The sequence below is a fragment of the Ranitomeya imitator genome, chromosome 2 (genome assembly GCF_032444005.1).
Source record: "Ranitomeya imitator isolate aRanImi1 chromosome 2, aRanImi1.pri, whole genome shotgun sequence".
Lineage (NCBI taxonomy): Eukaryota > Metazoa > Chordata > Amphibia > Anura > Dendrobatidae > Ranitomeya > Ranitomeya imitator.
This window is the reverse complement of record NC_091283.1, coordinates 282,811,646-283,965,078: the sequence shown is the minus strand read 5'-3', so window position 1 is coordinate 283,965,078 and position 1,153,433 is coordinate 282,811,646. Positions and strand designations below refer to the sequence as shown.

Sequence of the window (1,153,433 nt, the reverse complement as noted above, 5' to 3'; positions counted from 1 at the left end):
GCCCCGACCACCAAATCGGACCCTGAGGGGCCCCGACCACCAAATCGGACCCTGAGGGGCCCCGACCACCAAATCGGACCCTGAGGGGCCCCGACCACCAAATCGGACCCTGAGGGGCCCCGACCACCAAATCGGACCCTGAGGGGCCCCGACCACCAAATCGGACCCTGAGGGGCCCCGACCACCAAATCGGACCCTGAGGGGCCCCGACCACCAAATCGGACCCTGAGGGGCCCCGACCACCAAATCGGACCCTGAGGGGCCCCGACCTCCAAATCGGACCCTGAGGGGCCCCGACCTCCAAATCGGACCCTGAGGGGCCCCGACCACCAAATCGGACCCTGAGGGGCCCCGACCACCAAATCGGACCCTGAGGGGCCCCGACCACCAAATCGGACCCTGAGGGGCCCCGATCACCAAATCGGACCCTGAGGGGCCCCGACCACCAAATCGGACCCTGAGGGGCCCCGACCACCAAATCGGACCCTGAGGGGCCCCGACCACCAAATCGGACCCTGAGGGGCCCCGACCACCAAATCGGACCCTGAGGGGCCCCGACCACCAAATCGGACCCTGAGGGGCCCCGACCACCAAATCGGACCCTGAGGGGCCCCGACCACCAAATCGGACCCTGAGGGGCCCCGACCACCAAATCGGACCCTGAGGGGCCCCGACCACCAAATCGGACCCTGAGGGGCCCCGTCCACCAAATCGGACCCTGAGGGGCCCCGACCCCCAAATCGGACCCTGAGGGGCCCCGACCACCAAATCGGACCCTGAGGGGCCCCGACCCCCAAATCGGACCCTGAGGGGCCCCGACCACCAAATCGGACCCTGAGGGGCCCCGACCACCAAATCGGACCCTGAGGGGCCCCGACCACCAAATCGGACCCTGAGGGGCCCCGACCACCAAATCGGACCCTGAGGGGCCCCGACCACCAAATCGGACCCTGAGGGGCCCCGACCACCAAATCGGACCCTGAGGGGCCCCGACCACCAAATCGGACCCTGAGGGGCCCCGTCCACCAAATCGGACCCTGAGGGGCCCCGACCACCAAATCGGACCCTGAGGGGCCCCGACCACCAAATCGGACCCTGAGGGGCCCCGACCCCCAAATCGGACCCTGAGGGTCCCCGACCCCCAAATCGGACCCTGAGGGTCCCCGACCCCCAAATCGGACCCTGAGGGGCCCCGACCCCCAAATCGGACCCTGAGGGGCCCCGACCACCAAATCGGACCCTGAGGGGCCCCGCCCACCAAATCGGACCCAGAGTGGCCCCGCCCACCAAATCGGACCCAGAGTGGCCCCGCCCACCAAATCGGACCCAGAGTGGCCCCGCCCACCAAATCGGACCCAGAGTGGCCCCGCCCACCAAATCGGACCCAGAGTGGCCCCGCCCACCAAATCGGACCCAGAGTGGCCCCGCCCACCAAATCGGACCCAGAGTGGCCCCGCCCACCAAATCGGACCCAGAGTGGCCCCGCCCACCAAATCGGACCCAGAGTGGCCCCGCCCACCAAATCGGACCCAGAGTGGCCCCGCCCACCAAATCGGACCCAGAGTGGCCCCGCCCACCAAATCGGACCCAGAGTGGCCCCGCCCACCAAATCGGACCCAGAGTGGCCCCGCCCACCAAATCGGACCCAGAGTGGCCCCGCCCACCAAACCGGACCCTGAGGGGCTCCACCCACAAAACCAGCGCCTGAGGGACACCCAAGTGTGAGTCTTGCAGGGGCAGCCCGGGCACCATTCCAAAGCACTATCTGTAGTTCCTTCAGGAAATACCCATCTAGTTATTATTATTATTCAGTCCGCGATTAATGCGGCCCGAACCGCTGCACGCACAGACTCCAGTGAGGTGTCATTTCGAAGCCAGCGTCCCCAAGAGGTGTGCTAAGTATTTTTCGTGTCGATCGGATTTGTAGCTTTGGCGCAATTTGCGTTTTTCCCCTGATTGGAATGCAATTTCTCAATGGGTAAATTTTCCCATAAGGTAAAATGGCTGTTTTCTGAGGCAATTTCAAACTAACTGCCAACTGCCACCTGGCTGATTAGCTCAGTGCTGTGTGCAGTCACACCCAGTTACTATGGCAACGCCTACGAACTCTACATGACCCCACCAGGACACAGTTTTGCCAGATAATATCAGCTCTTAAAGTGACCAACCCACCAAATTGTTAAATTGTTACCTGAGGTGTCCAGCCCACCAAATCGGAGGCCGAGGGGCCCCGACCACCAAATCGGAGGCCGAGGGGCCCCGACCACCAAATCGGACCCTGAGGGGCCCCGACCACCAAATCGGACCCTGAGGGGCCCCGACCACCAAATCGGACCCTGAGGGGCCCCGACCACCAAATCGGACCCTGAGGGGCCCCGACCACCAAATCGGACCCTGAGGGGCCCCGACCACCAAATCGGACCCTGAGGGGCCCCGACCACCAAATCGGACCCTGAGGGGCCCCGACCACCAAATCGGACCCTGGGGGGCCCCGACCACCAAATCGGACCCTGGGGGGCCCCGACCACCAAATCGGACCCTGAGGGGCCCCGACCACCAAATCGGACCCTGAGGGGCCCCGACCACCAAATCGGACCCTGAGGGGCCCCGACCACCAAATCGGACCCTGAGGGGCCCCGACCACCAAATCGGACCCTGAGGGGCCCCGACCACCAAATCGGACCCTGAGGGGCCCCGACCTCCAAAACGGACCCTGAGGGGCCCCGACCACCAAATCGGACCCTGAGGGGCCCCGACCACCAAATCGGACCCTGAGGGGCCCCGACCACCAAATCGGACCCTGAGGGGCCCCGACCACCAAATCGGACCCTGAGGGGCCCCGACCACCAAATCGGACCCTGAGGGGCCCCGACCACCAAATCGGACCCTGAGGGGCCCCGACCACCAAATCGGACCCTGAGGGGCCCCGACCACCAAATCGGACCCTGAGGGGCCCCGACCACCAAATCGGACCCTGAGGGGCCCCGACCTCCAAATCGGACCCTGAGGGGCCCCGACCTCCAAATCGGACCCTGAGGGGCCCCGACCACCAAATCGGACCCTGAGGGGCCCCGACCACCAAATCGGACCCTGAGGGGCCCCGACCACCAAATCGGACCCTGAGGGGCCCCGACCACCAAATCGGACCCTGAGGGGCCCCGACCACCAAATCGGACCCTGAGGGGCCCCGACCACCAAATCGGACCCTGAGGGGCCCCGACCACCAAATCGGACCCTGAGGGGCCCCGACCACCAAATCGGACCCTGAGGGGCCCCGACCACCAAATCGGACCCTGAGGGGCCCCGACCACCAAATCGGACCCTGAGGGGCCCCGACCACCAAATCGGACCCTGAGGGGCCCCGACCACCAAATCGGACCCTGAGGGGCCCCGACCACCAAATCGGACCCTGAGGGGCCCCGTCCACCAAATCGGACCCTGAGGGGCCCCGACCACCAAATCGGACCCTGAGGGGCCCCGACCACCAAATCGGACCCTGAGGGGCCCCGACCACCAAATCGGACCCTGAGGGGCCCCGACCCCCAAATCGGACCCTGAGGGGCCCCGACCCCCAAATCGGACCCTGAGGGGCCCCGACCCCCAAATCGGACCCTGAGGGTCCCCGACCCCCAAATCGGACCCTGAGGGGCCCCGACCACCAAATCGGACCCAGAGGGGCCCCGCCCACCAAATCGGACCCAGAGTGGCCCCGCCCACCAAATCGGACCCAGAGTGGCCCCGCCCACCAAATCGGACCCAGAGTGGCCCCGCCCACCAAATCGGACCCAGAGTGGCCCCGCCCACCAAATCGGACCCAGAGTGGCCCCGCCCACCAAATCGGACCCAGAGTGGCCCCGCCCACCAAATCGGACCCAGAGTGGTCCCGCCCACCAAATCGGACCCAGAGTGGCCCCGCCCACCAAATCGGACCCAGAGTGGCCCCGCCCACCAAATCGGACCCAGAGTGGCCCCGCCCACCAAATCGGACCCAGAGTGGCCCCGCCCACCAAATCGGACCCAGAGTGGCCCCGCCCACCAAATCGGACCCAGAGTGGCCCCGCCCACCAAATCGGACCCAGAGTGGCCCCGCCCACAAAACCGGACCCTGAGGGGCTCCACCCACAAAACCAGCGCCTGAGGGACACCCAAGTGTGAGTCTTGCAGGGGCAGCCCGGGCACCATTCCAAAGCACTATCTGTAGTTCCTTCAGGAAATACCCATCTAGTTCTTCTTCTTATTCTTATTATTATTAGGCTTTTTTCCGCAATTAATGCGGCCCGAACCGCTGCACGCACAGACTCCAGTGAGGTGTCATTTCGAAGCCAGCGTCCATGAGAGGTGTGCTAAGTATTTTTCGTGTCGATCAAATTTGTAGTTTTGGCGCAATGTGCGTTTAAAAATTGATTCCCCCTCATTGGAAAGCATTGCCGCTATGCATTTCAATAGAGAAATTTTGACATAAGGTATAATGGCTGATATCTGAGGCAATTTAAAAAATAACTGCCAACTGCCACCTGGCTGATCAGCTCATTGATATGCGAAGTCAGATCCAGTTACTATGACAACGCCTACGAACTCTACATGACCCCACCAGGACACAGTTTTGCCAGATAATATCAGCTCTTAAAGTGACCCGCACACCAAATTGGCACCTGAGGTGCGCAGCCCACCAAATCGGACTCGAGTGGCCCCGCCCACCAAATCGGACCCCGAGTGGCCCCGCCCACTAAATCGGACCCAGAGTGACCCCGCCCACCAAATGGGACCCAGAGTGACCCCGCCCACCAAATGGGACCCAGAGTGACCCCGCCCACCAAATGTGACCCAGAGTGACCCCGCCCACCAAATGTGACCCAGAGTGACCCCGCCCACCAAATGTGACCCAGAGTGACCCCGCCCACCAAATGTGACCCAGAGTGACCCCGCCCACCAAATGTGACCCAGAGTGACCCCGCCCACCAAATGTGACCCAGAGTGACCCCGCCCACCAAATGTGACCCAGAGTGACCCCGCCCACCAAATGTGACCCAGAGTGACCCCGCCCACCAAATCGGACCCTGAGGGGCCCCGCCCACCAAATCGGACCCTGAGGGGCCCCGACAACCAAATCGGACCCTGAGGGGCCCCACTTACCAAATCCGCGCCTGAAGGGCACCCAAGTGTGAAAGTCTTGCAGGGACAGCACGGGCACCATTCCAAAGCACTATCTGTAGTTCCTTCAGGAAATACCCATCTAGTATTAATATTGTAATCCGAACGTGGTTAACTTCTTATTATTTTTAGGCTTTTTTCCGCAATTAATGCGGCCCGAACCGCTGCACGCACAGACTCCATTGAGGTGTCGTTTTGAAGCAAGCGTCCACGAGAGGTGTGCTAAGTATTTTTCATGTTGATCCGATTTGTAGGTTTTTTTTAAAATCGCCTTTTAAAAAAAAAAATTCCCATAGGAAATAATGGCGACCTTTCCATTACCCCCAACTTGACCTTCCAAAGATGGCAGCTATGCAAATGTACAGTGTCCATTTTATGACATGATCATTTATCAAAGTCAAACATCAGAATAAAGTGACTATGACACCCTCCCGTCCCGTGGGTGAAAAGTAAGTGCACCCCCGGTCCCCTGTGTGAAAAGTAAGTGCGCCCCCGGCCCCCAAATCGTACCCCGAGTGACCCCGCCCACCAAATCGGACCCCAAGTGACCCCGCCCACAAAATCGGACCCAGAGTGACCCCGCCCACCAAATCGGACCCAGAGTGGCCCCGCCCACCAAATCGGACCCAGAGTGGCCCCGCCCACCAAATCGGACCCAGAGTGGCCCCGCCCACCAAATCTGACCCAGAGGTGCCCCGCCCACCAAATCTGACCCAGAGGTGACACGGCCATTAAATCTGACCCAGAGGTGCCCCGCCCACCAAATCTGACCCAGAGGTGCCCCGCCCATCAAATCTGACCCAGAGGTGCCCCGCCCACCAAATCTGACCCAGAGGTGCCCCGCCCACCAAATCTGACCCAGAGGGGCCCCGCCCACCAAATCGGACCCCCAGGGGCCCCGCCCACCAAATCTGACCCAGAGGTGCCCCGCCCACCAAATCTGACCCAGAGGTGCCCCGCCCACCAAATCTGACCCAGAGGTGCCCCGCCCACAAAATCTGACCCAGAGGTGCCCCGCCCATTAAAGCTGACCCAGAGGTGCCCCGCCCACCAAATCTGACCCAGAAGTGCCCCGCCCCCCAAATCTGACCCAGAGGTGCCCCGCCCACCAAATCTGACCCAGATGTGCCCCGCCCACCAAATCTGACCCAGAGGTGCCCCGCCCACCAAATCTGACCCAAAGGGGCCCCGCCCACCAAATCGGACCCCCAGGGGCCCCGCCCACCAAATCTGACCCAGAGGTGCCCCGCCCACCAAATCTGACCCAGAGGTGCCCCGCCCACCAAATCTGACCCAGAGGTGCCCCGCCAACCAAATCTGACCCAGAGGTGCCCCGCCCACCAAATCTGACCCAGAGGTGCCCCGCCCATTAAATCTGACCCAGAGGTGCCCCGCCCACCAAATCTGACCCAGAGGTGCCCCGCCCACCAAATCTGACCCAGGCGTGCCCCGCCCATCAAATCTGACCCAGAGGTGCCCCACCCATCAAATCTGACTCAGAGGTGCCCCGCTCACCAAATCTGACCCAGAGGTGCCCCGCCAACCAAATCTGACCCAGAGGGGCCCCGCCCACCAAATCTGACCCAGAGGTGCCCCGCCAACCAAATCTGACCCAGAGGTGCCCTGCCCACCAAATCTGACCCAGAAGGTGCCCCGCCCATCAAATCTGACCCAGAGGCGCCCCGCCCATCAAATCTGACCCAGAGGTGCCCAGCCCACCAAATCTGACCCAGAGGTGCCCCACCCAGTAAATCTGACCCACAGGTGCCCCGCCCACCAAATCTGACCCAGAGGTGCACCGCCCACCAAATCTGACCCAGAGGTGCCCTGCCCACCAAATCTGACCCAGAGGTGCCCCGCCCACCAAATCGGACCCCCAGGGGCCCTGCCGACCAAATCGGACCCAGAGGTGCCCCGCCCACCAAATCTGACCCAGAGGGGCCCCGCCCACCAAATCGGACCCCCAGGGGCCCCGCCCACCAAATCTGACCCAGAGGTGCCCCGCCCACCAAATCTGACCCAGAGGTGCCCCGCCAACCAAATCTGACCCAGAGGTGCCCCGCCCACCAAATCGGACCCCCAGGTGCCCCGCCCAGTAAATCTGACCCACAGGTGCCCCGCCCACCAAATCTGACCCAGAGGTGCCCCGCCAACCAAATCTGACCCAGAGGTGCCCTGCCCACCAAATCTGACCCAGAGGTGCCCCGCCCACCAAATCGGACCCCCAGGGGCCCTGCCCACCAAATCTGACCCAGAGGTGCCCCGCCAACCAAATCTGACCCAGAGGTGCCCTGCCCACCAAATCTGACCCAGAGGTGCCCCGCCCATCAAATCTGACCCAGAGGTGCCCAGCCCACCAAATCTGACCCAGAGGTGCCCCGCCCAGTAAATCTGACCCACAGGTGCCCCGCCCACCAAATCTGACCCAGAGGTGCCCCGCCCACCAAATCTGACCCAGAGGTGTTCTGCCCACCAAATCTGACCCAGAGGTGCCCCGCCCACCAAATCGGACCCCCAGGGGCCCCGCCCACCAAATCGGACCCCCAGGGGCCCCGCCCACTAAATCCTCAACCCTGAGGGGCTACAACTACCAAACCAGCGCCTGAGGGGCACCCAAGTGTGAAAGTCTTCCAGGGGCAGCCCGGGCACCATTCCAAAGCACTATCTGTAGTTCCTTCAGGAAATACCCTTCTAGTTATAGTGCTTTTGTAAAAAGCACTATATTGTTATTCCCCCGTAGACAACTTATTATTATTATTATTATTATTATTCAGTCCGCGATTAATGCGGCCCGAACCGCTGCACGCACAGACTCCAGTGAGGTGTCATTTCGAAGCCAGCGTCCCCAAGAGGTGTGCTAAGTATTTTTCGTGTCGATCGGATTTGTAGCTTTGGCGCAATTTGCGTTTTTCCCCTGATTGGAATGCAATTTCTCAATGGGTAAATTTTCCCATAAGGTAAAATGGCTGTTTTCTGAGGCAATTTCAAACTAACTGCCAACTGCCACCTGGCTGATTAGCTCAGTGCTGTGTGCAGTCACACCCAGTTACTATGGCAACGCCTACGAACTCTACATGACCCCACCAGGACACAAGTTTTGCCAGATAATATCAGCTCTTAAAGTGACCAACCCACCAAATTGTTAAATTGTTACCTGAGGTGTCCAGCCCACCAAATCGGAGGCCGAGGGGCCCCGACCACCAAATCGGAGGCCGAGGGGCCCCGACCACCAAATCGGACCCTGAGGGGCCCCGACCACCAAATCGGACCCTGAGGGGCCCCGACCACCAAATCGGACCCTGAGGGGCCCCGACCACCAAATCGGACCCTGAGGGGCCCCGACCACCAAATCGGACCCTGAGGGGCCCCGACCACCAAATCGGACCCTGAGGGGCCCCGACCACCAAATCGGACCCAGAGTGACCCCGCCCACCAAATGTGACCCAGAGTGACCCCGCCCACCAAATGTGACCCAGAGTGACCCCGCCCACCAAATCGGACCCTGAGGGGCCCCGCCCACCAAATCGGACCCTGAGGGGCCCCGACAACCAAATCGGACCCTGAGGGGCCCCACTTACCAAATCCGCGCCTGAAGGGCACCCAAGTGTGAAAGTCTTGCAGGGACAGCACGGGCACCATTCCAAAGCACTATCTGTAGTTCCTTCAGGAAATACCCATCTAGTATTAATATTGTAATCCGAACGTGGTTAACTTCTTATTATTTTTAGGCTTTTTTCCGCAATTAATGCGGCCCGAACCGCTGCACGCACAGACTCCATTGAGGTGTCGTTTTGAAGCAAGCGTCCACGAGAGGTGTGCTAAGTATTTTTCATGTTGATCCGATTTGTAGGTTTTTTTTAAAATCGCCTTTTAAAAAAAAAAATTCCCATAGGAAATAATGGCGACCTTTCCATTACCCCCAACTTGACCTTCCAAAGATGGCAGCTATGCAAATGTACAGTGTCCATTTTATGACATGATCATTTATCAAAGTCAAACATCAGAATAAAGTGACTATGACACCCTCCCGTCCCGTGGGTGAAAAGTAAGTGCACCCCCGGTCCCCTGTGTGAAAAGTAAGTGCGCCCCCGGCCCCCAAATCGTACCCCGAGTGACCCCGCCCACCAAATCGGACCCCAAGTGACCCCGCCCACAAAATCGGACCCAGAGTGACCCCGCCCACCAAATCGGACCCAGAGTGGCCCCGCCCACCAAATCGGACCCAGAGTGGCCCCGCCCACCAAATCGGACCCAGAGTGGCCCCGCCCACCAAATCTGACCCAGAGGTGCCCCGCCCACCAAATCTGACCCAGAGGTGACACGGCCATTAAATCTGACCCAGAGGTGCCCCGCCCACCAAATCTGACCCAGAGGTGCCCCGCCCATCAAATCTGACCCAGAGGTGCCCCGCCCACCAAATCTGACCCAGAGGTGCCCCGCCCACCAAATCTGACCCAGAGGGGCCCCGCCCACCAAATCGGACCCCCAGGGGCCCCGCCCACCAAATCTGACCCAGAGGTGCCCCGCCCACCAAATCTGACCCAGAGGTGCCCCGCCCACCAAATCTGACCCAGAGGTGCCCCGCCCACAAAATCTGACCCAGAGGTGCCCCGCCCATTAAAGCTGACCCAGAGGTGCCCCGCCCACCAAATCTGACCCAGAAGTGCCCCGCCCCCCAAATCTGACCCAGAGGTGCCCCGCCCACCAAATCTGACCCAGATGTGCCCCGCCCACCAAATCTGACCCAGAGGTGCCCCGCCCACCAAATCTGACCCAAAGGGGCCCCGCCCACCAAATCGGACCCCCAGGGGCCCCGCCCACCAAATCTGACCCAGAGGTGCCCCGCCCACCAAATCTGACCCAGAGGTGCCCCGCCCACCAAATCTGACCCAGAGGTGCCCCGCCAACCAAATCTGACCCAGAGGTGCCCCGCCCACCAAATCTGACCCAGAGGTGCCCCGCCCATTAAATCTGACCCAGAGGTGCCCCGCCCACCAAATCTGACCCAGAGGTGCCCCGCCCACCAAATCTGACCCAGGCGTGCCCCGCCCATCAAATCTGACCCAGAGGTGCCCCACCCATCAAATCTGACTCAGAGGTGCCCCGCTCACCAAATCTGACCCAGAGGTGCCCCGCCAACCAAATCTGACCCAGAGGGGCCCCGCCCACCAAATCTGACCCAGAGGTGCCCCGCCAACCAAATCTGACCCAGAGGTGCCCTGCCCACCAAATCTGACCCAGAAGGTGCCCCGCCCATCAAATCTGACCCAGAGGCGCCCCGCCCATCAAATCTGACCCAGAGGTGCCCAGCCCACCAAATCTGACCCAGAGGTGCCCCACCCAGTAAATCTGACCCACAGGTGCCCCGCCCACCAAATCTGACCCAGAGGTGCACCGCCCACCAAATCTGACCCAGAGGTGCCCTGCCCACCAAATCTGACCCAGAGGTGCCCCGCCCACCAAATCGGACCCCCAGGGGCCCTGCCGACCAAATCGGACCCAGAGGTGCCCCGCCCACCAAATCTGACCCAGAGGGGCCCCGCCCACCAAATCGGACCCCCAGGGGCCCCGCCCACCAAATCTGACCCAGAGGTGCCCCGCCCACCAAATCTGACCCAGAGGTGCCCCGCCAACCAAATCTGACCCAGAGGTGCCCCGCCCACCAAATCGGACCCCCAGGTGCCCCGCCCAGTAAATCTGACCCACAGGTGCCCCGCCCACCAAATCTGACCCAGAGGTGCCCCGCCAACCAAATCTGACCCAGAGGTGCCCTGCCCACCAAATCTGACCCAGAGGTGCCCCGCCCACCAAATCGGACCCCCAGGGGCCCTGCCCACCAAATCTGACCCAGAGGTGCCCCGCCAACCAAATCTGACCCAGAGGTGCCCTGCCCACCAAATCTGACCCAGAGGTGCCCCGCCCATCAAATCTGACCCAGAGGTGCCCAGCCCACCAAATCTGACCCAGAGGTGCCCCGCCCAGTAAATCTGACCCACAGGTGCCCCGCCCACCAAATCTGACCCAGAGGTGCCCCGCCCACCAAATCTGACCCAGAGGTGTTCTGCCCACCAAATCTGACCCAGAGGTGCCCCGCCCACCAAATCGGACCCCCAGGGGCCCCGCCCACCAAATCGGACCCCCAGGGGCCCCGCCCACTAAATCCTCAACCCTGAGGGGCTACAACTACCAAACCAGCGCCTGAGGGGCACCCAAGTGTGAAAGTCTTCCAGGGGCAGCCCGGGCACCATTCCAAAGCACTATCTGTAGTTCCTTCAGGAAATACCCTTCTAGTTATAGTGCTTTTGTAAAAAGCACTATATTGTTATTCCCCCGTAGACAACTTATTATTATTATTATTATTATTATTCAGTCCGCGATTAATGCGGCCCGAACCGCTGCACGCACAGACTCCAGTGAGGTGTCATTTCGAAGCCAGCGTCCCCAAGAGGTGTGCTAAGTATTTTTCGTGTCGATCGGATTTGTAGCTTTGGCGCAATTTGCGTTTTTCCCCTGATTGGAATGCAATTTCTCAATGGGTAAATTTTCCCATAAGGTAAAATGGCTGTTTTCTGAGGCAATTTCAAACTAACTGCCAACTGCCACCTGGCTGATTAGCTCAGTGCTGTGTGCAGTCACACCCAGTTACTATGGCAACGCCTACGAACTCTACATGACCCCACCAGGACACAAGTTTTGCCAGATAATATCAGCTCTTAAAGTGACCAACCCACCAAATTGTTAAATTGTTACCTGAGGTGTCCAGCCCACCAAATCGGAGGCCGAGGGGCCCCGACCACCAAATCGGAGGCCGAGGGGCCCCGACCACCAAATCGGACCCTGAGGGGCCCCGACCACCAAATCGGACCCTGAGGGGCCCCGACCACCAAATCGGACCCTGAGGGGCCCCGACCACCAAATCGGACCCTGAGGGGCCCCGACCACCAAATCGGACCCTGAGGGGCCCCGACCACCAAATCGGACCCTGAGGGGCCCCGACCACCAAATCGGACCCTGAGGGGCCCCGACCACCAAATCGGACCCTGAGGGGCCCCGACCACCAAATCGGACCCTGAGGGGCCCCGACCACCAAATCGGACCCTGAGGGGCCCCGACCACCAAATCGGACCCTGATGGGCCCCGACCACCAAATCGGACCCTGAGGGGCCCCGACCACCAAATCGGACCCTGAGGGGCCCCGACCACCAAATCGGACCCTGAGGGGCCCCGACCACCAAATCGGACCCTGAGGGGCCCCGACCACCAAATCGGACCCTGAGGGGCCCCGACCACCAAATCGGACCCTGAGGGGCCCCGACCTCCAAAACGGACCCTGAGGGGCCCCGACCACCAAATCGGACCCTGAGGGGCCCCGACCACCAAATCGGACCCTGAGGGGCCCCGACCACCAAATCGGACCCTGAGGGGCCCCGACCACCAAATCGGACCCTGAGGGGCCCCGACCACCAAATCGGACCCTGAGGGGCCCCGACCTCCAAATCGGACCCTGAGGGGCCCCGACCACCAAATCGGACCCTGAGGGGCCCCGACCTCCAAATCGGACCCTGAGGGGCCCCGACCACCAAATCGGACCCTGAGGGGCCCCGACCTCCAAATCGGACCCTGAGGGGCCCCGACCACCAAATCGGACCCTGAGGGGCCCCGACCTCCAAATCGGACCCTGAGGGGCCCCGACCTCCAAATCGGACCCTGAGGGGCCCCGACCACCAAATCGGACCCTGAGGGGCCCCGACCACCAAATCGGACCCTGAGGGGCCCCGACCACCAAATCGGACCCTGAGGGGCCCCGATCACCAAATCGGACCCTGAGGGGCCCCGACCACCAAATCGGACCCTGAGGGGCCCCGACCACCAAATCGGACCCTGAGGGGCCCCGACCACCAAATCGGACCCTGAGGGGCCCCGACCACCAAATCGGACCCTGAGGGGCCCCGTCCACCAAATCGGACCCTGAGGGGCCCCGACCACCAAATCGGACCCTGAGGGGCCCCGACCACCAAATCGGACCCTGAGGGGCCCCGACCCCCAAATCGGACCCTGAGGGGCCCCGTCCACCAAATCGGACCCTGAGGGGCCCCGACCACCAAATCGGACCCTGAGGGGCCCCGACCACCAAATCGGACCCTGAGGGGCCCCGACCCCCAAATCGGACCCTGAGGGGCCCCGACCCCCAAATCGGACCCTGAGGGGCCCCGACCCCCAAATCGGACCCTGAGGGGCCCCGACCCCCAAATCGGACCCTGAGGGGCCCCGACCACCAAATCGGACCCTGAGGGGCCCCGCCCACCAAATCGGACCCAGAGTGGCCCCGCCCACCAAATCGGACCCAGAGTGGCCCCGCCCACCAAATCGGACCCAGAGTGGCCCCGCCCACCAAATCGGACCCAGAGTGGCCCCGCCCACCAAATCGGACCCAGAGTGGCCCCGCCCACCAAATCGGACCCAGAGTGGCCCCGCCCACCAAATCGGACCCAGAGTGGCCCCGCCCACCAAATCGGACCCAGAGTGGCCCCGCCCACCAAATCGGACCCAGAGTGGCCCCGCCCACCAAATCGGACCCAGAGTGGCCCCGCCCACCAAATCGGACCCAGAGTGGCCCCGCCCACCAAATCGGACCCAGAGTGGCCCCGCCCACCAAATCGGACCCAGAGTGGCCCCGCCCACAAAACCGGACCCTGAGGGGCTCCACCCACAAAACCAGCGCCTGAGGGACACCCAAGTGTGAGTCTTGCAGGGGCAGCCCGGGCACCATTCCAAAGCACTATCTGTAGTTCCTTCAGGAAATACCCATCTAGTATTAATATTGTAATCCGAACGTGGTTAACTTCTTATTATTTTTAGGCTTTTTTCCGCAATTAATGCGGCCCGAACCGCTGCACGCACAGACTCCATTGAGGTGTCGTTTTGAAGCAAGCGTCCACGAGAGGTGTGCTAAGTATTTTTCATGTTGATCCGATTTGTAGGTTTTTTTTAAAATCGCCTTTTAAAAAAAAAAATTCCCATAGGAAATAATGGCGAACTTTCCATTACCCCCAACTTGACCTTCCAAAGATGGCAGCTATGCAAATGTACAGTGTCCATTTTATGACATGATCATTTATCAAAGTCAAACATCAGAATAAAGTGACTATGACACCCTCCCGTCCCGTGGGTGAAAAGTAAGTGCACCCCCGGTCCCCTGTGTGAAAAGTAAGTGCGCCCCCGGCCCCCAAATCGTACCCCGAGTGACCCCGCCCACCAAATCGGACCCCAAGTGACCCCGCCCACAAAATCGGACCCAGAGTGACCCCGCCCACCAAATCGGACCCAGAGTGGCCCCGCCCACCAAATCGGACCCAGAGTGGCCCCGCCCACCAAATCGGACCCAGAGTGGCCCCGCCCACCAAATCTGACCCAGAGGTGCCCCGCCCACCAAATCTGACCCAGAGGTGACACGGCCATTAAATCTGACCCAGAGGTGCCCCGCCCACCAAATCTGACCCAGAGGTGCCCCGCCCATCAAATCTGACCCAGAGGTGCCCCGCCCACCAAATCTGACCCAGAGGTGCCCCGCCCACCAAATCTGACCCAGAGGGGCCCCGCCCACCAAATCGGACCCCCAGGGGCCCCGCCCACCAAATCTGACCCAGAGGTGCCCCGCCCACCAAATCTGACCCAGAGGTGCCCCGCCCACCAAATCTGACCCAGAGGTGCCCCGCCCACAAAATCTGACCCAGAGGTGCCCCGCCCATTAAAGCTGACCCAGAGGTGCCCCGCCCACCAAATCTGACCCAGAAGTGCCCCGCCCCCCAAATCTGACCCAGAGGTGCCCCGCCCACCAAATCTGACCCAGATGTGCCCCGCCCACCAAATCTGACCCAGAGGTGCCCCGCCCACCAAATCTGACCCAAAGGGGCCCCGCCCACCAAATCGGACCCCCAGGGGCCCCGCCCACCAAATCTGACCCAGAGGTGCCCCGCCCACCAAATCTGACCCAGAGGTGCCCCGCCAACCAAATCTGACCCAGAGGTGCCCCGCCCACCAAATCTGACCCAGAGGTGCCCCGCCCATTAAATCTGACCCAGAGGTGCCCCGCCCACCAAATCTGACCCAGAGGTGCCCCGCCCACCAAATCTGACCCAGGCGTGCCCCGCCCATCAAATCTGACCCAGAGGTGCCCCACCCATCAAATCTGACTCAGAGGTGCCCCGCTCACCAAATCTGACCCAGAGGTGCCCCGCCAACCAAATCTGACCCAGAGGGGCCCCGCCCACCAAATCTGACCCAGAGGTGCCCCGCCAACCAAATCTGACCCAGAGGTGCCCTGCCCACCAAATCTGACCCAGAAGGTGCCCCGCCCATCAAATCTGACCCAGAGGCGCCCCGCCCATCAAATCTGACCCAGAGGTGCCCAGCCCACCAAATCTGACCCAGAGGTGCCCCACCCAGTAAATCTGACCCACAGGTGCCCCGCCCACCAAATCTGACCCAGAGGTGCACCGCCCACCAAATCTGACCCAGAGGTGCCCTGCCCACCAAATCTGACCCAGAGGTGCCCCGCCCACCAAATCGGACCCCCAGGGGCCCTGCCGACCAAATCGGACCCAGAGGTGCCCCGCCCACCAAATCTGACCCAGAGGGGCCCCGCCCACCAAATCGGACCCCCAGGGGCCCCGCCCACCAAATCTGACCCAGAGGTGCCCCGCCCACCAAATCTGACCCAGAGGTGCCCCGCCAACCAAATCTGACCCAGAGGTGCCCCGCCCACCAAATCGGACCCCCAGGTGCCCCGCCCAGTAAATCTGACCCACAGGTGCCCCGCCCACCAAATCTGACCCAGAGGTGCCCCGCCAACCAAATCTGACCCAGAGGTGCCCTGCCCACCAAATCTGACCCAGAGGTGCCCCGCCCACCAAATCGGACCCCCAGGGGCCCTGCCCACCAAATCTGACCCAGAGGTGCCCCGCCAACCAAATCTGACCCAGAGGTGCCCTGCCCACCAAATCTGACCCAGAGGTGCCCCGCCCATCAAATCTGACCCAGAGGTGCCCAGCCCACCAAATCTGACCCAGAGGTGCCCCGCCCAGTAAATCTGACCCACAGGTGCCCCGCCCACCAAATCTGACCCAGAGGTGCCCCGCCCACCAAATCTGACCCAGAGGTGTTCTGCCCACCAAATCTGACCCAGAGGTGCCCCGCCCACCAAATCGGACCCCCAGGGGCCCCGCCCACCAAATCGGACCCCCAGGGGCCCCGCCCACTAAATCCTCAACCCTGAGGGGCTACAACTACCAAACCAGCGCCTGAGGGGCACCCAAGTGTGAAAGTCTTCCAGGGGCAGCCCGGGCACCATTCCAAAGCACTATCTGTAGTTCCTTCAGGAAATACCCTTCTAGTTATAGTGCTTTTGTAAAAAGCACTATATTGTTATTCCCCCGTAGACAACTTATTATTATTATTATTATTATTATTCAGTCCGCGATTAATGCGGCCCGAACCGCTGCACGCACAGACTCCAGTGAGGTGTCATTTCGAAGCCAGCGTCCCCAAGAGGTGTGCTAAGTATTTTTCGTGTCGATCGGATTTGTAGCTTTGGCGCAATTTGCGTTTTTCCCCTGATTGGAATGCAATTTCTCAATGGGTAAATTTTCCCATAAGGTAAAATGGCTGTTTTCTGAGGCAATTTCAAACTAACTGCCAACTGCCACCTGGCTGATTAGCTCAGTGCTGTGTGCAGTCACACCCAGTTACTATGGCAACGCCTACGAACTCTACATGACCCCACCAGGACACAAGTTTTGCCAGATAATATCAGCTCTTAAAGTGACCAACCCACCAAATTGTTAAATTGTTACCTGAGGTGTCCAGCCCACCAAATCGGAGGCCGAGGGGCCCCGACCACCAAATCGGAGGCCGAGGGGCCCCGACCACCAAATCGGACCCTGAGGGGCCCCGACCACCAAATCGGACCCTGAGGGGCCCCGACCACCAAATCGGACCCTGAGGGGCCCCGACCACCAAATCGGACCCTGAGGGGCCCCGACCACCAAATCGGACCCTGAGGGGCCCCGACCACCAAATCGGACCCTGAGGGGCCCCGACCACCAAATCGGACCCTGAGGGGCCCCGACCACCAAATCGGACCCTGAGGGGCCCCGACCACCAAATCGGACCCTGAGGGGCCCCGACCACCAAATCGGACCCTGAGGGGCCCCGACCACCAAATCGGACCCTGATGGGCCCCGACCACCAAATCGGACCCTGAGGGGCCCCGACCACCAAATCGGACCCTGAGGGGCCCCGACCACCAAATCGGACCCTGAGGGGCCCCGACCACCAAATCGGACCCTGAGGGGCCCCGACCACCAAATCGGACCCTGAGGGGCCCCGACCACCAAATCGGACCCTGAGGGGCCCCGACCTCCAAAACGGACCCTGAGGGGCCCCGACCACCAAATCGGACCCTGAGGGGCCCCGACCACCAAATCGGACCCTGAGGGGCCCCGACCACCAAATCGGACCCTGAGGGGCCCCGACCACCAAATCGGACCCTGAGGGGCCCCGACCACCAAATCGGACCCTGAGGGGCCCCGACCTCCAAATCGGACCCTGAGGGGCCCCGACCACCAAATCGGACCCTGAGGGGCCCCGACCTCCAAATCGGACCCTGAGGGGCCCCGACCACCAAATCGGACCCTGAGGGGCCCCGACCTCCAAATCGGACCCTGAGGGGCCCCGACCACCAAATCGGACCCTGAGGGGCCCCGACCTCCAAATCGGACCCTGAGGGGCCCCGACCTCCAAATCGGACCCTGAGGGGCCCCGACCACCAAATCGGACCCTGAGGGGCCCCGACCACCAAATCGGACCCTGAGGGGCCCCGACCACCAAATCGGACCCTGAGGGGCCCCGATCACCAAATCGGACCCTGAGGGGCCCCGACCACCAAATCGGACCCTGAGGGGCCCCGACCACCAAATCGGACCCTGAGGGGCCCCGACCACCAAATCGGACCCTGAGGGGCCCCGACCACCAAATCGGACCCTGAGGGGCCCCGTCCACCAAATCGGACCCTGAGGGGCCCCGACCACCAAATCGGACCCTGAGGGGCCCCGACCACCAAATCGGACCCTGAGGGGCCCCGACCCCCAAATCGGACCCTGAGGGGCCCCGTCCACCAAATCGGACCCTGAGGGGCCCCGACCACCAAATCGGACCCTGAGGGGCCCCGACCACCAAATCGGACCCTGAGGGGCCCCGACCCCCAAATCGGACCCTGAGGGGCCCCGACCCCCAAATCGGACCCTGAGGGGCCCCGACCCCCAAATCGGACCCTGAGGGGCCCCGACCCCCAAATCGGACCCTGAGGGGCCCCGACCACCAAATCGGACCCTGAGGGGCCCCGCCCACCAAATCGGACCCAGAGTGGCCCCGCCCACCAAATCGGACCCAGAGTGGCCCCGCCCACCAAATCGGACCCAGAGTGGCCCCGCCCACCAAATCGGACCCAGAGTGGCCCCGCCCACCAAATCGGACCCAGAGTGGCCCCGCCCACCAAATCGGACCCAGAGTGGCCCCGCCCACCAAATCGGACCCAGAGTGGCCCCGCCCACCAAATCGGACCCAGAGTGGCCCCGCCCACCAAATCGGACCCAGAGTGGCCCCGCCCACCAAATCGGACCCAGAGTGGCCCCGCCCACCAAATCGGACCCAGAGTGGCCCCGCCCACCAAATCGGACCCAGAGTGGCCCCGCCCACCAAATCGGACCCAGAGTGGCCCCGCCCACAAAACCGGACCCTGAGGGGCTCCACCCACAAAACCAGCGCCTGAGGGACACCCAAGTGTGAGTCTTGCAGGGGCAGCCCGGGCACCATTCCAAAGCACTATCTGTAGTTCCTTCAGGAAATACCCATCTAGTATTAATATTGTAATCCGAACGTGGTTAACTTCTTATTATTTTTAGGCTTTTTTCCGCAATTAATGCGGCCCGAACCGCTGCACGCACAGACTCCATTGAGGTGTCGTTTTGAAGCAAGCGTCCACGAGAGGTGTGCTAAGTATTTTTCATGTTGATCCGATTTGTAGGTTTTTTTTAAAATCGCCTTTTAAAAAAAAAAATTCCCATAGGAAATAATGGCGAACTTTCCATTACCCCCAACTTGACCTTCCAAAGATGGCAGCTATGCAAATGTACAGTGTCCATTTTATGACATGATCATTTATCAAAGTCAAACATCAGAATAAAGTGACTATGACACCCTCCCGTCCCGTGGGTGAAAAGTAAGTGCACCCCCGGTCCCCTGTGTGAAAAGTAAGTGCGCCCCCGGCCCCCAAATCGTACCCCGAGTGACCCCGCCCACCAAATCGGACCCCAAGTGACCCCGCCCACAAAATCGGACCCAGAGTGACCCCGCCCACCAAATCGGACCCAGAGTGGCCCCGCCCACCAAATCGGACCTAGAGTGGCCCCGCCCACCAAATCGGACCCAGAGTGGCCCCGCCCACCAAATCTGACCCAGAGGTGCCCCGCCCACCAAATCTGACCCAGAGGTGACACGGCCATTAAATCTGACCCAGAGGTGCCCCGCCCACCAAATCTGACCCAGAGGTGCCCCGCCCATCAAATCTGACCCAGAGGTGCCCCGCCCACCAAATCTGACCCAGAGGTGCCCCGCCCACCAAATCTGACCCAGAGGGGCCCCGCCCACCAAATCGGACCCCCAGGGGCCCCGCCCACCAAATCTGACCCAGAGGTGCCCCGCCCACCAAATCTGACCCAGAGGTGCCCCGCCCACCAAATCTGACCCAGAGGTGCCCCGCCCACAAAATCTGACCCAGAGGTGCCCCGCCCATTAAAGCTGACCCAGAGGTGCCCCGCCCACCAAATCTGACCCAGAAGTGCCCCGCCCCCCAAATCTGACCCAGAGGTGCCCCGCCCACCAAATCTGACCCAGATGTGCCCCGCCCACCAAATCTGACCCAGAGGTGCCCCGCCCACCAAATCTGACCCAAAGGGGCCCCGCCCACCAAATCGGACCCCCAGGGGCCCCGCCCACCAAATCTGACCCAGAGGTGCCCCGCCCACCAAATCTGACCCAGAGGTGCCCCGCCAACCAAATCTGACCCAGAGGTGCCCCGCCCACCAAATCTGACCCAGAGGTGCCCCGCCCATTAAATCTGACCCAGAGGTGCCCCGCCCACCAAATCTGACCCAGAGGTGCCCCGCCCACCAAATCTGACCCAGGCGTGCCCCGCCCATCAAATCTGACCCAGAGGTGCCCCACCCATCAAATCTGACTCAGAGGTGCCCCACTCACCAAATCTGACCCAGAGGTGCCCCGCCAACCAAATCTGACCCAGAGGGGCCCCGCCCACCAAATCTGACCCAGAGGTGCCCCGCCAACCAAATCTGACCCAGAGGTGCCCTGCCCACCAAATCTGACCCAGAAGGTGCCCCGCCCATCAAATCTGACCCAGAGGCGCCCCGCCCATCAAATCTGACCCAGAGGTGCCCAGCCCACCAAATCTGACCCAGAGGTGCCCCACCCAGTAAATCTGACCCACAGGTGCCCCGCCCACCAAATCTGACCCAGAGGTGCACCGCCCACCAAATCTGACCCAGAGGTGCCCTGCCCACCAAATCTGACCCAGAGGTGCCCCGCCCACCAAATCGGACCCCCAGGGGCCCTGCCGACCAAATCGGACCCAGAGGTGCCCCGCCCACCAAATCTGACCCAGAGGGGCCCCGCCCACCAAATCGGACCCCCAGGGGCCCCGCCCACCAAATCTGACCCAGAGGTGCCCCGCCCACCAAATCTGACCCAGAGGTGCCCCGCCAACCAAATCTGACCCAGAGGTGCCCCGCCCACCAAATCGGACCCCCAGGTGCCCCGCCCAGTAAATCTGACCCACAGGTGCCCCGCCCACCAAATCTGACCCAGAGGTGCCCCGCCAACCAAATCTGACCCAGAGGTGCCCTGCCCACCAAATCTGACCCAGAGGTGCCCCGCCCACCAAATCGGACCCCCAGGGGCCCTGCCCACCAAATCTGACCCAGAGGTGCCCCGCCAACCAAATCTGACCCAGAGGTGCCCTGCCCACCAAATCTGACCCAGAGGTGCCCCGCCCATCAAATCTGACCCAGAGGTGCCCAGCCCACCAAATCTGACCCAGAGGTGCCCCGCCCAGTAAATCTGACCCACAGGTGCCCCGCCCACCAAATCTGACCCAGAGGTGCCCCGCCCACCAAATCTGACCCAGAGGTGTTCTGCCCACCAAATCTGACCCAGAGGTGCCCCGCCCACCAAATCGGACCCCCAGGGGCCCCGCCCACCAAATCGGACCCCCAGGGGCCCCGCCCACTAAATCCTCAACCCTGAGGGGCTACAACTACCAAACCAGCGCCTGAGGGGCACCCAAGTGTGAAAGTCTTCCAGGGGCAGCCCGGGCACCATTCCAAAGCACTATCTGTAGTTCCTTCAGGAAATACCCTTCTAGTTCTTCTTATTATTATTCAGTCCGCAATTAATGCGGCCCGAACCGCTGCACGCACAGACTCCAGTGAGATGTCATTTCGAAGCCAGCGTTCCTGGCAGGTGTGCTAAGTATTTTTCGTGTCGATCGGATTTGTAGTTTTGGCGCAATTGGCGTTTGAAAATTTCGTCTCAATGCATTTCAATGGGAAATTGTTCCAACAATAAGGGATAATGGCTGATTTCTGAGGCAATTTCAAAATAACTGCCAACTGCCACCTGGCTGATTAGCTCATTGCGATGTGCAGTCAGACCCAGTTACTATGCCAACGCCTACGAACTCTACATGACCCCACCAGGACACAGTTTTGCCAGATAATATCAGCTCTTAAAGTGACCCGCGCACCAAATTGGCACCTGAGGTGCGCAGCCCACCAAATCGGACCCGAGTGGCCCCGCCCACCAAATCGGACCCCGAGTGGCCCCGCCCGCCAAATCGGACCCAGAGTGACCCCGCCCACCAAATCGGACCCAGAGTGACCCCGCCCACCAAATGTGACCCAGAGTGACCCCGCCCACCAAATGTGACCCAGAGTGACCCCGCCCACCAAATGTGACCCAGAGTGACCCCGCCCACCAAATGTGACCCAGAGTGACCCCGCCCACCAAATGTGACCCAGAGTGACCCCGCCCACCAAATGTGACCCAGAGTGACCCCGCCCACCAAATGTGACCCAGTGACCCCGCCCACCAAATGTGACCCAGAGTGACCCCGCCCACCAAATGTGACCCAGAGTGACCCCGCCCACCAAATGTGACCCAGAGTGACCCCGCCCACCAAATGTGACCCAGAGTGACCCCGCCCACCAAATGTGACCCAGAGTGACCCCGCCCACCAAATGTGACCCAGAGTGACCCCGCCCACCAAATGTGACCCAGAGTGACCCCGCCCACAAAATGTGACCCAGAGTGACCCCGCCCACCAAATGTGACCCAGAGTGACCCCGCCCACCAAATGTGACCCAGAGTGACCCCGCCCACCAAATGTGACCCAGAGGGACCCCGCCCACCAAATGTGACCCAGAGTGACCCCGCCCACCAAATGTGACCCAGAGTGACCCCGCCCACCAAATGTGACCCAGAGTGACCCCGCCCACCAAATGTGACCCAGAGTGACCCCGCCCACCAAATGTGACCCCGCCCACCAAATGTGACCCCGCCCACCAAATGTGACCCAGAGTGACCCCGCCCACCAAATGTGACCCAGAGTGACCCCGCCCACCAAATGTGACCCAGAGTGATCTCGCCCACCAAATGTGACCCAGAGTGACCCCGCCCACCAAATGTGACCCAGAGTGACCCCGCCCACCAAATGTGACCCAGAGTGACCCCGCCCACCAAATGTGACCCAGAGTGACCCCGCCCACCAAATGTGACCCAGAGTGACCCCGCCCACCAAATGTGACCCCGCCCACCAAATGTGACCCAGAGTGACCCAGCCCACCAAATGTGACCCAGAGTGAACCCGCCCACCAAATGTGACCCAGAGTGACCCCGCCCACCAAATGTGACCCAGAGTGACCCCGCCCACCAAATCGGACCTAGAGTGGCCCCGCCCACCAAATGTGACCCAGAGTGACCCCGCCCACCAAATGTGACCCAGAGTGACCCCGCCCACCAAATGTGACCCAGAGTGACCCCGCCCACCAAATGTGACCCAGAGTGACCCCGCCCACCAAATGTGACCCAGAGTGACCCCGCCCACCAAATGTGACCCAAAGTGACCCCGCCCACCAAATGTGACCCCGCCCACCAAATGTGACCCAGAGTGACCCCGCCCACCAAATGTGACCCAGAGTGACCCCGCCCACCAAATGTGACCCAGAGTGACCCCGCCCACCAAATGTGACCCAGAGTGACCCCGCCCACCAAATGTGACCCAGAGTGACCCCGCCCACCAAATGTGACCCAGAGTGACCCCGCCCACCAAATGTGACCCAGAGTGACCCCGCCCACAAAATGTGACCCAGAGTGACCCCGCCCACCAAATGTGACCCAGAGTGACCCCGCCCACCAAATGTGACCCAGAGTGACCCCGCCCACCAAATGTGACCCAGAGGGACCCCGCCCACCAAATGTGACCCAGAGTGACCCCGCCCACCAAATGTGACCCAGAGTGACCCCGCCCACCAAATGTGACCCAGAGTGACCCCGCCCACCAAATGTGACCCAGAGTGACCCCGCCCACCAAATGTGACCCAGAGTGACCCCGCCCACCAAATGTGACCCAGAGTGACCCCGCCCACCAAAGGTGACCCAGAGTGACCCCGCCCACCAAATGTGACCCAAAATGACCCCGCCCACCAAATGTGACCCAGAGTGACCCCGCCCACCAAATGTGACCCAGAGTGACCCCGCCCACCAAATGTGACCCCGCCCACCAAATGTGACCCCGCCCACCAAATGTGACCCCGAGTGGCCCCGCCCACTAAATCGGACCGCGAGTGGCCCCGCCCACCAAATCAGACCCAGAGGTGCCCCGCCCACCAAATGTGACCCAGAGTGACCCCGCCCACCAAATCGGACCCAGAGTGACCCCGCCCACCAAATCGGACCCAGAGTGACCCCGCCCACCAAATCGGACCCAGAGTGACCCCGCCCACCAAATGTGACCCAGAGTGACCCCGCCCACCAAATGTGACCCAGAGTGACCCCGCCCACCAAATGTGACCCAGAGTGACCCCGCCCACCAAATGTGACCCAGAGTGACCCCGCCCACCAAATCGGACCCAGAGTGACTCCGCCCACCAAATGTGACTCAGAGTGACCCCGCCCACCAAATGTGACCCAGAGTGACCCCGCCCACCAAATGTGACCCAGAGTGACCCCGCCCACCAAATGTGACCCAGAGTGACCCTGCTCACCAAATGTGACCCAGAGTGACCCCGCCCACCAAATGTGACCCAGAGTGACCCCGCCCACCAAATGTGACCCAGAGTGACCCCGCCCACCAAATGTGACCCAGAGTGACCCCGCCCACCAAAGGTGACCCAGACTGACCCCGCCCACCAAATGTGACCCAAAATGACCCCGCCCACCAAATGTGACCCCGCCCACCAAATGTGACCCCGCCCACCAAATGTGACCCCGAGTGGCCCCGCCAACTAAATCGGACCCAGAGTGGTCCCGTCTACCAAATCGGACACAGAGTGGCCCCGCCCACCAAATCATCCCCTGAGGGGCCCCGCCCACCAAACCAGCGCCTGAAGGGCACCCAAGTGTGAAAGTCTTGCAGGGGCAGCCCGGGCACCATTACAAAGCACTATCTGTAGTTCCTTCAGGAAATACCCATCTAGTTCTTATTATTATTATTCAGTCCGCAATTAATGCGGCCCGAACCGCTGCACGCACAGACTCCAGTGAGATGTCATTTCGAAGCCAGCGTTCCTGGCAGGTGTGCTAAGTATTTTTCGTGTCGATCGGATTTGTAGTTTTGGCGCAATTGGCGTTTGAAAATTTCGTCTCAATGCATTTCAATGGGAAATTGTTCCAACAATAAGGGATAATGGCTGATTTCTGAGGCAATTTCAAAATAACTGCCAACTGCCACCTGGCTGATTAGCTCATTGCGATGTGCAGTCAGACCCAGTTACTATGCCAACGCCTACGAACTCTACATGACCCCACCAGGACACAGTTTTGCCAGATAATATCAGCTCTTAAAGTGACCCGCGCACCAAATTGGCACCTGAGGTGCGCAGCCCACCAAATCGGACCCGAGTGGCCCCGCCCACCAAATCGGACCCCGAGTGGCCCCGCCCGCCAAATCGGACCCAGAGTGACCCCGCCCACCAAATCGGACCCAGAGTGACCCCGCCCACCAAATGTGACCCAGAGTGACCCCGCCCACCAAATGTGACCCAGAGTGACCCCGCCCACCAAATGTGACCCAGAGTGACCCCGCCCACCAAATGTGACCCAGAGTGACCCCGCCCACCAAATGTGACCCAGAGTGACCCCGCCCACCAAATGTGACCCAGAGTGACCCCGCCCACCAAATGTGACCCAGAGTGACCCCGCCCACCAAATGTGACCCAGAGTGACCCCGCCCACCAAATGTGACCCAGAGTGACCCCGCCCACCAAATGTGACCCAGAGTGACCCCGCCCACCAAATGTGACCCAGAGTGACCCCGCCCACCAAATGTGACCCAGAGTGACCCCGCCCACCAAATGTGACCCAAAGTGACCCCGCCCACCAAATGTGACCCCGCCCACCAAATGTGACCCAGAGTGACCCCGCCCACCAAATGTGACCCAGAGTGACCCCGCCCACCAAATGTGACCCAGAGTGACCCCGCCCACCAAATGTGACCCAGAGTGACCCCGCCCACCAAATGTGACCCAGAGTGACCCCGCCCACCAAATGTGACCCAGAGTGACCCCGCCCACCAAATGTGACCCAGAGTGACCCCGCCCACAAAATGTGACCCAGAGTGACCCCGCCCACCAAATGTGACCCAGAGTGACCCCGCCCACCAAATGTGACCCAGAGTGACCCCGCCCACCAAATGTGACCCAGAGGGACCCCGCCCACCAAATGTGACCCAGAGTGACCCCGCCCACCAAATGTGACCCAGAGTGACCCCGCCCACCAAATGTGACCCAGAGTGACCCCGCCCACCAAATGTGACCCAGAGTGACCCCGCCCACCAAATGTGACCCCGCCCACCAAATGTGACCCCGCCCACCAAATGTGACCCAGAGTGACCCCGCCCACCAAATGTGACCCAGAGTGACCCCGCCCACCAAATGTGACCCAGAGTGATCTCGCCCACCAAATGTGACCCAGAGTGACCCCGCCCACCAAATGTGACCCAGAGTGACCCCGCCCACCAAATGTGACCCAGAGTGACCCCGCCCACCAAATGTGACCCAGAGTGACCCCGCCCACCAAATGTGACCCAGAGTGACCCCGCCCACCAAATGTGACCCCGCCCACCAAATGTGACCCAGAGTGACCCAGCCCACCAAATGTGACCCAGAGTGAACCCGCCCACCAAATGTGACCCAGAGTGACCCCGCCCACCAAATGTGACCCAGAGTGACCCCGCCCACCAAATCGGACCTAGAGTGGCCCCGCCCACCAAATGTGACCCAGAGTGACCCCGCCCACCAAATGTGACCCAGAGTGACCCCGCCCACCAAATGTGACCCAGAGTGACCCCGCCCACCAAATGTGACCCAGAGTGACCCCGCCCACCAAATGTGACCCAGAGTGACCCCGCCCACCAAATGTGACCCAAAGTGACCCCGCCCACCAAATGTGACCCCGCCCACCAAATGTGACCCAGAGTGACCCCGCCCACCAAATGTGACCCAGAGTGACCCCGCCCACCAAATGTGACCCAGAGTGACCCCGCCCACCAAATGTGACCCAGAGTGACCCCGCCCACCAAATGTGACCCAGAGTGACCCCGCCCACCAAATGTGACCCAGAGTGACCCCGCCCACCAAATGTGACCCAGAGTGACCCCGCCCACAAAATGTGACCCAGAGTGACCCCGCCCACCAAATGTGACCCAGAGTGACCCCGCCCACCAAATGTGACCCAGAGTGACCCCGCCCACCAAATGTGACCCAGAGGGACCCCGCCCACCAAATGTGACCCAGAGTGACCCCGCCCACCAAATGTGACCCAGAGTGACCCCGCCCACCAAATGTGACCCAGAGTGACCCCGCCCACCAAATGTGACCCAGAGTGACCCCGCCCACCAAATGTGACCCAGAGTGACCCCGCCCACCAAATGTGACCCAGAGTGACCCCGCCCACCAAAGGTGACCCAGAGTGACCCCGCCCACCAAATGTGACCCAAAATGACCCCGCCCACCAAATGTGACCCAGAGTGACCCCGCCCACCAAATGTGACCCAGAGTGACCCCGCCCACCAAATGTGACCCCGCCCACCAAATGTGACCCCGCCCACCAAATGTGACCCCGAGTGGCCCCGCCCACTAAATCGGACCGCGAGTGGCCCCGCCCACCAAATCAGACCCAGAGGTGCCCCGCCCACCAAATGTGACCCAGAGTGACCCCGCCCACCAAATCGGACCCAGAGTGACCCCGCCCACCAAATCGGACCCAGAGTGACCCCGCCCACCAAATCGGACCCAGAGTGACCCCGCCCACCAAATGTGACCCAGAGTGACCCCGCCCACCAAATGTGACCCAGAGTGACCCCGCCCACCAAATGTGACCCAGAGTGACCCCGCCCACCAAATGTGACCCAGAGTGACCCCGCCCACCAAATCGGACCCAGAGTGACTCCGCCCACCAAATGTGACTCAGAGTGACCCCGCCCACCAAATGTGACCCAGAGTGACCCCGCCCACCAAATGTGACCCAGAGTGACCCCGCCCACCAAATGTGACCCAGAGTGACCCTGCTCACCAAATGTGACCCAGAGTGACCCCGCCCACCAAATGTGACCCAGAGTGACCCCGCCCACCAAATGTGACCCAGAGTGACCCCGCCCACCAAATGTGACCCAGAGTGACCCCGCCCACCAAAGGTGACCCAGACTGACCCCGCCCACCAAATGTGACCCAAAATGACCCCGCCCACCAAATGTGACCCCGCCCACCAAATGTGACCCCGCCCACCAAATGTGACCCCGAGTGGCCCCGCCAACTAAATCGGACCCAGAGTGGTCCCGTCTACCAAATCGGACACAGAGTGGCCCCGCCCACCAAATCATCCCCTGAGGGGCCCCGCCCACCAAACCAGCGCCTGAAGGGCACCCAAGTGTGAAAGTCTTGCAGGGGCAGCCCGGGCACCATTACAAAGCACTATCTGTAGTTCCTTCAGGAAATACCCATCTAGTTATAGTGCTTTTGTAAAAAGCACTATATTGTTATTCCCCCGTAGACAACTTATTCTTCTTATTATTATTCAGTCCGCAATTAATGCGGCCCGAACCGCTGCACGCACAGACTCCAGTGAGGTGTCATTTCGAAGCCAGCGTTCCTGGGAGGTGTGCTAAGTATTTTTCGTGTCGATCGGATTTGTAGTTTTGGCGCAATTTGCGTTTGAAAATGTTGTCTCAATGCATTTCAATAGGGAAATCTTGCCATAAGCTTATAATGGCAGTTATTTGGAAATTGCCTCAGAAATCAGCCCAACTGCCACCTGGCTGATTAGCTCATTGATATGCGAAGTCAGACCCAGTTACTATGCCAACGCCTACGAACTCTACATGACCCCACCAGGACACAGTTTTGCCAGATAATATCAGCTCTTAAAGTGACCCGCACACCAAATCCGACCCAGAGTGACCCCGGCCACCAAATCGGACCCAGAGTGACCCCGCCCTCCAAATGTGACCCAGAGAGACCCCGCCCATCAAATGTGACCCAGAGTGACCCCGCCCACCAAATGTGACCCAGAGTGACCCCACCCACCAAATGTGACCCAGAGTGACCCCACCCACCAAATGTGACCCAGAGTGACCCCGCCCACCAAATGTGACCCAGAGTGACCCCGCCCACCAAATGTGACCCAGAGTGACCCCGCCCACCAAATGTGACCCAGAGTGACCCCGCCCACCAAATCGGACCCAGAGTGACCCCGCCCACCAAATGTGACCCAGAGTGACCCCACCCACCAAATGTGACCCAGAGTGACCCCGCCCACCAAATCGGACACAGAGTGACCACGCCCACCAAATGTGACCCAGAGTGACCCCGCCCACCAAATCGGACCCAGAGTGACCCCGCCCACCAAATGTGACTCAGTGACCACGCCCACCAAATGTGACTCAGTGACCCCGCCCACCAAATGTGACCCAGAGTGACCCCGCCCACCAAATGTGACCCAGAGTGACCCCGCCCACCAAATGTGACCCAGAGTGACCCCGCCCACCAAATGTGACCCAGAGTGACCCCGCCCATCAAATCGGACCCAGAGTGACCCCGCCCACCAAATGTGACCCAGAGTGACCCCGCCCACCAAATGTGACCCAGAGTGACCCCGCCCACCAAATGTGACCCAGAGTGACCCCGCCCACCAAATGTGACCCAGAGTGACCCCGCCCACCAAATGTGACCCAGAGTGACCCCGCCCACCAAATGTGACCCAGAGTGACCCCGCCCACCAAATGTGACCCAGAGTGACCCCGCCCACCAAATGTGACCCAGAGTGACCCCGCCCACCAAATGTGACCCCGCCCACCAAATGTGACCCAGAGTGACCCCGCCCACCAAATGTGACCCAGAGTGACCCCGCCCACCAAATGTGACCCAGAGTGACCCCGCCCACCAAATGTGACCCAGAGTGACCCCGCCCATCAAATCGGATCCAGAGTGACCCCGCCCACCAAATCGGACCCAGAGTGACCCCGCCCACCAAATGTGACCCAGAGTGACCCCGCCCACCAAATGTGACCCAGAGTGACCCCGCCCACCAAATGTGACCCAGAGTGACCCCGCCCACCAAATGTGACTCAAAGTGACCCCGCCCACCAAATGTGACCCAGAGTGACCCCGCCCACCAAATGTGACCCAGAGTGACCCCGCCCACCAAATGTGACCCAGAGTGACCCCGCCCACCAAATGTGACCCAGAGTGACCCCGCCCACCAAATGTGACCCAGAGTGACCCCGCCCACCAAATGTGACCCAGAGTGACCCCGCCCACCAAATGTGACCCAGAGTGACCCCGCCAACCAAATGTGACCCAGAGTGACCCCGCCCACCAAATGTGACCCAGAGTGACCCCGCCCACCAAATGTGACCCAGAGTGACCCCGCCCAACAAATGTGACCCAGAGGTGCCCCGCCCACCAAATCTGACCCAGAGGTGCCCCGCCCACCAAATCTGACCCAGAGGTGCCCCGCCCACCAAATCTGACCCAGAGGTGCCCCACCCACCAAATCTGACCGAGGTGCCCTGCCCACCAAATCTGACCCAGAGGTGCTCTGCCCACCAAATCTGACCCAGAGTGGCCCCGCCCACCAAATCTGACCCAGAGTGGCCCCGCCCACCAAATCGGACCCAGAGTGGTCCCGTCTACCAAATCGGACACAGAGTGGCCCCGCCCACCAAATCATCCCCTGAGGGGCCCCGCCCACCAAACCAGCGCCTGAGGGGCACCCAAGTGTGAAAGTCTTGCAGGGGCAGCCCGGGCACCATTACAAAGCACTATCTGTAGTTCCTTCAGGAAATACCCATCTAGTTATAGTGCTTTGGGACAAAGCACTATATTGTTATTCCACCGTAGTCAACTTATTCTTCTTATTATTATTCAGTCCGCAATTAATGCGGCCCGAACCGCTGCACGCACAGACTCCAGTGAGGTGTCATTTCGAAGCCAGCGTTCCTGGCAGGTGTGCTAAGTATTTTTCGTGTCGATCGGATTTGTAGTTTTGGCGCAATTGGCGTTTGAAAATTTCGTCTCAATGCATTTCAATGGGAAATTGTTCCAACAATAAGGGATAATGGCTGATTTCTGAGGCAATTTCAAAATAACTGCCAACTGCCACCTGGCTGATGAGCTCATTGCTATGTGCAGTCAGACCCAGTTACTATGCCAACGCCTACGAACTCTACATGACCCCACCAGCACACAGTTTTGCCAGATAATATCAGCTCTTAAAGTGACCCCGCCCACCAAATTATTACCTGAGGTGTCCAGCCCACCAAATCTGACCCAGTGTGACCCCGTCCACCAAATCAGACCCAGAGGGTAAGTGCACCCCCGCCCTGTATGTGCAAAAGTAAGTGCACCCCCGCCCCGTGTGTGCAAAAGTATGTGCACCCCCGGTCCCGTGGGTGAAAAGTAAGTGCATCGTTGGTCCTGTGGGTGAAAAGTAAGTGCACCCCCGGTCCCGTGGGTGAAAAGTAAGTGCACCCCCGCTGCCATATGTAAAAAGTAAGTGCACCCCCGATCCCGTGTGTGAAAAGTAAATGCACCCTCGGTCCCGTGGGTGAAAAGTAAGTGCACCCTCGGTCCCGTGGGTGAAAAGTAAGTGCACCCCCGGTTCTGGGTGTGAAAAGTAAGTGCACCCCAGGTGTGCAAAATTAAGTGCACCCTCGGTCCCGTGGGTGAAAAGTAAGTGCACCCCCGGTCCCGGGTGGGAAAAGTAAGTGCACCCCCGGTCCTGGGTGTGAAAAGTAAGTGCACCCCCAGTCCCGTGGGTGAAAAGTAAGCGCACCCCAGGTCCCGTGGGTGAAAAGTAAGTGCACCCCGGTCCCGTGGGTGAAAAGTAAGTGCACTCCCGCTGCTATATGTGAAAAGTAAGTGCACCCCCGATCCCGTGTGTGAAAAGTAAGTGCACCCCCGTTCCCGTGTGTGAAAAGTAAGTGCACCCCCTATCCCGTGAGTGAAAACTAAGTGCACCCCCGGTCCCTTGGGTGAAAAGTAAGTGCACCCCCTATCCCGTGTGTGAAAAGTAAGTGCAGTCTCAGTCCCGTGTGTGAAAAGTAAGCGCACCCCAGGTCCCATGGGTGAAAAGTAAGTGCACCCCCGGTCCCATGTGTGAAAAATAAGTGCACCCCAGGTCCCGTGGGTAAAAAGTAAGTGCACCCCCGGTTCTGGGTGTGAAAAGTAAGTGCACCCCCGATCCCGTGGCTGAAAAGTAAGTGCACCCCCGGTCCCGTGGGTGAAAAGTAAGTGCACCCTCGGTCCTGTGGGTGAAAAGTAAGTGCACCCCCGGTCCCGTGGGTGAAAAGTAAGTGCACCCACGGTCCTGTGGGTGGAAAGTAAGTGCACCCCCGCTGCCATATGTGAAAAGTAAGTGCACCCCCGATTCCGTGTGTGAAAAGTAAATGCACCCTCGGTCCCGTGGGTGAAAAGTAAGTGCACCCTCGGTCCAGTGGGTGAAAAGTAAGTGCACCCCCGGTCCCGTGTGTGAAAAGTAAGTGCACCCCCGGTCCCTTGGGTGAAAAGTAAGTGCACCCCCTATCCCGTGAGTGAAAAGTAAGTGCACCCCCGCTGCCATATGTGAAAAGTAAGTGCACCCCCGATCCCGTGTGTGAAAAGTAAATGCACCCTCGGTCCCGTGGGTGAAAAGTAAGTGCACCCCCGCTGCCATATGTGAAAAGTAAGTGCACCCCCGATCCCGTGTGTGAAAAGTAAGTGCACCCCCGCTGCCATATGTGAAAAGTAAGTGCACCCCCGGTCCCATGTGTGAAAAGTAAGTGCACCCCCGGTCCCTTGGGTGAAAAGTAAGTGCACCCCCTATCCCGTGAGTGAAAAGTAAGTGCACCCCCGGTCCCGGGTGTGAAAAGTAAGTGCACCCTCGGTCCATTGGGTGAAAAGTAAGTGCACCCCCTGTCCCGTGAGTGAAAAGTAAGTGCACCTCTGCTGCCATATGTGAAAAGTAAGTGCACCCCCGATCCCGTGTGTGAAAAGTAAGTGCACCCCCGGTCCCGGGTGGGAAAAGTAAGTGCACCCCCGTTCCCGTGTGTGAAAAGTAAGTGCACCCCCGGTCCCGGGTGTGAAAAGTAAGTGCACCCCCGATCCCGGGTGTGAAAAGTAAGTGCACCCCCGGTCCCGAGTGTGAAAAGTAAGCGCACCCCAGGTCACGTGGGTGAAAGGTAAGTGCTCCCCCGCCCGCCAAATCGGACCCTGAGGGGCCCCGCCCACCAAATCGGACCCTGAGGGGCCCCGCCCACCAAATCGGACCCTGAGGGGCCCCGCCCACCAAATCGGACCCTGAGGGGCCCCGCCAACCAAATCGGCCCCTGAGGGGTCCCGCCCACCAAATCGGCCCCTGAGGGGCCCCGCCCACCAAATCGGCCCCTGAGGTGCCCCGCCCACCAAATCGGACCCTGAGGGGCCCCGCCCACCATATCGGACCCTGAGGGGCCCCGCCCACCAAATCGGACCCTGAGGGGCCCCGTCCACCAAAACGGACCCTGAGGGGCCCCGCCCACCAAATCGGCCCCTGAGGGGCCCCACCCACCAAATCGGCCCCTGAGGGGCCCCGCCCACCAAGTCAGACCCTGAGGGGCCCCGCCCACCAAATCGGACCCTGAGGGGCCCCGTCCACCAAATCGGACCCTGAGGGACCCCACCCACCAAATCGGCCCCTAAGTGGCCCCGCCCACCAAATCGGCCCCTTAGGGGCCCCGCCCTCCAAATCGGCCCCTGAGGGGCCCCGCCAACCAAATCGGCCCCTGAGGGGCCCCGCGCACCAAATCAGCGCCTGAGGGGCACCGCCCACCAAATCGACCCCTGAGGGGCCCCGCCCACCAAATTGTCCCCTAAGGGGCCCCGCCCACCAAATCGGCTCCTGAGGGGCCCCGCCCACCAAATCGGCCCCTGAGGGGCCCCGCCCACCAAATCGGCCCCTGAGGGGCCCCGCCCACCAAATCGGACCCTGAGGGGCCCCGCCCACCAAATGTGACCCAGAGTGACCCCGCCCACCAAATGTGACCCAGAGTGACCCCGCCCACCAAATGTGACCCAGAGTGACCCCGCCCACCAAATGTGACCGAGTGACCCCACCCACCAAATGTGACCCAGAGTGACCCCGCCCACCAAATGTGACCCAGAGTGACCCCGCCCACCAAATGTGACCCAGAGTGACCCCGCCCACCAAATGTGACCCAGAGTGACCCCGCCCACCAAATGTGACCCAGAGTGACCCCGCCCACCAAATGTGACCCAGAGTGACCCCGCCCACCAAATGTGACTGAGTGACCCCGCCCACCAAATGTGACCCAGAGTGACCCCGCCCACCAAATGTGACCCAGAGTGACCCCGCCCACCAAATGTGACCCAGAGTGACCCCGTCCACCAAATGTGACCCAGAGTGACCCCGCCCACCAAATGTGACCCAGAGTGACCCCGCCCACCAAATGTGACCCAGAGTGACCCCGCCCACCAAATGTGACCCAGAGTGACCCCGCCCACCAAATGTGACCCAGAGTGACCCCGCCCACCAAATGGGACCCAGAGTGACCCCGCCCACCAAATGGGACCCAGAGTGACCCCGCCCACCAAATGGGACCCAGAGTGACCCCGCCCACCAAATGGGACCCAGAGTGACCCCGCCCACCAAATGGGACCCAGAGTGACCCCGCCCACCAAATGGGACCCAGAGTGACCCCGCCCACCAAATGGGACCCAGAGTGACCCCGCCCACCAAATGGGACCCAGAGTGACCCCGCCCACCAAATGGGACCCAGAGTGACCCCGCTCACCAAATCGGACCCAGAGTGACCCCGCTCACCAAATCGGACCCAGAGTGACCCCGCCCACCAGATCGGACCCTGAGGGACCCCGCCCACCAGATCGGACCCTGAGGGAACCCCGCCCACCAAATCGGACCCAGAGTGACCCCGCCCACCAAATCGAACCCAGAGTGACCCCGCCCACCAAATCGACCCAGAGTGACCCCGCCCACCAAATCGGACCCAGAGTGGCCCCGCCCACCAAATCGGACCCAGAGTGGCCCCGCCCACCAAATCAGCACCTGAGGGACACCCAAGTGTGAAAGTCTTGCAGGGGCAGCCCGGGCACCATTCCAAAGCACTATCTGTAGTTCCTTCAGGAAATACCCATCTAGTTATAGTGCTTTTGTAAAAAGCACTATATTGTTATTCCCCCGTAGACAACTTATTATTATTATTATAGTGCTTTTGTAAAAAGCACTATATTGTTATTCCCCCGTAGACAACTTATTATTATTATTATTATTATTATTCAGTCCGCGATTAATGCGGCCCAAACCGCTGCACGCACAGACTCCAGTGAGGTGTCATTTCGAAGCCAGCGTCCCCAAGAGGTGTGCTAAGTATTTTTCGTGTCGATCGGATTTGTAGCTTTGGCGCAATTTGCGTTTTTCCCCTGATTGGAATGCAATTTCTCAATGGGTAAATTTTCCCATAAGGTAAAATGGCTGTTTTCTGAGGCAATTTCAAACTAACTGCCAACTGCCACCTGGCTGATTAGCTCAGTGCTGTGTGCAGTCACACCCAGTTACTATGGCAACGCCTACGAACTCTACATGACCCCACCAGGACACAGTTTTGCCAGATAATATCAGCTCTTAAAGTGACCAACCCACCAAATTGTTAAATTGTTACCTGAGGTGTCCAGCCCACCAAATAGGAGGCAGAGGGGCCCCGACCACCAAATCGGAGGCCGAGGGGCCCCGACCACCAAATCGGACCCTGAGGGGCCCCGACCACGAAATCGGACCCTGAGGGGCCCCGACCACCAAATCGGACCCTGAGGGGCCCCGACCACCAAATCGGACCCTGAGGGGCCCCGACCACCAAATCGGACCCTGAGGGGCCCCGACCACCAAATCGGACCCTGAGGGGCCACGACCACCAAATCGGACCCTGAGGGGCCCCGACCACCAAATGTGACCCAGAGTGACCCCGCCCACCAAATGTGACCCAGAGTGACCCCGCCCACCAAATCGGACCCAGAGTGACCCCGCCCACCAAATCGGACCCAGAGTGACCCCGCCCGCCAAATCGGACCCAGAGTGACCCCGCCCGCCAAATCGGACCCAGAGTGACCCCGCCCGCCAAATCGGACCCAGAGTGACCCCGCCCGCCAAATCGGACCCAGAGTGACCCCGCCCGCCAAATCCGACCCAGAGTGACCCCGCCCGCCAAATCGGACCCAGAGTGACCCCGCCCACCAAATGGGACCCAGAGTGACCCCGCCCACCAAATGGGACCCAGAGTGACCCCGCCCACCAAATGGGACCCAGAGTGACCCCGCCCACCAAATGGGACCCAGAGTGACCCCGCCCACCAAATGGGACCCAGAGTGACCCCGCCCACCAAATGTGACCCAGAGTGACCCCGCCCACCAAATCGGACCCAGAGTGACCCCGCCCACCAAATCGGACCCAGAGTGACCCCGCCCACCAAATCGGACCCAGAGTGACCCCGCCCACCAAATCGGACCCAGAGTGACCCCGCCCACCAAATCGGACCCAGAGTGACCCCGCCCACCAAATCCGACCCAGAGTGACCCCGCCCACCAAATGGGACCCAGAGTGACCCCGCCCACCAAATGGGACCCAGAGTGACCCCGCCCACCAAATGGGACCCAGAGTGACCCCGCCCACCAAATGGGACCCAGAGTGACCCCGCCCACCAAATGTGACCCAGAGTGACCCCGCCCACCAAATGTGACCCAGAGTGACCCCGCCCACCAAATGTGACCCAGAGTGACCCCGCCCACCAAATGTGACCCAGAGTGACCCCGCCCACCAAATGTGACCCAGAGTGACCCCGCCCACCAAATGTGACCCAGAGTGACCCCGCCCACCAAATGTGACCCAGAGTGACCCCGCCCACCAAATGTGACCCAGAGTGACCCCGCCCACCAAATGTGACCCAGAGTGACCCCGCCCACCAAATGTGACCCAGAGTGACCCCGCCCACCAAATGTGACCCCGCCCACCAAATGTGACCCCGCCCACCAAATGTGACCCCGCCCACCAAATGTGACCCAGAGTGACCCCGCCCACCAAATGTGACCCAGAGTGACCCCGCCCACCAAATGTGACCCAGAGTGACCCCGCCCACCAAATGTGACCCAGAGTGACCCCGCCCACCAAATGTGACCCAGAGTGACCCCGCCCACCAAATGTGACCCAGAGTGACCCCGCCCACCAAATATGACCCCGCCCACCAAATGTGACCCAGAGTGATCCCGCCCACCAAATGTGACCCAGAGTGACCCCGCCCACCAAATGTGACCCAGAGTGACCCCGCCCACCAAATGTGACCCAGAGTGACCCCGCCAACCAAATGTGACCCAGAGTGACCCCGCCCACCAAATGTGACCCAGAGTGACTCCGCCCACCAAATGTGACCCAGAGTGACCCCGCCCACCAAATGTGACCCAGAGTGACCCCGCCCACCAAATGTGACCCAGAGTGTCCCCGCCCACCAAAGGTGACCCAGAGTGACCCCGCCCACCAAATGTGACCCAAAGTGACCCCGCCCACCAAATGTGACCCAGAGTGACCCCGCCCACCAAATGTGACCCAGAGTGACCCCGCCCACCAAATGTGACCTCGCCCACCAAATGTGACCCCGAGTGGCCCCGCCCACCAAATCGGACCGCGAGTGGCCCCGCCCACCAAATCGGACCCAGAGGTGCCCCGCCCACCAAATCGGACCCAGAGTGACCCCGCCCACCAAATCGGACCCAGAGTGACCCCGCCCACCAAATCGGACCCAGAGTGACCCCGCCCACCAAATGTGACCCAGAGTGACCCCGCCCACCAAATGTGACTCAGAGTGACCCCGCCCACCAAATGTGACCCAGAGTGACCCCGCCCACCAAATGTGACCCAGAGTGACCCCGCCCACCAAATGTGACCCAGAGTGACCCCGCCCACCAAATGTGACCCAGAGTGACCCCGCCCACCAAATGTGACCCAGAGTGACCCCGCCCACCAAATGTGACCCAGAGTGACCCCGCCCACCAAATGTGACCCAGAGTGACCCCGCCCACCAAATGTGACCCAGAGTGACCCCGCCCACCAAATGTGACCCAGAGTGACCCCGCCCACCAAATGTGACCCAGAGTGACCCCGCCCACCAAATGTGACCCAGAGTGACCCCGCCCACCAAATGTGACCCAGAGGTGCCCCGCCCACCAAATGTGACCCAGAGGTGCCCCGCCCACCAAATGTGACCCAGAGTGACCCCGCCCACCAAATGTGACCCAGAGTGACCCCGCCCACCAAATGTGACCCAGAGTGACCCCGCCCACCAAATGTGACCCAAAGTGACTCCGCCCACCAAATGTGACCCAGAGTGACCCCGCCCACCAAATGTGACCCAGAGTGACCCCGCCCACCAAATGTGACCCAGAGTGACCCCGCCCACCAAATGTGACCCAGAGTGACCCCGCCCACCAAATGTGACCCAGAGTGACCCCGCCCACCAAATGTGACCCAGAGTGACCCCGCCCACCAAATGTGACCCAGAGTGACCCCGCCCACCAAATGTGACCCAGAGTGACCCCGCCCACCAATTGTGACCCAGAGGTGCCCCGCCCACCAAATCTGACCCAGAGGTGCCCCGCCCACCAAATCTGACCGAGGTGCCCCGCCCACCAAATCTGACCCAGAGTGGCCCCGCCCACCAAATCTGACCCAGAGTGGCCCCGCCCACCAAATCGGACCCAGAGTGGTCCCGTCTACCAAATCGGACACAGAGTGGCCCCGCCCACCAAATCATCCCCTGAGGGGCCCCGCCCACCAAACCAGCGCCTGAAGGGCACCCAAGTGTGAAAGTCTTGCAGGGGCAGCCCGGGCACCTTTACAAAGCACTATCTGTAGTTCCTTCAGGAAATACCCATCTAGTATTATTATTGTAATCCGATCGTGGTAAAATTATTCAGTTTTTTTCCGCAATTAATGCGGCCCGAACCGCTGCACACACAGACTCCAGTGAGGCGTCATTTCGAAACCAGCGTTCCTGAGAGGTGTGCTAAGTATTTTTCGTGTCAATTGGATTTGTAGTTTTGGCGCAATTGGCATTTGAAAATTTTGTCTCAATGCATTTCAATGGGGAAATTGTTCCAATAAGGTATAATGGCTGATTTCTGAGGCAATTTCAAAATAACTGCCAACTGCCACCTGGCTGATTAGCTTATTGATATGCGCAGTCAGGCCCAGTTACTATGCCAACGCCTACGAACTCTACATGACCCCACCAGGACACAGTTTTGCCAGATAATATCAGCTCTTAAAGTGACCCGCACACCAAATCTGACCCTGAGGTGCCCCACCCACCAAATCGAACCCTGAGGGGCCCCGCCCACCAAATCGGACCCTGAGGTGCCCCGCCCACCAAATCGGACCCTGAGGGTCCCCACCCACCAAATCAAACCCTGAGGGGCCCCGCCCACCAAATCGGACCCTGAGGGTCCCCACCCACCAAATCAAACCCTGAGGGGCCCCGCCCACCAAATCGGACCCTGAGGGGCCCCGCCCACCAAATCGGACCCTGAGGGGCCCCGCCCACCAAATCGGACCCTGAGGGGCCCCGCCCACCAAATCGGACCCTGAGGGGCCCCGCCCACCAAATTGGACCCTGAGGGGCCCCGCCCACCAAATCGGACCGAGGTGCTCCGCCCACCAAATCAGACCCTGAGGTGCCCCGCCCACCAAATCGGACCCTGAGGGGCCCCGCCCACCAAATCAACCCCTGAGGGGCCCCCCCACCAAATCGGACCCTGAGGTGCCCCGCCCACCAAATCAGACCCTGAGGTGCCCCGCCCACCAAACCAGCGCCTGAGGGGCACCCAAGTGTGAAAGTCTTGCAGGGGCAGCCCGGGCACCATTACAAAGCACTATCTGTAGTTCCTTCAGGAAATACCCATCTAGTTATAGTGCTTTGGGACAAAGCACTATATTGTTATTCCACCGTAGTCAACTTATTCTTCTTCTTCTTATTATTCAGTCCGCAATTAATGCGGCCCGAACCGCTGCACGCACAGACTCCAGTGAGGTGTCATTTCGAAGCCAGCGTTCCTGGCAGGTGTGCTAAGTATTTTTCGTGTCGATCGGATTTGTAGTTTTGGCGCAATTGGCGTTTGAAAATTTCGTCTCAATGCATTTCAATGGGAAATTGTTCCAACAATAAGGGATAATGGCTGATTTCTGAGGCAATTTCAAAATAACTGCCAACTGCCACCTGGCTGATTAGCTCATTGATATGTGCAGTCAGACCCAGTTACTATGCCAACGCCTACGAACTCTACATGACCCCACCAGGACACAGTTTTGCCAGATAATATCAGCTCTTAAAGTGACCCGCGCACCAAATTGGCACCTGAGGTGCGCAGCCCACCAAATCGGACCCGAGTGGCCCCGCCCACCAAATCGGACCCCGAGTGGCCCCGCCCGCCAAATCGGACCCAGAGTGACCCCGCCCACCAAATCGGACCCAGAGTGACCCCGCCCACCAAATGTGACCCAGAGTGACCCCGCCCACCAAATGTGACCCAGAGTGACCCCGCCCACCAAATGTGACCCAGAGTGACCCCGCCCACCAAATGTGACCCAGAGTGACCCCGCCCACCAAATGTGACCCAGAGTGACCCCGCCCACCAAATGTGACCCAGAGTGACCCCGCCCACCAAATGTGACCCAGAGTGACCCCGCCCACCAAATGTGACCCAGAGTGACCCCGCCCACCAAATGTGACCCAGAGTGACCCCGCCCACCAAATGTGACCCAGAGTGACCCCGCCCACCAAATGTGACCCAGAGTGACCCCGCCCACCAAATGTGACCCAGAGTGACCCCGCCCACCAAATGTGACCCAGAGTGACCCCGCCCACCAAATGTGACCCCGCCCACCACATGTGACCCCGCCCACCAAATCGGACCCAGAGTGACCCCGCCCACCAAATGTGACCCAGAGTGACCCCGCCCACCAAATGTGACCCAGAGTGACCTCGCCCACCAAATGTGACCCAGAGTGACCCCGCCCACCAAATGTGACCCAGAGTGACCCCGCCCACCAAATGTGACCCAGAGTGACCCCGCCCACCAAATGTGACCCAGAGTGACCCCGCCCACCAAATGTGACCCAGAGTGACCCCGCCCACCAAATGTGACCCAGAGTGACCCCGCCCACCAAATGTGACCCAGAGTGACCCCGCCCACCAAATGTGACCCAGAGTGACCCCGCCCACCAAATGTGACCCAGAGTGACCCCGCCCACCAAATGTGACCCAGAGTGACCCCGCCCACCAAATGTGACCCAGAGTGACCCCGCCCATCAAATCGGATCCAGAGTGACCCCGCCCACCAAATCGGACCCAGAGTGACCCCGCCCACCAAATCGGACCCAGAGTGACCCCGCCCACCAAATGTGACCCAGAGTGACCCCGCCCACCAAATGTGACCCAGAGTGACCCCGCCCACCAAATGTGACTCAAAGTGACCCCGCCCACCAAATGTGACCCAGAGTGACCCCGCCCACCAAATGTGACCCAGAGTGACCCCGCCCACCAAATGTGACCCAGAGTGACCCCGCCCACCAAATGTGACCCAGAGTGACCCCGCCCACCAAATGTGACCCAGAGTGACCCCGCCCACCAAATGTGACCCAGAGTGACCCCGCCCACCAAATGTGACCCAGAGTGACCCCGCCAACCAAATGTGACCCAGAGTGACCCCGCCCACCAAATGTGACCCAGAGTGACCCCGCCCACCAAATGTGACCCAGAGTGACCCCGCCCAACAAATGTGACCCAGAGGTGCCCCGCCCACCAAATCTGACCCAGAGGTGCCCCGCCCACCAAATCTGACCCAGAGGTGCCCCGCCCACCAAATCTGACCCAGAGGTGCCCCACCCACCAAATCTGACCGAGGTGCCCTGCCCACCAAATCTGACCCAGAGGTGCTCTGCCCACCAAATCTGACCCAGAGTGGCCCCGCCCACCAAATCTGACCCAGAGTGGCCCCGCCCACCAAATCGGACCCAGAGTGGTCCCGTCTACCAAATCGGACACAGAGTGGCCCCGCCCACCAAATCATCCCCTGAGGGGCCCCGCCCACCAAACCAGCGCCTGAGGGGCACCCAAGTGTGAAAGTCTTGCAGGGGCAGCCCGGGCACCATTACAAAGCACTATCTGTAGTTCCTTCAGGAAATACCCATCTAGTTATAGTGCTTTGGGACAAAGCACTATATTGTTATTCCACCGTAGTCAACTTATTCTTCTTCTTATTATTATTCAGTCCGCAATTAATGCGGCCCGAACCGCTGCACGCACAGACTCCAGTGAGGTGTCATTTCGAAGCCAGCGTTCCTGGCAGGTGTGCTAAGTATTTTTCGTGTCGATCGGATTTGTAGTTTTGGCGCAATTGGCGTTTGAAAATTTCGTCTCAATGCATTTCAATGGGAAATTGTTCCAACAATAAGGGATAATGGCTGATTTCTGAGGCAATTTCAAAATAACTGCCAACTGCCACCTGGCTGATTAGCTCATTGCGATGTGCAGTCAGACCCAGTTACTATGCCAACGCCTACGAACTCTACATGACCCCACCAGGACACAGTTTTGCCAGATAATATCAGCTCTTAAAGTGACCCGCGCACCAAATTGGCACCTGAGGTGCGCAGCCCACCAAATCGGACCCGAGTGGCCCCGCCCACCAAATCGGACCCCGAGTGGCCCCGCCCGCCAAATCTGACCCAGAGTGACCCCGCCCGCCAAATGTGACCCAGAGTGACCCCGCCCACCAAATGTGACCCAGAGTGACCCCGCCCACCAAATGTGACCCAGAGTGACCCCGCCCACCAAATGTGACCCAGAGTGACCCCGCCCACCAAATGTGACCCAGAGTGACCCCGCCCACCAAATGTGACCCAGAGTGACCCCGCCCACCAAATGTGACCCAGAGTGACCCCGCCCACCAAATGTGACCCAGAGTGACCCCGCCCACCAAATGTGACCCAGAGTGACCCCGCCCACCAAATGTGACCCAGAGTGACCCCGCCCACCAAATGTGACCCAGAGTGACCCCGCCCACCAAATGTGACCCCGCCCACCAAATGTGACCCCGCCCACCAAATGTGACCCAGAGTGACCCCGCCCACCAAATGTGACCCAGAGTGACCCCACCCACCAAATGTGACCCAGAGTGACCCCGCCCACCAAATGTGACCCAGAGTGATCTCGCCCACCAAATGTGACCCAGAGTGACCCCACCCACCAAATGTGACCCAGAGTGATCTCGCCCACCAAATGTGACCCCGCCCACCAAATGTGACCCCGCCCACCAAATGTGACCCAGAGTGACCCCGCCCACCAAATGTGACCCAGAGTGACCCCGCCCACCAAATGTGACCCAGAGTGATCTCGCCCACCAAATGTGACCCAGAGTGACCCCGCCCACCAAATGTGACCCAGAGTGACCCCGCCCACCAAATGTGACCCAGAGTGACCCCGCCCACCAAATGTGACCCAGAGTGACCCCGCCCACCAAATGTGACCCAGAGTGACCCCGCCCACCAAATGTGACCCAGAGTGACCCCGCCCACCAAATGTGACCCAGAGTGACCCCGCCCACCAAATGTGACCCAGAGTGACCCCGCCCACCAAATGTGACCCAGAGTGACCCCGCCCACCAAATGTGACCCAGAGTGACCCCGCCCACCAAATGTGACCCCGCCCACCAAATGTGACCCAGAGTGACCCCGCCCACCAAATGTGACCCAGAGTGAACCCGCCCACCAAATGTGACCCAGAGTGACCCCGCCCACCAAATGTGACCCAGAGTGACCCCGCCCACCAAATGTGACCCAGAGTGACCCCGCCCACCAAATGTGACCCAGAGTGACCCCGCCCACCAAATGTGACCCAGAGTGACCCCGCCCACCAAATGTGACCCAGAGTAACCCCGCCCACAAAATGTGACCCAGAGTGACCCCGCCCACCAAATGTGACCCAGAGTGACCCCGCCCACCAAATGTGACCCAGAGTGACCCCGCCCACCAAATGTGACCCAGAGTGACCCCGCCCACCAAATGTGACCCAGAGTGACCCCGCTCACCAAATGTGACCCAGAGTGACCCCGCCCACCAAATGTGACCCAGAGTGACCCCGCCCACCAAATGTGACCCAGAGTGACCCCGCCCACCAAATGTGACCCAAAATGACCCCGCCCACCAAATGTGACCCAGAGTGACCCCGCCCACCAAATGTGACCCAGAGTGACCCCGCCCACCAAATGTGACCCCGCCCACCAAATGTGACCCCGCCCACCAAATGTGACCCCGAGTGGCCCCGCCCACTAAATCGGACCGCGAGTGGCCCCGCCCACCAAATCAGACCCAGAGGTGCCCCGCCCACCAAATCGAACCCAGAGTGACCCCGCCCACCAAATAGGACCCAGAGTGACCCCGCCCACCAAATGTGACCCAGAGTGACCCCGCCCACCAAATGTGACTCAGAGTGACCCCGCCCACCAAATGTGACCCAGAGTGACCCCGCCCACCAAATGTGACCCAGAGTGACGCCGCCCACCAAATGTGACCCAGAGTGACCCCGCCCACCAAATGTGACCCAGAGTGACCCCGCCCACCAAATGTGACCCAGAGTGACCCCGCCCACCAAATCGGACCCAGAGTGACCCCGCCCACCAAATGTGACTCAGAGTGACCCCGCCCACCAAATGTGACCCAGAGTGACCCCGCCCACCAAATGTGACCCAGAGTGACCCCGCCCACAAAATGTGACCCAGAGTGACCCCGCCCACCAAATGTGACCCAGAGTGACCCCGCCCACCAAATGTGACCCAGAGTGACCCCGCCCACCAAAGGTGACCCAGAGTGACCCCGCCCACCAAATGTGACCCAAAATGACCCCGCCCACCAAATGTGACCCAGAGTGACCCCGCCCACCAAATGTGACCCAGAGTGACCCCGCCCACCAAATGTGACCCCGCCCACCAAATGTGACCCCGAGTGGCCCCACCCACCAAATCGGACCGCGAGTGGCCCCGCCCACCAAATCGGACCCAGAGGTGCCCCGCCCACCAAATCGGACCCAGAGTGACCCCGCCCACCAAATGTGACCCCGAGTGGCCCCACCCACCAAATGTGACCCCGAGTGGCCCCGCCCACCAAATCGGACCGCGAGTGGCCCCGCCCACCAAATCGGACCCAGAGTGACCCCGCCCACCAAATGTGACCCAGAGTGACCCCGCCCACCAAATGTGACCCCGCCCACCAAATGTGACCCCGCCCACCAAATCGGACCCAGAGTGACCCCGCCCACCAAATGTGACCCAGAGTGACCCCGCCCACCAAATGTGACCCAGAGTGATCTCGCCCACCAAATGTGACCCAGAGTGACCCCGCCCACCAAATGTGACCCAGAGTGACCCCGCCCACCAAATGTGACCCAGAGTGACCCCGCCCACCAAATGTGACCCAGAGTGACCCCGCCCACCAAATGTGACCCAGAGTGACCCCGCCCACCAAATGTGACCCAGAGTGACCCCGCCCACCAAATGTGACCCAGAGTGACCCCGCCCACCAAATGTGACCCAGAGTTACCCCGCCCACCAAATGTGACCCAGAGTGACCCCGCCCACCAAATGTGACCCCGCCCACCAAATGTGACCCAGAGTGACCCCGCCCACCAAATGTGACCCAGAGTGACCCCGCCCACCAAATGTGACCCAGAGTGACCCCGCCCACCAAATCGGACCTAGAGTGACCCCGCCCACCAAATGTGACCCAGAGTGACCCCGCCCACCAAATGTGACCCAGAGTGACCCCGCCCACCAAATGTGACCCAGAGTGACCCCGCCCACCAAATGTGACCCAAAGTGACCCCGCCCACCAAATGTGACCCCGCCCACCAAATGTGACCCAGAGTGACCCCGCCCACCAAATGTGACCCAGAGTGACCCCGCCCACCAAATGTGACCCAGAGTGACCCCGCCCACCAAATGTGACCCAGAGTGACCCCGCCCACCAAATGTGACCCAGAGTGACCCCGCCCACCAAATGTGACCCAGAGTGACCCCGCCCACCAAATGTGACCCAGAGTGACCCCGCCCACAAAATGTGACCCAGAGTGACCCCGCCCACCAAATGTGACCCAGAGTGACCCCGCCCACCAAATGTGACCCAGAGTGACCCCGCCCACCAAAGGTGACCCAGAGTGACCCCGCCCACCAAATGTGACCCAAAATGACCCCGCCCACCAAATGTGACCCAGAGTGACCCCGCCCACCAAATGTGACCCAGAGTGACCCCGCCCACCAAATGTGACCCCGCCCACCAAATGTGACCCCGAGTGGCCCCACCCACCAAATCGGACCGCGAGTGGCCCCGCCCACCAAATCGGACCCAGAGGTGCCCCGCCCACCAAATCGGACCCAGAGTGACCCCGCCCACCAAATGTGACCCCGAGTGGCCCCGCCCACCAAATGTGACCCCGAGTGGCCCCGCCCACCAAATCGGACCGCGAGTGGCCCCGCCCACCAAATCGGACCCAGAGGTGCCCCGCCCACCAAATCGGACCCAGAGTGACCCCGCCCACCAAATCGGACCCAGAGTGACCCCGCCCACCAAATCGGACCCAGAGTGACCCCGCCCACCAAATCGGACCCAGAGTGACCCCGCCCACCAAATCGGACCCAGAGTGACCCCGCCCACCAAATGTGACCCAGAGTGACCCCGCCCACCAAATGTGACTCAGAGTGACCCCGCCCACCAAATGTGACCCAGAGTGACCCCGCCCACCAAATGTGACCCAGAGTGACCCCGCCCACCAAATGTGACCCAGAGTGACCCCGCCCACCAAATGTGACCCAGAGTGACCCCGCCCACCAAATGTGACTCAGAGTGACCCCGCCCACCAAATGTGACCCCGCCCACCAAATGTGACCCAGAGTGACCCCGCCCACCAAATGTGACCCAGAGTGACCCCGCCCACCAAATGTGACCCAGAGTGACCCCGCCCACCAAATGTGACCCAGAGTGACCCCGCCCACCAAATGTGACCCAGAGTGACCCCGCCCACCAAATGTGACCCAGAGTGACCCCGCCCACCAAATGTGACCCAGAGTGACCCCGCCCACCAAATGTGACCCAGAGTGACCCCGCCCACCAAATGTGACCCAGAGTGACCCCGCCCACCAAATGTGACCCAGAGTGACCCCGCCCACCAAATGTGACCCCGCCCACCAAATGTGACCCAGAGTGACCCCGCCCACCAAATGTGACCCAGAGTGACCCCGCCCACCAAATGTGACCCAGAGTGACCCCGCCCACCAAATGTGACCCAGAGTGACCCCGCCCACCAAATGTGACCCAGAGTGACCCCGCCCACCAAATGTGACCCAGAGTGACCCCGCCCACCAAATGTGACCCAGAGTGACCCCGCCCACAAAATGTGACCCAGAGTGACCCCGCCCACCAAATGTGACCCAGAGTGACCCCGCCCACCAAATGTGACCCAGAGTGACCCCGCCCACCAAAGGTGACCCAGAGTGACCCCGCCCACCAAATGTGACCCAAAATGACCCCGCCCACCAAATGTGACCCAGAGTGACCCCGCCCACCAAATGTGACCCAGAGTGACCCCGCCCACCAAATGTGACCCCGCCCACCAAATGTGACCCCGAGTGGCCCCACCCACCAAATCGGACCGCGAGTGGCCCCGCCCACCAAATCGGACCCAGAGGTGCCCCGCCCACCAAATCGGACCCAGAGTGACCCCGCCCACCAAATGTGACCCCGAGTGGCCCCACCCACCAAATGTGACCCCGAGTGGCCCCGCCCACCAAATCGGACCGCGAGTGGCCCCGCCCACCAAATCGGACCCAGAGTGACCCCGCCCACCAAATGTGACCCAGAGTGACCCCGCCCACCAAATGTGACCCCGCCCACCAAATGTGACCCCGCCCACCAAATCGGACCCAGAGTGACCCCGCCCACCAAATGTGACCCAGAGTGACCCCGCCCACCAAATGTGACCCAGAGTGATCTCGCCCACCAAATGTGACCCAGAGTGACCCCGCCCACCAAATGTGACCCAGAGTGACCCCGCCCACCAAATGTGACCCAGAGTGACCCCGCCCACCAAATGTGACCCAGAGTGACCCCGCCCACCAAATGTGACCCAGAGTGACCCCGCCCACCAAATGTGACCCAGAGTGACCCCGCCCACCAAATGTGACCCAGAGTGACCCCGCCCACCAAATGTGACCCAGAGTTACCCCGCCCACCAAATGTGACCCAGAGTGACCCCGCCCACCAAATGTGACCCCGCCCACCAAATGTGACCCAGAGTGACCCCGCCCACCAAATGTGACCCAGAGTGACCCCGCCCACCAAATGTGACCCAGAGTGACCCCGCCCACCAAATCGGACCTAGAGTGACCCCGCCCACCAAATGTGACCCAGAGTGACCCCGCCCACCAAATGTGACCCAGAGTGACCCCGCCCACCAAATGTGACCCAGAGTGACCCCGCCCACCAAATGTGACCCAAAGTGACCCCGCCCACCAAATGTGACCCCGCCCACCAAATGTGACCCAGAGTGACCCCGCCCACCAAATGTGACCCAGAGTGACCCCGCCCACCAAATGTGACCCAGAGTGACCCCGCCCACCAAATGTGACCCAGAGTGACCCCGCCCACCAAATGTGACCCAGAGTGACCCCGCCCACCAAATGTGACCCAGAGTGACCCCGCCCACCAAATGTGACCCAGAGTGACCCCGCCCACAAAATGTGACCCAGAGTGACCCCGCCCACCAAATGTGACCCAGAGTGACCCCGCCCACCAAATGTGACCCAGAGTGACCCCGCCCACCAAAGGTGACCCAGAGTGACCCCGCCCACCAAATGTGACCCAAAATGACCCCGCCCACCAAATGTGACCCAGAGTGACCCCGCCCACCAAATGTGACCCAGAGTGACCCCGCCCACCAAATGTGACCCCGCCCACCAAATGTGACCCGAGTGGCCCCACCCACCAAATCGGACCGCGAGTGGCCCCGCCCACCAAATCGGACCCAGAGGTGCCCCGCCCACCAAATCGGACCCAGAGTGACCCCGCCCACCAAATGTGACCCCGAGTGGCCCCGCCCACCAAATGTGACCCCGAGTGGCCCCGCCCACCAAATCGGACCGCGAGTGGCCCCGCCCACCAAATCGGACCCAGAGGTGCCCCGCCCACCAAATCGGACCCAGAGTGACCCCGCCCACCAAATCGGACCCAGAGTGACCCCGCCCACCAAATCGGACCCAGAGTGACCCCGCCCACCAAATCGGACCCAGAGTGACCCCGCCCACCAAATCGGACCCAGAGTGACCCCGCCCACCAAATGTGACCCAGAGTGACCCCGCCCACCAAATGTGACTCAGAGTGACCCCGCCCACCAAATGTGACCCAGAGTGACCCCGCCCACCAAATGTGACCCAGAGTGACCCCGCCCACCAAATGTGACCCAGAGTGACCCCGCCCACCAAATGTGACCCAGAGTGACCCCGCCCACCAAATGTGACTCAGAGTGACCCCGCCCACCAAATGTGACCCAGAGTGACCCCGCCCACCAAATGTGACCCAGAGTGACCCCGCCCACCAAATGTGACCCAGAGTGACCCCGCCCACCAAATGTGACCCAGAGGTGCCTCGCCCACCAAATCTGACCCAGAGGTGCCCCGCCCACCAAATCTGACCCAGAGGTGCCCCACCCACCAAATCTGACCGAGGTGCCCTGCCCACCAAATCTGACCCAGAGGTGCTCTGCCCACCAAATCTGACCCAGAGTGGCCCTGCCCACCAAATCTGACCCAGAGTGGCCCCGCCCACCAAATCGGACCCAGAGTGGTCCCGTCTACCAAATCGGACACAGAGTGGCCCCGCCCACCAAATCATCCCCTGAGGGGCCCCGCCCACCAAACCAGCGCCTGAAGGGCACCCAAGTGTGAAAGTCTTGCAGGGGCAGCCCGGGCACCATTACAAAGCACTATCTGTAGTTCCTTCAGGAAATACCCATCTAGTTATAGTGCTTTTGTAAAAAGCACTATATTGTTATTCCCCCGTAGACAACTTATTATTATTATTATTATTATTATTCAGTCCGCGATTAATGCGGCCCGAACCGCTGCACGCACAGACTCCAGTGAGGTGTCATTTCGAAGCCAGCGTTCCCACGAGGTGTGCTAAGTATTTTTCGTGTCGATCGGATTTGTAGTTTTGGCGCAATTTGCGTTTTTCCCCTGATTGGAATGCAATTTCTCAATGGGTAAATTTTCCAATAAGGGATAATGGCTGATTTCTGAGGCAATTTAAAAATAACTGCCAACTGCCACCTGGCTGATCAGCTCATTGATATGCGAAGTCAGACCCAGTTACTATGCCAACGCCGACGAACTCTACATGACCCCACCAGGACACAGTTTTGCCAGATAATATCAGCTCTTAAAGTGACCCGCGCACCAAATTGGCACCTGAGGTGCGCAGCCCACCAAATCTGACCCAGAGGTGCCCCGCCCCCGAATCGGACCCCGAGTGACCCTGCCCCCAAATCGGACCCCGAGTGACCGGTCCCCCAAATCGGACCCCGAGTGACCCCGCCCCCCCCAAATCGGACCCCGAGTGACCCCACCCACCAAATCGGACCAGAGGTGCCCCGCCCACCAAATCTGACCCAGAGGTGCCCCGCCCACCAAATCTGACCCTGAGGTGCCCCGCCCACCAAATCTGACCCTGAGGTGCCCCGCCCACCTAATCTGACCCAGAGGTGCCCCGCCCACCAAATCTGACCCAGAGGTGCCCCGCCCACCAAATCTGACCCAGAGGTGCCCCGCCCACCAAATCTGACCCAGAGGTGCCCCGCCCACCAAATCTGACCCAGAGGTGCCCCGCCCACCAAATCTGACCCAGAGGGGCCCCGCCCACCAAATCGGACCCAGAGGGGCCCCGCCCACCAAATCGGACCCAGAGGGGCCCCGCCCACCAAATCGGACCTAGAGGGGCCCCGCCCACCAAATCGGACCCAGAGGGGCCCCGCCCACCAAATCGGACCCAGAGGGGCCCCGCCCACCAAATCGGACATAGAGGGTCCCCGCCCACCAAATAGGACCCAGAGCGGCCCCGCCCACCAAATCGGCACCTGAGGGGCCCCGGCCACCAAATCGGCACCTGAGGGGCCCCGGCCACCAAATCAGTCCCTGAGGTGCCCCGCCCAACAAATCGGACCCAGAGTGACCCCGCCCACCAAATCGGACTCAGAGTGACCCCGCCCACCAAATCGGACCCAGAGTGACCCCACCCACCAAATCGGACCCTGAGTGACCCCACCCACCAAATCGGCCCCTAAGGGGCTCCGCCCACCAAATCGGCCCCTGATGTTCCCTGCCCACCAAATCAGACCCAGATTGGCCCCGCCCACCAAATCAAACCCAGAGTGGCCCCGCCCACCAAATTGGCATCTGAGGTTCCCCGCCCACCAAATTGGCACCTGAGGTTCCCCGACCACCAAATCGATCCTGAGGTGCATCCAAGTGTAAAACTCTTGCAGGGGCAGCCCGGGCACCATTCCAAAGCACTATCTGTAGTTCCTTCAGGAAATACCCATCTAGTTATAGTGCTTTGGGACAAAGCACTATATTGTTATTCCACCGTAGTCAACTTATTCTTCTTCTTATTATTATTCAGTCCGCAATTAATGCGGCCCGAACCGCTGCACGCACAGACTCCAGTGAGGTGTCATTTCGAAGCCAGCGTTCCTGGCAGGTGTGCTAAGTATTTTTCGTGTCGATCGGATTTGTAGTTTTGGCGCAATTGGCGTTTGAAAATTTCGTCTCAATGCATTTCAATGGGAAATTGTTCCAACAATAAGGGATAATGGCTGATTTCTGAGGCAATTTCAAAATAACTGCCAACTGCCACCTGGCTGATTAGCTCATTGATATGTGCAGTCAGACCCAGTTACTATGCCAACGCCTACGAACTCTACATGACCCCACCAGGACACAGTTTTGCCAGATAATATCAGCTCTTAAAGTGACCCGCGCACCAAATTGGCACCTGAGGTGCGCAGCCCACCAAATCGGACCCGAGTGGCCCCGCCCACCAAATCGGACCCCGAGTGGCCCCGCCCGCCAAATCGGACCCAGAGTGACCCCGCCCACCAAATCGGACCCAGAGTGACCCCGCCCACCAAATGTGACCCAGAGTGACCCCGCCCACCAAATGTGACCCAGAGTGACCCCGCCCACCAAATGTGACCCAGAGTGACCCCGCCCACCAAATGTGACCCAGAGTGACCCCGCCCACCAAATGTGACCCAGAGTGACCCCGCCCACCAAATGTGACCCAGAGTGACCCCGCCCACCAAATGTGACCCAGAGTAACCCCGCCCACCAAATGTGACCCAGAGTGACCCCGCCCACCAAATGTGACCCAGAGTGACCCCGCCCACCAAATGTGACCCAGAGTGACCCCGCCCACCAAATGTGACCCAGAGTGACCCCGCCCACCAAATGTGACCCAGAGTGACCCCGCCCACCAAATGTGACCCAGAGTGACCCCGCCCACCAAATGTGACCCAGAGTGACCCCGCCCACCAAATGTGACCCCGCCCACCAAATGTGACCCCGCCCACCAAATCGGACCCAGAGTGACCCCGCCCACCAAATGTGACCCAGAGTGACCCCGCCCACCAAATGTGACCCAGAGTGATCTCGCCCACCAAATGTGACCCAGAGTGACCTCGCCCACCAAATGTGACCCCGCCCACCAAATGTGACCCAGAGTGACCCCGCCCACAAAATGTGACCCAGAGTGACCCCGCCCACCAAATGTGACCCAGAGTGACCCCGCCCACAAAATGTGACCCCGCCCACCAAATGTGACCCCGCCCACCAAATCGGACCCAGAGTGACCCCGCCCACCAAATGTGACCCAGAGTGACCCCGCCCACCAAATGTGACCCAGAGTGATCTCGCCCACCAAATGTGACCCAGAGTGACCTCGCCCACCAAATGTGACCCAGAGTGACCCCGCCCACCAAATGTGACCCAGAGTGACCCCGCCCACCAAATGTGACCCAGAGTGACCCCGCCCACCAAATGTGACCCAGAGTGACCCCGCCCACCAAATGTGACCCAGAGTGACCCCGCCCACCAAATGTGACCCAGAGTGAACCCGCCCACCAAATGTGACCCAGAGTGACCCCGCCCACCAAATGTGACCCAGAGTGACCCCGCCCACCAAATCGGACCTAGAGTGGCCCCGCCCACCAAATGTGACCCAGAGTGACCCCGCCCACCAAATGTGACCCAGAGTGACCCCGCCCACCAAATGTGACCCAAAGTGACCCCGCCCACCAAATGTGACCCCGCCCACCAAATGTGACCCAGAGTGACCCCGCCCACCAAATGTGACCCAGAGTGACCCCGCCCACCAAATGTGACCCAGAGTGACCCCGCCCACCAAATGTGACCCAGAGTGACCCCGCCCACCAAATGTGACCCAGAGTGACCCCGCCCACCAAATGTGACCCAGAGTGACCCCGCCCACCAAATGTGACCTAGAGTGACCCCGCCCACCAAATGTGACCCCGCCCACCAAATGTGACCCAGAGTGACCCCGCCCACCAAATGTGACCCCGCCCACCAAATGTGACCCAGAGTGACCCCGCCCACCAAATGTGACCCAAAGTGAACCCGCCCACCAAATGTGACCCAGAGTGACCCCGCCCACCAAATGTGACCCAGAGTGACCCAGCCCACCAAATCGGACCTAGAGTGGCCCCGCCCACCAAATGTGACCCAGAGTGACCCCGCCCACCAAATGTGACCCAGAGTGACCCCGCCCACCAAATGTGACCCAAAGTGACCCCGCCCACCAAATGTGACCCCGCCCACCAAATGTGACCCAGAGTGACCCCGCCCACCAAATGTGACCCAGAGTGACCCCGCCCACCAAATGTGACCCAGAGTGACCCCGCCCACCAAATGTGACCCAGAGTGACCCCGCCCACCAAATGTGACCCAGAGTGACCCCGCCCACCAAATGTGACCCAGAGTGACCCCGCCCACCAAATGTGACCCAGAGTGACCCCGCCCACCAAATGTGACCCAGAGTGACCCCGCCCACAAAATGTGACCCAGAGTGACCCCGCCCACCAAATGTGACCCAGAGTGACCCCGCCCACCAAATGTGACCCAGAGTGACCCCGCCCACCAAATGTGACCCAGAGTGACCCCGCCCACCAAATGTGACCCAGAGTGACCCCGCTCACCAAATGTGACCCAGAGTGACCCCGCCCACCAAATGTGACCCAGAGTGACCCCGCCCACCAAATGTGACCCAGAGTGACCCCGCCCACCAAAGGTGACCCAGAGTGACCCCGCCCACCAAATCGGACCCAGAGTGACCCCGCCCACCAAATGTGACCCAGAGTGACCCCGCCCACCAAATGTGACTCAGAGTGACCCCGCCCACCAAATGTGACCCAGAGTGACCCCGCCCACCAAATGTGACCCAGAGTGACCCCGCCCACCAAATGTGACTCAGAGTGACCCCGCCCACCAAATGTGACCCAGAGTGACCCCGCCCACCAAATGTGACCCAGTGACCCCGCCCACCAAATGTGACCCAGAGTGACCCCGCCCACCAAAGGTGACCCAGAGTGACCCCGCCCACCAAATGTGACCCAAAATAACCCCGCCCACCAAATGTGACCCCGCCCACCAAATGTGACCCCGCCCACCAAATGTGACCCCGAGTGGCCCCGCCCACTAAATCGGACCGCGAGTGGCCCCGCCCACCAAATCGGACCCAGAGGTGCCCCGCCCACCAAATCGGACCCAGAGTGACCCCGCCCACCAAATCGGACCCAGTGTGACCCCGCCCACCAAATCGGACCCAGAGTGACCCCGCCCACCAAATGTGACCCAGAGTGACCCCGCCCACCAAATGTGACTCAGAGTGACCCCGCCCACCAAATGTGACCCAGAGTGACCCCGCCCACCAAATGTGACCCAGAGTGACCCCGCCCACCAAAAGTGACCCAGAGTGACCCCGCCCACCAAATGTGACCCAGAGTGACCCCGCCCACCAAATGTGACCCAGAGTGACCCCGCCCACCAAATGTGACCCAGAGTGACCCCGCCCACCAAATGTGACCCAGAGTGACCCCGCCCACCAAATGTGACCCAGAGTGACCCCGCCCACCAAATGTGACCCAGAGTGACCCCGCCCACCAAATGTGACCCAGAGTGACCCCGCCCACCAAATCTGACCCAGAGTGGCCCCGCCCACCAAATCGGACCCAGAGTGGTCCCGTCTACCAAATCGGACACAGAGTGGCCCCGCCCACCAAATCATCCCCTGAGGGGCCCCGCCCACCAAATGTGACCCAGAGTGACCCCGCCCACCAAATCGGACCCAGAGTGACCCCGCCCACCAAATCGGACCCAGAGTGACCCCGCCCACCAAATCAGACCCAGAGTGACCCCGCCCACCAAATCGACCCAGAGTGACCCCGCCCACCAAATCGGACCCAGAGTGACCCCGCCCACCAAATCGGACCCAGAGTGACCCCGCCCACCAAATGTGACCCAGAGTGTCCCCGCCCACCAAATGTGACCCAGTGTGACCCCGCCCACCAAATGTGACCCAGAGTGACCCCGCCCACCAAATGTGACCCAGAGTGACCCCGCCCACCAAATGTGACCCAGAGTAACCCAGCCCACCAAATCGGATCCAGAGTGACCCCGCCCACCAAATCGGACCCAGAGTGACCCCGCCCACCAAATCAGACCCAGAGTGACCCCGCCCACCAAATCGACCCAGAGTGGCCCCGCCCACCAAATCGGACCCAGAGTGGCCCCGCCCACCAAATCAGCACCTGAGGGGCACCCAAGTGTGAAAGTCTTGCAGGGGCAGCCCGGGCACCATTCCAAAGCACTATCTGTAGTTCCTTCAGGAAATACCCATCTAGTATTATTATTGTAATCCGATCGTGGTAAAATTATTCAGTTTTTTTCCGCAATTAATGCGGCCCGAACCGCTGCACACACAGACTCCAGTGAGGCGTCATTTCGAAGCCAGCGTTCCTGAGAGGTGTGCTAAGTATTTTTCGTGTCAATTGGATTTGTAGTTTTGGCGCAATTGGCATTTGAAAATTTTGTCTCAATGCATTTCAATGGGGAAATTGTTCCAATAAGGTATAATGGCTGATTTCTGAGGCAATTTCAAAATAACTGCCAACTGCCACCTGGCTGATTAGCTTATTGATATGCGCAGTCAGGCCCAGTTACTATGCCAACGCCTACGAACTCTACATGACCCCACCAGGACACAGTTTTGCCAGATAATATCAGCTCTTAAAGTGACCCGCACACCAAATCTGACCCTGAGGTGCCCCACCCACCAAATCGAACCCTGAGGGGCCCCGCCCACCAAATCGGACCCTGAGGTGCCCCGCCCACCAAATCGGACCCTGAGGGTCCCCACCCACCAAATCAAACCCTGAGGGGCCCCGCCCACCAAATCGGACCCTGAGGGTCCCCACCCACCAAATCAAACCCTGAGGGGCCCCGCCCACCAAATCGGACCCTGAGGGGCCCCGCCCACCAAATCGGACCCTGAGGGGCCCCGCCCACCAAATCGGACCCTGAGGGGCCCCGCCCACCAAATCGGACCCTGAGGGGCCCCGCCCACCAAATTGGACCCTGAGGGGCCCCGCCCACCAAATCGGACCGAGGTGCTCCGCCCACCAAATCAGACCCTGAGGTGCCCCGCCCACCAAATCGGACCCTGAGGGGCCCCGCCCACCAAATCAACCCCTGAGGGGCCCCCCCACCAAATCGGACCCTGAGGTGCCCCGCCCACCAAATCAGACCCTGAGGTGCCCCGCCCACCAAACCAGCGCCTGAGGGGCACCCAAGTGTGAAAGTCTTGCAGGGGCAGCCCGGGCACCATTACAAAGCACTATCTGTAGTTCCTTCAGGAAATACCCATCTAGTTATAGTGCTTTGGGACAAAGCACTATATTGTTATTCCACCGTAGTCAACTTATTCTTCTTCTTCTTATTATTCAGTCCGCAATTAATGCGGCCCGAACCGCTGCACGCACAGACTCCAGTGAGGTGTCATTTCGAAGCCAGCGTTCCTGGCAGGTGTGCTAAGTATTTTTCGTGTCGATCGGATTTGTAGTTTTGGCGCAATTGGCGTTTGAAAATTTCGTCTCAATGCATTTCAATGGGAAATTGTTCCAACAATAAGGGATAATGGCTGATTTCTGAGGCAATTTCAAAATAACTGCCAACTGCCACCTGGCTGATTAGCTCATTGATATGTGCAGTCAGACCCAGTTACTATGCCAACGCCTACGAACTCTACATGACCCCACCAGGACACAGTTTTGCCAGATAATATCAGCTCTTAAAGTGACCCGCGCACCAAATTGGCACCTGAGGTGCGCAGCCCACCAAATCGGACCCGAGTGGCCCCGCCCACCAAATCGGACCCCGAGTGGCCCCGCCCGCCAAATCGGACCCAGAGTGACCCCGCCCACCAAATCGGACCCAGAGTGACCCCGCCCACCAAATGTGACCCAGAGTGACCCCGCCCACCAAATGTGACCCAGAGTGACCCCGCCCACCAAATGTGACCCAGAGTGACCCCGCCCACCAAATGTGACCCAGAGTGACCCCGCCCACCAAATGTGACCCAGAGTGACCCCGCCCACCAAATGTGACCCAGAGTGACCCCGCCCACCAAATGTGACCCAGAGTGACCCCGCCCACCAAATGTGACCCAGAGTGACCCCGCCCACCAAATGTGACCCAGAGTGACCCCGCCCACCAAATGTGACCCAGAGTGACCCCGCCCACCAAATGTGACCCAGAGTGACCCCGCCCACCAAATGTGACCCAGAGTGACCCCGCCCACCAAATGTGACCCCGCCCACCACATGTGACCCCGCCCACCAAATCGGACCCAGAGTGACCCCGCCCACCAAATGTGACCCAGAGTGACCCCGCCCACCAAATGTGACCCAGAGTGATCTCGCCCACCAAATGTGACCCAGAGTGACCCCGCCCACCAAATGTGACCCAGAGTGACCCCGCCCACCAAATGTGACCCAGAGTGACCCCGCCCACCAAATGTGACCCAGAGTGACCCCGCCCACCAAATGTGACCCAGAGTGACCCCGCCCACCAAATGTGACCCAGAGTGACCCCGCCCACCAAATGTGACCCAGAGTGACCCCGTCCACCAAATGTGACCCAGAGTGACCCCGCCCACCAAATGTGACCCCGCCCACCAAATGTGACCCAGAGTGACCCCGCCCACCAAATGTGACCCAGAGTGACCCCGCCCACCAAATGTGACCCAGAGTGACCCCGCCCACCAAATCGGACCTAGAGTGGCCCCGCCCACCAAATGTGACCCAGTGACCCCGCCCACCAAATGTGACCCAGAGTGACCCCGCCCACCAAATGTGACCCAGAGTGACCCCGCCCACCAAATGTGACCCAGAGTGACCCCGCCCACCAAATGTGACCCAGAGTGACCCCGCCCACCAAATGTGACCCAGAGTGACCCCGCCCACCAAATGTGACCCAAAGTGACCCCGCCCACCAAATGTGACCCCGCCCACCAAATGTGACCCAGAGTGACCCCGCCCACCAAATGTGACCTAGAGTGACCCCGCCCACCAAATGTGACCCAGAGTGACCCCGCCCACAAAATGTGACCCAGAGTGACCCCGCCCACCAAATGTGACCCAGAGTGACCCCGCCCACCAAATGTGACCCAGAGTGACCCCGCCCACCAAATGTGACCCAGAGTGACCCCGCCCACCAAATGTGACCCAGAGTGACCCCGCTCACCAAATGTGACCCAGAGTGACCCCGCCCACCAAATGTGACCCAGAGTGACCCCGCCCACCAAATGTGACCCAGAGTGACCCCGCCCACCAAAGGTGACCCAGAGTGACCCCGCCCACCAAAGGTGACCCAGAGTGACCCCGCCCACCAAATGTGACCCAGAGTGACCCCGCCCACCAAATGTGACCCAGAGTGACCCCGCCCACCAAATGTGACCCAGAGTGACCCCGCCCACCAAATGTGACCCCGCCCACCAAATGTGACCCCGCCCGCCAAATGTGACCCCGAGTGGCCCCGCCCACTAAATCGGACCGCGAGTGGCCCCGCCCACCAAATCAGACCCAGAGGTGCCCCGCCCACCAAATCGGACCCAGAGTGACCCCGCCCACCAAATCGGACCCAGAGTGACCCCGCCCACCAAATCGGACCCAGAGTGACCACGCCCACCAAATGTGACCCAGAGTGACCCCGCCCACCAAATGTGACTCAGAGTGACCCCGCCCACCAAATGTGACCCAGAGTGACCCCGCCGACCAAATGTGACCCAGAGTGACCCCGCCCACCAAATCGGACCCAGAGTGACCCCGCCCACCAAATGTGACCCAGAGTGACCCCGCCCACCAAATGTGACCCAGAGTGACCCCGCCCACCAAATGTGACCCAGAGTGACCCCGCCCACCAAATGTGACCCCGCCCACCAAATGTGACCCAGAGTGACCCCGCCCACCAAATGTGACCCAGAGTGACCCCGCCCACAAAATGTGACCCCGCCCACCAAATGTGACCCCGCCCACGAAATCGGACCCAGAGTGACCCCGCCCACCAAATGTGACCCAGAGTGACCCCGCCCACCAAATGTGACCCAGAGTGATCTCGCCCACCAAATGTGACCCAGAGTGACCCCGCCCACCAAATGTGACCCAGAGTGACCCCACCCACCAAATGTGACCCAGAGTGACCCCGCCCACCAAATGTGACCCAGAGTGACCCCGCCCACCAAATGTGACCCAGAGTGACCCCGCCCACCAAATGTGACCCAGAGTGACCCCGCCCACCAAATGTGACCCAGAGTGACCCCGCCCACCAAATGTGACCCCGCCCACCAAATGTGACCCAGAGTGACCCCGCCCACCAAATGTGACCCAGAGTGACCCCGCCCACCAAATGTGACCCAGAGTGACCCCGCCCACCAAATGTGACCCAGAGTGACCCCACCCACCAAATGTGACCCAGAGTGACCCCGCCCACCAAATGTGACCCAGAGTGACCCCGCCCACCAAATGTGACCTAGAGTGACCCCGCCCACCAAATGTGACCCCGCCCACCAAATGTGACCCAGAGTGACCCCGCCCACCAAATGTGACCCCGCCCACCAAATGTGACCCAGAGTGACCCCGCCCACCAAATGTGACCCAGAGTGACCCCGCCCACCAAATCGGACCTAGAGTGGCCCCGCCCACCAAATGTGACCCAGAGTGACCCCGCCCACCAAATGTGACCCAGAGTGACCCCGCCCACCAAATGTGACCCAAAGTGACCCCGCCCACCAAATGTGACCCCGCCCACCAAATGTGACCCAGAGTGACCCCGCCCACCAAATGTGACCCAGAGTGACCCCGCCCACCAAATGTGACCCAGAGTGACCCCGCCCACCAAATGTGACCCAGAGTGACCCCGCCCACCAAATGTGACCCAGAGTGACCCCGCCCACCAAATGTGACCCAGAGTGACCCCGCCCACCAAATGTGACCTAGAGTGACCCCGCCCACCAAATGTGACCCAGAGTGACCCCGCCCACAAAATGTGACCCAGAGTGACCCCGCCCACCAAATGTGACCCAGAGTGACCCCGCCCACCAAATGTGACCCAGAGTGACCCCGCCCACCAAATGTGACCCAGAGTGACCCCGCTCACCAAATGTGACCCAGAGTGACCCCGCCCACCAAATGTGACCCAGAGTGACCCCGCCCACCAAATGTGACCCAGAGTGACCCCGCCCACCAAATCGGACCCAGAGTGACCCCGCCCACCAAATGTGACCCAGAGTGACCCCGCCCACCAAATGTGACTCAGAGTGACCCCGCCCACCAAATGTGACCCAGAGTGACCCCGCCCACCAAATGTGACCCAGAGTGACCCCGCCCACCAAATGTGACTCAGAGTGACCCCGCCCACCAAATGTGACCCAGAGTGACCCCGCCGACCAAATGTGACCCAGAGTGACCCCGCCCACCAAATCGGACCCAGAGTGACCCCGCCCACCAAATGTGACCCAGAGTGACCCCGCCCACCAAATGTGACCCAGAGTGACCCCGCCCACCAAATGTGACCCAGAGTGACCCCGCCCACCAAATGTGACCCCGCCCACCAAATGTGACCCAGAGTGACCCCGCCCACAAAATGTGACCCAGAGTGACCCCGCCCACCAAATGTGACCCAGAGTGACCCCGCCCACAAAATGTGACCCCGCCCACCAAATGTGACCCCGCCCACCAAATCGGACCCAGAGTGACCCCGCCCACCAAATGTGACCCAGAGTGACCCCGCCCACCAAATGTGACCCAGAGTGATCTCGCCCACCAAATGTGACCCAGAGTGACCCCGCCCACCAAATGTGACCCAGAGTGACCCCGCCCACCAAATGTGACCCAGAGTGACCCCGCCCACCAAATGTGACTCAGAGTGACCCCGCCCACCAAATGTGACCCAGAGTGACCCCGCCCACCAAATGTGACCCAGAGTGACCCCGCCCACCAAATGTGACTCAGAGTGACCCCGCCCACCAAATGTGACCCAGAGTGACCCCGCCGACCAAATGTGACCCAGAGTGACCCCGCCCACCAAATCGGACCCAGAGTGACCCCGCCCACCAAATGTGACCCAGAGTGACCCCGCCCACCAAATGTGACCCAGAGTGACCCCGCCCACCAAATGTGACCCAGAGTGACCCCGCCCACCAAATGTGACCCCGCCCACCAAATGTGACCCAGAGTGACCCCGCCCACAAAATGTGACCCAGAGTGACCCCGCCCACCAAATGTGACCCAGAGTGACCCCGCCCACAAAATGTGACCCCGCCCACCAAATGTGACCCCGCCCACCAAATCGGACCCAGAGTGACCCCGCCCACCAAATGTGACCCAGAGTGACCCCGCCCACCAAATGTGACCCAGAGTGATCTCGCCCACCAAATGTGACCCAGAGTGACCCCGCCCACCAAATGTGACCCAGAGTGACCCCACCCACCAAATGTGACCCAGAGTGACCCCGCCCACCAAATGTGACCCAGAGTGACCCCGCCCACCAAATGTGACCCAGAGTGACCCCGCCCACCAAATGTGACCCAGAGTGACCCCGCCCACCAAATGTGACCCAGAGTGACCCCGCCCACCAAATGTGACCCCGCCCACCAAATGTGACCCAGAGTGACCCCGCCCACAAAATGTGACCCAGAGTGACCCCGCCCACCAAATGTGACCCAGAGTGACCCCGCCCACAAAATGTGACCCCGCCCACCAAATGTGACCCCGCCCACCAAATCGGACCCAGAGTGACCCCGCCCACCAAATGTGACCCAGAGTGACCCCGCCCACCAAATGTGACCCAGAGTGATCTCGCCCACCAAATGTGACCCAGAGTGACCCCGCCCACCAAATGTGACCCAGAGTGACCCCACCCACCAAATGTGACCCAGAGTGACCCCGCCCACCAAATGTGACCCAGAGTGACCCCGCTCACCAAATGTGACCCAGAGTGACCCCGCCCACCAAATGTGACCCAGAGTGACCCCGCCCACCAAATGTGACCCAGAGTGACCCCGCCCACCAAATCGGACCCAGAGTGACCCCGCCCACCAAATGTGACCCAGAGTGACCCCGCCCACCAAATGTGACTCAGAGTGACCCCGCCCACCAAATGTGACCCAGAGTGACCCCGCCCACCAAATGTGACCCAGAGTGACCCCGCCCACCAAATGTGACTCAGAGTGACCCCGCCCACCAAATGTGACCCAGAGTGACCCCGCCGACCAAATGTGACCCAGAGTGACCCCGCCCACCAAATCGGACCCAGAGTGACCCCGCCCACCAAATGTGACCCAGAGTGACCCCGCCCACCAAATGTGACCCAGAGTGACCCCGCCCACCAAATGTGACCCAGAGTGACCCCGCCCACCAAATGTGACCCCGCCCACCAAATGTGACCCAGAGTGACCCCGCCCACAAAATGTGACCCAGAGTGACCCCGCCCACCAAATGTGACCCAGAGTGACCCCGCCCACAAAATGTGACCCCGCCCACCAAATGTGACCCCGCCCACCAAATGTGACCCAGAGTGACCCCGCCCACCAAATGTGACCCAGAGTGACCCCGCCCACCAAATGTGACCCAGAGTGACCCCGCCCACCAAATGTGACCCAGAGTGACCCCACCCACCAAATGTGACCCAGAGTGACCCCGCCCACCAAATGTGACCCAGAGTGACCCCGCCCACCAAATGTGACCTAGAGTGACCCCGCCCACCAAATGTGACCCCGCCCACCAAATGTGACCCAGAGTGACCCCGCCCACCAAATGTGACCCCGCCCACCAAATGTGACCCAGAGTGACCCCGCCCACCAAATGTGACCCAGAGTGAACCCGCCCACCAAATGTGACCCAGAGTGACCCCGCCCACCAAATGTGACCCAGAGTGACCCCGCCCACCAAATCGGACCTAGAGTGGCCCCGCCCACCAAATGTGACCCAGAGTGACCCCGCCCACCAAATGTGACCCAGAGTGACCCCGCCCACCAAATGTGACCCAAAGTGACCCCGCCCACCAAATGTGACCCCGCCCACCAAATGTGACCCAGAGTGACCCCGCCCACCAAATGTGACCCAGAGTGACCCCGCCCACCAAATGTGACCCAGAGTGACCCCGCCCACCAAATGTGACCCAGAGTGACCCCGCCCACCAAATGTGACCCAGAGTGACCCCGCCCACCAAATGTGACCCAGAGTGACCCCGCCCACCAAATGTGACCCAGAGTGACCCCGCCCACCAAATGTGACCCAGAGTGACCCCGCCCACCAAATGGGACCCAGAGTGACCCCGCCCACCAAATGGGACCCAGAGTGACCCCGCCCACCAAATGGGACCCAGAGTGACCCCGCCCACCAAATGGGACCCAGAGTGACCCCGCCCACCAAATGGGACCCAGAGTGACCCCGCCCACCAAATGGGACCCAGAGTGACCCCGCCCACCAAATGGGACCCAGAGTGACCCCGCCCACCAAATGGGACCCAGAGTGACCCCGCCCACCAAATGGGACCCAGAGTGACCCCGCTCACCAAATCGGACCCAGAGTGACCCCGCTCACCAAATCGGACCCAGAGTGACCCCGCCCACCAGATCGGACCCTGAGGGACCCCGCCCACCAGATCGGACCCTGAGGGAACCCCGCCCACCAAATCGGACCCAGAGTGACCCCGCCCACCAAATCGAACCCAGAGTGACCCCGCCCACCAAATCGACCCAGAGTGACCCCGCCCACCAAATCGGACCCAGAGTGGCCCCGCCCACCAAATCGGACCCAGAGTGGCCCCGCCCACCAAATCAGCACCTGAGGGACACCCAAGTGTGAAAGTCTTGCAGGGGCAGCCCGGGCACCATTCCAAAGCACTATCTGTAGTTCCTTCAGGAAATACCCATCTAGTTATAGTGCTTTTGTAAAAAGCACTATATTGTTATTCCCCCGTAGACAACTTATTATTATTATTATTATTATTATTCAGTCCGCGATTAATGCGGCCCGAACCGCTGCACGCACAGACTCCAGTGAGGTGTCATTTCGAAGCCAGCGTCCCCAAGAGGTGTGCTAAGTATTTTTCGTGTCGATCGGATTTGTAGCTTTGGCGCAATTTGCGTTTTTCCCCTGATTGGAATGCAATTTCTCAATGGGTAAATTTTCCCATAAGGTAAAATGGCTGTTTTCTGAGGCAATTTCAAACTAACTGCCAACTGCCACCTGGCTGATTAGCTCAGTGCTGTGTGCAGTCACACCCAGTTACTATGGCAACGCCTACGAACTCTACATGACCCCACCAGGACACAGTTTTGCCAGATAATATCAGCTCTTAAAGTGACCAACCCACCAAATTGTTAAATTGTTACCTGAGGTGTCCAGCCCACCAAATCGGAGGCCGAGGGGCCCCGACCACCAAATCGGAGGCCGAGGGGCCCCGACCACCAAATCGGACCCTGAGGGGCCCCGACCACCAAATCGGACCCTGAGGGGCCCCGACCACCAAATCGGACCCTGAGGGGCCCCGACCACCAAATCGGACCCTGAGGGGCCCCGACCACCAAATCGGACCCTGAGGGGCCCCGACCACCAAATCGGACCCTGAGGGGCCCCGACCACCAAATCGGACCCTGAGGGGCCCCGACCACCAAATCGGACCCTGAGGGGCCCCGACCACCAAATCGGACCCTGATGGGCCCCGACCACCAAATCGGACCCTGAGGGGCCCCGACCACCAAATCGGACCCTGAGGGGCCCCGACCACCAAATCGGACCCTGATGGGCCCCGACCACCAAATCGGACCCTGAGGGGCCCCGACCACCAAATCGGACCCTGAGGGGCCCCGACCACCAAATCGGACCCTGAGGGGCCCCGACCACCAAATCGGACCCTGAGGGGCCCCGACCACCAAATCGGACCCTGAGGGGCCCCGACCACCAAATCGGACCCTGAGGGGCCCCGACCACCAAATCGGACCCTGAGGGGCCCCGACCTCCAAAACGGACCCTGAGGGGCCCCGACCACCAAATCGGACCCTGAGGGGCCCCGACCACCAAATCGGACCCTGAGGGGCCCCGACCACCAAATCGGACCCTGAGGGGCCCCGACCACCAAATCGGACCCTGAGGGGCCCCGACCACCAAATCGGACCCTGAGGGGCCCCGACCACCAAATCGGACCCTGAGGGGCCCCGACCACCAAATCGGACCCTGAGGGGCCCCGACCACCAAATCGGACCCTGAGGGGCCCCGACCACCAAATCGGACCCTGAGGGGCCCCGACCACCAAATCGGACCCTGAGGGGCCCCGACCACCAAATCGGACCCTGAGGGGCCCCGACCTCCAAATCGGACCCTGAGGGGCCCCGACCACCAAATCGGACCCTGAGGGGCCCCGACCACCAAATCGGACCCTGAGGGGCCCCGACCACCAAATCGGACCCTGAGGGGCCCCGACCACCAAATCGGACCCTGAGGGGCCCCGACCACCAAATCGGACCCTGAGGGGCCCCGACCACCAAATCGGACCCTGAGGGGCCCCGACCACCAAATCGGACCCTGAGGGGCCCCGACCACCAAATCGGACCCTGAGGGGCCCCGACCACCAAATCGGACCCTGAGGGGCCCCGACCACCAAATCGGACCCTGAGGGGCCCCGACCACCAAATCGGACCCTGAGGGGCCCCGACCACCAAATCGGACCCTGAGGGGCCCCGACCACCAAATCGGACCCTGAGGGGCCCCGACCACCAAATCGGACCCTGAGGGGCCCCGACCACCAAATCGGACCCTGAGGGGCCCCGACCACCAAATCGGACCCTGAGGGGCCCCGACCACCAAATCGGACCCTGAGGGGCCCCGACCACCAAATCGGACCCTGAGGGGCCCCGACCACCAAATCGGACCCTGAGGGGCCCCGACCACCAAATCGGACCCTGAGGGGCCCCGACCACCAAATCGGACCCTGAGGGGCCCCGACCACCAAATCGGACCCTGAGGGGCCCCGACCACCAAATCGGACCCTGAGGGGCCCCGACCACCAAATCGGACCCTGAGGGGCCCCGACCACCAAATCGGACCCTGAGGGGCCCCGACCACCAAATCGGACCCTGAGGGGCCCCGACCACCAAATCGGACCCTGAGGGGCCCCGACCACCAAATCGGACCCTGAGGGGCCCCGACCACCAAATCGGACCCTGAGGGGCCCCGACCACCAAATCGGACCCTGAGGGGCCCCGACCACCAAATCGGACCCTGAGGGGCCCCGTCCACCAAATCGGACCCTGAGGGGCCCCGACCACCAAATCGGACCCTGAGGGGCCCCGACCACCAAATCGGACCCTGAGGGGCCCCGACCACCAAATCGGACCCTGAGGGGCCCCGACCCCCAAATCGGACCCTGAGGGTCCCCGACCCCCAAATCGGACCCTGAGGGGCCCCGACCACCAAATCGGACCCAGAGGGGCCCCGCCCACCAAATCGGACCCAGAGGGGCCCCGCCCACCAAATCGGACCCAGAGGGGCCCCGCCCACCAAATCGGACCCAGAGTGGCCCCGCCCACCAAATCGGACCCAGAGTGGCCCCGCCCACCAAATCGGACCCAGAGTGGCCCCGCCCACCAAATCGGACCCAGAGTGGCCCCGCCCACCAAATCGGACCCAGAGTGGCCCCGCCCACCAAATCGGACCCAGAGTGGCCCCGCCCACCAAATCGGACCCAGAGTGGCCCCGCCCACCAAATCGGACCCAGAGTGGCCCCGCCCACCAAATCGGACCCAGAGTGGCCCCGCCCACCAAATCGGACCCAGAGTGGCCCCGCCCACCAAATCGGACCCAGAGTGGCCCCGCCCACCAAATCGGACCCAGAGTGGCCCCGCCCACCAAATCGGACCCAGAGTGGCCCCGCCCACAAAACCGGACCCTGAGGGGCTCCACCCACAAAACCAGCGCCTGAGGGACACCCAAGTGTGAGTCTTGCAGGGGCAGCCCGGGCACCATTCCAAAGCACTATCTGTAGTTCCTTCAGGAAATACCCATCTAGTATTATTATTGTAATCCGATCGTGGTAAAATTATTCAGTTTTTTTCCGCAATTAATGCGGCCCGAACCGCTGCACACACAGACTCCAGTGAGGCGTCATTTCGAAACCAGCGTTCCTGAGAGGTGTGCTAAGTATTTTTCGTGTCAATTGGATTTGTAGTTTTGGCGCAATTGGCATTTGAAAATTTTGTCTCAATGCATTTCAATGGGGAAATTGTTCCAATAAGGTATAATGGCTGATTTCTGAGGCAATTTCAAAATAACTGCCAACTGCCACCTGGCTGATTAGCTTATTGATATGCGCAGTCAGGCCCAGTTACTATGCCAACGCCTACGAACTCTACATGACCCCACCAGGACACAGTTTTGCCAGATAATATCAGCTCTTAAAGTGACCCGCACACCAAATCTGACCCTGAGGTGCCCCACCCACCAAATCGAACCCTGAGGGGCCCCGCCCACCAAATCGGACCCTGAGGTGCCCCGCCCACCAAATCGGACCCTGAGGGTCCCCACCCACCAAATCAAACCCTGAGGGGCCCCGCCCACCAAATCGGACCCTGAGGGTCCCCACCCACCAAATCAAACCCTGAGGGGCCCCGCCCACCAAATCGGACCCTGAGGGGCCCCGCCCACCAAATCGGACCCTGAGGGGCCCCGCCCACCAAATCGGACCCTGAGGGGCCCCGCCCACCAAATCGGACCCTGAGGGGCCCCGCCCACCAAATTGGACCCTGAGGGGCCCCGCCCACCAAATCGGACCGAGGTGCTCCGCCCACCAAATCAGACCCTGAGGTGCCCCGCCCACCAAATCGGACCCTGAGGGGCCCCGCCCACCAAATCAACCCCTGAGGGGCCCCCCCACCAAATCGGACCCTGAGGTGCCCCGCCCACCAAATCAGACCCTGAGGTGCCCCGCCCACCAAACCAGCGCCTGAGGGGCACCCAAGTGTGAAAGTCTTGCAGGGGCAGCCCGGGCACCATTACAAAGCACTATCTGTAGTTCCTTCAGGAAATACCCATCTAGTTATAGTGCTTTGGGACAAAGCACTATATTGTTATTCCACCGTAGTCAACTTATTCTTCTTCTTCTTATTATTCAGTCCGCAATTAATGCGGCCCGAACCGCTGCACGCACAGACTCCAGTGAGGTGTCATTTCGAAGCCAGCGTTCCTGGCAGGTGTGCTAAGTATTTTTCGTGTCGATCGGATTTGTAGTTTTGGCACAATTGGCGTTTGAAAATTTCGTCTCAATGCATTTCAATGGGAAATTGTTCCAACAATAAGGGATAATGGCTGATTTCTGAGGCAATTTCAAAATAACTGCCAACTGCCACCTGGCTGATTAGCTCATTGATATGTGCAGTCAGACCCAGTTACTATGCCAACGCCTACGAACTCTACATGACCCCACCAGGACACAGTTTTGCCAGATAATATCAGCTCTTAAAGTGACCCGCGCACCAAATTGGCACCTGAGGTGCGCAGCCCACCAAATCGGACCCGAGTGGCCCCGCCCACCAAATCGGACCCCGAGTGGCCCCGCCCGCCAAATCGGACCCAGAGTGACCCCGCCCACCAAATCGGACCCAGAGTGACCCCGCCCACCAAATGTGACCCAGAGTGACCCCGCCCACCAAATGTGACCCAGAGTGACCCCGCCCACCAAATGTGACCCAGAGTGACCCCGCCCACCAAATGTGACCCAGAGTGACCCCGCCCACCAAATGTGACCCAGAGTGACCCCGCCCACCAAATGTGACCCAGAGTGACCCCGCCCACCAAATGTGACCCAGAGTGACCCCGCCCACCAAATGTGACCCAGAGTGACCCCGCCCACCAAATGTGACCCAGAGTGACCCCGCCCACCAAATGTGACCCAGAGTGACCCCGCCCACCAAATGTGACCCAGAGTGACCCCGCCCACCAAATGTGACCCAGAGTGACCCCGCCCACCAAATGTGACCCAGAGTGACCCCGCCCACCAAATGTGACCCCGCCCACCACATGTGACCCCGCCCACCAATTCGGACCCAGAGTGACCCCGCCCACCAAATGTGACCCAGAGTGACCCCGCCCACCAAATGTGACCCAGAGTGACCTCGCCCACCAAATGTGACCCAGAGTGACCCCGCCCACCAAATGTGACCCAGAGTGACCCCGCCCACCAAATGTGACCCAGAGTGACCCCGCCCACCAAATGTGACCCAGAGTGACCCCGCCCACCAAATGTGACCCAGAGTGACCCCGCCCACCAAATGTGACCCAGAGTGACCCCGCCCACCAAATGTGACCCAGAGTGACCCCGCCCACCAAATGTGACCCAGAGTGACCCCGCCCACCAAATGTGACCCAGAGTGACCCCGCCCACCAAATGTGACCCAGAGTGACCCCGCCCACCAAATGTGACCCAGAGTGACCCCGCCCATCAAATCGGATCCAGAGTGACCCCGCCCACCAAATCGGACCCAGAGTGACCCCGCCCACCAAATCGGACCCAGAGTGACCCCGCCCACCAAATGTGACCCAGAGTGACCCCGCCCACCAAATGTGACCCAGAGTGACCCCGCCCACCAAATGTGACTCAAAGTGACCCCGCCCACCAAATGTGACCCAGAGTGACCCCGCCCACCAAATGTGACCCAGAGTGACCCCGCCCACCAAATGTGACCCAGAGTGACCCCGCCCACCAAATGTGACCCAGAGTGACCCCGCCCACCAAATGTGACCCAGAGTGACCCCGCCCACCAAATGTGACCCAGAGTGACCCCGCCCACCAAATGTGACCCAGAGTGACCCCGCCAACCAAATGTGACCCAGAGTGACCCCGCCCACCAAATGTGACCCAGAGTGACCCCGCCCACCAAATGTGACCCAGAGTGACCCCGCCCAACAAATGTGACCCAGAGGTGCCCCGCCCACCAAATCTGACCCAGAGGTGCCCCGCCCACCAAATCTGACCCAGAGGTGCCCCGCCCACCAAATCTGACCCAGAGGTGCCCCACCCACCAAATCTGACCGAGGTGCCCTGCCCACCAAATCTGACCCAGAGGTGCTCTGCCCACCAAATCTGACCCAGAGTGGCCCCGCCCACCAAATCTGACCCAGAGTGGCCCCGCCCACCAAATCGGACCCAGAGTGGTCCCGTCTACCAAATCGGACACAGAGTGGCCCCGCCCACCAAATCATCCCCTGAGGGGCCCCGCCCACCAAACCAGCGCCTGAGGGGCACCCAAGTGTGAAAGTCTTGCAGGGGCAGCCCGGGCACCATTACAAAGCACTATCTGTAGTTCCTTCAGGAAATACCCATCTAGTTATAGTGCTTTTGTAAAAAGCACTATATTGTTATTCCCCCGTAGACAACTTATTATTATTATTATTATTATTATTCAGTCCGCGATTAATGCGGCCCGAACCGCTGCACGCACAGACTCCAGTGAGGTGTCATTTCGAAGCCAGCGTTCCCACGAGGTGTGCTAAGTATTTTTCGTGTCGATCGGATTTGTAGTTTTGGCGCAATTTGCGTTTTTCCCCTGATTGGAATGCAATTTCTCAATGGGTAAATTTTCCAATAAGGGATAATGGCTGATTTCTGAGGCAATTTAAAAATAACTGCCAACTGCCACCTGGCTGATCAGCTCATTGATATGCGAAGTCAGACCCAGTTACTATGCCAACGCCTACGAACTCAACATGACCCCACCAGGACACAGTTTTGCCAGATAATATCAGCTCTTAAAGTGACCCGCGCACCAAATTGGCACCTGAGGTGCGCAGCCCACCAAATCGGACCCGAGTGGCCCCGCCCACCAAATCGGACCCCGAGTGGCCCCGCCCGCCAAATCGGACCCAGAGTGACCCCGCCCGCCAAATGTGACCCCGAGTGACCCCGCCCGCCAAATGTGACCCCGAGTGACCCCGCCCACCAAATGTGACCCCGAGTGACCCCGCCCACCAAATGTGACCCCGAGTGACCCCGCCCACCAAATGTGACCCAGAGTGACCCCGCCCACCAAATGTGACCCAGAGTGACCCCGCCCACCAAATGTGACCCAGAGTGACCCCGCCCACCAAATGGGACCCAGAGTGACCCCGCCCACCAAATGGGACCCAGAGTGACCCCGCCCACCAAATGTGACCCAGAGTGACCCCGCCCACCAAATGTGACCCAGAGTGACCCCGCCCACCAAATGTGACCCAGAGTGACCGCGCCCACCAAATGTGACCCAGAGTGACCGCGCCCACCAAATGTGACCCAGAGTGACCCCGCCCACCAAATGTGACCCAGAGTGACCCCGCCCACCAAATGGGACCCAGAGTGACCCCGCCCACCAAATGGGACCCAGAGTGACCCCGCCCACCAAATGGGACCCAGAGTGACCCCGCCCACCAAATGGGACCCAGAGTGACCCCGCCCACCAAATGGGACCCAGAGTGACCCCGCCCACCAAATGGGACCCAGAGTGACCCCGCCCACCAAATGGGACCCAGAGTGACCCCGCCCACCAAATGGGACCCAGAGTGACCCCGCCCACCAAATGGGACCCAGAGTGACCCCGCCCACCAAATGGGACCCAGAGTGACCCCGCCCACCAAATGGGACCCAGAGTGACCCCGCCCACCAAATGGGACCCAGAGTGACCCCGCCCACCAAATGGGACCCAGAGTGACCCCGCCCACCAAATGGGACCCAGAGTGACCCCGCCCACCAAATGGGACCCAGAGTGACCCCGCCCACCAAATGGGACCCAGAGTGACCCCGCCCACCAAATGGGACCCAGAGTGACCCCGCCCACCAAATGGGACCCAGAGTGACCCCGCCCACCAAATGGGACCCAGAGTGACCCCGCCCACCAAATGGGACCCAGAGTGACCCCGCCCACCAAATGGGACCCAGAGTGACCCCGCCCACCAAATGTGACCCAGAGTGACCCCGCCCACCAAATGTGACCCAGAGTGACCCCGCCCACCAAATGTGACCCAGAGTGACCCCGCCCACCAAATGTGACCCAGAGTGACCCCACTCACCAAATGTGACCCAGAGTGACCCCGCCCACCAAATCGGACCCAGAGTGACCCCACCCACCAAATCGGACCCTGAGGGGCCCCGCCCACCAAATGGGACCCAGAGTGACCCCGCCCACCAGATCGACCCAGAGTGACCCCGCCCACCAGATCGGACCCTGAGGGACCCCGCCCACCAAATCGGACCCTGAGGGACCCCGCCCACCAAATCTGACCCAGAGGTGCCCCGCCCACCAAATCTGACCCAGAGGTGCTCCGCCCATAAAATCTGACCCAGAGGTTCCCCGCCCACTAAATCGGACCCAGAGTGACCCCGCCCACCAAATGTGACCCAGAGTGACCCCGCCCACCAAATGTGACCCAGAGTGACCCCGCCCACCAAATGTGACCCAGAGTGACCCCACCCACCAAATGTGACCCAGAGTGACCCCACCCACCAAATGTGACCCAGAGTGGCCCCGGCCACCAAATGTGACCCAGAGTGACCCCGCCCACCAAATGTGACCCAGAGTGACCCCGCCCACCAAATCGGACCCAGAGTGACCCCGCCCACCAAATCGGACCCAGAGTGACCCCGCCCACCAAATCGACCCAGAGTGACCCCGCCCACCAAATCGGACCCAGAGTGGCCCCGTCCACCAAATCGGACCCCGAGGGGCCCCGCCCACTAAATCAGACCCCGAGGGGCCCCGCCCACCAAATCGGACCCCGAGGGGCCCCGCCCACCAAATCGGCTACTGAGGTACCCCGCCCACCAAATCAGACCCAGAGTGGCCCCGCCCACCAAACCAGCGCCTGAGGGGCACCCAAGTGTGAAAGTCTTGCAGGGGCAGCCTGGGCAGCATTCCAAAGCACTATCTGTAGTTCCTTCAGGAAATACCCATCTAGTATTATTATTGTAATCCGATCGTGGTAAAATTATTCAGTTTTTTTCCGCAATTAATGCGGCCCGAACCGCTGCACACACAGACTCCAGTGAGGCGTCATTTCGAAGCCAGCGTTCCTGAGAGGTGTGCTAAGTATTTTTCGTGTCAATTGGATTTGTAGTTTTGGCGCAATTGGCATTTGAAAATTTTGTCTCAATGCATTTCAATGGGGAAATTGTTCCAATAAGGTATAATGGCTGATTTCTGAGGCAATTTCAAAATAACTGCCAACTGCCACCTGGCTGATTAGCTTATTGATATGCGCAGTCAGGCCCAGTTACTATGCCAACGCCTACGAACTCTACATGACCCCACCAGGACACAGTTTTGCCAGATAATATCAGCTCTTAAAGTGACCCGCACACCAAATCTGACCCTGAGGTGCCCCACCCACCAAATCGAACCCTGAGGGGCCCCGCCCACCAAATCGGACCCTGAGGTGCCCCGCCCACCAAATCGGACCCTGAGGGTCCCCACCCACCAAATCAAACCCTGAGGGGCCCCGCCCACCAAATCGGACCCTGAGGGTCCCCACCCACCAAATCAAACCCTGAGGGGCCCCGCCCACCAAATCGGACCCTGAGGGGCCCCGCCCACCAAATCGGACCCTGAGGGGCCCCGCCCACCAAATCGGACCCTGAGGGGCCCCGCCCACCAAATCGGACCCTGAGGGGCCCCGCCCACCAAATTGGACCCTGAGGGGCCCCGCCCACCAAATCGGACCGAGGTGCTCCGCCCACCAAATCAGACCCTGAGGTGCCCCGCCCACCAAATCGGACCCTGAGGGGCCCCGCCCACCAAATCAACCCCTGAGGGGCCCCCCCACCAAATCGGACCCTGAGGTGCCCCGCCCACCAAATCAGACCCTGAGGTGCCCCGCCCACCAAACCAGCGCCTGAGGGGCACCCAAGTGTGAAAGTCTTGCAGGGGCAGCCCGGGCACCATTACAAAGCACTATCTGTAGTTCCTTCAGGAAATACCCATCTAGTTATAGTGCTTTGGGACAAAGCACTATATTGTTATTCCACCGTAGTCAACTTATTCTTCTTCTTCTTATTATTCAGTCCGCAATTAATGCGGCCCGAACCGCTGCACGCACAGACTCCAGTGAGGTGTCATTTCGAAGCCAGCGTTCCTGGCAGGTGTGCTAAGTATTTTTCGTGTCGATCGGATTTGTAGTTTTGGCGCAATTGGCGTTTGAAAATTTCGTCTCAATGCATTTCAATGGGAAATTGTTCCAACAATAAGGGATAATGGCTGATTTCTGAGGCAATTTCAAAATAACTGCCAACTGCCACCTGGCTGATTAGCTCATTGATATGTGCAGTCAGACCCAGTTACTATGCCAACGCCTACGAACTCTACATGACCCCACCAGGTCACAGTTTTGCCAGATAATATCAGCTCTTAAAGTGACCCGCGCACCAAATTGGCACCTGAGGTGCGCAGCCCACCAAATCGGACCCGAGTGGCCCCGCCCACCAAATCGGACCCCGAGTGGCCCCGCCCGCCAAATCGGACCCAGAGTGACCCCGCCCACCAAATGTGACCCAGAGTGACCCCGCCCACCAAATGTGACCCAGAGTGACCCCGCCCACCAAATGTGACCCAGAGTGACCCCGCCCACCAAATGTGACCCAGAGTGACCCCGCCCACCAAATGTGACCCAGAGTGACCCCGCCCACCAAATGTGACCCAGAGTGACCCCGCCCACCAAATGTGACCCAGAGTGACCCCGCCCACCAAATGTGACCCAGAGTGACCCCGCCCACCAAATGTGACCCAGAGTGACCCCGCCCACCAAATGTGACCCAGAGTGACCCCGCCCACCAAATGTGACCCAGAGTGACCCCGCCCACCAAATGTGACCCAGAGTGACCCCGCCCACCAAATGTGACCCAGAGTGACCCCGCCCACCAAATGTGACCCCGCCCACCACATGTGACCCCGCCCACCAAATCGGACCCAGAGTGACCCCGCCCACCAAATGTGACCCAGAGTGACCCCGCCCACCAAATGTGACCCAGAGTGATCTCGCCCACCAAATGTGACCCAGAGTGACCCCGCCCACCAAATGTGACCCAGAGTGACCCCGCCCACCAAATGTGACCCAGAGTGACCCCGCCCACCAAATGTGACCCAGAGTGACCCCGCCCACCAAATGTGACCCAGAGTGACCCCGCCCACCAAATGTGACCCAGAGTGACCCCGCCCACCAAATGTGACCCAGAGTGACCCCGCCCACCAAATGTGACCCAGAGTGACCCCGCCCACCAAATGTGACCCCACCCACCAAATGTGACCCAGAGTGACCCCGCCCACCAAATGTGACCCAGAGTGACCCCGCCCACCAAATGTGACCCAGAGTGACCCCGCCCACCAAATCGGACCTAGAGTGGCCCCGCCCACCAAATGTGACCCAGTGACCCCGCCCACCAAATGTGACCCAGAGTGACCCCGCCCACCAAATGTGACCCAGAGTGACCCCGCCCACCAAATGTGACCCAGAGTGACCCCGCCCACCAAATGTGACCCAGAGTGACCCCGCCCACCAAATGTGACCCAGAGTGACCCCGCCCACCAAATGTGACCCAAAGTGACCCCGCCCACCAAATGTGACCCCGCCCACCAAATGTGACCCAGAGTGACCCCGCCCACCAAATGTGACCTAGAGTGACCCCGCCCACCAAATGTGACCCAGAGTGACCCCGCCCACAAAATGTGACCCAGAGTGACCCCGCCCACCAAATGTGACCCAGAGTGACCCCGCCCACCAAATGTGACCCAGAGTGACCCCGCCCACCAAATGTGACCCAGAGTGACCCCGCCCACCAAATGTGACCCAGAGTGACCCCGCTCACCAAATGTGACCCAGAGTGACCCCGCCCACCAAATGTGACCCAGAGTGACCCCGCCCACCAAATGTGACCCAGAGTGACCCCGCCCACCAAAGGTGACCCAGAGTGACCCCGCCCACCAAAGGTGACCCAGAGTGACCCGCCCACCAAATGTGACCCAAAATGACCCCGCCCACCAAATGTGACCCAGAGTGACCCCGCCCACCAAATGTGACCCAGAGTGACCCCGCCCACCAAATGTGACCCCGCCCACCAAATGTGACCCCGCCCGCCAAATGTGACCCCGAGTGGCCCCGCCCACTAAATCGGACTGCGAGTGGCCCCGCCCACCAAATCAGACCCAGAGGTGCCCCGCCCACCAAATCGGACCCAGAGTGACCCCGCCCACCAAATCGGACCCAGAGTGACCCCGCCCACCAAATCGGACCCAGAGTGACCACGCCCACCAAATGTGACCCAGAGTGACCCCGCCCACCAAATGTGACTCAGAGTGACCCCGCCCACCAAATGTGACCCAGAGTGACCCCGCCGACCAAATGTGACCCAGAGTGACCCCGCCCACCAAATCGGACCCAGAGTGACCCCGCCCACCAAATGTGACCCAGAGTGACACCGCCCACCAAATGTGACCCAGAGTGACCCCGCCCACCAAATGTGACCCAGAGTGACCCCGCCCACCAAATGTGACCCCGCCCACCAAATGTGACCCAGAGTGACCCCGCCCACCAAATGTGACCCAGAGTGACCCCGCCCACAAAATGTGACCCCGCCCACCAAATGTGACCCCGCCCACCAAATCGGACCCAGAGTGACCCCGCCCACCAAATGTGACCCAGAGTGACCCCGCCCACCAAATGTGACCCAGAGTGATCTCGCCCACCAAATGTGACCCAGAGTGACCCCGCCCACCAAATGTGACCCAGAGTGACCCCACCCACCAAATGTGACCCAGAGTGACCCCGCCCACCAAATGTGACCCAGAGTGACCCCGCCCACCAAATGTGACCCAGAGTGACCCCGCCCACCAAATGTGACCCAGAGTGACCCCGCCCACCAAATGTGACCCAGAGTGACCCCGCCCACCAAATGTGACCCCGCCCACCAAATGTGACCCAGAGTGACCCCGCCCACCAAATGTGACCCAGAGTGACCCCGCCCACCAAATGTGACCCAGAGTGACCCCGCCCACCAAATGTGACCCAGAGTGACCCCACCCACCAAATGTGACCCAGAGTGACCCCGCCCACCAAATGTGACCCAGAGTGACCCCGCCCACCAAATGTGACCTAGAGTGACCCCGCCCACCAAATGTGACCCCGCCCACCAAATGTGACCCAGAGTGACCCCGCCCACCAAATGTGACCCCGCCCACCAAATGTGACCCAGAGTGACCCCGCCCACCAAATGTGACCCAGAGTGAACCCGCCCACCAAATGTGACCCAGAGTGACCCCGCCCACCAAATGTGACCCAGAGTGACCCCGCCCACCAAATCGGACCTAGAGTGGCCCCGCCCACCAAATGTGACCCAGAGTGACCCCGCCCACCAAATGTGACCCAGAGTGACCCCGCCCACCAAATGTGACCCAAAGTGACCCCGCCCACCAAATGTGACCCCGCCCACCAAATGTGACCCAGAGTGACCCCGCCCACCAAATGTGACCCAGAGTGACCCCGCCCACCAAATGTGACCCAGAGTGACCCCGCCCACCAAATGTGACCCAGAGTGACCCCGCCCACCAAATGTGACCCAGAGTGACCCCGCCCACCAAATGTGACCCAGAGTGACCCCGCCCACCAAATGTGACCTAGAGTGACCCCGCCCACCAAATGTGACCCAGAGTGACCCCGCCCACAAAATGTGACCCAGAGTGACCCCGCCCACCAAATGTGACCCAGAGTGACCCCGCCCACCAAATGTGACCCAGAGTGACCCCGCCCACCAAATGTGACCCAGAGTGACCCCGCTCACCAAATGTGACCCAGAGTGACCCCGCCCACCAAATGTGACCCAGAGTGACCCCGCCCACCAAATGTGACCCAGAGTGACCCCGCCCACCAAATCGGACCCAGAGTGACCCCGCCCACCAAATGTGACCCAGAGTGACCCCGCCCACCAAATGTGACTCAGAGTGACCCCGCCCACCAAATGTGACCCAGAGTGACCCCGCCCACCAAATGTGACCCAGAGTGACCCCGCCCACCAAATGTGACTCAGAGTGACCCCGCCCACCAAATGTGACCCAGAGTGACCCCGCCGACCAAATGTGACCCAGAGTGACCCCGCCCACCAAATCGGACCCAGAGTGACCCCGCCCACCAAATGTGACCCAGAGTGACCCCGCCCACCAAATGTGACCCAGAGTGACCCCGCCCACCAAATGTGACCCAGAGTGACCCCGCCCACCAAATGTGACCCCGCCCACCAAATGTGACCCAGAGTGACCCCGCCCACAAAATGTGACCCAGAGTGACCCCGCCCACCAAATGTGACCCAGAGTGACCCCGCCCACAAAATGTGACCCCGCCCACCAAATGTGACCCCGCCCACCAAATCGGACCCAGAGTGACCCCGCCCACCAAATGTGACCCAGAGTGACCCCGCCCACCAAATGTGACCCAGAGTGATCTCGCCCACCAAATGTGACCCAGAGTGACCCCGCCCACCAAATGTGACCCAGAGTGACCCCGCCCACCAAATGTGACCCAGAGTGACCCCGCCCACCAAATGTGACTCAGAGTGACCCCGCCCACCAAATGTGACCCAGAGTGACCCCGCCCACCAAATGTGACCCAGAGTGACCCCGCCCACCAAATGTGACTCAGAGTGACCCCGCCCACCAAATGTGACCCAGAGTGACCCCGCCGACCAAATGTGACCCAGAGTGACCCCGCCCACCAAATCGGACCCAGAGTGACCCCGCCCACCAAATGTGACCCAGAGTGACCCCGCCCACCAAATGTGACCCAGAGTGACCCCGCCCACCAAATGTGACCCAGAGTGACCCCGCCCACCAAATGTGACCCCGCCCACCAAATGTGACCCAGAGTGACCCCGCCCACAAAATGTGACCCAGAGTGACCCCGCCCACCAAATGTGACCCAGAGTGACCCCGCCCACAAAATGTGACCCCGCCCACCAAATGTGACCCCGCCCACCAAATCGGACCCAGAGTGACCCCGCCCACCAAATGTGACCCAGAGTGACCCCGCCCACCAAATGTGACCCAGAGTGATCTCGCCCACCAAATGTGACCCAGAGTGACCCCGCCCACCAAATGTGACCCAGAGTGACCCCACCCACCAAATGTGACCCAGAGTGACCCCGCCCACCAAATGTGACCCAGAGTGACCCCGCCCACCAAATGTGACCCAGAGTGACCCCGCCCACCAAATGTGACCCAGAGTGACCCCGCCCACCAAATGTGACCCAGAGTGACCCCGCCCACCAAATGTGACCCCGCCCACCAAATGTGACCCAGAGTGACCCCGCCCACAAAATGTGACCCAGAGTGACCCCGCCCACCAAATGTGACCCAGAGTGACCCCGCCCACAAAATGTGACCCCGCCCACCAAATGTGACCCCGCCCACCAAATCGGACCCAGAGTGACCCCGCCCACCAAATGTGACCCAGAGTGACCCCGCCCACCAAATGTGACCCAGAGTGATCTCGCCCACCAAATGTGACCCAGAGTGACCCCGCCCACCAAATGTGACCCAGAGTGACCCCACCCACCAAATGTGACCCAGAGTGACCCCGCCCACCAAATGTGACCCAGAGTGACCCCGCTCACCAAATGTGACCCAGAGTGACCCCGCCCACCAAATGTGACCCAGAGTGACCCCGCCCACCAAATGTGACCCAGAGTGACCCCGCCCACCAAATCGGACCCAGAGTGACCCCGCCCACCAAATGTGACCCAGAGTGACCCCGCCCACCAAATGTGACTCAGAGTGACCCCGCCCACCAAATGTGACCCAGAGTGACCCCGCCCACCAAATGTGACCCAGAGTGACCCCGCCCACCAAATGTGACTCAGAGTGACCCCGCCCACCAAATGTGACCCAGAGTGACCCCGCCGACCAAATGTGACCCAGAGTGACCCCGCCCACCAAATCGGACCCAGAGTGACCCCGCCCACCAAATGTGACCCAGAGTGACCCCGCCCACCAAATGTGACCCAGAGTGACCCCGCCCACCAAATGTGACCCAGAGTGACCCCGCCCACCAAATGTGACCCCGCCCACCAAATGTGACCCAGAGTGACCCCGCCCACAAAATGTGACCCAGAGTGACCCCGCCCACCAAATGTGACCCAGAGTGACCCCGCCCACAAAATGTGACCCCGCCCACCAAATGTGACCCCGCCCACCAAATGTGACCCAGAGTGACCCCGCCCACCAAATGTGACCCAGAGTGACCCCGCCCACCAAATGTGACCCAGAGTGACCCCGCCCACCAAATGTGACCCAGAGTGACCCCACCCACCAAATGTGACCCAGAGTGACCCCGCCCACCAAATGTGACCCAGAGTGACCCCGCCCACCAAATGTGACCTAGAGTGACCCCGCCCACCAAATGTGACCCCGCCCACCAAATGTGACCCAGAGTGACCCCGCCCACCAAATGTGACCCCGCCCACCAAATGTGACCCAGAGTGACCCCGCCCACCAAATGTGACCCAGAGTGAACCCGCCCACCAAATGTGACCCAGAGTGACCCCGCCCACCAAATGTGACCCAGAGTGACCCCGCCCACCAAATCGGACCTAGAGTGGCCCCGCCCACCAAATGTGACCCAGAGTGACCCCGCCCACCAAATGTGACCCAGAGTGACCCCGCCCACCAAATGTGACCCAAAGTGACCCCGCCCACCAAATGTGACCCCGCCCACCAAATGTGACCCAGAGTGACCCCGCCCACCAAATGTGACCCAGAGTGACCCCGCCCACCAAATGTGACCCAGAGTGACCCCGCCCACCAAATGTGACCCAGAGTGACCCCGCCCACCAAATGTGACCCAGAGTGACCCCGCCCACCAAATGTGACCCAGAGTGACCCCGCCCACCAAATGTGACCTAGAGTGACCCCGCCCACCAAATGTGACCCAGAGTGACCCCGCCCACAAAATGTGACCCAGAGTGACCCCGCCCACCAAATGTGACCCAGAGTGACCCCACCCACCAAATGTGACCCAGAGTGACCCCGCCCACCAAATGTGACCCAGAGTGACCCCGCCCACCAAATGTGACCCAGAGTGACCCCGCTCACCAAATGTGACCCAGAGTGACCCCGCCCACCAAATGTGACCCAGAGTGACCCCGCCCACCAAATGTGACCCAGAGTGACCCCGCCCACCAAATCGGACCCAGAGTGACCCCGCCCACCAAATGTGACCCAGAGTGACCCCGCCCACCAAATGTGACTCAGAGTGACCCCGCCCACCAAATGTGACCCAGAGTGACCCCGCCCACCAAATGTGACCCAGAGTGACCCCGCCCACCAAATGTGACCCAGAGTGACCCCGCCCACCAAATGTGACCCAGAGTGACCCCGCCCACCAAATGTGACCCAGAGTGACCCCGCCCACCAAATGTGACCCAGAGTGACCCCGCCCACCAAATGTGACCCAGAGTGACCCCGCCCACCAAATCGGACCCAGAGTGACTCCGCCCACCAAATGTGACTCAGTGACCCCGCCCACCAAATGTGACCCAGAGTGACCCCGCCCACCAAATGTGACCCAGAGTGACCCCGCCCACCAAATGTGACCCAGAGTGACCCCGCCCACCAAATGTGACCCAGAGTGACCCCGCTCACCAAATGTGACCCAGAGTGACCCCGCCCACCAAATGTGACCCAGAGTGACCCCGCCCACCAAATGTGACCCAGTGACCCCGCCCACCAAATGTGACCCAGAGTGACCCCGCCCACCAAAGGTGACCCAGAGTGACCCCGCCCACCAAATGTGACCCAAAATAACCCCGCCCACCAAATGTGACCCCGCCCACCAAATGTGACCCCGCCCACCAAATGTGACCCCCGAGTGGCCCCGCCCACTAAATCGGACCGCGAGTGGCCCCGCCCACCAAATCGGACCCAGAGGTGCCCCGCCCACCAAATCGGACCCCGAGTGACCCCGCCCACCAAATCGGACCCAGTGACCCCGCCCACCAAATCGGACCCAGAGTGACCCCGCCCACCAAATGTGACCCAGAGTGACCCCGCCCACCAAATGTGACTCAGAGTGACCCCGCCCACCAAATGTGACCCAGAGTGACCCCGCCCACCAAATGTGACCCAGAGTGACCCCGCCCACCAAAAGTGACCCAGTGACCCCGCCCACCAAATGTGACCCAGAGTGACCCCGCCCACCAAATGTGACCCAGAGTGACCCCGCCCACCAAATGTGACCCAGAGTGACCCCGCCCACCAAATGTGACCCAGAGTGACCCCGCCCACCAAATGTGACCCAGAGTGACCCCGCCCACCAAATGTGACCCAGAGTGACCCCGCCCACCAAATGTGACCCAGAGTGACCCCGCCCACCAAATCTGACCCAGAGTGGCCCCGCCCACCAAATCGGACCCAGAGTGGTCCCGTCTACCAAATCGGACACAGAGTGGCCCCGCCCACCAAATCATCCCCTGAGGGGCCCCGCCCACCAAATGTGACCCAGAGTGACCCCGCCCACCAAATCGGACCCAGAGTGACCCCGCCCACCAAATCGGACCCAGAGTGACCCCGCCCACCAAATCAGACCCAGAGTGACCCCGCCCACCAAATCGACCCAGAGTGACCCCGCCCACCAAATCGGACCCAGAGTGACCCCGCCCACCAAATCGGACCCAGAGTGACCCCGCCCACCAAATGTGACCCAGAGTGTCCCCGCCCACCAAATGTGACCCAGAGTGACCCCGCCCACCAAATGTGACCCAGAGTGACCCCGCCCACCAAATGTGACCCAGAGTGACCCCGCCCACCAAATGTGACCCAGAGTAACCCAGCCCACCAAATCGGATCCAGAGTGACCCCGCCCACCAAATCGGACCCAGAGTGACCCCACCCACCAAATCAGACCCAGAGTGACCCCGCCCACCAAATCGACCCAGAGTGGCCCCGCCCACCAAATCGGACCCAGAGTGGCCCCGCCCACCATATCAGCACCTGAGGGGCACCCAAGTGTGAAAGTCTTGCAGGGGCAGCCCGGGCACCATTCCAAAGCACTATCTGTAGTTCCTTCAGGAAATACCCATCTAGTATTATTATTGTAATCCGAACGTGGTTAACGTCTTATTATTAGGCTTTTTTCCGTAATTAATGCGGCCCGAACCGCTGCACGCACAGACTCCAGTGAGGTGTCATTTCGTAGCCAGCATCCACGAGAGGTGTGCTAAGTATTTTTCGTGTCGATCGGATTTGTTTTTTTGGCGCATTTCGCGTTTTTCCCTCATTGGAATGCATTTTCTCAATAGGGAAATTATCCCCATAGGGAAATAATGGATGATTTCTGAGGCAATTTCAAAATAACTGCCAACTGCCACCTGGCTGATTAGCTCATTGATATGCGCAGTCAGAGCCAGTTACTATGCCAACGCCTACGAACTCTACATGACCCCACCAGGACACAGTTTGCCAGATAATATCAGCTCTTAAAGTGACTCGCACACCAAATCGGACCCTGAGGGGCCCCACTTACCAAATCGGACCCTGAGGGGCCCCGACCACCAAATCGGACCCTGAGGGGCCCCGACCACCAAGTCGGACCCTGAGGGGCCCCGACCACCAAATCGGACCCTGAGGGGCCCCGACCACCAAATCGGACCCTGAGGGGCCCCGACCTCCAAATCGGACCCTGAGGGGCCCCGACCTCCAAATCGGACCCTTAGGGGCCCCGACCGCCAAATCGGACCCTGAGGGGCCCCGACCACCAAATCGGACCCTGATCGGCCCCGACCACCAAATCGGACCCTGATCGGCCCCGACCACCAAATCGGACCCTGAGGGGCCCCGACCACCAAATGTGACCCAGAGTGACCCCGCCCACCAAATGTGACCCAGAGTGACCCCGCCCACCAAATGTGACCCAGAGTGACCCCGCCCACCAAATGTGACCCAGAGTGACCCCGCCCACCAAATGTGACCCAGAGTGACCCCGCCCACCAAATGTGACCCAGAGTGACCCCGCCCACCAAATGTGACCCAGAGTGACCCCGCCCACCAAATGTGACCCAGAGTGACCCCGCCCACCAAATGTGACCCAGAGTGACCCCGCCCACCAAATGTGACCCAGAGTGACCCTGCCCACCAAATGTGACCCAGAGTGACTCAGCCCACCAAATCAGACCCAGAGTGACCCCGTCTACCAAATCAGACCCAGAGTGACCCCGCCCACCAAATCGGACCCAGAGTGACCCCGCCCACCAAATCGGACCCTGAGGGGCCCCGCTCACCAAATCGACCCAGAGTGACCCCGCCCACCAGATCGGACCCTGAGGGGCCCCGCCCACCAAATCGGATCCAGAGTGACCCCGCCCACCAAATCGGACCCAGAGTGACCCCGCCCACCAAATCGGACCCAGAGTGACCCCGCCCACCAAATCGACCCAGAGTGACCCCGCCCACCAAATCGGACCCAGAGTGGCCCCGCCCACCAAATCAGCACCTGAGGGGCACCCAAGTGTGAAAGTCTTGCAGGGGCAGCTCGGGCACCATTCCAAAGCACTATCTGTAGTTCCTTCAGGAAATACCCATCTAGTTCTTAGTTGTTTTCCTTCATGTAGAATGAACCTACAAGGCAAGAAAGGGTTTATTTTAATTCCGATATTTTGGTCCCATTGACTTGCATTGGGATAGGGTATCGGTATCGGCGATATCCGATATTTTTTGAATATCGTCCGATCCTATCCGATACCGATACTTTCCAATATCGGAAGGTATCGCTCAACACCATTTGTGACATTGATTTTCCCTAGCAGTTGGTAAGGAATCAGAAGACAAGACCTGTTTCAAAGGATCAGATAACAGATCTTTGCTGTGAAGGGATGATAGTATATCTGGAGTAATGGCATTCACTTCAATTGTATCCTGTGGGATCTCAAGATCATCTGATTTAAAAATTGAAGATGTCAGCTGTCCTAATCGTCTCGTACAGTAATCTGCCAAGAATAAAACCAATTATTATTTTTGAATAAAATATCCTTGAATTTCATATTTTTGAACATTTATACTTACAAACGATAAAAATGGCAAGTTATATAAAAATATTGAATTATTCACCAAGACAATAATAGTTCACAGTCTAATAGAAAACCTCATAGGATGAAGTAGGCGAAAATAATACCAATAAACACTTCTACTGATCCAGCAAAAAATAAACCCCAACTCATGTCCGTCATCTGTCTGTGGAAAAACAGAGGGTGTCCACATTATTTATGGTCCAGAGGGCTATAGTGTATCTAGTATACTGTATCCAGTGTATGCGTTTAAGGGGATACATTATAGCCCTCTGGACCCTGGGTATTTATATGTGATATTTTTCTTGGCCTGGATTTATCCTCATATCCTTGCATGATATTGTCTATAATTGCTGATAATTACCTGTTTTACCTTTTGCTATAATGTGTACTTTTGTCTCTGGACTCTCCTATGAATCACTTATTTCTTGTTATTTTATCTACCTATTATACATTTAATTTAACTTTTTTTTCTGGGAGTTACCAGAGACAAACCCCAGAACCGTCCAGATACTTTGTTTGTGTCCTTCTTTGCACTTTAGTTATTTGCACCTTGCACTTTATGACAATCTGATTTTCTACATTACTACCTCATGCATTTCCTTGCATATGAATTTGAGCCTATTCTGCAAGGGGTTGCACTCTATGCATAACTTTGGACACAACCTATTTATTTGCCCAGTGTTTGTTTTTTTCTTTTTCTGTATGATCTGTCTACATCTTCCAGATTGGATAAAGGTACCTTCACACTGATCAAGTTTCCAACGATCACGACCAGCGATACGACCTGGCCGTGATCGTTGGAAAGTCCTTGTGTGGTTGCTGGAGAGCTGTCACACAGACAGCTCTCCAGCGACCAACGATGCCAAAGTCCCCGGGTAACCAGGGTAAACATCGGGTTACTAAGCGTAGGGCCGCGCTTAGTAACCCGATGCTTACCCTGGTTACCATTGTAAATGTTAAAAAAACACTACATACTTACATTCCGTTGTCTGTCACCGCTGTGCTTTGCGGCCGGCGCTCACAGTCAGTGCGGGAAGCTGACGGCGAGGGACGTGACAGACACCGGAAGGTGAGTATGTAGTGTTTTGGTTTTTTTACATTTACAATGGTAACCAGGGTAAATATCGGGTTACTAAGCGCGGCCCTGCGCTTAGTAACCTGATAGTTACCCTGGTTACCAGTGAACACATCGCTGGATCGGCGTCACACACGCCGATCCAGCGATGACAGCGGGAGATCCAGCGACAAAATAAAGTTCTGGCCTTCTAGCTCTGACCAGCGATGTCACAGCAGGATCCAACTCGCTGCTGCGTGTCAAACACAACGATATCGCTATCCAGGACGCTGCAACGTCACGGATCGCTATCGTTATCGTTCAAAAGTTGCTGAGTGTGACCGTACCTTAAGGTTGGATTATTTAATTATTTTCTTGTTGGGAGTAGAGCAATCCCTTCCAAGAGCAATCAGTTTAATCAATCATGTAGAAAAGCCGCAGAGACACCATCACGTGTTTCTCAACGCAAGAAATAAATAGCCAGGTGTTTCACCGGGAAGGAACAACCACGGGAAGGGCAGCATCCAAAAAGGAAAACCACCTATGCCAAAACATGGTATCCATCCACAGACAGCTGTTTCGAGGTATCTGCCCCTCATCAGTGTGGAGTAGGAAACTAGCTATTAGGAGCAGTGCCTAGTAAAAGGACTATAAACATAAGGATGAATGACCTTGGGGAGATCAAAACATCTCCATTTTGATCTCCCCGAGGTCATTCATCCTTATGTTTATAGTTTAATCAATCAGTCAGGTCTTAAAATAAATTGGGACAAATCCTCAGTTATATCGCTTACTGAAAATATACCTGGACCCTCGGAATATTGTTTACAAGTACTCAAATTTAAATATCTTGGTATAAATATTAATAAAAGCCAAATTATAGATTTGAAAGATAACATATACCCTCTCACTGAGATAATTAAAAAAAAATGTGAGAAATGGTCCCAACTCCCTATTTCTGTAGTTTTATTCGCGCCTGACAGAGACCTACAGTAAGTGCCAGGGCAAACAGACAGTACCTTATTTATTTTTATATAATCTAGCTGGCCAGCTGCATTATTTAAAAAGTTGGTTGAGGGACGATAAGCCGTCTAATGTGGAGGCTGATATTTTGCAACTTTTAAATAGGATTTCAATATGGCAATATTGGAGGGATCCTATGAACCACCACAGGGATTTTTATTTGTGCAGGAACTTGCGATACAGATCTAGAAAGAAAGTAAAAGGTGGATGAGACTCAGTTATGGGACAACCCCAAGTTTCCACATCTTAAGATATTACTAGATTTTATGTCCTGGAAGCAATAAGGAATACCAACATTGGACAAGGTATTTGAAAATGAAGTACTGTTATCATTTGATCAAATACATACAAAATATGGGATAGGGATTTTTATACATATCTGCAAATGAGATATGCTATTACGTACCAGTTCCCACATCCCAGAATGCGGATATTGAGACACCCACTAATAGGTGTATTTACTACCCAGGGCCCTATGGGTGTAATTTCCACACTATATACTTTTGTGCTTAACTAAAAAGTTGCATCCACTCAACTTCCTGTGGAAGACAAATTGTGACAATTGATAACCTCATTAACTAAATAATAAATTAATTCAATTATATATTTTACATCAATCTTACCTTACCCCATCCAAACTATATGGGTTTGTTGGATTATCCTCTGATGGTTGTCATAGATGTGGGGAATAGGGGGAGGATTTTTGGCATCTTATCTGGAACTGTGCAGTGGTAAGATATTGGAGTGAAGTGGTTTCTACATTATCAAGAATCATTGGGGCACCGATTGATTGTGTGCCGAAACGGTGTGTGTTGGGAATTTTGGATGAGGAAATTTGGCCACATTATGATAGAATTCTTATTAGACTCTTTTCCTTGCCAGGAAAGTGATAGCATTGAGATCGGTAGGGGGGAACAGCACCTTCCGTTAATCAATGGAATAAATTTGTAGATATAATACCGTATTAGAATATAGAGTATAGGAATAGAAAATGTCCCCAAAAACTCCATAGAATCTGGGAGAAGTGGTGTGATTCACCTCTGACGCACCCATCTCCCAATGTTTTAGCTTCCTCAATTTCATGTTATGTACCCTCATAGGTTTCAACTTTTTAACAGCACGAGATAAGATTACTGATGCAAAAGAACCAATGAGTGTATCGCCATTTCTAGCCTCTAAATCATTAAGTCCTTAAGTTTGACAAATTGCTTATTGTCCTAATAAATGGATGAGTGCAGTGTCCTAATTGTGTAAAATATATAGTTATACATTAATATATTGTAATATTTTACAGCGAAAGATACCATTCACAATATGATGTAATATTTGTAATTGTGTCCTGTATTGATATCTGTTAGCATATATAACATAATCTGATGCATATCCTGTTAATACTGTATATGCTGTTTATTCTGAGGTTTTTTTTAATAAAAAAAAAAAAAGAGTTTAAATAAAAATAGCTGAATGCTGCTTTCCTTCTGAACCCTGCCATGTGCGCAGACGGTAGTGAAAAACTATACAGGGTGTTGTCACATTCAAGAGAAGTTGAAAAATAATTTGTAAGGTCCATTTGTTTCCCATTATTCTTTGTGAAGAATTCAATCGTTATCACCACATAAAGTGATACATGTCAGATTTGAAAAATGAGGCCTGAATAGGAACACAAAACTTCAGGAAGTGGTTAAATCTGACGATTTTGGACACTAACTACAGTAGTCAAAAACTGTGACTAAAGACAATACCACATCTACTGAAATGATCAAACTCAACAGACTTCATCAGTAATAAATGAATAACTAGTGGAGAAACCTCTCTGGGGTAATTAGAGTATTTATTTATTAACACTCTCCGATTTATTCACCGAACATAGCCAAACGCCATTGGAGTCAATGGGAGGCAAAAACAAAAGCATACACAACAAGTTCAAACGGGCCCAAAAGCTGCCAAAACACATCAAATTGTGGGCAGACACCAGAAAAGTGGCCTCAATTCACCCACAGTACAAATTTTAGAATGGAACAGCAGAACTAAGCCAGGCATGAGATATCAGGGTCTGGGCCGGCATTTACAGCTTTGAATTGAACTTCAAATTAAGATGAGATGGGTGAGGCATCGGCCTAGGCCTGCTGTGCTGGGAGCTCTGAAACCACATGCAACAGCTCAACCTGCCTTTATGCTCAGCCATAATCAGATGGTACAAATATCAGTTTCATAGACTGCTATTGTCAGAAAATTGTAAGGATAGTAACATGGGTAGTTGAAAAAGAAAGTGGAGGCCTGCCATTCTCTGAGGCTGTTAGAAAAAGTAACCGTTCCTTATACGGTGAGAATAGGAAAGAAAAGCAAAATTGAATTGTGTGGATAAATCAAGTCTTATTTAATGTCCATTCAAAAAATGATTACAAAAATTAAGAAAAAGTAAGTTTTTAAATTCATAGCACACAAATCAAGTATTAGATTATAAGAGAAAAATTAAGCATAGGTCTTACGTATGTCTTTGAGGCATGATGTGGTCCATGTGGAGTGTTCTCAAGAAATGAGAAAGTCTGCCCCCTACTGGTACTGGGTCTGCCCTTATATACTCTTTTGACCCATAGACTTCCATTGGTTACTATCTTTTCCTACCTCTTAACCACATAAGGTGATCTACCTGGTACCATATTCATAGCTCATACCATATTAGCAAAACCTAGTAATTTGCAAACATACATTGGCTCTTTACATTACCGCTCTTTACATTACCTCATGGTACATCCTAAATATATTTTGTTTTAATTACGGGTAACCTAAGCAATCCACATATAGATACAGTTTGACAACTCCTCTTAGGCTTTGACATACCAACAACAGATGCAGAAGCCAAGGTCTCCAGGATAGCTGATACACACACTTTTTGCGCAGAGATTCTGGCTCAATAATTGATCTCTGTATATACGTTGTTTTTATTATTTTACATTTCCCCCCTGATTATGATTTGAGAAATATCATAATCAATCCTAAACTCTTTCTCTCACCATTCGTATCACATTCATTCTTTATTCTGAAAACCTTGTATCAACATCTGTTTTGAATGTCATCTAAATTTTGGAGTCTAAAATAAAATTAAATCAAAGATTATATTTTTCTTTTTAACATTTCTCTTAGAATATCGTCTTCCTTTTTCATTTCTGTCTTTATCTTTTTGTAAATATTCTTAATTTTACACATAATAACTATTTGATATATGATACACAGCAAAACTATAATAAATATAATAACAATCGGATTAGATAATACATTTCCTGCTGCCATTTTTGGTGAAGACTGTGACCAACTATTTACTGATTTTCCTAAATTTCTCCACCAAGATGATCCTGACATACTCGTCCACTCATGTTCAATATCATTTAAATTCCCTTGCTCATGTCTGAATACAATTTCAGCTTCTTTTAGCTGTTTTTGTTAACAAATTTAACAAACCCTTGTCTTTCTTTATCTCATTTGTCCACATATTCCAAGGAAAATTATTTATTTGGGACAAATTGAACTATATTGGAAGGATTTTCAGATTTCTTGAACCTATTGACGTAATATTAATACTTCCTTCCTTCTTTGTGAGGGTTTTCACATTTCCCTCAATACAATATAAACCTATTGTCAGATTTTCAGTATGTACACAAGATGAAAAGAATGCAGAAACAGCTTCTTTTTCTGACATAACTTGGAAACAAATCTTATTAGCGCTTACTGGTGTCACCAAGTCATGGATCGTGTGTCCATTCTCAACTCTGGCATGACATGAGGTATGATTATGGAAACATGAATGGTAAATGACTTTATCCTGTCCAGGCAAACACATTACCTTAGAAACAAAATTTAAGCATGAAGAAATGTCTAATTGTTCAGTGTTTGTACCGTCAAATGCAAAATCTGTGTACTGTAATTGATAATATAGCAATTGTGTACGACTAACAGGAATTCCCAGTACAGTTATAGGAACCAGGGTTTCTTGGCTGCCTGATACTGGAATCAGTGATGTTCCTACACAAATGTTCTGTTCACATCCTAACCACTTATTTACCCACAAATCTGTATGGTTTAATGCAAAATTATATTCTGTAGGCAAATTCCTCATTAGTCCTAAAGGTGTTATTCCACTTTGTAATGCTTGTGCAATAATTTTCAGATTGGTGGAATATTCAATCTGAATTTCTAGACATGTTTTGGCCACTTGGGATTCCTGTTCACTTTCTATCAAAGCTAAAGTAGCATCTTGTAGATGTGACAAGGAAGACCCCAATACAACAGCAGTGTTCAGAACAATCTTCTCAAGGACTTGATTCAAACTTTTCTGAATCTTTATTCCTTTACCTCCAATAAATCCCACATTTTCCAAATCTGATTTAAGTGTATGTATGTCCATAGTGTTAATTAGACTTCCTACTGTTCCTAATCCCCCCAAAATACCTTCTAACACTCCCCTCTTAAGGCCCCTTCACATTAAGCGACGCTGCAGCGATACCGACAACGATCCGGATCGCTGCAGCGTCGCTGTTTGGTCGCTGGAGAGCTGTCACACAGACAGCTCTCCAGCGACCAACTATCCCGAGGTCCCCGGTAACCAGGGTAAACATCGGGTAACTAAGCGCAGGGCCGCGCTTAGTAACCCGATGTTTACACTGGTTACCATGCTAAAAGTAAAAAAAAACAAACTCTAGACACTTACCTACCGCTGTCTGTCCTCCAGCGCTGCGCTCTGCTTCTCTGCTCTCCTCCTGTACTGGCTGTGAGCCGGAAAGCAGAGCGGTGACGTCACCGCTCTGCTTTCCGGCTCACAGCCAGTACAGGAGGAGTGCAGAGCACAGCGCTGGAGGACAGACGGCTGTAGGTAAGTATCTAGTGTTTGTTTTTTTTTACTTTTAGCATGGTTACCAGTGAAGACATCGCTGGATCGGTGTCACACACGCCGATCCAGCGATGTCAGCCGGAGTCCAGCGACGAAATAAAGTTCTGGACTTTATTCAGCGACCAACGATCTCCCAGCAGGGGCCTGATCGTTGGTCGCTGTCACGCATAACGATTTCATTAACGATATCGTTGCTACGTCACAAATAGCAACGATATCGTTAACAATATCGTTATGTGTGAAGGTACCTTTACTTCTAACTTGTGCTGGGGTTCTTTTCCCAAACCATTGTTCTATTCCCATTTCCATGTTAATGAGATGTGATTGACACTGGGGATATCTAGAAGAGATTTTCCAATTAGACATGTTAAAAGTCCATATCATAGTCACAAACACTCCTTCTCGTAATAGAGGTTTAGATTGGAATTGGTTAATTTGGAAAGGAGTAGATGGTTGAAATCTTGTCTGTGTGCATACATTATCTACTGCTGACCATATATTCACATTTACATCTTTACATTGTTTGTAATTATTTTTCGTTAAAACGCAACATTGGTAAAGTCCAGAATCCTTAGGAGATGGATTATCTACAGAAAAAATAAAATTCTTATTCAACCATCTCACATTACCGGATTGACCTCTGTGTATAACATTTGTTGGACCATTTGAAAAATTTCCCAAAAATAATCTATCTTTGGTCCATGTTAACAGAGATTCCGAAGGTAACTCTAACCTTGTGTTGCATTTTAACCCCTTCCCGACCCATGACGCCACGTAGGCGTCATGAAAGTCGGTGCCAATCCGACCCATGACGCCTATGTGGCGTCATGGAAAGATCGCGTCCCTGCAGATCGGGTGAAAGGGTTAACTCCCATTTCACCCGATCTGCAGGGACAGGGGGAGTGGTAGTTTAGCCCAGGGGGGGTGGCTTCACCCCCTCGTGGCTACGATCGCTCTGATTGGCTGTTGAAAGTGAAACTGCCAATCAGAGCGATTTGTAATATTTCACCTATTATAACTGGTGAAATATTACAATCCAGCCATGGCCGATGCTGAAATATCATCGGCCATGGCTGGAAATACTAATGTGCCCCCACCCCACCCCTCCGATCGCCCCCCCAGCCCCCCGATCTGGCTGGTACACTGCTCCGGCTCCCCTCCATCCAGTGCTCCGCTCCCCCCGTGCTCTTGTCCGCTCCCCCCGTGCTCCAATCACCCCCCCGTGCTCCAATCACCCCCCCCTGCACTCCGATCCACCCCCCCGGTGCTCCGTTCCACCCGCCCGTGCTCCATTCCAGCCCCCCCGTGCTCCGTTCCACGCCCCCTGTGCTCCGTTCCACGCCTGCCGCGCTCCGATTCCCCCCCCGTGCTCCGATCCCCCCCCCGTGGTCCCCCCCACCCCATCATACTTACCGATCCAGCCGGGGTCCCGTCCGTCTTCTCCCTGGGCGCCGCCATCTTCCAAAATGGCGGGCGCATGCGCAGTGCGCCCGCCGAATCTGCCGGCCGGCAGATTCGTTCCAAAGTGCATTTTGATCACTGAGATATAATCTATCTCAGTGATCAAAATAAAAAAAATAATAAATGACCCCCCCCCCTTTGTCACCCCCATATGTAGGGACAATAAAAAAATAAAGAATTTTTTTTTTCCACTAATGTTAGAATAGGGTTAGGGTTAGGGGTAGGGTTAGGGGTAGGGGTAGGGTTAGGGTTAGGGGTAGGGTTAGGGGTAGGGGTAGGGTTTCGGTATGTGCACACGTATTCTGGTCCTCTGCGGATTTTTCCGCTGCGGATTTGATAAATCTGCAGTGCTAAACCGCTGCGGATTTATGGCAGATTTACCGCGTTTTTTTCTGCGCATTTCACTGCGGTCTTACAACTGCGATTTTCTATTGGAGCAGTTGTAAAACCGCTGCGGAATCCGCACAAAGAAGTGACATGCTGCGGAATGTAAACCGCTGCGTTTCCGTGCAGTTTTTCCGCAGCATGTGTACAGCGATTTTTGTTTCCCGTAGGTTTACATTGAACTGTAAACTCATGGGAAACTGCTGCAGATCCGCAGCGTTTTCCGCAGCGTGTGCACATACCTTTAGAATTAGGCTATGTGCACACTGTGCGGATTTGGCTGCGGATTGGCCGCTGCGGATTCGCAGCAGTGTTCCATCAGGTTTACAGTACCATGTAAACATATGAAAAACCAAATCCGCTGTGCCCATGGTGCAGAAAATACCGCGCGGAAACGCTGCGTTGTATTTTCTGCAGCATGGCAATTCTTTGTGCGGATTCCGCAGCGTTTTACACCTGTTCCTCAATAGGAATCCGCAGGTGAAATCCGCACAAAAAACACTGGAAATCCGCGGAAAATCCGCAGGTAAAACGTAGTGCCTTTTACCCGCGGATTTTTCAAAAATGGTGCGGAAATATCTCACACGAATCCGCAACGTGGGCACATAGCCTTAGGGTTAGGGTTGGAATTAGGGTTGTGGTTAGGGTTGTGATTAGGGTTATGGCTACAGTTGGGATTAGGGTTAGGGGTGTGGGGGGGTTAGTGTTGGAGTTAGAATTGAGGGGTTTCCACTGTTTAGGCACATCAGGGGTCTCCAAACGCAACATGGCGCCACCATTGATTCCAGCCAATCTCGTATTCAAAAAGTCAAATGGTGCTCCCTCACTTCCGAGCCCTGACGTGTGCCCAAACAGTGGTTTACCCCCACTCATGGGGTATCAGCGTACTCAGGAGAAACTGGACAACAGCTTTTGGGGTCCAATTTCTCCTGTAACCCTTGGGAAAATAAAAAATTCTGGGCTAAAAAATTATTTTTGAGGAAAGAAAACGTATTTATTATTTTCACGGCTCTGCATTATAAACTTCTATGAAGCACTTGGGGGTTCAAAGTGCTCACCACACATCTAGATAAGTTCCTTTCGGGGTCTAGTTTCCAAAATGGGGTCACTTGTGGGGGGTTTCTACTGTTAAGCCACATCAGGGGCTCTGCAAACGCAGCGTGACGCCCACAGAGCATTCCATCAAAGTCTGCATTTCAAAACGTCACTACTTCACTTCCGAGCCTCGGCATGTGCCCAAACAGTGGTTTACCCCCACATATGGGGTATCAGCGTACTCAGGAGAAACTGGACAACAACTTTTGGGGTCCAATTTCTCCTGTAACCCTTGGGAAAATAAAAAATTCTGGGCTAAAAAATTATTTTTGAGGAAAGAAAACGTATTTATTATTTTCACGGCTCTGCATTATAAACTTCTATGAAGCACTTGGGGGTTCAAAGTGCTCACCACACATCTAGATAAGTTCCTTTCGGGGTCTAGTTTCCAAAATGGGGTCACTTGTGGGGGGTTTCCACTGTTAAGCCACATCAGGGGCTCTGCAAACGCAACGTGACGCCCACAGAGCATTCCATCAAAGTCTGCATTTCAAAACGTCACTACTTCACTTCCGAGCCTCGGCATGTGCCCAAACAGTGGTTTACCCCCACATATGGGGTATCAGCGTACTCAGGAGAAACTGGACAACAACTTTTGGGGTCCAATTTCTCCTGTTACCCTTGGGAAAATAAAAAATTGCAGAAAATATTTTTATTTTTTTTATTTTCATGGCTCTGCGTTATAAACTTCTGTGAAGCACTTGGGGGTTCAAAGTCCTCACCACACATCTAGATTAGTTCCTTTGGGGGTCTAGTTTCCAAAATGGGGTCATTTCTGGGGGATCTCCAATGTTTAGGCACACAGGGGCTCTCCAAACGCGACATGGTGTCCGCTAACAATTGGAGCTAATTTTCCATTCAAAAAGTCAAATGGCGCGCCTTCCCTTCCGAGCCCTGCCGAGTGCCCAAACAGTGGTTTACCCCCACATATGAGGTATCGACGTACTCGGGAGAAATTGCCCAACAAATTTTATGATCCAGTTTATCCTACTGCCCATGTGAAAATGAAAAAATTGAGGCGAAAAGAATTTTTTTTTGTGAAAAAAAAGTACTTTTTCATTTTTACAGATAAATTTGTGAAGCACCTGAGGGTTTAAAGTGCTCACTAGGCATCTAAATAAGTTCCTTGGGGGGTCTAGTTTCCAAAATGGGGTCACTTGTGGTGGAGCGCCAATGTTTAGGCACACAGGAGCTATCCAAACGCGACATGGTGTCCGCTAACGATGGAAATAATTTTTCATTCAAAAAGTCAAATGGCGCTCCTTCCCTTCCGAGCCTTACCATGTGCCCAAACAGTGGTTTACCCCCACATGTGAGGTATTGGTGTACTCTGGAGAAATTGCCCAACACATTTTAGGATCCATTTTATCCTGTTGCCCATGTAAAAATGAAAAAATTTAGGCTAAAAGAATTTTTTTGTGAAAAAAAAGTACTTTTTCATTTTTACGGATCAATTTGTGAAGCACCTGGGGGTTCAAAGTGCTCACTATGCATCTAGATAAGTTCCTTGGGGTGTCTAGTTTCCAAAATGGGGTCACTTGTGGGGGAGCTCCAATTTTTAGGCACACGGGGGCTCTCCAAACGTGACATGGTGTCCGCTAAAGAGTGGAGCCAATTTTTAATTCAAAAAGTCAAATGGCGCTCCTTCCCTTCCAAGCCCTGCCGTGCGCCCAAACAGTGGTTTACCCCCACATATGAGGTATCAGCGTACTCAGGAAAAATTGTACAACAACTTTCGTGGTTCAGTTTCTCCTTTTACCATTGGGAAAATAAAAAAATTGTTGCTAAAAGATAATTTTTGTGACTAAAAAGTTAAATGTTCATTTTTTCCTTCCATGTTGCTTCTGCTGCTGTGAAGCACCTGAAGGGTTAATAAACTTCTTGAATGTGGTTTTGAGTAGCTTGAGGGGTGCAGTTTTTACAATGGTGTCACTTTTGGGTATTTTCAGCCATATAGACCCCTCAAACTGACTTCAAATGTGAGGTGGTCCCTAAAAAAAATGGTTTTGTAAATTTCGTTGTAAAAATGACAAATCGCTGGTCAAATTTTAACCCTTATAACTTCCTAACAAAAAAAAATTTTGTTTCCAAAATTGTGCTGATGTAAAGTAAACATGTGGGAAATGTTATTTATTAACTATTTTGTGTCACATATCTCTGGTTTAACAGAATAAAAATTCAAAATGTGAAAATTGCGAAATTTTCAAAATTTTCGCCAAATTTCCGTTTTTATCACAAATAAACGCAGAATTTATTGACCTAAATTTACCACTAACATGAAGCCCAATATGTCACGAAAAAACAATCTCAGAACCGCTAGGATCCGTTGAAGCGTTCCTGAGTTATTACCTCATAAAGGGACACTGGTCAGAATTGCAAAAAACGGCAAGGTCTTTAAGGTCAAAATAGGCTGGGTCATGAAGGGGTTAATGACAAAGGAGACATATTTTCTTGACTGTGTACTGTTTGTGGTGTAACCCTTACTTCTGGAACCATAGTATTTGTTACTGTAAAAATTACAGATACCTGTACTTGTACTCTTGTATTGGTTCTCTAGTTATCTGGAAGTTCCATGTTTTTACCCAATCTTCATCTCCCTCTGTAATAGAAAGTAATGAAGGATCTAAAATTTTCCCAAAAAGTTGTGTCTTTAACCAAATATCTGTTTTGGATGTTCCAAACTTCCCTTTTGCGATCATATCATTTGTAATATCACCTGACCACACAGCTTTTTCTTCACCCTTTATCTCTATATTCCAGAATAACACATCTGTAGGGTTACATTCCCATGTGCCTGTCTTATTATTGTGTATATAATCTCCTTGTAACTGTATAAACCCAGTCTTAGGTCCTGTGGTAGCATGTAATGTTATGTTAGTGTCATGTATGAAGTGTAGCTCAATACAGCATTTTGCACCATAACCCATGCAAATGTTTCCAGTAATATCTACTGAATTGTCCGGTATGTCTTCGTCTATTAAGTTTTGTAGACTCGATCCTCTTGGTTTCCTCGAATGTAGAGTTCTTTTGAAAGGTTCATTCACTTCACTAGTGTTGGTTCCACGATGCAAGATATCTTCTGCAAGAAGACACGGAATACAAAACAGGCAAAATATAGCATCCCCTCTGCACATGATGTATCAACGTTATATATGTGAGGGGTAACTAATGCCTGTATACGGAATGTCACAGGACACACCTAAACTAGCCGAAGCAACCAACCACAAAAGAAAAAGGTGCACAAAATGTCCAAAATATCTCCGAAACGCGCGTTGGGGTGGGCTTGGAGCAGACACTGTCCCCACATCAGCAGCTGGTAAGAGATTTATAATTTTTGTATTTATGGTTTCTATATTGATATAAGTTCTTGCTGCCATTTGTTGGTATAGGCTCCGGTGCGTTATATGTGGTACGCTCTGATATTTCTCATATGGAGCCAGTAACTATTAAGGAGTTCCATTATTATTTTCTATACGTTAGTTGTACTTACTAGGCAGTAGTTGGTCTTATTGTTGTAACTTTTCCAGTATGCTGGTTTGTGGGGGTTCTGTGGTCATGCTCCATGCGTTTTTGTACATGACATCTGCTGTTTTTAACCCACTGTTTCTGTATTCCTTCTTTTGATATGCATATATTTAATAAAGATTTTGTATATTTTGGACATTTTGTGCACCTTTTTCTTTTGTGGTTGGTTGCTTAAGATATCTTCTGCGTAGATCACCGTTGAAATAATACATAGCAGCAGAAATGTGATTCCCATCAGATAGTAGCTTTTCTTGGGAAATGTCGTCTTCTCCTGAAGGATTGGTGTTGATTCCCTTCCATCAAGGTCATGGTGTTTCGTATTCCAGCTCTTATTGGAACCCATTTCTTCCTAAAAGAAATGCAGTATCATTATTTTGCAATATAGAATTTGCATTGATCAACATGTACCCACACTTTTTGTTGTCTGCGGGTATTTTTGACCGCATTAGATGCTCGTTGGACAAGAATCATAACTTGTCCCATGGTTTCAATAATCTCAAAGGGACCTTCCCAGTTACTTTCCCAAGGTCCATTCTTCCTGAAAGTTTTGATCATCACCTAAGCCCCTTTTTTGAATTAGGACTCATATGGTGGCTCCATTCTCTGCATTCTTGATGCAGCATGTGGAAGAATTGTTTTCAAATTTTCCTGCAACAATTGCAACCATTTGGACCTTGCAACAGCATCTTTTTGAGGTGTGGACAAAAATGGTTCATGTGGAAAAATCAATGGCATTTTTCTTCCTGTCATTATTTCAAAAGGAGTAAACTGAGTTGTGGAAGAAGTTGTTCCTCTCACACTCAACAATACAAAAGGTACGGCATCAACCCAAGTATTGCCTTTGTCCAATAGCATCTTGGCAATTCTGGATTTTATTGTTCTATTCATCCTTTCCACAATACCACCAGACTGTGGATGGTAGGGTACATGGAACTGTTGTTGTACCCCTAGAATAGTACAAACGGCTTGCATGATTTTTCCTGTAAAGTGACTTCCTCTATCGGAGGAGATCATTCTTGGGATCCCCCAAGTACAAAAGACATGATTAACTAATGCTCGAGCTGTAGACAAAGCATCATCTTTTCTGACAGGTAAAATTTCAACCCATTTAGAAAAAAACATCTACTACCACCAATGCATACCTGAAACCATTTTTACCTGATGGTAGCGGACCAATGTAGTCAATTTGTAGTGTAGACCATGGACCATCTGCAGGTGCGGTTCGGAGTAGTGGCGGTTTCTGTCCTTTTGGTCTTGGATTAATTTGGGCACAAATGAGACATGATTGGAGAACACCTTGTACTGTCTCTTCCATCTTTTCCCAGTAAAATTTCTCTCTGAGAATGTCTAACAATTTCTGCTGGCCCAAATGACCCAAACTTTCATGATTATATTTTGTGAACTCGGCCTGTAGATGTTTTGGTACAACAGGACGCAACTCCCCGTTTAAGTCATGACACAAAACCCCGTTTTCACAAACAAAGGGAGGTTTTGGATCAACCCGGGAAGCAACAAGAGATTTGTCTTTTTCTTGTTCTTCCGCAAAAGAAGGGATATGCGTGTCTGTTCTTTGAACTGCTCAAACCTCGAGGTTCGGATTGAAACACTTCTTCTCCTGTCAGGGCTGCCACTTTGGCTAACCTATCTGCGGTGGCATTTCCAACAGATAATTCGTCATCAGATTTTTTATGGGCAGGAACTTTAACAATAGCAAAACCATTAGGGGTTTTTGATGCTATCTCAAAGATTGTTTTCAGTGTGTCACTATGTACAAGAGTCTTATTAGAAGAATCTACATAGCCTCTTTTCTCACAAACTGGCAGATAATCTGTCAGTGATCTAACAACATAGGAGCTATCACTGTAGATTACAATGGGACACCGATCGTCAGCTTCGTTCAGCTGTAACACCATTTTTACTGCTTCTAGCTCTGCCCTTTGAGCTGAAAAATGACTTGGTAATTTGTGTTTTACAACCTGTTCTCTTTTGGGATAAAAAATGGCATATCCTGAATAGTAATGTCCATCTGTATAGAATCTGGAACCATCCACAAAAATTGGTTCATCTGTTGCCTCTGCCTTTCTCCTGAAAAGCGATGGACTAGGATCCTGAAAAGACTGTAAACAATCATGAGTTTGTCCTTCACATTGCATCAATTGAGGAAGAACATATTTGGCCTTATAATCTACCTCAATTTGTTTGGGAGACAATGACAATAACCAATGAGCAAATCTCTGATGTGACACACCTGGGATATTATTCTCAAAGAGAAATTTTAGTGTAGAATGAGGAGTTTGCAAAGTGATTTTGTTGAACCCAACAATGTGTTCAGTTGCTTTGACTGCAAAGTACACACCTACCAGGTGTCTTGCACATGTCTCAAAACCTCTTTCAACAGGTGAGAGAAGTTTAGAAAAGTAGCCCAAAATTCTCCACTCTTCTCCCTGCAACTGTAGCAGCACAGCAGACACAGAAGTCTCTGATGTGTGCACTTGCAAAGCAAATGGAGCCGAAGGATCTACTGTGGACAAAGCAGGTGCAGTTTGTAAATTCATTTTCAATTGTTCAAATGAGGTTTGTTGTTCATCACCCCAGGGACCAAAGTAATCACTATTTTCACCTTTTAGAAGATCGTACAAAGGCTTGGCCTTGTCTGCAAAATTTTCAATGAAGTCCCTTGAAAAGTTTATAAGACCCAAAAAATGTCTCAATGCCTTGTGTGATGTTGGAACTGGTAGAGAAGCAATTGCCTCTATTCTTTCCTGCAGTGGCTGTCTTTTTCCTGGACTCAACAACACTCCTAAAAATCTGACCTCAGTCTGCATCAATTTGACCTTTTTAGTGTTCAATTTCAATCCTGCATCATGCAGCAGCTCAAACAATTCTTTCAGAAGTGAAACATGTGACTCTTTGTCCTCAGTAGACAATAGGATATCATGCACATACTGCAAAATACAATCAGGCCTTGAAAATTTAGATAATACCTTTGCCAATGCCTGATGGAACACACTGGGTGACAAATGCGCCCCTTGAGGTAGCCTGCAGAACAAATATTGCTCATCCAAGAAAGTAAATGCAAACTTATACTGACAACTCTTTTCAATAGGTATGCTGAAAAAACCATTACTGATGTCTAGTACCGAGAAATATTTGGCCTTTGCATTCAGCCTTGACATTATGTCATGAGTATCTGCAACAATGGGTGCTACATTGGGAGTATGTTTGTTAAACATCCGCAAATCCAATATCATTCGATAAGAACCATCAGATTTCAAGACACACCACAAAGGATTGTTACTGACAGAATTAGCCTTTCGGATGACACCTTGTTTTAACAATTCCTGTATGATCTTTGACAGACTCAATTGATTCTGGAGGCAATTTATACTGACGCTGAGGGGGTGGATCTTTTCCCTCGACATTCACAATGACATTTTTCATCAAACCCACTTCATTCCTGAACTGAGCCCAAAGAGAAGGAAAAAGCTGTACAATTTCTGTCAATACCTCATCACCACCAGTTTCAGGCCACAGGTGATCTGCTGACACAACATCATTTAAGCAAATACTTCCAACATGGCTATAATCACTAGGATCAATGACGTCAGGTTTACAACCATTAGAATCTTTCCAGATCACTTGATTCCCTAGATCAACAACCCATCCAAATTTCTGCATAAAATCTGTGCCAAGTATATTTTCAGAATCACGACAATACCAAATGTCAATTGTTGTTTTAAAAGAACTAGGTATTTCCAATGTTACATTCGTAACTAAGGTCGCTTTAGTTCCACCTTTCCCACTAAAACCAACAATTGTACAAACTGGTGAATCTGGTTGTAACTTCAAATCAAGATTTGTTACGCTTAATTGGGCTCCTGTATCAATCAAAAATACAACAGTCTGTCCTGCTAGATTTACCTTGATAAAAGGTCTCCCACAATCATCTAATGTCACTCGAGCCACAAATTCCAATGGATGAGGTGTAGGAATTGTCTGTGATTGTCAGAAAGATGGAGGAGATGGGAGAAGTCCAATGTCCTTTTTAAAAGCACTTGGAGTTCTATTTCTGGCCTCAGTCTCCTTCACGGTCATCTCTCTGATCTGTCTGATTAATGGTGCATACTGTGACTGCGTTTCTCTGTTGTCAGAGTGAGTGGGTGCATTCGATTGTAATGGAGGTGCAGAAGGCCTAGTGGATAGTTTTGGCATGAGTCCGTTTTCCCTTCCAAGTTATTCTGTCCCTTGTGTACCTGTTTCTGATTCTGCTCTCAGGAATTTCCTGCATTGCCACTTTAAGTGTCCAGGTATACCACAGAAATAACAATGGATATTGTTCCTTTGTGTAGTATTTTTACCTCTATGATCTACATAATCTCTGCTCTGGAAGGTTACTGTAGGTCTAGGTTTCAACTGGCTATCTTCTTTCTCATGAACTACCGCTATTTTTGCCTTCACCTGATTTTGTTTCATGGATCTCCTTACTCTGTCAATAAAAACTGTTGCTTCTTGCAATGATGGCTGAGTACTAGCCATCTGCTCTGAGGCAGGATCCAAATATTTGAACTTTTTTACAAAAAATCTGATCATGGATGTTGGCTCCTGATTAGGCCCAATTTCCATCACCATTCTATAGGCCTGCTCAAATTTTACCAAAAATGCAAATGGATCCTCGTTAATATTAGTACGTAATGATTCCAAAACTTCCGCAGTCGGAGAAGCCTCTCCAGTGAAGAATAAATTTAATTGCCTAAGTCTGTCTTCTCTTGTACTATGTTTCTGCTCATGCTCCTGATTCAATCTGGGTGTGGTCTGTAACCTTTTTCCCATATGTGAGGGTAACCATACTTTGAATATCTTATTTTGTTGTTCATCATTAAGATTGTATTTGTCTGTATTTGATTCAAAAATGTCTGCATTATAAAAGGCATCCATCTTGTCATTGAAGTTTGGAATGTCTTTTACAATTTTCATTAACTGATCGTGTATTTTCAGATTAATGCGTGCTGCTCTGTCATGGAATTTTTTCCGTTGTAATTCTTCTGCCTGAATATCTACCGACTCATCTAAATCTTGTGTATCAGGGACAAATGATACAACGGCATTGTCTTCATGTTGGCCTGATCGAGTAAGAACAGAAGCCTTTTTTATATCTTGTCTCAATTTGGACAATAATTCTGTTCGAACATCAATCTGATCTTCCAATTGTTCAATATGTTCTGACAATATTAAACAATTTGGACAATCAAAGTAATCCTTGTCAGATTCGTGTGTGTCACCTTGTGTGTCAGTATGACCAGTGTCTTGTGTGACAGTACATATCTCATGTGTCTGTGTGTCAGTTTTCTCAAAAACTAAATTGTTGTATACTCGGACCATATGCATGACATTTTGAAGCTTCCTTTGTAACTTTTTTACTGAAAAAAACTTTTTATCAATTTTAAGATTCTCTGTTTCACATTGACTATACAAACTAGACCATAATTGTGAATCTAGACAAAGCAAATCAAATCAGAAGAACCTGTACCTAATAATCTCACCATACTGAACCCCAAGTGGGAGAGTAACTGAGGGAGATATTAATACTAAATTAAGATGGACACTCCTCAATATAGCAATAAACGGAAACACAATGGAGTTAGAGTCCATAAATATATTTTTTATTGATTATAAAAAATGGCATCCATAGCCAAAAAGACATACAAAAAAATCATAATTAAGTATACAAAACATATAAATGAAGAAAAAAAGGGGGGTAAATGGTAGCAAGAGATGGAAAAACGACACCGCATGGGTCCTCCTGATACCAGATTTTATATTTATAAAAGTGCATAGTGCAACATCACATCAACAATAACTGGGAAGAGGAATCAAAAGACATGAGGCTCCTATGTAATTGTGCAACTGGCTCATAACCAAGTATAACACGCCCTGCGCACAGGCTATATGTCACACATCCTTAATGGATCTACTAGAGCCAGAACCTAAATCAGGAAAAGTTACTATAAATAAGCCCTATTGATCCTTACCCAGGTAACGGTGATCGGGGGGAACCCACACGGTGGCCCCAACGCGCGTTTCGCGTCAGCTTCGTCAGGGGGCAGTGTTGCTATAGGTGAAGGATGTGCCTTATAAATGTGCCTAGTTCTGATGAAATATGATCCACCTGATGCGGCGCATGTCCCCGCACGTCCGACCGGGAATTGCATCCCGGGCGGCCTCCAAGATGGCGCCGCGGCCAGTTCCGTCGCGCTGACGTCACTGAGCCGCACGCGTCATCAGTAGGCGCCGCCCACAATGCCCCAGATACCAGACGCCAGCCGACATGCGCACAGTGGAGCGGTGCATGGCTGCGTAGGAGGTACTACAACTGGATGTAGGAGGGGCACACCACCCAAACAGAGAGATAAACGGCACCTAATTCCATATGTGAGGGCCAGAACAGATAAGGAGAAATTAGCCCTACAAAGATTCAAACTCCTCCGATATGTGCCCATGAGTAAAAGTGATGCATGTTAATGCTTATAATACATACGTGTACATATTCAATCTAACCATGCCCAAAAACAGGGAATATCATAAATCAATAAAACGACATAGTGCAAATATGCCAATAATAAATTGTCAGTGACATATGTCAAGGTGCAAGAAGTGAATATAAATCGCTCCATACATATTAAGCACAATATCAAACCAAAATTAATTAAGACAATTATAAAAACTCATTGTAAACTCATTTATATTGGTTTGACATCTAGAGAGTTGCGTGTTCGTGTACGTGAACACGTGCGTGATATTAAGGCAGCAAAAGAAGTGGAGGTTTTGGAGGATTTGAAACCAATCCCGAAACACTTTCGGAAATACCATAACTGTAATCCAAGGGATCTTAAAGTATGGGGAATTGAGAAGATTCATACAGGCATAAGAGGAGGTGATGCCAAGCAAAAACTGGCACAAAGAGAATGCCGCTGGATTGCTGTTTTGCACACACTTGCTCCAGCGGGCCTTAACGAACAATTGAGTTTTAGTTCATTCTTATAGGAACTGTCTCCGGTATTTTAATATGTTTATATTTATTTGGTGTTGTCTTTTGGTTTTTATGTTTATTTTTCCTTGTTTCATTACTAATTTCTTTTATTCACTTTTTTAAATATTTTAGTTGATTTATACTTACCATACAGTCTGATGTGCCACTAAACGGAGCTCGGTTTTCCTTAATGAAGTCCATATGAGATTCTTGGATTCTTTCTCCTCTGATGCCCGTGAAATCCCTGCACCTATGAAAGAAATGAACAATTTATAATATATATTTATTTTTCTTTGTCATAGATTTTTGCACTTTTATTGTTATTTACTTATTCGTATCTATTTTTATAATTGTCTTCATTAATTTTGGTTTGATATTGTGCTTAATATGTATGGAGCGATTTATATTCACTTCTTGCACCTTGACATATGTCACTGACAATTTATTATTGGCATATTTGCACTATGTCGTTTTATTGATTTATGATATTCCCTGTTTTTGGGCATGGTTAGATTGAATATGTACACGTATGTATTATAAGCATTAACATGCATCACTTTTACTCATGGGCACATATCGGAGGAGTTTGAATCTTTGTAGGGCTAATTTCTCCTTATCTGTTCTGGCCCTCACATATGGAATTAGGTGCCGTTTATCTCTCTGTTTGGGTGGTGTGCCCCTCCTACATCCAGTTGTAGTACCTCCTACGCAGCCATGCACCGCTCCACTGTGCGCATGTCGGCTGGCGTCTGGTATCTGGGGCATTGTGGGCGGCGCCTACTGATGACGCGTGCGGCTCAGTGACGTCAGCGCGACGGAACTGGCCGCGGCGCCATCTTGGAGGCCGCCCGGGATGCAATTCCCGGTCGGACGTGCGGGGACATGCGCCGCATTAGGTAGATCATATTTCATCAGAACTAGGCACATTTATAAGGCACATCCTTCACCTATAGCAACACTGCCCCCTGACGAAGCTGACGCGAAACGCGCGTTGGGGCAACCGTGTGGGTTCCCCCCGATCACCGGTACCTGGGTAAGGATCAATAGGGCTTATTTATAGTAACTTTTCCTGATTTAGGTTCTGGCTCTAGTAGATCCATTAAGGATGTGTGACATATAGCCTGTGCGCAGGGCGTGTTATACTTGGTTATGAGCCAGTTGCACAATTACATAGGAGCCTCATGTCTTTTGATTCCTCTTCCCAGTTATTGTTGATGTGATGTTGCACTATGCACTTTTATAAATATAAAATCTGGTATCAGGAGGACCCATGCGGTGTCGTTTTTCCATCTCTTGCTACCATTTACCCCCCTTTTTTTCTTGATTTATATGTTTTGTATACTTAATTATGATTTTTTTGTATGTCTTTTTGGCTATGGATGCCATTTTTTATAATCAATAAAAAATATATTTATGGACTCTAACTCCATTGTGTTTCCGTTTATTGCATAATTGTGAATCTGTATGGCTATGAACAAACTTAAACTGTATATTACTTTTCTTAGAATATTCATGAATAAACTCCATTTTCTCACCTAAGGAATATCTTTTTTCCTCCTGGAATGATCCGACCGTCAATGGATGGTCCTCTGTGTCTTTTCACTGATCTTCCGACTGGATGAGATGTGCAGCTTTCTGGAGACACGAATGCTCTCTCCTCTGTAGGCCCCTTCTGATTCTTGTGACGTGGTATAGTGGAATTTCTGCGCCTTGAACAACAGGTGTTTAGCAAAACTCCCTTCCCCCCCCCTTGTACAAGGGGTTGAATTCCACATAAAAGCACAAAAAAAATTAGATCTGGCTAGCTCGCCAAAATGTTAGAAAAAGTAACCGTTCCTTATACGGTGAGAACAGGAAAGAAAAGCAAAATTGAATTGTGTGGATAAATCAAGTCTTATTTAATGTCCATTCAAAAAATGATTACAAAAATGAAGAAAAAGTAAGTTTTTAAATTCATAGCACACAAATCAAGTATTAGATTATAAGAGAAAAATTAAGCATAGGTCTTACGTATGTCTTTGAGGCATGATGTGGCCCATGTGGAGTGTTCTCAAGGAATGAGAAAGTCTGCCCCCTACTGGTACTGGGTCTGCCCTTATATACTCTTTTGACCCATAGACTTCCATTGGTTACTATCTTTTCCTACTCTTAACCACATAAGGTGATCTACCTGGTACCATATTCATAGCTCATATCATATTAGCAAAACCTAGTAATTTGCAAACATACATTGGCTCTTTACATTACCGCTCTTTACATTACCTCATGGTACATCCTAAATATATTTTGTTTTAGTTACGAGTAACCTAAGCAATCCACATATAGATACAGTTTGACAACTCCTCTTAGGCTTTGACATACCAACAACAGATGCAGAAGCCAAGGTCTCCAGGATAGCTGATACACACACTTTTTGCGCAGAGATTCTGGCTCAATAATTGATCTCTGTATATACGTTGTTTATATTATTTAATTATTTTACAGAGGCCTACTGCTACAGGCAACACATATGAAGGAGACCCAACCAGGAGTCTACAAATTTCCAAAAATTAAAAGCAAACATTACTAAAGTGGCATCAATTTCACCAGAGTAAAACTAGTATAATGGGGACAGACACCTCTTCCACTACAGCCAACCCAACAGATGGAGACTGTAACGAGCAAGGATGTGGAACCACTGTGCTAGAGCCCTCGGAAAGTCTGGAGGGGCGTAACTAGGTGGCCTACTAAATCCAACCTTGGATAAGCAGCTGCACCAGGCAAACACCCGTGGCCCAAGAAGGGACAAGGAACTGGTACCAGGCACTACTTCAGGGCTGACCTACAGAGGGTGGTAGCTGACACCTTAGAGTGGGTAGGTTGGTACAGCCTGAAGGAGGGATGAAGAATGCAGGCAGGCACTGTAGGGACACCAGAACCACTGGTGCCGATGGGACCAGCTGAGGAACAGAAAAGCACCGGCAGGTGCAGAATTGACCAGGTGTTACACAGATGGGCACTGGCAGGTGAGGGCTGTACCAGATGTTAGACAGATGGGCACTTGTAGGTGCGAAATGGACTCAGTGTTAGACAGATGGGCACTGGCAGGTGCAGGCTGGATCGGTTGTTACACAGATGGGCACTGGCAGGTGCAGACTGGACCAGGTGTTACACAGATGGGCTCTGGCAGGTACAGAATGGACTGGGTGTTAGACAGATTTGCACTGGCTGATGCAACCTGGACTGGAAGTTACACAGATGAGCACTGGCAGGAGCAAGGCTGGACTAGGTGCTACACACGTGCACTAGCAGGTCACACAAATATTCACTTACAGGTACTGTCAGGTGCGAGCTGGAATGAATGTTACACAGATGGGCACTGGCAAGTGCAAACTGGACCGGCAGAGGAACAGGAGAGCACTGGCAGGTCCAGACTAGACCGTGTGTTACAAAGATGGGCACTGGCAGGTGTGGGCTAGACCAAGTGTTAGAGGAGCACTGGTAGGTGCAAGCTGGACCAGCAGATGGACAGAAGAGACCAGACCGGTCTGAGCAGATGGGTACAGGATAGACAAGCAGACGGGCGGACCTGGGGGGCTGACATCCAGCAAGCATGTAACTAACATCATTGCTCAGGCACCTCCATATTGGAGGAGCCTTAAATAGGTGTCACCCAACTATTGGCTGGGGACACCTTAGGGCAACGCATACTGTTACTTTAAGAGGAAGGGAGCATGCACACGCCCTAAGCATAGTGGCCAGGCCTACAATTGATTTTTGGAAGGCACTGGCACATAGGGGGTGAGATGAGGAGTTGGTGTTTTAGTGGAAGACACTGAATTTCCTGTCTGTTAGGTATGAGGAAATCCAAGAAAGAGCCAAGTCTGTAATGCCAAGACATCAGAAAGTCTGTAGTAAAAGGGAATGGTCAACTGTGTCAAAGGCAGATACCAGGTCCAGGAGAAGGAAAAACTAGTGTTGTTTAGATTTTGGGGTCAGTAGGTTGTGGGTGACTATAGTCAGGGCAGTTTCATTGGAATGGGGTGGTTGAAAGCCATATTGTAAGTGGTCAAAAATGGAGCAAAAAGATGTAGGAGAATTAACAATGGACGTGTTGTTCCAGTAGTTTGTTGGCAAGGGGAGAAGTGAGATGGGATGACAGTGGTCAAGTTCACAGGTGGTAAGACATGATTGGAGAGTAAAGAGGAAAGTTGATCTTCAATGATGGTGAAGTTGGTTTTGGAGGAGAAGAGTTGAGTGGCTACTCCACTCTCTTTCTTTGGCAGCCACACAGCAGTACGCTTTGTAGAGGAGGGCCAGAAAGAACATGTGTTCCAGTAGATTGCAATAGCTGCATCAAGTGGCCTCTCCTCCTCTTCCTCCAACCTTAACATCACACACAGTACAGGCCTCCGAGGTGGCCCACCAATTACCCTTGTTTTCCCCCATGTTACAACTCTCTAACCTTCCAACTGACTGTAGGGAACCACAGATGTCTGAATCTGCAGATCGATCACACATTCTATGCCTTGGGCATTGGAAGAGTACTCCAAAGATTCATAAGAGGAGGAAATCATCTGCACCAACGCCCATATTTTTTTTTTCAGCTTGATCCTCTATTAAGTAGGGTCCAAGCAGAATTTAAACCGTCGTCAACAGACGTTAACCCCAGTGGATGGGGGTCATCCTGTTGTATTGCTGTAGGAGCCAAGTTCCTTATCTTGATTACCTTGTTCTCTGGCAGGAGGCAGAGCTGTCGCTCAGAGTCCAGTATTAACCCTAGGAAGGATTGCACTTTTTCTGGAACTAATCTTCACTTGGGGGTATTTATTATCAATCCTAACTCTATTAGAGTTGACGTCACTTCTCTTATTTGGTGAGTACAGTGGGTCTCCGACCTCCCTACCGCAAGGAAGTCATCCAGGTATGAAACAATTACTATGTCCCGGGATCGAAGGTATGACATTACTTTGGCCATTACTTTGGTGAAGACCCTTGGAGCTGTAGACAGGCTGAACAGAAGGGCTGTATACTTGTAATGTTTGACCTGACCTTGGACATAAAGCGCTACCCTCAGGTACTTCTGATACTCCCAATGGATTGGGATATAGTAATAGGCATCTTTTAAGTCTATCACTGCCATGAAGCAGTGTTGGTACAAGATTTTTGTGGTCGTGTTGATTGGTTGGTTTGTACTGTATTTACAAAACTTTAATAAGATTTTTTTAAAAGAGGGGGGAGTAAAATTCCCTTTTTTCCTCCTGAATCGGGACTTCCTGTTGAACTTGCTTCTCAAAAAGTCCCAAGACCTCAGTCTCCAGAGCCGATTGTTCCTGCTGGGACTTCCTTCAGTGTGTCATTATAAAGTTTTGCCTGGGTGGATGGATGAATTTTATTTTTAAAACCGTCTTTGATTATGTTTAATACCCACAAACTGGGGGAGAGCCTTCCCCCTACCTCCGATCTGCTGTCGTTGGGGAGATTTTTTTGATGATGTAGAGGACCCTTTGAACATGTAGCCTAACCCTCTTTTTTCTTTAAAGTCCCAATTTCTCCTATTTCCTGGGGGATGACCTCTATTAAATCTTCTCCTCCCAAAGGAAGGCTTTTTCGACTCTACAGGAAAACGGAGAAAGCCTTTATTTCTATACCCTGCTTGATCCAAAATTTCTTCCAATTTTTTACCAAAAAGGAATTGACCATCACATGGGATGGAGCAAAGTCTATGTTTGCACGGTAAATCCCCCGGACACCCTTTGAGCCACTGGGCTCGTCTTGCCGCATTGGACAAGCTCGCTGCTCTGGCTGTTAATCTTGAGGAATCCGCTGAGGAATCTCCTAAGAAAGCTGCTGCTCCATGCACTAAGGTCATATTTGCTAGGATATTGTCTCTTGGCACTTTATCTCTCAGCTGATCCTCTATCTGCTGTAGTCAGATCATGAGAGCACGGGCCGTACATATTCCAGCTATTCCTGGTTTTAATCCTCCTACAGTCGCTTCCCAGACGTGTCTTAAAAAGCAGTCTGCCTTTTTATCTAGCGAGTCTTTTAGAACGCCCGAGTCCTCTAATGGTAAGGATGATTTTTTTAAGGATCTAGCCATGGCACCATCGATTTTAGGGATTTTTTCCCAAGCTTCGGAGTCATTCTCCTCAAACGGATACCTCCTTTTTGATGAAAAAGGTAAAGTACTCATTCTCTCAGGGCTTTTCCATTCTTTATCAATCAATGCCTTTATTTTCACATTGCAGGGAATGTGTGTTTCCTTTTTTCCTCCAACCCACCGAAAATGACATCCTCTAATGACCTAGGTGTTTTCTCTTCCTTAAAGGGACTCTGTCACCTGAATTTGGAGGGAACAATTTTCAGCCATAGAGGTGGGGTTTTCGGGTGTTTGATTCACCCTTTCCTAACCCGCTGGCTGCATGCTGGCTGCAATATTGGATTGAAGTTCATTCTCTGTCCTCCGTAGTACATGCCTGCACAAGGCAATCTTGTAAAAACGCAGCCGAAATCCTCACAAAAAAGCAGGAAATCCGCTGTAAATACGCATGTAAAACGCAGCACGTTTTACCTGTGGATTTTGCAAAAACAGTGCAGAAAAATCCGCATACGAATCCGCAATGTGCACATAGCCTCATAGTCTTACATTGAACACTTGTGACATAGCGTCTAACTTCTGGCCAGTCAGAAACTGCGCTCACAAGTGTGAGCCGCGGCACTGCAGCAGTGCCACAAAATAGTGAATACGCCGGAGGATGAGTAAATGACTGGGAACGGGGACCTGCGCTTAAAACACCACTCCAGCTGTGGAAAAAACACCTGCTAGAGTGGTGCTTTAATAATTTAATAATAAGCAATTTAATACTATAAAGTTGATAAAGGTTTGGAATGAATGTCTGCAGTCACTTTATGTGACTGCAGACTGCCGAATCATGACAGGGAGGTGCGGACCCATCATACTGTGTATAAGGGAGCTGTGGCCCCATCATACTGTGTATAAGGGAGCTGTGGCCCCATCATACTGTGTATAAGGGAGCTGCGGGCCCATCATACTGTGTATAAGGGAGCTGCGGGCCCATCATACTGTGTATAAGGGAGCTGCGGGCCCATCATACTGTGTATAAGGGAGCTGCGGGCCCATCATACTGTGTATAAGGGAGCTGCGGGCCCATCATACTGTGTATAAGGGAGCTGCGGGCCCATCATACTGTGTATAAGGGAGCTGCGGGCTCATCATACTGTGTACAGGAGAACTGTGAGGGACATCATACTGTTTGACGGAAGCTGCGGACCCATCATACTGTTTATAAGGGAGCTGTGGACCAACCATACTGTGTATAGGGAACTGTGAAGGCATATTGTGCATATGGGAGCTGTTGGCCCATTACACTGTATATAGGGGAGCTCTGGGGGGCATTATACTTTCTATAGTGGAGCTCTGTCAGCATTATACTGTGTAAAGGAGAGCAGTGAGAACATCATACGGTGTATCCGGGAGATATTGAATCATCATACTGTGTATGGGGAGCTGTGGGGGCCTTATACAGTGTATATGGAAGCTTTGAGCTCACCATACTGTGTATAGGGGAGCTGTGGGGGCCTTATACTGTGAATAGGGAAGGTTTGAGCTCACCATACTGTGTATAATGGAGCAGTACATGAGGGAACTTGGGGGACATTATTAAATGTAAAGTGGGCACTTCAGCATTATTGTATTGTTATAAGGGCACTCAGAGTATTGCGACCATCAAAGTTGCATATTGTCACAATATGGCGGTAAAAATCAATGTTCGTTTTTGTATATAGATTTATCTTCAATAACAGAGCGGTCATATTCTGAGGTTCCCCTATATTCACAATTAGAGTGCACAACCGTAACTGTAATTCTCTCGTGCCCCCCATCTATTCTCCTGTGCCCCAGTTAGTAGGCGCTTGTCACTGTCACTAGAATATAGCAGTGATGCCAGCAAGGTAAATCCCAAGTCATAAATCCCTTCCTTAATATGACATTGGTACCAGTCCCCCCTGGCTGCCTGCTGTGTGCCCTCTTTGGTATACACCAGGTAAGCACAGGAGCCACAGGCAGCAGGAGACTGTGTGACCATGAAGGTAAATAGAAGAGGACGTGTTATGTTTGTATTGTATCCTGCCTGGCATTAAAGGGGTTATCTGAGATGGGGGAAAATATACAGTATATACATACTAGTTTATTTAAAATAAATCCTATACAGAGAGATATTGCCCTCCTGTCACCCCCGGGATTCAGCCATAGACCTCTCTGGTGGTCGACAGCAGCTCTGGAAGTGATGACTGCACCATCTGGATGTCACAGAACAGATAAAACCTCTGATTAACTGCAGCGGTCAGGTGACTGTGAGGCGATGTGCACACGTATTTTTGAGGGCTGCGGATTTTTCCGCAGAGGATTTCAGAAATCCGCAGGTAAAAGGCACTGCACTTTACCATGGATTTACTGTGTTTTTTTTTTTTTTGCGTATTTTGTGCGGATTCCACCTGCGTTTTTTTTTTACACCTGCAGATTCCCATTATGGAGCAGATGTAAACCGCTGCAGAAACCACACAAAGAATTGACACGCTGCGGAATGTAAACCGCAGCATTTCCGCACGATTTTTCCGCAGCATGTGCACAGCAGATTCTGTTTTCCATAGGTTTACATTGTACTGTAAACGCATAGAAAGCTGCTGTGGACCCACAGCGGCGGATCCGCAACGTGTGCACATAGCCTTAGACGTTTCTCTGAAGGGGGGCCTGTGCCAGTCACCTGACAGTTGTGGGCTTTAATTTTCTCTTATATTGCCAAATTTTCAAAAGAGTAAGGGATGTTCTTAAAAAATAAAACTTTTACATTACTTAGTGATTCTCATTCGTGTCGGTGTTCCCCTCTGGTACCAAAAGTGATGTCGACCTGTGCATTATTTACATGACCGCTGCAGCCAATCACTGACCTCACAGTCATTTGCTGTACATAATAGTACGGCCACTGCAGCCTCTGATTAGTGGGGGGTCAAATGGTGAAGGCCCCTGCAATCATTATTATTTATCATACATCTGGATGCAGATCTACAGTACATAGCAATTAAAGGGGTGTTCAGGGCTGTAGACATATTTCTGCACTCTATGTGACTTCAAACTACTGAATGCATGTCAAGAGTAAATGTAATGTAAACTGAATGTAAGTAAAGAGTAAACCAGATTTCGTTATACTGATTTTACTATGGGGGGGGGGGGGCGCCGTTTTGCAGTTCGCCTCAGGCAGCATAGAGCCTAGGTTCACCCCTGCATGGAGCACAATAGAAGCAGTGCACAACACACTTCTATTAACCCTCAACTGGTGAGGTGGGGTTTGCCACACCCCAGGGAATTTGTATTCTGCTGCCATTCATTGAAAAATGCTGGTATGAGGATGCGGGTCTCACTAGCTTCCATCCATTTCCTTGTCAACAGGATGTCGTCAAGGCCTCTCTCTTCTGGCCACGCATAACAGAGCTAGCTGTCGCTAAGTGCTGTCTTGGCCTTGCTGAAACCCACATCACCACTCATGTAATTCTTTTTTACACATTTTCAAATTTTGAAAACGTCTTTATTTTTATCAAAGTGTAAAAAACTACTACTTAGAGGGCACCATCTATGGTAATCTATGCACTCAACCTGCCGCATGTCAGATACAAATTTAGCAAACACAGAGAAAGAAACATGCATATACGCAGGGATCAACAAATATAACAAATTTTATTAATTACAAGTCCTTAGACCACACACTATATATTTAAAAACATTTAAAAACCAAACATAGAAAAAAATTACCCAAGAAGATAAATAATCCACATGGAAAATGATCCCCCTCAAAAGTCAAATGCTGTCCTAAACAAATATCTCCACTAGTATGGTGATCTCAAATATTGGTCACAAAGTGCAATCGTTCAAATAGCTATACAAAGTTTTAAGTCTGCCATAGCATTAACCCTATGGCGATAGAAGGATCAGCATAATAGCCAACAACAGGACAGACGTACCAGAGCACACATTACCCGAATAAGTTCCCAATGGACATGCTCATAGTCGATCAGATCACTGAGGAGGGAAAAGTAGGTAGGGAATCAGCCCCCATGTGGCCCACCCAACGCATATCGTCACATAAGTGACTTCATCAGGGGTAATGATAGTGTGATGGCTACTAGTTCCTGACTTATATAGTACTTACTGATTGTGCAATGAAGTGCAGCTGCAGGGAGTCTCCCACGAGGGAGCAAGCATCAACACTGAGCCCTAGTTCTCCAGCGTCCCGGAAGTATCCACTGCGCATGGTCAGTGGTCACCTAGGTGATACAGCGACGCTGTTGTATAAGCGCACACATCCAAGTGGCGGCTGGTATGGGGAAATCCCTCTGACCATGCTCGCCACTCATGCAGCCCAATTTACCGGCGCCACTGGAGGCTTAATTGCGCAATCCATTGCCGCCGCTGCCATTCCCACCCCAGGGTGTGATCGCTCATACCCGGAAATGTCAGGACGCGCCGCAGTGTACAAGGAATCGTTTCCTTGGTAACACCTCAAGCATCGCCTCTATGCGCAGGCGCCGCCTGTATCTTAAGTGCAGATCTTAATGCGCCGTAATAATCTAATACCCCGAGACAAGGACGGACTCCGGGATGGTGTACCGCTGTGAAGGGCCCAATCATGCAGGCACACCATCACCGCTCCTTCCAAGCCCCAGAGATCGCAGTTACATCTCTTCAGTCACTTCTGTAGGACTGCTGCAGCACCAATGATAAGTGCCTAGGTCCATCACTGCCACAAGATCACCAGTGTGACGGCACATCAATCCCACAATACATATCTCAGACACTGTTCCAGGATGGAAAAACTCAGTATATATTACTGCTATACAAACCCCATATGATACAGGCAATAGAACGCTTTTTCTACACCACAACCTAAAATTCCCGTTTTTAGGTACACTAAAGGGGACCCCTAATGTCAATCATCACTACATATATATTACAGACACTAGGAAAAGAGGGGGCTCCTGTAACTATTAATCAACCTTTATATAAAAGGCGCCGTACCATGGTGCTTGTATGGGCTCTTTTGTTCCATGCCCACCAAAAAGTGTGGATAGAAACACCCATAATAGGTCCCACAGGGTTCCTATAGAGGGGCAAAATGACATCACCTAGTCGAGCAAGGGCTAAACACTTGTGGCTGCCAAAGAAAGAGTGAAGTAGCCACTCAAGTAACAAAAGCTGGAAAATTGCTGCGCAATTGCTCACTGCATCAAAACAAACCCACTTCTCATCTCTCATATTATACCTGTTTCACAACCCTAAACAGCTATTCAGTACTTTCAATTCTCTCCTCCATCCACCAGGTTACCCTCCCTCACCCCTCATCTCAGCTGAAACTTTACCTCATTCTTCAAGCAGAAGATTGACAACGTAAGTCAAACCTTTTGCTTAAAGGGAACCTGTCACCTGAATTTGGTGGGACAGGTTTGCGGTCATATGGGCGGGGTTTTCGGGTGTTTGATTCACCCTTTCCTTACCCGCTGGCCGCATGCTGGCCGCAATATTGGGTTGAAGTTCATGCTGTGTCCTCCGAAGTACACACCTGCGCAAGGCGCAATCTTGCCTTGCGCAGGTGTGTACTTCGGAGGATAAAGCATGAACTTCAACCCAATATTGCATCCAGCATGCGGCCAGCGGGTAAGGAAAGGGTGAATCAAACACCCGAAAACCCCGCCCATATGACCGCAAACCTGTCCCGCCAAATTCAGGTGACAGGTTCCCTTTAAAGTTCCCACAGCCCCTCCTCAAAGTACTCAACTCTTCTCCTCCAAAACCAACTTCACCATCATTGAAGATGAACTTTCCTCTTTACTCTCCAATCATGTCTTACCACCTGTGAACTTGACCACTGTCATCCCATCTCACTTCTCCCCTTGCCAACAAACTACTGGAACAACACGTCCATTGTGAATTCTCCTCCTACATCTTTTTGCTCCATTTTTGACCATTTACAATATGGCTTCCAACCACCCCATTCCAATGAAACTGCCCTGACTATAGTCACCCACAACCTACTGACCCCAAAATCTAAACAACGCTAGTTTTTCCTTCTCCTGGACCTGGTATCTGCCTTTGACACAGTTGACCATCCTTTTACTACAGACTTTCTGATGTCATGGCATTACAGACTTAGCTCTTTCTTGGATTTCCTCATACCTAACAGACAGGAAATTCAGTGTCTTCCACTAAAACACCACCTCCTCATCTCACCCCCTATGTGCCAGTGCCTTCCAAGATTCAATTGTAGGCCTGGCCACTATGCTTAGGGCGTGCGCATGCTCCCTTCCTCTTAAAGTAACAGTATGCATTGCCCTAAGGTGTCCCCAGCCAATAGCTGGGTGACACCTTCTATTTAAGGCTCCTCCAATATGGAGGTGCCTGAGCAATGTTGTTAGTTTGTCTTGCATGCTTGCTGGATGTCAGCCCCCCAGGTCCGCCCGTCTGCTTGTCTATCCTGTACCCATCTGCTCAGACCGGTCTGGTCTCTTCTGTCCATCAGCTGGTCCAGCTTGCACCTGCCAGTGCTCCTCTAACACTTGGTCTAGCCCACACCTGCCAGTGCCCATCTTTGTAACACACGGTCCAGTCTGGACCTGCCAGTGCTCTCCTGTTCCTCTGCCGGTCCAGCTTGCACTTGCCAGTGCCCATCTGTGTAACATCCATTCCAGCTCGCACCTGACAGTACCTGTAAGTGAATATTTGTGTGACCTGCTAGTGCACGTGTGTAGCACCTAGTCCAGCCTGCTCCTGCCAGTGCTCATCTGTGTAACTTCCAGTCCAGGTCGCATCAGCCAGTGCAAATCTGTCTAACACCCATTCCAGCCTGTACCTGCCAGAGCCCATCTGTGTAACACCTGGTCCAGTCTGCACCTGTCAGTGCCCATCTGTGTAACAACCGATCCAGCCTGCACCTGCCAGTGCCCATCTGTCTAACACCAAGTCCATTTCGCACCTACAAGTGCCCATCTGTCTAACATCTGGTACAGCCCTCACCTGCCAGTGCCCATCTGTGTAACACCTGGTCAATTCTGCACCTGCCGGTGCTTTTCTGTTCCTCAGCTGGTCCCATCGGCACCAGTGGTTCCGGTGTCCCTACAGTGCCTGCCTGCATTCTTCATCCCTCCTTCAGGCTGTACCAACCTACCCACTCTAAGGTGTCAGCTACCACCCTCTGTAGGTCAGCCCTGAAGTAGTGCCTGGTACCAGTTCCTTGTCCCTACTTGGGCCACGGGTGTTTGCCTGCTGCTGCTGCTTATCCAAGGTTGGATTTAGTAGGCCACCTAGTTACACCCCTCCAGACTTTCCGAGGGCTCTAGCACAGTTTTTCCACAACCTTGCTTGTTACAGTCTCCATCTGTTGGGTTGGCTGTAGTGGAAGAGGTGTCTGTCCCCATTATACTAGTTTTACTCTGGTGAAATTGATGCCACTTTAGTAATGTTTGCTTTTAATTTTTGGAAATTTGTAGACTCCTGGTTGGGTCTCCTTCATATGTGTTGCCTGTAACAGTAGGCCTCAGAGACTGGCAGGCCTCCACTTTCTTTGTCAACTACCCATGTTACTATCCTTACAATTTTCTGACAATAGCAGTCTATGAAACTGATATTTGTACCATCTGATTATGGCTGAGCATAAAGGCAGGTTGAGCTGTTGCATGTGGTTTCAGAGCTCCCAGCACAGCAGGCCTACGCCGATGCCTCACCCATCTCATCTTAATTTGAAGTTCAATTCAAAGCTGTAAATGCCGGCCCAGACCCTAGTATCTCATGCCTGGCTTAGTTCTGCTGTTCCATTCTAAAATTTGTACTGTGGGTGAATTGAGGCCACTTTTCTGGTGTCTGCCCACAATTTGATGTGTTTTGGCAGCTTTTGGGCCCGTTTGAACTTGTTGTGTATGCTTTTGTTTTTGCCTCCCATTGACTCCAATGGCGTTTGGCTATGTTCGGGGAATAAATCGAAGAGTGTTAATAAATAAATACTCTAATTACCCCAGAGAGGTTTCTCCACTAGTTATTCATTTATTACTGATGAAGTCTGTTGAGTTTGATCATTTCAGTAGATGTGGTATTGTCTTTAGTCACAGTTTTTGACTACTGTAGTTAGTGTCCAAAATCGTCAGATTTAACCACTTCCTGAAGTTTTGTGTTCCTATTCAGGCCTCATTTTTCAAATCTGACATGTATCACTTTATGTGGTGATAACTATTGAATTCTTCACAAAGAATAATAGGAAACAAATGGACCTTACAAATTATTTTCCAACTTCTCTTGAATGTGACAACACCCTGTATACAGTTTTTCACTACTGTCTGCGCACATGCCAGGGTTCAGAAGGAAAGCAGCATTCAGCTATTTTTATTTAAACTCTTTTTTTTTTTTTAAATTAAAAAAAACCTCAGAATAAACAGCATATACAGTATTAACAGGATATGCTTCATATTATGTTATCTATGCTAACAGATATCAATACAGGACACAGTTACAAATATTACATCATATTTTGAATGGTATCTTTCGCTGTAAAATATTACAATACATTAATGTATAACTATATATTTTACACAATTAGGACACTGCACTCATCCATTTATTAGGACAATAAGCAATTTGTCAAACTTAAAGACTTAATGATTTAAAGGCTAGAAATGGCGATACTCTCATTGGTTCTTTTGCATCAGTAATCTTATCTCGTGCTGTTGAAAAGTTGAAACCTATCAGGGTACATAACATGAAATTGAGGAAGCTAAAACATTGGGAGATGGGTGCATCAGAGGTGAATCACACCACTTCTCCCAGATTCGATGGAGTTTTTGGGGACATTTTCTATTCCTATACTCTATATTCTAATACGGTATTATATCTACAAATTTATTCCATTGATTAACGGAAGGTGCTGTTCCCCCCCACCGATCTCAATGCTATCACTTTCCTGGCAAGGAAAAGAGTCTAATAAGAATTCTATCATAATGTGGGCAAATTTCCTCATCCAAAATTCCCAACACACACTGTTTCGGCACACAATCAATCGGTGCCCCAATGATTCTTCATAATGTAGAAATCACTTCACTCCAATATCTCATCACTGCACAGTTCCAGATAAGATGCCAAAAATCCGCCCCCTATTCCCCACATCTATGACAACCATCAGAGGATAATCCAACAAACCCATATAGTTTGGATGGGGTAAGGTAAGATTGATGTAAAATATATAATTGAATTAATTTATTATTTAGTTAATGAGGTTATCAATTGTCACAATTTGTCTTCCACAGGAAGTTGAGTGGATGCAACTTTTTAATTAAGCACAAAAGTATATAGTGTGGAAATTACACCCGTAGGGCCCTGGGTAGTAAATACACCTATTAGTGGGTATCTCAATATCCGCATTCTGGGATGTGGGAACTGGTACGTAATAGCATATCTCATTCACAGATACGTATGTATAAAAATCCCTATCCCATATTTTGTATGTATTTGACCAAATGATAACAGTACTTCATTTTCAAATACATTGTCCAATGTTGTTATTCCTTATTGCTTTCAGGACATAAAATCTAGTAATATCTTAAGATGTGGAAACTCGGGGTTGTCCCATAACTGAGTCTCATCCACCTTTTACTTTCTTTCTGACATTGACATTAGGGGTCCCCTTTAGTGTACCTAAAAACGGGAATTTTAGGTTGTGGTGTAGAAAAAGCGTTCTATTGCCTGTATCATATGGGGTTTGTATAGCAGTAATATATACTGAGTTTTTCCATCCTGGAACAGTGTCTGAGATATGTATTGTGGGATTGATGTGCCGTCACACTGGTGATCTTGTGGCAGTGATGGACCTAGGCACTTATCATTGGTGCTGCAGCAGTCCTACAGAAGTGACTGAACAGACGTAACTGCGATCTCTGGGGCTTGGAGGGAGCGGTGATGGTGTGCCTGCGTGATTGGGCCCTTCACAGCGGTACACCATCCCGGAGTCCGTCCTTGTCTCGGGGTATAAGATTATTGCGGCGCATTAAGATCTGCACTTAAGATACAGGCGGCGCCTGCGCATAGAGGCGATGCTTGAGGGGTTACCTAGGAAACGATTCCTTGTACACTGCGGCGCGTCCTGACATTTCCGGGCATGCGCGACCACACCCTGGGGTGGGATATGCAGTGGCGGCGATGGATTGCGCAATTAAGCCTCCAGTGGCGCTGGTAAATTGGGCTGCATGTGCGTACGGCTAGCGGCGAGCATGGTCAGAGGGATTTCCCCATACCAGCCGCCACTTGGATGTGTGCGCTTATACAACAGCGTTGCTGTATCACCTAGGTGACCACTGACCATGCGCAGTGGATACTTCCGGGACGCTGGAGAACTAGGGCTCAGTGTTGATGCTTGCTCCCTTGTGGGAGACTCCCTGCAGCTGCACTTCATTGCACAATCAGTAAGTACTATATAAGTCAGGAACTAGTAGCCATCACACTATCATTACCCCTGATGAAGTCACTTATGTGACGATATGCGTTGGGTGGGCCACATGGGGGCTGATTCCCTACCTACTTTTCCCTCCTCAGTGATCTGATCGACTATGAGCATGTCCATTGGGAACTTATTCTGGTAATGTGTTCTCTTGTACGTCTGTCCTGTTGTTGGCTATTATGCTGATCCTTCTATCGCCATAGGGTTAATGCTATGGCAGACTTAAAACTTTGTATAGCTATTTGAACGATTGCACTTTGTGACCAATATTTGAGATCACCATACTAGTGGAGATATTTGTTTAGGACAGCATTTGACTTTTGAGGGGGATCTCTTGGGGATCATTTTCCATGTGGATTATTTATCTTCTTGGGTAATTTTTTCTATGTTTGGTTTTTAAATGTTTTTAAATATATAGTGTGTGGTCTAAGGCCTTGTAATTAATAAAATTTGTTATATTTGTTGATCCCTGCGTATATGCATGTTTCTTTCTCTGTGTTTGCTAAATTTGTATCTGACATGCAGCAGGTTGAGTGCATAGATTACCATAGATGGTGCCCTCTATTTAGCAGTTTTTTTACACATTTGATAAAAAAAAGACGTTTTCAAAATTTGAAAATGTGTAAAAAAGAATTACATGAGTGGTGATGTGGGGTTCAGCAAGGCCAAAACAGCACTTAGCGACAGCTAGCTCTGTTATGCGTGGCCAGAAGAGAGAGGCCTTGACGACATCCTGTTGACAAGGAAATGGATGGAAGCTAGTGAGACTCGTATCCTCATACCAGCATTTTTCAATGAATGGCAGCAGAATACAAATTCCCTGGGGTGTGGCAAACCCCACCTCACCAGTTGAGGGTTAATAGAAGTGTGTTGTGCACTGCTTCTATTGTGCTCCATGCACAAGTAGACCTTTCTAAATCTTATATTTTCAGTTGCTAAACATGATACAACATGCGATATTCCTTGTTATTTAGTGGCGGTGAAATTGTTCTGTGATTTGACTTGTTGCACAGTAACAAAAAAAAAACATTTTTGGCAGTTGCTAACGTCATTCAGCATGCCATATCTCATCTTATCATTTAGTGGTGGTGAAATTCATCTTTCTGCACAGCTGTTGCAGAGTAAAAAAATATTTTATTGTTGTTGTTTAACGTGATACAGCCCGCCATATCCCACCTTGTCATTTAATGGTGGGGAAATTCAGCTGTGTGCAGGGATAATGCAGAGGTAAAAAAAACCATTTTTTTCTGTTATCAAATGTGATGCAGGACACTATATCCTACTTTCATTCAGTGGTGGTGAAATTGTTCTATGATTTGACCTGTTGCACAGTAAAAAAAAGAATTGCAGTCCCTAACATGATTCAGCACGTCATGTCCCACCTTGTCATTTAGTGGTGGTGAAATTCAAAAATCATGCAGAGTAAAAAAATATATTTTTATTTTCTGTGACAAACATGATACAGCAGGCTAGATCTGAGTTTGAAATTGTTTTGGGCACATATTCTATTGTATACAGGCCTCATCCACAGTAAAAAAAAATACTTTCTTCTGTTAGTAATGTCATACAGCAGGCCAGATGTCAGTTTGAAATTTGTGGGTGTTGTGGGTGCTGATATTGTTCTTCATACTGGGGTACACATAATTAAAATCGAAATTGGTTTTCTCACTATCGTGCTACTTAAAGCAGGCTACATTTCCTCGTTTTATTCTTTGGTGCACATATTGCTCTCCATACAGGTATACACATGATAAAACATAAATTTGTTCTGTTACTACCATGCTCCAAAGTTTGGCCACATCTGAATTTGTAATTCTTTGTGCTCAGATTCTTCTGTATCCAAAGCTCGTCCACAGTAAAAATATTTTTTTTTCTGTTACTACCGTGCTACATAAAGCAGGCCACATTTTATCTTTTAATTATTTTGGGCCCCTATTGTGCTCCAGCCAGAAGTCCACATTTCACAATATAAATTCTTTGTGCTAATAGCATGGTCTTTAACACTCGGAGCTTTTCTCGGTTTTGCGTTTTCGTTTTTCGCTCCCCATCTTCCCAGAGCCATAACTTTTTTTTTAATTTTCTGGAAATATGGCCATGTAGGGCTTGAGTATTGCTAGACAAGTTATACTTTTGAACAACACCATTGGTTTTGCCATGTCGTGTACTAGAAAACGGGGAAAAAAGTGTAGTGAAATTGCAAAGAAAGTGCAATCCCACACATGTTTTTTGTTTTGCTTTTTACTAGGTTCACTAAATGCTAACACTGACCTGCCATTGATTCTCCAGGTCATTCCGAGTTCATAGACACCAAACGTGTCTAGGTTCTTTTCTATCTAAGTGGTAAAAAAAATTCCAAACTTTGCTAAAAAAAAAAAAATTGTGCCATTTTCCGATACTCATAGTGTCTCCATTTTTTGTAATCTCGGGTTGAGTGAGGGCTTATTTTTTGCTCAGCGAACTGACGTTTTTATTGATACCATTTTGGTGCAGATACGATCTTTTGATCACCTGTTATTGCAGTTTAATGCAATGCTGCGCCGACCAAAATAACGTAAGTTTGGTGTTTTTACTTTTTTTTCTCTCTATGCCATTTAGCGATCAGGTTATTCCTTTTTTTTAATTGATCGGGGGGTTTCTGAACCCGACGATACCAAATATGTGTATGTTTGATTTTTTTTTTTTTTTATAATTTTATTTTGAAAAGGGGGTGATTTGAATCCTCCTCGGACAGTGATAAAGGGGGCCTTGTGCAGGCATGTACTACGGAGGACAGAGAATGAACTTCAATCCAATATTGCAGCCAGCATGCAGCCAGCTGGTAAGGAAAGGGTGAATCAAACACCCAAAACCCCGCCTCTATGGCTGAAAATTGTTCCCTCCAAATTCAGGTGACAGAGTCCCTTTAAGGAAGAGAAAACACCTAGGTCATTAGAGGATGTCATTTTCGGTGGGTTGGAGGAAAAAAGGAAACACACATTCCCTGCAATGTGAAAATAAAGGCATTGATTGATAAAGAATGGAAAAGCCCTGAGAGAAATGGTACTTTACCTTTTTCATCAAAAAGGAGGTATCCGTTTGAGGAGAATGTCTCCGAAGCTTGGGAAAAAATCCCTAAAATCGATGGTGCCATGGCTAGATCCTTAAAAAAATCATCCTTACCATTAGAGGACTCGGGCGTACTAAAAGACTCGCTAGATAAAAAGGCAGACTGCTTTTTAAGACACGTCTGGGAAGCGACTGTAGGAGGATTAAAACCAGCAATAGCTGGAACATGTACGGCCCGTGCTCTCATGATCTGACTACAGCAGATAGAGGATCAGCTGAGAGATAAAGTGCCAAGAGACAATATCTTAGCAAATATGACCTTAGTGCATGGAGCAGCAGCTTTCTTAGCAGATTGCTCAGCGGATTCCTCAAGATTAACAGCCAGAGCAGCGGGCTTGTCCAATGCAGCAAGATGAGCCCAGTGGCTCAAAGGGTGTCCGGGGGATTTACCGTGCAAACATAGTGTTAGGAGTCGAGTTTCCTCTGCTGCACAGGGGGATTCTCGATCCGTGTCTGCTGCGGTCTCCCATTCAGCATCGGCCGCAGTGGGGTCTCCTCAGCGGAGACGTCGCTCCCAGCGTCTCGCTGAGGCTGATTCGGTGCATAGGGTCACTACTGCCTTTTCTGGCTTTCCTATGGTACCCTGCACTGATCTGCGGCGAGCAGGCCTCTCTGGGACTAAGTCCTTATTTACACACACTGAGCATGCCCAGGGCAAGGTCTCCCATTGGAGGTCGAGGGTCACATGTTCGGTCACATGTTCAGGTACTGCAGCGCATCCCATTGGTCCTCCAGGAAGGTCCTGAAAGGGCAAAACTTTGGTAGCAGCTTCCTGTGCTGTAACTATATAAACTGCGCATGACCGCACGGCCATGCGCTAGTATCGTCTTTTGTCATATGCTTTGCGCCAATGTGGTCATGCGTTTGTATGTGTTCAGGGACCCGGCTGAAATAAGCCCCTAGAATGCTGCCACCTCCGGCGAGGAGATTGTGTATAAGTGTGTTCAGGGACCCGGCTGAAATAAGCCCCTAGAATGCTGGCTCCTCCGGCGAGGAGATTGTGTATGCATGCATGACCACTCACTGCTCACATCTGGGTAGTTGGCCTGTGCCTCTGTGAAAGTCTAACAGGGCACAGAGCCTGCCTCTCGCGGTTACTCTGTGAAGCTAACAGAGTTGGTATATACCGCCATATAGAGCCGCCATTATTTAGCAGCAGGTACTTTCCTGCACGGTGGATCCCGGGTTGCGAACGCACCAATTCCGTTTAATAAACAATATATTTGGTGCGTTCCGCCAACCCTAACACATAGACTGTGCTCCATCCCGTGTGATGGTCAATTCCTTTTTGGTAAAAAATTGGAAGAAATTTTGGATCAAGCAGGGGATAGAAATAAAGGCTTTCTCCATTTTCCTGTAGAGTCGAAAAAGCCTTCATTTGGGAGGAGAAGATTTAATAGAGGTCATCCCCCAGGAAATAGGAGAAATTGGGACTTTAAAGAAAAAAGAGGGTTAGGCTACATGTTAAAAGGGTCCTCTACATCATCAAAAAAATCTCCCCAATGACAGCAGATCGGAGGTAGGGGGAAGGCTCTCCCCCAGTTTGTGGGTATTAAACATAATCAAAGACGGTTTTAAAAATAAAATTCATCCATCCACCCAGGCAAAACTTTATAATGACACCCTGAAGGAAGTCCCAGCAGGAACAATCGGCTCTGGAGACTGAGGTCTTGGGACTTTTTGAGAAGCAAGTTCAACAGGAAGTCCCGATTCAGGAGGAAAAAAGGGGATTTTACTCCCCCCTCTTTTTTATACAAAAACCGGATGGTTCCTGGAGAACCATAGTCAACCTAAAGAAGCTCAATCAGTCGGTAGAGAATTGCTCCTTCAAGATGAAGTCTATCAACACGACCACAAAAATCTTGTACCAACACTGCTTCATGGCAGTGATAGACTTAAAAGATGCCTATTACTATATCCCAATCCATTGGGAGTATCAGAAGTACCTGAGGGTAGCGCTTTATGTCCAAGGTCAGGTCAAACATTACAAGTATACAGCCCTTCTGTTCAGCCTGTCTACAGCCCCAAGGGTCTTCACCAAAGTAATGGCCAAAGTAATGTCATACCTTCGATCCCGAGACATAGTAATTGTTTCATACCTGGACGACTTCCTTGCGGTGGTGAGGTCGGAGACCCACTGTACCCACCAAATAAGAGAAGTGACATCAACTCTAATAGAGTCCGGATTGATGATAAATACCCCCAAATGAAGATTAGTTCCAGAAAAAGTGCAATCCTTCCTAGGGTTAATACTGGACTCTGAGCGACAGCTCTGCCTCCTGCCAGAGAACAAGGTAATCAAGATAAGAAACTTGGCAACAGGATGACCCCCATCCACTGGGGTTAACGTCTGTTGACGATGGTTTAAATTCTGCTTGGACCCTACTTAATAGAGGATCAAACTGAAAAAAAATGTGGGCGTTGGTGCAGATGATTTCCTCCTCTTATGAATCTTTGGAGTACTCTTCCAATGCCCATGGCATAGAATGTGTGATCGATCTGCAGATTCAGACATCTGTGGTTCCCTACAGTCAGTTGGAAGGTTAGAGAGTTGTGACATGGGGGAAAACAAGGGTAATTGGTGGGCCACCTCGGAGGCCTGTACTGTGTGTGATGTTAAGGTTGGAGGAAGAGGAGGAGAGGCCACTTGATGCAGCTATTGCAATCTACTGGAACACATGTTCTTTCTGGTCCTCCTCTACAAAGCGTACTGCTGTGTGGCTGCCAAAGAAAGAGAGTGAAATAGCCACTCAAGTAACAAAAGCTGGAAAATTGCTGCGCAATTGCTCACTGCATCAAAACAAACCCACTTCTCATCTCTCATATTATACCTGTCTCACAACCCTAAACAGCTATTCAGTACTTTCAATTCTCTCCTCCATCCACCAGGTTACCCTCCCTCTCCCCTCATCTCAGCTGAAACTTTACCTCATTCTTCAAGCAGAAGATTGACAACGTAAGTCAAACCTTTTGCTTAAAGGGAACCTGTCACCTGAATTTGGCGGGACAGGTTTGCGGTCATATGGGCGGGGTTTTTGGGTGTTTGATTCACCCTTTCCTTACCCGCTGGCCGCATGCTGGCCGCAATATTGGGTTGAAGTTCATGCTGTGTCCTCCGAAGTACACACCTGCGCAAGGTGCAATCTTGCCTTGCACAGGTGTGTACTTCGGAGGACAAAGCATGAACTTCAACCCAATATTGCATCCAGCATGTGGCCAGCGGGTAAAGAAAGGGTGAATCAAACACCCCAAAACCCCGCCCATATGACCGCAAACCTGTCCCGCCAAATTCAGGTGACAGGTTCCCTTTAAAGTTCCCACAGCCCCTCCTCAAAGTACTCAACTCTTCTCCTCCAAAACCAACTTCTCCATCATTGAAGATCAACTTTCCTCTTTACTCTCCAATCATGTCTTAACACCTGTGAACTTGACCACTGTCATCCCATCTCACTTCTCCCCTTGCCAACAAACTACTGGAACAACACGTCCATTGTGAATTCTCCTCCTACATCTTTTTGCTCCATTTTTGACCATTTACAATATGGCTTCCAACCACCCCTGCCAATGAAACTGCCCTGACTATAGTCACCCACAAAATACTGACCCCAAAATCTAAACAACGCTAGTTTTGCCTTCTCCTGGACCTGGTATCTGCCTTTGACACAGTTGACCATCCTTTTACTACAGACTTTCTGATGTCATGGCATTACAGACTTAGCTCTTTCTTGGATTTCCTCATACCTAACAGACAGGAAATTCAGTGTCTTCCACTAAAACACCAACTCCTCATCTCACCCCCTATGTGCCAGTGCCTTCCAAGATTCAATTGTAGGCCTGGCCACTATGCTTAGGGCGTGCGCATGCTCCCTTCCTCTTAAAGTAACAGTATGCATTGCCCTAAGGTGTCCCCAGCCAATAGCTGGGTGACACCTTCTATTTAAGGCTCCTCCAATATGGAGGTGCCTGAGCAATGTTGTTAGTTTGTCTTGCATGCTTGCTGGATGTCAGCCCCCCAGGTCTGCCCGTCTGCTTGTCTATCCTGTACCCATCTGCTCAGACAGAAGTATTTTCTTGACCAACTAGAAATCAACACTTAAATGTGAAAGATAACATACAGATAATATTCTATTATTCTTGGTTTGCTGAAAATAGTTGTCTGGTTAGTTAAGATACAATGCAGTATGTCTTCACAATGCCAAAAGTAAAAAAAAGTTTTTAAAAATATTAATAAAAAAAATCTAAAAGTTTAAATTACCCCCCTTTCGCCCCATTTAAAATAAAACAATTACAAAAAAAATCAAACATACACATATTTGATATCTCCGCGTTCAGAATCGCCCGATAAATATATAAAAAAATTAACCTGATCTCTAAACGGCGTAATGAGAATATAGTCAAAACACCAGAATTATGTTTTTTTTGGTCACCACAACATTGCAATAAAATATAATAACAGGCAATCAAAAGATCATATCTGCACCAAAATGGTATTCATTAAAAATGTCAGCTCGGCATGCAAAAAATAAGCCCTAACCCAACCCGAGATCATGAAAAATGGAGACGCAACTGGTATAGGAAAATGCCACAATTTTTTTTTTTTACTAAACTTTGGAATTTTTTTTCAGCACTTCAATAAAAAAGAACCTATACATGTTTGGTGTCTATGAACTCATAATGACCTGGAAAATCCTAATTGCCAGTCACTTTTAGCATTTAGTGAACATGGTAAAAAAAAAAAACAACAACTGTGATTGCACCCGATTAGAAGATTCACTGACAAGAGGATAAAACTAAACTTTATTAATTCCAAATGTAAAACTATACCCATAATTCACCCCTGAAGGTTAGTCAGAAAGTGACTAATAGAAAAACATATACCCCACATCTCAGTATATAGGGTGAGGTGATGTATACACACTCGCTCTCCAAGCCTCTCATTTCTATGGGATTCATCATCCTCACCAAGGACGACTTATCAGGAAACTATTTAATATTGACCTATATTCAAGTGAGACTAGACAAAGAAAACCCAAAAATCATGTATCATGTTATGCGAAACAGTCAGAAAACTAGACACATATTGGTAGATCCCAGATCTCAAACTATAAACTTCGTAAGTTTATAAGTCACTCCAGTGTCAGGAATAGATAGTATGTGAAAATACAGTATATACCGCTCAGGGAACACTTAACTTCCAGAGATAATTTCCATATTCATACTAAATAATTGCACAGATCTCCCACACATTATGGTTGCACATATCCCTAGTCTTTATAATGATATTTCACTCATTCCTTGAAATGACTGCAGCATGGCCATTAGTTAGAAGCTGCTAATGATCTTTGAAGCAGGTAAACTTTCCCTGAGTGGTATATATTGGGCCGTCTGAAAAATAAGTTTAGTCTAGGGCAATTTGTCTGCACTACTAATTGACAGCTGTTACAATACCAAACTAGGGCAGTCCCTATAGGAGGAAAAACACAATAATCATACTGTATTTTCATATACTTTCTATTCCTCACTGACAGCCACTGAAGTGGCTTATAAACTTACTAAGTAGATAGTTTGAGATCTCCTGATGAGTCGCCTTTGGTGAGGATGACAAAACCCATAGAAATTAGATGCTTGGACAATTAGTGTGTATACGTCACCTCACCCTATATACTGGAACGTGGGGTATATGTTTTTTCTATTAGTCACCTTCTGACTAACCTTCAGGGGGTGAATTATGGGTATAGTTTTACATTTGGAATTAATAAATTTTGTTTTATCCTTTTGTCAGCAAACATGAATGACTCGACAACCTCTTTTTTTTTTTTTTATTAAATAGATTTTTATTGAAAGCGAATATGAACAATACAATTTATGCATTTTCCAGTATATTACAAAATTTTAACATTTTCCAAACCCCCAACAATCCCAACAAAACCCAAACCTCCCCCTCCCCTGACAGCTCATACCCAGTTATACTTTGTTACCAGTATTGATGGCTCTTTGAGCCATTTGAATCACTTATGTCCGCTTGTTCTTTAGCACTCTCTTCCTTTCAGAGGCCCTCATCCTCCCATTTCCCATACCTACTATCCCAGCTCGAGCCACGGAGACCACATTTTATCAAACGTTTCTATTTTCCCACGTCTTTTGTATACCCCCTTTTCCAAATTGAGACCATGTTTAACATATTTCAGGAATTCACCCCTTGTAGGCGGCTCATCCTTGATCCAGTTCCTTGCTATTACCTTCCTTGCCATATATAATAGCCTAGCTATTGCTATCTTCCAGGTGTTATCCACTCTAATTTCCTCTACATGTCCCAGTATACACACTATCGGATCTCTCGGCACTCTGCATTTATACGCCCCTTCCACACGGCTCATTACCACCAACCAGAAAGCAACCAGTCTTGGACATGTCCACATCATGTGGTATATTCCTGCATTCTCAGTCTTACATCTCGGGCATTCAGAGTCCGCACGCAACCCCGCTCTGTGCAACACTTCCGGTGATTTATAGACTCTGTGCAAGATGTACAGCTGCGATAGTCTATACGGCTCGCTCAGTGACACTCGTGGAACCCACTCCAACACCGACTCCCAGGTTTCATCCTCCATTGGGCCTAAATCTCTTTCCCATTTCGCTCTCGCTTTTAGAGGGAAGTCTAGTAAATATGCATGTAGAAGGTCCTTATAAAGGGTGGTAATGACTCCCCTTGTGGACCCTTCCCCACATACGTATTCCAGAACTATGTCCTCCTGGATCTCAATACCACCGCCCTTGTTTTGCGCTTTAAAGGCATGTTTCATCTGAGCATATTGATACTCCCCAGTCGGTCTCAATCCAAACTCCCCCTGCAGCTGCGAAAAGGACTTTAATCCTTGTTGTTGAATTATCTGAGCCACCAAGTGGATTCCTTTGGCCTGCCACTCCGCCAGCACTCCAAGAGCCGCAAACTCAACCAAATTATTATTAAGCCATATCGGTGTAAATTTAGTCAGCCCCATAACCCCCCGAATATGTCGCAGTCTGGTCCATAATTTATGTATCAAAAACATAGTTGGGTATAATTTCCCCAATACTCCCAAGGAGCCATTCTCCAGACACTGCGCCACCGGTCTTCGGTTTGTCACCCTCTCCATCAAGTGTTGTACCGCACTGGTAGACGCTCCCCGCGCCCAGCCCTTCAAATGCTGGCTCTGGGCTGCAAGAAAATATAACTCAGGATTGGGTAAAGCCAATCCTCCATCTTCCTTGGGTCGCTGAAGCGTCTCCAGGCGAATACGTGGGTACCGCCTCCCCCATATCAGGCTTCTAAAAAGAGTATTAATCTGCCGGAATTTCCCACGTGGAATCCAAACTGGCGCATTATGTAGGACGTAAAGTAATTTGGGCATCAGAACCATTTTAATGAGATTAACCCTACCCACCACCGATAGGTGTAATTTATTCCACGCATCCACTTTTGCTTTAAGGGCGCCCATGAGAGGAGTCAAATTCCTATACAAAAACTCTGTAACTGGCATCGAGATCCATATTCCCAGGTATTTGAAAAGGGATGCCACCTTAAGCCGCCCCTCTCCCAATGGCTCACTTCTGCTCTCCTCCACCCCATCCACCTCGAAGAGGACCGATTTATCCCAATTTATCCTCAATCCCGACAAGGCTCCAAATTTCCCAATGATCTCGATAGCCCCATTCAAGGCTTCATCCGGGTCCGCCAGGAACAGTAAGATGTCATCTGCATATAACGCGATCTTCTCCTCAACACTCCCATATCTGAACCCAGGAACCTCATCCGATTGTCGGATCTTAGCGGCCAGTGGCTCCACAGCTAAGGCAAACAGAAGGGGCGACAGTGGGCAACCCTGCCTCGTACCTCTGGCCAGCTTTATAGGCTGAGAAAGTTCCCCATTCACTCTAATTCTAGCTGTTGGTAGTGAATATAACAGTTGAGTCCATGCCACAAATTGCGGACCAATACCCATACACTTCAACACCCGCCAGAGATATCCCCACTCCACACTGTCAAACGCCTTATGGGCATCCAAGGATGCAATAACCCTTCGGCCACAGTTGTCAGACTTCAGCTGTAGGTTCATATGCAGCCTCCGCAGATTAACCGCTGTAGACCTGTCAGGCATAAAACCAGACTGATCCGGATGTACAAGGCTAGCAATGACGCTGGACAAACGGGTAGCTAACACCTTGGCCAAGAGTTTGACATCGATGGTTAACAGAGAGATTGGTCGATATGACTCAGGCTTCCCCAGATCCTTATCCTCCTTCGGAATAACCACTATAATAGCCTCCCTCATAGATGCTGGGAGATACCCTTGGCATCCAGCCTCCTCCAGTACTAACTTTAATCTGGGAATCAGCACTTCCTCCAAACTTTTATAGATTTCGGCTGGTAACCCATCAACCCCAGGTGCCTTCCCATTAGCCATAGACTTCAGCGCCCGACTCAGTTCCTCCTCGGTGATAGGGGCATCGAGGCTCACCCCATCCTCCTCACTCAATTTCGGAAGACCCAGACTCTCAAGGAAAGTCTCCGTATCTCCGGCTGACTCATTGACCCTGGAGGAATATAAGTCCGCGTAAAAGTCCGCAAAGACCTTTATAATTTCAGGTGTTTCAGATACCCTGCTCCCCCCATCTGAAACCAACGAATGTACATACGAGGCACCACGCTGAGCCGCGGCTACCACCGATAGCATGTGTCCCACTGTTTCTCCCTCCTGAAAATAAGCCACCCTCTGAAACTCCCGCTTCCTTTCAGCTTTTCCCAGCAGAATCTTTTCCATACAATTTTGCGCTGTTCTCAACCTTTTCTCTGCCTCGGAAGTCCCCAGCACTACCATCTCGTCCTCTGCGGCTTTCAGCTCCTCCATCGCCACTCTCTCCGCCTCCCTTGTCCTCCTCTTACACCTACTAATGTCTCTAAATAGTAACCCTCTCAGGTACGCTTTCATTGCATCCCAAACAGTTAGAGCATCTGTACTCCCATCATTTAAAGCAAAGAATTCCGTCACCTCCTTCCCTATACCGTCCAAATCAATACTCTGTAACCAGTTAGGATGGATCTTCCATTCTCTCCCACTTGCGGTCCGTGTCCCCAACAACCTAACCTCCACCTCAATTGGACTGTGATCCGAAAGGGCCCTCGGCAGATAACGCACCTCTCCCACCATTGTGTCCAACAGGCGGTTACCCAGCGCCATATCAATTCTGGATAGCGTAGCATGAGCCGGCGAGTAGCACGAGTACCCTCTCTCCCCAACATGTCTAACTCTCCATAGATCAATCATGCCTATTTCACGCACATAGGTACCAAATGTTGTAGTGTGCCCCTCCGACCTGTTCTGGGTGTTCTTATTTTTATCCCAAAAGTCATCACAGATATTATTCAAATCCCCAATAATTAAGAGTGGTAGTGGTTCCCATCGTTGCACCCTCTCCAACACCTCCCTGATCTTCTTACTTGAATATGGAGGTGGAATATACATTGCCGCCACACACAATCTCACTCCATACAATATACATTGTATCACCACATACTGACCCTCAGCATCCACGCATACTTTCACCTCTTCATACTGCACTCCCACCGGCACCAACACTGACACCCCTCTTGAGTACGTCGAAAAGGTAGAATGATACCCTTTCTGTATCCAACGTCTATTCAGTACGTCCACTTTCTCCTGTATCAAGTGCGTCTCTAGCAAGCATATCATAGAAGCCCGCTGATCCTTCGCATACTGCAAGCTCGCAGCTCTCCTAGACTTATCCGCCAGGCCTCTCACATTCCAGCTCAATATCTTAAAGCGGTCCCCTATTATGTGACTCATCATCTTTAGTTATGTCGTTACTCTCGGTTCTGAGCTGTCTAACTTCCTTCCCCACCCTTTCCCCTCCCCCACACCCCCCCCCCATTACTGTACACTCTGCCTCTTATCAAGAGTGGGGCACCATCACCCATTGCGAACACTCTTGTTAACGTAACCTTCTCCTTCCGCCTCCCGCTACCGTTTATAACAGAATTCGGCGCAATTCTTAGAAGAACAATATAATTCAACCTGTATTAAATTACAACTGCAAGAAACTAAATAAACTTTTAGTACGCTGCACACCCTTCCTCCCTCGTACTTCTCCGCCGCATCAGCACACCCAGTACATTCCCTAAATAATATCCAACTCCACCCTCCAACCTTCACATTTCAATTACCAATGTACTGTCATTCCATCTCTTTTTCCCCTTTTTGAAAGAATTAAAATACCTCCCGACTAACCCACCCCACATTTTCAATCTCCTTTCTCTTTAAGCTTTTTAGCGTTAAGATCTATCCACTGGGTAGCGTCCTCCGGCGTCTGGAAAAAATGAATCTTATCCAGCGCTACCACTCTCAGTCGTGCCGGAAACATCATGGAGTATTGCACTCCCAGTTCTCTCAGCCGTCTCTTGATACCCGTGAACATCATCCGTTGTTTCTGTACCAGGGCGGAATAGTCAGGGTAGATAGCAATTCTTTGACCTCCAATTGTCAGATCCGTCATGTCTCTAGCCTTCCTCAGGATAATGTCTCTGTCTCTGTAGTTTAGGATTTTGGCAAGCATGGTACGGGGATTTGCTCCAGGGACAGGTGGTTTCGGTGGGACCCTGTGGGCTCTTTCTACCGCAAATACTTTTGTCAGTGCTGCATCACCAAAGGTCTCAAGGAGCCAGCTTTCAATATACTCCGTGGGATTCCTCCCCTCAATTTTTTCAGGGACACCCACTATACGAATGTTATTTCTTCTGGACCTGTTCTCCAGATCCTCATTTTTTGCAGCCAGCTCCGATATTGCCTGAGTAAACTTCCTCTCCGCTTTCTGCAGCTGCACTATATGGTCTTCTGCCGTGCTCACTCTTTCCTCCACAGCCCCCACACGTTTGTCAATCTTCTGCAGGGCTGCATTTATCTGGGCTGTATCCCCCTTGACCTCCTGTAGCTGCTGGGTGAGGGATTGTTTGCATGATGATACCAGTGCAAAAACATCTCTAAGAGTGGGCTCTGCTCCTGACTCCTTATCTTCAGATCCCCCTACTACCACTGCCATGTCACCATCCCTGCTCCCCTGTTGTACCTCCTGCTCCTCTGCTGGGCTTTCCTCCTCTCCTTCTGTGTCTGTGTCTGCTCCGGCATCCTCCTCTGCTTTTCCTGTGTTCCCTGCGGCCTCCACTCTAGCAAACTGCTGGAGCTTTGCCGCCGCCGCCATTCTCTTCTGGCATGCCGCGTTGTCCTTCTCCGCCTTCTCTCTGGCGTCGGCGCCATCTTGGCTGATCCCAGCCTCGCCGGCTCCTGCATCTCTTTGCCTCCTCCTGGTCATATTTGTTGACCTCGAGGCCGCCGCTATTCACCGCCGCACTCCCGGGACTTTCCTGCAGCCGGTAAGCGCCTTGAATCGCCGCTCAGCTGCGGCTTATAAGGATAAATTGAGCGTTAGCAGCGGGAGCGCTCTGTCACACGTCCGCTCACATGGACGTTCAGGCCACGCCCCCGACTCGACAACCTCTTTAAGAAGATCCAATTTTGGTTAAAACGATTTCAACATTCTGAACAAAAATGAGGCTTTTTGATTTCCAAGTAAAATATTTCCCACATTAAGAAAATGAAGAAGGCTTCTCCCCTGTGTGAGTTTTCTGGTGTATTACAAGATGAGCTTTCTGGTTAAAACATTTCCCACATTCAGAACAGGAAAAAGGCTTCTCCCCTGTGTGAGTTCTCTGGTGGTTATCAAGAGTTAATTTGTGATTAAAACATTTCCCACATTCTGAACATGAAAAAGGCTTCTCCCCTGTGTGAGTTCTCTGGTGGTTATCAAGAGTTAATTTGTGATTAAAACATTTCCCACATTCTGAACATGAAAAAGGCTTCTCCCCTGTGTGAGTTCTCTGGTGGCAATCAAGAACTGATTTCCGGTTAAAACATTTCTCACATTCTGAACAGGAAAAAGGCTTCTCCCCTGTGTGAGTTCTCCAATGCGTAACAAGATGCGATTTCAGGTTAAAACATTTACCACATTCTGAACAGGAAAAAGGCTTCTCCCCTGTGTGAGTTATCTGGTGGTTATCAAGACTTAATTTATGCTTAAAACATATCCCACATTCTGAACAGGAATAAGGCTTCTCTCCTGTGTGAGTTCTCTGATGGCGATCAAGACTTATTTTCCATTTAAAACATTTCCCACATTCTGAACATGAAAAAGGCTTCTCCCCTGTGTGGGTTATCCAGTGGCTATCAAGAATCGATTTCTGGTTAAAACATTTCCCACATTCTGAACAGGAAAAAGGCTTCTCCCCTGTGTGAGTTCTTTGGTGGTTATCAAGAGTGAATTTGTGATTAAAACATATCCCACATTCTGAACAGGAATAAGGCTTCTCTCCTGTGTGAGTTCTCTGATGGCGATCAAGACTTATTTTCCATTTAAAACATTTCCCACATTCTGAACATGAAAAAGGCTTCTCCCCTGTGTGGGTTCTCCAGTGGCTATCCAGAATGGATTTCTGGTTAAAACATTTCCCACATTCTGAACAGGAAAAAGGCTTCTCCCTTGTGTGAGTTCTCCGGTGTCTATCCAGAATGGATTTCTGGTTAAAACATTTCCCACATTCTGAACAGGAAAAAGGCTTCTCTCCTGTGTGAGTTCTTAGGTGGTTAACAAAATGTGATACCTGTGTAAAATGTTTCCCACATTCTGAACATGAAAATGACTTCTTTTCTTTAGGAGTAGTTTGTTTTTTAATGCCTCTTTTGTGATTTTGATTTTCCTTAGTAGTCGGTAATGAATCAGAAGATGGCACCTGTTCCATAGCATCAGATGACAGATCTTTGCTGTGAAGGGATGATGGTATATCCAGAGTAATAGCATTCACTTCAGTTGTATCTTGTAGGATCTCAAGATCATCAGATTTAAAAATTGAAGATATCAGCTGTCCTTCTGATCTCCTGGTACAGTCATCTGCTAAGATAAAAAAACAAATTTTTTTTTTTTAATAAAATATCCTTGAGTTTTAAATTTGTAAACATTTCTACTTAGCTTGCCATTTTTATGGACAGTTCATGTAAAAAAATGTAATTAATTTACCAAGACAATGACAGTTCACAGTCTAATAGAAAACCTTATAGGATGAACCAGTAGTGCGTGTTGTTCAACTGTTTGTTCATTCTGCCTCCCAAAAATTGAATAAAGAGAAACCAATCAATGTTAATTAGGAGAAAATAATACCAATTCTCATCTCACAAAAATGTCCCCACTCAGGTCCATCATCTGCCAATGGAAAAACAAAGGCTCTCACACTATTAGTGGCTCAAAAGCAACAAGGTTTCTATAAACCAATCCAGCAAAATCCGCTCTCAATTCTGAGTCTTGCAGGGTGCTCAAAGAACATTTAGGATACTTGTATTTAGCAATATTATAGTGAGAAGAACCTACTAAATTTATGGTGTGTCTCCTGGAGCACAATCTGGGCACTAAGTGTTGGGTAATAAAATGGAAAATGTGTAATTATCACTCACCAACATCCACTGTGTGTTAATTTCCGGAAAGTGTCTGTGGAGTCAAAATATTCACTCCTCATGTAGATTATAACCCTCAGTGAATTAATTTATAAAATGGAATCACTTTATCGGGATTTTGACTATTCTGGTTTTCTCTCAGTTATATTAGGGCTTCTGCATATGGGGTGTCCAATCTCATCTGGGATCTGTTCCTGCTGTCCAGCTGGAGTAATCTGCTCCCTACTTCAGCCAATTGGAAACTACCACACCCTACTAAAGCTCAAAGCACATTGCCAGAATCTGCCAAATACAGCTTTCTTCTCCTCTGGTTCAATCCTCTGTGCTCAGCTTACATGCGGCTTGTGTATTTGTTTCATGTTGCAACCGTGGCCTGTTTACTGACTACTCTTGTGTCTTCTCATTCTGTATTCTGTCCTTCTGGTTCTGATCCAGCTGCCTGACTATTCTTCTTGCCATCAAACACCACAGAATAGCAGATAACGCCATGGTCCAAGCCTAGGGGTCCCAGTGTAAGTCCAGATCCATGTAAGGGTACTAAAGGGGTATGAGCAAGGCAATCCTTGCGATACGGAAAGCAGAGAAGATAGTACCAAGCATGTTCATGGTGGATATCTAGATATCTTTTGAGCTGCCAGGTGACCCAATACATTGTGTCTGCAAACTATTCCAGCTAGATCTGCATTCAAATAGCTAAGGCTGGTTTCATATTTGCATTGGGCAGAGCTGCGGAGGGCTGCGTAGTTCCTGTTAAGCCCCACCCACTGCCACACCTCTTCTATTCAGCTCCGCCTACGTCAACATACGTCCTGTGCACCTATCTTTAACATTGGGAACGCAGGCCATGTGAATGAATGCAGATGCCTCCCCATGCGTCGTTGTCATGCTGCGCCGAACTGCATCGAACGCAACATGTTGCATTTTGTTGTGGTCGGCACAACATCAAAATGACACATGCGGAGGCATCCGCTTACATTCGCATGGCCTGCGTACCCAATGTTAAAGATAGGTACGCAAAACGCATGCCGAAGTAAGCAGAGCTGAATAGAAGAGGTGCGGCAGTGGGCGGGTCTTAACAGAGGAACTACGCAGCCCTCCGCTGCTCTGCCCAATGCAAATGTGAAACCAGCCTGAATGGCGTTCCTTCCCTTCTTTATACTGCTATTTGCCCAGACAGTAGCCTACAATCGTATCTAGGGTATTGTGCGAAGTTGGAAAATAATTTGTAAGATCCATTTGTTTTCTATTATCCTTTGTGAATAATTCCAAAGTTATCACCACATAAAGTGTCACACGTCAGATTTTAAAAATGGGGCCTGATTAAAAACACAAAACTGGCTGCGGCAAGAGGTTAAATCAGAGTATTTTGGACACTACTGTAATCGAATACTGTGACTATAGACAATTACACATCTACTGAAGTGATCAAACTCAACAGTCTTCATCAGTAATAAATGAGTAACTAGTGGTGATAGTGGTGAAAAGTCTCTGGTGTAAATAGAGTATGGGGCTCGGTGACTTTACAATCTAAACTATCGTAAGGTCCAATATTTTCTGTCAGATGAGTTTCAAGAAGAAATATTACACATTTAAAGAGAACTGTGGATAATAGTGCAGAGCTGAGATGTCTTAAAGGGAACCTGTCAGCAGGATTGTACACAGTAACCTACAGAATGTGACAGGTTGGCGCCGTTATACTGATTACTAATTGGTTGATGAAATCTATCTTGTGGTTATCGTTTAAACTGTATTTATAGTTTTCAAATATTGAGATTCTCATGCTTCGGGTCTAGCTGTGGGCGGCCTGTGGGTAGGGCTTTATGTGGTGCTCTAATTACATATGGATCTGTATTAGCTTATGACAGGTTCACTTTAAATTTTGATCTTAGACATTTGGAAGGAGATTAAGAGCTAATTTTAAGACTATCAGGGACTTACAGACTCACATAAGTGATGCAGGACAATCCCACCACAATCAAACTAGCATACAGAATGAACAGGTAAAAAAAGACATGTTTTTATTCTATGTTACATCCCCAACAACAATGTATGTACGAGGGGAGAACTCCAACAGTAAACCAGAGATGCACTCATTTACTGTATGGTGGACCATTGGAGCTACTATGAGTCCTGACCAGAAGATTAGAGAAAATAATATTGCTCCACATTTCAGGAGAGATTGTGCAGTAATCTGAATTACTTATGATCGAAAACAATGTAATTTATGATGTGGAGTGATTCCAAAAAACCAGGGCTTGAGCCATGCCAACACATCTCCTGCAGGCGTGAATAAATGCATATTACATCCGTCAGCCGCGCACAGCTTAGAGATATATCATGGCACAGGTGTAATGGTTTTCCTGTAGTTGATCACAATCGTCCTTGAAATTAGTTTTAATACAAATTGAAAAGTCAGGATAAAAAGAAACTCTGCTGTGATTGTACAGAAATTCACACTTGGCCCTCACTGCACATTTAATGTTGTCGATCATAAAAGCAAAGTTTGGTCAGAAAGACTGGACCTGGTCTTGTAGTGAGTGACCATATGAGCACATTCAGCAGCACAGAAGGGGGAGAAGGTAGACTCATCCAATAAGATATCAGGATTCTAGGAAGCCAACTGCTTAATTACCCTCCACTTTCTCTTACAGGCCCATAATACTTTTCTTCAAGTGATTTTCTAACTTATCAGCACATTCTACATGCTCTGTCATTTGGCTTTGTAGTTTACAGATCTGGGCAGGTAATGGTCAGCATCTTCTAATCTCAGGGGGTAGGTGAATCCACCAGGTGGTAAGTTCTATATATAAAAGGGCTTTCAATGCCCAAAGTCATCTGAACAGTTTTGGATGGAGGAGAATGTTGTGGTCTAGAGGCAAAATGGTGATCATGGTAATATGGCCGGACTACACCACCCATAAAGCAGCCACAGCTAGTGATGAGCGAATTACTCGAGATTTCCCTAGCATGCTCGGGTGACCTCCGAGTATATTTTAGTGCTCGAAGATTTAGTTTTCATTGACGCAGCTGAATTATTTACATCTGTTAGCCAGCATAAGTACATGTGGGGGTTGCCACATGTAATCAAGCTGGCTAAGAGATGTAAATCATTCAGCCGAGGGGAGGAAAACTAAATCTCCGAGCACTAAAAAATACTCGGAGGTCACCCGAGCATGCTAGGGAAATCACGAGTAACGAGTATATTCGCTCATCACTAGCCACAGCCGGTGACTGAGAAGAATCTGTGACTTCTCTGCATTTAGTGGTCACTACTCACCTGGGTAGTCATATGTGGGAATCTCCTCTTTACACCGCTCATCACCTCTCACATATGTCTCTGTAGTATTAATATAGGTCAGGTCTTCACCCTGAAACAAATATTGTAAAAGTCACAGACAGATGGAGAAGTCACAGCTATGATCAGCTCTAATCCTGCCATCTCCACTGCTCTCATTGTCCCAGTATAAGACATAATACTGGTGAATAAAACAAGACTGAGCACAAGACCTTCACTCCCGTCTACACATCATAGGGGAGATCTCATGACACCTTCTCTCCATCTACCTGATAATCATGAGCATTGGGATCTCCTTGTTTATAGTCCTGTGGAAAAGGAAGGGGACATCTCTCTGGTGTTGCCCTCTTACTGGATGGATCTGGGGGAAACAGAAACAGGGACTGAATTCACGCTTTACATACAGATAATTATAGGCAGTGTGTATTTAGTCCTGTCTATTACCTGGCGATGTGAGGGGCTGGGGAACCTCCATCATGACGTCCTTGTACAGATCTTTGTGACCTTGTAAATATTCCCACTCCTCCATGGAATAATAGACAGCGACATCCTGACACCTTATAGGAACCTGAAACATACAATGATACCATCATCCCCCCGATCCCTTCATATTGTTACTGTATAATGTCCCAGCATTCCCAGCAGTGTCACCTCTCCAGTCAACAGCTCAGTCATCTTGTAGGTGAGTTCTAGGATATTCTGATCATTGATGTCCTCATGTATCAGGTGAGGTAGAGGCCCTGTGATTGGGCTCAGAGGTCTTCTGCATCCTTCAGACACAGGATCCTGACAGGTCTTCTTCACTACTGTGTAATCCTGGTTATGGAGAAACACATTAATAAATCTCACTACAAACATTTCCAGAGTCCTCACCTCTCCTGTTCTGTCCATTTGTTATTTCTATAGATAAGAATGATGTAATGTGACATCATCAGAATCTCTCACCTCTCCAGTAAGCCGGAAGAGGATCTCTAGGGTGAGGTGTAATATCCTCTCTGCCATCTTGTCTCTGTCTATATCCATCCTTGATGGGTAAATCAGGAAAATTCTCTTATATAGAAGATCTTCACTGAGAGGATTCGATATTGTAGAGACCTGAATGAGAAGAAGATGAGCTGATGTAACATCATAAAAATCCTGTGTAATAATACAATTACTGGAGATAATAAGGGAAACATATGAGATTTATTATTTCACAGTATTTAGTTTCCTTCTTTACATCTACTAATAAAACCTATATATTTAGGCCACAGACAACAAGCAGTTTCTTCCTCGGAGTCGGCAGCTGAATAAGTTCCACATAGTCTCATCTTACATAACGCTAATTCTCGTATCATTTACCGACACTGGAATCGGCATTAGCAATACTGCAGGAGATATTCATTACACGTGACTTGAGAAATAACTATTTCATGATGAGGCTTTTATAAAAGCTTTTTTGTTTCCACAAACACAATGGACAGATATTATGTGATCTCAAAGTCTCCATGTACAGTGTTTTATGGGGTTTATTTCTGGTCTTAGGATTTCCTATATTACAAGAAAAACACCAGAGAAAAAAAGAAGATATTAAAGGGAAGATACCGCGTTTGTAGATCATTAATAAATCAATGTAATGTAGCATAACATGCTGTTATAACCAAGTTTTTATTGCATTTGAAACATATTTTGTGTGTTATAGTTTAAAGAAGGCACTTGAGGACATCTTGCTTTTACAGTAGCAGCACGACACTTTCAGTGTCCTAATACGTCACCCCATGGTCATAGGAGAGAACAGACTGACGCGGACCCTATCTATTGTAATAAAATTGTCACTGCTGTGAACTGGGCACGCCTCTGTGGGCTTCACAATTCACAGTAGTGGGAGTGTTCTGCTGTAGTGATGAGCGAGTATACTCGTTGCTCGGGTTTTCCCAAACACTCAGAGTATTTATTAGTGTTTAGAGATTTAGTTTTCATCACCTCAGCTGCATGATTTACGACTGCTAGCCAGGCTGAATACATGTGAGGAAAGCCTGTTTGTTAGGGAATTCTCACATGTATTCAGCCTTGCAATAATACAATTTATTTACTATTTTAAGCTTAATTTCACAAAAAAAAACAAAGTACAAGAAAACTGGTGGCACCTTCCCTTTAAAATGTTTCTAAAGAAAATTGGTTCCAACAATTTTTGTAAAAAGAAAAAAACATGGAAAAAGCAGAAGATACATTTTATTTTTCACACAATACACAATTGTTTAAAAAAAATTAACTCCTTTGGGCCCCAGAACATAGATGTACAAAGCAGGGACAGCACAGGTGCGGCTGCAACAAAGACCCTGGCAGTTTAACCACTTGCAGCTGCCAAAAGCAAGCATGGCATTTAAAAACGTGTGACAGAGTTTGCCTGAATGCCCTCCTCCCCCAAGTACTTGATAGTATGAGGCGGCCTAGTTACTACGATACTTACAGGCCTAGTAATGGTGTCTGGGCCTGCAATGTACGAAGTTCTACTAGGCTGGGCCAAAGGCAGTCTCCAATAAGTTACCTTTTAGCGCCCTCGTACACATTAGACTAAAGTTACCTGAAAGCACTGATTTCGAGGGGTTTGGTTGACTATATAATGTATTTGATGATGTCAGGACAGAGAAGGATCTGGCATCCTGAATTTCAGAGTGTAGTGAAATATGTATGGATGTATGACCAGGAGTAAATTAACATCTGTCCTGAGACTGCAGCCTTCACAAAGGTCAAAACATACAGTTAGGTCCATATATATTTGGACAGAGACAACATTTTTCTAATTTTGGTTATAGACATTACCACAATGAATTTTAAACAAAACAATTCAGATGCAGTTGAAGTTCAGACGTTCAGCTTTCATTTGAGGGTATCCACATTAAAATTGGATGAAGGGTTTAGGAGTATCAGCTCCTTAACACGTGCCATCCTGTTTTTAAAGGGACCAAAAGTAATTGGACAATTGACTCCAAGGCTATTTCATGGACACGTGTGGGCAATCCCTTCGTTATTTCATTCTCAATTAAGCAGATAAAAGGTTTGGAGTTGATTTGAGGTGTGGTGCTTGCATTTGGAAGGTTTTGCTGTGAAGTAAACATGAGGTCAAAGGAGCTCTCCATACAGGTGAAACAAGCCATCTGTTGTGAATTCTGTGGCAGAGCTCCCTCCTGTGGTCACAAGTGGTACTTCGGCTGATTCTCTCTGGGAGCTTCCGTTTGTGGAGGAAAGTGGTACTGCGGCTTCTGAGTTTCCTCCCTCAGGTGATCTGGTGAGGTCGTTAGGTGCTTCTCTACTTAACTCCACCTAATGCTTTGATCCATGCTTCCTGTCAATGTTCCAGTGTTGGACTTGTTTTTCCCTGGATCATTCCTGTGGCCTGCTGCTCTGCATAGCTAAGTTCTTCTTTGCTATTTGTTTGCTATTTTTTCTGTCCAGCTTGTCTAATTGTTTTGCTGGAAGCTCTGGGACGCAAAGGGTGTACCTCCGTGCCGTTAGTTCGGTACGGAGGGTCTTTTTGCCCCTTTTGCGTGGTTTTCTTTAGGGTTTTGTGTAGACCGCAAAGTTTTCTTTCCTATCCTCGCTCTGTTAAGAAAGTCGGGCCTCACTTTGCTGAATCTATTTCATCCCTACGTTTGTCTTTTCATCTTAACTCACAGTCATTATATGTGGGGGGCTGCCTTTTCCTTTGGGGTATTTCTCTGAGGCAAGGTAGGCTTATTTTCTATCTTCAGGCTAGTTAGTTTCTCAGGCTGTGCCGAGTTGCATAGGCAGAGTTAGGCGCAATCCACGGCTGCCTCTAGTGTTGTTTGGAGAGGATTAGGGATTGCGGTCTGCAGAGTTCCCACGTCTCAGAGCTCGTTCTATTATTTTGGGTATTTGTCAGATCACTGTATGTGCTCTGACTGCTATGTCCATTGTGATACTGAATTGCCTACCACAACAGTACAGGAAGCCCAAAGTGCTAATGATTCTCAATAGAGGGGAAAAAAGAAGTTCTGAGACCATTTTTTTTTCTTTGCACTGTGTTTTGCTTTTTATTTCCCCTAGACATTTGGGTGGTTCAGGACACAGGTGTAGCAATGGACATTAAAGGTCTGTCTTCATGTGTGGATCAGCTCACGGCAAGAGTTCAAAATATTCAAGATTTTGTGGTTCAGAATTCTTTGTTAGAACCGAGAATTCCTATTCCAGATTTGTTTTTTGGAGATAGAACTAAATTTCTGAGCTTCAAAAATAATTGTAAACTATTTCTGGCTTTGAAACCTCGCTCCTCTGGTGACCCAGTTCAACAGGTTAGGATCGTCATTTCTTTTTTGCGTGGTGACCCTCAGGACTGGGCATTTTCTCTTGCGTCAGGAGATCCTGCATTAAGTAATATCGATGCGTTTTTCCTGGCGCTTGGATTGCTGTACGATGAGCCTAATTCAGTGGATCAGGCAGAAAAAAATTTGCTGGCTCTTTGTCAGGCTCAGGATGAGATAGAGGTATATTGTCAGAAATTTAGAAAGTGGTCCGTTCTCACTCAATGGAATGAATCTGCGCTGGCAGCTATATTCAGAAAGGGTCTCTCTGAAGCCCTTAAGCATGTCATGGTGGGATTTCCTATGCCTGCTGGTTTGAATGAGTCTATGTCTTTGGCCATTCAGATCGGTCGACGCTTGCGTGAGCGTAAATCTGTGCACCATTTGGCGGTATTACCTGAGATTAAACCTAAGTCTATGCAGTGCGATAGGACTATGACCAGAGTTGAACGGCAAGAACACAGACGTCTGAATGGGCTGTGTTTCTACTGTGGTGATTCCACTCATGCTATCTCTGATTGTCCTAAGCGCAATAAGCGGTTCGCTAGGTCTGCCACCATTGGTACAGTACAGTCAAAATTTCTTCTGTCCGTTACCTTGATCTGCTCTTTGTCATCGTATTCTGTCATGGCGTTTGTGGATTCAGGCGCTGCCCTGAATTTGATGGACTTGGAATATGCTAAGCGTTGTGGGTTTTTCTTGGAGCCCTTGCAGTGTCCTATTCCATTGAGAGGAATTGATGCTACGCCTTTGGCCAAGAATAAGCCTCAATACTGGACCCAGCTGACCATGTGCATGGCTCTCGCACATCAGGAGGTTATTCGCTTTCTGGTGTTGCATAATCTGCATGATGTGGTCGTGTTGGGGTTGCCATGGCTACAAGCCCATAATCCAGTATTGGATTGGAAATCCATGTCGGTGTCCAGCTGGGGTTGTCAGGGGGTACATGGTGATGTTCCATTTCTGTCAATTTCGTCATCCACCCCTTCTGAGGTTCCAGAGTTCTTGTCTGATTACCGGGATGTATTTGATGAGCCCAAGTCCGATGCCCTACCTCCGCATAGGGATTGTGATTGTGCTATCAATTTGATTCCTGGTAGTAAATTCCCAAAAGGTCGACTGTTTAATTTATCCGTGCCTGAGCACACCGCTATGCGCAGTTATGTGAAGGAATCCCTGGAGAAGGGGCATATTCGCCCGTCATCGTCGCCATTAGGAGCAGGGTTCTTTTTTGTAGCCAAGAAGGATGGTTCGCTGAGACCTTGTATAGATTACCGCCTTCTTAATAAGATCACTGTTAAATTTCAGTACCCCTTGCCATTGTTATCTGATTTGTTTGCTCGGATTAAGGGGGCTAGTTGGTTCACCAAGATAGATCTTCGTGGTGCGTATAATCTGGTGCGAATCAGGCAAGGAGATGAATGGAAAACTGCATTTAATACGCCCGAGGGTCATTTTGAGTATCTAGTGATGCCATTCGGACTTGCCAATGCTCCATCAGTGTTTCAGTCCTTTATGCATGACATCTTCCAAGAGTACCTGGATAAATTCATGATTGTGTACTTGGATGACATTTTGATCTTCTCGGATGATTGGGAGTCTCATGTGAAGCAGGTCAGAACGGTTTTTCAGGTCCTGCGTGCTAATTCTTTGTTTGTGAAGGGATCAAAGTGTCTCTTTGGTGTGCAGAAGGTCTCATTTTTGGGGTTCATCTTTTCCCCTTCTACTATCGAGATGGATCCTGTTAAGGTCCAAGCCATCCATGATTGGACTCAGCCGACACCTCTGAAAAGTCTGCAAAAGTTCCTGGGCTTTGCTAATTTTTATCGTCGCTTCATCTGCAATTTTTCTAGTATTGCCAAACCATTGACCGATTTGACCAAGAAGGGTGCTGATTTGGTCAATTGGTCTTCTGCTGCTGTGGAAGCTTTTCAAGAGTTGAAGCGTCGTTTTTCTTCTGCCCCTGTGTTGTGTCAACCAGATGTTTCTCTTCCATTCCAGGTCGAGGTTGATGCTTCTGAGATTGGAGCAGGGGCTGTTTTGTCGCAGAGAGGTTCTGATTGCTCAGTGATGAAACCATGCGCTTTTTTTTCCAGGAAGTTTTCGCCTGCTGAGTGAAATTATGATGTGGGCAACCGAGAGTTGCTGGCCATGAAGTGGGCATTCGAGGAGTGGCGTCATTGGCTTGAAGGAGCTAAGCATCGCGTGGTGGTATTGACTGATCATAAGAACTTGACTTATCTCGAGTCTGCTAAGCGTTTGAATCCTAGACAGGCTCGTTGGTCGCTGTTTTTGCCCGTTTTAACTTTGTGATTTCGTACCTTCCGGGCTCTAAAAATGTGAAGGCGGATGCTCTGTCTAGGAGTTTTGTGCCCGACTCTCCGGGTTTATCTGAGCCGGCGGGTATCCTCAAGGAAGGAGTAATTGTGTCTGCCATCTCCCCTGATTTGCGGCGGGTGCTGCAAAAATTTCAGGCTAATAAACCTGATCGTTGTCCAGTGGAGAAACTGTTTGTCCCTGATAGGTGGACGAATAAAGTTATCTCTGAGGTTCATTGTTCGGTGTTGGCTGGTCATCCTGGAATCTTTGGTACCAGAGAGTTACTGGCTAGATCCTTTTGGTGGCTGTTGTGAATTCTGTGGCTGAATTCACTCCTGTGGTCACAAGTGGTACTGCGGCTGCTGAGCTTCCTCCCTCAGGTGTTCTGGTGAGCTCGTTGGCTTCTTTGTTATTTAACTCCGCCTGATTCTGTCTTCCTTGCTCCTTGTCAATGTTCCAGTGTTGGATCTGAGCTCCTGGATTTTTCCTGTGGCCTGCAGCTCTGCTTAGATAAGTGCTTCTTTGCTTTTGTTGCTACTTTTTCTGTCCAGCTTGTCTATTCGTTTTGCTGGAAGCTCTGAGACGCAAAGGGTGTACCGCCGTGCCGTTAGTTCGGCACGGTGGGTCTTTTTGCCCCCTTTGCGTGGTTTTTTGCTTTAGGGTTTTTTGTAGACTGCAAAGTTCTCTTTGCTATCCTCGCTCTATCTAGAATATCGGGCCTCACTTTGCTGAATCTATTTCATCCCTACGTTTGTCTTTTCATCTTGCTAACAGTCATTATATGTGGGGGGCTGCCTTTTCCTTTGGGGTATTTCTCTGAGGCAAGTCAGGCTTGTGTTTCTATCTTCAGGCTAGTCAGCTCCTCAGGCTGTGCCGAGTTGCATAGGTAGTGTCAGGCGCAATCCACAGCCACCTTTAGTTGTGTTTAGGATAGGTTCAGGTTTGCAGTCTACAGAGATTCCACGTCTCAGAGCTCGTTCTATTGTTTTTTGGTTATTGTCTGATCACTGTATGTGCTCTGATTTCTGGCACACTGTGTCACTGGATTGCTATCATAACAGTACAAGGAGCCTACCTAATGATTCTCAATAGAGGGAAAAAAGAAGTTCTGACATCATTTTTTTTTTTTTTCTCTCTCAGCTCTGTGTTCAATTTTTTTTTTTCCCCTAGACATTTGGGTGTTTCAGGACACAGGTGTGGACATGGATATTCAGGGTCTGTGCTCTTCAATGGATAATCTCGTTACAAATGTACAAAGGATTCAAGATACTATTGATCAGAAATCTATGTTAGAACCAAGAATTCCTATTCCTGATTTGTTTTTTGGTGATAGAACTAAGTTTCTTAATTTCAAAAATAATTGTAAGCTATTTCTGGCCTTGAAACCTCATTCTTCTGGTAATCCTATTCAACAGGTTTTGATTATTATTTCTTTTTTGCGCGGCGACCCTCAGGACTGGGCATTTTCTCTTGCGCCAGGAGACCCTGCATTGAGTAATGTAAATGCGTTTTTCCTGGCGCTCGGATTACTTTACGATGAGCCTAATTCAGTGGATCAGGCTGAGAAGAATTTGCTGGCTTTGTGCCAGGGTCAGGATGATATAGAAGTATATTGTCAGAAATTTAGGAAGTGGTCAGTACTCACTCTGTGGAATGAATCTGCGCTGGCAGCTTTGTTCAGAAAGGGTCTCTCTGAGGCTCTTAAGGATGTCATGGTGGGTTTTCCTATGCCTGCTGGTTTGAATGAGTCTATGTCTTTGGCCATTCAGATCGGTCGACGCTTGCGCGAGCGTAAATCTGTGCGACATTTGGCGGTATTATCTAAGAATAAACCTGAGCCTATGCAGTGCGATAGGACTATGACCAGAGTTGAACGGCAAGAACACAGACGCCTGCATGGTCTGTGTTTCTACTGTGGTGATTCCACTCATGCTATTTCTGATTGTCCTAAGCGCACTAAGCGGTTCGATAGCTCTGCCGTCATTGGTACTGTACAATCCAAATTCCTTCTGTCCATTACCTTGAAATGCTCTTTGTCATCGTATTCTGTCATGGCGTTTGTGGATTCAGGCGCGCCCTGAATCTGATGGATTTGGATTATGCTAAACGTTGTGGATTTTTCTTGGTGCCTTTGCGGTGTCCTATTCCGTTGAGAGGAATTGACGCTACACCTTTGGCCAAGAATAAACCTCAGTATTGGACCCAGCTGACCATGTGCATGGCTCCTGCACATCAGGAAGTTATTCGCTTTCTGGTGCTACATAATCTGCATGATGTGGTCGTGTTGGGGTTGCCATGGCTGCAAACCCATAATCCTGTATTGGATTGGAACTCTATGTCGGTATCCAGCTGGGGTTGTCAGGGGGTACATGGTGATGTTCCATTTTTGTCTATTTCGTCATCCACTCCTTCTGAAGTCCCAGAGTTCTTGTCTGATTATCAGGATGTATTTGAAGAGCCCAAGTCCGATGCCCTACCTCCGCATAGGGATTGTGATTGTGCTATCAATTTGATTCCAGGTAGTAAATTCCCTAAAGGTCGATTATTTAATTTATCCGTGCCTGAACACGCCGCTATGCGCAGTTATGTGAAGGAATCCCTGGAGAAGGGACATATTCGCCCATCGTCATCACCACTGGGAGCAGGGTTCTTTTTTGTAGCCAAGAAGGATGGTTCGCTGAGACCGTGTATTGATTACCGCCTTCTTAATAAGATCACAGTTAAATTTCAGTATCCCTTGCCATTGTTATCTGACTTGTTTGCTCGGATTAAGGGGGCTAGTTGGTTCACTAAGATAGATCTTCGTGGTGCGTATAATCTGGTGAGAATCAGGCAAGGAGATGAATGGAAAACTGCATTTAATACGCCCGAGGGTCATTTTGAGTATCTAGTGATGCCGTTCGGACTTGCCAATGCTCCATCTGTGTTTCAGTCTTTTATGCATGACATCTTCCGTGAGTATCTGGATAAATTCCTGATTGTTTACTTGGATGACATTTTGATCTTCTCAGATGATTGGGACTCTCATGTGAAGCAGGTCAGAATGGTTTTCCAGGTCCTGCGTGCTAATTCTTTGTTTGTGAAGGGATCAAAGTGTCTCTTCGGTGTGCAGAAAGTTTCATTTTTGGGGTTCATCTTTTCCCCTTCTACTATCGAGATGGATCCGGTTAAGGTCCAAGCCATCCAGGATTGGACTCAGCCGACATCTCTGAAAAGTCTGCAAAAATTCCTGGGCTTTGCTAATTTTTATCGTCGCTTCATCTGTAATTTTTCTAGCATTGCCAAACCATTGACCGATTTGACCAAGAAGGGTGCTGATTTGGTTAATTGGTCTTCTGCTGCTGTGGAAGCTTTTCAGGAGTTGAAGCGTCGTTTTTGTTCTGCCCCTGTGTTGTGTCAACCAGATGTTTCTCTTCCGTTCCAGGTCGAGGTTGATGCTTCTGAGATTGGAGCAGGGGCGGTTTTGTCACAGAGAGGTTCTGGTTGCTCAGTGTTGAAACCATGTGCTTTCTTTTCCAGGAAGTTTTCGGCTGCTGAGCGTAATTATGATGTGGGCAACCGAGAGTTGCTGGCCATGAAGTGGGCATTCGAGGAATGGCGTCATTGGCTTGAAAGAGCTAAGCTTCGCGTGGTGGTATTGACTGATCATAAGAACCTTACTTATCTCGAGTCTGCCAAGCGCTTGAATCCTAGACAGGCCCGTTGGTCGTTATTTTTTGCCCGCTTCAATTTTGTGATTTCGTACCTTCCGGGCTCTAAAAATGTGAAGGCGGATGCTCTGTCTAGGAGTTTTGTGCCCGACTCTCCGGGTTCATCTGAGCCGGCGAGTATCCTCAGGGAAGGAGTCATTGTGTCTGCCATCTCCCCTGATTTGCGGCGAGTGTTGCAAAAATTTCAGGCGAATAAACCTGATCGTTGTCCGGCGGAGAAACTGTTCGTCCCTGATAGGTGGACTAGTAAAGTTATCTCTGAACTTCATTGTTCGGTGTTGGCTGGTCATCCTGGAATCTTTGGTACCAGAGACTTAGTGGCTAGATCCTTCTGGTGGCCATCTCTGTCACGGGATGTACGTACTTTTGTGCAGTCCTGTGGGATTTGTGCTAGGGCTAAGCCCTGCTGTTCTCGTGCCAGTGGGTTGCTTTTGCCCTTGCCGGTCCCAAAGAGGCCTTGGACACATATTTCGATGGATTTCATTTCTGACCTTCCCGTTTCTCAAAAGATGTCAGTCATTTGGGTGGTCTGTGATCGCTTTTCTAAAATGGTCCATCTGGTGCCCTTGGTTAAATTGCCTTCCTCCTCTGATTTGGTGCCTTTGTTCTTCCAGCATGTGGTTCGTTTGCATGGCATTCCTGAGAATATTGTTTCTGACAGAGGTTCCCAGTTTGTTTCAAGGTTTTGGCGAGCCTTTTGTGGTAGGATGGGCATTGACCTATCTTTTTCCTCGGCTTTCCATCCTCAGACTAATGGCCAGACCGAACGAACCAATCAGACCTTGGAAACATATCTGAGATGTTTTGTTTCTGCAGACCAGGATGATTGAGTGTCCTTTTTGCCGTTGGCTGAGTTTGCCCTTAATAATCGGGCCAGCTTGGCTACCTTGCTCTCTCCATTTTTCTGCAATTCTGGGTTCCATCCACGTTTCTCTTCAGGACACGTTGAGTCTTCGGACTGTCCTGGTGTGGATTCTGTGGTGGACAGGTTGCAGCAGATCTGGACTCAGGTAGTGGACAATTTGACCTTGTCCCAGGAGAAGGCTCAACTTTTCGCTAATCGCAGACGCCGTGTGGGTCCCCGACTTCGTGTTGGGGATCTGGTTTGGTTATCTTCTCGTCATATTCCTATGAAGGTTTCCTCTCCTAAATTTAAACCTCGTTTTATTGGTCCGTATAGGATTTCTGAGATTCTCAATCCTGTGTCTTTTCGTTTGACCCTCCCAGACTCCTTTTCCATACATAATGTATTCCATAGGTCGTTGTTGCGGAGATACGTGGCACCTATGGTTCCTTCTGTTGAGCCTCCTGCCCCGGTTTTGGTGGAGGGGGAATTGGAGTATATTGTGGAGAAAATTTTGGATTCTCGTGTTTCTAGACGGAAACTCCAGTGTCTGGTTAAATGGAAGGGTTATGCTCAGGAAGATAATTCCTGGGTTTTTGCCTCTGATGTCCATGCCCCAGATCTTGTTCGTGCCTTTCATGTGGCTCATCCTGGTCGGCCTGGGGGCTCTGGTGAGGGTTCGGTGACCCCTCCTCAAGGGGGGGGTACTGTTGTGAATTCTGTGGCTGAATTCACTCCTGTGGTCACAAGTGGTACTGTGGCTTCTGAGCTTCCTCCCTCAGGTGTTCTGGTGAGCTCGTTGGCTTCTTTGTTATTTAACTCCGCCTGATTCTGTCTTCCTTGCTCCTTGTCAATGTTCCAGTGTTGGATCTGAGCTCCTGGATTTTTCCTGTGGCCTGCAGCTCTGCTTAGATAAGTGCTTCTTTGCTTTTGTTGCTACTTTTTCTGTCCAGCTTGTCTATTCGTTTTGCTGGAAGCTCTGAGACGCAAAGGGTGTACCGCCGTGCCGTTAGTTCGGCACGGTGGGTCTTTTTGCCCCCTTTGCGTGGTTTTTTGCTTTAGGGTTTTTTGTAGACTGCAAAGTTCTCTTTGCTATCCTTGCTCTATCTAGAATATCGGGCCTCACTTTGCTGAATCTATTTCATCCCTACGTTTGTCTTTTCATCTTGCTAACAGTCATTATATGTGGGGGGCTGCCTTTTCCTTTGGGGTATTTCTCTGAGGCAAGTCAGGCTTGTGTTTCTATCTTCAGGCTAGTCAGCTCCTCAGGCTGTGCCGAATTGCATAGGTAGTGTCAGGCGCAATCCACAGCCACCTTTAGTTGTGTTTAGGATAGGTTCAGGTTTGCAGTCTACAGAGATTCCACGTCTCAGAGCTCGTTCTATTGTTTTTTGGTTATTGTCTGATCACTGTATGTGCTCTGATTTCTGGCACACTGTGTCACTGGATTGCTATCATAACAGGTGGCCATCTCTGTCGCGGGATGTGCGTACTTTTGTGCAGTCCTGTGGGATTTGTGCTCGGGCTAAGCCCTGCTGTTCTCGTGCCAGTGGGTTGCTTTTGCCCTTGCCGGTCCCGAAGAGGCCTTGGACACATATCTCTATGGATTTTATTTCAGATCTTCCCGTTTCTCAAAAGATGTCAGTCATTTGGGTGGTCTGTGATCGCTTTTCTAAGATGGTCCATCTGGTACCCTTGTCTAAATTGCCTTCCTCCTCTGATTTGGTGCCATTGTTCTTCCAGCATGTGGTTCGTTTGCATGGCATTCCAGAGAATATCGTTTCTGACAGAGGTTCCCAGTTTGTTTCGAGGTTTTGGCGAGCCTTTTGTGGTAGGATGGGCATTGACTTGTCTTTTTCCTCGGCTTTCCATCCTCAGACTAATGGCCAGACCGAACGAACCAATCAGACCTTGGAAACCTATCTGAGATGCTTTGTTTCTGCCGATCAGGATGACTGGGTGTCCTTTTTGCCTTTGGCTGAGTTCGCCCTTAATAATCGGGCCAGCTCGGCTACCTTGGTTTCGCCATTTTTCTGCAATTCTGGGTTCCATCCTCGTTTCTCTTCAGGACAGGTTGAGTCTTCGGACTGTCCTGGTGTGGATACTGTGGTGGACAGGTTGCAGCAGATTTGGACTCATGTAGTGGACAATTTGACCTTGTCCCAGGAGAAGGCTCAACGTTTCGCTAATCGCAGACGCCGTGTGGGTCCCCGACTTCGTGTTGGGGATCTGGTTTGGTTATCTTCTCGTCATATTCCTATGAAGGTTTCCTCTCCTAAGTTTAAACCTCGTTTCATTGGTCCGTATAGGATTTCTGAGGTTCTTAATCCTGTGTCTTTTCGTCTGACCCTCCCAGATTCTTTTTCCATACATAACGTATTCCATAGGTCATTGTTGCGGAGATACGTGGCACCTATGGTTCCATCTGTTGACCCTCCTGCCCCGGTTTTGGTGGAGGGGGAATTGGAGTATATTGTGGAGAAGATTTTGGATTCTCGTGTTTCAAGACGGAAACTCCAGTATCTGGTTAAATGGAAGGGTTATGCTCAGGAAGATAATTCCTGGGTTTTTGCCTCTGATGTCCATGCTCCCGATCTTGTTTGTGCCTTTCATGTGGCTCATCCTGGTCGGCCTGGGGGCTCTGGTGAGGGTTCGGTGACCCCTCCTCAAGGGGGGGGGTACTGTTGTGAATTCTGTGGCAGAGCTCCCTCCTGTGGTCACAAGTGGTACTTCGGCTGATTCTCTCTGGGAGCTTCCGTTTGTGGAGGAAAGTGGTACTGCGGCTTCTGAGTTTCCTCCCTCAGGTGATCTGGTGAGGTCGTTAGGTGCTTCTCTACTTAACTCCACCTAATGCTTTGATCCATGCTTCCTGTCAATGTTCCAGTGTTGGACTTGTTTTTCCCTGGATCATTCCTGTGGCCTGCTGCTCTGCATAGCTAAGTTCTTCTTTGCTATTTGTTTGCTATTTTTTCTGTCCAGCTTGTCTAATTGTTTTGCTGGAAGCTCTGGGACGCAAAGGGTGTACCTCCGTGCCGTTAGTTCGGTACGGAGGGTCTTTTTGCCCCCTTTGCGTGGTTTTCTTTAGGGTTTTGTGTAGACCGCAAAGTTTTCTTTCCTATCCTCGCTCTGTTAAGAAAGTCGGGCCTCACTTTGCTGAATCTATTTCATCCCTACGTTTGTCTTTTCATCTTAACTCACAGTCATTATATGTGGGGGGCTGCCTTTTCCTTTGGGGTATTTCTCTGAGGCAAGTCAGGCTTGTATTTCTATCTTCAGGCTAGTTAGTTTCTCAGGCTGTGCCGAGTTGCATAGGCAGAGTTAGGCGCAATCCACGGCTGCCTCTAGTGTTGTTTGGAGAGGATTAGGGATTGCGGTCTGCAGAGTTCCCATGTCTCAGAGCTCGTTCTATTATTTTGGGTATTTGTCAGATCACTGTATGTGCTCTGACCACTATGTCCATTGTGATACTGAATTGCCTATCACAACAGCCATCCTTAAGCTGCGAAAACAGAAAAAACCCATCCGAGAATTTGCTACAATATTAGGAATGGCAAAATCTACAGTTTGATACATACTGAGAAAGAAAGAAAGCACTGGGGAACTCATCAATGCAAAAAGACCTGGGCGCCCACGGAAGGCAACAGTGGTGGATGATCACAGAATAATCTCCATGGTGAAGAGAAACCCCTTCACAACAGCCAACCAAGTGAACAACACTCTCCAGGGGGTTGGCGTATCAATATCCAAATCTACCATAAAGAGAAGACTGCATGAAAGTAAATACAGAGGGTTCACTGAACGGTGCAAGCCACTCATAAGCATCAAGAATAAAAAGGCTAGACTGGACTTTGCTAAAAAACATCTTAAAAAGCCAGCACAGTTCTGGAAGAACATTCTTTGGACAGATGAAACCAAGATCAACCTCTACCAGAATGATGGAAAGAGAAAAGTATGGTGAAGGCGTGGTACAGCTCATGATCCAAAGCATACCACATCATCTGTAAAACACGGTGGAGGCAGTGTGATGGCTTGGGCATGCATGGCTGCCGGTGGCACTGGGTCACTAGTGTTTATTGATGGCGTGACACAGGACAGAAGCAGCCGAATGAATTCTGAGGTATTCAGAGACATACTGTGTGCTCAGATCCAGCCAAATGCAGCCAAACTGATTGGTCGTCGTTTCATACTACAGATGGACAATGACCCAAAACATAAAGCCAAAGCAACCCAGGGGTTTATTAAAGCAAAGAAGTGCAATATTCTTGATTGGCCAAGTCAGTCACCTGATCTCCACCCAATTGAGCATGCATTTCACTTGTTAAAGACTAAACTTCAGACAGAAAGGCCCACAAACAAACAGCAACTGAAAACCACCGCAGTGAAGGCCTGGCAGAGCGTCAAAAATGAGGAAACACAGCATCTGGTGATGTCCTTGTGTTCAAGATTTCAGGCAGTCATTGCCAACAAAGTTTTCAACCAAGTACTAGAAATGAACACTTTATTTAAAATTATTGAATCTGTCCAATTACTTTTGGTCCCTTTAAAAACAGGGTGGCACATGTTAAGGAGCTGAAACTCCTAAACCCTTCATTCAATTTTAATGTGGATACCCTCAAATGAAAGCTGAAAGTCTGAACTTCAACTGCATCTGAATTGTTTTGTTTAAAATTCATTGTGGTGATGTCTATAACCAAAATTAGAAAAATGTTGTCTCTGTCCAAATATATATGGACCTAACTGTATGTTATCCTGAGAAAGGCAGTTTCCTGGCTCCAGTAACCCCAGGGGGTTTGCTGTGAACACACACAGAATTTGAAACACTTCACACCTTCTGACTCCTTTGAACAGACATGCCAATTGCAGCATGACACTGTATATTTACTCTGAGAAAGAAAGATTACACGAAGAGTGTTTGTTAAATATTAATTATTTATTGAATTATTCTTACTCTCAATTCTGTACTGAGCACATTGCTTCTTGACATTACAAAAAGCTATTTCTGTATATATAGCTCAGAGTATAAGTTAACACCATACAGATGGAACACGTGGTCTGTGGGACATAAATAACGTCTCTTAGGAGGGTGTGGGTTTGTCACGTGGGGGCTGTCACTTCCTGCCTTCACCATCATTCTCCATGGACATCAGACAAGTCACACAAGGAAGGATCAGCTGGTAGCCATGATTCTACTCTATGAAAGGAAGATGACTTCTACTCCATCTCAGAAACAATGAGTAACAAGCACTGATAGGAACAAATGTACAATCTGTTTGTAACTATTTCATCTACTTTTATGTTTTGCTGCAATGTGGTTTTTCTGTGGACAATTCAATAAACCACTACATTTTTTATGAAAATATCATGACATTTTTTCTTTAAGAGTAACGCACCTGGTGAATAGTCTTGATTAAATAAATGTTCAAAATAAGCATATTTAACAGTATCAAAAGAAAAATAATGTACTCATTGGTAAAATAGCCAGGATCCAGTCACAAACCAAGGATTAGAATATTAACTTGAGAGGCTGGTCTAGAAATCTGACCTCCAGGTTGACGCTATAAATTAGGCCTTTACTCATAGAAAGCTGTTCACAGTGAGGGACAGCCAAGCTGGTGTGATCCGTTCCATATCACCCCCCCCCCCCACACACACACACACACACACACTCAGGGGCAGAATACCAGACTGCAAAGTTCAATATTTCTGTAAGTTTTCTCCCTTTTCTACTATATAATTGTCTAAGGGTCACTTCCGTCTTTCTGTCCTTCTGTTTGTCTGTCACGGTTATTCATTCGCTGATTGGTCTCGCCAGCTGCCTGTCATGGCTGCCACGCCCAATCAGCGGCGGGCACAGTCCGGAAGAAAATGGCCGCTCCTTACTCCCCGCAGTCAGTGCCTGTCACCCGCATACTACCCTCCGGTCACCGCTAACTCAGGGTTAATGCCGGCGGTAACGGACCGCGTTATGCCGCGGGTAACGCACTCCGTTACCGCCGCTATTAACCCTGTGTGTCCCCAACCTTTTACTATTGATGCTGCCTATGCGGCATCAATAGTAAAAAAAGTAATGTTAAAAATAGTAAAAAAACCTGCTATACTCACCCTCTGTTGTCCGCTCGCGCCTGTCGCCATCTTCCTTTCCCAGCGATGCATTGCGAAATTACCCAGAAGACCTAGCGGTCTCGCGAGACCGCTAAGTCATCTGGGTAATTTCGTAATGCATCCTGGGAACGCAAGATGGCGGCAGCCTCGCGCCCATTGGCACAGCGCCGTTGGATCCCAGGAGGTGGAGAGACAGGACGCTGAGGAGCAGCGACGAAAATGGTGAGTATGTTAGACTACAAGGGGCCCTCGGACCATTAGGTGAGTATGTTTATTTTTTAACCTGTGACATACGTGGCTGGGTAATATACTACGTAGCTGGGCAATATACTACGTCACTGGGCAATATACTACTTGGCTCTGTGCTGTATACTACGTTGCTGTGCAATATACTACGTGGCTCTGTGCTGTATACTACGTTGCTGTGCAATATACTACGTGGCTCTGTGCTGTATACTACGTAACTGGGCAATATACTACGTCACTGAACAATAAACTACGTGGCTGGACAATATACTACGTGGATGGGCAATATACTATGTGGCTGGACAATATACTACGTTGCTGGGCAATATACTACGTGGCTGGGCTATATACTTCGTGGCTGGGCAATATACTACGTCACTGGCCAATATACTACGTGGCTGGGCTATATACTACGTGGCTCTGTGCTGTATACTACGTCGCTGTGCAATATACTACGTGGCTCAGTGCTGTATACTACGTAACTGGGCAATATACTATGTCAATGGACAATATACTACGTGGCTGGACAATATACTACGTGGCTAGGCAATATACTACGTGGCTGGGCAATATACTACATCACTGGGCAATATACTAAGTGGACATGCATATTCTAGAATAACCGATGTGTTAGAAGCGGCCCACCATCTAGTATTTTATAACTGCTTACATATTTGTATGTCACTTTTTATTTCCATATTTTGATATCTTTCATTGTATGCACTGTACCTTTTCTATTAAAGCTTAAAACCTTAATAAGCCTTGAATGCTCTAAAGAATCCATAGCCTTAGAGTGTGTGACCCTGCTGATTGGAGACAGTAGCAGTAAGATTTCCAGGACTCATTGCCCGTATATTCAGTGAGTGGTGGCAGCGTGAATGAGCGGGGTGTGTGAACTGTGTCCGGGTGTGAATTATGCTCCCATTGCAGCATAGGACAGAGGTTGAATGCTGGACTGAGGGAGAGGAGATAGATTAACAATTGCAGGCACAACCCCAAGTCATGTGCTGAGAAACGGGTACATGACACAGATGCTAATCCATCTGATCTTCCTGTAGGTAATCCCCTCTAGAGGAGTCTGGAGGCGACTCTCTCATACAGACCACAGGAAAGCTGGAATATTTCTGTGTATGGGGGAGTCAGGAGAGAAAGCCATCTGCCAAATGACCATTCAGCCAACACTTATCTCTTATAACAGGGTCTGTAACACAGGACTGGCGTATAGCAAATGTGGTGCCAATATTCAAAAAAGGGACAAAAACTGAACTCGGTAATTGTAGGCCAGTAAGCTTAACCTCTACTGTGGGTAAAATACTGGAGGGCATTCTAAGGGATGCTATACTGGAGTATCTGAAGAGGAACAACCTCATGACCCAGTATCAGCACGGGTTTACTATGGACCGTTCATGTCAGACTAATCTGATCAGCTTCTTTGAAGAGGTAAGTTCCAGAGTGGACCAAGGGAACCCAGTGGACGTAGTGTATATGGACTTTTCAAACGCTTTTGATGCGGTGCCACACAAAATGTTGATACATAAAATGAGAATAATGGGGATAGGGGAAAATATGTGTAAGTGGGTTAAGAGCTGGCTCAGGGATAGGAAACAAAGGGTGGTTAATAATGGAGCACACTCGGACTGGGTCGCGGTTAGCAGTGGGGTACCACAGGGGTCAGTATTGGACCTTCTTCTTTTTAACATATTTATTAATGACCTTGTAGGGGGCACTCAGAGTAGAATTTCATTATTTGCAGATGACAATAAACTCTGCAGGGTAATCAATACAGAGGAGGACAATTTTATATTACAGGATGATTTATGTAAACTAGAAGCTTGGGCTGATAAATGGCAAATGAGCTTTAATGGGGATAAATGTAAGGTCATGCACTTGGGTAGAAGTAATAAAATGTATAACTATGCGCTTAATTCTAAAACTCTGGGCAAAACCGTCAATGAAAAAACCTGGGTGTATGGGTGGGTGACAAACTCATGTTCAGTGGCCAGTGTCAGGAGGCTTCTACAAAGGCAAATAAAATAATGGGATGCATTAAAAGTGGCATAGATGCACATGAGGAGAACATAATTTTACCTCTATACAAGTCACTAGTTCGACCACACTTAGAATACTGTGCACAGTTCTGGTCTCCGGTGTATAAGAAAGACATAGCTGAACTAGAGCGGGTGCAGAGAAGAGCGACCAAGGTTATTAGAGGACTGGGGGGTCTGCAATACCAAGATAGGTTATTACACTTGGGGCTATTTACTTTGGAAAAATGAAGACTAAGGGGTGATCTTATTTTAATGTATAACTATATGAGGGGACAGTACAAAGACCTTTCTGATGATCTTTTTAATCATAGACCTAAGACAGGGACAAGGGGGCATCCTCTACGTCTGGAGGAAAGAAGGTTTAGGCATAATAACAGACGCGGGTTCTTTACTGTTAGAGCAGTGAGACTATGGAACTCTCTGCCGTATGATGTTGTAATGAGTGATTCATTACTTAAATTTAAAAGGGGACTGGATACCTTTCTTGAAAAGTATAATGTTACAGGGTATATATACTAAATTCCTTGATAGGGCGTTGATCCAGGGAACTAGTCTGATTGCCGTATGTGGAGTCGGGAAGGAATTTTTTTCCCCAAAGTGGAGCTTACTATTTGCCACATGGGTTTTTTTTGCCTTCCTCTGGATCAACATGTTAGGGCATGTTAGGTTAGGCTATGGGTTGAACTAGATGGACTTAAAGTCTTCCTTCAACCTTAATAACTATGTGTATTAGTATTACACTGACAAGCAGTGATGATACATGGCATTACAGTAGAACAGTACATCACCAGAGCCATCAGATGCTTGTATGTTGTATGATCACAGTAATCAGAGGTGTTTAAAAAAGGTTTAAAGTGAAAAAAGTAGTTTTAGCAACCAGAAAAAACATAGTTACATACCGATATCGGTATTTCTCAGAGCCCATGACGGCACCACGGAGAGAGGGGATCCGTTCCACAGGGAAAGGAAACCTACAGATAAATAGGCGGTACCTCTCTCCCGCATCAGTTGGTTTACAGAACATTAACGGAACTTCAGACTAGCAACATGAATGGCTATACAAAATATTTAACATTAATATAAGCTTAAAGGGAACCTGTCACCCCGTTTTTTCAGATTGAGATAAAAATACTGTTAAATAGGGCCTGCGCTGTGCGTTACAATAGTGTATGTAGTGTACCCTGATTCCCCACCTATGCTGCGAAATACATTACCAAAGTCGCCGTTTTCGCCTGTCAATCAGGCAGGTCAGGTCAGGTGGGCGTGGTGACATCGCTCTTTTCTTCCCCAGCTTTCCGTTGGTGGCGTAGTGGTGTGCGCATGTCCAAGTTCCGAATTCCCTGCGCGCACGTGAAGAAACAGCGCGCGATCTGCGCTATTATCCCTGTCATCGGTGGGGGCGGCCATCTTCCTGGGGCCACGCGTGCGCAGATGGAGTGCTCTGCTGCACGGGGCTTCAGGAAAATGGCCGCGGGATGCCGCGCGTGCGCAGAAGAGATCGCGGCGGCCATTTTCCCAAAGCCGAGTTTGCGGCCATTTTCCTGAAGCCCCGTGCAGCAGAGCACTCCATCTGCGCACGCGTGGACATGCGCACACCACTACGCCACCAACGGAAAGCTGGGGAAGAAAAGAGCGATGTCACCACGCCCACCTGACCTGACCTGCCTGATTGACAGGCGAAAACGGCGACTTTGGTAATGTATTTCGCAGCATAGGTGGGGAATCAGGGTACACTACATACACTAGTGTAACGCACAGCGCAGGCCCTATTTAACAGTATTTTTATCTCAATCTGAAAAAACGGGGTGACAGGTTCCCTTTAACCCTGCTGTTCTGTTGGTCAAAAATGACCGACCTTGAACTTCAATATTCTTTAAAATATTCAAGATGCGGCTCTGAAACCCGTGGCCGACCGACCCATCCTCATTTAAGTCAATCAACCACAAGTTTCAGAACCGCATCTTGAACACCCCAAAAAATACCAAAGTTCAAAATAGGTCTCCCCAGACCGAACAGAACAGCAGGGTTAATAGAGGCACCACGTGGTTATTTTCCAAACTAATTTCAGTGTGTACACCCACACGTGAAGTGAGGGAAAGTATGCGTGTCGTCATGGGCTCAGAGAAATACTGTTATCGGTAAGTAACTATGTTTTTCTCTTTCCCAGTAAAGGCACCACGGAGAGAAATTCATAGATTGTGCATTAGGGGGAAACCACTGCCTCCAGAACACTTCTCCCAAAGGTAAGATCTGAAGAAGAGGCCAGGTCTAGCCGATAATGGTTAAAGAACGTAGAGGGAGAAGACTAAGTAGCGGCTCTACAAATCTGTTCTATCGAGGCGCTGGCTCTCTCTGCCCAGTAAGTCGCCACTGCTCTGGTTGAATGGGCTCTTATCTCCTCCGGAATGGCTGCCCCACATGAGGAATATGATAGGGTGATATTATCTCTTATCCACCTGGCCAGCGTGGCTGTCAATGCTTTTTGTCCTTTCCATGGACCCTGGAAGCATACAAAGAGACATCCTTCCTACACTCCCTCGTAGCTACCAGATACTGAATTAGGCATCTCTTTACATCTAACGTATGTAGGACTTCCTCCCCCTTATTTTTGGGATTGCCACAGAAGGAAGGCAGGGATATTTCTTGCGATCTGTGAAACCGTTATGCCAGTTTTGGAAGATAGGAGGTGTCATTTTTAAGGACAACTCTATCCTCCAGTATCTGTGAGAAAGGTGAGTATGCTGACAAAGCCTGGATATCGCTAACTCTCTGTGCTAACGTTAAAGCTACAAGTAGGGAGGTTTTAAGAGATATAATTTTCAGCGAGGCTTCAGACAGGGGTTCAAAGGGAGCCTTAGATAGCGCAGTAAGGACTAAATTTAGGTCCCAGGGTGGAGCAGAATGAAGGGAAATAGGTCTGGATCTACTTGAAGCCTAAATAAACCTCGCTACCCAACGGTTCCCGTACAGGTCATGGTTGTATAGGGCCCCCAGAGCTGCAACCTGAACTTTCAAGGTGCTTGTGGAAAGACCCTGCTCCAAACCCTTCTGTAGGAATTCTAAGATTTTGTTTATTGGAACTTCACCACCTAGATTGGTCCCTGAGACCGAAATAATTTTTTTTCACATCCTCCCATATGTCATGACTCTCGGGTATACTGCTGCGGGGAAAGCTGTGTGCCGCAGCAAGGGAGCTGAGGGCAAAGCGGCAGGGAACTTAACGGGTAGCAAACAGGACCTGAACCACATGACAGGGCAAGAGGTGGTCGAGGGCGGCACTAGACGCCAGGGTGCAGAGGAGACGATATACACTGGAGAGTAGTTAAACGTGCCAAGATCAAAACCAGGACATAGAGAGGTAACCAAGGGGTGAGACGGAGGGTTAGTCAGAAAGGGAGCCAAAGGTCAGAAAGCCAGCAGAACAAACAAGCAGAGTAAAGCACAGAGAGCAAATAAAGCAAATGAAAACCGAGTACACACTCAAGGGGTCAGGCACACAGACTAAACGAAAGTATAGCTGACAGGGAATCCCAGTCTGGAGTGTGTATAAATACCCCTCCCAGATCCAAAGTGAGGCCAGCAATATTAACCCTGAGAGAGCAGGACATGAACCATGTCCTATACCATGACACCATACGCCTTGGTAGTTATAGGTTTCCTACTTTATTGTAGAGTGGCGACTAAATTTGGAGAACCTCTTATTGCTCAGATGTGACCTTTCAAGTTCCATGCGGTCATATGCAAGTTTTCTACCTGCGGATGAGCCACCGGCCCTTGGGACAGCAGATCCGGGATGTCTGGGAGAACCAAAGGGTGTGAGATGGACATCGTCCTCAGCCACGAAAACCATGTCCTCCTCTGCCACAAAGGGTCTATTACGATCACACTCGTGTTGTCCTCTCTAATTTTCCTCAGCACTGAGGGAATCAGGGCTATTGGTGGGAAGGCGTAAGCTAGATGGTAATTCCAGGGTATTGTAAAGGCGTCTAGAGCAACTGGGCTCCCTCAGGGATCGATTGAGAAGAAAGCCTCTACTTTCCAGTTCTGGCTGTTTGCAAACAGGTCTATTTCTGGCCAACCCCAATGTTCTGCGATCTGATTGAATACTGTCTGGTTCAGCTACTACTACCCCTGTCTCAGTTGTGTTCGACTTAGGAAGTCTGCCGCCTGATTTTCTGTACCCTTTATGTGAAGTGCTGACAAAGAGCCTAAATTGGCCTCTTCTAGATAAAAGATGGCCTTTGTCATGTCCATCAGAGACGGAGATCTGGTGCCCCCCTGGTGGTTCAGATATGCTACTAACACTTGGTTGTCCGAGAACACTCTTACATGGTGGGACTGAAGGGGGCTTACAAAATGAACGAGGGCAAGTTTTACCGCTAACAGCTCTTTCATGTTTGATGAAGCTAATTTTTGTTTCTCTGACCAAGGTCCCTGGGCTATCTGATCTCTCAGGTGGGCTCCCCACCCCCAGGGGCTTGCATCCATGGTTAGGATTTGGGATATTGGCCACATTCAGGGAACGCCTCTTGCTAAATTGTTTGTATTAGTCCATCATTCTAGAGAACGGGACATTCTTGACGAGATGTTTAACCGCCCTTCTAAATTTACACCTACAGGTGTTCCTGCTTCTAATATTTCGCATTGTAGTTCTCGGATATGGCTTTGAGCCCACTGGACCATCCGAATACAATCTGTCATTGATCCTAGCAGTGAAATTGCCCTCCATAAGGTGGTGACAGGGAAGTCTCTCATACATGACGTCAGCTGTATCATGTTCTGAATTTTTCCCTGTGGGAGATGACGTTCTTGCTTGTTTGAGTCTTGAATTATTCCCAAGTATTCTTGCACCTGACTCGGTATGATTCGGGATTTGGTTACGTTTAATAGTTAGCCTAGACTCGTCAGTGTTCTCATCCCTTTGTCTAGCTGTTCTTTGCAGTGATGAGGGGAATTGCCTATTACCAGGATGTCATCCAGATATGGAACTTTCAGAGCATTTTGTTCTCGTATGTGGGCCATAACTTCCGCCATTATTTTGGTAAATACCCTCAGGGCAATGGCCAAGCCGAATGGGAGAGCTCTGAACTGGTAATGCTTTAATTCCCCCTGAATTGTGACTGCCACCCTGAGAAACTTGCAATGGTCCTTGTGGATGGGTACATGGTAGTACGCATCCTTCAAGTCTTACATAGTCATAAATCAAGCTGGAAAAGCATTCTTACAGATGATTTTATTGTTCCCATTTTGAAGGGTTGAGTTTCCAGAAATTTGTTCAACTTTTTTAAGTTTACTATTGCCCTGAATGTCCCATCCAGATTCTTCCTCAAGAAAAGAGGGGAATAAAACCCTTTGCCTCTTTCTTGGGTGGGGACCTCTTGAAGCACATTCTTCTCTACTACACCTAGAATTTCTTTTTGCAGGGCTAACTGTTCATCCTTTGCTGACCTTTGTGGATTTATTATGAAGGAAGGGGGTGGGGGAGAATGAAACTTTAGCTAGTTTTATTATATCCAAAAAGGGGAGGAGCCTCCCAAAGTTAAAGGGGTGTTACAGATAAACTGTTGCTAGGGACAATAAAAATAATAATCTTTATATAGCGCTAACATATTCCGCAGCGCTTTACAGTTTGCACACATTATCATCACTCTCCCCGATGGGGCTCACAATCTAAAATCCCTATCAGTATGTCTTTGAAATGTGGGAGGAAACCGGAGTACCCGGAGGAAACCCACGCAAACAAGGGGAGAACATACAAACTCCTTGCAGATGTTGTCCTTGATGGGATTTGAAACCAGGACCCCAGCGCTGCAAGGCTGCAGTGCTAACCACTGAGCCACCATGCTGCCTATGCATGTCCAATCTGCCATAAGAGATACCCTCCTGGCCAGAGGCTACGTGAGTGTGTTCTGAAGTTAAACGCAGAGGTAGACCATGGTAAGGTCTGCCGAAGATCAATTTGTAAGGTCCGAAAAGATCGAGGTCACCTGCATCCATGGGGACACTAAGGTTTATTCAGTGGCCCGGGTGCACCTCAAGATGGTCATGGGCTATACAAATCTTGAGGCCGCCAAAGTCCCAAACTTAACCTGTCCGGTGATAGTAGGCCGGGACTGTAAGTTATTCTCAGTCTTATGAGAGGAGGGCGTTCCTCTACAGCTGGAGGATGGAAGTCTCTATGCTGTTGCGGGGGCATACATTAAGACAGTAATACCTCCCAAAATTGACGGGTCAGACATCGGGTTGACCAGTGGGAAGGATGCGTCTGCCCAACTTACTGACAAGATATCACCTGACGTGTACCCCAAGATGACTGTTAGAGATGTGGTAAATACAACCTGTGGAGCCGACACCCGGTTAGAAAGCAACAGGAGGGTTCACCATACTGTGGGGTATAACACAGACTCCCGGGGTGACTGTGACGTATCACTGCCAGTAGCAACCGTTCGGGTTGAGTACAATGTTGTGCAGACAGAAGCTCGGACACAAGGGAATGACAGTGCTTTGCAAGATGAAGACGGGGAAGCTCGAGGAGTAGGAATCAACACCGTTAGAAAGAAATGGGGACCGCTTGTTTCAGGTTGATCGATTGGGTGGTGGTGACTCTCATTCAGACGGTGACGACAGTCGAAAAGAGTGCAGTAAGACTGAATCAGGTCTAAATGGCAAGTCTCCCTCCCATCGCCGGAGGTGTAAAGGCCAAAAATGGGCTGACCAAACGGCACCCTCGGAGAAGATAAAGAGGAGGCGGGGACAGGTGCCCACAGGGTTAGTGTCCTTGAGAAAGCAGTTACATTACCACCGATAAAACCTAGCACTGAGGTAGTCGAGGATGTGAGAAACATAAAACTGACCCAAGGTGAGAGTAGGGTTCCAATAGCTAAAATAGCAGGTGGGGAACAGCTCCCAGACAAAATAGAAGCGCTTCCGGAGAAGCTGTGCAATTCGACCACTGTCACAAGATAACTAGAGGGACAAATCGACAAGCTGACAAAGGAAATGTGCATGTGGAAACAGCGGGCTGACAGTTTCCACCAGATAGAAGCACATCTCCAAAGCTTGGACAAAGAGCAGGAAGAGGTCTGTCAACAGCTGGCGAAGGAAAGTTTGAAGGTGGCAGCTTTACAGGCCGAAGTAAAGACAATAAGAGAGCATGTCGAACAAGAAAAGGCCCTGACACAGACGGCTGAGCACTGAGTGGATGAGCTGATGGAGGAAGTCTCGGAGTTCAGAGGTCACCTATCGACATGGCAAAGTGTAAATGAGGCTTTAAGGGAAGATGTAGAAGTACTCAGAGAAGCCTTAAGAGGTCTTCTGCAAGAAGGGAAGTTTGTGGTCGAAGACTTACTGCGGCCGTATCCGAGAGATAACAAGGCCCGGAATAGCCGGTGGTGGAATCGCGATCCATCCGCCGATATTAATCCGTTAAATGCCGCTGTCAAATGCTGACAGTGGCATTTAACAAGCGCTTCCGGTAATGGCACTGGAAATCCACCCACATCAGATGGTCGCAGGTCACTGGTGTGTTGGCATGACAACTGGAGGTCTCCGGGAGACCTCTATGGTTGTCATTGTCAGCTTGGTGTGAGCGCCACTCAGTGGTCGGTGCTCATAGCAATTGAGTAATTCTGTGATCTGATCATCGCCTCTATGTAGCAGAGTCGATCAGGTTGCGGCAGCTTCTAGTCTCCCATGGAGACTAATGAAGCATGCCAAAAGTAAAAAAAAAAGTTTTTAAAAACATTAAAAAAATATATAAAAGTTCAAATCACCCCCCTTTCACCCCATTCAAAATAAAACTCTAAAAAAAAATCAAACATACAAATATTTGGTATCGCTGGGTTTAGAATTGCCCGATCAATAAAAAAAGAAAATAAGTAACCTGATCGCTAAACAGTGTAGCTGGAAAAAAAAGTCAAGACGTCAGAATTACGTTTTTTTCTGTCACTGCGACATTGCATTAAAATGCAATAACGGGTCGGTCAATAGATCATATTTGCACCAAAATCGTATCAATAAAAACTTCAGCTCGGCACTCAAAAAATAAGCCCTCACCCAACCCGAGATGTAAAAAAAATAAAGGCACTACGGGAATTGCAAAATGGCGCAACTTTTTTTGCAATAAAAACACGGGAAAACCGCAAAAAAACGCATACATTAAGCATCCTATTATTAGAATGCAATCCGCATTTTTTGTGCACGTTGCGTTTTTCTTCTGCAGCGGAATCGCATTTCGGAAAAAAAAACAGCATGTTCATTCCTTGTGCGGAATCGCGGGGATTCCACACACATAGGAATGCATTGATCCGCTTACTTTCTGCATGGGGCTATGCCCACCATGCGAGAAGTAAGCGGGTCATGTGCGGTTGGTACTCAGAAGAGACTCTCCTCCAAGTCATTGCCGCAAAGCATCCTTGGGAACGGGAGCATCGCGAGGAGCGAGACTGCCGGGGACGCCGGAAGGTGAGAATATCACGATTTTTAACTTTTTTTATTATTTTTTACATTAGATATTTTTACTATTGATGCTGCATAGGCAGTATCAATAGTAAAAAGTTGGTCACACTTGTCAAACACTATGTTTGACAAGTGTGACCAACCTGTCAATCAGTTTTCCAAGCAATGCTACAGATAGCTTGGAAAACGCTAGCATTCTGCAAGCTAATTACGCTTGTAAAATGCTAGTGTTTAGCAGGAAAACGCATGCCAATTCCACATGCGTTTTTCCCGTGGCAGGGAGTTCTGGAATTGCCGCAGAAATTTCCGCGGCAATTCCGGATGTGTGCACACAGCCTTAAACAGGTTTTCCAAGATTTATTTTTGTTTGGCCATAGGAATATAAAAAACAAACCAATAATGACAATCCACAAGTGCAATGCAGCCTCTCTGACAACAGGACAGGATAAGTGTATATATACAGAATAAGGCCCTGTTCACACGTTCAGAATTTTACTTCAGCATTTGTAAACCACAACCAGGAGTGGGTGATAAATACAGAAGCGGTGACGTGTTTCTATTAGACTTTTCCTCGCATTGTTCCTCTACTGGTTTTGGCTATAAATACTGAGGTAAAAAACTCACCAAATACTGAAAGTGTGAATGTGGCCTTAATACAAATACTGGGAATTACACCCAATATACAGGACAGGACAAGTGGCACTGTGCAGAGGGTGGGTGGTGGCTCCACACTATTTACTACATGTGTGTATTGTACCAGTGCGAGGACTATGTTGTAGTACGTCCTGTGGAGCTGTGATATAGTTATTTAGTGGACACTGTGTATATATACAGCTCTGGAAAAATGAAGAGACCACCACATCAAAACCCTGTCATGGGCAGCCCACTCTCCAGACCTGAACCCCATTGAAAACCTCTGGATTGTAATCAAGAGGATGATGGATAGTCACAAGCCATCAAACAAAGAAGAACTGCTTACATTTTTGCTCCAGGAACAGTGTGAAAGACTGGTGGAAAGCATGGGAAGACACATGAAAGCTGTGATTAAAAATCATGGTTATTCCACAAAATATTGATTTCTGAACTCTTTCTGAGTTAAAACATTATTATTGTTGTTTCTAAATGATTATGAGCTTGCTTTCTTTGCATTAGTTGAGGTCTGAAAGCACTGTTTTGTTTTTTAAATTGACCATTATTCTTTGTCAGAAAAAAATACTAAAATTATTGCTTGGACATTCAGAGACATGTTGTCAGAAGTTTATAGAAGAAAAGAACAATTTATATTTAACTCAAAAATATACCTATAAAGAGAAAACTCAGAAAAACTGAACATTTTGCAGCGGTCTCAATTTTTGCCAGAGCTGTAATTTGTAGTGGGGAGTCCACATCATATACAGAGCTCCACACTATATACTGTGTTATAAAGCATGGTATGGAGTGGGGCGTATATTATATAGTAGAGATGTGCCTGTGTATATAATCTGTAGTGGGGGGTCCACACCATATACAGAGCTCCACACTATATACTGTGTTATAAAGCATGGTATTGAGTGGGGCGTATATTATATAGTAGAGATGTGCCTGTGTATATAATCTGTAGTGGGGAGTCCACATCATATACAGAGCTCCACACTATATACTGTGTTATAAAGCATGGTATGGAGTGGGGCGTATATTATATAGTAGAGATGTGCCTGTGTATATAATCTGTAGTGGGGAGTCCACATCATATACAGAGCTCCACACTATATACTGTGTTATAAAGCATGGTATGGAGCGGGGCGTATATTATATAGTGTAGAGATGTGCCTGTGTATATAATATAGAGTCTACGCCAAGAAATATACACACAGCACCATATTATATACACATATCTACACTATAAATATACACAGCACCTTACTATATGCTACAGTTGTGCTCAAATGTTTATATACCCCGGTAGAATTTCTGCTTTCTTGGCCTTTTTTCAGAGAATATGAATGATAACACCAAATCCTAACTCACGGTTAGTGGTTGGGTGAAGCCATTTATTGTCAGAGTATTGTGTTTTTTTTTCTTTTTAAATCATAATGACAACCCCAAACATCCAAATGACCCTGATCAGAAGTTCACATACCCCATTTATTAATACTGTGTATTATAACATCAATGACAGCTTGAAGTCTATTGTGTTAGTTGTGGATGAGGTTCTTTATTTTCTCAGATGGTAAAGCTGCCCACTTTTCTTGGCAAAAAGCCTCCAGGTCCTGTAAATTCCTGGGCTATCTAGCATGAACTGCACACTTGAGATCTCCCCAGAGTGGCTCAATGATATTGAGGTCAGGAGACTGAGATGGCCACTCCAGAACCTTCACTTTCTTCTGCTGTAGCCGATGTGATTTGGGTCATTGTCATGTTGGAACGTCCAAGTACGTCCCATGCGCAGCTTCCAGGCTGATGATTACAAATTTGCCTCCAGTATTTGCCGATAACATGCTACATTCATCTTTCCTTCAACTTTGACCAAGTTTCCCGTGCCCTTGTATCTCACACATCCCCAAAACATTAGCAATCCACCTCCATGCTTTACAGTAGGAATGGTGTTCCTTTTATCATGGGGCTTGTTGAACTCTCTCCAAATGTAATGTTTATGGTTGTGCCCAAAAAGTTAAATTCCGGTCTCATCACTCACAAATTACCTTGTTCCAGAAGTTTTGAGGCTTGTTTCTTTGCTGTTTTGCATATTGTAGGCAATATACTTTGTGGCATTTGCACAGTAATGGCTTTCTTCTGGCGACTCGACTATGCTGCCCATTTTTCTTCAAGTGCATCTTCAAGTGCATATTGTGCATCTTGAAACAGCCATGCCGCTAGTTTTCAGAGAGTCCTGTGTTGTGAATTCTGTGGACAAGCTCCCTCCTCTGGTCGTGAGTGGTACTTCGGCTGGTTCTGTCTATGAGCTTCCTTTGGTGGATGAGAGTGGTACTGCGGCTTTTGAGTTTCCTTCCTCAGGTGTTGAGGTTAAGTCGTTAGGTGCTGCTCTATTTAACTCCACCTGGTGCTTTGATCCTGGCCTCCAGTCAATGTTCTAGTATTGGTCTTGCTTCCTCCTGGATCGTTCCTGTGGCCTGTCTATCCTGCATAAGCTAAGTTCTGCTTGTGTTACTTTTGTCTGCTATATTTTCTGTCCAGCTTGCTATATTGTTTTTTCTTGCTTGCTGGAAGCTCTGAGACGCAGAGGGAGCACCTCCGTACCGTTAGTCGGTGCGGAGGGTGTTTTTGCCCCTCTGCGTGGTTGTTTGTAGGTTTTTGTGTTGACCGCAAAGCAATCTTTCCTATCCTCGGTCTATTCAGTAAGTCGGGCCTCACTTTGCTAAATCTATTTCATCTCTGTGTTTGTATTTTCATCTTTGCTCACAGTCATTATATGTGGGGGGCTGCCTTTTCCTTTGGGGAATTTCTCTGAGGCAAGGTAGGCTTATTTTTCTATCTTCAGGGCTGGTTAGTTTCTCAGGCTGTGCCGAGTTGCATAGGGAGCGTTAGGCGCAATCCACGGCTACCTCTAGTGTGGTGTGATAGGATTAGGGATTGCGGTCAGCAGAGTTCCCACGTCTCAGAACTCGTCCTATGTTTTTGGTAATTGTCAGGTCACTTTGTGTGCTCTGAACTTCAAGGTCCATTGTGGTTCTGAATTGCCTGTTTATAACAGTACTGGAGGCCCAAAGTACTAATGCTTCTCAATAGAGGGAAAAGAGAAGTTCTGAGACCATTTTTTTTTTCTTTGCACTGTGTTCTGTCTTTCTTTTCCCCTTTACATCAGGGCGGTTCAGAACACAGGTGTGGACATGGACATTCAAGGTCTGTCCTCTTTGATGGATAATCTCACTATAAGTGTACAGAACATTCAAGATTTAGTGGTTCAGAATCCTATGTTAGAACCTAAAATTCCTATTCCTGAGTTATTTTCTGGAGATAGAGCTAAGTTTTTGAATTTTAAAAATAATTGTAAACTATTTCTGACTTTGAAACCCCGCTCCTCTGGTGACCCAGTTCAACAAGTTAAGATCATTATTTCTTTATTACGTGGCGACCCTCAAGACTGGGCATTTTCCCTTGCGCCAGGAGATCCTGCATTATGTAATATTGATGCGTTTTTTCTGGCGCTCGGATTGCTGTACGACGAACCTAATTCAGTGGATCAGGCAGAGAAAAATTTGCTGGCTCTGTGTCAGGGTCAGGATGAGATAGAGATTTATTGTCAGAAGTTTAGAAAGTGGTCCGTGCTCACTCAATGGAATGAATGTGCGCTGGCAGCTATTTTCAGAAAGGGTCTCTCTGAAGCCCTTAAGGATGTCATAGTGGGATTTCCTATGCCTGCTGGTCTGAATGAGTCTATGTCTTTGGCCATTCAGATCGGTCGACGCTTGCGTGAGCGTAAATCTGTGCACCATTTGGCGGTATTATCTGAGCATAAACCTGAGCCTATGCAGTGCGATAGGACTTTGACCAGAGCTGAAAGGCAAGAACACAGACGTCAGAATGGGCTGTGTTTCTACTGTGGTGATTCCACTCATGCCATCTCCGATTGTCCTAAGCGCACTAAGCGGTTCGCTAGGTCTTCCACCATTGGTACGGTACAGTCGAAATTTCCTTTGTCCGTTACTTTGATCTGCTCTTTGTCTTCCTATTCTGTCATGGCATTTCTGGATTCAGGCGCTGCCCTGAATTTGATGGACTTGGAGTATGCTAGGCGCTGTGGGTTTGTCTTGGAGCTCTTGCAGTGTCCTATTCCATTGAGAGGAATTGATGCTACGCCTTTGGCCAGGAATAAGCCTCAGTATTGGACCCAGCTGACCATGTGCATGGCTCCTGCACACCAGGAGGATATTCGCTTTCTGGTGTTGCATAATCTGCATGATGTGGTCGTGTTGGGGTTGCCATGGCTACAAGTCCATAACCCAGTATTAGATGGGAAATCAATGTCTGTGTCCAGCTGGGGTTGTCAGGGGGTACATGGTGATGTTCCATTTCTGTCTATCTCATCATCCACCCCTTCTGAGGTCCCAGAGTTCTTGTCTGATTACCGGGATGTATTCGATGAGCCCAAGTCCAATTCCCTACCTCCGCATAAAGATTGTGATTGTGCTATCGATTTGATTCCTGGTAGTAAGTTTCCTAAGGGTTGACTGTTTAATTTATCTGTACCTGAACACGCCGCTATGCGGAGTTACGTGAAGGAGTCTTTGGAGAAGGGTCATATTCGCCCGTCATTGTCGCCATTGGGAGCGGGGTTCTTTTTTGTGGCCAAGAAGGATGGTTCGCTGAGACCTTGTACTGATTACCGCCTTCTAAATAAAATTACGGTCAAATTTCAGTACCCCTTGCCGCTGCTGTCTGATTTGTTTGCTCGGATTAAGGGGGCTAGTTGGTTCACCAAGATAGATCTTCGTGGTGCGTATAATCTTGTGCGTATTAAACGGGGCGATGAATGGAAAACAGCATTTAATACGCCCGAAGGCCATTTTGAGTACCTGGTTATGCCATTCGGGCTTTCTAATGCCCCATCAGTGTTTCAGTCTTTTATGCATGACATCTTCCGAGAGTACCTGGATAAATTCCTGATTGTATACTTGGATGATATTTTGGTCTTCTCGGATGATTGGGAGTCTCATGTGAAGCAGGTCAGAATGGTGTTCCAGGTCCTGCGTGCTAATTCTTTGTTTGTGAAGGGGTCAAAGTGTCTCTTTGGTGTTCAGAAGGTTTCATTTTTGGGGTTCATTTTTTCTCCTTCTACTGTCGAGATGGACCCTGTTAAAGTTCAGGCCATTTATGATTGGACTCAGCCAACATCTCTGAACAGCCTGCAGAAGTTCCTGGGCTTTGCTAATTTTTATCGTCGCTTCATCAATAATTTTTCTAGTATTGCTAAACCGTTGACTGATTTAACCAAGAAGGGTGCTGATGTGGTCAATTGGTCTTCTGCTGCTGTGGAAGCTTTTCAGGAGTTGAAGCGTCGTTTTTCTTCTGCCCCTGTGTTGTGCCAACCAGATGTTTCGCTTCCGTTCCAGGTCGAGGTTGATGCTTCTGAAATTGGAGCAGGGGCAGTTTTGTCGCAGAGAAGTTCTGATTGCTCAGTGATGAAACCATGCGCCTTCTTTTCCAGGAAATTTTCGCCTGCTGAGCGAAATTATGATGTTGGCAATCGAGAGTTGCTAGCCATGAAGTGGGCATTCGAGGAGTGGCGTCATTGGCTTGAAGGAGCTAAGCATCGTGTGGTGGTCTTGACTGATCACAAAAAACTTGACTTATCTCGAGTCTGCCAAACGGTTGAATCCTAGACAGGCTCGTTGGTCGCTGTTTTTCTCCCGTTTTGACTTTGTGGTTTCATACCTTCCGGGCTCTAAAAATGTGAAGGCGGATGCCCTGTCTATGAGTTTTGTGTCCGATTCTCCGGGTTTGCCTGAGCCGGCGGGTATTCTCAAAGAGGGAGTAATTTTGTCTGCCATCTCCCCTGATTTGCGGCGGGTGCTGCAAAAATTTCAGGCTAATAGACCTGACCGTTGCCCAGCGGAGAAACTGTTTGTCCCTGATAGGTGGACGAATAAAGTTATCTCTGAGGTTCATTGTTCGGTGTTGGCTGGTCATCCTGGAATCTTTGGTACCAGAGATTTGGTGGCTAGATCCTTTTGGTGGCCGTCTCTGTCGCGGGATGTGTGTTTTGTGCAGTCCTGTGGGATTTGTGCTCTGGCTAAGCCCTGCTGTTCTCGTGCCAGTGGGTTGCTTTTGCCCTTGCCGGTCCCGAAGAGGCCTTGGACACATATCTCTATGGATTTTATTTCGGATCTCCCCGTCTCTGAAAGAATGTCGGTCATTTGGGTGGTTTGTGATCGCTTCTCTAAGATGGTCCATTTGGTGCCCTTGTCTAAATTGCCTTCCTCCTCTGATTTGGTGCCATTGTTTTTCCAGCATGTGGTTCGTTTACATGGCATTCCAGAGAACATCGTTTCTGACAGAGGTTCCCAGTTTGTTTCGAGGTTTTGGCGAGCCTTTTGTGCTAGGATGGGCATTGATTTGTCTTTTTCCTCGGCTTTCCATCCTCAGACAAATGGCCAGACTGAACGAACCAATCAGACCTTGGAAACATATCTGAGATGTTTTGTTTCTGCTGATCAGGATGATTGGGTGTCCTTTTTGCCTTTGGCTGAGTTCGCCCTTAATAATCGGGCCAGCTCGGCTACTTTGGTTTCGCCGTTTTTCTGCAATTCTGGGTTCCACCCTCGTTTCTCTTCAGGGCAGGTTGAGTCTTCGGACTGTCCTGGTGTGGATACTGTGGTGGATAGGTTGCAGCAGATTTGGACTCATGTAGTGGACAATTTGACTTTGTCCCAGAAGGCTCAACGTTTCGCTAACCGCAGGCGCTGTGTGGGTCCCCGACTTCGTGTTGGGGATTTGGTTTGGTTGTCATCTCGTTATATTCCTATGAAGGTTTCCTCCCCTAAATTTAAGCCTCGTTTCATTAGTCCATATAGGATTTCTGAGGTTCTTAATCCTGTGTCTTTTCGTTTGACTCTTCCAGCTTCTTTTTCCATCCATAACGTGTTCCATAGGTCATTGTTGCGGAGATACGTGGCACCTGTGGTTCCATCTATTGATCCTCCTGCTCCGGTTTTGGTTGAAGGGGAATTGGAGTATATAGTGGAGAAGATTTTGGATTCCCGTGTTTCGAGACGGAAACTCCAGTATCTGGTTAAGTGGAAAGGTTATGGTCAGGAAGATAATTCCTGGGTCTTTGCCTCTGATGTCCATGCTGCCGATCTGATTCGTGCCTTTCATGTGGCTCATCCTGGTCGGCCTGGGGGCTCTGGTGAGGGTTCGGTGACCCCTCCTCAAGGGGGGGTACTGTTGTGAATTCTGTGGACAAGCTCCCTCCTGTGGTCGTGAGTGGTACTTCGGCTGGTTCTGTCTATGAGCTTCCTTTGGTGGATGAGAGTGGTACTGCGGCTTTTGAGTTTCCTTCCTCAGGTGTTGAGGTTAAGTCGTTAGGTGCTGCTCTATTTAACTCCACCTGGTGCTTTGATCCTGGCCTCCAGTCAATGTTCTAGTATTGGTCTTGCTTCCTCCTGGATCGTTCCTGTGGCCTGTCTATCCTGCATAAGCTAAGTTCTGCTTGTGTTACTTTTGTCTGCTATATTTTCTGTCCAGCTTGCAATATTGGTTTTTTTTGCTTGCTGGAAGCTCTGAGACGCAGAGGGAGCACCTCCGTACCGTTAGTCGGTGCGGAGGGTCTTTTTGCCCCTCTGCGTGGTTGTTTGTAGGTTTTTGTGTTGACCGCAAAGCAATCTTTCCTATCCTCGGTCTATTCAGTAAGTCGGGCCTCACTTTGCTAAATCTATTTCATCTCTGTGTTTGTATTTTCATCTTTGCTCACAGTCATTATATGTGGGGGGCTGTCTTTTCCTTTGGGGAATTTCTCTGAGGCAAGGTAGGCTTATTTTTCTATCTTCAGGGCTAGTTAGTTTCTCAGGCTGTGCCGAGTTGCATAGGGAGCGTTAGGCGCAATACACAGCTACCTCTAGTGTGGTGTGATAGGATTAGGGATTGCGGTCAGCAGAGTTCCCACATCTCAGAGCTCGTCCTATGTTTTTGGTAATTGTCAGGTCACTTTGTGTGCTCTGAACTTCAAGATCCATTGTGGTTCTGAATTACCTGTTCATAACAGTCCTGTATTTCAGCTGAAGTTATTTGTGGGCATTTCTTTGCACCCTGAATAATTTTCCTGGTAGTTGTGGATTACATTTTTGTTGGTCTACCTGACCATGGTTTTGTTTTTACAGAGTCCCTGATTTTCCATTTGATAATCACAGTTTGCACGCTGCTGACTGGCATTATCAATTGCTTGGATATCTTTTTGTATCTCTTTCCTGTTTTATACAGTTCAACTACCGTTTCCCGTAGATCCATTAACAATTCTTTTGCTTTCCTCATGACTCACAATCCAGAAACATTAGTGGCTGAAAAATGCAAAAGTCTGTCTGGATCCCACAAACCCACTCAGTTTTTATGCACATACATTGATTACAAGCAAACAGGTCACAGGTGAGGATGTTACTTTTAGTAGCCATTCAAATCCATTTGTGTCAACCTCTGTGCATGTTATCAGGCTAAAATTACCAGGGTATGTAAACTTTTGAACAGGGTCATTTGAATGTTTTGGGGTGTTAGTATGATTTAAAAAGAGAAAACACAGTAGTTTGACAAATGGCTAGATGCCTGTACAGCTGTATAATGAGGCTCAGGCTTTATAGTGAAAGGATTGGAGCGAGGGTCTGTTCCCAGGAGCTACAGTCTGAAAAATGGCTAAAAAGCCTCCACTAGACACCTGTACAGCTGTATAATGAGGCCCAGGCTTTATAGTGGAGGGACTGGAGCGAGGGCCTGTTCCCAGGAGCTACAGACAGAGAAATGGCTAAAAAGCCTTCACTAGGCCCCTGTACAGCTGTATAACGAGGCCCAGTCTTTATAGTGAAGGGACTGGAGCGAGGGCCTGTTCCCGGGAGCTACAGTCTGAGAAATGGCTAAAAATCCTCCACTAGGCGCCTGTACAGCTGTATAATGAGGCCCAGGCTTTATAGTGAAGGGACTGGAGCGAGGGCCTGTTCCCAGGAGCTACAGTCTGAGAAATGGCTAAAAAGCCTCCACTAGACCGACTGGAGCGAGGGCCTGTTCCCAGGAGCTACAGTCTGAGAAATGGCTAAAAAGCCTCCACTAGACCCCTGTACAGCTCTATAATGAGGCCCAGGTTTATAGTGAAGGGGCTGGAGCGAGGGCCTGTTCCCAGGAGCTACAGTCTGAGAAATGGCTAAAAAGCCTCCACTAGACCCCTGTACAGCTGTATAATGAGGCCCAGGCTTTATAGTGAAGGGACCGGAGCGAGGGCCTGTTCCCGGGAGCTACAGTCTGAGAAATGGCTAAAAAGCCTCCACTAGACCCCTGTACAGCTGTATAATGAGGCCCAAGCTTTATAGTGAAGGGAATAGAGTGAGGGCCTGTTCCTGGGAACTACAGTCTGAGAAATGGCTAAAAAGCCTCCACTAGGCTCCTGTACAGCTGTATAATGAGGCCCAGGCTTTATAGTGAAGGGACCGGAGCAAGGGACTGTTCCCGGGAGCTACAGTCTGAGAAATGGCTAAAAAGCCTCCACTAGGCTCCTGTACAGCTGTATAATGAGGCCCAGGCTTTATAGTGAAGGGACTGGAGCGAAGGCCTGTTCCCAGGAGCTACAGTCTGAGAAATGGCTAAAAAGCCTCCACTAGACCCCTGTACAGCTGTATAATGAGGCCTGGGCTTTATAGTAAAGGGACTGGAGTGAGGGCCTGTTCCCAGGAGCTACAGTCTGAGAAATGGCTAAAAAGCCTCCACTAGGCTCCTGTACAGCTGTATAATGAGGCCCAGGCTTTATAGTGAAGGGACTGGAGCGAGGGCCGGTTCCCAGGAGCTACAGTCTGAGAAATGGCTAAAAGGCCTCCACTAGGCCCCTGTACAGCTGTATAATGAGGCCCAGGCTTTATAGTGAAGGGACCGGAGCGAGGGTCTGTTCCCGGGAGCTACAGTCTGAGAAATGGCTAAAAAGCCTCCACTAGGCTCCTGTACAGCTGTATAATGAGGCCCAGGCTTTATAGTGAAGGGACTGGAGTGAGGGCCTGTTCCCAGGAGCTACAGTCTGAGAAATGGCTAAAAAGCCTCCACTAGACCCCTGTACAGCTGTATAATGAGGCCCAGGTTTATAGTGAAGGGACTGGAGCGAGGGCATGCTCTCAGGAGCTACAGTCTGAGAAATGGGTAAAAAGCCTCCACTAGGCCCCTATACAGCTGTATAATGAGGCCCAGGCTTTATAGAGAAGGGACTGGAGTGAGGGCCTGTTCCCAGGAGCTACAGTCTGAGAAATGGCTAAAAAGCCTTCACTAGACGCCTGTACAGCTGTATAATGAGGCCCAGGCTTTATAGTGAAGGGACTGGAGCGAGGGCCTGTTCCCAGGAGCTACAGTCTGAGAAACGGCTAAAAAGCCTCCACTAGACCCCTGTACAGCTGTATAATGAGGCTCAGGCTTTATAGTGAAGGGAATAGAGTGAGGGCCTGTTCCCGGGAACTACAGTCTGAGAAATGGCTAAAAAGCCTCCACTAGGCTCCTGTACAGCTGTATAATGAGGCCCAGGCTTTATAGTGAAGGGACTGGAGCGAAGGCCTGTTCCCAGGAGCTACAGTCTGAGAAATGGCTAAAAAGCCTCCACTAGACCCCTGTACAGCTGTATAATGAGGCCTGGGCTTTATAGTAAAGGGACTGGAGTGAGGGCCTGTTCCCAGGAGCTACAGTCTGAGAAATGGCTAAAAAGCCTCCACTAGGCTCCTGTACAGCTGTATAATGAGGCCCAGGCTTTATAGTGAAGGGACTGGAGCGAGGGCCGGTTCCCAGGAGCTACAGTCTGAGAAATGGCTAAAAGGCCTCCACTAGGCCCCTGTACAGCTGTATAATGAGGCCCAGGCTTTATAGTGAAGGGACCGGAGCGAGGGTCTGTTCCCGGGAGCTACAGTCTGAGAAATGGCTAAAAAGCCTCCACTAGGCTCCTGTACAGCTGTATAATGAGGCCCAGGCTTTATAGTGAAGGGACTGGAGTGAGGGCCTGTTCCCAGGAGCTACAGTCTGAGAAATGGCTAAAAAGCCTCCACTAGACCCCTGTACAGCTGTATAATGAGGCCCAGGTTTATAGTGAAGGGACTGGAGCGAGGGCATGCTCTCAGGAGCTACAGTCTGAGAAATGGGTAAAAAGCCTCCACTAGGCCCCTATACAGCTGTATAATGAGGCCCAGGCTTTATAGAGAAGGGACTGGAGTGAGGGCCTGTTCCCAGGAGCTACAGTCTGAGAAATGGCTAAAAAGCCTTCACTAGACGCCTGTACAGCTGTATAATGAGGCCCAGGCTTTATAGTGAAGGGACTGGAGCGAGGGCCTGTTCCCAGGAGCTACAGTCTGAGAAATGGCTAAAAAGCCTCCACTAGACCCCTGTACAGCTGTATAATGAGGCTCAGGCTTTATAGTGAAGGGAATAGAGTGAGGGCCTGTTCCCGGGAACTACAGTCTGAGAAATGGCTAAAAAGCCTCCACTAGACCCCTGTACAGCTGTATAATGAGGCCTGGGCTTTATAGTAAAGGGACTGGAGTGAGGGCCTGTTCCCAGGAGCTACAGTCTGAGAAATGGCTAAAAAGCCTCCACTAGGCTCCTGTACAGCTGTATAATGAGGCGAAGGCTTTATAGTGAAGGGACTGGAGCGAGGGCCGGTTCCCAGGAGCTACAGTCTGAGAAATGGCTAAAAAGCCTCCACTAGGCCCCTGTACAGCTGTATAATGAGGCCCAGGCTTTATAGTGAAGGGACTGGAGCGAGGGCCTGTTCCCAGGAGCTACAGTCTGAGAAATGGCTAAAAAGCCTCCACTAGGCCCCTGTACAGCTGTATAATGAGGCCCAGGCTTTATAGTGAAGGGACTGGAGCGAGGGCCTGTTCCCAGGAGCTACAGTCTGAGAAATGGCTAAAAAGCCTCCACTAGGCCCCTGTACAGCTGTATAATGAGGCCCAGGCTTTATAGTGAAGGGACTGGAGCGAGGGCCTGTTCCCAGGAGCTACAGTCTGAGAAATGGGTAAAAAGCCTCCTCTAGGCCCCTGTACAGCTGTATAATGAGGCCCGGGCTTTATAGTGAAGGGACTGGAGCGAGGGCCTGTTCCCAGGAGCTTCAGTCTAAGAAATGGCTAAAAAGCCTCCACTAGGCACCTGTACAGCTGTATAATGAGGCCCAGGCTTTATAGTGAAGGGACTGGAGCGAGGGCCTGTTCCCAGGAGCTACAGTCTGAGAAATGGCTAAAAACCTCCACTAGGCCCCTGTACAGCTGTATAATGAGGCCCAGGCTTTATAGTGAAGGGACTGGAGTGAGGGCCTGTTCCCAGGAGCTACAGTCTGAGAAATGGCTAAAAAGCCTCCACTAGGCTCCTGTACAGCTGTATAATGAGGCCCAGGCTTTATAGTGAAGGGACTGGAGCGAGGGCCTGTTCCCAGGAGCTACAGTCTGAGAAATGGCTAAAAAGCCTCCACTAGGCTCCTGTACAGCTGTATAATGAGGCCCAGGCTTTATAGTGAAGGGACTGGAGTGAGGGCCTGTTCCCAGGAGCTACAGTCTGAGAAATGGCTAAAAAGCCTCCACTAGACCCCTGTACAGCTGTATAATGAGGCCCAGGCTTTATAGTGAAGGGACTGGAGTGAAGGCCTGTTCCCAGGAGCTACAGTCTGAGAAATGGCTAAAAAGCCTCCACTAGACGCCTGTACAGCTGCATAATGAGGCCCTGGCTTTATAGTGAAGGGACTGGAGTGAGGGCCTGTTCCCAGGATCTACAGTCTGATAAATGGCTAAAAAGCCTCCACTAGACCCCTGTACAGCTGTATAATGAGGCCCGGGCTTTATAGTGAAGGGACTGGAGCGAGGGCCTGTTCCCAGGAGCTACAGTCTGAGAAATGGCTAAAAAGCCTCCACTAGGCTCCTGTACAGCTGTATAATGAGGCCCAGGCTTTATAGTGAAGGGACCGGAGCGAGGGCCTGTTCCCGGGAGCTACAGTCTGAGAAATGGCTAAAAAGCCTCCACTAGGCTCCTGTACAGCTGTATAATGAGGCCCAGGCTTTATAGTGAAGGGACTGGAGCGAGGGCCTGTTCCCAGGAGCTACAGTCTGAGAAATGGCTAAAAAGCCTCCACTAGACCCCTGTACAGCTGTATAATGAGGCCCAGGCTTTATAGTGAAGGGAATAGAGTGAGGGCCTGTTCCTGGGAACTACAGTCTGAGAAATGGCTAAAAAGCCTCCACTAGGCTCCTGTACAGCTGTATAATGAGGCCCAGGCTTTATAGTGAAGGGACCGGAGCGAGGGACTGTTCCCGGGAGCTACAGTCTGAGAAATGGCTAAAAAGCCTCCACTGTTGTGAATTCTGTGGCTGAATTCACTCCTGTGGTCACAAGTGGTACTGCAGCTTCTGGGCTTCCTTCCTCAGGTGTTCTGGTGAGCTCATTAGCTGCTTCATTACTTAACTCCACCTGATGCTGCTATCCTTGCTCCTAGTCAATGTTCCAGTGTTGGATCTGAGCTTCTCCTGATTGTTCCTGTGACCTGCTGCTCTGTATAGCTAAGTGCTTTTTTGCTGTTTTGTTGTTTTTTTTCTGTCCAGCTTGTCTTTTGTTTTGCTGGAAGCTCTGAGACGCAAAGGGTGTACCGCCGTGCCGTTAGTCCGGCACGGTGGGTCTTTTTGCCCCCTTTGCGTGGTTTTTGCTTTAGGGTTTTTTGTAGACTGCAAAGTTCGCTTTACTGTCCTCGCTCTGTCTAAGATTATCGGGCCCCACTTTGCTGAATCTATTTCATCCCTACGTTTTGTCTTTTCATCTTACTCACAGTCATTATATGTGGGGGGCTGCCTTTTCCTTTGGGGTATTTCTCTGGGGGCAAGTCAGGCCTATTTTTCTGTCTTCAGGCTAGCTAGTTTCTTAGGTTGTGCCGAGTTGCCTAGGTAGTTGTTAGGCGCAATCCACAACCACTTTTAGTTGTGTTTAGGATAGGATCAGGTGTGTGGTCTACAGAGTTTCCACGTCTCAGAGCTCGTTTCTTTGTTTTTGGGTATTTGTCAGATCACTGTGTGCGCTCGGATCGCTAGGCACACTGTGTCTCTGGATTGCCTTCATAACACCTTTCATTAGCAGACATAACAGTACTAGGAGCCAACTAATGATTCTCAATAGAGGGAAAGAAAAAGTTCTGACATCATTTTTTTTTTTTTTCCTCTGCTCTGTGTTCACTTTTTTTTTTCCCCCTAGACATTTGGGTGTTTCTGGACACAGGTGTGGACATGGATATTCAGGGTCTGTGCTCTTCAATGGATAATCTCGTTATAAATGTACAAAAGATTCAAGATACTATTGATCAGAAATATATGCTAGAACCAAGAATTCCTATTCCTGATTTGTTTTTTGGAGATAGAACGAAGTTTCTAAGTTTCAAAAATAATTGTAAGCTATTTCTGGCCTTGAAACCTCATTCTTCTGGTAATCCTAGTCAACAGGTTTTGATTATTATTTCTTTTTTGCGCGGCGACCCTCAAGACTGGGCATTTTCTCTTGCGCCAGGAGACCCTGCATTGAGTAGTGTCGATGCGTTTTTCCTGGCACTCGGATTACTGTACGATGAGCCTAATTCGGTGGATCAGGCTGAGAAAAATTTGCTGGCTTTGTGCCAGGGTCAGGATGATATAGAAGTATATTGTCAGAAATTTAGGAAATGGTCAGTACTCACTCAGTGGAATGAATCTGTGCTGGCAGCTTTGCTCAGAAAGGGTCTCTCTGAGGCTCTTAAGGATGTCATGGTGGGATTTCCTATGCCTGCTGGTTTGAATGAGTCTTTGGCCATTCAGATCGGTCGACGCTTGCGCGAGCGTAAATCTGTGCACCATTTGGCGGTATTGCCTGAGGTTAAACCTGAGCCTATGCAGTGCGATAGGACTATGACCAGAGTTGAACGGCAGGAATACAGACGTCTGAATGGGCTATGTTTCTACTGTGGTGATTCCACTCATGCTATTTCTAATTGTCCTAAGCGCACTAAGCGGTCCGCTAGGTCTGCCGTCATTGGTACTGTACAGTCCAAATTCCTTCTGTCCATTACCTTGATATGCTCTTTGTCGTCGTTTTCTGTCATGGCGTTTGTGGATTCAGGCGCTGCCCTGAATCTGATGGATTTGGATTATGCTAAATGTTGTGGGTTTTTCTTGGAGCCCTTGCAGTGTCCTATTCCATTGAGAGGAATTGATGCTACACCTTTGGCCAAGAATAAACCTCAGTACTGGGCCCAGCTGACCATGTGCATGGCTCCTGCACATCAGGAAGTTATTCGCTTTCTGGTGTTGCATAATCTGCATGATGTGGTCGTGTTGGGGTTGCCATGGCTACAAACCCATAATCCAGTATTGGATTGGAATTCCATGTCGGTATCCAGCTGGGGTTGTCAGGGGGTACATGGTGATGTTCCATTTTTGTCGATTTCGTCATCCACCCCTTCTGAGGTCCCAGAGTTCTTGTCTGATTATCAGGATGTATTTGAAGAGCCCAAGTCCGATGCCCTACCTCCGCATAGGGACTGTGATTGTGCTATCAATTTGATTCCTGGTAGTAAATTCCCTAAAGGTCGATTATTTAATTTATCCGTGCCCGAACACGCCGCTATGCGCAGTTATGTGAAGGAATCCCTAGAGAAGGGACATATTCGCCCATCGTCATCACCACTGGGAGCAGGGTTCTTCTTTGTAGCCAAGAAGGATGGTTCGCTGAGACCGTGTATTGATTACCGCCTTCTTAATAAGATCACTGTTAAATTTCAGTATCCCTTGCCATTGTTATCTGACTTGTTTGCTCGGATTAAGGGGGCTAGTTGGTTCACTAAGATAGATCTTCGTGGTGCGTATAATCTGGTGAGAATCAGGCAAGGAGATGAATGGAAAACTGCATTCAATACGCCCGAGGGTCATTTTGAGTATCTAGTGATGCCGTTCGGACTTGCCAATGCTCCATCAGTGTTTCAATCCTTTATGCATGACATCTTCCGTGAGTACCTGGATAAATTCCTGATTGTTTACTTGGATGACATTTTGATCTTCTCAGATGATTGGGAGTCTCATGTGAAGCAGGTCAGAATGGTTTTTCAGGTCCTGCGTGCTAACTCTTTGTTTGTGAAGGGATCAAAGTGTCTCTTCGGTGTGCAGAAAGTTTCATTTTTGGGGTTCATCTTTACCCCTTCTACTATCGAGATGGATCCAGTTAAGGTCCAAGCCATCCAGGATTGGATTCAGCCGACATCTCTGAAAAGTCTGCAAAAGTTCCTGGGCTTTGCTAATTTTTATCGTCGCTTCATCTGTAATTTTTCTAGCATTGCCAAACCATTGACCGATTTGACCAAGAAGGGTGCTGATTTGGTTAATTGGTCTTCTGCTGCTGTGGAAGCTTTTCAGGAGTTGAAGCGTCGTTTTTGTTCTGCCCCAGTGTTGTGTCAGCCAGATGTTTCTCTTCCGTTCCAGGTCGAGGTTGATGCTTCTGAGATTGGAGCAGGGGCGGTTTTGTCACAGAGAGGTTCTGATTGCTCAGTGATGAAACCATGTGCTTTCTTTTCCAGGAAGTTTTCGGCCGCTGAGCGTAATTATGATGTGGGCAGCCGAGAGTTGCTGGCCATGAAGTGGGCATTCGAGGAGTGGCGTCATTGGCTTGAAGGAGCTAAGCATCGCGTGGTGGTATTGACTGATCATAAGAACTTGACTTATCTCGAGTCTGCCAAGCGCTTGAATCCTAGACAGGCCCGTTGGTCGTTATTTTTTGCCCGCTTCGACTTTGTGATTTCGTACCTTCCGGGCTCTAAAAATGTGAAGGCGGATGCTCTGTCTAGGAGTTTTGTGCCCGACTCTCCGGGTTTATCTGAGCCAGCGGGTATCCTCAAGGAAGGAGTCATTGTGTCTGCCATCTCCCCTGATTTGCGGCGGGTGCTGCAAAAATTTCAGGCGAATAAACCTGATCGTTGTCCAGCGGAGAAACTGTTTGTCCCTGATAGGTGGACTAATAAACTTATCTCTGAACTTCATTGTTCGGTGTTGGCTGGTCATCCTGGAATCTTTGGCACCAGAGAGTTAGTGGCTAGATCCTTCTGGTGGCCATCTCTGTCACGGGATGTACGTACTTTTGTGCAGTCCTGTGGGATTTGTGCTAGGGCTAAGCTCTCCTGTTCTCGTGCCAGTGGGTTGCTTTTGCCCTTGCCGGTCCCAAAGAGGCCTTGGACACATATTTTGATGGATTTCATTTCTGACCTTCCCGTTTCTCAAAAGATGTCAGTTATTTGGGTGGTCTGTGATCGCTTTTCTAAAATGGTCCATCTGGTGCCCTTGGCTAAATTGCCTTCCTCCTCTGATTTGGTACCTTTGTTCTTTCAGCATGTGGTTCGGTTGCATGGCATTCCTGAGAATATTGTTTCTGACAGAGGTTCCCAGTTTGTTTCAAGGTTCTGGCGAGCCTTTTGTGGTAGGATGGGCATTGACCTATCCTTTTCCTCGGCTTTCCATCCTCAGACTAATGGCCAGACCGAACGAACCAATCAGACCTTGGAAACATATCTGAGATGTTTTGTTTCTGCTGACCAGGATGATTGGGTGTCCTTTTTGCCGTTGGCTGAGTTCGCCCTTAATAAATCGGGCCAGCTCGGTTACCTTGGTTTCTCCATTTTTTTTGCAATTCTGGGTTCCATCCTCGTTTCTCTTCAGGACAGGTTGAGTCTTCGGACTGTCCTGGTGTGGATTCTGTGGTGGACAGGTTGCAGCAGATCTGGACTCAGGTAGTGGACAATTTGACCTTGTCCCAGGAGAAGGCTCAACTTTTTGCTAATCGCAGACGCCGTGTGGGTCCCCGACTTCGTGTTGGGGATCTGGTTTGGTTATCTTCTCGTCATATTCCTATGAAGGTTTCCTCTCCTAAATTTAAACCTCGTTTTATTGGTCCGTATAGGATTTCTGAGATTCTCAATCCTGTGTCTTTTCGTCTGACCCTCCCAGACTCCTTTTCCATACATAATGTATTCCATAGGTCGTTGTTGCGGAGATACGTGGCACCTATGGTTCCATCTGTTGAGCCTCCTGCCCCGGTTTTGGTGGAGGGGGAATTGGAGTATATTGTGGAGAAGATTTTGGATTCTCGTGTTTCTAGACGGAAACTCCAGTATCTGGTTAAATGGAAGGGTTATGCTCAGGAAGATAATTCCTGGGTTTTTGCCTCTGATGTTCATGCTCCCGATCTTGTTCGTGCCTTTCATGCGGCTCATCCTGGTAGGCCTGGGGGATCTGGTGAGGGTTCGGTGACCCCTCCTCAAGGGGGGGGTACTGTTGTGAATTCTGTGGCTGAATTCACTCCTGTGGTCACAAGTGGTACTGCAGCTTCTGGGCTTCCTTCCTCAGGTGTTCTGGTGAGCTCATTAGCTGCTTCGTTACTTAACTCCACCTGATGCTGCTATCCTTGCTCCTAGTCAATGTTCCAGTGTTGGATCTGAGCTTCTCCTGATTGTTCCTGTGAACTGCTGCTCTGTATAGCCAAGTGCTTTTTTGTTGTTTTTTTTCTGTCCAGCTTGTCTTTTGTTTTGCTGGAAGCTCTGAGACGCAAAGGGTGTACCGCCGTGCCGTTAGTCCGGCACGGTGGGTCTTTTTGCCCCCTTTGCGTGGTTTTTGCTTTAGGGTTTTTTGTAGACTGCAAAGTTCGCTTTACTGTCCTCGCTCTGTCTAAGATTATCGGGCCCCACTTTGCTGAATCTATTTCATCCCTACGTTTTGTCTTTTCATCTTACTCACAGTCATTATATGTGGGGGGCTGCCTTTTCCTTTGGGGTATTTCTCTGGGGGCAAGTCAGGCCTATTTTTCTGTCTTCAGGCTAGCTAGTTTCTTAGGTTGTGCCGAGTTGCCTAGGTAGTTGTTAGGCGCAATCCACAACCACTTTTAGTTGTGTTTAGGATAGGATCAGGTGTGTGGTCTACAGAGTTTCCACGTTTCAGAGCTCGTTTCTTTGTTTTTGGGTATTTGTCAGATCACTGTGTGCGCTCGGATCGCTAGGCACACTGTGTCTCTGGATTGCCTTCATAACACCTTTCATTAGCAGACATAAAACTCCACTAGGCTCCTGTACAGCTGTATAATGAGGCCCAGGCTTTATAGTGAAGGGTGAAGGGACTGGAGCGAAGGCCTGTTCCCAGGAGCTACAGTCTGAGAAATGGCTAAAAAGCCTCCACTAGACCCCTGTACAGCTGTATAATGAGGCCTGGGCTTTATAGTAAAGGGACTGGAGTGAGGGCCTGTTCCCAGGAGCTACAGTCTGAGAAATGGCTAAAAAGCCTCCACTAGGCTCCTGTACAGCTGTATAATGAGGCCCAGGCTTTATAGTGAAGGGACTGGAGCGAGGGCCGGTTCCCAGGAGCTACAGTCTGAGAAATGGCTAAAAAGCCTCCACTAGGCCCCTGTACAGCTGTATAATGAGGCCCAGGCTTTATAGTGAAGGGACCGGAGCGAGGGTCTGTTCCCGGGAGCTACAGTCTGAGAAATGGCTAAAAAGCCTCCACTAGGCTCCTGTACAGCTGTATAATGAGGCCCAGGCTTTATAGTGAAGGGACTGGAGTGAGGGCCTGTTCCCAGGAGCTACAGTCTGAGAAATGGCTAAAAAGCCTCCACTAGACCCCTGTACAGCTGTATAATGAGGCCCAGGTTTATAGTGAAGGGACTGGAGCGAGGGCATGCTCTCAGGAGCTACAGTCTGAGAAATGGGTAAAAAGCCTCCACTAGGCCCCTATACAGCTGTATAATGAGGCCCAGGCTTTATAGAGAAGGGACTGGAGTGAGGGCCTGTTCCCAGGAGCTACAGTCTGAGAAATGGCTAAAAAGCCTCCACTAGACCCCTGTACAGCTGTATAATGAGGCTCAGGCTTTATAGTGAAGGGAATAGAGTGAGGGCCTGTTCCCGGGAACTACAGTCTGAGAAATGGCTAAAAAGCCTCCACTAGGCTCCTGTACAGCTGTATAATGAGGCCCAGGCTTTATAGTGAAGGGACCGGAGCGAGGGCCTGTTCCCGGGAGCTACAGTCTGAGAAATGGCTAAAAAGCCTCCACTAGGCTCCTGTATAGCTATATAATGAGGCCCAGGCATTATAGTGAAGGGACTGGAGCGAGGGCCTGTTCCCAGGAGCTACAGTCTGAGAAATGGCTAAAACGCCTCCACTAGACCCCTGTACAGCTGTATAATGAGGCCCAGGCTTTATAGTGCAGGGAATAGAGTGAGGGCCTGTTCCCGGGAACTACAGTCTGAGAAATGGCTAAAAAGCCTCCACTAGGCTCCTGTACAGCTGTATAATGAGGCCCAGGCTTTATAGTGAAGGGACCGGAGCGAGGGACTGTTCCCGGGAGCTACAGTCTGAGAAATGGCTAAAAAGCCTCCACTAGGCTCCTGTACAGCTGTATAATGAGGCCCAGGCTTTATAGTGAAGGGACTGGAGCGAGGGCCTGTTCCCAGGAGCTACAGTCTGAGAAATGGCTAAAAAGCCTCCACTAGACCCCTGTACAGCTGTATAATGAGGCCTGGGCTTTATAGTAAAGGGACTGGAGTGAGGGCCTGTTCCCAGGAGCTACAGTCTGAGAAATGGCTAAAAAGCCTCCACTAGGCTCCTGTACAGCTGTATAATGAGGCCCAGGCTTTATAGTGAAGGGACTGGAGCGAGGGCCGGTTCCCAGGAGCTACAGTCTGAGAAATGGCTAAAAAGCCTCCACTAGGCCCCTGTACAGCTGTATAATGAGGCCCAGGCTTTATAGTGAAGGGACCGGACCGAGGGTCTGTTCCCGGGAGCTACAGTCTGAGAAATGGCTAAAAAGCCTCCACTAGGCTCCTGTACAGCTGTATAATGAGGCCCAGGCTTTATAGTGAAGGGACTGGAGTGAGGGCCTGTTCCCAGGAGCTACAGTCTGAGAAATGGCTAAAAAGCCTCCACTAGACCCCTGTACAGCTGTATAATGAGGCCCAGGTTTATAGTGAAGGGACTGGAGCGAGGGCATGCTCTCAGGAGCTACAGTCTGAGAAATGGGTAAAAAGCCTCCACTAGGCCCCTATACAGCTGTATAATGAGGCCAAGGCTTTATAGAGAAGGGACTGGAGTGAGGGCCTGTTCCCAGGAGCTACAGTCTGAGAAATGGCTAAAAAGCCTTCACTAGGCTCCTGTACAGCTGTATAATGAGGCCCAGGCTTTATAGTGAAGGGACTGGAGTGAGGGCCTGTTCCCAGGAGCTACAGTCTGAGAAATGGCTAAAAAGCCTCCACTAGACCCCTGTACAGCTGTATAATGAGGCCCAGGCTTTATAGTGAAGGGACTGGAGTGAGGGCCTGTTCCCAGGAGCTACAGTCTGAGAAATGGCTAAAAAGCCTCCACTAGACGCCTGTACAGCTGCATAATGAGGCCCTGGCTTTATAGTGAAGGGACTGGAGTGAGGGCCTGTTCCCAGGATCTACAGTCTGATAAATGGCTAAAAAGCCTCCACTAGGCCCCTGTACAGCTGTATAATGAGGCCCGGGCTTTATAGTGAAGGGACTGGAGCGAGGGCCTGTTCCCAGGAGCTACAGTCTGAGAAATGGCTAAAAAGCCTCCACTAGGCTCCTGTACAGCTGTATAATGAGGCCCAGGCTTTATAGTGAAGGGACCGGAGCGAGGGCCTGTTCCCGGGAGCTACAGTCTGAGAAATGGCTAAAAAGCCTCCACTAGGCTCCTGTACAGCTGTATAATGAGGCCCAGGCTTTATAGTGAAGGAACTGGAGCGAGGGCCTGTTCCCAGGAGCTACAGTCTGAGAAATGGCTAAAAAGCCTCCACTAGACCCCTGTACAGCTGTATAATGAGGCCCAGGCTTTATAGTGAAGGGAATAGAGTGAGGGCCTGTTCCTGGGAACTACAGTCTGAGAAATGGCTAAAAAGCCTCCACTAGGCTCCTGTACAGCTGTATAATGAGGCCCAGGCTTTATAGTGAAGGGACCGGACCGAGGGACTGTTTCCGGGAGCTACAGTCTGAGAAATGGCTAAAAAGCCTCCACTAGGCTCCTGTACAGCTGTATAATGAGGCCCAGGCTTTATAGTGAAGGGACTGGAGCGAGGGCCTGTTCCCAGGAGCTACAGTCTGAGAAATCGCTACAAAGCCTCCACTAGGCTCCTGTACAGCTGTATAATGAGGCCCAGGCTTTATAGTGAAGGGACTGGAGCGAGGGCCGGTTCCCAGGAGCTACAGTCTGAGAAATGGCTAAAAAGCCTCCACTAGGCCCCTGTACAGCTGTATAATGAGGCCCAGGCTTTATAGTGAAGGGACCGGAGCGAGGGTCTGTTCCCGGGAGCTACAGTCTGAGAAATGGCTAAAAAGCCTCCACTAGGCTCCTGTACAGCTGTATAATGAGGCCCAGGCTTTATAGTGAAGGGACTGGAGTGAGGGCCTGTTCCCAGGAGCTACAGTCTGAGAAATGGCTAAAAAGCCTCCACTAGACCCCTGTACAGCTGTATAATGAGGCCCAGGTTTATAGTGAAGGGACTGGAGCGAGGGCATGCTCTCAGGAGCTACAGTCTGAGAAATGGGTAAAAAGCCTCCACTAGGCCCCTATACAGCTGTATAATGAGGCCCAGGCTTTATAGAGAAGGGACTGGAGTGAGGGCCTGTTCCCAGGAGCTACAGTCTGAGAAATGGCTAAAAAGCCTTCACTAGACGCCTGTACAGCTGTATAATGAGGCCCAGGCTTTATAGTGAAGGGACTGGAGCGAGGGCCTGTTCCCAGGAGCTACAGTCTGAGAAATGGCTAAAAAGCCTCCACTAGACCCCTGTACAGCTGTATAATGAGGCTCAGGCTTTATAGTGAAGGGAATAGAGTGAGGGCCTGTTCCCGGGAACTACAGTCTGAGAAATGGCTAAAAAGCCTCCACTAGGCTCCTGTACAGCTGTATAATGAGGCCCAGGCTTTATAGTGAAGGGACCGGAGCGAGGGCCTGTTCCCGGGAGCTACAGTCTGAGAAATGGCTAAAAAGCCTCCACTAGGCTCCTGTATAGCTATATAATGAGGCCCAGGCTTTATAGTGAAGGGACTGGAGCGAGGGCCTGTTCCCAGGAGCTACAGTCTGAGAAATGGCTAAAACGCTTCCACTAGACCCCTGTACAGCTGTATAATGAGGCCCAGGCTTTATAGTGCAGGGAATAGAGTGAGGGCCTGTTCCCGGGAAGTACAGTCTGAGAAATGGCTAAAAAGCCTCCACTAGGCTCCTGTACAGCTGTATAATGAGGCCCAGGCTTTATAGTGAAGGGACCGGAGCGAGGGACTGTTCCCGGGAGCTACAGTCTGAGAAATGGCTAAAAAGCCTCCACTAGGCTCCTGTACAGCTGTATAATGAGGCCCAGGCTTTATAGTGAAGGGACTGGAGCGAGGGCCTGTTCCCAGGAGCTACAGTCTGAGAAATGGCTAAAAAGCCTCCACTAGACCCCTGTACAGCTGTATAATGAGGCCTGGGCTTTATAGTAAAGGGACTGGAGTGAGGGCCTGTTCCCAGGAGCTACAGTCTGAGAAATGGCTAAAAAGCCTCCACTAGGCTCCTGTACAGCTGTATAATGAGGCCCAGGCTTTATAGTGAAGGGACTGGAGCGAGGGCCGGTTCCCAGGAGCTACAGTCTGAGAAATGGCTAAAAAGCCTCCACTAGGCCCCTGTACAGCTGTATAATGAGGCCCAGGCTTTATAGTGAAGGGACTGGAGCGAGGGCCTGTTCCCAGGAGCTACAGTCTGAGAAATGGCTAAAAAGCCTCCACTAGGCCCCTGTACAGCTGTATAATGAGGCCCAGGCTTTATAGTGAAGGGACTGGAGTGAGGGCCTGTTCCCAGGAGCTACAGTCTGAGAAATGGCTAAAAAGCCTCCACTAGGCTCCTGTACAGCTGTATAATGAGGCCCAGGCTTTATAGTGAAGGGACTGGAGCGAGGGTCTGTTCCCGGGAGCTACAGTCTGAGAAATGGCTAAAAAGCCTCCACTAGGCTCCTGTACAGCTGTATAATGAGGCCCAGGCTTTATAGTGAAGGGACTGGAGTGAGGGCCTGTTCCCAGGATCTACAGTCTGATAAATGGCTAAAAAGCCTCCACTAGGCCCCTGTACAGCTGTATAATGAGGCCCAGGCTTTATAATGAAGGGACTGGAGCGAGGGCCTGTTCCCAGGAACTACAGTCTGAGAAATGGCTAAAAAGCCTCCACTAGGCCCCTGTACAGCTGTATAATGAGGCCCAGGCTTTATAATGAAGGGACTGGAGCGAGGGCCTGTTCCCAGGAACTACAGTCTGAGAAATGGCTAAAAAGCCTCCACTAGGCTCCTGTACAGCTGTATAATGAGGCCCAGGCTTTATAGTGAAGGGACTGGAGTGAGGGCCTGTTCCCAGGAGCTACAGTCTGAGAAATGGCTAAAAAGCCTCCACTAGACCCCTGTACAGCTGTATAATGAGGCCCAGGCTTTATAGTGAAGGGACTGGAGTGAGGGCCTGTTCCCAGGAGCTACAGTCTGAGAAATGGCTAAAAAGCCTCCACTAGGCTCCTGTACAGCTGTATAATGAGGCCCAGGCTTTATAGTGAAGGGATTGGAGGTAGAAAAGTGGGAAAAGTAGCACAATGTCCAAGAGCCGGACTGCCCATCACTGACCTGCAGAGCTGCCACCACATGTATGGCTGCTATGTGCCCAGACTCGGGACCTGTGATGAGGTCACAGGAGGGGAGGAGTCAGGGGTCACATGATCAGGGGCCTCAGTGTATGCAGGACTCTGCTGTGCTGGTTGTCATGGTGCTGGATGAGGGAAGTTTCTGTGTGGGGTCAGGAGGGATTTACAGTGTGGATGTAGCAGAGCCGCGTGTGTACGAGGTGTACGGAGCAGAGCTGTGTGTGTACGAGGTGTACTGAGCGGAGCCGGTGTGTGTAAGAGGTGTACGGAGCAGAGCCGGTATGTGTAAGAGGTGTACGGAGCAGAGCTGTGTGTGTATGAGGTGTACGGAGCGGAGCCGGTGTGTGTAAGAGGTGTACGGAGCAGAGCTGTGTGTAAGAGGTGTACGGAGCAGAGCTGTGTGTAAGAGGTGTACGGAGCAGAGCAGTGTGTGTACGAGGTGTACGGAGCGGAGCCACGTGTGTACGAGGTGTACGGAGCAGAGCCGGTGTGTATGAGGTGTACGGAGCGGAGCCGTGTGTGTATGAGGTGTACAGAGCCTAGCTGGTGTGTATGAGGTGTACGGAGCGGAGCCAGTGTGTACGGGGTGTATGTAGCGGAGCCGTGTGGTTACGAGTTGTGTGTAGCAGAGCCGTGTGTGTACAGAGCGGAGCTGTGTGTGTAAGGTGTATGCAGCAGAGCCGTGTGTGTATGAGGTGTATGGAGCGGAGCCAGTGTGTACGAGGTGTATGGAGCGGAGCCGGTGTGTACGAGGTGTATGGAGCGGAGCCGTGTGTATGAGGCGTACGGAGCAGAGCCATATGTTTATTATGTGTACGGAGCGGAGCTGTGTTCCATGTTTTGGTTCATTTAATAAGTAGATTTTATATAAAACAATGATTGGATCCATATGAATATTCCATGTTTTGTTCTCCAATATTTCCTCTCTATTAGGCCGGCATCACACTAGGCGTAAGTAAATACGGTCCATTTTTTACTGCCGTAATACGCAGTAATTGTCCCAAAACACTGTTCCGTATTCAATGCGAGGATGTGATTTTTACGCACAAATTTATCCGTGTGGCTTCTGTACGGCGATTTTTCTCTCGCAGGCTTGCAAAATGGACATAGCATGGATCATTATGGGAAAATATTCTGAAAAGTTCCCACGCTCGAGTTCATATGAGTTCATCCAGCAGAGGGCGCATCACCGCGACTCGAGGTAACTACAGTACTTTCCCCTGCATTCCATTCATTCACCAAGTTTTACAGTCAGGAGCTCAGTTGCATTAGCAGAGCTCCTGGGTGTAAAATGATTTATCCCCTTCAGATGATTTACAGTTTAGGACAGGACTGTAACGACGGAAGGTATGGAATATTGTTGTTTGTTTTTTTTTACCTTTGTTTCAGGTGACAAGGGTCTTCAGGTGGATGAAGAGTATAATAAAATATTAAAACACCATGTGTCTTTATTTCATTAAAATACTTTTAATAATGTGTGCGTGTTTTATTAACCATTTCGTACTATTGGATTAATAATGGATAGGTGTTATAATTGACACCTCTCCATTATTAACCTGGCTTAATGTCACCTTACAATAGCAAGGTGACATTAACCCTTCATTACCCCATATCCCACCGCTACACGGGAGTGGGAAGAGAGTGGCCAAGTGCCAGAATAGGCGCATCTTCCAGATGTGCCTTTTCTGGGGTGGCTGGGGGCAGATGTTTTTAGCCAGGGGGGCCAATAACCATGGTCCCTCTCCAGGCTATTAATATCTGCCCTCAGTTACTGGCTTTCCCACTCTGGCGGAGAAAATTGTGCGGGAGCCCATGCTAATTTTTTCCATGATTTAACCCTTTAATTTAATAGCTAGAGACCCCAAATTTGACACAATGACACTTCTTACATTACTAAAGAGGAATATGTAATAAAAGAAGGCATATGAGATTGGTTACTGTATGTAAACCATGTCTCATATCCTGTCGGGTTTGTGAAGGAGATAGCAAAAGCCGTCAATTGAATTACCGGCTTTTCTGCTATCTAGCGCTGAATTAAATATATATATATATATATATATATATATATATATATATGTGTGTGTGTCTCACTGACATATATATACATATATATATTTACCTATTCTATGTGTACACATTTATTCTACCTATTCTATTCTATTCTATTCTGTCAGTGCGATTTTACTGTACACCGCGCTGAATTGCCGGCTTTTCTATAGAACACCGCTGCATATTTCTCGCAAGTCACACGCATGGTCCATGTGTAATCTGCATTTTTCTCGCCCCCATAGACTTTCAATGGCGTATTTTTTGCGCAATACGCTGACAAACGCAGCATGCTGCGATTTTCCACGCCCGTAACATACTGTATATTACGGATGCGTAATATACGGCAGATAGGAGCTGCCCCATAGAGAATCATTGGGCCGTGTGCAATGCGTATTTTCTTGATGTATTTTGGAAGGGTACAGAGGAAGAATTAGTGGATTTTCATCAATATTTGAATAGAATAGATGAGACCATTAAGTTCACATTGATCTCTTCTAGGACAAGTATACAATTTTTGGATGTATCTGTCAGATTAAATAATGGAGAATTAACAACTACTTTATTTGTTAAAGAAACTGACAGAAACAATCTTCTTGCCTATGATAGTCAGCACCCTCGAAATATGGTGAGGTCAATACCACTAAGCCAATTGCTAAGGGTGCGTAGGATTGTGAAAGAGGATGGGGAAATTGACAGTGTTATGGATACTTTAGCAAAAAAAGTAGTCTCAAAAAAAGATCGGAAGAAACTGTTGGGAAAAGATAGTCAACATAGAAAAAAATCATTGACTAGAATACCATGTGTAACGACATATACGGAGGAAAGTGGAAACATAGCGGGGATAATTAGAAAACACTGGGGTATGTTAGGTAATTGTTTACCAGGAATAAAAGAATTTAAAGAGCCCCCATTGTTTTCTTTCCGTAGGAGTAGAAACATTAAGGACTATGTAGTAAAATCAGACATTGGCCCCTTGAAAACCAGAAGTCAGACCACCCTAACTGGGGGGAGCCAGAGGGGCTGTTTTCCATGTTTGTCGTGTGTAAATTGCAAGTACATGTTAAAGGGATCTACATTCAAACATCCAGGCACGAGTAAAGAATATGCTATCAAACAATTCCTTACATGTAACTCAGATCATGTGATCTATTTGTTAGAGTGCCCGTGTAAACTATGGTACATAGGGGAAACAACCTGTGAGCTGAAAGTACGCATCAATAACCATAGACACTCAATTAGGAAGAAGCGGCTAGACCTCCCGGTCTCGAAACACTTCACAGAACTGGGACATACCGAGAAAGATCTCAAATTTAGAATTATAGATAAGGTTCCCATACAAAGGAGAGGGGGGGATAGAATAAGCCTCTTGAAAAAACAAGAATTAAAATGGATCTATGTACTTGACACTTTAAAGCCGAAGGGGCTCAATGTGGAGTTTAAGATTCACCCTAATATGTATTAGCCTTATAAAGATACCCCTAGCAATTGGATGTATGGGGACCCCTGGTGTTGGAGTACGATGTACTAATGAAATGATTTTGTTATGTAACTCCAATTTTAATATGGTTTTATATCATTTTAGTGATATCTTCACATCCAGCAGCTTACAAGCAGTCCTTGGCCCGCCAACTAATGGACAAAACCACATGGAGGATGAAAAAACAGATTATCTATTTTAATTTTAATAATTATTTTTAAATTTAATAATTAAATTAAATTAAAATTAAATTAAAATTTTTAAAATTTAAATTAAATTAAATTATCTATTTGTTTTCTTTATATAATTTTATTGCTTAATTTTGTTTACTGTCTAATTTAGAAAAACAATTTTGCTTACTATTTATAAGTATCCTGTCATGGCTGTCAGCTGGTAGCACTGTCTCAGTGATATAAATAAAGCATGCATAATATAAGTCTGTGGTGCACGGAAGTTTATTATGGGAATAGGATGGTTGGCAAGAAAAATCACTTATGTGGACCCCCCTAGGATGACAATATGGCCTTGAAGGGCTGTGTGTCAAATGGGAGGGACATTGACAGATGGAGCTAGCCTGAAGAAGGCGTTGTCCATTATGTCAGAGTGTAAATGAATGCCGTATAACCAGAGATTATTCACCATTAATATAGTTAAAGATATATAATCTATAAATGATACTACTTAAACATAGATGTACCGCAGTATAGATATTGAATCTTAGTAGTTTCTGGGAGCAAGGGGCGTGAAGACGCTCTTGTGCCACATTCAAGATGGCGCCCCGGCACTGACAAGTGGCTAGTGCGCATGCGCTAAGAGGAATTGACCAGAGAGGGACTTTGATGAGCTGGCAACGTATGACAGAGAGAAATGACGTCAGGACATGTGCAGTAGAGCGCAGAGAACGCCGATAATGGCAGATACAGTGTCCTCCATGTGGTCCGACCTGTGTGCGGCGGGGTAAGGAATGTAAATAAATACAACACGCGTTAGGAGAGAGATGTTTATTATTATAAAGTAATACGTGGAAAGTAATTAAAATAACAGTGGAGATGCTGGAATTTATTAGCACTTTAGCACAATGCACTTTGTAAGATATGGATTGCACAAATGAGAATTTTTACACAATTGTTGTTCAGTGTATGTAAACATATATTTATACCTAATGAGCAATGTAATATGTAAATGTATGTAGATTATGCCTATAAAAACACCCTTGTTAATGACACTCACTGCTTGAAAAAGGCTCAGTGTGAGCCGAAACGTCGCACAGAGATGTGGGTTCAATAAAGTCACATTCACCTTCAAGAGGAGTTGGAGTGCTGCCTTCATTTGCTTATTTTTGTATACATGTGGGCAGATGAGTGGACCATCTTGCCCAGGAGGCCAGGCACCCACCGGTGAGCATTGTGCTGTTCCAATTTTTATGATTTCTATATATAGATATATATATATATATATGTGTGTGTGTGTGTCTCACTGACATATATATACATATATATATATTTACCTATTCTATGTGTACACATTTATTCTACCTATTCTATTCTATTCTGTTCTGTCAGTGCGATTTTACTGTACACCACGCTGAATTGCCGGCTTTTCTATAGAACACCGCTGCATATTTCTCGCAAGTCACACGCATGGTCCGTGTGTAATCTGCATTTTTCTCGCCCCCATAGACTTTCAATGGCGTATTTTTTGCGCAATACGCTGACAAACGCAGCATGCTGCGATTTTCCACGCCCGTAACATACTGTATATTACGGATGCGTAATATACGGCAGATAGGAGCTGCCCCATAGAGAATCATTGGGCCGTGTGCAATGCGTATTTTCTTGATGTATTTTCTGCACTCATAGGTCCGTAAAACTCGCTAGTGTGACGCCGGCCTTATTCCCATCTTTGTATTATCGTCTTGTGTCTTTTTCCTTCTCCCTAATATTATACTCTGCTCTGCACAGGGCGTCCTGCTAAAGATTATGGACTACAAAGCCCAGGAACGGTCTTGACTCGTTCACATAAATCCGGTTTTCAGTAACAAAGCACCAACAACTGGCGGCTCTGGGGCTCAGAGTATGAAGAATTTTAACATTTTGATAAAGCAATCCACTCTTTAAAGGGAACCTGTCACCCCCCTCAGGCGTTTGTAACTAAAAGAGCCACCTTTAGCAGCACTAATGCTGCATTCTGACAAGGTGGCTCTTTACAGTAAGGGTATGTGTCCACGTTCAGGATTGCATCAGGATTTGGTCAGGATTTTTCATCAGTATTTGTAAGCCAAAACCAGGAGTGGAACAATTAGAGGAAAAGTATAATAGAAACATATGCTCCACTTTTGCATTTATCACCCACTCCTGGTTTTGGCTTACAAATACTGATGAAAAATCCTGACCAAATCCTGATGCAATCCTGAACGTGGACACATACCCTAAACGAACCAAAACCTGGGGGAACAAAGCTTTCCTGGAAATGATCTTCCCAAACAATGAATCCTGAGAGGATTGTGGATACGTGAGAGATCTTCTCTTATTGAGGACCAGGAGTTCATCAATAACTGGGAAATATTTCCAATAACAGCTCGAAGAAAATCATGGAGCTTCTCATTGAGTTTAATAGCAAAACCCTATTAAATATTCAACATAAACTGGATGAAGCATTTAAAGTGACAGGTAAAAGTTTGGGCACCCCTGGTCAAAATTACTGTTATTGTGAACAGTTAAGCAAGTTGAAGATTAAATGATGTCTAAAAGGCCTAACATTAAAGATATCACATTTCCTTTGTGTTTTAGGCAAAAATCTATATATTGCCATTTTTTAATATTTTATAAATTACAAAAAGGAAAATGGGCTGATGCTAAACTTTGGGCACCATTGGATATTTGTGTGATAACTTTGACCCAGGTTTCACACCTTAGTTAGCCTGTTAGGGTTATGGCTTGTTAACTATCATTCTTAGGAAAGGCCAGGTGATGCCAATTTCTCAGCTTTAAGAAAACCTAGCCTCCTCTAACCTTGTGCCAAAAAACAGCAACCATCGGTTCTTCTAAGCAGCCCCCTAGTGCTCTGAAAATGGTGGAGGCCCACAAAGCTGGGAAAGTCTATAAGAAGATTGCAAAGAGTTTCATTCAAGTTGCCCTTTCCTCAGTTCAAAATATACCGTATATACTCGAGTATAAGCCGACCCGAGTATAAGCCGACCCCCTAATTTTGCCACAAAAAACTGGGAAAACTTATTGACTCGAGTATAAGCCTAGGGTGGAAATGCAGCATTTACTGGTGAATTTCAAAAATAAAAATAGATCATTATTTCCCCATAGCTGTGCCATATAGTGCTCTGCACCGTTCATATTGCCCCATATCTGTGCCCCATATATGCTCTGCACCGTTCATTTTTGCCCAATATCTGTGCCCCATACAGTGCTCTGCACCGTTCATATTGCCCCATAGATGCTGCACAGATGCCCCATACAGTGCTCTGCACCGTTCAAATTGCCCCATAGATGCTGCACAGATGCCCCATACAGTGCTCTGCACCGTTCATATTGCCCCATAGATGCTGCACAGATGCCCCATATATTGCTCTGCACCATTCAAATTGCCCCATAGATGCTGCACAGATGCCACATACAGTGCTCTGCACCGTTCATATTGCCCCATAGATGCTGCACAGATGCCCCATATATTGCTCTGCACCGTTCATTGTGCCCCATAGATGCTCCACATAAATCTGTGCCGCTGCTGCTGCAATAAAAAAAAAACAAAACACATACTCACCTTTCTTGATTGCAGCTCCCGGCGTCCGGTCCCGGCGCCTCCATCTTCCCGGCGTCTCTGCTCTGACTGATCAGGCAGAGGGCGCCGCGCACACTATATGCGTCATCGCGCCCTCTGCCTGAACAGTCAGAGCGCAGACGCCGGGAAGATGGAGGCGCCGGGAAGATGGAGCGACGCCCAGCGGCTGGAACGTGGACAGGTAAATATGCCATACTTACCTAGTCCTAGCGATCCTGGCGCTCCCCGCCTTCCTCCCCGTCTTCTGTGCTGCAGCCTCTTCCTGTCAGCGGTCACCGGCACCGCTGATTAGAGAAATGAATAGGCGGCTCCACCCCTATGGGAGGTGGAGCCGCCTATTCATTTCTGTAATGAGCGGTCCCACGTGACCGCTGAAGAGGGGAAGAAGCTGCAGCACAGAAGCCCGTGGGACGGCAGGGACAGCGCGAGGATCGCTGGGACTAGGTAAGTATACCTCAGCGCCCTCTCCCCCTCACCCGCCGACCCCACCGCTACCGTGACTCGAGTATAAGCCGAGAGGGGCACTTTAGGCTGAAAATCTCGGCTTATACTCGAGTATATACGGTAATTAAGAAATGGCAGTTAACAGGAACAATGGAGGTCAAGATAAGATCTAGAAGACCAAGCACAATTTAAGTGAGAGCTGCTCATGGGATTGCAAGAGAAGCGAATCAGAACCCCCTCTTGAAAAGACCTTCAGAAAGATTTAGCAGAATCTCGAGATGTTCTACATTGTTCTACTGTTCAGAGATACGTGCACAAATATGACCATCATTGAAGAGTCATCAAAATAAAACCTCTCCTGCACCCTCACCATAAAATTAGGCATCAAAAGTATGTAAAAGAACATCTAAGGCTATGTGCACATGTTGCGGATTTAGCTGCGGATCCGCAGCGGATTGGCCGCTGTGAATTCGCAGCTGTTTCACATGCATTGTACAGTACCATTTTAACCTATGGAAAACCAAATCCGCAGCGCACATGCTGCGGAAAATACCGCGTGGAAACGCTGCGTTGTATTTTCCACAGCATGTCAATTCTTTGTGCGGATTTGGCAGCGTTTTACACCTGTTCCATAATAGGAATCCGCTGGTGTAAAACCGCAAGTGAAATCTGCACAAAAAAAAAAACGCAGGAAATCCGTGGTAAATCTGCAGGTAAAATGCAGTGCGTTTTACCTGTGGATTTTTCGAAACCAGTGCAGAGAAATCCGCCCACGAATCTGCAACGTGGGCACATAGCCCTAACAAACCTGATGCATTTTGATAGCAAGTCCTGTGGACTGATGAGGTTAAAATAGAACTCTTTGGCCACAATAATCAAAGGTATGTGTGGAGAAAAAGGGCTAAGAAATTCAGGAAAAGAACATCTTGCCAACCATTAAGCAATAGGGTGGATCAATCAAGCTGCAGCCAATGGCACGGGGAATATAACATGAGTAGAAGGAAGAATTGATTTAATGAAATTTCAACAAATTCATGATGCAAACATAATAACATCTGTGAAAAAAAAGCTGAAGTTGAAAAGAGGAAGAGGATTTCTTCTACAACTGGATAATGATCCAAAACACACGTCAAAATCCACGATAGACAACCTCAAAAGGCCCAAGCTGAAGGTTTTACAATGGCTCTCACAGTCCCCTAATCTGAACATCATTGAAATCTGCAGATAGACCTCAAATAGCAGAAGATGCAAGATGACCCAGGAATTTTACAGAATTGGAATAATTTTCCAAGTAAGAATGGATGAAAATTAGTGATGAGCAAGTATACTCGTTGCTCAGGTTTTCCCGAGTATGATCGGATGTTCTCCAAATTTTTGTTAGTGCTCGGAGATTTAAATTTCGTCGCCTCAGCTGCATGATTTAGGGCTGCTAGACAGGCTGAATACATGTGAGGATTGCCTGTTTGTTAGTGAATTCCCACATGTATTCAGGCTGTCCAGCAGCTGTAAATCATGCAGCTGAGGCTACGAAAACTAAATCTCCGAGCACTAACAAATACTCGGAGACAACACGAGCGTGCTCTGGAAAACCCAAGCAACGAGTATACTCGCTCATCACTAATGAAAATCCCTCAAACAAGAATTGGAAGACTCTTGTCTGGCTACAAAATGCATACTCATACTGAGTGAATAAACCAAATGAGAACAACTATATAAAATATAGAATTTTATTAATATTAAAATATGAATGACATAAAAAGAGGCAAACCAAATGACAAAATATGCAAAACCACAGCACAATAATGTATAGGCTATCGTTATGGGGTTTTGTCGAAATATGAGGTTGTAATTGTGTGTTTGAACCCACTACAATTATTGTGCTGTGGTTTTGCATATTGTCATTTGGTTTCCCTATTTTTATGTCATTCATATTTTAATATTATTAATACAATTCTATATTTTATATAGTTTTTCTCATTTGGTTATTCCCTCAGTTTGAGTAGGTTATATTATTGTGTGTGGGTGAATATCCTATATACTTCATTACTATTATGAGCTAGTCTCAGCGAGGTGTTGAACTATTTGCTACAAAAAGTGTTTACAAGCTGTGATACTTGGAAAAGGCGGAGCTAGTAGGTACTAACCATGCAGGGTGCCCAAATTTTTGCACAGGCCAATTTTCCTTTTTATAATTTTTAAAATGTAAAAGTTGAAAAAAAAAATATTTTTCTGCCTAAACTGTATGAAAATACATGTAGTCGATCGGCATCAATGTCTTCTGCTACGCCCTTGAGCGAAATTTCATAAACATCTTGGTAACAATTTTTAAAAGGAATAATTAATTCAATCAAAAATATGATACTTGTCAATTCCATAATAGAGGCCATCAAAATTGGTCACCTGACAATAAGCGTAACAAGGTCATTAATTTGAGCCCTCGTGTATTGTTTGAAACTGATTATGACATCCTTAATAAGGTCTTAATTTTTGTCCTGAGAGTAAACTTGATTTATTTACAGGTATCAGATCTGCAGTTCTTGCATGACCTCTGACCTTATGATCATAATACAGAGGAAGGACGGAAGATTCCATCTAGTATTGCCCCTAGATCATCTACCTGTCCTAATGTGGATATATTTGTTCACTTCGTCAGCGCAGACTTTGAGAAAATTCTTCATACAATTACAAAAGACAATTTAAGCAGAGATGAAGGTAACAGTTTACATAACCTAACAAAAGAGACAATGTTGTTTTTAAACCCATGATCAAAGGCGGCAACATAGTGACATTGCCAAAAACTCTGTATGAGTCTGCCATCTAAAAAATAAGGATTGTTATAAAAAGCTAACATATAATCCCCCGCTATCATATTCAGCACAATTTTGTCATATGATAAAAGTAGCCAATGATAATGGAATCATTACAAAAAATTGGCATTGGCCCTACAATATGACAAACCAACAATATCCAGTCTACATTTTACCAAAAATCTATAAAAATGAGAAAACTCCACCTGGAAGACCAATCATTTCTGGTAGCGGTAATTATTTGGAGACCACAAAATTAATTGATGCCAAACTACGGCCTCTAGTTCAATGTTTACCATCTTTTATTCGTGATACTGGTGACTTACTCCAAAAAATTCCAAAACTTTACATTAATGCCAATACACTCCTAGTGTCCTGTGACGTGGAGTCAATATACTCTAATATTAGACATATTGTTGGCATCAGAGCTACCATATTCTTTTTACAATCATCCAACATGAGTTCAGAAATGATTGAATTTACATCTCAATTGTTGGGATTTACCTGCAGCTCCAGGGCTCGGATATGTGAGACGTCTACACACCCTCGTATGTCAATTTGTTTTTTGGGCTGTGGGAGAGTCCCTACTCCTGTCAGATCAGTGCGCGTGGATGGACTGTGTCCTGTTTTTGGCACAGTACATCGACAACATCCTCCTGATGTGGCAGGGTTCATTCGAGGAGTTACACAGCTTTATGTCATTTCTTAACAACAATTGCATCTGACATATCAATATCACTCACAAATGATTGATTATTTTTTGGACATTAAAATTAAAGGGAACCTGTCACCCCCAAAATCAAAGGTGAGCTAAGCCCAACAGCATCAGGGGCTTATCTACAGCATTCTGTAATGCTGTAGATAAACCCCCGATAAGAAAAAGAGGTTAGATTATACTCACCCAGGAGAGGTCCCGGTACGATGGGCGTCATGGTCCGGGGCCTCTCATCTTCATAGGATGACGTCCTCTTCTTGTATTCACGCTGTGGCTCCGGCACAGGCGTAATTTGTCTGCCTTGTTAAGGGCAGTCATCGTAAGAAGATGGGAGGCCCAGGACTGGACCGCGACGCCTATCGGACCTGACCGAAGCGGGACCGCTGTCGTGAATTCTGCTCTTGGGCTCCCTCCGGTGGTTGTAGAGGGTAATGCAGTTGTGTCTGGACTTCAGGATTGGACAGGTGTATCTGCTAATTGCAAGGCTGACTGGGGTATATAGCTTTGCAGGACTCGTTAGTCCCTGCCAGTTGTCCATTGTTCCTGAAGGATTCACATTCCTCCTGGTCTCTGCTGCTTGCTGTTCATTTCATCCAAGCTAAGTTCTGGCCTTTGATTTTTGCAGTCCACATGCTGTGGGCTTATTGTTCAGTGCTTCTTCATGTTCTATTTTGTCCAGCTTGGTCTGTTTTTAGGGTTAATTAGTTCTCCGACTGTGTCGAGATGTCTAGTGTGTATTAGGTACATTCCACGGCTACTGCTAGTTGTGTGTTAAGTTCAGGTCTGCGGTCAGTACAGGTACCACCTTCTCCAGAGAACGTCTCATGTTGCTCCTAGACCACCAGTTCATAACAGTACAACTGGCCAACAATGAGTTAATTGCATCTCAGAAGAAGGGAGGAAAGATTTTGAGCCATTTTTTTTTTCCTTAGCCTGTTTGGTCTGTTCCTCCCTCTTAATCTCTGGGTGGCTGCGGAACCTAGTAATAACATGAGTGTTCAGGAGTTAGTTTCTCGTGTGGATCAGCTTGCTGCTAGGGTACAAGGTATTTCAGATTATATTGTTCAGTCTCCTGCCTTAGAACCTAGGATTCCCACTCCTGATTTATTCTTTGGTGACAGATCCAAAATTTTGAGTTTCTAAAATAACTGTAAACTGTTTTTTGCATTGAGACCCCGGTCTTCTGGTGATCCCATTCAACAGGTTAAAATCATCATATCCCTGCTACGTGGTGACCCACAGGATTGGGCATTTTCCCTGGATACCGGCAATCCTGCTTTGCTTAATGTTGATTCTTTCTTTCAAGCATTGGGGTTATTGTATGATGAGCCTAATTCTGTAGATCAAGCTGAGAAAATCTTGCTGGACCTGTGTCAAGGTCAAGAAGTGGCAGAATCGTATTGCCAGAAATTTAGAAAATGGTCTGTACTGACTAAATGGAACGAGCATGCCTTGGCGGCAATTTTCAGAAAGGGTCTTTCTGAATCCGTTAAAGATGTTATGGTGGGGTTCCCCACGCCTGCTGGTCTGAGTGATTCTATGCCTCTGGCCATTCAGATTGATCGGTGCTTGCGCGAGCGCAGAGTTGTGCACACTGTGGCTTTGTCCTCTGAGCGGAGCCCTGAGCCTATGCAGTGTGATAGGATTTTGTCTAAAGCTGAACGTCAAATATTCAGGCGTCAGGATAGGTTGTGTTTTTACTGCGGCGATTCAGCTCATATTATTTCTGATTGCCCTAAGCGTACAAAGAGAATCGCTAGTTCTGTTACCATCAGTACTGTACAACCTAAATTCCTGTTATCTGTGACCATAATCTGCTCATTATCATCATTTTCTGTTATGGTATTTGTAGATTCAGGCGCTGCTCTGAACTTAATGGACTTAGAATTTGCCAGACGTTGTGGTTTCCCCTTGCAGCCTTTGCAGAACCCTATTCCTTTAAGGGGCATTGATGCTACACCGTTGGCTAAAAATAAACCTCAGTTTTGGACACAGCTAACCATGCGTATGGCGCCAGCCCATCAGGAAGATTGTCGTTTTCTGGTGTTGCATAATTTGCATGATGATATTGTGCTGGGTTTTCCATGGTTACAGCTACATAATCCGGTGTTAGATTGGAAATCTATGTCTGTGACTAGTTGGGGTTGTCAGGGGGTTCATAATGATGTTCCTTTGATGTCAATTTCCTCTTCCCCCTCTTCTTAAATTCCTGAGTTTTTGTCAGATTTCCAGGATGTATTTGATGAGCCCAAATCCAGTTCCCTTCCACCACATAGGGACTGTGATTGTGCTATTGACTTGATTCCAGGTTGTAAGTTCCCTAAGGGCCGACTTTTCAACCTGTCTGTGCCAGAACATGCCGCCATGCGGAGCTATATTAAGGAGTCTTTGGAGAAGGGGCATATTCGGCCATCTTCTTCACCGTTGGGAGCAGGTTTTTTTTTTGTTGCCAAGAAGGATTGCTCCTTGAGACCCTGTATTGATTATCGCCTCTTGAATAAGATCACGGTCAAATTTCAATACCCGTTGCCTTTGCTAACTGATTTGTTTGCTAGGATTAAGGGGGCTAGCTGGTTTACTAAGATTGACCTTCGAGGGGCATATAATCTTATTCGTATTAAGCAGGGTGAAGAATGGAAAACTGCATTTAATACACCCGAAGGCCATTTTGAATACCTTGTGATGCCATTCGGACTCTCTAATGCTCCATCTGTGTTCCAATCCTTCATGCATGATATCTTTCGGAGTTATCTTGATAAATTCATGGTTGTATATTTGGATGATATTTTGATTTTTTCCGATGATTGGGAGTCTCATGTGAAGCAGGTCAGGATGGTATTTCAGATCCTCCGTAATAATGCTTTATTTGTGAAGGGGTCAAAGTGCCTCTTTGGAGTGCAGAGGGTTTCTTTTTTGGGCTTCATTTTTTCTCCCGCATCTATAGAAATGGATCCGGTTAAGGTTCAGGCCATTCATGATTGGATTCAACCCACATCTGTGAAGAGCCTTCAGAAATTCTTGGGCTTTGCTCATTTTTATCGTCGTTTCATTGCCAACTTCTCCAGTGTGGTTAAACCTCTGACCGATTTGACGAAGAAAGGCGCTGATGTGACGAATTGATCCTCTGCAGCTGTTTCTGCCTTTCAGGAGCTTACGCGTCGATTTACTTCTGCCCCTGTGTTGTGTCAGCCGGATGTTTCTCTTCCATTTCAGGTTGAGGTTGACGCGTCTGAAATTGGGGCAGGGGCCGTTTTGTCTCAGAGGAATTCTGATGGTTCCTTGATGAAACCGTGTGCCTTCTTTTCTCGGAAGTTTTCGCCTGCGGAACGCAATTATGATGTCGGCAATCGGGAGTTGTTGGCTATGAAGTGGGCATTTGAGGAGTGGCGACATTGGCTTGAGGGGGCCAAGCACCGTATTGTGGTCCTGACTGATCATAAGAATCTGATTTACCTCGAGTCTGCCAAACGGCTGAATCCTAGACAGGCTCGATGGTCCCTGTTTTTCTCCCGTTTTGATTTTGTGGTTTCGTACATTCCTGGTACTAAGAATGTTAAGGCGGATGCCCTCTCTAGGAGTTTTTTTCCGGATTCCCCTGGGGTTCTTGAACCAGTCGGCATTCTGAAGGAAGGGGTGATTCTTTCTGCCATCTCCCCTGATTTACCACGGGTTCTTCAGGAGTTTCAGGCTGATAAACCTGACCGCTGTCCAGTGGGGAAACTGTTTGTTCCGGATAGATGGAATAGTAAAGTGATTTCTGAGGTTCATTGTTCTGTGTTGGCTGGCCATCCTGGGATTTTTGGTACCAGAGATTTGGTTGGTAGGTCCTTTTGGTGGCCTTCTTTGTCGCGGGATGTGCGTTCTTTTGTGCAGTCCTGTGGGATTTGTGCGCGGGCTAAGCCTTGCTGTTCCCGCGCTAGTGGGTTGCTTTTGCCTTTGCCGGTTCCTGAGAGACCTTGGACGCATATTTCTATGGATTTTATTTCAGATCTTCCGGTTTCCCAGAGGATGTCGGTTATCTGGGTGGTTTGTGACCGGTTTTCTAAGATGGTTCATTTGGTACCTTTGCCTAAATTGCCTTCCTCCTCTCATTTGTTTCCGTTGTTTTTTCAGCATGTGGTTCGTTTGCATGGCATTCCGGAGAATATTGTGTCCGATAGAGGTTCCCAGTTTGTTTCTAGGTTTTGGCAGGCCTTTTGTGCTAAACTGGGCATCGATTTGTCTTTTTCTTCCGCCTTTCATCCCCAGACAAATGGCCAAACCGAACGAACTAATCAGACTTTGGAAACTTATTTGAGATGCTTTGTGTCTGCTGATCAGAATGATTGGGTGGCCTTCTTGCCATTGGCAGAGTTTGCCCTTAATAACCGGGCTAGTTCTGCTACCTTGGTTTCACCCTTCTTTTGTAATTCTGGCTTTCACCCTCGTTTTTCTTCGGGACAGGTTGAGCCTTCTGATTTTCCTGGGGTGGACTCTGTGGTTGACAGGTTGCAGAGGATTTGGGCTCATGTTGTTGACAATTTGGTGTTGTCTCAGGAGGAGGCTCAGCGTTTTGCCAACCGTCGCCGGCGTGTTGGTTCCCGGCTTGGGGTTGGGGATTTGGTCTGGTTGTCTTCTCGTCATGTTCCTATGAAGGTTTCTTCCCCTAAGTTTAAGCCTTGTTTTATTGGTCCTTATAGGATTTCTGAGATTATCAATCCAGTGTCTTTTCGTTTGGCCCTTCCAGCCTCTTTTTCCATCCATAATGTTTTTCATAGATCTTTGTTGCGGAAATATGTGGTGCCCGTTGTTCCCTCTGCTGATCCTCCGGCCCCGGTGTTGATTGATGGGGAGTTGGAGTATGTGTTTGAGAAGATTTTGGATTCTCGTTTTTTAAGGTGGAAGCTTCAGTATCTGGTCAAATGGAAGGGTTATGGCCAGGAGGATAATTCCTGGGTTGTTGCCTTCGATGTTCATGCTGACGATTTGGTTCGTGCCTTTCATTTGGCTCGTCCTGATCGGCCTGGGGGTTCTGGTGAGGGTTCGGTGACCCCTCCTCAAGGGGAGGGTACTGTCGTGAATTCTGCTCTTGGGCTCCCTCTGGTGGTTGTAGAGGGTAATGAAGTTGTGTCTGGACTTCAGGATTGGATAGGTGTATCTGCTAATTGCATGGCTGACTGGGGTATATAGCTTTGCAGGACTCGTTAGTCCCTGCCAGTTGTCCATTGTTCCTGAAGGATTCACATTCCTCCTGGTCTCTGCTGCTTGCTGTTCATTTCATCCAAGCTAAGTTCTGGCCTTTGATTTTTGCAGTCCACATGCTGTGGGCTTATTGTTCAGTGCTTCTTCATGTTCTATTTTGTCCAGCTTGGTCTGTATAAGGATTTGTTATCCAAGCTGGTATCTCTGGAGATGCAGATATACCCTCCATGCCTTTAGTTAGTTGTGGAGATTTTTTGTATTTTCTGTGGTGTATATTTTTTAGTATTTAATACTGACCGCATAGCACTCTGTCCTATCTTTCCTATCAAGCTAGAATGGCCTCCTTTGCTAAAATCTGAATTTTCATTCTGCGTATGTTATTTCCCTCTTCTCTCACAGTCAATATTTGTGGGGGGCTGTCTATTCTTTGGGAATTTTCTCTGAGGCGAGATAGGTTTTCCTTTTCTGTCTTTAAGGGTTAATTAGTTCTCCGGCTGTGTCGAGATGTCTAGGGAGTGTTAGGTACATTCCACGGCTACTGCTAGTTGTGGCGTTAAGTTCAGGTCTGCGATCAGTACAGGTACCACCTTCTCCAGAGAACGTCTCATGTTGCTCCTAGACCACCAGTTCATAACAGAGGGCCACTGATAGGTTATTAATGGAAGCGGGTACAGACCCAAAGATCAGACAGTTCTGCTCAGATTTACTGGGTTTGGTCCTCAAGGAGAACTATTTCATGTTTCAGGACACATTTTATATCCAACGGCAGGGGATTGCCATAGGTTCCAATGTAGCGCCCTCTTATGCAGTAGCCTACACGGTGGCCTTCAAAGAAGATCATGTCTTTAACCACCCGTCATTTCAACAGCACTCCATAATTTGGTGGAGATTCATAGATGATATTTTCTGTATCTAGAGCGGGCCGGTGGGGACACTCCTCCTTTTTGATACTCAACAATGTTTGGCCCGAATTGAAATTTACACTCCAGTACAGTAAAGAAATCAGTTTTCTTGACACCATGATACACAAAAGTACAGAAGGTGAACTCTCCATTGACCTCTATTCCAAACTCACTGACATAAATAGCTATTACATTACAACAGCTTCCATCCCCCGACAATAAAACAAGCCCCTCTGGCCTAGCTTACATAGGGTAAACTACGCAGGCAGTGAAAGACAGGAAATCTCAACACAAGTCTAATATAAGATGCAATAGGGATCACCTCTCCCTCCCACATCATTTTCAAAGAATGGGTCACAACATAGCACAATTAAGGTTCCAGGTTTTGGAGCAGATCGACCCTGGCAGAAGGGGTAAAAACAGGACAAAGATACTGAAGAAAAGAGAAGCTTATTGGATTTTTACCTTACAAACTTTGGAACCCAAAGGACTAAACAAAGACTATGATACCTCGAGCTTTCTGTAAATGGATTAATTGGACTGTTCATTGAATATTCATATTTAAAACAATTATTTATGGTATATTTACTAGGATTTGTTGTAATTAACATTTCTCTCTTCTTTTTCCAATAGAATCGCTAGCCCCTCTTTCTTGTCTCTCTCTCTGGGCACCCCCATGCTTTCCATGGTAGAGTATATTCGCTTATTTAACCCCTCTGTGACCTTAGACGTACTATCCCATCGAGGTGCCCTGGGCTTATCTGACCCTGGACGGGATAGTACGTCATAGCCGATCGGCCGCGCTCACGGGGGGAGCGCGGCCGATCGCGGCCGGGTGTCAGCTGCTTATCGCAGCTGACATCCGGCACTATGTGCCAGGAGCGGTCACGGACCGCCCCCGGCACATTAACCCCTGGCACACCGCGATCAAAGATGATCGCGATGTGCCGGCGGTGCAGGGAAGCACCGTGCAGGGAGGGGGCTCCCTGCGGGCTTCCCTGAGACCCGCGGAGCAACGCGATGTGATCGCGTTGCTGCGAGGGTCTCACCTCCCTCCCTGCTCCCTCCAGCCCCGGATCCAAGATGGCCGCGGATCCGGGTCCTGCAGGGAGGGAGGTGGCTTCACAGAGCCTGCTCAGAGCAGGCACTGTGAAGCCTGCAGCGCTGCATGTCAGATCAGTGATCTGACAGAGTGCTGTGCAAACTGTCAGATCACTGATCTGTGATGTCCCCCCCTGGGACAAAGTAAAAAAGTAAAAAAAAAATTTTCCAAATGTGTAAAAAAAATAAAAAAAAATATTCCAAAATAATGAAAAAAAAAAAAAAATATTATTCCCATAAATACATTTCTTCATCTAAATAAAAAAAAAACCAATAAAAGTACACATATTTAGTATCGCCGCGTCCGTAACGACCCGACCTATAAAACTGTCCCACTAGTTAACCCCTTCAGTAAACACCGTAAGAAAAAAAAAAAAAAAAAAACGAGGCAAAAAACAACGCTTTATTATCATACTGCCGAACAAAAAGTGGAATAACACGCGATCAAAAGGACAGATATAAATAACCATGGTACCGCTGAAAGCGTCATATTGTCCCGCAAAAAAAGAGCCGCCATACAGCATCATCAGCAAAAAAATAAAAAAGTTATAGTCCTGAGAATAAAGCGATGCCAAAATAATTATTTTTTCTGTAAAATAGTTTTTATCGTATAAAAGCGCCAAACCATAAAAAAATGATATAAATGAGGTATCGCTGTAATCGTACTGACCCGAAGAATAAAACTGATTTATCAATTTTACCAAACGCGGAACGGTATAAACGCCTCCCCCAATAGAAATTCATGAATAGCTGGCTTTTGGTCATTCTTCCTCACAAAAATCGGAATAAAAAGCGATCAAAAAATGTCACGTGCCCAAAAATGTTTTCAATAAAAACGTCAACTCGTCCCGCAAAAAACAAGACCTCACATGACTCTGTGGACCAAAATATGGAAAAATTATAGCTCTCAAAATGTGGTATTGCAAAAAATATTTTTTTGCAATAAAAAGGGTCTTTCAGTGTGTGACGGCTGCCAATCATAAAAATCCGCTAAAAAACTCGCTATAAAAGTAAATCAAACCCCCCTTCATCACCCCCTTAGTTAGGGAAAAATAAAAAAAAATGTATTTATTTCCATTTTCCCATTAGGGCTAGGGTTAGGGCTAGGGTTAGGGCTAGGGCTAGGGTTAGGGCTAGGGTTAGGGCTAGGGTTAGGGCTAGGGCTAGGGTTAGGGTTAGGGCTAGGGTTAGGGTTAGGGCTAGGGTTAGGGCTAGGGTTAGGGCTAGGGTTAGGGCTAGGGTTAGGGCTAGGGTTAGGGTTAGGGTTGGGGCTACAGTTAGGGTTGGGGCTAAAGTTAGGGTTAGGGTTTAGATTACATTTACAGTTGGGAATAGGGTTGGGATTAGGGTTAGGGGTGTGTCAGGGTTAGAGGTGTGGTTAGGGTTACCGTTGGAATTAGGGTTAGGGGTGTGTTTAGATTAGGGTTTCAGTTATAATTGGGGGGTTTCCACTGTTTCGGCACATCAGGGGCTCTCCAAACACGACATGGCGTCCGATCTCAATTCCAGCCAATTCTGCGTTGAAAAAGTAAAACAGTGCTCCTTCCCTTCCGAGCTCTCCTGTGTGCCCAAACAGGGGTTTACCCCAACATATGGGGTATCAGCGTACTCAGGACAAATTGGACAACAACTTTTGTGGACCAATTTCTCCTGTTACCCTTGGGAAAATACAAAACTGGGGGCTAAAAAATAATTTTTGTGGGAAAACAAAAAGATTTTTTATTTTCACGGCTCTGCGTTATAAACTGTAGTGAAACACTTGGGGGTTCAAAGTTCTCACAACACATCTAGATAAGTTCATTGAGGGGTCTAGTTTCCAATATGGGGTCACTTGTGGGGGGTTTCTACTGTTTAGGTACATTAGGGGCTCTGCAAACGCAATGTGACGCCTGCAGACCAATCCATCTAAGTCTGCATTCCAAATGATGCTCCTTCCCTTCCGAGCCCTCCCATGCGCCCAAACGGTGGTTCCCCCCCACATATCAGGTATCAGCGTACTCAGGACAAATTGGACAACAACATTTAGGGTCCAATTTCTCCTGCTAACCTTGGAAAAATACAAAACTGGGGGCTAAAATATAATTTTTGTGGAAAAAAAAATATTTTTTATTTGCATGGCTCTGCGTTATAAACTGTAGTGAAATACTTGGGGGTTCAAAGCTCTCACAACACATCAAGATGAGTTCCTTAGGGGGTCTACATTCCAAAATGGTGTCACTTGTGGGGGGTTTCTACTGTTTAGGTACATTAGGGGCTCTGCAAACGCAATGTGACGCCTGCAGACCATTCCATCTAAGTCTGCATTCCAAATGGCGCTCCTTCCCTTCCGAACCCTCCCATGCGCCCAAACGGTGGTTCCCCCCCACATATGGGGTATCAGCGTACTCAGGACAAATTGGACAACAACTTTTGGGGTCCAATGTCTCCTGTTACCCTAGGGAAAATACAAAACTGGGGGCTAAAAAATAATTTTTGTGGGAAAAAAATTTTGTTTTATTTTTATGGCTCTGCATTATAAACTTCTGTGAAGCCCTTGGTGGGTCAAAGTGCTCACCACACATCCAGATAAGTTCCTTAGGGGGTCTACTTTCCAAAATGGTGTCACTTGTGGGGGGTTTCAATGTTTAGGCACATCAGTGGCTCTCCAAACGCAACATGGCGTCCCATCTCAATTCCTGTCAATTTTGCATTGAAAAGTCAAATAGCGCTCCTTCCCTTCCGAGCTCTCCCATGCGCCCAAACAGTGGTTTACTGCCACATATGGGGTATCAGCGTACTCAGGACAAATTGGACAACAACTTTTTGGGTCCAATTTCTCCTGTTACCCTTGGTAAAATAAAACAAATTGGAGCTGAAGTAAATTTTTTGTGTAAAAAAGTTAAATGTTCATTTTTATTTAAACATTCCAAAAATTCCTATTAAACACCTGAAGGGTTAATAAACTTCTTGAATGTGGTTTTGAGCACCTTGAGGGGTGCAGTTTTTAGAATGGTGTCACACTTGGGCATTTTCTATCATATAGACCCCTCAAAATGACTTCAAATGAGACGTGGTCCCTAAAAAAAAATGGTGTTGTAAAAATGAGAAATTGCTGGTCAACTTTTAACCCTTATAACTCCCTAACAAAAAAAAAAATTGGTTCCAAAATTATGCTGATGTAAAGGAGACATGTGGGAAATGTTACTTATTAAGTATTTTGTGTGACATATCTCTGTGATTTAATTGCATAAAAATTCAAAGTTTGAAAATTGCGAAATTTTCAAAATTTTCGCCAAATTTCCGTTTTTTTCACAAATAAACGCAGGTACTATCAAAGAAATTTTACCACTATCATGAAGTACAATATGTCACGAGAAAACAATGTCAGAATCACCAGGATCCGTTGAAGCGTTTCGGAGTTATAACCTCATAAAGGGACAGTGGTCAGAATTGTAAAAATTGGCCTGGTCATTGACGTGCAAACCACCCTTGGGGGTAAAGGGGTTAAGTTTCCATTGCTTATAAGTTTAAAGTCAGACTCCTGCTAATATGTTTTTTCTTTAATAACCTGATGCAAACACGCTTATCCTTCTACCACCAATAGTGGCATAATACCAGCCCTGCAGTTCGTTAAGGCCTCTTTCACACTTCCATTTTTACAATCTGCACAGGATCTGTCAAAATGTTGAAATGACTGATCCTGTGCAGATTGTAAAAAACGGGTGCACTTGGCCCGTTTTTCTGACAGACCCATCCAGGCTATGTGCACCTGTTATGTATGCGTCTTCGCAGTGGCTTTCCACTGCGAAAACGCATACACAACACAACCCAGCTTAAAAATAATAAAAAAATAAAAAATCACAGTATTCTCACCTTCCCGCGTCCCGTGCAGCGTTACCAATGCTCGCGATGCTCCTGGCAGCTAGGGTTCCCAGTAATGCCTTGCGTGCAAAGACCTCTGATGACGTCGCGGTCTCGCGAGACCGCGACGTCATCGGGTCATTTCGCAATGCATTACTGGGAACGCTAGTTGCCGGGAGCATCGCGAGCATCGGTAACGCTGCGACGGACGCCGGAAGGTGAGAATATTGCAATTTTTTATTTTTAACATATAGCCAGCATCAATAGTAAAAAGAAAGAGAGAGCGAGCGAGAGAGAATTACCCTGACTGGAAATTCTTCCACGCATGCTCATTTTCAAAAGATGGAACCCGTCACTGGATTCCTGCTTTTGACAGTCAGCGTCCATAGGCTTCCATTATAGCCAACGACGGGCAGCGCAGGATCTGTCACTGAGCGATTTTCCGACGTGCAGAAAAAAACGTTCCTCTGTGCGTTGTCTCCGCCCGACGGACACCAATTTTCCGATGGATCCAGAGCACGATGGATGAAACGGATGGCCATCCATCACAATCCATCGCTATTCAACGAGGGAGCTCAAAGACGGAAGTGTGAAAGAGGCCGAACATCCTTCATCCAGTGCGGTAGCGCACTTAACCCGGGTCTAATTACATCTTTGTCCACAATTATATCGTAAGATTACACTAGAAACATATGGCTTTAAGCACAGTAGGACTTCCCACAAGCACTGTGGATTTATTCAGTCCTCTCCACTGATACTATACATCTATTAAACTTAAGGGTATGATGCCAGACTCTGTAATGTCCACACATATCGTTCTCACATCAGTGCGCAAGTGCGCACAGTCTCCGCCCACACACGTGACCGCGTTGACACACGGCTAGTGTTGAGCGATACCGTCCGATACTTGAAAGTATCGGTATCGGATAGTATCGGCCGATACCCGAAAAATATCGGATTTCGCCGATACCGATATCCGATACCAATACAAGTCAATGGGACATCAAGTATCGGAAGGTATTCTCATGGTTCCCAGGGTCTGAAGGAGAGGAAACTCTCCTTCAGGCCCTGGGATCCATAGGGATGTGTAAAATAAAGAATTAAAATAAAAAATATTGATATATTTACCTCTCCGGCGGCCCCTGAACTCAGCGCGGGTAACCGGCAGGCTTCGTTGTTCAAAATCAGCGCTTTTAGGACCTGAGAATCACGTCCCGGCTTCTGATTGGTCGCGGGCCGCCCATGTGACCGCCACGCGACCAATCACAAGCCGCGACGTCACCGCAAGCTATTAACGCGCTCATTTTTAAAAATGAGCGCGTTAATGACTTTCAAAGACGTAGCGGCTTGTGATTGGTCGCGGCCACGCGACCAATCACAAGCCGCGACGTCACCGCAAGCTATTAACGCGCTCATTTTTAAAAATGAGCACGGTAATGACTTTCAAAGACGTAGCGGCTTGTGATTGGTCGCGGCCACGCGACCAATCACAAGCCGCGACGTCACCGCAAGCTATTAACGCGCTCATTTTTAAAAATGAGCGCGGTAATGACTTTCAAAGACGTAGCGGCTTGTGATTGGTCGCGGCCACGCGACCAATCACAAGCCGCGACGTCACCGCAAGCTATTAACGCGCTCATTTTTAAAAATGAGCGCGGTAATGACTTTCAAAGACGTAGCGGCTTGTGATTGGTCGCGGCCACGCGACCAATCACAAGCCGCGACGTCACCGCAAGCTATTAACGCGCTCATTTTTAAAAATGAGCGCGGTAATGACTTTCAAAGACGTAGCGGCTTGTGATTGGTTGCGGCCACGCGACCAATCACAAGCCGCGACGTCACCGCAAGCTATTAACGCGCTCATTTTTAAAAATGAGCGCGGTAATGACTTTCAAAGACGTAGCGGCTTGTGATTGGTCGCGGCCACGCGACCAATCACAAGCCGCGACGTCACCGCAAGCTATTAACGCGCTCATTTTTAAAAATGAGCGCGTTAATGACTTTCAAAGACGTAGCGGCTTGTGATTGGTCGCGTGGCCGCGACCAATCACAAGCCGCTACGTCTTTGAAAGCCATTAACGCGCTCATTTTTAAAAATGAGCGCGTTAATAGCTTGCGGTGACGTCGCGGCTAGTGATTGGTCGCGTGGCGGTCACATGGGCGGCCCGCGACCAATCAGAAGCCGGGACGTGATTCTCAGGTCCTAAAAGCGCTGATTTTGAACAACGAAGCCTGCCGGTTACCCGCGCTGAGTCCAGGGGCCGCCGGAGAGGTAAATATATCAATATTTTTTATTTTAATTCTTTATTTTGCACATCTCTATGTATCCGATACCGATACCCGATACCACAAAAGTATCGGATCTCGGTATCGGAATTCCAATACCGCAAGTATCGGCCGATACCCGATACTTGCGGTATCGGAATGCTCAACACTACACACGGCGCCACGTGATACAGGTCACCCGGCATTTAACTGGGAAGTAAATGCCGGATAGACAGCACATACCCTTGGCGACAGAGCTTGCACACAGCAGAAGCGCTGACTCTCCTGACCGGCTTACAGGTATTACACCACCTCACACTACAGGAGCATTTCTATTACCATCTAATGGACATTACACTTAACCTTGGTTCCCATTGTTCCTGGCGTCCACCAGCAGTATCCCATGGACATATAGCTCTGATTATAGTAGACCCTTAGCACCAGGTGAAAAGCTTTCTACCATGACACATGGTGTACTTTTCTCTTGGCTCCACAAATTAACATAGCATATTCCACACAATACTGTGATTTTGACTATATTCATATTTGACCTGATGTCATTGCCATCTCATACTTAAGGATCATGCAGCGATGCAACATAAGCATGTGTACTCTAACATTCTCATTTTTTCAACCATAGCAAATACATGGAGCTTATAACTACATCTGATTTCCCTTTTTAGGCACCTTAAATCTCCCTTTGAGACACTTATACTCGAGGAGAAAATATTCCACACCACTGAACCAGGTGCTATTCAAACTTCTCTTACCTATACCTTGAAGCACTCATATCCTTTTTTCAAGTATAATACTGCACACCATTTGAGTTTTTTCTCTCTTAGATCAAATGCTATATAATATACCGCAGTGCTTATATAATGTTGACAACCTAACATAGTTATTAAGGTTGAAGGAAGACTTTAAGTCCATCTAGTTCAACCCATAACCTAACCTAACATGCCCTAACATGTTGATCCAGAGGAAGGCAAAAAAAACCATGTGGCAAAGAGTAAGCTCCACATTGGGGAAAAAAATTCCTTCCCGACTCCACATACGGCAATCAAACTAGTTCCCTGGATCAACACCCTAACAAGGAATCTAGTATATAAAACCTGTAACATTATACTTTTTAAGAAAGGTATCCAGTCCCCTCTTAAATTTAAGTAATGAATCACTCATTACAACATCATACGGCAGAGCGTTCCATAGTCTCACTGCTCTTACAGTAAAGAATCCGCGCCTGTTATTATGCTTAAACCTTCTTTCCTCCAGATGTAGAGGATGCCCCCTTGTCCCTGTCTCAGGTCTATGATTAAAAAGATCATCAGAAAGGTCTTTGTACTGTCCCCTCATATAGTTATACATTAAAATAAGATCACCCCTTAGCCTTCACTTTTTCCTAACTAAGTAGTTCCAAGTGTAATAACCTATCTTGGTATTGCAGACCCCCCAGTCCTCTAATAATCTTGGTCGCTCTTCTCTGCACCTGCTCTAGTTCAGCTATGTCTTTCTTATACACCGGAGACCAGAACTGTGCACAGTATTCTAAGTGTGGTCGAACTAGTGACTTGTATAGAGGTAAAATTATGTTCTCATGAGCATCAATGCCTCTTTCAATGCATCCCATTATTTTATTTGCCTTTGTAGCAGCTGCCTGACACTGGCCACTAAATGTGAGTTTGTCATCCACCCATACTCCCAGGTCTTTTTAATTGACGATTTTGCTCAGAGTTTTAGAATTAAGCACATAGTTATACATCTTATTACTTCTACCCAAGTGCATGACCTTACATTTATCCACATTAAAGCTCATTTGCCATTTATCAGCCCAAGCTTTTAGTTTACATAAATCATCCTGTAATGTAAAATTGTCCTCCTCTGTACTGATTACCCTGCAGAGTTTAGTGTCATCTGCAAATATTGAAATTCTACTCTGTATGCCCCCTAAAGGTCATTAATAAATATGTTAAAAAGAAGAAGGCCCAATACTGACCCCTGTGGTACCCCACTGCTAATCGCATCCCAGTCCGAGTGTGCTCTATTAATAACCACCCTTTGTTTCCTATCCTTGAGCCAGCTCTCAACCCACTTACACATATTTTGCCCTATCCCCATTATTCTCATTTTATGTATCAACCATTTGTGTGGCACCGTATCAAAAGCTTTTGAAAAGTCCATATACACTACGTCCACTGGGTTCCCTGGGTCCAGTCCGGAACTTACCTCTTCATAGAAATTGATGAGATTAGTCTGACATGAACAGTCCCTTGTAAACCCGTGGTGATACTGGGTCATGAGGTTATTCCTCTTCAGCATTTTACCCACAGTAGAGGTTAAGCTTACTGGCCTATAATTTCCGAGTTCAGTTTTTGTCCCCTTTTTGAATATTGGCACCATATTTGCTATATGCCAGTCCTGTGGTACAGACCCTGTTATTATGGAGTCTTTAAAGATTAAAAATAATGGTCTATCAATGACTGTACTTAATTCCTGCAGTACTCGGGGGTGTATCCCATCCGGGCCCGGAGCTTTGTCAATTTTAGTGATTTTTAGATGCCGCCGTACTTCCTGCTGGGTTAAGCAGGTAACATTTAATGGGGAATTTTTGTTATCACTGATCATATTGTCTGCCATGGAATTTGTTTTGTGTAAATACTGATGAAAAAAGTCATTTAGCATATTGGCTTTTTCCTCATCCTCATCCACCATTTCACCCAGACTATTTTTAAGGGGCCAACATTATAATTTTTTAGTTTCTTACTATTTACGTAGTTAAAGAATATTTTGGGATTATTTTTACTCTCTCTGGCAATGAGTCTCTCTGTCTCAATCTTTGCTGCCTTGATTTGCTTTTTACAGAATTTATTTAATTTTCTGTATTTATTTAATGCCTCCTCACTACCTACTTCCTTTAATTCTCTAAATGCTTTCTTTTTGTCACTTATTGTGCCCCTTACAGCTCTATTTAGCCATATTGGTTTCCTCCTATTTCTAGTATGTTTATTCCCATACGGTATATACTGTGCACAAGTCCTATCCAGGATGCTAATAAACGTCTCCCATTTTCTTTGTGTATTTTTATGTCTCAGGATATCGTCGCAGGTAATTGCACAAAGATCATCTCTCATCCGTTGGAAATTTGCCCTCCTGAAGTTTAATGTCCTTGTAATCCCTCTACTACACATCTTATTAAAGGATACATGAAAAGTTATTATTTTGTGATCTCTATTCCCCAAGTTACCCCCAACCCTTATATTTGATATGTGGTCTGGCCTGTTGGTTACTATTAGGTCTAGCAGTGCCCCCCTTCACGCAGGATGGGTTTTAAGGATCATTTTACATATAGACACACCCCTCCCCCTCGCTTATCGGTTCGGTCATTTCTGAACAGACTATAGCCCTGAAAGTTAACAGCCCAGTCATGGCTTTCATCCAGCCATGTCTCAGATATCCCCACCGTGTCATAATTATGCTCCAACAACATTAATTCTAATTTGTCCATTTTGTTGGCGAGGATTCTGGCTTTAGTATGCAAGCACTTTATGTATCTCTCTGTACCTCTATTCTTTCTTAAATTATTAACTGTTCTAACCCCACCCCCATGCCACCGCCACCCCCAACTTCCTTATTTGTGCCCAGGTCTCTATCTGCACTATCTTAACCTCTTATAAAATGAATACCCTCCCCCAATCCCTAGGTTAAACACTCCTCCAAACTTCTAGCCATTTTCTCCCCCAGCACAGCTGCACCTTCCCCATTGTGGTGCAGCCTGTCCCTAGCGTAGAACCTGTAACCAACTGAGAAGTCGGCCCAGTTCTCCAGGAATCCAAACCCCTCCTTCCTACACCAATTCTTGAGCCACTTATTAACCCCCCTAATCTCCCGTTGCCTCTCTGGCTTGGCACGTGGTACAGACAGTATTTCGGAAAATACTACCTTGGAGGTCCTTGCTTTCAGCTTGCAGCCTAATTCCCTGAAATCATCTTTAAGGACCTTCCACCTACCTCTAACTTTGTCATTTTGGGCCAATGTGCACCATGACCGCTGGGTCCTCACCAGCCCCTCCCAGTAATCTGTCAACCCGATCAGCGATGTGTCAGACTCGAACACCAGGTAGGCAGCACACCATTTGACGATCCCTGTTTTTGTGACAGATTGCCCTATCTGTTTCCCTAATAATTGAATCCCCCACTACCAGCACCTGTCTGGCCTGCCCTGCTCTATTTCCCTCCTTACTGTAGCAGTCACTCCTCCAGCTTTCAGAGGACATGCCTGGCTGCAGCAGTCCTACCCCTGTACTGGCACCCCCCTCATCTGCCAACTTAGCAAACTTATTGGGGTGTGCCAGATCAGGACTAGCCTCCCTGGCACTCTTCCCTCTACCCTGCTTTCTAACTCTCACCCAGCTTGCTGCCTCACTGTCCTGCAGCTCCATCCACCCCCCTCATCTATCCCATTGAGCATCTGCTCAGTGAGCAGAAGATTCCTTTCCATATTGTCTATGGATCTCAGTGTTGCCAGCTGCACATTTAGATCCAGTATCTGGGCTTCCAAATGCACAACGTGCTCAAATCTCGCACAGCAGTATGCACCCACGACCGGCTGCTCAAGGATTGCATACATGTGGCAAGATGTACACCAGGAGACGTGGAGGGGGCCAAAGGAGAGAAACAACCCAGCAGCAGGACCACTTCCTCAGCCTTTGTGCAAGGAGGAACAGGAGGAGCACTGCCAGAGCCCTGCAAAATGACCTCCACCAGGCCACAAATGTGCATGCATCTGTACAAACGGTTAGAAACTGACTCCATGAGCATGCTCTGAGTGCCAGATGTCCACAGATGGGGGTTTGCACAAGTGGCAAATTTGTCACTGGCGCCCTGTGCTCTTCACAGATGAAAGCAGGTTCACACTGAGCACGTGACAGAGTCTGAAGACGTCGTGGAGAGCGATCTGCTGCCTGTAACATCCTTCAGCATGACTGGTTTGGCAGTAGGTCAGTAATGATGTGGGGTGGCATTTCTTTGGAGGGCCGCACAGCCCTCCATGTGCTCACCAGAGGTAGCCTGACTGCCATTAGGTACCGAGATGAGATCCTCAGACCCCATGTGAAACCATATGCTGGTGCAGTTGGCCCTGTGTTGCTCCTAATGCAGGTCAATGCCAGACCTCATGTGGCTGGAGTGTCAGCAGTTCTTGCAAGATGAAGGCATTGAAGCTATGGATTGGCCCGCCCGTTCCCCAGACTTGAATCCGATTGAACACATCTGGGACATCATGTCTCGTACCATCCACCAACGTCACGTTGCACCACAGACTGTCCAGGAGTTGGCGGATGCTTTAGTCCAGGTCTGGGAGGAGATCCCTGAGGAGACTATGCTCATCAGGAGCATGCCCAGGCGTTGTAGGGAGATCATACAAGCACGCAGAGGCCACACGCACTACTGAGAATCATTTCCTAGTCTTGAGGCATTTCCACTGAAGTTGGATTAGCCTCTAACTTCATTTTCCGCTTTGATTTTCGGCATCATTCCATCTCCAGATCTCCGTGGGATATTAATTGTGATTTACGTTGATCATTTGTAGGTTTTATTGTTCTCAACACATTCCACTATGTAATGAATAAAGATTTACAACTGGAATATTTCATTCATTAGGATGTAAGTGTTCCCTTTATTTTTTCTGAGCAGTGTATATATATATATATATATATATATATATATATATATATATACACACTGTACAGACCAAAAATTTGGACACACCTTTTCATTTAAAGATTTTCCTGTATTTTCATGACTATGAAAATTGTACATTCACACTGAAGGCATCAAAACTATGAATTAACACGTGGAATTATATACTTAACAAAAAAGTGTGAAACAACTGAAATTATGTCTTATATTCTTGGTTCTTCAAAGTAGCCACCTTTTGCTTTGATGACTGCTTTGCACACTCTTGGCATTCTCTTGATGAGCTTCAAGAGGTAGTCACCGGGAATGGTTTTCACTTCACAGGTGTGCCCTGTCAGGTTTAATAAGTGGGATTTCTTGCCTTATAAATGGTGTTGGGACCATCAGTTGTGTTGTGCAGACGTTTGGTGGATACACAGCTGATAGTCCTACTGAATAGACTGTCGTATTTGTATTATGGCAAAAAAAAGCAGATAAGTAAAGAAAAACAAGTGGCCATCATTACTTTAAGAAATGAAGTCAGTCAGTCCGAAAAATTGGGAAAACTTTAAAGTGTCCCCAAGTGCAGTTGCAAAAACCATCAAGCGCTGCAAAGAAACTGGCTCACATGAGGACCGCCCCAGGAAAGGAAGACCAAGAGTCACCTCTGTTTCTGAGGATAAGTTTATCCGAGTCACCTTCCTCAGAAATCGCAGGATAACAGCAGCTCAGATTAGAGACCAGGTCAATGCCACACAGAGTTCTAGCAGCAGACACATCTCTACAACAACTGTTAAGAAGTGGCTTTGTGAAGAGGCTTTGTGCATCAGGCCTTCATAGTAAAATAGCTGCTAGGAAACCACTGCTAAGGACAGGCAACAAGCAGAAGAGATTCGTTTGGGCTAAAGAACAAAAGGAATGGACATTAGACCAGTGAAAATCTGTGCTTTGGTCTGATGAGTCCAAATTTGAGATCTTTGGTTCCAACCACCGTGTCTTTGTGCGACGCCAAAAAGGTGAACAGATGGACTCTACATGCCTGGTTCCCACAGAGAAGCATGGAGGAGGTGTGATTGTTTGGGGGTGCTTTGCTGGTGACACTATTGGGGATTTATTCAAAATTGAAGGCATACTGAACCAGCATTGCTGCCACAGCATCTTGCAGTGGTATTCTATTCCATCCGGTTTGCGTTTAGTTGGACCATCATTTATTTTTCAACAGGACAATGACCCCAAACAAACCTCCAGGCTATGTAAGGGCTATTTGACCAAGAAGGAGAGTGATGGGGTGCTACGCCAGATGACCTGGCCTCCACGGTCAACAGACCTGAACCCAATCGAGATGGTTTGGGGTGAGCTGGACTGCAGAGTGAAGGCAAAAGGGACAACAAGTGCTCAGCATCTCTGGGAACTCCTTCAAGATTGTTGCAAGACCATTCCCTGTGACTACCTCTTGAAGCTCATCAAGAGAATGCAAACCAGTCATCCAAGCAAAAGGTGGCTACTTTGAAGAACTTAGAATATAAGACATAATTTCAGTTGTTTCACACTTCTTTGCTAAGTATATAATTCCACATGTGTTCATTCATAGTTTTGATGCCTTCAGTGTGAATGTACAATTTTCATAGTCATGAAAATACAGACAAATCTGTAAATGAGGTGTGTCCAAACTTTTGGTCTGTACTATATATATATATATATATATATATATATATATATATATATATGTATCTTACACTCAATAAATCAATAAATACGGGGCACTTAATCTCATTTCAACCTTGATAGTGACACTCTTAGGATACATTTTACTCTATGATGGCACTTTTGCACATAGCCACTAGATGGAGCAACAACATTTGACATTTGCCTGAATTTTTATATCTACACATGGTTTACACAAATTATATTTTCTCGTCTTAACTATATACTATTTAACATTATAAGCTGTGTATTTTTGTAATTTTTTGTATGTATGCATGATTGTGTACATACATGATTGTACCTTCAGGGAACTGAAGGTAACTGGATACAGTTACTGTAAACAATGTTTGTTTGTTTTCACTCTCACCCCTATAATCCTTTCACTTGCTACTAACACCACTAGTCCCTACACCTAGTAATGAACTGGTTATCTCTTCTTCAGTCCTCCCCATCCATCTCCCCTCCTCATATGAACTCCAAATACAGACAGCCCCCTCTTGCTCTCTCCTGCTTCCACCTGCTAACACTTTCTCTGCTCCTCCTCACTGCCGGTGATATTGCTTCAAACCCTGGTCCTCGTCACCACATTCCCACAGCCATTTCTACCTCCCATCTATGCTCTATCACAACTTTCCGTAACCTCTGTAACCTTATACCCATTCGCCCAGCCCCTGCTTCCCGAGTCCCACTAACAGGAGCACTATGGAATGCTCGCTCTGTCTGCAACAAACTTTCCTACATCCATGATCTTTTCATTACTCATAAACTTGCTTTCCTCGCCATCACCGAAACCTGGCTCACGCCCTCTGACACAGCCTCTCCTGCTGCACTCTCGTATGGTGGATTCCACCTTTCCCACACACCCGCCCCAGCAGCAAGCATGGTGGAGGAGTTGGTTTTCTCCTGTCAGATAACTGCTCCTTCACCCCAATCCCACTGCCACCGTTACCCGCCCTTCCTTTGAGGTGCATTCTGTGCGCATCTATTCCCCCTCCAACCTCCATTTGGCTGTCATTTACCGCCCCCCAGGGCCAGCCGCCACCTTCCTTGACCACTAGACCACCTGGCTACTTCATTTCCTTTCCACGAACATCCCCACTATCATGGACGACTTCAACATCCCCACTAACACTTCCCTCTCAGCTGCCACTAAACTTCTATCTCTCACTTCCTTCTTCGGCCTCGCTCAATTGTCTTCGGCAACCACTCACAAAGATGGCCACACATTGGACCTCATCTTCACCCACCTCTGCTCCCTATCTAACCTCTCTAACTCACCTCTCCCTCTTTCTGACCACAACCTACTCACATTCTCTTCCCTCTCCACTCCTTGTCCACAATCCCCACCTGACAAACTTGCACACCCTCGCAGAAATCTTACACACCTCAATATACACTCTCTGTCTGAATCCCGTCTCCCTCTTACAGGCATAAGTTCCCTACACAATGCGGGTGCTGCAGCCACTCTATATAACACTACAATAGCTGTAGCTCTAGAATCGTTCGCCCATCTCACACATACCAAAGCTTGCAAAATCAACAGACAGCCATGGCACACCAGCCTGACCAAAGAACTGAGACTGGCTACCAGGGTTGCTGAGCGGAGATGGAAAAGATCCCACTCCAATGAGCACTTCATTGCATTCAAACAGTCCCTCACTACTTTCAAGGCCACACCCACTGCAGCAAAACAAACCTACTTCTCCTCTCATATCCTCCCTGTCTCACAACCTTATACAGTTATTCAACACTTTCAATTCTCTCCTACGTCCCCCAGCATCCCCTCCCTCTCCACTCATCTCGGCAGAAGACTTTGCCTCATTTTTCAATCAGAAGATTGATAACATCCGAGACAGTTTTGGTTGACAACCCCCATTGCCCTTCCTCCTAACTGCCCAGCCCTCTTCCTCCAAAACCAACTTCTCCACCATTACAGAAGATCAATTCTTCACTCTACTCTCAAGATCACATCTCACCACCGGTGCACTTGACCCGATCGCATCCCACACCTCACCAGTCTTCATTCCAACCCTAACCCATAACTTCAACCTAACAACTGGTGTTTTCCCCTCAAGCCTTAAACATGCCTTAATCACATCTATCCTCAAAAAGCCCTCTCGACTCATCCTCTGCATCTAGCTATCGCCCCATATCAATTCTCCCCATGCCTCAAAATTACTGGAACACGTCCATCTTGAACTGTCCTCCCACCTCTCTTCCTGCTCCCTCTTCGACCGCTTTCAATCTGGATTCTGGCCACATCACTCCACTGAAACTGCCCTAACTAAAGTCACCAATGACCTATTAACTGCCAAAGCCAAGTGGCACTACTCAGTCCTCCTCCTCCTAGACCTGTCCTGTGCCGTTGACACAGTCGACCATTCCCTACTATTACAGACCCTCTCATCTCTTGGCATCACTCACTTGGCCCTATCTTGGATTTCGTCGTACCTAAAAGACTGGACATTCAGCGTCTCCCACTCACACACCACCTCCTCACCTCGTCTCTTATCTGTCAGAGTCCTGCAAGATTCAGTCCTAGGGATTCTGCTCTTCTCCATCTATACCAGGGGTGGGAAATCTTTTTTCTGCCAAGGGCCATTTGGATATTTATACCATCCTTCGGGGGCCGTACAAACTCCGCCCACAAAGTACATCCTGACTGGCACTGGTGTCAGGACATAATCTTTCATTGCATGCCCTTCAGTGTTCAGTAGTGAACACTGCATGTGTGTGCTAACAGAGCAAGAAGAAATGAATGAGCTTGTGGAAATCAAAATACAGCTTTTTGCCCAAGAATGAGGTCCCTGAGAATCTGCTCAGGGGCCTGATAAAAGGTCATTGAGGGCTGTAAATGGCCCTGAGGCCTGAGGTTCCCCACCACTGATCTATACCTTTGGCCTTGGACAGCTCATAGAATCCTATTGTTTTCAGTATCATCTCTATGCCGACGACACACAGATCTACACCTCTGGACCAGATATCACCACCCTACTAAGGAGAAACCTACAATGTCTGTCTGCTATTTCATCCTTCTCCGCTAGATTTCTTAAACTTAATATGGAAAAAACAGAATTCATCATCTTTCCCCCATCTCCCCCAACAGACCTATCCATTAAAGTAAATGGCTGCCCACTCTCCCCAGTCCCACAAGCTCGCTGTAATTTTTGACACTGATCTCTCCTTCAAATCACATATCCAAGCCCTTTCCACTTCCTGCTGACTCCAACTCAAAAATATTTCCCAGATCTGTACATTCCTCAACCAAGAATCTGCAAAAACCCTAGTCCATGCCCTCATCATCTCTCGCCTTGTCTACAGCAACCTCCTGCTCTGTGGCTTCCCCTCTAACACTCTCGCACCCCTCCAATCTATTCTAAACTCTGCTGCCCAACTAATCCACCTGTCCCCCCGCTATTCCCCAGCCTCTCCCCTCTGTCAATCCCTGTACTGGCTCCCCATTACTCAATGACTCCAGTTCAAAATCCTAACCATGACATACAAAGCCATCCACAACCTGTCTCCTTCATACATCTGTGACCTAGTCTCCTGGTACTTAAGTGCATGCAACCTCCAATCCTCACAAGATCTCCTTCTCTATTCTCCTCTTCCAACAATTGCATACAAGATTTCTCCCGTGCATTCCCCATACTCTGGAACTCTCTACTCTCTACTCTCTACGAGACGCTTGCCTACCGTAGAAACCATCAAAAGAACCTGAAGACCTACCTCTTCCGACAAGCCTACAACCTGCAGTAACCACGATAGACCAAACCGCTGCACGACCAGCTCTATCCTCGCCAACTGTATTCTCACCCATCCCTTGTAGATTGTGAGCCCTCGCGGGCAGGGTCCTCTCTCCTTATGTATCAGTCGTGACTTGTATTGATTAAGATTATTGTAGTTGTCTTTTATTATGTATACCCCTCCTCACATGTAAAGCGCTATGGAATCGGGTCACCGATGGGTTGGCATGACAACCAGAGGTCTCCAGCAGACCTCTATGGTTGTCACTGCCAGATTGCTATGAGCACCACCCGGTGGTAGGCACTCATAGCAAGCGAGAAATTCTGCTACATACAGGCGATCTGATCATTGCCTGTATGTAGCAGAGCCGATTGGGTTATGGCAGATTCTAGTCTCCCATGGAGACTATTGTAGCATGCCTGTGAAGACACGGGGGATCGGCGGGTGCCCCAGTCCAATAGCCAAAACCGCATAAACCAGGGATCATTCCGCTGAACTCCCACTCTCCTTTTAACATGGGCAAAAGGCTACACAGAAAACACAGGGTAAGGATAAAACAGTGTTGCAATGCTTTATTGAACCACAAAACAGGCAGATAACACGTAGAACAGTCCCAGCAAAATAGCCAAGATGGTGCCCATTACAAAGTCTCTCCCTTTCGCTAACTCGCGGGATAATAGCAGTGGTTACTTCAGCTCTTCCAGGGTCGGTACCTCACCTGTGGTATGCACAGAGAGGTAACGACAGGTGTAGGAAGATGACAGTTCATGGAGTCCATACAAGGTAAAAGGCCAGTTTATCTGAGGATCACAACCTGGTTTCTCTAAACGTATCCATGGTTCAGCGATGGTCAATGGAGCAGATCTGTATTCTTACATTTGAGCCTGAAAACCACGAGGTTGCTTCCTGTAGAATGACAGATCCGTGTTCCTTGTGATGGAGCCATCATGTAAAATGGCTGCTGTCCTGTCTCTGGTCCTTCGGATGTATGGATGTCTTGGCAGAATCTCTGGTTGTTTCTCTCTGTCAGTCTCTTTATACAGAGGTATGTAACCTATTTTTAGACTTCACAAGTGTCACTCATTCAGTATTTACATAAAGGGTAAGAATGGAGATGAGATCAAGTAGCATTACTTGATTATTTAAATATTTGCATAGCTTTTCCCTCTCTGCTTTTGAAGTCAGCAAACTGGCATGATAACACAACGCATAATTAGCATATTAGCAAACATCACTAGTGATCAAGGATAAGCGAGCAATAAAAGTCAATATTAGCAGCTTACACAAACAAAAGTATTTTCTTGACCAACTAGAAATCAACACTTAAATATGAAAGATAACATACAGATAAAATTCTATTATTCTTGGTTTGCTGAAAATAGTTGTCTGGTTAGTTAAGATACAATGCAGTATGTCTTCACAATGCCAAAAGTAAAAAAAAGTTTTTAAAAATATTAATAAAAAAATATCTAAAAGTTCAAATTACCCCCCTTTCGCCCCATTCAAAATAAAACAATTACAAAAAAATCAAACATACACATATTTGGTATCTCCGCGTTCAGAATCGCCCGATCAATATATAAGAAAATTAACCTGATCTCTAAACGGCGTAATGAGAAAAAAGTCAAAACACCAGAATTATGTTTTTTTTGGTCACCACAACATTGCAATAAAATATAATAACAGGCAATCAAAAGATCATATCTGCACCAAAATGGTATTCATTAAAAATGTCAGCTCGGCATGCAAAAAATAAGCCCTAACCCAACCCGAGATCATGAAAAATGGAGACGCAACTGGTATAGGAAAATGCCACAATTTTTTTTTTTTTTTACTAAACTCTGGAATTTTTTTTCAGCACTTCAATAAAAAAGAACCTATACATGTTTGGTGTCTATGAACTCATAATGACCTGGAAACAGAGGCGTAGCTAGAGCTTTTGCCGCCCGGGGCTGATCCCGAGTTTGGCGCCCCCCCCCCCCCCCAGCTCAATACACACAAAGGTTACCAAAAATGGTTTTCCTGTTTTGTAGAACTTAAACTGGGCCTAATGGTGTCACCCCCACATGCCACACCTGTGACTTAATACCACCACACCATGACCAGGCCACATAGTGACCGAATAATACTACATACAAGGGACAAATACCACCGCACCATTTCCAGACCACATATTACCACCACATAGTGACTGAATACTACAATACTGATCAGTAATAAAAAAAAAACCACAATACTATCACCATAAGTGCCAGTATTCACAGGAGATCTGTACTTAGTATGCAGTGTCTGTGTAGAGGTAATACAGAGATCACTGGTGACATTATACACAGGACCTCTATATAGTATACAGTGTATAGTGTCAGTGTATAGGTAACACTGACTCACCAGTGACGTCTCTAGGTGAAGTCCTTCATCTTTCATCCAGCACAGACCGCCATCATTCCTTCCAGCCAGGACTCGTTTCTGCAGGAAATAACACAGTTATCTCGAGCTCCGCTTGCAGAACACATTACTTAATTTTTCACAACTTCTACATTACACCACATGAAGAAAAAAAGGTGATATAGTGTCACTCTGCACAGTAACAGGACCGCCCCCCCATTTAAAACAGTATACTCAAAAAATAAAATAAATACATCACTGCAGTAACAATATCCCTTAATTATCCCCTATGGTAATAATATTCCCCACCCTGGCCCCGTTTATCTCATTCCTGGCTCCAGCCATATGTTGTCGTATCCTGCCCTCATGAGTATCCATTCTACCCCATATGATCTCCCCATCCTGCCCCACCAGCCTCCATCGTATCCGTCCTGCCCCATGATCCAATCCTGCCCCGTGTCTCCAATCATGCCCCGTATCTACATTCTGCCCATGCCTCAAGTCCTGCCCCCAGTGTGTCCAGCATATTACCCCCATGTTGTCCAGCAATCTGCCCCAGTGTGTCCAGCATATTACCCCCATGTTGTCCAGCAATCTGCCCCAGTGTGTCCAGCATATTACCCCCAGTGTGTCCAGCAATCTGCCCCAGTATGTCCAGCATATTACCCCCAGTGTGTCCAGCAATCTGCCCTCAGTGTGTCCAGCAATCTGCCCCAGTGTCCAGCCTTTCCCCAGTGTGTCCAGCAGTCTGCCCCAGTGTGTCCAGCATATTACCCCCAGTGTCCAGCATTGCCCCAGTGTGTCCAGTATATTACCCCCAGTGTGTCCAGCAATCTGCCCCAGTGTCCAGCATTGCCCCAGTGTGTCCAGAAGTCTGCCCCAGGGTCTCCAGCATTGCCTCAATGTGTCCAGAAATCTGCCCCAGGGTCTCCAGTATTGCCCCAGTGTGTCCAGCAATCTGCCCCAGGGTCTCCAGTATTGCCCCAGTGTGTCCAGCAATCTGCCCCATGGTCTCCTGTATTGCCCCAGTGTGTCCAGCATTCTGCCCCATGGTCTCCAGTATTGCCCCGGTGTGTCCAGCAATCTGCCCCATGGTCTCCAGTATTGCCCCAGTATGTCCAGAAGTCTGCCCCAGGGTCTCCAGCATTGCCTCAATATGTCCTGAAATCTGCCCCATGGTCTCCAGTATTCAGTGTGTCCAGCATTCTGCCCCATAGTCTCCTGTACTGCCCCAGTGTGTCCAGCATTCTGCCCCATGGTCTCCAGTATTGCCCCAGTGTGTCCAGCAATCTGCCCCATGGTCTCCTGTATTGCCCCAGTGTGTCCAGCAATCTGCCCCATGGTCTCCAGTATTGCCCCAGTATGTCCAGCATTCTGCCCCATGGTCTCCAGTATTGCCCCAGTGTGTCCAGCATTCTGCCCCATGGTCTCCAGTATTGCCCCAGTGTGTCCAGCATTCTGCCCCATGGTCTCCAGTATTGCCCCAGTGTGTCCAGCATTCTGCCCCATGGTCTCCAGTATTGCCCCAGTGTGTCCAGCAATCTGCCCCATAGTCTCCTGTATTGCCCCAGTGTGTCCAGCAATCTGCCCCATGGTCTCCTGTATTGCCCCAGTGTGTCCAGCAATCTGCCCCATGGTCTCCTGTATTGCCCCAGTGTGTCCAGCAATCTGCCCCATAGTCTCCTGTATTGCCCCAGTGTGTCCAGCAATCTGCCCCATGGTCTCCTGTATTGCCCCAGTGTGTCCAACATTCTGCCCCATGGTCTCCAGTACTGCCCCAGTGTGTCCAGCAATCTGCCCCATGGTCTCATGTATTGCCCCAGTGTGTCCAGCAATCTGCCCCATGGTCTCATGTATTGCCCCAGTGTGTCCAGCAATCTGCCCCATGGTCTCCAGCATTGCCCCAGCCCGTCAGACATAAAGAAAAAAAAAAAAAGTAAAATCCTCACCTCTCCCGTTCCCAGCGCAGGTCCGGTGCAGTCAGCGTCTCTCCGGCTCTGCGACGCTCAGGACAGAGAGGCAGAGCGGCGCGCACAGTAGTGACGTCATCGCGCCCTCTGCTCTGAGACGTCGCAGAGTCAGAGGACGCTGAAGCCGCAGGAACCAGGAGAGGTGAGTATTAGAGCGGGGGGCGGGACCCGGGGGTGGGGGGAGCTGGCCCTGGTCGTGGCGGCGGACGGCGCCGCCCGAAGATTTAAAGGGGCGTCTTTTTTTTTTTTTTTTTTAATCTTCTTCTCCTGCAGCGCCGGCCGCCCCCAGCATTGTGCCGCCCGGGGCGGACCGCACCCCCCTTCCTACGCCACTGCCTGGAAAATCCTAATTGCCAGTCACTTTTAGCATTTAGTGAACATGGTAAAAAAAAAAACAACAACTGTGATTGCACCCGATTAGAAGATTCACTGACAAGAGGATAAAACTAAACTTTATTAATTCCAAATGTAAAACTATACCCATAATTCACCCCTGAAGGTTAGTCAGAAAGTGACTAATAGAAAAACATATACCCCACATCTCAGTATATAGGGTGAGGTGATGTATACACACTCGCTCTCCAAGCCTCTCATTTCTATGGGTTTCATCATCCTCATCAAGGACGACTTATCAGGAAACTATTTAATATTGACCTATATTCAAGTGAGACTAGACAAAGAAAACCCAAAAATCATGTATCATGTTATGCGAAACAGTCAGAAAACTAGACACATATTGGTAGATCCCAGATCTCAAACTATATACTTCGTAAGTTTATAAGTCACTCCAGTGTCAGGAATAGATAGTATGTGAAAATACAGTATATACCGCTCAGGGAACTCTTAACTTCGAGAGATAATTTCCATATTCATACTAAATAATTGCACAGATCTCCCACACATTATGGTTGCACATATCCCTAGTCTTTATAATGATATTTCCCTCATTCCTTGAAATGACTGCAGCATGGCCATTAGTTAGAAGCTGCTAATGATCTTTGAAGCAGGTAAACTTTCCCTGAGTGGTATATATTGGGCCGTCTGAAAAATAAGTTTAGTCTAGGGCAATTTGTCTGCACTACTAATTGACAGCTGTTACAATACCAAACTAGGGCAGTCCATATAGGAGGAAAAACACAATAATCATACTGTATTTTCATATACTTTCTATTCCTCACTGACAGCCACTGAAGTGGCTTATAAACTTACTAAGTAGATAGTTTGAGATCTCCTGATGAGTCGCCTTTGGTGAGGATGACAAAACCCATAGAAATTAGATGCTTGGACAATTAGTGTGTATACGTCACCTCACCCTATATACTGGAACATGGGGTATATGTTTTTTCTATTAGTCACTGTCGTAGCTGTTTTTCGTTCTGACCCAAATGTCAGCTGACAGATCACCAGTGAGGGCCAAATTGTGGAGTTACGCCCGTCATTTTACAAGCGCGCTTGGAGACAAAAAGACACCTCACACATATGCTGTGAGCAAGTCACTTTTATCTGAAGTAAAAGAGCAAGAAGCAATATTTTATACCATTTACAACAAATGTAACTCATGTAGCCCCCATCATCACCCAGGGTCATACTGACCTTTATTCTCTCACGTACCCGGAGCATGTTGTGACTGACTATTGGGAACATACATGATAAGAAGTACAGTCTCCTTGAAGAGGAGACCGTCAGACTACTGAGTCAACAGATTCTAGTAATTCTAACACTTAAAGGCAAAAGGCACTTAAAGGCAAGGTAGTTAAAGGCAAACTATTAACCCTTCTATATCAATTTCCCCCTTTTGTAAATGATATAACCTCTGTCACGGGGTCAGATGATATACTACAGAAGGTTCAGCCTTAGGGTTTTTTTTTCTACACATACATTATTCCATAGCTTAGGTAATACATATATTAGCGCTTTTATGGCTACATAAAACAATAAGCAAAGCAACAAAATTTGCATACAAGTCTGTAAAACACCGAAAATAATCCATCCCGCTAGGCCGCTAAGCCAATTGGCTGGAAAAAAAAGGAGTCTCTATATTGTATTAGTCTCATTAAGAGCCTTAAGGAACCACGAAAATCTGAGTCCAAGTCTCACTGTGCATGCAGTGTGGTGTTAATACCTTCCTTGGGTCCTGGGGTAAGGCTAAGTACAGCATAGTCCTTGCAGATACTGGGCTGTGTGCACAGATCCAACAGTCCAGCAGTTTTTGTCCTTCCGCGTCTTTTATAAGAAAAGCAAGATGTTGGATAAGATTGTTTATCCAGTGTCTCTGTAAGGTGCAAACATCCTACCACTGCCAGCAAGGTGATTAGGACAACAGTCATTCTGCTGGTGAAAAGATCTTTTTGCTGTGACTGGCATGGATCCAGGTGGGCTTTCCCTCAAGTTTCTCTGAGGTGAATGTTGTCAGCTGGACTTTAAAACGGGCCGTCAAACCGTGGATCTAGGCTCCTTCTCATGTGTCTGTGTATGACCACCCAATCACCTGCATTCAGCAGATGTACGTCTGTGTATGACCACCAATCACCTGGATTCAGCTGATGTACGTCTGTGCTGGCATTAGTATCTGGAATGGATGAAAACACATGTTTATGCACCACATTAAGTCTTTTCTGTAAGGCCTGGACATGGGCTGTCATAGCACCGTGTTGCTTTTGTAGCACCTGTGGGAAGTGTCCCATTTAGTCTCATCACTTTCCCACTACTTTGTGGTCTATATGGTGCACGATATGCTTGCTGTACTCCCAGGACCTGCATGACTTCCCTCATTATTTCTCCCGTGAAGTGTGTGTCCCTATCGCTGTCTATGGTTTCTAGGACACCATACCTGCAGATCAGTTTTTTTTTCATGAGTTTGTCTGCAGTCGCTTTTGTATTTGCACATTTTACCAGATAGGCTTCCAGCCAACCAGAGAAGAGATCTACACATACTAGGATATTTTTCACACACTCCTACCTTGGGTAGCTGTATGTAGCCAGTCTGCAGTCTCTGAAGCGGGTAGAGAGGCCTGGGTGTCGCTTTCTTAGGGATTTTTACTGTTTTACCTGGGTTGTGCTGTGCACAGATGAGGCATGACCGTACGAGCTTTGCGGCTGCGTAACTGAAACCAGGAGCGATCCAGAAGGCATCTTGTGTTGCTTGCGCCATGATTGGGAGCAGGGATCTTGGTATATACGATTTATCCTGATTCTCCCATACTCCTTCTGAGTTCAGCTCAGCTCCCATTCTCCCAGTGTTCTTTCTCTGTTTGGGCAGCTGGAGGGATTTCAGGACATCTAGGCTCAGTGTGGCTGGAATACGCTGACTCCCCGCCACCGTCCACTGCTCCCTAGGCCACCTTGCTGCTACTTTAGCAGCCTCGTCCGTCCTTCTGTTGCCCTTTTCCTCCACAGAGTCACCGTCCGTGTGTGCTTTTTACCTTGACGATGCCAACCTGGACTGATAACGTCAATGCCTCCACTAATTGTTTCACCAGCTCTGCATTTTTAATGGGCTTACCGGCTGATGTAAGAAAAGTTCTGCTTCTTCAGATAGGGCAATAATCATGGGATATTCCCCATGCACAATTCGAATCTGTGTAACTGTTAGCGACTTTATCTGCAGCAGCTCTACACGCTTCAGTGAGTGCCTTCAACTCTGCCTCCTGCACCGACATGTGAGGAGCGAGTGGTTCAGCTCGGATTACCTCATGTGAGGATACTACTGCATATCCAATGTAGAGTCGCCCATTCTGGTGGTATCTGAAGCCATCTACAAAAATAAAAAAACTCAAAATATGCATTAGGAACAGGTTTTTTTTTTCTTCCCACGAACATATGTAAAACCCACTGTCTCCTGACTCATCAGTTCCTATGCAGTCATGTTCGTGCGTCATGTCAACGTCATGTCATGTTCTCTTTCCCACCTGCCAATGCTGTCACCAATTCCCCCTTTTCTGAATCCGCAGGCAGATGAGTGGCTGGATTCAGAACATTATGTCTTTTGAGGGTGACATATTCAGGAATTAGTATTAGAGCACATTCAAGTCTGATCTGTCTATCCATAGACAGGTGTTTTGGTTGAACTTGTACGAGTATGGCATTAATGTCACGTGGGGAACAAATTGTCACATGCCTTTCAGTAATACAGCAGCTCTTACAGCACGTACACATGTAGAAGACCCTCTAATCACGGGGTCTAATTGTGCTAAGTAGTAAGCTATCGGTCTCTGTTTCTTTCCATGTTGCTGTTTCAGTACTGCGTTAGCATGTCCACCCTGCTTTGTGCAAAATAAGAAAAATGGCTGATCATAGTTTGGAATGTCTGACACAATGAGCAGCTTGAGAGAGTGGAAAGAGTCAATTGCTTCTTGAGTGAGATTGTAGGGTTCTGATGGCAAACAGTCAGAGTGGGTGCATCATTTGTGAAGCAGACCTTATCCAAGGCCTACAGTAGGTCACCAAACCTAGAAAAGTGCGTAGATGCTCGTGTGACCTGGGTAAAGGGAGATTTGTATTGCCTGTTTTCTGTCTTCAGTCAGGTGTCTTGTACTTTCAGCAATACAATATCCTAAAAATGTCACCTTTTGTTTGCAATCACGTGAGACTCTGCAACCCTTTTCTGCCAAAAAAAAAAAAAAACACAGCAAGGAAACTGTCTAGTCCGGGCAGCAGAGCAAGAGGTCATCCACGTACTGTAATAGTACAATCTGTGGATGAGGTGGTTGCCACTGCTCAAGAATCCTTGCCATCGCTGTTGAATAGATGGTTGGGGAGTTCTTTCCCCCTTTGTGGGAGGACCGTCCAACAGTATTGTTTACCTTCGTGAGTGAAAGACAAAAGATACTGACAGTCAAAGTGCAGTGGTACAGAGAAGAATGCATTTGCCAAATCAATAACTGTGAAACATTTTGACGTCGCGGGGATCTGTGACCGTACGGTGTGTGTATTAGGGACAGTTGAGGTCACACTCACTGTAACATCATTAATAGCTCGTTAGTCATGAACTATTCTGTAAGTGTCAGGGGAACCCTTGGGTCCTTTTTTTTTCTTAATGGGATACAAAGGGGTGTTGCAGGGGGAATATCTCTGCACTAGAACCCCTGCCTTAACATACTCTTTAATATCCCTGCTCAGGGCCATGGATTTGACTAGACTTAAGGGGTATTGCCTTAACCAAAGAGGAGTGATTACTTCTCTTGATTTATCATGACAGGGGGAATGGGCAGCCGACCCATATCAGATTTTCCCCTTGCCCAAACGGTGTCTGGTACCTGACTCTTTTCCCTGTCCTCAGACATTCTGGTGTCAGGTGTTACTTTCACTACTCTTGCCATATACACCATTTCTGCAATATTACACAAGTGTTTATATAAGTCACACATTAATGTCCAAATATTTATACCCGTATTTGATTGGGTAGAGTACCCCTTAAAAAAACTAAATTTGATTCACAAAATGTTACCAAAAGAAAATTATATATATATAATTACGAAAGATACTGAGTCATAAAACGGGGGAGCACAATGCCATAGGCCACAGCAATGTACAATTCTAAGAAAGTAACAGCCCTATATAAATCCATAACTAACAGTTCCGAATACAAAAAGAAGGGATTTGAAAAATGCCAAATATCAATGCCAGTTGCTTGCGATAAGGTATAAGAACTGGAAAAGACAAATAAACAGTGACTATGGTTTGAGCCAATATAATGAATGGCTAAAAAACTATATATCATATGAAGACAACCTAGAAATACACAGTAACTATACCATCTTGTGTAAGGAAACTACTAAAACTGGCAAATGAATGGAATTAAGTGTAACTACAATAGGGCATGATTTACCTGTGGTATAATGTGCACGTGGAAGACCCTGGCGTCCCTCTGCCCCAAGTGTTTATATGAAAGTGGACTTGTGACTGTAATACCCTCAGGAGAGCACTGTATAGTGGCCTAGACAGCCCTCAACTCTGCTCCCAGCAAATTCATAGGGGTATTGTCACTAACAATAAGTTTGTAAGCACCTCTTGGCTGTCTCGTGACTCTAGTCTTTTCTTGTTTAGTCATAGGGGCTTCAGTCGCTTGTCCCCCTACCCTCACGTATTCCACAGTCTCGTCAGTAATCATGTCTGGCAGTATCAAGTCTTTGTGTACTAGTCCCAGCTGCCCCAGTGTCGGTCAAGAATTCTGTCTATTTCCCTCCCAGCATTGGTATGGTGGTCCTCAAGGCAGGACCAAGTCCGGAGGGGACAATAACAGGGCACACATTTGTCACTGGGTTGTCAGTTTCCTAGTCTGAATTGGTCTGAGTGTCCATTTTCTCCACAATTCCAGCACTTCACTATTTCTAAGTCCTTAGGTCCCTTACTACGTCTCTACTGTTTTCCTAGTTTTCCAGCATACATGACACGTCGTCTTATTTTCCTAGTTTCTTCAACTCCTGAGCAACCTTCAGGAGGTCTTTGGATCTACATTTCTCCATTTAGGTCTGGCTGTCTGTACTGCGTCTCGTAAGCCTTTTGTCATACCGTCAATGAATGTATTTACCAATATTTTAACATCGAGTGGGTTTACTGGACTGTACCCCATGTCTGCCCATGTCAGCTGTAACCGTCCAGAGTACATCTCTACTCTCTCTCCTTTAGTCACCTCTATAAAAGTCTTAATTTGCATCCTAGTACGTCACCTGCTTTGGTGCTCACCAACTCTCTAGGTCTGCTCAGGTGCACTTATACGTCCATCATATTGTCTTTGTCTGTAAAATGGGAAAGGTTTGTTCACAGGGTCAGCCAATCATTTTAGCATAGCTAGCTAGTCAGAGGGCTTCCAGGGATAATACTCCTGTATCTGTCTTACACTACCTGATGTGGTTGGTTCTCTGGTGGTGGGGGTGACATGACATGCTGGTCCCAAAAGGTAATGTCCCCACTAACCACAATCCTGTGTCAGCTTCTTATGTCACTACAATACATGATCTTGTCTGGAGATGATTCAGTGTAATTCACTTAGGTTGGGTTACATCACAGATCATACAAGTATTTCTCCAGTCTGGGTTTGTCTGACCGCAATGTTTACAAGTCCATCTGTCTTGTCTCGGTCTCTGGTTATACAAAGGTATGACCGTAGCAGTAGTGTGTCGGTCATAGTCGGACTTTTAAGCATCAAAACATTCATAATACATCTTACTTCCGTCCTGCTGCACTCTCTCTCAGATGCCATTTATTCACATGCTATTTTCCTCATTTGTCTGTGCCTTTTTGAACATCCAAACATCCATCCACTCACTGGCATTTTTGCCTGTTTCAATATTGGTCTCACATCTTTCACTGCTTCCTTTTTCCAATCTGTATAGCGGTTCTGGATCCCATTGGGGTCCCTAACTGCACACAGAATAAGTTGCCCATGGCTTCAACTTATCCGCTCAACAACACCGAGCAGGTTCCCTACCTACCACTCGGTGGCACCGAGCAGGTGCACTACCTACCACTCGGTGGACTTAAAGGATTTTACCAAGCAGGTTCACTACCTACCACTCGGTAAATCAGCTGGCTAGCACAGCTCCATGGACGGCAAGGTTACACCACCTAATGCCGTAGACTGACTGTAGCAGGTTACTCCGTACACTACATCAGCCGTGCAGTTGGCTACCTCCTCTGTTGATCCTCAATTCGCTATATCACTCAACTTGAAGCAGGTGAATCTTTTACCAATCTTTTCAATCACTTACAAATTTTCCTCTATACTAGGCACAATTCTTTCACTTTCAAATTCCAACTTGAACTTACGATATTTCTTTCTACTTCAATACATACAGTCAGTACTATTGCTTTAAACACAAAATCTCTCAGCGCGTACTGACCCGAGGATAAAATATGCACAGCTCTATATTCTACAGTGCGGCTGTATGGCCCCCCCCCCCTTTCTCTGGCCCACAGCACAAAAGGGAGAAATGTCAAGCAAGTCGCGCAGGGGCTCAGCTTACCCCTCCCATCAGCTATTTCGCGCTGATAAGCTTGTTGTCTTACACACACACAAACAGAATGCAGCAGTTTTCAGACTTAATCTCTACAAAACATTCATTCTCTCGGAATTAAAAATAGTTTCTCTATACAGGCAGATCACTGCATAACTTGAATAAGCTGATTCTGAGCGCGTCCGGCCAAAACACATATAGAAACCTATCCAATGTCAAACCACACATAACACGGGTTTCACTGAATCTCAGATGTAAATTAAATGTACATTAAAAATATCCACAACTCATTCATCCTGGACAATTAACAACAGTTAGATAAGTAATGATACTTATGTGATCACTCATACATACATGCTCATTCAGGGATTGTTGTTTCTTTTCCTTCACTTTTCAGTTGATTTTTACAAGAAGAAAATCCCTTATCTCAATCACTCCACCTAATTCAGCTCAAACTGCGCTGAATAATGTCTTCTGTCACATACAGAGGACCACACCTAACGGAACCCCTCATCAATCAGGGATTTATGTTTATTCCTTATACTTATTTACTCACCTGTCATCTCATTCAGAGTTCTCATAGACATACATACATACAAGGCTCACGCAGCCTGCCTATTTTGCACTTTGGAATTAACACAACTCTATATAACTCTATAACTCTATATAACAAAAACTGCAGCAGTGTCCACTGACACTCTGAAAGCACTTTAAGGCCAAACAACAAAAACCACGGCCTTAATACAAAATACAGCTTCATATAATGTACTGCCAATCCAAAATAACACTGCACAGAGTCTATCCCAGCTCTGTATTACTCACTACACAAATACATAACCAATTAGGATACTGACAAATAATACAGATAACAATTATCATCTTTTAACTCTATTATTCAACTCTCATACGGACATAAATAGACAAACCACAAAACTCACTGGTGATGTGGATTCTTTGAACCATGTTCGCAGCCTTTTACCTAGAGGTATGGAGAGATCCAGATGAGAGATTGCAAGTGCAAAACAGGTTTGTAAGAATAATATTTCTCACCTTGCTGCAGCTGGTGTTTTGCATGTCCAATCTCCCAGAAGCTCCCCCATACGGATTCCGAACAGGCTGGATGCACGGCCCCGGTCGGGCGCCAAAACTGTCGTAGCTGTTTTTCGTTCTGACCCAAATGTCAGCTGACAGATCACCAGTGAGGGCCAAATTGTGGAGTTACGCCCGTCATTTTACAAGCGCGCTTGGAGACAAAAAGACACCTCACACATATGCTGTGAGCAAGTCACTTTTATCTGAAGTAAAAGAGCAAGAAGCAATATTTTATACCATTTACAACAAATGTAACTCATGTAGCCCCCATCATCACCCAGGGTCATACTGACCTTTATTCTCTCACGTACCCGGAGCATGTTGTGACTGACTATTGGGAACATACATGATAAGAAGTACAGTCTCCTTGAAGAGGAGACCGTCAGACTACTGAGTCAACAGATTCTAGTAATTCTAACACTTAAAGGCAAAAGGCACTTAAAGGCAAGGTAGTTAAAGGCAAACTATTAACCCTTCTATATCATCACCTTCTGACTAACCTTCAGGGGGTGAATTATGGGTATAGTTTTACATTTGGAATTAATAAATTTTGTTTTATCCTTTTGTCAGCAAACATGAATGACTCGACAAACTCTTTAAGAAGATCCAATTTTGGTTAAAACGATTTCAACATTCTGAACAAAAATGAGGCTTCTCCCCTATGTGACATCTTTGATGTTTATTAACAGTTGATTTCCAAGTAAAATATTTCCCACATTAAGAAAATGAAGAAGGCTTCTCCCCTGTGTGAGTTTTCTGGTGTATTACAAGATGAGCTTTCTGGTTAAAACATTTCCCACATTCAGAACAGGAAAAAGGCTTCTCCCCTGTGTGAGTTCTCTGGTGGCAATCAAGAACTGATTTCCGGTTAAAACATTTCCCACATTCTGAACAGGAAAAAGGCTTCTCCCCTGTGTGAGTTCTCTGGTGGCAATCAAGAACTGATTTCTGGTTAAAACATTTCTCACATTCTGAACAGGAAAAAGGCTTCTCCTTTGTGTGAGTTCTCCAATGCCTAACAAGATGCGATTTCAGGTTAAAACATTTACCACATTCTGAACAAGAAAAAGGCTTCTCCCCTGTGTGAGTTATCTGGTGGTTATCAAGACTTAATTTATGCTTAAAACATATCCCACATTCTGAACAGGAAAAAGGCTTCTCTCCTGTGTGAGTTCTCTGATGGCGATCAAAACTTATTTTCCATTTAAAACATTTCCCACATTCTGAACATGAAAAAGGCTTCTCCCCTGTGTGGGTTCTCCAGTGGCTATCAAGAATCGATTTCCGGTTAAAACATTTCCCACATTCTGAACAGGAAAAAGGCTTCTCCCCTGTGTGAGTTCTCTGGTGGTTATCAAGAGTTATTTTGTGCTTAAAACATTTCCCACATTCTGAACATGAAAAAGGCTTTTCCCCTGTGTGTGTTCTCTGGTGGCTATCAAGAATCGATTTCCGGTTAAAACATTTCCCACATTCTGAACAGGAAAAAGGCTTCTCCCTTGTGTGAGTTCTCCGATGTCTATCCAGAATGGATTTCTGGTTAAAACATTTCCCACATTTTGAACAGGAAAAAGGCTTCTCTCCTGTGTGAGTTCTTAGGTGGTTAACAAAATGTGATTCCTGTGTAAAATGTTTCCCACATTCTGAACATGACTTTTTTTCTTTAGGAGTAGTTTGTTTTTTAATGCCTCTTTTGTGACTTTGATTTTCCTTAGTAGTCGGTAATGAATCAGAAGATGGCACCTGTTCCATAGCATCAGATGACAGATCTTTGCTGTGAAGGGATGATGGTATATCCGGAGTAATAGCATTCACTTCAGTTGTATCTTGTAGGATCTCAAGATCATCAGATTTAAAAATTGAAGATATCAGCTGTCCTTCTGATCTCCTGGTACAGTCATCTGCTAAGATAAAAAAACAATTATTTTTTTTAATAAAATATCCTTGAGTTTTAAATTTGCAAACATTTCTACTTAGCTTGCCATTTTTATGGACAGTTCATGTAAAAAAATGTAATTAATTTACCAAGACAATGACAGTTCACAGTCTAATAGAAAACCTTATAGGATGAACCAGTAGTGCGTGTTGTTCAACTGTTTGTTCATTCTGCCTCCCAAAAATTGAATAAAGAGAAACCAATCAATGTTAATTAGGAGAAAATAATACCAATTCTCATCTCACAAAAATGTCCCCACTCAGGTCCATCATCTGTCAATGGAAAAACAAAGGCTCTCACACTATTAGTGGCTCAAAAGCAACAAGGTTTCTATAAACCAATCCAGCAAAATCCGCTCTCAATTCTGAGTCTTGCAGGGTGCTCAAAGAACATTTAGGATACTTGTATTTAGCAATATTATAGTGAGAAGAACCTACTAAATTTATGATGTGTCTCCTGGAGCACAATCTGGGCACTAAGTGTTGGGTAATAAAATGGAAAATGTGTAATTATCACTCACCAACATCCACTGTGTGTTAATTTCCGGAAAGTGTCTGTGGAGTCAAAATATTCACTCCTCATGTAGATTATAACCCTCAGTGAATTAATTTATAAAATGGAATCACTTTATTGGGATTTTGACTATTCTGGTTTTCTCTCAGTTATATTAGGGCTTCTGCATATGGGGTGTCCAATCTCATCTGGGATCTGTTCCTGCTGTCCAGCTGGATTAATCTGCTCCCTACTTCAGCCAATTGGAAACTACCACACCCTACTAAAGCTCAAAGCACATGGCCAGAATCTGCCAGATACAGCTTTCTTCTCCTCTGGTTCAATCCTCTGTGCTCAGCTCACATGTGGCTTGTGTATTTGTTTCATGTTGCAACCGTGGCCCATTTACTGACTACTCTTGTGTCTTCTCATTCTGTATTCTGTCCTTCTGGTTCTGATCCAGCTGCCTGACTATTCTTCTTGCCATCAAACACCACAGAATAGCAGATAATGCCATGGTCCAAGCCTAGGGGTCCCAGTGTAAGTCCAGATCCATGTAAGGGTGCTAAAGGGGTATGAGCAAGACAATCCTTGCGATATGGAAAGCAGAGAAGATAGTACCAAGCATGTTCATGGTGGATATCTAGATATCTTTTGAGCTGCCAGGTGACCCAATACATTGTGTCTGCAAACTATTCCAGCTAGATCTGCATTCAAATAGCTAAGGCTGGTTTCATATTTTCATTGGGCAGAGCTGCGGAGGGCTGCGTAGTTCCTGTTAAGCCCCACCCACTGCCGCACCTCTTCTATTCAGCTCCGCCTACGTCAACATACGTCCTGTGCACCTATCTTTAACATTGGGTACGCAGGCCATGTGAATGAATGCAGATGCCTCCCCATGCGTCGTTGTCATGCTGCGCCGAACTGCATCGAACGCAACATGTTGCATTTTGTTGTGGTCGGCACAACATCAAAATGACACATGCGGAGGCTTCCGCTTACATTCGCATGGCCTGCGTACCCAATGTTAAAGATAGGTACGCAGGACGCATGCCGAAGTAGGCAGAGCTGAATAGAAGAAGTGCGGTAGTGGGCGGGTCTTAACAGAGGAACTACGCAGCCCTCAGCTGCTCTGCCCAATGCAAATGTGAAACCAGCCTAAATAGCACTCCTTCCCTTCTTTATACTGCTATTTGCCCAGACAGTAGCCTACAATCGTATGTAGGGTATTGTGCGAAGTTGGAAAATAATTTGTAAGATCCATTTGTTTTCTATTATCCTTTGTGAATAATTCCAAAGTTATCACCACATAAAGTGTCACACGTCAGATTTTAAAAATGGGGCCTGATTAAAAACACAAAACTGGCTGCGGCAAGAGGTTAAATCAGAGTATTTTGGACACTACTGTAGTCGAATACTGTGACTATAGACAATTACACATCTACTGAAGTGATCAAACTCAACAGTCTTCATCAGTAATAAATGAGTAACTAGTGGTGATAGTGGTGAAAAGTCTCTGGTGTAAATAGAGTATGGGGCTCGGTGACTTTACAATCTAAACTATCGTAAGGTCCAATATTTTCTGTCAGATGAGTTTCAAGAAGAAATATTACACATTTAAAGAGAACTGTGGATAATAGTGCAGAGCTGAGATGTCTTAAAGGGAACCTGTCAGCAGGATTGTACACAGTAACCTACAGAATGTGACAGGTTGGCGCCGTTATACTGATTACTAATTGGTTGATGAAATCTATCTTGTGGTTATTGTTTAATCTGTATTTATAGTTTTCAAATATTGAGATTCTCGTGCTTCGGGGTGGAGCTGTGGGCGGCCTGTGGGTAAGGCTTTATGTGGTGCTCTGATTACATATGGATCTGTATTAGCTTATAACAGGTTCACTTTAAATTTTGATCTTAGACATTTGGAAGGAGATTAAGAGCTAATTTTAAGACTATCAGGGACTTACAGACTCACATAAGTGATGCAGGACAATCCCACCACAATCAAACTAGCATACAGAATGAACAGGTAAAAAAAGACATGTTTTTATTCTATGTTACATCCCCAACAACAATGTATGTACGAGGGGAGAACTCCAACAGTAAACCAGAGATGCACTCATTTACTGTATGGCGGACCATTGGAGCTACTATGAGTCCTGACCAGAAGATTAGAGAAAATAATATTGCTCCACATTTCAGGAGAGATTGTGCAGTAATCTGAATTACTTATGATCGAAAACAATGTAATTTATGATGTGGAGTGATTCCAAGAAACCAGGGCTTGAGCCATGCCAACACATCTCCTGCAGGCGTGAATAAATGCATATTACATCCGTCAGCCGCGCACAGCTTAGAGATATATCATGGCACAGATGTAATGGTTTTCCTGTAGTTGATCACAATCCTCCTTGAAATTAGTTTTAATACAAATTGAAAAGTCAGGATAAAAAGAAACTCTGCTGTGATTGTACAGAAATTCAAACTTGGCCCTTACTGCACATTTAATGTTGTCGATCATAAAAGCAAAGTTTGGTCAGAAAGACTGGACCTGGTCTTGTAGTGAGTGACCATATGAGCACATTCAGCAGCACAGAAACTTATCAGCACATTCTACATGCTCTGTCATTTGGCTTTGTAGTTTACAGATCTGGGCAGGTAATGGTCAGCATCTTCTAATCTCAGGGGGTAGGTGAATTCTCCAGGTGGTAAGTTCTATATCTAAAAGGGCTTTCAATGCCCAAAGTCATTTGAACAGTTTTGGATGGAGGAGAATGTTGTGGTCTAGAGGCAAAATGGTGATCATGGTAATATGGCCGGACTACATCACCCATAAAGCAGCCACAGCTAGTGATGAGCGAATATACGCGTTACTCGAGATTTCCCTAGCATGCTCGGGTGACCTCCGAGTATTTGTTAGTGCTCGAAGATTTAGTTTTCATTGCCGCAGCTGAATTATTTACATCTGTTAGCCAGCATAAGTACATGTGGGGGTTGCCACATGTAATCAAGCTGGCTAAGAGATGTAAATCATTCAGCCGAGGGGAGGAAATACCGGATTACGTACCGGTAATGCTCTTTTATAGAGCCCACGACAGCACCCACTAGAGAGAGGGGATCCGCCCCTAGGAACAGGAAACCTACAGAGAGATAAAAGGGGCGGCCCCCCCTCGCTCCTCAGTTGTTTTACAGAGAATAGGAGGAACCGCCGCCAGGTTTTAGTTAACAGGTTCAGGTATATCCATATATATATATACATATTTACAACCTTATGCTACTTTCTTCTAATATTTACACCTCACCAAAGAAGCACCACGTGCGACTATATACAGAAAAGGGAGGGATGTGAAAGGGTGCTGTCGTGGGCTCTATAAAAGAGCATTACCGGTACGTAATCCGGTATTTTCTATTCGCCACGACAGCACCCACTAGAGAGAATTTCAGAGACTATAGACTGGGTGGGTTTACTGAGTCAAGGACCGATACCCCAAAAGTCAGATCAGAAGCAGAGGATAGATCTAATCTATAATGTTTATAGAAGGTATTAGGTGAAGACCAAGTTGCAGCCTTACATATAAGGTCTATTGGCACATTCGCCCTTTCTGCCCAGGAAGTCGACAAGGCTCTTGTAGAGTGTGCTCCTATATGCATTGGAGGATCTCTATCTCCAGCTTTATACGCCAGGATTATGGCCTCTCTGATCCAGCGAGATAATGTGTTCTTTGTCACTCTGGTACCTTTGGTTTTACCCTGGAAAGACACAAAGAGAGCCCTACTCTTCCTCCAGTCCCTGGTTCTCTCTAAATAGGCTAGCACAATTCTTTTTACATCTAGAGTATGAAGTTTTACTTCTTCTGGAGTTGAGTGGTTCTCATAAAAGGTAGGTAACAAGATCTCCTGGGTTCTATGAAAAGTAGTGGCTACTTTAGGAAGATAACAAGGGTCTGTTTTCAAAATTATCCTATCTGATGTTACAGATAAAAAGGGAGGATCTATAGATAATGCCTGGAGATCACTCACTCTTCTAGCAGAAACTAATGCCACTAACAATACCGTTTTCAAAGAAATATTTTTTAGTGAGGCTGTATGGAGAGGCTCAAACGGTGGCTGTGTCAATGCTTCCAGGACTATGGATAAATCCCACTGAGGCACCTGCGGTATGCTAATTGGTCTTGAACGCTCACAGGCAGATATGAATCGGGATATCCACCTATTACCCGCAACATCATAATTAAAAAGAGCTCCTAAAGCTGAAACCTGGACCTTCAGAGTGCTTACGGAGAGTCCTAATTCCAAACCTCTTTGTAGAAATTCCAACACTGGAAATATAGGAACCTCAGATGAAAGTTGTGCAGTATGGAATTGAAGAAATTTTCTCCAAATTCTAACATAAATTCTAGTAGTTGAAGGTTTTCTACTCTTCATAAGAGTGTTAATTAACCCACTAGAAAACCCCCTTATACTTAGTAACTGCCTCTCAAACTCCAGGCAGTCAGGTTCATGCCCTTTGCCTGAGGATGAAGGAATGGTCCCTGAGAGAGCAAGTCCTTGGACTGAGGCAGAATCCACGGGTCTGACACTGACATCGCCCTCAGCCATGAGAACCATGGCCTTTTGGGCCAGAATGGGGCTATTAACAGAACTCTTGCGCCTTCCTCCCTTATTTTTCTTATTACTATAGGTAATAGATTCCATGGGGGGAAAGCATAGGCCAGGTCGAATGTCCATGGTACCTGGAGGGCATCGAGTATGTCCGGCTTGTCCTCCCTGCATAGAGAGGCAAACCTCCTGACCTGACGGTTGGCTCTTGTGGAAAACAAGTCTATTTGAGGAACACCCCATCGAGCTGTTATTAATCTGAAAATCTTCCTGTTCAGCATCCATTCTCCCTGATGAAGAGTGTGACGGCTGAGGAAATCGGCATGAAGATTGTCTATGCCCCTGATGTGCACTGCTGACAAGGATAGCAGATGACCTTCGGCCAACTCCATGATGTCTGAAGCCACTTCTCTGAGTTTGTCCGACCTTGTACCTCCTTGATGGTTCAGATACGCCACCGCAGTGGTGTTGTCGGAGAATACTCTTGTGTGTGAGCCGCTGAGCTGAGGAAGAAAGTGAAGTAGGGAGTAGTATATAGCCCTCAACTCTTTGACATTTGAGGAATTATTAAGTTCTGAACTGGACCAAAGACCCTGGACCCATTGATCCTGAAAATGTGCCCCCCAGCCTTCAGGACTAGCGTCTGTGGTCACTATACTAGAAGGGGTGATTACCCATAGAACCCCTCTCGAAAGATTTTTCCGATTCAACCACCACATAAGGGAGTGTACTACTTCTGACGTTAGGAAAACTGTTCTATCCAGACATCCTCTATTTTTAATATCCTCATCCAATACAAATTTTTGTAGATGTCTAGTATGGAACTGCGCCCACTGGACCGCAGGAATGCACGATGTTAAAGAACCTAGTAGTGACATGACATTCCTTAATGACATACTACGCTTTCTGATCGCTAAGGACACTTTATCGAATATGGAAGTTTTCTTATCCTCAGGAAGCTTGCAAATCTGGTCAACTGAATCTAGAAGGAGCCCAAGGAATTTCTGACACGTTACTGGCTGGAGTCTAGATTTTTCCCAATTAACCAGCCAGCCCAGGTTTTGTAAGGATGACACTACCTCCTGTAACCTCTGCTCACACTGTAGGGAGTTCTTACCTACAATCAATAGGTCATCCAAATACGGAATGACCAAGGTATCTTTTACCCGTAAAAAGGACATTACTTCCAGTAGCAATTTGGTAAAAACCCTTGGGGCCATAGATAAACCGAAGGGCATTGCCCGGTATTGTAGATGACGAATTTGCCCTTCTATACAAACTGCTACCCGAAGAAATTGCTGATGTAAATGGTGTATAGGAATATGGTAATAAGCATCTTTAAGATCCAATACTACCATGTAACAGTTTGGAAATAGATTTTTTATGGCCGAACGTATGGATTCCATTTTAAATGTTTTGGGTCTTATAAAGGAGTTCAGTTTTCTCAAGTTAATTATAGTTCTGAAAGAGCCATCAGGCTTACTAATCAGAAATAAGGGAGAGTAAAATCCCCTCCCTATCTGGGAAGATGGAACCTCTACCAGCACTTGTTTGAGTAAGAGGGATTTAACTTCGGTTTCAAGTGCCTCTTGTTGAGGCCTGGATCTTAAGGTGGTAAGGAGGAAGGAGTCCGGAGGTCTTCTAATAAAGTCTAATGTGAGGCCTGAAGATATTAAATCAATGGCCCATGGATTAACCGTTATGTCTTTCCACTGCTTACTAAATTGTTTTAGTCTTCCTCCCACCGGTGAAATATAATCAGCGGAATTTATCTGCTGGCTTGAAGGGGCGCTTATTGAACAAATTTCCTCTTTGTTTGAAATCCTTGTTATTCCATCGGTCCCTGAAGCCTCCTTTCCTTCCGAATGGTGGCTTCTTGAACGCCCTTCTGTAAGAAGGAATAAAGGGATTAGGGAACCCCTTCTTCCTTTCACCTGCCTTAGTGAGAATTTCGTCTAAGACCGTTCCAAAGAGGTACTCACCCTGGCAGGGTATAGTACACAATTTAGCCCTGGACTGGGCATCCCCTTTCCAATTCTTTAACCATAAAGCGCGCCGTGCCGTATTAGTAAGGCTGGCTGTTCTGGCTGCTAGGCGGAGAGAGTCTATAGAGGCATCAGAAATGAAGGCTGCCGCCCCCTTAATCAAAGGAATAGAGGCACGTAGTTTCTCTCTAGATACACCACTCTTAATATTTTGGTCCAACTGTTCCAGCCAGACCAGCATAGATCTACTAGTGGATGTGGCTGAGATCGCCGGTTTAAATGCCGTGACACAAGCTTCCCATGACCTCTTAAGCAGAGCGTCTGATTTTCTATCCATGGGGTCCGGCAAGGAGCCCGCATCCTCTACGGGTAAGGAGGATCGGCGAGAAGTTGATGCTACAGCCGCATCCACTTTAGGAATTTTAGACCAAACTGCCAAGTCCTCATCATCAAAGGGGTACCGCCTCTTACATGATACCGGTACAAAGCCCTTCTGTCCTTTAGCCCATTCTTTTTTAACAAGGTCTTTAATGGCCTGATTCACAGGGAATACTTGGCCCTTTCGCTGCGATAAACCTGCGAACATGATGTCCTGTGGTGTCTGGGGATCTTTAGACTCTGACACCCCCATTGTTCCTCTTACAGCTTTAACCAAATTATTTACATTGTCTGTAGGAAAACAGACATAATCTTCCTCCTCCGAGGAATCCAATCTCTGAGAGATGTCTGAGTCCACCTCTCCACTTTCTGCTGATGTGTCGGCTATAGGTGAAAGAGTCCTTCTACTTCTCCTTTCCATATTAACCGCCGGACTACCCCTCAAGGACTGAAGCTCTTCCCGGATCATGAGACGTATGTCATTCATCCTGACCGAACTCTCCTGCTGTAAAGTGTTATCAATGCAATGTTGACATAGCTCCTTAATATATGAGTCAGGTAGGGGCTCATTACATATCTTACACTGCTTATGTTTAGATTTTGAAGTCCGCTTAGCCTATAAAAAAGACACAAGCAGAGGAGACTACTGTAAGAGATATGAAGCTATATATACACTTATCCGGAAAATAAAATATATACCGGCTGCAGAGTTGTCTGGTCGGCCTGGGGTTTGGAACGGGACGATTTTTTCCCTGATTTATCCGTGGAATCACTCATTTTTGAGTGTCCGCTGATTTTCTTATTAGCATCACCACTAGGCAGGATTACAACCTCCAGTGGGCGCTCAATATCTTCCTGAGACGACATGGTGCGCACAGTGCCATGTGTCTTCAGCCTTATATAGAGCCGTTCTTACAAGGGATACACGCCCCCATGTTTCCTCCCCCCTTTTTTTTTTTTTTTTTTTACCTGACCAACTTTATTGGTCCTCTCCACCGCTGTTGAGCGCCAAGGCGTCCACGCCAGCATGCTCAGCTGACCCCGCATACCCGGAAGTTGCTCTTTACATCCGGGTACGCCGACCATACAGCGCCTGCATGCGCTCGCGCGTCTTCCTTCTCTGCAGAGGAAGAGAAGCTCCTGCTACCGCGGCCGTTCATGCCCCACTGTGGCCGGAGGGTAAGCGCTTTCCATAGCGACACTTACTTGGTGTGCTGACGGGGATTCTTTAGGCGGTGGAGCAAAAACCAACGGTCTCCCAACAGGGAGACTGTTGTGATCCCGGCATGCTGATGTATCCAGATGAGGGGGGAACCAACAGGAACCCCCGTCTCTGATGCTCGCTCTGGGGCCCCTGTCGCTCAGCAGAGACGTACAGGCTGTGTTCCAGGCGAGCTTTTCCTCTTCTTAGCTGCAGAGATTCTCTCTGAGGGTTCCCTCCTTGGGAACAGGAAACCAACTGAGGAGCGAGGGGGGGCCGCCCCTTTTATCTCTCTGTAGGTTTCCTGTTCCTAGGGGCGGATCCCCTCTCTCTAGTGGGTGCTGTCGTGGCGAATAGAAAAACTAAATCTCCGAGCACTAAAAAATACTCGGAGGTCACCCGAGCATGCTAGGGAAATCTCGAGTAACGCGTATATTCGCTCATCACTAGCCACAGCCGGTGACTGAGAAGAATCTGTGACTTCCCTGCATTTAGTGGTTACTACTCACCAGGGTAGTCATATGTGGGAATCTCCTCTTTACACCGCTCATCACCTCTCACATATGTCTCTGTAGTATTAATATGGGTCAGATCTTCACCCTGAAACAAATATTGTAAAAGTCACAGACAGATGGAGAAGTCACATCTATGATCAGCTCTAATCCTGCCATCTCCACTGCACTCATTGTCCAAGTATAAGACATAATACTGGTGAATAAAACAAGACTGAGCACAAGACCTTCACTCCCGTCTACACATCATAGGGGAGATCTCAGGACACCTTCTCTCCATCTACCTGATAATCATGAGCACTGGGATCTCCTTGTTTATAGTCCTGTGGAAGAGGAAGGGGACATCTCTCTGGTGTTGCCCTCTTACTGGATGGATCTGGGGGAAACAGAAACAGGGACTGAATTCACTCTTTACATACAGATAATTATAGGCAGTGTGTATTTAGTCCTGTCTATTACCTGGCGATGTGAGGGGCTGGGGAACCTCCATCATGACGTCCTTGTACAGATCTTTGTGACTTTGTAAATATTCCCACTCCTCCATGGAATAATAGACAGCGACATCCTGACACCTTATAGGAACCTGAAACATACAATGATACCATCATCCCCCCGATCCCTTCATATTGTTACTGTATAATGTCCCTGCATTCCCAGCAGTGTCACCTCTCCAGTCAACAGCTCAGTCATCTTGTAGGTGAGTTCTAGGATCTTCTGATCATTGATGTCCTCATGTATCAGGTGAGGTAGAGGCCCTGTGATTGGGCTCAGAGGTCTTCTGCATCCTTTAGACACAGGGTCCTGACAGGTCTTCTTCACTACTGTGTAATCCTGGTTATGGAGAAACACATTAATCTCACTACAAACATTTCCAGAGTCCTCACCTCTCCTGTTCTGTCCATTTGTTATTTCTATAGATAAGAATGATGTAATGTGACATCATCAGAATCTCTCACCTCTCCAGTAAGCTGGAAGAGGATCTCTAGGGTGAGGTGTAATATCCTCTCCGCCATCTTGTCTCTGTCCATATCCATCCCTGATGGGTAAATCAGGAAAATTCTCTTATATAGAAGATCTTCACTGAGAGGATTCAATATTGTAGAGACCTGAATGAGAAGAAGATGAGCTGATGTAACATCATAAAAATCCTGTGTAATAATACAATTACTGGAGATAATAAGGGAAACATATGAGATTTATTATTTCACAGTATTTAGTTTCCTTCTTTACATCTACTAATAAAACCTATATATTTAGGCCACAGACAACAAGCAGTTTCTTCCTCGGAGTCGGCAGCTGAATACGTTCCACATAGTCTCATCTTACATAACGCTAATTCTCGTATCATTTACCGACACTGGAATCGGCATTAGCAATACTGCAGGATATATTCATTACACGTGACTTGAGAAATAACTATTTCATGATGAGGCTTTTATAAAAGCTTTTTTGTTTCCACAAACACAATGGACAGATATTATGTGATTTCAAAGTCTCCATGTACAGTGTTTTATGGGGTTTATTTCTGGTCTTAGGATTTCCTATATTACAAGAAAAACACCAGAAAAAAAAAAGATATTAAAGGGAAGATACCGCGTTTGTAGATAATTAATAAATCAATGTAATGTAGCATAACATGCTGTTATAACCAAGTTATTATTGCATTTGAAACATATTTTGTGTGTTATAGTTTAAAGAAGGCACTTGAGGATGACATCTTGCTTTCACAGTAGCAGCACGACACTTTCAGTGTCATATTACGTCACCCCATGGTCATAGGAGAGAACAGACTGACGCGGACCCTATCTATTGTAATAAAATTGTCACTGCTGTGAACTAGGCACGCCTCTGTGGGCTTCACAATTCACAGTAGTGGGAGTGTTCTGCTGTAGTGATGAGCGAGTATACTCGTTGCTCGGGTTTTCCCAAACACTCAGAGTATTTATTAGTGTTCGGAGATTTAGTTTTCATTGCCTCAGCTGCATGATTTACGACTGCTAGCCAGGCTGAATACATGTGAGGAAAGCCTGTTTGTTAGGGAATTCTTACATGTATTCAGCCTTGCAATAATACAATTTATTTACTATTTTAAGCTTAATTTCACAAAAAAAAAACAAAGTACAAGAAAACTGGTGGCACCTTCCCTTTAAAATGTTTCTAAAGAAAATTGGTTCCAACAATTTTTGTAAAAAGAAAAAAACATGGAAAAAGCAGAAGACACATTTTATTTTTCACACAATACACAATTGTTTTAAAAAAAAAAATTAACTCCTTTGGGCCCCAGAACATAGATGTACACAGCTGGGACGGCACAGGTGCGGCTGCAACAAAGACCCTGGCAGTTTAACCACTTGCAGCTGCCAAAAGCAAGCATGGCATTTAAAAACGTGTGACAGAGTTTGCCTGGAAGCCCTCCTCCCCCAAGTACTTGATAGTATGAGGTGGCCTAGTTACTACGATACTTACATGCCTAGTAATGGTGTCTGGGCCTGCAATGTACGAAGTTCTACTAGGCTGGGCCAGAGGCAGTCTCCAATAAGTTACCTTTTAGCGCCCTCATACACATTAGACTAAAGTTACCTGAAAGCACTGATTTTGAGGGGTTTGGTTGACTATATAATGTATTTGATGATGTCAGGGCAGAGAAGGATCTGGCATCCTGAATTTCAGAGTGTAGTGAAATATGTATGGATGTATGACAAGGAGTAAATTAACATCTGTCCTGAGACTGCAGCCTTCACAAAGGTCACAACATATGTTATCCTGAGAAAGGCAGTTTCCTGGCTCCAGTAACCCCAGGGGGTTTGCTGTGAACACACACAGAATTTGAAACACTTCACACCTTCTGACTCCTTTGAACAGACATGCCAATTGCAGCATGACACTGTATATTTACTCTGAGAAAGAAAGATTACACGAAGAGTGTTTGTTAAATATTAATTATTTATTGAATTATTCTTATTCTCAATTCTGTACTGAGCACATTGCTTCTTGACATTACAAAAAGCTATTTCTGTATATATAGCTCAGAGTATAAGTTAACACCATATAGATGGAACACGTGGTCTGTGGGACATATAAATAACGTCTCTTAGGAGGGTGTGGGTTTGTCACGTAGGGGCTGTCACCTCCTGCCTTCACCATCATTCTCCATGGACATCAGACAAGTCACACAAGGAAGGATCAGCTGGTAGCCATGATTCTACTCTATGAAAGGAAGATGACTTCTACTCCATCTCAGAAACAATGAGTAACAAGCGCTGATAGGAACAAATGTACAATCTGTTTGTAACTATTTCATCTACTTTTATGTTTTGCTGCAATGTGGTTTTTCTGTGGACAATTCAATAAACCACTAAATTTTTTATGAAAATATCATGACATTTTTTCTTTAAGAGTAACGCACCTGGTGAATAGTCTTGATTAAATAAATGTTCAAAATAAGCATATTTAACAGTATTCAAAGAAAAATAATGTACTCATTGGTAAAATAGCCAGGATCCAGTCACAAACCAAGGATTAGAATATTAACTTGAGAGGCTGGTCTAGAAATCTGACCTCCAGGTTGACGCTATAAATTAGGCCTTTACTCATAGAAAGCTGTTCACAGTGAGGGACAGCCAAGCTGGTGTGATCCGTTCCATATCACCCCCCCACACACACACACACACTCAGGGGCAGAATACCAGACTGCAAAGTTCAATATTTCTGTAAGTTTTCTCCCTTTTCTACTATATAATTGTCTAAGGGTCACTTCCGTCTTTCTGTCCTTCTGTTTGTCTGTCACGGTTATTCATCTCGCCAGCTACCTGTCATGGCTGCCACGCCCAATCAGCGACGGGCACAGTCCGGAAGAAAATGGCCGCTCCTTACTCCCCGCAGTCAGTGCCTGTCACCCGCATACTCCCCTCCGGTCATCGCTAACTCAGGGTTAATGCCGGGGGTAACGGACCGCGTTATGCCGCGGGTAACGCACTCCGTTACCGCCGCTATTAACCCTGTGTGTCCCCAACCTTTTACTATTGATGCTGCCTATGCGGCATCAATAGTAAAAAAAGTAATGTTAAAAATAGTAAAAAAAAACTGCTATACTCACCCTCTGTTGTCCGCTCGCGCCTGTCGCCATCTTCCTTTCCCAGCGATGCATTGCAAAATTACCCAGAAGACCTAGCGGTCTCGCGAGACCGCTAAGTCATCTGGGTAATTTCGTAATGCATCCTGGGAACGCAAGATGGCGGCAGCCTCGCGCCCATTGGCACAGCGCCGTTGGATCCCAGGAGGCGGAGAGACGGGACGCTGAGGAGCAGCGACGAGAATGGTGAGTATGTTAAACTACAAGGGGCCCTCGGACCGTTAGGTGAGTATGTTTATTTTTTATTTTTTAACCTGTGACATACGTGGCTGGGTAATATACTACGTAGCTGGGCAATATACTACGTCACTGGGCAATATACTAGGTGGCTCTGTGCTGTATACTACGTAACTGGGCAATATACTATGTCAATGGACAATATACTACGTGGATGGGCAATATTCTATGTGGCTGGACAATATACTACGTTGCTGGGCAATATACTACGTGGCTGGGCTATATACCACGTGGCTGGGCAATATACTACGTCACTGGCCAATATACTACAGTGGCTGGGCTATATACTACGTGGCTCTGTACTGTATACTACGTCACTGTGCAATATACTACGTGGCTCAGTGCTGTATACTACGTAACTGGGCAATATACTATGTCAATGGACAATATACTACGTGGCTGGACAATATACTACGTGGCTGGGCAATATACTACGTGGCTGGGCAATATACTACATCACTGGGCAATATACTACGTCACTGGGCAATATACTACGTCACTGGGCAATATAGTACGTCGCTGGGCAATATACTACGTGACTGGGCAATATACGTGACTGGGCAATATACTACGTGGCTGGGCAATATACTACGTGGCTGGGCAATATACTACGTGGGCTGGGCAATATACTAAGTGGACATGCATATTCTAGAATAACCGATGTGTTAGAATCGGGCCACCATCTAGTATTTTATAACTGTTTACATATTTGTATGTCACTTTTTATTTCCATATTTTGATATCTTTCATTGTATGCACTGTACCTTTTCTATTAAAGCTTAAATCCTTAATAAGCCTTGAATGCTCTAAAGAATCCATAGCCTTAGAGTGTGTGACTCTGCTGATTGGAGACAGTAGCAGTAAGATTTCCAGGACTCATTGCCCGTATGTTCAGTGAGTGGTGGCAGCGTGAATGAGCGGGGTGTGTGAACTGTGTCCGGGTGTGAATTATGCTCCCATTGCAGCATAGGACAGAGGTTGAATGCTGGACTGAGGGAGAGGAGATAGATTAACAATTGCAGGCACAACCCCAAGTCATGTGCTGAGAAACGGGTACATGACACAGATGCTAATCCATCTGATCTTCCTGTAGGTAATCCCCTCTAGAGGAGTCTGGAGGCGACTCTCTCATACAGACCACAGGAAAGCTGGAATATTTCTGTAGATGGGGGAATCAGGAGAGAAAGCCATCTGCCAAATGACCATTCAGCCAACACTTATCTCTTATAACAGGGTCTGTACCACAGGACTGGCGTATAGCAAATGTGGTGCCAATATTCAAAAAAGGGACAAAAACTGAACTCGGTTATTGTAGGCCAGTAAGCTTAACCTCTACTGTGGGTAAAATACTGGAGGGCATTCTAAGGGATGCTATACTGGAGTATCTGAAGAGGAACAACCTCATGACCCAGTATCAGCACGGGTTTACTAGGGACCGTTCATGTCAGACTAATCTGATCAGCTTCTATGAAGAGGTAAGTTCCGGACTGGACCAAGGGAACCCAGTGGACGTAGTGTATATGGACTTTTCAAACACTTTTGATGCGGTGCCACACAAAATGTTGATACATAAAATAAGAATAATGGGGATAGGGGAAAATATGTGTAAGTGGGTTAAGAGCTGGCTCAGGGATAGGAAACAAAGGGTGGTTAATAATGGAGCACACTCGGACTGGGTCGCGGTTAGCAGTGGGGTACCACAGGGGTCAGTATTGGACCCTCTTCTTTTTAACATATTTATTAATGACCTTGTAGGGGGCATTCAGAGTAGAATTTCATTATTTGCAGATGACAATAAACTGCAGGGTAATCAATACAGAGGAGGACAATTTTATATTACAGGATGATTTATGTAAACTAGAAGCTTGGGTTGATAAATGGCAAATGAGCTTTAATGGGGATAAATGTAAGGTAATGCACTTGGGTAGAAGTAATAAAATGTATAACTATGCGCTTAATTCTAAAACTCTGGGCAAAACCGTCAATGAAAAAACCTGGGTGTATGGATGGGTGACAAACTCATGTTCAGTGGCCAGTGTCAGGAGGCTTCTACAAAGGCAAATAAAATAATGGGATGCATTAAAAGAGGCATAGATGCACATGAGGAGAACATAATTTTACCTCTATACAAGTCACTAGTTCGACCACACTTAGAATACTGTGCACAGTTCTGGTCTCCGGTGTATAAGAAAGACATAACTGAACTAGAGCGGGTGCAGAGAAGAGCGACCAAGGTTATTAGAGGACTGGGGGGTCTGCAATACCAAGATAGGTTATTACACTTGGGGCTATTTAGTTTGGAAAAATGAAGACTAAGGGGTGATCTTATTTTAATGTATAAATATATGAGGGGACAGTACAAAGACCTTTCTGATGATCTTTTTAATCATAGACCTAAGACAGGGACAAGGGGGCATCCTCTACGTCTGGAGGAAAGAAGGTTTAGGCATAATAACAGACGCGGGTTCTTTACTGTTAGAGCAGTGAGACTATGGAACTCTCTGCCGTATGATGTTGTAATGAGTGATTCATTACTTAAATTTAAGAGGGGACTGGATACCTTTCTGGAAAAGTATAATGTTACAGGGTATATATACTAAATTCCTTGATAGGGCGTTGATCCAGGGAACTAGTCTGATTGCCGTATGTGGAGTCGGGAAGGAATTTTTTTCCCCAAAGTGGAGCTTACTATTTGCCACATGGTTTTTTTTTTGCCTTCCTCTGGATCAACATGTTAGGGCATGTTAGGTTAGGCTATGGGTTGAACTAGATGGACTTAAAGTCTTCCTTCAACCTTAATAACTATGTGTATTAGTATTACACTGACAAGCAGTGATGATACATGGCATTACAGTAGAACAGTACATCACCAGAGCCATCAGATGCTTGTATGTTGTATGATCACAGTAATCAGAGGTGTTTAAAAAAGGTTTAAAGTGAAAAAAGTAGTTTTAGCAACCAGAAAAAACATAGTTACTTACCGATATCGGTATTTCTCAGAGCCCATGACGGCACCACGGAGAGAGGGGATCCATCCCACAGGGACAGGAAACCTACAGATAAATAGGCGGTACCTCTCTCCCGCATCAGTTGGTTTACGGAACATTAACGGAACTTCAGACTGGCAACATGAATGGCTATACAAAATATTTAACATTAATATAAGCTTAATAGAGGCACCACGTGGTTATTTTCCAAACTAATTTCAGTGTGTACACCCACACGTGAAGTGAGGGAAAGTATGCGTGTCGTCATGGGCTCAGAGAAATACTGTTATCGGTAAGTAACTATGTTTTTCTCTTTCCCAATAACAGCACCACGGAGAGAAATTCATAGATTGTGCATTGGGGGAAACCACTGCCTCCAGAACACTTCTCCCAAAGGTAAGATCTGAAGAAGAGGCCAGGTCTAGCCGATAATGGTTAAAGAACGTAGAGGGAGAAGACTAAGTAGCGGCTCTACAAATCTGTTCTATCATGGCGCTGGCTTTCTCTGCCCAGTAAGTCGCCACTGCTCTGGTTGAATGGGCTCTTATCTCCTCCGGAATGGCTGCCCCACATGAGGAATATGATAGGGTGATATTATCTCTTATCCACCTGGCCAGCGTGGCTGTCAATGCTTTTTGTCCTTTCCATGGACCCTGGAAGCATACAAAAAGACATCCTTCCTACACTCCCTCGTAGCTACCAGATACTGAATTAGGCATCTCTTTACATCTAACGTATGTAGGACTTCCTCCCCCTTATTTTTGGGATTGCCACAGAAGGAAGGCAGGGATATTTCTTGCGATCTGTGAAACCGCGATGTCAGTTTTGGAAGATAGGAGGTGTCATTTTTAAGGACAACTCTATCCTCCAGTATCTGTGAGAAAGGTGAGTATGCTGACAAAGCCTGGATATCGCTGGTCCCAGGGTGGAGCAGAATGAAGGGAAATAGGTCTGGATCTACTTGAAGCCTAAATAAACCTCGCTACCCAACGGTTCCCGGACAGGTCATGGTTGTATAGGGCTCCCAGAGCTGCAACCTGAACTTTCAAGGTGCTTGTGGAAAGACCCTGCTCCAAACCCTTCTGTAGGAATTCTAAGATTTTGTTTATTGGAACTTCACCACCTAGATTGGTCCCTGAGACTGAAATAATTTTTTTTCACATCCTCCCATATGTCGCGACTCTCGGGTATACTGCTTCGGGGAAAGCTGTGTGCCGCAGCAAGGGAGCTGAGGGCAAAGCGGCAGGGAACTTAATGGGTAGCAAACAGGACCTGAACCACATGACAAGGCAAGAGGTGGTCGAGGGCGGCACTAGACGCCAGGGTGCAGAGGAGACGATATACACTGGAGAGTAATTAAACGTGCCAAGATCAAAACCAGGACATAGAGAGGTAACCAAGGGGTGAGACGGAGGGTTAGTCAGAAAGGGAGCCAAAGGTCAGAAAGCCAGCAGAACAAACAAGCAGAGTAAAGCACAGAGAGCAAATAAAGCAAATGAAAACCGAGTACACACTCAAGGGGTCAGGCACACAGACTAAACGAAAGTATAGCTGACAGGGAATCCCAGTCTGGAGTGTGTATAAATACCCCTCCCAGATCCAAAGTGAGGCCAGCAATATTAACCCTGAGAGAGCAGGACATGAACCATGTCCTATACCATGACACCATACGCCTTGGTAGTTATAGGTTTCCTACTTTATTGTAGAGTGGCGACTAAATTTGGAGAACCTCTTATTGCTCAGATGTGACCTTTCAAGTTCCATGCGGTCATATGCAAGTTTTCTACCTGCGGATGAGCCACCGGCCCTTGGGACAGCAGATCCGGGATGTCTGGGAGAACCAAAGGGTGTGAGATGGACATCGTCCTCAGCCACGAAAACCATGTCCTCCTCTGCCAGAAAGGGTCTATTACGATCACACTCGTGTTGTCCTCTCTAATTTTCCTCAGCACTAAGGGAATCAAGGCTATTGGTGGGAAGGCGTAAGCTAGATGGTAATTCCAGGGTATCGTAAAGGCGTCTAGAGCAACTGGGCTCCCTCAGGGATCGATTGAGAAGAAAGCCTCTACTTTCCAGTTCTGGCTGTTTGCAAACAGGTCTATTTCTGGCCAACCCCAATGTTCTGCGATCTGATTGAATACTGTCTGGTTCAGCTACTACTACCCCTGTCTCAGTTGTGTTTGACTTAGGAAGTCTGCCGCCTGATTTTCTGTACCCTTTATGTGAAGTGCTGACAAAGAGCCTAAATTGGCCTCTTCTAGATGAAAGATGGCCTTTGTCATGTCCATCAGAGACGGAGATCTGGTGCCCCCCTGGTGGTTCAGATATGCTACTAACACTTGGTTGTCCGAGAACACTCTTACATGGTGGGACTGAAGGGGGCTTACAAAATGAACGAGGGCAAGTTTTACCGCTAACAGCTCTTTCATGTTTGATGAAGCTAATTTTTGTTTCTCTGACCAAGGTCCCTGGGCTATCTGATCTCTCAGGTGGGCTTCCCACCCCCAGGGGCTTGCATCCATGGTTAGGATTTGGGACATTGGCCACATTCAGGGAACGACTCTTGCTAAATTGTTTGTATTAGTCCATCATTCTAGAGAACGGGACATTCTTGACGAGATGTTTAACCGCCCTTCTAAATTTCCACCTACAGGTGTTCCTGCTTCTAATATTTCGCATTGTAGTTCTCGGATATGGCTTTGAGCCCACTGGACCATCCGAATACAATCTGTCATTGATCCTAGCAGTGACATTGCCCTCCATAAGGTGGTGACAGGGAAGTCTCTCATACATGACGTCAGCTGTATCATGTTCTGAATTTTTCCCTGTGGGAGATGACGTTCTTGCTTGTTTGAGTCTTGAATTATTCCCAAGTATTCTTGCACCTGACTCGCTATGATTCGGGATTTGGGTACGTTTAATAGTCAGCCTAGACTCGTCAGTGTTCTCATCACTTTGTCTAGCTGTTCTTTGCAGTGATGAGGGGAATTGCCTATTACCAGGATGTCATCCAGATATGGAACTATCAGAGCATTTTGTTCTCGTATGTGGGCCATAACTTCCGCCATTATTTTGGTAAATACCCTCAGGGCAATGGCCACGTTGAATGGGAGAGCTCTGAACTGGTAATGCTTTAATTCCCCCTGAATTGTGACTGCCACCCTGAGAAACTTGCAATGGTCCTTGTGGATGGGTACATGGTAGTACGCATCCTTCAAGTCTTACATAGTCATAAATCAAGCTGGAAAAGCATTCTTACAGATGATTTTATTGTTCCCATTTTGAAGGGTTGAGTTTCCAGAAATTTGTTCAACTTTTTTAAGTTTACTATTGCCCTAAATGTCCCATCCAGATTCTTCCTCAAGAAAAGAGGGGAATAAAACCCTTTGCCTCTTTCTTGGGTGGGGACCTCTTGAAGCACATTCTTCTCTACTACACCTAGAATTTCTTTTTGCAGGGCTAACTGTTCATCCTTTGCTGACCTTTGTGGATTTATTATGAAGGAAGGGGGTGGGGGAGAATGAAACTTTAGCTAGTTTTATTATATCCAAAAAGGGGAAGAGCCTCCCAAAGTTAAAGGGGTGTTACAGATAAACTGTTGCTAGGGAAAATAAAAATAATAATCTTTATATAGCGCTAACATATTCCGCAGCGCTTTACAGTTTGCACACATTATCATCACTCTCCCCGATGGGGCTCACAATCTAAAATCCCTATCAGTATGTCTTTGAAATGTGGGAGGAAACCGGAGTACCCGGAGGAAACCCACGCAAACAAGGGGAGAACATACAAACTCCTTGCAGATGTTGTCCTTGATGGGATTTGAAATCAGGACCCCAGTGCTGCAAGGCTGCAGTGCTAACCACTGAGCCACCATGCTGCCTATGCATGTCCAATCTGCCATAAGAGCTACCCTCCTGGCCAGAGGCTACGTGAGTGTGTTCTGAAGTTAAACGCAGAGGTAGACCCTGGTAAGGTCTGCCGAAGATCAATTTGTAAGGTCCGAAAAGATCGAGGTCACCTGCATCCATGGGGACACTAAGGTTTATTCAGTGGCCCGGGTGCACCTCAAGATGGTCATGGGCTATACAAATCTTGAGGCCGCCAAAGTCCCAAACTTAACCTGTCCGGTGATAGTAGGCCAGGACTGTAAGTTATTCTCAGTCTTATGAGAGGAGGGCGTTCCTCTACAGCAGGAGGATGGAAGTCTCTATGCGGTTGCGGGGGCATACATTAAGACAGTAATACCTCCCAAAATTGACGGGTCAGACATCGGGTTGACCAGTGGGAAGGATGCGTCTGCCCAACTTACTGACATGACATCACCTGACGTGTACCCCAAGATGACTGCTAGTGATGTGGTAAATACAACCTGTGGAGCCGACACCAGGTTAGAAAGCAATAGGAGGGTTCACCATACTGTGGGGTATAACACAGACTCCCGGGGTGACTGTGACGTATCACTGCCAGTAGCAACCGTTCGGGTTGAGTACAATGTTGTGCAGACAGAAGCTCGGACACAAGGGAATGACAGTGCTTTGCTAGATGAAGATGGGGAAGCTCGAGGAGTAGGGTTCAACACCGTTAGAAAGAAATGGGGACCGCTTGTTTCAGGTTGATCGATTGGGTGGTGGTGACTCCCATTCAGACGGTGACGACAGTGGAAAAGAGTGCAGTAAGACTGAATCAGGTCTAAATGGCAAGTCTCCCTCCCATCGCCGGAGGTGTAAAGGCCAAAAATGGGCTGATCAAACGGCACCCTCGGAGAAGATAAAGAGGAGGCGGGGACAGGTGCCCACAGGGTTAGTGTCCTTGAGAAAGCAGTTACATTACCACCGATAAAACCTAGCACTGAGGTAGTCGAGGATGTGAGAAACTTAAAACTGACCCAAGGTGAGGGTAGGGTTCCAATAGCTAAAATAGCAGGTGGGGAACAGCTCCCAGACAAAATAGAAGCGCTTCCGGAGAAGCTGTGCAATTCGACCACTGTCACAAGATAACTAGAGGGACAAATCGACAAGCTGACAAAGGAAATGTGCATGTGGAAACAGCGGGCTGACAGTTTCCACCAGAGAGAAGCACATCTCCAAAGCTTGGACAAAGAGCAGGAAGAGGTCTGTCAACAGCTGGCGAAGGAAAGTTTGAAGGTGGCAGCTTTACAGGCCGAAGTAAAGACAATAAGAGAGCATGTCGAACAAGAAAAGGCCCTGAGACAGACGGCTGAGCACTGAGTGGATGAGCTGATGGAGGAAGTCTCGGAGTTCAGAGGTCACCTATCGACATGGCAAAGTGTAAATGAGGCTTTAAGGGAAGATGTAGACGTACTCAGAGAAGCCTTAAGAGGTCTTCTGCAAGAAGGGAAGTTCGTTGTCGAAGACTTACAGCGGCCGTATCTGAGAGATAACAAGGCCCGGAATAGCCGGTGGTGGAATCGCGATCCATCCGCCGATATTAATCCGTTAAATGCCGCTGTCAAATGCTGACAGTGGCATTTAATCGCACCGGAAATCCACCCACATCAGATGGTCGCAGGTCACCGGTGTGTTGGCATGACAACTGGAGGTCTCCGGGAGACCTCTATGGTTGTCATTGTCGGCTTGGTGTGAGCGCCACTCAGTGGTCGGTGCTCATAGCAATTGAGTAATTCTGTGATCTGATCATCTCCTCTATGTAGCAGAGCCGATCAGGTTGCGGCAGCTTCTATTATCCCATGGAGACTAATGAAGCATGCCAAAAGTAAAAAAAAAAGTTTTTAAAAATATAAAAAAAAATATAAAAGTTCAAATCACCCCCCTTTCACCCCATTCAAAATAAAACTCTAAAAAAAATCAAACATACAAATATTTGGTATCGCTGCGTTTAGAATTGCCCGATCAATAAAAAAAGAAAATAAGTAACCTGATCACTAAACAGTGTAGCGAGAAAAAAAGTCAAGACGTCAGAATTAAGTTTTTTTTGTCACTGCGACTTTGCATTAAAATGCATTAACGGGTCGATCAATAGATCATATTTGCACCAAAATCGTATCAATAAAAACTTCAGCTCGGCACGCAAAAAATAAGCCCTCACCCAACCCGAGATGTAAAAAAAATAAAGGCACTACGGGAATTGCAAAATGGCGCAACTTTTTTTGCAATAAAAACACGGGAAAACCGCAAAAAAACGCATACATTAAGCATCCTATTATTAGAATGCAATCCGCATTTTTTGTGCACGTTGCGTTTTTCTTCTGCAGCGGAATCGCATTTTGGAAAAAAACACAGCATGTTCATTCCTTGTGAGGAATCGCGGGGATTCCACACACATAGGAATGCAATGATCCGCTTACTTTCTGCATGGGGCTATGCCCACCATGCGGGAAGTAAGCGGGTCATGTGCGGTTGGTACTCAGAAGAGACTCTCCTCCAAGGCATTGCCGCAAAGCATCCTTGGAAACGGGAGCATCGCGAGGAGCGAGACTGCCGGGGACGCCGGAAGGTGAGAATATCACGATTTTTAACTTTTTTTATTATTTTTTTACATTAGATATTTTTACTATTGATGCTGCATAGGCAGTATCAATAGTAAAAAGTTGGTCACACTTGTCAAACACTATGTTTGACAAGTGTGACCAACCTGTCAATCAGTTTTCCAAGCAATGCTACAGATAGCTTGGTGACGTGTTTCTATTAGACTTTTTCCTCGCATTGTTCCTCTACTGGTTTTGGCTATAAATACTGAGGTAAAAAACTCACCAAATACTGAAAGTGTGAATGTGGCCTTAATACAAATACTGCGAATTACACCCAATATACTGGACAGGACAAGCGGCACTGTGCAGAGGGTGGGTGGTGGCTCCACTCTATTTACTACATGTGTGTATTGTACCAGTACGAGGACTATGTTGTAGTACGTCCTGTGGAGCTGTGATATAGTTATTTAGTGGGCACTGTGTATATATACAGCTCTGGAAAAATGAAGAGACCACCACATCAAAACCCTGTCATGGACAGCCCACTCTCCAGACCTGAACCCCATTGAAAACCTCTGGATTGTAATCAAGAGGATGATGGATAGTCACAAGCCATCAAACAAAGAAGAACTGCTTACATTTTTGCTCCAGGAACAGTGTGAAAGACTGGTGGAAAGCATGGGAAGACACATGAAAGCTGTGATTAAAAATCATGGTTATTCCACAAAATATTGATTTCTGAACTCTTTCTGAGTTAAAACATTATTGTTGTTTCTAAATGATTATGAGCTTGCTTTCTTTGCATTAGTTGAGGTCTGAAAGCACTGTTTAGTTTTTTAAATTGACCATTATTCTGTCAGAAAAAAATACTAAAATTATTGCAGAGACATGTTGTCAGAAGTTTATAGAAGAAAAGAACAATTTATATTTAACTCAAAAATATACCTATAAAGAGAAAACTCAGAAAAACTGAACATTTTGCAGCGGTCTCAATTTTTGCCAGAGCTGTAATTTGTAGTGGGGAGTCCACATCACATACAGAGCTCCACACTATATACTGTGTTATAAAGCATGGTATGGAGCGGGGCGTATATTATATAGTGTAGAGATGTGCCTGTGTATATAATCTGTAGTGGGGAGTCCACACCATATACAGAGCTCCACACTATATACTGTGTTATAAAGCATGGTATGGAGCGGGGCGTATATTATATAGTAGAGATGTGCCTGTGTATATAATCTGTAGTGGGGAGTCCACACCATATACAGAGCTCCACACTATATACTGTGTTATAAAGCATGGTATGGAGCGGGGCGTATATTATATAGTATAGAGATGTGCCTGTGTATATAATCTGTAGTGGGGAGTCCACATCATATACAGAGCTCCACACTATATACTGTGTTATAAAGCATGGTATGGAGTGGGGCATATATTATATAGTGTAGAGATGTGCCTGTGTATATAATTAGTAGGGGGGAGTCCACATCATATACAGAGCTCCACACTATATACTATGTTATAAAGCATGGTATGGAGTGGGGCGTATATTATATAGTAGAGATGTGCCTGTGTATATAATATAGAGTCCATGCCATGAAATATACACACAGCACCATATTATATACACATATCTACACTATAAATATACACAGCACCTTACTATATGCTACAGTTGTGCTCAAATGTTTATATACCCCGGTAGAATTTCTGCTTTCTTGGCCTTTTTTCAGAGAATATGAATGATAACACCAAATCCTTTTCTCCACTCACGGTTAGTGGTTGGGTGAAGCCATTTATTGTCAGAGTATTGTGTTTTTTTTCTTTTTAAATCATGACAACCCCAAACATCCAAATGACCCTGACCAGAAGTTCACATACCCCAATTATTAATACTGTGTATTATAACATCAATGACAGCTTGAAGTCTTTTGTGGTAGTTGTGGATGAGGTTATTTCCTCATATGGTAAAGCTGCCCACTTTTCTTGGCAAAAAGCCTCCAGGTCCTGTAAATTACTGGGCTATCTAGCATGAACTGCACACTTGAGATCTCCCCAGAGTGGCTCAATGATATTGAGGTCAGGAGACTGAGATGGCCACTCCAGAACCTTCACTTTCTTCTGCTGTAGCCGATGACAGGTCGACTCGGCCTTGTGATTTGGGTCATTGTCATGTTGGAACGTCCAAGTACGTCCCATGCGCAGCTTCCAGGCTGATGATTACAAATTTGCCTCCAGTATTTGCCGATAACATGAAACATTCATCTTTCGTTCAACTTTGACCAAGTTTCCCGTGCCCCTGCATCTCACACATCCCCAAAACATTAGCAATCCACCTCCATGCTTTACAGTAGGAATGGTGTTCCTTTTATCATGGGGCTTGTTGAACTCTCTCCAAATGTAATGTTTATGGTTGTGCCCAAAAAGTTAAATTCCGGTCTCATCACTCACAAATTACCTTGTTCCAAAAGTTTTGAGGCTTGTTTCTTTGCTGTTTTGCATATTGTAGGCAAGATACTTTGTGGCATTTGCACAGTAATGGCTTTCTTCTGGCGACTCGACTATGCTGCCCATTTTTCTTCAAGTGCATCTTCAAGTGCATATTGTGCATCTTGAAACAGCCATGCCGCTAGTTTTCAGAGAGTCCTGTATTTCAGCTGAAGTTATTTGTGGGCATTTCATTGCACCCTGAATAATTTTCCTGGTAGTTGTGGATGACATTTTTGTTGGTCTACCTGACCATGGTTTTGTTTTTACAGAGTCCCTGATTTTCCATTTGTTAATAACAGTTTGCACACTGCTGACTGGCATTATCAATTGCTTGGATATCTTTTTGTATCCCTTTCCTGTTTTATACAGTTCAACTACCTTTTCCCGTAGATCCATTAACAATTCTTTTGCTTTCCTCATGACTCACAATCCAGAAACATTAGTGGTTGAAAAATGCAAAAGTCTGTCTGGATCCCACAAACCCACTTCAGTTTTTATGCACACCCACTGATTACAAGCAAACAGGTCACAGGTGAGGATGTTACTTTTAGTAGCCATTCAAACCCATTTGTGTCAACCTCTGTGCATGTTATCAGGCTAAAATCACCAGGGTATGTAAACTTTTGAACAGGGTCATTTGAATGTTTTGGGGTGTCAGTATGATTTAAAAAGAGAAAACACAGTAGTTTGACAAATGGCTAGATGCCTGTACAGCTGTATAATGAGGCTCAGGCTTTATAGTGAAGGGATTGGAGCGTGGGCCTGTTCCCAGGAGCTACAGTCTGAAAAATGGCTAAAAAGCCTCCACTAGGCTCCTGTGCAGCTGTATAATGAGGCCCAGGCTTTATAGTGAAGGGACTGGAGCGAGGGCCTGTTCCCAGGAGCTACAGTCTGAAAAATGGCTAAAAAGCCTCCACTAGGCTGCTGTACAGCTGTATAATGAGGCCCGGGCTTTATAGTGAAGGGACTGGAGCGAGGGCCTGTTCCCAGGAGCTACAGTCTGAGAAATGGCTAAAAAGCCTCCACTAGACACCTGTACAGCTGTATAATGAGGCCTAGGCTTTATAGTGAAGGGACTGGAGCGAGGGCCTGTTCCCAGGAGCTACAGTCTGAGAAATGGCTAAAAAGCCTCCACTAGACGCCTGTACAGCTGAATAATGAGGCCCGGGCTTTATAGTGAAGGGACTGGAGCGAGGGCCTGTTCCCAGGAGCTACAGTCTGAGAAATGGCTAAAAAGCCTCCACTAGACGCCTGTACAGCTGAATAATGAGGCCCGGGCTTTATAGTGAAGGGACTGGAGCGAGGGCCTGTTCCCAGGAGCTACAGTGTAAGAAATGGCTAAAAAGCCTCCACTAGGCTCCTGTACAGCTGTATAATGAGGCCCAGGTTTATAGTGAAGGGACTGGAGCGAGGGCCTGTTCCCAGGAGCTACAGTCTGAGAAATGGCTAAAAAGCCTCCACTAGGCTCCTGTACAGCTGTATAATGAGGCCCGGGCTTTATAGTGAAGGGACTGGAGCGAGGGCCTGTTCCCAGGATCTACAGTCTGAGAAATGGCTAAAAAGCCTCCACTAGACACCTGTACAGCTGTATAATGAGGCCTAGGCTTTATAGTGAAGGGACTGGAGTGAGGGCCTGTTCCCAGGAGCTACAGTGTAAGAAATGGCTAAAAAGCCTCCACTAGACGCCTGTACAGCTGTATAATGAGGCCCCGGCTTTATAGTGAAGGGACTGGAGGGAGAAAAGTGGGAAAAGTAGCACAATGTCCAAGAGCCGGACTGCCCATAACTGACCTGCAGAGCTGCCACCACATGTATGGCTGCTATGTGCCCAGACTCAGGACCTGTGATGAGGTCACAGTAGGGGAGGAGTCAGGGTCACATGATCAGGGCCTCAGTGTATGCAGGACTCTGCTGTGCTGGTTGTCATGGTGCTGGATGAGGGAAGTTTCTGTGTGGGGTCAGGAGGGGTTTACAGTGTGGATGTAGCAGAGCCGTGTGTGTACGAGGTGTACGGAGCGGAGCCGTGTGTGTGTACGAGGTGTACGGAGCGGAGCCGGTGTGTATGAGGTGTATGGAGCGGAGCTGTGTGTAAGAGGTGTACGGAGCAGAGCAGTGTGTGTACGAGGTGTATGGAGCAGAGCCGTGTGTGTACGAGGTGTACGGAGCGGAGCCGGTGTGTATGAGGTGTATGGAGCGGAGCCGTGTGTGTACGAGGTGTACGGAGCCTAGCTGGTGTGTATGAGGTGTACGGAGTGGAGCCAATGTGTACAGGGTGTATGTAGCGGAGCCGTGTGGTTACGAGTTGTGTGTAGCAGAGCCGTGTGTGTACAGAGCAGAGCTGTGTGTGTAAGAGGTGTATGGAGCAGAGCCGTGTGTGTATGAGGTGTATGGAGCGGAGCCAGTGTGTACGAGGTGTATAGAGCGGAGCCGTGTGTATGAGGTGTACGGAGCAGAGCTATATGTTTATTATGTGTACGGAGCCAAGCTGTGTTCCATGTTTTGGTTCATTTAATAAGTAGATTTTATATAAAACAATGAATGGATCCATATGAATATTCCATGTTTTGTTCTCCAATATTTCCTCTCTATTAGGCCGGCATCACACTAGGCGTAAGTAAATACGGTCAATTTTTTACTGCCGTAATACGCAGTAATTGTCCCAAAACACTGTTCCGTATTCAATGCGAGGATGTGATTTTTACGCACAAATTTATCCGTGTGGCTTCTGTACGGCGATTTTTTTTCTCGCAGGCTTGCAAAATGGACATATCATGGATCATTATGGGAAAATATTCTGAAAAGTTCCCAGGCTCGAGTTCATATGAGTTCATCCAGCAGAGGGCGCATCACCGCGACTCGAGGTAACTACAGTACATTCCCCTGCATTCCATTCATTCACCAAGTTTTACAGTCAGGAGCTCAGCTGCATTAGCAGAGCTCCTGGGTGTAAAATGATTTAACCCCTTCAGATGATTTACAGTTTAGGACAGGACTGTAACGACGGAAGGTATGGAATATTGTTGTTTGTTTTTTTTTACCTTTGTTTCAGGTGACAAGGGTCTTCAGGTGGATTAAGAGTATAATAAAATATTAAAACACCCTGTGTCTTTATTTCATTAAAATACTTTTAATAATGTGTGTGTGTTTTATTAACCATTTCGTACTATTGGATTAATAATGGATAGGTGTCATAATTGACGCCTCTCCATTATTAACCTGGCTTAATGTCACCTTACAATAGCAAGGAGACATTAACCCTTTATTACCCCATATCCCACCGCTACAGGGGAGTGGGAAGAGAGTGGCCAAGTGCCAGAATAGGCGCATCTTCCAGATGTGCCTTTTCTGGGGTGGCTGGGGGCAGATGTTTTTAGCCAGGGGAGGGGCCAATAACCATGGTCCCTCTCTAGGCTATTAATATCTGCCCTCAGTTACTGGCTTTCCCACTCTGGCGGAGAAAATTGTGCGGGAACCCACGCTAATTTTTTCCAGGATTTAACACTTTAATAGCTAGAGACCCCAAATTTGACACAAAGACACTTCTTACATTACTAAAGAGGAATATGTAATAAAAGAAGGCATATGAGATGGTTTACTGTATGTAAACCATGTCTCATATCCTGTCGGGTTTGTGGAGGAGATAGCAAAAGCCGGCAATTGAATTACCGGCTTTTCTGCTATCTAGTGCTGAATTAAATATATATATATATTGTAAGGATTTCACTCACTCAGCTGCGACGGCTGACACTCAGGAGACGTGTTCCTTTAAAGTTCACTGGGTTTATTGCTTCATAAACCATGTGGCAAATAACAGAAAGCAAAATGGGCCTTTGGTTCAGGCAAAGAAAAGCAAGTGTCCAGTTCATCCGGCTCAGTCCTGAAGCCGTAACACACTCAGGAGGGTTTCACCTCCACACATATCTCCTGTGTAAAGGATTAGCCAGTCTTATAAAGAGCTAACCCCACCCAGTAACCCATCACATGATTAGCCATGTGGTCTGACATTACCACAGGTCCTGAAACACATATACAAGATTATGTGCAAGAAAGGAATACTCCGGGCTACATTACAGCAATCAGGCACTTATGTGGCACATACCTCCCATCGACCACAAACCCTTTAGCCATGCTACATACCTCCCCCCTCTGCCTAAAGCCGTGGGGCTTGGCACTTTCCCCCACTAAACAAGGGATTCTCGATAGGGCATCCGCATTACCGTGCAGCTTTCCGGCCCTATGTTCCACATGGAAACTGAAGTCCTGCAGGGCTAAGAACCAACGGGTGACTCTAGCATTTCTTCCTTTTGTTTCTCTCATCCACCTAAGCGGGGCATGGTCAGATACCAGTCTAAATTTACGTCCCAGCAGATAGTACCGCAATGTGTCCACTGCCCATTTTATGGCCAAGCACTCCTTCTCAACGACTGAGTAGTTCTTTTTAGATGAGGACAGCTTCCTACTCAGATAGAGAACAGGATGCTCCTCCCCATGTAGTTCTTGGGAAATGACTGCTCCCACCCCAACATCTGAGGCATCTGTCTGAAGAATAAACTCTTTCTTGAAGTTTGGGGCCATCAGAACGGGTTGCTTACACAAAGCGTTTTTCATTTCTTGGAAGGCTGACTCTGTTTCTTCGGACCACTTAACCATTACTGATTTTGTCCCTTTTAGCAGGTCAGTCAGAGGCGCAGCCATCGTGGCGAAGTTTGGGATGAACCTCCTGTAATATCCCACGATTCCCAGGAAGGCTTTAACTTGTTTCTTGGAAACTGGTTTTGGCCATGTTTGGATTGCCTCCACTTTATTGATTTGGGGTTTTATTTCTCCATGACCCACTATGTATCCAAGGTACTTAGCTTCTTCTTTACCCAAGGCGCACTTCTTCGGGTTTATAGTAAATCCGGCCTCTCTTATAGCATCCAACACCGCTTGGACTTTCTCCAGATGACTCTCCCAGTCCGGGCTAAAGATGACGATATCATCTAGGTACGCAGCAGCGTAGGCCTTATGGGGTGCAAGGACTCTATCCATAGCCCTCTGGAAGGTCGCCGGAGCTCCCTGTAGGCCAAACGGCATCCGGGCATATTGGAAGCATCCATCAGGTGTCGAAAAGGCCGTCTTCTCCTTGGCTTCCTGTGCCATGGGGATCTGCCAATACCCCTTTGTCAAATCCAAGGTGGATATATATCTGGCGTGCCCAAGCCTTTCGATGAGCTCATCAATACGGGGCATGGGATAAGCGTCGAACTTGGAGACTTCATTCAACTTCCGATAGTCGTTGCAAAACCTCCACTCTCCATCAGGTTTTGGGACCAGGACAATTGGGCTCGACCAACCGCTCTTGGATTCCTCAATGACCCCAAGCCTCAACATACGCTCCACTTCCTTGGAGATAACTTCTCGACGAGCCTCAGGAATACGATAAGGTTTCACATTCACCCGCACATGTGGCTCTGTTAGGACCTCGTGCTCTATGACCTTCGTGTATCCTGGCAATTCTGAAAACAGGTCCCTGTTTTTCTGGAGTAACTCCCGACACTGCTGTTTCTGGGTCTTTGATAGCGTCTCTGCTATAGTAACCGCACCAACCTCACCTTCTGGGTTGCTTAACAATGATGGAGTTGCTGTCGGCTCTCTATCTTGCCATGGCTTGATGAGGTTGACATGGTAAACTTGGAATGGTTTCCGTCTTCCTGGTTGGTGAATTTTATAATTTACCTCACCAAGTTTCTCGACAACCTCATATGGCCCTTGCCATTTGGCCAAGAACTTGCTTTCCACCGTTGGAACTAACACAAGAACTCGGTCTCCCGGATTGAACTGCCTCACTCTTGCAGACCGGTTGTAGACCCTGGCTTGAGCTTCTTGTGCTTGGAGAAGGTGTTCTTTCACGATAGGCATTACCTTTGCAATCCTCTGCTGCATCAGGGCCACATGCTCAATGACGCTTCTGTGGGGTGTGACTTCGGCCTCCCAGGTTTCCTTGGCTATATCGAGGAGTCCTCGTGGATGTCGGCCATATAGAAGCTCAAACGGTGAGAACCCTGTGGAGGCCTGTGGAACTTCACGAATGGAAAACATCAGATAGGGTAAGAGACAATCCCAGTCTCTACCGTCTTTCTCTATAGCTTTTCTCAGCATGCTCTTTAGGGTCTTGTTAAACCTCTCAACAAGGCCATCTGACTGGGGATGGTACACCGAGGTCCTCAACTGGGAGATCTTCAGAGCTTTGCATAACTCCCTCATCACCTTGCTCATGAAAGGTGTACCCTGGTCAGTCAGGATCTCCTTTGGCAGACCTGTCCGGGAAAAGACATGGACCAACTCGCGGGCTATGCTTTTTGAGGAAGAATTTCTCAAGGGAATTGCCTCAGGATAGCGTGTGGCATAGTCCAGGATGACTAATATATACTGATGGCCCCGAGCTGATTTAACTAAGGGACCGACCAAGTCCATGGCAATTCTCTCGAACGGTACCTCAATAATGGGCAGTGGCACAAGGGGGTTCCGGAAAGGAGGAGTAGGAGCAGTTAGCTGACATGTAGGGCAGGACCTGCAATAGTTCACTATTTCCCGGTGACACCCAGGCCAATAGAACCTCTGCACAACCCGTTCCTGCGTTTTTTCCACCCCCAGGTGTCCACCCAAGATGTGTGAATGGGCCATGTCCAACACTTTCCGTCTATACGGACCCGGCACTATCAACTGCTCTACCAACTCCTCCCGTATTTTCGTGACACGGTACAACAACTCCCCCCTCAACAGAAAATGGGGAAATCTTGTGTCTGCCCCCGGCTCCTGTACCACCCCGTCAATAACTGTGACATTATTAAAGGCTTCCCTCAGAGTGGGGTCCCTATGTTGGGCAGTCCCAAAATTGTCACCGGTAACTTCTAACTCCAGAATGTCAGATGTAGGGGATACTTCCTCCTCATCCCCAACCAGAACACAAAAAGGAAAACTGTCTGCCTCTGGGTGTGGCGATACCCTTCCAGGGTTCACTGGTTCCCTGCCAGGGAGCTCAGAACCATTTCCCCACAAATCCCAAAACAAACAGAAATCCCGGCCAATAATTATAGGGTGCAACAAGTCCTGAACCACGCCGACTATGTGGGACTCAGTGCCACATGCCGTTTCAATGTCCACCCTGGCCATAGGGTAGTCCTTTGCATCACCATGTATGCACCACACTCCGACCTTCTTTCCTGGGAGCAGGTGGAGAGGAAAAGTGGCCCTCACCAGGGTCACTAGGCTCCCCGAGTCTAACAGTGCCGTTACTGCTCGACCGTTCACCTTTACGGGACACGCTTGAGGTCCCTCGTTGGATGGAGAGTTCACACTACAGGCTGGATACGCATAGTATGAACAACGGCGTCCCATGCTGCAGTCCATCTGCTCAGTGGTTTGGGAACAACGGGCAGCTATATGTCCTGGCTTGTGGCACCTCCAACAAATAATATCACCCGTGGGGACCTTGGGCACCACCTCCCCCGCCCTTTGTGACCTTGGACGCACCACCCCTTTTTGGGACTCAGCTGCCTTCTGGGACCCCCAGTACGGCATGGGCGGCCTCCTGAAGGAGCCTTCCAACCCTTGGTATCTCTCAACCAGTCCGATCAGCTCGTCGGCATTCTGGGGATCACCCTGGGCAACCCAAGACTGTATAGGCCTCGGGAGGGAATGGACAAACCGATCCATCATCACCCGTTCTACCATCTGTGCAGGCGCAGAGGATTCTGGCTGCAGCCATTTCTGGACCAGGTGCAACAGATCAAACATTTGGGAACGAGGTGGTTTGTCCCGGTGATAGCCCCAGGAGTGAACTCGCTGTGCCCTGACAGTCAGTGTCACCCCCAAACGTGCGAGAATCTCGGCTTTCAATTTGTGATACTCTTTGGCATCCTGCAAGGTCAAATCATAGTACGCCTTCTGGGGTTCTCCCGTCAGGTATGGAGCAAGTACCTCTGCCCACTGCTCTGGCGGAAGTTTTTCCCTCTCAGCGACCCTCTCAAACACCGTCAGGAAGGCCTCAACATCATCCCCGGGAGTCATTTTCTGCAATGCGCGTCTTACCGTCTTCCGGACGTGGGTGTCATCAGCCAAACCTGGGGTTGGGGCGCTCGCCTTGCCCTGGATGGCGGTTGCCAGAAGCTGCATCTGCTGCTGATGCTCCTGCTGGCTCTGCTGCATCTGCTGCCGTTGCTCCTGCTGACTCTGCCGTTGCTCCTGCTGACTCTGCCGTTGCTCCTGCTGGCTCTGTTGTATCTGCTGCATCAACAGCCTGTTGGTCTCTTGCTGCCTTTGCTCCTGCTGGCTCTGCCTTTTCTCCTGCTGTGACTGCATCTGGACCAAGTGTTTCAGCAGGTCCTCCATTTTCTCCGGCAATGCTTGCTGGCTTGCAACAGCCTTGACCCAGGACATTCAAAAATAAACTCACGTCTCCGCTGGGAACGCTGCTCGCACGTCTCCACCAATTGTAAGGATTTCACTCACTCAGCTGCGACGGCTGACACTCAGGAGACGTGTTCCTTTAAAGTTCACTGGGTTTATTGCTTCATAAACCATGTGGCAAATAACAGAAAGCAAAATGGGCCTTTGGTTCAGGCAAAGAAAAGCAAGTGTCCAGTTCATCCGGCTCAGTCCTGAAGCCGTAACACACTCAGGAGGGTTTCACCTCCACACATATCTCCTGTGTAAAGGATTAGCCAGTCTTATAAAGAGCTAACCCCACCCAGTAACCCATCACATGATTAGCCATGTGGTCTGACATTACCACAGGTCCTGAAACACATATACAAGATTATGTGCAAGAAAGGAATACTACGGGCTACATTACAGCAATCAGGCACTTATGTGGCACATACCTCCCATCGACCACAAACCCTTTAGCCATGCTACAATATATATATATATATATATATATATATATATATATATATGTGTGTGTGTCTCACTGACATATATATATATATTTACCTATTCCGTGTGTACACATTTATTCTACCTATTCTATTCTATCAGTGCGATTTTACTGTACACCGCGCTGAATTGCCGGCTTTTCTATAGAACACCGCTGCATATTTCTCGCAAGTCACACGCATGGTCCGTGTGTAATCCGTATTTTTCTCGCCCCCATAGACTTTCAATGGCGTATTTTTTGCGCAATACGCTGACAAACGCAGCATGCTGCGATTTTCCACGCCCGTAACATACTGTATATTACGGATGCGTAATATATGGCAGATAGGAGCTGCCTCATAGAGAATCATTGGGCCGTGTGCAATGCGTATTTTCTGGACGTATTTTCTGCACTCATACATCTTACAAACTCGCTAGTGTGACGCCGGCCTTATTCCCATCTATGTATTATCGCCTTGTGTCTTTTTCCTTCTCCCTAATATTATACTCTGCTCTGCACAGGGCGTCCTGCTAAAGATTATGGACTACAAAGCCCAGGAACGGTCTTGACTCGTTCACATAAATCCGGTTTTCAGTAACGAAGCACCAACAACTGGTGGCTCTGGGGCTCAGAGTATGAAGAATTTTAACATTTTGATAAAGCAATCCACTCTTTAAAGGGAACCTGTCACCCCCCTCAGGCGTTTGTAACTAAAAGAGCCACCTTGAGCAGTACTAATGCTGCATTCTGACAAGGTGGCTCTTTACAGTAAACGAACCAAAACCTGGGGGAACAAAGCTTTCCTGGAAATGATCTTCCCAAACAATGAATCCTGAGAGGATTGTGGATACGTGAGAGATCTTCTCTTATTGAGGACCAGGAGTTCATCAATAACTGGAAAATATTTCCAATAACAGCTCGAAGAAATTCATGGAGCTTCTCATTGAGTTTAATAGCAAAACCTTATTAAATATTCAAAATAAACTGGATGAAGCATTTAAAGTGACAGGTAAAAGTTTGGGCACCCCTGGTCAAAATTACTGTTATTGTGAACAGTTAAGCAAGTTGAAGATTAAATGATGTCTAAAAGGCCTAACATTAAAGATATCACATTTCCTTTGTGTTTTAGGCAAAAATCTATATATTGCCATTTTTTAATATTTTATAAATTACAAAAAGGAAAATGGGCTGATGCTAAACTTTGGGCACCATTGGATATTTGTGTGATAACTTTGACCCAGGTTTCACACCTTAGTTAGCCTGTTAGGGTTATGGCTTGTTAACTATCATTCTTAGGAAAGGCCAGGTGATGCCAATTTCTCAGCTTTATGAAAACCTAGCCTCCTCTAACCTTGTGCCAAAAAACAGCAGCCATCGGTTCTTCTAAGCAGCCCCCTAGTGCTCTGAAAATGGTGGAGGCCCACAAAGCTGGGAAAGTCTATAAGAAGATAGCAAAGAGTTTCATTCAAGTTGCCCTTTCCTCAGTTCAAAATATAATTAAGAAATGGCAGTTAACAGGAACAATGGAGGTCAAGATAAGATCTAGAAGACCAAGCACAATTTAAGTGAGAGCTGCTGATGGGATTGCAAGAGAAGCGAATCAGAACCCCCTCTTGAAAATACCTTCAGAAAGATTTAGCAGAATCTCGAGATGTTCTACATTGTTCTACTGTTCAGAGATACGTGCACAAATATGACCATCATTGAAGAGTCATCAAAATAAAACCTCTCCTGCACCCTCACCATAAAATTAGGCATCAAAAGTATGTAAAAGAACATCTAAGGCTATGTGCACATGTTGCGGATTTAGCTGCGGATCCGCAGCGGATTGGCCGCTGTGAATTCGCAGCTGTTTTACATGCATTGTACAGTACCATTTTAACCTATGGAAAACCAAATCCGCAGCGCACATGCTGCGGAAAATACCACGTGGAAACGCTGCGTATTTTCCACAGCATGTCAATTCTTTGTGCGAATTTGGCAGCGTTTTACACCTGTTCTATAATAGGAATCCACAGGTGTAAAACCGCAGGTGAAATCTGCACAAAAAAATGCAGGAAATCCGTGGTAAATCCGCAGGTAAAATGCAGTGCATTTTACCTGTGGATTTTTCTAAAACAGTGCAGAGAAATCCGCCCACGAATCTGCAACGTGGGCACATAGCCCTAACAAACCTGATGCATTTTGATAGCAAGTCCTGTGGACTGATGAGGTTAAAATAGAACTCTTTGGCCACAATAATCAAAGGTATGTGTGGAGAAAAAGGGCTAAGAAATTCAGGAAAAGAACATCTTCATCAATCAAGCTGCAGCCAATGGCACAGGGAACATTTCATGAGTAGAAGGAAGAATTAATTTAATGAAATTTCAACAAATTCATGATGCAAACATAATAACATCTGTGAAAAAAAGCTGAAGTTGAAAAGAGGAAGAGGATTGCTTCTACAACTGGATAATGATCCAAAACACACGTCAAAATCCACGATAGACAACCTCAAAAGGCCCAAGCTGAAGGTTTTACAATGGCCCTCACAGTCCCCTAATCTGAACATCATTGAAATCTGCAGATAGACCTCAAAATAGCAGAAGATGCAAGATGACCCAGGAATTTCACAGAATTGGAATAATTTTCCAAGTAAGAATGGATGAAAATTAGTGATGAGCAAGTATATTCGTTGCTCGGGTTTTCCCGAGTATGATCGGATGTTCTCCGAATTTTTGTTAGTGCTTGGAGATTTAAATTTCGTCGCCTCAGCTGCATGATTTAGGGCTGCTAGACAGGCTGAATACATGTGAGGATTGCCTGTTTGTTAGTGAATTCCCACATGTATTCAGGCTGTCCAGCAGCTGTAAATCATGCAGCTGAGGCTACGAAAACTAAATCTCCGAGCACTAACAAATACCCGGAGACAACACGAGCGTGCTCTGGAAAACCCGAGCAACGAGTATACTCGCTCATCACTAATGAAAATCCCTCAAACAAGAATTGGAAGACTCTTGTCTGGCTACAAAAAGCATACTCAAACTGAGTGAATAAACCAAATGAGAACAACTATATAAAATATAGAATTTTATTAATATTAAAATATGAATGACATAAAAAGAGGGAAACCAAATGACAAAATATGCAAAACCACAGCACAATAATGTATAGGCTATCGTTATGGGGTTTTGTTGAAATATGAGGTTGTAATTGTGTGTTTGAACCCACTACAATTATTGTGCTGTGGTTTTGCATATTGTCATTTGGTTTCCCTATTTTTATGTCATTCATATTTTAATATTATTAATACAATTCTATATTTTATATACCGTATATACTCGAGTATAAGCCGACCCGAGTATAAGCCGACCCCCCTAATTTTGCCACAAAAAACTGGGAAAACTTATTGACTCGAGTATAAGCCTAGGGTGGAAATGCAGCATTTACCGGTGAATTTCAAAAATAAAAATAGATCATTATTTCCCCATAGCTGTGCCATATAGTGCTCTGCACCGTTCATATTTCCCCATAGGTGTGAACCATATAGTGCTCTGCACCGTTCATTGTGCCCCCTAGCTGTGCCATATACGGTGCTCTGCACCGTTCATTGTGCCCCATAGATGTGCCATATACGGTGCTCTGCACCGTTCACTGTGCCCCATAGCTGTGCCATATACGGTGCTCTGCACCGTTCACTGTGCCCCATAGCTGTGCTGTGCCATATACGGTGCTCTGCACCGTTCACTGTACCCCATAGCTGTGCTGTGCCATATACGGTGCTCTGCACCGTTCACTGTGCCCCATAGCTGTGCTGTGCCATATACGGTGCTCTGCACCGTTCACTGTGCCCCATAGCTGTGCTGTGCCATATACGGTGCTCTGCACCGTTCACTGTACCCCATAGCTGTGCTGTGCCATATACGGTGCCCTGCACCGTTCACTGTGCCCCATAGATGTTCCACATAAATTTGTGCTGCCGCTGCCGCAATAAAGAAAAAAAAACACATACTCACCTCCCTTGATTGCAGCTCCCGGCGTCTCGTTCCGGCGCCTCCATCTTCCCGGCGTCTCTGCTCTGACTGATCAGGCAGAGGGCGCCGCGCACACTGTATGCGTCATCGCGCCCCCTGCCTGAACAGTCAGAGAGCAGAGACGCCGGGAAGATGGAGGCGCCGGCCGGGAAGATGGATCGGCGCCCGGCGGCTGGAACGAGGACAGGTGAATATGCTATACTCACCTAGTCCTGGCGATCCTCGCGCTGTCCCCTCCTGTCTTCGGTGCCGCAGCTTCTTTCTCTATCAGCGGTCACCGGCACCGCTGATTAGAGAAATGAATAAGCGGCTCCGCCCCTATGGGAGGTGGAGCCGCTTATTCATTTCTGTAATGAGCGGTCCCACGTGACCGCTGAAGAGAGGAAGAAACTGCAGCGCCGAAGCCCGTGGGACGGCAGGGACAGCGCGAGGATCGCTGGGACTAGGTAAGTATGCCTCAGCGCCCTCACCCCCTCACCCGCCGACCCCACCGCTACCGTGACTCGAGTATAAGCCGAGGGGGGCACTTTCAGCCCAAAAATTTGGGCTGAAAATCTCGGCTTATACTCGAGTATATACGGTAGTTTTTCTCATTTGGTTATTCACTCAGTTTGAGTAGGTTATATTATTGTGTGTGGGTGAATATCCTATATACTTCATTACTATTATGAGCTAGTCTCAGTGAGGTGTTGAACTATTTGCTAGAAAAAGTGTTTACAAGCTGTGATACTTGGAAAAGGCGGAGCTAGTAGGTACTAACCATGCAGGGTGCCCAAATTTTTGCACAGGCCAATTTTCCTTTTTATAATTTTTAAAATGTAAAAGTTGAAAAAAAAAATATTTTTCTGCCTAAACTGTATGAAAATACATGTAGTCGATCAGCATCATTGTCTTCTGCTACGCCCTTGAGCGAAATTTCATAAACATCTTGGTAACAATTTTTAAGAGGAATAATTAATTCAATCAAAAATATGATACTTTTCAATTCCATAATAGAGGCCATCAAAATTGGTCACCTGACAATAAGCGTAACAAGGTCATTAATTTGAGCCCTCGTGTATTGTTTGAAACTGATTATGACATCCTTAATAAGGTCTTAATTTTTGTCCTGAGAGTAAACTTGATTTATTTACAGGTATCAGATCTGCAGTTCTTGCATGACCTCTGACCTTATGATCATAATACAGAGGAAGGACGGAAGATTCCATCTAGTATTGCCCCTAGATCATCTACCTGTCCTAATGTGGATTTATTTGTTCACTTCGTCAGCGCAGATTTTGAGAAAGTTCTTCATACAATTAATAAAGACAATTTAAGCAAAGATAAGGGTAACAGTCTACATAACCTAACAAAAGAGACAATGTTGTTTTTAAACCCATGATCAAAGGCGGCAACATAGTGACATTGCCAAAAAACTCTGTATGAATCTGCCATCTAAAAAATAAGGATTGTTATAAAAAGCTAACATATAATCCCCCGCTATCATATTCAGCACAATTTTGTCATATGATAAAAGTAGCCAATGATAATGGAATCATTACAAAAAATTGGCATTGGCCCTACAATATGACAAACCAACAATATCCAGTCTACATTTTACCAAAAATCTATAAAAATGAGAAAACTCCACCTGGAAGACCAATCATTTCTGGTAGCGGTAATCATTTGGAGACCACAAAATTAATTGATGCCAAACTACGGCCTCTAGTTCAATGTTTACCATCTTTTATTCGTGATACTGGTGACTTACTCCAAAAAATTCCAAAACTTTACATTAATGCCAATACACTCCTAGTGTCCTGTGACGTGGAGTCAATATATTACACCAATAAATATCCTCAAATATAGGAGGATCCCTTCAGACTTCAATATAAACAACAAAAAAAGAGAGAACAAAGAAGGACTGCCAATCCAATGTATAAAGATATATAAACAGCAAATTTTATTAATACATATAATACATACAAAAAAGTACAGAAATATGGATACTCGGCAGATGGGACAGTACACAGACCAATATGTGCACGGAACACCGATGCCACAATGTATATATAGAGAAGGACGTCAGCAGTATATATCAATCATAATAGTTGCTCCCTGTAGAGCATAGGAGGTATATCTAAATGATGGAAAAATATCTAAAAAAACACCTACCTATAGCTCAAATACATATACATAACCTGCTGACCACCAACTAATATAGTGCCACAGGTATAGCTAATAACAAATATGGCTATTGTGAAATACAAAGCAAACAAGCTGCCATAGTGCAAGAGAATTGCCTCAAAGCGTATAACTACACAAGACTATACCTGTAGACATGTTTCCACCTGTGGACATGGCGGCAAAAGTGCCCGTGCACAAAGAGCCTCGACGCGCGTTTCGCTGTATACTACAGCTTCGTCGGGAGGTAAAGTAGCCACAAAATGGACCCCCATATATAGCACCTGTCTAATGTGGTAATTGGCATCACGTACGGTGGCGCATAACCCCCATGATGCAACGCCACGGAGAGCGCGTCGCTCCATGCGCCCGGTATCCGGTGACGCAGCCAGGTCACATGACCCGCCCGTCTCCTAGACAACGAGCAACATAAACAGAGCGCCGTCCCACCATGGCGCTACAGCGCATGCGCAGGTATGCGCACGCAATGCTACCAGAAACGCTGAAACAACACTGAATCACCACTAACACTACGCTGTGGCTGAATAGTATATCAGCAAATATCTTGTCTCCGGCTACACTGCGTCTATATTAACCACCATTGGCCTAACATATGGCTCAACTTAGTATTGTTAAATAAGATACACATAATTAATCTACACGTAGCGAGCATGAAGCAATACCAGTACTGTCAGTACAAATTACCATCACTAAAATAGTAATTAATTATCATGTCCTGACACAAATGATCGCTATAACAAGATTTTACAATAAGTGTAATGTATATTAAACAACATAATATAGCACGCATTCACCTGCCATGTATTGCATAGTTGTCTGATAAACAGGCACAAACCTATGGATGCATATAGAGCAGTATATTGAATGCCCCATATGCTAGATAGTATATTACAACATTATAATAAGTCGTGCCTCATATATAACTAAATGCATAGGTGGATACATACATATATACAGTAATGTTATATAAAGTGCTGTGTGCTAAATATTATTACCTCCAGAGGATACCACAATCTCAAACAGTACTATAGAAGGCACATAAATATACCAAATTTATCTAAATTCAAAATATCTAGGATATAAATAAGCATATATTAATGCCATAACCATAATGGTACAAATGCACATAAACGTAATAATAATCTCTACATAATCCTCATATGATAGTGATTAAGGTGCTTATGAAGACATAGTGGATATCCAGGATCCTCCAACAGTATCACGAGATAAAAACATCACTGCAGGTAAGTGAGATTGGGATCTTCAAAGCCATTAGACGCTGGTGAAAATGCCCATGAGAATACAGGTTGATAACCGGAGCCACCCAAATGGTACCAGTACGTACAGCCATACCACAGATAACTATCGCTCTAAAAATAGACGGAGCTCCTGTAAAGGTTAGAAAAGGTCACATATGAGGGTACATAGAATACATACAAGAAAAAAAATTTTATATGACATAAAAACACAACAGATAAAAACTAAATAAAGATAAAATTAGCGCTACTATAAGAAGGGTTTGAAGCTAACATATTCATTTAACCCCCTAGGGGCAATCGTGTCCAGAACAACCATCCATTTACTTTCCTTTTTTAATAGTTCTTTTTTGTAATCACCACCTCTAATACCAAGCTGTACCCGATCAATTGCCTTGACTCTCAATGCATTCGGATTACTGTGGTGACATTGTCTAAAGTGTTTGGGAATGGTCTTTAATAGATCCATCTCCTCAATTGATGCCCCATTTCTGATGTCTCTGACGTGTTCTAGGATACGTACTCGCAGCTGGCGGGTGGTCATGCCGATATAAATCAGCCCACATTGACAGTATGCAAAATAGATTACATTATCAGTTTTACAATTGATGTTGTGTGTAATAGTAAAACTACGACTGTTGTCGCTATTATTAAACACAAATGCTCTGTCCATGAACTTGCAGGCTGAACAATCACCACATTGAAATGATCCCCATTTGGGACCCGCCCGATTGGAAAAATGTTGGACTTGTGGTGCGACATAATGACTTTTTGTTAGAATATCCTTTAGATTTTTGGATCTGCGCCATGTAACAGAAGGGTGTTTGGGAATACAACTGGCTAAGTCATCATCGGCCCTCAATACAGCCCAATGTTTACCCAGCACTTGCATGATCTCCCGCCATTGCGAGTTGAATCCTGTTATAAGCCTCACGGCTTGTGTATCCTGAGCTGTCTGTCTCTTAGAGCAGGACAGTAGCTGTTCTCTCGATGAAAACTTAGCTCTACGATAACCTGCTCTAATGACTTTGCGGTTATACCCTCTGTTTTTTAAATTAGCTGTTAGAATTTGTGCTTGTTTTTCAAACCCACTTTCATCAGAGCATATACGTTTCATACGCAGGAATTGACTAATGGGTATAGATTTAAAAACTTGTGGGTGGTGGGAGGAAGTCACGTGTAGGAGGGTATTGGTTGCAGTTACCTTTCGATAGACATCAGTGGAGAGATATCCATCCAAGCCTTTATGTATACTGATGTCCAAAAAATCCACCCTTTCTCTGCTGTATTGCCACGTCAAATTAATGTTATAGGCATTGGCATTAAGTCTATTGAGAAAAGAGTTTAATGAGATTTCTGAACCTTGCCAAATTAATAAAATGTCATCGATATATCTCGACCACGAGACCACGGCGTCAATGCCCTCAATGTTATGGACCACTTCTCTCTCCCACAGCCCCAGGAAAAGGTTAGCGTATGAGGGCGCACAAGTCGCCCCCATCGCAGTTCCCTGGAGCTGTAGGAAATAGCGGTCCTTGAATACAAAAAAATTATGAGTGAGGGAAAAATACAATAAATCAAGAATAAACTCAATTAAATCAGAACCTAAATTAGTCATATTAAGAAAAAACCTTGACGCCGCGATCCCGTGGTCGTGACATATCGAAGTATACAAGGCCTCCACGTCACATACAACAAGGAACATGTCATGCTCCAGTTGCACTTGGGAAAGTCTCTTCAGGACATCGGTGGTGTCCTTGACAAATGAAGGCAACGTTTCCACACACTGCTGTAAATAGAAGTCAATAAATCTACTGATATTCTCTGTCAAACTATCTATACCCGCCACTATCGGTCGACCCGGTGGATTATTTAAATTTTTGTGGACTTTCGGGGTCAGATAGAGTGTAGGGATTTTAGGAAAAGTAGTTTGAAGTCCCTTCATCATTTTAACTGATATAACACCTGAGTCTACACCCTGTTGTAATAACGCATCAAGCTCCGACTTGAAGATATTCAACGGATTGTTAGCTAACTTTCTATAACAGTGTGTCATATTGAGCTGTCGGAATGCCTCCCGCTCGTACATATCTGCAGGCCATAATACAACATTTCCCCCCTTATCAGCTGGCTTGATGACAATATCTTTCATATTTTTAAGCTCTTTGATGGCTTGATTTTGTGCCCTGGTAAGGTTAAACTTGGATATCTTTTCTGAAAATAGAGACATATCCCTTTTAACCAGTTTCAGAAAGATGTCAACATTAGTACATAACCCTGTAGGGGGGAAATGTTGCGAACGGCCATGCAGATACGTAGGACAACGGGAGTCATCCGAGGCAACTTGTTCATCAAGCAAGGCTTCTAGGTCAGCCAGGGCCTGTTGTTCTATATTCGTTGGAAACTCATTCCTAGATCTATTTAGGAAATATTTCTTAAAAGATAGCTTCCGTGCAAACAGTTCTAAATCCTTCACAATAGTGAAGTAGTCAAATTTTGCTGTGGGGGCAAAAGTTAGTCCTTTTTCAAGTACATATACTTGTGCCGAGGAAAGTGTGACATTTGATAAGTTTATTACCTTTAAACTCTGCGTGTTTTCCGTTTCTTTATAAAATTCCGTGTGCGCATTGGAGGGAATGGCGTGACAGGTTTGTGGGGTTGATGTCCAGCACTGTTTTCCTCTCCTCCCCCACTCCGTTGTCCTAAAAAATGTTCGCCACATGACTCTTCCGATTGGATAGAGGAAACTGAAGATGATCGGGAGAAAGGCTTCTGGTTTGCTTTAAGATATTGCCACTTATAAATCTTTTTCTGCGAATAGTCTTGTAAGTCGCGTTGGAGTTTGCGGATTTTAAGACTTTGTACCTCCTTTTCCCACTTAGTGATGTCAATATCTAGCTCTCTGTCCAAAGTATTGCATTCATCACTAGACAAAAGACTTTGAATTTTAATTTTTAGTGCATCAATCTCACCCTCAACTACCTCCAATGCTCTTTTATCTGACCCAATAAGAAGCTCCAATAGCGTACGTGAACACTTAGATAGTGTCTCCTCCCACTTACTGATGAAAGTAGTATCGTTATTTTCAATGGTTGGATATATCTGGACTCTAAGCCCCCTGGGGATAATATCTTTTTGGAGATAGTTTTCCAAAGATACTTTATTCCACCACAATTTTGTACGTTTTTTTAAAAGGTTTTTTATGTTAAGCTTCAAATCCTTCACATCATTAGTCTCTGTACCAATCCCAGGTTTGTCACCAAACAAACTGCCTAATTGCGAAATCCAATTTTTATCACGTTTCCTGAAATCCATATATTCACTTCTAGAGGTATCTGTAAACACAGACAAAGCATAAAGTTATTACACCAATAAATATCCTCAAATATAGGAGGATCCCTTCAGACTTCAATATAAACAACAAAAAGAGAGAGAACAAAGAAGGACTGCCAATCCAATGTATAAAGATATATAAACAGCAAATTTTATTAATACATATAATACATACAAAAAAGTACAGAAATATGGATACTCGGCAGATGGGACAGTACACAGACCAATATGTGCACGGAACACCGATGCCACAGAGTCAATATACTCTAATATTAAACATATTGTTGGCATCAGAGCTACCATATTCTTTTTACAATCATCCAACATGAGTTCAGAAATTATTGAATTTACATCTCAATTGTTGGGATTTACCTGCAGCTCCAGGGCTTGGATATGTGAGACATCTACACACCCTCGTATGTCAATTTGTTTTTTGGGCTGTGGGAGAGTCCCTACTCCTGTCAGATCAGTGCGCGTGGATGGACTGTATCCTGTTTTTGGCACAGTACATCGGCAACATCCTCCTGAACAGCTTAGAGATGCCCTTAATCTGGTAGACTGGGACAATATCCTCAGAAATGAGAATACAGATAATAAATGGGAAATGTTTAAGAACATCCTAAATAGGCAGTGTAAGCGGTTTATACCTTGTGGGAATAAAAGGACTAGAAATAGGAAAAACCCAATGTGGCTAAACAAAGAAGTAAGACAGGCAATTAACAGTAAAAAGAAAGCATTTGCACTACTAAAGCAGGATGGCACCATTGAAGCTCTAAAAAACTATAGGGAGAAAAATACTTTATCTAAAAAACTAATTAAAGCTGCCAAAAAGGAAACAGAGAAGCACATTGCTAAGGAGAGTAAAACTAATCCCAAACTGTTCTTCAACTATATCAATAGTAAAAGAATAAAAACTGAAAATGTAGGCCCCTTAAAAAATAGTGAGGAAAGAATGGTTGTAGATGACGAGGAAAAAGCTAACATATTAAACACCTTCTTCTCCACGGTATTCACGGTGGAAAATGAAATGCTAGGTGAAATCCCAAGAAACAATGAAAACCCTATATTAAGGGTCACCAATCTAACCCAAGAAGAGGTGCGAAACCGGCTAAATAAGATTAAAATAGATAAATCTCCGGGTCCGGATGGCATACACCCACGAGTACTAAGAGAACTAAGTAATGTAATAGATAAACCATTATTTCTTATTTTTAGTGACTCTATAGCGACAGGGTCTGTTCCGCAGGACTGGCGCATAGCAAATGTGGTGCCAATATTCAAAAAGGGCTCTAAAAGTGAACCTGGAAATTATAGGCCAGTAAGTCTAACCTCTATTGTTGGTAAAATATTTGAAGGGTTTCTGAGGGATGTTATTCTGGATTATCTCAATGAGAATAACTGTTTAACTCCATATCAGCATGGGTTTATGAGAAATCGCTCCTGTCAAACCAATCTAATCAGTTTTTATGAAGAGGTAAGCTATAGGCTGGACCACGGTGAGTCATTGGACGTGGTATATCTCGATTTTTCCAAAGCGTTTGATACCGTGCCGCACAAGAGGTTGGTACACAAAATGAGAATGCTTGGTCTGGGGGAACATGTGTGTAAATGGGTTAGTAACTGGCTTAGTGATAGAAAGCAGAGGGTGGTTATAAATGGTATAGTCTCTAACTGGGTCGCTGTGACCAGTGGGGTACCGCAGGGGTCAGTATTGGGACCTGTTCTCTTCAACATATTCATTAATGATCTGGTAAAAGGTTTACACAGTAAAATATCGATATTTGCAGATGATACAAAACTATGTAAAGCAGTTAATACAAGAGAAGATAGTATTCTGCTACAGATGGATCTGGATAAGTTGGAAACTTGGGCTGAAAGGTGGCAGATGAGGTTTAACAATGATAAATGTAAGGTTATACACATGGGAAGAGGGAATCAATATCACCATTACACACTGAACGGGAAACCACTGGGTAAATCTGACAGGGAGAAGGACTTGGGGATCCTAGTTAATGATAAACTTACCTGGAGCAGCCAGTGCCAGGCAGCAGCTGCCAAGGCAAACAGGATCATGGGGTGCATTAAAAGAGGTCTGGATACACATGATGAGAGCATTATACTGCCTCTGTACAAATCCCTAGTTAGACCGCACATGGAGTACTGTGTCCAGTTTTGGGCACCGGTGCTCAGGAAGGATATAATGGAACTAGAGAGAGTACAAAGGAGGGCAACAAAATTAATAAAGGGGATGGGAGAACTACAATACCCAGATAGATTAGCGAAATTAGGATTATTTAGTCTAGAAAAAAGACGACTGAGGGGCGATCTAATAACCATGTATAAGTATATAAGGGGACAATACAAATATCTCGCTGAGGATCTGTTTATACCAAGGAAGGTGACGGGCACAAGGGGGCATTCTTTGCGTCTGGAGGAGAGAAGGTTTTTCCACCAACATAGAAGAGGATTCTTTACTGTTAGGGCAGTGAGAATCTGGAATTGCTTGCCTGAGGAGGTGGTGATGGCGAACTCAGTCGAGGGGTTCAAGAGAGGCCTGGATGTCTTCCTGGAGCAGAACAATATTGTATCATACAATTATTAGGTTCTGTAGAAGGACGTAGATCTGGGGATTTATTATGATGGAATATAGGCTGAACTGGATGGACAAATGTCTTTTTTCGGCCTTACTAACTATGTTACTAACTATGTTACTATGTTACTATGATGTGGCAGGGTTCATTCGAGGAGTTACACAGCTTTATTTCATTTCTTAACAACAATTGCATCTGACATATCAATATCACTCACAAATGATTGATTATTTTTTGGACATTAAAATTAAAGGGAACCTGTCACCCCCAAAATCAAAGGTGAGCTAAGCCCAACAGCATCAGGGGCTTATCTACAGCATTCTGTAATGCTGTAGATAAACCCCCGATGAGAAAAAGAGGTTAGATTATACTCACCCAGGAGAGGTCCCGGTACGATGGGCGTCATGGTCCGGGGCCTCTCATCTTCATAGGATGACTGTTATGGCTGGCAATCAGGCAACACAGCGTGCAGTAATCAGCGCACATACAGAGATCTGGCAATAACCAAAAACAATAGGACGAGCTCTGAGACGTGGAATCTCTGTAGACTGCAGTACCTGATCTATCCTCACACAACTATAAGCAGCAGTGGATTGCGCCTATCAACTACCTATGCAACTCGGCACTGCCTGAGGAGCTGACTAGCCTGAAGATAGAAATACAAGCCTGACTTACCTCAGAGAAATACCCCAAAGGAATAGGCAGCCCCCCACATATAATGACTGTTAGCAAGATGAAAAGACAAACGTAGGAATGAAATAGATTCAGCAAAGTGAGGCCCGATATTCTAGACAGAGCGAGGATAGCAAAGAGAACTATGCAGTCTACAAAAAACCCTAAAACGAAAACCACGCAAAGGGGCAAAAAGACCCACCGTGCCGAACTAACAGCACGGCGGTGCACCCCTTTGCTTCTCAGAGCTTCCAGCAAAAGTTAATAGCAAGCTGGACAGAAAAAACAGAAAACAAACTAGAAGCACTTATCTAGCAGAGCAGCAGGCCCAAGGAAAGATGCAGTAGCTCAGATCCAACACTGGAACATTGACAAGGAGCAAGGAAGACAGACTCAGGTGGAGCTAAATAGCAAGGCAGCCAACGAGCTCACCAAAACACCTGAGGGAGGAAGCCCAGAGACTGCAATACCACTTGTGACCACAGAAGTGAACTCGGCCACAGAATTCACAACAGATGACATCCTCTTCTTGTATTCACGCTGTGGCTCCGGCACAGGCGTAATTTGTCTGCCTTGTTAAGGGCAGTCATCGTAAGAAGATGGGAGGCCCACGACTGGACCGCGACGCCTATCGAACCTGACCGAAGCGGGACCGCTGTCGTGAATTCTGCTCTTGGGCTCCCTCCGGTGGTTGTAGAGGGTAATGCAGTTGTATCTGGACTTCAGGATTGGATAGGTGTATCTGCTAATTGCAAGGCTGACTGGGGTATATAGCTTTGCAGGACTCGTTAGTCCCTGCCAGTTGTCCATTGTTCCTGAAGAATTCACATTCCTCCTGGTCTCTGCTGCTTGCTGTTCATTTCATCCAAGCTAAGCTCTGGCCTTTGATTTTTGCAGTCCACATGCTGTGGGCTTATTGTTCAGTGCTTCTTCATGTTCTATTTTGTCCAGCTTGGTCTGTATAAGGATTTGTTATCCAAGCTGGTATCTCTGGAGATGCAGATATACCCTCCATGCCTTTAGTTAGTTGTGGAGATTTTTTGTATTTTCTGTGGTGGATATTTTTTAGTATTTAATACTGACCGCATAGCACTCTGTCCTATCTTTCCTATCAAGCTAGAATGGCCTTCTTTGCTAAAATCTGAATTTTCATTCTGCGTATGTTATTTCCCTCTTCTCTCACAGTCAATATTTGTGGGGGGCTATCTATTCTTTGGGAATTTTCTCTGAGGCAAGATAGGTTTTCCTTTTCTGTCTTTAGGGTTAATTAGTTCTCCGGCTGTGTCGAGATGTCTAGGGAGTGTTAGGTACATTCCACGGCTACTGCTAGTTGTGGAGTTAAGTTCAGGTCTGCGGTCAGTACAGTTACCACCTTCTCCAGAGAACGTCTCATGTTGCTCCTAGACCACGAGTTCATAACAGACCGCCCCTGGGTGAGTATAATCTAACCTATTTTTCTCATCTTTCAGGATACATCGGGGGCTTATCTACAGCAGAATGCTGCAAATAAGCCCCTGATGTCGGTGGGCTTAGCTCACCTTCGATTTTTGGGGTGACAGGTTCCCATTAAGAGAGACACTATAAATATGTTGCAATAATAGAAAAAACTTGGCGCTCAGTAGTGAGGAAAATTATTTTGCTTCTTTTTACTATTGATGCATCCAGACAAAATTAACGAATAAACGTTTTTGGTCTGGCAAAGGACCTTCATCAGACAATTCTTTAGTGTGAACTGGATGTAGAAGCAATCTAAGAAGGTATAAGGAGTGTCCACAGATTATATAGATTATATAACAGCCTGCTGCAATAGGTATAATCTGCTGCAATAGGTATGATCTGAGATATGGAACACCAATCACACAGGGAGGATAACGCATTGGGGTATGAGGCAACATCAGTTGCAGAGGCAAAGCGCTGTGTCCGGATCAGGAGGGATGCTACTGCTGCATGGCACGTTGTCACGCTTCCTCCTCACTGATCCAGACACGGCTTTGCCTCTGCAACTGATGTTGCCACATACCCCGGCGCTCTATCCTCCTTGTGTGATTGGTGTTCCATATCTCAGATCATACCTATTGCAGCAGATTATACCTATTGCAGCAGGCTGTTGTCACAGAGTTACCGTGACAGAGCAATACCAGAAGACCACGGTGTCTGACGGCTTCTGCTTCATCGCTGAGAAGAAGCACTTCTCCTGTGTATTAAAAGTGTTTTGTTTTCTTTCAGCAGGACAGGGGTTAATAGGCCATGTGGAAATTCCTGCTGTCAGCTGTGCTCGGTTAGCCACTCCTCTCTCCTATAAAAGCTAGGCTTTCTGGTCAGATCCTTGTCTGAGATAGCACTTGCTATGCGAAATGACCTGATGATGTTGCAGTCTCGCGAGACCGCTACATCATCAGAGGTCATTGCACGCAAGGCATTACTGGGAACCCTAGCTGCCGGGAGCATCGCAAGCATTGGTAACGCTGCGCGGGATGCAGGAAGGTAACAATACTGTGATTTTTTATTTTTTTTATTATTTTTAACCTGGGTTGTGTTGTGTATGCGTTTTCGCAGCAGAAAACCACTGCGAAGACGCATACATAACAGGTGCACATAGCCTGGATGGGTCTGTCAGAAAAACGGGCCCTAGTGCACCCATTTTTTACAATCTGCACAGGATCAGTAAGGTAAGGTAAAAATCCAATAAGCTTCTCTTTTCTTCAGTATCTTTGTCCTGTTTTTACCCCTTCTGCCGGGGTCAATCTGCTCCAAAACCCGGAACCTTAATTGCGCTATGTTGTGACCCATTCTTTGAAAATGATGTGGGAGGGGGAGGTGATCCCTATTGCATCTTATATTAGACTTGTGTTGAGATTTCCTGTCTTTCACTGCCTGCGTAGTTTACCCTATGTAAACTAGGCCACAGGGGCACTTGATCATGTAGACATGTGTGGATTCACACGTATAGTAGCCTTTGATAGAGATTCATTGTCCCGTTTGAGAGTGGAATATCTGGCTGCATCTTTGAATATTATTGCACTGCAGGCAATTGAGACAGGGAAACGTCCCGTTTTTTGTCCATAGGAACACTTGTCTTGGTATTCTGGTGCTCAAGACAACATCCGCCCTTACCAACCTATGCCTGAGGTTGGTGGGGCAACAGAAACAAGGTAAAAAAGGTTGCTGGAACTCAGCGGTGTTAGGATAACTCCTACTAAGGATGTTCCAGTGCCTGTGGATTGTGGCCTGAACCCGCTTGGAGTAGGGGTGATAGGTGTTGACAAATGGTATGCGTACATCCGAGGTTCTATTTTTAGGAGGGGACTCTCTGGCTGTGGTCAGTAGTTGGGTGGGATAACCCCCTACTGGTGAATTTCTTCTCCATCTCATCTAATCTTTCATTTTTTATGTCTTCTTTGGTCACTATTCTTTTGACTTTTTGAAATTGTGATTTTGGGATAGCTCGTTTTATTGTCGGGGGATGGAAGCTGTTGTAATGTAATAGCTATTGTGTTTCTGGTTCTATAATTGTTCTCTTGTTTCTACAAGACTGGGGAGTTCACCACTCCCTCACCCACTCCTCTGTGGGTCATTTGCACTAAAGCTGTTCCTTCTAGCAGGTCCACATGGATATTCCCTCTCTGAACCCTGCTTATACAGGTACTATTCAGATGATCAGGTTTTTAAATACATCAGATAGGGATTATATACATTAGATAGGACTGCTTTATTATGGGTATACCTTGACGATTGGTGGAGCAGCTTAATATACATTTTTTTGCAAAAAACATATTAACTAAATACCCTGTATTTTTCCATCTTTTGACTAGCACTTGCTTATTTACTGTGACTTTTTTACAACAGAGTATTTTTGACCTCACTGTGCTCTTTTGTGTATTCCACCTATGCCTGAGGTTGGTGGGGCGACAGAAACAAGGTAAAAAAGGTTGCTGGAACTCAGGGGTGTTAGGATAACTCCTACTAAGGATGTTCCAGTGCCTGTGGATTGTGGCCTGAACCCGCTTGGAGTAGGGGTGATAGGTGTTGACAAATGGTATGCGTGCACCCGAGGTTCTATTTTTAGGAGGGGACTGTCTGGCTGTGGTCAATAGTTTGGTGGGATAACCTCTACTGGTGAACTTTTTCTCCATCTCATCTAATCTTTCATTTTTTATGTCTTCTTTGGTCACTATTCTTTTGACTTTTTTTAAATTGTGATTTTGGGATAGCTCGTTTTATTGTCGGGGGATGGAAGCTGTTTAAATGTAATAGCTATTTATGTCAGTGAGTTTGGATTAGAGGTCAATGGAGAGTTCACCTTCTGTACTTTTGTGTATCATGGTGTCAAGAAAACTGATTTCTGTACTGTACTGGAGTGTAAATTTCAATTCAGGCCAAACATTGTTGATATGAATATCAAAAAGGAGGAGTGTCCCCACCGGCCCGCTCCAGATACAGAAAATATCATCTATGAATCTCCACCAAATTATGGAGTGCTGTTGAAATGACGGGTGGTTAAAGACATGATCTTCTTTGAAGGCCACCATGTAGGCTACTGCAAAAGAGGGCGCTACATTGGAACCCATGGCAATCCACTGCCGTTGGATATAAAATGTGTCCTGAAGCATGAAATAGTTCTCCTTGAGGACCAAACCCAATAAATCTGAGCAGAACTGTCTGATCTTTGGCTCTGTACCCGCTTCCGCTAATAACCTGTAATCAGTGGTCCTCATCCCTTTCACATGTGTGATGGCAGCGTATAAACTACTCATGTCCCAAGTGGTGAGTATGGCAGAGGAGGGAAGTGGACCCAGTGTCTTTATGAATCTAATGAATTAGTTGATATCAAGTAAAAATGACTTGGAAAGTTTAGTCAATGGTGTCAGTATTTTCTCCAGTGTTATGGCTAGAAGAGAGAGGATAGAGTCAGTAGATGACACTATGGGACATCCTGGAGGATTCTGTAACATCTTGTCTATTTTGTATTGTGTAAGTTTCTTGTCAATAGTAGCCTGTTGTGTGTGAAAGTCCAAGACTGTCAGTATTTTATCGGCTATTGTGTTTGTGGGGTTATGCGCGATGGCCTCGTATACAGCAGTGTCACTTAATTGCCTATGGAGCTCAGTCTGTTTTGTCCATAATGATGATTACCCCACCCTTGTCAGCCAGTTTTATGATCAGGGACTTATCAGATGACAATTTGTCCAATGCCGTTTTTTCCATAGGTGTCAAATTGGTCTGGTAGTGAAACTTCCCCTGGTTAACCTCCCAATTAAATACGTTTACATCCCTCTCCACTAGGGAGATGAAGGTTTCCACCGGAGGGTTGTCCTTAGGTGGCATATATGTACTGGGTGTCTGCAATCCCAGTTCCTTAAATTGTAGTAGAGCGGGATTATCCCTAGGGTTCATCTGTACAGTGATTTTTGAATAGTGTGCTTTCAATCTCAGATTACGAAAGAATCTCTGTAGGTCTAGATTAAGTTCGAAGAAATTAAATCTATAAGCTGGGCAAAAGGATAGGTCTTTTTGTAGAAGTGATAGTTGTGTGTCTAAATTTTTGGAGGAAATATTTATGACTAGTGGAGTTGCCTACTTGAGATCTGGTCATCATGTGGCCCCTGGTGTCCCCAGCGGCATTGGCCCCCCTGCCTCCTCTTCCTCTTGAACGGCCTCGTGGTTCCCTAAAAACGGGTTTGTAGTTGAGGTGTTCATTAAGCCGGACCTGCTGTTTGTTGAGCCAGAAGAGCTCTGGGAGGTTCATCGCCTGAAAAAACGCTGAGTCTTTCGCCATTGATAGACACGATTTTGTGTAGGTAGTCCTCCGAGTCGCTTAAGAATTTGGACCTCTTTTTCTTCTCCAGTTCATGCCGATGGCCTCATACAGGTTCTTGATTTTTGGCCTTTAGTTCTTGGAATTCCTCTTGTGACATAGTGCTTGACAACTGGTCTTCTATAGCTGATATTTGGGTGTTCACTGTATCGAGGATTTTCTGCCGGAAGGAGAGGGTCAGTGTCATCAGATCGAAAGAACATTTGTTCAAGATTTGTTCGAACTTTGTGCAATATTATTTGTCATCTTTGAAGAACGTTGGTTGGAGAGGAACACATAGACCTCTTGGAATGCGTTGGACCTGTAGATACTACCTATTGTGATGGTGTGAAGTTCGAGGTTAATCACTGTTTTTGTCTCCCTTTCTAGGTCTCTGTTTTTAAAGGGAACCTGTCACCCAGAAAATCGCGGGTGAGGTAAGCCCACCGGCATCAGGGGCTTATCTGCAGCATTCTGTAATGCTGTAGATAAGCCCCCGATGTTACCTGAAAAAGGAGAAAAAGACGTTATATTATACTCACCCAGGGGCGGTCCCGCTGCTGGTCAGGTCGGATGGGCGTCTCTGGTCCGCTGCGGCGCCTCCCATCTTCATTACAAGACGTCCTCTTCTGATCTTCAGCCACGGCTCCAGCGCAGGCGTACTTTGCTCTGCCCTCTTGAGGGCAGAGGATAGTACTGCAGTGCGCAGGCGCCGGAAAGGTCAGAGGCCCGGCGCCTGCGCACTGCAGTACTTTGTCTGCCCTCAACAGGGCAGAGCAAAGTACGCCTGCGCCGGAGCCGTGGCTGAAGATCAGAAGAGGACGTCTTGTAATGAAGATGGGAGGCGCCGCAGCGGACCAGAGACGCCCAACTGACCTGACCAGCAGCGGGACCGCCCCTGGGTGAGTATAATATAACGTCTTTTTCTCCTTTTTCAGGTAACATCGGGGGCTTATCTACAGCATTACAGAATGCTGCAGATAAGCCCCTGATGCCGGTGGGCTTACATCACCCGCGATTTTCGGGGTGACAGGTTCCCTTTAAGTTCCTGTGTGGGGATCTCAAGAAAATCACTTGATGCAGTTACCTTTGAGATGATTTCAACAGCTTCATTTGCGTTGCAGAAGAAAGTTTCACTTGACATATTTAACAGGTGCTCGTATGAAGGAAATGAGTAACATGTGAAAAAACACGGCACTCAGGAACGTTACTTGTAGGTGCTCAAGCAGGGTGTCCAGCCCTTGTATCAAATGTTCAAAATAACTTGCCATTCAGTTTTTTGAAAAGAAACGTTGTGTTCATTTATTATGCATCCAGACAATAAGCTGAATGTTTTCGGTCCAACAAGGACCTTCATCAGAACAATCTTTGTCCCAGTGAGAAAATTTACATATGGGTGAAAAGAAAACATAGAAAATACATTTGAATTATCTACCAGTAATGCACAGTAATTATATGTAATAGAGTAGTCTCATCAAATAATATATGTCAAAAAATAATAACTATAACATTATGGTTGCTGCTGCGATAACCATGTTCAAATGAAGAAAGCATCAGGTTGTCAACATTATATAAGCACTGCGGTATACTATATAGCATTTGATCTAAGAGAAAAAAACTAAAAAAGGTGTGCAGTATTGTACTTGAAAAAAGGATATGAGTGCTTCAAGGTAGAGGAAAGAGAAGTTCCAATAGCACCAGGTTCAGTGGTGTGGAATATTTTCTCCTCGAGTATAAGGAGGCAGATTTAAGGTGCCTAAAAAGGGAAATGAGATGTAGTTATAAGCTCCTTGTATTTGCTATGATTGAAAAAATGAGAATGTTAGAGTACACATGCTTATGTTGCATCGCTGCATGATCCTTAAGTATGAGATGGCAATGATATCAGGTCAATATGAATATAGTCAAAATCACAGTATTGTGTGGAACATGCTATGTTAATTTGTGGAGCCAAGAGAAAAGTACACCATGTGTCATGGTAGAAAGCTTTTCACCTGGTGCTCAGGGTCTGCTAAAATCAGGGCTATATGTCCATGGGATACTGCTGGTGGACGCCAGGGACAATGGGAACCAAGGTTAAGTGTAATGTCCATTAGATGTTAATAGAAATCCTCCTGTAGTGTGAGGCGGTGTAATACCTGTAAGCCGGTCAGGAGAGTCAGCGCTTCTGCTGTGTGCGAGCTCTGTCGCCAGGGGTATGTGCTGTCGATCCGGCGTTTACTTCCTGGTTAAATGCCGGGTGACCTGTGTCACGTGCGCCGTGCGTCATCACAGTCACATGTGTAGGCAGGACTGTGCGCTTGGGCACTGATGTGAGAACGATATGTGTGGACATTACAGAGTCTGGCATCATGCCCTTAAGTTTAATAGATGTATAGTATCAGTGGAGAGGACTGAATAAATCCACAGTGCTTGTGGGAAGTCCTACTGCGCTTAAAGCCATATGTTTCTAGTGTAATCTTACGATATAATTGTGGACAAAGATGTAATTAGACCCAGGTTAAGTGCGCTACCGCACTGGATGAAGGATGTTAACCAACTGCAGGGCTGGTATTATGCCACTAATGGTGATAAAAGGATAAGCGTGTTGGCACCAGGTTATTACAGAAAAGATAGATAGACAGAATCACTAGCCCCTCCTTCTTCTCTCTCTCTCTCTCTCTCTGGGCACCCCCATGCTTTCCATGGTAGAGTATATTCGCTTCTTTAAAGGGACTCTGTCACCCCCAAAATCGAGGGCGTCGCGGTTCAGTCCGGGGCCTCCCATCTTCCTATGACGTCCTCTTCTTGTCTTCATGCTGCGGCTCCGGTAGATTGCTTATATGTTAAAGGGAACCTGTCACCCAAAAAATCAAAGATGAGCTGCAGCCACCAGCATCAGGGGCTTATCTACAGCATTCTGTAACGCTGTAGATAAGCCCCCGATGTATCCTGAAAGAGGAGAAAAAGAGGTTAGCTTATACTCACTCAGGGGCTGTCCCGGTGCAGTCTGCGTCCCATGGGCTTCACGGTCCGGTGCCTCCTATCTTCTTGTCTGCCCTGTTGAGGGCAGAGCAAAGTACTGCAGTGCGCAGGTGCCGGGCCTCTCTGACCCTTTCCAGCACCTGCGCACTGCAGTACTTTGCTCTGCCCTCAACAGGGCAGACAAAGTACGCCTGCGCCGTAGCTGCAGCGTGAAGACAAGAAGAGGACGTCATCGTAAGAAGATAGGAGGCCCCAGACCCCAACACCCATCGGACCCGGACCGCCCCTGGGTGAGTATAATATAACCTCCTTTTCTCATCTTTCAGGATACATCAGGGGCTTATCTAAAACATTACAGAATGCTGGAGATAAGCCCCTGATGCCGGTGGCCGCAGCTCATCTTAGATTTTTGGGGTGACAGGTTCCCTTTAAAAGTCATACTCCTGCTAATATGTTTTTTCTTTAATAACCTGGTGCCACAGTGCTTATATAATGTTGACAACCTGATGCTTTCTTCCTTAGAACATGGTTATTGCAGCACCAACCATAATGTTATTGTTATTATTTTTTTACATATTATTTGATGAGACTACTCTATTACATATAATTACTGTGCATTATTGACAGATAATTTAAATTTAGTTTCTGTTTTCTTTTCACCCATATGTAAATTTCCTCACTTGGACAAAGATTGTTCTGATGAAGGTGCTTGTTGGACCGAAAACGTTCAACTTATTGTCTGGATGCATAATAAATTAACACAACATTTCTTTTCAAAAAACTGAATGGCACGTTATTTTGAACATTTGATACAAGGGCTGGGCACCCTACTTGAGCACCTACAAGTAACCTTCCTGAGTGCCGTATTTTTTTTCACATACAGGTCCTTCTCAAAAAATTAGCATATAGTGTTAAATTTCATTATTTACCATAATGTAATGATTACAATTAAACTTTCATATATTATAGATTCATTATCCACCAACTGAAATTTGTCAGGTCTTTTATTGTTTTAATACTGATGATTTTGGCATACAACTCCTGATAACCCAAAAAACCTGTCTCAATAAATTAGCATATTTCACCCATCCAATCAAATAAAAGTGTTTTTTAATAACAAACAAAAAAACCAACAAATAATAATGTTCAGTTATGCACTCAATACTTGGTCGGGAATCCTTTGGCAGAAATGACTGCTTCAATGCGGCGTGGCATGGAGGCAATCAGCCTGTGACACTGCTGAGATGTTATGGAGGCCCAGGATGCTTCAATAGCGGCCTTAAGCTCATCCAGAGTGTTGGGTCTTGCATCTCTCAACTTTCTCTTCACAATATCCCACAGATTCTCTATGGGGTTCAGGTCAGGAGAGTTGGCAGGCCAATTGAGCACAATAATACCATGGTCAGTAAACCATTTACCCGTGGTTTTGGCACTGTGAGCAGGTGCCAGGTCGTGCTGAAAAATGAAATCTTCATCTCCATAAAGCATTTCAGCCGATGGAAGCATGAAGTGCTCCAAAATCTCCTGATAGCTAGCTGCATTGACCCTGCCCTTGATGAAACACAGTGGACCAACACCAGCAGCTGACATGGCACCCCACCATCACTGACTGTGGGTACTTGACACTGGACTGCAGGCATTTTGGCATTTCCTTCTCCCCAGTCTTCCTCCAGACTCTGGCACCTTGATTTCCGAATGACATGCAAAATTTGCTTTCATCAGAAAAAAGTACTTGGGACCACTTAGCAACAGTCCAGTGCTGCTTCTCTGTAGCCCAGGTCAGGCGCCTCTGCCGCTGTTTATGGTTCAAAAGTGGCTTTACCTGTGGAATGCGGCACCTGTAGCCCATTTCCTGCACACGCCTGTGCACGGTGGCTCTGGATGTTTCCACACCAGACTCAGTCCACTGCTTCCTCAGGTTCCCCAAGGTCTGGAATCGGTCCTTCTCCACAATCTTCCTCAGGGTCCGGTCTCCTCTTCTCGTTGTACAGCGTTTTCTGCCACATTGTTTCCTTCCAACAGACTTACCATTGAGGTGCCTTGATACAGCACTCTGGGAACAGCCTATTTGTTGAGAAATTTCTTTCTGGGTCTTACCCTCTTGCTTGAGGGTGTCAATGATGGCCTTCTTGACATCTGTCAGGTCGCTAGTCTTAGGGTACCGTCACACAGTGCAATTTTGATCGCTACGACGGCACGATTCGTGACGTTCGAGCGATATAGTTACGAGATCGCAGTGTCTGACACGCTCCTGCGATCAGGGACCCCGCTGAGAATCGTACGTCGTAGCAGATCGTTTGAAACTTTCTTTCGTCGTCTAGTGTCCCGCTGTGGCGGCATGATTGCATGGTGTAACATACATCGTATACGATGTGCGCATAGTAACCAACGGCTTCTACATCGCACATACGTCATGAAATTATCGCTCCAGCGTCGTAGATTGCAAAGTGTGACAGCAGTCTACGACGCTGGAGCGATATTGTTACGACGCTGGAGCGTCACGGATCGTACCGTCGTAGCGATGAAAATTGCACTGTGTGACGGTACCCTTACCCATGATGGGGGTTTTGAGTAATGAACCAGGCAGGGAGTTTATAAAAGCCTCAGGTATCTTTTGCATGTGTTTAGAGTTAATTAGTTGATTCAGAAGATTAGGGTAATAGGTCGTTTAGAGAACCTTTTCTTGATATGCTAATTTATTGAGACAGGTTTTTTGGGTTATCAGGAGTTGTATGCCAAAATCATCAGTATTAAAACAATAAAAGACCTGACAAATTTCAGTTGGTGGATAATGAATCTATAATATATGAAAGTTTAATTGTAATCATTACATTATGGTAAATAATGAAATTTAACACTATATGCTAATTTTTTGAGAAGGACCTGTATTACACACAGGAGCTCTGTACAGAGTGTATAGGTAATAGTGATTTTCAGTGACATTATACACAGGAGCTCTGCATATAGCATCAGTGTACAGGTGATACTGTGATCACCAGTGATATAATACGCAGGAGCTCTGTCTAGTGTCAGTGTACAGGTAATACAGGCATCACCAGTGACATTATACACAATATGTCTATATTGTGTATAGGTAGTACAGTGATCACCAGTGACATTATAAACAGGAGATCTGTATATAGTGTCAGTGTACAGGTAATACAGGGATCACCAAAAACATTATACACAGGAGCTCTGTATATAGTATACAGTGTACAGGTAATACAGTGATCAACAGTGACATTATACATAGGAGCTCTGTATATAGTGTCAGTGTACAGGTAATCAGTGATCATCGGTGACATTATACACAGGAACCCTGTACATAGTATACAGTGTACAGGTAATACAGTAATCAAGAGTGACATTATACACAGGCGCTCTGAATCTGGATTTACCTTTTTCATATATCGATGGATTTTAATGCTGCACTACGGGATTTTCCTTGCTCAGCACTCCACTATGGTTGAGATTACATAGTCCCCTTTCTTAATGCCTTCTCTCAGTGCCGGGTGTCAGTAGTCAGAATCAGCTGATACCCGGTGGCAATCGTGCACAGAGCCCCTGTGGCTAGGAGATCCCCATGATGTATCCATAAGTCAAAGTTCGGTAAGTACCAGATGACCATGACGTATCGATGTGTCCAATGTCAGGAAAAGGTTAAAGATGCATTTCTTACATTCGCATACAGAAGTTCTTCCACCAAACTGCGGAGCAGTGAGCAACAAGCACGGTGAGAGATTTCACCAAGATATTTCAGCTATAGAGAAAAGATATCAAGGAAAATGGAATCCATCAATACTTGCAGATTACTGTTGGTCAAATTGTAAGAGATGCAGGAGTAGGAGTACAAGAGACAAGCAAAAAAGAGTTGTCACTGAATGAGGACCAAATTTTGTAATGAAATTTCTATAACTTTAGAATTCACAATTGTCATGGGTTTAGTGCGACAGAAAGGAGCCAGAAGACTGCAGCATCTGACTTCTCCTACTCATGAACTATTTAGAAGCACTTCAACTTCATATAAAATGGTGCAAGTGTATTTTAGAAGTGCAGGGGTTAATATGCTCAGTTGAGAGCTCTTGAATAGAGATGGGCGAATCCGAACAGTAAAGTTTAGCGTCTGTACCAAACACCTACTATTCGGGCACGGACACCGAACACGGACTTCACCAGGAAGTTTGTTACTGTTTGGGTTTGGCTGCCCGAACACCGGGTGTTTGTTGTGCTGTCATATACATGACAGCTCGGCAAACACCGTTTCTGATCGGCGGTGAAATCATTCCTGATATTCAGAGAGCCGCGGTTCCCACGCAGTCAAGACAGCATGAGTGCTCAGCTGTGATCAGAGATATAAAGTTTACCTCTGGTAACCGTGTCAGCTGATAGGACTACTGCTCCCATCATCCGATGCCTACTGCTGCTAATAACAGCGAGATCAGGAGCTACTGATGGTTGTTTTCATCAGCTAGTTCCTGCGCTGTAAATAAATAATTAAAAAACAAAAAAATTGGGCGTGGGTTCTCCTGTATTATTGATAACTAGCCAGGCAAAACTCACAGCTGGGGGCTACCACCCTCAGCTGTCAGCAAGGCTGGTTATCAAGAACAGAGGAGTCCCCACGCCATATTTTTTTAATTTAAATAAATATTTTTAAGAAACAGCGTGGGGTCCCCCCTATTTTTGACAACCAGCCAGTAGCGTAGCTACCAGGGGGGCAGAGGGTGCGGTCGCCCCGGGCCCACCGCTCATAGGGGCCCACCCGGAGCTATGCTACACTTAATTATATCAGCGTGCACAGCCCGCGGTAGAGAAGAGGGAGACATGATCTCCTGCACTACTGCGGGCAGTGGCTGAAGAGAGAGGAGTAATGAGCATATTTCCCAAAGCCCCCCCCCTTGCTCATACACGCTGAGTACCAGCACTGTACCTGACAGCTGCCTGCCTTCACTGAAGACTGAAGACAGGCCCACATTGCAGGCTGAGCACTGGGCATGCAATGTCTGCTGAGTGCAGAGCAGACAGGAAGAAGAAGCATCTTTTTCCAGTGAGAGAGGAGCAGGACACAGTGGTGTAAGTACAGCTCCCACATCTGCTCTACTGCTCTCCTGATAACACCCAGCAGGATTCCTGTGCTGTATCTGCAGTTTCTAAGGCACTGAAGATTTATGGCAGCTGGTCAGTAATGTGCACTCATAGACGTGACCCTGGCTGCAAGACCCCACAGATGAGGATATACAATATGTCTCTTTCCTATATATACCATATATGGGAAAGAGTCAAATATCCTCATGTGTGGGGTCCTGCAGCCAGGGTCACGTCTATGAGTGCACATTACTGACCAGTCTTGTCAGTATATATATACATAATTGTCTAAGGGTCACTTCCGTCCGTCTGTCTGTCCTTCTGTCACGGTTATTCATTCGCTGATTGGTCTCGGCAGCTGCCTGTCATGGCTGCCGCATCCAATCAGTGACGGGCACAGTCCGATTAGTCCCTCCCCTACTCCCCTGCACTCACTGCCCAGCGCCCGCTCCGTAATCCCCTCCACTCACCGCTCACACAGGGTTAATGGTAGCGGTAATGGCCCGCGGTGTAACGCACTCCGTTACTGCTGCTATTAACCCTGTGTGTCCCCAACTATTTACTATTGATGCTGCCTGTGCAGCATCAATAGTAAAAATATGTCATGTTAAAAATAATAATAAAAAAAAAAAACCTGCTATACTCACCCTCCGCCGCCTTTCCTGCTCCTCGCCACGCTCCCGGGACCGCTCCATTGCAAGCGGCAGCTTCCGGTCCCAGGGCTGGTGTGCGACAAGGACCTGCCGTGACATCACTGTCACGTGACCGTGACGTCATCATAGGTCCTGCTCACACCAGCCCTGGGACCGGAAGCTGCCGCTTGCAATGGAGCGGTCTAGGGAGCGTCCAGAGGAGCGAGAAAGGCGGTGGATGGTCAGTATAGCAGGACTTCAACGGGCCTTCGGAAGGTGAGTATATGTTTATTTGTTTTTTAAGTCTCTATACTACGTGGCTCTGTGCTGTATACTACGTGGCTCTGTGCTGTATACTCCGTCGCTGTGCAATATACTACGTGACTGGGCAATATACTACGTGACTGGGCAATATACTACGTGGCTGGGCAATATACTACGTGGCTGGACAATATACTACGTGGCTGGGCAATATACTACGTGGCTGGGCAATATACTACGTGGCTGGACAATATACTACGTGGCTGGGCAATATACTACGTGGCTGGGCAATATACTACATGGCTGGGCAATATACTACGTGGCTGGACAATATACTACGTGGCTGGGCAATATACTACGTGGCTGGGCAATATACTACGTGGCTGGGCAATATACTACGTGGCTGGGCAATATACTACGTGGACATGCATATTCTAGAATACCCGATGCGTTAGAATCGGGCCACCATCTAGTATATATATATATATATATATATAAAGACACTGGTCTGATAAGACCCCAACCCTTATATATGTTCTATCCTGTAGCCTGGGTCAGGATCCTATCAGACCAGTGTCTGCATGATTTCATATCAGTAAATCTAAGGTGGTAAACATGAAAAATAAAAAAACACGAAATATGAAAAATAAAAGGTAAAACCTTTTATTAAAAAGTTGAGGATGAATATATATTTACTATATCGAGACCCGATGCTATCGCATTGGGAGGGTGGTAATGTCACGATGAGGGCAGGCTTTGTAGCGTTGAGAATCTTTCCCCCCCCCATGTGCTCACCCACCTATCCACTCGCTCTTTCCCCCGTCTGTGCTCTCTTCTTTGACCTGTCTACCCCATGTGTTATGTGCTGCTCTTGTACACAGATGGCAGCGGTCAGTGAGTCATTCGGCTGATCCCGGCAGTGGCATGTTTGCAACGGTGTTCCGCTGGTGGTACCGTGCAAGAGGATGAGTATAAAGTGTGTGTGTGTGTACTGCCTACGGCGTATACAGTGTGTGTGGTGCGTACGGCGTATACAGTGTGTGTGTGTGGTGTGACAGTGTTCCGCTGGTGGTACCGCGCAAGAGGATGAGTATAAAGTGTGTGTGTGTGTACTGCCTACGGCGTATACAGTGTGTGTGGTGTGTACGGCGTATACAGTGTGTGTGGTGGACGGTGTTCCGCTGGTAGTACCGCGCAAGAGGCTGGTACCATAAGAAGTTTACAAATTGAGACACCCATCACTTGAGTGTCCCAATATGGAGGTCGGTGAACTTCCGCCTCTTAGAATTCTGGGATCCGGACACATCTGTACGGAACAGGATGTGAAGACATTACAAGGTAAGTATATATTAAGATGATAAATAGCCAGACAGAAGAAAATAGAAACAGCAAGTAGGTGCATATAGAAAATCACATATGGGTGCGGGTCCATTTACATATACTCAGCCTACACCACAAGACCCCCAAGGGGGAGAAGAGGAAAAAGGAACAGAAGAGCCAGGGGGTGTACTTTTTTATTTAGATGGGTAATATTCTACCTCCCCCTCTTTTTTCTGATTCCCTCATTTCCGATTCCCTCTTTGGGGTCTTGTCCAGACAAGAGTATTCCTTTAGGGTTACCTGGACACATTCAGGGAGCTATACCCATATGATGGCCTCTATACACACCCACTGGCAGTTTCTTCTATTTATGTCTTTGTCATATATTTCACGGCTGTGCAAGTATCAGCTCCAAAGAGGGACAGACAGTGACCAGAATCCAAGGAGTGGGAGCTACAGCGGGTTCCATTATACAGCGTGGACACTAATGCAGGGGTCATTATACAGTGTGGAAGCTAATGGAGGGGTCATTATAAAGTGTGGCAGATAATGTGGGGGCCGTTACACAGCGTGGGAGCTAACGCAGGGGTCACTATACAGTTTGAAGGTTGCTGTCGGGCCATCATACAGTGTAGGGGCCTATATACAGTGTGGGGACTACTGTGGGGGCCTGTAAAGAGTTTGGTTCTACTGTGAGAGCACAAAGGAGACATTGTACTATGTAAGGGCACAGTGGTGGCATTACTATGTGATGCAGTATGAGGAGCATTGCATTTGTACCACACAGCAGGAGCAGTAATATGGACACATATGGCAGCCGGGGCTCAGTATTGGGGTATCAGGAGCAGTAATATGGACACATACGGCAGCAGCGGCTCAGTATTGGGGTATCAGGAGCAGTAATATGGACACATACGGCAGCAGCGGCTCAGTATTGGGGTATCAGGGGCAGTAATAGAGACACATATGGCTGTAGCGGCTCAGTATTGGGGTATCAGGAGCAGTAATATGGACACATACGGCAGCAGCGGCTCAGTATTGGGGTATCAGGTGCAGTAATAGGGACACATACGGCAGCAGCGGCTCAGTATTGGGGTATCAGGGGCAGTAATATGGACACATATGGCAGCAGCGGCTCAGTATTGGGGTATCAGGAGCAGTAATATGGACACATACGGCAGCAGCGGCTCAGTATTGGGGTATCAGGTGCAGTAATAGGGACACATACGGCAGCAGCGGCTCAGTATTGGGGTATCAGGAGCAGTAATATGGACACATACGGCAGCAGCGGCTCAGTATTGGGGTATCAGGGGCAGTAATAGGGACACATACGGCAGCAGCGGCTCAGTATTGGGGTATCAGGGGCAGTAATAGGGACACATACGGCAGCAGCGGCTCAGTATTGGGGTATCAGGGGCAGTAATAGAGACACATATGGCAGCAGCGGCTCAGTATTGGGGTATCAGGGGCAGTAATATGGACACATATGGCAGCAGCGGCTCAGTATTGGGGTATCAGGGGCAGTAATAGGGACACATACGGCAGCAGCGGCTCAGTATTGGGGTATCAGGGGCAGTAATAGGGACACATACGGCAGCAGCGGCTCAGTATTGGGGTATCAGGTGCAGTAATAGGGACACATACGGCAGCAGCGGCTCAGTATTGGGGTATCAGGTGCAGTAATATGGACACATATGGCAGCAGCGGCTCAGTATTGGGGTATCAGCAGGATGAGGGGTTTGTGCAGGTTGGGAATAGATGGTGATGGCTGGAATGTGAGAAGTGAAACGTGTCTTTGTTGTAATTTCTGCAGATGAGTCCTGGGTGGAGAAGTCGCCATGTCGGTCTGGACCAGATGGAAAAGACGGGAAAAGTGAACGATTCCATCAGAAAGAACGTCAGTGGTAAGTCACCACCTGTAACTGTGCTGTAATCACTTGTATGCTTTGTAGGACTGGTATCTACCCCTATATGGTCACAATATGGCGGTAATATCAGTATTGGTCATGTGGAGATGTTTTTTTTTTTTTTAGTTGCAGCAGGTTCATCTGCTGACTTTCTCCTACGTCCACTATTAGGGTGCATCACCATAGTTGTAATCAGAGGTTAGGGGCCCACTCAGATGTCTCGCCCCCCCTAGGCTGAACCCCTAGCTACGCCTCTGCAACCAGCCTTGCTAAAGCTGACAGCATGGGGCTGGTATTCTCAGGCTGGTAAGGGGCCATGGATATTGGGCCCCGCTAGCCTAAAAATAGCAGCCTGCAGCCACCCAGAAAAGGCGCATCTATTAGATGCGCCAGTTCTGGCGCTTTGCCTGTCTCTCCCCACTTGCCCTGTAGCAGCGTCAAGTGGGGTTAACCCCTTAACATCCAGAGGTATTTTTGGTTTTGCATTTTCATTTTTTACTCCCCTTCCTCCCAGAGCCATAACTTTTTAAATTTTTTTCTAAAAATGGGCTGAGAATACCAGCTTCCAGCTTTAACAAGGCTGGTTGTCAAAAATGGGGGGACCCCACGCCATTTTTTTTTAAATTATTTATTTAAATAATTAAAAATATGGCTTGGAGATCCCTCTATTCTTGATAACCAGCCTTGCTGAAGCTGACAGCTGAGGGTTGCCCCCAGCTGTTAGTTTTGCCTGGCTGGTTATCAAGAATACTGGGGAACCCACGCCGTTTTTTTTTTAATTATTTCTTTACAGTGCAGGAGCCAGCTGATGAAAACAATGACCACAGCAGCGGCTGATGGGAGTTATTAGTGGCAGCACGCATAGGCCAATGGGAGCAGTAGTACCATCAGCTGACACCAGTGACCGGAGGTAATCTTCATACCTCCAATCAAAGTTAAGCGCTCATGCTGTCTTTTGACAGCGCGAGAACTGCGGCTTTCTGACCGGTGGGGATGATTTCACCGCCGATCAGAAGCAGTGTTTGCCGCACTGTCATGCACATGACAGCATGGCAAACACTGGATGTTCAGGCCTCCCATTCAAGTGAATGGGGTCCGGGTGTGCTGATACCCAAACCTGGAGTTTTTGTAAGTGTTCGGCTGGACCCGAACATCCAGGTGCCCACCCATCTCTACTCTTTAAAGCTTTCCTGCATTAAGGCTCTCAGCTTCTCAGTTAACCACTCCTATCTACTATATAATCTGGGCCCTCACAAGTACCCATTGTCAAAGCTAGCTTATGCTACATAGCTAGGAGATGGTGCTTTGTTGTTGAGAAGTCATTTGGTGGATTTACTTGAGACTGTTACATGGTTTTGGTTGTGTGCTAATCCTCTCCTTCTCTGACTTTGGTTTTATCCCATCCTCCACTCCCCGGTGTTTACCTCTGTTGTTTGTGTATTTTTGTATGATTGCTATTTTCCTTTATACCTATTTGTATTACCTTGTTAGTCGGGTTGGTGTATTACGGTACACTACTACTCCCCTCTTCCTTGTGTGGGCAGAGGGTATAAACAGAGGGCATATTCAGGAGCTAAGCCAAGGTATGTGGTGTCGGCGTCACCATCTGACGAAAGCTGGGAAACAGGGCGAGCTAGGGCACCACTAGCGTTAGGTAAAGCGAAAGAACCCCTGTTCCGGGAATACCCAACAACAGAGTCGTTACAGCAATATTGTTTAGACAGGTTTTAGTTATTTGATATGGTTGCTATGTTTCATCTGAATATATATTACAAAATTGGCATAACAAAATGTGAAGGTTTGAGGTTGTGTGTTGTAATAATCAACCAGGTAGGTTAACGATGCAGCTAGCTTTATTTCTGCCATCCACGGTTATACAGCAAATCTAGGTAGATAGCCAAAATACAATGTCCTCAGTCCACAAATTCCCAACCCAGGATCGGTAGTTCCACTGCCCCTGTACCAGGTGATAGCCACTGTCTCCCAACTTTGGTTGGCCCACAGCTTTTAGTATCTCCCGCGGGTATAGTGTGCAGTCACAGCCTATGTTCCTCTAGCTGACTGAAATCACACCCCATCAGCCAACAACCGATCTCCAAACTCCATAGGCCATTCATCCATGTGCTTCAGGACTTCAGTGATAGATTCCTGCCCATTGACGTCACTCCACCAATTCCTTGACAATACATGTGTCTTCCTTTACTCTCTCTGTGATCAGCCCCCTGAATTGGCAGATGTGTTCGCACCCTTCCCCATAAACATTGGTAAACATTGGTTTTATCTCAAACAATGAAGAATATTCCAGAAACCCATTGTCATGCCGCTGCTGCCACCGCCTCTCCCCACTGCAGCTCGCCGGGTGCTGCTGCCGCCGCCTCTCCCCACTGCAGCTCGCCGGGTGCGCGTGCGCACATCTGATTCCTCTGTTGGCGCTCTTTCCTGTCCTCTCTGTCATCCTGGAGGACTGTAACCCGGAAGTAGCTCCCACGCTGCTATGTAAACTGCTTCCTGCTGCTCCTCTGTGCCTGATGTTAATTTGTGTTTACAAGTGCTTCTGGTCGCCTGTGGTCTCTGTGCCTTCCGAGCTCTCTGATCTTGGGTCTCCTCCTCTCTCTGCAGTGCCTGCCTGTTTCCTGTGTTCCTGCCGTGTTCCTTCAGTTCCTTTTCCTCTGCGGTACCTGCCCGGCTCCTATATCCTTTCCTTGCTCCCGTCAGCCTCAGTGTCTCCATATTGTCCTGCCAGCCTCCGTATCTCCGTAGCTTTCCCATCTTCTCCCTCCTTTCAGTAGTTCCTTTCTGTTCCCTCTGTCCCTTTTTGCCTATATTGTACCCGTCTATCTCAGTCGATCCTCCAGCTTCCGTGGCGATAGTCCCTCACGGGCCTGCCCCTAACTCTCCCTGTATAGGGGGCGGTCCACCTGGTCAGCTCGTCCGAGAGGGGTTCGTCGTCACGGTCCAGTGGGTCCACTCTCCCTTTTCCCTGTTTGAATTGACACGCTCTAATAGGACTGCACTCGGGTGACATCCGAGTGCAGCCAGATTCTTACAGCATCACACCCATCACATGGGATTGCATGCAAGTCCCCCAGTGGTGATTGCTCTCCTGGGTCTACTATACCTAGCCACACAATGGGCCTAGTGGCTGGGAGAACAATGGCTTGAGACCCCTCAGATACTGATGAGATTTAAAGAATGATTGATTTACAGTTACCTGTCGAAATATCCTTTCTGGCCTTATGTTTACATAAGATCCAACTACGTCTTCCTCTGCTTACTGTCACTGAATGGAAAGATTGATTTCTGAGGCTGAACTTGCAAGCAAGCAAATGTCTAATAAAACACAACAATAAGATTGACGTAACTGGTACACCATGCTGGAAAAAGTCTGCATCACTTAGAGCAGTGGATTCCGCTCTACATGAATTGGTCCAATAGTCTATAGTAAGTGGCCAACTCCTCACACAAAATATTCTGCATCTTTATATTTGCAAAAGTAATAATGTTTTATGCATTAATTATTTGTAGCAGTAGAAGAAAAACTCTATCCTAGAAACACGAGAAAACTAAAAAATGTTATTGTCAGATTTGAATTCAGGAGATCAAAATCATTTAGAAATGGCTAATTTAATAACTGAACCTGACAACTTTTTGAAAATATGTAACACAGTGTTACATGATCTGAAAGGGCCTTGAACTTAGCGGGTGGAAAGTTCTTTAGCTGCTCACTCAGGATGTGCAGCCTCTGTGCAGGTCCCAGTACCTTCCTCTCCTGCTCTGCACAAATCAATCACATAAGTGTGGGGCTGGAAAAGAGAGCAGTTCTCTCAGTGATCAGGAAGGGCACTGTGTTATTGTTCTCTTCCGTCACAGGAACCTGCCTCCAGTCTATAAGATGCACTCGCTTATTAGCAAGATTTTTTTTCTTGCTTAGTGTGTATTTCCAAGTAAAACATTTCCACCATTAAGAATCTAAAAAAGCTTGTCACCTGTGCGATTGCTCTGGTGACTAAGAAGAGATTATTTCTTCACAAAACATTTCCCATTAAAATGGCTTCACCTATGTGTGAGTTATCTGATGTGTAACAAGAGTTGATTTCTTTGTAAAACATTCTCCATATTCTGAACATGAAACCGTTTTCTCACTTGCGTGAATTCTTTGGTGCTTTAAAAAAATTTGATTTTAGTGCAATACATATTCCACATTCTGAACATGAAAAAGGCTTTGCACCGGTGTGAATTCTCTGATAACCAACAAGACTTGATTTCTGGTTAAAAGATTTTCCACATTCTGAACATAAAAAAGGCTTCTCCCCAGTGTGAATTCTCTGGTGAGTTACAAGATCTGATTTTCTGTTAAAACATTTCCCGCATTCTGAACATGAAAAAGGCTTCTCCCCCGTGTGGGTTCTCTGGTGTAGCACAACATTAGATTTCCAGGTAAAACTTTTTCCACATTCTGAACATAAAAAAGGCTTCTCTCCAGTGTGAATTCTCTGGTGATTAACAAGATCTGATTTTCTGTTAAAACATTTCCCACATTCTGAGCATGAAAAAGGCTTCTCACCTGTGTGATTTCTCTGGTGACTATCCAAACGTGATTTCTGGTTAAAATATTTTCCACAATCTGAACATGAAAAAGGCTGCTTTCCTGTGTGAATTCTCTGGTGAGTAACGAGATCTGATTTTCTGTTAAAACATTTCCCACATTCTAAACATGAAAAAGGCTTCTCCCCTGTGTGGGTTCTCTGGTGTAGCACAACATCAGATTTCCAGTTAAAACATTTCCCACATTCGGAGCATGAAAAAGGCTTCTCCCCAGTGTGAATTCTCTGGTGACTAACCAAAGTTGATTTCCGGTTAAACCATTTTCCACATTTTGAACATGAAAAAGGCTTCTCACCTGTGTGAGTTCTCTGGTGACTAACCAAATTTGATTTCTTGTTAAAACATTTCCCACACTTGGAACAAGAAAATATATTCTCTACTGTGTGAATTTTTTTATGTTTGATACAATTTGCTTTCCTTAGAAAAGACATTTCGAAGGGAAAACTATTTCCATATTCTGTTTTTACTTTAGGAGCCATTCATTTTTTACTACTTATTTTGTGACATTGATTTTCCCTAGTAGTTGGTAAGGAATCAGAAGACAGGACCTGTTTCAAAGGATCAGATAACAGATCTTTGCTGTGAAGGGATGATAGTATATCTGGAGTAATGGCATTCACTTCAATTGTATCCTGTGGGATCTCAAGATCATCTGATTTAAAAATTGAAGATGTCAGCTGTCCTTCTAATCGTCTCGTACAGTAATCTGCCAAGAATAAAACCAATTATTATTTTTTAATAAAATATCCTTGAATTTCATATTTTTGAACATTTATACTTACTAACCATAAAAATGGCAAGTTATATAAAAATTTTGAATTATTCACCAAGACAATAATAGTTCACAGTCTAATAGAAAACCTCATAGGATGAACGAGTAGAGCGTGGTGCTCAACTGTTTGTTCACTCTGCCTCCCAAATATGGAATAAAAAGTCACCTAACAATGTTAAGTAGGCGAAAATAATACCAATAAACACTTCTACTGATCCAGCAAAAAATAAACCCCAACTCATGTCCGTCATCTGTCTGTGGAAAAACAGAGGGTGTCCACATTATTTATGGTCCAGAGGGCTATAGTGTATCTAGTATCTAGTGTATGCGTTTAAGGGGATACATTATAGCCCTCTGGACCCTGGGTATTTATATGTGATATTTTTCTTGGCCTGGATTTATCTCATATCCTTGCAAGATATTGTCTATAATTGCTGATAATTACCTATTTTACCTTGTGCTATAATGTGTACTTTTGTCTCTGGACTCTCCTATGAATCACTTATTTCTTGTCTTTTATCTACCTATTATACATTTAATTTAACTTTTTTTTTCTGGGAGTTACCAGAGACAAACCCCAGAACCGTCCAGATACTTTGTGTCCTTCTTTGCACTTTAGTTATTTGCACCTTGCACTTTATTTATGACAATCTGATTTTCTACATTACTACCTCATGCATTTCCTTGCATATGAATTTGAGCCTATTCTGCAAGGGGTTGCACGCTATGCATAACTTTGGACACAACCTATTTATTTGCCCAGTGTTTTTTTCTTTTTCTGTATGATCTGTCTACATCTTCCAGATTGGATATGGTTGGATTATTTAATTATTTTCTTGTTGGGAGTAGAGCAATCCCTGCAAAGAGCAATCAGTTTAATCAATCATGTAGAAAAGCCGCGGAGACACCATCACGTGTTTCTCAACGCAAGCAATAAATAGCCAGGTCTTTCACCGGGAAGGAACAACCACGGGAAGGGCAGCATCCAAAAAGGAAAACCACCTATGCCAAAACATGGTATCCATCCACAGACAGCTGTTTCGGGGTATTTGCCCCTCATCAGTGTGCAGTAGGAAACTGGCTATTAGGAGCAGTGCCTAGTGAAAGGACTATAAACATAAGGATGAATGACCTTGGAGAGATCAAAACATCCAACACCGCGGAGACACCATCACGTGTTTCTCAACGCAGTGATCTAGAACACTGCTCCCATCCCTTATGGGAAATATGCAAATGCATGTAGAAAAGCAGCGGAGACACCATCACATGTTTCTCAACGCAAGCAATAAATAGCCAGGTCTTTCTCCGGGAAGGAACAACCACGGGAAGGGCAGCATCCAAAAAGGAAAACCACCTATGCCAAAACATGGCATCCATCCACAGACAGCTGTTTCGGGGTATTTGCCCCTCATCAGTGTGGAGTAGGAAACTGGCTATTAGGAGCAGTGCCTAGTGAAAGGACTATAGACATAAGGATGAATGACCTCGGGGAGATCAAAACATCTCCATTTTGATCTCCCCGAGGTCAATCATCCTAATGTTTATAGTTTAATCAATCAGTCAGGTCTTAAAATAAATTGGGACAAATCCTCAGTTATGCCGCTTACTTAAAATATACCTGGACCCTTGGAATATGGTTTACAAGTACTCAAATTTAAATATCTTGGTATAAATATTAATAAAAGACCAATTATAGAATTGAAAGATAACATATACCCTCTCACTGAGATAATTAACAAAAAATGTGAGAAATGGTCCCAAATCCCTATTTCTGTAGTTTTATTCGCGCCTGACAGAGACCTACAGTAAGTGCCAGGGCGGACAGGCAGTACCTGATTTATTTTTATATTATCTAGCTGGCCAGCTGCATTATTTAAAAAGTTGGTTGAGGGACGATAAGCTGTCTAATGTGGAGGTTGATATTTTGCAACTTTTAAATAGGATTTCAATAAGGCAATATTGGAGGGATCCTATGAACCACCACAGGGATTTTTATTTGTGCAGGAACTTGCGATACAGATCTAGAAAGAAAGTAAAAGGTGGATGAGACTCAGTTATGGGACAACCCCGAGTTTCCACATCTTAAGATATTACAAGATTTTATGTCCTGAAAGCAATAAGGAATAACAACATTGGACAAGGTATTTGAAAATGAAGCACTGTTATCATTTGGTCAAATACATACAAAATATGGGATAGGGATTTTTATACATATCTGCGAATGAGATATGCTATTACGTACCAGTTCCCACATCCCAGAATGCGGATATTGAGATACCCACTAATAGGTGTATTTACTACCCAGGGCCCTATGGGTGTAATTTCCACACTATATACTTTTGTGCTTAATTAAAAAGTTGCATCCACTCAACTTCCTGTGGAAGACAAATTGTGACAATTGATAACCTCATTAACTAAATAATAAATTAATTCAATTATATATTTTACATCAATCTTACCTTACCCCATCCAAATTATATAAGTTTGTTGGATTATCCTCTGATGGTTGTCATAGATGTGGGGAATAGGTGGCGGATTTTTGGCATCTTATTTGGAACTGTGCAGTGATGAGATATTGGAGTGAAATGGTTTCTACATTATCAAGAATCATTGGGGCACCGATTGATTGTGTGCCGAAACGGTGTGTGTTGGGAATTTTGGATGAGGAAATTTGGCCACATTATGATAGAATTCTTATTAGACTCTTTTCCTTGCCAGGAAAGTGATAGCATTGAGATCGGTGGGGGTAGGACAGCACCTTCCATTAATCAATGGAATAAATTTGTAGATATAATACAGTATTAAAATATAGAGTATAGGAATAGAAAATGTCCCCAAAAACTCCATCGAATCTGGGAGAAGTGGTGTGATTCACCTCTGACGCACCCATCTCCCAATGTTTTAGCTTCCTCAATTTCACGTTATGTACCCTCATAGGTTTCAACTTTTCAACAGCACGAGATAAGATTACTGATGCAAAAGAACCAATGAGGGTATCGCCATTTCTAGCCTTTAAATCATTAAGTCCTTAAGTTTGACAAATTGCTTATTGTCCTAATAAATGGATGAGTGCAGTGTCCTAACTGTGTAAAATATATAGTTATACATTATTATATTGTAATATTTTACAGCGAAAGATACCATTCAAAATATGATGTAATATTTGTAATTGTGTCCTGTATTGATATCTGTTAGCATAGATAACATAATCTGATGCATATCCTGTTAATACTGTATATGTTGTTTATTCTGAGGTTTTTTTTAATAAAAAAAAAAAAAAAAGAGTTTAAATAAAAATAGCTGAATGCTGCTTTCCTTCTGAACCCTGCCATGTGCGCAGACAGTAGTGAAAAACTGTATACAGGGTGTTGTCACATTCAAGAGAAGTTGGAAAATAATTTGTAAGGTCCATTTGTTTCCTATTATTCTTTGTGAAGAATTCATTAGTTATCACCACATAAGGTGATACATGTCAGATTTGAAAAATGAGGCCTGAATAGGAACACAAAACTTCAGGAAGTGGTTAAATCTGACGATTTTGGACACTAACTACAGTAGTCAAAAACTGTGACTAAAGACAATACCACATCTACTGAAATGATCAAACTCAACAGACTTCATCAGTAATAAATGAATAACTAGTGGAGAAACCTCTCTGGGGTAATTAGAGTATTTATTTATTAACACTCTTCGATTTATTCACCGAACATAGCCAAACGCCATTGGAGTCAATGGGAGGCAAAAACAAAAGCATACACAACAAGTTCAAACGGGCCCAAAAGCTGCCAAAACACATCAAATTGTGGGCAGACACCAGAAAAGTGGCCTCAATTCACCCACAGTACAAATTTTAGAATGGAACAGCAGAACTAAGCCAGGCATGAGATATCAGGGTCTGGGCCGGCATTTACAGCTTTGAATTGAACTTCAAATTAAGATGAGATGGGTGAGGCATCGGGGTAGGCCTGCTGTGCTGGGAGCTCTGAAACCACATGCAACAGCTCAACCTGTCTTTATGCTCAGCCATAATCAGATGGTACAAATATCAGTTTCATAGACTGCTATTGTCAGAAAATTGTAAGGATAGTAACATGGGTAGTTGACAAAGAAAGTGGAGGCCTGCCAGTCTCTGAGGCCTACTGCTACAGGCAACACATATGAAGGAGACCCAACCAGGAGTCTACAAATTTCCAAAAATTAAAAGCAAACATTACTAAAGTGGCATCAATTTCACCAGAGTAAAACTAGTATAATGGGGACAGACACTTCTTCCACTACAGCCAACCCAACAGATGAAGACTGTAACAAGCAAGGTTGTGGAAAAACTGTGCTAGAGTCCTCGGAAAGTCTGGAGGGGCGTAACTAGGTGGCCTACTAAATCCAACCTTGGATAAGCAGCAGCAGCAGGCAAACACCCGTGGCCCAAGAAGGGACAAGGAACTGGTACCAGGCACTACTTCAGGGCTGACCTACAGAGGGTGGTAGCTGACACCTTAGAGTTGGTAGGTTGGTACAGCCTGAAGGAGGGATGAAAAATGCAGGCAGGCACTGTAGGGACACCAGAACCACTGGTGCCGATGGGACCAGCTGAGGAATAGAAAAGCACCGGCAGGTGCAGAATTGACCAGGTGTTACACACATGGGCACTGGCAGGTGAGGGCTGTACCAGATGTTAGACAGATGGGCACTTGTAGGTGCGAAATGGACTTGGTGTTAGACAGATGGGCACTGGCAGGTGCAGGCTGGATCGGTTGTTACACAGATGGGCACTGGCAGGTGCAGACTGGACCAGGTGTTACACAGATGGGCTCTGGCAGGTACAGGCTGGACTGGGTGTTAGACAGATTTGCACTGGCTGATGTAACCTGGACTGGAAGTTACACAGATGAGCACTGGCAGGAGCAGGCTGGACTAGGTGCTACACACGTGCACTAGCAGGTCACACAAATATTCACTTACAGGTACTGTCAGGTGCGAGCTGGAATGGATGTTACACAGATGGGCACTGGCAAGTGCAAGCTGGACCGGCAGAGGAACAGGAGAGCACTGGCAGGTCCAGACTAGACCGTGTGTTACAAAGATGGGCACTGGCGGGTGTGGGCTAGACCAAGTGTTAGAGGAGCACTGGCAGGTGCAAGCTGGACCAGCTGATGGACAGAAGAGACCAGACCGGTCTGAGCAGATGGGTACAGGATAGACAAGCAGACGGGCGGACCTTGGGGGCTGACATCCAGCAAGCATGCAAGACAAACTAACAACATTGCTCAGGCACCTCCATATTGGAGGAGCCTTAAATAGAAGGTGTCACCCAGCTATTGGCTGGGGACACCTTAGGGCAACGCATACTGTTACTTTAAGAGGAAGGGAGCATGCGCACGCCCTAAGCATAGTGGCCAGGCCTACAATTGAATCTTGGAAGGCACTGGCACATATGGGGTGAGATGAGGAGTTGGTGTTTTAGTGGAAGACACTTAATTTCCTGTCTGTTAGGTATGAGGAAATCCAAGAAAGAGCTAAGTCTGTAATGCCATGACATCAGAAAGTCTGTAGTAAAAGGATGGTCAACTGTGTCAAAGGCAGATACCAGGTCCAGGAGAAGGAAAAACTAGCGTTGTTTAGATTTTGGGGTCAGTAGGTTGTGGGTGACTATAGTCAGGGCAGTTTCATTGGAATGGGGTGGTTGGAAGCCATATTGTAAATGGTCAAAAATGGAGCAAAAAGATGTAGGAGGAGAATTCACAATGGATGTGTTGTTCCAGTAGTTTGTTGGCAAGGGGAGAAGTGAGATGGGATGACAGTGGTCAAGTTCACAGGTGGTAAGACATGATTGGAGAGTAAAGAGGAAAGTTGATCTTCAATGATGGTGACTGTTGTGAGTTCTGTTTTTGGGCTCCCTCTGGTGGTTACTGATGGTACTGGGTGACTTGTCTTTCCTGGGTCTCTGGGTTCCACCTGTTCCATCAGGATATGGGAGTTTCCTATTTAACCTGGCTTTGCTGGCATTTCCTCGCCGGTTATCAATGTATCCAGTGTGTCTTGTTACCTCTGCTCCCTGCTCCTAGAACCTTCTGGTCAAGCTAAGTTTGGATTTTCCTGTTTTGGTGTTTTGCTTTATTTGGTTTTTAGTCCAGCCTGCAGATATTTGATTCTTTGCTGCTGGTTGCTCTAGTGGGCTGAAATTGCTCCTCATGTACCATGAGTTGGCACATGAGTTCAAGTAATTTCAGGATGGTTTTTTGAAGGGTTTTTCGCTGACCGCGCAGATCACTTTTGTATCCTCTGCTATCTAGCTTTAGCGGGTCTCATTTTGCTGAAACTGTTTTCATACTGCGTATGTGCTTTCCTCTCATTTCACCATCATTATATGTGGGGGGCTGCTATTTCTGTGGGGTGTTTCTCTGGAGGCAAGAGAGGTCTGTGTTTCTTCTAATAGGGGAAGTTAGATCTTCGGCTGGAGCGAGACGTCTAGGATCATCGTAGGCACATTCCCCGGCTACTTTTATTTGTGTGTTAGGTTCAGGGTCGCGGTCAGCTCAGGTTCCATCGCCCTAGAGCTTGTTTGTATCTGTGCTTGTCCTTTAGTGATCCCCTGCCATTGGGATCATGACATTATAACCGGCCCACAAAGTGTTAATTGTATTGGCTGAAGTAGGAGGATAAGTAGTCTGAGGAAGTTTTTTTTTTTTTTTTCTCTTTCCCTCAGAGTTTGCTGCCTAGCCTTATTGCAGCGTGGCTACTTCCTCCTCCTCTTAATCTTTGAATGGCTCTGATCCCAGCTATTTATCATGGACGTCCAGAGTTTGGCTTCCAGCCTGAATAATCTTGCCGCTAAGGTTCAAAATATACAGGATTTTGTTGTACATGCTCCTATGTCTGAACCTAGAATTCCTGTCCCAAAGTTTTTTTCTGGAGATAGATCTCGTTTTCTGAATTTTAGGAACAATTGCAAGTTGTTTCTTTCTTTGAAATCTCGCTCCTCTGGAGACCCTGCTCAGCAAGTCAAGATTATTATATCTTTCCTGCGGGGTGACCCTCAGGATTGGGCATTTGCATTGGCACCAGGGGACCCTGCGTTGCTTAATGCGGATGCGTTTTTTCTGGCATTGGGTTTGCTCTATGAGGAACCTAACCAAGAGATTCAGGCTGAAAAAGCTTTGTTGGCCCTCTCTCAGGGGCAAGATGAAGCAGAAATTTATTGTCAAAAATTTCGGAAGTGGTCGGTGCTTACTCAGTGGAATGAGTGCGCCCTGGCTGCAAAGTTCAGAGATGGCCTTTCTGAGGCCATTAAAGATGTTATGGTGGGGTTCCCTGCGCCTACTGGTCTGAATGAGTCTATGACTATGGCTATTCAGATTGATCGGCGTTTACGGGAGCGCAAACCTGTGCATCATTTGGCGGTGTCGTCTGAACCGTCACCTGAGATAATGCAATGTGATAGAATTCAGTCCAGAAGTGAACGGCAAAATTATAGGCGGAAAAAAAGGTTGTGCTTTTATTGTGGTGATTCAGCTCATGTTATATCAGCATGCTCTAAACGCACAAAAAAGGTTGATAAGTCTGTTGCCATTAGTACTTTACAGTCTAAGTTCATTCTGTCTGTGACTTTGATTTGTTCATTATCATCCATTTCCGTCGATGCCTATGTGGATTCAGGCGCTGCCCTGAGTCTTATGGATTGGTCATTTGCCAATCGCTGTGGGTTTAGTCTGGAGCCTCTGGAAGTCCCTATTCCTTTGAAGGGAATTGACTCTACACCTTTGGCTATGAATAAACCTCAGTACTGGACACAAGTGACCATGCGTATGACTCCTGTTCATCAGGAGGTGATTCGCTTCCTGGTACTGTATAATTTGCATGATGTCCTAGTGCTTGGTCTGCCATGGTTACAAACTCATAATCCAGTCCTTGACTGGAAATCAATGTCTGTGTTAAGCTGGGGTTGTCAGGGGGTTCATGATGATGCACCTCCGATTTCTATCGCTTCATCTACTCCTTCTGAGATTCCTGTGTTTTTGTCTGACTATCGGGATGTTTTTGAGGAGCCTAAGCTCAGTTCGCTTCCTCCTCATAGGGATTGCGATTGTGCTATAAATTTAATTCCAGGCAGTAAATTTCCTAAAGGTCGTTTGTTCAATCTGTCAGTGCCAGAGCATACTGCTATGCGGGATTATGTTAAGGAGTCCTTGGAAAAGGGACATATCCGTCCATCTTTGTCCCCTTTGGGAGCAGGTTTTTTTTTCGTGGCCAAAAAAGATGGTTCCTTGAGGCCTTGTATAGATTATCGTCTTTTGAATAAGATTACCGTAAAATATCAGTATCCTTTGCCATTGTTGACTGATTTGTTTGCTCGCATTAAGGGGGCTAAATGGTTCACTAAGATTGATCTTCGGGGTGCGTATAATCTTATACGAATAAAGCAAGGTGATGAGTGGAAAACCGCATTTAATACGCCTGAGGGCCATTTTGAGTATTTGGTAATGCCTTTCGGACTTTCTAATGCTCCTTCAGTCTTCCAGTCCTTTATGCACGATATTTTCCGTGAATATCTGGATAAATTTATGATTGTGTATTTGGATGATATTTTGGTTTTTTCTGATGACTGGGAGTCTCATGTTCAGCAGGTCAGGAAGGTGTTTCAGGTCCTGCGGGCCAATTCCTTGTTTGTAAAAGGCTCAAAGTGTCTCTTTGGAGTCCAGAAGATTTCTTTCTTGGGGTATATTTTTTCCCCTTCTACTATTGAGATGGAGCCCGTCAAGGTTCAGGCTATTTGTGACTGGACGCAGCCTACATCTCTTAAGAGTCTACAGAAGTTCTTGGGCTTTGCTAATTTCTATCGTCGTTTTATAACTAATCAGACCTTGGAAACTTATTTAAGGTGTTTTGTTTCTGCTGATCAGGATGACTGGGTTACCTTTTTGCCGCTGGCCGAGTTTGCCCTTAATAATCGGGCTAGTTCTGCTACCTTGGTTTCTCCTTTCTTTTGTAATTCGGGGTTTCATCCTCGTTTTTCCTCTGGTCAGGTGGAACCTTCTGATTGTCCTGGAGTGGACATGGTGGTGGATAGGTTGCACCGGATTTGGAGTCATGTGGTGGACAATTTGAAGTTGTCCCAGGAGAAGGCTCAGCAGTTTGCTAATCGCCGTCGCCGCGTGGGTCCTCGACTTCTTGTTGGTGACTTGGTGTGGTTGTCTTCTCGTTTTGTTCCTATGAAGGTCTCTTCTCCTAAGTTCAAGCCTCGGTTCATTGGTCCCTATAGGATCTTGGAAATTCTTAACCCTGTGTCGTTTCGTTTGGATCTCCCGGCATCGTTTGCTATTCATAATGTGTTCCATCGGTCGTTGTTGCGGAAGTATGAGGTACCTGTTGTTCCTTCGCTTGAGCCTCCTGCTCCAGTGCTGGTGGAGGGAGAATTGGAGTATGTTGTGGAGAAGATCTTGGATTCTCGTGTTTCCAGACGGAAACTCCAGTATTTGGTCAAGTGGAAGGGTTATGGTCAGGAGGATAATTCTTGGGTGGTTGCCTCGGATGTTCATGCTGATGATTTGGTTCGCGCTTTTCATAGGGCTCATCCTGGTCGCCCTGGTGGTTCTCGTGAGGGTTCGGTGACCCCTCCTCAAGGGGGGGGTACTGTTGTGAGTTCTGTTTTTGGGCTCCCTCTGGTGGTTACTGATGGTACTGGGTGACTTGTCTTTCCTGGGTTTCTGGGTTCCACCTGTTCCATCAGCATATGGGAGTTTCCTATTTAACCTGGCCTTGCTGGCATTTCCTCGCCGGTTATCAATGTATCCAGTGTGTCTTGTTACCTCTGCTCCCTGCTCCTAGAACCTTCTGGTCAAGCTAAGTTTGGATTTTCCTGTTTTGGTGTTTTGCTTTATTTGGTTTTTAGTCCAGCCTGCAGATATGTGATTCTTGCTGCTGGTTGCTCTAGTGGGCTGAAATTGCTCCTCATGTACCATGAGTTGGCACATGAGTTCAAGTAATTTCAGGATGGTTTTTTGAAGGGTTTTTCGCTGACCGCGCAGTTCACTTTTGTATCCTCTGCTATCTAGCTTTAGCGGGCCTCATTTTGCTGAAACTGTTTTCATACTGCGTATGTGCTTTCCTCTCATTTCACCGTCATTATATGTGGGGGGCTGCTATTTCTGTGGGGGATTTCTCTGGAGGCAAGAGAGGTCTGTGTTTCTACTAATAGGGGAAGTTAGATCTTCGGCTGGAGCGAGACGTCTAGGATCATCGTAGGCACGTTCCCCGGCTACTTTTATTTGTGTGTTAGGTTCAGGGTCGCGGTCAGCTCAGGTTCCATCGCCCTAGAGCTTGTTTGTATCTGTGCTTGTCCTTTGGTGATCCCCTGCCATTGGGATCATGACAATTCTCCCTGAAAAAAAATAAAATAAACAGTGGGTGATTAATATTGGCCTTTGTGCTTGTGTGCCAGTCCTGTGTGCCATCTCTCTCAAATACTGGGCCACAGAAAGCCTAGTATCTGTTTTTTTTTGTTTATTTTGGTTTTTAAATTCTCCCTGAAAAAAAAATAAAATAAACAGTGGGAGATTAATATTGGCCTTTGTGCTTGTGTGCCAGTCCTGTGTGCCATCTCTCTCAAATACTGGGCCACAGAAAGCCTAGTGTCTGTTTTGTTTTTTTTTGTTTATTTTGGTTTTTAAATTCTCCCTGAAAAAAATAAAAAATAAACAGTGGGAGATTAACCCCTTAGCGACCGCCGATACGCCTTTCAGCGGCGGCCGCTAAGGGTACTTAAACCACAGTGCCGTTAATTAACGGCGCTGTGGAAAAAGTGAATAGCGCCCCCCAGAGTCGGATTTTCTCCGGGGTGTCGGCTGCCGGGGGTAGCCGAGACCCCAGAGAACATGATTCGGGGGTTTTTTTACCCACCCCGCATTTGCGATCGCCGGTAATTAACCGTTTACAGGCGATCGCAAAAAAAAAACAAAACGCGATCTCTTTTTAATTTCTCTGTCCTCCGATGTGATCGCACATCGGAGGACAGAGAAAAGGGGTCCCAGGTGGCCCCACAATACTCACCTGGCTCCCCCGTTGCTCCTCGTGTCTCCCGGTGGGCGCCGCCATCTTTAAAATGGCGGGCGCATGCGCAGTGCGCCCGCCGGCCGGCGCCGGGAAAATCTTTGGGGTCTCGGCTGCCGGGGGTAGCCGAGACCCCAAAGAACATGATCGGGGTCGGTTTTACCGACCCCTGTTTTGCGATCGCCAGTAATTAAATGTTTACCGGCGATCGCAAAAAAAAAAAAAGTTAAGTGTAATTCTCTGTCCTCTGATGTGATCGCACATCAGAGGACAGAGAAATAGGGGGATTCGGGGACCCTATTATACTCACCTGTGTCCCTGGATCCTCCTGCTGCTCCTCCTGACCGCCGGGGAAAAGAAAATGGCGGGCGCATGCGCAGTGCGTCCACCATCTGTCTCCATCTGCTGGCCGGCAGGAGAACAGCAGTTGGGGCTAAAATTAGGGGTAGGGTTAGGGGTAGGGTTAGGGTTAGGGGTAGGGTTAGGGGTAGGGTTAGGGGTAGGGTTAGGGGTAGGGGTAGGGTTAGGGCTAGGGTTAGGGGTAGTGTTAGGGCTAGGGGTAGGGCTAGGGTTAGGGGTAGGGTTAGGGCTAGGGGTAGGGTTAGGGGTAGGAGTAGGGTTAGGGGTAGGGTTAGGGCTAGGGTTATGGCTAGGGTTAGGGCTAGGGTTAGGGGTAGGGTTAGGGCTAGGGTTAGGGCTAGGGTTAGGGCTAGGTTTAGGGCTAGGGTTAGTACTAGGGCTAAATTTAGGGTTAGATTTGGGATTAGGGTTAGGGTTTGGATTAGGGTTGGTATTAGGGTTAGGGTTGGCATTAGGGTTACGCTTGGGATTAGGGTTAGGTTTGGGATTAGGGTTAAGGTTAGGGTTGTGATTAGGGGTGTATTGGGATTAGGGTTAGGTTTGAGGTTAGGGTTGAGATTAGGATTAGGGGTGTGTTGGATTTAGGGTTTTGATTAGGGTTATGGTTAGGATTGACATTAGGGTTGTTTTGGGGTAAGGGTTGTGATTATGGTTAGGGTTAGTGATTAGGATTATGGATCAGGTTGGGATTAGGGTTAGGGGTGTGTTGGAGTTGGGTTGGAGCTAGAATTGGGGGGTTTCCACTGTTTAGATACATCAGGGGGTCTCCAAACACGACAGCCAATTTTGCGCTCAAAAAGTCAAATGGTGCTCCCTCCCTTCTGAGCTCTGCCGTGCGCCTAAACAGTGGGTTACCCCCACATATGGGGCATCAGCGTACTCGGGATAAATTGGACAACAACTTCTGGGGTCCAATTTCTCTTGTTACCCTTGTGAAAATAAAAACTTGGGGGCTACAAAGTCTTTTTTGTGGAAATTTTTTTTATTTTTATTTTTATTTATTTTTTTATGACTCTGCATTATAAACTTCTGTGAAGCACTTGGGCATTCAAAGTTCTCACCACACATCTATATAAGTTCCTTGGGGGGTCTAGTTTCCAAAACGGGGTCACTTGTGGGGGGTTACTACTGTTTAGGTACATCAGGGGCTCTGCAAACGCAACATAACGCCCACAGACCATTCTATCTAAGTCTGCATTCCAAAACGGCGCTCCTTCCCTTCCGAGCTCTGCCGTGCGCCCAAACAGTGGTTTACCCCCACATATGGGGCATCAGCATACTCAGGACAAATTGGACAACTTTTGGGGTCCAATTTCTCTTGTTACCCGTGTGAAAATAAAAACTTGGGGGCTAAAAAATCTTTTTTTGTGGAAAAAAAAATTCTTTTTATTTTCACGACTCGGCATTCTAAACTTCTGTGAAGCACTTGGGCATTCAAAGTTCTCACCACACATCTAGATAAGTTCCATGGGGGGTCTAGTTTCCAAAATGGGGTCACTTGTGGGGGATTTCTACTGTTTAGGCACATCAGGGGCTCTCCAAACGCGACATGGCGTCCGATCTCAATTCCAGCCAATTCTACATTGAAAAAGTAAAACCTCACTCTTTCTCTTCCAAGCTCTGCGGTGCGCCCAAACAGTGGTTTACCCCCACATATTGGGTATCGACGTACTCAGGAGAAATTGCACAACAACTTTTGTGGTCTAATTTCTCCTGTTACCCTTGTGAAAATAAAAATTTGTGGGCAAAAAGATCATTTTTGTAGAAAAAATGCGATTTTTTTTCACAGCTCTACGTTATAAACTTCTGTGAAGCACATGGGGGTTCAAAGTGCTCACCACACATCTAGATAAGTTCCTTAAGGGGTCTAGTTTCCAAAATGGTGTCACTTGTGGGGGGTTTCCACTGTTTAGGCACATCAGGGGCTCTCCAAACGCGACATGGCGTCCAATCTCAATTCCAGCCAATTTTACATTGAAAAAGTAAAACGGCGCTCCTTCCCTTCCAAGCTCTGCGGTGCGCCCAAACAGTGGTTTACCCTCACATATGGGGTATCGACGTATTCAGGAGAAATCGCACAACAACGTTTGTGGTCTAATTTCTCCTGTTACACTTGAGAAAATAAGAATTTGTGGGTGAAAAGATCATTTTTGTGTAAACAAAAGCGATTTTTTATTTTCACGGCTCTATGTTATAAACTTCTGTGAAGCACTTGGGGGTTCAAAGTGCTCACCACACATCTAGATAAGTTCCTTAAGGGGTCTAGTTTCCAAAATGGTGTCACTTGTGGGGAGTTTCCACTGTTTAGGCACATCAGGGGCTCTCCAAACGCGACATGGCGTCCAATCTCAATTCCAGCCAATTCTGCATTGAAAAAGTCAAACGGCGCTCATTCACTTCTAAGTTCTGCGGTGCGTCCAAAAAGTGGTTTACCCCCACATATGGGGTATTGGCGTATTTAGGAGAAATTGCATAACAAAATTTATGGTTACATTTCTGTTTTTACACATGTGAAAATAAAAAAAATGGTTCTGAATTAAGATGTTTGCAAAAAAAAGTTAAATGTTCATTTTTTCCTTCCACATTGTTTCAGTTCCTGTGAAGCACGTAAAGGGTTAATAAACTTCTTGAATGTGGTTTTGAGAACCTTGAGGGGTGCAGTTTTTAGAATGGTGTCACACTTTGTTATTTTCTATCATATAGACCCCTCAAAATGACTTCAAATGTGATGTGGTCCCTAAAAAAAATGGTGTTGTAAAAATGAGAAATTGCTGGTCAACTTTTAACCCTTATAACTCCCTAAGAAAAAAAAAATTTGTTTCCAAAATTGTGCTGATGTAAAGTAGACATGTGGGAAATGTTATTTATTAACTATTTTTCGGGACATATCTCTCTGATTTAAGGGCATAAAAATACAAAGTTTGAAAATTGCAAAATTTTAAAAATTTTCGCCATATTTCCGTTTTTTTCATAAATAATCGCAAGTAATATCGAAGAAATGTTACCACTAACATGAAGTACAATATGTCACGAAAAAACAGTCTCAGAATCAGCGGGATCCGTTGAAGTTTCCAGAGTTATAACCTCATAAAGTGACAGTGGTCAGAATTGCAAAAGTTGGCTCGGTCATTAAGTACCAAATTGGCTCTGTCACTAAGGGGTTAATATTGGCCTTTGTGCTTGTGTGCCAGTCCTGTGTGCCATCTCTCTCAAATAGTGGGCCACAGAAAGCCTAGTATCTGTTTTTTTTTGTTTATTTTGGTTTTTAAATTCTCCCTGAAACAAAAAAAAAACAGTGGGAGATTAATATTGGCCTTTGTGCTTGTGTGCCAGTCCTGTGTGCCATCTCTCTCAAATAGTGGGCCACAGAAAACCTAGTGTCTGTTTTTGGTTTTTCAATTCTCCCTGAAAAAAAAAAAACAGTGGGAGATTAATATTGGCCTTTGTGCTTGTGTGCAGGTCCTGTATGCCATCTCTCTCAAATAGTGGGCCACAGGAAGCCTAATGTCTGTTTTTTGTTGTTGTTTATTTTGATTTTTAAATTCTCCCTGAAAAAAACAAAAATAAACAGTGGGAGATTAATATTGGCCTTTGTGCTTGTGTGCCAGTCCTGTGTGCCATCTCTCTCAAATAGTGGGCCACAGAAAGCCTAGTGTCTGTTTTATTTTTGTTTATTTTGGTTTTTAAATTCTCCCTGAAAAAAAAAACAGTGGGAGATTAATATTGGCCTTTGTGCTTGTGTGCCAGTCCTGTGTGCCATCTCTCTCAAATAGTGGGCCACAGAAAGCCTAGTGTCTGTTGTTTTTTTTCTTGTTTATTTTGGTTTTTAAATTCTCCCTGAAAAAAATAAAAATAAACAGTGGGAGATTAATATTGGCCTTTGTTCTTGTGTGCCAGTCCTGTGTGCCATCTCTCTCAAATAGTGGGCCACAGAAAGCCTAGTGTCTGTTTTTTTTTTGTTTATTTTGGTTTTTAAATTCTCCCTGAAAAAATAAAAATAAACAGTGGGAGATTAATATTGGCCTTTGTGCTTGTGTGCCAGTCCTGTGTGCCATCTCTCTCAAATAGTGGGCCACAGAAAGCCTAGTGTCTGTTTTTGGTTTTTAAATTCTCCCTGAAAAAAAAAAATAAACAGTGGGAGATTAATATTGGCCTTTGTGCTTGTGTGCCAGTCCTGTGTGCCATCTCTCTCAAATAGTGGGCCACAGAAAGCCTAGTGTCTGTTTTTGGTTTATAAATTCTCCCTGAAAAAAAAAAACAGTGGGAGATTAATATTGGCATTTGTGCTTGAGTGACAGTCCTGCGTGTGTGGCATCTCTCTCATTTGGTGCCACAGAAAACCGAGTGTGTAACATTGTGCCTGATTTTCCTTGCAGTCTCACCCACCTATAAAGGGATATCTGAATCCTACAGAAGTTTGAGTTCACCTTGTAAGTTGTTTTACAGTAACAAATACCGTTACTTTGGTTACGTTTTTAAAACAATGAGGAAGTCTGGTTAAAGAGGTCGTGGCCGTGGGCGTTCATTGCCAGCTGGTAATGATGGTAGTGGTGGTGGAGCATCAGGTGGTCGTGGGAAAAACAATATAGCAGCTAAGTCTCGAGCTGTGGAGCCAGGTTCGTCGTCTGGCTACACAAGGCCTCAAACCCTCCCTTTTCTGGGAGTAGGAAAACCGCTTTTAAAGCCGGAGCAGCAAGAGCAAGTTTTGGCTTACCTTGCTGACTCAGCCTCTAGCTCTTTTGCCTCCTCTTATGAAACTGGTAAATGTAAAAGCAGCGCGTCGTTAGTGGATGATCACGGTCAGGGACAAGTCGCTTCCTTGTCCTCTTCAGCAAAAACAACAGAGAAGGATGCAACAGGCAACACAACGGGTTACTCCATGGAGCTCTTTACACATACCGTCCCTGGCTTAGAAAGTGAAACAGTTAACAGGCCATGCCCATTACAAGTTGAATCGGACATGGAGTGCACTGATGCACAGCCACAGCCAGATTACTATGCTGTTCCTTTGACTCAGACCACAACATTGCCCTCGCAGTGTACTGATCCAGAATCAGACCCTGATGAGACTATGGTGCCCCGTCACGAACGCTATACCACCGACTTACACGGTGAAACAGACGAAGTTGCACACGAGATAGAAGAGGAGGTTATAGATGACCCAGTTTTTGACCCTGATTGGCAGCCATTGGGGAACAGGGTGCAGGCGGCAGTAGTTCTGAAGCGGAGGAGGAGGGGCCGCAGCAGGCAGCAACATCGCAACAGGTTCCATCTGCCGGGCCCGTATCTGGCCCAAAACGCGTGGCAAAGCCAAAAGCTGTTGGAGGACAGCGTGGCCATCTGGTTAAAGCTCAGTCTGCAATGCCTGAAAAGGTATCCGATGCTAGAAAGAGTGCAGTCTGGCATTTTTTTAAACAACATCCAATTGATCAGCGCAAAGTCATCTGTCAAAAATGTTCAACTACCTTAAGCAGAGGTCAGAATCTGAAAAGTCTAAATACAAGTTGCATGCATAGACATTTAACCACAATGCATTTGCAAGCCTGGACTAACTACCAAACGTCCCTTAAGGTTGTAGCACCCTCGGCCAATGAAGCTAGTCAGCAACGCAACATCCCTTCCGTCACTGTAAGGCCACCATTTTCCGCACCACCTGCAGTATCTATGCAGGTTTCGTTGCCAGGCCAAAGCAGTCAGGGTCAGGGAATCACTAGTTTCGTAGTAGGAAACACTGCATCTAGGGCACCGGTGGCAACAATACCGTCTCCAACCGTCTCTCAGTCTGCCATGTCCACCGGCACCCCCGCTAGTTCCACGATCTCCAGCTCTCCAGTCCAGCTCACCCTACATGAGACTCTTGTTAGAAAAAGGAAGTACTTAGCCTCGCATCCGCATACACAGGGATTGAACGCCTACATAGCTAGACTAATCTCGTTAGAGATGATGCCCTACCGGTTAGTTGAAAGCGAAGCTTTCAAAGCCCTGATGGACTACGCTGTACCACGCTACGAGCTACCCAGTCGACACTTCTTTTCGAGAAAAACCATCCCAGCCCTCCACCAGCATGTTAAAGAGCGCATCGTCCATGCACTCAGGCAGTCTGTGAGTACAAAGGTGCACCTGACAACAGATGCATGGACCAGTAGGCATGGCCAGGGACGTTACGTGTCCATCACGGCACACTGGGTGAATGTGGTGGATGCAGGGTCCACAGGGGACAGCAATTTTGGGACAGTTCTTCCTAGCCCACGGTCTAGGAAACAGTTGGCTGTAGCCGTTCGCACCCCCTCCTCCTCCTCCTCGTCCTCCTGCAGAAGCGAGAGCTTGTCCACAGACCACAGTCGCACAACCACTCCATCCGCAGCTGCCACTGTTGCACTCCAGGTGTCCCATTATGGGGCAGCTACTGCCAAGCGTCAGCAGGCTGTATTGGCTATGAAGTGTTTGGGCGACAACAGACACACCGCGGAAGTTCTGGCCAAGTTCTTGCAGAAAGAAACGCAGTCGTGGCTGGGCACTGTAGATCTTGAGGCAGGCAAGGTAGTGAGTGATAACGGAAGGAATTTCATGGCTGCCATCTCCCTTTCCCAACTGAAACACATTTCTTGCCTGGCTCACACTTTATACCTGGTGGTGCAGTGCTTCCTGAAAAGTTATCCGGGGTTATCCGACCTGCTCCTCAAAGTGCGCGGACTTTGCTCGCATATCCGCCGTTCGCCTGTACACTCCAGCCGTATGCAGACCTATCAGCGGTCTTTGAACCTTCCCCAGCATCGCCTAATCATCGACGTTGCAACAAGGTGGAACTCAACACTGCACATGCTTCAGAGACTGTGCGAACAGAGGCGTGCTGTTATGTATTTGTGAGAGGATACACATACACGGGCAGGCAGTAGGATGGAAGACATGGAGTTGTCAGGTGTGCAGTGGTCGAAGATACAAGACATATGTCAAGTCCTTCAGTGTTTTGAGGAATGCACACGGCTGGTTAGTGCAGACAACGCCATAATAAGCATGAGCATCCCCCTAATGCGTCTGCTGATGCAAAGTTTGACGCACATAAAGGAGCAGGCATCTGCAGCAGAGGAAGAGGAAAGCCTTGATGACAGTCAGCCATTGTCTGGTCAGGGCAGTGTACAGGACGAGGTAGCCGGTGAACAGGAGGAGGACGAGGAGGATGATGGGGATGATCATTTTTGTAATGAGGAAGCTTCTCCGGGGCCAATAGCAACTGGTGGTGTTGCAAGGCCGGGGTCAGGTTTTTTTAGGGAGACAAGTGACTTAGATGTGCCTGAAACTGCCCCTCAACCCAGCACAACCGCAGATTTGACAACTGGAACTTTGGCCCACATGGCGGATTATGCCTTACGTATCCTCAAAAGGAACACACGTATTTGTAAAATGATGGCCGATGACGATTACTGGTTGGCCTGCCTCCTTGATCCTTGCTATAAAGGCAAATTGCAAAATATTATGCCACATGAAAACCTGGAACAAATATTAGCAACCAAACAATCAACTCTTGTTGACCGTTTGATTCAGGCATTCCCAGCACACAGCACCGGTGATCGTTATCACACGAGCTGCAGGGGGCAGCAGGCCAGAGGTGTTAGAGGTGCACAAATCAGAAGTGGCGTTGGACAGAGGGGTTTTCTGACCAGGTTGTGGAGTGATTTTGCTATGACCGCAGATAGGACAGGTACTGCAGCATCAATTCAAAGTGACAGGAGACAACATTTGTCCAGTATGGTTACTAACTATTTTTCATCCCTTATCGACGTTCTCCCTCAACCGTCATTCCCATTTGATTACTGGGCATCCAAATTAGACACCTTGCCAGAATTGGCAGAATATGCATTGCAGGAGCTTGCTTGCCCAGCAGCTAGTGTCCTATCAGAAAGAGTATTCAGTGCTGCAGGTTCAATATTAACCGAAAAAAAGGACTCGTCTGGCTACCCAAAATGTTGATGATCTAACCTTCATTAAAATGAACCACAACTGGATTTCGAATTCTTTTGCCCCACCTTGCCCGGCTGACACCTAGCTTTCCTATGAAAAGGTCTTGCTTGTAGACTGCTCTGACTGACTTTTCCAATCTCGTAATTTGCAGCAGCTGTTTGTCCAGCATACGACATGTTTACACCTCCCTAAATGGCCAAACTCCCCCCACGGGGCCGTGGTCTCGCCACTTGGCGGAAGCACCCGTGAGAGTGCCGTTTGTCTGAAGAGGTGGGTGTGCACGCTTTTGGTCGACGGCACTGCCACTGGGTCCCTCATAGTACAATAAAGTGTCTCTGGCGGTGGTGGTGCGCACCCACCGTCAGACACACCGTTGTAACATGAGGGGCCCTGGGCCTGTACCGCCGGCCACAAGAGAGTTCCCCCCCCAGCTCAAACAGTGCTCTACCGCTTGCAAAATTATCTCTCACAGTTCCACCAATGTTTAGTCTATGCGCTGACATCCTTCAATGCCGGGCACTGACAATACCAATGTGTTGACATGTATGATGGTGTCACGATATGGTATGAAATATCATAAGTAGTTCTCTAGGCAGAATGTAGAGAGAGGAGGGTCTGAATAAGCCAGCCTTTCTGTGATGTCACAGCCTTGAAAGTATAACTGGCTGCACACATCCCCAGCTGTCTCTCTGCTAGATTTCTTCCTGACTTCTTGTCCTCTCCTGAAGCCAGCAGCATCCCATGGACTGGGATATATGGAAACTGCCCTAGCCTGGTTGCCTGTCATGCTTTGAACATGTAAGTGTTGCATTTTCTCATTTATTCCCTTTATGTTATAATTACCCTTGTACATATTGGCAATTGTCTCCTTTGTAACTTCTTTATAAAATATTTTTCATAAAGCACTGCCTAATTAATTTCAATGGAATATACTATTATATATTAGTTCGTTCATCCATGCTCTAAACTTACCCTGTCTTCTGAAGTGAAATACGCTACTGTTACTGTTGTGTTGGGTTAGCTTCGGACCCGTTTAATCGAAGCTGGTGGCAGCAAGAAGTGTGCAGACTTTTGGGTTATGTTGTAGCGGCTGCGACGTTAATAATTATTGTTCCTGCCTGAGTGGGAGTAGTTATCGCGTCGCTGCAGCGTGCCCAATAGCCAGTACATAGCAGGCAGCCTTTCTGGCGACTAATTACCCAGGGTGCAGTACCTAATCTGACCTGAGAGTAAGGGGGCGCCAGAGAGCTGCAAGTGTTAAGTGGAACTGTAAGCGGGATATACATAAATCCCTGCAGTTCGTGGTATATAGAAAAGCAGTGGGATACTGTTATGGCTGGCAATCAGGCAACACAGCGTGCAGTAATGAGCGCACATACAGAGATCTGGCAATAACCCAAAACAATAGGACGAGCTCTGAGACGTGGAATCTCTGTAGACTGCAGTACCTGATCTATCCTCACACAACTGGAAGCAGCAGTGGATTGCGCCTATCACTACCTATGCAACTCGGCACTGCCTGAGGAGCTGACTAGCCTGAAGATAGAAATACAAGCCTGACTTACCTCAGAGAAATACCCCAAAGGAATAGGCAGCCCCCACATATAATGACTGTTAGCAAGATGAAAAGACAAACGTAGGAATGAAATAGATTCAGCAAAGTGAGGCCCGATATTCTAGACAGAGCGAGGATAGCAAAGAGAACTATGCAGTCTACAAAAAACCCTAAAACGAAAACCACGCAAAGGGGCAAAAAGACCCACCGTGCCGAACTAACAGCACGGCGGTGCACCCCTTTGCTTCTCAGAGCTTCCAGCAAAAGATAATAACAAGCTGGACAGAAAAAACAGAAAACAAACTAGAAGCACTTATCTAGCAGAGCAGCAGGCCCAAGGAAAGATGCAGTAGCTCAGATCCAACACTGGAACATTGACAAGGAGCAAGGAAGACAGACTCAGGTGGAGCTAAATAGCAAGGCAGCCAACGAGCTCACCAAAACACCTGAGGGAGGAAGCCCAGAGACTGCAATACCACTTGTGACCACAGAAGTGAACTCAGCCACAGAATTCACAACAGTACCCCCCCCTTGAGGAGGGGTCACCGAACCCTCACCAGAACCCCCAGGCCGACCAGGATGAGCCACATGAAAGGCACGAACAAGATCTGGGGCATGGACATCAGAGGCAAAAACCCAGGAATTATCTTCCTGAGCATAACCCTTCCATTTGACCAGATACTGGAGTTTCCGTCTAGAGACACGAGAATCCAAAATCTTCTCCACAATATACTCCAATTCCCCCTCCACCAAAACAGGGGCAGGAGGCTCCACAGATGGAACCATAGGTGCCACGTATCTCCTCAACAACGACCTATGGAATACATTATGTATGGAAAAGGAGTCTGGGAGGGTCAGACGAAAAGACACCGGATTGAGAATCTCAGAAATCCTATACGGACCAATAAAACGAGGTTTAAATTTAGGAGAGGAAACCTTCATAGGTATATGACGAGAAGATAACCAAACCAGATCCCCAACACGAAGTCGGGGTCCCACACGGCGTCTGCGATTAGCGAAAAGCTGAGCCTTCTCCTGGGACAAGGTCAAATTGTCCACTACCTGAGTCCAGATCTGCTGCAACCTGTCCACCACATAATCCACACCAGGACAGTCCGAAGACTCAACCTGTCCTGAAGAGAAACGAGGATGGAACCCAGAATTGCAGAAAAATGGAGAGACCAAGGTAGCCGAGCTGGCCCGATTATTAAGGGCGAACTCAGCCAACGGCAAAAATGACACCCAATCATCCTGGTCAGCGGAAACAAAACATCTCAGATATGTTTCCAAGGTCTGATTGGTTCGTTCGGTCTGGCCATTAGTCTGAGGATGGAAGGCCGAGGAAAAAGATAGGTCAATGCCCATCCTACCACAAAAGGCTCGCCAGAACCTCGAGACAAACTGGGAACCTCTGTCAGAAACAATATTCTCAGGAATGCCATGTAAACGAACCACATGCTGGAAGAACAAAGGCACCAAATCAGAGGAGGAAGGCAATTTAACCAAGGGCACCAGATGGACCATTTTAGAAAAGCGATCACAGACCACCCAAATGACAGACATCTTTTGAGAAACGGGAAGGTCAGAAATGAAATCCATCGAAATATGTGTCCAAGGCCTCTTCGGGACCGGCAAGGGCAAAAGCAACCCACTGGCACGTGAACAGCAGGGCTTAGCCCTAGCACAAATTCCACAGGACTGCACAAAAGCACGCACATCCCGTGACAGAGATGGCCACCAGAAGGATCTAGCAACCAACTCCCTGGTACCAAAGATTCCTGGATGACCGGCCAGCACCGAACAATGAAGTTCAGAGATAACTTTACTAGTCCACCTATCAGGGACGAACAGTTTCTCGGCCGGACAACGATCAGGTTTATTAGCCTGAAATTTCTGCAACACTCTCCGCAAATCAGGGGAGATGGCAGACACAATGACTCCTTCCTTGAGGATACTCGCCGGCTCAGATAACCCCGGAGAGTCGGGCACAAAACTCCTAGACAGAGCATCCGCCTTCACATTTTTAGAGCCCGGAAGGTATGAAATCACAAAATCAAAACGAGCAAAAAATAACGACCAACGGGCCTGTCTAGGATTCAAGCGCTTGGCAGACTCAAGATAAGTAAGGTTCTTATGATCAGTCAAAACCACCACGCGATGCTTAGCACCCTCAAGCCAATGACGCCACTCCTCGAATGCCCACTTCATGGCCAGCAACTCTCGGTTGCCCACATCATAATTACGCTCAGCAGCAGAAAATTTCCTGGAAAAGAAAGCACATGGTTTGAACACTGAGCAACCAGAACCTCTCTGTGACAAAACCGCCCCTGCACCAATCTCAGAAGCATCAACCTCGACCTGGAACGGAAGAGAAACATCAGGTTGACACAACACAGGGGCACAGCAAAAACGACGCTTCAACTCCTGAAAAGCTTCCACGGCAGCAGAAGACCAATTAACCAAATCAGCACCCTTCTTGGTCAAATCGGTCAATGGTCTGGCAATGCTAGAAAAATTACAGATGAAGCGACGATAAAAATTAGCAAAGCCCAGGAATTTCTGCAAACTTTTTAGAGATGTCGGCTGAGTCCAATCCTGGATGGCCTGAACCTTAACCGGATCCATCTCGATAGTAGAAGGGGAAAAGATGAACCCCAAAAATGAAACTTTCTGCACACCGAAGAGACACTTTGATCCCTTCACGAACAAGGAATTAGCACGCAGTACCTGGAAAACCATTCTGACTTGCTTCACATGAGACTCCCAATCATCTGAGAAGATCAAAATGTCATCCAAGTAAACAATCAAGAATTTATCCAGATACTCACGGAAAATGTCATGCATAAAAGACTGAAAAACAGATGGAGCATTGGCAAGTCCGAACGGCATCACCAGATACTCAAAATGACCCTCGGGCGTATTAAATGCCGTTTTCCATTCATCTCCCTGCCTGATTCTCACCAGATTATACGCACCACGAAGATCAATCTTAGTAAACCAACTAGCCCCCTTAATCCGAGCAAACAAGTCAGAAATCAATGGCAAGGGATACTGAAACTTAACAGTGATCTTATTAAGAAGGCGGTAATCAATACACGGTCTTAGCGAACCATCCTTCTTGGCTACAAAAAAGAACCCTGCTCCCAATGGTGACGACGATGGGCGAATATGTCCCTTCTCCAGGGACTCCTTCACATAACTGCGCATAGCGGTGTGTTCAGGTACGGACAAATTAAATAAACGACCCTTAGGGAATTTACTACCAGGAATCAAATCGATAGCACAATCACAATTCCTATGCGGAGGAAGGGCATCAGACTTGGACTCTTCAAATACATCCTGAAAGTCCGACAAGAACTCTGGGATGTCAGAAGGAATGGATGACGAAATAGACAAAAATGGAACATCACCATGTACTCCCTGACAACCCCAGCTGGTTACCGACATAGAGTTCCAATCCAATACTGGATTATGGGTTTGTAGCCATGGCAACCCCAACACGACCACATCATGCAAATTATGCAGTACCAAAAAGCGAATAACTTCCTGATGTGCAGGAGCCATGCACATGGTCAGCTGGGCCCAGTACTGAGGCTTATTCTTGGCCAGAGGTGTAGCATCAATTCCTCTCAACGGAATAGGACACCGCAAAGGCTCCAAGAAAAATCCACAACGTTTAGCATAATCCAAATCCATCAGATTCAGGGCAGCGCCTGAATCCACAAACGCCATGACAGAATATGATGACAAAGAGCACATTAAGGTAATGGACAAAAGGAATTTGGACTGTACAGTACCAATAACGGCAGAGCTATCGAACCGCCTAGTGCGTTTAGGACAATTAGAAATAGCATGAGTAGAATCACCACAATAGAAACACAGTCTGTTCAGACGTCTGTGTTCGTGCCGTTCTACTTTAGTCATAGTCCTGTCGCACTGCATAGGCTCAGGCTTACTCTCAGACAATACCGCCAGATGGTGCACAGATTTACGCTCGCGCAAGCGACGACCGATCTGAATGGCCAAGGACATAGACTCATTCAAACCAGCAGGCATAGGAAATCCCACCATTACATCCTTAAGAGCTTCAGAGAGACCCTTTCTGAACAAAGCCGCTAGTGCAGATTCATTCCACAGAGTGAGTACTGACCATTTTCTAAATTTCTGACAATATACTTCTACATCATCCTGACCCTGGCATAAAGCCAGCAGATTTTTCTCAGCTTGATCCACTGAATTAGGCTCATCGTAAAGCAATCCCAGCGCCTGGAAAAATGCATCAACATTACTCAATGCAGAATCTCCTGGTGCAAGAGAAAACGCCCAGTCCTGTGGGTCGCCGCGCAAAAAAGAAATAATAATCAAAACCTGTTGAATAGGATTACCAGAAGAATGAGGTTTCAAGGCCAAAAATAGCTTACAATTATTTCTGAAGCTCAGGAACTTAGTTCTGTCACCAAAAAACAAATCAGGAATCGGAATTCTTGGTTCTAGCATCGATTTCTGATCAATAGTATCTTGAATCTTTTGTACATTTACAACGAGATTATCCATTGAGGAGCACAGAGCCTGAATATCCATGTCCACAGCTGTGTCCTGAAGCACTCTAATGTCTAGGGGAAAAAAAAGACTGAAGACAGAGCTAAGAAAAAAAAATGATGTCAGGATTTCTTTTTTCCCTCTATTGAAAATCATTGAATGGCTCCTTGTACTGTTATGGCTGGCAATCAGGCAACACAGCGTGCAGTAATGAGCGCACATACAGAGATCTGGCAATAACCCAAAACAATAGGACGAGCTCTGAGACGTGGAATCTCTGTAGACTGCAGTACCTGATCTATCCTCACACAACTGGAAGCAGCAGTGGATTGCGCCTATCACTACCTATGCAACTCGGCACTGCCTGAGGAGCTGACTAGCCTGAAGATAGAAATACAAGCCTGACTTACCTCAGAGAAATACCCCAAAGGAATAGGCAGCCCCCACATATAATGACTGTTAGCAAGATGAAAAGACAAACGTAGGAATGAAATAGATTCAGCAAAGTGAGGCCCGATATTCTAGACAGAGCGAGGATAGCAAAGAGAACTATGCAGTCTACAAAAAACCCTAAAACGAAAACCACGCAAAGGGGCAAAAAGACCCACCGTGCCGAACTAACAGCACGGCGGTGCACCCCTTTGCTTCTCAGAGCTTCCAGCAAAAGATAATAACAAGCTGGACAGAAAAAACAGAAAACAAACTAGAAGCACTTATCTAGCAGAGCAGCAGGCCCAAGGAAAGATGCAGTAGCTCAGATCCAACACTGGAACATTGACAAGGAGCAAGGAAGACAGACTCAGGTGGAGCTAAATAGCAAGGCAGCCAACGAGCTCACCAAAACACCTGAGGGAGGAAGCCCAGAGACTGCAATACCACTTGTGACCACAGAAGTGAACTCAGCCACAGAATTCACAACAGGATACCTAGAATGAGCCCCTGCTGTAAACTAAGAGGTCAATAGCCTTGTGTGTGGTTTTTTTCATCACATCGTGGAGTGGAGGGATAACTAAGATAAGCCCCCTGCACATGTGATAGCCGTCTGTTGGCCTAAAGTCACCTCAATCCGTGACGTAGGGGTGACGGTCACGGTGTGAATCCTGACCCATTGGTGACAGCGGTCAGGGGGAATCGTGACAATTGGTGGCAGCGGTGGGATATCTTAGAGCATTAGTGATTTGGTTTGAGTAATCATTCCTCTCACTAAAAACTTGCAGAAAGTTCTTGCGAGGACTCTGCACAAATAAGTTTGGAGAACGAACTCAGTGCTTTTTAGTTGTGAGACAATTGCGTACTGGTAATTATCACCTCCCTTTCTCTTCGTTTTTCTATCCTATCTTTTATTTGGCAACCATGGTTGTGCTGGGAGAAACCTTCTATGAGCAGCAGACCAGAGACACCCTTGTCGCCTTATGCAAGTCACAGCACATTGACTTTGCAAGCAAAAACAAAGCCCAACTGGTCGCAGATCTGGTGCAATGGGAAGCCGCTCGAGACCAATCTCAGAGCTCAGAGGCCGCAGAAGCCAGCACCAGCGAACATGGTGCTGCAGCAGAGGTCCAACCACTGAATGCTGGCCCTGTTAGCAATCCGGGCGAATTGGACCCCCACCTGCAGGCGGCCTTGAAAGAATTCCCCACTGACGACCATGAGGGACGTCGGCAGCTGATTCAGCAATACCGGCAAGAGGCCCGAGCTGAGCGAGAGGCCCAGGCCCAGCAAGCGGAGCGGGAGTACCAGCTGCAGATGGCCCGACTGCAAATGCAGGGGTCGTCCCAGTCCAGCCGTGAGCCCAGCAGCGCTCAGATGCCTAAACCCCGGCCCGATCACTTCCCTGTTATGGAGAAGGACGGAGACTTGGACACTTTTCTGCGGGCCTTTGAGAAAGCCTGCAGACAGTACCGGCTGCCTACAGATGAATGGGCCCGATACCTGACACCAGGGCTGAGAGGTAAAGCTCTGGAGGCGTTTGCTGCCCTCCCTCAAGAACAAGATGGTGACTATGAGGCCATCAAAAAGGCTCTGATAGCCAAGTACCAGCTTACACCTGAGGTGTACCGTAGAAAGTTCCGGACCCTCCAACGTGGCCCACACGACAGTTACAGTGATGTGGTGCATGGACTGGGGACCCACTTTGACCAGTGGACCCAAGGACTGTCAGTGACCACCTTTGCGCAGCTGCGAGACCTGATGATCAAAGACCAGTTCTTTCATCTTTGCCCAGCTGAGGTGCGACAGTTCGTGATGGACAGAGAACCCAAAGACGTGACGAAAGCAGCGCAGATTGCCGATGCCTATGAGGCCAACCGTAGATCGGAAGTGCGGAAGCCAGTCACCACCAGCTGGAGAGGGGGTAAGCCTGCAACCAACGCCAGTACCCCTGCCAGCCAACACACCCGAGGTCCGGGCCCTGTGGCCAACAGCACCAGACCTACCACCGAACCTCGCGCGTGTTACACCTGCAAGCGGCCTGGGCATATCAGTACCTTCTGTCCAGACAGGCCGAAGAACCCCCCAGCCAAGGCCCCAGGGCCTAATGCAGCAGTTCTTTTGGTGGGTGGTGTGGTTGGGAGGGTGTGTGACAACGTACAGCCCGTCACTGTGGGGGGCCATGTTGCTACAGGCCTCAAGGACACCGGGGCTGAACGAACCCTCATCCGACCCGAACTGGCGGCCCCTGAAGAAATCATTCCGGGGAAAACCCTAACTGTCACTGGGATTGGGGGCATCAGCTGTCCCTTACCGATGGCCCGGGGTTTTATTGATTGGGGTGCTGGGAGCGGGGTGAAGGAAGTGGGGCTGTCGGATAATTTGCCCACTGATGTTTTGTTGGGAACTGATTTGGGGAGGATGTTTGCATACTACGTCCCTGACACCCCTCCCCAATCTACTAATAAGGGTAACGTTAACCCTGATGATGATGATGATGATGATGGGAAATCGCATGTGTTACCTGACCATGCTTTATCTTGTAATGATGCATCTAATAACCATTTTTTCCCTAGGATTGATGGTGAAAATGTTGTACCTGTGCCAGCGGAACCTGATAATGATTTTTCTGTGAAGGTTAATGTGTCCATAGGTACAGGCGTGCCCAGCCACGTCGCTCTGCGGAGTGAGACGGCTGAGGAACCCCTAACAGGGGCAAGTGTCGGTGCTACAGGAAATGGGGAGATGCATGGGAACCGTGAGGAAGGTGATGCCATGAAAGTGACCAGTGCCACCGAGGAAGGTAACTGGCCCATAAGTAGCACTGCCCCTGGAGTGTTGGGGGTGGATGGGGAGGTAGAGCCCATAGCAGCGCCGGCTGATGGGCCTGTAGAAATCCCCGGGGAGACAGCCTACATAGCTGCTGTCACCCGCAGTCAGAGTGCCCGGAACGCAGATAACTGTCAGCCTTCCGGACCCTCCTCAGTCATCACGGTGACTGAACCAGAGGTGGACCCAGAGCAGGTCCAAGAGGGTTCCCGTGGGGAAGGGACCCTGACGTCGCTTCTGGCTTCCCCTAGCCAGGAGTTTCAGGCCGCTCTGCACACAGATGCGAGCCTAGAGAGTTTGAGACAACTTGCCGGGACGCCCTTCTCCGAGACTGATAAGGAGAAGGTGTTCTGGGAACGAGGAAGGTTATACCGGGAGACAGTACCCGGAGAATCACAAAAGGAGTGGTTGAGGGAAAGACAGTTGGTCGTCCCCCAGCAATTCCGGGGTGAGTTGTTGCGGATTGCCCATGAGATCCCGCTAGCTGGACACTTGGGGATCAGCAAAACTAAGGCCCGGCTGTCTCAACACTTCTATTGGCCTAAGATGGGGACAGATGTGTCAAACTACTGCCGCTCCTGTATCACCTGTCAAAGAGTGGGGAAAGCGGGGCCTGCCCTTAAGGCTCCCCTGATCCCTTTGCCAGTGATAGAGGAGCCTTTCCAGAGGATCGCGGTGGACATTGTGGGCCCACTGGCCGTCCCCAGCAGCTCTGGAAAGCAATACATCCTTACTGTGGTAGACTACGCTACTCGGTACCCAGAGGCAGTAGCTCTGTCGTCAACTAGGGCAGATAAGGTGGCGGATGCCCTGTTGGCCATCTTTTCCCGTGTAGGATTTCCCAGGGAAATGCTTACTGATCAAGGGACCCAATTTATGTCTCGCCTAATGGAGGCTCTCTGTAAGAGAATGCAGGTGAAGCACCTGGTATCGAGTGCGTATCACCCACAGACCAATGGCTTGTGTGAACGCTTCAATGGTACCCTCAAACAGATGCTACGCATGCTGGTTGAGACTCAAGGGCACGACTGGGAGCGGTACCTCCCACACCTGCTGTTCGCTTACCGAGAGGTTCCGCAGGCCTCGACGGGGTTCTCACCCTTCGAGCTCCTGTACGGCAGGCGAGTCCGGGGACCCCTTGGGTTGGTAAGAGAATCCTGGGAAGAGGAGCCGAACCCTTCTGAAGTGTCCATAGTGGAGTATGTCATGCGCTTCCGTGACAAGATGCAGACCTTGACGCAGTTGGTGCATGACAACATGACGCAGGCTCAGGCTGATCAGAAGCACTGGTACGACCAGAACGCCCGGGAGCGGACCTACCACGTGGGTCAAAAGGTGTGGGTGCTGGTCCCTGTACCAACGGATAAGCTTCAGGCCGCCTGGGAGGGCCCGTAAGTCGTCCACCAACAGCTCAACCCGGTCACTTACGTGGTCACGCTTGACCACGCTCGGGGTAGGCGAAAGGCCTTTCACGTCAACATGATGAAGGCTCATCACGAACGTGAACCTTTCGTCCTCCCGGTCTGCAGCTTACCCGAAGACGGGGAGGAAGACACCCTCCTGGACTTGCTGGCCCAAGCCAAGGCCAATGGGTCCATCGAGGATGTGGAGGTAAGCGCCTTGTTAACTGAACCCCAGCGGGTGCAGTTGCAAACCACACTGGAACCTTTCCGGGTCGTGTTCTCCAACCGACCTGGGAGGACTGAGTTAGCAGTCCACGAGGTGGATACCGGGAATCACGCCCCACTACGGCGAACACCCTATCGAATCTCTGACCAGGTGCAGCAGACTATGCGCCAAGAGATCGATGAGATGTTACAGCTGGGGGTGATTCGGCGGTCAAAGAGCGCGTGGGCATCACCTGTAGTTCTCGTGCCAAAGAAGGACCGGACCACCCGGTTCTGCGTGGACTACAGGGGGCTCAACGCCATCACAGCCTCGGATGCGCACCCAATGCCGCGCATGGAGGAGCTGCTTGAGAAGTTAGCTGGCGCAGATTACCTAACAATAATGGATCTGAGTCGAGGATACTGGCAGATTCCCCTGAGCCCCGAGGCGCAGGAAAAGTCCGTCTTTATCACACCCTTTGGACTGTACGAGTCCACGGTCATGCCCTTCGGCATGAAGAATGCCCCTGCCACTTTCCAGCGGATGGTCAACCTCCTGCTTCAGGGACTGGAGACGTACGCCGTGGCGTACTTGGATGACATTGCCATCTTCAGTCCCTCCTGGAAGGAACACCTGCAGCATCTCGAGGAGGTGCTCAGGCGAATTCACCAAGCAGGACTGACTATCAAGCCGGGAAAGTGTCAGATGGGCATGAGGGAGGTTCACTACCTGGGGCACCGGGTAGGCGGGAACACCCTGAAGCCAGAGCCTGACAAAGTGGGAGTGATCGTGAACTGGCCCACTCCCGTGACCAAGAAACAGGTGATGTCCTTCTTGGGCACTGCAGGGTACTATAGGCGCTTCGTAAAGCACTATAGTAGCCTGGCAAAACCTTTGACGGACCTCACCAGGAAGAAGCTACCTCACATTGTCAACTGGACAGATGGCTGTGAGGGGGCCTTCCAGGCGTTGAAAACCGCACTGTGCAACGCCCCTGTGTTGAAAGCAGTCGACAGCAGTCGACCGTTCTTGGTGCAGACCGACGCCAGCGAGTTTGGCCTCGGTGCTGTGCTCAGCCAGGTTGACTCGGAGGACCAAGAGCACCCCGTGTTATACCTGAGCCAGAAACTTTTGCCGAGGGAAGTGGCCTACTCCACAATTGAGAAGGAGTGCCTGGCCATAGTCTGGGCCCTGCAGCGCTTGCAGCCCTACTTGTATGGTCACACTTTCACTGTGGTGACCGACCACAACCCTCTTCGCTGGCTAAACGCCATGTGTGGAACCAACGGCAGGTTGCTACGCTGGAGCCTTGCCCTTCAGCAGTTTGACTTCACCATTGAACATAAAATGGGCAAAGAGCATGGGAATGCAGATGGACTCTCCCGCCAGGGTGAACCTACTGAGGTGCCCATGGAGGCATACCGTGGGGTACTGCCTCCCTAGCGCACACCAAAAGGGGGAGGTGTCACGATATGGTATGAAATATCATAAGTAGTTCTCTAGGCAGAATGAAGAGAGAGGAGGGTCTGAATAAGCCAGCCTTTCTGTGATGTCACAGCCTTGAAAGTATAACTGGCTGCACACATCCCCAGCTGTCTCTCTGCTAGATTTCTTCCCGACTTCTTGTCCTCTCCTGAAGCCAGCAGCATCCCATGGACTGGGATATATGGAAACTGCCCTAGCCTGGTTGCCTGTCATGCTTTGAACATGTAAGTGTTGCTTTTTCTCATTTATTCCCTATATGTTATAATTACCCTTGTACATATTGGCAATTGTCTCCTTTGTAACTTCTTTATAAAATATTTTTCATAAAGCACTGCCTAATTAATTTCAATGGAATATACTATTATATATTAGTTCGTTCATCCATGCTCTAAACTTACCCTGTCTTCTGAAGTGAAATACGCTACTGTTACTGTTGTGTTGGGTTAGCTTCGGACCCGTTTAATCGAAGCTGGTGGCAGCGAGAAGTGTGCAGACTTTTGGGTTATGTTGTAGCGGCTGCGACGTTAATAATTATTGTTCCTGCCTGAGTGGGAGTAGTTATCGCGTCGCTGCAGCGTGCCCAATAGCCAGTACATAGCAGGCAGCCTTTCTGGCGACTAATTACCCAGGGTGCAGTACCTAATCTGACCTGAGAGTAAGGGGGCGCCAGAGAGCTGCAAGTGTTAAGTGGAACTGTAAGCGGGATATACATAAATCCCTGCAGTTCGTGGTATATAGAAAAGCAGTGGGATACCTAGAATAAGCCCCTGCTGTAAACTAAGAGGTCAATAGCCTTGTGTGTGGTTTTTTTCATCACATCGTGGAGTGGAGGGATAACTAAGATAAGCCCCCTGCACATGTGATAGCCGTCTGTTGGCCTAAAGTCACCTCAATCCGTGACGTAGGGGTGACGGTCACGGTGTGAATCCTGACCCATTGGTGACAGCGGTCAGGGGGAATCGTGACAGATGGTACTTAAAATAGTCAGGGGCAGTGTCCTATATTTACACCAGTAAATACTTAGCACCAAATTTCTAGGTCTGAAACTCAGCAGAGGAGCCCACCCCTGTACCTAATTATTCCACCCTTTTGTGTTTTGGTTTTGTTGTATTGCGAGACATTAACATCTATTTATTTTTTGTGAGTACTAACTGTCAGACACTCATTACAATCGGCCTCCGCTGACAACACCAATGCTGCCTGTGTACCCCTGCAAGAGAATTCCAAGTGCCTACAGCCTAATTTTGTTATGTTAGGCCTACTAAGCCTGTCTGCGGTCCCTCCTTCCACTAGTCCTCCACTGACCAGACCACTGCTGCCCGTGTACCCCTGGAACCTATTTTAAAGTGCCTACAGCCCAATTTTGTTATGTTAGGCCTACTAAGCCTGTCTGCGGTCCCTCCTTCCACTAGTCCTCCACTGACCAGACCACTGCTGCCCGTGTACCCCTGGAACCTATTTTAAAGTGCCTACAGCCCACTTTTGTTATGTTAGGCCTACTAAGCCTGTCTGCGGTCCCTCTTACCACTAGTCCTCCACTGACCAGACCACTGCTGCCCGTGTACCCCTGGAACCTATTTGAAAGTGCCTACAGCCTAATTTTGTTATGTTAGGCCTACTAAGCCTGTCTGCGGTCCCTCTTACCACTAGTCCTCCACTGACCAGACCACTGCTGCCCGTGTACCCCTGGAACCTATTTTAAAGTGCCTACAGCCTACTTTTGTTATGTTAGGCCTACTAAGCCTGTCTGCGGTCCCTCTTACCACTAGTCCTCCACTGACCAGACCACTGCTGCCCGTGTACCCCTGGAACCTATTTTAAAGTGCCTACAGCCTACTTTTGTTATGTTAGGCCTACTAAGCCTGTCTGCGGTCCCTCTTACCACTAGTCCTCTACTGACCAGACCACTGCTGCCCGTGTACCCCTGGAACCTATTTTAAAGTGCCTACAGCCTAATTTTGTTATGTTAGGCCTACTAAGCCTGTCTGCGGTCCCTCCTTCCACTAGTCCTCCACTGACCAGACCACTGCTGCCCGTGTACCCCTGGAAACTATTTGAAAGTGCCTACAGCCCACTTTTGTTATGTTAGGCCTACTAAGCCTGTCTGCGGTCCCTTTTACCACTAGTCCTCCAATGACCAGACCACTGCTGCCCGTGCACCCCTGGAACCTATTTTAAAATGCCTACTGTTAGGAGTCGAGTTTCCTCTGCTGCACAGGAGGAATCTCGATCCGTGTCTGCTGCGGTCTCCCATTCTGCATCGGCCGCAGTGGGGTCTGCTCAGCGGAGGCGTCGCTCCCAGCGTCTTGCTGGGACTGATTCTGTGCAGAGGGTTACTACTGCCTTTTCTGGCTCTCCTGTTGTACCCTGCACTGATCTGCGGCGAGCAGGCTTCTCTGGGACTAAGTCCTTATTTTCACACACTGAGCATGCCCAGGGCAAGATCTCCCATTGGAGATCGAGGGTCACATGCTCAGGCACTGCAGCACATTCCATTGGTCCTCCAGGAAGGTCCTGAAAGGGCAAAACTTCGGTAGCAGCTTCCTGTGCTGCAACTATATAAACTGCGCATGACCGCACGGCCATGCGCTAGTATTGTCTTGTAAATATGTGTGTGTGTTGTGAGTGAAAGTCGCTCTTTAAATAACCCTCCCTATTGGATGACTGTTCGCGGAAGGTGTATGTTTGCTATCTAGCACCCGACTTATCCAACAGCACGTAACACACATTACAGCTACCAGTTGCTGTGCCCGCCAGTACGGCGCCGTGCGCTTGCTCTGCGCTTTCCTGACCCAAGCCTGGGTGGTTAGTGGCGTCCGTTAGTGCGGCACCGCAAGCACTCTTGTGCCTTTATATTATTATTTATGTTCCTCTGACACCCCAGTTGCGGTGTCGAGCGCATGGGGTCTTCTGAACTCAAATCCTCAGTCTCGGGTTTGAGATTAGTGACTCCTTGCTTGCGCTTTATGTGCGGTACCGCGGTCCTGTGACACAACAGTGTCGCTTCCTTCACACAGGGTGAAGTTAACCCATGTGTGTATTCTTATAGTACCGCCATATAGTCCATCTTTACTAGCAGCAGGGTTTTTACCTGCACGGTGGACCTCGGACTGCAAATGCACCTAGTTCCATTTCATCTTGTACTTGGTGCGTTCCGCCAGTCCTTAACACCTACAGCCCACTTTTGTTATGTTAGGCCTACTAAGCCTGTCTGCGGTCCCTCCTTCCACTAGTCCTCCACTGACCAGACCACTGCTGCCCGTGTACCCCTGGAACCTATTTTAAAGTGCCGACAGCCTAATTTTGTTATGTTAGGCCTACTAAGCCTGTCTGCGGTCCCTCCTTCCACTAGTCCTCCACTGACCAGACCACTGCTGCCCGTGTACCCCTGGAACCTATTTTAAAGTGCCTACAGCCTACTTTTGTTATGTTAGGCCTACTAAGCCTGTCTGCGGTCCCTCCTTCCACTAGTCCTCCACTGACCAGACCACTGCTGCCCGTGTACCCCTGGAACCTATTTTAAAGTGCCTACAGCCTAATTTTGTTATGTTAGGCCTACTAAGCCTGTCTACGGTCCCTCCTTCCACTAATCCTCCACTGACCAGACCACTGCTGCCCGTGTACCCCTGGAACCTATTTTAAAGTGCCTACAGCCCACTTTTGTTATGTAAGGCCTACTAAGCCTGTCTGTGGTCCCTCCTTCCACTAGTCTTCCACTGACCAGACCACTGCTGCCCGTGTACCCCTGGAACCTATTTTAAAGTGCCTACAGCCTAATTTTGTTATGTTAGGCCTACTAAGCCTGTCTGCGGTCCCTCCTTCCACTAATCCTCCACTGACCAGACCACTGCTGCCCGTGTACCCCTGGAACCTATTTTAAAGTGCCTACAGCCCAATTTTGTTATGTTAGGCCTACTAAGCCTGTCTGCGGTCCCTCCTTCCACTAGTCCTCCACTGACCAGACCACTGCTGCCCGTGTACCCCTGGAACCTATTTTAAAGTGCCTACAGCCCACTTTTGTTATGTTAGGCCTACTAAGCCTGTCTGCGGTCCCTCTTACCACTAGTCCTCCACTGACCAGACCACTGCTGCCCGTGTACCCCTGGAACCTATTTGAAAGTGCCTACAGCCTAATTTTGTTATGTTAGGCCTACTAAGCCTGTCTGCGGTCCCTCCTTCCACTAGTCCTCCACTGACCAGACCACTGCTGCCCGTGTACCCCTGGAACCTATTTTAAAGTGCCTACAGCCCACTTTTTTTATGTTAGGCCTACTAAGCCTGTCTGCGGTCCCTCTTACCACTAGTCCTCCACTGACCAGACCACTGCTGCCCGTGTACCCCTGGAACCTATTTTAAAGTGCCTACAGCCCACTTTTGTTATGTTAGGCCGACTAAGCCTGTCTGCGGTCCCTCCTTCCACTAGTTCTTCAACTGACCAGACCACTGCTGCCCGTGTACCCCTGTAACCTTTTTTAAACTGCATTGAGCCAAATTTTGTGTTTAAGGCCTACTACCTGTGTCTGTCTGCGCCACTCAAGAGCTGTCCTCTTTTTAAAAAAGCTGAGCGTCAATAGTCTGGTTTTCAGCCTATAGGATTTTGAAAACTGCATTGGGGCTACTACTACTACTTAGGTAGGGCCTACTAACGGTGTCTGCCGCTCCAAGGTGTTCCCCAGGTTTCCTCTCCATAGCTTCGAGCTTCTAGCTCTCATTTAGTAGTTGTTGAAAACAACACTGCATTAGGCCTACAAGTTGGGTCTGGGTTGTAGAGACGGTGTCTTCCGCTCCAAGGTGTTCCCCAGGTTTCCTCTCCATAGCTTCGAGCTTCTAGCTCTCGTTTAGTAGTTGTTGAAAACAACACTGCATTAGGCCTACAAGTTGGGTCTGGGTTGTAGAGACGGTGTCTTCCGCTCCAAGGTGTTCCCCAGGTTTCCTCTCCATAGCTTCGAGCTTCTAGCTCTCGTTTAGTAGTTGTTGAAAACAACACTGCATTAGGCCTACAAGTTGGGTCTGGGTTGTGGAGACGGTGTCTGCCGCTCCAAGGTGTTCTCCAGGTTGTCTCTCCATTGCTTCGATCTTCATGCTCGTCTTAAGTAGTTGTTGAAACAACACTACATTAGGCCTCCAAGTTGGGTCTGGGTTGTAGAGACGGTGTCTTCCGCTCCAAGGTGTTCCCCAGGTTTCCTCTCCATAGCTTCGAGCTTCTAGCTCTCGTTTAGTAGTTGTTGAAAACAACACTGCATTAGGCCTCCAAGTTGGGTCTGGGTTGTAGAGACGGTGTCTTCCGCTCCAAGGTGTTCCCCAGGATTCCTCTCCATAGCTTCAAGCTTCTAGCTCTCGTTTAGTAGTTGTTGAAAACAACACTGCCTTTGGCCTACAAGTTGGGTCTGGGTTGTAGAGACGGTGTCTTCCGCTCCAAGGTGTTCCCCAGGTTTCCTCTCCATAGCTTCGAGCTTCTAGCTCTCGTTTAGTAGTTGTTGAAAACAACACTGCATTAGGCCTGCAAGTTGGGTCTGGGTTGTAGAGACGGTGTCTTCTGCTCCAAGGTGTTCCCCAGGTTTCCTCTCCATAGCTTCAATCTTCATGCTCGTCTTAAGTAGTTGTTGAAACAACACTACATTAGGCCTACAAGTTGGGTCTGGGTTGTAGAGACGGTGTCTTCCGCTCCAAGATGTTCTCCAGGTTTCCTCTCCATAGCTTCGAGCTTCTAGCTCTCGTTTAGTAGTTGTTGAAAACAACACTGCATTAGGCCTACAATTTGGGTCTGGGTTGTAGAGACGGTGTCTTCCGCTCCAAGGTGTTCCCCAGGTTTCCTCTCCATTGCTTCAATCTTCATGCTCGTCTTAAGTAGTTGTTGAAAACAACACTGCATTAGGCCTACAAGTTGGGTCTGGGTTGTAGAGACGGTGTCTTCCGCTCCAAGGTGTTCCCCAGATTTCCTCTCCATAGCTTCGAGCTTCTAGCTCTCGTTTAGTAGTTGTTGAAAACAACACTGCATTAGGCCTACAAGTTGGGTCTGGGTTGTAGAGACGGTGTCTTCCGCTCCAAGGTGTTCGCCAGGTTTCCTCTCCATTGCTTCAATCTTCATGCTCGTCTTAAGTAGTTGCTGAAACAACACTACATTTGGCCTACAAGTTGGGTCTGGGTCGTAGAGACGGTCTCTGCCGCTCCAAGGTGTTCTCCAGGTTGCCACATAATCGAAGCTGCATAGAGCCTATTTTGTTATTTTATGCCTACTAAGTCCTTCTGCGGTCCCTCCTTCCAATTGTCCTCCACTGAGCACACCAATGCAGACCGTGTACCCATGTAACCTTTTTTAAACCTGCGTCGAGCCAACTTTATGGAATTCCTTTATGATTTTTATGATTTAAGTTGTGCTGCTGTGATACCATAATTTCCCACGGGATCAATAAAGTGTATCGTATCGTATCGTATCGTATCGTATCGTAAGGCCTACTTGTAGTGTCTGGCTGCGCCACTCAATACAGCTGTCCTCTTTAAAAAAAATTACCTACAATTATCTGGTTTTCAGCCTATCGGAATTTTAAAACTGCAGTGGGCCTACTAGTTAGGTTGGGGCCTTCTATCGGTGTCTGCCGCTCCTTGCTGTTCTCCTCCAGTGAACAAAGCTGTGCCGCCTGTTTACTACTGTTGCCAATTTTGAACTGCATTTAGACTACTTACTGATTTGGGCCTACTCTCTGTGTCAGCCTCTCATTCCAGTTGTCCTCGACTGAACAAAGCAATGCCCCCTGGTTAGTCCTGTTACCAATTTTGAACTGCATTTAGACCACTTTATTCTTTGGGCCCATATCTGTTTCCCCCTCATCCTGCCCATTGCCCAGCCAGTGATAGATGAGTCTGCTGGTACATTGACCCATAACGCAACATTCCCCGTGCACGCTACACTGCAAGATTGTGACCCTGCTGAAAGTCAGGTTCCCCTTCTCACATACCATACCACCTTACACGGGGACAAAGAGGAAGGTGCAGATGAAGGTGCAGGTTCCTTCATCAGGTGGGGGGAGGAATACTCGTTGGCGATGTCACTGGCACAGGGCCCCTCATAGTACGCAATAGTGTTGCTGCCGGTGGGAGGCGCCCCCGCAGTGCAAACACACCGCTGTACTTTGAGGGGCCCTGTGCCAGTGCAAATGCCAACGAGTGGGCCCCCCCTGCTTGCTCTGGATCACAGCACTTACAAAGTTGAAATACTTACCTCTCCCTGCTCCACTGCCGTGACGTGGTCCAGATTTCCTGGGCCCACTAATTACTTGAACCAGCCCTACCCCCCACAACTTTATCCAAATGACCCCCAATTTCCAATGCCTTACTATTATTATAAGGTAAATTAAGATTGACAAGCTTCAGTAACAAGAATGGATGTTTTTGCCATTAAAATGGGCACTCTAGGTGTTTTCCTGGCCCCCACTCACTGCCGACTATGCTGCCCCATTGATTTGCATTGGGTTTCGTGTTTCGGTCGATCCCGATTTTACGCCATAATCGGCCGATTCCACTCGACTCGACTTTTGAGATAGTCGGGTTTCGCAAAACCCGACTCGACTCTAAAAAAGTCAAGGTCGCTCAACCCTAGTATCAACAACTACTTAATGAGAGCTCCAAGATAGAAGCTAGGGATAGGCAACATGGAGAACACCTTGGAGCGGAAGACACAGTTTGTAGACCCCAACGAAACTTGTGGCCCCAATGCAGTTTTAAAATTTCGACAGGCTGAAAACCAGACAATTGCAGCTCTTGTTTTTTTTTTAGAGGACAGCTGCATTGAGTGGCGCAGACAGACACTGCTAGTAGGCCTTACACCACAAAGTTGGCTGGCTGCAGGTTTAAAAAAGGTTACATGGGTACACGGGCAGCATTGTTGTGGTCACCGTAGGACAATTGGAAGGAGGGACCGCAGACAGACTTAGCAGGCCTAAAATAAAAAAATTAGGCTCAATGCAGTTAGAATTATGTTGCAGGGGTACACAGGCAGCATTGGTGTGGTCTCCAGAGGACAATTGGTAGGAGGGACCGCAGACAGACTTAGTAGGCCTAAAATAAAAAAATTAGGCTCAATGCAGTTAGAATTATGTTGCAGGGGTACACAGGCAGCATTGCTGTGGTCACCGGAGGACAATTGGTAGGAGGGACCGCAGACAGACTTAGTAGGCCTAAAATAAAAAAATTAGGCTCAATGCAGTTAGAATTATGTTGCAGGGGTACACAGGCAGCATTGGTGTGGTCACCGGAGGACAATTGGTAGGAGGGATCGCAGACAGACTTAGTAGGCCTAAAATAAAAAAAATTAGGCTCAATGCAGTTAGAATTATGTTGCAGGGGTACACAGCCAGCATTGGTGTGGTCTCCGGAGGACAATTGGTAGGAGGGACCGCAGACAGACTTAGTAGGCCTAAAATAAAAAAATTAGGCTCAATGCAGTTAGAATTTTGTTGCAGGGGTACACAGGCAGCATTGGTGTGGTCTCCGGAGGACAATTGTAGGAGGGACCGCAGACACACTTAGTAGGCCTAAAATAAAAATATTAGGCTCAATGCAGTTAGAATTATGTTGCAGGGGTACACAGGCAGCATTGCTGTGGTCACCGGAGGACAATTGGCAGGAGGGACCGCAGACAGACTTAGTAGGCCTAAAATAAAAAAAAATTTGGCTCAATGCAGTTAAAATTATGTTGCAGGGGTACACAGGCAGCATTGCTGTGGTCACCGGAGGACAATTGGCAGGAAGGACCGCAGACAGACTTAGTAGGCCTAAAATAAAAAAAATTAGGCTCAATGCAGTTAGAATTATGTTGCAGGGGTACACAGGCAGCATTGCTGTGGTCACCGGAGGACAACTGGTAGGAGGGACCGCAGACAGACTTAGTAGGCCTAAAATAAAAAAATTAGGCTCAATGCAGTTAGAATTATGTTGCAGGGGTACACAGGCAGCATTGGTGTGGTCTCCGGAGGACAATTGGTAGGAGGGACCGCAGACAGACTTAGTAGGCCTAAAATAAAAAAATTAGGCTCAATGCAGTTAGAATTATGTTGCAGGGGTACACAGGCAGCATTGCTGTGGTCACCGGAGGACAATTGGCAGGAGGGACCGCAGACAGACTTAGTAGGCCTAAAATAAAAAAAATTAGGCTCAATGCAGTTAAAATTATGTTGCAGGGGTACACAGGCAGCATTGCTGTGGTCACCAGAGGACAATTGGTAGGAAGGACCGCAGACAGACTTAGTAGGCCTAAAATAAAAAAAATTAGGCTCAATGCAGTTAGAATTATGTTGCAGGGGTACACAGGCAGCATTGCTGTGGTCACCGGAGGACAATTGGTAAGAGAGACCGCAGACAGACTTAGTAGGCCTAAAACAACAAAATATGCTCAATGCAGCTTTGATTATGTGGTAGGGGTACACAGGCAGCATTGGTGTGGTCAGCGGAGGACAATTGGAAGGAGTGTCTGACACAGTTAGTACTCCCAAAAAATAAATAGATGTTAATGTCTCGCAAAACAGCAAAACAACAAAAAAAGGGTGGCATACTTAGGTACAGGGGTGGGCTCCTCTGCTGACTTTCAGACATAGTAATTTAGCGCAAAGTATTTACTGGTGTAAATGTAGGACAGGGCCCCTGAATATTTTAACTAGCATCATACATGTTAACAAATTGGTATTGTCAGTGCCAGGCATTGAAGGATTTCAGCGCATAGACTAAACAGTGGTGGAGCTGTGAGAGATAATTTTGCAAGTGGTAGAGCACTGTTTGAGCTGGGGGGGGGCACTTTCTCGTGGCAGTACCTGTCCTGTCTGCGGTCATTGCGAAATCACTCCACAACCTGGTCAGAAAACCCCACTGTCCAACGCCACTTCTAATTTGTGCACTTCTAACACCTCTGCCCTGTTGCCCCCTGCAGCTCGTGTGAGAACCATCACCGGCGCTGTGTGCTGGGAATGCCTGAATCAAACGATCTACAAGAGTTGCTTGTTTGGTTGCCAATATTTGTTCAAGGTTCTCATGTGGCATGATATTTTGCAATTTGCCTTTATAGCGAGGATCAAGGAGGCAGGCCAACCAGTAATCGTCATCAGTCATCATTTTAATAATGCGTCCCTTTTGAGGATACGCAAGGCATAATCCGCCATGTGGGCCAATGTTCCAGTTGTTAAATCTGTGCTTGTGCTGGGTTGAGGAGCACTTTCTGGCAAATCAACGTCACTTGTCCCCCTCAAAAACCCTGAACCCGGCCTTGCAACGCCACCAGTTTCTATTGCCCCCTGAGAAGCTTCCTCATCCAAAAAATACTCATCCCCATCATCATCCTTGTCCTCCTCCTCTTCGCCCACCACCTAGTCCTGTAGACTTCCCTGACCAGACAATGGCTGACTGTCATCAAGGCTTCCCTCGTCCTCGGCTGCAGACGCCTGCTCCTTTATGTGCGTCAAACTGTGCATCAGCAGACGCATTAGGGGGATGCTCATGCTTATTATGGCGTTGTCTGCACTAACCAGCCTTGTGCATTCCTCAAAACACTGAAGGACTTGACAGAGGTCTTGTAGCTTCGAGCACTGCACACCTGACAACTCCATGTCTGCCATCCAACTGCCTGCCCGTGTATGTGTATCCTCCCACAAATACATAACAGCACGCCTCTGTTCGCACAGTCTCTGAAGCATGTGCAGTGTGGAGTTCCACCTTGTTGCAACCTCGATGATTAGGCGATGCTGGGGAAGGTTCAAAGACCGCTGATGGTTCTGCATACGGCTGGAGTGTACAGGCGAACGGCGGATGTGCAAGCAAAGTCTGCGCACTTTGAGGAGCAGGTTGGGTAACCCCGGATAACTTTTCAGGAAGCACTGCACCACCAGATTTAAGGTGTGAGCCAGGCAAGGAGTGTGTTTCAGTTGTGAAAGGGCTATGGCAGCCATAAAATTCCTTCCGTTATCACTCACTACCTTGTCTGCCTCAAGATGTACAGTGCCCAGCCATGACTGAGTTTCTTGCTGCAAGAACTCGGACAGAACTTCCGTGGTGTGTCTGTTGTCGCCCAAACACTTCATTGCCAATACAGCCTGCTGACGCTTGCCACTAGCTGTTCCATAATGGGACACCTCGTGTGCAACAGTGGCAGCTGCGGATGGAGTGGTCGTGCGACTGCGGTCTGTGGATGAGCTCTCACTTCTGATGGAGGAGGAGGGGAGGGGGGTGAACGCCTACAGCCAACTGTTTCCTAGACTGTGGGCTAGGCTGAACTGTCCCAATATTGCTGTCCCCTGTGGACCCTGCATCCACCACATTAACCCAGTGTGCCGTGATGGACACGTAACGCCCCTGGCCATGCCTACTGGTCCATGCATCTGTTGTCAGGTGCACCTTTGTACTCACAGATTGCCTGAGTGCATGGACAATGCGGTCTTTTACATGCTGGTGGAGGGCTGCGATGGCTTTTCTCAAAAAGAAGTGTCGACTGGGTAGCTCGTAGCGTGGTACAGCGTAGTCCATCAGGGCTTTGAAAGCTTCGCTGACGAGATTAGTCTAGCAATGTGGGCATACAAACCCTGTGTATGCGGAAGCGAGGATGAGTACTTCCTTTTCCTAACGAGAGTCTCATGTAGGGTGAGCTGGACTGGAGAGCTGCATATGGTGAAACTAGCGGGGGTGCCGGTGGACATGGCAGACTGAGAGAGGGTTGGTGATGGTATTCTTGCTGGTGCCCTACATACAGTGTTTCCTACCACGAACCTGGTGATTCCGTGACTGCTTTGGCCTTGCGACAAAACCTCCTTATTTACTGCAGGTGGTGTGGTAAACGGTGGGCTTACAATGAGGGAAGGGATGTAGCGTTGCTGACTAGCTTCAGTGTGAGAGGGTGCTACAACATTAAGGGATGCTTGGTAGTTAGTCCAGGCTTGCAAGTGCATGGTGGTTAAATGTCTATGCATGCAACTTGTATTTAGATTTTTTACATTCTGACCTCTGCTGAAGGTCCTTGAGCATTTTTTACAGATGACTTTGCGCTGATCATTTGCATCTTGTTTAAAAAAAATGCCAGACTGCACTCTTCCTACTATCGAATACCTTTTCAGGCATTGCAGACTGAGCTTCTTTAACCGGATGGCCACGCTGTCCTACAACTGGTTTTGGTTTTGCCACACGTTTTTCGCCAGGTACGGGCCTGCCAGATGGAACCTGTTGCGATGTTGATGCCTGCTGCGGCTCCTCCTCCGCTTCAGAGCTACTGCCGCCTGCACCCTGTTCCCCCAATGGCTGCCAATCGGGGCCAACAACTGGGTCATCTATGACCTCCTCTTCTATGTCCTGTGCACCTTCCTCTGTGTCACTGTGTAAGCCGTTGCTAGAGCGTTTGTGACGGGGCTCCATAGTCTCATCAGGGTCAGATTCTGGATCAGTACACTGCGAGGGCAATGTTCTGATCTGAGTCAAAGGAACAGCATAGTAATCTGGCTGTGGCTGTGCATCTGTGCACTCCATGTCCGATTCATCTTGTAATGGGCATGGCCTGTTAACAATTTCCCTTTCTAACCCAGGAACAGTATGTGTAAAGCGCTCCATGGAGTAACCCGTTGTGTCGCCTGACGCATCCTTCTCTGTTGGTCTGGGTGAAGAAGACAAGGAAGTGACTTGTCCCTGACCGGGAACATCCACTGACGACGTGCTGCTTTTACATTTTGCACTTTCCGAAGAGGAGGCGAAAGAGCTAGAGGCAGAGTCAGCAAGGAAAGCCAAAACTTGTTCCTGCTGCTCCGGCTTTAAAAGCGGTTTTCCTACTCCCAGAAAAGGGAGCGTTCGAGGCCTTGTGTAGCCAGACGATGATGCTGGCTCAACAACTCGAGACTTAGGTGCTATATTGCTTTTCCCACGACCACCTGATGCTCCACCACCACTACCATCATTACCAGCTGGCAATGACCGCCCACAGCCACGACCTCTTCCACCAGACTTCATCATTGTTTGAAAAATGTAACCAAACAAACGGTATTTGGTACTGTAAAAGCAGTTACAAGGTGTACTCAAACTTGTGGTGTATTTAAATCTCCCTTTATAGGTGGGTGAGACTGCAGGGAAAATCAGGCCCACTGTATAACAGTACACAGCTTAAGTGGCAGACAGATATGCCACTAACAGGACTGACGCAGATGCACACACTGCCTATAAAAATCTACCCCTTTTTATATTTTCTGGGAGAATAGTGAATAAATCTGGCCCACTGTAATACAGTATATTTTCTGTGGCAGAAAATGACAGACAGATGCCACAGACAGGACTGGCACAGATGCAGATGTGCCAATATTAATCTCCCCCTTCTTTTTTTTTATGGGAGACTAGTTAATAAATCTGGCCAACTGTTGAACAGTATATTTTCTGTGGCAGAAAATGACAGACAGATGCCACATATAGGACTGGCACAGATGCAGATGTGCCAATATTAATCTCCCCCTTCTTTTATTTTTTATGGGAGACTAGTTAATAAATCTGTCCCACTGTTGAACAGTATATTTTCTGTGGCATAAAAAGACAGACAGATGCCACAGACAGGACTGACACAGATGCAGATGTGCCAAAATTAATCTCCCCCTTGTTTTATTTTTTATGGGAGACTAGTTAATAAATCTGGCCCACTGTTGAACGGTATATTTTCTGTGGCAGTAAAAGACAGACAGATGCCACAGACAGGACTGGCACAGATGCAGATGTGCTAAAATTAATCTCCCCCTTGTTTTTTTTTCTGGGATACTAGTGAATAAATCTGGCCCACTGTTGAACAGTATTTTTCTGTGGCAGAAAAAGACAGACAGATGCCACAGACAGGACTGGCACAGATGCAGATTTGCCAATATTAATCTTCCCCCTTTTTTTTCTGGGAGACTAGTGAATTAATCTGGCCCACTGTTGAGCAGTATATTTTCTGTGGCAGAAAAAGACAGACAGATGCCACAGACAGGACTGGCACAGATGCAAATGTGCCAATATTAATCTCCCCCTTCTTTTATTTTTTTATGGGAGACTAGTTAATAAATCTGGCCCACTGTTGAACAGTATATGTGCTGTGGCAGAAAAAGACAGACAGATGCCACAGACAGGACTGGCACAGATGCAGATGTGCCAAAATTAATCTCCCCCTTGTTTTTTTTTTCTGAGAGACTAGTGAATAAATCTGGCCCACTGTTGAACAGTATATTTTCTGTGGCAGAAAAAGACAGACAGATGCCACAGACAGGACTGGCACAGATGCAGATGTGCCAATATTAATCTTCCCCTTTTTTTCTGGGAGACTAGTGAATTAATCTGGCCCACTGTTGAACAGTATATTTTCTGTGGCAGCAAAAGGCAGACAGATGCCACAGACAGGACTGGCACAGATACAGATGTGCCAATATTAATCTCCCCCTTCTTTTATTTTTTATGGGAGACTAGTTAATAAATGTGGCCCACTGTTGAACAGTATATTTTCTGTGGCAGAAAAAGGCAGACAGATGCCACAGACAGGACTGGCACAGATACAGATGTGCCAATATTAATCTCCCCCTTCTTTTATTTTTTATGGGAGACTAGTTAATAAATGTGGCCCACTGTTGAACAGTATATTTTCTGTGGCAGAAAAAGACAAACAGATGCCACAGACAGGACTGGCACAGATGCAGATTTGCCAATATTAATCTTCCCCCCTTTTTTTTTCTGGGAGACTAGTGAATTAATCTGGCCCACTGTTGAACAGTATATTTTCTGTGGCAGAAAAAGACAGACAGATGCCACAGACAGGACTGGCACAGATGTAGATTTGCCAATCTTAATCTCCCACTTTTTTATTTTTTCTGGGAGAATAGTGAAGAAATCAGGCCCACTGTAATACAGTATATTTTCTGTGGCAGAAAATGACAGACAGATGCCACAGATAGAACTGGCACAGATGCAGATGTGCCAATATTAATCTCCCCCTTCTTTTATTTTTTATGGGAGACTAGTTAATAAATCTGTCCCACTGTTGAACAGTATATTTTCTGTGGCATAAAAAGACAGACAGATGCCACAGACAGGACTGACACAGATGCAGATGTGCCAAAATTAATCTCCCCCTTGTTTTATTTTTTATGGGAGACTAGTTAATAAATCTGGCCCACTGTTGAACGGTATATTTTCTGTGGCAGTAAAAGACAGACAGATGCCACAGACAGGACTGGCACAGATGCAGATGTGCTAAAATTAATCTCCCCCTTGTTTTTTTTTCTGGGATACTAGTGAATAAATCTGGCCCACTGTTGAACAGTATTTTTCTGTGGCAGAAAAAGACAGACAGATGCCACAGACAGGACTGGCACAGATGCAGATTTGCCAATATTAATCTTCCCCCTTTTTTTCTGGGAGACTAGTGAATTAATCTGGCCCACTGTTGAGCAGTATATTTTCTGTGGCAGAAAAAGACAGACAGATGCCACAGACAGGACTGGCACAGATGCAAATGTGCCAATATTAATCTCCCCCTTCTTTTATTTTTTATGGGAGACTAGTTAATAAATCTGGCCCACTGTTGAACAGTATATGTGCTGTGGCAGAAAAAGACAGACAGATGCCACAGACAGGACTGGCACACATGCAGATGTGCCAAAATTAATCTCCCCCTTGTTTTTTTTTTCTGAGAGACTAGTGAATAAATCTGGCCCACTGTTGAACAGTATATTTTCTGTGGCAGAAAAAGACAGACAGATGCCACAGACAGGACTGGCACAGATGCAGATGTGCCAATATTAATCTTCCCCTTTTTTTCTGGGAGACTAGTGAATTAATCTGGCCCACTGTTGAACAGTATATTTTCTGTGGCAGCAAAAGGCAGACAGATGCCACAGACAGGACTGGCACAGATACAGATGTGCCAATATTAATCTCCCCCTTCTTTTATTTTTTATGGGAGACTAGTTAATAAATGTGGCCCACTGTTGAACAGTATATTTTCTGTGGCAGAAAAAGGCAGACAGATGCCACAGACAGGACTGGCACAGATACAGATGTGCCAATATTAATCTCCCCCTTCTTTTATTTTTTATGGGAGACTAGTTAATAAATGTGGCCCACTGTTGAACAGTATATTTTCTGTGGCAGAAAAAGACAAACAGATGCCACAGACAGGACTGGCACAGATGCAGATTTGCCAATATTAATCTTCCCCCCTTTTTTTTTCTGGGAGACTAGTGAATTAATCTGGCCCACTGTTGAACAGTATATTTTCTGTGGCAGAAAAAGACAGACAGATGCCACAGACAGGACTGGCACAGATGTAGATTTGCCAATCTTAATCTCCCACTTTTTTATTTTTTCTGGGAGAATAGTGAAGAAATCAGGCCCACTGTAATACAGTATATTTTCTGTGGCAGAAAATGACAGACAGATGCCACAGATAGAACTGGCACAGATGCAGATGTGCCAATATTAATCTCCCCCTTCTTTTATTTTTTATGGGAGACTAGTTAATAAATCTGTCCCACTGTTGAACAGTATATTTTCTGTGGCATAAAAAGACAGACAGATGCCACAGACAGGACTGACACAGATGCAGATGTGCCAAAATTAATCTCCCCCTTGTTTTATTTTTTATGGGAGACTAGTTAATAAATCTGGCCCACTGTTGAACGGTATATTTTCTGTGGCAGTAAAAGACAGACAGATGCCACAGACAGGACTGGCACAGATGCAGATGTGCTAAAATTAATCTCCCCCTTGTTTTTTTTTCTGGGATACTAGTGAATAAATCTGGCCCACTGTTGAACAGTATTTTTCTGTGGCAGAAAAAGACAGACAGATGCCACAGACAGGACTGGCACAGATGCAGATTTGCCAATATTAATCTTCCCCCTTTTTTTTTCTGGGAGACTAGTGAATTAATCTGGCCCACTGTTGAGCAGTATATTTTCTGTGGCAGAAAAATACAGACAGATGCCACAGACAGGACTGGCACAGATGCAGATGTGTCAATATTAATCTCCCCCTTCTTTTATTTTTTTATGGGAGACTAGTTAATAAATCTGGCCCACTGTTGAACAGTATATGTGCTGTGGCAGAAAAAGACAGACAGATGCCACAGACAGGACTGGCACAGATGCAGATGTGCCAAAATTAATCTCCCCCTTGTTTTTATTTTCTGAGAGACTAGTGAATAAATCTGGCCCACTGTTGAACAGTATATTTTCTGTGGCAGAAAAAGACAGACAGATGCCACAGACAGGACTGGCACAGATGCAGATGTGCCAATATTAATCTCCCCCTTCTTTTATTTTTTATGGGAGACTAGTTAATAAATCTAGCCCACTGTTGAACAGTATATTTTCTGTGGCAGCAAAAGGCAAACAGATGCCATAGACAGGACTGGCACAGATGCAGATTTGCCAATATTAATCTTCCCCTTTTTTTTTCTGGGAGACTAGTGAATTAATCTGGCCCACTGTTGAACAGTATATTTTCTGTGGCAGCAAAAGGCAGACAGATGCCACAGACAGGACTGGCACAGATGCAGATGTGCCAATATTAATCTCCCCCTTCTTTTATTTTTATGGGAGACTAGTTAATAAATGTGGCCCACTGTTGAACAGTATATTTTCTGTGGCAGAAAAAGACAAACAGATGCCACAGACAGGACTGGCACAGATGCAGATTTGGCAATATTAATTTTCCCCTCTTTTTTTTTATATGGGAGACCAGTAAATAAATCTGGCCCACTGTATTACAGTATAGTTTCTGTGGCAGAAAATGACAGGACTGGCACAGATGCACTGATTGGCAATATAAATCTCCTTTTTAGGTGTGGGACAGTGCAGACAAATACAGGCCCACTGTTTTACACTGCACAGTTTCAGGGGCAGAAAGTGGCCTTAAAATATATATATATATATATATATATATATATATATATATATTGTGGGAATATAGCTCATCAGGGATCTCTGCTTTGGCCCAAGCAGGTGGCTATGGAGTCACAACGAACAATAGCAGGCTAGCGAGTTCCACACAGGTATGTGTCAGGTGTATTTATTGTACACATTTGCCGTACAATGTTACACGTGCCAAACATGAAATAAAATGTCTAAGGCCGTCTGGCCACTAACTAACAACAAGATACTAACTGCAAAATAAACCTATACAACAAGAAAGAAGTTTGTGCAACCTTACTGTGTCAGCTCCCAGACCAGCAGATGAGAGACTGAGATCCCAGCAGTTCCTTGATTATATCAGCTGAAGCAAAAGCTGGATCGTATGTGTGGAAGGGAAGCACCAGAGCTTTCAGGCTGATCACTAAAGAAACCAGGACCGGATTACAGAGAAATAAACAGCTTCACAATCAATACCGTGATACATATGAAATGAAACGGGGAGAAACATATCTGTTTTCTAGTACTTCTCCCCTTGGCACCTCACATACCCCCTTCCTTTGTTCGAGCCTGTAGGGTCGGACACGATGAGTCACTAAGCAGTGTGTTCTGGATAACGCATCTGCATTCCCGTGTGCTGCGCCTGCCCTGTGCTCAACGGAAAAGTTAAAAGGTTGTAATGCCAAGAACCAGCGTGTCACCCTCGCATTGCCCTCTTTTGCGCGGGACATCCATGTTAGGGGTGAATGGTCCGTTACTAGCCTAAATTGGCGACCTAGTAAATAATAGCGTAAGGTGAATAGGGCCCATTTCACAGCCAGGGCTTCGCGCTCAACCACGCTATAATTCTTTTCTGCCCTGGTAAGCTTCCTACTCAGATAGCTTACTGGGTGTTCCTCGCCATTCACTTCCTGTGACAACACTGCACCGAGGCCGACACCAGAGGCATCCGTTTGGACAATAAACTCCCGTTTAAAGTCAGGGGCAACCAACACTGGTTGGTCACAGAGAACCGTTTTCAAATACTGAAAGGCCTTCTCTGCTTCTGCGTTCCACTTTATTGTGATAGATTTTGAGCCCTTGGTAAGCTCTGTGAGAGGGGCCGCGATGGTGGCAACATTTTTAATGAAGCGCCTATAATAGCCAACGATCCCTAAAAAGGCTCCGACCTGTTTTTTGTTGACCGGTCGTGGCCAATTCTGAATAGCGTCCACTTTATTGGTCTGTGGCTTTACGACTCCTCGCCCTATGCTATATCCCAGATAGCGAGCCTCTTCCAATCCCAAGGTACATTTCTTAGGATTGGCAGTTAACCCAGCAGTTTTTATCGAGTCTAAGACGGCTTGTACTTTTGACAAATGTGTGTCCCAGTCATCACTAAAGACAATGATATCGTCCAAGTATGCGGACGCATACCGGACGTGGGGTTTAAGGACAATATCTATTAGACGTTGGAAGGTGGCTGCAGCACCATGCAACCCAAATGGCATATCACGGTTCTGGAACAGTCCCTGGGGCGTTACAAAGGCCGTTTTCTCTTTGGCTGAATCCGTGAGGGGAATCTGCCAATAACCTTTTGTTAAGTCGATAGTAGATATGTACCTGGCCGAACCCAGTCTCTCTATAAGTTCATCAACTCTCGGCATCGGGTAGGCATCGAATTTTGATACCTCATTTAATTTCCGAAAATCATTACAAAACCTAATAGTCCCATCGGGTTTGGGCACTAGCACGATTGGGCTAGCCCAATCACTCCGGGACTCTTCAATGACTCCAAGTTCTAACATTTTCTCGACTTCCTGGGCAATGGCTTGTCTCCGAGCCTCCGGAATTCGATATGGTTTTAGTCGTACACGGACCTGTGGATCAGTAACAATGTCGTGTTTAATTAAGTGAGTACGACCAGGAAGCTCTGAAAAAACCTCTGCGTTTTTCTGTATAAATTCCTTAGTCTCTCGTTTCTGACTTTCGGATAGTGTCTCTGCAATACCCACCTCTGGCAATGCTACCTGGGGGTCATTTACCACAGATGGGGGTGCCCTACGAGGTCCATCATTAAGGGTGGCTTTTGTCATTAGACTCTCCCTATCCCGCCAGGCCTTAAGCAAGTTTATGTGGTAGATTTGTTCGGTTTTCCTCTTGTCTGGTTGATATATCTTATAATTCACTTCACCTATTCTCTCCAACACCTCGTATGGGCCCTGCCACTTCGCAAGAAATTTATTTTCTACAGTGGGTACCAATACTAACACCCTGTCTCCGGGTTGAAAGACTCGTGTTTTAGCCGCTCGGTTATATACCGTGCTTTGGGCCTGTTGCGCACGTTCTAAACATTCTTTAACTATTGGCATGACCGCCTCAATTCTATCTTGCATAAGCATTACGTGTTCAATTACACTGCGATAAGGAGTCACCTCTTGTTCCCAAGTCTCTTTAGCAATATCTAACAGGCCTCTAGGACATCGCCCATAAACTAACTCAAAAGGCGAAAAGCCTGTGGAGGATTGGGGTACTTCCCGTATAGCGAACAGGAGATATGGTAGGAGAGCATCCCAATCCCTCCCGTCCTTATCTACCACCCTTTTCAACATTCCCTTCAGGGTTTTATTAAATCGCTCCACCAATCCGTCAATCTGAGGGTGATATACTGTAGTACGCAAGTGGGAGATTTTTAGTAGCTTACACAAGTCCTTAAGTATTCGAGACATAAAGGGGGTTCCCTGATCTGTTAGTATTTCTTTCGGAATGCCGGTGCGAGAAAACATATTAACAAGCTCCTTTGAAATTGCTTTCGCATTGGCATTCCGCAGAGGCACTGCTTCAGGGTAACGAGTGGCATAATCTAGTACTACCAAAATGTACTGATGTCCCCTGGCAGATTTAACTAATGGACCCACTATATCCATTGCTATCCTCTCGAAGGGCACCTCTATTATTGGTAAGGGCACAAGGGGGCTTCTAAAATTTGACATAGGTGTGGTCAATTGACACGTAGGACAGGACTGACAATACCGGGTCACGTCCCCCCCTAGACCCGGCCAAAAGAAACGCTGCAGAATACGGTGTTTTGTTTTTTTCTCCAGCCAGGTGTCCCCCCAAGGGATGTTTATGTGCCAGTTCCAAAACTACCTGGCGAAAGGACTTGGGCACCACTAGTTGCTCTACCGCCACCCTCCGCACTTTGTCTATATGATACAGCATACCCTGTTGCACAGCTAGGTGTGGGAACTCATTTTGAGCCCCTGGGTACAATGGTCTTCCCTCAGAGACCTTTACATTTTCCCATGCCCTTGCCAGAGTAGGGTCCTGGTGTTGAGCGGTCCCGAACTTTCCACGGGCCACCTCAAGACCTGGCATTTCTATAGCCTCCTCTAGTTCACTTGCGTCGCCTGCATATACAGCCAGAGGTGAGTCTACAGATTCTGGAGTTACCTCTGAGATGGACTCCCCCCCCTCTTGCTGCAATAGCTCAGGGGTTAGCCCCACGGCACCCTCCTCAACTAGAGTGCTCATGCCATTTTTAAGGTTCCACAAGTCCCAAAATAAGGGAAAGTCTCTCCCCAATATTACATCATGTCCCATAGACTTTAGGACTGCCGCTTGATGTCTTTTGGTTCCTACTGGCGTGGCAAGGGTGACCCAGGCAGTGGGGTAGTTTTTTATATCGCCATGGATGCAACTAATGCCCAGGGTTGAGTTCGTTAGGGCTCTAGGGTCCACCAAACTGGCATGTACCAGAGTTACTTGACTGCCGGAATCCAAGACGGCATTCACACTATGGCCGTCGACCTCGAGGCAACACACGTGTCGTTCATTTCCTGTGAGGACCTCTGCAACACAGACTGACTGTACATATAACGAAAGACGTCTCATAGCGTTACAGTCCATTGGCTCTGTAGTCATTGGGCAGTTAGCTGCTACATGGCCAAGCCCGCGACATCGCCAACATTGTATAGGTCCTTGCTTCCTCGCCGGAGACGCCTGATAGGGTCTGCTGAATTGCTGTGAGACTGTACCGCCTCCATAGTTCTTTGTGGGTCTGCTACCCTTTATTGCAACGTTCTCTTCTTTTGAAGATGAAGTAGGTCTCGCAGTATTTTCTGGCGATTTCTTGGGAGCCCAGCGAGGTGATAACGTCCCTTGGAGTAGGCTTTCGGAAGCATTGTAGCGTTCGACCATATTCACCAACTGGTCGGCTGTATATGGGTCACCTTGTCCAACCCACCTCTGTAACTTAGGGGGCAAGGACCGCAGGTACTTGTCTAGAACAACACGTTCCACCATCTCTGCAGATGTCAAAATCTCTGGTTGCAGCCATTTTTTTACTAGATGGATAAGATCATGCATTTGTGAGCGGGCTGGCTGATCTTCCACAAAAGTCCATAAATGTACCCTCTGTGCTCGTACATATGTGTTTACTCCCAGCCTTGCCAGGATTTCGCTTTTTAATTTGGTATAGTCCATAGCATCCACTCCACTTAAATCGTAATAGGCCTTTTGTGGATCTCCACTCAGAAATGGCGCAACCACTTCAGCCCACATGTCCACCGGTAAATGCTCACGTTCTGCAATACGTTCAAATACGGTGAGATACGCTTCTACATCATCGTCAGCAGTCATTTTAAGCAGGGTTTTTTGTACGGCTTTCCGTGCACCAGCAACACTTTGTGCATGATCCCTCTCATCTCGGGGCTGCCGAATCAAAGCCTGCTTTATTGCATTCAACTGCTCTTGCTGAATCTGGTTTTGCTGGTCCAGGGCTTGCTGGAAGTAAGTATTGGTCTGCTGTTGTTGCACATTTGCCTGCAATAACTGTTTCACTAGTTCCTCCATATTACTGGACTCTTGGCTCTTCAAAAGCACCGGAGCTTTCAGCCAGGACATACACAGAGCACTTTATCTGCAGTCACAGTCCAACAGCCACTATGCCCGCATTCTCAAAACCATTTGTGGGAATATAGCTCATCAGGGATCTCTGCTTTGGCCCAAGCAGGTGGCTATGGAGTCACAACGAACAATAGCAGGCTAGCGAGTTCCACACAGGTATGTGTCAGGTGTATTTATTGTACACATTTGCCGTACAATGTTACACGTGCCAAACATGAAATAAAATGTCTAAGGCCGTCTGGCCACTAACTAACAACAAGATACTAACTGCAAAATAAACCTATACAACAAGAAAGAAGTTTGTGCAACCTTACTGTGTCAGCTCCCAGACCAGCAGATGAGAGACTGAGATCCCAGCAGTTCCTTGATTATATCAACTGAAGCAAAAGCTGGATTGTATGTGTGGAAGGGAAGCACCAGAGCTTTCAGGCTGATCACTAAAGAAACCAGGACCGGATTACAGAGAAATAAACAGCTTCACAATCAATACCGTGATACATATGAAATGAAACGGGGAGAAACATATCTGTTTTCTAGTACTTCTCCCCTTGGCACCTCACAATATATATATATATATATATATATGGACTGTACTACAATTTCAATCTCCCTACAATGAGCTCAGGACAAGTATGGCAGCAATAAAAAGGACTGCTGCACACAAAAGTGTGGACAAACAAACAAGATAGCTGTGCAGAAAGGAAGGAGCAACAGGATTTGTGCTTTGAAAAAAGCTGTTGGTTTGCACAGCGGCGTACAAACAGCAATGCAGCTATCAGGGAGCCTTCTAGGGCAGCCCAATAAGCTACAGAGCTGATGAAGAAAAATCTAGCCTCCACTGTCCCTGCTAAGAAAAGGTAGTGTTGGACAGTGGAAATCGCTACAGCACAAGCGGTTTGGGGGAGAATGTACCCTGCGTAACGCTATCCCTGCTTCTGACGAAGAGGCAGCAACCTCTCCCTATGCTCAGATCGGCAGCAGTAAGATGGCGGTCAGCGTGCACGCCCCTTTAAAACCCCTGTGATGCCGCAGAAAGCAAGCCAATCACTGCCATGCCCTTCTCTAAGATGGTGTGGACCAGGACCTATGTCATCACGCTGCCCACACTCTGCGTCCACCTTCATTGGCTGAAAAATGGCGCTGAACGCGTCATATGAAACGTGACTTTGGCGCGCAGGTCGCCGACCGCGTGGCCGACCCAACACAGGGATCGGGTCGGGTTTCATGAAACCTGACTTTGCCAAAAGTCGGCGACTTATGAAAATTACCGATCCGTTTCGCTCAACCCTACTCTCCACTGATACTGAAACTTACACAATACAAAATACACAAGAGGTTACACAATCCTCCAGGATGTCCCATAGTCTCATCTACTGACTCTATCCTCTCTCCTCTAGCCATAACACTGGAGAAAATACTGACACCATTGACTAAACTTTCCAAGTCATTTTTACTTGATATCAACTAATTCATTAGATTCATAAAGACACTGGGTCCACTTACCTCCTCTGCCATACTCACCACTTGGGACATGAGTAGTTTATACACTGCCATCACAAATGTGAAAGGGATGAGGGCCACTGATAGGTTATTAATGGAAGCAGGTACAGACCCAAAGATCAGACAGTTCTGCTCAGATTTACTGGGTTTGGTCCTCAAGGAGAACTATTTCATGTTTCAGGACACATTTTATATCCAACGGCAGGGGATTGCCATAGGTTCCAATGTAGCGCCCTCTTATGCAGTAGCCTACACGGTGGCCTTTAAAGAAGATCATGTCTTTAACCACCCATCATTTCAACAGCACTCCATAATTTGGTGGAGATTCATAGATGATATTTTCTGTATCTGGAGCGGGCCGGTGGGGACACTCCTCCTTTTTGATACTCATCAACAATGTTTGGCCCGAATTGAAATTTACACTCCAGTACAGTAAAGAAATCAGTTTTCTTGACACCATGATACACAAAAGTACAGAAGGTGAACTCTCCATTGACCTCTATTCCAAACTCACTGACATAAATAGCTATTACATTACAACAGCTTCCATCCCCCGACAATAAAAAAAAGCCCCTCTGGCCTAGCTTACATAGGGTAAACTACGCAGGCAGTGAAAGACATGAAATCTCAACACAAGTCTAATATAAGATGCAATAGGGACAGGGCCGGCGTCAGCACCCGGCACACCGGGCAAATGCCGGGGCCCTAGAGAGAGAGGGGGGCCCACTCACCTGTCGTAGATACAGCTGGGAGAGCAGAGCAGGAGATAACATGCTCTCTCCGCCCACAAAGTCACTGCTGGCTGCGTTCTCTTAACCCCTATGTGCCAGCTCTGACACAAACATCTTCTCACTCAGTCAGTGCAGCCAGGCAGGCACATATAGGGGTTAAGAGAAGGCAGCCAGTGTGACATTGTGGGCGGAGAGAGCACGTTCTCTGCTCTCCCCCCTGGGTGGCTGCAGACAGTGCTGAAGTTTATCAGGCAGATTCCGGAGGAGCTCTGTCCTACCAGTGACTGAGTGAGTGCTATGGTATCCAGCAGTGGTTGCAGTTGTGGCTCAGTCTGCTGCTGTCTGTCTCCGCTGCCTAAAAATGTGGGTGATGTCTGGAGGAGCAGCTGGTGGGGTGCAGCCTGTAGCCGCCCAGCTCACCCAGAATACATGCATGCTGCACCAAACCTGCACAAGTGGGGTAGGAAGAAGCTTAACCCCTTCCCATCTGTATGAAGGTTATTGCTGAACCTTAAAGATAACAATCCGACCCGCATAAATGGGGTTAACCAGATGCCAGGAGGAAGGGGAGCTGCTGCCATGTGGGCTGTACGTTGGGGCCCCGTGGCCCCAGGCTGGTGACTGGAGGGACTCTGCCCAGTGCTGGCATGTGGGTGATTTCTGCTCCGGAGTCTCAGCTTCTCTCCTCCACATCACACTGTGCAGGCACAGCAACATTGGTTGTCTCTGTCCAGGTCCCAGCAGCTGCCACTGCTCCCACCACGGACATGGCATCACTTAACCCTTCCCCTGCAGCCACCGGCAACAAATCCACATTATTCCTTGATTAAATCAGGTTCCAGCCCAATAGAGGAGCAGACATTTCCTGCTGCCATTAGGGTCCGGGACACTAATTGGGTCATTAGGGTTTGTGGAAAGGATTCAGCATCAGGTCCCTCATTAATGCCCGAGCCGCCTGTTACTTTGTAGCACAGATCTGTTGGGGCCGCAAAACCAAACAACGTTGTTTATGTAGAAAAGTCTTTGTTTCATAGAAAAACTCAAAACAGAAAAGCACCTCTCCTGTATATATACACTGCACAGCACCTTTCCTCCTGTATATATACACTGCAGAATCTACAATAGCTGTCACTCATGTAAGAAGTGAAATCTGGCATTGTACTATACATCTCTCTGCCATATCTGTGCATCATAAATCGGGGTATGTGTTAAAGGGGGGGCCCACTGAGACTCTTTCGCCCGGGGCCCTCGAAAACCTGGAGCCGGCCCTGAATAGGGATCACCTCTCCCTCCCACATAATTTTCAAAGAATGGGTCACAACATAGCACAATTAAGGTTCCAGGTTTTGGAGCAGATCGACCCTGGCAGAAGGGGTAAAAACAGGACAAAGATACTGAAGAAAAGAGAAGCTTATTGGATTTTTACCTTACAAACTTTGGAACCCAAAGGACTAAACAAAGACTATGATACCTCGAGCTTTCTGTAAATGGATTAATTGGACTGTTCATTGAATATTCATATTTAAAACAATTATTTATGGTATATTTACTAGGATTTGTTGTAATTAACATTTCTCTCTTCTTTTTCCAATAGAATCGCTAGCCCCTCCTTCTTGTCTCTCTCTCTGGGCACCCCCATGCTTTCCATGGTAGAGTATATGCGCTTATTTAAGTTTCCATTGCTTATAAGTTTAAAGTCAGACTCCTGCTAATATGTTTTTTCTTTAATAACCTGATGCAAACACGCTTATCCTTCTACCACCAATAGTGGCATAATACCAGCCCTGCAGTTCGTTAAGGCCTCTTTCACACTTCCATTTTTACAATCTGCACAGGATCCGTCAAAATGTTGAAATGACTGATCCTGTGCAGATTGTAAAAAACGGGTGCACTGGGCCCGTTTTTCTGACAGACCCATCCAGGCTATGTGCACCTGTTATGTATGCGTCTTCGCAGTGGCTTTCCACTGCGAAAACGCATACACAACACAACCCAGGTTAAAAATAATAAAAAAAATTAAAAATCACAGAATTCTCACCTTCCCGCGTCCCGTGCAGCGTTACCAATGCTCGCGATGCTCCCGGCAGCTAGGGTTCCCAGTAATGCCTTGCGCGCAATGACCTCTGATGACGTCGCGGTCTCTCTCGCGAGACCGCGACGTCATCGGGTCATTTCGCAATGCATTACTGGGAACGCTAGTTGCCGGAAGCATCGCGAGCATCGGTAACGCTGCGCGGGATGCCGGAAGGTGAGAATATTGCAATTTTTTATTTTTAACATTATATCTTGTTACTATTGATGCTGCATAGGCAGCATCAATAGTAAAAAGAAAGAGAGAGCGAGCGAGAGAGAATTACCCTGACTGGAAATTCTTCCACGCATGCTCAGTTTCAAAAGATGGAACCCGTCACTGGATTCCTGCTTTTGACAGTCAGCGTCCATAAGCTTCCATTATAGCCAACGACGGGCAGCGCAGGATCTGTCACTGAGCGATTTTCCGACGTGCAGAAAAAAACGTTCCTCTGTGCGTTGTCTCCGCCCGACGGACAGCAATTTTCCGATGGATCCAGAGCACGATGGATGAAACGGATGGCCATCCATCACAATCCATCGCTATTACAAGTCTATGGGAAATAACAGGATCCAGCAGAAAAATTTTGCTGGATCCTGTTTTTTTAAAAAATCGACGGATTTCGACGGGGGAGCTCAAAGACGGAAGTGTGAAAGAGGCCGAACATCCTTCATCCAGTGTGGTAGCGCACTTAACCCGGGTCTAATTACATCTTTGTCCACAATTATATCGTAAGATTACACTAGAAACATATGGCTTTAAGCACAGTAGGACTTCCCACAAGCACTGTGGATTTATTCAGTCCTCTCCACTGATACTATACATCTATTAAACTTAAGGGTATGATGCCAGACTCTGTAATGTCCACACATATCGTTCTCACATCAGTGCGCAAGTGCGCACAGTCTCCGCCCACACACGTGACCGCGATGACGCACGGCGCCACGTGATACAGGTCACCCGGCATTTAACCGGGAAGTAAACGCCGGATAGACAGCACATACCCCTGGCGACAGAGCTCGCACACAGCAAAAGCGCTGACTCTCCTGACCGGCTTACAGGTATTACACCGCCTCACACTACAGGAGCATTTCTATTACCATCTAATGGACATTACACTTAACCTTGGTTCCCATTGTCCCTGGCGTCCACCAGCAGTATCCCATGGACATATAGCTCTGATTATAGTAGACCCTTAGCACCAGGTGAAAAGCTTTCTACCATGACACATGGTGTACTTTTCTCTTGGCTCCACAAATTAACATAGCATATTCCGCACAATACTGTGATTTTGACTATATTCATATTTGACCTGATGTCATTGCCATCTCATACTTAAGGATCATGCAGCGATGCAACATAAGCATGTGTACTCTAACATTCTCATTTTTTTCAACCATAGCAAATACATGGAGCTTATAACTACATCTGATTTCCCTTTTTAGGCACCTTAAATCTCCCTTTGAGACACTTACAGTCGAGGAGAAAATATTCCACACCACTGAACCAGGTGCTATTCAAACTTCTCTTACCTCTACCTTGAAGCACTCATATCCTTTTTTAAGTATAGTACTGCACACCATTTGAATTTTTTCTCTCTTAGATCAAATGCTATATAGTATACCGCAGTGCTTATATAATGTTGACAACCTAACATAGTTATTAAGGTTGAAGGAAGACTTTAAATCCATCTAGTTCAACCCATAGCCTAACCTAACATGCCCTAACATGTTGATCCAGAGGAAGGCAAAAAAAAACATGTGGCAAAGAGTAATCTCCACATTGGGGAAAAAAATTCCTTCCCGACTCCACATACGGCAATCAAACTAGTTCCCTGGATCAACACCCTAACAAGGAATCTGGTATATAAAACCTGTAACATTATACTTTTTAAAAAAGGCATCCAGTCCCCTCTTAAATTTAAGTAATGAATCACTCATTACAACATCATACGGCAGAGAGTTCCATAGTCTCACTGCTCTTACAGTAAAGAATCCGCGCCTGTTATTATGCTTAAACCTTCTTTCCTCCAGATGTAGAGGATGCCCCCTTGTCCCTGTCTCAGGTCTATGATTAAAAAGATCATCAGAAAGGTCTTTGTACTGTCCCCTCATATAGTTATACATTAAAATAAGATCACCCCTTAGCCTTCACTTTTTCCTAACTAAGTAGCCCCAAGTGTAATAACCTATCTTGGTATTGCAGACCCCCCCAGTCCTCTAATAACCTTGGTCGCTCTTCTCTGCACCCGCTCCAGTTCAGCTATGTCTTTCTTATACACCGGAGACTTGAACTGTGCACAGTATTCTAAGTGTGGTCGAACTAGTGACTTGTATAGAGGTAAAATTATGTTCTCATGAGCATCTATGCCTCTTTTAATGCATCCCATTATTTTATTTGCCTTTGTAGCAGCTGCCTGACACTGGCCACTAAATGTGAGTTTGTCATCCACCCATACTCCCAGGTCTTTTTCATTGATGATTTTGCTCAGAGTTTTAGAATTAAGCACATAGTTATACATCTTATTACTTCTATCCAAGTGCATGACCTTACATTTATCCCCATTAAAGCTCATTTGCCATTTATCAGCCCAAGCTTCTAGTTTACATAAATCATCCTGTAATGTAAAATTGTCCTCCTCTGTATTGATTACCCTGCAGAGTTTAGTGTCATCTGCAAATATTGAAATTCTACTCTGTATGCCCCCTAAAGGTCATTAATATATATGTTAAAAAGAAGAGGGCCCTGTTATGAACTGGTGATTCAGAACCATAATGGACCTAGTGGTTAAGAGCACACAAAGTGACCTGACAGTTATCAATAACATAGGACGAGCTCTAAGATGTGGGAACTCTGCTGACCGCAATCCCTAATCCTATTATACCACACTAGAGGTAGCCGTGGAGCGCTCCTGACCAGTCCTAGGCGCCTCGGGCACAGCCTTAGAAACTAGCTAGCCCTGAAGATAGAAACATAAGCCTACCTTGCCTCAGAGAAATTCCCCAAAGGAAAAGGCAGCCCCCCACATATAATTACTGTGAGTTGAGATGAAAATACAAACACAGAGATGAAATAGATTTTAGCAAAGTGAGGCCCGACTTACTGAACAGACCGAAGATAGGAAAGATAGCTTTGCGGTCAACACAAAACCCTACAAACAACCACGCAGAGGGCGCAAAAAGACCCTCCGTACCGACTAACGGTACGGAGGTGCTCCCTCTGCGTCCCAGAGCTTCCAGCAAGCGAGAAAAACCAATATAGCAAGCTGGACAGAAAATATTGCAAACAAAAGTAACACAAGCAAAACTTAGCTTATGCAGGATAGACAGGCCACAGGAACGATCCAGGAGAAAGCAAGACCAATACTGGAACATTGACTGGAGGCCAGGAACAAAGAACTAGGTGGAGTTAAATAGAGCAGCACCTAACGACTTAACCTCGTCACCTGAGGAAGGAAACTCAGAAGCCGCAGCCCCACTCACATCCACCAAAGGAAGCTCATAGACAGAACCAGCCGAAGTACCACTCATGACCACAGGAGGGAGCTTGACCACAGAATTCACAACATGGCCCAATACTGACCCCTGTGGTACCCCACTGCTAATCGCGACCCAGTCCGAGTGTGCTCTATTAATAACCACCCTTTGTTTCCTATCCTTGAGCCAGCTCTTAACCCACTTACACATATTTTGCCCTATCCCCATTATCCTCATTTTATGTATCAACCATTTGTGTGGCACCGTATCAAAAGCTTTTGAAAAGTCCATATACACTACGTCCACTGGGTTCCCTGGGTCCAGTCCGGAACTTACCTCTTCATAGAAATTGATGGGATTAGTCTAACATGAACAGTCCCTTGTAAACCCGTGGTGATACTGGGTCATGAGGTTATTCCTCTTCATCATTTTACCCACAGTAGAGGTTAAGCTTACTGGCCTATAATTTCCGAGTTCAGTTTTTGTCCCCTTTTTGAATATTGGCACCATATTTGCTATATGTCAGTCCTGTGGTACAGACCCTGTTATTATGGAGTCTTTAAAGATTAAAAATAATGGTCTATCAATGACTGTACTTAATTCCTGCAGTACTCGGGGGTGTATCCCATCCGGGCCCGGAGCTTTGTCAATTTTAGTGATTTTTAGATGCCGCCGTACTTCCTGCTGGGTTAAGCAGGTAACATTTAATGGGGAATTTTTGTTATCACTGATCATATTGTCTGCCATGGAATTTTTTTGTGTAAATACTGATGAAAAAAGTCATTTAGCATATTGGCTTTTTCCTCATCCTCATCCACCATTTCACCCAGACTATTTTTAAGGGGCCAACATTATAATTTTTTAGTTTCTTACTATTTACGTAGTTAAAGAATATTTTGGGATTATTTTTACTCTCTCTGTCAATGAGTCTCTGTCTCAATCTTTGCTGCCTTGATTTGCTTTTTACAGAATTTATTTAATTTTCTGTATTTATTTAATGCCTCCTCACTACCTACTTCCTTTAATTCTCTAAATGCTTTCTTTTTGTCACTTATTGCGCCCCTTACAGCTCTATTTAGCCATATTGGTTTCCTCCTATTTCTAGTATGTTTATTCCCATACGGTATATACTGTACACAAGTCCTATCCAGGATGTTAATAAACGTCTCCCATTTTCTTTGTGTATTGTTATGTCTCAGGATATCGTCGCAGGTAATTGCACAAAGATCATCTCTCATCCGTTGGAAATTTGCCCTCCTGAAGTTTAGTGTCCTCGTAATCCCTCTACTACACATCTTATTAAAGGATACATGAAAAGTTATTATTTTGTGATCTCTATTCCCCAAGTTACCCCCAACCCTTATATTTGATATGTGGTCTGGCCTGTTGGTTACTATTAGGTCTAGTAGTGCCCCCCTTCACGCAGGATGGGTTTTAAGGATCATTTTACATATAGACACACCCTTCCCCCTCGCTTATCGGTTCAGTCATTTCTGAACAGACTATAGCCCTGAAAGTTAACAGCCCAGACATGGCTCTCATCCAGCCATGTCTCAGATATCCCCACCGTGTCATAATTATGCTCCAACAACATTAATTCTAATTTGTCCATTTTGTTGGCGAGGATTCTGGCTTTAGTATGCAAGCACTTTATGTATCTCTCTGTACCTCTATTCTTTCTTAAATTATTAACTGTTCTAACCCCACCCCCATGCCACCGCCACCCCCAACTTCCTTATTTGTGCCCAGGTCTCTATCTGCACTATCTGAACCTCTTATAAAATGAATACCCTCCCCCAATCCCTAGGTTAAACACTCCTCAAACCTTCTAGCCATTTTCTCCCCCAGCACAGCTGCATCTTCCCCATTGTGGTGCAGCCTGTCCCTAGCGTAGAACCTGTAACCAACTGAGAAGTCGGCCCAGTTCTCCAGGAATCCAAACCCCTCCTTCCTACACCAATTCTTGAGCCACTTATTAACCTCCCTAATCTCCCGTTGCCTCTCTGGCTTGGCACGTGGTACAGACAGTATTTTGGAAAATACTACCTTGGAGGTCCTTGCTTTCAGCTTGCAGCCTAATTCCCTGAAATCATCTTTAAGGACCTTCCACCTACCTCTAACTTTGTCATTTTGGGCCAATGTGCACCATGACCGCTGGGTCCTCACCAGCCCCTCCCAGTAATCTGTCAACCCGATCTGCGATGTGTCAGACTCGAACACCAGGTAGGCAGCACACCATTTGACGATCCCTGTTTTTGTGACAGATTGCCCTATCTGTTCCCCTAATAATTGAATCCTCCACTACCAGCACCTGTCTGGCCTGCCCTGCTCTCCTATTTCCCTCCTTACTGTAGCAGTCACTCCTCCAGCTTTCAGAGGACATGCCTGGCTGCAGCAGTCCTACCCCTGTACTGGCACCCCCCTCATCTGCCAACTTAGCAAACTTATTGGGGTGTGCCAGATCAGGACTAGCCTCCCTGGCACTCTTCCCTCTACCCTGCTTTCTAACTCTCACCCAGCTTGCTGCCTCACTGTCCTGCAGCTCCATCCACCCCCCTCATCTATCCCATTGAGCATCTGCTCAGTGAGCAGAAGATTCCTTTCCATATTGTCTATGGATCTCAGTGTTGCCAGCTGCACATTTAGATGCAGTATCTGGGCTTCCAAATGCACAACGTGCTCACATCTCGCACAGCAGTATGCACCCACGACCGGCTGCTCAAGGATTGCATACATGTGGCAAGATGTACACCAGGAGACGTGGAGGGGGCCATAGGAGAGAAACAACCCAGCAGCAGGACCACTACCTCAGCCTTTGTGCAAGGAGGAACAGGAGGAGCACTGCCAGAGCCCTGCAAAATGACCTCCACCAGGCCACAAATGTGCATGCGTCTGTACAAACGGTTAGAAACCGACTCCATGAGGATGCTCTGAGTGCCAGATGTCCACAGATGGTGGTTTGCACAAGTGGCAAATTTGTCACTGGCGCCCTGTGCTCTTCACAGATGAAAGCAGGTTCACACTGAGCACGTGACAGAGTCTGAAGACGTCGTGGAGAGCGATCTGCTGCCTGTAACATCCTTCAGCATGACTGGTTTGGCAGTAGGTCAGTAATGATGTGGGGTGGCATTTCTTTGGAGGGCCGCACAGCCCTCCATGTGCTCACCAGAGGTAGCCTGACTGCCATTAGGTACCGAGATGAGATCCTCAGACCCCATGTGAAACCATATGCTGGTGCGGTTGGCCCTGTGTTCCTCCTAATGCAGGTCAATGCCAGACCTCATGTGGCTGGAGTGTTAGCAGTTCTTGCAAGATGAAGGCATTGAAGCTATGGATTGGCCCGCCCGTTCCCCAGACTTGAATCCGATTGAACACATCTGGGACATCATGTCTCGTACAATCCACCAACGTCACGTTGCACCACAGACTGTCCAGGAGTTGGCAGATGCTTTAGTCCAGGTCTGGGAGGAGATCCCTGAGGAGACTATGCTCATCAGGAGCATGCCCAGGCGTTGTAGGGAGATCATACAAGCACGCAGAGGCCACACACACTACTGAGAATCATTTCCTTGTCTTGAGGCATTTGCACTGAAGTTGGATTAGCCTGTAACTTCATTTTCCGCTTTGATTTTCGGCATTATTCCATCTCCAGATCTCTGTGGGATATTAATTGTGATTTACGTTGATTATTTGTAGGTTTTATCGTTCTAAACACATTCCACTATGTAATGAATAAAGATTTACAACTGGAATATTTCATTCATTAGGATGTAAGTGTTCCCTTATTTTTTCTGAGCAGTGTATATATATATATATATATATATTATATATATACACTGTACAGACCAAAAATTTGGACACACCTTTTCATTTAAAGATTTTCCTGTATTTTCATGACTATGAAAATTGTACATTCACACTGAAGGCATCAAAACTATGAATTAACACGTGGAATTATATACTTAACAAAAAAGTGTGAAACAACTGAAATTATGTCTTATATTCTTGGTTCTTCAAAGTAGCCACCGTTTGCTTTGATGACTGCTTTGCACACTCTTGACATTCTCTTGATGAGCTTCAAGAGGTAGTCACCGGGAATGGTTTTCACTTCACAGGTGTGCCCTGTCAGGTTTAATAAGTGGGATTTCTTGCCTTATAAATGGTGTTGGGACCATCAGTTGTGTTGTGCAAACGTTTGGTGGATACACAGCTGATAGTCCTACTGAATAGGCTGTCGTATTTGTATTATGGCAAAAAAAAGCAGATAAGTAAAGAAAAACAAGTGGCCATCATTACTTTAAGAAATGAAGGTCAGTCAGTCCGAAAAATTGGGAAAACTTTAAAGTGTCCCCAAGTGCAGTTGCAAAAACCATCAAGCGCTGCAAAGAAACTGGCTCACATGAGGACCGCCCCAGGAAAGGAAGACCAAGAGTCACCTCTGTTTCTGAGGATAAGTTTATCTGAGTCACCTTCCTCAGAAATCGCAGGATAACAGCAGCTCAGATTAGAGACCAGGTCAATGCCACACAGAGTTCTAGCAGCAGACACATCTCTACAACAACTGTTAAGAAGTGGCTTTGTGAAGAGGCATTTTGCATCAGGCCTTCATAGTAAAATAGCTGCTAGGAAACCACTGCTAAGGACAGGCAACAAGCAGAAGAGATTTGTTTGGGCTAAAGAACAAAAGGAATGGACATTAGACCAGTGAAAATCTGTGCTTTGGTCTGATGAGTCCAAATTTGAGATCTTTGGTTCCAACCACCGTGTCTTTGTGCGACGCAGAAAAGGTGAACGGATGGACTCTACATGCCTGGTTCCCACAGAGAAGCATGGAAGAGGTGTGATTGTTTGGGGGTGCTTTGCTGGTGACACTATTGGGGATTTATTCAAAATTGAAGGCATACTGAACCAGCATGGCCACCACAGCATCTTGCAGCGGCATTCCATTCCATCCGGTTTGCGTTTAGTTGGACCATAATTTATTTTTCAACAGGACAATGACCCCAAACAAACCTCCAGGCTATGTAAGGGCTATTTGACCAAGAAGGAGAGTGATGGGGTGCTACGCCAGATGACCTGGCCTCCACAGTCAACAGACCTGAACCCAATCGAGATGGTTTGGGGTGAGCTGGACTGCAGAGTGAAGGCAAAAGGGCCAACAAGTGCTCAGCATCTCTGGGAACTCCTTCAAGATTGTTGCAAGACCATTCCCTGTGACTACCTCTTGAAGCTCATCAAGAGAATGCAAACCAGTCATCCAAGCAAAAGGTGGCTACTTTGAAGAACTTAGAATATAAGACATAATTTCAGTTGTTTCACACTTCTTTGCTAAGTATATAATTCCACATGTGTTCATTCATAGTTTTGATGCCTTCAGTGTGAATGTACAATTTTCATAGTCATGAAAATACAGACAAATCTGTAAATGAGGTGTGTCCAAACTTTTGGTCTGTACTGTATATATATATATATATATATATATATATATATATATATGTATCTTACACTCAATAAATCAATAAATACGGGGCACTTAATCTCATTTCAACCTTGATAGTGACACTCTTAGGATACATTTTACTCTATGATGGCACTTTTGCACATAGCCACTAGATGGAGCAACAACATTTGACATTTGCCTGAATTTTTAGATCTACACATGGTTTACACAAATTATATTTTCTCGTCTTAGCTATATACTATTTAACATTATAAGCTGTGTATTTTTGTAATTATTTGTATGTATGCATGATTGTGTACATACATGATTGTACCTTCAGGGAACTGAAGGTAACTGGATACAGTTACTGTAAACAATGTTTGTTTGTTTTCACTCTCACCCCTATAATCCTTTCACTTGCTACTAAAGGTACTGTCACACTAGACGATATCGCTAGCGATCCGTGACGTTGCAGCGTCCTGGCTAGCGATATCGTCCAGTGTGACAGGCAGCAGCGATCAGGCCCCTGCTGTGCTGTCGCTGGTCGGGGAAGAAAGTCCAGAACTTTATTTCGTCGCTGGACTCCCCGTAGACATCGCTGAATCGGCGTGTGTGACACCGATTCAGCGATGTCTTCGCTGGTAACCAGGGTAAACATCGGGTAACTAAGCGCAGGGCCGCGCTTAGTAACCCGATGTTTACCCTGGTTACCATCCTAAAAGTAAAAAAACAAACACTACATACTTACCTACAGCCGTCTGTCCTCCAGCGCTGTGCTCTGCACTCCTCCTGCTCTGGCTGTGAGCGTCGGTCAGCCGGAATGCAGAGCGGTGACGTCACCGCTCTGCTTTCTGGCTGCCCGGCGCTCACAGCCAGACCAGAGAAGCAGAGCGCCGAGGACAGACGGCTGTAGGTAAGTATGTAGCGTTTGTTTTTTTACTTTTTAGGATGGTAACCAGGGTAAATATCGGGTTACTAAGCGCGGCCCTGCGCTTAGTTACCCGATGTTTACCCTGGTTACCGGGGACCTCGGGATCGTTGGTCGCTGGAGAGCTGTCTGTGTGACAGCTCTCCAGCGACCAAACAGCGACGCTGCAGCGATCCGGATCGTTGTCGGTATCGCTGCAGCGTCGCTATGTGTGACGGTACCTTTACACCACTAGTCCCTACACCTAGTAATAAACTGGTTATCTCTTTTTCAATCCTTCCCATCCATCTCCCCTCCTCATCTGAACTCCAAATACAGACAACCCCCTCTTGCTCTCTCCTGCTTCCACCTGCTAACACTTTCTCTGCTCCTCCTCACTGCCGGTGATATTGCTTCAAACCCTGGTCCTCGTCACCACATTCCCACAGCCATTTCTACCTCCCATCTATGCTCTATCACAATTTTCCGTAACCTCTGTAACCTTATACCCATTCGCCCAGCCCCTGCTTCCCGAGTCCCACTAACAGGAGCACCATGGAATGCTCGCTCTGTCTGCAACAAACTTTCCTACATCCATGATCTTTTCATTACTCATAAACTTGCTTTCCTCGCCATCACCGAAACCTGGCTCACGCCCTCTGACACAGCCTCTCCTGCTGCACTCTCGTATGGTGGATTCCACCTTTCCCACACACCCGCCCCAGCAGCAAGCATGGTGGAGGAGTTGGTTTTCTCCTGTCAGATAACTGCTCCTTCACCCCAATCCCACTGCCACCATTACCCGCCCTTCCTTTGAGGTGCATTCTGTGCGCATCTATTCCCCCTCCAACCTCCATTTGGCTGTCATTTACCGCCCCCCAGGGCCAGCCGCCACCTTCCTTGACCACTAGACCACCTGGCTACTTCATTTCCTTTCCACGAACATCCCCACTATCATGGGCGACTTCAACATCCCCACTAACACTTCCCTCTCAGCTGCCACTAAACTTCTATCTCTCACTTCCTTCTTCGGCCTCGCTCAATTGTCTTTGGCAACCACTCACAAAGATGGCCACACATTGGACCTCATCTTCACCCGCCTCTGCTCCCTATCTAACCTCTCTAACTCACCTCTCCCTCTTTCTGACCACAACCTACTCACATTCTCTTCCCTCTCCACTCCTTGTCCACAATCCCCACCTGACAAACTTGCACACCCTCGCAGAAATCTTACACACCTCAATATACACTCTCTGTCTGAATCCCGTCTCCCTCTTACAGGCATAAGTTCCCTACACAATGCGGGTGCCGCAGCCACTCTATATAACACTACAATAGCTGTAGCTCTAGAATCATTCGCCCATCTCACACATACCAAAGCTTGCAAAATCAACAGACAGCCATGGCACACCAGCCTGACCAAAGAACTGAGACTGGCTACCAGGGTTGCTGAGCGGAGATGGAAAAGATCCCACTCCAATGAGCACTTCACTGCATTCAAACAGTCCCTCACTACTTTCAAGGCCACACCCACTGCAGCAAAACAAACCTACTTCTCCTCTCATATCCTCCCTGTCTCACAACCTTACACAGTTATTCAACACTTTCAATTCTCTCCTACGTCCCCCAGCATCCCCTCCCTCTCCACTCATCTCGGCAGAAGACTTTGCCTCATTTTTCAATCAGAAAATTGATAACATCCGAGACAGTTTTGGTTGACAACCCCCATTGCCCTTCCTCCTAACTGCCCAGCCCTCTTCCTCCAAAACCAACTTCTCCACCATTACAGAAGATCAATTCTTCACTCTACTCTCAAGATCACATCTCACCACCGGTGCACTTGACCCGATCGCATCCCACTTCATCCCAAACCTCACCAGTCTTCATTCCAACCCTAACCCATAACTTCAACTTATCACTGAAAACTGGTGTTTTCCCCTCAAGCCTTAAACATGCCTCAATCACATCTATCCTCAAAAAGCCCTCTCGACTCATCCTCTGCATCGAGCTATTGCCCCATATCAATTCTCCCCATGCCTCAAAATTACTGGAACACGTCCATCTTGAACTGTCCTCCCACCTCTCTTCCTGCTCCCTCTTCGACCGCTTTCAATCTGGATTCCGGCCACATCACTCCACTGAAACTGCCCTAACTAAAGTCACCAATGACCTATTAACTGCCAAAGCCAAGCGGCACTACTCTGTCCTCCTCCTCCTAGACCTGTCCTCTGCCTTTGACACAGTCGACCATTCCCTACTATTACAGACCCTCTCATCTCTTGGCATCACTCACTTGGCCCTATCTTGGATTTCGTGGTACCTAACAGACTGGACATTCAGCGTCTCCCACTCACACACCACCTCCTCACCTCGTCTCTTATCTGTCAGAGTCCTGCAAGATTCAGTCCTAGGGATTCTGCTCTTCTCCATCTATACCAGGGGTGGGAAATCTTTTTTCTGCCAAGGGCCATTTGGATATTTATACCATCCTTCGGGGGCCGTACAAACTCTGCCCACAAAGTACATCCTGACTGGCACTGGTGTCAGGACATAATCTTTCATTGCATGCCCTTCAGTGTTCAGTAGTGAACACTGCATGTGTGTGCTAACAGAGCAAGAAGAAATGAATGAGCTTGTGGAAATCAAAATACAGCTTTTTGCCCAAGAATGAGGTCCCTGAGAATCTGCTCAGGGGCCTGATAAAAGGTCATTGAGGGCTGTAAATGGCCCTGAGGCCTGAGGTTCCCCACCACTGATCTATACCTTTGGCCTTGGACAGCTCATAGAATCCTATTGTTTTCAGTATCATCTCTATGCCGACGACACACAGATCTACACCTCTGGACCAGATATCACCACCCTACTAAGGAGAATCCTACAATGTCTGTCTGCTATTTCATCCTTCTCCGCTAGATTTCTTAAACTTAATATGGAAAAAACAGAATTCATCATCTTTCCCCCATCTCCCCCAACAGACCTATCCATTAAAGTAAATGGCTGCCCACTCTCCCCAGTCCCACAAGCTCGCTGTAATTTTTGACACAGATCTCTCCTTGAAATCACATATCCAAGCCCTTTCCACTTCCTGCTGAAAACTCAAAAATATTTCCCAGATCTGTACATTCCTCAACCAAGAATCTGCAAAAACCCTAGTCCATGCCCTCATTATCTCTCGCCTTGTCTACAGCAACCTCCTGTTCTGTTGTCTCCCCTCTAACACTCTCGCACCCCTCCAATCTATTCTAAACTCTGCTGCCCAACTAATCCACCTGTCCCCCCGCTTTTCCCCAGCCTCTCCCCTCTGTCAATCCCTGTACTGGCTCCCCATTACTCAATGACTCCAGTTCAAAATCCTAACCATGACATACAAAGCCATCCACAACCTGTCTCCTTCATACATCTGTGACCTAGTCTCCTGGTACTTAAGTGCATGCAACCTCCAATCCTCACAAGATCTCCTTCTCTATTCTCCTCTTCCAACAATTGCATACAAGATTTCTCCCGTGCATTCCCCATACTCTGGAACTCTCTACTCTCTACTCTCTACGAGACGCTTGCCTACCGTAGAAACCATCAAAAGAACCTGAAGACCTACCTCTTCCGACAAGCCTACAACCTGCAGTAACCACGATAGACCAAACCGCTGCACGACCAGCTCTATCCTCGCCAACTGTATTCTCACCCATCCCTTGTAGATTGTGAGCCCTCGCGGGCAGGGTCCTCTCTCCTTATGTATCAGTCGTGACTTGTATTGATTAAGATTATTGTAGTTATCTTTTATTATGCATACCCCTCCTCGCTATGGAATCGGGTCACCGATGGGTTGGCATGACAACCAGAGGTCTCCAGCAGACCTCTATGGTTGTCACTGCCAGATTGCTATGAGCACCACCCGGTGGTAGGCACTCATAGCAAGCGAGAAATTCTGCTACATACAGGCGATCTGATCATTGCCTGTATGTAGCAGAGCCGATTGGGTTATGGCAGATTCTAGTCTCCCATGGAGACTATTGTAGCATGCTTGTGAAGACACGGGGGATCGGCGGGTGCCCCAGTCCAATAGCCAAAACCGCATAAACCAGGGATCATTCCGCTGAACTCCCACTCTCCTTTTAACATGGGCAAAACGCTACACAGAAAACACAGGGTAAGGATAAAACAGTGTTGCAATGCTTTATTGAACCACAAAACAGGCAGATAACACGTAGAATAGTCCCAGCAAAATAGCCAAGATGGTGCCCATTACAAAGTCTCTCCCTTTCGCTAACTCGCAGGATAATAGCAGTGGTTACTTCAGCTCTTCCAGGGTCGGTACCTCACCTGTGGTATGCACAGAGAGGTAACGACAGGTGTAGGAAGATGACAGTTCATGGAGTCCATACAAGGTAAAAGGCCAGTTTATCTGAGGATCACAACCTGGTTTCTCTAAACGTATCCATGGTTCAGCGATGGTCAATGGAGCAGATCTGTATTCTTACATTTGAGCCTGAAAACCACGAGGTTGTTTCCTGTAGAACAGAGGTCCCCAGCTCCAGTCCTCAAGGCCCACCAACAGGTCATGTTTTCAGGATTTCCTTTGCATTGCACAGGTGATGCAATTATTACCTGGGCAAGACTAAGGAAATCCTGAAAACATGACATGTTGGTGGGCCTTGAGGACTGGAGTTGGGGACCTCTGCTGTAGAATGACAGATCCGTGTTCCTTGTGATGGAGCCATCATGTAAAATGGCTGCTGTCCTGTCTCTGGTCCTTCGGATGTATGGATGTCTTGGCAGAATCTCTGGTTGTTTCTCTCTGTCAGTCTCTTTATACAGAGGTATGTAACCTATTTTTAGACTTCACAAGTGTCACTCATTCAGTATTTACATAAAGGGTAAGAATGGAGATGAGATGGGGGGCGTGTCCTAGCTGGCCATGTGAGTGGAAGCAGGGAAGAGTGCTCCTGCTGCCAGAAGGACAAAAATCCTGCTTTAACCCCGATTTTCGGGTAAACTCACCTAAATCCGGCTGGCTGAAGGTCCGGAGAGTGCAGCGGTGCGGAGCGGCGGGTCCGGAGTCGGCAGCGATGACCAGGAGGCGGCAGAAAGATGCTGGCACCAGCGATGCAGGAGCCGGCCAAGATGGTGCCGATGCTAGGGAGGACGCCGAGAAGGAGAACGCCGCATGTCAGCGGCGCATGGAGGTGGCCGCAAAGCTGCAGCAGTATGCCAGAGTGGAGGCTGCTGAGGAGGCAGAACCAGGATCTGGAGCTGACCAGGAGGAGGAGTGTTGTGAGTTCTGTTTTTGGGCTCCCTCTGGTGGTTACTGATGGTACTGGGTGATTTGTGTTCTGCTGTCTCTGGTGTCCACCTGTTCTATTAGGATTTGGGAGTTTCCTATTTAACCGGGTTTTCTTGTCATTTCCCCGCCGGCTATCAAGGTTATCAGAGTGTTTTGTTACCTCAGCTTCTGGCTTCAGTAATCTTCAGGACAAGCTAAGTTTTTGATTTTCTTGTTCCACGTTTTGCTTTATTTTTGTCTTGTCCAGCTTGCATATAATTGTTTCTTTGCTGCTGGTTGCTCTAGTGGGCTGTAATTGCTCCTCATGTTCCATGAGTTGGAACATGAGTTCAAGTAATTGCAGGATGGTTTTTTGAAGGGTTTTTTGCTGACCGCGCAGTTTACTTTTGTATCCTCTGCTATCTAGTTTTAGCGGGCCTCATTTTGCTGAATCTGTTTTCATACTGTGTATGTGCCTTCCTCTCATTTCACCGTCATTATATGTGGGGGGCTGCTATTTCTGTGGGGTATTTCTCTGGAGGCAAGAGAGGTCTGTGTTTCTTCTAATAGGGGAAGTTAGATCTTCGGCTGGTGCGAGACGTCTAGGATCAACGTAGGCACGTTCCCCGGCTATTGTTATTTGTGTGTTCAGGTTTAGGGTCGCGGTCAGCTCAGGTTCCATCACCCTAGAGCTCGTTGGTGCTTGTCCTTTTGTGATTCCCTGCCATTGGAATCATGACAGTATAGCCGGCCAAAATGTTTGGGCTGAAGTACGAGGAAAAGTAGTCTGAGGAAGTTTTTTTTTTTTTTTCCTCTCCTCTGAGGTTGCTGCCTAGCCTTAATTGTGCCTGGCTGATTTTTTTTTTTTTTCCTCCTCTTAGTCCTTGAATGGCTCTGACCTTAGCTGTTTATCATGGACGTCCAGAGTTTAGCTTCCAGCTTGAATAATCTTGCTGCTAAGGTTCAAAATATACAAGATTTTGTTGTACATGCTCCTATGTCTGAACCTAGAATTCCTATTCCAGAGTTCTTTGCTGGAGATAGATCTAGTTTTCTGAATTTTAGGAACAATTGCAAGCTGTTCCTTTCTTTGAAATCTCGCTCTTCTGGAGACCCTGCTCAGCAGGTTAAGATTATTATATCTTTCCTGCGGGGTGACCCTCAAAATTGGGCATTTGCATTGGCACCAGGGGATCCTGCGTTGCTTAATGTGGATGCGTTATTTCTGGCATTGGGTTTGCTCTATGAGGAACCTAACCAGGAGATTCAGGCTGAAAAAGCTTTATTAGCTCTCTCTCAGGGGCAAGATGAAGCAGAAATATATTGTCAAAAATTTCGGAAATGGTCGGTGCTTACTCAGTGGAATGAGTGCGCCCTGGCTGCAAAGTTCAGAGATGGCCTTTCTGAGGCCATTAAAGATGTTATGGTGGGGTTCCCTGCGCCTACGGGTCTGAATGAGTCTATGACTATGGCTATTCAGATTGATCGGCGTTTACGGGAGCGCAAACCTGTGCACCATTTGGCGGTGTCTTCTGAACAGGCACTTGAGACAATGCAATGTGATAGAGTTCAGTCTAGAAGTGAACGGCAAAACTATAGGCGGAAAAATGGGTTGTGCTTTTATTGTGGTGATTCAGCTCATGTTATATCAGCATGCTCTAAACGCACAAAAAAGGTTGATAAGTCTGTTGCCATTAGTACGTTACAGTCTAAGTTCATTCTGTCTGTGACTCTGATTTGCTCATTATCATCCATTTCCGTCGATGCCTATGTAGATTCAGGCGCTGCCCTGAGTCTTATGGATTGGTCATTTGCCAAGCGATGTGGGTTTAGTCTTGAGCCTCTGGAAGTCCCTATTCCTTTGAAGGGAATTGACTCTACACCTTTAGCTATGAATAAACCTCAGTACTGGACACAAGTGACCATGCGTATGACTCCCGTTCATCAGGAGGTGATTCGCTTCCTGGTATTGTATAATTTACATGATGTTCTAGTACTTGGTCTGCCATGGTTACAAACTCATAATCCAGTCCTTGACTGGAAAACAATGTCTGTGTTAAGCTGGGGATGTCAGGGGGTTCATGATGATGCACCTCCGATTTCTATCGCTTCATCTACTCCTTCTGAGGTTCCTGTATTTTTGTCTGATTATCGGGATGTTTTTGAAGAGCCTAAGCTCAGTTCGCTTCCTCCTCACAGGGATTGCGATTGTGCTATAGATTTAATTCCTGGTAGTAAATTTCCTAAAGGTCGTTTGTTCAATCTGTCAGTGCCAGAGCATACTGCTATGCGGGATTATGTTAAGGAGTCCTTGGAAAAGGGACATATCCGTCCATCTTCGTCCCCTTTGGGAGCAGGTTTTTTTTTCGTGGCCAAAAAAGATGGGTCCTTGAGGCCTTGTATAGATTATCGTCTTTTGAATAAGATTACCGTAAAATATCAGTATCCTTTGCCTTTGTTGACTGATTTGTTTGCTCGCATTAAGGGGGCTAAATGGTTCACTAAGATTGATCTTCGGGGTGCGTATAATCTTATACGAATAAAGCAAGGTGATGAGTGGAAAACCGCATTTAATACGCCTGAGGGCCATTTTAAGTATTTGGTAATGCCTTTCGGACTTTCTAATGCTCCTTCAGTCTTCCAGTCCTTTATGCACGATATTTTCCGTGAATATCTGGATAAATTTATGATTGTGTATTTGGATGATATTTTGGTTTTTTCTGATGACTGGGAGTCTCATGTTCAGCAGGTCAGGAAGGTCCTTGTTTGTAAAGGGCTCAAAGTGTCTCTTTGGAGTCCAGAAGATTTCTTTCTTGGGGTATATTTTTTCCCCTTCTACTATTGAGATGGATCCCGTCAAGGTTCGGGCTATTTGTGACTGGACGCAGCCTGCATCTCTTAAGAGTCTGCAGAAGTTCTTGGGCTTTGCTAATTTCTATCGTCGTTTTATAACTAATTTTTCTAGTGTTGTTAAGCCTTTGACGGATTTGACTAAGAAGGGTGCTGATGTTGCTGATTGGTCTCCTGCGGCTGTGGAGGCCTTTCAGGAACTTAAACGCCGGTTTTCTTCTGCTCCTGTGTTGTGTCAGCCTGATGTTTCGCTTCCTTTCCAAGTTGAGGTTGATGCTTCCGAGATTGGAGCGGGGGCGGTTTTGTCACAGAGAAGCTCCGATTGCTCGGTGATGAAGCCATGTGCGTTCTTTTCTAGAAAATTTTCGCCCGCTGAGCGGAATTATGATGTGGGTAATTGGGAACTTTTGGCCATGAAGTGGGCATTTGAGGAGTGGCGTCATTGGCTGGAGGGTGCTAGACATCGTGTGGTGGTCTTGACTGATCACAAAAATCTGATTTACCTTGAGTCTGCCAGGCGTCTGAATCCTAGACAGGCTCGTTGGTCACTGTTTTTCTCTCGTTTCAATTTTGTGGTTTCATACCTGCCAGGTTCAAAGAATGTGAAGGCGGATGCTCTTTCTAGGAGTTTTGTGCCTGCCTCCCCTGGAAATTCTGAGCCCACTGGTATCCTTAGGGATGGGGTGATTTTGTCGGCCGTCTTCCCAGACTTGCGACGTGCTTTGCAGGAGTTTCAGGTGGGTAAACCTGATCGTTGTCCGCCTGAGAGACTGTTTGTTCCGGATAGTTGGACCAGTAGAGTCATCTCCGAGGTCCATTCTTCTGCGTTGGCAGGTCATCCTGGAATATTTGGTACTAGAGACTTGGTGGCCAGGTCTTTTTGGTGGCCTTCCTTGTCGAGGGATGTGCGTTCTTTTGTGCAGTCTTGTGAGGTTTGTGCTCGGGCTAAGCCTTGCTGTTCTCGAGCCAGTGGATTGTTGTCACCTTTGCCTATCCCGAAGAGGCCTTGGACGCACATTTCCATGGACTTTATTTCGGATCTCCCTGTCTCTCAAAAAATGTCTGTCATCTGGGTTGTGTGTGACCGCTTTTCTAAAATGGTTCATCTTGTACCCTTGCCTAAGTTGCCTTCCTCCTCTGAGTTGGTCCCTCTGTTTTTCCAGAACGTGGTTCGTTTGCATGGGATTCCGGAGAACATCGTTTCTGACAGGGGATCCCAGTTTGTGTCTAGATTCTGGCGGACGTTCTGTGCTAAGATGGGCATTGATTTGTCCTTTTCGTCTGCATTCCATCCTCAGACGAATGGCCAGACGGAGCAAACTAATCAGACCTTGGAAAATTATTTGAGGTGTTTTGTTTCTGCTGATCAGGATGACTGGGTTACCTTGTTGCCGCTGGCCGAGTTTGCCCTTAATAATCGGGCTAGTTCTGCTACCTTGGTTTCTCCTTTCTTTTGTAATTCGGGGTTTCATCCTCATTTTTCCTCTGGTCAGGTGGAGCCTTCTGATTGTCCTGGAGTGGACATGGTGGTGGATGGGTTGCATCGGATTTGGAGTCATGTGGTGGACAATTTGAAGTTGTCCCAGGAGAAGGCTCAGCAGTTTGCTAATCGCCGTCGCCGCGTGGGTCCTCGACTTCGTGTTGGGGACTTGGTGTGGTTGTCTTCTCGTTTTGTTCCTATGAAGGTCTCTTCTCCTAAGTTCAAGCCTCGGTTCATCGGTCCTTATAGGATCTTGGAAATTCTTAACCCTGTGTCGTTTCGTTTGGATCTCCCGGCATCGTTTGCTATTCATAATGTGTTCCATCGGTCGTTGTTGCGGAGGTATGAGGTACCTGTTGTTCCTTCGCTTGAGCCTCCTGCTCCGGTGCTGGTGGAGGGAGAATTGGAGTGTGTTGTAGAGAAGATCTTGGATTCTCGTGTTTCCAGACGGAAACTCCAATATTTGGTCAAGTGGAAGGGTTATGGTCAGGAGGATAATTCTTGGGTGGTTGCCTCTGATGTTCATGCTGATGATTTGGTCCGCGCTTTTCATAGGGCTCATCCTGGTCGCCCTGGTGGTTCTCGTGAGGGTTCGGTGACCCCTCCTCAAGGGGGGGGTACTGTTGTGAGTTGTTTTTGGGCTCCCTCTGGTGGTTACTGATGGTACTGGGTGATTTGTGTTCTGCTGTCTCTGGTGTCCACCTGTTCTATTAGGATTTGGGAGTTTCCTATTTAACCGGGCTTTCTTGTCATTTCCCCGCCGGCTATCAAGGTTATCAGAGTGTTTTGTTACCTCAGCTTCTGGCTTCAGTAATCTTCAGGACAAGCTAAGTTTTTGATTTTCTTGTTCCACGTTTTGCTTTATTTTTGTCTTGTCCAGCTTGCATATAATTGTTTCTTTGCTGCTGGTTGCTCTAGTGGGCTGTAATTGCTCCTCATGTTCCATGAGTTGGAACATGAGTTCAAGTAATTGCAGGATGGTTTTTTGAAGGGTTTTTTGCTGACCGCGCAGTTTACTTTTGTATCCTCTGCTATCTAGTTTTAGCGGGCCTCATTTTGCTGAATCTGTTTTCATACTGTGTATGTGCCTTCCTCTCATTTCACCGTCATTATATGTGGGGGGCTGCTATTTCTGTGGGGTATTTCTCTGGAGGCAAGAGAGGTCTGTGTTTCTTCTAATAGGGGAAGTTAGATCTTCGGCTGGTGCGAGACGTCTAGGATCAACGTAGGCACGTTCCCCGGCTATTGTTATTTGTGTGTTCAGGTTTAGGGTCGCGGTCAGCCCAGGTTCCATCACCCTAGAGCTCGTTGGTGCTTGTCCTTTTGTGATTCCCTGCCATTGGAATCATGACAGAGGAGGAAGCAAGCAAGGCTGAGCAGCATGAGTTACAGAGGGGGAAGGAGAGAGGCAGCATGGCTGGGGCTAGAGGGGGACCTGAAGCCATATCACAGGGAGAAGAGTCGACTCTTAGAGATGTTATCACACTGATCTCTTCATGTCAGCAATCCCTGAACTCCTTGGCCCAGCAGATGCAGGAAGTTAAAGGGGACACGGCACAGATTAATGCGGTTCTGCAGAAAATGGACAAACGTATAGGAGTGGTGGAGGAGAGGGTGAGCACGGCAGAAGATCACATAGTTAAGCTACAAAAAGCTGAAAAGAAGTTCGCCCAAACAATAGCCGAGCTCGCTGCTAAAAATGAGGATCTGGAAAATAGATCCAGAAGAAATAATATACGTATAGTGGGGCTGCCTGAAAAGACTGAGGGGAGAAATCCCACTGAGTTTGTGGAGAACTGGCTGTTGGAGAAGATTGGGAACACAGTGTTGACAAAAGTCTTTGCTGTTGAACGTGCTCATAGGGTCCCGCCGCAGCCCCCTGCCCCAGGAGCGAATCCCTGTACCATGCTTGCTAAAATACTCAATTACAGGGACAGAGACATTATCCTTAGAAAGGCTAGAGAGATGGAGGATCTGACGGCTGGAGGTAAAAAAAAAAATCGCCATTTATCCGGATTATTCCGCTGCGGTTCAGAAACAGCGGATGAAGTTTACTGGAGTCAAGCGGCGACTGAGGGAGCTGGGAGTGCAGTACTCGGTGATGTTTCCCGCCAAGCTGAGACTGATGGCTTTGAATAAGACCCACTTTTTCTTGACACCGGAGGACGCTACCCAGTGGCTTGATACTCATGAGAAAAAACTTAAGGGAATGGGCGACTGACATTTCGGCGAGATCCAGTTGGGATTTGTTTTCTCTGTCGATGGAGGAGAGTTCTGCGCTCGTTAGCAATGGTTAAAGAGTTGAGCAACTGTTGGGGGTTTTGCTGGGTCATATTGAAGGAATGGCCGGAGGGGACAGTACCAACTACTAAGTATGGGGGATGAGGGTTATGCTGGGTACTGTGAACTGGTTTGGTACTTTTTCTATATGTTAATATAAGTTGAAATGTTAAGATACAATAAAGTGAAAGTTGGGGGGGAAATTGTGATTGCTATGGCAGCGGGACGCGAATGGAGAGGGTTAAGTAAGGGAGAGTGTTCGCAGTGGGCAGTGGAGCCCCACTCTTGATCAGAGGAAGAATGCGTTATATTGGGGGGGTTAGGGGGGCAAGTTGGGAGGGGGCAGGGGGGGTGGGAGGGTTGGGGCAGCTCATACTTGGGAAATTGGATACTTTAAGAAATGATGAGCCACATGATGGGAGATTGTATTAAAATATTGAGTTGGAATGTGAGAGGTCTGGCGGATAAAACACGGCGGGCGGCAAGTCTGCAGTATGTCCGAGAACAGAAGGTCTCAATGATATGTCTGCTGGAGACACATTTAGTGCGGGAGAGGGTAAACGTATTGAATAGGCGCTGGATACAGAGGGCGTATCATTCTACTTTCTCGACGTACTCTAGGGGTGTGCCTGTGTTAATACCTGCGGGGGTGCAGTATGAGGAGGTAATGGTAAAAGAGGATGTGGATGGTCAGTATGTGGTGGTGAAATGTAAAATAAATGGAGTGTTGATGTGTATAGCGGCAATGTATATTCCGCCCCCATACTCAAGTAAGAAGATAAGAGAGGTGCTGGAGAGGGTAGAGCGTTGGGGACCGTTACCATCTCTAATTATTGGCGACCTTAATAATATCTGTGATGACTTTTGGGACAAAAACAAAAATCCCCAGAATAGAACAGGGGGACATATCACTACGTTTGGGACCTATGTCCGGGAAGTAGGTATGATTGATTTATGGAGAGTTAGACATATTGGGGAAAGGACGTACTCATGCTACTCGCCAGCTCATGGTACTTTGTCTGGGATTGACTTGGCGCTGGGTAACTGTTTACTGGACACGATGGTAGGGGAGGTGAGATATTTGCCTAGGGCTCTTTCAGACCATAGTCCAGTTGAGGTGGAATTTCGGCCGGTGGGGACACGGATCGGAAGCAGGAAGGAGTGGAAGATTCACCCTAATTGGCTACACAGTATGGACTTGGAAAAGATAAAGAAGGAGTTGGTGGAATTTTTTGAGATCAACGAGGGAAGTGTAGATGTTCTTACTGTGTGGGAAGCCATGAAGGCGTACTTGAGGGGACTGCTGTTCAGGGATATTAGCAGGTGTAAGAGGAAATCGAGAGAGACAGAGAGGTTGGCGGTTAAAGGGCTGAGGATAGCCGAGGATGAGATGGTAATAGCGGGTACTCCGGAAGCTGGGAGGAGGCTAAAGGCAGCTCAGAGTCAGTTGGAGGAGGTATTGCTCGGTAAGGCTGAAAGGAAGAGGGAATTCATGAATCTGGCTTTTTACCAGGAGGGCGAATCTGTGGGTCATTTGCTATCGATGGTGGCTTCTGCCCAGAGAAACACTTCCTTTGTTCATTCTTTGGTATCGGGGAGCGGTGTGGCTGTCTCTGAGACTTCAGAGATTTTGGACATTTTTGCGGATTTTTATGCGGACCTATATTCCTCTCAGGTAGATGGGTCGGTGGAGGACACGGTGGCGTTCCTTGAGGAATTGGAGCTCCCAAGGCTGAGTGACATAGATAGAGAAGATTTGGAAGCTCCCATTACGGAGGAGGAATTGGGTCGGGCACTGCAGTCTATGGCTAATGGGAAGGCACCTGGCGTAGATGGATTTCCTGCTGAAATTTATAAAAATTTTGGGGAAGTGCTGATCCCTAAATTAAGGGTACTTCTGGAGGAGGCTAGGAGTGGCGGTCGTCTACCGGCATCTATGCGGGAGGCCATAATAGTGGTGATTCCTAAGGAGGGGAAGGACCCGACACAGCCGGATTCATATCGGCCAATCTCCTTGCTTACTACAGACGTTAAACTTCTGGCTAAGGTGTTGGCGATGAGGTTGACAAGTGTTATTTCCGGCCTGGTGCACTCAGACCAGTCCGGCTTTATGCCTGATCGGTCCACTGCGATCAACTTACGAAGGCTGTATATGAATTTGCAACTCAGATCCGACAACTGTGGCCAGAGAGTTATTGCATCTTTAGATGCTCATAAGGCGTTCGATAGTGTGGAGTGGGGATATCTCTGGCACGTGCTCCGGAGTATGGGGTTTGGACCGCAGTTCATATCCTGGATTCGACTGATGTACTCGATGCCGATGGCTGGGGTTAGGGTAAATGGGGAGTTATCACGGACCATACAACTGGCTAGAGGAACGAGACAGGGGTGTCCGCTCTCTCCTCTTTTGTTTGCTCTGGCTGTGGAACCACTGGCTGCTAAGCTTCGATGGTCTGATGAGGTGACTGGGTTTAAATATGGGATGATTGAAGAAAGGGTGGCGTTGTATGCGGATGACATTCTGCTATTTCTGGCTGACCCGGGTACGTCCTTGGAGGGAGCCATTGGGATTATTGAGCGTTTCGGATTGGTGTTGGGACTTAGGATAAACTGGAGTAAGTCTGTCTTGTTAAAGGTGGATGATGATGGTGGGGAGCCACTGGAGGATGGGCGACTGGAGGTGACTAGCCAATTTAAGTACCTTGGAATATGGGTATCTATGCCGGTCACTGAGTATATACATAGAAATCTGACTCCAATCTTAGGTGTTCTTAAAGCGAAAGCGGATGCTTGGCTTAAACTGCATTTATCTGTGGTAGGTAGGGTGAATCTTATTAAAATGATTTTGATGCCAAAAATACTGTATATTCTTCATAATGCGCCAGTTTGGATACTACGCGGGAGATTTAGACAGATTAACTCTCTGTTCAGGAATTTGATATGGGGGAGACAGCATCCGCGTATCAAACTGGAGACACTTCAGCGACCCAAGGAAGATGGGGGATTGGCATTGCCTAACCCTGAAATATATTTTCTTGCAGCCCAGAGTCAGCATTTAAAAGGCTGGGCGCATGAAGGGTCATCTGGGGCGGTACAGCGGCTGATGGAAGTGGTGACAAAAAGAAGGCCAGTGGTACAATGTTTGGAGGATGGATCCCTGGGGGCTCTGGGGAAATTATACCCGACTGTGTTGTTGATACGCAGGCTGTGGGGTAGGCTGAGACATATACGGGGGGTCACGGATTTGACTAGATTCTCACCGCTATGGCATAACAGCAACTTACAGGAGTTTGAGGCACTGGGGGTACTGACAGAATGGCAGGTCAAAGGGATTCAGTACGTGTATCAAATAATTGAGCGAGGTGAATTGAAATCATTTTCCCAATTACAGGCGGAATTTGGTCTTGGGACTGTGGGGGAATTTCAGTATTTGCGGATGAGGCATGCTTTTGGAGCTCAGAGTAGAAACGGAGGTATTGGAATTCAGAGGGATATAGTACTGGAGTATGTGTGTAATGAAGGGACTACTGGGGGAGTCATATCTACTTTGTATAAAGATCTGTTGCACATTTTCCTATTGGGGTTTCCAATAATGGCGAGAGCTAAGTGGGAGAGGGATCTGGGTCCAATGGAGAATGAGACTTGGGAGTCGGTGCTAGAATGGGTCCCACGATTGTCACTGAGTGAACCGTATAGACTGTCACAGCTCTATGTGATACACAGGGTTTATAAGTCACCGATGGTGCTATATAAGGCTGGTTTGCGTGATGATTCTGAATGGCCGAGGTGTAAAACTGCAGATGCTGATATACTCCATATGATGTGGACGTGTCCGAGACAGGCTGCTTTTTGGGTGGTAGTTTTGAGTCGTATGGAAGGTGCGTATGGATGTAAGGTGCCAAGGGATCCTATAGTGTGCTTGTTGGGATGTGTGGATGAGATTGGAGTGGATAACAACCTGAAGATAGCTATTGCCAGATTGTTATACATGGCTAGGAAGGTAATAGCTCGAAATTGGATTAGGGAAGAACCACCGTCAAGAGGAGAGTTCCTCCAGTATGTGAAGCAGGGCCTGACACTGGAAAAGGGGTTTTATAAAAAAAGAGGGAAAATCGAAATGTTCAATAAAATGTGGTCTCCGTGGATTGCTATGGGATAGGGGTATTATAGAGGGAGAGTTAATTAAGGTTCCTAATTAATGGTAATGTTAAATGTGGCTTATATTATTGGCCGAGGGATTAGATAGTATATAGGTCTAATGATGGAAGTGCTAAGCAAGGTGAGCTGCTTTGTTGGGTGGGGTTGGGGGGTGGTGGGATTGAAGGGGAATGTTTGAAGGGGGAAAAAAGCTTTGTATTGAAAATGAGAATGTAACATGTCATTTATCTTGTCATTCTTAATAAAAATTTATTTGAATCAAAAAAAAAAGAATGGAGATGAGATCAAGTAGCATTACTTGATTATTTAAATATTTGCATAGCTTTTCCCTCTCTGCTTTTGAAGTCAGCAAACTGGCATGATAACACAACGCATAATTAGCATATTAGCAAACATCACTAGTGATCAAGGATAAGCGAGCAATAAAAGTCAATATTAGCAGCTTACACAAACAAAAGTATTTTCTTGACCAACTAGAAATCAACACTTAAATATGAAAGATAACATACAGATAAAATTCTATTATTCTTGATTTGCTGAAAATAGTTGTCTGGTTAGTTAAGATACAATGCAGTATGTCTTCACAATGCCAAAAGTAAAAAAAAGTTTTTAAAAATATTAATAAAAAAATATCTAAAAGTTCAAATTACCCCCCTTTCGCCCCATTCAAAATAAAACAATTACAAAAAAAATCAAACATACACATATTTAGTATCTCCGCGTTCAGAATCGCCCGATCAATATATAAAAAAATTAACCTGATCTCTAAACGGCGTAATGAGAAAATAGTCAAAACACCAGAATTATGTTTTTTTTGGTCACCTCAACATTGCAATAAAATATAATAACAGGCAATCAAAAGATCATATCTGCACCAAAATGGTATTCATTAAAAATGTCAGCTCGGCATGCAAAAAATAAGCCCTAACCCAACCCGAGATCATGAAAAATGGAGACGCAACTGGTATAGGAAAATGCCACAATTTTTTTTTTTTACTAAACTTTGGAATTTTTTTTCAGCACTTCAATAAAAAAGAACCTATACATGTTTGGTGTCTATGAACTCATAATGACCTGGAAAATCCTAATTGCCAGTCACTTTTAGCATTTAGTGAACATGGTAAAAAAAAACAACAACTGTGATTGCACCCGAAGATTCACTGACAAGAGGATAAAACTAAACTTTATTAATTCCAAATGTAAAACTATACCCATAATTCACCCCTGAAGGTTAGTCAGAAAGTGACTAATAGAAAAACATATACCCCACATCTCAGTATATAGGGTGAGGTGATGTATACACACTCACTCTCCAAGCCTCTCATTTCTATGGGTTTCATCATCCTCACCAAGGACGACTTATCAGGAAACTATTTAATATTGACCTATATTCAAGTGAGACTAGACAAAGAAAACCCAAAAATCATGTATCATGTTATGCGAAACAGTCAGAAAACTAGACACATATTGGTAGATCCCAGATCTCAAACTATATACTTCGTAAGTTTATAAGTCACTCCAGTGTCAGGAATAGATAGTATGTGAAAATACAGTATATACCGCTCAGGGAACACTTAACTTCGAGAGATAATTTCCATATTCATACTAAATAATTGCAGAGATCTCCCACACATTATGGTTGCACATATCCCTAGTCTTTATAATGATATTTCACTCATTCCTTGAAATGACTGCAGCATGGCCATTAGTTAGAAGCTGCTAATGATCTTTGAAGCAGGTAAACTTTCCCTGAGTGGTATATATTGGGCCGTCTGAAAAATAAGTTTAGTCTAGGGCAATTTGTCTGCACTACTAATTGACAGCTGTTACAATACCAAACTAGGGCAGTCCCTATAGGAGGAAAAACACAATAATCATACTGTATTTTCATATACTTTCTATTCCTCACTGACAGCCACTGAAGTGGCTTATAAACTTACTAAGTAGATAGTTTGAGATCTCCTGATGAGTCGCCTTTGGTGAGGATGACAAAACCCATAGAAATTAGATTCTTGGACAATTAGTGTGTATACGTCACCTCACCCTATATACTGGAACGTGGGGTATATGTTTTTTCTATTAGTCACCTTCTGACTAACCTTCAGCGGGTGAATTATGGGTATAGTTTTACATTTGGAATTAATAAATTTTGTTTTATCCTTTTGTCAGCAAACATTAATGACTCGACAACCTCTTTAAGAAGATCCAATTTTGGTTAAAACGATTTCAACATTCTGAACAAAAATGAGGCTTCTCCCCTATGTGACATATCTGATGTTTATTAACAGTTGATTTCCAAGTAAAATATTTCCCACATTAAGAAAATGAAGAAGTCTTCTTCCCTGTGTGAGTTTTCTGGTGTATTACAAGATGAGCTTTCTGGTTAAAACATTTCCCACATTCAGAACAGGAAAAAGGCTTCTCCCCTGTGTGAGTTCTCTGGTGGCAATCAAGAACTGATTTCCGGTTAAAACATTTCCCACATTCTGAACAGGAAAAAGGCTTCTCCCCTGTGTGAGTTCTCTGGTGGCAATCAAGAACTGATTTCCGGTTAAAACATTTCTCACATTCTGAACAGGAAAAAGGCTTCTCCCTTGTGTGAGTTCTCCAATGATTAACAAGATACGATTTCAGGTTAAAACATTTCCCACATTCTGAACAGGAAAAAGGCTTCTCCCCTGTGTGAGTTATCTGGTGGTTATCAAGACTTAATTTATGCTTAAAACATTTCCCACATTCTGAACAGGAAAAAGGCTTCTCCCCTGTGTGAGTTCTCTGGTGGCAATCAAGAACTGATTTCCGGTTAAAACATTTCCCACATTCTGAACATGAAAAAGGCTTCTCCCTTGTGTGAGTTCTCCAATGATTAACAAGATGCGATTTCTGGTTAAAACATTTCCCACATTCTGAACAGGAAAAAGGCTTCTCCCCTGTGTGAGTTCTCTGGTGGTTATCAAGAGTGATTTTGTGCATAAAACATTTCCCACATTCTGAACATGAAAAAGGCTTCTCCCCTGTGTGTGTTCTCTGGTGGCTATCAAGAATCGATTTCCGGTTAAAACATTTCCCACATTCTGAACAGGAAAAAGGCTTCTCCCTTGTGTGAGTTCTCCAATGTCTATCCAGAACGGATTTCTGGTTAAAACATTTCCCACATTCTGAACAGGAAAAAGGCTTCTCTCCTGTGTGAGTTCTTAGGTGGTTAACAAAATGTGATTCCTGTGTAAAATGTTTCCCACATTCTGAACATGACTTCTTTTCTTTAGAAGTAGTTTGTTTTTTAATGCCTCTTTTGTGACTTTGATTTTCCTTAGTAGTCGGTAATGAATCAGAAGATGGCACTTGTTCCATAGCATCAGATGACAGATCTTTGCTGTGAAGGGATGATGGTATATCCGTGGTAATAGCATTCACTTCAGTTGTATCTTGTAGGATCTCAAGATCATCAGATTTAAAAATTGAAGATATCAGCTGTCCTTCTGATCTCCTGGTACAGTCATCTGCTAAGATAAAAAAACAATTATTTTTTTTAATAAAATATCCTTGAGTTTTAAATTTGTAAACATTTCTACTTAGCTTGCCATTTTTATGGACAGTTCATGTAAAAAAATGTAATTAATTTACCAAGACAATGACAGTTCACAGTCTAATAGAAAACCTTATAGGATGAACCAGTAGTGCGTGTTGTTCAACTGTTTGTTCATTCTGCCTCCCAAAAATTGAATAAAGAGAAACCAATCAATGTTAATTAGGAGAAAATAATACCAATTCTCATCTCACAAAAATGTCCCCACTCAGGTCCATCATCTGTCAATGGAAAAACAAAGGCTCTCACACTATTAGTGGCTCAAAAGCAACAAGGTTTCTATAAACCAATCCAGCAAAATCAGCTCTCAATTCTGAGTCTTGCAGGGTGCTCAAAGAACATTTAGGATACTTGTATTTAGCAATATTATAGTGAGAAGAACCTACTAAATTTATGGTGTGTCTCCTGGAGCACAATCTGGGCACTAAGTGTTGGGTAATAAAATGGAAAATGTGTAATTATCACTCACCAACATCCACTGTGTGTTAATTTCCGGAAAGTGTCTGTGGAGTCAAAATATTCACTCCTCATGTTGATTATAACCCTCAGTGAATTAATTTATAAAATGGAATCACTTTATCGGGATTTTGACTATTCTGGTTTTCTCTCAGTTATATTAGGGCTTCTGCATATGGGGTGTCCAATCTCATCTGGGATCTGTTCCTGCTGTCCAGCTGGAGTAATCTGCTCCCTACTTCAGCCAATTGGAAACTACCACACCCTACTAAAGCTCAAAGCACATTGCCAGAATCTGCCAGATACAGCTTTCTTATCCTCTGGTTCAATCCTCTGTGCTCAGCTCACATGTGGCTTGTGTATTTGTTTCATGTTGCAACCGTGGCCTGTTTACTGACTACTCTTGCGTCTTCTCATTCTGTATTCTGTCCTTCTGGTTCTGATCCAGCTGCCTGACTATTCTTCTTGCCAACAAACACCACAGAATAGCAGATAACACCATGGTCCAAGCCTAGGGGTCCCAGTGTAAGTCCAGATCCATGTAAGGGTGCTAAAGGGGTATGAGCAAGGCAATCCTTGCGATACGGAAAGCAGAGAAGATAGTACCAAGCATGTTCATGGTGGATATCTAGATATCTTTTGAGCTGCCAGGTGACCCAATACATTGTGTCTGGAAAGTATTCCAGCTAGATCTGCATTCAAATAGCTAAGGCTGGTTTCATATTTGCATTGGGCAGAGCTGCGGAGGGCTGTGTAGTTCCTGTTAAGCCCCACCAACCGCCGCACCTCTTCTATTCAGCTCCGCCTACGTCAACATACGTCCTGTGCACCTATCTTTAACATTGGGTACGCAGGCCATGCGAATGAATGCAGATGCCTCCGCATGCGTCTTTGTGATGCTGCGCCGAACTGCATCGAACGCAACATGTTGCATTTTGTTGTGGTCGGCACAACATCAAAATGACACATGCGGAGGCATCCGCTTACATTCGCATGGCCTGCGTACCCAATGTTAAAGATAGGTACGCAGGACGCATGCCGAAGTAAGCAGAGCTGAATAGAAGAGGTGCGGCAGTGGGCGGGTCTTAACAGAGGAACTACGCAGCCCTCCGCTGCTCTGCCCAATGCAAATGTGAAACCAGCCTAAATGGCGCTCCTTCCCTTCTTTATACTGTTGTTTGCCCAGACAGTAGCCTACAATCGTATGTAGGGTATTGTGCGAAGTTGGAAAATAATTTGTAAGATCCATTTGTTTTCTATTATCCTTTGTGAATAATTCCAAAGTTATCACCACATAAAGTGTCACACGTCAGATTTTAAAAATGGGGCCTGATTAAAAACACAAAACTGGCTGCGGCAAGGAGGTTAAATCAGAGTATTTTGGACACTACTGTAGTCAAATACTGTGACTATAGACAATTACACATCTACTGAAGTGATCAAACTCAACAGTCTTCATCAGTAATAAATGAGTAACTAGTGGTGATAGTGGTGAAAAGTCTCTGGTGTAAATAGAGTATGGGGCTCGGTGACTTTACAATCTAAACTATCGTAAGGTCCAATATTTTCTGTCAGATGAGTTTCAAGAAGAAATATTACACATTTAAAGAGAACTGCGGATAATAGTGCAGAGCTGAGATGTTTTAAAGGGAACCTGTCAGCAGGATTGTACACAGTAACCTACAGAATGTGACAGGTTGGCGCCGTTATACTGATTACTAATTGGTTGATGAAATCTATCTTGTGGTTATTGTTTAATCTGTATTTATAGTTTTCAGTTATTGAGATTCTCGTGCTTCGGGGTGGAGCTGTGGGCGGCCTGTGGGTAGGGCTTTATGTGGTGCTCTGATTACATATGGATCTGTATTAGCTTATGACAGGTTCACTTTAAATTTTGATCTTAGACATTTGGAAGGAGATTAAGAGCTAATTTTAAGACTATCAGGGACTTACAGACTCACATAAGTGATGCAGGACAATCCCACCACAATCAAACTAGCATACAGAATGAACAGGTAAAAAAGACATGTTTTTATTCTATGTTACATCCCCAACAACAATGTATGTACGAGGGGAGAACTCCAACAGTAAACCAGAGATGCACTCATTTACTGTATGGTGGACCATTGGAGCTACTATGAGTCCTGACCAGAAAATTAGAGAAAATAATATTGCTCCACATTTCAGGAGAGATTGTGCAGTAATCTGAATTACTTATGATCGAAAACATTTATGATGTGGAGTGATTCCAAGAAACCAGGGCTTGAGCCATGCCAAAACATCTCCTGCAGGCGTGAATAAATGCATATTACATCCGTCAGCCGCGCACAGCTTAGAGATATATCATGGCAAAGGTGTAATGGTTTTCCTGTAGTTTATCACAATCCTCCTTGAAATTAGTTTTAATACAAATTGAAAAGTCAGGATAAAAGGAAACTCTGCTGTGATTGTACAGAAATTCACACTTGGCCCTCACTGCACATTTAATGTTGTCGATCATAAAAGCAAAGTTTGGTCAGAAAGACTGGACCTGGTCTTGTAGTGAGTGACCATATGAGCACATTCAGCAGCACAGAAGGGGGAGAAGGTAGATTCATCCAATAAGATATCAGGATTCTAGGAAGCCAACTGCTTAATTACCCTCCGCTTTCTCTTACAGGCCCATAATACTTTTCTAGTGATTTTCTAACTTATCAGCACAATCTATATGCTCTGTCATTTGGCTTTGTAGTTTACAGGTCTGGGCAGGTAATGTTCAGCATCTTCTAATCTCAGGGGGTAGGTGAATCCTCTAGGTGGTAAGTTCTATATATAAAAGGGCTTTCAATGCCCAAAGTCATTTGAACAGTTTTGGATGGAGGAGAATGTTGTGGTCTAGAGGCAAAATGGTGATCATGGTAATATGGCCGGACTACACCACCCATAAAGCAGCCACAGCTAGTGATGAGCGAATATACGCGTTACTCGAGATTTCCCTAGCATGCTCGGGTGACCTCCGAGTATTTTTTAGTGCTCGAAGATTTAGTTTTCATTGCCGCAGCTGAATTATTTACATCTGTGATCTGCGAAACGATCGTAGTCCTGTTCTTTCTCCCCGCACCGCTGATCTCTCCCAGCCGCCTCTCCTTACTATGTCCGTTGTTACGTTATGATGAATAAAGGACTTTGATTCGCAATCTACCTGGGTGAGTGCCGCATTTTCCTTTTTCTCCTTGGATATTTACATCTGTTAGCCAGCATAAGTACATGTGAGGGTTGCCACATGTAATCAAGCTGGCTAAGAGATGTAAATCATTCAGCCGAGGAGAGGAAAACTAAATCTCCGAGCACTAAAAAATACTCGGAGGTCACCCGAGCATGCTAGGGAAATCTCGAGTAACGCGTATATTCGCTCATCACTAGCCACAGCCGGTGACTGAGAAGAATCTGTGACTTCCCTGCATTTAGTGGTTACTACTCACCAGGGTAGTCATATGTGGGAATCCTCTCTTTACACCGCTCATGACCTCTCACATATGTCTCTGTAGTATTAATATGGGTCAGATCTTCACCCTGAAACAAATATTGTAAAAGTCACAGACAGATGGAGAAGTCACATCTATGATCAGCTCTAATCCTGCCATCTCCACTGCACTCATTGCCCAAGTATAAGACATAATACTGGTGAATAAAACAAGACTGAGCACAAGACCTTCCCTCCCGTCTACACATCATAGGGGAGATCTCATGACACCTTCTCTCCATCTACCTGATAATCATGAGCATTGGGATCTCCTTGTTTATAGTCCTGTGGAAGAGGAAGGGGACATCTCTCTGGTGTTGCCCTCTTACTGGATGGATCTGGGGGAAACAGAAACAGGGACTGAATTCACGCTTTACATACAGATAATTATAGGCAGTGTGTATTTAGTCCTGTCTATTACCTGGCGATGTGAGGCGCTGGGGAACCTCCATCATGACGTCCTTGTACAGATCTTTGTGACCTTGTAAATATTCCCACTCCTCCATGGAATAATAGACAGCGACATCCTGACACCTTATAGGAACCTGAAACATACAATGATACCATCAGCCCCCCGATCCCTTCATATTGTTACTGTATAATGTCCCATCATTCCCAGCAGTGTCACCTCTCCAGTCAGCAGCTCAACCATCTTGTAGGTGAGTTCTAGGATCTTCTGGTCATTGTTTTCCTCATGTATCAGGGGGTGAGGTGGAGGCCCTGTGATTGGGCTCAGAGGTCTTCTGCATCCTTCAGACACAGGGTCCTGACAGCGCTCACTAGAGGTCTTCTTCACTACTGTGTAATCCTGGTTATGGAGAAACACATTAATAAATCTCACTACAAACATTTCCAGAGTCCTCACCTCTCCTGTTCTGTCCATTTGTTATTTCTATAGATAAGAATGATGTAATGTGACATCATCAGAATCTCTCACCTCTCCAGTAAGCCGGAAGAGGATCTCTAGGGTGAGGTGTAATATCCTCTCCGCCATCTTGTCTCTGTCCATATCCATCCTTGATGGGTAAATCAGGAAAATTCTCTTATATAGAAGATCTTCACTGAGAGGATTCGATATTGTAGAGACCTGAATGAGAAGATGAGCTGATGTAACATCATAAAAATCCTGTGTAATAATACAATTACTGGAGATAATAAGGGAAACATATGACATTTATTATTTCACAGTATTTAGTTTCCTTCTTTACATCTACTAATAAAACCTATATATTTAGGCCACAGACAACAAGCAGTTTCTTCCTCGGAGTCGGCAGCTGAATACGTTCCTCACAGACTCATCTTCCATAACGCTAATTCTCGTATCATTTTCCGACACTGGAATCGGCATTAGCAATATTGCAGGATATATTCATTACACATGACTTGAAAAATAACTACTTCATGATGAGGCTTTTATAAAAGCTTTTTTGTTTCCACAAACACAATGGACAGATATTATGTGATCTCAAAGTCTCCATGAACAGTGTTTTATGGGGTTTATTTCTGGTCTTAGGATTTCCTATATTACAAGAAAAACACCAGAAAAAAAAAAGATATTAAAGGGAAGATACCGCGTTTGTAGATCATTAATAAATCAATGTAATGTAGCATAACATGCTGTTATAACCAAGTTTTTATTGCATTTGAAACATATTTCGTCTGTTATAGTTTAAACAAGGCACTTGAGGATGACATCTTGCTTTCACAGTAGCAGCACGACACTTTCAGTGTCATAATACGTCACCCCATGGTCATAGGAGAGAACAGACTGACGCGGACCCTATCTATTGTAATAAAATTGTCACTGCTGTGAACTGGGCACGCCTCTGTGGGCTTCACAATTCACAGTAGTGGGAATGTTCTGCTGTAGTGATGAGCGAGTATACTCGTTGCTCGGGTTTTCCCAAACACTCAGAGTATTTATTAGTGTTCGGAGATTTAGTTTTCATCGCCTCAGCTGCATGATTTACGACTGCTAGCCAGGCTGAATACATGTGAGGAAAGCCTGTTTGTTAGGGAATTCTCACATGTATTCAGCCTTGCAATAATACAATTTATTTACTATTTTAAGCTTAATTTCACAAAAAAAAACAAAGTACAAGAAAACTGGTGGCACCTTCCCTTTAAAATGTTTCTAAAGAAAATTGGTTCCAACAATTTTTGTAAAAAGAAAAAAACATGGAAAAAGCAGAAGACACATTTTATTTTTCACACAATACACAATTGTTTTAAAAAAAAAAAATTAACTCCTTTGGGCCCCAGAACATAGATGTACACAGCAGGGACGGCACAGGTGCGGCTGCAACAAAGACCCTGCCAGTTTAACCACTTGCAGCTGCCAAAAGCAAGCATGGCATTTAAAAACGTGTGACAGAGTTTGCCTGAATGCCCTCCTCCCCCAAGTACTTGATAGTATGAGGCGGCCTAGTTACAACGATACTTACATGCCTAGTAATGGTGTCTGGGCCTGCAATGTACGAAGTTCTACTAGGCTGGGCCAGAGGCAGTCTCCAATAAGTTACCTTTTAGCGCCCTCGTACACATTAGACTAAAGTTACCTGAAAGCACTGATTTCGAGGGGTTTGGTTGACTATATAATGTATTTGATGATGTCAGGACAGAGAAGGATCTGGCATCCTGAATTTCAGAGTGTAGTGAAATATGTATGGATGTATGACCAGGAGTAAATTAACATCTGTCCTGAGACTGCAGCCTTCACAAAGGTCACAACATATGTTATCCTGAGAAAGGCAGTTTCCTGGCTCCAGTAACCCCAGGGGGTTTGCTGTGAACACACACAGAATTTGAAACACTTCACACCTTCTGACTCCTTTTAACAGACATCCCAATTGCAGCATGACACTGTATATTTACTCTGAGAAAGAAAGATTACACGAAGAGTGTTTGTTAAATATTAATTATTTATTGAATTATTCTTACTCTCAATTCTGTACTGAGTACATTGCTTTTTGACATTACAAAAAGCTATTTCTGTATATATAGCTCAGAGTATAAGTTAACACCATATAGATGGAACACGTGGTCTGTGGGACATATAAATAACGTCTCTTAGGAGGGTGTGGGTTTGTCACGTGGGGGCTGTCACCTCCTGCCTTCACCATCATTCTCCATGGACATCAGACAAGTCACACAAGGAAGGATCAGCTGGTAGCTATGATTCTACTCTATGAAAGGAAGATGACTTCTACTCCATCTCAGAAACAATGAGTAACAAGCGCTGATAGGAACAAATGTACAATCTGTTTGTAACTATTTCATCTACTTTTATGTTTTGCTGCAATGTGGTTTTTCTGTGGACAATTCAATAAACCACTAAATTTTTTATGAAAATATCATGACATTTTTTCTTTAAGAGTAACCCACCTAGTGAATAGTCTTGATTAAATAAATGTGCAAAATAAGCATATTTAACAGTGTTCAAAGAAAAATAATGTACTCATTGGTAAAATAGCCAGGATCCAATCACAAACCAAGGATTAGAATATTAACTTGAGAGGCTGGTCTAGAAATTTGACCTCCAGGTTGACGCTATAAATTAGGCTTTACTCATAGAAAAGGTGTTCACAGTGAGGGACAGCCAAGCTGGTGTGATCCGTTCCATATCACCCCTCCCCCCCCCCCCACTCTGGGGCAGAATACCAGACTGCAAAGTTCAATATTTCTGTAAGTTTTCTCCCTTTTCTACTATATAATTGTCTAAGGGTCACTTCCGTCTTTCTGTCCTTCTGTCTGTCTGTCATGGTTATTCATTCGCTGATTGGTCTCGCCAGCTGCCTGTCATGGCTGCCGCGCCCAATCAGCGACGGGCACAGTCCGGAAGAAAATGGCCGCTCCTTACTCCCCGCAGTCAGTGCCTGTCGCCCGCATACTCCTCTCCGGTCACCGCTAACTCAGGGTTAATGCCGGCGGTAACGGACCGCGTTATGCTGCGGGTAACGTACTCCGTTACCGCCGCTATTAACCCTGTGTGTCCCCAACCTTTTACTATTGATGCTGCCTATGCAGCATCAATAGTAAAAAAAGTAATGTTAAAAATAGTTAAAAAAAAAAAAACCTGCTATACTCACCCTCCGTTGTCCGCTCGCGCCTGTCACCATCTTCCTTTCCTAGCGATGCATTGCGAAATTACCCAGAAGACCTAGCGGTCTCGCGAGACTGCTAAGTCATCTGGGTAATTTCGTAATGCATCCTGGGAACGCAAGATGGCGGCAGCCGCGCGCCCATTGGCACAGCGCCGTTGGATCCCAGGAGGCGGAGAGACGGGACGCTGAGGAGCAGCGACGAGAATGGTGAGTATGTTAAACTACAAGGGGCCCTCGGACCGTTAGGTGAGTATGTTTATTTTTTATTTTTTAACCTGTGACATACGTGGCTGGGTAATATACTACGTAGCTGGGCAATATACTACGTCACTGGGCAATATACTACGTGGCTCTGTGCTGTATACTACGTTGCTGTGCAATATACTACGTGGCTCTGTGCTGTATACTACGTAACTGGGCAATATACTACATCACTGGACAATAAACTACGTGGCTGTACAATATACTACGTTGCTGGGCAATATACTACGTGGCTGGGCTATATACTACGTGGCTGGGCAATATACTACGTCACTGGCCAATATACTACGTGGCTGGGCTATATACTACGTGGCTCTGTGCTGTATACTACGTCGCTGTGCAATATACTACGTGGCTCTGTGCTGTATACTACGTCACTGTGCAATATACTACGTGGCTCAGTGCTGTATACTACGTAACTGGGCAATATACTACGTCAATGGACAATATACTACGTGGCTGGACAATATACTACGTGGCTGGGCAATATACTACGTGGCTGGGCAATATACTAGGTGGGCTGGGCAATATACTAAGTGGACATGCATATTCTAGAATAACCGATGTGTTAGAATCATACAATTATTAGGTTCTGTAGAAGGACGTAGATCTGGGTATTTATTATGATGGAATATAGGCTGAACTGGATGGACAAATGTCTTTTTTCGGCCTTACTAACTATGTTACTATGTATGTAGAATCGGGCCACCATCTAGTATTTTATAACTGTTTACATATTTGTATGTCACTTTTTATTTCCATATTTTGATATCTTTCATTGTAAGCACTGTACCTTTTCTATTAAAGCTTAAAACCTTAATAAGCCTTGCATGCTCTAAAGAATCCATAGCCTTAGAGTGTGTGACCCTGCTGATTGGAGACAGTAGCAGTAAGATTTCCAGGACTCATTGCCCGTATGTTCAGTGAGTGGTGGCAGCGTGAATGAGCGGGGTGTGTGACCTGTGTCCGGGTGTGAATTATGCTCCCATTGCAGCATAGGACAGAGGTTGAATGCTGGACTGAGGGAGAGGAGATAGATTAACAATTGCAGGCACAACCCCAAGTCATGTGCTGCGAAACGGGTACATGACACAGATGCTAATCCGTCTGATCTTCCTGTAGGTAATTCCATCTAGAGGAGTCTGGAGGCGACTCTCTCATACAGACCACAGGAAAGCTGGAATATTTCTGTGTATGGGGGAGTCAGGAGAGAAAGCCATCTGCCAAATGACCATTCAGCCAACACTTATCTCTTATAACAGGGTCTGTAACGCAGGACTGGCGTATAGCAAATGTGGTGCCAATAATCAAAAAAGGGACAAAAACTGAACTCGGTAATTGTAGGCCAGTAAGCTTAACCTCTACTGTGGGTAAAATACTGGAGGGCATTCTAAGGGATGCTATACTGGAGTATCTGAAGAGGAACAACCTCATGACCCAGTATCAGCACGGGTTTACTAGGGACCGTTCATGTCAGACTAATCTGATCAGCTTCTATGAAGAGGTAAGTTCAGGACTGGACCAAGGGAACCCAGTGGACGTAGTGTATATGGACTTTTCAAACACTTTTGATACGGTGCCACACAAAAGTTTGATACATAAAATGAGAATAATGGGGATAGGGGAAAATATGTGTAAGTGGGTTAAGAGCTGGCTCAGGGATAGGAAATAAAGGGTGGTTAATAATGGAGCACACTCGGACTGGGTGGCGGTTAGCAGTGGGGTACCACAGGGGTCAGTATTGGACCCTCTTCTTTTTAACATATTTATTAATGACCTTGTAGGGGGCATTCAGAGTAGAATTTCATTATTTGCAGATGACACTAAACTCTGCAGGGTAATCAATACAGAGGACGACAATTTTATATTACAGATGATTTATGTAAACTAGAAGCTTGGGCTGATAAATGGCAAATGAGCTTTAATGGGGATAAATGTAAGGTAATGCACTTGGGTAGAAGTAATAAAATGTATAACTATGCGCTTAATTGTAAAACTCTGGGCAAAACCGTCAATGAAAAAGACCTGGGTGTATGGGTGGGTGACAAACTCATGTTCAGTGGCCAGTGTCAGGCAGCTTCTACAAAGGCAAATAAAATAATGGGATGCATTAAAAGAGGCATAGATGCACATGAGGAGAACATAATTTTACCTCTATACAAGTCACTAGTTTGACCACACTTAGAATACTGTGCACAGTTCTGGTCTCCGGTGTATAAGAAAGACATAACTGAACTAGAGTGGGTGCAGAGAAGAGCGACCAAGGTTATTAGAGGACTGGGGGGTCTGCAATACCAAGATAGGTTATTACACTTGGGGCTATTTAGTTTGGAAAAATGAAGACTAAGGGGTGATCTTATTTTAATGTATAAATATATGAGGGGACAGTACAAAGACCTTTCTGATGATCTTTTTAATCATAGACCTGAGACAGGGACAAGGGGGCATCCTCTACGTCTGGAGGAAAGAAGGTTTAGGCATAATAACAGACGCGGGTTCTTTACTGTTAGAGCAGTGAGACTATGGAACTCTCTGCCGTATGATGTTGTAATGAGTGATTCATTACTTAAATTGGATATATTAAGAGGGGACTGGATACCTTTCTTGAAAAGTATAATGTTACAGGGTATATATACTAAATTCCTTGATAGGGCGTTAATCCAGGGAACTAGTCTGATTGCCGTATGTGGAGTCGGGAAGGAATTTTTTTACCCAAAGTGGAGCTTACTATTTGCCACATGGTTTTTTTTTGCCTTCCTCTGGATCAACATGTTAGGGCATGTTAGGTTAGGCTATGGGTTGAACTAGATGGACTTAAAGTCTTCCTTCAACCTTAATAACTATGTGTATTAGTATTACACTGACAAGCAGTGATGATACATGGCATTACAGTAGAACAGTACATCACCAGAGCCATCAGAGGCTTGTATGTTGTATGATCACAGTAATCAGAGGTGTTTAAAAAAGGTTTAAAGTGAAAAAAGTAGTTTTAGCAACCAGAAAAAACATAGTTACTTACCGATATCGGTATTTCTCAGAGCCCATGACGGCACCACGGAGAGAGGGGATCCGTCCCACAGGGACAGGAAACCTACAGATAAATAGGCGGTACCTCTCTCCCGCATCAGTTGGTTTACAGAACATTAATGGAACTTCAGACTGGCAACATGAATGGCTATACAAAATATTTAACATTAATATAAGCTTAATAGAGGCACCACGTGGTTATTTTCCAAACTAATTTCAGTGTGTACACCCACATGTGAAGTGAGGGAATGTATGCGTGTCGTCATGGGCTCAGAGAAATAATGTTATCGGTAAGTAACTATGTTTTTCTCTTTCCCAATAACGGCACCATGGAGAGAAATTCATAGATTGTACATTAGGGGGAAACCACTGCCTCCAGAACACTTCTCCCAAAGGTAAGATCTGAAGAAGAGGCCAGGTCTAGCCGATAATGGTTAAAGAACGTAGAGGGAGAAGACTAAGTAGCGGCTCTACAAATCTACAAATCTGTTCTATCGAGGCGCTGGCTCTCTCTGCCCAGTAAGTCACCACTGCTCTGGTTGAATGGGCTCTTATCTCCTCCGGAATGGCTGCCCCACATGAGGAATATGATAGGGTGATATTATCTCTTATCCACCTGGACAGCGTGGCTTTCAATGCTTTTTGTCCTTTCCATGGACCCTTTAAGCATACAAAGAGACATCCTTCCTACACTCCCTCGTAGCTACCAGATACTGAATTAGGCATCTCTTTACATCTAACGTATGTAGGACTTCCTCCCCCTTATTTTTGGGATTGCCACAGAAGGAAGGCAGGGATATTTCTTGCGATCTGTGAAACCGCGATGCCAGTTTTGGAACATAGGAGGTGTCATTTTTAAGGACAACTCTATCCTCCAGTATCTGTGAGAAAGGTGAGTATGCTGACAAAGCCTGGATATCGCTAACTCTCTGTGCTAACATTAAAGCTACAAGTAGGGAGGTTTTAATAGATATAATTTTCAGTGAGGCTTCAGACAGGGGTTCAAAGGGAGCCTTAGTTAGCGCAGTAAGGACTAAATTTAGGTCCCAGGGTGGAGCAGAATGAAAAGAAATAGGTCTGGATCTACTTGAAGCCTAAATAAACCTCGCTACCCAACGGTTCCCAGACAGGTCATGGTTGTATAGGGCCCCCAGAGCTGCAACCTGAACTTTCAAGGTGCTTGTGGAAAGACCCTGCTCCAAACCCTTCTGTAGGAATTCTAAGATATTGTTTATTGGAACTTCACCACCTAGATTGGCCCCTGAGACCGAAATAATTTTTTTCTCCTCCTCCCATATGTCACGATTCCCGGGTATACTGCTGCGGGGAAAGCTGTGTGCCGCAGCAAGGGAGCTGAGGGCAAAGCGGCAGGGAACTTAACGGGTAGTAAACAGGACCTGAACCACATGACAGGGCAAGAGGTGGTCGAGGGTGGCACTAGACGCCGGGGTGCAGAGGAGACGATATACACTGGAGAGTAGTTAAACGTGCCAAGATCAAAACCAGGACATAGAGAGGTAACCAAGGGGTGAGACGGAGGGTTAGTCAGAAAGGGAGCCAAAGGTCAGAAAGCCAGCAGAACAAACAAGCAGAGTAAAGGTACCTTCACACTAAACGATATCGCTAGCGATCCGTGACGTTGCAGCGTCCTGGCTAGCGATATCGTTCAGTGTGACACGCAGCAGCGATCAGGATCCTGCTGTGATGTCGTTGGTCGGGGCTAGAAGGCCAGAACTTTATTTGGTTGCTGGCTCTGCCGCTGACATCGCTGAATCGGCGTGTGTGACGCCGATTCAGCGATGTCTTCGCTGGTAACCAGGGTAAACATCGGGTTACTAAGCGCAGGGCCGCGCTTAGTAACCCGATGTTTACCCTGGTTACCATCGTAAAAGTTAAAAAAACAAACACTACATACTTACCTACCGCTGTCTGTCCCCGGCGCTCTGCTTCTCTGCTCTGGCTGTGAGCGCCGGCCAGCCGGAAAGCACAGCGGTGACGTCACCGCTCTGCTTTCCGGCCGCTGTGTATAAATACCCCTCCCAGATTCAAAGTGAGGCCAGCAATATTAACCCTGAGAGAGCAGGACATAAACCATGTCCTATACCATGACACCATACGCCTTGGTAGTTATAGGTATCCTACTTTATTGTGGAGTGGCGACTAAATTTGGAGAACCTCTTATTGCTCAGATGTGACCTTTCAAGTTCCATGCGGTCATATGCAAGTTTTCTACCTGCGGATGAGCCACCAGCCCTTGGGACAGCAGATCCGGGATGTTTGGGAGAACCAAAGGGTGTGAGATGGACATCGTCCTCAGCCACGAAAACCATGTCCTCCTCTGCCAGAAAGGGTCTATTACGATCACACTCGTGTTGTCCTCTCTAATTTTCCTCAGCACTAAGGGAATCAGGGCTATTGGTGGGAAGGCGTAAGCTAGATGGTAATTCCAGGGTATCGTAAAGGCGTCTAGAGCAACTGGGCTCCCTCAGGGATCGATTGAGAAGAAAGCCTCTACTTTCCAGTTCTGGCTGTTTGCAAACAGGTCTATTTCTGGCCAACCCCAATGTTCTGCGATCTGATTGAATACTGTCTGGTTCAGCTACTACTACCCCTGTCTCAGTTGTGTTCGACTTAGGAAGTCTGCCGCCCGAATTATCTGTACCCTTTATGTGAAGTGCTGACAAAGAGCCTAAATTGGCCTCTTCTAGATGAAAGATGGCCTTTGTCATGTCCATCAGAGACGGAGATCTGGTGCCCCCCTGGTGGTTCAGATATGCTACTAACACTTGGTTGTCCGAGAACACTCTTACATGGTGGGACTGAAGGGGGCTTACAAAATGAACGAGGGCGAGTTTTACCGCTAACAGCTCTTTCATGTTTGATGAAGCTAATTTTTGTTCCTCTGACCAAGGTCCCTGGGCTATCTGATCTCTCAGGTGGGCTCCCCACCCCCAGGGGCTTGCATCCATGGTTAGGATTTGGGATATTGGCCACACCCAGGGAATGCCTCTTGCTAAATTGTTTGTATCAGTCCATCATTCTAGACGGGACATTCTTGACGAGATGTTTAACCGCCCTTCTAAATTTCCACCTAGAGGTGTTCCTGCTTCTAATATTTCGCATTGTAGTTCTCGGATATGGCTTTGAGCCCACTGGACCATCCGAATACAATCTGTCATTGATCCTAGCAGTGACATTGCCTCCATAAGGTGGTGACAGGGAAGTCTCTCATACATGACGTCAGCTGTATCATGTTCTGAATTTTTCCCCGTGGGAGATGACGTTCTTGCTTGTTTGAGTCTTGAATTATTCCCAAGTATTCTTGCACCTGACTCGGTATGATTCGGGATTTGGGTACGTTTAATAGTCAGCCTAGACTCGTCAGTGTTCTCATCACTTTGTCTAGCTGTTCTTTGCAGTGATGAGGGGAATTGCCTATTACCAGGATGTCATCCAGATATGGAACTATCAGAGCATTTTGTTCTCGTATGTGGGCCATAACTTCCGCCATTATTTTGGTAAATACCCTCAGGGCAATGGCCAAGCCGAATGGGAGAGCTCTGAACTGGTAATGCTTTAATTCCCCCTGAATTGTGACTGCCACCCTGAGAAACTTGCGATGGTCCTTGTGGATGGGTACATGGTAGTACGCATCCTTCAAGTCTTACATAGTCATAAATCAAGCTGGAAAAGCATTCTTACAGATAATTTTCTTGTTCACATTTTGAAGGGTTGAGTTTCCAGAAAATTGTTCAACTTTTTTAAGTTTACTATTGCCCTGAATGTCCCATCCGGATTCTTCCTCAAGAAAAGAGGGGAATAAAACCCTTTGCCTCTTTCTTGGGTGGGGACCGCTTAAAGCACATTCTTCTCTACTACACCTATAATTTCTTTTTGCAGGGCTAACTGTTCATCCTTTGCTGACCTTTGCGGATTTATTATGAAGGAAGGGGGTGGGGGAGAATGAAACTTTAGCTAGTTTTATTATATCCAGTACAATCCAGTACAAAACTACTACCCTCATCCACAAAGCACTCCAAGGCTCAGCACCACCCTACATCTCCTCTCTGGTCTCAGTCTACCACCCTACCCGTGCCCTCCGCTCCGCTGATGACCTCAGGTTAGCATCCTCAATAATCAGAACCTCCCACTCCCGTCTCCAAGACTTTACACGTGCTGCGCCGATTCTTTGGAATGCACTACCTAGGTTAATACGATTAATCCCCAATCCCCACAGTTTTAAGCGTGCCCTAAAAACTCATTTGTTCAGACTGGCCTACCGCCTCAATGCATTAACCTAACGATCCCTGTGTGGCCTATTTAAAAAAACAAAAAAAAAAAAAAACAAACAGGTTCCTCGCATTATGTTCTAATTCACTTTATGCAGTTAATAGCCCTCTGTATCTGTACTGCTACATACTTAGGCAGTTAACTGGTTCATGTAGCTTTACATGAACACCCGAGACTTACACTATGGCTGGTCCGAATAACTATAGCAATTGTTACCATCCACCTCTCGTGTCTCCCCTTTTCCTCATAGCTTGCAAGCTTGCGAGCAGGGCCCTCATTCCTCCTGGTATCTGTTTTGAACTGTATTTCTGTTATGCTGTAATGTCTATTGTATGTACAAATGAGAGAAAACACCGTGTGCACAGCTATACTGTGGTGCTTAGACTAGGTTCCCAGACCTTCAATACAAATAGAAAGAAGTCTAGCACTCAACTTAAGCGGCGAAAGATTTGATTTATTTGTAGCACTCGAAACGTTTCAGTCCATAAGGACTTTCTTCAGTCAAAAAAGCGCCGCCACAGCTAGACTAGTGGTGGATACCATGTCTGGAGGCAGTGCCCCTCACCCCGAACACCAGCGCTTTCAGCTTGTGGGTGCTACATCCTGATGTGCGGCCATTGCCCCACCATTACAGCACTCTAACTAAGCTCTATTTTACCTCCATTCTCTATAACGCAAGCTGTGGCGGCGCTTTTTTGACTGAAGAAAGTCCTTATGGACTGAAACGTTTCGAGTGCTACAAATAAATCAAATCTTTTGCCGCTTAAGTTGAGTGCTAGACTTCTTTCTATTTGTATTGTATGTACAAGTCCCCTCTATAATTTGTAAAGCGCTGCGGAATATGTTGGCGCTATATAAATAAAAATTATTATTATTATTATATCCAAAAAGGGGAGGAGCCTCCCAAAGTTAAAGGGGTGTTACAGATAAACTGTTGCTAGGGACAATAAAAATAATAATCTTTATATAGCGCTAACATATTCCGCAGCGCTTTACAGCTTGCACACATTATCATCACTCTCCCCGATGGGGCTCACAATCTAAAATCCCTATCAGTATGTCTTTGAAATGTGGGAGGAAACCGGAGTACCCGTAGGAAACCCACGCAAACAAGGGGAGAACATACAAACTCCTTGCAGATGTTGTCCTTGATGGGATTTGAAACTAGGACCCCAGCGCTGCAAGGCTGCAGTGCTAACCACTGAGCCACCATGCTGTCTATGCATGTCCAATCTGCCATAAGAGCTACCCTCCTGGCCAGAGGCTACGTGAGTGTGTTCTGAAGTTAAACACAGAGGTAGACCCTGGTAAGGTCTGCCGAAGATCAATTTGTAAGGTCCGAAAAGATCGAGGTCACCTGCATCCATGGGGACACTAAGGTTTATTCAGTGGCCCGCGTGCTGGTCGTGGGCTATACAAATCTTGAGGCCGCCAAAGTCCCAAACTTAACCTGTCCGGTGATAGTAGGCCGGGACTGTAAGTTATTCTCAGTCTTTTGAGAGGAGGGCGTTCCTCTACAGCAGGAGGATGGAAGTCTCTATGCTGTTGCGGGGGCATACATTAAGACAGTAATACCTCCCAAAATTGACGGGTCAGACATCGGGTTGACCAGTGGGAAGGATGTGTCTGCCCAACTTACTGACATGACATCACCTGACGTGTACACCAAGATGACTGTTAGAGATGTGGTAAATACAACCTGTGGAGCCGACACCCAGTTAGAAAGCAACAGGAGGGTTCACCATACTGTGGGGTATAACACAGACTCCCGGGGTGACTGTGACGTATCAGTGCCAGTAGCAACCGTTCGGGTTGAGTACAATGTGCAGACAGAAGCTCGGACACAAGGGAATGACAGTGCTTTGCAAGATGAAGACGGGGAAGCTCGAGGAGTAGGGTTCAACACCGTTAGAAAGAAATGGGGACCGCTTGTTTCAGGTTGATCGATTGGGTGGTGGTGACTCCCATTCAGACGGTGACAACAGTGGAAAAGAGTGCAGTAAGACTGAATCAGGTCTAAATGGCAAGTCTCCCTCCCATCGCCGGAGGTGTAAAGGCCAAAAATGGGCTGAACAAACGGCACCCTTGGAGAAGATAAAGAGGAGGCGGGGACAGGTGCTCACAGGGTTAGTGTCCTTGAGAAAGCAGTTACATTACCACCGATAAAACCTAGCACTGAGGTAGTCGAGGATGTGAGAAACATAAAACTGACCCAAGGTGAGGGTAGGGTTCCAATAGCTAAAATAGCAAATGGGGAACAGCTCCCAGACAAAATAGAAGCGCTTCAGGAGAAGCTGTGCAATTCGACCACAAGATAACTAGAGGGACAAGTCGACAAGCTGACAAAGGAAATGTGCATGTGGAAACAGCGGGCTGACAGTTTCCACCAGATAGAAGCACATCTCCAAAGCTTGGACAAAGAGCAGGAAGAGGTCTGTCAACAGCTGGCGAAGGAAAGTTTGAAGGTGGCAGCTTTACAGGTCGAAGTAAAGACAATAAGAGAGCATGTCGAACAAGAAAAGGCACTGAGATAGACAGCTGAGCACTGAGTGGATGAGCTGATGGAGGAAGTCTCGGAGTTCAGAGGTCACCTATCGACATGGCAAAGTGTAAATGAGGCCTTAAGGGAAGATGTAGAAGTACTCAGAGAAGCCTTAAGAGGCCCACTATGCGGGAAGTAAGCGGGTCATGTGTGGTTGGTACTCAGAGGAGACTCTCCTCCAGGCCCTGGGAAGGGAACCTTATAATTGTTAAAAAAAAAAAGAATTAAACGTGTTCCTAGTAATGCCTAGCAGCAATGACCCCAGATGACGTAGCGATTTTTTACTTTTTTTTAATTATTTTTAACATTAGATCTTTTTACTATTGATGCTGCATAGGCAGTATCAATAGTAAAAAGTTGGTCACACTTGTCAAACACTATGTTTGACAAGTGTGACCAACCTGTCAATCAGTTTTCCAAGCAATGCTACAGATCGCTTGGAAAACGCTAGCATTCTGCAAGCTAATTACGCTTGTAAAATGCTAGTGTTTAGCGGGAAAACGCATGCCAATTCCGCATGCGTTTTTCCCGTGGCAGGGAGTTCTGGAATTGCCGCAGAAATTTCCGTGGCAATTCCGGACGTGTGCACATAGCCTTAAACAGGTTTTCCAAGATTTATTTTTGTTTGGCCATAGGAATATAAAAACAAACCAATAATGACAATCCACAAGTGCAATGCAGCCTCTCTGACAACAGGACAGGAGAAGTGTATATATACAGAATAAGGCCCTGTTCACACGTTCAGAATTTTACCTCAGCATTTGTAAACCACAACCAGGAGTGGGTGATAAATACAGAAGCGGTGACGTGTTTCTATTAGACTTTTCCTCACATTGTTCCTCTACTGGTTTTGGCTATAAATACTGAGGTAAAAAACTCACCAAATACTGAAAGTGTGAATGTGGCCTTAATACAAATACTGGGAATTACACCCAATATACAGGACAGGACAAGTGGCACTGTGCAGAGGGTGGGTGGTGGCTCCACACTATTTACTACATGTGTGTATTGTACCAGTGCGAGGATTACGTTGTAGTACGTCCTGTGGAGCTGTGATATAGTTATTTAGTGGACACTGTGTATATATACAGCTCTGGAAAAATGAAGAGACCACCACATCAAAACACTGTCAAAACACTGTCATGGCTAGCCCACTCTCCAGACCTGAACCCCATTGAAAACCTCTGGAATGTAATCAAGAGGATGATGGATAGTCACAAGCCATCAAACAAAGAAGAAATGCTTACATTTTTGTTCCAGGAACAGTGTGAAAAACTGGTGGAAAGCATGCCAAGACGCATGAAAGCTGGGATTAAAAATCATGGTTATTCCACAAAATATTGATTTCTGAACTCTTTCTGAGTTAAAACATTATTGTTGTTTCTAAATGATTATGAGCTTGCTTTCTTTGCATTAGTTGAGGTCTGAAAGCACTGTTTTGTTTTTTAAATTAACCATTATTCTTTGTCAGAAAACAAATACTAAAATGATTGCTTGGACATTCAGAGACATGTTGTCAGAAGTTTATAGAAGAAAAGAACAATTTACATTTAACTCAAAAATATACCTATAAAGAGAAAACTCCGAAAAACTGAACATTTTGCAGCGGTCTCAATTTTTGCCAGAGCTGTAATCTGTAGTGGGGAGTCCACATCATATACAGAGCTCCACACTATATACTGTGTTATAAAGCATGGTATGGAGTGGGGCGTATATTATATAGTGTAGAGATGTGCCTGTGTATATAATTAGTAGTGGGGGGTCCACATCATATACAGAGCTCCACACTATATACTGTGTTATAAAGCATGGTATGGAGTGGGGCGTATATTATATAGCATAGAGATGTGCCTGTGTATATAATCTGTAGTGGGGAGTCCACATCATATTCAGAGCTCCACACTATATACTGTGTTATAAAGCATGGTATGGAGCAGGGCGTATATTATATAGTAGAGATGTGCCTGTGTATATAATCTGTAGTGGGGAGTCCACATCATATACAGAGCTCCACACTATATACTGTGTTATAATGCATGGTATGGAGCGGGGCGTATATTATATAGTGTAGAGATGTGCCTGTGTATATAATCTGTAGTGGGGAGTCCACATCATATACAGAGCTCCACACTATATACTGTGTTATAATGCATGGTATGGAGTGGGGCGTATATTATATAGTAGAGACGTGCCTGTGTATATAATCTGTAGTGGGGAGTCCACATCATATACAGAGCTCCACACTATATACTGTGTTATAAAGCATGGTATGGAGTGGGGCGTATATTATATAGTAGAGATGTGCCTGTGTATATAATTAGTAGTGGGGAGTCCACATCATATACAGAGCTCCACACTATATACTGTGTTATAAAGCATGGTATGGAGCGGGGCGTATATTATATAGTGTAGAGATGTGCCTGTGTATATAATCTGTAGTGGGGAGTCCACATCATATACAGAGCTCCACACTATATACTGTGTTATAAAGCATGGTATGGAGTGGGGCGTATATTATATAGTAGAGATGTGCCTGTGTATATAATTTGTAGTGGGGGGTCTACATCATATACAGAGCTCCACACTATATACGGTGTTATAAAGCATGGTATGGAGTGGGGCGTATATTATATAGTGTAGAGATGTGCCTGTGTATATAATTAGTAATGGGGAGTCCACATCATATACAGAGCTCCACACTATATACTGTGTTATAAAGCATGGTATGGAGTGGGGCGTATATTATATAGTAGAGATGTGCCTGTGTATATAATTTGTAGTGGGGGGTCTACATCATATACAGAGCTCCACACTATATACTGTGTTATAAAGCATGGTATGGAGCGGGGCGTATATTATATAGTAGAGATGTGCCTGTGTATATAATTAGTAATGGGGAGTCCACATCATATACAGAGCTCCACACTATATACTGTGTTATAAAGCATGGTATGGAGTGGGGCGTATATTATATAGTAGAGATGTGCCTGTGTATATAATTAGTAGTGGGGAGTCCACATCATATACAGAGCTCCACACTATATACTGTGTTATAAAGCATGGTATGGAGTGGGGCGTATATTATATAGTAGAGATGTGCCTGTGTATATAATTAGTAGTGGGGAGTCCACATCATATACAGAGCTCCACACTATATACTGTGTTATAAAGCATGGTATGGAGTGGGGCGTATATTATATAGTAGATGTGCCTGTGTATATAATTAGTAGTGGGGAGTCCACATCATATACAGAGCTCCACACTATATACTGTGTTATAAAGCATGGTATGGAGCGGGGCGTATATTATATAGTAGAGATGTGCCTGTGTATATAATCTGTAGTGGGGAGTCCACATCATATACAGAGCTCCACACTATATACTATGTTATAAAGCATGGTATGGAGTGGGGCGTATATTATATAGTAGAGATGTGCCTGTGTATATAATATAGAGTCCACGCCATGAAATATACACACAGCACCATATTATATACACATATCTACACTATAAATATACACAGCACCTTACTATATGCTACAGTTGTGCTCAAATGTTTACATACCCCGGTAGAATTTCTGCTTTCTTGGCCTTTTTTCAGAGAATATGAATGATAACACCAAAACCTTTTCTCCACTCACGGTTAGTGGTTGAGTGAAGCCATTTATTGTCAGAGTATTGTGTTTTTTTTCTTTTTAAATCATAATGACAACCCAAAACATCCAAATGACCCTGATCAGAAGTTCACATACCCCATTTATTAATACTGTGTATTATAACATCAATGACAGCTTGAAGTCTTTTGTGGTAGTTGTGGATGAGGTTCTTTATTTTCTGGTAAAGCTGCCCACTCTTCTTGGCAAAAAGCCTCCAGGTCCTGTAAATTCCTGGGCTGTCTAGCATGAACTGCACACTTGAGATCTCCCCAGAATGGCTCAATGATATTGAGGTCAGGAGACTGAGATGGCCACTCCAGAACCTTCACTTTGTTCTGCTGTAGCCGATGACAGGTCAACTCGGCCTTGTGATTTGGGTCATTGTCATGTTGGAACATCCAAGTACGTCCCATGCGCAGCTTCCAGGCTGATGATTACAGATTTGCCTCCAGTATTTGCCGATAACATGCTACATTCATCTTTCCTTCAACTTTGACCAACTTTCCCGTGCCCTTGTATCTCACACATCCCCAAAACATTAGCAATCCACCTCCATGCTTTACAGTAGGAATGGTGTTCCTTTTATCATGGGGTTTGTTGAACTCTCTCCAAATGTAATGTTTATGGTTGTGCCCAAAAAGTTAAATTCCCGTCTCATCACTCACAAATTACCTTGTTCCAGAAGTTTTGAGGCTTGTTTCCTTGCTGTTTTGCATATTGTAGGCGAGATACTTTGTGACATTTGCACAGTAATGGCTTTCTTCTGGCGACTCGACTATGCTGCCCATTTTTCTTCAAGTGCATATTGTACATCTTGAAACAGCCATGCCGCTAGTTTTCAGAGAGTCCTGTATTTCAGCTGAAGTTATTTGTGGGCATTTCTTTGCACTCTGAATAATTTTTCTGGTAGTTGTGGATGACATTTTTGTTGGTCTACCTGACCATGGTTTTGTTTTTACAGAGTCCCTGATTTTCCATTTGTCAATCACAGTTTGCACGCTGCTGACTGGCATTATCAATTGCTTGGATATCTTTTTGTATCCCTTTCCTGTTTTATACAGTTCAACTACCTTTTCCCGTAGATCCATTAACAATTCTTTTGCTTTCCTCATGACTCACAATCCAGAAACATCAGTGGCTGAAAAATGCAAAAGTCTGTCTGGATCCCAGAAACCCACTTCAGTTTTTTTGCACACCCACTGATTACAAGCAAACAGGTCACAGGTGAGGATGTTACTTTTAGTAGCCATTCAAACCCATTTGTGTCAACCTCTGTGCATGTTATCAGGCCAAATTCACCAGGGTATGTAAACTTTTGAACAGGGTCATTTGAATGTTTTGGGGTGTCAGTATGTAAAAAGAGAAAACACAGTATTTTGACAAATGGCTAGATGCCTGTACAGCTGTATAATGAGGCCCAGGCTTTACAGTGAAGGGACTGGAGCGAGGGCCTGTTCCCAGGAGCTACAGTCTGAGAAATGGCTAAAAAGCCTTCACTAGACACCTGTACAGCTGTATAATGAGGCCCGGGCTTTATAGTGAAGGGACTGGAGCGAGGGCCTGTTCCCAGGAGCTACAGTCTGAGAAATGGCTAAAAAGCCTTCACTAGACACCTGTACAGCTGTATAATGAGGCCCAGGCTTTATAGTGAAGGGACTGGAGCGAGGGCCTGTTCCCAGGAACTATAGTCTGAGAAATGGCCAAAAAGCCTTCACTAGGCTCCTGAACAGCTGTATAATGAGGCCCAGGCATTATAGTGAAGGGACTGGAGTGAGGGCCTGTTCCCAGGAGCTACAGTCTGAGAAATGGCTAAAAAGCCTCCACTAGGCTCCAGTACAGCTGTATAATGAGGCCCAGGCTTTATAGTGAAGGGACTGGAGCGAGGGCCTGTTCCCAGGAGCTACAGTCTGAGAAATGGCTAAAAAGCCTCCACTAGGCTCCTGTACAGCTGTATAATGAGGCCCAGGCTTTATAGTGAAGGGACTGGCGTGAGGGCCTGTTCCCGGGAGCTACAGTCTGAGAAATGGCTAAAAAGCCTCCACTAGACACCTGTACAGCTGTATAATGAGGCCCTGGCTTTATAGTGAAGGGACTGGAGCGAGGGCCTGTTCCCAGGAGCTACAGTCTGAGAAATGGCTAAAAAGCCTCCACTAGGCTCCAGTACCGCTGTATAATGAGGCCCAGGCTTTATAGTGAAGGGACTGGAGCGAGGGCCTGTTCCCAGGAGCTACAGTCTGAGAAATGGCTAAAAAGCCTCCACTAGGCTCCTGTACAGCTGTATAATGAGGCTCAGGCTTTATAGTGAAGGGACTGTTGCGAGGGCCTGTTCCCAGGAGCTACAGTCTGAGAAATGGCTAAAAAGCCTCCACTAGACGCCTGTACAGCTGTATAATGATGCCCAGGCTTTATAGTGAAGGGACTGGAGTGAGGGCCTGTTCCCAGGAGCTACAGTCTGAGAAACGGCTAAAAAGCCTCCACTAGGCTCCAGTACCGCTGTATAATGAGGCCCAGGCTTTATAGTGAAGGGACTGGAGCGAGGGCCTGTTCCCGGGAGCTACAGTCTGAGAAATGGGTAAAAAGTCTCCACTAGACGCCTGTACAGCTGTATAATGAGGCCCAGGCTTTATAGTGAAGGGACTGGAGTGAGGGCCTGTTCCCAGGAGCTACAGTCTGAGAAATGGCTAAAAAGCCTCCACTAGACGCCTGTACAGCTGTATAATGAGGCCCAGGCTTTATAGTGAAGGGACTGGAGTGAGGGCCTGTTCCCAGGAGCTACAGTCTGAGAAATGGCTAAAAAGCCTCCACTAGCTCCTGTACAGCTGTATAATGAGGCCCAGGCTTTATAGTGAAAGGACTGGAGTGAGGGCCTGTTCCCAGGAGCTACAGTCTGAGAAATGGCTAAAAAGCCTCCACTAGGCTCCAGTACCGCTGTATAATGAGGCCCAGGCTTTATAGTGAAGGGACTGGAGTGAGGGCCTGTTCCCAGGAGCTACAGTCTGAGAAATGGCTAAAAAGCCTCCACTAGGCTCCAGTACCGCTGTATAATGAGGCCCAGGCTTTATAGTGAAGGGACTGGAGTGAGGGCCTGTTCCCGGGAGCTACAGTCTGAGAAATGGCTAAAAAGCCTCCACTAGACGCCTGTACAGTTGTATAATGAGGCCCAGGCTTTATAGTGAAGGGACTGGAGTGAGGGCCTGTTCCCAGGAGCTACAGTCTGAGAAATGGCTAAAAAGCCTCCACTAGGCTCCAGTACCGCTGTATAACGAGGCCCAGGCTTTATAGTGAAGGGACTGGAGCGAGGGCCTGTTCCCGGGAGCTACAGTCTGAGAAATGGGTAAAAAGTCTCAACTAGACACCTGTACAGCTGTATAATGAGGCCCTGGCTTTATAGTGAAGGGACTGGAGCGAGGGCCTGTTCCCAGGAGTTACAGTCTGAGAAATGGCTAAAAAGCCTCCACTAGGCCCCTGTACAGCTGTATAATGAGGCCCAGGCTTTATAGTGAAGGGACTGGAGTGAGGGCCTGTTCCCAGGAGCTACAGTCTGAGAAATGGCTAAAAAGCCTCCTCTAGGCTCCTGTACAGCTGTATAATGAGGCCCAGGCTTTATAGTGAAGGGACTGGAGTGAGGGCCTGTTCCCATGAGCTACAGTCTGAGAAAAGGCTAAAAAGCCTCCACTAGGCTCCAGTACCGCTGTATAATGAGGCCCAGGCTTTATAGTGAAGGGACTGGAGTGAGGGCCTGTTCCCAGGAGCTACAGTCTGAGAAATGGCTAAAAAGCCTCCACTAGGCTCCAGTACCACTGTATAATGAGGCCCAGGCTTTATAGTGAAGGGACTGGAGTGAGGGCCTGTTCCCGGGAGCTACAGTCTGAGAAATGGCTAAAAAGCCTCCACTAGACGCCTGTACAGTTGTATAATGAGGCCCAGGCTTTATAGTGAAGGGACTGGAGTGAGGGCCTGTTCCCAGGAGCTACAGTCTGAGAAATGGCTAAAAAGCCTCCACTAGGCTCCAGTACCGCTGTATAATGAGGCCCAGGCTTTATAGTGAAGGGACTGGAGCGAGGGCCTGTTCCCAGGAGCTACAGTCTGAGAAATGGCTAAAAAGCCTCCTCTAGGCTCCTGTACAGCTGTATAATGAGGCCCAGGCTTTATAGTGAAGGGACTGGAGCGAGGGCCTGTTCCCGGGAGCTACAGTCTGAGAAATGGGTAAAAAGCCTCCACTAGGCTCCTGTACAGCTGTATAATGAGGCCCTGGCTTTATAGTGAAGGGACTGGAGCGAGGGCCTGTTCCCAGGAGCTACAGTCTGAGAAACGGCTAAAAAGCCTCCACTAGGCCCCTGTACAGCTGTATAATGAGGCCCAGGCTTTATAGTGAAGGGACTGGAGTGAGGGCCTGTTCCCAGGAGCTACAGTCTGAGAAATGGCTAAAAAGCCTCCACTAGGCCCCTGTACAGCTGTATAATGAGGCCCAGGCTTTATAGTGAAGGGACTGGAGTGAGGGCCTGTTCCCAGGAGCTACAGTCTGAGAAATGGCTAAAAAGCCTCCTCTAGGCTCCTGTACAGCTGTATAATGAGGCCCAGGCTTTATAGTGAAGGGACTGGAGTGAGGGCCTGTTCCCAGGAGCTACAGTCTGAGAAATGGCTAAAAAGCCTCCACTAGGCCCCTGTACAGCTGTATAATGAGGCCCAGGCTTTATAGTGAAGGGACTGGAGTGAGGGCCTGTTCCCAGGAGCTACAGTCTGAGAAATGGCTAAAAAGCCTCCTCTAGGCTCCTGTACAGCTGTATAATGAGGCCCAGGCTTTATAGTGAAGGGACTGGAGTGAGGGCCTGTTCCCAGGAGCTACAGTCTGAGAAATGGCTAAAAAGCCTCCACTAGGCTCCAGTACCGCTGTATAATGAGGCCCAGGCTTTATAGTGAAGGGACTGGAGTGAGGGCCTGTTCCCGGGAGCTACAGTCTGAGAAATGGCTAAAAAGCCTCCACTAGACGCCTGTACAGTTGTATAATGAGGCCCAGGCTTTATAGTGAAGGGACTGGAGTGAGGGCCTGTTCCCAGGAGCTACAGTCTGAGAAATGGCTAAAAAGCCTCCACTAGGCTCCAGTACCGCTGTATAATGAGGCCCAGGCTTTATAGTGAAGGGACTGGAGCGAGGGCCTGTTCCCAGGAGCTACAGTCTGAGAAATGGCTAAAAAGCCTCCTCTAGGCTCCTGTACAGCTGTATAATGAGGCCCAGGCTTTATAGTGAAGGGACTGGAGCGAGGGCCTGTTCCCGGGAGCTACAGTCTGAGAAATGGGTAAAAAGCCTCCACTAGGCTCCTGTACAGCTGTATAATGAGGCCCTGGCTTTATAGTGAAGGGACTGGAGCGAGGGCCTGTTCCCAGGAGCTACAGTCTGAGAAACGGCTAAAAAGCCTCCACTAGGCCCCTGTACAGCTGTATAATGAGGCCCAGGCTTTATAGTGAAGGGACTGGAGTGAGGGCCTGTTCCCAGGAGCTACAGTCTGAGAAATGGCTAAAAAGCCTCCACTAGGCCCCTGTACAGCTGTATAATGAGGCCCAGGCTTTATAGTGAAGGGACTGGAGTGAGGGCCTGTTCCCAGGAGCTACAGTCTGAGAAATGGCTAAAAAGCCTCCTCTAGGCTCCTGTACAGCTGTATAATGAGGCCCAGGCTTTATAGTGAAGGGACTGGAGTGAGGGCCTGTTCCCAGGAGCTACAGTCTGAGAAATGGCTAAAAGCCTCCACTAGGCACCTGTACAGCTGTATAATGAGGCCCAGGCTTTATAGTGAAGAGACTGGAGCGAGGGCCTGTTCCCAGGAGCTACAGTCTGAGAAATGGCTAAAAAGCCTCCACTAGGCCCCTGTACAGCTGTATAATGAGGCCCAGGCTTTATAGTGAAGGGACTGGAGCGAGGGCCTGTTCCCAGGAGCTACAGTCTGAGAAATGGCTAAAAAGCCTCCACTAGGCCCCTGTACAGCTGTATAATGAGGCCCAGGCTTTATAGTGAAGGGACTGGAGCGAGGGCCTGTTCCCAGGAGCTACAGTCTGAGAAATGGCTAAAAAGCCTCCACTAGGCCCCTGTACAGCTGTATAATGAGGCCCAGGCTTTATAGTGAAGAGACTGGAGTGAGGGCCTGTTCCCAGGAGCTACAGTCTGAGAAATGGCTAAAAAGCCTCCACTAGGCTCCAGTACCGCTGTATAATGAGGCCCAGGCTTTATAGTGAAGGGACTGGAGCGAGGGCCTGTTCCCGGGAGCTACAGTCTGAGAAATGGGTAAAAAGTCTCAACTAGACACCTGTACAGCTGTATAATGAGGCCCTGGCTTTATAGTGAAGGGACTGGAGCGAGGGCCTGTTCCCAGGAGTTACAGTCTGAGAAATGGCTAAAAAGCCTCCTCTAGGCTCCTGTACAGCTGTATAATGAGGCCCAGGCTTTATAGTGAAGGGACTGGAGTGAGGGCCTGTTCCCATGAGCTACAGTCTGAGAAATGGCTAAAAAGCCTCCACTAGGCTCCAGTACCGCTGTATAATGAGGCCCAGGCTTTATAGTGAAGGGACTGGAGTGAGGGCCTGTTCCCAGGAGCTACAGTCTGAGAAATGGCTAAAAAGCCTCCACTAGGCTCCAGTACCGCTGTATAATGAGGCCCAGGCTTTATAGTGAAGGGACTGGAGTGAGGGCCTGTTCCCGGGAGCTACAGTCTGAGAAATGGCTAAAAAGCCTCCACTAGACGCCTGTACAGTTGTATAATGAGGCCCAGGCTTTATAGTGAAGGGACTGGAGTGAGGGCCTGTTCCCAGGAGCTACAGTCTGAGAAATGGCTAAAAAGCCTCCACTAGGCTCCAGTACCGCTGTATAATGAGGCCCAGGCTTTATAGTGAAGGGACTGGAGCGAGGGCCTGTTCCCAGGAGCTACAGTCTGAGAAATGGCTAAAAAGCCTCCTCTAGGCTCCTGTACAGCTGTATAATGAGGCCCAGGCTTTATAGTGAAGGGACTGGAGCGAGGGCCTGTTCCCGGGAGCTACAGTCTGAGAAATGGGTAAAAAACCTCCACTAGGCTCCTGTACAGCTGTATAATGAGGCCCTGGCTTTATAGTGAAGGGACTGGAGCGAGGGCCTGTTCCCAGGAGCTACAGTCTGAGAAACGGCTAAAAAGCCTCCACTAGGCCCCTGTACAGCTGTATAATGAGGCCCAGGCTTTATAGTGAAGGGACTGGAGTGAGGGCCTGTTCCCAGGAGCTACAGTCTGAGAAATGGCTAAAAAGCCTCCACTAGGCCCCTGTACAGCTGTATAATGAGGCCCAGGCTTTATAGTGAAGGGACTGGAGTGAGGGCCTGTTCCCAGGAGCTACAGTCTGAGAAATGGCTAAAAAGCCTCCTCTAGGCTCCTGTACAGCTGTATAATGAGGCCCAGGCTTTATAGTGAAGGGACTGGAGTGAGGGCCTGTTCCCAGGAGCTACAGTCTGAGAAATGGCTAAAAAGCCTCCACTAGGCCCCTGTACAGCTGTATAATGAGGCCCAGGCTTTATAGTGAAGGGACTGGAGTGAGGGCCTGTTCCCAGGAGCTACAGTCTGAGAAATGGCTAAAAAGCCTCCTCTAGGCTCCTGTACAGCTGTATAATGAGGCCCAGGCTTTATAGTGAAGGGACTGGAGTGAGGGCCTGTTCCCAGGAGCTACAGTCTGAGAAATGGCTAAAAAGCCTCCACTAGGCTCCAGTACCGCTGTATAATGAGGCCCAGGCTTTATAGTGAAGGGACTGGAGCGAGGGCCTGTTCCCAGGAGCTACAGTCTGAGAAATGGCTAAAAAGCCTCCTCTAGGCTCCTGTACAGCTGTATAATGAGGCCCAGGCTTTATAGTGAAGGGACTGGAGCGAGGGCCTGTTCCCGGGAGCTACAGTCTGAGAAATGGGTAAAAAGCCTCCACTAGGCTCCTGTACAGCTGTATAATGAGGCCCTGGCTTTATAGTGAAGGGACTGGAGCGAGGGCCTGTTCCCAGGAGCTACAGTCTGAGAAACGGCTAAAAAGCCTCCACTAGGCCCCTGTACAGCTGTATAATGAGGCCCAGGCTTTATAGTGAAGGGACTGGAGTGAGGGCCTGTTCCCAGGAGCTACAGTCTGAGAAATGGCTAAAAAGCCTCCACTAGGCCCCTGTACAGCTTATAATGAGGCCCAGGCTTTATAGTGAAGGGACTGGAGTGAGGGCCTGTTCCCAGGAGCTACAGTCTGAGAAATGGCTAAAAAGCCTCCTCTAGGCTCCTGTACAGCTGTATAATGAGGCCCAGGCTTTATAGTGAAGGGACTGGAGTGAGAGCCTGTTCCCAGGAGCTACAGTCTGAGAAATGGCTAAAAGCCTCCACTAGGCACCTGTACAGCTGTATAATGAGGCCCAGGCTTTATAGTGAAGGGACTGGAGCGAGGGCCTGTTCCCAGGAGCTACAGTCTGAGAAATGGCTAAAAAGCCTCCACTAGGCCCCTGTACAGCTGTATAATGAGGCCCAGGCTTTATAGTGAAGGGACTGGAGCGAGGGCCTGTTCCCAGGAGCTACAGTCTGAGAAATGGCTAAAAAGCCTCCACTAGGCTCCTGTACAGCTGTATAATGAGGTCCAGGCTTTATAGAGAAGGGACTGGAGCGAGGGCCTGTTCCCAGGAGCTACAGTCTGAGAAATAGCTAAAAAGCCTCCACTAGGCCCCTGTACAGCTGTATAATGAGACCCAGGCTTTATAGTGAAGGGACTGGAGTGAGGGCCTGTTCCCAGGAGCTACAGTCTGAGAAATGGCTAAAAAGCCTCCACTAGGCCCCTGTACAGCTGTATAATGAGGCCCAGGCTTTATAGTGAAGGGACTGGAGCGAGGGCCTGTTCCCAGGAGCTACAGTCTGAGAAATGGCTAAAAAGCCTCCACTAGGCCCCTGTACAGCTGTATAATGAGGCCCAGGCTTTATAGTGAAGAGACTGGAGCGAGGGCCTGTTCCCAGGAGCTACAGTCTGAGAAATGGCTAAAAAGCCTCCACTAGGCCCCTGTACAGCTGTATAATGAGGCCCAGGCTTTATAGTGAAGGGACTGGAGCGAGGGCCTGTTCCCAGGAGCTACAGTCTGAGAAATGGCTAAAAAGCCTCCACTAGGCCCCTGTACAGCTGTATAATGAGGCCCAGGCTTTATAGTGAAGGGACTGGAGTGAGGGCCTGTTCCCGGGAGCTACAGTCTGAGAAATGGGTAAAAAGCCTCCACTAGGCTCCTGTACAGCTGTATAATGAGGCCCTGGCTTTATAGTGAAGGGACTGGAGCGAGGGCCTGTTCCCAGGAGCTACAGTCTGAGAAACGGCTAAAAAGCCTCCACTAGGCCCCTGTACAGCTGTATAATGAGGCCCAGGCTTTATAGTGAAGGGACTGGAGTGAGGGCCTGTTCCCAGGAGCTACAGTCTGAGAAATGGCTAAAAAGCCTCCACTAGGCCCCTGTACAGCTTATAATGAGGCCCAGGCTTTATAGTGAAGGGACTGGAGTGAGGGCCTGTTCCCAGGAGCTACAGTCTGAGAAATGGCTAAAAAGCCTCCTCTAGGCTCCTGTACAGCTGTATAATGAGGCCCAGGCTTTATAGTGAAGGGACTGGAGTGAGGGCCTGTTCCCAGGAGCTACAGTCTGAGAAATGGCTAAAAAGCCTCCACTAGACTCCTGTACAGCTGTATAATGAGGCCCAGGCTTTATAGTGAAGGGACTGGAGTGAGGGCCTGTTCCCAGGAGCTACAGTCTGAGAAATGGCTAAAAAGCCTCCTCTAGGCTCCTGTACAGCTGTATAATGAGGCCCAGGCTTTATAGTGAAGGGACTGGAGTGAGGGCCTGTTCCCAGGAGCTACAGTCTGAGAAATGGCTAAAAGCCTCCACTAGGCTCCTGTACAGCTGTATAATGAGGCCCAGGCTTTATAGTGAAGGGACTGGAGTGAGGGCCTGTTCCCAGGAGCTACAGTCTGAGAAATGGCTAAAAAGCCTCCTCTAGGCTCCTGTACAGCTGTATAATGAGGCCCAGGCTTTATAGTGAAGGGACTGGAGTGAGGGCCTGTTCCCAGGAGCTACAGTCTGAGAAATGGCTAAAAGCCTCCACTAGGCTCCTGTACAGCTGTATAATGAGGCCCAGGCTTTATAGTGAAGGGACTGGAGCGAGGGCCTGTTCCCAGGAGCTACAGTCTGAGAAATGGCTAAAAAGCCTCCACTAGGCCCCTGTACAGCTGTATAATGAGGCCCAGGCTTTATAGTGAAGGGACTGGAGCGAGGGCCTGTTCCCAGGAGCTACAGTCTGAGAAATGGCTAAAAAGCCTCCACTAGGCCCCTGTACAGCTGTATAATGAGGCCCAGGCTTTATAGTGAAGGGACTGGAGCGAGGGCCTGTTCCCAGGAGCTACAGTCTGAGAAATGGCTAAAAAGCCTCCACTAGGCTCCTGTACAGCTGTATAATGAGGTCCAGGCTTTATAGAGAAGGGACTGGAGCGAGGGCCTGTTCCCAGGAGCTACAGTCTGAGAAATGGCTAAAAAGCCTCCACTAGGCCCCTGTACAGCTGTATAATGAGGCCCAGGCTTTATAGTGAAGGGACTGGAGATAGAAAAGTAGCACAATGTCCAAGAGCCGGACTGCCCATCACTGACCTGCAGAGCTGCCACCACATGTATGGCTGCTATGTGCCCAGACTCGGGACCTGTGATGAGGTCACAGGAGGGGAGGAGTCAGGGGTCACATGATCAGGGCCTCAGTGTATGCAGGACTCTGCTGTGCTGGTTGTCGTGGTGCTGGATGAGGGGAAGTTTCTGTGTGGGGTCAGGAGGAGTTTACAGTGTGGATGTAGCAGAGCCGCGTGTGTACGAGGTGTACGGAACGGAGCCGGTGTGTAGGAGGTGTACGGAACGGAGCCGGTGTGTATGAGGTGTACAGAGCGGAGCCGGTGTGTAGGAGGTGTACGGAACAGAGCCGGTGTGTGTATGAAGTGTACGGAGCTGAGCTGTGTGTGTACATGGTGTACAGAGTGGAGCCGTGTGTGTATGAAGCGGAGCCGTGTGTGTATGAGGTGTACGGAGCCTAGCTGGTGTGTATGAGATATACGGAGCGGAGCCAGTGTGTACGGGGTGTATGTAGCGGAGCCTTGTGGTTACGAGTTGTGTGTAGCAGAGCCGTGTGTGTACAGAGCAGAGCTGTGTGTGTACGAGGTGTATGGAGCGGAGCCGTGTGTACGAGGTGTATGGAGCAGAGCCGTGTGTACGAGGTGTATGGAGCAGAGCCGTGTGTACGAGGTGTATGGAGCGGAGCCGTGTGTACGAGGTGCACGGAGCAGAGCCGTGTGTACGAGGTGTATGGAGCGGAGCCGTCTGTGTATGAGGTGTATGGAGCGGAGCCGTGTGTATGAGGTGTACGGAGCAGAGCCGGTGTGTACGGAGCAGAGCCATATGTTTATTATGTGTACGGAGCGGAGCTGTGTTCAATGTTTTGGTTCATTTAATAAGTAGATTTTATATAAAACAATGATTGGATCCATATGAATATTCCATGTTTTGTTCTCCAATATTTCCTCTCTATTACGCCGGCATCACACTAGGCGTAAGTAAATACGGTCTGTTTTTTACGGCCGTAATACGCAGCAATTGTCCCAAAACACTGTTCCGAATAACCTCATGACCCAGTATCAGCACGGGTTTACTAGGGACCGTTCATGTCAGACTAATCTGATCAGCTTCTATGAAGAGGTAAGTTCCGGACTGGACCAAGGGAACCCAGTGGATGTAGTGTATATGGACTTTTCAAACGCTTTTGATACGGTGCCACACAAAAGGTTGATACATAAAATGAGAATAATGGGGATAGGGGAAAATATGTGCAAGTGGGTTGAGAGCTGGCTCAGGGATAGGAAACAAAGGGTGGTCATTAATGGAGCACACTCGGACTGGGTCGCGGTTAGCAGTGGGGTACCACAGGGGTCAGTATTACATAGTAACATAGTAAGACCGAAAAAAGACATTTGTCCATCCAGTTCAGCCTATATTCCATCATAATAAATCCCCAGATCTACGTCCTTCTACAGAACCTAATAATTGTATGACACAATATTGTTCTGCTCCAGGAAGACATCCAGGCCTCTCTTGAACCCCTCGACTGAGTTCGCCATCACCACCTCCCCAGGCAAGCAATTCCAGATTCCCACTGCCCTAACAGTAAAGAATCCTCTTCTATGTTGGTGGAAAAACCTTCTCTCTTCCAGACGCAAAGAATGCCCCCTTGTGCCCGTCACCTTCCTTGGTATAAACAGATCCTCAGCGAGATATTTGTATTGTCCCCTTATATACTTACTAGCTATTGAACCAGTTCTACGCCCGGGTGGCGAGCATTTATATTGGTATATGGTCTCCATCATGTGCTGCTGCCATCCTGCGCCCGTTCTGTCATCTGCTGCTGCCATCCTGCGCCCGTTTGAGTTCATGTGCTGCTCCCATCCTGCGCCCCCGTTGTCATGCGCTGCTGCCATCCTGCGCCCGTTCTGTCATGTGCTGCTCCCATCCTGCTGCCATCCTGCGCCCGTTATGTCATGCGCTGCTGCCATCCTGTGCCCGTTCTGTCATGTGCTGCTGCCATCCTGCGCCCGTTCTGTCATGTGCTGTTGCCATCCTGCGCCCGTTCTGTCATGTGCTGCTGCCATCCTGTGCCCGTTCTGTCATGTGCTGCTCCCATCCTGCTGCCATCCTGCGCCCGTTATGTCATGCGCTGCTGCCATCCTGCGCCCGTTCTGTCATGTGCTGCTCCCATCCTGCTGCCATCCTGCGCCCGTTCTGTCATGTGCTGCTGCCATCCTGCGCCCGTTCTGTCATGCGCTGCTGCCATCATGCGCCCGTTTTGTCATGTGCTGCTGCCATCCTGCGCCCGTTCTGTCATGTGCTGCTGCCATCCTGCGCCCCCGTTCTGTCATGCGCAGCTGCCATCCTGCGCCCGTTCTGTCATGTGCTGCTCCCATCCTGCTGCCATCCTGCGCCCGTTATGTCATGCGCTGCTGCCATCCTGCGCCCGTTCTGTCATGTGCTGCTGCCATCCTGCGCCCGTAATGTCATGTGCTGCTGCCATCCTGCGCCCGTTCTGTCATGTGCTGCTGCCATCCTGCGCCCGTTCTGTCATGTGCTGCTCCATCCTGCGCCCGTTCTGTCATGTGCTGCTCCCATCCTGCGCCACTATTGTATTATATGCCCCCATATGCTGCTGCCATATAAAAAAAAAATACCATACTCACCTATCGTCCGGTTCCACTGCAGGTGTGTCTTCAAGAAAATGGCGCCGGAAAGCGCGGACTGCGCAGGCGCCGATTCCGGCAGTAGGAATCGGCGCCTGCGCAGTACGCGCTTTCCGGCGCCATTTTATTGAAGATACTGCCGGAAAGCGCGTACTGCGCAGGCGCCGATTCCGGCACCAGGAGGAGAAAGAGAATGGTGGCGGAAATGCCGTAAGTAACAAATGGCTGTGGCATGAAGTGCCACAGCCTCATGGCACAGCAATTTGTCACTTACGCCAGTTCCGGCGCCATTGTCTTGCTTCTCCTGGTGCCGGAATCGGCGCCTGCGCAGTACGCGCTTTCCGGCGCCATTTTATTGAAGACACTGCAGTGTGTCTTCAATAAAATGGCGCCGGAAAGCGCGTACTGCGCAGGCGCCGATTCCGGCACCAGGAGGAGAAAGACAATGGCGCCGGAACTGGCGTCAGTAAAAACTTTCTGTGCCGGGCGCACATACGGCGCCCCCGTGCTCCCGACCCCCTGCTCTCGGCGGCATCTCCCCGTACTCCCGACCCCCTGCTCTCGGCGGCATCTCCCCGTGCTCCGGACCCCCTGCTCTCGGCGGCATCTATCATGTAACGCTGGGAGCGTCGCGCCTGCGCAGTCTATTAAGGCTTCGGACAGAGTGACGCTCCCAGCGTTATATTATAGATACATGGTTATTAGATCGCCCCTCAGTCGTCTTTTTTCTAGACTAAATAATCCTAATTTCGCTAATCTATCTGGGTATTGTAGTTCTCCCATCCCCTTTATTAATTTTGTTGCCCTCCTTTGTACTCTCTCTAGTTCCATTATATCCTTCCTGAGCACCGGTGCCCAAAACTGGACACAGTACTCCATGTGCGGTCTAACTGTATTGGGCCCTCTTCTTTTTAACATATTTATTAATGACCTTGTAGGGGGCATTCAGAGTAGAATTTCAATATTTGCAGATGACACTAAACTCTGCAGGGTAATCAATACAGAGGAGGACAATTTTATATTACAGGATGATTTATGTAAACTAGAGGCTTGGGCTGATTAATGGCAAATGAGCTTTAATGGGGATAAATGTAAGGTCATGCACTTGGGTAGAAGTAATAAGATGTATAATTAGGTGCTTAATTCTAAAACTCTGGGCAAAACCGTCAATGAAAAAGACCTGGGAGTATGGGTGGATGACAAACTCATATTCAGTGGCCAGTGTCAGGCAGCTGCTACAAAGGCAAATAAAATAATGGGATGCATTAAAAGAGGCATAGATGCTCATGAGGAGAACATAATTTTACCTCTATACAAGTCATTAGTTCGACCACACTTAGAATACTGTGCACAGTTCTGGTCTCCGGTGTATAAGAAAGACATAGCTGAACTGGAGCGGGTGCAGAGAAGAGCGACCAAGGTTATTAGAGGACTGGGGGGTCTGCAATACCAAGATAGGTTATTACACTTGGGGCTATTTCGTTTGGAAAAACGAAGACTAAGGGGTGATCTTATTTTAATGTATAAATATATGAGGGGACAGTACAAAGACCTTTCTGATGATCTTTTTAATCATAGACCTGAGACAGGGACAAGGGGGCATCCTCTACATCTGGAGGAAAGAAGGTTTAAGCATAATAACAGACGCGGATTCTTTACTGTAAGAGCAGTGAGACTATGGAACTCTCTGCCGTATGATGTAATGAGTGATTCATTACTTAAATTTAAGAGGGGACTGGATGCCTTTCTTGAAAAGTATAATGTTACAGGGTATATACACTAGATTCCTTGATAGGGCGTTGATCCAGAGAAAAGAAGGTTTAAGCATAATAACAGACGCGGATTCTTTACTGTAAGAGCAGTGAGACTATGGAACTCTCTGCCGTATGATGTAATGAGTGATTCATTACTTAAATTTAAGAGGGGACTGGATGCCTTTCTTGAAAAGCATAATGTTACAGGGTATATACACTAGATTCCTTGATAGGGCGTTGATCCAGGGAACTAGTCTGATTGCTGTATGAGGAGTCGGGAAGGAATTTTTTTCCCCAATGTGGAGCTTACTCTTTGCCACATTGTTTTTTTTTTTGCCTTCCTCTGGATCAACATGTTAGGGCATGTTAGGATAGGCTATGGGTTGAACTAGATGGACTTATAGTCTTCCTTCAACCTTAAGAACTATGTAACAATGCAACTATGTATTCAATGCGAGGATGCAATTTTTACGCACAAATTTATCCGTGTGGCATCCTTATGGCTTCCGTACGGCGATTTTTTTCTCGCAGGCTTGCAAGATGGACATATCATGGATCATTATGGGAAAATATTCTGAAAAGTTCCCAGGCTCGAGTTCATATGAGTTCATTCAGCAGAGGGCGCATCACCGCGACTCGAGATAACTACAGTACATTCCCCTGCATTCCATTCATTCACCAAGTTTTACAGTCAGGAGCTCAGCTGCATTAGCAGAGTGTTGTGAATTCTGTTATCGAACTCCCTCCTGTGGTCATGAATGGTACTTCGGCGAGTTCTGTCCATGGACTCCCTCTGGTGGCTGTGAGTGGGGCTGCTGCTTATGAGGTTCTTTCCACAGGTGACATAAGTTATGCTTTAGCTGGCTGCTCTATTTAACTCCACTCAGATCGTTACTCCATGCCAGCTGTCAATGTCCTTGTACTGGTTCAGTTCGCTCCTGGACCTTTCTGGTGACCTGTCTACTCCAGCAGAAGCTAAGTCCCTGCTAGTTAATTATTTGTTCATTATTTTCTTGTCCAGCTTGCTATTATGATTTTGTCTTGCTAGCTGGTAGCTCTGGGATGCAGAGTGGCACCTCCGCACCGTGAGTCGGTGCGGAGGTCTTTTTGCACACTCTGCGTGGATTTTTGTAGTTTTTTGTGCTGACCGCAAAGATACCTTTCCTATCCTCTGTCTGTTTAGTAAGTCGGGCCTCCCTTTGATGAAACCTATTTCATCTCTGTGTTTGTGACTTTCATCTTACTCACAGTTAATATATGTGGGGGGCTGCCTTTTCCTTTGGGGAATTTCTCTGAGGCAAGGTAGGCTTTATTTTCTATCTTTAGGGCTAGTTAGCTCTTAGGCTGTGACGAGTTGCATAGGGAGCGTTAGGAGCAATCCACGGCTATTTTTAGTGTATGTGATAGGTTTAGGGGTTGCGGTCAGCAGAGTTCCCACTTCCCAGAGCTTGTCCTGTATTGTTTAACTATCAGGTCGTTCCGGGTGCTCCTAACCACCAGGTCCATAACAGCAGAGCTCCTGGGTGTAAAATGATTTAACCCCTTCAGATGGATTTACAGCATGGGACAAGACTGTAAGGACGGAAGGTATGGAATATTGTTGTTCTTTTACCTTTGTTTCAGGTGACAATGGTCTTCAGGTGGATTATGAGTATAATAAAATATTAAAACACCATGTGTCTTTATTTCATTAAAATACTTTTTAATAATGTGTGTGTGTGTTTTATTAACCATTTCGTACTATTGGATTAATAATGGATAGGTGTCATAATTGACGCCTCTCCATTATTAACCTGGCTTAATGTCACCTTACAATAGCAAGGAGACATTAACCCTTTATTACCCCATATCCCACCGCTACAGGGGAGTGGGAAGAGAGAGGCTAAGTGCCAGAATAGGTGCATCTTCCAGATGTGCCTTTTCTGGGGTGGCTGGGGGCAGATGTTTTTAGCCAGGGGGGCCAATAACCATGGTCCCTCTCTAGGCTATTAATATCTGCCCTCAATCACTGGCTTTCCCACTCTGGTGGAGAAAATTGCACGGAGCCCACGACAATTTTTGCCAGGATTTAACCCTTTAATTTAATAGCTAGAGACCCGAAATTTAACACAAATACACTTCTTACATTACTAAAGAGGAATATGTAATAAAAGAAGGGATATGAGATGGTTTACTGTATGTAAACCATGTCTCATATTCTGTCGGGTTTAGGAAGGAGATAGTAAAAGCCGGCAATTGAATTACCGGCTTTTCTGCTATCTAGCGCTGAATTAAATATAAATATATATATAGATATATATATGTGTGTGTGTCTCACTGACATATATATATTTACCTATTCTATGTGTACACATTTATTCTACCTATTCTATTCTGTCAGTGTGATTTTACTGTACACCACTCTGAATTGCCGGCTTTTCTATAGAACACCGCTGCGTATTTCTCACAAGTCACACGCATGGTCCATGTGTAATCTGTAATTTTCTCGCCCCCATAGATTTTCAATGGTGTATTTTTTGTGCAATACGCTGACAAACGCAGCATGCTGCGATTTTCTACTCCCGTAACATACTGTATATTACGGATGCGTAATATACGACAGATAGGAGCTGCCCCATAGAGAATCATTGGGCCGTGTGCAATGTGTATTTTCTGGACGTATTTTCTGCATTCATACGTCTGTCAAACTCGCTAGTGTGACGCCGGCCTTATTCCCATCTGTGTATTATCGTCTTGTGTCTTTTTCCTTCTCCCTAATATTATACTCTGCTCTGGACAGGGCGTCCTGCTAAAGATTATGGACTACAAAGCCCAGGAACGGTCTTGACTCGTTCACATAAATCCGGTTTTCAGTAACGAAGCACCAACAACTGGTGGCTCTAGGGCTCAGAGTATGAAGAATTTTAACATTTTGATAAAGCAATCCACTCTTTAAAGGGAACCTGTCACCCCCTCAGGCGTTTGTAACTAAAAGAGCCACCTTGAGCAACACTAATGCTGCATTCTGACAAGGTGGCTCTTTACAGTAAACGAACCAAAACCTGGGGGAACAAAGCTTTCCTGGAAATTATCTTCCCAAACAATGAATCCTGAGAGGATTGTGGATGCGTGAGAGATCTTCTCTTATTGAGGACCAGGAGTTCATCAATAACTGGGAAATATTTCCAATAACAGCTCGAAGAAATTCATGGAGCTTCTCATTGAGTTTAATAGCAAAACCCTATTAAATATTCAACATAAACTGGATGAAGCATTTAAAGTGACAGGTAAAAGTTTGGGCACCCCTGGTCAAAATTACTGTTATTGTGAACAGTTAGGCAAGTTGAAGATTAAATGATGTCTAAAAGGCCTAACATTTTCTTTGTATTTTAGGCAAATATCTATATATTGCCATTTTTTAATATTTTAAAAATTACAAAAAGGAAAATGGGCTGATGCTAAACTTTGGGCACCATTGGATATTTGTGTGCAGAGATAACTTTGACCCAGGTTTCACACCTTAGTTAGCCTGTTAGGGTTATGGCTTGTTAACTATCATCCTTAGGAAAGGCCAGGTGATGCCAATTTCCCAGCTTTATGAACACCTAGCCTCCTCTAACCTTGTGCCAAAAAACAGCAGCCATCGGTTCTTCTAAGCAGCCCCCTAGTGCTCTGAAAATGGTGGAGGCCCACAAAGCTGGGAAAGTCTATAAGAAGATAGCAAAGAGTTTCATTCAAGTTGCCCTTTCCTCAGTTCAAAATATAATTAAGAAATGGCAGTTAACAGGAACAATGGAGGTCAAGATAAGATCTAGAAGACCAAGCACAATTTAAGTGAGAGCTGCTCATGGAATTGCTAGAGAAGCGAATCAGAACCCCCTCTTGAAAAGACCTTCAGAAAGATTTAGCAGAATCTCAAGATGTTCTACATTGTTCTACTGTTCAGAGATACGTGCACAATATGACCATCATTGAAGAGTCATCAAAATAAAACCTCTCCTGCACCCTCACCATAAAATACAGCATCAAAAGAATGTAAAAGAACATCTAAGGCTATGTGCACATGTTGCGGATTTAGCTGCGGATCCGCAGCGGATTGGCCACTGTGAATTCGCAGCTGTTTTACATGCATTGTACAGTACCATTTTAACCTATGGAAAACCAAATCCGCAGCGCACATGCTGCAGAAAATACCGCGTGGAAACGGTGCGTTGTATTTTCCACAGCATGTCAATTCTTTGTGCGTATTTCGCAGCGTTTTACACCTGTTCCATAATAGGAATCCACAGGTGTAAAACCGCAGGTGAAATCTGCACAAAAAAATGCAGGAAATCCGTGGTAAATCCGCAGTGCGTTTCACCTGCAGATTTTTCGAAAACCGTGCAGAGAAATCCACACACGAATCTGCAACGTGGGGACATAGCCTTAACAAACCTGATGCATTTTGATAGGAAGTCCTGTGGACTGTTGAGGTTAAAATAGAACTCTTTGGCCACAATAATCAAAGGTATGTGTGGAGAAAAAGGGCACAGAATTTCAGGAAAAGAACATCTTGCCAACCATTAAGCAATAGGGTGGATCAATCAAGCTGCAGCCAATGGCACGGGGAACATTTCATGAGTAGAAGGAAGAATTGATTTAATGAAATTTCAACAAATTCATGATGCAAACATAATAACATCTGTGAAAAAAAAGCTGAAGTTGAAAAGAGGAAGAGGATTGCTTCTACAACTGGATAATGATCCAAAACACACGTCAAAATCCACGATAGACAATCTCAAAAGGCCCAAGCTAAAGGTTTTACAATGGCCCTCACAGTCCCCTAATCTGAACATCATTGAAAATCTGCAGGTAGACCTCAAAATAGCAGAAGATGCAAGACGACCCAGGAATTTCACAGAATTGGAATAATTTTCCAGGTAAGAATGGATGAAAATTAGTGATGAGCGAGTATACTCGTTGCTCGGGTTTTCCAGAGTATGCTCGGATGTTCTCCGAATTTTTGTTAGTGCTCGGAGATTTAAATTTCGTTGCCTCAGCTGCATGATTTAGGGCTGCTAGACAGGCTGAATACATGTGAGGATTGCCTGTTTGTTAGTGAATTCCCACATGTAGTCAGGATGTCCAGCAGCTGTAAATCATGCAGCTGAGGCTACGAAAACTAAATCTCCGAGCACTAACAAATACTCGAAGACAACACGAGCGTGCTCTGGAAAACCCGAGCAACGAGTACACTCGCTCATCACTAATGAAAATCCCTCAAACAAGAATTGGAAGACGCTTGTCTGGCTACAAAAAGCATACTCAAACTGAGTGAATAAACCAAATGAGAACAACTATATAAAATATAGAATTTTATTAATATTAAAATATGAATGACATAAAAGAGGGAAACCAAATGACAAAATATGCAAAACCACAGCTCAATAATTGTAGTGGGTACAAAGACACAATTACAACCTCATATTTCAACAAAACCCCATAACGATAGCCTATACATTGATTTCAAGTGTAAATTGCAAACATGCATAATATATATAATATATGAAAAGGCAAGAGAGAGATAGAGTGGAAAAATTATAAAAATATAGCAATAGTCCGTAGCCCATGGCCCCTGTTACTACAACACACCTAGTATTGGCTTCCTCAAGGAGTGGGGTTTTGTTGAAATTTGTCTGTCCAGACAGAAGAGGGCTTCTTCCAGGCTTTGGGCTTAGTGTATGATGACCCTGATCGTGTCTCCTTGGCTGAGTCGTCTCTGCGCCAACTTCAGCAAGGAAACCGTCAGGCGAAGTAATACTGCTCTGAGTTCCGGCGGTGGGCCACTGACACTAGGTGGAATGACCCGGCCCTCCGTAATCAGTTCTGCGAGGGTCTCTCCGTAAGAGTAAGGGATGCTTTAGCTCTCTATGATACTCCGGATTCCCTTGAGGCGGCCAGGTCTCTGGCAATCCAGGTTGATTGCTGTCTTCGCCAGAGGCATAGGGAGACACTTCTGGGGGCAGGAAGTCCAAGTTTAAGCGAGACCAGTACTGATTCTACTGTGGAACCCATGCAAGTGGGTGCAACGTCCCAAACTAGCAAACTTGCATTAATTCGACGTAAGGGGGGAGTGTGCTTTTGTTGTGGCAAGAAAGGTCATTTTGTGAGTACATGTCCTACCCGTCACTTGTTTAAACAACCGCCGGAAAACTAGAGAGCCCGGGTTGCAGGGAGGTAGGCATCTCGGGTGTACTCATAACCTCTGTGGAAAAGACTCGTTTTTTCCTTCCAGCTATGCTATATGTGGGTGAAAATAAGGTTGACGTGTCCGCCTTCTTGGACAGTGGGGCGGGGTTTAATTTGGTCGACGCAGGGTTCGTCCGGGACCAAGGCCTAGTCTCACAAACCTTGTCCAGCCATATACCCATAATAGCTATTGATTCCGGTACTCTAAGACAGGGGCACTTCACGCAGGTAGTCCATGACTTACGGCTACAGGTAGGGGCCATACATTCTGAGGTGTTAAAATGTTATGTGCTTGAGGGCCTGCCCTCACCTGTGGTACTGGGACTTCCTTGGCTCGCTCTGCACAATCCAGTAATTGATTGGCAGACTGTTGTGAGTTCTGTGATCAAGCTCCCTCCTGTGGTCACGAGTGGTACTGCGGCTTCTGAGTTTCCTTCCTCAGGTGATGAGGTTAAGTCGTTAGGTGCTGCTCTATTTAACTCCACCTAGTGCTTTGATCCTGGCCTCCAGTCAATGTTCTAGTATTGGTCTTGCTTCCTCCTGGATTGTTCCTGTGGCCTGTCTGCTCAGCTTAGGCTAAGTTCTGCTTGTGTTACTTTTGTTGCTATATTTTCTGTCCAGCTTGCTTTTTTGGTTTTGCTTGCTTGCTGGAAGCTCTGAGACGCAGAGGGAGCACCTCCGTACCGTTAGTCGGTGCGGAGGGTCTTTTTGCCCCTCTGCGTGGTTGTTTGTAGGTTTTTGTGTTGACCGCAAAGATATCTTTCCTATCCTCGTTCTATTCAGTAAGTTGGGCCTCACTTTGCTAAATCTATTTCATCTCTGTGTTTGTATTTTCATCTTAACTCACAGTCATTATATGTGGGGGGCTGCCTTTTCCTTTGGGGAATTTCTCTGAGGCAAGGTAGGCTATTTTTCTATCTTCTGGACTAGCTAGTTTCTCAGGCTGTGCCGAGTTGCATAGGGAGCGTTATGCGCAATCCACGGCTACCTCTAGTGTGGTTTGATAGGTTTAGGGATTGCGGTCAGCAGAGTTTCCACGTCTCAGAGCTCGTCCTATGTTTTGTGGTTTTTGTCAGGTCACTTGTGTGCTCTGAACTTCAAGGTCCATTGTGGTTCTGAATTACCTATTCATAACAGTACTGGAGGCCTAAAGTACTATGCTTCTCAATAGAGGGAAAAAAGAAGTTCTGAGACCATTTTTTTTTCTTTGCACTGTGTTTTGCCTTTTTTTTCCCCTAGACATTTGGGTGGTTCAGGACACAGGTGTGGTGATGGACATTAAAGGTCTGTCTTCATGTGTGGATCTTCTCACTGCAAGAGTACAAAATATTCAAGACTTTGTGGCTCAGAATTCTATGTTAGAACCAAGAATTCCTATTCCTGATTTGTTTTCTGGAGATAGAGCTAAATTTCTGAGTTTCAAAAATAATTGCAAACTGTTTCTGGCGTTGAAACCTTGCTCCTCTGGTGACCCAGTTCAACAAGTTAAGATCATTATTTCTTTATTACGTGGCGACCCTCAAGACTGGGCATTTTCCCTTGCGCCAGGAGATCCTGCATTATGTAATATTGATGCGTTTTTTCTGGCGCTCGGATTACTGTACGATGAACCTAATTCAGTGGATCAGGCAGAGAAAAATTTGCTGGCTCTGTGTCAGGGTCAGGATGAGATAGAGATTTATTGTCAGAAGTTTAGAAAGTGGTCTGTGCTCACTCAATGGAATGAATGTGCTTTGGCAGCAATCTTCAGAAAGGGTCTCTCTGAAGCCCTTAAGGATGTCATGGTGGGATTTCCTATGCCTGCTGGTCTGAATGAGTCTATGTTTTTGGCCATTCAGATTGGTCGACGCTTGCGTGAGCGTAAATCTGTGCGCCATTTGGCGGTATTATCTGAGCATAAACCTGAGCCTATGCAGTGCGATATGACTTTGACCAGAGCTGAAAGGCAAGAACACAGACGTCAGAATGGGCTGTGTTTCTACTGTGGTGATTCCACTCATGCTATCTCCGATTGTCCTAAGCGCACTAAGCGGTTCACTAAATCTGCCACCATTGGTACGGTACAGTCGAAATTTCTTTTGTCCGTTACTTTGATCTGCTCTTTGTCTTCCTATTCTGTCATGGCATTTGTGGATTCAGGCGCTGCCCTGAATTTCATGGACTTGGAGTTTGCTAGGCACTGTGGGTTTGTCTTGGAGCCCTTGCAGTGTCTTATTCCATTGAGAGGAATTGATGCTACGCCTTTGGCCAAGAATAAGCCTCAGTATTGGACCCAGCTGACCATGTGCATGGCTCCTGCGCACCAGGAGGATATTCGCTTTCTGGTGTTGCAAAATCTGCATGATGTGGTCGTGTTGGGGTTGCCATGGCTACAAGTCTATAACCCAGTATTAGATTGGAAATCAATGTCTGTGTCCAGCTGGGGTTGTCAGGGGGTACATGGTGATGTTCCATTTCTGTCTATATCATCATCCACCCCTTCTGAGGTCCCAGAGTTCTTGTCTGATTACCGGGATGTATTCGATGAGCCCAAGTCCAATGCCCTACCTCCGCATAGGGATTGTGATTGTGCTATCGAGTTGATTCCTGGTAGTAAGTTTCCTAAGGGTCGACTGTTTAATTTATCTGTACCTGAGCACGCCGCTATGCGGAGTTACGTAAAAGAATCCTTGGAGAAGGGTCATATTCGGCCGTCGTCATCGCCATTGGGAGCAGGGTTCTTTTTTGTGGCCAAGAAGGATGGTTCGCTGAGACCTTGTATTGATTACCGCCTTCTAAATAAAATCACGGTCAAATTTCAGTACCCCTTGCCGCTGCTATCTGATTTGTTTGCTCGGATTAAGGGGGCTAGTTGGTTCACCAAGATAGATCTTCGTGGTGCATATAATCTTGTGCGTATTAAACGGGGCGATGAATGGAAAACTGCATTTAATACGCCCGAAGGCCATTTTGAGTACCTAGCTATGCCATTCGGACTTGCCAATGCTCCATCAGTATTTCAGTCCTTTATGCATGACATCTTCCGAGAGTACCTGGATAAATTCCTGATTGTATACTTGGATGATATTTTGGTCTTCTCGGATGATTGGGAGTCTCATGTGAATGGTGTTCCAGGTCCTGCGTGCTAATTCTTTGTTTGTGAAGGGATCAAAGTGTCTCTTTGGTGTTCATAAGGTTTCATTTTTGGGGTTCATTTTTTCCCCTTCTACCATCGAGATGGACCCTGTTAAGGTCCTGGCCATTTATGATTGGACTCAGCCGACATCTCTGAAGAGTCTGCAAAAGTTCCTTGGCTTTGCTAATTTTTATCGTCGCTTCATCTGTAATTTTTCTAGTATTGCTAAACCATTGACCGATTTGACCAAGAAGGGTGCTGATGTGGTCAATTGGTCTTCTGCTGCTGTGGAAGCTTTTCAAGAGTTAAAGCGTCGTTTTTCTTCTGCCCCTGTGTTGTGTCAACCAGATGTTTCGCTTCCGTTCCAGGTTGAGGTTGATGCTTCTGAAATTGGAGCGGGGGCTGTTTTGTCGCAAAGAGGTGCTGATTGCTCGGTGATGAAGCCATGCGCCTTCTTTTCCAGGAAGTTTTCGCCTGCTGAGCGAAATTATGATGTTGGCAATCGAGAGTTGCTGGCCATGAAGTGGGCATTCGAGGAGTGGCGTCATTGGCTTGAAGGAGCTAAGCATCGCGTGGTGGTCTTGACTGATCACAAGAACTTGACTTATCTCGAGTCTGCCAAACGGTTGAATCCTAGACAGGCTCGTTGGTCGCTGTTTTTCTCCCGTTTTGACTTTGTGGTTTCGTACCTTCCGGGCTCTAAAAATGTGAAGGCGGATGCCCTGTCTAGGAATTTTGTGCCCGACTCTCCAGGTTTGCCTGAGCCGGCGGGTATTCTCAAAGAGGGAGTAATTGTGTCTGCCATCTCCCCTGATTTGCTGCGGGTGCTGCAAAAATTTCAGGCTAATAAACCTAATCGTTGCCCAGCAGAGAAACTGTTTGTCCCTGATAGGTGGACGAATAAAGTTATCTCTGAGGTTCATTGTTCGGTGTTGGTTGGTCATCCTGGAATCTTTGGTACCAGAGATTTGGTGGCTAGATCCTTTTGGTGGCCGTCTCTGTCGCGGGATGTGCGTTCTTTTGTGCAGTCCTGTGGGATTTGTGCTCGGGCTAAGCCCTGCTGTTCTCGTGCCAGTGGGTTGCTTTTGCCCTTGCCGATCCCGAAGAGGCCTTGGACACATATCTCTATGGATTTTATTTCGGATCTCCCAGTCTCTCAAAAAATGTCGGTCATTTGGGTAGTTTGTGATCACTTCTCTAAGATGATCCATTTGATACCCTTGTCTAAATTACCTTCCTCCTCTGATTTGGTGCCATTGTTCTTCCAGCATGTGGTTCGTTTACATGGCATTCCAGAGAACATCGTTTCTGACAGAGGTTCCCAGTTTGTTTCGAGGTTTTGGCGAGCCTTTTGTGCTAGGATGGGCATTGATTTGTCTTTTTCCTCGGCTTTCCATCCTCAGACAAATGGCCAGACTGAACGAACCAATCAGACCTTGGAAACATATCTGAGATGTTTTGTTTCTGCTGATCAGGATGATTGGGTGTCCTTTTTGCCGTTGGCTGAGCTCGCTCTTAATAATCGGGCCAGCTCGGCTACCTTGGTTTCACCGTTTTTCTGCAATTCTGGGTTCCATCCTCGTTTCTCTTCAGGGCAGGTTGAGTCTTCGGACTGTCCTGGTGTGGATACTATGGTGGACAGGTTGCAGCGGATTTGGACTCATGTAGTGGACAATTTGACCTTGTCCCAGGAGAAGGCTCAACGTTTCGCTAATCGCAGACGCTGTGTGGGTCCCCGACTTCATGTTGGGGATTTGGTTTGGTTGTCATCTCGTTATATTCCTATGAAGGTTTCCTCTCCTAAGTTTAAGCCTCGTTTCATTGGTCTGTATAGGATTTCTGAGGTTCTTAATCCTGTGTCTTTTCGTTTGACTCTTCCAGATTCTTTTTCCATCCATAACGTATTCCATAGGTCATTGTTGCGGAGATACGTGGTGCCTGTGGTTCCATCTGTTGATCCTCCTGCCCCGGTTTTGGTGGAGGGGGAGTTGGAGTATATAGTGGAGAAGATTTTGGATTCTCGTGTTTCGAGACGGAAACTCCAGTATCTGGTTAAGTGGAAGGGTTATGGTCAGGAAGATAATTCCTGGGTCTTTGCCTCTGATATCCATGCTGCCGATCTTGTTCGTGCCTTTCATATGGCTCATCCTGGTCGGCCTGGGGGCTCTGGTGAGGGTTCGGTGACCTCTCCTCAAAGGGGGGTACTGTTGTGAGTTCTGTGATCAAGCTCCCTCCTGTGGTCACGAGTGGTACTGCGGCTTCTGAGTTTCCTTCCTCAGGTGATGAGGTTAAGTCGTTAGGTGCTGCTCTATTTAACTCCACCTAGTGCTTTGATCCTGGCCTCCAGTCAATGTTCTAGTATTGGTCTTGCTTCCTCCTGGATTGTTCCTGTGGCCTGTCTGCTCAGCTTAAGCTAAGTTCTGCTTGTGTTACTTTTGTTGCTATATTTTCTGTCCAGCTTGCTTTTTTGGTTTTGCTTGCTTGCTGGAAGCTCTGAGACGCAGAGGGAGCACATCCGTACCGTTAGTCGGTGCGGAGGGTCTTTTTGCCCCTCTGCGTGGTTGTTTGTAGGTTTTTGTGTTGACCGCAAAGATATCTTTCCTATCCTCGGTCTATTCAGTAAGTTGGGCCTCACTTTGCTAAATCTATTTAATCTCTGTGTTTGTATTTTCATCTTAACTCACAGTCATTATATATGGGGGGCTGCCTTTTCCTTTGGGGAATTTCTCTGAGGCAAGGTAGGCTATTTTTCTATCTTCAGGACTAGCTAGTTTCTCAGGCTGTGCCGAGTTGCATAGGGAGCGTTAGGCGCAATCCACGGCTACCTCTAGTGTGGTTTGATAGGTTTAGGGATTGCGGTCAGCAGAGTTTCCATGTCTCAGAGCTCGTCCTATGTTTTGTGGTTTTTGTCAGGTCACTTGTGTGCTCTGAACTTCAAGGTCCATTGTGGTTCTGAATTACCTATTCATAACAGCAGACACAGGAAGTGGTAAAGTGGGGTACATACTGTCCGGGACACTGTTTGGGTACCCGGTTGGCAAGGGTGGATACCCAGTCTGTGCCCCATTACTTGTCAGACTTTGTGGATGTGTTTTCTGAGCAGGGGAGCCAAGAGGTTCCCCCACATCGTCCTTATGATTGTGCCATCAATCTGGTTCCTAGTGCCAAGCTGCCCAAGAGCAGACTCTATAACATCTCAGGTCCAGACAGGCAGGCCATGAAGGACTATATTATAGAAAGTCTGGCTAAGGGCCATATCCGACCTTCTTCTTCACCCCTTGCTGTAGAGTTCTTTTTCGTAAAGAAGGATGGTGGGTTACGTCCTTGCCTGGATTTCCGGGAACTTAATGCTATCACGGTCCGTGATCCGTATCCGCTTCCTCTTATACCTGACCTTTTTAATCAAATTGTTGGGGCAAAATGGTTCTCTAAAATGGACCTCAGGGGGGCGTACAATCTCATCCGCATTAAGGAGGGTGATGAGTGGAAGACTGCATTCAATACGCCAGAAGGACACTACGAGAATCTAGTGATGCCTTTTGGGTTGGTGAACACACCCGCCGTCTTCCAGCACTTTATTAATGACATCTTTAGTCACCTTGTACGAGGGGCGATCCAAAAGTAATGATAATCAATACTAAACACAATGAATATAGTCAAAAAATAAATTTATTTTTCTACATAGTCTCCTAACAAGTCTATACATTTAGTCCATCTCTTTTCTAAACTTAGAATTCCCTTAGAAAAAAATTCTTGATCTTGACCCTCCAAAAAAATCCCCAACAGCGGTTATCACGTCGCTATTGTCGTCAAATTTCTTGCCCCGGAGGTGTTCCTTGAGCCGAGGAAAGAGAAAGAAGTCACTGGGGGCTAGAGCTGGTGAATAGGGGGGGTGTTCCAACAGTTCAAAGCCCGCTTCTTGAATGGTAGCCATGGCAGCAGCAGCTTTGTGAGCCGGCGCGTTATCTTGGTGAAACAACACTCCAGCCCGCAGTTTGCCGCGCCTTTTCTCCTTGATAGCCTCCCGCAATCTTCTTATTTGTTCTGCGTAGTAGGAGCCCGTAATAGTGGCTCCCTTCTCCAAATAGTCCACCATAATAATTCCTTCAGCGTCCCAAAAAACGGACGCCATAACCTTCCCTGCTGAGCATGACACTTTGAATTTCTTCTGCGTCGGTTCGTCGGCTCGTTTCCATGTCATCGATTGTTGTTTAGTTTCGGGATCAAAGTGGTGGATCCAGGTCTCGTCCATGGTCAAAAAACGTGACAAAAAATTTTCCTTGTCTGCTTGGAACTTTTCGAGATTTGTTATTGAAATGTCAACTCGTTTCTTCTTTTGTTCGTCGGTTAACATTTTTGGCACCCAACGCGCGGAGACCTTTCTCATATGCAATTCTTTTGCAAGGATTCTTTGAATACTGCCATATGAGATCCCTGTGACCTCAGCTACATGCCTGATAGTCACTCTTCGATCTGCCAATACAACTTCTTCAACTTTTTTCACGTTTTCTTCATTGAGGGATGTGGATGGGCGTCATTCACGATGTTCATTTTCCGTCGATGTTCTTCCCAGCTTAATTTCCTTGGCCCAGCGTGCAACTGTGGAATATGGAGGAGAAGAGTCCCCCAATGTTTCCACCAAGTCGCTGTGTATGTCTTTGGTAGTCATTTTTTCAAGCAGAGGTATTTGATGACAGCTCTGAGCTCGTTTTTTTCCATTTTGATGTTCACTCCTCGGCAGTTCATATTCAAATGAATGTAGCTCACGGGAATCGTGGTCTATTTAAGTAATTTTTTTTTCCTGGACTATGTGTGCAATAGAAATAACCGATTATCATTACTTTTGGATCGCCCCGCGTAGGCAGATTTGGAGTTATCTTCCATATTAAGAAGAGATGAAAGACAGCGGCACTCACCAGTATGCTGAGATAAATGTCTTTAACCCCTTAGTGACAGAGCCAATTTGGTACTTAATGACCGAGCCAATTTTTACAATTCTGACCACTGTCACTTTATGAGGTTATAACTCTGGAACGCTTTAACGGATCCCGCTGATTCTGAGACTGTTTTTTCGCGACATATTGTACTGCATGTTAGTGGTAACATTTATTCGATATTACTTGCAATTATTTATGAACAAAACGGAAATATGGCGAAAATGTTTAAAATGTTGCAATTTTCAAACTTTGTATTTTTATGCCCTTAAATCAGAGAGATATGTCACGAAAAATAGTTAATAAATAACATTTCCCACATGTCTACTTAACATCAGCACAATTTTGGAAACCAATTTTTTTTTTGTTAGGGAGTTATAAGGGTTAAAAGTTGACCAGCAATTTCTCATTTTTACAACACCATTTTTTTTTAGGGACCACATCACATTTGAAGTCATTTTGAGGGGTCTATATGATAGAAAATAACCAAGTGTGACACCATTCTAAAAACTGCACCCCTCAAGGTTCTCAAAACCACATTCAAGAAGTTTATTAACCCTTTACGTGCTTCACAGGAACTGAAACAATGTGGAAGGAAAAAATGAACATTTAGCTTTTTTTTGCAAATATTTTAATTCAGAACCATTTTTTTTATTTTCACATGTGTAAAAACAGAAATGTAACCATAAATTTTGTTATGCAATTTCTCCTGAACACGCCAATACCCCGTATGTGGGGGTAAACCACTTTTTGGGTGCACCGCAGACCTTGGAAGTGAAGGAGCGCCATTTGACTTTTTCAATGCAGAATTGGCTGGAATTGAGATCGGACGCCATGTAACGTTTAGAGAGCCCCTGATGTGCCTAAACAGTGGAAACCCCCCACAAGTGACACCATTTTGGAAACTAGACCCCTTAAGGAACTTATCTAGATGTGTGGTGAGCACTTTGAACCCCCAAGTGCTTCACAGAAGTTTATAACATAGAGCCGTGAAAATTAAAAATCATATTTTTTCTACAAAAATGATCTTTTTGCCCCCAAATTTTTATTTTCACAAGGGTAAAAGGAGAAATCAGACCACCAAAGTTTTTGTGAAATTTCTCCTGAGTACGTCGATACCCCATATGTGGGGGTAAACCACTGTTTGGGCGCACCGCAGAGCTCTGAAGAGAAGGAGTGCCGTTTTACTTTTTCAATGTAGAATTGGCTGGAATTGAGATCAGACGCCATGTCGCGTTTGGAGAGCCCCTGATGTGCCTAAACAGTAGAAACCATCCACAAGTGACCCGATTTTGGAAACTAGACCCCCCATGGAACTTATCTAGATGTGTGGTGAGAACTTTGAATGCCCAAGTGCTTCACAGAAGTTTAGAATGCAGAGTCGTGAAAATAAAAAATATTTTTTTTCCACAAAAAAAGATATTGTAGCCCCCAAGTTTTTATTTTCACAAGGGTGACAGGAGAAATTGGACCATTAAAGTGGTTGTCCAATTTATCCCGAGTACGCTGATGCCCCATATGTGGGGGTAAACCACTGTTTGGGCGCACGGCTGAGCTCGGAAGGGAAGGAGCGCCGTTTTGGAATGCAGACGAAGATAGAATGGTCTGTGGGCGTTATGTTGCGTTTGCAGAGCCCCTGATGTACCTAAACAGTAGTAACCCCCCACAAGTGACCCCATTTTGGAAACTAGACCCCCCAAGGAACTTATCTAGATGTGTGGTGACAACTTTGAATGCCCAAGTGCTTCACAGAAGTTTATAATGCAGAGTCGGGAAAATAAAAAATATTTTTTTTTCCACAAAAAAGATTTTGTAGCCCCCAAGTTTTTATTTTCACAAGGGTAACAGGAAAAATTGGACCCCAAAAGTTGTTGTCCAATTCATCGCGAGTACGCTGATGCCCCATATGTGGTGGTCACCCACTGTTTGGGCGCATGGCAGAGCTCAGAAGGGAGCAGCATTTGACTTTTTGAGCGCAAAATTGGCTGTCGTGTTTGGAGACCCCCTGATGTATCTAAACAGTGGAAACCCCCCAATTCTAACTCCAACCCTAACCCCAACACACCCCTAACCCTAATTCCAACCCGATCCATAATCTTAATCACAACCCTAACGATAATCACAACCCTTACCCCAAAACAACCCTAATGTCAACTCTAACCATAACCCTAATCAAAACCCTAAATCCAACACACCCCTAATCCTAATCTCAACCCTAACCTCAAACCTAACCCTAATCCCAATACACCCCTAATCCCAAACCTATCCCTAATCCCAACCCTAATCCTAACCCTAATCCCAACTCTAACCCTAACGTTAGCCGCAACCCTAGCCCTAACCTTACCCGCAACTCTAGCCCTAACCTTACCCGCAACCCTAGCCCTAACTTTAGCCCCAACCCTAGCCCTAACCCTAAATTTAGCCCCAACCCTAACCCTTGCCCTAACTTTAGCTCCAACCCTAACCCTAGCCCTAACTTTAGCCCCAACCCTAGCCCTAAGGCTACTTTCACACTTGCGTCGTTTGGCATCCGTCGCAATCCGTTGTTTTGGACAAAAAACGGATCCTGCAAATGTGCCCGCAGAATGCGTTTTTTGCCCATAGACTTGTATTGCCGACGGATCGGGACGTGCACTGGATCAGTTGTTTTTTGGCGGACCGTCTGCACAAAAAACGTTCAATGTAACGTTTTTTTGTACGTCGCGTCCGCCATTTCCGACCGCGCATGCATGGCCGTAACTCCGCCCCCTCCTCCCCAGGACATAGATTGGGCAGCGGATGCGTTGAAAAACTGCATCCGCTGCCCACGTTGTGCACAATTACCGACGCAAGTGTGAAAGAAGCCTAACCCTAAATTTAGCTCCAACCCTAACCCTAAATTTAGGCCCAACCCTAACCCTAAATTTAGCCCCAACCCTAACCCTAAATTTAGCCCCAACCCTAACCCTAATTTTAGCCCCAACTGCTTTCTCCTGCCGGCCGGCAGATGGCGACAGATGGCAGGCACACTGCGCATGCGCCCGCCATTTTGTTTCCCAAAGAAGACGCAAGCGGCCAGGAGAAGAAGCAGGAGGACCCAGGGACATCGGTGAGTATGATAGGGTCCCCATATCCCCCTATTTCTCTGTCCTCTGATGTGCGATCACATCAGAGGACAGAGAATTACACATCGCTTTTTTTTTTTTTGCGACGGCCGGTAAACAGTTAATTACCGGCGATCGCAAAACCCCGGCAGCCGAGACCCCAAAGATCCTCCCGGTGCCGGTGGCATTTTTTTGCCGGAAAAAGATGTCGGCGCCCATCGGGAGCCACGAGGAGCACCGGGGGAGACAGGTGAGTATCGGGGGGCTATCGGGGACCCCTTTTCTCTGTCCTTTGATGTGCGATCACATCAGAGGACAGAGAAATTAAAATGGAAATCACGTTTTTTTTGCGATCGCCGGTAAACGGTTAATTGCTGGCGATCGCAAAAGCGGGGTCGGTAAAAAAAAACCCGAATCATGTTCTCTGGGTCTCGGCTACCCCCGGCAGCCGAGACCCCGGAGAAAATCGGACTCTGGGGGGCGCTATTTACTTTTTCCACAGCGCCGTTAATTAACGGCGCTGTGGTTTAAGTACTCTTAATTGCCGCCGTTAAAAGGCATATCGGCTGTCGTTAAGGGGTTAATGTGCCTTCAGTCCATGACACAGATTACATTAGACACATTCCAGGACTGTTGTGAGGGAGCGGGGAGTGCAGGTGGACGACGGCCGTTTCGTGCAATCAGCACTTCTACGGGTCCATGTGAGTTAAAAATGATGTCATTTCCCTTTTAAAGGCTACGTGCACATCAATAACAAATAACTGACATTAATATTACATAAATTTCACATATGCTTACTGCAACTAGACAAAATTTATAAAAATACAGCCATATCCAGCTTATCATTTAAGTCAAGCGGTCCCTGGGCATTAGCCTTTATAATCCATCTCCCCTCCTTTCATAAGAGGAGTTTGTTATGGTTACCTCCCTGAGGAGGGAAATTAACTATTTCGAGGCCTGCAAATTGCAATAATTCAGGATTGCCATAATGCATATCCTGCATGTGCTTAATAAGCCGCATGCAGCCCTTGCCTGATACTACAGAATTGTAGTGCTCTCGAAACCTTGTTATTAGGGGTCGTATGGTTTTTCCGATGTAGAAATAATTGCAGGGACAAAAAATTACAGACAACGAACCTGCTTTTACAGGATATGAAATCGCGGATTTTATGACTTATACCACCAATTTTCAATGGATTATCTAACCTATGCAGATGGCAGAATCTGCAGTTTTTATATTTAAAATTTCCTTTGGGTAGATCTTTTGTTAACCAATTATTTTGTGCTGGTAATAACCTGTTATGTACCAATAAATCTCCTAAGTTTTTAGTACGTTTATACGCAAATTGTGGATTTAGGGTTGTTACTTTCATTAATTCTCTATCACTTTGTAGAATGTGCCAGTTTTTTCTGACAGCCGCAGACACTGCTCTATTTACTGGGCTGTGGGTAAAAGTAAAGGTGAATTTTCGAATGTTTTTTTCTCTTACTGAGAGATCCTTTACTTTGCGTTTTTTAAGTAGCTCTGACTGTGTCAGCTTCTCTGCCCGATTTTCCAGCTGATCTAGAATTTCTGGTGGGTAGCCTCTATTCGTAAAGTGTGTTTTAAGTTCAGCGATTTGTTGTTTATATACTTTATTTTCGTTATTAATTTTTCTGAGTCTGACCATCTGGCTGTCATGATCCAGTTCTGAGATTATGTTCAGCTCTCTTGTCTCTGGACTGGTCATGTGGGAGTTAATCCTCTCTGCCTCACCCTGGAGCTGCCTGAGCTATTTAAGTCCTCTGCAGCTTGTGGGCCAGTGTCAGCTATAGTTCATGCAGCACTGTTTGAGCTCCTGACCTGATCCCTGTTATAGTGTTCCTGTTTGCCTCTGACTGCCTGCACCCGTTTATGACTTGTTCTGACCTCTGGCCTGTACCCCGACTCCGTCTTACGTCTCACGTTTTGGTTACCACGTTCCCGGTAGGTTCTGACGTCTTGCTTGTCCCCGACGATTCTCTGCTCGCCCCTTCTGTACCGCGCTGTTATCTCCGTGTATGACCTTGGCTTGTTTCATGTCCCTTTCATTACCTGTGACACCTGTGTTGTTGCTCAGTTTTGCTGCGCTGTGTGTGCAACCTCCTTTCCTTAGCCAGCACCCCCTGGTGGAGGTTTCTCTATACTGCACTGCAGCAGCACATTACACTAGCTATAAGGAATAGCTTTTTTTTGTGTGGATCGGGTGAGCGCTATCATAATGCAGTAAATTATTCATTGCGGTCGGCTTTCTGAACACCTTGGTGTTCATTTTTCCTTCCACAACTTCAATTTTCACATCTAAAAATTCCAATGAGTTTTTACCAAAACAAGATGTGAAACACATATTTTCTTCATTATTAGTGTTCAAAAAGGATACAAAGTTACCAAAGTCTTGTTCTGTCCCATCCCATATAATGAAAATATCATCTGCAAAACGCAGGTTAGTTCGTATAATTTACAGATAAGGGTTATTCATACTTGTAATGTATTTTTCCTCGAATGCCGCGAGGAAGAGATTAGCGAAAACACATGCTACTGGTGTACCCATCGCGGTGCCCGCTTTTTGTGCATACCACTTATCCAAGAACTTGAAAGAATTATGGGATAGGACAAAAGCAAGACTTTCAATCACAAAAGAAATAAAAACTTGGTCTTTCTCCGTATTCTGTAAAATTCTCCCTATTGCCTTAAATTAAGAACTTTATTAAACAAATATGTAGAAAAAGGCATTTTGAGAAAAAAAACAGAGCTGAAAAACTTATCCCAGAATATCCCTCACTGGTATAGTATCCCTAAGATACACAAGTGTGCAAACCAACCTCCCAGCCGTCCAATCATTTCGGGGATAAATTCTATAACAGAGCCTTTGTCCCAGATTTTAGATTGGCTGTTAAAACTGCTGTTGAAAAAAATTCCAGCGTTCGTAAAAGATAGTGGTGATTTTTTACGTGCTCTAAAAGGAGTAGACTGGCAGACGAATTTTTCCTTAGCTTCCATAGACGTCGTAAATCTCTACACAAGAATCCCACAAATGCGGGGGATTAAGGCAATAGAGAGAATTTTACAGAATGCGGAGAAAGACCAAGTTTTTATTTCTTTTGTGATTGAAAGTCTTGCTTTTGTCCTATCCCATAATGCTTTCAAGTTCTTGGATAAGTGGTATGCACAAAAAACGGGCACCGCGATGGGTACACCAGTAGCATGTGTTTTCGCTAATCTCTTCCTCGCGGCATTCGACGAAAAATACATCACAAGTATGAATAACCCTTACCTGAAATTTATACGAACTAACCTGCGTTTTAAAGATTATATTTTCATTATATGGGATGGGACAGAACAAGACTTTGGTAACTTTGTATCCTCTTTGAACACTAATAATGAAGAAAATATGTGTTTCACATCTTGTTTTGGTAAAAACTCATTGAAATTCTTAGATGTGAAAATTGAAGTTGTGGAAAGAAAAATGAACACCAAGGTGTTCAGAAAGCCGACCGCAACGAATAATTTACTGCATTATGATAGCGCTCACCCGATCCACACAAAAAAAGGTATTCCTTATAGCCAGATGGTCAGACTCAGAAAAATTAATAACGATAATAAAGTATATAAACAACAAATCGCTGAACTTAAAACACGCTTTACGAATAGAGGCTACCCACCAGAAATTCTAGATCAGGCGGAAAATCGGGCAGAGAAGCTGACACAGTCAGAGCTACTTAAAAAACGCAAAGTAAAGGATCTCTCAGTAAGAGAAAAAAACATTCGAAAATTCACCTTTACTTTCACCCACAGCCCAGTAAATAGAGCAGTGTCTGCGGCTGTCAGAAAAAACTGGCACATTCTACAAAGTGATAGAGAATTAATGAAAGTAACAACCCTAAATCCACAATTTGCGTATAAACGTACTAAAAACTTGGGAGATTTATTGGTACGTAACAGGTTATTACCAACACAAAATAATTGGTTAACAAAAGATCTACCCAAAGGAAATTTTAAATGTAAAAACTGCAGATTCTGCCATCTGCATAGGTTAGATAATCCACTGAAAATTGGTGGTATAAGTCATAAAATCCGCGATTTCATATCCTGTAAAAGCAGGTTCGTTGTCTGTGATTTTTTGTCCCTGCAATTATTTCTACATCGGAAAAACCATACGACCCCTAATAACAAGGTTTCGAGAGCACTACAATTCTGTAGTATCAGGCAAGGGCTGCATGCGGCTTATTAAGCACATGCAGGATATGCATAATGGCAATCCTGAATTATTGCAATTTGCAGGCCTCGAAATAGTTCATTTCCCTCCTCAGGGAGGTAACCATAACAAACTCCTCTTGAGAAAGGAGGGGAGATGGATTATAAAGGCTAATGCCCAGGGACCTCTCGGCTTAAATGATAAGCTGGATTGGGCTCCACAATGGTTTGTTTGGAAAGCGAGATCCCCACACCAGACGTAACAGAGTGCTGTGAAACCACTGTGCGTAAATCCGCCACCTCCAGACTGAGCTGCTGCAACTGCCCTGTCAGCGCTGTATTAGGGTCCATTACGGATCAGAAAATGCTTTCGGGTCTGAGATAATGTCACGATTGGACTGGCGAGTTAACTGGGACCAGGGGCACCTTTCCTGGCCCTAGCTCTAGGGGGCGCCCTAACTCGCCCTGTTCCCCAGGATACCTCAGATGGCGAGGATGCCGGGGCCTCCGCCCTTGCCCTGTCTCCTGACTGCCGCTCTGCGTCTGTCCCCCTCCCCCACCCGGGGGAAGAGAGGCGCTACCGTGGCAAGGGTAAAAAGAAAACTCCACTCAAGCAAAATATGCTCTCACAAATAACAAAGGTATCCACCAGGGTGTGAAGGACGGGGAGGGTAAATAAGGCAGGTAAGGATGAGGAATTTTCCAAACGTACAAACCATACAACTGTCGCACAATAAATTCCTCCAGCTCTCCAAACACCAGCTCCTCACTACTCCAGGTCTATCAAGCAAGTGCTATCTCAGACAAGGATCTGACCAGAAGGCCTAGCTTTTATAGGAGAGAGGAGTGGCTAACCGAGCACAGCTGAAAGCAGGAATTTCCACATGGCCTATTAACCCCTGTCCTGCTGAAAGAAAACAAAACACCTTTAATACACAGGAGAAGTGCTTCTTCTCAGCGATGAAGCAGAAGCCGTCAGACACCGTAGTCTTCTGGTATTGCTCTGTCACGGTAACTCTGTGACAACAGCCTGCTGCAATAGGTATAATCTGCTGCAATAGGTATGATCTGAGATATGGAACACCATTCACACAGGGAGGATAAAGCGCCGGGGTATGTGGCAACATCAGTTGCAGAGGCAAAGCACTGTGTCCGGATCAGTGAGGTGGAAGCGTGACAACGTGCCATGCAGCAGTAGCATCCCTCCTGCTGCACGGCACGTTGCCACGCTTCCTCCTCACTGATCCGGACACAGCGCTTTGTGTTATGATTCACTGGAGTAGGTGGTCACTATACTGACCGCAAATCCTGATCTTAACACCGCAACTAGAAGTAGCCGTGGAGTGTACCTAACCAATCCTAGACACCTCGTCACAGCCGGAGGACTAAATACCCCTAAAGATGGAAATAGGAATACTATCTTGCCTCAGAGCAGAACCCCAAAGGATAGACAGCCCCCCACAAATATTGGCGGTGAGTCGGAGAGGAAAAAAACATACACAGGCAGAAAAACAGGATTTAGCACAGGAGGCCACTGTAGCTAAAATAGGACAGGATAGGACAGAGTTCTGTGCGGTCAGTATTAAAACCCGTCAAAAAATATCCACAGCAGAATATACAAAAACTTCCTCAATCTAACTAAAGACGTAGGAGCATATATCTGCAACTCCAGCGAATCCTACATTCAGAGCAGGAATATAATAGTAACATACATAGTAACATAGTTAGTAAGGCCGAAAAAAGACATTTGTCCATCCAGTTCAGCCTATATTCCATCATAATAAATCCCCAGATCTACGTCCTTCTACAGAACCTAATTGTATGATACAATATTGTTCTGCTCCAGGAAGACATCCAGGCCTCTCTTGAACCCCCCGACTGAGTTCGCCATCACCACCTCCTCAGGCAAGCAATTCCAGATTCTCACTGCCCTAACAGTAAAGAATCCTCTTCTATGTTGGTGGAAAAACCTTCTCTCCTCCAGACGCAAAGAATGCCCCCTTGTGCCCGTCACCTTCCTTGGTATAAACAGATCCTCAGCTAGATATTTGTATTGTCCCCTTATATACTTATACATGGTTATTAGATCGCCCCTCAGTCGTCTTTTTTCTAGACTAAATAATCCTAATTTCGCTAATCTATCTGGGTATTGTAGTTCTCCCATCCCCTTTATTAATTTTGTTGCCCTCCTTTGTACTCTCTCTAGTTCCATTATATCCTTCCTGAGCACCGGTGCCCAAAACTGGACACAGTACTCCATGTACGGTCTAACTAGGGATTTGTACAGAGGCAGTATAATGCTCTCATCATGTGTATCCAGACCTCTTTTAATGCACCCCATGATCCTGTTTGCCTTGGCAGCTGCTGCCTGGCACTGGCTGCTCCAGGTAAGTTTATCATTAACTAGGATCCCCAAGTCCTTCTCCCTGTCAGATTTACCCAGTGGTTTCCCATTCAGTGTGTAATGGTGACATTGATTCCTTCTTCCCATGTGTATAACCTTACATTTATCATTGTTAAACCTCATCTGCCACCTTTCAGCCCAAGTTTCCAACTTATCCAGATCCATCTGTAGCAGAATACTATCTTCTCTTGTATTAACTGCTTTACATAGTTTTGTATCATCTGCAAATATCGATATTTTACTGTGTAAACCTTCTACCAGATCATTAATGAATATGTTGAAGAGAACAGGTCCCAATACCGACCCCTGCGGTACCCCACTGGTCACAGCGACCCAGTTAGAGACTATACCATTTATAACCACCCTCTGCTTTCTATCACTAAGCCAGTTACTAACCCATTTACACACATTTTCCCCCAGACCAAGCATTCTCATTTTGTGTACCAACCTCTTGTGCGGCACGGTATCAAACGCTTTGGAAAAATCGAGATATACCACGTCCAATGACTCACCGTGGTCCAGCTTATAGCTTACCTCTTCATAAAAACTGATTAGATTGGTTTGACAGGAGCGATTTCTCATAAACCCATGCTGATATGGAGTTAAACAGTTATTCTCATTGAGATAATCCAGAATAACATCCCTCAGAAACCCTTCAAATATTTTACCAACAATAGAGGTTAGACTTACTGGCCTATAATTTCCAGGTTCACTTTTAGAGCCCTTTTTGAATATTGGCATCACATTTGCTATGCGCCAATCCTGCGGAACAGACCCTGTCGCTATAGAGTCCCTAAAAATAAGAAATAATGGTTTATCTATTACATTACTTAGTTCTCTTAGTACTTGTGGGTGTATGCCATCCGGACCCGGAGATTTATCTATTTTAATCTTATTTAGCCGGTTTCGCACCTCTTCTTGGGTTAGATTGGTGACCCTTAATATAGGGTTTTCATTGTTTCTTGGGATTTCACCTAGCATTTCATTTTCCACCGTGAATACCGTGGAGAAGAAGGTGTTTAATATGTTAGCTTTTTCCTCGTCATCTACAACCATTCTTTCCTCACTATTTTTTAAGGGGCCTACATTTTCAGTTTTTATTCTTTTACTATTGATATAGTTGAAGAACAGTTTGGGATTAGTTTTACTCTCCTTAGCAATGTGCTTCTCTGTTTCCTTTTTGGCAGCTTTAATTAGTTTTTTAGATAAAGTATTTTTCTCCCTATAGTTTTTTAGAGCTTCAATGGTGCCATCCTGCTTTAGTAGTGCAAATGCTTTCTTTTTACTGTTAATTGCCTGTCTTACTTCTTTGTTTAGCCACATTGGGTTTTTCCTATTTCTAGTCCTTTTATTCCCACAAGGTATAAACCGCTTACAGTGCCTATTTAGGATGTTCTTAAACATTTTCCATTTATTATCTGTATTCTTGTTTCTGAGGATATTGTCCCAGTCTACCAGATTAAGGGCATCTCTAAGCTGGTCAAACTTTGCCTTCCTAAAGTTCAGTGTTTTTGTGACTCCCTGACAAGTCCCCCTAGTGAAAGACAGGTGAAACTGTACAATATTGTGGTCGCTATTTCCTAGATGCCCGACCACCTGCAGATTTGTTGTTCTGTCAAGTCTATTAGATAGTATTAGGTCTAAAAGTGCTGCTCCTCTGGTTGGATTCTGCACCAATTGTGAAAGATAATTTTTCTTGGTTATTAGCAGAAACCTGTTGCCTTTATGGGTTTCACAGGTTTCTGTTTCCCAGTTAATATCCGGGTAGTTAAAGTCCCCCATAACCAGGACCTCATTATGGGTTGCAGCTTCATCTATCTGCTTTAGAAGTAGACTTTCCATGGTTTCTGTTATATTTGGGGGTTTGTAACAGACCCCAATGAGAATTTTGTTACCATTTTTCCCTCCATGAATTTCGACCCATATGGACTCGACATCCTCATTTCCTTCGCTAATATCCTCCCTTAAAGTGGACTTTAGACAAGACTTTACATAGAGACAAACCCCTCCTCCTCTCTGATTTTTACGATCCTTTCTAAACAGACTGTAACCCTGTAAGTTAACTGCCCAGTCATAGCTTTCATCTAACCATGTCTCGGTTATTCCCACTATGTCAAAGTTACCTGTAGATATTTCTGCTTCTAGTTCTTCCATCTTGTTTGTCAGGCTTCTGGCGTTTGCAAGCATGCAGTTTAGAGGATTTTGTTTTGTTCCAATCTCCTCGCTGTGGATTGTTTTAGAAATGTTCTTACCTCCCTTCTGAGTTTGTTTTCCTGGATCTTCTTTGTTCAAGTCTAATGTTTTTCTTCCCGTCCCCTCTTCTTCTAGTTTAACGCCCTCCTGATGAGTGTAGCGAGTCTTCTGGCGAATGTGTGTTTCCCAGGTTTGTTGAGGTGTAGTCCGTCTCTGGCGAGGAGTCCATCGTACAAGTAATTCACACCGTGGTCCAGGAATCCGAATCCTTGTTGTCTGCACCATCGTCTTAGCCAGTTGTTTGCATCAAGGATCCTGTTCCATCTCCTGGTGCCATGCCCGTCTACTGGAAGGATAGAAGAAAAAACTACCTGTGCATCCAGTTCCTTTACTTTCTTCCCCAACTCTTCAAAGTCTTTGCAGATTGTCGGTAGGTCCTTCCTTGCCGTGTCATTGGTGCCAACATGTATCAGAAGAAATGGGTGGACGTCCTTGGAGCTGAAGAGCTTTGGTATCCTATCGGTCACATCCTTGATCATCGCACCTGGAAGGCAGCATACTTCCATAAAAAACAAGCACACAGCCTGTGTGCCACAGAAAAATAAACAGACACTTATTTTTGCTGAGATGGCAGCCAAGTAGGAGAAGCCAGACAGAGATCCATCATATCCCAAAAAACATTGACAACTGGCAAGGACTAATGAGTCCTGCAAGCCTAAATACCCCAGTCAGAACTGCAATTAGCAGATACACCTGTCCAAGACAGCAGCCCAGGAACAACTGCATTATCATCTACTACCACCAGAGGGAGCTCAAAAGCAGAATTCACAACAGCTTTGCCTCTGCAACTGATGTTGCCACATACCCCGTCGCTTTATCCTCCCTGTGTGATTGTTGTTCCATATCTCAGATCATACCTATTGCAGCAGATAATACATATTGCAGCAGGCTGTTATATAATCTGTGGACGCTCCTTATACCTTCTTAGATTGCTTCTACATACAGTTCACACTAAAGAATTGTCTGATGAAGGTCCTTTGCTGGACCGAAAACGTTTATTCGTTAATTTTGTCTGGATGCATCAATAGTAAAAAGAAGCAAATTAATTTTCCTCACTACTGAGTGCCAAGTTTTCTCTATTATTGCAACATATTTATAATGTCTCTTTTAATGGGAACCTGTCACCCCAAAAATCGAAGCTGCTTGCAGCGTCCGAGGTCCGTTCCTCGCAAGCGCTGATCGGGTATCTGCGGTAGCGGGATCGGCAAACACGATCCCTAAAGAGACATTGCGTTAGAGCAATCCGCTAGCGCTCTGCGCTAAACGGATTGCCCTAACGCAATGTGAACCTAGCCTAAGGCTATGAGCCCACGTTGCAGATTCGTGTGCGGATTTCTCTGCACTGTTTTCGAAAAAGCCACAGGTAAAACGCACTGCATTTTACCTGCGGATTTACCACGGATTTCCTGCGTTTTTTTGTGCAGATTTCACCTGCGGATTCCTATAATGGAACAGGTGTAAAACACTGCGGAATACGCACAAAGAATTGACATGCTACGGAAAATACAACGCAGCATTTCCACGTGGCATTTTCCGCAGAATGTGCGCTGCGGATTTGGTTTTCCATAGGTTAAAATGGTACTGTACAACGCATGTAAAACAGCTGCAAATTCACATTTTCCGCAGCTATATCCGCAACATGTGCACATAGCCTTAGATGTTCTTTTACATACTTTTAATGCTGAATTTTATGGTGAGTGTGCAGGAGAGGTTTTATTTTGATGACTCCTCAATGTCGGTCATATTTGTGCACGTATCTCTGAACAGTAGAACAATGTAGAACATCTCGAGATTCTGCTAAATCTTTCTGAAGGTCTTTTCAAGAGGGGGTTCTGATTCGCTTCTCTAGCAATCCCATGAGCAGCTTTCACTTAAATTGTGCTTGGTCTTCTAGATCTTATCTTCACCTCCATTGTTCCTGTTAACTGCCATTTCTTAATAATATTTTGAACTGAGGAAAGGGCAACTTGAATGAAACTCATTGCTATCTTGTTATAGACTTTCCCAGCTCTGTGGGCCTCCACCATTTTCAGAGCACTAGGGGGCTGCTTAGAAGAACCGATGGCTGCTGTTTTTTGGCACAAGGTTAGAGGAGGCTAGGTTTTCATAAAGCTGGGAAATTGGCATCACCTGGCCTTTCCTGTTATGATCTGGTGGTTTAGGAACAACATGAGACAAGCTCTGAAGGAGGTGGTATCTGTACTGACCGCAGACCCTGAACCTAGCAGCGCAACTAGAAATAGCCATGGGGTGTACCTGACGCTCCCTAGACCCCTCGGCACAGCCTAAGATTTAACTTCCCCTAAAGATGGAAACAGGAAACCTATCTTGCCTCAGAGAAAATCCCCAAAGGAAAGATAGCCCCCCACAAATATTGACAGTGAGAGGAGGGGAAAATAACATACGCAGAAATGAAATCAGATTTTAGCATAGGAGGCCAGTCTAGCTTGATAGACAGGACAGGAAAGGATACTGTGCGGTCAGTATAAAAACTACAAAACAATCCACACAGAGTTTACAAAATCTCCACACCTGACTAAAGGTGTGGAGGGTAAATCTGCTTCCCAGAGCTTCCAGCTAACAGAAATAATCCATAATGACAAGCTGGACAAATATAGAATGCACAGAACAATAAGTCCACAACATGTGGACTGAAATGAGCAAAGCCAGAACTTATCTCTGCAGAACTGGTCAGGAAACCAGGAGAATCCAAGCAGAGATGTGAATCCAGCCAGGAAACATTGACAAGTGGCACAGGCTGAAGAGCCAGACTTAAATAGCGGAGCAGAAGAGACGATAAGTGGAGGCAGCTGATGACAGCTAACTCCAAGGAGCAGCCATACCACTAGAAACCACAAGAGGGAGCCCAAGAGCAGAACTCACAAAAGTGCCACTTACAACCACCGGAGGGAGCCCAAGAGCGTAATTCACAATAGTACCCCCCCATGAGGAGGGGTCACCGAACCCTCACCAGAGCCCCCTGGCTGATCAGGACGAGCCAAGTGAAAAGCACGAACCAAATCGGTAGCATGGACATCGGAGGCAACAACCCAAGAATTATCCTCCTGGCCATAACCCTTCCACTTGACAAGATACTGAAGCGTCCGCCTCGAAAAACGAGAATCCAAAATCTTCTCAACCTCATATTCCAACTCTCCCTCAACCAACACCGGGGCAGGAGGGTCAACCGAGGGAACAACGGGCACCACATATCTCCACAACAAAGATCTATGGAAAACATTATGAATGGCAAAAGAGGCTGGAAGAGCCAAACGAAAAGACACCGGATTAATAATTTCAGAAATTTTATAAGGACCAATAAACCGAGGCTTAAACTTAGGAGAAGAAACCTTCATAGGAACATGACGAGAAGACAACCAAACCAAATCCCCCACACGAAACCAGGGACCAACACGCCGACGGCGGTTAGCAAAACGTTGAGCCCTTTCCTGAGACAACGTCAAATTGTCCACCACATGAGTCCAAATCTGCTGCGGCCTGTCCACCACAGAATTAACACCAGGACAATCAGAAGGCTCAACCTGCCCAGAAGAAAAACGAGGATGAAAACCAAAATTACAAAAGAAAGGTGAAACCAAAGTAGCCGAACTAGCCCGATTATTAAGGGCAAACTCGGCCAACGGCAAGAAAGACACCCAATCATCCTGATCAGTAGACACAAAGCATCTCAAATAGGTCTCCAAGGTCTGATTAGTTCACTCAGTTTGGCCATTAGTCTGAGGATGAAACGCCGAAGAAAAAGACAAATCAATGCCCATCCTAGCACAAGAGGCCCGCCAAAATCTAGAGACAAACTGAGAACCTCTGTCAGACACAATATTCTCCGGAATGCCATGCAAACGAACCACATGCTGAAAAAACAATGGAACCAGATCTGAGGAGGAAGGCAACTTAGGCAAAGGTATCAGATGGACCATTTTAGAGAACCGGTCACAAACAACCCAGATAACAGACATCTTCTGGGAAACAGGAAGATCCGAAATAAAATCCATGGAAATATGCGTCCAGGGCCTCTCAGGGACCGGCAAAGGCAAAAGCAACCCACTAGCGCGGGAACAGCAAGGCTTGGCCCGGGCGCAAGTCCCACAGGACTGGACAAAAGCACGCACATCGCGAGACAAGGAAGGCCACCAAAAGGACCTAGCAACCAAATCTCTGGTACCAAAAATCCCAGGATGACCAGCCAACACTGAACAATGAACCTCAGAAATTACCTTACTTGTCCATCTATCAGGAACAAACAGCTTCCCCACTGGACAGCGGTCAGGCCTATCAGCCTGAAATTCCTGAAGCACCCGGCGCAAATCAGGGGAGATAGCAGAAAGAATCACCCCCTCCTTAAGAATGCCAACCGGCTCCAGGACTCCAGGAGAATCAGGCGAAATACTCCTAGAGAGGGCATCAGCCTTAACATTCTTAGATCCCGGAAGATACGAGACCACAAAATCAAAACGGGAGAAAAACAGGGACCATCGAGCCTGTCTAGGATTCAGCCGCTTGGCCGACTCGAGGTAAATCAGATTCTTATGATCGGTCAAGACATAGTAACATAGTAACATAGTAACATAGTTAGTAAGGCCGAAAAAAGACATTTGTCCATCCAGTTCAGCCTATATTCCATCATAATAAATACCCAGATCTACGTCCTTCTACAGAACCTAATAATTGTATGATACAATATTGTTCTGCTCCAGGAAGACATCCAGGCCTCTCTTGAACCCCTCGACTGAGTTCGCCATCACCACCTCCTCAGGCAAGCAATTCCAGATTCTCACTGCCCTAACAGTAAAGAAGCCTCTTCTATGTTGGTGGAAAAACCTTCTCTCCTCCAGACGCAAAGAATGCCCCCTTGTGCCCGTCACCTTCCTTGGTATAAACAGATCCTCAGCGAGATATTTGTATTGTCCCCTTATATACTTATACATGGTTATTAGATCGCCCCTCAGTCGTCTTTTTTCTAGACTAAATAATCCTAATTTCGCTAATCTATCTGGGTATTGTAGTTCTCCCATCCCCTTTATTAATTTTGTTGCCCTCCTTTGTACTCTCTCTAGTTCCATTATATCCTTCCTGAGCACCGGTGCCCAAAACTGGACACAGTACTCCATGTGCGGTCTAACTAGGGATTTGTACAGAGGCAGTATAATGCTCTCATCATGTGTATCCAGACCTCTTTTAATGCACCCCATGATCCTGTTTGCCTTGGCAGCTGCTGCCTGGCACTGGCTGCTCCAGGTAAGTTTATCATTAACTAGGATCCCCAAGTCCTTCTCCCTGTCAGATTTACCCAGTGGTTTCCCGTTCAGTGTGTAATGGTGATATTGATTCCCTCTTCCCATGTGTATAACCTTACATTTATCATTGTTAAACCTCATCTGCCACCTTTCAGCCCAAGTTTCCAACTTATCCAGATCCATCTGTAGCAGAATACTATCTTCTCTTGTATTAACTGCTTTACATAGTTTTGTATCATCTGCAAATATCGATATTTTACTGTGTAAACCTTCTACCAGATCATTAATGAATATGTTGAAGAGAACAGGTCCCAATACTGACCCCTGCGGTACCCCACTGGTCACAGCGACCCAGTTAGAGACTATACCATTTATAACCACCCTCTGCTTTCTATCACTAAGCCAGTTACTAACCCATTTACACACATTTTCCCCCAGACCAAGCATTCTCATTTTGTGTACCAACCTCTTGTGCGGCACGGTATCAAACGCTTTGGAAAAATCGAGATATACCACGTCCAATGACTCACCGTGGTCCAGTCTATAGCTTACCTCTTCATAAAAACTGATTAGATTGGTTTGACAGGAGCGATTTCTCATAAACCCATGCTGATATGGAGTTAAACAGTTATTCTCATTGAGATAATCCAGAATAACATCCCTCAGAAACCCTTCAAATATTTTACCAACAATAGAGGTTAGACTTACTGGCCTATAATTTCCAGGTTCACTTTTAGAGCCCTTTTTGAATATTGGCACCACATTTGCTATGCGCCAGTCCTGCGGAACAGACCCTGTCGCTATAGAGTCACTAAAAATAAGAAATAATGGTTTATCTATTACATTACTTAGTTCTCTTAGTACTCGTGGGTGTATGCCATCCGGACCCGGAGATTTATCTATTTTAATCTTATTTAGCCGGTTTCGCACCTCTTCTTGGGTTAGATTGGTGACCCTTAATATAGGGTTTTCATTGTTTCTTGGGATTTCACCTAGCATTTCATTTTCCACCGTGAATACCGTGGAGAAGAAGGTGTTTAATATGTTAGCTTTTTCCTCGTCATCTACAACCATTCTTTCCTCACTATTTTTTAAGGGGCCTACATTTTCAGTTTTTATTCTTTTACTATTGATATAGTTGAAGAACAGTTTGGGATTAGTTTTACTCTCCTTAGCAATGTGCTTCTCTGTTTCCTTTTTGGCAGCTTTAATTAGTTTTTTAGATAAAGTATTTTTCTCCCTATAGTTTTTTAGAGCTTCAATGGTGCCATCCTGCTTTAGTAGTGCAAATGCTTTCTTTTTACTGTTAATTGCCTGTCTTACTTCTTTGTTTAGCCACATTGGGTTTTTCCTATTTCTAGTCCTTTTATTCCCACAAGGTATAAACCGCTTACACTGCCTATTTAGGATGTTCTTAAACATTTCCCATTTATTATCTGTATTCTTATTTCTGAGGATATTGTCCCAGTCTACCAGATTAAGGGCATCTCTAAGCTGTTCAAACTTTGCCTTCCTAAAGTTCAATGTTTTTGTGACTCCCTGACAAGTCCCCCTAGTGAAAGACAGGTGAAACTGCACAATATTGTGGTCGCTATTTCCTAAATGCCCAACCACCTGCAGATTTGTTATTCTGTCAGGTCTATTAGATAGTATTAGGTCTAAAAGTGCTGCTCCTCTGGTTGGATTCTGCACCAATTGTGAAAGATAATTTTTCTTGGTTATTAGCAGAAACCTGTTGCCTTTATGGGTTTCACAGGTTTCACTTTCCCAGTTAATATCCGGGTAGTTAAAGTCCCCCATAACCAGGACCTCATTATGGGTTGCAGCTTCATCTATCTGCTTTAGAAGTAGACTTTCCATGCTTTCTGTTATATTTGGGGGTTTGTAACAGACCCCAATGAGAATTTTGTTACCATTTTTCCCTCCATGAATTTCAACCCATATGGACTCGACATCCTCATTCCCTTCGCTAATATCCTCCCTTAAAGTGGACTTTAGACAAGACTTTACATAGAGACAAACCCCTCCTCCTCTCCGATTTTTACGATCCTTTCTAAACAGACTGTAACCCTGTAAGTTAACTGCCCAGTCATAGCTTTCATCTAACCATGTCTCGGTTATTCCCACTATGTCAAAGTTACCTGTAGATATTTCTGCTTCTAGTTCTTCCATCTTGTTTGTCAGGCTTCTGGCGTTTGCGAGCATGCAGTTTAGAGGATTTTGTTTTGCTCCAATCTCCTCACTGTGGATTGTTTTAGAAATGTTCTTACCTCCCTTCTGAGTATGTTTTCCTGGGTCGTCTTTGTTCGAGTCTAATGTTTTTCTTCCCGTCCCCTCTTCTTCTAGTTTAACGCCCTCCTGATGAGTGTAGCGAGTCTTCTGGCGAATGTGTGTTTCCCAGCTTTGTTGAGGTGTAGTCCATCTCTGGCGAGGAGTCCATCATACCAGTAATTCACACCGTGGTCCAGGAATCCAAATCCTTGTTGTCTGCACCATCGTCTTAGCCAGTTGTTTGCATCAAGGATCCTGTTCCATCTCCTGGTGCCATGCCCGTCTACTGGAAGGATAGAAGAAAAAACTACCTGTGCATCCAGTTCCTTTACTTTCTTCCCCAACTCTTCAAAGTCCTTGCAGATTGTCGGTAGGTCCTTCCTTGCCGTGTCATTGGTGCCAACATGTATCAGAAGAAATGGGTGGACGTCCTTGGAGCTGAAGAGCTTTGGTATCCTATCGGTCACATCCTTGATCATCGCACCTGGAAGGCAGCATACTTCTCTTGCAGTTATGTCCGGTCTGCAGATGGCTGCTTCGGTGCCTCTCAGCAGGGCCGTATTTGCCACTAGGCACTTGAGGGCACGTGCCTAGGGCGGCGGGATGCGGGGGGGCGCCCTTGAGCTAGGTTTTTTTTTTTTTTTTATATAAAACTCCGGGGTCAAGTTTCCGCCCCCCCTCCTCCCTCCCTCCTTCCCGCCCCCCCTCCTCCCTCCTTCCCGCCCCCCTCCCTCCCTCCCTGAAGACGTAATACTCACCTTCCTCCAGCGGTGGCTGCAACTGCGTCTCAGCGCCTGCAGCGCGTCCTGTCTTCAGCTGTCACATGGTACCGATCATTAAGGGTGATGAATATGCGCATATTCATCACCCTTAATTAGCGCTACCATGTGACCGCTGAAGACAGGAAGGAAGACGCTGAGATGCCAGGAAGTTCTGTGCTGCACGCCGGTGAGAGGTAAGTATGACAGGGAAAAAAAGTGGGGTGCCGTGCACACAGGGGGGAAGGATGGGGAGCCGTGCACACAGGGGAGAAGGATGGGGAGCCGTGCATACAGGGGAGAAGGATGGGGAGCCGTGCACACAGGGGAGAAGGATGGGGAGCCGTGCACACAGGGGAGAAGGATGGGGAGCCGTGCAAACAGGGGAGAAGGATGGGGAGCCGTGCATACAGGGGAGAAGGATGGGGAGCCGTGCATACAGGGGAGAAGGATGGGGAGCCGTGCATACAGGGGAGAAGGATGGGGAGCCGTGCATACAGGGGAGAAGGATGGGGAGCCGTGCACACAGGGGAGAAGGATGGGGAGCCGTGCACACAGGGGAGAAGGATGGGGAGCCGTGCATACAGGGGAGAAGGATGGGGAGCCGTGCATACAGGGGAGAAGGATGGGGAGCCGTGCATACAGGGGAGAAGGATGGGGAGCCGTGCACACAGGGGAGAAGGATGGGGAGCCGTGCATACAGGGGAGAAGGATGGGGAGCCGTGCATACAGGGGAGAAGGATGGGGAGCCGTGCACACAGGGGAGAAGGATGGGGAGCCGTGCATACAGGGGAGAAGGATGGGGAGCCGTGCATACAGGGGAGAAGGATGGGGAGCCGTGCACACAGGGGAGAAGGATGGGGAGCCGTGCACACAGGGGAGAAGGATGGGAACCGTGCACACAGGGGAGAAGGATGGGGAGCCGTGCACACAGGGGAGAAGGATGGGGAGCCGTGCATACAGGGGAGAAGGATGGGGAGCCGTGCATACAGGGGAGAAGGATGGGGAGCCGTGCATACAGGGGAGAAGGATGGGGAGCCGTGCATACAGGGGAGAAGGATGGGGAGCCGTGCACACAGGGGAGAAGGATGGGGAGCCGTGCATACAGGGGAGAAGGATGGGGAGCCGTGCACACAGGGGAGAAGGATGGGGAGCCGTGCACACAGGGGAGAAGGATGGGGAGCCGTGCATACAGGGGAGAAGGATGGGGAGCCGTGCACACAGGGGAGAAGGATGGGGAGCCGTGCACACAGGGGAGAAGGATGGGGAGCCGTGAACGCAGGGGAGAAGGATGGGGAGCCGTGCATACAGGGGAGAAGGATGGGGAGCCGTGCACGCAGGGGAGAAGGATGGGGAGCCGTGAACGCAGGGGATAAGGATGGGGGAGCCGTGAACGCAGGGGAGAAGGATGGGGGAGCCATGAACGCAGGGTGGGAGGATGGGGGAGCCATGAACGCAGGGGAGAAGGATGGGGGAGCCATGAACGCAGAGTGGGAGGATGGGGGAGCCATGAACGCAGAGTGGGAGGATGGGGGAGCCATGAACGCATGGGAGAAGGATGGGGGAGCCATGAACGCAGAGTGGGAGGATGGGGGAGCCATGCTTGCAGGGGGAAGGATGGGGGAGCCATGAACGCAGGGTGGGAGGATGGGGGAGGCATGAACGCAGTGTGGGAGGATGGAGTATAAATATGGAGTATAAATACTGGGCCCTATAAGGGGGACACAGTGTGAGAGGACAGTGTGAAGAGGGGACCGGTATAGAAAGGAGAGGTCAGTGTGAAGAGCATGTACCATAAGAGGGACAGTGTGGGGGTCATACTTTGTGCAGACAATATAGTGAGGGGCAATTTTTTATTTGGGAGCATTATAATGACACTTGTATCTTTAAGGGCGTCATGTGGAGACTTTCTGCAAAAGAGCGGCGAAGATGGAAGTCTGCAGAGACGGCTGTGGATGAGAAAAAAATCATCATGGGATCTGGACAAGATGAAGAAAAGGAGAACGGCTCCAGAGGCGACGTCATCTATCAGGTACCTGGATGTAAATGTTATTTGTGATGCTAACTCTCATGTTTTTATATATGCTAGGAGATTTAAAGGGACACTGTCACCTGAATTTGGAGGGAAAAATTTTCAGCCATAGGGGTGGGGTTTTCGGGTGTTTGATTCACCCTTTCCATACCCGCTGGCTGCATGCTGGCTGCAATATTGGATTGAAGCTCATTCTCTGTCCTCCGTAGTACATACTGTACCTGCACAATCTGCAATCTTGCCTTGTGCAGGCGTGTACTATGGAGGACAGAGAATGAGCTTCAATCCAATATTGCAGCCAGCGGGTAAGGAAAGGGTGAATCAAACACCCGAAAACCCCGCCCCTATGGCTGAAAATTGTTCCCTCCAAATTCAGGTGACAGAGTCCCTTTTAAAGGGGATGTCCAGGCTTGTGATGAGTCTGCAGTCATTCTTTGTGACTGCAGACTTCTGAATTCTCACAGTGCACACTGCACGCTGTCAGGATTCTCTCATGCTGGGGATTTACATTAATGCGATCATGTGCTGACTAGACATGCGTGACCTCCGTCAATGAAAATGAACTGAGCGAGGCCGGGCACATCTAGTCGGAATGTGGTCAGAAGTATACAAATCACATACTTGTGCTGACATGACTGTCCACCGGCAAGGGAGAATCCTAAAAGTGTGCAGTGCATGCGTTGTGAGAATTCAGAAGCTGCGATGTCAGGATTCAGCTCTGCAAGTTCCAGTAGTCGTCACATGGACACGTCACTCATATGCGATTTTCAGACTTAGAGTATGTGTCCATGTTCAGGATTGCATCAGGATTTGGTCAGTATTTTACATCAGTATTTGTAGCCAAAACCAGGAGTGGGTGATAAATACAGAAGTGGTGCATATGTTTCTATTATAGTTTTCCTCTAAGGCTATGTGTCCACTTTCAGGATGGCCGGCGGTATCGCCGGAGCGGCTTTGCCGCTCTGCGGTAAGCCCCGCCCCCTTTCTGGGACGCGATGATGCCGGATGTGTTCACAGCACACATCCGGCATCATCGCACCCCACCATAGCGCCCTGTGCTATATCTTGCGGCGACGCAGCGTCGCCGCAAGATATACGGACATGCTGCGATCTGAAAAGACGCGCAGCATGTCCGGAGTCGCAGGGCCGCCGCGTGCGTGTTACCACGCATAGTGGAGACGGGATTTCATTAAATCCCCTCCACTATGCTGTAACATCTGGACGCTGCGTGTTTGACGTTGCGGCTCTATGCAGCGTCAGACACGCAGCGTTTCCTGCACGTGGAAACATACCCTAATTGTTCCACTCCTGGTTTTGGCTTACAAATACTGATGAAAAATCCTGACCAAATCCTGATGCAATCCTGAACGTGGACACATACCCTTATGGTCCTGTGACAACGAGCTTCTCTTCTGCTTCTCTTAGTTTTTCACTGAACATTGAGAGCATTAGGGAGAGGCGCTCGTGGGCACATGACTGAGTGTGCAAATCACATATGTCCTTGGCGGAGGGGGGGCACCAAAATGAATTCTTTCCCCGGGTGCCAGAAACCCTAGATACACCTCTGCCGGTATGCTACTGCGAGCGGCGATTACCGGGTCCGGTGGAGGGAGGTCTGTGCACAGGCAGTGAGGCAGGGACTGAGGGTGTGCACAGAGAGGATGGAGACCCGGACACTGCCCGTCCCAGTCTACGCCGTAGCCTAGAGCCCTCATTATCATAGGAATATGTCAGTTAATAAATTGCTTTTCTGAAGCTTTATAGTGTAGTTATAGGTCAGGGAGGGTTGGATAGGGATGAGCTAGCAAGGTGCAGGGACAGGTAGTGATGGCTACTTGCGAACATGTGCGGCAATTGCGGTTTTGCACTTACGATGATACATAAAACACTGCTAGTAGTGTTTTTTCTCATTGCTGCAAGTACCGCATTTGCCGGATGGCGGCAAAACCGCAAGTGCCGCACATGTTTGTAAGTCCCATAGGGAATGAATGAGGCCGAACGCAGTGTTGCCCTAAGTGATCCATTACGCGGCAGATGCGGAAAAACTGTCGGATCTGCTGCAAAAGGCGACTTTCACATCAGCGATTTTTGCCAAAGTCACTGCCGATAGTGTTATACTCACCAAAGGGGGAGGCAGCGCTAACAGTGCCTAGGGCAGCAGAAACTCTAAATACGGCCCTGCCTCTCAGTAGTGAGTCTCCCACCACCACCACTCTTCGTTGCTTCTTGGCTGTACTTTTTGCTGTCACTTGTTGCTGTGTGCCCTTTTCTTTTTTGCTTGCTGGTATTGCTTCATTCTTAGGTGTGCCATCTTCATCCTCTACAAAGATTTGATATCGGTTCTTCAGTTGTGTGGTTGGTGATTTCTCCACAAGACCACAACACGGTGTTTAGCTCCCTCAAGCCAATGTCACCACTCCTCAAACGCCCACTTCATAGCCAACAACTCCAGATTGCCGACATCATAATTGCGTTCCGCAGGCGAAAACTTTCTGGAAAAAAAAGCACACGGTTTCATCAAAGAACCATCAGACTCCCTCTGAGACAAAACGGCCCCTGCCCCAATCTCAGAAGCGTCGACTTCAACCTGAAAAGGAAGAGAAACATCCGGTTGACGCAACACAGGGGCAGAAGTAAATCGGCGTTTAAGCTCCTGAAAGGCCTCAACCGCCTCAGAGGACCAATTCGTCACATCAGCACCTTTCTTCGTCAAATCAGTAAGGGGCTTAACCACACTGGAAAAGTTGGCAATGAAACGGCGATAGAAATTAGCAAAGCCCAAAAATTTTTGAAGACCCTTCACAGATGTGGGTTGGATCCAGTCATGAATAGCTTGGACCTTAACAGGATCCATTTCTATAGACGAGGGAGAAAAAACAAAACCCAAAAAAGAGACCTTCTGAACTCCGAATAGGCACTTAGACTCCTTCACAATTAAAGCATTATCACGAAGGATCTGGAACACCATCCTGACCTGCTTCACATGAGACTCCCAATCATTGGAAAAAATCAAAATATCATCCAAATATACGAACATGAATTTATCAAGATAATTGCGGAAAATATCATGCATGAAAGACTGGAACACAGATGGAGCATTAGAGAGCCCAAATGGCATCACAAGGTATTCAAAATGGCCTTCGGGCATATTAAATGCAGTTTTCCATTCGTCACCCTGTTTAATACATAAAGATTATATGCCCCTCGGAGGTCAATCTTAGTAAACCAACTAGCCCCCTTAATCTGAGCAAACAAAGCAATAAGCAAAGGCAAGGGGTATTGGAATTTGACCGTGATCTTATTAAGAAGACGATAATCAATACAGGGTCTCAAGGAGCCATCCTTCTTAGCAACAAAAAAGAAACCCGCTCCCAATGGTGACGAAGAGGGCCAAATATGCCCTTTCTCCAAAGATTCCTTAACATAGCTCCGCATGGCGGCATGCTCTGGCACAGACAGATTGAAAAGTCGGCCCTTAGGGAACTTACAACCAGGAATCAAGTTAATAGCACAATCACAGTCCCTATGTGGAGGAAGGGAACTGGACTTGGGCTCATCAAATACATCCTGGAAATCCGACAAAAACTCAGGGACCTCAGAAGAGGGGGAAGAGGAAATTGACATCAAAGGAACGTCACTATGTACTCCTCGACAACCCCAACTAGTCACCGACATAGTTTTCCAATCCAGCACCGGATTATGTTCCTGTAACCATGGAAATCCCAGCACAACAACATCATGCAGGTTATGCAACACCAGAAAACGGCAATCTTCCTGATGTGCAGGAGCCATATACATAGTCATCTGTGTCCAGTACTGAGGTTTATCCTTGGCCAAGGGTGTAGCATCAATGCCCCTCAAAGGAATAGGGCTCTGCAAAGGCTGCAAGGAAAAACCACAGCGCCTGGTGAATTCTAAGTCCATTAAGTTCAGGGCAGTGCCTGAATCCACAAATGCCATGACAGAAAAGGACGACAATGAGCAAATCAGGGTCACAGATAAGAGAAATTTAGGCTGTATAGTACTAATGGTAACAGACCTAGCGACTCTCTTAATACGCTTAGGGCAATCAGAGATAACATGAGCCGAATCACCACAGTAAAAACACAGCCTATTCTGACGTCTGAATTCCTGCCGTTCTATTCTAGTCAAAATCCTATCACATTGCATAGGTTCAGGACTATGCTCAGAGGATACTGCCATATGGTGCACAGCTTTGCGCTCGCGCAGACGCCGATCAATCTGAATGGCTAGAGACATAGATTCGCTCAAACCGGCAGGCGTAGGAAAGCCCACCATAACATCTTTAAGGGTTTCAGAAAGACCTTTTCTGAAAATAGCAGCCAGAGCCTCTTCATTCCATTTAGTGAGCACAGACCATTTTCTAAATTTCTGGCAGTATAACTGTTAGGAGTCAAGTTTCCTCTGCTGCTCAGGGGGAATCTCGATCCGTGTCTGCTGCGGTCTCCCATTCTGCATCGGCCGCAGTGGGGTCTGCTCAGCGGAGGCGTTGCTCCCAGCATCTCGCTGGGGCTGATTCTGTGCAAAGGGTTACTACTGCCTTCTCTGGCTCTCCCATTGTACCCTGCACTGATCTGCGGCGAGCAGGCTTCTCTGGGACTAAGTCCTTATTTTCACACACTGAGCATGCCCAGGGCAAAATCTCTCAGTGGAGGTCTAGGGTCACACGCTCAGGTACTGCAGCGACTCCCATTGGTCCTTCTCATGGAAGGTCCTGCAGGTACTAGGACTAGTTCTGCTTTGCGCACTGAGCATGCCCAGGGCAGGATCTCTCAGTTGGAGGTCTGGGGTCACGTGCTCAGGTACTGCAGCAATTCCATTGGTCCTTCTTTCACAGGTCCTGAATGTGCTGCAGCTATTTAAGATTCGCATGGCCGCACGGCCATGCGCTAGTATTGTCTTTATATTATGTGTGTGTGTAGATGGATGTATGTCGAAGGATGAAAGCTCCTAAATATCCCATTCCTAGTGTTGTTGTCTGTTTGTGGATGGTGGTAGCTATCTAGCGCCCGACTAGCCATCAGCACGTAACACACATTACAGCGTCCAGTTGCTGTGTCCGCCAGTACGGCGCCGTGCGCTTTCTGTGCGCTTTCCTGACCCAAGCCTGGGTGGTTAGTGGCGTCCGTCAGTGCGGCACCGCACGCACACTCGTGCCTTTATATATTATTATTTCTGTCTCTCTGACACCCCAGTTGTGGTGTCGAGCGCATGAGGTCTTTTGTACTCAAATCCTTTGTCTTGGGATTGAGTTCTGAGACTTCTTGCTTGCGCTCTATGTGCGGTACCGCGGCCCTGTGACGCAATAGGGTTCGCTTCCAGCACACAGGGTGAAGTTAACCCATGTGTGTATTTTTATAGTACCGCCATATAGTTCGTCTCTACTAGCAGCAGGGTTTTTACCTGCACGGTGGACCTCGGACTGCGAACGCACCTAATTCCATAACATCTTATTCTTGGTGCGTTCCGCCAGTCCTTAACAATAACTCTGCCGCTTCCTGACCTTGACACAAGGCCAACAGGGTTTTTTCTGCATGATCCACAGAATTAGGTTCGTCATACAATAAACCGAGCGCTTGAAAAAATGCATCTACATTCAATAATGCCGGATCCCCTGTTTCAAGAGATCACCACGCAGCAAGGATATGATGATTTTCACCTGCTGAATGGGATCACCAGAAGAACGGGGTTTCAAAGCAAAAAACAATTTGCAGTTATTTTTAAAGTTCAAAAACTTGGATCTGTCCCCAAAAAACAAATCAGGAGTAGGAATTCTGGGCTCTAAAGCCGGAGTCTGGACAACATAGTCCTGGATACTCTGTACTCTTGCAGCAAGTTGATCCACACGAGAAAACAAACCCTGAACATCCATGCCAAAACATATATCCTGAACCACCCAGATATCAAGAGGAAAAAAAAAAAAGACAAACCAAAGCACAGAAAAAAAAATGGTTCAGAACTTTCTTTTCCTTCTTTTGAGATACATTTAATTCATTTTTGGCCACTTGTACTGTTATAATCTGGTGGTTTAGGAACAACATGAGACAAGCTCTGAAGGAGGTGGTATCTGTACTGACCGCAGACCCTGAAACTAGCAGCGCAACTAGAAATAGCCGTGGGGGGTACCTGACGCTCCCTAGACCCCTCGGCACAGCCTAAGATCTAATTTCCCCTAAAGATGGAAACAGGAACCCTATCTTGCCTCAGAGAAAATCCCCAAAGGAAAGATAGCCCCCCACAAATATTGACGGTGAGAGGAGGGGAAAATAACATACGCAGAAATGAAATCAGATTTTAGCATAGGAGGCCAGTCTAGCTTGATAGACAGGACAGGAAAGGATACTGTGCGGTCAGTATAAAAACTACAAAACAATCCACACAGAGTTTAGAAAAATCTCCACATCTGACTAAAGGTGTGGAGGGTAAATCTGCTTCCCAGAGCTTCCAGCTAACAGAAATAATCCATAATGACAAGCTGGACAAATATAGAAATGCACAGAACAATAAGTCCACAACATGTGGACTGAAATGAGCAAAGCCAGAACTTATCTCTGCAGAACTGGTCAGGAAACCAGGAGAATCCAAGCAGAGATGTGAATCCAGCCAGGAAACATTGACAAGTGGCTGAAGAAAGAGCCAGACTTAAATAGCGGAGCAGAAGAGACGATAAGTGGAGGCAGCTAATGACAGCTAACTCCAAGGAGCAGCCATACCACTAGAAACCAAAAGAGGGAGCCCAAGAGCAGAACTCACAAAAGTGCCACTTACAACCACCGGAGGGAGCCCAAGAGCGGAATTCACAACACTTTCCTAAGAATGATAGTTAACAAGCTATAACTCTAACAGGCTAACTAAGGTGTGAAACCTGGGTCAAAGTTATTTCTGCACACAAATATCCAATGGTGCTCAAAGTTTAGCATCAGCCCATTTTCCTTTTTGTAATTTTTAAAATATTAAAAAATGGCAATATATAGATATTTGCCTAAAATACAAAGGAAATGCGATATCTTTATTGTTAGGCCTTTTAGACATCATTTAATCTTCAACTTGCTTAACTGTTCACAATAACACTAATTTTGACCAGGGGTGCCCAAACTTTTACCTGTCACTTTAAATGCTTCATCCAGTTTATATTGAATATTTAATAGGGTTTTGCTATTAAACTCAATGAGAAGCTCCATGAATTTCTTCGAGCTGTTATTGGAAATATTTCCCAGTTATTGATTAACTCCTGGTCCTCAATAAGAGAAGATCTCTCAGGCATCCACAATCCTCTCAGGATTCATTGTTTGGGAAGATCATTTCCAGGAAAGCTTTGTTCCCCCAGGTTTTGGTTCGTTTACTGTAAAGAGCCACCTTGTCAGAATGCAGCATTAGTGCTGCTCAAGGTGGCTCTTTTAGTTACAAACGCCTGAGGGGGGTGACAGGTTCCCTTTAAAGAGTGGATTGCTTTATCAAAATGTTAAAATTCTTCATACTCTGAGCCCTAGAGCCACCAGTTGTTGGTGCTTCGTTACTGAAAACCGGATTTATGTGAACGAGTCAAGACCGTTCCTGGGCTTTGTAGTCTATAATCTTTAGCAGGACACCCTGTCCAGAGCAGAGTATAATATTAGGGAGAAGGAAAAAGACACAAGACGATAATACACAGATGGGAATAAGGCCGGCGTCACACTAGAGAGTTTTACGGACGTATGAGCGCAGAAAATATGTCCATAAAATACGCATTGCACACGGCCCAATGATTCTCTATGGGGCAGCTCCTATCTGTCGTATATTACGCATCCGTAATATACGGTATGTTACGGACGTAGAAAATCGCAGCATGCTGCACCTGTCAGCGTATTTGAAAGTCTATGGGGGCGAGAAAATGACGGATTACACACAGACCATGCGTGTGACTTGCGAGAAATACGCAGCGGTGTTCTATAGAAAAGCCGGCAATTCAGTGCGGTGTACAGTAAAATCACACTGACAGGTTAGAATAGAATACGTAGAATAAATGTGTACACATAGAATAGGTATATATATATATATATATATGTCAGTGAGACACACACACATATATATATATATATATATTTATTTATAATTCATACAGCGCTAGATAGCAGAAAACCGGTAATTCAATTGACAGCTTTTCCCATCTCCTTCACAAACCCGACAGGATATGAGACATGGCTTACATACAGTAAACCATCTCATATCCCTTTTTTATTACATATTCCTCTTTAGTAATGTAAGAAGTGTCTTTGTGTCAAATTTGGGGTCTCTAGCTATTAAATTAAAGGGTTAAATCCTGGAAAAAATTGGCGCGGGCTCCCGCGCAATTTTCTCCGCCAGAGTGGGAAAGCCAGTGATTGAGGGCAGATATAAATAGCCTGGAGAGGGACCATGGTTATTGGCCCCCCTGGCTAAATACATCTGCCCCCAGCCACCCCAGAAAAGGCACATCTGGAAGATGCGCCTATTCTGGCACTTGGCCACTCTCTTCCCACTCCCGTGTAGCGGTGGGATATGGGGTAATGAAGGGTTAATGTCACCTTGCTATTGTAAGGTGACATTAAGCCAGGTTAATAATGGAGAGGTGTCAATTATGACACCTATCCATTATTAATCCAATAGTACGAAATGGATAATAAAACACACACACATTATTAAAAAGTATTTTAATGAAATAAAGACACACGGTGTTTTAATATTTTATTATACTCATAATCCACCTGAAGACCATTGTCACCTGAAACAATTCCATACCTTTTGTCCTTACAGTCTTGTCCCACGCTGTAAATCCGACAAAAGCGAGTTTTAGGGCGCACTGCTATATCTCATATAGAGAAAATCCTGAGGGTGCAAAAACAGTAATAAAAGACTAAACTAATAAACCAAAAGAGAAAGCATTACTGTACAAAAATGCACACCATCCAATAAGTAAATGTAAAAATAAACATAAGCTGATTTTATTGACAGATCAAAAACACACAACATGGACAATAAAAACATAATTAAAAACATGAAATCAACATCAAGAACACACAGGGAACATATATAATGACTCAGTATAGTAAGGTAACCAAAGAAAAACCAATGGCTCATGGGGTGTTGCGCAGAGGTATAATAACAGTAGGACGGTGCAAAAAATAGCTTATGTGGCCGCAACCACAATATAAAGCAAGCCAGCAATAGCAGGCACAAAACACTGTCCAAAAGGATAGCCAGACAGCAACGAGCCAAAACGGCAAAAAGGAAAGGTCACCTATACTAAATAGTATAACTGAGACACACCATATAAACGGGAGAAACCTCCCAAATAGAGACCACCTGGTGACGTGATGCCCCACGCGTATCACCCGGCGGACCAGGCTTCGTCAGGGGAGATGTGTGCTGACCCGTACACCAGCCTTAAATAGTATATGCCAGGTCGCTTATGAGGTTCCGGTGTGCACACATAAACACCGGAAAACCGGAAGTAAGTGCTGAGCGCTAATGAGTCCATACACCTGTAAAGACCAGCGCAGACATGCGCAGAGGGAACAGCGGACAGGAAGCGCAAACGGACTAGGTACCTGTAAGCAAAGGGTCCGAGGAGTCCTGATCGTGCAGCGCAATCATGCGCAGAAGAGATGAACACAGATCGGCGTACTGCGCAGTCGCCGATAAGGACGAATAGAGAAAGGATCCAGGCGCATGCGCAGTGACCGGACACCCGACAGCAGAAAATAAATACAGCTACTGAGAGACACAGTAGTGCTGCATACAGGGCTAATTGTATAGGGACCAGTGTGAAGGCCCCAAGGGGCAGAGAGAGCTATAAGAAGAATATGACACAAATAAATATAAGCAAGGAAAAATCAAACATGTATCTCACTGCTGATGCCTAGGGAACTATAAAGGGAACATAACACAAATGAATATAGACAAGAAAAAATGAAACATGTATCTAACTGCTGATGCCTAGGGGCTATACAGGGTATTTCAAGCCATAAAGATGGCAGCTATGGGTATAAGTATTTAAAGGCAAGTGCTTTTACCGCTGTTAGTACCTGAAAGCAGGGGGAAGCCAAGAGAACATGACACTTGGTGCTGGAATAAACACAACACAGTAGCAAAGTAGCAGAATAGATCAAGCTTCTAAGGACCCACCTGAGATCTCAAATATAGGTGTGTTTGATGATATCCAACCCAAGTCACACACATATTCATAAACCAGTTATATACAGCCAGACATCCCCCGGGGGCTTTCACGCACACACATCAGCTAGAGGCCTCACATATGAGAGTTGGATGAAAATATTGAGGCGATCCCCATGATGCCAAGACATAACTTTATTAGACAGAGTAATAAATATGATAAATAATTGAACAACGTAATGTACACAAAGATAATACTTTATAAAGTCATACACTGATGCAAAAGTATACGATGATTCATATAGCCTGTCATATCCTGATCATTAGGAAATAATAGGGGAGAAAAAAAGGCCATAATGGCCAAGTGTGCGCAGTGCTGAAAACCAACACCCCCCCATGAGCCAAAACCCATAACTGATGTTGTTATGTTTGACAATTATACCCCTTGAGCCAGTTTAATGTGCTAGTAGAAAAAACGTCCCTATACACTAAGGACGAATGTGGACCTAAAAAAGCCCAAGGTACAAGAAGTAGAAATTCAAAAGCGTCCATTGAGACAATTAGGCATAAGAAACAAACCCAATTGAAGAGACACATTAGAACCCACAAAGTCCATGGTCCAAGCAGGAAAACGATGGTAAGTACACTAAGTTTATAATGAAGAATGAAAAGAAGCAGTTTCCAAGGTAAGCTATGACATCCACTTCCAGGCCTATAAACAGTAGACCAACACATGAGGGGATCTTCATCCGAGAAATCCCGTAAAAAGCAGCTCTTCGTTCAAACCTGTGGGAGTAATGGAACCAAGATTAAAAATCCATCTCGCCTCCATACGTAGAAGTAATTGTCTGTATGCACCGCCCCTATTGGTTGTTCGTACTCTATCCAGCCCAATGATTTTAGTGCCCAAGATCCGGCCATCATGATGGGCCAAGAAGTGAGATGCTACCGGAGTGAGTACTTTGCCCTTCAAGGAGTCACTACGTGCCAGATTGATGGTAGAGAAGTGTTTCTGTATTCTGCGCCATAACTCCTGAGAAGTCTGGCCAACGTAAACACGTTGGCAGGGACAGATAAGGGCATAGACAACAAAGGTCGTTTTACAGTTGATATATGCACATAACCTATGTCTACTCTGGTTGGTAGGATTAACAAAGTGATCTCTAGTGGGACACATATACGGGCAAATGTTACAATTCCCACATGCAAACGACCCACGAAGATCAATCCCCCGATTGAGCCTGATAGTTTGCCTTTTATAGTGGCTGTTCGTCAAGAGGTCTCTGAAATTAGGAGCTCTTCTGGCTGTAAGTTGTGGTTGGTCACCCACCACCCTAGAAGTAGACAGGTCAGTGGTAAGAATGCCCCAATGCCTTTGAAGGATGGTTCTAATCTGTGACCAATTATTATTATAACTGGTAACAAATCTGGGCCTACTGTCCCGTACCTTGTTCTGAGGCACAAGCAGCGACTCCTGAGTATGTAAATTGGCCCGCTGGAAGGCTGCAGATATACTTCTCCGTGGGTAATGTCTTTGACGAAACCGATTAGTCAAGCTGAGAGCTTCTTGGTGAAAATCCTCGTCCGAGGTACAATTTCTTCTAGTTCTCAGGAACTGTCCAACAGGAACCCCATTCCTGGTGTGCGTAGGATGAAAACTCCTATAGTCCAGGAGGCTGTTGGTAGCAGTTGGTTTCCGGAATAGTTTGGTGTAAAGAGAGCCATCTCTGACCATCACCTGCAGGTCCAAAAAGGTCACTACGGTAGAGGAAAAGGAATACGTCAACACAATGTTATGGGAATTCCTGTTGAGAGAGGTAATAAAGTTGCGACACTCATCAATACTGCCTGTCCAAATGAAAAAAATATCGTCGACATATCGACTCCAATGGCAGACGTGCCGCTTAAACTCCTCCAAGGGGTACACCATGGTGGCCTCCCACCAACCTAAAAAAAGATTGGCGACGGCCGGGGCACAACGCGCCCCCATGACCACCCCTGAGACTTGAAGATAGTAAGTCCTATCAAACAGGAAGAAATTGTGCCTCATGATAAACTCTAACAAATCAACCACTAGGGAATCATGCATTCGATCCGAATGCCCCAGTTGGTCGAGGAAATGCAGAGTGGCAGTGATTCCGTCATCATGACTAATATTGGAATAGAGCGACTCAACGTCACACGTAACCAATAGAAAATTAGAAGGTAAAGACACTGCCCGACAAATCCGGATAAAGTGTGATGTATCCTGGACAAATGAGGGTAGATTTCTGGTAAGGGGCTGCAAGAAGTGGTCCACATACATGCAAGCTTTTTCACAGAGACCACCAATGCTAGCCACAATGGGGCGGCCAGGGGGTCTCTGTGGATCTTTATGAATCTTGGGTAGCATGTAAAATGTTGCTGTAACAGGGACCTCTACCCACATGAACTCGAACTCGTGATGGCTAATAATACCAAGATCCCTCGCCCTCTCCAGAAGATGTCTAAACTTTCCTGCAAATACAGCCGTAGGGTCTGATGGCAGTATCCTGTAGAACCGACCATTCTCAAGCTGACGATGTGCTTCTTCTAAGTAAAGGGAATGTGGCCAAAGGACCACATTACCCCCCTTATCTGCTTCTTTGATAAGGAAGTTAGTATTGGACCTAAGATCTCTAAGGGCTCGCCTCTCGTCACCACAGAGGTTGCCCAAAAAAGGTCTGCCAGGCCGTAGGGCTACAATATCGCGTTTGGCGAGTTCAAAAAACACTCGAATGGCAGGGACTAGAGAGAACGGTGGAGCTACCTTAGACTTATTTTTAAACAGGCGAGAATCCTTACCATCATTAGAGCTGTTTTCTTGCAAGAGTTGTAAAAGGTCACGGAAGACTTGTTGGTCAGTATGTTCAAATCCCTCTGTCATGTGTGGTCTACTGTGCAAAACCTGTAATAGAAGACGTCTGCAAAATAAGTATAGGTCCTTTACTACCGTAAACTTATCCAGCCCATGGACAGGGGAAAACGTTAAGCCCCTACTGTTATTATACCTCTGCGCAACACCCCATGAGCCATTGGTTTTTCTTTGGTTACCTTACTATACTGAGTCATTATATATGTTCCCTGTGTGTTCTTGATGTTGATTTCATGTTTTTAATTATGTTTTTATTGTCCATGTTGTGTATTTTTGATCTGTCAATAAAATCAGCTTATGTTTATTTTTACATTTACTTATTGGATGGTGTGCATTTTTGTACAGTAATGCTTTCTCCACGCTGTAAATCCATCTGAAGGGGTTAAATCATTTTACACCCAGGAGCTCTGCTAATGCAGCTGTGCTCCTGACTGTAAAACTTGGTGAATGAATGGAATGCAGGGGAATGTACTGTAGTTACCTCGAGTCGCGGTGATGCGCCCTCTGCTGGATGAACTCATATGAACTCTAGCCTGGGAACTTTTCAGAATATTTTCCCATAATGATCCATGATATGTCCATTTTGCAAGCCTGCGAGAAAAAAAATCGGCGTACGGAAGCCACATGGATAAATTTGTGTGTAAAAATCGCATCCTCGCATTGAATACATAGTTACATAGTTATTAAGGTTGAAGGAAGACTTTAAGTCCATCTAGTTCAACCCATAGCCTAACCTAACATGCCCTAACATGTTGATCCATAGGAAGGCAAAAAAAAAACCATGTGGCAAAGAGTAAGCTCCACATTGGGGAAAAAAATTCATTCCCGACTCCACATACGGCAATCAGACTAGTTCCCTGGATCAACGCCCTATCAAGGAATCTAGTGTATATACCCTGTAACATTATACTTTTCAAGAAAGGTAGCCAGTCCCCTCTTAAATTTAAGTAATGAATCACTCATTACAACATCATACGGCAGAGAGTTCCATAGTCTCACTGCTCTTACAGTAAAGAACACGCATCTGTTATTATGCTTAAACCTTCTTTCCTCCAAACGCAGAGGATGCCCCCTTGTCCCTGTCTTAGGTCTATGATTAAAAATATCATCAGAAAGGTCTCTGTACTGTCCCCTCATATATTTATACATTAAAATAAGATCACCCCTTAGTCTTCGTTTTTCCGAACTAAATAGCCCCAAGTGTAATAACCTATCTTGGTATTGCAGACCCCCCAGTCCTCTAATAACCTTGGTCGCTCTTCTCTGCACCCGCTCCAGTTCAGCTATGTCTTTCTTATACACCGGAGACCAGAACTGTGCACAGTATTCTAAGTGTGGTATAACTAGTGACTTGTATAGAGGTAAAATTATGTTCTCCTCATGAGCATCTATGCCTCTTTTAATGCATCCCATTATTTTATTTGCCTTTGTAGCAGCTGCCTGACACTGGCCACTGAACATGAGTTTGTCATCTACCCATACTCCCAGGTCTTTTTCATTGACGGTTTTGCCCAGAGTTTTAGAATTAAGCACATAATTATACATCTTATTACTTCTACCCAAGTGCATGACCTTACATTTATCCCCATTAAAGCTCATTTGCCATTTATCAGCCCAAGCTTCTAGTTTACATAAATCATCCTGTAATGTAAAATTGTCCTCCTCTGTATTGATTACCCTGCAGAGTTTAGTGTCATCTGCAAATATTGAAATTCTACTCTGTATGCCCCCTACAAGGTCATTAATAAATATGTTAAAAAGAAAAGGGCCCAATACTGACCCCTGTGGTACCCCACTGCTAACCGCGACCCTGTCCGAGTGTGCTCCATTAATAACCACCCTTTGTTTCCTATCCCTGAGCCAGCTCTCAACCCACTTACACATATTTTCCCCTATCTCCATTATTCTCATTTTATGTATCAACCTTTTGTGTGGCACCGTATCAAAAGCTTTTGAAAAGTCCATATACACTACGTCCACTGGGTTCCCTTGGTCCAGTCCGGAACTTACCTCTTCATAGAAACTGATCAAATTAGTCTGACATGAACGGTCCCTTGTAAACCCGTGCTGATACTGGGTCATGAGGTTATTCGGAACAGTGTTTTGGGACAATTACTGCGTATTACGGCCGTAAAAAACAGACCGTATTTACTTACGCCTAGTGTGATGCCGGCCTAATAGAGAGGAAATATTGGAGAACAAAATTTGGAATATTCATATGGATCCAATCATTGTTTTAAATAAAATCTACTTATTAAATGAACCAAAACATGGAACACAGCTCCGCTCCGTACACATAATAAACATATGGCTCTGCTCCGTACACACCGGCTCTGCTCCGTACACCTCATACACACGGCTCCGCTCCATACACCTCATACACAGACGGCTCTGCTCCATACACCTCGTACACACACAACTCCGCTCTGTACACACTGGCTCTGCTCCGTACACCTCATACACACCAGCTAGGCTCCGTACACCTCGTACACACACTGCTCCGCTCCATACACATAATAAACATATTGCTCTGCTACACACAACTCGTAACCACACGGTTCCGCTACATACACCCTGTACACACGGCTCCACTCAGTACACCTCGTACACACACGGCTCTGCTCCGTACACACTGGCTCCGCTCCGTACACTTCATACACACACCGGCTCTACTCCGTACACCTCCTACACACCGACTCCGCTCCGTACACCTCATACACACACGGCTCCGCTCCGTACACCTCGTACACACATGACTCTGCTACATCCACACTGTAAACCCCTCCTGACCCCACACAGAAACTTCCCCTCATCCAGCACCATGAGTCATGACAACCAGCACAGCAGAGTCCTGCATACACTGAGACCCCTGATCATGTGACCCCTGACTCCTCCCCTCCTGTGACCTCATCACAGGTCCCGAGTCTGGGCACATAGCAGCCATACATGTGGTGGCAGCTCTGCAGGTCAGTTATGGGCAGTCCGGCTCTTGTACATTGTGCTACTTTTCTATCTCCAGTCCCTTCACTATAAAGCCTGGGCCTCATTATACAGCTGTACAGGAGCCTAGTGGAGGCTTTTTAGCCATTTCTCAGACTGTAGCTCCCGGGAACAGGCCCTCACTCCAGTCCCTTCACTATAAAGCCTGGGCCTCATTATACAGCTGTACAGGAGCCTAGTGGAGGCTTTTTAGCCATTTCTCAGACTGTAGCTCCCGGGAACAGGCCCTCACTCCAGTCCCTTCACTATAAAGCCTGGGCCTCATTATACTGCTGTACAGGAGCCTAGTGGAGGCTTTTTAGCCATTTCTCAGACTGTAGCTCCTGGGAACAGGCCCTCGCTCCAGTCCCTTCACTATAAAGCCGGGGCCTCATTATACAGCTGTACAGGAGCCTAGTGGAGGCTTTTTAGCCATTTCTCAGACTAGCTCCTGGGAACAGGCCCTCACTCCAGTCCCTTCACTATAAAGCCTGGGCCTCATTATACTGCTGTACAGGAGCCTAGTGGAGGCTTTTTAGCCATTTCTCAGACTGTAGCTCCTGGGAACAGGCCCTCACTCCAGTCCCTTCACTATAAAGCCTGGACCTCATTATACAGCTGTACAGGGGCCTAGTGGAGGCTTTTTAGCCATTTCTCAGACTGTAGCTCCTGGGAACAGGCCCTCACTCCAGTCCCTTCACTATAAAGCCTTGGCCTCATTATACAGCTGTACAGGTGTCTAGTGGAGGCTTTTTAGCCATTTCTCAGACTGTAGCTCCCGGGAACAGGCCCTCACTCCAGTCCCTTCACTATAAAGCCATGGCCTCATTATACAGCTGTACAGGAGCCTAGAGGAGGCTTTTTAGCCATTTCTCAGACTGTAGCTCCTGGGAACAGGCCCTCGCTCCAGTCCCTTCACTATAAAGCCTGGGCCTCATTATACAGCTGTACAGGAGCCTAGTGGAGGCTTTTTAGCCATTTCTCAGACTGTAGCTCCTGGGAACAGGCCCTCACTCCAGTCCCTTCACTATAAAGCCTGGGCCTCATTATACAGCTGTACAGGAGCCTAGAGGAGGCTTTTAGCCATTTCTCAGACTGTAGCTCCCAGGAACAGGCCCTCGCTCCAGTCCCTTCACTATAAAGCCTGGGCCTCATTATACAGCTGTACAGGAGCCTAGTGGAGGCTTTTTAGCCATTTCTCAGACTGTAGCTCCTGGGAACAGGCCCTCGCTCCAGTCCCTTCACTATAAAGCCTGGGCCTCATTATACAGCTGTACAGGTGTCTAGTGGAGACTTTTTAGCCATTTCTCAGACTGTAGCTTCTGGGAACAGGCCCTCGCTCCAGTCCCTTCACTATAAAGCCTGGGCCTCATTATACAGCTGTACAGGAGCCTAGTGGAGGCTTTTTAGCCATTTCTCAGACTGTAGCTCCTGGGAACAGGCCCTCACTCCAGTCCCTTCACTATAAAGCCTGGGCCTCATTATACAGCTGTACAGGAGCCGGTGCATACTAAAACCCTATGTGGCAAATTTACCTATGCCTATGGTAGATATTTTAGTCGTATTCATCTCTGCCTATTTTAGATTTTTTTTTACCGTTTCATTTTCTTAATTTAGTTTTCCTTTCCACTTCACTCCATTTGAAGCAGAGTAACCAATTTATTTACATATGTATTTATTTGACATAAAGTTGCAATACATGAATGTAGGGGTCAAATTTTTTGGAAACGGAAAAACGGTTTTAAGCTCCGTTTTTTTTATTGGAATATGTTCATATTAGTACAACAACGTTATCTTCCAAGTTTCATTAAGATCTTTTTAGGGATTCAGTCGTTATGCGCCATTTTATGCCATACCTATACCTACAGTGTTATCATGGTTGGAAACGGAAAAACTGTTTTGAGCTCCGTTTTTTTTATTGGAATTAGTTCATATTAGTACAACAACGTTATCTTCCAAGTTTCATTAGGATCTTTTTAGGGATTCAGTCTTTATGCGCCATTTTCTGCCATACCTATGCTTAGTGTGTTATCACGGTTGGAAACGGAAAAACGGTTTTGAGCTCCGTTTTTTTTATTGGAATATGTTCATATTAGTACAACAACGTTATCTTCCAAGTTTCATTAAGATCTTTTTAGGGATTCAGTCGTTATGCGCCATTTTCTGCCATACCTATGCCTACAGTGTTATCATGGTTGGAAACGGAAAAACGGTTTTGAGCTCCGTTTTTTTTATTGGAATATGTTCATATTAGTACAACAACGTTATCTTCCAAGTTTCAATAAGATCTTTTTAGGGATTCAGTCTTTATGCGCCATTTTCTGCCATACCTATGCTTAGTGTGTTATCACGGTTGGAAACGGAAAAACGGTTTTGAGCTCCGTTTTTTTTATTGGAATATGTTCATATTAGTACAACAACGTTATCTTCCAAGTTTCATTAAGATCTTTTTAGGGATTCAGTCGTTATGCGCCATTTTCTGCCATACCTATGCCTACAGTGTTATCATGGTTGGAAACGGAAAAACGGTTTTGAGCTCCGTTTTTTTTATTGGAATATGTTCATATTAGTACAACAACGTTATCTTCCAAGTTTCATTAGGATCTTTTTAGGGATTCAGTCGTTATGCGCCATTTTCTGCCATACCTATGCTTAGTGTGTTATCACGGTTGGAAACGGAAAAACGGTTTTGAGCTCCGTTTTTTTTATTGGAATTAGTTCATATTAGTACAACAACGTTATCTTCCAAGTTTCATTAAGATCTTTTTAGGGATTCAGTCGTTATGCGCCATTTTCTGCCATACCTATGCCTACAGTGTTATCATGGTTGGAAACGGAAAAACGGTTTTGAGCTCCGTTTTTTTTATTGGAATTAGTTCATATTAGTACAACAACGTTATCTTCCAAGTTTCATTAAGATCTTTTTAGGGATTCAGACGTTATGCGCCATTTTCTGCCATACCTATGCCTACAGTGTTATCATGGTTGGAAACGGAAAAACGGTTTTGAGCTCCGTTTTTTTTATTGGAATATGTTCATATTAGTACAACAACGTTATCTTCCAAGTTTCATTAAGATCTTTTTAGGGATTCAGTCGTTATGCGCCATTTTATGCCATACCTATACCTACAGTGTTATCATGGTTGGAAACGGAAAAACTGTTTTGAGCTCCGTTTTTTTTATTGGAATTAGTTCATATTAGTACAATGACGTTATCTTCCAAGTTTCATTAGGATCTTTTTAGGGATTCAGTCGTTATGCGCCATTTTCTGCCATACCTATGCCTAGTGTGTTATCACGGTTGGAAACGGAAAAACGGTTTTGAGCTCCGTTTTTTTTATTGGAATATGTTCATATTAGTACAACAACGTTATCTTCCAAGTTTCATTAGGATCTTTTTAGGGATTCAGTCGTTATGCGCCATTTTCTGCCATACCTATGCCTAGTGTGTTATCACGGTTGGAAACGGAAAAACGGTTTTGAGCTCCGTTTTTTTTATTGGAATTAGTTCATATTAGTACAACAACGTTATCTTCCAAGTTTCATTAAGATCTTTTTAGGGATTCAGTCGTTATGCGCCATTTTCTGCCATACCTATGCCTACAGTGTTATCATGGTTGGAAACGGAAAAACGGTTTTGAGCTCCGTTTTTTTTTATTGGAATTAGTTCATATTAGTAGAACAACGTTATCTTCCAAGTTTCATTAGGATCTTTTTAGGGATTCAGTCGTTATGCGCCATTTTCTGCCATACCTATGCCTAGTGTGTTATCACGGTTGGAAACGGAAAAACGGTTTTGAGCTCCGTTTTTTTTATTGGAATTAGTTCATATTAGTACAATGACGTTATCTTCCAAGTTTCATTAAGATCTTTTTAGGGATTCAGTCGTTATGCGCCATTTCCTGCCATACCTATGCCTAGTGTGTTATCACGGTTGGAAACGGAAAAACGGTTTTGAGCTCCGTTTTTTTTATTGGAATATGTTCATATTAGTACAACAACGTTATCTTCCAAGTTTCATTAAGATCTTTTTAGGGATTCAGTCGTTATGCGCCATTTTCTGCCATACCTATGCCTAGTGTGTTATCACGGTTGGAAACGGAAAAACGGTTTTGAGCTCCGTTTTTTTTATTGGAATTAGTTCATATTAGTACAACAACGTTATCTTCCAAGTTTCATTAAGATCTTTTTAGGGATTCAGTCGTTATGCGCCATTTTCTGCCATACCTATGCCTAGTGTGTTATCACGGTTGGAAACGGAAAAACGGTTTTGAGCTCCTTTTTTTTTATTGGAATATGTTCATATTAGTACAACAACGTTATCTTCCAAGTTTCATTAAGATCTTTTTAGGGATTCAGTCGTTATGCGCCATTTTCTGCCATACCTATGCCTAGTGTGTTATCACGGTTGGAAACGGAAAAACGGTTTTGAGCTCCGTTTTTTTATTGGAATATGTTCATATTAGTACAACAACGTTATCTTCCAAGTTTCATTAAGATCTTTTTAGGGATTCAGTCGTTATGCGCCATTTTCTGCCATACCTATGCCTAGTGTGTTATCACGGTTGGAAACGAAAAAACGGTTTTGAGCTCCGTTTTTTTTATTGGAATTAGTTCATATTAGTACAACAACGTTATCTTCCAAGTTTCATTAGGATCTTTTTAGGGATTCAGTCGTTATGCGCCATTTTCTGCCATACCTATGCCTACAGTGTTATCATGGTTGGAAACGGAAAAACGGTTTTGAGCTCCGTTTTTTTAATTGGAATTAGTTCATATTAGTACAACAACGTTATCTTCCAAGTTTCATTAAGATCTTTTTAGGGATTCAGTCTTTATGCGCCATTTTCGGCCATACCTGTGCCTACAGTGTTATCACGGTTGGAAACGGAAAAACGGTTTTGAGCTCCGTTTTTTTTATTGGAATATGTTCATATTAGTAGAACAACGTTATCTTCCAAGTTTCATTAGGATCTTTTTAGGGATTCAGTCTTTATGCGCCATTTTCTGCCATACCTATGCCTAGTGTGTTATCATGGTTGGAAGCGGAAAAACGGTTTTGAGCTCCGTTTTTTTTATTGGAATTAGTTCATATTAGTACAACAACGTTATCTTCCAAGTTTCATTAGGATCTTTTTAGGGATTCAGTCTTTATGCGCCATATTCTGCCATACCTATTCCTATGGTAGTTTTTTTCTAAAGTTGAATTTTTTGAATCTATTTTTTCTTTCCACTTCACTATTTAAAAATAAATTAGCGGAGGTTAAACTTTAATTGCGTTTTCCACAAGGCAAACCCATACATTTCTATATAGTAACTTTACATTTGAAATAAACACTGAATCCCTAAGAAGATCTTGATGAAACTTTGAAAATAAGTTTGTCATTAATATGAACTTTTTCCAGCAAGAAAAACAGAGCTTAAAAATGTAATTCTGTTTTCAACAATGTTAATTCATACATTCCTATATAATAACTTTACATTTCAAATAAACAGTGAATCCCTAAGTATATCTTTATCGAAAATGTTTGCCTTAAGGTACCTTCACACACAACGATATCGTTAAGGATATCGTTGCAACGTCACGCTTTTTGTGACGTAACAACGATCCCGCTAACGATCTCGTTATGTGTGACAGCGACCAACGATCAGGCCCCTGCTGGGAGATCGTTGGTCGTGGGGAATGATCAGGACCTTTTTTTGGTCGCTGATCACCCGCTGTCATCGCTAGATCAGCGTGTGTGACGCCGATCTAGCGATGTGTTCACCTGTAACCAGGGTAAATATCGGGTTACTAAGTGCAGGGCCGCTATGGGGGCCAGAAAAATACGGATTACACACAGACCAGCAGTGTGACTTGTGAGAAATACGCAGCGGTGTTCTATAGAAAAGCCGGCAATTCAGTGCGGTGTACAGTAAAATCACACATATATATATATACACATACATACACACACACACACACACACACACACACACACACACTAGATGGTGGCCCGTTTCTAACGCATCGGGTATTCTAGAATATGCATGTCCACGTAGTATATTGCCCAGCCACGTACTATATTGCCCAGCCATGTAGTACATTTCCCAGCCACGTAGTATATTGCCCAGCCACATAGTATATTGCCCAGTCACGTAGTATATTGTCCAGTCACGTACTATATTGCCCAGCCATGTAGTACATTTCCCAGCCACGTAGTATATTGCCCAGTCACGTAGTATATTGCCCAGTCACGTACTATATTGCCCAGCCATGTAGTACATTTCCCAGCCACGTAGTATATTGCCCAGCCACGTACTATATTGCCCAGCCCACGTAGTATATTGCCCAGTCACGTAGTATATTGCCCAGTCACGTAGTATATTGCCCAGTCACGTAGTATATTGCCTAGCCACGTAGTATATTGCCCAGCCAGGTTTGTCACATTTAAAAAAATAAAAATATACTCACCTTTCTGAGGGCCCCTTGTAGTCCACGGCAGCTTCCGGTCCCAGGGTTGGTATGAGCGCAGGACCTGTGATGACGTTGTGGTCACAGGCAATATACTACGTGGGCTGGGCAATATAGTACGTGGCTGGACAATATAGTACGTGGGCTGGCCAATATAGTACGTGGGCTGGCCAATATAGTACGTGGGCTGGCCAATATACTACGTGGGCTGGCCAATATACTACGTGGGCTGGCCAATATACTACGTGGGCTGGCCAATATACTACGTAGGCTGGCCAATATACTACGTGACTGGGCAATATACTACGTGGCTGGGCAAAATACTACATGGCTGGGCAGTATACTACGTGGGCTGGGCAATATACTACGTGGGCTGGCCAATATACTACGTGGGCTGGCCAATATACTACGTGACTGGGCAATATACTATGTGGCTGGCCAATATACTACGTGGGCTGGCCAATATACTACGTGACTGGGCAATATACTACGTGGCTGGGCAAAATACTACGTGGCTGGGCAATATACTACGTGACTGGGCAATATACTACATCGCTGGGCAATATACTACGTGGGCTGGCCAATATACTTTGTGACTGGGCAATATACTACGTGGCTGGGCAAAATACTACGTGGCTGGGCAATATACTACGTGGGCTGGGCAATATACTACATGGCTGGGCAATATACTACGTGGCTGGGCAAAATACTACGTGGCTGGGCAATATACTACGTGGGCTGGGCAATATACTACATGGCTGGGCAATATACTACGTGGGCTGGGCAATATACTACGTGGCTGGGCAATATACTACGTGACTGGGCAATATACTACGTGGACATGCATATTCTAGAATACCCGATGCGTTAGAATCGGGCCACCATCTAGTATATCTACATCTATATATATCTATTCTATGTGTACACATTTATTGTACCTATTCTACTCTAAGCTGTCAGTGTGATTTTACTGTACACCGCACTGAATTTCCGGCTTTTCTCTCTAACACCGCTGCGTATTTCTCGCAAGTCACACTGTTGGTCCGTGTGTAATCCGTATTTTTCTGGCCCCCATAGACTTTCATTAGTGGATTTTTTGCGCAATACGGTGACAAACGCAGCATACTGCAATTTTCTATGGCCGTAGAAGACCGTATAATACGGATCAGTAAAACACGGCTGATAGGAGCTGGGCCATAGAGAAGCATTGTACCGTATGCAATCCGTATTTTATGAACCGCTCATACGTCCGTAAAACTCGCAGGTGTGAGGTCGGCCTAAGGCAAAAATTTTCGATAAAGATATACTTAGGGATTCAGTGTTTATTTCAAATGTAAAGTTACTATATAGCAATGTATGGGTTTGCCTTGTTGAAAACGCAATTAAAGTTTAACCTCCGCTAATTTATTTTTAAATAGTGAAGTGGAAAGGAAAAATAGATTCAAAACATTCAACTTTAGAAAAAAAACTACCATAGACATAGGTATGGCAGAATATGGCGCATAAAGACTGAATCCCTAAAAAGATCCTAATGAAACTTGGAAGATAACGTTGTTGTACTAATATGAACTAATTCCAATAAAAAAAACGGAGCTCAAAACCGTTTTTCCGTTTCCAACCGTGATAACACTGTAGGCATAGGTATGGCAGAATATGGCGCATAAAGACTGAATCCCTAAAAAGATCCTAATGAAACTTGGAAGATAACGTTGTTGTACTAATATGAACTAATTCCAATAAAAAAAACGGAGCTCAAAACCGTTTTTCCGTTTCCAACCGTGATAACACTGTAGGCATAGGTATGGCAGAATATGGCGCATAAAGACTGAATCCCTAAAAAGATCTTAATGAAACTTGGAAGATAACGTTGTTGTACTAATATGAACTAATTCCAATAAAAAAAACGGAGCTCAAAACCGTTTTTCCGTTTCCAACCGTGATAACACACTAGGCATAGGTATGGCAGAAAATGGCGCATAACGACTGAATCCCTAAAAAGATCTTAATGAAACTTGGAAGATAACGTTGTTGTACTAATATGAACATATTCCAATAAAAAAAACGGAGCTCAAAACCGTTTTTCCGTTTCCAACCGTGATAACACTGTAGGCATAGGTATGGCAGAAAATGGCGCATAACGACTGAATCCCTAAAAAGATCTTAATGAAACTTGGAAGATAACGTCATTGTACTAATATGAACATATTCCAATAAAAAAAACGGAGCTCAAAACCGTTTTTCCGTTTCCAACCGTGATAACACACTAGGCATAGGTATGGCAGAAAATGGCGCATAACGACTGAATCCCTAAAAAGATCTTAATGAAACTTGGAAGATAACGTCATTGTACTAATATGAACTAATTCCAATAAAAAAACGGAGCTCAAAACCGTTTTTCCGTTTCCAACCGTGATAACACACTAGGCATAGGTATGGCAGAAAATGGCGCATAACGACTGAATCCCTAAAAAGATCTTAATGAAACTTGGAAGATAACGTCATTGTACTAATATGAACATATTCCAATAAAAAAAACGGAGCTCAAAACCGTTTTTCCGTTTCCAACCGTGATAACACACTAGGCATAGGTATGGCAGAAAATGGCGCATAACGACTGAATCCCTAAAAAGATCTTAATGAAACTTGGAAGATAACGTCATTGTACTAATATGAACTAATTCCAATAAAAAAAACGGAGCTCAAAACCGTTTTTCCGTTTCCAACCGTGATAACACACTAGGCATAGGTATGGCAGAAAATGGCGCATAACGACTGAATCCCTAAAAAGATCTTAATGAAACTTGGAAGATAACGTCATTGTACTAATATGAACATATTCCAATAAAAAAAACGGAGCTCAAAACCGTTTTTCCGTTTCAAACCGTGATAACACACTAGGCATAGGTATGGCAGAAAATGGCGCATAACGACTGAATCCCTAAAAAGATCTTAATGAAACTTGGACGATAACGTTGTTGTACTAATATGAACATATTCCAATAAAAAAAACGGAGCTCAAAACCGTTTTTTCCGTTTCCAACCGTGATAACACACTAGGCATAGGTATGGCAGAAAATGGCGCATAACGACTGAATCCCTAAAAAGATCTTAATGAAACTTGGAAGATAACGTTGTTGTACTAATTTGAACATATTCCAATAAAAAAAACGGAGCTCAAAACCGTTTTTCCGTTTCCAACCGTGATAACACTGTAGGCATAGGTATGGCAGAAAATGGCGCATAACGACTGAATCCCTAAAATGATCTTAATGAAACTTGGAAGATAACGTTGTTGTACTAATATGAACATATTCCAATAAAAAAAACGGAGCTCAAAACCGTTTTTCCGTTTCCAACCATGATAACACTGTAGGCATAGGTATGGCAGAAAATGGCGCATAACGACTGAATCCCTAAAAAGATCATAATGAAACTTGGAAGATAACGTCATTGTACTAATATGAACTAATTCCAATAAAAAAAACGGAGCTCAAAACCGTTTTTCCGTTTCCAACCGTGATAACACACTAGGCATAGGTATGGCAGAAAATGGCGCATAACGACTGAATCCCTAAAAAGATCTTAATGAAACTTGGAAGATAACGTCATTGTACTAATATGAACTAATTCCAATAAAAAAAACGGAGCTCAAAACCGTTTTTCCGTTTCCAACCGTGATAACACACTAGGCATAGGTATGGCAGAAAATGGCGCATAACGACTGAATCCCTAAAAAGATCTTAATGAAACTTGGAAGATAACGTTGTTGTACTAATATGAACATATTCCAATAAAAAAAACGGAGCTCAAAACCGTTTTTCCGTTTCCAACCGTGATAACACACTAGGCATAGGTATGGCAGAAAATGGCGCATAACGACTGAATCCCTAAAAAGATCTTAATGAAACTTGGAAGATAACGTTGTTGTACTAATATGAACATATTCCAATAAAAAAAACGGAGCTCAAAATCGTTTTTCCGTTTCCAACCGTGATAACACACTAGGCATAGGTATGGCAGAAAATGGCGCATAAAGACTGAATCCCTAAAAAGATCTTAATGAAACTTGGAAGATAACGTCATTGTACTAATATGAACTAATTCCAATAAAAAAAACGGAGCTCAAAACCGTTTTTTCCGTTTCCAACCGTGATAACACACTAGGCATAGGTATGGCAGAAAATGGCGCATAACGACTGAATCCCTAAAAAGATCTTAATGAAACTTGGAAGATAATGTTGTTGTACTAATATGAACATATTCCAATAAAAAAAACGGAGCTCAAAATCGTTTTTCTGTTTCCAACCGTGATAACACACTAGGCATAGGTATGGCAGAAAATGGCGCATAACGACTGAATCCCTAAAATGATCTTAATGAAACTTGGAAGATAACGTCATTGTACTAATATGAACTAATTCCAATAAAAAAAACGGAGCTCAAAACCGTTTTTCCGTTTCCAACCGTGATAACACACTAGGCATAGGTATGGCAGAATATGGCGCATAACGACTGAATCCCTAAAATGATCTTAATGAAACTTGGAAGATAACGTTGTTGTACTAATATGAACATATTCCAATAAAAAAAACGGAGCTTAAAACCGTTATTCGTAATTCTTACCAAAGTGATGATGGGAGAGCCTGGTGTTGCAGCTTGACTTCAGTAAGGTACAGTCACACATAGCGACGCTGCAGGGATATAGACAACGAGCCGATCACTGGAGCGTCGCTGTTTATGTCGCTGTAGAGACGTCAAACAGAACGATGCAGGAGCGATCCAGTGACGTAACGGCGACTCGCTTATTGTTCTCGCTCCATGTAAAACATTGCTGGCGTAGTTGTTTTTGATGTCAAACATGACGATACACGCCGATCTAGCGACCAAATAAAGTTCTGGACTTCTAGCTCCGACCAGCGATGTCACAGCGGGATCCAGATCGCTGCTGCGTGTCAAACACAACGAGATCGCTATCCAGGACGCTGCAACGTCACGGATCGCTGTCGTTCTCGTTGCAAAGTTGCTGAGTGTGACGGTACCTTAAGATATGCCCCAGCCAGCATGTCCACTTACTCTGCATTCTGTGGTTGCTGGGTACTGGATGTGTGAGAGGAGGGTTTATAAACTATCTCAAGGTAGACAATATTAGGCGGATAGGTTCTCATTGCGTCAGGGCAATCCGTTTAGCGCTAAGCGCTAGTGGATTGCGCTAACGCAATGTCTTTTTAGGGGTCGCGTTAAATGTCCCCGCTAGCGCTAGCTGCAAGCAGCGTCCGAGGCGCGCCACAAAAGAACGGCACATCGCTAGCGCGTGCCGAAAATGGCACGCACTAGCAATGCGCTTTAACATTGCTGGCAATGGGAGCGTTAACGGACACGTTGCACGGCGTTAATTTCGCCGTGCAACGCTGTCTGTTAGCGCTCACCCGAAAACGAAATGAGAACCTAGCCTTAATATTATCTCACTCAAAACATCCCCCTCCCTCTCTCAGTTCAAGTACACAGAGAAGGGAGTTGTAAGGCTATGTGCACACGTTCAGTATTTTTCGCGTTTTTTTCTATAAAAATGCGATAAAAACGTGAAAAAAACGCTTACATATGGTTCCCAATCATTTCAATGTAATCCGCAAAACTTGTGCAAATGTTGCGATTTTTTTCCGCGAAAAAAAAGCAACATGTTCATTAATTCTGCGGAATCGCTGATTTCCCGCACACTGTAAAAAATCTACCATAGGTATAGGTATAGACAAATGACACATAGGGTTTTAGTATTTTCCACAGGAGCCTAGTGGAGGCTTTTTAGCCATTTCTCAGACTGTGGCTCCTGGGAACAGGCCCTCGCTCCAGTCCCTTCACTATAAAGCCCTGGCCTCATTATACAGCTGTACAGGGGCCTAGTGGAGGCTTTTTAGCCATTTCTCAGACTGTAGCTCCCGGGAACAGTCCCTCGCTCCAGTCCCTTCTCTATAAAGCCCTGGCCTCATTATACAGCTGTACAGGAGCCTAGTGGAGGCTTTTTAGCCATTTCTCAGACTGTAGCTCCTGGGAACAGGCCCTCGCTCCAGTCCCTTCACTATAAAGCCCTGGCCTCATTATACAGCTGTACAGGAGCCTAGTGGAGGCTTTTTAGCCATTTCTCAGACTGTAGCTCCTGGGAACAGGCCCCCGCTTCAGTCCCTTCACTATAAAGCCTGGGCCTCATTATACAGCTGTACAGGGGCCTAGTGGAGGCATTTAGCCATTTCTCAGACTGTAGCTCCCGGGAACAGTCCCTAGCTCCATTCCCTTCTCTATAAAGCCCTGGCCTCATTATACAGCTGTACAGGAGACTAGTGGAAGCTTTTTAGCCATTTCTCAGACTGTAGCTCCTGGGAACAGGCCCTCGCTCCAGTCCCTTCACTATAAAGCCTGGGCCTCATTATACTGCTGTACAGGAGACTAGTGGAAGCTTTTTAGCCATTTCTCAGACTGTAGCTCCTGGGAACAGGCCCTCGCTCCAGTCCCTTCACTATAAAGCCTGGGCCTCATTATACAGCTGTACAGGCGTCTAGTGGAGGCTTTTTAGCCATTTCTCAGTCTGTAGCTCCTGGGAACAGGCCCTCGCTCCAGTCCCTTCATTATAAAGCCAGGGCCTCATTATGCAGCTGTACAGGTGTCTAGTGGAGGCTTTTTAGCCATTTCTCAGACTGTAGATCCTGGGAACAGGCCCTCGCTCCAGTCCCTTCACTATAAAGCCTGGGCCTCATTATACAGCTGTACAGGAGCCTAGTGGAGGCTTTTTAGCCATTTCTCAGACTGTAGCTCCTGGGAACAGGCGCTCACTCCAGTCCCTTCACTATAAAGCCTTGGCCTCATTATACAGCTGTACAGGAGCCTAGTGGAGGCTTTTTAGCCATTTCTCAGACTGTAGCTCCTGGGAACAGGCCCTCACTCCAGTCCCTTCACTTATAAAGCCTGGGCCTCATTATACATCTGTGCAGGAGCCTAGTGGAGGCATTTTAGCCATTTTTCAGACTATAGCTCCTGGGAACAGGCCCTCGCTCCAGTCCCTTCACTATAAAGCCTGGGCCTCATTATACAGCTGTACAGGTGTCTAGTGGAGGCTTTTTAGCCATTTCTCAGACTGTAGCTCCTGGGAACAGGCCCTCGCTCCAGTCCCTTCACTATAAAGCCCGGGCCTCATTATACAGCTGTACAGGTGTCTAGTGGAGGCTTTTTAGCCATTTCTCAGACTGTAGCTCCCGGGAACAGGCCCTCGCTCCGGTCCCTTCTCTATAAAGCCTGGGCCTCATTATACAGCTGTACTGGAGCCTAGTGGAGGCTTTTTAGCCATTTCTCAGACTGTAGCTCCTGGGAACAGGCCCTCGCTCCAGTCCCTTCTCTATAAAGCCTGGGCCTCATTATACAGCTGTACTGGAGCCTAGTGGAGGCTTTTTAGCCATTTCTCAGACTGTAGCTCCTGGGAACAGGCCCTCGCTCCAGTCCCTTCACTATAAAGCCTGGGCCTCATTATTCAGCTGTACAGGAGTCTAGTGGAGGCTTTTTAGCCATTTCTCAGACTGTAGCTCCTGGGAACAGGCCCTCGCTCCAGTCCCTTCACTATAAAGCCTGGGCCTCATTATTCAGCTGTACAGGAGCCTAGTGGAGGCTTTTTAGCCATTTCTCAGACTGTAGCTCCTGGGAACAGGCCCTCCCTCCAGTCCCTTCACTATAAAGCCTGGGCCTCATTATACAGCTGTACAGGAGCCTAGTGGAGGCTTTTTAGCCATTTTTTCAGACTGTAGCTCTTGGGAACAGGCCCTCGCTCCAGTCCATTCACTATAAAGCCTGGGCCTCATTATACAGCTGTACAGGCGTCTGGTGGAGGCTTTTTAGCCATTTCTCAGACTGTAGATCCTGGGAACAGGCCCTCGCTCCAGTCCCTTCACTATAAAGCCCGGGCCTCATTATACAGCTGTACAGGAGCCTAGTGGAGGCTTTTTAGCCATTTCTCAGACTGTAGCTCCCGGGAACAGGCCCTCGCTCCAGTCCCTTCACTATAAAGCATGGGCCTCATTATACAGGTGTACAGGAGCCTAGTGGAGGCTTTTTAGCCATTTCTCAGACTGTAGATCCTGGGAACAGGCCCTCGCTCCAGTCCCTTCACTATAAAGCCTGGGCCTCATTATACAGCTGTACAGGAGCCTAGTGGAGGCTTTTTAGCCATTTCTCAGACTGTAGCTCCTGGGAACAGGCGCTCACTCCAGTCCCTTCACTATAAAGCCTTGGCCTCATTATACAGCTGTACAGGAGCCTAGTGGAGGCTTTTTAGCCATTTTTCAGACTATAGCTCATGGGAACAGGCCCTCGCTCCAGTCCCTTCACTATAAAGCCATGGCCTCATTATACAGCTGTACAGGAGCCTAGTGGAGGCTTTTTCGCCATTTTTCAGACTGTAGCTCTTGGGAACAGGCCCTCGCTCCAGTCCATTCACTATAAAACCTGGGCCTCATTATACAGCTGTACAGGCGTCTAGTGGAGGCTTTTTAGCCATTTCTCAGACTGTAGATCCTTTTCCGTTTCCAACCATGATAACACATTAGGCATAGGTATGGCAGAAAATGGCGCATAACGACTGAATCCCTAAAAAGATCTTAATGAAACTTGGAAGATAACGTTGTTGTACTAATATGAACATATTCCAATAAAAAAAACGGAGCTCAAAATCGTTTTTCCGTTTCCAACCGTGATAACACACTAGGCATAGGTATGGCAGAAAATGGCGCATAACGACTGAATCCCTAAAATGATCTTAATGAAACTTGGAAGATAACGTTGTTGTACTAATATGAACTTATTCCAATAAAAAAAACGGAGCTTAAAACCGTTATTCGTAATTCTTACCAAAGTGATGATGGGAGAGCCTGGTGTTGCAGCTTGACTTCAGTAAGGTACAGTCACACATAGCGACGCTGCAGGGATATAGACAACGAGCCGATCACTGGAGCGTCGCTGTTTATGTCGCTGTAGAGACGTCAAACAGAACGATGCAGGAGCGATCCAGTGACGTAACGGCGACTCGCTTATTGTTCTCGCTCCATGTAAAACATTGCTGGCGTAGTTGTTTTTGATGTCAAACATGACGATACGCGCCGATCTAGCGACCAAATGAAGTTCCGGACTTCTAGCTCCGACCAGCGATGGCACAGCGGGATCCAGATCGCTGCTGCGTGTCAAACACAACGAGATCGCTATCCAGGACGCTGCAACGTCACGGATCGCTGTCGTTCTCGTTGCAAAGTTGCTGAGTGTGACGGTACCTTAAGATATGCCCCAGCCAGCATGTCCACTTACTCTGCATTCTGTGGTTGCTGGGTACTGGATGTGTGAGAGGAGGGTTTATAAACTATCTCAAGGTAAACAATATTAGGCGGATAGGTTCTCATTGCGTCAGGGCAATCCGTTTAGTGCTAAGCGCTAGTGGATTGCGCTAACGCAATGTCTTTTTAGGGGTCGCGTTAAATGTCCCCGCTAGCGCTAGCTGCAAGCAGCGTCCGAGGCGCGCCACAAAAGAACGGCACATCGCTAGCGCGTGCCGAAAATGGCACGCACTAGCAATGCGCTTTAACATTGCTGGCAATGGGAGCGTTAACGGACACGTTGCACGGCGTTAATTTCGCCGTGCAACGCTGTCTGTTAGCGCTCACCCGAAAACGAAATGAGAACCTAGCCTTAATATTATCTCACTCAAAACATCCCCCTCCCTCTCTCAGTTCAGGTACACAGAGAAGGGAGTTGTAAGGCTATGTGCACACGTTCCGTATTTTTCACGGATTTTTTCTATAAAAATGCGATAAAAACGTGAAAAAAACGCTTACATATGGTTCCCAATCATTTCAATGTAATCCGCAAAACTTGTGCAAATGTTGCGATTTTTTTCCGCGAAAAAAAACAAATCACGGAAAAAAAGCAACATGTTCATTAATTCTGCGGAATCGCTGATTTCCCGCACACTGTAAAAAATCTACCATAGGTATAGACTAATATGACTAAAAAAATCTACTATAGGCAAAATCTACCATAGGCATAGGTATAGACAAATGACACATAGGGTTTTAGTATTTTCCACAGGAGCCTAGTGGAGGCTTTTTAGCCATTTCTCAGACTGTGGCTCCTGGGAACAGGCCCTCGCTCCAGTCCCTTCACTATAAAGCCCTGGCCTCATTATACAGCTGTACAGGGGCCTAGTGGAGGCTTTTTAGCCATTTCTCAGACTGTAGCTTCTGGGAACAGGCCCTCGCTCCAGTCCCTTCACTATAAAGCCTGGGCCTCATTATACAGCTGTACAGGGGCCTAGTGGAGGCTTTTTAGCCATTTCTCAGACTGTAGCTCCTGGGAACAGGCCCTCGCTCCAGTCCCTTCACTATAAAACCTGGGCCTCATTATACAGCTGTACAGGGGCTAGTGGAGGCTTTTTAGCCATTTCTCAGACTGTAGCTCCTGGGAACAGGCCCTCGCTACAGTCCCTTCACTATAAAGCCCTGGCCTCATTATACAGCTGTACAGGGGCCTAGTGGAGGCTTTTTAGCCATTTCTCAGACTGTAGCTCCTGGGAACAGGCCCTCGCTCCAGTCCCTTCATTATAAAGCCAGGGCCTCATTATGCAGCTGTACAGGTGTCTAGTGGAGGCTTTTTAGCCATTTCTCAGACTGTAGATCCTGGGAACAGGCCCTCGCTCCAGTCCCTTCACTATAAAGCCTGGGCCTCATTATACAGCTGTACAGGTGTCTAGTGGAGGCTTTTTAGCCATTTCTCAGACTGTAGCTCCTGGGAACAGGCCCTCGCTCCAGTCCCTTCACTATAAAGCCCGGGCCTCATTATACAGCTGTACAGGTGTCTAGTGGAGGCTTTTTAGCCATTTCTCAGACTGTAGCTCCCGGGAACAGGCCCTCGCTCCGGTCCCTTCTCTATAAAGCCTGGGCCTCATTATACAGCTGTACTGGAGCCTAGTGGAGGCTTTTTAGCCATTTCTCAGACTGTAGCTCCTGGGAACAGGCCCTCGCTCCAGTCCCTTCTCTATAAAGCCTGAGCCTCATTATACAGCTGTACTGGAGCCTAGTGGAGGCTTTTTAGCCATTTCTCAGACTGTAGCTCCTGGGAACAGGCCCTCGCTCCAGTCCCTTCACTATAAAGCCTGGGCCTCATTATTCAGCTGTACAGGAGTCTAGTGGAGGCTTTTTAGCCATTTCTCAGACTGTAGCTCCTGGGAACAGGCCCTCGCTCCAGTCCCTTCACTATAAAGCCTGGGCCTCATTATTCAGCTGTACAGGAGCCTAGTGGAGGCTTTTTAGCCATTTCTCAGACTGTAGCTCCTGGGAACAGGCCCTCCCTCCAGTCCCTTCACTATAAAGCCTGGGCCTCATTATACAGCTGTACAGGAGCCTAGTGGAGGCTTTTTAGCCATTTTTCAGACTGTAGCTCTTGGGAACAGGCCCTCGCTCCAGTCCATTCACTATAAAGCCTGGGCCTCATTATACAGCTGTACAGGCGTCTGGTGGAGGCTTTTTAGCCATTTCTCAGACTGTAGATCCTGGGAACAGGCCCTCGCTCCAGTCCCTTCACTATAAAGCCCGGGCCTCATTATACAGCTGTACAGGAGCCTAGTGGAGGCTTTTTAGCCATTTCTCAGACTGTAGCTCCCGGGAACAGGCCCTCGCTCCAGTCCCTTCACTATAAAGCATGGGCCTCATTATACAGGTGTACAGGAGCCTAGTGGAGGCTTTTTAGCCATTTCTCAGACTGTAGATCCTGGGAACAGGCCCTCGCTCCAGTCCCTTCACTATAAAGCCTGGGCCTCATTATACAGCTGTACAGGAGCCTAGTGGAGGCTTTTTAGCCATTTCTCAGACTGTAGCTCCTGGGAACAGGCGCTCACTCCAGTCCCTTCACTATAAAGCCTTGGCCTCATTATACAGCTGTACAGGAGCCTAGTGGAGGCTTTTTAGCCATTTTTCAGACTATAGCTCATGGGAACAGGCCCTCGCTCCAGTCCCTTCACTATAAAGCCATGGCCTCATTATACAGCTGTACAGGAGCCTAGTGGAGGCTTTTTAGCCATTTTTCAGACTGTAGCTCTTGGGAACAGGCCCTCGCTCCAGTCCATTCACTATAAAACCTGGGCCTCATTATACAGCTGTACAGGCGTCTAGTGGAGGCTTTTTAGCCATTTCTCAGACTGTAGATCCTTTTCCGTTTCCAACCATGATAACACATTAGGCATAGGTATGGCAGAAAATGGCGCATAACGACTGAATCCCTAAAAAGATCTTAATGAAACTTGGAAGATAACGTTGTTGTACTAATATGAACATATTCCAATAAAAAAAACGGAGCTCAAAATCGTTTTTCCGTTTCCAACCGTGATAACACACTAGGCATAGGTATGGCAGAAAATGGCGCATAACGACTGAATCCCTAAAATGATCTTAATGAAACTTGGAAGATAACGTTGTTGTACTAATATGAACTTATTCCAATAAAAAAAACGGAGCTTAAAACCGTTATTCGTAATTCTTACCAAAGTGATGATGGGAGAGCCTGGTGTTGCAGCTTGACTTCAGTAAGGTACAGTCACACATAGCGACGCTGCAGGGATATAGACAACGAGCCGATCACTGGAGCGTCGCTGTTTATTTCGCTGTAGAGACGTCAAACAGAACGATGCAGGAGCGATCCAGTGACGTAACGGCGACTCGCTTATTGTTCTCGCTCCATGTAAAACATTGCTGGCGTAGTTGTTTTTGATGTCAAACATGACGATACGCGCCGATCTAGCGACCAAATGAAGTTCCGGACTTCTAGCTCCGACCAGCGATGGCACAGCGGGATCCAGATCGCTGCTGCGTGTCAAACACAACGAGATCGCTATCCAGGACGCTGCAACGTCACGGATCGCTGTCGTTCTCGTTGCAAAGTTGCTGAGTGTGACGGTACCTTAAGATATGCCCCAGCCAGCATGTCCACTTACTCTGCATTCTGTGGTTGCTGGGTACTGGATGTGTGAGAGGAGGGTTTATAAACTATCTCAAGGTAAACAATATTAGGCGGATAGGTTCTCATTGCGTCAGGGCAATCCGTTTAGCGCTAAGCGCTAGTGGATTGCGCTAACGCAATGTCTTTTTAGGGGTCGCGTTAAATGTCCCCGCTAGCGCTAGCTGCAAGCAGCGTCCGAGGCGCGCCACAAAAGAACGGCACATCGCTAGCGCGTGCCGAAAATGGCACGCACTAGCAATGCGCTTTAACATTGCTGGCAATGGGAGCGTTAACGGACACGTTGCACGGCGTTAATTTCGCCGTGCAACGCTGTCTGTTAGCGCTCACCCGAAAACGAAATGAGAACCTAGCCTTAATATTATCTCACTCAAAACATCCCCCTCCCTCTCTCAGTTCAGGTACACAGAGAAGGGAGTTGTAAGGCTATGTGCACACGTTCCGTATTTTTCACGGATTTTTTCTATAAAAATGCGATAAAAACGTGAAAAAAACGCTTACATATGGTTCCCAATCATTTCAATGTAATCCGCAAAACTTGTGCAAATGTTGCGATTTTTTTCCGCGAAAAAAAACAAATCGCGGAAAAAAAGCAACATGTTCATTAATTCTGCGGAATCGCTGATTTCCCGCACACTGTAAAAAATCTACCATAGGTATAGACTAATATGACTAAAAAAATCTACTATAGGCAAAATCTACCATAGGCATAGGTATAGACAAATGACACATAGGGTTTTAGTATTTTCCACAGGAGCCTAGTGGAGGCTTTTTAGCCATTTCTCAGACTGTGGCTCCTGGGAACAGGCCCTCGCTCCAGTCCCTTCACTATAAAGCCCTGGCCTCATTATACAGCTGTACAGGGGCCTAGTGGAGGCTTTTTAGCCATTTCTCAGACTGTAGCTTCTGGGAACAGGCCCTCGCTCCAGTCCCTTCACTATAAAGCCTGGGCCTCATTATACAGCTGTACAGGGGCCTAGTGGAGGCTTTTTAGCCATTTCTCAGACTGTAGCTCCTGGGAACAGGCCCTCGCTCCAGTCCCTTCACTATAAAACCTGGGCCTCATTATACAGCTGTACAGGGGCTAGTGGAGGCTTTTTAGCCATTTCTCAGACTGTAGCTCCTGGGAACAGGCCCTCGCTACAGTCCCTTCACTATAAAGCCCTGGCCTCATTATACAGCTGTACAGGGGCCTAGTGGAGGCTTTTTAGCCATTTCTCAGACTGTAGCTCCTGGGAACAGGCCCTCGCTCCAGTCCCTTCATTATAAAGCCAGGGCCTCATTATGCAGCTGTACAGGTGTCTAGTGGAGGCTTTTTAGCCATTTCTCAGACTGTAGATCCTGGGAACAGGCCCTCGCTCCAGTCCCTTCACTATAAAGCCTGGGCCTCATTATACAGCTGTACAGGGGCCTAGTGGAGGCTTTTAGCCATTTCTCAGACTGTAGCTCCCGGGAACAGTCCCTTGCTCCAGTCCCTTCTCTATAAAGCCCTGGCCTCATTATACAGCTGTACAGGAGCCTAGTGGAGGCTTTTTAGCCATTTCTCAGACTGTAGCTCCTGGGAACAGGCCCTCGCTCCAGTCCCTTCATTATAAAGCCAGGGCCTCATTATGCAGCTGTACAGGTGTCTAGTGGAGGCTTTTTAGCCATTTCTCAGACTGTAGATCCTGGGAACAGGCCCTCGCTCCAGTCCCTTCACTATAAAGCCTGGGCCTCATTATACAGCTGTACAGGTGTCTAGTGGAGGCTTTTTAGCCATTTCTCAGACTGTAGCTCCTGGGAACAGGCCCTCGCTCCAGTCCCTTCACTATAAAGCCCGGGCCTCATTATACAGCTGTACAGGTGTCTAGTGGAGGCTTTTTAGCCATTTCTCAGACTGTAGCTCCCGGGAACAGGCCCTCGCTCCGGTCCCTTCTCTATAAAGCCTGGGCCTCATTATACAGCTGTACTGGAGCCTAGTGGAGGCTTTTTAGCCATTTCTCAGACTGTAGCTCCTGGGAACAGGCCCTCGCTCCAGTCCCTTCTCTATAAAGCCTGAGCCTCATTATACAGCTGTACTGGAGCCTAGTGGAGGCTTTTTAGCCATTTCTCAGACTGTAGCTCCTGGGAACAGGCCCTCGCTCCAGTCCCTTCACTATAAAGCCTGGGCCTCATTATTCAGCTGTACAGGAGTCTAGTGGAGGCTTTTTAGCCATTTCTCAGACTGTAGCTCCTGGGAACAGGCCCTCGCTCCAGTCCCTTCACTATAAAGCCTGGGCCTCATTATTCAGCTGTACAGGAGCCTAGTGGAGGCTTTTTAGCCATTTCTCAGACTGTAGCTCCTGGGAACAGGCCCTCCCTCCAGTCCCTTCACTATAAAGCCTGGGCCTCATTATACAACTGTACAGGAGCCTAGTGAAGGCTTTTTAGCCATTTTTCAGACTGTAGCTCTTGGGAACAGGCCCTCGCTCCAGTCCATTCACTATAAAGCCTGGGCCTCATTATACAGCTGTACAGGCGTCTGGTGGAGGCTTTTTAGCCATTTCTCAGACTGTAGATCCTGGGAACAGGCCCTCGCTCCAGTCCCTTCACTATAAAGCCCGGGCCTCATTATACAGCTGTACAGGAGCCTAGTGGAGGCTTTTTAGCCATTTCTCAGACTGTAGCTCCCGGGAACAGGCCCTCGCTCCAGTCCCTTCACTATAAAGCATGGGCCTCATTATACAGGTGTACAGGAGCCTAGTGGAGGCTTTTTAGCCATTTCTTAGACTGTAGATCCTGGGAACAGGCCCTCGCTCCAGTCCCTTCACTATAAAGCCTGGGCCTCATTATACAGCTGTACAGGAGCCTAGTGGAGGCTTTTTAGCCATTTCTCAGACTGTAGCTCCTGGGAACAGGCGCTCACTCCAGTCCCTTCACTATAAAGCCTTGGCCTCATTATACAGCTGTACAGGAGCCTAGTGGAGGCTTTTTAGCCATTTTTCAGACTATAGCTCATGGGAACAGGCCCTCGCTCCAGTCCCTTCACTATAAAGCCATGGCCTCATTATACAGCTGTACAGGAGCCTAGTGGAGGCTTTTTAGCCATTTTTCAGACTGTAGCTCTTGGGAACAGGCCCTCGCTCCAGTCCATTCACTATAAAACCTGGGCCTCATTATACAGCTGTACAGGCGTCTAGTGGAGGCTTTTTAGCCATTTCTCAGACTGTAGATCCTTTTCCGTTTCCAACCATGATAACACATTAGGCATAGGTATGGCAGAAAATGGCGCATAACGACTGAATCCCTAAAAAGATCTTAATGAAACTTGGAAGATAACGTTGTTGTACTAATATGAACATATTCCAATAAAAAAAACGGAGCTCAAAATCGTTTTTCCGTTTCCAACCGTGATAACACACTAGGCATAGGTATGGCAGAAAATGGCGCATAACGACTGAATCCCTAAAATGATCTTAATGAAACTTGGAAGATAACGTTGTTGTACTAATATGAACTTATTCCAATAAAAAAAACGGAGCTTAAAACCGTTATTCGTAATTCTTACCAAAGTGATGATGGGAGAGCCTGGTGTTGCAGCTTGACTTCAGTAAGGTACAGTCACACATAGCGACGCTGCAGGGATATAGACAACGAGCCGATCACTGGAGCGTCGCTGTTTATGTCGCTGTAGAGACGTCAAACAGAACGATGCAGGAGCGATCCAGTGACGTAACGGCGACTCGCTTATTGTTCTCGCTCCATGTAAAACATTGCTGGCGTAGTTGTTTTTGATGTCAAACATGACGATACGCGCCGATCTAGCGACCAAATGAAGTTCCGGACTTCTAGCTCCGACCAGCGATGGCACAGCGGGATCCAGATCACTGCTGCGTGTCAAACACAACGAGATCGCTAACCAGGACGCTGCAACGTCACGGATCGCTGTCGTTCTCGTTGCAAAGTTGCTGAGTGTGACGGTACCTTAAGATATGCCCCAGCCAGCATGTCCACTTACTCTGCATTCTGTGGTTGCTGGGTACTGGATGTGTGAGAGGAGGGTTTATAAACTATCTCAAGGTAAACAATATTAGGCGGATAGGTTCTCATTGCGTCAGGGCAATCCGTTTAGCGCTAAGCGCTAGTGGATTGCGCTAACGCAATGTCTTTTTAGGGGTCGCGTTAAATGTCCCCGCTAGCGCTAGCTGCAAGCAGCGTCCGAGGCGCGCCACAAAAGAACGGCACATCGCTAGCGCGTGCCGAAAATGGCACGCACTAGCAATGCGCTTTAACATTGCTGGCAATGGGAGCGTTAACGGACACGTTGCACGGCGTTAATTTCGCCGTGCAACGCTGTCTGTTAGCGCTCACCCGAAAACGAAATGAGAACCTAGCCTTAATATTATCTCACTCAAAACATCCCCCTCCCTCTCTCAGTTCAGGTACACAGAGAAGGGAGTTGTAAGGCTATGTGCACACGTTCCGTATTTTTCACGGATTTTTTCTATAAAAATGCGATAAAAACGTGAAAAAAACGCTTACATATGGTTCCCAATCATTTCAATGTAATCCGCAAAACTTGTGCAAATGTTGCGATTTTTTTCCGCGAAAAAAAACAAATCGCGGAAAAAAAGCAACATGTTCATTAATTCTGCGGAATCGCTGATTTCCCGCACACTGTAAAAAATCTACCATAGGTATAGACTAATATGACTAAAAAAATCTACTATAGGCAAAATCTACCATAGGCATAGGTATAGACAAATGACACATAGGGTTTTAGTATTTTCCACAGGAGCCTAGTGGAGGCTTTTTAGCCATTTCTCAGACTGTGGCTCCTGGGAACAGGCCCTCGCTCCAGTCCCTTCACTATAAAGCCCTGGCCTCATTATACAGCTGTACAGGGGCCTAGTGGAGGCTTTTTAGCCATTTCTCAGACTGTAGCTTCTGGGAACAGGCCCTCGCTCCAGTCCCTTCACTATAAAGCCTGGGCCTCATTATACAGCCGTACAGGGGCCTAGTGGAGGCTTTTTAGCCATTTCTCAGACTGTAGCTCCTGGGAACAGGCCCTCGCTCCAGTCCCTTCACCATAAAACCTGGGCCTCATTATACAGCTGTACAGGGGCTAGTGGAGGCTTTTTAGCCATTTCTCAGACTGTAGCTCCTGGGAACAGGCCCTCGCTCCAGTCCCTTCACTATAAAGCCCTGGCCTCATTATACAGCTGTACAGGGGCCTAGTGGAGGCTTTTTAGCCATTTCTCAGACTGTAGCTCCTGGGAACAGGCCCTCGCTCCAGTCCCTTCATTATAAAGCCAGGGCCTCATTATGCAGCTGTACAGGTGTCTAGTGGAGGCTTTTTAGCCATTTCTCAGACTGTAGATCCTGGGAACAGGCCCTCGCTCCAGTCCCTTCACTATAAAGCCTGGGCCTCATTATACAGCTGTACAGGAGCCTAGTGGAGGCTTTTTAGCCATTTCTCAGACTGTAGCTCCTGGGAACAGGCCCTCGCTCCAGTCCCTTCACTATAAAGCCCTGGCCTCATTATACAGCTGTACAGGGGCCTAGTGGAGGCTTTTAGCCATTTCTCAGACTGTAGCTCCCGGGAACAGTCCCTTGCTCCAGTCCCTTCTCTATAAAGCCCTGGCCTCATTATACAGCTGTACAGGAGCCTAGTGGAGGCTTTTTAGCCATTTCTCAGACTGTAGCTCCTGGGAACAGGCCCTCACTCCAGTCCCTTCACTTATAAAGCCTGGGCCTCATTATACAGCTGTGCAGGAGCCTAGTGGAGGCATTTTAGCCATTTTTCAGACTATAGCTCCTGGGAACAGGCCCTCGCTCCAGTCCCTTCACTATAAAGCCTGGGCCTCATTATACAGCTGTACAGGTGTCTAGTGGAGGCTTTTTAGCCATTTCTCAGACTGTAGCTCCTGGGAACAGGCCCTCGCTCCAGTCCCTTCACTATAAAGCCCGGGCCTCATTATACAGCTGTACTGGAGCCTAGTGGAGGCTTTTTAGCCATTTCTCAGACTGTAGCTCCTGGGAAGAGGCCCTCGCTCCAGTCTCTTCACTATAAAGCCTGGGCCTCATTATACAGCTGTACTGGAGCCTAGTGGAGGCTTTTTAGCCATTTCTCAGACTGTAGCTCCTGGGAACTGGCCCTCGCTCCAGTCCCTTCACTATAAAGCCCGGGCCTCATTATACAGCTGTACTGGAGCCTAGTGGAGGCTTTTTAGCCATTTCTCAGACTGTAGCTCCTGGGAAGAGGCCCTCGCTCCAGTCTCTTCACTATAAAGCCTGGGCCTCATTATACAGCTGTACTGGAGCCTAGTGTAGGCTTTTTAGCCATTTCTCAGACTGTAGCTCCTGGGAACAGGCCCTCGCTCCAGTCCCTTCACTATAAAGCCTGGGCCTCATTATTCAGCTGTACAGGAGTCTAGCGGAGGCTTTTTAGCCATTTCTCAGACTGTAGCTCCTGGGAACAGGCCCTCGCTCCAGTCCCTTCACTATAAAGCCTGGGCCTCATTATTCAGCTGTACAGGAGCCTAGTGGAGGCTTTTTAGCCATTTCTCAGACTGTAGCTCCTGGGAACAGGCCCTCCCTCCAGTCCCTTCACTATAAAGCCTGGGCCTCATTATACAGCTGTACAGGAGCCTAGTGGAGGCTTTTTAGCCATTTTTCAGACTGTAGCTCTTGGGAACAGGCCCTCGCTCCAGTCCATTCACTATAAAGCCTGGGCCTCATTATACAGCTGTACAGGCGTCTAGTGGAGGCTTTTTAGCCATTTCTCAGACTGTAGATCCTGGGAACAGGCCCTCGCTCCAGTCCCTTCACTATAAAGCCCGGGCCTCATTATACAGCTGTACAGGAGCCTAGTGGAGGCTTTTTAGCCATTTCTCAGACTGTAGCTCCCGGGAACAGGCCCTCGCTCCAGTCCCTTCACTATAAAGCATGGGCCTCATTATACAGGTGTACAGGAGCCTAGTGGAGGCTTTTTAGCCATTTCTCAGACTGTAGATCCTGGGAACAGGCCCTCGCTCCAGTCCCTTCACAATAAAGCCTGGGCCTCATTATACAGCTGTACAGGAGCCTAGTGGAGGCTTTTTAGCCATTTCTCAGACTGTAGCTCCTGGGAACAGGCGCTCACTCCAGTCCCTTCACTATAAAGCCTTGGCCTCATTATACAGCTGTACAGGAGCCTAGTGGAGGCTTTTTAGCCATTTCTCAGACTGTAGCTCCTGGGAACAGGCCCTCACTCCAGTCCCTTCACTATAAAGCCTGGGCCTCATTATACAGCTGTACAGGAGCCTAGTGAAGGCATTTTAGCCATTTTTCAGACTATAGCTCCTGGGAACAGGCCCTCGCTCCAGTCCCTTCACTATAAAGCCATGGCCTCATTATACAGCTGTACAGGAGCCTATTGGAGGCTTTTTCGCCATTTTTCAGACTGTAGCTCTTGGGAACAGGCCCTCGCTCCAGTCCATTCACTATAAAGCCTGGGCCTCATTATACAGCTGTACAGGAGCCTAGTGGAGGCTTTTTAGCCATTTCTCAGACTGTAGCTCCTGGGAACAGGCGCTCACTCCAGTCCCTTCACTATAAAGCCTTGGCCTCATTATACTGCTGTACAGGAGCCTAGTGGAGGCTTTTTAGCCATTTCTCAGACTGTAGCTCCTGGGTACAGGCCCTCGCTCCAGTCCCTTCACTATAAAGCCTGGGCCTCATTATACAGCTGTACAGGTGTCTAGTGGAGGCTTTTTAGCCATTTCTCAGACTGTAGCTCCTGGGAACAGGCCCTCGCTCCAGTCCCTTCACTATAAAGCCCGGGCCTCATTATACAGCTGTACTGGAGCCTAGTGGAGGCTTTTTAGCCATTTCTCAGACTGTAGCTCCTGGGAACAGGCCCTCGCTCCAGTCCCTTCTCTATAAAGCCTGGGCCTCATTATACAGCTGTACTGGAGCCTAGTGGAGGCTTTTTAGCCATTTCTCAGACTGTAGCTCCTGGGAACAGGCCCTCGCTCCAGTCCCTTCACTATAAAGCCTGGGCCTCATTATTCAGCTGTACAGGAGTCTAGTGGAGGCTTTTTAGCCATTTCTCAGACTGTAGCTCCTGGGAACAGGCCCTCGCTCCAGTCCCTTCACTATAAAGCCTGGGCCTCATTATTCAGCTGTACAGGAGCCTAGTGGAGGCTTTTTAGCCATTTCTCAGACTGTAGCTCCTGGGAACAGGCCCTCCCTCCAGTCCCTTCACTATAAAGCCTGGGCCTCATTATACAGCTGTACAGGAGCCTAGTGGAGGCTTTTTAGCCATTTTTCAGACTGTAGCTCTTGGGAACAGGCCCTCGCTCCAGTCCATTCACTATAAAGCCTGGGCCTCATTATACAGCTGTACAGGCGTCTAGTGGAGGCTTTTTAGCCATTTCTCAGACTGTAGATCCTGGGAACAGGCCCTCGCTCCAGTCCCTTCACTATAAAGCCCGGGCCTCATTATACAGCTGTACAGGAGCCTAGTGGAGGCTTTTTAGCCATTTCTCAGACTGTAGCTCCCGGGAACAGGCCCTCGCTCCAGTCCCTTCACTATAAAGCCCGGGCCTCATTATACAGCTGTACTGGAGCCTAGTGGAGGCTTTTTAGCCATTTCTCAGACTGTAGCTCCTGGGAACAGGCCCTCGCTCCAGTCCCTTCTCTATAAAGCCTGGGCCTCATTATACAGCTGTACTGGAGCCTAGTGGAGGCTTTTTAGCCATTTCTCAGACTGTAGCTCCTGGGAACAGGCCCTCGCTCCAGTCCCTTCACTATAAAGCCTGGGCCTCATTATTCAGCTGTACAGGAGTCTAGTGGAGGCTTTTTAGCCATTTCTCAGACTGTAGCTCCTGGGAACAGGCCCTCGCTCCAGTCCCTTCACTATAAAGCCTGGGCCTCATTATTCAGCTATACAGGAGCCTAGTGGAGGCTTTTTAGCCATTTCTCAGACTGTAGCTCCTGGGAACAGGCCCTCCCTCCAGTCCCTTCACTATAAAGCCTGGGCCTCATTATACAGCTGTACAGGAGCCTAGTGGAGGCTTTTTAGCCATTTTTCAGACTGTAGCTCTTGGGAACAGGCCCTCGCTCCAGTCCATTCACTATAAAGCCTGGGCCTCATTATACAGCTGTACAGGCGTCTAGTGGAGGCTTTTTAGCCATTTCTCAGACTGTAGATCCTGGGAACAGGCCCTCGCTCCAGTCCCTTCACTATAAAGCCCGGGCCTCATTATACAGCTGTACAGGAGCCTAGTGGAGGCTTTTTAGCCATTTCTCAGACTGTAGCTCCCGGGAACAGGCCCTCGCTCCAGTCCCTTCACTATAAAGCATGGGCCTCATTATACAGGTGTACAGGAGCCTAGTGGAGGCTTTTTAGCCATTTCTCAGACTGTAGATCCTGGGAACAGGCCCTCGCTCCAGTCCCTTCACTATAAAGCCTGGGCCTCATTATACAGCTGTACAGGAGCCTAGTGGAGGCTTTTTAGCCATTTCTCAGACTGTAGCTCCTGGGAACAGGCGCTCACTCCAGTCCCTTCACTATAAAGCCTTGGCCTCATTATACAGCTGTACAGGAGCCTAGTGGAGGCTTTTTAGCCATTTCTCAGACTGTAGCTCCTGGGAACAGGCCCTCACTCCAGTCCCTTCACTATAAAGCCTGGGCCTCATTATACAGCTGTACAGGAGCCTAGTGAAGGCATTTTTGCCATTTTTCAGACTATAGCTCCTGGGAACAGGCCCTCGCTCCAGTCCCTTCACTATAAAGCCATGGCCTCATTATACAGCTGTACAGGAGCCTAGTGGAGGCTTTTTCGCCATTTTTCAGACTGTAGCTCTTGGGAACAGGCCCTCGCTCCAGTCCATTCACTATAAAGCCTGGGCCTCATTATACAGCTGTACAGGAGCCTAGTGGAGGCTTTTTAGCCATTTCTCAGACTGTAGCTCCTGGGAACAGGCGCTCACTCCAGTCCCTTCACTATAAAGCCTTGGCCTCATTATACAGCTGTACAGGAGCCTAGTGGAGGCTTTTTAGCCATTTCTCAGACTGTAGCTCCTGGGAACAGGCCCTCACTCCAGTCCCTTCACTATAAAGCCTGGGCCTCATTATGCAGCTGTACAGGTGTCTAGTGGAGGCTTTTTAGCCATTTCTCAGACTGTAGCTCCTGGGAACAGGTCCTCGCTCCAGTCCCTTCACTATAAAGCCTGGGCCTCATTATACAGCTGTACAGGCTTCTAGTGGAGGCTTTTTAGCCATTTCTCAGACTGTAGCTCCTGGGAACAGGCCCTCGCTCCAGTCCCTTCACTATAAAGCCTGGGCCTCATTATGCAGCTGTACAGGTGTCTAGTGGAGGCTTTTTAGCCATTTCTCAGACTGTAGCTCCTGGGAACAGGCCCTCGCTCCAGTCCCTTCACTATAAAGCCCGAGCCTCATTATACAGCTGTACAGGCATCTAGTGGAGGCTTTTTAGCCATTTCTCAGACTGTAGCTCCTGGGAACAGGCCCTCGCTCCAGTCCCTTCACTATAAAACCAGGGCCTCATTATACAGCTGTACAGGCATCTAGTGGAGGCTGTTTAGCCATTTCTCAGACTGTAGCTCCTGGGAACAGGCCCTCGCTCCAGTCCCTTCACTATAAAGCCAGGGCCTCATTATGCAGCTGTACAGGCGTCTAGTGGAGGCTTTTTAGCCATTTCTCAGACTGTAGCTCCTGGGAACAGGACCTCACTCCAGTCCCTTCACTATAAAGCCAGGGCCTCATTATACAGCTGTACAGGCATCTAGTGGAGGTTTTTTAGCCATTTCTCAGACTGTAGATCCTGGGAACAGGCCCTCGCTCCAGTCCCTTCACTATAAAGCCAGGGCCTCATTATGCAGCTGTACAGGCGTCTAGTGGAGGCTTCTTAGCCATTTCTCAGACTGTAGATCCTGGGAACAGGCCCTCGCTCCAGTCCCTTCACTATAAAGCCCGGGCCTCATTATACAGGTGTACAGGAGCCTAGTGGAGGCTTTTTAGCCATTTCTCAGACTGTAGCTCCTGGGAACAGGCCCTCGCTCCAGTCCCTTCACTATAAAGCCAGGGCCTCATTATACAGCTGTACAGGAGCCTAGTGGAGGCTTTTTAGCCATTTCTCAGACTGTAGATCCTGGGAACAGGCCCTCACTCCAGTCCCTTCACTATAAAGCCCGTGCCTCATTATACAGCTGTACAGGAGCCTAGTGGAGGCTTTTTAGCCATTTCTCAGACTGTAGCTCCTGGGTACAGGCCCTCGCTCCAGTCCCTTCACTATAAAGCCTGGGCCTCATTATACAGCTGTACAGGCGTCTAGTGGAGGCTTTTTAGCCATTTCTCAGACTGTAGCTCCTGGGAACAGGCCCTCGCTCCAGTCCCTTCACTATAAAGCCAGGGCCTCATTATGCAGCTGTACAGGCGTCTAGTGGAGGCTTTTTAGCCATTTCTCAGACTGTAGATCCTGGGAACAGGCCCTCACTCCAGTCGCTTCACTATAAAGCCCGTGCCTCATTATACAGCTGTACTGGAGCCTAGTGGAGGCTTTTTAGCCATTTCTCAGACTGTAGCTCCTGGGAACAGGCCCTCGCTCCAGTCCCTTCACTATAAAGCCCAAGCCTCATTATACAGCTGTACAGGCATCTAGTGGAGGCTTTTTAGCCATTTCTCAGACTGTAGCTCCTGGGAACAGGCCCTCGCTCCAGTCCCTTCACTATAAAACCAGGGCCTCATTATACAGCTGTACAGGCATCTAGTGGAGGCTGTTTAGCCATTTCTCAGACTGTAGCTCCTGGGAACAGGCCCTCGCTCCAGTCCCTTCACTATAAAGCCAGGGCCTCATTATGCAGCTGTACAGGCGTCTAGTGGAGGCTTTTTAGCCATTTCTCAGACTGTAGCTCCTGGGAACAGACCCTCACTCCAGTCCCTTCACTATAAAGCCAGGGCCTCATTATACAGCTGTACAGGCGTCTAGTGGAGGCTTTTTAGCCATTTCTCAGACTGTAGCTCCTGGGAACAGGCCCTCGCTCCAGTCCCTTCACTATAAAGCCCGGGCCTCATTATACAGGTGTACAGGAGCCTAGTGGAGGCTTTTTAGCCATTTCTCAGACTGTAGCTCCTGGGAACAGGCCCTCGCTCCAGTCCCTTCACTATAAAGCCAGGGCCTCATTATACAGCTGTACAGGAGCCTAGTGGAGGCTTTTTAGCCATTTCTCAGACTGTAGATCCTGGGAACAGGCCCTCACTCCAGTCCCTTCACTATAAAGCCCGTGCCTCATTATACAGCTGTACAGGAGCCTAGTGGAGGCTTTTTAGCCATTTCTCAGACTGTAGCTCCTGGGTACAGGCCCTCGCTCCAGTCCCTTCACTATAAAGCCTGGGCCTCATTATACAGCTGTACAGGCGTCTAGTGGAGGCTTTTTAGCCATTTCTCAGACTGTAGCTCCTGGGAACAGGCCCTCGCTCCAGTCCCTTCACTATAAAGCCAGGGCCTCATTATGCAGCTTGTCACGATTCCCCCTGACCGCTGTCACCAATGGGTCAGGATTCACACCGTGACCGTCACCCCTACGTCACGGATTGAGGTGACTTTAGGCCAACAGACGGCTATCACATGTGCAGGGGGCTTATCTTAGTTATCCCTCCACTGCTAACAATGTGATGAAAAAACCACACACAAGGCTATTGACCTCTTGCTTACAGCAGGGGCTTATTCTAGGTATCCCACTGCTTTTCTATATACCACGAACTGCAGGGATTTATGTATATCCCGCTTACAGTTCCACTTAACACTTGCAGCTGTCTGGCGCCCCCCTTACTCTCAGGTCAGATTAGGTACTGCACCCTTGGTAATTAGTCGCCAGACAGACTGCCTGCTATGTACTGGCTATTGGGCACGCTGCAGCGACGCGATAACTACTCCCACTCAGGCAGGAACAATAATTATTAACGTCGCAGCCGCTACAACATAACCCAAAAGTCTGCACACTTCCCGCTGCCACCAGCTTCGATTAAACGGGTCCGAAGCTAACCCAACACAACAGTAACAGTAGCGTATTTCACTTCAGAAGACAGGGTAAGTTTAGAGCATGGATGAACGAACTAATATATAATAGTATATTCCGTTGAAATTAATTAGGCAGTGCTTTATGAAAAAATATTTTATAAAGAAGTTACAAATGAGACAATTGCCAATATGTACAAGGGTAATTATAACATAAAGGGAATAAATGAGAAAAAGCAACACTTACATGTTCAAAGCATGACAGGCAACCAGGCTAGGGCAGTTTCCATATATCCCAGTCCATGGGATGCTGCTGGCTTCAGGAGAGGACAAGAAGTCAGGAAGAAATCTAGCAGAGGCACAGCTGGGGATGTGTGCAGCCAGTTATACTTTCAAGGCTGTGACATCACAGAAAGGCTGGCTTATCCAGACCCTCCTCTCTCTACATTCTGCCTAAACTTTAACTATTCTCTCTGATTTCTATAACTTCACTACAAAACATGTCAGCGTCCTAAAAAAAACATCAATCATCTCGGATTAACGTGAGCATTCTAATGAGATCAAATATGTCCTAACTGGGATACATATTTACAGAGAAATCCCTACCTCTTTACCAGATGGAGTTAGAAACCCGAGTTTAAAGGGATGGGTACCTACACCGAGTGAGACTAAAAATATATATTTTCGTATTTCTAGCTTAAATCGTTTGCCTAATATCTAACAAAAACTAAACAAAGAATCTTTCCTGAATCTTGGAGCCACTTTTCCAGTTTGAACTAGAGAATGTGGGAGGGGTGAGGGACTTTCCTCTGAGCCTGGAATTTACGACCCCAGAGCAATAAAACCTCTCTTCCCCCATACTCTCAGAGAAGGAAAGCCAGGAATTTGCAGCTACAAACTGTTGCTCCAAGAAGGGGGGCTTAGCCCACACAGGCTAGAGAACTACTTATGATATTTCATACCATATCGTGACACCTCCCCCTTTTGGTGTGCGCTAGGGAGGCAGTACCCCACGGTATGCCTCCATGGGCACCTCAGTAGGTTCACCCTGGCGGGAGAGTCCATCTGCATTCCCATGCTCTTTGCCCGTTTTATGTTCAATGGTGAAGTCAAACTGCTGAAGGGCAAGGCTCCAGCGTAGCAACCTGCCGTTGGTTCCACACATGGCGTTTAGCCAGCGAAGAGGGTTGTGGTCGGTCACCACAGTGAAAGTGTGACCATACAAGTAGGGCTGCAAGCGCTGCAGGGCCCAGACTATGGCCAGGCACTCCTTCTCAATTGTGGGGTAGGCCACTTCCCTCGGCAAAAGTTTCCGGCTCAGGTATAACACGGGGTGCTCTTGGTCCTCCGAGTCAACCTGGCTGAGCACAGCACCAAGGCCAAACTCGCTGGCGTCGGTCTGCACCAAGAACGGTCGACTGCTGTCGACTGCTTTCAACACAGGGGCATTGCACAGTGCGGTTTTCAACGCCTGGAAGGCCCCCTCACAGCCATCTGTCCAGTTGACAATGTGAGGTAGCTTCTTCCTGGTGAGGTCCGTCAAAGGTTTTGCCAGGCTACTATAGTGCTTTACGAAGCGCCTATAGTACCCTGCAGTGCCCAAGAAGGACATCACCTGTTTCTTGGTCACGGGAGTGGGCCAGTTCACGATCACTCCCACTTTGTCAGGCTCTGGCTTCAGGGTGTTCCCGCCTACCCGGTGCCCCAGGTAGTGAACCTCCCTCATGCCCATCTGACACTTTCCCGGCTTGATAGTCAGTCCTGCTTGGTGAATTCGCCTGAGCACCTCCTCGAGATGCTGCAGGTGTTCCTTCCAGGAGGGACTGAAGATGGCAATGTCATCCAAGTACGCCACGGCGTACGTCTCCAGTCCCTGAAGCAGGAGGTTGACCATCCGCTGGAAAGTGGCAGGGGCATTCTTCATGCCGAAGGGCATGACCGTGGACTCGTACAGTCCAAAGGGTGTGATAAAGGCGGACTTTTCCTGCGCCTCGGGGCTCAGGGGAATCTGCCAGTATCCTCGACTCAGATCCATTATTGTTAGGTAATCTGCGCCAGCTAACTTCTCAAGCAGCTCCTCCATGCGCGGCATTGGGTGCGCATCCGAGGCTGTGATGGCGTTGAGCCCCCTGTAGTCCACGCAGAACCGGGTGGTCCGGTCCTTCTTTGGCACGAGAACTACAGGTGATGCCCACGCGCTCTTTGACCGTCGAATCACCCCCAGCTGTAACATCTCATCGATCTCTTGGCGCATAGTCTGCTGCACCTGGTCAGAGATTCGATAGGGTGTTCGCCGTAGTGGGGCGTGATTCCCGGTGTCCACCTCGTGGACGGCTAACTCAGTCCTCCCAGGTCGGTTGGAGAACACGACCCGGAAAGGTTCCAGTGTGGTTTGCAACTGTACCCGCTGGGGTTCAGTTAACGAGGCGCTTACCTCCACATCCTCGATGGACCCATTGGCCTTGGCTTGGGCCAGCATGTCCAGGAGGGTGTCTTCCTCACCGTCTTCGGGCAAGCTGCAGACCGGGAGGACGAAAGGTTCACGTTCGTGATGAGCCTTCATCATGTTGACGTGAAAGGCCTTTCGCCTACCCCGAGCGTGGTCAAGCGTGACCACGTAAGTGACCGGGTTGAGCTGTTGGTGGACGACGTACGGGCCCTCCCAGGCGGCCTGAAGCTTATCCGTTGGTACAGGGACCAGCACCCACACCTTTTGACCCACGTGGTAGGTCCGCTCCCGGGCATTCTGGTCGTACCAGTGCTTCTGATCAGCCTGAGCCTGCGTCATGTTGTCATGCACCAACTGCGTCAAGGTCTGCATCTTGTCACGGAAGCGCATGACATACTCCACTATGGACACTTCAGAAGGGTTCGGCTCCTCTTCCCAGGATTCTCTTACCAACCCAAGGGGTCCCCGGACTCGCCTGCCGTACAGGAGCTCGAAGGGGGAGAACCCCGTCGAGGCCTGCGGAACCTCTCGGTAAGCGAATAGCAGGTGTGGGAGGTACCGCTCCCAGTCACGCCATTGGGTCTCAACCAGCATGCGTAGCATCTGTTTGAGGGTACCATTGAAGCGTTCACACAAGCCATTGGTCTGTGGGTGATACGCACTCGATACCAGGTGCTTCACCTGCATTCTCTTACAGAGAGCCTCCATTAGGCGAGACATAAATTGGGTCCCTTGATCAGTAAGCATTTCCCTGGGAAATCCTACACGTGAAAAGATGGCCAACAGGGCATCCGCCACCTTATCTGCCCTAGTTGACGACAGAGCTACTGCCTCTGGGTACCGGGTAGCGTAGTCTACCACAGTAAGGATGTATTGCTTTCCAGAGCTGCTGGGGACGGCCAGCGGGCCCACAATGTCCACCGCGATCCTCTGGAAAGGCTCCTCTATCACTGGCAAAGGGATCAGGGGAGCCTTAATAGCAGGCCCCGCTTTCCCCACCCTTTGACAGGTGACACAGGAGCGGCAGTAGTTTGACACATCTGTCCCCATCTTAGGCCAATAGAAGTGTTGAGACAGCCGGGCCTTAGTTTTGCTGATCCCCAAGTGTCCAGCTAGCGGGATCTCATGGGCAATCCGCAACAACTCACCCCGGAATTGCTGTGGGACGACCAGCTGTCTTTCCCTCAACCACTCCTTTTGTGATTCTCCGGGTACTGTCTCCCGGTACAACCTTCCTTGTTCCCAGAACACCTTCTCCTTATCAGTCTCGGAGAAGGACGTCCCGGCAAGTTGTCTCAAACTCTCTAGGCTCGCATCTGTGTGCAGAGCGGCCTGAAACTCCTGGCTAGGGGAAGCCAGAAGCGACGTCAGGGTCCCTTCCCCACGGGAACCCTCTTGGACCTGCTCTGGGTCCACCTCTGGTTCAGTCACAGTGATGACTGAGGAGGGTCCGGAAGGCTGACAGTTATCTGCGTTCCGGGCACTCTGACTGCGGGTGACAGCAGCTACGTAGGCTGTCTCCCCGGGGGTTTCTACAGTCCCATCAGCCGGCGCTGCTATGGGCTCTACCTCCCCATCCACCCCCAACACTCCAGGGGCAGTGCTACTTATGGGCCAGTTACCTTCCTCGGTGGCACTGGTCACTTTCATGGCATCACCTTCCTCACGGTTCCCATGCATCTCCCCATTTCCTGTAGCACCGACACTTGCCCCTGTTAGGGGTTCCTCAGCCGTCTCACTCCGCAGAGCGACGTGGCTGGGCACGCCGGTACCTATGGACACATTAACCTTCACAGAAAAATCATTATCAGGTTCCGCTGGCACAGGTACAGCATTTTCACCATCAATCCTAGGGAAAAAATGGTTATTAGATGCATCATTACAAGATAAAGCATGGTCAGGTAACACATGCGATTTCCCATCATCATCATCATCATCAGGGTTAACGTTACCCTTATTAGTAGATTGGGGAGGGGTGTCAGGGACGTAGTATGCAAACATCCTCCCCAAATCAGTTCCCAACAAAACATCAGTGGGCAAATTATCCGACAGCCCCACTTCCTTCACCCCGCTCCCAGCACCCCAATCAATAAAAACCCGGGCCATCGGTAAGGGACAGCTGATGCCCCCAATCCCAGTGACAGTTAGGGTTTTCCCCGGAATGATTTCTTCAGGGGCCGCCAGTTCGGGTCGGATGAGGGTTCGTTCAGCCCCGGTGTCCTTAAGGCCTGTAGCAACATGGCCCCCCACAGTGACGGGCTGTACGTTGTCACACACCCTCCCAACCACACCACCCACCAAAAGAACTGCTGCATTAGGCCCTGGGGCCTTGGCTGGGGGGTTCTTCGGCCTGTCTGGACAGAAGGTACTGATATGCCCAGGCCGCTTGCAGGTGTAACACGCGCGAGGTTCGGTGGTAGGTCTGGTGCTGTTGGCCACAGGGCCAGGACCTCGGGTGTGTTGGCTGCCAGGGGTACTGGCGTTGGTTGCAGGCTTACCCCCTCTCCAGCTGGTGGTGACTGGCTTCCGCACTTCCGATCTACGGTTGGCCTCATAGGCATCGGCAATCTGCACTGCTTTCGTCACGTCTTTGGGTTCTCTGTCCATCACGAACTGTCGCACCTCAGCTGGGCAAAGATGAAAGAACTGGTCTTTGATCATCAGGTCTCGCAGCTGCGCAAAGGTGGTCACTGACAGTCCTTGGGTCCACTGGTCAAAGTGGGTCCCCAGTCCATGCACCACATCACTGTAACTGTCGTGTGGGCCACGTTGGAGGGTCCGGAACTTTCTACGGTACACCTCGGGTGTAAGCTGGTACTTGGCTATCAGAGCCTTTTTGATGGCCTCATAGTCATCATCTTGTTCTTGAGGGAGGGCAGCAAACGCCTCCAGAGCTTTACCTCTCAGCCCTGGTGTCAGGTATCGGGCCCATTCATCTGTAGGCAGCCGGTACTGTCTGCAGGCTTTCTCAAAGGCCCGCAGAAAAGTGTCCAAGTCTCCGTCCTTCTCCATAACAGGGAAGTGATCGGGCCGGGGTTTAGGCATCTGAGCGCTGCTGGGCTCACGGCTGGACTGGGACGACCCCTGCATTTGCAGTCGGGCCATCTGCAGCTGGTACTCCCGCTCCGCTTGCTGGGCCTGGGCCTCTCGCTCAGCTCGGGCCTCTCGCTCAGCTCGGGCCTCTTGCCGGTATTGCTGAATCAGCTGCCGACGTCCCTCATGGTCGTCAGTGGGGAATTCTTTCAAGGCCGCCTGCAGGTGGGGGTCCAATTCGCCCGGATTGCTAACAGGGCCAGCATTCAGTGGTTGGACCTCTGCTGCAGCACCATGTTCGCTGGTGCTGGCTTCTGCGGCCTCTGAGCTCTGAGATTGGTCTCGAGCGGCTTCCCATTGCACCAGATCTGCGACCAGTTGGGCTTTGTTTTTGCTTGCAAAGTCAATGTGCTGTGACTTGCATAAGGCGACAAGGGTGTCTCTGGTCTGCTGCTCATAGAAGGTTTCTCCCAGCACAACCATGGTTGCCAAATAAAAGATAGGATAGAAAAACGAAGAGAAAGGGAGGGGATAATTACCAGTACGCAATTGTCTCACAACTAAAAAGCACTGAGTTCGTTCTCCAAACTTATTTGCGCAGAGTCCTCGCAAGAACTTTCTGCAAGTTTTTAGTGAGAGGAATGATTACTCAAACCAAATCACTAATGCTCTAAGATATCCCACCGCTGCCACCAATTGTCACGATTCCCCCTGACCGCTGTCACCAATGGGTCAGGATTCACACCGTGACCGTCACCCCTATGTCACGGATTGAGGTGACTTTAGGCCAACAGACGGCTATCACATGTGCAGGGGGCTTATCTTAGTTATCCCTCCACTGCTAACAATGTGATGAAAAAACCACACACAAGGCTATTGACCTCTTGCTTACAGCAGGGGCTTATTCTAGGTATCCCACTGCTTTTCTATATACCACGAACTGCAGGGATTTATGTATATCCCGCTTACAGTTCCACTTAACACTTGCAGCTGTCTGGCGCCCCCCTTACTCTCAGGTCAGATTAGGTACTGCACCCTGGGTAATTAGTCGCCAGACAGACTGCCTGCTATGTACTGGCTATTGGGCACGCTGCAGCAACGCGATAACTACTCCCACTCAGGCAGGAACAATAATTATTAACGTCGCAGCCGCTACAACATAACCCAAAAGTCTGCACACTTCTCGCTGCCACCAGCTTCGATTAAACGGGTCCGAAGCTAACCCAACACAACAGTAACAGTAGCGTATTTCACTTCAGAAGACAGGGTAAGTTTAGAGCATGGATGAACGAACTAATATATAATAGTATATTCCATTGAAATTAATTAGGCAGTGCTTTATGAAAAAATATTTTATAAAGAAGTTACAAATGAGACAATTGCCAATATGTACAAGGGTAATTATAACATAAAGGGAATAAATGAGAAAAAGCAACACTTACATGTTCAAAGCATGACAGGCAACCAGGCTAGGGCAGTTTCCATATATCCCAGTCCATGGGATGCTGCTGGCTTCAGGAGAGGACAAGAAGTCAGGAAGAAATCTAGCAGAGGCACAGCTGGGGATGTGTGCAGCCAGTTATACTTTCAAGGCTGTGACATCACAGAAAGGCTGGCTTATCCAGACCCTCCTCTCTCTACATTCTGCCTAAACTTTAACTATTCTCTCTGATTTCTATAACTTCACTACAAAACATGTCAGCGTCCTAAAAAACCCATCAATCATCTTGGATTAACGTGAGCATTCTAATGAGATCAAATATGTCCTAACTGGGATACATATTTACAGAGAAATCCCTACCTCTTTACCAGATGGAGTTAGAAACCCGAGTTTAAAGGGATGGGTACCTACACCGAGTGAGACTAAAAATATATATTTTCGTATTTCTAGCTTAAATCGTTTGCCTAATATCTAACAAAAACTAAACAAAGAATCTTTCCTGAATCTTGGAGCCACTTTTCCAGTTTGAACTAGAGAATGTGGGAGGGGTGAGGGACTTTCCTCTGAGCCTGAAATTTACGACCCCAGAGCAGTAAAACCTCTCTTCCCCCATACTCTCAGAGAAGGAAAGCCAGGAATTTGCAGCTACAAACTGTTGCTCCAAGAAGGGGGGCTTAGCCCACACAGGCTAGAGAACTACTTATGATATTTCATACCATATCGTGACACAGCTGTACAGGCGTCTAGTGGAGGCTTTTTAGCCATTTCTCAGACTGTAGATCCTGGGAACAGGCCCTCACTCCAGTCGCTTCACTATAAAGCCCGTGCCTCATTATACAGCTGTACTGGAGCCTAGTGGAGGCTTTTTAGCCATTTCTCAGACTATAGCTCCTGGGAACAGGCCCTCGCTCCAGTCCCTTCACTATAAAGCCTGGGCCTCATTATGCAGCTGTACAGGCATCTACTGAAGGCTTTTTAGCCATTTCTCAGACTGTAGCTCCTGGGTACAGGCCCTCGCTCCAGTCCCTTCACTATAATGCCTGGGCCTCATTATACAGCTGTACAGGAGCCTAGTGGAGGCTTTTTAGCCATTTCTCAGACTGTAGCTCCTGAGAACAGGCCCTCGCTCCTGTCCCTTCACTATAAAGCCTGAGCCTCATTATACAGCTGTATAGGTGTCTACTGAAGGCTTTTTAGCCATTTCTCAGACTGTAGATCCTGGGAACAGGCCCTCACTCCAGTCCCTTCACTATAAAGCCAGGGCCTCATTATACAGCTGTACAGGCGTCTAGTGGAGGCTTTTTAGCCATTTCTCAGACTGTAGCTCCTGGGAACAGGCCCTCGCTCCAGTCCCTTCACTATAAAGCCAGGGCCTCATTATGCAGCTGTGCAGGCGTCTAGTGGAGGCTTTTTAGCCATTTCTCAGACTGTAGCTCCTGGGAACAGGCCCTCACTCCAGTCCCTTCACTATAAAGCCAGGGCCTCATTATACAGCTGTACAGGCATCTAGTGGAGGCTTTTTAGCCATTTCTCAGACTGTAGCTCCTGGGAACAGGCCCTCGCTCCAGTCCCTTCACTATAAAGCCCGGGCCTCATTATACAGCTGTACAGGAGCCTAGTGGAGGCTTTTTAGCCATTTCTCAGACTGTAGATCCTGGGAACAGGCCCTCACTCCAGTCGCTTCACTATAAAGCCCGTGCCTCATTATACAGCTGTACAGGAGCCTAGCGGAGGCTTTTTAGCCATTTCTCAGACTGTAGCTCCTGGGAACAGGCCCTCGCTCCAGTCCCTTCACTATAAAGCCAGGGCCTCATTATACAGCTGTAAAGGCATCTACTGAAGGCTTTTTAGCCATTTCTCAGACTGTAGCTCCTGGGTACAGGCCCTCGCTCCAGTCCCTTCACTATAAAGACTGGGCCTCATTATACAGCTGTACAGGCGTCTAGTGGAGGCTTTTTAGCCATTTCTCAGACTGTAGCTCCTGGGAACAGGCCCTCACTCCAGTCCCTTCACTTTAAAGCCAGGGCCTCATTATACAGCTGTACAGGCGTCTAGTGGAGGCTTTTTAGCCATTTCTCAGACTGTAGCTCCTGGGAACAGGCCCTCGCTCCAGTCCCTTCACTATAAAGCCAGGGCCTCATTATACAGCTGTAAAGGCATCTACTGAAGGCTTTTTAGCCATTTCTCAGACTGTAGCTCCTGGGTACAGGCCCTCGCTCCAGTCCCTTCACTATAAAGCCTGGGCCTCATTATACAGCAGTACAGGCGTCTAGTGGAGGCTTTTTAGCCATTTCTCAGACTGTAGCTCCTGGGAACAGGCCCTCGCTCCAGTCCCTTCACTATAAAGCCAGGGCCTCATTATACAGCTGTACAGGCGTCTAGTGGAGGCTTTTTAGCCATTTCTCAGACTGTAGCTCCTGGGAACAGGCCCTCACTCCAGTCCCTTCACTATAAAGCCAGGGCCTCATTATACAGCTGTACAGGCATCTAGTGGAGGCTTTTTCGCCATTTCTCAGACTGTAGCTCCTGGGAACAGGCCCTCACTCCAGTCCCTTCACTATAAAGCCCGGGCCTCATTATACAGCTGTACAGGAGCGTAGTGGAGGCTTTTTAGCCATTTCTCAGACTGTAGATCCTGGGAACAGGCCCTCACTCCAGTCGCTTCACTATAAAGCCCGTGCCTCATTATACAGCTGTACAGGAGCCTAGTGGAGGCTTTTTAGCCATTTCTCAGACTGTAGCTCCCGGGAACAGGCCCTCGCTCCAGTCCCTTCACTATAAAGCCTGGGCCTCATTATGCAGCTGTACAGGCATCTACTGAAGGCTTTTTAGCCATTTCTCAGACTGTAGCTCCTGGGTACAGGCCCTCGCTCCAGTCCCTTCACTATAATGCCTGGGCCTCATTATACAGGTGTACAGGAGCCTAGTGGAGGCTTTTTAGCCATTTCTCAGACTGTAGCTCCTGGGAACAGACCCTCGTTCCAGTCCCTTCACTATAAAGCCAGGGCCTCATTATTCAGCTGTATAGGCGTCTACTGAAGGCTTTTTAGCCATTTCTCAGACTGTAGCTCCTGGGAACAGGCCCTCGCTCCAGTCCCTTCACTATAAAACCTGGGCCTCATTATACAGCGGTACTGGAGCCTAGTGGAGGCTTTTACCCATTTCTCAGACTGTAGCTCCTGGGAACAGGCCCCCGCTCCAGTCCCTTCACTATAAAGCCTGAGCCTCATTATACAGCTGTACAGGGGCCTAGTGGAGTCTTTTACCCATTTCTCAGACTGTAGCTCCTGGGAACAGGCTCTCACTCCAATCCCTTCACTATAAAGCCTGGGGCTCATTATACAGCTGTACAGGGGCCTAGTGGAGGCTTTTTAGCCATTTCTCACAGTATAGCTCCTGGGAACAGGCCCTCACACCAGTCCCTTCACTATAAAGCCTGGACCTCATTATACAGCTGTACAGGAGCCTAGTGAAGGCTGTTTTTAGCCATTTCTCAGACTGTAGCTCCTGTGAGCAGGCTTTCTCTCCAGTCCCTTCACTATAAAGCCTGGGCCTCATTATACAGCTGTACAGGTGTCTAGTGGAGACTTTTTAGCCATTTCTCAGACTGTGGCTCCTGGGAACAAGCCCTTGCTCCAGTCCCTTCACTATAAAGCCTGGGCCTCATTATACAGCTGTACAGGCGTCTAGTGGAGGCTTTTTAGCCATTTCTCAGACTGTACCTCCTGGGAAGAGGCCCTCGCTCCAGTCCCTTCACTGTAAAGCCTGGGCCTCATTATACAGCTGTACAGGTGTCTAGTGGAGACTTTTTAGCCATTTCTCAGACTGTAGCTCCTGTGAGCAGGCTTTCTCTCCAGTCCCTTCACTATAAAGCCTGGGCCTCATTATACAGCTGTACAGGTGTCTAGTGGAGGCTTTTAGCCATTTCTCAGACTGTAGTTCCTGGGAACAAGCCCTTGCTCCAGTCCCTTCACTATAAAGCCTGGGCCTCATTATACAGCTGTACAGGCGTCTAGTGGAGGCTTTTTAGCCATTTCTCAGACTGTACCTCCTGGGAAGAGGCCCTCGCTCCAGTCCCTTCACTGTAAAGCCTGGGCCTCATTATACAGCTGTACAGGCATCTAGCCATTTGTCAAAATACTGTGTTTTCTCTTTTTAAATCATACTGACACCCCAAAACATTCAAATGACCCTGTTCAAAAGTTTACATACCCTGGTGATTTTGGCCTGATAACATGCACAGAGGTTGACACAAATGGGTTTGAATGGCTACTAAAAGTAACATCCTCACCTGTGACCTGTTTGCTTGTAATAAGTGGGTGTGCATAAAAACTGAAGTGGGTTTCTGGGATCCAGACAGACTTATGCATTTTTCAGCCACTGATGTTTCTGGATTGTGAGTCATGAGGAAAGCAAAAGAATTGTTAATGGATCTACGGGAAAAGGTAGTTGAACTGTATAAAACAGGAAAGAGATACAAAAAGATATCCAAGCAATTGATAATGCCAGTCAGCAGCGTGCAAACTGTGATTAACAAATGGAAAATCAGGGACTCTGTAAAAACAAAACCATGATCAGGTAGACCAACAAAAATGTCATCCACAACTACCAGGAAAATTATTCAGGGTGCAAAGAAATGCCCTTTATTAGGTACGAAGTAAAATACTCAAAAACAACAAATAATGTCACCCCAAAACAAACGAAAATATATTGGTATTAAATGATGTAACCTGTCAGGTAAGACATCACTTATGGGTGATACCAATATAGACTAATAGTGAGGACAGTCACTCACTATTATCACTCAGAGTAACATGGAGGGTGGCAGGTTCCTTTGTCCTCTATCATAGCACTCGTGCACTTTAGCTCCCAGGCAGGCAAGTCCCCTGATGATACGGCCTGCGAAGAAACGCGTCGGGACATTCTTACAGGGAGAGTGCAGGGCATGATTTTTGCTCAGGGGTAGCTGTGGACTGCCCTTGTAAGGGCGGGAGTTTGGGGATATAGGCTTTTGGTTAGCCCTCTTAGGGATCGACAGGGTATTGTCTCCTTACATCGCTGCTTCATGGATTTTTCCTTCTCAGCGAACCATGGGCTACACTGACCTGAGTCACGGCAATTGGTGAGATCATTCCTGTTTTAAATATTGGTACTGTATATGATTTCTACTGTATTTGTCTTACCCCCCTCCCGCGCATTTATTTTTCTGATACCTGCCAATACCTATACACACAAGGTTACCTGGCTGAACATTTTTTGCATTTATGTGCTTTTGTCATTCACTAGAGGTATCTTGAGAATGTGGGGCAGTATATTTTACAATTTTACATGTTACTCAGAGTAACATGGAGGGTGGCAGGTTCCTTTGTCCTCTATCATAGCACTCGTGCACTTTAGCTCCCAGGCAGGCAAGTCCCCTGATGATACGGCCTGCGAAGAAACGCGTCGGGACATTCTTACAGGGAGAGTGCAGGGCATGATTTCTGCTCAGGGGTAGCTGTGGACTGCCCTTGTAAGGGCGGGAGTTTGGGGATATAGGCTTTTGGTTAGCCCTCTTAGGGATCGACAGGGTATTGTCTCCTTACATCGCTGCTTCATGGATTTTTCCTTCTCAGCGAACCATGGGCTACACTGACCTGAGTCACGGCAATTGGTGAGATCATTCCTGTTTTAAATATTGGTACTGTATATGATTTCTACCGTATTTGTCTTACCCCCCTCCCGCGCATTTATTTTTCTGATACCTGCCAATACCTATACACACAAGGTTACCTGGCTGAACATTTTTTGCATTTATGTGCTTTTGTCATTCACTAGAGGTATCTTGAGAATGTGGGGCAGTATATTTTACAATTTATTATGACTGTCCTCACTATTAGTCTATATTGGTATCACCCATAAGTGATGTCTTACCTGACAGGTTACATCATTTAATACCAATATATTTTCGTTTGTTTTGGGGTGACATTATTTGTTGTTTTTGAGTATTTTACTTCGTACCTAATAAAGGTTATGTTTTAATTCCTACTATAGCTGTGTTCCTATTACATTGGTGGGATTCTGTCGGATTTTTACAAATAGACTGATTTAGTTTTGCTTTTTTGCAAAGAAATGCCCGCAAATAACTTTAGCTGAAATACAGGACTCTCTGAAAACTAGCGGCATGGCTGTTTCAAGATGTACAATATGCACTTGAAGAAAAATGGGCAGCATAGTCGAGTCGCCAGAAGAAAGCCATTACTGTGCAAATGCCACAAAGTATCTCGCCTACAATATGCAAAACAGCAAAGATACAAGCCTCAAAACTTCTGGAACAAGGTAATTTGTGAGTGATGAGACGGGAATTTAATTTTTGGGCACAACCATAAACATTACATTTGGAGAGAGTTCAACAAGCCCCATGATAAAAGGAACACCATTCCTACTGTAAAGCATGGAGGTGGATTGCTAATGTTTTGGGGATGTGTGAGATACAAGGGCACGGGAAACTTGGTCAAAGTTGAAGGAAAGATGAATGTAGCATGTTATCGGCAAATACTGGAGGCAAATTTGTAATCATCAGCCTGGAAGCTGCGCATGGGACGTACTTGGATGTTCCAACATGACAATGACCCAAATCACATGGCCGAGTTGACCTGTCATCGGCTACAGCAGAACAAAGTGAAGGTTCTGGAGTGGCCATCTCAGTCTCCTGACCTCAATATCATTGAGCCACTCTGGGGAGATCTCAACTGTGCAGTTCATGCTAGACAACCCAGGAATTTACAGGACCTGGAGGCTTTTTGCCAAGAAGAGTGGGCAGCTTTACCATCTGAGAAAATAAAGAACCTCATCCACAACTACCACAAAAGACTTCAAGCTGTCATTGATGTTATAATACACAGTATTAATAAATGGGGTATGTGAATTTCTGATCAAGTTGATTTGGATGTTTGGGGTTGTCATTATGATTTAAAAAGAAAAAAACACAATACTCTGACAATAAATGGCTTCACCCAACCACTAACCGTGAGTGGAGAAAAGGTTTTGGTGTTATCATTCATATTCTCTGAAAAAAGGCCAAGAAAGCAGAAATTCTACCGGGGTATGTAAACATTTGAGCACAACTGTAGCATATAGTAAGGTGCTGTGTATATTTATAGTGTAGATATGTGTATATAATATGGTGCTGTGTGTATATTTCATGGCGTGGACTCTATATTATATACACAGGCACATCTCTACTATATAATATACGCCCCACTCCATACCATGCTTTATAACACAGTATATAGTGTGGAGCTCTGTATAAGATGTGGACCCCCCAATACAAATTATATACACAGGCACATCTCTACGCTATATAATATACGCCCCACTCCATACCATGCTTTATAACACAGTATATAGTGTGGAGCTCTGTATATGATGTGGACTCCCCACTACAGATTATATACACAGGCACATCTCTACTATATAATATACGCCCCGCTCCATACCATGCTTTATAACACAGTATATAGTGTGGAGCTCTGTATATGATGTGGACTCCCCACTACAGATTATATACACAGGCACATCTCTACTATATAATATACGCCCCACTCCATACCATGCTTTATAACACAGTATATAGTGTGGAGCTCTGTATATGATGTGGACTCCCCACTACTAATTATGTACACAGGCACATCTCTACGCTATATAATATACGCCCCACTCCATACCATGCTTTATAACACAGTATATAGTGTGGAGCTCTGTATATGATGTGGACTCCCCACTACAGATTATATACACAGGCACATCTCTACTATATAATATACGCCCCGCTCCATACCATGCTTTATAACACAGTATATAGTGTGGAGCTCTGTATATGATGTGGACTCCCCACTACAGATTATATACACAGGCACATCTCTACTATATAATATACGCCCCACTCCATACCATGCTTTATAACACAGTATATAGTGTGGAGCTCTGTATATGATGTGGACTCCCCACTACAGATTATATACACAGGCACATCTCTACTATATAATATACGCCCCACTCCATACCATGCTTTATAACACAGTATATAGTGTGGAGCTCTGTATATGATGTGGACTCCCCACTACAGATTACCGTATATACTCGAGTATAAGCCGAGATTTTCAGCCCAAAATTTTGGGCTGAAAGTGCCCCTTTCGGCTTATACTCGAGTCAAGGTGGGTGGCAGGGTCGGCGGGTGAGGGGGTGAGGACGCTGAGGCATACTTACCTAGTCCCAGCGATCCTCGCGCTGTCCCTGGCGTCCCACGGTCTTCTGTGCTGCAGCTTCTTCCCCTCTTCAGCAGTCACGTGGGACCGCTCATTACAGAAATGAATAAGCGGCTCCACCTCCCATAGGGGTGGAGCCGCCTATTCATTCCTCTAATCAGCGGTGCCGGTAACCGCTGATAGAGAAAGAAGCTGCGGCACCGAAGACCAGGCAGAGGGACAGCGCGAGGATCGCCAGGACTAGGTAAATATAGCATATTCACCTGTCCTCGTTCCAGCCGCCGAGCGTCGCTCCATCTTCCCGGATGGCGCCTCCATCTTCCTGGCGTCTGCGCTCTGACTGTTCAGGCAGAGGGCGCGATGACGCATATAGTGTGCGCGGCGCCCTCTGCCTGATCAGTCAGAGCAGAGACGCCGGGAAGATGGAGGCGCCGGAACGAGACGCCGGGAGCTGCAATCAAGGGAGGTGAGTATGTGTTTTTTTTTTTTATTGCAGCAGCGGCGGCAGAGATTTATGTGGAGCATCTATGGGGCACAGTGAACGGTGCAGAGCACCGTATATGGCACAGCTATAGGGCACAATGAACGGTGCAGAGCACCATATATGGCACATCTATGGGGCACAGTGAACGGTGCAGAGCACCGTATATGGCACATCTATGGGGCACAGTGAACGGTGCAGAGCACCGTATATGGCACATCTATGGGGCACAGTGAACGGTGCAGAGCACCGTATATGGCACATCTATGGGGCACAGTGAACGGTGCAGAGCACCGTATATGGCACATCTATGGGGCACAGTGAACGGTGCAGAGCACCGTATATGGCACATCTATAGGGCACAATGAACGGTGCAGAGCACCGTATATGGCACATCTATGGGGCACAGTGAACCGTGCAGAGCACCGTATATGGCACATCTATGGGGCACAGTGAACGGTGCGGAGCACCGTATATGGCACATCTATGGGGCACAGTGAACGGTGCGGAGCACCGTATATGGCACATCTATGGGGCACAGTGAACGGTGCGGAGCACCGTATATGGCACATCTATGGGGCACAGTGAACGGTGCAGAGCACCGTATATGGCACATCTATGGGGCACAGTGAACGGTGCAGGGCACCGTATATGGCACATCTATGGGGCACCGTATATGGCACATCTATGGGGCACAGTGAACGGTGCGGAGCACCGTATATGGCACATCTATGGGGCACAGTGAACGGTGCAGAGCACCGTATATGGCACATCTATGGGGCACAGTGAACGGTGCAGGGCACCGTATATGGCACATCTATGGGGCACAGTGAACGGTGCAGAGCACCGTATATGGCACATCTATGGGGCACAGTGAACGGTGCAGGGCACCGTATATGGCACATCTATGGGGCACAGTGAACGGTGCAGGGCACCGTATATGGCACATCTATGGGGCACAGTGAACGGTGCAGAGCACCGTATATGGCACATCTATGGGGCACAGTGAACGGTGCAGGGCACCGTATATGGCACATCTATGGGGCACAGTGAACGGTGCAGAGCACCGTATATGGCACATCTATGGGGCACAGTGAACGGTGCAGAGCACCGTATATGGCACATCTATGGGGCACAGTGAACGGTGCAGAGCACCGTATATGGCACATCTATGGGGCACAGTGAACGGTGCAGAGCACCGTATATGGCACATCTATGGGGCACAGTGAACGGTGCAGAGCACCGTATATGGCACATCTATGGGGCACAGTGAACGGTGCAGAGCACCGTATATGGCACATCTATGGGGCACAATGAACGGTGCAGAGCACCGTATATGGCACAGCTATGGGGAAATATGAACGGTGCAGAGCACTGTATGGCACATCTATGGGGAAATAATGATCTATTTTTATTTTTGAAATTCACCGGTAAATGCTGCATTTCCACCCTAGGCTTATACTTGAGTCAATAAGTTTTCCCAGTTTTTTGTGGCAAAATTAGGGGGGTCGGCTTATACTCGAGTATATACGGTATATACACAGGCACATCTCTACACTATATAATATACGCCCCGCTCCATACCATGCTTTATAACACAGTATATAGTGTGGAGCTCTGTATATGATGTGGACTCCCCACTATAGATTATATACACAGGCACATCTCTACTATATAATATACGCCCCACTCCATACCATGCTTTATAACACAGTATATAGTGTGGAGCTCTGTATATGATGTGGACTCCCCACTACAGATTATATACACAGGCACATCTCTACTATATAATATACGCCCCGCTCCATACCATGATTTATAACACAGTATATAGTGTGGAGCTCTGTATATGGTGTGGACTCCCCACTGCAGATTATATACACAGGCACATCTCTATTTTATAATATACGCCCCGCTCCATACCATGCTTTATAACACAGTATATAGTGTGGAGCTCTGTATATGATGTGGACTCCCCCCTACTAATTATATACACAGGCACATCTCTACACTATATAATATACGCCCCGCTCCATACCATGCTTTATAACACAGTATATAGTGTGGAGCTCTGTATATGATGTGGACTCCCCACTACAGATTATATACACAGGCACATCTCTACACTATATAATATACGCCCCAATTCATACCATGCTTTATAACACAGTATATAGTGTGGAGCTCTGTATATGATGTGGACCCCCCACTACAGATTATATACACAGGCACATCTCTACTTTATAATATACGCCCCGCTCCATACCATGCTTTATAACACAATATATAGTGTGGAGCTCTGTATATGATGTGGACCCCCCACTACAGATTATATACACAGGCACATCTTTACTATATAATATACGCCCCGCTCCATACCATGCTTTATAACACAGTATATAGTGTGGAGCTCTGTATATAATGTAGACTCCCCACTACAGATTATATACACAGGCACATCTCTACACTATATAATATACGCCCCAATTCATACCATGCTTTATAACACAGTATATAGTGTGGAGCTCTGTATATGATGTGGACCCCCCACTACAGATTATATACACAGGCACATCTCTACTTTATAATATACGCCCCGCTCCATACCATGCTTTATAACACAATATATAGTGTGGAGCTCTGTATATGATGTGGACCCCCCACTACAGATTATATACACAGGCACATCTCTACATTATATAATATACGCCCCGCTCCATACCATGCTTTATAACACAGTATATAGTGTGGAGCTCTGTATATGATGTGGACTCTATATTATATACACAGGCACATCTCTACTTTATAATATACGCCCCACTCCATACCATGCTTTATAACACAGTATATAGTGTGGAGGTCTGTATATGATGTGGACTCCCCACTACTAATTATATACACAGGCACATCTCTACACTATATAATATACGCCCCAATTCATACCATGCTTTATAACACAGTATATAGTGTGGAGCTCTGTATATGATGTGGACCCCCCACTACAGATTATATACACAGGCACATCTCTACACTATATAATATACGCCCCACTCCATACCATGCTTTATAACACAGTATATAGTGTGGAGCTCTGTATATGATGTGGACTCCCCACTACAGATTATATACACAGGCACATCTCTACTATATAATATACGCCCCACTCCATACCATGCTTTATAACACATATATAGTGTGGAGCTCTGTATATGATGTGGACTCCCCACTACAGATTATATACACAGGCACATCTCTACTTTATAATATACGCCCCGCTCCATACCATGCTTTATAACACAGTATATAGTGTGGAGCTCTGTATATGATGTGGACTCCCCACTACAGATTATATACACAGGCACATCTCTACTATATAATATACGCCCCGCTCCATACCATGATTTATAACACAGTATATAGTGTGGAGCTCTGTATATGATGTGGACTCCCCCCTACTAATTATATACACAGGCACATCTCTACACTATATAATATACGCCCCGCTCCATACCATGCTTTATAACACAGTATATAGTGTGGAGCTCTGTATATGATGTGGACTCCCCACTACAGATTATATACACAGGCACATCTCTACTATATAATATACGCCCCGCTCCATACCATGCTTTATAACACAGTATATAGTGTGGAGCTCTGTATATAATGTAGACTCCCCACTACAGATTATATACACAGGCACATCTCTACACTATATAATATACGCCCCAATTCATACCATGCTTTATAACACAGTATATAGTGTGGAGCTCTGTATATGATGTGGACCCCCCACTACAGATTATATACACAGGCACATCTCTACTTTATAATATACGCCCCGCTCCATACCATGCTTTATAACACAATATATAGTGTGGAGCTCTGTATATGATGTGGACTCCCCCCTACTAATTATATACACAGGCACATCTCTACACTATATAATATACGCCCCAATTCATACCATGCTTTATAACACAGTATATAGTGTGGAGCTCTGTATATGATGTGGACCCCCCACTACAGATTATATACACAGGCACATCTCTACACTATATAATATACGCCCCACTCCATACCATGCTTTATAACACAGTATATAGTGTGGAGCTCTGTATATGATGTGGACTCCCCACTACAGATTATATACACAGGCACATCTCTACTATATAATATACGCCCCACTCCATACCATGCTTTATAACACATATATAGTTTGGAGCTCTGTATATGATGTGGACTCCCCACTACAGATTATATACACAGGCACATCTCTACTTTATAATATACGCCCCGCTCCATACCATGCTTTATAACACAGTATATAGTGTGGAGCTCTGTATATGATGTGGACTCCCCACTACAGATTATATACACAGGCACATCTCTACTATATAATATACGCCCCGCTCCATACCATGATTTATAACACAGTATATAGTGTGGAGCGCTGTATATGATGTGGACTCCCCACTACAGATTATATACACAGGCACATCTCTATTATATAATATACGCCCCGCTCCATACCATGCTTTATAACACAGTATATAGTGTGGAGCTCTGTATATGATGTGGACTCCCCCCTACTAATTATATACACAGGCACATCTCTACACTATATAATATACGCCCCAATTCATACCATGCTTTATAACACAGTATATAGTGTGGAGCTCTGTATATGATGTGGACCCCCCACTACAGATTATATACACAGGCACATCTCTACACTATATAATATACGCCCCGCTCCATACCATGCTTTATAACACAGTATATAGTGTGGAGCTCTGTATATGATGTGGACTCTATATTATATACACAGGCACATCTCTACTATATAATATACGCCCCACTCCATACCATGCTTTATAACACAGTATATAGTGTGGAGCTCTGTATATGATGTGGACTCCCCCCTACTAATTATATACACAGGCACATCTCTACACTATATAATATACGCCCCAATTCATACCATGCTTTATAACACAGTATATAGTGTGGAGCTCTGTATATGATGTGGACCCCCCACTACAGATTATATACACAGGCACATCTCTACACTATATAATATACGCCCCGCTCCATACCATGCTTTATAACACAGTATATAGTGTGGAGCTCTGTATATGATGTGGACTCTATATTATATACACAGGCACATCTCTACTATATAATATACGCCCCACTCCATACCATGCTTTATAACACAGTATATAGTGTGGAGCTCTGTATATGATGTGGACTCCCCCCTACTAATTATATACACAGGCACATCTCTACACTATATAATATACGCCCCAATTCATACCATGCTTTATAACACAGTATATAGTGTGGAGCTCTGTATATGATGTGGACCCCCCACTACAGATTATATACACAGGCACATCTCTACTTTATAATATACGCCCCGCTCCATACCATGCTTTATAACACAGTATATAGTGTGGAGCTCTGTATATGATGTGGACTCTATATTATATACACAGGCACATCTCTACTATATAATATACGCCCCACTCCATACCATGCTTTATAACACAGTATATAGTGTGGAGCTCTGTATATGATGTGGACTCCCCCCTACTAATTATATACACAGGCACATCTCTACACTATATAATATACGCCCCAATTCATACCATGCTTTATAACACAGTATATAGTGTGGAGCTCTGTATATGATGTGGACTCCCCCCTACTAATTATATACACAGGCACATCTCTACACTATATAATATACGCCCCAATTCATACCATGCTTTATAACACAGTATATAGTGTGGAGCTCTGTATATGATGTGGACTCCCCACTACAGATTATATACACAGGCACATCTCTACTATATAATATACGCCCCGCTCCATACCATGCTTTATAACACAGTATATAGTGTGGAGCTCTGTATATGATGTGGACTCCCCACTACTAATTATATACACAGGCACATCTCTACACTATATAAAATACGCCCCGCTCCATACCATGCTTTATAACACAGTATATAGTGTGGAGCTCTGTATATGATGTGGACCCCCACTACAGATTATATACACAGGCACATCTCTACACTATATAATATACGCCCCACTCCATACCATGCTTTATAACACAGTATATAGTGTGGAGCTCTGTATATGATGTGGACTCCCCACTACTAATTATATACACAGGCACATCTCTACTATATAATATACGCCCCACTCCATACCATGCTTTATAACACAGTATATAGTGTGGAGCTCTGTATATGATGTGGACTCCCCACTACAGATTATATACACAGGCACATCTCTACTATATAATATACGCCCCGCTCCATACCATGCTTTATAACACAGTATATAGTGTGGAGCTCTGTATATGATGTGGACTCCCCACTACAGATTATATACACAGGCACATCTCTACACAATATAATATACGCCCCGCTCCATACCATGCTTTATAACACAGTATATAGTGTGGAGCTCTGTATATGATGTGGACCCCCCACTACAGATTATATACACAGGCACATTTCTACACTATATAATATACGCCCCGCTCCATACCATGCTTTATAACACAGTATATAGGGTGGAGCTCTGTATATGATGTGGACTCCCCACTACAGATTATATACACAGGCACATCTCTACTATATAATATACGCCCCGCTCCACACCATGCTTTATAACACAGTATATAGTGTGGAGCTCTGTATATGATGTGGACTCCCCACTACTAATTATATACACAGGCACATCTCTACTTTATAATATACGCCCCGCTCCATACCATGCTTTATAACACAGTATATTGTGTGGAGCTCTGTATATGATGTGGACTCTATATTATATACACAGACACATCTCTACTATATAATATACGCCCCACTCCATACCATGCTTTATAACACAGTATATAGTGTGGAGCTCTGTATATGATGTGGACTCCCCCCTACTAATTATATACACAGGCACATCTCTACACTATATAATATACGCCCTAATTCATACCATGCTTTATAACACAGTATATAGTGTGGAGCTCTGTATATGATGTGGACCCCCCACTACAGATTATATACACAGGCACATCTCTACTATATAATATACGCCCCACTCCATACCATGCTTTATAACACATATATAGTGTGGAACTCTGTATATGATGTGGACTCCCCACTACAGATTATATACACAGGCACATCTCTACTATATAATATACGCCCCACTCCATACCATGCTTTATAACACAGTATATAGTGTGGAGCTCTGTATATGATGTGGACTCCCCACTACAGATTATATACACAGGCACATCTCTACTTTATAATATACGCCCCACTCCATACCATGCTTTATAACACAGTATATAGTGTGGAGCTCTGTATATGATGTGGACTCCCCACTACAGATTATATACACAGGCACATCTCTACACTATATAATATACGCCCCGCTCCATACCATGCTTTATAACACAGTATATAGTGTGGAGCTCTGTATATGATGTAGACCCCCCACTACAGATTATATACACAGGCACATCTCTACACTATATAATATACGCCCCGCTCCATACCATGCTTTATAACACAGTATATAGTGTGGAGCTCTGTATATGATGTGGACTCCCCACTACAGATTATATACACAGGCACATCTCTACTATATAATATACGCCCCACTCCATACCATGCTTTATAACACAGTATATAGTGTGGAGCTCTGTATATGATGTGGACCCCCACTACTAATTATATACACAGGCACATCTCTACTATATAATATACGCCCCACTCCATACCATGCTTTATAACACAGTATATAGTGTGGAGCTCTGTATATGATGTGGACTCCCCACTACAGATTATATACACAGGCACATCTCTACACTATATAATATACGCCCCGCTCCATACCATGCTTTATAACACAGTATATAGTGTGGAGCTCTGTATATGATGTGGACTCCCCACTACAGATTATATACACAGGCACATCTCTACACTATATAATATACGCCCCGCTCCATACCATGCTTTATAACACAGTATATAGTGTGGAGCTCTGTATATGATGTGGACTCCCCACTACAGATTATATACACAGGCACATCTCTACACTATATAATATACGCCCCGCTCCATACCATGCTTTATAACACAGTATATAGTGTGGAGCTTTGTATATGATGTGGACTCCCCACTACAGATTATATGCACAGGCACATCTCTACTATATAATATACGCCCCACTCCATACCATGCTTTATAACACAGTATATAGTGTGGAGCTCTGTATATGATGTGGACTCCCCACTACTAATTATATACACAGGCACATCTCTACACTATATAAAATACGCCCCGCTCCATACCATGCTTTATAACACAGTATATAGTGTGGAGCTCTGTATATGATGTGGACCCCCACTACAGATTATATACACAGGCACATCTCTACACTATATAATATACGCCCCACTCCATACCATGCTTTATAACACAGTATATAGTGTGGAGCTCTGTATATGATGTGGACCCCCACTACAGATTATATACACAGGCACATCTCTACACTATATAATATACGCCCCGCTCCATACCATTCTTTATAACACAGTATATAGTGTGGAGCTCTGTATATGATGTGGACTCCCCACTACTAATTATATACACAGGCACATCTCTACTATATAATATACGCCCCACTCCATACCATGCTTTATAACACAGTATATAGTGTGGAGCTCTGTATATGATGTGGACTCCCCACTACAGATTATATACACAGGCACATCTCTACTATATAATATACACCCCACTCCATACCATGCTTTATAACACAGTATATAGTGTGGAGCTCTGTATATGGTGTGGACTCCCCACTACTAATTATATACACAGGCACATCTCTACACAATATAATATACGCCCCGCTCCATACCATGCTTTATAACACAGTATATAGTGTGGAGCTCTGTATATGATGTGGACCCCCCACTACAGATTATATACACAGGCACATTTCTACACTATATAATATACGCCCCGCTCCATACCATGCTTTATAACACAGTATATAGGGTGGAGCTCTGTATATGATGTGGACTCCCCACTACAGATTATATACACAGGCACATCTCTACACTATATAATATACGCCCCACTCCATACCATGCTTTATAACACAGTATATAGTGTGGAGCTCTGTATATGATGTGGACTCCCCACTACAGATTATATACACAGGCACATCTCTACTATATAATATACGCCCCACTCCATACCATGCTTTATAACACAGTATATAGTGTGGAGCTCTGTATATGATGTGGACTCCCCACTACAGATTATATACACAGGCACATCTCTACACTATATAATATACGCCCCACTCCATACCATGCTTTATAACACAGTATATAGTGTGGAGCTCTGTATATGATGTGGACTCCCCACTACTAATTATATACACAGGCACATCTCTACACTATATAATATACGCCCCGCTCCATACCATGCTTTATAACACAGTATATAGTGTGGAGCTCTGTATATGATGTGGACTCCCCACTACAGATTATATACACAGGCACATCTCTACACTATATAATATACGCCCCACTCCATACCATGCTTTATAACACAGTATATAGTGTGGAGCTCTGTATATGATGTGGACTCCCCACTACAGATTATATACACAGGCACATCTCTACTATATAATATACGCCCCGCTCCATACCATGCTTTATAACACAGTATATAGTGTGGAGCTTTGTATATGATGTGGACTCCCCACTACAGATTATATACACAGGCACATCTCTACTATATAATATACGCCCCGCTCCATACCATGCTTTATCACACAGTATATAGTGTGGAGCTCTGTATATGATGTGGACTCCCCACTACTAATTATATACACAGGCACATCTCTACTATATAATATACGCCCCGCTCCATACCATGATTTATAACACAGTATATAGTGTGGAGCTCTGTATATGATGTGGACTCCCCACTACAGATTATATACACAGGCACATCTCTACTATATAATATACGCCCCACTCCATACCATGCTTTATAACACAGTATATAGTGTGGAGCTCTGTATATGATGTGGACTCCCCACTACAGATTATATACACAGGCACATCTCTACACTATATAATATACGCCCCGCTCCATACCATGCTTTATAACACAGTATATAGTGTGGAGCTCTGTATATGATGTGGACTCCCCACTACAGATTATATACACAGGCACATCTCTACACTATATAATATACGCCCCGCTCCATACCATGCTTTATAACACAGTATATAGTGTGGAGCTCTGTATATGATGTGGACTCCCAGATTATATACACAGGCACATCTCTACTATATAATATACGCCCCGCTCCATACCATGCTTTATAACACAGTATATAGTGTGGAGCTCTGTATATGATGTGGACTCCCCCCTACTAATTATATACACAGGCACATCTCTACTATATAACATACGCCCCAATTCATATCATGCTTTATAACACAGTATATAGTGTGGAGCTCTGTATATGATGTGGACTCCCCACTACTGATTATATACACAGGCACATCTCTACTATATAATATACGCCCCGCTCCATACCATGCTTTATAACACAGTATATAGTGTGGAGCTCTGTATATGATGTAGACCCCCCCACTACTAATTATATACACAGGCACATCTCTACTATATAATATACGCCCCGCTCCATACCATGCTTTATAACACATATATAGTGTGGAGCTCTGTATATGATGTGGACTCCCCACTACTAATTATATACACAGGCACATCTCTACACTATATAATATACGCCCCACTCCATACCATGCTTTATAACACAGTATATAGTGTGGAGCTCTGTATATGGTGTGGACTCCCCACTACAGATTATATACACAGGCACATCTCTACACTATATAATATATGCCCCGCTCCATACCATGCTTTATAACACAGTATATAGTGTGGAGCTCTGTATATGATGTGGACTCCCCACTACTAATTATATACACAGGCACATCTCTACTATATAATGTACGCCCCACTTCATACCATGCTTTATAACACAGTATATAGTGTGGAGCTCTGTATATGATGTGGACCCCCCCACTACAGATTATATACACAGGCACATCTCTACTATATAATATACGCCCCACTCCATACCATGCTTTATAACACAGTATATAGTGTGGAGCTCTGTATATAATGTGGACCCCCCATTACAGATTATATACACAGGCACATCTCTACACTATATAATATACGCCCCACTCCATACCAGGCTTTATAACACAGTATATAGTGTGGAGCTCTGTATATGATGTGGACTCCCCACTACTAATTATATACACAGGCACATCTCTACACTATATAATATACGCCCCGCTCCATACCATGCTTTATAACACAGTATATAGTGTGGAGCTCTGTATATGATGTGGACTCCCCACTACAGATTATATACACAGGCACATCTCTACTATATAATATACGCCCCACTCCATACCATGCTTTATAACACAGTATATAGTGTGGAGCTCTGTATATGATGTGGACTCCCCACTACTAATTATATACACAGGCACATCTCTACTATATAATATACGCCCCACTCCATACCATGCTTTATAACACAGTATATAGTGTGGAGCTCTGTATATGATGTGGACTCCCCACTACTAATTATATACACAGGCACATCTCTACTATATAATATACGCCCCACTCCATACCATGCTTTATAACACAGTATATAGTGTGGAGCTCTGTATATGATGTGGACTCCCCACTACTAATTATATACACAGGCACATCTCTACTATATAATATACGCCCCACTCCATACCATGCTTTATAACACAGTATATAGTGTGGAGCTCTGTATATGATGTGGACTCCCCACTACAGATTATATACACAGGCACATCTCTACTATATAATATACGCCCCGCTCCATACCATGCTTTATAACACAGTATATAATGTGGAGCTCTGTATATGATGTGGACTCCCCACTACTAATTATATACACAGGCACATCTCTACACTATATAATATACGCCCCGCTCCATACCATGCTTTATAACACAGTATATAGTGTGGAGCTCTGTATATGATGTGGACTCCCCACTACTAATTATATACACAGGCACATCTCTACTATATAATATACGCCCCGCTCCATACCATGCTGTATAACACAGTATATAGTGTGGAGCTCTGTATATGATGTGGACTCCCCACTACTAATTATATACACAGGCACATCTCTACTATATAATATACGCCCCACTCCATACCATGCTTTATAACACAGTATATAGTGAGGAGGTCTGTATATGATGTGGACTCCCCACTACAGATTATATACACAGGCACATCTCTACACTATATAATATACGCCCCCCTCCATACCATGCTTTATAACACAGTATATAGTGTGGAGCTCTGTATATGATGTGGACTCCCCACTACTAATTATATACACAGGCACATCTCTACTATATAATATACGCCCCGCTCCATACCATGCTTTATAACACAGTATATAGTGTGGAGGTCTGTATATGATGTGGACTCCCCACTACAGATTATATACACAGGCACATCTCTACACTATATAATATACGCCCCACTCCATACCATGCTTTATAACACAGTATATAGTGTGGAGCTCTGTATATGATGTGGACCCCCCACTACTAATTATATACACAGGCACATCTCTACTATATAATATACGCCCCACTCCATACCATGCTTTATAACACAGTATATAGTGAGGAGGTCTGTATATGATGTGGACTCCCCACTACAGATTATATACACAGGCACATCTCTACACTATATAATATACGCCCCACTCCATACCATGCTTTATAACACAGTATATAGTGAGGAGGTCTGTATATGATGTGGACTCCCCACTACAGATTATATACACAGGCACATCTCTACTATATAATATACGCCCCGCTCCATACCATGCTTTATAACACAGTATATAGTGTGGAGCTCTGTATATGATGTGGACTCCCCACTACAGATTATATACACAGGCAAATCTCTACTATATAATATACGCCCCACTCCATACCATGCTTTATAACACAGTATATAGTGTGGAGCTCTGTATATGATGTGGACTCGCCACTACTAATTATATACACAGGCACATCTCTACTATATAATATACGCCCCGCTCCATACCATGCTTTATAACACAGTATATAGTGTGGAGGTCTGTATATGATGTGGACTCCCCACTACAGATTATATACACAGGCACATCTCTACACTATATAATATACGCCCCGCTGCATACCATGCTTTATAACACAGTATATAGTGTGGAGCTCTGTATATGATGTGGACCCCCACTACAGATTATATACACAGGCACATCTCTACACTATATAATATACGTCCCACTCCATACCATGCTTTATAATAATAATAATAATCTTTATTTTTATATAGCGCTAACATATTCCGCAGCGCTTTACATTTTTTGCACATATTATCACACAGTATATAGTGTGGAGCTCTGTATATGATGTGGACTCCCCACTACTAATTATATACACAGGCACATCTCTACTATATAATATACGCCCCGCTCCATACCATGCTTTATAACACAGTATATAGTGTGGAGCTCTGTATATGATGTGGACCCCCCACTACAGATTATATGCACAGGCACATCTCTACTATATAATATACGCCCCGCTCCATACCATGCTTTATAACACAGTATATAGTGTGGAGCTCTGTATATGATGTGGACCCCCACTACAGATTATATACACAGGCACATCTCTACACTATATAATATACGCCCCGCTCCATACCATGCTTTATAACACAGTATATAGTGTGGAGCTCTGTATATAATGTGGACCCCCCACTACAGATTATATACACAGGCACATCTCTACTATATAATATACGCCCCACTCCATACCATGCTTTATAATACAGTATATAGTGTGGAGCTCTGTATATGGTGTGGACTCCCCACTACAGATTATATACAGAGGCACATCTCTACACTATATAATATACGCCCCACTCCATACCATGCTTTATAACACAGTATATAGTGTGGAGCTCTGTATATGATGTGGACTCCCCACTACAGATTATATACACAGGCACATCTCTACTATATAATATACGCCCCGCTCCATACCATGCTTTATAACACAGTATATAGTGTGGAGCTTTGTATATGATGTGGACTCCCCACTACAGATTATATACACAGGCACATCTCTACTATATAATATACGCCCCGCTCCATACCATGCTTTATCACACAGTATATAGTGTGGAGCTCTGTATATGATGTGGACTCCCCACTACTAATTATATACACAGGCACATCTCTACTATATAATATACGCCCCGCTCCATACCATGATTTATAACACAGTATATAGTGTGGAGCTCTGTATATGATGTGGACTCCCCACTACAGATTATATACACAGGCACATCTCTACTATATAATATACGCCCCACTCCATACCATGCTTTATAACACAGTATATAGTGTGGAGCTCTGTATATGATGTGGACTCCCCACTACAGATTATATACACAGGCACATCTCTACACTATATAATATACGCCCCGCTCCATACCATGCTTTATAACACAGTATATAGTGTGGAGCTCTGTATATGATGTGGACTCCCCACTACAGATTATATACACAGGCACATCTCTACACTATATAATATACGCCCCGCTCCATACCATGCTTTATAACACAGTATATAGTGTGGAGCTCTGTATATGATGTGGACTCCCAGATTATATACACAGGCACATCTCTACTATATAATATACGCCCCGCTCCATACCATGCTTTATAACACAGTATATAGTGTGGAGCTCTGTATATGATGTGGACTCCCCCCTACTAATTATATACACAGGCACATCTCTACTATATAACATACGCCCCAATTCATATCATGCTTTATAACACAGTATATAGTGTGGAGCTCTGTATATGATGTGGACTCCCCACTACTGATTATATACACAGGCACATCTCTACTATATAATATACGCCCCGCTCCATACCATGCTTTATAACACAGTATATAGTGTGGAGCTCTGTATATGATGTAGACCCCCCCACTACTAATTATATACACAGGCACATCTCTACTATATAATATACGCCCCGCTCCATACCATGCTTTATAACACATATATAGTGTGGAGCTCTGTATATGATGTGGACTCCCCACTACTAATTATATACACAGGCACATCTCTATGCTATATAATATACGCCCGCTCCATACCATGCTTTATAACACAGTATATAGTGTGGAGCTCTGTATATGGTGTGGACTCCCCACTACAGATTATATACACAGGCACATCTCTACACTATATAATATATGCCCCGCTCCATACCATGCTTTATAACACAGTATATAGTGTGGAGCTCTGTATATGATGTGGACTCCCCACTACTAATTATATACACAGGCACATCTCTACTATATAATGTACGCCCCACTCCATACCATGCTTTATAACACAGTATATAGTGTGGAGCTCTGTATATGATGTGGACCCCCCACTACAGATTATATACACAGGCACATCTCTACTATATAATATACGCCCCACTCCATACCATGCTTTATAACACAGTATATAGTGTGGAGCTCTGTATATAATGTGGACCCCCCATTACAGATTATATACACAGGCACATCTCTACACTATATAATATACGCCCCACTCCATACCAGGCTTTATAACACAGTATATAGTGTGGAGCTCTGTATATGATGTGGACTCCCCACTACTAATTATATACACAGGCACATCTCTACACTATATAATATACGCCCCGCTCCATACCATGCTTTATAACACAGTATATAGTGTGGAGCTCTGTATATGATGTGGACTCCCCACTACAGATTATATACACAGGCACATCTCTACTATATAATATACGCCCCACTCCATACCATGCTTTATAACACAGTATATAGTGTGGAGCTCTGTATATGATGTGGACTCCCCACTACTAATTATATACACAGGCACATCTCTACTATATAATATACGCCCCACTCCATACCATGCTTTATAACACAGTATATAGTGTGGAGCTCTGTATATGATGTGGACTCCCCACTACTAATTATATACACAGGCACATCTCTACTATATAATATACGCCCCACTCCATACCATGCTTTATAACACAGTATATAGTGTGGAGCTCTGTATATGATGTGGACTCCCCACTACAGATTATATACACAGGCACATCTCTACTATATAATATACGCCCCGCTCCATACCATGCTTTATAACACAGTATATAATGTGGAGCTCTGTATATGATGTGGACTCCCCACTACTAATTATATACACAGGCACATCTCTACACTATATAATATACGCCCCGCTCCATACCATGCTTTATAACACAGTATATAGTGTGGAGCTCTGTATATGATGTGGACTCCCCACTACTAATTATATACACAGGCACATCTCTACTATATAATATACGCCCCGCTCCATACCATGCTTTATAACACAGTATATAGTGTGGAGCTCTGTATATGATGTGGACTCCCCACTACTAATTATATACACAGGCACATCTCTACTATATAATATACGCCCCACTCCATACCATGCTTTATAACACAGTATATAGTGAGGAGGTCTGTATATGATGTGGACTCCCCACTACAGATTATATACACAGGCACATCTCTACACTATATAATATACGCCCCCCTCCATACCATGCTTTATAACACAGTATATAGTGTGGAGCTCTGTATATGATGTGGACTCCCCACTACTAATTATATACACAGGCACATCTCTACTATATAATATACGCCCCGCTCCATACCATGCTTTATAACACAGTATATAGTGTGGAGGTCTGTATATGATGTGGACTCCCCACTACAGATTATATACACAGGCACATCTCTACACTATATAATATACGCCCCACTCCATACCATGCTTTATAACACAGTATATAGTGTGGAGCTCTGTATATGATGTGGACCCCCCACTACTAATTATATACACAGGCACATCTCTACTATATAATATACGCCCCACTCCATACCATGCTTTATAACACAGTATATAGTGAGGAGGTCTGTATATGATGTGGACTCCCCACTACAGATTATATACACAGGCACATCTCTACACTATATAATATACGCCCCACTCCATACCATGCTTTATAACACAGTATATAGTGAGGAGGTCTGTATATGATGTGGACTCCCCACTACAGATTATATACACAGGCACATCTCTACTATATAATATACGCCCCGCTCCATACCATGCTTTATAACACAGTATATAGTGTGGAGCTCTGTATATGATGTGGACTCCCCACTACAGATTATATACACAGGCACATCTCTACTATATAATATACGCCCCACTCCATACCATGCTTTATAACACAGTATATAGTGTGGAGCTCTGTATATGATGTGGACTCGCCACTACTAATTATATACACAGGCACATCTCTACTATATAATATACGCCCCGCTCCATACCATGCTTTATAACACAGTATATAGTGTGGAGGTCTGTATATGATGTGGACTCCCCACTACAGATGATATACACAGGCACATCTCTACACTATATAATATACGCCCCGCTGCATACCATGCTTTATAACACAGTATATAGTGTGGAGCTCTGTATATGATGTGGACCCCCACTACAGATTATATACACAGGCACATCTCTACACTATATAATATACGTCCCACTCCATACCATGCTTTATAACACAGTATATAGTGTGGAGCTCTGTATATGATGTGGACCCCCCACTACAGATTATATGCACAGGCACATCTCTACTATATAATATACGCCCCGCTCCATACCATGCTTTATAACACAGTATATAGTGTGGAGCTCTGTATATGATGTGGACCCCCACTACAGATTATATACACAGGCACATCTCTACACTATATAATATACGCCCCGCTCCATACCATGCTTTATAACACAGTATATAGTGTGGAGCTCTGTATATAATGTGGACCCCCCACTACAGATTATATACACAGGCACATCTCTACTATATAATATACGCCCCACTCCATACCATGCTTTATAATACAGTATATAGTGTGGAGCTCTGTATATGGTGTGGACTCCCCACTACAGATTATATACAGAGGCACATCTCTACACTATATAATATACGCCCCACTCCATACCATGCTTTATAACACAGTATATAGTGTGGAGCTCTGTATATGATGTGGACCCCCACTACAGATTATATACACAGGCACATCTCTACACTATATAATATACGCCCCGCTCCATACCATGCTTTATAACACAGTATATAGTGTGGAGCTCTGTATATGATGTGGACTCCCCACTACAGATTATATACACAGGCACATCTCTACACTATATAATATACGCCCCACTCCATACCATGCTTTATAACACAGTATATAGTGTGGAGCTCTGTATATGATGTGGACTCCCCACTACTAATTATACACACAGGCACATCTCTACACTATATAATATACGCCCCACTCCATACCATGCTTTATAACACAGTATATAGTGTGGAGCTCTGTATATGGTGTGGACTCCCCACTACAGATTATATACACAGGCACATCTCTACTATATAATATACGCCCCGCTCCATACCATGCTTTAGAACACAGTATATAGTGTGGAGCTCTGTATATTATGTGGACTCCCCACTACAGATTATATACACAGGCACATCTCTACACTATATAATATACGCCCCACTCCATACCATGCTTTATAACACAGTATATAGTGTGGAGCTCTGTATATGATGTGGACTCCCCCCTACTAATTATATACACAGGCACATCTCTACTATATAATATACGCCCCGCTCCATACCATGCTTTATAACACAGTATATAGTGTGGAGCTCTGTATATGATGTGGACTCCCCACTACAGATTATATACACAGGCACATCTCTACTATATAATATACGCCCCACTCCATACCATGCTTTATAACACAGTATTTAGTGTGGAGCTCTGTATATGGTGTGAACTCCCCACTACTAATTATATACACAGGGACATCTCTACGCTATATAATATACGCCCCACTCCATACCATGCTTTATAACACAGTATATAGTGTGGAGCTCTGTATATGATGTGGACTCCCCACTACAGATTATATACACAGGCACATCTCTACACTATATAATATACGCCCCGCTCCATACCATGCTTTATAACACAGTATATAGTGTGGAGCTCTGTATATGATGTGGACTCCCCACTATAGATTATATACACAGGCACATCTCTACTATATAATATACGCCCCGCTCCATACCATGCTTTATAACACAGTATATAGTGTGGAGCTCTGTATATGATGTGGACTCCCCACTATAGATTATATACACAGGCACATCTCTAGTATATAATATACGCCCCGCTCCATACCATGCTTTATAACACAGTATATAGTGTGGAGCTCTGTATATGATGTGGACTCCCCACTACAGATTATATACACAGGCACATCTCTACTATATAATATACGCCCCGCTCCATACCATGCTTTATAACACCGTATATAGTGTGGAGCTCTGTATATGATGTGGACTCCCCACTACAAATTATATACACAGGCACATCTCTACTATATAATATACGCCCCACTCCATACCATGCTTTATAACACAGTATATAGTGTGGAGCTCTGTATATGATGTGGACCCCCCACTACAGATTATATGCACAGGCACATCTCTACTATATAATATACGCCCCGCTCCATACCATGCTTTATAACACAGTATATAGTGTGGAGCTCTGTATATGATGTGGACCCCCACTACAGATTATATACACAGGCACATCTCTACACTATATAATATACGCCCCGCTCCATACCATGCTTTATAACACAGTATATAGTGTGGAGCTCTGTATATAATGTGGACCCCCCACTACAGATTATATACACAGGCACATCTCTACTATATAATATACGCCCCACTCCATACCATGCTTTATAATACAGTATATAGTGTGGAGCTCTGTATATGGTGTGGACTCCCCACTACAGATTATATACAGAGGCACATCTCTACACTATATAATATACGCCCCACTCCATACCATGCTTTATAACACAGTATATAGTGTGGAGCTCTGTATATGATGTGGACCCCCACTACAGATTATATACACAGGCACATCTCTACACTATATAATATACGCCCCGCTCCATACCATGCTTTATAACACAGTATATAGTGTGGAGCTCTGTATATGATGTGGACTCCCCACTACAGATTATATACACAGGCACATCTCTACACTATATAATATACGCCCCACTCCATACCATGCTTTATAACACAGTATATAGTGTGGAGCTTTGTATATGATGTGGACCCCCCACTACAGATTATATACACAGGCACATCTCTACTATATAATATACGCCCCGCTCCATACCATGCTTTATAACACAGTATATAGTGTGGAGCTCTGTATATGATGTGGACTCCCCACTACAGATTATATACACAGGCACATCTCTACACTATATAATATACGCCCCGCTCCATACCATGCTTTATAACACAGTATATAGTGTGGAGCTCTGTATATGATGTGGACTCCCCACTACTAATTATACACACAGGCACATCTCTACTATATAATATACGTCCCACTCCATACCATGCTTTATAACACAGTATATAGTGTGGAGCTCTGTATATGATGTGGACTCCCCCCTACTAATTATATACACAGGCACATCTCTACTATATAATATACGCCCCGCTCCATACCATGCTTTATAACACAGTATATAGTGTGGAGCTCTGTATATGATGTGGACTCCCCACTACAGATTATATACACAGGCACATCTCTACTATATAATATACGTCCCGCTCCATACCATGCTTTATAACACAGTATATAGTGTGGAGCTCTGTATATGATGTGGACTCCCCCCTACTAATTATATACACAGGCACATCTCTACGCTATATAATATACGCCCCACTCCATACCATGCTTTATAACACAGTATATAGTGTGGAGCTCTGTATATGATGTGGACTCCCCCCTACTAATTATATACACAGGCACATCTCTACTATATAATATACGCCCCGCTCCATACCATGCTTTATAACACAGTATATAGTGTGGAGCTCTGTATATGATGTGGACTCCCCACTACAGATTATATACACAGGCACATCTCTACTATATACTATACGCCCCACTCCATACCATGCTTTATAACACAGTATATAGTGTGGAGCTCTGTATATGGTGTGAACTCCCCACTACTAATTATATACACAGGCACATCTCTACTATATAATATACGCCCTGCTCCATACCATGCTTTATAACACAGTATATAGTGTGGAGCTCTGTATATGGTGTGAACTCCCCACTACTAATTATATACACAGGGACATCTCTACGCTATATAATATACGCCCCACTCCATACCATGCTTTATAACACAGTATATAGTGTGGAGCTCTGTATATGATGTGGACTCCCCACTACAGATTATATACACAGGCACATCTCTACACTATATAATATACGCCCCGCTCCATACCATGCTTTATAACACAGTATATAGTGTGGAGCTCTGTATATGATGTGGACTCCCCACTATAGATTATATACACAGGCACATCTCTACTATATAATATACGCCCCGCTCCATACCATGCTTTATAACACAGTATATAGTGTGGAGCTCTGTATATGATGTGGACTCCCCACTATAGATTATATACACAGGCACATCTCTAGTATATAATATACGCCCCGCTCCATACCATGCTTTATAACACAGTATATAGTGTGGAGCTCTGTATATGATGTGGACTCCCCACTACAGATTATATACACAGGCACATCTCTACTATATAATATACGCCCCACTCCATACCATGCTTTATAACACCGTATATAGTGTGGAGCTCTGTATATGATGTGGACTCCCCACTACAAATTATATACACAGGCACATCTCTACTATATAATATATGCCCCGCTCCATACCATGATTTATAACACAGTATATAGTGTGGAGCTCTGTGTATGATGTGGACTCCCCACTACAGATTATATACACAGGCACATCTCTACTATATAATATACGCCCCGCTCCATACCATGCTTTATAACACAGTATATAGTGTGGAGCTCTGTATATGATGTGGACTCCCCACTACAGATTATATGCACAGGCACATCTCTACACTATATAATATACGCCCCGCTCCATACCATGCTTTATAACACAGTATATAGTGTGGAGCTCTGTATATGATGTGGACTCCCCCCTACTAATTATATACACAGGCACATCTCTACTATATAATATACGCCCTGCTCCATACCATGCTTTATAACACAGTATATAGTGTGGAGCTCTGTATATGATGTGGACTCCCCACTACTGATTATATACACAAGCACATCTCTACTATATAACATACGCCCCAATTCATACCATGCTTTATAACACAGTATATAGTGTGGAGCTCTGTATATGATGTGGACTCCCCACTACAGATTATATACACATGCACATCTCTACTATATAATATACGCCCCACTCCATACCATGCTTTATAACACAGTATATAGTGTGGAGCTCTGTATATGATGTGGACTCCCCACTACTGATTATATACACAGGCACATCTCTACTATATAATATACGCCCCACTCCATACCATGCTTTATAACACAGTATATAGTGTGGAGCTCTGTATATGATGTGGACTCCCCCCTACTAATTATATACACAGGCACATCTCTACACTATATAATATACGCCCCGCTCCATACCATGCTTTATAACACAGTATATAGTGTGGAGCTCTGTATATGATGTGGACCCCCACTACAAATTATATACACAGGCACATCTCTACTATATAATATACGCCCCACTCCATACCATGCTTTATAACACAGTATATAGTGTGGAGCTCTGTATATGATGTGGACTCCCCACTACTAATTATATACACAGGCACATCTCTACTATATAATATACGCCCCGCTCCATACCATGCTTTATAACACAGTATATAGTGTGGAGCTCTGTATATGATGTGGACTCCCCACTACAGATTATATACACAGGCACATCTCTACACTATATAATATACGCCCCACTCCATACCATGCTTTATAACACATATATAGTGTGGAGCTCTGTATATGATGTGGACCCCCCACTACAGATTATATACACAGGCACATCTCTACACTATATAATATACGCCCCGCTCCATACCATGCTTTATAACACAGTATATAGTGTGGAGCTCTGTATATGATGTGGACTCCCCACTACAGATTATATACACAGGCACATCTCTACACTATATAATATACGCCCCGCTCCATACCATGCTTTATAACACAGTATATAGTGTGGAGCTCTGTATATGATGTGGACCCCCCACTACAGATTATATACACAGGCACATCTCTACACTATATAATATACGCCCCACTCCATACCATGCTTTATAACACAGTATATAGTGTGGAGCTCTGTTTATGATGTGGACTCCCCACTACAGATTATATACACAGGCACATCTCTACTATATGATATACGCCCCGCTCCACACCATGCTTTATAACACAGTATATAGTGTGGAGCTCTGTATATGATGTGGACTCCCCACTACAGATTATATACACAGGCACATCTCTACTATATGATATACGCCCCGCTCCACACCATGCTTTATAACACAGTATATAGTGTGGAGCTCTGTATATGATGTGGACTCCCCACTACAGATTATATACACAGGCACATCTCTACTATATAAAATACGCCCCGCTCCATACCATGATTTATAACACAGTATATAGTGTGGAGCTCTGTATATGATGTGGACTCCCCACTACAGATTATATACACAGGCACATCTCTACTATATAATATACGCCCCACTCCATACCATGCTTTATAACACAGTATATAATGTGGAGCTCTGTATATGATGTGGACTCCCCACTACAGATTATATACACAGGCACATCTCTACACTATATAATATACGCCCCGCTCCATACCATGCTTTATAACACTGTATATAGTGTGGAGCTCTGTCACGATTCCCCTGACCGCTGTCACCACTGGGTCAGGATTCACACCGTGACCGTCACCCCTACGTCACGGATCAGGGTGACTTTAGGCCAACAGACGGCTATCACATGTGCAGGGGGGCTTATCTTAGTTGTCCCTCCACTGCTAACAATGTGATGAAAAACCACACACAAGGCTATTGACCTCTTAGTTTACAGCAGGGGCTTATTCTAGGTATCCCACTGCTTTTCTATATACCACGAACTGCAGGGATTTATGTATATCCCGCTTACAGTTCCACTTAACACTGGCAGCTCTCTGGCGCCCCCCTTACTCTCAGGTCAGATTAGGTACTGCACCCTGGGTAATTAGTCGCCAGAAAGGCTGCCTGCTATGTACTGGCTATTGGGCACGCTGCAGCGACGCGATAACTACTCCCACACAGGCAGGAACAATAATTATCAAACCCGCAGTTGCTTCAGCATAATCCAACCGTCAGCACACTTTCGCTGCCACCAGCTTCGATTAAACGGGTCCGAAGCTAACCCAACACAACAGTAACAGTAGCGTATTTTCCCTTCAAGAGACTTAGGGTACGGTTTAGAGCGGGAGAACGAACTAATATATAATAGTATATCCCATTCAAAATAACTAGGCAGTGCGTTATTAAAAATAGTTTATAAAGATGTTATACATGAGACAATTGCAAATATGTACAAGGGTAATTATAACATAAAGGGAATAAATGAGAAAAGATAACACTCACATATTAAAAGCATTGCAGGCATCCAGGCTAGTGCAGTTTCCATACATCCCAGTCCATGGGATGTACCAGCTCTTCCAGGACAATAGGACAAAGCAGTCCAGAAGGAGAAATCAGCAAAAAGTGACTCCTCAGAGCCTGCCAGACACTTAAAACATTAAGGCTGTGACATCACAGAAAGGCTGGCTTATCCAGACCCTCCTCTCTCTACATTCTGCCTAAACTTTAAACTATTCTCTCTGATTTCTATAACTTCACTACAAAACATGTCAGCGTCCTAAAAAGCTCATCATTCATCTCAGATTAACGTGAGCATTCTAATGAGATCAAATATGTCCTATCTGGGATACATATTTACAGAGAAAACCCTACTTCTTTACCAGATGGAGTTAGAAACCCGAGTGTCATGAGATGTGTAGCTACACCGAGTGGGACTACGAATATATATTTTCGTATTTCTAGCTTAAATCGTTTGCCTAATATCTAACAAAAACTAAACAAAGAATCTTTCATGGATTTTTGGAGCCATTTTTCCTGTTCTAGCTGGACAAGAGCTTACACAGGAAATGCCAGTCGTAAATTCCGTTCGGCCATAAAACTTCTAACCCCCACACTCTCTGAGAAGGAAAGCCAGGAATTTGCAGCTACAACTGTTACTCCAAGAAGGGGGGGGCTTAGCCCACTCAGGCTAGCAAAAGAACTACTTATGATATTTCATACCATATCGTGACACCTCCCCCTTTTGGTGTGCGCTAGGGAGGCAGGACCTGATGGTTCTCCTCCATGCGCACCTCAGCAGGTTCACCCTGGTGGGCCAACCCATCACCATTGCCATGATCTGGTTCCATGGTGCCTTCGCCTACCCGGTTTCCCAGGTAGTGAACCTCCCTCATGCCCATCTGACACTTTCCCGGCTTGATAGTCAGTCCTGCTTGGTGAATTCGCCTGAGCACCTCCTCGAGATGCTGCAGGTGTTCCTCCCAGGAGGAACTGAAGATGGCAATGTCATCCAAGTACGCCACGGCGTACGTCTCCAGTCCCTGAAGCAGGAGGTTGACCATCCGCTGGAAAGTGGCAGGGGCATTCTTCATACCGAAGGGCATGACCGTGGACTCGTACAGTCCAAAGGGTGTGATAAAGGCGGACTTCTCCTGCGCCTCAGGGCTCAGGGGAATCTGCCAGTATCCTCGACTCAGATCCATTATTGTTAGGTAATCTGCGCCAGCTAACTTCTCAAGCAGCTCCTCGATGCGCGGCATTGGGTGCGCATCCGAGGCTGTGATGGCGTTGAGCCCCCTGTAGTCCACGCAGAACCGGGTGGTCCGGTCCTTCTTTGGCACGAGAACTACAGGTGATGCCCACGCGCTCTTTGACCGCCGAATCACCCCCAGCTGTAACATCTCATCGATCTCTTGGCGCATAGTCTGCTGCACCTGGTCAGAGATTCGATAGGGTGTTCGCCGTAGTGGAGCGTGATTCCCGGTGTCCACCTCGTGGACGGCTAACTCAGTCCTCCCAGGTCGGTTGGAGAATACGACCCGGAAGGGTTCCAGTGTGGTTTGCAACTGCACCCGCTGGGGTTCAGTTAACGAGGCGCTTACCTCCACATCCTCGATGGACCCATTGGCCTTGGCTTGGGCCAGCAAGTCCAGGAGGGTGTCTTCCCCACCGTCTTCGGGCAAGCTGCAGACCGGTAGGATGAAAGGTTCACGTTCGTGATGAGCCTTCATCATGTTGACGTGAAAGGCCTTTCGCCTACCCCGAGCGTGGTCAAGCGTGACCACGTAAGTGACCGGGTTGAGCTATTGGTGGACGACGTACGGGCCCTCCCAGGCTGCCTGAAGCTTATCCGTTGGTACGGGGACCAGCACCCACACCTTTTGACCCACGTGGTAGGTCCGCTCCCGGGCGTTCTGGTCGTACCAGTGCTTCTGATCAGCCTGAGCCTGCGTCATGTTGTCATGCACCAACTGCGTCAAGGTCTGCATCTTGTCACGGAAGTGCATGACATACTCCACTATGGACACTTCAGAAGGGTTCGGCTCCTCTTCCCAGGATTCTCTTACCAACCCAAGGGGTCCCCGAACTCGCCTGCCGTACAGGAGCTCGAAGGGGGAGAACCCCGTCGAGGCCTGCGGAACCTCTCGGTAAGCGAACAGCAGGTGTGGGAGGTACCGCTCCCAGTCGCGCCCTTGAGTCTCAACCAGCATGCGTAGCATCTGTTTGAGGGTACCATTGAAGCGTTCACACAAGCCATTGGTCTGTGGGTGATACGCACTCGATACCAGGTGCTTCACCTGCATTCTCTTACAGAGAGCCTCCATTAGGCGAGACATAAATTGGGTCCCTTGATCAGTAAGCATTTCCCTGGGAAATCCTACACGTGAAAAGATGGCCAACAGGGCATCCGCCACCTTATCTGCCCTAGTTGACGACAGAGCTACTGCCTCTGGGTACCGGGTAGCGTAGTCTACCACAGTAAGGATGTATTGCTTTCCAGAGCTGCTGGGGACGGCCAGCGGGCCCACAATGTCCACCGCGATCCTCTGGAAAGGCTCCTCTATCACTGGCAAAGGGATCAGGGGAGCCTTAAGAGCAGGCCCCGCCTTCCCCACTCTTTGACAGGTGACACAGGAGCGGCAGTAGTTTGACACATCTGTCCCCATCTTAGGCCAATAGAAGTGTTGAGACAGCCAGGCCTTAGTTTTGCTGATCCCCAAGTGTCCAGCTAGCGGGATCTCATGGGCAATCCGCAACAACTCACCCCGGAATTGCTGCGGGACGACCAGCTGTCTTTCCCTCAACCACTCCTTTTGTGATTCTCCGGGTACTGTCTCCCGGTACAACCTTCCTTGTTCCCAGAACACCTTCTCCTTATCAGTCTCGGAGAAGGGCGTCCCGGCAAGTTGTCTCAAACTCTCTAGGCTCGCATCTGTGTGCAGAGCGGCCTGAAACTCCTGGCTAGGGGAAGCCAGAAGCGACGTCAGGGTCCCTTCCCCACGGGAACCCTCTTGGACCTGCTCTGGGTCCACCTCTGGTTCAGTCACAGTGATGACTGAGGAGGGTCCGGAAGGCAGACAGTTATCTGCGTTCCGGGCACTCTGACTGCGGGTGACAGCAGCTACATAGGCTGTCTCCCCGGGGGTTTCTACAGGCCCATCAGCCGGCGCTGCTATGGGCTCTACCTCCCCATCCACCCCCAACACTCCAGGGGCAGTGCTACTTATGGGCCAGTTACCTTCCTCGGTGGCACTGGTCACTTTCATGGCATCACCTTCCTCACGGTTCTCATGCATCTCCCCATTTCCTGTAGCACCGACACTTGCCCCTGTTAGGGGTTCCTCAGCCGTCTCACTCCGCAGAGCGACGTGGCTGGGCACGCCTGTACCTATGGACACATTAACCTTCACAGAAAAATCATTATCAGGTTCAGTTGGCACAGGTACAACATTTTCACCATCAATCCTAGGAAAAAAATGGTTAATAGATGCATCATTACAAGATAAAGCATGGTCAGGTAACACATGCGATTTCCCATCATCATCATCATCAGGGTTAACGTCACCCTTATTAGTAGATTGGGGAGGGGTGTCAGGGACGTAGTATGCAAACATCCTCCCCAAATCAGTCCCCAACAAAACATCAGTGGGCAAATTATCCGACAGCCCCACTTCCTTCACCCCGCTCCCAGCACCCCAATCAATAAAAACCCGGGCCATTGGTAAGGGACAGCTGATGCCCCCAATCCCAGTGACAGTTAGGGTTTTCCCCGGAATGATTTCTTCAGGGGCCGCCAGTTCGGGTCGGATGAGGGTTCGTTCAGCCCCGGTGTCCTTGAGGCCTGTAGCAACATGGCCTCCCACAGTGACGGGCTGTACGTTGTCACACACCCTCCCAACCACACCACCCACCAAAAGAACTGCTGCATTAGGCCCTGGGGCCTTGGCTGGGGGGTTCTTCGGCCTGTCTGGACAGAAGGTACTGATATGCCCAGGCCGCTTGCAGGTGTAACACGCGCGAGGTTCGGTGGTAGGTCTGGTGCTGTTGGCCACAGGGCCAGGACCTCGGGTGTGCTGGCTGGCAGGGGTACTGGCGTTGGTTGCAGGCTTACCCCCTCTCCAGCTGGTGGTGACTGGCTTCCGCACTTCCGATCTACGGTTGGCCTCATAGGCATCGGCAATCTGCGCTGCTTTCGTCACGTCTTTGGGTTCTCTGTCCATCACGAACTGTCGCACCTCAGCTGGGCAAAGATGAAAGAACTGGTCTTTGATCATCAGGTCTCGCAGCTGCGCAAAGGTGGTCACTGACAGTCCTTGGGTCCACTGGTCAAAGTGGATCCCCAGTCCATGCACCACATCACTGTAACTGTCGTGTGGGCCACGTTGGAGGGTCCGGAACTTTCTACGGTACACCTCGGGTGTAAGCTGGTACTTGGCTATCAAAGCCTTTTTGATGGCCTCATAGTCACCATCTTGTTCTTGAGGGAGGGCAGCAAACGCCTCCAGAGCTTTACCTTTCAGCCCTGGTGTCAGGTATCGGGCCCATTCATCTGTAGGCAGCCGGTACTGTCTGCAGGCTTTCTCAAAGGCCCGCAGAAAAGTGTCCAAGTCCCCGTCCTTCTCCATAACAGGAAAGTGATCGGGTCGGGGCTTAGGTATCTGAGCGATGCTGGGCTCACATCTCTGGGCGGTGGAGGGCATCCCCCCCTGCCGGAGCATCTCCAGTTCATGTTCTCGCTGGGCTTGGCGCTCGGCTCTCTCAGCCTCCCGCTCGGCTCGCTGGGCCTGGGCCTCTCGCTCAGCTCGCTCCTGGTATTGCTGGATTACGTGCAGACGTCTCTCTAGGTCATCTGCGGAGCCTTGATGCAGAGCCAGCTGCAGGAGGAGGTCTGCGCCCCCCTGGTTGCCAGTAGGGCCCATATTCAGTGGTTGGACCTCTGCTGCAGCACCATGTTCGCTTGTGCTGGCTTCTGCGGCCTCTGAGCTCTGAGATTGGTCTCGAGCGGCTTCCCATTGCACCAGATCTGCGACCAGTTGGGCTTTGTTTTTGCTTGCAGAGTCAATGTGCTGTGACTTGCATAAGGCGACAAGGGTGTCTCTGGTCTGCTGCTCATAGAAGGTTTCTCCCAGCACAACCATGGTTGCCAAATAAAAGATAGGATAGAAAAACGAAGAGAAAGGGAGGGGATAATTACCAGTACGCAATTGTCTCACAACTAAAAAGCACTGAGTTCGTTCTCCAAACTTATTTGCGCAGAGTCCTCGCAAGAACTTTCTGCAAGTTTTTAGTGAGAGGAATGATTACTCAAACCAAATCACTAATGCTCTAAGATATCCCACCGCCTTGCCACCAATTGTCACGATTCCCCTGACCGCTGTCACCACTGGTTCAGGATTCACACCGTGACCGTCACCCCTACGTCACGGATCAGGGTGACTTTAGGCCAACAGACGGCTATCACATGTGCAGGGGGGCTTATCTTAGTTATCCCTCCACTGCTAACAATGTGATGAAAAACCACACACAAGGCTATTGACCTCTTAGTTTACAGCAGGGGCTTATTCTAGGTATCCCACTGCTTTTCTATATACCACGAACTGCAGGGATTTATGTATATCCCGCTTACAGTTCCACTTAACACTTGCAGCTCTCTGGCGCCCCCCTTACTCTCAGGTCAGATTAGGTACTGCACCCTGGGTAATTAGTCGCCAGAAAGGCTGCCTGCTATGTACTGGCTATTGGGCACGCTGCAGCGACGCGATAACTACTCCCACACAGGCAGGAACAATAATTATCAAACCCGCAGTTGCTTCAGCATAATCCAACCGTCAGCACACTTTCGCTGCCACCAGCTTCGATTAAACGGGTCCGAAGCTAACCCAACACAACAGTAACAGTAGCGTATTTTCCCTTCAAGAGACTTAGGGTACGGTTTAGAGCGGGAGAACGAACTAATATATAATAGTATATCCCATTCAAAATAACTAGGCAGTGCGTTATTAAAAATAGTTTATAAAGATGTTATACATGAGACAATTGCAAATATGTACAAGGGTAATTATAACATAAAGGGAATAAATGAGAAAAGATAACACTCACATATTAAAAGCATTGCAGGCATCCAGGCTAGTGCAGTTTCCATACATCCCAGTCCATGGGATGTACCAGCTCTTCCAGGACAATAGGACAAAGCAGTCCAGAAGGAGAAATCAGCAAAAAGTGACTCCTCAGAGCCTGCCAGACACTTAAAACATTAAGGCTGTGACATCACAGAAAGGCTGGCTTATCCAGACCCTCCTCTCTCTACATTCTGCCTAAACTTTAAACTATTCTCTCTGATTTCTATAACTTCACTACAAAACATGTCAGCGTCCTAAAAAGCTCATCATTCATCTCAGATTAACGTGAGCATTCTAATGAGATCAAATATGTCCTATCTGGGATACATATTTACAGAGAAAACCCTACTTCTTTACCAGATGGAGTTAGAAACCCGAGTGTCATGAGATGTGTAGCTACACCGAGTGGGACTACGAATATATATTTTCGTATTTCTAGCTTAAATCGTTTGCCTAATATCTAACAAAAACTAAACAAAGAATCTTTCATGGATTTTTGGAGCCATTTTTCCTGTTCTAGCTGGACAAGAGCTTACACAGGAAATGCCAGTCGTAAATTCCGTTCGGCCATAAAACTTCTAACCCCCACACTCTCTGAGAAGGAAAGCCAGGAATTTGCAGCCACAATTGTTACTCCAAGAAGGGGGGGCTTAGCCCACTCAGGCTAGCAAAAGAACTACTTATGATATTTCATACCATATCGTGACAAGCTCTGTATATGATGTGGACTCCCCACTGCAAATTATATACACAGGCACATCTCTACTATATAATATACGCCCCACTCCATACCATGCTTTATAACACAGTATATAGTGTGGAGCTCTGTATATGATGTGGACTCCCCACTACAGATTATATACACAGGCACATCTCTACTATATAATATACGCCCCGCTCCATACCATGCTTTATAACACAGTATATAATGTGGAGCTCTGTATATGATGTGGACTCCCCACTACTAATTATATACACAGGCACATCTCTACACTATATAATATACGCCCCGCTCCATACCATGCTTTATAACACAGTATATAGTGTGGAGCTCTGTATATGATGTGGACTCCCCACTACTAATTATATACACAGGCACATCTCTACTATATAATATACGCCCCGCTCCATACCATGCTTTATAACACAGTATATAGTGTGGAGCTCTGTATATGATGTGGACTCCCCACTACTAATTATATACACAGGCACATCTCTACTATATAATATACGCCCCGCTCCATACCATGCTTTATAACACAGTATATAGTGAGGAGGTCTGTATATGATGTGGACTCCCCACTACAGATTATATACACAGGCACATCTCTACACTATATAATATACGCCCCCCTCCATACCATGCTTTATAACACAGTATATAGTGTGGAGCTCTGTATATGATGTGGACTCCCCACTACTAATTATATACACAGGCACATCTCTACTATATAATATACGCCCCGCTCCATACCATGCTTTATAACACAGTATATAGTGTGGAGGTCTGTATATGATGTGGACTCCCCACTACAGATTATATACACAGGCACATCTCTACACTATATAATATACGCCCCACTCCATACCATGCTTTATAACACAGTATATAGTGTGGAGCTCTGTATATGATGTGGACCCCCCACTACTAATTATATACACAGGCACATCTCTACTATATAATATACGCCCCGCTCCATACCATGCTTTATAACACAGTATATAGTGTGGAGCTCTGTATATGATGTGGACTCCCCACTACAGATTATATACACAGGCACATCTCTACTATATAATATACGCCCCACTCCATACCATGCTTTATAACACAGTATATAGTGTGGAGCTCTGTATATGATGTGGACTCCCCACTACTAATTATATACACAGGCACATCTCTACTATATAATATACGCCCCACTCCATACCATGCTTTATAACACAGTATATAGTGTGGAGCTCTGTATATGATGTGGACTCCCCACTACTAATTATATACACAGGCACATCTCTACTATATAATATACGCCCCACTCCATACCATGCTTTATAACACAGTATATAGTGTGGAGCTCTGTATATGATGTGGACTCCCCACTACAGATTATATACACAGGCACATCTCTACTATATAATATACGCCCCACTCCATACCATGCTTTATAACACAGTATATAGTGTGGAGCTCTGTATATGATGTGGACCCCCCACTACAGATTATATACACAGGCACATCTCTACACTATATAATATACGCCCCGCTCCATACCATGCTTTATAACACAGTATATAATGTGGAGCTCTGTATATGATGTGGACTCCCCACTACTAATTATATACACAGGCACATCTCTACACTATATAATATACGCCCCGCTCCATACCATGCTTTATAACACAGTATATAGTGTGGAGCTCTGTATATGATGTGGACTCCCCACTACTAATTATATACACAGGCACATCTCTACTATATAATATACGCCCCGCTCCATACCATGCTTTATAACACAGTATATAGTGTGGAGCTCTGTATATGATGTGGACTCCCCACTACTAATTATATACACAGGCACATCTCTACTATATAATATACGCCCCGCTCCATACCATGCTTTATAACACAGTATATAGTGAGGAGGTCTGTATATGATGTGGACTCCCCACTACAGATTATATACACAGGCACATCTCTACACTATATAATATACGCCCCACTCCATACCATGCTTTATAACACAGTATATAGTGTGGAGCTCTGTATATGATGTGGACCCCCCACTACTAATTATATACACAGGCACATCTCTACTATATAATATACGCCCCGCTCCATACCATGCTTTATAACACAGTATATAGTGTGGAGCTCTGTATATGATGTGGACTCCCCACTACTAATTATATACACAGGCACATCTCTACTATATAATATACGCCCCGCTCCATACCATGCTTTATAACACAGTATATAGTGAGGAGGTCTGTATATGATGTGGACTCCCCACTACAGATTATATACACAGGCACATCTCTACACTATATAATATACGCCCCACTCCATACCATGCTTTATAACACAGTATATAGTGTGGAGCTCTGTATATGATGTGGACCCCCCACTACTAATTATATACACAGGCACATCTCTACTATATAATATACGCCCCGCTCCATACCATGCTTTATAACACAGTATATAGTGAGGAGGTCTGTATATGATGTGGACTCCCCACTACTAATTATATACACAGGCACATCTCTACTATATAATATACGCCCCACTCCATACCATGCTTTATAACACAGTATATAGTGTGGAGCTCTGTATATGATGTGGACTCCCCACTACAGATTATATACACAGGCACATCTCTACTATATAATATACGCCCCGCTCCATACCATGATTTATAACACAGTATATAGTGTGGAGCTCTGTATATGATGTGGACTCCCCACTACTAATTATATACACAGGCACATCTCTACTATATAATATACGCCCCACTCCATACCATGCTTTATAACACAGTATATAGTGTGGAGCTCTGTATATGATGTGGACTCCCCACTACAGATTATATACACAGGCACATCTCTACTATATAATATACGCCCCGCTCCATACCATGCTTTATAACACAGTATATAATGTGGAGCTCTGTATATGATGTGGACTCCCCACTACTAATTATATACACAGGCACATCTCTACACTATATAATATACGCCCCGCTCCATACCATGCTTTATAACACAGTATATAGTGAGGAGGTCTGTATATGATGTGGACTCCCCACTACAGATTATATACACAGGCACATCTGTACACTATATAATATACGCCCCCCTCCATACCATGCTTTATAACACAGTATATAGTGTGGAGCTCTGTATATGATGTGGACTCCCCACTACTAATTATATACACAGGCACATCTCTACTATATAATATACGCCCCGCTCCATACCATGCTTTATAACACAGTATATAGTGTGGAGGTCTGTATATGATGTGGACTCCCCACTACAGATTATATACACAGGCACATCTCTACACTATATAATATACGCCCCACTCCATACCATGCTTTATAACACAGTATATAGTGTGGAGCTCTGTATATGATGTGGACCCCCCACTACTAATTATATACACAGGCACATCTCTACTATATAATATACGCCCCGCTCCATACCATGCTTTATAACACAGTATATAGTGTGGAGCTCTGTATATGATGTGGACTCCCCACTACAGATTATATACACAGGCACATCTCTACTATATAATATACGCCCCACTCCATACCATGCTTTATAACACAGTATATAGTGTGGAGCTCTGTATATGATGTGGACTCGCCACTACTAATTATATACACAGGCACATCTCTACTATATAATATACGCCCCGCTCCATACCATGCTTTATAACACAGTATATAGTGTGGAGGTCTGTATATGATGTGGACTCCCCACTACAGATTATATACACAGGCACATCTCTACACTATATAATATACGCCCCGCTGCATACCATGCTTTATAACACAGTATATAGTGTGGAGCTCTGTATATGATGTGGACCCCCACTACAGATTATATACACAGGCACATCTCTACACTATATAATATACGTCCCACTCCATACCATGCTTTATAACACAGTATATAGTGTGGAGCTCTGTATATGATGTGGACTCCCCACTAAAGATTATATACACAGGCACATCTCTACTATATAATATACGCCCCGCTCCATACCATGCTTTATAACACAGTATATAGTGTGGAGCTCTGTATATGATGTGGACCCCCCACTACAGATTATATGCACAGGCACATCTCTACTATATAATATACGCCCCGCTCCATACCATGCTTTATAACACAGTATATAGTGTGGAGCTCTGTATATGATGTGGACCCCCACTACAGATTATATACACAGGCACATCTCTACACTATATAATATAAGCCCCGCTCCATACCATGCTTTATAACACAGTATATAGTGTGGAGCTCTGTATATAATGTGGACCCCCCACTACAGATTATATACACAGGCACATCTCTACTATATAATATACGCCCCACTCCATACCATGCTTTATAATACAGTATATAGTGTGGAGCTCTGTATATGGTGTGGACTCCCCACTACAGATTATATACACAGGCACATCTCTACTATATAATATACGCCCCGCTCCATACCATGCTTTATAACACAGTATATAGTGAGGAGGTCTGTATATGATGTGGACTCCCCACTACAGATTATATACACAGGCACATCTCTACACTATATAATATACGCCCCACTCCATACCATGCTTTATAACACAGTATATAGTGTGGAGCTCTGTATATGATGTGGACCCCCCACTACTAATTATATACACAGGCACATCTCTACTATATAATATACGCCCCGCTCCATACCATGCTTTATAACACAGTATATAGTGTGGAGCTCTGTATATGATGTGGACTCCCCACTACTAATTATATACACAGGCACATCTCTACTATATAATATACGCCCCGCTCCATACCATGCTTTATAACACAGTATATAGTGAGGAGGTCTGTATATGATGTGGACTCCCCACTACAGATTATATACACAGGCACATCTCTACACTATATAATATACGCCCCACTCCATACCATGCTTTATAACACAGTATATAGTGTGGAGCTCTGTATATGATGTGGACCCCCCACTACTAATTATATACACAGGCACATCTCTACTATATAATATACGCCCCGCTCCATACCATGCTTTATAACACAGTATATAGTGAGGAGGTCTGTATATGATGTGGACTCCCCACTACTAATTATATACACAGGCACATCTCTACTATATAATATACGCCCCACTCCATACCATGCTTTATAACACAGTATATAGTGTGGAGCTCTGTATATGATGTGGACTCCCCACTACAGATTATATACACAGGCACATCTCTACTATATAATATACGCCCCGCTCCATACCATGATTTATAACACAGTATATAGTGTGGAGCTCTGTATATGATGTGGACTCCCCACTACTAATTATATACACAGGCACATCTCTACTATATAATATACGCCCCACTCCATACCATGCTTTATAACACAGTATATAGTGTGGAGCTCTGTATATGATGTGGACTCCCCACTACAGATTATATACACAGGCACATCTCTACTATATAATATACGCCCCGCTCCATACCATGCTTTATAACACAGTATATAATGTGGAGCTCTGTATATGATGTGGACTCCCCACTACTAATTATATACACAGGCACATCTCTACACTATATAATATACGCCCCGCTCCATACCATGCTTTATAACACAGTATATAGTGAGGAGGTCTGTATATGATGTGGACTCCCCACTACAGATTATATACACAGGCACATCTGTACACTATATAATATACGCCCCCCTCCATACCATGCTTTATAACACAGTATATAGTGTGGAGCTCTGTATATGATGTGGACTCCCCACTACTAATTATATACACAGGCACATCTCTACTATATAATATACGCCCCGCTCCATACCATGCTTTATAACACAGTATATAGTGTGGAGGTCTGTATATGATGTGGACTCCCCACTACAGATTATATACACAGGCACATCTCTACACTATATAATATACGCCCCACTCCATACCATGCTTTATAACACAGTATATAGTGTGGAGCTCTGTATATGATGTGGACCCCCCACTACTAATTATATACACAGGCACATCTCTACTATATAATATACGCCCCGCTCCATACCATGCTTTATAACACAGTATATAGTGTGGAGCTCTGTATATGATGTGGACTCCCCACTACAGATTATATACACAGGCACATCTCTACTATATAATATACGCCCCACTCCATACCATGCTTTATAACACAGTATATAGTGTGGAGCTCTGTATATGATGTGGACTCGCCACTACTAATTATATACACAGGCACATCTCTACTATATAATATACGCCCCGCTCCATACCATGCTTTATAACACAGTATATAGTGTGGAGGTCTGTATATGATGTGGACTCCCCACTACAGATTATATACACAGGCACATCTCTACACTATATAATATACGCCCCGCTGCATACCATGCTTTATAACACAGTATATAGTGTGGAGCTCTGTATATGATGTGGACCCCCACTACAGATTATATACACAGGCACATCTCTACACTATATAATATACGTCCCACTCCATACCATGCTTTATAACACAGTATATAGTGTGGAGCTCTGTATATGATGTGGACTCCCCACTAAAGATTATATACACAGGCACATCTCTACTATATAATATACGCCCCGCTCCATACCATGCTTTATAACACAGTATATAGTGTGGAGCTCTGTATATGATGTGGACCCCCCACTACAGATTATATGCACAGGCACATCTCTACTATATAATATACGCCCCGCTCCATACCATGCTTTATAACACAGTATATAGTGTGGAGCTCTGTATATGATGTGGACCCCCACTACAGATTATATACACAGGCACATCTCTACACTATATAATATAAGCCCCGCTCCATACCATGCTTTATAACACAGTATATAGTGTGGAGCTCTGTATATAATGTGGACCCCCCACTACAGATTATATACACAGGCACATCTCTACTATATAATATACGCCCCACTCCATACCATGCTTTATAATACAGTATATAGTGTGGAGCTCTGTATATGGTGTGGACTCCCCACTACAGATTATATACAGAGGCACATCTCTACACTATATAATATACGCCCCACTCCATACCATGCTTTATAACACAGTATATAGTGTGGAGCTCTGTATATGATGTGGACCCCCACTACAGATTATATACACAGGCACATCTCTACACTATATAATATACGCCCCGCTCCATACCATGCTTTATAACACAGTATATAGTGTGGAGCTCTGTACATGATGTGGACTCCCCACTACAGATTATATACACAGGCACATCTCTACACTATATAATATACGCCCCACTCCATACCATGCTTTATAACACAGTATATAGTGTGGAGCTTTGTATATGATGTGGACCCCCCACTACAGATTATATACACAGGCACATCTCTACTATATAATATACGCCCCGCTCCATACCATGCTTTATAACACAGTATATAGTGTGGAGCTCTGTATATGATGTGGACTCCCCACTACAGATTATATACACAGGCACATCTCTACACTATATAATATACGCCCCGCTCCATACCATGCTTTATAACACAGTATATAGTGTGGAGCTCTGTATATGATGTGGACTCCCCACTACTAATTATACACACAGGCACATCTCTACACTATATAATATACGCCCCACTCCATACCATGCTTTATAACACAGTATATAGTGTGGAGCTCTGTATATGGTGTGGACTCCCCACTACAGATTATATACACAGGCACATCTCTACTATATAATATACGCCCCGCTCCATACCATGCTTTAGAACACAGTATATAGTGTGGAGCTCTGTATATGATGTGGACTCCCCACTACAGATTATATACACAGGCACATCTCTACACTATATAATATACGCCCCACTCCATACCATGCTTTATAACACAGTATATAGTGTGGAGCTCTGTATATGATGTGGACTCCCCCCTACTAATTATATACACAGGCACATCTCTACTATATAATATACGCCCCGCTCCATACCATGCTTTATAACACAGTATATAGTGTGGAGCTCTGTATATGATGTGGACTCCCCACTACTAATTATCTACACAGGCACATCTCTACTATATAATATACGCCCCGCTCCATACCATGCTTTATAACACAGTATATAGTGTGGAGCTCTGTATATAATGTGGACCCCCCACTACTAATTATATACACAGGCACATCTCTACACTATATAATATACGCCCCGCTCCATACCATGCTTTATAACACAGTATATAGTGAGGAGGTCTGTATATGATGTGGACTCCCCACTACAGATTATATACAGAGGCATGTCACGATATGGTATGAAATATCATAAGTAGTTCTCTAGCCTGTGTGGGCTAAGCCCCCCTTCTTGGAGCAACAGTTTGTAGCTGCAAATTCCTGGCTTTCCTTCTCTGAGAGTATGGGGGAAGAGAGGTTTTATTGCTCTGGGGTCGTAAATTCCAGGCTCAGAGGAAAGTCCCTCACCCCTCCCACCTTCACCAGTCAGAACTGGTAAAGTGGCTCCAAAATTCATGAAAGATTCTTTGTTTAGTTTTTGTTAGATATTAGGCCAACGATTTAAGCCAGAAATACGAAAATATATATTCGTAGCCTCACTCGGTGTATTTACACATCCCATGAATCTCGGGTTTCTAACTCCATCTGGTAAAGAAGTAGGGTTTTCTCTGTAAATATGTATCACAGATAGGACATATTTGATCTCATTAGAATGCTCACGTTAATCTGAGATGAATGATGAGCTTTTTAGGACGCTGACATGTTTTGTAGTGAAGTTATAGAAATCAGAGGAAATAGTTTAAAGTTTCCTCAGAATGTAGAGAGAGGAGGGTCTGGATAAGCCAGCCTTTCTGTGATGTCACAGCCTTAATGTTTTAAGTGTCTGGCAGGCTCTGAGGAGTCTCTTTCTGCTGATTTCTCCTTCTGGACTGCTTTGTCCTATTGTCCTGGAAGAGCTGAGTACATCCCATGGACTGGGATGTATGGAAACTGCACTAGCCTGGATGCCTGCAATGCTTTTAATATGTGAGTGTTATCTTTTCTCATTTATTCCCTTTATGTTATAATTACCCTTGTACATATTTGCAATTGTCTCATGTATAACATCTTTATAAACTATTTTTGATAAAGCACTGCCTAGTTATTTTGAATGGGATATACTATTATATATTAGTTCTTCTCCATGCTCTAAAAGCCGTACCCTGTCTCTGAAGGGAAATACGCTACTGTTACTGTTGTGTTGGGTTAGCTTCGGACCCATTTAATCGAAGCTGGTGGCAGCGAAAGTGTGCTGACGGTTGGATTATGCTGAAGCAACTGCGGGTTTGATAATTATTGTTCCTGCCTGTGTGGGAGTAGTTATCGCGTCGCTGCAGCGTGCCCAATAGCCAGTACATAGCAGGCAGCCTTTCTGGCGACTAATTACCCAGGGTGCAGTACCTAATCTGACCTGAGAGTAAGGGGGGCGCCAGAGAGCTGCAAGTGTTAAGTGGAACTGTAAGCGGGATATACATAAATCCCTGCAGTTCGTGGTATATAGAAAAGCAGTGGGATACCTAGAATAAGCCCCTGCTGTAAACTAAGAGGTCAATAGCCTTGTGTGTGGTTTTTCATCACAGCGTGGAGTGGAGGGATAACTAAGATAAGCCCCCTGCACATGTGATAGCCGTCTGTTGGCCTAAAGTCACCCCAACCCGTGACGTAGGGGTGACGGTCACGGCGTGAATCCTGACCCATTGGTGACAGCGGTCAGGGGAATCGTGACAAGGCACATCTCTACACTATATAATATACGCCCCACTCCATACCATGCTTTATAACACAGTATATAGTGTGGAGCTCTGTATATGATGTGGACCCCCACTCCAGATTATATACACAGGCACATCTCTACACTATATAATATACGTCCCACTCCATACCATGCTTTATAACACAGTATATAGTGTGGAGCTCTGTATATGATGTGGACTCCCCACTACTAATTATATACACAGGCACATCTCTACTATATAATATACGCCCCGCTCCATACCATGCATTATAACACAGTATATAGTGTGGAGCTCTGTATATGATGTGGACTCCCCACTACAGATTATATACACAGGCACATCTCTACACTATATAATATACGCCCCGCTCCATACCATGCTTTATAACACAGTATATAGTGTGGAGCTCTGTATATGATGTGGACTCCCCACTACTAATTATACACACAGGCACATCTCTACACTATATAATATACGCCCCACTCCATACCATGCTTTATAACACAGTATATAGTGTGGAGCTCTGTATATGGTGTGGACTCCCCACTACAGATTATATACACAGGCACATCTCTACTATATAATATACGCCCCGCTCCATACCATGCTTTATAACACAGTATATAGTGTGGAGCTCTGTATATGATGTGGACTCCCCACTACAGATTATATACACAGGCACATCTCTACACTATATAATATACGCCCCACTCCATACCATGCTTTAAAACACAGTATATAGTGTGGAGCTTTGTATATGATGTGGACCCCCCACTACAGATTATATACACAGGCACATCTCTACTATATAATATACGCCCCGCTCCATACCATGCTTTATAACACAGTATATAGTGTGGAGCTCTGTATATGATGTGGACTCCCCACTACAGATTATATACACAGGCACATCTCTACTATATAATATACGCCCCGCTCCATACCATGCTTTATAACACAGTATATAGTGTGGAGCTCTGTATATGATGTGGACTCCCCACTACAGATTATATACACAGGCACATCTCTACACTATATAATATACGCCCCACTCCATACCATGCTTTATAACACAGTATATAGTGTGGAGCTCTGTATATGATGTGGACTCCCCCCTACTAATTATATACACAGGCACATCTCTACACTATATAATATACGCCCCACTCCATACCATGCTGTATAACACAGTATATAGTGTGGAGCTCTGTATATGATGTGGACCCCCACTACAGATTATATACACAGGCACATCTCTACTATATAATATACGCCCCACTCCATACCATGCTTTATAACACAGTATATAGTGTGGAGCTCTGTATATGGTGTGAACTCCCCACTACTAATTATATACACAGGCACATCTCTACACTATATAATATACGCCCCGCTCCATACCATGCTTTATAACACAGTATATAGTGTGGAGCTCTGTATATGATGTGGACTTTGCAAGCAAAAACAAAGCCCAACTGGTCGCAGATCTGGTGCAATGGGAAGCCGCTCGAGACCAATCTCAGAGCTCAGAGGCCGCAGAAGCCAGCACCAGCGAACATGGTGCTGCAGCAGAGGTCCACCCACTGAATGCTGGCCCTGTTAGCAATCCGGGCGAATTGGACCCCCACCTGCAGGCGGCCTTGAAAGAATTCCCCACTGACGACCATGAGGGACGTCGGCAGCTGATTCAGCAATACCGGCAAGAGGCCCGAGCTGAGCGAGAGGCCCGAGCTGAGCGAGAGGCCCAGGCCCAGCAAGCGGAGCGGGAGTACCAGCTGCAGATGGCCCGACTGCAAATGCAGGGGTCGTCCCAGTCCAGCCGTGAGCCCAGCAGCGCTCAGATGCCTAAACCCCGGCCCGATCACTTCCCTGTTATGGAGAAGGACGACACTTTTCTGCGGGCCTTTGAGAAAGCCTGCAGACAGTACCGGCTGCCTACAGATGAATGGGCCCGATACCTGACACCAGGGCTGAGAGGTAAAGCTCTGGAGGCGTTTGCTGCCCTCCCTCAAGAACAAGATGGTGACTATGAGGCCATCAAAAAGGCTCTGATAGCCAAGTACCAGCTTACACCCGAGGTGTACCGTAGAAAGTTCCGGACCCTCCAACGTGGCCCACACGACAGTTACAGTGATGTGGTGCATGGACTGGGGACCCACTTTGACCAGTGGACCCAAGGACTGTCAGTGACCACCTTTGCGCAGCTGCGAGACCTGATGATCAAAGACCAGTTCTTTCATCTTTGCCCAGCTGAGGTGCGACAGTTCGTGATGGACAGAGAACCCAAAGACGTGACGAAAGCAGCGCAGATTGCCGATGCCTATGAGGCCAACCGTAGATCGGAAGTGCGGAAGCCAGTCACCACCAGCTGGAGAGGGGGTAAGCCTGCAACCAACGCCAGTACCCCTGCCAGCCAACACACCCGAGGTCCTGGCCCTGTGGCCAACAGCACCAGACCTTCCACCGAACCTCGTGCGTGTTACACCTGCAAGCGGCCTGGGCATATCAGTACCTTCTGTCCAGACAGGCCGAAGAACCCCCCAGCCAAGGCCCCAGGGCCTAATGCAGCAGTTCTTTTGGTGGGTGGTGTGGTTGGGAGGGTGTGTGACAACGTACAGCCCGTCACTGTGGGGGGCCATGTTGCTACAGGCCTCAAGGACACCGGGGCTGAACGAACCCTCATCCGACCCGAACTGGCGGCCCCTGAAGAAATCATTCCGGGGAAAACCCTAACTGTCACTGGGATTGGGGGCATCAGCTGTCCCTTACCGATGGCCCGGGTTTTTATTGATTGGGGTGCTGGGAGCGGGGTGAAGGAAGTGGGGCTGTCGGATAATTTGCCCACTGATGTTTTGTTGGGAACTGATTTGGGGAGGATGTTTGCATACTACGTCCCTGACAGCCCTCCCCAATCTACTAATAAGGGTAACGTTAACCCTGATGATGATGATGATGATGGGAAATCGCATGTGTTACCTGACCATGCTTTATCTTGTAATGATGCATCTAATAACCATTTTTTCCCTAGGATTGATGGTGAAAATGTTGCACCTGTGCCAGCGGAACCTGATAATGATTTTTCTGTGAAGGTTAATGTGTCCATAGGTACAGGCGTGCCCAGCCACGTCGCTCTGCGGAGTGAGACGGCTGAGGAACCCCTAACAGGGGCAAGTGTCGGTGCTACAGGAAATGGGGAGATGCATGGGAACCGTGAGGAAGGTGATGCCATGAAAGTGACCAGTGCCACCGAGGAAGGTAACTGGCCCATAAGTAGCACTGCCCCTGGAGTGTTGGGGGTGGATGGGGAGGTAGAGCCCATAGCAGCGCCGGCTGATGGGCCTGTAGAAACCCCCAGGGAGACAGCCTACGTAGCTGCTGTCACCCGCAGTCAGAGTGCCCGGAACGCAGATAACTGTCTGCCTTCCGGACCCTCCTCAGTCATCACTGTGACTGAACCAGAGGTGGACCCAGAGCAGGTCCAAGAGGGTTCCCGTGGGGAAGGGACCCTGACGTCGCTTCTGGCTTCCCCTAGCCAGGAGTTTCAGGCCGCTCTGCACACAGATGCGAGCCTAGAGAGTTTGAGACAACTTGCCGGGACGCCCTTCTCCGAGACTGATAAGGAGAAGGTGTTCTGGGAACAAGGAAGGTTGTACCGGGAGACAGTACCCGGAGAATCACAAAAGGAGTGGTTGAGGGAAAGACAGCTGGTCGTCCCACAGCAATTCCGGGGTGAGTTGTTGCGGATTGCCCATGAGATCCCGCTAGCTGGACACTTGGGGATCAGCAAAACTAAGGCCCGGCTGTCTCAACACTTCTATTGGCCTAAGATGGGGACAGATGTGTCAAACTACTGCCGCTCCTGTGTCACCTGTCAAAGGGTGGGGAAAGCGTGGCCTGCTATTAAGGTTCCCCTGATCCCTTTGCCAGTGATAGAGGAGCCTTTCCAGAGGATCGCGGTGGACATTGTGGGCCCGCTGGCCGTCCCCAGCAGCTCTGGAAAGCAATACATCCTTACTGTGGTAGACTACGCTACCCGGTACCCAGAGGCAGTAGCTCTGTCGTCAACTAGGGCAGATAAGGTGGCGGATGCCCTGTTGGCCATCTTTTCACGTGTAGGATTTCCCAGGGAAATGCTTACTGATCAAGGGACCCAATTTATGTCTCGCCTAATGGAGGCTCTCTGTAAGAGAATGCAGGTGAAGCACCTGGTATCGAGTGCGTATCACCCACAGACCAATGGCTTGTGTGAACGCTTCAATGGTACCCTCAAACAGATGCTACGCATGCTGGTTGAGACTCAAGGGCGCGACTGGGAGCGGTACCTCCCACACCTGCTGTTCGCTTACCGAGAGGTTCCACAGGCCTCGACGGGGTTCTCCCCCTTCGAGCTCCTGTACGGCAGGCGAGTCCGGGGACCCCTTGGGTTGGTAAGAGAATCCTGGGAAGAGGAGCCGAACCCTTCTGAAGTGTCCATAGTGGAGTATGTCATGCGCTTCCGTGACAAGATGCAGACCTTGACGCAGTTGGTGCATGACAACATGACGCAGGCTCAGGCTGATCAGAAGCACTGGTACGACCAGAACGCCCGGGAGCGGACCTACCACGTGGGTCAAAAGGTGTGGGTGCTGGTCCCCGTACCAACGGATAAGCTTCAGGCAGCCTGGGAGGGCCCGTACGTCGTCCACCAACAGCTCAACCCGGTCACGTACGTGGTCACGCTTGACCACGCTTGGGGTAGGCGAAAGGCCTTTCACGTCAACATGATGAAGGCTCATCACGAACGTGAACCTTTCGTCCTACCGGTCTGCAGCTTGCCCGAAGACGGTGAGGAAGACACCCTCCTGGACTTGCTGGCCCAAGCCAAGGCCAATGGGTCCATCGAGGATGTGGAGGTAAGCGCCTCGTTAACTGAACCCCAGCGGGTGCAGTTGCAAACCACCCTGGAACCTTTCCGGGTCATGTTCTCCAACCGACCTGGGAGGACTGAGTTAGCAGTCCACGAGGTGGACACCGGGAATCACGCCCCACTACGGCGAACACCCTATCGAATCTCTGACCAGGTGCAGCAGACTATGCGCCAAGAGATCGATGAGATGTTACAGCTGGGGGTGATTCGGCGGTCAAAGAGCGCGTGGGCATCACCTGTAGTTCTCGTGCCAAAGAAGGACCGGACCACCCGGTTCTGCGTGGACTACAGGGGGCTCAACGCCATCACAGCCTCGGATGCGCACCCAATGCCGCGCATGGAGGAGCTGCTTGAGAAGTTAGCTGGCGCAGATTACCTAACAATAATGGATCTGAGTCGAGGATACTGGCAGATTCCCCTGAGCCCCGAGGCGCAGGAAAAGTCCGCCTTTATCACACCCTTTGGACTGTACGAGTCCACGGTCATGCCCTTCGGCATGAAGAATGCCCCTGCCACTTTCCAGTGGATGGTCAACCTCCTGCTTCAGGGACTGGAGACGTACGCCGTGGCGTACTTGGATGACATTGCCATCTTCAGTCCCTCCTGGAAGGAACACCTGCAGCATCTCGAGGAGGTGCTCAGGCGAATTCACCAAGCAGGACTGACTATCAAGCCGGGAAAGTGTCAGATGGGCATGAGGGAGGTTCACTACCTGGGGCACCGGGTAGGCGGGAACACCCTGAAGCCAGAGCCTGACAAAGTGGGAGTGATCGTGAACTGGCCCACTCCCGTGACCAAGAAACAGGTGATGTCCTTCTTGGGCACTGCAGGGTACTATAGGCGCTTCGTAAAGCACTATAGTAGCCTGGCAAAACCTTTGACGGACCTCACCAGGAAGAAGCTACCTCACATTGTCAACTGGACAGATGGCTGTGAGGGGGCCTTCCAGGCGTTGAAAACCGCACTGTGCAACGCCCCTGTGTTGAAAGCAGTCGACAGCAGTCGACCGTTCTTGGTGCAGACCGACGCCAGCGAGTTTGGCCTTGGTGCTGTGCTCAGCCAGGTTGACTCGGAGGACCAAGAGCACCCCGTGTTATACCTGAGCCGGAAACTTTTGCCGAGGGAAGTGGCCTACTCCACAATTGAGAAGGAGTGCCTGGCCATAGTCTGGGCCCTGCAGCGCTTGCAGCCCTACTTGTATGGTCACACTTTCACTGTGGTGACCGACCACAACCCTCTTCGCTGGCTAAACGCCATGTGTGGAACCAACGGCAGGTTGCTACGCTGGAGCCTTGCCCTTCAGCAGTTTGACTTCACCATTGAACATAAAACGGGCAAAGAGCATGGGAATGCAGATGGACTCTCCCACCAGGGTGAACCTACTGAGGTGCCCATGGAGGCATACCGTGGGGTACTGCCTCCCTAGCGCACACCAAAAGGGGGAGGTGTCACGATATGGTATGAAATATCATAAGTAGTTCTCTAGCCTGTGTGGGCTAAGCCCCCCTTCTTGGAGCAACAGTTTGTAGCTGCAAATTCCTGGCTTTCCTTCTCTGAGAGTATGGGGGAAGAGAGGTTTTATTGCTCTGGGGTCGTAAATTCCAGGCTCAGAGGAAAGTCCCTCACCCCTCCCACCTTCACCAGTCAGAACTGGTAAAGTGGCTCCAAAATTCATGAAAGATTCTTTGTTTAGTTTTTGTTAGATATTAGGCCAACGATTTAAGCCAGAAATACGAAAATATATATTCGTAGCCTCACTCGGTGTATTTACACATCCCATGAATCTCGGGTTTCTAACTCCATCTGGTAAAGAAGTAGGGTTTTCTCTGTAAATATGTATCACAGATAGGACATATTTGATCTCATTAGAATGCTCACGTTAATCTGAGATGAATGATGAGCTTTTTAGGACGCTGACATGTTTTGTAGTGAAGTTATAGAAATCAGAGGAAATAGTTTAAAGTTTCCTCAGAATGTAGAGAGAGGAGGGTCTGGATAAGCCAGCCTTTCTGTGATGTCACAGCCTTAATGTTTTAAGTGTCTGGCAGGCTCTGAGGAGTCTCTTTCTGCTGATTTCTCCTTCTGGACTGCTTTGTCCTATTGTCCTGGAAGAGCTGAGTACATCCCATGGACTGGGATGTATGGAAACTGCACTAGCCTGGATGCCTGCAATGCTTTTAATATGTGAGTGTTATCTTTTCTCATTTATTCCCTTTATGTTATAATTACCCTTGTACATATTTGCAATTGTCTCATGTATAACATCTTTATAAACTATTTTTGATAAAGCACTGCCTAGTTATTTTGAATGGGATATACTATTATATATTAGTTCTTCTCCATGCTCTAAAAGCCGTACCCTGTCTCTGAAGGGAAATACGCTACTGTTACTGTTGTGTTGGGTTAGCTTCGGACCCATTTAATCGAAGCTGGTGGCAGCGAAAGTGTGCTGACGGTTGGATTATGCTGAAGCAACTGCGGGTTTGATAATTATTGTTCCTGCCTGTGTGGGAGTAGTTATCGCGTCGCTGCAGCGTGCCCAATAGCCAGTACATAGCAGGCAGCCTTTCTGGCGACTAATTACCCAGGGTGCAGTACCTAATCTGACCTGAGAGTAAGGGGGGCGCCAGAGAGCTGCAAGTGTTAAGTGGAACTGTAAGCGGGATATACATAAATCCCTGCAGTTCGTGGTATATAGAAAAGCAGTGGGATACCTAGAATAAGCCCCTGCTGTAAACTAAGAGGTCAATAGCCTTGTGTGTGGTTTTTCATCACAGCGTGGAGTGGAGGGATAACTAAGATAAGCCCCCTGCACATGTGATAGCCGTCTGTTGGCCTAAAGTCACCCCAACCCGTGACGTAGGGGTGACGGTCACGGCGTGAATCCTGACCCATTGGTGACAGCGGTCAGGGGAATCGTGACAAGGCACATCTCTACACTATATAATATACGCCCCACTCCATACCATGCTTTATAACACAGTATATAGTGTGGAGCTCTGTATATGATGTGGACCCCCACTACAGATTATATACACAGGCACATCTCTACACTATATAATATACGTCCCACTCCATACCATGCTTTATAACACAGTATATAGTGTGGAGCTCTGTATATGATGTGGACTCCCCACTACTAATTATATACACAGGCACATCTCTACTATATAATATACGCCCCGCTCCATACCATGCTTTATAACACAGTATATAGTGTGGAGCTCTGTATATGATTAGGACTCCCCACTACAGATTGTATACACAGGCACATCTCTACACTATATAATATACGCCCCGCTCCATACCATGCTTTATAACACAGTATATAGTGTGGAGCTCTGTATATGATGTGGACTCCCCACTACTAATTATACACACAGGCACATCTCTACACTATATAATATACGCCCCACTCCATACCATGCTTTATAACACAGTATATAGTGTGGAGCTCTGTATATGGTGTGGACTCCCCACTACAGATTATATACACAGGCACATCTCTACTATATAATATACGCCCCGCTCCATACCATGCTTTATAACACAGTATATAGTGTGGAGCTCTGTATATGATGTGGACTCCCCACTACAGATTATATACACAGGCACATCTCTACACTATATAATATACGCCCCACTCCATACCATGCTTTATAACACAGTATATAGTGTGGAGCTTTGTATATGATGTGGACCCCCCACTACAGATTATATACACAGGCACATCTCTACTATATAATATACGCCCCGCTCCATACCATGCTTTATAACACAGTATATAGTGTGGAGCTCTGTATATGATGTGGACTCCCCACTACAGATTATATACACAGGCACATCTCTACACTATATAATATACGCCCCACTCCATACCATGCTTTATAACACAGTATATAGTGTGGAGCTCTGTATATGATGTGGACCCCCACTACAGATTATATACACAGGCACATCTCTACACTATATAATATACGTCCCACTCCATACCATGCTTTATAACACAGTATATAGTGTGGAGCTCTGTATATGATGTGGACTCCCCACTACTAATTATATACACAGGCACATCTCTACACTATATAATATACGCCCCGCTCCATACCATGCTTTATAACACAGTATATAGTGTGGAGCTCTGTATATGATGTGGACTCCCCACTACTAATTATACACACAGGCACATCTCTACACTATATAATATACGCCCCACTCCATACCATGCTTTATAACACAGTATATAGTGTGGAGCTCTGTATATGGTGTGGACTCCCCACTACAGATTATATACACAGGCACATCTCTACTATATAATATACGCCCCGCTCCATACCATGCTTTATAACACAGTATATAGTGTGGAGCTCTGTATATGATGTGGACTCCCCACTACAGATTATATACACAGGCACATCTCTACACTATATAATATACGCCCCACTCCATACCATGCTTTATAACACAGTATATAGTGTGGAGCTTTGTATATGATGTGGACCCCCCACTACAGATTATATACACAGGCACATCTCTACTATATAATATACGCCCCGCTCCATGCCATGCTTTATAACACAGTATATAGTGTGGAGCTCTGTATATGATGTGGACTCCCCACTACAGATTATATACACAGGCACATCTCTACTATATAATATACGCCCCGCTCCATGCCATGCTTTATAACACAGTATATAGTGTGGAGCTCTGTATATGATGTGGACTCCCCACTACAGATTATATACACAGGCACATCTCTACACTATATAATATACGCCCCACTCCATACCATGCTTTATAACACAGTATATAGTGTGGAGCTCTGTATATGATGTGGACCCCCACTACAGATTATATACACAGGCACATCTCTACTATATAATATACGCCCCGCTCCATACCATGCTTTATAACACAGTATATAGTGTGGAGCTCTGTATATGATGTGGACTCCCCACTACAGATTATATACACAGGCACATCTCTACACTATATAATATACGCCCCACTCCATACCATGCTTTATAACACAGTATATAGTGTGGAGCTCTGTATATGATGTGGACTCCCCACTACAGATTATATACACAGGCACATCTCTACACTATATAATATACGCCCCACTCCATACCATGCTTTATAACACAGTATATAGTGTGGAGCTCTGTATATGATGTGGCCCCCACTACAGATTATATACACAGGCACATCTCTACACTATATAATATACGTCCCACTCCATACCATGCTTTATAACACAGTATATAGTGTGGAGCTCTGTATATGATGTGGACTCCCCACTACTAATTATATACACAGGCACATCTCTACACTATATAATATACGCCCCACTCCATACCATGCTTTATAACACAGTATATAGTGTGGAGCTCTGTATATGATGTGGACTCCCCACTACTAATTATACACACAGGCACATCTCTACACTATATAATATACGCCCCACTCCATACCATGCTTTATAACACAGTATATAGTGTGGAGCTCTGTATATGGTGTGGACTCCCCACTACAGATTATATACACAGGCACATCTCTACTATATAATATACGCCCCGCTCCATACCATGCTTTATAACACAGTATATAGTGTGGAGCTCTGTATATGATGTGGACTCCCCACTACAGATTATATACACAGGCACATCTCTACACTATATAATATACGCCCCACTCCATACCATGCTTTATAACACAGTATATAGTGTGGAGCTCTGTATATGATGTGGACTCCCCACTACAGATTATATACACAGGCACATCTCTACACTATATAATATACGCCCCACTCCATACCATGCTTTATAACACAGTATATAGTGTGGAGCTTTGTATATGATGTGGACCCCCCACTACAGATTATATACACAGGCACATCTCTACTATATAATATACGCCCCGCTCCATGCCATGCTTTATAACACAGTATATAGTGTGGAGCTCTGTATATGATGTGGCCCCCACTACAGATTATATACACAGGCACATCTCTACACTATATAATATACGTCCCACTCCATACCATGCTTTATAACACAGTATATAGTGTGGAGCTCTGTATATGATGTGGACTCCCCACTACTAATTATATACACAGGCACATCTCTACACTATATAATATACGCCCCACTCCATACCATGCTTTATAACACAGTATATAGTGTGGAGCTCTGTATATGATGTGGACTCCCCACTACTAATTATACACACAGGCACATCTCTACACTATATAATATACGCCCCACTCCATACCATGCTTTATAACACAGTATATAGTGTGGAGCTCTGTATATGGTGTGGACTCCCCACTACAGATTATATACACAGGCACATCTCTACTATATAATATACGCCCCGCTCCATACCATGCTTTATAACACAGTATATAGTGTGGAGCTCTGTATATGATGTGGACTCCCCACTACAGATTATATACACAGGCACATCTCTACACTATATAATATACGCCCCGCTCCATACCATGCTTTATAACACAGTATATAGTGTGGAGCTCTGTATATGGTGTGGACTCCCCACTACAGATTATATGCACAGGCACATCTCTACTATATAATATACGCCCCGCTCCATACCATGCTTTATAACACAGTATATAGTGTGGAGCTCTGTATATGATGTGGACTCCCCACTACAGATTATATACACAGGCACATCTCTACACTATATAATATACGCCCCACTCCATACCATGCTTTATAACACAGTATATAGTGTGGAGCTCTGTATATGATGTGGACTCCCCCCTACTAATTATATACACAGGCACATCTCTACACTATATAATATACGCCCCACTCCATACCATGCTGTATAACACAGTATATAGTGTGGAGCTCTGTATATGATGTGGACCCCCACTACAGATTATATACACAGGCACATCTCTACTATATAATATACGCCCCACTCCATACCATGCTTTATAACACAGTATATAGTGTGGAGCTCTGTATATGGTATGAACTCCCCACTACAAATTATATACACAGGCACATCTCTACACTATATAATATACGCCCCACTCCATACCATGCTTTATAACACAGTATATAGTGTGGAGCTTTGTATATGGTGTGAACTCCCCACTACTAATTATATACACAGGCACATCTCTACGCTATATAATATACGCCCCGCTCCATACCATGCTTTATAACACAGTATATAGTGTGGAGCTCTGTATATGATGTGGACCCCCACTACAGATTATATACACAGTCACATCTCTACTATATAATATACGCCCCGCTCCATACCATGCTTTATAACACAGTATATAGTGTGGAGCTCTGTATATAATGTGGACTCCCCACTACAGATTATATACACAGGCACATCTCTACTATATAATATACGCCCCACTCCATACCATGCTTTATAACACAGTATATAGTGTGGAGCTCTGTATATAATGTGGACCCCCCACTACAGATTATATACACAGGCACATCTCTACTATATAATATACGCCCCACTCCATACCATGCTTTATAACACAGTATATAGTGTGGAGCTCTGTATATAATGTGGACCCCCCACTACAGATTATATACACAGGCACATCTCTACTATATAATATACGCCCCACTCCATACCATGCTTTATAACACAGTATATAGTGTGGAGCTCTGTATATGGTGTGGACTCCCCACTACAGATTATATACACAGGCACATCTCTACGCTATATAATATACGCCCCACTCCATACCATGCTTTATAACACAGTATATAGTGTGGAGCTCTGTATATGATGTGGACTCCCCACTACAGATTATATACACAGGCACATCTCTACTATATAATATACGCCCCGCTCCATACCATGCTTTATAACACAGTATATAGTGTGGAGCTCTGTATATGGTGTGGACTCCCCACTACTAATTATATACACAGGCACATCTCTACACTATATAATATACGCCCCGCTCCATACCATGCTTTATAACACAGTATATAGTGTGGAGCTCTGTATATGATGTGGACTCCCCACTACAGATTATATACACAGGCACATCTCTACTATATAATATACGCCCCGCTCCATACCATGTTGTATAACACAGTATATAGTGTGGAGCTCTGTATATGATGTGGACCCCCCACTACTAATTATATACACAGGTACATCTCTACTATATAATATACGCCCCGCTCCATACCATGCTTTATAACACAGTATATAGTGTGGAGCTCTGTATATGATGTGGACCCCCCACTACAGATTATATACACAGGCACATCTCTACTATATAATATACGCCCCACTCCATACCATGCTTTATAACACAGTATATAGTGTGGAGCTCTGTATATAATGTGGACCCCCCATTACAGATTATATACACAGGCACATCTCTACACTATATAATATACGCCCCGCTCCATACCATGCTTTATAACACAGTATATAGTGTGGAGCTCTGTATATGATTATATACACAGGCACATCTCTACTATATAATATACGCCCCGCTCCATACCATGCTTTATAACACAGTATATAGTGTGGAGCTCTGTATATGATGTGGACTCCCCACTACAGATTATGTACACAGGCACATCTCTACACTATATAATATACGCCCCGCTCCATACCATGCTTTATAACACAGTATATAGTGTGGAGCTCTGTATATGATGTGGACTCCTCACTACAAATTATATACACAGGCACATCTCTACACTATATAATATACGCCCCACTCCATACCATGCTTTATAACACAGTATATAGTGTGGAGCTCTGTATATGATGTGGACTCCCCACTACAGATTATATACACAGGCACATCTCTACTATATAATATACGCCCCACTCCATACCATGCTTTATAACACAGTATATAGTGTGGAGCTCTGTATATGATGTGGACTCCCCACTACAAATTATATACACAGGCACATCTCTACTATATAATATACGCCCCGCTCCATACCATGCTTTATAACACAGTATATAGTGTGGAGCTCTGTATATGATGTGGACTCCCCACTACAGATTATATACACAGGCACATCTCTACACTATATAATATACGCCCCGCTCCATACCATGCTTTATAACACAGTATATAGTGTGGAGCTCTGTATATGATGTGGACCCCCCACTACAGATTATATACTCAGGCACATCTCTACACTATATAATATACGCCCCACTCCATACCATGCTTTATAACACAGTATATAGTGTGGAGCTCTGTATATGATGTGGACTCCCCACTACAGATTATATACACAGGCACATCTCTACGCTATATAATATACGCCCCGCTCCATACCATGCTTTATAACACAGTATATAGTGTGGAGCTCTGTATATGATGTGGACCCCCCACTACTAATTATATACACAGGCACATCTCTACACTATATAATATACGCCCCACTCCATACCATGCTTTATAACACAGTATATAGTGTGGAGCTCTGTATATGATGTGGACTCCCCACTACAGATTATATACACAGGCACATCTCTACTATATAATATACGCCCCGCTCCATACCATGCTTTATAACACAGTATATAGTGTGGAGCTCTGTATATGATGTGGACTCCCCACTACAGATTATATACACAGGCACATCTCTACTATATAATATACGCCCCGCTCCATACCATGCTTTATAACACAGTATATAGTGTGGAGCTTTGTATATGATGTGGACCCCCCACTACAGATTATATACACAGGCACATCTCTACTATATAATATACGCCCCACTCCATACCATGCTTTATAACACAGTATATAGTGTGGAGCTCTGTATATGATGTGGACTCCCCACTACTAATTATACACACAGGCACATCTCTACACTATATAATATACGCCCCACTCCATACCATGCTTTATAACACAGTATATAGTGTGGAGCTCTGTATATGATGTGGACCCCCCACTACTAATTATACACACAGGCACATCTCTACACTATATAATATACGCCCCACTCCATACCATGCTTTATAACACAGTATATAGTGTGGAGCTCTGTATATGGTGTGGACTCCCCACTACAGATTATATACACAGGCACATCTCTACACTATATAATATACGCCCCGCTCCATACCATGCTTTATAACACAGTATATAGTGTGGAGCTCTGTATATGATGTGGACTCCCCACTACAGATTATATACACAGGCACATCTCTACGCTATATAATATACGCCCCGCTCCATACCATGCTTTATAACACAGTATATAGTGTGGAGCTCTGTATATGATGTGGACCCCCCACTACTAATTATATACACAGGTACATCTCTACTATATAATATACGCCCCGCTCCATACCATGCTTTATAACACAGTATATAGTGTGGAGCTCTGTATATGATGTGGACTCCCCACTACAGATTATATACACAGGCACATCTCTACTATATAATATACGCCCCGCTCCATACCATGCTTTATAACACAGTATATAGTGTGGAGCTTTGTATATGATGTGGACCCCCCACTACAGATTATATACACAGGCACATCTCTACTATATAATATACGCCCCGCTCCATACCATGCTTTATAACACAGTATATAGTGTGGAGCTCTGTATATGATGTGGACTCCCCACTACAGATTATATACACAGGCACATCTCTACACTATATAATATACGCCCCGCTCCATACCATGCTTTATAACACAGTATATAGTGTGGAGCTCTGTATATGATGTGGACTCCCCACTACTAATTATATACACAGGCACATCTCTACACTATATAATATACGCCCCGCTCCATACCATGCTTTATAACACAGTATATAGTGTGGAGCTCTGTATATGGTGTGAACTCCCCACTACTAATTATATACACAGGGACATCTCTACGCTATATAATATACGCCCTGCTCCATACCATGCTTTATAACACAGTATATAGTGTGGAGCTCTGTATATGATGTGGACCCCCACTACAGATTATATACACAGGCACATCTCTACACTATATAATATACGCCCCACTCCATACCATGCTTTATAACACAGTATATAGTGTGGAGCTCTGTATATGATGTGGACCCCCCACTACAGATTATATACACAGGCACATCTCTACTATATAATATACGCCCCGCTCCATACCATGCTTTATAACACAGTATATAGTGTGGAGCTCTGTATATGATGTGGACTCCCCACTACAGATTATATACACAGGCACATCTCTACACTATATAATATACGCCCCGCTCCATACCATGCTTTATAACACAGTATATAGTGTGGAGCTCTGTATATGATGTGGACCCCCACTACAGATTATATACACAGGCACATCTCTACTATATAATATACGCCCCACTCCATACCATGCTTTATAACACAGTATATAGTGTGGAGCTCTGTATATGATGTGGACTCCCCACTACAGATTATATACACAGGCACATCTCTACACTATATAATATACGCCCCGCTCCATACCATGCTTTATAACACAGTATATAGTGTGGAGCTCTGTATATGATGTGGACTCCCCACTACTAATTATATACACAGGCACATCTCTACACTATATAATATACGCCCCGCTCCATACCATGCTTTATAACACAGTATATAGTGTGGAGCTCTGTATATGATGTGGACCCCCACTACAGATTATATACACAGGCACATCTCTACACTATATAATATACGCCCGCTCCATACCATGCTTTATAACACAGTATATAGTGTGTAGCTCTGTATATGATGTGGACCCCCACTACAGATTATATACACAGGCACATCTCTACTATATAATATACGCCCCGCTCCATTCCATGCTTTATAACACAGTATATAGTGTGGAGCTCTGTATATAATGTGGACCCCCCACTACAGATTATATACACAGGCACATCTCTACTATATAATATACGCCCCACTCCATACCATGCTTTATAACACAGTATATAGTGTGGAGCTCTGTATATGGTGTGGACTCCCCACTACAGATTATATACAGAGGCACATCTCTACACTATATAATATACGCCCCACTCCATACCATGCTTTATAACACAGTATATAGTGTGGAGCTCTGTATATGATGTGGACCCCCACTACAGATTATATACACAGGCACATCTCTACACTATATAATATACGTCCCACTCCATACCATGCTTTATAACACAGTATATAGTGTGGAGCTCTGTATATGATGTGGACTCCCCACTACTAATTATATACACAGGCACATCTCTACTATATAATATACGCCCCGCTCCATACCATGCTTTATAACACAGTATATAGTGTGGAGCTCTGTATATGATGTGGACTCCCCACTACTAATTATACACACAGGCACATCTCTACACTATATAATATACGCCCCACTCCATACCATGCTTTATAACACAGTATATAGTGTGGAGCTCTGTATATGGTGTGGACTCCCCACTACAGATTATATACACAGGCACATCTCTACTATATAATATACGCCCCGCTCCATACCATGCTTTATAACACAGTATATAGTGTGGAGCTCTGTATATGGTGTGGACTCCCCACTACAGATTATATACACAGGCACATCTCTACACTATATAATATACGCCCCACTCCATACCATGCTTTATAACACAGTATATAGTGTGGAGCTCTGTATATGATGTGGACCCCCACTACAGATTATATACACAGGCACATCTCTACTATATAATATACGCCCCACTCCATACCATGCTTTATAACACAGTATATAGTGTGGAGCTCTGTATATGATGTGGACTCCCCACTACAGATTATATACACAGGCACATCTCTACACTATATGATATACGCCCCGCTCCATACCATGCTTTATAACACAGTATATAGTGTGGAGCTCTGTATATGGTGTGAACTCCCCACTACTAATTATATACACAGGCACATCTCTACACTATATAATATACGCCCCGCTCCATACCATGCTTTATAACACAGTATATAGTGTGGAGCTCTGTATATGATGTGGACCCCCACTACAGATTATATACACAGGCACATCTCTACACTATATAATATACGCCCCGCTCCATACCATGCTTTATAACACAGTATATAGTGTGGAGCTCTGTATATGATGTGGACCCCCACTACAGATTATATACACAGGCACATCTCTACTATATAATATACGCCCCGCTCCATACCATGCTTTATAACACAGTATATAGTGTGGAGCTTTGTATATGATGTGGACTCCCCACTACAGATTATATACACAGGCACATCTCTACTATATCCTCGAGGCAACACACGTGTCGTTCATTTCCTGTGAGGACCTCTGCAACACAGACTGACTGTACATATAACGAAAGACGTCTCATAGCGTTACAGTCCATTGGCTCTGTAGTCATTGGGCAGTTAGCTGCTACATGGCCAAGCCCGCGACATCGCCAACATTGTATAGGTCCTTGCTTCCTCGCCGGAGACGCCTGATAGGGTCTGCTGAATTGCTGTGAGACTGTACCGCCTCCATAGTTCTTTGTGGGTCTGCTACCCTTTATTGCAACGTTCTCTTCTTTTGAAGATGAAGTAGGTCTCGCAGTATTTTCTGGCGATTTCTTGGGAGCCCAGCGAGGTGATAACGTCCCTTGGAGTAGGCTTTCGGAAGCATTGTAGCGTTCGACCATATTCACCAACTGGTCGGCTGTATATGGGTCACCTTGTCCAACCCACCTCTGTAACTTAGGGGGCAAGGACCGCAGGTACTTGTCTAGAACAACACGTTCCACCATCTCTGCAGATGTCAAAATCTCTGGTTGCAGCCATTTTTTTACTAGATGGATAAGATCATGCATTTGTGAGCGGGCTGGCTGATCTTCCACAAAAGTCCATAAATGTACCCTCTGTGCTCGTACATATGTGTTTACTCCCAGCCTTGCCAGGATTTCGCTTTTTAATTTGGTATAGTCCATAGCATCCACTCCACTTAAATCGTAATAGGCCTTTTGTGGATCTCCACTCAGAAATGGCGCAACCACTTCAGCCCACATGTCCACCGGTAAATGCTCACGTTCTGCAATACGTTCAAATACGGTGAGATACGCTTCTACATCATCGTCAGCAGTCATTTTAAGCAGGGTTTTTTGTACGGCTTTCCGTGCACCAGCAACACTTTGTGCATGATCCCTCTCATCTCGGGGCTGCCGAATCAAAGCCTGCTTTATTGCATTCAACTGCTCTTGCTGAATCTGGTTTTGCTGGTCCAGGGCTTGCTGGAAGTAAGTATTGGTCTGCTGTTGTTGCACATTTGCCTGCAATAACTGTTTCACTAGTTCCTCCATATTACTGGACTCTTGGCTCTTCAAAAGCACCGGAGCTTTCAGCCAGGACATACACAGAGCACTTTATCTGCAGTCACAGTCCAACAGCCACTATGCCCGCATTCTCAAAACCATTTGTGGGAATATAGCTCATCAGGGATCTCTGCTTTGGCCCAAGCAGGTGGCTATGGAGTCACAACGAACAATAGCAGGCTAGCGAGTTCCACACAGGTATGTGTCAGGTGTATTTATTGTACACATTTGCCGTACAATGTTACACGTGCCAAACATGAAATAAAATGTCTAAGGCCGTCTGGCCACTAACTAACAAGATACTAACTGCAAAATAAACCTATACAACAAGAAAGAAGTTTGTGCAACCTTACTGTGTCAGCTCCCAGACCAGCAGATGAGAGACTGAGATCCCAGCAGTTCCTTGATTATATCAACTGAAGCAAAAGCTGGATTGTATGTGTGGAAGGGAAGCACCAGAGCTTTCAGGCTGATCACTAAAGAAACCAGGACCGGATTACAGAGAAATAAACAGCTTCACAATCAATACCGTGATACATATGAAATGAAACGGGGAGAAACATATCTGTTTTCTAGTACTTCTCCCCTTGGCACCTCACAATATATATATATATATATATATATGGACTGTACTACAATTTCAATCTCCCTACAATGAGCTCAGGACAAGTATGGCAGCAATAAAAAGGACTGCTGCACACAAAAGTGTGGACAAACAAACAAGATAGCTGTGCAGAAAGGAAGGAGCAACAGGATTTGTGCTTTGAAAAAAGCTGTTGGTTTGCACAGCGGCGTACAAACAGCAATGCAGCTATCAGGGAGCCTTCTAGGGCAGCCCAATAAGCTACAGAGCTGATGAAGAAAAATCTAGCCTCCACTGTCCCTGCTAAGAAAAGGTAGTGTTGGACAGTGGAAACGCTACAGCACAAGCGGTTTGGGGGAGAATGTACCCTGCGTAACGCTATCCCTGCTTCTGACGAAGAGGCAGCAACCTCTCCCTATGCTCAGATCGGCAGCAGTAAGATGGCGGTCAGTGTGCACGCCCCTTTAAAACCCCTGTGATGCCGCAGAAAGCAAGCCAATCACTGCCATGCCCTTCTCTAAGATGGTGTGGACCAGGACCTATGTCATCACGCTGCCCACACTCTGCGTCCACCTTCATTGGCTGAAAAATGGCGCTGAACGCGTCATATGAAACGTGACTTTGGCGCGCAGGTCGCCGACCGCGTGGCCGACCCAACACAGGGATCGGGTCGGGTTTCATGAAACCTGACTTTGCCAAAAGTCGGCGACTTATGAAAATTACCGATCCGTTTCGCTCAACCCTACTCTCCACTGATACTGAAACTTACACAATACAAAATACACAAGAGGTTACACAATCCTCCAGGATGTCCCATAGTCTCATCTACTGACTCTATCCTCTCTCCTCTAGCCATAACACTGGAGAAAATACTGACACCATTGACTAAACTTTCCAAGTCATTTTTACTTGATATCAACTAATTCATTAGATTCATAAAGACACTGGGTCCACTTACCTCCTCTGCCATACTCACCACTTGGGACATGAGTAGTTTATACACTGCCATCACAAATGTGAAAGGGATGAGGGCCACTGATAGGTTATTAATGGAAGCAGGTACAGACCCAAAGATCAGACAGTTCTGCTCAGATTTACTGGGTTTGGTCCTCAAGGAGAACTATTTCATGTTTCAGGACACATTTTATATCCAACGGCAGGGGATTGCCATAGGTTCCAATGTAGCGCCCTCTTATGCAGTAGCCTACACGGTGGCCTTCAAAGAAGATCATGTCTTTAACCACCCATCATTTCAACAGCACTCCATAATTTGGTGGAGATTCATAGATGATATTTTCTGTATCTGGAGCGGGCCGGTGGGGACACTCCTCCTTTTTGATACTCATCAACAATGTTTGGCCCGAATTGAAATTTACACTCCAGTACAGTAAAGAAATCAGTTTTCTTGACACCATGATACACAAAAGTACAGAAGGTGAACTCTCCATTGACCTCTATTCCAAACTCACTGACATAAATAGCTATTACATTACAACAGCTTCCATCCCCCGACAATAAAAAAAAGCCCCTCTGGCCTAGCTTACATAGGGTAAACTACGCAGGCAGTGAAAGACATGAAATCTCAACACAAGTCTAATATAAGATGCAATAGGGACAGGGCCGGCGTCAGCACCCGGCACACCGGGCAAATGCCGGGGCCCTAGAGAGAGAGGGGGGCCCACTCACCTGTCGTAGATACAGCTGGGAGAGCAGAGCAGGAGATAACATGCTCTCTCCGCCCACAAAGTCACTGCTGGCTGCGTTCTCTTAACCCCTATGTGCCAGCTCTGACACAAACATCTTCTCACTCAGTCAGTGCAGCCAGGCAGGCACATATAGGGGTTAAGAGAAGGCAGCCAGTGTGACATTGTGGGCGGAGAGAGCACGTTCTCTGCTCTCCCCCCTGGGTGGCTGCAGACAGTGCTGAAGTTTATCAGGCAGATTCCGGAGGAGCTCTGTCCTACCAGTGACTGAATGAGTGCTATGGTATCCAGCAGTGGTTGCAGTTGTGGCTCAGTCTGCTGCTGTCTGTCTCCGCTGCCTAAAAATGTGGGTGATGTCTGGAGGAGCAGCTGGTGGGGTGCAGCCTGTAGCCGCCCAGCTCACCCAGAATACATGCATGCTGCACCAAACCTGCACCAGTGGGGTAGGAAGAAGCTTAACCCCTTCCCATCTGTATGAAGGTTATTGCTGAACCTTAAAGATAACAATCCGACCCGCATAAATGGGGTTAACCAGATGCCAGGAGGAAGGGGAGCTGCTGCCATGTGGGCTGTACGTTGGGGCCCCGTGGCCCCAGGCTGGTGACTGGAGGGACTCTGCCCAGTGCTGGCATGTGGGTGATTTCTGCTCCGGAGTCTCAGCTTCTCTCCTCCACATCACACTGTGCAGGCACAGCAACATTGGTTGTCTCTGTCCAGGTCCCAGCAGCTGCCACTGCTCCCACCACGGACATGGCATCACTTAACCCTTCCCCTGCAGCCACCGGCAACAAATCCACATTATTCCTTGATTAAATCAGGTTCCAGCCCAATAGAGGAGCAGACATTTCCTGCTGCCATTAGGGTCCGGGACACTAATTGGGTCATTAGGGTTTGTGGAAAGGATTCAGCATCAGGTCCCTCATTAATGCCCGAGCCGCCTGTTACTTTGTAGCACAGATCTGTTGGGGCCGCAAAACCAAACAACGTTGTTTATGTAGAAAAGTCTTTGTTTCATAGAAAAACTCAAAACAGAAAAGCACCTCTCCTGTATATATACACTGCACAGCACCTTTCCTCCTGTATATATACACAGGAGAATCTACAATAGCTGTCACTCATGTAAGAAGTGAAATCTGGCATTGTACTATACATCTCTCTGCCATATCTGTGCATCATAAATCGGGGTATGTGTTAAAGGGGGGGCCCACTGAGACTCTTTCGCCCGGGGCCCTCGAAAACCTGGAGCCGGCCCTGAATAGGGATCACCTCTCCCTCCCACATAATTTTCAAAGAATGGGTCACAACATAGCACAATTAAGGTTCCAGGTTTTGGAGCAGATCGACCCTGGCAGAAGGGGTAAAAACAGGACAAAGATACTGAAGAAAAGAGAAGCTTATTGGATTTTTACCTTACAAACTTTGGAACCCAAAGGACTAAACAAAGACTATGATACCTCGAGCTTTCTGTAAATGGATTAATTGGACTGTTCATTGAATATTCATATTTAAAACAATTATTTATGGTATATTTACTAGGATTTGTTGTAATTAACATTTCTCTCTTCTTTTTCCAATAGAATCGCTAGCCCCTCCTTCTTGTCTCTCTCTCTGGGCACCCCCATGCTTTCCATGGTAGAGTATATGCGCTTATTTAAGTTTCCATTGCTTATAAGTTTAAAGTCAGACTCCTGCTAATATGTTTTTTCTTTAATAACCTGATGCAAACACGCTTATCCTTCTACCACCAATAGTGGCATAATACCAGCCCTGCAGTTCGTTAAGGCCTCTTTCACACTTCCATTTTTACAATCTGCACAGGATCCGTCAAAATGTTGAAATGACTGATCCTGTGCAGATTGTAAAAAACGGGTGCACTGGGCCCGTTTTTCTGACAGACCCATCCAGGCTATGTGCACCTGTTATGTATGCGTCTTCGCAGTGGCTTTCCACTGCGAAAACGCATACACAACACAACCCAGGTTAAAAATAATAAAAAAAAATTAAAAATCACAGTATTCTCACCTTCCCGCGTCCCGTGCAGCGTTACCAATGCTCGCGATGCTCCCGGCAGCTAGGGTTCCCAGTAATGCCTTGCGCGCAATGACCTCTGATGACGTCGCGGTCTCTCTCGCGAGACCGCGACGTCATCGGGTCATTTCGCAATGCATTACTGGGAACGCTAGTTGCCGGAAGCATCGCGAGCATCGGTAACGCTGCGCGGGATGCCGGAAGGTGAGAATATTGCAATTTTTTATTTTTAACATTATATCTTGTTACTATTGATGCTGCATAGGCAGCATCAATAGTAAAAAGAAAGAGAGAGCGAGCGAGAGAGAATTACCCTGACTGGAAATTCTTCCACGCATGCTCAGTTTCAAAAGATGGAACCCGTCACTGGATTCCTGCTTTTGACAGTCAGCGTCCATAAGCTTCCATTATAGCCAACGACGGGCAGCGCAGGATCTATCACTGAGCGATTTTCCGACGTGCAGAAAAAAACGTTCCTCTGTGCGTTGTCTCCGCCCGACGGACAGCAATTTTCCAATGGATCCAGAGCACGATGGATGAAACGGATGGCCATCCATCACAATCCATCGCTATTACAAGTCTATGGGAAATAACAGGATCCAGCAGAAAAATTTTGCTGGATCCTGTTTTTTTAAAAAATCGACGGATTTCGACGGGGGAGCTCAAAGACAGAAGTGTGAAAGAGGCCGAACATCCTTCATCCAGTGCGGTAGCGCACTTAACCCGGGTCTAATTACATCTTTGTCCACAATTATATCGTAAGATTACACTAGAAACATATGGCTTTAAGCACAGTAGGACTTCCCACAAGCACTGTGGATTTATTCAGTCCTCTCCACTGATACTATACATCTATTAAACTTAAGGGTATGATGCCAGACTCTGTAATGTCCACACATATCGTTCTCACATCAGTGCGCAAGTGCGCACAGTCTCCGCCCACACACGTGACCGCGATGACGCACGGCGCCACGTGATACAGGTCACCCGGCATTTAACCGGGAAGTAAACGCCGGATAGACAGCACATACCCCTGGCGACAGAGCTCGCACACAGCAAAAGCGCTGACTCTCCTGACTGGCTTACAGGTATTACACCGCCTCACACTACAGGAGCATTTCTATTACCATCTAATGGACATTACACTTAACCTTGGTTCCCATTGTCCCTGGCGTCCACCAGCAGTATCCCATGGACATATAGCTCTGATTATAGTAGACCCTTAGCACCAGGTGAAAAGCTTTCTACCATGACACATGGTGTACTTTTCTCTTGGCTCCACAAATTAACATAGCATATTCCGCACAATACTGTGATTTTGACTATATTCATATTTGACCTGATGTCATTGCCATCTCATACTTAAGGATCATGCAGCGATGCAACATAAGCATGTGTACTCTAACATTCTCATTTTTTTCAACCATAGCAAATACATGGAGCTTATAACTACATCTGATTTCCCTTTTTAGGCACCTTAAATCTCCCTTTGAGACACTTATAGTCGAGGAGAAAATATTCCACACCACTGAACCAGGTGCTATTCAAACTTCTCTTACCTCTACCTTGAAGCACTCATATCCTTTTTTAAGTATAGTACTGCACACCATTTGAGTTTTTTCTCTCTTAGATCAAATGCTATATAGTATACCGCAGTGCTTATATAATGTTGACAACCTAACATAGTTATTAAGGTTGAAGGAAGACTTTAAATCCATCTAGTTCAACCCATAGCCTAACCTAACATGCCCTAACATGTTGATCCAGAGGAAGGCAAAAAAAACCATGTGGCAAAGAGTAATCTCCACATTGGGGAAAAAAATTCCTTCCCGACTCCACATACGGCAATCAAACTAGTTCCCTGGATCAACACCCTAACAAGGAATCTAGTATATAAAACCTGTAACATTATACTTTTTAAAAAAGGCATCCAGTCCCCTCTTAAATTTAAGTAATGAATCACTCATTACAACATCATACGGCAGAGCGTTCCATAGTCTCACTGCTCTTACAGTAAAGAATCCGCGCCTGTTATTATGCTTAAACCTTCTTTCCTCCAGATGTAGAGGATGCCCCCTTGTCCCTGTCTCAGGTCTATGATTAAAAAGATCATCAGAAAGGTCTTTGTACTGTCCCCTCATATAGTTATACATTAAAATAAGATCACCCCTTAGCCTTCACTTTTTCCTAACTAAGTAGCCCCAAGTGTAATAACCTATCTTGGTATTGCAGACCCCCCCAGTCCTCTAATAACCTTGGTCGCTCTTCTCTGCACCCGCTCCAGTTCAGCTATGTCTTTCTTATACACCGGAGACTTGAACTGTGCACAGTATTCTAAGTGTGGTCGAACTAGTGACTTGTATAGAGGTAAAATTATGTTCTCATGAGCATCTATGCCTCTTTTAATGCATCCCATTATTTTATTTGCCTTTGTAGCAGCTGCCTGACACTGGCCACTAAATGTGAGTTTGTCATCCACCCATACTCCCAGGTCTTTTTCATTGATGATTTTGCTCAGAGTTTTAGAATTAAGCACATAGTTATACATCTTATTACTTCTACCGAAGTGCATGACCTTACATTTATCCCTATTAAAGCTCATTTGCCATTTATCAGCCCAAGCTTCTAGTTTACATAAATCATCCTGTAATGTAAAATTGTCCTCTGTATTGATTACCCTGCAGAGTTTAGTGTCATCTGCAAATATTGAAATTCTACTCTGTATGCCCCCTAAAGGTCATTAATATATATGTTAAAAAGAAGAGGGCCCTGTTATGAACTGGTGATTCAGAACCATAATGGACCTAGTGGTTAAGAGCACACAAAGTGACCTGACAGTTATCAATAACATAGGACGAGCTCTAAGATGTGGGAACTCTGCTGACCGCAATCCCTAATCCTATCATACCACACTAGAGGTAGCCGTGGAGCGCTCCTGACCAGTCCTAGGCGCCTCGGGCACAGCCTTAGAAACTAGCTAGCCCTGAAGATAGAAACATAAGCCTACCTTGCCTCAGAGAAATTCCCCAAAGGAAAAGGCAGCCCCCCACATATAATTACTGTGAGTTGAGATGAAAATACAAACACAGAGATGAAATAGATTTTAGCAAAGTGAGGCCCGACTTACTGAACAGACCGAAGATAGGAAAGATAGCTTTGCGGTCAACACAAAACCCTACAAACAACCACGCAGAGGGCGCAAAAAGACCCTCCGTACCGACTAACGGTACGGAGGTGCTCCCTCTGCGTCCCAGAGCTTCCAGCAAGCGAGAAAAACCAATATAGCAAGCTGGACAGAAAATATTGCAAACAAAAGTAACACAAGCAAAACTTAGCTTATGCAGGATAGACAGGCCACAGGAACGATCCAGGAGAGAGCAAGACCAATACTGGAACATTGACGGGAGGCCAGGAACAAAGAACTAGGTGGAGTTAAATAGAGCAGCACCTAACGACTTAACCTCGTCACCTGAGGAAGGAAGCCGCAGCCCCACTCACATCCACCAAAGGAAGCTCATAGACAGAACCAGCCGAAGTACCATTCATGACCACAGGAGGGAGCTTGACCACAGAATTCACAACAGTACCCCCCCTTGAGGAGGGGTCACCGAACCCTCACCAGAGCCCCCAGGCCGACCAGGATGAGCCATATGAAAGGCAAGAACCAGATCGGCAGCATGGACATCAGAGGCAAAGACCCAGGAATTATCTTCCTGACCATAACCTTTCCACTTAACCAGATACTGGAGTTTCCGTCTCGAAACACGAGAATCCAAAATCTTCTCCACTATATACTCCAACTCCCCCTCAACCAAAACCGGGGCAGGAGGATCAACGGATGGAACCACAGGTGCCACGTATCTCCGCAACAAAGACCTATGGAATACGTTATGGATGGAAAAAGAAGCTGGAAGAGTCAAACGAAAAGACACAGGATTAAGAACCTCAGAAATCCTATACGGACCAATGAAACGAGGCTTAAACTTAGGAGAGGAAACTTTCATAGGAATATAACGAGATGACAACCAAACCAAATCCCCAACACGAAGTCGGAGACCCACACAGCGCCTGCGGTTAGCGAAACGTTGAGCCTTCTCCTGGGACAAAGTCAAATTGTCCACTACATGAGTCCAAATCTGCTGCAACCTGTCCACCACAGTATCCACACCAGGACAGTCCGAAGACTCAACCTGCCCCGAAGAGAAACGAGGATGGAACCCAGAATTGCAGAAAAACAGCGAAACTAAAGTAGCCGAGCTGGCCCGATTATTAAGGGCGAACTCAGCCAAAGGCAAAAAGGTCACCCAATCATCCTGATCAGCAGAAACAAAACATCTCAGATATGTTTCCAAGGTCTGATTGGTTCGCTCCGTCTAGCTATTTGTCTGAGGATGGAAAGCCGAGGAAAAAGACAAATCAATGCCCATCCTAGCACAAAAGGCTCGCCAAAACCTCGAAACAAACTGGGAACCTCTGTCAGAAACGATGTTCTCTGGAATGCCATGTAAACGAACCACATGCTGGAAGAACAATGGCACCAAATCAGAGGAGGAAGGTAATTTAGACAAGGGTACCAAATGGACCATCTTAGAGAAGCGATCACAAACCACCCAAATGACCGACATTTTTTGAGAGACGGGGAGATCCGAAATAAAATCCATAGAGATATGTGTCCAAGGCCTCTTCGGGACCGGCAAGGGCAAAAGCAACCCACTGGCACGAGAACAGCAGGGCTTGGCCCGAGCACAAATCCCACAGGACTGCACAAAAGAACGCACATCCCGAGACAGAGATGGCCACCAAAAGGATCTAGCCACCAAATCTCTGGTACCAAAGATTCCAGGATGACCAGCCAACACCGAACAATGAACCTCAGAGATAACTCTATTCGTCCGCCTATCAGGGACAAACAGTTTCTCCGCTGGGCAACGGTCAGGTCTATTAGCCTGAAATTTTTGCAGCACCCGCCGCAAATCAGGGGAGATGGCAGACAAAATTACCCCCTCTTTGAGAATACCCGCCGGCTCAGGCAAACCCGGAGAGTCGGGCACAAAACTCCTAGACAGGGCATCCGCCTTCACATTTTTAGATCCCGGAAGGTACGAAACCACAAAGTCAAAACGGGAGAAAAACAGCGACCAACGAGCCTGTCTAGGATTTAACCGTTTGGCAGACTCTAGATAAGTCAAGTTCTTGTGATCCGTCAAGACCACCACGCGATGCTTAGCTCCTTCAAGCCAATGACGCCACTCCTCGAATGCCCACTTCATGGCTAGCAACTCTCGATTGCCAACATCATAATTACGCTCAGCAGGCGAAAACTTCCTGGAAAAGAAGGCGCATGGTTTCATCACCGAGCAATCAGAACTTCTTTGCGACAAAACAGCCCCTGCTCCAATTTCAGAAGCATCAACCTCGACCTGGAACGGGAGCGAAACATCTGGTTGGCACAACACAGGGGCAGAAGAAAAACGACGCTTCAACTCTTGAAAAGCTTCCACAGCAGCAGAAGACCAATTGACCACATCAGCACCCTTCTTGGTTAAATCAGTCAATGGTTTAGCAATACTAGAAAAATTATTGATGAAGCGACGATAAAAATTAGCAAAGCCCAGGAACTTTTGCAGACTCTTCAGAGATGTCGGCTGAGTCCAATCATAAATGGCCTGAACTTTAACAGGGTCCATCTCGATAGTAGAAGGGGAAAAAATGAACCCCAAAAATGAAACCTTCTGAACACCAAAGAGACACTTTGACCCCTTCACAAACAAAGAATTTGCACGCAGGACCTGGAACACCATTCTGACCTGCTTCACATGAGACTCCCAATCATCCGAGAAGACCAAAATATCATCCAAGTATACAATCAGGAATTTATCCAGGTACTCTCGGAAGATGTCATGCATAAAGGACTGAAACACTGATGGAGCATTAGAAAGCCCGAATGGCATAACCAGGTACTCAAAATGGCCCTCGGGTGTATTAAATGCTGTTTTCCATTCATCGCCCCGTTTAATACGCACAAGATTATACGCACCACGAAGATCTATCTTGGTGAACCAACTAGCCCCCTTAATCCGAGCAAACAAATCAGACAGCAGCGGCAAGGGGTACTGAAATTTGACCGTGATTTTATTTAGAAGGCGGTAATCAATACAAGGTCTCAGCGAACCATCCTTCTTGGCCACAAAAAAGAACCCTGCTCCCAATGGCGATGATGACGGGCGAATATGACCCTTCTCCAAGGATTCTTTCACGTAACTCCGCATAGCGGCGTGCTCAGGCACAGATAAATTAAACAGTCGACCCTTAGGAAACTTACTACCAGGAATCAAATCGATAGCACAATCACAATCCCTATGCAGAGGTAGGGCATTGGACTTGGGCTCATCAAATACATCCCGGTAATCAGACAAGAACTCTGGGACCTCAGAAGGGGTGGATGATGAGATAGACAGAAATGGGACATCACCATGTACCCCCTGACAACCCCAGCTGGACACAGACAATGATTTCCAATCTAATACTGGGTTATGGACTTGTAGCCATGGCAACCCCAACACAACCACATCATGCAGATTATGCAACACCAGAAAGCGAATATCCTCCTGATGCGCAGGAGCCATGCACATGGTCAGCTGGGTCCAGTACTGAGGCTTATTCTTGGCCAAAGGCATAGCATCAATTCCTCTCAATGGAATAGGACACTGCAAGGGCTCCAAGAAAAACCCACAGCGCCTAGCATACTCCAAGTCCATCAAATTCAGGGCAGCGCCTGAATCCACAAATGCCATGACAGAATAGGATGACAAAGAACAGATCAAAGTAACGGACAAAATAAATTTCGACTGTACCATACCAATGGTGGCAGACCTAGCGAACCGCTTAGTGCGCTTAGGACAATCGGAGATAGCATGAGTGGAATCACCACAGTAGAAACACAGCCCATTCTGACGTCTGTGTTCTTGCCGTTCAGCTCTGGTCAAAGTCCTATCGCACTGCATAGGCTCAGGTTTATACTCAGATAATACCGCCAAATGGTGCACAGTTTTACGCTCACGCAAGCGTCGACCGATCTGAATGGCCAAAGACATAGACTCATTCAGACCAGCAGGCATAGGAAATCCCACCATGACATCTTTAAGGGCTTCAGAGAGACCCTTTCTGAAAATTGCTGCCAGCGCACATTCATTCCATTGAGTGAGCACAGACCACTTCCTAAACTTCTGACAATATATCTCTACCTCATCCTGACCCTGACACAGAGCCAGCAAATTTTTCTCTGCCTGATCCATTGAATTAGGTTCATCATAGAGCAATCCGAGCGCCAGAAAAAACGCATCAATATTACATAATGCAGGATCTCCTGGCGCAAGGGAAAATGCCCAGTCCTGAGGGTCGCCACGTAATAAAGAAATAATGATCTTAACTTGTTGAACTGGGTCACCAGAGGAGCGGGGTTTCAAAGCCAGAAACAGTTTACAATTATTTTTAAAACTCAGAAACTTAGCTCTATCTCCAGAAAACAAATCAGGAATAGGAATTCTTGGTTCTAATATAGAATTCTGAACCACAAAGTCTTGAATATTTTGTACTCTTGCAGTGAGATGATCCACACATGAAGACAGACCTTTAATGTCCATCACTACACCTGTGTCCTGAACCACCCAAATGTCTAGGGGAAAAGAAAGACAAAACACAGTGCAAAGAAAAAAAAATGGTCTCAGAACTTCTCTTTTCCCTCTATTGAGAAGCATTCGTACTTTGGGCCTCCAGTACTGTTATGAACTGGTGATTCAGAACCACAATGGACCTAGTGGTTAAGAGCACACAAAGTGACCTGACAGTTATCAATAACATAGGACGAGCTCTGAGACGTGGGAACTCTGCTGACCGCAATCCCTAATCCTATCATACCACATTAGAGGTAGCCGTGGAGCGCTCCTGACCAGTCCTAGGCGCCTCGGGCACAGCCTGAGAAACTAGCTAGCCCTGAAGATAGAAACATAAGCCTACCTTGCCTCAGAGAAATTCCCCAAAGGAAAAGGCAGCCCCCCACATATAATGACTGTGAGTTGAGATGAAAATACAAACACAGAGATGAAATAGATTTTAGCAAAGTGAGGCCCGACTTACTGAACAGACCGAAGATAGGAAAGATAGCTTTGCGGTCAACACAAAACCCTACAAACAACCACGCAGAGGGCGCAAAAAGACCCTCCGTACCGACTAACGGTACAGAGGTGCTCCCTCTGCGTCCCAGAGCTTCCAGCAAGCGAGAAAAACCAATATAGCAAGCTGGACAGAAAATATTGCAAACAAAAGTAACACAAGCAAAACTTAGCTTATGCAGGATAGACAGGCCACAGGAACGATCCAGGAGAAAGCAAGACCAATACTGGAACATTGACTGGGGGCCAGGAACAAAGAACTAGGTGGAGTTAAATAGAGCAGCACCTAACGACTTAACCTCGTCACCTGAGGAAGGAAACTCAGAAGCCGCAGCCCCACTCACATCCACCAAAGGAAGCTCATAGACAGAACCAGCCGAAGTACCACTCATGACCACAGGAGGGAGCTTGACCACAGAATTCACAACAGGGCCCAATACTGACCCCTGTGGTACCCCACTGCTAATCGCGACCCAGTCCGAGTGTGCTCTATTAATAACCACCCTTTGTTTCCTATCCTTGAGCCAGCTCTTAACCCACTTACACATATTTTGCCCTATCCCCATTATCCTCATTTTATGTATCAACCATTTGTGTGGCACCGTATCAAAAGCTTTTGAAAAGTCCATATACACTACGTCCACTGGGTTCCCTGGGTCCAGTCCGGAACTTACCTCTTCATAGAAATTGATGGGATTAGTCTAACATGAACAGTCCCTTGTAAACCCGTGGTGATACTGGGTCATGAGGTTATTCCTCTTCATCATTTTACCCACAGTAGAGGTTAAGCTTACTGGCCTATAATTTCCGAGTTCAGTTTTTGTCCCCTTTTTGAATATTGGCACCATATTTGCTATATGTCAGTCCTGTGGTACAGACCCTGTTATTATGGAGTCTTTAAAGATTAAAAATAATGGTCTATCAATGACTGTACTTAATTCCTGCAGTACTCGGGGGTGTATCCCATCCGGGCCCGGAGCTTTGTCAATTTTAGTGATTTTTAGATGCCGCCGTACTTCCTGCTGGGTTAAGCAGGTAACATTTAATGGGGAATTTTTGTTATCACTGATCATATTGTCTGCCATGGAATTTTTTTGTGTAAATACTGATGAAAAAAGTCATTTAGCATATTGGCTTTTTCCTCATCCTCATCCACCATTTCACCCAGACTATTTTTAAGGGGCCAACATTATAATTTTTTAGTTTCTTACTATTTACGTAGTTAAAGAATATTTTGGGATTATTTTTACTCTCTCTGTCAATGAGTCTCTGTCTCAATCTTTGCTGCCTTGATTTGCTTTTTACAGAATTTATTTAATTTTCTGTATTTATTTAATGCCTCCTCACTACCTACTTCCTTTAATTCTCTAAATGCTTTCTTTTTGTCACTTATTGCGCCCCTTACAGCTCTATTTAGCCATATTGGTTTCCTCCTATTTCTAGTATGTTTATTCCCATACGGTATATACTGTACACAAGTCCTATCCAGGATGTTAATAAACGTCTCCCATTTTCTTTGTGTATTGTTATGTCTCAGGATATCGTCGCAGGTAATTGCACAAAGATCATCTCTCATCCGTTGGAAATTTGCCCTCCTGAAGTTTAGTGTCCTCGTAATCCCTCTACTATACATCTTATTAAAGGATACATGAAAAGTTATTATTTTGTGATCTCTATTCCCCAAGTTACCCCCAACCCTTATATTTGATATGTGGTCTGGCCTGTTGGTTACTATTAGGTCTAGTAGTGCCCCCCTTCACGCAGGATGGGTTTTAAGGATCATTTTACATATAGACACACCCTTCCCCCTCGCTTATCGGTTCAGTCATTTCTGAACAGACTATAGCCCTGAAAGTTAACAGCCCAGACATGGCTCTCATCCAGCCATGTCTCAGATATCCCCACCGTGTCATAATTATGCTCCAACAACATTAATTCTAATTTGTCCATTTTGTTGGCGAGGATTCTGGCTTTAGTATGCAAGCACTTTATGTATCTCTCTGTACCTCTATTCTTTCTTAAATTATTAACTGTTCTAACCCCACCCCCATGCCACCGCCACCCCCAACTTCCTTATTTGTGCCCAGGTCTCTATCTGCACTATCTGAACCTCTTATAAAATGAATACCCTCCCCCAATCCCTAGGTTAAACACTCCTCAAACCTTCTAGCCATTTTCTCCCCCAGCACAGCTGCATCTTCCCCATTGTGGTGCAGCCTGTCCCTAGCGTAGAACCTGTAACCAACTGAGAAGTCGGCCCAGTTCTCCAGGAATCCAAACCCCTCCTTCCTACACCAATTCTTGAGCCACTTATTAACCTCCCTAATCTCCCGTTGCCTCTCTGGCTTGGCACGTGGTACAGACAGTATTTCGGAAAATACTACCTTGGAGGTCCTTGCTTTCAGCTTGCAGCCTAATTCCCTGAAATCATCTTTAAGGACCTTCCACCTACCTCTAACTTTGTCATTTTGGGCCAATGTGCACCATGACCGCTGGGTCCTCACCAGCCCCTCCCAGTAATCTGTCAACCCGATCTGCGATGTGTCAGACTCGAACACCAGGTAGGCAGCACACCATTTGACGATCCCTGTTTTTGTGACAGATTGCCCTATCTGTTCCCCTAATAATTGAATCCTCCACTACCAGCACCTGTCTGGCCTGCCCTGCTCTCCTATTTCCCTCCTTACTGTAGCAGTCACTCCTCCAGCTTTCAGAGGACATGCCTGGCTGCAGCAGTCCTACCCCTGTACTGGCACCCCCCTCATCTGCCAACTTAGCAAACTTATTGGGGTGTGCCAGATCAGGACTAGCCTCCCTGGCACTCTTCCCTCTACCCTGCTTTCTAACTCTCACCCAGCTTGCTGCCTCACTGTCCTGCAGCTCCATCCACCCCCCTCATCTATCCCATTGAGCATCTGCTCAGTGAGCAGAAGATTCCTTTCCATATTGTCTATGGATCTCAGTGTTGCCAGCTGCACATTTAGATGCAGTATCTGGGCTTCCAAATGCACAACGTGCTCACATCTCGCACAGCAGTATGCACCCACGACCGGCTGCTCAAGGATTGCATACATGTGGCAAGATGTACACCAGGAGACGTGGAGGGGGCCATAGGAGAGAAACAACCCAGCAGCAGGACCACTACCTCAGCCTTTGTGCAAGGAGGAACAGGAGGAGCACTGCCAGAGCCCTGCAAAATGACCTCCACCAGGCCACAAATGTGCATGCGTCTGTACAAACGGTTAGAAACCGACTCCATGAGGATGCTCTGAGTGCCAGATGTCCACAGATGGTGGTTTGCACAAGTGGCAAATTTGTCACTGGCGCCCTGTGCTCTTCACAGATGAAAGCAGGTTCACACTGAGCACGTGACAGAGTCTGAAGACGTCGTGGAGAGCGATCTGCTGCCTGTAACATCCTTCAGCATGACTGGTTTGGCAGTAGGTCAGTAATGATGTGGGGTGGCATTTCTTTGGAGGGCCGCACAGCCCTCCATGTGCTCACCAGAGGTAGCCTGACTGCCATTAGGTACCGAGATGAGATCCTCAGACCCCATGTGAAACCATATGCTGGTGCGGTTGGCCCTGTGTTCCTCCTAATGCAGGTCAATGCCAGACCTCATGTGGCTGGAGTGTTAGCAGTTCTTGCAAGATGAAGGCATTGAAGCTATGGATTGGCCCGCCCGTTCCCCAGACTTGAATCCGATTGAACACATCTGGGACATCATGTCTCGTACAATCCACCAACGTCACGTTGCACCACAGACTGTCCAGGAGTTGGCAGATGCTTTAGTCCAGGTCTGGGATGAGATCCCTGAGGAGACTATGCTCATCAGGAGCATGCCCAGGCGTTGTAGGGAGATCATACAAGCACGCAGAGGCCACACACACTACTGAGAATCATTTCCTTGTCTTGAGGCATTTGCACTGAAGTTGGATTAGCCTGTAACTTCATTTTCCGCTTTGATTTTCGGCATTATTCCATCTCCAGATCTCTGTGGGATATTAATTGTGATTTACGTTGATTATTTGTAGGTTTTATTGTTCTAAACACATTCCACTATGTAATGAATAAAGATTTACAACTGGAATATTTCATTCATTAGGATGTAAGTGTTCCCTTATTTTTTCTGAGCAGTGTATATATATATATATATATATATATATATATATATATTATATATATACACTGTACAGACCAAAAATTTGGACACACCTTTTCATTTAAAGATTTTCCTGTATTTTCATGACTATGAAAATTGTACATTCACACTGAAGGCATCAAAACTATGAATTAACACGTGGAATTATATACTTAACAAAAAAGTGTGAAACAACTGAAATTATGTCTTATATTCTTGGTTCTTCAAAGTAGCCACGGTTTGCTTTGATGACTGCTTTGCACACTCTTGGCATTCTCTTGATGAGCTTCAAGAGGTAGTCACCGGGAATGGTTTTCACTTCACAGGTGTGCCCTGTCAGGTTTAATAAGTGGGATTTCTTGCCTTATAAATGGTGTTGGGACCATCAGTTGTGTTGTGCAAACGTTTGGTGGATACACAGCTGATAGTCCTACTGAATAGACTGTCGTATTTGTATTATGGCAAAAAAAAGCAGATAAGTAAAGAAAAACAAGTGGCCATCATTACTTTAAGAAATGAAGGTCAGTCAGTCCGAAAAATTGGGAAAACTTTAAAGTGTCCCCAAGTGCAGTTGCAAAAACCATCAAGCGCTGCAAAGAAACTGGCTCACATGAGGACCGCCCCAGGAAAGGAAGACCAAGAGTCACCTCTGTTTCTGAGGATAAGTTTATCTGAGTCACCTTCCTCAGAAATCGCAGGATAACAGCAGCTCAGATTAGAGACCAGGTCAATGCCACACAGAGTTCTAGCAGCAGACACATCTCTACAACAACTGTTAAGAAGTGGCTTTGTGAAGAGGCATTTTGCATCAGGCCTTCATAGTAAAATAGCTGCTAGGAAACCACTGCTAAGGACAGGCAACAAGCAGAAGAGATTTGTTTGGGCTAAAGAACAAAAGGAATGGACATTAGACCAGTGAAAATCTGTGCTTTGGTCTGATGAGTCCAAATTTGAGATCTTTGGTTCCAACCACCGTGTCTTTGTGCGACGCAGAAAAGGTGAACGGATGGACTCTACATGCCTGGTTCCCACAGAGAAGCATGGAAGAGGTGTGATTGTTTGGGGGTGCTTTGCTGGTGACACTATTGGGGATTTATTCAAAATTGAAGGCATACTGAACCAGCATGGCCACCACAGTATCTTGCAGCGGCATTCCATTCCATCCGGTTTGCGTTTAGTTGGACCATCATTTATTTTTCAACAGGACAATGACCCCAAACAAACCTCCAGGCTATGTAAGGGCTATTTGACCAAGAAGGAGAGTGATGGGGTGCTACGCCAGATGACCTGGCCTCCACAGTCAACAGACCTGAACCCAATCGAGATGGTTTGGGGTGAGCTGGACTGCAGAGTGAAGGCAAAAGGGCCAACAAGTGCTCAGCATCTCTGGGAACTCCTTCAAGATTGTTGCAAGACCATTCCCTGTGACTCCCTCTTGAAACTCATCAAGAGAATGCAAACCAGTCATCCAAGCAAAAGGTGGCTACTTTGAAGAACTTAGAATATAAGACATAATTTCAGTTGTTTCACACTTCTTTGCTAAGTATATAATTCCACATGTGTTCATTCATAGTTTTGATGCCTTCAGTGTGAATGTACAATTTTCATAGTCATGAAAATACAGACAAATCTGTAAATGAGGTGTGTCCAAACTTTTGGTCTGTACTGTATATATATATATATGTATATATATATATATTTATGTATCTTACACTCAATAAATCAATAAATACGGGGCACTTAATCTCATTTCAACCTTGATAGTGACACTCTTAGGATACATTTTACTCTATGATGGCACTTTTGCACATAGCCACTAGATGGAGCAACAACATTTGACATTTGCCTGAATTTTTAGATCTACACATGGTTTACACAAATTATATTTTCTCGTCTTAGCTATATACTATTTAACATTATAAGCTGTGTATTTTTGTAATTATTTGTATGTATGCATGATTGTGTACATACATGATTGTACCTTCAGGGAACTGAAGGTAACTGGATACAGTTACTGTAAACAATGTTTGTTTGTTTTCACTCTCACCCCTATAATCCTTTCACTTGCTACTAAAGGTACTGTCACACTAGACGATATCGCTAGCGATCCGTGACGTTGCAGCGTCCTGGCTAGCGATATCGTCCAGTGTGACAGGCAGCAGCGATCAGGCCCCTGCTGTGCTGTCGCTGGTCGGGGAAGAAAGTCCAGAACTTTATTTCGTCGCTGGACTCCCCGTAGACATCGCTGAATCGGCGTGTGTGACACCGATTCAGCGATGTCTTCGCTGGTAACCAGGGTAAACATCGGGTAACTAAGCGCAGGGCCGCGCTTAGTAACCCGATGTTTACCCTGGTTACCATCCTAAAAGTAAAAAAACAAACACTACATACTTACCTACAGCCGTCTGTCCTCCAGCGCTGTGCTCTGCACTCCTCCTGCTCTGGCTGTGAGCGTCGGTCAGCCGGAATGCAGAGCGGTGACGTCACCGCTCTGCTTTCTGGCTGCCCGGCGCTCACAGCCAGACCAGAGAAGCAGAGCGCCGAGGACAGACGGCTGTAGGTAAGTATGTAGCGTTTGTTTTTTTACTTTTTAGGATGGTAACCAGGGTAAACATCGGGTTACTAAGCGCGGCCCTGCGCTTAGTTACCCGATGTTTACCCTGGTTACCGGGGACCTCGGGATCGTTGGTCGCTGGAGAGCTGTCTGTGTGACAGCTCTCCAGCGACCAAACAGCGACGCTGCAGCGATCCGGATCGTTGTCGGTATCGCTGCAGCGTCGCTATGTGTGACGGTACCTTTACACCACTAGTCCCTACACCTAGTAATAAACTGGTTATCTCTTTTTCAATCCTTCCCATCCATCTCCCCTCCTCATCTGAACTCCAAATACAGACAGCCCCCTCTTGCTCTCTCCTGCTTCCACCTGCTAACACTTTCTCTGCTCCTCCTCACTGCCGGTGATATTGCTTCAAACCCTGGTCCTCGTCACCACATTCCCACAGCCATTTCTACCTCCCATCTATGCTCTATCACAATTTTCCGTAACCTCTGTAACCTTATACCCATTCGCCCAGCCCCTGCTTCCCGAGTCCCACTAACAGGAGCACTATGGAATGCTCGCTCTGTCTGCAACAAACTTTCCTACATCCATGATCTTTTCATTACTCATAAACTTGCTTTCCTCGCCATCACCGAAACCTGGCTCACGCCCTCTGACACAGCCTCTCCTGCTGCACTCTCGTATGGTGGATTCCACCTTTCCCACACACCCGCCCCAGCAGCAAGCATGGTGGAGGAGTTGGTTTTCTCCTGTCAGATAACTGCTCCTTCACCCCAATCCCACTGCCACCGTTACCCGCCCTTCCTTTGAAGTGCATTCTGTGCGCATCTATTCCCCCTCCAACCTCCATTTGGCTGTCATTTACCGCCCCCCAGGGCCAGCCGCCACCTTCCTTGACCACTAGACCACCTGGCTACTTCATTTCCTTTCCACGAACATCCCCACTATCATGGGCGACTTCAACATCCCCACTAACACTTCCCTCTCAGCTGCCACTAAACTTCTATCTCTCACTTCCTTCTTCGGCCTCGCTCAATTGTCTTTGGCAACCACTCACAAAGATGGCCACACATTGGACCTCATCTTCACCCGCCTCTGCTCCCTATCCAACCTCTCTAACTCACCTCTCCCTCTTTCTGACCACAACCTACTCACATTCTCTTCCCTCTCCACTCCTTGTCCACAATCCCCACCTGACAAACTTGCACACCCTCGCAGAAATCTTACACACCTCAATATACACTCTCTGTCTGAATCCCGTCTCCCTCTTACAGGCATAAGTTCCCTACACAATGCGGGTGCCGCAGCCACTCTATATAACACTACAATAGCTGTAGCTCTAGAATCATTCGCCCATCTCACACATACCAAAGCTTGCAAAATCAACAGACAGCCATGGCACACCAGCCTGACCAAAGAACTGAGACTGGCTACCAGGGTTGCTGAGCGGAGATGGAAAAGATCCCACTCCAATGAGCACTTCACTGCATTCAAACAGTCCCTCACTACTTTCAAGGCCACACCCACTGCAGCAAAACAAACCTACTTCTCCTCTCATATCCTCCCTGTCTCACAACCTTATACAGTTATTCAACACTTTCAATTCTCTCCTACGTCCCCCAGCATCCCCTCCCTCTCCACTCATCTCGGCAGAAGACTTTGCCTCATTTTTCAATCAGAAAATTGATAACATCCGAGACAGTTTTGGTTGACAACCCCCATTGCCCTTCCTCCTAACTGCCCAGCCCTCTTCCTCCAAAACCAACTTCTCCACCATTACAGAAGATCAATTCTTCACTCTACTCTCAAGATCACATCTCACCACCGGTGCACTTGACCCGATCGCATCCCACTTCATCCCAAACCTCACCAGTCTTCATTCCAACCCTAACCCATAACTTCAACTTATCACTGAAAACTGGTGTTTTCCCCTCAAGCCTTAAACATGCCTCAATCACATCTATCCTCAAAAAGCCCTCTCGACTCATCCTCTGCATCTAGCTATTGCCCCATATCAATTCTCCCCATGCCTCAAAATTACTGGAACACGTCCATCTTGAACTGTCCTCCCACCTCTCTTCCTGCTCCCTCTTCGACCGCTTTCAATCTGGATTCCGGCCACATCACTCCACTGAAACTGCCCTAACTAAAGTCACCAATGACCTATTAACTGCCAAAGCCAAGCGGCACTACTCTGTCCTCCTCCTCCTAGACCTGTCCTCTGCCGTTGACACAGTCGACCATTCCCTACTATTACAGACCCTCTCATCTCTTGGCATCACTCACTTGGCCCTATCTTGGATTTCGTCGTACCTAACAGACTGGACATTCAGCGTCTCCCACTCACACACCACCTCCTCACCTCGTCTCTTATCTGTCAGAGTCCTGCAAGATTCAGTCCTAGGGATTCTGCTCTTCTCCATCTATACCAGGGGTGGGAAATCTTTTTTCTGCCAAGGGCCATTTGGATATTTATACCATCCTTCGGGGGCCGTACAAACTCTGCCCACAAAGTACGTCCTGACTGGCACTGGTGTCAGGACATAATCTTTCATTGCATGCCCTTCAGTGTTCAGTAGTGAACACTGCATGTGTGTGCTAACAGAGCAAGAAGAAATGAATGAGCTTGTGGAAATCAAAATACAGCTTTTTGCCCAAGAATGAGGTCCCTGAGAATCTGCTCAGGGGCCTGATAAAAGGTCATTGAGGGCTGTAAATGGCCCTGAGGCCTGAGGTTCCCCACCACTGATCTATACCTTTGGCCTTGGACAGCTCATAGAATCCTATTGTTTTCAGTATCATCTCTATGCCGACGACACACAGATCTACACCTCTGGACCAGATATCACCACCCTACTAAGGAGAATCCTACAATGTCTGTCTGCTATTTCATCCTTCTCCGCTAGATTTCTTAAACTTAATATGGAAAAAACAGAATTCATCATCTTTCCCCCATCTCCCCCAACAGACCTATCCATTAAAGTAAATGGCTGCCCACTCTCCCCAGTCCCACAAGCTCGCTGTAATTTTTGACACTGATCTCTCCTTGAAATCACATATCCAAGCCCTTTCCACTTCCTGCTGAAAACTCAAAAATATTTCCCAGATCTGTACATTCCTCAACCAAGAATCTGCAAAAACCCTAGTCCATGCCCTCATCATCTCTCGCCTTGTCTACAGCAACCTCCTGTTCTGTTGTCTCCCCTCTAACACTCTCGCACCCCTCCAATCTATTCTAAACTCTGCTGCCCAACTAATCCACCTGTCCCCCCGCTTTTCCCCAGCCTCTCCCCTCTGTCAATCCCTGTACTGGCTCCCCATTACTCAATGACTCCAGTTCAAAATCCTAACCATGACATACAAAGCCATCCACAACCTGTCTCCTTCATACATCTGTGACCTAGTCTCCTGGTACTTAAGTGCACGCAACCTCCAATCCTCACAAGATCTCCTTCTCTACTCTCCTCTTCCAACAATTGCATACAAGATTTCTCCCGTGCATTCCCCATACTCTGGAACTCTCTACTCCAACACGAGACGCTTGCCTACCGTAGAAACCATCAAAAGAACCTGAAGACCTACCTCTTCCGACAAGCCTACAACCTGCAGTAACCACGATAGACCAAACCGCTGCACGACCAGCTCTATCCTCGCCAACTGTATTCTCACCCATCCCTTGTAGATTGTGAGCCCTCGCGGGCAGGGTCCTCTCTCCTTATGTATCAGTCGTGACTTGTATTGATTAAGATTATTGTAGTTGTCTTTTATTATGCATACCCCTCCTCGCTATGGAATCGGGTCACCGATGGGTTGGCATGACAACCAGAGGTCTCCAGCAGACCTCTATGGTTGTCACTGCCAGATTGCTATGAGCACCACCCGGTGGTAGGCACTCATAGCAAGCGAGAAATTCTGCTACATACAGGCGATCTGATCATTGCCTGTATGTAGCAGAGCCGATTGGGTTATGGCAGATTCTAGTCTCCCATGGAGACTATTGTAGCATGCTTGTGAAGACACGGGGGATCGGCGGGTGCCCCAGTCCAATAGCCAAAACCGCATAAACCAGGGATCATTCCGCTGAACTCCCACTCTCCTTTTAACATGGGCAAAACGCTACACAGAAAACACAGGGTAAGGCTAAAACAGTGTTGCAATGCTTTATTGAACCACAAAACAGGCAGATAACACGTAGAATAGTCCCAGCAAAATAGCCAAGATGGTGCCCATTACAAAGTCTCTCCCTTTCGCTAACTCGCGGGATAATAGCAGTGGTTACTTCAGCTCTTCCAGGGTCGGTACCTCACCTGTGGTATGCACAGAGAGGTAACGACAGGTGTAGGAAGATGACAGTTCATGGAGTCCATACAAGGTAAAAGGCCAGTTTATCTGAGGATCACAACCTGGTTTCTCTAAACGTATCCATGGTTCAGCGATGGTCAATGGAGCAGATCTGTATTCTTACATTTGAGCCTGAAAACCACGAGGTTGTTTCCTGTAGAACAGAGGTCCCCAGCTCCAGTCCTCAAGGCCCACCAACAGGTCATGTTTTCAGGATTTCCTTTGCATTGCACAGGTGATGCAATTATTACCTGGGCAAGACTAAGGAAATCCTGAAAACATGACATGTTGGTGGGCCTTGAGGACTGGAGTTGGGGACCTCTGCTGTAGAATGACAGATCCGTGTTCCTTGTGATGGAGCCATCATGTAAAATGGCTGCTGTCCTGTCTCTGGTCCTTCGGATGTATGGATGTCTTGGCAGAATCTCTGGTTGTTTCTCTCTGTCAGTCTCTTTATACAGAGGTATGTAACCTATTTTTAGACTTCACAAGTGTCACTCATTCAGTATTTACATAAAGGGTAAGAATGGAGATGAGATGGGGGGCGTGTCCTAGCTGGCCATGTGAGTGGAAGCAGGGAAGAGTGCTCCTGCTGCCAGAAGGACAAAAATCCTGCTTTAACCCCGATTTTCGGGTAAACTCACCTAAATCCGGCTGGCTGAAGGTCCGGAGAGTGCAGCGGTGCGGAGCGGCGGGTCCGGAGTCGGCAGCGATGACCAGGAGGCGGCAGAAAGATGCTGGCACCAGCGATGCAGGAGCCGGCCAAGATGGTGCCGATGCTAGGGAGGACGCCGAGAAGGAGAACGCCGCATGTCAGCGGCGCATGGAGGTGGCCGCAAAGCTGCAGCAGTATGCCAGAGTGGAGGCTGCTGAGGAGGCAGAACCAGGATCTGGAGCTGACCAGGAGGAGGAGTGTTGTGAGTTCTGTTTTTGGGCTCCCTCTGGTGGTTACTGATGGTACTGGGTGATTTGTGTTCTGCTGTCTCTGGTGTCCACCTGTTCTATTAGGATTTGGGAGTTTCCTATTTAACCGGGTTTTCTTGTCATTTCCCCGCCGGCTATCAAGGTTATCAGAGTGTTTTGTTACCTCAGCTTCTGGCTTCAGTAATCTTCAGGACAAGCTAAGTTTTTGATTTTCTTGTTCCACGTTTTGCTTTATTTTTGTCTTGTCCAGCTTGCATATAATTGTTTCTTTGCTGCTGGTTGCTCTAGTGGGCTGTAATTGCTCCTCATGTTCCATGAGTTGGAACATGAGTTCAAGTAATTGCAGGATGGTTTTTTGAAGGGTTTTTTGCTGACCGCGCAGTTTACTTTTGTATCCTCTGCTATCTAGTTTTAGCGGGCCTCATTTTGCTGAATCTGTTTTCATACTGTGTATGTGCCTTCCTCTCATTTCACCGTCATTATATGTGGGGGGCTGCTATTTCTGTGGGGTATTTCTCTGGAGGCAAGAGAGGTCTGTGTTTCTTCTAATAGGGGAAGTTAGATCTTCGGCTGGTGCGAGACGTCTAGGATCAACGTAGGCACGTTCCCCGGCTATTGTTATTTGTGTGTTCAGGTTTAGGGTCGCGGTCAGCTCAGGTTCCATCACCCTAGAGCTCGTTGGTGCTTGTCCTTTTGTGATTCCCTGCCATTGGAATCATGACAGTATAGCCGGCCAAAATGTTTGGGCTGAAGTACGAGGAAAAGTAGTCTGAGGAAGTTTTTTTTTTTTTTTTCTCTCCTCTGAGGTTGCTGCCTAGCCTTAATTGTGCCTGGCTGATTTTTTTTTTTTTTTTCCTCCTCTTAATCCTTGAATGGCTCTGACCTTAGCTGTTTATCATGGACGTCCAGAGTTTAGCTTCCAGCTTGAATAATCTTGCTGCTAAGGTTCAAAATATACAAGATTTTGTTGTACATGCTCCTATGTCTGAACCTAGAATTCCTATTCCAGAGTTCTTTGCTGGAGATAGATCTAGTTTTCTGAATTTTAGGAACAATTGCAAGCTGTTCCTTTCTTTGAAATCTCGCTCTTCTGGAGACCCTGCTCAGCAGGTTAAGATTATTATATCTTTCCTGCGGGGTGACCCTCAAAATTGGGCATTTGCATTGGCACCAGGGGATCCTGCGTTGCTTAATGTGGATGCGTTATTTCTGGCATTGGGTTTGCTCTATGAGGAACCTAACCAGGAGATTCAGGCTGAAAAAGCTTTATTAGCTCTCTCTCAGGGGCAAGATGAAGCAGAAATATATTGTCAAAAATTTCGGAAATGGTCGGTGCTTACTCAGTGGAATGAGTGCGCCCTGGCTGCAAAGTTCAGAGATGGCCTTTCTGAGGCCATTAAAGATGTTATGGTGGGGTTCCCTGCGCCTACGGGTCTGAATGAGTCTATGACTATGGCTATTCAGATTGATCGGCGTTTACGGGAGCGCAAACCTGTGCACCATTTGGCGGTGTCTTCTGAACAGGCACTTGAGACAATGCAATGTGATAGAGTTCAGTCTAGAAGTGAACGGCAAAACTATAGGCGGAAAAATGGGTTGTGCTTTTATTGTGGTGATTCAGCTCATGTTATATCAGCATGCTCTAAACGCACAAAAAAGGTTGATAAGTCTGTTGCCATTAGTACGTTACAGTCTAAGTTCATTCTGTCTGTGACTCTGATTTGCTCATTATCATCCATTTCCGTCGATGCCTATGTAGATTCAGGCGCTGCCCTGAGTCTTATGGATTGGTCATTTGCCAAGCGATGTGGGTTTAGTCTTGAGCCTCTGGAAGTCCCTATTCCTTTGAAGGGAATTGACTCTACACCTTTAGCTATGAATAAACCTCAGTACTGGACACAAGTGACCATGCGTATGACTCCCGTTCATCAGGAGGTGATTCGCTTCCTGGTATTGTATAATTTACATGATGTTCTAGTACTTGGTCTGCCATGGTTACAAACTCATAATCCAGTCCTTGACTGGAAAACAATGTCTGTGTTAAGCTGGGGATGTCAGGGGGTTCATGATGATGCACCTCCGATTTCTATCGCTTCATCTACTCCTTCTGAGGTTTTTGTCTGATTATCGGGATGTTTTTGAGGAGCCTAAGCTCAGTTCGCTTCCTCCTCACAGGGATTGCGATTGTGCTATAGATTTAATTCCTGGTAGTAAATTTCCTAAAGGTCGTTTGTTCAATCTGTCAGTGCCAGAGCATACTGCTATGCGGGATTATGTTAAGGAGTCCTTGGAAAAGGGACATATCGTCCATCTTCGTCCCCTTTGGGAGCAGGTTTTTTTTTCGTGGCCAAAAAAGATGGGTCCTTGAGGCCTTGTATAGATTATCGTCTTTTGAATAAGATTACCGTAAAATATCAGTATCCTTTGCCTTTGTTGACTGATTTGTTTGCTCGCATTAAGGGGGCTAAATGGTTCACTAAGATTGATCTTCGGGGTGCGTATAATCTTATACGAATAAAGCAAGGTGATGAGTGGAAAACCGCATTTAATACGCCTGAGGGCCATTTTAAGTATTTGGTAATGCCTTTCGGACTTTCTAATGCTCCTTCAGTCTTCCAGTCCTTTATGCACGATATTTTCCGTGAATATCTGGATAAATTTATGATTGTGTATTTGGATGATATTTTGTTTTTTTCTGATGACTGGGAGTCTCATGTTCAGCAGGTCAGGAAGGTCCTTGTTTGTAAAGGGCTCAAAGTGTCTCTTTGGAGTCCAGAAGATTTCTTTCTTGGGGTATATTTTTTCCCCTTCTACTATTGAGATGGATCCCGTCAAGGTTCGGGCTATTTGTGACTGGACGCAGCCTGCATCTCTTAAGAGTCTGCAGAAGTTCTTGGGCTTTGCTAATTTCTATCGTCGTTTTATAACTAATTTTTCTAGTGTTGTTAAGCCTTTGACGGATTTGACTAAGAAGGGTGCTGATGTTGCTGATTGGTCTCCTGCGGCTGTGGAGGCCTTTCAGGAACTTAAACGCCGGTTTTCTTCTGCTCCTGTGTTGTGTCAGCCTGATGTTTCGCTTCCTTTCCAAGTTGAGGTTGATGCTTCCGAGATTGGAGCGGGGGCGGTTTTGTCACAGAGAAGCTCCGATTGCTCGGTGATGAAGCCATGTGCGTTCTTTTCTAGAAAATTTTCGCCCGCTGAGCGGAATTATGATGTGGGTAATTGGGAACTTTTGGCCATGAAGTGGGCATTTGAGGAGTGGCGTCATTGGCTGGAGGGTGCTAGACATCGTGTGGTGGTCTTGACTGATCACAAAAATCTGATTTACCTTGAGTCTGCCAGGCGTCTGAATCCTAGACAGGCTCGTTGGTCACTGTTTTTCTCTCGTTTCAATTTTGTGGTTTCATACCTGCCAGGTTCAAAGAATGTGAAGGCGGATGCTCTTTCTAGGAGTTTTGTGCCTGCCTCCCCTGGAAATTCTGAGCCCACTGGTATCCTTAGGGATGGGGTGATTTTGTCGGCCGTCTTCCCAGACTTGCGACGTGCTTTGCAGGAGTTTCAGGTGGGTAAACCTGATCGTTGTCCGCCTGAGAGACTGTTTGTTCCGGATAGTTGGACCAGTAGAGTCATCTCCGAGGTCCATTCTTCTGCGTTGGCAGGTCATCCTGGAATATTTGGTACTAGAGACTTGGTGGCCAGGTCTTTTTGGTGGCCTTCCTTGTCGAGGGATGTGCGTTCTTTTGTGCAGTCTTGTGAGGTTTGTGCTCGGGCTAAGCCTTGCTGTTCTCGAGCCAGTGGATTGTTGTCACCTTTGCCTATCCCGAAGAGGCCTTGGACGCACATTTCCATGGACTTTATTTCGGATCTCCCTGTCTCTCAAAAAATGTCTGTCATCTGGGTTGTGTGTGACCGCTTTTCTAAAATGGTTCATCTTGTACCCTTGCCTAAGTTGCCTTCCTCCTCTGAGTTGGTCCCTCTGTTTTTCCAGAACGTGGTTCGTTTGCATGGGATTCCGGAGAACATCGTGTCTGACAGGGGATCCCAGTTTGTGTCTAGATTCTGGCGGACGTTCTGTGCTAAGATGGGCATTGATTTGTCCTTTTCGTCTGCATTCCATCCTCAGACGAATGGCCAGACGGAGCGAACTAATCAGACCTTGGAAAATTATTTGAGGTGTTTTGTTTCTGCTGATCAGGATGACTGGGTTACCTTGTTGCCGCTGGCCGAGTTTGCCCTTAATAATCGGGCTAGTTCTGCTACCTTGGTTTCTCCTTTCTTTTGTAATTCGGGGTTTCATCCTCGTTTTTCCTCTGGTCAGGTGGAGCCTTCTGATTGTCCTGGAGTGGACATGGTGGTGGATGGGTTGCATCGGATTTGGAGTCATGTGGTGGACAATTTGAAGTTGTCCCAGGAGAAGGCTCAGCAGTTTGCTAATCGCCGTCGCCGCGTGGGTCCTCGACTTCGTGTTGGGGACTTGGTGTGGTTGTCTTCTCGTTTTGTTCCTATGAAGGTCTCTTCTCCTAAGTTCAAGCCTCGGTTCATCGGTCCTTATAGGATCTTGGAAATTCTTAACCCTGTGTCGTTTCGTTTGGATCTCCCGGCATCGTTTGCTATTCATAATGTGTTCCATCGGTCGTTGTTGCGGAGGTATGAGGTACCTGTTGTTCCTTCGCTTGAGCCTCCTGCTCCGGTGCTGGTGGAGGGAGAATTGGAGTATGTTGTAGAGAAGATCTTGGATTCTCGTGTTTCCAGACGGAAACTCCAATATTTGGTCAAGTGGAAGGGTTATGGTCAGGAGGATAATTCTTGGGTGGTTGCCTCTGATGTTCATGCTGATGATTTGGTCCGCGCTTTTCATAGGGCTCATCCTGGTCGCCCTGGTGGTTCTCGTGAGGGTTCGGTGACCCCTCCTCAAGGGGGGGGTACTGTTGTGAGTTCTGTTTTTGGGCTCCCTCTGGTGGTTACTGATGGTACTGGGTGATTTGTGTTCTGCTGTCTCTGGTGTCCACCTGTTCTATTAGGATTTGGGAGTTTCCTATTTAACCGGGCTTTCTTGTCATTTCCCCGCCGGCTATCAAGGTTATCAGAGTGTTTTGTTACCTCAGCTTCTGGCTTCAGTAATCTTCAGGACAAGCTAAGTTTTTGATTTTCTTGTTCCACGTTTTGCTTTATTTTTGTCTTGTCCGGCTTGCATATAATTGTTTCTTTGCTGCTGGTTGCTCTAGTGGGCTGTAATTGCTCCTCATGTTCCATGAGTTGGAACATGAGTTCAAGTAATTGCAGGATGGTTTTTTGAAGGGTTTTTTGCTGACCGCGCAGTTTACTTTTGTATCCTCTGCTATCTAGTTTTAGCGGGCCTCATTTTGCTGAATCTGTTTTCATACTGTGTATGTGCCTTCCTCTCATTTCACCGTCATTATATGTGGGGGGCTGCTATTTCTGTGGGGTATTTCTCTGGAGGCAAGAGAGGTCTGTGTTTCTTCTAATAGGGGAAGTTAGATCTTCGGCTGGTGCGAGACGTCTAGGATCAACGTAGGCACGTTCACCGGCTATTGTTATTTGTGTGTTCAGGTTTAGGGTCGCGGTCAGCTCAGGTTCCATCACCATAGAGCTCGTTGGTGCTTGTCCTTTTGTGATTCCCTGCCATTGGAATCATGACAGAGGAGGAAGCAAGCAAGGCTGAGCAGCATGAGGTACAGAGGGGGAAGGAGAGAGGCAGCATGGCTGGGGCTAGAGGGGGACCTGAAGCCATATCACAGGGAGAAGAGTCGACTCTTAGAGATGTTATCACACTGATCTCTTCATGTCAGCAATCCCTGAACTCCTTGGCCCAGCAGATGCAGGAAGTTAAAGGGGACACGGCACAGATTAATGCGGTTCTGCAGAAAATGGACAAACGTATAGGAGTGGTGGAGGAGAGGGTGAGCACGGCAGAAGATCACATAGTTAAGCTACAAAAAGCTGAAAAGAAGTTCGCCCAAGCAATAGCCGAGCTCGCTGCTAAAAATGAGGATCTGGAAAATAGATCCAGAAGAAATAATATACGTATAGTGGGGCTGCCTGAAAAGACTGAGGGGAGAAATCCCACTGAGTTTGTGGAGAACTGGCTGTTGGAGAAGATTGGGAACACAGTGTTGACAAAAGTCTTTGCTGTTGAACGTGCTCATAGGGTCCCGCCGCAGCCCCCTGCCCCAGGAGCGAATCCCTGTACCATGCTTGCTAAAATACTCAATTACAGGGACAGAGACATTATCCTTAGAAAGGCTAGAGAGATGGAGGATCTGACGGCTGGAGGTAAAAAAAAATCGCCATTTATCCGGATTATTCCGCTGCGGTTCAGAAACAGCGGATGAAGTTTACTGGAGTCAAGCGGCGACTGAGGGAGCTGGGAGTGCAGTACTCGGTGATGTTTCCCGCCAAGCTGAGACTGATGGCTTTTAATAAGACCCACTTTTTCTTGACACCGGAGGACGCTACCCAGTGGCTTGATACTCATGAGAAAAAACTTAAGGGAATGGGCGACTGACATTTCGGCGAGATCCAGTTGGGATTTGTTTTCTCTGTCGATGGAGGAGAGTTCTGCGCTCGTTAGCAATGGTTAAAGAGTTGAGCAACTGTTGGGGGTTTTGCTGGGTCATATTGAAGGAATGGCCGGAGGGGACAGTACCAACTACTAAGTATGGGGGATGAGGGTTATGCTGGGTACTGTGAACTGGTTTGGTACTTTTTCTATATGTTAATATAAGTTGAAATGTTAAGATACAATAAAGTGAAAGTTGGGGGGGAAATTGTGATTGCTATGGCAGCGGGACGCGAATGGAGAGGGTTAAGTAAGGGAGAGTGTTCGCAGTGGGCAGTGGAGCCCCACTCTTGATCAGAGGAAGAATGCGTTATATTGGTGGGGTTATGGGGCAAAGTGGGGAGGGGGCAGGGGGGGTGGGAGGGTTGGGGCAGCTCATACTTGGGAAATTGGATACTTTAAGAAATGATGAGCCACATGATGGGAGATTGTATTAAAATATTGAGTTGGAATGTGAGAGGTCTGGCGGATAAAACACGGCGGGCGGCAAGTCTGCAGTATGTCCGAGAACAGAAGGTCTCAATGATATGTCTGCTGGAGACACATTTAGTGCGGGAGAGGGTAAACGTATTGAATAGGCGCTGGATACAGAGGGCGTATCATTCTACTTTCTCGACGTACTCTAGGGGTGTGTCTGTGTTAATACCTGCGGGGGTGCAGTATGAGGAGGTAATGGTAAAAGAGGATGTGGATGGTCAGTATGTGGTGGTGAAATGTAAAATAAATGGAGTGTTGATGTGTATAGCGGCAATGTATATTCCGCCCCCATACTCAAGTAAGAAGATAAGAGAGGTGCTGGAGAGGGTAGAGCGTTGGGGACCGTTACCATCTCTAATTATTGGCGACCTTAATAATATCTGTGATGACTTTTGGGACAAAAACAAAAATCCCCAGAATAGAACAGGGGGACATATCACTACGTTTGGGACCTATGTCCGGGAAGTAGGTATGATTGATTTATGGAGAGTTAGACATATTGGGGAAAGGACGTACTCATGCTACTCGCCAGCTCATGGTACTTTGTCTGGGATTGACTTGGCGCTGGGTAACTGTTTACTGGACACGATGGTAGGGGAGGTGAGATATTTGCCTAGGGCTCTTTCAGACCATAGTCCAGTTGAGGTGGAATTTCGGCCGGTGGGGACACGGATCGGAAGCAGGAAGGAGTGGAAGATTCACCCTAATTGGCTACACAGTATGGACTTGGAAAAGATAAAGAAGGAGTTGGTGGAATTTTTTGAGATCAACGAGGGAAGTGTAGATGTTCTTACTGTGTGGGAAGCCATGAAGGCGTACTTGAGGGGACTGCTGTTCAGGGATATTAGCAGGTGTAAGAGGAAATCGAGAGAGACAGAGAGGTTGGCGGTTAAAGGGCTGAGGATAGCCGAGGATGAGATGGTAATAGCGGGTACTCCGGAAGCTGGGAGGAGGCTAAAGGCAGCTCAGAGTCAGTTGGAGGAGGTATTGCTCGGTAAGGCTGAAAGGAAGAGGGAATTCATGAATCTGGCTTTTTACCAGGAGGGCGAATCTGTGGGTCATTTGCTATCGATGGTGGCTTCTGCCCAGAGAAACACTTCCTTTGTTCATTCTTTGGTATCGGGGAGCGGTGTGGCTGTCTCTGAGACTTCAGAGATTTTGGACATTTTTGCGGATTTTTATGCGGACCTATATTCCTCTCAGGTAGATGGGTCGGTGGAGGACACGGTGGCGTTCCTTGAGGAATTGGAGCTCCCAAGGCTGAGTGACATAGATAGAGAAGATTTGGAAGCTCCCATTACGGAGGAGGAATTGGGTCGGGCACTGCAGTCTATGGCTAATGGGAAGGCACCTGGCGTAGATGGATTTCCTGCTGAAATTTATAAAAATTTTGGGGAAGTGCTGATCCCTAAATTAAGGGTACTTCTGGAGGAGGCTAGGAGTGGCGGTCGTCTACCGGCATCTATGCGGGAGGCCATAATAGTGGTGATTCCTAAGGAGGGGAAGGACCCGACACAGCCGGATTCATATCGGCCAATCTCCTTGCTTACTACAGACGTTAAACTTCTGGCTAAGGTGTTGGCGATGAGGTTGACAAGTGTTATTTCCGGCCTGGTGCACTCAGACCAGTCCGGCTTTATGCCTGATCGGTCCACTGCGATCAACTTACGAAGGCTGTATATGAATTTGCAACTCAGATCCGACAACTGTGGCCAGAGAGTTATTGCATCTTTAGATGCTCATAAGGCGTTCGATAGTGTGGAGTGGGGATATCTCTGGCACGTGCTCCGGAGTATGGGGTTTGGACCGCAGTTCATATCCTGGATTCGACTGATGTACTCGATGCCGATGGCTGGGGTTAGGGTAAATGGGGAGTTATCACGGACCATACAACTGGCTAGAGGAACGAGACAGGGGTGTCCGCTCTCTCTTTTGTTTGCTCTGGCTGTGGAACCACTGGCTGCTAAGCTTCGATGGTCTGATGAGGTGACTGGGTTTAAATATGGGATGATTGAAGAAAGGGTGGCGTTGTATGCGGATGACATTCTGCTATTTCTGGCTGACCCGGGTACGTCCTTGGAGGGAGCCATTGGGATTATTGAGCGTTTCGGATCGGTGTTGGGACTTAGGATAAACTGGAGTAAGTCTGTCTTGTTAAAGGTGGATGATGATGGTGGGGAGCCACTGGAGGATGGGCGACTGGAGGTGACTAGCCAATTTAAGTACCTTGGAATATGGGTATCTATGCCGGTCACTGAGTATATACATAGAAATCTGACTCCAATCTTAGGTGTTCTTAAAGCGAAAGCGGATGCTTGGCTTAAACTGCATTTATCTGTGGTAGGTAGGGTGAATCTTATTAAAATGATTTTGATGCCAAAAATACTGTATATTCTTCATAATGCGCCAGTTTGGATACTACGCGGGAGATTTAGACAGATTAACTCTCTGTTCAGGAATTTGATATGGGGGAGACAGCATCCACGTATCAAACTGGAGACACTTCAGCGACCCAAGGAAGATGGGGGATTGGCATTGCCTAACCCTGAAATATATTTTCTTGCAGCCCAGAGTCAGCATTTAAAAGGCTGGGCGCATGAAGGGTCATCTGGGGCGGTACAGCGGCTGATGGAAGTGGTGACAAAAAGAAGGCCAGTGGTACAATGTTTGGAGGATGGATCCCTGGGGGCTCTGGGGAAATTATACCCGACTGTGTTGTTGATACGCAGGCTGTGGGGTAGGCTGAGACATATACGGGGGGTCACGGATTTGACTAGATTCTCACCGCTATGGCATAACAGCAACTTACAGGAGTTTGAGGCACTGGGGGTACTGACAGAATGGCAGGTCAAAGGGATTCAGTACGTGTATCAAATAATTGAGCGAGGTGAATTGAAATCATTTTCCCAATTACAGGCGGAATTTGGTCTTGGGACTGTGGGGGAATTTCAGTATTTGCGGATGAGGCATGCTTTTGGAGCTCAGAGTAGAAACGGAGGTATTGGAATTCAGAGGGATATAGTACTGGAGTATGTGTGTAATGAAGGGACTACTGGGGGAGTCATATCTACTTTGTATAAAGATCTGTTGCACATTTTCCTATTGGGGTTTCCAATAATGGCGAGAGCTAAGTGGGAGAGGGATCTGGGTCCAATGGAGAATGAGACTTGGGAGTCGGTGCTAGAATGGGTCCCACGATTGTCACTGAGTGAACCGTATAGACTGTCACAGCTCTATGTGATACACAGGGTTTATAAGTCACCGATGGTGCTATATAAGGCTGGTTTGCGTGATGATTCTGAATGCCCGAGGTGTAAAACTGCAGATGCTGATATACTCCATATGATGTGGACGTGTCCGAGACAGGCTGCTTTTTGGGTGGTAGTTTTGAGTCATATGGAAGGTGCGTATGGATGTAAGGTGCCAAGGGATCCTATAGTGTGCTTGTTGGGATGTGTGGATGAGATTGGAGTGGATAACAACCTGAAGATAGCTATTGCCAGATTGTTATACATGGCTAGGAAGGTAATAGCTCGAAATTGGATTAGGGAAGAACCACCGTCAAGAGGAGAGTTCCTCCAGTATGTGAAGCAGGGCCTGACACTGGAAAAGGGGTTTTATAAAAAAAGAGGGAAAATCGAAATGTTCAATAAAATGTGGTCTCCGTGGATTGCTATGGGATAGGGGTATTATAGAGGGAGAGTTAATTAAGGTTCCTAATTAATGGTAATGTTAAATGTGGCTTATATTATTGGCCGAGGGATTAGATAGTATATAGGTCTAATGATGGAAGTGCTAAGCAAGGTGAGCTGCTTTGTTGGGTGGGGTTGGGGGGTGGTGGGATTGAAGGGGAATGTTTGAAGGGGGAAAAAAGCTTTGTATTGAAAATGAGAATGTAACATGTCATTTATCTTGTTATTCTTAATAAAAATTTATTTGAATCAAAAAAAAAAGAATGGAGATGAGATCAAGTAGCATTACTTGATTATTTAAATATTTGCATAGCTTTTCCCTCTCTGCTTTTGAAGTCAGCAAACTGGCATGATAACACAACGCATAATTAGCATATTAGCAAACATCACTAGTGATCAAGGATAAGCGAGCAATAAAAGTCAATATTAGCAGCTTACACAAACAAAAGTATTTTCTTGACCAACTAGAAATCAACACTTAAATATGAAAGATAACATACAGATAAAATTCTATTATTCTTGATTTGCTGAAAATAGTTGTCTGGTTAGTTAAGATACAATGCAGTATGTCTTCACAATGCCAAAAGTAAAAAAAAGTTTTTAAAAATATTAATAAAAAAATATCTAAAAGTTCAAATTACCCCCCTTTCGCCCCATTCAAAATAAAACAATTACAAAAAAAATCAAACATACACATATTTAGTATCTCCGCGTTCAGAATCGCCCGATCAATATATAAAAAAATTAACCTGATCTCTAAACGGCGTAATGAGAAAATAGTCAAAACACCAGAATTATGTTTTTTTTGGTCACCTCAACATTGCAATAAAATATAATAACAGGCAATCAAAAGATCATATCTGCACCAAAATGGTATTCATTAAAAATGTCAGCTCGGCATGCAAAAAATAAGCCCTAACCCAACCCGAGATCATGAAAAATGGAGACGCAACTGGTATAGGAAAATGCCACAATTTTTTTTTTACTAAACTTTGGAATTTTTTTTCAGCACTTCAATAAAAAAGAACCTATACATGTTTGGTGTCTATGAACTCATAATGACCTGGAAAATCCTAATTGCCAGTCACTTTTAGCATTTAGTGAACATGGTAAAAAAAAAACAACAACTGTGATTGCACCCGAAGATTCACTGACAAGAGGATAAAACTAAACTTTATTAATTACAAATGTAAAACTATACCCATAATTCACCCCTGAAGGTTAGTCAGAAAGTGACTAATAGAAAAACATATACCCCACATCTCAGTATATAGGGTGAGGTGATGTATACACACTCACTCTCCAAGCCTCTCATTTCTATGGGTTTCATCATCCTCACCAAGGACGACTTATCAGGAAACTATTTAATATTGACCTATATTCAAGTGAGACTAGACAAAGAAAACCCAAAAATCATGTATCATGTTATGCGAAACAGTCAGAAAACTAGACACATATTGGTAGATCCCAGATCTCAAACTATATACTTCGTAAGTTTATAAGTCACTCCAGTGTCAGGAATAGATAGTATGTGAAAATACAGTATATACCGCTCAGGGAACACTTAACTTCGAGAGATAATTTCCATATTCATACTAAATAATTGCAGAGATCTCCCACACATTATGGTTGCACATATCCCTAGTCTTTATAATGATATTTCACTCATTCCTTGAAATGACTGCAGCATGGCCATTAGTTAGAAGCTGCTAATGATCTTTGAAGCAGGTAAACTTTCCCTGAGTGGTATATATTGGGCCGTCTGAAAAATAAGTTTAGTCTAGGGCAATTTGTCTGCACTACTAATTGACAGCTGTTACAATACCAAACTAGGGCAGTCCCTATAGGAGGAAAAACACAATAATCATACTGTATTTTCATATACTTTCTATTCCTCACTGACAGCCACTGAAGTGGCTTATAAACTTACTAAGTAGATAGTTTGAGATCTCCTGATGAGTCGCCTTTGGTGAGGATGACAAAACCCATAGAAATTAGATTCTTGGACAATTAGTGTGTATACGTCACCTCACCCTATATACTGGAACGTGGGGTATATGTTTTTTCTATTAGTCACCTTCTGACTAACCTTCAGCGGGTGAATTATGGGTATAGTTTTACATTTGGAATTAATAAATTTTGTTTTATCCTTTTGTCAGCAAACATTAATGACTCGACAACCTCTTTAAGAAGATCCAATTTTGGTTAAAACGATTTCAACATTCTGAACAAAAATGAGGCTTCTCCCCTATGTGACATATCTGATGTTTATTAACAGTTGATTTCCAAGTAAAATATTTCCCACATTAAGAAAATGAAGAAGTCTTCTTCCCTGTGTGAGTTTTCTGGTGTATTACAAGATGAGCTTTCTGGTTAAAACATTTCCCACATTCAGAACAGGAAAAAGGCTTCTCCCCTGTGTGAGTTCTCTGGTGGCAATCAAGAACTGATTTCCGGTTAAAACATTTCCCACATTCTGAACATGAAAAAGGCTTCTCCCTTGTGTGAGTTCTCCAATGATTAACAAGATGCGATTTCTGCTTAAAACATTTCCCACATTCTGAACAGGAAAAAGGCTTCTCCCCTGTGTGAGTTCTCTGGTGGTTATCAAGAGTGATTTTGTGCATAAAACATTTCCCACATTCTGAACATGAAAAAGGCTTCTCCCCTGTGTGTGTTCTCTGGTGGCTATCAAGAATCGATTTCCGGTTAAAACATTTCCCACATTCTGAACAGGAAAAAGGCTTCTCCCTTGTGTGAGTTCTCCAATGTCTATCCAGAGCGGATTTCTGGTTAAAACATTTCCCACATTCTGAACAGGAAAAAGGCTTCTCTCCTGTGTGAGTTCTTAGGTGGTTAACAAAATGTGATTCCTGTGTAAAATGTTTCCCACATTCTGAACATGACTTCTTTTCTTTAGAAGTAGTTTGTTTTTTAATGCCTCTTTTGTGACTTTGATTTTCCTTAGTAGTCGGTAATGAATCAGAAGATGGCACTTGTTCCATAGCATCAGATGACAGATCTTTGCTGTGAAGGGATGATGGTATATCCGTGGTAATAGCATTCACTTCAGTTGTATCTTGTAGGATCTCAAGATCATCAGATTTAAAAATTGAAGATATCAGCTGTCCTTCTGATCTCCTGGTACAGTCATCTGCTAAGATAAAAAAACAATTATTTTTTTTAATAAAATATCCTTGAGTTTTAAATTTGTAAACATTTCTACTTAGCTTGCCATTTTTATGGACAGTTCATGTAAAAAAATGTAATTAATTTACCAAGACAATGACAGTTCACAGTCTAATAGAAAACCTTATAGGATGAACCAGTAGTGCGTGTTGTTCAACTGTTTGTTCATTCTGCCTCCCAAAAATTGAATAAAGAGAAACCAATCAATGTTAATTAGGAGAAAATAATACCAATTCTCATCTCACAAAAATGTCCCCACTCAGGTCCATCATCTGTCAATGGAAAAACAAAGGCTCTCACACTATTAGTGGCTCAAAAGCAACAAGGTTTCTATAAACCAATCCAGCAAAATCAGCTCTCAATTCTGAGTCTTGCAGGGTGCTCAAAGAACATTTAGGATACTTGTATTTAGCAATATTATAGTGAGAAGAACCTACTAAATTTATGGTGTGTCTCCTGGAGCACAATCTGGGCACTAAGTGTTGGGTAATAAAATGGAAAATGTGTAATTATCACTCACCAACATCCACTGTGTGTTAATTTCCGGAAAGTGTCCGTGGAGTCAAAATATTCACTCCTCATGTTGATTATAACCCTCAGTGAATTAATTTATAAAATGGAATCACTTTATCGGGATTTTGACTATTCTGGTTTTCTCTCAGTTATATTAGGGCTTCTGCATATGGGGTGTCCAATCTCATCTGGGATCTGTTCCTGCTGTCCAGCTGGAGTAATCTGCTCCCTACTTCAGCCAATTGGAAACTACCACACCCTACTAAAGCTCAAAGCACATTGCCAGAATCTGCCAGATACAGCTTTCTTATCCTCTGGTTCAATCCTCTGTGCTCAGCTCACATGTGGCTTGTGTATTTGTTTCATGTTGCAACCGTGGCCTGTTTACTGACTACTCTTGCGTCTTCTCATTCTGTATTCTGTCCTTCTGGTTCTGATCCAGCTGCCTGACTATTCTTCTTGCCAACAAACACCACAGAATAGCAGATAACGCCATGGTCCAAGCCTAGGGGTCCCAGTGTAAGTCCAGATCCATGTAAGGGTGCTAAAGGGGTATGAGCAAGGCAATCCTTGCGATACGGAAAGCAGAGAAGATAGTACCAAGCATGTTCATGGTGGATATCTAGATATCTTTTGAGCTGCCAGGTGACCCAATACATTGTGTCTGGAAAGTATTCCAGCTAGATCTGCATTCAAATAGCTAAGGCTGGTTTCATATTTGCATTGGGCAGAGCTGCGGAGGGCTGCGTAGTTCCTGTTAAGCCCCACCCACCGCCGCACCTCTTCTATTCAGCTCCGCCTACGTCAACATACGTCCTGTGCACCTATCTTTAACATTGGGTACGCAGGCCATGCGAATGAATGCAGATGCCTCCGCATGCGTCTTTGTGATGCTGCGCCGAACTGCATCGAACGCAACATGTTGCATTTTGTTGTGGTCGGCACAACATCAAAATGACACATGCGGAGGCATCCGCTTACATTCGCATGGCCTGCGTACCCAATGTTAAAGATAGGTACGCAGGACGCATGCCGAAGTAAGCAGAGCTGAATAGAAGAGGTGCGGCAGTGGGCGGGTCTTAACAGAGGAACTACGCAGCCCTCCGCTGCTCTGCCCAATGCAAATGTGAAACCAGCCTAAATGGCGCTCCTTCCCTTCTTTATACTGTTGTTTGCCCAGACAGTAGCCTACAATCGTATGTAGGGTATTGTGCGAAGTTGGAAAATAATTTGTAAGATCCATTTGTTTTCTATTATCCTTTGTGAATAATTCCAAAGTTATCACCACATAAAGTGTCACACGTCAGATTTTAAAAATGGGGCCTGATTAAAAACACAAAACTGGCTGCGGCAAGGAGGTTAAATCAGAGTATTTTGGACACTACTGTAGTCAAATACTGTGACTATAGACAATTACACATCTACTGAAGTGATCAAACTCAACAGTCTTCATCAGTAATAAATGAGTAACTAGTGGTGATAGTGGTGAAAAGTCTCTGGTGTAAATAGAGTATGGGGCTCGGTGACTTTACAATCTAAACTATCGTAAGGTCCAATATTTTCTGTCAGATGAGTTTCAAGAAGAAATATTACACATTTAAAGAGAACTGCGGATAATAGTGCAGAGCTGAGATGTTTTAAAGGGAACCTGTCAGCAGGATTGTACACAATAACCTACAGAATGTGACAGGTTGGCGCCGTTATACTGATTACTAATTGGTTGATGAAATCTATCTTGTGGTTATTGTTTAATCTGTATTTATAGTTTTCAGTTATTGAGATTCTCGTGCTTCGGGGTGGAGCTGTGGGCGGCCTGTGGGTAGGGCTTTATGTGGTGCTCTGATTACATATGGATCTGTATTAGCTTATGACAGGTTCACTTTAAATTTTGATCTTAGACATTTGGAAGGAGATTAAGAGCTAATTTTAAGACTATCAGGGACTTACAGACTCACATAAGTGATGCAGGACAATCCCACCACAATCAAACTAGCATACAGAATGAACAGGTAAAAAAAGACATGTTTTTATTCTATGTTACATCCCCAACAACAATGTATGTACGAGGGGAGAACTCCAACAGTAAACCAGAGATGCACTCATTTACTGTATGGTGGACCATTGGAGCTACTATGAGTCCTGACCAGAAAATTAGAGAAAATAATATTGCTCCACATTTCAGGAGAGATTGTGCAGTAATCTGAATTACTTATGATCGAAAACATTTATGATGTGGAGTGATTCCAAGAAACCAGGGCTTGAGCCATGCCAAAACATCTCCTGCAGGCGTGAATAAATGCATATTACATCCGTCAGCCGCGCACAGCTTAGAGATATATCATGGCACAGGTGTAATGGTTTTCCTGTAGTTTATCACAATCCTCCTTGAAATTAGTTTTAATACAAATTGAAAAGTCAGGATAAAAGGAAACTCTGCTGTGATTGTACAGAAATTCACACTTGGCCCTCACTGCACATTTAATGTTGTCGATCATAAAAGCAAAGTTTGGTCAGAAAGACTGGACCTGGTCTTGTAGTGAGTGACAATATGAGCACATTCAGCAGCACAGAAGGGGGAGAAGGTAGATTCATCCAATAAGATATCAGGATTCTAGGAAGCCAACTGCTTAATTACCCTCCGCTTTCTCTTACAGGCCCATAATACTTTTCTTCAAGTGATTTTCTAACTTATCAGCACATTCTATATGCTCTGTCATTTGGCTTTGTAGTTTACAGGTCTGGGCAGGTAATGTTCAGCATCTTCTAATCTCAGGGGGTAGGTGAATCCTCTAGGTGGTAAGTTCTATATATAAAAGGGTTTTCAATGCCCAAAGTCATTTGAACAGTTTTGGATGGAGGAGAATGTTGTGGTCTAGAGGCAAAATGGTGATCATGGTAATATGGCCGGACTACACCACCCATAAAGCAGCCACAGCTAGTGATGAGCGAATATACGCGTTACTCGAGATTTCCCTAGCATGCTCGGGTGACCTGCGAGTATTTTTTAGTGCTCGAAGATTTAGTTTTCATTGCCGCAGCTGAATTATTTACATCTGTGATCTGCGAAACGATCGTAGTCCTGTTCTTTCTCCCCGCACCGCTGATCTCTCCCAGCCGCCTCTCCTTACTATGTCCGTTGTTACGTTATGATGAATAAAGGACTTTGATTCGCAATCTACCTGGGTGAGTGCCGCATTTTCCTTTTTCTCCTTGGATATTTACATCTGTTAGCCAGCATAAGTACATGTGGGGGTTGCCACATGTAATCAAGCTGGCTAAGAGATGTAAATCATTCAGCCGAGGAGAGGAAAACTAAATCTCCGAGCACTAAAAAATACTCGGAGGTCACCCGAGCATGCTAGGGAAATCTCGAGTAACGCGTATATTCGCTCATCACTAGCCACAGCCGGTGACTGAGAAGAATCTGTGACTTCCCTGCATTTAGTGGTTACTACTCACCAGGGTAGTCATATGTGGGAATCCTCTCTTTAAACCGCTCATGACCTCTCACATATGTCTCTGTAGTATTAATATGGGTCAGATCTTCACCCTGAAACAAATATTGTAAAAGTCACAGACAGATGGAGAAGTCACATCTATGATCAGCTCTAATCCTGCCATCTCCACTGCACTCATTGCCCAAGTATAAGACATAATACTGGTGAATAAAACAAGACTGAGCACAAGACCTTCCCTCCCGTCTACACATCATAGGGGAGATCTCATGACACCTTCTCTCCATCTACCTGATAATCATGAGCATTGGGATCTCCTTGTTTATAGTCCTGTGGAAGAGGAAGGGGACATCTCTCTGGTGTTGCCCTCTTACTGGATGGATCTGGGGGAAACAGAAACAGGGACTGAATTCACGCTTTACATACAGATAATTATAGGCAGTGTGTATTTAGTCCTGTCTATTACCTGGCGATGTGAGGGGCTGGGGAACCTCCATCATGACGTCCTTGTACAGATCTTTGTGACCTTGTAAATATTCCCACTCCTCCATGGAATAATAGACAGCGACATCCTGACACCTTATAGGAACCTGAAACATACAATGATACCATCATCCCCCCGATCCCTTCATATTGTTACTGTATAATGTCCCATCATTCCCAGCAGTGTCACCTCTCCAGTCAGCAGCTCAACCATCTTGTAGGTGAGTTCTAGGATCTTCTGGTCATTGTTTTCCTCATGTATCAGGGGGTGAGGTGGAGGCCCTGTGATTGGGCTCAGAGGTCTTCTGCATCCTTCAGACACAGGGTCCTGACAGCGCTCACTAGAGGTCTTCTTCACTACTGTGTAATCCTGGTTATGGAGAAACACATTAATAAATCTCACTACAAACATTTCCAGAGTCCTCACCTCTCCTGTTCTGTCCATTTGTTATTTCTATAGATAAGAATGATGTAATGTGACATGATCAGAATCTCTCACCTCTCCAGTAAGCCGGAAGAGGATCTCTAGGGTGAGGTGTAATATCCTCTCCGCCATCTTGTCTCTGTCCATATCCATCCTTGATGGGTAAATCAGGAAAATTCTCTTATATAGAAGATCTTCACTGAGAGGATTCGATATTGTAGAGACCTGAATGAGAAGATGAGCTGATGTAACATCATAAAAATCCTGTGTAATAATACAATTACTGGAGATAATAAGGGAAACATATGACATTTATTATTTCACAGTATTTAGTTTCCTTCTTTACATCTACTAATAAAACCTATATATTTAGGCCACAGACAACAAGCAGTTTCTTCCTCGGAGTCGGCAGCTGAATACGTTCCACATAGTCTCATCTTACATAACGCTAATTCTCGTATCATTTTCCGACACTGGAATCGGCATTAGCAATATTGCAGGATATATTCATTACACATGACTTGAAAAATAACTACTTCATGATGAGGCTTTTATAAAAGCTTTTTTGTTTCCACAAACACAATGGACAGATATTATGTGATCTCAAAGTCTCCATGAACAGTGTTTTATGGGGTTTATTTCTGGTCTTAGGATTTCCTATATTACAAGAAAAACACCAGAAAAAAAAAAGATATTAAAGGGAAGATACCGCGTTTGTAGATCATTAATAAATCAATGTAATGTAGCATAACATGCTGTTATAACCAAGTTTTTATTGCATTTGAAACATATTTCGTCTGTTATAGTTTAAACAAGGCACTTGAGGATGACATCTTGCTTTCACAGTAGCAGCACGACACTTTCAGTGTATAAGTCACCCCATGGTCATAGGAGAGAACAGACTGACGCGGACCCTATCTATTGTAATAAAATTGTCACTGCTGTGAACTGGGCACGCCTCTGTGGGCTTCACAATTCACAGTAGTGGGAATGTTCTGCTGTAGTGATGAGCGAGTATACTCGTTGCTCGGGTTTTCCCAAACACTCAGAGTATTTATTAGTGTTCGGAGATTTAGTTTTCATCGCCTCAGCTGCATGATTTACGACTGCTAGCCAGGCTGAATACATGTGAGGAAAGCCTGTTTGTTAGGGAATTCTCACATGTATTCAGCCTTGCAATAATACAATTTATTTACTATTTTAAGCTTAATTTCACAAAAAAAAACAAAGTACAAGAAAACTGGTGGCACCTTCCCTTTAAAATGTTTCTAAAGAAAATTGGTTCCAACAATTTTTGTAAAAAGAAAAAAACATGGAAAAAGCAGAAGACACATTTTATTTTTCACACAATACACAATTGTTTTAAAAAAAAAAATTAACTCCTTTGGGCCCCAGAACATAGATGTACACAGCAGGGACGGCACAGGTGCGGCTGCAACAAAGACCCTGCCAGTTTAACCACTTGCAGCTGCCAAAAGCAAGCATGGCATTTAAAAACGTGTGACAGAGTTTGCCTGAATGCCCTCCTCCCCCAAGTACTTGATAGTATGAGGCGGCCTAGTTACAACGATACTTACATGCCTAGTAATGGTGTCTGGGCCTGCAATGTACGAAGTTCTACTAGGCTGGGCCAGAGGCAGTCTCCAATAAGTTACCTTTTAGCGCCCTCGTACACATTAGACTAAAGTTACCTGAAAGCACTGATTTCGAGGGGTTTGGTTGACTATATAATGTATTTGATGATGTCAGGACAGAGAAGGATCTGGCATCCTGAATTTCAGAGTGTAGTGAAATATGTATGGATGTATGACCAGGAGTAAATTAACATCTGTCCTGAGACTGCAGCCTTCACAAAGGTCACAACATATGTTATCCTGAGAAAGGCAGTTTCCTGGCTCCAGTAACCCCAGGGGGTTTGCTGTGAACACACACAGAATTTGAAACACTTCACACCTTCTGACTCCTTTTAACAGACATCCCAATTGCAGCATGACACTGTATATTTACTCTGAGAAAGAAAGATTACACGAAGAGTGTTTGTTAAATATTAACCCCTCTGTGACCTTAGACGTACTATCCCGTCGAGGTGCCCTGGGCTTATCTGACCCTGGACGGGATAGTACGTCATAGCCGATCGGCCGCGCTCACGGGGGGAGCGCGGCCGATCGCGGCCGGGTGTCAGCTGCTTATCGCAGCTGACATCCGGCACTATGTGCCAGGAGCGGTCACGGACCGCCCCCGGCACATTAACCCCTGGCACACCGCGATCAAAGATGATCGCGATGTGCCGGCGGTACAGGGAAGCACCGCGCAGGGAGGGGGCTCCCTGCGGGCTTCCCTGAGCCCCCCGCAGCAACGCGATGTGATCGCGTTGCTGCGAGGGTCTCCTCACCTCCCTCCCTGCTCGAGCCCCGGATCCAAGATGGCCGCGGATCCGGGTCCTGCAGGGAGGGAGGTGGCTTCACAGAGCCTGCTCAGAGCAGGCACTGTGAAGCAGCCTGCACTCCTATCAGATCAGTGATCTGACAGAGTGCTGTGCAAACTGTCAGATCACTGATCTGTGATGTCCCCCCCGGGACAAAGTAAAAAAGTAAAAAAAAAAATTTCCAAATGTGTAAAAAAAATAAAAAAAAATATTCCAAAATAATGAAAAAAAAAAAAAATATTATTCCCATAAATACATTTCTTCATCTAAATAAAAAAAAAAAACCAATAAAAGTACACATATTTAGTATCGCCGCGTCCGTAACGGCCCGACCTATAAAACTGGCCCACTAGTTAACCCCTTCAGTAAACACCGTAAGAAAAAAAAAAAAAAAACGATTCAAAAAACAACGCTTTATTATCATACCGCCGAACAAAAAGTGGAATAACACGCGATCAAAAGGACAGATATAAATAACCATGGTACCGCTGAAAGCGTCATATTGTCCCGCAAAAAAAGAGCCGCCATACAGCATCATCAGCAAAAAAATAAAAAAGTTATAGTCCTGAGAATAAAGCGATGCAAAAATAATTATTTTTTCTGTAAAATAGTTTTTATCGTATAAAAGCACCAAACCATAAAAAAATGATATAAATGAGGTATCGCTGTAATCGTACTGACCCGAAGAATAAAACTGATTTATCAATTTTACCAAACGCGGAACGGTATAAACGCCTCCCCCAATAGAAATTCATGAATAGCTGGCTTTTGGTCATTCTTCCTAACAAAAATCGGAATAAAAAGCGATAAAAAAATGTCACGTGCCCAAAAATGTTTTCAATAAAAACGTCAACTCGTCCCGCAAAAAACAAGACCTCACATGACTCTGTGGACCAAAATATGGAAAAATTATAGCTCTCAAAATGTGGTATTGCAAAAAATATTTTTTGCAATAAAAAGGGTCTTTCAGTGTGTGACGGCTGCCAATCATAAAAATCCGCTAAAAAACTCGCTATAAAAGTAAATCAAACCCCCCTTCATCACCCCCTTAGTTAGGGAAAAATAAAAAAAAATGTATTTATTTCCATTTTCCCATTAGGGCTAGGGTTAGGGCTAGGGTTAGGGCTAGGGCTAGGGTTAGGGCTAGGGTTAGGGCTAGGGTTAGGGCTAGGGTTAGGGTTAGGGCTAGGGTTAGGGCTAGGGTTAGGGCTAGGGTTAGGGCTAGGGTTAGGGCTAGGGTTAGGGCTAGGGTTAGGGCTAGGGTTAGGGTTAGGGCTAGGGTTAGGGCTAGGATTAGGGTTAGGGTTAGGGTTGGGGCTACAGTTAGGGTTGGGGCTAAAGTTAGGGTTAGGGTTTAGATTACATTTACAGTTGGGAATAGGGTTGGGATTAGGGTTAGGGGTGTGTCAGGGTTAGAGGTGTGGTTAGGGTTACCGTTGGAATTAGGGTTAGGGGTGTGTTTAGATTAGGGTTTCAGTTATAATTGGGGGGTTTCCACTGTTTCGGCACATCAGGGGCTCTCCAAACACGACATGGCGTCCGATCTCAATTCCAGCCAATTCTGCGTTGAAAAAGTAAAACAGTGCTCCTTCCCTTCCGAGCTCTCCTGTGTGCCCAAACAGGGGTTTACCCCAACATATGGGGTATCAGCGTACTCAGGACAAATTGGACAACAACTTTTGTGGACCAATTTCTCCTGTTACCCTTGGGAAAATACAAAACTGGGGGCTAAAAAATAATTTTTGTGGGAAAACAAAAAGATTTTTTATTTTCACGGCTCTGCGTTATAAACTGTAGTGAAACACTTGGGGGTTCAAAGTTCTCACAACACATCTAGATAAGTTCATTGAGGGGTCTAGTTTCCAATATGGGGTCACTTGTGGGGGGTTTCTACTGTTTAGGTACATTAGGGGCTCTGCAAACGCAATGTGACGCCTGCAGACCAATCCATCTAAGTCTGCATTCCAAATGATGCTCCTTCCCTTCCGAGCCCTCCCATGCGCCCAAACGGTGGTTCCCCCCCACATATCGGGTATCAGCGTACTCAGGACAAATTGGACAACAACTTTTGTGGACCAATTTCTCCTGTTACCCTTGGGAAAATACAAAACTGGGGGCTAAAAAATAATTTTTGTGGGAAAACAAAAAGATTTTTTATTTTCACGGCTCTGCGTTATAAACTGTAGTGAAACACTTGGGGGTTCAAAGTTCTCACAACACATCTAGATAAGTTCATTGAGGGGTCTAGTTTCCAATATGGGGTCACTTGTGGGGGGTTTCTACTGTTTAGGTACATTAGGGGCTCTGCAAACGCAATGTGACGCCTGCAGACCAATCCATCTAAGTCTGCATTCCAAATGATGCTCCTTCCCTTCCGAGCCCTCCCATGCGCCCAAACGGTGGTTCCCCCCCACATATCGGGTATCAGCGTACTCAGGACAAATTGGACAACAACATTTAGGGTCCAATTTCTCCTGCTAACCTTGGAAAAATACAAAACTGGGGGCTAAAATATAATTTTTGTGGAAAAAAAAATATTTTTTATTTGCATGGCTCTGCGTTATAAACTGTAGTGAAATACTTGGGGGTTCAAAGCTCTCACAACACATCAAGATGAGTTCCTTAGGGGGTCTACTTTCCAAAATGGTGTCACTTGTGGGGGGTTTCTACTGTTTAGGTACATTAGGGGCTCTGCAAACGCAATGTGACGCCTGCAGACCATTCCATCTAAGTCTGCATTCCAAATGGCGCTCCTTCCCTTCCGAACCCTCCCATGCGCCCAAACGGTGGTTCCCCCCCACATATGGGGTATCAGCGTACTCAGGACAAATTGGACAACAACTTTTGTGGTCCAATTTCTCCTCTTACCCTAGGGAAAATACAAAACTGGGGGCTAAAAAATAATTTTTGTGGGAAAAAAATTTTGTTTTATTTTTATGGCTCTGCATTATAAACTTCTGTGAAGCCCTTGGTGGGTCAAAGTGCTCACCACACATCCAGATAAGTTCCTTAGGGGGTCTACTTTCCAAAATGGTGTCACTTGTGGGGGGTTTCAATGTTTAGGCACATCAGTGGCTCTCCAAACGCAACATGGCGTCCCATCTCAATTCCTGTCAATTTTGCATTGAAAAGTCAAACGGCGCTCCTTCCCTTCCGAGCTCTCCCATGCGCCCAAACAGTGGTTTACTGCCACATATGGGGTATCAGCGTACTCGGGACAAATTGGACAACAACTTTTGAGGTCCAATTTCTTCTCTTACCCTTGGAAAAATAAAAAATTGGGGGCAAAAATATAATTTTTGTGAAAAAATATGATTTTTTATTTTTACGGTTCTGCATTATAAACTTCTGTGAAGCACTTGGTGGGTCAAAGTGCTCACCACACCTCTAGATAAGTTCCTTAGGGGGTCTACTTTCCAAAATGGTGTCACTTGTGGGGGGTTTCAATGTTTAGGCACATCAGTGGCTCTCCAAACGCAACATGGCGTCCCATCTCAATTTCTGTCAATTTTGCATTGAAAAGTCAAACTGCGCTCCTTCCCTTCCGAGCTCTCCCATGCGCCCAAACAGTGGTTTACTGCCACATATGGGGTATCAGCGTACTCAGGACAAATTGGACAACAACTTTTGAGGTCCAATTTCTTCTCTTACCCTTGGAAAAATAAAAAATTGGGGGCAAAAATATAATTTTTGTGAAAAAATATGATTTTTTATTTTTACGGTTCTGCATTATAAACTTCTGTGAAGCACTTGGTGGGTCAAAGTGCTCACCACACATCCAGATAAGTTCCTTAGGGGGTCTACTTTCCAAAATGGTGTCACTTGTGGGGGGTTTCAATGTTTAGGCACATCAGTGGCTCTCCAAACGCAACATGGCGTCCCATCTCAATTCCTGTCAAGTTTGCATTGAAAAGTCAAATAGCGCTCCTTCCCTTCCGAGCTCTCCCATGCGCCCAAACAGTGGTTTACTGCCACATATGGGGTATCAGCGTACTCAGGACAAATTGGACAACAACTTTTTGGGTCCAATTTCTCCTGTTACCCTTGGTAAAATAAAACAAATTGGAGCTGAAGTAAATTTTTTGTGTAAAAAAGTTAAATGTTCATTTTTATTTAAACATTCCAAAAATTCCTATTAAACACCTGAAGGGTTAATAAACTTCTTGAATGTGGTTTTGAGCACCTTGAGGGGTGCAGTTTTTAGAATGGTGTCACACTTGGGCATTTTCTATCATATAGACCCCTCAAAATGACTTCAAATGAGACGTGGTCCCTAAAAAAAAATGGTGTTGTAAAAATGAGAAATTGCTGGTCAACTTTTAACCCTTATAACTCCCTAACAAAAAAAAAAATTGGTTCCAAAATTATGCTGATGTAAAGGAGACATGTGGGAAATGTTACTTATTAAGTATTTTGTGTGACATATCTCTGTGATTTAATTGCATAAAAATTCAAAGTTTGAAAATTGCGAAATTTTCAAAATTTTCGCCAAATTTCCGTTTTTTTCACAAATAAACGCAGGTACTATCAAAGAAATTTTACCACTATCATGAAGTACAATATGTCACGAGAAAACAATGTCAGAATCACCAGGATCCGTTGAAGCGTTTCGGAGTTATAACCTCATAAAGGGACAGTGGTCAGAATTGTAAAAATTGGCCTGGTCATTAACGTGCAAACCACCCTTGGGGGTAAAGGGGTTAATTATTTATTGAATTATTCTTACTCTCAATTCTGTACTGAGTACATTGCTTCTTGACATTACAAAAAGCTATTTCTGTATATATAGCTCAGAGTATAAGTTAACACCATATAGATGGAACACGTGGTCTGTGGGACATATAAATAACGTCTCTTAGGAGGGTGTGGGTTTGTCACGTGGGGGCTGTCACCTCCTGCCTTCACCATTATTCTCCATGGACATCAGACAAGTCACACAAGGAAGGATCAGCTGGTAGCTATGATTCTACTCTATGAAAGGAAGATGACTTCTACTCCATCTCAGAAACAATGAGTAACAAGCGCTGATAGGAACAAATGTACAATCTGTTTGTAACTATTTCATCTACTTTTATGTTTTGCTGCAATGTGGTTTTTCTGTGGACAATTCAATAAACCACTAAATTTTTTATGAAAATATCATGACATTTTTTCTTTAAGAGTAACCCACCTAGTGAATAGTCTTGATTAAATAAATGTGCAAAATAAGCATATTTAACAGTGTTCAAAGAAAAATAATGTACTCATTGGTAAAATAGCCAGGATCCAATCACAAACCAAGGATTAGAATATTAACTTGAGAGGCTGGTCTAGAAATTTGACCTCCAGGTTGACGCTATAAATTAGGCTTTACTCATAGAAAAGGTGTTCACAGTGAGGGACAGCCAAGCTGGTGTGATCCGTTCCATATCACCCCTCCCCCCCCCCACTCTGGGGCAGAATACCAGACTGCAAAGTTCAATATTTCTGTAAGTTTTCTCCCTTTTCTACTATATAACTGTCTAAGGGTCACTTCCGTCTTTCTGTCCTTCTGTCTGTCTGTCACGGTTATTCATTCGCTGATTGGTCTCGCCAGCTGCCTGTCATGGCTGCCGCGCCCAATCAGCGACGGGCACAGTCCGGAAGAAAATGGCCGCTCCTTACTCCCCGCAGTCAGTGCCTGTCGCCCGCATACTCCCCTCCGGTCACCGCTAACTCAGGGTTAATGCCGGCGGTAACGGACCGCGTTATGCCGCGGGTAACGTACTCCGTTACCGCCGCTATTAACCCTGTGTGTCCCCAACCTTTTACTATTGATGCTGCCTATGCAGCATCAATAGTAAAAAAAGTAATGTTAAAAATAGTTAAAAAAAAAAAAACCTGCTATACTCACCCTCCGTTGTCCGCTCGCGCCTGTCACCATCTTCCTTTCCCAGCGATGCATTGCGAAATTACCCAGAAGACCTAGCGGTCTCGCGAGACTGCTAAGTCATCTGGGTAATTTCGTAATGCATCCTGGGAACGCAAGATGGCGGCAGCCGCGCGCCCATTGGCACAGCGCCGTTGGATCCCAGGAGGCGGAGAGACGGGACGCTGAGGAGCAGCGACGAGAATGGTGAGTATGTTAAACTACAAGGGGCCCTCGGACCGTTAGGTGAGTATGTTTATTTTTTATTTTTTAACCTGTGACATACGTGGCTGGGTAATATACTACGTAGCTGGGCAATATACTACGTCACTGGGCAATATACTACGTGGCTCTGTGCTGTATACTACGTTGCTGTGCAATATACTACGTGGCTCTGTGCTGTATACTACGTAACTGGGCAATATACTACATCACTGGACAATAAACTACGTGGCTGGACAATATACTACGTTGCTGGGCAATATACTACGTGGCTGGGCTATATACTACGTGGCTGGGCAATATACTACGTCACTGGCCAATATACTACGTGGCTGGGCTATATACTACGTGGCTCTGTGCTGTATACTACGTCGCTGTGCAATATACTACGTGGCTCTGTGCTGTATACTACGTCACTGTGCAATATACTACGTGGCTCAGTGCTGTATACTACGTAACTGGGCAATATACTACGTCAATGGACAATATACTACGTGGCTGGACAATATACTACGTGGCTGGGCAATATACTACGTCACTGGGCAATATACTACGTGGCTGGGCAATATACTAGGTGGGCTGGGCAATATACTAAGTGGACATGCATATTCTAGAATAACCGATGTGTTAGAATCATACAATTATTAGGTTCTGTAGAAGGACGTAGATCTGGGTATTTATTATGATGGAATATAGGCTGAACTGGATGGACAAATGTCTTTTTTCGGCCTTACTAACTATGTTACTATGTTACTATGTATGTAGAATCGGGCCACCATCTAGTATTTTATAACTGTTTACATATTTGTATGTCACTTTTTATTTCCATATTTTGATATCTTTCATTGTAAGCACTGTACCTTTTCTATTAAAGCTTAAAACCTTAATAAGCCTTGAATGCTCTAAAGAATCCATAGCCTTAGAGTGTGTGACCCTGCTGATTGGAGACAGTAGCAGTAAGATTTCCAGGACTCATTGCCCGTATGTTCAGTGAGTGGTGGCAGCGTGAATGAGCGGGGTGTGTGACCTGTGTCCGGGTGTGAATTATGCTCCCATTGCAGCATAGGACAGAGGTTGAATGCTGGACTGAGGGAGAGGAGATAGATTAACAATTGCAGGCACAACCCCAAGTCATGTGCTGAGAAACGGGTACATGACACAGATGCTAATCCGTCAGATCTTCCTGTAGGTAATTCCATCTAGAGGAGTCTGGAGGCGACTCTCTCATACAGACCACAGGAAAGCTGGAATATTTGTGTGTATGGGGGAGTCAGGAGAGAAAGCCATCTGCCAAATGACCATTCAGCCAACACTTATCTCTTATAACAGGGTCTGTAACGCAGGACTGGCGTATAGCAAATGTGGTGCCAATATTCAAAAAAGGGACAAAAACTGAACTCGGTAATTGTAGGCCAGTAAGCTTAACCTCTACTGTGGGTAAAATACTGGAGGGCATTCTAAAGGATGCTATACTGGAGTATCTGAAGAGGAACAACCTCATGACCCAGTATCAGCACGGGTTTACTAGGGACCGTTCATGTCAGACTAATCTGATCAGCTTCTATGAAGAGGTAAGTTCAGGACTGGACCAAGGGAACCCAGTGGACGTAGTGTATATGGACTTTTCAAACACTTTTGATACGGTGCCACACAAAAGTTTGATACATAAAATGAGAATAATGGGGATAGGGGAAAATATGTGTAAGTGGGTTAAGAGCTGGCTCAGGGATAGGAAATAAAGGGTGGTTAATAATGGAGCACACTCGGACTGGGTGGCGGTTAGCAGTGGGGTACCACAGGGGTCAGTATTGGACCCTCTTCTTTTTAACATATTTATTAATGACCTTGTAGGGGGCATTCAGAGTAGAATTTCATTATTTGCAGATGACACTAAACTCTGCAGGGTAATCAATACAGAGGACGACAATTTTATATTACAGATGATTTATGTAAACTAGAAGCTTGGGCTGATAAATGGCAAATGAGCTTTAATGGGGATAAATGTAAGGTAATGCACTTGGGTAGAAGTAATAAAATGTATAACTATGCGCTTAATTGTAAAACTCTGGGCAAAACCGTCAATGAAAAAGACCTGGGTGTATGGGTGGGTGACAAACTCATGTTCAGTGGCCAGTGTCAGGCAGCTTCTACAAAGGCAAATAAAATAATGGGATGCATTAAAAGACGCATAGATGCACATGAGGAGAACATAATTTTACCTCTATACAAGTCACTAGTTTGACCACACTTAGAATACTGTGCACAGTTCTGGTCTCCGGTGTATAAGAAAGACATAACTGAACTAGAGTGGGTGCAGAGAAGAGCGACCAAGGTTATTAGAGGACTGGGGGGTCTGCAATACCAAGATAGGTTATTACACTTGGGGCTATTTAGTTTGGAAAAATGAAGACTAAGGGGTGATCTTATTTTAATGTATAAATATATGAGGGGACAGTACAAAGACCTTTCTGATGATCTTTTTAATCATAGACCTGAGACAGGGACAAGGGGGCATCCTCTACGTCTGGAGGAAAGAAGGTTTAGGCATAATAACAGACGCGGGTTCTTTACTGTTAGAGCAGTGAGACTATGGAACTCTCTGCCGTATGATGTTGTAATGAGTGATTCATTACTTAAATTGGATATATTAAGAGGGGACTGGATACCTTTCTTGAAAAGTATAATGTTACAGGGTATATATACTAAATTCCTTGATAGGGCGTTAATCCAGGGAACTAGTCTGATTGCCGTATGTGGAGTCGGGAAGGAATTTTTTTACCCAAAGTGGAGCTTACTATTTGCCACATGGTTTTTTTTTGCCTTCCTCTGGATCAACATGTTAGGGCATGTTAGGTTAGGCTATGGGTTGAACTAGATGGACTTAAAGTCTTCCTTCAACCTTAATAACTATGTGTATTAGTATTACACTGACAAGCAGTGATGATACATGGCATTACAGTAGAACAGTACATCACCAGAGCCATCAGAGGCTTGTGTGTTGTATGATCACAGTAATCAGAGGTGTTTAAAAAAGGTTTAAAGTGAAAAAAGTAGTTTTAGCAACCAGAAAAAACATAGTTACTTACCGATATCGGTATTTCTCAGAGCCCATGACGGCACCACGGAGAGAGGGGATCCGTCCCACAGGGACAGGAAACCTACAGATAAATAGGCGGTACCTCTCTCCCGCATCAGTTGGTTTACAGAACATTAATGGAACTTCAGACTGGCAACATGAATGGCTATACAAAATATTTAACATTAATATAAGCTTAATAGAGGCACCACGTGGTTATTTTCCAAACTAATTTCAGTGTGTACACCCACATGTGAAGTGAGGGAATGTATGCGTGTCGTCATGGGCTCAGAGAAATAATGTTATCGGTAAGTAACTATGTTTTTCTCTTTCCCAATAACGGCACCATGGAGAGAAATTCATAGATTGTACATTAGGGGGAAACCACTGCCTCCAGAACACTTCTCCCAAAGGTAAGATCTGAAGAAGAGGCCAGGTCTAGCCGATAATGGTTAAAGAACGTAGAGGGAGAAGACTAAGTAGCGGCTCTACAAATCTACAAATCTGTTCTATCGAGGCGCTGGCTCTCTCTGCCCAGTAAGTCACCACTGCTCTGGTTGAATGGGCTCTTATCTCCTCCGGAATGGCTGCCCCACATGAGGAATATGATAGGGTGATATTATCTCTTATCCACCTGGACAGCGTGGCTTTCAATGCTTTTTGTCCTTTCCATGGACCCTTTAAGCATACAAAGAGACATCCTTCCTACACTCCCTCGTAGCTACCAGATACTGAATTAGGCATCTCTTTACATCTAACGTATGTAGGACTTCCTCCCCCTTATTTTTGGGATTGCCACAGAAGGAAGGCAGGGATATTTCTTGCGATCTGTGAAACCGCGATGGCAGCTTTGGAACATAGGAGGTGTCATTTTTAAGGACAACTCTATCCTCCAGTATCTGTGAGAAAGGTGAGTATGCTGACAAAGCCTGGATATCGCTAACTCTCTGTGCTAACATTAAAGCTACAAGTAGGGAGGTTTTAATAGATATAATTTTCAGTGAGGCTTCAGACAGGGGTTCAAAGGGAGCCTTAGTTAGCGCAGTAAGGACTAAATTTAGGTCCCAGGGTGGAGCAGAATGAAAAGAAATAGGTCTGGATCTACTTGAAGCCTAAATAAACCTCGCTACCCAACGGTTCCCAGACAGGTCATGGTTGTATAGGGCCCCCAAAGCTGCAACCTGAACTTTCAAGGTGCTTGTGGAAAGACCCTGCTCCAAACCCTTCTGTAGGAATTCTAAGATATTGTTTATTGGAACTTCACCACCTAGATTGGCCCCTGAGACCGAAATAATTTTTTTTCTCCTCCTCCCATATGTCACGATTCCCGGGTATACTGCTGCGGGGAAAGCTGTGTGCCGCAGCAAGGGAGCTGAGGGCAAAGCGGCAGGGAACTTAACGGGTAGTAAACAGGACCTGAACCACATGACAGGGCAAGAGGTGGTCGAGGGTGGCACTAGACGCCGGGGTGCAGAGGAGACGATATACACTGGAGAGTAGTTAAACGTGCCAAGATCAAAACCAGGACATAGAGAGGTAACCAAGGGGTGAGACGGAGGGTTAGTCAGAAAGGGAGCCAAAGGTCAGAAAGCCAGCAGAACAAACAAGCAGAGTAAAGGTACCTTCACACTAAACGATATCGCTAGCGATCCGTGACGTTGCAGCGTCCTGGCTAGCGATATCGTTCAGTGTGACACGCAGCAGCGATCAGGATCCTGCTGTGATGTCGTTGGTCGGGGCTAGAAGGCCAGAACTTTATTTGGTTGCTGGCTCTGCCGCTGACATCGCTGAATCGGCGTGTGTGACGCCGATTCAGCGATGTCTTCGCTGGTAACCAGGGTAAACATCGGGTTACTAAGCGCAGGGCCGCGCTTAGTAACCCGATGTTTACCCTGGTTACCATCGTAAAAGTTAAAAAAACAAACACTACATACTTACCTACCGCTGTCTGTCCCCGGCGCTCTGCTTCTCTGCTCTGGCTGTGAGCGCCGGCCAGCCGGAAAGCACAGCGGTGACGTCACCGCTCTGCTTTCCGGCCGCTGTGTATAAATACCCCTCCCAGATTCAAAGTGAGGCCAGCAATATTAACCCTGAGAGAGCAGGACATAAACCATGTCCTATACCATGACACCATACGCCTTGGTAGTTATAGGTATCCTACTTTATTGTGGAGTGGCGACTAAATTTGGAGAACCTCTTATTGCTCAGATGTGACCTTTCAAGTTCCATGCGGTCATATGCAAGTTTTCTACCTGCGGATGAGCCACCAGCCCTTGGGACAGCAGATCCGGGATGTTTGGGAGAACCAAAGGGTGTGAGATGGACATCGTCCTCAGCCACGAAAACCATGTCCTCCTCTGCCAGAAAGGGTCTATTACGATCACACTCGTGTTGTCCTCTCTAATTTTCCTCAGCACTAAGGGAATCAGGGCTATTGGTGGGAAGGCGTAAGCTAGATGGTAATTCCAGGGTATCGTAAAGGCGTCTAGAGCAACTGGGCTCCCTCAGGGATCGATTGAGAAGAAAGCCTCTACTTTCCAGTTCTGGCTGTTTGCAAACAGGTCTATTTCTGGCCAACCCCAATGTTCTGCGATCTGATTGAATACTGTCTGGTTCAGCTACTACTACCCCTGTCTCAGTTGTGTTCGACTTAGGAAGTCTGCCGCCCGAATTATCTGTACCCTTTATGTGAAGTGCTGACAAAGAGCCTAAATTGGCCTCTTCTAGATGAAAGATGGCCTTTGTCATGTCCATCAGAGACGGAGATCTGGTGCCCCCCTGGTGGTTCAGATATGCTACTAACACTTGGTTGTCCGAGAACACTCTTACATGGTGGGACTGAAGGGGGCTTACAAAATGAACGAGGGCGAGTTTTACCGCTAACAGCTCTTTCATGTTTGCTGAAGCTAATTTTTGTTCCTCTGACCAAGGTCCCTGGGCTATCTGATCTCTCAGGTGGGCTCCCCACCCCCAGGGGCTTGCATCCATGGTTAGGATTTGGGATATTGGCCACACCCAGGGAATGCCTCTTGCTAAATTGTTTGTATCAGTCCATCATTCTAGACGGGACATTCTTGACGAGATGTTTAACCGCCCTTCTAAATTTCCACCTAGAGGTGTTCCTGCTTCTAATATTTCGCATTGTAGTTCTCGGATATGGCTTTGAGCCCACTGGACCATCCGAATACAATCTGTCATTGATCCTAGCAGTGACATTGCCTCCATAAGGTGGTGACAGGGAAGTCTCTCATACATGACGTCAGCTGTATCATGTTCTGAATTTTTCCCCGTGGGAGATGACGTTCTTGCTTGTTTGAGTCTTGAATTATTCCCAAGTATTCTTGCACCTGACTCGGTATGATTCGGGATTTGGGTACGTTTAATAGTCAGCCTAGACTCGTCAGTGTTCTCATCACTTTGTCTAGCTGTTCTTTGCAGTGATGAGGGGAATTGCCTATTACCAGGATGTCATCCAGATATGGAACTATCAGAGCATTTTGTTCTCGTATGTGGGCCATAACTTCTGCCATTATTTTGGTAAATACCCTCAGGGCAATGGCCAAGCCGAATGGGAGAGCTCTGAACTGGTAATGCTTTAATTCCCCCTGAATTGTGACTGCCACCCTGAGAAACTTGCGATGGTCCTTGTGGATGGGTACATGGTAGTACGCATCCTTCAAGTCTTACATAGTCATAAATCAAGCTGGAAAAGCATTCTTACAGATAATTTTCTTGTTCACATTTTGAAGGGTTGAGTTTCCAGAAAATTGTTCAACTTTTTTAAGTTTACTATTGCCCTGAATGTCCCATCCGGATTCTTCCTCAAGAAAAGAGGGGAATAAAACCCTTTGCCTCTTTCTTGGGTGGGGACCGCTTAAAGCACATTCTTCTCTACTACACCTATAATTTCTTTTTGCAGGGCTAACTGTTCATCCTTTGCTGACCTTTGCGGATTTATTATGAAGGAAGGGGGTGGGGGAGAATGAAACTTTAGCTAGTTTTATTATATCCAGTACAATCCAGTACAAAACTACTACCCTCATCCACAAAGCACTCCAAGGCTCAGCACCACCCTACATCTCCTCTCTGGTCTCAGTCTACCACCCTACCCGTGCCCTCCGCTCCGCTGATGACCTCAGGTTAGCATCCTCAATAATCAGAACCTCCCACTCCCGTCTCCAAGACTTTACACGTGCTGCGCCGATTCTTTGGAATGCACTACCTAGGTTAATACGATTAATCCCCAATCCCCACAGTTTTAAGCGTGCCCTAAAAACTCATTTGTTCAGACTGGCCTACCGCCTCAATGCATTAACCTAACGATCCCTGTGTGGCCTATTTAAAAAAAAAAAACAAAAAAAAAAAAACAAACAAACAGGTTCCTCGCATTATGTTCTAATTCACTTTATGCAGTTAATAGCCCTCTGTATCTGTACTGCTACATACTTAGGCAGTTAACTGGTTCATGTAGCTTTACATGAACACCCGAGACTTACACTATGGCTGGTCCGAATAACTATAGCAATTGTTACCATCCACCTCTCGTGTCTCCCCTTTTCCTCATAGCTTGCAAGCTTGCGAGCAGGGCCCTCATTCCTCCTGGTATCTGTTTTGAACTGTATTTCTGTTATGCTGTAATGTCTATTGTATGTACAAATGAGAGAAAACACCGTGTGCACAGCTATACTGTGGTGCTTAGACTAGGTTCCCAGACCTTCAATACAAATAGAAAGAAGTCTAGCACTCAACTTAAGCGGCAAAAGATTTGATTTATTTGTAGCACTCGAAACGTTTCAGTCCATAAGGACTTTCTTCAGTCAAAAAAGCGCCGCCACAGCTAGACTAGTGGTGGATACCATGTCTGGAGGCAGTGCCCCTCACCCCGAACACCAGCGCTTTCAGCTTGTGGGTGCTACATCCTGATGTGCAGCCATTGCCCCACCATTACAGCACTCTAACTAAGCTCTATTTTACCTCCATTCTCTATAACGCAAGCTGTGGCGGCGCTTTTTTGACTGAAGAAAGTCCTTATGGACTGAAACGTTTCGAGTGCTACAAATAAATCAAATCTTTCGCCGCTTAAGTTGAGTGCTAGACTTCTTTCTATTTGTATTGTATGTACAAGTCCCCTCTATAATTTGTAAAGCGCTGCGGAATATGTTGGCGCTATATAAATAAAAATTATTATTATTATTATATCCAAAAAGGGGAGGAGCCTCCCAAAGTTAAAGGGGTGTTACAGATAAACTGTTGCTAGGGACAATAAAAATAATAATCTTTATATAGCGCTAACATATTCCGCAGCGCTTTACAGCTTGCACACATTATCATCACTCTCCCCGATGGGGCTCACAATCTAAAATCCCTATCAGTATGTCTTTGAAATGTGGGAGGAAACCGGAGTACCCGTAGGAAACCCACGCAAACAAGGGGAGAACATACAAACTCCTTGCAGATGTTGTCCTTGATGGGATTTGAAACTAGGACCCCAGCGCTGCAAGGCTGCAGTGCTAACCACTGAGCCACCATGCTGTCTATGCATGTCCAATCTGCCATAAGAGCTACCCTCCTGGCCAGAGGCTACGTGAGTGTGTTCTGAAGTTAAACACAGAGGTAGACCCTGGTAAGGTCTGCCGAAGATCAATTTGTAAGGTCCGAAAAGATCGAGGTCACCTGCATCCATGGGGACACTAAGGTTTATTCAGTGGCCCGCGTGCTGGTCGTGGGCTATACAAATCTTGAGGCCGCCAAAGTCCCAAACTTAACCTGTCCGGTGATAGTAGGCCGGGACTGTAAGTTATTCTCAGTCTTTTGAGAGGAGGGCGTTCCTCTACAGCAGGAGGATGGAAGTCTCTATGCTGTTGCGGGGGCATACATTAAGACAGTAATACCTCCCAAAATTGACGGGTCAGACATCGGGTTGACCAGTGGGAAGGATGTGTCTGCCCAACTTACTGACATGACATCACCTGACGTGTACACCAAGATGACTGTTAGAGATGTGGTAAATACAACCTGTGGAGCCGACACCCAGTTAGAAAGCAACAGGAGGGTTCACCATACTGTGGGGTATAACACAGACTCCCGGGGTGACTGTGACGTATCAGTGCCAGTAGCAACCGTTCGGGTTGAGTACAATGTGCAGACAGAAGCTCGGACACAAGGGAATGACAGTGCTTTGCAAGATGAAGACGGGGAAGCTCGAGGAGTAGGGTTCAACACCGTTAGAAAGAAATGGGGACCGCTTGTTTCAGGTTGATCGATTGGGTGGTGGTGACTCCCATTCAGACGGTGACAACAGTGGAAAAGAGTGCAGTAAGACTGAATCAGGTCTAAATGGCAAGTCTCCCTCCCATCGCCGGAGGTGTAAAGGCCAAAAATGGGCTGAACAAACGGCACCCTTGGAGAAGATAAAGAGGAGGCGGGGACAGGTGCTCACAGGGTTAGTGTCCTTGAGAAAGCAGTTACATTACCACCGATAAAACCTAGCACTGAGGTAGTCGAGGATGTGAGAAACATAAAACTGACCCAAGGTGAGGGTAGGGTTCCAATAGCTAAAATAGCAAATGGGGAACAGCTCCCAGACAAAATAGAAGCGCTTCAGGAGAAGCTGTGCAATTCGACCACAAGATAACTAGAGGGACAAGTCGACAAGCTGACAAAGGAAATGTGCATGTGGAAACAGCGGGCTGACAGTTTCCACCAGATAGAAGCACATCTCCAAAGCTTGGACAAAGAGCAGGAAGAGGTCTGTCAACAGCTGGCGAAGGAAAGTTTGAAGGTGGCAGCTTTACAGGTCGAAGTAAAGACAATAAGAGAGCATGTCGAACAAGAAAAGGCACTGAGATAGACAGCTGAGCACTGAGTGGATGAGCTGATGGAGGAAGTCTCGGAGTTCAGAGGTCACCTATCGACATGGCAAAGTGTAAATGAGGCCTTAAGGGAAGATGTAGAAGTACTCAGAGAAGCCTTAAGAGGCCCACTATGCGGGAAGTAAGCGGGTCATGTGTGGTTGGTACTCAGAGGAGACTCTCCTCCAGGCCCTGGGAAGGGAACCTTATAATTGTTAAAAAAAAAAAAGAATTAAACGTGTTCCTAGTAATGCCTAGCGGCAATGACCCCAGATGACGTAGCGATTTTTTACTTTTTTTTAATTATTTTTAACATTAGATCTTTTTACTATTGATGCTGCATAGGCAGTATCAATAGTAAAAAGTTGGTCACACTTGTCAAACACTATGTTTGACAAGTGTGACCAACCTGTCAATCAGTTTTCCAAGCTACAGATCGCTTGGAAAACGCTAGCATTCTGCAAGCTAATTACGCTTGTAAAATGCTAGTGTTTAGCGGGAAAACGCATGCCAATTCCGCATGCGTTTTTCCCGTGGCAGGGAGTTCTGGAATTGCCGCAGAAATTTCCGTGGCAATTCCGGACGTGTGCACATAGCCTTAAACAGGTTTTCCAAGATTTATTTTTGTTTGGCCATAGGAATATAAAAACAAACCAATAATGACAATCCACAAGTGCAATGCAGCCTCTCTGACAACAGGACAGGAGAAGTGTATATATACAGAATAAGGCCCTGTTCACACGTTCAGAATTTTACCTCAGCATTTGTAAACCACAACCAGGAGTGGGTGATAAATACAGAAGCGGTGACGTGTTTCTATTAGACTTTTCCTCACATTGTTCCTCTACTGGTTTTGGCTATAAATACTGAGGTAAAAAACTCACCAAATACTGAAAGTGTGAATGTGGCCTTAATACAAATACTGGGAATTACACCCAATATACAGGACAGGACAAGTGGCACTGTGCAGAGGGTGGGTGGTGGCTCCACACTATTTACTACATGTGTGTATTGTACCAGTGCGAGGATTACGTTGTAGTACGTCCTGTGGAGCTGTGATATAGTTATTTAGTGGACACTGTGTATATATACAGCTCTGGAAAAATGAAGAGACCACCACATCAAAACACTGTCAAAACACTGTCATGGCTAGCCCACTCTCCAGACCTGAACCCCATTGAAAACCTCTGGAATGTAATCAAGAGGATGATGGATAGTCACAAGCCATCAAACAAAGAAGAAATGCTTACATTTTTGTTCCAGGAACAGTGTGAAAGACTGGTGGAAAGCATGCCAAGACGCATGAAAGCTGGGATTAAAAATCATGGTTATTCCACAAAATATTGATTTCTGAACTCTTTCTGAGTTAAAACATTATTATTGTTGTTTCTAAATGATTATGAGCTTGCTTTCTTTGCATTAGTTGAGGTCTGAAAGCACTGTTTTGTTTTTTAAATTAACCATTATTCTTTGTCAGAAAACAAATACTAAAATGATTGCTTGGACATTCAGAGACATGTTGTCAGAAGTTTATAGAAGAAAAGAACAATTTACATTTAACTCAAAAATATACCTATAAAGAGAAAACTCCGAAAAACTGAACATTTTGCAGCGGTCTCAATTTTTGCCAGAGCTGTAATCTGTAGTGGGGAGTCCACATCATATACAGAGCTCCACACTATATACTGTGTTATAAAGCATGGTATGGAGTGGGGCGTATATTATATAGTGTAGAGATGTGCCTGTGTATATAATCTGTAGTGGGGAGTCCACATCATATACAGAGCTCCACACTATATACTGTGTTATAAAGCATGGTATGGAGCGGGGCGTATATTATATAGTAGAGATGTGCCTGTGTATATAATCTGTAGTGGGGAGTCCACATCATATACAGAGCTCCACACTATATACTGTGTTATAATGCATGGTATGGAGCGGGGCGTATATTATATAGTGTAGAGATGTGCCTGTGTATATAATCTGTAGTGGGGAGTCCACATCATATACAGAGCTCCACACTATATACTGTGTTATAAAGCATGGTATGGAGTGGGGCGTATATTATATAGTAGAGATGTGCCTGTGTATATAATTAGTAGTGGGGAGTCCACATCATATACAGAGCTCCACACTATATACTGTGTTATAAAGCATGGTATGGAGCGGGGCGTATATTATATAGTGTAGAGATGTGCCTGTGTATATAATCTGTAGTGGGGAGTCCACATCATATACAGAGCTCCACACTATATACCGTGTTATAAAGCATGGTATGGAGAGGGGTGTATATTATATAGTGTAGAGATGTGCCTGTGTATATAATCTGTAGTGGGGAGTCCACACCATATACAGGGCTCCACACTATATACTGTGTTATAAAGCATGGTATGGAGTGGGGCGTATATTATATAGTAGAGATGTGCCTGTGTATATAATTTGTAGTGGGGGGTCTACATCATATACAGAGCTCCACACTATATACGGTGTTATAAAGCATGGTATGGAGTGGGGCGTATATTATATAGTAGAGATGTGCCTGTGTATATAATATAGAGTCCACGCCATGAAATATACACACAGCACCATATTATATACACATATCTACACTATAAATATACACAGCACCTTACTATATGCTACAGTTGTGCTCAAATGTTTACATACCCCGGTAGAATTTCTGCTTTCTTGGCCTTTTTTCAGAGAATATGAATGATAACACCAAAACCTTTTCTCCACTCACGGTTAGTGGTTGAGTGAAGCCATTTATTGTCAGAGTATTGTGTTTTTTTTCTTTTTAAATCATAATGACAACCCAAAACATCCAAATGACCCTGATCAGAAGTTCACATACCCCATTTATTAATACTGTGTATTATAACATCAATGACAGCTTGAAGTCTTTTGTGGTAGTTGTGGATGAGGTTCTTTATTTTCTGGTAAAGCTGCCCACTCTTCTTGGCAAAAAGCCTCCAGGTCCTGTAAATTCCTGGGCTGTCTAGCATGAACCGCACACTTGAGATCTCCCCAGAATGGCTCAATGATATTGAGGTCAGGAGACTGAGATGGCCACTCCAGAACCTTCACTTTGTTCTGCTGTAGCCGATGACAGGTCAACTCGGCCTTGTGATTTGGGTCATTGTCATGTTGGAACATCCAAGTACGTCCCATGCGCAGCTTCCAGGCTGATGATTACAGATTTGCCTCCAGTATTTACCGATAACATGCTACATTCATCTTTCCTTCAACTTTGACCAACTTTCCCGTGCCCTTGTATCTCACACATCCCCAAAACATTAGCAATCCACCTCCATGCTTTACAGTAGGAATGGTGTTCCTTTTATCATGGGGTTTGTTGAACTCTCTCCAAATGTAATGTTTATGGTTGTGCCCAAAAAGTTAAATTCCCGTCTCATCACTCACAAATTACCTTGTTCCAGAAGTTTTGAGGCTTGTTTCCTTGCTGTTTTGCATATTGTAGGCGAGATACTTTGTGACATTTGCACAGTAATGGCTTTCTTCTGGCGACTCGACTATGCTGCCCATTTTTCTTCAAGTGCATATTGTACATCTTGAAACAGCCATGCCGCTAGTTTTCAGAGAGTCCTGTATTTCAGCTGAAGTTATTTGTGGGCATTTCTTTGCACTCTGAATAATTTTTCTGGTAGTTGTGGATGACATTTTTGTTGGTCTACCTGACCATGGTTTTGTTTTTACAGAGTCCCTGATTTTCCATTTGTCAATCACAGTTTGCACGCTGCTGACTGGCATTATCAATTGCTTGGATATCTTTTTGTATCCCTTTCCTGTTTTATACAGTTCAACTACCTTTTCCCGTAGATCCATTAACAATTCTTTTGCTTTCCTCATGACTCACAATCCAGAAACATCAGTAGCTGAAAAATGCAAAAGTCTGTCTGGATCCCAGAAACCCACTTCAGTTTTTATGCACACCCACTGATTACAAGCAAACAGGTCACAGGTGAGGATGTTACTTTTAGTAGCCATTCAAACCCATTTGTGTCAACCTCTGTGCATGTTATCAGGCCAAATTCACCAGGGTATGTAAACTTTTGAACAGGGTCATTTGAATGTTTTGGGGTGTCAGTATGTAAAAAGAGAAAACACAGTATTTTGACAAATGGCTAGATGCCTGTACAGCTGTATAATGAGGCCCAGGCTTTACAGTGAAGGGACTGGAGCGAGGGCCTGTTCCCAGGAGCTACAGTCTGAGAAATGGCTAAAAAGCCTTCACTAGGCTCCTGTACAGCTGTATAATGAGGCCCAGGCTTTATAGTGAAGGGACTGGAGCGAGGGCCTGTTCCCAGGAGCTACAGTCTGAGAAATGGCTAAAAAGCCTTCACTAGACACCTGTACAGCTGTATAATGAGGCCCGGGCTTTATAGTGAAGGGACTGGAGCGAGGGCCTGTTCCCAGGAGCTACAGTCTGAGAAATGGCTAAAAAGCCTTCACTAGACACCTGTACAGCTGTATAATGAGGCCCAGGCTTTATAGTGAAGGGACTGGAGCAAGGGCCTGTTCCCAGGAACTATAGTCTGAGAAATGGCTAAAAAGCCTTCACTAGGCTCCTGAACAGCTGTATAATGAGGCCCAGGCATTATAGTGAAGGGACTGGAGTGAGGGCCTGTTCCCAGGAGCTACAGTCTGAGAAATGGCTAAAAAGCCTCCACTAGGCTCCAGTACAGCTGTATAATGAGGCCCAGGCTTTATAGTGAAGGGACTGGAGCGAGGGCCTGTTCCCAGGAGCTACAGTCTGAGAAATGGCTAAAAAGCCTCCACTAGGCTCCTGTACAGCTGTATAATGAGGCCCAGGCTTTATAGTGAAGGGACTGGCGTGAGGGCCTGTTCCCGGGAGCTACAGTCTGAGAAATGGCTAAAAAGCCTCCACTAGGCCACTGTACAGCTGTATAATGAGGCCCAGGCTTTATAGTGAAGGGACTGGAGCGAGGGCCTGTTCCCAAGAGCTACAGTCTGAGAAATGGCTAAAAAGCCTCCACTAGGCCCCTGTACAGCTGTATAATGAGGCCCAGGCTTTATAGTGAAGGGACTGGAGCGAGGGCCTGTTCCCAGGAGCTACAGTCTGAGAAATGGCTAAAAAGCCTCCACTAGACGCCTGTACAGCTGTATAATGAGGCCCAGGCTTTATAGTGAAGGGACTGGAGCGAGGGCCTGTTCCCAGGAGCTACAGTCTGAGAAATGGCTAAAAAGCCTCCACTAGACACCTGTACAGCTGTATAATGAGGCCCTGGCTTTATAGTGAAGGGACTGGAGCGAGGGCCTGTTCCCAGGAGCTACAGTCTGAGAAATGGCTAAAAAGCCTCCACTAGGCTCCAGTACCGCTGTATAATGAGGCCCAGGCTTTATAGTGAAGGGACTGGAGCGAGGGCCTGTTCCCAGGAGCTACAGTCTGAGAAATGGCTAAAAAGCCTCCACTAGACGCCTGTACAGCTGTATAATGAGGCCCAGGCTTTATAGTGAAGGGACTGGAGTGAGGGCCTGTTCCCAGGAGCTACAGTCTGAGAAATGGCTAAAAAGCCTCCACTAGGCTCCAGTACCGCTGTATAATGAGGCCCAGGCTTTATAGTGAAGGGACTGGAGCGAGGGCCTGTTCCCGGGAGCTACAGTCTGAGAAATGGCTAAAAAGTCTCCACTAGACGCCTGTACAGCTGTATAATGAGGCCCAGGCTTTATAGTGAAGGGACTGGAGTGAGGGCCTGTTCCCAGGAGCTACAGTCTGAGAAATGGCTAAAAAGCCTCCACTAGACGCCTGTACAGCTGTATAATGAGGCCCAGGCTTTATAGTGAAGGGACTGGAGTGAGGGCCTGTTCCCAGGAGCTACAGTCTGAGAAATGGCTAAAAAGCCTCCACTAGCTCCTGTACAGCTGTATAATGAGGCCCAGGCTTTATAGTGAAAGGACTGGAGTGAGGGCCTGTTCCCAGGAGCTACAGTCTGAGAAATGGCTAAAAAGCCTCCACTAGGCTCCAGTACCGCTGTATAATGAGGCCCAGGCTTTATAGTGAAGGGACTGGAGTGAGGGCCTGTTCCCGGGAGCTACAGTCTGAGAAATGGCTAAAAAGCCTCCACTAGACGCCTGTACAGTTGTATAATGAGGCCCAGGCTTTATAGTGAAGGGACTGGAGTGAGGGCCTGTTCCCAGGAGCTACAGTCTGAGAAATGGCTAAAAAGCCTCCACTAGGCTCCAGTACCGCTGTATAATGAGGCCCAGGCTTTATAGTGAAGGGACTGGAGCGAGGGCCTGTTCCCGGGAGCTACAGTCTGAGAAATGGGTAAAAAGTCTCAACTAGACACCTGTACAGCTGTATAATGAGGCCCAGGCTTTATAGTGAAGGGACTGGAGTGAGGGCCTGTTCCCATGAGCTACAGTCTGAGAAATGGCTAAAAAGCCTCCACTAGGCTCCAGTACCGCTGTATAATGAGGCCCAGGCTTTATAGTGAAGGGACTGGAGTGAGGGCCTGTTCCCAGGAGCTACAGTCTGAGAAATGGCTAAAAAGCCTCCACTAGGCTCCAGTACCGCTGTATAATGAGGCCCAGGCTTTATAGTGAAGGGACTGGAGTGAGGGCCTGTTCCCGGGAGCTACAGTCTGAGAAATGGCTAAAAAGCCTCCACTAGGCCCCTGTACAGCTGTATAATGAGGCCCAGGCTTTATAGTGAAGGGACTGGAGTGAGGGCCTGTTCCCAGGAGCTACAGTCTGAGAAATGGCTAAAAAGCCTCCTCTAGGCTCCTGTACAGCTGTATAATGAGGCCCAGGCTTTATAGTGAAGGGACTGGAGTGAGGGCCTGTTCCCATGAGCTACAGTCTGAGAAATGGCTAAAAAGCCTCCACTAGGCTCCAGTACCGCTGTATAATGAGGCCCAGGCTTTATAGTGAAGGGACTGGAGTGAGGGCCTGTTCCCAGGAGCTACAGTCTGAGAAATGGCTAAAAAGCCTCCACTAGGCTCCAGTACCGCTGTATAATGAGGCCCAGGCTTTATAGTGAAGGGACTGGAGTGAGGGCCTGTTCCCAGGAGCTACAGTCTGAGAAATGGCTAAAAAGCCTCCACTAGGCTCCAGTACCGCTGTATAATGAGGCCCAGGCTTTATAGTGAAGGGACTGTAGTGAGGGCCTGTTCCCAGGAGCTACAGTCTGAGAAATGGCTAAAAAGCCTCCACTAGACCCCTGTACAGCTGTATAATGAGGCCCAGGCTTTATAGTGAAGGGACTGGAGTGAGGGCCTGTTCCCGGGAGCTACAGTCTGAGAAATGGCTAAAAAGCCTCCACTAGGCTCCTGTACAGCTGTATAATGAGGCCCTGGCTTTATAGTGAAGGGACTGGAGTGAGGGCCTGTTCCCGGGAGCTACAGACTGAGAAATGGCTAAAAAGCCTCCACTAGACTCCTGTACAGCTGTATAATGAGGCCCAGGCTTTATAGTGAAGGGACTGGAGTGAGGGCCTGTTCCCGGGAGCTACAGTCTGAGAAATGGCTAAAAAGCCTCCACTAGACTCCTGTACAGCTGTATAATGAGGCCCAGGCTTTATAGTGAAGGGACTGGAGTGAGGGCCTGTTCCCAGGAGCTACAGTCTGAGAAATGGCTAAAAAGCCTCCTCTAGGCTCCTGTACAGCTGTATAATGAGGCCCAGGCTTTATAGTGAAGGGACTGGAGCGAGGGCCTGTTCCCAGGAGCTACAGTCTGAGAAATGGCTAAAAAGCCTCCACTAGGCCCCTGTACAGCTGTATAATGAGGCCCAGGCTTTATAGTGAAGGGACTGGAGATAGAAAAGTAGCACAATGTCCAAGAGCCGGACTGCCCATCACTGACCTGCAGAGCTGCCACCACATATATGGCTGCTATGTGCCCAGACTCGGGACCTGTGATGAGGTCACAGGAGGGGAGGAGTCAGGGGTCACATGATCAGGGCCTCAGTGTATGCAGGACTCTGCTGTGCTGGTTGTCGTGGTGCTGGATGAGGGGAAGTTTCTGTGTGGGGTCAGGAGGAGTTTACAGTGTGGATGTAGCAGAGCCGCGTGTGTACGAGGTGTACGGAACGGAGCCGGTGTGTAGGAGGTGTACGGAACGGAGCCGGTGTGTATGAGGTGTACAGAGCGGAGCCGGTGTGTAGGAGGTGTACGGAACAGAGCCGGTGTGTGTATGAAGTGTACGGAGCTGAGCCAGTGTGTACGGAGCAGAGCTGTGTGTGTACAAGGTGTACAGAGTGGAGCCGTGTGTGTATGAAGCGGAGCCGTGTGTGTATGAGGTGTACGGAGCCTAGCTGGTGTGTATGAGATATACGGAGCGGAGCCAGTGTGTACGGGGTGTATGTAGCGGAGCCTTGTGGTTACGAGTTGTGTGTAGCAGAGCCGTGTGTGTACAGAGCAGAGCTGTGTGTGTACGAGGTGTATGGAGCGGAGCCGTGTGTATGAGGTGTATGGAGCAGAGCCATGCGTGTACGAGGTGTATGGAGCAGAGCCGTGTGTACGAGGTGTATGGAGCAGAGCCGTGTGTACGAGGTGTATGGAGCAGAGCCGTGTGTACGAGGTGTATGGAGCAGAGCCGTGTGTACGAGGTGTATGGAGCGGAGCCGTGTGTACGAGGTGTATGGAGCGGAGCCGTGTGTACGAGGTGCACGGAGCAGAGCCGTGTGTACGAGGTGTATGGAGCGGAGCCGTCTGTGTATGAGGTGTATGGAGCGGAGCCGTGTGTATGAGGTGTATGGAGCGGAGCCGTGTGTGTACGAGGTGTATGGAGCGGAGCCGTGTGTATGAGGTGTACGGAGCAGAGCCATATGTTTATTATGTGTACGGAGCGGAGCTGTGTTCCATGTTTCGGTTCATTTAATAAGTAGATTTTATATAAAACAATGATTGGATCCATATGAATATTCCAAGTTTTGTTCTCCAATATTTCCTCTCTATTACGCCGGCATCACACTAGGCGTAAGTAAATACGGTCTGTTTTTTACGGCCGTAATACGCAGCAATTGTCCCAAAACACTGTTCCGAATAACCTCATGACCCAGTATCAGCACGGGTTTACTAGGGACCGTTCATGTCAGACTAATCTGATCAGCTTCTATGAAGAGGTAAGTTCCGGACTGGACCAAGGGAACCCAGTGGATGTAGTGTATATGGACTTTTCAAACGCTTTTGATACGGTGCCACACAAATGGTTGATACATAAAATGAGAATAATGGGGATAGGGGAAAATATGTGCAAGTGGGTTGAGAGCTGGCTCAGGGATAGGAAACAAAGGGTGGTTATTAATGGAGCACACTCGGACTGGGTCGCGGTTAGCAGTGGGGTACCACAGGGGTCAGTATTACATAGTAACATAGTAAGACCGAAAAAAGACATTTGTCCATCCAGTTCAGCCTATATTCCATCATAATAAATCCACAGATCTACGTCCTTCTACAGAACCTAATAATTGTATGACACAATATTGTTCTGCTCCAGGAAGACATCCAGGCCTCTCTTGAACCCCTCGACTGAGTTCGCCATCACCACCTCCCCAGGCAAGCAATTCCAGATTCCCACTGCCCTAACAGTAAAGAATCCTCTTCTATGTTGGTGGAAAAACCTTCTCTCTTCCAGACGCAAAGAATGCCCCCTTGTGCCCGTCACCTTCCTTGGTATAAACAGATCCTCAGCGAGATATTTGTATTGTCCCCTTATATACTTACTAGCTATTGAACCCGTTCTACGCCCGGGTGGCGAGCATTTATATTGGTATATGGTCTCCATCATGTGCTGCTGCCATCCTGCGCCCGTTCTGTCATCTGCTGCTGCCATCCTGCGCCCGTTTGAGTTCATGTGCTGCTCCCATCCTGCGCCCCCGTTGTCATGCGCTGCTGCCATCCTGCGCCCGTTCTGTCATGTGCTGCTCCCATCCTGCGCCCGTTATGTCATCCGCTGCTGCCATCCTGTGCCCGTTCTGTCATGTGCTGCTGCCATCCTGCGCCCGTTCTGTCATGTGCTGCTGCCATCCTGCGCCCGTTCTGTCATGTGCTGCTGCCATCCTGTGCCCGTTCTGTCATGTGCTGCTCCCATCCTGCTGCCATCCTGCGCCCGTTATGTCATGCGCTGCTGCCATCCTGCGCCCGTTCTGTCATGTGCTGCTCCCATCCTGCTGCCATCCTGCGCCCGTTATGTCATGCGCTGCTGCCATCCTGCGCCCGTTCTGTCATGTGCTGCTGCCATCCTGCGCCCGTTCTGTCATGTGCTGCTGCCATCCTGCGCCCGTTCTGTCATGTGCTGCTGCCATCCTACGCCCGTTCTGTCATGTGCTGCTCCCATCCTGCTGCCATCCTGCGCCCGTTATGTCATGCGCTGCTGCCATCCTGCGCCCGTTCTGTCATGTGCTGCTGCCATCCTGCGCCCGTTCTGTCATGTGCTGCTGCCATCCTGCGCCCGTTCTGTCATGTGCTGCTGCCATCCTGCGCCCGTTCTGTCATGCGCTGCTGCCATCATGCGCCCGTTTTGTCATGTGCTGCTGCCATCCTGCGCCCGTTCTGTCATGTGCTGCTGCCATCCTGCGCCCCCGTTCTGTCATGCGCAGCTGCCATCCTGCGCCCGTTCTGTCATGTGCTGCTCCCATCCTGCTGCCATCCTGCGCCCGTTATGTCATGCGCTGCTGCCATCCTGCGCCCGTTCTGTCATGTGCTGCTGCCATCCTGCGCCCGTAATGTCATGTGCTGCTGCCATCCTGCGCCCGTTCTGTCATGTGCTGCTGCCATCCTGCGCCCGTTCTGTCATGTGCTGCTCCATCCTGCGCCCGTTCTGTCATGTGCTGCTCCCATCCTGCGCCACTATTGTATTATATGCCCCCATATGCTGCTGCCATATAAAAAAAAAAATACCATACTCACCTATCGTCCGGTTCCACTGCAGGTGTGTCTTCAAGAAAATGGCGCCGGAAAGCGCGGACTGCGCAGGCGCCGATTCCGGCAGCAGGAATCGGCGCCTGCGCAGTACGCGCTTTCCGGCGCCATTTTATTGAAGATACTGCCGGAAAGCGCGTACTGCGCAGGCGCCGATTCCGGCACCAGGAGGAGAAAGAGAATGGTGGCGGAAATGCCGTAAGTAACAAATGGCTGTGGCATGAAGTGCCACAGCCTCATGCTTCTCCTAGTGCCGGAATCGGCGCCTGCGCAGTACGCGCTTTCCGGCGCCATTTTATTGAAGAAACTGCAGTGTGTCTTCAATAAAATGGCGCCGGAAAGCGCGTACTGCGCAGGCGCCGATTCCGGCACCAGGAGGAGAAAGACAATGGCGCCGGAACTGGCGTAAGTAAAAACTGTCTGTGCCGGGCGCACATACGGCGCCCCCGTGCTCCCGACCCCCTGCTCTCGGCGGCATCTCCCCGTACTCCCGACCCCCTGCTCTCGGCGGCATCTCCCCGTGCTCCGGACCCCCTGCTCTCGGCGGCATCTATCATGTAACGCTGGGAGCGTCGCGCCTGCGCAGTCTATTAAGGCTTCGGACAGAGTGACGCTCCCAGCGTTATATTATAGATACATGGTTATTAGATCGCCCCTCAGTCGTCTTTTTTCTAGACTAAATAATCCTAATTTCGCTAATCTATCTGGGTATTGTAGTTCTCCCATCCCCTTTATTAATTTTGTTGCCCTCCTTTGTACTCTCTCTAGTTCCATTATATCCTTCCTGAGCACCGGTGCCCAAAACTGGACACAGTACTCCATGTGCGGTCTAACTGTATTGGGCCCTCTTCTTTTTAACATATTTATTAATGACCTTGTAGGGGGCATTCAGAGTAGAATTTCAATATTTGCAGATGACACTAAACTCTGCAGGGTAATCAATACAGAGGAGGACAATTTTATATTACAGGATGATTTATGTAAACTAGAGGCTTGGGCTGATTAATGGCAAATGAGCTTTAATGGGGATAAATGTAAGGTCATGCACTTGGGTAGAAGTAATAAGATGTATAATTATGTGCTTAATTCTAAAACTCTGGGCAAAACCGTCAATGAAAAAGACCTGGGAGTATGGGTGGATGACAAACTCATATTCAGTGGCCAGTGTCAGGCAGCTGCTACAAAGGCAAATAAAATAATGGGATGCATTAAAAGAGGCATAGATGCTCATGAGGAGAACATAATTTTACCTCTATACAAGTCATTAGTTCGACCACACTTAGAATACTGTGCACAGTTCTGGTCTCCGGTGTATAAGAAAGACATAGCTGAACTGGAGCGGGTGCAGAGAAGAGCGACCAAGGTTATTAGAGGACTGGGGGGTCTGCAATACCAAGATAGGTTATTACACTTGGGGCTAGTTCGTTTGGAAAAACGAAGACTAAGGGGTGATCTTATTTTAATGTATAAATATATGAGGGGACAGTACAAAGACCTTTCTGATGATCTTTTTAATCATAGACCTGAGACAGGGACAAGGGGGCATCCTCTACATCTGGAGGAAAGAAGGTTTAAGCATAATAACAGACGCGGATTCTTTACTGTAAGAGCAGTGAGACTATGGAACTCTCTGCCGTATGATGTAATGAGTGATTCATTACTTAAATTTAAGAGGGGACTGGATGCCTTTCTTGAAAAGTATAATGTTACAGGGTATATACACTAGATTCCTTGATAGGGCGTTGATCCAGAGAAAAGAAGGTTTAAGCATAATAACAGACGCGGATTCTTTACTGTAAGAGCAGTGAGACTATGGAACTCTCTGCCGTATGATGTAATGAGTGATTCATTACTTAAATTTAAGAGGGGACTGGATGCCTTTCTTGAAAAGCATAATGTTACAGGGTATATACACTAGATTCCTTGATAGGGCGTTGATCCAGGGAACTAGTCTGATTGCTGTATGAGGAGTCGGGAAGGAATTTTTTTCCCCAATGTGGAGCTTACTCTTTGCCACATTGTTTTTTTTTTTTTGCCTTCCTCTGGATCAACATGTTAGGGCATGTTAGGATAGGCTATGGGTTGAACTAGATGGACTTATAGTCTTCCTTCAACCTTAAGAACTATGTAACAATGCAACTATGTATTCAATGCGAGGATGCAATTTTTACGCACAAATTTATCCGTGTGGCATCCTTATGGCTTCCGTACGGCGATTTTTTTCTCGCAGGCTTGCAAGATGGACATATCATGGATCATTATGGGAAAATATTCTGAAAAGTTCCCAGGCTCGAGTTCATATGAGTTCATTCAGCAGAGGGCGCATCACCGCGACTCGAGATAACTACAGTACATTCCCCTGCATTCCATTCATTCACCAAGTTTTACAGTCAGGAGCTCAGCTGCATTAGCAGAGTGTTGTGAATTCTGTTATCGAACTCCCTCCTGTGGTCATGAATGGTACTTCGGCGAGTTCTGTCCATGGACTCCCTCTGGTGGCTGTGAGTGGGGCTGCTGCTTCTGAGGTTCTTTCCACAGGTGACATAAGTTATGCTTTAGCTGGCTGCTCTATTTAACTCCACTCAGATCGTTACTCCATGCCAGCTGTCAATGTCCTTGTACTGGTTCAGTTCGCTCCTGGACCTTTCTGGTGACCTGTCTACTCCAGCAGAAGCTAAGTCCCTGCTAGTTAATTATTTGTTCATTATTTTCTTGTCCAGCTTGCTATTATGATTTTGTCTTGCTAGCTGGTAGCTCTGGGATGCAGAGTGGCACCTCCGCACCGTGAGTCGGTGCGGAGGTCTTTTTGCACACTCTGCGTGGATTTTTGTAGTTTTTTGTGCTGACCGCAAAGATACCTTTCCTATCCTCTGTCTGTTTAGTAAGTCGGGCCTCCCTTTGATGAAACCTATTTCATCTCTGTGTTTGTGACTTTCATCTTACTCACAGTCAATATATGTGGGGGGCTGCCTTTTCCTTTGGGGAATTTCTCTGAGGCAAAGTAGGCTTTATTTTCTATCTTTAGGGCTAGTTAGCTCTTAGGCTGTGACGAGTTGCATAGGGAGCGTTAGGAGCAATCCACGGCTATTTTTAGTGTATGTGATAGGTTTAGGGGTTGCGGTCAGCAAGTTCCCACTTCCCAGAGCTTGTCCTGTATTGTTTAACTATCAGGTCGTTCCGGGTGCTCCTAACCACCAGGTCCATAACAGCAGAGCTCCTGGGTGTAAAATGATTTAACCCCTTCAGATGGATTTACAGCATGGGACAAGACTGTAAGGACGGAAGGTATGGAATATTGTTGTTCTTTTACCTTTGTTTCAGGTGACAATGGTCTTCAGGTGGATTATGAGTATAATAAAATATTAAAACACCATGTGTCTTTATTTCATTAAAATACTTTTTAATAATGTGTGTGTGTGTTTTATTAACCATTTCGTACTATTGGATTAATAATGGATAGGTGTCATAATTGACGCCTCTCCATTATTAACCTGGCTTAATGTCACCTTACAATAGCAAGGAGACATTAACCCTTTATTACCCCATATCCCACCGCTACAGGGGAGTGGGAAGAGAGAGGCTAAGTGCCAGAATAGGTGCATCTTCCAGATGTGCCTTTTCTGGGGTGGCTGGGGGCAGATGTTTTTAGCCAGGGGGGCCAATAACCATGGTCCCTCTCTAGGCTATTAATATCTGCCCTCAATCACTGGCTTTCCCACTCTGGTGGAGAAAATTGCACGGAGCCCACGCCAATTTTTGCCAGGATTTAACCCTTTAATTTAATAGCTAGAGACCCGAAATTTAACACAAATACACTTCTTACATTACTAAAGAGGAATATGTAATAAAAGAAGGGATATGAGATGGTTTACTGTATGTAAACCATGTCTCATATTCTGTCGGGTTTAGGAAGGAGATAGTAAAAGCCGGCAATTGAATTACCGGCTTTTCTGCTATCTAGCGCTGAATTAAATATAAATATATATATATATATATAGATATATATATATGTGTGTGTCTCACTGACATATATATATTTACCTATTCTATGTGTACACATTTATTCTACCTATTCTATTCTGTCAGTGTGATTTTACTGTACACCACTCTGAATTGCCGGCTTTTCTATAGAACACCGCTGCGTATTTCTCACAAGTCACACGCATGGTCCATGTGTAATCTGTAATTTTCTCGCCCCCATAGATTTTCAATGGTGTATTTTTTGTGCAATACGCTGACAAACGAAGCATGCTGCGATTTTCTACTCCCGTAACATACTGTATATTACGGATGCGTAATATACGACAGATAGGAGCTGCCCCATAGAGAATCATTGGGCCGTGTGCAATGTGTATTTTCTGGACGTATTTTCTGCATTCATACGTCTGTCAAACTCGCTAGTGTGACGCCGGCCTTATTCCCATCTGTGTATTATCGTCTTGTGTCTTTTTCCTTCTCCCTAATATTATACTCTGCTCTGGACAGGGCGTCCTGCTAAAGATTATGGACTACAAAGCCCAGGAACGGTCTTGACTCGTTCACATAAATCCGGTTTTCAGTAACGAAGCACCAACAACTGGTGGCTCTAGGGCTCAGAGTATGAAGAATTTTAACATTTTGATAAAGCAATCCACTCTTTAAAGGGAACCTGTCACCCCCTCAGGCGTTTGTAACTAAAAGAGCCACCTTGAGCAACACTAATGCTGCATTCTGACAAGGTGGCTCTTTACAGTAAACGAACCAAAACCTGGGGGAACAAAGCTTTCCTGGAAATGATCTTCCCAAACAATGAATCCTGAGAGGATTGTGGATGCGTGAGAGATCTTCTCTTATTGAGGACCAGGAGTTCATCAATAACTGGGAAATATTTCCAATAACAGCTCGAAGAAATTCATGGAGCTTCTCATTGAGTTTAATAGCAAAACCCTATTAAATATTCAACATAAACTGGATGAAGCATTTAAAGTGACAGGTAAAAGTTTGGGCACCCCTGGTCAAAATTACTGTTATTGTGAACAGTTAGGCAAGTTGAAGATTAAATGATGTCTAAAAGGCCTAACATTTTCTTTGTATTTTAGGCAAATATCTATATATTGCCATTTTTTAATATTTTAAAAATTACAAAAAGGAAAATGGGCTGATGCTAAACTTTGGGCACCATTGGATATTTGTGTGCAGAGATAACTTTGACCCAGGTTTCACACCTTAGTTAGCCTGTTAGGGTTATGGCTTGTTAACTATCATCCTTAGGAAAGGCCAGGTGATGCCAATTTCCCAGCTTTATGAACACCTAGCCTCCTCTAACCTTGTGCCAAAAAACAGCAGCCATCGGTTCTTCTAAGCAGCCCCCTAGTGCTCTGAAAATGGTGGAGGCCCACAAAGCTGGGAAAGTCTATAAGAAGATAGCAAAGAGTTTCATTCAAGTTGCCCTTTCCTCAGTTCAAAATATAATTAAGAAATGGCAGTTAACAGGAACAATGGAGGTCAAGATAAGATCTAGAAGACCAAGCACAATTTAAGTGAGAGCTGCTCATGGAATTGCTAGAGAAGCGAATCAGAACCCCCTCTTGAAAAGACCTTCAGAAAGATTTAGCAGAATCTCAAGATGTTCTACATTGTTCTACTGTTCAGAGATACGTGCACAATATGACCATCATTGAAGAGTCATCAAAATAAAACCTCTCCTGCACCCTCACCATAAAATACAGCATCAAAAGTATGTAAAAGAACATCTAAGGCTATGTGCACATGTTGCGGATTTAGCTGCGGATCCGCAGCGGATTGGCCACTGTGAATTCGCAGCTGTTTTACATGCATTGTACAGTACCATTTTAACCTATGGAAAACCAAATCCGCAGCGCACATGCTGCAGAAAATACCGCGTGGAAACGGTGCGTTGTATTTTCCATAGCATGTCAATTCTTTGTGCGTATTTCGCAGCGTTTTACACCTGTTCCATAATAGGAATCCACAGGTGTAAAACCGCAGGTGAAATCTGCACAAAAAAATGCAGGAAATCCGTGGTAAATCCGCAGTGCGTTTCACCTGCAGATTTTTCGAAAACCGTGCAGAGAAATCCACACACGAATCTGCAACGTGGGGACATAGCCTTAACAAACCTGATGCATTTTGATAGCAAGTCCTGTGGACTGTTGAGGTTAAAATAGAACTCTTTGGCCACAATAATCAAAGGTATGTGTGGAGAAAAAGGGCACAGAATTTCAGGAAAAGAACATCTTGCCAACCATTAAGCAATAGGGTGGATCAATCAAGCTGCAGCCAATGGCACGGGGAACATTTCATGAGTAGAAGGAAGAATTGATTTAATGAAATTTCAACAAATTCATGATGCAAACATAATAACATCTGTGAAAAAAAAGCTGAAGTTGAAAAGAGGAAGAGGATTGCTTCTACAACTGGATAATGATCCAAAACACACGTCAAAATCCACGATAGACAATCTCAAAAGGCCCAAGCTAAAGGTTTTACAATGGCCCTCACAGTCCCCTAATCTGAACATCATTGAAAATCTGCAGGTAGACCTCAAAATAGCAGAAGATGCAAGACGACCCAGGAATTTCACAGAATTGGAATAATTTTCCAAGTAAGAATGGATGAAAATTAGTGATGAGCGAGTATACTCGTTGCTCGGGTTTTCCAGAGTATGCTCGGATGTTCTCCGAATTTTTGTTAGTGCTCGGAGATTTAAATTTCGTTGCCTCAGCTGCATGATTTAGGGCTGCTAGACAGGCTGAATACATGTGAGGATTGCCTGTTTGTTAGTGAATTCCCACATGTAGTCAGGATGTCCAGCAGCTGTAAATCATGCAGCTGAGGCTACGAAAACTAAATCTCCGAGCACTAACAAATACTCGAAGACAACACGAGCGTGCTCTGGAAAACCCGAGCAACGAGTACACTCGCTCATCACTAATGAAAATCCCTCAAACAAGAATTGGAAGACGCTTGTCTGGCTACAAAAAGCATACTCAAACTGAGTGAATAAACCAAATGAGAACAACTATATAAAATATAGAATTTTATTAATATTAAAATATGAATGACATAAAAGAGGGAAACCAAATGACAAAATATGCAAAACCACAGCTCAATAATTGTAGTGGGTACAAAGACACAATTACAACCTCATATTTCAACAAAACCCCATAACGATAGCCTATACATTGATTTCAAGTGTAAATTGCAAACATGCATAATATATGAAAAGGCAAGAGAGAGATAGAGTGGAAAAATTATAAAAATATAGCAATAGTCCGTAGCCCATGGCCCCTGTTACTACAACACACCTAGTATTGGCTTCCTCAAGGAGTGGGGTTTTGTTGAAATTTGTCTGTCCAGACAGAAGAGGGCTTCTTCCAGGCTTTGGGCTTAGTGTATGATGACCCTGATCGTGTCTCCTTGGCTGAGTCGTCTCTGCGCCAACTTCAGCAAGGAAACCGTCAGGCGAAGTAATACTGCTCTGAGTTCCGGCGGTGGGCCACTGACACTAGGTGGAATGACCCGGCCCTCCGTAATCAGTTCTGCGAGGGTCTCTCCGTAAGAGTAAGGGATGCTTTAGCTCTCTATGATACTCCGGATTCCCTTGAGGCGGCCAGGTCTCTGGCAATCCAGGTTGATTGCTGTCTTCGCCAGAGGCATAGGGAGACACTTCTGGGGGCAGGAAGTCCAAGTTTAAGCGAGACCAGTACTGATTCTACTGTGGAACCCATGCAAGTGGGTGCAACGTCCCAAACTAGCAAACTTGCATTAATTCGACGTAAGGGGGGAGTGTGCTTTTGTTGTGGCAAGAAAGGTCATTTTGTGAGTACATGTCCTACCCGTCACTTGTTTAAACAACCGCCGGAAAACTAGAGAGCCCGGGTTGCAGGGAGGTAGGCATCTCGGGTGTACTCATAACCTCTGTGGAAAAGACTCGTTTTTTCCTTCCAGCTATGCTATATGTGGGTGAAAATAAGGTTGACGTGTCCGCCTTCTTGGACAGTGGGGCGGGGTTTAATTTGGTCGACGCAGGGTTCGTCCGGGACCAAGGCCTAGTCTCACAAACCTTGTCCAGCCATATACCCATAATAGCTATTGATTCCGGTACTCTAAGACAGGGGCACTTCACGCACGTAGTCCATGACTTACGGCTACAGGTAGGGGCCATACATTCTGAGGTGTTAAAATGTTATGTGCTTGAGGGCCTGCCCTCACCTGTGGTACTGGGACTTCCTTGGCTCGCTCTGCACAATCCAGTAATTGATTGGCAGACTGTTGTGAGTTCTGTGATCAAGCTCCCTCCTGTGGTCACGAGTGGTACTGCGGCTTCTGAGTTTCCTTCCTCAGGTGATGAGGTTAAGTCGTTAGGTGCTGCTCTATTTAACTCCACCTAGTGCTTTGATCCTGGCCTCCAGTCAATGTTCTAGTATTGGTCTTGCTTCCTCCTGGATTGTTCCTGTGGCCTGTCTGCTCAGCTTAGGCTAAGTTCTGCTTGTGTTACTTTTGTTGCTATATTTTCTGTCCAGCTTGCTTTTTTGGTTTTGCTTGCTTGCTGGAAGCTCTGAGACGCAGAGGGAGCACCTCCGTACCGTTAGTCGGTGCGGAGGGTCTTTTTGCCCCTCTGCGTGGTTGTTTGTAGGTTTTTGTGTTGACCGCAAAGATATCTTTCCTATCCTCGTTCTATTCAGTAAGTTGGGCCTCACTTTGCTAAATCTATTTCATCTCTGTGTTTGTATTTTCATCTTAACTCACAGTCATTATATGTGGGGGGCTGCCTTTTCCTTTGGGGAATTTCTCTGAGGCAAGGTAGGCTATTTTTCTATCTTCTGGACTAGCTAGTTTCTCAGGCTGTGCCGAGTTGCATAGGGAGCGTTAGGCGCAATCCACGGCTACCTCTAGTGTGGTTTGATAGGTTTAGGGATTGCGGTCAGCAGAGTTTCCACGTCTCAGAGCTCGTCCTATGTTTTGTGGTTTTTGTCAGGTCACTTGTGTGCTCTGAACTTCAAGGTCCATTGTGGTTCTGAATTACCTATTCATAACAGTACTGGAGGCCTAAAGTACTATGCTTCTCAATAGAGGGAAAAAAGAAGTTCTGAGACCATTTTTTTTTCTTTGCACTGTGTTTTGCCTTTTTTTTCACCTAGACATTTGGGTGGTTCAGGACACAGGTGTGGTGATGGACATTAAAGGTCTGTCTTCATGTGTGGATCTTCTCACTGCAAGAGTACAAAATATTCAAGACTTTGTGGCTCAGAATTCTATGTTAGAACCAAGAATTCCTATTCCTGATTTGTTTTCTGGAGATAGAGCTAAATTTCTGAGTTTCAAAAATAATTGCAAACTGTTTCTGGCGTTGAAACCTTGCTCCTCTGGTGACCCAGTTCAACAAGTTAAGATCATTATTTCTTTATTACGTGGCGACCCTCAAGACTGGGCATTTTCCCTTGCGCCAGGAGATCCTGCATTATGTAATATTGATGCGTTTTTTCTGGCGCTCGGATTACTGTACGATGAACCTAATTCAGTGGATCAGGCAGAGAAAAATTTGCTGGCTCTGTGTCAGGGTCAGGATGAGATAGAGATTTATTGTCAGAAGTTTAGAAAGTGGTCTGTGCTCACTCAATGGAATGAATGTGCTTTGGCAGCAATCTTCAGAAAGGGTCTCTCTGAAGCCCTTAAGGATGTCATGGTGGGATTTCCTATGCCTGCTGGTCTGAATGAGTCTATGTTTTTGGCCATTCAGATTGGTCGACGCTTGCGTGAGCGTAAATCTGTGCGCCATTTGGCGGTATTATCTGAGCATAAACCTGAGCCTATGCAGTGCGATATGACTTTGACCAGAGCTGAAAGGCAAGAACACAGACGTCAGAATGGGCTGTGTTTCTACTGTGGTGATTCCACTCATGCTATCTCCGATTGTCCTAAGCGCACTAAGCGGTTCGCTAAATCTGCCACCATTGGTACGGTACAGTCGAAATTTATTTTGTCCGTTACTTTGATCTGCTCTTTGTCTTCCTATTCTGTCATGGCATTTGTGGATTCAGGCGCTGCCCTGAATTTCATGGACTTGGAGTTTGCTAGGCGCTGTGGGTTTGTCTTGGAGCCCTTGCAGTGTCTTATTCCATTGAGAGGAATTGATGCTACGCCTTTGGCCAAGAATAAGCCTCAGTATTGGACCCAGCTGACCATGTGCATGGCTCCTGCGCACCAGGAGGATATTCGCTTTCTGGTGTTGCAAAATCTGCATGATGTGGTCGTGTTGGGGTTGCCATGGCTACAAGTCTATAACCCAGTATTAGATAGGAAATCAATGTCTGTGTCCAGCTGGGGTTGTCAGGGGGTACATGGTGATGTTCCATTTCTGTCTATATCATCATCCACCCCTTCTGAGGTCCCAGAGTTCTTGTCTGATTACCGGGATGTATTCGATGAGCCCAAGTCCAATGCCCTACCTCCGCATAGGGATTGTGATTGTGCTATCGAGTTGATTCCTGGTAGTAAGTTTCCTAAGGGTCGACTGTTTAATTTATCTGTACCTGAGCACGCCGCTATGCGGAGTTACGTAAAAGAATCCTTGGAGAAGGGTCATATTTGGCCGTCGTCATCGCCATTGGGAGCAGGGTTCTTTTTTGTGGCCAAGAAGGATGGTTCGCTGAGACCTTGTATTGATTACCGCCTTCTAAATAAAATCACGGTCAAATTTCAGTACCCCTTGCCGCTGCTATCTGATTTGTTTGCTCGGATTAAGGGGGCTAGTTGGTTCACCAAGATAGATCTTCGTGGTGCATATAATCTTGTGCGTATTAAACGGGGCGATGAATGGAAAACTGCATTTAATACGCCCGAAGGCCATTTTGAGTACCTAGTTATGCCATTCGGACTTGCCAATGCTCCATCAGTATTTCAGTCCTTTATGCATGACATCTTCCGAGAGTACCTGGATAAATTCCTGATTGTATACTTGGATGATATTTTGGTCTTCTCGGATGATTGGGAGTCTCATGTGAATGGTGTTCCAGGTCCTGCGTGCTAATTCTTTGTTTGTGAAGGGATCAAAGTGTCTCTTTGGTGTTCAGAAGGTTTCATTTTTGGGGTTCATTTTTTCCCCTTCTACCATCGAGATGGACCCTGTTAAGGTCCTGGCCATTTATGATTGGACTCAGCCGACATCTCTGAAGAGTCTGCAAAAGTTCCTTGGCTTTGCTAATTTTTATCGTCGCTTCATCTGTAATTTTTCTAGTATTGCTAAACCATTGACCGATTTGACCAAGAAGGGTGCTGATGTGGTCAATTGGTCTTCTGCTGCTGTGGAAGCTTTTCAAGAGTTAAAGCGTCGTTTTTCTTCTGCCCCTGTGTTGTGTCAACCAGATGTTTCGCTTCCGTTCCAGGTTGAGGTTGATGCTTCTGAAATTGGAGCGGGGGCTGTTTTGTCGCAAAGAGGTGCTGATTGCTCGGTGATGAAGCCATGCGCCTTCTTTTCCAGGAAGTTTTCGCCTGCTGAGCGAAATTATGATGTTGGCAATCGAGAGTTGCTGGCCATGAAGTGGGCATTCGAGGAGTGGTGTCATTGGCTTGAAGGAGCTAAGCATCGCGTGGTGGTCTTGACTGATCACAAGAACTTGACTTATCTCGAGTCTGCCAAACGGTTGAATCCTAGACAGGCTCGTTGGTCGCTGTTTTTCTCCCGTTTTGACTTTGTGGTTTCGTACCTTCCGGGCTCTAAAAATGTGAAGGCGGATGCCCTGTCTAGGAATTTTGTGCCCGACTCTCCAGGTTTGCCTGAGCCGGCGGGTATTCTCAAAGAGGGAGTAATTGTGTCTGCCATCTCCCCTGATTTGCTGCGGGTGCTGAAAAAATTTCAGGCTAATAAACCTAATCGTTGCCCAGCAGAGAAACTGTTTGTCCCTGATAGGTGGACGAATAAAGTTATCTCTGAGGTTCATTGTTCGGTGTTGGTTGGTCATCCAGGAATCTTTGGTACCAGAGATTTGGTGGCTAGATCCTTTTGGTGGCCGTCTCTGTCGCGGGATGTGCGTTCTTTTGTGCAGTCCTGTGGGATTTGTGCTCGGGCTAAGCCCTGCTGTTCTCGTGCCAGTGGGTTGCTTTTGCTCTTGCCGATCCCGAAGAGGCCTTGGACACATATCTCTATGGATTTTATTTCGGATCTCCCAGTCTCTCAAAAAATGTCGGTCATTTGGGTAGTTTGTGATCACTTCTCTAAGATGATCCATTTGATACCCTTGTCTAAATTACCTTCCTCCTCTGATTTGGTGCCATTGTTCTTCCAGCATGTGGTTCGTTTACATGGCATTCCAGAGAACATCGTTTCTGACAGAGGTTCCCAGTTTGTTTCGAGGTTTTGGCGAGCCTTTTGTGCTAGGATGGGCATTGATTTGTCTTTTTCCTCGGCTTTCCATCCTCAGACAAATGGCCAGACTGAACGAACCAATCAGACCTTGGAAACATATCTGAGATGTTTTGTTTCTGCTGATCAGGATGATTGGGTGTCCTTTTTGCCGTTGGCTGAGCTCGCTCTTAATAATCGGGCCAGCTCGGCTACCTTGGTTTCACCGTTTTTCTGCAATTCTGGGTTCCATCCTCGTTTCTCTTCAGGGCAGGTTGAGTCTTCGGACTGTCCTGGTGTGGATACTATGGTGGACAGGTTGCAGCGGATTTGGACTCATGTAGTGGACAATTTGACCTTGTCCCAGGAGAAGGCTCAACGTTTCGCTAATCGCAGACGCTGTGTGGGTCCCCGACTTCATGTTGGGGATTTGGTTTGGTTGTCATCTCGTTATATTCCTATGAAGGTTTCCTCTCCTAAGTTTAAGCCTCGTTTCATTGGTCTGTATAGGATTTCTGAGGTTCTTAATCCTGTGTCTTTTCGTTTGACTCTTCCAGATTCTTTTTCCATCCATAACGTATTCCATAGGTCATTGTTGCGGAGATACGTGGCGCCTGTGGTTCCATCTGTTGATCCTCCTGCCCCGGTTTTGGTGGAGGGGGAGTTGGAGTATATAGTGGAGAAGATTTTGGATTCTCGTGTTTCGAGACGGAAACTCCAGTATCTGGTTAAGTGGAAGGGTTATGGTCAGGAAGATAATTCCTGGGTCTTTGCCTCTGATGTCCATGCTGCCGATCTTGTTCGTGCCTTTCATATGGCTCATCCTGGTCGGCCTGGGGGCTCTGGTGAGGGTTCGGTGACCTCTCCTCAAAGGGGGGTACTGTTGTGAGTTCTGTGATCAAGCTCCCTCCTGTGGTCACGAGTGGTACTGCGGCTTCTGAGTTTCCTTCCTCAGGTGATGAGGTTAAGTCGTTAGGTGCTGCTCTATTTAACTCCACCTAGTGCTTTGATCCTGGCCTCCAGTCAATGTTCTAGTATTGGTCTTGCTTCCTCCTGGATTGTTCCTGTGGCCTGTCTGCTCAGCTTAAGCTAAGTTCTGCTTGTGTTACTTTTGTTGCTATATTTTCTGTCCAGCTTGCTTTTTTGGTTTTGCTTGCTTGCTGGAAGCTCTGAGACGCAGAGGGAGCACCTCCGTACCGTTAGTCGGTGCGGAGGGTCTTTTTGCCCCTCTGCGTGGTTGTTTGTAGGTTTTTGTGTTGACCGCAAAGATATCTTTCCTATCCTCGGTCTATTCAGTAAGTTGGGCCTCACTTTGCTAAATCTATTTCATCTCTGTGTTTGTATTTTCATCTTAACTCACAGTCATTATATATGGGGGGCTGCCTTTTCCTTTGGGGAATTTCTCTGAGGCAAGGTAGGCTATTTTTCTATCTTCAGGACTAGCTAGTTTCTCAGGCTGTGCCGAGTTGCATAGGGAGCGTTAGGCGCAATCCACGGCTACCTCTAGTGTGGTTTGATAGGTTTAGGGATTGCGGTCAGCAGAGTTTCCATGTCTCAGAGCTCGTCCTATGTTTTGTGGTTTTTGTCAGGTCACTTGTGTGCTCTGAACTTCAAGGTCCATTGTGGTTCTGAATTACCTATTCATAACAGCAGACACAGGAAGTGGTAAAGTGGGGTACATACTGTCTGGGACACTGTTTGGGTACCCGGTTGGCAAGGGTGGATACCCAGTCTGTGCCCCATTACTTGTCAGACTTTGTGGATGTGTTTTCTGAGCAGGGGAGCCAAGAGGTTCCCCCACATCGTCCTTATGATTGTGCCATCAATCTGGTTCCTAGTGCCAAGCTGCCCAAGAGCAGACTCTATAACATCTCAGGTCCAGACAGGCAGGCCATGAAGGACTATATTATAGAAAGTCTGGCTAAGGGCCATATCCGACCTTCTTCTTCACCCCTTGCTGTAGAGTTCTTTTTCGTAAAGAAGGATGGTGGGTTACGTCCTTGCCTGGATTTCCGGGAACTTAATGCTATCACGGTCCGTGATCCGTATCCGCTACCTCTTATACCTGACCTTTTTAATCAAATTGTTGGGGCAAAATGGTTCTCTAAAATGGACCTCAGGGGGGCGTACAATCTCATCCGCATTAAGGAGGGTGATGAGTGGAAGACTGCATTCAATACGCCAGAAGGACACTACGAGAATCTAGTGATGCCTTTTGGGTTGGTGAACACACCCGCCGTCTTCCAGCACTTTATTAATGACATCTTTAGTCACCTTGTACGAGGGGCGATACAAAAGTAATGATAATCAATACTAAACACAATGAATATAGTCAAAAAATAAATTTATTTTTCTACATAGTCTCCTAACAAGTCTATACATTTAGTCCATCTCTTTTCTAAACTTGGAATTCCCTTAGAAAAAAATTCTTGATCTTGACCCTCCAAAAAAATCCCCAACAGCGGTTATCACGTCGCTATTGTCGTCAAATTTCTTGCCCCGGAGGTGTTCCTTGAGCCGAGGAAAGAGAAAGAAGTCACTGGGGGCTAGATCTGGTGAATAGAAGGGGTGTTCCACCAGTTCAAAGCCCGCTTCTTGAATGGTAGCCATGGCAGCAGCAGCTTTGTGAGCCGGCGCGTTATCTTGGTGAAACAACACTCCAGCCCGCAGTTTGCCGCGCCTTTTCTCCTTGATAGCCTCCCGCAATCTTCTTATTTGTTCTGCGTAGTAGGAGCCCGTAATAGTGGCTCCCTTCTCCAAATAGTCCACCATAATAATTCCTTCAGCGTCCCAAAAAACGGACGCCATAACCTTCCCTGCTGAGCATGACACTTTGAATTTCTTCGGCGTCGGTTCGTCGGCTCGTTTCCATGTCAACGATTGTTGTTTAGTTTCGGGATCAAAGTGGTGGATCCAGGTCTCGTCCATGGTCAAAAAACGTGACAAAAAATTTTCCTTGTCTGCTTGGAACTTTTCGAGATTTGTTATTGAAATGTCAACTCGTTTCTTCTTTTGTTCGTCGGTTAACATTTTTGGCACCCAACGCGCGGAGACCTTTCTCATATGCAATTCTTTTGCAAGGATTCTTTGAATACTGCCATATGAGATCCCTGTGACCTCAGCTACATGCCTGATAGTCACTCTTCGATCTGCCAATACAACTTCTTCAACTTTTTTCACGTTTTCTTCATTGAGGGATGTGGATGGGCGTCATTCACGATGTTCATTTTCCGTCGATGTTCTTCCCAGCTTAATTTCCTTGGCCCAGCGTGCAACTGTGGAATATGGAGGAGAAGAGTCCCCCAATGTTTCCACCAAGTCGCTGTGTATGTCTTTGGTAGTCATTTTTTCAAGCAGAGGTATTTGATGACAGCTCTGAGCTCGTTTTTTTCCATTTTGATGTTCACTCCTCGGCAGTTCATATTCAAATGAATGTAGCTCACGGGAATCGTGGTCTATTTAAGTAATTTTTTTTTCCTGGACTATGTGTGCAATAGAAATAACCGATTATCATTACTTTTGGATCGCCCCGCGTAGGCAGATTTGGAGTTATCTTCCATATTAAGAAGAGATGAAAGACAGCGGCACTCACCAGTATGCTGAGATAAATGTCTTTAACCCCTTAGTGACAGAGCCAATTTGGTACTTAATGACCGAGCCAATTTTTACAATTCTGACCACTGTCACTTTATGAGGTTATAACTCTGGAACGCTTTAACGGATCCCGCTGATTCTGAGACTGTTTTTTCGCGACATATTGTACTGCATGTTAGTGGTAACATTTATTCGATATTACTTGCAATTATTTATGAACAAAACGGAAATATGGCGAAAATGTTTAAAATGTTGCAATTTTCAAACTTTGTATTTTTATGCCCTTAAATCAGAGAGATATGTCACGAAAAATAGTTAATAAATAACATTTCCCACATGTCTACTTAACATCAGCACAATTTTGGAAACCAATTTTTTTTTTGTTAGGGAGTTATAAGGGTTAAAAGTTGACCAGCAATTTCTCATTTTTACAACACCATTTTTTTTTAGGGACCACATCACATTTGAAGTCATTTTGAGGGGTCTATATGATAGAAAATAACCAAGTGTGACACCATTCTAAAAACTGCACCCCTCAAGGTTCTCAAAACCACATTCAAGAAGTTTATTAACCCTTTACGTGCTTCACAGGAACTGAAACAATGTGGAAGGAAAAAATGAACATTTAGCTTTTTTTTGCAAATATTTTAATTCAGAACCATTTTTTTTATTTTCACATGTGTAAAAACAGAAATGTAACCATAAATTTTGTTATGCAATTTCTCCTGAACACGCCAATACCCCGTATGTGGGGGTAAACCACTTTTTGGGTGCACCGCAGACCTTGGAAGTGAAGGAGCGCCATTTGACTTTTTCAATGCAGAATTGGCTGGAATTGAGATCGGACGCCATGTAACGTTTAGAGAGCCCCTGATGTGCCTAAACAGTGGAAACCCCCCACAAGTGACACCATTTTGGAAACTAGACCCCTTAAGGAACTTATCTAGATGTGTGGTGAGCACTTTGAACCCCCAAGTGCTTCACAGAAGTTTATAACATAGAGCCGTGAAAATAAAAAATCATATTTTTTCTACAAAAATGATCTTTTTGCCCCCAAATTTTTATTTTCACAAGGGTAACAGGAGAAATCAGACCACCAAAGTTTTTATGAAATTTCTCCTGAGTACGTCGATACCCCATATGTGGGGGTAAACCACTGTTTGGGCGCACCGCAGAGCTCTGAAGAGAAGGAGTGCCGTTTCACTTTTTCAATGTAGAATTGGCTGGAATTGAGATCAGACGCCATGTCGCGTTTGGAGAGCCCCTGATGTGCCTAAACAGTAGAAACCATCCACAAGTGACCCGATTTTGGAAACTAGACCCCCCATGGAACTTATCTAGATGTGTGGTGAGAACTTTGAATGCCCAAGTGCTTCACAGAAGTTTAGAATGCAGAGTCGTGAAAATAAAAAATATTTTTTTTCCACAAAAAAAGATATTGTAGCCCCCAAGTTTTTATTTTCACAAGGGTGACAGGAGAAATTGGACCATTAAAGTGGTTGTCCAATTTATCCCGAGTACGCTGATGCCCCATATGTGGGGATAAACCACTGTTTGGGCGCACGGCTGAGCTCGGAAGGGAAGGAGCGCCGTTTTGGAATGCAGACGAAGATAGAATGGTCTGTGGGCGTTATGTTGCGTTTGCAGAGCCCCTGATGTACCTAAACAGTAGTAACCCCCCACAAGTGACCCCATTTTGGAAACTAGACCCCCCAAGGAACTTATCTAGATGTGTGGTGACAACTTTGAATGCCCAAGTGCTTCACAGAAGTTTATAATGCAGAGTCGGGAAAATAAAAAATATTTTTTTTTCCACAAAAAAGATTTTGTAGCCCCCAAGTTTTTATTTTCACAAGGGTAACAGGAAAAATTGGACCCCAAAAGTTGTTGTCCAATTCATCGCGAGTACGCTGATGCCCCATATGTGGTGGTCACCCACTGTTTGGGCGCATGGCAGAGCTCAGAAGGGAGCAGCATTTGACTTTTTGAGCGCAAAATTGGCTGTCGTGTTTGGAGACCCCCTGATGTATCTAAACAGTGGAAACCCCCCAATTCTAACTCCAACCCTAACCCCAACACACCCCTAACCCTAATTCCAACCCGATCCATAATCTTAATCACAACCCTAACGATAATCACAACCCTTACCCCAAAACAACCCTAATGTCAACCCTAACCATAACCCTAATCAAAACCCTAAATCCAACACACCCCTAATCCTAATCTCAACCCTAACCTCAAACCTAACCCTAATCCCAATACACCCCTAATCCCAAACCTATCCCTAATCCCAAGCGTAACCCTAATGCCAACCCTATCCCTAATACCAACCCTAATCCTAACCCTAATCCCAACTCTAACCCTAACATTAGCCGCAACCCTAGCCCTAACCTTACCCGCAACTCTAGCCCTAACCTTACCCGCAACCCTAGCCCTAACTTTAGCCCCAACCCTAGCCCTAACCCTAAATTTAGCCCCAACCCTAACCCTTGCCCTAACTTTAGCTCCAACCCTAACCCTAGCCCTAACTTTAGCCCCAACCCTAGCCCTAAGGCTACTTTCACACTTGCGTCGTTTGGCATCCGTCGCAATCCATTGTTTTGGACAAAAAACGGATCCTGCAAATGTGCCCGCAGAATGCGTTTTTTGCCCATAGACTTGTATTGCCGACGGATCGGGACGTGCACTGGATCAGTTGTTTTTTGGCGGACCGTCTGCACAAAAAACGTTCAATGTAACGTTTTTTTGTACGTCGCGTCCGCCATTTCCGACCGCGCATGCATGGCCGTAACTCCGCCCCCTCCTCCCCAGGACATAGATTGGGCAGCGGATGCGTTGAAAAACTGCATCCGCTGCCCACGTTGTGCACAATTTTCACAACGTGCGTCAGTATGTCGGGCCGACGCATTGCGACGGCCCTGTACCGACGCAAGTGTGAAAGAAGCCTAACCCTAAATTTAGCCCCAACCCTAACCCTATATTTAGCTCCAACCCTAACCCTAAATTTAGCCCCAACCCTAACCCTAAATTTAGCCCCAACCCTAACCCTAAATTTAGCCCCAACCCTAACCCTAATTTTAGCCCCAACTGCTTTCTCCTGCCGGCCGGCAGATGGCGACAGATGGCAGGCACACTGCGCATGCGCCCGCCATTTTGTTTCCCAAAGAAGACGCAAGCGGCCAGGAGAAGAAGCAGGAGGACCCAGGGACATCGGTGAGTATGATAGGGTCCCCATATCCCCCTATTTCTCTGTCCTCTGATGTGCGATCACATCAGAGGACAGAGAATTACACATCGCTTTTTTTTTTTTTGCGACGGCCGGTAAACAGTTAATTACCGGCGATCGCAAAACCCCGGCAGCCGAGACCCCAAAGATCCTCCCGGTGCCGGTGGCATTTTTTTGCCGGAAAAAGATGTCGGCGCCCATCGGGAGCCACGAGGAGCACCGGGGGAGACAGGTGAGTATCGGGGGGCTATCGGGGACCCCTTTTCTCTGTCCTTTGATGTGCGATCACATCAGAGGACAGAGAAATTAAAATGGAAATCACGTTTTTTTTGCGATCGCCGGTAAACGGTTAATTGCTGGCGATCGCAAAAGCGGGGTCGGTAAAAAAAAACCCGAATCATGTTCTCTGGGTCTCGGCTACCCCCGGCAGCCGAGACCCCGGAGAAAATCGGACTCTGGGGGGCGCTATTTACTTTTTCCACAGCGCCGTTAATTAACGGCGCTGTGGTTTAAGTACTCTTAATTGCCGCCGTTAAAAGGCATATCGGCTGTCGTTAAGGGGTTAATGTGCCTTCAGTCCATGACACAGATTACATTAGACACATTCCAGGACTGTTGTGAGGGAGCGGGGAGTGCAGGTGGACGACGGCCGTTTCGTGCAATCAGCACTTCTACGGGTCCATGTGAGTTAAAAATGATGTCATTTCCCTTTTAAAGGCTACGTGCACATCAATAACAAATAACTGACATTAATATTACATAAATTTCACATATGCTTACTGCAACTAGACAAAATTTATAAAAATACAGCCATATCCAGCTTATCATTTAAGTCAAGCGGTCCCTGGGCATTAGCCTTTATAATCCATCTCCCCTCCTTTCTCAAGAGGAGTTTGTTATGGTTACCTCCCTGAGGAGGGAAATTAACTATTTCGAGGCCTGCAAATTGCAATAATTCAGGATTGCCATAATGCATATCCTGCATGTGCTTAATAAGCCGCATGCAGCCCTTGCCTGATACTACAGAATTGTAGTGCTCTCGAAACCTTGTTATTAGGGGTCGTATGGTTTTTCCGATGTAGAAATAATTGCAGGGACAAAAAATTACAGACAACGAACCTGCTTTTACAGGATATGAAATCGCGGATTTTATGACTTATACCACCAATTTTCAATGGATTATCTAACCTATGCAGATGGCAGAATCTGCAGTTTTTATATTTAAAATTTCCTTTGGGTAGATCTTTTGTTAACCAATTATTTTGTGCTGGTAATAACCTGTTATGTACCAATAAATCTCCTAAGTTTTTAGTACGTTTATACGCAAATTGTGGATTTAGGGTTGTTACTTTCATTAATTCTCTATCACTTTGTAGAATGTGCCAGTTTTTTCTGACAGCCGCAGACACTGCTCTATTTACTGGGCTGTGGGTAAAAGTAAAGGTGAATTTTCGAATGTTTTTTTCTCTTACTGAGAGATCCTTTACTTTGCGTTTTTTAAGTAGCTCTGACTGTGTCAGCTTCTCTGCCCGATTTTCCAGCTGATCTAGAATTTCTGGTGGGTAGCCTCTATTCGTAAAGTGTGTTTTAAGTTCAGCGATTTGTTGTTTATATACTTTATTTTCGTTATTAATTTTTCTGAGTCTGACCATCTGGCTGTCATGATCCAGTTCTGAGATTATGTTCAGCTCTCTTGTCTCTGGACTGGTCATGTGGGAGTTAATCCTCTCTGCCTCACCCTGGAGCTGCCTGAGCTATTTAAGTCCTCTGCAGCTTGTGGGCCAGTGTCAGCTATAGTTCATGCAGCACTGTTTGAGCTCCTGACCTGATCCCTGTTATAGTGTTCCTGTTTGCCTCTGACTGCCTGCACCCGTTTATGACTTGTTCTGACCTCTGGCCTGTACCCCGACTCCGTCTTACGTCTCACGTTTTGGTTACCACGTTCCCGGTAGGTTCTGACGTCTTGCTTGTCCCCGACGATTCTCTGCTCGCCCCTTCTGTACCGCGCTGCTATCTCCGTGTATGACCTTGGCTTGTTTCATGTCCCTTTCATTACCTGTGACACCTGTGTTGTTGCTCAGTTTTGCTGCGCTGTGTGTGCAACCTCCTTTCCTTAGCCAGCACCCCCTGGTGGAGGTTGCTCTATACTGCACTGCAGCAGCACATTACACTAGCTATAAGGAATAGCTTTTTTTTGTGTGGATCGGGTGAGCGCTATCATAATGCAGTAAATTATTCATTGCGGTCGGCTTTCTGAACACCTTGGTGTTCATTTTTCCTTCCACAACTTCAATTTTCACATCTAAAAATTCCAATGAGTTTTTACCAAAACAAGATGTGAAACACATATTTTCTTCATTATTAGTGTTCAAAAAGGATACAAAGTTACCAAAGTCTTGTTCTGTCCCATCCCATATAATGAAAATATCATCTGCAAAACGCAGGTTAGTTCGTATAATTTACAGATAAGGGTTATTCATACTTGTAATGTATTTTTCCTCGAATGCCGCGAGGAAGAGATTAGCGAAAACACATGCTACTGGTGTACCCATCGCGGTGCCCGTTTTTTGTGCATACCACTTATCCAAGAACTTGAAAGAATTATGGGATAGGACAAAAGCAAGACTTTCAATCACAAAAGAAATAAAAACTTGGTCTTTCTCCGTATTCTGTAAAATTCTCCCTATTGCCTTAAATTAAGAACTTTATTAAACAAATATGTAGAAAAAGGCATTTTGAGAAAAAAACAGAGCTGAAAAACTTATCCCAGAATATCCCTCACTGGTATAGTATCCCTAAGATACACAAGTGTGCAAACCAACCTCCCAGCCGTCCAATCATTTCGGGGATAAATTCTATAACAGAGCCTTTGTCCCAGATTTTAGATTGGCTGTTAAAACCGCTGTTGAAAAAAATTCCAGCGTTCGTAAAAGATAGTGGTGATTTTTTACGTGCTCTAAAAGGAGTAGACTGGCAGACAAATTTTTCCTTAGCTTCCATAGACGTCGTAAATCTCTACACAAGAATCCCACAAATGCGGGGGATTAAGGCAATAGAGAGAATTTTACATAATGCGGAGAAAGACCAAGTTTTTATTTCTTTTGTGATTGAAAGTCTTGCTTTTGTCCTATCCCATAATGCTTTCAAGTTCTTGGATAAGTGGTATGCACAAAAAACGGGCACCGCGATGGGTACACCAGTAGCATGTGTTTTCGCTAATCTCTTCCTCGCGGCATTCGACGAAAAATACATCACAAGTATGAATAACCCTTACCTGAAATTTATACGAATTAACCTGCGTTTTAAAGATTATATTTTCATTATATGGGATGGGACAGAACAAGACTTTGTAACTTTGTATCCTCTTTGAACACTAATAATGAAGAAAATATGTGTTTCACATCTTGTTTTGGTAAAAACTCATTGAAATTCTTAGATGTGAAAATTGAAGTTGTGGAAAGAAAAATGAACACCAAGGTGTTCAGAAAGCCGACCGCAACGAATAATTTACTGCATTATGATAGCGCTCACCCGATCCACACAAAAAAAGGTATTCCTTATAGCCAGATGGTCAGACTCAGAAAAATTAATAACGATAATAAAGTATATAAACAACAAATCGCTGAACTTAAAACACGCTTTACGAATAGAGGCTACCCACCAGAAATTCTAGATCAGGCGGAAAATCGGGCAGAGAAGCTGACACAGTCAGAGCTACTTAAAAAATGCAAAGTAAAGGATCTCTCAGTAAGAGAAAAAAACATTCGAAAATTCACCTTTACTTTCACCCACAGCCCAGTAAATAGAGCAGTGTCTGCGGCTGTCAGAAAAAACTGGCACATTCTACAAAGTGATAGAGAATTAATGAAAGTAACAACCCTAAATCCACAATTTGCGTATAAACGTACTAAAAACTTGGGAGATTTATTGGTACGTAACAGGTTATTACCAACACAAAATAATTGGTTAACAAAAGATCTACCCAAAGGAAATTTTAAATGTAAAAACTGCAGATTCTGCCATCTGCATAGGTTAGATAATCCACTGAAAATTGGTGGTATAAGTCATAAAATCCGCGATTTCATATCCTGTAAAAGCAGGTTCGTTGTCTGTGATTTTTTGTCCCTGCAATTATTTCTACATCGGAAAAACCATACGACCCCTAATAACAAGGTTTCGAGAGCACTACAATTCTGTAGTATCAGGCAAGGGCTGCATGCGGCTTATTAAGCACATGCAGGATATGCATAATGGCAATCCTGAATTATTGCAATTTGCAGGCCTCGAAATAGTTCATTTCCCTCCTCAGGGAGGTAACCATAACAAACTCCTCTTGAGAAAGGAGGGGAGATGGATTATAAAGGCTAAGCCCAGGGACCTCTCGGCTTAAATGATAAGCTGGATTGGGCTCCACAATGGTTTGTTTGGAAAGCGAGATCCCCACACCAGACGTAACAGAGTGCTGTGAAACCACTGTGCGTAAATCCGCCACCTCCAGACTGAGCTGCTGCAACTGCCCTGTCAGCGCTGTATTAGGGTCCATTACGGATCAGAAAATGCTTTCGGGTCTGAGATAATGTCACGATTGGACTGGCGAGTTAACTGGGACCAGGGGCACCTATCCTGGCCCTAGCTCTAGGGGGCGCCCTAACTCGCCCTGTTCCCCAGGATACCTCAGATGGCGAGGATGCCGGGGCCTCCGCCCTTGCCCTGTCTCCTGACTGCCGCTCTGCGTCTGTCCCCCTCCCCCACCCGGGGGAAGAGAGGCGCTACCGTGTACAATAGTACACCAACCCAACAAACAGGGGAACAAAGACAAGGGTAAAAAGAAAACTCCACTCAAGCAAAATATGCTCTCACAAATAACAAAGGTATCCACCAGGGTGTGAAGGACGGGGAGGGTAAATAAGGCAGGTAAGGATGAGGAATTTTCCAAACGTACAAACCATACAACTGTCGCACAATAAATTCCTCCAGCTCTCCAAACACCAGCTCCTCACTACTCCAGGTCTATCAAGCAAGTGCTATCTCAGACAAGGATCTGACCAGAAGGCCTAGCTTTTATAGGAGAGAGGAGTGGCTAACCGAGCACAGCTGAAAGCAGGAATTTCCACATGGCCTATTAACCCCTGTCCTGCTGAAAGAAAACAAAACACCTTTAATACACAGGAGAAGTGCTTCTTCTCAGCGATGAAGCAGAAGCCGTCAGACACCGTAGTCTTCTGGTATTGCTCTGTCACGGTAACTCTGTGACAACAGCCTGCTGCAATAGGTATAATCTGCTGCAATAGGTATGATCTGAGATATGGAACACCATTCACACAGGGAGGATAAAGCGCCGGGGTATGTGGCAACATCAGTTGCAGAGGCAAAGCACTGTGTCCGGATCAGTGAGGTGGAAGCGTGACAACGTGCCATGCAGCAGTAGCATCCCTCCTGCTGCACGGCACGTTGCCACGCTTCCTCCTCACTGATCCGGACACAGCGCTTTGTGTTATGATTCACTGGAGTAGGTGGTCACTATACTGACCGCAAATCCTGATCTTAACACCGCAACTAGAAGTAGCCGTGGAGTGTACCTAACCAATCCTAGACACCTCGTCACAGCCGGAGGACTAAATACCCCTAAAGATGGAAATAGGAATACTATCTTGCCTCAGAGCAGAACCCCAAAGGATAGACAGCCCCCCACAAATATTGGCGGTGAGTCGGAGAGGAAAAAAACATACACAGGCAGAAAAACAGGATTTAGCACAGGAGGCCACTGTAGCTAAAATAGGACAGGATAGGACAGAGTTCTGTGCGGTCAGTATTAAAACCCGTCAAAAAATATCCACAGCAGAATATACAAAAACTTCCTCAATCTAACTAAAGACGTAGGAGCGTATATCTGCAACTCCAGCGAATCCTACATTCAGAGCAGGAATATAATAGTAACATACATAGTAACATAGTAACATAGTTAGTAAGGCCGAAAAAAGACATTTGTCCATCCAGTTCAGCCTATATTCCATCATAATAAATCCCCAGATCTACGTCCTTCTACAGAACCTAATTGTATGATACAATATTGTTCTGCTCCAGGAAGACATCCAGGCCTCTCTTGAACCCCCCGACTGAGTTCGCCATCACCACCTCCTCAGGCAAGCAATTCCAGATTCTCACTGCCCTAACAGTAAAGAATCCTCTTCTATGTTGGTGGAAAAACCTTCTCTCCTCCAGACGCAAAGAATGCCCCCTTGTGCCCGTCACCTTCCTTGGTATAAACAGATCCTCAGCTAGATATTTGTATTGTCCCCTTATATACTTATACATGGTTATTAGATCGCCCCTCAGTCGTCTTTTTTCTAGACTAAATAATCCTAATTTCGCTAATCTATCTGGGTATTGTAGTTCTCCCATCCCCTTTATTAATTTTGTTGCCCTCCTTTGTACTCTCTCTAGTTCCATTATATCCTTCCTGAGCACCGGTGCCCAAAACTGGACACAGTACTCCATGTGCGGTCTAACTAGGGATTTGTACAGAGGCAGTATAATGCTCTCATCATGTGTATCCAGACCTCTTTTAATGCACCCCATGATCCTGTTTGCCTTGGCAGCTGCTGCCTGGCACTGGCTGCTCCAGGTAAGTTTATCATTAACTAGGATCCCCAAGTCCTTCTCCCTGTCAGATTTACCCAGTGGTTTCCCATTCAGTGTGTAATGGTGACATTGATTCCTTCTTCCCATGTGTATAACCTTACATTTATCATTGTTAAACCTCATCTGCCACCTTTCAGCCCAAGTTTCCAACTTATCCAGATCCATCTGTAGCAGAATACTATCTTCTCTTGTATTAACTGCTTTACATAGTTTTGTATCATCTGCAAATATCGATATTTTACTGTGTAAACCTTCTACCAGATCATTAATGAATATGTTGAAGAGAACAGGTCCCAATACCGACCCCTGCGGTACCCCACTGGTCACAGCGACCCAGTTAGAGACTATACCATTTATAACCACCCTCTGCTTTCTATCACTAAGCCAGTTACTAACCCATTTACACACATTTTCCCCCAGACCAAGCATTCTCATTTTGTGTACCAACCTCTTGTGCGGCACGGTATCAAACGCTTTGGAAAAATCGAGATATACCACGTCCAATGACTCACCGTGGTCCAGCCCATAGCTTACCTCTTCATAAAAACTGATTAGATTGGTTTGACAGGAGCGATTTCTCATAAACCCATGCTGATATGGAGTTAAACAGTTATTCTCATTGAGATAATCCAGAATAACATCCCTCAGAAACCCTTCAAATATTTTACCAACAATAGAGGTTAGACTTACTGGCCTATAATTTCCAGGTTCACTTTTAGAGCCCTTTTTGAATATTGGCACCACATTTGCTATGCGCCAATCCTGCGGAACAGACCCTGTCGCTATAGAGTCCCTAAAAATAAGAAATAATGGTTTATCTATTACATTACTTAGTTCTCTTAGTACTTGTGGGTGTATGCCATCCGGACCCGGAGATTTATCTATTTTAATCTTATTTAGCCGGTTTCGCACCTCTTCTTGGGTTAGATTGGTGACCCTTAATATAGGGTTTTCATTGTTTCTTGGGATTTCACCTAGCATTTCATTTTCCACCGTGAATACCGTGGAGAAGAAGGTGTTTAATATGTTAGCTTTTTCCTCGTCATCTACAACCATTCTTTCCTCACTATTTTTTAAGGGGCCTACATTTTCAGTTTTTATTCTTTTACTATTGATATAGTTGAAGAACAGTTTGGGATTAGTTTTACTCTCCTTAGCAATGTGCTTCTCTGTTTCCTTTTTGGCAGCTTTAATTAGTTTTTTAGATAAAGTATTTTTCTCCCTATAGTATTTTAGAGCTTCAATGGTGCCATCCTGCTTTAGTAGTGCAAATGCTTTCTTTTTACTGTTAATTGCCTGTCTTACTTCTTTGTTTAGCCACATTGGGTTTTTCCTATTTCTAGTCCTTTTATTCCCAGAAGGTATAAACCGCTTACAGTGCCTATTTAGGATGTTCTTAAACATTTTCCATTTATTATCTGTATTCTTATTTCTGAGGATATTGTCCCAGTCTACCAGATTAAGGGCATCTCTAAGCTGGTCAAACTTTGCCTTCCTAAAGTTCAGTGTTTTTGTGACTCCCTGACAAGTCCCCCTAGTGAAAGACAGGTGAAACTGTACAATATTGTGGTCGCTATTTCCTAGATGCCCGACCACCTGCAGATTTGTTGTTCTGTCAAGTCTATTAGATAGTATTAGGTCTAAAAGTGCTGCTCCTCTGGTTGGATTCTGCATCAATTGTGAAAGATAATTTTTCTTGGTTATTAGCAGAAACCTGTTGCCTTTATGGGTTTCACAGGTTTCTGTTTCCCAGTTAATATCCGGGTAGTTAAAGTCCCCCATAACCAGGACCTCATTATGGGTTGCAGCTTCATCTATCTGCTTTAGAAGTAGACTTTCCATGGTTTCTGTTATATTTGGGGGTTTGTAACAGACCCCAATGAGAATTTTGTTACCATTTTTCCCTCCATGAATTTCGACCCATATGGACTCGACATCCTCATTTCCTTCGCTAATATCCTCCCTTAAAGTGGACTTTAGACAAGACTTTACATAGAGACAAACCCCTCCTCCTCTCCGATTTTTACGATCCTTTCTAAACAGACTGTAACCCTGTAAGTTAACTGCCCAGTCATAGCTTTCATCTAACCATGTCTCGGTTATTCCCACTATGTCAAAGTTACCTGTAGATATTTCTGCTTCTAGTTCTTCCATCTTGTTTGTCAGGCTTCTGGCGTTTGCAAGCATGCAGTTTAGAGGATTTTGTTTTGTTCCAATCTCCTCGCTGTGGATTGTTTTAGAAATGTTCTTACCTCCCTTCTGAGTTTGTTTTCCTGGATCTTCTTTGTTCAAGTCTAATGTTTTTCTTCCCGTCCCCTCTTCTTCTAGTTTAACGCCCTCCTGATGAGTGTAGCGAGTCTTCTGGCGAATGTGTGTTTCCCAGGTTTGTTGAGGTGTAGTCCGTCTCTGGCGAGGAGTCCATCGTACAAGTAATTCACACCGTGGTCCAGGAATCCGAATCCTTGTTGTCTGCACCATCGTCTTAGCCAGTTGTTTGCATCAAGGATCCTGTTCCATCTCCTGGTGCCATGCCCGTCTACTGGAAGGATAGAAGAAAAAACTACCTGTGCATCCAGTTCCTTTACTTTCTTCCCCAACTCTTCAAAGTCTTTGCAGATTGTCGGTAGGTCCTTCCTTGCCGTGTCATTGGTGCCAACATGTATCAGAAGAAATGGGTGGACGTCCTTGGAGCTGAAGAGCTTTGGTATCCTATCGGTCACATCCTTGATCATCGCACCTGGAAGGCAGCATACTTCCATAAAAAACAAGCACACAGCCTGTGTGCCACAGAAAAATAAACAGACACTTATTTTTGCTGAGATGGCAGCCAAGTAGGAGAAGCCAGACAGAGATCCATCATATCCCAAAAAACATTGACAACTGGCAAGGACTAATGAGTCCTGCAAGCCTAAATACCCCAGTCAGAACTGCAATTAGCAGATACACCTGTCCAAGACAGCAGCCCAGGAACAACTGCATTATCATCTACTACCACCAGAGGGAGCTCAAAAGCAGAATTCACAACAGCTTTGCCTCTGCAACTGATGTTGCCACATACCCCGTCGCTTTATCCTCCCTGTGTGATTGTTGTTCCATATCTCAGATCATACCTATTGCAGCAGATAATACATATTGCAGCAGGCTGTTATATAATCTGTGGACGCTCCTTATACCTTCTTAGATTGCTTCTACATACAGTTCACACTAAAGAATTGTCTGATGAAGGTCCTTTGCTGGACCGAAAACGTTTATTCGTTAATTTTGTCTGGATGCATCAATAGTAAAAAGAAGCAAATTAATTTTCCTCACTACTGAGTGCCAAGTTTTCTCTATTATTGCAACATATTTATAATGTCTCTTTTAATGGGAACCTGTCACCCCAAAAATCGAAGCTGCTTGCAGCGTCCGAGGTCCGTTCCTCGCGAGCGCTGATCGGGTATCTGCGCTAGCGGGATCGGCAAACACGATCCCTAAAGAGACATTGCGTTAGCGCAATCCGCTAGCCCTCTGCGCTAAACGGATTGCCCTAACGCAATGTGAACCTAGCCTAAGGCTATGAGCCCACGTTGCAGATTCGTGTGCGGATTTCTCTGCACTGTTTTCGAAAAAGCCACAGGTAAAACGCACTGCATTTTACCTGCGGATTTACCACGGATTTCCTGCGTTTTTTTGTGCAGATTTCACCTGCGGATTCCTATAATGGAACAGGTGTAAAACACTGCGGAATACGCACAAAAAATTGACATGCTACGGAAAATACAACGCAGCATTTCCACGTGGCATTTTCCGCAGAATGTGCGCTGCGGATTTGGTTTTCCATAGGTTAAAATGGTACTGTACAACGCATGTAAAACAGCTGCAAATTCACATTTTCCGCAGCTATATCCGCAACATGTGCACATAGCCTTAGATGTTCTTTTACATACTTTTAATGCTGAATTTTATGGTGAGTGTGCAGGAGAGGTTTTATTTTGATGACTCTTCAATGTCGGTCATATTTGTGCACGTATCTCTGAACAGTAGAACAATGTAGAACATCTCGAGATTCTGCTAAATCTTTCTGAAGGTCTTTTCAAGAGGGGGTTCTGATTCGCTTCTCTAGCAATCCCATGAGCAGCTTTCACTTAAATTGTGCTTGGTCTTCTAGATCTTATCTTCACCTCCATTGTTCCTGTTAACTGCCATTTCTTAATAATATTTTGAACTGAGGAAAGGGCAACTTGAATGAAACTCATTGCTATCTTGTTATAGACTTTCCCAGCTCTGTGGGCCTCCACCATTTTCAGAGCACTAGGGGGCTGCTTAGAAGAACCGATGGCTGCTGTTTTTTGGCACAAGGTTAGAGGAGGCTAGGTTTTCATAAAGCTGGGAAATTGGCATCACCTGGCCTTTCCTGTTATGATCTGGTGGTTTAGGAACAACATGAGACAAGCTCTGAAGGAGGTGGTATCTGTACTGACCGCAGACCCTGAACCTAGCAGCGCAACTAGAAATAGCCGTGGGGGGTACCTGACGCTCCCTAGACCCCTCGGCACAGCCTAAGATTTAACTTCCCCTAAAGATGGAAACAGGAAACCTATCTTGCCTCAGAGAAAATTCCCAAAGGAAAGATAGGCCCCCACAAATATTGACAGTGAGAGGAGGGGAAAATAACATACGCAGAAATGAAATCAGATTTTAGCATAGGAGGCCAGCCTAGCTTGATAGACAGGACAGGAAAGGATACTGTGCGGTCAGTATAAAAACTACAAAACAATCCACACAGAGTTTACAAAATCTCCACACCTGACTAAAGGTGTGGAGGGTAAATCTGCTTCCCAGAGCTTCCAGCTAACAGAAATAATCCATAATGACAAGCTGGACAAATATAGAATGCACAGAACAATAAGTCCACAACATGTGGACTGAAATGAGCAAAGCCAGAACTTATCTTTGCAGAACTGGTCAGGAAACCAGGAGAATCCAAGCAGAGATGTGAATCCAGCCAGGAAACATTGACAAGTGGCACAGGCTGAAGAGCCAGACTTAAATAGCGGAGCAGAAGAGACGATAAGTGGAGGCAGCTGATGACAGCTAACTCCAAGGAGCAGCCATACCACTAGAAACCACAAGAGGGAGCCCAAGAGCAGAACTCACAAAAGTGCCACTTACAACCACCGGAGGGAGCCCAAGAGCGTAATTCACAATAGTACCCCCCCATGAGGAGGGGTCACCGAACCCTCACCAGAGCCCCCTGGCCGATCAGGACGAGCCAAGTGAAAAGCAGGAACCAAATCGGTAGCATGGACATCGGAGGCAACAACCCAAGAATTATCCTCCTGGCCATAACCCTTCCACTTGACAAGATACTGAAGCGTCCGCCTCGAAAAACGAGAATCCAAAATCTTCTCAACCTCATATTCCAACTCTCCCTCAACCAACACCGGGGCAGGAGGGTCAACCGAGGGAACAACGGGCACCACATATCTCCACAACAAAGATCTATGGAAAACATTATGAATGGCAAAAGAGGCTGGAAGAGCCAAACGAAAAGACACCGGATTAATAATTTCAGAAATTTTATAAGGACCAATAAACCGAGGCTTAAACTTAGGAGAAGAAACCTTCATAGGAACATGACGAGAAGACAACCAAACCAAATCCCCCACACGAAACCGGGGACCAACACGCCGACGGCGGTTAGCAAAACGTTGAGCCCTTTCCTGAGACAACGTCAAATTGTCCACCACATGAGTCCAAATCTGCTGCGGCCTGTCCACCACAGAATTAACACCAGGACAATCAGAAGGCTCAACCTGCCCAGAAGAAAAACGAGGATGAAAACCAAAATGACAAAAGAAAGGTGAAACCAAAGTAGCCGAACTAGCCCGATTATTAAGGGCAAACTCGGCCAACGGCAAGAAAGACACCCAATCATCCTGATCAGTAGACACAAAGCATCTCAAATAGGTCTCCAAGGTCTGATTAGTTCACTCAGTTTGGCCATTAGTCTGAGGATGAAACGCCGAAGAAAAAGACAAATCAATGCCCATCCTAGCACAAGAGGCCCGCCAAAATCTAGAGACAAACTGAGAACCTCTGTCAGACACAATATTCTCCGGAATGCCATGCAAACGAACCACATGCTGAAAAAACAATGGAACCAGATCTGAGGAGGAAGGCAACTTAGGCAAAGGTATCAGATGGACCATTTTAGAGAACCGGTCACAAACAACCCAGATAACAGACATCTTCTGGGAAACAGGAAGATCCGAAATAAAATCCATGGAAATATGCGTCCAGGGCCTCTCAGGGACCGGCAAAGGCAAAAGCAACCCACTAGCGCGGGAACAGCAAGGCTTGGCCCGGGCGCAAGTCCCACAGGACTGGACAAAAGCACGCACATCGCGAGACAAGGAAGGCCACCAAAAGGACCTAGCAACCAAATCTCTGGTACCAAAAATCCCAGGATGACCAGCCAACACTGAACAATGAACCTCAGAAATTACCTTACTTGTCCATCTATCAGGAGCAAACAGCTTCCCCACTGGACAGCGGTCAGGCCTATCAGCCTGAAATTCCTGAAGCACCCGGCGCAAATCAGGGGAGATAGCAGAAAGAATCACCCCCTCCTTAAGAATGCCAACCGGCTCCAGGACTCCAGGAGAATCAGGCGAAATACTCCTAGAGAGGGCATCAGCCTTAACATTCTTAGATCCCAGAAGATACGAGACCACAAAATCAAAACGGGAGAAAAACAGGGACCATCGAGCCTGTCTAGGATTCAGCCGCTTGGCCGACTCGAGGTAAATCAGATTCTTATGATCGGTCAAGACCACAACACGGTGTTTAGCTCCCTCAAGCCAATGTCGCCACTCCTCAAACGCCCACTTCATAGCCAACAACTCCAGATTGCCGACATCATAATTGCGTTCCGCAGGCGAAAACTTTCTGGAAAAAAAAGCACACGGTTTCATCAAAGAACCATCAGACTCCCTCTGAGACAAAACGGCCCCTGCCCCAATCTCAGAAGCGTCGACTTCAACCTGAAGAGGAAGAGAAACATCCGGTTAACGCAACACAGGGGCAGAAGTAAATCGGCGTTTAAGCTCCTGAAAGGCCTCAACAGCCTCAGAGGACCAATTCGTCACATCAGCACCTTTCTTCGTCAAATCAGTAAGGGGCTTAACCACACTGGAAAAGTTGGCAATGAAACGGCGATAGAAATTAGCAAAGCCCAAAAATTTTTGAAGACCCTTCACAGATGTGGGTTGGATCCAGTCATGAATAGCTTGGACCTTAACAGGATCCATTTCTATAGACGAGGGAGAAAAAACAAAACCCAAAAAAGAGACCTTCTGAACTCCGAATAGGCACTTAGACTCCTTCACAATTAAAGCATTATCACGAAGGATCTGGAACACCATCCTGACCTGCTTCACATGAGACTCCCAATCATTGGAAAAAATCAAAATATCATCCAAATATACGAACATGAATTTATCAAGATAATTGCGGAAAATATCATGCATGAAAGACTGGAACACAGATGGAGCATTAGAGAGCCCAAATGGCATCACAAGGTATTCAAAATGGCCTTCGGGCATATTAAATGCAGTTTTCCATTCGTCACCCTGTTTAATACATAAAGATTATATGCCCCTCGGAGGTCAATCTCCAAATATGCCCTTTCTTCAAAGATTCCTTAACATACCTCCGCATGGCGGCATGCTCTGGCACAGACAGATTGAAAAGTCGGCCCTTAGGGAACTTACAACCAGGAATCAAGTTAATAGCACAATCACAGTCCCTATGTGGAGGAAGGGAACTGGACTTGGGCTCATCAAATACATCCTGGAAATCCGACAAAAACTCAGGGACCTCAGAAGAGGGGGAAGAGGAAATTGACATCAAAGGAACGTCACTATGTACTCCTCGACAACCCCAACTAGTCACCGACATAGTTTTCCAATCCAGCACCGGATTATGTTCCTGTAACCATGGAAATCCCAGCACAACAACATCATGCAGGTTATGCAACACCAGAAAACGGCAATCTTCCTGATGTGCAGGAGCCATATACATAGTCATCTGTGTCCAGTACTGAGGTTTATCCTTGGCCAAGGGTGTAGCATCAATGCCCCTCAAAGGAATAGGGCTCTGTAAAGGCTGCAAGGAAAAACCACAGCGCCTGGTGAATTCTAAGTCCATTAAGTTCAGGGCAGTGCCTGAATCCACAAATGCCATGACAGAAAAGGACGACAATGAGCAAATCAGGGTCACAGATAAGAGAAATTTAGGCTGTATAGTACTAATGGTAACAGACCTAGCGACTCTCTTAATACGCTTAGGGCAATCAGAGATAACATGAGCCGAATCACCACAGTAAAAACACAGCCTATTCTGACGTCTGAATTCCTGCCGTTCTATTCTAGTCAAAATCCTATCACATTGCATAGGTTCAGGACTATGCTCAGAGGATACTGCCATATGGTGCACAGCTTTGCGCTCGCGCAGACGCCGATCAATCTGAATGGCTAGAGACATAGATTCGCTCAAACCGGCAGGCGTAGGAAAGCCCACCATAACATCTTTAAGGGTTTCAGAAAGACCTTTTCTGAAAATAGCAGCCAGAGCCTCTTCATTCCATTTAGTGAGCACAGACCATTTTCTAAATTTCTGGCAGTATAACTGTTAGGAGTCAAGTTTCCTCTGCTGCTCAGGGGGAATCTCGATCCGTGTCTGCTGCGGTCTCCCATTCTGCATCGGCCGCAGTGGGGTCTGCTCAGCGGAGGCGTTGCTCCCAGCATCTCGCTGGGGCTGATTCTGTGCAAAGGGTTACTACTGCCTTCTCTGGCTCTCCCATTGTACCCTGCACTGATCTGCGGCGAGCAGGCTTCTCTGGGACTAAGTCCTTATTTTCACACACTGAGCATGCCCAGGGCAAAATCTCTCAGTGGAGGTCTAGGGTCACACGCTCAGGTACTGCAGCGACTCCCATTGGTCCTTCTCATGGAAGGTCCTGCAGGTACTAGGACTAGTTCTGCTTTGCGCACTGAGCATGCCCAGGGCAGGATCTCTCAGTTGGAGGTCTGGGGTCACGTGCTCAGGTACTGCAGCAATTCCATTGGTCCTTCTTTCACAGGTCCTGAATGTGCTGCAGCTATTTAAGATTCGCATGGCCGCACGGCCATGCGCTAGTATTGTCTTTATATTATGTGTGTGTGTAGATGGATGTATGTCGAAGGATGAAAGCTCCTAAATATCCCATTCCTAGTGTTGTTGTCTGTTTGTGGATGGTGGTAGCTATCTAGCGCCCGACTAGCCATCAGCACGTAACACACATTACAGCGTCCAGTTGCTGTGTCCGCCAGTACGGCGCCGTGCGCTTTCTGTGCGCTTTCCTGACCCAAGCCTGGGTGGTTAGTGGCGTCCGTCAGTGCGGCACCGCACGCACACTCGTGCCTTTATATATTATTATTTCTGTCTCTCTGACACCCCAGTTGTGGTGTCGAGCGCATGAGGTCTTTTGTACTCAAATCCTTTGTCTTGGGATTGAGTTCTGAGACTTCTTGCTTGCGCTCTATGTGCGGTACCGCGGCCCTGTGACGCAATAGGGTTCGCTTCCAGCACACAGGGTGAAGTTAACCCATGTGTGTATTTTTATAGTACCGCCATATAGTTCGTCTCTACTAGCAGCAGGGTTTTTACCTGCACGGTGGACCTCGGACTGCGAACGCACCTAATTCCATAACATCTTATTCTTGGTGCGTTCCGCCAGTCCTTAACAATAACTCTGCCGCTTCCTGACCTTGACACAAGGCCAACAGGGTTTTTTCTGCATGATCCACAGAATTAGGTTCGTCATACAATAAACCGAGCGCTTGAAAAAATGCATCTACATTCAATAATGCCGGATCCCCTGTTTCAAGAGATCACCACGCAGCAAGGATATGATGATTTTCACCTGCTGAATGGGATCACCAGAAGAACGGGGTTTCAAAGCAAAAAACAATTTGCAGTTATTTTTAAAGTTCAAAAACTTGGATCTGTCCCCAAAAAACAAATCAGGAGTAGGAATTCTGGGCTCTAAAGCCGGAGTCTGGCCAACATAGTCCTGGATACTCTGTACTCTTGCAGCAAGTTGATCCACACGAGAAAACAAACCCTGAACATCCATGCCAAAACATATATCCTGAACCACCCAGATATCAAGAGGAAAAAAAAAAAAGACAAACCAAAGCACAGAAAAAAAAATGGTTCAGAACTTTCTTTTCCTTCTTTTGAGATACATTTAATTCATTTTTGGCCACTTGTACTGTTATAATCTGGTGGTTTAGGAACAACATGAGACAAGCTCTGAAGGAGGTGGTATCTGTACTGACCGCAGACCCTGAAACTAGCAGCGCAACTAGAAATAGCCGTGGGGGGTACCTGACGCTCCCTAGACCCCTCGGCACAGCCTAAGATCTAACTTCCCCTAAAGATGGAAACAGGAACCCTATCTTGCCTCAGAGAAAATCCCCAAAGGAAAGATAGCCCCCCACAAATATTGACGGTGAGAGGAGGGGAAAATAACATACGCAGAAAAGAAATCAGATTTTAGCATAGGAGGCCAGTCTAGCTTGATAGACAGGACAGGAAAGGATACTGTGCGGTCAGTATAAAAACTACAAAACAATCCACACAGAGTTTAGAAAAATCTCCACATCTGACTAAAGGTGTGGAGGGTAAATCTGCTTCCCAGAGCTTCCAGCTAACAGAAATAATCCATAATGACAAGCTGGACAAATATAGAAATGCACAGAACAATAAGTCCACAACATGTGGACTGAAATGAGCAAAGCCAGAACTTATCTCTGCAGAACTGGTCAGGAAACCAGGAGAATCCAAGCAGAGATGTGAATCCAGCCAGGAAACATTGACAAGTGGCACAGGCTGAAGAAAGAGCCAGACTTAAATAGCGGAGCAGAAGAGACGATAAGTGGAGGCAGCTAATGACAGCTAACTCCAAGGAGCAGCCATACCACTAGAAACCAAAAGAGGGAGCCCAAGAGCAGAACTCACAAAAGTGCCACTTACAACCACCGGAGGGAGCCCAAGAGTGGAATTCACAACACTTTCCTAAGAATGATAGTTAACAAGCTATAACTCTAACAGGCTAACTAAGGTGTGAAACCTGGGTCAAAGTTATTTCTGCACACAAATATCCAATGGTGCTCAAAGTTTAGCATCAGCCCATTTTCCTTTTTGTAATTTTTAAAATATTAAAAAATGGCAATATATAGATATTTGCCTAAAATACAAAGGAAATGTGATATCTTTATTGTTAGGCCTTTTAGACATCATTTAATCTTCAACTTGCTTAACTGTTCACAATAACACTAATTTTGACCAGGGGTGCCCAAACTTTTACCTCTCACTTTAAATGCTTCATCCAGTTTATATTGAATATTTAATAGGGTTTTGCTATTAACCTCAATGAGAAGCTCCATGAATTTCTTCGAGCTGTTATTGGAAATATTTCCCAGTTATTGATTAACTCCTGGTCCTCAATAAGAGAAGATCTCTCAGGCATCCACAATCCTCTCAGGATTCATTGTTTGGGAAGATCATTTCCAGGAAAGCTTTGTTCCCCCAGGTTTTGGTTCGTTTACTGTAAAGAGCCACCTTGTCAGAATGCAGCATTAGTGCTGCTCAAGGTGGCTCTTTTAGTTACAAACGCCTGAGGGGGGTGACAGGTTCCCTTTAAAGAGTGGATTGCTTTATCAAAATGTTAAAATTCTTCATACTCTGAGCCCTAGAGCCACCAGTTGTTGGTGCTTCGTTACTGAAAACCGGATTTATGTGAATGAGTCAAGACCGTTCCTGGGCTTTGTAGTCTATAATCTTTAGCAGGACGCCCTGTCCAGAGCAGAGTATAATATTAGGGAGAAGGAAAAAGACACAAGACGATAATACACAGATGGGAATAAGGCCGGCGTCACACTAGAGAGTTTTACGGACGTATGAGCGCAGAAAATATGTCCATAAAATACGCATTGCACACGGCCCAATGATTCTCTATGGGGCAGCTCCTATCTGTCGTATATTACGCATCCGTAATATACGGTATGTTACGGACGTAGAAAATCGCAGCATGCTGCACCTGTCAGCGTATTTGAAAGTCTATGGGGGCGAGAAAATGACGGATTACACACAGACCATGCGTGTGACTTGCGAGAAATACGCAGCGGTGTTCTATAGAAAAGCCGGCAATTCAGTGCGGTGTACAGTAAAATCACACTGACAGGTTAGAATAGAATACGTAGAATAAATGTGTACACATAGAATAGGTATATATATATATATATATATATGTCAGTGAGACACACACACATATATATATATATATATATATATTTATTTATAATTCATACAGCGCTAGATAGCAGAAAACCGGTAATTCAATTGACAGCTTTTCCCATCTCCTTCACAAACCCGACAGGATATGAGACATGGCTTACATACAGTAAACCATCTCATATCCCTTTTTTATTACATATTCCTCTTTAGTAATGTAAGAAGTGTCTTTGTGTCAAATTTGGGGTCTCTAGCTATTAAATTAAAGGGTTAAATCCTGGAAAAAATTGGCGCGGTGCCTTTTCTCCGCCAGAGTGGGAAAGCCAGTGATTGAGGGCAGATATAAATAGCCTGGAGAGGGACCATGGTTATTGGTCCCCCTGGCTAAATACATCTGCCCCCAGCCACCCCAGAAAAGGCACATCTGGAAGATGCGCCTATTCTGGCACTTGGCCACTCTCTTCCCACTCCCGTGTAGCGGTGGGATATGGGGTAATGAAGGGTTAATGTCACCTTGCTATTGTAAAGTGACATTAAGCCAGGTTAATAATGGAGAGGTGTCAATTATGACACCTATCCATTATTAATCCAATAGTACGAAATGGATAATAAAACACACACACATTATTAAAAAGTATTTTAATGAAATAAAGACACACGGTGTTTTAATATTTTATTATACTCATAATCCACCTGAAGACCATTGTCACCTGAAACAATTCCATACCTTTTGTCCTTACAGTCTTGTCCCACGCTGTAAATCCGACAAAAGCGAGTTTTAGGGCGCACTGCTATATCTCATATAGAGAAAATCCTGAGGGTGCAAAAACAGTAATAAAAGACTAAACTAATAAACCAAAAGAGAAAGCATTACTGTACAAAAATGCACACCATCCAATAAGTAAATGTAAAAATAAACATAAGCTGATTTTATTGACAGATCAAAAACACACAACATGGACAATAAAAACATAATTAAAAACATGAAATCAACATCAAGAACACACAGGGAACATATATAATGACTCAGTATAGTAAGGTAACCAAAGAAAAACCAATGGCTCATGGGGTGTTGCGCAGAGGTATAATAACAGTAGGACGGTGCAAAAAATAGCTTATGTGGTCGCAACCACAATATAAAGCAAGCCAGCAATAGCAGGCACAAAACACTGTCCAAAAGGATAGCCAGACAGCAACGAGCCAAAACGGCAAAAAGGAAAGGTCACCTATACTAAATAGTATAACTGAGACACACCATATAAACGGGAGAAACCTCCCAAATAGAGACCACCTGGTGACGTGATGCCCCACGCGTATCACCCGGCGGACCAGGCTTCGTCAGGGGAGATGTGTGCTGACCCGTACACCAGCCTTAAATAGTATATGCCAGGTCGCTTATGAGGTTCCGGTGTGCACACATAAACACCGGAAAACCGGAAGTAAGTGCTGAGCGCTAATGAGTCCATACACCTGTAAAGACCAGCGCAGACATGCGCAGAGGGAACAGCGGACAGGAAGCGCAAACGGACTAGGTACCTGTAAGCAAAGGGTCCGAGGAGTCCTGATCGTGCAGCGCAATCATGCGCAGAAGAGATGAACACAGATCGGCGTACTGCGCAGGCGCCGATAAGGACGAATAGAGAAAGGATCCAGGCGCATGCGCAGTGACCGGACACCCGACAGCAGAAAATAAATACAGCTACTGAGAGACACAGTAGCGCTGCATACAGGGCTAATTGTATAGGGACCAGTGTGAAGGCCCCAAGGGGCAGAGAGAGCTATAAGAAGAATATGACACAAATAAATATAAGCAAGGAAAAATCAAACATGTATCTCACTGCTGATGCCTAGGGAACTATAAAGGGAACATAACACAAATGAATATAGACAAGAAAAAATGAAACATGTATCTAACTGCTGATGCCTAGGGGCTATACAGGGTATTTCAAGCCATAAAGATGGCAGCTATGGGTATAAGTATTTAAAGGCAAGTGCTTTTACCGCTGTTAGTACCTGAAAGCAGGGGGAAGCCAAGAGAACATGACACTTGGTGCTGGAATAAACACAACACAGTAGCAAAGTAGCAGAATAGATCAAGCTTCTAAGGACCCACCTGAGATCTCAAATATAGGTGTGTTTGATGATATCCAACCCAAGTCACACACATATTCATAAACCAGTTATATACAGCCAGACATCCCCCGGGGGCTTTCACGCACACACATCAGCTAGAGGCCTCACATATGAGAGGTGGATGAAAATATTGAGGCGATCCCCATGATGCCAAGACATAACTTTATTAGACAGAGTAATAAATATGATAAATAATTGAACAACGTAATGTACACAAAGATAATACTTTATAAAGTCATACACTGATGCAAAAGTATACGATGATTCATATAGCCTGTCATATCCTGATCATTAGGAAATAATAGGGGAGAAAAAAAGGCCATAATGGCCAAGTGTGCGCAGTGCTGAAAACCAACACCCCCCCATGAGCCAAAACCCATAACTGATGTTGTTATGTTTGACAATTATACCCCTTGAGCCAGTTTAATGTGCTAGTAGAAAAAACGTCCCTATACACTAAGGACGAATGTGGACCTAAAAAAGCCCAAGGTACAAGAAGTAGAAATTCAAAAGCGTCCATTGAGACAATTAGGCATAAGAAACAAACCCAATTGAAGAGACACATTAGAACCCACAAAGTCCATGGTCCAAGCAGGAAAACGATGGTAAGTACACTAAGTTTATAATGAAGAATGAAAAGAAGCAGTTTCCAAGGTAAGCTATGACATCCACTTCCAGGCCTATAAACAGTAGACCAACACATGAGGGGATCTTCATCCGAGAAATCCCGTAAAAAGCAGCTCTTCGTTCAAACCTGTGGGAGTAATGGAACCAAGATTAAAAATCCATCTCGCCTCCATACGTAGAAGTAATTGTCTGTATGCACCGCCCCTATTGGTTGTTCGTACTCTATCCAGCCCAATGATTTTAGTGCCCAAGATCCGGCCATCATGATGGGCCAAGAAGTGAGATGCTACCGGAGTGAGTACTTTGCCCTTCAAGGAGTCACTACGTGCCAGATTGATGGTAGAGAAGTGTTTCTGTATTCTGCGCCATAACTCCTGAGAAGTCTGGCCAACGTAAACACGTTGGCAGGGACAGATAAGGGCATAGACAACAAAGGTCGTTTTACAGTTGATATATGCACATAACCTATGTCTACTCTGGTTGGTAGGATTAACAAAGTGATCTCTAGTGGGACACATATACGGGCAAATGTTACAATTCCCACATGCAAACGACCCACGAAGATCAATCCCCCGATTGAGCCTGATAGTTTGCCTTTTATAGTGGCTGTTCGTCAAGAGGTCTCTGAAATTAGGAGCTCTTCTGGCTGTAAGTTGTGGTTGGTCACCCACCACCCTAGAAGTAGACAGGTCAGTGGTAAGAATGCCCCAATGCCTTTGAAGGATGGTTCTAATCTGTGACCAATTATTATTATAACTGGTAACAAATCTGGGCCTACTGTCCCGTACCTTGTTCTGAGGCACAAGCAGCGACTCCTGAGTATGTAAATTGGCCCGCTGGAAGGCTGCAGATATACTTCTCCGTGGGTAATGTCTTTGACGAAACCGATTAGTCAAGCTGAGAGCTTCTTGGTGAAAATCCTCGTCCGAGGTACAATTTCTTCTAGTTCTCAGGAACTGTCCAACAGGAACCCCATTCCTGGTGTGCGTAGGATGAAAACTCCTATAGTCCAGGAGGCTGTTGGTAGCAGTTGGTTTCCGGAATAGTTTGGTGTAAAGAGAGCCATCTCTGACCATCACCTGCAGGTCCAAAAAGGTCACTACGGTAGAGGAAAAGGAATACGTCAACACAATGTTATGGGAATTCCTGTTGAGAGAGGTAATAAAGTTGCGACACTCATCAATACTGCCTGTCCAAATGAAAAAAATATCGTCGACATATCGACTCCAATGGCAGACGTGCCGCTTAAACTCCTCCAAGGGGTACACCATGGTGGCCTCCCACCAACCTAAAAAAAGATTGGCGACGGCCGGGGCACAACGCGCCCCCATGACCACCCCTGAGACTTGAAGATAGTAAGTCCTATCAAACAGGAAGAAATTGTGCCTCATGATAAACTCTAACAAATCGACCACTAGGGAATCATGCATTCGATCCGAATGCCCCAGTTGGTCGAGGAAATGCAGAGTGGCAGTGATTCCGTCATCATGACTAATATTGGAATAGAGCGACTCAACGTCACACGTAACCAATAGAAAATTAGAAGGTAAAGACACTGCCCGACAAATCCGGATAAAGTGTGATGTATCCTGGACAAATGAGGGTAGATTTCTGGTAAGGGGCTGCAAGAAGTGGTCCACATACATGCAAGCTTTTTCACAGAGACCACCAATGCTAGCCACAATGGGGCGGCCAGGGGGTCTCTGTGGATCTTTATGAATCTTGGGTAGCATGTAAAATGTTGCTGTAACAGGGACCTCTACCCACATGAACTCGAACTCGTGATGGCTAATAATACCAAGATCCCTCGCCCTCTCCAGAAGATGTCTAAACTTTCCTGCAAATACAGCCGTAGGGTCTGATGGCAGTATCCTGTAGAACCGACCATTCTCAAGCTGACGATGTGCTTCTTCTAAGTAAAGGGAATGTGGCCAAAGGACCACATTACCCCCCTTATCTGCTTCTTTGATAAGGAAGTTAGTATTGGACCTAAGATCTCTAAGGGCTCGCCTCTCGTCACCACAGAGGTTGCCCAAAAAAGGTCTGCCAGGCCGTAGGGCTACAATATCGTGTTTGGCGAGTTCAAAAAACACTCGAATGGCAGGGACTAGAGAGAACGGTGGAGCTACCTTAGACTTATTTTTAAACAGGCGAGAATCCTTACCATCATTAGAGCTGTTTTCTTGCAAGAGTTGTAAAAGGTCACGGAAGACTTGTTGGTCAGTATGTTCAAATCCCTCTGTCATGTGTGGTCTACTGTGCAAAACCTGTAATAGAAGACGTCTGCAAAATAAGTATAGGTCCTTTACTACCGTAAACTTATCCAGCCCATGGACAGGGGAAAAAGTTAAGCCCCTACTGTTATTATACCTCTGCGCAACACCCCATGAGCCATTGGTTTTTCTTTGGTTACCTTACTATACTGAGTCATTATATATGTTCCCTGTGTGTTCTTGATGTTGATTTCATGTTTTTAATTATGTTTTTATTGTCCATGTTGTGTGTTTTTGATCTGTCAATAAAATCAGCTTATGTTTATTTTTACATTTACTTATTGGATGGTGTGCATTTTTGTACAGTAATGCTTTCTCCACGCTGTAAATCCATCTGAAAGGGTTAAATCATTTTACACCCAGGAGCTCTGCTAATGCAGCTGTGCTCCTGACTGTAAAACTTGGTGAATGAATGGAATGCAGGGGAATGTACTGTAGTTACCTCGAGTCGCGGTGATGCGCCCTCTGCTGGATGAACTCATATGAACTCGAGCCTGGGAACTTTTCAGAATATTTTCCCATAATGATCCATGATATGTCCATTTTGCAAGCCTGCGAGAAAAAAAATCGGCGTACGGAAGCCACATGGATAAATTTGTGTGTAAAAATCGCATCCTCGCATTGAATACATAGTTACATAGTTATTAAGGTTGAAGGAAGACTTTAAGTCCATCTAGTTCAACCCATAGCCTAACCTAACATGCCCTAACATGTTGATCCATAGGAAGGCAAAAAAAAAACCATGTGGCAAAGAGTAAGCTCCACATTGGGGAAAAAAATTCCTTCCCGACTCCACATACGGCAATCAGACTAGTTCCCTGGATCAACGCCCTATCAAGGACTCTAGTGTATATACCCTGTAACATTATACTTTTCAAGAAAGGTAGCCAGTCCCCTCTTAAATTTAAGTAATGAATCACTCATTACAACATCATACGGCAGAGAGTTCCATAGTCTCACTGCTCTTACAGTAAAGAACACGCATCTGTTATTATGCTTAAACCTTCTTTCCTCCAAACGCAGAGGATGCCCCCTTGTCCCTGTCTTAGGTCTATGATTAAAAAGATCATCAGAAAGGTTTCTGTACTGTCCCCTCACATATTTATACATTAAAATAAGATCACCCCTTAGTCTTCGTTTTTCCGAACTAAATAGCCCCAAGTGTGATAACCTATCTTGGTATTGCAGACCCCCCAGTCCTCTAATAACCTTGGTCGCTCTTCTCTGCACCCGCTCCAGTTCAGCTATGTCTTTCTTATACACCGGAGACCAGAACTGTGCACAGTATTCTAAGTGTGGTCGAACTAGTGACTTGTATAGAGGTAAAATTATGTTCTCCTCATGAGCATCTATGCCTCTTTTAATGCATCCCATTATTTTATTTGCCTTTGTAGCAGCTGCCTGACACTGGCCACTGAATATGAGTTTGTCATCCACCCATACTCCCAGGTCTTTTTCATTGACGGTTTTGCCCAGAGTTTTAGAATTAAGCACATACAGTAATTATACATCTTATTACTTCTACCCAAGTGCATGACCTTACATTTATCCCCATTAAAGCTCATTTGCCATTTATCAGCCCAAGCTTCTAGTTTACATAAATCATCCTGTAATGTAAAATTGTCCTCCTCTGTATTGATTACCCTGCAGAGTTTAGTGTCATCTGCAAATATTGAAATTCTACTCTGTATGCCCCCTACAAGGTCATTAATAAATATGTTAAAAAGAAGAGGGCCCAATACTGACCCCTGTGGTACCCCACTGCTAACCGCGACCCTGTCCGAGTGTGCTCCATTAATGACCACCCTTTGTTTCCTATCCCTGAGCCAGCTCTCAACCCACTTACACATATTTTCCCCTATCTCCATTATTCTCATTTTATGTATCAACCTTTTGTGTGGCACCGTATCAAAAGCTTTTGAAAAGTCCATATACACTACGTCCACTGGGTTCCCTTGGTCCAGTCCGGAACTTACCTCTTCATAGAAACTGATCAAATTAGTCTGACATGAACGGTCCCTTGTAAACCCGTGCTGATACTGGGTCATGAGGTTATTCGGAACAGTGTTTTGGGACAATTACTGCGTATTACGGCCGTAAAAAACAGACCGTATTTACTTACGCCTAGTGTGATGCCGGCCTAATAGAGAGGAAATATTGGAGAACAAAATTTGGAATATTCATATGGATCCAATCATTGTTTTAAATAAAATCTACTTATTAAATGAACCAAAACATGGAACACAGCTCCGCTCCGTACACATAATAAACATATGGCTCTGCTCCGTACACCTCATACACACGGCTCCGCTCCATACACCTCGTACACACACAACTCCGCTCTGTACACACTGGCTCTGCTCCGTACACCTCATACACACCAGCTAGGCTCCGTACACCTCGTACACACACTGCTCCGCTCCATACACATAATAAACATATTGCTCTGCTACACACAACTCGTAATCACACGGTTCCGCTACATACACCCTGTACACACAGCTCCACTCAGTACACCTCGTACACACACGGCTCTGCTCCGTACACACTGGCTCCGCTCCGTACACTTCATACACACACCGGCTCTACTCCGTACACCTCCTACACACCGGCTCCGCTCTGTACACCTCCTACACACCGACTCCGCTCCGTACACCTCATACACACACGGCTCCGCTCCGTACACCTCATACACACACGGCTCCGTTCCGTACACCTCGTACACACATGACTCTGCTACATCCACACTGTAAACCCCTCCTGACCCCACACAGAAACTTCCCCTCATCCAGCACCATGACCAGGGCCGGCGTCAGCACCCGGCGCACCCGGGCAAATGCCGGGGCCCTGGCGAGACGGGGGGCCCATTTAAGGTATTAACTGTACGGTACTATACTACACTCAGGGGCGTAATTACTCAGGTCGCAGCTGCGACGGGGCCCGCTCAGTCCATCAAAGAAGCAGCCGACTCCTGCGTCCGTGTCATTTCCGGTCCTGTGCATTGTGGGGGAGTATTGGGTGTACTCACCAGCTTCAGAATGTGCAGTGCGCATGCTCCGGAGCCGACTAGTACACCCCCACAATGCACAGGACCGGAAATGAGACGCTGCAGCATCATATCAGGTAGAACTCTGCACATCCTTCACTGCTGTGTCCACCTTTATTCAGCTCGTAAGTTGGCAATCACCACAGAGGACAGAGACAGAGGGGCAAGAAGCCAGTACAGTCTGTGTAGGGGGGCAGGACGAGTCAGATGTCAGACACAAGCCTCCTTTCAGGGACATTCCGTTTCCCTAAATGAAACAGTCCAGAGAGAACCTTAGTAATTTGACCAGAGGGAGGCGACCTGTGAGGAGAATCCCACCCTGCCTGCTCACAGGCTCCTGGTGGAGGGAACAGGAAGGAGGGGGTGTCTACTGGGCTTATTGGAATGAGAAGCTGGAGAACTTGTCCATCTCCAAAATCCACACCACCACCTTCAGGGAAGGCTCTCTAAAAAAAATTAACACCCCCCTAATTCTGTGGAGCTAATGCAATAAATAGAAGTAGCTGCAGGGGCTCAGAGTGCGAACTTGTAACTTCCCAGCCTACAATGAAGGCAGAGACCCCAATGTCTGACACTGCCCTGACCTGTGGCAGATAATGTGGCTTTGAGCTGACTGCAAACCCTTTCCCCAAAAAATCTGCAACCCTGGGAGAAGTAGGAATGGCGGCTCCATCTCCTCCAGAGCGGCTTCTGCTCCCAGCTCTAGTGCCCATGTGGGGGCTGCTGCTGGCGGCTTCACCGAGGGGTGCAGCAACAGATGGGACCCAGCTGCAGCCCTACATGTGAGTATTAGCCTGGCCATGTAGAAGAGCTCAGCTAGTCCTTTGGTGCAAGTCGGCAATTGGAAATAATCATGTCTTACTGACATAGCAGAGCTGAGTTTGTCCTTTAGTACAAGTCTGTGCATTGTATATCATCTATATTACAGACAGCAGAGCTGAGTTTGTCCTTAGTACAAGTCTGCTTATTGGAAACCTCAAACTATGGCTGACATAGCAGAGCTGAGTATGTCCTTTTAGTACAAGTCTGTGCATTGGAAATCTCATATGTATGAGTTTTTTCTTTATACCCCAGTGAGATACAGACACAGCCAAGGTTACTATCATTTATTATCTGACCAAAGTCATCTTGATATCGCATGAAGTTATAGATGTAGCAGAGCTGTTTGTCATTTGGCATACATGGCAAAAATCTCAGGGAAAATGTGAATTTGGGTGGAAAATATTTTGGCATGGGGGGGGGGGCCCATTTGAAAGTTTGCAGCGGGGTCCAGAGCTTTGTAGTTACGCCACTGTACGTGGCTGTTATATACTACGTGGGCTGTGTTATATGCTACGTGGGCTGTGTTATATGCTACGTGGGCTGTGTTATATACTACGTGGGCTGTTTTATATGTTACGTGGCTGTGCTATATTTCTCTGCTGTATCTGTGCATCATGAATCGTGGTATGTGTTAAAGGGGGGGGGGCCCACTGAGACTCTTTCGCCCGGGGCCCTCAAAAACCTGGAGCCGGCCCTGACTATGACAACCAGCACAGCAGAGTCCTGCATACACTGAGACCCCTGATCATGTGACCCCTGACTCCTCCCCTCCTGTGACCTCATCACAGGTCCCGAGTCTGGGCACATAGCAGCCATATATGTGGTGGCAGCTCTGCAGGTCAGTTATGGGCAGTCCGGCTCTTGTACATTGTGCTACTTTTCTATCTCCAGTCCCTTCACTATAAAGCCTGGGCCTCATTATACAGCTGTACAGGGGCCTAGTGGAGGCTTTTTAGCCATTTCTCAGCCTGTAGCTCCTGGGAACAGGCCCTCACTCCAGTCCCTTCACTATAAAGCCTGGGCCTCATTATACAGCTGTACAGGAGCCTAGTGGAGGCTTTTTAGCCATTTCTCAGACTGTAGCTCCTGGGAACAGGCCCTCGCTCCAGTCCCTTCACTATAAAGCCTGGGCCTCATTATACTGCTGTACAGGAGCCTAGTGGAGGCTTTTTAGCCATTTCTCAGACTGTAGCTCCCGGGAACAGGCCCTCACTCCAGTCCCTTCACTATAAAGCCTGGGCCTCATTATACTGCTGTACAGGAGCCTAGTGGAGGCTTTTTAGCCATTTCTCAGACTGTAGCTCCTGGGAACAGGCCCTCACTCCAGTCCCTTCACTATAAAGCCTGGGCCTCATTATACAGCTGTACAGGGGCCTAGTGGAGGCTTTTTAGCCATTTCTCAGACTGTAGCTCCTGGGAACAGGCCCTCGCTCCAGTCCCTTCACTATAAAGCCTGGGCCTCATTATACAGCTGTACAGGCGTCTAGTGGAGGCTTTTTAGCCATTTCTCAGACTGTAGCTCCTGGGAACAGGCCCTCGCTCCAGTCCCTTCACTATAAAGCCTGGGCCTCATTATACAGCTGTACAGGAGCCTAGTGGAGGCTTTTTAGCCATTTCTCAGACTGTAGCTCCTGGGAACAGGCCCTCACTCCAGTCCCTTCACGATAAAGCCTGGGCCTCATTATACAGCTGTACAGGAGCCTAGTGGAGGCTTTTTAGCCATTTCTCAGACTGTAGCTCCTGGGAACAGGCCCTCACTCCAGTCCCTTCACGATAAAGCCTGGGCCTCATTATACAGCTGTACAGGGGCCTAGTGGAGGCTTTTTAGCCATTTCTCAGACTGTAGCTCCTGGGAACAGGCCCTCGCTCCAGTCCCTTCACTATAAAGCCTGGGCCTCATTATACAGCTGTACAGGCGTCTAGTGGAGGCTTTTTAGCCATTTCTCAGACTGTAGCTCCTGGGAACAGGCCCTCGCTCCAGTCCCTTCACTATAAAGCCTGGGCCTCATTATACAGCTGTACAGGAGCCTAGTGGAGGCTTTTTAGCCATTTCTCAGACTGTAGCTCCTGGGAACAGGCCCTCACTCCAGTCCCTTCACGATAAAGCCTGGGCCTCATTATACAGCTGTACAGGAGCCTAGTGGAGGCTTTTTAGCCATTTCTCAGACTGTAGCTCCTGGGAACAGGCCCTCTCTCCAGTCCCTTCACTATAAAGCCCGGGCCTCATTATACAGCTGTACAGGGGCCTAGTGGAGGCTTTTAGCCATTTCTCAGACTGTAGCTCCTGGGAACAGGCCCTCACTCCAGTCCCTTCACTATAAAGCCTGGGCCTCATTATACAGCTGTACAGGGGCCTAGTGGAGGCTTTTTAGCCATTTCTCAGACTGTAGCTCCTGGGAACAGGCCCTCACTCCAGTCCCTTCACTATAAAGCCTGGGCCTCATTATACAGCTGTACAGGAGCCTAGTGGAGGCTTTTTAGCCATTTCTCAGACTGTAGCTCCTGGGAACAGGCCCTCCCTCCAGTCCCTTCACTATAAAGCCTGGGCCTCATTATACTGCTGTACAGGAGCCTAGTGGAGGCTTTTTAGCCATTTCTCAGACTGTAGCTCCCGGGAACAGGCCCTCACTCCAGTCCCTTCACTATAAAGCCTGGGCCTCATTATACTGCTGTACAGGAGCCTAGTGGAGGCTTTTTAGCCATTTCTCAGACTGTAGCTCCTGGGAACAGGCCCTCACTCCAGTCCCTTCACTATAAAGCCTGGGCCTCATTATACAGCTGTACAGGGGCCTAGTGGAGGCTTTTTAGCCATTTCTCAGACTGTAGCTCCTGGGAACAGGCCCTCACTCCAGTCCCTTCACTATAAAGCCTGGGCCTCATTATACAGCTGTACAGGTGTCTAGTGGAGGCTTTTTAGCCATTTCTCAGACTGTAGCTCCCGGGAACAGGCCCTCACTCCAGTCCCTTCACTATAAAGCCTGGGCCTCATTATACAGCTGTACATGAGCCTAGTGGAGGCTTTTTAGCCATTTCTCAGATTGTAGCTCCCGGGAACAGGCCCTCACTCCAGTCCCTTCACTATAAAGCCATGGCCTCATTATACAGCTGTACAGGAGCCTAGAGGAGGCTTTTTAGCCATTTCTCAGACTGTAGCTCCTGGGAACAGGCCCTCGCTCCAGTCCCTTCACTATAAAGCCTGGGCCTCATTATACAGCTGTACAGGGGCCTAGTGGAGGCTTTTTAGCCATTTCTCAGACTGTAGCTCCTGGGAACAGGCCCTCACTCCAGTCCCTTCACTATAAAGCCTGGGCCTCATTATACAGCTGTACAGGAGCCTAGTGGAGGCTTTTTAGCCATTTCTCAGACTGTAGCTCCTGGGAACAGGCCCTCGCTCCAGTCCCTTCACTATAAAGCCTGGGCCTCATTATACAGCTGTACAGGAGCCTAGTGGAGGCTTTTTAGCCATTTCTCAGACTGTAGTTCCCGGGAACAGGCCCTCACTCCAGTCCCTTCACTATAAAGCCTGGGCCTCATTATACTGCTGTACAGGAGCCTAGTGGAGGCTTTTTAGCCATTTCTCAGACTGTAGCTCCTGGGAACAGGCCCTCGCTCCAGTCCCTTCACTATAAAGCCTGGGCCTCATTATACAGCTGTACAGGAGCCTAGTGGAGGCTTTTTAGCCATTTCTCAGACTGTAGCTCCCGGGAACAGGCCCTCACTCCAGTCCCTTCACTATAAAGCCTGGGCCTCATTATACTGCTGTACAGGAGCCTAGTGGAGGCTTTTTAGCCATTTCTCAGACTAGCTCCTGGGAACAGGCCCTCACTCCAGTCCCTTCACTATAAAGCCTGGGCCTCATTATACAGCTGTACAGGGGCCTAGTGGAGGCTTTTTAGCCATTTCTCAGACTGTAGCTCCTGGGAACAGGCCCTCACTCCAGTCCCTTCACTATAAAGCCTTGGCCTCATTATACAGCTGTACAGGTGTCTAGTGGAGGCTTTTTAGCCATTTCTCAGACTGTAGCTCCCGGGAACAGGCCCTCACTCCAGTCCCTTCACTATAAAGCCTGGGCCTCATTATACAGCTGTACAGGAGCCTAGTGGAGGCTTTTTAGCCATTTCTCAGACTGTAGCTCCCGGGAACAGGCCCTCACTCCAGTCCCTTCACTATAAAGCCTGGGCCTCATTATACAGCTGTACAGGTGTCTAGTGGAGGCTTTTTAGCCATTTCTCAGACTGTAGCTTCTGGGAACAGGCCCTCGCTCCAGTCCCTTCACTATAAAGCCTGGGCCTCATTATACACCTGTACAGGAGCCGGTGCATACTAAAACCCTATGTGCCAAATTAACCTATGCCTATGGTAGATATTTTAGTCGTATTCATCTCTGCCTATTTTAGATTTTTTTTTACCGTTTCATTTTCTTAATTTAGTTTTCCTTTCCACTTCACTCCATTTGAAGCAGAGTAACCAATTTATTTACATATGTATTTATTTGACATAAAGTTGCAATACATGAATGTAGGGGTCAAATTTTTTGGAAACGGAAAAACGGTTTTAAGCTCCGTTTTTTTTATTGGAATATGTTCATATTAGTACAACAACGTTATCTTCCAAGTTTCATTAAGATCTTTTTAGGGATTCAGTCTTTATGCGCCATTTTATGCCATACCTATACCTACAGTGTTATCATGGTTGGAAACGGAAAAACTGTTTTGAGCTCCGTTTTTTTTATTGGAATTAGTTCATATTAGTACAACAACGTTATCTTCCAAGTTTCATTAGGATCTTTTTAGGGATTCAGTCGTTATGCGCCATTTTCTGCCATACCTATGCCTAGTGTGTTATCACGGTTGGAAACGGAAAAACGGTTTTGAGCTCCGTTTTTTTTATTGGAATATGTTCATATTAGTACAACAACGTTATCTTCCAAGTTTCATTAAGATCTTTTTAGGGATTCAGTCTTTATGCGCCATTTTATGCCATACCTATACCTACAGTGTTATCATGGTTGGAAACGGAAAAACTGTTTTGAGCTCCGTTTTTTTTATTGGAATTAGTTCATATTAGTACAACAACGTTATCTTCCAAGTTTCATTAGGATCTTTTTAGGGATTCAGTCGTTATGCGCCATTTTCTGCCATACCTATGCCTAGTGTGTTATCACGGTTGGAAACGGAAAAACGGTTTTGAGCTCCGTTTTTTTTATTGGAATATGTTCATATTAGTACAACAACGTTATCGTCCAAGTTTCATTAAGATCTTTTTAGGGATTCAGTCGTTATGCGCCATTTTCTGCCATACCTATGCCTACAGTGTTATCATGGTTGGAAACGGAAAAACGGTTTTGAGCTCCGTTTTTTTTATTGGAATATGTTCATATTAGTACAACAACGTTATCTTCCAAGTTTCATTAGGATCTTTTTAGGGATTCAGTCGTTATGCGCCATTTTCTGCCATACCTATGCCTAGTGTGTTATCACGGTTGGAAACGGAAAAACGGTTTTGAGCTCCGTTTTTTTTATTGGAATTAGTTCATATTAGTACAACAACGTTATCTTCCAAGTTTCATTAAGATCTTTTTAGGGATTCAGTCGTTATGCGCCATTTTCTGCCATACCTATGCCTACAGTGTTATCATGGTTGGAAACGGAAAAACGGTTTTGAGCTCCGTTTTTTTTATTGGAATTAGTTCATATTAGTACAACAACGTTATCTTCCAAGTTTCATTAAGATCTTTTTAGGGATTCAGACGTTATGCGCCATTTTCTGCCATACCTATGCCTACAGTGTTATCATGGTTGGAAACGGAAAAACGGTTTTGAGCTCCGTTTTTTTTATTGGAATATGTTCATATTAGTACAACAACGTTATCTTCCAAGTTTCATTAAGATCTTTTTAGGGATTCAGTCGTTATGCGCCATTTTATGCCATACCTATACCTACAGTGTTATCATGGTTGGAAACGGAAAAACTGTTTTGAGCTCCGTTTTTTTTATTGGAATTAGTTCATATTAGTACAACAACGTTATCTTCCAAGTTTCATTAGGATCTTTTTAGGGATTCAGTCGTTATGCGCCATTTTCTGCCATACCTATGCCTAGTGTGTTATCACGGTTGGAAACGGAAAAACGGTTTTGAGCTCCGTTTTTTTTATTGGAATATGTTCATATTAGTACAACAACGTTATCTTCCAAGTTTCATTAGGATCTTTTTAGGGATTCAGTCGTTATGCGCCATTTTCTGCCATACCTATGCCTAGTGTGTTATCACGGTTGGAAACGGAAAAACGGTTTTGAGCTCCGTTTTTTTTATTGGAATTAGTTCATATTAGTACAACAACGTTATCTTCCAAGTTTCATTAAGATCTTTTTAGGGATTCAGTCGTTATGCGCCATTTTCTGCCATACCTATGCCTACAGTGTTATCATGGTTGGAAACGGAAAAACGGTTTTGAGCTCCGTTTTTTTTATTGGAATTAGTTCATATTAGTAGAACAACGTTATCGTCCAAGTTTCATTAGGATCTTTTTAGGGATTCAGTCGTTATGCGCCATTTTCTGCCATACCTATGCCTAGTGTGTTATCACGGTTGGAAACAGAAAAACGGTTTTGAGCTCCGTTTTTTTTATTGGAATATGTTCATATTAGTACAACAACGTTATCTTCCAAGTTTCATTAAGATCTTTTTAGGGATTCAGTCGTTATGCGCCATTTTCTGCCATACCTATGCCTAGTGTGTTATCATGGTTGGAAACGGAAAAACGGTTTTGAGCTCCGTTTTTTTTATTGGAATATGTTCATATTAGTAGAACAACGTTATCTTCCAAGTTTCATTAAGATCTTTTTAGGGATTCAGTCGTTATGCGCCATTTTCTGCCATACCTATGCCTAGTGTGTTATCACGGTTGGAAACGGAAAAACGGTTTTGAGCTCCGTTTTTTTTATTGGAATTAGTTCATATTAGTACAATGACGTTATCTTCCAAGTTTCATTAAGATCTTTTTAGGGATTCAGTCTTTATGCGCCATTTTCTGCCATACCTATGCCTAGTGTGTTATCACGGTTGGAAACGGAAAAACGGTTTTGAGCTCCGTTTTTTTTATTGGAATATGTTCATATTAGTACAACAACGTTATCTTCCAAGTTTCATTAAGATCTTTTTAGGGATTCAGTCGTTATGCGCCATTTTCTGCCATACCTATGCCTAGTGTGTTATCACGGTTGGAAACGGAAAAACGGTTTTGAGCTCCGTTTTTTTATTGGAATATGTTCATATTAGTACAACAACGTTATCTTCCAAGTTTCATTAGGATCTTTTTAGGGATTCAGTCGTTATGCGCCATTTTCTGCCATACCTATGCCTACAGTGTTATCATGGTTGGAAACGGAAAAACGGTTTTGAGCTCCGTTTTTTTTATTGGAATTAGTTCATATTAGTACAACAACGTTATCTTCCAAGTTTCATTAGGATCTTTTTAGGGATTCAGTCGTTATGCGCCATTTTCTGCCATACCTATGCCTACAGTGTTATCATGGTTGGAAACGGAAAAACGGTTTTGAGCTCCGTTTTTTTAATTGGAATTAGTTCATATTAGTACAACAACGTTATCTTCCAAGTTTCATTAAGATCTTTTTAGGGATTCAGTCTTTATGCGCCATTTTCTGCCATACCTGTGCCTACAGTGTTATCACGGTTGGAAACGGAAAAACGGTTTTGAGCTCCGTTTTTTTTATTGGAATTAGTTCATATTAGTACAATGACGTTATCTTCCAAGTTTCATTAGGATCTTTTTAGGGATTCAGTCTTTATGCGCCATTTTCTGCCATACCTATGCCTAGTGTGTTATCACGGTTGGAAGCGGAAAAACGGTTTTGAGCTCCGTTTTTTTTATTGGAATTAGTTCATATTAGTACAACGACGTTATCTTCCAAGTTTCATTAGGATCTTTTTAGGGATTCCGTCTTTATGCGCCATATTCTACCATACCTATTCCTATGGTAGTTTTTTTTCTAAAGTTGAATTTTTTGAATCTATTTTTTCTTTCCACTTCACTATTTAAAAATAAATTAGCGGAGGTAAAACTTTAATTGCGTTTTCCACAAGGCAAACCCATACATTGCTATATAGTAACTTTACATTTGAAATAAACACCGAATCCCTAAGAAGATCTTGATGAAACTTTGAAAATAAGTTTGTCATTAATATGAACTTTTTCCAGCAAGAAAAACAGAGCTTAAAAATGTAATTCTGTTTTCAACAATGTTAATTCATACATTCCTATATAATAACTTTACATTTCAAATAAACAGTGAATCCCTAAGTATATCTTTATCGAAAATGTTTGCCTTAAGGTACCTTCACACACAACGATATCGTTAAGGATATCGTTGCAACGTCACGCTTTTTGTGACGTAACAACGATCCCGCTAACGATCTCGTTATGTGTGACAGCGACCAACGATCAGGCCCCTGCTGGGAGATCGTTGGTCGTGGGGAATGATTAGGACCTTTTTTTGGTCGCTGATCACCCGCTGTCATCGCTAGATCAGCGTGTGTGACGCCGATCTAGCGATGTGTTCACCTGTAACCAGGGTAAATATCGGGTTACTAAGTGCAGGGCCGCTATGGGGGCCAGAAAAATACGGATTACACACAGACCAGCAGTGTGACTTGTGAGAAATACGCAGCGGTGTTCTATAGAAAAGCCGGCAATTCAGTGCGGTGTACAGTAAAATCACACTGACAGGTTAGAATAGAATACGTAGAATAAATGTGTACACATAGAATAGGTATATATATATATATATATGTCAGTGAGACATAGCTAAGATAAATGTCTACACATAGTATGTGTGTGTGTATATGTGTATATATATATATATATATATATATATATATACACATACATACACACACACACACACACACACACACACACACACACTAGATGGTGGCCCGTTTCTAACGCATCGGGTATTCTAGAATATGCATGTCCACGTAGTATATTGCCCAGCCACGTACTATATTGCCCAGCCATGTAGTACATTTCCCAGCCACGTAGTATATTGCCCAGCCACATAGTATATTGCCCAGTCACGTAGTATATTGTCCAGTCACGTACTATATTGCCCAGCCATGTAGTACATTTCCCAGCCACGTAGTATATTGCCCAGTCACGTAGTATATTGCCCAGTCACGTACTATATTGCCCAGCCATGTAGTACATTTCCCAGCCACGTAGTATATTGCCCAGCCACGTACTATATTGCCCAGTCACGTAGTATATTGCCTAGCCACGTAGTATATTGCCCAGCCAGGTTTGTCACATTTAAAAAAATAAAAATATACTCACCTTTCTGAGGGCCCCTTGTAGTCCACGGCAGCTTCCGGTCCCAGGGTTGGTATGAGCGCAGGACCTGTGATGACGTTGTGGTCACAGGCAATATACTACGTGGGCTGGGCAATATAGTACGTGGCTGGACAATATAGTACGTGGGCTGGCCAATATAGTACGTGGGCTGGCCAATATAGTACGTGGGCTGGCCAATATACTACGTGGGCTGGCCAATATACTACGTGGGCTGGCCAATATACTACGTGGGCTGGCCAATATACTACGTCGGCTGGCCAATATACTACGTGACTGGGCAATATACTACGTGGCTGGGCAAAATACTACATGGCTGGGCAGTATACTACGTGGGCTGGGCAATATACTACGTGGGCTGGCCAATATACTACGTGGGCTGGCCAATATACTACGTGACTGGGCAATATACTATGTGGCTGGCCAATATACTACGTGGGCTGGCCAATATACTACGTGACTGGGCAATATACTACGTGGCTGGGCAAAATACTACGTGGCTGGGCAATATACTACGTGACTGGGCAATATACTACATCGCTGGGCAATATACTACGTGGGCTGGCCAATATACTTTGTGACTGGGCAATATACTACGTGGCTGGGCAAAATACTACGTGGCTGGGCAATATACTACGTGGGCTGGGCAATATACTACATGGCTGGGCAATATACTACGTGGCTGGGCAAAATACTACGTGGCTGGGCAATATACTACGTGGGCTGGGCAATATACTACATGGCTGGGCAATATACTACGTGGGCTGGGCAATATACTACGTGGCTGGGCAATATACTACGTGACTGGGCAATATACTACGTGGACATGCATATTCTAGAATACCCGATGCGTTAGAATCGGGCCACCATCTAGTATATCTACATCTATATATATCTATTCTATGTGTACACATTTATTCCACCTATTCTTCTGTAAGCTGTCAGTGTGATTTTACTGTACACCGCACTGAATTTCCGGCTTTTCTCTCTAACACCGCTGCGTATTTCTCGCAAGTCACACTGTTGGTCCGTGTGTAATCCGTATTTTTCTGGCCCCCATAGACTTTCATTAGTGGATTTTTTGCGCAATACGGTGACAAACGCAGCATGCTGCGATTTTCTGTGGCCGTAGAAGACCGTATAATACGGATCAGTAAAACACGGCTGATAGGAGCTGGGCCATAGAGAAGCATTGTACCGTATGCAATCCGTATTTTATGAACCGCTCATACGTCCGTAAAACTCGCAGGTGTGAGGTCGGCCTAAGGCAAAAATTTTCGATAAAGATATACTTAGGGATTCAGTGTTTATTTCAAATGTAAAGTTACTATATAGCAATGTATGGGTTTGCCTTGTTGAAAACGCAATTAAAGTTTAACCTCCGCTAATTTATTTTTAAATAGAGTGAAGTGGAAAGGAAAAATAGATTCAAAACATTCAACTTTAGAAAAAAAACTACCATAGACATAGGTATGGCAGAATATGGCGCATAAAGACTGAATCCCTAAAAAGATCCTAATGAAACTTGGAAGATAACGTTGTTGTACTAATATGAACTAATTCCAATAAAAAAAACGGAGCTCAAAACCGTTTTTCCGTTTCCAACCGTGATAACACTGTAGGCATAGGTATGGCAGAAAATGGCGCATAACGACTGAATCCCTAAAAAGATCTTAATGAAACTTGGAAGATAACGTTGTTGTACTAATATGAACTAATTCCAATAAAAAAAACGGAGCTCAAAACCGTTTTTCCGTTTCCAACCGTGATAACACACTAGGCATAGGTATGGAAGAATATGGCGCATAACGACTGAATCCCTAAAAAGATCTTAATGAAACTTGGAAGATAACGTCATTGTACTAATATGAACTAATTCCAATAAAAAAAACGGAGCTCAAAACCGTTTTTCCGTTTCCAACCGTGATAACACACTAGGCATAGGTATGGCAGAATATGGCGCATAAAGACTGAATCCCTAAAAAGATCCTAATGAAACTTGGAAGATAACGTTGTTGTACTAATATGAACTAATTCCAATAAAAAAAACGGAGCTCAAAACCGTTTTTCCGTTTCCAACCGTGATAACACACTAGGCATAGGTATGGCAGAAAATGGCGCATAACGACTGAATCCCTAAAAAGATCTTAATGAAACTTGGAAGATAACGTCACTGTACTAATATGAACATATTCCAATAAAAAAAACGGAGCTCAAAACCGTTTTTCCGTTTCCAACCGTGATAACACACTAGGCATAGGTATGGCAGAAAATGGCGCATAACGACTGAATCCCTAAAAAGATCTTAATGAAACTTGGAAGATAACGTCATTGTACTAATATGAACTAATTCCAATAAAAAAACGGAGCTCAAAACCGTTTTTCCGTTTCCAACCGTGATAACACACTAGGCATAGGTATGGCAGAAAATGGCGCATAACGACTGAATCCCTAAAAAGATCTTAATGAAACTTGGAAGATAACGTCATTGTACTAATATGAACTAATTCCAATAAAAAAAACGGAGCTCAAAACAGTTTTTCCGTTTCCAACCGTGATAACACACTAGGCATAGGTATGGCAGAAAATGGCGCATAACGACTGAATCCCTAAAAAGATCTTAATGAAACTTGGAAGATAACGTCATTGTACTAATATGAACATATTCCAATAAAAAAAACGGAGCTCAAAACCGTTTTTCCGTTTCCAACCGTGATAACACACTAGGCATAGGTATGGCAGAAAATGGCGCATAAAGACTGAATCCCTAAAAAGATCTTAATGAAACTTGGAAGATAACGTCATTGTACTAATATGAACTAATTCCAATAAAAAAACGGAGCTCAAAACCGTTTTTCCGTTTCCAACCGTGATAACACACTAGGCATAGGTATGGCAGAAAATGGCGCATAACTACTGAATCCCTAAAAAGATCTTAATGAAACTTGGAAGATAACGTTGTTGTACTAATATGAACATATTCCAATAAAAAAAACGGAGCTCAAAATCGTTTTTCCGTTTCCAACCGTGATAACACACTAGGCATAGGTATGGCAGAAAATGGCGCATAAAGACTGAATCCCTAAAATGATCTTAATGAAACTTGGAAGATAACGTTGTTGTACTAATATGAACTTATTCCAATAAAAAAAACGGAGCTTAAAACCGTTATTCGTAATTCTTACCAAAGTGATGATGGGAGAGCCTGGTGTTGCAGCTTGACTTCAGTAAGGTACAGTCACACATAGCGACGCTGCAGGGATATAGACAACGAGCCGATCACTGGAGCGTCGCTGTTTATGTCGCTGTAGAGACGTCAAACAGAACGATGCAGGAGCGATCCAGTGACGTAACGGCGACTCGCTTATTGTTCTCGCTCCATGTAAAACATTGCTGGCGTAGTTGTTTTTGATGTCAAACATGACGATACACGCCGATCTAGCGAAGAAATAAAGTTCTGGACTTCTAGCTCCGACCAGCGATGGCACAGCGGGATCCAGATCGCTGCTGCGTGTCAAACACAACGAGATCGCTATCCAGGACGCTGCAACGTCACAGATTGCTGTCGTTCTCGTTGCAAAGTTGCTGAGTGTGACGGTACCTTAAGATATGCCCCAGCCAGCATGTCCACTTACTCTGCATTCTGTGGTTGCTGGGTACTGGATGTGTGAGAGGAGGGTTTATAAACTATCTCAAGGTAAACAATATTAGGCTAGGTTCTCATTGCGTCAGGGCAATCCGTTTAGCGCTAAGCGCTAGTGGATTGCGCTAACGCAATGTCTTTTTAGGGGTCGCGTTAAATGTCCCCGCTAGCGCTAGCTGCAAGCAGCGTCCGAGGCGCGCCACAAAAGAACGGCACATCGCTAGCGCGTGCCGAAAATGGCACGCACTAGCAATGCGCTTTAACATTGCTGGCAATGGGAGCGTTAACGGACACGTTGCACGGCGTTAATTTCGCCGTGCAACGCTGTCTGTTAGCGCTCACCCGAAAACGAAATGAGAACCTAGCCTTAATATTATCTCACTCAAAACATCCCCCTCCCTCTCTCAATTCAAGTACACAGAGAAGGGAGTTGTAAGGCTATGTGCACACGTTCCGTATTTTTCACGGATTTTTTCTATAAAAATGCGATAAAAACGTGAAAAAAACGCTTACATATGGTTCCCAATCATTTCAATGTAATCCGCAAAACTTGTGCAAATGTTGCGATTTTTTTCCGCGAAAAAAAAACAAATCGCGGAAAAAAAGCAACATGTTCATTAATTCTGCGGAATCGCTGATTTCCCGCACACTGTAAAAAATCTACCATAGGTATAGACTAATATGACTAAAAAAATCTACTATAGGCAAAATCTACCATAGGCATAGGTATAGACAAATGACACATAGGGTTTTAGTATTTTCCACAGGAGCCTAGTGGAGGCTTTTTAGCCATTTCTCAGACTGTGGCTCCTGGGAACAGGCCCTCACTCCAGTCCCTTCACTATAAAGCCTGGGCCTCATTATACAGCTGTACAGGGGCCTAGTGGAGGCTTTTTAGCCATTTCTCAGACTGTAGCTTCTGGGAACAGGCCCTCGCTCCAGTCCCTTCACTATAAAGCCTGGGCCTCATTATACAGCTGTACAGGGGCCTAGTGGAGGCTTTTTAGCCATTTCTCAGACTGTAGCTCCTGGGAACAGGCCCTCGCTCCAGTCCCTTCACTATAAAGCCTGGGCCTCATTATACAGCTGTACAGGGGCTAGTGGAGGCTTTTTAGCCATTTCTCAGACTGTAGCTCCTGGGAACAGGCCCTCGCTCCAGTCCCTTCACTATAAAGCCCTGGCCTCATTATACAGCTGTACAGGGGCCTAGTGGAGGCTTTTAGCCATTTCTCAGACTGTAGCTCCCGGGAACAGTCCCTCGCTCCAGTCCCTTCTCTATAAAGCCCTGGCCTCATTATACACCTGTACAGGCATCTAGTGGAGGCTTTTTAGCCATTTCTCAGACTGTAGCTCCTGGGAACAGGCCCTCGCTCCAGTCCCTTCACTATAAAGCCCAAGCCTCATTATACAGCTGTACAGGCATCTAGTGGAGGCTTTTTAGCCATTTCTCAGACTGTAGCTCCTGGGAACAGGCCCTCGCTCCAGTCCCTTCACTATAAAACCAGGGCCTCATTATACAGCTGTACAGGCATCTAGTGGAGGCTGTTTAGCCATTTCTCAGACTGTAGCTCCTGGGAACAGGCCCTCGCTCCAGTCCCTTCACTATAAAGCCAGGGCCTCATTATGCAGCTGTACAGGCGTCTAGTGGAGGCTTTTTAGCCATTTCTCAGACTGTAGCTCCTGGGAACAGGCCCTCACTCCAGTCCCTTCACTATAAAGCCAGGGCCTCATTATACAGCTGTACAGGCATCTAGTGGAGGCTTTTTAGCCATTTCTCAGACTGTAGATCCTGGGAACAGGCCCTCGCTCCAGTCCCTTCACTATAAAGCCAGGGCCCCATTATGCAGCTGTACAGGCGTCTAGTGGAGGCTTTTTAGCCATTTCTCAGACTGTAGCTCCTGGGAACAGGCCCTCGCTCCAGTCCCTTCACTATAAAGCCCGGGCCTCATTATACAGGTGTACAGGAGCCTAGTGGAGGCTTTTTAGCCATTTCTCAGACTGTAGCTCCTGGGAACAGGCCCTCGCTCCAGTCCCTTCACTATAAAGCCAGGGCCTCATTATACAGCTGTACAGGAGCCTAGTGGAGGCTTTTTAGCCATTTCTCAGACTGTAGATCCTGGGAACAGGCCCTCACTCCAGTCCCTTCACTATAAAGCCCGTGCCTCATTATACAGCTGTACAGGAGCCTAGTGGAGGCTTTTTAGCCATTTCTCAGACTGTAGCTCCTGGGTACAGGCCCTCGCTCCAGTCCCTTCACTATAAAGCCTGGGCCTCATTATACAGCTGTACAGGCGTCTAGTGGAGGCTTTTTAGCCATTTCTCAGACTGTAGCTCCTGGGAACAGGCCCTCGCTCCAGTCCCTTCACTATAAAGCCAGGGCCTCATTATGCAGCTTGTCACGATTCCCCCTGACCGCTGTCACCAATGGGTCAGGATTCACACCGTGACTGTCACCCCTACGTCACGGATTGAGGTGACTTTAGGCCAACAGACGGCTATCACATGTGCAGGGGGCTTATCTTAGTTATCCCTCCACTGCTAACAATGTGATGAAAAAACCACACACAAGGCTATTGACCTCTTGCTTACAGCAGGGGCTTATTCTAGGTATCCCACTGCTTTTCTATATACCACGAACTGCAGGGATTTATGTATATCCCGCTTACAGTTCCACTTAACACTTGCAGCTGTCTGGCGCCCCCTTACTCTCAGGTCAGATTAGGTACTGCACCCTGGGTAATTAGTCGCCAGACAGACTGCCTGCTATGTACTGGCTATTGGGCACGCTGCAGCGACGCGATAACTACTCCCACTCAGGCAGGAACAATAATTATTAACGTCGCAGCCGCTACAACATAACCCAAAAGTCTGCACACTTCTCGCTGCCACCAGCTTCGATTAAACGGGTCCGAAGCTAACCCAACACAACAGTAACAGTAGCGTATTTCACTTCAGAAGACAGGGTAAGTTTAGAGCATGGATGAACGAACTAATATATAATAGTATATTCCATTGAAATTAATTAGGCAGTGCTTTATGAAAAAATATTTTATAAAGAAGTTACAAATGAGACAATTGCCAATATGTACAAGGGTAATTATAACATAAAGGGAATAAATGAGAAAAAGCAACACTTACATGTTCAAAGCATGACAGGCAACCAGGCTAGGGCAGTTTCCATATATCCCAGTCCATGGGATGCTGCTGGCTTCAGGAGAGGACAAGAAGTCAGGAAGAAATCTAGCAGAGGCACAGCTGGGGATGTGTGCAGCCAGTTATACTTTCAAGGCTGTGACATCACAGAAAGGCTGGCTTATCCAGACCCTCCTCTCTCTACATTCTGCCTAAACTTTAACTATTCTCTCTGATTTCTATAACTTCACTACAAAACATGTCAGCGTCCTAAAAAAACCATCAATCATCTCGGATTAACGTGAGCATTCTAATGAGATCAAATATGTCCTAACTGGGATACATATTTACAGAGAAATCCCTACCTCTTTACCAGATGGAGTTAGAAACCCGAGTTTAAAGGGATGGGTACCTACACCGAGTGAGACTAAAAATATATATTTTCGTATTTCTAGCTTAAATCGTTTGCCTAATATCTAACAAAAACTAAACAAAGAATCTTTCCTGAATCTTGGAGCCACTTTTCCAGTTTGAACTAGAGAATGTGGGAGGGGTGAGGGACTTTCCTCTGAGCCTGGAATTTACGACCCCAGAGCAATAAAACCTCTCTTCCCCCATACTCTCAGAGAAGGAAAGCCAGGAATTTGCAGCTACAAACTGTTGCTCCAAGAAGGGGGGCTTAGCCCACACAGGCTAGAGAACTACTTATGATATTTCATACCATATCGTGACACCTCCCCCTTTTGGTGTGCGCTAGGGAGGCAGTACCCCACGGTATGCCTCCATGGGCACCTCAGTAGGTTCACCCTGGCGGGAGAGTCCATCTGCATTCCCATGCTCTTTGCCCGTTTTATGTTCAATGGTGAAGTCAAACTGCTGAAGGGCAAGGCTCCAGCGTAGCAACCTGCCGTTGGTTCCACACATGGCGTTTAGCCAGCGAAGAGGGTTGTGGTCGGTCACCACAGTGAAAGTGTGACCATACAAGTAGGGCTGCAAGCGCTGCAGGGCCCAGACTATGGCCAGGCACTCCTTCTCAATTGTGGAGTAGGCCACTTCCCTCGGCAAAAGTTTCCGGCTCAGGTATAACACGGGGTGCTCTTGGTCCTCCGAGTCAACCTGGCTGAGCACAGCACCAAGGCCAAACTCGCTGTCGTCGGTCTGCACCAAGAACGGTCGACTGCTGTCGACTGCTTTCAACACAGGGGCATTGCACAGTGCGGTTTTCAACGCCTGGAAGGCCCCCTCACAGCCATCTGTCCAGTTGACAATGTGAGGTAGCTTCTTCCTGGTGAGGTCCGTCAAAGGTTTTGCCAGGCTACTATAGTGCTTTACGAAGCGCCTATAGTACCCTGCAGTGCCCAAGAAGGACATCACCTGTTTCTTGGTCACGGGAGTGGGCCAGTTCACGATCACTCCCACTTTGTCAGGCTCTGGCTTCAGGGTGTTCCCGCCTACCCGGTGCCCCAGGTAGTGAACCTCCCTCATGCCCATCTGACACTTTCCCGGCTTGATAGTCAGTCCTGCTTGGTGAATTCGCCTGAGCACCTCCTCGAGATGCTGCAGGTGTTCCTTCCAGGAGGGACTGAAGATGGCAATGTCATCCAAGTACGCCACGGCGTACGTCTCCAGTCCCTGAAGCAGGAGGTTGACCATCCGCTGGAAAGTGGCAGGGGCATTCTTCATGCCGAAGGGCATGACCGTGGACTCGTACAGTCCAAAGGGTGTGATAAAGGCGGACTTTTCCTGCGCCTCGGGGCTCAGGGGAATCTGCCAGTATCCTCGACTCAGATCCATTATTGTTAGGTAATCTGCGCCAGCTAACTTCTCAAGCAGCTCCTCCATGCGCGGCATTGGGTGCGCATCCGAGGCTGTGATGGCGTTGAGCCCCCTGTAGTCCACGCAGAACCGGGTGGTCCGGTCCTTCTTTGGCACGAGAACTACAGGTGATGCCCACGCGCTCTTTGACCGTCGAATCACCCCCAGCTGTAACATCTCATCGATCTCTTGGCGCATAGTCTGCTGCACCTGGTCAGAGATTCGATAGGGTGTTCGCCGTAGTGGGGCGTGATTCCCGGTGTCCACCTCGTGGACGGCTAACTCAGTCCTCCCAGGTCGGTTGGAGAACACGACCCGGAAAGGTTCCAGTGTGGTTTGCAACTGTACCCGCTGGGGTTCAGTTAACGAGGCGCTTACCTCCACATCCTCGATGGACCCATTGGCCTTGGCTTGGGCCAGCATGTCCAGGAGGGTGTCTTCCTCACCGTCTTCGGGCAAGCTGCAGACCGGGAGGACGAAAGGTTCACGTTCGTGATGAGCCTTCATCATGTTGACGTGAAAGGCCTTTCGCCTACCCCGAGCGTGGTCAAGCGTGACCACGTAAGTGACCGGGTTGAGCTGTTGGTGGACGACGTACGGGCCCTCCCAGGCGGCCTGAAGCTTATCCGTTGGTACAGGGACCAGCACCCACACCTTTTGACCCACGTGGTAGGTCCGCTCCCGGGCATTCTGGTCGTACCAGTGCTTCTGATCAGCCTGAGCCTGCGTCATGTTGTCATGCACCAACTGCGTCAAGGTCTGCATCTTGTCACGGAAGCGCATGACATACTCCACTATGGACACTTCAGAAGGGTTCGGCTCCTCTTCCCAGGATTCTCTTACCAACCCAAGGGGTCCCCGGACTCGCCTGCCGTACAGGAGCTCGAAGGGGGAGAACCCCGTCGAGGCCTGCGGAACCTCTCGGTAAGCGAATAGCAGGTGTGGGAGGTACCGCTCCCAGTCACGCCATTGGGTCTCAACCAGCATGCGTAGCATCTGTTTGAGGGTACCATTGAAGCGTTCACACAAGCCATTGGTCTGTGGGTGATACGCACTCGATACCAGGTGCTTCACCTGCATTCTCTTACAGAGAGCCTCCATTAGGCGAGACATAAATTGGGTCCCTTGATCAGTAAGCATTTCCCTGGGAAATCCTACACGTGAAAAGATGGCCAACAGGGCATCCGCCACCTTATCTGCCCTAGTTGACGACAGAGCTACTGCCTCTGGGTACCGGGTAGCGTAGTCTACCACAGTAAGGATGTATTGCTTTCCAGAGCTGCTGGGGACGGCCAGCGGGCCCACAATGTCCACCGCGATCCTCTGGAAAGGCTCCTCTATCACTGGCAAAGGGATCAGGGGAGCCTTAATAGCAGGCCCCGCTTTCCCCACCCTTTGACAGGTGACACAGGAGCGGCAGTAGTTTGACACATCTGTCCCCATCTTAGGCCAATAGAAGTGTTGAGACAGCCGGGCCTTAGTTTTGCTGATCCCCAAGTGTCCAGCTAGCGGGATCTCATGGGCAATCCGCAACAACTCACCCCGGAATTGCTGTGGGACGACCAGCTGTCTTTCCCTCAACCACTCCTTTTGTGATTCTCCGGGTACTGTCTCCCGGTACAACCTTCCTTGTTCCCAGAACACCTTCTCCTTATCAGTCTCGGAGAAGGACGTCCCGGCAAGTTGTCTCAAACTCTCTAGGCTCGCATCTGTGTGCAGAGCGGCCTGAAACTCCTGGCTAGGGGAAGCCAGAAGCGACGTCAGGGTCCCTTCCCCACGGGAACCCTCTTGGACCTGCTCTGGGTCCACCTCTGGTTCAGTCACAGTGATGACTGAGGAGGGTCCGGAAGGCTGACAGTTATCTGCGTTCCGGGCACTCTGACTGCGGGTGACAGCAGCTACGTAGGCTGTCTCCCCGGGGGTTTCTACAGGCCCATCAGCCGGCGCTGCTATGGGCTCTACCTCCCCATCCACCCCCAACACTCCAGGGGCAGTGCTACTTATGGGCCAGTTACCTTCCTCGGTGGCACTGGTCACTTTCATGGCATCACCTTCCTCACGGTTCCCATGCATCTCCCCATTTCCTGTAGCACCGACACTTGCCCCTGTTAGGGGTTCCTCAGCCGTCTCACTCCGCAGAGCGACGTGGCTGGGCACGCCGGTACCTATGGACACATTAACCTTCACAGAAAAATCATTATCAGGTTCCGCTGGCACAGGTACAACATTTTCACCATCAATCCTAGGGAAAAAATGGTTATTAGATGCATCATTACAAGATAAAGCATGGTCAGGTAACACATGCGATTTCCCATCATCATCATCATCATCAGGGTTAACGTTACCCTTATTAGTAGATTGGGGAGGGGTGTCAGGGACGTAGTATGCAAACATCCTCCCCAAATCAGTTCCCAACAAAACATCAGTGGGCAAATTATCCGACAGCCCCACTTCCTTCACCCCGCTCCCAGCACCCCAATCAATAAAAACCCGGGCCATCGGTAAGGGACAGCTGATGCCCCCAATCCCAGTGACAGTTAGGGTTTTCCCCGGAATGATTTCTTCAGGGGCCGCCAGTTCGGGTCGGATGAGGGTTCGTTCAGCCCCGGTGTCCTTGAGGCCTGTAGCAACATGGCCCCCCACAGTGACGGGCTGTACGTTGTCACACACCCTCCCAACCACACCACCCACCAAAAGAACTGCTGCATTAGGCCCTGGGGCCTTGGCTGGGGGGTTCTTCGGCCTGTCTGGACAGAAGGTACTGATATGCCCAGGCCGCTTGCAGGTGTAACACGCGCGAGGTTCGGTGGTAGGTCTGGTGCTGTTGGCCACAGGGCCAGGACCTCGGGTGTGTTGGCTGGCAGGGGTACTGGCGTTGGTTGCAGGCTTACCCCCTCTCCAGCTGGTGGTGACTGGCTTCCGCACTTCCGATCTACGGTTGGCCTCATAGGCATCGGCAATCTGCGCTGCTTTCGTCACGTCTTTGGGTTCTCTGTCCATCACGAACTGTCGCACCTCAGCTGGGCAAAGATGAAAGAACTGGTCTTTGATCATCAGGTCTCGCAGCTGCGCAAAGGTGGTCACTGACAGTCCTTGGGTCCACTGGTCAAAGTGGGTCCCCAGTCCATGCACCACATCACTGTAACTGTCGTGTGGGCCACGTTGGAGGGTCCGGAACTTTCTACGGTACACCTCGGGTGTAAGCTGGTACTTGGCTATCAGAGCCTTTTTGATGGCCTCATAGTCATCATCTTGTTCTTGAGGGAGGGCAGCAAACGCCTCCAGAGCTTTACCTCTCAGCCCTGGTGTCAGGTATCGGGCCCATTCATCTGTAGGCAGCCGGTACTGTCTGCAGGCTTTCTCAAAGGCCCGCAGAAAAGTGTCCAAGTCTCCGTCCTTCTCCATAACAGGGAAGTGATCGGGCCGGGGTTAACATCTGAGCGCTGCTGGGCTCACGGCTGGACTGGGACGACCCCTGCATTTGCAGTCGGGCCATCTGCAGCTGGTACTCCCGCTCCGCTTGCTGGGCCTGGGCCTCTCGCTCAGCTCGGGCCTCTCGCTCAGCTCGGGCCTCTTGCCGGTATTGCTGAATCAGCTGCCGACGTCCCTCATGGTCGTCAGTGGGGAATTCTTTCAAGGCCGCCTGCAGGTGGGGGTCCAATTCGCCCGGATTGCTAACAGGGCCAGCATTCAGTGGTTGGACCTCTGCTGCAGCACCATGTTCGCTGGTGCTGGCTTCTGCGGCCTCTGAGCTCTGAGATTGGTCTCGAGCGGCTTCCCATTGCACCAGATCTGCGACCAGTTGGGCTTTGTTTTTGCTTGCAAAGTCAATGTGCTGTGACTTGCATAAGGCGACAAGGGTGTCTCTGGTCTGCTGCTCATAGAAGGTTTCTCCCAGCACAACCATGGTTGCCAAATAAAAGATAGGATAGAAAAACGAAGAGAAAGGGAGGGGATAATTACCAGTACGCAATTGTCTCACAACTAAAAAGCACTGAGTTCGTTCTCCAAACTTATTTGCGCAGAGTCCTCGCAAGAACTTTCTGCAAGTTTTTAGTGAGAGGAATGATTACTCAAACCAAATCACTAATGCTCTAAGATATCCCACCGCTGCCACCAATTGTCACGATTCCCCCTGACCGCTGTCACCAATGGGTCAGGATTCACACCGTGACCGTCACCCCTATGTCACGGATTGAGGTGACTTTAGGCCAACAGACGGCTATCACATGTGCAGGGGGCTTATCTTAGTTATCCCTCCACTGCTAACAATGTGATGAAAAAACCACACACAAGGCTATTGACCTCTTGCTTACAGCAGGGGCTTATTCTAGGTATCCCACTGCTTTTCTATATACCACGAACTGCAGGGATTTATGTATATCCCGCTTACAGTTCCACTTAACACTTGCAGCTCTCTGGCGCCCCCCTTACTCTCAGGTCAGATTAGGTACTGCACCCTGGGTAATTAGTCGCCAGACAGACTGCCTGCTATGTACTGGCTATTGGGCACGCTGCAGCGACGCGATAACTACTCCCACTCAGGCAGGAACAATAATTATTAACGTCGCAGCCGCTACAACATAACCCAAAAGTCTGCACACTTCTCGCTGCCACCAGCTTCGATTAAACGGGTCCGAAGCTAACCCAACACAACAGTAACAGTAGCGTATTTCACTTCAGAAGACAGGGTAAGTTTAGAGCATGGATGAACGAACTAATATATAATAGTATATTCCATTGAAATTAATTAGGCAGTGCTTTATGAAAAAATATTTTATAAAGAAGTTACAAATGAGACAATTGCCAATATGTACAAGGGTAATTATAACATAAAGGGAATAAATGAGAAAAAGCAACACTTACATGTTCAAAGCATGACAGGCAACCAGGCTAGGGCAGTTTCCATATATCCCAGTCCATGGGATGCTGCTGGCTTCAGGAGAGGACAAGAAGTCAGGAAGAAATCTAGCAGAGGCACAGCTGGGGATGTGTGCAGCCAGTTATACTTTCAAGGCTGTGACATCACAGAAAGGCTGGCTTATCCAGACCCTCCTCTCTCTACATTCTGCCTAAACTTTAACTATTCTCTCTGATTTCTATAACTTCACTACAAAACATGTCAGCGTCCTAAAAAACCCATCAATCATCTGGGATTAACGTGAGCATTCGAATGAGATCAAATATGTCCTAACTGGGATACATATTTACAGAGAAATCCCTACCTCTTTACCAGATGGAGTTAGAAACCCGAGTTTAAAGGGATGGGTACCTACACCGAGTGAGACTAAAAATATATATTTTCGTATTTCTAGCTTAAATCGTTTGCCTAATATCTAACAAAAACTAAACAAAGAATCTTTCCTGAATCTTGGAGCCACTTTTCCAGTTTGAACTAGAGAATGTGGGAGGGGTGAGGGACTTTCCTCTGAGCCTGGAATTTACGACCCCAGAGCAATAAAACCTCTCTTCCCCCATACTCTCAGAGAAGGAAAGCCAGGAATTTGCAGCTACAAACTGTTGCTCCAAGAAGGGGGGCTTAGCCCACACAGGCTAGAGAACTACTTATGATATTTCATACCATATCGTGACACAGCTGTACAGGCGTCTAGTGGAGGCTTTTTAGCCATTTCTCAGACTGTAGATCCTGGGAACAGGCCCTCACTCCAGTCGCTTCACTATAAAGCCCGTGCCTCATTATACAGCTGTACTGGAGCCTAGTGGAGGCTTTTTAGCCATTTCTCAGACTATAGCTCCTGGGAACAGGCCCTCGCTCCAGTCCCTTCACTATAAAGCCTGGGCCTCATTATGCAGCTGTACAGGCATCTACTGAAGGCTTTTTAGCCATTTCTCAGACTGTAGCTCCTGGGTACAGGCCCTCGCTCCAGTCCCTTCACTATAATGCCTGGGCCTCATTATACAGCTGTACAGGAGCCTAGTGGAGGCTTTTTAGCCATTTCTCAGACTGTAGCTCCTGAGAACAGGCCCTCGCTCCTGTCCCTTCACTATAAAGCCTGAGCCTCATTATACAGCTGTATAGGTGTCTACTGAAGGCTTTTTAGCCATTTCTCAGACTGTAGCTCCTGGGAACAGGCCCTCACTCCAGTCCCTTCACTATAAAGCCAGGGCCTCATTATACAGCTGTACAGGCGTCTAGTGGAGGCTTTTTAGCCATTTCTCAGACTGTAGCTCCTGGGAACAGGCCCTCGCTCCAGTCCCTTCACTATAAAGCCAGGGCCTCATTATGCAGCTGTGCAGGCGTCTAGTGGAGGCTTTTTAGCCATTTCTCAGACTGTAGCTCCTGGGAACAGGCCCTCACTCCAGTCCCTTCACTATAAAGCCAGGGCCTCATTATACAGCTGTACAGGCATCTAGTGGAGGCTTTTTAGCCATTTCTCAGACTGTAGCTCCTGGGAACAGGCCCTCGCTCCAGTCCCTTCACTATAAACCCCGGGCCTCATTATACAGCTGTACAGGAGCCTAGCGGAGGCTTTTTAGCCATTTCTCAGACTGTAGCTCCTGGGAACAGGCCCTCGCTCCAGTCCCTTCACTATAAAGCCAGGGCCTCATTATACAGCTGTAAAGGCATCTACTGAAGGCTTTTTAGCCATTTCTCAGACTGTAGCTCCTGGGTACAGGCCCTCGCTCCAGTCTCTTCACTATAAAGACTGGGCCTCATTATACAGCTGTACAGGCGTCTAGTGGAGGCTTTTTAGCCATTTCTCAGACTGTAGCTCCTGGGAACAGGCCCTCACTCCAGTCCCTTCACTTTAAAGCCAGGGCCTCATTATACAGCTGTACAGGCGTCTAGTGGAGGCTTTTTAGCCATTTCTCAGACTGTAGCTCCTGGGAACAGGCCCTCGCTCCAGTCCCTTCACTATAAAGCCAGGGCCTCATTATACAGCTGTACAGGTGTCTAGTGGAGGCTTTTTAGCCATTTCTCAGACTGTAGCTCCTGGGAACAGGCCCTCACTCCAGTCCCTTCACTATAAAGCCAGGGCCTCATTATACAGCTGTACAGGCATCTAGTGGAGGCTTTTTCGCCATTTCTCAGACTGTAGCTCCTGGGAACAGGCCCTCACTCCAGTCCCTTCACTATAAAGCCCGGGCCTCATTATACAGCTGTACAGGAGCCTAGTGGAGGCTTTTTAGCCATTTCTCAGACTGTAGATCCTGGGAACAGGCCCTCACTCCAGTCGCTTCACTATAAAGCCCGTGCCTCATTATACAGCTGTACAGGAGCCTAGTGGAGGCTTTTTAGCCATTTCTCAGACTGTAGCTCCCGGGAACAGGCCCTCGCTCCAGTCCCTTCACTATAAAGCCTGGGCCTCATTATGCAGCTGTACAGGCATCTACTGAAGGCTTTTTAGCCATTTCTCAGACTGTAGCTCCTGGGTACAGGCCCTCGCTCCAGTCCCTTCACTATAATGCCTGGGCCTCATTATACAGGTGTACAGGAGCCTAGTGGAGGCTTTTTAGCCATTTCTCAGACTGTAGCTCCTGGGAACAGACCCTCGTTCCAGTCCCTTCACTATAAAGCCAGGGCCTCATTATTTAGCTGTATAGGCGTCTACTGAAGGCTTTTTAGCCATTTCTCAGACTGTAGCTCCTGGGAACAGGCCCTCGCTCCAGTCTCTTCACTATAAAACCTGGGCCTCATTATACAGCGGTACTGGAGCCTAGTGGAGGCTTTTACCCATTTCTCAGACTGTAGCTCCTGGGAACAGGCCCCCGCTCCAGTCCCTTCACTATAAAGCCTGAGCCTCATTATACAGCTGTACAGGGGCCAAGTGGAGTCTTTTACCCATTTCTCAGACTGTAGCTCCTGGGAACAGGCTCTCACTCCAATCCCTTCACTATAAAGCCTGGGGCTCATTATACAGCTGTACAGGGGCCTAGTGGAGGCTTTTTAGCCATTTCTCACAGTATAGCTCCTGGGAACAGGCCCTCACACCAGTCCCTTCACTATAAAGCCTGGACCTCATTATACAGCTGTACAGGAGCCTAGTGAAGGCTGTTTAGCCATTTCTCAGACTGTAGCTCCTGTGAGCAGGCTTTCTCTCCAGTCCCTTCACTATAAAGCCTGGGCCTCATTATACAGCTGTACAGGTGTCTAGTGGAGACTTTTTAGCCATTTCTCAGACTGTGGCTCCTGGGAACAAGCCCTTGCTCCAGTCCCTTCACTATAAAGCCTGGGCCTCATTATACAGCTGTACAGGCGTCTAGTGGAGGCTTTTTAGCCATTTCTCAGACTGTACCTCCTGGGAAGAGGCCCTCGCTCCAGTCCCTTCACTGTAAAGCCTGGGCCTCATTATACAGCTGTACAGGTGTCTAGTGGAGACTTTTTAGCCATTTCTCAGACTGTAGCTCCTGTGAGCAGGCTTTCTCTCCAGTCCCTTCACTATAAAGCCTGGGCCTCATTATACAGCTGTACAGGTGTCTAGTGGAGGCTTTTAGCCATTTCTCAGACTGTAGTTCCTGGGAACAAGCCCTTGCTCCAGTCCCTTCACTATAAAGCCTGGGCCTCATTATACAGCTGTACAGGCGTCTAGTGGAGGCTTTTTAGCCATTTCTCAGACTGTACCTCCTGGGAAGAGGCCCTCGCTCCAGTCCCTTCACTGTAAAGCCTGGGCCTCATTATACAGCTGTACAGGCATCTAGCCATTTGTCAAAATACTGTGTTTTCTCTTTTTAAATCATACTGACACCCCAAAACATTCAAATGACCCTGTTCAAAAGTTTACCCTGGTGATTTTGGCCTGATAACATGCACAGAGGTTGACACAAATGGGTTTGAATGGCTACTAAAAGTAACATCCTCACCTGTGACCTGTTTGCTTGTAATAAGTGGGTGTGCATAAAAACTGAAGTGGGTTTCTGGGATCCAGACAGACTTATGCATTTTTCAGCCACTGATGTTTCTGGATTGTGAGTCATGAGGAAAGCAAAAGAATTGTTAATGGATCTACGGGAAAAGGTAGTTGAACTGTATAAAACAGGAAAGAGATACAAAAAGATATCCAAGCAATTGATCATGCCAGTCAGCAGCGTGCAAACTGTGATTAACAAATGGAAAATCAGGGACTCTGTAAAAACAAAACCATGATCAGGTAGACCAACAAAAATGTCATCCACAACTACCAGGAAAATTATTCAGGGTGCAAAGAAATGCCCGCAAATAACTTTAGCTGAAATACAGGACTCTCTGAAAACTAGCGGCATGGCTGTTTCAAGATGTACAATATGCACTTGAAGAAAAATGGGCAGCATAGTCGAGTCGCCAGAAGAAAGCCATTACTGTGCAAATGCCACAAAGTATCTCGCCTACAATATGCAAAACAGCAAAGATACAAGCCTCAAAACTTCTGGAACAAGGTAATTTGTGAGTGATGAGACGGGAATTTAATTTTTTTTTTGATTTAAATAGATTTTTATTAACAATATAAAAAAAAGAGAACAACAGAATGCCATTTACATTGCATTATATCAGATACACATTTTCTTACTTTAATAAACCCCAACATTACCCCAACTACCCCCCTCCCCCATAAGACAGCTCAGTCTCAATCTCCACCCCACCGAGGCATTATCTGCCTCATGTAATTTATCCTCTTCCAGGTCTTAGGAAACACGACGCCTATACTCCTCAATCCAAATCAAGCCAAGGAGACCATATTTTATTAAAGAGTTCTATTTTCCCCCTTTTACTGTACACCCCCTTTTCCAATTTTAGACCATGTTGAACATATTGGAGAAATTCCCTTCTCACAGGTGGTTCCGCGTTTATCCAGTTTCGTGCTATTACTTTCCTGGCCATGTAGAGTAGCCTAGCGATTGCAATCTTCCAAGTATTGTCAACTCCAATTTCTTCCACATATCCCAGCACACATACTATCGGGTCTCTAACAACTCTGCACTTATATGCTGCTTCAATCCGGCTCAAAACCACCACCCAAAAGGCAGCCAGTCTCGGACACGTCCACATCATGTGATATATTCCTGCCTTCTCACTCGCACACCTCGGACACCCAGAATTGGCACGCAATCCCGCTTTGTATAACACTTCCGGAGATTTATATACCCTATGCAAAATGTATAGCTGCGAGAGCCTATATGGTTCACTCAAGGACAGTCGCGGAACCCACTCCATCACCGATTCCCAGGTTTCATTTTCCATCGGCCCCACTTCTCTCTCCCACTTAGCTCTCGCCTTTATAGGGAAATCTAGCAGAAATGTGTGCATAAGGTCCTTATACAGAGTGGAAATAACTCCCCTTGTAGTACCCTCACCACACACATACTCCAACACTATATCATCTTGAACCCTGATATCAGCCTTCTTATTCTGAGCTCTAAAGGCATGTCTCATCTGCGCATACTGATATTCCCCTGTGGATCGCAAACCAAATTCTTCCTGCAATTGGGAAAAGGACTTCAGCTCCTGCTGCTGGATTATCTGGTGAACAAAGCAAATTCCCTTATTCTGCCATTCCATCAATCCTCCCAGGGCCTCAAAATCCTTTAAGTTGTGGTTAGACCATATCGGTGTGAATTTAGTCAACCCTGTAACCCCACGAATCTGCCTTAGTCTATTCCATAATTTACGAATCAGGAACAGGGTTGGGTATATTTTCCCCAGCGCGCCCAATGAGCCATCCTCCAAACACCTGGCCATCGGTCGTCGGTCCGTCACCTCTTCCAATAGCTGTTGTACTGCACTGGATGACGCCCCTCGCGCCCAGCCCTTCAAATGCTGGCTCTAGGCCGCAAGGAAGTATATTTCCGGGTTGGGCAAAGCCAAACCACCATCTTCCTTGGGTCGTTGAAGCGTCTCCAAGCTAATACGTGGATATTGTCTACCCCATATCAAACTTCTAAAGAGGGCATTAATCTGCCTGAACTTCCCCCGAGGGATCCAAATTGGTGCGTTATGCAGAACATAAAGAATTTTGGGCATAAGGACCATTTTAATAAGGTTTACCCTACCGACGACCGATAGATGTAGCTTATTCCAGGCGTCTACCTTTGCCTTGAGTACCCCCATAACAGGAGTCAAATTTCTTTGCAGAAACTCCGCCACCGGCACCGAAATCCATATTCCAAGATATTTAAATTGGGAAACCACCTTCAGCCTCTCATCCCCAACATCCTCACTCACATTCTCTCCTACGTCATCCACTCTAAAAAGAACCGTCTTATCCCAATTAATTGTTAGTCCCGACACAGTACCAAATCTCTCAACAATTTCAACGGCCCCTCTTAGTGAATTGTCTGGATCCTCCAGGAACAGCAAAACATCATCCGCATATAACGCTATTTTTTCCTCTACTTTGCCATACCTAAACCCAGGGACCCCATCCGACTGCCGAATCTTAGCAGCAAGAGGTTCTACAGCCAACGCGAACAGGAGGGGTGACAGCGGGCATCCCTGCCTAGTACCCCTAGCCAGCCCTATAGGACGAGATAGCTCCCCATTTACTCTAATTCTGGCGGATGGTAATGAGTACAACAGCTGTATCCAGGCCACAAACTGCGGGCCAAACCCCATACATTCCAGCACCTGCCAGAGGTACCCCCATTCAACGCTGTCAAACGCCTTGTGTGCATCTAGCGATACAATCACTCTTCAACCACAGTTATCAGACTCTACCTGCAAATTTACATATAACCTTCGCAAATTGATCGCCATTGATCTATCCGGCATAAAGCCAGATTGGTCCGAATGCACCAGACTCGCAATAACACTAGAGAGGCGGAGAGCCAACACCTTGGCCAGAAGCTTGACATCAATTGTTAGTAAAGAAATTGGGCGGTACGACTCCGGTTTCCCCAAGTCCTTATCCTCCTTTGGAATGACCACTATTATGGCCTCTCTCATAGAGGCTGGCAAGCGCCCACAAGACCTAGCTTCCTCCAATACCATTTTTAATCTAGGAATCAACACTTCTGCCAACCCTTTATAGATCTCAGCGGGTAACCCATCGACCCCAGGCGCCTTCCCATTGGCCATAGACATCAATGCCCGACTCAATTCCTCCTCAGTGATAGGGGCCTCAAGGCTCTCCCTATCTGCCTCACTCAGTCTCGGCAAATCCAGACCTTCCAAGAAAGTCAGTGCATCCTCGACCGATTCACCAACCCGAGAGGAATACAAATCTGCATAGAAGTCCGCAAAGGCTCTCAAAATTTCAGGTGTTTCCGTTATTTTACCTCCACTAGCAGAATCCAAAGAGTGTATATATGAAGAACCTCTCTGAGCAGCAGCCACTACCGACAGCATATGTCCCACTGTTTCTCCCTCCTGATAGAACAATACCCTTTGGAAATCTCGTTTCCTCTCAGCTTTACCTAGCAGAATTTTTTCCAAATGATCTTGTGCGTTTTTCATTCTTTTCTCTGCCTCAGGGGTTCCCAGTGTGGCCATCCCATCCTCTGCTTCCTTCAACTCCTCAACTGCCGCTTTTTCTACCTCTCTCGTCTTCCGCTTACACCTACTAATGTCCCTAAACAGTAGTCCCCTCAGGTACGCCTTCATTGCATCCCAAATTGTAAGAGCGTCGGCGCTTCCATCATTTAAGAGAAAGAATTCCGCCACCTCCCGTCCTATACTTTCCAACTCAATACTCTGTAACCAAATAGGATGAATCTTCCATTCTCTCCCACTTAGCGAGCGAGCCCCCTCCAATCTAACCTCTACTTCAATTGGACTATGGTCCGACAAGGCCCTTGGCAGATATCTCACCTCCCCAACCAGTGTGTCCAAGATCCTGTTACCCAGAGCCATATCGATTCTAGAGAGTGTGGCATGTGCCGGTGAATAACATGAGTACCCTCTCTCCCCCACATGTCTAACCCTCCACAGATCAATCAAACCTATCTCCTGTATATAGGTGCCAAATGTTGTTATGTGTCCCTCCGACCTATTCTGAGTATTTTTATTTTTATCCCAATATTCATCACAGATGTTATTTAGATCTCCGATAATTATTAACGGTGTCGGTCCCCATTTTTCCACTCGCTCCATTACTTCTCTAATCTTCCTGCTAGAGTAGGGAGGCGGAATATACATCGCGGCAACACACAGCATCACTCCATACAGTATACACCGTAATAGTACATACTGTCCCTCCACGTCCACATATACCTTCACCTCCTCATACTGAACTCCCGCTGGAACCAAGATTGAGACTCCTCTTGCATACGTGGAGAAGGTAGAATGATATCCCCTCTGGATCCATCGTCTATTCAAAACATCCACTTTTTCCCTTACCAAATGCGTCTCCAGCAAGCATATCATTGAGGCCCTTTGGTCTCTTGCATATTGCAAACACGCAGCACGTCTAGATTTCTCCCCTAGGCCTCTCACATTCCAGCACAAAATCTTAAAACGGGTCCCCATCACTTGGCTCATCTTCACTATAAGTATCATCAATTTTGAGCTCAGGCTGTCTAACTACCCTCCCCCCCCCCCCCCCCTCCCAACTCCCCCTCCCACCCTTCCCCCCTCACATCTAACCATTCCACCTCTTTCCAAGAGTGGGGCATCATCGCCCATAGCGAACACTCCGTTTGGCATTACCTTCCCAACCCTCCTCCCACCACTGTACATAGCAGGATTTCAGACATTTTGAAAAATAACGTTCTCAAAACATTTTAACTTAGAATTATTTGCACACACAAGAAGCCTGCATACACTTAAAATATGCCGCATACCCTTCCTCCCCCTTTCCCAGCAACCATTACACCATCCCTTTAACTTAATACAATCCAACTCCCTTCTTCACCACCCATACCCCCTGGTTTGTCAATCACATGACTCTTTTCCAACTGACAGATAAGTAAACAACTTCAGACTCTTCCCACAGTTTCAGTCTCCTTTTCCTTTAAGCTTTTTAGCATTAATATCGATCCACTGGGTAGCGTCCTCCGGCTTCTGGAAAAAATGAATTTTATCAAACGCCACCACCCTCAGTCTTGCTGGGAACATCATGGAATACTGCACACCCAATTCCCTCAGCCGTCTCTTGATACCCGTGAACATCATCCGTTGTTTCTGCACCAGAGTAGAATAGTCTGGTGTAGCATGGCTAAAGGGTGTGTAGTCGACGGGAGGTATGTGCCACATAAGTGCCTTGTTGCTGTAATGTAGCCCGGAATATTGCGTTGTTTTATATAACCATATATTTGTGTTTCAGGACCTGTGGTGATGTCAGACCACATGGCTAATCATGTGATAGATTACTGGGTGTGGTTAGTCCTATATAAGACAGGCTAATCCTTTACACAGCAGATATGTGTGGAGGTGGAACCCTCCTGAGTGTGTTCGGCTTCAGGACTGAGCCGGATGAACTGGACCCTTGTTTTCCTTTGCCTGAACTAAAGGCTATTTTGCTTTCTGTTGTTTTGCCACATGGTTTATGAAGCAATAAACCCAGTGAACTTTAAAGGAACACGTCTCCTGAGTGTCAGCCGTCGCAGCTGAGTGAGTGAAATCGCTACAATTGGTGGAGAATGCGGGCAGCGTTCCCAGCGGAGACGTGAGTTTATTTTTGAATGTCCTGGGTCAAGGCTGTTGCAAGCCAGCAAGCATTGCCGGAGAAAATGGAGGACCTGCTGAAACACTTGGTCCAGCAGGAGCAAAGGCAGCAAGAGACCAACAGGCTGTTGATGCAGCAGATACAACAGAGCCAGCAGCAGTTACAACAGAGCCAGCAGGAGCATCAGCAGCAGATGCAGCTTCTGGCAACCGCCATCCAGGGCAAGGCGAGCGCCCCAACCCCAGGTTTGGCTGATGACACCCACGTCCGGAAGACGGTAAGACGCGCATTGCAGAAAATGACTCCCGGGGATGATGTTGAGGCCTTCCTGACGGTGTTTGAGAGGGTCGCTGAGAGGGAAAAACTTCCGCCAGAGCAGTGGGCAGAGGTACTTGCGCCATACCTGACGGGAGAACCCCAGAAGGCGTACTATGATTTGACCTTGCAGGATGCCAAAGAGTATCACAAATTGAAAGCCGAGATTCTCGCACGTCTGGGGGTGACACTGACTGTCAGGGCACAGCGAGTTCACTCCTGGGGCTATCACCGGGACAAACCACCTCGTTCCCAAATGTTTGATCTGTTGCACCTGGTCCAGAAATGGCTGCAGCCAGAGACCTCTGCGCCTGCACAGATGGTAGAACGGGTGATGATGGATCGGTTTGTCCATTCCCTCCCGAGGCCTATACAGTCTTGGGTTGCCCAGGGTGATCCCCAGAATGCCGACGAGCTGATCGGACTGGTTGAGAGATACCAAGGGTTGGAAGGCTCCTTCGGGAGGCAGCCCATGCCGTACTGGGGGTCCCAGAGGGCAGCTGAGTCCCAAAAAGGGGTGGTGCGTCCAAGGTCACAAAGGGCGGGGGAGGTGGTGCCCAAGGTCCCCACGGGTGATGTTATTTGTTGGAGGTGCCACAAGCCAGGACATATAGCTGCCCGTTGTTCCCAAGCCACTGAGCAGATGGACTGCAGCATGGGACGCCGTTGTTCATACTATGCGTATCCAGTCTGTAGTGTGAACTCTCCATCCAACGAGGGACCTCAAGCGTGTCCCGTAAAGGTGAACGGTCAAGCAGTAACGGCACTGTTAGACTCGGGGAGCCTAGTGACCCTGGTGAGGGCCACTTTTCCTCTTCACCTGCTCCCAGGAAAGAAGGTCGGAGTGCGGTGCATACATGGTGATGCAAAGGACTACCCTATGGCCAGGGTGGACATTGAAACGGCATGTGGCACTGAATCCCACATGGTCGGCGTAGTTCAGGACTTGTTGCACCCTATAATTATTGGCCGGGATTTCTGTTTGTTTTGGGATTTGTGGGGAAAGGGTTCTGAGCTCCCTGGCAGGGAACCAGTGAACCCTGGAACGGTATCGCCACACCCAGAGGCAGACCGCTTTCCTTTTTGTGTTCTGGTTGGGGATGAGGAGGAAGTATCCCCTACATCTGACATTCTGGAGTTAGAGGTTACCGGTGAAAATTTTGGGACTGCCCAACATAGGGACCCCACTCTGAGGGAAGCCTTTAATAATGTCACAGTTATTGACGGGGTGGTACAGGAGCCGGGGGCAGACAAAAGATTTCCCCATTTTCTGTTGAGGGGGGAATTGTTGTACCGGGTCACGAAAATAAGGGAGGAGTTGGTAGAGCAGTTGATAGTGCCGGGTCCGTATAGACGGAAAGTGTTGGACATGGCCCATTCACACATCTTGGGTGGACACCTAGGGGTGGAAAAAACGCAGGAAAGGGTTGTGCAGAGGTTCTATTGGCCTGGGTGTCACCGGGAAATAGTGAACTATTGCAGGTCCTGCCCTACATGTCAGCTAACTGCTCCTACTCCTCATTTCCGGAACCCCCTTGTGCCACTGCCCATTATTGAGGTACCGTTCGAGAGAATTGCCATGGACTTGGTCGGTCCCTTAGTTAAATCAGCTCGGGGCCATCAGTATATATTAGTCATCCTGGACTATGCCACACGCTATCCTGAGGCAATTCCCTTGAGGAATTCTTCCTCAAAGAGCATAGCCCGCGAGTTGGTCCATGTCTTTTCCCGGACAGGTCTGCCAAAGGAGATCCTGACTGACCAGGGTACACCTTTCATGAGCAAGGTGATGAGGGAGTTATGCAAAGCCCTGAAGATCTCCCAGTTGAGGACCTCGGTGTACCATCCCCAGTCAGATGGTCTTGTTGAGAGGTTTAACAAGACTCTAAAGAGCATGCTGAGAAAAGCTATAGAGAAAGACGGTAGAGACTGGGATTGTCTCTTACCCTATCTGATGTTTTCCATTCGTGAAGTTCCACAGGCCTCCACAGGGTTCTCACCGTTTGAGCTTCTATATGGCCGACATCCACGAGGACTCCTGGATATAGCCAAGGAAACCTGGGAAGCCGAAGTCACGCCCCACAGAAGCGTCATTGAGCATGTGGCCCTGATGCAGCAGAGGATTGCAAAGGTGATGCCTATCGTGAAAGAACACCTTCTCCAAGCACAAGAAGCTCAAGCCAGGGTCTACAACCGGTCTGCAAGAGTGAGGCAGTTCAATCCGGGAGACCGAGTTCTGGTGTTAGTTCCAACGGTGGAAAGCAAGTTCTTGGCCAAATGGCAAGGGCCATATGAGGTTGTCGAGAAACTTGGTGAGGTAAATTATAAAATTCACCAACCAGGAAGACGGAAACCATTCCAAGTTTACCATGTCAACCTCATCAAGCCATGGCAAGATAGAGAGCCGACAGTAACTCCGTCATTATTAAGCAACCCAGAAGGTGAGGTTGGAGCGGTTACTATAGCAGAGACGCTATCGAAAACCCAGAAACAGCAGTGCCGGGAGTTACTCCAGAAAAACAGGGACCTGTTTTCAGAATTGCCAGGATACACGAAGGTCATAGAGCACGAGGTCCTAACAGAGCCCCATGTGCGGGTGAATGTGAAACCTTATCGTATTCCTGAGGCTCGTCGAGAAGTTATCTCCAAGGAAGTGGAGCGTATGTTGAGGCTTGGAGTCATTGAGGAATCCAAGAGCGGTTGGTCAAGCCCAATTGTCCTGGTCCCAAAACCTGATGGAGAGTGGAGGTTTTGCAACGACTATCGGAAGTTGAATGAGGTCTCCAAGTTCGACGCTTATCCCATGCCCCGTGTTGATGAGCTCATCGAAAGGCTTGGGCACGCCAGATATATATCCACCTTGGATCTGACAAAGGGGTATTGGCAGATCCCCATGGCGCAGGAAGCCAAGGAGAAGACAGCCTTTTCGACACCTGATGGATGCTTCCAGTATGCCCGGATGCCGTTTGGCCTACAGGGAGCTCCGGCGACCTTCCAGAGGGCTATGGATAGAGTCCTTGCACCCCATAAGGCCTACGCTGCTGCGTACCTAGATGATATCGTCATCTTTAGCCCGGACTGGGAGAGTCATCTGGAGAAAGTCCAAGCGGTGTTGGATGCTATAAGAGAGGCCGGGTTTACTATAAACCCGAAGAAGTGTGCCTTGGGTAAAGAAGAAGCTAAGTACCTTGGATACATAGTGGGTCACGGAGAAATAAAACCCCAAATCAGTAAAGTGGAGGCAATTCAAACGTGGCCAAAACCAGTTTCCAAAAAGCAAGTTAAAGCCTTCCTGGGAATCGTGGGATATTACAGGAGGTTCATCCCAAACTTCGCCACGATGGCTGCGCCTCTGACTGACCTGCTAAAAGGGACAAAACCAGTAATGGTTAAGTGGTCCGAAGAAACAGAGTCAGCCTTCCAAGAAATGAAAAACGCTTTGTGTAAGCAACCCGTTCTGATGGCCCCAAACTTCAAGAAAGAGTTTATTCTTCAGACAGATGCCTCAGATGTTGGGGTGGGAGCAGTCCTTTCCCAAGAACTACATGGGGAGGAGCATCCTGTTCTCTATCTGAGTAGGAAGCTGTCCTCATCTGAAAAGAACTACTCAGTCGTTGAGAAGGAGTGCTTGGCCATAAAATGGGCAGTCGACACATTACGGTACTATTTGCTGGGACGTAAATTTAGACTGATATCCGACCATGCCCCACTTAGGTGGATGAGGGAAACGAAGGGTAGAAATGCTAGGGTCACCCGTTGGTTCTTATCCCTGCAGGACTTCAGTTTCCATGTGGAACATCGGGCCGGAAAGCTGCACGGTAATGCGGATGCCCTATCAAGAATCCCTTGTTTAGTGGGAGAAAGTGCCAAGCCCCATGGCTTTAGGCAGAGGGGGGAGGTATGTAGCATGGCTAAAGGGTGTGTAGTCGACGGGAGGTATGTGCCACATAAGTGCCTTGTTGCTGTAATGTAGCCCGGAATATTGCGTTGTTTTATATAACCATATATTTGTGTTTCAGGACCTGTGGTGATGTCAGACCACATGGCTAATCATGTGATAGATTACTGGGTGTGGTTAGTCCTATATAAGACAGGCTAATCCTTTACACAGCAGATATGTGTGGAGGTGGAACCCTCCTGAGTGTGTTCGGCTTCAGGACTGAGCCGGATGAACTGGACCCTTGTTTTCCTTTGCCTGAACTAAAGGCTATTTTGCTTTCTGTTGTTTTGCCACATGGTTTATGAAGCAATAAACCCAGTGAACTTTAAAGGAACACGTCTCCTGAGTGTCAGCCGTCGCAGCTGAGTGAGTGAAATCGCTACACTGGGTATATAGCAATCTTTTGGCCTTCAACTGTCAGATCCGTCATGTCTCTGGCCTTCCTCAGTATAATGTCTCTGTCTCTATAGTTTAGAATTTTGGCGAGCATGGTACGGGGATTCGCTCCAGGGACAGGTGGTTTCGGCGGGACCCTATGCGCTCTTTCTACCGCGAACACTTTTGTTAGCGCCATATCTCCACATGTCTCTAACAGCCATTTTTCAATATATTCCGTTGGATTCCTCCCTTCAGCTTTTTCAGGGATGCCCACTATGCGAATATTATTTCTTCTGGACCTGTTCTCAAGGTCCTCATTTTTCGCAGCCAATTCAGCTATTGCTTGAGTGAACTTTTTCTCTGCTTTTTGCAGCTGCACTATATGATCTTCTGCAGTGCTCACTCTCTCCTCTACCTCCCCCACACGTTTGTCAATCTTCTGCATGGCTGCGTTTATCTGGGCTGTGTCCCCCTTAACCTCCTGTATCTGTATGGTCAGAGATTGTTTACATGAAGAGACTAGCGCAAAAACGTCTCTTAGGGTAGGCTCAGCTTCTGGCGCCATTTCCTCGGGTCCCCCTTCTGCCACCGCCATTTTACTCTCCTTTCTCCCCTGTTGTACCTCATGTTCTCCTGCTGGGCTCTCCTCCTCCTCCTCCTCTTCGGTATCAGCTCCGGCTCCCTCCTCTGCGGCCTCCACTCTCGCAAACTGCTGGAGCTTTGCCGCTACCTCCATGCGCTTTCTGCATGCGGCGTTCTCCTTGTCTGCCTTTTCCCTCAAGTCGGCGCCATCTTGGATTGCGCCTGCATCCCCGGCTCCCGCGTCCTTCTGCCGTCTCCTGGTCATGTTCGTCGGTTCCAGCGCTACCGAACAGCACCGCCGGCCTCTCCAAGTCTCCCCGCAGCCAGTAAGCCCCCGCAGGGACCAAACAGCAGCGGCTCTGCAGGATTTTACAATATACAGCGGCGGGAGCTCACAGCCGCACGTCCGCTCACATGGACTCTCAGGCCACGCCCCCGGGAATTTAATTTTTGGGCACAACCATAAACATTACATTTGGAGAGAGTTCAACAAGCCCCATGATAAAAGGAACACCATTCCTACTGTAAAGCATGGAGGTGGATTGCTAATGTTTTGGGGATGTGTGAGATACAAGGGCACGGGAAACTTGGTCAAAGTTGAAGGAAAGATGAATGTAGCATGTTATCGGCAAATACTGGAGGCAAATTTGTAATCATCAGCCTGGAAGCTGCGCATGGGACGTACTTGGATGTTCCAACATGACAATGACCCAAATCACATGGCCGAGTTGACCTGTCATCGGCTACAGCAGAACAAAGTGAAGGTTCTGGAGTGGCCATCTCAGTCTCCTGACCTCAATATCATTGAGCCACTCTGGGGAGATCTCAACTGTGCAGTTCATGCTAGACAACCCAGGAATTTACAGGACCTGGAGGCTTTTTGCCAAGAAGAGTGGGCAGCTTTACCATCTGAGAAAATAAAGAACCTCATCCACAACTACCACAAAAGACTTCAAGCTGTCATTGATGTTATAATACACAGTATTAATAAATGGGGTATGTGAATTTCTGATCAAGGTAATTTGGATGTTTGGGGTTGTCATTATGATTTAAAAAGAAAAAAACACAATACTCTGACAATAAATGGCTTCACCCAACCACTAACCGTGAGTGGAGAAAAGGTTTTGGTGTTATCATTCATATTCTCTGAAAAAAGGCCAAGAAAGCAGAAATTCTACCGGGGTATGTAAACATTTGAGAAAAACTGTAGCATATAGTAAGGTGCTGTGTATATTTATAGTGTAGATATGTGTATATAATATGGTGCTGTGTGTATATTTCATGGCGTGGACTCTATATTATATACACAGGCACATCTCTACTATATAATATACGCCCCACTCCATACCATGCTTTATAACACAGTATATAGTGTGGAGCTCTGTATATGGTGTGGACTCCCCACTACAGATTATATACACAGGCACATCTCTACTATATAATATACGCCCCACTCCATACCATGCTTTATAACACAGTATATAGTGTGGAGCTCTGTATATGATGTGGACCCCCCAATACAAATTATATACACAGGCACATCTCTACACTATATAATATACGCCCCGCTCCATACCATGCTTTATAACACAGTATATAGTGTGGAGCTCTGTATAAGATGTGGACCCCCCAATACAAATTATATACACAGGCACATCTCTACGCTATATAATATACGCCCCACTCCATACCATGCTTTATAACACAGTATATAGTGTAGAGCTCTGTATATGGTGTGGACCCCCCACTACAGATTATATACACAGGCACACCTCTACACTATATGATATACGCCCCGCTCCATGCCGTGCTTTATAACACATTATATAGTGTGGAGCTCTGTATATGATGTGGACCCCCCACTACAAATTATATACACATGCACATCTCTACTATATAATATACGCCCCGCTCCATACCATGCTTTATAACACAGTATATAGTGTGGAGCTCTGTATATGATGTGGACTCCCCACTACAGATTATATACACAGGCACATCTCTACTATATAATATACGCCCCGCTCCACACCATGCTTTATAACACAGTATATAGTGTGGAGCTCTGTATATGATGTGGACTCCCCACTACAGATTATATACACCGGCACATCTCTACACTATATAATATACGCCCCACTCCATACCATGCTTCATAACACAGTATATAGTGTGGAGCTCTGTATATGATGTGGACTTCCCACTACAAATTATATACACATGCACATCTCTACACTATATAATATACGCCCCGCTCCATACCATGCTTTATAACACAGTATATAGTGTGGAGCTCTGTATATGATGTGGACTTCCCACTACAAATTATATACACATGCACATCTCTACTATATAATATACGCCCCGCTCCATACCATGCTTTATAACACAGTATATAGTGTGGAGCTCTGTATATGATGTGGACTCCCCACTACAAATTATATACACATGCACATCTCTACTATATAATATACGCCCCGCTCCATACCATGCTTTATAACACAGTATATAGTGTGGAGCTCTGTATATCATGTGGACTCCCCACTACAGATTATATACACAGGCACATCTCTACTATATAATATACGCCCCGCTCCATACCATGCTTTATAACACAGTATCTAGTGTGGAGCTCTGTATATGATGTGGACTCCCCACTACTAATTATGTACACAGGCACATCTCTACTATATAATATACGCCCCGCTCCATACCATGCTTTATAACACAGTATATAGTGTGGAGCTCTGTATATGATATGGACTCCCCACTACAGATTATATACACAGGCACATCTCTACTATATAATATACGCCCCACTCCATACCATGCTTTATAACACAGTATATAGTGTGGAGCTCTGTATATGATGTGGACTCCCCACTACAGATTATATACACATGCACATCTCTACACTATATAATATACGCCCCACTCCATACCATGCTTTATAACACAGTATATAGTGTGGAGCTCTGTATATGATGTGGACTCCCCACTACAGATTATATACACAGGCACATCTCTACACTATATAATATACGCCCCGCTCCATACCATGCTCTATAACACAGTATATAGTGTGGAGCTCTGTATATGATGTGGACTCCCCACTACAGATTATATACACAGGCACATCTCTACACTATATAATATACGCCCCACTCCATACCATGCTTTATAACACAGTATATAGTGTGGAGCTCTGTATATGATGTGGACTCCCCACTACAGATTATATACACAGGCACATCTCTACTATATAATATACGCCCCACTCCATACCATGCTTTATAACACATATATAGTGTGGAGCTCTGTATATGATGTGGACTCCCCACTACAGATTATATACACAGGCACATCTCTACTTTATAATATACGCCCCGCTCCATACCATGCTTTATAACACAGTATATAGTGTGGAGCTCTGTATATGATGTGGACTCCCCACTACAGATGATATACACAGGCACATCTCTACTATATAATATACGCCCCGCTCCATACCATGACTTATAACACAGTATATAGTGTGGAGCTCTGTATATGATGTGGACTCCCCACTACAGATTATATACACAGGCACATCTCTATTATATAATATACGCCCCGCTCCATACCATGCTTTATAACACAGTATATAGTGTGGAGCTCTGTATATGATGTGGACTCCCCACTACAGATTATATACACAGGCACATCTCTACTATATAATATACGCCCCGCTCCATACCATGCTTTATAACACAGTATATAGTGTGGAGCTCTGTATATAATGTGGACTCCCCACTACAGATTATATACACAGGCACATCTCTACACTATATAATATACGCCCCAATTCATACCATGCTTTATAACACAGTATATAGTGTGGAGCTCTGTATATGATGTGGACCCCCCACTACAGATTATATACACAGGCACATCTCTACACTATATAATATACGCCCCGCTCCATACCATGCTTTATAACACAGTATATAGTGTGGAGCTCTGTATATGATGTGGACTCTATATTATATACACAGGCACATCTCTACTATATAATATACGCCCCACTCCATACCATGCTTTATAACACATATATAGTTTGGAGCTCTGTATATGATGTGGACTCCCCACTACAGATTATATACACAGGCACATCTCTACTTTATAATATACGCCCCGCTCCATACCATGCTTTATAACACAGTATATAGTGTGGAGCTCTGTATATGATGTGGACTCCCCACTACAGATTATATACACAGGCACATCTCTACTATATAATATACGCCCCGCTCCATACCATGCTTTATAACACAGTATATAGTGTGGAGCTCTGTATATGATGTGGACTCCCCACTACAGATTATATACACAGGCACATCTCTACTATATAAAATACGCCCCGCTCCATACCATGCTTTATAACACAGTATATAGTGTGGAGCTCTGTATATGATGTGGACTCCCCCCTACTAATTATATACACAGGCACATCTCTACACTATATAATATACGCCCCAATTCATACCATGCTTTATAACACAGTATATAGTGTGGAGCTCTGTATATGATGTGGACCCCCCACTACAGATTATATACACAGGCACATCTCTACACTATATAATATACGCCCCGCTCCATACCATGCTTTATAACACAGTATATAGTGTGGAGCTCTGTATATGATGTGGACTCTATATTATATACACAGGCACATCTCTACTATATAATATACGCCCCACTCCATACCATGCTTTATAACACAGTATATAGTGTGGAGCTCTGTATATGATGTGGACTCCCCCCTACTAATTATATACACAGGCACATCTCTACACTATATAATATACGCCCCAATTCATACCATGCTTTATAACACAGTATATAGTGTGGAGCTCTGTATATGATGTGGACCCCCCACTACAGATTATATACACAGGCACATCTCTACTATATAATATACGCCCCGCTCCATACCATACTTTATAACACAGTATATAGTGTGGAGCTCTGTATATGATGTGGACCCCCCACTACAGATTATATACACAGGCACATCTCTACACTATATAATATACGCCCCGCTCCATACCATGCTTTATAACACAGTATATAGTGTGGAGCTCTGTATATGATGTGGACTCCCCCACTACAAATTATATACACAGGCACATCTCTACTATATAATATACGCCCCGCTCCATACCATGCTTTATAACACAGTATATAGTGTGGAGCTCTGTATATGATGTGGACTCCCCCACTACAGATTATATACACAGGCACATCTCTACTTTATAATATACGCCCCGCTCCATACCATGCTTTATAACACAGTATATAGTGTGGAGCTCTGTATATGATGTGGACCCCCCACTACAGATTATATACACAGGCACATCTCTACACTATATAATATACGCCCCAATTCATACCATGCTTTATAACACAGTATATAGTGTGGAGCTCTGTATATGATGTGGACTCCCCACTACAGATTATATACACAGGCACATCTCTACACTATATAATATACGCCCCGCTCCATACCATGCATTATAACACAGTATATAGTGTGGAGCTCTGTATATGATGTGGACCCCCACTACAAATTATATACACAGGCACATCTCTACTATATAATATACGCCCCACTCCATACCATGCTTTATAACACAGTATATAGTGTGGAGCTCTGTATATGATGTGGACTCCCCACTACAGATTATATACACAGGCACATCTCTACTATATAATATACGCCCCGCTCCATACCATGCTTTATAACACAGTATATAGTGTGGAGCTCTGTATATGGTGTGGACTCCCCACTACAGATTATATACACAGGCACATCTCTACTATATAATATACGCCCTACTCCATACCATGCTTTATAACACAGTATATAGTGTGGAGCTCTGTATATGATGTGGACTCCCCACTACAGATTATATACACAGGCACATCTCTACTATATAATATACGCCCCGCTCCATACCATGCTTTATAACACAGTATATAGTGTGGAGCTCTGTATATGATGTGGACCCCCCACTACAGATTATATACACAGGCACATCTCTACACTATATAATATACGCCCCGCTCCATACCATGCTTTATAACACAGTATATAGTGTGGAGCTCTGTATATGATGTGGACTCCCCCACTACAAATTATATACACAGGCACATCTCTACTATATAATATACGCCCCGCTCCATACCATGCTTTATAACACAGTATATAGTGTGGAGCTCTGTATATGATGTGGACTCCCCCACTACAGATTATATACACAGGCACATCTCTACTTTATAATATACGCCCCGCTCCATACCATGCTTTATAACACAGTATATAGTGTGGAGCTCTGTATATGATGTGGACCCCCCACTACAGATTATATACACAGGCACATCTCTACACTATATAATATACGCCCCAATTCATACCATGCTTTATAACACAGTATATAGTGTGGAGCTCTGTATATGATGTGGACTCCCCACTACAGATTATATACACAGGCACATCTCTACACTATATAATATACGCCCCGCTCCATACCATGCTTTATAACACAGTATATAGTGTGGAGCTCTGTATATGATGTGGACCCCCCACTACAGATTATATACACAGGCACATCTCTACACTATATAATATACGCCCCAATTCATACCATGCTTTATAACACAGTATATAGTGTGGAGCTCTGTATATGATGTGGACTCCCCACTACAGATTATATACACAGGCACATCTCTACACTATATAATATACGCCCCGCTGCATACCATGCTTTATAACACATTATATAGTGTGGAGCTCTGTATATGATGTGGACCCCCCACTACAGATTATATACACAGGCACATCTCTACTATATAATATACGCCCCACTCCATACCATGCTTTATAACACAGTATATAGTGTGGAGCTCTGTATATGATGTGGACCCCCCACTACAGATTATATACACAGGCACATCTCTACACTATATAATATACGCCCCGCTCCATACCATGCATTATAACACAGTATATAGTGTGGAGCTCTGTATATGATGTGGACCCCCACTACAAATTATATACACAGGCACATCTCTACTATATAATATACGCCCCACTCCATACCATGCTTTATAACACAGTATATAGTGTGGAGCTCTGTATATGGTGTGGACTCCCCACTACAGATTATATACACAGGCACATCTCTACTATATAATATACGCCCCACTCCATACCATGCTTTATAACACAGTATATAGTGTGGAGCTCTGTATATGATGTGGACCCCCCACTACAGATTATATACACAGGCACATCTCTACACTATATAATATACGCCCCGCTCCATACCATGCATTATAACACAGTATATAGTGTGGAGCTCTGTATATGATGTGGACCCCCACTACAAATTATATACACAGGCACATCTCTACTATATAATATACGCCCCACTCCATACCATGCTTTATAACACAGTATATAGTGTGGAGCTCTGTATATGGTGTGGACTCCCCACTACAGATTATATACACAGGCACATCTCTACTATATAATATACGCCCCACTCCATACCATGCTTTATAACACAGTATATAGTGTGGAGCTCTGTATATGATGTGGACTCCCCACTACAGATTATATACACAGGCACATCTCTACTATATAATATACGCCCCACTCCATACCATGCTTTATAACACAGTATATAGTGTGGAGCTCTGTATATGATGTGGACCCCCCACTACAGATTGGGGCAGCACGGTGGCTCAGTGGATAGCACTGCAGCCTTGCAGCGCTGGGGTCCTGGGTTCGAATCCCACCCAGGACAACATCTGCAAAGAGTTTGTATGTTCTCTCCGTGTTTGCGTGGGTTTCCTCCGGGCACTCCGGTTTCCTCCCACATTCCAAAGACATACTGATAGGGATTCTAGATTGTGAGCTCCATTGGGGACAGCGATGATAATGTGTGCAAATTGTAAAGCGCTGCGGAATATGTTAGCGCTATATAAAAATAAAGATTATTATTAAAGATTACTATATAATATACGCCCTACTCCATACCATGCTTTATAACACAGTATATAGTGTGGAGCTCTGTATATGATGTGGACCCCCCACTACAGATTATATACACAGGCACATCTCTACTATATAATATACGCCCCGCTCCATACCATGCTTTATAACACAGTATATAGTGTGGAGCTCTGTATATGATGTGGACTCCCCCACTACAGATTATATACACAGGCACATCTCTACTATATAATATACGCCCCGCTCCATACCAGGCTTTATAACACAGTATATAGTGTGGAGCTCTGTATATGATGTGGACTCCCCACTACTAATTATATACACAGGCACATCTCTACTATATAATATACGCCCCGCTCCATACCATGCTTTATAACACAGTATATAGTGTGGAGCTCTGTATATGGTGTGAACTCCCCACTACAGATTATATACACAGGCACATCTCTACACTATATAATATACGCCCTGCTCCATACCATGCTTTATAACACAGTATATAGTGTGGAGCTCTGTATATGGTGTGGACTCCCCACTACAGATTATATACACAGGCACATCTCTACTATATAATATACGCCCCGCTCCATACCATGCTTTATAACACAGTATATAGTGTGGAGCTCTGTATATGATGTGGACCCCCCACTACAGATTATATACACAGGCACATCTCTACTATATAATATACGCCCCGCTCCATACCATGCTTTATAACACAGTATATAGTGTGGAGCTCTGTATATGGTGTGGACTCCCCACTACAGATTATATACACAGGCACATCTCTACACTATATAATATACGCCCCACTCCATACCATGCTTTATAACACAGTATATAGTGTGGAGCTCTGTATATGATGTGGACCCCCCACTACAGATTATATACACAGGCACATCTCTACTATATAATATACGCCCCACTCCATACCATGCTTTATAACACAGTATATAGTGTGGAGCTCTGTATATGATGTGGACTCCCAACTACAGATTATATACACAGGCACATCTCTACTATATAATATACGCCCCACTCCATACCATGCTTTATAACACCGTATATAGTGTGGAGCTCTGTATATGATGTGGACTCCCCACTACAAATTATATACACAGGCACATCTCCACACTATATAATATACGCCCCGCTCCATACCATGCTTTATAACACAGTATATAGTGTGGAGCTCTGTATATGATGTGGACCCCCCACTACAGATTATATACACAGGCACATCTCTACACTATATAATATACGCCCCGCTCCATACCATGCTTTATAACACAGTATATAGTGTGGATCTCTGTATATGATGTGGACTCCCCACTACAAATTATATACACAGGCACATCTCCACACTATATAATATATACGCCCCGCTCCATACCATGCTTTATAACACAGTATATAGTGTGGAGCTCTGTATATGATGTGGACTCCCCACTACAGATTATATACACAGGCACATCTCTACTATATAATATACGCCCCGCTCCATACCATACTTTATAACACAGTATATAGTGTGGAGCTCTGTATATGATGTGGACCCCCCACTACAGATTATATACACAGGCACATCTCTACACTATATAATATACGCCCCGCTCCATACCATGCTTTATAACACAGTATATAGTGTGGAGCTCTGTATATGATGTGGACCCCCCACTACAGATTATATACACAGGCACATCTCTACTATATAATATACGCCCCGCTCCATACCATACTTTATAACACAGTATATAGTGTGGAGCTCTGTATATGATGTGGACCCCCACTACAGATTATATACACAGGCACATCTCTACACTATATAATATACGCCCCGCTCCATACCATGCTTTATAACACAGTATATAGTGTGGAGCTCTGTATATGATGTGGACTCCCCTACTACAAATTATATACACAGGCACATCTCTACTATATAATATACGCCCCGCTCCATACCATGCTTTACAACACAGTATATAGTGTGGAGCTCTGTATATGATGTGGACTCCCCCACTACAGATTATATACACAGGCACATCTCTACTTTATAATATACGCCCCGCTCCATACCATGCTTTATAACACAGTATATAGTGTGGAGCTCTGTATATGATGTGGACCCCCCACTACAGATTATATATACAGGCACATCTCTACACTATATAATATACGCCCCAATTCATACCATGCTTTATAACACAGTATATAGTGTGGAGCTCTGTATATGATGTGGACCCCCCACTACAGATTATATACACAGGCACATCTCTACACTATATAATATACGCCCCGCTCCATACCATGCATTATAACACAGTATATAGTGTGGAGCTCTGTATATGATGTGGACCCCCACTACAAATTATATACACAGGCACATCTCTACTATATAATATACGCCCCACTCCATACCATGCTTTATAACACAGTATATAGTGTGGAGCTCTGTATATGGTGTGGACTCCCCACTACAGATTATATACACAGGCACGTCTCTACTATATAATATACGCCCCGCTCCATACCATGCTTTATAACACAGTATATAGTGTGGAGCTCTGTATATGATGTGGACCCCCCACTACAGATTATATACACAGGCACATCTCTACTATATAATATACGCCCCGCTCCATACCATACTTTATAACACAGTATATAGTGTGGAGCTCTGTATATGATGTGGACCCCCCACTACAGATTATATACACAGGCACATCTCTACACTATATAATATACGCCCCGCTCCATACCATGCTTTATAACACAGTATATAGTGTGGAGCTCTGTATATGATGTGGACTCCCCCACTACAAATTATATACACAGGCACATCTCTACTATATAATATACGCCCCGCTCCATACCATGCTTTATAACACAGTATATAGTGTGGAGCTCTGTATACGATGTGGACTCCCCCACTACAGATTATATACACAGGCACATCTCTACTTTATAATATACGCCCCGCTCCATACCATGCTTTATAACACAGTATATAGTGTGGAGCTCTGTATATGATGTGGACCCCCCACTACAGATTATATACACAGGCACATCTCTACACTATATAATATACGCCCCAATTCATACCATGCTTTATAACACAGTATATAGTGTGGAGCTCTGTATATGATGTGGACCCCCCACTACAGATTATATACACAGGCACATCTCTACACTATATAATATACGCCCCGCTCCATACCATGCTTTATAACACAGTATATAGTGTGGAGCTCTGTATATGATGTGGACCCCCCACTACAGATTATATACACAGGCACATCTCTACTATATAATATACGCCCCACTCCATACCATGCTTTATAACACAGTATATAGTGTGGAGCTCTGTATATGATGTGGACTCCCAACTACAGATTATATACACAGGCACATCTCTACTATATAATATACGCCCCACTCCATACCATGCTTTATAACACCGTATATAGTGTGGAGCTCTGTATATGATGTGGACTCCCCACTACAAATTATATACACAGGCACATCTCCACACTATATAATATACGCCCCGCTCCATACCATGCTTTATAACACCGTATATAGTGTGGAGCTCTGTATATGATGTGGACCCCCCACTACAGATTATATACACAGGCACATCTCTACACTATATAATATACGCCCCGCTCCATACCATGCTTTATAACACAGTATATAGTGTGGATCTCTGTATATGATGTGGACTCCCCACTGCAAATTATATACACAGGCACATCTCCACACTATATAATATATACGCCCCGCTCCATACCATACTTTATAACACAGTATATAGTGTGGAGCTCTGTATACGATGTGGACTCCCCCACTACAGATTATATACACAGGCACATCTCTACTTTATAATATACGCCCCGCTCCATACCATGCTTTATAACACAGTATATAGTGTGGAGCTCTGTATATGATGTGGACCCCCCACTACAGATTATATACACAGGCACATCTCTACACTATATAATATACGCCCCAATTCATACCATGCTTTATAACACAGTATATAGTGTGGAGCTCTGTATATGATGTGGACCCCCCACTACAGATTATATACACAGGCACATCTCTACACTATATAATATACGCCCCGCTCCATACCATGCATTATAACACAGTATATAGTGTGGAGCTCTGTATATGATGTGGACCCCCACTACAAATTATATACACAGGCACATCTCTACTATATAATATACGCCCCACTCCATACCATGCTTTATAACACAGTATATAGTGTGGAGCTCTGTATATGGTGTGGACTCCCCACTACAGATTATATACACAGGCACATCTCTACTATATAATATACGCCCCGCTCCATACCATGCTTTATAACACAGTATATAGTGTGGAGCTCTGTATATGATGTGGACTCCCCACTACAGATTATATACACAGGCACATCTCTACACTATATAATATACGCCCCGCTCCATACCATGCTTTATAACACAGTATATAGTGTGGAGCTCTGTATATGATGTGGACTCCCCACTACTAATTATATACACAGGCACATCTCTACACTATATAATATACGCCCCGCTCCATAGCATGCTTTATAACACAGTATATAGTGTGGAGCTCTGTATATGATGTGGACTCCCCACTACTAATTATATACACAGGCACATCTCTACACTATATAATATACGCCCCGCTCCATACCATGCTTTATAACACAGTATATAGTGTTGGAGCTCTGTATATGATGTGGACCCCCCACTACAGATTATATACACAGGCACATCTCTACACTATATAATATACGCCCTACTCCATACCATGCTTTATAACACAGTATATAGTGTGGAGCGCTGTATATGATGTGGACCCCCCACTACAAATTATATACACAGGCACATCTCTACTATATAATATACGCCCCGCTCCATACCATGCTTTATAACACAGTATATAGTGTGGAGCTCTGTATATGATGTGGACTCCCCACTACAGATTATATACACAGGCACATCTCTACACTATATAAAATACGCCCCTCTCCATACCATGCTTTATAACACAGTATATAGTGTGGAGCGCTGTATATGATGTGGACCCCCCACTACAAATTATATACACATGCACATCTCTACTATATAATATACGCCCCACTCCATACCATGCTTTATAACACAGTATATAGTGTGGAGCTCTGTATATGATGTGGACTCCCCACTACAGATTATATACACAGGCACATCTCTACACTATATAATATACGCCCCAATTCATACCATGCTTTATAACACAGTATATAGTGTGGAGCTCTGTATATGATGTGGACTCCCCACTACAGATTATATACACAGGCACATCTCTACACTATATAATATACGCCCCGCTGCATACCATGCTTTATAACACATTATATAGTGTGGAGCTCTGTATATGATGTGGACCCCCCACTACAGATTATATACACAGGCACATCTCTACTATATAATATACGCCCCACTCCATACCATGCTTTATAACACAGTATATAGTGTGGAGCTCTGTATATGATGTGGACCCCCCACTACTAATTATATACACAGGTACATCTCTACTATATAATATACGCCCCGCTCCATACCATGCTTTATAACACAGTATATAGTGTGGAGCTCTGTATATGATGTGGACCCCCCACTACTAATTATATACACAGGTACATCTCTACTATATAATATACGCCCCGCTCCATACCATGCTTTATAACACAGTATATAGTGTGGAGCTCTGTATATGATGTGGACTCCCCACTACAAATTATATACACAGGCACATCTCTACTATATAATATACGCCCCGCTCCATACCATGCTTTATAACACAGTATATAGTGTGGAGCTCTGTATATGATGTGGACTCCCCACTACAGATTATATACACAGGCACATCTCTACACTATATAAAATACGCCCCTCTCCATACCATGCTTTATAACACAGTATATAGTGTGGAGCGCTGTATATGATGTGGACCCCCCACTACAAATTATATACACATGCACATCTCTACTATATAATATACGCCCCACTCCATACCATGCTTTATAACACAGTATATAGTGTGGAGCTCTGTATATGATGTGGACCCCCCACTACTAATTATATACACAGGCACATCTCTACTATATAATATACGCCCCGCTCCATACCATGCTTCATAACACTGTATATAGTGTGGAGCTCTGTATATGATGTGGACCCCCCACTACAGATTATATACACAGGCACATCTCTACACTATATAATATACGCCCCGCTCCATACCATGCATTATAACACAGTATATAGTGTGGAGCTCTGTATATGATGTGGACCCCCACTACAAATTATATACACAGGCACATCTCTACTATATAATATACGCCCCACTCCATACCATGCTTTATAACACAGTATATAGTGTGGAGCTCTGTATATGGTGTGGACTCCCCACTACAGATTATATACACAGGCACATCTCTACTATATAATATACGCCCTACTCCATACCATGCTTTATAACACAGTATATAGTGTGGAGCTCTGTATATGATGTGGACTCCCCACTACAGATTATATACACAGGCACATCTCTACTATATAATATACGCCCCACTCCATACCATGCTTTATAACACAGTATATAGTGTGGAGCTCTGTATATGATGTGGACCCCCCACTACAGATTATATACACAGGCACATCTCTACTATATAATATACGCCCTACTCCATACCATGCTTTATAACACAGTATATAGTGTGGAGCTCTGTATATGATGTGGACTCCCCACTACAGATTATATACACAGGCACATCTCTACACTATATAAAATACGCCCCTCTCCATACCATGCTTTATAACACAGTATATAGTGTGGAGCGCTGTATATGATGTGGACCCCCCACTACAGATTATATGCACAGGCACATCTCTACTATATAATATACGCCCCACTCCATACCATGCTTTATAACACAGTATATAGTGTGAAGCTCTGTATATGATGTGGACTCCCCACTACAGATTATATACACAGGCACATCTCTACACTATATAATATACGCCCCGCTCCATACCATGCTTTATAACACAGTATATAGTGTGGAGCTCTGTATATGATGTGGACCCCCCACTACAGATTATATACACAGGCACATCTCTACTATATAATATACGCCCCGCTCCATACCATGCTTTATAACACAGTATATAGTGTGGAGTTCTGTATGTGATGTGGACTCCCCACTACAGATTATATACACAGGCACATCTCTACACTATATAATATATGCCCCACTCCATACCATGCTTTATAACACAGTATATAGTGTGGAGCTTTGTATATGATGTGGACTCCCCACTACAGATTATATACACAGGCACATCTCTACTATATAATATACGCCCCACTCCATACCATGCTTTATAACACAGTATATAGTGTGGAGCTCTGTATATGATGTGGACTCCCCACTATAGATTATATACACAGGCACATCTCTACTATATAATATACGCCCCACTCCATACCATGCTTTATAACACAGTATATAGTGTGGAGCTCTGTATATGATGTGGACCCCCCACTACAGATTATATACACAGGCACATCTCTACACTATATAAAATACGCCCCGCTCCATACCATGCTTTATAACACAGTATATAGTGTGGAGCTCTGTATATGATGTGGACTCCCCACTACAGATTATATACACAGGCACATCTCTACTATATAATATACGCCCCGCTCCATACCATGCTTTATAACACAGTATATAGTGTGGAGCTTTGTATATGATGTGGACTCCCCACTACAGATTATATACACAGGCACATCTCTACACTATATAATATACGCCCCGCTCCATACCATGCTTTATAACACAGTATATAGTGTGGAGCTCTGTATATGATGTGGACCCCCACTACTAATTATATACACAGGCACATCTCTACTATATACAGGTCCTTCTCAAAAAATTAGCATATAGTGTTAAATTTCATTATTTACCATAATGTAATGATTACAATTAAACTTTCATATATTATAGATTCATTATCCACCAACTGAAATTTGTCAGGTCTTTTATTGTTTTAATACTGATGATTTTGGCATACAACTCCTGATAACCTAAAAAACCTGTCTCAATAAATTAACATATTTCACCCATCCAATCAAATAAAAGTGTTTTTTAATAACAAACAAAAAAACCATCAAATAATAATGTTCAGTTATGCACTGAATACTTGGTTGGGAATCCTTTGGCAGAAATGACTGCTTCAATGCGGCGTGGCATGGAGGCAATCAGCCTGTGACACTGCTGAGATGTTATGGAGGCCCAGGATGCTTCAATAGCGGCCTTAAGCTCATCCAGAGTGTTGGGTCTTGCGTCTCTCAACTTTCTCTTCACAATATCCCACAGATTCTCTATGGGGTTCAGGTCAGGAGAGTTGGCAGGCCAATTGAGCACAGTAATACCATGGTCAGTAAACCATTTACCAGTGGTTTTGGCACTGTGAGCAGGTGCCAGGTCGTGCTGAACAAATGAAATCTTCATCACCATAAAGCATTGACCCTGCCCTTGATGAAACACAGTGGACCAACACCAGCAGCTGACATGGCACCCCACACCATCACTGACTGTGGGTACTTGACACTGGACTTCAGGCATTTTGGCATTTCCTTCTCCCCAGTCTTCCTCCAGACTCTGGCACCTTGATTTCCGAATGACATGCAAAATTTGCTTTCATCAGAAAAAAGTACTTGGGACCACTTAGCAACAGTCCAGTGCTGCTTCTCTGTAGCCCAGGTCAGGCGCTTCTGCCGCTGTTTATGGTTCAAAAGTGGCTTTACCTGGGGAATGCGGCACCTGTAGCCCATTTCCTGCACACGCCTGTGCACGGTGGCTCTGGATGTTTCCACACCAGACTCAGTCCACTGCTTCCTCAGGTTCCCCAAGGTCTGGAATCGGTCCTTCTCCACAATCTTCCTCAGGGTCCGGTCTCCTCTTCTCGTTGTACAGCGTTTTCTGCCACATTGTTTCCTTCCAACAGACTTACCATTGAGGTGCCTTGATACAGCACTCTGGGAACAGCCTATTTGTTGAGAAATTTCTTTCTGGGTCTTACCCTCTTGCTTGAGGGTGTCAATGATGGCCTTCTTGACATCTGTCAGGTCGCTAGTCTTACCCATGATGGGGGTTTTGAGTAATGAACCCGGCAGGGAGTTTATATAAGCCTCAGGTATCTTTTGCATGTGTTTAGAGTTAATTAGTTGATTCAGAAGATTAGGGTAATAGGTCGTTTAGAGAACCTTTTCTTGATATGCTAATTTATTGAGACAGGTTTTTTGGGTTATCAGGAGTTGTATGCCAAAATCATCAGTATTAAAACAATAAAAGACCTGACAAATTTCAGTTGGTGGATAATGAATCTATAATATATGAAAGTTTAATTGTAATCATTACATTATGGTAAATAATGAAATTTAACACTATATGCTAATTTTTTGAGAAGGACCTGTAATATACGCCCCGCTCCATACCATGCTTATAACACAGTATATAGTGTTGAGCTTTGTATATGATGTGGACTCCCCACTACAGAATATATACACAGGCACATCTCTACACTATATAAAATACGCCCCGCTCCATACCATGCTTTATAACACAGTATATAGTGTGGAGCTCTGTATATGATGTGGACTCCCCACTACAGATTATATACACAGGCACATCTCTACACTATATAATATACGCCCCGCTCCATACCATGCTTTATAACACAGTATATAGTGTGGAGCTCTGTATATGATGTGGACTCCCCACTACTAATTATATACACAGGCACATCTCTACTATATAATATACGCCCCGCTCCATACCATGCTTTATAACACAGTATATAGTGTGGAGCTCTGTATATGATGTGGACCCCCCACTACAGATTATATACACAGGCACATCTCTACACTATATAATATACGCCCCGCTCCATACCATGCTTTATAACACAGTATATAGTGTGGAGCTCTGTATATGATGTGGACTCCCCACTACAGATTATATACACAGGCACATCTCTACACTATATAATATACGCCCCACTCCATACCATGCTTTATAACACAGTATATAGTGTGGAGCTCTGTATATGATGTGGACTCCCTACTACAGATTATATACACAGGCACATCTCTACACTATATAATATACGCCCCGCTCCATACCATGCTTTATAACACAGTATATAGTGTGGAGCTCTGTATATGATGTGGACTCCCCACTACTAATTATATACACAGGCACATCTCTACTATATAATATACGCCCCGCTCCATACCATGCTTTATAACACAGTATATAGTGTGGAGCTCTGTATATGATGTGGACTCCCCACTACAGATTATATACACAGGCACATCTCTACACTATATAATATACGCCCCGCTCCATACCATGCTTTATAACACAGTATATAGTGTGGAGCTCTGTATATGATGTGGACTCCCCACTACAGATTATATACACAGGCACATCTCTACACTATATAATATACGCCCCACTCCATACCATGCTTTATAACACAGTATATAGTGTGGAGCTCTGTATATGATGTGGACTCCCCACTACAGATTATATACACAGGCACATCTCTACTATATAATATACGCCCCGCTCCATACCATGCTTTATAACACAGTATATAGTGTGGAGCTCTGTATATGATGTAGACCCCCCCACTACTAATTATATACACAGGCACATCTCTACTATATAATATACGCCCCACTTCATACCATGCTTTATAACACAGTATATAGTGTGGAGCTCTGTATATGATGTGGACTCCCCACTACAGATTATATACACAGGCACATCTCTACACTATATAATATACGCCCCGCTCCATACCATGCTTTATAACACAGTATATAGTGTGGAGCTTTGTATATGATGTGGACTCCCCACTACAGATTATATACACAGGCACATCTCTACTATATAATATACGCCCCACTCCATACCATGCTTTATAACACAGTATATAGTGTGGAGCTCTGTATATGATGTGGACCCCCCACTACAGATTATATACACAGGCACATCTCTACACTATATAAAATACGCCCCGCTCCATACCATGCTTTATAACACAGTATATAGTGTGGAGCTCTGTATATGATGTGGACTCCCCACTACAGATTATATACACAGGCACATCTCTACACTATATAATATACGCCCCGCTCCATACCATGCTTTATAACACAGTATATAGTGTGGAGCTCTGTATATGATGTGGACTCCCCACTACAGATTATATACACAGGCACATCTCTACACTATATAATATACGCCCCGCTCCATACCATGCTTTATAACACAGTATATAGTGTGGAGCTCTGTATATGGTGTGGACTCCCCACTACAGATTATATACACAGGCACCTCTCTACTATATAATATACGCCCCACTCCATACCATGCTTCATAACACTGTATATAGTGTGGAGCTCTGTATATGGTGTGGACTCCCCACTACTAATTATATACACAGGCACATCTCTACACTATATAATATACGCCCCACGCCATACCATGCTTTATAACACAGTATATAGTGTGGAGCTCTGTATATGATGTGGACTCCCCACTACAGATTATATACACAGGCACATCTCTACACTATATAATATACGCCCCACTCCATACCATGCTTTATAACACAGTATATAGTGTGGAGCTCTGTATATGATGTGGACTCCCCACTACAGATTATATACACAGGCACATCTCTACTATATAATATACGCCCCACTCCATACCATGCTTTATAACACAGTATATAGTGTGGAGCTCTGTATATGATGTGGACCCCCACTACTAATTATATACACAGGCACATCTCTACTATATAATATACGCCCCGCTCCATACCATGCTTTATAACACAGTATATAGTGTGGAGCTCTGTATATGATGTGGACTCCCCACTACAGATTATATACACAGGCACATCTCTACACTATATAATATACGCCCCACTCCATACCATGCTTTATAACACAGTATATAGTGTGGAGCTCTGTATATGATGTGGACTCCCCACTACAGATTATATACACAGGCACATCTCTACACTATATAATATACGCCCCACTCCATACCATGCTTTATAACACAGTATATAGTGTGGAGCTCTGTATATGATGTGGACTCCCCACTACAGATTATATACACAGGCACATCTCTACACTATATAATATACGCCCCGCTCCATACCATGCTTTATAACACAGTATATAGTGTGGAGCTCTGTATATGATGTGGACCCCCACTACAGATTATATACACAGGCACATCTCTACACTATATAATATACGCCCCGCTCCATACCATGCTTTATAACACAGTATATAGTGTGGAGCTCTGTATATGATGTGGACCCCCACTACAGATTATATACACAGGCACATCTCTACACTATATAATATACGCCCCACTCCATACCATGCTTTATAACACAGTATATAGTGTGGAGCTCTGTATATGATGTGGACTCCCCACTACTAATTATATACACAGGCACATCTCTACTATATAATATGCGCCCCGCTCCATACCATGCTTTATAACACAGTATATAGTGTGGAGCTCTGTATATGATGTGGACTCCCCACTACAGATTATATACACAGGCACATCTCTACACTATATAATATACGCCCCACTCCATACCATGCTTTATAACACAGTATATAGTGTGGAGCTCTGTATATGATGTGGACTCCCCACTACAGATTATATACACAGGCACATCTCTACACTATATAATATACGCCCCACTCCATACCATGCTTTATAACACAGTATATAGTGTGGAGCTCTGTATATGATGTGGACTCCCCACTACAGATTATATACACAGGCACATCTCTACACTATATAATATACGCCCCACTCCATACCATGCTTTATAACACAGTATATAGTGTGGAGCTCTGTATATGATGTGGACTCCCTACTACAGATTATATACACAGGCACATCTCTACACTATATAATATACGCCCCTCTCTATACCATGCTTTATAACACAGTATATAGTGTGGAGCTCTGTATACGATGTGGACTCCCCACTACTAATTATATACACAGGCACATCTCTACTATATAATATACGCCCCACTCCATACCATGCTTTATAACACAGTATATAGTGTGGAGCTCTGTATATGATGTGGACTCCCCACTACAGATTAGATACACAGGCACATCTCTACACTATATAATATACGCCCCACTCCATACCATGCTTTATAACACAGTATATAGTGTGGAGCTCTGTATATGATGTGGACTCCCCACTACAGATTATATACACAGGCACATCTCTACTATATAATATACGCCCGGCTCCATACCATGCTTTATAACACAGTATATAGTGTGGAGCTCTGTATATGATGTAGACCCCCCACTACTAATTATATACACAGGCACATCTCTACTATATAATATACGCCCCACTCCATACCATGCTTTATAACACAGTATATAGTGTGGAGCTCTGTATATGATGTGGACTCCCCACTACAGATTATATACACAGGCACATCTCTACGCTATATAATATACGCCCCACTCCATACCATGCTTTATAACACAGTATATAGTGTGGAGCTCTGTATATGATGTGGACTCCCCACTACAGATTATATACACAGGCACATCTCTACTATATAATATACGCCCCGCTCCATACCATGCTTTATAACACAGTATATAGTGTGGAGCTCTGTATATGATGTGGACTCCCCACTACTAATTATATACACAGGCACATCTCTACACTATATAATATACGCCCCAATTCATACCATGCTTTATAACACAGTATATAGTGTGGAGCTCTGTATATGATGTGGACCCCCCACTACAGATTATATACACAGGCACATCTCTACGCTATATAATATACGCCCCGCTCCATACCATGCTTTATAACACAGTATATAGTGTGGAGCTCTGTATATGATGTGGACTCCCCACTACTAATTATATACACAGGCACATCTCTACTATATAATATACGCCCCACTCCATACCATGCTTTATAACACAGTATATAGTGTGGAGCTCTGTATATGGTGTGGACTCCCCACTACAGATTATATACACAGGCACATCTCTACTATATAATATACGCCCCACTCCATACCATGCTTTATAACACAGTATATAGTGTGGAGCTCTGTATATGGTGTGGACTCCCCACTACAGATTATATACACAGGCACATCTCTACTATATAATATACGCCCCACTCCATACCATGCTTTATAACACAGTATATAGTGTGGAGCTCTGTATATGATGTGGACTCCCCACTACTAATTATATACACAGGCACATCTCTACACTATATAATATACGTCCCACTCCATACCATGCTTTATAACACAGTATATCGTGTGGAGCTCTGTATATGGTGTGGACTCCCCACTACAGATTATATACACAGGCACATCTCTACTATATAATATACGCCCCACTCCATACCATGCTTTATAACACAGTATATAGTGTGGAGCTCTGTATATGGTGTGGACTCCCCACTACAGATTATATACACAGGCACATCTCTACTATATAATATACGCCCCACTCCATACCATGCTTTATAACACAGTATATAGTGTGGAGCTCTGTATATGATGTGGACTCCCCACTACAGATTATATACACAGGCACATCTCTACACTATATAATATACGCCCCGCTCCATACCATGCTTTATAACACAGTATATAGTGTGGAGCTCTATATGATGTGGACTCCCCACTACACATTATATACACAGGCACATCTCTACACTATATAATATACGCCCCGCTCCATACCATGCTTTATAACACAGTATATAATGTGGAGCTCTGTATATGATGTGGACTCCCCACTACAAATTATATACACAGGCACATCTCTATTATATAATATACGCCCCACTCCATACCATGCTTTATAACACAGTATATAGTGTGGAGCTCTGTATATGATGTGGACTCCCCACTACTAATTATATACACAGGCACATCTCTATTATATAATATACGCCCCACTCCATACCATGCTTTATAACACAGTATATAGTGTGGAGCTCTGTATATGATGTGGACTCCCCACTACAGATTATATACACAGGCACATCTCTACTATATAATATACGCCCCGCTCCATACCATGCTTTATAACACAGTATATAGTGTGGAGCTCTGTATATGATGTGGACTCCCCCCTACTAATTATATACACAGGCACATCTCTACACTATATAATATACGCCCCAATTCATACCATGCTTTATAACACAGTATATAGTGTGGAGCTCTGTATATGATGTGGACTCCCCACTACAGATTATATACACAGGCACATCTCTACACTATATAAAATACGCCCCGCTCCATACCATGCTTTATAACACAGTATATAGTGTGGAGCTCTGTATATGATGTGGACTCCCCCCTACTAATTATATACACAGGCACATCTCTACACTATATAATATACGCCCCAATTCATACCATGCTTTATAACACAGTATATAATGTGGAGCTCTGTATATGATGTGGACCCCCCACTACTGATTATATACACAGGCACATCTCTACTATATAATATACGCCCCACTCCATACCATGCCTTATAACACAGTATATAGTGTGGAGCTCTGTATATGATGTGGACCCCCCACTACAAATTATATACACAGGCACATCTCTACTATATAATATACGCCCTACTCCATACCATGCTTTATAACACAGTATATAGTGTGGAGCTCTGTATATGATGTGGACCCCCCACTACAGATTATATACACAGGCACATCTCTACTATATAATATACGCCCCGCTCCATACCATGCTTTATAACACAGTATATAGTGTGGAGCTCTGTATATGATGTGGACCCCCCACTACAAATTATATACACAGGCACATCTCTACACTATATAATATACGCCCCAATTCATACCATGCTTTATAACACAGTATATAGTGTGGAGCTTTGTATATGATGTGGACTCCCCACTACAGATTATATACACAGGCACATCTCTACACTATATAATATACGCCCTACTCCATACCATGCTTTATAACACAGTATATAGTGTGGAGCTCTGTATATGATGTGGAATCCCCACTACAGATTATATACACAGGCACATCTCTACTATATAATATACGCCCCAATTCATACCATGCTTTATAACACAGTATATAGTGTGGAGCTCTGTATATGATGTGGACCCCCCACTACAAATTATATACACAGGCACATCTCTACTATATAATATACGCCCTACTCCATACCATGCTTTATAACACAGTATATAGTGTGGAGCTCTGTATATGATGTGGACCCCCCACTACAGATTATATACACAGGCACATCTCTACTATATAATATACGCCCCGCTCCATACCATGCTTTATAACACAGTATATAGTGTGGAGCTCTGTATATGATGTGGACTCCCCACTACTAATTATATACACAGGCACATCTCTACACTATATAATATACGCCCCAATTCATACCATGCTTTATAACACAGTATATAGTGTGGAGCTCTGTATATGATGTGGACTCCCCACTACTAATTATATACACAGGCACATCTCTACACTATATAATATACGTCCCACTCCATACCATGCTTTATAACACAGTATATAGTGTGGAGCTCTGTATATGATGTGGACTCCCCACTACAGATTATATACACAGGCACATCTCTACACTATATAATATACGCCCCAATTCATACCATGCTTTATAACACAGTATATAGTGTGGAGCTCTGTATATGATGTGGACCCCCCACTACAAATTATATACACAGGCACATCTCTACACTATATAATATACGCCCCAATTCATACCATGCTTTATAACACAGTATATAGTGTGGAGCTTTGTATATGATGTGGACTCCCCACTACAGATTATGTACACAGGCACATCTCTACACTATATAATATACGCCCTACTCCATACCATGCTTTATAACACAGTATATAGTGTTGAGCTTTGTATATGATGTGGACTCCCCACTACAGATTATATACACAGGCACATCTCTACACTATATAAAATACGCCCCGCTCCATACCATGCTTTATAACACAGTATATAGTGTGGAGCTCTGTATATGATGTGGACTCCCCACTACAGATTATATACACAGGCACATCTCTACACTATATAATATACGCCCCACTCCATACCATGCTTTATAACACAGTATATAGTGTGGAGCTCTGTATATGATGTGGACTCCCCACTTCTAATTATATACACAGGCACATCTCTACACTATATAATATACGCCCCGCTCCATACCATGCTTTATAACACAGTATATAGTGTGGAGCTCTGTATATGATGTGGACTCCCCACTACAGATTATATACACAGGCACATCTCTACACTATATAATATACGCCCCACTCCATACCATGCTTTATAACACAGTATATAGTGTGGAGCTCTGTATATGATGTGGACTCCCTACTACAGATTATATACACAGGCACATCTCTACACTATATAATATACGCCCCGCTCCATACCATGCTTTATAACACAGTATATAGTGTGGAGCTCTGTTTACGATGTGGACTCCCCACTACTAATTATATACACAGGCACATCTCTACTATATAATATACGCCCCACTCCATACCATGCTTTATAACACAGTATATAGTGTGGAGCTCTGTATATGATGTGGACTCCCCACTACAGATTAGATACACAGGCACATCTCTACACTATATAATATACGCCCCACTCCATACCATGCTTTATAACACAGTATATAGTGTGGAGCTCTGTATATGATGTGGACTCCCCACTACAGATTAGATACACAGGCACATCTCTACACTATATAATATACGCCCCGCTCCATACCATGCTTTATAACACAGTATATAGTGTGGAGCTCTGTATATGATGTGGACTCCCCACTACAGATTATATACACAGGCACATCTCTACTATATAATATACGCCCGGCTCCATACCATGCTTTATAACACAGTATATAGTGTGGAGCTCTGTATATGATGTAGACCCCCCACTACTAATTATATACACAGGCACATCTCTACTATATAATATACGCCCCACTCCATACCATGCTTTATAACACAGTATATAGTGTGGAGCTCTGTATATGATGTGGACTCCCCACTACAGATTATATACACAGGCACATCTCTACACTATATAATATACGCCCCAATTCATACCATGCTTTATAACACAGTATATAGTGTGGAGCTCTGTATATGATGTGGACCCCCCACTACAGATTATATACACAGGCACATCTCTACGCTATATAATATACGCCCCGCTCCATACCATGCTTTATAACACAGTATATAGTGTGGAGCTCTGTATATGATGTGGACTCCCCACTACTAATTATATACACAGGCACATCTCTACACTATATAATATACGCCCCAATTCATACCATGCTTTATAACACAGTATATAGTGTGGAGCTCTGTATATGATGTGGACCCCCCACTACAGATTATATACACAGGCACATCTCTACGCTATATAATATACGCCCCGCTCCATACCATGCTTTATAACACAGTATATAGTGTGGAGCTCTGTATATGATGTGGACTCCCCACTACTAATTATATACACAGGCACATCTCTACTATATAATATACGCCCCACTCCATACCATGCTTTATAACACAGTATATAGTGTGGAGCTCTGTATATGGTGTGGACTCCCCACTACAGATTATATACACAGGCACATCTCTACTATATAATATACGCCCCACTCCATACCATGCTTTATAACACAGTATATAGTGTGGAGCTCTGTATATGGTGTGGACTCCCCACTACAGATTATATACACAGGCACATCTCTACTATATAATATACGCCCCACTCCATACCATGCTTTATAACACAGTATATAGTGTGGAGCTCTGTATATGATGTGGACTCCCCACTACTAATTATATACACAGGCACATCTCTACACTATATAATATACGCCCCGCTCCATACCATGCTTTATAACACAGTATATAGTGTGGAGCTCTGTATATGATGTGGACTCCCCACTACACATTATATACACAGGCACATCTCTACACTATATAATATACGCCCCGCTCCATACCATGCTTTATAACACAGTATATAATGTGGAGCTCTGTATATGATGTGGACTCCCCACTACTAATTATATACACAGGCACATCTCTATTATATAATATACGCCCCACTCCATACCATGCTTTATAACACAGTATATAGTGTGGAGCTCTGTATATGATGTGGACTCCCCACTACTAATTATATACACAGGCACATCTCTATTATATAATATACGCCCCACTCCATACCATGCTTTATAACACAGTATATAGTGTGGAGCTCTGTATATGATGTGGACTCCCCACTACAGATTATATACACAGGCACATCTCTACTATATAATATACGCCCCACTCCATACCATGCTTTATAACACAGTATATAGTGTGGAGCTCTGTATATGATGTGGACTCCCCACTACAGATTATATACACAGGCACATCTCTACTATATAATATACGCCCCGCTCCATACCATGCTTTATAACACAGTATATAGTGTGGAGCTCTGTATATGATGTGGACTCCCCCCTACTAATTATATACACAGGCACATCTCTACACTATATAATATACGCCCCGCTCCATACCATGCTTTATAACACAGTATATAGTGTGGAGCTCTGTATATGATGTGGACTCCCCACTACTAATTATATACACAGGCACATCTCTACTATATAATATACGCCCCACTCCATACCATGCTTTATAACACAGTATATAGTGTGGAGCTCTGTATATGGTGTGGACTCCCCACTACAGATTATATACACAGGCACATCTCTACTATATAATATACGCCCCACTCCATACCATGCTTTATAACACAGTATATAGTGTGGAGCTCTGTATATGGTGTGGACTCCCCACTACAGATTATATACACAGGCACATCTCTACTATATAATATACGCCCCACTCCATACCATGCTTTATAACACAGTATATAGTGTGGAGCTCTGTATATGATGTGGACTCCCCACTACTAATTATATACACAGGCACATCTCTACACTATATAATATACGTCCCACTCCATACCATGCTTTATAACACAGTATATAGTGTGGAGCTCTGTATATGGTGTGGACTCCCCACTACAGATTATATACACAGGCACATCTCTACTATATAATATACGCCCCACTCCATACCATGCTTTATAACACAGTATATAGTGTGGAGCTCTGTATATGATGTGGACTCCCCACTACAGATTATATACACAGGCACATCTCTACACTATATAATATACGCCCCGCTCCATACCATGCTTTATAACACAGTATATAGTGTGGAGCTCTGTATATGATGTGGACTCCCCACTACACATTATATACACAGGCACATCTCTACACTATATAATATACGCCCCGCTCCATACCATGCTTTATAACACAGTATATAATGTGGAGCTCTGTATATGATGTGGACTCCCCACTACTAATTATATACACAGGCACATCTCTATTATATAATATACGCCCCACTCCATACCATGCTTTATAACACAGTATATAGTGTGGAGCTCTGTATATGATGTGGACTCCCCACTACTAATTATATACACAGGCACATCTCTATTATATAATATACGCCCCACTCCATACCATGCTTTATAACACAGTATATAGTGTGGAGCTCTGTATATGATGTGGACTCCCCACTTCTAATTATATACACAGGCACATCTCTACTATATAATATACGCCCCACTCCATACCATGCTTTATAACACAGTATATAGTGTGGAGCTCTGTATATGATGTGGACTCCCCACTACAGATTATATACACAGGAACATCTCTACTATATAATATACGCCCCGCTCCATACCATGCTTTATAACACAGTATATAGTGTGGAGCTCTGTATATGATGTGGACTCCCCCCTACTAATTATATACACAGGCACATCTCTACACTATATAATATACGCCCCAATTCATACCATGCTTTATAACACAGTATATAGTGTGGAGCTCTGTATATGATGTGGACTCCCCACTACAGATTATATACACAGGCACATCTCTACACTATATAAAATACGCCCCGCTCCATACCATGCTTTATAACACAGTATATAGTGTGGAGCTCTGTATATGATGTGGACTCCCCCCTACTAATTACACAGGCACATCTCTACACTATATAATATACGCCCCAATTCATACCATGCTTTATAACACAGTATATAATGTGGAGCTCTGTATATGATGTGGACCCCCCACTACTGATTATATACACAGGCACATCTCTACTATATAATATACGCCCCACTCCATACCATGCTTTATAACACAGTATATAGTGTGGAGCTCTGTATATGATGTGGACCCCCCACTACAAATTATATACACAGGCACATCTCTACTATATAATATACGCCCTACTCCATACCATGCTTTATAACACAGTATATAGTGTGGAGCTCTGTATATGATGTGGACCCCCCACTACAGATTATATACACAGGCACATCTCTACTATATAATATACGCCCCGCTCCATACCATGCTTTATAACACAGTATATAGTGTGGAGCTCTGTATATGATGTGGACTCCCCACTACTAATTATATACACAGGCACATCTCTACACTATATAATATACGCCCCGCTCCATACCATGCTTTATAACACAGTATATAGTGTGGAGCTCTGTATATGGTGTGGACTCCCCACTACAGATTATATACACAGGCACATCTCTATGCTATATAATATACGTCCCGCTCCATACCATGCTTTATAACACAGTATATAGTGTGGAGCTCTGAATATGATGTGGACTCCCCACTACAGATTATATACACAGGCACATCTCTACACTATATAATATACGCCCCAATTCATACCATGCTTTATAACACAGTATATAGTGTGGAGCTTTGTATATGATGTGGACTCCCCACTACAGATTATATACACAGGCACATCTCTACACTATATAATATACGCCCTACTCCATACCATGCTTTATAACACAGTATATAGTGTGGAGCTCTGTATATGATGTGGAATCCCCACTACAGATTATATACACAGGCACATCTCTACTATATAATATACGCCCCGCTCCATACCATGCTTTATAACACAGTATATAGTGTGGAGCTCTGTATATGATGTGGACCCCCCACTACAAATTATATACACAGGCACATCTCTACACTATATAATATACGCCCCAATTCATACCATGCTTTATAACACAGTATATAGTGTGGAGCTTTGTATATGATGTGGACTCCCCACTACAGATTATATACACAGGCACATCTCTACACTATATAATATACGCCCTACTCCATACCATGCTTTATAACACAGTATATAGTGTGGAGCTCTGTATATGATGTGGAATCCCCACTACAGATTATATACACAGGCACATCTCTACTATATAATATACGCCCCAATTCATACCATGCTTTATAACACAGTATATAGTGTGGAGCTCTGTATATGATGTGGACCCCCCACTACAAATTATATACACAGGCACATCTCTACTATATAATATACGCCCTACTCCATACCATGCTTTATAACACAGTATATAGTGTGGAGCTCTGTATATGATGTGGACCCCCCACTACAGATTATATACACAGGCACATCTCTACTATATAATATACGCCCCGCTCCATACCATGCTTTATAACACAGTATATAGTGTGGAGCTCTGTATATGATGTGGACTCCCCACTACTAATTATATACACAGGCACATCTCTACACTATATAATATACGCCCCAATTCATACCATGCTTTATAACACAGTATATAGTGTGGAGCTCTGTATATGATGTGGACTCCCCACTACAGATTATATACACAGGCACATCTCTACTATATAATATACGCCCCGCTCCATACCATGCTTTATAACACAGTATATAGTGTGGAGCTCTGTATATGATGTGGACTCCCCACTACTAATTATATACACAGGCACATCTCTACACTATATAATATACGTCCCACTCCATACCATGCTTTATAACACAGTATATAGTGTGGAGCTCTGTATATGATGTGGTCTCCCCACTACAGATTATATACACAGGCACATCTCTACACTATATAATATACGCCCCAATTCATACCATGCTTTATAACACAGTATATAGTGTGGAGCTCTGTATATGATGTGGACCCCCCACTACAAATTATATACACAGGCACATCTCTACACTATATAATATACGCCCCAATTCATACCATGCTTTATAACACAGTATATAGTGTGGAGCTTTGTATATGATGTGGACTCCCCACTACAGATTATGTACACAGGCACATCTCTACACTATATAATATACGCCCCACTCCATACCATGCTTTATAACACAGTATATAGTGTGGAGCTCTGTATATGATGTGGACTCCCCACTACAGATTATATACACAGGCACATCTCTACTATATAATATACGCCCTACTCCATACCATGCTTTATAACACAGTATATAGTGTTGAGCTTTGTATATGATGTGGACTCCCCACTACAGATTATATACACAGGCACATCTCTACACTATATAAAATACGCCCCGCTCCATACCATGCTTTATAACACAGTATATAGTGTGGAGCTCTGTATATGATGTGGACTCCCCACTACAGATTATATACACAGGCACATCTCTACACTATATAATATACGCCCCACTCCATACCATGCTTTATAACACAGTATATAGTGTGGAGCTCTGTATATGATGTGGACTCCCCACTTCTAATTATATACACAGGCACATCTCTACTATATAATATACGCCCCGCTCCATACCATGCTTTATAACACAGTATATAGTGTGGAGCTCTGTATATGATGTGGACCCCCCACTACAGATTATATACACAGGCACATCTCTACACTATATAATATACGCCCCGCTCCATACCATGCTTTATAACACAGTATATAGTGTGGAGCTCTGTATATGATGTGGACTCCCCACTACAGATTATATACACAGGCACATCTCTACACTATATAATATACGCCCCACTCCATACCATGCTTTATAACACAGTATATAGTGTGGAGCTCTGTATATGATGTGGACTCCCTACTACAGATTATATACACAGGCACATCTCTACACTATATAATATACGCCCCGCTCCATACCATGCTTTATAACACAGTATATAGTGTGGAGCTCTGTATACGATGTGGACTCCCCACTACTAATTATATACACAGGCACATCTCTACACTATATAATATACGCCCCACTCCATACCATGCTTTATAACACAGTATATAGTGTGGAGCTCTGTATATGATGTGGACTCTCCACTACAGATTATATACACAGGCACATCTCTACACTATATAATATACGCCCCACTCCATACCATGCTTTATAACACAGTATATAGTGTGGAGCTCTGTATACGATGTGGACTCCCCACTACTAATTATATACACAGGCACATCTCTACTATATAATATACGCCCCACTCCATACCATGCTTTATAACACAGTATATAGTGTGGAGCTCTGTATATGATGTGGACTCCCCACTACAGATTAGATACACAGGCACATCTCTACACTATATAATATACGCCCCACTCCATACCATGCTTTATAACACAGTATATAGTGTGGAGCTCTGTATATGATGTGGACTCCCCACTACAGATTAGATACACAGGCACATCTCTACACTATATAATATACGCCCCACTCCATACCATGCTTTATAACACAGTATATAGTGTGGAGCTCTGTATATGATGTGGACTCCCCACTACAGATTAGATACACAGGCACATCTCTACACTATATAATATACGCCCCACTCCATACCATGCTTTATAACACAGTATATAGTGTGGAGCTCTGTATATGATGTGGACTCCCCACTACAGATTATATACACAGGCACATCTCTACACTATATAAAATACGCCCCTCTCCATACCATGCTTTATAACACAGTATATAGTGTGGAGCGCTGTATATGATGTGGACCCCCCACTACAGATTATATGCACAGGCACATCTCTACTATATAATATACGCCCCACTCCATACCATGCTTTATAACACAGTATATAGTGTGGAGCTCTGTATATGATGTGGACTCCCCACTACAGATTATATACACAGGCACATCTCTACTATATAATATACGCCCCGCTCCATACCATGCTTTATAACACAGTATATAGTGTGGAGCTCTGTATATGATGTGGACTCCCCACTACAGATTATATACATAGGCACATCTCTACACTATATAATATACGCCCCGCTCCATACCATGCTTTATAACACAGTATATAGTGTGGAGCTCTGTATATGATGTGGACCCCCCACTACAGATTATATACACAGGCACATCTCTACACTATATAATATACGCCCCGCTCCATACCATGCTTTATAACACAGTATATAGTGTGGAGCTCTGTATATGATGTGGACTCCCCACTACAAATTATATACACAGGCACATCTCTACACTATATAATATACGCCCCGCTCCATACCATGCTTTATAACACAGTATATAGTGTGGAGTTCTGTATGTGATGTGGACTCCCCACTACAGATTATATACACAGGCACATCTCTACACTATATAATATATGCCCCACTCCATACCATGCTTTATAACACAGTATATAGTGTGGAGCTTTGTATATGATGTGGACTCCCCACTACAGATTATATACACAGGCACATCTCTACTATATAATATACGCCCCACTCCATACCATGCTTTATAACACAGTATATAGTGTGGAGCTCTGTATATGATGTGGACTCCCCACTATAGATTATATACACAGGCACATCTCTACTATATAATATACGCCCCACTCCATACCATGCTTTATAACACAGTATATAGTGTGGAGCTCTGTATATGATGTGGACCCCCCACTACAGATTATATACACAGGCACATCTCTACACTATATAAAATACGCCCCGCTCCATACCATGCTTTATAACACAGTATATAGTGTGGAGCTCTGTATATGATGTGGACTCCCCACTACAGATTATATACACAGGCACATCTCTACTATATAATATACGCCCCGCTCCATACCATGCTTTATAACACAGTATATAGTGTGGAGCTTTGTATATGATGTGGACTCCCCACTACAGATTATATACACAGGCACATCTCTACACTATATAATATACGCCCCGCTCCATACCATGCTTTATAACACAGTATATAGTGTGGAGCTCTGTATATGATGTGGACTCCCCACTACTAATTATATACACAGGCACATCTCTACTATATAATATACGCCCCGCTCCATACCATGCTTTATAACACAGTATATAGTGTGGAGCTCTGTATATGATGTGGACCCCCCACTACAGATTATATACACAGGCACATCTCTACACTATATAATATACGCCCCGCTCCATACCATGCTTTATAACACAGTATATAGTGTGGAGCTCTGTATATGATGTGGACTCCCCACTACAGATTATATACACAGGCACATCTCTACACTATATAATATACGCCCCACTCCATACCATGCTTTATAACACAGTATATAGTGTGGAGCTCTGTATATGATGTGGACTCCCTACTACAGATTATATACACAGGCACATCTCTACACTATATAATATACGCCCCGCTCCATACCATGCTTTATAACACAGTATATAGTGTGGAGCTCTGTATATGATGTGGACTCCCCACTACTAATTATATACACAGGCACATCTCTACACTATATAATATACGCCCCACTCCATACCATGCTTTATAACACAGTATATAGTGTGGAGCTCTGTATATGATGTGGACTCCCCACTACAGATTATATACACAGGCACATCTCTACTATATAATATACGCCCCGCTCCATACCATGCTTTATAACACAGTATATAGTGTGGAGCTCTGTATATGATGTGGACTCCCCACTACAGATTATATACACAGGCACATCTCTACACTATATAATATACGCCCCGCTCCATACCATGCTTTATAACACAGTATATAGTGTGGAGCTCTGTATATGATGTGGACTCCCCACTACAGATTATATACACAGGCACATCTCTACACTATATAATATACGCCCCACTCCATACCATGCTTTATAACACAGTATATAGTGTGGAGCTCTGTATATGATGTGGACTCCCCACTACAGATTATATACACAGGCACATCTCTACTATATAATATACGCCCCGCTCCATACCATGCTTTATAACACAGTATATAGTGTGGAGCTCTGTATATGATGTAGACCCCCCACTGCTAATTATATACACAGGCACATCTCTACTATATAATATACGCCCCACTTCATACCATGCTTTATAACACAGTATATAGTGTGGAGCTCTGTATATGATGTGGACTCCCCACTACAGATTATATACACAGGCACATCTCTACACTATATAATATACGCCCCGCTCCATACCATGCTTTATAACACAGTATATAGTGTGGAGCTTTGTATATGATGTGAACTCCCCACTACAGATTATATACACAGGCACATCTCTACTATATAATATACGCCCCACTCCATACCATGCTTTATAACACAGTATATAGTGTGGAGCTCTGTATATGATGTGGACCCCCCACTACAGATTATATACACAGGCACATCTCTACACTATATAAAATACGCCCCGCTCCATACCATGCTTTATAACACAGTATATAGTGTGGAGCTCTGTATATGATGTGGACTCCCCACTACAGATTATATACACAGGCACATCTCTACACTATATAATATACGCCCCGCTCCATACCATGCTTTATAACACAGTATATAGTGTGGAGCTCTGTATATGATGTGGACTCCCCACTACAGATTATATACACAGGCACATCTCTACACTATATAATATACGCCCCGCTCCATACCATGCTTTATAACACAGTATATAGTGTGGAGCTCTGTATATGGTGTGGACTCCCCACTACAGATTATATACACAGGCACCTCTCTACTATATAATATACGCCCCACTCCATACCATGCTTCATAACACTGTATATAGTGTGGAGCTCTGTATATGGTGTGGACTCCCCACTACTAATTATATACACAGGCACATCTCTACACTATATAATATACGCCCCACGCCATACCATGCTTTATAACACAGTATATAGTGTGGAGCTCTGTATATGATGTGGACTCCCCACTACAGATTATATACACAGGCACATCTCTACACTATATAATATACGCCCCACTCCATACCATGCTTTATAACACAGTATATAGTGTGGAGCTCTGTATATGATGTGGACTCCCCACTACAGATTATATACACAGGCACATCTCTACTATATAATATACGCCCCACTCCATACCATGCTTTATAACACAGTATATAGTGTGGAGCTCTGTATATGATGTGGACCCCCACTACTAATTATATACACAGGCACATCTCTACTATATAATATACGCCCCGCTCCATACCATGCTTTATAACACAGTATATAGTGTGGAGCTCTGTATATGATGTGGACTCCCCACTACAGATTATATACACAGGCACATCTCTACACTATATAATATACGCCCCACTCCATACCATGCTTTATAACACAGTATATAGTGTGGAGCTCTGTATATGATGTGGACTCCCCACTACAGATTATATACACAGGCACATCTCTACACTATATAATATACGCCCCACTCCATACCATGCTTTATAACACAGTATATAGTGTGGAGCTCTGTATATGATGTGGACTCCCCACTTCTAATTATATACACAGGCACATCTCTACTATATAATATACGCCCCGCTCCATACCATGCTTTATAACACAGTATATAGTGTGGAGCTCTGTATATGATGTGGACCCCCCACTACAGATTATATACACAGGCACATCTCTACACTATATAATATACGCCCCGCTCCATACCATGCTTTATAACACAGTATATAGTGTGGAGCTCTGTATATGATGTGGACTCCCCACTACAGATTATATACACAGGCACATCTCTACACTATATAATATACGCCCCACTCCATACCATGCTTTATAACACAGTATATAGTGTGGAGCTCTGTATATGATGTGGACTCCCTACTACAGATTATATACACAGGCACATCTCTACACTATATAATATACGCCCCTCTCTATACCATGCTTTATAACACAGTATATAGTGTGGAGCTCTGTATACGATGTGGACTCCCCACTACTAATTATATACACAGGCACATCTCTACTATATAATATACGCCCCACTCCATACCATGCTTTATAACACAGTATATAGTGTGGAGCTCTGTATATGATGTGGACTCCCCACTACAGATTAGATACACAGGCACATCTCTACACTATATAATATACGCCCCACTCCATACCATGCTTTATAACACAGTATATAGTGTGGAGCTCTGTATATGATGTGGACTCCCCACTACAGATTATATACACAGGCACATCTCTACTATATAATATACGCCCGGCTCCATACCATGCTTTATAACACAGTATATAGTGTGGAGCTCTGTATATGATGTAGACCCCCCACTACTAATTATATACACAGGCACATCTCTACTATATAATATACGCCCCACTCCATACCATGCTTTATAACACAGTATATAGTGTGGAGCTCTGTATATGATGTGGACTCCCCACTACAGATTATATACACAGGCACATCTCTACGCTATATAATATACGCCCCACTCCATACCATGCTTTATAACACAGTATATAGTGTGGAGCTCTGTATATGATGTGGACTCCCCACTACAGATTATATACACAGGCACATCTCTACTATATAATATACGCCCCGCTCCATACCATGCTTTATAACACAGTATATAGTGTGGAGCTCTGTATATGATGTGGACTCCCCACTACTAATTATATACACAGGCACATCTCTACACTATATAATATACGCCCCAATTCATACCATGCTTTATAACACAGTATATAGTGTGGAGCTCTGTATATGATGTGGACCCCCCACTACAGATTATATACACAGGCACATCTCTACGCTATATAATATACGCCCCGCTCCATACCATGCTTTATAACACAGTATATAGTGTGGAGCTCTGTATATGATGTGGACTCCCCACTACACATTATATACACAGGCACATCTCTACACTATATAATATACGCCCCACTCCATACCATGCTTTATAACACAGTATATAGTGTGGAGCTCTGTATATGATGTGGACTCCCCACTACTAATTATATACACAGGCACATCTCTACTATATAATATACGCCCCACTCCATACCATGCTTTATAACACAGTATATAGTGTGGAGCTCTGTATATGGTGTGGACTCCCCACTACAGATTATATACACAGGCACATCTCTACTATATAATATACGCCCCACTCCATACCATGCTTTATAACACAGTATATAGTGTGGAGCTCTGTATATGGTGTGGACTCCCCACTACAGATTATATACACAGGCACATCTCTACTATATAATATACGCCCCACTCCATACCATGCTTTATAACACAGTATATAGTGTGGAGCTCTGTATATGATGTGGACTCCCCACTACTAATTATATACACAGGCACATCTCTACACTATATAATATACGTCCCACTCCATACCATGCTTTATAACACAGTATATAGTGTGGAGCTCTGTATATGGTGTGGACTCCCCACTACAGATTATATACACAGGCACATCTCTACTATATAATATACGCCCCACTCCATACCATGCTTTATAACACAGTATATAGTGTGGAGCTCTGTATATGGTGTGGACTCCCCACTACAGATTATATACACAGGCACATCTCTACTATATAATATACGCCCCACTCCATACCATGCTTTATAACACAGTATATAGTGTGGAGCTCTGTATATGATGTGGACTCCCCACTACAGATTATATACACAGGCACATCTCTACACTATATAATATACGCCCCGCTCCATACCATGCTTTATAACACAGTATATAGTGTGGAGCTCTGTATATGATGTGGACTCCCCACTACACATTATATACACAGGCACATCTCTACACTATATAATATACGCCCCGCTCCATACCATGCTTTATAACACAGTATATAATGTGGAGCTCTGTATATGATGTGGACTCCCCACTACAAATTATATACACAGGCACATCTCTATTATATAATATACGCCCCACTCCATACCATGCTTTATAACACAGTATATAGTGTGGAGCTCTGTATATGATGTGGACTCCCCACTACTAATTATATACACAGGCACATCTCTACACTATATAATATACGCCCTAATTCATACCATGCTTTATAACACAGTATATAGTGTGGAGCTCTGTATATGATGTGGACCCCCCACTACAGATTATATACACAGGCACATCTCTATTATATAATATACGCCCCACTCCATACCATGCTTTATAACACAGTATATAGTGTGGAGCTCTGTATATGATGTGGACTCCCCACTACAGATTATATACACAGGCACATCTCTACTATATAATATACGCCCCGCTCCATACCATGCTTTATAACACAGTATATAGTGTGGAGCTCTGTATATGATGTGGACTCCCCCCTACTAATTATATACACAGGCACATCTCTACACTATATAATATACGCCCCAATTCATACCATGCTTTATAACACAGTATATAGTGTGGAGCTCTGTATATGATGTGGACTCCCCACTACAGATTATATACACAGGCACATCTCTACACTATATAAAATACGCCCCGCTCCATACCATGCTTTATAACACAGTATATAGTGTGGAGCTCTGTATATGATGTGGACTCCCCCCTACTAATTATATACACAGGCACATCTCTACACTATATAATATACGCCCCAATTCATACCATGCTTTATAACACAGTATATAATGTGGAGCTCTGTATATGATGTGGACCCCCCACTACTGATTATATACACAGGCACATCTCTACTATATAATATACGCCCCACTCCATACCATGCTTTATAACACAGTATATAGTGTGGAGCTCTGTATATGATGTGGACCCCCCACTAGAAATTATATACACAGGCACATCTCTACTATATAATATACGCCCTACTCCATACCATGCTTTATAACACAGTATATAGTGTGGAGCTCTGTATATGATGTGGACCCCCCACTACAGATTATATACACAGGCACATCTCTACTATATAATATACGCCCCACTCCATACCATGCTTTATAACACAGTATATAGTGTGGAGCTCTGTATATGATGTGGACTCCCCACTACTAATTATATACACAGGCACATCTCTACACTATATAATATACGCCCCAATTCATACCATGCTTTATAACACAGTATATAGTGTGGAGCTTTGTATATGATGTGGACTCCCCACTACAGATTATATACACAGGCACATCTCTACACTATATAATATACGCACCGCTCCATACCATGCTTTATAACACAGTATATAGTGTGGAGCTCTGTATATGATGTGGACCCCCCACTACAAATTATATACACAGGCACATCTCTACACTATATAATATACGCCCCAATTCATACCATGCTTTATAACACAGTATATAGTGTGGAGCTTTGTATATGATGTGGACTCCCCACTACAGATTATATACACAGGCACATCTCTACACTATATAATATACGCCCTACTCCATACCATGCTTTATAACACAGTATATAGTGTGGAGCTCTGTATATGATGTGGAATCCCCACTACAGATTATATACACAGGCACATCTCTACTATATAATATACGCCCCAATTCATACCATGCTTTATAACACAGTATATAGTGTGGAGCTCTGTATATGATGTGGACCCCCCACTACAAATTATATACACAGGCACATCTCTACTATATAATATACGCCCTACTCCATACCATGCTTTATAACACAGTATATAGTGTGGAGCTCTGTATATGATGTGGACCCCCCACTACAGATTATATACACAGGCACATCTCTACTATATAATATACGCCCCGCTCCATACCATGCTTTATAACACAGTATATAGTGTGGAGCTCTGTATATGATGTGGACTCCCCACTACTAATTATATACACAGGCACATCTCTACACTATATAATATACGCCCCAATTCATACCATGCTTTATAACACAGTATATAGTGTGGAGCTCTGTATATGATGTGGACTCCCCACTACTAATTATATACACAGGCACATCTCTACACTATATAATATACGTCCCACTCCATACCATGCTTTATAACACAGTATATAGTGTGGAGCTCTGTATATGATGTGGACTCCCCACTACAGATTATATACACAGGCACATCTCTACACTATATAATATACGCCCCAATTCATACCATGCTTTATAACACAGTATATAGTGTGGAGCTCTGTATATGATGTGGACCCCCCACTACAAATTATATACACAGGCACATCTCTACACTATATAATATACGCCCCAATTCATACCATGCTTTATAACACAGTATATAGTGTGGAGCTCTGTATATGATGTGGACTCCCCACTACAGATTATATACACAGGCACATCTCTACTATATAATATACGCCCCGCTCCATACCATGCTTTATAACACAGTATATAGTGTGGAGCTCTGTATATGGTGTGAACTCCCCACTACTAATTATATACACAGGCACATCTCTACTATATAATATACGCCCCGCTCCATACCATGCTTTATAACACAGTATATAGTGTGGAGCTCTGTATATGATGTGGACCCCCCACTACTAATTATATACACAGGCACATCTCTACTATATAATATACGCCCCGCTCCATACCAGGCTTTATAACACAGTATATAGTGTGGAGCTCTGTATATGATGTGGACTCCCCACTACAGATTATATACACAGGCACATCTCTACTATATAATATACGCCCCACTCCATACCATGCTTTATAACACAGTATATAGTGTGGAGCTTTGTATATGATGTGGACTCCCCACTACAGATTATGTACACAGGCACATCTCTACACTATATAATATACGCCCTACTCCATACCATGCTTTATAACACAGTATATAGTGTTGAGCTCTGTATATGATGTGGACTCCCCACTACAGATTATATACACAGGCACATCTCTACTATATAATATACGCCCCACTCCATACCATGCTTTATAACACAGTATATAGTGTGGAGCTCTGTATATGATGTGGACTCCCCACTACTAATTATATACACAGGCACATCTCTACACTATATAAAATACGCCCCGCTCCATACCATGCTTTATAACACAGTATATAGTGTGGAGCTCTGTATATGATGTGGACTCCCCACTACAGATTATATACACAGGCACATCTCTACACTATATAAAATACGCCCCGCTCCATACCATGCTTTATAACACAGTATATAGTGTGGAGCTCTGTATATGATGTGGACTCCCCACTACAGATTATATACACAGGCACATCTCTACACTATATAATATACGCCCCACTCCATACCATGCTTTATAACACAGTATATAGTGTGGAGCTCTGTATATGATGTGGACTCCCCACTTCTAATTATATACACAGGCACATCTCTACACTATATAATATACGCCCCGCTCCATACCATGCTTTATAACACAGTATATAGTGTGGAGCTCTGTATATGATGTGGACCCCCCACTACAGATTATATACACAGGCACATCTCTACACTATATAATATACGCCCCGCTCCATACCATGCTTTATAACACAGTATATAGTGTGGAGCTCTGTATATGATGTGGACTCCCCACTACAGATTATATACACAGGCACATCTCTACACTATATAATATACGCCCCACTCCATACCATGCTTTATAACACAGTATATAGTGTGGAGCTCTGTATATGATGTGGACTCCCTACTACAGATTATATACACAGGCACATCTCTACACTATATAATATACGCCCCGCTCCATACCATGCTTTATAACACAGTATATAGTGTGGAGCTCTGTATACGATGTGGACTCCCCACTACTAATTATATACACAGGCACATCTCTACACTATATAATATACGCCCCACTCCATACCATGCTTTATAACACAGTATATAGTGTGGAGCTCTGTATATGATGTGGACTCTCCACTACAGATTATATACACAGGCACATCTCTACACTATATAATATACGCCCCACTCCATACCATGCTTTATAACACAGTATATAGTGTGGAGCTCTGTATACGATGTGGACTCCCCACTACTAATTATATACACAGGCACATCTCTACTATATAATATACGCCCCACTCCATACCATGCTTTATAACACAGTATATAGTGTGGAGCTCTGTATATGATGTGGACTCCCCACTACAGATTAGATACACAGGCACATCTCTACACTATATAATATACGCCCCACTCCATACCATGCTTTATAACACAGTATATAGTGTGGAGCTCTGTATATGATGTGGACTCCCCACTACAGATTAGATACACAGGCACATCTCTACACTATATAATATACGCCCCACTCCATACCATGCTTTATAACACAGTATATAGTGTGGAGCTCTGTATATGATGTGGACTCCCCACTACAGATTAGATACACAGGCACATCTCTACACTATATAATATACGCCCCACTCCATACCATGCTTTATAACACAGTATATAGTGTGGAGCTCTGTATATGATGTGGACTCCCCACTACAGATTAGATACACAGGCACATCTCTACACTATATAATATACGCCCCACTCCATACCATGCTTTATAACACAGTATATAGTGTGGAGCTCTGTATATGATGTGGACTCCCCACTACAGATTATATACACAGGCACATCTCTACTATATAATATACGCCCGGCTCCATACCATGCTTTATAACACAGTATATAGTGTGGAGCTCTGTATATGATGTAGACCCCCCACTACTAATTATATACACAGGCACATCTCTACTATATAATATACGCCCCACTCCATACCATGCTTTATAACACAGTATATAGTGTGGAGCTCTGTATATGATGTGGACTCCCCACTACAGATTATATACACAGGCACATCTCTACACTATATAATATACGCCCCAATTCATACCATGCTTTATAACACAGTATATAGTGTGGAGCTCTGTATATGATGTGGACCCCCCACTACAGATTATATACACAGGCACATCTCTACGCTATATAATATACGCCCCGCTCCATACCATGCTTTATAACACAGTATATAGTGTGGAGCTCTGTATATGATGTGGACTCCCCACTACTAATTATATACACAGGCACATCTCTACACTATATAATATACGCCCCAATTCATACCATGCTTTATAACACAGTATATAGTGTGGAGCTCTGTATATGATGTGGACCCCCCACTACAGATTATATACACAGGCACATCTCTACGCTATATAATATACGCCCCGCTCCATACCATGCTTTATAACACAGTATATAGTGTGGAGCTCTGTATATGATGTGGACCCCCCACTACAGATTATATACACAGGCACATCTCTACTATATAATATACGCCCCACTCCATACCATGCTTTATAACACAGTATATAGTGTGGAGCTCTGTATATGGTGTGGACTCCCCACTACAGATTATATACACAGGCACATCTCTACTATATAATATACGCCCCACTCCATACCATGCTTTATAACACAGTATATAGTGTGGAGCTCTGTATATGGTGTGGACTCCCCACTACAGATTATATACACAGGCACATCTCTACTATATAATATACGCCCCACTCCATACCATGCTTTATAACACAGTATATAGTGTGGAGCTCTGTATATGATGTGGACTCCCCACTACTAATTATATACACAGGCACATCTCTACACTATATAATATACGTCCCACTCCATACCATGCTTTATAACACAGTATATAGTGTGGAGCTCTGTATATGATGTGGACTCCCCACTACTAATTATATACACAGGCACATCTCTACACTATATAATATACGCCCCACTCCATACCATGCTTTATAACACAGTATATAGTGTGGAGCTCTGTATATGGTGTGGACTCCCCACTACAGATTATATACACAGGCACATCTCTACTATATAATATACGCCCCACTCCATACCATGCTTTATAACACAGTATATAGTGTGGAGCTCTGTATATGGTGTGGACTCCCCACTACAGATTATATACACAGGCACATCTCTACTATATAATATACACCCCACTCCATACCATGCTTTATAACACAGTATATAGTGTGGAGCTCTGTATATGATGTGGACTCCCCACTACTAATTATATACACAGGCACATCTCTACACTATATAATATACGTCCCACTCCATACCATGCTTTATAACACAGTATATAGTGTGGATCTCTGTATATGGTGTGGACTCCCCACTACAGATTATATACACAGGCACATCTCTACTATATAATATACGCCCCACTCCATACCATGCTTTATAACACAGTATATAGTGTGGAGCTCTGTATATGGTGTGGACTCCCCACTACAGATTATATACACAGGCACATCTCTACTATATAATATACGCCCCACTCCATACCATGCTTTATAACACAGTATATAGTGTGGAGCTCTGTATATGATGTGGACTCCCCACTACAGATTATATACACAGGCACATCTCTACACTATATAATATACGCCCCGCTCCATACCATGCTTTATAACACAGTATATAATGTGGAGCTCTGTATATGATGTGGACTCCCCACTACAAATTATATACACAGGCACATCTCTATTATATAATATACGCCCCACTCCATACCATGCTTTATAACACAGTATATAGTGTGGAGCTCTGTATATGATGTGGACTCCCCACTACTAATTATATACACAGGCACATCTCTATTATATAATATACGCCCCACTCCATACCATGCTTTATAACACAGTATATAGTGTGGAGCTCTGTATATGATGTGGACTCCCCACTACAGATCATATACACAGGCACATCTCTACTATATAATATACGCCCCGCTCCATACCATGCTTTATAACACAGTATATAGTGTGGAGCTCTGTATATGATGTGGACTCCCCCCTACTAATTATATACACAGGCACATCTCTACACTATATAATATACGCCCCAATTCATACCATGCTTTATAACACAGTATATAGTGTGGAGCTCTGTATATGATGTGGACTCCCCACTACAGATTATATACACAGGCACATCTCTACTATATAATATACGCCCCGCTCCATACCATGCTTTATAACACAGTATATAGTGTGGAGCTCTGTATATGATGTGGACTCCCCCCTACTAATTATATACACAGGCACATCTCTACACTATATAATATACGCCCCAATTCATACCATGCTTTATAACACAGTATATAGTGTGGAGCTCTGTATATGATGTGGACTCCCCACTACAGATTATATACACAGGCACATCTCTATTATATAATATACGCCCCACTCCATACCATGCTTTATAACACAGTATATAGTGTGGAGCTCTGTATATGATGTGGACTCCCCCCTACTAATTATATACACAGGCACATCTCTACACTATATAATATACGCCCCAATTCATACCATGCTTTATAACACAGTATATAATGTGGAGCTCTGTATATGATGTGGACCCCCCACTACTGATTATATACACAGGCACATCTCTACTATATAATATACGCCCCACTCCATACCATGCTTTATAACACAGTATATAGTGTGGAGCTCTGTATATGATGTGGACCCCCCACTACAAATTATATACACAGGCACATCTCTACTATATAATATACGCCCTACTCCATACCATGCTTTATAACACAGTATATAGTGTGGAGCTCTGTATATGATGTGGACCCCCCACTACAGATTATATACACAGGCACATCTATACTATATAATATACGCCCCGCTCCATACCATGCTTTATAACACAGTATATAGTGTGGAGCTCTGTATATGATGTGGACTCCCCACTACTAATTATATACACAGGCACATCTCTACACTATATAATATACGCCCCAATTCATACCATGCTTTATAACACAGTATATAGTGTGGAGCTTTGTATATGATGTGGACTCCCCACTACAGATTATATACACAGGCACATCTCTACACTATATAATATACGCCCTACTCCATACCATGCTTTATAACACAGTATATAGTGTGGAGCTCTGTATATGATGTGGACTCCCCACTACAGATTATATACACAGGCACATCTCTACTATATAATATACGCCCCGCTCCATACCATGCTTTATAACACAGTATATAGTGTGGAGCTCTGTATATGATGTGGACCCCCCACTACAAATTATATACACAGGCACATCTCTACACTATATAATATACGCCCCAATTCATACCATGCTTTATAACACAGTATATAGTGTGGAGCTTTGTATATGATGTGGACTCCCCACTACAGATTATATACACAGGCACATCTCTACACTATATAATATACGCCCCGCTCCATACCATGCTTTATAACACAGTATATAGTTTGGAGCTCTGTATATGATGTGGAATCCCCACTACAGATTATATACACAGGCACATCTCTACTATATAATATACGCCCCGCTCCATACCATGCTTTATAACACAGTATATAGTGTGGAGCTCTGTATATGATGTGGACCCCCCACTACAAATTATATACACAGGCACATCTCTACACTATATAATATACGCCCCAATTCATACCATGCTTTATAACACAGTATATAGTGTGGAGCTTTGTATATGATGTGGACTCCCCACTACAGATTATATACACAGGCACATCTCTACACTATATAATATACGCCCTACTCCATACCATGCTTTATAACACAGTATATAGTGTGGAGCTCTGTATATGATGTGGAATCCCCACTACAGATTATATACACAGGCACATCTCTACTATATAATATACGCCCCAATTCATACCATGCTTTATAACACAGTATATAGTGTGGAGCTCTGTATATGATGTGGACTCCCCACTACAGATTATATACACAGGCACATCTCTACTATATAATATACGCCCCGCTCCTTACCATGCTTTATAACACAGTATATAGTGTGGAGCTCTGTATATGATGTGGACCCCCCACTACAAATTATATACACAGGCACATCTCTACTATATAATATACGCCCCACTCCATACCATGCCTTATAACACAGTATATAGTGTGGAGCTCTGTATATGATGTGGATCCCCCACCACAAATTATATACACAGGCACATCTCTACTATATAATATACGCCCTACTCCATACCATGCTTTATAACACAGTATATAGTGTGGAGCTCTGTATATGATGTGGACCCCCCACTACAGATTATATACACAGGCACATCTCTACTATATAATATACGCCCCGCTCCATACCATGCTTTATAACACAGTATATAGTGTGGAGCTCTGTATATGATGTGGACTCCCCACTACAGATTATATACACAGGCACATCTCTGCTATATAATATACGCCCTACTCCATAGCATGCTTTATAACACAGTATATAGTGTGGAGCTCTGTATATGATGTGGACTCCCCACTACAGATTATATACACAGGCACATCTCTACACTATATAAAATACGCCCCGCTCCATACCATGCTTTATAACACAGTATATAGTGTGGAGCTCTGTATATGATGTGGACTCCCCCCTACTAATTATATACACAGGCACATCTCTACACTATATAATATACGCCCCAATTCATACCATGCTTTATAACACAGTATATAATGTGGAGCTCTGTATATGATGTGGACCCCCCACTACTGATTATATACACAGGCACATCTCTACTATATAATATACGCCCCACTCCATACCATGCTTTATAACACAGTATATAGTGTGGAGCTCTGTATATGATGTGGACCCCCCACTACAAATTATATACACAGGCACATCTCTACTATATAATATACGCCCTACTCCATACCATGCTTTATAACACAGTATATAGTGTGGAGCTCTGTATATGATGTGGACCCCCCACTACAGATTATATACACAGGCACATCTCTACTATATAATATACGCCCCGCTCCATACCATGCTTTATAACACAGTATATAGTGTGGAGCTCTGTATATGATGTGGACTCCCCACTACTAATTATATACACAGGCACATCTCTACACTATATAATATACGCCCCGCTCCATACCATGCTTTATAACACAGTATATAGTGTGGAGCTCTGTATATGATGTGGACTCCCCACTACAGATTATATACACAGGCACATCTCTACTATATAATATACGCCCTACTCCATACCATGCTTTATAACACAGTATATAGTGTTGAGCTTTGTATATGATGTGGACTCCCCACTACAGATTGTATACACAGGCACATCTCTACACTATATAAAATACGCCCCGCTCCATACCATGCTTTATAACACAGTATATAGTGTGGAGCTCTGTATATGATGTGGACTCCCCACTACAGATTATATACACAGGCACATTTCTACACTATATAATATACGCCCCACTCCATACCATGCTTTATAACACAGTATATAGTGTGGAGCTCTGTATATGATGTGGACTCCCCACTTCTAATTATATACACAGGCACATCTCTACACTATATAATATACGCCCCGCTCCATACCATGCTTTATAACACAGTATATAGTGTGGAGCTCTGTATATGATGTGGACCCCCCACTACAGATTATATACACAGGCACATCTCTACACTATATAATATACGCCCCGCTCCATACCATGCTTTATAACACAGTATATAGTGTGGAGCTCTGTATATGATGTGGACTCCCCACTACAGATTATATACACAGGCACATCTCTACACTATATAATATACGCCCCACTCCATACCATGCTTTATAACACAGTATATAGTGTGGAGCTCTGTATATGATGTGGACTCCCTACTACAGATTATATACACAGGCACATCTCTACTATATAATATACGCCCCGCTCCATACCATGCTTTATAACACAGTATATAGTGTGGAGCTCTGTATATGATGTGGACTCCCCACTACAGATTATATACACAGGCACATCTCTACACTATATAATATACGCCCCGCTCCATACCATGCTTTATAACACAGTATATAGTGTGGAGCTCTGTATACGATGTGGACTCCCCACTACTAATTATATACACAGGCACATCTCTACACTATATAATATACGCCCCACTCCATACCATGCTTTATAACACAGTATATAGTGTGGAGCTCTGTATATGATGTGGACTCTCCACTACAGATTATATACACAGGCACATCTCTACACTATATAATATACGCCCCACTCCATACCATGCTTTATAACACAGTATATAGTGTGGAGCTCTGTATACGATGTGGACTCCCCACTACTAATTATATACACAGGCACATCTCTACTATATAATATACGCCCCACTCCATACCATGCTTTATAACACAGTATATAGTGTGGAGCTCTGTATATGATGTGGACTCCCCACTACAGATTAGATACACAGGCACATCTCTACACTATATAATATACGCCCCACTCCATACCATGCTTTATAACACAGTATATAGTGTGGAGCTCTGTATATGATGTGGACTCCCCACTACAGATTAGATACACAGGCACATCTCTACACTATATAATATACGCCCCACTCCATACCATGCTTTATAACACAGTATATAGTGTGGAGCTCTGTATATGATGTGGACTCCCCACTACAGATTAGATACACAGGCACATCTCTACACTATATAATATACGCCCCACTCCATACCATGCTTTATAACACAGTATATAGTGTGGAGCTCTGTATATGATGTGGACTCCCCACTACAGATTATATACACAGGCACATCTCTACTATATAATATACGCCCGGCTCCATACCATGCTTTATAACACAGTATATAGTGTGGAGCTCTGTATATGATGTAGACCCCCCACTACTAATTATATACACAGGCACATCTCTACTATATAATATACGCCCCACTCCATACCATGCTTTATAACACAGTATATAGTGTGGAGCTCTGTATATGATGTGGACTCCCCACTACAGATTATATACACAGGCACATCTCTACACTATATAATATACGCCCCAATTCATACCATGCTTTATAACACAGTATATAGTGTGGAGCTCTGTATATGATGTGGACCCCCCACTACAGATTATATACACAGGCACATCTCTACGCTATATAATATACGCCCCGCTCCATACCATGCTTTATAACACAGTATATAGTGTGGAGCTCTGTATATGATGTGGACTCCCCACTACTAATTATATACACAGGCACATCTCTACTATATAATATACGCCCCACTCCATACCATGCTTTATAACACAGTATATAGTGTGGAGCTCTGTATATGGTGTGGACTCCCCACTACAGATTATATACACAGGCACATCTCTACTATATAATATACGCCCCACTCCATACCATGCTTTATAACACAGTATATAGTGTGGAGCTCTGTATATGGTGTGGACTCCCCACTACAGATTATATACACAGGCACATCTCTACTATATAATATACGCCCCACTCCATACCATGCTTTATAACACAGTATATAGTGTGGAGCTCTGTATATGGTGTGGACTCCCCACTACAGATTATATACACAGGCACATCTCTACTATATAATATACGCCCCACTCCATACCATGCTTTATAACACAGTATATAGTGTGGAGCTCTGTATATGATGTGGACTCCCCACTACAGATTATATACACAGGCACATCTCTACACTATATAATATACGCCCCGCTCCATACCATGCTTTATAACACAGTATATAGTGTGGAGCTCTGTATATGATGTGGACTCCCCACTACTAATTATATACACAGGCACATCTCTACTATATAATATACGCCCCGCTCCATACCATGCTTTATAACACAGTATATAGTGTGGAGCTCTGTATATGATGTGGACTCCCCACTACACATTATATACACAGGCACATCTCTACACTATATAATATACGCCCCGCTCCATACCATGCTTTATAACACAGTATATAGTGTGGAGCTCTGTATATGATATGGACTCCCCACTACAAATTATATACACAGGCACATCTCTATTATATAATATACGCCCCACTCCATACCATGCTTTATAACACAGTATATAGTGTGGAGCTCTGTATATGATGTGGACTCCCCACTACTAATTATATACACAGGCACATCTCTATTATATAATATACGCCCCACTCCATACCATGCTTTATAACACAGTATATAGTGTGGAGCTCTGTATATGATGTGGACTCCCCACTACAGATTATATACACAGGCACATCTCTACTATATAATATACGCCCCGCTCCATACCATGCTTTATAACACAGTATATAGTGTGGAGCTCTGTATATGATGTGGACTCCCCCCTACTAATTATATACACAGGCACATCTCTACACTATATAATATACGCCCCAATTCATACCATGCTTTATAACACAGTATATAGTGTGGAGCTCTGTATATGATGTGGACTCCCCACTACTGATTATATACACAGGCACATCTCTACTATATAATATACGCCCCACTCCATACCATGCTTTATAACACAGTATATAGTGTGGAGCTCTGTATATGATGTGGACCCCCCACTACAAATTATATACACAGGCACATCTCTACACTATATAATATACGCCCCACTCCATACCATGCTTTATAACACAGTATATAGTGTGGAGCTCTGTATATGATGTGGACCCCCCACTACAGATTATATACACAGGCACATCTCTACTATATAATATACGCCCCGCTCCATACCATGCTTTATAACACAGTATATAGTGTGGAGCTCTGTATATGATGTGGACTTCCCACTACTAATTATATACACAGGCACATCTCTACTATATAATATACGTCCCACTCCATACCATGCTTTATAACACAGTATATAGTGTGGAGCTCTGTATATGATGTGGACTCCCCACTACAGATTATATACACAGGCACATCTCTACACTATATAATATACGCCCTACTCCATACCATGCTTTATAACACAGTATATAGTGTGGAGCTCTGTATATGATGTGGACTCCCCACTACAGATTATATACACAGGCACATCTCTACTATATAATATACGCCCCACTCCATACCATGCTTTATAACACAGTATATAGTGTGGAGCTCTGTATATGATGTGGAATCCCCACTACAGATTATATACACAGGCACATCTCTACTATATAATATACGCCCCAATTCATACCATGCTTTATAACACAGTATATAGTGTGGAGCTCTGTATATGATGTGGACCCCCCACTACAAATTATATACACAGGCACATCTCTACACTATATAATATACGCCCCAATTCATACCATGCTTTATAACACAGTATATAATGTGGAGCTTTGTATATGATGTGGACTCCCCACTACAGATTATATACACAGGCACATCTCTACACTATATAATATACGCCCTACTCCATACCATGCTTTATAACACAGTATATAGTGTGGAGCTCTGTATATGATGTGGAATCCCCACTACAGATTATATACACAGGCACATCTGTACTATATAATATACGCCCCAATTCATACCATGCTTTATAACACAGTATATAGTGTGGAGCTCTGTATATGATGTGGACCCCCCACTACAAATTATATACACAGGCACATCTCTACTATATAATATACGCCCTACTCCATACCATGCTTTATAACACAGTATATAGTGTGGAGCTCTGTATATGATGTGGACCCCCCACTACAGATTATATACACAGGCACATCTCTACTATATAATATACGCCCCGCTCCATACCATGCTTTATAACACAGTATATAGTGTGGAGCTCTGTATATGATGTGGACTCCCCACTACTAATTATATACACAGGCACATCTCTACACTATATAATATACGCCCCAATTCATACCATGCTTTATAACACAGTATATAGTGTGGAGCTTTGTATATGATGTGGACTCCCCACTACAGATTATATACACAGGCACATCTCTACACTATATAATATACGCCCTACTCCATACCATGCTTTATAACACAGTATATAGTGTGGAGCTCTGTATATGATGTGGAATCCCCACTACAGATTATATACACAGGCACATCTCTACTATATAATATACGCCCCGCTCCATACCATGCTTTATAACACACTATATAGTGTGGAGCTCTGTATTTGATGTGGACTCCCCCCTACTAATTAAATACACAGGTACATCTCTACACTATATAATATACGCCCCGCTCCATACCATGCTTTATAACACAGTATATAGTGTGGAGCTCTGTATATGATGTGGACTCCCCACTACAGATTATATACACAGGCACATCTCTACACTATATAATATACGCCCCGCTCCATACCATGCTTTATAACACAGTATATAGTGTGGAGCTCTGTATATGATGTGGACCCCCCACTACAGATTATATACACAGGCACATCTCTACACTATATAATATACGCCCCGCTCCATACCATGCTTTATAACACAGTATATAGTGTGGAGCTCTGTATATGATGTGGACTCCCCACTACAGATTATATACACAGGCACATTTCTACACTATATAATATACGCCCCGCTCCATACCATGCTTTATAACACAGTATATAGTGTGGAGCTCTGTATATGATGTGGACTCCCCACTACAGATTATATACACAGGCACATCTCTACACTATATAATATACGCCCTACTCCATACCATGCTTTATAACACAGTATATAGTGTGGAGCTCTGTATATGATGTGGACTCCCCACTACAGATTATATACACAGGCACATCTCTACTATATAATATACGCCCCACTCCATACCATGCTTTATAACACAGTATATAGTGTGGAGCTCTGTATATGATGTGGAATCCCCACTACAGATTATATACACAGGCACATCTCTACTATATAATATACGCCCCAATTCATACCATGCTTTATAACACAGTATATAGTGTGGAGCTCTGTATATGATGTGGACCCCCCACTACAAATTATATACACAGGCACATCTCTACACTATATAATATACGCCCCAATTCATACCATGCTTTATAACACAGTATATAATGTGGAGCTTTGTATATGATGTGGACTCCCCACTACAGATTATATACACAGGCACATCTCTACACTATATAATATACGCCCTACTCCATACCATGCTTTATAACACAGTATATAGTGTGGAGCTCTGTATATGATGTGGAATCCCCACTACAGATTATATACACAGGCACATCTCTACTATATAATATACGCCCCAATTCATACCATGCTTTATAACACAGTATATAGTGTGGAGCTCTGTATATGATGTGGACCCCCCACTACAAATTATATACACAGGCACATCTCTACTATATAATATACGCCCTACTCCATACCATGCTTTATAACACAGTATATAGTGTGGAGCTCTGTATATGATGTGGACCCCCCACTACAGATTATATACACAGGCACATCTCTACTATATAACATACGCCCCGCTCCATACCATGCTTTATAACACAGTATATAGTGTGGAGCTCTGTATATGATGTGGACTCCCCACTACTAATTATATACACAGGCACATCTCTACACTATATAATATACGCCCCAATTCATACCATGCTTTATAACACAGTATATAGTGTGGAGCTTTGTATATGATGTGGACTCCCCACTACAGATTATATACACAGGCACATCTCTACACTATATAATATACGCCCTACTCCATACCATGCTTTATAACACAGTATATAGTGTGGAGCTCTGTATATGATGTGGAATCCCCACTACAGATTATATACACAGGCACATCTCTACTATATAATATACGCCCCGCTCCATACCATGCTTTATAACACACTATATAGTGTGGAGCTCTGTATTTGATGTGGACTCCCCCCTACTAATTAAATACACAGGTACATCTCTACACTATATAATATACGCCCCGCTCCATACCATGCTTTATAACACAGTATATAGTGTGGAGCTCTGTATATGATGTGGACTCCCCACTACAGATTATATACACAGGCACATCTCTACACTATATAATATATGCCCCGCTCCATACCATGCTTTATAACACAGTATATAGTGTGGAGCTCTGTATATGATGTGGACTCCCCACTACAGATTATATACACAGGCACATCTCTACACTATATAATATACGCCCCGCTCCATACCATGCTTTATAACACAGTATATAGTGTGGAGCTCTGTATATGATGTGGACTCCCCACTACAGATTATATACACAGGCACATTTCTACACTATATAATATACGCCCCGCTCCATACCATGCTTTTTAACACAGTATATAGTGTGGAGCTCTGTATATGATGTGGACCCCCCACTACAGATTATATACACAGGCACATCTCTACACTATATAATATACGCCCCGCTCCATACCATGCTTTATAACACAGTATATAGTGTGGAGCTCTGTATATGATGTGGACCCCCCACTACAGATTATATACACAGGCACATCTCTACGCTATATAATATACGCCCCGCTCCATACCATGCTTTATAACACAGTATATAGTGTGGAGCTCTGTATATGATGTGGACTCCCCACTACTAATTATGTACACAGGCACATCTCTACTATATAATATACGCCCCGCTCCATACCATGCTTTATAACACAGTATATAGTGTGGAGCTCTGTATATAATGTGGACTCCCCACTACAGATTATATACACAGACACATCTCTACTATATAATATACGCCCCGCTCCATACCATGCTTTATAACACAGTATATAGTGTGGAGCTCTGTATATGATGTAGACCCCCCACTTCAGATTATATACACAGGCACATCTCTACTATATAATATACGCCCCGCTCCTTACCATGCTTTATAACACAGTATATAGTGTGGAGCTCTGTATATGATGTGGACTCCCCACTACAGATTATATACACAGGCACATCTCTACACTATATAATATACGCCCCACTCCATACCATGCTTTATAACACAGTATATAGTGTGGAGCTCTGTATATGATGTGGACCCCCCACTACAGATTATATACACAGGCACATCTCTACGCTATATAATATACGCCCCACTCCATACCATGCTTTATAACACAGTATATAGTGTGGAGCTCTGTATATGATGTGGACTCCCCACTACAGATTATATACACAGGCACATCTCTACACTATATAATATACGCCCCGCTCCATACCATGCTTTATAACACAGTATATAGTGTGGAGCTCTGTATATGATGTGGACCCCCCACTACAGATTATATACACAGGCACATCTCTACGCTATATAATATACGCCCCACTCCATACCATGCTTTATAACACAGTATATAGTGTGGAGCTCTTTATATGATGTGGACTCCCCACTACAGATTATATACACAGGCACATCTCTACTATATAATATACGCCCCACTCCATACCATGCTTTATAACACAGTATATAGTGTGGAGCTCTGTATATGATGTGGACTCCCCACTACAGATTATATACACAGGCACATCTCTACTATATAATATACGCCCTGCTCCATACCATGCTTTATAACACAATATATAGTGTGGAGCTCTGTATATGATGTGGACTCCCCATTACTAATTATATACACAGGCACATCTCTACACTATATAATATACGCCCCGCTCCATACCATGCTTTATAACACAGTATATAGTGTGGAGCTCTGTATATGATGTGGACCCCCCACTACAGATGATATACACAGGCACATCTCTACGCTATATAATATACGCCCTGCTCCATACCATGCTTTATAACACAGTATATAGTGTGGAGCTCTGTATATGATGTGGACTCCCCACTACAGATTATATACACAGGCACATCTCTACACTATATAATTTACGCCCCACTCCATACCATGCTTTATAACATAGTATATAGTGTGGAGCTCTGTATATGATGTGGACCCCCCACTACTAATTATATACACAGGCACATCTCTACTATATAATATACGCCCCGCTCCATACCATGCTTTATAACACACTATATAGTGTGGAGCTCTGTATTTGATGTGGACTCCCCCCTACTAATTAAATACACAGGCACATCTCTTCTATATAATATACGCCCCACTCCATACCATGCTTTATAACACAGTATATAGTGTGGAGCTCTGTATATGATGTGGATCCCCACTACAGATTATATACACAGGCACATCTCTACACTATATAATATACGCCCCGCTCCATACCATGCTTTATAACACAGTATATAGTGTGGAGCTCTGTATATGATGTGGACTCCCCACTACAGATTATATACACAGGCACATCTCTACTATATAATATACGCCCCGCTCCATACCATGCTTTATAACACAGTATATAGTGTGGAGCTCTGTATATGATGTGGACTCCCCACTACAGATTATATACACAGGCACATCTCTACACTATATAATATACGCCCCGCTCCATACCATGCTTTATAACACAGTATATAGTGTGGAGCTCTGTATATGATGTGGACTCCCCACTACAGATTATATACACAGGCACATTTCTACACTATATAATATACGCCCCGCTCCATACCATGCTTTTTAACACAGTATATAGTGTGGAGCTCTGTATATGATGTGGACCCCCCACTACAGATTATATACACAGGCACATCTCTACACTATATAATATACGCCCCGCTCCATACCATGCTTTATAACACAGTATATAGTGTGGAGCTCTGTATATGATGTGGACCCCCCACTACAGATTATATACACAGGCACATCTCTACTATATAATATACGCCCCACTCCATACCATGCTTTATAACACAGTATATAGTGTGGAGCTCTGTATATGATGTGGACCCCCCACTACAGATTATATACACAGGCACATCTCTACTATATAATATACGCCCCGCTCCATACCATGCTTTATAACACAGTATATAGTGTGGAGCTCTGTATATGATGTGGACTCCCCCATTACAGATTATATACACAGGCACATCTCTACGCTATATAATATACGCCCCGCTCCATACCATGCTTTATAACACAGTATATAGTGTGGAGCTCTGTATATGATGTGGACTCCCCACTACTAATTATGTACACAGGCACATCTCTACTATATAATATACGCCCCGCTCCATACCATGCTTTATAACACAGTATATAGTGTGGAGCTCTGTATATAATGTGGACTCCCCACTACAGATTATATACACAGGCACATCTCTACACTATATAATATACGCCCCAATTCATACCATGCTTTATAACACAGTATATAGTGTGGAGCTCTGTATATGATGTAGACCCCCCACTACAGATTATATACACAGGCACATCTCTACTATATAATATACGCCCCGCTCCTTACCATGCTTTATAACACAGTATATAGTGTGGAGCTCTGTATATGATGTGGACCCCCCACTACAGATTATATACACAGGCACATCTCTACACTATATAATATACGCCCCACTCCATACCATGCTTTATAACACAGTATATAGTGTGGAGCTCTGTATATGATGTGGACCCCCCACTACAGATTATATACACAGGCACATCTCTACGCTATATAATATACGCCCCACTCCATACCATGCTTTATAACACAGTATATAGTGTGGAGCTCTGTATATGATGTGGACTCCCCACTACAGATTATATACACAGGCACATCTCTACACTATATAATATACGCCCCGCTCCATACCATGCTTTATAACACAGTATATAGTGTGGAGCTCTGTATATGATGTGGACCCCCCACTACAGATTATATACACAGGCACATCTCTACGCTATATAATATACGCCCCACTCCATACCATGCTTTATAACACAGTATATAGTGTGGAGCTCTGTATATGATGTGGACTCCCCACTACAGATTATATACACAGGCACATCTCTACACTATATAATATACGCCCCACTCCATACCATGCTTTATAACACTGTATATAGTGTGGAGCTCTGTATATGATGTGGACCCCCCACTACAGATTATATACACAGGCACATCTCTACTATATAATATACGCCCCACTCCATACCATGCTTTATAACACAGTATATAGTGTGGAGCTCTGTATATGGTGTGGACTCCCCACTACAGATTATATACACAGGCACATCTCTACACTATATAATATACGCCCCGCACCATACCATGCTTTATAACACAGTATATAGTGTGGAGCTCTGTATATGATGTGGACCCCCCACTACAGATTATATACACAGGCACATCTCTACGCTATATAATATACGCCCCACTCCATACCATGCTTTATAACACAGTATATAGTGTGGAGCTCTGTATATGATGTGGACTCCCCACTACAAATTATATACACAGGCACATCTCTACTATATAATATACGCCCCGCTCCATACCATGCTTTATAACACAGTATATAGTGTGGAGCTCTGTATATGATGTGGACTCCCCACTACAAATTATATACACAGGCACATCTCTACACTATATAATATACGCCCCGCTCCATACCATGCTTTATAACACAGTATATAGTGTGGAGCTCTGTATATGATGTGGACTCCCCACTACAGATTATATACACAGGCACATCTCTACTATATAATATACGCCCTGCTCCATACCATGCTTTATAACACAATATATAGTGTGGAGCTCTGTATATGATGTGGACTCCCCATTACTAATTATATACACAGGCACATCTCTACACTATATAATATACGCCCCGCTCCATACCATGCTTTATAACATAGTATATAGTGTGGAGCTCTGTATATGATGTGGACCCCCCACTACTAATTATATACACAGGCACATCTCTACTATATAATATACGCCCCGCTCCATACCATGCTTTATAACACAGTATATAGTGTGGAGCTCTGTATATGGTGTGGACTCCCCACTACAGATTATATACACAGGCACATCTCTACTATATAATATACGCCCCGCTCCATACCATGCTTTATAACACAGTATATAGTGTGGAGCTCTGTATATGATGTAGACCCCCCACTACAAATTATATACACAGGCACATCTCTACTATATAATATACGCCCCGCTCCATACCATGCTTTATAACACAGTATATAGTGTGGAGCTCTGTATATGATGTGGACCCCCCACTACAGATTATATACACAGGCACATCTCTACACTATATAATATACGTCCCACTCCATACCATGCTTTATAACACAGTATATAGTGTGGAGCTCTGTATATGATGTGGACCCCCCACTACAGATTATATACACAGGCACATCTCTACACTATATAATATACGTCCCACTCCATACCATGCTTCATAACACAGTATATAGTGTGGAGCTCTGTATATGATGTGGACCCCCCACTACAGATTATATACACAGGCACATCTCTACACTATATAATATACGCCCCACTCCATACCATGCTTTATAACACAGTATATAGTGTGGAGCTCTGTATATGGTGTGAACTCCCCACTACAGATTATATACACAGGCACATCTCTACTATATAATATACGCCCCACTCCATACCATGCTTTATAACACAGTATATAGTGTGGAGCTCTGTATATGATGTGGACTCCCCACTACTAATTATATACACAGGCACAGCTCTACACTATATAATATACGCTCCGCTCCATACCATGCTTTATAACACAGTATATAGTGTGGAGCTCTGTATATGATGTGGACCCCCCACTACAGATTATATACACAGGCACATCTCTACACTATATAATATACGTCCCACTCCATACCATGCTTTATAACACAGTATATAGTGTGGAGCTCTGTATATGGTGTGAACTCCCCACTACAGATTATATACACAGGCACATCTCTACTATATAATATACGCCCCACTCCATACCATGCTTTATAACACAGTATATAGTGTGGAGCTCTGTATATGATGTGGACTCCCCACTACTAATTATATACACAGGCACAGCTCTACACTATATAATATACGCCCCGCTCCATACCATGCGTTATAACACAGTATATAGTGTGGAGCTCTGTATATGATGTGGACTCCCCACTACAGATTATATACACAGGCACATCTCTACACTATATAATATACGCCCCGCTCCATACCATGCTTTATAACACAGTATATAGTGTGGAGCTCTGTATATGATGTGGACCCCCACTACAAATTATATACACAGGCACATCTCTACTATATAATATACGCCCTACTCCATACCATGCTTTATAACACAGTATATAGTGTGGAGCTCTGTATATGGTGTGGACTCCCCACTACAGATTATATACACAGGCACATCTCTACTATATAATATACGCCCCACTCCATACCATGCTTTATAACACAGTATATAGTGTGGAGCTCTGTATATGATGTGGACCCCCCACTACAGATTATATACACAGGCACATCTCTACACTATATAATATACGCCCCACTCCATACCATGCTTTATAACACAGTATATAGTGTGGAGCTCTGTATATGATGTGGACTCCCCCCTACTAATTATATACACAGGCACATCTCTACTATATAATATACGCCCCGCTCCATACCATGCTTTATAACACAGTATATAGTGTGGAGCTCTGTATATGATGTGGACTCCCCATTACTAATTATATACACAGGCACATCTCTACTATATAATATACGCCCCGCTCCATAACATGCTTTATAACACAGTATATAGTGTGGAGCTCTGTATATGATGTGGACCCCCCACTACAGATTATATACACAGGCACATCTCTACACTATATAATATACGCCCCACTCCATACCATGCTTTATAACACAGTATATAGTGTGGAGCTCTGTATATGATGTGGACTCCCCACTACAGATTATATACACAGGCACATCTCTACACTATATAATATACGCCCCAATTCATACCATGCTTTATAACACAGTATATAGTGTGGAGCTCTGTATATGATGTGGACTCCCCACTACAGATTATATACACAGGCACATTTCTACTATATAATATACGCCCCGCTCCATACCATGCTTTATAACACAGTATATAGTGTGGAGCTCTGTATATGATGTGGACCCCCACTACAAATTATATACACAGGCACATCTCTACTATATAATATACGCCCCACTCCATACCATGCTTTATAACACAGTATATAGTGTGGAGCTCTGTATATGATGTGGACTCCCCACTACAGATTATATACACAGGCACATCTCTACACTATATAATATACGCCCCAATTCATACCATGCTTTATAACACAGTATATAGTGTGGAGCTCTGTATATGATGTGGACCCCCACTACAAATTATATACACAGGCACATCTCTACTATATAATATACGCCCTACTCCATACCATGCTTTATAACACAGTATATAGTGTGGAGCTCTGTATATGATGTGGACCCCCCACTACAGATTATATACACAGGCACATCTCTACACTATATAATATACGTCCGCTCCATACCATGCTTTATAACACAGTATATAGTGTGGAGCTCTGTATATAATGTGGACTCCCCCCTACTAATTATATACACAGGCACATCTCTACACTATATAATATACGCCCCAATTCATACCATGCTTTATAACACAGTATATAGTGTGGAGCTCTGTGTATGATGTGGACTCCCCACTACAGATTATATACACAGGCACATCTCTACACTATATAATATACGCCCCACTCCATACCATGCTTTATAACACAGTATATAGTGTGGAGCTCTGTATATGATGTGGACTCCCCACTACAGATTATATACACAGGCACATCTCTACACTATATAATATACGCCCCACTCCATACCATGCTTTATAACACAGTATATAGTGTGGAGCTCTGTATATGATGTGGACCCCCCACTACAGATTATATACACAGGCACATCTCTACTATATAATATACGCCCCGCTCCATACCATGCTTTATAACACAGTATATAGTGTGGAGCTCTGTATATGATGTGGACTCCCCACTACAGATTATATACACAGGCACATCTCTACACTATATAATATACGCCCCACTCCATACCATGCTTTATAACACAGTATATAGTGTGGAGCTCTGTGTATGATGTGGACTCCCCACTACAGATTATATACACAGGCACATCTCTACACTATATAATATACGCCCCACTCCATACCATGCTTTATAACACAGTATATAGTGTGGAGCTCTGTATATGATGTGGACTCCCCACTACAGATTATATACACAGGCACATCTCTACACTATATAATATACGCCCCACTCCATACCATGCTTTATAACACAGTATATAGTGTGGAGCTCTGTATATGATGTGGACCCCCCACTACAGATTATATACACAGGCACATCTCTACTATATAATATACGCCCCGCTCCATACCATGCTTTATAACACAGTATATAGTGTGGAGCTCTGTATATGATGTGGACTCCCCACTACAGATTATATACACAGGCACATCTCTACACTATATAATATACGCCCCACTCCATACCATGCTTTATAACACAGTATATAGTGTGGAGCTCTGTATATGATGTGGACCCCCCACTACAGATTATATACACAGGCACATCTCTACTATATAATATACGCCCCGCTCCATACCATGCTTTATAACACAGTATATAGTGTGGAGCTCTGTATATGATGTGGACTCCCCACTACAGATTATATACACAGGCACATCTCTACACTATATAATATACGCCCCGCTCCATACCATGCTTTATGACACAGTATATAGTGTGGAGCTCTGTATATGATGTGGACCCCCCACTACAGATTATATACACAGGCACATCTCTACACTATATAATATACGCCCCGCTCCATACCATGCTTTATAACACAGTATATAGTGTGGAGCTCTGTATATGATGTGGACTCCCCACTACAGATTATATACACAGGCACATCTCTACACTATATAATATACGCCCCGCTCCATACCATGCTTTATAACACAGTATATAGTGTGGAGCTCTGTATATGATGTGGACCCCCCACTACAGATTATATACACAGGCACATCTCTACTATATAATATACGCCCCGCTCCATACCATGCTTTATAACACAGTATATAGTGTGGAGCTCTGTATATGATGTGGACCCCCACTACAGATTATATACACAGGCACATCTCTACTATATAATATACGCCCCGCTCCATACCATGCTTTATAACACAGTATATAGTGTGGAGCTTTGTATATGATGTGGACTCCCCACTACAGATTATATACACAGGCACATCTCTACGCTATATAATATACGCCCCACTCCATACCATGCTTTATAACACAGTATATAGTGTGGAGCTCTGTATATGATGTGGACTCCCCACTACAGATTATATACACAGGCACATCTCTACTATATAATATACGCCCCGCTCCATACCATGCTTTATAACACAGTATATAGTGTGGAGCTCTGTATATGGTGTGGACTCCCCACTACTAATTATATACACAGGCACATCTCTACACTATATAATATACGCCCCGCTCCATACCATGCTTTATAACACAGTATATAGTGTGGAGCTCTGTATATGATGTGGACTCCCCACTACAGATTATATACACAGGCACATCTCTACTATATAATATACGCCCCGCTCCATACCATGCTGTATAACTCAGTATATAGTGTGGAGCTCTGTATATGATGTGGACTCCCCACTACAGATTATATACACAGGCACATCTCTACTATATAATATACGCCCCGCTCCATAGCATGCTTTATAACACAGTATATAGTGTGGAGCTCTGTATATGATGTGGACTCCCCACTACAGATTATATACACAGGCACATCTCTACTATATAATATACGCCCCACTCCATACCATGCTTTATAACACAGTATATAGTGTGGAGCTCTGTATATGATGTGGACTCCCCACTACAGATTATATACACAGGCACATCTCTACACTATATAATATACGCCCCGCTCCATACCATGCTTTATAACACAGTATATAGTGTGGAGCTTTGTATATGATGTGGACTCCCCACTACAGATTATATACACAGGCACATCTCTACTATATAATATACGCCCCGCTCCATACCATGCTTTATAACACAGTATATAGTGTGGAGCTCTGTATATGATGTGGACTCCCCACTACTAATTATATACACAGGCACATCTCTACACTATATAATATACGCCCCGCTCCATACCATGCTTTATAACACAGTATATAGTGTGGAGCTCTGTATATGATGTGGACTCCCCACTACTAATTATATACACAGGCACATCTCTACTATATAATATACGCCCCACTCCATACCATGCTTTATAACACAGTATATAGTGTGGAGCTCTGTATATGATGTGGACTCCCCACTACAGATTATATACACAGGCACATCTCTACTATATAATATACGCCCCGCTCCATACCATGCTTTATAACACAGTATATAGTGTGGAGCTCTGTATATGATGTGGACCCCCACTACAGATTATATACACAGGCACATCTCTACTATATAATATACGCCCCGCTCCATACCATGCTTTATAACACAGTATATAGTGTGGAGCTTTGTATATGATGTGGACTCCCCACTACAGATTATATACACAGGCACATCTCTACGCTATATAATATACGCCCCACTCCATACCATGCTTTATAACACAGTATATAGTGTGGAGCTCTGTATATGATGTGGACTCCCCACTACAGATTATATACACAGGCACATCTCTACTATATAATATACGCCCCGCTCCATACCATGCTTTATAACACAGTATATAGTGTGGAGCTCTGTATATGGTGTGGACTCCCCACTACTAATTATATACACAGGCACATCTCTACACTATATAATATACGCCCCGCTCCATACCATGCTTTATAACACAGTATATAGTGTGGAGCTCTGTATATGATGTGGACTCCCCACTACAGATTATATACACAGGCACATCTCTACTATATAATATACGCCCCGCTCCATACCATGCTGTATAACTCAGTATATAGTGTGGAGCTCTGTATATGATGTGGACTCCCCACTACAGATTATATACACAGGCACATCTCTACTATATAATATACGCCCCGCTCCATAGCATGCTTTATAACACAGTATATAGTGTGGAGCTCTGTATATGATGTGGACTCCCCACTACAGATTATATACACAGGCACATCTCTACTATATAATATACGCCCCACTCCATACCATGCTTTATAACACAGTATATAGTGTGGAGCTCTGTATATGATGTGGACTCCCCACTACAGATTATATACACAGGCACATCTCTACACTATATAATATACGCCCCGCTCCATACCATGCTTTATAACACAGTATATAGTGTGGAGCTTTGTATATGATGTGGACTCCCCACTACAGATTATATACACAGGCACATCTCTACTATATAATATACGCCCCGCTCCATACCATGCTTTATAACACAGTATATAGTGTGGAGCTCTGTATATGATGTGGACTCCCCACTACTAATTATATACACAGGCACATCTCTACACTATATAATATACGCCCCAATTCATACCATGCTTTATAACACAGTATATAGTGTGGAGCTCTGTATATGATGTGGACCCCCCACTACAGATTATATACACAGGCACATCTCTACACTATATAATATACGCCCCGCTCCATACCATGCTTTATAACACAGTATATAGTGTGGAGCTCTGTATATGATGTGGACTCCCCACTACTAATTATATACACAGGCACATCTCTACTATATAATATACGCCCCACTCCATACCATGCTTTATAACACAGTATATAGTGTGGAGCTCTGTATATGATGTGGACTCCCCACTACAGATTATATACACAGGCACATCTCTACTATATAATATACGCCCCGCTCCATACCATGCTTTATAACACAGTATATAGTGTGCAGCTTTGTATATGATGTGGACTCCCCACTACAGATTATATACACAGGCACATCTCTACTATATAATATACGCCCCGCTCCATACCATGCTTTATAACACAGTATATAGTGTGGAGCTCTGTATATGATGTGGACTCCCCACTACTAATTATATACACAGGCACATCTCTACACTATATAATATACGCCCCACTCCATACCATGCTTTATAACACTGTATATAGTGTGGAGCTCTGTATATGATGTGGACCCCCACTACAGATTATATACACAGGCACATCTCTACTATATAACATACGCCCCACTCCATACCATGCTTTATAACACAGTATATAGTGTGGAGCTCTGTATATGGTGTGAACTCCCCACTACTAATTATATACACAGGCACATCTCTACACTATATAATATACGCCCCACTCCATACCATGCTTTATAACACAGTATATAGTGTGGAGCTCTGTATATGATGTGGACTCCCCACTACAGATTATATACACAGGCACATCTCTACTATATAATATACGCCCCGCTCCATACCATGCTGTATAACTCAGTATATAGTGTGGAGCTCTGTATATGATGTGGACTCCCCACTACAGATTATATACACAGGCACATCTCTACTATATAATATACGCCCCGCTCCATACCATGCTTTATAACACAGTATATAGTGTGGAGCTCTGTATATGATGTGGACTCCCCACTACAGATTATATACACAGGCACATCTCTACTATATAATATACGCCCCACTCCATACCATGCTTTATAACACAGTATATAGTGTGGAGCTCTGTATATGATGTGGACTCCCCACTACAGATTATATACACAGGCACATCTCTACACTATATAATATACGCCCCGCTCCATACCATGCTTTATAACACAGTATATAGTGTGGAGCTTTGTATATGATGTGGACTCCCCACTACAGATTATATACACAGGCACATCTCTACTATATAATATACGCCCCGCTCCATACCATGCTTTATAACACAGTATATAGTGTGGAGCTCTGTATATGATGTGGACTCCCCACTACTAATTATATACACAGGCACATCTCTACACTATATAATATACGCCCCGCTCCATACCATGCTTTATAACACAGTATATAGTGTGGAGCTCTGTATATGATGTGGACTCCCCACTACTAATTATATACACAGGCACATCTCTACTATATAATATACGCCCCACTCCATACCATGCTTTATAACACAGTATATAGTGTGGAGCTCTGTATATGATGTGGACTCCCCACTACAGATTATATACACAGGCACATCTCTACTATATAATATACGCCCCGCTCCATACCATGCTTTATAACACAGTATATAGTGTGGAGCTCTGTATATGATGTGGACTCCCCACTACAGATTATATACACAGGCACATCTCTACTATATAATATACGCCCCGCTCCATACCATGCTTTATAACACAGTATATAGTGTGCAGCTTTGTATATGATGTGGACTCCCCACTACAGATTATATACACAGGCACATCTCTACTATATAATATACGCCCCGCTCCATACCATGCTTTATAACACAGTATATAGTGTGGAGCTCTGTATATGATGTGGACTCCCCACTACAGATTATATACACAGGCACATCTCTACACTATATAATATACGCCCTACTCCATACCATGCTTTATAACACAGTATATAGTGTGGAGCTCTGTATATGATGTGGACTCCCCACTACTAATTATATACACAGGCACATCTCTACACTATATAATATACGCCCCGCTCCATACCATGCTTTATAACACAGTATATAGTGTGGTGCTCTGTATATGATGTGGACTCCCCACTACAGATTATATACACAGGCACATCTCTACTATATAATATACGCCCCGCTCCATACCATGCTGTATAACTCAGTATATAGTGTGGAGCTCTGTATATGATGTGGACTCCCCACTACAGATTATATACACAGGCACATCTCTACTATATAATATACGCCCCGCTCCATAGCATGCTTTATAACACAGTATATAGTGTGGAGCTCTGTATATGATGTGGACTCCCCACTACAGATTATATACACAGGCACATCTCTACTATATAATATACGCCCCACTCCATACCATGCTTTATAACACAGTATATAGTGTGGAGCTCTGTATATGATGTGGACTCCCCACTACAGATTATATACACAGGCACATCTCTACACTATATAATATACGCCCCGCTCCATACCATGCTTTATAACACAGTATATAGTGTGGAGCTTTGTATATGATGTGGACTCCCCACTACAGATTATATACACAGGCACATCTCTACTATATAATATACGCCCCGCTCCATACCATGCTTTATAACACAGTATATAGTGTGGAGCTCTGTATATGATGTGGACTCCCCACTACTAATTATATACACAGGCACATCTCTACACTATATAATATACGCCCCGCTCCATACCATGCTTTATAACACAGTATATAGTGTGGAGCTCTGTATATGATGTGGACTCCCCACTACAGATTATATACACAGGCACATCTCTACTATATAATATACGCCCCGCTCCATACCATGCTTTATAACACAGTATATAGGGTGGAGCTCTGTATATGATGTGGACTCCCCACTACAGATTATATACACAGGCACATCTCTACTATATAATATACGCCCCGCTCCACACCATGCTTTATAACACAGTATATAATGTGGAGCTCTGTATATGATGTGGACTCCCCACTACAGATTATATACACAGGCACATCTCTACTATATAATATACGCCCCGCTCCATACCATGCTTTATAACACAGTATATAGTGTGAAGCTTTGTATATGATGTGGACTCCCCACTACAGATTATATACACAGGCACATCTCTACTATATAATATACGCCCCGCTCCATACCATGCTTTATAACACAGTATATAGTGTGGAGCTCTGTATATGGTGTGGACTCCCCACTACAAATTATATACACAGGCACATCTCTACTATATAATATACGCCCCGCTCCATACCATGCTTTATAACACAGTATATAGTGTGGAGCTCTGTATATGATGTGGACTCCCCACTACTAATTATATACACAGGCACATCTCTACACTATATAATATACGCCCCGCTCCATACCATGCTTTATAACACAGTATATAGTGTGGAGCTCTGTATATGATGTGGACTCCCCACTACTAATTATATACACAGGCACATCTCTACCTATATAATATACGCCCCACTCCATACCATGCTTTATAACACAGTATATAGTGTGGAGCTCTGTATATGATGTGGACTCCCCACTACAGATTATATACACAGGCACATCTCTACTATATAATATACGCCCCGCTCCATACCATGCTTTATAACACAGTATATAGTGTGGAGCTCTGTATATGATGTGGACTCCCCACTACAGATTATATACACAGGCACATCTCTACACAATATAATATACGCCCCGCTCCATACCATGCTTTATAACACAGTATATAGGGTGGAGCTCTGTATATGATGTGGACTCCCCACTACAGATTATATACACAGGCACATCTCCACACTATATAATATACGCCCCACTCCATACCATGCTTTATAACACAGTATATAGTGTGGAGCTCTGTATATGGTGTGGACTCCCCACTACAGATTATATACACAGGCACATCTCTACTATATAATATACGCCCCGCTCCATACCATGCTTTATAACACAGTATATAGTGTGGAGCTCTGTATATGATGTGGACTCCCCACTACAGATTATATACACAGGCACATCTCTACTATATAATATACGCCCCGCTCCATACCATGCTTTATAACACAGTATATAGTGTGGAGCTCTGTATATGGTGTGGACTCCCCACTACAAATTATATACACAGGCACATCTCTACTATATAATATACGCCCCACTCCATACCATGCTTTATAACACCGTATATAGTGTGGAGCTCTGTATATGATGTGGACTCCCCACTACAGATTATATACACAGGCACATCTCTACTATATAATATACGCCCTGCTCCACACCATGCTTTATAACACAGTATATAGTGTGGAGCTCTGTATATGATGTGGACTCCCCACTACAGATTATATACACAGGCACATCTCTACTATATAATATACGCCCCACTCCATACCATGCTTTATAACACAGTATATAGTGTGGAGCTCTGTATATGATGTGGACTCCCCACTACAGATTATATACACAGGCACATCTCTACACTATATAATATACGCCCCACTCCATACCATGCTTTATAACACAGTATATAGTGTGGAGCTCTGTATATGATGTGGACTCCCCACTACAGATTATATACACAGGCACATCTCTACTATATAATATACGCCCCGCTCCATACCATGCTTTATAACACAGTATATAGTGTGGAGCTTTGTATATGATGTGGACTCCCCACTACAGATTATATACACAGGCACATCTCTACTATATAATATACGCCCCGCTCCATACCATGCTTTATAACACAGTATATAGTGTGGAGCTCTGTATATGATGTGGACTCCCCACTACTAATTATATACACAGGCACATCTCTACTATATAATATATGCCCCACTCCATACCATGCTTTATAACACAGTATATAGTGTGGAGCTCTGTATATGATGTGGACTCCCCACTACAGATTATATACACAGGCACATCTCTACTATATAATATACGCCCCACTCCATACCATGCTTTATAACATATATAGAGTGTGGAGCTCTGTATATGATGTGGACTCCCCACTACAGATTATATACACAGGCACATCTCTACTATATAATATACGCCCCGCTCCATACCATGCTTTATAACACAGTATATAGTGTGGAGCTCTGTATATGATGTGGACTCCCAGATTATATACACAGGCACATCTCTACTATATAATATACGCCCCGCTCCATACCATGCTTTATAACACAGTATATAGTGTGGAGCTCTGTATATGATGTGGACTCCCCCCTACTAATTATATACACAGGCACATCTCTACTATATAACATACGCCCCAATTCATACCATGCTTTATAACACAGTATATAGTGTGGAGCTCTGTATATGATGTGGACTCCCCACTACAGATTATATACACAGGCACATCTCTACTATATAATATACGCCCCGCTCCATACCATGCTTTATAACACAGTATATAGTGTGGAGCTCTGTATATGATGTGGACTCCCCACTACTAATTATATACACAGGCACATCTCTACTATATAATATACGCCCCGCTCCATACCATGCTTTATAACACAGTATATAGTGTGGAGCTCTGTATATGATGTGGACTCCCCCCTACTAATTATATACACAGGCACATCTCTACTATATAACATACGCCCCAATTCATACCATGCTTTATAACACAGTATATAGTGTGGAGCTCTGTATATGATGTGGACTCCCCACTACTAATTATATACACAGGCACATCTCTACTATATAATATACGCCCCGCTCCATACCATGCTTTATAACACATATATAGTGTGGAGCTCTGTATATGATGTGGACTCCCCACTACTAATTATATACACAGGCACATCTCTACTATATAATATACGCCCCGCTCCATACCATGCTTTATAACACAGTATATAGTGTGGAGCTCTGTATATGATGTGGACCCCCCACTACAGATTATATACACAGGCACATCTCTACTATATAATATACGCCCCACTCCATACCATGCTTTATAACACAGTATATAGTGTGGAGCTCTGTATATAATGTGGACCCCCCCATTACAGATTATATACACAGGCACATCTCTACACTATATAATATACGCCCCGCTCCATACCATGCTTTATAACACAGTATATAGTGTGGAGCTTTGTATATGATGTGGACTCCCCACTACAGATTATATACACAGGCACATGTCTACACTATATAATATACGCCCCGCTCCATACCATGCTTTATAACACAGTATATAGTGTGGAGCTCTGTATATGATGTGGACTCCCCACTATAGATTATATACACAGGCACATCTCTACACTATATAATATGCGCCCCGCTCCTTACAATGCTTTATAACACAGTATATAGTGTGGAGCTCTGTATATGGTGTGGACTCCCCACTACAGATTATATACACAGGCACATCTCTACTATATAATATACGCCCCGCTCCATACCATGCTTTATAACACAGTATATAGTGTGGAGCTCTGTATATGATGTGGACCCCCCACTACAGATTATATACACAGGCACATCTCTACACTATATAATATACGCCCCACTCCATACCATGCTTTATAACACAGTATATAGTGTGGAGCTCTGTATATGATGTGGACTCCCCACTACAGATTATATACACAGGCACATCTCTACACTATATAATATACGCCCCGCTCCATACCATGCTTTATAACACAGTATATAGTGTGGAGCTCTGTATATGATGTGGACTCCCCACTATAGATTATATACACAGGCACATCTCTACTATATAATATACGCCCCGCTCCATACCATGCTTTATAACACAGTATATAGTGTGGAGCTCTGTATATGATGTGGACTCCCCCCTACTAATTATATACACAGGCACATCTCTACTATATAACATACGCCCCAATTCATACCATGCTTTATAACACAGTATATAGTGTGGAGCTCTGTATATGATGTGGACTCCCCACTACTGATCATATACACAGGCACATCTCTACTATATAATATACGCCCCGCTCCATACCATGCTTTATAACACAGTATATAGTGTGGAGCTCTGTGTATGATGTGGACTCCCCACTACTAATTATATACACAGGCACATCTCTACTATATAATATACGCCCCGCTCCATACCATGCTTTATAACACAGTATATAGTGTGGAGCTCTGTATATGATGTGGACTCCCCACTACTAATTATATACACAGGCACATCTCTACTATATAATATACGCCCCACTCCATACCATGCTTTATAACACAGTATATAGTGTGGAGCTCTGTATATGATGTGGACTCCCCACTACAGATTATATACACAGGCACATCTCTACACTATATAATATACGCCCCGCTCCATACCATGCTTTATAACACATATATAGTGTGGAGCTCTGTATATGATGTGGACTCCCCACTACTAATTATATACACAGGCACATCTCTACTATATAATATACGCCCCACTCCATACCATGCTTTATAACACAGTATATAGTGTGGAGCTCTGTATATGATGTGGACTCCCCACTACAGATTATATACACAGGCACATCTCTACACTATATAATATACGCCCCGCTCCATACCATGCTTTATAACACAGTATATAGTGTGGAGCTCTGTATATGATGTGGACTCCCCACTACAGATTATATACACAGGCACATCTCTACTATATAATATACGCCCCACTCCATACCATGCTTTATAACACAGTATATAGTGTGGAGCTCTGTATATGATGTGGACTCCCCACTACAGATTATATACACAGGCACATCTCTACTATATAATATACGCCCCGTTCCATACCATGATTTATAACACAGTATATAGTGTGGAGCTATGTATATGATGTGGACTCCCCCACTACTAATTATATACACAGGCACATCTCTACTATATAATATACGCCCCGCTCCATACCATGCTTTATAACACATATATAGTGTGGAGCTCTGTATATGATGTGGACTCCCCACTACTAATTATATACACAGGCACATCTCTACACTATATAATATACGTCCCACTCCATACCATGCTTTATAACACAGTATATAGTGTGGAGCTCTGTATATGATGTGGACTCCCCACTATAGATTATATACACAGGCACATCTCTACACTATATAATATGCGCCCCGCTCCTTACAATGCTTTATAACACAGTATATAGTGTGGAGCTCTGTATATGGTGTGGACTCCCCACTACAGATTATATACACAGGCACATCTCTACTATATAATATACGCCCCGCTCCATACCATGCTTTATAACACAGTATATAGTGTGGAGCTCTGTATATGATGTGGACCCCCCACTACAGATTATATACACAGGCACATCTCTACACTATATAATATACGCCCCACTCCATACCATGCTTTATAACACAGTATATAGTGTGGAGCTCTGTATATGATGTGGACTCCCCACTACAGATTATATACACAGGCACATCTCTACACTATATAATATACGCCCCGCTCCATACCATGCTTTATAACACAGTATATAGTGTGGAGCTCTGTATATGATGTGGACTCCCCACTATAGATTATATACACAGGCACATCTCTACTATATAATATACGCCCCGCTCCATACCATGCTTTATAACACAGTATATAGTGTGGAGCTCTGTATATGATGTGGACTCCCCCCTACTAATTATATACACAGGCACATCTCTACTATATAACATACGCCCCAATTCATACCATGCTTTATAACACAGTATATAGTGTGGAGCTCTGTATATGATGTGGACTCCCCACTACTGATCATATACACAGGCACATCTCTACTATATAATATACGCCCCGCTCCATACCATGCTTTATAACACAGTATATAGTGTGGAGCTCTGTGTATGATGTGGACTCCCCACTACTAATTATATACACAGGCACATCTCTACTATATAATATACGCCCCGCTCCATACCATGCTTTATAACACAGTATATAGTGTGGAGCTCTGTATATGATGTGGACTCCCCACTACTAATTATATACACAGGCACATCTCTACTATATAATATACGCCCCACTCCATACCATGCTTTATAACACAGTATATAGTGTGGAGCTCTGTATATGATGTGGACTCCCCACTACAGATTATATACACAGGCACATCTCTACACTATATAATATACGCCCCGCTCCATACCATGCTTTATAACACATATATAGTGTGGAGCTCTGTATATGATGTGGACTCCCCACTACTAATTATATACACAGGCACATCTCTACTATATAATATACGCCCCACTCCATACCATGCTTTATAACACAGTATATAGTGTGGAGCTCTGTATATGATGTGGACTCCCCACTACAGATTATATACACAGGCACATCTCTACACTATATAATATACGCCCCGCTCCATACCATGCTTTATAACACAGTATATAGTGTGGAGCTCTGTATATGATGTGGACTCCCCACTACAGATTATATACACAGGCACATCTCTACTATATAATATACGCCCCACTCCATACCATGCTTTATAACACAGTATATAGTGTGGAGCTCTGTATATGATGTGGACTCCCCACTACAGATTATATACACAGGCACATCTCTACTATATAATATACGCCCCGCTCCATACCATGATTTATAACACAGTATATAGTGTGGAGCTCTGTATATGATGTGGACTCCCCCCTACTAATTATATACACAGGCACATCTCTACACTATATAATATACGTCCCACTCCATACCATGCTTTATAACACAGTATATAGTGTGGAGCTCTGTATATGATGTGGACTCCCCACTACTAATTATATACACAGGCACATCTCTACTATATAATATACGCCCCGCTCCATACCATGCTTTATAACACATATATAGTGTGGAGCTCTGTATATGATGTGGACCCCCCATTACAAGTTATATACACAGGCACATCTCTACTATATAATATACGTCCCACTCTATACCATGCTTTATAACACAGTATATAGTGTGGAGCTCTGTATATGATGTGGACTCCCCACTACAGATTATATACACAGGCACATCTCTACTATATAATATACGCCCCGCTCCATACCATGCTTATAACACAGTATATAGTGTGGAGCTCTGTATATGATGTGGACTCCCCACTACAGATTATATACACAGGCACATCTCTACACTATATAATATACGCCCCGCTCCATACCATGCGTTATAACACAGTATATAGTGTGGAGCTCTGTATATGATGTGGACTCCCCCCTACTAATTATATACACAGGCACATCTCTACTATATAACATACGCCCCAATTCATACCATGCTTTATAACACAGTATATAGTGTGGAGCTCTGTATATGATGTGGACTCCCCCCTACTAATTATATACACAGGCACATCTCTGCTATATAACATACGCCCCAATTCATACCATGCTTTATAACACAGTATATAGTGTGGAGCTCTGTATATGATGTGGACTCCCCACTACAGATTATATACACAGGCACATCTCTACACTATATAATATACGCCCCGCTCCATACCATGCGTTATAACACAGTATATAGTGTGGAGCTCTGTATATGATGTGGACTCCCCCCTACTAATTATATACACAGGCACATCTCTACTATATAACATACGCCCCAATTCATACCATGCTTTATAACACAGTATATAGTGTGGAGCTCTGTATATGATGTGGACTCCCCACTACTAATTATATACACAGGCACATCTCTACTATATAATATACGCCCCACTCCATACCATGCTTTATAACACAGTATATAGTGTGGAGCTCTGTATATGATGTGGACTCCCCCCTACTAATTATATACACAGGCACATCTCTGCTATATAACATACGCCCCAATTCATACCATGCTTTATAACACAGTATATAGTGTGGAGCTCTGTATATGATGTGGACTCCCAGATTATATACACAGGCACATCTCTACTATATAATATACGCCCCGCTCCATACCATGCTTTATAACACAGTATATAGTGTGGAGCTCTGTATATGATGTGGACTCCCCACTACAGATTATATACACAGGCACATCTCTACTATATAACATACGCCCCAATTCATACCATGCTTTATAACACAGTATATAGTGTGGAGCTCTGTATATGATGTGGACTCCCCACTACTGATTATATACACAGGCACATCTCTACTATATAATATACGCCCCGCTCCATACCATGCTTTATAACACAGTATATAGTGTGGAGCTCTGTATATGATGTAGACCCCCCACTACTAATTATATACACAGGCACATCTCTACTATATAATATACGCCCCGCTCCATACCATGCTTTATAACACATATATAGTGTGGAGCTCTGTATATGATGTGGACTCCCCACTACTAATTATATACACAGGCACATCTCTACTATATAATATACGCCCCACTCCATACCATGCTTTATTACACAGTATATAGTGTGGAGCTCTGTATATGATGTGGACCCCCCACTACAGATTATATACACAGGCACATCTCTACTATATAATATACGCCCCGCTCCATACCATGCTTTATAACACAGTATATAGTGTGGAGCTCTGTATATGATGTGGACCCCCCATTACAGATTATATACACAGGCACATGTCTACACTATATAATATACGCCCCGCTCCATACCATGCTTTATAACACATATATAGTGTGGAGCTCTGTATATGATGTGGACTCCCCACTACTAATTATATACACAGGCACATCTCTACTATATAATATACGCCCCGCTCCATACCATGCTTTATAACACATATATAGTGTGGAGCTCTGTATATGATGTGGACTCCCCACTACTAATTATATACACAGGCACATCTCTACTATATAATATACGCCCCGCTCCATACCATGCTTTATAACACAGTATATAGTGTGGAGCTCTGTATATGATGTGGACTCCCCACTACTAATTATATACACAGGCACATCTCTACTATATAATATACGCCCCGCTCCATACCATGCTTTATAACACAGTATATAGTGTGGAGCTCTGTATATGATGTGGACTCCCCACTACTAATTATATACACAGGCACATCTCTACTATATAATATACGCCCCACTCCATACCATGCTTTATAACACAGTATATAGTGTGGAGCTCTGTATATGATGTGGACTCCCCACTACAGATTATATACACAGGCACATCTCTACTATATAATATACGCCCCACTCCATACCATGCTTTATAACACAGTATATAGTGTGGAGCTCTGTATATGATGTGGACCCCCCACTACAGATTATATACACAGGCACATCTCTACTATATAATATACGTCCCGCTCCATACCATGCTTTATAACACAGTATATAGTGTGGAGCTCTGTATATGATGTGGACTCCCCACTACTAATTATATACACAGGCACATCTCTACTATATAATATACGCCCCACTCCATACCATGCTTTATAACACAGTATATAGTGTGGAGCTCTGTATATGATGTGGACTCCCCACTACAGATTATATACACAGGCACATCTCTACTATATAATATACGCCCCACTCCATACCATGCTTTATAACACAGTATATAGTGTGGAGCTCTGTATATGATGTGGACCCCCCACTACAGATTATATACACAGGCACATCTCTACACTATATAATATACGCCCCACTCCATACCATGCTTTATAACACAGTATATAGTGTGGAGCTCTGTATATGATGTGGACTCCCCACTACACATTATATACACAGGCACATCTCTACACTATATAATATACGCCCCACTCCATACCATGCTTTATAACACAGTATATAGTGTGGAGCTCTGTATATGATGTGGACTCCCCACTACAGATTATATACACAGGCACATCTCTACTATATAATATACGCCCCGCTCCATACCATGATTTATAACACAGTATATAGTGTGGAGCTCTGTATATGATGTGGACTCCCCCCTACTAATTATATACAATGGCACATCTCTACTATATAACATACGCCCCAATTCATACCATGCTTTATAACACAGTATATAGTGTGGAGCTCTGTATATGATGTGGACTCCCCACTACTGATTATATACACAGGCACATCTCTACTATATAATATACGCCCCGCTCCATACCATGCTTTATAACACAGTATATAGTGTGGAGCTCTGTATATGATGTGGACTCCCCCACTACTGATTATATACACAGGCACATCTCTACTATATAATATACGCCCCACTCCATACCATGCTTTATAACACAGTATATAGTGTGGAGCTCTGTATATGATGTGGACTCCCCACTACTAATTATATACACAGGCACATCTCTACTATATAATATACGCCCCGCTCCATACCATGCTTTATAACACAGTATATAGTGTGGAGCTCTGTATATAATGTGGACCCCCCATTACAGATTATATACACAGGCACATGTCTACACTATATAATATACGCCCCGCTCCATACCATGCTTTATAACACAGTATATAGTGTGGAGCTCTGTATATGATGTGGACTCCCCACTATAGATTATATACACAGGCACATCTCTACTATATAATATACGCCCCGCTCCATACCATGCTTTATAACACAGTATATAGTGTGGAGCTCTGTATATGATGTGGACTCCCCACTATAGATTATATACACAGGCACATCTCTACTATATAATATACGCCCCGCTCCATACCATGCTTTATAACACAGTATATAGTGTGGAGCTCTGTATATGATGTGGACTCCCCCCTACTAATTATATACACAGGCACATCTCTACTATATAACATACGCCCCAATTCATACCATGCTTTATAACACAGTATATAGTGTGGAGCTCTGTATATGATGTGGACTCCCCACTATAGATTATATACACAGGCACATCTCTACTATATAATATACGCCCCACTCCATACCATGCTTTATAACACAGTATATAGTGTGGAGCTCTGTATATGATGTGGACTCCCCACTACAGATTATATACACAGGCACATCTCTACTATATAAAATACGCCCCGCTCCATACCATGCTTTATAACACAGTATATAGTGTGGAGCTCTGTGTATGATGTGGACTCCCCACTACAGATTATATACACAGGCACATCTCTACTATATAATATACGCCCCGCTCCATACCATGATTTATAACACAGTATATAGTGTGGAGCTCTGTATATGATGTGGACTCCCCCCTACTAATTATATACAAAGGCACATCTCTACTATATAACATACGCCCCGCTCCATACCATGCTTTATAACACAGTATATAGTGTGGAGCTCTGTGTATGATGTGGACTCCCCACTACAGATTATATACACAGGCACATCTCTACTATATAATATACGCCCCGCTCCATACCATGATTTATAACACAGTATATAGTGTGGAGCTCTGTATATGATGTGGACTCCCCCCTACTAATTATATAGAAAGGCACATCTCTACACTATATAATATACGCCCCACTCCATACCATGCTTTATAACACAGTATATAGTGTGGAGCTCTGTATATGATGTGGACTCCCCACTACAGATTATATACACAGGCACATCTCTACTATATAATATACGCCCCGCTCCATACCATGATTTATAACACAGTATATAGTGTGGAGCTCTGTATATGATGTGGACCCCCCACTACAGATTATATACACAGGCACATCTCTACACTATATAATATACGCCCCACTCCATACCATGCTTTATAACACAGTATATAGTGTGGAGCTCTGTATATGATGTGGACTCCCCACTACAGATTATATACACAGGCACATCTCTACACTATATAATATACGCCCCGCTCCATACCATGCTTTATAACACAGTATATAGTGTGGAGCTCTGTATATGATGTGGACCCCCCACTACAGATTATATACACAGGCACATCTCTACACTATATAATATACGCCCCACTCCATACCATGCTTTATAACACAGTATATAGTGTGGAGCTCTGTATATGATGTGGACTCCCCACTACAGATTATATACACAGGCACATCTCTACACTATATAATATACGCCCCGCTCCATACCATGCTTTATAACACAGTATATAGTGTGGAGCTCTGTATATGATGTGGACTCCCCACTATAGATTATATACACAGGCACATCTCTACTATATAATATACGCCCCGCTCCATACCATGCTTTATAACACAGTATATAGTGTGGAGCTCTGTATATGATGTGGACTCCCCACTACTAATTATATACACAGGCACATCTCTACTATATAATATACGCCCCACTCCATACCATGCTTTATAACACAGTATATAGTGTGGAGCTCTGTATATGATGTGGACTCCCCACTACTGATTATATACACAGGCACATCTCTACTATATAATATACGCCCCGCTCCATACCATGCTTTATAACACAGTATATAGTGTGGAGCTCTGTATATGATGTGGACTCCCCACTACTAATTATATACACAGGCACATCTCTACTATATAATATACGCCCCGCTCCATACCATGCTTTATAACACATATATAGTGTGGAGCTCTGTATATGATGTGGACCCCCCATTACAAGTTATATACACAGGCACATCTCTACTATATAATATACGTCCCACTCTATACCATGCTTTATAACACAGTATATAGTGTGGAGCTCTGTATATGATGTGGACTCCCCACTACAGATTATATACACAGGCACATCTCTACTATATAATATACGCCCCGCTCCATACCATGCTTATAACACAGTATATAGTGTGGAGCTCTGTATATGATGTGGACTCCCCACTACTAATTATATACACAGGCACATCTCTACTATATAACATACGCCCCAATTCATACCATGCTTTATAACACATTATATAGTGTGGAGCTCTGTATATGATGTGGACTCCCCACTACTAATTATATACACAGGCACATCTCTACTATATAATATACGCCCCACTCCATACCATGCTTTATAACACAGTATATAGTGTGGAGCTCTGTATATGATGTGGACTCCCCCCTACTAATTATATACACAGGCACATCTCTGCTATATAACGTACGCCCCAATTCATAACATGCTTTATAACACAGTATATAGTGTGGAGCTCTGTATATGATGTGGACTCCCCCCTACTAATTATATACACAGGCACATCTCTACTATATAACATACGCCCCAATTCATACCATGCTTTATAACACAGTATATAGTGTGGAGCTCTGTATATGATGTAGACCCCCCACTACTAATTATATACACAGGCACATCTCTACTATATAATATACGCCCCGCTCCATACCATGCTTTATAACACAGTATATAGTGTGGAGCTCTGTATATGATGTGGACTCCCCACTACTAATTATATACACAGGCACATCTCTACTATATAATATACGCCCCACTCCATACCATGCTTTATTACACAGTATATAGTGTGGAGCTCTGTATATGATGTGGACCCCCCACTACAGATTATATACACAGGCACATCTCTACTATATAATATACGCCCCACTCCATACCATGCTTTATAACACAGTATATAGTGTGGAGCTATGTATATAATGTGGACCCCCCATTACAGATTATATACACAGGCACATCTCTACACTATATAATATACGCCCCACTCCATACCATGCTTTATAACACAGTATATAGTGTGGAGCTCTGTATATGATGTGGACTCCCCACTACTAATTATATACACAGGCACATCTCTACTATATAATATACGCCCCGCTCCATACCATGCTTTATAACACAGTATATAGTGTGGAGCTCTGTATATGATGTAGACCCCCCACTACTAATTATATACACAGGCACATCTCTACTATATAATATACGCCCCGCTCCATACCATGCTTTATAACACATATATAGTGTGGAGCTCTGTATATGATGTGGACTCCCCACTACTAATTATATACACAGGCACATCTCTACTATATAATATACGCCCCGCTCCATACCATGCTTTATAACACAGTATATAGTGTGGAGCTCTGTATATGATATGGACTCCCCACTACTAATTATATACACAGGCACATCTCTACTATATAATATACGTCCCGCTCCATACCATGCTTTATAACACAGTATACAGTGGGGCAAAAAAGTATTTAGTCAGTCAGCAATAGTGCAAGTTCCACCACTTAAAAAGATGAGAGGCGTCTGTAATTTACATCATAGGTAGACCTCAACTATGGGAGACAAACTGAGAAAAAAAATCCAGAAAATCACATTGTCTGTTTTTTTAACATTTTATTTGCATATTATGGTGGAAAATAAGTATTTGGTCAGAAACAAAATTTCATCTCAATACTTTGTAATATATCCTTTGTTTGCAATGACAGAGGTCAAACGTTTTCTGTAAGTCTTCACAAGGTTGCCACACACTGTTGTTGGTATGTTGGCCCATTCCTCCATGCAGATCTCCTCTAGAGCAGTGATGTTTTTGGCTTTTCGCTTGGCAACACGGACTTTCAACTCCCTCCAAAGGTTTTCTATAGGGTTGAGATCTGGAGACTGGCTAGGCCACTCCAGGACCTTGAAATGCTTCTTACGAAGCCACTCCTTCGTTGCCCTGGCGGTGTGCTTTGGATCATTGTCATGTTGAAAGACCCAGCCACGTTTCATCTTCAATGCCCTTGCTGATGGAAGGAGGTCTGCACTCAAAATCTCACGATACATGGCCCCATTCATTCTTTCATGTACCCAGATCAGTCGTCCTGGCCCCTTTGCAGAGAAACAGCCCCAAAGCATGATGTTTCCACCACCATGCTTTACAGTAGGTATGGTGTTTGATGGATGAAACTCAGTATTCTTTTTCCTCCAAACACGACAAGTTGTGTTTCTACCAAACAGTTCCAGTTTGGTTTCATCAGACCATAGGACATTCTCCCAAAACTCCTCTGGATCATCCAAATGCTCTCTAGCAAACTTCAGACGGGCCCGGACATGTACTGGCTTAAGCAGTGGGACACGTCTGGCACTGCATGATCTGAGTCCATGGTGGCGTAGTGTGTTACTTATGGTAGACCTTGTTACATTGGTCCCAGCTCTCTGCAGTTCATTCACTAGGTCCCCCCGCGTGGTTCTGGGATTTTTGCTCACCGTTCTTGTGATCATTCTGACCCCACGGGGTGGGATTTTGCGTGGAGCCCCAGATCGAGGGAGATTATCAGTGGTCTTGTATGTCTTCCATTTTCTAATTATTGCTCCCACTGTTGATTTCTTCACTCCAAGCTGGTTGGCTATTGCAGATTCAGTCTTCCCAGCCTGGTGCAGGGCTACAATTTTGTTTCTGGTGTCCTTTGACAGCTCTTTGGTCTTCACCATAGTGGAGTTTGGAGTCAGACTGTTTGAGGGTGTGCACAGGTGTCTTTTTATACTGATAACAAGTTTAAACAGGTGCCATTACTACACGTAATGAGTGGAGTAAAGAGGAGACTCTTAAAGAAGAAGTTACAGGTCTGTGAGAGCCAGAAATCTTGATTGTTTGTTTCTGACCAAATACTTATTTTCCACCATAATATGCAAATAAAATGATAAAAAAACAGACAATGTGATTTTCTGGATTTTTTTTTCTCAGTTTGTCTCCCATAGTTGAGGTCTACCTATGATGTAAATTACAGACGCCTCTCATCTTTTTAAGTGGTGGAACTTGCACTATTGCTGACTGACTAAATACTTTTTTGCCCCACTGTATAGTGTGGAGCTCTGTATATGATGTGGACTCCCCACTACTAATTATATACACAGGCACATCTCTACTATATAATATACGCCCCACTCCATACCATGCTTTATAACACAGTATATAGTGTGGAGCTCTGTATATGGTGTGGACTCCCCACTACTAATTATATACACAGGCACATCTCTACTATATAATATACGCCCCGCTCCATACCATGCTTCATAACACAGTATATAGTGTGGAGCTCTGTATATGGTGTGGACTCCCCACTACTAATTATATACACAGGCACATCTCTACTATATAATATACGCCCCGCTCCATACCATGCTTCATAACACTGTATATAGTGTGGAGCTCTGTATATGGTGTGGACTCCCCACTACTAATTATATACACAGGCACATCTCTACTATATAATATACGCCCCGCTCCACACCATGCTTTATAACACAGTATATAGTGTGGAGCTCTGTATATGATGTGGACTCCCCACTACAGATTATATACACAGGCACATCTCTACTATATAATATACGCCCCACTCCATACCATGCTTTATAACACAGTATATAGTGTGGAGCTCTGTATATGATGTGGACTCCCCACTACAGATTATATACACAGGCACATCTCTACTATATAATATACGCCCCGCTCCATACCATGCTTTATAACACAGTATATAGTGTGGAGCTCTGTATATGATGTGGACTCCCCACTACACATTATATACACAGGCACATCTCTACACTATATAATATACGCCCCACTCCATACCATGCTTTATAACACAGTATATAGTGTGGAGCTCTGTGTATGATGTGGACTCCCCACTACAGATTATATACACAGGCACATCTCTACTATATAATATACGCCCCGCTCCATACCATGCTTTATAACACAGTATATAGTGTGGAGCTCTGTATATGATGTGGACTCCCCCCTACTAATTATATACAATGGCACATCTCTACTATATAACATACGCCCCAATTCATACCATGCTTTATAACACAGTATATAGTGTGGAGCTCTGTATATGATGTGGACTCCCCACTACTGATTATATACACAGGCACATCTCTACTATATAATATACGCCCCGCTCCATACCATGCTTTATAACACAGTATATAGTGTGGAGCTCTGTATATGATGTGGACTCCCCCACTACTGATTATATACACAGGCACATCTCTACTATATAATATACGCCCCACTCCATACCATGCTTTATAACACAGTATATAGTGTGGAGCTCTGTATATGATGTGGACTCCCCACTACTAATTATATACACAGGCACATCTCTACTATATAATATACGCCCCGCTCCATACCATGCTTTATAACACAGTATATAGTGTGGAGCTCTGTATATAATGTGGACCCCCCATTACAGATTATATACACAGGCACATGTCTACACTATATAATATACGCCCCGCTCCATACCATGCTTTATAACACAGTATATAGTGTGGAGCTCTGTATATGATGTGGACTCCCCACTATAGATTATATACACAGGCACATCTCTACTATATAATATACGCCCCGCTCCATACCATGCTTTATAACACAGTATATAGTGTGGAGCTCTGTATATGATGTGGACTCCCCACTATAGATTATATACACAGGCACATCTCTACTATATAATATACGCCCCGCTCCATACCATGCTTTATAACACAGTATATAGTGTGGAGCTCTGTATATGATGTGGACTCCCCCCTACTAATTATATACACAGGCACATCTCTACTATATAACATACGCCCCAATTCATACCATGCTTTATAACACAGTATATAGTGTGGAGCTCTGTATATGATGTGGACTCCCCACTATAGATTATATACACAGGCACATCTCTACTATATAATATACGCCCCACTCCATACCATGCTTTATAACACAGTATATAGTGTGGAGCTCTGTATATGATGTGGACTCCCCACTACAGATTATATACACAGGCACATCTCTACTATATAAAATACGCCCCGCTCCATACCATGCTTTATAACACAGTATATAGTGTGGAGCTCTGTGTATGATGTGGACTCCCCACTACAGATTATATACACAGGCACATCTCTACTATATAATATACGCCCCGCTCCATACCATGATTTATAACACAGTATATAGTGTGGAGCTCTGTATATGATGTGGACTCCCCCCTACTAATTATATACAAAGGCACATCTCTACTATATAACATACGCCCCGCTCCATACCATGCTTTATAACACAGTATATAGTGTGGAGCTCTGTGTATGATGTGGACTCCCCACTACAGATTATATACACAGGCACATCTCTACTATATAATATACGCCCCGCTCCATACCATGATTTATAACACAGTATATAGTGTGGAGCTCTGTATATGATGTGGACTCCCCCCTACTAATTATATACAAAGGCACATCTCTACACTATATAATATACGCCCCACTCCATACCATGCTTTATAACACAGTATATAGTGTGGAGCTCTGTATATGATGTGGACTCCCCACTACAGATTATATACACAGGCACATCTCTACTATATAATATACGCCCCGCTCCATACCATGATTTATAACACAGTATATAGTGTGGAGCTCTGTATATGATGTGGACCCCCCACTACAGATTATATACACAGGCACATCTCTACACTATATAATATACGCCCCACTCCATACCATGCTTTATAACACAGTATATAGTGTGGAGCTCTGTATATGATGTGGACTCCCCACTACAGATTATATACACAGGCACATCTCTACTATATAATATACGCCCCGCTCCATACCATGATTTATAACACAGTATATAGTGTGGAGCTCTGTATATGATGTGGACCCCCCACTACAGATTATATACACAGGCACATCTCTACTATATAATATACGCCCCACTCCATACCATGCTTTATAACACAGTATATAGTGTGGAGCTCTGTATATGATGTGGACCCCCCACTACAGATTATATACACAGGCACATCTCTACACTATATAATATACGCCCCACTCCATACCATGCTTTATAACACAGTATATAGTGTGGAGCTCTGTATATGATGTGGACTCCCCACTACAGATTATATACACAGGCACATCTCTACTATATAATATACGCCCGGCTCCATACCATGCTTTATAACACAGTATATAGTGTGGAGCTCTGTATATGATGTGGACTCCCCACTACTAATTATATACACAGGCACATCTCTACTATATAATATACGCCCCACTCCATACCATGCTTTATAACACAGTATATAGTGTGGAGCTCTGTATATGATGTGGACTCCCCACTATAGATTATATACACAGGCACATCTCTACTATATAATATACGCCCCGCTCCATACCATGCTTTATAACACAGTATATAGTGTGGAGCTCTGTATATGATGTGGACTCCCCACTACTAATTATATACACAGGCACATCTCTACTATATAATATACGCCCCACTCCATACCATGCTTTATAACACAGTATATAGTGTGGAGCTCTGTATATGATGTGGACTCCCCACTACTGATTATATACACAGGCACATCTCTACTATATAATATACGCCCCGCTCCATACCATGCTTTATAACACAGTATATAGTGTGGAGCTCTGTATATGATGTGGACTCCCCACTACTAATTATATACACAGGCACATCTCTACTATATAATATACGCCCCGCTCCATACCATGCTTTATAACACATATATAGTGTGGAGCTCTGTATATGATGTGGACCCCCCATTACAAGTTATATACACAGGCACATCTCTACTATATAATATACGTCCCACTCTATACCATGCTTTATAACACAGTATATAGTGTGGAGCTCTGTATATGATGTGGACTCCCCACTACAGATTATATACACAGGCACATCTCTACTATATAATATACGCCCCGCTCCATACCATGCTTATAACACAGTATATAGTGTGGAGCTCTGTATATGATGTGGACTCCCCACTACTAATTATATACACAGGCACATCTCTACTATATAACATACGCCCCAATTCATACCATGCTTTATAACACAGTATATAGTGTGGAGCTCTTTATATGATGTGGACTCCCCCCTACTAATTATATACACAGGCACATCTCTGCTATATAACGTACGCCCCAATTCATAACATGCTTTATAACACAGTATATAGTGTGGAGCTCTGTATATGATGTGGACTCCCCCCTACTAATTATATACACAGGCACATCTCTACTATATAACATACGCCCCAATTCATACCATGCTTTATAACACAGTATATAGTGTGGAGCTCTGTATATGATGTGGACTCCCCACTATTGATTATATACACAGGCACATCTCTACTATATAATATACGCCCCGCTCCATACCATGCTTTATAACACAGTATATAGTGTGGAGCTCTGTATATGATGTAGACCCCCCACTACTAATTATATACACAGGCACATCTCTACTATATAATATACGCCCCGCTCCATACCATGCTTTATAACACAGTATATAGTGTGGAGCTCTGTATATGATGTGGACTCCCCACTACTAATTATATACACAGGCACATCTCTACTATATAATATACGCCCCACTCCATACCATGCTTTATTACACAGTATATAGTGTGGAGCTCTGTATATGATGTGGACCCCCCACTACAAATTATATACACAGGCACATCTCTACTATATAATATACGCCCCACTCCATACCATGCTTTATAACACAGTATATAGTGTGGAGCTATGTATATAATGTGGACCCCCCATTACAGATTATATACACAGGCACATCTCTACACTATATAATATACGCCCCACTCCATACCATGCTTTATAACACAGTATATAGTGTGGAGCTCTGTATATGATGTGGACTCCCCACTACAGATTATATACACAGGCACATCTCTACGCTATATAATATACGCCCCACTCCATACCATGCTTTATAACACAGTATATAGTGTGGAGCTCTGTATATGATATGGACTCCCCACTACAGATTATATACACAGGCACATCTCTACGCTATATAATATACGCCCCACTCCATACCATGCTTTATAACACAGTATATAGTGTGGAGCTCTGTATATGATGTGGACTCCCCACTATAGATTATATACACAGGCACATCTCTACTATATAATATACGCCCCGCTCCATACCATGCTTTATAACACAGTATATAGTGTGGAGCTCTGTATATGATGTGGACTCCCCACTACTAATTATATACACAGGCACATCTCTACTATATAATATACGCCCCACTCCATACCATGCTTTATAACACAGTATATAGTGTGGAGCTCTGTATATGGTGTGGACTCCCCACTACAGATTATATACACAGGCACATCTCTACTATATAATATACGCCCCGCTCCATACCATGCTTTATAACACAGTATATAGTGTGGAGCTCTGTATATGATGTGGACTCCCCAATACTAATTATATACACAGGCACATCTCTACTATATAATATACGCCCCGCTCCATACCATGCTTTATAACACAGTATATAGTGTGGAGCTCTGTATATGATGTGGACTCCCCACTACTAATTATATACACAGGCACATCTCTACACTATATAATATACGCCCTACTCCATACCATGCTTTATAACACAGTATATAGTGTGGAGCTCTGTATATGATGTGGACTCCCCACTACTGATTATATACACAGGCACATCTCTACTATATAATATACGCCCCGCTCCATACCATGCTTTATAACACAGTATATAGTGTGGAGCTCTGTATATGATGTGGACTCCCCACTACTAATTATATACACAGGCACATCTCTACTATATAATATACGCCCCACTCCATACCATGCTTTATAACACAGTATATAGTGTGGAGCTCTGTATATGATGTGGACTCCCCACTACAGATTATATACACAGGCACATCTCTACTATATAAAATACGCCCCGCTCCATACCAGGCTTTATAACACAGTATATAGTGTGGAGCTCTGTATATGATGTGGACTCCCCACTACTGATTATATACACAGGCACATCTCTACTATATAATATACGCCCCGCTCCATACCATGCTTTATAGCACAGTATATAGTGTGGAGCTCTGTATATGATGTGGACTCCCCACTACTAATTATATACACAGGCACATCTCTACTATATAATATACGCCCCACTCCATACCATGCTTTATAACACATATATAGTGTGGAGCTCTGTATATGATGTGGACTCCCCACTACTAATTATATACACAGGCACGTCTCTACTATATAATATACGCCCCGCTCCATACCATGCTTTATAACACAGTATATAGTGTGGAGCTCTGTATATGATGTGGACTCCCCACTACAGATTATATACACAGGCACATCTCTACTATATAATATACGCCCCACTCCATACCATGCTTTATAACACAGTATATAGTGTGGAGCTCTGTATATGATGTGGACTCCCCACTACTAATTATATACACAGGCACATCTCTACTATATAATATACGCCCCACTCCATACCATGCTTTATAACACAGTATATAGTGTGGAGCTCTGTATATGATGTGGACTCCCCACTACAGATTATATACACAGGCACATCTCTACTATATAAAATACGCCCCGCTCCATACCAGGCTTTATAACACAGTATATAGTGTGGAGCTCTGTATATGATGTGGACTCCCCACTACTGATTATATACACAGGCACATCTCTACTATATAATATACGCCCCGCTCCATACCATGCTTTATAGCACAGTATATAGTGTGGAGCTCTGTATATGATGTGGACTCCCCACTACTAATTATATACACAGGCACATCTCTACTATATAATATACGCCCCGCTCCATACCATGCTTTATAACACATATATAGTGTGGAGCTCTGTATATGATGTGGACTCCCCACTACTAATTATATACACAGGCACATCTCTACTATATAATATACGCCCCACTCCATACCATGCTTTATAACACAGTATATAGTGTGGAGCTCTGTATATGATGTGGACTCCCCACTACAGATTATATACACAGGCACATCTCTACTATATAAAATACGCCCCGCTCCATACCAGGCTTTATAACACAGTATATAGTGTGGAGCTCTGTATATGATGTGGACTCCCCACTACTGATTATATACACAGGCACATCTCTACTATATAATATACGTCCCGCTCCATACCATGCTTTATAACACAGTATATAGTGTGGAGCTTTGTATATGATGTGGACCCCCCACTACTAATTATATACACAGGCACATCTCTACTATATAATATACGCCCCGCTCCATACCATGCTTTATAACACATATATAGTGTGGAGCTCTGTATATGATGTGGACTCCCCACTACAGATTATATACACAGGCACATCTCTACTATATAATATACGCCCCGCTCCATACCAGGCTTTATAACACAGTATATAGTGTGGAGCTCTGTATATGATGTGGACTCCCCACTACAGATTATATACACAGGCACATCTCTACTATATAATATACGCCCCACTCCATACCATGCTTTATAACACAGTATATAGTGTGGAGCTCTGTATATGATGTGGACTCCCCACTACTAATTATATACACAGGCACATCTCTACTATATAATATACGCCCCGCTCCATACCATGCTTTATAACACATATATAGTGTGGAGCTCTGTATATGATGTGGACTCCCCACTACTAATTATATACACAGGCACATCTCTACTATATAATATACGCCCCGCTCCATACCATGCTTTATAACACAGTATATAGTGTGGAGCTCTGTATATGATGTGGACTCCCCACTACTAATTATATACACAGGCACATCTTTACACAATATAATATACGCCCCACTCCATACCATGCTTTATAACACAGTATATAGTGTGGAGCTCTGTATATGATGTGGACTCCCCACTACAGATTATATACACAGGCACATCTCTACTATATAATATACGCCCCACTCCATACCATGCTTTATAACACAGTATATAGTGTGGAGCTCTGTATATGATGTGGACTCCCCACTACAGATTATATACACAGGCACATCTCTACTATATAATATACGCCCCGCTCCATACCATGATTTATAACACAGTATATAGTGTGGAGCTCTGTATATGATGTGGACTCCCCCCTACTAATTATATACAAAGGCACATCTCTACTATATAACATACGCCCCAATTCATACCATGCTTTATAACACAGTATATAGTGTGGAGCTCTGTATATGATGTGGACTCCCCACTACTGATTATATACACAGGCACATCTCTACTATATAATATACGCCCCGCTCCATACCATGCTTTATAACACAGTATATAGTGTGGAGCTCTGTATATGATGTGGACTCCCCACTACTGATTATATACACAGGCACATCTCTACTATATAATATACGCCCCACTCCATACCATGCTTTATAACACAGTATATAGTGTGGAGCTCTGTATATGATGTGGACTCCCCACTACTAATTATATACACAGGCACATCTCTACTATATAATATACGCCCCGCTCCATACCATGCTTTATAACACAGTATATAGTGTGGAGCTCTGTATATGATGTGGACTCCCCACTACTAATTATATACACAGGCACATCTCTACTATATAATATACGCCCCGCTCCATACCATGCTTTATAACACAGTATATAGTGTGGAGCTCTGTATATAATGTGGACCCCCCATTACAGATTATATACACAGGCACATGTCTACACTATATAATATACGCCCCGCTCCATACCATGCTTTATAACACAGTATATAGTGTGGAGCTCTGTATATGATGTGGACTCCCCACTATAGATTATATACACAGGCACATCTCTACACTATATAATATACGCCCCGCTCCATACCATGCTTTATAACACAGTATATAGTGTGGAGCTCTGTATATGATGTGGACTCCCCACTACAGATTATATACACAGGCACATCTCTACACTATATAATATACGCCCCGCTCCATACCATACTTTATAACACAGTATATAGTGTGGAGCTCTGTATATGATGTGGACTCCCCACTATAGATTATATACACAGGCACATCTCTACTATATAATATACGCCCCGCTCCATACCATGCTTTATAACACAGTATATAGTGTGGAGCTCTGTATATGATGTGGACTCCCCCCTACTAATTATATACACAGGCACATCTCTACTATATAACATACGCCCCAATTCATACCATGCTTTATAACACAGTATATAGTGTGGAGCTCTGTATATGATGTGGACTCCCCACTACAGATTATATACACAGGCACATCTCTACACTATATAATATACGCCCCGCTCCATACCATACTTTATAACACAGTATATAGTGTGGAGCTCTGTATATGATGTGGACTCCCCACTATAGATTATATACACAGGCACATCTCTACTATATAATATACGCCCCGCTCCATACCATGCTTTATAACACAGTATATAGTGTGGAGCTCTGTATATGATGTGGACTCCCCACTACTGATTATATACACAGGCACATCTCTACTATATAATATACGCCCCGCTCCATACCATGCTTTATAACACAGTATATAGTGTGGAGCTCTGTATATGATGTGGACTCCCCACTACTAATTATATACACAGGCACATCTCTACTATATAATATACGCCCCACTCCATACCATGCTTTATAACACAGTATATAGTGTGGAGCTCTGTATATGATGTGGACTCCCCACTACAGATTATATACACAGGCACATCTCTACTATATAAAATACGCCCCGCTCCATACCAGGCTTTATAACACAGTATATAGTGTGGAGCTCTGTATATGATGTGGACTCCCCACTACTGATTATATACACAGGCACATCTCTACTATATAATATACGCCCCGCTCCATACCATGCTTTATAGCACAGTATATAGTGTGGAGCTCTGTATATGATGTGGACTCCCCACTACTAATTATATACACAGGCACATCTCTACTATATAATATACGCCCCACTCCATACCATGCTTTATAACACATATATAGTGTGGAGCTCTGTATATGATGTGGACTCCCCACTACTAATTATATACACAGGCACATCTCTACTATATAATATACGCCCCACTCCATACCATGCTTTATAACACAGTATATAGTGTGGAGCTCTGTATATGATGTGGACTCCCCACTACAGATTATATACACAGGCACATCTCTACTATATAAAATACGCCCCGCTCCATACCAGGCTTTATAACACAGTATATAGTGTGGAGCTCTGTATATGATGTGGACTCCCCACTACTGATTATATACACAGGCACATCTCTACTATATAATATACGTCCCGCTCCATACCATGCTTTATAACACAGTATATAGTGTGGAGCTTTGTATATGATGTGGACCCCCCACTACTAATTATATACACAGGCACATCTCTACTATATAATATACGCCCCGCTCCATACCATGCTTTATAACACATATATAGTGTGGAGCTCTGTATATGATGTGGACTCCCCACTACAGATTATATACACAGGCACATCTCTACTATATAATATACGCCCCGCTCCATACCAGGCTTTATAACACAGTATATAGTGTGGAGCTCTGTATATGATGTGGACTCCCCACTACAGATTATATACACAGGCACATCTCTACTATATAATATACGCCCCACTCCATACCATGCTTTATAACACAGTATATAGTGTGGAGCTCTGTATATGATGTGGACTCCCCACTACTAATTATATACACAGGCACATCTCTACTATATAATATACGCCCCGCTCCATACCATGCTTTATAACACATATATAGTGTGGAGCTCTGTATATGATGTGGACTCCCCACTACTAATTATATACACAGGCACATCTCTACTATATAATATACGCCCCGCTCCATACCATGCTTTATAACACAGTATATAGTGTGGAGCTCTGTATATGATGTGGACTCCCCACTACTAATTATATACACAGGCACATCTTTACACAATATAATATACGCCCCACTCCATACCATGCTTTATAACACAGTATATAGTGTGGAGCTCTGTATATGATGTGGACTCCCCACTACAGATTATATACACAGGCACATCTCTACTATATAATATACGCCCCACTCCATACCATGCTTTATAACACAGTATATAGTGTGGAGCTCTGTATATGATGTGGACTCCCCACTACAGATTATATACACAGGCACATCTCTACTATATAATATACGCCCCGCTCCATACCATGATTTATAACACAGTATATAGTGTGGAGCTCTGTATATGATGTGGACTCCCCCCTACTAATTATATACAAAGGCACATCTCTACTATATAACATACGCCCCAATTCATACCATGCTTTATAACACAGTATATAGTGTGGAGCTCTGTATATGATGTGGACTCCCCACTACTGATTATATACACAGGCACATCTCTACTATATAATATACGCCCCGCTCCATACCATGCTTTATAACACAGTATATAGTGTGGAGCTCTGTATATGATGTGGACTCCCCACTACTGATTATATACACAGGCACATCTCTACTATATAATATACGCCCCACTCCATACCATGCTTTATAACACAGTATATAGTGTGGAGCTCTGTATATGATGTGGACTCCCCACTACTAATTATATACACAGGCACATCTCTACTATATAATATACGCCCCGCTCCATACCATGCTTTATAACACAGTATATAGTGTGGAGCTCTGTATATGATGTGGACTCCCCACTACTAATTATATACACAGGCACATCTCTACTATATAATATACGCCCCGCTCCATACCATGCTTTATAACACAGTATATAGTGTGGAGCTCTGTATATAATGTGGACCCCCCATTACAGATTATATACACAGGCACATGTCTACACTATATAATATACGCCCCGCTCCATACCATGCTTTATAACACAGTATATAGTGTGGAGCTCTGTATATGATGTGGACTCCCCACTATAGATTATATACACAGGCACATCTCTACACTATATAATATACGCCCCGCTCCATACCATGCTTTATAACACAGTATATAGTGTGGAGCTCTGTATATGATGTGGACTCCCCACTACAGATTATATACACAGGCACATCTCTACACTATATAATATACGCCCCGCTCCATACCATACTTTATAACACAGTATATAGTGTGGAGCTCTGTATATGATGTGGACTCCCCACTATAGATTATATACACAGGCACATCTCTACTATATAATATACGCCCCGCTCCATACCATGCTTTATAACACAGTATATAGTGTGGAGCTCTGTATATGATGTGGACTCCCCACTACAAATTATATACACAGGCACATCTCTACACTATATAACATACGCCCCAATTCATACCATGCTTTATAACACAGTATATAGTGTGGAGCTCTGTATATGATGTGGACTCCCCACTACAGATTATATACACAGGCACATCTCTACTATATAACATACGCCCCAATTCATACCATGCTTTATAACACAGTATATAGTGTGGAGCTCTGTATATGATGTGGACTCCCCACTACAGATTATATACACAGGCACATCTCTACACTATATAATATACGCCCCGCTCCATACCATACTTTATAACACAGTATATAGTGTGGAGCTCTGTATATGATGTGGACTCCCCACTATAGATTATATACACAGGCACATCTCTACTATATAATATACGCCCCGCTCCATACCATGCTTTATAACACAGTATATAGTGTGGAGCTCTGTATATGATGTGGACTCCCCACTACTGATTATATACACAGGCACATCTCTACTATATAATATACGCCCCGCTCCATACCATGCTTTATAACACAGTATATAGTGTGGAGCTCTGTATATGATGTGGACTCCCCACTACTAATTATATACACAGGCACATCTCTACTATATAATATACGCCCCGCTCCATACCATGCTTTATAACACAGTATATAGTGTGGAGCTCTGTATATGATGTGGACTCCCCACTACAGATTATATACACAGGCACATCTCTACTATATAAAATACGCCCCGCTCCATACCAGGCTTTATAACACAGTATATAGTGTGGAGCTCTGTATATGATGTGGACTCCCCACTACTGATTATATACACAGGCACATCTCTACTATATAATATACGCCCCGCTCCATACCATGCTTTATAGCACAGTATATAGTGTGGAGCTCTGTATATGATGTGGACTCCCCACTACTAATTATATACACAGGCACATCTCTACTATATAATATACGCCCCACTCCATACCATGCTTTATAACACATATATAGTGTGGAGCTCTGTATATGATGTGGACTCCCCACTACTAATTATATACACAGGCACATCTCTACTATATAATATACGCCCCACTCCATACCATGCTTTATAACACAGTATATAGTGTGGAGCTCTGTATATGATGTGGACTCCCCACTACTAATTATATACACAGGCACATCTCTACTATATAATATACGCCCCACTCCATACCATGCTTTATAACACAGTATATAGTGTGGAGCTCTGTATATGATGTGGACTCCCCACTACAGATTATATACACAGGCACATCTCTACTATATAAAATACGCCCCGCTCCATACCATGCTTTATAACACAGTATATAGTGTGGAACTCTGTATATGATGTGGACTCCCCACTACTGATTATATACACAGGCACATCTCTACTATATAATATACGCCCCGCTCCATACCATGCTTTATAGCACAGTATATAGTGTGGAGCTCTGTATATGATGTGGACTCCCCACTACTAATTATATACACAGGCACATCTCTACTATATAATATACGCCCCGCTCCATACCATGCTTTATAACACATATATAGTGTGGAGCTCTGTATATGATGTGGACTCCCCACTACAGATTATATACACAGGCACATCTCTACTATATAATATACGCCCCACTCCATACCATGCTTTATAACACAGTATATAGTGTGGAGCTCTGTATATGATGTGGACTCCCCACTACAGATTATATACACAGGCACATCTCTACTATATAAAATACGCCCCGCTCCATACCAGGCTTTATAACACAGTATATAGTGTGGAGCTCTGTATATGATGTGGACTCCCCACTACTGATTATATACACAGGCACATCTCTACTATATAATATACGTCCCGCTCCATACCATGCTTTATAACACAGTATATAGTGTGGAGCTTTGTATATGATGTGGACCCCCCACTACTAATTATATACACAGGCACATCTCTACTATATAATATACGCCCCGCTCCATACCATGCTTTATAACACATATATAGTGTGGAGCTCTGTATATGATGTGGACTCCCCACTACAGATTATATACACAGGCACATCTCTACTATATAATATACGCCCCGCTCCATACCAGGCTTTATAACACAGTATATAGTGTGGAGCTCTGTATATGATGTGGACTCCCCACTACAGATTATATACACAGGCACATCTCTACTATATAATATACGCCCCACTCCATACCATGCTTTATAACACAGTATATAGTGTGGAGCTCTGTATATGATGTGGACTCCCCACTACTAATTATATACACAGGCACATCTCTACTATATAATATACGCCCCGCTCCATACCATGCTTTATAACACATATATAGTGTGGAGCTCTGTATATGATGTGGACTCCCCACTACTAATTATATACACAGGCACATCTCTACTATATAATATACGCCCCACTCCATACCATGCTTTATAACACAGTATATAGTGTGGAGCTCTGTATATGATGTGGACTCCCCACTACAGATTATATACACAGGCACATCTCTACTATATAATATACGCCCCGCTCCATACCATGATTTATAACACAGTATATAGTGTGGAGCTCTGTATATGATGTGGACTCCCCCCTACTAATTATATACAAAGGCACATCTCTACTATATAACATACGCCCCAATTCATACCATGCTTTATAACACAGTATATAGTGTGGAGCTCTGTATATGATGTGGACTCCCCACTACTGATTATATACACAGGCACATCTCTACTATATAATATACGCCCCGCTCCATACCATGCTTTATAACACAGTATATAGTGTGGAGCTCTGTATATGATGTGGACTCCCCACTACTGATTATATACACAGGCACATCTCTACTATATAATATACGCCCCACTCCATACCATGCTTTATAACACAGTATATAGTGTGGAGCTCTGTATATGATGTGGACTCCCCACTACTAATTATATACACAGGCACATCTCTACTATATAATATACGCCCCGCTCCATACCATGCTTTATAACACAGTATATAGTGTGGAGCTCTGTATATAATGTGGACCCCCCATTACAGATTATATACACAGGCACATGTCTACACTATATAATATACGCCCCGCTCCATACCATGCTTTATAACACAGTATATAGTGTGGAGCTCTGTATATGATGTGGACTCCCCACTATAGATTATATACACAGGCACATCTCTACACTATATAATATACGCCCCGCTCCATACCATGCTTTATAACACAGTATATAGTGTGGAGCTCTGTATATGATGTGGACTCCCCACTACAGATTATATACACAGGCACATCTCTACACTATATAATATACGCCCCGCTCCATACCATACTTTATAACACAGTATATAGTGTGGAGCTCTGTATATGATGTGGACTCCCCACTATAGATTATATACACAGGCACATCTCTACTATATAATATACGCCCCGCTCCATACCATGCTTTATAACACAGTATATAGTGTGGAGCTCTGTATATGATGTGGACTCCCCCCTACTAATTATATACACAGGCACATCTCTACTATATAACATACGCCCCAATTCATACCATGCTTTATAACACAGTATATAGTGTGGAGCTCTGTATATGATGTGGACTCCCCACTACAGATTATATACACAGGCACATCTCTACTATATAACATACGCCCCAATTCATACCATGCTTTATAACACAGTATATAGTGTGGAGCTCTGTATATGATGTGGACCCTCCACTACAGATTATATACACAGGCACATCTCTACTATATAATATACGCCCCACTCCATACCATGCTTTATAACACAGTATATAGTGTGGAGCTCTGTATATGATGTGGACTCCCCACTACAGATTATATACACAGGCACATCTCTACTATATAAAATACGCCCCGCTCCATACCATGCTTTATAACACAGTATATAGTGTGGAGCTCTGTGTATGATGTGGACTCCCCACTACAGATTATATACACAGGCACATCTCTACTATATAACATACGCCCCGCTCCATACCATGCTTTATAACACAGTATATAGTGTGGAGCTCTGTGTATGATGTGGACTCCCCACTACAGATTATATACACAGGCACATCTCTACTATATAATATACGCCCCGCTCCATACCATGATTTATAACACAGTATATAGTGTGGAGCTCTGTATATGATGTGGACTCCCCCCTACTAATTATATACAAAGGCACATCTCTACTATATAACATACGCCCCAATTCATACCATGCTTTATAACACAGTATATAGTGTGGAGCTCTGTATATGATGTGGACTCCCCACTACTGATTATATACACAGGCACATCTCTACTATATAATATACGCCCCGCTCCATACCATGCTTTATAACACAGTATATAGTGTGGAGCTCTGTATATGATGTGGACTCCCCACTACAGATTATATACACAGGTACATCTCTACTATATAATATACGCCCCGCTCCATACCATGATTTATAACACAGTATATAGTGTGGAGCTCTGTATATGATGTGGACTCCCCCCTACTAATTATATACACAGGCACATCTCTACTATATAACATACGCCCCAATTCATACCATGCTTTATAACACAGTATATAGTGTGGAGCTCTGTATATGATGTGGACTCCCCACTACAGATTATATACACAGGCACATCTCTACTATATAATATACGCCCCGCTCCATACCATGATTTATAACACAGTATATAGTGTGGAGCTCTGTATATGATGTGGACTCCCCCCTACTAATTATATACACAGGCACATCTCTACTATATAACATACGCCCCAATTCATACCATGCTTTATAACACAGTATATAGTGTGGAGCTCTGTATATGATGTGGACTCCCCACTACAGATTATATACACAGGCACATCTCTACACTATATAATATACGCCCCGCTCCACACCATGCTTTATAACACAGTATATAGTGTGGAGCTCTGTATATGATGTGGACTCCCCCCTACTAATTATATACACAGGCACATCTCTGCTATATAACATACGCCCCGCTCCATACCATGCTTTATAACACAGTATATAGTGTGGAGCTCTGTATATGATGTGGACTCCCCACTACAGATTATATACACAGGCACATCTCTACACTATATAATATACGCCCCGCTCCATACCATGCTTTATAACACAGTATATAGTGTGGAGCTCTGTATATGATGTGGACTCCCCCCTACTAATTATATACACAGGCACATCTCTACTATATAATATACGCCCTGCTCCATACCATGCTTTATAACACAGTATATAGTGTGGAGCTCTGTATATGATGTGGACTCCCCACTACTAATTATGTACACAGGCACATCTCTACTATATAATATACGCCCCGCTCCATACCATGCTTTATAGCACAGTATATAGTGTGGAGCTCTGTATATGATGTGGACTCCCCACTACTGATTATATACACAGGCACATCTCTACACTATATAATATACGCCCCGCTCCATACCATGCTTTATAACACAGTATATAGTGTGGAGCTCTGTATATGATGTGGACTCCCCACTACTGATTATATACACAGGCACATCTCTACTATATAATATACGCCCCACTCCATACCATGCTTTATAACACAGTATATAGTGTGGAGCTCTGTATATGATGTGGACTCCCCCCTACTAATTATATACACAGGCACATCTCTACACTATATAATATACGCCCCGCTCCATACTATGCTTTATAACACAGTATATAGTGTGGAGCTCTGTATATGATGTGGACCCCCACTACAAATTATATACACAGGCACATCTCTACTATATAATATACGCCCCGCTCCATACCATGCTTTATAACACAGTATATAGTGTGGAGCTCTGTATATGATGTGGACTCCCCACTACTAATTATATACACAGGCACATCTCTACTATATAATATACGCCCCGCTCCATACCATGCTTTATAACACAGTATATAGTGTGGAGCTCTGTATATGATGTGGACTCCCCACTACAGATTATATACACAGGCACATCTCTACACTATATAATATACGCCCCCCTCCATACCATGCTTTATAACACAGTATATAGTGTGGAGCTCTGTATATGATGTGGACTCCCCACTACAGAATATATACACAGGCACATCTCTACACTATATAATATACGCCCCGCTCCATACCATGCTTTATAACACAGTATATAGTGTGGAGCTCTGTATATGATGTGGACCCCCCACTACAGATTATCAAGATTCAAGATTCAAAGAAGCTTTATTGGCAGGACCAAATACACATCAGTTTTGCCAAAGCAAGTGTATAGAGGCAATAGGGATAGGGACTGAGGGGATGTTGGGTAGGAGCTGTGGGGGGAGGTGGATGGGGCAGATCCAGGGTGGGGGCTATAGTCCATGGCATAGGGGAGATGGATGGGGCAGATCTAGGGTGGGGGCTATAGTCCATGGCATAGGGGAGGTGGATGGGGCAGGTCCAGGTTGGGGGCTATAGTCCATGGCATCATAGTTCTCTTTCTCGTAGTCTATGACATTCGCTCACATACCGCGCTGCTATCTCCACCGCTCTCTCTTCTTCTCCCAGCAAGATATAGGTTTTCTCTTCCTCCTTCTTGGTGATGAAGTCTGGGAAGAGATGTGAGAGTCTCCTGAAGTGAGTGTCCCTCACTGCTGAGTATTTGGAGCAGTGTAGCAGGAAGTGGGTTTCGTCCTCTATGGCCTCCTGATCACAGTGTTGGCACAGTCTTTCCTCCCTGGGCTTGTAGCTCTGCCTGTGTCGGCCACATTCGATGGCCAGACTGTGGGCACTGAGTCTATATCGGCTCAGGATCTGGCGGTCTCTGGGGTCCGGGAGTTTCTCCAGATAGGGGGCCAGTCTGTAGTCTCTCTGTAGGCTCCGGTACATGGTCAGTTTCTGTGAGCTGATGATATCATTCTTCCAGTCACTGACATACCTCTCCTGGCCTTCATCTGCCATCTTCCTAATTCCGGCTTTTGTCAGGTTGTTGTGATTGGTGTTCTGCTCCGGTTGGGTTTGGCTGGGCTGTTCCGGGGGTTCTGGTTTTTCTGTTTCACCTTCATGTATCAGGGCTTTATGGTGGTGGGAGCTTGGATTGCTCCTATGCAGGTGAGCCCGGAATGACAGCGCCCTCTTTAGAACTGTTAGGTGTAGAGGGAATCTGCCCAGCTCGGCCCGACAAGCACTGTTGGAGGTGCTCCGATGGACCTGGAGAAGGTGCTTGCAGAATTCCAGGTGGAATATTTCTGTTGGACTGGAGTCCCACTTTGACCAGTCTGGGTAGGTGTGAGGACCCCAGACTTCGCTGCCATACAGGAGGATTGGGGCGATGATGGAGTCGAAGATTTTTAGCCAGACCCTCACTGGTGGCTTCAGATGGTAGAGTGTCCTTCGGATGGCATAGAAGGTTTTGCAGGCCTTGTCTTTCAGGGTCTCTATGGCTTGTTTGAAGTTCCCTGACCGGTGAATCTCTAGGCCCAGGTAGGTATATTTGTCCGTTCCTGTGAGGTCGCAGTTGTTGAGGATAAATGATGGGTGTTGGTCTGATCTTCTCTTTCTCCTCTGGAACACCATGGTGTTGGTTTTCTTTAGGTTGACCGGTAGGGCCCAGGTGGAGCTGAATTTCTCTAGGATTTTCAGGTTGTCCTGGAGGCCTTTCTCGGTTGGTGACAGCAGCAGCAGGTCATCTGCATACAGCAGGAATTTCACCTGGGCGTCGTGGAGGGTGAGACCTGGTGCTGAGGAGGATTCCAGGGCGGTAGCCAGCTCGTTGATGTAGATGTTGAAGAGCGTTGGGCTTAGGCTGCAGCCTTGTCTTACTCCGCGGCTCTGCTGGAAAAAAGCCGTTCTTTTGCCGCTCACACTCACGCTGCAGCTGTTCTCGGTGTAGGAGCTTTTGATGACATCGTAGGTCTTTCCTCCTATTCCACTCTCCAGCAGTTTCAGGAATAAGCCCGGGTGCCACACTGAATCAAAAGCCTTTTTAAAGTCCACAAAGCAGGCGTATATCTTCCCATTCTTTGTATTGTAGACGTGTCTCTGAATGAGGCTGTGCAGAGTATAGATGTGGTCAGTGGTGCGGTGGTTCGGCATGAACCCTGCTTGGCCTGTGATTATATACACAGGCACATCTCTACACTATATAATAGACGCCCCACTCCATACCATGCTGTATAACACAGTATATAGTGTGGAGCTCTGTATATGATGTGGTCTCCCCACTACAGATTATATACACAGGCACATCTCTACTATATAATATACGCCCCGCTCCATACCATGCTTTATAACACAGTATATAGTGTGGAGCTCTGTATATGATGTGGACTCCCCACTACAGATTATATACACAGGCACATCTCTACTATATAATATACGCCCCGCTCCATACCATGCTTTATAACACAGTATATAGTGTGGAGCTCTGTATATGATGTGGACTCCCCACTACAGATTATATACACAGGCACATCTCTACACTATATAATATACGCCCCGCTCCATACCATGCTTTATAACACAGTATATAGTGTGGAGCTCTGTATATGATGTGGACTCCCCACTACAGATTATATACACAGGCACATCTCTACACTATATAATATACGCCCCACTCCATACCATGCTTTATAACACAGTATATAGTGTGGAGCTCTGTATATGATGTGGACTCCCCACTACAGATTATATACACAGGCACATCTCTACTATATAATATACGCCCCGCTCCATACCATGCATTATAACACAGTATATAGTGTGGAGCTCTGTATATGATGTGGACTCCCCACTACTAATTATATACACAGGCACATCTCTACACTATATAATATACGCCCCGCTCCATACCATGCTTTATAACACAGTATATAGTGTGGAGCTTTGTATATGATGTGGACTCCCCACTACAGATTATATACACAGGCACATCTCTACTATATAATATACGCCCCGCTCCATACCATGCTTTATAACACAGTATATAGTGTGGAGCTCTGTATATGATGTGGACTCCCCACTACAGATTATATACACAGGCACATCTCTACTATATAATATACGCCCCGCTCCATACCAGGCTTTATAACACAGTATATAGTGTGGAGCTCTGTATATGATGTGGACTCCCCACTACAGATTATATACACAGGCACATCTCTACTATATAATATACGCCCCGCTCCATACCATGCTTTATAACACAGTATATAGTGTGGAGCTCTGTATATAATGTGGACTCCCCACTACTAATTATATACACAGGCACATCTCTACTATATAATATACGCCCCGCTCCACACCATGCTTTATAACACAGTATATAGTGTGGAGCTCTGTATATGATGTGGACCCCCCACTACAGATTATATACACAGGCACATCTCTACTATATAATATACGCCCCACTCCATACCATGCTTTATAACACAGTATATAATGTGGAGCTCTGTATATGATGTGGACCCCCCACTGCAAATTATATACACAGGCACATCTCTACTATATAATATACGCCCCACTCCATACCATGCTTTATAACACAGTATATAGTGTGGAGCTCTGTATATGATGTGGACTCCCCACTACAGATTATATACACAGGCACATCTCTACTATATAATATACGCCCCGCTCCATACCATGCTTTATAACACAGTATATAATGTGGAGCTCTGTATATGATGTGGACTCCCCACTACTAATTATATACACAGGCACATCTCTACTATATAATATACGCCCCACTCCATACCATGCTTTATAACACAGTATATAGTGTGGAGCTCTGTATATGATGTGGACTCCCCACTACTAATTATATACACAGGCACATCTCTACTATATAATATACGCCCCGCTCCATACCATGCTTTATAACACAGTATATAGTGTGGAGCTCTGTATATGATGTGGACTCCCCACTACTAATTATATACACAGGCACATCTCTACTATATAATATACGCCCCGCTCCATACCATGCTTTATAACACAGTATATAGTGAGGAGGTCTGTATATGATGTGGACTCCCCACTACAGATTAGATACACAGGCACATCTCTACACTATATAATATACGCCCCCCTCCATACCATGCTTTATAACACAGTATATAGTGTGGAGCTCTGTATATGATGTGGACTCCCCACTACAGATTATATACACAGGCACATCTCTACTATATAATATACGCCCCGCTCCATACCAGGCTTTATAACACAGTATATAGTGTGGAGCTCTGTATATGATGTGGACTCCCCACTACAGATTATATACACAGGCACATCTCTACTATATAATATACGCCCCGCTCCATACCATGCTTTATAACACAGTATATAGTGTGGAGCTCTGTATATAATGTGGACTCCCCACTACTAATTATATACACAGGCACATCTCTACTATATAATATACGCCCCGCTCCACACCATGCTTTATAACACAGTATATAGTGTGGAGCTCTGTATATGATGTGGACCCCCCACTACAGATTATATACACAGGCACATCTCTACTATATAATATACGCCCCACTCCATACCATGCTTTATAACACAGTATATAATGTGGAGCTCTGTATATGATGTGGACCCCCCACTGCAAATTATATACACAGGCACATCTCTACTATATAATATACGCCCCACTCCATACCATGCTTTATAACACAGTATATAGTGTGGAGCTCTGTATATGATGTGGACTCCCCACTACAGATTATATACACAGGCACATCTCTACTATATAATATACGCCCCGCTCCATACCATGCTTTATAACACAGTATATAATGTGGAGCTCTGTATATGATGTGGACTCCCCACTACTAATTATATACACAGGCACATCTCTACTATATAATATACGCCCCACTCCATACCATGCTTTATAACACAGTATATAGTGTGGAGCTCTGTATATGATGTGGACTCCCCACTACTAATTATATACACAGGCACATCTCTACTATATAATATACGCCCCGCTCCATACCATGCTTTATAACACAGTATATAGTGTGGAGCTCTGTATATGATGTGGACTCCCCACTACTAATTATATACACAGGCACATCTCTACTATATAATATACGCCCCGCTCCATACCATGCTTTATAACACAGTATATAGTGAGGAGGTCTGTATATGATGTGGACTCCCCACTACAGATTAGATACACAGGCACATCTCTACACTATATAATATACGCCCCCCTCCATACCATGCTTTATAACACAGTTTATAGTGTGGAGCTCTGTATATGATGTGGACTCCCCACTACTAATTATATACACAGGCACATCTCTACTATATAATATATGCCCCGCTCCATACCATGCTTTATAACACAGTATATAGTGTGGAGGTCTGTATATGATGTGGACTCCCCACTACAGATTATATACACAGGCACATCTCTACACTATATAATATACGCCCCACTCCATACCATGCTTTATAACACAGTATATATTGTGGAGCTCTGTATATGATGTGGACCCCCCACTACTAATTATATACACAGGCACATCTCTACTATATAATATGCGCCCCGCTCCATACCATGCTTTATAACACAGTATATAGTGTGGAGCTCTGTATATGATGTGGACTCCCCACTACAGATTATATACACAGGCACATCTCTACTATATAATATACGCCCCACTCCATACCATGCTTTATAACACAGTATATAGTGTGGAGCTCTGTATATGATGTGGACTCCCCACTACTAATTATATACACAGGCACATCTCTACTATATAATATACGCCCCGCTCCATACCATGCTTTATAACACAGTATATAGTGTGGAGGTCTGTATATGATGTGGACTCCCCACTACAGATTATATACACAGGCACATCTCTACACTATATAATATACGCCCCGCTGCATACCATGCTTTATAACACAGTATATAGTGTGGAGCTCTGTATATGATGTGGACCCCCACTACAGATTATATACACAGGCACATCTCTACACTATATAATATACGTCCCACTCCATACCATGCTTTATAACACAGTATATAGTGTGGAGCTCTGTATATGATGTGGACTCCCCACTAAAGATTATATACACAGGCACATCTCTACACTATATAATATACGCCCCGCTCCATACCATGCTTTATAACACTGTATATAGTGTGGAGCTCTGTATATGATGTGGACTCCCCACTACAGATTATATACACAGGCACATCTCTACTATATAATATACGCCCCACTCCATACCATGCTTTATAACACAGTATATAGTGTGGAGCTCTGTATATAATGTGGACCCCCCACTACAGATTATATACACAGGCACATCTCTACTATATAATATACGCCCCACTCCATACCATGCTTTATAACTCAGTATATAGTGTGGAGCTCTGTATATGGTGTGGACTCCCCACTACAGATTATATACAGAGGCACATCTCTACACTATATAATATACGCCCCACTCCATACCATGCTTTATAACACAGTATATAGTGTGGAGCTCTGTATATGATGTGGACCCCCACTACAGATTATATACACAGGCACATCTCTACACTATATAATATACGTCCCACTCCATACCATGCTTTATAACACAGTATATAGTGTGGAGCTCTGTATATGATGTAGACCCCCCACTACAGATTATATACACAGGCACATCTCTACTATATAATATACGCCCCGCTCCATACCATGCTTTATAACACAGTATATAGTGTGGAGCTCTGTATATGATGTGGACTCCCCACTACAGATTATATACACAGGCACATCTCTACACTATATAATATACGCCCCGCTCCATACCATGCTTTATAACACAGTATATAGTGTGGAGCTCTGTATATGATGTGGACTCCCCACTACTAATTATACACACAGGCACATCTCTACACTATATAATATACGCCCCACTCCATACCATGCTTTATAACACAGTATATAGTGTGGAGCTCTGTATATGGTGTGGACTCCCCACTACAGATTATATACACAGGCACATCTCTACTATATAATATACGCCCCGCTCCATACCATGCTTTATAACACAGTATATAGTGTGGAGCTCTGTATATGATGTGGACTCCCCACTACAGATTATATACACAGGCACATCTCTACACTATATAATATACGCCCCACTCCATACCATGCTTTATAACACAGTATATAGTGTGGAGCTTTGTATATGATGTGGACCCCCCACTACAGATTATATACACAGGCACATCTCTACTATATAATATACGCCCCGCTCCATACCATGCTTTATAACACAGTATATAGTGTGGAGCTTTGTATATGATGTGGACTCCCCACTACAGATTATATACACAGGCACATCTCTACACTATATAATATACGCCCCGCTCCATACCATGCTTTATAACACAGTATATAGTGTGGAGCTCTGTATATGATGTGGACTCCCCCCTACTAATTATATACACAGGCACATCTCTACACTATATAATATATGCCCCACTCCATACCATGCTTTATAACACAGTATATAGTGTGGAGCTCTGTATATGATGTGGACTCCCCACTACTAATTATATACACAGGCACATCTCTACACTATATAATATACGCCCCGCTCCATACCATGCTTTATAACACAGTATATAGTATGGAGCTCTGTATATGGTGTGAACTCCCCACTACTAATTATATACACAGGGACATCTCTACGCTATATAATATACGCCCTGCTCCATACCATGCTTTATAACACAGTATATAGTGTGGAGCTCTGTATATGATGTGGACCCCCACTACAGATTATATACACAGGCACATCTCTACACTATATAATATACGTCCCACTCCATACCATGCTTTATAACACAGTATATAGTGTGGAGCTCTGTATATGATGTGGACTCCCCACTACAGATTATATACACAGGCACATCTCTACTATATAATATACGCCCCACTCCATACCATGCTTTATAACACAGTATATAGTGTGGAGCTTTGTATATGATGTGGACCCCCCACTACAGATTATATACACAGGCACATCTCTACTATATAATATACGCCCCACTCCATACCATGCTTTATAACACAGTATATAGTGTGGAGCTCTGTATATGGTGTGGACTCCCCACTACAGATTATATACAGAGGCATGTCACGATATGGTATGAAATATCATAAGTAGTTCTCTAGCCTGTGTGGGCTAAGCCCCCCTTCTTGGAGCAACAGTTTGTAGCTGCAAATTCCTGGCTTTCCTTCTCTGAGAGTATGGGGGAAGAGAGGTTTTATTGCTCTGGGGTCGTAAATTCCAGGCTCAGAGGAAAGTCCCTCACCCCTCCCACCTTCACCAGTCAGAACTGGTAAAGTGGCTCCAAAATTCATGAAAGATTCTTTGTTTAGTTTTTGTTAGATATTAGGCCAACGATTTAAGCCAGAAATACGAAAATATATATTCGTAGCCTCACTCGGTGTATTTACACATCCCATGAATCTCGGGTTTCTAACTCCATCTGGTAAAGAAGTAGGGTTTTCTCTGTAAATATGTATCACAGATAGGACATATTTGATCTCATTAGAATGCTCACGTTAATCTGAGATGAATGATGAGCTTTTTAGGACGCTGACATGTTTTGTAGTGAAGTTATAGAAATCAGAGGAAATAGTTTAAAGTTTCCTCAGAATGTAGAGAGAGGAGGGTCTGGATAAGCCAGCCTTTCTGTGATGTCACAGCCTTAATGTTTTAAGTGTCTGGCAGGCTCTGAGGAGTCTCTTTCTGCTGATTTCTCCTTCTGGACTGCTTTGTCCTATTGTCCTGGAAGAGCTGAGTACATCCCATGGACTGGGATGTATGGAAACTGCACTAGCCTGGATGCCTGCAATGCTTTTAATATGTGAGTGTTATCTTTTCTCATTTATTCCCTTTATGTTATAATTACCCTTGTACATATTTGCAATTGTCTCATGTATAACATCTTTATAAACTATTTTTGATAAAGCACTGCCTAGTTATTTTGAATGGGATATACTATTATATATTAGTTCTTCTCCATGCTCTAAAAGCCGTACCCTGTCTCTGAAGGGAAATACGCTACTGTTACTGTTGTGTTGGGTTAGCTTCGGACCCGTTTAATCGAAGCTGGTGGCAGCGAAAGTGTGCTGACGGTTGGATTATGCTGAAGCAACTGCGGGTTTGATAATTATTGTTCCTGCTTGTGTGGGAGTAGTTATCGCGTCGCTGCAGCGTGCCCAATAGCCAGTACATAGCAGGCAGCCTTTCTGGCGACTAATTACCCAGGGTGCAGTACCTAATCTGACCTGAGAGTAAGGGGGGCGCCAGAGAGCTGCAAGTGTTAAGTGGAACTGTAAGCGGGATATACATAAATCCCTGCAGTTCGTGGTATATAGAAAAGCAGTGGGATACCTAGAATAAGCCCCTGCTGTAAACTAAGAGGTCAATAGCCTTGTGTGTGGTTTTTCATCACAGCGTGGAGTGGAGGGATAACTAAGATAAGCCCCCTGCACATGTGATAGCCGTCTGTTGGCCTAAAGTCACCCCAACCCGTGACGTAGGGGTGACGGTCACGGCGTGAATCCTGACCCATTGGTGACAGCGGTCAGGGGAATCGTGACAATTGGTGGCAAGGCGGTGGGATATCTTAGAGCATTAGTGATTTGGTTTGAGTAATCATTCCTCTCACTAAAAACTTGCAGAAAGTTCTTGCGAGGACTCTGCGCAAATAAGTTTGGAGAACGAACTCAGTGCTTTTTAGTTGTGAGACAATTGCGTACTGGTAATTATCCCCTCCCTTTCTCTTCGTTTTTCTATCCTATCTTTTATTTGGCAACCATGGTTGTGCTGGGAGAAACCTTCTATGAGCAGCAGACCAGAGACACCCTTGTCGCCTTATGCAAGTCACAGCACATTGACTTTGCAAGCAAAAACAAAGCCCAACTGGTCGCAGATCTGGTGCAATGGGAAGCCGCTCGAGACCAATCTCAGAGCTCAGAGGCCGCAGAAGCCAGCACCAGCGAACATGGTGCTGCAGCAGAGGTCCACCCACTGAATGCTGGCCCTGTTAGCAATCCGGGCGAATTGGACCCCCACCTGCAGGCGGCCTTGAAAGAATTCCCCACTGACGACCATGAGGGACGTCAACAGCTGATTCAGCAATACCGGCAAGAGGCCCGAGCTGAGCGAGAGGCCCGAGCTGAGCGAGAGGCCCAGGCCCAGCAAGCGGAGCGGGAGTACCAGCTGCAGATGGCCGACTGCAAATGCAGGGGTCGTCCCAGTCCAGCCGTGAGCCCAGCAGCGCTCAGATGCCTAAACCCCGGCCCGATCACTTCCCTGTTATGGAGAAGGACAGAGACTTGGACACTTTTCTGCGGGCCTTTGAGAAAGCCTGCAGACAGTACCGGCTGCCTACAGATGAATGGGCCCGATACCTGACACCAGGGCTGAGAGGTAAAGCTCTGGAGGCGTTTGCTGCCCTCCCTCAAGAACAAGATGGTGACTATGAGGCCATCAAAAAGGCTCTGATAGCCAAGTACCAGCTTACACCCGAGGTGTACCGTAGAAAGTTCCGGACCCTCCAACGTGGCCCACACGACAGTTAGGCCATGTTCACACAGTGCGTTTTTTACCGCGGAACCGCGGCGGTTTTGCCGCTGCGGTTCCGCAGCTGTTTTCCATGCAGGGTACAGTACACTGTACCCTATGGAAAACAGGACACACTGTGCACATGGTCCGGAAATTGTTAAAAAAAAGACGCGCTGAATAGCTCCCGGAAAAAAGAAGGAGCATGTCAATTCTTTTTCCGGAGCCGCAGCGGTTCTGCACCCATAGACCTCCATTGTGAGGTCCAAACCGCAGTAAAACCCGCAGATCAAAAATATATCTGCGGGTTTTACTGCGATTTGATGTGCAGAACCGCTGCAGCAGGAAGTGCGGGGAGCGGGCGGAAGTGCGTGGGCGGAGTGTGGCTGCCCCCCCCGTGTTCCGATCCCGCCCCCCCGTGCTCCGATGCCCCCCCCCCAGTGCTCCGATGCCCCCCCCCAGTGCTCTGATGCCCCCCCCGTGCCCTAATCTCCCCCCCTTATACTCACCCGGCGTCCCGGTGTCCGTCCGGCCGTCTTCTCCCTGGGCGCCGCCATCTTGCAAAATGGCGGGCGCATGCGCAGTGCGCCCGCCGAATCTGCCGGCCGGCAGATTCGTTCCAAAGTGCATTTTGATCACTGAGATATAACCTATCTCAGTGATCAAAATAAAAAAATAGTAAATGACACCCCCCCCCCTTTGTCACCCCCATAGGTAGGGACAATAAAAAAAATAAAGAATTTTTTTTTTTTTTTTTTCACTAAGGTTAGAATAGGGGTAGGGGTAGGGTTAGGGGTAGGGTTAGGGTTAGGGTTAGGGGTAGGGTTAGGGGTAGGGTTAGGGGTAGGGTTAGGGGTAGGGGTAGGGTTAGGGGTAGGGTTAGGGTATTTTCAGCCATTTTAACCCTAAAAAAATTCCTAGAAAACACACAGACTCTGGCTAGAAAACTGCATCAAAAAAACGCATCAAAAAACGCATCAAAAAACGCATCAAAAACGGACCAAAAAAGGACCAAAAAAAGGACCTGCGTTTTCTGCCAAGAGCTGCAGTTTTTTAAAAAACAGTCAGGAAAAAAAAAGGATGGAAATCCTGAACGTGTGAACATACCCTTACAGTGATGTGGTGCATGGACTGGGGACCCACTTTGACCAGTGGACCCAAGGACTGTCAGTGACCACCTTTGCGCAGCTGCGAGACCTGATGATCAAAGACCAGTTCTTTCATCTTTGCCCAGCTGAGGTGCGACAGTTCGTGATGGACAGAGAACCCAAAGACGTGACGAAAGCAGCGCAGATTGCCGATGCCTATGAGGCCAACCGTAGATCGGAAGTGCGGAAGCCAGTCACCACCAGCTGGAGAGGGGGTAAGCCTGCAACCAACGCCAGTACCCCTGCCAGCCAACACACCCGAGGTCCTGGCCCTGTGGCCAACAGCACCAGACCTTCCACCGAACCTCGTGCGTGTTACACCTGCAAGCGGCCTGGGCATATCAGTACCTTCTGTCCAGACAGGCCGAAGAACCCCCCAGCCAAGGCCCCAGGGCCTAATGCAGCAGTTCTTTTGGTGGGTGGTGTGGTTGGGAGGGTGTGTGACAACGTACAGCCCGTCACTGTGGGGGGCCATGTTGCTACAGGCCTCAAGGACACCGGGGCTGAACGAACCCTCATCCGACCCGAACTGGCGGCCCCTGAAGAAATCATTCCGGGGAAAACCCTAACTGTCACTGGGATTGGGGGCATCAGCTGTCCCTTACCGATGGCCCGGGTTTTTATTGATTGGGGTGCTGGGAGCGGGGTGAAGGAAGTGGGGCTGTCGGATAATTTGCCCACTGATGTTTTGTTGGGAACTGATTTGGGGAGGATGTTTGCATACTACGTCCCTGACAGCCCTCCCCAATCTACTAATAAGGGTAACGTTAACCCTGATGATGATGATGATGATGGGAAATCGCATGTGTTACCTGACCATGCTTTATCTTGTAATGATGCATCTAATAACCATTTTTTCCCTAGGATTGATGGTGAAAATGTTGCACCTGTGCCAGCGGAACCTGATAATGATTTTTCTGTGAAGGTTAATGTGTCCATAGGTACAGGCGTGCCCAGCCACGTCGCTCTGCGGAGTGAGACGGCTGAGGAACCCCTAACAGGGGCAAGTGTCGGTGCTACAGGAAATGGGGAGATGCATGGGAACCGTGAGGAAGGTGATGCCATGAAAGTGACCAGTGCCACCGAGGAAGGTAACTGGCCCATAAGTAGCACTGCCCCTGGAGTGTTGGGGGTGGATGGGGAGGTAGAGCCCATAGCAGCGCCGGCTGATGGGCCTGTAGAAACCCCCAGGGAGACAGCCTACGTAGCTGCTGTCACCCGCAGTCAGAGTGCCCGGAACGCAGATAACTGTCTGCCTTCCGGACCCTCCTCAGTCATCACTGTGACTGAACCAGAGGTGGACCCAGAGCAGGTCCAAGAGGGTTCCCGTGGGGAAGGGACCCTGACGTCGCTTCTGGCTTCCCCTAGCCAGGAGTTTCAGGCCGCTCTGCACACAGATGCGAGCCTAGAGAGTTTGAGACAACTTGCCGGGACGCCCTTCTCCGAGACTGATAAGGAGAAGGTGTTCTGGGAACAAGGAAGGTTGTACCGGGAGACAGTACCCGGAGAATCACAAAAGGAGTGGTTGAGGGAAAGACAGCTGGTCGTCCCACAGCAATTCCGGGGTGAGTTGTTGCGGATTGCCCATGAGATCCCGCTAGCTGGACACTTGGGGATCAGCAAAACTAAGGCCCGGCTGTCTCAACACTTCTATTGGCCTAAGATGGGGACAGATGTGTCAAACTACTGCCGCTCCTGTGTCACCTGTCAAAGGGTGGGGAAAGCGGGGCCTGCTATTAAGGCTCCCCTGATCCCTTTGCCAGTGATAGAGGAGCCTTTCCAGAGGATCGCGGTGGACATTGTGGGCCCGCTGGCCGTCCCCAGCAGCTCTGGAAAGCAATACATCCTTACTGTGGTAGACTACGCTACCCGGTACCCAGAGGCAGTAGCTCTGTCGTCAACTAGGGCAGATAAGGTGGCGGATGCCCTGTTGGCCATCTTTTCACATGTAGGATTTCCCAGGGAAATGCTTACTGATCAAGGGACCCAATTTATGTCTCGCCTAATGGAGGCTCTCTGTAAGAAAATGCAGGTGAAGCACCTGGTATCGAGTGCGTACCACCCACAGACCAATGGCTTGTGTGAACGCTTCAATGGTACCCTCAAACAGATGCTACGCATGCTGGTTGAGACTCAAGGGCGCGACTGGGAGCGGTACCTCCCACACCTGCTGTTCGCTTACCGAGAGGTTCCACAGGCCTCGACGGGGTTCTCCCCCTTCGAGCTCCTGTACGGCAGGCGAGTCCGGGGACCCCTTGGGTTGGTAAGAGAATCCTGGGAAGAGGAGCCGAACCCTTCTGAAGTGTCCATAGTGGAGTATGTCATGCGCTTCCGTGACAAGATGCAGACCTTGACGCAGTTGGTGCATGACAACATGACGCAGGCTCAGGCTGATCAGAAGCACTGGTACGACCAGAACGCCCGGGAGCGGACCTACCACGTGGGTCAAAAGGTGTGGGTGCTGGTCCCCGTACCAACGGATAAGCTTCAGGCAGCCTGGGAGGGCCCGTACGTCGTCCACCAACAGCTCAACCCGGTCACGTACGTGGTCACGCTTGACCACGCTCGGGGTAGGCGAAAGGCCTTTCACGTCAACATGATGAAGGCTCATCACGAACGTGAACCTTTCGTCCTACCGGTCTGCAGCTTGCCCGAAGATGGTGAGGAAGACACCCTCCTGGACTTGCTGGCCCAAGCCAAGGCCAATGGGTCCATCGAGGATGTGGAGGTAAGCGCCTCGTTAACTGAACCCCAGCGGGTGCAGTTGCAAACCACCCTGGAACCTTTCCGGGTCGTGTTCTCCAACCGACCTGGGAGGACTGAGTTAGCAGTCCACGAGGTGGACACCGGGAATCACGCCCCACTACGGCGAACACCCTATCGAATCTCTGACCAGGTGCAGCAGACTATGCGCCAAGAGATCGATGAGATGTTACAGCTGGGGGTGATTCGGCGGTCAAAGAGCGCGTGGGCATCACCTGTAGTTCTCGTGCCAAAGAAGGACCGGACCACCCAGTTCTGCGTGGACTACAGGGGGCTCAACGCCATCACAGCCTCGGATGCGCACCCAATGCCGCGCATGGAGGAGCTGCTTGAGAAGTTAGCTGGCGCAGATTACCTAACAATAATGGATCTGAGTCGAGGATACTGGCAGATTCCCCTGAGCCCCGAGGCGCAGGAAAAGTCCGCCTTTATCACACCCTTTGGACTGTACGAGTCCACGGTCATGCCCTTCGGCATGAAGAATGCCCCTGCCACTTTCCAGCGGATGGTCAACCTCCTGCTTCAGGGACTGGAGACGTACGCCGTGGCGTACTTGGATGACATTGCCATCTTCAGTCCCTCCTGGAAGGAACACCTGCAGCATCTCGAGGAGGTGCTCAGGCGAATTCACCAAGCAGGACTGACTATCAAGCCGGGAAAGTGTCAGATGGGCATGAGGGAGGTTCACTACCTGGGGCACCGGGTAGGCGGGAACACCCTGAAGCCAGAGCCTGACAAAGTGGGAGTGATCGTGAACTGGCCCACTCCCGTGACCAAGAAACAGGTGATGTCCTTCTTGGGCACTGCAGGGTACTATAGGCGCTTCGTAAAGCACTATAGTAGCCTGGCAAAACCTTTGACGGACCTCACCAGGAAGAAGCTACCTCACATTGTCAACTGGACAGATGGCTGTGAGGGGGCCTTCCAGGCGTTGAAAACCGCACTGTGCAACGCCCCTGTGTTGAAAGCAGTCGACAGCAGTCGACCGTTCTTGGTGCAGACCGACGCCAGCGAGTTTGGCCTTGGTGCTGTGCTCAGCCAGGTTGACTCGGAGGACCAAGAGCACCCCGTGTTATACCTGAGCCGGAAACTTTTGCCGAGGGAAGTGGCCTACTCCACAATTGAGAAGGAGTGCCTGGCCATAGTCTGGGCCCTGCAGCGCTTGCAGCCCTACTTGTATGGTCACACTTTCACTGTGGTGACCGACCACAACCCTCTTCGCTGGCTAAACGCCATGTGTGGAACCAACGGCAGGTTGCTACGCTGGAGCCTTGCCCTTCAGCAGTTTGACTTCACCATTGAACATAAAACGGGCAAAGAGCATGGGAATGCAGATGGACTCTCCCGCCAGGGTGAACCTACTGAGGTGCCCATGGAGGCATACCGTGGGGTACTGCCTCCCTAGCGCACACCAAAAGGGGGAGGTGTCACGATATGGTATGAAATATCATAAGTAGTTCTCTAGCCTGTGTGGGCTAAGCCCCCCTTCTTGGAGCAACAGTTTGTAGCTGCAAATTCCTGGCTTTCCTTCTCTGAGAGTATGGGGGAAGAGAGGTTTTATTGCTCTGGGGTCGTAAATTCCAGGCTCAGAGGAAAGTCCCTCACCCCTCCCACCTTCACCAGTCAGAACTGTTAAAGTGGCTCCAAAATTCATGAAAGATTCTTTGTTTAGTTTTTGTTAGATATTAGGCCAACGATTTAAGCCAGAAATACGAAAATATATATTCGTAGCCTCACTCGGTGTATTTACACATCCCATGAATCTCGGGTTTCTAACTCCATCTGGTAAAGAAGTAGGGTTTTCTCTGTAAATATGTATCACAGATAGGACATATTTGATCTCATTAGAATGCTCACGTTAATCTGAGATGAATGATGAGCTTTTTAGGACGCTGACATGTTTTGTAGTGAAGTTATAGAAATCAGAGGAAATAGTTTAAAGTTTCCTCAGAATGTAGAGAGAGGAGGGTCTGGATAAGCCAGCCTTTCTGTGATGTCACAGCCTTAATGTTTTAAGTGTCTGGCAGGCTCTGAGGAGTCTCTTTCTGCTGATTTCTCCTTCTAGACTGCTTTGTCCTATTGTCCTGGAAGAGCTGAGTACATCCCATGGACTGGGATGTATGGAAACTGCACTAGCCTGGATGCCTGCAATGCTTTTAATATGTGAGTGTTATCTTTTCTCATTTATTCCCTTTATGTTATAATTACCCTTGTACATATTTGCAATTGTCTCATGTATAACATCTTTATAAACTATTTTTGATAAAGCACTGCCTAGTTATTTTGAATGGGATATACTATTATATATTAGTTCTTCTCCATGCTCTAAAAGCCGTACCCTGTCTCTGAAGGGAAATACGCTACTGTTACTGTTGTGTTGGGTTAGCTTCGGACCCGTTTAATCGAAGCTGGTGGCAGCGAAAGTGTGCTGACGGTTGGATTATGCTGAAGCAACTGCGGGTTTGATAATTATTGTTCCTGCCTGTGTGGGAGTAGTTATCGCGTCGCTGCAGCGTGCCCAATAGCCAGTACATAGCAGGCAGCCTTTCTGGCGACTAATTACCCAGGGTGCAGTACCTAATCTGACCTGAGAGTAAGGGGGGCGCCAGAGAGCTGCAAGTGTTAAGTGGAACTGTAAGCGGGATATACATAAATCCCTGCAGTTCGTGGTATATAGAAAAGCAGTGGGATACCTAGAATAAGCCCCTGCTGTAAACTAAGAGGTCAATAGCCTTGTGTGTGGTTTTTCATCACAGCGTGGAGTGGAGGGATAACTAAGATAAGCCCCCTGCACATGTGATAGCCGTCTGTTGGCCTAAAGTCACCCCAACCCGTGACGTAGGGGTGACGGTCACGGCGTGAATCCTGACCCATTGGTGACAGCGGTCAGGGGAATCGTGACAAGGCACATCTCTACACTATATAATATACGCCCCACTCCATACCATGCTTTATAACACAGTATATAGTGTGGAGCTCTGTATATGATGTGGACCCCCACTACAGATTATATACACAGGCACATCTCTACACTATATAATATACGTCCCACTCCATACCATGCTTTATAACACAGTATATAGTGTGGAGCTCTGTATATGATGTGGACTCCCCACTACTAATTATATACACAGGCACATCTCTACTATATAATATACGCCCCGCTCCATACCATGCTTTATAACACAGTATATAGTGTGGAGCTCTGTATATGATGTGGACTCCCCACTACAGATTATATACACAGGCACATCTCTACACTATATAATATACGCCCCGCTCCATACCATGCTTTATAACACAGTATATAGTGTGGAGCTCTGTATATGATGTGGACTCCCCACTACTAATTATACACACAGGCACATCTCTACACTATATAATATACGCCCCACTCCATACCATGCTTTATAACACAGTATATAGTGTGGAGCTCTGTATATGGTGTGGACTCCCCACTACAGATTATATGCACAGGCACATCTCTACTATATAATATACGCCCCGCTCCATACCATGCTTTATAACACAGTATATAGTGTGGAGCTCTGTATATGATGTGGACTCCCCACTACAGATTATATACACAGGCTGTCACGATATGGTATGAAATATCATAAGTAGTTCTCTTGCTCAAGGCTGTGGGCTAACAAGCCCCCCTTCCCTTTCATTCAGCCAAGAGCTGCTTTGCCCCTGCACTGGGGGAAGTTTTATGGCCGAACGGAATTTACGACTGGCATTTCCTGTGTAAGCCCTTGTCCAGCTAGAACAGGAAAAATGGCTCCAAAAATCCATGAAAGATTCTTTGTTTAGTTTTTGTTAGATATTAGGCAAACGATTTAAGCTAGAAATGCGAAAATATATATTCGTAGTCTCACTCGGTGTAGCTACACATCTCATGACACTCGGGTTTCTAACTCCATCTGGTAAAGAAGTAGGGTTTTCTCTGTAAATATGTATCCCAGATAGGACATATTTGATCTCATTAGAATGCTCACGTTAATCCGAGATGAATTATGGGTTTGGTATGACTCTGTCATGTTTTGTAGTGAAGTTATAGAAATTAGAGAGAATAGTTTAAAGTTTAGGCAGAATGTAGAGAGAGGAGGGTCTGGATAAACCAGCCTTTCTGTGATGTCACAGCCTTAATGTTTTAAGTGTCTGGCAGGCTCTGAGGAGTCACTTTTTGCTGATTTCTCCTTCTGGACTGCTTTGTCCTATTGTCCTGGAAGAGCTGGTACATCCCATGGACTGGGATGTATGGAAACTGCACTAGCCTGGATGCCTGCAATGCTTTTAATATGTGAGTGTTATCTTTTCTCATTTATTCCCTTTATGTTATAATTACCCATGTACATATTTGCAATTGTCTCATTTGTAACATCTTTATAAACTATTTTTGATAAAGCACGGCCTAATTATTTTTAAGGGGACATACTATTATATGTTAGTTCAGTTCTCCATGCTCTACACTTACCCAGTCTTCTGAAGTGAAATACGCTACTGTTACTGTTGTGTTGGGTTAGCTTCGGACCCGTTTAATCGAAGCTGGTGGCAGTGAAACCGATAGTGTGCAGACTTTTGGGTTATGTGGTAGCGGCTGCGGCTTTAATAATTATTGTTCCTGCCTGAGTGGGAGTAGTTATCGCGTCGCTGCAGCGTGCCCAATAGCCAGTACATAGCAGGCAGCCTTTCTGGCGACTAATTACCCAGGGTGCAGTACCTAATCTGACCTGAGAGTAAGGGGGCGCCAGAGAGCTGCAAGTGTTAAGTGGAACTGTAAGCGGGATATACATAAATCCCTGCAGTTCGTGGTATATAGAAAAGCAGTGGGATACCTAGAATAAGCCCCTGCTGTAAACTAAGAGGTCAATAGCCTTGGGTGTGGTTTTTCATCACATTGTTAGCAGTGGAGGGATAACTAAGATAAGCCCCCCTGCACATGTGATAGCCGTCTGTTGGCCTAAAGTCACCCTGATCCGTGACGTAGGGGTGACGGTCACGGTGTGAATCCTGACCCAGTGGTGACAGCGGTCAGGGGAATCGTGACAATTGGTGGCAAGGCGGTGGGATATCTTAGAGCATTAGTGATTTGGTTTGAGTAATCATTCCTCTCACTAAAAACTTGCAGAAAGTTCTTGCGAGGACTCTGCGCAAATAAGTTTGGAGAACGAACTCAGTGCTTTTTAGTTGTGAGACAATTGTGTACTGGTAATTATCCCCTCCCTTTCTCTTCGTTTTTCTATCCTATCTTTTATTTGGCAACCATGGTTGGGCTGGGAGAAACCTTTTATGAGCAGCAGACCAGAGACACCCTTGTTGCTTTATGCAAGACACAGCACCTTGACTTTGCAAGCAAAAACAAAGCCCAACTGGTCGCAGATCTGGTGCAATGGGAAGCCGCTCGAGACCAATCTCAGAGCTCAGAGGCCGCAGAAGCCAGCACCAGCGAACATGGTGCTGCAGCAGAGGTCCAACCACTGAATGCTGGCCCTGTTAGCAATCCGGGCGAATTGGACCCCCACCTGCAGGCGGCCTTGAAAGAATTCCCCATTGACGACCATGAGAGACGTCTGCAGCTGATCCAGCAATACCAGGAGCGAGCCGAGAGAGAGGCCCGAGCTGAGAGAGAGGCCCAGCGAGCCGAGCGGCAAGCTGAGCGGGAGTACCAGCTGCAGTTAGCCCGACTGCAAATGCAGGGGTTGTCTCAGACCAACCGTGAGCCTAGCAGCGCTCAGACACCGAAGCCCCGGCCTGATCACTTTCCTGTTATGGAGAAGGACGGAGATTTGGACACTTTTCTGCGGGCCTTTGAGAAAGCCTGCAGGCAGTACCAGCTGCCTACAGATGAATGGGCCCGATACCTGACACCAGGGCTGAAAGGTAAAGCTCTGGAGGCGTTTGCTGCCCTCCCTCAAGAACAAGATGGTGACTATGAGGCCATCAAGCAGGCCCTGATAGCCAAGTACCAGCTTACACCCGAGGTGTACCGTAGAAAGTTCCGGACCCTCCAACGTGGCCCACACGACAGTTACAGTGATGTGGTGCATGGACTGGGGACCCACTTTGACCAGTGGACCCAAGGACTGTCAGTGACCACCTTTGCACAGCTGCGAGACCTGATGATCAAAGACCAGTTTTTTCATCTTTGCCCAGCTGAGGTGCGACAGTTCGTGATGGACAGAGAACCCAAAGACGTGACGAAAGCAGCGCAGATTGCCGATGCCTATGAGGCCAACCGTAGATCAGAAGTGCGGAAGCCAGTCACCACCAGCTGGAGAGGGGGTAAGCCTGCAACCAACGCCAGTACCCCTGCCAACCAACACACCAGAGGTCCTGGCCCTGTGGCCAACAGCACCAGACCTACCACCGAACCTCGCACGTGTCACACCTGCAAGCGGCCTGGGCATATCAGTACCTTCTGTCCAGACAGGCCGAAGAACCCCCCAGCCAAGGCCCCAGGGCCTAATGCAGCAGTTCTTTTTGTGGGTGGTGTGGTTGGGAGGGTGTGTGACAACGTACAGCCCGTCACTGTGGGAGGCCATGTTGCTACAGGCCTCAAGGACACCGGGGCTGAACGAACCCTCATCCGACCCGAACTGGCGGCCCCTGAAGAAATCATTCCGGGGAAAACCCTAACTGTCACTGGGATTGGGGGCATCAGCTGTCCCTTACCAATGGCCCGGGTTTTTATTGATTGGGGTGCTGGGAGCGGGGTGAAGGAAGTGGGGCTGTCTGATAATTTGCCCACTGATGTTTTGTTGGGGACTGATTTGGGGAGGATGTATGCATACTACGTCCCTGACACCCCTCCCCAATCTACTAATGAGGGTAAAGTTAACCCTGATGATGATGATGATGGGAAATCGCATGTGTTACCTGACCATGCTTTATCTTGTGTTGATGCATCTACTAATGATTTTTTCCCTAGGATTGATGGTGAAAATGTTGTACCTGTGCCAGCTGAACCTGATAATGATTTTTCTGTGAAGGTTAATGTGTCCATAGGTACAGGTGTGCCCAGCCACGTCGCTCTGCGGAGTGAGACGGCTGAGGAACCCCTAACAGGGGCAAGTGTCGGTGCTACAGGAAATGGGGAGATGCATGGGAACCGTGAGGAAGGTGACGCCATGAAAGTGACCAGTGCCACCGAGGAAGGTAACTGGCCCATAAGTAGCACAGCCCCTGGAGTGTTGGGGGTGGATGGGGAGGTAGAGCCCATAGCAGCGCCGGCTGATGGGCCTGTAGAAACCCCCGGGGAGACAGCCTACGTAGCTGCTGTCACCCGCAGTCAGAGTGCCCGGAACGCAGATAACTGTCTGCCTTCCGGACCCTCCTCAGTCACCACTGTGACTGAACCAGAGGTGGACCCAGAGCAGGTCCAAGAGGGTTCCCGTGGGGAAGGGACCCTGACGTCGCTTTTGGCTTCCCCTAGCCAGGAGTTTCAGGCCGCTCTGCACACAGATGCGAGCCTAGAGAGTTTGAGACAACTCGCCGAGACGCCCCCCTCCGTGACTGATAAGGAGAGGGTGTTCTGGGAACAAGGAAGGTTGTACCGGGAGACAGTACCCGGAGAATCACAAAAGGAGTGGTTGAGGGAAAGACAGCTGGTCGTCCCACAGCAATTCCGGGGTGAGTTGTTGCGGATTGCCCATGAGATCCCGCTAGCTGGACACTTGGGGATCAGCAAAACTAAGGCCCGGCTGTCTCAACACTTCTATTGGCCTAAGATGGGGACAGATGTGTCAAACTACTGCCGCTCCTGTGTCACCTGTCAAAGAGTGGGGAAGGCAGGGCCTGCTCTTAAGGCTCCCCTGATCCCTTTGCCAGTGATAGAGGAGCCTTTCCAGAGGATCGCGGTGGACATTGTGGGCCCGCTGGCCGTCCCCAGCAGCTCTGGAAAGCAATACATCCTTACTGTGGTAGACTATGCTACCCGGTACCCAGAGGCAGTAGCTCTGTCGTCAACTAGGGCAGATAAGGTGGCGGATGCCCTGTTGGCCATCTTTTCACGTGTAGGATTTCCCAGGGAAATGCTTACTGATCAAGGGACCCAATTTATGTCTCGCCTAATGGAGGCTCTCTGTAAGAAAATGCAGGTGAAGCACCTGGTATCGAGTGCGTACCACCCACAGACCAATGGCTTGTGTGAACGCTTCAATGGTACCCTCAAACAGATGCTACGCATGCTGGTTGAGACTCAAGGGCGCGACTGGGAGCGGTACCTCCCACACCTGCTGTTCGCTTACCGAGAGGTTCCACAGGCCTCGACGGGGTTCTCCCCCTTCGAGCTCCTGTACGGCAGGCGAGTCCGGGGACCCCTTGGGTTGGTAAGAGAATCCTGGGAAGAGGAGCCGAACCCTTCTGAAGTGTCCATAGTGGAGTATGTCATGCGCTTCCGTGACAAGATGCAGACCTTGACGCAGTTGGTGCATGACAACATGACGCAGGCTCAGGCTGATCAGAAGCACTGGTACAACCAGAACGCCCGGGAGCGGACCTACCACGTGGGTCAAAAGGTGTGGGTGCTGGTCCCCGTACCAACGGATAAGCTTCAGGCAGCCTGGGAGGGCCCGTACGTCGTCCACCAACAGCTCAACCCGGTCACGTACGTGGTCACGCTTGACCACGCTCGGGGTAGGCGAAAGGCCTTTCACGTCAACATGATGAAGGCTCATCACGAACGTGAACCTTTCGTCCTACCGGTCTGCAGCTTGCCCGAAGACGGTGAGGAAGACACCCTCCTGGACTTGCTGGCCCAAGCCAAGGCCAATGGGTCCATCGAGGATGTGGAGGTAAGCGCCTCGTTAACTGAACCCCAGCGGGTGCAGTTGCAAACCACACTGGAACCCTTCCGGGTCGTATTCTCCAACCGACCTGGGAGGACTGAGTTAGCCGTCCACGAGGTGGACACCGGGAATCACGCCCCACTACGGCGAACACCCTATCGAATCTCTGACCAGGTGCAGCAGACTATGCGCCAAGAGATCGATGAGATGTTACAGCTGGGGGTGATTCGACGGTCAAAGAGCGCGTGGGCATCGCCTGTAGTCCTCGTGCCAAAGAAGGACCGGACCACACGGTTCTGCGTGGACTACAGGGGGCTCAACGCCATCACAGCCTCGGACGCGCACCCAATGCCGCGCATCGAGGAGCTGCTTGAGAAGTTAGCTGGCGCAAAATACCTGACAATAATGGATTTGAGTAGAGGATACTGGCAGATTCCCCTGAGCCCCGAGGCGCAGGAGAAGTCCGCTTTTATCACACCCTTTGGACTGTACGAGTCCACGGTCATGCCCTTCGGCATGAAGAATGCCCCTGCCACTTTCCAGTGGATGGTCAACCGCCTGCTTCAGGGACTGGAGACGTACGCCGTGGCGTACTTGGATGACATTGCCATCTTCAGTCCCTCCTGGAAGGAACACCTGCAGCATCTCGAGGAGGTGCTCAGGCGAATTCACCAAGCAGGACTGACTATCAAGCCGGGAAAGTGTCAGATGGGCATGAGGGAGGTTCACTACCTGGGGCACCGGGTAGGCGAAGGCACCATGGAGCCAGAGCATGGCAATGGTGATGGGTTGGCCCACCAGGGTGAACCTGCTGAGGTGCGCATGGAGGAGAACCATCAGGTCCTGCCTCCCTAGCGCACACCAAAAGGGGGAGGTGTCACGATATGGTATGAAATATCATAAGTAGTTCTCTTGCTCAAGGCTGTGGGCTAACAAGCCCCCCTTCCCTTTCATTCAGCCAAGAGCTGCTTTGCCCCTGCACTGGGGGAAGTTTTATGGCCGAACGGAATTTACGACTGGCATTTCCTGTGTAAGCCCTTGTCCAGCTAGAACAGGAAAAATGGCTCCAAAAATCCATGAAAGATTCTTTGTTTAGTTTTTGTTAGATATTAGGCAAACGATTTAAGCTAGAAATACGAAAATATATATTCGTAGTCTCACTCGGTGTAGCTACACATCTCATGACACTCGGGTTTCTAACTCCATCTGGTAAAGAAGTAGGGTTTTCTCTGTAAATATGTATCCCAGATAGGACATATTTGATCTCATTAGAATGCTCACGTTAATCCGAGATGAATTATGGGTTTGGTATGACTCTGTCATGTTTTGTAGTGAAGTTATAGAAATTAGAGAGAATAGTTTAAAGTTTAGGCAGAATGTAGAGAGAGGAGGGTCTGGATAAACCAGCCTTTCTGTGATGTCACAGCCTTAATGTTTTAAGTGTCTGGCAGGCTCTGAGGAGTCACTTTTTGCTGATTTCTCCTTCTGGACTGCTTTGTCCTATTGTCCTGGAAGAGCTGGTACATCCCATGGACTGGGATGTATGGAAACTGCACTAGCCTGGATGCCTGCAATGCTTTTAATATGTGAGTGTTATCTTTTCTCATTTATTCCCTTTATGTTATAATTACCCATGTACATATTTGCAATTGTCTCATTTGTAACATCTTTATAAACTATTTTTGATAAAGCACGGCCTAATTATTTTTAAGGGGACATACTATTATATGTTAGTTCAGTTCTCCATGCTCTACACTTACCCAGTCTTCTGAAGTGAAATACGCTACTGTTACTGTTGTGTTGGGTTAGCTTCGGACCCGTTTAATCGAAGCTGGTGGCAGTGAAACCGATAGTGTGCAGACTTTTGGGTTATGTGGTAGCGGCTGCGGCTTTAATAATTATTGTTCCTGCCTGAGTGGGAGTAGTTATCGCGTCGCTGCAGCGTGCCCAATAGCCAGTACATAGCAGGCAGCCTTTCTGGCGACTAATTACCCAGGGTGCAGTACCTAATCTGACCTGAGAGTAAGGGGGCGCCAGAGAGCTGCAAGTGTTAAGTGGAACTGTAAGCGGGATATACATAAATCCCTGCAGTTCGTGGTATATAGAAAAGCAGTGGGATACCTAGAATAAGCCCCTGCTGTAAACTAAGAGGTCAATAGCCTTGGGTGTGGTTTTTCATCACATTGTTAGCAGTGGAGGGATAACTAAGATAAGCCCCCCTGCACATGTGATAGCCGTCTGTTGGCCTAAAGTCACCCTGATCCGTGACGTAGGGGTGACGGTCACGGTGTGAATCCTGACCCAGTGGTGACAGCGGTCAGGGGAATCGTGACACAGGCACATCTCTACACTATATAATATACGCCCCACTCCATACCATGCTTTATAACACAGTATATAGTGTGGAGCTCTGTATATGATGTGGACTCCCCCCTACTAATTATATACACAGGCACATCTCTACACTATATAATATACGCCCCACTCCATACCATGCTGTATAACACAGTATATAGTGTGGAGCTCTGTATATGATGTGGACCCCCACTACAGATTATATACACAGGCACATCTCTACTATATAATATACGCCCCACTCCATACCATGCTTTATAACACAGTATATAGTGTGGAGCTCTGTATATGGTGTGAACTCCCCACTACTAATTATATACACAGGCACATCTCTACACTATATAATATACGCCCCGCTCCATACCATGCTTTATAACACAGTATATAGTGTGGAGCTCTGTATATGATGTGGACCCCCAGTACAGATTATATACACAGGCACATCTCTACACTATATAATATACGCCCCGCTCCATACCATGCTTTATGACACAGTATATAGTGTGGAGCTCTGTATATGATGTGGACCCCCACTACAGATTATATACACAGGCACATCTCTACTATATAATATACGCCCCGCTCCATACCATGCTTTATAACACAGTATATAGTGTGGAGCTCTGTATATAATGTGGACCCCCCACTACAGATTATATACACAGGCACATCTCTACTATATAATATACGCCCCACTCCATACCATGCTTTATAACACAGTATATAGTTTGGAGCTCTGTATATAATGTGGACCCCCCACTACAGATTATATACACAGGCACATCTCTACTATATAATATACGCCCCACTCCATACCATGCTTTATAACACAGTATATAGTGTGGAGCTCTGTATATAATGTGGACCCCCCACTACAGATTATATACACAGGCACATCTCTACTATATAATATACGCCCCACTCCATACCATGCTTTATAACACAGTATATAGTGTGGAGCTCTGTATATGGTGTGGACCCCCACTACAGATTATATACACAGGCACATCTCTACACTATATAATATACGCCCCACTCCATACCATGCTTTATAACACAGTATATAGTGTGGAGCTCTGTATATGATGTGGACCCCCCACTACAGATTATATACACAGGCACATCTCTACTATATAATATACGCCCCACTCCATACCATGCTTTATAACACAGTATATAGTGTGGAGCTTTGTATATAATGTGGACCCCCCACTACAGATTATATACACAGGCACATCTCTACTATATAATATACGCCCCACTCCATACCATGCTTTATAACACAGTATATAGTGTGGAGCTCTGTATATAATGTGGAACCCCCACTACAGATTATATACACAGGCACATCTCTACTATATAATATACGCCCCACTCCATACCATGCTTTATAACACAGTATATAGTGTGGAGCTCTGTATATGATGTGGACTCCCCACTACAGATTATATACACAGGCACATCTCTACTATATAATATACGCCCCGCTCCATACCATGCTTTATAACACAGTATATAGTGTGGAGCTCTGTATATGGTGTGGACTCCCCACTACTAATTATATACACAGGCACATCTCTACACTATATAATATACGCCCCGCTCCATACAATGCTTTATAACACAGTATATAGTGTGGAGCTCTGTATATGATGTGGACTCCCCACTACAGATTATATACACAGGCACATCTCTACTATATAATATACGCCCCGCTCCATACCATGCTGTATAACACAGTATATAGTGTGGAGCTCTGTATATGATGTGGACCCCCCACTACTAATTATATACACAGGCACATCTCTACTATATAATATACGCCCCGCTCCATACCATGCTTTATTACACAGTATATAGTGTGGAGCTCTGTATATGATGTGGACCCCCCACTACTAATTATATACACAGGTACATCTCTACTATATAATATACGCCCCGCTCCATACCATGCTTTATAACACAGTATATAGTGTGGAGCTCTGTATATGATGTGGACTCCCCACTACAGATTATATACACAGGCACATCTCTACTATATAATATACGCCCCGCTCCATACCATGCTTTATAACACAGTATATAGTGTGGAGCTCTGTATATGATGTGGACCCCCCACTACAGATTATATACACAGGCACATCTCTACTATATAATATACGCCCCACTCCATACCATGCTTTATAACACAGTATATACTGTGGAGCTCTGTATATAATGTGGACCCCCCATTACAGATTATATACACAGGCACATCTCTACACTATATAATATACGCCCCGCTCCATACCATGCTTTATAACACAGTATATAGTGTGGAGCTCTGTATATGATGTGGACTCCCCACTACAGATTATATACACAGGCACATCTCTACTATATAATATACGCCCCACTCCATACCATGCTTTATAACACAGTATATAGTGTGGAGCTCTGTATATGATGTGGACTCCCCACTACAGATTATATACACAGGCACATCTCTACTATATAATATACGCCCCACTCCATACCATGCTTTATAACACAGTATATAGTGTGGAGCTCTGTATATGATGTGGACTCCCCACTACAAATTATATATACAGGCACATCTCTACTATATAATATACGCCCCGCTCCATACCATGCTTTATAACACAGTATATAGTGTGGAGCTCTGTATATGATGTGGACTCCCCACTACAGGTTATATACACAGGCACATCTCTACACTATATAATATACGCCCCGCTCCATACCATGCTTTATAACACAGTATATAGTGTGGAGCTCTGTATATGATGTGGACCCCCCACTACAGATTATATACTCAGGCACATCTCTACACTATATAATATACGCCCCACTCCATTCCATGCTTTATAACACAGTATATAGTGTGGAGCTCTGTATATGATGTGGACTCCCCACTACAGATTATATACACAGGCACATCTCTACACTATATAATATACGCCCCGCTCCATACCATGCTTTATAACACAGTATATAGTGTGGAGCTCTGTATATGATGTGGACCCCCCACTACTAATTATATACACAGGTACATCTCTACTATATAATATACGCCCCGCTCCATACCATGCTTTATAACACAGTATATAGTGTGGAGCTCTGTATATGATGTGGACCCCCCACTACAGATTATATACACAGGCACATCTCTACACTATATAATATACGCCCCGCTCCATACCATGCTGTATAACACAGTATATAGTGTGGAGCTCTGTATATGATGTGGACTCCCCACTACAGATTATATACACAGGCACATCTCTACTATATAATATACGCCCCACTCCATACCATGCTTTATAACACAGTATATAGTGTGGAGCTCTGTATATGATGTGGACCACCCACTACAGATTATATACACAGGCACATCTCTACACTATATAATATACGCCCCGCTCCATACCATGCTTTATAACACAGTATATAGTGTGGAGCTCTGTATATGATGTGGACTCCCCACTACAGATTATATACACAGGCACATCTCTACTATATAATATACGCCCCGCTCCATACCATGCTTTATAACACAGTATATAGTGTGGAGCTCTATATGATGTGGACTCCCCACTACAAATTATATACACAGGCACATCTCTACTATATAATATACGCCCCGCTCCATACCATGCTTTATAACACAGTATATAGTGTGGAGCTCTGTATATGATGTGGACTCCCCCACTACAGATTATATACACAGGCACATCTCTACACTATATAATATACGCCCCGCTCCATACCATGCTTTATAACACAGTATATAGTGTGGAGCTCTGTATATGATGTGGACTCCCCACTACTAATTATATACACAGGCACATCTCTACACTATATAATATACGCCCCACTCCATACCATGCTTTATAACACAGTATATAGTGTGGAGCTCTGTATATGATGTGGACCCCCCACTACAGATTATATACACAGGCACATCTCTACTATATAATATACGCCCCACTCCATACCATGCTTTATAACACAGTATATAGTGTGGAGCTCTGTATATGATGTGGACTCCCCACTACAGATTATATACACAGGCACATCTCTACTATATAATATACGCCCCGCTCCATACCATGCTTTATAACACAGTATATAGTGTGGAGCTCTGTATATGATGTGGACTCCCCACTACAGATTATATACACAGGCACATCTCTACTATATAATATACGCCCCGCTCCATACCATGCTTTATAACACAGTATATAGTGTGGAGCTCTGTATATGATGTGGACTCCCCACTACGGATTGTATACACAGGCACGTCTCTACACTATATAATATACGCCCCACTCCATACCATGCTTTATAACACAGTATATAGTGTGGAGCTCTGTATATGATGTGGGCTCCCCACTACTAATTATATACACAGGCACATCTCTACACTATATAATATATGCCCCGCTCCATACCATGCTTTATAACACAGTATATAGTGTGGAGCTCTGTATATGATGTGGACTCCCCACTACTAATTATATACACAGGCACATCTCTACACTATATAATATACGCCCCACTCCATACCATGCTTTATAACACAGTATATAGTGTGGAGCTCTGTATATGATGTGGACTCCCACTACAGATTATATACACAGGCACATCTCTACTATATAATATACGCCCCACTCCATACCATGCTTTATAACACAGTATATAATGTGGAGCTCTGTATATGATGTGGACTCCCCACTACTAATTATATACACAGACACATCTCTACACTATATAATATACGCCCCGCTCCATACCATGCTTTATAACACAGTATATATTGTGGAGCTCTGTATATGATTTGGACCCCCCACTACAGATTATATACACAGGCACATCTCTACTATATAATATACGCCCCACTCCATACCATGCTTTATAACACAGTATATAATGTGGAGCTCTGTATATGATGTGGACTCCCCACTACTAATTATATACACAGACACATCTCTACACTATATAATATACGCCCCGCTCCATACCATGCTTTATAACACAGTATATAGTGTGGAGCTCTGTATATGATGTGGACTCCCACTACAGATTATATACACAGGCACATCTCTACTATATAATATACGCCCCACTCCATACCATGCTTTATAACACAGTATATAATGTGGAGCTCTGTATATGATGTGGACTCCCCACTACAGATTATATACACAGGCACATCTCTATGCTATATAATATACGCCCCGCTCCATACCATGCTTTATAACACAGTATATAGTGTGGAGCTCTGTATATGATGTGGACCCCCCACTACAGATTATATACACAGGCACATCTCTACTATATAATATACGCCCCACTCCATACCATGCTTTATAACACAGTATATAGTGTGGAGCTCTGTATATAATGTGGACCCCCCACTACAGATTATATACACAGGCACATCTCTACTATATAATATACGCCCCACTCCATACCATGCTTTATAACACAGTATATAGTGTGGAGCTCTGTATATAATGTGGAACCCCCACTACAGATTATATACACAGGCACATCTCTACTATATAATATACGCCCCACTCCATACCATGCTTTATAACACAGTATATAGTGTGGAGCTCTGTATATGATGTGGACTCCCCACTACAGATTATATACACAGGCACATCTCTACTATATAATATACGCCCCGCTCCATACCATGCTTTATAACACAGTATATAGTGTGGAGCTCTGTATATGGTGTGGACTCCCCACTACTAATTATATACACAGGCACATCTCTACACTATATAATATACGCCCCGCTCCATACAATGCTTTATAACACAGTATATAGTGTGGAGCTCTGTATATGATGTGGACTCCCCACTACAGATTATATACACAGGCACATCTCTACACTATATAATATACGCCCCACTCCATACCATGCTTTATAACACAGTATATAGTGTGGAGCTCTGTATATGATGTGGACTCCCCACTACAGATTATATACACAGGCACATCTCTACTATATAACATACGCCCCGCTCCATACCATGCTTTATAACACAGTATATAGTGTGGAGCTCTGTATATGATGTGGACCCCCCACTACTAATTATATACACAGGCACATCTCTACTATATAATATACGCCCCGCTCCATACCATGCTGTATAACACAGTATATAGTGTGGAGCTCTGTATATGATGTGGACCCCCCACTACTAATTATATACACATGCACATCTCTACTATATAATATACGCCCCGCTCCATACCATGCTGTATAACACAGTATATAGTGTGGAGCTCTGTATATGATGTGGACCCCCCACTACTAATTATATACACAGGCACATCTCTACTATATAATATACGCCCCGCTCCATACCATGCTTTATTACACAGTATATAGTGTGGAGCTCTGTATATGATGTGGACCCCCCACTACTAATTATATACACAGGTACATCTCTACTATATAATATACGCCCCGCTCCATACCATGCTTTATAACACAGTATATAGTGTGGAGCTCTGTATATGATGTGGACTCCCCACTACAGATTATATACACAGGCACATCTCTACACTATATAATATACGCCCCGCTCCATACCATGCTTTATAACACAGTATATAGTGTGGTGCTCTGTATATGATGTGGACTCCCCACTACAGATTATATACACAGGCACATCTCTACTATATAATATACGCCCCGCTCCATACCATGCTTTATAACACAGTATATAGTGTGGAGCTCTGTATATGATGTGGACCCCCCACTACAGATTATATACACAGGCACATCTCTACTATATAATATACGCCCCACTCCATACCATGCTTTATAACACAGTATATAGTGTGGAGCTCTGTAAATAATGTGGACCCCCCATTACAGATTATATACACAGGCACATCTCTACACTATATAATATACGCCCCGCTCCATACCATGCTTTATAACACAGTATATAGTGTGGAGCTCTGTATATGATGTGGACTCCCCACTACAGATTATATACACAGGCACATCTCTACTATATAATATACGCCCCACTCCATACCATGCTTTATAACACAGTATATAGTGTGGAGCTCTGTATATGATGTGGACTCCCCACTACAGATTATATACACAGGCACATCTCTACTATATAATATACGCCCCACTCCATACCATGCTTTATAACACAGTATATAGTGTGGAGCTCTGTATATGATGTGGACTCCCCACTACAAATTATATATACAGGCACATCTCTACTATATAATATACGCCCCGCTCCATACCATGCTTTATAACACAGTATATAGTGTGGAGCTCTGTATATGATGTGGACTCCCCACTACAGGTTATATACACAGGCACATCTCTACACTATATAATATACGCCCCGCTCCATACCATGCTTTATAACACAGTATATAGTGTGGAGCTCTGTATATGATGTGGACCCCCCACTACAGATTATATACTCAGGCACATCTCTACACTATATAATATACGCCCCACTCCATACCATGCTTTATAACACAGTATATAGTGTGGAGCTCTGTATATGATGTGGACTCCCCACTACAGATTATATACACAGGCACATCTCTACGCTATATAATATACGCCCCGCTCCATACCATGCTTTATAACACAGTATATAGTGTGGAGCTCTGTATATGATGTGGACTCCCCACTACAGATTATATACACAGGCACATCTCTACTATATAATATACGCCCCGCTCCATACCATGCTTTATAACACAGTATATAGTGTGGAGCTCTGTATATGATGTGGACCCCCCACTACAGATTATATACACAGGCACATCTCTACTATATAATATACGCCCCACTCCATACCATGCTTTATGACACAGTATATAGTGTGGAGCTCTGTATATGATGTGGACCACCCACTACAGATTATATACACAGGCACATCTCTACACTATATAATATACGCCCCGCTCCATACCATGCTTTATAACACAGTATATAGTGTGGAGCTCTGTATATGATGTGGACCACCCACTACAGATTATATACACAGGCACATCTCTACACTATATAATATACGCCCCGCTCCATACCATGCTTTATAACACAGTATATAGTGTGGAGCTCTGTATATGATGTGGACTCCCCACTACAGATTATATACACAGGCACATCTCTACTATATAATACATGCCCCGCTCCATACCATGCTTTATAACACAGTATATAGTGTGGAGCTCTGTATATGATGTGGACTCCCCCACTACAGATTATATACACAGGCACATCTCTACTATATAATATACGCCCCACTTCATACCATGCTTTATAACACAGTATATAGTGTGGAGCTCTGTATATGATGTGGACTCCCCACTACAGATTATATACACAGGCACATCTCTACACTATATAATATATGCCCCGCTCCATACCATGCTGTATAACACAGTATATAGTGTGGAGCTCTGTATATGATGTGGACTCCCCAATACAGATTATATACACAGGCACATCTCTACTATATAATATACGCCCCACTCCATACCATGCTTTATAACACAGTATATAGTGTGGAGCTCTGTATATGATGTGGACTCCCCACTACAGATTATATACACAGGCACATCTCTACTATATAATATACGCCCCGCTCCATACCATGCTTTATAACACAGTATATAGTGTGGAGCTCTATATGATGTGGACTCCCCACTACAAATTATATACACAGGCACATCTCTACACTATATAATATACGCCCCGCTCCATACCATGCTTTATAACACAGTATATAGTGTGGAGCTCTGTATATGATGTGGACTCCCCACTACAGATTATATACACAGGCACATCTCTACACTATATAATATACGCCCCGCTCCATACCATGCTTTATAACACAGTATATAGTGTGGAGCTCTGTATATGATGTGGACTCCCTACTACAGATTATATACACAGGCACATCTCTACTATATAATATACGCCCCGCTCCATACCATGCTTTATAACACAGTATATAGTGTGGAGCTCTGTATATGATGTGGACCCCCCACTACTAATTATATACACAGGCACATCTCTACTATATAATATACGCCCTGCTCCATACCATGCTTTATAACACAGTATATAGTGTGGAGCTCTGTATATGATGTGGACTCCCCACTACAAATTATATACACAGGCACATCTCTACACTATATAATATACGCCCCGCTCCATACCATGCTGTATAACACAGTATATAGTGTGGAGCTCTGTATATGATGTGGACTCCCCACTACAGATTATATACACAGGCACATCTCTACTATATAATATACGCCCTGCTCCATACCATGCTTTATAACATAGTATATAGTGTGGAGCTCTGTATATGATGTGGACTCCCCACTACAAATTATATACACAGGCACATCTCTACACTATATAATATACGCCCCGCTCCATACCATGCTGTATAACACAGTATATAGTGTGGAGCTCTGTATATGATGTGGACTCCCCCCTACAGATTATATACACAGGCACATCTCTACTATATAATATACGCCCCACTCCATACCATGCTTTATAACACAGTATATAGTGTGGAGCTCTGTATATGATGTGGACCCCCCACTACAGATTATATACACAGGCACATCTCTACTATATAATATACGCCCCGCTCCATACCATGCTTTATAACACAGTATATAGTGTGGAGCTCTGTATATGATGTGGACTCCCCACTACAGATTATATACACAGGCACATCTCTACACTATATAATATACGCCCCGCTCCATACCATGCTTTATAACATAGTATATAGTGTGGAGCTCTGTATATGATGTGGACTCCTCACTACAAGTTATATACACAGGCACATCTCTACACTATATAATATACGCCCCACTCCATACCATGCTTTATAACACAGTATATAGTGTGGAGCTTTGTATATAATGTGGACCCCCCCACTACAGATTATATACACAGGCACATCTCTACACTATATAATATACGCCCCGCTCCATACCATGCTTTATAACACAGTATATAGTGTGGAGCTCTGTATATGATGTGGACCCCCCACTACAGATTATATACACAGGCACATCTCTACACTATATAATATACGCCCCGCTCCATACCATGCTTTATAACACAGTATATAGTGTGGAGCTCTGTATATGATGTAGACCCCCCACTACAGATTATATACACAGGCACATCTCTACACTATATAATATACGCCCCGCTCCATACCATGCATTATAACACAGTATATAGTGTGGAGCTCTGTATATGATGTGGACTCCCCACTACTAATTATATACACAGGCACATCTCTACACTATATAATATACGCCCCGCTCCATACCATGCTTTATAACACAGTATATAGTGTGGAGCTCTGTATATGATGTGGACCCCCCACTACTAATTATATACACAGGCACATCTCTACACTATATAATATACGCCCCGCTCCATACCATGCTTTATAACACAGTATATAGTGTGGAGCTCTGTATATGATGTGGACTCCCCACTACAGATTATATACACAGGCACATCTCTACTATATAATATACGCCCCGCTCCATACCATGCTTTATAACACAGTATATAGTGTGGAGCTCTGTATATGATGTGGACTCCCCACTACTAATTATATACACAGGCACATCTCTACTATATAATATACGTCCCGCTCCATACCATGCTTTATAACACAGTATATAGTGTGGAGCTCTGTATATGATGTGGACTCCCCACTACTAATTATATACACAGGCACATCTCTACTATATAATATACGCCCCGCTCCATACCATGCTTTATAACACAGTATATAGTGTGGAGCTCTGTATATGATGTGGACTCCCCACTACAGATTATATACACAGGCACATCTCTACTATATAATATACGCCCCACTCCATACCATGTTTTATAACACAGTATATAGTGTGGAGCTCTGTATATGATGTGGACTCCCGACTACAAATTACAGCTCTGGCAAAAATTGAGACCGCTGCAAAATGTTCAGTTTTTCTGAGTTTTCTCTTTATAGGTATATTTTTGAGTTAAATGTAAATTGTTCTTTTCTTCTATATACTTCTGACAACATGTCTGAATGTCCAAGCAATTATTTTCGTATTTTTTTCTGACAAAGAATAATGGTTGATTTAAAAAACAAAACAGTGCTTTCAGACCTCAACTAATGCAAAGAAAGCAAGCTCATAATCATTTAGAAACAACAATAATAATGTTTTAACTCAGAAAGAGTTCGGAAATCAATATTTTGTGGAATAACCATGATTTTTAATCACAGCTTTCATGCGTCTCCTGTCCTGTTGTCAGAGAGGCTGCATTGCACTTGTGGATTGTCATTATTGGTTTGTTTTTTATACTCTTATGGCCAAACAAAAATAAATCTTGGAAAACCTGTTTAAGGCTGTGTGCACAAGTCCGGAATTGCCGCGGAAATTTCTGCGGCAATTCCAGAACTCCCTGCCACGGGAAAAACGCATGCGGAATTGGCGTTTTCCCGCTAAACACTAGCATTTTACAAGCGTAATTAGCTTGCAGAATGCTAGCGTTTTCCAAGCGATCTGTAGCATTGCTTGGAAAACTGATTGACAGGTTGGTCACACTTGTCAAACATAGTGTTTGACAAGTGTGACCAACCTTTTACTATTGATACTGCCTATGCAGCATCAATAGTAAAATGATCTAATGTTAAAAATAATTAAAGAAAAAGTAAAAAATCGTGATATTCTCACCTTCCGGCGTCCCCGGCAGTCTCGCTCCTCGCGATGCTCTCGTTCCCAAGGATGCTTTGCGGCAATGACCTGTGATGACCTAGCAGTCTTGCGAGACCGGTACGTCATCTGGGGTCATTGCTGCTAGGTATTACTGGGAACGCATTTAATTCTTTTTTTTTTTTAACAATTATATGGCTCCCTTCCCAGGGCCTGGAGAAGAGTCTCCTCTGAGTACCAACCACACATGACCCGCTTACTTCCCGCATGGTGTGCATAGCCCCATGCGGAAAGTAAGCGGATCAATGCATTCCTATGTGTGTGGAATCCCCGCGATTCCGCACAAAGAATGAACATGCTGTGTTTTTTTCCGAAATGCGATTCCGCTGCAGAAAAAAAACACAACGTGCACAAAAAATGCTGATCGCACTCTAATAATAGGATGCTTAATGTATGCGTTTTTCGCGGTTTTCCCGTGTTTTTATTGCAAAAATAGTTGCGCCATTTTGCAATACCCGTAGTGCCTTTATTTTTTTTACATCTCGGGTTGGGTGAGGGCCTATTTTTTGCGTGCCGAGCTGAAATTTTTATTGATACGATTTTGGTGCAAATATGATCTATTGATCGCCCGTTATTGCATTTTAATGCAATGTCGCAGTGACAAAAAAAACGTAATTCTGACGTCTTGACTTTTTTTTCTCGCTACACTGTTTAGCGATCAGGTTACTTATTTTCTTTTTTTTATTGATCGGGCAATTCTGAACGCGGTGATACCAAATATTTGTATGTTTGATTTTTTTTAGAGTTTTATTTTGAATGGGTGATTTGAACTTTTATATAAATTTTTTTATATTTTTAAAAACTTTTTTTTTAAACTTTTGGCATGCTACATTAGTCTCCATGGGAGACTAGAAGCTGCCGCAACCTGATCGGCTCTGCTACATAGAGGCGATGATCAGATCGCAGAATTACTCAATTGCTATGAGCGCCGACCACTGAGTGGCGCTCACACCAAGCCGACAATGACAACCATAGAGGTCTCCCGGAGACCTCCAGTTGTCATGCCAACACACCGGTGACCTGCGATCATCTGATGTGGGCGGATTTCCAGTACGATTACCGGAAGCGCTTGTTAAATGCCACTGTCAGCATTTGACAGCGGCATTTCATGGATTAATAGCGGCGGATGGATCGCAATTCCTCCACCGGCTATTCCGGGCACATGTCAGCTGTTCAAAGCATCTGATATGTCCCGGGAAAGAAGTGGGTTCACCGCTGGAGCCCACATCAAAGGGAGGGAGTCCGACTTTGGTGTAAATGTACGCCCGATCTCAGGGTTAAAGCACCACTCCGTCATTTTTTTTGCATAACTGGAGTGGTGCTTTAAATGGAAGTATGCTGCTCTGTCTCATAATCATATTTCACTGTTTGTCTTCTGTGATAAGTGACCTGCCCGCAGCTCAAGTGTTTCATTGAGCGGCATCAAGGTCACTTTTCAGCGCACAGTCTTCCTTAGTTTTACACTCTTCAGGCCCCCTCACTAAGATGGGCATTTGTAGCTCCGCCTTGTTATCCCTCGGACACGGCCGCTGTAAGTCTTCGACCACCAACTTCCCTTCTTGCAGAAGACCACTTAAGGCTTCTCTGAGTACTTGTACATCTTCCCTTAAGGCCTCATTTACACTTTGCCATGTCGATAGGTGACCTCTGAACTCCGAGACTTCCTTCATCAGCTCATCCACTCAGTGCTCAGCCGTCTGTCTCAGGGCCTTTTCTTGTTCGACATGCTCTCTTATTGTCTTTACTTCGGCCTGTAAAACTGCCACCTTCAAACTTTCCTTCGCCAGCTGTTGACAGACCTCTTCCTGCTCTTTGTCCAAGCTTTGGAGATGTGCTTCTACTTGGTGGAAACTGTCAGCCCACTGTTTCCACATGCACATTTCCTTTGTCAGCTTGTCGATTTGTCCCTCTAGTTGTCTTGTGACAGTGGTCGAATTGCACAGCTTCTCCGGAAGCGCTTCTATTTTGTCTGGTAGCTGTTCCCCACCTGCTATTTTAGCTATTGGAACCCTACCCCCACCTTGGGTCAGTTTTATGTTTCTCACATCCTCGACTACCTCAGTGCTAGGTTTTATCGGTGGTAATGTAACTGCTTTCTCAAGAACACTAACCCTGTGGGCACCTGTCCCCACCTCCTCTTTATCTTCTCCGAGGGTGCCGTTTGTTCAGCCCATTTTTGGCCTTTACACCTCCGGCGATGGGAGGAAGACTTGCCATTTAGACCTGATTCAGTCTTACTCCACTCTTTTACACTGTCGTCACCGTCTGAATGGGAGTCACCACCACCCAATCGATCAACCTGAAACAAGCGGTCCCCATTTCTTTCTAACGGTGTTGAACCATACTCCTCGAGCTTACCCCTCTTCATCTTGCAAAGCACTGTCATTCCCTTGTGTCCGAGCTTCTGTCTGCACAACATTGTACTCATCCCTAACGGTTGCTACTGGCAGTGACACGTCACAGTCACCCCGGGAGTCTGTGTTATACCCCACAGTATGGTGAACCCTCCTGTTCCTTTCTAACCGGGTGTCGGCTCCACAGGTTGTATTTACCACATCACTAACAGTCATTTTGGGGTACACGTCAGGTGATGTCATGTCAGTAAGTTGGGCAGACACATCCTTCCCAGTGGTCAACCCGATGTCTGACCCGTCAATTTTGGGAGGTATTACTGTCTTAATGTATGCCCCCGCAACAGTATAGAGACTTCCATCCTCCTGCTGTAGAGGAACGCCCTCCGCTCATAAGACTGAGAATAACTTACAGTCCCGGCCTACTATCACCGGACAGGTTAAGTTTGGGACTTTGGCGGCCTCAAGATTTGTATAGCCCATGACCATCTTGAGGTGCACCCGGGCCACTGAATAAACCTTAGTTTCCCCATGGATGCAGGTGACCTCGCTATTTTCGGACCTTACAAATTGATCTTCCGCAGACCTTACCAGGGTCTACCTCTGCGTTTAACTCCAGAACACACTCACGTAGCCTCTGGCCAGGAGGGTAGCTCTTATGGCAGATTGGACATGCATAGGCAGCATGGTGGCTCAATGGTTAGCACTGCAGCCTTGCAGCGCTGGGGTCCTGGTTTCAAAACCCATCAAGGACAACATCTGCAAGGAGTTTGTATGTTCTCCCCTTGTTTGCGTGGGTTTCCTCCGGGTACTCCGGTTTCCTCCCACATTTCAAAGACATACTGATAGGGATTTTAGATTGTGAGCCCCATCGGGGAGAGTGATGATAATGTGTGCAAACTGTAAAGCGCTGCGGAATATGTTAGCGCTATATAAAGATTATGATTTTTATTGTCCCTAGTAACAGTTTATCTGTAACACCCCATTAACTTAGGGAGGCTCCTCCCCTTTTTGGATATAATAAAACTAGCTAAAGTTTCATTCTCCCCCACCCCCTTACTTCATAATAAATCCACAAAGGTCAGCAAAGGATGAACAGTTAGCCCTGCAAAAAGAAATTCTAGGTGTAGTAGAGAAGAATGTGCTTCAAGAGGTCCCCACCCAAGAAAGAGGCAAAGGGTTTTATTCCCCTCTTTTCTTGAGGAAGAATCCGGATGGGACATTCAGGGCAATAGTAAACTTAAAAAAGTTGAACAAATTTCTGGAAACTCAACCCTTCAAAATGGGAACAATAAAATCATCTGTAAGAATGCTTTTCCAGCTTGATTTATGACTATGTAAGACTTGAAGGATGCGTACTACCATGTACCCATCCACAAGGACCATCACAAGTTTCTCAGGGTGGCAGCCACAATTCAGGGGGAATTAAAGCATTACCAGTTCAGAGCTCTCCCATTCGGCTTGGCCATTGCCCTGAGGGTATTTACCAAAATAATGGCGGAAGTTATGGCCCACATACGAGAACAAAATGCTCTGATAGTTCCATATCTGGATGACCTCCTGGTAATTGGCAATTCCCCTCATCACTGCAAAGAACAGCTAGACAAAGTGATGAGAACACTGACGAGTCTAGGCTGACTATTAAACATGCTCAAATCCCAAATCATACCGAGTCAGGTGCAAGAATACTTGGGAATAATTCAAGACTCAAACAAGCAAGAACGTCATCTCCCACAGGGAAAAATTCAGAACATGATACAGCTGACGTCATATATGAGAGACTTCCCTGTCACCACCTTACGGAGGGCAATGTCACTGCTAGGATCAATGACGGATTGTATTCGGATGGTCCAGTGGGCTCAAAGCCATATCCGTAAACTACAATGCAAAATATTAGAAGCAGGAACACCTCTAGGTGGAAATTTAGAAGGGCGGTTAAACATCTCGTCAAGAATGTCCCGTTCTCTAGAATGCTGGACTGATACAAACAATTTAGCAAGAGGTGTTCCCTGGGTCTGGCCAATATCCCAAATCCTAACCACGGATGCAAGCCCCTGGGGGTGGGGAGCCCACCTGAGAGATCAGATAGCCCAGGGACCTTGGTCAGAGGAACAAAAATTAGCTTCATCAAACATGAAAGAGCTGTTAGTGGTAAAACTCGCCCTCGTTCATTTTGTAAGCCCCCTTCAGTCCCACCATGTAAGAGTGTTCTCAGACAACCAAGTGTTAGTAGCATATCTGAACCACCAGGGGGGCACCAGATCTCCGTCTCTGATGGACATGACAAAGGCCATCTTTCATCTAGAAGAGGCCAATTTAGGCTCTTTGTCAGCACTTCACATAAAGGGTACAGAAAATCGGGCGGCAGACTTCCTAAGTCGAACACAACTGAGACAGGGGTAGTAGTAGCTGAACCAGACAGTATTCAATCAGATCGCAGAACATTGGGGTTGGCGAGAAATAGACCTGTTTGCAAACAGCCAGAACTGGAAAGTAGAGGCTTTCGTCTCAATCGATCCCTGAGGGAGCCCAGTTGCTGTAGACGCCTTTACGATACCCTGGAATTACCATCTAGCTTACGCCTTCCCACCAATAGCCCTGATTCCCTTAGTGCTGAGGAAAATTAGAGAGGACAACACGAATGTGAACGTAATAGCCCCTTTCTGGCAGAGGAGGACATGGTTTTTGTGGCTGAGGACGATGTCCATCTCACACCCTTTGGTTCTCCCAGACATCCCAGATCTGCTGTCCCAAGGGCCGGTGGCTCATCCGCAGGTAGAAAACTTGCATATGACCGCATGGAACTTGAAAGGTCACATCTGAGCAATAAGAGGTTTTCCAATTTTAGTCGCCACTCTACAATAAAGTAGGAAACCTATAACTACCAAGGCGTATGATGTCATGGTATAGGACATGCTTCATGTCCTGCTCTCTCAGGGTTAATATTGCTGGCCTCTCTTTGGATCTGGGAGGGGTATTTATACACACTCCAGACTGGGATTGCCTGTCAGCTATACGTTCATTTAGTCTGTGTGCCTGACCCCTTGAGTGTGTACTCGGTTTTCATTTGCTTTATTTGCTCTATGTGCTTTACTCTGCTTGTTTGTTCTGCTGGCTTTCTGACCTCTGGCTCCCTTTCTGACTAACCCTCCGTCTAACCCCTTGGTTACCTCTCTATGTCCTTGTTTTGATCTTGGCACGTTTAACTACTCTCCAGTGTATATCGTCTCCTCTGCACCCCGGCGTCTAGTGCCGCCCTCGACCACCTCTTGCCCTGTCATGTGGTTCAGGTCCTGTTTGCTACCCGTTAAGTTCCCTGCCGCTTTGCCCTCAGCTCCCTTGCTGCGGCACACAGCTTTCCCCGCAGCAGTATACCCGGGAGTCGTGACATATGGGAGGATTTGAAAAAAAATTATTTCGGTCTCAGGGGCCAATCTAGGTGGTGAAGTTCCAATAAACAAAATCTTAGAATTCCTACAGAAGGGTTTGGAGCAGGGTCTTTCCACACTTGTAGCTTTAACGTTAGCACAGAGAGTTAGCGATATCCAGGCTTTGTCAGCATACTCACAATTCTCACAGATACTGGAGGATAGAGTTGTCCTTAAAAATGACACTGCCCATCTTCCAAAACTGGCATTGCGGTTTCACAGATCGCAAGAAATATCCCTGCCTTCCTTCTGTGGCAATCCCAAAAATAAGGGGGAGGAAGTCCTACATACGTTAGATGTAAAGAGATGCCTAATTCAGTATCTGGTAGCTACGAGGGAGTGTAGGAAGGATAAGTCTCTTTGTATGCTTCCAGGGTCCATGGAAAGGACAAAAAGCATTGAAAGCCACGCTGGCCAGGTGGATAAGAGAAAATATCACCCTATCATATTCCTCATGTGGGGCAGCCATTCCGGAGGAGATAAGAGCCCATTCAACCAGAGCAGTGGCGACTTACTGGGCAGAGAGAGCCAGCGCCTCGATAGAACAGATTTGTAGAGACGCTATTTAGTCTTCTCCCTCTACGTTCTTTAACCATTATCGGCTAGACCTGGCCTCTTCTTTAGATCTTACCTTTGGGAGAAGTGTTCTGGAGGCAGTGGTTTCCCCCTAATGTACAATCTATAAAATTCCGTGGTGCCGTTACTGGGAAAGAGAAAAACATAGTTACTTATCGATAACAGTATTTCTCTGAGCCCATGACGACACGCATACATTCCCTCACTTCACATGTGGGTGTGCACACTGAAATTAGTTAGTTAGTTTGGAAAATAACCACGTGGTGCCTCTATTAAGCTTATATTAATGTTAAATATTTTGTATAGCCATTCATGTTGCCAGTCTGAAGTTCCATTAATGTTCTGTAAACCAACTGATGCGGGAGAGAGGTACCGCCTATTTATCTGTAGGTTTCCTGTCCCTGTGGGACGGATCCCCTCTCTCCGTGGTGCCGTCATGGGCTCAGAGAAATACCGACATCGGTAAGTAACTATGTTTTTTCTGTTGCTAAAACTATGATTTTTTTTCACTTTAAACCTTTTTTAAACACCTCTGATTACTGTGATCATACAACATACAAGCCTCTGATGGCTCTGGTAATGTACTGTTCTACTGTAATGCCATGTATCATCACTGCTTGTCAGTGTAATACTTATACACATAGTTATTAAGGTTGAAGGACGACTTTAAGTCCATCTAGTTCAACCCATAGCCTAACTTAACATGCCATTACATGTTGATCCAGAGGAAGGCAAAAAAAAACCCATGTGGCAAATAGTAAGCTCCACTTTGGGGAAAAAAATTCCTTCCCAACTCCACATACGGCAATCAGACTAGTTCCCTGGATCAACGCCCTATCAAGGAATCTAGTATATATACCCTGCAACATTATACTTTTCAAGAAAAGTATCCAATCCCCTCTTAAATTTAAGTAATGAATCACTCATTACAACATCATACGGCAGAGAGTTCCATAGTCTCACTGCTCTAACAGTAAAGAACCCACGTCTGTTATTATGCCTAAACCCTCTTTCCTCTAGACGTAGAGGATGCCTCCTTGTCTCTGTTGTCTTAGGTCTATGATTAAAAAGATCATCAGAAAGGTCTTTATACTGTTCCCTCATATATTTATACATTAAAATAAGATCACCCCTTAGTCTTCATTTTTCCAAACTAAATAGCCCCAAGTGTAATAACCTATCTTGATATTGCAGACCCCCCAGTCCTCTAATAACCTTGGTCGCTCTTCTCTGCACCCGCTCCAGTTCAACTATGTCTTTCTTATACACCGGAGACCAGAACTGTGCACAGTATTCTAAGTGTGGTATAACTAGTGACTTGTATAGAGGTAAAATGATGTTCTCCTCATGTGCATCTATGCCTCTTTTAATGCATCCCATTATTTTATTTGCCTTTGTAGAAGCTGCCTGACACTGGCCACTAAATGTGAGTTTGTCATCCACCCATACTCCCAGGTGTTTTTCATTGATGGTTTTGCCCAGAGTTTTAGAATTAAGCGCATAGTTATACATTTTATTACTTCTACCCAAATGCATGACCGTACATTTATCCCCATTAAAGCTCATTTGCCATTTATCAGCCCAAGCTTCTAGTTTACATAAATCATCTGTAATATAAAATTGTCCTCCTCTACCCGTCAATCCTACTTCGAGCTAGGGAACCAGGCTAGCACACTCCTTGCCTTCTTAGTACGCCAACATAATACCTCCAATACTATACTACAAATCCGCACACTCGATGGCACATTGGTGTCCTCCACGGATAAGATACTTCAGTGTTTTCATGATTACTATGAGACGCTGTATAAATCTGGTAGTGGTCTTGATGTCTTTGAGTGTCTGGATTATCTATCAGATATAGTGTTTCCTTTGTTGAGTCCAACCCAGCGGGCCTATATGGACGCTGAATTTACCATGGAGGAAGTAGAACATGCTATGGCGGATATGGCCACTGGGAAGGCCCCTGGGCCGGATGGGTTTCCTATTGAGTTTTACAAGAAATACTGTGATCAACTGGCACCACTCTTATTGAAGGTACTTCGGGAAATATGGGAGGGAGGACCTGTGCCCGAAACATTTTATGATGCAAATATTGTTATGCTCAGGAAAGAGGGGAAGGATCCTCTGGAATGTGGGTCATATCGTCCAATATCGTTGGTAAATGTGGATTATAAAATCTTTACTAAAATTCTGGCTACTAGACTGAACGCAATCATATTAGACCTTATACACCCTGACCAGACTGGCTTCATGCCGGGAAAAAGCACCTCCATCAATATTAGACGGGTTCAATCAGTGATTCAGTATAGCTCCCTAGAAACAGATAATAACTGGGCACTAGCATCGTTAGATACAGCCAAGGCTTTCGACTCTCTCGAATGGCCCTTTCTATCTGCATGTCTGAGGAAATACGGTTTTGGGGACAAATTTCTAAGAGGGATAGATATACTATATAGGAAGCCCAGGGCACGTATAGTTGTGAATAATACCATTTCTGAGCCCTTTTCCCTTTATAGGGGAACTCGCCAGGGATGTCCTTTATCCCCGGCCCTCTTCGCCTTGGCAATAGAGGCCTTGGCAATACGCATAAGAACCTCTGATGGTATTAAGGGAATAAATATTGCGGATCGAGTGGATACCATCGGTCTCTATGCTGACGATATGGTGATATTTATGGACAAAGTAGAGGAAACGTTACCACAGGTGATTGCGACTATAGATAAGTTCAGTAAATTTTCAGGGCTATATATAAACTGGGATAAATCTGCCTTGTTCCCTCTCTCACATACCCAGGCACCCTGCCTCGAAACTCTCTCGCCGCTCCCCATTGTATCCAGTTTCAAATATTTAGGTATTCACATGTCCAAATACAGCCAATTAGATCTACAACTTAATATCTACCCACTATTAGATTTGGTTAGAATTAAATTTTCAACCTGGAACAAACTCCCGCTCTCGGTTGCCGGCCGAATTAATCTAATTAAAATGATACTGCTCCCTAAGCTTAACTATTGCCTTCAACATAGTGCCGTGCCCATACCCAAACACTTCTTCGCAAGGTTAAACTCCCTGGTTACATCCTTTATATGGGGGAAAACTAGGCCCAAACTTAAATTGTCGACATTACAGAGGCCGAAGCAGGGGGGTGGGGCGGCTTTGCCAGATTTCTACTTATATTATCTCGCCGGCCAGGCCAAGGCGATAAATAAATGGATGCCTAATAATTCCCTGCCTAACTCGGAGAGTCATTTGCTCCATGGTGCCCGGGCTGATTGTCCACTGGGGTTTCTAGAACTAGAGAAAGTTAATGCCCCCTGTTTGCTACAGTTGCACCGGCTGGCACGATCAATATGGAGACAAATTAAAAAAGTTACTGGATTTGTAGATGTAGTGGCTGAAATGCCTCTATGGAATAATAGTTACTTTCCGGGACTGTTGAACCATCCATCCACTAATTTTTGGATCTCGCATGGTGTTCTCTCGGTGAGAGATGTATATAACCAGGGGGTCTTTGCATCCTTTGTACAATTACAGAATACCCACAGTGTTCCGAGGTCTCAGTTCTTCCGTTATTTACAGCTAAGATCAGCCTTTCAATCACATATGCGGAGTATGGGTGGGGATCGAGCTATTTCATCCTTACCTTTGATAGGTATTCTCAACTCACAGGGCCCTCAAGGACTTATTTCCTCCTTATATACTTATTTGTTGTCCATGGGAGATGGGTCTACTATAAATTCCGTCAAAGGGAAGTGGGAGGGACTTCTTCCTGATGTATCGGGAGAAGAATGGGAGGATATTTTGGAGTCCCCAACTAAAGTCTCTCCCTCAATTAATAATAAAATGACTCAATTATATATTCTGCATCAGTCTTATTTGACCCCGGTACGGCTTTTTAAAATGGGCCGCTTCCACTCGTCGGATTGCTTGAGGTGCCATTCGGGTGATGCGGATTTCATCCACATGATTTGGAAATGCCCTGTTATTCGTCAGTATTGGAGTGAGGTGACGTCTTTTTTAACATCCTTATTACTGATCCCTGTCCCACTTGAACCACTGATCTGCTTATTTGGGGTGTGGGATGCGGAAGCTTGGGATCATTGCACCGGAATATTTCTACGAGAGTCACTTTTTATGGCACGAAAGGTGTTAGCATTACGATGGATGGGTGGTTCTTGCCCGTCTCTCAGAGCCTGGGTTGATCTGGTGAATTCGATTATCCCGTATGAGCGTACACTATATCAAAATAGAGGATGCCCAGGCAAGTTTGAAAAGATTTGGGGTAGATGGAACTCCTCTTATAATACTTTATAATCCTCATTAGCTTGGCTACTATGTGGAGGTTGGGCTCGTGGTTTGGGGGGCATCACTTACGGGGTGAAATCTGTATTAATTTTCCTTTGGCGGCGCATTATTGCTATTGTTAAGTTAATGTAGTTAAATGTTGTATATTAGGTGATTTGTAAGACGTCAGTGATTTAACATACACAGTTTGTCACTTTTGTAATACTTTTAGATATAATAATGCATGACCCCTATCTGTATTTCATACTGTTACTAATAATGACAAATGCAAACGTGTGTATTGTGCAGTTTATTCTGGAATTAATAAACGAATTTAAAAAAAAAATTGTCCTCCTCTGTATTGATTACCCTGCAGAGTTTTAGTGTCATCTGCAAATAATGAAATTCTGCTCTGAATGCCCCCTACAAGGTCATTAATAAATATGTTAAAAAGAAGAGGGCCCAATACTGACCCCTGTGATACCCCACTGCTTACCGCGACCCAGTCCGAGTGTGCTCCATTAATAACCACCCTTTGTTTCCTATCCCTGAGCCAGCTCTTAACACACTTACACATATTTTCCCCTATCCCCATTATTCTCATTTTATGTATTAACCTTTTGTGTGGCACCGTATCAAAAGCTTTTGAAAAGTCCATATACACTACGTCCACTGGGTTCCCTTGGTCCAGTCCGGAACTTTCCCTTTTCATAGAAGCTGATCAAATTAGTCTGACATGAACGGTCCCTAGTAAACCCGTGCTGACACTGGGTCATGAGGTTATTCCTCTTCAGATACTCCAGTATAGCATCCCTTAGAATGCCCTCCAGGAGTTACCCACAGTAGAGGTAAAGCTTGCTGACCTATAATTACTGAGTTCAGTTTTTGTCCCCTTTTTGAATATTGGCACCACATCTGCTATACGCCAGTCCTGTGGTACAGACCCTGTTATAAGAGATAAGTGTTGGCTGAATGGTCATTTGGCAGATGGCTTTCTCTCCTGACTCCCCCATACACAGAAATATTCCAGCTTTCCTGTGGTCTGTATGAGAGAGTCGCCTCCAGACTCCTTTAGCGGGGATTACATACAGGAAGATCAGACGGATTAGTATCTGTGTCATGTACCCGTTTCTCAGCACATGACTTGGGGTTGTGCCTGCAATTGTTAATCTATCTCCTCTCCCTCAGTCCAGCATTCAACCTCTGTCCTATGCTGCAATGGGAGCATAATTCACACCCGGACACAGTTCACACACCCCGCTCATTCACGCTGCCACCACTCACTGAACACACGGGCAATGAGTCCTGGGAATCTTACTGCTACTGTCTCCAATCAGCAGGGTCACACACTCTAAGGCTATGGATTCTCTAGAACATACAATACTTATTAAGGATTTAAGCTTTAATAGAAAAGGAACAGTGCTTGCAATGAAAGATATCAAAATATGGAAATAAAAAGTGACATACAAATATGTAAACAGTTATAAAATAAAAGGGAGAAAACTTACAGAAATATCGAACTTTCTAGTCTGGTATTCTGCCCCTGAGGAAGGGGGGTGGGGGGGTATATGGAACGGAGCACACCAGCTTGGCTGTCCCTCACTGTGAACAGCTTTCTATGAGTAAAGGCCTAATTTATAGAGTCAACCTGGAGGTCAGATTTCTAGACCAGCCTCTCAAGTTAATATTCTAATCCTTGGTTTGTGACTGGATCCTGGCTATTTTACCAATGAGTACATTATTTTTCTTTGAACACTGTTAAATATGCTTATTTTGCACATTTATTTAATCAAGACTATTCACCAGGTGCGTTACTCTTAAAGAAAAAATGTCATGATATTTTCATAAAAAATGTAGTGGTTTATTGAATTGTCCACAGAACAACCACATTGCAGCAAAACATAAAAGTAGATGAAATAGTTACAAACAGATTGTCCATTTGTTCCTATCAGCGCTTGTTACTCATCGTTTCTGAGATGGAGTAGAAGTCATCTTCCTTTCATAGAGTAGAATCATGGCTACCAGCTGATCCTTCCTTGTGTGACTTGTCTGATGTCCATGGAGAATGATGGTGAAGGCAGGAGGTGACAGCCCCCACGTGACAAACCCACACCCTCTTAAGAGACGTTATTTATATGTCCCACAGACCACGTGTTCCATCTATATGGTGTTAACTTATACTCTGAGCTATATATACAGAAAAAGCTTTTTGTAATGTCAAGAAGCAATGTACTCAGTACAGAATTGAGAGTAAGAATAATTCAATAAATAATTAATATTTAACAAACACTCTTCGTGTAATCTTTCTTTCTCAGAGTAAATATACAGTCAACCAAACCCCTCGAAATCAGTGCTTTCAGGTAACTTTAGTCTAATGTGTATGAGGGCGCTAAAAGGTAACTTATTGGACACTGCCTCTGGCCTAGCCTAGTAGAACTTCGTACATTTCAGGCCCAGACACCATTATTAGGCATGTAAGTATCGTAGTAACTAGGCTGCCTCATACTATCGAGTACTTGGGGGAGGAGGGCATTCAGGCAAACTCTGTCACACGTTTTTAAATGCCATTCTTGCTTTTGGCAGCTGCAAGTGGTTAAACTTCCAGGGTCTTTGTTGCAGCCGCACCTGTGCCGTCCCTGCTGTGTACATCTATGTTCTGGGGCCCAAAAGAGTTAATTTTTTTAAAACAATTGTTTATTGTGTGAAAAATAAAATGTGTCTTCTGCTTTTTCCATGTTTTTTTCTTTTTACAAGAATTGTTGGAACCAATTTTCTTTAGAAACATTTTAAAGGGAAAGTGCCTCTAGTTTTCTTGTACTTTGTTTTTTTTTGTGTGAAATTAAGCGTAAAATAGTAATTAAATTGTATTAATGCAAGGCTGAATACATGTGGGAATTCCCTAACACACAGGCTTTCCTCACATGTATTCAGCCTGGCTAGCAGCCATAAATCATGCAGCTGAGGTGATGAAAACTAAATCTCCGAACACTAATAAATACTCTGAGATCACCCGAGCAGTGTTTGGGAAAACCCGAGCAACGAGTATACTTGCTCATCCCTACAGCAGAACACTCCCACTACTGTGAATTGTGAAGCCCACAGAGGCGTGCCCAGTTCACAGCAGTGACAATTTTATTACAATAGATAGGGTCCGCGTCAGTCTGTTCTCTCCTATGACCATGGGGTGACTTATACACTGAAAGTGTCGTGCTGCTACTGTGAAAGCAAGATGTCATCCTCAAGTGCCTTCTTTAAATTCCAATAACACACGAAATATGTTTCAAATGCAATCAAAACTTGGTTATAACAGCAATTTATGCTACATTACATTAATTTATTAATGATCTACAAACGCGGTATCTTCCCTTTAATATCTTTTTTTTCTGGTGTTTTTCTTGTAATATAGGAAATACTAAGACCAGAAATAAACCCCATAAAACACTGTACATGAAGACTTTGAGATCACATAATATCTGTCCGTTGTGTTTGTGGAAATAAAAAAGCTATTATAAAAGCCTCATCATGAAGTAGTTATTTCTCATGTCCCGTGGAATGAATATCTCCTGCAGTATTGCTAATGCCGATCCCACTGTCGGTAAATGATACGAGAATTAGCGTTATGGAAGATGAGTCTATGAGGAACGTATTCAGCTGCCGACTCCGAGGAAGACACTGCTTGTTGTCTGTGGCCTAAAATATACAGGTTTTATTAGTAGATATAGAGAAGAAAACTAAATACTGTAAAATAATAAATCTCATATGTTTCCCTTATTATCTCCAGTAATTGTATTATTACACAGGATTTGTATGATGTTACATCGGCTCATCTTCTCATTCAGGTCTCTATAATATCGGATCCTCTCAGTGAAGATCTTCTATATAAGAGAATTTTCCTGATTTACCCATCAACGATGGATATGGACAGAGACAAGATGGCGGAGAGGATATTACACCTCACCCTAGAGATCCTCTTCCGGCTAACTGGAGAGGTGAGAGATTATGATGATGTCACATTACATCATTCTTATCTATGGGAATAACAGATGGACAGAACTGGAGAGGTGAGGACTCTGGAAATGTTTGTAGTGAGATTTATTAATGTGTTTCTCCATAACCAGGATTACACAGTAGTGAAGAAGACCTCTAGTGAGCGCTGTCAGGACCCTGTGTCTGAAGGATGGGGAAGACCCCTGAGCCCAATCACGGGGCCTCCACCTCACCCCCTGATACATGAGGACATCAATGACCAGAAGATCCTAGAACTCACCTACAAGATGATTGAGCTGCTGACCGGAGAGGTGACACTGCTGGGAATGCTGGGACATTATACAATAACAATATGAAGGGATCGTGAGGATGATGGTATCATTGTATATGTCAGGTTGCTATAAGGTGTCAGGATGTCGCCGTCTATTTTTCCATGGAGGAGTGGGAATATTTACAAGGTCACAAAGATGTCATGATGGAGGTTCCCCAGCCCCTCACATCACCAGGTAATAAACAGGACTAAATACACATGGCCTATAATAATCTGTATGTAAAGAGTGAATTCAGTCCCTGTATGTATTTCCTCCAGATCTATCTAGTAAGAGGACTACACCAGAGAGATGTCCCCGTCCTCTTCCACAGGACTGTAAACAAGGAGATCCCAATGCTCATGATTATCAGGTAGATGGAGAGAAGGTGTCATGAGATCTCCCCTATGATGTGTAGACGGGAGTGAAGGTCTTGTGCTCAGTCTTGTTTTATCCACTAGTATTATATGTCTTATACTTGGGCAATGAGTGCAGTGGAGATGGCAGGATTAGAGCTGATCATAGCTGTGACTTCTCCATCTGTCTGTGACTTTTACAATATTTGTTTCAGGGTGAAGATCTGACCCATATTAATACTACAGAGACATATGTGAGGGGTGATGAGCGGTGTAAAGAGGAGATTCCTACATATGACTACCCAGGTGAGTAGTAACCACTAAATGCAGAGAAGTCACAGATTCTTCTCAGTCACCGGCTGTGGCTAGTGATGAGCGAATATACGCGTAACTCGGGATTTCCCTAGCATGCTCGGGTGACCTCCGAGTATTTTTTAGTGCTCGGAGATTTAGTTTTCCTCCCCTCGGCTGAATGATTTACATCTCTTAGCCAGCTTGATTACATGTGGCAACCCCCACATGTACTTATGCTGGCTAACAGATGTAAATCATTCAGCTGCGGCAATGAAAACTAAATCTTCGAGCGATAAAAAATACTCGGAGGTCACCCGAGCGTGCTAGGGAAATCCCGAGTTACGCGTATATTCGCTCATCACTAGCTGTGGCTGCTTTATCGGTGGTGTAGTCCGGCCATATTACCATGATCACCATTTTGCCTCTAGACCACAACATTCTCCTCCATCCAAAACTGTTCAAATGACTTTGGGCATTGAAAGCCCTTTTATATATAGAACTTACCACCTGGAGAATCCACCTACCCCCTGAGATTAGAAGATGCTGACCATTACCTGCCCAGACCTGTAAACTACAAAGCCAAATGACAGCGTATGTAGAATGTGCTGATAAGTTACAAAATCACCTGAAGAAAAGTATTATGGGCCTGTAAGAGAAAGCGGAGGGTAATTAAGCAGTTGGCTTCCTAGAATCCTGATATCTTATTGGATGAATCTACCTTCTCCCCCTTCTGTGCTGCTGAATGTGCTCATATGGTCCTTACAAGACCAGGTCCAGTCTTTCTGGCCAAACTTTGCTTTTATGATCGACAACATTAAATGTGCAGTAAGGGCCAAGTGTGAATTTCTGTACAATCACAGCAGAGTTTCTTTTTATCCTGACCTTTCAATTTGTATTAAAACTAATTTCAAGGAGGATTGTGATAAACTACAGGAAAACCATTACACCTGTGCCATGATATATCTCTAAGCTGTGCGCGGCTGACGGATGTAATATGCATTTATTCACATCTGCAGGAGATGTGTTGGCATGGCTCGAGCCCTGGTTTCTTGGAATCACTCCACATCATAAATTACATTGTTTTCAATCATAAGTACGGTAATTCAGATTACTGCACAATTTCTCCTGAAATGTGGAGCAATATTATTTTCTCTAATCTTCTGGTCAGGACTCATAGTAGCTCCAATGGTCCGCCATACAGTAAATGAGTGCATCTCTGGTTTACTGTTGGAGTTCTCCCCTCGTACATACATTGTTGTTGGGGATGTAACATAGAATAAAAACATGTATTTTTTACCTGTTCATTCTGTATGCTAGTTTGATTGTGGTGGGATTGTCCTGAATCACTTATGTGAGTCTGTAAGTCCCTGATAGTCTTAAAATTAGCTCTTAATCTCCTTCCAAATGTCCAAGATCAAAATTTAAAGTGAACCTGTCATAAGCTAATACAGATCCATATGTAATCAGAGCACCACATAAAGCCCTGCCCACAGGCCGCCCACAGCTCCACCCCGAAGCATGAGAATCTCAATAACTGAAAACTATAAATACAGATTAAACAATAACCACAAGACAGATTTCATCAACCAATTAGTAATCAGTATAACGGCGCCAACCTGTCACATTCTGTAGGTTACTGTGTACAATCCTGCTGACAGGTTCCCTTTAAGACATCTCAGCTCTGCACTATTATCCACAGTTCTCTTTAAATGTGTAATATTTCTTCTTGAAACTCATCTGACAGAAAATATTGGACCTTACGATAGTTTAGATTGTGAAGTCACCGAGACCCATACTCTAATTACACCAGAGACTTTTCACCACTATATCACCACTAGTTACTCATTTATTACTGATGAAGACTGTTGAGTTTGATCACTTCAGTAGATGTGTAATTGTCTATAGTCACAGTATTCGACTACAGCAGTGTCCAAAATGCTCTGATATAACCTCTTGCCGCAGCCAGTTTTGTGTTTGTAATCAGGCCCCATTTTTAAAATCTGACGTGTGACACTTTATGTGGTGATAACTTTGGAATTATTCACAAAGAATAATAGAAAACAAATGGATCTTACAAATTATTTTCCAACTTCGCACAATACCCTACATACGATTGTAGGCTACTTTCTGGGCAAATAGCAGTATTCAGAAGGGAAGGAGCACCATTTAGGCTGGTTTCACATTTGCATTGGGCAGAGCAGCGGAGGGCTGCGTAGTTCCTCTGTTAAGACCCGTCCACTACCGCACTTCTTCTATTCAGCTCTGCCTACTTCGGCATGCGTCCTGCGTACCTATCTTTAACATTGGGTACGCAGGCCATGCGAATGTAAGCAAATGCCTCCGCATGCGTCATTTTGATGTTGTGCCGACCACAACAAAATGCAACATGTTGCGTTCGATGCAGTTCGGCGCAGCATCACAACGACGCATACGGAGGCATCTGCATTCATTCGCATGGCCTGCGTTCCCAATGTTAAAGATAGGTGCACAGGACGTATGTTGATGTAGGCGGAGCTGAATAGAAGAGGTGCGGCAGTGGGTCGGGCTTAACGGAGGAACTACGCAGCCCTCCGCAGCTCTGCCCAATGCAAATATGAAACCAGCCTTAGCTATTTGAATGCAGATCTAGCTGGAATAGTTTGCAGACACAATGTATTGGGTCACCTGGCAGCTCAAAAGATATCCAGATATCCACCATGAACATGCTTGGTACTATCTTCTCTGCTTTCCATATACCAAGGATTGCCTTGCTCATCCCCCTTTAGCACCCTTACATGGATCTGGACTTACACTGGGACCCCTAGGCTTGGACCATGGCGTTATCTGCTATTCTGTGGTGTTTGATGGCAAGAAGAATAGTCAGGCAGCTGGATCAGAACCAGAAGGACAGAATACAGAATGAGAAGACACAAGAGTAGTCAGTAAATGGGCCATGGTTGCAACATGAAACAAATACACAAGCCACATGTGAGCTGAGCACAGAGGATTGAACCAGAGGAGAACAACGCTGTATCTGGCAGATTCTGGCAATGTGCTTTGAGGATTAGTAGGGTGTGGTAGTTTCCAATTGGCTGAAGTAGGGAGCAGATTACTCCAGCTGGACAGCAGGAACAGATCCCAGATGAGATTGGACACCCCATATGCAGAAGCCCTAATATAACTGAGAGAAAACCAGAATAGTCAAAATCCCAATAAAGTGATTCCATTTTATAAATTAATTCACTGAGGGTTATAGTCTACATGAGGAGTGAATATTTTGACTCCACAGACACTTTCCGGAAATTAACACACAGTGGATGTCGGTGAGTGATAATTACACATTTTCCATTTTATTACCCAACACTTAGTGCCCAGATTGTGCTCCAGGAGACACACCATAAATTTAGTAGGTTCTTCTCACTATAATATTGCTAAATACAAGTATCCTAAATGTTCTTTGAGCACCCTGCAGGACTCAGAATTGAGAATGGATTTTGCTGGATTGGTTTATAGAAACATTGTTGCTGTTCAGCAGCTTTTGAGCCACTAATAGTGTGGGAGCCTCTGTTTTTCCATTGACAGATGATGGACCTGAGTGAGGACATTTTTGTGAGATGAGAATTGGTATTATTTTCTCCTAATTAACATTGATTGGTTTCTCTTTATTCAATATTTGGGAGGCAGAATGAACAAACAGTTGAACAACACGCACTACTGGTTCATCCTATAAGGTTTTCTATTAGACTGTGAACTGTCATTGTCTTGGTAAATTAATTACATTTTTTTACATAAACTGTCCATAAAAATGGCAAGCTAAGTAGACATGTTTACAAATTTAAAACTCAAGGATATTTTATTAAAAAAATAATTGTTTTTTTTATCTTAGCAGATGACTGTACCAGGAGATTAGAGGGACAGCTGATATCTTCAATTTTTAAATCTGATGATCTTGAGATCCTACAAGATACAACTGAAGTGAATGCTATTACCACGGATATACCATCATCCCTTCACAGCAAAGATCTGTCATCTGATGCTATGGAACAGGTGCCATCTTCTGATTCATTACCGACTACTAAGGAAAATCAAAGTCACAAAAGAGGCATTAAAAAACAAACTACTCCTAAAGCAAAGAAGTCATTTTCATGTTCAGAATGTGGGAAACATTTTACACGGGACTCACATTTTGTTAACCACCTAGAAACTCACACAGGAGAGAAGCCTTTTTCCTGTTCAGAATGTGGGAAATGTTTTAACCAGAAATCGGTTTTTGATAGGCATCGGAGAATTCACACAAGGGAGAAGCCTTTTTCCTGTTCAGAATGTGGGAAATGTTTTAACCAGAAATCGGTTTTTGATAGGCATTGGAGAATTCACACAAGGGAGAAGCCTTTTTCCTGTTCAGAATGTGGGAAATGTTTTAAACAGAAATCGGTTTTTGATAGGCATCGGAGAATTCACACAAGAGAGAAGCCTTTTTCCTGTTCAGAATGTGGGAAATGTTTTAAGCACAAATTAACTCTTGATAGCCACCAGAGAACTCACACAGGGGAGAAACCTTTTTCCTGTTTAGAATGTGGGAAATGTTTTAACCAGAAATCGGTTTTTGATAGACATCGAAGAATTCACACAAGGGAGAAGCCTTTTTCCTGTTCAGAATGTGGGAAATGTTTTAAGCACAAATTAACTCTTGATAACCACCAGAGAACTCACACAGGGGAGAAGCCTTTTTCCTGTTCAGAATGTGGGAAATGTTTTAACCAGAAATCGGTTCTGGATAGGCATCGGAGAACTCACACAAGGGAGAAGCCTTTTTCCTGTTCAGAATGTGGGAAATGTTTTAACCGGAAATCGATTCTTGATAGCCACTGGAGAACCCACACAGGGGAGAAGCCTTTTTCATGTTCAGAATGTGGGAAATGTTTTATCCAGAAATGCAGTCTTGTTATACACGAATTAATTCACACAGAGGAGAAGCCTTTTTCATGTTCAGAATGTGGGAAATGTTTTAAATGGAAAATAAGTCTTGATCGCCATCAGAGAACTCACACAGGGGAGAAGCCTTTTTCCTGTTCAGAATGTGGGAAATGTTTTAACCAGAAATCAGTTCTGGATGGGCATCGGAGAACTCACACAAGGGAAAAGCCTTTTTCCTGTTCAGAATGTGGGAAATGTTTTAACCGGAAATCGATTCTTGATAGCCACCAGAGAACACACACAGGGAAAAAGCCTTTTTCATGTTCAGAATGTGGGAAATGTTTTATCCAGAAATGCAGTCTTGTTATACACGAAAGAATTCACACACAGGAGAAGCCTTTTTCATGTTCAGAATGTGGGAAATGTTTTAAATAGAAAATAAGTCTTGATCGCCATCAGAGAACTCACACAGGGGAGAAACCTTTTTCCTGTTCAGAATGTGGGAAATGTTTTATCCAGAAATGCAGTCTTGTTATACACGAAAGAATTCACACACAGGAGAAGCCGTTTTCATGTTCAGAATGTGGGAAATGTTTTAAATGGAAAATAAATTGTGATAGCCATCAGAGAACTCACACAGGGGAGAAGCCTTTTTCATGTTCAGAATGTGGGAAAAGTTTTAAATGGAAAATAAATCTTGATCGCCATCAGAGAACTCACACAGGGGAGAAACCTTTTTTATGTTCAGAATGTGGGAAATGTTTTGCACATAAATCACAGTTAGTTAGCCACCAGAGAACTCACACAGGGGAGAAGCCGTTTTCCTGTTCAGAATGTGGGAAATGTTTTAACCGGAAATCACATCTTGTTAGTCACCAGAGAACTCACACAGGGGAGAAGCCTTTTTCCTGTTCAGAATGTGGGAAATGTTTTAACCAGAAATCAGTTCTTGATTGCCACCAGAGAACTCACACAGGGGAGAAGCCTTTTTCCTGTTCTGAATGTGGAAAATGTTTTAACCAGAAAGCTCATCTTGTAATACACCAGAGAACTCACACAGGGGAGAAGCCTTCTTCATTTTATTAATGTGGGAAATATTTTACTTGGAAATCAACTGTTAATAAATATCAGAGATGTCACATAGGGGAGAAGCCTCATTTTTGTTCAGAATGTTGAAATAGTTTTAACCAAAATTGGATCTTCTTAAAGAGGTTGTCGAGTCATTCATCATGTTTGCTGACAAAAGGATAAAGCAAAATTTATTAATTCCAAATGTAAAACTATACCCAAAATTCACCCCCTGAAGGTTAGTCAGAAGGTGACTAATGGAAAAAACATATACCCCACGTTTCAGTATATAGGGTGAGGTGACGTATAAATACTAATTGTCCAAGCATCTAATTTTATGGGTTTCGTCATCCTCACCAAAGGCGACTCATCAGGAGACTTTATTTAATATTGACCTATATTCAAGAGTGAGTAGACAAAAGAAAGCTACCCACATATAGTCAGATCTCAAACTATATACTTAGTAAGTTTATAAGCCACTTCAGTGGCTGTCAGTGAGGAATAGAAAGTATATGAAAATACAGTATGATTATTGTGTTTTTCCTCCTATAGGGACTGCCCTAGTTTGGTATTGTAACAGCTGTCAATTAGTAGTGCAGACAAATTGCCCTAGACTAAACTTATTTTTCAGACGGCCCAATATATACCACTCAGGGAAAGTTTACCTGCTTCAAAGATCATTAGCAGCTTCTAACTAATGGCCATGCTGCAGTCTGTCAAGGAATGAGTGCAATATCGTTAAAAAGACTAGGGATATGTGCAACCATAATGTGTGGGAGATCTGTGCAATTATTTAGTATGAATATGGAAATTATCTCTGGAAGTTGTGTTCCCTGAGCAGTATATACTGTATTTTCACATACTATCTATTCCTGACACTGGAGTGACTTATAAACTTACGAAGTATATAGTTTGAAGTCTGGGATCTACCAATATGAGTCTGACTGTTTCGCATAACATGATACATGATTTTAAGGTTTTCTTCGTCTAGTCTCACTTGAATATAGGTCAATATTAAGTAGTTTCCTGATAAGTCGTCCTTGGTGAGGATGATGAAACCCATAGAAATGAGAGAATTGGAGAGCGAGTGTGTATACAGCACCTCATCCTATATACTGAGATGTGGGGTATATGTTTCTATTAGTCACCTTCTGACTAACCTTCAGGGGTGAAAACACAAAAAAGCACAGTAAAACCAAAAACACAGTGTTGCAAAAAAATCACAGTGGACAGCAAGTGCTAGTAAAAAGATGGAAAAAACAGAGTATTTGGTTGATATGTTTTTTGCAAAAAATGTATATTAAGCTGCTCTACCAAACGTCAAGGTATACCCATATCAGAGCAGTCCTAACTAATGTATGTAATCCCTATCTGATGTATTTAAAACCTGGTCATATGTACAATACCTGTATGAGCAGGATTCAGAAAAGGAATGTCCATGTGGACACGCTGGACAGAACGGCTCCTGTGCGCACAGCTCAAAAAAAGAGGGGTGGAGGCCTCCCCAGTCTTGTGGACACAAGAAAACAATTATATGAAACCAGAACACATGAGCTGCGCGCACAGTGAACAAGCCCGTAGAGACATGTTCACACCACCAAGAGACTTGAAAACACAAAAAAGCACAGTAAAACCAAAAACACACTGTTGCAAAAAAATCACAGTTGACAGCAAGTGCTAGTAAAAAGATGGAAAAAACAGGGTATTTGGTTGATACGTTTTTTGCAAAAAATGTATATTAAGTCGCTCTACCAAACGTCAAGGTATACCCATATCAGAGCAGTCCTAACTAATGTATGTAATCCCTATCTGATGTATTTAAAACCTGGTCATATGTACAATACCTGTATGAGCAGGATTCAGAAAAGGAATGTCCATGTGGACACGCTGGACAGAACGGCTCCTGTGCGCACAGCTCAAAAAAAGAGGGGTGGAGGCCTCCCCAGTCTTGTGGACACAAGAAAACAATTATATGAAACCAGAACACATGAGCTGCGCGCACAGTGAACAAGCCCGTAGAGACATGTTCACACCACCAAGAGACTTGAAAACACAAAAAAGCACAGTAAAACCAAAAACACACTGTTGCAAAAAAATCACAGTGGACAGCAAGTGCTAGTAAAAAGATGGAAAAAACAGGGTATTTGGTTGATACGTTTTTTACAAAAAATGTATATTAAGCCGCTCTACCAAACGTCAAGGTATACCCATATCAGAGCAGTCCTAACTAATGTATGTAATCCCTATCTGATGTATTTAAAACCTGGTCATATGTACAATACCTGTATGAGCAGGATTCAGAAAAGGAATGTCCATGTGGACACGCTGGACAGAACGGCTCCTGTGCGCACAGCTCAAAAAAAGAGGGGTGGAGGCCTCCCCAGTCTTGTGGACACAAGAAAACAATTATATGAAACCAGAACACATGAGCTGCGCGCACAGTGAACAAGCCCGTAGAGACATGTTCACACCACCAAGAGACTTGAAAACACAAAAAAGCACAGTAAAACCAAAAACACACTGTTGCAAAAAAATCACAGTGGACATTAAGTGCTAGTAAAAAGATGGAAAAAACAGGGTATTTGGTTGATACGTTTTTTGCAAAAAATGTATATTAAGCCGCTCTACCAAACGTCAAGGTATACCCATATCAGAGCAGTCCTAACTAATGTATGTAATCCCTATCTGATGTATTTAAAACCTGGGCATATGTACAATACCTGTATGAGCAGGATTCAGAAAAGGAATGTCCATGTGGACACGCTGGACAGAACGGCTCCTGTGCGCACAGCTCAAAAAAAGAGGGGTGGAGGCCTCCCCAGTCTTGTGGACACAAGAAAACAATTATATGAAACCAGAACACATGAGCTGCGCGCACAGTGAACAAGCCCGTAGAGACATGTTCACACCACCAAGAGACTTGAAAACACAAAAAAGCACAGTAAAACCAAAAACACACTGTTGCAAAAAAATCACAGTGGACAGCAAGTGCTAGTAAAAAGATGGAAAAAACAGGGTATTTGGTTGATACGTTTTTTGCAAAAAATGTATATTAAGCCGCTCTACCAAACGTCAAGGTATACCCTTATCAGAGCAGTCCTAACTAATGTATGTAATCCCTATCTGATGTATTTAAAACCTGGTCATATGTACAATACCTGTATGAGCAGGATTCAGAAAAGGAATGTCCATGTGGACACGCTGGACAGAACGGCTCCTGTGCGCACAGCTCAAAAAAAGAGGGGTGGAGGCCTCCCCAGTCTTGTGGACACAAGAAAACAATTATATGAAACCAGAACACATGAGCTGCGCGCACAGTGAACAAGCCCGTAGAGACATGTTCACGCCACCAAGAGACTTGAAAACACAAAAAAGCACAGTAAAACCAAAAACACACTGTTGCAAAAAAATCACAGTGGACAGCAAGTGCTAGTAAAAAGATGGAAAAAACAGGGTATTTGGTTGATATGTTTTTTGCAAAAAATGTATATTAAGCCGCTCTACCAAACGTCAAGATATACCCATATCAGAGCAGTCCTAACTAATGTATGTAATCCCTATCTGATGTATTTAAAACCTGGTCATATGTACAATACCTGTATGAGCAGGATTCAGAAAAGGAATGTCCATGTGGACACGCTGGACAGAACGGCTCCTGTGCGCACAGCTCAAAAAAAGAGGGGTGGAGGCCTCCCCAGTCTTGTGGACACAAGAAAACAATTATATGAAACCAGAACACATGAGCTGCGCGCACAGTGAACAAGCCCGTAGAGACATGTTCACACCACCAAGAGACTTGAAAACACAAAAAAGCACAGTAAAACCAAAAACACACTATTGCAAAAAAATCACAGTGGACAGCAAGTGCTAGTAAAAAGATGGAAAAAACAGGGTATTTGGTTGATACGTTTTTTGCAAAAAATGTATATTAAGCCGCTCTACCAAACGTCAAGGTATACCCATATCAGAGCAGTCCTAACTAATGTATGTAATCCCTATCGGATGTATTTAAAACCTGGTCATATGTACAATACCTGTATGAGCAAGATTCAGAAAAGGAATGTCCATGTGGACACGCTGGACAGAACGGCTCCTGTGCGCACAGCTCAAAAAAAGAGGGGTGGAGGCCTCCCCAGTCTTGTGGACACAAGAAAACAATTATATGAAACCAGAACACATGAGCTGCGCACACAGTGAACAAGCCCGTAGAGACATGTTCACACCACCAAGAGACTTGAAAACACAAAAAAGCACAGTAAAACCAAAAACACACTATTGCAAAAAAATCACAGTGGACAGCAAGTGCTAGTAAAAAGATGGAAAAAACAGGGTATTTGGTTGATACGTTTTTTGCAAAAAATGTATATTAAGCCGCTCTACCAAACGTCAAGGTATACCCATATCAGAGCAGTCCTAACTAATGTATGTAATCCCTATCTGATGTATTTAAAACCTGGTCATATGTACAATACCTGTATGAGCAGGATTCAGAAAAGGAATGTCCATGTGGACACGCTGGACAGATCGGCTCCTGTGCGCACAGCTCAAAAAAAGAGGGGTGGAGGCCTCCCCAGTCTTGTGGACACAAGAAAACAATTATATGAAACCAGAACACATGAGCTGCGCGCACAGTGAACAAGCCCGTAGAGACATGTTCACACCACCAAGAGACTTGAAAACACAAAAAAGCACAGTAAAACCAAAAACACACTGTTGCAAAAAAATCACAGTGGACAGCAAGTGCTAGTAAAAAGATGGAAAAAACAGGGTATTTGGTTGATACGTTTTTTGCAAAAAATGTATATTAAGCCGCTCTACCAAACGTCAAGGTATACCCATATCAGAGCAGTCCTAACTAATGTATGTAATCCCTATCTGATGTATTTAAAACCTGGTCATATGTACAATACCTGTATGAGCAGGATTCAGAAAAGGAATGTCCATGTGGACACGCTGGACAGAACGGCTCCTGTGCGCACAGCTCAAAAAAAGAGGGGTGGAGGCCTCCCCAGTCTTGTGGACACAAGAAAACAATTATATGAAACCAGAACACATGAGCTGCGCGCACAGTGAAAAAGCCCGTAGAGACATGTTCACACCACCAAGAGACTTGAAAACACAAAAAAGCACAGTAAAACCAAAAACACACTGTTGCAAAAAAATCACAGTGGACAGCAAGTGCTAGTAAAAAGATGGAAAAAACAGGGTATTTGGTTGATATGTTTTTTGCAAAAAATGTATATTAAGCCGCTCTACCAAACGTCAAGGTATACCCATATCAGAGCAGTCCTAACTAATGTATGTAATCTCTATCTGATGTATTTAAAACCTGGTCATATGTACAATACCTGTATGAGCAGGATTCAGAAAAGGAATGTCCATGTGGACACGCTGGACAGAACGGCTCCTGTGCGCACAGCTCAAAAAAAGAGGGGTGGAGGCCTCCCCAGTCTTGTGGACACAAGAAAACAATTATATGAAACCAGAACACATGAGCTGCGTGCACAGTGAACAAGCCCGTAGAGACATGTTCACACCACCAAGAGACTTGAAAACACAAAAAAGCACAGTAAAACCAAAAACACACTGTTGCAAAAAAATCACAGTGGACAGCAAGTGCTAGTAAAAAGATGGAAAAAACAGGGTATTTGGTTGATACGTTTTTTGCAAAAAATGTATATTAAGCCGCTCTACCAAACGTCAAGGTATACCCATATCAGAGCAGTCCTAGCTAATGTATGTAATCCCTATCTGATGTATTTAAAACCTGGTCATATGTACAATACCTGTATGAGCAGGATTCAGAAAAGGAATGTCCATGTGGACACGCTGGACAGAACGGCTCCTGTGCGCACAGCTCAAAAAAAGAGGGGTGGAGGCCTCCCCAGTCTTGTGGACACAAGAAAACAATTATATGAAACCAGAACACATGAGCTGCGCGCACAGTGAACAAGCCCGTAGAGACATGTTCACACCACCAAGAGACTTGAAAACACAAAAAAGCACAGTAAAACCAAAAACACACTGTTGCAAAAAAATCACAGTGGACAGCAAGTGCTAGTAAAAAGATGGAAAAAACAGGGTATTTGGTTGATACTTTTTTTTGCAAAAAATGTATATTAAGCCGCTCTACCAAACGTCAAGGTATACCCATATCAGAGCAGTCCTAACTAATGTATGTAATCCCTATCTGATGTATTTAAAACCTGGTCATATGTACAATACCTGTATGAGCAGGATTCAGAAAAGGAAAGTCCATGTGGACACGCTGGACAGAACGGCTTCTGTGCGCACAGCTCAAAAAAAGAGGGGTGGAGGCCTCCCCATTCTTGTGGACACAAGAAAACAATTATATGAAACCAGAACACGAGCTGCGCGCACAGTGAACAAGCCCGTAGAGACATGTTCACACCACCAAGAGACTTGAAAACACAAAAAAGCACAGTAAAACCAAAAACACACTGTTGCAAAAAAATCACAGTGGACAGCAAGTGCTAGTAAAAAGATGGAAAAAACAGGGTATTTGGTTGATATGTTTTTTGCAAAAAATGTATATTAAGCCGCTCTACCAAACGTCAAGGTATACCCATATCAGAGCAGTCCTAACTAATGTATGTAATCCCTATCTGATGTATTTAAAACCTGGTCATATGTACAATACCTGTATGAGCAGGATTCAGAAATGAAATGTCCATGTGGACACGCTGGACAGAACGGCTCCTGTGCGCACAGCTCAAAAAAAGAGGGGTGGAGGCCTCCCCAGTCTTGTGGACACAAGAAAACAATTATATGAAACCAGAACACATTAGCTGCGCGCACAGTGAACAAGCCCGTAGAGACATGTTCACACCACCAAGAGACTTGAAAACACAAAAAAGCACAGTAAAACCAAAAACACACTGTTGCAAAAAAATCACAGTGGACAGCAAGTGCTAGTAAAAAGATGGAAAAAACAGGGTATTTGGTTGATACGTTTTTTGCAAAAAATGTATATTAAGCCGCTCTACCAAACGTCAAGGTATACCCATATCAGAGCAGTCCTAACTAATGTATGTAATCCCTATCTGATGTATTTAAAACCTGGTCATATGTACAATACCTGTATGAGCAGGATTCAGAAAAGGAATGTCCATGTGGACACGCTGGACAGATCGGCTCCTGTGCGCACAGCTCAAAAAAAGAGGGGTGGAGGCCTCCCCAGTCTTGTGGACACAAGAAAACAATTATATGAAACCAGAACACGAGCTGCGCGCACAGTGAACAAGCCCGTAGAGACATGTTCACACCACCAAGAGACTTGAAAACACAAAAAAGCACAGTAAAACCAAAAACACACTGTTGCAAAAAAAATCACAGTGGACAGCAAGTGCTAGTAAAAAGATGGAAAAAACAGGGTATTTGGTTGATACGTTTTTTGCAAAAAATGTATATTAAGCCGCTCTACCAAACGTCAAGGTATACCCATATCAGAGCAGTCCTAAATAATGTATGTAATCCCTATCTGATGTATTTAAAACCTGGTCATATGTACAATACCTGTATGAGCAGGATTCAGAAAAGGAATGTCCATGTGGACACGCTGGACAGAACGGCTCCTGTGCGCACAGCTCAAAAAAAGAGGGGTGGAGGCCTCCCCAGTCTTGTGGACACAAGAAAACAATTATATGAAACCAGAACACATGAGCTGCGCGCACAGTGAACAAGCCCGTAGAGACATGTTCACACCACCAAGAGACTTGAAAACACAAAAAAGCACAGTAAAACCAAAAACACACTATTGCAAAAAAATCACAGTGGACAGCAAGTGCTAGTAAAAAGATGGAAAAAACAGGGTATTTGGTTGATACGTTTTTTGCAAAAAATGTATATTAAGCCGCTCTACCAAACGTCAAGGTATACCCATATCAGAGCAGTCCTAACTAATGTATGTAATCCCTATCTGATGTATTTAAAACCTGGTCATATGTACAATACCTGTATGAGCAGGATTCAGAAAAGGAATGTCCATGTGGACACGCTGGACAGATCGGCTCCTGTGCGCACAGCTCAAAAAAAGAGGGGTGGAGGCCTCCCCAGTCTTGTGGACACAAGAAAACAATTATATGAAACCAGAACACGAGCTGCGCGCACAGTGAACAAGCCCGTAGAGACATGTTCACACCACCAAGAGACTTGAAAACACAAAAAAGCACAGTAAAACCAAAAACACACTGTTGCAAAAAAATCACAGTGGCCAGCAAGTGCTAGTAAAAAGATGGAAAAAACAGGGTATTTGGTTGATACGTTTTTTGCAAAAAATGTATATTAAGCCGCTCTACCAAACGTCAAGGTATACCCATATCAGAGCAGTCCTAACTAATGTATGTAATCCCTATCTGATGTATTTAAAACCTGGTCATATGTACAATACCTGTATGAGCAGGATTCAGAAAAGGAATGTCCATGTGGACACGCTGGACAGAATGGCTCCTGTGCGCACAGCTCAAAAAAAGAGGGGTGGAGGCCTCCCCAGGCTTGTGGACACAAGAAAACAATTATATGAAACCAGAACACATGAGCTGCGCGCACAGTGAACAAGCCCGTAGAGACATGTTCACACCACCAAGAGACTTGAAAACACAAAAAAGCACAGTAAAACCAAAAACACACTGTTGCAAAAAAATCACAGTGGACAGCAAGTGCTAGTAAAAAGATGGAAAAAACAGGGTATTTGGTTGATATGTTTTTTGCAAAAAATGTATATTAAGCCGCTCTACCAAACGTCAAGGTATACCCATATCAGAGCAGTCCTAACTAATGTATGTAATCTCTATCTGATGTATTTAAAACCTGGTCATATGTACAATACCTGTATGAGCAGGATTCAGAAAAGGAATGTCCATGTGGACACGCTGGACAGAACGGCTCCTGTGCGCACAGCTCAAAAAAAGAGGGGTGGAGGCCTCCCCAGTCTTGTGGACACAAGAAAACAATTATATGAAACCAGAACACATGAGCTGCGCGCACAGTGAACAAGCCCGTAGAGACATGTTCACACCACCAAGAGACTTGAAAACACAAAAAAGCACAGTAAAACCAAAAACACACTGTTGCAAAAAAATCACAGTGGACAGCAAGTGCTAGTAAAAAGATGGAAAAAAACAGGGTATTTGGTTGATAATTTTTTTTGCAAAAAATGTATATTAAGCCGCTCTACCAAACGTCAAGGTATACCCATATCAGAGCAGTCCTAACTAATGTATGTAATCTCTATCTGATGTATTTAAAACCTGGTCATATGTACAATACCTGTATGAGCAGGATTCAGAAAAGGAAAGTCCATGTGGACACGCTGGACAGAACGGCTTCTGTGCGCACAGCTCAAAAAAAGAGGGGTGGAGGCCTCCCCAGTCTTGTGGACACAAGAAAACAATTATATGAAACCAGAACACGAGCTGCGCGCACAGTGAACAAGCCCGTAGAGAGGGGTTTGTCTCTATGTAAAGTCTTGTCTAAAGTCCACTTTAAGGGAGGATATTAGCGAAGGGAATGAGGATGTCGAGTCCATATGGGTTGAAATTCATGGAGGGAAAAATGGTAACAAAATTCTCATTGGGGTCTGTTACAAACCCCCAAATATAACAGAAAGCATGGAAAGTCTACTTCTAAAGCAGATAGATGAAGCTGCAACCCATAATGAGGTCCTGGTTATGGGGGACTTTAACTACCCGGATATTAACTGGGAAACAGAAACCTGTGAAACCCATAAAGGCAACAGGTTTCTGCTAATAACCAAGAAAAATTATCTTTCACAATTGGTGCAGAATCCAACCAGAGGAGCAGCACTTTTAGACCTAATACTATCTAATAGACCTGACAGAATAACAAATCTGCAGGTGGTCGGGCATCTAGGAAATAGCGACCACAATATTGTACAGTTTCACCTGTCTTTCACTAGGGGGACTTGTCATGGAGTCACAAAAACATTGAACTTTAGGAAGGCAAAGTTTGAACAGCTTAGAGATGCCCTTAATCTGGTAGACTGGGACAATATCCTCAGAAATAAGAATACAGATAATAAATGGGAAATGTTTAAGAACATCCTAAATAGGCAGTGTAAGCGGTTTATACCTTGTGGGAATAAAAGGACTAGAAATAGGAAAAACCCAATGTGGCTAAACAAAGAAGTAAGACAGGCAATTAACAGTAAAAAGAAAGCATTTGCACTACTAAAGCAGGATGGCACCATTGAAGCTCTAAAAAACTATAGGGAGAAAAATACTTTATCTAAAAAACTAATTAAAGCTGCCAAAAAGGAAACAGAGAAGCACATTGCTAAGGAGAGTAAAACTAATCCCAAACTGTTCTTCAACTATATCAATAGTAAAAGAATAAAAACTGAAAATGTAGGCCCCTTAAAAAATAGTGAGGAAAGAATGGTTGTAGATGACGAGGAAAAAGCTAACATATTAAACACCTTCTTCTCCACGGTATTCACGGTGGAAAATGAAATGCTAGGTGAAATCCCAAGAAACAATGAAAACCCTATATTAAGAGTCACCAATCTAACCCAAGAAGAGGTGCGAAACCGGCTAAATAAGATTAAAATAGATAAATCTCCGGGTCCGGATGGCATACACCCACGAGTACTAAGAGAACTAAGTAATGTAATAGATAAACCATTATTTCTTATTTTTAGTGACTCTATAGCGACAGGGTCTGTTCCGCAGGACTGGCGCATAGCAAATGTGGTGCCAATATTCAAAAAGGGCTCTAAAAGTGAACCTGGAAATTATAGGCCAGTAAGTCTAACCTCTATTGTTGGTAAAATATTTGAAGGGTTTCTGAGGGATGTTATTCTGGATTATCTCAATGAGAATAACTGTTTAACTCCATATCAGCATGGGTTTATGAGAAATCGTTCCTGTCAAACCAATCTAATCAGTTTTTATGAAGAGGTAAGCTATAGACTGGACCACGGTGAGTCATTGGACGTGGTATATCTCGATTTTTCCAAAGCGTTTGATACCGTGCCGCACAAGAGGTTGGTACACAAAATGAGAATGCTTGGTCTGGGGGAAAATGTGTGTAAATGGGTTAGTAACTGGCTTAGTGATAGAAAGCAGAGGGTGGTTATAAATGGTATAGTCTCTAACTGGGTCGCTGTGACCAGTGGGGTACCGCAGGGGTCAGTATTGGGACCTGTTCTCTTCAACATATTCATTAATGATCTGGTAGAAGGTTTACACAGTAAAATATCGATATTTGCAGATGATACAAAACTATGTAAAGCAGTTAATACAAGAGAAGATAGTATTCTGCTACAGATGGATCTGGATAAGTTGGAAACTTGGGCTGAAAGGTGGCAGATGAGGTTTAACAATGATAAATGTAAGGTTATACACATGGGAAGAGGGAATCAATATCACCATTACACACTGAACGGGAAACCACTGGGTAAATCTGACAGGGAGAAGGACTTGGGGATCCTAGTTAATGATAAACTTACCTGGAGCAGCCAGTGCCAGGCAGCAGCTGCCAAGGCAAACAGGATCATGGGGTGCATTAAAAGAGGTCTGGATACACATGATGAGAGCATTATACTGCCTCTGTACAAATCCCTAGTTAGACCGCACATGGAGTACTGTGTCCAGTTTTGGGCACCGGTGCTCAGGAAGGATATAATGGAACTAGAGAGAGTACAAAGGAGGGCAACAAAATTAATAAAGGGGATGGGAGAACTACAATACCCAGATAGATTAGCGAAATTAGGATTATTTAGTCTAGAAAAAAGACGACTGAGGGGCGATCTAATAACCATGTATAAGTATATAAGGGGACAATACAAATATCTCGCTGAGGATCTGTTTATACCAAGGAAGGTGACGGGCACAAGGGGGCATTCTTTGCGTCTGGAGGAGAGAAGGTTTTTCCACCAACATAGAAGAGGATTCTTTACTGTTAGGGCAGTGAGAATCTGGAATTGCTTGCCTGAGGAGGTGGTGATGGCGAACTCAGTCGAGGGGTTCAAGAGAGGCCTGGATGTCTTCCTGGAGCAGAACAATATTGTATCATACAATTATTAGGTTCTGTAGAAGGACGTAGATCTGGGGATTTATTATGATGGAATATAGGCTGAACTGGATGGACAAATGTCTTTTTTCGGCCTTACTAACTATGTTACTATGTTACTATGTTACTATGTTCACACCACCAAGAGACTTTAAAACACAAAAAAGCACAGTAAAACCAAAAACACACTGTTGCAAAAAAATCACAGTGGACAGCAAGTGCTAGTAAAAAGATGGAAAAGACAGGGTATTTGGTTGATATGTTTTTTGCAAAAAATGTATATTAAGCCGCTCTACCAAACGTCAAGGTATACCCATATCAGAGCAGTCCTAACTAATGTATGTAATCCCTATCTGATGTATTTAAAACCTGGTCATATGTACAATACCTGTATGAGCAGGATTCAGAAATGGAATGTCCATGTGGACACGCTGGACAGAACGGCTCCTGTGCGCACAGCTCAAAAAAAGAGGGGTGGAGGCCTCCCCAGTCTTGTGGACACAAGAAAACAATTATATGAAACCAGAACACATGAGCTGCGCGCACAGTGAACAAGCCCGTAGAGACATGTTCACACCACCAAGAGACTTGAAAACACAAAAAAGCACAGTAAAACCAAAAACACACTATTGCAAAAAAATCACAGTGGACAGCAAGTGCTAGTAAAAAGATGGAAAAAACAGGGTATTTGGTTGATACGTTTTTTGCAAAAAATGTATATTAAGCCGCTCTACCAAACGTCAAGGTATACCCATATCAGAGCAGTCCTAACTAATGTATGTAATCCCTATCTGATGTATTTAAAACCTGGTCATATGTACAATACCTGTATGAGCAGGATTCAGAAAAGGAATGTCCATGTGGACACGCTGGACAGATCGGCTCCTGTGCGCACAGCTCAAAAAAAGAGGGGTGGAGGCCTCCCCAGTCTTGTGGACACAAGAAAACAATTATATGAAACCAGAACACGAGCTGCGCGCACAGTGAACAAGCCCGTAGAGACATGTTCACACCACCAAGAGACTTGAAAACACAAAAAAGCACAGTAAAACCAAAAACACACTGTTGCAAAAAAATCACAGTGGACAGCAAGTGCTAGTAAAAAGATGGAAAAAACAGGGTATTTGGTTGATACTTTTTTTTGCAAAAAATGTATATTAAGCCGCTCTACCAAACGTCAAGGTATACCCATATCAGAGCAGTCCTAACTAATGTATGTAATCCCTATCTGATGTATTTAAAACCTGGTCATATGTACAATACCTGTATGAGCAGGATTCAGAAATGGAATGTCCATGTGGACACGCTGGACAGAACGGCTCCTGTGCGCACAGCTCAAAAAAAGAGGGGTGGAGGCCTCCCCAGTCTTGTGGACACAAGAAAACAATTATATGAAACCAGAACACATGAGCTGCGCGCACAGTGAACAAGCCCGTAGAGACATGTTCACACCACCAAGAGACTTGAAAACACAAAAAAGCACAGTAAAACCAAAAACACACTGTTGCAAAAAAAATCACAGTGGACAGCAAGTGCCAGTAAAAAGATGGAAAAAACAGGGTATTTGGTTGATACGTTTTTTGCAAAAAATGTATATTAAGCCGCTCTACCAAACGTCAAGGTATACCCATATCAGAGCAGTCCTAACTAATGTATGTAATCCCTATCTGATGTATTTAAAACCTGGTCATATGTACAATACCTGTATGAGCAGGATTCAGAAAAGGAATGTCCATGTGGACACGCTGTACAGAATGGCTCCTGTGCGCACAGCTCAAAAAAAGAGGGGTGGAGGCCTCCCCAGTCTTGTGGACACAAGAAAACAATTATATGAAACCAGAACACATGAGCTGCGCGCACAGTGAACAAGCCCGTAGAGACATGTTCACACCACCAAGAGACTTGAAAACACAAAAAAGCACAGTAAAACCAAAAACACACTGTTGCAAAAAAATCACAGTGGACAGCAAGTGCTAGTAAAAAGATGGAAAAAACAGGGTATTTGGTTGATATGTTTTTTGCAAAAAATGTATATTAAGCCGCTCTACCAAACGTCAAGGTATACCCATATCAGAGCAGTCCTAACTAATGTATGTAATCTCTATCTGATGTATTTAAAACCTGGTCATATGTACAATACCTGTATGAGCAGGATTCAGAAAAGGAATGTCCATGTGGACACGCTGGACAGAACGGCTCCTGTGCGCACAGCTCAAAAAAAGAGGGGTGGAGGCCTCCCCAGTCTTGTGGACACAAGAAAACAATTATATGAAACCAGAACACATGAGCTGCGTGCACAGTGAACAAGCCCGTAGAGACATGTTCACACCACCAAGAGACTTGAAAACACAAAAAAGCACAGTAAAACCAAAAACACACTGTTGCAAAAAAATCACAGTGGACAGCAAGTGCTAGTAAAAAGATGGAAAAAACAGGGTATTTGGTTGATACGTTTTTTGCAAAAAATGTATATTAAGCCGCTCTACCAAACGTCAAGGTATACCCATATCAGAGCAGTCCTAACTAATGTATGTAATCCCTATCTGATGTATTTAAAACCTGGTCATATGTACAATACCTGTATGAGCAGGATTCAGAAAAGGAATGTCCATGTGGACACGCTGGACAGAACGGCTCCTGTGCGCACAGCTCAAAAAAAGAGGGGTGGAGGCCTCCCCAGTCTTGTGGACACAAGAAAACAATTATATGAAACCAGAACACATGAGCTGCGCGCACAGTGAACAAGCCCGTAGAGACATGTTCACACCACCAAGAGACTTGAAAACACAAAAAAGCACAGTAAAACCAAAAACACACTGTTGCAAAAAAATCACAGTGGACAGCAAGTGCTAGTAAAAAGATGGAAAAAACAGGGTATTTGGTTGATACTTTTTTTTGCAAAAAATGTATATTAAGCCGCTCTACCAAACGTCAAGGTATACCCATATCAGAGCAGTCCTAACTAATGTATGCAATCCCTATCTGATGTATTTAAAACCTGGTCATATGTACAATACCTGTATGAGCAGGATTCAGAAAAGGAATGTCCATGTGGACACGCTGGACAGAACGGCTCCTGTGCGCACAGCTCAAAAAAGAGGGGTGGAGGCCTCCCCAGTCTTGTGGACACAAGAAAACAATTATGTGAAACCAGAACACATGAGCTGCGCGCACAGTGAACAAGCCCGTAGAGACATGTTCACACCACCAAGAGACTTGAAAACACAAAAAAGCACAGTAAAACCAAAAACACACTGTTGCAAAAAAATCACAGTGGACAGCAAGTGCTAGTAAAAAGATGGAAAAAACAGGGTATTTGGTTGATACGTTTTTTGCAAAAAATGTATATTAAGCCGCTCTACCAAACGTCAAGGTATACCCATATCAGAGCAGTCCTAACTAATGTATGTAATCCCTATCTGATGTATTTAAAACCTGGTCATATGTACAATACCTGTATGAGCAGGATTCAGAAAAGGAATGTCCATGTGGACACGCTGGACAGAACGGCTCCTGTGCGCACAGCTCAAAAAAAGAGGGGTGGAGGCCTCCCCAGTCTTGTGGACACAAGAAAACAATTATGTGAAACCAGAACACATGAGCTGCGCGCACAGTGAACAAGCCCGTAGAGACATGTTCACACCACCAAGAGACTTGAAAACACAAAAAAGCACAGTAAAACCATAAACACACTGTTGCAAAAAAATCACAGTGGACATTAAGTCCTAGTAAAAAGATGGAAAAAACAGGGTATTTGGTTGATACGTTTTTTGCAAAAAATGTATATTAAGCCGCTCTACCAAACGTCAAGGTATACCCATATCAGAGCAGTCCTAACTAATGTATGTAATCCCTATCTGATGTATTTAAAACCTGGTCATATGTACAATACCTGTATGAGCAGGATTCAGAAAAGGAATGTCCATGTGGACACGCTGGACAGAATGGCTCCTGTGCGCACAGCTCAAAAAAAGAGGGGTGGAGGCCTCCCCAGTCTTGTGGACACAAGAAAACAATTATATGAAACCAGAACACATGAGCTGCGCGCACAGTGAACAAGCCCGTAGAGACATGTTCACACCACCAAGAGACTTGAAAACACAAAAAAGCACAGTAAAACCAAAAACACACTGTTGCAAAAAAATCACAGTGGACAGCAAGTGCTAGTAAAAAGATGGAAAAAACAGGGTATTTGGTTGATATCTTTTTTGCAAAAAATGTATATTAAGCCGCTCTACCAAACGTCAAGGTATACCCATATCAGAGCAGTCCTAACTAATGTATGTAATCTCTATCTGATGTATTTAAAACCTGGTCATATGTACAATACCTGTATGAGCAGGATTCAGAAAAGGAATGTCCATGTGGACACGCTGGACAGAACGGCTCCTGTGCGCACAGCTCAAAAAAAGAGGGGTGGAGGCCTCCCCAGTCTTGTGGACACAAGAAAACAATTATATGAAACCAGAACACATGAGCTGCGCGCACAGTGAACAAGCCCGTAGAGACATGTTCACACCACCAAGAGACTTGAAAACACAAAAAAGCACAGTAAAACCAAAAACACACTGTTGCAAAAAAATCACAGTGGACAGCAAGTGCTAGTAAAAAGATGGAAAAAACAGGGTATTTGGTTGATACTTTTTTTTGCAAAAAATGTATATTAAGCCGCTCTACCAAACGTCAAGGTATACCCATATCAGAGCAGTCCTAACTAATGTATGTAATCCCTATCTGATGTATTTAAAACCTGGTCATATGTACAATACCTGTATGAGCAGGATTCAGAAAAGGAATGTCCATGTGGACACGCTGGACAGAACGGCTCCTGTGCGCACAGCTCAAAAAAAGAGGGGTGGAGGCCTCCCCAGTCTTGTGGACACAAGAAAACAATTATATGAAACCAGAACACATGAGCTGCGCGCACAGTGAACAAGCCCGTAGAGACATGTTCACACCACCAAGAGACTTGAAAACACAAAAAAGCACAGTAAAACCAAAAACACACTGTTGCAAAAAAATCACAGTGGACAGCAAGTGCTAGTAAAAAGATGGAAAAAACAGGGTATTTGGTTGATACGTTTTTTGCAAAAAATGTATATTAAGCCGCTCTACCAAACGTCAAGGTATACCCATATCAGAGCAGTCCTAACTAATGTATGTAATCCCTATCTGATGTATTTAAAACCTGGTCATATGTACAATACCTGTATGAGCAGGATTCAGAAAAGGAATGTCCATGTGGACACGCTGGACAGAACGGCTCCTGTGCGCACAGCTCAAAAAAAGAGGGGTGGAGGCCTCCCCAGTCTTGTGGACACAAGAAAACAATTATATGAAACCAGAACACATGAGCTGCGCGCACAGTGAACAAGCCCGTAGAGACATGTTCACACCACCAAGAGACTTGAAAACACAAAAAAGCACAGTAAAACCAAAAACACACTGTTGCAAAAAAATCACAGTGGACAGCAAGTGCTAGTAAAAAGATGGAAAAAACAGGGTATTTGGTTGATACGTTTTTTGCAAAAAATGTATATTAAGCCGCTCTACCAAACGTCAAGGTATACCCTTATCAGAGCAGTCCTAACTAATGTATGTAATCCCTATCTGATGTATTTAAAACCTGGTCATATGTACAATACCTGTATGAGCAGGATTCAGAAAAGGAATGTCCATGTGGACACGCTGAACAGAACGGCTCCTGTGCGCACAGCTCAAAAAAAGAGGGGTGGAGGCCTCCCCAGTCTTGTGGACACAAGAAAACAATTATATGAAACCAGAACACATGAGCTGCGTGCACAGTGAACAAGCCCGTAGAGACATGTTCACACCACCAAGAGACTTGAAAACACAAAAAAGCACAGTAAAACCAAAAACACACTGTTGCAAAAAAATCACAGTGGACAGCAAGTGCTAGTAAAAAGATGGAAAAAGCAGGGTATTTGGTTGATACGTTTTTTGCAAAAAATGTATATTAAGCCGCTCTACCAAACGTCAAGGTATACCCATATCAGAGCAGTCCTAACTAATGTATGTAATCCCTATCTGATGTATTTAAAACCTGGTCATATGTACAATACCTGTATGAGCAGGATTCAGAAAAGGAATGTCCATGTGGACACGCTGGACAGAACGGCTCCTGTGCGCACAGCTCAAAAAAAGAGGGGTGGAGGCCTCCCCAGTCTTGTGGACACAAGAAAACAATTATATGAAACCAGAACACATGAGCTGCGCGCACAGTTGACAAGCCCGTAGAGACATGTTCACACCACCAAGAGACTTGAAAACACAAAAAAGCACAGTAAAACCAAAAACACACTGTTGCAAAAAAATCACAGTGGACAGCAAGTGCTAGTAAAAAGATGGAAAAAACAGGGTATTTGGTTGATACGTTTTTTGCAAAAAATGTATATTAAGCCGCTCTACCAAACGTCAAGGTATACCCATATCAGAGCAGTCCTAACTAATGTATGTAATCCCTATCTGATGTATTTAAAACCTGGTCATATGTACAATACCTGTATGAGCAGGATTCAGAAAAGGAATGTCCATGTGGACACGCTGGACAGAACGGCTCCTGTGCACACAGCTCAAAAAAAGAGGGGTGGAGGCCTCCCCAGTCTTGTGGACACAAGAAAACAATTATATGAAACCAGAACACATGAGCTGCGCGCACAGTGAACAAGCCCGTAGAGACATGTTCACACCACCAAGAGACTTGAAAACACAAAAAAGCACAGTAAAACCAAAAACACACTGTTGCAAAAAAATCATAGTGGACAGCAAGTGCTAGTAAAAAGATGGAAAAAACAGGGTATTTGGTTGATACGTTTTTTGCAAAAAATGTATATTAAGCCGCTCTACCAAACGTCAAGGTATACCCATATCAGAGCAGTCCTAACTAATGTATGTAATCCCTATCTGATGTATTTAAAACCTGGTCATATGTACAATACCTGTATGAGCAGGATTCAGAAAAGGAATGTCCATCTGGACACGCTGGACAGAACGGCTCCTGTGCGCACAGCTCAAAAAAAGAGGGGTGGAGGCCTCCCCAGTCTTGTGGACACAAGAAAACAATTATATGAAACCAGAACACATGAGCTGCGCGCACAGTGAACAAGCCCGTAGAGACATGTTCACACCACCAAGAGACTTGAAAACACAAAAAAGCACAGTAAAACCAAAAACACACTGTTGCAAAAAAAATCACAGTGGACAGCAAGTGCTAGTAAAAAGATGGAAAAAACAGGGTATTTGGTTGATACGTTTTTTGCAAAAAATGTATATTAAGCCGCTCTACCAAACGTCAAGGTATACCCATATCAGAGCAGTCCTAACTAATGTATGTAATCCCTATCTGATGTATTTAAAACCTGGTCATATGTACAATACCTGTATGAGCAGGATTCAGAAAAGGAATGTCCATCTAGACACGCTGGACAGAACGGCTCCTGTGCGCACAGCTCAAAAAAAGAGGGGTGGAGGCCTCCCCAGTCTTGTGGACACAAGAAAACAATTATATGAAACCAGAACACATGAGCTGCGCGCACAGTGAACAAGCCCGTAGAGACATGTTCACACCACCAAGAGACTTGAAAACACAAAAAAGCACAGTAAAACCAAAAACACACTGTTGCAAAAAAAATCACAGTGGACAGCAAGTGCTAGTAAAAAGATGGAAAAAACAGGGTATTTGGTTGATACGTTTTTTGCAAAAAATGTATATTAAGCCGCTCTACCAAACGTCAAGGTATACCCATATCAGAGCAGTCCTAACTAATGTATGTAATCCCTATCTGATGTATTTAAAACCTGGTCATATGTACAATACCTGCATGAGCAGGATTCAGAAAAGGAATGTCCATCTGGACACGCTGGACAGAACGGCTCCTGTGCGCACAGCTCAAAAAAAGAGGGGTGGAGGCCTCCCCAGTCTTGTGGACACAAGAAAACAATTATATGAAACCAGAACACATGAGCTGCGCGCACAGTGAACAAGCCCGTAGAGACATGTTCACACCACCAAGAGACTTGAAAACACAAAAAAGCACAGTAAAACCAAAAACACACTGTTGCAAAAAAATCACAGTGGACAGCAAGTGCTAGTAAAAAGATGGAAAAAACAGGGTATTTGGTTGATACGTTTTTTGCAAAAAATGTATATTAAGCCGCTCTACCAAACGTCAAGGTATACCCATATCAGAGCAGTCCTAACTAATGTATGTAATCCCTATCTGATGTATTTAAAACCTGGTCATATGTACAATACCTGTATGAGCAGGATTCAGAAAAGGAATGTCCATCTGGACACGCTGGACAGAACGGCTCCTGTGCGCACAGCTCAAAAAAAGAGGGGTGGAGGCCTCCCCCGTCTTGTGGACACAAGAAAACAATTATATGAAACCAGAACACATGAGCTGCGTGCACAGTGAACAAGCCCGTAGAGACATGTTCACACCACCAAGAGACTTGAAAACACAAAAAAGCACAGTAAAACCAAAAACACACTGTTGCAAAAAAATCACAGTGGACAGCAAGTGCTAGTAAAAAGATGGAAAAAACAGGGTATTTGGTTGATACGTTTTTTGCAAAAAATTTATATTAAGCAGCTCTACCAAACGTCAAGGTATACCCATATCAGAGCAGTCCTAACTAATGTATGTAATCCCTATCTGATGTATTTAAAACCTGGTCATATGTACAATACCTGTATGAGCAGGATTCAGAAAAGGAATGTCCATGTGGACACGCTGGACAGAACGGCTCCTGTGCGCACAGCTCAAAAAAAGAGGGGTGGAGGCCTCCCCAGTCTTGTGGACACAAGAAAACAATTATATGAAACCAGAACACATGAGCTGCGCGCACAGTGAACAAGCCCGTAGAGACATGTTCACACCACCAAGAGACTTGAAAACACAAAAAAGCACAGTAAAACCAAAAACACACTGTTGCAAAAAAATCACAGTGGACAGCAAGTGCTAGTAAAAAGATGGAAAAAACAGGGTATTTGGTTGATACGTTTTTTGCAAAAAATGTATATTAAGCCGCTCTACCAAACGTCAAGGTATACCCATATCAGAGCAGTCCTAACTAATGTATGTAATCCCTATCTGATGTATTTAAAACCTGGTCATATGTACAATACCTGTATGAGCAGGATTCAGAAAAGGAATGTCCATGTGGACACGCTGGACAGAACGGCTCCTGTGCGCACAGCTCAAAAAAAGAGGGGTGGAGGCCTCCCCAGTCTTGTGGACACAAGAAAACAATTATATGAAACCAGAACACATGAGCTGCGCGCACAGTGAACAAGCCTGTAGAGACATGTTCACACCACCAAGAGACTTGAAAACACAAAAAAGCACAGTAAAACCAAAAACACACTGTTGCAAAAAAATCATAGTGGACAGCAAGTGCTAGTAAAAAGATGGAAAAAGCAGGGTATTTGGTTGATACGTTTTTTGCAAAAAATGTATATTAAGCCGCTCTACCAAACGTCAAGGTATACCCATATCAGAGCAGTCCTAACTAATGTATGTAATCCCTATCTGATGTATTTAAAACCTGGTCATATGTACAATACCTGTATGAGCAGGATTCAGAAAAGGAATGTCCATCTGGACACGCTGGACAGAACGGCTCCTGTGCGCACAGCTCAAAAAAAGAGGGGTGGAGGCCTCCCCAGTCTTGTGGACACAAGAAAACAATTATATGAAACCAGAACACATGAGCTGCGCGCACAGTGAACAAGGCCGTAGAGACATGTTCACACCACCAAGAGACTTGAAAACACAAAAAAGCACAGTAAAACCAAAAACACACTGTTGCAAAAAAATCACAGTGGACAGCAAGTGCTAGTAAAAAGATGGAAAAAACAGGGTATTTGGTTGATACGTTTTTTGCAAAAAATTTATATTAAGCCGCTCTACCAAACGTCAAGGTATACCCATATCAGAGCAGTCCTAACTAATGTATGTAATCCCTATCTGATGTATTTAAAACCTGGTCATATGTACAATACCTGTATGAGCAGGATTCAGAAAAGGAATGTCCATCTGGACACGCTGGACAGAACGGCTCCTGTGCGCACAGCTCAAAAAAAGAGGGGTGGAGGCCTCCCCAGTCTTGTGGACACAAGAAAACAATTATATGAAACCAGAACACATGAGCTGCGCGCACAGTGAACAAGGCCGTAGAGACATGTTCACACCACCAAGAGACTTGAAAACACAAAAAAGCACAGTAAAACCAAAAACACACTGTTGCAAAAAAATCACAGTGGACAGCAAGTGCTAGTAAAAAGATGGAAAAAACAGGGTATTTGGTTGATACGTTTTTTGCAAAAAATTTATATTAAGCCGCTCTACCAAACGTCAAGGTATACCCATATCAGAGCAGTCCTAACTAATGTATGTAATCCCTATCTGATGTATTTAAAACCTGGTCATATGTACAATACCTGTATGAGCAGGATTCAGAAAAGGAATGTCCATGTGGACACGCTGGACAGAACGGCTCCTGTGCGCACAGCTCAAAAAAAGAGGGGTGGAGGCCTCCCTAGTCTTGTGGACACAAGAAAACAATTATATGAAACCAGAACACATGAGCTGCGCGCACAGTGAACAAGCCCGTAGAGACATGTTCACACCACCAAGAGACTTGAAAACACAAAAAAGCACAGTAAAACCAAAAACACCTTCAGGGGTGAATTATGGGTATAGTTTTACATTTGGAATTAATAAAGTTTAGTTTTATCCTCTTGTCAGTGAATCTTCTAATCGGGGTGCAATCACAGTTGTTAGGTTTTTTTTTTTACCATGTTCACTAAATGCTAAAAGTGACTGGCAATTAGGATTTTCCAGGTCATTACGAGTTCATAGACACCAAACATGTATAAATTCTTTTTTATTGAAGTGCTGAAATTTTTTTTCAAAGTTTAGTAAAAAAAACTAAATTGTGGCATTTTCCTATACCAGTAGCGTCTCCGTTTTTCATGATCTCGGGTTGGGTTAGGGCTTATTTTTTGCATCCCGAGCTGACATTTTTAATGAATACCATTTTGGTGCAGATATGATCTTTTGATTGCCTGTTATTTCATTTTATTGCAATGTTGTGGCGACCAAAAAAAACATAATTCTGGTGTTTTGACTTTTTTCTCATTACGCGGTTTAGAGATCAGGTTAATTTTCTTATATATTGATCGGGCGATTCTGAACGCGGAGATACCAAATATGTGTATGTTTGATTTTTTTTTTATTGTTTTATTTTGAATGGGGCGAAAGGGGGGTAATTTGAACTTTTACATATTTTTTTATTAATATTTTTAAAAACTTTTTTTTACTTTTGGCATTGTGAAGACATCTTTCATATTTAATTGTTGATTTCTAGTTGGTCAAGAAAATACTTTTGTTTATGTAAGCTGCTAATATTGACTTTTATTGAACGCTTATCCTGGATCACTAGTGATGTTTGCTAATATGCTAATTTCATTATGCAATGTGCTATCATGCCAGTTTGTTGACTTCAAAATCAGAGAGGGAAAAGCTATGCAAATATTTATATAATCAAGTAATGCTACTTGATCTCATCTCCATTCTTACCCTTTATGTAAATACTGAATGAGTGACACTTGTGAAGTCTAAAAATAGGTTACATACCTCTGTATAAAGAGACTGACAGAGAGAAACAACCAGAGATTCTGCCAAGACATCCATACATCAAAAGGACCAGAGACAGGACAGCAGCCATTTTACATGATGGCTCCATCACAAGGAACGCGGATCTGTCATTCTACAGGAAACAACCTTGTGGTTTTCAGGCTCAAATGGAAGAATACAGATCTGCTCCGTTGACCATCGCTGAACCATGGATACGTTTAGAGAAGCCAGGTTGTGATCCTCAGATAAACTGGCCTTTTACCTTGTATGGACTAAATGAACTGTCCTCTTCCTACACCTGTCGTTACCTCTCTGTGCATACCACAGGTGAGGTACCGACCCTGGAAGAGCTAAAGTAACCATTGCTATTATCCCGGTGAGTTAGCGGAAGGGTGAGACTTTGTAATGGGCACCATCTTGGGTATTTTTCTGGGACTGTTCTACATGTTATCTGCCTGTTTTGTGGTTCAATAAAGCATTGCAACACTGTTTTATCCTTATCTTGTGTTTTCTGTGTAGCGTTTTGCCCATGTTAAAAGGAGAGTGGGAGTTCAGCAGAATGATCCCAGTATATGCGGTTTCGGCTAATGGACTGGGGCACCCACCAACCCCCCGTGTCTTCACAGGCATGCTACAATAGTCTCCATGGGAGACTACAGTCTGCCAAAACCCAATTGGCTCTGCTACATACAGGCAATGATCAGATCGCCTGTATGTAGCAGAATTTCTCACTTGCTATGAGTGCCTACCACCGGGTGGTGCTCTTAACAATCTGGAAGTCACAACCATAGAGGCCTGCTGGAGACCTCTGGTTGTCATGCCAACCCATTGGTGACCCGATTCCATAGCGCTTTACGTGTGAGGAGGGGTATACATAATAAAAGACAACTACAATAATCTTAATCAATACAAGTCACAACTGATACATAAGGAAAGTGGACCCTCCCGCGAGGGCTCACAATCTACAAGGGATGGGTGAGAATACAGTTGGCGAGGATAGAGCTGGTCGTGCAGTGGTTTGGTCTATCGTGGTTACTGCAGGTTGTAGGCTTGTCGGAAGAGGTAGGTCTTCAGGTTCTTTTTGATGGCTTCTACGGTGGGCAAGCGTCTCGTGTTGGAGTAGAGAGTTCCAGAGTATGGGGAATGCACGGGAGAAATCTTGTATGCAATTGTTGGAAGAGGAGAGTAGAGAAGGAGATCTTGTGAGGATTGGAGGTTGCGTGCACTTAAGTACCAGGAGACGAGGTTACAGATGTATGGAGGAGACAGGTTGTGGATGGCTTTGTATGTCATGGTTAGGATTTTGAACTGGAGTCATTGAGTAATGGGGAGCCAGTACAGGGATTGACAGAGGGGAGAGGCTGGGGAATAGCGGGGGACAGGTGGATTAGTTGGGCAGCAGAGTTTAGAATAGATTTGAGGGGTGCGAGAGTGTTAGAGGGGAGGCCACAGAGCAGGAGGTTGCAGTAGACAAGGCGAGATATGATGAGGGCATGGACTAGGGTTTTTGCAGATTCTTGGTTGAGGAATGTACAGATCCGGGAAATATTTTTGAGTTGGAGTCGGCATGAAGTGGAAAGGGCTTGAATATGTGATTTGAAGGAGAGATCAGTGTCAAGGATTACAGCGAGCTTGTGGGACTGGGGAGAGTGGGCAGCAATTTACTTTAATGGATAGGTCTGTTGGGGGAGTCAAGGGAGATGGGGGAAAGATGATGAATTCTGTTTTTTCCATATTAAGTTTAAGAAATCTAGCGGAGAAGAAGGATGAAATAGCAGACAGACATTGTGGGATTCTTCTTAGTAGGGTGGTGATATCTGGTCCAGAGGTGTAGATCTGTGTTTCGTTGGCATAGAGATGATACTGAAAACAATGGGATTCTATGAGCTGTCCAAGGCCAAAGGTATAGATCAGTGGTGGGGAACCTCAGGCCTCAGGGCCATTTACAGCCCTCAATGACATTTTATCAGGCCCCTGAGCAGATTCTCAGGGACCTCATTCTTGGGCAAAAAGCTGTATTTTGATTTCCACAAGCTCATTCATTTCTTCTTGCTCTGTTAGCACACATACAGTCATGGCCAAAAGTATTGACACCCCTGCAATTCTGTCAGATAATACTCATTTTCTTCCTGAAAATGATTGCAATCACAAATTCTTTGCTATTATTATCTTCATTTAATTTGTCTTAAATGAAAAAAACACAAAAGAGAATGAAGCAAAAAGCAAAACATTGATCATTTCACACAAAACTCCAAAAATGGGCCAGACAAAAGAATTGGCACCCTCAGCATAATACTTGGTTGCACAACCTTAAGCCAAAATAACTGCGACCAACCACTTCCGGTAACCATCAATGAGTTTCTTACAATGCTCTGCTGGAATTTTAGACCATTCTTCTTTGGCAAACTGCTCCAGGTCCCAGATATTTGAAGGGTGCCTTCTCCAAACTGCCATTTTTAGATCTCTCCACAGGTGTTCTATGGGATTCAGGTCTGGACTCATTGCTGGCCACCTTAGAAGTCTCCAGTGCTTTCTCTCAAACAATTTTCTAGTGCTTTTTGAAGTGTGTTTTGGGTCATTGTCCTGCTGGAAGATCCATGACCTCTGAGGGAGACCCAGCTTTCTCACACTGGGCCCTACATTATGCTGCAAAATTTGTTGGTAGTCTTCAGACTTCATAATGCCATGCACACGGTCAAGCAGTCCAGTGCCAGAGGCAGCAAAGCAACCCCAAAACATCAGGGAACCTCCGCCATGTTTGACTGTAGGGACTGTGTTCTTTTCTTTGAATGCCTCTTTTTTTCTCCTGTAAACTCTATGTTGATGCCTTTGCCCAAAAAGCTCTACTTTTGTCTCATCTGACCAGAGAACATTCTTCCAAAACGTTTTAAAAAATTTTTAGGTAAGTTTTGGCAAACTCCAGCCTGGCTTTTTTATGTCTCGGGGTAAGAAGTGGGGTCTTCCTGGGTCTCTTACCATACAGTCCCTTTTGATTCAGATGCCGACGGATAGTACGGGTTGACACTGTTGTACCCTCGGAGTGCAGGGCAGCTTGAACTTGTTTGGATGTTAGTCGAGGTTCTTCATCCAACATCCGCACAATCTTGCATTGAAATCTCTTGTCAATTTTTCTTTTCCGTCCACATCTAGGGAGGTTAGCCACAGTGCCATGGGCTTTAAACTTTTTGATGACACTACGCACGGTAGACACAGGAACATTCAGGTCTTTGTAAATGGACTTGTAGCTTTGAGATTGCTCATGGTTCCTCACAATTTGGTTTCTCAAGTCCTCAGACAGTACTTTGGTCTTCTTTCTTTTCTCCATGCACACAAGGACACAGGACAGAGGTTGAGTCAACTTTAATCCATGTCAACTGGCTGCAAGTGTGATTTAGTTATTGCCAACACCTGTTAGGTGCCACAGGTAAGTTACAGGTGCTGTTAATTACACAAATTAGAGAAGCATCACATGATTTTTCGAACAGTGCCAATACTTTTGTCCACCCCCTTTTTTATGTTTGGTGTGGAATTATATTCAATTTGGCTTTAGGACAATTCTTTTTGTGTTTTTTCATTTAAGACAAATTAAATGAAGATAATAATACCAAATAATTTGTGTTTGCAACCATTTTCAGGAAGAAAATGAGTATTATCTGACAGAATTGCAGGGGTGTCAATACTTTTGGCCATGACTGTATGCAGTGTTCACTACTGAACACTGAAGGGCATGCAATGAAAGATTATGTCCTGACACCAGTGCCAGAGTCAGGATGTACTTTGTGGGCGGAGTTTGTACGGCCCCCGAAGGATGGTATAAATATCCAAATGGCCCTTGGCAGAAAAAAGATTTCCCACCCCTGGTATAGATGGAGAAGAGCAGAATCCCTAGGACTGAACCTTGCAGGACTTTGACAAATAAGAGATGAGGTGAGGAGGTGGTGTGCGAGTGGGAGACGCTGAATGTCCAGTCTGTTAGGTACGACGAAATCCAAGATAGGGCCAAGTGAGTGATGCCAAGAGATGAGAGGGTCTGTAATAGTAGGGAATGGTCCACTGTGTCAACGGCAGAGGACAGGTCTAGGAATGAAGAGTGTTGTGAATTCTGTTATCGAACGCCCTCCTGTGGTCATGAATGGTACTTCGGCGAGTTCTGTCCATGGACTCCCTCTGGTGGCTGTGAGTGGGGCTGCTGCTTCTGAGGTTCCTTCCACAGGTGACTTAAGTTTTTCTTTAGCTGGCTGCTCTATTTAACTCCACTCAGATTGTTACTCCATGCCAGCTGTCAATGTCCTTGTACTGGTTCAGTTCGCTCCTGGACCTTTCTGGTTACCTGTCTACTCCAGCAGAAGCTAAGTCCCTGCTAGTTTTTTATTTGTTCATTATTTTCTTGTCCAGCTTGCTTTTATGATTTTGCTTTGCTAGCTGGTAGCTCTGGGATGCAGATGCCGTGAGTCGGTGCAGAGGTCTTTTTGCACACTCTGCATGGTTTTTTGTAGTTTTTTGTGCTGACCGCAAATATGCCTTTCCTATCCTCTGTTTAGTAAGTCGGGCCTCCCTTTGCTGAAACCTATTTCATCTCTGTGTTTGTGACTTTCATCTTACTCACAGTCAATATATGTGGGGGGCTGCCTTTTCCTTTGGGGAATTTCTCTGAGGCAAGGTAGGCTTTATTTTCTATCTTTAGGGCTAGTTAGCTCTTAGGCTGTGAAGAGTTGCATAGGGAGCGTTAGGAGCAATCCACGGCTATTTTTAGTGTGTGTGATAGGTTTAGGGGTTGCGGTCAGCAGAGTTCCCACTTCCCAGAGCTTGTCCTGTATTGTTTAACTATCAGGTCGTTCCGGGTGCTCCTAACCACCAGGTCCATAACAGTACAGCTGGTCAAAAGTGTTAATGCATCTCAATAGAGGGATAAGAGAAGTTCTGAGACCATTTTTTTTTCTCTGCAGTGTGTTTTGTCTTCCTTTTCCCCTTTACCTCTGGGTGGTTCAGGACACAGGTGTAGATATGGACATTCAAGGTCTGTCCTCTTGTGTGGATCATCTCACTGCAAGGGTACAAAACATTCAAGATTTTGTGGTTCAGAATCTGATGTCAGAGCCTAGGATTCCAATTCCTGATTTGTTCTCTGGGGATAGATCTAAGTTCCTGAATTTCAAAAATAATTGTAAACTGTTTCTTGCTTTGAAACCCCGCTCTTCTGGTGACCCCGTTCAACAAGTAAAGATCATTATTTCTTTGTTACGTGGCGACCCTCAAGACTGGGCATTTTCCCTTACGCCAGGAGATCCTGCATTGCGTGATGTAGATGCGTTTTTTCTGGCGCTTGGATTGCTTTATGATGAACCTAATTCAGTGGATCAGGCAGAGAAAATCTTGCTGGCTTTGTGTCAGGGTCAGGATGAAGCGGAGGTATATTGTCAGAAGTTTAGAAAGTGGTCTGTGCTTACTCAGTGGAATGAATGTGCCCTGGCGGCAATTTTCAGAAAGGGTCTTTCTGAAGCCCTTAAGGATGTCATGGTGGGATTTCCTATGCCTGCTGGTCTGAGTGAGTCTATGTCCTTGGCCATTCAGATCAATCGGCGCTTGCGTGAGCGCAAAGCGGTGCACCATTTGGCGGTATTCTCTGAGCATAGGCCTGAGCCTATGCAATGTGATAGGACTTTGACCAGACCTGAACGGCAAGAACACAGACGTCGGAATGGGCTGTGTTTTTACTGTGGTGATTCCACTCATGCTATCTCCGATTGTCCTAAGCGCACTAAGCGGTTCGCTAGATCTGCCACCATTGGTACGGTACAGTCTAAATTTCTTTTGTCCGTTACTCTGATTTGCTCTTTGTCATCCTATTCTGTTATGGCATTTGTGGATTCAGGCGCTGCCCTGAATTTGATGGACTTGGAGTTTGCTATGCGCTGTGGTTTTTTCTTGGAGCCTTTGCAGTATCCTATTCCATTGAGAGGAATTGATGCTACGCCTTTGGCCAAGAATAAGCCTCAGTATTGGACTCAATTGACCATGTGCATGGCTCCTGCACATCAGGAGGATATTCGCTTTTTGGTGTTGCATAATCTGCATGATGCGGTCGTTTTGGGGTTGCCATGGCTGCAGGTCCATAATCCAGTATTGGATTGGAAGGCTATGTCTGTGTCCAGCTGGGGTTGTCAGGGGGTACATGGTGATGTTCCATTGCTGTCAATTTCGTCTTCCACTCCTTCTGAAGTCCCTGAGTTTTTGCCGGATTACCGGGATGTATTTGATGAGCCCAAATCCAGTGCCCTACCTCCTCATAGGGATTGCGATTGTGCAATTAATTTGATTCCTGGTAGTAAGTTTCCTAAGGGCCGACTGTTCAGTTTATCTGTGCCAGAGCACGCCGCTATGCGGAGTTATATAAAGGAATCCTTGGAGAAAGGTCATATTCGCCCGTCGTCATCACCGTTGGGAGCAGGGTTCTTATTTTGTGGCCAAGAAGGATGGTTCTTTGAGACCTTGTATTGATTACCGCCTTCTTAATAAGATCACAGTCAAATTTCAGTATCCTTTGCCGCTGCTGTCTGATTTGTTTGCTCAAATTAAGGGGGCTAGTTGGTTCACCAAAATAGATCTTTGAGGGGCGTATAATCTTGTGCGTATTAAACAGGGCGATGAATGGAAAACAGCATTTAATACGCCCGAGGGCCATTTTGAGTACCTGGTTATGCCATTCGGGCTTTCTAATGCTCCATCAGTATTTCAGTCCTTTATGCATGACATCTTCCGAGAGTACCTGGATAGATTCCTGATTGTATATTTGGATGATATTTTGGTCTTTTCGGATGATTGGGAGTCTCATGTAAAGCAGGTCAGAATGGTGTTCCAGGTCCTTCGTGCGAATTCCTTGTTTGTGAAGGGGTCAAAGTGTCTCTTTGAAGTTCAGAGGGTTTCATTTTTGGGTTTCATTTTTTCCCCTTCTACTATCGAGATGGACCCTGTTAAAGTTCAGGCCATTTATGATTGGACTCAGCCGACATCTGTGAAGAGCCTGCAGAAGTTCCTGAGCTTTGCTAATTTTTATCGTTGCTTCATCGCTAATTTTTCTAGTGTTGTTAAACCGTTGACTGATTTGACCAAGAAAGGTGCTGATGTGGTCAATTGGTCTTCTGTGGCTGTGGAGGCTTTTCGGGAGTTGAAGCGTCGTTTTTCTTCTGCCCCTGTGTTGTGCCAGCCAGATGTTTCGCTCCCGTTTCAGGTCGAGGTTGATGCTTCTGAAATTGGAGCAGGGGCTGTTTTGTCGCAAAGAAGTTCTGATGGCTCGGTGATGAAACCATGTGCCTTCTTCTCTAGAAAGTTCTCGCCTGCTGAGCGCAATTATGATGTTGGCAATCGAGAATTGTTGGCCATGAAGTGGGCATTCGAGGAGTGGCGACATTGGCTGGAAGGAGCCAAGCATCGCGTGGTGGTCTTGACGGATCACAAAAATTTGACTTATCTTGAGTCTGCCAAACGGTTGAATCCTAGACAGGCTCGATGGTCGCTGTTTTTCTCCCATTTTGATTTTGTGGTTTCGTACCTTCCGGGCTCTAAGAATGTGAAGGCTGATGCCCTGTCAAGGAGTTTTGTGCCTGACTCTCCAGGTGTTCCTGAGCCGGCGGGTATTCTCAAAGAGGGGGTAATTTTGTCTGCCATCTCCCCTGATTTGCGGCGGGTGCTGCAGAAGTTTCAGGCTGATAGACCTGATCGTTGTCCAGCGGAGAAACTGTTTGTCCCTGATAGATGGACTAGTAGAGTTATCTCTGAGGTTCATTGTTCGGTGTAGGCTGGTCATCCTGGAATCTTTGGTACCAGAGATTTGGTGGCTAGATCCTTTTGGTGGCCTTCTTTGTCGCGGGATGTGCATTCTTTTGTGCAGTCCTGTGGGACTTGTGCTCGGGCTAAGCCCTGCTGTTCTCGTGCCAGTGGGTTGCTTTTGCCCTTGCCGGTCCCGAAGAGGCCCTGGACGCATATTTCTATGGATTTTATTTCAGATCTCCCTGTTTCTCAAAGGATGTCGGTCATTTGGGTGGTTTGTGATCGCTTCTCTAAGATGGTCCATTTGGTACCCTTGTCTAAATTGCCTTCCTCCTCTGATTTGGTGCCATTGTTTTTCCAGCATGTGGTTCGTTTGCATGGCATTCCGGAGAACATCGTCTCGGACAGAGGTTCCCAGTTTGTTTCGAGGTTTTGGCGGTCCTTTTGTGCTAGGATGGGCATTAATTTGTCTTTTTCTTCGGCTTTCCATCCCCAGACAAATGGCCAAACCGAACGAACTAATCAGACTTTGGAAACATATCTGAGATGCTTTGTTTCTGCTGATCAGGATGATTAGGTGTCCTTTTTGCCTTTGGCTGAGTTCGCCCTTAATAATCGGGCCAGCTCGGCTACTTTGGTTTCACCTTTTTTCTGTAATTCTGGTTTCCATCCTCGTTTCTCTTCAGAGCAGGTTGAGCCTTCGGACTGTCCTGGCTGTTATGCTGTGCTATCAGGCAACACAGTGTGCAGTAATCAACGCACATACAGTGATATGGCAATAACCCAAAAACAATAGAACAAGCTCTGAGACGTGGAATCTCTGCAGACTGCAATACCTGAACCTATCCTCACACAACTAAAAGCAGCAGTGGATTGCGCCTAACACTACCTATGCAACTCGGCACTGCCTGAGGAGCTGACTAGCCTGAAGATAGAAATACAAGCCTGACTTGCCTCAGAGAAATACCCCAAAGGAATAGGCAGCCCCCCACATATAATGACTGTTAGCAAGATGAAAAGACAAAATGTAGGAATGAAATAGATTCAGCAAAGTGAGGCCCGATATTCTAGACAGAGCGAGGATAGCAAAGAGAACTATGCAGTCTACAAAAAACCCTAAAGCAGAACCACGCAAAGGGGGGCAAAAAGACCCACCGTGCCGAACTAACGGCACGGCGGTGCACCCTTTGCGTCTCAGAGCTTCCAGCAAAAGAGAATAGCACAGCTGGACAGAAAAAACGGAAACAAAAACAAAGTAACACTTATCTAGCAGAGCAGCAGGCCACAGGAAAGATGCAGTAGCTCAAATCCAACACTGGAACATTGACAAGGAGCAAGGAAGACAGACTCAGGAGGAGTTAAATAGCAAGGCAGCCAACGAGCTCACCAAAACACCTGAGGGAGGAAGCCCAGAGGCTGCAATACCACTTGTGACCACAGGAGTGAATTCAGCCACAGAATTCACAACAGTACCCCCCCCTTGAGGAGGGGTCACTGAACCCTCACCAGAACCCCCAGGCCGACCAGGATGAGCCACATGAAAGGCACGAACAAGATCTGGGGCATGGACATCAGAGGCAAGAACCCAGGAATTATCCTCCTGAGCATAACCCTTCCAATTGACCAGATACTGGAGTTTCCGTCTAGAGACATGAGAATCCAAAATTTTCTCCACAATATACTCCAATTCCCCCTCCATCAAAACAGGGGCAGGAGGCTCCACAGATGGGACCATAGGTGCCACGTATCTTCTCAACAACGACCTATGGAATACATTATGTATGGAAAAGGAGTCTGGGAGGGTCAGACGAAAAGACACCGGATTGAGAATCTCAGAAATCCTATACGGACCAATAAAACGAGGTTTAAATTTAGGAGAGGAAACCTTCATAGGAATATGACGAGAAGATAACCAAACCAGATCCCCAACACGAAGTCGGGGACCCACACGGCGTCTACGATTAGCGAAAAGCTGAGCCTTCTCCTGGGACAAGGTCAAATTGTCCACTACCTGAGTCCAGATCTGCTGCAACCTGCCACCACAGAATCCACACCAGGACAGTCCGAAGACTCAACCTGTCCTGAAGAGAAACGAGGATGGAACCCAGAATTGCAGAAAAATGGAGAGACCAAGGTAGCCGAGCTGGCCCGATTATTAAGGGCGAACTCAGCCAACGGCAAAAAGGACACCCAATCATCCTGGTCAGCAGAAACAAAACATCTCAGATATGTTTCCAAGGTCTGATTGGTTCGTTCGGTCTGGCCATTAGTCTGAGGATGGAAGGCCGAGGAAAAAGATAGGTCAATGCCCATCCTACCACAAAAGGCTCGCCAGAACCTCGAGACAAACTGGGAACCTCTGTCAGAAACAATATTCTCAGGAATGCCATGCAAACGAACCACATGCTGGAAGAACAAAGGCACCAAATCAGAGGAGGAAGGCAATTTAACCAAGGGCACCAGATGGACCATTTTAGAAAAGCGATCACAGACCACCCAAATGACCGACATCTTTTGAGAAACGGGAAGGTCAGAAATGAAATCCATCGAAATATGTGTCCAAGGCCTCTTCGGGACCGGCAAGGGCAAAAGCAACCCACTGGCACGTGAACAGCAGGGCTTAGCCCTAGCACAAATCCCACAAAAGCACGCACATCCCGTGACAGAGATGGCCACCAGAAGGATCTAGCCACTAACTCTCTGGTACCAAAGATTCCTGGATGACCAGCCAGCACCGAACAATGAAGTTCAGAGATAACTTTACTAGTCCACCTATCAGGGACGAACAGTTTCTCGGCCGGACAACGATCAGGTTTATTAGCCTGAAATTTCTGCAACACTCTCCGCAAATCAGGAGAGATGGCAGACACAATGACTCCTTCCTTGAGGATACTCGCCGGCTCAGATAACCCCGGAGAGTCGGGCACAAAACTCCTAGACAGAGCATCCGCCTTCACATTTTTAGAGCCCGGAAGGTACGAAATCACAAAATCAAAACGAGCAAAAAATAACGACCAACGGGCCTGTCTAGGATTCAAGCGCTTGGCAGACTCGAGATAAGTAAGATTCTTATGATCAGTCAATACCACCACGCGATGCTTAGCTCCCTCAAGCCAATGACGCCACTCCTCGAATGCCCACTTCATGGCCAGCAACTCTCGGTTGCCCACATCATAATTACGCTCAGCAGCAGAAAATTTCCTGGAAAAGAAAGCACAAGGTTTCAACACTGAGTAACCAGAACCTCTCTGTGACAAAACCGCCCCTGCTCCAATCTCAGAAGCATCAACCTCGACCTGGAACGGAAGAGAAACATCTGGTTGACACAACACAGGGGCACAGCAAAAACGACGCTTCAACTCCTGAAAAGCTTCCACGGCAGCAGAAGACCAATTAACCAAATCAGCACCCTTCTTGGTCAAATCGGTCAATGGTCTGGCAATGCTAGAAAAATTACAGATGAAGCGACGATAAAAATTAGCAAAGCCCAGGAATTTCTGCAGACTTTTCAGAGATGTCGGCTGAGTCCAATCCTGGATGGCCTGGACCTTAACCGGATCCATCTCGATAGTAGAAGGGGAAAAGATGAACCCCAAAAATGAAACTTTCTGCACATCGAAGAGACACTTTGATCCCTTCACGAACAAGGAATTAGCACGCAGTACCTGGAAAACCATTCTGACTTGCTTCACATGAGACTCCCAATCATCAGAGAAGATCAAAATGTCATCCAAGTAAACAATCAGGAATTTATCCAGATACTCACGGAAAATGTCATGCATAAAAGACTGAAAAACAGATGGAGCATTGGCAAGTCCGAACGGCATCACCAGATACTCAAAATGACCCTCGGGCGTATTAAATGCCGTTTTCCATTCATCTCCCTGCCTGATTCTCACCAGATTATATGCACCACGAAGATCAATCTTAGTAAACCAACTAGCCCCCTTAATCCGAGCAAACAAGTCAGATATCAATGGCAAGGGATACTGAAACTTAACAGTGATCTTATTAAGAAGGCGGTAATCAATACACGGTCTTAGCGAACCATCCTTTTTGGCTACAAAAAAGAACCCTGCTCCCAATGGTGATGACGATGGGCGAATATGTCCCTTCTCCAGGGATTCTTTCACATAACTGCGCATAGCGGTGTGTTCAGGCACGGACAAATTAAATAAACGACCCTTAGGGAATTTACTACCAGGAATCAAATTGATAGCACAATCACAATTCCTATGCGGAGGTAGGGCATCAGACTTGGGCTCTTCAAATACATCCTGAAAGTCAGACAAGAACTCTGGGATGTCAGAAGGAATGGATGACGAAATAGACAAAAATGGAACATCACCATGTACTCCCTGACAACCCCAGCTGGTTACCAACATAGAGTTCCAATCTAATACTGGATTATGGGTTTGTAGCCATGGCAACCCCAACACGACCACATCATGCAGATTATGCAGTACCAGAAAGCGAATAACTTCCTGATGTGCAGGAGCCATGCACATGGTCAGCTGGGCCCAGTACTGAGGCTTATTCTTGGCCAAAGGTGTAGCATCAATTCCTCTCAACGGAATAGGACACCGCAAAGGCTCCAAGAAAAATCCACAACGTTTAGCATAATCCAAATCCATCAGATTCAGGGCAGCGCCTGAATCCACAAACGCCATGACAGAATACGATGACAAAGAACATATCAAGGTAATGGACAGAAGGAATTTGGACTGTACAGTACCAATGACGGCAGAGCTATCGAACCGCCTAGTGCGCTTAGGACAATTAGAAATAGCATGAGTGGAATCACCACAGTAGAAACACAGCCTGTTCAGACGTCTGTGTTCTTGCCGTTCAACTTTAGTCATAGTCCTGTCGCACTGCATAGGCTCAGGTTTACTCTCAGACAATACCGCCAGATGGTGCACAGATTTACGCTCGCGCAAGCGACGACCGATCTGAATGGCCAAGGACAGAGACTCATTCAAACCAGCAGGCATAGGAAATCCCACCATGACATCCTTAAGAGCTTCAGAGAGACCCTTTCTGAACCAAGCCGCCAGTGCAGATTCATTCCACAGAGTGAGTACTGACCACTTCCTAAATTTCTGACAATATACTTCTACATCATCCTGACCCTGGCATAAAGCCAGCAAATTTTTCTCAGCCTGATCCACTGAATTAGGCTCATCGTAAAGCAATCCAAGCGCCTGAAAAAACGCATCAACATTACTCAATGCAGGGTCTCCTGGCGCAAGAGAAAACGCCCAGTCCTGTGGGTCGCCGCGCAAAAAAGAAATAATAATCAAAACCTGTTGAATAGGATTACCAGAAGAATGAGGTTTCAAGGCCAGAAATAGCTTACAATTATTTTTGAAGCTCAGGAACTTAGTTCTGTCACCAAAAAACAAATCAGGAATAGGAATTCTTGGTTCTAGCATAGATTTCTGATCAATTGTATCTTGAATCTTTTGTACATTTATAACGAGATTATCCATTGAGGAGCACAGAGCCTGAATATCCATGTCCACAGCTGTGTCCTGAAGCACTCTAATGTCTAGGGGGAAAAAAAAAAAAAAACTGAAGACAGAGCTGAGGAAAAAAAAAATGATGTCAGGACTTCTTTTTTCCCTCTATTGAGAATCATTGGTTTGGCTCCTTGTACTGTTATGCTGTGCTATCAGGCAACACAGTGTGCAGTAATCAACGCACATACAGTGATATGGCAATAACCCAAAAACAATAGAACAAGCTCTGAGACGTGGAATCTCTGCAGACTGCAATACCTGAACCTATCCTCACACAACTAAAAGCAGCAGTGGATTGCGCCTAACACTACCTATGCAACTCGGCACTGCCTGAGGAGCTGACTAGCCTGAAGATAGAAATACAAGCCTGACTTGCCTCAGAGAAATACCCCAAAGGAATAGGCAGCCCCCCACATATAATGACTGTTAGCAAGATGAAAAGACAAAACGTAGGAATGAAATAGATTCAGCAAAGTGAGGCCCGATATTCTAGACAGAGCGAGGATAGCAAAGAGAACTATGCAGTCTACAAAAAACCCTAAAGCAGAACCACGCAAAGGGGGGCAAAAAGACCCACCGTGCCGAACTAACGGCACGGCGGTGCACCCTTTGCGTCTCAGAGCTTCCAGCAAAAGAGAATAGCACAGCTGGACAGAAAAAATGGAAACAAAAACAAAGTAACACTTATCTAGCAGAGCAGCAGGCCACAGGAAAGATGCAGTAGCTCAGATCCAACACTGGAACATTGACAAGGATCAAGGAAGACAGACTCAGGTGGAGTTAAATAGCAAGGCAGCCAACGAGCTCACCAAAACACCTGAGGGAGGAAGCCCAGAGGCTGCAATACCACTTGTGACCACAGGAGTGAATTCAGCCACAGAATTCACAACACCTGGCGTGGATACTGTGGTGGACAGGTTGCAGCAGATTTGGACTCATGTGGTGGACAATTTGACATTGTCCCAGGAGAAGGCTCAACATTTCGCTAACCGCCGGCGCTGTGTTGGTCCCCGACTTCGTGTTGGGGATTTGGTTTGCTTGTCGTCTCGTTATGTTCCTATGAAGGTTTCCTCTTCTAAGTTTAAGCCTTGTTTCATTGGTCCGTATAAGATTTCTGAAGTTCTCAATCCTGTGTCATTTCGTTTGGCCCTTCCAGCTTCTTTTGCCATCCATAATGTGTTCCATAGGTCGTTATTGCAGAGATACGTGGCGCCTATGGTTCCCTCCGTTGATCCTCCTGCCCCGGTGTTGGTTGAGGGGGAGTTGGAGTATGTGGTGGAGAAGATTTTGGATTCTCGTATTTCGAGACGGAAACTCCAGTACCTGGTCAAGTGGAAGGGTTATGGTCAGGAAGATAATTCCTGGGTTTTTGGCTCTGATGTTCATGCTGTCGATCTAGTTCGCGCCTTTTATTTGGCTCATCCTGGTCGGCCTGGGGGCTCTGGTGAGGGTTCGGTGACCCCTCCTCAAGGGGGGGGTACTGTTGTGAATTCTGTTATCGAACTCCCTCCTGTGGTCATGAATGGTACTTCGGCGAGTTCTGTCCATGGAATCCCTCTGGTGGCTGTGAGTGGGGCTGCTGCTTCTGAGGTTCCTTCCACAGGTGACTTAAGTTTTTCTTTAGCTGGCTGCTCTATTTAACTCCACTCAGATCGTTACTCCATGCCAGCAGTCAATGTCCTTGTACTGGTTCAGTTCGCTCCTGGACCTTTCTGGTTACCTGTCTACTCCAGCAGAAGCTAAGTCCCTGCTAATTATTTATTTGTTCATTATTTTCTTGTCCAGCTTGCTTTTATGATTTTGCTTTGCTAGCTGGTAGCTCTGGGATGCAGAGTGGCACCTCCGCACCGTGAGTCGGTGCGGAGGTCTTTTTGCACACTCTGCGTGGTTTTTTGTAGTTTTTTGTGCTGACCGCAAAGATGCCTTTCCTATCCTCTGTCTGTTTAGTAAGTCGGGCCTCCCCTTGCTGAAACCTATTTCATCTCTGTGTTTGTGACTTTCATCTTACTCACAGTCAATATATGTGGGGGGCTGCCTTTTCCTTTGGGGAATTTCTCTGAGGCAAGGTAGGCTTTATTTTCTATGTTTAGGGCTAGTTAGCTCTTAGGCTGTGACGAGTTGCATAGGGAGCGTTAGAAGCAATCCACAGCTATTTTTAGTGTGTGTGATAGGTTTAGGGGTTGCGGTCAGCAGAGTTCCCACTTCCCAGAGCTTGTCCTGTATTGTTTAACTATCAGGTTGTCCCGGGTGCTCCTAACCACCAGGTCCATAACAGAAGAGGACTGAGTAGTGCCGCTTGGCTTTGGCAGTTAATAGGTCATTGGTGACTTTAGTTAGGGCAGTTTCAGTGGAGTGATGTGGCCGGAAGCCAGATTGAAAGCGGTCGAAGAGGGAGCAGGAAGAGAGGAGGGAGGACAGTTCAAGATGGACGTGTTGTTCCAGTAGTTTTGAGGCATGGGGAGAATTGATATTGGGCGATAGCTAGATGCAGAGGATGAGTCGAGAGGGCTTTTTGAGGATAGGTGTGATTGAGGCATGTTTAAGGCTTAAGGGGAAAACACCAGTTGTTAGTGATAGGTTGAAGTTATGGGTTAGGGTTGGAATGAAGACTGGTGAGGTTTGGGATGAAGTGGGATGAGATCGGGTCAAGTGCACAGGTGGTGAGATGTGATCTTGAGAGTAGAGTGAAGAATTGATCTTTTGTAATGGTGGAGAAGTTGGTTTTGGAGGAAGAGGGCTGGGCAGTTAGGAGGAAGGGCAATGGGGCTTGTCAACCAAAACTGTCTCTGATGTTATCAATCTTCTGATTGAAAAATGAGGCAAAGTCTTCTGCCGAGATGAGTGGAGAGGGAGGGGATGCTGGGGGACGTAGGAGAGAATTGAAAGTGTTGAATATCTGTATAAGGTTGTGAGACAGGGAGGATATGAGATGAGAAGTAGGTTTGTTTTGCTGCAGCAAGTGTGGTCTTGAAAGTAGTGAGGGACTGTTTGAATGCATTGAAGTGCTCATTGGAGTGGGATCTTTTCCATCTCCGCTCAGCAACCCTGGTAGCAAGTCTCAGTTCTTTGGTCAGGCTGGTGTGCCAGGGCTGTCTGTTGATTTTGCAAGCTTTGGTATGTGTGAGATGGGCGATCGATTTAACAGCTACAGCTATTGTAGTGTTATATAGAGCGGCTGCGGCACCCGCATTGTGTAGGGAACTTATGCCTGTAAGAGGGAGACGGGATTCAGACAGTGAGTGTAGATTGAGGTGTGTAAGATTTCTGCAAGGGTGTGCAAGTTTTTTTTTTTTAATTCAAATAAATTTTTATTAAGAATAACAAGGCAATTAACATGTTACATTTACATTTTCAATATAGAGTATTTCCCCCCCCCCCCTTCAAACAGCCCCCTTCGATCCCAAAGCCCCCACCCCCACCCCACAAAGCAGCTCATCTTGTTAATTACTACCATCATTAAAACAATAGAGTATCTAATCCCTCAACCATTCGTATAAGCCACACTTCACATTACTATCCCATAGCAATCCATGGAGACCACATTTTATTGAACGTTTCAGTTTTCCCTTTCTTCTTATAAATCCCTTTTTCTAGTGTCAGGCCCTGTTTCACATACTGGAGGAACTCTCCTCTTGACGGCGGCTCTTCCCTAATCCAGTTTCTAGCTATCACCTTCCTAGCCACATACAACAATCTGACTATAGCTATCTTTAGGTGTTTATCCACTCCAATCTCATCCACGCATCCCAACAAACAGACAACTGGATCCCTTGGCACCGTGCATCCATACGCACCTTCCATACGACTCAAAACTACCACCCAGAAGGCAGCCAACCTCGGACATGTCCACATCATATGGAAAATGTCTGCATCCGTAGACTTACACCTCGGACATTCAGAGTCATTACGCAATCCTGCCTTATATAGCACCATCGGAGACCTATAAACTCTGTGTATCACATAGAGCTGTGACAGTCTATACGGTTCACTCAGCGACAGTCTTGGGATCCATTCCAACACCGACTCCCAAGTCTCGTTATCTATTGGGCCCAAATCCCTTTCCCATTTAGCTCTTGCCATTATTGGAAACCCCAATAGAAAAGTGTGCAACAGATCCCTGTACAGAGTGGATATGACTCCTCCAGTCGTCCCATCATTACACACATACTCCAGTACTATATCCCTTTGAATCCTAATACCTCCGTTCCTACCCTGAGCTCCAAAGGCATGCCTCATCCGCAAATATTGATACTCCCCTGCAGACCCAAGACCAAATTCCGCCTGCAATTGGGAAAATGATTTCAGTTCACCTTGTTCAATTATTTGATACACATACTGAATCCCTTTGCCCAACCACTCTATCAGTACCCCCAATGCCTCAAATTCTTTCAGATTGTTATTATGCCATAGCGGCGAGTATCTAGTCAAGTCCATGATCCCACGTATGTGCCTCAATCTACTCCACAGCTTGCGTATCAACAGCAAAGTCGGATATAGCTTCCCCAAACTCTCCAAGGATCCATCCTCCAAACATTGCACCACTGGCCTTCTTTTTGTCACCACCTCCATCAACCGCTGTACTGCCCCAGATGACCCCTCATGCGCCCAGCCCCTTAAATGCTGACTCTGGGCTGCAAGAAAGTACAACTCAGGGTTAGGCAATGCCAGTCCCCCATCATCCTTGGGTCGCTGAAGTGTCTCCAGTTTGATACGCGGATGCTGCCTCCCCCAAATCAGATTCCTAAACAGAGAGTTGATCTGTCTAAATTTCCCACGTGGTATCCAAACTGGCGCATTGTGAAGAATATACAGTATTTTCGGCATCAGAATCATTTTGATAAGATTCACCCTGCCTACCACAGACAAATGTAGCTTAAGCCATGCATCCGCTTTTGCCTTGAGGGCACCGAAGATTGGAGTCAGATTCTCATGTATATAGTCAGTGACCGGCATAGATACCCATATTCCCAGGTACTTAAATTTACTCGTCACCTCCAGTCGCCCGTCCTCCAATGGCTCCCCATCCACATCGTCCACCTTAAACAAGATAGACTTACTCCAATTTATCCTAAGTCCCGACACTGATCCGAATCGTTCAATAATCCCAATGGCTCCCTCCAAGGATGCAACCGGGTCAGCCAGAAACAACATAATATCATCCGCATACAACGCCACCCTTTCTTCAATCACCCCATATTTAAACCCCGTCATCTCATCAGACTGTCGAAGCGTAGCGGCCAGTGGTTCCACCGCCAGAGCAAACAAAAGGGGGGAAAGCGGACACCCCTGTCTCGTCCCTCTAGCCAATTGTATGGTCCATGACAACTCCCCGTTTACCCTAACCCTGGCCATCGGCATCGAGTACATTAATTGAATCCATGATATGAACTGCGGTCCAAACCCCATTCTTCGCAACACCTGCCAGAGATACCCCCACTCCACACTATCGAACGCCTTGTGAGCGTCTAAAGATGCAATAACTCTCTGGCCACAGTTATCGGCTTTGAGTTGCAAGTTCATATACAGCCTTCGTAGATTAATCGCAGTTGACCTATCAGGCATAAAGCCAGACTGGTCTGAGTGTATCAGGCCAGAAATAACACTTTTCAACCTCATCGCCAACACCTTAGCCAGGAGTTTAACGTCGATAGTAAGCAAAGAAATTGGCCGATATGAATCCGGCTGTGTCGGGTCTTTCCCCTCCTTTGGAATCACCACTATTGTGGCCTCCCGCATAGATGCCGGTAGCCTTCCACCATTCGTAGCCTCTTCCAAGACCGCCTTCAATTTAGGGATCAACACTTCCCCCAAGCTTTTATAAATTTCGGCAGGAAATCCGTCTACGCCAGGCGTCTTCCTATTAGCCATCGACTGCAATGCCCGTCCCAGTTCCTCCTCCGTAATGGGAGCCTCCAAATCCTCCCTAGCCGTGTCACTCAGCCTCGGGAGCTCCAACTCCTCAAGGAACGCCACCGTGTCCTCCATTGACCCATCTACCCGAGAGGAGTATAAGTCTGCGTAAAAATCTGCAAAAGTCTCCAAAATCTCTGAAGTCTCAGAAACAGCAACACCACTCCCAGTCACCAAAGAGTGAACAAAGGAAGTATTTCTCTGGGCAGATGCCACCAGCGACAGCAAATGACCCACTGATTCACCCTCCTGGTAATAGGCCAAATTCATGAATTCCCTCTTCCTTTCAGCCTTACTCAGCAAGACCGCCTCTAGCTGGCTTTGAGCTGCCTTTAACCTCCTCCCAGCCTCCAAAGTACCCATTATTACCATCTCATCTTCAGCCACCCTCAGCCCATCTATCGCCAACCTCTCTGCCTCTCTCGATTTCCGCTTACACCTGCTAATATCCATAAACAACAGCCCTCTCAATTACGCTTTCATGGCTTCCCACACAGTAAGCACATCTACGCTACCCTCATTTATCTCAAAAAATTCCACCAATTCCTTCTTAATCTTCTCCAAGTCTATACTGTGTAGCCAATTAGGGTGAATTTTCCACTCCCTTCTGCTCCCGTTCCGTGTCCCCACTGATCGAAATTCCACTTCAACTGGACTATGGTCTGAGAGAGCCCTAGGTAAATATCTCACGTCCCTTACCATCGTATCTAGTAATCGGTTACCCAGTGCCAGATCAATCCTAGACAGTGTACCATGAGCTGGTGAGTAGCATGAATACGCCCTTTCCCCGATATGCCTAACTCTCCATAAATCAACCATGCCCACTTCCCCGACATAAGTCCCAAACGTAGTGGTATGTCCCGCCGTCCTATTCTGGGGGTTTTTGTTCTTATCCCAAAAGTCATCACATATATTATTAAGGTCGCCGATAATTAGTAATGGTAACGGTCCCCAGCGCTCTACCCTCTCCAGCACCTTTCTTATCTTCTTGCTTGAGTATGGGGGCGGAATATACATTGCCACTATACACATCAATACTCCATTCATTTTACATTTCACCACCACATACTGACCATCGACATCCTCTTTTACCATTACCTCCTCATACTGCACCCCCGCAGGTATTAACACAGACACACCCCTAGAATACGTCGAGAAAGTAGAATGATACGCCCTCTGTATCCAGCGCCTATTCAATATGTTCACCCTCTCCCGCACTAAATGTGTCTCTAACAAACATATCATTGAGACCTTCTGTTCTCGGACATACTGCAGACTTGCCGCCCGCCGTGTTTTATCTGCCAGACCTCTCACATTCCAACTCAATATTTTAATACAATCTCCCATCATGTGGCTCATCATTTCTTAAAGTATCCAATTTCCCAAGTATGAGCTGCCCCAACCCTCCCACCCCCCCTGCCCCCTCCCAACTTGCCCCCTAACCCCCCCAATATAACGCATTCTTCCTCTCATCAAGAGTGGGGCTCCACTGCCCACTGCGAACACTCTCCCTTACTTAACCCTCTCCATTCGCGTCCCGCTGCCATAGCAATCACAATTTCCCCCCCAACTTTCACTTTATTGTATCTTAACATTTCAACTTATATTAACATATAGAAAAAGTACCAAACCAGTTCACAGTACCCAGCATAACCCTCCTCCCCCGTACTTAGTAGTTGGTACTGTCCCCTCCGGCCATTCCTTCAATATGGCCCAGCAAAACCCCCAACAGTTGCTCAACTCTTTAACCATTGCTAATGAGCGCAGAACTCTCCTCCATCGACAGAGAAAACAAATCCCAACTGGATCTCGCCGAAATGTCAGTCGCCCATTCCCTTAAGTTTTTTCTCATGAGTATCAAGCCACTGGGTAGCGTCCTCCGGTGTCAGGAAGAAATGTGTCTTATTAAAAGCCACCAGTCTCAGCTTGGCGGGAAACATCACTGAGTACTGCACTCCCAGCTCCCTCAGTCGTCGCTTGACTCCAGTAAACTTCATCCGCTGCTTCTGAACTGCAGCGGAATAATCCGGATAAATGGCAATTTTCTGACCTCCAGCCGTCAGATCCTCCATCTCTCTAGCCTTTCTAAGGATAATGTCTCTGTCTCTGTAATTGAGTATTTTAGCAAGCATGGTACGGGGATTTGCTCCTGGGGTAGGGGGCTGCGGCGGGACCCTATGAGCCCGTTCAACAGCAAAGACTTTTGTCAACACTGTGCTCCCAATCTTCTCCAGCAGCCAGTTCTCCACAAACTCAGTGGGATTTCTCCCCTCAGTCTTTTCAGGCAGCCCCACTATACGTATATTATTTCTTCTGGATCTATTTTCCAGATCCTCATTTTTGGCAGCGAGCTCGGCTATTGCTTGGGCGAACTTCTTTTCAGCTTTTTGTAGCTTAACTATGTGATCTTCTGCCGTGCTCACCCTCTCCTCCACCACTCCTATACGTTTGTCCATTTTCTGCAGAGCCGCATTAATCTGTGCCGTGTCCCCTTTAACTTCCTGCATCTGCTGGGCCAAGGAGTTCAGGGATTGCTGACATGAAGAGATCAGTGTGATAACATCTCTAAGAGTCGGCTCCTCTCCCTGTGATATGGCTTCAGGTCCCCCACTAGCCCCAGCCATGCTGCCTCTCTCCTTCCCCCTCTGTACCTCATGCTGCTCGGCTGTGCTTGCTTCCTCCTCCTCCTGGTCAGCTCCAGCTCCAGATCCTGGTTCTGCCTCCTCAGCAGCCTCCACTCTGGCATACTGCTGCAGCTTTGCGGCCACCTCCATGCGCCGCTGACATGCGGCGTTCTCCTTCTCGGCGTCCTCCCTAGCATCGGAGCCATCTTGGCTGGCTCCTGCATCGCTGGTGCCAGCGTCTTTCTGCCGCCTCCTGGTCATCGCTGCCGACTCCGGACCTGCTGCTCCGCACTGCTGCACTCTCCGGACCTTCAGCCAGCCGGATTTAGGTGAGTTTACCCGAAAATCGGGGTTAAAGCAGGATTTTTGTCCTTATGGCAGCAGGAGCACTCTTCCCTGCTTTCACTCACATGGCCAGCTAGGACACGCCCCCTCGAGGGTGTGCAAGTTTGTCAGGTGGGGAATGTGGACAAGGAGTGGAGAGGGAAGGGAATGTGAATAGGTTGTGGTCAGAAAGAGGGAGAGGTGAGTTAGGGAGTTTAGATAGGGAGCAGAGGCGGGTGAAGATGAGGTCCAATGTGTGGCCATCTTTGTGAGTGGTTGCCGAAGACAATTGAGCGAGGCCGAAGAAGGAAGTGAGAGACAGAAGTTTAGTGGCAGCTAAGAGGGAAGTGTCAATGGGATGTTGAAGTCGCCCATGATATTGGGGATGTTTATGGAAAGGAAATGAAGTAGCCAGGTGGTGTAGTGGTCAAGGAAGTTGGCGGCTGGCCCTGGGGGCGGTAAATGACAGCCAAATGGAGGCTGGAGGGGGAATAGATGCGCACAGAATGCACCTCAAAGGAAGGGCGGGTAACAGTGGCAGTGGGATTGGGGTGAAGGAGCAGTTATCTGACAGGAGAAAACCAACTCCTCCACCATGCTTGCTGCTGGGGTGGGTGTGTGGGAAAGGTGAAATCCACCATACGAGAGTGCAGCAGGAGAGGCTGTGTCAGAGGGCGTGAGCCAGGTTTCGGTGATGGGAGGAAAGCAAGTTTATGAGTAATGAAAAGATCATGGATGTAGGAAAGATTGTTGCAGACAGAGCGAGCGTTCCATAGTTCTCCTGTTAGTGGGACTGGGGAAGCAGGGGCTGGGCGAATGGGTATAAGGTTACAGAGGTTACGGAAAGTTGCAATAGAGCGTAGATGGGAGGTAGAAATGGCTGTGGGAATGTGGTGACGAGGACCAGGATTTGAAGCAATATCCCCGGCAGTGAGGAGGAGCAGAGAAAGTGTTAGCAGGTGGATGCAGGAGAGAGCATGAGGGGGCTGTCTGTATTTGGAGTTCAGATGAGGAGGGGAGATGGATGGGGAGGATTGAAGAACAGATAACCAGTTCATTACTAGGTGTAGGGACTAGTGGTGTTAGTAGCAAGTGAAAGGATTATAGGGGTGAGAGTGAAAACAAACATTGTTTACAGTAACTGTATCCAGTTACCTTCAGTTCCCTGAAGGTACAATCATATATGTACACAATCATGCATACATACAAATAATTACAAAAATACACAGCTTATAATGTTAAATAGTATATAGTAAAGACAAGAAAATATAATTTGTGTAAACCATGTGTAGATATAAAAATTCAGGCAAATGTCAAATGTTGCTCCATCTAGTGGCTATGTGCAAAAGTGCCATCATAGAGTAAAATGTATCCTAAGAGTGTCACTATCAAGGTTGAAATGAGATTAAGTGCCCCGTATTTATTGATTTATTGAGTGTAAGATACATACATACATATATATATATATATATATATATATATATGTATATATATATATATATATATATATATATATATATATATATATATATACAGTACAGACCGAAAGTTTGGACACACCTCATTTACAGATTTGTTTGTATTTTCATGAATATGAAAATTGTACATTCACACTGAAGGCATCAAAACTATGAATGAACACATGTGAAATTATATACTTAACAAAAAAGTGTGAAACAACTGAAATTATGTCTTATATTCTAAGTTCTTAAAAGTAGCCACCTTTTGCTTTGATGACTGGTTTGCACACTCTTGGCATTCTCTTGATGAGCTTCAAGAGGTAGTCACCAGGAATGGTATTCCAACAATCTTGAAGATGTTCCCAGAGATGCTTGAAAGAGTTCCCAGAGTGATTGCCTTCACTCTGCGGTCCAGCTCACCCCAAACCATCTCGATTGGGTTCAGGTATGTTGACTGTGGAGGCCAGGTCATCTGGCGTAGCACCCCATCACTCTCCTTCTTGGTCAAATAGCCCTTACACAGCCTGGAGGTTTGTTTGGGGTCATTGTCCTGTTGAAAAATAAATGATGGTCCAACTAAAACTGGATGGAATAGAATGCCACTGCAAGATGCTGTGGTAGCCATGCTTGTTCAGTATGCCTTCAAGTTTGAATTAATCCCCAACAGTGTCACCAGCAAAGCACCCCCACACCATCACACCTCCTCCATGCTTCTCTGGTTGGAACCAAAGATCTCAAATTTGGACTCATCAGACCAAAGCCCAGATTTTCACTGGTCTAATGTCCATTCCTTTTGTTCTTTAGCTCAAACAAATCTCTTCTGCTTGTTGCCTGTCCTTAGCAGTGGTTTCCTAGCAGCTATTTTACCATGAAGGCCTGATGCACAAAGCCTCTTCTTAACAGTTGTTGTAGAGATGTGTCTGCTGCTAGAACTCTGTGTGGCATTGACCTGGTCTCTAATCTGAGCTGCTGTTAACCTGCGATTTCAGAGGAAGGTGACTCGAATAAACTTATCCTCAGAAGCAGAGGTGACTATTGGTCTTCCTTTCCTGGGGCTGTCCTCATGTGAGCCAGTTTCTTTGCAGCGCTTGATGGTTTTTGCAACTGCACTTGGGGACACTTTAAAGTTTTCCCAATTTTTCGGACTGACTGACCTTCATTTCTTAAAGTAATGATAGCCACTCGTTTTTCTTTACTTATCTGCTTTTTTTGCCATAATACAAATACGACAGTCTTTTCAGTAGGACTATTGGCTGTGTATCCACCAAACGTCTGCACAACACAACTGATGGTCCCAACACCATTTGTAAAGCAAGAAATCCCACTTATTAAACCTGACAGGGCACACCTGTGAAGTGAAAACCATTCCCGGTGACTACCTCTTGAAGCTCATCAAGAGAATGCCAAGAGTGTGCAAAGCAGTCATCAAAGCAAAAGGTGGCTACTTTGAAGAACTTAGAATATAAGACATCATTTCAGTTGTTTCACACTTTTTTGTTAAGTATTTAATTCCACATGTGTTAATTCATAGTTTTGATGCCTTTAGTGTGAATGTACAATTTTCATAGTCATGAAAATACAGGAAAATCTTTAAATGAAAAGGTGTGTCCAAACTTTTGGTCTGTACAGTATATATATATACACTGCTCAAAAAAATAAAGGGAACACTTACATCCTAATGAATGAAATTTTCCAGTTGTAAATTTTTATTCATTACATAGTGGAATGTGTTGAGAACAATAAAACCTAAAAATGATCAACGTAAATCACAATTAATATCCCACGGAGATCTGGAGTTGGAATGATGCTGAAAATCAAAGCGGAAAATGAAGTTACAGGCTAATCCAACTTCAGTGGAAATGCCTCAAGACAAGGAAATGATTCTCAGTAGTGTGTGTGGCCTCTGCGTGCTTGTATAATCTCCCTACAACGCCTGGGCATGCTCCTGATGAGGTGGCGGATAGTCTCCTCAGGGATCTCCTCCCAGACCTGGACTAAAGCATCCGCCAACTCCTGGACAGTCTGTGGTGCAACGTGACGTTGGTGGATGGTACGAGACATGATGTCCCAGATGTGTTCAATTGGATTCAAGTCTGGAGAACGGGCGGGCCAATCCATAGCTTCAATGCCTTCATCTTGCAAGAACTGCTGACACTTCAGCCACATGAGGTCTGGCATTGACCTGCATTAGGAGGAACCCAGGGCCGCTCTGCTTTCCGGCCGCTGTGCTCACAGTCAGTGCGGGAAGCAGAGCGCCGGGGACAGACAGCTGAAGGTAAGTTTGTAGTGTTTGTTTTTTTTACTTTTACGATGGTAACCAGGGTAAACATTGGGTTACTAAGCGCTTAGTAACCCAATGTTTACCCTGGTTACCAGGGACCTCGGCATCGTTGGTCGCTGGAGAGCTGTCTGTGTGACAGCTCTCCAGGGACCAAACAGCGACGCTGCAGCGATCGACATCGTTGTCGGTATCGCTGCAGCGTCGCTTAGTGTGAAGGTACCTTAAAACCCATCCTGCGTGATGATATAGGTGAATCTAATGAAAATGTAGAGTCCCTGTGGGTGGAGATAAGGGAAGGGGGAAAAATTATAAATTACTGATAGAGGTTTGTTATAAGTCTCCAAAAATAATGGAAGCAACGGAGAATATCCTCATAAAGCAAATAGATAAAGCTGCGACTCAAGGAGAAGTAATTATTATGGGGGACTTCAACTACCCTGAAATAGATTGGGGAACAGAGACCTGCAGTTCCAGCAAAGGTAATCGGTGTCTGACAACTATGAGAGACAATTACCTTTCACAACTGGTTCAGGACCCAAAAAGAAGGGGGGCACTGCTAGACCTAATAATAACCAACAGGCCAGACCGCATAGCAAATATAAGGGTTGGGGGTCACTTGGGGAATAGTGATCACAAAATAATAAGTTTTCATGTATCCTTTAATAAGATGTGTAGTAGAGGGGTTACAAGGACACTAAACTTCAGGAGGGCAAATTTCCAACGGATGAGAGATGATCTTCGTGCAATTAACTGGGACGATATCCTGAGACATAAAAATACACAAAGAAAATAGGAGACGTTTATTAGCATCCTGGATAGGACCTGTGCACAGTATATACCGTATGGGGATAAACATACTAGAAATAGGAGGAAACCAATATGGCTAAATAGAGCTGTAAGGGGCGCAATAAGTGACAGAAAGAAAGCATTTAGAGAATTAAAGGAAGTAGGTAGTGAGGAGGCATTAAATAAATACAGAAAATTAAATAAATTCTGTAAAAAGCAAATCAAGGCAGCAAAAATTGAGTCAGAGAGACTCATTGCCAGAGAGAGTAAAAATAATCCCAAAATATTCTTTAACTACGTAAATAGCAAAAAATTAAAAAATGATAGTGTTGGCCCCTTAAAAATAGTCTGGGTGAAATGGTGGATGAGGATGAGGAAAAAGCTAATATGCTAAATGACTTTTTTCATCAGTATTTACACAAAAAAATTACATGGCAGACAAACTGATCAGTGATAACAAAAATTCCCCATTAAATGTTACCTGCTTAACCCAGCAGGAAGTGCGACGATGTCTAAAAATCACTAAAATTGACAAAGCTCCGGGCCCGGATGGGATACACCCCCGAGTACTGCAGGAATTAAGTACAGATATAATGATAGACCATTATTTTTAATCTTTAAAGACTCCATAATAACAGGGTCTATACCACAGGACTGGCGTATAGCAAATGTGGTGCCAATATTCAAAAAGGGGACAAAAACTGAACTCGGAAATTATAGGCCAGTAAGCCTAACCTCTACTGTGGGTAAAATCCTGAAGAGGAACAACCTCATGACCCAGTATCAGCCCGGGTTTACAAGGGACTGTTCATCTCAGACTAATCTCATCAATTTCTATGAAGAGGTAAGTTCCGGACTGGACCAAGAGAACCCAGTGGACGTAGTGTATATGTACTTTTCAAAAGCTTTTGATACGGTGCCACACAAAGGGTTGATACATAAAATGAGAATAATGGGGATAGGGGAATATATGTGTAAGTGGGTTAAGAGCTGGCTCAGGGATAGGAAACAAAGGGTGTTTATTAATGGAGCACACTCGGACTGGGTCGCGGTTAGCAGTGGGGTACCACAGGGTTCAGTATTGGGCCCTCTTCTTTTTAACATATTAATGACTTGTACGGGGCATACAGAGTAGAATTTCAATATTTGCAGATGACACTAAACTCTGCAGGGTAATCAATACAGAGGAGGACAATTTTACATTACAGGATGATTTATGTAAACTAAAAGCTTGGGCTGATAAATGGCAAATGAGCTTTAATGGGGATAAATTTAAGGTCATGCACTTGGGTAGAAGTAATAAGATGTATAATTATGTGCTTAATTCTAAAACTCTGGGCAAAATCGTCAATGAAAAAGACCTGGGAGTATGGGTGGATGACAAACTCACATTTAGTGGCCAGTGTCAGGCAGCTGCTACAAAGGCTAATAAAATAATGAGATGCATTAAAAGAGGCATAGATGCTCATGAGAACATAATTTTACCTCTATACAAGTCACTAGTTCGACCACACTTAGAATACTGTGCACAGTTCTGGTCTCCGGTGTATAAGAAAGATATAGCTGAACTAGAGCGAGTGCAGAGAAGAGCGACCAAGGTTATTAGAGGACTGGGGGGTCTGCAATACCAAGATAGATTATTACACTTGGGGCTACTTAGTTTGGAAAAAGTGAAGGCTAAGGGGTGATCTTATTTTAATGTATAACTATATGAGGGGACAGTACAAAGACCTTTCTGACGATCTTTTTTTAATCATAGACCTGAGACAAGGACAAGGGGGCATCCTCTGCGTCTGAATGAAAGAAGGTTTAGGCATAATAACAGACGCAGACTCTTTAGGCCATGTTCACACTTTGCGGCGTCCCTCTGCGGGTTCTCCCGCAGCGGATTTGATAAATCTGCAGGGCAAAACCGCTGCGGTTCTCCCTGCAGATTTATCGCGGTTTGTTCCGCGGTTTCCGCTGCGGGTTTCCGCCTATACTATTGATGCTGCATATGCAGCAATATGCAGTATCAATAGTAACGTTAAAAATAATGAAAATTGGTTATACTCACCCTCTGGCGTCCCGATCTCCTCGGCGCTGCACCCGGCGGTCCGGTTCCAAAGATGATGTGTGAGAAGGACCCTTCGTGACGTCACGGTCATGTGACCGTGACGTCACCGCAGGTCCTGTTCGCACAGCAACTCTGACCGGACAACTGCGTGCAGCGCTGAGAGGTGAGTATAACATGATTTTTTATTTTTATTCTTTTTTTTACCCCAAATATGGTTCCCAGGGCCTGGAGGAGAGTCTCCTCTCCTCCACCCCGGGTAGAGACCGCACATTAGCCGCTTACTTCCCGCTACGTGGGCACAGCCCCATGCGGGAAGTAAGCGGTTCAATGCATTCCTATGGGTGCAGAATTGCTGCGATTCTGCACAAAGAAGTGACATGCTGCGGGTTTTAAACCGCTGCGTTTCTGCGCGGTTTTTCCCGCAGCATGTGCACAGCGGTTTGTGGTTTCCATAGGGTTTACATGTAAATGGAAACGCTATGGAAACTGCTGTGGACCCGCAGCATCAAAATCGCGCCGGTTCCGCGGTAAAAACCGCAAAGTGTGAACCTAGCCTTACTGTAAGAGCAGTGAGACTATGGAACTCTCTGCCGTATGATGTTGTAATGAGTGATTCATTACTTAAATTTAAGAGGGGACTGGATGCCTTTCTTGAAAAGTATAATGTTACAGGGTATATACACTAGATTCCTTGATAGGGCGTTGATCCAGGGAACTAGTCTGATTGCCGTATGTGGAGTCGGGATGGAATTTCTTTCCCCAATGTGGAGCTTACTCTTTGCCACATGGTTTTTTTTGCCTTCCTCTGGATCAACATGTTAGGGCATGTTAGGTTAGGCTATGAGTTGAACTAGATGGACTTAAAGTCTTCCTTCAACCTTAATAACTATGTTAGGTTGTCAACATTATATAAGCACTGCGGTATATTATATAGCATTTGATCTAAGAGAGAAAAAACTCAAATGGTGTGCAGTACTATACTTGAAAAAAGGATATGAGTGCTTCAAGGTAGAGGAAAGAGAAGTTCCAATAGCACCTGGTTCAGTGGTGTGGAATATTTTCTCCTCGAGTATAAGTGTCTCAAAGGGAGATTTAAGGTGTCTAAAAAGGGAAATCAGATGTAGTTATAAGCTCCTTGTATTTTCTATGGTTGAAAAAATGAGAATTAGAGTACACATGCTTATGTTGCATCGCTGCATGATCCTTAAGTATGAGATGGCAATGACATCAGGTCAATATGAATATAGTCAAAATCACAGTATTGTGCGGAATATGCTATGTTAATTTGTGGAGCCAAGAGAAAAGTACACCATGTGTCATGGTAGAAAGCTTTTCACCTGGTGCTAAGGGTCTACTATAATCAGAGCTATATGTCCATGGGATACTGCTGGTGGACGCCAGGGTCCTGCGCTCTTACAATGGGAACCAAGGTTAAGTGTTATGTCCATTAGATGTTAATAGAAATCCTCCTGTAGTGTGAGGCGGTGTATTACCTGTAAGCCGGTCAGGAGAGTCAGCGCTTCTGCTGTGTGCGAGCTCTGTCGCCAGGGGTATGTGCTGTCGATCCGGCGTTTACTTCCTGGTTAAATGTTGGGTGACCTGTATCACGTGACGCCGTGCATCATCGCGGTCACGTGTGTGGGCGGGGACTGTGCGCGCTTGCGCACTGATGTGAAAACGATATGTGTGGACATTACAGAGTCTGGCATCATGACCTTAAGTTTAAAGGGACACTGTCACCTGAATTTGGAAGGAACAATCTTCAGCCATAGAGGCGGGGTTTTCGGGTGTTTGATCCACCCTTTCCTTACCCGCTGGCTGCATGCTGGCTGCAATATTGGATTGAAGTTCATTCTCTGTCCTCCATAGTACACGCCTGCGCAAGGCAAGATTTCCTCTATGGCTGAAGATTGTTCCCTCCAAATTCAGGTGACAGTGTCCCTTTAATAGATGTATAGTATCAGTGGAGAGGACTGAATAAATCCACAGTGCTTGTGGGAAATCCTACTGCGCTTAAAGCCATATGTTTCTTTTGTAATCTTATGATATAATTGTTGACAAAGATGTAATTAGACCCGGGTTAAGTGCGCTGCCGCACTGGATGAAGGATGTTCGGCCTCTTTCACACTTCCGTCTTTGAGCTCCCCCGTCGAAATCCGTCGATTTTTGAAAAAACAGGATCCAGCAAATTTTTTCTGCTGGATCCTGTTATTTCCTATAGACTTGCAATAGCGATGGATTGTGATGGATGGCCATCCGTTTCATCCATCGGGCACTGGATCCATTGGAAAATTGCTGTCCGTTGGGCGGAGACAACGCACAGAGGAACGCTTTTTACTGCACGTCGGAAAATCGCTCAGTGACATATCCTGCGTTGCCCGTCGTTGGCTATAATGGAAGCCTATGGACGCTGACTGTCAAAAGCAGGAATCCAGCGACGGGTTCCGTCTTTTGAAACGGAGCATGCGTGGGATTATATACATTAGTTAGGACTGCTCTATTATGTGTATACCGTGACGAATGGTGGAGCAGCTTAATATACATTTTTTTGCCAAAAAAGTATTAACTAAATATCCTGTATTTTTCCATCTTTTGACTTGCACTTGCTTATTTACTGTGACTTTTTACAACAGAGTATTTTTGACCTCACTGTGCTCTTCTGTGTCTTCAAGTTTCTTGGTGGTGTGAACATGTTTCTACAGACTTGTTCAATGTGCCAGTAGCCCATGTGTTTCTGGTTCTATAATTGTTCTCTTGTTTCTACAAGACTGGGGAGTCCACCACTCCTCTGTGGGTAATTTGCACTAAAGCTGTTTCGTCTAGCAGGTCCACATGGATATTCCCTCTCTGAACCCTGATTATACAGGTACTATACAGATGATCAGGTTTTTAAATACATCAGATAGGGATTATATACATTAGATAGGACTGTTCTATTATGGGTATACCTTGACGATTGGTGGAGCAGCTTAATATACATTTTTTTGCAAAAAAAAGGTATTAACTAAATACCCTGTATTTTTTTTCCATTTTTTGACTAGCACTTGCTTATTTACTGCGACTTTTTTACAACAGAGTATTTTTGACCTCACTGTGCTATTTTGTGTATTCAACCTATGCCTGAGGTTGGTGGGGCGACAGAAACAAGGTAAAAAAGGTTGCTGGAACTCAGGGGTGTTAGGATAACTCCTACTAAGGATGTTCCAGTGCCTGTGGATTGTGGCCTGAACCCGCTTGGAGTAGGGGTGATAGGTGTTGACAAATGGTATGCGTGCACCCGAGGTTCTATTTTTAGGAGGGGACTGTCTGGCTGTGGTCAATAGTTGGGTGGGATAACCTATACTGGTGAACTTCTTCTCCATCTCATCTAATCTTTCATTTTTTATGTCTTCTTTGGTCACTATTCTTTTGACTTTTTTTAAATTGTGATTTTAGGATAGCTCGTTTTATTGTCGGGGGATGTAAGCTGTTGTAATGTAATAGCTATTTATGTCAGTGAGTTTGGAATAGAGGTCAATGGAGAGTTCACCTTCTGTACTTTTGTGTATCATGGTGTCAAGAAAACTGATTTCTGTTCTCCTCATGTGCATCTATGCCTCTTTTAATGCATCCCATTATTGTATTTGCCTTTGTAGCAGCTGCCTGACACTGGCCACTAAATGTGAGTTTGTCATCCACCCATACACCCAGGTCTTTCTCATTGACGGTTTTGCCCAGAGTTTTAGAATTAAGCACATAATTATACATCTTATTACTTCTACCTAAGTGCATGACCTTACATTTATCCCCATTAAAGCTCATTTGCCATTTATCAGCCCAAGCTTCTAGTTTACATAAATCATCCTGTAATATAAAATTGTCCTCCTCTGTATTGATTACCCTGCAGAGTTTAGTGTCATCTGCAAATATTGACATTCTACTCTGTATGCCCCCTAAAGGTCATTAATAAATATGTTAAAAAGAAGAGGGCCCAATACTGACCCCTGTGATACCCCACTGCTAACCGCTACCCAGTCCGAGTGTGCTCCATTAATAAACCATCCTTTGTTTCCTATCCCTGAGCCAGCTCTTAACCCACTTACACATATTTGCCCCTATCCCCATTATTCTCATTTTACATATCAACCTTTTGTGTGGCACCGTATCAAAAGCTTTTGAAAAGTCCATATACACTAAGTCCACTGGGTTCCCTTGGTCCAATCCGGAACTTACCTGTTCATAGAAACTGATCAGATTAGTCTGACATGAACGGTCCCTAGTAAACCCGTGCTGATACTGGGTCATGAGGTTATTCGGAACAGTGTTTTGGGACAATTACTGCATATTACGGCCGTAAAAAATGGACCGTATTTACTTACGCCTAGTGTGATGCCGGCCTAATAGAGAGGAAATATTGGAGAACAAAACATGGAGTTTTAGAATTAAGCACATAGTTATACATCTTATTACTTCTACCCAAGCTCATGACCTTACATTTATCCCCATTAAAGCTCATTTGCCATTTATCAGCCCAAGCTTCTAGTTTACATAAATCATCCTGTAATGTAAAATTGTCCTCCTCTGTATTGATTACCCTGCAGAGTTTAGTGTAATCTGCAAATATTGAAATTCTACTCTGTATGCCCCGTACAAGGTCATTAATAAATATGTTAAAAAGAAGAGGGCCCAATGCTGACCCCTGTGGTACCTTACTGTTAACCGCGACCCAGTCCGAGTGTGCTCCATTAATTACCACCCTTTATTTCCTATCCCTGAGCCAGCTCTTAACCCACTTACACATATATTCCCCTATCCCCATTATTCTCATTTTATGTATCAACCTTTTGTGTGGCACCGTATCAAAGCTTTTGAAAAGTCCATATACACTACGTCCACTGGGTTCCCTTGGTCCAGTCCGGAACTTACCTCTTCATAGAAATTGATGAGATTAGTCTGAGATGAACGGTCCCTAGTAAACCCGTGCTGATACTGGGTCATGAAGTTATTCCTCTTCAGGATTCTACCCACAGTAGAGGTTAAGCTTACTGGCCTATAAGTTCTGAGTTCAGTTTTTGTTCCCTTTTGAATATTGGCACCACATTTGCTATACGCCAGTCCTGTGGTATAGACCCTGTTATTATGGAGTCTTTAAAGATTAAAAATAATGGTCTATCAATGACTGTACTTAATTCCTGCAGTAATCGGGGGTGTATCCCATCCGGGCCCGGAGCTTTGTCAATTTTAGTGATTTTTAGACATCGTCGCATTTCCTGCTAGGTTAAGCAGGTAACATTTAATGGGGATTTTTTGTTATCACTGATCATATTGTCTGCCATGGAATTTTTTTGTGTAAATACTGATGAAAAAAGTCATTCAGCATATTGGCTTTTTCCTCATCCTCATCCACCATTTTGCCCACTATTTTTAAGGGGGCCAACACTATCATTTTTTAGTTTCTTACTATTTATGTAGTTAAAAAATATTTTGGGATTATTTTTCCTCTCTCTGGTAATGAGTCTCTCTGTCACAATCTTTGCTGCCTTGATTTGCTTTTTACAGAATTTATTTAATTTTCTGTATTTATTTAATGCCTCCTCACTACCTACTTCCTTTAATTCTCTAAATGCTTTCTTTTTGTCCCTTATTGCGCCCCTTACAGCTCTATTTAGCCATATTGGTTTCCTCCTATTTCTAGTATGTTTATTCCCATACGGTATATACTGTGCACAGGTCCTATCCAGGATGCTAATAAACGTCTCCCATTTTTTTTGTGTATTTTTATGTCTCAGGATATCGACGCAGTTAATTGCACGAAGATCATCTCTCATCCGTTGGAAATTTGCCCTCCTGAAGTTTACTGTCCTTGTAACCCCTCTACTACACATCTTATTAAAGGATACATGAAAACTTATCATTTTGTGATCACTATTCCCCAAGTGACCCCCAACCCTTACATTTGCTATGCGGTCTGGCCTGTTGGTTAATATTAGGTCTAGCAGTGCCCCCCTTCTTGCTGGGTCCTGAACCAGTTGTGAAAGGTAATTGTCTCTCATAGTTGTCAAAAATTGATTACCTTTGCTGGAACTGCAGGTTCCTGTTCCCCAATCTATTTCAGGGTAGTTGAAGTCCCCCATAATAATGACTTCTCCTTGAGTCGCAGCTTCATCTATTTGCTTTACGAGGATATTCTCTGTTGCTTCCATTATTTTTGGAGACTTATAACAAACCCCTATCAGTAATTTATTATTTTTTCCCCCACCCACATGGACTCTACATTTTCATTAGATTCACCTATATTATCACGCAGGATGGGTTGTAAGGACAATTTTACATATAGACACACCCCTCCCCCTCGCTTATCGGTTCGGTCATTTCTGAACAGACTATAGCCCTGTAAGTTAACAGCCCAGTCATGGCTCTCATCCAGCCATGTCTCTGATATCCCCACCATGTCATAATTATGCTCCAACAACATTCATTCTAATTCATCCATTTTGTTGGCAAGGCTTCTGGCTTTAGTATACAAGTACTTTATGTATCCCTCTGTACCTCTATTCTTTCTTAAATTAACTGTTCTAACCCCACCCCCCATGCCACCACCACCCCCATCTTCCTTATTTGTGCCCAGGTCTCTGTTTGCACTATCTTCCCCTCCTATAAATTGAATACCCTCCCCCCAATCCCTAGTTTAAACACTCCTCCAACCTTCTAGCCATTTTCTCCCCCAGCACAGCTGCACCTTCAACATTGAGGTGCAGCCTGTCCCTAGCGTAGAACCTGTAACCAATTGAGAAGTCGGCCCAGTTCTCCAGGAATCCAAACCCCTCCTTCCTACACCAATTCTTGAGCCACTTATTAACCTCCTTAATATCCCGTTGCCTCTCTGGCGTGGCACGTGCTACAGACAGTATTTCGGAAAATACCACCTTGGAGGTCCTTGCTTTAAGCTTGCAGCCTAATTCCCTGAAATCATCTTTAAGGACCTTCCACCTACCTCTAACTTTGTCATTTTGTGCCAATGTGCACCATGACCGCTGGGTCCTCACCAGCCCCTCCCAGTAATCTGTCAACCCGATCAGCGATGTGTCGGACTCGAGCACCAGGTAGGCAGCACACCGTTTGACGATCCCTGTTTTTGTGACAGATTGCCCTATCTGTTCCCCTAATAATTGAATCCCCCACTACCAGCACCTGTCTGGCCTGCCCTGCTCTCTTATTTCCATCCTTACTGTAGCAGTCACTCCTCCAGCTTTCAGAGGACATGCCTGGCTGCAGCAGTGCTACCCCTGTACTGGCACCCTCCTCCTCTGCCAACTTAGCAAACTTATTGGGGTGTGCCAGATCAGGACTAGCCTCCCTGGCACTCTTCCCTCGACCCTGCTTTCTAACTCTCACCCAGCTTGCTGCCTCACTGTCCTGCAGCTCCATCCACCCCCCCCCTCATCTATCCCATTGAGCATCTGCTCAGTGAGCAGAAGACTCCTTTCCATATTGTCTATGGATCTCAGTGTTGCCAGCTGCACATTTAGATCCAGTATCTGGGCTTCCAAATGCACAACGTGCTCACATCTCGCAAAGCAGTATGCACCCTCGATTGGCTGCTCAAGGATTGCATACATGTGGCAAGTTGTACACCAGGAGACGTGGAGGGGGCCGTAGGAGAGCAACAACCCACCAGCAGGACCACTACCTCAGCTTCTGTGCAAGGAGAAACAGGAGGAGCACTGCCAGAGCCCTGCAAAATGACCTCCACCAGGTCAAAAATGTGCATGCGTCTGTACAAACGGTTAGAAACCGACTCCATGAGGATGCTCGGAGTGCCAGATGTCCACAGATGGGGGTTTGCACAAGTGGCAAATTTACCACTGGCGCCCTGTGCTGTTCACAGATGAAAGCAGGTTCACACTGAGCACATGTGACAGAGTTTGAAGACGTCATGGAGAGCGATCTGCCTGTAACATCCTTCAGCATGACCAGTTTGGCAGTAGGTCTGTAATGGTGTGGGGTGGCATTTCTTTGGAGGGCCGCACAGCCCTCCATGTGCTCACCAGAGGTAGCCTGACTGCCATTAGGTACCGAGATGAGATCCTCAGACCCCTTGTGAAACCATATGCTGGTGCAGTTGGCCCTGGGTTCCTCCTAATGCAGGTCAATGCCAGACCTCATGTGGCTGGAGTGTGTCAGCAGTTCTTGCAAGATGAAGGCATTGAAGCTATGGATTGGTCCGCCCGTTCTCCAGACTTGAATCCGATTGAACACATCTGGGACATCATGTCTCGTACCATCCACCAACGTCACGTTGCACCACAGACTGTCCAGGAGTTGGCGGATGCTTTAGTCCAGGTCTGGGAGGAGATCCCTGAGGAGACTATCCGCCACCTCATCAGGAGCATGCCCAGGCGTTGTAGGGAGATTATACAAGCACGCAGAGGCCACACACACTACTGAGAATCATTTCCTTGTCTTGAGGCATTTCCACTGAAGTTGGATTAGCCTGTAACTTCATTTTGCGCTTTGATTTTCAGCATCATTCCAACTCCAGATCTCCGTGGGATAGTAACCCCTTCCCGACCTTTGACGCGACGTAGGCGTCATGAAAGTCGGTGCCAATCCGACCCATGACGCCTATGTGGCGTCATGGAAAGATCGCATCCCTGCAGATCGGGTGAAAGGGTTAACTCCCATTTCACCCGATCTGCAGGGACAGGGGGAGTGGTAGTTTAGCCCGGGGGGGGGGGTGGCTTCACCCCCTCGTGGCTACGATCGCTCTGATTGGCTGTTGAAAGTGAAACTGCCAATCAGAGCGATTTGTAATATTTCACCTATTATAACGGGTGAAATATTACAATCCAGCCATGGCCGATGCTGCAATATCATTGGCCATGGCTGGAAATACTAATGTGCCCCCACCCCACCCATCGCCCCCCCAGCCCCCCGATCTGTCCGGTACACTGCCCCGCTCCCCTCCGTCCTGTGCTCCGCTCCCCTCCGTGCTCTTGTCCGCTCACCCCCATGCTCCAATCACCCCCCCTGCACTCCGATCCACCCCCCCGGTCCTCCGTTCCACCCCCCCGTGCTCCGTTCCACCCCTCCCGCATTCCGATCCACCCCCCCATGCTCCGATCCCCCCCCCCCCCCGTGCTCCCACCCCACCCCATCATACTTACCGATCCTGCCGGGTTCCGTCCGTCTTCTCCCTGGGCGCCGCCATCTTCCAAAATGGCGGGCGCATGCGCAGTGCGCCCTGTTGTGAATTCTGTGGCTGAATTCACTCCTGTGGTCACAAGTGGTACTGCAGCTTCTGAGTTTCCTTCCTCAGGTGTTCTGGTGAGCTCGTTAGCTGCTTCGTTACTTAACTCCGCCTGATACTGCTATCCCTGCTCCTTGTCAATGTTCCAGTGTTGGATCTGAGCTTCTCCTGATTGTTCCTGTGACCTGCTGCTCTGTATAGCTAAGTGCTTTTTTGCTATTTTGTTGCTTTTTTTCTGTCCAGCTTGTCTTTTGTTTTGCTGGTAGCTCTGAGAAGCAAAGGGTGTACCGCCGTGCCGTTAGTTCGGCACGGTGGGTCTTTTTTGCCCCCTTTGCGTGGTTTTTGCTTTAGGGTTTTTTGTAGACTGCAAAGTTCGCTTTACTATCCTCGCTCTGTCTAAGATTATCGGGCCCCACTTTGCTGAATCTATTTCATCCCTACGTTTTGTCTTTTCATCTTACTCACAGTCATTATATGTGGGGGGCTGCCTTTTCCTTTGGGGTATTTCTCTGGGGGCAAGTCAGGCCTATTTTTCTATCTTCAGGCTAGCTAGTTTCTTAGGCTGTGCCGAGTTGCATAGGTAGTTGCTAGGCGCAATCCACAGCCGCTATTAGTTGTGTTTAGGATAGGATCAGGTGTGTAGTCTACAGAGTTTCCACGTCTCAGAGCTCGTTCTTTTGTTTTTTGGTATTTGTCAGATCACTGTGTGCGCTCGGATCGCTAGGCACACTGTGTCTCTGGATTGCCTTCATTACACCTTTCATTAGCAGACATAACAGTACAAGGAGCCCATCTAATGATTCTCAATAGAGGGAAAGAAAAAGTTCTGACACCATTTTTTTTTCTCTGCTCTGTGTTCATTTTTTTTTTTTCCCCTAGACATTTGGGTGATTCTAGACACAGGTGTGGACATGGATATTCAGAGTCTGTGCTCTTCAATGGATAATCTCGTTATAAATGTACAAAAGATTCAAGATACTATTGATCAGAAATCTATGTTAGAACCAAGAATTCCTATTCCTGATTTGTTTTTTTGGAGATAGAACTAAGTTTCTAAGTTTCAAAAATAATTGTAAGCTATTTCTGGCCTTGAAACCTCATTCTTCTGGTAATCCTATTCAACAGGTTTTGATTATTATTTCTTTTTTGCGCGGCGACCCTCAAGACTGGGCATTTTCTCTTGCGCCAGGAGACCCTGCATTGAGTAGTGTCGATGCGTTTTTCCTGGCGCTCGGATTACTGTACGATGAGCCTAATTCAGTGGATCAGGCTGAGAAAAATTTGCTGGCTTTGTGCCAGGGTCAGGATGATATAGAAGTATATTGTCAGAAATTTAGGAAATGGTCAGTACTCACTCAGTGGAATGAATCTGCGCTGGCAGCTTTGTTCAGAAAGGGTCTCTCTGAGGCTCTTAAGGATGTCATGGTGGGATTTCCTATGCCTGCTGGTTTGAATGAGTCTTTGTCTTTGGCCATTCAGATCGGTTGACGCTTGCGCGAGCGTAAATCTGTGCACTATTTGGCGGTATTGCCTGAGGTTAAACCTGAGCCTATGCAGTGCAATAGGACTATGACCAGAGTTGAACGGCAAGAATACAGACGTCTGAATGGGCTGTGTTTCTACTGTGGTGATTCCACTCATGCTATTTCTGATTGTCCTAAGCGCACTAAGCGGTCCGCTAGGTCTGCCGTCATTGGTACTGTACAGTCCAAATTCCTTCTGTCCATTACCCTGATATGCTCTTTGTCGTCGTTTTCTGTCATGGCGTTTGTGGATTCAGGCGCTGCCTTGAATCTGATGGATTTGGATTATGCTAAACGTTGTGGGTTTTTCTTGGAGCCTTTGCGGTGTCATATTCCATTGAGAGGAATTGATGCTACACCTTTGGCCAAGAATAAACCTCAGTACTGGGCCCAGCTGACCATGTGCATGGCTCCTGCACATCAGGAAGTTATTCGCTTTCTGGTGTTGCATAATCTGCATGATGTGGTCGTGTTGGGGTTGCCATGGCTACAAACCCATAATCCAGTATTGGATTGGAATTCCATGTCGGTGTCCAGCTGGGGTTGTCAGGGGGTACATGGTGATGTTCCATTTTTGTCGATTTCGTCATCCACCCCTTCTGAGGTCCCAGAGTTCTTGTCTGATTATCAGGATGTATTTGAAGAGCCCAAGTCCGATGCCCTACCTCCGCATAGGTATTGTGATTGTGCTATCAATTTGATTCCCGGTAGTAAATTCCCTAAAGGTCGATTATTTAATTTATCCGCGCCCGAACACGCCGCTATGCGCAGTTATGTGAAGGAATCCCTGGAGAAGGGACATATTCGCCCATCATCATCACCACTGGGAGCAGGGTTCTTCTTTGTAGCCAAGAAGGATGGTTCGCTGAGACCGTGTATTGATTACCGCCTTCTTAATAAGATCACTGTTAAATTTCAGTATCCCTTGCCATTGTTATCTGACTTGTTTGCTCGGATTAAGGGGGCTAGTTGGTTCACTAAGATAGATCTTCGTGGTGCGTATAATCTGGTGAGAATCAGGCAAGGAGATGAATGGAAAACTGCATTCAATACGCCCGAGGGTCATTTTGAGTATCTAGTGATGCCGTTCGGACTTGCCAATGCTCCATCTGTGTTTCAGTCTTTTATGCATGACATCTTTCGTGAGTATCTGGATAAATTCCTGATTGTTTACTTGGATGACATTTTGATCTTCTCAGATGATTGGGAGTCTCATGTGAAGCAGGTCAGAATGGTTTTTCAGGTCCTGCGTGCTAATTCTTTGTTTGTGAAGGGATCAAAGTGTCTCTTCGGTGTGCAGAAAGTTTCATTTTTGGGGTTCATCTTTACCCCTTCTACTATCGAGATGGATCCAGTTAAGGTCCAAGCCATCCAGGATTGGATTCAGCCGACATCTCTGAAAAGTCTGCAAAAGTTCCTGGGCTTTGCTAATTTTTATCGTCGCTTCATCTGTAATTTTTCTAGCATTGCCAAACCATTGACCGATTTGACCAAGAAGGGTGCTGATTTGGTTAATTGGTCTTCTGCTGCTGTGGAAGCTTTTCAGGAGTTGAAGCGTCGTTTTTGTTCTGCCCCTGTGTTGTGTCAGCCAGATGTTTCTCTTCCGTTCCAGGTCGAGGTTGATGCTTCTGAGATTGGAGCAGGGGCGGTTTTGTCACAGAGAGGTTCTGATTGCTCAGTGATGAAACCATGTGCTTTCTTTTCCAGGAAGTTTTCGCCCGCTGAGCGTAATTATGATGTGGGCAACCGAGAGTTGCTGGCCATGAAGTGGGCATTCGAGGAATGGCGCCATTGGCTTGAAGGAGCCAAGCATCGCATGGTGGTATTGACTGATCATAAGAACTTGACTTATCTTGAGTCTGCCAAGCGCTTGAATCCTAGACAGGCCCGTTGGTCGTTATTTTTTGCCCGCTTCGACTTTGTGATTTCGTACCTTCCGGGCTCTAAAAATGTGAAGGCGGATGCTCTGTCTAGGAGTTTTGTGCCCGACTCTCCGGGTTTATCTGAGCCAGCGGGTATCCTCAAGGAAGGAGTCATTGTGTCTGCCATCTCCCCTGATTTGCGGCGGGTGCTGCAAAAATTTCAGGCGAATAAACCTGATCGTTGTCCAGCTGAGAAACTGTTCGTCCCTGATAGGTGGACTAATAAACTTATCTCTGAACTTCATTGTTCGGTGTTGGCTGGTCATCCTGGAATCTTTGGTACCAGAGAGTTAGTGGCTAGATCCTTCTGGTGGCCATCTCTGTACGTACTTTTGTGCAGTCCTGTGGGATTTGTGCTAGGGCTAAGCCCTGCTGTTCTCGTGCCAGTGGGTTGCTTTTGCCCTTGCCAGTCCCAAAGAGGCCTTGGACACATATTTTGATGGATTTCATTTCTGACCTTCCCGTTTCTCAAAAGATGTCAGTCATTTGGGTGGTCTGTGATCGCTTTTCTAAAATGGTCCATCTGGTGCCCTTGGCTAAATTGCCTTCCTCCTCTGATTTGGTGCCTTTGTTCTTTCAGCATGTGGTTCGGTTGCATGGCATTCCTGAGAATATTGTTTCTGACAGAGGTTCCCAGTTTGTTTCAAGGTTTTGGCGAGCCTTTTGTGGTAGGATGGGCATTGACCTATCCTTTTCCTCGGCTTTCCATCCTCAGACTAATGGCCAGACCGAACGAACCAATCAGACCTTGGAAACATATCTGAGATGTTTTGTTTCTGCTGACCAGGATGATTGGGTGTCCTTTTTGCCGTTGGCTGAGTTCGCCCTTAATAATCGGGCCAGCTCGGCTACCTTGGTTTCTCCATTTTTTTGCAATTCTGGGTTCCATCCTCGTTTCTCTTCAGGACAGGTTGAGTCTTCGGATTGTCCTGGTGTGGATTCTGTGGTGGACAGGTTGCAGCAGATCTGGACTCAGGTAGTGGACAATTTGACCTTGTCCCAGGAAAAGGCTCAACTTTTCGCTAATCGCAGACGCCGTGTGGGTCCCCGACTTCGTGTTGGGGATCTGGTTTGGTTATCTTCTCGTCATATTCCTATGAAGGTTTCCTCTCCTAAATTTAAACCTCGTTTTATTGGTCCGTATAGGATTTCTGAGGTTCTCAATCCTGTGTCTTTTCGCTTGACCCTCCCAGACTCCTTTTCCATACATAATGTATTCCATAGGTCGTTGTTGCGGAGATACGTGGCACCTATGCTTCCATCTGTTGAGCCTCCTGCCCCGGTTTTGGTGGAGGGGGAATTGGAGTATATTGTGGAGAAGATTTTGGATTCTCGTGTTTCTAGACGGAAACTCCAGTATCTGGTTAAATGGAAGGGTTATGATCAGGAAGATAATTCCTGGGTTTTTGCCTCTGATGTTCATGCTCCCGATCTTGTTCGTGCCTTTCATGCGGCTCATCCTGGTCGGCCTGTGGGCTCTGGTGAGGGTTCGGTGACCCCTCCTCAAGGGGGGGTACTGTTGTGAATTCTGTGGCTGAATTCACTCCTGTGGTCACAAGTGGTACTGCAGCTTCTGAGTTTCCTTCCTCAGGTGTTCTGGTGAGCTCGTTAGCTGCTTCGTTACTTAACTCCGCCTGATACTGCTATCCCTGCTCCTTGTCAATGTTCCAGTGTTGGATCTGAGCTTCTCCTGATTGTTCCTGTGACCTGCTGCTCTGTATAGCTAAGTGCTTTTTTGCTATTTTGTTGCTTTTTTTCTGTCCAGCTTGTCTTTTGTTTTGCTGGTAGCTCTGAGAAGCAAAGGGTGTACCGCCGTGCCGTTAGTTCGGCACGGTGGGTCTTTTTTGCCCCCTTTGCGTGGTTTTTGCTTTAGGGTTTTTTGTAGACTGCAAAGTTCGCTTTACTATCCTCGCTCTGTCTAAGATTATCGGGCCCTACTTTGCTGAATCTATTTCATCCCTACGTTTTGTCTTTTCATCTTACTCACAGTCATTATATGTGGGGGGCTGCCTTTTCCTTTGGGGTATTTCTCTGGGGGCAAGTCAGGCCTATTTTTCTATCTTCAGGCTAGCTAGTTTCTTAGGCTGTGCCGAGTTGCATAGGTAGTTGCTAGGCGCAATCCACAGCCGCTATTAGTTGTGTTTAGGATAGGATCAGGTGTGTAGTCTACAGAGTTTCCACGTCTCAGAGCTCGTTCTTTTGTTTTTTGGTATTTGTCAGATCACTGTGTGCGCTCGGATCGCTAGGCACACTGTGTCTCTGGATTGCCTTCATTACACCTTTCATTAGCAGACATAACAGCGCCCGCCGAATCTGCCGGCCGGCAGATTCGTTCCAAGGTGCATTTTGATCACTGAGATATAATCTATCTCAGTGATCAAAATAAAAAAAATAATAAATGACCCCCCCCTTTGTCACCCCCATAGGTAGGGACAATAAAAAAATAAAGAAATTTTTATTTTTTCCACTAATGTTAGAATAGGGTTAGGGGTAGGGTTAGGGGTAGGGTTAGGGTTAGGGTTAGGGGTAGGGTTAGGGTTAGGGGTAGGGTTAGGGGTAGGGTTAGGGTTAGGGTTAGGGGTAGGGTTAGGGTTAGGGGTAGGGTTAGGGTTAGGGTTTCGGTATGTGCACACGTATTCTGGTCCTCTGCGGATTTTTCCGCTGCGGATTTGATAAATCCGCAGTGCTAAACCGCTGCGGATTTACCGTGTTTTTTCTGCGCATTTCACTGCGGTTTTACAACTGCGATTTTCTATTGGAGCAGTTGTAAAACCGCTGCAGAATCCGTAGAAAGAAGTGACATGCTGCGGAATGTAAACCGCTGCATTTCCGTGCAGTTTTTCCGCAGCATGTGTACAGAGATTTTTGTTTCCCATAGGTGTACATTGAACTGTAAACCCATGGGAAACTGCTGCGGATCCGCAGCGTTTTCCGCAGCGTGTGCACATACCTTTAGAATTAGGCCATGTGCACACGGTGCGGATTTGGCTGCAGATCCGCAGCGGATTGGCCGCTGCGGATTCGCAGCAGTGTTCCATCAGGTTTACAGTACCAAGTAAACCTATGGAAAACCAAATCCGCTGTGCCCATGGTGCGGAAAATACCGCGCGGAAACGCTGCGTTGTATTTTCCGCAGCATGTCAATTCTTTGTGCGGATTCCGCAGCGTTTTACACCTGTTCCTCAATAGGAATCCGCAGGTGAAATCCGCACAAAAAACATTGGAAATCCGCGGAAAATCCGCAGGTAAAACGCAGTGCCTTTTACCCGCAGATTTTTCAAAAATGATGCTGAAAAATCTCACACGAATCCGCAACGTGGGCACATAGCCTTAGGGTTAGGGTTGGAATTAGGGTTGTGTGTTGTGAATTCTGTGGCAGAGCTCCCTCCTGTGGCCACAAGTGGTACTTCGGCTGGTTCTCTCTGTGAGCTTCCGTTGGTGGAGGGAAGTGGTACTGCGGCTTCTGAGTCTCCTTCCTCAGGTGATGTGGTGAAGTCGTTAGACGTTTCCTATTTAACTCCACCTAGTGCTTTGATCCTGGCCTCCTGTCAATGTTCTAGTGTGGGTCTAGCTTCCTCCTGGATCGTTCCTGTGGCCTGCGGCTCTGCATAAGCTAAGTTTTGCTTGTGTTATTTTTTGTTTGCTGTTTTTTTCTGTCCAGCGTGCTCTATTGGTTTTTGTTGCTTGCTGGAAGCTCTGGGACGCAGAGGGTGTACCTCCGTGCCGTTAGTTCGGTACGGAGGGTCTTTTTGCCGCCTCTGCGTGGTTGTTTGTAGGGTTTTGTGTTGACCACAAAGTTATCTTTCCTATCCTCGGTCTATTCAGAAAGTGGGCCTCACTTTGCTTAATCTGTTGGGCTGTGTTTCTACTGTGGTGATTCCACTCATACTATCTCCGATTGTCCTAAGCGCACTAAGCGGTTCGCTAGGTCTACCACCATTGGTACAGTACAGTCTAAATTTCTTCTGTCTGTTACCTTGATCTGCTCTTTGTCATCGTATTCTGTCATGGCATTTGTGGACTCAGGCGCTGCTCTGAATTTGATGGACTTGGAGTAGGCTAGGCATTGTGGGTTTGTCTTGGAGCCCTTGCAGTGTCCTATTCCATTGAGAGGATTTGATGCTACGCCTTTGGCCAAGAATAAGCCTCAGTACTGGACCCAGCTGATCATGTGCATGGCTCCTGCACATCAGGAGGTTATTCGCTTTCTGGTGCTGCATAATCTGCATGATGTGGTCGTGTTGGGGTTGCCATGGCTACAAGTCCATAATCCAGTTTTGGATTGGAAATCCATGTCTGTGTCCAGCTGGGGTTGTCAGGGGATACATGGTGATGTCCCATTTCTGAATATTTCATCATCCACCCCTTCTGAGGTTCCTGAGTTCTTGTCTGATTACCGGGATGTATTTGATGAGCCCAAGTCCGATGCCCTACCTCCGCATAGGGATTGTGACTGTGCTATCAATTTGATTCCTGGTAGTAAATTCCCAAAAGGTCGAATGTTTAATTTATCTGTGCCTGAGCACGCCGCTATGCGGAGTTATGTGAGGGAGTCTTTGGAGAAGGGGCATATTCGCCCGTCGTCGTCGCCATTGGGAGCAGGGTTCTTTTTTGTAGCCAAGAAGGATGGTTCACTGAGACCTTGTATAGATTACCGCCTTCTAAATAACATCACGGTTAAATTTCAGTACCCCTTGCCATTGTTATCTGATTTATTTGCTCGGATTAAGGGGGCTAGTTGGTTTACCAAGATAGATCTTCGTGGTGCGTATAATCTTGTGCGTATTAAGCGAGGCGATGAATGGAAAACTGCATTTAATATGCCCGAGGGCCACTTTGAGTATCTTGTAATGCCATTCGGACTTGCCAACGCTCCATCAGTGTTTCAGTCCTTTATGCATGACATCTTCCGAGAGTACCTGGATAAATTTCTGATTGTGTACATAGATGACATTTTGATCTTCTCAGATGATTGGGAATCTCACGTGAAGCAGGTCAGAACGGTGTTTCAGGTCCTGCGTGCTAATTCTTTGTTTGTGAAGGGATCTAAGTGTCTCTTTGGTGTTCAGAAGGTTTCATTTTTGGGGTTCATCTTTTCCCCTTCTACTATCGAGATGGATCCTGTTAAGGTCCAAGCCATTCATAATTGGACTCAGCCGACATTTCTGAAAAGTCTGCAAAAATTCCTGGGCTTTGCTAATTTTTATCGTCGCTTCATCTGCAATTTTTCTAGTATTGCTAAACCATTGACCGATTTGACAAAGAAAGGTGCTGATTTGGTCAATTGGTCTTCTGCTGCTGTGGAAGCTTTTCAGGAGTTGAAGCGTCGTTTTTCTTCTGCCCCTGTGTTGTGTCAACCTGATGTTTCGCTTCCGTTCCAGGTCGAGGTTGATGCTTCTGAGATTGGTGCAGGGGCTGTTTTGTCACAGAGAAGTTCTGATTGCTCAGTGATGAAACCATGCGCCTTCTTTTCCAGGAAGTTTTCGCCTGCTGAGCGTAATTATGATGTGGGCAATCGTGAATTGCTGGCCATGAAGTGGGCATTCGAGGAGTGGTGTCATTGGCTTGAAGGAGCTAAGCATCGCGTGGTGGTCTTGACTGATCACAAGAACTTGATTTATCTCGAGTCCGCCAAGCGGTTGAATCCTAGACAAGCTCGTTGGTCGTTGTTTTTTGCCCGTTTTGACTTTGTGATTTCGTACCTTCCGGGCTCTAAAAATGTGAAGGCGGATGCCCTGTCTAGGAGTTTTGTGCCCGACTCTCCGGGTGTATCTGAGCCGGCGGGGATCCTCAAAGAGGGAGTAATTGTGTCTGCCATCTCCCCTGATTTGCGGCGGGTGCTGCAAAAATTTCAGGCTAATAAACCTGATCGTTGCCCAGCGGAGAAACTGTTTGTCCCTGATAGGTGGACGAATAAAGTTATCTCTGAGGTTCATTGTTCGGTGTTGGCTGGTCATCCTGGAATCTTTGGTACTAGAGAGTTAGTGGCTAGATCCTTTTGGTGGCCATCTCTGTCGCTGGATGTACGTGCTTTTGTGCAGTCCTGTGGGATTTGTGCTCGGGCTAAACCCTGCTGTTCTCGTGCCAGTGGGTTGCTTTTGCCCTTGCCGGTCCTGAAGAGGCCTTGGACACATATCTCCATGGATTTTATTTCAGATCTTCCCGTCTCTCAAAAGATGTCAGTCATTTGGGTGGTCTGTGATCGCTTCTCTAAGATGGTCCATTTGGTACCCTTGTCTAAATTGCCTTCCTCCTCTGATTTGGTGCCATTGTTTTTCCAGCATGTGGTTCGTTTACATGGCATTCCAGAGAATATCGTTTCTGATAGAGGTTCCCAGTTTGTTTCGAGGTTTTGGCGAGCCTTTTGTGGTAGGATGGGCATTGACTTGTCTTTTTCCTCGGCCTTCCATCCTCAGACTAATGGCCAGACCGAACAAACCAATCAGACCTTGGAAACATATCTGAGATGCTTTGTTTCTGCTGATCAGGATGATTGGTGTTGTGAATTCTGTGGCTGAATTCACTCCTGTGGTCACAAGTGGTACTGCAGCTTCTGGGCTTCCTCCCTCAGGTGTTCTGGTGAGCTCGTTAATTGCTTCGTTACTTAACTCCGCCTGATGCTGCTATCCCTGCTCCTTGTCAATGTTCCAGTGTTGGATCTGAGCTTCTCCTGATTGTTCCTGTGACCTGCTGCTCTGTATAGCTAAGTGCTTTTTTGCTATTTGTTGCTTTTTTTCTGTCCAGCTTGTCTTTTGTTTTGCTGGTAGCTCTGAGAAGCAAAGGGTGTACCGCCGTGCCGTTAGTTCGGCACGGTGGGTCTTTTTTGCCCCCTTTGCGTGGTTTTTGCTTTAGGGTTTTTTGTAGACTGCAAAGTTCGCTTTACTATCCTCGGTCTGTCTAAGATTATCGGGCCCCACTTTGCTGAATCTATTTCATCCCTATGTTTTGTCTTTTCATCTTACTCACAGTCATTATATGTGGGGGGCTGCCTTTTCCTTTGGGGTATTTCTCTGGGGGCAAGTCAGGCCTATTTTTCTATCTTCAGGCTAGCTAGTTTCTTAGGCTGTGCCGAGTTGCATAGGTAGTTGCTAGGCGCAATCCACAGCCGCTTTTAGTTGTGTTTAGGATAGGATCAGGTGTGTGGTCTACAGAGTTTCCACGTCTCACAGCTCGTTCTTTTGTTTTTGGGTATTTGTCAGATCACTGTGTGCGCTCTGATCGCTAGGCACACTGTGTCTCTGGATTGCCTTCATTACACCTTTCATTAGCAGACATAACAGTACAAGGAGCCCAACTAATGATTCTCAATAGAGGGAAAGAAAAAGTTCTGACATCATTTTTTTTTTTTTTTCTATTCTGTGTTCATTTTTTTTTTTTCCCCTCGACATTTGGGTGATTCTGGACACAGGTGTGGACATGGATATTCAGGGTCTGTGCTCTTCAATGGATAATCTCGTTATAAATGTACAAAAGATTCAAGATGCTATTGATCGGAAATCTATGTTAGAACCAAGAATTCCTATTCCTGATTTGTTTTTTGGAGATAGAACTAAGTTTCTAAGTTTCAAAAATAATTGTAAGCTATTTCTGGCCTTGAAACCTCATTCTTCTGGTAATCCTATTCAACAGGTTTTGATTATTATTTCTTTTTTGCGTGGCGACCCTCAAGACTGGGCATTTTCTCTTGCGCCAGGAGACCCTGTATTGAGTAGTGTCGATGCGTTTTTCCTGGCGCTCGGATTACTGTACGATGAGCCTAATTCAGTGGATCAGGCTGAGAAAAATTTGCTGGCTTTGTGCCAGGGTCAGGATGATATAGAAGTATATTGTCAGAAATTTAGGAAATGGTCAGTACTCACTCAGTGGAATGAATCTGCGCTGGCAGCTTTGTTCAGAAAGGGTCTCTCTGAGGCTCTTAAGGATGTCATGGTGGGATTTCCTATGCCTGCTGGTTTGAATGAGTCCTTGTCTTTGGCCATTCAAATCGGTCGACGCTTGCGCGAGCGTAAATCTGTGCACCATTTGGCGGTATTGCCTGAGGTTAAACCTGAGCCTATGCAGTGCGATAGGACTATGACCAGAGTTGAACGGCAGGAATACAGACGTCTGAATGGGCTGTGTTTCTACTGTGGTGATTCCACTCATGCTATTTCTGATTGTCCTAAGCGCACTAAGCGGTCCGCTAGGTCTGCCGTCATTGGTACTGTACAGTCCAAATTCCTTCTGTCCATTACCCTGATATGCTCTTTGTCGTCGTTTTCTGTCATGGCGTTTGTGGATTCAGGCGCTGCCCTGAATCTGATGGATTTGGATTATGCTAAACGTTGTGGGTTTTTCTTGGAGCCTTTGCGGTGTCCTATTCCATTGAGAGGAATTGATGCTACACCTTTGGCCAAGAATAAACCTCAGTACTGGGCCCAGCTGACCATGTACATGGCTCCTGCACATCAGGAAGTTATTCGCTTTCTGGTGCTACATAATCTGCATGATGTGGTCGTGTTGGGGTTGCCATGGCTACAAACCCATAATCCAGTCTTGGATTGGAATTCCATGTCAGTATCCAGCTGGGGTTGTCAGGGGGTACATGGTGATGTGCCATTTTTGTCGATTTCGTCATCCACCCCTTCTGAGGTCCCAGAGTTCTTGTCTGATTATCAGGATGTATTTGAAGAGCCCAAGTCCGATGCCCTACCTCCGCATAGGGATTGTGATTGTGCTATCAATTTGATTCCTGGTAGTAAATTCCCTAAAGGTCGATTATTTAATTTATCCGTGCCTGAACACGCCGCTATGCGCAGTTATGTGAAGGAATCCCTGGAGAAGGGACATATTCGCCCATCATCATCACCACTGGGAGCAGGGTTCTTCTTTGTAGCCAAGAAGGATGGTTCGCTGAGACCGTGTATTGATTACTGCCTTCTTAATAAGATCACTGTTAAATTTCAGTATCCCTTGCCATTGTTATCTGACTTGTTTGCTCGGATTAAGGGGGCTAGTTGGTTCACTAAGATAGATCTTCGTGGTGCGTATAATCTGGTGAGAATCAGGCAAGGAGATGAATGGAAAACTGCATTCAATACGCCCGAGGGTCATTTTGAGTATCTAGTGATGCCGTTCGGACTTGCCAATGCTCCATCTGTGTTTCAGTCTTTTATGCATGACATCTTTCGTGAGTATCTGGATAAATTCCTGATTGTTTACTTGGATGACATTTTGATCTTCTCAGATGATTGGGAGTCTCATGTGAAGCAGGTCAGAATGGTTTTTCAGGTCCTGCGTGCTAATTCTTTGTTTGTGAAGGGATCAAAGTGTCTCTTCGGTGTGCAGAAAGTTTCATTTTTGGGGTTCATCTTTACCCCTTCTACTATCGAGATGGATCCAGTTAAGGTCCAAGCCATCCAGGATTGGATTCAGCCGACATCTCTGAAAAGTCTGCAAAAGTTCCTGGGCTTTGCTAATTTTTATCGTCGCTTCATCTGTAATTTTTCTAGCATTGCCAAACCATTGACCGATTTGACCAAGAAGGGTGCTGATTTGGTTAATTGGTCTTCTGCTGCTGTGGAAGCTTTTCAGGAGTTGAAGCGTCGTTTTTGTTCTGCCCCTGTGTTGTGTCAGCCAGATGTTTCTCTTCCGTTCCAGGTCGAGGTTGATGCTTCTGAGATTGGAGCAGGGGCGGTTTTGTCACAGAGAGGTTCTGATTGCTCAGTGATGAAACCATGTGCTTTCTTTTCCAGGAAGTTTTCGCCCGCTGAGCGTAATTATGATGTGGGCAACCGAGAGTTGCTGGCCATGAAGTGGGCATTCGAGGAATGGCGCCATTGGCTTGAAGGAGCCAAGCATCGCGTGGTGGTATTGACTGATCATAAGAACTTGACTTATCTCGAGTCTGCCAAGCGCTTGAATCCTAGACAGGCCCGTTGGTCGTTATTTTTTGCCCGCTTCGACTTTGTGATTTCGTACCTTCCGGGCTCTAAAAATGTGAAGGCGGATGCTCTGTCTAGGAGTTTTGTGCCCGACTCTCCGGGTTTATCTGAGCCAGCGGGTATCCTCAAGGAAGGTGTCATTGTGTCTGCCATCTCCCCTGATTTGCGGCGGGTGCTGCAAAAATTTCAGGCGAATAAACCTGATCGTTGTCCAGCGGAGAAACTGTTCGTCCCTGATAGGTGGACTAATAAACTTATCTCTGAACTTCATTGTTCGGTGTTGGCTGGTCATCCTGGAATCTTTGGTACCAGAGAGTTAGTGGCTAGATCCTTCTGGTGGCCATCTCTGTCACGGGATGTACGTACTTTTGTGCAGTCCTGTGGGATTTGTGCTAGGGCTAAGCCCTGCTGTTCTCGTGCCAGTGGGTTGCTTTTGCCCTTGCCGGTCCTAAAGAGGCCTTGGACACATATTTCGATGGATTTCATTTCTGACCTTCCCGTTTCTCAAAAGATGTCAGTCATTTGGGTGGTCTGTGATCGCTTTTCTAAAATGGTCCATCTGGTGCCCTTGGTTAAATTGCCTTCCTCCTCTGATTTGGTACCTTTGTTCTTTCAGCATGTGGTTCGGTTGCATGGCATTCCTGAGAATATTGTTTCTGACAGAGGTTCCCAGTTTGTTTCAAGGTTTTGGCGTGCCTTTTGTGGTAGGATGGGCATTGACCTATCCTTTTCCTCGGCTTTCCATCCTCAGACTAATGGCCAGACCGAACGAACCAATCAGACCTTGGAAACATATCTGAGATGTTTTGTTTCTGCTGACCAGGATGATTGGGTGTCCTTTTTGCCGTTGGCTGAGTTCGCCCTTAATAATCGGGCCAGCTCGGCTACCTTGGTTTCTCCATTTTTTTGCAATTCTGGGTTCCATCCTCGTTTCTCTTCAGGACAGGTTGAGTCTTCGGACTGTCCTGGTGTGGATTCTGTGGTGGACAGGTTGCAGCAGATCTGGACTCAGGTAGTGGACAATTTGACCTTGTCCCAGGAAAAGGCTCAACTTTTCGCTAATCGCAGACGCCGTGTGGGTCCCCGACTTCGTGTTGGGGATCTGGTTTGGTTATCTTCTCGTCATATTCCTATGAAGGTTTCCTCTCCTAAATTTAAACCTCGTTTTATTGGTCCGTATAGGATTTCTGAGGTTCTCAACCCTGTGTCTTTTCGTTTGACCCTCCCAGACTCCTTTTCCATACATAATGTATTCCATAGGTCGTTGTTGCGGAGATACGTGGCACCTATGGTTCCATCTGTTGAGCCTCCTGCCCTGGTTTTGGTGGAGGGGGAATTGGAGTATATTGTGGAGAAGATTTTGGATTCTCATGTTTCTAGACGGAAACTCCAGTATCTGGTTAAATGGAAGGGTTATGCTCAGGAAGATAATTCCTGGGTTTTTGCCTCTGATGTTCATGCTCCCGATCTTGTTCGTGCCTTTCATGAGGCTCATCCTGGTCGGCCTGGGGGCTCTGGTGAGGGTTCGGTGACCCCTCCTCAAGGGGGGGGGGTACTGTTGTGAATTCTGTGGCTGAATTCACTCCTGTGGTCACAAGTGGTACTGCAGCTTCTGGGCTTCCTCCCTCAGGTGTTCTGGTGAGCTCGTTAATTGCTTCGTTACTTAACTCCGCCTGATGCTGCTATCCCTGCTCCTTGTCAATGTTCCAGTGTTGGATCTGAGCTTCTCCTGATTGTTCCTGTGACCTGCTGCTCTGTATAGCTAAGTGCTTTTTTGCTATTTGTTGCTTTTTTTCTGTCCAGCTTGTCTTTTGTTTTGCTGGTAGCTCTGAGAAGCAAAGGGTGTACCGCCGTGCCGTTAGTTCGGCACGGTGGGTCTTTTTTGCCCCCTTTGCGTGGTTTTTGCTTTAGGGTTTTTTGTAGACTGCAAAGTTCGCTTTACTATCCTCGGTCTGTCTAAGATTATCGGGCCCCACTTTGCTGAATCTATTTCATCCCTACGTTTTGTCTTTTCATCTTACTCACAGTCATTATATGTGGGGGGCTGCCTTTTCCTTTGGGGTATTTCTCTGGGGGCAAGTCAGGCCTATTTTTCTATCTTCAGGCTAGCTAGTTTCTTAGGCTGTGCCGAGTTGCATAGGTAGTTGCTAGGCGCAATCCACAGCCGCTTTTAGTTGTGTTTAGGATAGGATCAGGTGTGTGGTCTACAGAGTTTCCACGTCTCAGAGCTCGTTCTTTTGTTTTTGGGTATTTGTCAGATCACTGTGTGCGCTCTGATCGCTAGGCACACTGTGTCTCTGGATTGCCTTCATTACACATTTCATTAGCAGACATAACAGATTGGGTGTCCTTTTTGCCTTTGGCTGAGTTCGCTCTTAATAATCGGGCCAGCTCGGCTACCTTGGTTTCACCGTTTTTCTGCAACTCTGGGTTCCATCCTCGTTTTTCTTCAGGTCAGGTTGAGTCTTCGGACTGTCCTGGTGTGGATACTGTGGTGGACAGGTTGCAGCGGATTTGGACTCATGTAGTGGACAATCTGACCCTCTCCCAGGAGAAGGCTCAACGTTTCGCTAATCGCAGACGCTGTGTGGGTCCCCGACTTCGGGTTGGGGACTTGGTTTGGTTATCTTCTCGTCATATTCCTATGAAAGTTTCCTCTCCTAAATTTAAACCTCGTTTTATTGGTCCGTATAGGATTTCTGAGGTTCTTAATCCTGTGTCTTTTCGTCTGACCCTTCCAGATTCATTTTCCATACATAATGTATTCCATAGGTCATTGTTGCGGAGATACGTGGCACCTATGGTTCCATCTGTTGATCCTCCTGCCCCGGTTTTGGTGGAGGGGGAGTTGGAGTATATTGTGGAGAAGATTTTGGATTCTCGTGTTTCAAGGCGGAAACTCCAGTATCTGGTTAAGTGGAAGGGTTATGCTCAGGAAGATAATTCCTGGGTCTTTGCCTCTGATGTCCACTCTCCCGATCTGGTTCGTGCCTTTCATATGGCTCATCCTGGTCGTCCTGGGAGCTCTGGTGAGGGTTCGGTGACCCCTCCTCAAGGGGGGGTACTGTTGTGAATTCTGTGGCAGAGCTCCCTCCTGTGGTCACAAGTGGTACTTCGGCTGGTTCTCTCTGTGAGCTTCCGTTGGTGGAGGGAAGTGGTACTGCGGCTTCTGAGTCTCCTTCCTCAGGTGATGTGGTGAAGTCGTTAGACGTTTCCTATTTAACTCCACCTAGTGCTTTGATCCTGGCCTCCTGTCAATGTTCTAGTGTGGGTCTAGCTTCCTCCTGGATCGTTTCTGTGGCCTGCGGCTCTGCATAAGCTAAGTTTTGCTTGTGTTATTTTTTGTTTGCTGTTTTTTTCTGTCCAGCGTGCTCTATTGGTTTTTGTTGCTTGCTGGAAGCTCTGGGACGCAGAGGGTGTACCTCCGTGCCGTTAGTTCGGTACGGAGGGTCTTTTTGCCCCCTCTGCGTGGTTGTTTGTAGGGTTTTGTGTTGACCGCAAAGTTATCTTTCCTATCCTCGGTCTATTCAGAAAGTGGGCCTCACTTTGCTTAATCTGTTTCATCTCTACGTTTGTCTTTTCATCTCACTCACAGTCATTATATGTGGGGGGCTGCCTTTTCCTTTGGGGAATTTCTCTGAGGCAAGGTAGGCTTATTTTTCCTTCTTAGGCTAGCTAGTTTCTCAGGCCGTGCCGAGTTGCATAGGCAGTGTTAGGCGCAATCCACGGTTGCCTTTAGTGTGGTTTGTGAGGTTCAGGGATTGCGGTCAACAGAGTTCCCACATCTCAGAGCTCGTCCTATGTTTTTAGGTTATTGCCAGGTCACTGTATGTGCTCTGAACTTCAACATCCATTGTGGTTCTGAAGTGCCATTTCATGACAGTTGTGGTTAGGGTTAGGGGTGTGTTGGGGTTAGGGTTGTGGGTAGGGTTATGGCTACAGTTGGAATTAGGGTTAGGGGTGTGTGTGTGGGGGGGGTTAGTGTTGGAGGTAGAATTGAGGGGTTTCCACTGATTAGGCACATCAGGGGTCTCCAAACGCAACATGGCGCCACCATTGATTCCAGCCAATCTTGTATTCAAAAAGTCAAATGGTGCTCCCTCAATTCTGAGCCCCGACGTGTGCCCAAACAGTGGTTTACCCCCACATATGGGGTACCAGCATACTCAGGACAAACTGCGCAACAATTATTGGGGTCCAATTTCTCCTGTTACCCTTGTGAAAATAAAAAAATGCTTGCTAAAACATCATTTTTGAGGAAAGAAAAATGATTTTTTATTTTCACGGCTCTGCGTTGTAAACGTCTGTGAAGCACTTGGGGGTTCAAAGTGCTCACCACATATCTAGATAAGTTCCTTGGGGGGTCTAGTTTCTAAAATGGGGTCACTTGTGGGGGGTTGCTACTGTTTAGGCACACCAGGGGCTCTGCAAACGCAACGTGATGCCCGCAGACCATTCCATCAAAGTCTGCATTTCAAAAGTCACTACTTCCCTTCTGAGCCCCGACGTGTGCCGAAACAGTGGTTTACCCCCACACATGGGGTATCAGCGTACTCAGGAGAAACTGGACAACAACTTTTGGGGTCCAATTTCTCCTGTAACCCTTGGGAAAATAAAAAATTCTGGGCTAAATAATTATTTTTGAGGAAAGAAAACGTATTTATTATTTTCACGGCTCTGCATTATAAACTTCTGTGAAGCACTTCGGGGTTCAAAGTGCTCACCACACATCTAGATAAGTTCCTTTCGGGGTCTAGTTTCCAAAATGGGGTCACTTGTGGGGGTTTCTACTGTTTAGCCACATCAGGGGCTCTGCAAACGCAACGTGAAGCCTGCAGAGCATTCCATCAAAGTCTGCATTTCAAAACGTCACTACTTCAATTCCGAGCCCCGGCGTGTGCCCAAACAGTGGTTTACCCCCACATATGGGGTATCAGCGTACTCAGGAGAAACTGGACAACAACTTTTGGGGTGAAATTTCTCCTGTTACCCTTGGGAAAATAAAAAATTGCAGGCTAAAAGATCATTTTTGAGAAAATAATTTTTATTTTTTATTTTCATGGCTCTGCGTTATAAACTTCTGTGAAGGACTTGGGGGTTCAAAGTCCTCACCACACATCTCGATAAGTTCCTTTCAGGGTCTAGTTTCCAAAATGGGGTTATTTGTGGGGGGTTTCTACTGTTTAGCCACATCAGGGGCTCTGCAAACGCAACGTGACGCCCACAGAGCATTCCATCAAAGTCTGCATTTCAAAACATCACTACTTCACTTCCGAGCCCCGGCATGTGCCCAAACAGTGGTTTACCCCCACATATAAGGTATCAGCGTACTCAGGAGAAACTGGACAACAACTTTTGGGGTGAAATTTCTCCTATTACCCTTGGGAAAATAAAAAATTGCAGGCTAAAAGATCATTTTTGAGAAAATAATTTTTATTTTTTATTTTCATGGCTCTGCGTTATAAACTTCTGTGAAGCACTTGGGGGTTCAAAGTCCTCACCACACATCTAGATTAGTTCCTTTGGGGGTCTAGTTTCCAAAATGGGGTCATTTGTGGGGGATCTCCAATATTTAGGCATACAGGGGCTCTCCAAACGTGACATGGTGTCTGCTAATGATTGGAGCTAATTTTCCATTTAAAAAGCCAAATGGCGTGCCTTCCCTTCCGAGCCCTGCCGTGCGCCCAAACAGTGGTTTACGCCCACATATGGGGTATCAGCGTACTCAGGACAAACTGGACAAGAACATTTGGGGTCCAATTTCTCCTATTACCCTTGGCAAAATAGGAAATTCCAGGCTAAAAAATCATTTTTGAGGAAAGAAAAATTATTTTTTATTTTCATGGCTCTGCGTTATAAACTTCTGTGAAGCACCTGGGGGTTTAAAGTGCTCTATATGCATCTAGATAAGTTCCTTGGGGGTCTAGTTTCCAAAATGGGGTCACTTGTGGGGGAGCTCCAATGTTTAGGCACACAGGGGCTCTCCAAACGCGACATGGTGTCCGCTAACAATTGGAGCTAATTTTCCATTCAAAAAGTCAAATGGCGCGCCTTCCCTTCCGAGCCCTGCCGTGGCCCAAACAGTGGTTTACCCCCACATATGAGGTATCGGCATACTCGGGAGAAATTGCCCAACAAATTTTATGATCCATTTTATCCTATTGCCCATGTGAAAATGAAAAAATTGAGGCGAAAATAATTTTTTTGTGAAAAAAAAGTACTTTTTCATTTTTACGGATCAATTTGTGAAGCACCTGAGGGTTTAAAGTGCTCAATAGGCATCTAGATAAGTTCCTTGGGGGGTCTAGTTTCCAAAATGGGGTCACTTGTGGGGGAGCTCCAATGTTTAGGCACACAGGGTCTCTCCAAACGCGACATGGTGTCCGCTAACGATGGAGATAATTTTTCATTCAAAAAGTCAAATGGCGCTCCTTCCCTTCCGAGCCTTACCATGTGCCCAAACAGTGGTTTACCCCCACATGTGAGGTATTGGTGTACTCAGGAGAAATTGCCCAACAAATTTTAGGATCCATTTTATCCTGTTGCCCATGTGAAAATGAAAAAATTGAGGCTAAAATAATTTTTTTGTGAAAAAAAAGTACTTTTTCATTTTTACGGATCAATTTGTGAAGCACCTGGGGGTTCAAAGTGCTCACTATGCATCTAGATAAGTTCCTTGGGGCGTCTAGTTTCCAAAATGGGGTCACTTGTGGGGGAGCTCCAATTTTTAGGCACACGGGGGCTCTCCAAACGTGACATGGTGTCCGCTAAAGAGTGGAGCCAATTTTTCATTCAAAAAGTCAAATGGCGCTCCTTCCCTTCCAAGCCCTGCCGTGCGCCCAAACATTGGTTTACCCCAACATATGATGTATCCTTGTACTCAGGACAAATTGGACAACAATTTTCGTGGTTCAGTTTCTCATTTTACCATTGGGAAAATAAAAAAATTGTTGCTAAAAGATAATTTTTGTGACTAAAAAGTTAAATGTTAATTTTTTCCTTCCATGTTACTTCTGCTGCTGTGAAGCACCTGAAGGGTTAATAAACTTCTTGAATGTGGTTTTGAGTACCTTGAGGGGTGCATTTTTTAGAATGGTGTCACTTTTGGGTATTTTCAGCCATATAGACCCCTCAAACTGACTTCAAATGTGAGGTGGTCCCTAAAAAAAATGGTTTTGTAAATTTCGTTGTAAAAATGAGAAATCGCTGGTCAAATTTTAACCCTTATAACTTCCTAGCAAAAAAAAATTTTGTTTCCAAAATTGTGCTGATGTAAAGTATACAGTTATTTATTAACTATTTTGTGTCACATAACTCTCTGGTTTAACAGAATAAAAATTCAAAATGTGAAAATTGCGAAATTTTCAAAATTTTCGCCAAATTTCCGTTTTTATCACAAATAAACGCAGAATTTATTTACCTAAATTTACCACTAACATGAAGCCCAATATGTCACGAAAAAACAATCTCAGAACCGCTAGGATCCGTTGAAGCGTTCCTGAGTTATTACCTCATAAAGGGACACTGGTCAGAATTGCAAAAAACGGCAAGGTCTTTAAGGTCAAAATAGGCTGGGTCATGAAGGGGTTAATTGTGATTTACGTTGATCATTTTTAGGTTTTATTGTTCTCAACACATTCCACTATGTAATGAATAAAAATTTACAACTGGAAAATTTCATTCATTAGGATGTAAGTGTTCCCTTTATTTTTTTGAGCAGTGTATATATATATATATATATATATATATATATATATATATATATATATATATATATACTGTACAGACCAAAAGTTTGGACACACCTTTTCATTTAAAGATTTTCCTGTATTTTCATGACTATGAAAATTGTACATTCACACTGAAGGCATCAAAACTATGAATTAACACATGTGGAATTATATACTTAACAAAAAAGTGTGAAACAACTGAAATTATGTCTTATATTCTAGGTTCTTCAAAGTAGCCACCTTTTGCTTTGATGACTGCTTTGCACACTCTTGGCATTCTCTTGATGAGCTTCAAGAGGTAGTCACCGGGAATGGTTTTCACTTCACAGGTTTGCCCTGTCAGGTTTAATAAGTGGGATTTCACGCCTTACAAATGGTGTTGGGACCATCAGTTGTGTTGTGCAGACGTTTGGTGAATACACAGCTGATAGTCCTACTGAATAGACTGTCGTATTTGTATTATGGCAAAAAAAAGCAGATAAGTAAAGAAAAACGAGTGGCCATCATTACTTTAAGAAATGAAGGTCAGTCAGTCCGAAAAATTGGGAAAACTTTAAAGTGTCCCCAAGTGCAGTTGCAAAAACCATCAAGCGCTGCAAAGAAACTGGCTCACATGAGGACCGCCCCAGGAAAGGAAGACCAAGAGTCACCTCTGCTTCTGAGGATAAGTTTATCCGAGTCACAAGCCTCAGAAATAGCAGGTTAACAGCAGCTCAGATTAGAGACCAGGTCAATGCCACACAGAGTTCTAGCAGCAGACACATCTCTACAACACCTGTTAAGAGGAGACTTTGTGCAGCAGGCCTTCATGGTAAAACAGCTGTTAGGAAACCACAGCTAAGGACAGGCAACAAGCAGAAGAGACATGGTTGGGCTAAAGAACACAAGGAATGGACATTAGACCAGTGGAAACCTGTGCTTTGGTCTGATGAGTCCAAATTTGAGATCTTTGGTTCCAACCACCGTGTCTTTGTGTGACGCAGAAAAGGTGAACGGATGGACTCTACATGCCTGGTTCCCACAGAGAAGCATGGAGGAGGTGTGATGGTGTGGGGGTGCTTTGCTGGTGACACTGTTGGGGATTTATTCAAAATTGAAGGCATACTGAACCAGCATTGCTGCCACAGCATCTTGCAGCGGCATGCTATTCCATCCGGTTTGCGTTTAGTTGGACCATCATTTATTTTTCAACAGGACAATGACCCCAAACAAACCTCCAGGCTATGTAAGGGCTATTTGACCAAGAAGGAGAGTGATGGGTGCTACACCAGATGACCTGGCCTCCACAGTCAACAGACCTGAACCCAATCGAGATGGTTTGGGGTGAGCTAGACCAAAAGGGCCAACAAGTGCCAAGCATCTCTGGGAACTCCTTCAAGATTGTTGGAAGACCATTCCCTGTGACTACCTCTTGAAGCTCATCAAGAGAATGCCAAGAGTGTGCAAACCAGTCATCCAAGCAAAAGGTGGCTACATTGAAGAACTTAGAATATAAGACATAATTTCAGTTGTTTCACACTTTTTTGCTAAGTATATAATTCCAGGACAGGACTCACCCAGGGAAGTGGGTATTTCGTGCACTCCTATTTAGGTAGACCATAGACATAGACATAGAGAGAGATATATTCTACTAGAGACATTGGTCTGCCCATTGGATACCAAGCAGTTGGTCATTAGCTCTACAAGACCAGGGGTCAATTTTAGTACCTGCCTCTCCACAGATTGGTATGGCAGTCTGGTACATCTTTTTGGGAGGTGGTTATATCATAATTAATATTAATATTAGTATCGATACCTAGAATCCACAATGGTTTATTCTTGCGGACATATTTTTTGAGGTGGGGGCCTGTACTTGTGCTGTGGGGCTGTGGAGTCTGGCTCGACAATTCTAAATGTCCGATGGAGTACAGTGCTACGGGTGTATCTAGCCGGAGGGGGCAAGGTTTATCTGCATGAAGGGCACACATATAAGAGGTTGCCCAACTTAGAGATCAAGATAGTACCGGTGGTTATACCTCTTCTTGTATGTGCTCATTTTATATATTTTTTTAGGGCACATAAACATAAATGCCACAATTAGGGCACCACTGTGCTCCAGTAATAGATGAGCGGGATATATCCAGAATGCTCAATAGAACAGAGCGACGTAAGCGTATTCATGCAGAGACAGAGGTCTTAGCCTTGCATACTAGCATGGCCCTATATAATGCCTATCGGGATGCGGTACTAGCGTATGTAGACGTAGGACGCGGTTGCGCTCTGCTTTTTGGATAGATAGGGGTGGTAGTTTAGAATATTGAGCAGGGGGCACGGGCACATGCGCGTTCAGGTGTCCCAGTACTCTCGAGAGAGCAGAGCGACTGTGCGCATGCGTGGGGGAGTGGTCACACACTCCACTAGTGACGTCGACCCCAGTATATCCTGGAGTCGGCAGGGGTTGCCTAGCAGCATGATGCCATTGGACACAGGTAAACATAGGAGGGGAATTAGCACGTGCAGTCATAGCGCCAGCATAGATACAGGGGGGTGGATCCCTCAGTAGACACAGACGTAGTTTACTGCGCAGGCGCACTAGCAGATTGTAGGTATACCACGCAAGCGCGTTAGGAAATTTTATCACTGGGCCGGCGCTTTGTCTCCATGACGCAGGGTAACTGGGAGGATCTCCTTTTAACTGTGATCGCACTAACCGGCAATGGAATACACGGCGGACAGGAGAGGGAGTACTCGTGCTTGACTTATGGATTGGACACATGCCGACCCAGGCAACAAACCAGTACTGGTATTGCATATCCCCACTAGGACTTTAGGACTGTCAGATTGGCTAGAGCTTTCCGGATACAGGTGCCGGCATTCCCTGGCCAATGAGTAAGTGCACTTACACTATAAATGTCGGACACAGCTAGAGGACTATCACTTCCCCTGACGAAGCCACCAAGAGCGGTGATACGCGTAGGGAGTACGCAGACCCCATCTCCTAGTGAGTATTCATATCATGACTGCGGTTTTGTGCATTTGGTAGTGCCAGTGGAGCCTGAGCCTGGCGTTGTGGGGGACTATTTATACAGATATTATGGAAATGGTGGAATGTCTGATATATCTATACTAGGCATTGTGTCTATTGCATAAGTACCTACTTTTATTGTATATATGACTTAATTATATTTAAGTAGGTTGATATTTCTATATTTCTTTATCCATGTTTATATTTATTGTGCAACTGTCATTATAATAGTCTCTGGACACCATTTCCGCATATTAGTACACAGCGCCGGGACCAGGCCATTGGGCACGTACCGGCATCTTATTATACTTTCTATTTGCATGTCACTCACGGAGATATATTGAAGGACTATTTTTCCTTAGGGGTCTGTTTTATTATGTCCTCATATCAAGAGGACATTTATTTAGTGTGTGTAGGCATATGTTTTATGCTGTTTTTAAGTATGTTTTAACATGTAGCACTGTTTTTTGGTCTCAATAAAATTTGATATTGATTAGTATTGTGGCTCAGTGTGCACCTCTTTTGCGCTTCTTTTTCTCTTTTTCTATATAATTCCACATGTGTTCATTCATAGTTTTGATGCCTTCAGTGTGAATGTACAATTTTCATAGTCATGAAAATACAGACAAATCTGTAAATGAGGTGTGTCCAGACTTTTGGTCTGTACTGTGTGTATATATATATATATATATCTATATATGTGTATATATATATATATATGTGTGTGTGTGTATCTTACACTCAATAAATCAATAAATACGGTGCACTTAATCTCATTTCAACCTTGATAGTGACACTCTTAGGATACATTTTACTCTATGATGGCACTTTTGCACATAGCCACTAGATGGAGCAACAACATTTGACATTTGCCTGAATTTTTATATCTACACATGGTTTACACAAATTATATTTTCTCGTCTTAACTATATACTATTTAACATTATAAGCTGTATATTTTTGTAATTATTTGTATGTATGCATGATTGTGTACATACATGATTGTACCTTCAGGGTACTGAAGGTAACTGGATACAGTTACTGTAAACAATGTTTGTTTGTTTTCACTCTCACCCCTATAATCCTTTCACTTGCTACTAAAGGTACCTTCACACTGAACGATATCGCTAGTGATCCGTGACGTTGCAGTGTCCTGGCTAGCAATATCGTTCAGTTTGACAGGCAGCAGCGATCAGGATCCTGCTGTGCTGTCGTTGGTCGGAGCTAGAAGGCCAGAACTTTCCTTCGTCGCTGGATCTCCCGTAGACATCGCTGAATCGGCGTGTGTGACGCCGATTCAGCGATGTCTTCACTGGTAACCAGAGTAAACATCGGGTTACTAAGCGCAGGGCTTAGATGTTTACCCTGGTTACCGGCATCGTTGGTCGCTGGAGAGCTGTCTGTGTGACAGCTCTCCAGCGACCAAACAGCGACGCTGCAGCGATCGGGATTGTTGTCTGGATCGCTGCAGCGTCGCTCAGTGTGAAGGTACCTTTACACCACTAGTCCCTACACCTAGTAATGAACTGGTTATCTTTTTCAATCCTCCCCATCCATCTCCCCTCCTCATCTGAACTCCAAATACAGACAGCCCCCTCTTGCTCTCTCCTGCTTCCACCTGCTAGCACTTTCTCTGCTCCTCCTCACTGCCGGTGATATTGCTTCAAACCCTGGTCCTTGTCACCACATTCCCACAGCCATTTCTACCTCCCATCTATGCTCTATCACAACTTTCCGTAACCTCTCTAACCTTATACCCATTCGCCCAGCCCCTGCTTCCCGATTCCCACTAACAAGAGCACTATGGAACGCTCGCTCTGTCTGCAACAAACTTTCCTACATCCATGATCTTTTCATTACTCATAAACTTGCTTTCCTCGCCATCACCGAAACCTGGCTCACCCCCTCTGAAACAGCCTCTCCTGCTGCACTCTCGTATGGTGGATTCCACCTTTCCCACACACCCGCCCCAGCAGCAAGCATGGTGGAGGAGTTGGTTTTCTCCTGTCAGATAACTGCTCCTTCATCCCAATCCCACTGCCACCGTTACCCGCCCTTCCTTTGAGGTGCATTCTGTGCGCATCTATTCCCCCTCCAACCTCCATTTCGCTGTCATTTACCGCCCCCCCAGGGCCAGCCGCCACCTTCCTTGACCACTAGACCACCTGGCTACTTCATTTCCTTTCCACGAATATCCCCACTATCATGGGCGACTTCAACATCCCCACTAACACTTCCCTCTCAGCTGCCACTAAACTTCTATCTCTCACTTCCTTCTTCGGCCTCGCTCAATTGTCTTCGGCAACCACTCACAAAGATGGCCACACATTGGACCTCATCTTCACCCGCCTCTGCTCCCTATCTAACCTCTCTAACTCACCTCTCCCTCTTTCTGACCACAACCTATTCACATTCTCTTCCCTCTCCACTCCTTGTCCACAATCCCCACCTGACAAACTTGCACACCCTCGCAGAAATCTTACACACCTCAATCTACACTCACTGTCTGAATCCCATCTCCCTCTTACAGGCATAAGTTCCCTACACAATGCGGGTGCCGCAGCCGCTCTATATAACACTACAATAGCTGTAGCTCTAGAATCGGTCGCCCATCTCACACATACCAAAGCTTGCAAAATCAACAGACAGCCCTGGCACACCAGCCTGACCAAAGAACTGAGACTGGCTACCAGGGTTGCTGAGCGGAGATGGAAAAGATCCCACTCCAATGAGCACTTCATTGGATTCAAACAGTCCCTCACTACTTTCAAGGTCACACTTGCTGCAGCAAAACGAACCTATTTCTCATCTCATATCCTCCCTGTCTCACAACCTTATAGTTATTCAACACTTTCAATTCTCTCCTACGTTCCCCAGCATCCCCTCCCTCTCCACTCATGTCGGCAGAAGACTTTGCCTCATTTTTCAATCAGAAGATTGATAACATCCGAGACAGTTTTGGTTGACAACCCCCATTGCCCTTCCTCCTAACTTCCCAGCCTTCTTCCTCCACAACCAACTTCTCCACCATTACAGAAGATCAATTCTTCACTCTACTCTCAAGATCACATCTCACCACCTGTGCACTTGACCCGATCGCATCCCACTTCATCCCAAACCTCACCAGTCTTCATTCCAACCCTAACCCATAACTTCAACCTATCACTAACAACTGGTGTTTTCCCCTCAAGCCTTAAACATGCCTCAATCACATCTATCCTCAAAAAACCCTCTCGACTCATCCTCTGCATCTAGCTATCGCCCCATATCAATTCTCCCCATGCCTCAAAACTACTGGACCAACACGTCCATCTTGAACTGTCCTCCTACCTCTCTTCCTGCTCCCTCTTCGACCGCTTTCAATCTGGATTCCGGCCACATCACTCCACTGAAACTGCCCTAACTAAAGTCACCAATGACCTATTAACTGCCAAAGCCAAGCGGCACTACTCAGTCCTCCTCCTCCTAGACCTGTCCTCTGCCGTTGACACAGTCGACCATTCCCTACTATTACAGACCCTCTCATCTCTTAGCATCACTCACTTGGCCCTATCTTGGATTTTGTCGTACCTAACAGACTGGACATTCAGCGTCTCCCACTCACACACCACCTCCTCACCTCGTCTCTTATCTGTCAGAGTCCTGCAAGATTCAGTCCTAGGGATTCTGCTCTTCTCCATCTATACCAGGGGTGGGAAATCTTTTTTCTGCCAAGGGCCATTTGGATATTTATACCATCCTTCGGGGGCTGTACAAACTCCGACCACAAAGTACATCCTGACTCTGGCACTGGTGTCAGGACATAATCTTTCATTGCATGCCCTTCAGTGTTCAGTAGTGAACACTACATGTGTGTGCTAACATAGCAAGAAGAAATGAATGAGCTTGTGGAAATCAAAATACAGCTTTTTGCCCAAGAATGAGGTCCCTGAGAATCTGCTCAGGGGCCTGATAAAAGGTCATTGAGGGCTGTAAATGGCCCTGAGGCTCCCCACCACTGATCTATACCTTTGGCCTTGGACAGCTCATAGATTCCCATTGTTTTCAGTATCATCTCTATGCCGACGAAACACAGATCTACACCTCTGGACCAGATATCACCACCCTACTAAGGAGAATCCCACAATGTCTGCCTGCTATTTCATCCTTCTCCGCTAGATCTCTTAAACTTAATATGGAAAAAACAGAATTCATCATCTTTCCCCCATCTCCCCCAACATACCTATCCATTAAAGTAAATGGCTGCCCACTCTCCCCAGTCCCATAAGCTCACTGTAATTTTTGACACTGATCTCTCCTTCAAATCACATATCCAAGCCCTTTCCACTTCCTGCTGACTCCAACTCAAAAATATTTCCCGGATCTGTACATTCCTCAACGAAGAATCTGCAAAAACCCTAGTCCATGCCCTCATCATCTCTCGCCTTGTCTACAGCAACCTCCTGCTCTGTGGCCTCCCCTCTAACACTCTCGCACCCCTTCAATCTATTCTAAACTCTGCTACCCAACTAATCCACCTGTCCCCCACTATTCCCCAGCCTCTCCCCTCTGTCAATCCCTGTACTGGCTCCCCATTACTCAATGACTCCAGTTCAAAATCCTAACCATGACATACAAAGCCATCCACAACCTGTCTCCCTCATACATCTGTGACCTAGTCTCCTGGTACTTAAGTGCACGCAACCTCCAATCCTCACAAGATCTCCTTCTCTACTCTCCTCTTCCAACAATTGCATACAAGATTTCTCCCGTGCATTCCCCATACTCTGGAACTCTCTACTCCAACACGAGACGCTTGCCTACCGTAGAAACCATCAAAAGAACCTGAAGACCTACCTCTTCCGACAAGCCTACAACCTGCAGTAACCACGATAGACCAAACCGCTGCACGACCAGCTCTATCGTCGCCAACTGTATTCTCACCCATCCCTTGTAGATTGTGAGCCCTCGCGGGCAGGGTCCTCTCTCCTTATGTATCAGTCGTGACTTGTATTGATTAAGATTATTGTAGTTGTCTTTTATTATGTATACCCCTCCTCACATGTAAAGCGCTATGGAATCGGGTCACCGATGGGTTGGCATGAGAACCAGAGGTCTCCAGCAGACCTCTATGGTTGTCACTGTCAGATTGCTATGAGCACCACCCGGTGGTAGGCACTCATAGCAAGCGAGAAATTCTGCTACATACAGGCGATCTGATCATTGCCTGTATGTAGCAGAGCCGATTGGGTTATGGCAGATTCTAGTCTCCCATGGAGACTATTGTAGCATGCCTGTGAAGACACGGGGGATCGGCGGGTGCCCCAGTCCAATAGCCAAAACCGCATAAACCAGGGATCATTCCGCTGAACTCCCACTCTCCTTTTAACATGGGCAAAACGCTACACAGAAAACACAGGGTAAGGATAAAACAGTGTTGCAATGCTTTATTGAACCACAAAACAGGCAGATAACACGTAGAACAGTCCCAGCAAAATAGCCAAGATGGTGCCCATTACAAAGTCTCTCCCTTTCGCTAACTCGCGGGATAATAGCAGTGGTTACTTCAGCTCTTCCAGGGTCGGTACCTCACCTGTGGTATGCACAGAGAGGTAACGACAGGTGTAGGAAGATGACAGTTCATTGAGTCCATACAAGGTAAAAGGTCAGTTTATCTGAGGATTACAACCTGGTTTCTCTAAACGTATCCATGGTTCAGCGATGGTCAATGGAGCAGATCTGTATTCTTACATTTGAGCCCGAAAACCACGAGGTTGTTTCCTGTAGAATGACAGATCCGTGTTCCTTGTGATGGAGCCATCATGTAAAATGGCTGCTGACCTGTCTCTGGTCCTTCGGATGTATGGATGTCTTGGCAGAATCTCTGGTTGTTTCTCTCTGTCAGTCTCTTTATACAGAGGTATGTAACCTATTTTTAGACTTCACAAGTGTCACTCATTCAGTATTTACATAAAAGGTAAGAATGGAGATGAGATCAAGTAGCATTACTTGATTATTTAAATATTTGCATAGCTTTTCCCTCTCTGCTTTTGAAGTCAACAAACTGGCATGATAACACAACGCATAATTAGCATATTAGCAAACATGACTAGTGATCAAGGATAAGCGAGCAATAAAAGTCAATATTAGCAGCTTACACAAACAAAAGTATTTTCTTGACCAACTAGAAATCAACACTTAAATATGAAAGATAACATACAGATAAAATTCTATTATTCTTGGTTTGCTGAAAATAGTTGTCTGGTTAGTTAAGATACAATGCAGTATGTCTTCACAATGCCAAAAGTAAAAAAAAGTTTTTAAAAATAGTAATAAAAAATATCTAAAAGTTCACATTACCCCCCTTTCGCCCCATTCAAAATAAAACAATTACAAAAAAAATCAAACATACACATATATTGGTATCTCCGCGTTCAGAATCGCCCGATCAATATATAAAAAAATTAACCTGATCTCTAAACGGCGTAATGAGAAAAAAGTCAAAACACCAGAATTATGTTTTTTTTTGTCACCACAACATTGCAATAAAATATAATAACAGGCAATCAAAAGATCATATCTGCACCAAAATGGTATTCATTAAAAATGTCAGCTCGGCATGCAAAAAATAAGCCCTAACCCAACCCGAGATCATGAAAAATGGAGACGCAACTGGTATAGGAAAGTGCCACAATTTATTTTTTTTTTACTAAACTTCGGAATTTTTTTTCAGCACTTCAATAAAAAAGAACCTATACATGTTTGGTGTCTATGAACTCATAATGACCTGGAAAATCCTAATTGCCACTTTTAGCATTTAGTGAACATGGTAAAAAAATAAATAAATAACAACTGTGATTGCACCCCGATTAGAGGATTCACTGACAAGACGATAAAACTAAACTTTATTAATTCCAAATGTAAAACTATACCCATAATTCACCCCTGAAGGTTAGTCAGAAGGTGACTAATAGAAAAACATATACCCCACATCTCAGTATATAGGGTGAGGTAATGTATACACACTCGCTCTCCAAGCCTCTCATTTCTATGGGTTTCATCATCCTCACCAAGGACGACTTATCAGGAAACTATTTAATATTGACCTATATTCAAGTGAGACTAGACAAAGAAAACCCAGAAATCATGTATCATGTTATGCGAAACAGTCAGAAAACTAGACACATATTGGTAGATCCCAGATCTCAAACTATATACTTCGTAAGTTTATAAGTCACTCCAGTGTCAGGAATAGATAGTATGTGAAAATACAGTATATACCGCTCAGGGAACACTTAACTTCCAGAGATAATTTCCATATTCATACTAAATAATTGCACAGATCTCCCACACATTATGGTTGCACATATCCCTAGTCTTTATAATGATATTTCCCTCATTCCTTGAAATGACTGCAGCATGGCCATTAGTTAGAAGCTGCTAATGATCTTTGAAGCAGGTAAACTTTCCCTGAGTGGTATATATTGGGCCGTCTGAAAAATAAGTTTAGTCTAGGGCAATTTGTCTGCACTACTAATTGACAGCTGTTACAATACCAAACTAGGGCAGTCCCTATAGGAGGAAAAACACAATAATCATACTGTATTTTCATATACTTTCTATTCCTCACTGACAGGCATTGAAGTGGCTTATAAACTTACTAAGTATATAGTTTGAGATCTGGGATCTGCCTATATGTGGGTAGTTTTCTGACTGTTTTGGATAACATGATACATGATTTTAAGTTTTCTTTTGTCTACTCTCTCTTGAATATAGGTCAATATTAAATAAAGTCTCCTGATGAGTCGCCTTTGGTGAAGATGACGAAACCCATAGAAATTAGATGCTTGGACAATTAGTGTGTATACGTCACCTCACCCTATATACTGGAACGTGGGGTATATGTTTTTTCTATTAGTCACCTTCTGACTAACCTTCAGGGGGTGAATTATGGGTATAGTTTTACATTTGGAATTAATAAATTTTGTTTTATCCTTTTGTCAGCAAACATGAATGACTCGACAACCTCTTTAACCCCTTTACCCCCAAGGGTGGTTTGCACGTTAATGACTGGGCCAATTTTTACAATTCTGACCACTGTCCCTTTATGAGGTTATAACTCTGGAACGCTTCAACGGATCCCAGTGATTGTTTTCTCGTGACATATTGTACTTCATGATAGTGGTAAAAATTATTTGATCGTACCTGCGTTTATTTGTGAAAAAAACGGAAATTTGGCGAAAATTATGAAAATTTTGCAATTTTCCAACTTTGAATTTTTATGCAATTAAATCACAGAGATATGTCACACAATATACTTAATAAGTAACATTTCCCACATGTCTATTTTACATCAGCACAATTTTGGAACCAAAATTTTTTTTTGTTAGGGAGTTATAAGGGTTAAAAGTTGACCAGCAATTTCTCATTTTTACAACACCATTTTTTTTTTAGGGACCACATCTCATTTGAAGTCATTTTGAGGGGTCTATATGATAGAAAATACCCAAGTGTGACACCATTCTAAAAACTGAACCCCTCAAGGTGCTCAAAACCATATTCAAGAAGTTTATTAACCCTTCTGGTGCTTCACAGGAATTTTTGGAATGTTTAAATAAAAATGAACATTTAACTTTTTTTACACAAAAAATTTACTTCAGCTCCAATTTGTTTTATTTTACCAAGGGTAACAGGAGAAAATGGACCACAAAAGTTGTTGTACAATTTGTCCTGAGTACACTGATACCCCATATGTGGGGGTAAACCACTGTTTGGGCGCATGACAGAGCTCGGAAGTGAAGGAGCGCCATTTGACTTTTCAATGCAAAATTGACTGGAATCGAGATGGGACACCATGTTGCGGTTGGAGAGCCCCTGATGTGCCTAAACATTGAAACCCCCCACAAGTGACACCATTTTGGAAAGTAGACCCCCTAAGGAACTTATCTAGAGGTGTGGTGAGCACTTTGACCCACCAAGTGCTTCACAGAAGTTTATAATGCAGAGCCGTAAAAATAAAAAATCATATTTTTTCACAAAAATTATCTTTTTGCCCCCAATTTTTTATTTTCCCAAAAGTAAGAGAAGAAATTGGACCCCAAAAGTTGTTGTACAATTTGTCCTGAGTACGCTGATACCCCATATGTGGGGGTAAACCACTGTTTGGGCGCATGGGAGAGCTCGGAAGGGAAGGAGCGCCGTTTGACTTTTCAATGCAAAATTGACAGGAATTGAGATGGGACGCCATGTTGCGTTTGGAGAGCCACTGATGTGCCTAAACATTGAAACCCCCCACAAGTGACACCATTTTGGAAAGTAGACCCCCTAAGGAACTTATCTAGATGTGTTTTGAGCGCTTTGACCCACCAAGGGCTTCACAGAAGTTTATAATGCAGAGCTGTAAAAATAAAACAAAATTTTTTTCCCACAAAAATTATTTTTTTTGCCCCCAGTTTTGTATTTTCCCGAGGGTAACAGGAGAAATTGGACCCCAAAATTTGTTGCCCAATTTGTCCTGAGTGCAATGATACACCATATGTGGGGGGAACCACTGTTTGGGCGCATGGGAGGGCTCGGAAGGGAAGGAGCTCCATTTGGAATGCAGACTTAGATGGAATGGTCTGCAGGTGTAACATTGCGTTTGCAGAGCTCCTAATGTACCTAAACAGTAGAAACCCCCCACTAGTGACACCATTTTGGAAACTAGACCCCCTAAGTAACTCATCTAGATGTGTTATGAGAGCTTTGAACCCCCAAGTGTTTCACTACAGTTTGTAACGCAGAGCTGTGAAAATAAAAAAAAAATAACTTTCCCCCAAAAAATATTTTTTAGCAAACCGTTTTGTATTTTTCCAAGGGTAACAGGAGAAATCGGACCCCAAAAGTTGTTGTCCTATTTGTCCTGAGTACGCTGATACTGCATATGTTGGGGTAAACCCCTGTTTGGGCACACGGGAGAGCTCGGAAGGGAAGAAGCACTCTTTTACTTTTTTAACGCTTGGAGAGCCCCTGATGTGCCTAAACAGTGGAAACCCCCCAATTATAACTGAAACCCTAATCCAAACACACCCCTAACCTTAATCCCAACGGTAACCCTAACCACGCCTCTAACCCTGACACACCCCTAACCCTAATCCCAACCCTATTCCCAACTGTAAATGTAATCTAAACCCTAACCGTAACTTTAGCCCCAACCCTAACCCTAACTTTAGCCCCAAACCTAATTGTAGCCTTAACCCTAGCCCCAACCCTAACCCTAACCCTAGCCCTAATGGGAAAATGGAAATAAATACATTTTTTAAAATTTTCCCTAACTAAGGGGGTGATGAAGGGGGGTTTGATTTACTTTTATAGCAGGTTTTTTAGCGGATTTTTATGATTGGCAGCCGTCACAGACTGAAAGACGCTTTTTATTGCAAAAAATATTTTTTGCGTTACCACATTTTGAGAGCTATAATTTTTCCATATTTTGGTCCAGAGAGTCATGTGAGGTCTTGTTTTTTGCGGGACGCGTTGACGTTTTTATTGGTAACATTTTCGGGCACGTGACATTTTTTGATCGCTTTTTATTCCGATTTTTGTGCGGCAGAATGACCAAAAACCAGCTATTCATGAATTTCTTTTGGGGGGAGGCGTTTATACCGTTCTGCGTTTGGTAAAATTGATAAAGCAGTTTTATTCTTCGGGTCAGTACGATTACAGCGATACCTCAGTTATATCATTTTTTTATGTTTTGGCGCTTTTATACGATAAAAACCATTTTATAGAAAAAATAATTATTTTTGCATCGCTTTAACTTTTTTATTTTTTTGCTGATAATGCTGTATGGCGGCTCGTTTTTTGCGGGACAAGATGACGTTTTCAGCGGTACCATGGTTATTTATATCCGTCTTTTTGATCGCGTGTTATTCCACTTTTTGTTCTGCGGTATGAAAATAAAGCGTTGTTTTTTGCCTCGTTTTTTTTTTTTTTCTTACGGTGTTTACTGAAGGGGTTAACTAGTGGGCCAGTTTTATAGGTCGGGCCGTTACGGATGCGGCGATACTAAATATGTGTACTTTTATTGTTTTTTTTTTATTTAGATAAAGAAATGTATTTATGAGAATAATAATTTTTTTTTTCATTATTTAGGAATATTTATTTTATTTTTTTTTACACATTTGGAAATTTTTTTTTAAACTTTTTTACTTTGTCCCCGTGAGTGCGGCCGATTGCTATGACGTACTATCCCGTCGGTGGGCATACGGGCCCACCCCACCTCGACGGGATAGTACGTCAGATGTCAGAAAGGGGTTAAGAAGATTCAATTTTCGTTAAAACGATTTCAACATTCTGAACAAAAATGAGGCTTCTCCCCTATGTGACATCTCTGATGTTTATTAACAGTTGATTTCCAAGTAAAATATTTCCCACATTAAGAAAATGAAGAAGGCTTCTCCCCTGTGTGAGTCTTCTGGTGTATTACAAGATGAGCTTTCTGGTTAAAACATTTCCCACATTCAGAACAGGAAAAAGGCTTCTCCCCTGTGTGAGTTCTCTGGTGGCAATCAAGAACTGATTTCCGGTTAAAACATTTCCCACATTCTGAACAGGAAAAAGGCTTCTCCCCTGTGTGAGTTCTCTGGTGGCAATCAAGAACTGATTTACGGTTAAAACATTTCTCACATTCTGAACAGGAAAAAGGCTTCTCCCCTGTGTGAGTTATCTGGTGACTAACAAGATGTGATTTCCTGTTAAAACATGTCCCACATTCTGAACAGGAAAACGGCTTCTCCCCTGTGTGAGTTCTCTGGTGGCTAACAAACTGTGATTTATGTGCAAAACATTTCCCACATTCTGAACATGAAAAAGGTTTCTCCCCTGTGTGAGTTCTCTGATGGCTATCACAATTTGTTTTCCATTTAAAACATTTCCCACATTCTGAACAGGAAAAAGGCTTCTCCCCTGTGTGAGTTCTCTTGTGGTTATCAAGAGTTAATTTGTGCTTAAAACATTTCTCACATTCTGAACAGGAAAAAGGCTTCTCCCTTGTGTGAGTTCTCGAATGCCTATCAAGAAGCGATTTCTGGTAAAAACATTTCCCACATTCTGAACAGGAAAAAGGCTTCTCCCCTGTGTGAGTTATCTGGTGGTTATCAAGAGTTAATTTATGCTTAAAACATATCCCACATTCTGAACAGGAAAAAGGCTTCTCTCCTGTGTGAGTTCTCTGATGGCGATCAAGACTTAATTTCCATTTAAAACATTTCCCACATTCTGAACATGAAAAAGGATTCTCCCCTGTGTGGGTTCTCCAGTGGCTATCAAGAATCGATTTCCGGTTAAAACATTTCCCACATTCGGAACAGGAAAAAGGCTTCTCCCCTGTGTGAGTTATCTGGTGGTTATCAAGAGTAAATTTATGCTTAAAACATATCCCACATTCTGAACACGAAAAAGGCTTCTCTCCTGTGTGAGTTCTCTGATGGCGATCAAGACTTATTTTCCATTTAAAACATTTCCCACATTCTGAACATGAAAAAGGATTCTCCCTTGTGTGGGTTCTCCAGTGGCTATCAAGATTCGATTTCCGGTTAAAACATTTCCCACATTCTGAACAGGAAAAAGGCTTCTCCCCTGTGTGAGTTCTCTGGTGGTTATCAAGAGTTGATTTGTGCTTAAAACATTTCCCACATTCTGAACATGAAAAAGGCTTCTCCCTTGTGTGAGTTATCTGGTGGTTATCAAGAGTTAATTTGTGCTTAAAACATTTCCCACATTCTGAACAGGAAAAAGGCTTCTCTCCTGTGTGAGTTCTTAGGTGGTTAGCAAAATGTGATTCCTGTGTAAAATGTTTCCCACATCCTGAACATGAAAATGACTTCTTTTCTTTAGGAGTAGTTTGTTTTTTAATGCCTCTTTTGTGACTTTGATTTTCCTTAGTAGTCGGTAATGAATCAGAAGATGGCACCTGTTCCATAGCATCAGATGACAGATCTTTGCTGTGAAGGGATGATGGTATATCCGGAGTAATAGCATTCACTTCAGTTGTATCTTGTAGGATCTCAAGATCATCAGATTTAAAACATGAAGATATCAGCTGTCCCTCTGATCTCCTGGTACAGTCATCTGCTAAGATAAAAAAAACAATTACTTTTGTTAATAAAATATCCTTGAGTTTTAAATTTGTAAACATTTCTACTTAGCTTGCCATTTTTATGGACAGTTCATGTAAAAAAATGTAATTAATTTACCAAGACAATGACAGTTCACAGTCTAATAGAAAACCTTATAGGATGAACCAGTAGTGCGTGTTGTTCAACTGTTTGTTCATTCTGCCTCCCAAATATTGAATAAAGAGAAACCAATCAATGTTAATTAGGAGAAAATAATACCAATTCTCATCTCACAAAAATGTCCCCACTCAGGTCCATCATCTGTCAATGGAAAAACAAAGGCTCCCACACTATTAGTGGCTCAAAAGCAACAAGGTTTCTATAAACCAATCCAGCAAAATCCGCTCTCAATTCTGAGTCTTACAGGGTGCTCAAGGAACATTTAGGATACTTGTATTTATTTGTATTAGCAATATTATAGTGATAAGAACCTACTAAATTTATGGTGTGTCTCCTGGAGCACAATCTGGGCACTAAGCGTTGGGTAATAAAATGGAAAATGTGTAATTATCACTCACCAACATCCACTGTGTGTTAATTTCCGGAAAGTGTCTGTGGAGTCAAAATATTCACTCCTCATGTAGATTATAACCCTCAGTGAATTAATTTATAAAATGGAATCACTTTATCGGGATTTTGACCATTCTGGTTTTCTCTCAGTTATATTAGGGCTTCTGCATATGGGGTGTCCAATCTCATCTGGGATCTGTTCCTGCTGTCCAGCTGGAGTAATCTGCTCCCTACTTCAGCCAGTTGGAAACTACCACACCCTACTAAAGCTCAAAGCACATTGCCAGAATCTGCCAGATACAGCGTTGTTCTCCTCTGGTTCAATCCTCTGTGCTCAGCTCACATGTGGCTTGTGTATTTGTTTCTGTCCTTCTGGTTCTGATCCAGCTGCCTGACTATTCTTCTTGCCATCAAACACCACAGAATAGCAGACAGCGCCATGGTCCAAGCCTAGGGGTCCCAGTGTAAGTCCAGATCCATGTAAGGGTGCTAAAGGGGGATGAGCAAGGCAATCATTGGGATATGGAAAGCAGAGAAGATAGTACCAAGCATGTTCATGGTGGATATCTGGATATCTTTTGAGCTGCCAGGTGACCCAATACATTGTGTCTGCAAACTATTCCAGCTAGATCTGCATTCAAATAGCTAAGGCTGGTTTCATATTTGCATTGGGCAGAGATGCGGAGGGCTGCGTAGTTCCGCCGTTAAGCCCCACCCACTGCTGCACCTCTTCCATTCAGTTCCGCCTACGTCAACATACGTCCTGTGCACCTATCTTTAACATTGGGTACGCAGGCCATGTGAATGAATGCAGATGCCTCCCCATGCATCTTTGTCATGCTGCGCCGAACTGCATCAAACGCAACATGTTGCATTTTGTTGTGGTCGGCACAACATCAAAATGACGCATGCGGAGGCATCCGCTTACATTCGCATGGCCTGCGTACCCAATGTTAAAGATAGGTACGCAGGACGCATGCCGAAGTAAGCAGAGCTGAATAGAAGAGGTGCAGCAGTGGGCGGGTCTTAACAGAGGAACTACGCAGCCCTCCGCTGCTCTGCCCAATGCAAATGTGAAACCAGCCTAAATGGCGCTCCTTCCCTTCTGAATACTGCTATTTGCCCAGACAGTAGCCTACAATCGTATGTAAGGTATTGTGCGAAGTTGGAAAATAATTTGAAAGATCCATTTGTTTTCTATTATTCTTTGTGAATAATTCCAAAGTTATCACCACATAAAGTGTCACACGTCAGATTTTAAAAATGGGGCCTGATTAAAAACACAAAACTGGCTGCGGCAAGAGGTTAAATCAGAGTATTTTGGACACTACTGTAGTCGAATACTGTGACTATAGACAATTACACATCTACTGAAGTGATCAAACTCAACAGTCTTCATCAGTAATAAATGAGTAACTAGTGGTGATAGTGGTGAAAAGTCTCTGGTGTAAATAGAGTATGGGGCTCGGTGACTTCACAATCTAAACTATCGTAAGGTCCAATATTTTCTGTCAGATGAGTTTCAAGAAGAAATATTACACATTTAAAGAGAACTGTGGATAATAGTGCAGAGCGGAGATGTCTTAAAGGGAACCTGTCAGCAGGATTGTACACAGTAACCTACAGAATGTGACAGGTTGGCGCCGTTATACTGATTACTGATTGGTTGATGAAATCTGTCTTGTGGTTATTGTTTAATCTGTATTTATAGTTTTCAGTTACTGAGATTCTCGTGCTTCGGGGTGGAGCTGTGGGCGGCCTGTGGGCAGGGCTTTATGTGGTGCTCTGATTACATATGGATCTGTATTAGCTTATGACAGATTCACTTTAAATTTCGATCTTAGACATTTGGAAGAGGAGATTAAGAGCTATTTTTAAGACTATCAGGGAGATACAGACTCACATAAGTGATGCAGGACAATCCCACCACAATCAAACTAGCATACAGAATGAACAGGTAAAAAAAGACATGTTTTTATTCTATGTTACATCCCCAACAAAAATGTATGTATGAGGGGAGAACTCCAACAGTAAACCAGAGATGCACTCATTTACTGTATGGTGGACCATTGGAGCTACTATGAGTCCTGACCAGAAGATTAGAGAAAAAAATATTGCTCCACATTTCAGGAGAGATTGTGCAGTAATCTGAATTACCGTATATACTCGAGTATAAGCCGAGATTTTCAGCCCAAATTTTTGGGCTGAAAGTGCCCCTCTCGGCTTATACTCGAGTCACGGTGGGCGGCAGGGTCGGCGGGTGAGGGGGAGAGGGCGCTGAAGCATACTCACCTAGTCCCGGCGCTAATGACGCTCCCCCTGCCGGTCCCAGGGTCTTCGGGTGCCGCAGCTCTTCCCCTGTTCAGCGGTCACGTGGGACCGCTCATTAGAGAAATGAATATGGACTCCACTCCCATAGGGGTGGAGCCACATATTCATTCCTCTGAGCGGTGCCAGTGACCGCTGACAGGAAGAGCTGTGGCACCCGAAGACAGTGTGACAGGCAGGGGCAGCGTCAGGAGCGGCGGGACTAGGTGAGTATTTTATATTCACCTGTCCGCGTTCCACACGCCGGGCGCCGCTCTGTCTTCGCGTCCTCTTGCACTGACTGTTCAGGTCAGAGGGCGCGATGACGCATATAGTGTGCGCGCCGCCCTCTGCCTGATCAGTCAGTGCGGAGAGACGCCGGGACGGGAAGCTGAGGAGCTGAAAGCAAGAGAGGTGAGTATGGCATTTTTTTTATTATTGCAGCAGCAGCAGCAATGGCAGAGCTTTATACGGAGCATCTATGGGGCAAAAATGAACGGTGCAGAGCACTATATGGCACAGCTATGGGGCAAGAATGAACGGTGCAGAGCACTATATGGCACAGCTATGGGGCAATAATGAACGGTGCAGAGCACTATATGGCACAGCTATGGGGCAAGAATGAACGGTGCAGAGCACTATATGGCACAGCTATGGGGCAATAATGAACGGTGCAGAGCACTATATGGCACAGCTATGGGGCAAAAATGAACGGTGCAGAGCACTATAAGGCACAGCTATGGGGCAATAATGAACGGTGCAGAGCACTATATGGCACAGCTATGGGGCAATAATGAACGGTGCAGAGCACTATATGGCACAGCTATGGGGCAAGAATGAACGGTGCAGAGCACTATATGGCACACCTATGGGGCAAGAATGAATGGTGCAGAGCACTATATGGCACAGCTATGGGGCAAGAATGAACGGTGCAGAGCACTATATGGCACAGTTATGGGGCAAGAATGAACGATGCAGAGCACTATATGGCACAGTTATGGGGCAAGAATGAACGGAGCAGAGCACTATATGGCACAGCTATGGGGCAAAAATGAACGGTGCAGAGCACTATATGGCACAGCTATGGGGCAAGAATGAACGGTGCAGAGCACTATATGGCACAGCTATGGGGCAATAATGAACTGTGCATAGCACTATATGGCACAGCTATGGGGCAATAATGAACGGTGCAGAGCCCTATATGGCACAGCTATGGGGCAATAATGAACGGTGCAGAGCATTATATGGCACACCTTTCTATGGTACATCTATGGGGCAATAATGAATGGTGCAGAGCACTATATGGCACAGCTATGGGGCCATAATGAACAGTATGGAGCATCTATTTTTATTTTTGAAATTCACCGGTAGCTGCTGCATTTTCCACCCTAGGCTTATACTCGAGTCAATAAGTTTTCCCAGTTTTTTGTGGCAAAATTAGGGGGGTCAGCTTATACTCGGGTCGGCTTATACTCTAGTGTATACGGCGGTACTCATGAACGAAAACAATGTACTTTATGATGTGGAGTGATTTCAAGAAACCAGGGCTTGAGCCAACACATCTCCCACAGGCGTAAATAAATGCATATTACATCTGTCAGCCGCGCACAGCTTAGAGATATATCATGGCACAGGTATAATGGTTTTCCTGTAGTTGATCACAATCCTCCATGAAATTAGTTTTAATACAAATTGAAAAGTCAGAAAGTCAGGATAAAAAGAAACTCTGCTGTGATTGTACAGAAATTCACACTTGGCCTCACTGCACATTCAATGTTATCGATCATAAAAGTGAAGTTTGGTCAGAAAGACTGGACCTGGTCTTGTAGGGACCATATGAGCACATTCAGCAGCACAGGAGGGAGAGAAGGGAGATTCATCCAATAAGATATCAGGATTCTAGGAAGCCAACTGCTTAATTACCCTCCGCTTTCTCTTACAGGCCCATAATACTTTTCTTCAAGTGATTTTGTAACTTATCAGCACATTCTACATACGCTGTCATTTGGCTTTGTAGTTTACAGATCTGGGCAGGTAATGGTCAGCATCTTCTAATCTCAGGGGGTAGGTGGATCCTCCAGGTGGCAAGTTCTATATATAAAAGGGCTTTCAATGCCCAAAGTCATTTGAACATTTTTGGATGGAGGAGAATGTTGTGGTCTAGAGGCAAAATGGTGATCATGGTAATATGGCCGGACTACACCACCCATAAAGCAGCCACAGCTAGTGATGAGCGAATATACGCGTTACTCAAGATTTCCCTAACATGCTCGGGTGACCTCTGAGTATTTTTTAGTGCTCGAAGATTTAGTTTTCATTGCCGCAACTGAATTATTTACATCTGTTAGCCAGCATAAGTACATGTGGGGGTTGCCACATGTAATCAAGCTGGCTAAGAGATGTAAATCATTCAGCCGAGGGGAGGAAAACTAAATCTCCGTGCACTAAAAAATACTCGGAGGTCACCCGAGCATGTTAGGGAAATCACGAGTAACGAGTATATTCGCTCATCACTAGCCACAGCCAGTGACTGAGAAGAATCTGTGACTTCTCTGCATTTAGTGGTCACTACTCACCTGGGTAGTCATATGTGGGAATATCCTCTTTACACCGCTCATCACCCCTCACATATGTCTTTGTAGTATTAATAAGGGTCAGATCTTCACCCTGAAACAAATATTGTAAAAGTCACAGACAGATGGAGAAGTCACATCTATGATCAGCTCTAATCCTGCCATCTCCACTGCTCTCATTTCCCAAGTATAATACATAATACTGGTGAATAAAACAAGACTGAACACAAGACCTTCACAGCCGTCTACACATCATAGGGGAGATCTCATGACACCTTCTCTATCTACCTGATAATCATGAGCATTGGGCTCTCCTTGTTTACAGTCCTGTGGAAGAGGACGGGGACATCTCTCTGGTGTTGCCCTCTTACTGGATAGATCTGGGGGAACCAGAAACAGGGACTGAATTCACTCTTTACATACAGATAATTATAGGCCATGTGTATTTAGTCCTGTTTATTACCTGGTGATGTGAGGGGCTGGGGAACCTCCATCATGACATCTTTGTGACCTTGTAAATATTCCCACTCCTCCATGGAAAAATAGACAGCGACATCCTGACATCTTATAGGAACCTGACACATACAATGATACCGTCATCCCCGATCCCTTCATAGCGTTACTGTATAATGTCCCAGCATTCCCAGCAGTGTCACCTCTCCAGTCAGCAGCTCAATCATCTTGTAGGTGAGTTCTAGGATCTTCTGATCATTGATGTCCTCATGTATCAGGGGGTGAGGTGGAGGCCCTGTGATTGGGCTCAGGGGTCTTGCCCATCCCTCAGACACAGGGTCCTGACAGCGCTCACTAGAGGTCTTCTTCACTACTGTGTAATCCTGGTTATGGAGAAACACATTAATAAATCTCACTACAAACATTTCCAGAGTCCTCACCTCTCCAGTTCTGTCCATCTGTTATTCCCATAGATAAGAATGATATAAAGTGACGTCATCACAATCTCTCACCTCTCCAGTAAGTCGGAAGAGGATCTCTAGGGTGAGGTGTAATATCCTCTCCGCCATCTTGTCTCTGTCCATATCCATCCTTGATGGGTAAATCAGGAAAATTCTCTTATACAGAAGATCTTCACTTAGAGGATTCGATATTGTAGAGACCTGAATGAGAAGATGAGCCGATGTAACATCATACAAATCCTGACTAATAATACAATTACTGGAGATAATAAGGGAAACATATCAGATTTACTATTTTATAGTATTTAGTTTCCTTCTTTACATCTACTAATAAAACCTATATATTTAGGCCACAGACAACAAGCAGTTTCTTCCTCGGAGTCGGCAGCTGAATACGTTCCTTATAGTCTCATCTTACATAACGCTAATTCTCGTATCATTTACCGACACTGGGATCGGCATTAGCAATACTGCAGGAGAAATTCATTACACGTGACTTGAGAAATAACTATTTCATGATGAGGCTTTTATAAAAGCTTTTTTGTTTCCACAAACACAATGGACAGATATTATGTGATCTCAAAGTCTCCATGAACAGTGTTTTATGGGGTTTATTTCTGGTCTTAGGATTTCCTATATTACAAGAAAAACACCAGAAAAAAAGATATTAAAGGGAAGATAATGCGTTTGTAGATCATTAATAAATCAATGTAATGTAGCATAACATGCTGTTATAACCAAGTTTTTATTGCATTTGAAACATATTTCGTGTGTTATAGTTTAAAGAAGGCACTTGAGGATGACATCTTGCTTTCACAGTAGCAGCACGACACTTTCAGTGTCATAATACGTCACCCCATGGTCATAGGAGAGAACAGACTGACGCGGACCCTATCTATTGTAATAAAATTGTCACTGCTGTGAACTGGGCACGCCTCTGTGGGCTTCACAATTCACAGTAGTGGGAGTGTTCTGCTGTAGTGATGAGCGAGTATACTCGTTGCTCGGGTTTTCCCAAACACTCAGAGTATTTATTAGTGTTCGGAGATTTAGTTTTCATCGCCTCAGCTGCATGATTTACGACTGCTAGCCAGGCTGAATACATGTGAGGAAAGCCTGTTTGTTAGGGAATTCCCACATGTATTTAGCCTTGCAATAATACAATTTAATAACTATTTTAAGCTTAATTTCACAAAAAAAACTAAGTACAAGGAAACTGGTGGCCCCTTCCCTTTAAAATGTTTCTAAAGAAAATTGGTTCCAACAATTTTTGTAAAAAGAAAAAAACATGGAAAAAGCAGAAGACACATTTTATTTTTCACACAATAAACAATTGTTTTAAAAAAATTAACTCTTTTGGGCCCCAGAACATAGATGTACACAGCAGGGACAGCACAGGTGCGGCTGTAACAAAGACCCTGGCAGTTTAACCACTTGCAGCTGCCAAAACCAAGCATGGCATTTAAAAACGTGTGACAGATTGCCTGAATGCCCTCCTCCCCCAAGTACTTGATAGTATGAGGCGGCCTAGTTACTACGATACTTACATGCCTAGTAATGGTGTCTGGACTGCAATGTACGAAGTTCTACTAGGCTGGGCCAGAGGCAGTGTCCAATAAGTTACCTTTTAGCGCCCTCATACACATTAGACTAAAGTTACCTGAAAGCACTGATTTCGAGGGGTTTGGTTGACTATATAATGTATTTGATGATGTCAGGGCAGAGAAGGATCTGGCATCCTGAATTTCAGAGTGAGGTGAAATATGTATGGATGTATGACTAGGAGTAAATTAACATCTGTCCTGAGACTGCAGCCTTCACAATGGTCACAACATATGTTATCCTGAGAAAGGCAGTTTCCTGGCTTCAGTAGCCCCAGGGGGTTTGCCGTGAACACACACAGAATTTGAAACACTTCACACCTTCTGACTCCTTTGAACAGACATGCCAATTGCAGCATGACACTGTATATTTACTCTGAGAAAGAAAGATTACACGAAGAGTGTTTGTTAAATATAATTTATTGAATTATTCTTATTCTCAATTCTGTACTGAGCACATTGCTTCTTGACATTACAAAAAGCTATTTCTGTATACAGTACAGACCAAAAGTTTGGACACACCTTCTCATTTAAAGATTTTTCTATATTTTTATGACTATGAAAATTGTACATTCACACTGAAGGCATCAAAACTATGAATTAACACATGTGGAATTATATACTCAACAAAAAAGTGTGAAACAACTGAAATTATATCTTATATTCTAGGTTCTTGAAAGTATCCACCTTTTGCTTTGATGACTGCTTTGCACACTCTTGATGAGCTTCAAGAGGTAGTTACCGGGAATGGTCTTCCAACAATCTTGAAGGAGTCCCCAGAGAAGCTTAGAACTTGTTGGCTCTTTTGCCTTCACTCTGCAGTCCAGCTCACCCCAAATCATCTTGATTGGGTTCAGGTCTGGTGACTGTGGAGGCCAGGTCATCTGGTGTAGCACCCCATCACTCTCCTTCTTGGTCAAATAGCCCTTCCACAGCCTGGAGGTGTGTTTGGGGCGATTGGCCTGTTGAAAAATAAATTATGGTCCAACTAAACGCAAACCGGATGGCATAGCATGCCGCTGCAAGATGCTGTGGTAGCCATGCTGGTTCAGTATGCCTTCAATTTTGAATAAATCCCCAACAGTGTCACCAGCAAAGCACCCCCACACCATCACACCTCCTCCCCCATGCTTCACGGTGGGAACCAGGCATGTAGAGTCCATCCGTTCACCTTTTTGTGCATCGCACAAAGACACGGTGGTTGGAACCAAAGATCTCCAATTTGAACTCATCAGACCAAAGCACAGATTTCCACTGGTCTAATGTCCATTCCTTGTGTTCTTTAGCTCAAACAAGTCTCTTCTGCTTGTTGCCTGTCCTTAGCAGTGGTTTCCTAGCAGCTATTTTACCATGAAGGCCTGCTGCACAAAGTCTCCTCTTAACAGTTGTTGTAGAGATGGGACTGCTGCTAGAACTCTGTGTGGCATTGACCTGGTCTCTAATCTGAGCTGCTGTTAACCTGCGAATTCTGAGGCTGGTGACTTGGATAAACTTATCCTCAGAAGCAGAGGTGACTCTTGGTCTTCCTTTCCTGGGGCTGTCCTCATGTGAGCCAGTTTCTTTGTAGCGCTTGATGGTTTTTGCCACTGCACTTGAGGACACTTTCAAAGTTTTCCCAATTTTTCGGACTTACTGACCTTCATTTCTTAAAGTAATGATGGGCACTCGATCTTCTTTACTTAGCTGCTTTTTTCTTGCCCTAATACAAATTCTAACAGTCTATTCAGTAGGACTATCAGCTGTGTATCCACCAGACTTCTGCACAACACAACTGATGGCCCCAACACCATTTGTAAGTCAAGAAATCCCACTTACTAAACCTGACAGGGCACACCTGTGAAGTGAAAACCATTCTTGGTGACTACCTCTTGAAGCTCATCAAGAGAATGCCAAGAGTGTGCAAAGCAGTCATCAAAGCAAAAAGTGGCTACTTTGAAGAACCTAGAATATAAGACATATTTTCAGTTATTTCACACTTTTTTGTTAAGTATATAATTCCACATGTGTTAATTCATAGTTTTGATGCCTTCAGTACAATTTTCACAGTCATGAAAATATAGAAAAATCTTTAAATGAGGTGTGTCCAAACTTTTGGTCTGTACTGTATATAGCTCAGAAAATAAGTTAACACCATATAGATGGAACATGTGGTCTGTGGGACATATAAATAACGTCTCTTAGGAGGGTGTGGGTTTGTCACGTGGGGGCTGTCACCTCCTGCCTTCACCATCATTCTCAATGGACATCAGACATGTCACACAAGGAAGGATCAGCTGATAGCCATGATTCTACTCTATGAAAGGAAGATGACTTCTACTCCATCTCAGAAACAATGAGTAACAAGCGCTGATAGGAACAAATGTACAATCTGTTTGTAACTAATTCATCTACTAATAAATGTGCAAAGTAAGCATATTTAACAGTGTTCAAAGAAAAATAATGTACTCATTGGTAAAATAGCCAGGATCCAGTCACAAACCAAGGATTAGAATATTAACTTGAGAGGCTGGTCTAGAAATCTGACCTCCAGGTTGACTCTATAAATTAGGCCTTTACTCATAGAAAGTTATTCACAGTGAGGGACAGCCAAGCTGGTGTGATCCGTTCCATATCACCCTCCGCCCCCTCAGGGGCAGAATACCAGACTGCAAAGTTCAATATTTCTGTAAGTTTTCTCGCCTTTCTACTATATAATTGTCTAAGGGTCACTTCCGTCTTTCTGTCCTTCTGTCTGTCTGTCACGGTTATTCATTCGCTGATTGGTCTCGCCAGCTGCCTGTCACGGCTGCCGCGCCCAATCAGTGACGGGCACAGTCCGGAAGAAAATGGCCGCTCCTTACTCTCCGCAGTCAGTGCCTGTCGCCCGCATACTCCCCTCCGGTCACCGCTAACTCAGGGTTAATGCCGGCAGTAACGGACCGCGTTATGCCGCGGGTAACGCACTCCGTTACCGCCGCTATTAACCCTGTGTGTCCCCAACCTTTTACTATTGATGCTGCCTATGCGGCATCAATAGTGAAAAAAGTAATGTTAAAAATAGTAAAAAAAAACAAAAACCTGCTATTCTCACCCTCCATTGTCCACTCGCGCCTGCCGCCATCTTCCTTTCCCAGCGCCGTTGGATCCCAGGAGGCGGAGAGACGGAACGCTGAGGAGCAGCGACGAGAATGGTGAGTATGTTAAACTACAAGGGGCCCTCGGATCGTTAGGTGAGTATGTTTATTTTTTAACCTGTGACATACGTGGCTGGGTAATATACTACGTAGCTGGGCAATACACTAAGTCACTGGGCAATATACTACGTGGCTCTGTGCTGTATACTACGTTGCTGTGCAATTTACTACGTGGCTCTGTGCTGTATACTACTTCGCTGTGCAATATACTACGTGGCTCTGTGCTGTATAGTACGTAACTGGGCAATATACTACGTGGCTGGGCAATATAATACGTGGCTGGACAATATACTACATTGCTGGGCAATATACTACGTGGCTGGGCAATATACAACGTCGCTGGCCAATATACTACGTGGCTGGGCTATATACTACGTGGCTCTGTGCTGTATACTACGTCGCTGTGCAATATACTACATGGCTCTGTGCTGTATACTACGTCGCTGTGCAATATACTACGTGGCTCAGTGCTGTATAATACGTAACTGTGCAATATACTACCTCAATGGACAATATACTACGTGGCTGGACAATATACTACGTGGCTGGGCAATATACTACGTGGCTGGGAAATATACTACGTCACTGGGCAATATACTACGTCACTGGGCAATATACTACGTCACTGGGCAATATACTACGTGACTGGGCAATATACTACGTGGCTGGGCAATATACTACGTGGGCTGGGCAATATACTACGTGGACATGCATATTCTAGAATAACCGATGCGTTAGAATCGGGCCACCATCTAGTATTTTATAACTGTTTACATATTTGTATGTCACTTTTTATTTCCATATTTTGATATCTTTCATTGTAAGCACTGTACCTTTTCTATTAAAGCTTAAAACCTTAATAAGCCTTGAATGCTCTAAAGAATCCATAGCCTTAGAGTGTGTGACCCTGCTGATTGGAGACAGTAGCAGTAAGATTTCCAGGACTCATTGCCCGTGTGTTCAGTGAGTGGTGGCAGCGTGAATGGGCGGGGTGTGTGAACTGTGTCCGGGTGTGAATTATGCTCCCATTGCAGCATAGGACAGAGGTTGAATGCTGGACTGAGGGAGAGGAGATAGATTAACAATTGCAAGCACAACCCCAAGTCATGTGCTGAGAAACGGGTACATGACACAGATGCTAATCCGTCTGATCTTCCTGTAGGTAATCCCCTCTAGAGGAGTCTGGAGGGGACTCTCTCATACAGACCACAGGAAAGCTGGAATATTTCTGTGTATGGGGGAGTCAGGCGAGAAAGCCATCTGCCAAATGACCATTCAGCCAACACTTATCTCTTATAACAGGGTCTGTACCACAGGACTGGCGTATAGCAAATGTGGTGCCAATATTCAAGAAAGGGACAAAAACTGAGCTCGGTAATTGTAGGCCAGTAAGCTTAACCTCTACTGTGGGTAAAATACTGGAGGGCATTCTAAGGGAATTCTATACTGGAGTATCTGAAGAGGAACAACCTCATGACCCAGTAGCAGCACGGGTTTACTAGGGACCGTTCATGTCAGACTAATCTGATCAGCTTTTATGAAGACGTAAATTCCGGACTGGACCAAGGGAACCCAGTGGACATAGTGTATATGGACTTTTCAAAAGCTTTTGATATGGTGCCACACAAAAGGTTGATACATAAAATGAGAATAATGGGGACAGGGGAAAATATGTGTAAGTGGGTTAAGAGCTGGCTCAGGGATAGGAAACAAAGGGTGGTTATTAATGGAGCACACTCGGACTGGGTCGCGGTTAGCAGTGGGGTACCACAGGGGTCAGTATTGGACCCTCTTCTTTTTAACATATTTATTAATGACCTTGTAGGGGGCATTCAAAGCAGAATTTCATTATTTGCAGATGACACTAAACTCTGCAGGGTAATCAATACAGAGGACAATTTTATATTACAGGATGATTTGTGTAAACTAGAAGCTTGGGTTGATAAATGGCAAATGAGCCCACCATAACATCTTTAACTGATTCAGAAAGACCCTTTCTGAAAATTGCCGCCAAAGCATCATCATTCCATTTAGTCAACACAGGCCATTTTCTAAATTTCTGACAATACAATTCTGCCGCCTCTTGACCCTGAGACAGGGCCAACAAGGTCTTCTCTGCTTGATCCAGAGAATTAGGTTCATCATATAATAATCCAAAAGCCTGAAAAAAGGAGTCTACATTAAGCAAAGCCGGATTCCCAGATTCCAGGGAAAATGCCCAATCCTGTGGATCGCCACGCAGCAGGGAGATGATGATTTTAACCTGCTGAATGGAATCACCAGAGGATCGAGGTCTCAGAGCAAAAAACAGTTTACAGTTGTCCCCCGGCCTCAGCTTCCCGCACTGACTGTGAGTGCCGGCCGGCCGTAAAGCAGTGCGGTGACGTCACCGCTGTGCTTTACGGCCGGCCGGCACTCACAGTAAGTGCGGGAAGCTGACGGTGAGGGGACAGACACCGGAATGTAAGTATGTACTGTTTGTTTTTTTTTACATTTAGAATGGTAACCAGGGTACACATCGGGTTACTAAGTGCGGCCCTGCGCTTAGTAACCCGATGTTTACCCTGGTTACCAGTGAAGACATCGCTGATTCGGCGTCACACACGCCGATTCATCGATGTCTGCGGGAGATCCAGCGACGAAATAAAGTTCTGGCCTTTCTGCTCCGACCAACGATGTCACAGCAGGATCCAGATCGCTGCTGCGTGTCAAACACAACGATATGGCTATCCAGGACGCTGCAACGTCACGGATCGCTAGCGATATCGTTGTTAAGTTGTTCAGTGTGAAGGTACCTTAAGTAGCGGCTCTACAAATTTGTTCTATCGAGGCGCTGGCTCTCTCTGCCCAGTAAGTTGCCACTGCTCTGGTTGAATGGGCTCTTATCTCCTCTGGAATGGCTGCCCCACATTAGGAATATGATAGGGTGATATTATCTCTTATCCACCTGGCCAGCGTGGCTTTCAATGCTTTTTGTACTTTCCATGGACCCTGGAAGCATACAAAGAGACTTATCCTTCCTACACTCCCTCGTAGCTACGAGATACTGAATTAGGCATCTCTTTACATATAACGTATGTAGGACTTCCTCCCCCTTATTTTTGGGATTGCCACAGAAGGAAGGCAGGGATATTTCTTGCGATCTGTGAAACCGCGATGCCAGTTTTGGAAGATAGGCGGTGTGATTTTTAAGGACAACTCTATCCTCCAGTATCTGTGAGAAAGGTGAGTATGCTGACAAAGCCTGGACATCGCTAACTCTCTGTGCTAACGTTAAATCTACAAGTAGGGAGGTTTTAAGAGATATACCGTATTTTTCGGACTATAAGACGCACCGGACTATAAGGCGCACCCAGATTTTAGAGGTGGAAAATAGGGAAAAAAATATTTGAAGCAAAAAAATGTGGTAAAATATTTAATAACATAAACATACTATTATATGTGGTGTTATTATATATAATAGTATGTTATTATGTTGGAAGCTGCGGGTAGAAGATGGAGCTGCGGGACCAGTGTGGTGTCTGTAAAGTACTGTATGAAGACGCTGGAGGGTGAGTATAAGAATGGGGGCACAGGGCTTATATTTAAAGCACCACTCCAGCACTGCAAAATAACACTGGAGTGCTGCTTTAAAGTCCCATGGGACAACTATAACTCCCAGCATGTCCTGCAGATCCTATGACATGTTGGGAGTTATAGTTCACCAAAGGAGTGGCAGAGTGCTTTATTGTTTTTTGTAAAGACTAACCTCTTAAATGTGGCAGCCAGCCACACTGTGGTGAGGTAAAAGCTGGAGCATCCCATGACTGTACACAGAGCCTTCCCTCGTTTCCTTTCCACAGCACAGGTTATAAGAAAGCCTGCAGATTCTAGTGGAGACTGGAGAGCCTGAAGGACCTGTGATGATGTCAAGAAAAGGGAGGGCTCTGAGCTGCCATGTAATGCTCCAGCCCGCCCACTCCTGACATCATCACAGGTCCTGTTTGTGCACAGCACTCAGCGTCCAGCCCAGGCATGGCAGGCAGGTATGCAGCGATCTCCTCTCTCCTCTGCTGCTGCCTCCTCTCCCCCGGACACACAGATCTCCCCAGCTGCTGCAGGAATCAGCGCTGGAGAAGCCATGTGTGTCCCTGCTTAAGTGCAGTATTCATTTGCTGCTCCCACTCACCGCTCAGCTGATAGGTGGGAGCCGCTAATGAATATTCACTGCACTTAATCATCGGGATCACATGGTTTCTCCAGCACTGATTCTGGGCAGTGGGGACATCCTGAAGTGGGATAACAGTGCGATCCCACTCCCTGCTGCCCCCTCCCCACATGCTATATCCGTACCATAAGACGCACCCACACTTTCCTCCCAAATTTGGAGGAAAAAAAGTGCGTCTTATGGTCGGAAAAATACGGTAGTTATTTAGTGGACACTGTGTATATATACAGCTCTGGAAAAATGAAGAGACTACTACATCAAAAGCCTGTCATGGCTAGCCCACTCTCCAGACCTGAACCCGATTGAAAACCTCTGGAATGTAATCAAGAGGATGATAGACAGTCACAAGCCATCAAACAATGAAGAACTGCTTACATTTTTGCTCCAGGACAGTGTGAAAGACTGGTGGAAAGCATGCCAAGACGCATGAAAGCTGTGATTAAAAATCATGGTTATTCCACAAAATATTGATTTCTGAACTCTTTCTGAGTAAAACAATATACCTATAAAAAGAAAACTCAGAAAAACTGAACATTTTGCAGCGGTCTCAATTTTTGCCAGAGCTGTAATTTGTAGTGGGGAGTCCACATCATATACAGAGCTCCACACTATATACTGTGTTATAAAGCATGGTATGGAGTGGGGCGTATATTATATAGTAGAGATGTGCCTGTGTATATAATTTGTAGTGGGGAGTCCACATCATATACAGAGCTCCACACTATATACTGTGTTATAAAGCATGGTATGGAGCGGGGCGTATATTATATAGCGTAGAGATGTGCCTGTGTATATAATCTGTAGTGGGGAGTCCACATCATATACAGAGCTCCACACTATATACTGTGTTATAAAGCATGGCATGGAGCGGGGCGTATATTATATAGTGTAGAGATGTGCCTGTGTATATAATTTGTAGTGGGGAGTCCACACCATATACAGAGCTCCACACTATATACTGTGTTATAAAGCATGGTATGGAGCGGGGCGTATATTATATAGTGTAGAGATGTGCCTGTGTATATAATCTGTAGTGGGGAGTCCACATCATATACAGAGCTCCACACTATATACTGTGTTATAAAGCATGGTATGGAGTGGGGCGTATATTATATAGTGTAGAGATGTGCCTGTGTATATAATCTGTAGTGGGGAGTCCACATCATATACAGAGCTCCACACTATATACTGTGTTATCAAGCATGGTATGGAGTGGGGCGTATATTATATAGTAGAGATGTGCCTGTGTATATAATATAGAGTCCACGCCATGAAATATACACACAGCACCATATTATATACACTGTTGTGAATTCTGTGGCTGAATTCACTCCTGTGGTCACAAGTGGTACTGCAGCTTCTGAGCTTCTTCCCTCAGGTGTTCTGGTGAGCTCGTTAACTGCTTCGTTACTTAACTCCGCCTGATGCTGCTATCCCTGCTCCTGGTCAATGTTCCAGTGTTGGATCTGAGCTTCTACTGCTTGTTCCTGTGACCTGCTGCTCTGTATAGCTAAGTGCTTTTTTGCTATTTTATTGCTTTTTTTCTGTCCAGCTTGTCTTTTGTTTTGCTGGTAGCTCTGAGAAGCAAAGGGTGTACCGCCGTGCCGTTAGTTCGGCACGGTGGGTCTTTTTTGCCCCCTTTGCGTGGTTTTTGCTTTAGGGTTTTTTGTAGACTGCAAAGTTCGCTTTACTATCCTCGCTCTGTCTAAGATTATCGGGCCCCACTTTGCTGAATCTATTTCATCCCTACGTTTTGTCTTTTCATCTTACTCACAGTCATTATATGTGGGGGGCTGCCTTTTCCTTTGGGGTATTTCTCTGGGGGCAAGTCAGGCCTATTTTTCTATCTTCAGGCTAGCTAGTTTCTTAGGCTGTGCCGAGTTGCATAGGTAGTTGCTAGGCGCAATCCACAGCCGCTTTTAGTTGTGTTTAGGATAGGATCAGTGTGCAGTCTACAGAGTTTCCACGTCTCAGAGCTCGTTCTTTGTTTTTGGGTATTTGTCAGATCACTGTGTGCGCTCTGATTGCTAGGCACACTGTGTCTCTGGATTGCCTTCATTACACCTTTCATTAGCAGACATAACAATACACATATCTACACTATAAATATACACAGCACCTTACTATATGCTACAGTTGTGCTCAAATGTTTACATACCCCGGTAGAATTTCTACTTTCTTGGCCTTTTTTCAGAGAATATGAATGATAACACCAAATCCTTTTCTCCACTCACGGTTAGTGGTTGGGTGAAGCCATTTATTGTCAGAGTATTGTGTTTTTTTTCTTTTTAAATCATAATGACAACCCCAAACATCCAAATGACCCTGACCAGAAGTTCACATACCCCATTTATTAATACTGTGTATTATAACATCAATGACAGCTTGAAGTCTATTGTGGTAGTTGTGGATGAGGTTCTTTATTTCCTCATATGGTAAAGCTGCCCACTTTTCTTGGCAAAAAGCCTCCAGGTCCTGTAAATTCCTGGGCTGTCTAGCATGAACTGCACACTTGAGATCTCCCCAGAGTGGCTCAATGATATTGAGGTGAGGAGACTGAGATGGCCACTCCAGAACCTTCACTTTGTTCTGTTATAGCCGATGACAGGTCGACTCGGCCTTGTGATTTGGGTCATTGTCATGTTGGAACGTCCAAGTACGTCCCATGCGCAGCTTCCAGGCTAAATGATTACAAATTTGCCTCCAGTATTTGCCGATAACATGCTACATTCATCTTTCCTTCAACTTTGACCAAGTTTCCCGTGCCCTTGTATTTCACACATCCCCAAAACATTAACAATCCACCTCCATGCTTTACAGTAGGAATGGTGTTCCTTTTATCATGGGGCTTGTTGAACTCTCTCCAAATATGGTTGTGCCCAAAAAGTTAAATTCCGGTCTCATCACTCACAAATTACCTTGTTCCAGAAGTCTTGAGGCTTGTTTCTTTGCTGTTTTGCATATTGTAGGTGAGATACTTTGTGGCATTTGCACAGTAATGGCTTTCTTTTTGACTATGCTGCCCATTTTTTTTCAAGTGCATATTGTGCATCTTGAAACAGCCATGCCGCTAGTTTTCAGAGAGTCCTGTATTTCAGCTGAAGTTATTTGTGGGCATTTCTTTGCACCCTGAATAATTTTCCTGGTAGTTGTGGATGACATTTTTGTTGGTCTACCTGACCATGGTTTTGTTTTTACAGAGTCCCTGATTTTCCATTTGTTAATCACAGTTTGCACGCTGCTGACTGGCATTATCAATTGCTTGGATATCTTTTTGTATCCCTTTCCTGTTTTATACAGTTCAACTACCTTTTCCCGTAGATCCATTAACAAGTCTTTTGCTTTCCTCATGACTCACAATCCAGAAACATTAGTGGTTGAAAAATGCAAAAGTCTGTCTGGATCCCAGAAACCCACTCAGTTTTTATGCACACACATTGATTACAAGCAAACAGGTCACAGGTAAGGATGTTACTTTTAGTAGCCATTCAAACCCATTTGTGTCAACCTCTGTGCATGTTATCAGGCCAAAATCACCAGGGTATGTAAACTTTTGAACAGGGTCATTTGAATGGTTTGGGGTGTCAGTATGATTTAAAAAGAGAAAACACAGTAGTTTGACAAATGGCTAGATGCCTGTACAGCTGTATAATGAGGCTCAGGCTTTATAGTGAAGAGATTGGAGCAAGGGCCTGTTCCCAGGAGCTACAGTCTGAGAAATGGCTAAAAAGCCTCCACTAGGCTCCTGTACAGCTGTATAATGAGGCCCAGGCTTTATAGTGAAGGGACTGGAGTGAGGGCCTGTTCCGAGGAGCTACAGTCTGAGAAATGGCTAAAATGCCTCCACTAGGCTCCTGTACAGCTGTATAATGAGGCCCAGGCTTTATAGTGAAGGGACTGGAGTGAGGGCCTGTTCCCAGGAGCTACAGTCTGAGAAATGGCTAAAAAGCCTCCACTAGGCGCCTGCACAGCTGTATTAATGAGGCCCAGGCTTTATAGTGAAGGGACTGGAGCGAGGGCCTGTTCCCAGGAGCTACAGTCTGAAAAATGGCTAAAAGCCTCCACTAGGCTCCTGTACAGCTGTATAATGAGGCCCAGGCTTTATAGTGAAGGGACTGGAGCGAGGGCCTGCTCCCGGGAGCTACAGTCTGAGAAATGGCTAAAAAGCCTCCACTAGACACCTGTACAGCTGTATAATGAGGCCCAGGCTTTATAGTGAAGGGACTGGAGCGAGGACCTGTTCGCAGGAGCTCCAGACTGAGAAATGGTTAAAAAGCCTCCACTAGACACCTGTACAGCTGTATAATGAGGCCCAGGCTTTATAGTGAAGGGACTGGAGCGAGGGCCTGTTCCCAGGAGCTACAGTCTGAGAAATGGCTAAAAAGCCTCCACTAGGCCCCTGTACAGCTGTATAATGAGGCCCAGGCTTTATAGAGAAGAGACTGGAGCGAGGGCCTGTTCCCAGGATCTACAGTCTGAGAAATGGCTAAAAAGCCCCCACTAGATGCCTGTACAGCTGTATAATGAGGCCCAGGCTTTGTAGTGAAGGGACTGGAGCCAGGGCCTGTTCCCAGGAGCTACAGTCTGAGAAATGGCTAAAAAGCCTCCACTAGACACCTGTACAGCTGTATAATGAGGCCCAGGCTTTATAGTGAAGAGACTGGAGCGAGGGCCTGTTCCCAGGAGCTACAGTCTGAGAAATGGCTAAAAAGCCTCCACTAGACACCTGTACAGCTGTATAATGAGGCCCAGGCTTTTTAGTGAAGAGACTGGAGCGAGGGCCTGTTCCCAGGAGCTACAGTCTGAGAAATGGGTAAAAAGCCTCCACTAGGCGCCTGTACAGCTGTATAATGAGGCCCAGACTTTATATTGCATAGACTGGAGCGAGGGCCTGTTCCCAGGAGCTACAGTCTGAAAAATGGCCAAAAAGCCTTCACTAGGGTCCTGCACAGCTGTATAATGAGGCCCAGGCTTTATAGTGAAGGGACTGGAGCGAGGGCCTGTTCCCAGGAGCTACAGTCTGAGAAATGGCTAAAAAGCCTCCAAAAGGCCCCTGTACAGCTGTATAATGAGGCCCAAGCTTTATAGTGAAGGGAGTGGAGTGAGGGCCTGTTCCGAGGAGCTACAGTCTGAGAAATGGCTAAAAAGCCTCCACTAGGCTCCTGTACAGCTGTATAATGAGGCCCCGGCTTTATAGTGAAGAAACTGGAGCGAGGGCCTGTTCCCAGGAGCTACAGTCTCAGAAATGGCTAAAAAGCCTCCACTAGACACTTGTACAGCTGTATAATGAGGCCCAGGCTTTATAGTGAAGAGACTGGAGCGAGGGCCTTTTCCCAGGAGGTACAGTCTGAGAAATGGCTAAAAAGCCTCCACTAGACGCCTGTACAGCTGTATAATGAAGCCCAGGCTTTATAGTAAAGGGAGTGGAGCGAGGGCCTGTTCCCAGGAGCTACAGTCTGAGAAATGGCTAAAAAGCCTCCACTAGACACCTGTACAGCTGTATAATGAGGCCCAGGCTTTATAGTGAAGAGACTGGAGCGAGGGCCTGTTCCCAGGAGCTACAGTCTGAGAAATGGCTAAAAAGCCTCCAAAAGGCCCCTGTACAGCTGTATAATGAGCCCCAGGCTTTATAGTGAAGAGACTGGAGCGAGGGCCTGTTCCCAGGAGGTACAGTCTGAGAAATGGCTAAAAAGCCTCCACTAGACGCCTGTACAGCTGTATAATGAAGCCCAGGCTTTATAGTGAAGGGAGTGGAGTGAGGGCCTGTTCCCAGGAGCTACAGTCTGAGAAATGGCTAAAAAGCCTCCACTAGACACCTGTACAGCTGTATAATGAGGCCCAGGCTTTATAGTGAAGGGACTGGAGCGAGGGCCTGTTCCCAGGAGCTACAGTCTGAGAAATGGCTAAAAAGCCTCCACTAGGCCCCTGTACAGCTGTATAATGAGGCCCAGGCTTTATAGAGAAGAGACTGGAGCGAGGGCCTGTTCCCAGGAGCTACAGTCTGAGAAATGGCTAAAAAGCCCCCACTAGATGCCTGTACAGCTGTATAATGAGGCCCAGGCTTTATAGTGAAGGGACTGGAGCCAGGGCCTGTTCCCAGGAGCTACAGTCTGAGAAATGGCTAAAAAGCCTCCACTACACACCTGTACAGCTGTATAATGAGGCCCAGGCTTTATAGTGAAGAGACTGGAGCGAGGGCCTGTTCCCAGGAGCTACAGTCTGAGAAATGGCTAAAAAGCCTCCACTAGACGCCTGTACAGCTGTATAATGAGGCCCAGGCTTTATAGTGAAGGGACTGGAGCGAGGGCCTGTTCCGAGGAGCTACAGTCTGAGAAATGGCTAAAAAGCCTCCACTAGGCTCCTGTACAGCTGTATAATGAGGCCCCGGCTTTATAGGGAAGAGACCGGAGCGAGGGCCTGTTCCCAGGAGCTACAGTCTGAGAAATGGCTAAAAAGCCTCCACTAGACACCTGTACAGCTGTATAATGAGGCCCAGGCTTTATAGTGAAGAGACTGGAGCGAGGGCCTGTTCCCAGGAGCTACAGTCTGAGAAATGGCTAAAAAGCCTCCACTAGGCCCCTGCACAGCTGTATAATGAGGCCCAGGCTTCATAGTGAAGGGACTGGAGCGAGGGCCTGTTCCCAGGAGCTACAGTCTGAGAAATGGCTAAAAAGCCTCCACTAGACGCCTGTACAGCTGTATAATGAGGCCCAGGCTTTATAGTGAAGGGACTGGAGCGAGGGCCTGTTCCGAGGAGCTACAGTCTGAGAAATGGCTAAAAAGCCTCCACTAGGCTCCTGTACAGCTGTATAATGAGGCCCCGGCTTTATAGTGAAGAAACCGGAGCGAGGGCCTGTTCCCAGGAGCTACAGTCTGAGAAATGGCTAAAAAGCCTCCACTAGACACCTGTACAGCTGTATAATGAGGCCCAGGCTTTATAGTGAAGAGACTGGAGCGAGGGCCTGTTCCCAGGAGCTACAGTCTGAGAAATGGCTAAAAAGCCTCCAAAAGGCCCCTGTACAGCTGTATAATGAGGCCCAGGCTTTATAGTGAAGAGACTGGAGCGAGGGCCTGTTCCCAGGAGGTACAGTCTGAGAAATGGCTAAAAAGCCTACACTAGACGCCTGTACAGCTGTATAATGAAGCCCAGGCTTTATAGTGAAGGGAGTGGAGTGAGGGCCTGTTCCCAGGAGCTACAGTCTGAGAAATGGCTAAAAAGCCTCCACTAGGCTCCTGTACAGCTGTATAATGAGGCCCAAGCTTTATAGTGAAGGGAGTGGAGTGAGGGCCTGTTCCGAGGAGCTACAGTCTGAGAAATGGCTAAAAAGCCCCCACTAGATGCCTGTACAGCTATATAATGAGGCCCAGGCTTTATAGTGAAGGGACTGGAGCCAGGGCCTGTTCCCAGGAGCTACAGTCTGAGAAATGGCTAAAAAGCCTCCACTAGACACCTGTACAGCTGTATAATGAGGCCCAGGTTTTATAGTGAAGAGACTGGAGCGAGGGCCTGTTCCCAGGAGCTACAGTCTGAGAAATGGCTAAAAAGCCTCCAAAAGGCCCCTGTACAGCTGTATAATGAGGCCCAGGCTTTATAGTGAAGAGACTGGAGCGAGGGCCTGTTCCCAGGAGCTACAGTCTGAGAAATGGCTAAAAAGCCTCCAAAAGGCCCCTGTACAGCTGTATAATGAAGCCCAGGCTTTATAGTGAAGGGAGTGGAGTGAGGGCCTGTTCCCAGGAGCTACAGTCTGAGAAATGGCTAAAAAGCCTCCACTAGACACCTGTACAACTGTATAATGAGGCCCAGGCTTTATAGTGAAGGGACTAGAGCGAGGGCCTGTTCCCAGGAGCTACAGCCTGAGAAATGGCTAAAAAGCCTCCACTAGGCTCCTGTACAGCTGTATAATGAGGCCCGGGCTTTATAGTAAAGGGACTGGAGTGAGGGCCTGTTCCCAGGAGCTACAGTCTGAGAAATGGCTAAAAAGCCTCCACTAGACACCTGTACAACTGTATAATGAGGCCCGGGCTTTATAGTGAAGGGACTGGAGTGAGGGCCTGTTCCCAGGAGCTACAGTCTGAGAAATGGCTAAAAAGCCTCCACTAGGCTCCTGTACAGCTGTATAATGAGGCCCAGGCTTTATAGTGAAGGGACTGGAGCGAGAGCCTGTTCCCAGGAGCTACAGTCTGAGAAATGGCTAAAAAGCCTCCCCTAGGCCCCTGTACAGCTGTATAATGAGGCCCAGGCTTTATAGTGAAGGGACCGGAGTGAGGGCCTGATCCCAGGAGCTACAGTCTGAGAAATGGCTAAAAAGCCTCCACTAGGCCCCTGTACAGCTGTATAATGAGGCCCAGGCTTTATAGTGAAGGGACTGGAGTGAGGGCCTGTTCCCAGGATCTACAGTCTGAGAAATGGCTAAAAAGCCTCCACTCGGCTCCTGTACAACTGTATAATGCGGCCCAGGCGGGACGTACTAAAAAGAATGAAGAAAAGGAATAAATAAAAAGAATGAATATAAAAACTTATAGGTACAAAGAGATGGAGAGCTATTATAGATTTCTTATGCATCTTGGATATGAAATGAACATGAATTATATGTAAAAAATTAGGAAATCAACATAGATCCCGTAAAAAAGGTATATATTATATTCCCTGTGCTTGATAGGTGAGGAATGAACATGGAATATATGTAGATAATAGAGGAATGAACACATATCTCATATAAACAGGTGTATATTATATTCCCTGAGCTTTATAGGTGGGGAATGAACATGGAATATATGTAGATAATAGAGGAATGATCACATATCCCATATAAACAGGTGGATATTATATTCCCTGAGCTTTATAGGTGGGGAATGAACATGAAATATATGTAGGTAATAGAGGAATGAACACATATCCCATATAAACAGGTGAATATTATATTCCCTGAGCTTTATAGGTGGGAATGAACATGGAATATATGTAGATAATAGGAAAATGAACACATATCCCACATAAACAGGTGTATATTATATTCCCTGAGCCTGATAGGTGGGGAATGAACATGAAATATATGTAGAGAATAGGAGAATGAACACATATCCCATATAAACAGGTGTATATTATATTCCCTGTGCCTGATATGTGGGGAATGAACATGAAATATATGTAGAGAATAGGAGAATGAGGACATATCCCATATAAACAGGTGTATATTATATTCCCTGAGCCTGATAGGTGGGGAATGAACATGAAATATATGTAGAGAATAGGAGAATGAGCATATATCCCATATAAACAGGTGTATATTATATTGACAACCTGGTATATACTATATACAGGGGAGATGACATACAGGTACATACTATATACAGGGGCGATGACACAGGTATTTACTATATACAGTGGAGATGATACACAGGTATATACTATATACAGGAGGAGATGACATACAGGTATATACTATATACTGGAGGAGATGACACACAGGTATATACTATATACAGGAGCAGATGATACACAGGTACATACTATATACAGGAGGAGATGACACACGTATATACTATATACAGGAGGAGATGACATACAGGTATATACTACCGTATATACTCGAGTATAAGCCGAGATTTTCAGCCCACTTTTTTGGGCTGAAAGTCCCCCTCTCGGCTTATACTCGAGTCATATACCCGGGGGTTGGCAGGTGAGGGGGAGCGGGGGCTGTGTAGATATACTTACCTGCTCCCAGCGCGGTCCCTGCAGTCCCTGGCTTCCCCGGCGCTGCAGATTCTTCCTGTACTGAGCGGTCACATGGCACCGCTCATTACAGTCATGAATACGCGGCTCCACCCCCATAGGTGAGGAGCCACATATTCATTGCTGTAAATGATCGGTGCCATGTGACCGCTCAATTACAGGAAGAAGCTGCAGCACCGGAGAAGCCAGGGACTGCAGGGACCGCGCCGCAGCAGGTAAGGGGTGCGCAGCGCTATAATTACCTGCTCCTCGCTCCGGTGCGGCTTCGTCTGCAGCGTCCTCTAGCAGTGGCGCTCAGGTTAGAGGGCGCTGTGACGTAGTCAGTGCGCACCCTCTGCTGAGCGTCAGCGCTGGAGACGGAGCCACACGAGGAGCAGGTAATTATTGAAAGCGCCGGCGTCCTGAGAAGAGAGGTGAGTATGTGATTTTTTTTTTTTATTGCAGCAGCATTCTATATGGCGCAGCATTATAAGGAGCACCTATGCAACGGTGCAGAGCATGTATATATATGGGGCACAGCATTATAAGGAGCACCTATGGGGCCATAATCAAAGGTGCAGAGCATATATGGCACAGCATTATAAGGAGCACCTATGGGGCCATAATCAAAGGTGCAGAGCATGTATGGCACAGCATTATAAGGAGCACCTATGGGGCCATAATCAAAGGTGCAGAGCATATATGGCACAGCATTATAAGGAGCATCTATGGGGCCATAATCAAAGGTGCAGAGCATATATGGCACAGCATTATAAGGAGCATCTATGGGGCCATAATCAAAGGTGCAGAGCATATATGGCACAGCATTATAAGGAGCATCTATGGGGCCATAATCAAAGGTGCAGAGCATATAGGGCACAGCATTATAAGGAGCATTTATGGGGCAATAATGAACGGTGCAGAGCATATATGGCACAGCATTATAAGGAGCATCTATGGGGCCATAATCAAAGGTGCAGAGCATATATGGCACAGCATTATAAGGAGCATCTATGGGGCCATAATCAAAGGTGCAGAGGATATATGGCACAGCTTTCCATGGAGCATCTATGGGGCAATAATGAACGGTGCAGAGCATTCTATATTGCACAGCATTATAAGGAGCATCTATGGGGCCATAATCAAAGGTGCAGAGCATATATGGCACAGCTTTCTATGGAGCATCTATGGGGCAATAATGAACGGTGCAGAGCATTCTATATTGCACAGCATTATAAGGAGCATCTATGGGGCCATAATCAAAGGTGCAGAGCATATATGGCACAGCTTTCTATGGAGCATCTATGGGGCAATAATGAACGGTGCAGAGCATTCTATATAGCACAGTTGTATATGGAGCATCTATGGGGCAATAATGAACGGTATGGAGCATCTATTTTTATTTTTGAAATTCACCGGTAGCTGCTGCATTTTCTACCCTAGGCTTATACTCGAGTCAATAAGTTTTCCCAGTTTTTTGTGGCAAAATTAGGGGGGTCGGCTTATACTCGGGTCGGCTTATACTCGAGTATATACGGTATATAAAAGACGAGATGACATAGGTATATAGAGGAGATGACATACAGCTGGTGTATACTATATACAGGGGAGATGACATATAGGTATATACTATATACAGGAGATGACATACATGTATATACTATATCTAGGAGGAGATGACATACAGGTATATAGTATATACAGAAGAGGTGACATACAGGTATATAATATAGGAGATGACACATGGGTATATACAATATACAGGAGATGACATATAGCAGGTATATACTATTTACAGGGGAGATGACATACAGGTATATGCAATATACAAGAGAAGATATACAGGTGTATACTATATATAAGGGAGATGACAAACATGTATATACTGAGGTGAAAATGATGGGTGTGAGGTGAAAATTTAAAGGTGTGAGTGCAAAATGAGAGGAGTAAGGGAAAATAGTGGAGTGATAGGAAAATGACAGATGTGAGGTCGAAATGACAAGTGTTAGGGGGGTATGAGAGGAGTGACGGGGAAAATAAGAGGAGTGAGGGGGAAAATGAGAGGTTTAAGGGAGAAAATGAGAGGCATGATTGGAAAATAAGAGACGTGAGGTGCTATAACTAACCACACATATTTACTATGCCCAGGCAACACCGGGCTCTTCAGCTAGTATAATATAAACCTGTTTATATGGGATATGTGATCATTCCTCTATTCTCTACATATATTTCATGTTCATTCCCCACCTATCAGGCTCAGGGAATATAATATATACTTGTTTATATGGGATATGTGTTCATTCTCCTATTCTCTACATATATTCCATATTCATTCCCCACCTATCAGCCACAGGTAATATAATATACACCTGTTTATATGGGATATGTGATCATTCCTCTATTATCTACATATATTTCATGTTCATTCCCCACCTATCAGGCACAGGTAATATAATATACACCTGTTTATATGAGATATGTGTTTATTCCTCTATTCTCTACATATATTTCATGTTCATTCCCCACCTATAAAGCTCAGGGAATATAGTATACACCTGTTTATATGGGATATGTGTTCATTCTCCTATTCTCTACATATATTTCATGTTCATTCCCCCCTATAAAGCTCAGGGAATATAATATACACCTGTTTATATGGGATATGTGTTCATTCCTCTATTCTCTACATATATATTCCATGTTCATTCCCCACCTATCAGGCTCAGGGAATATAATATACACCTGTTTATATGGGATATGTGTTCATTCTCCTATTATCTACATATATTCCATGTTCATTCCCCACCTATAAATCACAGGGAATATAATATCCACCTGTATATATGGGATATGTGTTCATTCCTCTATTATCTACATATATTCCATGTTCATTCCCCACCTATAAATCACAGGGAATATAATATCCACCTGTTTATATGGGATATGTGTTCATTCCTCTATTCTCTACATATATTCCATGTTCATTCCCACCTATAAAGCTCAGGGGATATAATATACACCTGTTTATATGGGATATGTGTGGATTCTCCTATTCTCTACATATATTTCATGTTCATTCCCCCCTATAAAGCTCAGGGAATATAATATCCACCTGTTTATATGGGATATGTGTTCATTCCTCTATTATCTACATATATTCTATGTTCATTCCCCTCCTATCAGGCTCAGGGAATATAATATACACCTGTTTATATGGGATATGTGTTCATTCCTCTATTATCTACATATATTCCATGTCCATTCCCCCCCTATGAAGCTCAGGGACTATAATATACACCTGTTTATATGGGATATGTGTTCATTCCCCTATTACCTACATATATTTCATGTTCATTCCCCCCTATAAAGCTCAGGGAATATAATAAACACCTGTTTATATGGGATATGTGTTCATTCCTCTATTATCTACATATATTCAATGTTCATTCCCCTCCTATAAAGCTCAGGGAATATAATATACACCTGTTTATATGGGATATGTGTGAATTCTCCTATTCTCTACATATATTTCATGTTCATTCCCCACCTATCAGGCACAGGGAATATAATATACACCTGTTTATATGGGATATGTGTTCATTCTCCTATTATCTATATATATTTCATGTTCATTCCCCACCTATCAATCTCAGGGAATATAATATGCACCTGTTTATATGGGAAATGTGTTTATTCTCCTATTCTCTACATATATTTCATGTTCATTCCCCTCCTATAAAGCTCAGGGAATATAATATGCACCTGTTTATATGTGATATGTGTTCATTCTTCTATTTTCTACATATATTTCATGTTCATTCCCCCCCTATAAAGCTCAGGGAATATAATATCCACCTGTTTATATGGGATATGTGTTCATTCCTCTATTATCTACATATATTCCATGTTCATTCCCCACCTATCAGGCTCAGGGAATATAATATCCACCTGTTTATATGGGATATGTGTGGATTCTCCTATTCTCTACATATATTTCATGTTCATTCCCCACCTATCAGGCTCAGGGAATATAATATACACCTGTTTATATGGGATATGTGTTCATTCTTCTATTTTCTACATATATTTCATGTTCATTCCCCACCTATAAAGCTCAGGGAATATAATATGCACCTGTTTATATGGGATATGTGTTCATTCCTCTATTATCTACATATATTCCATGTTCATTCCCCACCTATAAAGCTCAGGGAATATAATATACACCTGTTTATATGGGATATGTGTTCATTCTTCTATTTTCTACATATATTTCATGTTCATTCCCCACCTATAAAGCTCAGGGAATATAATATACACCTGTTTATATGGGATATGTGTTCATTCTTCTATTCTCTACATATATTTCATGTTCATTCCCCACCTATCAGGCTCAGGGAATATAATATACACCTGTTTATATGGGATATGTGGTCATTCCTCTATTATCTACATATATTCCATGTTCATTCCCCACCTATAAAAAATCAGGGAATATAATATTTACCTGTTTATATGGGATATGTGTTCATTCCTCTATTATCTACATATATTCCATGTTCATTCCCCACTATCAAGCACAGGGAATATAATATATACCTTTTTTACGGGATCTATGTTGATTTCCTAATTTTTTTACTTATAATTCATGTTCAGTTCATATCCAAGATGCATAAGAAATCTATAACACCTCTCCATCTCTTTGGACCTATAAGTTATTATGTTCATTCTTTTTATTTATTCCTTTTCTTCATTATTTTTAGTACGTCCCGGCCCAGTCTTTATAGTGAAGGGACTGGAGCGAGGGCCTGTTCCCAGGAGCTACAGTCTGAGAAATGGCTAAAAAGCCTCCACTAGACATCTGTACAGCTGCATAATGAGGCCCGGGCTTTATAGTGAAGGGAATAGAGCGAGGGCCTGTTCCCAGGAGCTACAGTCTGAGAAATGGCTAAAAAGCCTCCACTAGTCTATTGTACAGCTGTATAATGAGGCCCAGGCTTTATAGTGAGGGGACTGGAGCGAGGGCCTGTTCCCAGGAGCTACAGTCTGAGAAATGGCTAAAAAGCCTCCACTAGTCTCCTGTACAGCTGCATAATGAGGCCCAGGCTTTATAGTGAAGGGACTGGAGCGAGGGCCTGTTCCCAGGAGCTACAGTCTGAGAAATGGCTAAAAAGCCTCCACTAGGCCCCTGTACAGCTGTATAATGAGGCCCAGGCTTTATAGTGAAGGGACTGGAGTGAGGGCCTGTTCCCAGGAGCTACAGTCTGAGAAATGGCTAAAAAGCCTCCACAAGTCTACTGTACAGCTGTATAATGAGGCCCAGGCTTTATAGTGAGGGGACTGGAGTGAGGGCCTGTTCCCAGGAGCTACAGTCTGAGAAATGGCTAAAAAGCCTCCACTAGGCTCCTGTACAGCTGTATAATGAGGCACGGGCTTTATAGTGAAAAGAGTGGAGTGAGGGCCTGTTCCGAGGAGCTACAGTCTGAGAAATGGCTAAAAAGCCTCCACTAGACTCCTGTACAGCTGTATAATGAGGCCCGAGCTTTATAGTGAAGGGACTGGAGCGAGGGCCTGTTCCCAGGAGCTACAGTCTGAGAAATGGCTAAAAAGCCTCCACTAGGCTCCTGTACAGCTGTATAATGAGGCCCGAGCTTTATAGTGAAGGGACTGGAGCGAGGGCCTGTTCCCAGGAGCTACAGTCTGAGAAATGGCTAAAAAGCCTCCACTAGGCTCCTGTACAGCTGTATAATGAGGCCCAGGCTTTATAGTGAAGGGACTGGAGCGAGGGCCTGTTCCCAGGAGCTACAGTCTGAGAAATGGCTAAAAAGCCTCCACTAGGCTCCTGTACAGCTGTATAATGAGGCCCAGGCTTTATAGTGAAGGGACTGGAGCGAGGGCATGTTCCCAGGAGCTACAGTCTGAGAAATGGCTACAAAGCCTCCACTAGGCCCCTGTACAGCTGTATAATGAGGCCCAGGCTTTACAGTGAAGGGACTGGAGCGAGGGCATGTTTCCAGGAGCTACAGTCTGAGAAATGGCTACAAAGCCTCCACTAGGCCCCTGTACAGCTGTATAATGAGGCCCAGGCTTTATAGTGAAGGGACTGGAGCGAGGGCCTGTTCCCAGGAGCTACAGTCTGAGAAATGGCTAAAAAGCCTCCACTAGGCTCCTGTACAGCTGTATAATGAGGCCCAGGCTTTATAGTGAAGGGACTGGAGCGAGGGCCTGTTCCCGGGAGCTACAGTCTGAGAAATGGGTAAAAAGCCTCCACTAGACTCCTGTACAGCTGTATAACGAGGCCCAGGCTTTACAGTGAAGGGACTGGAGCGAGGGCATGTTCCCAGGAGCTACAGTCTGAGAAATGGCTAAAAAGCCTCCACTAGACCCCTGTACAGCTGTATAATGAGGCCCAGGCTTTACAGTGAAGGGACTGGAGCGAGGGCATGTTTCCAGGAGCTAAAGTCTGAGAAATGGCTAAAAAGCCTCCACTAGACTCCTGTACAGCTGTATAATGAGGCCCGAGCTTTATAGTGAAGGGACTGGAGCGAGGGCCTGTTCCCAGGAGCTACAGTCTGAGAAATGGCTAAAAAGCCTCCACTAGGCTCCTGTACAGCTGTATAATGAGGCCCGAGCTTTATAGTGAAGGGACTGATGCGGGGGCCTGTTCCCAGGAGCTACAGTCTGAAAAATGGCTAAAAAGCCTCCACTAGGCTCCTGTACAGCTGTATAATGAGGCCCAGGCTTTATAGTGAAGGGACTGGAGTGAGGGCCTGTTCCCAGGAGCTACAGTCTGAGAAATGGCTAAAAAGCCTCCACTAGGCACCTGTACAGCTGTATAATGAGGTCCTGGCTTTATAGTGAAGGGACTGGAGCGAGGGCCTGTTCCCAGGAGCTACAGTCTGAGAAATGGCTAAAAAGCCTCCACTAGGCTCCTGTACAGCTGTATAATGAGGCCCAGGCTTTATAGTGAAGGGACTGGAGCGAGGGCCTGTTCCCAGGAGCTACAGCCTGAGAAATGGCTAAAAAGCCTCCACTAGGCTCCTGTACAGCTGTATAATGAGGCCCGGGCTTTATAGTAAAGGGACTGGAGTGAGGGCCTGTTCCCAGGAGCTACAGTCTGAGAAATGGCTAAAAAGCCTCCACTAGACACCTGTACAACTGTATAATGAGGCCCGGGCTTTATAGTGAAGGGACTGGAGTGAGGGCCTGTTCCCAGGAGCTACAGTCTGAGAAATGGCTAAAAAGCCTCCACTAGGCTCCTGTACAGCTGTATAATGAGGCCCAGGCTTTATAGTGAAGGGACTGGAGCGAGAGCCTGTTCCCAGGAGCTACAGTCTGAGAAATGGCTAAAAAGCCTCCCCTAGGCCCCTGTACAGCTGTATAATGAGGCCCAGGCTTTATAGTGAAGGGACCGGAGTGAGGGCCTGATCCCAGGAGCTACAGTCTGAGAAATGGCTAAAAAGCCTCCACTAGGCCCCTGTACAGCTGTATAATGAGGCCCAGGCTTTATAGTGAAGGGACTGGAGTGAGGGCCTGTTCCCAGGATCTACAGTCTGAGAAATGGCTAAAAAGCCTCCACTCGGCTCCTGTACAACTGTATAATGCGGCCCAGGCGGGACGTACTAAAAAGAATGAAGAAAAGGAATAAATAAAAAGAATGAATATAAAAACTTATAGGTACAAAGAGATGGAGAGCTATTATAGATTTCTTATGCATCTTGGATATGAAATGAACATGAATTATATGTAAAAAATTAGGAAATCAACATAGATCCCGTAAAAAAGGTATATATTATATTCCCTGTGCTTGATAGGTGAGGAATGAACATGGAATATATGTAGATAATAGAGGAATGAACACATATCTCATATAAACAGGTGTATATTATATTCCCTGAGCTTTATAGGTGGGAATGAACATGGAATATATGTGGATAATAGGAAAATGAACACATATCCCACATAAACAGGTGTATATTATATTCCCTGAGCCTGATAGGTGGGGAATGAACATGAAATATATGTAGAGAATAGGAGAATGAACACATATCCCATATAAACAGGTGTATATTATATTCCCTGTGCCTGATATGTGGGGAATGAACATGAAATATATGTAGAGAATAGGAGAATGAGGACATATCCCATATAAACAGGTGTATATTATATTCCCTGAGCCTGATAGGTGGGGAATGAACATGAAATATATGTAGAGAATAGGAGAATGAGCATATATCCCATATAAACAGGTGTATATTATATTGACAACCTGGTATATACTATATACAGGGGAGATGACATACAGGTACATACTATATACAGGGGCGATGACACAGGTATTTACTATATACAGTGGAGATGATACACAGGTATATACTATATACAGGAGGAGATGACATACAGGTATATACTATATACTGGAGGAGATGACACACAGGTATATACTATATACAGGAGCAGATGATACACAGGTACATACTATATACAGGAGGAGATGACACACGTATATACTATATACAGGAGGAGATGACATACAGGTATATACTACCGTATATACTCGAGTATAAGCCGAGATTTTCAGCCCACTTTTTTGGGCTGAAAGTCCCCCTCTCGGCTTATACTCGAGTCATATACCCGGGGGTTGGCAGGTGAGGGGGAGCGGGGGCTGTGTAGATATACTTACCTGCTCCCAGCGCGGTCCCTGCAGTCCCTGGCTTCCCCGGCGCTGCAGATTCTTCCTGTACTGAGCGGTCACATGGCACCGCTCATTACAGTCATGAATACGCGGCTCCACCCCCATAGGTGAGGAGCCACATATTCATTGCTGTAAATGATCGGTGCCATGTGACCGCTCAATTACAGGAAGAAGCTGCAGCACCGGAGAAGCCAGGGACTGCAGGGACCGCGCCGCAGCAGGTAAGGGGTGCGCAGCGCTATAATTACCTGCTCCTCGCTCCGGTGCGGCTTCGTCTGCAGCGTCCTCTAGCAGTGGCGCTCAGGTTAGAGGGCGCTGTGACGTAGTCAGTGCGCACCCTCTGCTGAGCGTCAGCGCTGGAGACGGAGCCACACGAGGAGCAGGTAATTATTGAAAGCGCCGGCGTCCTGAGAAGAGAGGTGAGTATGTGATTTTTTTTTTTTATTGCAGCAGCATTCTATATGGCGCAGCATTATAAGGAGCACCTATGCAACGGTGCAGAGCATGTATATATATGGGGCACAGCATTATAAGGAGCACCTATGGGGCCATAATCAAAGGTGCAGAGCATATATGGCACAGCATTATAAGGAGCACCTATGGGGCCATAATCAAAGGTGCAGAGCATGTATGGCACAGCATTATAAGGAGCACCTATGGGGCCATAATCAAAGGTGCAGAGCATATATGGCACAGCATTATAAGGAGCATCTATGGGGCCATAATCAAAGGTGCAGAGCATATATGGCACAGCATTATAAGGAGCATCTATGGGGCCATAATCAAAGGTGCAGAGCATATATGGCACAGCATTATAAGGAGCATCTATGGGGCCATAATCAAAGGTGCAGAGCATATAGGGCACAGCATTATAAGGAGCATTTATGGGGCAATAATGAACGGTGCAGAGCATATATGGCACAGCATTATAAGGAGCATCTATGGGGCCATAATCAAAGGTGCAGAGCATATATGGCACAGCATTATAAGGAGCATCTATGGGGCCATAATCAAAGGTGCAGAGGATATATGGCACAGCTTTCCATGGAGCATCTATGGGGCAATAATGAACGGTGCAGAGCATTCTATATTGCACAGCATTATAAGGAGCATCTATGGGGCCATAATCAAAGGTGCAGAGCATATATGGCACAGCTTTCTATGGAGCATCTATGGGGCAATAATGAACGGTGCAGAGCATTCTATATTGCACAGCATTATAAGGAGCATCTATGGGGCCATAATCAAAGGTGCAGAGCATATATGGCACAGCTTTCTATGGAGCATCTATGGGGCAATAATGAACGGTGCAGAGCATTCTATATAGCACAGTTGTATATGGAGCATCTATGGGGCAATAATGAACGGTATGGAGCATCTATTTTTATTTTTGAAATTCACCGGTAGCTGCTGCATTTTCTACCCTAGGCTTATACTCGAGTCAATAAGTTTTCCCAGTTTTTTGTGGCAAAATTAGGGGGGTCGGCTTATACTCGGGTCGGCTTATACTCGAGTATATACGGTATATAAAAGACGAGATGACATAGGTATATAGAGGAGATGACATACAGCTGGTGTATACTATATACAGGGGAGATGACATATAGGTATATACTATATACAGGAGATGACATACATGTATATACTATATCTAGGAGGAGATGACATACAGGTATATAGTATATACAGAAGAGGTGACATACAGGTATATAATATAGGAGATGACACATGGGTATATACAATATACAGGAGATGACATATAGCAGGTATATACTATTTACAGGGGAGATGACATACAGGTATATGCAATATACAAGAGAAGATATACAGGTGTATACTATATATAAGGGAGATGACAAACATGTATATACTGAGGTGAAAATGATGGGTATGAGGTGAAAATTTAAAGGTGTGAGTGCAAAATGAGAGGAGTAAGGGAAAATAGTGGAGTGATAGGAAAATGACAGATGTGAGGTCGAAATGACAAGTGTTAGGGGGGTATGAGAGGAGTGACGGGGAAAATAAGAGGAGTGAGGGGGAAAATGAGAGGTTTAAGGGAGAAAATGAGAGGCATGATTGGAAAATAAGAGACGTGAGGTGCTATAACTAACCACACATATTTACTATGCCCAGGCAACACCGGGCTCTTCAGCTAGTATAATATAAACCTGTTTATATGGGATATGTGATCATTCCTCTATTCTCTACATATATTTCATGTTCATTCCCCACCTATCAGGCTCAGGGAATATAATATATACTTGTTTATATGGGATATGTGTTCATTCTCCTATTCTCTACATATATTCCATATTCATTCCCCACCTATCAGCCACAGGTAATATAATATACACCTGTTTATATGGGATATGTGATCATTCCTCTATTATCTACATATATTTCATGTTCATTCCCCACCTATCAGGCACAGGTAATATAATATACACCTGTTTATATGAGATATGTGTTTATTCCTCTATTCTCTACATATATTTCATGTTCATTCCCCACCTATAAAGCTCAGGGAATATAGTATACACCTGTTTATATGGGATATGTGTTCATTCTCCTATTCTCTACATATATTTCATGTTCATTCCCCCCTATAAAGCTCAGGGAATATAATATACACCTGTTTATATGGGATATGTGTTCATTCCTCTATTCTCTACATATATATTCCATGTTCATTCCCCACCTATCAGGCTCAGGGAATATAATATACACCTGTTTATATGGGATATGTGTTCATTCTCCTATTATCTACATATATTCCATGTTCATTCCCCACCTATAAATCACAGGGAATATAATATCCACCTGTATATATGGGATATGTGTTCATTCCTCTATTATCTACATATATTCCATGTTCATTCCCCACCTATAAATCACAGGGAATATAATATCCACCTGTTTATATGGGATATGTGTTCATTCCTCTATTCTCTACATATATTCCATGTTCATTCCCACCTATAAAGCTCAGGGGATATAATATACACCTGTTTATATGGGATATGTGTGGATTCTCCTATTCTCTACATATATTTCATGTTCATTCCCCCCTATAAAGCTCAGGGAATATAATATCCACCTGTTTATATGGGATATGTGTTCATTCCTCTATTATCTACATATATTCTATGTTCATTCCCCTCCTATCAGGCTCAGGGAATATAATATACACCTGTTTATATGGGATATGTGTTCATTCCTCTATTATCTACATATATTCCATGTCCATTCCCCCCCTATGAAGCTCAGGGACTATAATATACACCTGTTTATATGGGATATGTGTTCATTCCCCTATTACCTACATATATTTCATGTTCATTCCCCCCTATAAAGCTCAGGGAATATAATAAACACCTGTTTATATGGGATATGTGTTCATTCCTCTATTATCTACATATATTCAATGTTCATTCCCCTCCTATAAAGCTCAGGGAATATAATATACACCTGTTTATATGGGATATGTGTGAATTCTCCTATTCTCTACATATATTTCATGTTCATTCCCCACCTATCAGGCACAGGGAATATAATATACACCTGTTTATATGGGATATGTGTTCATTCTCCTATTATCTATATATATTTCATGTTCATTCCCCACCTATCAATCTCAGGGAATATAATATGCACCTGTTTATATGGGAAATGTGTTTATTCTCCTATTCTCTACATATATTTCATGTTCATTCCCCTCCTATAAAGCTCAGGGAATATAATATGCACCTGTTTATATGTGATATGTGTTCATTCTTCTATTTTCTACATATATTTCATGTTCATTCCCCCCCTATAAAGCTCAGGGAATATAATATCCACCTGTTTATATGGGATATGTGTTCATTCCTCTATTATCTACATATATTCCATGTTCATTCCCCACCTATCAGGCTCAGGGAATATAATATCCACCTGTTTATATGGGATATGTGTGGATTCTCCTATTCTCTACATATATTTCATGTTCATTCCCCACCTATCAGGCTCAGGGAATATAATATACACCTGTTTATATGGGATATGTGTTCATTCTTCTATTTTCTACATATATTTCATGTTCATTCCCCACCTATAAAGCTCAGGGAATATAATATGCACCTGTTTATATGGGATATGTGTTCATTCCTCTATTATCTACATATATTCCATGTTCATTCCCCACCTATAAAGCTCAGGGAATATAATATACACCTGTTTATATGGGATATGTGTTCATTCTTCTATTTTCTACATATATTTCATGTTCATTCCCCACCTATAAAGCTCAGGGAATATAATATACACCTGTTTATATGGGATATGTGTTCATTCTTCTATTCTCTACATATATTTCATGTTCATTCCCCACCTATCAGGCTCAGGGAATATAATATACACCTGTTTATATGGGATATGTGGTCATTCCTCTATTATCTACATATCTTCCATGTTCATTCCCCACCTATAAAAAATCAGGGAATATAATATTTACCTGTTTATATGGGATATGTGTTCATTCCTCTATTATCTACATATATTCCATGTTCATTCCCCACTATCAAGCACAGGGAATATAATATATACCTTTTTTACGGGATCTATGTTGATTTCCTAATTTTTTTACTTATAATTCATGTTCAGTTCATATCCAAGATGCATAAGAAATCTATAACACCTCTCCATCTCTTTGGACCTATAAGTTATTATGTTCATTCTTTTTATTTATTCCTTTTCTTCATTATTTTTAGTACGTCCCGGCCCAGTCTTTATAGTGAAGGGACTGGAGCGAGGGCCTGTTCCCAGGAGCTACAGTCTGAGAAATGGCTAAAAAGCCTCCACTAGACATCTGTACAGCTGCATAATGAGGCCCGGGCTTTATAGTGAAGGGAATAGAGCGAGGGCCTGTTCCCAGGAGCTACAGTCTGAGAAATGGCTAAAAAGCCTCCACTAGTCTATTGTACAGCTGTATAATGAGGCCCAGGCTTTATAGTGAGGGGACTGGAGCGAGGGCCTGTTCCCAGGAGCTACAGTCTGAGAAATGGCTAAAAAGCCTCCACTAGTCTCCTGTACAGCTGCATAATGAGGCCCAGGCTTTATAGTGAAGGGACTGGAGCGAGGGCCTGTTCCCAGGAGCTACAGTCTGAGAAATGGCTAAAAAGCCTCCACTAGGCCCCTGTACAGCTGTATAATGAGGCCCAGGCTTTATAGTGAAGGGACTGGAGTGAGGGCCTGTTCCCAGGAGCTACAGTCTGAGAAATGGCTAAAAAGCCTCCACAAGTCTACTGTACAGCTGTATAATGAGGCCCAGGCTTTATAGTGAGGGGACTGGAGTGAGGGCCTGTTCCCAGGAGCTACAGTCTGAGAAATGGCTAAAAAGCCTCCACTAGGCTCCTGTACAGCTGTATAATGAGGCACGGGCTTTATAGTGAAAAGAGTGGAGTGAGGGCCTGTTCCGAGGAGCTACAGTCTGAGAAATGGCTAAAAAGCCTCCACTAGATGCCTGTACAGCTGTATAATGAGGCCCAGGCTTTATAGTGAAGGGACTGGAGCGAGGGCCTGTTCCCGGGAGCTACAGTCTGAGAAATGGGTAAAAAGCCTCCACTAGACTCCTGTACAGCTGTATAACGAGGCCCAGGCTTTACAGTGAAGGGACTGGAGCGAGGGCATGTTCCCAGGAGCTACAGTCTGAGAAATGGCTAAAAAGCCTCCACTAGACCCCTGTACAGCTGTATAATGAGGCCCAGGCTTTACAGTGAAGGGACTGGAGCGAGGGCATGTTTCCAGGAGCTACAGTCTGAGAAATGGCTAAAAAGCCTCCACTAGACTCCTGTACAGCTGTATAATGAGGCCCGAGCTTTATAGTGAAGGGACTGGAGCGAGGGCCTGTTCCCAGGAGCTACAGTCTGAGAAATGGCTAAAAAGCCTCCACTAGGCTCCTGTACAGCTGTATAATGAGGCCCGAGCTTTATAGTGAAGGGACTGGAGCGAGGGCCTGTTCCCAGGAGCTACAGTCTGAGAAATGGCTAAAAAGCCTCCACTAGGCTCCTGTACAGCTGTATAATGAGGCCCAGGCTTTATAGTGAAGGGACTGGAGCGAGGGCCTGTTCCCAGGAGCTACAGTCTGAGAAATGGCTAAAAAGCCTCCACTAGGCTCCTGTACAGCTGTATAATGAGGCCCAGGCTTTATAGTGAAGGGACTGGAGCGAGGGCATGTTCCCAGGAGCTACAGTCTGAGAAATGGCTACAAAGCCTCCACTAGGCCCCTGTACAGCTGTATAATGAGGCCCAGGCTTTACAGTGAAGGGACTGGAGCGAGGGCATGTTTCCAGGAGCTACAGTCTGAGAAATGGCTACAAAGCCTCCACTAGGCCCCTGTACAGCTGTATAATGAGGCCCAGGCTTTATAGTGAAGGGACTGGAGCGAGGGCCTGTTCCCAGGAGCTACAGTCTGAGAAATGGCTAAAAAGCCTCCACTAGGCTCCTGTACAGCTGTATAATGAGGCCCAGGCTTTATAGTGAAGGGACTGGAGCGAGGGCCTGTTCCCGGGAGCTACAGTCTGAGAAATGGGTAAAAAGCCTCCACTAGACTCCTGTACAGCTGTATAACGAGGCCCAGGCTTTACAGTGAAGGGACTGGAGCGAGGGCATGTTCCCAGGAGCTACAGTCTGAGAAATGGCTAAAAAGCCTCCACTAGACCCCTGTACAGCTGTATAATGAGGCCCAGGCTTTACAGTGAAGGGACTGGAGCGAGGGCATGTTTCCAGGAGCTACAGTCTGAGAAATGGCTAAAAAGCCTCCACTAGACTCCTGTACAGCTGTATAATGAGGCCCGAGCTTTATAGTGAAGGGACTGGAGCGAGGGCCTGTTCCCAGGAGCTACAGTCTGAGAAATGGCTAAAAAGCCTCCACTAGGCTCCTGTACAGCTGTATAATGAGGCCCGAGCTTTATAGTGAAGGGACTGATGCGGGGGCCTGTTCCCAGGAGCTACAGTCTGAAAAATGGCTAAAAAGCCTCCACTAGGCTCCTGTACAGCTGTATAATGAGGCCCAGGCTTTATAGTGAAGGGACTGGAGTGAGGGCCTGTTCCCAGGAGCTACAGTCTGAGAAATGGCTAAAAAGCCTCCACTAGGCACCTGTACAGCTGTATAATGAGGTCCTGGCTTTATAGTGAAGGGACTGGAGCGAGGGCCTGTTCCCAGGAGCTACAGTCTGAGAAATGGCTAAAAAGCCTCCACTAGGCTCCTGTACAGCTGTATAATGAGGCCCAGGCTTTATAGTGAAGGGACTGGAGCGAGGGCCTGTTCCCGGGAGCAACAGTCTGAGAAATGGCTAAAAAGCCTCCACTAGGCCCCTGTACAGCTGTATAATGAGGCCCAGGCTTTACAGTGAAGGGACTGGAGCGAGGGCATGTTTCCAGGAGCTACAGTCTGAGAAATGGCTACAAAGCCTCCACTAGACTCCTGTACAGCTGTATAATGAGGCCCAGGCTTTACAGTGAAGGGACTGGAGCGAGGGCATGTTTCCAGGAGCTACAGTCTGAGAAATGGCTAAAAAGCCTTCACTAGACTCCTGTACAGCTGTATAATGAGGCCCAGGCTTTATAGTGAAGGGACTGGAGCGAGGGCCTGTTCCCAGGAGCTACAGTCTGAGAAATGGCTAAAAAGCCTCCACTAGGCCCCTGTACAGCTGTATAATGAGGCCCAGGCTTTATAGTGAAGGGACTGGAGTGAGGGCCTGTTCCCGGGAGCAACAGTCTGAGAAATGGGTAAAAGCCTCCACTAGACGCCTGTACAGCTGTATAATGAGGCCCAGGCTTTATAGTGAAGGGACTGGAGGGAGAAAAGTGGGAAAAGTAGCACAATGTCCAAGAGCCGGACTGCCCATAACTGACCTGCAGAGCTGCCACCACATATATATGGCTGCTATGTGCCCAGACTCGGGACCTGTGATGAGGTCACAGGAGGGGAGGAGTCAGGGGTCACATGATCAGGGGCCTCAGTGTATGCAGGACTCTGCTGTGCTGGTTGTCATGGTGCTGGATGAGGGGAAGTTTCTGTGTGGGGTCAGGAGGGGTTTACAGTGTGTATGGAGCGGAGCCATGTGTGTACGAGGTGTACGGAGCAGAGCAGTGTGTGTATGAGGTGTACGGAGCGGAGCCGTGTATGTATGAGGTGTACGGAGCGGAGCCGTGTGTGTACGAGGTGTACTGAGCGGAGCCGTGTGTACGAGGTGTACAGAGCGGAGCCGTGTGTACGAGGTGTACGCAGCCTAGCTGGTGTGTATGAGGTGTACGGAGCGGAGCCAATGTGTACAGGGTGTATGTAGCAGAGCCGTGTGTGTACAGAGCGGAGCTGTGTGTGTATGAGGTGTACGGAGCAGAGCCGGTGTGTACGGAGCAGAGCCGGTGTGTACGGAGCAGAGCCGGTGTGTACGGAGCAGAGCCATATGTTTATTATGTGTACGGAGCGGAGTTGTGTGTGTACGAGGTGTATGGAGCAGAGCCGTCTGTGCACGAGGTGTATGGAGCGGAGCCGTGTGTATGAGGTGTATGGAGCAGATCCATGTGTGTAAGAGGTGTATGGAGCGGAGCCGTGTGTATGAGATGTATGGAGCGGAGCCGTGTGTATGAGGTGTACGGAGCAGAGCCATATGTTTATTATGTGTACGGAGCGGAGCTGTGTGTGTACGGAGCCAAGCTGTGTTCCATGTTTTGGTTCATTTAATAAGTAGATTTTATATAAAACAATGATTGGATCCATATGAATATTCCAAGTTTTGTTCTCCAATATTTCCTCTCTATTACGCCGGCATCACACTAGGCGTAAGTAAATACTGTCCATTTTTTACAGCCGTAATACGCAGTAATTGTCCCAAAACACTGTTCCGAATAACCTCATGACCCAGTATCAGCACGGGTTTACTAGGGACCGTTCATGTCAGACTAATCTGATCAGCTTCTATGAACAGGTAAGTTCCGGACTGGACCAAGGGAACCCAGTGGACGTAGTGTATATGGACTTTTCAAAAGCTTTTGATACGGTGCCACACAAAAGGTTGATACATAAAATGAGAATAATGGGGATAGGGGAAAATATGTGTAAGTAGGTTGAGAGCTGGCTCAGGGATAGGAAACAAAGGGTGGTTATTAATGGAGCACACTCGGACTGGGTAGCGGTTAGCAGTGGGGTATCACAGGGGTCAGTATTGGGCCCTCTTCTTTTTAACATATTTATTAATGACCTTGTAGGGGGCATACAGAGTGGAATTTCAATATTTGCAGTTGACACTAAACTCTGCAGGGTAATCAATGCAGAGGAGGACAATTTTATATTACAGGATGATTTATGTAAACTAGAAGCTTGGGCTGATAAATGGCAAATGAGCTTCAATGGGGATAAATGTAAGGTCATGCACTTCGGTAGAAGTAATCTACTATATAAAGCTGAATGTGTGTGTGTGTGTGTGTGTGTGTGTGTGTGTGTGTGTGTGTGTGTGTGTGTGTGTGTGTGTGTGTGTGTGTGTGTGTGTGTGTGTGTTTGTGTATGTCTGGGATTGGCATCTGCACCGTCGCAGCTACAGCCACAAAATTTTGCACAGTCACACGTCTGGACCCTGAGAGCGTCATAGGCTACGTTGTGAGGTGAAATTTTAACCCCGCGCTTTCCAATTCAAACAATTTTGCCCCTATCTACATAATGGGGAAAAAAGTGAAAGGAAAAGTGTTGGAGGCGTCGCAGCTACAGAAACAAAATTTTGCACAGTCACACGTCTGGACCCTGAGAGCGTCATAGGCTACGTTGTGAGGTGAAATTTTAACCCCGCGCTTTCCAATTCATCAAACAATTTTGCCCCTATCTACATAATGGGGAAAAAGTGAAATGAAAAGTGTTGGAGCCGTCGCAGCTACAGCCACAAAATTTTGCACAGTCACACGTCTGGACCCTGAGAGCGTCATAGGCTATGTTGTGAGGTGAAATTTTAACTGCGCTTTCCAATTCACCAAACTATTTTCCCCCTATCTACATAATGGGGAAAAGTGAAAGGAAAAGTGTTGGAGGCAAATTGACAGCTGCCAGATGTGAACAAGGGGGACTTAAAGAATGAGAGCGAAGGCGCAAAAGAGTATATACCGTACAGTTGCTAAGGTGGGGCCCCAACATGAGATACTCACCACACATGGGGATATGAACACACACACAAAATGCACCACACACTACCACGTGCTTGAACACATATACCACCCTCAGCACACATTTCACCACACATACACCAACCTCGCCACATAAAAGTCGAAACACAAAAGTCGCCGCTCAAAACTCGCCACGCGCAAAACTTGCCACATGCAAAAACTAGGCTCGCGCAAAACTCGCCACAAGTGCAAAACTCACCTCATGGAAAACTCGCCACACGCAAAACTTGCACACACGGAAAAATTGCCACATGCACAAAATTTGCAACACATGCAAAAGTTGCCTCACACAAAACTTGCACATACTCAAAAGGCACCAGACATAAAACTCACCACGCGCAAAACTCGCCATGCGCAAAACTTGCTGCACACCACTTGCTACACTAACCTGTTACATGCAACTCGACACACAAAAAGTTGCTACACGCATGTTGCCACACAAAACTCATCTCACAAAAGTCGCTACATGCATGTCGCCACACACAACTCAACACACACAACTTGACAAACGAAACTCGCCCTAAAACACACACAAGTCTGGTATTAGCCTTCAAAAATAAAAATCTGATTAATAAGCAGACAAACTACAAGAGCAACAAATGTACCATATAGGAAATACAGCAGCTGTCAGTCACATGACCTGTCTATTATGTGTATGTGTGAGCTAATATATACTGCCAGGGGGAGGGCTTCCTGTTGGCTGGGGATTTATCAGGCTGCCAATTTTTCTTACAAATACTGAGGTAAAAATACTGAGCAAATAACGTGTTAACGAGGTCTAATACAGGAGATCACACAGGTATATACTATATACAGGGGAGATGACACACAGATATATACTATATACAGAAGAGATAACACACAGGTATATACTATATAGAGGAGGAGATGACATACAGGTACATACTATATACAGGAGGAGATGACATACAGGTATATACTAAATACAGGAGGAGATGACACACAGGTATATACTATATACAGGAGCAGATTACCTACAGGTATATACTATATACAGGAGGAGATGACTTACAGGTATATGCTATATATAGAAGATGACATACAGGTATATACTATATACAGGAGGAGATGACACACAGATATATACTATATACAGGGGAGATGACACACAGGTATATACTATATACAGGAGGAGATGACATACAGGTATATACTATATATAGGAGGAGATGACATACAGGTATATACTATATATAGGAGGAGATGACATACAGGTATATACTATATATAGGAGGAGATGACATACAGGTATATACTATATACAGGGGAGATGACACAGCAGGTATATACTATATACAGGGGAGATGACATACAGGTATATACTATATACAGGAGATGACATACAGGTGTATACTATATATAAGGGAGATGACAAACATGTATATACTGAGGTGAAAATGAGAGGTGTGAGGTGAAAATGAAAAGGTGTGAGTGCAAAATGAGAGGAGTGAGGGGAAAATAGTGTAGTGATCGGAAAATGACAGATGTGAGGTCGAAATGACAAGTGTTAGGGGGGAATGAGAGGAGTAAGGGAGAAAATGAGAGATGTGAGGGGGAAAATGAGAGGCGTGATGAGAAAATAAGAGAAGTGACGTGCTATAACTAACCACAGATATTTACTATGCCCAGGCAACGCCGGGCTCTTCAGCTAGTAAGATGTATATAATTATGTGCTTAATTCTAAAACTCTGGGCAAAACCGTCAATGAAAAAGACCTGGGTGTATGGGTGGATGACAAACTCACATTTAGTGGCCAGTGTCAGGCAGCTGCTACAAAGGCAAATAAAATAATGGGATGCATTAAAAGAGGCATAGATGCTCATGAGGAGAACATAATTTTACCTCTATACAAGTCACTTGTTCGACCACACTTAGAATACTGTGCACAGTTCTGGTCTCCGGTGTATAAGAAAGACATAGCTGAACTAGAGCGGGTGCAGAGAAGAGCGACCAAGGTTATTAGAGGACTGGGGGGTAGGCAATACCAAGATAGGTTATTACACTTGGGGCTATTTAGTTTGGAAAAACGAAGACTAAGGGGTGATCTTATTTTAATGTATAAATATATGAGGAGACAGTACAAAGACCTTTCTGATGATCTTTTTAATCATAGACCTGAAACCGGGACAAGGGGGCATCCTCTACGTCTGAAGGAAAGAAGGTTTAAGCATAATAACAGACGCGGATTCTTTACTGTAAGAGCAGTGAGACTAGGGAACTCTCTGCCGTATGAAGTTGTAATGAGTGATTCATTACTTAAATTTAAGAGGGGACTGGATACCTTTCTGGAAAAGTATAATGTTACAGGGTATATACACTAGATTCCTTGATAGGGCGTTGATCCAGGGAACTAGTCTGATTGCCGTATGTGGAGTCGGGAAGGAATTTTTTTCCCCAAAGTGGAGCTTACTATTTGCCACATGGTTTTTTTTTGCCTTCCTCTGGATCAACATGTTAGGGCATGTTAGGTTAGGCTATGGGTTGAACTAGATGGACTTATAGTCTTCCTTCAACCTTAATAACTATGTAACTATGTATTCAATGCGAGGATGCGATTTTTACGCATAAATTTATCCGTGTGGCATCCGTATGGCTTCCGTACGGCGATTTCGACTCGAGGTAACTACAGTACATTCCCCTGCCTTCCTTTCATTCACCAAGTTTTACAGTCAGGAGCACAGCTGCATTAGCAGAGCTCCTGGGTGTAAAATGATTTAACCCCTTCAGATGGATTTACAGCGTGGGACAAGAGTGTAAGGACGGAAGGTATGGAATATTGTTGGTTTTTTTACCTTTGTTTCAGGTGACAAGGGTCTTCAGGTGGATTATGAGTATAATAAAATATTAAAACACCATGTGTCTTTATTTCATTAAACTACTTTGTAATAGTGTGTGTGTTTTATTAACCGTTTCGTACTATTGGATTAATAATTGATAGGTGTCATAATTGACGCCTCCCCATTATTAACCTGGCTTAATGTCACCTTACAATAGCAAGGAGACATTAACCCTTTATTACCCCATATCCCACCTCTACAGGGGAGTGGGAAGAGAGAGGCCAAGTGCCAGAATAGGCGCATCTTCCAGATGTGCATTTTCTGGGGTGGCTGGGGGCAGATGTTTTTAGCCAGGGGGGGCCAATAACCATGGTCCCTCTCTAGGCTATTAACATCACTGGCTTTCCCACTCTGGCGGAGAAAATTGCGCGGGAACCCACGCCAATTTTTTCCAGGATTTAACCCTTTAATTTAATAGCTAGAGACCCCAAATTTGACACAAAGACACTTCTTACATTAGTAAAGAGGAATATGTAATAAAAAAGGGATATGAGATGGTTTACTGTATGTAACCCATGTCTCATATCCTGTCGGGTTTGTGAAGGAGATAGGAAAAGCCATCAATTGAATTACCGGCTTTTCTGCTATCTAGCGCTGTATGAAATATAAAAAAAAATATATATATATATATATACATACACACATATATACATATATATATATATGTATATATATATATATATATATATATATATATATATATATGTCTCCCTGACACGCACACACATATATATATATATATACACCTATTCTATGTGTAGACATTTATTCTACCTATTCTATTCTGTCAGTGTGATTTTACTGTACACAGCACTGAATTGCCGGCTTTTCTATAGAACACCGCTGCGTATTTCTCGCAAGTCACACGCATGGTCTGTGTGTAATCCGGTATTTTTTTCGCCCCTATAGACTTTTAAATACGCTGACAAACGCAGCATGCTGCGATTTTCTACGCCCGTAACATACCGTATATTACGGATGCGTAATATACAACAGATAGGAGCTGCCCCATAGAGAATAATTGGGCCGTGTGCAATGCGTATTTTATGGACATATTTTCTGCGCTCATACGTCCGTAAACCTCGCTAGTGTGACGCCGGACTTATTCCCATCTGTGTATTATCGTCTTGTGTCTTTTTCCTTCTCCCTAATATTATATTCTGCTCTGCACATGGCGTCCTGCTAAATAATATAATAATAATAATTTTTATTTATATAGCGCCAACATATTCCGCAGCGCTTTTACAACTTATAGAGGGGACTTGTACAGACAATAGACATTACAGCATAACAGAGATCACAGTTCAAAATAGATACCAAGAGGAATGAGGGCCCTGCTCGCAAGCTTACAAACTATGAGGAAAAGGGGAGACACGAGAGGTGGATGGTAACAATTGCTTTAGTTATTCGGACCAGCCATAGTGTAAGGCTCGGGTGTTCATGTAAAGCTGCATGAACCAGTTAACTGCCTAAGTATGTAACAGTACAGACACAGAGGCTATTAACTGCATGAAGTGTATGAGAACATGATGCGAGGAACCCGATTATGTTGTTTTTTTTTTTGTTTTTTTTTAATAGGCCACACAGGGATAGTTAGGTTAATGCATTGAGGCGGTAGGCCAGTCTGAACAAATGAGTTTTTAGGGCACGCTTAAATCTGTGGGGATTGGGGATTAATTGTATTAACCTAGGTAGTGCATTCCAAAGAATCGGCGCAGCACGTGTAAAGTCTTGGAGACGGGAGTGGGAGGTTCTGATTATTGAGGATGCTAACCTCAGGTCATTAGTGGAGCGGAGGGCACGGGTAGGGTGGTAGACTGAGACCAGAGAGGAGATGTAGGGTGGTGCTGAGCCATGGGGTGCTTTGTGGATGAGGGTAGTAGTTTTGTACTGGATTCTTGAATGGATGGGTAGCCAGTGTAATGACTGGCACAAGGTAGAGGCATCGGTGTAACGGTTGGTGAGGAATATGATCCTGGCTGCAGCATTCAGGACAGATTGGAGCGGGGAGAGTTTGGTAAGAGGGAGGCCGATTAGTAGAGAGTTACAATAGTCCAGACGAGAATGAATAAGTGAGACAATAAGAGTTTTTGCAGAGTCGAAAGTAAGAAAAGGGCGAATTCTAGAAATGCTTTTGAGGTGCAGATAAGAAGAGCGAGCCAGTAATCGGATGTGGGGGGTGAATGAAAGCTCGGAATCAAGGATGACCCCAAGGCAGCGGGCATGTTGCTTTGGAGTAATGGTGGACCCGCACACGGAGATGGCAATGTCAGGCAAAGGTAGGTTAATAGACGGAGAAAACACGAGGAGTTCAGTTTTTGACAGGTTCAGTTTCAGATAGAGGGAGGACATGATGTTAGAGACAGCGGTAAGACAATCACTGGTGTTTTCTAAAAAGGTCGGTGTGATATCAGGAGAAGTGTATAATTGGGTGTCATCAGCATAGAGATGGTACTGGAAACCAAATCTACTGATTGCTTGTCCAATAGGGGCAGTATACAACGAGAAGAGGAGGGGGCCTAGGACTGATCCTTGAGGAACCCCAACAGTAAGGGGAAGGTGAGAGGAGGAGGAACCAACAAAACATACAGTGAAGGATCGGTCAGAGAGATAGGAGGAGAACCAGGAGAGAACGGTGTCCTTGAGGCCGATGGAGCGGAGCATAGTGAGGAGGAGCTGATGATCCACAGTATCGAATGCTACAGAGAGATCGAAGAGAATTAGCATGGAGTAGTGACCATTAGATTTAGCGGTTAGTAGGTCATTAGAGACTTTAGTGAGGGCAGTTTCAGTAGAGTGTAAAGAGCGGAAGCCAGATTGAAGAGGGTCGAGAAGAGAGTTATCTGAGAGATAGCGGGTAAGACGGGAGTGGAACAGGCATTCGAGGAGTTTAGAGATGAAGGAAGATTAGAGACAGGTCTATAATTAGCGGCACAGTTTTGATCGAGGGATGTTTTTTTAAGTAATGGATGTATGATGGCATGCTTAAATGAGGAGGGGAAAATACCGGAAGTGAGTTGAATATTTTTGTTAGGTGAGCGGTGACAGCCGGGGAAAGGGACTGGAGGAGATGTGATGGAATGGGGTCACTGGTGCAAGTGGTCGGGCGAGAAGCTGCAAGGAGCCTGCTTACTTCTTCTTCTGTAACTGGTTTAAAGTCAGAAAGTGAACTAGATGCAGTGGGGGAGGGAGGACAGTGCATGGTATGAAGAGATTGGGAGATGATTTCCTGTCGAATGTGGTCAATTTTTTCTTTGAAGTAATTGGCCAGATCGTCAGCACAGAGATCTGTGGTTGGGGCCTGCTCTCTTGGGTTGAGTAGGGACTGGAAAGTGCTAAAGATTATGTACTACAAAGCCCAGAAACGGTCTTGACTCGTTCACATAAATCCGGTTTTCAGTAACGAAGCACCAACAACTGGTGGGGCTCAGAGCATGAAGAATTTTAACATTTTGATAAAGCAATCCACTCTTTAAAGGGAACCGGTCACTCCCCCAGGCGTTTGTAACTAAAAGAGCCACCTTGAGCAGCACTAATGCTGCATTCTGACAAGGTGGCTCTTTACAGTAAACGAACCAAAACCTGGGGGAACAAAGCTTTCCTGGAAACAATGAATACTGAGAGAATTGTGGATACGTGAGAGATCTCTTATTGAGGACCAGGAGTTCATCAATAACTGGGAAATATTTCCAATAACAGCTCAAAGAAATTCGTGGAGCTTCTCATTGAGTTTAATAGCAAAACCCTATTAAATATTCAACATAAACTGGATGAAGCATTTAAAGTGACAGGTAAAAGTTTGGGCACCCCTGGTAAGAATTACTGTTATTGTGAACAGTTAAGCAAGTTGAAGATTAAATGATGTCTAAAAGGCCTAACATTAAAGATATCACATTTCCTTTGTATTTTAGGCAAATATCTATATATTGCCATTTTTTAATATTTTATAAATTACAAAAAGGAAAATGGGCTGATGCTAAACTTTGGGCACCATTGGATATTTGTGTGCAGAGATAACTTTGACCCAGGTTTCACACCTTAGTTAGCCTGTTAGGGTTAGGGCTTGTTAACCATCATTCTTAGGAAAGGCAAGGTGATGCCAATTTCCCAGCTTTATGAAAATGTAGCCTCCTCTAACCTTGTGCCAAAAACAGCAGCCATCGGTTCTTCTAAGCAGCCCCCTAGTGCTCTGAAAATGGTGGAGGCCCACAAAGCTTGGGAAGTTTATAAGAAGCTAGCAAAGAGTTTCATTCAAGTTGCCCTTTCCTCAGTTCAAAATATAATTAAGAAATGGCAGTTAACAGGAACAATGGAGGTCAAGATAAGATCTAGAAGACCAAGCACAATTTAAGTAAGAGCTGCTCATGGGATTGCTAGAGAAGCGAATCAGAACCCCCTCTTGAAAAGACCTTCAGAAAGATTTAGCATAATCTCGAGATGTTCTACATTGTTCTACTGTTCAGAGATACGTGCACAAATATGACCATCATTGAAGAGTCATCAAAATAAAACCTCTCCTGCACCCTCACCATAAAATTCAGCATCAAAAGTACCATATATACTCGAGTATAAGGCGAGATTTTCAGCCCAAATTTTTGGGCTGAAAGTGCCCCTCTCGGCTTATACTCGAGTCACGGTAGCGGTGGGGTCGGCGGGTGAGGGGGAGAGGGCGTTGAGGTATACTTACCTAGTCCCAGCGATCCTGGCGCTCCCCCTGCCGTCCCATGGTCTTCTGTGCTGCAGCTTCTTCTCCTCTTCAGCGGTCACGTGGGACCGCTCATTAGAGAAATGAATAGGCGGCTCCACCTCCCATAGGGGAGGAGCCGCCTATTCATTTCTCTAATCAGCGGTGCCGGTGACCGCTGATAGAGAAAGAGGCTGCAGCACAAAAGACCGTGGGACAGGAGGGGAGCGCCAGGATCGCTGGGACTAGGTAAGTATGTTATATTCACCTATCCGCATTCCAGCCGCCGGGCGCCGCTCCATCTTCCCGGCGTCTATCTGCGCTCTGACTGTTCAGGTCAGAGGGCGCGATGACGCATATAGTGTGCGCGGCGCCCTCTGCCTAATCAGTCAGCGCGCAGAGAGACGCCGGGACCGGACGCTGGGAGCTGCAAGCAAGAGAGGTGAGTATGGCTTTTTTTTTTTTTTATTGCAGCAGCGGCGGCGGCGGCACAGATTTATACAGAGCATCTATGGGGCAGTATGAATGGTGCAGAGCACTATATGGGGCAGATATGGAGCAATAAGAACAGTGCAGAGCACTATATGGGGCAGATATGGAGAAATAAGAACGGTGCAGAGCACTATATGGGGCAGATATGGAGCAATAAGAACGGTGCAGAGCACTATATGGGGCAGATATGGAGCAGTATGAACGGTGCAGAGCACTATATGGGGCAGATATGGAGCAGTATGAATGGTGCAGAGCACTATATGGGGCAGATATGGAGCAATAAGAACGGTGCAGAGCACTATATGGGGCAGATATGGAGCAATAAGAACAGTGCAGAGCACTATATGGGGCAGATATGGGGCAATATGAACGGTGCAGAGCACTATATGGCACAGCTATGGGGAAATATGAACGGTGCAGAGCACTATATGGCACAGCTATGGGGCAATAATGATCTATTTTTATTTTTGAAATTCACAGGTAAATGCTGCATTTCTACCCTAGGCTTATACTCGAGTCAATAAGTTTTCCCAGTTTTTTGTGGCAAAATTAGGGGGGTCGGCTTATACTCGGGTCGGCTTATACTCGAGTATATACGGTATGTAAAAGAACATCTAAGGCTGTGCACATGTTGCGGATTTAGCTGCAGATCCGCAGCGGATTGGCCACTGTGAATTCGCAGCTGTTTTACATGCATTGTACAGTACCATTTTAACCTATGGAAAACCAAATCCGCAGCTCACATGCTGCGGAAAATACCGCGTGGAAACGCTGCGTTGTATTTTCCGCAGCATGTCAATTCTTTGTGCGGATTTCGCAGCGTTTTATACCTGTTCCATAAGGAATCCACAGGTGTAAAACCGCAGGTGAAATCTGCACAAAAAAATGCAGGAAATCCGTGGTAAATCCGCAGTGAGTTTTACCTGCGTTTTTTTTGAAAACCGTGTAGAGAAATCCACACACGAATCTGCAACGTGGGGACATAGCCTTAACAAACCTGATGCATTTTGATAGCAAGTCCTGTGGACTGATGAGGTTAAAATAGAACTCTTTGGCCACAATAATCAAAGGTATGTGTTTAGAAAAAGGGCACAGAATTTTGAAAAGAACATCTTGCCAACCATTAAGCAATAGGGTGGATCAATCAAGCTGCAGCCAATGGCACGGGGAACATTTCACGAGTAGAAGGAAGTATTGATTTAATGAAATTTCAACAAATTCATGATGTAAACATAATAACATCTGTGAAAAAAAAACTGAAGTTGAAAAGAGGAAGAGGATTGCTTGTACAACTGGATAATGATCCAAAACACACGTCAAAATCCACGATAGACAATCTCAAAAGGCCCAAGCTAAAGGTTTTACAATGGCCCTCACAGTCCCCTAATCTGAACATCATTGAAAATCTGCAGGTAGACCTCAAAATAGCAGAAGATGCAAGACGACCCAGGAATTTCACAGAATTGGAATAATTTTCCAAGTAAGAATGGATGAAAATTAGTGATGAGCGAGTATACTTGTTGCTCGGGTTTTCCAGAGTATGCTCGGATGTTCTCCGAATTTTTGTTAGTGCTCGGAGATTTAAATTTCGTTGCCTCAGCTGCATGATTTAGGGCTGCTAGACAGGCTGAATACATGTGAGGATTGCCTGTTTGTTAGTGAATTCCCACATGTAGTCAGGATGTCCAGCAGCTGTAAATCATGCAGCTGAGGCTACGAAAACTAAATCTCCGAGCACTAACAAATACTCGGGGACAACACGAGCGTGCTCTGGAAAACCCGAGAAACGAGTACACTTGCTCATCACTAATGAAAATCCCTCAAACAAGAATTGGAAGATGCTTGTCTGGCTACAAAAAGCATACTCAAACTGAGTGAATAAACCAAATGAGAACAACTATATAAAATATAGAATTTTATTAATATTAAAATATGAATGACATAAAAAGAGGGAAACCAAATGAAAAAATATGCAAAACCACAGCTCAATAATTGTAGTGGGTACAAAGACACAATTACAACCTCATATTTCAACAAAACCCCATAACGATAGCCTATACATTGATTTCAAGTGTAAACTGCAAACATGCATAATATATAGAATATATGAAAAGGCAAGAGAGAGACAGAGTGGAAAAATTATAAAAATATAGCAATAGCCCATGGCTTCTGTTACTCCAACGCACCTAGTACTGGCTTCCTCAAGGAGTTGGTTTCCCTCTTTTGAGTCATTCATATTTTAATATTATTCATACAATTCTATATTTGATATAGTTTTTCTCATTTGGTTTATTCACTCAGTTTGAGTAGGTTATATTACTGTGTGTGGGTGAATATCCTATATACTTCATTACTATTATGAGCTAGTCTCACTGAGGTGTTTAATTATTTGCTACAAAAAGTGTTTACAAGCTGTGATACTTGGAAAAGGCGGAGCTCGTAGGTACTAACCATGCAGGGTGCCCAAATTTTTGCACAGGCCAATTTTCCTATTTATAATTTTTAAAATGTAAAAGTTGAAAAAAAAAATATTTTTCTGCCTAAACTGTATGAAAATACGTGTAGTCGATCAGCATCATTGTCTTCTGCTATGCCCTTGAGCGAAATTTCATAAACATCTTTGTAACAATTTTTAAAATGAATAATTAATTCAATCAAAAATATGATACTCGTCAATCCCATAATAGAGGCCATAAAAATTGGCCACCTGACAATAAGCGTAACAAGGTCATTAATTTGAGCCCTCGTGTATTGTTGGAAACGGATTATGACATCCTTAATAGGGTCTTAATTTTTGTCCTGAGAGTAAACTTGATTTATTTACAGGTATCAGATCTGCCGATCTTGCATGACCTCTGACCTTATGATCATAATACAGAGGAAGGACGGAAGATTCCATCTAGTATTGCCCCATAGATCATCTACCTGTCCTAATGTGGATTTATTTGCTCACTTCGTCAGCGCAGACTTTAGGAAAATTCTTCATACAATTACAAAAGACAATTTAAGCAGAGATAAAGGTAACAGTCTACATAACCTAACAAAAGAGACAATGTTGTTTTTAAACCCATGATCAAAGGCGGCAACATAGTGACGTTGCCAAAAACTCTGTATGAGTCTGAGGCATTCCGCCATCTAAAAAAGAAGGATTGTTATAAAAAGCTAACATATAATCCCCGCTATCATATTGAACACAATTTTGTCATATGATAAAAGTAGCCAATGATAATGGAATCATTACAAAAGAATTGGCATTGATAACCCAACAATATCCAGTCTACAGTTTACCAAAAATCTATAAAAATGAGAAAACTCCACCTGGAAGACCAATCATTTCTGGTAGCGGTAATTATTTGGAGACCACAAAATTCATTGATGCCAAACTATGGCCTCTAGTTCAATGTTTACCATCTTTTATTCGTGATACTGGTGACTACCTCCAAAAATTCATAAACTTTACATTAATGCCAATACACTCCTAGTGTCGTGTGACATGGAGTCAATATACTCTAATATTAGACATATTGTTGGCATCAGAAATACCAAATTCTTTTTACAATCATCCAACATGAGTTCAGAAATGATTGAATTTACATCTCAATTATTGGGATTTAGATTGACACAATTTCTTTGTTTTCCAAGGGGTCCTTCTACCTGCAGCTCCAGGGCTCGGCTATGTGAGAGGTCTACACACCCTCATATGCCAATTTGTTTTTTGGGCTGTGGGAGAGTCCCTACTCCTGTCAGATCAGTGCACGTGGATGGACCGTGTCCTGTGTTTGGCACGGTACATCGACGACATCCTCCTGATCTGGCAGGGTTCATTCGAGGAGTTTCCCAGCTTTATGTCATTTCTTAACAACAATTGCATCTGACATATCAATATCACTCACAAATGATTGATTATTTTTTGGACATTAAAATTAAAGGGTACCTGTCACCCCCAAAATCAAAGGTGAGCTAAGCCCAACAGCATCAGGGGCTTATCTACAGCATTCTGTAATGCTGTAGATAAGCCCCCAATGTATTCTAAAAGATGAGAAAAAGAGGTTACAACAGGGGTGTCAAACTGCATTCCTAGAGGGCTGCAAACAGGTCATGTTTTCAAGATTTCCTTGTACTGCACAGGTGATAATTTAATCACCAACTCATTATTTGTGTAGGTGATTAAATTATCACCTGTGCAGTACAAGGAAATCCTGAAAACATGACCTGTTTGCAGCCCTCGAGGAATGCAGTTTGACACCCGTGGGTTAGAATATACTCACCCAGGGGAGGTCCCGGTACGATGGGCGTCGCGGTCCGGGGCCTCTCATCTTCATAGGATGACGTCTTCTTCTTGTATTCACGCTGCGGCTCCGGCACAGGCGTACTTTGTCTGCCCTGTTAATGGCGGTCATCCTTAGAAGATGGGAGGCCCAGGACTGGACCGCGACGCCTATCGAACCTGACCGCAGCGGGACCGCCCCTGGGTGAGTATAATCTAACCTATTTTTCTCATCTTTCAGGATACATCGGGGGCTTATCTACAGCATTCCAGAATGCTGTAGATAAGCCCCTGATGTCGGTGGGCTTAGCTCACCTTCGATTTTTGGGGTGACAGGTTCCCATTAAGAGAGACACTATAAATATGTTGCAATAATAGAAAAAACTTGGCACTCAGTAGTGAGGAGAATTATTTTGCTTCTTTTTACTACTGATGCATCCAGACAAAATTAACGAATAAACGTTTTCGGTCCGGCAAAGGACATTCATCAGACAATTATTTAGTGTGAACTTTATGTAGAAGCAATCTAAGAAGGTATAAGGAGCGTCCACAGATTATATAGATTATATAACAGCCTGCTGCAATAGGTATAATCTGCTGCAATAGGTATGATCTGAGATATGGAACACCAATCACACAGGGAGGATAAAGCGTCGGGGTATGTGGAAACATCAGTTGCAGAGGCAAAGCGGTGTCTGGATCAGTGAGGAGGAAGCGTGGCAACGTGCCGTGCAACAGGAGGGATGCTACTGCTGCATGGCACGTTATCACGCTTCCTCCTCACTGATCCGGACACAGCACTTTGCCTCTGCAACTGATGTTGCCACATACCCCGGCGCTTTATCCTCCCTGTGTGATTGGTGTTCCATATCTCAGATCATACCTATTGCAGCAGATTATACCTATTGCAGCAGGCTGTTGTCACAGAGTTACCGTGACAGAGCAATACCAGAAGACCCCGGTGTCTGATGGCTTCTGCTTCATCGCTGAGAAGAAGCACTTCTCCTGTGTATTAAAGGTGTTTTGTTTTCTTTCAGCAGGACAGGGGTTAATAGGCCATGTGGAATTTCAGCTGTGCTTGGTTAGCCACTCCTCTCTCCTATAAAAGCTAGGCCTTCTGGTCAGATCCTTGTCTGAGATAGCACTTGCTTGATAGACCTGGAGTAGTGAGGAGCTGGTGTTTGGAGAGCTGGAGGAATTTATTGTGCGACAGTTGTATGGTTTATACGTTTGGAAAATTCCTCATCCTTACCTGCCTTATTTACCCTCCCCGTCCTTCACACCCTGGTGGATACCTTTGTTATTTGTGAGAGCATATTTTGTGTGAGTGGAGTTTTCTTTTTACCCTTCTCTTTGTTCCCCTGTTTGTTGGGTTGGTGTACTATTGTACACGGTAGCGCCTCTCTTCCCCGGGTGGGGGAGGGGGACAGACATAAGGCGGCAGTCAGGAGACAGGGCAAGGGTGGAGGCCCCGGCATCCTCGCCATCTGAGGTATCCCAGGGAACTGGGCGAGTTAGGGCGCCCCCTAGAGCTAGGGCCAGGAAAGGTGCCCCTGGTCCCAGTTAACTCGCCAGTCCAATCGTGACATTATCTCAGACCCGAAACCATTTTCTGATCCGTAATGGACCCTATTACAGTGCTGACAGGGCAGTTGCAGCAGCTCAGTCTGGAGGTGGCGGATTTACGCACGGTGGTTTCACAGCACTCTGTTACGTCTGGTGTGGGGATCTTGCTTTCCAAACAAACCATTGTGGAGCCCAAGGTCGCGCTGCCAGACAGGTTCTCCGGAGGGCGGGACAAGTTTGTTGTGTTCCGGGAGGCCTGCAAACTTTATTTTCGGCTGCGTCCAGTATCCTCTGGTATGGAGGAGCAACGGGTGGGGATTGTTATCTCGCTCCTACAGGGCGACCCGCAAGCATGGGCATTCTCTCTTCCATCTGACTCACAGTCACTTCAGTCAGTAGAGGGCTTTTTCCAGGCTTTGGGCTTAGTGTATGATGACCCTGATCGTGTCTCCTTGGCTGAGTCATCTCTGCGCCAACTTCAGCAAGGAAACCGTCAGGCGGAGGAATACTGCTCTGAGTTCCGGCGGTGGGCCACTGACACTAGGTGGAATGACCCAGCCCTCCGTAGTCAGTTCTGCGAGGGTCTCTCCGTAAGAGTAAGGGATGCTTTAGCTCTCTATGAGACTCCGGATTCCCTTGAGGCGGCCATGTCTCTGGCAATCCGGGTTGATTGCCGTCTTCGCCAAAGGCATAGGGAGACACCTCTGGGGGCAGGAGGTCCAAGTTTGAGCATGACCAGTACTGATTCTACTGTGGAACCCATGCAAGTGGGTGCAATGTCCCAACCTAGCAAACTTGCATTAATTCGACGTAAGGGGGGGGAGTGTGCTTTTGTTGTGGCAAGAAAGGTCATTTTGTGAGTACATGTCCTACCCATCACTTGTTTAAACAACCACCGGAAAACTAGAGAGCCCGGGTTGTGGGGAGGTAGGCAACTCGGGTGTACTCATAACCTCTGTGGGAAAGACTCATTTTTTCCTTCCAACTATGTTATATGTGGGTGAAAATAAGGTTGACGTGTCCGCCTTCTTGGACAGTGGGGCGAGGTTTAATTTGGTCGACGCAGGGTTCGTCCGGGACCAAGGCCTAGTCTCAAAAACCTTGTCCAGACCTATACCCATAATAGCTATTGATTCCGGTCCTCTAAGACAGGGGCACTTCACGCAGGTAGTCCATGACTTACGGCTGCAGGTAGGCACCATACATTCTGAGGTGTTAAAATGTTATGTGCTTGAGGGCCTGCCCTCACCTGTGGTACTGGGACTTCCTTGGCTCGCTCTGCACAATCCAGTAATTGATTGGCAGACACAGGAAGTGGTAAAGTGAAGTACATACTGTCAGGGACACTGTTTGAGTACCCGGTTGGCAAGGGTGGATACCCAGTCTGTGCCTCATTACCTGTCAGACTTCGTGGATGTGTTTTCTGAGCAGGGGAGCCAAGAGCTTCCCCCACATCTCAGGTCCAGACAGGCAGTCCATGAAGGACTATATTACAGAAAGTCTGGCTAAGGGCCATATCCGACCTTCTTCTTCACCCCTTGCTGCAGAGTTCTTTTTCGTAAAGAAGAAGGATGGTGGGTTACGTCCTTGCCTGGAGTTCCGGGAACTTAATGCTATCACGGTCCGTGATCCGTATCCGCTACTTCTTATACCTGACCTTTTTAATCAAATTGTTGGGGCAAAATGGTTCTCTAAAATGGACCTCAGGGGGGCGTACAATCTCAACCGCATTAAGGAGGGTGATGAGTGGAAGACTGCGTTCAATACACCAGAAGGACACTACAAGAATCTAGTGATGCCTTTTGGGTTGATGAACACACCCGCTGTCTTCCAGCGCTTTATTAATGACATCTTTAGTCACCTTGTAGGTAGATTTATTGTTATCTTCCATATTAAGAAGAGATGAAAGACAGCGGCACTCACCAGTATGCTGAGATAAATGTCTTTAATGTGCCTTGAGTCCATGACACAGATTACATTAGACACATTCCAGGATTGTTGTGAGGGAGCGGGGAGTGCAGGTGGACGACGGCCGTTTCGAGCAATCAGCACTTCTACGCGTCCATGTGAGTTAAAAATGATGTCATTTCCCTTTTAAAGGCTATGTGCACATCAATAACAAATAACTGACATTAATATTACATTTTGTTATCAATATCAGTATGAAAATTTCACATATGGTTACTGCAACTAGATGAAATTTATAAAAATACAGCCATATCCAGCTTATCATTTAAGCCGAGAGGTCCCTGGGCATTAGCCTTTATAATCCATCTCCCCTCCTTTCTCAAGAGGAGTTTGTTATGGTTACCTCCCTGAGGAGGGAAATTAACTATTTCGAGGCCTGCAAATTGCAATAATTCAGGATTGCCATTATGCATATCCTGCATGTGCTTAATAAGCCGCATGCTGCCCTTGCCTGATACTACAGAATTGTACTGCTCTCGAAACCTTGTTATTAGGGGTCGTATGGTTTTTCCGATGTAGAAATAATTGCAGGGACAAAAAATCACAGACAACGAACCTGCTTTTACAGGATATGAAATCGCGGATTTTATGACTTATACCACCAATTTTCAGTGGATTATCTAACCTATGCAGATGGCAGAATCTGCAGTTTTTACATTTAAAATTTCCTTTGGGTAGATCTTTTGTTAACCAATTATTTTGTGTTGGTAATAACCTGTTATGTACCAATAAATCTCCCAAGTTTTTAGTACGTTTATACGCAAATTGTGGATTTAGGGTTGTTACTTTCATTAATTCTCTATCACTTTGTAGAATGTGCCAGTTTTTTCTAACAGCCGCAGACACTGCTCTATTTACTGGGCTGTGGGTAAAAGTAAAGGTGAAATTTCAAATGTTTTTTTCTCTTACTGAGAGATCCTTTACTTTGCGTTTTTTAAGTAGCTCTGACTGTGTCAGCTTCTCTGCCTGATTTTCCGCCTGATCTAGAATTTCTGGTGGGTAGCCTCTATTCGTAAAGCGTGTTTTAAGTTCAGCGATTTGTTGTTTATATACTTTATTATCGTTGTTAATTTTTCTGAGTCTGACCATCTGGCTATAAGGAATAGCTTTTTTTGTGTGGATCGGATGAGCGCTATCATAAGGCCAGTTTCACACGTCAGTGGCTCCGGTACGTGAGGTGACAGTTTCCTCACGTACCGGAGCCACTGACACACGTAGACACATAAAAATCAATGCATCTTTTCAGATGTCATTGATTTTTTGCGGACCGTGTCTCCGTGTGCCAAACACGGAGACATGTCAGTGTTCGTGGGAGCGCACGGATTACACGGACCCATTAAAGTCAATGGGTCCGTGTAAAACACGTACCGCACACGTTGCGTGCAGGAGACAGCGCTACATTAAGCGCTGTCCCCCCCACTGGTGCTGAAGCCGCGATTCATATTTTCCCTGCAGCAGCGTTTGCTGCAGGGAAAATATGAATATTAGTGTTTAAAATGCAGATCCAGGTCCCCCCCCCTTCCACCCCCTGTGCGCCCACCCGCCGCTGCGATTAAAATACTCACCTAGCTTCCGGATCCCTCGCCGCTGCGTCCTCTTCTGGCCGCAGCTTCTCCTGTATGCGGTCACGTGGGGCCGCCGATTAAAATCATGAATATGCGGCTCCGCCTCCCAAAGGGGCGGAACCGCATATTCATTACTGTAATCGGCGGCCCCACGTGACCGCATACAGGAGGCGATGCGGCCAGAAGAGGACGCTGCGGCGAGGGATCCAGAAGCTAGGTGCGTATTTTAATTGCAGCGGGAGGCGCACAGGGGGTGGGAGGGGGGGGGGGACCTGGCTCTGCATTTTAAACACTAATATTCATATTTTCCCTGCAGCAAACGCTGCTGCAGGGAACATATGAATGGGGCTTCAGCACGATGCCGGGGACAGCGCTAAACTTTAGCTCTGTCTCCGGCACGCACCGTGTGGTACCCAGTTGGCACACGGGCGGCACACGTGTGCCGCACGTGTGCCACACTGATGTACCACAGAAACGTAGGCCACACGGACACGGATAATTCCGGTACCGATTTTTTCCGGTACTGGAATTATCTGGACGTGTGGGACTGCCCTAACGCAGTAAATTATTCGTTGCGGTCGGCTTTCTGAACACCTTGGTGTTCATTTTTCCTTCCACAACTTCAATTTTCACATCTAAAAATTCCAATGAGTTTTTACCAAAACAAGATGTGAAACACATATTTTCTTCATTATTAGTGTTCAAAAAGGATACAAAGTTACCAAAGTCTTGTTCTGTCCCATCCCATATAATGAAAATATCATCTGCAAAACGCAGGTTAGTTCGTATAAATTTCAGATAAGGGTTATTCATATTTCTGATGTATTTTTCCTCGAATGCCGCGAGGAAGAGATTAGCGAAAACACATGCTACTGGTGTACCCATCGCGGTGCCCGTTTTTTGTGCATACCACTTAACCAAGAACTTGAAAGCATTATGGGATAGGACAAAAGCAAGACTTTCAATCACAAAAGTCTTTCTCCGCATTCTGTAAAATTCTCTCTATTGCCTTAATCCCCCGCATTTGTGGGATTCTTGTGTAGAGATTTACGACGTCTATGGAAGCTAACGAAAAATTTGTCTGCCAGTCTACTCCTTTTAGAGCACGTAAAAAATCACCGAGGGTGAGTATATTCCTATTAGGTATATATTCACCCTCGGACGCGCCCTGCTTCTTTACGGCAGCCTTCCTTCCTAAGAATCAGCGCTTGAAGGACCTTCGGTGACGTCGCGGCTTGTGATTGGTCGCGTGAGCGGTCACATGGGCGGTCGCGCCACCAATCACTAGCCGCGACATCATCTAAGGTCATTCACGCGCTGATTCTAAGGAAGAAAGGCTGCCGGTTAGTACCAGGGCGCGTCAGAGGGTGAGTATAGCAATATTTTTTATTTTAATTCTTTATTTTACACTTAAATATGGATTCCGATACCGATTTCCGATATTGCAAACATATCGGAACTCGGTATCGGAATTCCGATACCAGATTCAGAAGATCGCCGACCTCATGGCCGACCCCACACAGGGGTCGGGTCGGGTTTCATGAAACCCGACTTTGCCAAAAGTCGGCGACTTCTGAATCTGGTCGACCCGTTTCGCTCAACCCTAGGTATAAGTCATAAAATCTGCGATTTCATATCCTGTAAAAGCAGATTCGTTGTCTGTGATTTTTTGTCCCTGCAATTATTTCTACATCGGAAAAACCATACGACCCCTAATAACAAGGTTTCGAGAGCACTACAATTCTGTAGTATCAGGCAAGGGCTCAGCATATTGGTGAGTGCCGCTGTCTTTCATCTTTTCTTAATATGGAAAATGGGATTATCACGTTTTTTTTTTAAGCTGAGCACCAGAATCCAGGTGCTTTTGGAAAACCGCACTTAAGAGGAATTGCAGCTTTATAAAAGAAAAGGGCTGATTGTGAAAGTTGGTGTCTGGGTGCCATTTCACTTCTAAATAAGGTTAATGCTGTAATTCTACTACATAGGAGCGATCTGAGCATCGCTCCTATGCAGCAGAGCTGATCAGGCTATGCCAGCTTCAAGCCTCCCATAAAAAAAAAAGTTTAAATAATCCCCCTTTCAAAATAAAACAATAAAAAAATTAAACCTACACATATTTGGTATTGCCAGGTTCAGAATCGCCCAGTCTATCAATAAAAAAAACGCCAGAATTACATTTTTTTTTGGTCACTGCGACATTGCATTAAATTGCAATAACGGGCGATCAATAGAACGTATCATTAAAAATGTCAGCTTTGCACGCAAAAAATAAGCCCTCACCCGACCCAAGATCATGGCAAATGGAGACACTACTGGTCTTGGAAAACTGCACTTTTTTTTTTTTTTCAGCAAAGTTTGGAATTTCTTTTTACCACTTAGATAAAAAATAACCTAGACATGTTTGGTGTCTTTCTGGGAGAGGACATCAGTGAGATAAATCTAGTACAAGAGTGGATGCGCTATATCGATGATGTTTGGTTTATTTGGGAAGGGTCTGCTGATAATTTACAGGTTCTGATGGACAAATTGAACAGAAATAACCTTAAAGGGAACCTGTCACCTGAATTTGGCGGGACAGGTTTGCGATCATATGGGCAGGGTCTTCGGGTGTTCGATTCACACTTTCCTTACCCGCTTGCGCAGGTGTGTACTTCGGAGGACACAGCATGAACTTCATCCCAATATTGCGGTCAGCATGCAGCCAGCGGGTAAGGAAAGGGTGAATCAAACACCCGAAAACCCCGCCCATATGACCGCAAACCTGTCCCGCCAAATTCAAGTGACAGGTTTCCTTTAACATCAAATTAACATACAAATTTGGTATAAAATTGGAGTTTCTTGATCTAAAAATGCAACATCTTCAGATGGCTTGATCACCACTGATCTATATAGAAAACCAACGTCTACCAATTCCTTTTTGCACGCATCCTCTTCACATCCACCGGCAACTATAAAAGGCATTCCCACTGGCCAGTTCCTGAAGGCTAAAAGAATTTGCTCTGAGAACAGCGCTTTTGAAAAACAAGGAGATTTAGAAATAGGGGCTATAGTCAACATTCCATTAGATATGGCTACAACAAAGCCAGGAAAGCTTCCAGAGGAACTGATATATCCTGCTCCAAAAAACACAAACTCACAGGACGGACGGGTAAGATTTATTTCTACCTACAACACTCAATGGAAAGTTTGAAACAGCTTTTACGAAAACACCGGCACATTCTGATGACGGATCCTATTCTTAGACAAAGTATTCCTTCATTCTAAAAGAAGCCACAACCTTAAGGATTTCCTAGTTCACAGCCATTACGGCCCTCCTACTACTTATTCCCATCATTCTCTACCACAAGGCTTTTTTCTTGTGGTAGGTGCAAAGCTTGCATTAATCTAAGAAAATCCTATACTTTTGCAAACTCAAATGGATCTAAGTCATATACCATCCGAAAACACCTAACCTGTTCTTCACGTGGAGTACTATACCATGCTACATGTCCCTGCAATATGCTTTATATCGGCCTGACAACACGCGAACTGAAAGTCAGACTAAGGGAGCACATTAGGGACATTGAAAAATCTAAAACAATAGAGGATATCTCACTACTCAAAACTTTGCCCTACCACTTCAAAATCCATAATTCCCAGCCTAAGGGTCTTATGTTTATGGGAATAGATCAAATTGATTTGGGCATACGTGGTGGGGATCTACCTAAAATATTGTCCCAGCAGGAAAGTAGATGGATTGACCGGTTAAATACAATGACTCATTTTGGCCTCAATGAAAGCCTTGGCTTTAATTCTTTTTTTGTAGGTTCCTTTTTGTAGTTTTTCCTTTTTGTAGTTTTTCCTTTTTGTAATCTCCTTTTAGGAATTTCTCTTTGCAGTTTTTTTAGTTACCTATATATACAATAAAGACCAAATGTTTGGACACTCCTTCTCATTTAAAGATTTTCCTGTATTTTCATGACTATGAAAATTGTAAATTCACACTGAAGGCATCAAAACTATGAATTAACACATGTGAAATTATATACTTAACAAAAAAATGTGAAACAACTGAAATTATGTCTTATATTCTAGGTTCTTCAAAGTAGCCACCTTTTGCTTTGATGACTGCTTTGCACACTCTTGGCATTTTCTTGATGAGCTTTAAGAGGTACCGTATTTTCCGGCGTATAAGACGACTGGGCGTATAACACGACCCCCAACTTTTCCAGTTAAAATATAAAATCTTATCAAAAGTCGGGGGTTGTCTTATATGCCGGGTGTTGTCTTATAGGGTGGATGCGAAGCAATCTGCGGTCGACGTATATAGTGGGGGGGGAGTGGTCCCGATGACGAGGTGAGGGAGCGCCTCACCAGGAAGGTGTAAGTGAAGCAAACTGTCAGCGTCTGGGATGCCAGGGGTATGCAAAAAAGAGAGAGAGCGGTGCTGTGCCTAGAAAAACACTCCTCTTTCACTCATCTGGCTCGCCCTTGTATCCTATTATCTCCTTCTCTGCCTGTGCTTCACTTACACCTTCCTGGTGAGGCGCCCCCTCACCTCGTCATTGGGACCGCTCCCCCCACAATATGCGGTGACCGCAGATTACTCCACATCTGCCCTATAAGACGACACCTGGCGTATAAAACGTAAGACAACACCCAACTTTTGAGAAGATTTTCAGGGGTTAAAAAGTAGTCTTATACGCCAGAAAATACAGTAGTTACCGGGAATGGTTTTCACTTCACAGGTGTGCCCTGTCAGTTGTAATAAGTGGGATTTCTTGCCTTATAAATGGAGTTGGGACCATCAGTTGTGTTGAAAAGAAGTCTGGTGGATACACAGCTGATAGTCCTACTGAATAGACTATTAGAATTTGTATCATGGCAAGAAAAAAAACGCTAAGTAAAGAAAAACAAGTGGCCATCACTACTTTAAGAAATGAAGGTCAGTCAGTCTGAAAAATTGGGAAAACTTTGAAAGTGTCCCCAAGTGCAGTGGTAAAAACCATCAAGCACTACAAAGGAACTGGCTCACATGAGGACCGCCCCAGGAAAGGAAGACCAAGAGTCACCTCTGCTTCTGAGGATAAGTTTATCCGAGTCACCAGCCTCAGAAATCGCAGGTTAACAACAGCTCAGAATCGAGACCAGGTCAATGCCACACAGAGTTTTAGCAGCAGACACATCTCTACAACTGTTAAGAGGAGACTTTATGCAGCAGGCCTTAATGGTAAAGTAGCTGCTAGGAAACCACTGCTAAGGACAGGCAACAAGCAGAAGAGACTTGTTTTGGGCTAAAGAACACAAGGAATGGACATTAGACCAGTGGAAATCTGTGCTTTGGTCTGATGAGTTCAAATTGGAGATCTTTGGTTCCAACCACCGTGTCTTTATGCGACGCAGAAAAGGTGAACGGATGGACTCTACATGCCTGGTTCCCACCGTGAAGCATGGAGGAGGAGATGTGATGGTGTGGGGGTGCTTTGTTGGTGACACTGTTGGGGATTTATTCAAAATTGAATGCATACTGAACCAGCATGGCTACCACAGCATCTTGCAGTGGCATGCTATTCCATCCGGTTTGCATTTAGTTGGACCATCATTTATTTTTCAACAGGACAATGACCCCAAACACACCTCCAGGCTGTGTAAGGGCTATTTGACCAAGAAGGAGAGTGATGGGGTGCTACACCAGATGACCTGGCCTTCACAGTCACCAGACCTGAACCCAATTGAGATGGTTTGGGGTGAGCTGGACCGCAGAGTGAAGGCAAAAGAGCCAACAAGTGCTAAGCATCTCTTGGAACTCCTTCAAGATTGTTGGAAGACCATTTCCGGTGACTACCTCTTGAAGCTCATCAAGAGAATGGCAAGAGTGTGCAAAGCAGTCATCAAAACAAAAGGTGGCTACTTTGAAGAACCTACAATATAAGACATATTTTCAGTTGTTTCACACATTTTTGTTAAGTATATCATTTCACATGTGTTAATTCATAGTTTTGATGCTTTCAGTGTGAATGTACAATTTTCATAGTCATGAAAATTCTGAAAAATCTTTAAATGAGAAGATGTGTCTAACTTTTGGTCTGTACTATATATACTTTTTTTTGTAATTTTTTTCTTAGTCTTTTTTCCTAGTTTTTTTCAGTACTTATTCCTTTTGGTAAAGTTTTGGACCCCTCCCTTTTTGATTTTTTTAAAAAAATTTTGATTGATTTTGTAGACTTTTTCTCCAAGGTCTAGGTTTCTAGGTTTTTAAGTCCCAATATACTTTATTAATATTTTTAACCAACTTCCCAACTTTTTTTTTGTTTGTTTTTTCCTTCCCACGGTACTAACATCTAACCATTACTTATCGCAGGCGGCCTTTACTTTGTGTGCTGGGACGTTCCCTTCACCTTTCTCCAGTTTCGTCTTATGTCGGTAATATTCTGGATGACATCAATGTCCTGCCTCTTCGTGACAGTGGTTCCCATTGGTTGAATTCTGGTGAAATAAAAATAACTGCCTAACCGGATACAATAGAGATCTAAATTGGACATATAACAATCAATATTTAAGTATTTTGTGAATGTTACGCTATATACCACCCTAATGTATTTTTTCACATATTGTATTTTACATTTCAGATGGCCCTTCATTGTGATATTTATATTTTATTCCTTGTTTAGGTTATCACTATTTAGGCATTTTTCCTGTAACCTTGCTATTTCCATGCCCAATTTATCCATATATTATTCACTTATTCATTTATTTATTTATTTATTTATTTGGAGCCATATTTGGCTTTCCCTTTCCACTTTTTACACGAGTTTCAATAATATTACTTGAATCATGGTTCCCCTTTTCTTTCTCTCATACCTCTCATCACTTTTCCTTTCCCCTCCCCTTCTTTCACCCTCATTTCATCTCACCCTTTCACCTATTCACCACACTTACAGTATTTCACAGTCCTCAGTTCACCCTCCACACTCCTTACCGAATGCCGATTTTTACTCTCACCGCGCAAGCGCATAACTTTGTGCCTTTCCGAGGGTTTCTTTGCATTCAGCATTGCTTCCAGGCTAGTGCGCATGCGCCAGGATTGGAATCTCCCTCTGACTTCCCTTAGGGCGCTACACACGTGACTAGCAGTGCGTTCCACTGCGTGTCACGGAGCGCTGGACCGGAAGTCTCCTTAGTATGGGAGTTCCTTTCAGACAGCACACGCCATCACAACGCCATGGATACATCCACTAACGTCACCCACCCACAATTATACGGCACCTGCATATAGGGTTTAAAAACTCAGACTAGAAGCCTACTTTACATCCCGCCCCAACTTGAAGCTTATTAGCGAAACGGCGCTCGTCGGGCACAGGGCTGGTCACAGTATTCCTCTTCCCCGCCGCACCATACTATGCCAGGTAATAAGAACCTCTTCAAATTCATTTATACACAATGAATTTCTCTTTGTGAACTTTTTTTTGGCTGTGTTGTGGTATATTTATATGTGTTTTTATATGAGGCTATAACAAGGGTAGTCTTTTTTAGTCAAGGTTACTTCATTTTGTATTGCATAGTACTTGCTAGCATTAGTAATGACTTTTCAAGTATTTATTTAGCCCCCTTAGCAAAATCACAAAAACACCTTTGTTTTGGTTGCAGGCATAATTTTTCTTTACCATTCACTGTGCCCTCCCCTGATTTTTTTTAAAGTTTTTTCCATCTTTTCCTTGTCTTTTTAATCTCATGTTTTTTCATTTTTGTATTTAATAAAGAATATTTTCAATTACCCATCTCTTCTTTTAGTCACTTTGTACTGCCAAGGCAGATTATGTATTGGTCATAATAAAAGTGCAAGCCTTCTAGAAATAGGATTATGGGTTTAATGTTTGGTGTCTATGAACTCATAATGACCTGAAGAATCATAATGGCAGGTCAGTTTTATCATTTAGTGAACCTAGCAAAAAAGCCAAACAAAAAACAAGTGTGGGATTACAGTTTTTTTTGCAATTTTACCACACTTGGAATTTTTTTCCCGTTTTCTAGTACACGACATGGTAAAACCAATGGTGTCGTTCAAAAGTACAACTCGTCCCGCAAAAAATAAGCCCTCACATGGCCATATTGAAGGAAAAATACAAAAGTTATAGCTCTTGGAAGAGGGGAGTGAAATATGAAAACGCAAAATTGAAAAAAAGCTCCGGGGGTTAAGGGGTTAAAAATCAATAAAAAGCAATTTTGTACAAAAATGGAACCTTGAGTGGTTAGCCTGCATACAGACCATGGAGGTTGAGTGCATGCCTTACAGTTTTCTGTAAAAGAATTGTAGCTGCTGATTCCAGGTCTTTCTGTAGCACTCCGCAGGTAATCCTTGGCTCTTGGAAATGTTTTGGTCTAAGACCTGGTCATGGCCGATTTATGGTAAAATAATGTTCTTTCAATTACCAGACTACTGCCACAACAGTACTCATTAGAACCTTCATTAGTTTATAAATGTTTCTGTAACCAATCCCATGAGTATATTTTGAAACAATAAGGTTGCAAAGGTCTTGAGACAGCTCACTGGTTTTAACAATCATGAGATGTTTTTTTGTGTGACCTTCTGGTGAGGATTTCATGTCAATAGTAGATTTCATGTCAAAGAGAACTTAATATTTGGTACAGATACCTTTGTTTGCAATTACAGAGGTCAAACGTTTCCCATAGTTCTTGACCAAGTTTACACACACACTGCAGCAGGGATTTGGCCCACTCCTCCATACAGATCTCCAGTTAGTTCAGGTTTCAGGGCTGTCGCCGGGCAACGTAAAGTTTCAGCTCCCTGGAGACTGGCTAGGCCACTCCAGGACTTTGAAATGCTTCTTACAAAGCCACTTTTTAGTTGCCCTGACTGTGTGTTTGGGGTCAATGTCATGCTGGAAGACCCACCAATAACCCACCTTCAATGCTCTTACTGAGGAAAAGAGGTTGTTGGCCAAAATCTTGATACATGACCCCATTCATCCTCCCTTCAATATGGTGCAGCCATCTGGTTTCTTTCGCAGAAAAGCACCAACCATGATGTTTCCCCTACCATGCTTCATGGTTGATATGTACTCTGTTATGATCTGGTGATTAAGGAGCGACATGAGACTAGCTCTGAGCAGGTGGGAACTATACTGACCGCAGTCCCTAAGCTCAACACAACACTAGAAGTAGCCATGGAATGCTCCTAACTCTGCCTAGGCATCTCGTCACAGCCTAAGAGCTAACTACCCCTAAAGATAGAAGCAGGAAAACTATCTTGCCTCAGAGAAAATCCCCAAAGGATAGATTAGCCCCCCACATGTAATGACTGTGAGAGGAGAAGGAAATGACATACGTAGTATGAAACAAGATTTAGCACAGGAGGCCACTTCTAGCTAGATAGGAATAGTACAGGAAAGAGCACTGTGCGGTCAGTAATAAAACCTAGAAAAAGTCCACCGCAGAGAAATGCAAAAAAACTCCACACCTGACTAAAGGTGTGGAGGGCAAACTCTGCTGCCCAGAGCTTCCAGCTAGCTGAATAGATCCATACTGATAAAATGGACAAATGAGCAAAAGCAAGACAGTACTGAACAACAAAGTCCACAATAAGAAACTGCAGAGGACAGGCAAGGACTTAGCTTTGCAGAACTGGTCAGAGTGTCAGGAAAATCCAAAGAGCAATGACTCCAGGCTGGAACAATTGACAACTGGAATTGAATGAGGGCTAAGGCCAGACTAATATAGCCGAGCCCAAAAGACGATCAGTGAAAACAGCTGCAGAAGCTAAATCCAAGAAGCAGCCATACCACTCAAAACCACAGGAGGGAGCCCAAGAGCGGAATTCACAACAGTACCCCCCCTTGAGGAGGGGTCACCGAACCCTCACCAGAGCCCCCAGGCCGATCAGGACGAGCGCAAATGAAAAGCACGAACCAAATCGGCGGCATGAACATCGGAGGCAACAACCCAAGAATTATCCTCCTGGCCATAACCCTTCCACTTGACAAGATACTGAAGCTTCCGCCTTGAAAAACGAGAATCCAAAATTTTCTCAACCACATATTCCAACTCCCCCTCAACCAACACCGGGGCAGGAGGATCAACAGATGGAACAACGGGCACCACATATCTCCGCAACAAAGATCTATGGAAAACATTGTGGATGGTAAAAGAAGCTGGAAGGGCCAAACGAAAAGAAACAGGATTGATAATCTCAGAAATCTTATAAGGAGCAATAAACCGAGGCTTGAACTTAGGGGAAGAAACCTTCATAGGGACATGACGAGAGGACAACCAGACCAAATCCCCCACACGAAGCCGAGGACCAACACACCGACGGCGGTTAGCAAAACGCTGAGCCCTTTCCTGGGACAATGTCAAATTGTCCACCACACGAGCCCAAATCTGCTGCAACCTGTCCACCACAGAATCCACACCAGGACAATCAGAAGGCTCAACCTGCCCTGAAGAAAAACGAGGATGGAAACCAAAATTACAAAAGAAAGGCGAAACCAAAGTAGCCGAACTGGCCCGATTATTAAGGGCAAACTCGGCCAACAGCAAAAAAGTCACCCAATCATCCTGATCAGCAGACACAAAGCATCTCAAATAGGTTTCCAAGGTTTGATTAGTTCGCTCAGTTTGGCCATTTGTCTGAGGATGGAACGCCGAAGAAAAAGACAAATCAATACCCATCCTAGCACAAAAGGCCCGCCAAAACCTGGAAACAAACTGGGAACCTCTATCAGACACAATATTCTCCGGAATGCCATGCAAACGAACCACATGTTGAAAAAAACAATGGAACCAAATCAGAGGAGGAAGGCAATTTAGGCAAAGGTACCAAATGGACCATTTTAGAGAACCGGTCACAAACCACCCAGATAACCTCTCCGGAATGGGCAAAGGCAAAAGCAACCCACTAGCACGGGAACAACAAGGCTTAGCCCGGGCACAGGTCCCACAGGACTGCACAAAAGAACGCACATCCCGCGACAAGGAAGGCCACCAAAAGGACCTAGCAACCAAATCTCTGGTACCAATAATCCCAGGATGACCGGCCAACACAGAACAATGGACCTCAGAAATTACCTTACTTGTCCATCTATCAGGAACAAACAGCTTCCCTACAGGACAGCGGTCAGGCTTATCAGCCTGAAATTCCTGAAGCGCCCGCCGCAAATCAGGGGAGATGGCAGATAGAAATCACCCCTTCCCTAAGAATGCCAACCGGCTCAAGGACTCCAGGGGAATCAGGCAAAAAACTCCTAGAGAGGGCATCCGCCTTAACATTCCTAGATCCCGGAAGATATGAGACCACAAAATCAAAACGGGAGAAAAACAGGGACCACCGAGCCTGTCTAGGGTTCAGCCGCTTGGCCGACTCAAGGTAAATCAGATTCTTATGATCGGTCAAGACCACAATGCGGTGCTTGGCTCCCTCAAGCCAATGTCGCCACTCCTCAAATGCCCACTTCATAGCCAACAACTCCCGATTGCCGACATCATAATTGCGTTCCGCAGGCGAAAACTTTCTGGAAAAGAAGGCACATGGCTTCATCAAGGAACCATCAGAATTCCTCTGTGACAAAACGGCCCCTGCCCCAATCTCAGAAGCGTCAACCTCAACCTGAAAAGGAAGAGAAACATCCGGCTGACGCAAGACAGGGGCAGAAGTAAATCGGCGTTTAAGTTCCCGAAAGGCCTCAACAGCCTCAGAGGACCAATTAGTCACATCAGCGCCTTTCTTCGTCAAATCGGTCAGGGGTTTAACCACACTAGAGAAGTTGGCAATGAAACGGCGATAAAAATTAGCAAAGCCCAAAAATTTCTGAAGGCTCTTCACAGATGTGGGTTGAATCCAGTCATGAATGGCCTGGACCTTAACAGGATCCATTTCTATAGACGAAGGAGAAAAAATAAACCCCAAAAGAGACCTTCTGAACTCCAAATAGGCACTTAGACCCCTTCACAAATAGAGCATTATCACGAAGGATCTGGAATACCATCCTGACCTGCTTCACATGAGACTCCCAATCATTGGAAAAAATCAAAATATCATCCAAATACACAATCAAGAATTTGTCAAGATAATTGCGGAAAATATCATGCATAAAGGACTGAAATACAGAAGGAGCATTAGAAAGCCCGAAAGGCATCACCAGGTATTCAAAATGGCCTTCGGGCGTATTAAATACAGTTTTCCATTCGTCACCCTGTTTAATACGAACAAGATTATATGCCCCTCGAAGGTCAATCTTGGTAAACCAACTAGCCCCCTTAATCCTAGCAAACAAATCAGAGAGCAAAGGTAAAGGGTATTGGAATTTGACCGTGATCTTATTAAGAAGGTGATAATCAATACAGGGTCTTAAGGAGCCATCCTTCTTGGCAACAAAAAAAAAATCCCGCTCCCAATGGTGACGAAGACGGCCGAATATGCCCCTTCTCTAAAGACTCCTTAACATAACTCCGCATGGCAGCATGCTCTGGCACAGACAGATTGAAAAGTCGGCCCTTAGGGAACTTACAGCCAGGAATCAAGTCAATAGCACAATCACAGTCCCTATGTGGAGGAAGGGAACTGGACTTGGGCTCATCGAATACATCCTGGAAATCTGACAAAAATTCAGGAACATCAGAAGAGGGGGAAGATGAAATTGACATTAAAGGAACGTCACTATGTACCCCTTGACACCCCCAACTAGTCACAGACATTGATTTCCAATCCAGCACTGGATTGTGTACTTGTAACCATGGAAAACCCAGTACAACAACATCATGTAAATTATGCAACACCAGAAAACGGCAATCTTCCTGATGTGCAGGAGCCATGCACATAGTCAGCTGAGTCCAATACTGAGGTTTATTCTTGGCCAATGGTGTAGCATCAATACCCCTCAAGGGCATGGGACTCTGCAAAGGCTGCAAAGAAAAACCACAGCGCCTAGCGAATTCTAAGTCCATTAAGTTCAGAGCAGCGCCTGAATCCACAAATGCCATGACAGAAAAAGATGACAATGAGCAAATCAGGGTCACAGACAGGAGAAACTTAGGCTGCACAGTACTAATGGTAACAGATCTAGCGACCCTCTTAATACGCTTAGGGCAATCAGAAATAGCATGAGCAGACTCACCACAGTAAAAACACAGCCCATTCTGACGTCTGTATCCCCTCAGTTCCGCTCTAGTCAAAATCCTATCACATTGCATGGACTCAGGACTCTGCTCAGAGGACACTGCCATATGGTTCACCACTTTGCGTTCGCGCAGGCGCCGATCAATCTGAATGGCCAGAGACATAGATTCGCTCAAACCAACAGGCGTGGGAAACCCCACCATAACATCTTTAAGGGCTTCAGAAAGACCCTTTCTGAAAATGGCTGCCAGAGCATCCTCATTCCATCTAGTGAGCACAGACCATTTTCTAAATTTCTGGCAGTATAATTCTGCCGCTTCCTGACCCTGACACAGGGCCAACAGTGTTTTCTCAGCATGCTCTACAGAGTTAGGTTCGTCATACAATAATCCGAGCGATTGAAAAAATGCATCTACATTAAGCAATGCCGGATTCCCTGACTCAAGAGAGAATGCCCAGTCCTGAGGATCGCCACGCAGCAGATAAATAACTATCTTTACTTGCTGAATGGGGTCACCAGAGGAACGGGGTTTCAGAGCAAAAAACAATTTGCAGTTATTTTTAAAGTTCAATAACTTAGATCTATCCCCGTAAAACAAATCCGGAGTAGGAATTCTAGGCTCTAAGGCCGGAGTCTGAACAACATAATCTTGAATACTCTGTACTCTTGCAGCAAGCTGATCCACACGAGAAAATAACCCCTGAACATCCATGCCTGCATCCAAATCCAGAATCACCCAGATATTAAGAGGAAGACAAAAAGACAAAACAACCCAAAGATTGAAATGCATTCAGCTCATTTTTGGCCAGTTGTACTGTTATGATCTGGTGATTAAGGAGCGATATGAGACTAGCTCTGAGCAGGTGGGAACTATACTGACCGCAGTCCCTAAGCTCAACACAACACTAGAAGTAGCCGTGGAATGCTCCTAACTCTGCCTAGGCATCTCGTCACAGCCTAAGAGCTAACTACCCCTAAAGATAGAAGCAGGAAAACTATCTTGCCTCAGAGAAAATCCCCAAAGGATAGATTAGCCCCCCACATGTAATGACTGTGAGAGGAGAAGGAAATGACATACGTAGTATGAAACAAGATTTAGCACAGGAGGCCACTTCTAGCTAGATAGGAATAGTACAGGAAAGAGCACTGTGCGGTCAGTAATAAAACCTAGAAAAAGTCCACCGCAGAGAAAAGCAAAAAACTCCACACCTAACTAAAGGTGTGGAGGGCAAACTCTGCTGCCCAGAGCTTCCAGCTAGCTGAGTAGATCCATACTGATAAACTGGACAAATGAGCAAAAACAAGACAGTACTGAACAACAAAGTCCACAATAAGAAACTGCAGAGGACAAGCAAGGACTTAGCTTTGCAGAACTGGTCAGAGTGTCAGGAAAATCCAAAGAGCAATGACTCCAGGCTGGAACAATTGACAACTGGCATTGAATGAGGGCTAAGGCCAGACTAATATAGCCGAGCACAAAAGACGATCAGTGAAAACAGCTGCAGAAGCTAAATCCAAGAAGCAGCCATACCACTCAAAACCACAGGAGGGAGCCCAAGAGCAGAACTCACAAAAATACTACTTACAACCACCGGAGGGAGCCCAAGAGCGGAATTCACAACAGTACTCATCCTTCTTACACAAAACACAGAGAGTAGAGTTTATACCAAAAAGTTATATTTTGTTCTCATCTGACCACATGACCTTCTCCCATGCTTCCTCTGAATCATTCAGATGATAACTGACAGACTTCCTGCGGGCCTGGACTTGTGCCGGAGTGAGCGGGGGCGAACTTGCGTGCCCTGCAGGATTTTAATCCTATGACAGCTGTGAGGCAGTGACCCCTGGTACAGCTAGGGGGCGCTGTATGTGCTCTGCAGAATGTGCATGGAAGCGTAGTGAGGCCATGAGGGCATACTACAGACACAAGTGTGTTTTAGTGTTTTGTGGCCAATGTGAACATGCGTTTAACCTCTGCATGTGTACCAACTTAAGTTAAGCTCAATTTATTTTTTTTCTGTATTGTTGCATTCTGTGCAACCCGGGGTGTGGACTCCCTATTTCTGAGCTAGAGACTATATAAGGCTTCCCCAGTCTAGTGTTTCACTGGTAGGGCCCAGTCCTTTCGTCTGCCCTTATTCACACTGAGGTCAACATTGACATATGGTAAGGTTTTAATATTAGACAGTGTAGGACTGTCCCGATCAGAGTTACCGTGACGAGGTGGGATGGCTTTTGTACTATTACTAAAAACTTTTGCTTTTTTACTTAATTACATCAGGGTTTTCGTTTACTTTTTTCTCTTGCAGGTTTTAATGTGGCTGTAATTAGAATAATGAAGCAGTGACTGATTAAAAAGCCCTATAGTAGTGGGGGAGGTGTGTCAGTGTGTTCTTGGAAGCAGACAGGGCAGTTGTCTGCAGAGTTCTCTCTGTGTGGAATAACACAGAGGCTAAAGGAACCAGAGAAAATCACGGAAGATTGACAGTCATCTTGTGTTTCTTATATTTCCTAATAATTGCACCAAGAGTTGTTGCCTTCTCACCAAGCAGCTTGCCTATTGTCCTGGAGCCCATCCCAGTCTCGTGCAGGTCTACACTGGTGCCCATCCCCAGTCTTGTGCAGGTCTACAATTTTGTCCCTGGTGTCCTTAGACAGTTTTTTGTTCTTGGCCATGTTGGAGAGCTTGGAGTGTGATTGATTGAGTATGGGGACAAGGGTCTTGTATATTGGTAATGATTTCAAACAGGTGCAATTAATACAGGTAATGAATGCAGAGTAGGAGAGCTTCTTAATGAAAAACTAACAGGTCTGTGAGAGACAGAATTCTTGCTGGTTGGTAAGTGATTAAATACCGAATTTTTGGAATATAAGATGCACTTTTCCTCCAAAAACATGGAGGAAAATGGGGACTGCGTCTTATAGTCTGGATGTACCAGCTCTGGTTGAGGTGGGCGAGTGGCATCGGGGGAGCAGCGGGTCACAGAAGGCTGGAGCCGGCTGCTGTGGCTAACTCCTGTGCGCGTTGCTAAAGAGAAATGAATATTCACTGCATTCCACGCTCATGGGCGTGGAGGACAATGAATATTCATTTTTTAATAGCGTCTTGGTATGATTAGCCCCCAACCCTAGTCTTGGTATGCATTGCCCCACCCCCTTTGTATGCATGGCCCCCATCCTTATCGTGGTGTGCAGGGCCCCCATCGTTTCCTGGTATGCATGGCCTCATTCAAACGATTGGCCCCCACCCCCATCCAGGTATGCATGGCCCCCATCAGAAAACATAAAAAAAACCAAAACATTAAACTTACCTTCCCGGCACTCCCTCACTTTTTGTTCTGATGCCAGCAACTCTTTGGCAGGGACATCATGCGCTGCTTGTAAGAAGACGGGCAGCTGCCATAATATTCACTGCTCTGCACGCCGGGACTATGTGCGTAGAGGGCAGCGAGTATTCATTGCTCTTCAGTAGCGCGCACAGTGTTAGCTGCTGGCTTCCTGCTGCTGCCGGGCAGCCACGTGTGCCACTACCTAAGAGAAATGAATATTCCCCTCTCTCCACGCCCAGAGAAGTGAATATTCATTTATCATAAGTAATGGAACACGTGACCACCGACAACAGCAGGAAGGCTCTGGCTGACACGGTGCGTGCTACTGAAGAGCAATAAATACTTACTGCTCTCTGCGCACACAGTCCCGGCGTGCAGAGCAGTGAGTATTCTGGCATCTGTGCTCCACTTATGAGCATCACATGATGTCCCTGCCATGCGCTGCTTACAAGCATAAAGCAGCTGCTGGCACCGGAACAAGATGTTCCAGGGAGGCACAGGGAAGGTAAGTGAAATGATTTTTTTTTATATTTTCTGATGGGACCATTCATACCAGGATGGGGTTGAGGCCAATCATAAGGATGGGGCCATGCATACCAGAACCGGGATGGGGGCCAATCATACCAGAATAAGGATGGGGGCATGCATACTAGGATGAGATGGGGGCCCTGCATACCAGGATAGGGATGGGGCCAGGCATAATAGGATGAGATTGGGGCTCTGCATACCAGGATAGGGTTGGGCCATGCATACTAGAACGAGATGCGGCCATGCATACCATGATAATGATGGGGGCCATCCATACTATAATGAGATAGGGGCCTTGAATACCAGGATAGGGATTAGGCCATGCATACTAGGATGAGATGGGGGCCCTGCCTGTTAGGAGTCGAGTTCCCGCCGCTGCACAGGGGGAATCTCGAACCATGTCTGCTGCGGTCTCCCATTCTACATCAGCTGCAGTGGAGCCTGCTCAGTGAAGATGTCGGTCCCAGTGTCTCACTCAGTCTGATACTGTGCAAAGGGTTACTGCTGCCTTTCCAGGCTCTGCTGTTGTAGTCTGCACTGGTCAGCGGTGAGCAGGCTTTTCTGGGACTAAGTCCTGCTTTGCACACACTGAGCATGCCCATGGGAGGACCTCTAATTGGTGGTCGGGGGTCACACGCTCAGGCCCTGTAGCAGCTCCCATTGGACCACTAGGAAGGTGCTTGTCTGCTGCAGCTATAAAAGTTTTGCATGGCCGCACGGCCATGAACTAGTGTCAACCTGTGTTATGAGCTTTGCTACTTGGTGGTCATGTTTGCATGGGGTTAGGGTTGGCTGAAATAAGCCCCTAAAATACCGGCACCTCCGGTGAGGAGTTTTGCATGCTTGGATTCAGGGCCCGGCTGAAATAAGCCCCTAGAAAACCGGCACCTCCGGTGAGGAGTTGTTTGTGTGCTATGCTGACTGCATGACCACTCTTTGCTTTGCTCAGTTAGGGAGCTGTGATCCTCTGTGAGGTTAACAGGGCACAGCGTTTTCATATCTTTGCGATTCTGTGAAGTTAACAGAGTTAGCTTATACCGCCATATAGTGCCGCCAATTACTTTGCAGCAGATATCGCTGCACGGTGGACCCTGGGCTGCGAATGCACCTTGTTATTTCCTTCCTATACTTGGTGCGTCCCGCTAACCCCAACACTGCATACCAGGATAGGGCTGTGGCCATGCATACCAGTATAGGAATGAGAGATCCATGGATACCAAGATAGGGATGAGGGGTCAGGCATACCAGGCTTGGGATGAGGGGACCATGTGTATCAGGATGTGGATGACGGGACCATATATACCAGGATAGGAGAAATTAAGTACAAAATTTACCACATTTTGTGATTCAGTGTTTATGTCCCTATTTTCCTCCTTTAAAACCTAGGTGAGTCTTATGGTCCAGTGCGTTTTATAGTCTGAAAAATACGGCATTTCATGCAATAAAATGCAATTTAAGTATGCAAAAATCATACAAGGTTATTTCCTGGTTTTTATTTTTATATTCTGTCTTTTACAGTTGAAGTGTACCAAAAAAAAATTACAGACTGTAGCTAGAAAAACTTGCAAAATCGGTATAGTATCCAATACTTATTTTCCCCATTGTATACATTTTCTCCAGGTCAGAGCTATTTTTGACAGTCAACAAAATACAATTTTCAAGTAATTCATTCTTTACACTCTAGGTATGATAGTGACTTCTCGCTGTGTGGGATTTTTTTATGTTTAAAAGGGTTGTTCTCTACTTGCACAATCGCTTCTCAAGCCTTATGTTTGGTCCTATTAAAATAAAAATAATTATTCAAACCTTCCATGCCGATGCAGTTCCAGCAGTGTCAGCACTTGCGTTCATGAAGCTCACGTGAGTGTGACACATCATGGGAGCCCTGCGGCCCATCAGCGCTGATGTCACTGTCCCCAACTTCAAATCGAACAATAGGAGGAAGTAGAGAGCAGCCGCAGCTCTGGTTTCCCGTTTATGTTCAATACTTCCGAAGATGGGGACAGTGAAGCCGGCACTGATTGGGCGCAGGGCTTGTGTACTGTAACAACCTCACATGAATCCTGACATCACTGAATTGGCGCTGGCAAGGGAGCTGTGTATGAGTATTTTTGTTTTAAAGAGGCCAAACATAAGGAGTAACAATGTGTTGTCCTAGCAGTAGACAACTGTTTTAAGAAGTTACAATTTTTGGTTACAATATTTCCAACATTCTAAACATGAAAAGGCTTCTCCCCTGTGCAACTTCTCTGATGTTTATTAAAGAGTTGAATTCCATGTACAACATTTCCCACATTAGGAACAGGAAAAAGGCTTCTACCCTCTGTGGGTTTTCTGGTGCGTAACCAAAGTTGATTTCTGGTTAAAACATTTCCCACATTCTGAACAGGAAAAAGGCTTCTCTCCTGTGTGGATTCTCTGGTGTCTATTAAGATGCCATTTCATATTAAAACATTTCCCACATTCTGAACATGAAAAAGGCTTCTCCCTTGTGTGGGTTCTCTGATGCGTAACAAAATTTGATTTGTGTGTAAAATATTTACCACATTCTGAACATGAAAATGTCTTCTCCTCTGTGTGACTTTCCTGGTGAATAACAAGACTTAATTTATGGTTAAAACGTTTCCCACATTCTGAACATGAAAATGGCTTCTCTCCTGTGTGGATTCTCTGGTGTCTATCAAGTTGCCCTTTCTGATTAAAACATTTCTCACATTCTGAACAGGAAAAAGGCTTCTCCCCTGTGTGAGTTCTTTGGTGTATAACAAGACTGCACTTCTGGTTAAAACATCTCCCACACTTGGAACAAGAAAATCTATTCTCTGCTGTGTGAATTTTTGGATGCTTAAGAAAAGATTCTTTGAGGGGAAAACTATCTCCATATTCTAAAAGTGAAAATGGCTTATTTACTTCAGGAGCAATTTGTTTTTTAATGCTTATTTTGTGACTTTGATTTTCATTAGTAGACGGTAATGAATCAGAAGACAGGACCTGTTTCAAAAGATCTGACGATGGATCTTTGCTGTGAAGGGATGATGGTATATCTGGAGTAATGGCATTTACTTCAATTATATCCTGTGGGATCTCAAGATCATGTGATTTAAAAACTGAAGATGTCAGCTGCCCCTCTGATCTCCTGGTGCAGTCATCTGTTAAAAATAAAACCAATTAGTTTTCATTATAAATCCTTAATTTTACATATTTTGACATTTCTAAGTAAACTGTCCACAACATGACAAGTTATGTTAAATACGTAATTATTCACTAAGACAATGAAAGCTCACAGTCTAATAGGAAACCTCATAGGATAAACCAGTAGAACGCGGTGTTCAACTGTTTGTTCATTCTGCCTCCAAAATAGAGAGTAAAAAATCACCAAACAATGTTAAGTTGGCAAAAATTATACCAATAAACCTATTCAGCTCACAAAAAAACAAGTCCCCACTCAGGTCCATCATCTGTTAGTGAAAAACAGAGGTTTCTACATTATAATTGGCTCAAAGGGTCTTGAAAAGCAACATGGCTTCCATACACCAATCCAGCAATATCCGCTCTCCCAAAGTCAAATCTCCCCCTTGCTTCTGAGCCTTGCAATGTGCCCAAACCACATTTAGCATCCATGTAGTTGGCATTACTATAGTGAGAAGAACCCACTTAATTTACGATGTGTGTGTCTCCTGCAGCACAATCTGGGCACTGTGTTGGGTAATAAAATGGCATATTTGCAATTTTCACTCTCCAACATCCACTGCGCGCTAATTTCTGGAGTCCTATCTCCTCTGGGATCTGCTCCTGAGACATCTGGTTCTGTTAACAAGCACGACCTTATTCATTCTACAGGTGGCACTGGTAATGGAAGAGACATCAAAACCAGAAGCTCTGGGCGACGCAGGCTCTGTCCTGCCATTAAGATTAGGGTGCCTGGGATTTGTAGTACCATCCAGTCTGGCAGTATGGGTGTGTGTTGTCCAGCTCCCTGCTCCAGCCAGTTGGAAAGCACCACACCCTACTAAAGCTCGAAGCATATTGCTGGAAGGTGTCAGATACAGCCTTCTCCTCTGATTAATTCCTCTGTGCTCAGCTCCCGGCTTGTTTATTTGTTTTCTGTTGTGACCTCGGCTCGCTTACCGACTACTCGTGTCTTCTGATTTTGTATTTTCTCTGCTCTCCTCTTACTGACCCGGCTACCTGATTATTCTTGCTATATCTTGCATCAGAGAACAGAAAGTAACACCATGGCCAAAGCCTAGGGGTCTCTGTCTAGGTACAGACCCATGTAGATGGGTTAAAGCAGGGGTCCCCAACTCCAGTCCTCAAGGCCCACCAACACGTCATGTTTTCAGGATTTCCCTAGTCTTGCCCAGGTAATAATTGCATCACCTGTGCAATGCAAAGGAAATCCTGAAAACATGACCTGTTGGTGGGCCTTGAGGACTGGAGTTGGGGACCTCTGGGTTAAAGTATGATGAACAAGGCAATCCCTGGGATCTGTAAAATGGAGTAGATAGCGCCAAGTCCTTTCATGGTGGACATCTTTTGAGCTGCCAGGTGACCACGAACAGTGCCCCCAATGCATCGTGTCTGCAAACTATTTCTGCAAGATCTGCATTCAAATCGCTAAATAGCTTCTTAACCCTGCCATGTGCCCAGACAGTAGTGTACAACTGTATATAGGGTATTGTCAGATTCAAGAGAAGTTGGAAAATAATTTGTAAAGTCCATTTGTTTCCTATTATCCTTTGTGAAGAATTTCAAAGTTATCACCACAAAGTGACACACGTCAGGTTCGAAAAATTGGGTCCTGATTACGAACAAAAAATGGACTGCGGGAAGTGGGTAAAAACTGTGACTATAGACAATAACATATCTACTGAAATGATCAAACTCAACAGTCTTCATCAGTAATAAATGAGTAACTAGTGGAGAAACCTCTCTGGGGTAATTAGAGTATGGGGCTCAGTGGCTCTTTCAAGCTAAGCTATTGTAAAGGCCAATGTCAGATGTCAGATCAGTTTCAAGAAGAAATATTAGACATTCAAAGAAATTGTTTTATAACAGTGTACAGCTGATGTGTCAAAGTTTTGATGGGGGAGAATGTTGAAGTCTAGAGGCAAAATTGTGATCACATGATTACGACCGGACTATACTACCGATAAAGCAGCCACAGCCGATGACTGAGAAGAATCTGTGACTTCTCTGCATTTAGTGGTCACTACTCACCTGGGTAGCCATATGTAGGAATCTCCTCTTTACACCGCTCATCACCTCTCTCATAGGTCTCTGTAGTATTAATATAGGTCAGATCTTCACACTGAAACAAACATAGTATTAGTCACACACAGATGAAGAGAAGAGATAGTCGCATCTACGATCAGCTCTAATCCTGTCATTGGTTCCGCCATCAGAGCATTACAGCCCTTACTGGCGAATAGGGCCTGGTGAGCAGAGGAGGCCCGCAGCAGGCCGCCTCTCCTCTATGGGCCCCATCAGCTCAACTGACGACGCACGGCAAGTTAAAATCTATTGCCTTGCGAGAGATCACAAGCTGGCAGCTGATGTCAGTGGACATGTTGCCAACATGAAATGTCACTCTCATATGATGGTATGCGCCTAAGATGTATCAAATGGAGGACACCGCTGGACCTCAGCCAGGTGAGGATAAACTTTTTTTGTAAAGCTACAGTAAGAGGCTGCATTATACTACTATGGGGGTGCATTATACTATTATGGGGCTGTATTATATTACGGAGTGCATTATACCACTATGGGAGTGCATTATACTACAGGGCTGCATTATACTATGAGGTGCATTATACTACTATGGGGGTGCATTATACTATTATGGGGCTGCATTATACTTCGGAGTACATTCTACCACTATGGGGGTGCATTATACTATGAGGTGCATTATACTACTATGGAGGTGCATTAATCAACTATATATGACTATGGGGCTGCATTATTCAACTATATATGACTATGGGATGCATTATACAGATACAGATGTGGATTTTTTCTATGAGTGGGCAGTAAGACTGTGGAAGGTTCGAGAGTTGGATGTGGAGCTGGGGGTGTAGCCTGGGCGGAGTCCCAAGAGGGCCCGAAAGTTTTGCCAGTATTGGGCCCTGAAATTCCTGGTGGCAGCCCTGCATGCTATCTGCACCATTCTCATTACACAAGTATAAAACATATAATACTGGTGAATAAAACAAGACTGAGCACAAGAGCTTCACAGCCATCTAAATATAATAGGGGAGATCTCATGACACCTTATCTCCATCTACCTGATGATCCTGAGGAACATTGGAATCTTCCTGTTTACAGTCCTGTGGAGGAAGAGGACGGGGACATCTCTCTGGTGCTCTCATCTTACTGGATAGATCTGGAGGAAACACATACAGGGACTGAATTCTTTACATACAGATAATTATAGGCCGCGTGTATTTAGTCCTGTCTATTACCTGGTGATGTGAGGGGCTGGGGAACCTCCATCATGACGTCCTTGTACTGATCTTTATGTCCTGCTAAATACTCCCACTCCTCCATGGAGAAATAGACGGAGACATCCTGACACCTTATAGGAACCTGACACATACAATGATACCGTCATCCCCCCGATTCCTTTATAGTGTTACTGTATATTATCCCAGCATTCCCAGCAGTGTCACCTCTCCAGTCAGCAGCTCAATCATCTTGTAGGTGAGTTCTAAGATCTTCTGGTCATTGAGGTCCTCATGTATCAGGGGGTGAGGTGGAGGCACCGTGATTGGGCTCAAGGGTCTTCCCCATCCCTCAGACACAGGTTCCTGACAGCGCTCACTAGAGGTCTTCTTCACTACTGTGTAATCCTGGATATGGAGAGACACATTCATAAATCTCACTACAGACATTGCCAGAGTCCTCACCTCTCCAGTTCTGTTCATCTTATTCCCATAGATAAGAATGATGTAATGTGACGTCATCAGAATCTCTCACCTCTCCAGTAAGACGGAAGAGGATCTCTAGGGTGAGGTGTAATATCCTCTCCGCCATCTTGTCTCTGTCCATATGCATTTTTGATGGGTAAATCAGGAAAATTCTCATATAAAAAGGTCTTCACGGAGAGGATCCGATATTGTAGAGACCTGAATGAGAAGATGAGCCGATGTAACGTCATAAAAATCCTGTGTAATAATACAATTACAGTATTTAGTTCCTTCTTTACATCTACTAAAAAAATCTATATGTTTTAGGCCACAGACAACAAGCAGTTTCTCCCTCGGAGTCGGCAGCTGAATACGTTCCTCATAGACTCATCTTCCATAACGCTAATTCTCGTCTCATTTACCGACAATGGAATCGGCATTAGCAATATTGCAGGAGATATTCATTACATGTGACAACCGTATTTTTCGGACTATAAGACGCACCCCAAATTTGGGGTGAAAATTGCAGAAAAAAAGATTTTTTTATAAGATGGGGCTCCGTCTTATTGTCCGAATTTACAGTATCTTACCCGAGGGCTGGCAGTGGCAGAGCAGAGTCACAGGAGGCATGGTGTCAGCAGAGGTGGGGTGATGCAGTACGGCGTGCACCTGAGCAGGGTCCCTTCCTGCTTAGGTGGGCGACGCCATGGCCTGGTGTCCATGGGGGGGTTGCAGCAGTGGTGTGGCGATGGCAGAGGTGCGGGGATAATGAGCGGTATGGCGTGAGCAGGGTCCCTTCCACAGGTGAGGTGACGCAGCGGCCTGGTATCCATTCCAATGATAGCAGCAGCTGAGCCGAGTTAATTACGGGTTTATCGGTGGCGGCGGCCATCTTCCTGAGGCCGCGTGTGCACCGATGGAGTGCTCTGCTTCCCGGGGCTTCAGGAAAATGGCCACGGGAGGCCGCACGTGCGCAGATGGAGATCGCGGCGGCCATTTCCCTGAAGCCGAGATCTAAATCTGCGAACTCGGCTTCAGCAAAATGGCCGCCGCGATCTCCATTTGTGCACGCGCGGCCACTTTCCTGAAGCCCTGGGAAGCAGAGCACTCCATCTGCGCACGTGCGGCCTCAGGAAGATGGCCGTCACCACCAATAACGCCATGATTCACCTGGCTCTGCTGCTTACCGGGCCGCTGCCTCACCTCACCTGTGGAAGGGACCCCGCTCATGCCACATTGCCTCCTCATCCCCGCACCTCTGCCGCTGCCACACCACTCCCGGTAAGTCTGCATTACAACTATAAGATGCACCCCCCATTTTCCCCCCTTTTGTGGGGGGGGAAAAAGTGCGTCTTATAGTCGGGAAAATATGGTACTTCATGATGGGACGACATCTTCACCTTCTACTCTGGCTCTAGAAACATATATTTGGCCAGAGTCCGTCACTGACTCCATCACCACCGTCCATCTATATGAATGTTTCCCATCTTTCCCGCACTGTAATCTTCTATTTATTATTATTTATTTATATAGCACCATTGATTCCATGATGCTGTATATGAGAAGGGGTTACATACAAATTACAGATATCACTTACAGTAAGCAAATCAACAATTACAGACATACAGAGGGGCGAAGACACTGCCCTTGCGGGCTTACATTCTACAGGATGGTGGGGAAGGAGACACTAGGTTGATGGTTGCAACAGCTCTGGTGTTGGTGAGGCGGTAGCCCAGGTAGTGATGAGTTTTAGTGCTCGGAGATTTAGTTTTCATCATCGCAGCTGATTGATTTACATCTCTTAGCCTGCTTGATTACATGTGGGGATTCCCTAGCAACAAGGCAACCCCCACATGTACTTATGCTGGCTAACAGATGTAAATCATTCAGCTGCGGCAATGAAAACTAAATCTCCGAGCACTAAAATATACTCGGAGGACACACAAGTGTATAGAGTATATTCGCTCATCACTAATGGGGAGTTCAGATTTGTCCACACAGTTTGAGGAAGCGAGAGGAGAAGGAGGATATGGCTGATAGACACTCTGGGATGCAGGACAGCAGAGAGGTGATATCTGGGCTAGAGATGTAGATCTGAGTGTGATCAGCATATAGATGGAAACGGAAGCCATAGAACTTTATGAGTTGTCCCAGGCCAAGTGTGTAGATTGAGAAGAGTAGGGGTCCTAGAACAGAGCCTTGGGGGACTCCAACAGAGAGAGGGATGAGGAAGTAGTGTGGGAGTGGGAGACGCTGAATGTGCGGTTGGAAAGCTATGAGGAGATCCAAGATAGGGCGAGGTCTATCACGTTAGATCTCATGTCTGAGTCACACACAGAAGTTTGAGGCTTTTATAAAAGCTTTTTTGTTTGCACAAACATCGCAGACAGAAATTATCTGATCCCAAAGTCTCCATGTACAGTGTTTTTTTTAACCATTAAATTTATATTTTATTAAACATTTTAGAACAAAACAGGGTCTTACAACTATTTAGTTTCTGTATAGAATGCATGAACAGTAAACAATATAAACAGTATAGACGATATAAAGGCCCCTTCACATTAAGCGACGCAGCAGCGATACCGACAACGATCCGGATCGCTGCAGCGTCGCTGTTTGGTCGCTGGAGAGCTGTCACACAGACCGCTCTCCAGCGACCAACGATGCCGGTAACCAGGGTAAACATCGGGTAACTAAGCGCAGGGCCGCGCTTAGTAACCCGATGTTTACCCTGGTTACCATCGTTAAAGTAAAAAAAAACAACCACTACATACTTACCTACAGCCGTCTGTCCTCCAGCGCTGTGCTCTGCACTCCTCCTGTACTGGCTGTGAGCACAGCGGCCGGAAAGCAGAGCGGTGACGTCACCGCTCTGCTTTCCGGCTGACCGACGCTCACAGCCAGTACAGGAGGAGTGCAGAGCACAGCGCCGGGGACAGACAGCGGTAGGTAAGTATGTAGTGTTTGTTTTTTTTTACTTTTAGGATGGTAACCAGGGTAAACATCGGGTTACTAAGCGCGGCCCTGCACTTAGTAACCCGATGTTTACCAGTGAAGACATCGCTGGATCGGTGTCACACACGCCGATCCAGTGATGTCAGCAGGAGTCCAGCGACGAAATAAAGTTCTGGACTTTATTCAGCGACCAACGATCTCCCAGCAGGGGCCTGATCGTTGGTCGCTGTCACACATAACGATTTCATTAACGATATCGTTGCTACGTCACAAAAAGCAACGATATCGTTAACAATATCGTTATGTGTGAAGGTACCTTAAGGCTATCAATTACCTTAATTCTACAAAGACGTAAATGACAAAGACAAGACAATAAGGCCGGAGTCACACATGCGAGAAACACGTCCGTGTCTCGCATGTGAAATCCAAGCTCTGGCGCCGGCACTTCGAAGCGGAGCGTGCGGCTCCATGTGTTCCTATGCAGCCGCACTCTCCGCTCCACAGTGCCGGCACCAGAGCTTGCTGTTCACATGCGAGACACGGACGTGTTTCTCGCATGTGTGACTCCGGCCTAAGGGGTAGAGGGAAGGGAGGAAAGAGGGAAAAAAAAGAAAAAAAAAAAAAAAAAAAAGGGGAAAAACCTCAGTTAAATCGATTAATCAAATCCGAACTCAGTCGCACTACAGGTCGGATCCCCTGCATAATAATCCCACGGGGACCATATAGCCTGGAAGCACACCACCAAGTCATTTAGTAAGGCTGTAAGGTGTTCCATCCTTCTGACATCCATGATCCGTCCAAGGAGGATCTGAAGCGAAGGGGGACTCGGCTGTCTCCAAAGACGCGCAATCAGGCATCTGGCCGCCGTAAGGATATGTTGCAATAATCTATTGGAAAGTTTGCCTATACCCGGCGCCCCGTGACCCAGGAGAAGCACTAGCGGGTTTAGTTCTATGTCTGCATGCAATACCTTATCGATGAGGGACTTAACCTGACCCCAAAAGGGCACAAGTTTTGGGCATGACCAAAATATGTGGACAAGTGCTTCCCCCACATCTCCAACAGGAGGGAGGGATAGAGGGATTCAGTCCGTGCAGAAACTCTGGAGTGTGATACCAGTGCATTAGTATCTTATAGATATTTTCTCTGTAGAGAGTACACACTGATGATTTTGCGGCATTCCTCCAAATGACAGACAACTCTCGGGGAGAAATACGCCACTCCAAGGCGGCCTCCCACTTGCGCATATATAGAAAAGATTCACCAGACCCATCCTGTGGATCCGATAAAATGTTGTAAATTTCTGAAATCAGACCCCTGGTGTTCACGCCTCTCCTGTAAATTTTCTTGAAATTCGTGGGGATCGAAGCTCCCGCTTTACCATATAGGGAGTTAGGAAAATATCTAATTTGTAGGTATTGAAAGAATTCCCTGTTGGAAATCGAGAAATGTTGCTTAAGATAATCAAAGGAGTGAATCTCCATGGTCTCCCCGTCTATAATGTCGGCAAATCTAAATAGGCCCGCTTTAAGCCAAGGGTGAACCATAGGAGATTCTAAACTGCTTGGGAGCTGTGGATGATAGATAAAGGACACCAGGGGGGAGCAAGGTGACATGAGGGCGAATCTCCGTGTGCAGGTGTTCCAAATGTCACGAGTGGACTGCATGGGGCCTAGAAGGGGTGGAAAGGACTTACATTGTGCTGGCGACCATAAAAGAGAGTTAGGGTGTATTGGGGCAAGCCATAATTTCTCTATTTCATTCCACCTGCTGTAGGCCCATAGGGACATCCAGCAGGGGATTCTCCTCAGGTGTGTAGCCCAGTAGTATTTAAGAATATTTGGCACAGAAAGCCCTCCCCTGGTCTTATGAGCTGTGAGAACCTCCTTAGCCACTCTATGGCGCTTTTGTTGCCATATGAACCTAATAATAGCCGCCTGAAGGGACTTCAATTCCGAGACCGGAACTCCAACTGGGAGGGTCTCAAAGGCGTAGATCAACCTGGGTAAAAGACTCATTTTTACCGCCGCTATCCGACCCATCCACGAGAGAGGAAGTGATTGCCATTTAGTCAGGCGGGCTTTTGATTCTTTAAAGAGGGAGGGGAAATTTAGTTTGTAGAGGGTCCCCAAATATTTCACAGCATCCTGTTTCCACCTGAATTTAAAATTCAGGCATAGATGGTCCCATACCCCAGGGGGGATGTTCAGCGGCATAGCCTCCGTTTTGCTGGAATTGATTTTATATCCAGATAGGTCCCCGTATCTCCTCAAAGCCCTCATGAGGTTCGGAAGAGACACGTGGAGATTAGTAAGCGTCAATAGAACATCATCAGCAAATAGTGCGATCTTAAAAGATTTACTCCCAACCATCACCCCAGAGATATTGGGGTCCCGTCGTATAGACGCTGCCAGGGGCTCTATGCAAAGGGCAAACAGAAGAGGCAACAAAGGGCACCCCTGCCTGGTGCCATTCGATATAGTGAATGGTTTAGATGTACAGAGAGGAAGTTTTATGGCCGCTGTAGGGTGGTTATATAGGGATCTCAGCGCGGACAAAAATCCCCCCGAAATGCCAAAGACCCGCATCGTACTAAAAAGGAATGGCCAGGAGAGGCGGTATGTACAGTGTTTTATGGGATTTATTTCTGGCCTTAGGCTGTCCCATATTACAGGAAAAACACCAGAAAAAAAAAAAACATTAAAAATTATTTTTTTGACACGATAAACATTTGTTTTACTCTTTTGGGCCCCAGAACATAGATTTACACTGCTAGGGTGGCACAGGGGCGGCTACAACGAAACCCTGGCAGTTTAACCACTAGTTGCTGCCAAAAACAAATATGGCATCTAAGAAGGTGTGACAGAGTTCGGCTGAATGCCCTCCGACACAAAGTACTCGATAGTATGGGGCGGCTTAGTTACTATGATACTTACATGCCTAATAATGGTTTCTGGGCCTGAAATGTACGAAGGTCTATTTGGCTGGGCCAGAGGCAGCGTCCAATAAGACAACCCCTTCTTGATTAGTTTGGCCCCGATTATAATAATAAACCCTATACTCATCTCCCGTTCCGGAGCCGTTTCCATGGTGTCTGCACTTGTTCTCCCCGAGACTCTCATACAGTGTTGTGTCAAGTGATTGCTGGCGCCCAATCAGCACTGGCATCACTGTCTCTGCCTTCAGACAAATGGAACATGAAAAGGAAGTCCGGTTCTTGCTCGATTTGTCCGAAAGCGGAGACAGCGACACCAGCGCTGATTGGGGACGTTACATAACAGCATGGGAGCCCTGGGAGAACTATGCTGACCATACAGGAACGGTGCAGGCACGGGAGGCACGTATAGGCTTTAATTTTTTAATCGCGGCTCAGCGAGGGGAATGAGAAGAAGTTGGCCAAGTAGCGGACAACTTCTTTATTGTTTTACGGGAGTTAAATGACTTTGGGCCACTGATCTCACACCACCAATCCATACATAGCGATGCTTGTGTGAGATCAGTGACCCAAATTCATTTAATCCTTTTAATAATGCCCTTCGGTGCACACTTTGGCCATTTTTGTGCCAGTTTTTTCATTTTGTAGCACTTTGTATGTGTATTCACATCAGGGCACCTCACTGCATTGTATTTTATTATTGTAATGTTTTTATTTTTGTCTGCCAAATAAGAAATTGGACAAATACGAAACCAATTTCAGCATCGTAACCAGCAGCACCGTAGCCACCGGGGAGGAGGCTGTCACCCTGGTCCCCACACTCTGAGAGGCACACCGGAAGCTATGCTATGGTTAATTGTATTAGAGTGTATAGGAATGCAGCATACTACATGGAGGACAATGGGGAGTTAATTATACTGTATGGAGGAATATGGGGAATGTATTGTACTACTGTTTATGGAGGACTGTGTGGCGTGCATTATACTATATGGAGCATTATGGGCTGTGCAGTATACTATATGCAGGCCTATGGGGAGTGTATTATCCTATATGGAGGACTATGGGGAGTGCATTACACTATATGGAGGACTATGAGGAGTGTAATATACTATATGGAGGAGTATGAGGGGTGTATTATACTATATAGAGGACTATGGAGAGTGCACTATACTATAAGAAGGCCTATTAGAAGTGTATTACAATATATGGAAGGCTATGAGGAGTGCATTATACTGTATGGTGGCATATGTAGAGTATTATACCATACAGAGGCCTATGAGGAGTGCAGTATACTGTATGGAGGACTATGGGGTGCATTATGCTATATCGGGGCTATTTATGGGGCCATTATACAGTGAGGGGGGCCATCATACCATGTTAGGGCCATCAAACAGTTTCGGGGCTACTAAGGGGTCAATATTCTGCGAGGGGAACTATAAAGTGAGGGGACATAATACTGTGTAAAAAGCTAGGTTCACATTAACGTTTAAGTCCGCAATGTATCATCCGCATGTGCAAATGCATGAAAAAACGCATGCTTATGCAGCGTTTTTTAATCCGCATCATCTTACGTAGGATGACGAAAAAACGCTGCATGTGCATGCGTTCGATATTTCCAATGTTTTCCAGTAGCTTTTTCTTGACATCAGACTCCTAATGGGCATGTCTCATGGGATTTCTATTTATATAGACACACTGCACTGAGGAAATCCTCATCTTTTGCTGCTGTATCCTGATGCAAGATGGATCTTGACACGGAGAGCTTCTATGCTAATCTGGATTTATAATCGAAATTGGTTGTTGCCTTTACTTTTGCTTGTCAAGAAGAAAAAAGACAAAGACTGAGAAGACGTCGTCATCGTTACTGGCAACACCCCATCGTTGAACTCTGAGAGAGACGTGGAGCCTACCACTTAATATACGCCGAGCTGCGTGCAAACCCTCAGAAGTTTTTTTTGACTACACGAGGATGTCTGAACGGAGTTTCGATAACTTTCTGCAACGTGTCCAAGGATCCATTACCAGGCATGACAACTCCATAGAGCAATTCCTGCTGAGGAACGTCTATTGGTGACCCTTAAGTGGACGTTGGCTCATTTGGACGATGAGATGACGCACAAGATTTTCAAAAACTCTGACATGGGCCAACGTTTGTATCATAATAATTTCAATTTTTCACAGCCACAACCTCACAAAAGGACCATCAATGCCGTGGTAGGAGATGAGGCCTTTCAATTGTGTGCCAACCTCCTAAAACCTTTATCAAGTAGGGACTTGAATCAAACCAAACGGATTTTCTATTACCGACTGACAAGGAACGAAGAACTGTGGAGTGTGCCTTTGGCTTGCTGGTATCTAAATGGCGCATTTTGGGAACAGCCATAAATCTAAAAATTAAGACAATTGATGAGGTTGTAAAAGCGTGTGTTGCTATGCACAATTACATCCTGGCAAAAGGGCGACCCAACTTAGAACCTGAGGAACCTGTTACATTGCATGATTACCAAGATCACCCTCTGTGGACTACAGTGGATGTTGCCCAGATGGGGGATAAGCTTGCTGCATACTTTATTTCTGATAATGGACATATGGCATGGCTAGACGGAATAATTTAAGCCACCAAGTATGCACCTGTAATGCAAAAATGTACCTGTAATGTATAAATGTACCTATAATGTTTGCTAAATTAAATAATAGAATACCTGTAGTAAAACACCCGTTACAAGTTCCCTCAATAATACAATACACACGTGTGCGTTTGTGGCAGCGGCACTTAGAGACAAAGAAATCACAGATATTGAGAAAAAAAAAAAATAAACATTTATTTAACAAAAAAATAACTGGATTTAGGATCAGGGTTTATCTGAGGTTGAGATGTTGTGGACCTTGGGGGTGTGGAGCTGTGAGGATTGGGTGGTAGGTTGATGAAGAAAGGGTTACAGGGGAAGGGGCAACAAATTGAAGGAGTGGATAATGGATGGAACGGAACACAGACAACAGTGGACAACACAGTGGAATCATGGGAATGGACAGACAAACTGGAAGGGACAGACACAAGGGAAGGTAGTGACACATTTCACAACAGAGACACATTGGTAGGTGAGGGTGGAGGTGGTGGGTCCAATTTTAGCAGGGTTTTTTTGACTCCAGGTCTTCGTCCTGGTGGGAAAGTTTTTAGTTTTGGACCTTTGCTTTCTTGGCTGAGTGGGAGTGGTGGCCTCTGTAGCAGTCTTCTGGCGTGGCGCTGTTCTGGACAGCGTAGTGGATGCTGCTGGCTGCAGGGATGCTGAGCTTAGTAGCATAGTGGATGCTGCTGGCTGCAGGGATGATGAAGTTGGCAGCGTGGTGGATCTGCGAAATGGAGGCGATGGTGGTGGATATTTCGGTACTGTGGGAGTTTGAAAGTAGATGTTCAGCTGCAGGTAATATCCTCCGGCCTGTGGATTGTAGCTTTGGGACTGCTACTGCTGCAATGCGTGGCTGTAAGGCCGGCTTCACACTCAGCGTATGAAAATACGGTCCGTATATTACGGCCGTAATACGCTGAAATGTCCCGAAAATAGTGGTCCGTAGCTCCTCCGTAGGCAGGGTGTGTCAGCGTTTTTTGCGCATGGCATCCTCCGTATGTAATCCGTATGGCATCCGTACTGCGTGGTTTTCTCGCAGGCTTGCAAAACCAACATACCGCTATAGAAATGATCCATGTGTCCCAAAAAGAAAAAAAAAAAAAAAAAATATATATAATAATAATAATAATAATAATAATAATATTTTTTCCAGCGCAGCTCCCAGGCTTTCTAGGAAAGTTCCCACGATCTATGAACATCCTGCAGAGGGCGCCTCACCGCAAATGAAGCTAAATATAGCTCATTGATCTATATTTAGACTCATTCCCCGGGGTTTTGCAGCGAGGAGTAGCATTGCATTAGCAAAGCTCCTTGCTGCAAAATGTTTTAACCCCTTCAGAAGGATTTACATCGTTGGACGTTACAGATCTGCGGAGGGTAAGTATATTGTTGGTTTATTATGTTTTTTCTTTCACAGAACGAGGGTCTTCAGTGACTGGATTGGGCGTAGAATAAAATACTCCAACAACCATTGTTTTTATTTCATTAAAATAATTTTAAATAATGTGTTTGTGTTTTATTTAACCCTTTCATTCAATTGGATTAATAATGGATAGGTGTCATAATTGACGCCTCTCCATTATTAATTAGGCTTAATGTCACCTTACAATAGCAAGGTGGCATTAACCCTTCATTACCCCATATCCCACCGCTACACGGGAATGGGAAGAAAGTGGCCAAGTGCCAGAATAGGCGCATCTTCCAGATGTGCCTTTTCTGGGGTGGCTGGGGGCAGATATTTTTAGCCAGGGGGGGGCCAATAACCATGGACCCTCTCCAGGCTATTAATATCTGCCCTCAGTCACTGGCTTTACTACTCTGGCGGAGAAAATTGCGCGGGAGCCCACGCCAATTTTTTCCACCATTTAACCCTTTATTTTAAGAGCTAGAACGGCCAAATTTTGCAGATACACACTACTGACATTAGTGTTGTGGAATCTGCAAAAAAAAAATGGAGAGAAGACATGGTTTACTGTATGTAAACCATGTCTCAAATCATGTCGGGTTTTAGGAAGGAGAAAGAAAATGCCGGTAATTGAATTACCGGCTTTCAAGCTGTATAGCGCTGGAATAAATATTAATATATATACATATATGTGTCTCACTGACATATATATATACCTATTCTATGTGTACACATTTATTCTACCTATTCTACTGTAAGCTGTCAGTGTGATTTTACTGTACAGCGCACTGAATTACCGGCTTTTCTCTCTAACAGCGCTGCGTATTTCTCGCAAGTCACACTGCTTGTCCGTGTGTAATCCGTATTTTTCACGCTTCCATAGACTTTCATTGGCGTATTTCTTGCGCAGTACGGTGACAAACGCAGCATGCTGCGATTTTGTACGGCCGTAGAAAGCCGTATAATACTGATCAGTAAAATACAGCAGATAGGAGCAGGGGCATAGAGAATAATTGTGCCGTATTTTTTGCGAGTTTTACAGACGTAGTTTCTGCGCTCTTACGTCCGTAAAACTCGCAAGTGTGAAGCCGGCCTAAGTAGCATGGCAGGCTTGCATGACGTTGATCAGGAATTGAGGCATAAGGTTTTCCGACACTTCCCGCTCTTGAAGTAAAAAAAAAATGTTGCGCCGGTCTTTCAAGGTCAGCTTCCAGGCGGTCAAGGCATTTGTTGACATCCTGTATAAGTGTGTTCACATGGGTGAACCCACTCTTCAGTCTATCACCAAGCACCTTAATCCCATCCTGGAAGACCGAGCTTAAGTGCATAAACTCGGGCATGAGTAACCTCTCACAGGCCCCTTCCACAGATGAGAAGACCCAACAAAAGCAGCGGCAGAGGGCTGGGAGAGATGAAAATCTGATGGAACGGCGGCTGCTTGTTCCTCAGCCTGTGAGGCCTGACAGGTCACTACATTGCTGGTGGATTATTTGGATTGTGCTTGTTCGTTGGCTGGTCAATGAGGGTTCACTTCAACAGAGGACGATCCAGGTTGTGTAATGCTGCACCAGGTTCTGTGGTGAAAAAAAAAGAAAAACATTAGTAAAACACCAAAAAGAGGTTAAATAATAGCAAGACAACCCAAAAGATACTCACGTTCGGGTAGCAAGCGCAGGCATCAGAAAAGCAAGGTTCCGATGGTATTTGTATTTTCCGAGTATCCTTTGAGCAGCACCACTTTTAACCATGATTAAGACCTTAACAGGTCGAAGCATGTTGGTCGTATCATGCACCCCATCATTTGCTGTACCACTATGAAACAAGGATTTTAATGGATTTGTCTAAATAAATTGAAATTTTATCCAAGTTTCACGCTGGAGATTTACTTCCTCTTTTTTTTTCCTGTTGTGGACAACGCCTCTGATCCAGGCACCTCCTTGCGTGAATTTCATTCTGAGTCAATCAAGACTTTTGTTCCTGAGCAAACTTGCACACAAGGACTTCTGGTTCAAACTGGTGAGCTGATTTTTTTCCCCTTCCCTTTTTTCCTTTGCATACACACTTTTAACCTGGTTCTCCTGTCTCATGTACTTGTTGAAGCGATCCTTCATCGAGCGTCAACGCACTCTTATTCTCTTCACTGTGAAGAAGAAAAAAAAAAAAAGGAAAATACCGGATTACTCACCGGTAATGCTCTTTTATAGAGCCCACGACAGCACCCACTAGAGAGGGGATCCGCCCCTAGGAACAGGAAACCTACAGAGAGATAAAAGGGGCGGCCCCCCCTCGCTCCTCAGTTGTTTTACAGAGAATAGGAGGAACCGCCGCCAGGTTTTAGTTAATAGGTTCAGGTATATACATATATATATATATACATATACATATTTACAACCTTATACTACATCTTTCTAATATTTACACCTCACCAAAAAAGCACCACGTGCAACTATATAAAGAAAAGGGAGGGATGTGAACGGGTACTGTTGTGGGCTCTATAAAAGAGCATTACCGGTGAGTAATCCGGTATTTTCTATTCGCCACGACAGCACCCACTAGAGAGATTTACAGAGACTATAGACTGGGTGGGTTTACTGAGTCAAGGACCGATACCCCAAAGATTAGATCAGAAGCAGAAGATAGGTCTAATCTATAATGCTTATAGAAGGTATTAGGTGAAGACCAAGTTGCAGCCTTACAGATAAGGTCTATTGGCACATTCGCCCTTTCTGCCCAGGAAGTCGACAAGGCTCTTGTAGAGTGTGCTCCTACATGCATTGGAGGATCTCTTCCTCCCACTTTATACGCCAAGATTATGGCCTCTCTGATCCAGCGAGATAATGGTGTTCTTTATCACTCTGGTACCCTTGGTTCTACCCTGGAAAGACACAAAGAGAGCCCTACTCTTCCTCCAGTCCCTAGTTCTGTCTAAATAAGTCAGGACAGTCCTTTTAACATCTAGGGTACGAAGTCTTACTTCTTCTGGAGTTGAGTGGTTCTCATAAAAGGTAGGTAACAAGATCTCCTGAGATCTATGAAAAGTAGTGGCTACCTTAGGGAGATAACAAGGGTCTGTTTTCAAAATTATCCTATCTGATGTTACCGATAAAAAGGGAGGATCTATAGATAATGCATGGAGATCGCTCACTCTTCTAGCAGAAACCAATGCCACTAATACAGTTTTCAAAGAAATATTTTTTAGTGAAGCTGTATGGAGAGGCTCAAAAGGCGGCTGTGTCAACGCATCCAGGACTATAGATAGATCCCACTGAGGAACCTGTGGTATGCTAATTGGCCTTGATCGCTCACAAGCAGATATAAACCGGGATATCCACCTATTACCCGCAACATCATAATTAAAAAGAGCTCCTAAAGCTGAAACCTGAACCTTCAGAGTGCTTACGGAGAGTCCTAATTCCAGACCCCTTTGCAGAAATTCTAACACTGGAAATATAGGAACTTCAGAAGAAAGTTGTGCAGTATGGAATTGAATAAATTTTCTCCAAATTCTAACATAAATCCTGGTAGTTGAAGGTTTTCTACTCTTCATAAGAGTATCGATTAATCCACTAGAAAACCCCCTCAGACTTAGTAACCGCCTCTCAAACTCCAGGCAGTTAAGTTCATGCCCTTTGCCTGAGGATGGAGGAATGGTCCCTGAGAGAGCAGGTCCCTGGACTGAGGCAGAATCCATGGGTCTGAAACTGACATCGCTCTCAGCCATGAGAACCATGGCCTTTTGGGCCAGAATGGGGCTATTAACAGAACTCTTGTGCCTTCCTCCCTTATCTTTCTTATTACAATAGGCAATAGATTCCATGGGGGGAAAGCATAAGCCAGGTCGAATGTCCATGGAACCTGGAGGGCATCGAGTATGTCCGGCTTGTCCTCCCTGCATAGAGAGGCAAACACCTTGACTTGACGGTTGGCTCTTGTGGAAAACAAGTCTATTTGAGGAACACCCCATCGAGCTGTTATTAATTTGAAAATCTTCCTGTTCAGCATCCATTCCCCTTGATGAAGAGTGTGACGGCTGAGGAAATCGGCACAAAAGTTGTCTGTGCCTCTGATCTGCACCGCTGACAAGGATAGCAGATGACCTTCGGCCAACTCCATGATGTCTGATGCCACCTCCCTGAGTTTGTCTGACCGCGTACCTCCTTGATGGTTCAGATAAGCCACCGCAGTGGTGTTGTCTGAGAATACTCTTGTATGAGAGCCGCTGAGCTGAGGAAGAAAGTGAAGTAGGGAATAATATATAGCCCTCAACTCTGACATTTGAGGAACTATTAAGCTCTGAATTGGACCAAAGACCCTGGATCCACTGATCCTGAAAATGTGCCCCCCAGCCTTCAGGACTAGCATCTGTGGTTACTATACTAGAAGGGGAGATTACCCATAGAACCCCTCTCGAAAGATTTTCCCGATCCAACCACCACATAAGGGAGTGTATTACTTCCGATGTTAGAACCACTGTTTTATCCAGACACCCTCTATTTTTAATGTCCTCTTCCAATACAAACTTTTGTAGATGCCTAGTATGGAACTGTGCCCACTGGACCGCAGGAATGCACGAAGTTAGAGAACCTAGTAATGACATGACAGTTCTTAATGACATACTACGCTTTTTGATTGCTAAGGACACTTTATCGAATATGGAAGTTTTCTTATCCTCAGGAAGTTTACAAATCTTGTCAACCGAATCCAGAAGGAGCCCAAGGAATTTCTGACACGTTACAGGCTGGAGTCTGGATTTTTCCCAATTAACCAGCCAGCCCAGGGATTGTAAGGATAACACTACCTCCTGTAACCTCTGCTCACACTGTAGGGGGTTCTTACCTACAATCAATAGGTCATCCAAATACGGAATGACCAAAGTATCCTTTACACGTAAAAAGGACATTACTTCCAATAATAATTTAGTAAAAACCCTTGGGGCCATAGATAAACCGAAGGGCATTGCCCTGTATTGTAGATGACAAATTTGCCCCTCTATACAAACTGCTACCCGAAGAAATTGCTGGTGTAACCGGTGTATAGGAATATGGTAATAAGCATCCTTAAGATCCAGTACTACCATGTAACAGTTTGGAAATAGATTTTTTATAGCCGAACGAATGGATTCCATTTTAAATGTTCTGGGTTTTATAAAGGAGTTCAGTTTTCTCAAATTAATTATAGTTCTGAAAGAGCCATCAGGCTTACTAATCAGAAACAAGGGAGAGTAAAATCCCCTCCCTATCTGGGAAGATGGAACCTCTACTAGGACTTGTTTGAGTAAGAGGGATTTAACTTCGGTTTCAAGTGCCTCTTGCTGAGGCCTGGATCTTAAGGTGGTAAGGAGGAAGGAATCCGGAGGTGTTCTAATAAAGTCTAATGTGAGGCCTGAAGATATTAAATCAATAGCCCATGGATTAACCGTTATTTCTTTCCACTGTTTACTAAATTGTTTTAGTCTTCCTCCCACCGGTGAAATATAATCAACGGAATTTATCTGCTGGCTTGAAGGGGCGTTTATTAAACAAATTTCCTTTTTGTTTGAAATCTTTATTATTCCATCGGTCTCTGAAGCCTCCCTTCCTTTCGAATGGTGGCTTCCTGAACGCCCTTCTGTAAGAAGGAATAAAGGGATTAGGGAACCCCTTCTTCCTTTCACCCGCCTTAGTGAGAATTTCATCTAAGACAGTTCCAAAGAGGTACTCACCCTGGCAGGGTATAGTACACAACTTAGCCCTGGACTGGGCATCTCCCTTCCAATTCTTTAACCATAAAGCGCGCCGCGCCGTATTAGTGAGGCTGGCTGTTCTAGCTGCCAGGCGGAGCGAGTCTATAGAGGCATCAGATATGAAGGCTGCAGCCCCCTTAATCAAAGGAATAGAGGCACGTAGTTTCTCCCTGGATACACCGCTCTTGATATTTTGGTCCAACTGCTCCAGCCAGACCAGCATAGATCTACTAGTGGACGTGGCTGAGATCGCCAGCTTAAATGCAGTGACACAAGCTTCCCATGATTTTTTAAGGAGAGCGTCTGATTTTCTATCCATGGGGTCAGGCAAGGAGCCCGAATCCTCTACAGGTAAAGAGGATCGGCGAGAAGTTGATGCTACAGCCGCATCCACTTTAGGAATTTTAGATCAAACTGCCAAGTCCTCATCATCAAAGGGGTACCGCCTCTTACATGATACTGGCACAAAGCCCTTCTGTCCTTTACCCCACTCTTTTTTAACAAGGTCTTTAATGGCTTGATTCACAGGGAATACCTGGCCCTTTCGCTGCGATAAACCTGCGAACATAATGTCCTGCGGTGTCTGAGGATCTTTAAGGTACCTTCACACTAAGCGACGCTGCAGCGATACCGACAACGATGTCGATCGCTGCAGCGTCGCTGTTTGGTCGCTGGAGAGCTGTCACACAGACAGCTCTCCAGCGACCAACGATCCCGAGGTCCCCGGTAACCAGGTTAAACATCGGGTTACTAAGCGCAGGGCCGCGCTTAGTAACCCGATGTTTACCCTGGTTACCAGCGTAAAAGTACAAAAAAAAAACAAACACTTCATACTTACCTACCGCTCTGTCCTCCGGCGCTGTGCTTCTCTGCACTGACTGTGTGCACAGCGGCCGGAAAGCAGAGCGGTGGCGTCACCGCTCTGCTTTCCGGCCGCTGTGCTCACAGCCAGTGCAGGAGGAGAGCGCCGGGGACAGACAGCGGTAGGTAAGTATGAAGTGTTTGTTTTTTTTTACTTTTACGCTGGTAACCAGGGTAAATATCGGGTTACTAAGCGCGGCCCTGCGCTTAGTTATCCGATGTTTACCCTGGTTACCAGTGAAGACATCGCTGGATCGGTGTCACACACGCCGATCCAGCGATGTCAGCGGGAGATCCAGCGACGAAATAAAGTTCTGGACTTTCTTCAGCGACCAACGATCTCCCAGCAGGGGCCTGATCATTGGTCGCTGTCACACAACGATTTCCTTAACGATATCGTTGCTACGTCACAAAAAGCAACGATATCGTTAACGATATCGTTAAGTGTGACGGTACCTTTATTCACATTGTCTGTGGGAAAACAGACATAATCCTCCTCCTCCGAATAATCCAATTTCTGAGAGATGTCTGAGTCAACCTCTCCACTTTCAGCTGATGTGCCGGCTATAGGAGAAAGAGTTCTCCTAGTTCTCCTTTCAATATTCACTGCCGGACTACCTCCCAAGGACTGAAGCTCTTCTCGGATCATGAGACGTATGTCATTCATTCTGACCGAACTCTCCTGCTGCAGAGTGTTATCTATGCAATTTTGACATAACTTCTTTATATAAGAGTCAGGTAGAGGCTCATTACATATTTTACACTGCTTATGTTTAGATTTTGTCATCCATTTAGCCTATAAAAAGACACAAGTAGAGGAGACTACTGTAAGCACTAAGAAGCTATATACACACTCATCCGGAAATAAAAATATATACCGGCTGCAGAGTTGTCTGATCGGCCTGGGGTGTAGAACGGGACGATTTTTTCACTGATTTATCAGTGGAATCACTCATTTTCGAGTGTCCACTGCCTTTCTTCCTTGCATCACCACTAGGCAGGACTACAACCTCCAGTGGGCGCTCGATATCCTCCTGAGACGACATGATGCGCATAGTGCCATGTGTCTTCAGCCTTATATAGAGTAGTATAACAGAGGATACACGCCCCCATTTTTTTTTTTTTTTTACCTGAATAACTTTAATCAGGTCACCGCTCCACCGCTATTGAACGCCGTGGCGTCCATACCGGAACGCTCGACTGACCCCGCACACCCGGAAGTTTCCGGGACGCCGAACATACAGCGCCTGCGTGTGCGCTCGCGCGTCTTCCCTCCACGCTACTGAGGAAGAGAGGCGCCAGCTACCGCAGCTTTCCATGCTGCTCCACACTGAAAAATCGGCCAGAGGGTAAGCGCTTCATACCAATATGCCGATGGGGCGTCTTTCATTAAGCGGTGTGCAAAACAACCTTCTCCCAGCAGGGAGATTGTTGTGACCCCGGCATCCTGCTGATGCATCCAGATGAGGGGGGAGCCAGCAGGAACATTCCCCCGTCTCTGACACTCGCTCTGGGGCCCCTGTCGCTCAGCAGAGACGTACAGGCTGCGTTCCAGGCGAGCTTTCCTCTTCTTGAACTGCAGAGATTCTCTCTGAGGGTTTCCCACTTAGGAACAGGAAACCAACTGAGGAGCGAGGGGGGGCCGCCCCTTTTATCTCTCTGTAGGTTTCCTGTTCCTAGGGGCGGATCCCTCTCTCTAGTGGGTGCTGTCGTGGCGAATAGAAAAAATTAATTGTAAAACAATGCACCTACATTTACAGTTTCACTGGCGAATCACACCACATTGCAATACTTACCAAAATAATTTCTGGTAGGCTATTATGAAAAATCAGTACCAGAAATATGTGTCCGTGTGCTCACGTGGCCCATCAGTGTGGCACACGTGCGGTAGCCGTGTGCCGCAAGAGGACCACACGGACCGCCGCAAGAGAGACAGCGCTACAGTAAGCGCTGTCCCCTGTGTGTGGTGCTGAAGCCGGCATTCATCCCTTCTCTCCTGCTCGGCTGAAAGCAGAACTAGCAGGAGAGAAGGGGTGAAAGAACAGAAGGGATGAATGCCGGCCACTTCTTCCCAGAATTGTCGAATCACAGCAATGTCGGAGTGCTGACGATCACGGGTGTCCCATAACGGCACTCGCTCTTGCACAAGGTGAATTAGTTGCTCATTTTCAATGTCCTATTTGGCTTCTTCCCGTTGTGGAACCTATAGATCCAATAAAACAAAATAATCTTAAGTAAAAATGAATCAAAAATCAATTACAACTCTGATGAAAAGAATACTTACACCACGTCGCTCGTCCTGAGACACATGAGCCCGACGACCCTGTGAAGATTCTTTTCCTCTCGACTGCTCCTGCTCTTCATCAGTAGAAGATGCACGTAAAGAAATTACATGATGTAACACAGATATAGTATTGCCAGTAAACACATACATATCAGTATAGCAATGTGATTATATAATCGGTGTCATGTCCACCCTGGGAAGCCGTCACCTCTTCACTTGAGGACATGGTTGAAGAGCAGGCAGCAGTCAAGTGAAACACTACAGAAAAAAAAGAAAAGAAAATTTAAACTTGTTAAGAGCCAAACACAATGTAGCCCTCCCTCCCAAAAAATGGACACCATTACTTACATTACAGCCAGTAGTCCAACAGCACAGCAGTCAGCACAGGAAAAGGACAGATGGCAGCACCAGGACAGACGCCAGCACCAGAGACAGCAGCACCAGGACAGATGGCAGCACCAGGAGACAAGCAGTCTAAAGGAACAGAAAAAAAAATTGAGACAGACATTTTCAAAGGTTCTATACTTGCATAGCCACTGTTGTCCTCACCAGGACTGCAGCACCAGGACAGACGCCAGCACCAGAGACAGCAGCACCAGGAGAGACGCCAGCACCAGGACAGATGGCAGCATCAGGAGAGACGCCAGCGGCAGCACCAGGAGAGATAGCAGCACCAGAGACAGATGGCAGCACCAGGAGAGAACCATATGCGGATGATTGCGCAATATTTGTCGCCTCCAAAAATGCAACATGTTGCGGTCGCCACACCCTGCTGCACACCGCGAAACTACGCATGCATACTCAAAAGCATGCGAACGCATGTCCTTGCGTACACCATGTTAAATATATGTACGCATGCTGATCTATGCAGATGAATCACTGCACGCACAGACGCAAATGTGAAATCAGCCTAAGAGAGCATCATACTGTGGAGAGGGGAGCTCAACAGGGGGGAGACTCGGGACATTATTAGATGTTAAGTGGGCACTTATTGTTATAGGGGCACTCTGGTTATTGTGAGTGTCAGAGGGGCACACAGGGAACATTATTGCTTTCTACACGAGAAGAGGGCATTACTATAGTCTAAGGTTTGTTTACCATCTAGAGCAGGGGTGGGCAATTAATTTCCGGGGGGGGGGGGGGATGGGGGATGGGGGAGGGCGCACATGAGAGAATGTGACCATTGTGAAGGGCCGAATCAATAGGCCGAAATTAATTCTGCTCAATATTAATATTGATATATTATAATTATTGTATTATTGATAATTTTATCAATATTCATTGTATAACTTAATATTGAGCAGAATTAAGAATGCTGACATCCCCTTATATATCGTATGAGCCCCCCAACAGCCTCTCCCATATGCAGCATGAGCCCCCAACAGACTCCCCCGTATGCGGCATGAGCCCCGCACCGCCTCCCCCATATGCAGCATGAGCCCCGCACAGCCTCCCCCATATGCAGCATGAGCCCAGCACAGCCTCCCCCATATGCGGCATGAGCCCCACACCGCCTCCCCCATATGCGGCATGAGCCCCGCACAGCCTCCCTATATACGGCATGAGCCCCCACCCAGCCTCCCTAGATATGGCATGAGCCCCCACCCAGCCTCCCTATATACACTGCATGTCGCCCCCATAGCCTCCCCATGTGCCGCATGTCACCCCCCCATGTGTGCAGCGCCATTTCCCCTCCATCTTTGCAGCGCCAAGTCGCCCCAATGTGTGCAGCGCCAAGTCGCCCCAATGTGTGCAGCGCCAAGTCGCCCCAATGTGTGCAGCGCCAAGTCGCCCCAATGTGTGCAGCGCCAAGTCGCCCCAATGTGTGCAGCGCCAAGTCGCCCCAATGTGTGCAGCGCCAAGTCGCCCCAATGTGTGCAGCGCCAAGTCGCCCCAATGTGTGCAGCGCCATGTCGCCCCAATGTGTGCAGCGCCATGTCGCCCCAATGTGTGCAGCGCCATGTTGCCCCAATGTGTGCAGCGCCATGTCGCCCCAATGTGTGCAGCGCCATGTTACACCCCCATAGCGTCCCCATGCACACCCAAACAACCCATACACGAGAAAAAAACCACCACATACTCTCCTGCTCCCTGGTGCTCTACTTCTCTCCCTGCCTCCGCTCACACGCTGATTGGTGGAGGAAGTGGCCACACATGGAGACAGCAAGCGGGCAGGCACCGTGCGGCCCGTGGACCTCTGATTTCCAGCCCACGGCTGTCTCAGTCAGGGGGCCGGACTGGGACAACCAGAGGGCCAGATGTGGGCTGCATTTTGCCCAGGCCTGATCTAAAGGGCACAGAGTACCACATAGTAGGCGCAGTAATAGGGACACATACGGCAGCAGCAGCTCAGTACTGGGGTATTGGAAGGATTAGGAGGTTCTTTGGGTTGGGAATAGATGGGGACGAGGCTGGAAATGTGAGAAGTGAAATGTGTCTGGTGTAATCTCTGTAGATGAGTCCTGGCTGAAGAAGTTCTCGCGTTGGTCTGGGCCAGATGGAAAAGACGTCAGTCAGCTGTAACTCACCATCTATAACTGTGCTGTAATCTCCTATATGTTCTGCAGGTCTGAGATCTATATGTCACCATATGGCGGTAATACCAGTGCAGGTCTTTGTATAGAGATTATTTTCCGCAACAGCGCGGTCATTTCCTATCTTTTTTGGTACGGGAGGTTTATCGACGACCTCCTATTCATTTGGAGGGACGATATGTCCCCAATACCTGAATTTGTGCACTATATTAACAGTAATCCTTTTGGTTTGTCCTTTACATCAGTTTCTCACAAATCATCTCTCTCTTTTTTAGATCTCCAATTGGTGGGTTCGGTCAACAAAATTACCACTTTTACATATTCTAAACCCTTATCTGGAAATACTATATTGCATGCATCCAGGTGTCACCCCAAGCATAAAGTAAGATCAATACCAGTGGGTGAGTTTTCCCGTATTAAACAAAATTGTAGTGATGATGGCAATTTAAGGGGTGAATTTTCTGATTGTGAGAGCAAACTAATTCTTGTTTGAGGTTGACTGTAATTTTGCAAATTTAAAATTTTCTCGACAGTTTTAGATCACATGACTTTCTGGCGGGTGTGCTTTATTTGCCAATGTATACATTGCCGGTCAGTTGTATACGTTGCAACTTTGACAAAGAACACAGTTTGTGTGCGAAACGCGTTTCTGCGTTATTTGGGTGCCATGTAATTTTATACCATTCTGGAATAAGTAAAGCCTTTTTTTATCAGCTTGTCTCATCCTCGCAATTTTTGCAGTTCAGTTGGAAAAGACGTCAGCTGTAAAGGTACCTATACACACAGCGATGCTGCAGCGATACCGACAACGATGTCGATCGCTGCAGCGTCGCTGTTTGGTCGCTGGAGAGCTGTCACACAGACAGCTCTCCAGCGACCAACGATCCCGAGGTCCCCGGTAACCAGGGTAAACATCGGGTTACTAAGCGCAGGGCCGCGCTTAGTAACCCGATGTTTACCCTGGTTACCATCGTAAAAGTAAAAAAAACAAACACTACATACTAACCTTCAGCTGTCTGTCCTCGGCGCTGTGCTTCTCTGCACTGACTCTGAGCACAGCGGCCGGAAAGCAGAGCGGTGATGTCACCGCTCTGCTTTCCGGCTGACCGGCGCTCACAGCCAGTGCAGGAAGCAGAGCGCCGGGGACAGACAGCTGAAGGTAAGTATGTAGTGTTTGTTTTTTTTACTTTTACGCTGGTAACCAGGGTAAACATCGGGTTACTAAGCGCGGCCCTGCGCTTAGTAACCCGATGTTTACCCTGGTTACCAGTGAAGACATCGCTGAATCGGCGTCACACACGCCGATTCAGCGATGTCTGCAGGGAGTCCAGCGACAAAATAAAGTTCTGGACATTCTGCAGCGACCAACGATCTCCCAGCAGGGGCCTGATCGCTGCTGCGTGTCAAACACAACGATATCGCTAGCCAGGACGCTGCAACGTCACGGATCGCTAGCGATATCGTTGTGAAGTTGTTTAGTGTGAAGGTACCTTAAGTCACCATCTGTAACTGTGCTGTAATCTGTATGTTCTGCAGGGCTGAGATCTATCACTATATGGTCACTATGTGGCGGTAATATCAGTGCAGGTCTTTGTATAGAGATTATTTTCAGTAACAGCGCGGTCATCTGCTGAGGTTCTCCTACATCCACTACTAGGCGGAGTCACATTACTGTATAACACGGCCGAGGGGTATGGGGTAAACCTCACACAGAACTCGGCCCCGTGTTACTCTATGGGCAGCGAGGATCTGGGATTGTCAGCGAGACTCGCCTCACTCACCCCCATACAAGTCTATGGTGTCACCCGAGTGAAGGGGGCGCCACCATAGTGTAATCAGGGTTACCTGGGTATGGGGCCACTCAGAAGGTTCTCCCTGATCCAAACCCACTAGATGCCCCCAGTAATGGGGAATCTCCACATCCCTCCACCCGCAGAGCCGCACTCCACATAGAGAATAATGGAGCCTCCAGCACCGACCTCCACCCGCAGAGCCGCACTCCACATAGAGAATAATGGAGCCTCAGCACCGACCTCCACCCGCAGAGCCGCACTCCACATAGAGAATAATGGAGCCTCAGCACCGACCTCCACCCGCAGAGCCGCACTCCACATAGAGAATAATGGAGCCTCCAGCACCGACCTCCACCCGCAGAGCCGCACTCCACATAGAGAATAATGGAGCCTCCAGCACCGACCTCCACCCGCAGAGCCACACTCCACATAGAGAATAATGGAGCCTCCAGCACCGACCTCCACCCGCAGAGCCACACTCCACATAGAGAATAATGGAGCCTCAGCACCGACCTCCACCCGCAGAGCCGCACTCCACATAGAGAATAATGGAGCCTCCAGCACCGACCTCCACCCGCAGAGCCACACTCCACATAGAGAATAATGGAGCCTCCAGCACCGACCTCCACCCGCAGAGCCGCACTCCACATAGAGAATAATGGAGCCTCCAGCACCGACCTCCACCCGCAGAGCCGCACTCCACATAGAGAATAATGGAGCCTCCAGCACCGACCTCCACCCGCAGAGCCACACTCCACATAGAGAATAATGGAGCCTCCAGCACCGACCTCCACCCGCAGAGCCGCACTCCACATAGAGAATAATGGAGCCTCCAGCACCGACCTCCACCCGCAGAGCCACACTCCACATAGAGAATAATGGAGCCTCCAGCACCGACCTCCACCCGCAGAGCCGCATTCCACATAGAGAATAATGGAGCCTCCAGCACCGACCTCCACCCGCAGAGCCACACTCCACATAGAGAATAATGGAGCCTCCAGCACCGACCTCCACCCGCAGAGCCGCACTCCACATAGAGAATAATGGAGCCTCCAGCACCGACCTCCACCCGCAGAGCCGCACCCCACATATAGAATAATGGAGCCCCCAGCACAGACCTCCACCCGCAGAGCCGCACTCCACATAGAGAATAATGGAGCCTCCAGCACCGACCTCCACCCGCAGAGCCGCACTCCACATAGAGAATAATGGAGCCTCCAGCACCGACCTCCACCCGCAGAGCCGCACTCCACATAGAGAATAATGGAGCCTCCAGCACCGACCTCCACCCGCAGAGCCGCACTCCACATAGAGAATAATGGAGCCTCCAGCACCGACCTCCACCCGCAGAGCCGCACTCCACATAGAGAATAATGGAGCCTCCAGCACCGACCTCCACCCGCAGAGCCGCACTCCACATAGAGAATAATGGAGCCTCCAGCACCGACCTCCACCCGCAGAGCCGCACTCCACATAGAGAATAATGGAGCCTCCAGCACCGACCTCCACCCGCAGAGCCGCACTCCACATAGAGAATAATGGAGCCTCCAGCACCGACCTCCACCCGCAGAGCCGCACTCCACATAGAGAATAATGGAGCCTCCAGCACCGACCTCCACCCGCAGAGCCACACTCCACATAGAGAATAATGGAGCCTCCAGCACCGACCTCCACCCGCAGAGCCGCACTCCACATAGAGAATAATGGAGCCTCCAGCACCGACCTCCACCCGCAGAGCCGCACTCCACATAGAGAATAATGGAGCCTCCAGCACCGACCTCCACCCGCAGAGCCGCAGTCCATATAGAGAATAATGGAGCCTCCAGCACCGACCTCCACCCGCAGAGCCGCACTCCACATAGAGAATAATGGAGCCTCCAGCACCGACCTCCACCCGCAGAGCCGCACTCCACATAGAGAATAATGGAGCCTCCAGCACCGACCTCCACCCGCAGAGCCACACTCCACATAGAGAATAATAGGGCCTCCAGCACCGACCTCCACCCGCAGAGCCGCACTCCACATAGAGAATAATGGAGCCTCCAGCACCGACCTCCACCCGCAGAGCCACACTCCACATAGAGAATAATGGAGCCTCCAGCACCGACCTCCACCCGCAGAGCCACACTCCACATAGAGAATAATGGAGCCTCCAGCACCGACCTCCACCCGCAGAGCCGCACTCCACATAGAGAATAATGGGGCCTGCAGCACCTACCTCCACCCGCAGAGCCGCACTCCACATATATGGCTGCTCTGTGCACACAGGACCTGTGATGAGGTCACAGGAGGGGAGGAGTCAGGGTCACATGATCAGGGGTCTCTGTATGCAGGACTCTGCTGTGCTGGTTGTCATGGTGCTGAATGAAGGGGAGTTTCTGTGTGGGGTCAGGAGGGGTTTACAGTGTGGATGTAGCAGAGCCGTGTGTACAAGGTGTAAGGAGCGGAGCCGTGTGTGTATGAGGTGTACGGAGCAGAGCAACGTTTGTGCGAGGTGTATGGAGCAGAGCCGTGTGTGTACAAGGCGTATGGAGCGGAGCCACATGTGTACAAGGTGTATGGAGCGGAGCCGTGTGAGTACAAAGTGTATGGAGCGGAGCCGTGTGTGTACAAGGTGTATGGAGCGGAGCCGCATGTGTACAAGGTGTATGGAGCGGAGCCGTGTGTGTACAAGGTGTATGGAGCGGAGCCGTGTGTGTACAAGGTGTATGGAGCGGAGCCGTGTGTGTACAAGGTGTATGGAGCGGAGCCGTGTGTGTACAAGGTGTATGGAGCGGAGCCGCGTGTGTACAAGGTGTATGGAGCGGAGCCGTGTGTGTACGAGGTGTATGGAGCGGAGCCGTGTGTGTACAAGGTGTACGGAGCGGAGCCGTGTGTGTACAAGGTGTACGGAGCGGAGCCGTGTGTGTACAAGGTGTACGGAGCGGAGCCGTGTGTGTACAAGGTGTATGGAGCGGAGCCGTGTGTGTACAAGGTATATGGAGCGGAGCCGTGTGTACAGAAGTCATTGAGCTGGAGGTTGGATTTCTGCTAAAGGGGAAAAAATCTCTTTAAATCTTTTTTCTTAGTGAGTGTGAACGAGCTGAGTGTGACCGGAGCATAAGCGCGAACTGAAGTGTGTGAATTGTGATTTAGTGACTTTGGATTCAGGGAGTTTCCAAGGGAGGAATTATTGAATTGCTTTTTGCATTTTATTAATACTCTAAATTTCTTTTTATTTAATGTTTCTGTCTGGTGCAATCCCCATTAGGAAATGTGCTCCACTCTTGTTAATGCCATCCAGTGCACATCTTGCCACATGTATGCAGTCCTTGAGCAGCCGGTCGAGGGTGAATACTGCTGTGCGAGATGTGAGCACGTTGTGCATTTGGAAGCCCAGATTCTGAATCTAAATGTGCAGCTGGCAACACTGAGATCCATAGACAATATGGAAAGGAGTCTTCTGCTCACTGAGCTCAATGGGATAGATGAGGGGGGGATGGTAGGATGGAGCTGCAGGAAAGTGAGGCAGCAAGCTGGGTGACAGAAGGCCGGGAAGAGTGCCAGGGAGGCTAGTCCTGTGTTATGAAGGCAATCCAGTGACACAGTGTGCCAGCAATCAGAGCACATACAGTGAACTGACAATAACCCAAAAACAATAGAACGAGCTCTGAGACGTGGAATCTCTGTAGACTGCAAACCTGAACCTATCCTAAACACAACTAAAGGTGGCTGTGGATTGCGCCTGACACTACCTATGCAACTCGGCACAGCCTGAGGAACTGACTAGCCTGAAGATAGAAAAACAAGCCGGACTTGCCTCAGAGAAATACCCCAAAGGAAAAGGCAGCCCCCCACATATAATGACTGTTAGCAAGATGAAAAGACAAACGTAGGGATGAAATAGATTCAGCAAAGTGAGGCCCGATATTCTAGATAGAGCGAGGATAGCAAAGAGAACTTTGCAGTCTACAAAAAACCCTAAAGCAAAAAACCACGCAAAGGGGGCAAAAAGACCCACCGTGCCGAACTAACGGCACGGCGGTACACCCTTTGCGTCTCAGAGCTACCAGCAAAAACGAATAGACAAGCTGGACAGAAAAAGTAGCAACAAAAGCAAAGAAGCACTAATCTAAGCAGAGCAGCAGGCCACAGGAAAGATCCAGAAGCTCAGATCCAACACTGGAACATTGACTAGGAGCAAGGAAGACAGAATCAGGCAGAGTTAAATAACAAAGAAGCCAACGAGCTCACCAGAACACCTGAGGGAGGAAGCTCAGAAGCTGCAGTACCACTTGTGACCACAGGAGTGAATTCAGCCACAGAATTCACAACAGTACCCCCCCCTTGAGGAGGGGTCACCGAACCCTCACCAGAGCCCCCAGGCCGACCAGGATGAGCCACATGAAAGGCACGAACAAGATCTGGAGCATGGACATCAGAGGCAAAAACCCAGGAATTATCTTCCTGAGCATAACCCTTCCATTTAACCAGATACTGGAGTTTCCGTCTAGAAACACGAGAATCCAAAATTTTCTCCACAATATACTTCAATTCCCCCTCCACCAAAACCGGGGCAGGAGGCTCAACAGAAGGAACCATAGGTGCCACGTATCTCCGCAACAACGACCTATGGACTACATTATGTATGGAAAAGGAGTCTGGGAGGGTCAGACGAAAAGACACAGGATTGAGAATCTCAGAAATCCTATACGGACCAATAAAACGAGGTTTAAATTTAGGAGAGGAAACCTTCATAGGAATATGACGAGAAGATAACCAAACCAGATCCCCAACACGAAGTCGGGGACCCACACGGCGTCTGCGATTAGCGAAAAGTTGAGCCTTCTCCTGGGACAAGATCAAATTGTCCACTACCTGAGTCCAGATCTGCTGCAACCTGTCCACCACAGAATCCACACCAGGACAGTCCGAAGACTCAACCTGTCCTGAAGAGAAACGAGGATGGAACCCAGAATTGCAGAAAAATGGAGAGACCAAGGTAGCCGAGCTGGCCCGATTATTAAGGGCGAACTCAGCCAACGGCAAAAAGGACACCCAATCATCCTGGTCTGCAGAAACAAAACATCTCAGATATGTTTCCAAGGTCTGATTGGTTCGTTCAGTCTGGCCATTAGTCTGAGGATGGAAAGCCGAGGAAAAGGATAGGTCAATGCCCATCCTACCACAAAAGGCTCGCCAAAACCTTGAAACAAACTGGGAACCTCTGTCAGAAACAATATTCTCAGGAATGCCATGCAAACGAACCACATGCTGGAAGAACAAAGGCACCAAATCAGAGGAGGAAGGCAATTTAACCAAGGGCACCAGATGGACCATTTTAGAAAAGCGATCACAGACCACCCAAATGACTGACATCTTTTGAGAAACGGGAAGGTCAGAAATTAAATCCATCGAAATATGTGTCCAAGGCCTCTTTGGGACCGGCAAGGGCAAAAGCAACCCACTGGCACGTGAACAGCAGGGCTTAGCCCTAGCACAAATCCCACAGGACTGCACAAAAGTACGTACATCCCGTGACAGAGATGGCCACCAGAAGGATCTAGCCACTAACTCTCTGGTACCAAAGATTCCAGGATGACCAGCCAACACCGAACAATGAAGTTCAGAGATAACTTTACTGGTCCACCTATCAGGGACGAACAGTTTCTCCGCCGGACAACGATCAGGTTTATTCGCCTGAAATTTTTGCAACACTCGCCGCAAATCAGGGGAGATGGCAGACACAATGACTCCTTCCTTGAGGATACTCGCCGGCTCAGATGAACCCGGAGAGTCGGGCATAAAACTCCTAGACAGAGCATCCGCCTTCACATTTTTAGAGCCCGGAAGGTACGAAATCACAAAATCGAAGCGGGCAAAAAATAACGACCAATGGGCCTGTCTAGGATTCAAGCGCTTGGCAGACTCGAGATAAGTAAGGTTCTTATGATCAGTCAATACCACCACGCGATGCTTAGCTCCTTCAAGCCAATGACGCCATTCCTCGAATGCCCACTTCATGGCCAGCAACTCTCGGTTGCCCACATCATAATTACGCTCAGCAGCCGAAAATTTCCTGGAAAAGAAAGCACATGGTTTCAACACTGAGCAACCAGAACCTCTCTGTGACAAAACCGCTCCTGCTCCAATCTCAGAAGCATCAACCTCGACCTGGAACGGAAGAGAAACATCTGGTTGACACAACACAGGGGCAGAACAAAAACGATGCTTCAACTCCTGAAAAGCTTCCACAGCAGCAGAAGGCCAATTAATCAAATCAGCACCCTTCTTGGTCAAATCGGTCAATGGTTTGGCAATGCTAGAAAAATTACAGATGAAGCGACGATAAAAATTAGCAAAGCCCAGGAATTTTTGTAGACTTTTCAGAGATGTCGGCTGAGTCCAATCCTGGATGGCTTGGACCTTAACCGGATCCATCTCGATAGTAGAAGGGGAAAAGATGAACCCCAAAAATGAAACTTTCTGCACACCGAAGAGACACTTTGATCCCTTCACAAACAAAGAATTAGCACGCAGGACCTGGAAAACCATTTTGACCTGCTTTACATGAGAGTCCCAATCATCTGAGAAGATCAAAATGTCATCCAAGTAAACAATCAGGAATTTATCCAGATACTCACGGAAGATGTCATGCATAAAAGACTGAAACACAGATGGAGCATTGGCAAGTCCGAACGGCATCACTAGATACTCAAAATGACCCTCGGGCGTATTAAATGCAGTTTTCCATTCATCTCCTTGCCTGATTCTCACCAGATTATACGCACCAGGAAGATCTATCTTAGTGAACCAACTAGCCCCCTTAATCCGAGCAAACAAGTCAGATAACAATGGCAAGGGATACTGAAATTTAACAGTGATCTTATTAAGAAGGCGGTAATCAATACACGGTCTCAGCGAACCATCCTTCTTGGCTACAAAAAAGAACCCTGCTCCCAGTGGTGATGACGATGGGCGAATATGTCCCTTCTCCAGGGATTCCTTCACATAACTGCGCATAGCGGCGTGTTCAGGCACGGATAAATTAAATAATCGACCTTTAGGGAATTAACTACCAGGAATCGAATTGATAGCACAATCACAATCCCTATGCGGAGGTAGGGCATCGGACTTGGGCTCTTCAAATACATCCTGATAATCAGACAAGAACTCTGGGACCTCAGAAGGAGTGGATGACGAAATAGACAAAAATGGAACATCACCATGTACCCCCTGACAACCCCAGTTGGATACCGACATAGAGTTCCAATCCAATACAGGATTATGGGTTTGCAGCCATGGCAACCCCAACACGACCACATCATGCAGATTATGTAGCACCAGAAAGCGAATAACTTCCTGATGTGCAGGAGCCATGCACATGGTCAGCTGGGTCCAGTACTGAGGTTTATTCTTGGCCAAAGGTGTAGCATCAATTCCTCTCAACGGAATAGGACACCGCAAAGGCTCCAAGAAAAACCCACAACGTTTAGCATAATCCAAATCCATCAGATTCAGGGCAGCGCCTGAATCCACAAACGCCATGACAGAATACGATGACAAAGAGCATATCAAGGTAATGGACAGAAGGAATTTGGATTGTACAGTACCAATGATGGCAGACCTATCGAACCGCTTAGTGCGCTTAGGACAATGAGAAATAGCATGAGTGGAATCACCACAGTAGAAACACAGACCATTCAGACGTCTGTGTTCTTGCCGTTCAACTCTGGTCATAGTCCTATCGCACTGCATAGGTTCAGGTTCAATCTCAGGCAATACCGCCAAATGGTGCACAGATTTACGCTCACGCAAGCGTCGACCGATCTGAATGACCAAAGACATAACCAGCAGGCATAGGAAAACCCACCATGACATCCTTAAGAGCCTCAGAGAGGCCCTTTCTGAACAAAGCTGCCAGCGCAGATTCATTCCACTGAGTGAGTACAGACCATTTCCTAAATTTCTGACAATATACTTCTATATCATCCTGACCCTGGCACAAAGCCAGCAAATTTTTCTCAGCCTGATCCACTGAACTAGGCTCATCGTAAAGCAATCCGAGCGCCAGGAAAAACGCATCGACATTACTCAATGCAGGGTCTCCTGGCGCAAGAGAAAATGCCCAGTCCTGAGGGTCGCCGCGCAAAAAAGAAATAATAATCAAAACCTGTTGAATAGGATTACCAGAAGAATGAGGTTTCAAGGCCAGAAATAGCTTACAATTATTTTTGAAATTAAGAAACTTAGTTCTATCACCAAAAAACAAATCAGGAATAGGAATTCTTGGTTCTAACATAGATTTCTGATCAATAGTATCTTGAATCCTTTGTACATTTATAACGAGATTATCCATTGAAGAACACAGACCCTGAATATCCATGTCCACACCTGTGTCCTGAAACACCCAAATGTCTAGGGGAAAAAAAAAAATTTGAACACAGAGCTGAGAAAAAAAAAAAATGATGTCAGAACTTCTTTTTTCCCTCTATTGAGAATCATTAGGTAGGCTCCTAGTACTGTTATGAAGGCAATCCAGTGACACAGTGTGCCAGCAATCAGAGCACATACAGTGAACTGACAATACCCAAAAACAATAGAACAAGCTCTGAGACGTGGAATCTCTGTAGACTGCAAACCTGAACCTATCCTAAACACAACTAAAGGTGGCTGTGGATTGCGCCTGACACTACCTATGCAACTCGGCACAGCCTGAGGAGCTGACTAGCCTGAAGATAGAAAAACAAGCCTGACTTGCCTCAGAGAAATACCCCAAAGGAAAAGGCAGCCCCCCACATATAATGACTGTTAGCAAGATGAAAAGACAAACGTAGGGATGAAATAGATTCAGCAAAGTGAGGCCCGATATTCTAGATAGAGCGAGGATAGCAAAGAGAACTTTGCAGTCTACAAAAAACCCTAAAGCAAAAAACCACGCAAAGGGGGCAAAAAGACCCACCGTGCCGAACTAACGGCACGGCGGTACACCCTTTGCGTCTCAGAGCTACCAGCAAAAACGAATAGACAAGCTGGACAGAAAAAGTAGCAACAAAAGCAAAGAAGCACTAATCTAAGCAGAGCAGCAGGCCACAGGAAAGATCCAGAAGCTCAGATCCAACACTGGAACATTGACTAGGAGCAAGGAAGACAGAATCAGGCGGAGTTAAATAACAAAGAAGCCAACGAGCTCACCAGAACACCTGAGGTAGGAAGCTCAGAAGCTGCAGTACCACTTGTGACCACAGGAGTGAATTCAGCCACAGAATTCACAACAGTCCTGATCTGGCACACCCCAATACGTTTGCTAAAGGTACCTTCACACTGAACGATATCGCTAGCGATCCGTGATGTTGCAGCGTCCTGGATAGCGATATCGTTGAGTTTGACAGGCAGCAGCGATCAGGCCCCTGCTGTGCCATCGTTGGTCGGAGCAGAAAGTCCAGAACTTTATTTCGTCGCTGGATCTCCCGCAGACATCGCTGAATCGGCGTGTGTGACGCCGATTCAGCGATGTCTGCACTGGTAACCAGGTATGTAATCAACAAAAGCACCAAAAAACGCAGCCAGAAAACGTCCAATAATGAAAATATTAAACAACTTTATTGATTAAAAATAGACACACAGGTATGCAGCATGGCAGGCAAAACGGATCCCCTATACGAGCCCACACACGCATCTAAAGTACAAGAACCGAGCTAAGGTGCACAGCTAATAATCATGGACAATGTATATACCAAATCCATATATATAAATAACATCAATGGTACAAAACCATCAAACAATAGTGCTCATGACCCTAAAGACAAGTGTCAGATATTAGATATCATCAATGGTATACAGGCTTCAATCAATGGCACTCATGGTCCTACAAACAGGTATCAGATATACAGTACATACCACAGTGGTGGATCAAGGGATGTGCACCGAAGTCCAGTCCTCCCCGACGCGCGTTTCGGCGGGTGGCCTTCCTCAGGGGGGGTACCCAGCACAAGGGGGGCACCGATTAAATAGCGTACAGTCCGGAAAAGGCGTAACACCTGTTACAAGAAACTTACATACAATCTCTTGTCGGCATATAGTGCCCAACTGGATTCCATTATCCAACGGGCCTTGCAGGACGACGTTATCACCAAGGATCTGGCAACGGCATTGGTGGTTATCGAACCCACTGTGCCGACTCTACTTGCTCCCCAAAATTCATAAAAACATCTCGTCACCCCCTGGGAGGCCTATCATCTCTGGACGGGGAAATCTACTGGAGCATGTTAATAGGTGGATAGATTTCCACCTACAACCGCTGGTTACTAATCTGCCTTCCTTCCTCAGGGATACAGGAGATGTACTGCGCAGGGTTGACGGACTGTGTTTGGAGGGTGATACTCTATTGGTTTCGGCGGATGTCGAGTCTCTTTATACCAATATTAGACATAGAGACGGTATTGGTGCCGTTAGATATTTCTTGGAGTCATCTACTTTGTCTATTGGTATGAGATCGCTTCTGCTGGAACTTCTAGAGTTCACCCTCACTCATAACTTTTTTGTTTTCAAAGGGTCCTTCTACCTACAGCTCCAGGGGACCGCTATGGGAGCAGCCTTTGCGCCCTCCTATGCCGGTCTCTTTTTGGGGCTGTGGGAGAGGGACCTTCTCCTGTCTGGCGAACAGGGATCAATTGACCGTGTCCCTTTATGGACGCGTTATATTGATGATATCTTCTTCGTCTGGCAGGGCACGTCCGCCGACCTGGCGCAGTACATTTCCACCTTGAACAACAACGATATGAATATCCATTTGACATTTGTGTGGAGTGATATATCTATTGATTTCCTAGATGTGACGATCAAGAGGGATCCGAATGGTATGCTATGTACGGATATTTTCCGAAAGCCTACCTCTACCAATACCCTGCTGCACGCATCCTCGGGTCACCCTCAACACATGATACGTTCTATTCCGGTGGGGCAGTTCCTTCGTTTACGTCGGATCTGCTCCACTGATGGTGATTTCGAGAAAAGAGCGGGTGAGCTGAGGATGAGATTTGCAGCACGTGGATATAGTGGTAGATCTATCAAGAAGGCCTATCAGAGGGCAAAACATTCCACGCGGCATGATTTGCTTTATGGTAATCTACATGCACAGATTAATAGGAAAATCAATAATAGTAATGATGTTAGATTTATTACTACTTATAACTCTAAGGCCAATCAGATCAGGAGAGCTTTAGATAAAGCCTGGCCTATACTTCAAGTGGATCCCGTAATTCAGAAATTGATCCCTAAAAAGCCATCTATTACATTTAGGCGAGCTACTAATTTGCGTGAACAATTGGTTCACAGCCATTATGAGGGACGTCCTCCTTTAACTTTCCTGGATAGTTTTACACCTAGGGTCGGCTGTCTTCCATGTGGTAGGTGTGTCGCCTGCCCCAACATTGAAAAAAGTGACTCTTTCTCTAACTCTAGTGGTACTAGGATGTTCTCTATTAGACAACGGATCACCTGTACCACTAGGTATGTTATATATTATGCCACATGCCCCTGCGGAATTATATACGTTGGCCTTACCACACGCCAGTTGAAAGTCCGCGTGAGGGAGCATGTTTTGGGGATTAAGGCGGCCACCGACCACATAGATGTGACCACATTAAAAACTTTGCCGAGGCATTTTAAGATCCATCACAATTGTGATGCCACGATGTTGAGAGTGAGAGGAATTGATGCCCTCAGGATCAACATCAGAGGTGGCAATCTATCTAAGAGACTCGGCATGTTGGAAACACGCTGGATTTGGCGTTTGGGGACTGTCCAACCCCATGGACTTAATGAGAGTTTGTCGTTCGCCCCGTTTCTGTAGTCCCCCATCTGTTGTGCATCATTTCCTCTGTGCGTTTCCGCATTCGTTTTTTCTTTTATTTGTTTTTAATTAGCGTTCTTCTCTTATTTTTAGTACCTTTCCGGTTCGTGACCTGGTTATTTGACGACTGCCCCGGCTTTTACAGGATGAAGAATCTACATCTATTTTGCGCATATATATATGGGCTGAACATCTATTGACGTCAACATATTTCACTCTATCTATGCATATTATGGACTATATTATTGTATTTTGCTTTTGTATCATTGTGAAAGTATTTCTGATATCTGTGCCCATCATATATAGTTTGACATTGAGTGATGTGTTCATCTGAGAATTTTTTGATAAATATAGGCGTTATGATGTTGGGTTCTTTATCCCCTTTTTATGTCTAATCGTGCTGTACTATTTATGTTATGATACTCGTCAGTGTGCAGTATGTTTATTATTCTGATGTAATTAGTATTTCTATATGACATTGTATTATATATAGTATAATGTTAATGTGCTGGGAGATATAGGGTCACTTTGGCGGATTACTTAGATTCTTATGTGCTTTTGTGTTTTATAGCTGTATTCTATATTAGATTCCTGCGGTCTGGGGGTGCATTTGTTATAAGTTGAGTTGCTTTTCTCCTTATATATGCTACCATCTTTGCCCCCTAGAAAGTTGTGTGCGCTGTGTTTTTATATTTGAGCCGTTCGGCTCCTTGTGTTTGTTAATATGGTTGCCCCATTTCAAGATGGCCGCGGTTGTTTCGTGCGCATGCGCAGTCGCGCCGCACCTCCCTCCTGTTCCTGCGGTGCCTTGTGGGGCGGATCACATGGGGCCTGTGTGTTTCCGGTCCCGCAGGCCGTGCGGAACGGATGTGGATGGTGCGGCGCGGCTGTGCATGTGAGCGCCGCCTTTTCCGGACTGTACGCTATTTAATCGGTGCCCCCCTTGTGCTGAGGAAGGCCACCCGCCGAAACGCGCGTCGGGGAGGACTGGACTTCGGTGCACATCCCTTGATCCACCACTGTGGTATGTACTGTATATCTGATACCTGTTTGTAGGACCATGAGTGCCATTGATTGAAGCCTGTATACCATTGATGATATCTAATATCTGACACTTGTCTTTAGGGTCATGAGCACTATTGTTTGATGGTTTTGTACCATTGATGTTATTTATATATATGGATTTGGTACATACATTGTCCATGATTATTAGCTGTGCACCTTAGCTCGGTTCTTGTACTTTAGATGCGTGTGTGGGCTCGTATAGGGGATCCGTTTTGCCTGCCATGCTGCATACCTGTGTGTCTATTTTTAATCAATAAAGTTGTTTAATATTTTCATTATTGGACGTTTTCTGGCTGCGTTTTTTGGTGCTTTTGTTGATTACATATATATATATGTAGCTGTCCTTGTTTGAAGTCCTATGTCTGTCTTGGTTGATATGACTGTTATAATCTAGTATCACCATACGATCTAAGTAACCTTGACGGACTATGTATGCTTCTGTTCTGTAACTGGTAACCAGGGTAAACATCGGGTTACTAAGGGCAGGGCTGCGCTTAGTAACCCGATGTTTACCCTGGTTACCAGCTTAAACGTAAAAAAACCCAAACACTACATACTTACATTCCGGTGTCTGTCCTCCGGCGCTGTGCTTCTCTGCACTGTGAGCGCCGGCCGGAAAGCAGAGCACAGCGGTGACGTCACCGCTGTGCTTTCCGGCTGGCGCTCACAGTCAGTGCAGAGATGCACAGTGCCGGGGGACAGACACCGGAATGTAAATATGAAGTGTTTGGGGTTTTTTTTACATTTACGCTGGTAACCAGGGTAAACATCGAGTTACTAACCGCGACCCCACGCTTAGTAACCCGATGTTTACCCTGGTTACCCGGGGACCGGCATCGTTGGTTGCTGGAGAGCTGTCTGTGTGACAGCTCTCCAGCGACGCTGCAGCGATCGGGATAGTTGTCTAGATCGCTGCAGCGTCGCTAAATGTGACGGTACCTTAAGTTGGCAGATGAGGGGGGTGCCAGTACAGGGGTAGCACTGCTGCAGCCAGGCATGTCCTCTGAAAGCCGGAGGAGTGACTGCTACAGTAAGGAGGGAAATAGGAGAGCAGGACAGGCCAGACAGGTGCTGGTAGTGGGCGACTCAATTATTAGGGGAACAGATAGGGCAATCTGTCACAAAGACAGGGATCATCAAACGGTGTGCTGCCTACCTGGCGCTCGAGTCCGACACATCGCTGATCGGGTTGACCGATTACTGGGAGATGCTGGTGAGGACCCAGCGGTCATGGTGCACATTGGCACAAATGACAAAGAGGTAGGTGGAAGGTCCATAAAGCAAGGACCTCCAAGGTGGTATTCTCGGAAATACTGCCTGTACCACGCCAGAGGCAAAGGGATATTAGGGAGATAAATAAGTGACTCAGGAATTAGTGTAGGAAGCAGGGGTTTGGGTTCCTGGAGAACTGGGCCAACTTCTCACTTGGCTACAGGTTCTATACTCCTCAATGGGGAAGGTGCAGCTGTGTTGGAGAAGAAAACGACTAGAAGGTTGGAAGAGTGTTTAAACTAGGGATTGGGGGGAGAGTATTCAATTTATAGGAGGGGAAGATAGTGCAGATAGTGACCTGGGCACAAATAAAGAAATTGGGGGTGGCGGTGGCATGGGGGTGGGGTTAGAACAGTTAATAATTTATGAATGAATAGAGGTACAGAGAGATGCATAAAGTGCATGTATACTAATGCCAGAAGCCTCACCAGCAAAATGGAGGAATTAGAATTAATGTTGTTGGAGCATAATTATGACATGGTGGGGATATCTGAGGGTATGTGCACACGTCCGGATTTTTTGCGTTTTTTTTTGCGGATTTTCGCTATAAAAACGCTATAAATCCGCATAAAAACGCGAAAATTATGCATCCTATCATTTAGAATGCATTCCGCATTTTTTGTGCAGATGTATGCGTTTTTTTCCGCAAAAAAAACGCAATCCGCAAAAAAAATGGACATGCTCATTCTTTTTGCGGATTTTTTGCGGATTTAATTGCAAAACTGACCTTCAGGGAAAAAAAAAAAAAAAAACGCAAAAAATCCGCAAAAAATCCGCGCAAAAACCGCGCAAAAAACGAGCAAATTCCACGAGAAATCCGCGTGGAAAAAAACGCGAATTTCTGGCAGAATTCTCAGGATTTTGTCAGGAAAAAAACCTGACGTGTGCACATACCCTGAGACATGGCTGGATGAGAGTCATCACTGGGCTGTTAACTTGCAGGGCTATAGCTTGTTCAGAAATGACCATACAGAAGCGAGGGGGTGGGGTGTGTCTATATGTAAAATGATCCTTAAAACCCATCCGGCGTGATATTATGTTAATCTAATGAAAATGTAAAGTCGCTGTGGGTGAAGATAAGGGGAGGGGAAAAAATACCAAATTACTGATAGGGTTTGTTATAAGTCTCCAAAAATAATGGAAGCCACAGAGAATATTTGTCACGATCCATTTTTGGATTTGTGGCAGCTATGGTTCCATTCGGGTTTAAAACTTTTTTCCTTTTGGACCATCGGGGGTTAATGTCAGTCACCCCTCGCCCCTGCTGGCAAACTGGTGTTACTGCAGTGCTCCTGGATATCATACCGCTGCTGCCGCCTCCCCAGTCAGCGTCTCTCTCTCCGCGCTCGCTCCCGACCTCTGCTTCTCGTGCGCGCACGCATACCAGGTTCAGTGCTGCGTGTGTGCACTTCTGATCTTCTGTCGGTCCTCCTCTTCATCTCCTCTATGGTCCTGGAGGACTAGTACCCGGAGGTCGGTTCTCCTTATTGTCCTCTCTATGGTTCTGGAGGTCTGTTACCTGGAAGTGCTACCCTGACTATAGGTATTCAAACTGCTTCCTGCCGTCCCTCTGTGACTGGTTATCATTTGTTCCTTCAGGTGTTCCTGGCCGCTCTTAGTCTCTGTGAAGTTCATTTTCCCTCTGACTTTGGGTTTATCCTGTCTTTCCTGTATCCTGCTAGCCTCTGCGTTTCCTCAGTTCCTCCACCAGTCCCTGTACTGCTGCAGTTTACCCATCAGTCCTGTGTCTCTGCAGTACTCTCTATAGGACTGCACTCGTGTGTCATCTGAGTGCAGCCTGATTCTTATAGCATAACACTGTGGTCCTACTATCTCCGCCTCTTCTTGGTCTTCTCCCGTCCTGGTCCTCCAGCTTCCGTGGCGATTGTCCCTCACAGGCCTGCCCCTAATTCTCCCTGTACAGGGGGCGGTCTATCTGGTCAGCTCATCCGTGAGTGGTTCGTCGTCGCGGTCTAGAGGGTCCACTTTCCGTTTTCCCTCTTTGAATCGTCACACTCACAATAGGACTGCACTCGGGTGACATCTGAGTGCAGCCTGATTCTTACAGCATAATAGTATAACCAGGCAATGGACCCCGCTGGTGTCTCTGCCACTCAAAAGGAGTTACTTTTTTTTTGTGGGAGAACCAGACTAGAATTATGTCCTTTCTCAAGAACATGAAGTCTCGTCTTGCGACGTTACAGTCTACTGACCCTGTTAACGCTACTCAGTTGGCGTCTCTTCAGCAAGAGTTAAGTCAACAACGGGACACTCAGTCCCATATTTTGAATTTTATGGCCTCTGTCGATAATCGACTTCTCTCTCTTCAAACTGCCGCTTGTGCTCCTGTTCAGGCGTCCGCTCCACAGCCCTTGCCCCGTCTTGCCAGGCCACCTCGGTATGGCGGGGAACCTAAATTATGTCGCGGGTTTCTCAACCTGTCTCAACTACACTTTGAATTATCCCCGTTACTGTACCCAACTGACCATGCTAAGGTGGCTTTTGTGGTGTCCCATTTGGAGGACGAGCCTTTGGCTTGGGTGAACCCTCTTTGGGAGCGAGATGATCCTGTGGTTTCTCAACTTGCTCTCTTTTTAGACATTTTCCACAGGGTGTTTGATGAACCTGGTCGTCTGGTATCGACTACTGAGTCCCTTTTCAACCTTTGTCAGAGAACCCTTTCTGTAGCTCAATATGCCATCCGTTTCCGGACGCTGTCCTCTGATTTAGGTTGGAATAATGAGGCTTTGGTGGGAGCATTTTGGCGAGGTTTGTTTTCCTGCATTAGGCCGGCGTCACACTTGCGAGTTTTACGGACGTAAGAGCGCAGAAACTACGTCCGTAAAACTCGCAAAAAATACGGCACAATTATTCTCTATGCCCCTGCTCCTATCTGCCGTATTAAACTGATCAGTATTATACGGCTTTCTACGGCCGTAGAAAATCGCAGCATGCTGCGTTTGTCACCGTATTGCGCAAATAAAACGCCAATGAAAGTCTATGGAAGCCCCAAAAATACAGATTACACACGGACCAGCAGTGTGACTTGCGAGGAATACGCAGCGGTGTTAGAGAGAAAAGCCGGTAATTCAGTGCGGTGTACAGTAAAATCACACTGACAGCTGACATTAGAATAGGTAGAATAAATATGTACACATAGAATAGGTATATATATATATATGTCAGTGAGACACATATATGTATATATATTCTTACTTCATACAGCCGCGATATAGCAAAAAGCCGGTAATTCAATTACCGGCTTTTGCTTTCTCCTTCCTAAAACCCGACATGATATGAGACCTGGTTTACATACAGTAAACCATCTCATATCACCATTGTTTTTGCATAATCCACACTACTAATGTTAGTAGTGTGTATCTGCAAAATTTGGCCGTTCTAGCTCTTAAAATAAAGGGTTAAATGGCGGAAAAAATTGGCGCGGGCTCCCGCGCAATTTTCTCCGCCAGAGTAGTAAAGCCAGTGACTGAGGGCAGATATTAATAGCCTGGAGAGGGTCCATGGTTATTGGCCCCCCCCTGGCTAAAAACACCTGCCCCCAGCCACCCCAGAAAAGGCACATCTGGAAGATGCGCCTATTCTGGCACTTGGCCACTCTCTTCCCATTCCCGTGTAGCGGTGGGATATGGGGTAATGAAGGGTTTATGCCACCTTGCTATTGTAAGGTGACATTAAGCCTAATTAATAATGGAGAGGCGTCAATTATGACACCTATCCATTATTAATCCAATTGTAGTAAAGGGTTAAATAAAACACAAACACATTATTTAAAATTATTTTAATGAAATAAAACCAATGGTTGTTGGAGTATTTTATTCTACGCCCAATCCAGTCACTGAAGACCCTCGTTCTGTAAGTAAAAAAACATAATAAACCAACAATATACTTACCCTCCGCAGATCTGTAACGTCCAACGATGTAAATCCATCTGAAGGGGTTAAAATATTTTGCAGCAAGGAGTTCCGCTAATGCAGGCTGCTCCTTGCTGCAAAACCCCGGGGAATGAGGCTAAATATAGATCCATGATCTATATTTAGCTTCATTTGCGGTGAGGCGCCCTCTGCTGGCTGTTCATAGATCGTGGGAACTTACCTAGAAAGCTCCCAGGCAAATTCGTTCGGAAGACTGAGTTTAACACCAGAGATGGTCATTATGAGTATTTGGTGATGCCTTTCGGCTTATGTAATGATCCCGCAGTTTTTCAAGAGTTGGTGAATGATGTTTTTCGGGACCTACTTTACACCTGTGTAGTGGTGTACTTGGACGACATCCTTGTGTTTTCACCGGATCTGCTTTCTCATAGGAGACATGTGCGGCAAGTTGTCCGTCTGAGGGAGAATCGTCTATATGCTAAACTTGAGAAGTGTGCCTTCGAACAGTCGTCCCTGCCATTTCTAGGCTTCATCATGTCTGATTCTGGTCTGTGTATGGATCCGGCTAAAGTTTCTGCCGTACTCAACTGGCCACGTCCGCTTGGGGTTAAGGTGATTCAGCGCTTTCTAGGATTCGCGAATTACTATTGGCAATTTATTCCTCATTTCTCCTCCTTGTCGGCTTCCATCTCCTCTTTGATAAAGAAGGGTGCCAATCCTCGTCTTTGGCCAGCAGAGGCCGAAAAGGCTTTCCACTCTC

General features: G+C 45.6%; 8 protein-coding genes across 13 annotated transcripts; 1 reads left to right on the top strand and 7 right to left on the bottom strand.

The window, feature by feature from the left end:
• Nucleotides 1–130,888: 130,888 nt before the first annotated feature.
• On the bottom strand, nt 130,889–196,185 carry LOC138663175 (oocyte zinc finger protein XlCOF22-like). The gene is made up of 8 exons (XM_069749327.1): nt 196,153–196,185; nt 143,753–143,902; nt 143,459–143,623; nt 143,252–143,375; nt 143,077–143,168; nt 142,790–142,880; nt 137,507–138,958; nt 130,889–131,763 (listed from the first exon to the last, which is right to left on the bottom strand). The coding sequence occupies exons 2-7, from the start codon at nt 143,828–143,830 to the stop codon at nt 137,598–137,600; spliced, it is 1,911 nt and encodes a 636-aa protein (XP_069605428.1). The 5' UTR covers nt 143,831–143,902; nt 196,153–196,185; the 3' UTR covers nt 130,889–131,763; nt 137,507–137,597.
• A 41,515-nt stretch (nt 196,186–237,700) lies between these two features.
• Nucleotides 237,701–274,503, bottom strand: LOC138663177 (oocyte zinc finger protein XlCOF22-like). The gene is made up of 9 exons (XM_069749329.1): nt 274,457–274,503; nt 257,324–257,473; nt 257,034–257,198; nt 256,827–256,950; nt 256,652–256,743; nt 256,365–256,455; nt 245,223–247,168; nt 245,111–245,151; nt 237,701–238,786 (listed from the first exon to the last, which is right to left on the bottom strand). Exons 2-7 carry the CDS (start codon nt 257,399–257,401, stop codon nt 245,982–245,984), a joined length of 1,737 nt encoding a protein of 578 aa, XP_069605430.1. The 5' UTR covers nt 257,402–257,473; nt 274,457–274,503; the 3' UTR covers nt 237,701–238,786; nt 245,111–245,151; nt 245,223–245,981.
• A 42,808-nt stretch (nt 274,504–317,311) lies between these two features.
• LOC138663178 (zinc finger protein 300-like) lies at nt 317,312–1,041,222 on the bottom strand. The gene is made up of 2 exons (XM_069749330.1): nt 1,041,164–1,041,222; nt 317,312–318,887 (listed from the first exon to the last, which is right to left on the bottom strand). The coding sequence occupies exon 2, from the start codon at nt 318,658–318,660 to the stop codon at nt 317,716–317,718; it is 945 nt and encodes a 314-aa protein (XP_069605431.1). The 5' UTR covers nt 318,661–318,887; nt 1,041,164–1,041,222; the 3' UTR covers nt 317,312–317,715.
• LOC138663176 (gastrula zinc finger protein XlCGF57.1-like) lies at nt 405,941–439,782 on the bottom strand. The gene is made up of 7 exons (XM_069749328.1): nt 439,743–439,782; nt 412,161–412,310; nt 411,852–412,031; nt 411,645–411,768; nt 411,470–411,561; nt 411,183–411,273; nt 405,941–407,182 (listed from the first exon to the last, which is right to left on the bottom strand). The coding sequence occupies exons 2-7, from the start codon at nt 412,236–412,238 to the stop codon at nt 405,996–405,998; spliced, it is 1,752 nt and encodes a 583-aa protein (XP_069605429.1). The 5' UTR covers nt 412,239–412,310; nt 439,743–439,782; the 3' UTR covers nt 405,941–405,995.
• Nucleotides 641,146–675,326, bottom strand: LOC138663173 (oocyte zinc finger protein XlCOF8.4-like). Its single transcript, XM_069749324.1, has 7 exons — nt 675,302–675,326; nt 649,071–649,220; nt 648,762–648,941; nt 648,555–648,678; nt 648,380–648,471; nt 648,093–648,183; nt 641,146–644,088 (listed from the first exon to the last, which is right to left on the bottom strand). Exons 2-7 carry the CDS (start codon nt 649,146–649,148, stop codon nt 643,238–643,240), a joined length of 1,416 nt encoding a protein of 471 aa, XP_069605425.1. The 5' UTR covers nt 649,149–649,220; nt 675,302–675,326; the 3' UTR covers nt 641,146–643,237.
• Nucleotides 726,189–927,500, top strand: LOC138663172 (oocyte zinc finger protein XlCOF6-like). Its single transcript, XM_069749322.1, has 7 exons — nt 726,189–726,225; nt 920,360–920,509; nt 920,639–920,818; nt 920,902–921,013; nt 921,097–921,188; nt 921,387–921,477; nt 925,334–927,500. Exons 2-7 carry the CDS (start codon nt 920,432–920,434, stop codon nt 926,794–926,796), a joined length of 2,016 nt encoding a protein of 671 aa, XP_069605423.1. The 5' UTR covers nt 726,189–726,225; nt 920,360–920,431; the 3' UTR covers nt 926,797–927,500.
• LOC138663174 (oocyte zinc finger protein XlCOF6-like) lies at nt 1,018,616–1,033,036 on the bottom strand. Of its 2 annotated transcripts, none has more exons than XM_069749325.1 (6): nt 1,032,693–1,033,036; nt 1,032,384–1,032,563; nt 1,032,191–1,032,302; nt 1,032,016–1,032,107; nt 1,031,731–1,031,821; nt 1,018,616–1,026,293 (listed from the first exon to the last, which is right to left on the bottom strand). In XM_069749325.1, exons 1-6 carry the CDS (start codon nt 1,032,768–1,032,770, stop codon nt 1,024,597–1,024,599), a joined length of 2,250 nt encoding a protein of 749 aa, XP_069605426.1. In that variant the 5' UTR covers nt 1,032,771–1,033,036; the 3' UTR covers nt 1,018,616–1,024,596. The 2 variants fall into 2 exon arrangements, with proteins under 2 accessions (XP_069605426.1, XP_069605427.1); XM_069749326.1 differs by having other exon boundaries at nt 1,018,616–1,026,290.
• Nucleotides 1,041,223–1,106,060: 64,838 nt separating the features above from the next.
• LOC138663170 (oocyte zinc finger protein XlCOF8.4-like) lies at nt 1,106,061–1,150,238 on the bottom strand. Of its 5 annotated transcripts, XM_069749317.1 has the most exons (8): nt 1,130,632–1,130,797; nt 1,130,492–1,130,541; nt 1,111,565–1,111,713; nt 1,111,258–1,111,437; nt 1,111,051–1,111,174; nt 1,110,874–1,110,971; nt 1,109,810–1,109,900; nt 1,106,061–1,107,738 (listed from the first exon to the last, which is right to left on the bottom strand). In XM_069749317.1, exons 3-8 carry the CDS (start codon nt 1,111,670–1,111,672, stop codon nt 1,106,906–1,106,908), a joined length of 1,434 nt encoding a protein of 477 aa, XP_069605418.1. In that variant the 5' UTR covers nt 1,111,673–1,111,713; nt 1,130,492–1,130,541; nt 1,130,632–1,130,797; the 3' UTR covers nt 1,106,061–1,106,905. The 5 variants fall into 5 exon arrangements, with proteins under 5 accessions (XP_069605418.1, XP_069605422.1, XP_069605421.1 ...); XM_069749321.1 differs by lacking the exons at nt 1,130,492–1,130,541; nt 1,130,632–1,130,797 and adding an exon at nt 1,150,086–1,150,238; XM_069749320.1 differs by lacking the exons at nt 1,130,492–1,130,541; nt 1,130,632–1,130,797 and adding an exon at nt 1,136,829–1,136,885.
• Between the last annotated feature and the right edge of the window lie 3,195 nt (nt 1,150,239–1,153,433).

What these genes read in the sequence shown, in the direction of transcription:
- LOC138663175 (XM_069749327.1), bottom strand. Translation starts at nt 143,830, where the DNA reads ATGGATATAGACAGAGACAAGATGGCAGAGAGGATATTACACCTCACC. An exon ending in CTGAGCTGTTGACTGGAGAG is followed by an intron (nt 143,376 to 143,458) that starts GTGACACTGCTG and finishes TGTATGTTTCAG; the next exon opens with GTTCCTATAAGGTGTCAGGA. An exon ending in TCCCACATATGACTACCCAG is followed by an intron (nt 138,959 to 142,789) that starts GTGAGTAGTGAC and finishes TTTTTATCTTAG; the next exon opens with CAGATGACTGTACCAGGAGA.
- LOC138663177 (XM_069749329.1), bottom strand. Translation starts at nt 257,401, where the DNA reads ATGGATATGGACAGAGACAAGATGGCGGAGAGGATATTACACCTCACC. An exon ending in TCTTCCAGCTTACTGGAGAG is followed by an intron (nt 257,199 to 257,323) that starts GTGAGAGATTCT and finishes CTCCATAACCAG; the next exon opens with GATTACACAGTAGTGAAGAA. An exon ending in TCCCACATATGACTACCCTG is followed by an intron (nt 247,169 to 256,364) that starts GTGAGTAGTAAC and finishes TTTTTATCTTAG; the next exon opens with CAGATGACTGTACCAGGAGA.
- LOC138663178 (XM_069749330.1), bottom strand. Translation starts at nt 318,660, where the DNA reads ATGGCTCCTAAAGTAAAAACAGAATATGGAAATAGTTTTCCCTTCGAA.
- LOC138663176 (XM_069749328.1), bottom strand. Translation starts at nt 412,238, where the DNA reads ATGGATATGGACAGAGACAAGATGGCGGAGAGGATATTACACCTCACC. An exon ending in CCAATGCTCATGATTATCAG is followed by an intron (nt 411,274 to 411,469) that starts GTAGATGGAGAG and finishes TATTTGTTTCAG; the next exon opens with GGTGAAGATCTGACCCATAT. An exon ending in TCCCACATATGACTACCCTG is followed by an intron (nt 407,183 to 411,182) that starts GTGAGTAGTAAC and finishes TTTTTATCTTAG; the next exon opens with CAGATGACTGTACCAGGAGA.
- LOC138663173 (XM_069749324.1), bottom strand. Translation starts at nt 649,148, where the DNA reads ATGGATATGGACAGAGACAAGATGGCGGAGAGGATATTACACCTCACC. An exon ending in CCAGCCCCTCACATCGCCAG is followed by an intron (nt 648,472 to 648,554) that starts GTAATAGACAGG and finishes TGTTTCCCCCAG; the next exon opens with ATCCATCCAGTAAGAGGGCA. An exon ending in TCCCACATATGACTACCCTG is followed by an intron (nt 644,089 to 648,092) that starts GTGAGTAGTAAC and finishes TTTTTATCTTAG; the next exon opens with CAGATGACTGTACCAGGAGA.
- LOC138663172 (XM_069749322.1), top strand. Translation starts at nt 920,432, where the DNA reads ATGGATATGGACAGAGACAAGATGGCGGAGAGGATATTACACCTCACC. An exon ending in TTGAGCTGCTGACCGGAGAG is followed by an intron (nt 920,819 to 920,901) that starts GTGACACTGCTG and finishes TGTATATGTCAG; the next exon opens with GTTGCTATAAGGTGTCAGGA. An exon ending in TCCTACATATGACTACCCAG is followed by an intron (nt 921,478 to 925,333) that starts GTGAGTAGTAAC and finishes TTATCTTAGCAG; the next exon opens with ATGACTGTACCAGGAGATTA.
- LOC138663174 (XM_069749325.1), bottom strand. Translation starts at nt 1,032,770, where the DNA reads ATGGATATGGACAGAGACAAGATGGCGGAGAGGATATTACACCTCACC. An exon ending in TTGAGCTGCTGACTGGAGAG is followed by an intron (nt 1,032,303 to 1,032,383) that starts GTGACACTGCTG and finishes TGTATGTGTCAG; the next exon opens with GTTCCTATAAGATGTCAGGA. An exon ending in CCAGCCCCTCACATCACCAG is followed by an intron (nt 1,032,108 to 1,032,190) that starts GTAATAAACAGG and finishes TGGTTCCCCCAG; the next exon opens with ATCTATCCAGTAAGAGGGCA.
- LOC138663170 (XM_069749321.1), bottom strand. Translation starts at nt 1,111,672, where the DNA reads ATGAGAATTTTCCTGATTTACCCATCAAAAATGCATATGGACAGAGAC. An exon ending in TCTTCCGTCTTACTGGAGAG is followed by an intron (nt 1,111,438 to 1,111,564) that starts GTGAGAGATTCT and finishes CTCCATATCCAG; the next exon opens with GATTACACAGTAGTGAAGAA. An exon ending in TCCTACATATGGCTACCCAG is followed by an intron (nt 1,107,739 to 1,109,809) that starts GTGAGTAGTGAC and finishes TATTTTTAACAG; the next exon opens with ATGACTGCACCAGGAGATCA.